Genomic DNA, 1,116,118 nt, shown 5'->3' on the forward strand with positions numbered 1-1,116,118 from the left:
ACCTACTTCTCACTTGTAATCTCGTAGGCGGATGCGTTGGTACTGTGGGTACTTAAAGTAGAATACGACTTATAAATAGAATAACAGCAAACTTGGCGGTTTATTTTGTTTGTCCCTTTGAAATTAAAGTCTTTAAAGTTCAACAAAGATGAATTGTACAAGATCGGTAATGGAAATAACAAGGCCGAAAAAAAACTCAAATATTTAGGCGAAACTCGTAAAAAAGAACCCCGACTACACACTTTACTTGTTTACGTTCTGCGAAGCATTTAGTAGGCGTGGCAAATTCAAGAGTAAAACGATTGACTGTGTGCATCTCAATGGTGGGTGATGTCCTGGCGGACATATCCGCCATATATGTCCCATAGGACATTATTATGCATTTATGACAAAGTGTGGCAATGTCATCATTTATGTAATTTTTTTGTGAAAACTTTACGTTTATAATGACACTCCCTTTCTTAGTTCTGTTCAATTCAGTCCAAAATTTAGGCCGGACTGAACGATATTTGACTGTTGGTAACAGCGATGTTGGTATTATGTCAAGTTGCATGAATAATATGAATATACCTATGTGTATGAAAATTCACTGAATCTGCGCAACTCTTGGCGTTTTCTGCGTTTATAGATCCATTACTCAATTTCGTCGTTATACGAGTATTTACTATATTTTAATGTATTTATTGGGTAAATAATACTAAGAATTAACAATTCAGAAAAGACATGAGTTACGCATTAACATATTTCCTATTCAAAACTCTGTTAACAAAATATACAAAAAAGGTTTTTAAATAAGAAATTCCTCAATTTATTTTGATATATTTCATCTTAGCCATTGAACTAGATAATAAAATGTTATGTAACAAAAAGCTGGATTTCATAATGGATTTGTCTTGTAAGTGGGTGTCCTATATACCGGTGTTTCATGAAAATCATCACGTTATGTCTGGCTTCCTGTACGACATATTCAGAAGAGTACTTTTTATTGCCATTTCAAGGGTTTCATATCTCCATTCTGGTTTGATATGATAATGTCTTTTTTTCTAATTTAGTACATATGTAGTTGGTATTTATGATCACATTTATAAATACCCATTGAAGAGTTAGTTAGACCGCCTCAAAATTACTTATAGATAGCGAGATGGATAAAGGAAGACTAACGCTAGACAGAGTCGTGCCCGGGCCGAGCCGTCCAATATGTCATTAGGGTTCCGTACCCAAAGGGTAAAAACGGGACCCTATTACTAAGACTCCGCTGTCCGTCCGTCCGTCCGTCCGTCTGTCACCAGGCTGTATCTCACGAACCGTGATAGCTAGACAGTTGAAATTTTCACAGATGATGTATTTCTGTTGCCGCTATAACAACAAATACTAAAAACAGAATAAAATAAAGATTTAAGTGGGGCTCCCATACAACAAATGAACGTGATTTTTGACCGAAGTTAAGCAGCGTCGGGCGGGGTCAGTATTTGGATGGGTGACCGTTTTTTGCTTGTTTTGCTCTATTTTTTGTTGACGGTGCGGAACCCTCCGTGCGCGAGTCCGACTCGCACTTGGCCGGTTTTTTTCTATGACTGCTGATCGGTGATCCATAGAAAACGAAACGCCGGAACCTCGGGCCCGGCCCCGGCCCGGTAGAGCGTGAGTCATCCTTTAGTAAATATTTCATTCGCCTCGGCATGGAAAGTGCGTGGAGACGTTCATCAAAATGATTAACACAATTAATGCGTTCCTCTCGCACCAATACCATTCAGTCAACCTCCATTTCGCTCGTACTTCTCCGTGCATGTATTAGCGCGGGCGAGACGCACGATAGCTAAATAACATGATTCAAATATCATTCTGATGTCAGTGTACGTTCGAATCTGCCTGATAGATTAATATTCCAAGAGCTACGGCGTAGCACTTCGTAGCGAAGCTCGGCTAAACTTATTTTTACAGTACATACGGTGCTATTTTACCGCAATGCGATAATAAAGCTCATTACGCAACTATGTCGAAAATTTAAAGGGCCATCGATGCATATCTCGTATCGACTTAAAACACTCCCTTCGGTCGTGTCATAATTTATGAAAACTCTCTTGGCTACCGTCCGATCATTAGTAGACTTTATCTCGATGCAATAAGGTTTCCGACTGGTCAATTAACTAATGTCAATGATGGCGTGAACTTACGAATGTGTTTGTTGCAGACATGTCCCGAAGCTGCATTGTGGTGGTGGCGGCGTGCGCGCTGGCTGCGCTTTGTAGGTTGCCCGGCTCCACCGCACAGGCACTCGCTCCTCAGTATGACTGTAAGTACATAATAGTAGTTTATGTTACAAGGGATCAAAATGATATATTTCCGTCAAGGGCGTACATTGAATCCTGTATGAAGCGATGGATTCTAAAGTAGAATCCTGAGCGTAATGAGGGATTCAAGTGTTAACGCCCAAGACGAAATAATGTTGATACCGTGTGACACATACTGCTTTTCACATCAATTATGAGGAAAATAAAAAAATCTTAGTGTTGATACAATGCGATGCTTAAACAGATTATTTTAGCTAAAAAAATAATGTGCAAAAAAATGTAAAAATAGTGTGCTAGAACAGAAAACAGAGTGTTACTTTGATCCCTCCTAGCATCCCAGGAAAAGTGCCACTTTGATCCCTCCTAGCAGGGAAGAAAAAGCTCTTTTCCGAATAGGTGGTGTGAAAAGATATTTTTTCCAATACAGAACGGCCCTGAATATTTTCTTTGTATGTATTTTATATGTATATCTAAGTATGTATATCGAAGTTTCTCATAAACGCATAAGTAGGTAATAGGTAGGACTGGTAGTTAGGCAGGGTACTTTCTAAAATACCCACCAAGTACAGTATCATGTTTATTAATGTTCTCATAATATTCGCCTTTATAAGAACACTTAAGTGTAAAGTTTCATCCTTTTGAAAAGTGAGTAATCTTTAATAATTCATGACGTAATTTATTCTGAAACATAAATTATCTACTGTGATGATAATATATCTTTTAGAAAGCAGAGTTTCGCAAAAGCCTGCTTAACCGACTTCCAAAAATACGATGTTTGTAATTTATATTGATGCAAAACGCGTGCTTCAAAAAGGAACATTTCAAATATATATATATTACTTAGGTATATTATTGGAATCACAACTTGGAATACTGAAAAAATTGTTTTAAAATGAATGTACGCATAATATCATTTTAAAATTACTTACCTGTGAAAGGAAATATGTCCTTGCCCTTGGGTGCTTGCAATTTTTGGGCTGTTTCAAATATTATAAGTATTGAATCGATTTTTGTGTTATTACTATAGGTAGGTACATATTGATAGAAGTAGGTTTTTATGCATATTTAATTTAGTACGATTACGTATACTGCAGGTGTTTCATGAACTCTAACTTAGAGTAAAGTGCCCAGGGAAATGTGCCCATCTAGGCAAAGTGTTAATCACAGCTATTTAGCGTGTAAAGTGTGTCAACGTCACTTAAGTCACTTTACGCAAAAACAAACAAGTAGGCACTTGTTGTCGCTATAAAATATAGCTAACTTAGTAAGTTTTAACATTAACTCCTGGGATTTTTGCTCACTAATATAACTTATCGTCACAACTTTACCTAACTCGAATTTATGGATGTGAGATTTGAATTTTGTACAAGAGTTTCAAGATAAATATACTGGCAAGGTGAAAAATATCTATACAAAAATATATTAAAATATTATGCGCATTTGTAAAAGTCGAGGCATCTATGTATTTTGTGCATGCCTGTTTATAAGTCTTTGAGCGGATCTACAATTCTACAAGACCTAAACTGGCTTAGACTTTAGTTTATAAAGAAGCATCCTTCTTTGTAAACTAAAGTCTTTGTAAAGCTGCCCTATAAGTCACAAAGCCACCAGGATTACGAAGATATAACCGAAAACACATGGCAAGCTAAGCTAATCTTCACATTGGCTAAGAATCACGTATCTCATTAAGTATAATCTGCATCTTACCGTCTGTGACGCTACAGGTACATAAGTGCCGGCGCTGTTACACATAGTAGTTGAGGTGTATAAGTATGCACTGAAATAGTTATTTTCGATACAAGTGCGAAAAAGAGGAAATTCGAAACGAGTGGCGATAAATTAAAACACGACCGAAAAATTATTTACAGTACATATGCCTACTTTTCCGCACTAGTGCGTAAAATAGCACTTTTCGTGCGACGTCAAAAGTTTAAAGGGCCATATGTACTGTAAAACGTTGTTCGATACACGTGCGAATAGGTAATTCGCAACTCGTGTCGATTTAAAACACCCCCTTCGGTCGTGTTTTAATTTATCGCCACTCGTTTCGAATTTCCTCTTTTTCGCACTTGTATCGAAAATAACTATATCCCTAGTTTGAATTTGGAAATTGTTGTACGAGTCTTAATACTCTAAATTGTAGTTCATTTCTTATAGTTCCTACGGCTGTAATGCGTTGTGGGGCAGTTGAGATTGCCAGTCATATTTGCCTTATGAAGATATAGTACATTGTGCATCGTGGGGGGTAAGTGAAAGTGTACGAGAGTCTATATATTCACGACAGCAGCAGGCTATAACTAACAGGAGTATAACTTAGGTACGAGTTATTAAAGTATTATGTCACTTTTAAATCATTAAGGAAGCCATAGTAATTTTAATAATCCATCACTGTCTGAAACTTCAGCAATTAATCCAAAACGAAACAAACGTATTTAGCTAAAACAATGGTTTAATTTGCATATTCTATTATGAATCAAAGACAGTTAATGCCCCAAGGGACGTTTTATTAATCGAGTCATTGTTCCTAACGAAACGAATAATAACAGAACATCTATAAAGCCAATCATCACCTCGGATAAAGTTTTAACAATGGTAGTAGATTAACAGAAAGTTTTGTAACTACATTATTATGAGTAATTGTACGGCAATACCTTATATCTTGGCGCCTAGGTAACGTTATGTTTCACCTTTTTTGCCAAAATATCTGCAATGCCAGGCAATGCATAAAACTTAGGTATATATATTTCCTTTCTATAGGAAAATAAAAGAGAGTTAAAGTCAGTATTGTTCAAGCTACGAAAATATAAGCAAAATTCTAGCAGGATAAATTTTAAATTTCCTTAGCCACGGCTACGGACAATACTCAGTCGAGTCGCGGGATTTAGCAAAGCAATGCTGGATACTTTCTTGCTGTAAAAATGTGCGATGTTGACACCATTACAATTATCTAACGTTAATTTAAATACATATTATTTATTTTATGATGATTTTGTGGCTTCTAGGTTTAATAACGTTTGGCGTTAGTACTATACACTTAACAAATCGAATCTAGCGGTAAGAGCGTGCGACTTGCAATCGCGGGTTCGAACCCCGGCTCGTACCAATGAGTTTTTTGGAACTTATGTACGAAATATCATTTGATATTTACCAGTCGCTTTTCGGTGAAGGAAAACATCGTGAGCAAACCGGACTAATCTCAATACGGGCCTAGTTTACCCTGTGGGTTGGAAAGTCAGATGGCAGTCGCTTTCGTAACAACTAGTGCCCACGCCAATTACTGGGATTAGTTGCCAAGCGGACCCCAGGCTCCCATAAGCCGTGGCAAAATGCCGGGACAACGCGAGGAAGATGATGACACTTAATAAATCGAAACAAATTAACACAAGCAATAGGTACCTACATGAAGTTAAATTGTAGTCTCTAAGCAAATTCAAGTTGAACACACGTGGGTAAGTTGACACAAGGGTAGCGAGTACACATTGCAGCAGAAATGTTTGTAATTAATGATGTTCACAAACGCAGCACTCGGAAACTTCTGCGTGTGACTGCTTTTGCGTGTTCTTGCGAATAGCTAGCATTGTTGTGATCGTCTCAGAGGCCAAGGGAGAAGTTTAAATACTTTGCTTCCGTGAGAACTGCTTTAGTCTTTATTTACGGCTATTAATTATTTTATTTTACGTAATTTAAGGTGACCTAAGTAGATGTTTAAATAAGTTTTATTGATGCGAGCACGCAATACGCAAAAACGCACTACACGCATTAGTTGAATATGATTTAGTGATGTCACCGTCAAGCAAAGAAATAGGTGGCCAAATTTAAATGCTGTAAATTATGGAAAACGATTGAACTATTTATTTTTCACCTCAGCAGCTCGAACAAGGGTACTTTGCTACTTAAAAACAGTGAGCAAAATGAGCAAGATGCGATTTTGCTCACTGTTTTAAGTAGCAAAGTACCCTTGTTCGAGCTGCTGAGGTGAAAACTTAATTGTTGGTATATCTTAAGAAAACATGAGTGAATAGAGGTTCTCACTGCTGAGGTGAAAAGTTTTGTGAACTACACGAGATCAAACTTATTTACATCTCGTGCGCTTTTGAGTCCCTTACTACGCTCAAGATTCTAAATTAGAATCTTTCGCTTGCACGGGACTCAAAATAAGCACTCGAAGAAATATCAAACTTTGATCTCTTGTTGTACAAATAACTATTGTAATACCGGGTCTAATAATTTATCTATCAATTGCATTTAACATTTATTTAATACAAACACTTAAAATAAAAAATTTGGCCTAGGTATCGAATACAATGTCTTGTTATATATTTGTTCTACGCACGAGGAAGACGTTTGTATTTTATTTAACATGCGATCTTAAATCCAAGCCTAATTAACGATGTAACATGAGGTCGCTTTTGTAAACAAAGTTCATCATTTCGGCGAAGGCCCCGCACGGCTCACTGACTGCCTTCATCTCACCCATACCTACTAACCTCTATAACAAAACTGAACCTTTAATGGCGAAGTATTTATAATATTAAGGGTTTCCTCGCGTTGTCCCGGCATTTTGCCACGGCTCATGGGAGCCGTCAAGGGTTTAAATCGTAATAATTGATCAAAAGTCCAAAGTTGGCCTTATGTCGAATACTGGACTACGTATGAAATCATTCTCAAAATTAATTTTATACTTATATTTATGGTAGTTCATATACTTAATGTATGATCGCTTGATCGCAAGGATCAAGTTTTAACAAGCGCACATAGTTGACTCAAGGAACTTTTGTTTTGTTCCCCAAAGCCCTTCACCAATAAAACTTGCTCGATCAGTTACTTTACTCCATTCATTACCTATTGTTTAACAAGAAAACTTACCATTTGATAATGTATTTTAATGCATTACCAATATTTGAGTCGCTTTGATTGATTAATTAATTAACAATCTTTATTTTTTTCGTTTTCGTAATAACATGGCTCTTCTTTTGTACTAGGTACAGAATGACATTACGAGAATAAAGAGAAATAACTTTTTCGATGCACTGAAATTAGAGAGTTCAATATTAGTTTGTTTATTTTGGTTTTATTATAAAGTTAGTGTTGACTCGACACTCCGCCACATAAGAACAATGTCGAAATATTTTTTATTTCACATATTTAACCACAAGGGAAAAGGAAATTGATAACCATAAAACGTTAATTTGTTCACGTAGGACCTCACACTATTTTACATAAGAAAAATACTATATTTTCATTCAAACGAAGTGGTCGCATACATCATACATCTCCCTGAAGGGTGACGAATATCGGCGCTCGGCGTCCGTCCGTCAGTTAACCCCTATCATATTTATGTTACACACAATGAATTATGTAGGCTCATGGCGATCTCCATAATCGATATAGGTACCCCCCTGTTTGAGTAGATCGAGTAAATGGTATAAGCAAGGTTTATGTTTACTAGGTTGTTACCAATAATTTTGGCGTGTGCGTCAAATTTTTGGATATGACAAATTCACATCAAACCTTCATGCCAACCTTCAAACCTTCAAGAAAAGAGCGTACGAGTACTCCCATCTTAAAGGCCGGCAACGCGCTTGCAACCCTTCTGGTGTTGCGGGTGTCCATGGTCGGCGGTAATCGCTTACCGTCAGGTGATCCGTCTGCTCGTTTGCCTCCTATATCATAAAAAAAAACATTATTGTGAGCCTAAGCTATTCATTACGTAAAATGAAAGGTAACAGTTTATTTTGCCTGAGGTTAGAGTAGTGCAACGTCTAGAATATATATGATATTAATTTAACTTGCTCAACCTGGATACAAATTTATAGAAATGGTTTATTTTTACTGTCTTATTTGTTCATTCCTTGCTAGATGAATTTTATTATTTATCTCGCGATAATAATGCAATATTTTGTCGCCAGCATCAGCAGCAGCAGAAAGTGCAAGCGGCTGGGAAGCACTAGGTGGCCTGTACGCACTGCTTGCACAACACGACGCGCTGGGCGGGCACGCGCTCGCGCGCAAGTCCGTGCGCTCGCCCTCACGCCGTCTGCGTTTCGGCCGGCGCTCGGACCCCGACATGCCGCCTCAAGCACCAGTAAGTAGAATTACAACTCTTCAATGCTAGCTGGGAGGCGCTAGGTGGGATTTACGCACTGCTGGCGCAACTCGACGCGCTGAGCGAGCACTCACTCGCACGCAAGTACCCCGGCATGACGCCGTAAAAGCATCTATGTGTAACGTTACATCTCTCTGCCGGTAATAGTAGTGGCGTTCGTGCTGAACGCACCACTATTTGCTGAGTGGACACGCGATCATCGGCACCGGTATGTCCGTTACTCTTCCTGACGTAGGTACCTACACAATAGGGTTGTGGAATGTGTGGTATTAGGGCATTCGCTTATAATCTTATGACTTCACATAATATACTAAATGATAAATAGAGTTTCACTAATAATTGGATTCACTTATCAATAAACATGTTACAAGGACATGCCACTGAGCATGTAAATAATTGATTCGCTTATTTTGTTAAGAAAACTCTTCCGTATGAACGCAGGAAAAACAATAATGTATTATACATATTAACTATTCAATTATCGTAATAGTTATTATCATACCTTCCAAGCCCTCTTAGTATATAATGTCCTTTCATCTTAGATGTATATACTCGTTAGCATGCAGGGTTTTACCATACATCATTGAAATTTACTTACTATGCGATAGGAGATTTTTATTTATTTTATTTATTTCGGTTTATTAGTTAGGTATCAACTTTCATATTTTTTACGAGGTTACAACTCTTGCAAATTATAAGTACGAGTATTAGCTACTGACTGTTTATTCGATTGTTAGGTACATACCTATATAACATTTGAAAAATATTTCAACTACCTAAAAATAATGAACTCAGTTTTTGGGCCGGCATCCTATAGGCAATGTCCCTCTACCTACTGGGCTTTGGGCTATAGGTACGCTAGACAGTAGACACATTGGTGAAAATTAAGTTAAATAATACCCATAATCTTCAAACACATAAAGAGTGGTGGTAAATATATAAATAATTTTTTTAACGATATTTCGGCGTGTCGTTATTGAGCGCTGCGACTAATGAATATTGCGAGTTTAGTAACGAATTGAACACATTATTATGCAATCAATTTTACATATTAAATAACCGCTTTACTCCTCTGTAACAAAAAGTTGACGTTCGCTTATAAATTCGAAATTTGATTTGAATAATTTAATTCATAAATAAACTCCATGCAATGGGAACTTCTGGTACCAGAACAAAAATACTCTCAGTTATGCGCATAGCAATTCCTTGTATTCAGGGAAGTAGTAAAAGCGTACGATTATGTGGCATTTTTTTATATTTATGATGATATGTTTCATGAAGCATTTGTAGTGCCTATGCCTATAGGTCTTCATATATTGCTTATACATACCTATAGAGTGCACTTATCAGATCAATGGGAATTGCCAGTACTTAGAATACAATTTTAAATTGGAACTGAAACAAAACTATTTTATTTTTAGAGAAATAGCGGTAAATAAGTGCCAACACGTCAATTTCACTGTTTATTGTGTATTTAATACCTATGAATTACTAACAATTAAACTTTAATCTCAAAGTATTTATGCTTCCTAACAAGTTTTTTCTGAGACTTTCCACAAACCTTACGACGACGATATGAATTTCTTAGAAATACCCAAAATAGTAGATACCTTAAGGGAATTTAGCTAAAATTAAACGAAGATACTGCTCTAATAGCCCAGTTTCCAAGTTACATCTTTACTACATGGATAAAGGGCACAACTTGTCTCATTCATAGAGAAGTTTCAAAGTCACTTACCTATATGTCTATTGTAACAAACTTGATATCTCAAAGCAAGAAGACTACTGAAAGTTTAGAGTTCCAGAAAACCGAGACACTGGCGGGATTTTTAATTAACACTTTACCTAAATTTCGGGGTATGTGCGCGCAACCAGAGGGGCTACCGCGAAGACCGAATTTCGCAAATTGCGGGGATCTTTCTCTTTTACTCCAATGAAGGCGTAATTAGAGTGACACAGAAAAATGCCCGCAGTTTGGGAAATTCGGTTTTCGCGGTAGCCCCTCAGCGTGCAGCGGTACTGTAACCGCAACCGACGGAAAGCATTAAAATATTCGCAACAGATAATGTTCGCACTCCTCAGCGGTTGAATTATGTTGGTCTTAATCTAAACCTTTTTAAAGAACTTATATTCAAACTAATTAACAGTGAGTTGCGCTTAAACATATTTTAGCAAAAAGTAAAATAGGTAATATTATGTTAAAAAAACGGGTGCGTGTTAAGGAATATAATTCCAATCTAACATCATTACTTAAAATGTTTATTCTTAATTTACCCTCAAAGCCTTATGCCGTTTCGCTAAAGCTCCCTGAAAGCGATTCAATTGTTTGCTCCATTTGCTACCAACTTATAAACAAGACCCTCGTACTGCTGAATGGATTTACCCAACATTATATCTGACGGATTTTTATAATAATGCGATTGTGGGCAGATTTATACGGGGTCTTCTGCATTGCAATACGTTTGAAGTCGGATCTGTATGCTTATTATAAATTCAACGCAAACAAATAGGTGTAATTGCGAGACTGTGTTGAAATGAAAGCAATCCATTAGGAGATAAGTAGGTACCTACCTAATTAGTAAATTAAGTACATATAATAAAATTAAAAACTAAATTAATCTAAATTTAAAAAAAAAACATCTAAATAAGGCCCCCGCGGCATTGTGCCAAAGATGCTGGCAGCATTCTCTCGCTGAATGGCAATACTTATGCGCTGCGAGAGAAAGCTGCCAGCTCTCCGGTCACCAGTTGTATCGACGAGCTTTTTGCATAGTTCTTTGAAAATAACATGTGCGCTTTGACCCCACGGCCCCAGTGTCTCGACACGAAGTGGTATTGGGGGCCGAGACATCGATAAGTTTTTTTGCGTTTTTTCTGTTGTTTGCTGTTGTAAATGACAAAGTAACCGATGGAAATGTGGAGTGGTAATGGAAACAAACAACATATTTAACATTCTATTGACTTGCTCGTCTCGGTTGGCGTCTCGCTAACTAATAATACCTAAGGGTGAATTACTTACATAGAGTAAACTGATGTTTGTGGAAGTGTATTTATTGAGTAATCGCTAATCATGTATAGTCTAATCTTCTTGCTTTAAAAAAAAGCAAGTTAAAGTTGTTGTTGTTGTTGTTAAAGTTACATCTATTTTTATGGTTTTACCCTTTTTATTTTCGTCCCTAAGTTAGTAAAACTACTGCCAGTTTACCCGCATATTATTCGTAGGTCCTATACCTACTACTCTAAATAACTTCACCCAGCTTTCTTATATCGATTTTTGTTACATTTGTTGTTGTACTGTTTTATATTAAATAGTACCAAAAATTTCTTTTTGTATACCTAACATTTAACTAAGTTCTTTAGTTTTACTGTAACTTATATGCGAGTTTACAGTAAACTTAATGGAATTGAACGTGATGATAATTCACCTAAAATCATATTACTTGTGGCCTTTCATTCTCGGTAAGCCATAATCGCAGGCTGCGTCTAGTAATATTATTTCATCAGGTACGGCATAAGCCTCGATGATTTGGGTTGCTTGATTGTTGAACTTTGTCAATTTAACGGTTGAAGCCAAATTTCATCCTGCCACAATATTTAGAACAGTGTCTATTCTTGCATAGTATAAGACAGATTTTTGTCATCACATAATTTTGATTTTTATGAGTAATCAAATATTTTTAAGCGATCCGATCCGATATTTATGCGGATACAGAGTAACGATGTTTTTGCCGGCCACAAAGCATCACATATTTTTACCGAGGTAGTGTCGTCATATACTTATGCCTCTAATGGAGCATCAGATATTTTTGCACGGCTGCCCACAGTCATATATTTTTGCTGGTGACTGTACAATTAAATTCGCAATCTGAAACTAAATGTAGCTGCGAGAGGAATACATTGGTCGTATTTTTTTTTACTTATTTTCTCGTAATGCAACATACATTATAAGATGTAATTTTTTTTTTAATATGTGTCCCGCCGAGTTTTTTGCCGGTCCCATATTGGGATACCGTCCTCCAATTGAGGGGGGATTTAAATCTTCTCGGGGCAGAGGTGTAGGGTTGGAGCCGGTCTACCTAGCTTTATTTGATGTTCATAAGCGCATTGTAATTATGCCTACTTGAATAAACATATTTTTTATCTTTATCTTATCTAATATGCCTATATTTCGACACAGCTGTGTTTACGTCAAACCGAAAGAGGTTAATTAAATTAATTAGCATCAGAGTATCACCCAATAATCAATTGAACTAATTATGATCAGTGACACAGTGAACTGTATAGCATTGAACGTGTCGGTTTCTTGGTTATTAGTGTCTATTTATTATTACTAGTGTCTTAGATTGTGTGGGTTGTAATTGTGATGTAATTGTGTGGGTTTGTTGTTGTTGAAAGTTCGTCCTGTGTATCATATTGTAAGATATTTAGCTATGATATGAGAGATTTTTCACGTAAGAAAATGTTCGCGATTAGTAGCAGCTGGGTAAGATCAAAGAGCTGTTGCTTCTTCTACTTACCCGCACACCGGTGAGTTTGTGCCAAATTGATAATATCAAAGTCTAGTAAATTATTCTTGGAAGTACGAATACAGTGTGTGGCCTATAACGCTGGCGAAAAATTAAAACGTAGATTTTACTCCTCAAACTAGACAATGTTTGTTCAGCGACTTTTAAAAATAACTAGTGGTTTGTATTTTAAAACACTTTAAAATTTAATCGAACACGCAATATATTACGAAATTGATTATGCCTGTACGGTGACAAGACTGACGGGCAATGTCAATTAGACGGAATTTAAAGTACATTGAAAATATTATTTAGTTTGTTTGAAAAAGGGACAATTTTAAGACTACATAATTTCAAAAAGTTGTTGAACAAAAGTTTTATTGTTTGAGGAGTAGAATCTACGTTTTAATTTTTCGCCCGCGTTATAGGCCACACACTGTATATCTGATTATATGTAACATACAAATGGCGGCAGACTAAATTATATTTACTGGGAAGATTTTGGGTAGGCCCTTCAAATTCGAACATTTCACAACTGCATTTCCCCGCCTCGGTACCAGGTCATCATAGTCAACATAACGTTTGTTGCAGCTGGACGAGATGGAGGAGCTGCTGTCCCTGCGCGAGATCCGCACGCCGGTGCGCCTGCGCTTCGGCCGGCGCTCCGAGGAGCACGCCGTGCCACATATCTTCCCACAAGAGGTATTCTCTAACCCAAGTATAAACTAAATAAGGTAAACGTACTGGTGCTCGACGCGGTCCCAGTACATGTGATCTTGAAACTTAAGTCATTGTCAATAGAGGTGACAGAAGAGTGCCATCTATTGGGCATTAGCATGTCGAGCATTAGTACGTTTACCTTACTTGTCACACGTTGTTAATAATAAATATTATTCTCGGTAGTATTTAGATATTTTTTCCAAAAAACCTGTAAGTATACACAGTAAAACAAAGAAGTTTACTGCTGTGGCCATTGATATAGTATAAAGAACTGGATACCCAATCAGCCGCCAAAAATGGCCCCACAAAAGTGATGTCAAAACAGATCATGCATTACTTTTTCGTTTAGTCTTGTTTGAAACGCTCAAATGTGAAGTTGTCAACAATTACGAAATGTGCCGTTAAAATATGTAAAAATAACAATGATAAAGCAAGGAAAAAGGATGGAATGTATTTCTTTCGGTTAGTTCTTTGGATAGCATTACATAATTTATGTAATCTGGTGGTAATTTTATGGTTTTGAATAAATTAATTTGTTAGTACCAAAGAAGGGATGTCAAGGAACAAAATTCTAATGAGTCGATGTGAGGTCAATATTTTTTTTTATTTTTATATGGAATTCATAAGAAATAATATTATGTTTAAATTGAAGATTTCCAAGAAAACCTATGCGACGTGCAAAGTGGACTGCTATTTAATTAAAGCAAGAGATAGGGGTGATGCAGTTTTAAACAAGGCAAAACGGCCCATTTCCGACATATACACCACCAATAAGGGCTTATATCGACTAACTGTAAATGCTAAACCTGTCGGAACACAGTGACAACCACAGGATTTTTTTTATAAAGTATAGGTAGACTTTATGAAAAAAATCCAATCAGTATCTAAATTTCCCCGTGCACCCGTGCTATGAGGAAATGTAGATCTTAAATACACAGTTATTTAATAAGTAGAATTTATTTCAAGGAAATTAGTATTTAAAGACGTATAGAGTCAGACCGAGAAAAGTCTGCAGCGATTTTGATGGCCCACGCAGTGCAAGTGCCATTTTAAACGTCAAACTTCTATAAATTTATGACGTGTAAATAACACTTGCACTGCGTGGGCTATCAAAATCGCTGCAGACTTTTCTTGGTTTAACTCTACTTACGAATTAAAAATTTAATTTGTTTGAATTTGAACCACGAATTACTTTTATTTGAGCTCCCGATTAAATTAAATTTGTTTTATTTATTACTTCAATTAGTTTTCCTAAACAGTAATACATATTAAAGTGTACCAAAGTGACTCCATTCGTTCATTATTCTCGTTTGACGTTGTTTGACGTAAATACGTTACGTTTAGTGCCATCGGACTAAATTTTTTAACAGTGTTGGTACTTATGTTTGCAAATTTGACACTTAATGCTTACGACATTAAGCTCTTTTCTGTACGAAACATTTATCTTGACTCAAAATTTACGTAAGCGTTTTTATCATCAATGCAAATGGTGCGAAACGTCATTGGGATCCACATTTCTTGACGTTTTTGTTCTGCTTTGTGTGTCTATTTCTTTTATATTAAGTCAGTGGCTGTGGCAGTCTCACTCGCCTGATAAAATACTTTAAATATTTGCCACTCGTGTTTCACAGAAACAAGAATATTGCAGATTAATGGAATCCTATAATAATTTGAAATAGTTTTATTCTTATTTTGATACGACCTTTAATATATCTACTTGTTTTATTTTCTGTTGTTGGAAATCCACGTGGATTGATGTCCCGTATCTATGATACAGGTCTCGTAAAATGTTGATGTGGCGTAAAACTCGCGACGAGCCCTCTAACAAGCCACTAGTGACACTTTTACGATGACTCGCTACTTTTATTGCAAATCATTCCATTTCCATTTCACTTTCTAAGTTTGATTAGATTAGGTACTAATGCTACGAAAATAATACCCAAACATTACTTACCTTTAGAAATGTCCTCTTTAAAAAAGTATGCGCACCAGCTGAGTATTTGTTACTTTTGTGGAATATTAGACTATAACAAGTAAGTTTTTTACGGATGCTATTTATGCACTTTGGACGAAACATGCATGTGAATTTTTCTCTGGTCACTGAATAAAGAAGTTTTTTTTGTTAACCCCTAATTGACTTAATGTTCTATTGTGACCATCATCATCATCATATCAGCCGAAAGACGTCCACTTCTGGACAGTGGACAGTTAAGTATAGGTCTTCCCCAGGGATCTTCACAATGCGATCTTGACCAGATCGTCAGACCCTCTTGGGTCTTTTCCTTTTGCGTTTTCCGGTTCGCGGTACTTTCATCAGCTCGGGCCTAAATGATAATTAATGATGGTTCATCAGACGTGGCACCGAAAATCCATGATAGAAAAAAAACAAAAATCTCGCGATGCTCATATTTATGTTCCAACCTCAGTGGATGTTATTTATACAGAGAAATTGTTCTCTACTCCCTATTCTTTGCTCGGTTGCATAACTACCTACGCAGAAAAAGGTAGAATCCACGGAGAATAGCGTTAGAAACATTTTCTATTGATTTATGTAACGCGAATACAATATGAGGACGTTGAGGAGGTGGACGATTTCGAATGAATTATATTCCCAGTTACATTTGAAATATTACAAGACAATAATCTGCCTTTGGATGTACTAAGTTCAAATACATCAAATAATTTGAAAGGACTAAATAGTTGAAGTCGTAATACTACTTTTGCCATTTTTTCTGATTTAATATATTTCAAGTTAAATAAATAAAAAAATAGTTTATATATTACTTTATGATTATTGAATTCGAGTACGAAAATTTAGAAAATTGGGTCTGTAAATACTTATGTACAGTTAGCAGCAGAATTTGCTAACCGGGCGAGGATAGAGAGAGAGCCACAAAGCGTTTCGTTGTCGAAGTGATAGCGATTGTCACTTTGGCTAGGCCGGCTGTCCCGCTTAGCAACTTCTGCTGCTGACTGTACCTATCATAAACATTCTTAAATTGCAGACTACATAAAATAAGTTTGATGGTTATGAAACTCATGAATCCTAACTTTAAGGTTCCTTACAAAAGTGTAACCCTACTTTAGCTAAAATGCTCTTAGATGCTATGTTACTTAATTTCACGTCGCATCTGTTCTTCCGGCTAAGACATGAAAAAGTGACAAAACAAGAGCAGTTACTAACAAAAAACATTAGCTGCATTAAGGTACATCCACAACGCAGTTAACTTTTATGGAACAACACTAACATTAGGTAACTTATCTAGTTACTTACTGTTGCATAGTGTTCCTCCGAAAACGCTAACTGAAAAGGTCTTAATTTTGTTAAACTGTGTGTTGATTTAAACTAACACGATTCTCACTCATACTTAATAACTAACACGGGACTTAATCGCGTAAGACTTACGTTTATTTATCGACTGGCGAGGAATTGTATCAACATCTTGTTGCTGCGCGGGTTTTGCGAACTACCCGCACTTGATCTTGATTATTCACTTGTACGCTAGGGTTGTCACTTTGCCTACACACAACACTCACGACATCCGATGGTATGAGATGATGAGGATGTTTTTAGGGTTCCGTAGCCAAATGGCAAAAAACGGAACCCTTATAGATTCGTCATGTCTGTCTGTCTGTCTGTCTGTCCGTCTGTCCGTCTGTCCGTCTGTCCGTCTGTCCGTCTGTCCGTCTGTCTGTCCGTCCGTATGTCACAGCCACTTTTCTCCGAAACTATAAGAACTATACTATTGAAACTTGGTAAGTAGATGTATTCTGTAAACCGCATTAAGATTTTCACACAAAAATAGAAAAAAAACAATAAAATTTTGGGGTACCCCATACTTCGAACTGAAACTCAAAAAATTTTTTTTCATCAAACCCATACGTGTGGGGTATCTATGGATAGGTCTTCAAAAATGATAGTGAGGTTTCTAATATCATTTTTTTCTAAACTGAATAGTTTGCGCGAGAGACACTTCCAAAGTGGTAAAATATGTGTGTGTCCCCCCCCCCTGTAACTTCTAAAATAAGAGAATGATAAAACTAAAAAAATATATGATGTACATTACCATGTAAACTTCCACCGAAAATTGGTTTGAACGAGATCTAGTAAGTAGTTTTTTTTTTATACGTCATAAATCGCCTAAATACGGAACCCTTCATGGGCGAGTCCGACTCGCACTTGGCCGCTTTTTTTCACCCTTACATTTGCTAATCACTGGATTCCACGAAGACGAAATCCCCAGTCCCTCACCACTTAAACGGTGTCCTTACCTGTTAGAAGTGTGATGCATGTTCATAATGGCACTAATTATAGTTTCCCTTTACAGGAGCAGGACCGCTCGGCGCGCGCCCCCTCCATGCGCCTACGATTTGGCCGTCGATCTGATAACAACATGTTCTTACTGCCCTTCGAAGTACGTACTACATATTTATTTTAGGGAACAAATCACGTTTTTTATTACTAGACTCGTGTTTTTACACTACTTATAAGTACATATAAATTGTAAACTGAAATAGATATCATAGATAATATTATTATATATATGCTAAAGAAAAAGTGACTACCAGTGAGCTACCGAAGCATACCCTACTGTGACGATGAATTGCATCTATGAAAGAGATTGTCGATGGCGCTTACGTCGCACTGCGTCGCGCAGGGTTGTATTTGTATCAGCCGGCCTAGACAATCGCTATCGCTTCGACAACGAAACGCTTTGTGTGATCTCTATCAGTTTTCCATATTACTGCGACAGTAACAGTTGCGTATCGTTCGCTACGGAGCGTTAGCGATTGGCATGTTGTCTACGGGGCCTGTGCATCGTTTATAATGGCAAAAACACCATCGACAATAAGGTGAATTTTCATAGATAGGTATCGCCACATTTTTATTCTACACATTATTAAAAAAAAGTTGATTAAACAGATGTTTTACATTTCAGTCAACTCTGCCCAAGGAAGTGAAGGCCAACGCGGAGGAGGACAACAGGCAACAAGATTAAGCGACATATCCGCTCTAGCTATAGACTTCCCCTCCACACACCCCTACTACTATCGATAAGGGAATATTTACCTACGACAAACATTCTACGTGTCAAATATTCAATATCAATTTTTAAATGTTATTCAAATACTTCGTAAGTTTATGTACATAATAATCAGGTAATTAAATGTATATGTTGTTAGTTATGGAGCAGAATTCTGTGTCCTAATTCCACTGCTTTAGTTACGGGTAAAGTGTCATTCAATAGAATTTGCTAACTATGTAAACAAAAGTTACTAGTAAATTGACATTCAGTGTCAATTTTAGTATGGCGGTTTGTTTACATAGTCAGCAAGTTCTATTGAATGACACTTTAGTGTTAAAAGTTCCACATATATGTGACGTCCCACGGATAAAGGTACCTTATGGCCGTTGGCGCTTACGCTATTATTAACGCCGCTCCGCCGCCGCGCGCTATTATTATTGCGGCGCTATGCGACGTAAGCGCCAAGTGCCATAAGGTACCTTTTGCCGTGGAACGTCACATATTATTATTTATTTCATCACTCTTAACTTTATTGATTAACATTAATGTCATAGTAGACACAATGTTACTCTAGTCAATGTTGTATTAAGACTGTATTTTTAATTTAAGTTTCTTACGTTGATCGCTCTCATAGTTTGTAATAACAAAATATATATTTTTTCTTGCGAAGAGTTGTACATTTCATGAGCTGGGTAAATGTAAAACTGCTTCGTTCGTAGGTACTACTAATGTTAAAATAATACTCGCCGTCACTTGTCAAAACAAAATGCTAATGTTATATTTTCATGTCGGGAAAATTAGGTATACTAAATGTAGTAAAACTATGTTAATTTTGTATAGATATTATAGTGCAATTGATGAGTTGAAATATAAAAAATTGCCAACCTATTTTATAGTTTTATTATTCTTTTATAAGCATCCCACTGCTGGGCAAAGACCCTCGATCTCCTCGACTTCCAATTTTTTTGTATAATCCGTTCAGTTATTAAGGACATCTTATGTTTTATATTTAATTTTATTGATATTTATTCCAAAAGATATTTAGCCAAGGCAGAACAGTTACTGTAAAAACAATTTTATTACTCATAACTCATAACTGATGTTTAGTTTTGAAACAAACATTACAGTACGAACATGTAAAAGTCGTCTTGCAAAATGACTTTCCTGTTTTTATTACCTGTAGGTAATAAGATGAGAAACCTTGTTATTTGTATTTGGGTCGACAATTTAACTAAGGAGAACATCAAGTGAGGCAGACGGCACCTTTATCCATTCTGAACTCTAGCAATTCTAGTTTATTTCTCGGTATATTGACATTATTAAAATCAATTTTACACAATAAATAAGTATGATGTATAAATATCAACCATAGCATGCATTATACGACGCTTTCTTTGTTCCGTGATTATAAGAGGTAAGAGAAAAACAAAATTAATTAGGTGTAGGTTATTAATTCGCTCCTGTTCAGTGAAAGATTAAACTCACGTTTAAAATTAATTATTTTATTGTTACAAAATGCTATTATAGATCTAATAAATTTAAAAGGACTTGATTTTTTAACAAATAACAAATTATCCAACTTACTAAACGGCTAAAATAACAAATTACGAATCTAAACAAATAATATATCAACATACCTACCGACACGACAGTTCATTCCGTTATACGTAGCGGGCTGGGGTTGAAAACATCTGCGAATGGATTCCATCCGTAGCAATCACACACTTCAACACATAAATGGTCTTTCTCAAGATTCTGCGCGGCATTCCTCAAGGCACCCATCAGCATAGTCAACGCCTCTGGGTCCATGTCCGCCTCAATGAATAGACTGTACAAGTTGCAGCATTTTTCTATGAGCAACGAAACGTTTTCTTCATCCGCCTCGTAGTCTGCTATAACACGTTGGTACTCGCATATATGAACGTTCTCCAAAGACGGACATTGACTGATTGAGTCAAACATCATCCCGTATTCTATGTCTTCTAATGTTAACTTCAGGTTCTTTAAGCATTTTGTCAGGTGTATTGAGTTAAACAGAGACAGTGTACAACTTGAATATGAGCTTGGACGGCCACGGTTCTCAATGTACACGTCAATAGTATACAGTCTTTTACATTGTAAGAAAATGTGAGCGAAGAAGTCGCCTTTTACACAGATATTGCTTAAACTTAAAAACGTTATGTTCTTCAGACTTTTGAGGTTTGATTTAAGTGTTACGAGCCGATTCCATCGAACAACTGAGCCTTTTCTACAGAAATCTGTCAAAGTAACATTTTCTGGCAAGTCATCTAGAATTTCATTAAACGTGTCACATGAATCTATGCAATACCAATGGCTGGGCGCTGCAGTAATGTTCACAGGCAACTTAGTGTGCATGCAAAAATAGGTGGGAAAATAATCTGTTAATTCGTTTAATACATTTTTGAAAAATTCCGCATTAAACACTGTTACATCTTTGTTCCAAGCTTTGAATATTATGTTCCCGTCTAACATAAAATCCAAAGGTAGATGCGAAAAGATATTAATAGTTAGGTCAGAGCAACATAATGAAAACATCCCACTGAAAATTGGAGATACATAGATGTAAATTGTTTCTAAATACATAATAAAAATATATTCTATCTTTCTATAGTCCAAATTTGATACGCCTTTTAGACTTCTTGAAGTTTTATGAGATACTCTACAATCACGAAAAATGTAACATAGACGTTCGAAATTGATGTCAATGCTCTCTTCAACATTAACTGATTCGTAATATTCATCGGTTTCTGAATAATCTCTGTAGTTATCAGCGAGAGTAATTTTAAAATATTTAGTCATAGGGATATCTTCCATGAATTTGAGAGGAGATTCGGAGTCATAGAACTCCAAAACAACAAAATGTACATATTCAAACTTTTGTCTTTTAAAAATGTCTGAGGCCTTTTTCCAAACTTCATCATAAGCATGTTTCCTAGGCCATTTAAAATAATTTATACTAATATTTTTTAAACTATTGCAACAAATGTGTTCCACATCAGAAAGAAATATCCTGGTAAAGGTCACGTCCAAGGTTTTTAAATTAGTACATCTTTGTAAGTAAGGAGTTAACTTATTTGCTGTAAGATCTTGAATCCCACTCAGATTTAGTTCCTGGATATTAATAGCAAAATCTTGAAGAACACTAGAACTTAATGTATTTACTGAGGCGATGGTACTCCTGGATATATTTACTTTTCTCATCAGACATGGTGCAAAAAACTCTTTGAACTCATTTACACTGTAAACATTTATTTTTGACTTGATATCCAAATACGTGAATATTAATGTCCCTATTTCCGTGGGTAGGTCCAGGAAACTCATCTGTTATTTTTAATAATACCTATTATAAAAAACTTGTAAAACGATTTGAACTGAAGTTGATTTGTTGGTAAAAAGATTGTGACAGTGACAGTATAAAACATGACGTTTAATTTGAGGTTGTAATATCCTAAGATCACCTTGTAGCACTGACAATCCAACCTCTAGACTGATCTTAGGCCAATTCTTTCGTGAAACCGATGCTGCCAAAAATACGGGGGTGCGGGGGGACGAGGTGAGCGAATCCCGTGCCGTGATTGGTCCGTTCAAAGACACGGACCAATCACGGCACGGGATTGACTCGAAGATGGAGTAACGCTACCGTATGTGTGGCAGAGGGGGTAGCGCAAAGAGTAGTATAATATATATATATGATAGCGCGACTATGCTATGTCTAGAGGTTGGATTGTCTGTGCCTTGTAGTGTAGAGACAACTTTTTATATTTTTATACACGTCATTTCATGTCATATTCTCATATCGTAACGTCAAATACTGTAATTTTACGTCAATGACTTTTATTGACTAACACTTTTATATTAAGTCAGTGGACTAACATTATTCAAAACATTCTTATATTTATACTTTATCAACAAAACAAAATAGACAAATGTACAGATAATTTATATCGGGCGGATTTACGTGGATTTGTGATCAAATACCGACCACGCTGTCATTCAGGTTTATTACAGGAATCCACTACATTCGTCCACTATATTATTATGTAGTATGAAATTGCTGAGAAGGAACAAAAACATAATGCTGAGCTCTTGTCGAGGTTTGTTGTAAAAGTTTTAAGTGTAGGCAAGTATTCATAAGCCTTGTGGAGTACGATCAGGTTAGGAGTTAGCACGTAGTTGTGGATATTCACTCAACTATACAAAACTAGTCTAACGATTTGAGTCGAGCTTGTGTACTTTGGTCATTTTTGATAATCTAAGGTAGTGTAGTTGTAACGAGCTTAAGGTACGTTTAAGAAAGATACCTACAAAGGATATTAAAAGAAGTGAATTATAACTGTTTATCAGGGGTGTTGTTTTGATAAATACATATAGCTATTCTACATTAAAGCATCACTTTTTAGGGTTCCGTACCTCAAAAGGAAAAAACGGACATGGATCACTCGTCTGTCCGTCTGTCACAGCTTATTAGCAAGTCAATTTTATGGAATTAGAATTCTAGGCTATAATATTCATAGTCACACCTACCAGAGAAATACCTACGTTTCTTTTAAGAGGTAATGTTTCAACCAGCAATGTATTTTTATGTATTTTCAATATTTTTCTATCGTGGGTGTCGGGGCGCCCTCGTGCGGTGTTATTGGCGCTAATGTCGAGTAAATTGCGATCATGCTCAATGCATTTAAATACGCCCTCGAGGCTTCGCACTCGGCTGCTATGACGCCTTAAAGTATGCTGTTATATTTAATAGATCGTCTATATAAAATCCTTTTTTATCACTGTTTTTTTTTGTATACTTACATAATCTAAAAGGGTTGGCGGACTTGGACTTGGATATTTTTTTCGATGCAAAAATATTTTTCCTCTGCTTTTTCCTAATCAGAACACGATACCGAATATGCCCTTAAACGTATCCCCACCATTTATGTTACACCTTGTATACTTACCTACAAAATATACTGCATGGTGTTCACCACAATATTTTTCTTAACGAAGCTTCATCAAAAATGCATAACTTTTACGTCGCGGTATTCTTTCAAAGTCAAACACCAGCACACGGTAGTAACCAACAATGTTGTATTTTAAAACGACAATGTTAGGCACACTGTTATTCAATGTGATTTTATAACGTGGCTTGTTCACATGTTCGTCTCGAAGCTAATTATGATGTAAACTATCATACCTACTATTATATTTATTTATATTTGTTAGGAACGAATTAATACCATCAGAATTGCAATGAATATCTTGTTATGGCGGCAATAATATAGTATCACCATTCACCACTTTATTAATTTTCAATTTATGATGTTCCAAATTCTAATAGAATATTGAAATGATAAATTGGTAATTTTAGGCATAATGCCATATACAAACGTCGCGAACTGTTAAAAAATATTATTTGATTGCGTTCCTGCCATTGTAAGTCTAGCCTGGGTAGCATCTGCCGTTGCGTCTTGCGACAAACGCGCCCGTCAATCTGTCAAACGCAGAACTCTACGATATAAAGTGGAATAATCAGAATAATCGATTTATTGTCTGTTTGTGACTTTTGTGAGTCGGTTCAGATCCAGCCTGGAGTCTTACTACCAGTTACGCTGAAGATTTGGATTTCACAATTTGGTAAACGTGTAGGTCAAGGCAGCGCTAACACCACCACATGTTTCAGTCATTGTTAGAAAACATGTGTCTGTGGATAAATGTATGTAACACCAATTTTTTCATGCATTTTAAATATCGTGGCATTTGATGCAATCAGATATTTATATTTTATAAAAATGTGCTATCATCTTTGTCAACATTTTTTTTTCGCAAAATGTCGTACCTATTCGTTACCCTGTTCGCACGTTCTTCCCTACTTTCAGTTTTCATTACATATCATTCCAATGTTCCACTTAAAATATAGGAATCTTATTGCCAACATTATTCCAGTCTAATACTAATTGTCAAATTTCCATTCGGGAATTGGCCTCCTGCAATACATGCATCACAACCGCCCACCACCGTGTAATGCATCGTAGCGACCGTGGAGCCACCTGTCATATACTATCAAGTTGATGCAACCGGCTAAAATTAACATTATTCATTATAATAATTATAATGCCATATGATATCAATATCTGGGAGACCGAGCTTTGCTCGGCGAACATATAACAACTCAAAAATGCGCTTTTTTCAGAGTTAGACCCAGCTAAATCGATTTTTCACCCCCGAAAACCACCATATACTTAGCAAATTTCATCGAAATCGTTAGAGCCGTTTCCGAAATCCCCGAAATATATAAATAAGAATTGCTCGTTTAAAGGTAAAACATAAAGCTTTGACGACCGGTAGTGACCCTACCTATAAAGCTGGTGGTCATTTATTTGTTCCTGAGTCATGGCCATCATCAACAATCATCATTTTACAATATTGTATATAATATATACCTACACTAACACTTCCTTTTGTCTTCGCCGCTACTCAAAAAAACGTCAAGGATGAAAACGTACAGTCGACATCAGATATATCGGAGCGGATCAAAAATAAAAAGAAGCTTTATTCAGATATTTCAGATATTTGTGAACACCTTGGCCGCTTCGATTTATCTGAAGGCGACTGTACTTAATTTATCAGAAATATACCTTCGAACTTGTGGAGTTGCGCAATGTGCCCAGAGTGTAATGAAAAATATTCTTGTAACTATAGCGTTTACATTTTATCCCTAACATTTAACGTGTTCAAAATATTTTGTGTTGTTCAAACCGAACAAAATATATAATCCATTTTTAAAGCAGTTTTAAATCCAATATACTTACTAAGTTAACTGCACGAAAACTAAAGGAAATCCCTTTAAAGCGATACTGTTTACGTTGCTTAGCTAATTTAATAATATGATGACACAACAAATAATGGCAGACATTAATTTTCCTCTTCAATAACCAAGGCCAAGAATGCATAGACACTCAACCTATACCGTCTTCAAAGCGCCCTTCACATGACAACAATAAGCTTCTTATGCCGCCAAAATACACTAGTCACGATTTAAGACGAAACAGGAGCTGAGATTTAAATATTTTTAGGTAAATATACCCGTCTCGCTAACGGAAGCGGCTCCTAAAACTAGTGCGATAAGGACAAGGCGAAAAATCCTGCGTAAAAATCTCAAAAAACGAGGTTTCGTACTCGACTGTTTCCTCCTCCAAAACTCCACTAGTACACCACCAATCGTAACCAAATTTAAAAAAATCTAAATTATTATGAAATTATCTGTGTCGGACCGTTTTACTTTTGTGGCTAATTGATATCAGTTTTGAATACCACGCCTCTCATTGCGGCATAGTCAATTAGGCCATTTTGGCCATTTTTGAAGGGCTCTAGCGCCTTAAAAAACAAAAATATCAAAAAAAGCAAAACGGTCCAACACAGATATTGACAATATTAAACTGTGTTGAAAAAACCATTGCTCTAGCATCAAAACCCACGGAGGAAACAGTCGAGTACGTTTGTATGGAGATATGACCACTCCTGTTGGCTCTTAAGAGTCATTGAACGAGATCCTTCAGAAGCCGCTATAGACGTCCAGGTTATTGCTGCTGCGGGCAAACTAAAAATAGTCGTGTTCGTGTAAACTTAATCAAATTTCTCGCGATAGTGGACGCCGGTGCTCATTCGTGGTCGGGGAGCCGCGATTTCCACATACCAGTGTATTTTTAAAAGTTTTGGATACCTGTATGTGTGACGTCCAGTTTAAAAGTGTATAGACTGTTTAGGTCTGTGGTTTAATTGACTTATAAATCCATTTTTACTCGAGGTAAGTGTAGAAATATTACCTTATACAAATAAAGTAACGCAACGTATGAATTATTTTATTAGATTTTTATGAAAAGCAAAAAAAGACTACATAAATATAGAGAGAAACTCACTTGTATAAACATTATGTGAATAAAACATGTGGATAAAGTTAGAAACATGATGACAGGGAACTTTGTGATTCGATTTATTTTGTCCACGTTTTGACATACTTATTTAATTCCAATTTTCTTTGTTTGACTTTTAAATGACGTATCAGAAAAAAACAATAATTTGGTAACTTATTATTACTTTCTATTTATTTTTCCTGTACACAATCGGAAATTCACGAAATATTGCAGGTGCGGTCGAGAGCGCGCGCCGTGGGCGGCGATCCCCGCTTCAGTAAGAGACAGGCGCCCAAGCCGCTCGCACGAACCTGACCGCCGCACAAGGTACCCGCTCTATTCGCCGCTTCATTAAAACTACAGCACTAATAAATGCTTCGTTTCGTTTTTCCATCGCTAATCACCTGGCGACCTCGACATTCATGACTAACTACATGTGTTCAGTTACAAAAATAATTTAGCCGTGACTTCACGAGACTGAAATAAGTCGTTACGTTTTCGCGCATAATAATGCTGCGCCAGCGTCTAGCGTTCGCATAAACATGCTTCAGCCGGCCATGTTTGAACGTGGCACGTTGTGAAGTCACCTTACCCCTGCTCCTAAGGCGACAGGGAAAACTTGTTTGGTATATTATAACGTAACGCTTACTGGGATCCAAATAATTGTAAACTATGTCATGTATAATGTATACCTGTCATCATTATAACTTTACATCTAGAGACAGCATGTCATGAATGCGGTGTATAAATAGCTGAAGAGTTATTCCTGTACGCCGTACAACTGTTCCGAATTACTCGCCGGAATTATTTTCAACCTTGATGACGGTATTGTTAACCTTGTTCCTCTAGAAAACGACTTCGTTGGCCTCCCAACTATGTATTAGAAAATCTGGTTTCCGTCCGTCCTGGTCCAAGGATAATCATTGTTTACTTTTCTCGACCTATTTTTAACAATGTTTTCTTCAAGGTGTAACCGACGAGCGTTGGTAAAATATATTCAATTATGAACGCGTTCTTAAAACAAAAGTAGCCACTTTGGCTGGCAAATATTTCGTACACACGCGAGCAAGGAGTCCAGAACAAAAATAGATAATCTCTCGTCGTCTACTTATTATATCGCATCTTCCGAAGAGCTGGCATTATAGCACACTGTTTTTCGTACACCTACGTGCAGACATTCTCTCAAATAAATGCGCCAAATGTTTACAGCGTGTCAGTGAAAACAATACACTAATGAGGACATAATATATCGAGAACAAACGATCGATGAACTCGCTCAAATGAGACCAGGGCGACACTCGGACGCAAGTCGTCATTTACGCTTAAAAAAACCAAACACCACCTACCAATATTATTTGTCGTCATAATATTGTCCTCATGCAATCACCGCGATACTTACTCATGAGATTAAACTATTTTAACGAATCATATCCCGACATAAGGAACCCTTTACCCTTTACAGAGGAAAAATGTCCGTCAAAATTACAATGTGCAAAACTATATACAAAATAAATTAAAATAAATTATAAAAGTATTGCGGCTGATACATACAAAATATGCTCATATAATTATAGTAATTACATAATATACATTACAACTATTAATCATATCAATAGATAGTTGACCGAGCGAGGGCGAATCGTTTCCGTTATAAGTTTAAGCAAAAATGCTTTCCCATGGCCTCCTGCAGGAGGCCGATTCTGTTTCAACGATTTGTTAAAGTCTTGATATTGTTATGATACTTTGGTTCACCAACAAGTTCGAGCGTGATTCCAAAAATATGTACATTGATTGAGTAAGATGCGTAAAACCTAAGACAATTTCGTGCTTTGAATTTGACAGGTAAACGAGATGGCGCTGTACAGCTCCACACATTTTCTGGTAACTCTGATCGTCAAAAGTTGACTTTTGACAATTCAGTGACCGTAAAACATACATATGGCGCAGTACGCCGCCATCTGTTTTGGATGTCAAACTAAGGGGCACGTTTTTTTCTTAGACTTTACCTCTCTATTACAATCAATTATCTTTGGTGATGCATAATGATACGGTTCCCAGTGCACAAACAAGATCAAAACCGTGATTGAGTTGATTTTTTTCGGAGCAATTATATAGAAATAATCTGCTTAGTACTAAACACATCAAAAAATTAACAGTGATTTCTTTACACACAAATTAACAGCACTCTAAAGATAAAGAAAAATCCCAGCAAAATCCTATTTTCCGTTGTTTCATATGTATTGGCAACAACACCGGTTTATTTTGCTAGGCGTGTTACACAAAATGACTGCTCGAAGCTTCCGCACATTTTGCAATAGTCGTCTACGTCGCATACGCAAATAAACAGTTCAAACTACCAGTTCTACACGCGGTTAGCAGCCCACTTTAATGTGATGGGTTAAAGTGGAGGATATGATATACATATGTACCTACATACAGGTGATAACGGATTGATGGTCAATATTTTGATACCTTGTCAATACTCATGCTCATGGTCATACTTTTACTCAATATTCAACCATTATAATGTAATTGAAAACGACTTATAATATGAATATGTGTGTGAATATTAGTAGGTGCCTACTTGAACTGACACTTATTGAGTCGTCATTTGGAAATATCCAGCTAAGAAAAATGGTATAATTTTATGACCTTCATCAGTAGTTCCACTTCACCAAATGGTGTTGTCCAAGAGCAAAGTTCCACCAAAACTACTTTTGGTGGTGATAGATCCTACATACTTAAAATATACTTTGAATTTAAAAAGTTTACTTAGTACTTACCTGGTTTAAAGTATACCAAGTACTAGTATAAATGTGATTTTAGTCAGGTGCAAAAACAACTATTCAATTAAATGTTTGAAATGTAAGCAAAAAAGCTTTTCTGTATTCTATTTTTTTACCTGAAAATTACGAAACCGAAATCGTGTTTGCAATTACTAAGTGGGATGCCGTGAGAAAATTCGCATGTTGGAGATTATTTTATTTGCGACATGCGCGCTACAACTTATTTCTTTTACGGTTTAAGTTTAGCAGAAAACTTAAGAATTCCAGCTACTGTTTATAAAACTACTCTTTTATAAACAATTTTATAAACAGTTTAAAAGCAATAATGGTAGATTTAGAATAGTGTACAAAAAAAGTATAAAATGTGTGTATTTAAAATATCTATCTTTATGTGTAAAATATCTCTGACCGTTTGTCTTCAATATTGCTCTGGGTAAAGACGCTAATATTGAAAACTTATTTGCTCCAAGCTGCCGTGTCTCTCGCACATAATTCGGGAAAAATATGATAGTCGTCGTTGCTACGGAATGGTGGGAGTAATAAAAACGCAATAAGACGGTAAGCCTGCCAACCCGCGGCGCGAATCTTACGAGACGAGACTAATAAAATTATCTCATGAGGAGGATAATTTTTTTATACTTATTTACCTAATTTTAAGTACTGATGTCTTACCTTGACGTTACAAAGGAAATAAATGTCCCGAGTTGAGACAGATTTCAGACGAATTCTTGGAATATTTACTTATAAGTAGATCATTTTGCCCCACGGATTACTATGTCTGTTGATAATATAACAATGGGACAGTACTTCCCTAACATTAGAATCTGATAAAAACGAAATTTGCATTGACATATCTATATATATAAATGCAAGTGTCCTGACTGACTGACTGATTCATCAACGCAGAGCCGAAACTACAAAAGCTAGAAAGTTGAAATTTGCACACTAGGTTGCATTTATAAAGTGTACAAGAGATAAGAAGCGAATTTGAAAAATTCAACCCCTAAGGGGGTTAAAAAGGGGATGAAAGGTTGTATGGGGAACACGTTTTATTTTAAGCTAGGAATTTGAAACTTCGTAAAAAGGTATATTATTAAAAAATAAGAAAAGTAATTTCCGCGTTTTTGAAAATTCATCCCCCAAGGTGGTGAAAAAGGGGTTGAAAGTTTGTATGCAGATCGAAAACAAATTTGAGTGCGGGACTTTAAACTTTGTGTATGGGCATATTATTAAAATACAAGAAAAGTAATTTCAGTGTTCTTAAAAATTCATCCCCTAACAGGGTTAAAAAGGGGTTGAAAGATTGAATCCATTACAAATGCTTTGAAACTTCTTAGAAAGGCATAATAGACGATTACAAAAAAAAGTAATTGCGACGTTTTAGGCAATTCAACCCCTAAGGGGGTTAAAAAGGGGATGAAGTTTGTCTTGGGGTTCAAATTTTATTGTAAGCTAGGAACTTGAAACTTCGTAAAAAGGTATTATAATAAAAGAGAAGAAAACTAATTTCAGCGTTTTTGAAAATTCATCCCCCAAGGTGGTGAAAAAGGGGTTGAAAGTTTGTATGCACATCAAATATTTTTTTGAGTGCGGGGCATGAATCTTTGTATAAGGGCATATTATAAGATGACAAGAAAAGTAATTTCAGCGTTTTTGAAAATTCATCCCCCAAGGTGGTGAAAATGGGGTTGAAAGTTTGTATGCACATCAATTATTTTTTTGAGTGCGGGACTTGAATCTTTGTACAAGGGCATATTATAAGAATACAAGAAAAGTAATTTCAGTGTTTTTGAAAATTCATCCCCCAAGGTGGTGAAAAAGGGGTTGAAAGTTAGTATGCACATCAAATATTTTTTTGAGTGCGGGACTTGAATCTTTGTATAAAGACATATTATTAGAATACAAGAAAAGTAATTTCAGTGTTTTTAAAAATTCATCCCCCAAGGTGGTGAAAAAGGGGTTGAAAGTTTGTATTCACATCAAATATTTTTTTGAGTGCGGGGCTTGAATCTTTGTATAAGGGCATATTATAAGAATAAAAGAAAAGTAATTTCAGCGTTTTTGAAAATTCATCCCCCAAGGTGGTGAAAAAGGGGTTGAAAGTTTGTATGCACATCAAATATTTTTTCGAGTGCGGGACTTGAATCTATGTATAAGGGCATATTATAAGAATACAAGAAAACTAATTTCAGCGTTTTTGAAAATTGATCCCCCAAGGTGGTGAAAAGGGGGTTGAAAGTTTGTATGCACATCATATATTTTTTTGAGTGCGGGACTTGAATCTTTGTATAAGGGCATATTATATGAATACAAGAAAAGTAATTTCAGCGTTTTTGAAAATTCATCCCCCAAGGTGGGAAATAGGGGTTGAAAATTTGTATGGAAATCAAACATTCTTTTGAGTGCGGGACTTGAATCTTTGCATAAAGGCATATTATTAGAATACACGAAAAGTGATTTCAGCGTTTTTGAAAATTCATCCCCCAAGGTGGTGAAAAAGGGGTTGAAAGTTTGTATCCACATCAAATATTTTTTTGAGTGCGGGATTTGATTCTTTGTATAAGGCCATATTATAATAATAAACAAGAAAAGTGATTTCAGCGTTTTTAAAAATTCATCACTTAAAAGGATTAAATAGGGGTTGAAAGTTTGTATTGAGATCAAACATTTTTTTGTGTGCGGGACTTGAATCTTTGTATAAAGGCATATTATTAGAATACAAGAAAAGTAATTTCGGCATTTTTGAAAATTCATCCCTCAAGTTGGTAAAAAAGGGGTTGAAAATTTGTATGGAGGTCAAACATTTATTTGAGTGCGGGACTTGAATCGTTGTATAAAGGCATATTATTAGAATACATGAAAAGTAATTTCAGCTTCTTTAAAAATTCATCCCCTAAAAGGTTTAAGAAGGGGTTGAAAGTTGATAGAGAGTTCAAATTGTATTTAAAGCTAGGACCTTTAAACTTCGTAAATAGGTAGTTAGGTAGTAGGTTTTACTAAATAGTGGACTTGAAAATATGCTGGGGGTTGAGAGGGATTATATCGAGAACAATTTTATTCAGTTAGGGGCTTGAAACTTCGTAACCAGGTTGTGTATAATAATTAACAAATGATTAACAGTCCCTACTGCTATATTTTGCTGCATAATGTTCTAAGCTAATGTAGAATAAATATATAACCACCAATATACAAATCCACGCGTACGAAGTCGCGGGCAACAGCTAGTTTGACATATATCTTACGGGTAATAACTTCGATCAACACGGAAGGGATGCGGCATTCACACTATTTCCCCTCTGCCTAGGTATAAGATCAACTGATCTAGCGTGGGTAATAAAACTAGTTGCGCTCGGATTTTTAACTAGACCGAGTCCAGACGCGCGAGTGAACACAGCAGCAGAAAAAATGCCTAATTGCTCGGTTTTTTGTTGTAAAAAGAGGTCGGGGACATCTAATTTACAAAAAGAAGGTTTTACATTTCACATGTAATATTTTTTTTACATGTCATACGTTTAATTACATTTAAACACAATTTTTATATTTTAGTCTCATGTAATTGCTGGATTTATCGATTTTCCTCGCCCAGTACAAATTGCGGATCGGTCGAGCGACAAATCCGATTTCTCATCTCTCAGAAAACGATAAAATTCTTTGACGAAAATGTGTTAGTGTGCGTGTTGTGACACTTGTGACTCGTCCGTACACAAAAACAGATCGAGGTGTGCAAGATTTGTCTGTGTAGGGTGTCATTTTCTATGTATTTGTGTCGTCATTACAGATTAGATTTTGTATGTAAGTGTGTGAGAAGTGCGACTGTGTGCACGTTCCCCCCCGCGAAAAATGGCAGAATGATTTGAATGTCAAGATATCGCTTGGGCCTATCCCTTCCGTGCCGGAAGCCCGTGTTGATCGAAGGGTAATAAGAATGGGGCCAGTACCTACAGCGGTGTCACGCACGCGAATTCGAGCCAATCGTGAAGTCCCGCAACTAGTTGCATGTCAATGGTTGGCTATAGGAAATCCTAAACTATACCTACATTTATAACTAGATTTATAACACCGTTTCTATAAGTATGGTACTAAATGTGAGCTTGCATAAAATTCAAAATACACTCATTATTTAATATATAAGTATAATAACATAATTATAAATAAATGTACTTCGCCATTCCAGCGCTGAACGAACGACCAAGATGGCTACCGGCCCGAAATTAGTGCACAAGCAGTTCAACTCGCCCATCGGGCTGTACTCGCAGAAGAACATTCAGGAGACGCTGAACAAACATCTCTCCAACCTCGACAATGGAGGCGTCGGGTGAGTAACTAATCATTTGTTTTTTTAAGTGAAAACTTCTTTAGCGGCGCTGTGCACTTTTTGTGATGGGGAAAAAATGTTAGACTCGTAACAGGTGTCACGTGACCGTAAGACGTAAGACGGACACGTGACCTGATCGAAAAACTGTTACTTCAATGTCATTGAGTTTTTCTTTATTGATTTAAATGCCATCTAGTGAGTTTCGCTCTAACTGGTATTAATATAACTCGAGTACTAACGGTGATGTGCTTAGGGGTTTCAAGTAATGCGACGAAATAACGCTAGATGGCGTTAACCTGAATTATACATAGTGCTGCAGACATTTTGCAATAGTGATTGAGTTTTCACTTCTGCCGGCACTCCCTGAGTGCAGCCCGTTGTTTTTATTATTTCGTAATAATGTCTCCTTGTCAAAGCGTTTTCTCGGATGCTTGAAATTACTCTACGTTGTCTTTGAAACGTCGAAGGTAATGTTCAACGATATGGTTAGGTTAGGTTTGACTTTTGTTATTTTTGGCCAACCGATAATTTCTTGAAATGATTGCCATATAATGGAATGATCAATTCTCAGTGACAATGACATATGCACAATTATATCCCTTTTAAGTTATTTCTGATATTAATCTCACTTCATCAGACTTAATTGAATCAAAATACGTTCATAAATATTAATATAAGTATGTCGGAGCGAGACACCAGAAAGACGTATTGCAGCATTACAGTTCATAGTTAGACGCCTGTAAAAGTCGATTAGCAATGTTTGACTATGTATTATTTGCTTGTAACGAAATAATGAAGCTGCGTAGTGAGTAACGCCACCATCTATTGGCGTATTATTGAACTAAAATGACAGGTAGAAGGCTTTGGAACGTCAAGATGTGTATCTTGAGTGAAGGTAGGCACGAGCAGGCATTTTTGTCGTTATGTTGGTAGACTGGTCAGGCAGGTTTACCAACTTGAATTGGAGGCGGGAGCCGTTGGCTCCGCCGCTGGAACTGGCTTCAGTCTTCTTGATCGGACCGCGCTAGAGATCGGACGTTAGCCAAGCTCGTGCCTAATTCGCTACGTTCCTGAAGGCTTACACCTGAAGGATTATTCTGAAAGCTTATAGATTCTCACGTTGTTTAACCGTTTAGCTAAGTGTTTTATTCCAAGTGTTATTTTGATTTCTTATGTGCCATTAGAAGCTTACTTTTGTAAAATAAAGAAACTATGTGTTGTTTTGAAAAGATGTGTCCCGCCGAGTTTGTTGCCGGGTTAAATCTTCTCGGGTCAGAGGTGTAGGGTTGGAGCCGGTGTAGTTTGACTTAAATAAAGATTTGAACGATTTCATGTGATCTTTTTATTTTTATTGAATACGATTCCATCGTAAGATCGTTTATTTAGTACTGAAATAATAGTAGGCACTAGTATGGTTAATGAGTCCGAATGTTTATTTCATGCGTTGGTAGCATACCTACTTATTTTGGCTGTGAAGTAATACATCTAGGTACTTCCCCCACGCGCCCACCGCCATCGGGACCATCCGTGTCGCCGACATCAGCAAGTGGGATAGATGCGGAGTTTCATGTATTGCTTACACAGCCACCTGGGAGCGTGGTGTATTTCTGGTGACCTACATTCCATAATCTGGACACTTTGTAATGGTAAGCTCACGTGTCTAACCTTGATTGAATGGTGAGTGTAATTCATTGTTATTTGGTGAGAATTATTGTGAAATTGTGAATTATGATTGAGGCAGTCGAGCATAGCGGTCGTTACGTGACGTCATCTCTGGTATCGCCACGTTTCTTTATAATTAATTTTTGTAATCCATTGAAATCGAAGCGATCTTGAGTTATTTTGATTTGAAATCCATACTGTTAATTAAAACCGAGTATTAGCTATCACGACGTGATACTATTTCATCGCTCACTTGTGAATCTACCCTCAATAATTGATTTTTCATGAAAATACAATTAATTTTTAAAATCCATTTAAATCTAAGTGATCTTAAGTTATTTTGGTATGAAATCCATATTGTTAATTAAAATCCAATATTGGCTGTCGCGACGTGATATTATTTCATCGCTCACTTGTGCATCTACCCTCAAAAAATATTTTTTTCATGAAAATACAATGCACCGTTAGAAATTGATCCTGCTGATTTGCCAATGCATAGGATTATGTAATCTTTACCCTGTAACGTTTAGCAATTAATAAAATTGCGACAAATTATTGCTCGTAATGCCGTGATAGATCACAAATCGTGCATACTATGGAAACATGAGCTACGCATATGAAAATTAATGTTACAGTGTCCTGCAGCCAGAGCCGAGCGAACTTGCAGACATCATACCATTACGCCTGTGACACAGAAGCAGCTGTGCAGTATCTTCTGTGCTGGAGATTTGGAAATAAAAGGACAGGTTTCGTTCTAATTGTTTATTAGTGAATTTTATTTTGAGTGTAATGGCGAAGCATAACAGTCGAACGTAACTAATAAACTGTCACTTTTCGTATTGGCCCATTTTACCGTGTTACTTATTTTTGGAACACGTGTTTGTTTGTTCATAGAATGAAAGAAAACGCACTCATTGAAGTTTAAATTTTATTCTGAGATTTTTGAAGTCCCGTATACATTGGAAACATGTTTTTTTGTGTCTGCTACCTTGCATTTCATAAACCTTTTTGAGTTTAGCCTGCATACATGATAAACCTGATACCGTGCAAATGATGATTTCAGTAACAGCCAGCTATGTTGAACCACATCGTGTTTCTCGCAATCTGCCGCAGCAACGGCAACGGCAAGCGGAAAGGATCAGCCTCCGTGCTTGGGTTGGACCTCACCACCACCACCTTTGACATGGTCGCGTGCATCATACTTTATTAAGCTGGTGAGCAGTTCCCATTTCGTTGGGATTATTTTGAGATGTTTTACTTCTGCATAGAAGTCTTGAGCGAGTTTCTGTTAAAGCTAAAGGAGAAAGCTATCTTTAGTGATTTTGATCAGTAATGTTCAGTTTCAGTTGATCAGTTGACGCTGATAGTACCAATGGTTCTGAGTAACATGATTTAAAGACCTGTTTTTATTTTCTTTTTTTTGGAATTCACTGTTAACATTGTTTTGCTTTCGACGGACTGAAAGCTTGTACTTTCGAAGGACTGAGAGTACGCCCGATGGACTGGGTACTACTGTTTTGCTTTCGATGGACTGAAGGCATGCCCGATGAACTGGGCAATACTGTTTTGCTTTTGATGGACTGAAAGTATGCCCGATGGACTGGGTATTGTTTAGTGACCGCATCAGAAGTGCCGGAGCATGTAAGAGGTGCACGTGGTCTGCTTTTTATGTGCAGAATGCTCTTTGCGAGGAGTAGCACTTACGCAGCTGAGATGGTTACTTCTGACGAGGGTCTGGTATCTGCCGAAAGACTGGCAATGCACCGAAGGACTGGTGTTGTTTTGTTAAAAATGAATTCCCGTTTATGTACTGTGTTCATACGAGTAAAATTGGAACTATCAATTCAGAATGTTATTTATTTTAAGATGTCTTACAAAAATTTAGATCACATATGACTAATTTTTTTTTTTATGCCAGATAATTTCCCCCTAAATTGATATTGACGAGTTTGACGACAATAGTAGTGATACTAGTGATACTGTCGAGCAATGAATTAGAGCTGTTGTGATTTGTGTTTTTGATGTTTGGGATTGTTCTGTTTTCACATAAATTTGAGAGTATCCGCCAGATGGAGGCGATGATTATTGGAGTGTATCCGTTAGATAGCGGCGATGATTACTGATGATTATTTTTATTTAGTCGTTGCTCGATGGACTATTTTTGACTAGAGAATTGAGGATTGTTAAAGTAATTTTGAACAATTATTTTTTCTGGTTTGATTGATAACAAAGTTTGATTTTAATAGTAATTTGAGTGAGACCCAAATTGTTGGTCAGGAATGACCGAGCGATGAGATACTGTGCTGAGTATTTTGTTACAGAATCAAATGCATACACCCACACACGAGGACGTGTGCAGTGCAGGACGGCCGTGTCGGAGCGAGACACCAGAAAGACGTATTGCAGCATTACAGTTCATAGTTAGACGCCTGTAAAAGTCGATTAGCAATGTTTGACTATGTATTATTTGCTTGTAACGAAATAATGAAGCTGCGTAGTGAGTAACGCCACCATCTATTGGCGTATTATTGAACTAAAATGACAGGTAGAAGGCTTTGGAACGTCAAGATGTGTATCTTGAGTGAAGGTAGGCACGAGCAGGCATTTTTGTCGTTATGTTGGTAGACTGGTCAGGCAGGTTTACCAACTTGAATTGGAGGCGGGAGCCGTTGGCTCCGCCGCTGGAACTGGCTTCAGTCTTCTTGATCGGACCGCGCTAGAGATCGGACGTTAGCCAAGCTCGTGCCTAATTCGCTACGTTCCTGAAGGCTTACACCTGAAGGATTATTCTGAAAGCTTATAGATTCTCACGTTGTTTAACCGTTTAGCTAAGTGTTTTATTCCAAGTGTTATTTTGATTTCTTATGTGCCATTAGAAGCTTACTTTTGTAAAATAAAGAAACTATGTGTTGTTTTGAAAAGATGTGTCCCGCCGAGTTTGTTGCCGGGTTAAATCTTCTCGGGTCAGAGGTGTAGGGTTGGAGCCGGTGTAGTTTGACTTAAATAAAGATTTGAACGATTTCATGTGATCTTTTTATTTTTATTGAATACGATTCCATCGTAAGATCGTTTATTTAGTACTGAAATAATAGTAGGCACTAGTATGGTTAATGAGTCCGAATGTTTATTTCATGCGTTGGTAGCATACCTACTTATTTTGGCTGTGAAGTAATACATCTAGGTACTTCCCCCACGCGCCCACCGCCATCGGGACCATCCGTGTCGCCGACAAGTATATTAATATAATATACGTTCATAAATATTAATATAAGTGCCGTGGATATTATAATATATTTATTAGTTATTTTAATGTATGTTTAGCATGTAGGCACTAACTCCTAAATGTAAGTACTTGTAATATTAACAATTTTATGGACCTATGCAGTCTAAAATAAATATATTTAATTAATACATATCGCTGTTTTGTGCTCACAAGCATATATGTAACTGCGCTCTAAAGTTAGCAAGGTGCACTTAGAAATAAATCAAATCATTACTGGTCTTGCACATGATGCTCCGACATGTATAACTGTACGTACAAATATACAGCAGAATACAACTAGAAATTTAACATCAATCTAAAATTATGTAACTTAAAATTTCAAATTAATCCTCGTTTTCAATGTCATGTTTGACGGTTTTGTTAAAGTTAAATTGACTCATCCATAAATGTGTCCTCATTTTACAAGATAAACAAAACAAGGTCGAGTCTCAGCTGTTTGTGTATAGGTACTTAGTGCTTTAATAAATATAGAATATGCGAGTGTATATTATATTTCTGAATAAATTACTAGAATCCATTAAATGAATGTAACTTTGAAAAGAACAACAAATACCTATTTACCTAAAAACATAAACCATGTTTATAATTTCCCTTTTAATTTAGTTCGAGTAATGAAACTCAGCATGAATTTAGACTTGGGCCAATAAACGCATTACCTGAGTCATCCAGATGGATTCGTTCAAGTTCCGCAGATGGAATGGGTCATATCTATTTATAATAATTATATCAAAGGGCCGGAATTAAGTGGTGAAATCACTAGTATACTCATCAATATATCTATTTATTCTACTGACACAACGCGGAATATTTATGATCTAGTGAGATAAATTGAAGTACAATGAGCATCAATTAAATCGTAGCAGACAAGTCTTATACAAAGAGATATCACCATAACCATTATAATGTGGCGAAATTTTTTGAAAGAGGTATATTTCTACTTGCAAAAGTTTTTGAGGTTGGTACCTATAATTATATTTTTGACGCGTTGTTCCATAGGAGGCCGATTCAAGTTAAGTAAAACGTGTAGGTACGTGTATTTTGCAGGAACATATTGTTATATATTCATAGATTTATTTATTTACCATGTAAAGAACCATTTACCAGAATGGAATGCACATTTATTCTGGTTATGCCGAAGCAATACTCTCATTCTTCAGAGGGAAAAACAAACCAGTGCTCCTGACGCCTGTATGATAGCCGCCAAACAAACCTAAAAGGAACGATCGTCATTCTAAATTTGTGTACATACGCTCTTAAAACACTGGCTTGAGCAGGCATTGCATTTATTTTAGCGTCGCTTTGATGGGATGCCTGTAACGGAATGCCGGTGAGTGCAGTCTATATTTCAGCCGCGTAAATGTCAGTGGCCCGGTAGAGTTCCAATATTGAACGGTCAACGGCATTCAAAATCGGCCCAACCCGGTTTATCTTCGGCTAAGTGTTTCAATGGAGTACAAGTGTTGTTTAGTGGATGTTCTTTGGTTTGATATAATTATGGAAAGACATAATTAAATAAATTTTATTTTGATTATTGCGAGTCACAAAACTAGTACTTAGATCAAGTTTAAAATGTGTTTTTCATAATTAAGAGTAGGTATAGTTATATAACCAATTAAGCGATAACATAACATATTATGATTAAAAATAAGAAAAAAATGGTTAAATAAAATAATTTTAACCCCTATCAATTAAACTAAAACTACTACTAAAATTAATTTTATATAAACTTTTTTTTAAACTAGATGTTCGAAATTACCAGGTACATCAGCAGTGTAAATATTACATTGAGGTTTAGTTTATTTAAAATATAAAATTTTTTACTCAAACAGTACCCATTACATGTATTTTATCCACTACCCGTGCACCAAACCACAGAATAAGTAATAGTACCAAACTAATGAGCTTGATTAATATTGCACTCAGAAAAAAGCAAACGTACCAGAATACTTTTGAACTTATATTCTTAATTCTGTAATCTCGATTTCTCAGTAAATGCGAAATGTATTTACACACTGGTTGCCGTCTTTCGCTCAGGATTGTTTACAATTCTTTTTCATCAAAGTAGGCGTTTGTTTTATTTCAAAAGTACCTCAGACTGTTTTAATTTATTCACAAAGAGACTAGTACATTTTAATAAATGTGAATTTGGTTTGTGGTTTTTCCTTGTTTCATTTATTCTGTTGTATGATCAGGTGTTAAGATAGACGCGGACAAGAGAAACAGTTGTAATGTTGTGAGAAATTTACATTTTATTGTATTTGGTAAAAACTTGGAAAACTTAACACAATATTTTTTTCTGGTTAAGTAGTCTGGTTTACGACAGACATGTAACCGAAAATACTAATAGGATATTTACTTGTTTAACACTTTTAACCTTTTATAATTATGTATATAAATTAGTATATTTTTAACTGGCGATAAGTACCGTATCTAAAAGTGATGGCTTGACCATAAATATTGCAAGCGATTATGTTGAAATTTCGCAAACAGGAGCCGCCAGGACACTAGGCTATTCGTATTTTATGCCGACGGCAGCAGCACACGGCGACTAGGTTAACTAAATCAGTTTGCGGATCCTAAAGACTAACGAATTCAGAGCCTCGATGAATACTGAGATATGTATGTAGGTACTATATTTATAAAATTAATACGTTTATCAAATACATAGGAAATAGTCTGTTAAAATACCTACGCATCACTACATAGTATAAAACAAAGTCGCTTCCCGCTGTCTGTCTGTCCCTATGTATGCTTAGATCTTTAAAACTATGAAACGGATTTTGATGCGGTTTTTTTAATAGATAGAATGATTCAAGAGGACGGTTTATGTATAATTTGTTAACCCGTGCGAAGCCGGGGCGGGTCGCTAGTTTTAAAATAAATTTAAAATCTAATCTCGCATCTTTTCACAATACCTAATAATTAAATAAAGGCAATTTGATCGCCATTTCATCAATTTCATACGTGTTACATGTCGAATTTACCTCCACCAGTTTTTATTATAACTATAATCTTACCAAGATGATGATGATTGATGAGATAAGAAGAGAAATAATTAGTATAATAAAACATGCTGTATGGTAGATTATTTTGTTTTGTCTTTTTGCATTGTTAGAACACGTCAATTCTTCGAATTGGACTGGTGCCCATTAGGGGAAACACTAATGATAGAACATTCCAGACATTTAAAGTTATGTTTAAAAATACGATGAGTAACACATTTTGTAGATATCACCAGTACTAGTCTCTCTGTCCCTTAGTATTCTAATGCTAAATGGCATCCCCTATTGCACTCCCTTATGAGGTGAAGTTCGGAATAAAAAATAATATACGTACGTCCTTTTCTAAGTAATGAGATATCTTTGTGCGAAATTCCTTAGAAATCTGTTCAGCTGTTGCGTGAAGAAGGAACAAACATTTAATTTCACAATAATAATTTATAATATTCGTTTGTAGATATTAGGAATACCTACACTTACACTTGCTACCTAATCTTATATTCGTTAGTAAATGCAATACAAGATGTAAACGCTTGAACTAATTTGCCTACTGTTTGTTTTGAAGTATTCGCGATTGCTCTAATGTGGATGGTTAAATTGGAAAAGTTACCCGGAAAATTGGGAAAGTATACATATACGAGTATCATAGCTTACTAAAACATTTCAAAGATACCTATGTGTTTGAAGTTTTCATGAAAATATAAGTATGATAAATATGTATTTTCTGTCACGGAACAATGGTGTTCCGGACATTTAGGAAGCGTGCGCGGAGCCAAAGCCAACACGTAGAGTCCCTTTTGACTCTTTAATGAAATGTAAGGGGTACACCGATCGGATGCTGCCCTTGCCTGTCATGGGACGCACGCAGGGGCGCAACCACGTTTGAGTGTTGATGGAATCTAAAATGAACTAGAGGCTATTGGGTTAAAACGATGGACTTATTTCTGGGCATTATATTATACTTCAGGAAATTATATTATACATTAATTTAAGCTAATCTAAACGAATTTATATTTATTTAATATATTTAATTCAGATAACAATATGGATCATACATTACAATAAATTAAATTAAACTAAAACTATTTCTTAAATAACTTAAATATAGCTGGTCAACCAAATCTTGACAGTAAAAAAAGGCGCGAAATTCAAATTTTCTATGGGACGAATCCCTTCGCGCCTACATTTTTCAAATTTGCCGCCTTTTTCTACTGACAAGATCTGGTTGACCAAGTATAACTAAATTTGCCTAACAGGACCTCTATTATGGTCCATGTGCATAGCGTTCCATTTGAGCACTATAATTTTATTATAATCTTCAACTATTTATTATATACAAATAACGATACAGATAAAAGTCATCATCAAATATAAAATCGGACGCCTGCCTAAACGGTATGCAATTTAATAAATATTATAAATAAGTATAATGTATGTTCTTTCAATCTTAAAAAAAACTGTTATAATTGATTTATCATTGGAAGTATATATAGTACTTCCTTTAGATATATGAAACGAGTCATGAGTGTATTTACCTATTTATATTTATCAAATTGTAGGTATGTTAACTAAGCACGTTCAAAATTGTGTTCCAACACTTCCAACGCATTTTGCTTGTCCTAAATCTAATTGTACTTAAACAAAAAAGAAAAGTTTTTATGGACGTGGACAAACGAGCTTTGGTTGGAGTTTTTAAAGCGTGGATGTTTTTCTTTATATTTTTGGATTAATGTTTTTGGTTCAGATACTAACTGGATCATAATTTATTTAGGGTGGATCAATTATTTCTTGTTGTTATTCTGTCCGGTCAGTAGCATAGTTTGTTAGAAGACATTGTACACTACCTTCTTCTGACACGCTTGGTAGACGACCCTCAATGGAAAGGGTTTCTAAGTATCACAAAAAAGCGTGTTTGATGAATTTAAATGCCTAAAAAACAGTTACATGGTTACCATGGCAACGAGTGACAAGAAAAAGTTGATTCACTCATTAACCATTTACACACATTTGATGTCTTAATATTCAATGAGGTACTTATGAATTCTGATTTTAATAATCAGAATTATTAACTTACCTACTCAAGAAATAGGTATCCAGTGTTTGGTATGATTTCCATATATGCCCAAAATATCATCCTAGTCGATTTACTTCCATAATAGCATTGTTACTACGTCTCTTGAGACCGCTTATAATAGTGAGCTTATCAAACGGTGGGAATTAAATCCCCGATGCCTTGGTATTTTAGTTACACATAAATAAAGCCTTTCTTAATATTATTTATTGCAATATAATAACCTACGGCCAAATATTTCAAAATAATATAGCCCTTGCTACACGGTCGCCGACAAGCCTTCTAACCGTCTGACCTTGGTCTGTCCTTGGTCAGTTTTGGTCAAATTTTGTTGGAAACAACTGTCTACACGGTCCGTCCAGACCAAGGCCACGCGGTCTGAGGGGCTTGTCGGCGACCGTGTAGCAAGGGCTTAAGGATGAATAAAAAATATTCATACAAATCATTACTATGAACGCAGCACATACCGTTTAAAATACAACTTTAATCATAATTAATTCATAATCCAACTAAAATCATAATTAATTCATAATCTGAAACTATAAAATATGTACCTATATACATACATAATCTGTGCAAATATACATAAAAAATACTCTGCTAATTGGAAACACCATAATTTGCATATCTTTAGAGAAGCAGTGCATTTCTACTAATTACCAGTGACTGCGGGATGGCTAATCAGCGATCAGTTTTCTGCCGTGAAAAACAAAAAAGAAAAAATCAAGATAAGCAAACTAGGAAGAGGTGCGCGAGCGCCGGCAGTTGCGATTCGCGGCGCAGCGCGTGCGGCCCGGCGCTTACATCGGTTACATATAAAATAAAAACAAAAACCTAAGCATCAAATATTTTCCAGCCAGCTTGTATAAAGTTTCTTAGTTTTTTATTTGTTCGTTAAAATAGAAAACCCTAGATTCAAAATTAGATACTTTGTTGGCGCATAAAATTCGGTCGTAAAATTTATCCTTTGCGCGTTCACCCTGAATCATCTTCTGGCAAAAAATCGAGACAGTCATAGGGATAAATCAGTCTACGTTCATTGTTGTCTCTATAAATATTTCGGAGTTGAGCGCATTGAATTAATTGCTTATTAGTCCGCTGTCAACATGGCCACAATCATTGAAACGAATGGGTAAGTTAACAAATTTTAATTATTTTGGCTAATTGATATGACTACAAACAAGTTTTTGCGATTTTTAAGGTTTTATAAAAGCACTTAATTTAATTATCATATACCTAATGATAATTTCATAAGCACTGGTTTGAACTTTCACGATTTTAACACATTATTATTAACTGAAATACACGATCCCGTTTTAGTAAATAATTAATGCACCTAATATCATTTTACCTAACTAGTAAGGACATTTTTGGATTAGAGGGTTTGTTTTTATTGTAGAGTTATCATTTTGTCATGCATAACATAAGCAAACGCCCGATTCCCCGACATTATTTATGAAATTGTAGGTATTGCTTTGGTATCGTCAAACAGAAAAAATGCTTCTCTACGTCAAATATGGATGATGAATGAAACATAACTACTAGTAGGTAGGTAGTTCATAAAAAATAAAAGGTTATTTATGATTTGAAGTAGGTAAAGGTAAAAAACGCGCTTTAACGTTCAAACCGCTTCTTTTCTTAATACTTAAAAATGGTTTTGTGAACTGTTTTTTTATTTATTCCGATTAGTGTTAAATAGTTTTTGTATCCTATTTAATTAATCTGAAATCGATTTTTCTAAACACCTATTCCATTTCGTTACCCTGTAGTTACAAATAGCTTCTGTCAATTATACGCTACATCATGACCCAAACTCAATAAGATCAGGTATCTCTCGTAATAAAATACATCGCGTTTCTTTTTCAATTAATGTCGTATGATATCGTGACGGCAAATATAAGGCAAGTTTGTGTAAACAGATATTACTTGTATTCTGGCATTGACACCCGATCATTGCCTTAAAGGTGTACGTAAGGTGAGCGTAAACTCGATTTCTTTATATGGCAGCTGATTGCATAAGTGAGATAAGGCACACACGGTTGTGTAGGTACTGTAAGGATAGCCGAATGTCACTTACGCTTAGGCACCATATGTTAGGTATACCTATAAATGTAATAGGACTTCCTTATTCTGAGTCTAGCCTGCAAAAATAATAAATAATTAAAAAGATAGCTCCTTCTGATATCCGTAGTTGACCGCCAATACTTTTAATGTTTAGAAGTTATTTTAGTTTTGCAATGAATTATTATTGCAAGAGGCGGAGCAATCTTCATACCTTTAAAATAAGTTGCTAACAATATTTTATAGTCTACGAGTACAAAGGCATTGGTTGATGGAGTTGAGATGTAAGCATAAATCTGAAAAGTAGGTACCTGTTTTTCCTAACATTGATACTAATACTAAAATTATCAGTACCTACACTTACTAATCATCGATCACTAAATATTCATAGTGTCATTACTGCTCTTGGAAACCGCGGATCCATTTATTGAATCGATATTGACGTTCTCGGTTTGTTTTGGTTACTTACGTTATTTACTTATTGACGAGATCTCAACGCTGACTTATTTTTGAAAAGCATATATGCTTGATAACAACTTATTTGATCAAAGTTATAAGATTGTTTAGCTACTGCGTAATCTCTTGACTGATTTAAATTCGGACATAAGGCCCTATAGGCTTTAAATCTCAGAAAAGGTAATATTAGAGTATTCATTCTATTATCATCAGCAAAGGCTGAGTTTATGGTAACAAGAATGATAAAATGTCACATAAGTAAAAAGATAAAAGTACCTGCTCGTTTAGTCATGAATTTATTTAGGTATAACAAGTAAAAATGGGTCAAGAGAAAATTCTGCACATATTATTTAAGCTTATCTACGGTATGTGATATTTTATTTTATAAATCGCACAATACTTTTAAACTACAAAGTAGTAGTCTTCCATTTTCTAAATTTTTTAATATTAATTATGTTATAATTACCTACTAATCAATTAGTACCTAAACAGTAAAATGGTTAAGTGAAATCGATTCACATTGAATGCGTTTTAGCACGCTAAGGTTGTCTTTTTATAATAAATAAGTTCGCAATATAAATATGTCCTCAATGAAATGGAAATGAAGGTTGATAATAAATGGCGGGACGGTAGTTCTCATTAGTTGATTATAGTTGTGTGTATGCTTCAACGCTTACATTTCAATTAGGTGAAGAAGCAAAAACTGTTTCCTGCAGACGTAACCGGCAAATTCACACGCGTGGTTTATCACTGCGGAACTTACTTCCCAATGATTGGAGTGTGGGAAACCGTAGAATGTCGGTGCTTTCTGTATTTAGTATACTTAATTCGGTATAATGTAAAGGGTTTAGGTACTGCATTTAAATTTACAATTAAAAATCTGCGCTCTTGTCGGTACCTAAAGGTTTAATTTAAAGACATTTTTGTTTGTTTATTTTTGAGCGTCCATAACATCCGGATATGACACGACGTCCATATTAGTTTTGTACTTCCATCGATGCGCTTCTTGGCTTCCCTTTTTTGTTTTTCTTTCTAATGCCGTACATCCTCTTGATAAAATTCACTGTAGCGTAAAAGGTATCCCAACCAAAAAACTTTAGCATTTTGTGCAAAATTATATATTTATTTTTACGTAACTACAGCAATTAATGTAATGATTAGACGCATTGCAACGCGGAATTGAAGATAGGAATGTTTAGTATAAATAAATAATTGGAAAAATCTTCTGGCTTCATTAAAATTTAATTAATTAGTGCACTCTCTTAATAAAATAACTGGAAACAACTGCAACATGAAAGCGTTGCGAAGTTTTAATAGACTGTTATCTTCTAAACAAACTTTTTCAAATTAAGAAATTTCAGAGTTCATAAATGTTTTGTTTTGAGCTCATTGAACAGAAAAGTGTTTAACAGCTAAAAGTTGTGTCGTTTTATTGGATTAACCAGTTAAAAAACTTGGATACTGTCTAAAACGAGTTAATTCACTATATTCTGTAAGTGCTTTGCGATTAAATACGTACCTACACTTTTAATGACATTGACGATACAGTCGATAGTCGTATTAATTTCAAGGCATAAACAGTGTCATTACTTGAAAACCACAAGAGGTGCTAACTCAATCTTCATGCAAAAACGAACGATGAAAAATCGACTTCTATTCAGAATAGGGAAACCCAATCACCTCAACTTTGTTTCACGTAAGGTTTTTGCGTTGCATTCCCACCGCGAAGTAGCTGCATTGACAACCTGTGTAAGTGTCTTCTAGTCATTATAGTGCTTTGTAAAAACATCTCACACTTTGTGAAAGTGATCGCAAGAATAGAAAACTATTTTATTGCAAAATTGTTGGAAAAAATATTATTTAAGCAATTAGCTTATAGGAAAAATCATATAGAATAAATAAAAAACAATTTTTGTTATTCGCGGTTTTGTTTAACTTTATTATTGTATTTTATTATCATGATTTATTTCGACGTAAACAATATATGGAGGAGACAGTAAGAGTTACATAATAAAAATATATAATTATATTGTTTAACTTTATGTACCAATGTATTGATGGCCTTGCAAGGTATTTCGTGGTTGGAAATTGTTGATTATGAAAAGTAACGAAAGTAAATGAATCTATTTTTTTATATCAGGTAATCCATTATTTACGTGCCTTAGTTAGTTAGTTGTTTCAGTTATTTAGGAAGTACCTATGAGGTTTTTCATTAAAATAAATTAATTGCAAACATGTCAGCATATTGTCGAAATTACCGTGCGCAATCGGGCAATCGCGTATGTAATATTAGCTCAATGACAGTTGCAAATTAAAAACACCGGTATGATTCATCTCTACTAAATTACATACGAGGCTCCTCGACGCGTAAGCATAGGTAGGAAGATAGATACAATTTTATTCTAGTATTACAGATTGATTCACTAGTGTTGGCGCCGATTGTCTATAGAAATATTGACTGTTTAGTATCTCGTGCCAGCTCTTATGAATCATCATCATCACTTTGCCAATCCATTCCACGGAATTTCAGGACAAAACGTTTTAGACGACGTCTTATTTGGCAGGTACATTAAAATAGTTTTTTTTTCGGCACACAAAACTAAAACTATTATAATATGTAAAGTAATAATTAATTAACTTAACTTGAATACCAAATTATCGTAATTAAAAACCGCGTTTCTTTGAGCAAACACTTGGTTATTTGTAACGTTGATTTTAAAAGCACTGGCCACAATTAAGTATGTTATCGACAGAGCCCGGAATTCTCGTAGCATTTTTGAGCTGTCATAGGGACTTCTCGTTTATCGACTTCCGATTATACATAAGTATATCGATAAATACAGAATACAATATGCAAAATATGATTACGAGTAGAAGTAAACAACATGCAGTCTTATCACGAATGAGCGATCTCTTCGAGATAACCTTTGGATACCTAGTTTTAGGAAATTATAAATAGAAATTAAAATAATAATATTTTATTGTTTCTTATAATTTATAAGAAATTGACAAATGGCCATTACTTCTACTCGTAGTCATATTTTACAAATTGTATTCTGTATTTATCGATATACTGTACCTTAACCCTCTACTATTTAAACTACTTTAATAAAAATGAACCAGAATTATTTAAAAAAAATTAAGAAACATAAATTAATTTGGCCATGTGATCGTCTAGTGTATTAAATACGTTGTGAACCTTAGTACCCATCGTCTTTTATGTGCAGACTGATTAGATTTGGATTTTGAAATACTAACCCTACATAAATAAATCGTCCTATTTCTGCAAATACCTATTAAGTGACTTTATGACGAAAGTGACTTTTTTAGACCTTTAAAATTAATTTTTCAAGCTCTACAAACTGGCTTTTGATACTACCTTTCGTTCGCAAAATAACTCATAGCATAAGGCAACATATTGATGATTTGGTAACATCATGTACTGGAAGAAAATGAAATGTGTATGATAATACAATGATTCATATGTTCTTCTCCAAGTAAAAACTGTTACCAGGTTTTAACGTGTTTTTGCACACTCATTTTATGGAATTATATCCGTTGTATATTCTAAAAGTAGCTTCTATGTACACATATTTGGTATTTGCATATAAGATTATCCATCAAATTATTAATTTATGCCAAGCTAAATATGCTAAACATCTTTATATTGTTTTGTCTGAAGATCTACCTATTCATTAAACTGCAATATCGTTCTGCCAAAAAACTGTAAGATAGACTTAGTAGGTTTTGCATGTAACTTTATTCCAAAGTTAACATGTAGTTGTACAGGCACAACCAACTAAGTGCGCTTACTAGCTTCGCACCGTAGCTAACTTTACCAAGGACCCAAAGTATAAGTGGTTTTACCTGTAAACCATATTGGTATTCCTTATTGAAGGCTCCATAATTTTACAGAATATGTCTGATTACAGTGTTTTCACTAAAGAAAGTAGGTAGTTTTTGTTCGCACGTAGTAATAATTTGTTGGTATTTTAAACTATTAAACAATAGTTATTAGAGATTTATAACAAAGCATTATTAAATTTATTATATCTACTAAACTAACTATTAAACTGAAATTTTATCAATGTATCATTTATTTATCAAATAATTATGCTACCTACAAATAAAAGTTAACAATCGTCTTCATCACTGCCAGATTCTGACTCTGCAACTTCCGGAACTCAGTCAATAACATCATTGCTTGTCACAGTTAAGCGAGCGAAACCAACCATGAATGATAGCCATGAATGATAAATCTTCAGGAACGATGCCTTTATCGCAAAGACTGAGTAAATCCTTTTTATTTGCTGCAGAGACCGCCAAGGGTTTATCGTTCATTTTTTCTAAACCCTGACTAAGAAATGCTTCAGGAGTTGGAGGTGGTTCCACAGAGATAGGATTCAACTTGTTGCCGTTGGTTCCTTGTCCTGTACCGAGAGCCAGATTGGGGAGTCGCCGTCTTGCGAGATGTCACAATGATGTTATTGACTGAGTTCCGGATGTTGCAGAGTCAGAATCTGGCAGTGATGAAGACGATTATTAACTTTTTTGTAGCATAATTATTTGATAAATAACCATGTAAACCATGATACATTGATAAAACGTCAGTTTATTAATTTCAAATACCAACAAAATGATTACTACGTGCTAACAACTAATTTCTTTAGTGAAAACACTATAATCAGTAATATTCAGTAAAATTTTGGCGCCTTCAATAAGAAAGTCCAATATTTTTTACAGGTAAAACCGCTTATACTTTGGTCGATTTTCAGTTAGATCGAAAAAACACGAAAACCTATAGGTATTTACTATTATTTTGTGGTTAGTAGATACATTTTATGTAAAGTAAAGCTGAATCAAATAGATATACAGGCATAAATGCTTTTCTGAGGGATATATACCAAAGTGTATTTCTACAGGCAAAACCTAGTAAGTGCGCGACTATTTCATTTTAATCCTGTTTTTATCGTCAATTAGACACAACCAGGATCTTTTGCATGATTATGTAGTAAACTAGATAAAATTATTCTTAGGAATTTATAAATACAGTGTACATTTGTTCATATTTTTACATAGAAAAGAACATCCAAACATTCAAATGCCATTATCTCAAAACACGATTTTTGCACTTAATAGGTATTTGCAGTAATAGGACGAAATACCCTATGTAATTATAAATATAGCTAGTGTAAAACACCTCCTTATAAAAGGCAATACTATCATAAGATTAATAAATAATAAATTATATTTTTTTAGAATTTATCTCCTACCGGGCCCTACCGTGACCAGATACCGTGAACAGTAGTAAGCCCTTGCTGTTTGTAATATAAATTGTATATTTTCCTTCCATATATCCCTTCGCTAACCTAGCTAGCTAAAGGAAAATAACTTTATGTAAACATTGCATATTTTAATAATTACGTACAAACATACTTTAGCTACTGTCACGCCCGGATGAAGACAGGTCCCTAGACTAAATAATACCCATTTTATTTTGTTTTATTTTTAATAGGTATTCCTAAACACTATGTAAAATATACTTAATAGCGTTTCGTTATCTAAATTCAGACGAGAAGAAACGCCAAGAAACTCATCTGAATATATTTATAATGTATGAATTACTGAAACAATCATATATCAAATATGACTTAATTACCCTTATTTACCCCAGTAATAGAAAAGCTCAATTGTCACTAGTGAACTGCTCCGCCTGCCACTAGCTCCCTATAACAAAATTATTTAGTATGTCCTCAAATAACTTTGTTCCCCTATCTTTCCCAATATAAAAATGTGTTACCTTTAAATCATATTTAATGTACGAGTCCCAGCAACCCATCCATATGCTACTGAAACTAGATTTTAATATATTTTGTACTTTAATACAATTAACACTCTACTGATTTTAATACCATATACAATTGAATTACATGTGAAAAGAAAATAAATAAGCCTAACACCCAAATAATGACTCTACCCTAACTCTACCCCAATTTCACCTATTCTAATGTGTAAATCTAGAGGCGAACCTCTATCTTTACAGGGAGGAGTGTGTGTGAGAGGAACCCTAATTTTAAGCTGTAAACGTTCGGCCGACAAAACCGAGGTATTGCAAACCCTAGTGTCTGTGTAATTGCCTCCCTCCGCTGTGTAGGTCGTAGCCAAGGGTACAGACGAATAAGGCGCCCTATCCAAATATATGATGTGAATATATAAATATATATAACAAGACCACGCTTCTTCAATTACTAACAGATTTCAGTGAGTAAGGATTACTCCTAATGATCCACATGCGAGATCCTCACATCCCTCTGTCAGACCTTGAAGAGAACGTAAGAAGTATGTTCGTCACCTGTGTTGATAAAAAGGTTGACGCCAGGCCCTTCTCCCGACCTGGTACTAACACTCTACTGGATTCCCGGAAAAGCCCGTTTAACATCCGCTAGGTTAGGCGTTTCCGGTTGATTGACCATGCAATCAGACACTAATCTGGCTCTAAAACACAAAAATCACCAAAACACACGTAAGTATTTACACTAAACTAACAATTGAACAGTCTGGCAAAAAGCAGCATAGTAACTACGTAATGTCAAACATTCAACTGTCAAAATAACACCTTTGTTTTAACGTCTACGGGTGAGCCAGAGGTCGTGACAATCCGACGGATAAAAATAGAATCCCCCCGTCCCAGCTTCAACTTGGGGTTTATATAACCTAACAGGCCATTAAGCAGACGTGTTTGACGCGTTAGACGCACTTGAAGTGGTTCCAGAATAAGATTTTTGTAATTTATTACCTTTGAACTCGGGCACCATTCTTGAGTATTTTTAGCAAAGATGCAATGCAACTCGGAATAGATACGCAACGTCTAAGGAAATACGTGCTTCGGTAATCTAGAAAAGTTATTCTCGAATAGACGGCTTCACACCTCCCTAATTTATACTCGGCTGGTAAGTGTTGAAGATACCGTTTAATATTTTACAATCCCAACACATATTAATGAAAGGACATAGATCAAAATCATATGGTGATTCAGAATAATAATAATAAAGACAAATATAAATAATTTAACCATATATAAACATTCTTTTGATATTTCTATACATTTTCGTTTTTAGTTTCAATGCTACATCAACAAATGACAACCAATTTACGGTGACTACAAACTCACCATGTCAACAACCCTCTATTGCAATCTATCCTCTTTGGTTTAGCCAATCACTTTTTCTAATTTATGGCCCTTTACGAAACATGATTTAGTTAAAGTTTTTGTTTGTTGTTTGGATTTCTCGTGTGAATATTTTGCTTTTAGTTAAAAATATTTTACTGAATGCATACATTATATTTACTTGTATGTATTTATTTTAATTAAAATTTGTACATAATAATTGAAGTTTTAGGTTTATGAAAATATTAAAGACCGATCAGCTGTGTCAATCATTTTATATGTTAACTAGTTCAGCTAGTGCGTCTAGTTACAATACATATGTATAATCGAAAGTCGATAAACGAGAAGTCCCGACAGCTCAATAATGCTACGAGAATTCCGGGCTCTGGTTATCGACTTATCGCTGTTGGTTTTATTCCAAAAGTGCCCATAATTGGCTCATTAATGGGTAAGCAGGATTAACCAGAGGATTTTAATCTTGTACCGCTTTGATATACACATATTGTTACGAGCAGGCCCAACAAAATGTATGCCGTCACGTGACGAATATGAAATACCTGTTCCAAACATAAAGCCAATTGAGATTGAAATAGTTAAACATGATATATGTTATTGAAATAGACTTTCGTTTGATGTTGGTGACAAACTATTAACTCAATTCCTTGTTAATTAATGCTTACTATTACTATATAAAGTGGAAATTGAATGGTATCGAATATATTTGCTCGAAGACCCCAAACTGTGTTTTGTGTAGGTATACTCGTAATGCTATAAGTATAAATAGAATATCGCCATTGTTCAATTTGATATATTTAAAACTATATAGTAGTTTGCATCGCTTGATAATTGCTGCAAAAAGAAACATAGTTGCAAACGAAAAAAAAAAACAATGAAACAAACAATCTTCTAATATAATTTTGGTCATTGGCAGGCGTGTCTCACTCCGCGATTTCGTCGCTTTGCTACAGGTAGCTAAAAGTACATCCGTTCGGCCCCAATTTTGGGGAAAGCCATAAGCCGCGCGTGGCGCTGTCGCCACTTAGCGGCCATATCTGTGCTGATCGTAACAGACGCGTTTTGTTAGAGAGTGAGTCTTCTGTACTTAGTACTATTATTTATTCTGTGTCATTGGTCAATCGCTAAATGGTCTGGATAAGTGACTTGGATTTGTATTTTATTATGTTACCCATCTATGGCTCTCCTTTCTCCTGTCTGTATTAAGGAACCTGAGAAAAATGCTTTTTACAAATGAATATCCGACCAATAAATCAATATTTAGTGAATTGTTGCGTCATAACAATATTGCATTTACTCCTAGATTTTCCTTGTCGATAACAAGACACGTAAAGTGTGTATTGTGTAACATGTGAAAGGAATCATGTTTCATTTGACATCGGGAATTAAGCCTCCAACTCCGACAATACAGAAATCTGGGCCATTGAGAAATATTGAAAACGATTTTCCGAGATATGAAACAAAGTTTCATTGGTTTTTTCATTTCGTAAGCCACAATATTTACAGCTCGGGTTAAGTACTTCTAATTTTTCATAGATTCATGAAATCTTTATGCAAACGTGCAAAAAAGCAATTTCCATAGAATTATATACCAAATTGGTTCCGGTTATAACGCTAACTTATACTTTAGAAAAATGTTAGATGATGTAAAGATCTTTAGGGAAGATCTGTAGAGCTGTGTTTTTTTTTGGTGATATGATGGAGTTATGGAAGGTTCATTTAACTTCATTTATTCCTTTCTAAATTACTTTTTAAGTATTTGAACTTTAAAAACCGGCCAAGTGCGAGTCGGACTCGCGCACGGAGGGTTCCGCACCATCAACAAAAAATAGAGCCAAACAAGCAAAAAAAACGGTCACCCATCCAAGTACTGACCCCGCCCGACGTTGCTTAACTTCGATCAAAAATCACGTTTGTTGTATGGGAGCCCCACTTAAATCTTTATTTTATTCTGTTTTTAGTATTTGTTGTTATAGCGGCAACAGAAATACATCATCTGTGAAAATTTCAACTGTCTAGCTATCACGGTTCGTGAGATACAGCCTGGTGACAGACGGACGGACGGGGACGGACGGACGGACGGACGGACGGACAGACGGACGGACGGACGGACGGACAGCGGAGTCTTAGTAATAGGGTCCCGTTTTTACCCTTTGGGTACGGAACCCTAAAAATCGTCAGGTGACAAGCAAAAGTCACTCACTAATTATGTACCTACTAAAAAGTATTTTTTAAACAAGAATCAACCTTCTTTTATTACTAATATGGTTCACTATGGCTATGAACTTGTGGTGATAATACGTTTTGCTTGTCACCTGACGAAATTCTTAAGTAAAAGTTCCTAATTTCCATTATTTTTGGGTTTATTGTGAGGTTTAAATTTGTACATTTGTTGTAGGATTGACTTCAGCAACCCCAGCACCGACAAGCCGGGCAACCTCGCGCACTCCGCCGTGCTGCGGATGCTGGAGGAAGAGGAGCGGGGCCGCAGGAACCCCGGTGAGCATTACCATTTGTTTATTAGCTGCTTGTAGTGGATAACCACCGAGTGTACTGTGGAACGACGCCTTACTTGTGAGATATGAGAATTTTCGGTTGTTTCATGATAACTTTTTCTGGTGTTCACAAAGACTCGTAAAATTTGAGAGGAATTGTCCTGAACAGATTCCCAAGATCCTTACAAATTTTCATAGATATAGTCGATAAATTGATTTTTTATGCGCAACAAGTATGGCGTAGGTAGGATGGATTGAAGTTTAGATCATAGCTTGTCTCTAATCAGCACGTCTTGCCACGACTTCATAATTATGTAAGTGAAGTCGCGCTTGATGTATAAGTTGCGCGACTTGTGTCAAGACATGCCGTTAGCAGGCTACGTACCTCACCTATAGCGCATTATTTAATCGCGCTCCTGGGGACCTGGCCAATGTAACATTCTTACTTTAACGAACGGCGATCGAAAAGAAAAAACATACCGTGAAGACAAATGCAGCGAAAAGTCAGGTGATCCTTTTCATAGGTTTATGTGTATAGGTAGTGGTAAAAAAGAATTACAAAGAAATGAAATGTTTACCTATTTTACTAATAGATTTTTACCCAGCTTATAACGCTTTACTAACCACTCCTGCTTTGCCAGAGATATTTGCAACCCGTGAACAAGCTATAAAGATAGTAAAAATACGCGCAACACGCCGCTTCGATTCCTGCTGGCCGCCCGAACGCATGGTATCTGCCCACTGTTGGGATGGACTGCTTAACGCTAACGGACATATACACACACACTTTATGAAGCCAGAGGAAGGCAAAGGTATATCGCTCATTGCACACTGAAAAACATCGTTATATCAGATCGTACGTCAGCATGGAAACATTTCCTAAACATTATTTAAAAAAAAATATACTTCTAAATACTAACGAAAGCTGACGTTCATCAGTATCATCAGTGATGACATTACCCATTTATTATTTAAATATGTAGGAATTCATGTTACTTAACATAATTGATTATTTTGCTCATCCGAACGTATGCTCAGCAAACATTTATTTGTTCCAAAAATTACATAGCATTACAGTTAGTACTAATGCACTGTGAAATTCATTAAAAGTATACAAAACAAAATAATGACAAAGAACCACTAAGTACTTCAAAATACAAAAAAAAATTAAAAGCCTTTGTTTTGTCATTTTGTATAAAATACTGTGTTTTTTCTTTCAAAAATAAATAATTATATCGAATCTAATCAGGTACCTAACGTAACGTAGCCTTCACAAAGTCGTAAAATATATATTCCAAATCCGGTCTTGAATCACTTGAATTATAATAACCCTATTGAAAACGATGAAGTGGTTATGTACTAAAATACTCAATGAATAGCGTGGTCAATTGAGATTTTAATCGTAGATAACCTTTAGTCAAATCGAGGGCCACGCGTCGCGATCATTACGGCTGATAGCACGCAAGATGAAAGCAATCATCGTGTCTGATGTTAATGAATCACTGAACTCTATTGATGAATGAATACTATTTTTGCTAGGGTTTAACGGCCTATTTATTCGGTGTCCGAGACCTTCTTTTGTCCAAACGTCAAGTTGTGATGTGGCCACGAACTGGTGACGATGGTGTAGTTTGGTGGGAAGAAGTTGGCAAACAACGTATTTTTACAAATAATGTGTTTGTACCTGGTGCTGTTTCTGGTAGTTCGCGAACGACAACGAGGCAATAACGACTACCGACATGCCTGAGGCAGTAATTATCGGTAAAGATAATTTTTTACTTCGTCTGCATCGCGCTGTGCATGTTTTGCTTAAATATGTGAAAATTAAAAACGTGTTGTAACTTTTGTAGACAACGAAGTGATTAAATTAATGTTAAATAGCTGCGATTTACTAACTTAGATACCATGTCAATCTATTTTAATGCCAAAAACATGTGCTAGTTGTCAAAATTTGTTAAAACCGTCAAGGTTCATTTACGTGTTATTTGTTTTTGTGCTGTCTTTATTTTGAGAGAAATCTTTGTATAAAGTGCGCGCTTGTGTTATGCGATAAACGCAGCGTTGAACGCATGCAATCAACGGAATGTAGGAAATAGTTATTTTCGATACAAGTGCGAAAAAGAGGAAATTCGAAACGAGTGACGAAGGGAGTGTTTTAAATCGACACGAGTTGCGAATTACTTATTTGCACGTGTATCGAACAACGTTTTACATATGGCACTTTAAAGTTTCGACATCGCACGAAAAGTGCTATTTTACGCACTAGTGCGGAAAAGTAGCCCCAAATGTACTGTAAAATGACTTTTTACATTAGATAATCTAATACTCAATATCTTTATTGCAAATAAGGTCCATGCAGTAGTGGACAGACAGTATCAGACCAATTTAAACAGAAAAAAGTAATTTTAAAACATGTCAAAGATTTATAAGCATAATAAATAAATACAAATAATGACACTACTTATATTGTTTTACGCGGTAAACGCAGCGGTAAGTGCATTGTTATTTTTCATACATTCCGTTAACGCATGCGTTCAACGCTGCATTATCGCATAAAACAAACGCGCGTTTAAGTATTGATTGAAGATTAGCAGAATCTATTAAACCGCAGTGATAATAATATACAACACTGGCAACATTCATTTATAAAATAGTTATTTTCGATACAAGTGCGAAAATGAGGAAATTCGAAACGAGTGGCAATAAATTAAAACACGACCGAAGGGATTGTTTTATATCGACACGAGTTGCGAATTACCTATTCGCACGTGTATCGAACAACGTTTTACAGTACATATGGCACTTTAAAGTTTCGACATACGCACGAAAAGTGCTATTTTACGCACTGCGGAAAAGTAGCCCCATATGTACTGTAAACATCTTTATAGACACGTTGTTATCATTCTAGAGCCAAGATTTAAGACCTAGCAACCAGGTGAACATTGAACGAATCGTAAAAACTGTTCTTTTAAAAATAATAAAGTGTTCTTCATTGACGTAACCACCTATTTCCGATGTGTTATTCTTGTGCCGCGTCACACTCCATGAATCAATGTCTTATTTTAAGAAGCCGTTGAAAAAAACGTTCTCTGACAAATTGATATTTACCTACCGGTAAACTAAAAGTACTAAAACATTGGTTATTGATGACAGTCTGTGTTGATAGTATAAAAGGCCGACTGAAGAAAACAGTTAAAACAAATTATAATATAACAAATCAATTTCGTTGTAGTGTTGTAGGTTGCTCATGCATTTATTTTGAAAAATGGTAAAAAGATGCAGACATGAGTTCCACTTAAAAAGTTAATGTATCGAACCTACAAAAAAATTAAAGCAACGTAAAGCCCTTATTATTAACCAGTTGAAATTACGAGCTGCTTGAAATAGCTAAAGCTTTTTGTCAAGTGTACAAGTAGCGGTTTTCATATAGAGTTTTTCGTCGCTTGTGACATTTTATTTTTGAATTGTTAATCGTATCGCTTGACGGCAAAATAATTAGCTAAAACAAGATAACAACAAATTATACCGGTCGGCGGCAACATGGCTATGTTATGTAGCCCGTTACAATTATGTGCATCACACGCCTGAACGGCTAAAGTAATTGCAATCATGATTACAATAAGATGCTCCATAATCGAACTGAATAAATTAACCTTTATTAATATTCCAGTTGATTCTGCACCGTATGTTTCATCCTTTTAAGGTTCAATTTTGGCAAAGTTTACAACCTTATCTTAAATGCATACCTGCATCTTAGCGATTAATTGGACTAATACAGTTAGACAGTAGGTCAGTATGTAGGAATCAATGTTGTCTTATAACGAATACACTGGATTTATTAGAGTCCAAGTTATCTTACGCGCGCACCGAAAACGAAACGTCAAAAATTCAAGGGAATTAAGATATTCTAATTAAACAGTTTTACTGTAGTTAATTAGACAGATATATGCTACTTTCATGAAGATCGGTGTCTTGTCGGGTTAATACACTTGCACGGATATATCGTATGACAACATATATTAGTCAGGTTTCAGGCAAACATCCAACTCGCTCGGCGAAAAACGAAAGCATTGTTCTGCGCACATACACACCTGTTGGCTTGGTCTTTAGACAAATAATTTTATTAATTATGTCTATAAAGGTTGAAACAATACCTATATTGTAATTGTATGTATAATATTATTGTTATATAAAAACATGTCGTTGCAGAGGAGGTGCAAACGGCCTATTAACGAATATTATTTTTTAAATTCAAAATTAAATAATAGAAACAATGTTAAAAGTTGGAAATAAATTATTATATAAGAATTGACAAAATTTAGCGATTCAGGTCAGTAATTCTGTACTTCGTACTTTCGTAGTAAATGCACCTTTAAAATTCACTATTATTGTTATAGTACGGTTTATTCCAACACTGTCGCGGTTATAATGAATAAGTTGGTACATGTACCGGACAAATCTATTTAAGTTTGTCATCATCTTCCTTGCTCTTTCTAACATCTAGACTCCAGTTCCAAACATACGACGAGCGCTCTTTAATATAAATAGGTACTAGAAATTGATCTACTGATTGAGACTTTTGTCACCGACATTGATAAATGTACAATAAACTTACTAAAAAAAATACTAAAAATCTAACAAGGTACAATAATCGACCTAGTCCCACTTCAGCGGTCCTAAACATGTAAATATCTGCGTGACTAACGTTTTGCAACATGCAAGTCATCGTGGGAGGTGTGTCCAATTTTCGGCGAGTCCGTCATCGCACGAGCCGTGGCTGCGGCCTAAAAATGCGCCCTCTCGAAATATACGAGTAATATGCGATAGATATTTTGTTCACACCTGGCTCCTGAGCCAAGTAGTCAGTCTCCTAGCTGGACGGCTGCCGTGTGCCTGTATAAAACAGTGAGTTGGTTTCCTGTTTTTAATAGTATCGTATAACCTAATAATACATTATGGTCAATACAGGGGCCTATTTCTCGAACGATATTAGACTAATATTATTAGTGTGTTGTCATGGAAACCCATACGATTTGACAGTTTGTGGACTAATAATATTCGTCTAATACCGTTCGAGAAATGGGCCCCAGGTAGTATGTGAAGTGAAGTGTATCAATAATTTATCTGATCTTTTTTTAAATCGTGATTAATACCAACTCTCAGATGTGGTATTAACATAATAAATATGTAAGTAAGACCTGAATTAATGAGTAGTAAGGTAATAATCTTAATTCTAGTGTTTGTTGTTTGCTTCAATCGAGTGACATTAATTATTGTGTATTGCCGACTGCGCTTTGTAGATTGCATTATTATTTCATTGTTGAATTCAAAACCGCACGAGTAGCAAGCGGCCGACGAGTAATCAGTTCTATTAGTGTAGAATTCAACTATAATTTGTTCGCATTTTATATAACTACCTACGCCTGTGAAATAAGTCTAAAAGGAATAGATAATAGGATCAAACATAAATAATTATGAAGAAAACAGTACCTGCTAAACATTAAGTTTGAGGTCGACAAGTCTACCTACTTCAATAATCGGATCACTATTCCACGAACGCAAATTTACAAAGCCTGGGCTGAAATTCAAAACAAAGTACGACTAAGTACTAAGTTACCTGCAAAGCTTGAGAAACCGTTGAACTTCACTAGGAACAACAATTAAGAGAAAGCTGCTAGGATAAGATAATCTGATATTGTACGAGATTTATCAAAATTAAAACTTAATTTCCTAAGACTAATTTACCTACTAGGTACCTACGTAGCACACGTGTAAACTTACTAGTTCATTAATCTTACTGCCGTATTCGAACTTCAAGATATTCACAAGATACAACACGTACTAGATCCATTCTAGATAAGTTATAGTTTAGATATCAACTAGTTCTCTTTTGCAGCGCAATTCGGGCAACCAATGTCACTTTTACGCTAGATAGAGTTAGATATCTATTAGATGTGAATTGGATCTCTAAGTCATATCCTGTAGAAATCGTTCAAGAATATCTCCAGAATCGCGCAAATGTCAAATTTGACAGGTTAGATCTTAAAAATATCGTTATCGTATCTTGGTGATGTCTAAAAGATATCTAATAGATGTCTATTTCAAAATCCGAATCGGGCCCTTACCCACACGCTTGTACAATGTACAATAAACAATAAAATTTATTGTTTATTGTACAAGCGTGTGGGTATTTTATTCTAACTGTAATTTAATTACAGTTAGAATAAAATTACACGGTTCGCGTGCCAACCTATCCCTAAGAATTCCATATTGAAACCAGAGCGCCTACCGCGAACACCGAAGTTCGCAAGTTGCGAGCATATTTCTCTTTTACTCCAATTAAGTTAACTAGATTAATAGAGTGACCGGGAAAGATGCCCGCAATTTGCAAACTTCGGCGTTCCCGGTTATAGCCGAGGCAATATTTTCTATACAAGTAACTTAGTACTTGAACTTTCAACCCAAGATGAAACAAGATTAAGTGGCTCCTGTGATGTTGCTTATGTCCATGGGCGACGTTGACCGCTTCCCATCAGGCGGCTCGTCTGCTCGTTTGATGTTTATCACATTAAAAAAAAACAAGTATAGAGTTTGTGCGGAAAGAGAAGAGTCGTGAAATGTATATATATAATATTTCGTACCGTAAACTTGCTTAATATTATTTTGTAAATATTTAAATTTTCTGACGTCTTCATTAATAACTACGTCTGTCTGTCTATGTCATGTGCCTGTCATGTCACATTTTCTATGTAGATTTGACCCGGGTCTAATAAAAGGGTAGGTACGAGTATTTACACGGGTTTCACTGAATGTTCATTAGTTATTTGAATTTTTTATTTAGGATATCGTAATACACCTAAATGTCTAATTGATACAAACGTACATTAAGAGTAACATTCCATTTCTGACCGCAGCTGCACTACTGGTACTGAACGCGTCGCTGTTACTGTCAATTTCCATAGTAAAATGAACAGTAGTGCAGCTGCGGTTGGAAATGGACTGTCACCTTTAGGTAGTGTGTACATATTTTGGCACTTTGTCCGTGTATTATTTAATACCTTGACCGTACACTATGTCAGCCGCGTATCGATAAAAACGAATCGATTGGCCAAAATCGGTTCAATTGTTTTGACGCTACGGCGGAAAACATAACACAAACATATCCACATACATTCAAATACATGATTGCTAAAATCATAACAAATCCTTCCTTATTTAGATTTTCTGGGGCAGTACGATATCGGCTTTGGTTGACTTGGAAACGTTAATCCGTTCAATGCTACACATTGACGTTTCGCCTGTAGGAAAAAAATTCTCTGCATACCGGGAAACTCATGTTTAAAGTTACGATACATACCTAATCGAAACAGTTTTGTTAATTCTCCGCGGTCTTATTGGTAATCATAAGAACTAGCTCCAAATAAATCGTTTATATTGTAGTCGCTATTTGATTGGCATTTCTACAAAGCTTAAACTTGTCTGAACCATCCAACTCACATTAATTTCCATCATTAAAACGTAGTTAATAATTATGGATAACATCTGGTTTAATTATTTAGGGATTTCAATTTGGATTAAACGATTTTCATTAAGAGATTCAAGCGTTACAACGTTACTGATTACCTACTTATATATATTTATATTAAGGTTGTAGTCAATTTGTGGGATTGTGATGGTCACATAAATAAAACGAGGTTTTTTTTTATGAGGAGGAGGGAATATAACTTATAGGTAATTCTGATGTATACAATCGATGGAAATGCTGTTGCGAACGCAACCTTTATATTTGTATAAAATCTCAATACCTATATTCCTAATGCAGTAGCTAAACGCGGCCGTCGCGCTCGGCTAGTATTCGGAAGCTTTTTCTTAAGCACCAATAGGGGCGCTCCACATACCCTGCATCGCGGCCCCGGCACCTAAATCTAAACCATTTTGTACTATTCAAATTATGCAAATCACTCTCATCAGCCTCCATACAATAACCACCACTTCTACATGTAACCGTTTTGGCAAGAACCCTTGTAAACCAGTATTTTGGAAAATTATATCAGTTCATTAACAATTGAAGCTTTTATTTGAGTCGTCGAGCTCCTGACCTGCACGGCAGCTACAATGCATCAGATACCCTGTTTTTCTTGTTTACCTACCTTCTTACTATTTGATTGGTTAAATAACGTAACAACGTCATTGATATCCTTCTAGTACCTACCCAATCAATGACATGTTATTAGCATGTATTACATAGGAGACGTAGCTTCTTAGAATTTCGTTATTTTTCCACGAGTTCTGGCCCCAGGCCAAGCGGTTCGTGGCCGAACTAATTTAACGCGAAATGTCTCATAATAAGTTCAAAGTGTTGAATACCGTAATGTACCCAGATACCATCGCACTGAGATTGTTTCCAAAGATATATTTCAAGAACTATTTTTATGAACAGAGATTAGAGTAGAGGAAATAAATTAGAAAATCGCGTGAATTTAAAACGCGATATTGTTGGAAAAGAAAATGGACGATTATTCTCCCGTTGACTGATTTAGTGTGAAAAACAGTAAATCTGTTAAAATAAGTTTGAAAAACGCTAGGCCGGAATCGTGACGTAGGTACGTATAAGTACCAGATTAGGTTTCTACGCATCATTATGTTCGCAACACACTATTTCAAGAACGCAAAATTAGAACATTCGAATCATTCATCTTGCCCTTTTGTAGCTTTGTGTGACTGTGCAACTAATTTGACACAATTATTTATATTTATTGATATTTTATAGCACTAGTGAAATCCCATCTTTTCAGTAATTCCATGAGAGATCACCATTCAAAGAATTATATTTTAAAGAACGTGTAAGGTGTCAAAACTAAATGTATTACTTTTGTTTCAGGTCAGAAGAAAGTAGTGTGGCCGCCAGTGCCTGAAACTAACGGCTACCACCAGCCACAACACCAGCAACAGGTGACTATCACCCCATTATATTCGAGTTCGAACCTAATATAATAATCCCGTATCGATTTGAACCCTTAAGGTGCGTTTAGGTGTGTCCAACGTGTCTCAAGCAAACCATTGGTGGATCGTTCACGCACTGCAAATGCATGCTAACAAATAGTGAGCCATTCGCATTAAGTGCATTCACGGCGCGTTCGCCAGGTTTGGACGCACTTTACATATCCCAGCGAATTTTGAATGTAAACGGGATTATTGTGTTTTTTCCGCCCTCGATAATTTTAACAAATACGCTTACGGACAACGGAATGCCACAATGTATATATTTTTGCATTATGAACGCGGTCAGGGTTAGGTATATTTTATAATTCTCTGCCTTCTAGCAAGCGCTGTATTCATCTCACGTTATAATGATATGATTATAACATACCTACTATAATATTACACACTAACAAATCATTTGCAAAATAAGCTTGAAAAATGTCCTCTTAAAGTGTTATTAAGAATGTGTGAGACAATTCATAAAATATTGCAGCGCTGTTAGAGAGTAGCGTGAATGCATAAAATTAAGTGCACTTAGGAATTGAGTGTGGTGGCGGAAACGATGACAGCATGCATAACAAAATTATTTATTTACGTATGATATTGTACATACATAAACATAATATACGTCACTTTATCAACTCCCATTATTTTTTATCCGGTTCCTAATTTCTACGGAACTGTAAAGTAAGTTATCATATTAATTATATCGAGCAACTAGTTCATAAAGTGACGCTACTCACGAGGGTACTAGTAACACAAGTTGACTTTTTAAATCCCAACAGCAAAGTCCCGCGTACCACGCACAGCACTCCCCCTCCACGCCGCAGTCGCACCCGCAGCAGTACCAAACCCCACCCAAGCCCCAATACCATAATAGCCCTCAGTACAACGAGCAGTACCAACAGCAGCCCCAGTATCAGCAGCAGCCCCAATACCAGCAGCAGCGCAGCCCCCAGCAGAATCAGCCACCGTATTGCGACGGCAGACGCCAAGAGCCTACAGGGTTGAGTAAGCTGATCCCCTTCGGGCCTGGTGTGAGCGCGTCTCCGGCCCCGGCGTACCGGCAAGGCCCAGCGTCCCCAGCCGCAGCTCCTTACAAACAGCCCAACTCCCGTTGGGCCCCTGTGCCAGCCCCCCTCTCTCCCCAGGTAACAGCAACTTCATTTTTGTCACCACTAATACCTGATAACCTGAAAACACTCGCAAGGTCAGCGGACGCAGCATGGTTTCATTTTTATCGGTCACTGAATGTGACAGGCATGGTGACAAGCGATAAAAATGCGACCGTGCTACCGTCGCAGGTAGGGTAAGAGATATAATATAGTTAATTTTGACCGGGCCAAGAGAAACAGGCCCCGTAGACAACATGCCAATCGCTAACGCTACGTAGCGAACGAAACTCAACTGTCACTGTCACACTAATATTATGGAAGAGTGATAGAGAGACACAAAGCGATTCGATAGCGAAGCGCAAGCGATCGTCACCTGGCTAAGTCGCCAGTGTGTAAATTGTAGAGATGCACCGGATATCCGGTTACTATCCGGTATCCGGCCGTTATTTTAGTATCCGGCCGGATACCGGATAGTAAAATTAATACATTTTGGGGTAAAAAATGGAATCTAAAAAACAGTCACGGTCATAATGCTAACGACACAGTAGATAGAAATGAATACGTAACCAATGTCACACAATACACTTATTTGTTTACACAAAAATACGCGCGCGCACTTGTAACTATAAATGAACTTACTACGTAGTACGTAATGACATGATAAAACTCGTTACGATCCTAGAAATGTGTCCGCGCGAACGTTCACTACGAAACAGGTCGAAACCTGCACGGCGCGCACCTGGAAAACTCAAAATATAGGTATAGTTCCGCCGGCCGAATATCCGGCGGCCGGATACCGGATATTCGGCCAGTGTCAAGGCCGGATATCCGGTATCCGGCCAAACAACTATCCGTTGCATCTCTAGTAAATTGTATATAAGTGTTTCTCTTACTCCACCTGAACTTATTAACCGGTAACCGAGTAGTTTCATATTCGTCTAGGTAACAAAAGTTCGTCAATAGCTTTAGTTCTCTTCACGTTTTCATGGATTCGAGTTTTGTTGTTGAGATTCTCGTCATGAACGTGCTTATTTGGAGTGGTTTTGTTTCTGTATGGATTGAGAGCTGCGCTGTGCATACTAATTAGATCAGCTTGTATATTATATTTGAATATTTTGGGCCCGGTGGGTATCACAATGTATTCTGCGTGCTAATTCATAGGGTTGCTTAATGGGTGGTCTTTATAACGCTTACACGCTTTTCAAATTTCGTGGCATGTTATTTTGGTGAACGCTTTGAATAAAATATCTAATCAGTTGCGTAAATACTTAGGTATTTAAGAAGATCTAAATACATACTCATGAATTCTCTCTATATTAAATTACCGATGTAAGTAAGTAGTTTAAGTTTAAACTAAATGCTCCATATTATCAATTCATATTATGTATATGTATTTAAAACCTGCATTGCAAAATGTTCAAAATATTTTTTGTTGTAGGCTTCGAGAATTTAAAAAAGTTAATTACCTGCGTTATTAATAATTAATTACGAGTGGCTACAAATTAGGTTTATTACAGCTAGTAGGTAAATTAATAAAATCTCATTAAAATAATGTTATTGTATTTTTTTATCAAAATCCGCTTAGAAATTGCAGCTTATGAAGCTAAGGCTATCAGACAATAGGTTTTATAATAGCATCTATACCTGTACGGATATGATGGTCGTTCTTGTCTATGTGACAGCGTGATAAAACGGTGTCCGTCACTTTCTTTCCCACGGTGTTAAACAGTGACAGTTATTTTATCACGTGGATAAAGATGGATAAAGCTATCCATAATAGGCTGGCTGTTTATAAAAATGTGTGATAAAGTGACATATATACATACATAGGTAAATTTATAAGTAGGTACCTACGGCTAGTTCATAACTGTCAAAAATCTATTCTTACGTTACTCTGACCATTTTAACAGGAGTCAAGAATCTTTCTCTTGCTTTAATCAAAACTCTAAACCTTACAATTACATTTGTCATCTAATTTCATTTCGAATGAACGAGGAAATCGACCATAAATAATCATTATACGATTTAAACTAATTCAACACCATTTCCCCAGGCGTACCCACAACAGCAGTCGCAGTACTCGACCCAGCAACAGTACTTTCAGCCACAGCCGCAGTATCAGCAGCAACAACAGTACTCGCAGCCCGAGTACGCGCCGCCGCAGTACTCCCCGCCGGAGTACCCCCCGCAGTACGAGTTCCAGTCCCCGCAGAGGCAGTTCGAGCCCCCACCGACGACCATCACGCTTCGTCAGCAGCCCCCTGTGCATCAGAAGCCACCACCAGTGTTCGCTAGCCAACCCGCCACAGCGTCTTTCCAAGGTTCGATGTTGGTTTAATTAAGTACTACTAAAACAAGACTCAAATAGCTTCGTCCGACCCCTCTCGTCCGTGGGTTTTATGATCATAAGTTTATAATTTTAATATGGAGCGTGACCTATATATTTTTATTGCAAATAGGTACATGACCATAAGCGCAAGACGAACTCGAAATTATTCAAACAATCAATGAATTTAATCAATGAACAGCTTGTAATGAAAAATTGCCAGCAGTGCCAAGATAAGTAGTCGTTACTAAATATTTTATAATAAAAGGCCTTTATTTAAGCAAAATGTCAAGTAAATCTTTACACGCGCTATTCCAAATCGCGTAAACTACATTACAAGCGTCATTCGGCTATCTAACATAGAGGCTGCGGTAGTTATATTGTCTTTAAAGTCGCGCTCGTGCACTTTATTTTTGCTTTAAACCGCGTTGACGGTTTAGGGAAGTGACGAACGTAAAAGATTCCATTACCTTTAGAGCTGACGCGGTTTATGAGTTGGAAAGATATAGAAGCGCTTTAAAATTAAGTTTAGATTGTGTATAGTGGACCGTGGGCATTGAAAAAGTAACTGAATGCAACCAGGATAAAAACCGGGGAAAAAGGGCAAGGGACACAGATAAAAGTAGAAAGTGCTCAAAGAACTTTTTAAGAATGGATCTATGAAGGAAATGTTACTAATAATTGCAATGAACGTAGACTGATTTAGATATTTTTTTAAATACCGTTATAGTACCTGTCGTGGGTGGGTGTCGGGTGAGACTTTTGGAGGTGCGTATTCTGAAAATGTAGACTGATTTTGAACCATCATGATTAAAATATTTTATTGATTCTTTCTTGAAAATTGAACAGTAACTGGACAAATACAACAGTTTGAACAGAATCTTTAATTTTTAGAACAAATACCACGAAAAAATCTTTAGTGTTTATGTGGGTTAACACATTATTGCCTATCAGCACTTATTACTTAAGGGTATACTTTGATACCCTTGGCCACTTATAACTTTACCATAGCTTTCTTGGTAAAATTTCCTTTCTAGTTTTTAGAACTGTTACTTGAATTTGACATCTCTTTGAGTTGAAAAAGTACAAAGGTTACAGGACCGTTTCCAATTAGAACCTCCGCATGCATTACGCTTGTTTGCCAACGTCTTGGCATTCAAACACACGAACGTTTTAGTACGAATTCCAGAAAGATAATGAATTCTTATTAGGTACTCTCAGAACATTTGGAAGTGATTTTAGCAAGTTATTATACATTCCAACAAGATATTATAGCGTACCTATCTACAAATTCAGTCGAAAACTAATTATTTCCATCGCGGGGAATTAAGTAAAGTGGCAGCCTTAATCTAAGGTGTTAAAGCTTCTAGGTATTATGGCTTTGTTTAACAAATCATTCCTTGATTATTAAACTAGGATTCCGTTGATATTTTGTTAAATAGTAAAGCAAAGTCGAGTTACTATTATTTTAGACTTTCTGTTGCTGCCAAACAGAGAGAACCAGTGGTTTATCAAACTTTATTGAGTGATTGGCTTTGTCCATGATATGCTCCCTGCGTTTTTCAGTTGGGGAGTATGTCATGGGCAAAGCAGGAACATGTAATTTTGACAGATCTGTATATATTTTTTCTCAGTCTTTTGTGGTCAACCACACGCTGTAAAGGCTTCGAAACGTCGAGATGTATTTTAAGTTACACGACATACAAGATACAAGTAATCCGTTAAAAATAGTTTTATTTCATGAGGAACTATCGCCGTAATCGCAGACAATATTACCTATATCTATTTATGACTTAGTTCTAATATTCCATAGCTACAACCATCTCTGGTTCCCATCTAGGTACCTACAACCTACAACATGTCATACATGAAACCATGCACAGATCCATTGAATGCATTCACACGAGGAAAGTTACCCTTGTAATGGTGAAGTTGTCAACAGCCCTTTGAAAAGTACGAATGAAGGGGAAACTACCTTATGCGTTACACATGTTGACAAGTTTGATACACTTTGATATCCGATATGCAGTATTGGTCGATTTCTGATAGGGGATTTTCATTATATAAGTTATAGGTACAGCCACTAGAAAACTAAAAACAATTTGCGCAAATAGAGTCAAAAGTAGAGTATATTATAAATATTACTTATATTCAATGTAAATAGATTTTTATAGTCCTTTAGATAATTATAAGGACTGCACATCCATATAGTAGGTACGTAGGTATATGTACAAACAATAACGACTCAGCAGTTTAATGCTACACGGCCATCGATGCATCGATGGTCATCGAGGTTTAAATAAATAAATAAATAAACTAAAATAAAATACATTTATTAAACAGTCCATATTTTTACATTTTTAAATGACGCGCAACCAATATGAGAGGACATTTTCAAAATTACATGTAAACTTCAAAACGAACTAGGTTTAGATTACCTGAATAAAAACGAGAAATGCCTGTTTGATGTTTACAATAGGTACCTGCTTGGTATTCTGCAATGTCTACTTTATGAGCCGTTGGAAGTCTGCGAGCTACTCATATTGTCAAAGAGCTTTATACAGTGTGTGGCCTGTAACACGGGCGAATAATTAAAACGTAGATTCTACTCCTCAAACAATAAAACTTTTGTTCAACAACTTTTTGAAATTATGTATTTAGTATTAAGATTGTCCCTTTTTCAAACAAACTAAATACCTAATATTTTCAATGTATTTTAAATTCCGTCTAATTGACATTGCCTGTCACTGTCAGCCTTGTCATCGTACAGGCATAATCAATTTCGTGATACATTGCGTGTTCGAAATTTTTTTAAAGTGTTTTAAAATCCAAACCACAAGTTATTTTTGAAAGTCGCTGAACAAACATTGTCTAGTTTGAGGAGTAGAATCTACGTTTTAATTATTTGCCCGTGTTACAGGCCACACACTGTATAAGTATGTATTTGTATACTGACTTGAAGACGTTTTACGGCTAATTTGTCACGACAAGTCTCAAGAGTGTGCTAGAAATACATACATAAATACATTATCCCTTGTCACTGCTTATAGCCCCAAATGTGTGCTATTTCATCGTGATAAGTAACCCTGAATATCATTTTGTGGCCACTCTGTAGAGAGTAACGAACAACCGCAGAATAATCCAATACTCTGTGTTGTACCTATCTCGTGAATGGTTCAAATCTGCGATGCTTAAATTAAATTATAATTGTTCGGCTGAGTGTACTGACGAAGTTTGTATCTAGGTATGAATTATTGAAATTGAAATTATTTATTTCAGGCACAAATCAGGACTTATTGCGTTATAACATCAGTTAATTTTCCGTTTTTGTTTGTACCTAGGTTCCTATTATAGCAATTAGTAAAATTAACAAATAAATCAAATTTGAATAAGTTCAGATTTATATTAGTATAAGACCAACAAATCCTGTACTTATGAGCGCGTTTTAATTATACAGTACCGCGTATTATTGAATTTCAAGCTGGGTAAAGTTTGATTTGAATTCAATTCCAGGTGCCATGGCACATTTTCATTTAATGTTTGAATGTCAATCAGTATGTCATACCTACCTATACAAAATTAGTTTGCCAAATGTGTGCCAATTATAAATTTTATACCTATACTTTATACGAATTATACCAACTAAGTGAGCTATCGAAGCTCCACCAGTTTTGATGAATTTTAGATTAGGTACCTAAATTACGAAGTTGTCAGTCAGGGTCCTACAATGTCACTTTGTATTTTACTGGTGTCGTGTACCTACCTATATCAAACGTCGGTAGTTAAAAGGTGTGCAGCGCTATCTACCGCTCTGGCTATTAAATTTAATGTACACAGTGTTCTTCGTTAGTAATTGTGCTAACTCTTTTTGAATGTCTAGGAGGTGTCAACATGCGAGGCGATCAGAAGTGGCCGCCCCAGTCGGTGCGCGAGGCAGTCGCTGCCGAGAATGAGGCGCGGGTCCAACTCGCCAAGGGTCCCGCCTGCAGACCTCGCAAGGTACACGCACTTAACACATACCAGCACTAATTGATCTAGAATTATAGGATAGCTAACGTTGCACTGGACCACTTGGTAACTTTGACCAGAAAATGGCGACATAATATGTCGCATTGAGATACCTAGAGTCCGTCTAAGCTAACTCTGCCCCCACTTGAATATATTAAAGTGAGGTAGGTAGTGTATGTATGTATGTAAACACTTTATTGTAGATAAGACAGGTTAAGATACAATTAAAAGAAAGTATACAATGTACAAAGGCGAACTTATCCCTATAAGGGATCTCTTCCAGTCAACCTTTGAGCAATTGAGAGTAAAGAGTAAAGAGTTGAGTTTTGCTTATAAACGTCATATTTTCATAGAAATTTGACATTAATGATGACATTGCCACACTTTTGCCATGCAGAGTTAATAGCTTAGTCCGATTGGGTACCATTTTATCGTTAAAAACGCTAATTTCCTACGTCTGTACTGTACTTATGCCAATTTGTGTAGGTATCACTACTTCCTAGATACCTATTCATCTTACACGTTCTTGCTGGTCACATGTCAGGGATTCCTAATTATATATATGTACCTATAAATATATTACAGTGTAACCAGATTAACAATCTTGTCCTTGTTCTAATTTTGTGACATTTAATGTTTTCGTCTACACGTAAGTATGTAGGTACCTAAATATTATGCGAATCCTGGGTCCCAATACGTATATGTCAAATTGCCTATTGGCGCGACACACATGTAATAACTTGCGCCATGTTTTGCTAGTTATTTAATCTGTGACAAATAATTATTACACGGCTAGCCCCGCTAATTGGATGTGGTTAATATTTCGTTGTATAATTTTGTATAGGTACTGATTATTTTCTATGGCGTGTCACGTGTCCACTACGTTGACTGTACGGATGATTTAAAACTTGTTTTACTTATATTAAATTAACACATATAATATTTTATACCACTACACTAGGTAAATTGATAACATTGGTGACATAATGACTGCAGAAATGTAGCAATATTGGACATTTCATTTCAGTTTGAACATACTGTGACGCGAACACAATTATTAAAGATCAAGTTATTTCGTAGGCACTACGAGTAACTTATAATTTTCTTAAGTTAAATAGTTGTAAGATTAACAACTTTTCAAATCTATTTGGTTTTGGGGAACAAGTAAATTTGCTATATTTATTCATTTACAATGTAAGAGGAACTAGTACGATTGAAATTAATAAGATATGAAATTATAGGGTTTTACCTTTAAGTTACAAGGCATTTTTAACCTATAACAATGCTTGTAGTAGCGATAGGTACCTACCTATAACGAAGTGAACTTTTTGCTTACGGTGTACCGGTTGCGGAGGATTAACGTGTTGCATGCTGTACCTATATATGATATTTCCTACAATACATAATACCTATGACCTTAACATACTAAATTCAAAACTCTAACCTACTGAAATAAAACAAACAATTTAACATGTACCTAGGGGCAACATAAATGAGTACATTTTGTGTACGCATTGCATTTAAAAAGTTCCAGTTTTAATAAATTGCTTTTAAAGTTACTAACAGCTGTACAGATTGAACGCAACGGTTGTTTTCGTTTTAGCTCCGGCAATATTCGCTTGCCGAGCTTATCGCCAAGAACGACGTGTAGGCGTGATACAAGCTTTATACCTGTCGTAAGTGTCGGCGCTTGCCGTGTGTCTATCTCTCGATAACAGACGGTGTCAGCCTTAGATGATGTGCTCTATAACTAGTAGACGCAGTACCAAGTGGCGACTGAAGTTATAATGCATTCCTGTCAATAGCGCTGGGTTTGAACAAGCGTGAAATGTATAGCAATGTGACAACAATCGCCAATTGGTGTTTAATAGGCCAAACAATCTGCCTTGCCTATAGGTAATTAGTTGTCGGATGCGTGGTAATCTTGTGACCAAGGTTTGGCATAATTATTTATTTTTCCTTAACTATATTTTTGATATAAAAATTTATTGTAACGACAATATTTACAACTTTACACAATCGATATTCAAATTATCCTGTAAATTTATTGAAATATTAAAATATAGAGCTATAAATATTATATTTTCTGCTGCAAAAAAACTGTTTTCGAAGTCTTATAACATGCAACATAAGGCACGTGACTTTTCTGATAGGCTAATATTGATACCTAATTAGTACCTACCTACACATACAGTGAACGCAGTCGTTGGACAGTGTGCAGTGTCCAACAAGGCAGTTTATTTCTCGCCTACCCCTTTCGTTGTTTCAGATTGACACCGTTATTTTCTATTAACAAATTTCGGCACTTATGACTTAGTTAGTTCGTAGTGCGCGGACACTTTAGTTGCAAGGGCAATACCATAGTTCCAAGATCGAACTACATTTTTCATCTCTGTCTCTTAGGGAAGAGCGAGCAAAGGGATTCGATCTTTAAACTTTTTTGGTTTAAGCCCAGTTTCTATCACTCGATATCACGTAACGGCCATAATCATACATACTGTGACAGTCATTCATTTCTATACTTTTAGCTTTGCGTCGTAGGACTTTTGGATCGATGCATGATTCTTGATTTAGCTAATAATTATGTCTAAGGTAGGTCTTAGGTAATAATTATTTAGTTTGCAATATTTAAATATTGTACATTATTTAGGCTGTAATTAAACTACATGTTAATGGATTCCACTGTGCGTCAAAATTGACATCTTATTTTATATTCCTTTTATAAAATAACTAATTAGGAGAAATGAAAGGACAAAGACCATGACTGAAGTAGTTATTTTTAAGTCCATTTATTCACATAAAAAGGTAATAAATTTAGCAGTAGGTAATTCGCAATCAAATATATCTGCCTCAAATAAGCCTGCTTAAAGGTATATCTGAACACGAGCTTTACAGTTTTACACAATAGAGTAATATTTAGATATTGGTATACGCCTTGTTTGCCCTGATATTCCTACTCCTAATAAAATTCCGCAACATATCTTAAAGCTAACAAGTTATTCTCGACTCTGTTACAGGTCAAAAAGGACTACACTAGGTTCTTTGCCCAGCACGCCCTTAACCAGAGCTACCCCGGTTACCGCGCGCCTCCGGGCACGCAACACTACGAGGACCATTCGGGCCGATCTTCTTATTAGAATCATAGTTACTAACATATCTCATAAGGCAGAAGACTACGATAATAGTAATGTAATCTGCATTTCACCCGTCAGAAGGAAAACCGCGCCTTATTGCACAGTATCATGATCATGACAACCACCCAAGTAATATCACTTCACCACTGAAGTGTACCACTTTGTCGGTTGCAAAGTGACATAGTGGTACCTCTTGCCTGACATTGTTACCTAAGCCAAAACGTGTCTTAAACTTCATAGGGGCTGAGAGGCTGGGTAACAAACTAACAAAGACCCATATACCTATATAACAAATCATTGATTCTCAGAGAAGATCACGACAAGAAGTAGCGTAAGTACTTGTATTGACTTTACGTATAAAGTCTTGGCGCATGTACACAATTGGATTACATTGTAATCTAAATTTAATTGTTATCATGTATCATTAATTAGCATATAAGTTTAAAATTAACCACATTGACCTACGTATTAATATTTCGACGGTGATTTCGATGTAATGTGCGGCTTATTTGAAAATGCGAAAGTAAAACATATCTTTTAAAATGCTTATTAATACCAAATGTACATAATTCTTGTTTTTTTTTATTTATTACAAAGTAGTACCTATTAAAATTATTGAATTTATACCGTGCTTCGCCAATTAACATTAGCAATCGGATTATTGTAAGAATCGTTTGGCTGGCTAAGCTAAAATGTATACCTAGTCATTGAATGAGATTACAAAATATTTTGTATATAATTTGTTGGAATTACCTTATTGATTTATTTATTTGGTATTTCATGATGTATATTTTTAAGAAATAAACTATCCGAAAATCTATTCTTATTTTCTTGTACTTTAATAAGGTAGCACCTAAAATAGCTTTAGGTACTGAGCAAATAACTGCACAGCGAATCGCACCGTTGGGAGAGTATTACGCACATCGTTAGCGATGAATCGCACGTACCTACGTATAAGATACTTATTCAATAACTTATCGTTGTTATTCCTATAAGACCATTACAATACAATTGCCTACTTATATAATGTTATTATGATTATCTAAAATACAACAACAGGTACATATGATTAGAGGTCGTAATCTTGATGCGGTTGGATAATTTCTTCGAGTCGATCGTATCTATTTTGCACGTAACATAGACAGATGCATTCTGATTGTATCTACAAAATATTATCTTGAATACGATCAAACAGTATGGTTAGATATGGAACTATGGGTTAGTTTTTTGTACAGATCAACCGAGCAGAGGTAGACATCGTGAATAAGGGTCAAAAGAACTTTAATTACTTAGGTACGGCTACGGTGAGTGCGGTCGGTTTCGAAAGTTGCTGGACACTTTAGCATCTTGCCATTGTGAGTCGCCATTACTAAGCTTGTTATTATTTACTTTCTTGAAAGCCGCAAAAGGGTATCCTTAGTGAGCGTACTTGCAAGGGAATTGTCGCACTAAAATATTAAATAAAACTTCGCCCTTATATGAAAATATTTTATTATAATTATATTACAATAGTGTACAAATCACGCCGCTTCAGCTAAGCTGAGGTGCTAATAAATGCTTTAAAACAATCGCGAAGATAGCCTAACAATCTGCATATGTACAACATTAACAGTGTACAAAAATACACTACTTTAATGTGAGCAACAATAACAATGGCGCTTCGATTCCATGAAATAATTCTACAAAACTCATATTATTTTTTGTAACCAAAATTAAAAAAAAAGTAAAAGGAGAGATGGATTCAGGTAGTTGAGTTTTAATTTTTTTTTTTAAGTTAAGGTGTTAAAACGGAGTTTTCAAAAAGGCTCACAATACGGCTGCCATAAATTTAATTAGCAATCTTGAGGAAGAAATTTCGAGAAAGGTCTCGAGGGACTGTACCTATCGATTCGAATCCCGAGTTGACTGTCGCTCGATATACAAAAATCATGAACATAGATCTAAAATACACTTTAAATTTGTAACAAACTAACAAATTATGCACAAAACCGAAAAATATGAAAATTGCTTCTAAAAATCGGCAATATCATGTTTTAGGGAACGTATCGATTACTTTTTATTTTATATAAACGTACAAAATTTTAAATTAAAAAAAAAAACATTATATTATCCGCACTCCCAGGCAAGCACTTCCATCTAGCTCACGCTTACGCTCAGTGAGAATGAGAGAAGAACACGAACTTACTCGGCCTTAACCTTTTGGACGCCAATGTCCGATATATCCGCACCGTAGGTTCAACGCCAAAGACCGATTAATCGGTCACAGACCACAGAGAAACATCGACCTACGTGCATATATATAAAGTTCAATTTCAGTTTTGTGACGTGGCGTCAGCGTGACAGCTTTTGTTTTAATGTTTTAATGTTTATTTGGGCACAAACGGTATAATAATACTTACAGATATTAATATTATTCAATACATGAACCAATGAAGTTTTGTGTTTGACACGGCGTCGAAAAGGTTAAGCTCCAAGTATAGTGGTGTCCAAGGAACTCGATTCCCACCGGCGTGTCTAATTTTTAAACAGTTGAGAATTTTTCCTTAAGCACATGAAGCAAAAAGGAAAGCCGTGTTCGAAACAATTCTAAATTGATTTCCCGAAGCGCCAACAAACAAAATGGCCACTAATGTGGTATACCCATAATATCACAGCAGCATCGAGTGCCCACTACCTGCGCATTTGTTAACACATTCACTGCCACCGACGCACATGTGCGTCGACCGTCATACAAGTTCCTAGGCCACGCCCCCTGGCAGTGAATACGTTAAGGCTACGTGTATTTGGCTGGATCAACTTTAACTTGCCACTCGTTGCCACGGTCTTCTGGATCAATTAAAAAAAACATGATTTTAAAGGATTTTAAGTCACACAACATTATTTTTTGTAGCCATGAGCTTCCATAGGGCTTGTACACAAATCACGCGAGGTTCGATAGGGGGAGGAGAGGTCATGAAAAAATCACGACAGATCACGTTGGGGGAGAGGGGGGAAGTAATAAGGAGACCAAAAACCTCACCAAACATTCAGACTGACAGAAAAATGACAAAAACTAGTTGATCCACCCATTAATTCAATAATCCAAGCTACACAACACAATTCTACATATCCGCAGTGTTTTATAAATTTTATTATGTGGGCATTTTCACTTAAAAGTGTACCATTTACTTTTTTCGATGATGGGTTATTTCTACTCAGAATCACGAGGACTATCAATTTTAATATTGCCAAAAAAATGTTAGTTTTGTAACGCATTTTCACATACATTTTGTATGGACCGTTACAAAACTGATCACTTTTTAGGGTTCCGTACCTCAAAAGGAAAAAACGGAACCCTTATAGGATCACTCGTGTGTCTGGCTGTCCGTCTGTACATCCTATTTTCTCCGAAACTGCTGAACTAAAGTTGAAATTTGGTACACATATGTAAGTCTGTGACGCAAAGACGTACACGTAACGTAATTAAATGAATTTTAAACATAGGGGGCACTTTTGGGGGGTGAATGAGATAGTTAAAAAACAAAGTTTTGCACTATATCGTTTTGCACTATTTGAAATTAAAATTTGAAAAAAATACACAAAAATAGGTCTTTACCTATAGATCACTGGAAAACCTATTAGAAATGTGCAGTCAAGCGTGAGCCGGATTTAATTACTTAGTTTTTGATCCGACCCTTACGGGTTTTTAAAGACATTTCACTCACGTTTCACATCAAAAAATACATTATTAAAAATTGTGTAATGTACGGAACCCTTGGAACGCGAGTCCGACTCGCACTTGGCCGGTATTTTTCTTTGTCTCATTCAATAGTCATCGTAATTCTGAGCTTAAATAACCAAAAGTTGATGGTTTTTCGGAAAAAAGTAAATTTTACAATTTTTTTTTAAAACCCCCATGTATCCAAGGTTGTCTGGAAGAGATCGCTTTTTAGCGATAAGACCGCCTGTTGTTTAACCTCTTCTTCCTGTATTATTTGTATTGTTTTCTGTAATGAGGTGTGCAATAAAGAGTATTTGTATTGTATTGTATTGTATGTACCTATACGATTGAAGGGTCCATAGTAAACGTGTTCTGCAGGTGACCAACGGAGACACATCTTTCGCGTTGCATTATTTTTAAATATGTATAAAAAAAGACAATTTGGGATGAGTAACCCAGGGCGGTATTCCAATTTCTTGGTCCAATGTGTATTTGCGTCTCACGTTTTGCTTAATGATAGAGTGAGACGCAATGACATTGGACCGAAAAAAGAGGTACAAATATTTATTTCGATTTCCATGGACTCTTCAAATTTTAATTAAAAAGGGCCGGCACTAATACCTATAATATCGTTCCATACTTAAATTGTACCACTTTGCCGGTTATCATTATAGCCTCGTAAGACCCAGGGCAATTTTGGCGCTTTGAATTTGGAACTTTCTTTTATTTCTATATGAGTTCAAAACTCAAATTTAATTTGTACTTGTACAAGTACACAGGGACTTACGAGGATAGGACAATTTCTGCAGAATTATCAGCATTTACTCTGATATGCAAGTTCAATTTAAAGCAATTCTCGAAAGCGATATCAGAAAGTATTACTCCTCATTTATCCTTAATCACACGACCGTTTTTGAGTTAGTTTTTTTTGTCTTTATTAACCTTTTGGACGCCAATGACCAATATATACGCACCGCAGGTCCAACGCCAAAGACGTATTAATCGGTCATAGACCACATAGCAACATAGACCTAGGTGCATATGCATAAAGTTCAATTTCAGTTTTGACACTTCGGTGACGTGGCGTCTGAGAGACAGCTTTTGTGTTTGACACGGCGTCGAAAAGGTTAACAACCGACATAGTGGAATATTTTGCATAGAAATGGCAAATTCTATGTATGTAGTGACTACTTTTTACGATAACTTTTTCATATTCTACTTATTACGGTAAGATATCAGAATTGTCATGTCTCGGCGACAAAGTTTGGCTAGGTATGCTAGCCCTTCGTATAACTCAGCAATAACATTCCATTCAATCAACAAATATTAACAATTATTAATGATTTATATCCAACAAAACATGCAAACATACGATTTCATGTTATTTTGTGTCGAAACTGAAGTTTCCTATTGAATTTGTATGGAAAGCTCCATAATACATATTACACCTAAATCTCAATATTAACCGAAATGATTGTTCTCACGATACGTACATTTAAACATTTATTGTGCCTGTGCAATTGGCATCGGAAGGAAACCGAACTAGGTATGTATAATTATAATTAATTATATAAAATGAAAAAAATCTTGGCCATAAAAATATATTGTAGCAAAAACATAAATGACTGTCTTTGCAAAAGGTACCACTTTGTCGGTAGGTAAAAAGGAGTATGTTGATACAATAAGATATATTATCGTCGTACATATATCATTTGCGTTTATATGTGTCCGCGGCACGTCTGTCTGTACACGCGTCATTGTGTATATGTAGCTTTACTGAGAGGACGCCAGAAGTCCGCCAGATTCATGTCGCGGGGCGAGGTAATGCGAGTCGGGGCGGGGCGGTGCGTGGCCGTTCTGTATGATAATACTATTACCTACTTATTCTGTGCCTAAGACATATCATGTTCACTGACACCCGACAATGTGGTACCTTTAGTCTAAAACCAAAATAATTACAAAAGGGATATAAAACTTATTGCAAACAGCATATGCAACTGCGTCCTTCCGACACCCGGATTTAACTGCAAAAAACGCTTTGAGTGAATTCGTTGACGCTGACGCTGGAAGCATAGACTATCATATATTTTACGGTAAGGTCAAAGTAGAGAAGATATAAAGGCCCAGCCATACAAATGAAACATTTGCCACTGAAATTTGAACCTAAATTGTAGGAAATAGAGATGATTTTGCACTGTTTGAAAATTTAACGAAACGAAGCAAAATCGACTCTTTTCCAATTGAATATGGTTTAAATTACATCAAACTGAAGATGTACTATAGGTAGGACCCTGGACCTTAGGAGGATCCCTATCCTCCTCTAGTATTTGTATACGCACGTCACTAAGGCACAGTCAGAAAGGAAGATCTTCACACCTGTTCTACCTTCTGTAAGTGGAGTTTGTACACAACTAACGCTAGAGTTAAAAGCGACGAAAGAGCTTGTAGAAGGTCTTTGACCTTACCACTTAGTCGACAGTACAGTCGCCATCAGATATATCGGAGCGGCCAAGGTGCTCAAAAAGATCTGAACACGCCTCTAAGGGCCAGTTGCACCAACCACATTTGACAGACTGATCAACATCACTCGGCAGAGAACTATGAAAATTCCCATGCAATCAAATTTAGCGAACGCTTTAACGGTGACAGGCGGTTTGATGCAACCGACCCTAAAGCTTTGGATTCCTCCGAAAACGGTGCCGTCATATTACGGCCGCTATATAGCGTTGACTGACGTCACTAGAACGTTGTCTATGTAAACAAGATGGCGCGGTTTCCTAGACGGTGTTACGTTACGTTGATTGTCAACGTAACGTAAGATGACGGCCGTCATGACGGTGTCGATAGTTTCGTGAACGTTTTATTAGATAGCGGTGACGCCATTTTGAATAAATGACACGAGATTTGAATAAATGATTCCGTATTATGATTATTTTCCTCTTCTGATGATATTTCATCCTCCAAGTAAATTATAGATGATCAAGCAAATCTTGTCAGTAGGAAAAGGCGCGAAATTCAAATTTTCTATGGGACGTTATCCCATCGCGCCTACATTTTTCAAATTTGCCGCTTTGACCTTGGTGGATGACGTTGTGTTATGACGCCGTGGTACATTCCACATGTCGCCACCGTAAAGACGGCCGTCTTTTGCGGCCGCTATATGACGGCCGTCATATGACGGTACCGTTTTCGGAGGAATCCAAAGCTTAAGTCAAGTCAAGGCGTTAGAGTGCGCGTTCAGATATTGTGAACACCTTTGCCGCTCTGATATATCTGATGGTGAGCGTAAACGAATTCGCTCCGAGCGTTATTTCGCCATCTTCGGATTGTGATTTCACTTGATTTGACGATTAAATGATTATGATTTTAACCAACATCATACGAGGGAGAAGCCTTGCGTCTGCTGTATGGCCTGGATGAGGTGGTATTTGAGCCGCTCTTTGGTCTTGTACCGCGGCAGGTCGAGCAGGTTGAAGCAAGTGTGCGCGACGGGGAAGTACCTGTCATCGGCTACGGGCTGGATTCTGATCTGTAAAACAATTTACGATTTCAGTAGAATGGCTAACTCGATGATACAATAACATACAATTTTACCTTCAATATAAAAACCGGCCAAATTCGTGTAAGACAATGGAGGGTTCCGTACCTTCTTACGATACAAGCAAAATGACGTAACTTCGCGGCACTTAAGTCTGTTTATAAGATAACACTTTTTTTACTTTAAAGCTTTTCTTATAATTAGGGATCCGTGCCAAAGCCACATCACGTCTGACCTGGGGCCCGTTTCACAAAAGCTTGTAACTTGTAATACAATCGGATGTCACTTTTTGAAAGCTTTTGTTAGAAAGGGACTTCAACTTGTATTAGCAGTTACAAGCTTTTGAGAAACGGGCCCCTGACATTATTTAAATATACAGTACCTATATTATAATGTCTAGGACACTTACTTTGATATCTCTCATGCCTTGTATGGGGACCCGGTCGCTGCCAGTCAAGAATAGTAGGAACTTCTTCTTATCTTCCAAGGACAACTCATGGAACACTTCCCAAAACCATCTACCAAAAAAAAACATAAATAATAATACAAACTATCTATAAATAAACTTAAAATAAACGCCCTATAAATAAAACACGGCCTCCAATGCCAATGAGCAGTGTGCCTAGAAGGCTGGCCGCATTGCCACGTTGAGCAAAATATCCCCCCCCCCCCCCTCGCCCTCAGGTCCCTTGTGGCGTCTATAAGGCGAGCCGCTAAGTCCTTGTATATTAAAAAACATAAATTGGTAAAATGTGATCTTGTACATGTAGACACATAGCGAGGTATTTATGTGTGTCATAGACGGAAGTTACACATACCGATATTTTTTAAAATTGTATAATTATATTTCATAGATTCTGTATGACGCCAACGGAATGGAAGGAATAAAAAATTAAGGGAACACTTTTTGTCACCTATTAGGAAAGATCTCATGATTCTCCTATTAGGAAAGGACGTAGAAATAATATAAAAACAAAAACTCTAAACTTTAAAAAGTGGTGTGTACAACCTACAACTTTAATTAAAATGACCTGCGTCACCTGCGTGGGTGTGTGGTGAACAGTAGATGTACCATATGATCTTGGGCATGCAGCTCAGTCTGAGTCCCCCTTAATATGCCAGAGGAGCATGTGTGTAGGGGCATTATCACCCTTTGAACGCCACGCCTATCGTGCCCTGCGCGTCATCGTGAACCTTGTCGGAATGCACTAAGGTTGATATTGGGCTGTAGCTTAACACATTCAGTGCCGAAAACCCGACTATCGGTTATTTTATGATTTCGTTCCCAGGCCGGACGACCCGATAGTCGGGATCGTGGTACTACAGCTTTATATGACGAAATTTTTGTGACCTGGCGCGGATGTCTCGTTTGGCTGGATGGCAATGAATGTGTTAAGAGCCAACAGGAGTGGTCATTTCTCCATACAAACGTACTCGACTGTTTCCTCCGTGGGTTTTGAAGCTAGAGCAATGATTTTTTTAACACAGATTAATATTGTCAATATCTGTGTCGGACCGTTTTGCTTTTTTTGATATTTTTGTTTTTTAAGGCGCTGGAGCCCTTCTAAAATGGCCAAAATGGCGTAATTGACTATGCCGCAATGAGAGGCGTGCTATTCAAAACTGACATCAATTAGTCAAAAAAGCAAAACGGTCCGACACAGATAATGTCATAATTATTTAGATTTCCAAATTTGGTTAAGTTTTGGAGGAGGAAACAGTCGAGTACGAAACCTCGATTTTTGATATTTTTACGCAGGATTTTTCGCCTTGTCCTTATCGCACTAGTTTTAGGAGCCGCTTCCGTTAGCGAGACGGGTATATTTACCTAAAATATTTAAATCTTAGCTCCTGTTGGCTCTTAAACGCGCGTTCTGTAACCTCACCTGGTCTGCTGGTCGGTGTGCGTGTACCCGTTCTTGTACTCGCAGTTGGCCTCGAACTGTTCCCAGTCATACTCCTCGTTGCCGATTACCACGGACATGAGCTCGTGGGACCTGAACAGCTTTATTATCCTGCCGCCGCATACCTGAAGGAAATGTTTCACTTCATTTAGCACCACTTGCACCATCCCACTAACCCCGGGTTAACCGGTTAAACCGTTAACCCAGTGTCAAATTGTACTGGTAACCATGGTAACTCCAGGTTCAAGTGGTTAACCCCTGGTTAGTGAATGGTGCAAGTGGCCCTTAGTGTGGTATGTGTGTGGGAGAGAAATCACAGAACAGATTGTGAGCTTATGATATTATATGATAATTTATCCATTGCTCGCGAATGCGGATGTATTTTGGCTGAAACATTGTTATTTCTGAACGCAATTTAAATGCAACGGCCGAACCGCGGTAAGTTATACCTAACTAGTTAATGGCACGTAAAATGTAAAGTGACAGACGCCTGGTGCACATTCACAAAGGAAAAACCTGAAAACTCTGTTTGAATGCCTTGAACTGATTCTCGACGGACTTATTGAGTTGAAAGTCGACGTAAAGCACATACTCTGTCTTAAGCTTTGGTTTCCCCCGAAAGCGGTGCCGTCATATAGCGGCCGTAATATAGCGGTGAATAACGTCACTAGAACGGTGTCTATGTAAACAAGATGGCGCGGTTTCCTAGAGGGCGGTGATTGACACCGTAACGTCAAAAAGCGGTGCCGCCATTTGCATGACGGCCGTCATGACGGTGTCGTTGTAGTAGTTTCGTGAACGTTTGTGGCACCTTCTGTAACACGAGATTTGAATATATGATCTTCAGTACCGTAGTACTGAAGATCATATATTCAAATCTCGTGGTAAAAACCGTGGTAGAATAATGGTAATTATTTTACTCTTCTGATGATATTTCATTCTCCAAGTAAATTATTAAAGCTAAATAAAGGTCATCCATTTTCTCTCCTGGATACGTTTCGTTTGACCTTGGTGGCTGACGGTGTATTATGACGCCGTGGTACTTTCCACATGTCGTCACCGTAAAGACGGCCGTCTTTTTGCGGCCGCTATATGACGGCACCGCTTTCGGAGGAATCCAAAGCTTTATCCTTAAGTGTTGCTAACATTTTTTTCCCATTTTCTTCTATGTATGGTACACATACCTTCTGAAAGCCCTGATTGAACGCCTTGAACTGATTCTCGACGGACTTGTTGAGTAGGAAATCGACGTAAAGCTCCACGTATTCGGCTTTGTTCTCGTGAGTGACCGATATGTTTTCGCCGTTCTCTTTCAGTGGGTGAACTTGGATTTGGTCGAACACTACCGTGTTCACGGCGAAGCATAGGCTGAATACCTGTAAAAATTAGTTGGTAAGAAACAATATAAAATATACGCAGTCAATGACGAATTTAAAAGAGGTAGGGTATAGCTCGCTGTATGCCCCTAATTTAAGTTTTCAGTGACTTCTAATATATGTACATATTAAGGGCCGCATTACAAGCGTCCATAGGCTGCGGTGTTTGCTAACCACTATGCGGGTCGTGCGCGTAATGGACATCGTAGTGGAATAAAAAAATCCATGACAGATGGGAGTAATACTAAAGTTCTGGTTTCATAGGAAAGCGGTGCCGTCATATAGCGGCAATAATATAGCGGTGAATGACGTCACTATAGAAGGGTGTCTATGTAAACAAAATGGCGCGGTTTCCTAGAGGGCGGTGATTGACACCGTCAAAAAGCGGTACCGCCATTTGCATGACGGCCGTCTTGACGGTGTCGATAGTTTCGTGAACGTTTTATTTGATAGCGGTGAAGCCATTTGTACTAAAATCTCAAATGCACCTTCTGTGCCACGAGATTTGAATAAATAATATTCCGCACTATGATTATTTTCCTCTTCTGATGACAGTTCATCCTCCAAGTAATTTATTAAAGCTAAATCAAGGTCGTCCATTTTCTCTCCTGGATACGTTTCGTTTGACCTTGGTGGCTGACGGTGTGTTATGACGCCGTGGAACTTTCCACATGTCGTCACCGTAAAGACGGCCGTCTATTTGCGTCCGCTATATGACGGTACCGCTTTCCGAGGAAACCAAAGCTTAAGCAATAATAATAAAAAAGAAAGTTATAACACTTACATCTTCCACATCCTCATCAGGATATTCAAGTAGACTTTTGAGACTGTTGGCGAGCGTGGGATAGAGGTCGGAGAGGTCGTCCAACATGATGGACTCGCCAAGGATCTTCTTGTACAGCACCAGCGGGAACGGCACGTAGATTATTATCGAGTTGTAGATGGCCAGACCGTAGATAGCACCTGGAAGGGAGTTTATTACAATTTAGTAGTATAGTTCGTTTTTTTAGCATTAGAAAGAACGTGCAAGAAGGTAAGCGATCTTGACAAGTCTTTTAATTGAAAAACGCTTTTTAAAAATCAAAAACTATTACTTATGAATGCAGAAGAATATAAATGATCGTATTAGATTCATAATTGTTACATATTTGCCGTAACTTATTTTTAAAATGTGTTTTTCAATTAAAAGACACATCAAGATTGTTTACCTTATTTCTAATGCTAAAAAAAAAACAAACTATAGTAGTAGTAAACTCTTTATTGTACAAAAAGACATTAAAAATAACAAAAAATTAGTAAGAAGTACAAAGGCAAACTTATCCCTTTGAGGGATCTCTTCCAGTTAACCTTTGAGTAGATGAGAGGAGAGAGTGAAAAGAGGGTGAATTTATTATTAGACGACCGGTCTGGCCTAGTGGGTCTGCCTGTCAAGCCGATGGTCCTAGGTTCGAATCCCAGTAAGGGCATTTATTTGTATGATGAGCACAGATATTTGTTCCTGAGTCATGGTTGTTTTCTGGGAAGTGTTTGTATATTATATATATCGTTGTCTGAGTACCCACAACACAAGCCTTCTTGAACTTACCGTGGGGCTTAGTCAATTTGTGTAAAAAAATGTCCTATAATATGTATTTATTTTATCTCACAAGAAGGGTCAAAAAATGACTAAAATCTGAAACGTAATTACTTTCCAATAATAAGGGTCATCGATTTGACCTCGGGAATGCGTGGATATAATCCTTAGAGTTCCTAAAGGGTTCCTAAGATTAAAAATTGTATGTCATCTGCAATAATATGTTACTCCGAAGGCCACAAAAATATTTGACACGCTCTTATGGTTCTACAAATAAGATCATGTCAGATATTTCTGCGGCCTTCACTGTATAACATTTTTTTTTGATGATATTGGAGGCAAACGAGCAGACGGATCACCTAAATGGTTAGCGATTACCGCCGCCCATGGACACCCGCAACACCAGAGGAGTTGTAAGTGCGTTGCCGGCCTTTAAGATGGGAGTACGCTCTTTCCTTGAAGGTCTGAAGGTCGTATCGGTCGGGAAATACCGCAGGCGACAGTTCATTCCACAGTTTAGCTACTGCATATAATTGCAGGTGACTGTACACCATGATGATGGTAATATTTACCGCAATCAGGTAAGCTTCCGTAGCGCCGAGTTCGAACTTTACTTGAGCCGGTGAATTTATTTAAGTAGCGTTTTTCTTTTATTTCAATTCGCTGCAAATATTTACCTACGTTTAGCCAGGCGTGGCTCACTCCGCGATTTCGTCGCTTTGCTACAGGTAGCTAAAAGTAGGTACATCCGTTCCACACCAATTTTGGTGGCTAGCCATAAGCCGCGCGTGGCGCTGTCGCCACCTAGCGGCCATATCTGTGCTGATCGTAACAGACGCGTTTTGTTAGAGAGTGAGTCCTCTGTACCTATTAATAATAATATAATAAGAATAATTCAGCCTTTATACGTCCCACTGCTGGGCACAGGCCTCCTCTCACGCGCGAGAGGGCTCGGGCTATAGTCCCCACGCTAGCCCAATGCGGATTGGGGACTTCACATACACCTTTGATTTCTTCGCAGATGTATGCAGGTTTCCTGTACCTAGTACTATTATTTATTCTGTGGTTTAGCGCGTCTTACCTATCAAATAGTACATAACATCATCTTCAAAAGGGTTGTTGGAGAACCATATCATGTTGGTTTCCTCGGACTGTTTAAACATGCCGTAGACAGGGTCGAATATTTCTTTCAGTAGTAACAGAAAGAACTCCTTTTTAACGCCGCCTGCGTCTTCTGCTTCCTCGCCTACGAATTCTACCTAAAACCATAGAGAAATATAGTAAGACAAGAGTGCTCACTCCATACATCAGTTTTGGTACCAAAAAAGACCATTTATTTCAGTGTCTACATCTAGCATCGAGTAGTGGAACTATCAGTACTGCTATGTACCAGTACTGATAGTTCCGCTACTTGACAATAGATGTAGCAGTACTGATAGTTCCGTTACTCGATGCTAGATGTAGACACTGAAATTAATAGTCTTTTTGGTACCAAAACTGATGTATGGAGTGAGCAATCTATGTATTTTTTTCTCTATGCTAAAACATAACGCAAAACATGTAGTAAATGTAGTCTTATTTATTTTATACACTTGCCCCTTATTCCTAAAACTTAGGAAACTTATGTCACATTGTGACTCTTTCTGACGAATATAAATGTCAAAATTACGGATATGGACGAACGATTACCAACTGCTAGTCAGATTTGACGCTGTTTACGGTTAAAAAAAAATAGCAATCTACTTATTTTTTCTTACATTCCGGCGGCTGCTATTTAACTTGATGTCTCGTCTTAGTATTATGACATAGTAGAGATGCTTTGAGGGCTCAGCACGAATATGTGGGGCCCGTTTCTCAAAAGCTTGTAACTTGTAATACAAGTAGAAGTCCCTTTCTAACAGAAGCTGTCAAAAAGTGACATCCGCTTGTATTACAAGTTACAATAAGCTTTTGAGAAACGGGCCCCTGGGGCCGATTGCATAACAACTTGTAACTAATAATATTAGCGGAAGTCTCTTTTCCATTCCTTTGGTTAGAAAGAGACTTCGGCTAATATTATTAGTTACAAGTTGTTATGCAATCGGCCCCTTGCTGTGAATATTTTTATAATCATATATTATGGTTTTTAACATCCGTTGGATTGAGAAATCGGTCTCTATGGAACTCATAACCTGGATTCATAAATATTCTAGTGATTATAACCAAATTGCACTCACTTTTAGCGGTTTCTTTAACTGCGAACTGTCATGATTACTGATTTGCAGCATCGTATCTCTCACTATATGATTCCTCGATACCGTTAGATTTAGAAACTGGTCTCTCTGAAATTCGTAGCCGGGATCCATGAATATCCTGGTGAATATTTGTGTGGCAGCCCGCGTCACGGCCATCTGCATTTGAAGTTGCTGATCTATTTTTAGGAGGAGGGATTTGCATTGGACGTCGAAGAGGAACGCGTAGTTGCACATGTGAGGTGATGATGACTGGAAAAGTAAATATAGTATTAGTACCGCTTGTCCAGGTGTGCACGAAATAAAAATCATCTTCCTCGCTTTGTCCCGGCATTTTGCCACAGCTCATGGGAACCTGGGGTCCGCTTGGCAACTAATCCCAGGAATTGGCGCGGGCACTAGTTTTTACGAAAGCGACTGTCATCTGACCTTCAAACCCAGAGGGTAAACTAGGCCTTATTGGGATTAGTCCGGTTTCCTCACGATGTTTTCCTTCACCGAAAGGCGACTGAAAAAAAATATACGCCTCCACTGTCACTCGGTAGTTCCCAGTGATTTAACATTGATTGAGTGATTCGAACACTGAGACAGCTATAAAAAAAAGTTACAAAAAAAAAGGTAAAGCGGCAAGTATACTTACTTCCTGATCCGCCAACCAGTTAATATAGTCCGTAGCGATATCGACATAGTTTGATAGATCTTCAATGTAGAAGCATTCGGCTGGTATCTTTGGTTTCTTCGGGTTGGAGAAGTTGATTTTGTTGAGGGAAGACAACGTGTTTAAAATTTGAACTAGGCTGTGGCTGAAGTAAATTTTCTGAAATAAAAAAATAACAGGTTAAAATAAAAGGTGTTTTTTCAAAGTTTATCTTAATTGAATTTAAACTGTTGTGAGACATACTAAAATTGAATAATTTTACGGTTTAGACTCACTTGCATTAAGACACTCGCGCGACATGTTTCGGAGAACCTAAAATGGGAGAGAAAGGAGACCTAGGCTCTCTGAAACATGTCACGCGAGTGACTTAAAAAAAGTGTAAGTAAAATTATTCAATTTTAGCTTAATTCTACAAGGTGTTTATGGATAAATAGGCTAACCCAAAAACGTACCTTATTCGCTCTAACATTAGGTTGCATCAGCTCATAAACGATGACACTCTTGAAGATGTCGACGAGCATCTCGAAGTAATCGTTACTTTCCTGTTCCCACCATAGATTGACGATGCGTTGCGGGTATATGGACAGCTTGTTGAACGCTTCCGCAAACGGGCCCTATCGATATACAATATATATGGCGCTATTAATTTACAATAGTGGTGTTTTTCATCGTTATTGATCAATGCGTGATTCTTACAAACAGATAAAATTTCATAAAGGCATTGTAAGTTATATGAATAAGGAGATAAGACAATTTTACCTAAAAACTGAGCGACGGCGATACTAAAGTAAAGTAACTCTTTGCTATCAATTCAAAATAATACTAGGAGATGATAATATAAGACATCAATAGGGAACAGAATTGACATTAAAGTATGTATATAGTTTAATATATAGAAAATAAGAAAATAATTGTTTAACTGACTGTTCGAGTAATAAAGTCCTGAGAATAAATATATAACTTAAGCCGAGAAATACATTTCATACTTGTTCATTAGCACCTGTAACTTCAAATACCTCGTCAGATTCCTAAATACATAGACTAAAAGCTAGCCCCAGAAAATGGTATATGATAATGACAGCAACGAAACTATTCCAGTTAGTTTGCTATCCTTAGATCTTTACTACCAGATCATCGCTAGATGTCAGAATTACAGGCTAGCAAACCTGTTCAGTTGTATTCTACAGTACCTGTAGCTCTGTATGCCGCCTAGGGTTCCTCATCTCGTGGTAGAGCGGTAGAATCATGAATAGTCTAAGAGCCTCCGCGTCAGGAGGGGACACTTTGATTTTCTTAATCACGTTCTCGGTCAAGTGACTGAATATCTGCAATATCGCTACAAAATTACAAACAACGTACCGCGTGTGATCTCGAAATATATTCTATACTTATAGAAATTATATTGAAGTTGTGAGAATAGTAATTATAGTGTAAGACTGTAAGTAAGACCCTCGCTTCCCACAAAGGCGATATAGCGTTAGCAAAAATAATTCAAACACGATTCAATTTTTCTAAACGTTTTTTTTTTCACAATTATACTTATGCGCTAAGTGAATCCATACATACAGGTTGATGTTCCAAAGTTGGATTTAACAAATTGACATAATTACTGTCAGAAAAGATGTGCCCCGCCGAGTTTGTTGCTGGTCCCATATTGGGATACCCTCCTCCAATTGAGGGGGGATTTAAATCTTCTCGGGGCAGCGGTGTAGGGTTGGAGCCGGTTAGCTTTATTTGACGTTCTGAAGCGCATTGTAATTATGCCTACTTGAATAAACTATCTTTTAATCTTTTATCTTTTTAAAAAGTTTTTACTTTACACAATACTAATATGATATGACGACATACGCAACAATTGATTATTTGTAAAGTTCATTTTATTCACGCCAGCTTTTTGAGTCTATCTGTATGTAGGTATAATTTGGCGTTATAATACTTAAAACTTGCTACACTATCGCATTGGGCAACTGTCATGATAGCTGTACTGTTATTATAAAAAAAAAAAAACAAACAGAAAAAAAAAAGAAACTTACTAGCTCTTTTATACAAGTGTTCTCAATCCTGCTTATAAGCGTGAAGGCTTCCTCCGCTTTCTTAAGATCTACTCCGTGGACCTTCTTATTGCAGCCAAAGTGGTCATTATCAGATAACAGGAAAGAGCCGTTGATACAGGCCGCTGAGCCGAATACAGTTTCTAAATACGCCATCAGATCCTAGAAGAAAACATACGATTACATGTGGGTACGGAATTTAAAAAATATATATCGTTAGAGTCCGACTAAGCTAACGCTGCACTGATCTTGACAGAACAAATTGAGGAAGAGTCTTAATAAAAGATAAGACTTCCTGTCATTACATACTAATTTTCGTGCCAGGTAATTATTTTTATAATCATGGATACTGCAACTATTCGAAGCTGCAAGGCTAGACCGAGAACTGTAGTAGGTGGCAATCACGATATATCTGGATTTTTTCTATACCACATCCGTGGCAAACAAACATAGGGCCCGCCTGATGGTAAGGCAGTTTCCGTTGCCTGTGGACGCCTGCGCGCTGCTGACCTTTTAAAAACCTGTACACTCCTTTTTTGAAGAACCCCATACTGTAGGTGTAGACCCTCAGGAAAACCTCGGGCGGGAGCTCGTACACAGCCGGGGGCGTCCACGGGAGGAAATTCTTCTTAAACCGCACAGTACGCGACCATTTAGGGCGCGAGGCTGTTTTTTTGTAATGTGTGTGTGTAGCAATCAATTCCCATTCATCTCTAATCAAACGTTTAGCTTTAATTTAGCTTCCAAGTCATCATCTTCCTCGCGTTGTCCCGGCATTTTGCCACGGCTCATGGGAGCCTGGGGTCCGCTTGGCAACTAATCCCAGTAATTGGCGTGGGCACTAGTTTTACGAAAGCGACTGCCATCTGACCTTCCAACCCAGAGAGTAAACTAGGTCCGTATTGGGATTAGTCCGGTTTCCTCACGATGTTTTCCTTCACCGAAAAGCGACTGGTAAATATCAAATGATATTTCGTACATAAGTTCCGAAAAACTCATTGGTACGAGCCGGGGTTCGAACCCGCGACCTCCGGATTGCAAGTCGCACGCTCTTACCGCTAGGCGACCAGCGCTTTAGCTTCCAAGTATTGGCCCACAAATATTAAGTATAACTAACACACGAAAACCTTTAAAAAAAATCAATAAACTTACTTGATTAACCACATCTTCGTCCTTAAACATCTCACAAGCGGCCAGCTTCGGCAGATTCAACGTCAGCACCTGCTTATTGTGGTCCGGGACCCTAAAGTCCGTGCCTAGCGACTTGTCGCCGTTCACAACTAGGAAGCTGTGGTCACCGCCGGCATACACTTTCATTGGACCTCTGAACAGGTCTGGTGAGAACTGAAATAGAGGATTAGGTTTTTATAAAAGGATCTAAGTCCGGTTAACCATTTCCGTTTTATAAGGCAGCAAATTAAAAATAATAATACACGAATGACCCTTTAGGAGGTTCGAGCGATTTTTTTTTAATTTGGTACCTGATTCTAAAATGGTTGCCCAGACTATAATTAAGGGCACGATGCTTGTATAAAGACATAAATAAGTAAATAATTTAATTAATACTTAATAGACGTGCTAAGTCAAATAAGGAACAGTCCGGAGCACAATGCGCCCAGGATACTAAGCTAAGCTTGAAAAAACGTCACGAAAAAGACCCAAACATGGCATGTAGTGAGTGACGTAATATAATTAATTATACATATAGCTGGTCAAGCAAATCATGTCAGTAAAAAAGGCGCGAAATTCAGATTTTCTATGGGACGATATCCCTTCGCGCCTACTATTTGCCGCCTTTTTCTACTGACAAGATCTGCTTGACCAAGTATACATATATTTATTTATCTAAGTTAAACACCGTATCCTTGTAGGTTATTGACAATTATGTAACACACAATTTAATCTATGTCATGGAGCTCTAGTGTCATCTAGTTAGTAAAACTGTTTAGGTGAAAGTTGCTTCTATTTACCAATATAAAACTTCAATAAGATCCGTTTGTCTCTTTATCCAAGCACATCTATTAAATCAGTTTTTTTGTAAAGACTACAAGTGCAGTTACAATGAAAATGAATGTTACAATTAATGATTGCATGAGCAGCTACTTGACTAAAGTCCCTGTTCACATATGCATGGGCAATGCGTTCGGAGCCACCAACCTGTGAATACAAATTGTGGTCAGGTTTTTTAAAACAAAATCATGGTCTTAATTATTTGATAAATTTAAGTATTGTATACTTTTTACACAGTGCACAACATTGTCTATCATATGTGAATCTACTACAGTAGCTAAAACTATTTTGTGATCGATATGATAATGAATTATATAATGACCAACATAAAGTACGAATATATGGCGCCACAAAATCATCTGAGCCAAAATTGAGGGGTAAAATATCGTCGCTTAGCTATACTTACTCAACCTCATATCTGCAACAATCATTTGATGGAAATGTCGCTTTTCTTCATTCGGAATACGGGTGTTTTTGTCATCAAATGAGTGTTGCAGATACGAGGTTGAGTAAGTATAGAGGCGAAATATAGAAGTTTTTTTTTTTTTTTGAAATAACAGTGAATGGGAAAAAAATATATATATCCCCACATGACCTCATGAGGGGTATGAAAGATACCTAGTTTATTTTGCTCGGGGCAAGAAAACAGAACTAGAAACAGAATGAGGATTCCCTACAAATGGATTTGCTTCAATGTTTCTTTTACCCCCGTCTGACCTTATTTGGAAATCATTCTTTGTAGATCTCCGTCAAAAATATGCCAGCGTTTTTTTGTTCGAATATTGGTTGTTTTGCAAAAAAAATGCACTATGTATAATTGAGGTTAACGCCATCTAGCGTTAGCGTTAATTACTTGAAACCCCTAAGCACATCACTGTTAGTACTCGAGTTATATTAATACCAGTTAGAGCGAAACTCACTAGATGGCATTTAAATCAATAAAGAATAACTCAATGACATTACATGTAACAGTTTTTCATGTAATGTCATTGAGTTTTTCTTTATCTAAATCTTACGGTCACGTGATCGTCTTACGCTGTCTCGAGTTTAAAAAATTTCCCCACCTCAAAAAGTGCACAGCGCCGCTAAAGAAGTTTTCACTTCAAAAAAGTTAGTACTATGATTTCTTTAATTTTGAATGATATGACGACGTGGGGTGCAAGACTTGTTTAACTTTAAATTGAGCAGACCGTTGCGCTACCGCTTGCAGTTGAAATCGGAATAACACATTAAAGTACACTCAGATAATTTTGTGATAGCTGTATTTTTGAGTTTGAAAAAAGGACTCAACAGTCTGAATGGAGGTCGCTGCGCGGTGAGATAATACTACGGCACTTTCCAACTTCTGTTTCTTCTTCGGCTAAAGAAATTTTATATAATAAATACATTTTGAAAAATCTAGCTTAGGATGGTATTCCACCTGTCCAGCTTCTTGGTCCAATGTGCATTGCATCTCACTAAGCAAAATGTGAGACGCAAACACGTTGGACAAAGAAATTGGACAGGTGGAATAGCACCCTTAAAGACATTTACACGCTACGCTACATATTCGTATAAACACATTTGGCCAACGAATTCGAACTATAAATGTAATTTTGCTGCAAAACTGTATTGCTAAAAAAACTATGTGTAATTTTATTTAATGTTAGAGCAGAGGATATATATTGTTAGAGAAGTAACTTGGTATCAATTTAACAAAGGATCATCAAATCCAAGGATATAAGACGTTACAGCGCGATTTAATAAATTTAAATCGACTTTCGGAGGCCAAACTCTTAAAGAAGCACGACTTATTTCTAACGAATTATGCTACGAATGAAATAGAAACTCATCAAATCATAATTTAAATTAATAATCGTGTTTTTAGTGTAGCAATTGATTATTCAACTACAGTTTTTGGGGTATAAGAGTAGGGTCTAGGGGCAAGCGGTAAAGTGGCGGACGCTCAGGGCTATAACCGCGAAAATCGAAGTTCGCACATTGCGGGCATCTGTCTCTGTCTCTCTAATTACACCTTCATTGGAGTAAAAGAGAAAGATCCCCGCAATTTGCGAATTTCGGTTTTCGCGGTACCCCTCAGGCCACTCGCTTACATTTTCATTTGTTTGATATGGACGCCGCACGCTCAGGTTGTACACTAAGGATTCCTATGTACTTGTCTACGTTTGTAATAAGTACAAATTTACCTTACTTCTGACTCGACTGTTATTCTGTGTCAAAAATATATAGTTAAATTAATCTCTTATCTTTTGTAACAAAGATGGTTAGTGAGAAATGTTTATGGTTGACTACAGTAGTTAAGGGCTTGAATGATTTATATTATGTTGAGTAGCTTTAAATTGAGTACCAAGCAAAGCAACCACCTAAGAGAAAACCACCGTGTACCTATCTCGCCAACCATCTGAGTTAAGTGGTAGAACTAGAACTAAAAATATTGAATGGAGTTAATGTGACCGGATATAGAAAGTAAAAAGTTCATTTTTTAAAACCAAACACTACCATTTTCAGAGACAGATCATTTTAGCGTTAATAAAGTTTACAAAGCGAGCAAAAGGTCAATGAACTAACAGTAACACTCAACTGACCATCGATAGACCTTATCTCGTCGTAGTAAAATCTACCACTGATCAATTCACAAATTCCTGGTCACTATACCAGGTAGCCTCGGGCGAGGATGCGCTCCCCGACGCGGCATAGTAAGTTCCGCTGCCCACATGCGATCTGAGTCACTACCCATGAGTTCCTAGTCCATCGGTAGACCTTATTTCCTCGTAGTAAGGTCGACAAATGATAAATTTTTAGCATTCTTTATTAAGTTACCGGTGAATCACCAGGCGTGAAGGGCACAGACGTGGGTAGTAGAGCGAGAAACATGTTAGGGCACCCGAGCTGACCGCGAGCACCGTAGCCACAGGCGAGGATGCGTTCCCCGACGCGGCATAGTAAGTTCCGCCGCCCACATGCGATCTGAGTCACTGCCCATGAGTTCCTAGTCCATCGGTAGACCTTATTTCATCGTAGTAAGGTCGACCAATGATAAATTTTTAGCATTCTTTATTAAGTTACCGGTGAATCACCAGGCGTGAAGGGCACGGGTGTGGGTAGTAGAGCGAGAGACATGTTAGGGCAGCCGAGCTGACCGCGAGCGCCGTAGCCACAGGCGAGGATGCGCTCCCCGACGCGGCATAGTAAGTGTCGCCGCCCACATGCGATCTGAGTCACTGTCCATGAGTTCCTAGTCCATCAGTAGACCTTATTTCATCGTAGTAAGGTCGACCAATGATCAATTTTTAGCATTCTTTATTAAGTTACCGGTGAATCACCAGGCGTGAAGGGCACGGGCGTGGGTAGTAGAGCGAGAGACATGTTAGGGCAGCCGAGCTGACCGCGAGCACCGTAGCCACAGGCGAGGATGCGTTCCCCGACGCGGCATAGTAAGTGTCGCCGCCCACATGCGATCTGAGTCACTGTCCATGAGTTCCTAGTCCATCAGTAGACCTTATTTCATCGTAGTAAGGTCGACCAATGATCAATTTTTAGCATTCTTTATTAAGTTACCGGTGAATCACCAGGCGTGAAGGGCACGGGCGTGGGTAGTAGAGCGAGAGACATGTTAGGGCAGCCAAGCTGACCGCGAGCACCGTAGCCACAGGCGAGGATGCGCTCCCTGACGCGGCATAGTAAGTGTCGCCGCCCACATGCGATCTGAGTCACTGTCCATGAGTTCCTAGTCCATCAGTAGACCTTATTTCATCGTAGTAAGGTCGACCAATGATCAATTTTTAGCATTCTTTATTAAGTTACCGGTGAATCACCAGGCGTGAAGGGCACGGGCGTGGGTAGTAGAGCGAGAGACATGTTAGGGCAGCCGAGCTGACCGCGAGCACCGTAGCCACAGGCGAGGATGCGTTCCCCGACGCGGCATAGTAAGTGTCGCCGCCCACATGCGATCTGAGTCACTGTCCATGAGTTCCTAGTCCATCAGTAGACCTTATTTCATCGTAGTAAGGTCGACCAATGATCAATTTTTAGCATTCTTTATTAAGTTACCGGTGAATCACCAGGCGTGAAGGGCACGGGTGTGGGTAGTAGAGCGAGAGACATGTTAGGGCAGCCGAGTTGACCGCGGGCACCGTAGCCACAGGCGAGGATGCGTTCCCCGACGCGGCATAGTAAGTGCCGCTGCCCACACGCGATCTGAGTCACTGTCCACGAGTTCCTAGTCCATCGGTAGACCTTATCTCATCGCAGTAAGGTCGACCAATGATCAATTTTTAGCATTCTTTATTAAGTTACCGGTGAATCACCAGGCGTGAAGGGCACGGGTGTGGGTAGTAGAGCGAGAGACATGTTAGGGCAGCCGAGCTGACCGCGAGCACCGTAGCCACAGGCGAGGATGCGTTCCCCGACGCGGCATAGTAAGTGCCGCTGCCCACACGCGATCTGAGTCACTGTCCACGAGTTCCTAGTCCATCGGTAGACCTTATTTCATCGCAGTAAGGTCGACCAATGATCAATTTTTAGCATTCTTCATTAAGTTACCGGTGAATCACCAGGCGTGAAGGGCACGGGCGTGGGTAGTAGAGCGAGAGACATGTAAGGGCAGCCGAGCTGACCGCGAGCACCGTAGCCACAGGCGAGGATGCGCTCCCCGACGCGGCATAGTAAGTGCCGCCGCCCACATGCGATCTGAGTCACTGTCCACGAGTTCCTAGTCCATCGGTAGACCTTATTTCATCGCAGTAAGGTCGACCAATGATCAATTTTTAGCATTCTTTATTAAGTTACCGGTGAATCACCAGGCGTGAAGGGCACGGGTGTGGGTAGTAGAGCGAGAGACATGTTAGGGCAGCCGAGCTGACCGCGAGCACCGTAGCCACAGGCGAGGATGCGCTCCCCGACGCGGCATAGTAAGTGTCGCCGCCCACATGCGATCTGAGTCACTGCCCATGAGTTCCTAGTCCATCGGTAGACCTTATTTCATCGTAGTAAGGTCGACCAATGATCAATTTTTAGCATTCTTTATTAAGTTACCGGTGAATCACCAGGCGTGAAGGGCACGGGTGTGGGTAGTAGAGCGAGAGACATGTTAGGGCACCCGAGCTGACCGCGAGCGCCGTAGCCACAGGCGAGGATGCGCTCCCCGACGCGGCATAGTAAGTGCCGCTGCCCACAAGCGATCTGAGTCACTGTCCACGAGTTCCTAGTCCATCGGTAGACCTTATCTCATCGCAGTAAGGTCGACAAATGATAAATTTTTAGCATTCTTTATTAAGTTACCGGTGAATCACCAGGCGTGAAGGGCACGGGCGTGGGTAGTAGAGCGAGAGACATGTTAGGGCAGCCGAGCTGACCGCGAGCACCGTAGCCACAGGCGAGGATGCGTTACCCGACGCGGCATAGTAAGTGCCGCTGCCCACATGCGATCTGAGTCACTACCCATGAGTTCCTAGTCCATCGGTAGACCTTATCTCATCGCAGTAAGGTCGACAAATGATAAATTTTTAGCATTCTTTATTAAGTTACCGGTGAATCACCAGGCGTGAAGGGCACGGGTGTGGGTAGTAGAGCGAGAGACATGTTAGGGCAGCCGAGCTGACCGCGAGCGCCGTAGCCACAGGCGAGGATGCGTTCCCCGACGCGGCATAGTAAGTGCCGCCGCCCACATGCGATCTGAGTCACCGTGCTGCCCATGAGTTCCATGACCTGGTGAAAATGTGTTGAGTCATGGATACACAAAAAATACTACTAAGTTATTACTGTTAACCTACTAGGGCCCTTCATTAAAAAAAACATGTCAGTTTAATAAAACAAGTGAGTCTAAACCGTAAAATTATTCAAACATGGCAGTTTAATAAGGAATGTAAATATGGCTGAATTTCTTTTACTTATTTTGAAAAAATCGTACGATAATGATTTCAAATTAAGTACATGGTTCAGAAATAACTAAGACGAACTCTATTACCGTTACGTAAATGGGGTGTCTTAAAAATGTTATTTAGAAAACAACCACTATCGATATTTAAATACGAAATTTTAAGATGAGGAAGGATTTATATGTATATCTACATGGTATATTAAATTGTCAAGCTGGATTAATTATTAAGAAAAATGTACAAATGACGAACTTAATGCCAAAAGGCATTCTCTGCCAGTCAACCATTGGGTCAAACCGAGACATAAATGATGTTTTAGCTTAGAAATCATAAAACGAAAATACAAAATAGTCTTCAAGTAATTCTGTAGTTCAAAAACCTTACCTTTCTAGGCACTAGTTCGTTTTTAGTAGCTCCATGCCCCGTTTGCCCGTATTCTCCAGTGCCACATGTAAACACGCCGCCTTCTAATGTTAGGAACACAGTGAAATCTTCCCCGCACGCTATGTGGCATACCTAAAATGTATAAGAATAAGTTTATTAAACAAAAAGTATCTAGACTGATATGCGGAATTGGGTACTTTCCTCTACTTAAAATAAATTATTTCACACCGTGCACGAAATAAAGCACCAGATAATTATTAGAAAAACATAGATAGCAGTTATTTTTAAACACAATTTCTATTTAATAAATCGGATGGAAGTATAAAAAGTAGGTGAGTTGACTGTGACGTCACTACACACGTTTTCATATAAATGCCATATTATAATAGCAAATCGTTTTGACAGTTCTAAAAAAGAAGCTGATTTGACTAGTAGGAAAGTAGCCAATTCAGAAGTTTTTTTTTTTAAATTTCCCTTTTTTTGCCTGTACCTAAAACTCTGCAAACCAATTTGGTCAGTAAATAATAACAAAAAAACTATACTCATCCTTTTCTTTTGGGTGCTAGTACTAGTGTAAGACAAAGATAGTATGATTATCTCTGTCTATGGTTGAAATGAGACAGTCCTTTGACAAACTATATCTCTCTTTCAACTTTCGTAATACATACTAAACAATATGACTTGCCAAGCTAATTTTAAAGTTTAATTTTAAATGTGAAAAGTCTCGGTTTTGTTACTATAGTTAATTTAATAGTTAGGTAAATGATCTGTGCGGTGCGTACTTTAGAATTCCGTAATAATTTCAAGTGTGTCGGGTAACATCTGTTGTCTCTGTCCTGTAGACCTAGTTGGCCGTGTGAGTTCTTCCCCCATCCGTACACTGCTCCCGATCTAAAATATTACATTTTAGGTTAGAAAAAATTAAGAAAAATAAATTTATTGATTGCAGGATAGTATTAGCTGGTCAAGCAGATCTTGTCAGTAGAAAAAGGCGGCTTATTTGAAAAATGTAAAAATAAAATAAAAATATAAATAAATAAATCATTTATTCAGATGAAATAAACCCTAATATAGGTACATATTTTTCTCTTCTGCCAAACTGCAGGACAGTTTGTTGGCAGAAGGGATATCGTCCCATAGAACATGTGTTATCGCGCCTTTTTTTACTGACAAGATTTGCTTGACCAGCTTTATAGATAGTCTCAAATTGTCTTTGAAAGCTGATATAGGTGACGCAGTGCTGCGGTAGATTTTATATAATAAAATAAATAACTAACTCTAGCCATAACTAAAAGTTATGAGTTTTATTCCCACAAAAAAGTTATTTCCACAACTTCAAGTCAATTTTTTGTCTGTTTAACAATAAATTACTGTTGACAAAACCGCAAACAGGACATGGCCCCGTGAAACAGCCGCAAAATAGATAATTTCGTTATAATACGCAACACATTACATATTATGCAGTCGATGTCAAAAATTAACAATGTTAAATTTTGATACAGGCTAATGCCGTTTTTCATAAACGCGCTACACATTTCAACTAGTTATTTATCGTTTTTCTTAATCCGTCATTTTGACTTATGTATTTGTAAGAAAGGGATAAAAGATAAATTAACTAATTGAGGTTTATAAAATTTGACGAATAAGGATACGAGAAACCCTGTGTGGTGAACACGAGTTGTCGTCTTATAATTGGGGTTATATACGACTTTTGAATACTCACTTAGTCAACGCGAAAGTGTGATTGGTACCACAAGCAATCAAGGCGATGGGTACGCCTTGCAACGACGCGATGTGTTGAGGCGTTAGCTCTTTATTCGTCATAGTTCCTAGGCCACATTGGCCGTATGTGTTAGCACCCCACGCGTATATGTCACCATCTAAAATTTTAAACTGAAGCTTAATTGTGAACATTTTAATGTTGTTAGATGGTGGATCAACTATTTTTTGTTGTTATTCTGTCCGGTCAGCCAAGAGACAATAGTAGCATAGTTTTTTAGAAGACATTGTACACCACCTTTTTCTAACACGCTTGGTCCACAACCCTCAATGGAAACGGTTTATAAGTATCACCAAAAAGCGTGTTTGGTGAATTTAAATGCATAAAAATCAGGGTTTAAAGAGTGACCCAGGAGAACGTAACCATGGCAACGAGTGACAAGAAAAAGTTGATTCACAGACATGAAAGGGCGATTTTATTATGTATAGGTACAATTATCATTATCCCGCTGGAGTGGAGCGCGTCTTACTAGACAAAAGGGAACTTGGAGCTATTTACCTCCCATGTTTGAGGCCTAAGTAGCCCCACAATTGCGTGTAGTCACAAGAGACAAGAGAGCAAAAATTTTCATAGGAAACAAAAGCAACTTTCATTTTGAAAATTTGTGGTAATTTCGCAATTCCGACGGCATCGGCACTTAATTCCCTAAACTTGCTTGTTAGTGAATTGTTTATGTTAAAATATTTTTAACTGTCAATTTTCATACTTACTATTTGTCAAAGCTAAAGAATGATACGATCCGCACGCAATCTGTATAACATTCTTCGTAGCCAAAGACTTCACTATCTTAGGTTTGTCCTGGGCATGTGAGCCTAGGTTACTGCCGAGCTGTCCTAATATGTCCGAGCCCCAGCTGAAGGGCTGTCCCCATTCGTCCAGGGCCATCGAGTGCTGCATGCCACATGATATTGCTGATATTGTGCAGCCCTTGAATGTTTCTACTAGAGCTGGAAATAAAAAGAACAATGTGTGATTGTAATATATGACAGACCACCAGGCGCATAATACTTTATAAGGGAAATATTTCATGAAGTCTTGGCAAAATTTCAGTTGCAAATTGAGTAGACTTAAAATATTTTTACTGTATTCATGTTTTGGTGGCTCAACGGCCTCAATGCAACACTGGAGTGGTAGCTGAAGTTCACGAGGATTCATCATACATTTCCATCCACAATTTTAGGTGTCAACTTCAGTTGCTTGCATTCACACCATGGTTTAAATTAATTCTCACTCTTTTTTATGATTATTTGCAGTTCTTGCTTTATAGGCACCAAGATGGTTGGTGAGAAGTAATTAATTGATTGATTTCAGTGGTCGAAGTAGGTAGCTGATGTGTATTATGCTTTTTTGTACCAAATTTTGTCCTAAAGTAAGCTGCCATCTACTAGAGAATCACCATTAAGTAACATTGAATGCATTAGGTTATTGTTTTACTTTTATAAATGCATTGTCTCCCTGAACATATGTATTTATTAAAATAATGTGAGATGTCTTACACAGAAGCTTGTACTATGGGTGCTATAGTTCGTTTTTTTTAGCATTAGAAAGAACTTGAAAGAAGGTAAGCGATTTTGACATGTCTTTTAATTGAAAAACACTTTTTAAAAATCAATAACTATTACTTATGAAAGCAGAAGACTATAAAAGATCGTATTAGATTCATAATTGTTACATATCTACCGTTATTTTTAAAATGTGTTTTTCAATTAAAAGACACATCAAGACATTTCTAATGCTAAAAACAATGAAGTATAGGCGACGATATATATACTTAAATAGATAAATACATACATAGATAACACCTGCGACTCAGGAACAAATATTCGTGTTCATCACGCAAATAAATGCCCTTACTGGGATTCGAACCCAGGACCATCGGCTTCACAGGCAATAAAGTCGTTATTTAAAACCCACCAGGAGAGGTTCCATCAAGAGTGCTAGTATGCCTGCCAAGTTGACCAACATCATTATTTCCACACGAATATAAATGGCCATTGCTGGTGAGGTAAAGGGCATGAAATTCACCCGCCGTCACAGTCTGCACGTGGTTACTTTCTGACCATTTTGAGAAAGTTGGTTTTAATACCTGAAAACATATGGTGTAATCAAAAAAAAACTTAGGTGAACATAATTGTAGAAGTGCAATTTTGGATGACTCACTTTCGCCTTGTTTTCAAATGCGGGATACTAAAATAAGAATTTGAGTGCCCCAATTTTTAGTGAAAAATTGGCACAAAAATAGGATTGTTTTCAAAAATCGGCCATCATTATCATTTGTGAGCAATATAAAAACACAGCAATATCAAAAAAAAGTATTGCTAATAGTAAGTAGGTCAGGTCACACTATTTCTAAATGTTTATGAATCACAATATATATATCTCATAATATCTGTTCGCCATGATTCAAGGAATAAATCCGCACTGGGCGGGAAGAAGTTGATAAGTCGAGATATTTTATTGAAGAAATTTGAACTTAAAATTAAATTGCATAAGGTTCAAATTTCTTCCATTTTTTTCCCGCGAGGTATCAACTTTTTCCCGCCCAGTACGGAAATATTCAGTAAAGACAATGATAGATCTATAATGATATCTGGATCTATTCCATAAGATCTTCTAAAAATTGCAATTGGAAAAACAACTGTAGTAGAGGTTAACAATACTTCTAAAAAAGTTCATTGTATTGTAATTCAATAGGTGACCAGTTAAAGGTTACATCAGGAGTTTGTAGTGCAGTAAATATTATTCATTATATCACTTACCAAATCTGTGTTTTCAGATGTTTCTATACACAATTCGTGGTGCGTGGAATTGCCCCAACAAAACATTTCGTGTAAATATACTCTTCAACTACTTCCAGAAACTAAAATATAACCTCTACCAAAACTCTATCGATAATAGTCAGTCAATTGAGAAATGAGGTAGATATGGTATCCTTTAGTTAATTTAATGCTCAGATATAATTTTGCTTACGGCGTTCTTTACGAAAATATAACATTATTTACTTTAAATCGAGAAAACTCGTCATTATCACCGCATAATGAAATTGACAATGACATGACTGACATGACATGACATGACCAGTGTTGCCAACTCGGAATTTGAAAAAATGCCACACGTATATCTAGTTTAGGCCAGAAATATGCTAAGTAATTTTGAAATGTGCTAAAAAAAATGCTAAACATTATATGTAAATAAAAAAAACCGGCCAAGTGCGAGTCGGACTCGCGCACGGAGGGTTCCGCACCATCAACAAAAAATAGAGCAAAACAAGCAAAAAAAAAAAGCGGCCAAGTGCGAGTCGGACTCGCCCATGAAGGGTTCCGTATTTAGGCGATTTATGACGTATAAAAAAAAACTACTTACTAGATCTCGTTCAAACCAATTTTCGGTGGAAGTTTACATGGTAATGTACATCATATATTTTTTTTAGTTTTATCATTCTCTTATTTTTGAAGTTACAGGGGGGGGGGACACACATTTTACCACTTTGGAAGTGTCTCTCGCGCAAACTATTCAGTTTAGAAAAAAATGATATTAGAAACCTCAATATCATTTTTGAAGACCTATCCATAGATACCCCACACGTATGGGTTTGATGAAAAAAAAATTTTTGAGTTTCAGTTCGAAGTATGGGGAACCCCAAAAATTTATAGTTTTTTTTTCTATTTTTGTGTGAAAATCTTAATGCTGTTCACAGAATACATCTACTTACCAAGTTTTAACAGTATAGTTCTTATAGTTTCGGAGAAAAGTGGCTGTGACATACGGACGGACAGACAGACGGACAGACGGACAGACAGACAGACATGACGAATCTATAAGGGTTCCGTTTTTTGCCATTTGGCTACGGAACCCTAAAAAACAAGCAAAAAAACGGTCACCCATCCAAGTACTGACCCCGCCCGACGTTGCTTAACTTCGGTCAAAAATCACGTTTGTTGTATGGGAGCCCCACTTAAATCTTTATTTTATTCTGTTTTTAGTATTTGTTGTTATAGCGGCAACAGAAATACATCATCTGTGAAAATTTCAACTGTCTAGCTATCACGGTTCGTGAGATACAGCCAGGTGACAGACGGACGGACGGACGGACAGCGGAGTCTTAGTAATAGGGTCCCGTTTTTACCCTTTGGGTACGGAACCCTAATGAGGGTCTTCCACATAAATCAAATAAAGCTGTTTCTGAAAAATTTATAGAGTCAGACCAAGCTAACTTTGCACTGACTTGGTTAACTAAAATGCCAAATTTCTTTGAAACGTGCATTATAGTGGTTCTCCACACTTTGTAGCTGTTGATGCAGAGAAGGCATAGCCCGATTCTCTCGATTTAATTGTGAGAAGAATAGCATATATTGGAAATTTTGGAAACAATTTAAAACAAGCCTTTGTGCTGTCAAATTTAATGTGATGTGGCTAATGTAACATAGGCACAGCAAAAAATAAAGTTACACTCTGGCTGGCACACCCAATTTTCTTCGGGAATTCAACCTTTCGCCTTCGCCTCAACATTTCTTTAAATATCACTACTCTCGTCTATTACCGCGGTAGCCTGTTACCTCGTATGTATAAAATTTCCTTTGACGGTTGTGCCATGGATTACACTGCCAAGTCGGCATCAAATTTGGCTTAGGGACAAAATTCACTAATTATGCTAAAAAATGTGCCAGATGCTAAATGGAATTTTTTGATGCCAAAGAGTGTGAAAATATGCCAGATCCCGCATCAATTATGCCTAGTTCGCAACACTGGACATGACATTACATTTTCGTTCAGCTGACGTTTACGGTTTATTTATAAACACCGGTTTTTGAATACCTTAATAGTAGTCAGTGAATGCCAGCTTTACAATAGTCTATTCACTACCCAACAATTCAGAAACTACTGACATCTTGCGTCGAAAGCGAAACAATAAACTGAAAACATGGTCAAGTCCGACCCCGTTAGATTCTCAAAAGGGCCCGTTCAAACGGAAATCAATCAAACATTAAAATCGGGCAAAAAATCTAGCAATCAAAACGAGAATAATGCTGCTGATTTTCAATTTCAATGCCTTTATATGGTTATATCATTTGAATATTTAAAGAGAGTTCATTAATTTGTAGTAAGTTATGCTAATGATCCGTTTTAGATTTTACGGAACCCTAATATGGTGTTAATATTAACGCCACCTAGCGAACACTCATGGTACCCTGGAGAAAATCATCTGCTACATACTATACATACTTTTTTATTGATAGGTATTGAAATAGATAGACGGGGAAGGGACGTTGTTCGGCCATATTTGTTATTGTGCTCGATAGGGATTTATTTAGATCATTTCATTTTAGAATAGACTAGTTAATGTTTGTGATGTATTTTATTTCCTTAATACTCTTTCTCAAAAGTTTCTATACAGTGACATAAACACGTACTACTTATGAATATAGTTATGCCCAGTGATTGTGGATACCCCCTGTGGTAATTCGCTGTAGTCATCCAGCGATATTTATTGAGAATTAGTGCTGATAAATCGCTTTAAAGTGGCGGGGGCGTCAAATAGCAATGGAAAAGGGGGACGACAAGCTGCCCCGGTCGACGTGGGGTCTCCCCTGCTCGATTGGGAAGAGGGTGACCATTTCAGTTTTGAGGACTCGGAACGATTCGAGGGTGATTCGTTGTGCAGTTGGAGCTCGGAGCCTGAGAGCCTGTGCAACAACTGGCGAGGATGGAGAAGGCCGAATCTACAGAACTCATTCGGCAACCGATCCGCGAAAAAGTCCGTTCAAGGTAAAGCTTCTCTCACACAGCTGATCCTTTGTCTCGATCGGCCGAAATTAGGCCAGTATTACCTAATTTCTGACAATACTCGCCTTTGTACCCTGAAATAAACTAGTTTTATGTCATGATTTGTCGATATATATGCATTTTGAGCTTATTTTCAACGAAAGTGAAGTAGTGTAGTATAGGCACGTACATATAGTTTGTATCTACATACAAAGAACAGGTGCTGTGAAGTCATTTACCTCTGACTGGACAGAGCAGTTAATAATAATAAGTACTTTGGTTTTCAATCCCTGCTCTTTGTTGCTCAACATTCTCAAACAACATTGTATGCATCAAATTTGACTTTTAGTTTCACTGCAATTTACTTTTCTCAGTTGATAGAAAGTTTCATAAGTACAATGTGTATCTGTACTTTCACAACTTTCACTGATTCATTTTTAATAGTCATAATTGAGATTTCCTGCATGTTTTGTCACTTAAAACTAGTCTTAAAAGGAGAAATATAATTATTAGACATTTAGTTATATACTGTTTACTTATTTCTTAGTATGCAACTATGCATGGCTGCTTACTAACTAAGTACCTAATCTTAGCTATTCATATGGTTGTCTACTCAATGTTTTTACCTCTTAATATTTTTTTTAACTTTCTTAAACTTAAAAAGTTTTTCTGTGTTTAGAGTATTACAGTATTAATAGATGGTGTTATTGTAGTACTTGACGTATTGTGTTATTTTGCTATTTTATACACTGAGTGTACATTTTAATATTGAATTGAAGTAATCTTTAAAATAGAGGCCGTACCATGGTGTATTTATAGATTTATCAGAATTTATCTAAACATGCTTTAGAAACAATCACTTATTATCTCTTGTTGTCTCTTTGTTCTTGTGAACCTAAAAAATAATAAGATATAATAAAATCTGGAATATAGGTGTTTTATGTGCTGCTTTATTAGTTTGTTAGTACTAAAATATAAAAAAAATAACTCGAAAATAATTTTATTCCAAAATATCAATGTATACCATATTATTAGATATCTTTAAAAATAGCTGTCAGGGTCCTAAAATTTTTTTGTAACGATAAATGCACCATGCTGTACAAACGAATTTGAATGTGTAACCTGCATCAAGTGTTTTGAGCAGCGATGTGGCCGATCCTGAACCACAAATTGATGTTACAGAGAAGACCGTATCGAGTCTAAGCGAGTTAGCAGCAAAGTGCGTCGCCTGCCACATACCCTTCGAACTAGTTGAACATGTGTACCCACCCGTTCCGGAACAGCTACAGCTACAGATTGCTTTCTGGAGCTTCCCGGACAGCGAAGATGACATCAGACTGTATTCATGTCTGGCAAACGGGTCTGCGGATGAGTTCCAACGGGGCGAGCACTTGTTTAGAGATAGAGCCGTTAAGGATGTACTACAGATTGGTAAGTGTTTTTTTTTGTTCAATACTTTAACACTGTGATCTTTTGCAGGAATATACTAGTGCCTCTAATATTGGGGGTCACTCAAACAGAGTGACCCCTTCTCACTGTCCCTATGCCTTGTATTATCATCAACGTCAGACCGTGACCAGTGATCTTTTAATTATAATCCTACCCCTTATGTACTCCACGAAGCTGTTTAATTTAGTAGTTAGGTACAATTTTACATAAAACCAGATATCTAATGTCTGCAGGGATTTGTAATCAAATCTTTGACCCTTTTTCCACAGTCACCTGCCCAATATCAGGAAGGGTTTCTTATAGCGCCATATGGCTGCATCATTTTTGACTGTGAGGGTCTTTCCGCGTAACTCGGACATGACAACGAAAAAATAAACTATTGAATTTAGAATGTGTTTGAATGTAGAATAATCAAATGAGGGTAGCAGAACAAATTTTATAACCTTAAGTCAATAATAAGTCAACGGTTGTCATAATTTCCGACATTGTAAGTGCTGCTTGCGGAATCAACTAGGAACGTAAAATAAGTGATTATAAATATTACGACTTTAATTGATTTTTACGCAAAGAAGAGGTAAGTAACCTTTATTTATCTGTTGTCTATTAAATTATTCACGCGTTACTTTGATTACAATTATCATAAGTTGAAAGAAAAATATGTAAGAGGTGAATGAAAATTGCATGTCGTTGAGTAACGTGAGTAACGTAAAAAACAATATTTTTCATTTACTGTACTGAAGTTTTGGACAAACGAACTTATATTGAACTATGTGTATGAATGGGCTTAGATGGTGTCATTCTCGCGGTTTATTTCTCCGCATAAGTGTTATTTTATAGAAATACATGACTTGAGATACTTGTAACGTGAGTCACAGTGAATCGCGTTGTTGCAACTGTAAAGCGAGTAACTAAATATTTGAATGTATTTTGTAGCTACAATGCCTCTATCAGCGGCAGAAAGGGCAAAAAGAAGAAGACAGAAGCTGAAAGACGACGGAAAGTACGAAGAGTATAAGAAAAAACATAGGCTTGCCGCCAAAAAAATCAGGCAAAAGAAGAAGTTGCTAGATAACATGACTCAAAAAAAGAAAAACCAATTTATAAAGGATGAAAGAGAAAAAACCAGAAAAAGAGTTGAAAAACATATAGATCAAAGAAAAACGCTGAATAAGCAAGAGCCTTAGATAGTTCAATTGCATCCTCATCTTCGATGTTAATTAATCGCCAAGCTTTGGGTAGAGCTAAATAACGTATCAGAAAAGTTCTAATTCTAATAATAATAAGTAAAAAATATGCTATTTGTTTGCTAGAAATGATAAAAAATATCAAAATATTCTAGGTAGTCGCAAGTAACGTGATTCACGAAATCGCTGTAACGTGAGTTCGTAAGGTTTTATATTTTATTTAAATAAGGGTGTATCTTTGATTTAATTTGGTTAACTATTAAAGAAGCTTGCATATTTATGTCATTGTTTTGTTATTTTGTTAAAACTAATTCATTCAATAATCAAAGGGAAATCAATAAACACAAAAGGCGTAAAACTCCGTGTCCATTTCTTGTAACGTGAGTCATGGAGTTATTTTCCACTTTTCTCCAATTTTTATAATTTGATGGAGAAAAAGTACTTCGATAAATGATTCGCAGTAATGTACTCTGTGATATTATTATCAAGTTTTCGACGTAGAAAGCTCTTGATCTCAAATATACGACAAGATTGTTAGGAATAGTGACTACAAAGTAACGTGAGTCACCGTGGATTTACCCGTGATATTAAGGAAATATACTTGTGTGATATGTATTACGTTTCAGCAAATACCTAGGGCATATGGGTGGCTGACATAATAAAATACCATACTCATCAAATTTAAGCTCTGGCATTAAATCACGATGGTTAGTCGTTGTAAAGTACAGTCTGCAATAAATATGTGCCTTACACGTTTACTTTTTCCGTCCAGGTTTCCACTTGTCAGCCACAGTGTCGTTCAACATGCCTCGAGCTCAGTTCAATGTGGCAGTAACATTCGACAGACAGCGAATATCGTCATGCAACTGTACATGCTCGTCCACAGCACACTGGTGCTCGCATATCGTCGCCGTGTGCCTCTACAGGATACATTTGGTAAGTATTCTGTTCCTTTTAGCACAGAATAAATAATAGTACTAGGTACAGAAGACTCACTCTCTAACAAAACGCGTCTGTTACGATCAGGACAGGTATGGCCGCTAAGTGGCGACAGCGCCACGCGCGGCTTATGGCTAGCCACCAAAATTGGTGTGGAACGGATGTACTTTTAGCTACCTGTAGCAAAGCGACGAAATCGCGGAGTGAGCCACGCCTGCTTTTAGTTAGTCAGTCGACCTAGAGGTCAGTTCAACTTGGGAGAGGCTTGGTTATATGGGATCTCCAAACTACTGTTTACGGGTCGGATCCGGCCGAGCCCTACCAATCCGACCTGCAGAAAGCGGAAGAACCAAAGGCCATACAATCCGGTCCGCGAAAAGGAAGCGGGATAGGCGAAGTCACAGAAAACTTGGTTTGTGGGCGAAGTAAATCATGTAGCATAGTGACGTAGGAAACGTCTAAAAAGTAAGTCTGTAATGCCCTAATACCTATGATAATTTGTATTACTTACATCTTAGACATGATTCCGCGATAAATAACCTACCACAAAGTTTCAAAAGTGAGAAATAGTTTACTTCAACTTTACGAGCGCATGGCAATGGCAACAATGTCGCTCTTACGTGACGTGATCACGATACGATTAGATATTTCAATGTAACTTCTAAGTGCTGTCGCGTAGCGGCTTTCCCGGCGCGGCCTTGGCATTAGGCGCTAACAATTTAAACTGCCAATGCCACGAATAGCAAAATATAAATATATGTAAAGAAGCATATTTTTTAGCCTAATCAACGTGCAATAAGTCGGGTAGATTCGAAATTAACGATCAGATATGTGATTATACCTATTTATTCCGCGAGGCACACCGTCAGAAATAAGAATACACTTTTTTTTATCAATAATATTTTATCCAGTTAAGGCTGCGTTTCCACCAGAGATGTGCGAGGATGCGTAGCGAGGGATGTGTTTTTATTTACCTATCCTCGCTCAGCGCAACTTTAATAGATTTCTCGCTACACATCCTCGCATATCTCTGGTGGAAAGGCAGCCTAATTGCTAAACATAGGTATAAGACATAACCATATTTTTTGAGCCCTAGGCGGTTACGAGTATCACACTGATGTGGTAAGTGAATAAGGCGCTAGTTACGAGTATGATAACCGCCTAATAACGTGCGATGTACATATGTTTGCGTTTTTCTCTATGCATTTTCAAGATATTATTTACTTAGATGATTTCTTCTAGTAGAAAATGCTTAGGTATACTCCTAATTTTAGGCACGGACACCAAATTTAGTTAAAACTGAGGCTAACCAGTGGGATTACGCAAACAATAACAATGGACTCCTTAACGCTACAAAATCGTCGAGTCAAACCACAGTAACCTCCAAAGCTTTATGAATCATAACTACATTTTTTTTACTATTGGTGTGGTGTTCAATGTCGTAATGTTAGCATGTCCCTTAAAATTTGGCATTGGTGACTCATTTTTAAAAGGATCACGTATTAGAGATGGCTGTCTAGACAAAACGTGTTAAACACACTAAAATACAAAGAAAACGAACAGTTTACTTTTAGTTTAAATTTAATTATGAGCATTGTCGCTGATCAGTGGACAAATACTTAAATTTATACGTCTTACGACTTGTGAGTGGCAGTAAATTTAAATACATTTAAGCAAAGACTTATGCTTCAATGTATTTAAATGTATAGTGTGAATTTCTACATTTGGCTGAAGGTATTTAACCGACTGGCTATTTGAAAAGCTATTGTACCATTGTAATGTTTAGCCACAAACACTACTTTGAAACTACAAAACTTTATAAAGTCTTTTTCTATCAGGATTATAATTATGTCTGTACGAAGAATAAGGCTCAGTTTCAAAGACATTCAAGTTGTTTCTTACTCATGACTAAATAAAATGTAATTTAGACGACGAGGCCTATGAATTATTTAAATAGCCTTTAATTTACCAACATCATACAATATTTAAATTGGGTGTATGAACTAATTCTTGTTATTGTATGCCGTCAGCCAGGAGACAAACCGTTAGTAGGATTTGTGTTACAACAAATGTAACATATTCGGTAGATAATCTATTATAGAAAGGGCTTGTAACTACCACATAAATAGAATAAGGAGAACGTAACCATGGTAACGACTAGTAACAAGGAAGCGGATTCACCCATCAAAAGAACACACTTAGATTAAAACTGGGTAATGCAGTTGCAGCACCACGCTGTGTCACATAACCGAACGCATTAAACAACGGAACTTGACTTTTTAGGCCAAATCTCTTCCTGCTAATCTGTTGGCATTGGCACTCATCCCAGATAGAATATAATGTAGAAATAGTTTCTTATAGGACTTATATAAACGATCTTCTTATGTAAATGTAAATCTGCTTGCTGTCAGGGTTTAGTCTCGATTCAACTTGTTTTAACGATAACTTGAAAAATGGCAACAAGTTGGTCACTTTTGAGTAAGGAAACGTTACCCTACCAGCATATTGTAAAAAGTGTAAATTATATTCGAAATGCTTTAACTCATAGAAAGCCGATAGAGCCCTGTCACGAACTTCACAAATTGTTCAATCTCACAGAATTCCGTGCAACTATGTCAACAAAATCTAAGTTTAACAGCGAATCGAGATGTCCCGCGCGATGCGTTAGCATGTGTCGCGTAACCCATTATTTTTGTCGTTTATTGGACTGTGCCTTAAGGCTACAGCCGCTACAGGCAACCTTCGCCGATAATTGCATACGATTTGCGTTACATTGAGACATTTCATCGATCGATTGAAGTCGTTGCACATACAGGGTGGCCAAATAAGAGGTATACACTTTATTTTTGAAATTTTATTCTATAAAACATAAAAAATATTAAGTATTCCTTGTTAAATATAATATGTAGGGTCAGCAATTACACATGGAAAATAATGTCAGACAAATGTCCACCTCTAGCAGCATGGCAGATGCGAACCCTTTTCATCGCGTTTTTCATACATTTCTGGCGTTATCTCAGCGACAGTGTTTCGAATATTTTGTTTTAATTGCTGAAGGTTCGTTAGATAATATTTAGATAATATGATAAGATAATATTTTAGATAATATTTATTCATTTAAAACTTATGCTAATTTGATTGATACAATGGTAATTATCCAATTTATGCTTAAATACTAGTACATTCATAGATTCAACTTAAAATAAGTAAAGGTCATGTTAAGAACTATAAATACCGGACAAATGTGTATTTTCTGTCGCTAATGGAAATTTGATAACAATACCTAAACTAAGTAAACATTTACTTGTGTCTTAGGTATGCACTTTTTGTAGGTCAATGTGTAAGTGGGGAAGTGCTTACCAACAAAAAGATTATTTACATAATAATAACAATAACTAATATACTATGACTATCTTCTACTCTTTAGAACACTAAGTGGTGGCATAGGTACTTAACAATTTTTTTTTTGTACATATAAATATTTCCTATTTTTCTTAACTTCTAAGTAACTATTTCTAGTAGCCTTTCTGTGTCCTCGTACGACTTGCCAGTGAGTAACGTTTGTACCGCTTTTATGCAGACTTTACTGGGCATTGGGTAAATATTCAATAGCAGATTGAATTTATTGTAAAGGAAAGAGCCGAGGAAACAGAAAAACTTACGTGTGTTTGCGGAGCGGAATGAATCTTTGGTGCAAACGATGTCAGCACGTCGCTTGTCAGATAAAATCTGGGGGTTATAGGGTATGAGTAAATGTTTTTTTAATACTGTGTTCAAGACGAATAACTGTCGAACGCTGAGAACTTTACACTCGGACAACAATTGGGTCGTGGGATAGCGAAAGGGACGGAAAGTGCTAACTTTAAGGACTGCCCTCTGAGCTCTTTCTACGTCGATGATCATTGTCTTGTTTGCCCCTCCCCAGGACGTGATACAATATACTAGCAGTGATTGACAAAGTGCAAGATAAACGGATTTAATAAGAGTTCGATTTGCCGCATGTCTGAGGTTTTTAAAAACATAAATTAATTTTCTAACTCTAGCTGTCAGAGACTCAATGTGTGCTTTAAAGTTAAGATGCTGATCGATAATTACGCCCAGGTACTTGATATTGTTAGTGCTACTGAGTTTTGGGCAGTTATTAGGGCTAAGGTTTACACACGATGTGTCGGGATCTGAACAGTTATGTGCTATTAAAGAGTGAAAGTTATCGGACGGTTGGGTAGATGTATTTAAGGAGAACGTGATATATTTTGTTTTATCGGTATTTAATGTTAGTGCGTTTGTTTTGAGCCAGCGGGTAACTAGGTTAAAACCTACTTGCGCGTTTTTGAATGCGTCACTCCATGTATCGCCGTTAAAGAGTAGGGCTGTATCGTCTGCGTAGGATATAACTCTACCGTTTGGGATATGGAGGGCACATAAGTCATTTATGTACGTCAGAAAAAGGGATGGGGCCAGGATACTTCCCTGAGGAACACCATAATCAATGGGGAGTTCGTCACTTACATGGTTTTCAATCGATACTCGTTGTTTTCGATCAGAAAGGTAATCTTTAAAAATTCTTAGAGGGTGACCTCTTATTCCTATGTACTCTAGCTTGTCAATAAGTGTTGGAATTGTCACAGTATCGAAAGCTTTAGCCAGGTCCAGGAATATGGCTATACACTTTTTTTGGGAGTCAAGCTGTCTAACAACATAGTCTGTAAGATCGTGAACTGCGTCGTTCGTTGATAGCCCTGATCTAAAGCCATATTGTGATGACGCAAGGAGTTTATACTTGTCTAAGAATTTGACAAATCGTTTTGATATTACACGTTCTAATATTTTTGATAAAGATGGCAAAATAGCGATTGGGCGATAGTTATTAATACACCTCTTATCACCACCTTTGTGGATTGGTTTAATGAGAGCTATTTTTAGAATTTTGGGAAAAACGCCTGTAGAAATGCACAAGTTGAAGAGATGGGTCAGAGGGGGGGTCAAGATTTTTTTATGTTGTTTTATAAAAGAACAAGGGATTTTGTCAATACCGGTAGCGCAGTCATTTCTGAGAGTCATTATAATGCTGTCAATTTCGGCTTCGTCTGTATCAGTTAATACAAAGGAGTTTGAATTTATCGCACGGTAAGGGGTCACATTCTGAGAGTTAGGCAATTGGGAATAACATTTTGTCTTTTCTGCGAGCGTTTTACCTATATTCGCAAAGAAACTGTTTGCTGTATTGACTGTCTGCCGAGCGTCTATAGCGTCAGCTATAAGCGCTTGAGACGTCGACCTCATATTACTCATACTTGTTACGTTTTTGATGACTTTCCATAATTTCTTTTTATTGTGTCCTGCTTTTAATATTTCTGTTTTGTCGTGTTGTCGTTTTAGCTTTTTCAACAGATTATTACAAAAATTTCGATAACGTTGGTATGTTGTTTTAAGTATTGTGTCATTTGGAGTTTTTGCCAGTTTTTTATGCATTCTGTCACGGTTTCTAATGCATCGTAACAATCCAGGGGTTATCCATGGTTTAATAGTTTTCATTTTGCGGGACATTCTTTTAGTCACTGTGTTATTTTCTATGATTCGGGTTAAAGATGAGACTAAGTATTCCATAGCGTCATTGGCATCTGTCGCTTGGTAAATAGGAGTCATGTCAAGATTTTCTAAGTCACGGGTAACTGTTTTATTGTCCGTTGGCCTATTAGCATAGACACGTCCCTTTAGATAGCCCCACAGAAAAAAAGTCAGGAGCTGTTAAATCAGGCGATCTTGGGGGCCAGTCAATGTCACCGTTTCTCGAAATTAATCGACCGGGAAACGTTATTTTTAATGTTTCTATTGTTTTTAATGATTAAAACACGTTGTTCCGTCGTAAAACGCTCCATAATAAATTTTCCGTATCTACACAAACTAATTTTCATGCAATAACTGTCATATTTACCGCCAAAATAAAATGGCGGCAAAAAAAAGTTGTATACCTCTTATTTGGCCACCCTGTACTTAGCCAGCAATAGGGATGATGACACATGTTGAATTTTATAACAAAATCTAGTAAAATAGATAGCAAACGAGCAATTTATCACAATAATGTGGATATTAAAATAAAATATTGAAAAATTACAAAAATACAGGACCTGAAAGTTTCAAAATTTAAGTTTTTTTTAACTTCCAAAAACGATAAAAGTAAGGGTACCATTCGATTCCTTACATTTCATGCAATAAAATATTGTATAGCAACTATATACATAAACGCAATATTTCACCGACAAAAACGCAATTTTCTTGTTTTGTCCATACTACAAGATGGGCGATGACGTCACGGCCCTTGTCCGTTTTGTATAGGGCGTTTCGCGAGTGAAGTGCGACTGTCGGACTTTGACTACAATTTCCGACTTTTGTGTTACTTTAATGCAATGGGTCCCATATAGACATTTGATCCTAAAAACAAACCCGATCGATTGATACCATAAAAAAAAATTAGTCATGTAGCCTATTATCTAAAATCGCATGCCATTTGTTGTAACGCGTGTAGAAGCCGTTAATGAATGCTCTGAGCAGTATACCACTGATCAAACAAAGTGATCACACTGCAACTATATTTTCTCTTCTAGCCAACACAAGTATGCTTGCGAGCGCCCGTATCAGAGTCCCTCCAAAGGCTCCGACGCGACCAGCTACAGAAGTTTGCACAATACCTTATATCGGAGCTACCTCGACAAGTGCTACCCACGGCTCAACGTATACTGGACGAGCTGCTATCCGCGCAGCCGAACCAGATTAACACGACCTGTGGAGCGCCGGATCCGACCGCGGGGGCGTCGGCGTATGAGTATACGTCGTGGTTCCTTGATGAGAAGACCTTGCACAACAATATCAATAAGATTTTAGTCAAGTTCTGTGTTCCTGCTCCTATAGTCTTTAGGTAAGTATTTTTTGACACACTCTTGCCGACTCCCTGCCTTCACTTGCGTGTAATGTTTGACTTATTCCTATTTTCCACCGTTCAGTGAGCTAAAATTATATATACGTGGGGAAGTTCGATGACAGTGAAATACTAGGTCAAATTTCTCTCTCAGCTATTTTTGTACTTAGTTTCAAATTTGTATTATTTTACTAATGTAGGTATAGCTACTCATTACATTAGGACAACTATAAATTTATTACGTGCATTTTAAAGTGATTCAATTAAGCATGATGATTTATGCTTAAATTAAAAACCAAGGCATTACGAAACTTCCTGTAACCTACATTGACACGCGTGTTTTATCGTAACTTACAAAACAAATGACGTTGTTTTTACATAGCAATACAATTCACGTAACGGGAATTGTAATATATTTCTCAGAAGTGCATAGGAATGCACTTTTGAGAAATATGGCCATTGACATTCACCGGAACTGATGAATAACCCGACTTCGAACTGACGGGAAACTGAATGACTGAATAAGAAAAAGATATGAATAAAGTATTTTTGAATAAATTTACAAGCTGACCTTTTGAGTCTTATCTACTTTATATACGACATCGGAGCCGTTGACCCTATACAGAAGAAAAGGCATTCCATATAGTTTAAAAGCGGTAGATATTAAAATAAAATAAATTACTTTTCTAGATCCCGTAATGTCTCAGTCGACATTTTAACTTTGGTCAGAATAAGAAACCGAACTGAAGTCATCTTCTGAAACGTAATCTAAATGCAGTATTTCGTTATTATTTACCATCCATATTGATTTCCAAGCTTTATTTTACGTAAGTCCTTTTAAAGTTTTTAGCTTGGCATAGTTTGATTGTCAACAAAATATCACTACATAGTATAAAACAAAGTCGCTTCCCGCCGTCTGTCCCTACGTATGCTTAGATCTTTAAAACTACGCGACGGATTTTGATGCGGTTTTTTTTAATAGATATACCTTAGTGATCCAAGAGGAAAGTTTATGTATAATTTGTTAACCGGTGCGAAGCCGGGGCGGGTCGCTAGTTGATTATATTCAAAAACACAAGTGTAATCCTCCTTTACCTCGACGAACAATCATCTCAATCTTTACTTACTTCAACCGTTAGCTATTTATTTTATTTTATTTAAACTTTATTGCACAAAATATATACAACAATGTACAAATGGCGGACTTAATGCCAAATGGCATTCTCTACCAGTCAACCATAGGGCCAAACAGAGATACCTTCAATTGGTGCAGAGAGAGAAAATATATTGAGTGAGTTAAAAAAAAGCAAACTATACTTATAAATTACATAAATAAATAAAATATATATAAACTACCACATATTTATAAAATACATACTATAAATATAATAATGATGGATATTATTCGAACTCTTGCTTTAGCAAATGCTATGCTAGCTATTCTAACATGTCCCCAATCTTCCAGTGACGTAAACTACCTAAGCACAAGCGCGCCACCGGCCGCGGCGGAATGGTCGTCCCTTCTCCGGCCCCTGCGAGGCCGAGAGCCCGAAGGCATGTGGAACCTCTTGTCCATAGTGCGAGAGATGTTCAAACGAAGTGACAGAAACGCTATACCGCTTCTAGAGATCATTACTGAGGAGGTTATGGCGTGTGAACAGGTACGTAAAATGCTATTTAAAACATGGACATGTAAAATACCTAGGTAAAGGTGGTATCGTCCCTACTCTGCCTTTGCGAGGCCGAAAACCAGAGGGCATTGGAATCTCTTGTCCATAGTACAAGAGATGTTCAAACGAAGTGACAGAAATGCTATACCGCTTCTAGAGATCATTACTGAGGAGGTTATGGCGTGTGAACAGGTACGTAAAATGCTATTTAAAACGTAAACATGTAAAATACCTAGGTAAAGGTGGAATCGTCTCTACTCTGCCTTTGCGAGGCCGAAAACCAGAGGGTATGTACCACAGTACGAGAGATGTTTAAATGGAGTGACAGTAACGCTATACCATTTCTAGAGATAATTACTGAGGAGGTCATGGCGTGTGAACAGGTACGTACAATTTCATTTAGAACTTAAATCCTTGTAAAATACCTAAGCAAAGCTCCAATCACGACGGAATCGTTCCTTCTTCGGCACTTGCGAGGCCGAGAGCCAGAAGGTATTTGGAATGAAACTTCTTGTCCATAGTGCGAGAGATGTCCAAGAGTGACATTAAGCTTCCAAATGCGGTGATGAAGAGTAGACCAGCGAACACATATCCCAGCGTTGTCCCCTTTAATTTGAACCAGCTTGGGTCACACCGTCACACTTAACTTCTAAGCTATATCATAGAGAAATATAGTAAGACAAGAGTGCTCACTCCATACATCAGTTATACTATTAATTTCAGTGTCTACATCTAGCATCGAGTAGCGGAACTATCAGTACTGCTACATCTATTGTCAAGTAGCAGTACTGATAGTTCCGCTACTCGATGCTAGATGCTAATAGTCTTTTTGGTACTAAAACTGATGTATGGAGTGAGCAAACTATGTATTTTTTTCTCTATGGCTATATTCACATTACTAATACATAATACTAGACTATTGGCAATATACAATCCCAGCAGGAAGACAAGTATAAGACGGTGATGATAATGTTTATTGGTTTGTTCAGATAATAGTGTGGTGGTACAGTACTAAAGCAGCGCTGGTGGCTTGGGGCGGCGGCGGCAAGCACGGCGGTAGCGGCAACTCCGCCGCGCAGCACGCCTGCTCGTCCTTATGCGATGAGGTAATAAGTAATAACAATGCTGTATGTACTTACCATTTTTAGGGTTCCGTAGCCAAATGGCAAAAAACGGAACCCTTATAGATTCGTCATGTCTGTCTGTCTGTCCGTCTGTCCGTGTATGTCACAGTCACTTTTCTCCGAAACTATAAGAACTATACTGTTGAAACTTGGTAAGTAGATGTATTCTGTGAACCGCATAAGATTTTCACACAAAAATAGAAAAAAAACAATAAATTTTTGGGGTTCCCTATACTTAGAACTGAAACTCAAATTTTTTTTTTTCATCAAACCTATACGTGTGGGGTATCTATGGATAGGTCTTCAAAAATGATATTGAGGTTTCTAATATATTTTTTTTTCTAAACTGAATAGTTTGCGCGAGAGACACTTCCAAAGTGGTAAAATGTGTGTCCCCCCCCCTGTAACTTCTAAAATAACAGAATGATAAAACTAAAAAAATATATGATGTACATTACCGTGTAAACTTCCACCGAAAATTGGTTTGAACGAGATCTAGTAAGTAGTTTTTTTTTAATACGTCATAAATCGCCTAAATACGGAACCCTTCATGGGCGAGTCCGACTCGCACTTGGCCGCTTTTTTTTAGACTTTAACTCGTTGGAATTAATGATGAATTTACTTTGCTAACGATGGAATTGACGGCAACGCCACTTAACCAATCCCAACCGTACTGCAGTGGCAAACACTGCTATATGTCAATGTCAGTGCATGAATGTCACTTGATTAGCACGATATACTTTAGCCAATTTAATGTATTCAGTCAGGAAAGAACAATAATAAATAATTTACATTTTCATAATGAAGTGATTAACTTTCTATTTCATGATCTCGGAACAAAATACATTGCTTTTGGCCTAAAGTCAGTTACAATGCAATACGCCTCAATTGGAATGTGTTGATCAGTGCTCTCAAACTCTGTTTCAATATTATTTTCTCAAACATGCAATGAAATGTCGTCGCTCCGGGCGTTATATCAGGCTTCGAAGTATCACGTTTAGGGCGGAGCAACTCCAGAGAACTGTAAAGGAATTTCATACGAAATTGAAGGCCTAGGCCGGGAAGTAATTTTTTTTTTAAATTCTAATGTAAACATGGGGTCTGTGTCCATGAACAGACTAAACAGCCGAATTATATATTTTTTTTTATATTTTTGGTGAATGAATGATTATCGGACCAAAATATCCGTGTTAACGCCTGTTATACACGAACGTACTGATATTAAGAATACGAATCTGTATGATTCAATGTGTTGATGAATAAATTTAAAATTTTGTCTATACGTAAGTCACCAGAGACCATAGACAATATTTTAAATCCTCTGCATTTATTTTATTTATTGAAATTGAGATTCTTAGTGTATAATGGCCCTAATAAGGTCTATTCGAACACTACACACGCGAAATACGGACGACTTCCGTAAAAAAAAAACAATTATGGCGGGATTGGAAGAAAAATTAAAAAACTTTTGTTGTGAAGTTGGATTTTTATTATAAAGATTATAAATTTGTTTTTTTGAGTGGTGTATTTTTTTATTTCATTGCATGTTTGAGAAAAGCACTATACATGCCTAGCCGTGAAAAGGTCTTGCCGGCTTCGTATCACTATCCGGCCTCCCTACGGTCGGCCGGCTATACCTACTCACCCGGCAAGCCCTTCTTTCCCGGCGTCTGCAGTAATGTACTATTCCTACAAAATATGTTTTTTTTAACAGGTTGTGGTACTTTGGCGTCTGGCCGCCCTGAATCCCGGTCTGGCTCCCCATGAACGCGACACTTTGCACGAGCAGTTCACTCAGTGGCACATGAAGGTGTTAGATAAGGTAAGATACCACAAATAAGATCAATGTATTAATTTTATTTACTTTTATTTATTAGGGGAACAACAAAAATTTTACATAAGATTCTATTAAAAACTAACTTACATACTAAAACATGCATTTTCCTCCCCAGCAGTTCTCAGAGATACACAGTTATATTCAGTTTATTTGTTCTAATTATTAATAGATATTTTCTATTGATTTGGCACGAACTATTAGTTTCCGCTACCTTAAGTTTGCAGGGCTCGGAAACCGTTTTATTTTTCAAACCGGTTTCGTTCATTCACACGGGAACCAAAAGGATTTCGTTTCCGTTTGCGGTTACCGGTTAAAGAACTGTTCTATTGTGATACTTATTTATGCCATATCCGTTCGCCTTCCGTTTTCGTGGAACGAAATTAACCGGTTAAATTGTAAATATCGAAGCGAGATAAAACTAATAAGTATTGCTATCTCTTTCACGTAAGACAACGAATTTAACCGAGAGTCTCCGAAAGCCGGCAGTAACCGGTATTATATCGTTCCCTGCGAACCATAAAATTCCGTTCCCTCTTCTTACCGGTTAGGAGAGAGAACGTAATTTTTTAGTTCGCGTTCCATCAATTAACCGGTTTTAGGTATTTCAATACCGGTTCCGAGCCCTGTAAGTTTGTCTAGAACAGATCAACTACAAAAACGCCTAACGTCGATGTCCAAATTTTTTGACCTAAGAATTGTTTATTGCAGCAAAGTGTCAATATCAACTTCAAGTTTCCAATTTAGGTCACAGATTGCCCGTCTAAAGCGCACAGTCCCTGCCCAATTAAGCCACATAATCTATACCTATTTCTCATGACAGGTCGCCAAAAACCGCAACAACCACATGGGCTCATCCCACACCCGCCACACGAGGACCCATTCCCATCCCCCCTACATCAACGGGATATCAGAAAACGAAGTGTTCCCAGGCTTCCAACCCGCTATGGAGGCCTGCTATCTGGAGTGGGACGACTACCAGATACCCGGAGTGACTTACACCAAGGACCTGAACCCGCTGTACCACAGTCCGTTCACTATATTCAGGCATGCTGATAAACAGGCTGATGTGCATCAGGTAAGTCAACTGCGCCCTACATCAACGGGATATCAGAAAACGAAGTGTTCCCAGGCTTCCAACCCGCTATGGAGGCCTGCTACCTGGAGTGGGACGACTACCAGATACCCGGAGTCACTTACACCAAGGACCTGAACCCGCTGTACCACAGTCCGTTCACTATATTCAGGCATGCTGATAAACAGGCTGATGTGCATCAGGTAAGTCAACTGCGCCCTACATCAACGGGATATCCGAGAACGAAGTGTTCCCAGGCTTCCAACCCGCTATGGAGGCCTGCTATCTGGAGTGGGACGACTACCAGATACCCGGAGTGACTTACACCAAGGACCTGAACCTGCTGTACCACAGTCCGTTCACTATATTCAGGCATGCTGATAAACAGGCTGATGTGCATCAGGTAAGTCAACTGTGTATCAGGTAAAATTATGTCCAGTTACCTGTATAGTATAAACTCGCATCTTTGCGATTACTATGCTTCCTAACTTATTTAGTACTGGGTGCATTCTGCCGAAATATAACTTTTTTAGGGTTCCGTACCCAAAGGGTAAAAACCTATTACTAAGACTCCGCTGTCCGTCCGTCCGTCCGTCCGTCCGTCCGTCCGTCCGTCCGTCCGTCCGTCCGTCCGTCCGTCCGTCCGTCCGTTCGTCCGTCCGTCACCAGGCTGTATCTCACGAACCGTGATAGCTAGACAGTTGAAATTTTCACGATGATGTATTTCTGTTGCCGCTATAACAACAAATACTAAAAACAGAATAAAATAAAGATTTAAGTGGGGCTCCCATACAACAAACGTGATTTTTGACCGAAGTTAAGCAACGTCGGGCGGGGTCAGTACTCGGATGGGTGACCGCTTTTTTGCTTGTTTTGCTCTATTTTTTGTTGATGATGCGGAACCCTCCGTGCGCGAGTCCGACTCGCACTTGGCCGGTTTTTAAATTCCTCTGATAATAAAGAAACCGATGTTTGGGTTGTTAATATGTATTTGATATCTTGGCTTTACGTTGAAAGGTATTCTACAAATTTATGTAGGTTATTAAGGAAGCTGCCATACGCGCCACGTCTCCGACCAAAGTTATCAATCTGGTGAAATACCCCACTTGATTGATAACTCCTAAATAGCACAAATAAATTTTGTCTGTATTGTAAATGCTTCGGTATAATTGCAGGTGAATTCATCAAAAGCAGTATTAAACAACGAAATGTCTTTGAGCTATCGCCTCACCAACCCAGACCCTCACCGCACTTTGGTGCATCGGACCAGAATTAACGTGGATTTGGCCATCCCAGGACCTTCAGGACAAGTAAGTAAAATCACGCAAAATGATTAAAATTACGGTGACCAAACATACCGAAGTAACTACCTAATAGTAAAACCTAAGACGAATCTTAACACCGTAATAAATGGTGACGCACACACTATCACATCGTACACAAACATGAAACTCTCAGCGAAATTTCCCATTTAGACATTTTGCCTCCATACTTAACTGTGAGTGTCCCATTCAATTAATCTCTAGGTCCATTTACATCTAAAATTGCGAGAACAGTATACGAGAAATTGCAAAGTTCTACTAAATTGTTGACACGGTTGTCCAAAAGTCATTGATTTTTAGGGTTCCGTAGCCAAATGGCAAAAAACGGAACCCTTATAGATTCGTCATGTCTGTCTGTCCGTCTGTCCGTCTGTCTGTCCGTTCGTATGTCACAGCCACTTTTCTCCGAAACTATAAGAACTATACTGTTGAAACTTGGTAAGTAGATGTATTCTGTAAACCGCATTAAGATTTTCACACAAAAATAGAAAAAAAACAATAAATTTTGGGGTTCCCCATACTTCGAACTGAAACTCAAAAATTTTTTTTTCATCAAACCCATACGTGTGGGGTATCTATGGATAGGTCTTCAAAAATGATATTGAGGTTTCTAATATCATTTTTTTCTAAACTGAATAGTTTGCGCGAGAGACACTTCCAAAGTGGTAAAATGTGTGTCCCCCCCCCCTGTAACTTCTAAAATAAGAGAATGATAAAACTAAAAAAAATATATGATGTACCATGTTACCATGTAAACTTCCACCGAAAATTGGTTTGAACGAGATCTAGTAAGTAGTTTTTTTTTATACGTCATAAATCGCCTAAATACGGAACCCTTCATGGGCGAGTCCGACTCGCACTTGGCCGCTTTTTTAATTGAATGCGTTTGTTAATTTTCAGCAACCTTGTGGATCTGGTGAAGGCAGCAGTGAGCAACCTGGACCCAGTGACGGAAACCATTCCAGTGTTTCATCAGAAGGTAATAATATTTATGCAAAGTTTTGTTTTTAGGGTTCCGTCCGTATCTCAAAAGGAAAAAACGGAACCCTTATAGGATCAATCGTGCGTCCGTCTGTCTGTCCGACCATTCCCCCCTTTATCTCCGAAACTACTGGGTCGAAAATTTTGAAAAAAATACACAAAATAGTTCTTTACCTATAGACAACAGGAAAACCTATTAGAAATGTGCAGTTAAGCGTGAGTCGGCCTTAATTTTTTAAAGACATTTCATTCACGTTCCACATAACAAAATACATACCTATTAAAAATTGTGAAATTTACGGAACCCTTGGAACGCGAGTCCGACTCGCACTTGAACGGTTTTTAATGACGTGTAATCGATTTTGTGCCATATTTATCTACGAAGCGATACTCGACTGTTTATACGCAGGAATTCAGTATAAAATATTTCCAGGGAGTTGTGTGAAATGTTAAGAACTAACTTACTTCTATTTACTTCTGTAATCCGAGACATGGGAGACACAGACAAGACATCCTCTAGACTGAGCATAGTAACGCTACCCCCTCTGCCACTCATACGGTAGTTTTACTCCATCTTCGAGTCAATCCCGTGCCGTGATTGGCCCGTGTCTTTGAACGGACCAATCACGGCTCGGGATTCGCTCACCTCGTCCCCCCGCACCCCCGTATTTTTGGCAGCATCGGTTTCATGAAATAATTGCTCTAAACTCAGTCTAGAGGATTCCTAGTCTATGCATGGGAGACGACTCAACCTCATAATATCTTCATGCTCAGGTTTCTGCGAGAACGAGGAAGAGATCCTAGTGGCCAGCGGCGTTGACACGGACTCGCAAGAGTCCAGCTCACCCGCCGTATCATCCGATGACGCGGCCCGACGCATATCCAACGATGATTCCGTCTCAGATGATGATTGCAATCTATACTTTTATGATACTGCGGCCGCTAGGCGCGCCGTAGCTGGCGAGGGCACCAGCGGCACTGCCGTGGTGAGTAAATATTCAAATACATTTATTCATTTTAAATTTTAAGTAACAGAGCTCAGAAATTTGTCGGTTATAAATTATAATATTTATTTTTATCTCTAATGTTAGGACGTAGGTAATAGGTACTGTAGAAAACACGCGTTTCACAGATCCCGAATTGATATCAGCAAAATTGAGCGCCAGTTTGAATTCTCAGATTCTAATTGGAGAAATATTTTTTCTCAAAAATGGATGGCAAAGTCGACGTTGCCGGTTAAAAAATAGGTCGCGGAGTGCGTAGTTTATGGTCAGTTAAAAAATTAAAAAGTTAAAAACATTGCAGTCTCGATTTCGTGATTCTCGATTGCAGTCTCAATTTCGACTTTTTAAAAGTTGAAATGGCCATATCAGATGAAGGCATAGGTCCATTAAACAGCCAAACAGATGATCAGCATTTATTATTATAATGTCGGTACCGCGACTATTTAGGTGTCTCAAATAGGTTGGCGTATTTTCAGCAGAAAAATACACTTCTTTTTTTTTAAAGGCGGCAAGCAAATCTTTTTAATGGTTTTACTTTTTTCTCTGAAAATTAGAACGTTGCTTTTGTAAAATATTTCTATTTCTTGCACCATTTTTGAGAAGAGCACTATATATGACTCGGCTGGAAGGCTACTTGCCGGCTTCGGATTCAATTAAACGGACTCCCAAGGTCGTCCGTTTAAAACGAATCCTCAGCCTGCAAGTAGCTACTTCCGAACCTCGACAATAATGTACTATAAATGGTCATATCAAATGAAGGCATAAGTCCATTAAACAGCCAAACAGATGATCAGCATTTATTATTATAATGTCGGTACCGCGACTATTTAGGTGTCTCAAATAGGTTGGCGTATTTTCAGCAGAAAAATACACTTCTTTTTTTTTAAAGGCGGCAAGCAAATCTTTTTAATGGTTTTACTTTTTTCTCTGAAAATTAGAACGTTGCTTTTGTAAAATATTTCTATTTCTTGCACCATTTTTGAGAAGAGCACTATATATGACTCGGCTGGAAGGCTACTTGCCGGCTTCGGATTCAATTAAACGGACTCCCAAGGTCGTCGGTTTAAAACGAATCCTCAGCCTGCAAGTAGCTACTTCCGAACCTCGACAATAATGTACTATAAATGGTCATATCAAATGAAGGCATAAGTCCATTAAACAGCCAAACAGATGATCAGCACTTATTATTATAATGTTGGTATCGCGACTATTTAGAGGTGTCTCAAATACGTTGGCGTATTTTCAGCAGAAAAATACACTTCTTTTTTTTTAAAGGTGGCAACCAAATCTTTTTAATGGTTTTACTTTCTTCTGTGAAAATTAGAACGTTGCTTTTGTAAAATATTTCTATTTCTTGCATCATTTTCGAGAAAAGCACTATATATGACTCGGCTGGAAGGCTACTTGCCGGCTTCGGATTCAATTAAACGGACCAAAGTCGTCCGTTTAAAACGAATCCTCAGCCTGCAAGTAGCTACTTCCGAACCTCGACAATAATGTACTATTTTATATCTAATGTTAGGACGTAGGTCTGTAATAGGTACCGCGGAAAAGATCTCACAGATCCCGAATCGATGTCAACGAAATAGAGCGCCAGTTTAAATTTTCAGATCTAATTCAAGATTTTTTTTTTGTTTTTTTCTACTCCCGTACTTTTATTTGTCATTTAAAGGGTCGTGCACACACCTTTAAACCCCTATTTTATAGTTGTCAAGGCAAGTCTTTAGTCTAGACATGTTCTTTGTTTTAATTTCATTCATTCATTCATTCTTTTCCCGCCCGTACCCTCCATTTTTGCTACTTGTTGAATTAAAAATATTTGTTAAATTTACAATTTTCTTTCAAAGTAAGTGCTTGGTCGTAGAAAAAGTATTGTATGCAACGTTGTTTAACTGAGTCAAAAAATACTCGTGGCATCTTTATTAACAATTTTCGGCTTCGCCTCAAATTGTTACCCACGCCACTCGCCTTTTTTGACCTCTCTTAAACAACGGTTGCATAAAAAAATAAATAAAAAATAACTTTATTTAGCATCATTTAGCTCATAACTGCTTACAAATAATAAGTGATACAAGATGATCTTATCATTGTACGTAAATAACTTGTGCACATAAGTTTTTAAGGTAAATGCAATGAAACATTGAGTAAGCGTCATCTGATCCCCGTACTAGTAAAAACTGTATCACGGTATTAAAAACTGTATCACGGTAAGTAAAAATGTATCACGGTTGATCACGGTAAGTAAAAACTGTATCACGGTAAGTAAAAACTGTATCACGGCATAAAATACTGTTATGTGGTTTTTGAGTGCAAGTCATAGACTAGGAATCCTCTAGACTGAGTTTAGAGCAATTATTTCATGAAACCGATGCTGCCAAAAATACGGGGGTGCGGGGGGACGAGGTGAGCGAATCCCGTGCCGTGATTGGTGCATTCAAAGACACGGACCAATCACGGCACGGGATTGACTCGAAGATGGAGTAAAACTACCGTATAAGTGGCAGAGGGGGTAGCGTTACTACGCTCAGTCTAGAGGATTCCTAGTCTATGAGTTAAATCGACACTTTTACTTGTATTTTCACGTCACATTAATATTTTGTTCATGGTTGTATAAAATGTAAAAAAACGTATTATTAAAGACACCCAATGCTCCAAAAAGTAGCAACACATTTAATAACTACGAGCGGTATATTCCTTACACTAGAAGTGCTACGCCATATAAAATACGCTTATAAAATGATATATTAATATTGCTTTTTAGGGTTCCGTAGCCAAATGGCAAAAAACGGAACCCTTATAGATTCGTCATGTCTGTCTGTCTGTCCGTCTGTCCGTCTGTCTGTCCGTCCGTATGTCACAGCCACTTTTCTCCGAAACTATAAGAACTATACTGTTGAAACTTGGTAAGTACATGTATTCTGTGAACCGCATTAAGATTTTCATACAAAAATAGAAAAAAAACAATAATTTTTTGGGGTGGGGAACCCCAAACTTCGTACTACTTCGAACTGAAACTCAAAAAAATTTTTTTCATCAAACCCATACGTGTGGGGTATCTATGGATAGGTCTTCAAAAATGATATTGAGGTTTCTAATATCATTTTTTTCTAAACTGAATAGTTTGCGCGAGAGACACTTCCAAAGTGGTAAAATGTGTGTCCCCCCCCCCTGTAACTTCTAAAATAAGAGAATGATAAAACTAAAAAAAATATACGAAGTACATTACCATGTAAACTTCCACCGAAAATTGGTTGGAACGAGATCTAGTAAGTAGTTTTTTTTTAATACGTCATAAATCGCCTAAATACGGAACCCTTCATGGGCGAGTCCGACTCGCACTTGGCCGCTTTTTTAAACTTGGAAGAACGTATGGAATAGTGCAAGTATAGGTGTTATGTATATTGCAGGCGTGCTCGGACGGGGTGGCGCCACTGGCGGGCTGGGAGTGCGGCTGGGAGGTGTCGTTCGCGCGCGCGGAGGGGCTGCAGGCGCACGGCCACGCGCGCCTCGCCTGCGCGCTCGGCGCGCGCCTCGCCCGAGACCTGCTCGCCCGCCCGCCCGCACTAGGTTACCCCCAATAATAATAATAATAATAAGAGAGAGACTCTCGCTAGGTGGTTGGATCAAGGGCCAGATGCAGAAGGCGGTGATCTTGGACACGGCGCGGATAGTCCGCCGGTTCCTCTCTCTGCGGCCCTGACCACCGGCAGCTTGGGCCTTGCCCCGCTGCTGGCGGCACCCTAGGTTAGGTTTTTTATAATGTGTTTATATGTATTTTTTATTGTTTTGTAAGTGTTTTTATATTTTACTTTTATATTCATATTATAAATCACCTAGCCTAGAGAGTTCAAGTAAATAAAGAGAATAATAATAAAATGTTATTTATTTAGGTATAAACCCATTACATTTTACAATAATACAATAAAATTAAAGCTAGGTATACTGAATCTAAAACTAAACAAGTAGGTAGCTACTAATTATTAGGTACGGCTGACATCTGCATACAACCTGCTACTGTATGAGTAGACAGTAGCAGGTTGTGTACACCACATTAACAATACTGTTCGTCGATTCACTCACTCTCCCGACAAACGACCAGTGCCTTTTACGCATTATAGCGTAAAAGTCATCTACTCAGAGGGCCTACCGCGAACCACGTTCGACGTGTTGCCTCTCTGTCGCACTTGTAAATTCGTACGTAAGTGTGACAGGGAGGTAACACGTCGAACGTGGTTCGCGGTAGGCCCTCTGTTCTCGGCGAACATACCAGACGCACTACACCGCCACGGTAGCCGTAACATTGCACGAAACGCGTTGTTGTACTGTACTCGGAGTCTGTTGAACGATCGTTTCGTGAAATGGTACCACAGCTGACTAGTGTAGAACGCCTGACAGTATGCCTTGAACAGAGTTATTTTGGCTTGGTCAGAACAGTGAGCAAACCGACGCGCCAGCATGTTGCTTCTCATCGCTATAGACCGCCGCTGTCTTTCGAGATCGTCATCGCCTTTTAGTCTGCCAATGATATTCTTCTTTAGGTGCCATATCCTCTACGGATGTCGGCTACCACAGTCCGGAACTCTCCTCTATTTGCAGTTTTTCTGCCTAGCGTGGCAGCGTCGATTCCCGTCCAACTCCTAAGGTTATCCATCCAGGTTGCTTTTCTTTTTCCTCTGCCCCTTTTCCCTTCGATTTTTCCCTCTATTATCCATTTAACAATATTATATTTGTCATGTCTGTATATATGTCCAAAGTACGCGGTTTTTCTTTTCATTATTGTAAGTACTAATTCTTGTTTCTTTTTCATTCTTTTTAGTACTTCTTGATTGGTGACTTTATCTCGCCAAGATATCTTAAGCATGCGTCTGTATAACCACATCTCAAAAGCATCAAGTTTATAAAGCATTTTTTTTAGAAAGAGTCCAACTTTCCGACCCATAGAGAAGTACTGACAATACATAGCATTTAACCATCCGCCATCTTAATTTTAGATTTATATCCTTGTTTAAGAAGAATGACTTCATTTTCATAAATGTGCTTCGGGCAATTTCTATTCTAATTTTGATTTCTTTGCTGGGGTCCCATGATGTGATATTATGTAACCATAGATAGGTTATACTCATACTTGAGGAGCACAAAAAATACTTCCATATTTATTTCTGTGCCTACGAAGAAATCTGTTATTTTTGATTAATTTTCTCATTCCATCCATCTTTGTCACACTCGTTGTTAAACATAAGGTCGACTCTTTCTCTTGCGGGAGCTCGTTAGCACGTGAACATTCCTCGCTTGTCCAGCCGCGACTAAAAGAAACTTGTCCAATTTGTCACAAGTTAAGCGCTTCAATTTTGGAACGCCTATAACCTATCTTGAGTTATAAATCATTGGTTACCCCAATCTCATCTAGCGAACAAACTCGTACTAAAGTAGCCTAACTCGTCCTAGACCTCCTGGCCGGTCACCTAACGAGGGACAGCTTTTAAAAAGATGCGAAACTTATACTATTAGCTTCAAGTTAAACTAAAATTACATGATGGTCGAGTCAATTTATCATTGCTATGGGATGACAACTTTTTTTTAGTGTTGTCACATTCAAATTAAATAAAAAAATGTGGCCAATTAATTATCTTATGATAAATGTTATTGAACAGCGACCTTTACCGACCGGCATTATTCTGCCTTCGTTGCCCGCCTGGAATGTTTACATAAAGGTTAAAAGTTTTAAGAGCAGAGTTCTTAAGGGTGGAGGCTAGGACGTCGCTTAAATTGGCATAAAACGTGGAAAATCATGAGTTCAAGCAACCTCGAAACTCGAAATAGTTTTATAATCCTGTGAAGAAAAGAGGCGCCATAAGCCTTCAGTAAAAAGTGCATATACTTGGAAAAATTCGACCTATGCCCGCTATGCTACGCTATGGTCCTGTGGCCAAATGGCTCAGGCACCTGCCGCGATAGCAGAGGACGCTGGTTCGATTCCAGCCTGGGACACTGGAGGCCTTGGTCGCTTTTTCTTAGTATATTTTCCTTCCCCACCTTCTACCCTGACGACGCTAGTTCCCGGCCACAGACAATCCAACCTCTAGACATAGCATAGTCGCGCTACCCCCTCTGCCACACATACGGTAGCGTTACTCCATCTTCGAGTCAATCCCGTGCCGTGATTGGTCCGTGTCTTTGAACGGACCATTCACGGCACGGGATTCGCTCACCTCGTCCCCCCGCACCCCCGTATTTTTGGCAGCATCGGTTTCATGAAAGAATTGGCCTAAGCTCAGTCTAGAGGTTGGATTGTCAGTGTTCCTGGCTAACAAATGATTAACATTTGTAGGTTCAAACACGGGCGGTGCCAACAGCCACGACATGAGGAAAGCGCGGCGCCGCCACATGCCGTCCCCGCGGCTTTGCGCGGCCAGCCACAGGCTGTCCTGCCTCGCGTCGGCCACGCTGGCAAAATGCGCGTTCTTGTGCACCGTAAGTCTACTATTTTATTTGGGTTACACTAATGTATACATTTTCATTTTTATTTTTATTTTCATTTTTATTTTTATTTTTTATATTCTTAATTAATTTGACTGATTTTTACTTTACTGTTTACTCATTTCTATTTTATAGAAAGTGGTAGTTTTATATTATATTACTGTTTTATTTTTTAGATTATTATTCTAATTATTATTATTGATATTGTGTTGTGACGATCTTTTTGTGAATGCATTTTATTTTGACATGTAAAATTTAATGTACATTTTCAATAAGAAATAAATTAATCTAATCTAATTTAATCTATAAAGTCGCCGTCATTAGAACTTGCAAACTATGTAAACAAACCGCCATATTGAAATTGTCTGTGAATAATTTATTTACTAGTAATGGGCAAGACTCTTACTACTTTACTAATGTCAAACCATATCGAATAATACAATATCAAAATTAAAAAACAAGTAGTTACTAGTTTTTAATTTGTTTAATCACGATCAGAAGACAAATTGGTACTTGAGAATGATGTATTGATGTATTTTACGACCGCGGCGGTAGGTACAGAGCGTGAGTTGGGTAGTGTGTAGCGGGTTTATATCACAAACTTTAGTCACAACACTACCCATCATAGATAATTGTAGAATTTAAAATAAACAAAAACGTCATTCCATCAGGTCCTAATAACCTAACTTATGAAACCATTTTAAACTTTTTATTAAATATCCAAGATACAGTTATATATTTGTGTATTTTACGGAACGGACCGTTTCAATAGTGTATATGTGTATAGTTTGAATTGTGTTTGATGGGGTAGTGTGAAAATTCAAGGAGAAACAGTGACAAAACAAAGTTACATTGTTTGTTTACATAGTTTGCAAGTTCTAATGACGGCGACTTTAAACATGAGTAAGGGAACATGCCGTCCCCCTCCCTCTAGTCACTAGAGAACACACATCAAATCCATGTATATTTTAATGGCAACTACTACAAAAATCAATACAGGAACTTGAATAAACTATCTTTTATCTTTATCTTTAACCTTAACACATTCACTGCCAGGAACCCACCTGGTGGGCGCTCGTGAACTTTACTCAGATGCCGGACAACCCGCTGGGCGGGTTGTTTTATACACAGCTTTAGACGACCGGTTTCTGGGGTAGTGCGCCGTTTTTGTCCGAACGTGTTAAAGTTGACTTATCGAAATTTCCTTGTAGCGATATATGAGGGAAGCGAATAAATTTTGCATCGCTTAATTTATCATATTTTAAATGATACTTGGTTTATACTAATATTAGTAATATTGTGTATTCACCACAGGTCCTAGCAGAATTCAGCGAGCACCACGAGCTAGCATTCCGCGTGGGTCTGTTTGCCCTAGAAATGGCGAGACCCCCGGCCAGCACTAAAGCCCTAGAAGTCAAACTCAACAACCAGGAGACTGAGCTAGTGGCGCTGCTGAAGAAACTGCCGACTGGGCCTGACCAGCTAGCCTTGGCTAGGGAGAAGGCTGAGCAACTCCGTGACGGCACGCTGAGGTAAAATCAAACAGTATACCGCTAACCGGGGTGAATAGGGATGGCTGGGGTGAATAGGGACAAAACTTAAAATGTGATTTACTTGACAATTTATTTAAAAAATATCTGGGAGACTCAAAAATGCGCGTTTTCCCAGAGATAAGACCTAGCTAGATCGATTTTTCGACCCCGAAAACCCCCCTATAGCAAATTTCATCGAAATCGTTAGGGCCGTTCCGAGATCTCCGAAATATACATATATATAAATAAACATATAAATAAATAAATAAGCAAGAATTGCTCGTTTAAAGGTATTAGATAGATAGACCCACACAAACTGTATCATTCGATTGAAAAATATAGTAGATTTTGTATGATACAAATTTGTGTGGGTAGTTATTAAGAAATGGTCAGGTAAATGACATTTTAAAGTTTTGTCCCTATTCACCCTGGGTGATGGCACGTCTATAGGTATACGTAAATAGGTTGACATAAAGTAAGCCTTGTCACGAAATTAACAGCTGAAGCAAAAGCGCTGTGGCACCATATCTTTTGAAATTACCGGACTGTTAAATATTAGCGCTTGACAACAACTAAACTTTTGAGGAACCAACACTACATTGTATTTATATTTATCTTATAACTCCATAATGAACGGTCGAATGACTTTTTTGTTTTTTGTTACAGAAATAGAGGACCCGCGCTGCTACCTATCGCGTTAGCAAGTTTCCTGTTCGAGGTCTTAGCTTTATCTGCGACTGACAAGGAAAACAAGCACCCAGTAAGTAGGAACTTCGCTTTGATGACTCATTTTACACACCACTGTTTGTGGCAGGGATCGGATACCGGTATTTTTTGTATGGGAACGGAAACGGTATTTTTTCGTTCTTTGCTAATTACTTCATTTCTAATTGAGCAATCTAATAATACGAAGTCGTAACCTACAAACACAACTGAATCCTACATTTCAAGTATAAAATAATTCGAAAAATATGGTTATTTCTAAGTTTTTGCAAAAAACCGGTTCCGATCCCTGGTTTGTGGTATAGCGTAAATGAACTGTAGGTCACAGGAGCCACTGTTTGCGAAATTTAAAGTCAAGTTTAGCAAATAGCTAGTCTTCTTTTGCGCCTATTTCCGATTGTATTCTTAAATAGGCTACTGAGCTAGTGACCAAACTTTGATTCCTATGGGGGTGACAGATATTGTGATTCAAACTTGGAGGATACAACTAAACGGAGTAGCCATTAACAGGCTTTCCCCTCTGTCGAAAATAGGCGGCCAACGGTCATACACAATGTATGGACTGACGTTTATCTGACATGGCTATTTTTACGTTACGCATACATTTGACGTTCCCCTCCCCCGGAAAAATCGGCAGACTGTTTTGTACAGAAAATTACAGACATGGCGTCTCCGTTTGATTATATCCTCCAAGGACTCAAATAAAGTATTATCAATGAGTAGTCATGAGTTTAACTGTCTTTCTCGTTCATAAGACTGATTTCGGTGTCACACTACATCTTAAAAATTACTTGACTCAAAAACTTAGCTGATTTCGGTGGCAGTTACCTTTTTTATACTATGTATGATTTTGTGTGGGCGAGGTGACTACTTATTTATTTTAAACTGTTAATTATAAAGTAGGGAACAAGAAAGAATTAGCTGATTTCGGTGGCACTTATTTTTTTTATACTCTATGATTTTGTGTGGACAAGGTGTTTACTTATTTATTTTAAACTGTAAATTATAAAGTCTATTATTTATACTTTCCGAATAAAACGTGGCAATCTTGTAATATTTTTTTTCCATTCCTAATAAAATTTGCTACAAATTTAACTCTGTACAGGCGAGACAACCTTCAGACGAAGCCCTCGGCTTCGAGGCAGCAGTGGCCGCTCTCGGCCTGAAGGCGAATGTGTCCGAAGCCGAACACCCTTTACTGTGCGAAGGCACGAGACGCCAGCGCGGGGAACTGGCGCTAACCCTGCTGGCTTTCTACAAGGACGACTCGGTCAAGCTGGCCAGGATCATGAATAAGGTATGCAGTCAGTGGGGAGACACTCCTGACTTCGGGCAAACTCGGCTCCGTTCGGCTCAGCATTGCTCCGAGCAATAGGGATGTTGACAATTTTTCGGAACTGGTTTCATTTTGTAGATAGACACGTAATAATTACAGAAAAAAATATTAAAAAAATATATTCATTAATTTTGAATAAAAAAACATGTATAATAAGTTTCGTGTTTAAATTTCGCGCCTAAACGCTCCAAACTGTCACGTGACCTTGATGACGTAACGGCGTTTTAAACAAACTGCTGTCAGCCTATTTTTTAATTTCTTTATATGGTAACTGACAATTTTTTTTAAAGCCATAACACACTACCGCATCGGACAGCGACCTTCTTTCTCGCTCTAACTTATAGCTGCGTCCTCAACGCACCACCTTACACACTATCGATTCGTGCGCCGCACCGCACCAAGATCGCGTTTCGGTACGATAATCTGTAGACACTTAGGCAGGTTTTATAACTTGTCTTTGGTGATTCCACTGTGATTACGTCACGCGCTCCGATTGGCGTTTGCAGTCACGTGATACTGGGCATTATTTTAAATACTTTTGATTATTTTTAATTAATTTATTACGCATATTTACACTTGCAAAATATGATTTTCCGCATTCTAATATTCCCTGCTATGGTAAAAACATAACATGTTATATATTCGCGATTCATGTCAACATCCCTATTATTAGGGTAGACACAACTTGACGTCGCTTTGCGTGCACGACCACAGATAAGACAATGACTTGAATTTTGTCAACCCTAAATAGCCGAAAGGGATAGTAACATAAGTTAGAAAGGGATATCATGATTCGAGCCTGAATCGCTGACAAACTTTGGTTTTGTAGGAACTGTCCTTTCTGTATGGTAGATTGCGGTAACTCGAGGAGTGTTAAGGCGAAGGGCCTGAAATCCCACGACAATGGTTGGTTGAGACGGCACATCGCTTGCGTGACGTAGGCGTCCACGGCTCCAGCATTTTAGCGCACGTACACGTCTCCGCACGCAGCTAGTGTGCTCTGGCCTTAAATGTGCCCCGTACATTATGCAGCTGTTAATCTAGTTGTTCAAAAGTTAACGTTGACAATTGGGTCGGCAACTGTCAAAGGTTTGCATAGCTGGCGCCATCATACTTTGCCCCTTTTTCTATGAGATTTGGCTTAAAGGGCTGGCATCAGGGGCATTAAAAAAATGAAAATTTGACACAATTCTAGGGATTGACAGGGCAAGCTATGATTGCGCCATCTGCTAAATACTTCGACCGGTCAACCCCATTTAGTTACCATGAAACATGGCGCCGTAAAGCACCATCTATTATATCGTACCATGGTCTAATAAAACATGGTCTTCTCTTCCCAGAGTGTCACTTGCCTACGTCACAATAACATTGCCACTTTATTTCAACATAACATGTTACATGGGTACATTATATCTATGGTTAATAAGTTAAAATATTTCTTTATAATTTTATAATTTTCATTTATATGTATTTTATCTTAAATTTTACAATAACACGTCATTTTTAATTATTCGTTAGCAATATCTTCCGATTCACGAAAGAAATTTCAGACGTTCGGGTAATTCTGTTTACACTACTGGCAACACAGGATAGCGCTGTCACATTTGACAATCCGCCATGTTGTCCCTGACCGTCATCCTTGTCGAACGCGTGTTAATTGTTATTTCCTTCTCGCTTAGTGTCAGCAGTCGCAGTGTTTTCCAAACTTTTCACGTCGTAAGCTTGGTAATTAATGTTTTGTTACGAAAATGGTTGGCTGTTCTATTCGGAACTGTAAGAGTAGGAGTGAAAAGGGCAGTATAGATTTGTTTTATTTTACTATGTTTCTACATTAATAACTTAAAATTAATGCCGTTAAAATAATTTTCACCGTTGGTTAAAATTCTCCCACATTTTAAAGTTTGAGAACCTGTAAACAGCATTATGACGTAGGCAAGTGACAGTTAGGTCATTCGCGAATCTCGGAAGAGAGTACCAGGCGGAGTATATTATTATACCATGTATCGTACGCTGTCCAACTCGAGGCCACGATTATTTCTAAGACCTCTCAGTTAGGAACTCTTCGCTTCTACTAAAACGTTATTATAACAATGTGTGTATCCGTTGGCAGCTGCTGGACCGCGACATCCACCAGCTGACGAAGGGCCCGATGGTGAGCGTGTACTACACCAACAACCCGCGCCTCGCGGCGCACCGCGAGCACGCGCCGCCCGCGCACGCGCACGTAACCGCGGCCATGCCGCCGCCGCCGGTAAGTTTCACCAATGATTTATAACTCAAGATTTTTTTTTTATATACCACATAGGTGGCAAACAAGCATACGGGCCGCCTGATGGTAAGCAGTCACCGTAGCCTATGGACGCCTGCAACTCCAGAGGTGTTACATGCGCGTTGCCGACCTTTTTTTAAAAACCTGTACACTCCTTTTTTGAAGAACCCCATACCGTAGACCCTCGGGAAAACCTCGGAAGGGAGCTCATTCCACAGCCGGAGCGTCCGCGGGAGGAAATTCCTCTTAAACCGCACAGTACGCGACCATTTAGGTTCTAGGGTGTGTGGATGAACACCCTGCCGATGGCGAGAGGTGCGGTGATAGAAAGCTGCCGTTGGCATCATGTCAAACAATTCTTCAGAGCACAGCCCATTGTACAAGCGGTAGAACACACATAAGGAGGCAAGGTCTCTCCTCAGACTTAAAGGTTCAATACCGCTTGTGAGTTTGGGATCATCGACGATTCGTACAGCGCGCCTTTGGATTGAGTCGAAGGGTCCAAGCTGGCATCCAGGTGCTCCTGCCCAAAGGTGACAGCAGTACTCCATATGGGGGTCTGATAATTATAGGCGTTCCAAGATAGATTATAGGCGTTCCAAAATTGAAGCGCTTACCTTGTGACACATTGGACAAGTTGCCTTTAGTCGCGGCTGGACAAGCGGGAAATGTGCACGTGCTAACGAGCTCCCGCACACCGAAAGAGAAAGAGACGACCTTATGTTTAACAACGAGTGTGACGAAGATGGATGGAATGAGAAAATTAATCAAAAATAACAGATTTCTTCGTAGGCACAGAAATAAATATGGAAGTATTTTTTGTGCTCCTCAAGTATGAGTATAACCTATCTAGGTTATATAATATCATTGAGTTTCACCACTACAGGGAACGTAGCCACCCGACCTAGTCCAAAAGTGGGTGTATATTGTCGGGCGTGCCCTTAAACGCTACAGTAGATACGTTGACTAAGACCCACTTGCACCATCCCAGTAACCCGGGGTTAAGCGGTCAAACCGTTAACCCAGTGTCAAATTGTACTGGTAACCATGGTAACTCCAGGTTTAACCGGTTAACCCCGAGTTTGTGGAACTGTGCAAGTGGGCCTAAGCGAATCTATGTTATGAACTTATGAATTAGCGTAAAAGCGCCCCGATTTATGCTAACCTCCCTCCCGTATTGTGTATTTAGTTGACTTTAAAAAAACATTGGAATACTAAATGTACCCTTTTACCGATGTAAAGTAAGCTTAGTTGATGAAAAGGCTTCTTAGACAAGATGATTCGTTTATAAAAACATATTTTTGTTTGATTTTAGATTTGTACTAACACGGCTAACACGACGTGACAAATTTTCGTGTTCTTCCTCGATCATTATTAACACAGATTCACCAAAATAACTATATTTTTTGGAATCGTGGTACTTATACGAAATGTTGTTGGACGCGAATATCGCTATGATTAATGCACAGACAATCCAACCTCTAGACATAGCATAGTCGCGCTACCCCCTCTGCCACACATACGGTAGCGTTAAGCTTTGGATTCCTCCGAAAACGGTGCCGTCATATTACGGCCGCTATATAGCGTTGACTGACGTCACTAGAACGTTGTCTATGTAAACAAGATGGCGCGGTTTCCTAGACGGCGTTACGTTACGTTGATTGTCAACGTAACGTAAGATGACGGCCGTCATGACGGTGTCGATAGTTTCGTGAACGTTTTATTAGATAGCGGTGACGCCATTTTGAATAAATGACACGAGATTTGAATAAATGATTCCGTACTACGATTATTTTCCTCTTCTGATGATATTTCATCCTCCAAATAAATTATAGATGATCAAGCAAATCTTGTCAGTAGGAAAAGGCGCGAAATTCAAATTTTCTATGGGACGCTATCCCATCGCGCCTACATTTTTCAAATTTGCCGCTTTGACCTTGGTGGATGACGGTGTGTTATGACGCCGTGGTACTTTCCACATGTCGCCACCGTAAAGACGGCCGTCTTTTGCGGCCGCTATATGACGGCCGTCATATGACGGCACCGTTTTCGGAGGAATCCAAAGCTTTACTCCATCTTCGAGTCAATCCCGTGCCGTGATTGGTCCGTGTCTTTGAACGGACCAATCACGGCACGGGATTCGCTCACCTCGTCCCCCCGCACCCCCGTATTTTTGGCAGCATCGGTTTCATGAAAGAATTGGCCTAAGCTCAGTCTAGAGGTTGGATTGTCAGTGGATTAATGTAACGAACTTGAGGACACATGCATGAAAAACTAACAATGTGAATATACTAACACATTTCTCCCGTATAGCTTAAAATTGTTTTACTACATATATTTTTCTATAACAGTTCAATCAATTGAGAAAGATGACGTACTCGTACGCGCCGCTACAGGTACATAATGCATAATGTTAAGCAATTGATCTGTTTTGATGTTATTGTCATGCGAGACATCGATGTAACTGTTGTTTAACGGGCGTTTTCTAAAATAAATATTGAAAACCCGATTCTCCCAGATCCTGGTGTTTTTGGGTTCATTCAACTCAGAATCACTAGCATATTCAATCCTGATGATAAAAAAAATTGTCCCAAAATTTTGTATGAAAATTGTACATTCCACTACGTCACGTTACATACAAGTGAACATTTTTCTCATACTAAAAACGACGTAATGGAATGGACATTTTGGGACATCTTTTTTTAATGGTAGGATGGAGAGTGCTGTCGATTCTGAGTAGAATGAGCCCAAGAATGTCCAAATTTGAAAGAATCGGGTTTTCGATATTTATTTTAGAAAAAGCCGTAACATGTTTGTTAACCTTAGTACTATCAGAGATAGACGAAGGAATACAGAGCGTAAGGTAGTGCAAAACATTGTACTTAAGCCATGGGCTTTCTAAATTGTCCATCCATTCAAGAGTTCCACTGATGTACAGCTGCCAGAGGATACAGCAATAACAAAAGTAAAATAAAAAAAAGAGTTTAATCTACCATCAGTTCAGCTACCAACATGTTCAAGTTAATAATGATTTTAATTTACACAGTGTGATAAAATGAGAAAATATACCTAAGAACAAGACACACTTATAGAAGCTTGCTTTATAAATCGTATACATACTTTGTTCTTGGTTTATTCTTAGACCATTGCTATGTTGTCAAGCGTTAGCTTATGACAATTTAGTTACAAAAAACGTCCTGCATCGCAATCTATACTTTAGCTATCAAATATGGACTGTATTTACGCTACTATGCTTTGTACTAATTTCCGCGTCTTAGTACTCCTTTGTATGTCTCAAGTAAGGCTAAGATAATGCAAAGTAGATCAGTTGTTATATTGTTTTGTTCGTCGGACATTGTGATTGGCAATAAATAAATAAAATATCAAAATTTGAATGCGGCTAATTTTATCGTTGGTCAATGTCGAATTATGTTATTATATTAAGCTACTTGCTTTGATACTACAAGATATACCATTTACTGCATAAAATATATGGCCACGAGAAAAAAAATCGAGATGCTTTATATCTTTTTAAGTTCACATGCTAATATTCTAATAAAACTAGTGTCATGCGCGTAGATGACAAGGAAAATGAACGGAGATGCAATTCATTTTGAAGCAGTCTATCTTTAGAATCAAAGCAAGTAGCCTGTTCAGTTTGAATTGGCCCAAGATGTAAACAAATATAATAATAACTGTTTTTTGATACCATCAAATAGGTATAGTCGATTCACCAAAGTCAACATGAGGTGATCGAATAAGTGCTAAATGAGCCTGCAGGGGCCCGTTTCTCAAAAGCTTGTAACTTGTAATGCAAGTGGAAGTCCCTTTCTAACAAAAGCTGACAAAAAGTGACATGCTTGTATTACAAGTTACAAGATTTTGAGAAACGGGCCCCGATCTCAAAAGATTTTTCTGTAGCATTACGTTAAACAGCTATTGATAAGTTATCTGATCTAAAGTATCAGAAATGTCTGCGAACGATGGCCGTGAGTTCAAGTCTCACCTAAGACAGTAATTTTTCCACTTTGAAATTTGATGTAACATTTCTTTTCAGAGACCCCGTTATCTTGTCGCACTGACATTGCTTTTCCGTAGAGCGTGAATGTTTTTTTTATCGACTATCTATATGTCGATAGTGTAGAACTGTAGAACTTAAAGTTATATGTCACTGATAATTTCAAACCTCCGGTTTACATTCGGTTTGCAAGGGATTGCGTCTGTCAATGTGACATGCAGTTGCAAGTAGGTAAATCATTTATCTAAGTTTATCGCTTCACGTAAGACCAATGAGGTTATCAACTTATTTTTAATCAAGAAGTTTTCATTGAGATTGAGCATAGACTTAAAACGCGAAAATTCTATTGCATTATATAAACATCGATATCGAGATGGTCGATAAAAAAATCATTCACGCTCTACGGAAAAGCAATGTGAGTGCGACAAGATAACGGGGTCTACTTTTCACATTCAATTCACGGGTACCTTACATCTTTGACCATTTCTCTCTCTTCTTCCTCGCGTTGTCCCGGCATTTTGCCACGGCTCATGGGAGCCTGGGGTCCGCTTGGCAACTAATCCCAGGAATTGGCGTGGACACTAGTTTTTACGAAAGCGACCATCAAGCCGACCATAAGCGATCTTTGACCATTTCTATTGACCTCAAATACAAGTATCCCCAATAAGTGTAAGGCCTGAGTGGACGCTCAAGTTGGGCGTGCAGCGGAGCGGGGCGTGCGGCGTGCATGTTAAACAAATGCAAGCGAATAGGAGCGGCCTTAGTGCACGCTGCTCAAATCACTTGTGAGCCCGACGCCACGCTGCACGCCCCGCCGAACGCTCCGCTTCGAGCGTCCACTCAGGCATAGAGAAAAAAATACATAGAGTGCTCACTCCATTCATCAGTTCAGACTATTTCAGTGTCTACATCTAGCATCGAGTAGCGAAACTATCAGTACTGCTACTTGACAATAGATGTAGCACCGACCGGAAAGTCTTATCTCAACAGCATAAGACTTTCCGGTCGGTGCTACATCAATTGTCAAGTAGCAGTACTGATAGTTCCGCTACTCGATGCTAGATGCTAAGTCTTTTTGGTACTAAAACTGATGTATGGAGTGAGCACTCTATGTATTTTTTTCTCTATGACTCAGGCCTTACAAGTCGTGTTGTACAGCAGGTGCAGTGTCAGCTAGTGGCCGACATGGAGCGCCTCGTGGTGTCGGAAGGCGGCGCGAGTCCGCCCGCGCACGCGCCGCCGCACCAGCCGCCGCCGCACCAGACGCTCGCACGACCGAAGGACTCGAGGTACCTGCATACATACAAACATATAATCACGCCTATTTCCCGGAGGGGTAGGCAGAGACCACGGATTTCCATTTGCTACGATCCTGACATACCTCTTTCGCTTCCGTTACTTTCATAACATTCCTCATACACGCTCGCCGGTTTAGGGTCCTCTTGACCTGGCCTTTCCTCAGGATTTCCCCGATCTGCGGGCTCAGCACGGTTCCATTTTTATCGGCTATCACTAAGCCCGTCACTTTCGCACTTACATACTTGTTAGAACGTGACAGGCATGGTGATAAATGATAAAAATGCGACCGTGCTACTAGGAGTGGTCAGAGAAAGTCCGCCGAGGTCTGCCCCTTCCAACTCCCTCTTCTACTTCTCCCTTATAAACTCTTTATCAATCTTCTTTCACTCATTCTTTCCACGTGTCCAAACCATCTCAACATACCTTTCTCAATTTTTGTCACTACATCTACCGTCAACCGGGGTGAATAGGGACAAAACTTGAAATATAATTTACCTGACAATTTCTTAATAACTACCCACACAAAGTGTTCATCACATTTTAAGTTTTGTTCCTATTCACCCCAGCCATCCCTATTCACCCCGGTTGACGGTATGTTCAATTCAACCATCAACAGTTAACTTTTTCAGTGGCAGCACTATTTATTCGCTACCAGTCGTATGTAAGGCGTGTGGGATGTACAGGTTTGACGTTATATAGGGCCAAGATTTACACTAAGCGGTGTAAATGGTTTGACATACATTTACCCAGAGGCCGTGAGTTCAAGTCTCACCCAAGGCAGTATTTTTTCCAGTTTTTAATTTATTTAATAGCATCGGTCGCAGACGTTTATGCTTGTTAAAAAATAAAATTGGTTGCATTCTGGTAGGAATTCGGTTGCGATAAAAGTTAAAGAAAACAAATGGAAGTGGTGCAACGAGTCAAGCATCTACTCGTAATCTATATTATTATAAAATCTGTATTTCTTTGTAGATACTACCAAGATAATTTAAAACTTATACAAGTGCATACTAAAATTGTATGTTTATTTCTCTTCCCTAACAGATACAAAGGCAAAAGGGTGTACCCGTCAGTGCCTAACCAGCCCTCGGAGGCGTCAGCACACTTCATGTTCGAGTTGGCCAAGTCCGTGCTCTTCAAGGCTGGAGGCTCCTCTTCTACCAGCCTCTTTACGCAGACCTCCTGTGCGAGAGAACACCACGGGCCACACCGGTAATATGGCACTTAGTTGATAATAAGCAGTGATCGGGGATTTCTATGCCACACCGCGGGATATCAAGTCGAAATGGTAATATGGATACGCCACTTGGCCCGCGATAGGAACAAAACTGTTCGAAAAGTAAACGCTATTTCGGTGTTGGTAATTCGTTTATAAAATAAAGGACTGTAAAAAAACAGTGTTGGTTATTATTTAAAGAAAAAATATTATTCAAAAAATTATTAAGTTTTCAATTTTTCAATTTCAAATTTTCAATTATTAATATTAATAATATATGCAATGCATAATTAATTTATTAACAGTAACATGCCAAAACACTCTCCTATATCGCACACGAATCCCGGAATCCCGCGGCATATCCATACTAGCATAATGATTGAGGTCATTCACCCCAAGTGGCATAGAAATCCCCGATCACTGATAATAAGAGTAGGTATGCCAAAAATATCTCTTCTTATGTTGCCATCTCAAGAGATAAACATTGCAATGTAGGATTCTAAGAGGATATAACCAAACGGAGTAGCCATTAACAGGCGTTTCCCTCTGTCGAAAATAGGCGGCCAATGGTCATACACAATGTATGGACTGGCGTTTATCTGATATGGCTAATTTTACGTTACGTATGCATTTGACGTGCCCCTCCCCCGCAAAAATTGGCAGACTGTTTTGTACAGAAAATTACAGACATGGCGTCTCCGTTTGATTATATCCTCCAAGGGGATTTCTATGCCACACCGCGGGATATCAAGTCGAAATGGTAATATGGATACGCCACTTGGCCCGCGATAGGAACAAAACTGTTCGAAAAGTAAACGCTATTTCGGTGTTGGTAATTCGTTTATAAAATAAAGGACTGTAAAAAAACAGTGTTGGTTATTATTTAAAGAAAAAATATTATTCAAAAAATTATTAAGTTTTCAATTTTTCAATTTCAAATTTTCAATTATTAATATTAATAATATATGCAATGCATAATTAATTTATTAACAGTAACATGCCAAAACACTCTCCTATATCGCACACGAATCCCGGAATCCCGCGGCATATCCATACTAGCATAATGATTGAGGTCATTCACCCCAAGTGGCATAGAAATCCCCGATCACTGATAATAAGAGTAGGTATGCCAAAAATATCTCTTCTTATGTTGCCATCTCAAGAGATAAACATTGCAATGTAGGATTCTAAGAGGATATAACCAAACGGAGTAGCCATTAACAGGCGTTTCCCTCTGTCGAAAATAGGCGGCCAATGGTCATACACAATGTATGGACTGGCGTTTATCTGATATGGCTAATTTTACGTTACGTATGCATTTTACGTGCCCCTTCCCCGCAAAATTTGGCAGACTGTTTTGTACAGAAAATTACAGATAAGGCGTCTCCATGTGGTTATATCCTTCAAGGTAGGATTGGATCAATTTCCCGGGCGTTTCGAACGCCTACGTTTTTTAGACACATTATTGTAATTGTAACCTTTATTGCAGACAAATAGTCCATATTATACACATATTATGAAGAATATACAGTATGTATCAGAACGAAAGGCCAAGAAAGAGACCCATTAATGTTTCAGTCATACTGAGCAACTTTTACTATGGGACCAACCCCGTAATCGCGAAAAAAAAAGTGACTCTCCCATAGGAAATTTCAACATCAGACCAGCCAGCCTATTATGGATAGCTTTATCCATCTTTATCCACGTGATAAAATAACTGTCACTGTTTAACACCGTGGGAAAGAAAGTGACGGACACCGTTTTATCACGCTGTCACGTAGACAAGAACGACCATCATATCCGTACAGCAAAATGTATGAAACATCCAATTTTTTTTCCGCGTTTTCGGGGTTGGTCCCATAGTAAAAGTTACTCAGTATCACTTTAGTAGTTTATGCAACAGTGATATAATAAGGGTTCTTAAAATTCAAGGGTCGAAGTTACAAAACGAGACGTAGTCGAGTTTTGTAAAAAAAGACCCGAGAATTTTAAGAACCAATTATGAGCTGTTGCATACATTACTTTTTCTATGACAGCTGCAGCAAAAAAAAAGAGTTATTATTAAAAAAAAAGAGTTATTATTTAAAAAAAATTGAGTTAGTATTTAAAAAAAAAAAGAGTTATTATTGTAAATGAAAACATACCTCTTTCAATCAAGATGATCGGAACTTGTATCTTTAAAAAAAATAAAGCAGTTGTATTATACTCATAAGATGACTGCTAGCAGTCATCTTATGAGCCTATAGACAAATCATTCAAATGACATTGCTTTAGATATCACTGTCAGTCATTTAATTGACACATTTAAGTGCTGGAGTAGAAAAAAACATTAATGGGTCTCTTTCTTTGCCTTTCGTTCTGACACATTCTGTATATTATGATTATATTATCAAGAAGTGTCTTTTCATTCTTTCTCTGTCTCTACTTCGTCAAAAATGCTTTGATATTGTTTTAGTTATAATGTAGCTCGAATTTTGGATTGCTTTTCCTCGCCAGAAGATAAACTCGCTCGTGGATTTTGAACAATGATGTTAGATAGATGAAGACTGTAGTTCGTGTTAATTGTAACATGTGTATATTTGCAGAGGTTTGCACATGGCGGCGTTCCAACTCGGTCTTTACGCGCTAGGGCTTCATAACTGCGTGAGCGCCAACTGGCTCAGCCGCACCTACTCCTCGCATGTCAGCTGGATCACAGGTAACTGTTAAACACTCAAGGAAAAACAGAACCTACTGTAGCTGAAATTGAGTTTGATATAGCGTTTTCAGCTTTCGGGGCAAAGAGTTCATCATCATATCAGCCCTTTATCGCCCACTGCTGAGCATAGGCCTCTCTTCTAGTACGCCATTAGTCCGGCCCTGAGCTAATTTCATCCAGAACCCGCAAACGACCCGACTGATACCAGGTAAAACCTAAAGAGTTGCATCGTAAGAACCCTGCTATATTGCCTGCTATACAGTGAAACCTGGATAATTGCAATCTCAAGGGACCGGCAATTTTATTGTCAATTAACCAGGTTTTTCATTTAAGCAGGTCGTGCCACAGAATAAATAATAGTACTAGGTACAGAAGACTCACTCTCTAACAAAAGGCGTCTGTTACGATCAGCACTGATATGGCCGCTAGGTGGCGACAACGCCACGCGCGGCTTATGGCTTTCCCCAAAATTGGGGTGGAACGGATGTACTTTTAGCTACCTGTAGCAAAGCGACGAAATCGCGGAGTAAGCCACGCCTGGTCGTGCCAATTAACGAGGTTCAAAAAATCGATGGGTCAATGTATATTGTTCTTTTATTTTGTATATTTCTACTGAGGTGTGCCAATAAAGAGTATTCTATCTAGATATCTATATAAATAAAATAATGAACTGAAAAATATGTAACCTTTTTCTCAGAATATTTATTGTTAGCTCGATTTAATAGAGAGGTCAGACACACCAGGCTTAGATGAAACTGGTATAAGATCTTTCGTTTATTTTTAGGTCAAGCAATGGACATCGGAGCGCCCGCGATTCTATTCTTGATTGACGCTTGGGAGGGACATTTGACGCCGCCCGAAGCTGCGGGTATTGCTGATAAGGTAACATTGAGTTATATAATTAACAATCAGTTAATTTTATAAAAAAAATCTTGTGAAACCTAGACTACTCTAAACTTTAGCTATACAGTCGGTCTACAACGACTGATGATCTCTGACAATTTATTTTATTCATCTCAACTTTTTAATAGAATGGTATTCCACTTGCCCAAGATCTTTGTCTAATGAGTATTTGCGTCTAACGTTTTGCTTTAAAAAATGTGAGACGCAATGTACCACCCTTAGCAATATGAAGCGTGTGTGAAGGTGGTTAGTTCCTGCTTAATAATTGTCAATGGCAAATTATCAATTCCGAATTGAGCCGCAAGATGGCACATTTTTCAACGCGCACGGTCTCAAATGTTCACGGTTTTTTTAAAGGTACCGGGATTTAGACTGGAATCAAAACGGCGAAAATTATTTACCAAAGCTTTATGTTTTTACTTAAAAAACGTCAATCCAGATGCTCAGAATTGTCTTCTTCTTCCAGTGCCATATACAGTGGCTATACGAACTTTAGACAAAGCTGCGTGGAATAATGAGCGTGTGTGCTCTGTTTGAACCATGTTCTGAGATTTTCAGAAAAGCATCCGTAACTAACTTAGTATTCCACATCTTATTTTTATTATGTTATCTTTTACATTTTGTTTCAGGCATCGTCAGGCCGAGACGTGCACACAGTCCGCGCCGCAGCGGAACTAGCTCTGTCCGTGTTGCCGCACGCACACGCGCTCAACTATAACGAGATACAACGCGCCGTGTTGCAATGTAAAGAACAGAGCGACGCCATGTTGGAACGGGCTTGTTTGACCGTCGAGGCGGCCGCTAAAGGTTTGTACAGTACATTACATTTCATCACTTCATATTTTCACATATAATATAGTCACAAATGAAATGGTCCCGACTCAGCATGGTGCTGGCCTTTCGAATGTTAGCGCACCGCGACTCAAACAGACTTTATTTGAGAAATTATTTTAACACATTCAGTGCCGAAAACGATGACCATGTATGTCTAGGATCCTGGTACTACAGTTTTATATGACGAAATTGTTGTGGCCTGGTGCGGATGTTTTGTTTGGCTGGGTGGCAATGAATGTGTTAAGGCAGTGATATCTTAGACCTTGTGATAGTAACTTATCGATATATAAGAGTTTAACGAACTAAAATTGGAGATTGCTAACAAGGCATCTACATTTTGAATGATATAGATGCTAATTTTGGGACTATACAACCTGTCTTAGCATAAAAATATACTAATAATTAACAAGGGTCGGAAAAACGCCCGTCATTTTGAAAACATTACCCTGTTCCGTACAACACAGACTTCTTTATACCAATGTCAACGATTAAATATGCCCCAATGACATCCGTAGACTGTAAACGAACATTCACGACTCGTAAATGGATCCTAAATTATGATTTGTTTTCAAAAGGACGGGCGTTTTTCCGAGCCTTGATAATGAAAAGTCATGTTTATTCAGTATTCAGTATCATAGAGAAAAAAATACATAGAGTGCTCACTCCATACATCAGTTTTAGTATCAAAAAGACTATTAGCATCTAGCATCGAGTAGCGGAACTATCAGTACTGCTACTTGACAATAGATGTCGCCACCGACCGGAAAGTCTTATGCTGTTGAGATAAGACTTTCCGGTCGGTGCTACATCTATTGTCAAGTAGCAGTACTGATAGTTCCGCTACTCGATGGTAGATGTAGACACTGAAATTAATAGTCTGAGCTGATGTATGGAGTGAGCACTCTATGTATTTTTTCTCTATGTCAGTATTCATTTAATCATTGCTTTGTGTGTACAAAAAGGTCTTACGAATATTATATTATGTTACAACACAACCCTGTAAGGGCACCGCAATAAAATTACAAACTAATCAACTAATCAACCCCCCCACAGGCGGCGGAGTGTACCCCGAAGTCCTATACACCGTGGCCCGCTACTGGCACGAGCTGTACCTGCGGCAAGCGAACGAGGACACGGAACCGCTACTGGAGGAGCCGCAGTACCGCGCCGTGCCGCCCGTGCACGTGCCCGTGCCCTACCCGCTGCCCTACCCCTTCACCTACCACCCCTACCCGCCCATCTACCAGCTGCAGGTAACTCTAACGGGGCCCCTACGTTTCCCATAAAGTTGTAAGTCATAATGTATTGTTTGTCATATTAACATTAGTTATAAAACTGAAACCGTTAACTTTTCAGGATTTTCCTATAGATAGGTTAGGTTAGGTTTGTTTTATTGTCACCCTGAAAAGTGACGCGTTTCTGAACCAAATAAATTATGACTAACGAAAATGCGAGACCCGAGTCTTAACTTATTGCTCGCTCTGTCCGTCCAAAACAACCGTAACGCATGGCCCGAAAATTCGGAGCCACTGGGCTCGGATTAAAGGACTTGGAATTTGGAACTTATAGAAGTGGCTTTATTGTCCAGGACTGAGCTCGTTCGACACGTTAAAACAACCCAATAATACACAAATGTTAGTTACATAGTGTTACATCTACTTTTACTTCGTAATTATTACCAACTTAATAACTTACATGTGCCATGCAATAAATGATCCAATGATTTATTACCGCAGTACGGCGGCGCGCCACCGCCACATGCCGTGAGCGGCCAGTACGCGCTGCCTCCATACTTCGTGCGCGGCCTCGTCCCGCACGCGCCGCTCGCGCCGCTGCCGACGCAGATGCCGACCCAGCTACCGGCGCACGCACCGCACGCGTCGCACCAGCCGCATGCGCAGTTACCACAACACGCGCAGTTACCGCAGCACCCCCCGCCGCTGCCGGTTAATGTCACCGTGAGTATTACGCGCCCCGCTCCCGATGCGACCGCTGGCCCAATTACTGGCGCACGCACCACATACGTCAAACTAGTCGCATGCGCAGTTACCGCAACACGCGCAGTTACCGCAGCACCCGCCGCCGCTGCCGGTTAATGTCAGCGTGAGTATTACGCGCCCCGCCCCCGAAGCCTCGCTCTCGATGCGACCGCTGGCCCAATTATTAGCGCACGCACCACATACGTCAAACTAGCCGCATGCGCAGTTACCGCAACACGCGCAGTTACCGCAGCACCCGCCGCCGCTGCCGGTTAATGTCACCGTGAGTATTACGCGCCCTGCCCCCGTAGCCTCGCTCCCGATGTGACCGCTGGCCCAATTATTAGCGCACGCACCACATACGTCAAACTAGCCGCATGCGCAGTTACCGCAACACACGCAGTTACCGCAACACGCGCAGTTACCGCAGCACCCCCCGCCGCTGCCGGTTAATGTCAGCGTGAGTATTACGCGCCCCGCCCCCATAGCCTCGCTCCCGATGCGACCGCTGGCCCAATTATTAGCGCACGCACCACATACGTCAAACTATCGTATCGATATCATAAGAGTATTTTCTTTTTGAGACATGTTTACATAGTAAATGGCAAAAAACCCAGAAAAATTGTATTGCTGGTTTAGGCGGTATTTAGATATTTAGTTTGTACTCGAGAATGAGTAGCCGAATTTCGTCAGCTTAGCTAAGAACTATCATGGCGCATTTTGTAAACAATCGCTTTTTTTGTTTGCACACAGAAAGTCTGGGTTCGATCCCGATCGATGCTCACGAACTCTATAGTTACCTCCGCAGCGAGGCGAGCCACTCCTTGAACTGCGTGTTGCCCTCGGGCGTGAGCTGGCAGGCGGTGCGCGCCGACAGCACGATGCTCACGAACTCTATAGTTACCTCCGCAGCGAGGCGAGCCACTCCTTGAACTGCGTGTTGCCCTCGGGCGTGAGCTGGCAGGCGGTGCGCGCCGACAGCACGATGCTCACGAACTCTATAGTTACCTCCGCAGCGAGGCGAGCCACTCCTTGAACTGCGTGTTGCCCTCGGGCGTGAGCTGGCAGGCGGTGCGCGCCGACAGCACGATGCTCACGAACTCTATAGTTACCTCCGCAGCGAGGCGAGCCACTCCTTGAACTGCGTGTTGCCCTCGGGCGTGAGCTGGCAGGCGGTGCGCGCCGACAGCACGATGCTCACGAACTCTATAGTTACCTCCGCAGCGAGGCGAGCCACTCCTTGAACTGCGTGTTGCCCTCGGGCGTGAGCTGGCAGGCGGTGCGCGCCGACAGCACGATGCTCACGAACTCTATAGTTACCTCCGCAGCGAGGCGAGCCACTCCTTGAACTGCGTGTTGCCCTCGGGCGTGAGCTGGCAGGCGGTGCGCGCCGACAGCACGATGCTCACGAACTCTATAGTTACCTCCGCAGCGAGGCGAGCCACTCCTTGAACTGCGTGTTGCCCTCGGGCGTGAGCTGGCAGGCGGTGCGCGCCGACAGCACGATGCTCACGAACTCTATAGTTACCTCCGCAGCGAGGCGAGCCACTCCTTGAACTGCGTGTTGCCCTCGGGCGTGAGCTGGCAGGCGGTGCGCGCCGACAGCACGATGCTCACGAACTCTATAGTTACCTCCGCAGCGAGGCGAGCCACTCCTTGAACTGCGTGTTGCCCTCGGGCGTGAGCTGGCAGGCGGTGCGCGCCGACAGCACGATGCTCACGAACTCTATAGTTACCTCCGCAGCGAGGCGAGCCACTCCTTGAACTGCGTGTTGCCCTCGGGCGTGAGCTGGCAGGCGGTGCGCGCCGACAGCACGATGCTCACGAACTCTATAGTTACCTCCGCAGCGAGGCGAGCCACTCCTTGAACTGCGTGTTGCCCTCGGGCGTGAGCTGGCAGGCGGTGCGCGCCGACAGCACGATGCTCACGAACTCTATAGTTACCTCCGCAGCGAGGCGAGCCACTCCTTGAACTGCGTGTTGCCCTCGGGCGTGAGCTGGCAGGCGGTGCGCGCCGACAGCACGATGCTCACGAACTCTATAGTTACCTCCGCAGCGAGGCGAGCCACTCCTTGAACTGCGTGTTGCCCTCGGGCGTGAGCTGGCAGGCGGTGCGCGCCGACAGCACGATGCTCACGAACTCTATAGTTACCTCCGCAGCGAGGCGAGCCACTCCTTGAACTGCGTGTTGCCCTCGGGCGTGAGCTGGAAGGCGGTGCGCGCCGACAGCACGATGCTCACGAACTCCTCGTACTCAACCGGCGTCAGGTGGTACAGCTTCTGGTGTATGCACTGGATGTACCTAAGAAAAAATGTCATATAAGTATAGATCGCTTTTTTAACGACAAAAAGCTATCGCTATTTTCATAATCATGAATAAAAAAAACTGTCATATGATAAGATAAGATAAAGATAAGGTTCACCGCCAAGGCATCAATCACTGTAGGTACACTACGCCAGACCGAGAGGTCCGTTGTCTGTTGCACATTAAGTTACTTTTAGGGTGGCATTTCTGCACAGTTGTTTAAAAAAAACTATATACATACGTGGGAAAAGGGATTGTCAGTCTCATATTCCTATACGATCTCGCTACGCCGGGCAGTTTACAACTACTCGGCCGACAATGCCTCATTTCGCACCCTCTGTCTTAACATTAACCATTTCACTGCCAAAGACGTCAACTGAAGCGTGCGACTACAGCTCAATATCCTGTATTATGACAAGGTTCACGACGATGCGTTGCGCACGATAGGCGTGGCGTGGCGTTCAAGGGTTAACAGAGTATTAGCAGTACCAGGCGTGGCTCACTCCGCGATTTAGTCGCGTCGCAACAAGTACCTAAAAGTACATCCATCCCATACCAATTTTGGTGGCTAGCCATAAGCCGCGCGTGGCGCTTGCGCCACCTAGCGGTCATATCTGTCCTAATCGTAATAGACGCGTTTTGTTAGAGAGTGAATCTTCTGTACCTAGTACTATTATTGACCGAAGCGTAGCGAAGGTCTACGTTTTGACTCGGGCATTTTGCTTTTGTATGTCCGGATGTTCCCCTCTACAGGTCACAATTCTCAACCGATTCTTGTGAAATTTTGTGACCAGATTCTATGAGTAAATATTTTTTTTTTGTCGATACCGTTTTTGGAAATTTTCAAAAATGGAGGAGTTGTGATACCTCGCGCTTAAACAAATAGTCGTATCGATATCATAAGAGTATTTTCTTTTTGAGACATATTTACATAGTAAATGGCAAAAAATGCAGAAAAATTGTATTGCTGCTTTCGGCGGTATTTAGATATTTAGTTTCTACTCGAGAATGAGTAGCCGAATTTCGTCAGCTTAGCTAAGAACTATCATGGCGCATTTTGCAAACAATTAATCGCTTTTTTTGTTTGCACACAGAAAGTCTGGGTTCGATCCCCAGTATGACATAACTTTTTGTATTTTTTTTTTCACTTAAACTTCGTATTTTTTTTTATTAAATTAAAATCTTTGTATTGTTGATGGATCAAACCGCTGTGTGGCGCTGTCATCATGCACGGTCCCAATAAGCTATGCTCGCGAGGTCTACAGCTCACAGAGCCACTAGTTTATAATTTAGTTCAATTCTAACGACTAATGATGCCTATAATTCTAATTTCATGTTACATTGCAGCACGGCGCCCCCATCCCCCCTCCGCTACCCTCAATACCCGGCGTAGCGGGCGTCGGCCCCGTAGCGGGGCACGGCGTAGCGGCGCCTCTACCCGCGCCCGTAGCGCCGCCGCTGCCTCAAGCGCAGCTACGCCGCTTGCTCGCCGCCTACCGCGTCGGCATGCTGGCGTTAGAGACGCAGGCGAGGCGGGTGCATGACGATCGTCCGCAGAACAAGTTCGGCAGGTTAGTACTCAGATAAGCGAAATGCCTAAGGCACACTTGCACCATTCTACTAACCCGGGGTTAACCGGTTAAGCCTTGCACGACGATCGTCCGCAGAACAAGTTCGGCAGGTTAGTACTCAGATAAGCGAAATGCCTAAGGTCCACTTGCACCATTCTACTAACCCGCGGTTAACCGGTTAAGCCTGGGGTTACCATGGTTACCAGTACAATTTGACACTAGGTTAACGGTTTAACCGCTTAACCCCAGGTTAGTGGAATGGTGCAAGTGGGCCTAAATGCATTACTCCACGTTAAAAAAAAGGTTAGTACTCCAGTCTTCATAGATAGGGCAGCCGCGAGCGTAGCGAGTGAATTATGATTGTCCTCGGAACAATAGCGGTCGGCGATTCATGCAGCGTAGTGCTAAGGTTTAAAGGATTTAAGCAGCGTGCACTACGGCCGCTCGCATTTGTTTTATGTAAATACCGTCCAGCACTATAGTCGCTCTATTCTATTCCGCCTGCTCGCCGCCTACCGCGTCGGCATGCTGGCGTTAGAGACGCAGGCGAGGCGGGTGCACGACGATCGCCCGCAGAACAAGTTCGGCAGGTTAGTACTCAGATAAGCGAAATGCCTAAGGCCCACTTGCACCATTCTACTAACCCGCGGTTAACCGGTTAAGCCTGGGGTTACCATGGTTACCAGTACAATTTGACACTTGGTTAACGGTTTAACCGCTTAACCCCAGGTTAGTGGGATGGTGCAAGTGGGCCTAAATGCATTACTCCACGTTAAAAAAAAGGTTAGTACTCCAGTCTTCATAGATAGGGCAGCCGCGAGCGTAGCGAGTGAATTATGATTGTCCTCGGAACAATAGCGGTCGGCGATTCATGCAGCGTAGTGCTAAGGTTTAAAGGATTTAAGCAGCGTGCACTACGGCCGCTCGCATTTGTTTTATGTAAATACCGTCCAGCACTATAGTCGCTCTATTCTTATTCACACATTTTTGAATTTCCGTGTGCTAATGTAATTTTTTTATTTTATTTTATTTTTATTTAGAAACATACAGTCTTATAAACATGTAGGTAAATAAGCTAAATAGCTAGAATTTTTTATGATGTAGACCTATAGTTTCCTATATGCAAAACATATTTTGTAATAAACTTAATACTATGAAATGCTATCTGAGTAGGTATAACAACTGTAAAAAGTAACAAATAATGAGATAGCTTAACCTAACTTTCACACGAATTTAATAAAGAATAGACCTCCTTTTTAAATAACCCTAACGAACTGCCAAATATATCTGCGTTCATACACTTTTCATTATACAACCTGCATGCGCGTTTAATGTAATAATATAAATTTCATTGTACCAGGAACCCACCGTACGGCGAGCACGTGAAATGGCTCCTGCGCATCTCGAAACGCCTCGGCGCGCAGTACCTGCACCAGTTCTGCGTGTGCGCAGTGAACTCGGTCGTGTCGCCGTTCGTGCTGTACGAGCTGTGCGTGGAGTCCGCGCACTGGCTGGCGCGCGGCGGGCCGCACCACCTGCTCATGCAGCACCTGCGCGGCACGCTCGCGCCGCTCGTGCAGAAGTGTCAGCAGATGTGAGTACTGCCAGGCCCCTATTTCACCATGGTGACAGGTGCGACAATTGTCGACATCGTGCTGTACGAGCTGTGCGTGGAGTCCGCGCACTGGCTGGCGCGCGGCGGGCCGCACCACCTGCTCATGCAGCACCTGCGCGGCACGCTCGCGCCGCTCGTGCAGAAGTGTCAGCAGATGTGAGTACTGCCAGGCCCCTATTTCACCATGGTGACAGGTGCGACAATTGTCGACATCGTGCTGTACGAGCTGTGCGTGGAGTCCGCGCACTGGCTGGCGCGCGGCGGGCCGCACCACCTGCTCATGCAGCACCTGCGCGGCACGCTCGCGCCGCTCGTGCAGAAGTGTCAGCAGATGTGAGTACTGCCAGGCCCCTATTTCACCATGGTGACAGGTGCGACAATTGTCGACATCGTGCTGTACGAGCTGTGCGTGGAGTCCGCGCACTGGCTGGCGCGCGGCGGGCCGCACCACCTGCTCATGCAGCACCTGCGCGGCACGCTCGCGCCGCTCGTGCAGAAGTGTCAGCAGATGTGAGTACTGCCAGGCCCCTATTTCACCATGGTGACAGGTGCGACAATTGTCGACATCGTGCTGTACGAGCTGTGCGTGGAGTCCGCGCACTGGCTGGCGCGCGGCGGGCCGCACCACCTGCTCATGCAGCACCTGCGCGGCACGCTCGCGCCGCTCGTGCAGAAGTGTCAGCAGATGTGAGTACTGCCAGGCCCCTATTTCACCATGGTGACAGGTGCGACAATTGTCGACATCGTGCTGTACGAGCTGTGCGTGGAGTCCGCGCACTGGCTGGCGCGCGGCGGGCCGCACCACCTGCTCATGCAGCACCTGCGCGGCACGCTCGCGCCGCTCGTGCAGAAGTGTCAGCAGATGTGAGTACTGCCAGGCCCCTATTTCACCATGGTGACAGGTGCGACAATTGTCGACATCGTGCTGTACGAGCTGTGCGTGGAGTCCGCGCACTGGCTGGCGCGCGGCGGGCCGCACCACCTGCTCATGCAGCACCTGCGCGGCACGCTCGCGCCGCTCGTGCAGAAGTGTCAGCAGATGTGAGTACTGCCAGGCCCCTATTTCACCATGGTGACAGGTGCGACAATTGTCGACATCGTGCTGTACGAGCTGTGCGTGGAGTCCGCGCACTGGCTGGCGCGCGGCGGGCCGCACCACCTGCTCATGCAGCACCTGCGCGGCACGCTCGCGCCGCTCGTGCAGAAGTGTCAGCAGATGTGAGTACTGCCAGGCCCCTATTTCACCATGGTGACAGGTGCGACAATTGTCGACATCGTGCTGTACGAGCTGTGCGTGGAGTCCGCGCACTGGCTGGCGCGCGGCGGGCCGCACCACCTGCTCATGCAGCACCTGCGCGGCACGCTCGCGCCGCTCGTGCAGAAGTGTCAGCAGATGTGAGTACTGCCAGGCCCCTATTTCACCATGGTGACAGGTGCGACAATTGTCGACATCGTGCTGTACGAGCTGTGCGTGGAGTCCGCGCACTGGCTGGCGCGCGGCGGGCCGCACCACCTGCTCATGCAGCACCTGCGCGGCACGCTCGCGCCGCTCGTGCAGAAGTGTCAGCAGATGTGAGTACTGCCAGGCCCCTATTTCACCATGGTGACAGGTGCGACAATTGTCGACATCGTGCTGTACGAGCTGTGCGTGGAGTCCGCGCACTGGCTGGCGCGCGGCGGGCCGCACCACCTGCTCATGCAGCACCTGCGCGGCACGCTCGCGCCGCTCGTGCAGAAGTGTCAGCAGATGTGAGTACTGCCAGGCCCCTATTTCACCATGGTGACAGGTGCGACAATTGTCGACATCGTGCTGTACGAGCTGTGCGTGGAGTCCGCGCACTGGCTGGCGCGCGGCGGGCCGCACCACCTGCTCATGCAGCACCTGCGCGGCACGCTCGCGCCGCTCGTGCAGAAGTGTCAGCAGATGTGAGTACTGCCAGGCCCCTATTTCACCATGGTGACAGGTGCGACAATTGTCGACATCGTGCTGTACGAGCTGTGCGTGGAGTCCGCGCACTGGCTGGCGCGCGGCGGGCCGCACCACCTGCTCATGCAGCACCTGCGCGGCACGCTCGCGCCGCTCGTGCAGAAGTGTCAGCAGATGTGAGTACTGCCAGGCCCCTATTTCACCATGGTGACAGGTGCGACAATTGTCGACATCGTGCTGTACGAGCTGTGCGTGGAGTCCGCGCACTGGCTGGCGCGCGGCGGGCCGCACCACCTGCTCATGCAGCACCTGCGCGGCACGCTCGCGCCGCTCGTGCAGAAGTGTCAGCAGATGTGAGTACTGCCAGGCCCCTATTTCACCATGGTGACAGGTGCGACAATTGTCGACATCGTGCTGTACGAGCTGTGCGTGGAGTCCGCGCACTGGCTGGCGCGCGGCGGGCCGCACCACCTGCTCATGCAGCACCTGCGCGGCACGCTCGCGCCGCTCGTGCAGAAGTGTCAGCAGATGTGAGTACTGCCAGGCCCCTATTTCACCATGGTGACAGGTGCGACAATTGTCGACATCGTGCTGTACGAGCTGTGCGTGGAGTCCGCGCACTGGCTGGCGCGCGGCGGGCCGCACCACCTGCTCATGCAGCACCTGCGCGGCACGCTCGCGCCGCTCGTGCAGAAGTGTCAGCAGATGTGAGTACTGCCAGGCCCCTATTTCACCATGGTGACAGGTGCGACAATTGTCGACATCGTGCTGTACGAGCTGTGCGTGGAGTCCGCGCACTGGCTGGCGCGCGGCGGGCCGCACCACCTGCTCATGCAGCACCTGCGCGGCACGCTCGCGCCGCTCGTGCAGAAGTGTCAGCAGATGTGAGTACTGCCAGGCCCCTATTTCACCATGGTGACAGGTGCGACAATTGTCGACATCGTGCTGTACGAGCTGTGCGTGGAGTCCGCGCACTGGCTGGCGCGCGGCGGGCCGCACCACCTGCTCATGCAGCACCTGCGCGGCACGCTCGCGCCGCTCGTGCAGAAGTGTCAGCAGATGTGAGTATAGTTTGTAGCTTTCTAATAGACCCCGAAGGCTAATCCTATTGTCTATTGTTAAGAAAAACCGCTCGTGCCACGTGCCACAACCACCTGCATAAAAAATCGGTACTTCGGTTACTGAGTGCCGGCGAGTCGGACGCTACAGAACCAGTCTAAAATGTGTCATCGACATGCGTAACAAAGGCGCGTTATCGGAGAGCGCACCTACACTGGTTTTTTGAGCGTTGGACTAGCCCGCGCTCAGGTGCCAAATAGAATAATGAAGACCCTTTTTTGCAGGTAAGTAGCACGTGCGGTTTTACTGAACAATAGACAATAGGATTAGTCTTCGGGGTCTATTAGAAAGCTACAAACTATACTGCCACAGAATAAACTAGTGGCTCTGTGAGCTGTAGACCTCGCGAGCATAGCTTATTGGGACCGTGCACGATGACAGCGCCACACAGCGGTTTGATCGATCAACAATACAAAGATTTTAATTTATTAAAAAAAATACGAAGTTTAAGTGAAAAAAAAAAATACAAAAAGTTATGTCTTACTGGGGATCGAACCCAGACTTTCTGTGTGCAAACAAAAAAAGCGATTAATTGTTTGCAAAATGCGCCATGATAGTTCTTAGCTAAGCTGACGAAATTCGGCTACTCATTCTCGAGTAGAAACTAAATATGTAAATACCGCCGAAAGCAGCAATACAATTTTTCTGCATTTTTTGCCATTTACTATGTAAATATGTCTCAAAAAGAAAATACTCTTATGATATCGATACGACTATTTGTTTAAGCGCGAGGTATCACAACTCCTCCATTTTTGAAAATTTCCAAAAACGGTATCGACAAAAAAAAATATTTACTCATAGAATCTGGTCACAAAATTTCACAAGAATCGGTTGAGAATTGTGACCTGTAGAGGGGAACATCCGGACATACAAAAGCAAAATGCCCGAGTCAAAACGTAGACCTTCGCTACGCTTCGGTCAATAATAGTACTAGGTACAGAAGATTCACTCTCTAACAAAACGCGTCTATTACGATTAGGACAGATATGACCGCTAGGTGGCGCAAGCGCCACGCGCGGCTTATGGCTAGCCACCAAAATTGGTATGGGATGGATGTACTTTTAGGTACTTGTTGCGACGCGACTAAATCGCGGAGTGAGCCACGCCTGGTACTGCTAATACTCTGTTAACCCTTGAACGCCACGCCACGCCTATCGTGCGCAACGCATCGTCGTGAACCTTGTCATAATACAGGATATTGAGCTGTAGTCGCACGCTTCAGTTGACGTCTTTGGCAGTGAAATGGTTAATGTTAAGACAGAGGGTGCGAAATGAGGCATTGTCGGCCGAGTAGTTGTAAACTGCCCGGCGTAGCGAGATCGTATAGGAATATGAGACTGACAATCCCTTTTCCCACGTATGTATATAGTTTTTTTTAAACAACTGTGCAGAAATGCCACCGTAAAAGTAACTTAATGTGCAATAGACAACGGACCTCTCGGTCTGGCGTAGTGTACCTACAGTGATTGATGCCTTGGCGGTGAACCTTATCTTTATCTTATCTTATCATATGACAGTTTTTTTTATTCATGATTATGAAAATAGCGATAGCTTTTTGTCGTTAAAAAAGCGATCTATACTTATATGACATTTTTTCTTAGGTACATCCAGTGCATACACCAGAAGCTGTACCACCTGACGCCGGTTGAGTACGAGGAGTTCGTGAGCATCGTGCTGTCGGCGCGCACCGCCTTCCAGCTCACGCCCGAGGGCAACACGCAGTTCAAGGAGTGGCTCGCCTCGCTGCGGAGGTAACTATAGAGTTCGTGAGCATCGTGCTGTCGGCGCGCACCGCCTGCCAGCTCACGCCCGAGGGCAACACGCAGTTCAAGGAGTGGCTCGCCTCGCTGCGGAGGTAACTATAGAGTTCGTGAGCATCGTGCTGTCGGCGCGCACCGCCTGCCAGCTCACGCCCGAGGGCAACACGCAGTTCAAGGAGTGGCCCGCCTCGCTGCGGAGGTAACTATAGAGTTCGTGAGCATCGTGCTGTCGGCGCGCACCGCCTGCCAGCTCACGCCCGAGGGCAACACGCAGTTCAAGGAGTGGCTCGCCTCGCTGCGGAGGTAACTATAGAGTTCGTGAGCATCGTGCTGTCGGCGCGCACCGCCTGCCAGCTCACGCCCGAGGGCAACACGCAGTTCAAGGAGTGGCTCGCCTCGCTGCGGAGGTAACTATAGAGTTCGTGAGCATCGTGCTGTCGGCGCGCACCGCCTGCCAGCTCACGCCCGAGGGCAACACGCAGTTCAAGGAGTGGCCCGCCTCGCTGCGGAGGTAACTATAGAGTTCGTGAGCATCGTGCTGTCGGCGCGCACCGCCTGCCAGCTCACGCCCGAGGGCAACACGCAGTTCAAGGAGTGGCTCGCCTCGCTGCGGAGGTAACTATAGAGTTCGTGAGCATCGTGCTGTCGGCGCGCACCGCCTGCCAGCTCACGCCCGAGGGCAACACATTTCTCTTAAAAACGAAAACTTTTACTTCAGAGTTTTTAATTAAAATCATACCTACTATTATTTGATATTTGACGGACACGAACTGACTTGTATCGTTGCACCGCAGGACCATATGCAAACGTGAACCCATTTCCAGATCCAAATCGTGCAAGAAGGACCTCTGGACCCAACTGAACGCCGCCCTCCAGACGAACGGCAAATGACGCCGGCAGCCGATAGTTTGTCTGGTGCGGTATACCGCGCGCAAACTGTCACAATACAGGCGATGGCCGCGATACCGGCTCCTCTATCAATTGCACACTCTCTAATATTACACCTTGTGTTATTTGTAATAGAGTCGTTTCTCGCTCACCGATCGTCGCTTATTTGTGAGTTTTCTATGACAGTTCGGCACATTTGTAATCGATAAGAGTTAGGTAACCGCTAGGGTTTTTTATTCGTTTTGTGTACGTTGTGCTACGTCCCCATGCAGATATGGAGCATATGTATCAACAAATTAGAACCATCATTTAACCAACTAGTAGGTACCTAATATTTCTGCTGGTTAAAAACTAACTATACCTAATTTAAACAACATTATATTGTTACGCGTGAAATTTCTGCGTATTATACTTGAAAGTCGACGTCTAACATATGCATATATTTCTCGTCTTATTTCAATATTAGAATAAGATGTAAAAGTGTAAATATATCTTTGACGTCAACCGGACACTTCATAATATTAATAGCTTGATGTAGATTCACTAGTCAAGCATAAACGGGGTACGTAGCATGACTTTAGGTTTTACTCTATTATTTCTGACATGGCCGCGTTGCGTGCTCTATTTATACGCATCTCCATTACAAATAATACACGCTTTTCGACTCGATTTGAGGCAACACCTCTATTAGTAGTAGCATAATAACTCATTAGAGGGTAATCGATCTCAGAACAGTTGTATCGATAATCAAAAATGTTGCTAACTCCTGCATCTTACTATAATATTCATGCCTAAATACTTAATGAGTCCTGTGAGTGGACTTGTGTGACGATTATACATCTCGAGTAGTAGTCAAAAATTAGATCTCAATTTGTAAATAATTTGTAGGCGTCGCGTAAAATCTTCAGTTTCATTTGTTATACTTCAAAGTTGATTCAAGCTCATTAGAAGGTTGTGCATTAATAGTCTGAGATTCAGTTGTTACCTGAGCTCTGTCGGAATCTGCGGCTAAGACAGTCGTTGATGTGTTTGTGAGTCGCCATTCGATCAACTAAGGAGTTTAGCAACATTAACTTTGTTATATTCAAACTTATTTATATATCTTGCAATGTAATAATGACATCTCAATTTATTATTTCCAATGTATTGTGACAACTCTTATTTATTTATACATTGCACTATTCTATATACACATGATTTGCTTATTTCGACTTTCTTGTATGTTTAACGTTAATTATAGTCTTGGTAAACTGAACTGTACGCGTAGCCAAGGTGACAATCGTTAATCATAAAATGAGAAAATATCTGAACGACAGAACGCTAACGAAAAATCACGTGAAAATTTCCATACGTTACTTACTTTTCATTTCGCGTTACCAATTCACGATTGTGGTCTTGGCTGGCCCCTGTTAACTAGTCAATGGTTTTGAGGAAATATCATTGGAGTACCAGTGAAGCTTCAACGCTTTAGCTCATTTAGTATCTTTTTTAAATAGTTTAAGATGCTAGTTTGATTTTAGTGCCTTCTGCCTATAAACGTCTCCTCGTTTCGAATGTACGCGAAAGGCATTAAATGAAAAACACTTTCACGACAAATGTTAATCAAATGCAGTTACTTTGACTTGATATTTTTATGTTTTTGCATAATCTGCGGTTTGATTAACATTTATTTTTTAGTTAAATACGCCGGCGTGGTGGGTAACTTTCTCCCAAGTAAATATCTAATATGATTATATATTTAAATTTCGCACAAAACATTATTCTGTTGTGGTGTTTTTGTGGTTTACATTACGTCCATAAGTTTCATAAAGTAAATCAATTTTTTAAATCGTGTTAACTGGCCCTATAGCCATTTATGGCTAGTTGGTCACCACGCCGTGTGACGGCTGCAGGCGTTTTTGTTTCGAAGATCTCCATCACGTGTGTAAGTACCGTAAAGAAAATGTCGTTTACTCGGTTTAGCGTATTTATTTGTAATTTTACTTAATATTGTGAGTGCAGGACTTTTTTATAGCAAAAAATTCAGTTTAATATACATTCATAAGCTTTTTGACACATTGTTTTGGACATTTTGTTTATCTGAATGTCTAACCGTATTGACGAAGTGTACAGAATTCAAAATTGATAACAATAGTCCATATTATATTTGGTAATTGGCTTAAGATGTTTCAAGTGACCTAATAGTGTCATTAGACTACAAGATATTAGACAGAATGTAGGAGGCGCCCGTGGATTCACTATTTTTGATATTCTCTTGTCGAAATTTGCAGTTTCATGGATGTAAAGTACTAGCGTCTTTGTGAGATAAGGTAGACGTGTGGTCGATTCTATAATAACTTTATTTACACATATTATTATATTATAATGCAGAGTAGCATCTTGAAGCCTTTGAAATATATAATGTATAGTCTGACGCGCCGGCAACATATTAGCAAACAAATTCAACCTGACTTGAGCTGTAGTATCATTCCGATGTTAGGTCATACAAAATTGAGATGCATATTAAAATTGATAATTCCATACTTTCTTCCAAGTTTAAAAAGCAATATTAATATATCATTTTATACATAACATTCTTATTTTTGTTTTGTTTTTGTCCGTTTTATGTAAACCTGTTTATGTGCAATAAAGTGGCATACATACATACATACATACATATAAGCGTATTTTATATGGCGTAGCGGGCGTAGCACTTCTAGTGTAAGGAATATATCGCTCGTAGGTATTAAATGTGTTGCTACTTTTTGGAGCATTGGGTGTCTTTAATAATACATTTTTTTTTACATTTTATACAACCATGAACAAAATATTAATGTGACGTGAAAATACAAGTAAAAGTGTCGATTTAACTTCATTGAAATTGGATACCAAGATGCCAAGTGGTAGTTAAATCATTTCAAAATCTTAATATCCGTTATAGCTTATAATAAGAGTAGGTACGTATGTTAATGTTGCATATTGTCTTTAATGTTGAATACGAGTCCTGTAATTGTACAATCAAGCAAAATAATATGAACGTAACTTTTAACAATCCTCGATACAACTGGACCGCACTTTACACGTGGTTCCGAGTTCCAGATCACTGAAATTAATTCGGATGCGTAGCTCGCTCGGAGTAATCGTGCCTAATTTATACGACATTAGAGCAACCCATTGTGCCTTGACATCAGTCGATCGTGGTTGGGATACTCATTCATTACGCGCCTCGCCCGAATGGCGGGAGCTCCGTACGATACATGGGAATTTTCATTTGGTTGTACGTTTAGGCCCAACTTAAGTGTACTTAGTTAAACAAAGCACCTAACTTTCAGATGTTCGTCAGTAAAATCTTTAACATCTGTTTTAAAAAAATCATGTATTGAAGTATAAATGGGTTAACCCTATTCGCTAACGTTTGATTGCTACCCGGTTATGGTACAATATTAAATGAATATCCCCACAAGCTACCTCCTTGTAATAAGTCGGTTTTGAAATTAGAGGTAAAAAAACGTCTTGATTCGTGTAGTTTTAAATGTGGAGAAGTGCAGTGTTTATGACTACGGATATCATCAATAGCCAAGCCATTTAGAGAAATACATAAAATATAGGCAAATGTTTTCATCAGTTTCCCTTAAAAATTCGTCAGCAATGAAATATAGGTACCTATATGCGATCTCACATTGGAATGATATATTTGTTGCCGGCCCCGCGTTGCGTAGTTTTAGTTCAATATCTTTATAAAATTAGATGTTTATGTGCATTCATTAAAAGTATGGATGTCTTCAACATTCAGTAGATAGTAAATTTTAGGATGCTAGTTAGTATAAAAATGACGGAAAATCGTTCGAAAATTGCTACGCCAGCAGAATCTTTTAATTGTATTGAAGGAAAAATCTGTAAAGGGTTTTATAGATATACAACTTCCAGTATTCAGTGTTTGGGTGTAGAATACTTAAACATTTAGCGCAACAGTTTGCAATCTCTGAGTCGTTAATAATGCACTTTGGGTTGCGTGCGTCGCGGGGATAACCTCTGCGCTTCCATTTCTACCGGCTCGACTTGAACTGCATGAGGTTTAGATATCTAGAGGACGTTCATAATAACACGGGCAAATTCATAATAACTACATTGACAGAATGATTGTTTGATTTCATTCACGTAGGAGTGAACTACAGTGAGATTCGTGAGGCATTCCCCGACCGACGCTCGCATCTATCGCACTTCTCTAACTTACGAATAAAGTGTTCATAGTCTTTCGTAATTAAATTTGTCATAATAACTCGCCGTCCATAATTTATTTGCGAATCTAAATGAGCGTAGGCTTTGTTTTGCATCATCTTCCTATTAAACTCATAAATATACTTATATTTATATTCAAATATTGCAGAATGGAAATATATTGTGCTCTTTGGGCATTATTAACATTATCTGGTGTAATTTCTCTGGAGATCACTTTTTCTTTCTCCATAATGGCATTAAAAGTGCTTTGACATTATGTCTCAAAGAACTATTTTTACACTTTGAAGCATATAAAAAAAAGATAAATATATCGTTAGTTTGGTAAATATAGTGCGTTAGTATGAGCATATTTTAATTAGTCGTTTAATGCATGTTCATAGTCTGTAACTTGTAATTCGCCCAGTATTGGCAAGTCGGCGAGGCCCGAGGTTTCGTATTGTGGTTTTATTTTGTTTGCTGGTTATCAATCAACGTTTACATATCAGTTGAACTTTGCTTAATTTAAACATTACTTATGCACCACGTGTTCCATCGTTTTCTACCTACTCGATATAGTTTCGTCGATGCCATGGCAACATTGGCTTAATTTCAATATCAAGTTTGTAAGGTTCATGTTTATCGTAGCGCGTAGTAAAGCGGATTGTTGGACTTACAGCGATAGAACAAAAGTTTCATCATAATAGTCGTTCGAAGGCGTGAAGCCGCCAGTGCCTGATCATAATAGAGCAAATACAGCAACTTACTTCTGCCTATAGCGAGAGATCACTCGCGCGCGCTAACTCGGTACAAGAGACAATATTACTCAATATTCTCTTAGAACTTATCGGGGTAGCGCATTCGAGTTGATATATTGTATGACTCCTTCGTAAATCCTTCGCAGCCGTTTATAATAACGGCCCTAGAATATGTCGAGCGTTCGCAGGTTGAGTGAATTAATTGATTTGGTCGTGTTTAGCGAATTATAAGTTGTCCTGTCCCGAAATACTCATGGCAATGCACGTTGAACACTACGTCACATCACAGTCGGTTAGTTATTATACAGTATAGCAAGTCTGTTAGTCCAAATCGACGATGCATAATTATTTTATACATCAGGATTTGTAGTTTAATTAATACACTTTGTAAGTGTGGTGTCTCCGCCTATTAAAATATGTAACCATTACAGTTCGAGTGGCTACTTATTAGAGTACGTAATAAATTTATATAATGATATTTTTTTTAGTTTCATGTCGCATACATATTCGTTGTCATTTCGATTACACGTTGGTACAGTGAATTGTTATCATAATTTGAATTGTTTGGTGTAAGATACATATTTATGCTCACAATTGCAAGACGCATGATTTGTTGGCAAATAGGTAGCGTGTGCCGCTACCGGCGCGCGGCGCTCCGCGCAACAACCGTCGACTCTTGCAGGACGTAAGACTGACAAGCACCTTGTGAAGTAGTCGAATGTGGAGTCCTTATTAAAATTTATGTCCAGGATGTCTGAAAACAACCCTCCATTCACCGGTGTTTAAAATTATTACTCCTCGTTTACTCCTCACATTGTTTTATGACATCCTGCATATAATAGAAGTGCCCATACATTTATATTTAAAAATTATATATCTATATAGCACTAGACATTTTGCTCCGTTGTCGCAAATGGTTGTAATTATAAAGGTATAGTTAATATTAATAGTTAAATGATAGACTGTTTTGCACGATTTCTGGTGTGACGTGATCACAAGTCACTGGTCCGGGTTGCGAGGCGGGCGGACCAACTCTTTGTGATGACAAGTGGCAAGTAGCAAGTAGCGAGTACTTGCTCACTCGCCCACTCGCAAACCGCACTTTTTTAACATTCGGTATTCTACCTACTACTGCAATATCTCCCCACTATTATAAAATGTATGTTTCAACTCAAAACTCGAAATATTTTGACCTCTACATAATTTTTATTACTTTTACGATTACACATATTATAATAAGTCTTTTATTGAAGTAACATTATTTAATTATTCAATATACTTATTCTATATTTAAGACAAATTTGTTTTATTTACAGCAATTCCATGCGTCCATAGGCTACCTTGTTTTGCGTATGTAGGCATTGGTATGGTAGAGACCAACAAAACCAGAGGGTTTGGGATGCCACTACGTACGACGTGAGTCTGAGACCAGGGGGGTGATTCTTGAATTTTCAACCGCTCTGTTTCGTGTATTTCGTTCAATAATATCCCCGCTACTAGGCATTTAAATTCTACTAATAGAATAGAAAACGAATGGTCAGTACCATTATTAAAGCTGGTCAACCAAAGCTTGTCAGTAAAAAAAGGCGCGAAATTCAAATTTTCTATGGGACGATATCCCTTCGCGCCTACATTTTTCAAATTTGCCGCCTTTTTCTACTGACAAAATCTGCTTGACCCTCTATAGATACCCAATATCCATGGTTCGTATTTCAAAAATTTGCATTTCGCCGTTTTCCACCGATTTTCGAGTGACGAAAACGAGCGATCGAAATTCGAAAATCGCACCATTAGCCCGATTCTACTTGTAATGGTTTGAATACGACTTTAATTTGAAGACCGCTCACGCTGATTGGTGCCTGCGAAATGAAGTGAAAATCGTGTGATCACCAAGACAATTGTTAAGGTCGTATCAAAACCTTGTAGAGACTAGAGATATTTAAGTCTGAACAACAAGCGCTGAGTGCTCATGCTTCCTGAGAGAACCACCTCAGCATTATTATGCATAAGTGACGTCACGGTCAAGTCACCTAGTTTATTTAATTCTATAGGGATCGAGCGCGTTTGAGGATCTGCCATCTTGTAGTCTGCATCGGAAATAAACATGTACATAATACTTATACATTGACACTTCACGCCAAAGCAAGTGCTGCCAACTACCGTTCTCGTACGTTTTCTTGTGCATAGTAGGTTCTGCCATCTTGTGGGCTGCATCGGAAGCATAAACTTGACATTTACGCCTCGCGCCAAAAATCTGACGGCTCCTGTGCTGCCACCTACAGTTTATTGCACGCTCCCTATACGATTTATTTAATGGAAATTGTGTCAAAAAATAACTGCTGTCATGAACTAATGATTAGTCCATGGCAAAGTCTACCTCCCTATTTAAAAATGCATATTAATCATCATGATTTACCATGGTATAATAATATACTCCGCTTGGTACTCTCTTCCGAGATTCGCGAATGACCTAACTGTCACTTGCCTACGTCATCATGCTGTTTACAGGTTCTCAAACTTTAAAATGTGGGAGAATTTTAACCAACGGTGAAAATTATTTTAACGGCATTAATTTTAAGTTATTCATGTAGAAACATAGTAAAATAAAACAAATCTATACTGCCCTTTTCACCCCTACTCTTACAGTTCCGAATAGAACAGCCAACCATTTTCGTAACAAAACATTAATTACCAAGCTTACGACGTGAAAAGTTTGGAAAACACTGCGACTGCTGACACTGAGCGAGAAGGAAATAACAATTAACACGCGTTCGACAAGGATGACGGTCAGGGACAAAATGGCGGATTGTCAAATGTGACAGCGCTATCCTGTGTTGCCAGTAGTGTAAACAGAATTACCCGAACGTCTGAAATTTCTTTCGTGAATCGGAAGATATTGCTAACGAATAATTAAAAATGACGTGTTATTGTAAAATTTAAGATAAAATACAAATGAATGAAAATTATAAAATTATAAAGAAATATTTTAACTTATTAACCATAGATATAATGTACCCATGTAACATGTTATGTTGAAATAAAGTGGCAATGTTATTGTGACGTAGGCAAGTGACACTCTGGGAAGAGAAGACCATGTTTTATTAGACCATGATGATTTACCATTTTAAAAAGTAGGTAAAAAGGGTAAAGAATAATAAATCATTGAACTAATCCTTGACACTAAGATAAATCGCGAGGTGTACTCCAGATAGATAACTTAAATTATACACGCAGCCCAGATAATCCGGAAATAAAAATAATATCGGATAAATAGAGTCCTAGAAAACAGAAATAGAACGATACCGAGGTCACGAAGTGGGGCGTAATAGAAATTCAAAGCGATAGCATACTTGTAAAATTAATGTACCAAGTAGGTACAGTCCCGCTCCGTGATTGTTACGCCATTTAGGGTTCTAGCTAAATTGGACATTCCATAGCGTAAGTATGGAACAACCAATTTAGCTAGGACCCAAAATGGCGTAACAATCACGTGTGGTGACTGTATGTATGTACAATCGCATGCACCTAATACTTTCCGACCATGCACAACATTGCATTCGTGAAATGAACGCGCGAATGACAGGCTAACTGATATGATTCTAATATCGGTTTGATGTCAGTGCATGTCTACACAAAGCCAACTGCCTTTTTAAGCCAAGCAACGGTTGGGCATGGTAGGCAATGTTGCGGAAGTTAATTGACGGTTAGTACATCGCCAAATTCACGTTCCATTCATTATACAATAATTTACTTTAATAAAATTGCCTGGGTAGGTACATTATTATGTGTATAATAATTATTATTAACAGGAAGATATTGGCTTACCTTAATTTTCTTCGTGTACCAATTTATATATGAGCCGGTATTTTTTTTAAATTCGTAACTTATTGTAATTAAGTAGATAGATTACAATTTCCAATAATTTGTGAAACATAAAACTCGCCTCCAAAGCGGTTTCAGACTTACCTGTTTCCGAGAGCAGCAAATAATTACAAAATTTATTAGCTTGTTTTGCCGACGGTATTTTAGGTAGGGCATAGATAACGCTAGGCACGGCGGCGAGGCGTGACTTGCACGTGCTGCACAAAGGGAGCGTCAGCAAAAATGCCAGCCGCAGCAGCCGAAATGAGTTATGATATCGTGCGGACGGTACCGGACTGGTCTAGTTTGACTCGGATAAGTCCGGGACCTAACACATTTCAGAATGAGATTAGATAGTTGTCCTTACGTGATTCAATAGAGTCTAATCACGCTAAATTTTCAAGCAATATCAAGTGCTATATCAAGTACTTAATTATGGCGCTCCTATGGGATAGGTATGCATAGGCTACAGTATGACTAATTTTTATTTATGGTATCAATCGATCGGGTTTGTTTTTAGGATCAAATGTCTATATGGGACCCATTGCATTAAATTAAAGTAACACAAAAGTCAGAAATTGTAGTCAAAGGCCGACAGTCGCACTTCACTCGCGAAACGCCCTAAACAAAACGATAAGGGAACGTGACGTCAAGGTCTCTGGGAGCCCATCTTATAGTATGGACAAAACAAGAAAATTGCGTTTTTGTCGGTGAAATATTGCGTTTATGTATATAGTTGTTATACAATATTTTTTTGGGTGAAATGTAAGGAATCGAATGGTACCCTAACTTTTATCGATTTTGGAAGTTAAAAAAAACTTAAATTTTGTAACTTTCAGGTCCTGTATTTTTGTAATTTTTCAATATTTTATTTTAATATCCACATTATTGTGATAAATTGCTCGTTTCCTATCTATTTTACTAGATTTTGTTATAAAATTCAACATGTTTCATCATCCCTATTGTCACTGCCAAGTTGGTGCAAATACAAACGCAGCGTAGTCGGAGTCAAATGTTTTAAGATTTGGAGACTTCACATTTTTTTTACATTTAAGGTGACAGTCCATTTCCAACCGCAGCTGCACTACTGTTCATTTTACTATGTACGGCGACGCGTTCAGTACCAGTAGTGCAGCTGCTGTCAGAAATGGAATGTTACCCTTAAGACCTTTTGAGGACCAAATTCACCATATCAAACCACATACAGTAGGTATCAGCATGGCTTCATCGCATCGCTTGTGTTGCGTGCGCTAGGTACCCTGTACCTACCTAAAGCCTTCTTTAAAGAGTGCGAAACGCAAGCCATGTACCTAAAGTCTATTTTTTTATTCGGTAGACTGAAATGACAGTTAATAGTATGAACATGAAATGTCATTTCATACTATTAACTGTCATTTCAGTCTACCGAATAAAAAAATAGACTTTATTTACAGCGAACTGCAAAATTGCATGTACATAATGAATGCAATTGTTCTGCTTTTTTGTATCACTTGTGTGAGTCAATCGGTCCTCGCTAGAAATCCGGGCGGCCGGTTGCTCTTTGTCGGATAGAAGCTACTACTATAATTATGTGATGTGTCTAGTAGGTGCATAAGTACTTATTGCTGATTTGTTTGGGCAGGGCAGCGAGTACCTACGGGTGTCCCTGTTTTAACCCTTAAATGCATAGTGTTGCCAAATGTCTACAAAGCATTAGACAGCTCACAGATTAAGGGTCAAACAAATTCTATTTGTTCCTGTATATTATTTTAATAGTAAAACTAATAAATTTTCCATAAATTATTACATAAATTTACGCAGTATTTTAATTTATAAAAATTACATTTGTTTATAGACGAAATGTCGGAAAACTTGGAAAAACCTGAAAGTTGATGATTTTTAGTAATGTGATTTTGGGCAGATTTTTCGGGGTTTGTAATTATTTTATATTTACAAACTTTATCATAGGAACATCATAAATAGTGTACCTTTCTGATGGCAGTTAAGATTTTTCCTATACCCCTTACTAATAGCTATATATGTATTTCCAAAAATATGATTTAGCCTATGCAACTTATAACACTGATTTCGCAGTGAAAATCGATGATATAATTTTTTTTACTATTTTTCCTAGAAACGGCAAACAATTATGTGATACATATATTAATTTCGGGCAAAAAGAAAAAATCATGCATTTAAGGGTTAAGTTTCCAGGTCTTCGCTGGGATTGGCGGTTTCATGGTGTAAGTCAGGTAAACGATTTTATTAAGTTTTATTGAAGGTTTTTATGGTGTCGATTATATATTTTGTGTGAGTACTTGATAATGGAACCGTGTGCGTTCTTCTTTTCCGATGACTAAACGTACGCAGTCAGACGAACATTCTGCGTTAAGTGTGCGCGCTCTTCGCTTTTACGTTGCGTAGTTTAGGGTGCCTGTCGTTCGCTATGAAGCGTAAACGATCAATTGGCATGTTGCAGTTTTTCAAAATCTATCTGTATACAGATAGATAATATAAAGATATCTATTTGTTTTTCAACATGATCTGATTACGTGAAACGTCGCAAAAAAAACTTGCGTCAGTTAAGACAATGCATGACTATTATCAACTATTATGATTATTATGAACGAACGTCGTTCTGATTATGACGCTGTACTTTTGGTGCTTGTGTACCGACTTACGGAAAGCATGCTGATGAGAAGCATAAAGGATGACTCACGTTTGTCCGGGCCGTGTCCGGGCCGGAGCTTCCGGAGCTTCGTTTCTATGGCCCGGTCTAACGTGAGTCATCCTTAATACTGCTTACAGTCTCGATTATTTAATAATCGTAGAAACAGTCATCATCAAGGGGAAGAGGTAAAACCTACACACAGAGTCACATCTTACTTATCATGTTTGCTAATTATTTTTGTAGCATCTATTTTAGGATGTAAATAAACCAATTACTTTCGGTACTTAGCTATCTTTTTTATATTTTCATCAGTTGATAACAACTCGCTGGGTAGGTATTATAGGCATATAAACAAAAGTTGTTAGATACTTAATAACTAAGTAGAAATGACCAATTCCACAGTAATCTCATGAAGCCTCAAATGTAAGTGGTCTAAGAACTCTTAAGTACCTATTAATGTTTTGGGGTGACTTGTCAATTAAGTCGCGAATTGTCGATCATTTGGGTCGAAATCGACAGATGGGTTAAAGTTGACAGAAATCGATTTTTGGCCGAAACCGACGGTTTGGTTTTGCTCTTGTTTCTGCCGAAACCGAACCTTAAAACATAATTATTAAGGCGAAACCGAAATCGAAACTTCGGTCGGGCACAGTTTCGGCGTGGCCGAAAGGTTCAGCGGTTTTTGGTCGGACACTAGTAGGTACTATAAAATGCCACCAGATCATGGTATGAAATTCACCCTCAAACATAAAGCATACCTACCCAGCAGTACGAGTATGTCGGTAGAATATTGGGAGACCTTGTCCGTATGTCCGTAAATTCGACACTAACTCTACCTTATCATTATCAACGATTAGGACGATTATGCACACTATTAGTTCTAATGGTTCGATGTTATCTGTTCCTCCATGGTAGGTGCCTGATTTGGTTTAATCTAGCAGACCTATTTGGATTGATTTCGATCGTTGTGTGGGTGTATCCATGTTGATATATTAGTAAACGTCAGTCAGGCTGCGAAGTATCGGACCTAAATAAACTGCCGCCCCAAGCGCCCTTGCAAACGCTCAACGAATACGAGCGAGGTGATGGCTCAGTATGAGTGGACTTGCTGATTAATTGATTATACACATGCATGGCTTCGACATTCCGGCTAACTGTTGGGAGGAACGCGCGAAGATGAGACCGGAGTGGCATCGTATCCTGCTGGAAGGCATGGCAAAGCACGACGACCTCTGGTTGGACCATCATAAGCAGAAACGAATTCGCAGAGCTGCTGCACCACCCGAGACAGCCCGAGATGCGGCATGAAATGACGATCGGCCATTGGTCTATATAGTCATCGCAGTCGATGAAGGCTATAGACGTCCTCAAAATACCTCTTTAGTAGCTGCAACTATCATCTGCAAAGATGCTGTGGCCAAAGATGATGAGTTGTTATCTCAACATATGTGGTAATTGCCCACTAACCGATATGTTATAAAGGTAGATAAACCGATATGGAGCCCATATAACCTAAGGTCTCGGTTTATTGGTGCGCTCGAGAATACGATTCACCCGCGCCTGCGCAAGCAATTGTAATACACCGGTCACAGTGCCCCATTTAATGAATAAAACTAAGGGAATCTACTAGATGCTTCACAGCTTTCTTGGGTACCTATCGATTTATTTATTTGTATTTTTATTTGTCTCGTGGTTCCACATAATGAAGTTTTTTTTCTTTCATCTTGAATTGTGAAAAGACCCTTCCATCATTTTATCACAAATTTCAAGTTCATTGAATATCCTGTATTGGTGGTGTGTGTTTTGGGGTAAACAGTCAGCATCAAAAGAATTTACTAGGTATTCATAGCTCAACACAAATATATATAAGTCTGTCAAATGCGAACTGTAGGAGTATAATTTCTATTTGGAAATAATTCCAGAGTGGCAGATACATTTGGAGCGTTGTTTTCAGCCTACTTAGTGTACCTTGACAAGGCAAACTTGTAAATAGGTACTTGCATAATACCTATTTCTTTTCATGTTTTTGATTGGATGTTCCTTAATGGAGCTGGTAGAAAACTATACAAGTCCTATACCTATACTAACAATTAACTCGTTCAATTAAATTAAACAAACTTAACTTAGCATTTGTAGGCACGGTTTAAAAAAAATAAGAAATATTCTAATTGCGTTAATAAAGCTCTGTGTTAAATTCGATTTCAATTATTAAATTTCTTAGAGCTATGTACTTTTCATGACTAAGTACTTAGTAACTATTTACATTTAACAGCCAGTGAAATGGCCATAGATACATAAAACCACAATGACCACAAATTCTCTCAATTTGATTTTAAAATTCGAGGTAGGTATTATGCATACCTAGACGTTCGTTCTCACTAAATACTTGGTCATTATAATGTAGGTATCTAATGAATGAACTTATAATGCACGTCGTGCTATTTTTAGCTTGTAACACGTATATTTGTGACGCTAAAAATAATATTTACAAGGCGATATGTCGCACGCAAATATATCAGCTATCAACTAATGATAAGCTGTTTGTCACAGAGGTTACTCTAAACATCTCTGATAACCTTCTATTGGTTTTCTTGGCAAGATACCCAAGATACAATATTGTCATATGCATGTTATGTATAAGTACCTAATATGCTACTCTATTTCATCATTAATGTTTATAACGGATGTTTTTTTTAGAGGTTTGGTTTTTAAATTGGCATATCTGTTTCTAGTGATTGTCAATTTGACAGTTGGTGGGCTATTTGTGGTCAGTTCGTTTTGCCATTTTACAATAGACTTACTCCAGAACAACGATTGCAAATTGTGCTTTATTTTGAAAATCAAAATCACCATCAATTTATTGCGGGAAACATTCGATGAGCGCATAATTTCCCGTAATGGACCTGTGAACTGGCCTCCACGATCGTGTGACCTCACACCTATGGATTACTTTCTTTGGGGATATGTGAAATCACAGGTCTACGCAGATAACGTTGGACCACTTGGAAGCCAACATTCGCCGCGTTATTGCCAATATAAGGCCCCAGTTGCACGAAAAAGTGGTCGAAAATTGGACTTCCCGATTACGCTTCATTCGAGCCAGCCGTGGCGCCCATATGCCCGAAATCATTTTTTAAAACTAATGGCATAAGAATATCTTTTAAATAAAACCAATACCATTATAATAAAATTTATTTTTACGCGTTTTATTTGAATTTGTATACCTTTAAAAAAACACCCTTTACATTTAATTGCGTTAAGTATTATTATTATTTATTTAAAACGGGACTTAATCGCGTATGATAAAACCTATGCACTAGTGTGCAAAACGTTCAAGTGGATAGACAAAGCCAAGTGCGGGGGTACCTAGATCGAAAATTTCGCTCAACTAGAAGAAGTCGATGTCAACTTTAGCCATGCTTTCCTCGAGACCACAGGGACAATGCCGTCCTTGAACCGTCAGAAGTAATTTTAAACTAGCCACTAATACTACCTAATAAGTAACATTACTAACACTGGGTACCTAGTCCTACGTAAATTAATGTTGAACCTTTTTAAATGATACCTAATGAATATATTGGTTATACCTACCTATTTAGCCAGGTAAATGGCCTATTTTGAATAATACATCACAGCAATAACAAATTATTTAGGTATGAGTCGTCCCTGGCTTTACTCATAACAAATTTTAAAAGTAAAACGATAAGAACACCTTGAACTTCATCTACGTGAGACGCAAAAACGAACCCTACTTACACGAGATAAGGTCAAAGATAAGCGAAAACAATGACTCGATCGGAACGGTCAATAACCCGTGCTCGAAACGACCTTGCGGATGCCTAATGAGGTTCCCGCTGAAAGAAAATGCGCTTCTTTTGTTTTTCGTCCTTCATTTTCCCTTAAATCGATGGGTATCGTTTTTGATAGCGTTTATTTGGAAATAACTGCGGTTCGAATTGCAATTTGTATTTTTATCTTTTCTTTATGCTTTTCTGAAGTTAGGATTACAGTAATTCTATCTATTTTGTTTTCATTTTTATTTTATATAACCAACGAAATTAGACGTGTTTTTGGAATATGTACGTAATTAATAACCAAATAGGCTTATCTTGCAGTAGGCAACAAGCTTAATCATTAGTGTAACCTTACATATTAATTACGCTAAAGTCACCTTCTTGTATTTACAATGTCAACAATGCACTCTTGTTGCAAAGGTTTAGGTAGGTAGGCATATACTCGTAACAAGGCTACGAAGACAATGTTATGTTATCTTCTAATTATAACAACTTATATGTAAACATATAATAAAACTTTAATCGTAACTCTACATATAAATCTACTTCCTTACTTTGGTAGCCTAAATAAGTTGGGGAGGTACATTTATACTTATATGCAAAACGTGGGCATATCGCATCCCTGTGAATAAAAATAACGTAAGTAAAGATGACGTCACGTTGTTATTCTTACCTAAACGTGTAAAACAAGATAAATAGGAATATTAGCACAAATCACCGACTATCAGTAACAGCGGGGCCATTAGCCGTAGTGTTTGTGTTTTCGCTGCTTCAATCGACGTAATACAAACATGCACAAAAGAATAGCACCCATATTCGAACTTTAAGATTTAAGATACGTCAAGTACAAGATATTGAAATGCTATGGATCGGATATGTCAGTGCCAAACAAGTGTCAAAAGTGTTGCTAATGCATCCCTCCAAACTCACGGTTCATGGATCCTCCCATCACTGGAATTATTCTCAAACACATACAAGAAAATAATATAAAACTTTAACGTCTTTACATTTGCTCTACACTCTAACTAAAACTCTTGTCATCTTATATCTATATATACACCTTATTTTTCTCCTTATGTTGGCATGCTTCCTAACTGTCTAAACTGTTACCTTTCCCGCTTTTTTTCTAATAAATTGTGCATACGTCATGTGTTGTCTGTGTTGTCCATAACAATAAATGTTTTTTGTTTTAGGTTCCCAGCACAATTCCTATACCAAATCAAAATTTTTCACCGAACATTCTTATCGTGCGTGGTACGTCTTAAAACGTCGTCATTGGCAAAATCCCTCCTGACCCACAAGAGGGGGGAAAGCCATATAATAAAAAAAAAACTCACGGTTAACATGATTAATAATAATTAATCCAAATTATAAATTTCGAAGCCCAAAAGTACCTACTTGGAAATTCATTTCATTAAAACTGTAAAAATGTATATTTTATTTTTCGCCAGTAACTATAGGTATCTACAATTGCTCAATATTGGCTGAAAATTCATTCCCAATTTGATTGAACTAAGAAAACACTTAAGTATTTACCTAACCTACATGAGTTAAGTCGCACTTCAATTAAACCAGCTTTTATTAATTTCCTAACAAACAATCAAACATGCAAAGTCAGCGCTGTTTTCTAACATGTGATAGCTCTAACAAATGCTTTGACGTAATATCGCAGGTATACCTAAATAAATAGAAGGAATATTCCGCAACTAAGTTTGCCAAACAAATATAACATTATATGTATTAGGTACTTATTACTTAACGCTATCATAGTTGCTATATAGATATAATAAACAAAGTTGATCTATTTATAAGAGTAGGGTCAGAAAATAATGATACATCTTGACAATTTTTTTATTCGACCTTTACATTCTACTTTAGGATTCTACATGAGCCTAGTCATAAATGTTACATACATTTATAAAACTTAGTACATAACTAATGTAGAATGTAGAAGAATCATGTAGTGTGTTTCTGTATGTGTGTATGTACCTATACTATTTTTTCCTACACAACCAGCAGAAAAACGTCATTGTATAAAATGTTCGTTCAGTAAAAACTAAAGCGTGAAAAATTTACAGAATGCGCAGCTCGTTTGCAAACATTTATCATCACAAATGTGTACCTTACTTCGCGCGGACTTTAAAATCCGAAAGTTTATTGTGTTAGCTTTTTAAAATGTATTCTGGTTGTTATTTCATGTAATAACATGAGCTGCACCTTAACTCTACGACATTACGATGATAAACCGAAGTAGTTACCCCATCGTCACATTGTTACAACGTTTTTAGTACGGACAGCAACTAAAGAAGTTAACAGTGCTAATATTTGATAGTATCACGTGAATTTCAACTACTTATCTACTTACTTTCGTCCTTTAAAAAAAATTGATAGGCACCTACCTATATTTTTTTTATTTTTACGATTGATATAATACTTAAGTAGGTAACTTAATATTTATACAATCCGTTTTCTAAAACGGCCCTAACTGTTTCGACGAAATTAGCAATAGCAACACAGCTAGGCTTGTAGCGGTACGTCGTAGCATGTAGCAGAGGGCCTACCGCGAACCACGTTCGACGTGTTACCTCCCTGTCACACTTACGTACGAATTTACAAGTGCGACAGAGAGGCAACACGTCGAACGTGGTTCGCGGTAGGCCCTCAGTCTTCCCGATACGTTACGAAAATATTTCGTAGAGGTGCAAGCAGGGATCGGATACCGGTATTTTTTGTATGGCAACGGAAACGGTATTTTTTCGTTCTTTGCTAATTACTTCATTTCTAATTGGGCAATCTAATAATACGAAGTCGTAACATAAAAACACAACTGAGTCCTACGTTTCGAGTATAAAATAATTCGAAAAATATGGTTATTTCTAAGTTTTTGCAAAAAACCGGTTCCGATCCCTGGGTGCAAGGGCGCGACTACAATGTAACATGGTTAGCGTTGAACAGGTTAAGACGATGCATATTCGGTTTGGTTTTATTAAGTTTTATTCTTAAAAATAAAATTAGATTTTTAGATCAACTAGATCGACCGATCGCGAAGCGTCTCTTCAAGTCGCATTTCTCAACCTGGGAAATTTTGTGAGCTCGTTTTTGAAATTTTTAGTAATGGCAGATTAATAAATTTATTAAGTTTTAACAGTGAGTGCAAAGACAGACTCGTTTAGTAATTTACGATAGGTATTACCTAATAGTTAAAAGGAGAAAATGCCTTACCGATACATATTAAAATTACATAATTATGTAATATAAATATGAATAAAGCTTCGAAGTGATAAACATGTAGGTATCGTTAATGATATAACGAAGTGATCCCTACCATTAAATTAGTATGTCTTTAGGGATTGGGGATAAAGCAGTAAACGATTAGCTTCACGATTAGTTAAACGATTATCGATCAAGTAATTAAGGTAAGTATCGATTAGCTAACGACAAGTGATTATCATATCACGATTGGCTATAGTCTAAAAATATCACGAGTTGCCGGTGTGGGTTGTATACTTGGCCGTGGATTTTCTTATTTAAGGATGATTCGACACACTGATGCCAGGTAATATTATAGTACTGAGTGCAGATGCAGAATATTATCGCTGTCTAACAAAACCAATGTTTGACAGCGAAAAAATGGTCTCTCTCTAACGCATGGTACAGATGACGCGTTCTCTTTCTCGTTCACTAGACTGTGCTTTTTTATGACTGCTTGGAATATCACTCATAATCATAATCATAATCACTGACTGTGCCGTGCAGGATAGATTTACCCTACTTACAGCAGGATTTTAATTTTGATTAAAAAAATATGCGTTAAGAAACGCTACTTAACCCGGATTTCAATTTTGATTGAAAACACATGCGTTAAGATCGTCCAAACTCTCTCTGCCACTTGCATGAATATTATATATTACGTACAAATTTGAAATTCGAGGTAAATATTCAATGCTGATTCGCTGCTTTCAATGTTATTCAGAGCTTATTCAACAGCTCATTCAGTGTTCTTGAAGAGCTACTAAAGTTACTTAATCAGTAACCTGATAGATCGAAGTAGGTAGTGTGGTTTAACCTGCTGCTATGTCTGCTTTGGCGTGTTATATGTGTAATTGATACATACCTTTATACATAGTAGTAATACGGCCCTTTTGTGAATAAAGAAAACACAATTATAATTATAAGTAAGACTGTCAGACCAATTCGAGTTTTAGTTATTCGATCTGTTTCCGATATCTGTCAGTGTTAAAAGTGACTTTTCTTCAACCAAAAACGTCACTTTTGACACTGTCAAAAGACTGACAGATCATATGGGAAACAGATCGAAAAACTACAACTCGAATTGGCCTGTTTGACAAAAAGTAGTTATCATGCAAGAGTTTATAGTACATAGTGCAAGTGTACATTAGGTAGGTTCCAAAAAAAGTATAAACCTTTGCACCTTGTGTTCTTTAATGTGTTCTTAAATTAAGAGTTGGAGTATGATAGGGATAGATATCGGATATCGATCCTTCGCTAGATAGAGCCTGCCCCTTAACGACCATGCGTCCGTCCGGTGGTAGCATCATTCCGACCGCGTGGTGCTTATCAGCAAATGATAACGAGACGCTTTTGTTTTCATTGGCCACGACATGGGTGTGCGCGCCGCGCCGCCTCGCGTATATAATCAGGCCCATCGCTTCCCGGCCAGCATTCCAGGCTCGGCCTCGCGCCAATCCACGTCAACCTTAGTATAATTAGTTCTTCAAACCTTTCAGTATTCCATTATTTATATATTCGTTTCGGTAAGATATTTTTTTTATTGATTACAGTTCGGGTCAATATTTTTTTGCTCAGGCGCGTGTCAATAAACTCTTGTCATTTATTTAGCTTTTGGTATTTTATTACCTATTTATAGAGAGACCTTTTACAATTTTTTTGTGATATTCGGATCAATATTTTTGGCTTCAACACGTGCCACGCCAACCTTAGTGTAAGCTATAGTCCTTTATCACTTCAACCTCCCGTACCTACCTACTTTTTATTTAGTGAACATCGTCAGTATATTGAAAAAGCTTAACATTATAAGTACCTACCTTTTAATACCACATCTATTTTTAATTATTTTGTGAGCTATTTTTGTTGAAGTAAGATGCACTTCCAATTTGGATGCACTCATGCTCGCCTGTCAGTAACAGGGTTTCAGGGTAACTGGACGTTTCAATATTTCCATTTTTCAATTTTTAAAAGCGACGAGTACCTAACGTACGGACTGTATAGGTACAGCGAGCGTGGCAAAATTTATAGCAGATTTTTAAAACGTTTCGTGTTTTTCAATAAAACTGGATAATATTTTCGTATGTGCCTAATTTTTGAGCACAAAATAAAAGATGCCTACTTATCTAAACAATAATAAGCCTACCTAATAATGATAAATCTCTTTCATAACACCGAAGGAGAGACATTTTCTAATTGCAAATATTAGGCATTTACATTACCAATTTTATATTCATTCATTAACATACATGTTCTGAGTGTTCTGAGGTTCTGACTGAGTAATTAGCACTTAATATTGTTTATGTCCACGATAAGCATTGACATGTAGTGGAAATTTAACCACTAAGTCACGACCTAGTCTTTAAATATAGCCATTATTAAGTCAGTTTTACATGAAACGGAAAGATAAGACGTCTTTGTTTTTTGCAGAATAAGTTTTAATCTAGTCATCCAATAAAATGGCTTATCTTCAGTCGATGCCCAAATCTGAGACCATCAAACTCCGTGAAAAACACATCGGGTAAGTTTATTATAAACTTTGCAATTATTTATTAGATAACGGCCGGTGAGGAATATGGTGTATCATTAACTGTGGATCTGTATAACTATAAGACTTATCTTTACCTTAACAATTTCGGCCAAGTTTTTAGAGTTTATATGTGTATAATGCCTTAAGTAAAAGGATAATAAACGTATAGCTGAATATTACTATTTTTTTACTGATCACTAGTCACTAAGATATGGACTAGTGTATCATTCAATAGCGTGACGAGCGTTCGCATTTGCGTTATGCCTATTTTTGTATGGGATTTTGAATAGCGCGCCAAGCGGGACGTTTCGGAAACTCAAAATCCCATACAAAATGACATCTAACGCAAACGCGTAGGTACGTCACGTCACGGTATCGAATAAAATCTATACTACCTATATAGGGGTACAGATGAAGTTAGGAAAATTAACAAGTCATTACTCATTAGTTAAGTAGGTACTTAGATTGTATCTCCAAAATGTACCCTTGTCAATTAAGCGCCTAAATTATTCATTAAAATTTAGTATTCCTAATGGTAGTCTTGAAAGCTGTAATATAGTAAATTATATAGAATAATAGTTATAGACCTAGGTAAATTCAACTATATGTTTGAAATTGCAAGAGACGAAGATCAGTAAATAGTTTAGCCTTTCATTAAATAACTCATCATGGTCTATATGTCACGATTTGTCACTAAAAAGTGTAAATCCATTCCCTAACAATTAATTTGTTTGCAGAGCCGCCTGTCAGCTGTTTTTCCGTTCTTCTCCCCTGAAGATAGTGCGAGGCATTGCTCAGTTCATGTACGATGAGCAAGGCGAGAGATATCTCGACTGCATCAATAATGTTGCACACGGTACGTCTTGCCATTGAATCTGTGGAACCTGCTACCAACTATCTATTTCATAAATTCTCATCAAATCATTATAATATGACCTACAGAGATAGCAAATTTTATATGGGCCTACTTACAGAGGTTTTTATTTATAAATATCTAGATCATATTCACATATAACATGACTACACACACAAATTTTCACAAACCTATTTCAATATCTGAGTATAATACCTATTTAATAGATTTCGAAATAATTTCAACGGGGAATAGAACGGCAATTGTTTGCAATTCGAGATATCAATTTATCTAGACAAATACACTTTAAAAATATTTTTTTACTGTAGTTATTTGAAATATTAAGTAGATAGTGTCGAGAACTCCCCGTATTTTGTACTTATTTCTTATTCCTCGTACAATATTATCGAGATGGACTGGGATCTGTGAAGGCGTTACTGAAGAAAAACACCTTTCATGTTCTTGTCAGTTGAAAATAGGAATTTTATTTTAGTTGCAATTCTTTTGTTTCGAATAATTCGTAATGCTACATTTGACAATAGATTCGTTGTCATATTTTTAAATGTGTTAGTAGTGCAAATGTTTCTGGTGAAATAATTGTTTGTACCTAGCTTTGTTTTTATGATAACAAAGAGTTCAGTGAACAAATGCTATAGACTTGAGCAGAACATCGAGCTTTAGGTATTTTGCCGAACCGGTGCTATATTGTTCGTGGCAAGAATTAGAAGCCATCTTCTCATTATCATCACGTAATTTGTTATTTGACTCAAACATCGGGCAATGTTTTCCATGTTTAACTTTGTCATTAACATTCATTGTCACACTTATCGTTCTGTTTTCGTCGATCTTAACCAACATAAAGTTTACAAAACCGGCCAAGTGCGAGTCGGACTCGCGCACGGAGGGTACCGCACCATAAAAAAAATAGAGCAAAACAAGCAAAAAAAAAACGGTCACCCATCCAAGTACTGACCCCGCCCGACGTTGCTTAACTTCGGTCAAAAATCACGTTTGTTGTATGGGAGCCCCACTTAAATCTTTATTTTATTCTGTTTTTAGTATTTGTTGTTATAGCGGCAACAGAAATACATCATCTGTGAAAATTTCAACTGTCTAGCTATCACGGTTCGTGAGATACAGCCTGGTGACAGACGGACGGACGGACGGACGGACAGCGGAGTCTTAGTAATAGGGTCCCGTTTTTACCCTTTGGGTACGGAACCCTAAAAAGCTACGATATTTAAGTACTGTATTTTTTTGTTTAGTTGGACATTGCCATCCTCACGTGGTGGAAGCCGGCAGGAACCAGATGTCGCTCATCTCCACGAACAACCGCTACCTCCATGACGAGCTCGTGATTCTGGCTGAACGCATCGTCCAGACCCTGCCCGAGCCCCTCTCGGTCTGCTTCTTCGTAAACTCGGGCTCCGAGGCCAACGATCTGGCCTTGCGGCTCGCAAAAGTGCACACTAACAAAAAAGACGTGATCACGCTTGACCAGTAAGTATCTTTGTGTGAATGCTTTTGAAATTGGGGGGTCTCGTGTCACATGTATAAAATGAAATGAATGATGAATGAAAGAAATGAATGATGTTTGCTGGCTTACTTTTGAATTTATTCAACTTTGCACTAGTTAGGTATTTACGAATGTCGCTATAGGAAAGAGTTTCGGCATTGTACCTATAAAAAGATGAGAAAATGTTACATAATATTTAAATTTGAAACATGGATAGTCCAAAATTGTCTCTAACGTCTCTTAAAGACATCCTAAAGTCTTTCGTTATTATCTTGCATCTTGCTCATTTACACATATTCTTTCAATTAAATAAGGTAAACGTTCCAGTGCTCGACATGCTATCACCAATTAATGACACCCTGCAGACACCAATATTAAAAAATGACTTAAGTTTAAAGATAACAGGTTTTGGGACAGTGACAAGCACTCTGACGTCTACTTTAGAAGTAGCTAACCTAGAGTAACAAATCATTTGCTAAGTTTAAATTTGTATAAATAATGAACCCTTTGCCTTTGAAAAACTAAATTAAATGATCTGATGTTTTTGCCCAAACATTGTATTCCCTACCCCTGAATTTTAAGGTAGATTTTGTTTACTTATCTATAGTTTGTAGATGTTTTAGTGTTAGAAGTTTAGAGCTTCAAACCGCTAGGTTTTAAAATGGTTTTAACATTCCTAAATACCCTTTAAACCTAATTCAAAGCCAACGAGCCGATTGAAAGTCGTGTGAATGTATCTGTGGTAACTTCGAGCACCTCGAAGTGTTGTTAGGGTGCTACTAGCGCCTGTTTGTTGCAGTGCTTATCATGGGCACCTCACGTCTATGATTGATGTATCGCCCTACAAACTGAACCTTCCCGGTGGGCCCGAGAAACCAGATTGGGTTCACGTGGTGAGTTAGCCTGCCCTTACTACCGCACTGAATAAATACATTATACAGTAAATACATTATACAGTAACTACGTTTGAAAATTCATTCAGTCATTTTTAGAACAATCTCGCTTGTTGGTGAGATCTCAATAATATCGAGGATGAAGGATGCTTATATCTACTTAGGAGATGCTTAGTGAAATTCAATTTGTTAGAAGAGAGTTTTGTCCTTTAGTTAACTCTTATAAGAAAACTGGAAGCAAAACCTTTTGGGTTTACTGCGGTTATTTATTCACAACATAAGGATTTATCTTAAATTATAAAGCGAAGTATAAGGATGGCTTTTTAACCGTAGTTGTTGCAAAAAATTATTCAGTGTGGTAACATTTTCTGCATATAGGCATTAGGTTAGGTACACGCTCAGTTTTATTTTATAGCAATTTTAGTCGTTCTTGAACCAGAAGCTACTAATAATAATGTTAGTAAAAAAACTGAGCATCTAACTTTTGCCATATGCTTTCCTTAATTCGCACCCCATTTTTCATACTTCTAAAAACGTTAAAATTGCTTAACAAGGGAGTTTCCGATTATTAACGATACAATAAACCATAACAAAGTTTCCATAGAACCAGGAAAAGTTAATTGATTTATTATCCTGCATACATTAGTTAACGGGCTTTAATGGACTTTGTTTAATAGCTTCAGTTCCCGAATGTCGAACCCCTAATGGGGATCTTTAAAATGTACCTAAATATATTAATGGTAAGATTAGCGTACGTTAATTGACAGCGTACACCTGTTACGTGATATTTTACCTTAAATTTATGTAATTTATTTATTTATTTAGGATAACAAGATCCATACATTAAAAAATAAATATAAATGAGCGGACATGACTATATGCTATAAATTATATCAAGCACCTCTGAAATCAGTAATAATCTTCATGTCAAAAATAAATAAAATAATGTTACTACAGTCCATATACAGATTTCAAACCAAAAGCGTCACTCCTGTGAACAATAGTTCATATAAATAATAATTCCATCACGCAGGAGAATAGAAACGGATTACCTCTTTTATTGTCTCGGTACCTTTTCATTATACATAATTATACTTTAGGAATGTCCACATGAGAGATTCTAACCTAGTTTGTGTTTATGACCCAGATATTTGCAAAAGAAAAAAAAATACCGGGAAGCATAATATAAAATAGCATAGGTACTAATGTTTATGAATGAATGAATGAATAACATTTATTTCAGGACAAGTCCCATAGTATGTTAGTAACAAGATGAATACTTAAAATTAGTGTTAGTGCACAACATAAATAAAAATTTAACACAAATAAAAACTTAAAAACCTATAACCTACCTACGTGGAGCGCGAGACATGGAGCTGCGTCCATCGACACATCAGCGCGGAGTCCCAGCGGTCCGCGAACGCGCTCAGGATCCCGTTGGTGCTGCCGCGAACTCGGGCTAACAGGGAGGCGCACCGCTTGCGCATTATGGCAGCAAAATCGTCGGTCCGCGCCTCCGCAAACATGCCCGACGCACTACAGTGCCGCGGCAACCCCAACAGAACCCTAAACGCGTTGTTATATTGGACTCGCAAGTCGCTATATGCCCGCTGCGTAAAGTTGACCCACAGACCGCAAGTATAAAACGATTGGCAATATGCCTTGAACAAAGTAATTTTCACAGGCTGTGAGCACCTTGCGAACCTGCGAGCCAACATATTACATCGGACAGCCAGCGACCTGCGCTCCCTCTCCACGTCACAATTATCTTTTAAATCCTCCGTGACCCAGTGACCCAAATATTTGACTTTTTGCACCCTATTGAGAGGTGTGCCACAAAGCGAGATACCAGGAGCGTCTGTGTAGGTCTTTGACCCTGCCTTAAATATAATCATCTCGCTCTTTTTGGCATTATATTTGAGTCCGTGGGCCACAGCGTACGACTCACAGATTGCGACCAGTTTTCTTAATGCGCCAATCGATGGACTCAGAAGCACCATATCGTCTGCGTAACTAATGTTATTCAAACAGATATCTCCAACGTGACATCCGATATTAGTGCTGCTGAGCTCACCGATTAGCCGGTTCATATAAAGATTGAAGAGCCGGGGCGAGCTCAGCCCCCCCTGCCTCACCCCACACTCCAACCCATATTCATCTGAGTATGACCCACCCCATCTTACTCTGTTCCTTTGATTGCCGTACCAGTAGCGAAGCATCAAGACTACCTCTGGCGGTAATGTGGTCTCATGCTGCAACTTGTTCCATAGCGCCTTATAGTCTACTAGATCGAATGCCTTTGACAAGTCCAAAAAACAGGCAAATACAGGTGTATTTTTATCAGTGTAGTACTGAACAGCTTGCTTGAGACACAGTATTGCACTCTCCGTGGACAACCCTGGCCTAAAACCAAATTGTGAGTCGTGCAAGTTTAGGTGCTGGGCGAGTTGTTTATCAAGCAAACTGTCCAGAACCTTGGCCAGAATAGTAGCTAACGAGATTGGCCTGTAATTGGACATGTCAGAGGCATCTCCAGTCTTATTCTTCACTATTGGCACGACTACCGTATACATTAGTTCATTCGGAAGATAAGAGTGGGCAATGCACAAATTAAAAAACAAAGCAAGTACTCTGGGTAGGTGGGGACCTGCATACTTTAGATGTTCAACGCTAAGGCCGTCGAACCCCGGAGATTTTCCTCTAACCATATTATTTATGACCGTGGCAACTTCCTTAGTTGAAAATTTAACAGCGAGTCTCGTGGTGTTGACGGCCTCAGAATCACCCACCGCCGACCGCTCAGAGAGCGGCGAATGTATTCTAAAACTTTCTTTAAAAGCATTAGCTATGTCCGCAGGATCATGCAGACCAGAAACGCTCGCAGGAAGGCTCGACTTAGGATTTAGGCTTTTTGTTCGCTTCCAGAATTCACCAAAACGTTTTTTAGAGTGACTTCTAGCTATCATATCCATTTTTATTTGTTGCTGATTATTCTGACAATATTTCAGTTTTAACTTAAACAATCGCCTTGATTCACGCATGCTATTGTACACATCGCCATGCAAAGGTTTTCCACAAGTTAACCACATCTGGTAACACAATCTCGCCTCCCTATGCGCGTCGCTGACATGCAGGTTCCAACCTGGCATTGAGCGTTTTTTAAGCCGATTTGTGCCTTTATGCGAAAACTCGGCGCCCTGTTTAAGAGTACTTACTATATTATGATGCAGTGTATCCAATAACAATACATGACCAGCATTCATACACAAATTATTTGAGCATTGATATAACTCTTCTGGCATAACCACAAGTCTTAACCTATTATTACAAAAGTCATTATATTTCTCAACCTGCTCACTGTCCCTCTCCCCCCATATTACTTTATCACAGCGGTAGTTGGGCAGATCTCTTACATTTCTAATTATATCTATGTCACATTCTATTAACATAGGATAGTGATCTGATGTGTACACGTCATATAAAACTGAAACCTTTACTACAAAACGGCGCGCCGAGTTGGTCACCACACAGTGGTCCAACCATCTCAAAGCATCGTTGGCACTGCTAAGAAAAGTGTGCGTACTTCGCGGCAAAAGTTCAAGGTCAATGCACGACCACGATTGATCGTTACAAAAAGTCATAAGTTCGTTACAAAATCTCTCACCTGGGTGCGCATTAAAGTCTCCCAGCATGAACACGGCCTCGACGTCATGCGTTTCAATTATTGCTACAATTTCACTTAGGCACTGTGTATATTCTACGAGATTATCAGCGGAATCAGTTGGCATATACACCGAGAACACCAGTATAGTGCGACTTGAAAACTCAATTTTTATTGCTACTAACCGATCACTATTACACGCTACCACCGACACATTCGGGAACGCCGCCTTTCTCCACAGCAACGCAACTCCGCCGTACGGTCGACCTCTGATAACGCCCACCGACGTATCGATAGCAGACTTACCGGTATAGGCAAACTCGCTGTCTATAGTGCCAAGATGAGGCACATCATGAGGCCAGAGCCATGTTTCTTGCAGAGCGACTACATCCGCAATACGACACAGTCGTTTGACACTTTCACTCGATGTTATAACATTCTTACAGTTAAAAGACGCGAATACCACCTTATGTGTCGTACATTACATCGATACCTGTTTGAAATTAACGAGTATTGATCGTAGCCCGATACGGATGCTTCATAGTAAACAGCCAGGGGCTTGGCGCGGAACTCGAAACCACACTGACGGTTTATTGTTTACTGTCGGAACAGTAGGAATCTATGCCTTTGCTAAAAAGTCTGTAATTGTCTCTTTGTTAAAGTTTTTCAAATGATATATTCTAACAGGAAATTTAGTTTCAAGCTTTAATTTAGGTTAAAAGTGTACGGTGTTCAATAGATAGTGCTTAGAGTTAGTAATTTAACTGCACGTACCTACGAAGTAAATTGCAGTAATAATTCGTTTCAAGGAACGATAACATCAAAATTATAGAAACATAAAACTTTAATGACTGAATTTATGAGTCATTATCTCTGTTATGTACGTAGATAGGAGCACATTTTCCTTGCAGTTATTTTTATCCATCCTTACTCGAAAAATCCAACTAAATGCCTTATAGTGTAGTACAATGCCAATAAAATAAAACCAACGATATCATTTTTGTAACACGAATTTCATTACTACAGGCACCGGTACCCGACACATACAGGGGCAAATACACGTGCCCTCAACACTCGTGTTCGGAAGAGGAGTTGGGTCACCTGTACGCCGAAGACGTGAGGAACCTGTGTGACACAGCCACCAAGCAACATGGCGGCGTGTGCGCATTCATAGCCGAGAGTTTGCAGAGCTGCGGGGGGCAAATTATCCCGCCTCATGGATACTTGCAGAAGGTTTACGAGTAAGTCTACCAATATGTTTTCTTCTTATTTATTACCAGGAGTGCCTAGCGCGACTTCATTCGTCTCTTTGCCTTTCTGTCGTGCCAATAGGCAAGAGTAATAGAGGTTACGAATTGGTGTTCGCGGTAGACCTTCAGCTGCTATAAGTGCCACTGCTGTCGTAACGATGGCGTATCATGGTCATCGATGTTACGTTATACATATGCAAGAGCGATACAGGAACAGATATAAGGTAAAGGGCCCCAAGTTCGTGTTAGTACGTTATTTCGTTAGTTTTGTTTCTGGCGCAAATAATAAGGAATTCAAGTATTGTTTATTTAAATTATACATATGAAAAAAATCTGTATTATTTAATCTCTTCAATAAAATAATAACCAATATTTTAGTGATTAAACTGAGAGTAATACGACGGTCGAAACTGTCAGACGGCCGCGAACAGCTGTGTTGTATGCGTGCACTTTTTTTAGGCGTAAGGTGCGCGCTCTTACTTGTTAAGCTTAATAGGAAGGAAAAGCTAAACCCATTCGAATAAAAGTTTTTGGGAGTGTTTCTGTGGGTTCCTTAGTAATTGATTTGATAAGAAAAAATATTGAATATATGCATAGAAATACCTTAAAATTGCAATAAATCGACTCACGAAATAGCGGTCATTTTATTTTTCGTGTGTCTCCTATTTCGTGCCACTAACGAATCAAGGATTTTCTAGATACATTTTGAGTGCTTGTTTTTAAATAGAACAACGAAGATAATTAAAAAAATAAATTAGAAAACAATTAATGTATTTCATGAAGTTTCGTATGAGCGAAATTCGGTATATGTTTTTTTCACTAGAATTCTCATAAAACGAGTTTGAATGTGACCCGAGTTTAAATTTTTAAGGTATATTCCACGTATATTCTCATATTAACTACTAGCACAATTTTATTTATAATTCAATTTATTTGATTTATTTTTGTGTATGTTTATCTAGCTCGTCAACCAAATCTTGTCAGTAAAAAAAGGCGCGAAATTCAAATTTTCTATGGGACGATATCCCTTTCGCGCCTACATTTTTCAAATTTGCCGCCTTTTTCTACTGTCAAGATCTGGTTGACCAAGTATATTTAACGTATAAGATAGTTAATTTTTTTTCTGTATATTACTCTTTTTTTTTATATAGTTCGGCTTTTAATCAAGTAATAAAGTACCCATATGGTTTACGAAGTCTTAATTCAACTATTAAAGACGACGAGTACAAAAAACTATAAACTAGCTCTCAATATTTAACATTTTTTTTTAAATATTATTATTAATTTGACCTTACAATTACTCGTAAGTAGGTAAGACCGTTAAATAATTAAAATGATTATCAGCAAATCTATAAATATAAATATTATCTAAGAAAACTTTATTCCGAAACAGGGGACACGAATTCACGAACTTAGGAGCTGAGCTAAATTTGTATCACGAAATGGGAGCCAAATAAGAGGTTCACGAAAAAATTCATATAAAAAAAAGTTTCAACTAAAACCCTATAGTTTATACATTAAATTATTAACAAAGAACTAATATAACTTACTCAAAAGCTTTCAAGGTATTGATATGCTTAGTAATATTTAAAAAAAATGCTTAGTAATATACAAACTCTCAAGAGCCTTAACCTGCCGAAACAGGGGCCCTTTACCTTATAACGAGGTTTCAATTTTCGATATTCGCGATACACCCCTTATGGCCTGATTGTAGGTGCAGGAGGAATCGGTTTGTATACCCCACACTAGTTCAGTGTACCTAGTACATATACGGGAAATCGAAGATGTGTGACCTCGAATCTTCTCAGTAAAGGTTTATTTGCGACGTTTTCCTTCACAGAACTACTAAATATCAAAGGTATACTTACTTACCTATATATATACTTAGTTGCGAGTATTTATACGTCTGAGGTAGCCTACTCGCATCCCTTTGACATACATCGTCGATGAAAATTGATATACACACCTACATATTAATATGTGTGTTCCTAGCTACTTCAAATTGTCTTATAATATTCCAGCCTCAGTTCCCTTTACTCTAAAATAAGTTTTTGGCAAAAATTTCATTTTTGGTACAAGTTTTTATCGCTGACTGTACTTTTCTTACGACAGACAACTAATACTCATCGAGACAATTCTAAAAACCCCTAACACAATTAGGTTGCGTTGTTTCAACACATAGTTCCATGGCCACCTCCTGTTTCCATCATCAGATCAGCTCGATGGTACCATAATATTGCATTGTCACCCGACTTACATGTGTACCTGTGCAAAATTTCAGCTCAATCGGAAACCGGGAAGTGGATCAAATTTAACTGGCAAGATTTGATTACAGACCGACAACGGGACGGGTGAAACCAAAATAAAAGCTTGTAAAAATACTCAAAGGACAGCAAAACCTTCATTTACTCTGGAATACAAATTTTATGTTAAACTCAAAAATAACAAAGTTATCAAAACAATAGGAAAACTCTAAATTAAAAACTGTACGCAATGTGCAATTATATCTATTAATAAAAAAAGATAAAAGATTTATTCAAGTAGGTAGGCATATTACAATGCGCTTATGAACGTCAGATAAAGCTACACTGGCTAATTTCGTAATGCATCAGTTATCTTGAGGTCAATAACTGATGTCTGGTGGCATAATACTGGATAAATTATTATTGAACTACTTACTCGTACATAAATAACAACTACTGGGTGAGCTGACTAAATGGCATGGGCCAATAGGTACCCACGGGAAACTAAAATAAAAAAAAGCTAAGTACCTACCTAATTAGGAAAAATTGGTTATTTGCTATGATTTGCGATTTTAAAGAAATTACCTATCCAATATTTTTTCCCTAAACATTTTTAAGAAACATATACAGGGTGCCCGGTAATTAGTGGATAACCTTCTAACCACCGACAGAGCACCTTAGGCTGGTCCAGAAAATGCACTAGTAAAAGTTTCGTAGTTTTCGAGATAATCGAACTTTTCTGTCTTTTTTAATGGCTAGCTCCAATTAAAAAAGACAGAAAAGTTCGATTATCTCGAAAACCACGAAACTTTTACTAGACCTATAAGTGCATTTTCTGGACCAGCCTAAGGTGCTCTGTCGGTGGTTAGAAGGTTATTCACTAATTACCGGGCACCCTGTATAGTACTCGTAGTACATCCCTTTACTTACTTTTTCTGTATTTGTATGTATTTTTATAAGTTAATTAGGTACCTACACCTACTCGTAAGTATAGTATTTTTATTAGCATAAGAAAGTGCCTGATAAAATTATTAAAATTCGATATCGAAAGTATTTAGTTCTCGAGATATTTAGCAATGTGACAGAGAGTCGCACCATAAGGGTTCCTTTTTAGGGTTCCGTAGCCAAATGGCAAAAAACGGAACCCTTATAGATTCGTCATGTCTGTCTGTCTGTCTGTCCGTCTGTCCGTCTGTCTGTCCGTCCGTATGTCACAGCCACTTTTCTCCGAAACTATAAGAACTATACTGTTGAAACTTGGTAAGTAGATGTATTCTGTGAACCGCATTAAGATTTTCACACAAAAATAGAAAAAAAACAATACATTTTTGGGGTTCCCCATACTTCGAACTGAAACTCAAAAATTTTTTTTTCATCAAACCCATACGTGTGGGGTATCTATGGATAGGTCTTCAAAAATGATATTGAGGTTTCTAATATCATTTTTTTCTAAACTGAATAGTTTGCGCGAGAGACACTTCCAAAGTGGTAAAATGTGTCCCCCCCCCTGTAACTTCTAAAATAAGAGAATGATAAAACTAAAAAAAATATATGGTGTACATTACCATGTAAACTTCCACCGAAAATTGGTTTGAACGAGATCTAGTAAGTAGTTTTTTTTTATACGTCATAAATCGCCTAAATACGGAACCCTTCATGGGCGAGTCCGACTCGCACTTGGCCGCTTTTTAACTTTTGGGTAGGGAACCTTAAAAACGAAGTATGAATAGGTAACCCAGTCGCATGGCCCACTCTGTATTAAGTGCATTCACGTGCTGGTCACATGCCGAACACGCTGATAAAGTACGTATGCAACATTATCAGACGTTATCTGTACTGCGATTGCGTAAATTGTTAATAAAGTAGTTACGTGCGGTTCAAAGTAAACAAAAGTACTACATTCTAATCATTATGCTTCGGTTTGTTAGTACAGGAATTACTATTTATTATCCGACAAATGAAATACTATTAATCAGGGATGTTGCGAATATGAGCATCCGCTTCCGCAACCGCGGAACTTCCGCATTATTTTCAACATCCGCATCCGCATAAAATCGATGCGGATTTAATGCGGATGCGGATGTGGAACAGGTCGGTACAGGAACGTCTTAGCATCGGCGTAAGTGCTAGACTGCTAGGTAATTTAGTCATTAACCAAAAAAACCTATTAGAAATGAGCAGTCAAGCGTGAGTGGGACTTAATGTACGGAACCCTTGGAACGCGAGTCCGACTTGCACTTGGCCGGTTTTTTGAAATAAAAATTACTAAAATGTAATATTTGACGTTTTTTATGGTACTATCTTGATATCCGCATCCGCATCCGCATCCGCGGATGTGAGCCTTTAAAAATCCGCATCCGTATCCGCATCCGCGGATGTCAAAAAATCGGCATCCACAACATCCCTACTATTAATGTATATAAAATACTACGTACCTTAAGCTTCAAATATAACATATCGACCTACGCAATGGCAAAAACGACGGAGAAAATATATAAGTAGGTAGATAATACGTAAGAAAACCAGAAGAAAACATTATCTAATCGATAACGCATTTGATTGATCATGACTTTTGTGAATATTGGTTATCATATTTTTGAATAAGGCCAGGCACCGATTCCAATTGATTCCAAATAGAATATATTTATGGCCTAACTTCAAAGAAATATTTTATCGTTGATCTTCCTAATACTGTTGTCTCCGCTTTTTGCCATCACTCATTAGTCATTAAAGGCACCCAAAAAGGCGTACGAATGAGTATTTGTTTTTTATAACTGTAACTTCGCGTTTAAAGCCAAACAAATATAAGCTAAATCTACCTCCTATGTCACAGCAAAATCACGTCTCAATGTTATTCAACTATTCCTTTTTATTTCCCAGGCACGTACGGCAAGCGGGCGGCGTGTGCATCGCCGACGAGGTGCAAGTCGGGTTCGGCCGCGTCGGCACCCACATGTGGGCCTTCGAGACCCAGGACGTGGTACCCGATATCGTGACCATGGGGAAACCGATGGGCAACGGGCACCCGGTGGCCGCGGTGGTGACAACCCCGGAGATTGCGAAGAGCTTCGCGGATACGGGCGTGGAGTATTTCAATACGGTGAGTTGTGATTGTCATTTGTTTATTTTGTGGTAGGCACCAGATATATCGGAGCGGCCTAGGTGTTCACTAATATCTCGCAGCTACCTACAGTAAACGATGAAAGATCTTTATCAGAATTACGATGTTCAAATAAATAAAGTACCTTTTAATTCCAGTACGGAGGCAACCCTGTATCGTGCGCCATAGCGAACGCCGTGCTCGACGTCATCGAAGACGAACATCTAATGGAGCGCGCCGATAGGGTTGGCAACCACTTGCTGGAGCGCTGCGCGGATCTCAAGCTGAAGCATAGACTAGTTGGTGACGTGCGAGGGAGAGGCCTGTTCGTGGGCGTTGAGCTGGTGACGGATAGAGACGCAAGAACACCGGCCACTGCGGAAGCAAAACATATTGTTAACAGGTAAATAATATACATATCGTCATTTCCTGATGACTGGAGTGAAGTAAGAACAATGAAGTCCACGATCGATAGCCATGGCCAGCTTTTAAGCAGTTACCTACCTATAAAGCATTTTTTTCCTTGATGACGCGCGCCCAACTAAATCTGATATTTTTTGATCTCCATCAACTTCAACGAATATCGATAGAACAAAAAAAGAAATTAAAAACTACCTTAGAACCCTTGGAAAATTTTAAGCCAGTTAAAAATACTAGTTTTTAATATATTACACATTAGAAAAAAGTGTGCAAAAAACTGCATTTGCAGTATTCTTCAAACAAGTTTTTTTTAATCATTCTAAAAAGATCCATTCTTCCATTTACAGAATGCGAGAAGAAAAAATCCTCATAAGCCGCGACGGGCCCGACGCTAACGTGCTAAAGTTCAAGCCACCCATGGTGTTCACCATCAAGGACGCCGACAGGCTGGTCGACACGCTGGACAGAGTGCTGGAAGAGCTGGACGCCGAGCTGCCGGTCACCAGTATTAAACTTGAGGTACTTACATTACAGCTGTACACTTCAGGGATGTTGCGGATGCCGATTTTTTGACATCCGCGGATGCGGATATTTAAAGGCTGACATCCGCGGATGCGGATGTCAAGATTAGGTACTTAGAAAACGTCAAATATTACATTTTTAGTATTTTTTTATTCTAAAAAAACGAAACGTTTATTTTTAATAAACAGTAACTTGGCCGACTTTTCTGGATCTAGCTAGACGATTTCGTTATAGGTAATGACGAAATTACCTAGCACTTACGCCGCCGCTAAGACGTTCCTGTACCGACTTGTTCGACATCCGCATCCGCATAAGCTCCGCAACGATTTTATGCGGATGCGGATGTTGAAAATAATGCGGAAGTTCCGCGGTTGCGGATGTTCGCAACATCCCTGGTACACTTCGCCAGCGGATGGGCTAGAGTTGTTGTTGGTATGGCCGATGTATGCAAATCTAAAATGATTTACCTGCATATCTCCAAACGAAAGTGTGGTATGCGCAGTCGACGTCAAAGATATGTTTACACTTTTGCACCCTTTTCCTTCGTGATAAGGTGAACAATCTGTCGACTGTACTTAGTGCCACATATTAAATTTATTATACAATTTTATTGTATAAACCCTTGCCCACCATTATAATTTTTATAATTCATTGACATTATTTTATATCAATGAATTATAAAAACACATGTCGCTTAACATACTAATATGGCGACTTGTTTTGGCAGTGGTTTTAGTTAAAAATTCAGCAAACGAAGTAAACAAACTAACAAAATAAACGATGAATAAGTTTGAAATAAACAAAAACGCACAAAAAATAAACAATGAATGATTTTGAAACGCCTGGCACATTTTTTTTTTGCAATATTTTTGATTGGTGTCTAAAATGTTGACGGCTGAATTACAAAATAAATATTTTATAACTTCAACATTTATTGGAACATATGAAACACGTATATAATTTGGTACCTAGGTATAGGTAGATGTAGTTAATAGTCCAAAGTCGCAAAAATAGCTTGACTTAGAAGTGATATAGGTACACACCCACCCTCTGACCTAAATCACCTGACCTCAGGAATTACTTGCCCTAAACAAACACGGCCATTCAACATACTATACAATACAGGAAACATACATAACTATGTATAACTCGACAATGAAGAGGGTAGTACCAGGTCTGGAATCACTATTACTATTACGAATATAATGCAAAGCTTTGTAAAACCAGCGTAGTGAAGCCGTAACAAATGTACATACATTTCTTACGGATTTTGAGATCAAGATATGCTGGTTATTAATTTGTGTATTCGTCTTAATACAAATAGATTTTAATACATAGTTATATTGTTAATTTTGTTTTATTTGTTACAGGTTTCGGTCACTCCTCTCACCAATATGGAGGCCAACAATGACTTGATAATAAGCAGTTTAAAACCTGCTGTTAAAAGTATATAACCTCCTTATTGCATTTAAGATGTTACCTAGCTTTAAACCCTACAAACTACAAATAATGATCTGTAAATATTTGTTGTAAGTTTAGATTTTACGGTTAAAGTTAATGATTTTTAATTTATTATTTTATGTTTAAAATGTATTCAAAAGATTGATAAACATGTTACCTAACCCTTTTACCACTAAATAAACGCGTGGTTGGTTTGATATTTACCTTCATGTAAGATTCCAATACGATTAGTGATTGCGCGTGGATTTGTAGTTGAAAGGGTTAAATAATCCACAATGTACATGCATTTTTATCTATCATATATCACAAGACAATTAAAAAGAAGGTAAATGAAAATAAAAGCGCCTAATTTTTACATTTACTTTTTAGTTTTATTTACTGTAAACAAAATGTGAGTTTTTATACTCTAATAATGAATAAAAGATCATAAACTTGACTAATAATAGAAACTTAAAAATCTCACTGAATGATGTATAAATGAACATGAACCAACAATATTTTAAGCTAAGTATATGTTAAATCAATCTTTAGATAAGTCTAAAAATAAATTTTCAGTTTCCAGTTTCATCAAATGTGGCTTTTAAAGAGTAAATTTGCAAATTAAAATAAAAAATCTTAAATTACTACAGAAGTACCTTCATTGAAATTCAAACCTTGCAGTTTAGGCACTTCTGTCTGTAGTGCCTACTGGTCATCAGTAGGATCATGGGATCATGATCCTTAAAAAAAATGGTACATTAAACAAAACAAAGTTACTACTCCTTAAAGTGGGTTAAAACATAATAATACTGATTAATCAACTTCTTCCAAGTTCTCAAATTCACAGTCAGAAGGCTCATCTCCAATTGGGAGAAAACTATTTGTTTTCTCGTAAAGGTCATTCTGATAGTTTGATAAAGTCACTAATATGGGTTTAGTGTCAATCAGAGCACTACGTAATTTTAGCTTTTGTGTTAACTTGAATATTTCTGAGTCCGGGCAATGAGAACATTTTCTGTAGCTGGCTGTGTGTTCCCCTTCACAATTGGCACATTTCGGAGGAACCTTAGGGTCCTTTTGGCATTTTGAAGATAAATGTTTCCCTGCACACTTGACACATCGAACCTGACCGTGGCAGTAGCGCTGAGAGTGGCCCCACTTCTGGCAACGATGGCACTGTCTCGGCTTTGCTATAGGACGTTCCATTTTTACTGAGTGGCCCAGTAATGTCTGAACTTGCATGAGCTTCTCACCTTCCTCATTTGGAACAATGACTAACACTAAAAGGGGATGCTCTTTATTTGTTTGTTTTGTGTGCATTTTGTGCAATCTTACTACAGGTATTTTAAGAGACTCAATATCTTGCTTTAGTGCAGTCAAACATGTATCTTTAGCCAAGCCTCTGATGACGACTTTGACTTTACGGTGATCTGGATTTCCGTATGTGTGATACGGCAGTTCATTGATCTTTAAATATTGTATCAAGCGCCTGTGGTCTTCAAATGAGGCACACTTGATTTTGGTGTAATTTCGTCCATTATGTGGCTGGTAAAATTTCAAACCAGCTAATAGCAACTTGTGAACATGTTGTTTAAAATCAACAGGTTGATGCAAAAATATAGGGGGTATTTTGAGAGATATTTTTTGTTGATCTTCACTTTCATTTTGATTCACATCTCGCATTTCTTCAGGCTGAGCAGGCTTTGTTCCTTTAACTCTTTCATTGGAAAGTTTAGATATTTGGCACTCTTTAAGAAAGTCAGTTAGCTTTTTCTTATTCTTCTTCTGTTTTCGTGGAGGCATTTTCACAGATCTGAAAATAACGTAATAAATACTTTAGGAACAAGTGGTTTGCTATTTTTAAACTATCTACAATAAACTTACGGCTAGATGCACTAGTTTTGATAGAACTGCATATAATATTTAATTTAATTGAGAAGATAAAGACCAGTTTCGTATGCAAAACAAAAAGAGGGTGGATTCTGAATTGCTTTAAAGTCTTTAAACAACGCGTTAATTACCGTTTTATAGTCTTTATTTGTTATAAAGTTTCGCGAATTGAACTAACCTTTATTCAATTAAATTTTTGTAGTTTCGTAATTAAATGTAGATTGCAACAACAAAACAACTATTCAAACTATGCAAATCGTCAACCTCGTCAACATGTCGTCAACAGTCGAAATTGAATTGACAATGACAACTGACTTTGACAGTGCTTTTTTTTTAATTCGTCCTTCTGGACAGGCTAAGACCATAGGCCATACTGCCTCGTCTTCGGTAAGTCGGTAGTCGGTAATTTCTTAAGTCGGTTTTATACTTGGTCAACCAGATCTTGACAGTAGAAAAAGGCGGCAAATTTGAAAAATGTAGGCGCGAAGGGATATCGTCCCATAGAAAATTTGAATTTCGCGCCTTTTTTTACTGACAAGATTTGGTTGACCAGCTATAGTTATAAAGTCTTCCTTTTTATAAATCCATAAAGCTTTGGATTCCTTCGAAAACGGTGCCGTAATATGACGGCCGCTATATAGCGTTGAACAAGGCCCCAACGTTGGTAACGTGTCTGTTCTCTTTGACTGCGCAGGAACTAGTATCACTTCTCTCTCCTCCCTCTTGTGAAAATGCCACTTGTCAGAAAAGGACAACTATACTGTTGACAAGACGAACTTCAAATCCAGTTGTTGCCGTTTTGGTGGTTACAAAGCTATGTATGTGTGCGTAAAAAGGTCTATGTGTGCATTTTTAGTGACGTGAAAAGTCGATTTTAATCATGTTATACATCGATAAACGCTACACAGCGGAACGGAAAAGCGATTAATTAAAGCTTCAATTTCTTCGTTAAAAATGAACAAAATTGAAATGCTAATGGATTATGAATATATTATAATATAATAAAATGATTCAATTATTGCGGAACACATATAAATAATAAATATTGTAATTAAAAATCTGAACTTTCCCTTCGTTCCCTGCTGTGGCGTGACGATAAAATCGTGATCTGATAACCACGATAACTCGTAAAAGCGTTTTTTGTTCATTTTAGGTATCGATAAACTTTTCAAGAGAAAAATTCAAATTGCAAGAAATGTCGATAGTTTATCGATATGACTTTATCGACAGCAAGGTGGTTACATATTGTTAATCGTACATAAAAACAAAGTGGCAACAGTGACAGCTCGCTTAGGGTCCATCTTTACAAATATTATATCTATGGCGTTGAATGACGTCACTAGAACGTTGTCTATGTAAACAAGATGGCGCGGTTTCTATCTAGATGGCGTTGATTGTCAACGTAACGTAAAAAAGCGGTGCCGTCATTTGGAAGACGGCCGTCATGACGGTGTCGATAGTTTCGTGAACGTTTTATTAGATAGCGGTGACGCCATTTTGAATAAATGACACGAGATTTGAATAAATGATTCCGTACAGTCTACTTTAACATATGTCTCCGACTTGGCCGGTAGTACGCATACTATACAACAGATGGCGCCTGTGTTTGCTTAACGAGAATTTTCAGTCGGATTTGTATGAACGCACTTATCCCTACTTAATATCGTTGCGCTGCATACTTTTCTTGGTCTAACTCTAGTTGCCGTTGCCGCTCGTAATGGAATCTGCACAATGCACGTATGTCATCGTTAAATCCCCGGAAGATCTCATCCATAAAACATACAATGACCATTGTATACTATTCCAGGCGAGTCCCAAGTGATTAAAATTGGTTCGTTTTTTTGACAACAATATATTTCGCAATGCTCTGATACACTTTTTGCAACAACAATAGAACGTGCCAGCAATAGAAATCTTACAGGCTGTCTTAACATTTTTTATTTACGCCCGAGACAGTGCAACGCGCAGCTGGTCGAGCACGTGCGCAAACTTGCCGCCAGCGGTGGCTCCAACATCAATCTTCTCTACCTTTGCCTATTTTGCGCAATCTTATCTTGTCAACTCCCCGTTTAACTTTACTATCTACCTTGATAACAATAAGCTTTAAATTTAAACGGTCTGGCAAGGCGTTTATGACGTGCCGTTTTTATGAATTCCGTGTCTACCTACTGTAGACAATGAAGGCATTCAGTGTCTGGACTGGACAATGCGAGGATCCCAGTATTGGGCGATTAGCTGGATTTATATAACGGTTCCTATCTTGAAGACGCATCCCCACGGCGGGTTGTAATGTAAGGATTCTGATTCCTACTGCTAACTTAACCAGTATAAGTATGGCCTCGAGATCCGTAATAATTTCAGAACGATTGGTAATGGCGCTTGTACTGGCTTACCTCAAAACTCGCCGCGCCTTAGTTCTGAATGCGATAGGAACTACGACTTTTATACAAAAGGAAGTAACGGACTGTCTTCACCACTGAATTGTGTTACTGTAGAACGAGGGCAAAATGAATCACGTAGGTATATAATATAATGTAGCTTGATAAAAAGGGTTGGGGAGATATGCAATGGACAAGGATTTTTTAGCGGTTATCTTCTAACGGTTTGTCTGTTTATTGGTAGGCAAGGAATTAAAGGCACCTTTGAACTGGGGTAAGGTCGTTACTTATCGTTAAATTGCGTAATAATTGTAATGGATTTGGTTTTTCAATAGGTATATTATTGAAATTTTTAAAGCTCACAAACTAACGACCATCGGCAGGTATTTCATACCTATATTTTAGTCAGGTTGCTTGTGTTTAGTATGTCAAAAGAAAGAGATGCATCGATCACTGTTCCTAACTTTACAAATAACCTATTTAGACCCACGTTGGATTGCTAGGTCGACATATGAATATGGTTAAACGCGTTTTAAGGCAAGACAATCTTAATAATTCTGTTCTTCATATCATAAGCTATCAATATTAAGCCCCCTCCACACTCGTGCGTGAATCGCGGCGCGAAGCCGCGAACGCTAGTGTGGAGTCGATTTCGCAGATTAGTGAAATCAACTCCAAACTCGCGTTCGCGGCTTCGCGCCGGCTTCGATTCACGCACGAGTGTGTAGGGGGCTTTACACTGCAAAAACAAAAATGTTGTCGAGACGACTTCGCCATTTTGGTTCAACCGGAAGCTACCTACATGCTAGAGTTAGACCAAGATAAGTTGGCAGCGATTTTGATAGCACAGACTGTGCAAGTGTTATTGTAAACGTCATAATTTCATAGAAGTTTCCGTTTAAAATAACACTTGCACAGTCTCGGCTATCAAAACCGCTGCCAACGTATTGTTAGCTTGTTCTAACTCTAGCAGCAGAGCTTTACCTACCGTATATCCCTCATTTTTAATACGTAACGCGGCTTACCTTCTCGGACAGCCGTCACCACTGTATGTCAATTGCTTGCTTTGACGTCGGCTTTGACACCGATATCGCATCGTATCGGACCTCGTGAAAGGGCTAACTGCCACTAATTGGGCACTCGGTACGGCCGAGAGGATAGAGGTCGACAATTTCAGCTTTGTCAGCACCTTGTAATTCAGAATTTGTCGTGACACAGCTCTGATAACCTCGATACGATACTGCCCTAGTAGCACGGTCGCATTTTTATCATTTATCACCATGCCTGTCACGTTCTAACAAGTAGGTAAGTGCGAAAGTGACGGGCATAGTGATAGTGGATAAAAATGGATCCGTGCTGAGCCCGCTGGTCTCACCATATACCTGATTGGCCTATTTTTGTACAATCAATACCAACATCTGACGTAGGCCGTAGGTATCCAGGTTTGTCTTACGGATCATAAATAATATGTACCTACTTGCGCCCGAAGTAAGATTTTAGATTAGGATTTGAAAAAAACGCGCACCATAAAAAAAAAACAGCTTTACTTACATATGATAAAAGAACTTGGCACTTGATAGGCGATTAAGGATTTTTACCACATAGAACAGCGCCATCTGGCATTCATAAACTAAAGCAACATTTAATGAACCTGGGGTCACTATTCCAAGAAAAATCTTAATAGCGCGATTTAGTATATTAACTACATAGAACAGCGCCATCTAGCATGCTGCATATGCCACCAAACTAAACCAAAATTTCATGGATCAACCGTCATCATCCCAAAAATCTTAATAGCAACTCTGTTATTTATTCTTATTCTTCTTCTCTTCTTCTTAGCTTTGTTAACTAGATGTTAAATTAAATTCTTCAATCTGCTTTTGACGTACTTATCAAAATAATTTAGAAAAGAAATTGGTATAGCTTGCTTTCACTCGCCCTCAAGCTTGGTCAAATGTGGCAAAGCTAGAGGGATTGAAATACAGTCAATAGATATTACTCCTTACCTTTAGTGCTTTCCCGTATGCATCCAAAGGGACCCAGGAGGCCTCAGAAAACCGCCTGTATATTTTGCTTTCTGCAAGTGTATTTATCAGCAAAATGAATTTTCCTAGACTTCCGTATTTAATTTAGTTTTTCTACTCCAGCACTTAAATGTGTCAATTAAATGACTGACAGTGATATCTAAAGCAATGTCATTTGAATGATTTGTCTATAGGCTCATAAGATGACTGCTAGCAGTCATCTTATGAGTATAATACAACTGCTTTATTTTTTTTAAAGATACAAGTTCCGATCATCTTGATTGAAAGAGGTATGTTTTCATTTACAATAATAACTCTTTTTTTTTTTAAATAATAACTCAATTTTTTTTAAATAATAACTCTTTTTTTTTAATAATAACTCTTTTTTTTTAATAATAACTCTTTTTTTTTTTTTTTTGTTGCTGCAGCTGTCATAGAAAAAGTAATGTATGCAACAGCTCATAATTGGTTCTTGAAATTCTCGGGTCTTTTTTTACAAAACTCGACTACGTCTCGTTTTGTAACTTCGACCCTTGAATTTTAAGAACCCTTATTATATCACTGTTGCATAAACTACTATAATGTTATCGATGTCGTTAGATTAGAAACTATTTACAAATAATGTAAATAAACATAATAACATACCTATACTAGGTATACTACCTAATAAGTGCAAACAAATATTGCTACATACCTATGGTAGGTATTAAGTATTATAATATATGTAATAGTATCTATAAAATTTTCATATGTGTATATAGGTACAGTCAGCAGCAATAGTTGCTAAGCAGGCAAGGTGTTAAAATTATCATGACGCGATTTTATTTTTATAAGAATAAGAGCGCGTCAAGGTAATTTTAAACACCTCGCCCGCTTAGCAACCTGCTGCTGACTGTACCTATAAGTTTCTGTTTTATTATTTTTATTAACGAGACAGTACATCAATGACAATTTCATATAACAGACTGCAATACGGATTTAAACTTGTATTTGGCTCTAATGGCATTCATTCATATAAGCTAGTTCTAATCGAGATAATGGAAATTGGCGTCAAATCACAATGGACACAGTTGTTGTCTAGTCAATGAAGCGGCTAAGTACTAAAATTGTGAATGCGTGCATTCGCAGTTAGGTAATTTCAGTAATTTGTATTTGCGTTCTACATGCAATAGTATTTGGATCTGGAGCTATATTATCATAACGCATCATTATACGTATTATATGTATACAACTTTATAGCTTTAATAGTTGATCTTACTGATGCTTGATTTACATGTGGACCTTTTAGCCACGCCTTGCCCTAAAAATGTGATAATTTCCGCTTGCATAGCCTCTTTAAATTAGGTATCTCTTGGTTTGCTTAATTACATTACGCTTTGTTTTAATCAATCGGGCTTACAAACGAGATTATTGACCTCTTTGAACCTTAATTATTTATTTTGAAACGGCCAATTATTTATAATCAAATGGTAATCGAGTTGTGTCTGAATAGGTTTATAGGAAACTGGTATTTAAGAGCGACGTCGGTGGGTATAAAACGAATGACCCGGTGTAATTCTGTTATGTATTATTTATGTACGATTGATCAAACGGCTGGAGTCGGGGTCCGTCTTCTAAACGCAAAGGATTTAGAACCTTCTAGACGTTGTTTTATATTTTGTGTTTAACGGCCCTAATTTAAAAAAGATAAATAAACAGATATTAAATACCTATGTAGTACGAAACCTCGGGCCAAAGTAGGTACTTAGTACTTATCAAATAGAAGATTCTGCAATAGTCTACTATGGCCTTGGAGGATATAATCAAACGGAGACGCCATGTCTGTAATTTTCTGTACAAAACAGTCTGCCGATTTTTGCGGGGGAGGGGAACGTCAAATGTATGCGTAACGTAAAAATAGCCATGTCAGATAAACGTCAGTCCATACATTGTGTATGACCGTTGGCCGCCTATTGTCGACAGAGGGGAAAGCCTGTTAATGGCTACTCCGTTTAGTTGTATGCTCCAAGACTATGGCCCATTAGCCCATTAACCAGCTGTCAAAATGCTGTCAGCTACGAGTTAGTAGCGCCAAGTCGTGTAGCTAGCTACACGACTTCGATTTTAGCACCCCGTTCCTTTGAGCTTTGGTTAAATGAGCGCAGGCGATCGGAATCAAACGCACCAGTATAACTGTTCAGTTCGAGTACTATAATTGGCGGAGAATTCGATCCCTATTTTGCGTAGGGGAAGCTGTTTTACCTCGGACAGTTTTTTCTTTTATGAATTTTAGAAAAAAAAACTAATGGCTGTAGAATTATTGTTTATCTTATAAGATACATTAATAAACTATCTATTACGATATAAAAATTTAAGATCAGTTTATTTATTTTGATGGGATACGTTGACGAAAAAAAAGGGAAAAGTGTCCAAGGAACAACACCCCTGATGTACCCTGGTCACTTCCCGTTGTACCACAGAATAACTAATAGTACTACCGTTGTACCTCGGACATGATAATTTTAATTAATTAGTTTTAATTATAGAAAAAATATTTATATATGAAATCACAGATATTTTTAGCATATTTACGCTATTGAATAGATTTTTCTAGTATATAATTACCTTCGAAAAATATACTTAGCAATGGTAAATTTGTATTTTTGCCTAAAACATTTTATGCATTGTTTCTAAAATTGATTACTTGGTAACTTATAACGCATATAACTAATAATTATAAATACGGCAAATATGACACCTTAAGTTAAAAAAAATATTTTCAGTAAGTAGCAAGTACGGGCCAAGGTACAACCTATTTTCGTTGTCCGAGGTACAACAAAGCAACTTTATGGACAAGTAAGCTTGGTAATTAGCACTTCCAATTGAGATTAGGCTGAAATGATCCTACCATCGAGTACCTAATTAACTTAAGTTTAACTTATTATATTAAGTTTTACTATCTATTAGCAAAACATGAAATAATCATCCTTGATGTAAAGTTCGAAATACTGACTTTTCATAACACATTTTATATTTTAATTTTTTTCTTGAGTTATCAGCCGCTCTCAAGTTTCGTTGATAGCTTGTTTTTTATACTTAATAATAACGTTTCAAATAAGTAATATAAATGAAATATTTCAATAACCGTGGCAATGTGGAAATATTGCCATCTGTCCGAGGTAAAACCATGTCCAAGGTACAACAGTTTCCCCTAATTTTCTGAGTCTTCACAACCTTTAGCCGCTCCTAAAAGGACCTAAAAGGTCCTAAAAGGGCCTAAAAGGTGGCGGCGCTTCGTTCCATTGCAGTCTGGATCCTTTTTTAAACAAATTAAAATTACAATTGTCAATGGCTCGTAGGCGGACATCAATACTTACAGTAGGTAGCTATTTCTAATACTTGAGGGATGCCGCAAAAACACCCTTGTGTAATGTCAATAAGCTTTCATATTAGTTATACAAAGGAGGTGCCGCGGGATGCCCACACCATTTACTTTTGGAAATCAACAGTTTTACTTCCCTTCCCCACCTCTTCACACACAGCCATTTGCAATCGAAGCACTCTTTGACGTTTAATCCGCCTACGATAGCTATTGGAATCGTACGTCTGATGCGGGCGGCACGCGTTCAACCACTTTCGTTAATTGTTTTCCTTACATAATGAGTCCCCTATCACTTACTTATTCATGCCCGTCTAATAAAACCCGACTATGTACGGTTTTAATCGAGCCACCCTTGCAAATTGAAACCGTTATCCAAACAATTACTCTGTAATGGGGATGTATTGAATTATTTTGTCTTGTAATTATCAATCCATTGATGCGCGTGTTTGCTATGGGAAAGCGGATATACGCTCATGACTTGATTGCCGTTTATTGTCACTTCGCTTTGATCTCTAGAGTGTAAATTGTATACCTATTATCTGAGTGATATTTGGAGCGAAATGAACTTGTGCTTTAGGTATAACGACACCCTGGTTTATTAGGTACTTATTATCTTATTTAGTGGCAATCTAAAAATTATCATTGATCCGAGCTGTATGCTACTGTATGCACAATGACTGTGTGCAGGAAAGTGGCGTCTACTTGGCTGTTATGGGACCCCTACTCTACTGTTGACAGTTGACAGACGCCTTTAGTCCCCCGCCACGCATTTCGCAAGTAGTTAATATGAAAACAAATACCTATCTGATATGTCTAAAGTGTCTGTACCTATGTCTCTGTATGTCTAAAGTGTCTGTATGTCTAAGCACACTTGTCATATTTTAGAGGGTACCTACTATTGATTTAACACAATTGTTTGGGTTTAGTCAGTCAGGACACGTGCATTTATATATATAGATAAATAACACTTGCAGTGCGTGCGCTATCAAAATCTTTGCAGACTTATTTTTGTCTAACTCTAACTATATTCATTCTAAATCTAATCTAATAGACCCATAAAAGGATTCTTATGTATCTTTACTTAAAACTTACCTACATAAAAACAAAACTTAGTTATTCGCGGCTCTAATGATACCTCTTTACTACGTCTAAACCCTATTAAGCTAGGATCACACAAAGACTAATGTGTCAACGCTGGCATCCAGGAAAAATTGAGCGTCGTGTGAACGCCGGGCGCCGGTGCGGGTATGCGGGTGGCGCGTGCCACCGACACCCGGAAACCGGGAGCCAAATGGACTTTACTGCACTCGAGCAGTAACCAACATACGCCTTTTCGTATGCGTGCAACGGGCAACCCGCTCGAAGCAAAATTGACTTAAGCGCACTGGGAAAGTAATCACTTAAGCCTTTCCATAAGCTTGCGACAGATACCGAACTGACAAAAATCACATTCCAATTGTATGCACGGAAATGTTTTTAAGCAATGGGAGATGTTCCGATAGTTTTTAGATTTCCGTGGTTTTGGTGAAATCGTTTGATATTGGAAGCTTAGTTCCTAAGTGATTTGAACGATATAAGTAAGTTATGGAGCTTCTTAGTCCATGGAGCGTCATAGTTAGGTATTAGGGTATTACCGTAAAATGGGGTGAGTAGGGGCAAAACTGACATTCAAACCTCGATAACATTTTATTTTTACATATGTAAACTGAATGGTGTATATAATAAGTGTTCCGGACGTTTGTATTTTAGTTTTTATTTTATTTTGGGTAGTTCTATTTCATAACTTTGACGATAAACAGGAAACCCCACCTCACCCCGTAGTCCCTCGTAATTGGGGTGAGATGGGATCTCATACAAAGGTGATTTTGGAAGATTGTTGGATCATTTTTTTTTATTATGAGTATTACTATAGCTCCATTTTAAATTGGAATACATTATTTTTGTAGCAGTAGCCTTAAAATACCATCTCACCCCCCTTTCATCCCTTCTCTCCCCATTCATAACCCAACTAGCTTTCCCCACGAACCCTACTCACCCCATTTTACGGTACTAAGTTTATACTGTGTGATTATATTCATTACTTACAAAGGACGTCGACTAGCTCCTCTATGTATGTACAAAAATTACACCCTTCTGTTTAAATGGGGGGTTCTAAAAACACAAACTCAAGATGACAATTAAATACTGCGAATAATTTTGACCCTTTTCAAAAGACAAAGTTAGGAGCGAAGTCGGAAGCGACACCAGAAGGAGAATATTAATTGGGCATTACAATTAAATAAGGAAGTTAATTGGCAAGGAGAATCCGCACATCCGACGCAGGCCGGCAACTGACATATTGCTCTAAATGTCGTGAACGATCCAACATTTATATTCCCGGCCCGATCCGATCCCAGATACCTAATGCTTTTACAATAACGACCTCAAGATGACGACGAATTCGATTACAATACGGAACGCTTTCTTATGCCTCTATTTATTATGGAAATTTCATTACTTACTATTCCGACGGAATTTGAAATTTTACATTTGAAAAAAATACACAATGGTAGAATTACTTATGAATCGGTAGCGTAGCTTTTTTTAGATAGGTTATTTTAGATTTGCCTTTTTAATGTTCACCTTAAATTCTTAGAAGGAACATAATATATAGCTCGTTTCCTCAAAATTGGTTTTAGAATAGGATAACAGGTTAGGAACGACCGTAGTAGAAAATTTTACGACAGCCATTATTCGGCGAGCTAAATTTTTCAGCGTTTTCGTTTAGGCATCTACATTTAGGTGTAAATACCGCGGCCTAGTATTAAGGAGTGAGGGTACGGGTTTAGATATAGGAATTTGGGTTGGACATCTGGACATGTTAATATCTTAGACGTTTCGTTTGTGTATTTATTGCGGCATAAGTGTTGCTTTTTCATATCTTAATATCCACGTAATCGTGTTTAAGTTATGATGAAATTGTAAAAAAAAATTAACATAATACCTATAGATCATTCAAAATTGCTAATACGTAAATGTTAATCTTAGGAAGTAACCCTTTTACAAACAACTCGCGTTTAACGTGTTCGGTAGTATAGTTAAATCGGTACCTATCTCTTTTTACTTAACATGTAAATTAGCTATTTAAGAAATTTGCTGGAATAAAGCCGATCACAAGATAATGGGTACAACTTTGCGATTCGGCTCTCAACTTATCCGTAGTAATACTGAGGGGCTACCGCGAAAACAGAATTTCGCAAATTGCGGGGATCTTTCTCTTTTACTCCAATGAATGCGTAATTAGAGTGACAGGGAAAAATGCCCGCAATTTGCGTAATTCGGTTTTCGCGGTAGCCCCTCTGAGCCGGCACTTGAGACCGAGTTCTGTCTCGAGAACCAATCATCGCCATTTGTAGTTATCTTAATATTTTAAGAAGGTATTTGGAACTTATCGTCTGTGTCTGAGTGCTTGAAAAGTGAGATAACTGGATTGAATTTGAGCTTATTCACTATTCTGATTGCTTTTCGAGAACATGACTAGAGGTTAGATTAGGTCCTAAGTACTTAAAGGTTGCCAGTATGCACCATTGTTTTTAGACTAATCTTACTTTTTAAACGCTTTAACAGGTTTATTTAAATGGACACCACAGGTAAAACCGTCCATATGATTATGTATGTACAACACTTTCCCATGTATACGAGTATTTTAAGCAAGTACTTTTGGGATTGGTTTAACCTAACATGCTGACAGGAGGCCGCATGAGCCGAATCATTTGCCCGCGTACCTACGCAGTTTTACTTTACCTGCTGAAAGATTTACTGCCCCTACCTGTCTTATTTTAAGTGAAAGCGTAAAAACAGCCAGTTTTCGACTATAATTTTAACTAAACTTATAGGTATCGACCGGGATATGAACCGTGATTACCTTTTGTATTGTTTTTGAGCTCCCGATATTTCGACGCAGTTACATACATGCATCTTGTCGAAATATCGGGAGCTCAAAAACAATACAAAAGGTAATCACGGTTCATATCCCGGTCGATATAAGTCTAGTGAAACTAACCGTGAATCATTCAAAACTGTTAATTTTAACTAAACCATAACTGTAACGATAGATATACACTAAAGTTGCTTATCTTTTTAAATACAGCCCATTTAAACAAACTTGATAAAGGCAATATAATTAGTAACCGGAAAAAACATATAATAAACTAGTCCCGGTCAATATTATTTTTAATCATCGGAAAATACATTAGCTGATTAGTTACAAATGTTTGTTTAGTCATAAGTGTCAAAGGCAGATACGATATCTAACATTTATTTAGGTACAATTTATTACAGTTTTTAAAGGAGTGATGCTGGCACCCTGCGGGGAGGGAAGTGATTTAAATATTTAGCAAAAAATAGGTCGTGTTGCTTTCGAGTGGCTTTTATTAAAGCGACAACAAACACTTGTGTGTGATATTTCATAAGATTACGAGAATAAATTATAATTATTTAGTGTGAGTTAGGTTAAAATAATGGTATTCAGTAGGTAGTGATTAAAAATATGATCTGTGTATACCCGAATATTTGTTAAATTAATCTGTCGGTCGTCGCGAAAATGACCCTTCTCTCCTACCCGCAGATTGTAATGATAAAAGAGTATAAATATAATGTACCATGGGGTGGAAGATTCATTCTCGCTCGGCGCTGGAACGAGCAACACTAAATTTAGCACGAAGGTTACTGCTTGTGAACTTAAGATTGTTTAAAAGTGTACGTAGAAGTAAGTAGTCGGAGTAAATTAAAAGTAACTGATTGTACCAAGGACTTTGATTCATTACATGTGTTTGTCTAAATGTGGCAATACGATAACTTTGTTTTTATTAAAACTTATTTTAACATTTTGAAGTGGAAATTTTAATTTACGAGCCTTGGTGTTTATTTGATACTTAATAATCGTTTGTCACATTTAGAATTTTGTATTTGTAAGAAAGGGATAAAACCAGGATAAAACATACATAACATAACTATTTAGGGCTTGTAAAGTTTTATAAATAAGAGGGGTGTCTGAGGATTAAGTATATATGTAATCTTATGTGTATAAACATAGTGTGAGAATATGTTGTCTTCTAATTTTATTAATTGTGCTATATTCGATATTAAATTTTCGTGAGACATACTTTAAACTGTTTATACGACAACGGTTTCACTCACTTGACTGCAACACGAGTTGCAGTCGCCGCGAGCACTCGAGCCTGAGGAAGGACCCCCGAAGGGCCCGAAACATGTCGCCAATAGCGACTAAAAATTCAAGTGAGTGAAACCGTTGTCGTATAAACAGTTTATGCTATACCTATTATTATTACAAAAGCATTGAAATAATCTGTAGATCTGTAGATTGATATCACACGTAGGTACCTACAATATACCTAACGTGTTTATTTTCTGCTCCCAAACATTTCAATCTATTTCGCCGAAGCGTCCTTGTGCTTCGATCTCTATATGATCCCGATATGTAGGTGTCATGTTACGGAAGTTCCAGGGCAACTGCCGATTCCTGCCCAAGAGCATATAATACGATTTACTATACTTACATATTATTTACATTTGATTATACGTACATACCTACTACTACTACTAACATAGCTACATAGCTAATGTTAGTTTATTTTAAGGTATTTGTAATACGGACCTTCCTTTATAAGTGACATCTATCGCGTTGCCTGTCAAAAGGAGATCTAGATAATACCTAGATAAATCTACTAACAATTAGTTAGTAACTAGGAGCGGTCTCGGAACTGAAACATGTAGTATGTATTAGTAAAAATGTATTAGAGTCGAACCTATAGCCAAATCTGCATGACATTTGCAATGACAAAGTGTGGCTATGTCATTATTAATGTCAAATTTCCATGAAAATATGACGTTTATAACGACACTGCCCCACTTTTTAAACGGAATCTATGTACTAAGATTTTTAAATTATATGGTCGCGCACCAATTAAATAGGTAAATAGTAGAGAATAAACTTATATCTTTAAACACTTATATCTTTAAATTTTAAACACACCGTAAAATCACTCAACTGTAGTTGACACTCAACAAGTTCAATACGTAATTTAAGTAGGTATACCGATGTGAGGATGTGCTTTTTGGTTTTGTCTGATTTTTTTCTTCAATTTATAAAAATGGCTTGCCAAAGAACTACGACATTCATTAATATCCTGTCATTCCTGTCTGTATCATATTCCTACACCGTGAACCACAGATTATATTACCGTTCGCTTTGTATAGTTCTTACGAACACTTGCCTGAACACTGAACACATCTGATACATTCACATCAATATGACAGGTATTGAACGTTTTCAAAGATAAGTAAAAGCATAATGAAGCAATTCGCAACGCCGGGCGCAAAGAAATAACACTAACTGCCGTATTCGAACTTCAAGATATTCACAAGAGACGACACGTACTAGATCTATTCTAGATACGTTATAGTTTAGATTTCAACTAGTTCTCTTTTGCAGCGCAATTCGGGCAACCAATGTCACTTTTACGTTAGAATTAGATAGGTATCTAATAGATGTGAATTGGATCTCTAAGCCATATCTTGTGGAAATCGTTCAAGAGTATCTCCAGAATCGCGCAAATGTCAAATTTGACAGGTTAGATCTTAAACATATCGTTATCGTATCTTGGTGATGTCTACACATCGGTAACTCGTGGCATTTAGGTAGCACTTAAAAGATTAGTTTAATTAATTCCTTTTTTTAGTGGTTTCTTTTTCTCGACTCGTATAGGAAGAACATTGTGACATCACTAGTCTGTTAGAAACTGTCAAGTGCTAAGTGCCACGAGTTACCGATGTGTGCTCATCACTAATCTTTTAAGTGCTACGTAAATGCCACGAGTTACCGATCTGTAGTGATGTCTAAAAGATAGATAAGATAAGATAAGATAATTTATTGACCATGTAATATACATTACATTTAGCACGTCATACATTACAGTTTATTCAAAAATTATATTAATAATATTTCAGACACTTCTTTTTTTTTTTTTATCTTATAGATGTCTATTTCAAAATCCGAATCGGGCCCCTAAAGCACCGATTCTACATCCCGCATCGTAACCGTAGAAGCCTTTTTGCTCTAGCGCCGAAATCGCGCAATTCCGATGTCTAGGCAGCTGGGGAGGCAATTGCAGCCGCACCTTGCACCTCGCCCGATTCCCACGATGCCAGAGGGGCTACCGCGAAAACCGAATTTCTCCAAATTGCGGGGATCTTTCTCTTTTACTCCCGCCCAAGAGCAAGCTAACTTTGTACAGACTTAAACAGAAGAAAGTGGGGCCGTGTCATTAAAAACGTCATATTTTCATAGAAATTTGACATTCATAATGACATGTTTCAGTTCTATGACCGCTCCTAGTTACTAAATAATTATTATTAGCTTTATCTATTATTTAGATCTCCTATTGACAGGCAACGCGATAGATGCCACTTACACTTACAAATGCCTTATAAACTAACATTAGCTATGTAGATATGTTAGTTGTAGTAGTATTGTACGTATAATCAAATGTAAATAATATCTAGGTATAGAAAATCGTATTATATGCTCTTGGGCGGGCATACTCCAATGAAGGCGTGATTAGAGTGACAGAGAAAAATGCCCGCAATTTGCGAAGTTCGGTTTTCGCGGTAGCCCCAGGGTGTCCGCGGGTAGGTATAAATGGTTGGGTTTTAGCAGGTGTGGCCACATGTTTTGCTTAAATCTGCGACAAAACTCTTTTTCTCATGTGGCGCAGAAGTACCGTTTTTGGCCACTATACCCATTTACTTCAGCTACAGCTGATGATCGTCGTTTGTCCGCCTCTATGGCATAACGACATATAGGGACAAACGCTGATCATCAACTGATTAAGTTAGCAACCGTTTATGAATAACGACATTATTATATAACATAAGCTTCAAAATTATTAAACAGTTACATAAAATAACCGTAACGATTAAATAAATGAATACAAACTCTATTCATTACCCTATAATGCTTTAAATCCTCAAGAAGAAAAATAAATAATAGTTAATATACCTATTCAAATTCGTTAAAATTCCAATGGGCCAAAAACGATACTCCTGCCCTAACTCTTATTGGGATTTTTTGGTTGGGTTAATTATAACTACCGCGACTTCTCCAATTTCAAGGAGGTTTTTTTTTGTCGATACGATGATAGTGTTCTTACTACACAATACAAATAATATACCTAATGCACGTATTTCTAAAGGAAGCACAAAATATGAGCACCCATATAACCGGGCTGGAGCTAGCCACCGTGAAATCCCGGAGCTATAATAAATAGCAGCTCTGCTTATGAAAACGTTTAGCTGCATTAGCTTTGTCTCTGGACGGTTTAATTGCAACGATATTAAATGTAAAATGAAAGCTGTCCGGATAAGAGTTATTTTGATTTTCTGCGTTGGATATAATCTGGATAAAGAAATATAAGAATATTATTTATTCTGAGCACCGTTAAGTAATTATAAAGTTTATTTTAACTTTCAACTCTTCCGATGCTTGTATAATGTTTTTCACATGCTTGGGTACGGTGACAGCCGTCATCTCCATACAATTTACAACCTTCAAACGCAAATTTGTATTGAGATGATGTCTGTCACCGTACCCAAGCTATATTATGTGAAAAATACTATAGTTAGATTTGTGTGATACTGATTTAAAGAATATTAATTTCATACGTTTATGCATTTTGCATATACATTGGTAAGTTGATGAAATAAAAAAAAATATATTAATCGTATTTTGATCGATGCAATATTGTATCCAGATCCAGAAGGTTGACAGAAAAATTATAACAACGAAAAATCTTGTATTACTTATATGCACTTTCTCTTGAATTACAAGAAGAATTTCATGCACTTTCGTCGTGGACAAATTTAGCCTAGTTCACGCACACTAATCGGCCTATAGTTCGTTTTTTTTAGCATTAGAAAGAACTTGAAAGTAGGTAAGCGATTTTGACATGTCTTTTAATTGAAAAACACTTTTGCAAAATCAATTACTATTACTTATGAAAGCAGAAGACTATAAAAGATCGTATTAGACTCATAATTGTTACATATTTACCGAAACTTATTTTTAAAATGTGTTTTACAATTAAAAGTCACATCAAGATTGTTTACTTTATTTCTAATGCTAAAAAAACGAACTATAGTAAGTATATACCTACCAAAGTAAGGTCAATAAGGCTTTTGTTGTGGATCTTAGACTATGAAATAATGTGTAGCTTTCCATGCACATGAAGCATATAAGGACCCTTCTCTAATGGAAAGCCACAAAAAAATATTAATAACTCAGGAAGAAATATTCGTGCTCATAACACTGGTAATACATAATTAATATCTATATCCTGTCAGACTGTCAGCGTAGTAACTGAAAAGAATTACTAATACCTCTTTTCTACCATATAAATACGTTAATCAGCACAGATTGATGGAATACGCGACACATCCACAGAACATCCATCATCTACAGCCCTGAGACATCGAGCCAGTAATGCCAGTATTATTGATCTGGAGATAAGTCAATTACCGATGATGAATTATTGGTTTTAGCGTCAGATTCACTTATATTATTAGAGAATAAGTTCGCGATTGTACTTAATCAGAATTGACCGTAGTTTGAGTCATAAGTACCTAAACTTTAATTAATTTTACAGTTTATCTCACTATTCATATGTGATACGCTTTTTGTCTAAAATTATCTACATTTATTTAAGAGCCTTAGACAACGCGACTGTCGGCTCGATAGGCCTCTACATGGTCTACAGCATAGCATTAAATCCAATTCCAATGTCCAAAATCATACAAAAAACGCGATAGGTACCCTATTAAAACTTAACCTTATCTATTATTAATGCGTTATAAACATGATAGTACGAGTGATAGTGGGATAGTACCTCTATAAACATGGTAGTAGTGATGGTCTACTTTAAATTGGCATATATGTTAACATTATCAACATACTAACCGCAATATAATAACTTTAAAATTTAAATAAATTTCAAAATTGAGCAAAGTAGGCACATTTTACAGTATCTACGCTGTCTCGTAAATTATTAATTTTGACACTTTCATCTGAAAACTACATTTTAACATTAAAAACTTGTACTTACCAAAATATCATGCGAACGTGTTCCACGTTAAAACGCAGGTAATAAAGATTTTACAGGTATTATTATTTCATTAAAATATAATAATATACGATAATACAAATCCCCCGTTTCTCCATTACAGAGGCCGGGATGAAACGAACACTCGCTCTCGATGGCTCAGCTCATCCCATATCAGACTCTCCTAACAATATAGAATATAGGTCAGGTGTGACGTGTCGTCTAACAGGCCAATTCTACACTGATGGATGTGGATGTCTGGGTTTACCTAAATGTCAAATTTGGCATTTTGGCATGACACAAATTTGACAAATCTGTCTCGCAAAATGTACCAATTTTGCCACGACGTCGGTGCTCCATGACATCACTAAATTACCTATATGGCAGCCACGCCCCCTCTGTCTGTCTCGCCTCAAGCATGCAGGCCCCTTATATTTTACGTGATATACATATAATATCTGTCTCTTTACGCTCAAATAAACAATTGAAAAATATGTGTAACCGAATAATGGGGCTCCTTTAGCCAGCTCCTTTTGGTAAATTATTAATATTAATTATTATTAATATTATTAATTATTTTGGTTTTAAATTATTTTAAACTTACTTAAAATCAGTTTACGATTATCAAATGTTACAAAAAAAGAATCGTCATTATAATTTATATTGCAAAATGATAACCCAAAATTTGTTTCGCAATGAGCAGATGCTCGGAATCAGGCTTTTGTTTACGACCTGACGTAAATACCTCAACGCTGCGGAAACTAATCCATTTGGAATAAGTGGATAGCCACGTACCGGACACTAAACTTGCGAGGACGGTGGAATACTTAAGGGATACTTTAATATAATTCTTATTGTTCATTAAGACTACGATTACTAGTCTACAATTAAATTACTCTTATAAGCGGAAATAAATCCTGATCATTGTGTTACCGGTAAGTCGTTAAGTAAATACAAAAGGGAATCTTATTTCGAAGTACTTATTTGTTGAAGGAAATGAAAATAAAATTAGTAGTAGAAAATAGACGTAGTCATTAGGTGGAGTGATTAACTGGGAAAACACTAACACCCGCAAAAACGGATCAATTTTATAACGGTATTGTCATTTACATTAGTAAACTAACTACAAAAACAAATGTGTTCCCGTTTTAAACGGTTATAGCTATTTGGGTGCTAGAATACCTAAATGTAACTTTTTATATTTCAATATGGCATGCTAATACATCATAGTAGGTACATAATCTGTGTCAATTTCACAAATCTGTTATAACTCCTCTTATTTTCTAGAATCGTCTTAAAATTACGTTGAATGATGACTACAACACTCTTAATCGTAAAACGGACGTGCGATTACTTGGTATCGGTAGGCGCCTTCCCTGGAGGGTCCCGCGCAAAACTGTTTATGTAAATTACAATGAAAATCCTGTCAGCTCCTCCGTATGCCGTAGGTATGGGATAAACCTGAGGGTCCCTTTCACGCTCGCCCTTTTTAGGGGGACAGGATTGAGGGTACGAGGGTATTTTTATAGCACGGATACAGTAATCTAGTTCAGGTGTGCTCTCGAAAAATCCGGGATCTGAGGTCGCATACGTTACCCGTTTTTATTGCATATTGAGACGTACTGTGATACTTGTGATATATTCCCCGGCCCGATGTTATATGAAGGTCGGACTGTAAAACTATTTGGGGGAAATACTGACGCAATCTTCACGTTTTGCGATTCTGGAATTTGGCATGGAAAAAAGTAGGTACATAAGCACCTATAGGATAAAATCGTATAGATATTTTGACATACTGTACAGCCTAAACACGTCGAAGGAGCATTTCATGTCATATAACGTATAGTTACAACCACCATTAGAATTTATATAAGACATTAGGATATTTACTCTGTTCCTTCATCTTTATTGGTTAAATATTAAGTAGGTATGTATTTACTCGTGGTATTGGCAAGCAAGTACACGTATATTTATGTGAAATTAAGTTCCTAATTTTAATTTGACTAGCGTGGGTAGCGTGGGTGGGACTATACCCAGTGAGGCCTGTACGGTGGGACATTCAGGCTGAAATACGATTGGTAATGTCATTTATGTCACCCAATCAATATACAATGTGTTTAAGTTCCTTAAAATATAACAATGGAAGTGTAAAGAAATCCTATTACCTACACCATTCCGTTAGCCCGTTCGACGTGAGGTGAAAATGCCGGTGACGTTTACTCTCGTCACAACACGACCCCGCCGTCCGACACTTTGATGCCGAAATAAAACACCCACGTTCCATTCTGTATTCTCAGATACTTTCCCGAATATAAAACAAAACCCGAACAGGCTGTTACGAGGAATATATTATCTAGGTTATACATAGTCGTTTGCATGTGACGGTATCGTGTAATAAAGTTGGGCCGCGTTCGTTCTTGGCGCTTAATATTAAAAGCTCACCTCTCTTACCTATACGCTACGTACGTCCTTTGCAATCTTTCCGTTGTTACCACGACCTGAATCCGCTTTTGTCCCTTATGAAAAGAAGCGGGGCCAGAAAGCGGGTGTGTACGTGAATAATTGAGAACCGGCGCTCGCGCTACGGCGTGCGCTGAGGAATCTTAACAAAACTCATTGGAAAGTCTCGCTCCGGGGCACACGTGCGACTACTTTACACTTTTACAACAATACTGTGTGCTTTAACAATTATATCGCTTACTTACGTTGCTAAAGTAGGTAATGTCGATAAGTTCCAATGCCTACATACATGATTGGAACTTAGGTACCTATATTACATATGCATAGAATGCTCGAGAAGGTTCACGTACTTGTTTTCAGAGGGGTAGCTTGTGGATAACCATGCAACGATCCTGACGTGCCTTTCTTTTTCCATTTCCTGCGGTGACAAGGTGTGACATCTACCTGAAAATGTATCTAATTAAAGGTAAAATATTAAAATACTCCATCTAAATGGATGGCATTATTCAGTGGGACAGATAGAAAGGAGACTTACCTAATTATTAAATCTTATTGCTTCTAAAGTTGTATTTAAATTTTAAAAATAAAATTGAAACCAACTAACAATATTTCTGCTTTATAGAATCTTAAAGTGTAATCTCCAATGAACAACGAATAAACCTCTAATTTTGTTCAATTCGGCAAACGTTGACAAAAACAGTTTTCAATTAAAATGGATGATTATTTTGTCATCTTCGTCTAGACTAGGTTTATTCTAAGATGAGCATCAAAGGTATTTGAATCATTTTAGTAAATGCATTCAAAAGACTGGAAATTAATAACTAAATAACAATAGCTTAATATAAAATTGTTTCGCTTTCTGCTTAACAAGTAACTTAGCCAAGAAATTTTATTATTTTTACTGTCATTTGCTCAGGGTTGTCCCAAAATTCGGTTAACTCTGGATTTGTTCAAACACAAAGCCAAATACTTCGAGATCTTAGGTACTCGTATGAGGAAGGGTGTAATCGTACAATTGTGCAACCGTGAGAAACCGCGGCTATCGGGTGCATGCAGTTGCACCTGGCCGTTCACCGCAGGACTATCGATTCGCGTCCTTATTAATAGATAATGAAGAAAATACTCTTTCCTATGGGAATATCTATTCTTTAAGTATAACAGCTTCTTGTAAATAGCTTTGAAAGTACGAGTAAAGCTTTTCTTAAAAGTCTGCGATATAAAACTGTCTTTATGTTGTGAGAGTTAGCTAAATTTTAAACAGAGCACGTGGGTGTATCGAAAGTAAAAAAATCTAAATAATGATATTGTAGCCGACATCAGCGTTGTGAAGTATTTCAAACAGGTAAAAGGGTTGATTCCTTCCGTCGTATCAAAATTTGGCGTTTCGGTCGGGCGGTGTTACCTAACATTTAATTTGTTCTTCATCAAGGGTGAAATATATGAAGTCGTGCGAGTAGTCGTTTTGTGAAATGAGTTTGATTTCATAGGATTGTTATTTTTGAGAATGGTAATAAAGCATTGTGGTTTTGGGAAAGCTTAATTGAATATAATGTTAATGAGTAATCATTGAATGAATAATTAGTTTCTCTAATGTAATTGGTTTCTCTATAGAGGATAATGACAAAGGATATCTAATAGTTTTTTGAAAATTGCTTAAACGACTTAGATAATGTCTACAATTAAGTACCTACCTTAAAACACCCTTATGATGATTGATGAGCATGATTAAACTAATTATAGTATTAACTTAGCTGAAAATAAAGTCTGCGTGTAGGTATATAGCTATAAAAATGCATTGCGGTTTGCTATTTAGCCTAGAAGTGTCATAAATGCATATACATAAAAGCTCTGTTAATGTTACTTTATAAAAATAAACCTTTTGATATTACATTTTATATAAAAATACCATTATTTTTCCTGTTTCCTTTAAGCCCAAGATCGTTTTAATTTCCTCAAACACTTCCCAAAACCGAAAAGAAACCAGGTACGGTTAATTTAATTTTGATGAAACATTTTTCAACCAAGCAACTGAACGAACGGGTCAACTTTGAAGTGTTGTTTTTTCCTTAATAAAATTATAGGCCTCATTATTTTAACCCGGGCACGTTCGCAGTAGCGGGAGGGTAGCCTGAAAAGATCTTTTGTTCGGCAGCAAAACACTTTGGGCAAGTCAATCGCCTAGCAAGCCCGTTAGGCTTTGTGCTTTGCAAATTAATGACTTAAGCTCACGAGCACACCTAGCGAGCTGTTTGGACCCTCCTTGATTTTTACACAGCTGTGAGTTCTGTGCACCTTTCATGCTTTAGAATTTCTTATTGATTTAGTGAGAGAGACTTTGGATACTCGTATTATGGGATAAGATTATTTGTAGACAATAAATACCTAGTTGTTATAGGTACCTATAGACTGTTTGTTTTTAATTTATATAGCGAAAAGGCAGCTATGGAATCACACCCTACGTATTTAGTTACAAAAAGAGTTTGCTTAAACATATATTGTAGACATGATAAATATAACATAACTAACATAAGACTCGCATTTTTAGTAAATTTTACTTATTTTCAGGCAATGTTTTAACTTCTTAAGGACAATGGGTTAAATAGAGTAACACTTTTACTTTCCACCTAACGTTTAATAAAATGGACAGTAAAATAATTGACGTGGGTCGACAAAGGACCAACACACAGGGTACGATTAAACAGTTGTCAAGACACGGTGTTTACATTCTTACAAATTACAAGTTACCTTTTCAGGTGGCAAAGGAATTGTAGCAAAATAATGGAGAAACGGATTTTTATAATAAAAGTTATTTTTATTAAAATATATTTTATCTACTGTATGCTCAAATGTCGGTGTCAGAAGGGATGGCCCTATTTATTTTATTAACTTTGGTCTATCGTCGTGTCGATGATAAGCAAGCTTTAACCTGGACTGGATACTATGAGTCAGTGCTATGAGTAGGTACCTTATATGTAGTAATTAAATTAAATAGTTATGTAATGATATTATTACTTAATGTCAGTGTATTGATTAGAATGCAATGAAAAATTTAGAAATTGGAATGTAACGAAGGAATGGCAATTGCATTACGTTACGTTTCACTTTACATAGTTTATTACATTACAAACATACACATTACATTGACAATTAACCAAACCTAGTTATGAAATATGTATCCCACCAAAAACATTTTCATGTAAAATGTTGCCAAGACGAAACCATAAGGCTCGCACTGACAAAAAGTTATCAGATCTCTTGTAGAGCCAAGCTTCTAACTCTACAAGCCCTAACTTCACAAACTCTACACCTTAGTCAAAATATGTGGCTCTCATTACCCGTCTTCTCCAATTACCCCACGCTCCCCTACCTACTAAATAGTATTAATCTTACCTAGAGTCCTTCTATACACGGTTGAAAACATTGGAAGTATGCAGAATTAGCTTGGTCCGACTAAAAAAAATTGTTTTATAGTACTCTGATTACTAATTATTTAAATAAGTAAATAGGGTCGGAAACTCGCATATATATGTACCTAAACCCCTGGAGTAGTCTTTATAAGTTGCGGTGACTGCTTATCATCAATCGGGCCGTATGCTTGTAATAATCACCGACGTGGTAAAAAAAATGGTAACATAACAACAAAAAAAAAGATATTTGATAAGTATTAATTTGGTAGGTAGGTAAATGAAAGAATGTTTGTTGGTGGGTTGATTTTAAATTACCACCACATGTTTAAAAATATGGATAATTACCGGGCTACCCAATAACGTCAAATTAATTTTAAAGCCAGCTTCCAGAAATATTATTATTGTACGTAACGTATATTATTTACATGACAATGACTTCACCGTGCGAAAGTTTGAGCGACTTACGGACCCTCTTATAAAATCACATGATTACCGTGTACAATAATTCAAATTCAGTTACGAGTATTGCGCAGTTCCCACCAGGCGAGATTTCTCCCCTAAGCAAGTACAGGTAAACATAGATAGATGGAAAGACGATCGAGGGGTCGAAATCAATGCGCATAAAGAAAAGGGAGGCATTGTGTGCGCATACGCAAGGAACGGCGAGTACACGTGCGCGCGCGCTCCCACGGTCACTCAGGAGCGGGGTGGGACCCGGGACCCATATATAAGGGTGCTGGTCTCACCTACAAATCACTTCACAATTGGCATAGATACAGTTAACGTCTCCGGGGTCCGCGAGGACCCCGGCAGAAGTGTTCAGTAACGCCGAACCGTATTTATGTATCGCAAAGTTTACAAGTGGAAGTATTATTTCAACAATTAGCCGAAACAGTAACAGCTGAGTGGAGTTTTAACGAGTTTCGAAGGTGTATAAGCAGTTCAGAGAATTCAAAATGGTGAGTTAACTATTTGATTGTATCTTTATGTTACAGTTGTCATCGGATATATCGGAGCGGTCCAGGTGCTCTCAAATATCTGAACACGCCTCTATTGCCACGGCGCTTGAGTGCTTGTTCAGGTATTTTTGAGCACCTAGGTCGCTCCGATATATCTGATGGCGCCTATATATTCCGCAGTTTAAGGCATCATTTCCCGTGCAGAAAATTATATATACTATGTTTTATATTATTACTTATTACAGATATTGAAAGCGTTGGAAAACTTTCCAATTAATTTGGGGAATTTCTTACGTGGTTCCCGATGTTGCCGATTGAAAACGGAATCCAACATACCTACAATTGAAACGCGAAACACATTTTCGATCACTGCCTTTATCGACCACCACTTTAAGGATCTTAAAATAGGTGAGTTAAAGTGTTTTTCTTAAACATTTATAGTTTTATAGAGATGTAGAGTCAAGGTATTAAATATAGACAAGAAGGTAAAGTGCTAAATATGGGAATAAGGTCGGGATACATATTTTTGGTCCTTTGTATGTGTCTATAATCTTGACCGTACTTAGAATAGATTAGGTACCAGGTTACTCTAACCTAAGAGACCTTCCACATTTGGTTGACAAATATTATTGTATAACTTCGAGTTCTTAGATTAGACAGTTAGTTTACGAGCAATCATGAAATGCAGTGTATTAAACTACGTTTTTTATTGTTACAGATATTAAAAGCAATGGAAAACCTTTCAATTAATTTGAGGAATTTCATTGTTGCCAATGTTGCCAGTCGACAATGGATTACAACGTACGAGTACGAAAAAGAAACACATTTTCCATCACCGCCTTTATCGACCAACACTTTGAGGACGCATTCAGGTGAACTAAAGTGATTTTATCCAAAAAATAATATATATTCGTAGTTTTATAGACATGTACTTAGGATAGATTAGCAGGTTACTCTAGTTTAGGTTTCTTAGGTTAGCTTCTTTAACAATAGATTTATAACTTTTCGAGTTCTTAGATTAAGCTGAGTTAGCTCATACCTACTTATTTCTGTAAAAGTTATTCATGATATAACTTGGTACGCGGAATAGTTTGAAAGAACGTCTCGGTTCAAAAGATAAATTTGACATGCCTTAATGTTCGGTGCACATTGTTGTGTTTGCAAGTTACTTTCCCTGTTATCGTTGTTGTTGTTAGTTCTTGACTTCATGTTACCATTGTTACTTTGTGTTGCATTTTAATGTTTTCATCATTGAGACTGTTAGCAAAAAAATTATCATTAATTAAGTGTGTTGAAGTCTATTCAAAAGTTCCACTTTGTCGCTTACCATAAGGACGAAATTTGCTTGTATATTTATACGAATAATCTGTCAAAGCATCCTTATGGCAAGCGACAAAGTGAGACTTTTGCTTGGAAACGACACAAATAATGATAAAATTCTTTGGCATTGTTTTTTATAAGTTTTAAAACTCATTAAGTTTGATACGAATCATTAGGAATCATCAGCGTTTTAAATTTTATAAAAAAAAAAATTGATAACGCGTTCTACGTGCTACGTTTCGATTTCTTAAGTTATTAATTCCGTAGGTACCGTTACTTGTTACTGTTCTCTGTTATTAGCTGTTGTTGTTATTTGTTCCGATTATTGTTTACCTGTGAAACTAAGTTTGATGTTGAAATTCAGTTAAATAATGCGTTGATGGTAAATCGGTTGATGAAACTTGTAACCCTCATCAAATGCACTGAGCAAATTACAAGTTAACCTTCTGTCATTACATCAGCTACTCCAAAGTTATTGTTAAATTAAGAACCTTAGGTAACTTGTTAATCGTTATTGTTCATGTTTTCTTGATTTGTTGATTTTTTGTTTATTTTTGCATGTTGTAGTAGCCAGCTGGTCTGACTACACATTGTTTTGTTTTACCTGTTCCACTGTTCTCGTTTTGTTCTTCACCGTTATTTGTTACAATGGCTGTTATTTATTGTGTAATGGGTTAAAGTTCTTGTTCAAAATAGTTGATTTTTTGTTTTGTTCCTTAACAAATTCACGTACCAAAATTGGCTTAACCAACTTACTGTTAATCAAGACCACAGTTCAGTTTTTCTGGAATCGTTTAAAAGTTGAATTTTTGTTTCATTGTTGCTTAATCATAAAAGTGTTGAGTTTTTGTTAATGCCCTAATTTGTTTGTTGATTTCACTGTTGGCCGAAAGTTGAGTTTTTGTTTTGTTTCAAACTAAACTTTCATACAATAGCCCTTAATCCTCTGTAACAGCCGTAGAGATCTTTCCGAAAAAAAAATCCACTCTTTTATTTATCTAATATCATTTAAACCATAGTTTTCTATAAGTTCAGTACCGTTCTGATTCACATAAAATACAATAATAATGTTCACATGCTAGCCTGATACTGTACTTTTTTATTATTTGTTTGAGACAATCACGATGTGCCTTAAATCAAGTGCCTGTTGTTGTTTCACCTTATTTGTACGATTGTCTTAATTTCTTCTGCCAATGTTTTTACTTATAGGAAAAACGTTGTCGGGACAAATTCTTGTTGCTATGAACTCTCTTGTGCTAATCTATTTAGCTTTTGCTAAAGTTAAGCAGGTTAGAAGATTGACCAACTATTTGGAATTTATTAAAGACATACGGCTTGCGATGTCCTATCATAAGGCCTCCTGTATATACCAAATGTGTATCAGAGACGCCAGATAAAAATATCGCAGACGTATGACTTTATCAAGTGTCAAATAAAGGTCCTAAGAGTACCTTGTTTCAATAGCCTAACGATGTTTTTATCCTCTACCACAGCTTTAAAATTTTCAATAGATGAACGAACGTTTGTGCGTTATATACCAGGAAAAGCTAACCGTTTTTCCGGTCGTTTCTCGATCCGTATCTACAATATGTAAATACGGTAACATCCACATATAACCCTTGATCCAGAATGGTAACATACAAAGGCATTGTTCGCGGGGATAAAATAATCGTTACGTATTCAAATTGTTACTATTGTTTACGTTAAGCCGTTGTTAATATCGTTAAAGTTAACTAGTTTTAAGCGTTGAATTGTTGTTAAGTTTGATTGTGATATTATTGTTAAAATTTCATGTGGCTGTGTATGTTAATTTTATGTTAAGTTTTCGTTTTAACTGTTCATTTGTTCGCCGCCGGCATTAAGGCTGAAACTAAAAGCTGAAAAACCAAAACATTGTTATTTAACTGTAATTTAAGTCTCTTATAAGTGTTTTGTATACTAATTAGGTTAAAACCGAAGCTTGGAATAAAATTAACAACTAGTTAAGTGAGTGTCAGATAATATAAGGATAATTTATTAGAGACGAATGGGAGAAATCGTGTTTGTGAATTGTGTGAAATAAAAATAAAACACTCGATATTTGTTTTATTAAACACTACACTGTTTCTGCTTTCCTATATTTGTACCTACACGTAAAATATATGTATAACTTTACACTTTATTCCGTTGTGATAGGGTTGAAAATATCTTTCACATCGACGGAATGAACCCCCTCTGTTCAGGCTGCGGTGAGCGCCGCCTATCAGTTAGCTCGTACCAATTTAATGCATTTCTATTCTAATCTCTCTCTTTGTAATAATTTATTCGTACCTTGCAGCTTTTTAGAGTCTGTGCGGAAAGAGAATAGTCGTGGATTGTATTGGACCCCATACATTCCACGACTCTTCTCTTTCCGCACAGACTCTACAAGCTTTTATTTACTTTCACCTGACCGTTGTCTGTCTGCAATCAAATCTTGCAAGTTAAATTTGATCCACTTCCCGGTTTCCGATTGAGCTGAAAATACACATGTAAGTCGGGTGACAATGCAATATTATGGTACCATCGAGCTGATCTGATAATGGAGACAGGAGGTGGTCATAGGAACTCTGTGATGAAACAACGCAACCTAATTGTGTTAGGGGTTTTCAGAAGAAGAAAAGTACAGTCAGCGATAAAAGCTTGTAGGTACCAAAAATGATTTTTTTGCCAAAAACTTTTTGTTCTGCTTGTGTTTGGTTAGAATTACTCGTAAGTATATTATTAAAGCGGGTTTAAGGTTTGAATTTGTAAACGCGGCTATGTAATTTAATGCTTTTGTAACAATTAGCCGGGGTAAGAGGCACCGTACGAGGGAAGTCCTTCTGCAGAAGTGATTTTAAAGTTAATGCTTTTTATACATTAGGATTATCTTTAAAATTATAATTTGTATAATATTTAATATTTTTATGTATCTCTACCTAACTGTTTTTTCCCTGCAAGTGTCGACCTTGCCCCATAGTTTCTCTTAGCTTACCTAAGCTTACATATAGGTTAGTTATGTTTATGTAAAAGATATTCAATGAGTTTATAGGTAAAATGGCTGGATGAATATTAGACAAATCTATTTTTTTACTGACTGACATATGAGTTGATGATTGAGACAGGATGGGGAAGTTGATCTAGCAATTATTTTACTGCAATATTTTTCACGTGCCATATAAGTATTGGGTGGCTTTAACGTTTGACATAGGCAGGACTTAAAATGATAAAAAATATACTTACTTGATTAACTGACTTACTTCTAATCTGTTCTATGTAGGTACAACTTTTAAAATCTATTTATTTGTTGTATTTAATATAGTTAAAAATACTTAGTAATGCAATATAACGCTCATTAGCCGCAATCATTTGACATTTCCGCGTAATTTAACACTTTCAGTGGCAAGCGCCCCATTTCCAATACAAAATAAACAAACCTAGCGTAATACTTTAATAACAGTAATAAACTTACCTACACAAGCAATTCTACTATAGTACCCACACGTAAACATTAGAAACCTAAAGATACCTAATATTACTTAGTGCGCCATTTGCAGTTAGTTGGAGGCTTTCCAAGTGTTCCAGTATATCTCTAAAGTAAATGTAAGCACGGTGATTATGCGCAGATACATGTGGCAAAACATTGTCCGGCGATACACAGCGCCAGTGTAATGAAGATAGTTTTAGGAATGGAAAACAAGAAGTTCAGATGCAATCTCGCCGCTTACTCTGCTCTTAATTGCGTAACTTTAACTGGAGCCTCTTCCTGTCGCAGATTCGTTTTAAGTTCATGCATACTTCACCCGTACACGCATAGACCACTTTAATAGTAGATGGAACATGAAACGTTTTATACGTTCTATTTTGTGACTCGTAGTGACCTGACCACACATTGTCGCTGCCATACGACAACTTGTGGTGACCACACATTTAGTACGGGAGCGCCACTACTCATTTTAGTTTCGAACAAGTTTACGGCCTGTAGAGTGTTGAATTTAAATTTAAATAGTCAACAAAATTGAGTAGGGGCTGTTGTATAATAAAATAAAATGCAATTGGGCATTTTTATTTAAAGTTGTACCCCCAACTTTTAACTGAGAATTGGGAATTTTCATATTATTTCTACTCAGAATCACGAGCTCTTTCCGTTTGTATGAGTACCAAGAAAGATCTGGTTGCGTTTTCAATAAAATGTGTAAAATTTTGGAGACACCCTTTTTTTCTCGTATTAGGATCGAAAGAGCTCGTGATTCTGAGTGGAAATACATCACTTTTTGAAAATCTAAAATTCAAGTTAGGGATAGAAATGCTCATTTGTGTGGTACGGTATGCGGGAAGTATTTTACGAGTAGGTGTAAAACGGAGTCTGACGGTAGTGGTTATCTACACATACAAGATACCAGCTGCCCCGTTCAGAAAGTCCTATAGGTTTAAGTCTATGTATTGCATAAGTTCTTTTTTAATCGCAAGATAGTGAGCCTGTTCTCGCTGGTCGTTTACTGGCGACGGTGTCTAGGGGCCAATTCTGAGTTTTGCGCCAACATTTAATACTATTCAGATTCAGTTATCTGAAATTGTTTTAGCCGTGCGCTACGGTTCAGGGGAAAAAGACTGCAACTACCTATAAGGTGCTTCAAGCAGTTTTGTTGGCCTGAAACTTTCTGCGATAACCTCGCCCTTACCTTACCTCCTGTTGTTATAAAATAAAATTGATAATCAAATCAAAGTTGTATAGTCACAGCTTTTATAGAGACACATGTAACTTTTTGCTTCAGATAGGCACGAAAACATTTTTTAGAAAAAAAAAATGTTTTACTCAGTTTACGTCAGTAACATTCGACAAGATCTCCGTAATATTCATCTAGAACTCTGTAGAAAATAGTGTTTTGCACATTTATATTTCACCATTCATAAATTATTCTAAAATCTTGTCTGCAGTTCAAGATGAATTCTTGTCTGTCACGTCACAAGTAAATATCTGCACTAAAAGCGCCTAAAAAAAGTGTTGACTTGACACTTTGACTCTACATATTGCATATGAGTTAATACTAGTCAATACCAAAAACATGTAAAGTCCAATTCTGATACCTTCGAAATCAGAAATCAGAAATCAGAAATCAGAAATATTTATTGTATAAACTGTGGCTCTATTGTATAAACTCTTGAGTGGCGCATCTGAGATGGATGGACATGGAGAATCTTTTGTGCTGGTACCAGAGAAATTGCAACTCATATTCTTACAAGTATGTATAAAATTTTGAATTTACTTTTTTAAGCTCGAATGGATAAACTGCTTGGATGTCACACATTTAAACGTTATCGATAAATAGATCAGTTGTATAAGATTTTTATATCACATTTCGTAGCACGTATTTTACGTACCTACCTACTAGTATTGGTATTATAAAGCAAATCCCACCGACCGTGTCTGTATATTTACTTGCGGTAAGTAAGCTCTGAAACTACTGAACCGATTTTATGTGGTTTTCAATAACGTATAACTTTATTCTTCGGGAACGTTAAATATAGGTACATACAGGGTTTATGTTATAGGTGTATGTTATGCTGGTGTTACAGAAATATGTGCAAGCGAATGAAGTGAGTCGTTCGTGACAGATAAAGAGGTACCTGCCTATATGTTCATAGTATGTATATCAATAGGAGGAGGGGTAGGATGTCTATACCGGAATAATAATTTGGACCATAATAAATAGAATCGTGAACAACGTTGTTTTTTTACAAATTTTATTAAACTGACCGCAAAAATGGTTTCAAAGTTATTTTCCATTAGGTTATGTTTTATACATGTATTGGGTACCTGACGGAGCTGCGCAGTCTGTATATCTTTCCGTCGAAGTGTCTGCCAGCTGCAAGCGGATATGCCCGAGGGGTTCCACCGCTAGCCAGGGTTGTTTTATGATCGATTTTGTTCTCTCGCACTTGCTAAACATTCATGATAGTGCTTATAAATTGTTCAGAATATGTTCTATGATTTTTCTTTGGGAATTCTTGGGAAGCTGCTGCGGAGCTGTTCGTCGTTGGCTTTTTTTTCAGCGAGATGGATGAGTTTTTGGAGTTGAACCATGTCGTCCCGAGCGACCGCGTCGCGGAGCGCCTCTAGCATCCGCACTCCCTGCCGACTCTTCATCAGCTGCTTCTCTGTCCTCTCTTGCATGTTCATCAGCCGACCCTCATTTCTCTGCACTCGCTTCACTTTTTTCGTTATCAAACTCACGTAATAATCAATCTGTTGCTGCATTTCATCCAAATGCGAGTGGAACTTATAATCGAATACAATAATCAACAAGTATACGGCATACAGTAACAATAAACCGGCTCCAAAATAAAACAGTGAGGGACAGGTGGGTGAGAGAAACGGGCAGTCTTCTTGCAGAGTTAGGCAACTCCAAAGATATGATTTGTGTGGAGACAAACCCGATCTCGCCATTGTGGTAACAATCTCGTTTGTGATACTACGCGGACATTTTGTGCTAACATTATTTTGATTGGGGTTGTCATTTTGACAACAACTATAACCATCGTCTATCAATCATCATTCAATCATCAACTCTATATTTGATTCAAGGTTTTATTCACATTATGTCATATAAGGTAAACGTACTAGTGCTCGACATGCTAATGCCCAATAGATGACACCCTGTTGTCACCTCTATTGACAATGACCTAAGTTTCAAGATGACATGTACTGGTACCGCGTCGAGCACTAGTAAGTTTACCTTAAGCAATTTCTTTTACGAACGTTTTAGGCCAGCCGCACACAGCCGGAATTCTGTCTGAATTCATAACTTGAATTCAGATTCTTAATTCAGAAAGCTTTGCCTAAACATTCCGATTGATCAGTTGTCTCACTATTTCCCACGAATGTCACTGACAAATAAAATTCATAATGTGATACTGGCGTGAGTGTGCTCGTCCATGGATGCATACATTATGGAAAGAGGTGCGCAAGGAATTCATAATCTTAATTTTCATTATGCTGAATTCAGAACGCTCGTCATTACCAGTCATACATAATTAATCTATGTAACATGTTTGGTTTCATAATAGAGTTAGACCAAGAAAAGTCTGCAGCGATTTTGATAGCCCACATGGTGGGCTATTAAAATAACTGCAGACTTATCTCGGTCTGACTCTAATTACTTTTTTTTGACTCCAATTAATTAATATTAAAAAGAGGTAGGTATCCTTCAGATTCAGATTCTGACTCTCAGATGTCGTTAGATTTTTTTATGTGGGACCTTATAATGTACTGTAGGTCCTCCCTGTACCTCCTGGCAAATTCGCACTTGAAAACTTGATGTAGGTAAACTTTTCGTCAAACGTTTAAATCAAAACCCAACAGGGCTCTTGAGTTTAAAAAAAAACGACAGCCCTATTAGTAGGTAGAGTTGGACCAAGAAAAGTCTGCAGCGGATTTGATAGCCCACGCAGTGCAAGTGTCATTTATGCGTCATAACTTCATAGAAGTTTGACGTTTAAAATAACACGTGCACTGCGTGGGCTATCAAATCCGCTGCAGACTTTTCATGGACTGACTCTACTTATCTTACCTAATACCAGTGCTAATACCTTTAAACGAGCAATTTTTGTCATACTTTATGTTACAACACGGTTATCTTTATCTATCACAGAACACTTGGCTCAAAGGACTTGGATCCAGGCCGATGTGGTAAAAAAAAACTTTTTGTCATATGTTTTTTGACATCGATACAAGTGAATATTAATTAATTTTTTTTCCAGTAACAGACTGTTCTGAATCTGAGTATTTTTTAGCTGTGAATTTACTAAAGTTTTAACAATTTGTGAACTAGACTTGTGTAAGACAGAAAAAATAAATTATCCTACTTTACAAGTATCACGGACGGCAATACAATGCGATAGCCCCTAAGTGAGTGTTTTCTAAAGAATACGATACCGCTATCATTGAGGCGAAGTGGCATCGCTGACTGACAATAGCGTATAAAAGTGCACAATGCTCGCGAACGCTCCACTTCACGCAATATCGGATTGCCTCGCCTGGCCCAAGACGATTCGCTTCACGACCTCTACAAAGAAATAGTGCAATGCAATGCAATGCCCAAAAGCGGTGGCTTCGGGGTCGTCTGACTCTGTAAACAGTCGCACTAGGGGTAAGGGATTTTAAACGTGAAATTGTAGTTTGAGTCGGTTTCATCGTTTGCCACGGCTCATGGGAGCCTGGGGTCCGCTTGGCAACTAATCCCAGTAATTGGCGTAGGCACTGGTTTTTACGAAAGCGACTACCATCTGATCTTCCAACCCAGAGGGTAGACTAGGCCCGTATTTGGATTAGTCCGGTTTCCTCACGATGTTTTCCTTCACCGAAAAGCGACTGGTAAGCGACGAGTATCAAATGATATTTCGTACATAAGTTCCGAAAAACTCATAGGTACGAGCCGGGGTTCGAACCCGCGACCTCCGGATTGCAAGTCGCACTCTCTTACCGCCAGGCCACCAGCGCTTTTCACGTTTCTGCTTAATACAACAATTAATTTAGTATGGCGCGTTGTTAGTGGTGAATTTACTATATGACTTGGAACTCCGGTAGCCGTTTAAGAAGTGTAACACTCGTCGCTGGTGGCGCCTCCCTAAGGCGCATATGGTGGAAATATTCGCTGTGCTCAGTTGGCAGAGCAAGGGCTAGTGATCTAGTGTCTTGAGTTGAGTCCAGTAACAGTGAATTTTTCCACTTTTCATTTAACGTAGGCATATGACAAAGTAGATACCTTAAGTACTATGCCTACGTTGGTTCCTATGCCTGGGTACGCCAATGCACCTTATTATTTATTCGCACTTTAAATATTCAGATTACTCTGGCACAATAACACTTAATGTATTATGTAATGTAAGTATGTATGAGCCGGAAAACGGTCCAACAGATAGGTCGAAATTTAACGTAGGACTGCAGAAAACTTTTCGTATATTCGAGAGTTAGGCGTTCGACTCTGCTGTCCCCATTTTTCGACGTTTTGCTGCCGTTTGAGTATATTTGTAAGTTCTGCTGATATTTCATCGATGTCAAAGTTTTGAATATAGAAATGAGGTTTCCTATCATCGATGTGATTTATAATTTAACTTTGAATATAGTTTCATTTGCCAATTTATCTCGCCAAGTACCTATTGCGGTCATGCATGTACACGTTAGATATCAGCATTAAATACATAATTTAAATGGAAACATCATATTTTAGCTTTTAACTGGCTTCCATGAGCGTTGAAAATACGTGAGTCAAATAAAAGTTTTATGATATCAACATGGGATCATACCTGATCAATTGATCATACTCAAAAAATAAAAAAATTCTTGACCGGAGTCAATTTAAATTGTTTTCAAAAGTAACTAGCTTAATAAGCTCATTTAAAAATTCAATTCACGGATGACATCGAAGTTTTTTTACATAATTTGCCATATAGGTACCTATATGTATCCGGATCAATATGCCACGTAAAATTATTAAAACAAATTGAATTTTGCTACATGTTGTGTAGGCAGGATACCGACGGGTTCAGGTGAAAGTTTAATTTGTTGCACAACTTTCCTTTGTGGATGGTGTACCAACGTCACCACAGCTCCCATCCTTAAATGTTATTGCAGTCGCTCACAGAGCAAATCAGAGCGCCTACCGCGATTCACGTTCGACCTGTTGCCTCTCTGTCGCACTTGTAAATTCGTACGTAAGTGTGACAGGGAGGTAACGCGTCGAACGTGGTTCGCGGTAGGCCCTCAGCAGTCAGCACAGGCGAGACGAACGCTCAAAATAACCACTACTCGTATATCCCAGCTCCGATAATCGAAGTCCGGATATAGCAGTAAGTTGCTAAAGGGTGAGCAAAATTTCATAAATTTCTTTAAAATTTCATAACGATTTTATTCCATTCCATAGGTAAGTAGTTTTTTTCATCTGCACGCAAGTTAAAATCGCTGAAGGTATTGGTCAGGAGGGGCATACATTGTATATTTTATTTAACCTTCAAGTAGCGGCATTTGCCCCCCCCCAACTGGCTTCGGCCTTGATAGGTTCGTTTTTGTAAATGCTTAATAACGCCTACACACAATATCTTGGAAATTATTTTTGGTATGGTATGTTATATTGCTCTTACAAATGTAACAGGCGCTAACGAAGCTGTCGTCTTCCCTGAGTTCAATCACATCACGGTAAAAGCACACAAGTTCCTGAGTTTTAGGGACTTTTTATGTAAAATATATACATATCGCTGTGCCAGTCAATAACTACTTACGCCATATCAGCGTGGGCCAGTGCTGCCAAAACTTATATGTTAATTGTCGAAAGAGCTCAACGCTCTGTCCTAAAAGTTATGCTCAAAAAGCCCTATAGATATGCGACAAAAAGCCTTTACGCCGAAGCCCAAGTCCTAACGGTCCGACAGCTCTACATACACAAGGTTTGCCTCTCAATGCACAGATACGCGTCTAACCTAGAAAATTACTCGGAATTGCTCTCTAAACGCATTTTTAAATTACCTATTCCAACAGTTAACACTGCATTTGGTAGGCGTTTCGGTGATGTTCTTAGCTCTAGGATTTACAATTCTGCTGTAAAGCTACAAAGTGGGTTGATACGTTGCACGGTATCGGAGGCTAAACGGTTTCTCTTTAAATGGTTATTGTCACTGGACTACTTACCAGGAGACTGAAAATTTACTTCTAAGGGTAGTTTAAGGTTAACTCTATAGTCTATCTAAACTTGTGTCCACTAGGAAAGTAGTTTTTGTAAAACTGTAATGTAATGTTATTTATTTTACTAACAGACAATGTAGTTCATAATTATAAATTATTATTTTTTCCTCTATTCCAACTGTCACTCATGACATACAAATGCATACTTGGTCTCCCGCGGTACAGGCCTAGCCTAGTGCGGGGACCCCTGGAAATTCGGTACTATTTAACCCATGCTATGCACCCACCCGTTGTCACAACAATTTATGTATTGTACTGCCTGTTCTATGTGCAATAAACTTATTTTTATCTTTATCTTTATCTTTATCTTTATCTTTATCTTTATCTTTATCTTTATCTTAAGTATTTTAGTAGGTATGACGCCGCCTATGACATATTATATTCGTTAACAGACTATAGTCAAACATCGGGCGCAGCATTACAATATTGAAATACATTTATTGTCAAACTACGCGTAGTAAGTACAGAGGGCCTACCGCGAAAACCGAAATTTGCAAATTACTGGGATCTTTTACTCTTTTACTCCAATGAAGGCATATTTAGAGCGACGGAGTAAGATGCCCACAATTTGCGAGCTTCGATTTTCGCGGTTATAGCCCAGATGAATCGTTCGCGGCACAGCATACGTCATTTTTAGTCTCTTGTATCAAACTTGTATAGTTATTCAAATTTGTTGTACAAAGTACCTAACATAATTATGTGAAACTACACTACAATAGCAGACCTGTTTACTAGTAGTGCTACCAACATACTTACTTAACCTACCTTAAATATACACCGTCCATTATCTATAATGACTGGATGAAAACCACATAGATTGCACGTTTAGTAATTCTCATACACGCGGACTGATTCCACGCGTGGATAACATATTTACTTATCTTTTTTTATCGGATAAAACATGTGTATAGCGATTTGATTGATATTTCGGCAAATTAAATTAAATTTACTTCGAGTGTTATATATACAGCAGTGTCCTTGTTCAGTAAACATGTTTTTAGTCACACTATTAATTATAAATTTGATCTTTGCTTTTATTGCATGGGTGTACTGTAAATTGACTAGCGGTGTATGTATCAGCAGCAGGCATTTGGTGGGGAAAACGGTCATTGTGACTGGAGCGAATGCTGGGATCGGGTATGAAACGGCGAAGGATCTGGCGGCTAGAGGCGCGAGGGTGATACTAGCGTGCAGGAACGAAATCCGCGGCCGCGCAGCTAAGGATCAGATAACCACTGCTACTGGAAACTCTGATGTCCACTACCAACACCTCGACCTCGCATCATTAAAATCAGTCAGATCGTTCGCAGACAATATCCTCAAAACCGAAAAACATCTTGACATCCTCGTAAACAACGCAGGCTGTTATGGATCAAATTTCGAGAAAACTGAAGATGGACTACTTCTAGAAATGCAGAGTAACCATTTCGGACCTTTCTTACTAACCAATTTGTTACTTCCACTACTTAAATCCTCAGCACCAAGTCGCATAGTGAATGTTTCGTCAGTCGCACATATTGGTGCTGTTATTGACTTCGATAATCTAAATGCAGAAAAGGAAACTAAAAAGACCTATAGTAAAATGAAAGTGTATTGTAATACAAAGATGTGTAACATATTGATGACGGTAGAATTGGAAAGGCAGTTAAAAGGAACGGGTGTGACCGTGAATGCTTTACATCCTGGAATTATCGCAACGGGGATTTCAGCGCACGACCGGCTAATGAAGTACGCCTTGTTTTTCTTGAAGCCATATTGTAAAACGCCGTGGGAAGGAGCGCAGACCACTATCCACCTAGCCGTGGCGCCGGAGCTCTCCGGTACGAGTGGCCGGTATTTTAGAGACTGCAGAGAAGTGAACCCGAGCAAACAAGCTCATGATACTGAACTGGGTCGAAAACTTTGGGAAGAATCGGAGAGACTGGTTAAATTAAAAACTGCATAGTGAACTATCATATTAATAGCAAGGCTCAAATAATTGCCCTTAAAGCCAGTTGCACCATACCATCCCACTAACCCGGGGTTAACCGGTAACCCAGTGTCAAATTGGGTAAGTGGGATGGTGCAATTGGTCCTTAGCAATTTACATTGTCAACAAAGTGTTTTATTTATTAAAAATGAATAAAGAAACATGGCATATTTCGCATACCTATGCGATAAGGAAACTAACCTTAAACTACATATCTAAAAAATATTTTCTTTTCCTTTAAGTATTATATACATTATATTATAGCACATAGTATTATACTACGAGTATAAATTAAGCACATCTAAATTGATGATTTTGTACTCTTTGAATTTTCTTAATTTGCTGTTAGACTTAGATAATTACCTGGGTACTTTCATTGGGTTGTTTACAATAGTAGTCTATTTATAGAGTAAGTGACCAAAAATACTGATTGTTTTTTTTTAATGCAAAAAAAAAATCATTTAAATCGAACCACACTCTAGGTAGAAGTGTCTACCAATCATTATTAATTCCCCTAGAAAAGTATTTAGGCCGGAGTAAAAGGCGCCTTCGTTATTTAAATAAGTAGTCATTGGTACAGCGGAAACTAACAGAATAATAAATCAAAGGAAAATAGAAAACCAGGTTCCAAGTATGGCGATGGTTTGGAATTGTACCTACTACTTTTACTTTGGTCTGGTTGGCATGTTGTTTTAGTTAGGCACTTGAAATCTCGGTTTCTGCAAAAATGCCTATACATTTCAAGTAGGTACTTATACAAGCAAGCCTTAGGCCGGATTTACACTAATAGCTTGGACATTAATAAAATCACCAAAGTGTCTAACAAATAAATGAGTGATGCAACGATTAGGAATATAAATATGCTTATTCTCCGCATATCAGTGGTTTTACGAATTTTCGTTGTTTCCGACAAAGTTATGTTTGCAGTTAATCCATATCGGTGTATGAATAAAACTGCAAGGTTAAGTTTAAAGTTTAATCATAGGTACTATTGGTGTTTGTATTCGTAAAATTCTAAAACTTATATTCGTATTCGTAAAATTTCGTAATTCGTATAAATATCACTAGTAGAAATTTTCCCTTTTATGTTTCAATAGGAATACCTACGCACCTACGATTTCGTTCAGCGAGTACTTTTATTGTAGGTAAACAGTTATATTTTATTATCTCATTCCGATACCCCGATGTACTGTCAAATCAAGGGTGAACAGGCACCTTCTGGGCAGGCTCGCTCCATCGTAGGCCACGTCTTCGCCTCAGCTAGTCTGTGGCCATGAGTAAGCCCATTTATAATAAAAAAAAATATTGTAACGGCGCGCGGCGGTGAATAATTACTAACTAAAACCGTACCTTTAACGAATATTAAACTAAATTTGTTCACCGTCACCCTATCGAGACGCGTCGTAGCCTATGACGCCCGAAGCCCGTCAACGTTCTCTAATTAATTTCCTCTCCGCTTTTCAGTGATAATAAAAACTCCTTCAAAAACGATGAATAACTTAGTGAAGTATAAAAGGCTAATTAAGGTGTGCTTGGCTAATTAGCTGTTAGATAATCGAGTTGTGAGGAAAACTGAGCGGAGCCGAGGGTTTACGGGCCCGTTAAAGTTCTATTATTGGTGAACTTTTGCTCGTAACTCGGGAAGCGGCAATTACTGGCCGAAAGTGGCCATTCTGAATGGCCTATATTTTGCATTTTGTGCAATTATAGATAGATTTAACCACAAAGGGGTATTGGCACTGAAAAACTACTAAAGTTATGGCAGGGACAGCATTTTATGTTTTAGGTCTCAAAAAATATTCTTTAGGTGATTCATCAGCAGAGCAATTCGAACTTACAAAGTAGTAGGCAAGTCAAATTTATTTCAATTTGTTCTTTGCCCGTATTCAATATTAGTCTAGCGAGATCAACTGCGTGTGATAACATATCGATAAAAAATAATTAAGTAACAGGTTTTAAATATTTTAATGTTTCAGCAGCCTTGCTGCCTCAGTGGCTGCTGCTTCCAGTAAACCGGCAGTCTTTTCTGTAAGTCGTACTCTTATAAGTTCAGTCATCTGCAATAATATGTTACACAACGAAGGCCGAAAATATGGCACGATCTTATTTGTAAAGCCATAGGTAACATAAGAGCGTGTCTCCTATTTTTGCGGCCTTCGAAGGGTAGATAAAGATAAGATAAGATAAAAGATAGTTTATTCAAGTAGGCATAATTACAATGCGCTTATGAACGTCAAATAAAGTTTGTTGGTCTAGCTACTGGAGAGAAATAAGTGGACTGTAAAACTTATGCAAAAATATATTAAAAACTACCAATTGACCGTTACAATAAATCAGAGCGCGGCGCGTACAGTCTATCGCGAGCGGGACGGGCGCGAGCCGTCGTGTTTCGTGTGTCGCGGTTGGTGAGATAATGGCGTACGCGGTGCGCGGGGCGCGGTGCGCGGGCGCGGCCGCGGATGGACGACCGGTTCTGCTCCGAGCGTCCAGGACTCATGAAGATGCGCTGGTGCTATCAGCACCAAAGTTACACCGGAGTAACATTTTGTTGCAGGTAACTGTTCCGTACGTTCTTTAAAAATACGCGCGTTTCACCTATTTCTGAAAATAAACATAAAATTATTGTTACTCGATTGAAATGAGTCAAATTGTTTTTAAATGAGGTACGTACCTATACAAAGCCAGCGTGACGTTTTTACAAATGTAACACCGCTGTAACCCTGCATAATATACGCGTACGCCAGCTCCGTTTGACCGGCAGGTCGCAGCCAATTAACATAGGTATATTTATTTGTTTATTTACGCAACGAAATTAAGGTAACGTTCAAAATCGCCTCCCTGGGCCCTCGTTATAATGAGATCGTTTGATGTGATCTGATGCGTCAAATTGCGGGCCTCTAATGGAAGCGGAGTACCTACTCTTCAATGCTTCAGACGTTAGTAAAACGTCAAACGGCATACGGGAGTTAATACAGTCTCAGTCTCAAAGGAAATTTAACACATATAAGACAATAATTGCCACTTTGGTATAACTATCGCCCTGATTTCTCAGGATTGGCGGCTGGGAGGTGTTGACTCGTTTGCATAAGATATGAATATGCAATTGCGGTATTTGCGGTCTAGACACTATCAGTAATAATGGCATTGCTTTTAAGTAATGACATATGACAACACAGTAAGGTGATTAAAATGAAATTACAGGACAAGGAAGTAGGTCTGACAATAAGTGCCTTTTCTGAACCAGTCTGAGGCGCTGTCGGTGGTTAGATTAGAAGGTTATCCATTAATTACTGGACACCCAAACACTTATACATATATATGTACATACTGAATATAAATCTAAACTGTTATTATGAAATAAAAGCTTGTTCAATATATATGTACCTACATTTAATAGGTGTAATGTGCTTATAAGGTAACTGATAAGTATGACACGTACCCTCCTAATATTCTAAGTTCTAATAGTGAGGGTGTTAAGTGAAATGACCTTTTTTTGCTTGATTAAAGCATGAAACTTGGCACAGTTGTTCCTTATATCAAAATAAGCCGATTAAGATCGGTAGCCCGAGGGACCCCCCGCTTAAGCCCGAGAGGGGGGGGGGTCAAGTAGCGCCCCGCCCGGCTTCATTCTAAAAATTCTAACAGGCCCCGTTTAGCTAATAGGTCATATTTGGTATCAATTTCGGATAAATAAATAACGTAGAATTCATTTCTGGTATAAAAAATTGCAATTTGTTGAAAAAAAATTTAAAAAAACACAAAATATCTAATTTTTTAAGTGTAATTTTTGTTTTTTATTTATTGTCAAAATTAAACTGCTTAGTTTTTCTACATACAAAAAATATGACAATAAAGCCTATTTAATGCAGATTTTAAAAACATAACTTTTACTAACCTTTATTAAAAGGAAATTGCATAAAAAAAACTTATATCGTCTCGCGCCGGTGAATATCTTTTTACCGACATCGGCATTGATATAAACAACATCCGAAGTGCACACTCTGGAGACCGATTAAATGTATTGTTTATTGTTGTAGATTCTATTATAAAGATAGAAAAGCGTACAATTTTTTTTAATGTGTCGTTCAGTGAAAAAGGGACCTTAAAAAAATTATCACAGCCAGCCTCGTGTTTGTATAGAAGCATACTCGTAGTTAGTTAATGCCAACCACTCCATGGACTCCATGGTCCCTGTTCTCAATTAATAAGAAGTAAACTGTAAGTATTCTTTAATATACTTGCTTATTACATTATACCACACTTAAATTTTGCGTCTTGTGTATTAATACAGTTCCTTCCCCCGACACATGAATGGGTACATTTCGTCATTCACGTATATATGTCAGTTTCAACCATATTCTGGCCACAGCAGGGTAGTCAGAACAGTTTGGAAACAGTCGTCTGCTCCTTGCTTTCATTCCCAAGGAGACGGACTAGGAGCAAGTTTAAAGAGGAACTAAAGTCTGACCCCAAACATATAATCCTATCCTGATAAGGCTGCTTCTATTTCAGTAGTCGATTCATGTAAAGAATTATTTCGGGCATTTTTTAATTATTTAGCAACGGCTTTATCTGTAAGTATCACTTTACTTTGCTTTACAAGGTTATTTCACCTATCATCATATAAAGGTATAATAAAGTTTTGGCGAATGCTATTTATTTACTGCTATTGCTCCATCCTGTAGGAGCTTGAATCCTTGTATCGGCCAGGCTAAAAAGGGTCCATGCTTAGATCTCACTTTTATACACCTTATATTAAATGGGGAACCCGGGTTCAAATTCTAGAAGGCATTTATTTGTCTGTTTATCGTGAATACTTGTTCCTGAATTACCTATGGATGTTTTGAGTGTATGTATCAAATATATATGATATATATCACGTAGTACCCACATCACAAGTCTTATTGAGCTTACAGTATTACAAGGTCGATCGAGAGAATGCTTGGAATACGAGTACGACTCCTGGTTTTTCAGGGCCCGATAGAAATAAATTAGAGTTTAATTTACCATGACGGTAAGCTTCACTTATAACCACTGATCTTTTAGTGAAACTCATTTCTTTACCACTAGGTAAATCATTTTGAGACACTGTGTTGACAAAACTTCGAAGAGTTAAAAGTCCTTATTTATGCCATCGCGAAATTGTGTAGAGAAACATGTCACAAGTAATGTTCCTCGTGAGATTCCGAATAGTCCAAGAACCATGAAAAGTCCGATTCATTTAATATGATGGCCCTAGTTGCAGATGCTGTAAAACAGTCATTGCAAGGTATTGATACGCACAGTATAGACACGAACGTAGTCATAGCAGCTAGACTAGATTCATGCGTACGAATATTTCCCCAACTACAGGAATTGTGGGCTCACGTTGACACAGTGGAAAACACAATTATATCACATGACACACCATTGCATCCAGGTCAGGGAATTATATTTTAAGCTAATAAAATTATCTATTCTATAAGCTAAGTAAACTATCTTTTATTTACCCTAAAAGAGCGGAAGTCTTAGCCCTGTTTCGAGCATTCAGTGGAAAGGGGAGAAAAAGTGAATTCGAAGCATGGAATCTGTTCAGAGTTCAACCAAACCACTACAAGGATTCAAGCCCTTACAAGATGGAGCAATAGCAGTGGCTAAAAGCATTCCCCTAAAATACTAAAATGTTATTATATGATCGGTAATAAGTGCAATATTGAAGAAGGCAAGTTACACCGGGATATTGAAATGAAGAGTTGTATACCTGTTCTATGAGATTAAGTCACTGCTAAGTTATTTTATTATTAAATTCCATAATGTATACCTACTTCTAACAAAAGGGAGCCATATAAATGCCCTATTACGCGCAGTGTACCGAGGGGTTGATGTTTAGGTTCAGTTCAGACGTTAGTTCGTCGTCAAACTTGCTCAGTCCGTCAGACTTCTTGGGAATGGAAGCAAGAAGCAGACGACGGGTTCGACACTGGTCTGACACCTGCTTTGGTCAGAATATGGTTGGAACTGACCAGAAGTAAATGCAAACCGGAATAAAAAACGCGATGCAACTACATGAATGATGAAATGTACGCATTTATGTGTCTGGGGAAGGAACTGTATTACGACACAAGACGCAAAATTAAAGTGTGGTAGGGTAATTCGCCAGTAACTGGCCACTTTTAGTAACTGGCCACCCAAAACCAAAAAATCATTTTAGGCTAGCCAGTGGCCAGTTATTGAAAGCTGGCCAGTTTTTGGAACCTTATACTAAAATGAATTCTGTTTATAGGTGAATAGAATTCATTTTAGTTTAGAGCGGCTAGTTATTAAAGCGGCCAGTTACTGGCAAATTATTCTATAATGTAATAAGTAAGTAGATTAAATAATACTTACAGTTTACTTCTTATTCATTGAGAACAGGGACCATGGAGTCCATGGAGTAGTTGGAATTAACTATGCTTCTATACAAAAGAGAGGCTCTATGATAAATTTTTCCAAGGTCCCTTTTTTCACTGAACGACACATTTTTTTTCTAATCAAATATTATGTACGCCTTTCTATCTTTAATATATGATCTACAATAATAAACAACACATTTAGTCGGTCTCCAGAGTGTGTACTTCGGATGTTGTCTATATCGATGCCTATGTCGGTAACAAGATATTCACCGGCGCGGGACGATATATGTTTTTTTAATGCAATTTCTTTTTCATAAAGGTTAGTAAAAGTTATGTTTTTAAAATCTGCATTAAATAGGCTTTATTGTCATATTTTTTGTATGTAGAAAAACCAAGCAGTTTAATTTTGACAATAAATAAAAAACAAAAATTACACTTGAAAAATTAGATTTTTTGTGTTTTTTTAATTTTTTTTTCAACAAATTGCAATTTTTTACACCAGAAATGAATTCTACGTTATTTATTTATCCGAAATTGATACCAAATATGACCTATTAGCTAAACGGGGCCTGTTAGAATTTTTAGAATGAAGCCGGGCGGGGCGCTACTTGACCCCCCCCCCTCTCGGGCTTAAGCGGGGGGTCCCTCGGGCTACCGATCTTAATCGGCTTATTTTGATATAAGGAACAACTGTGCCAAGTTTCATGCTTTAATCAAGCAAAAAAAGGTTCGACCTTTTTTTGTTACTTAAAACCTTAACTATAAGTGAAAAGGTACTTACTGTTTCGTAATATCTGCTATAATAGGCTACATGACTAATTTTCATTTATGGTATCAATCGATCGGGTTTGTTATTAGGATCAAATGTCTATATGGGACCCATTGCATTAAAGTAACACAAAAGTCAGACATTGTAGTCAAAGGCCGACAGTCGCACTTCACTCGCGAAACGCTTCATACAAAACGATAAGGGAACGTGACGTCAAGGTCTCTGGGAGCCCATCTTGTAGTATGGACAAAACAAGAAAATTGCGTTTTTGTCGGTGAAATATTGCGTTTATGTATTCGCCAGGTGCGAAGTCGGTGGAGGGGGAAGTGGCGCTGATCGTCACAAACACAGGTAATCTTATGGAATGCCCGCCATTAGTACTAGCGGCAGCCGCTTGACTAATTTTACTCCATAAGATTTAACGTAGAAAGTCTGCCAAAATGAGGGCAGCACCAGTCGTGCACCTAGCGAATATAGTTGCTATACAATATTTTTTTGGATGAAATGTAAGGAATCGAATGGTACCCTTACTTTTATTGTTTTTGGAAGTTAAAAAAAACTTAAATTTTGAAACTTTCAGGTCCTGTGTTTTGTAATTTTTCAATATTTTGTTTTAATATCCACATTATTGTGATAAATAGCTCGTTTGCTATCTATTTTACTAGATTTTGTTATAAAATTCAACATGTGTCATCATCCCTATTTGCTTATTTATACATTCGCGACTCACTAAATTCTTAATAGCAAATTGATTCAAGTAATCATGAAGTTCGGGTAAATACGGAGATGGAAAAAGTTTGATTATTTTCTTTCTGCCCGTGTAGGTAAAAATAACACAATTTACCTCGTGAGGTGATTGATCATACTTTTAGATATGTTTGACCTAAGTTAAAGATTATTGATTTACACAACATATTCCACATTATCATACAGAGCTGGTTCCTACACTAGGGCTTGCCTGTATCGTAGGTAACCAAATCAGAAGAAAAAAATACACATAATGCGCGAAAATATACAATAGCCTAAAAGGTTACATAAACAATAGAACGGAATAAAATTAAAAATGGAAACTAAAATAAAAATAGAATTAATTCGTAAACGTAGGTATAACTACGAATTCCTTACCATGTTTTCTATATTGCTAATTTAAGAGTTTGTTTATGATAAATACCAGTACATATATCGTTTTTTCGCACTATTATTATTAGTTTCAATAGATCAGGCGCCATAATAATTGAATGTCATTCGTTATGTAACCTTGTCACTGCCAACGGCGTCGGCGCGTACGCACGATTGAGCAGCGAGTTTAGTTTAGGACCGACCAAAATACAACACAGTGACATTATTTTAGTCAAGACAACACAAATCGTGGAAACAATTAGTTAGTTTCCGTATATCGGGATCATCAGCGGCCAGATCCAGAGTAATTTAAAGTCAGTGTTTTTACACAAGCAATGTAATTAAATTTCCGCAATGATTTGGACGATATTAGCCATAACAACTCTGACGGTTGTTAGTGTAAAAGTGTTCCAAAGACTTACATGCGGCGTGTGTCAATCCAGTGCGCGTTTGGACGGCAAAGTTACGATAGTGACTGGAGGTACAAGTGGCACTGGCTTGGAGACAGCGCGAGGGCTGGCCCAGCGCGGCGCCAGGGTCATCATCACAACCAAAAGCAGTCGCCGTGGAGCTGCTGCCGTCGAGGAAATCATACAAACCACCGGCAACACAAACGTCTCCAGCCGACTACTAGATTTAGCCTCCTTACAATCCGTAAGACAGTTCAGCAAGATCATAACGAAAACAGAGAAACGCCTCGACATACTTATCAACAACGCCAGCGCATTCGGCCTTGGCAATCACGTCACTAAAGACGGACTGCAAGTCGGTATGCAGGTCAACTACTTCGCACCTTTTCTCTTGACCTGCCTTCTGTTGCCACTCTTGAAATCTTCAGCGCCCAGTCGGATTATAAACGTGTCATCTATCAAACACAACTATGCTGTGATGGATTTTGACAATCTCAACATGGAGCGATATTGGAGCGACATACTGACTTACGCGAATAGTAAACTATATTTAATAATGATGACTGTAGAATTAAGTCGTAGATTAAAAGATACCGGTGTAACAGTGAATGCTTTGCATCCAGGGGTTTCTTCGAGTGCTATTTTTAAAAATATACCTAATGATGCCGTCAGAAAAGTGATGGAAAAAAGTGTAGGGTTTATGTATCAGAATCCCAAGGAAGCGTCTCAAACGACTTTGCATTTGGCGGTGACCCCTGAGGTAGAAACCGTGAGTGGTCAGTACTTCAGCAATTGTCGTAAAGCGAAACCATCCAAGGTGTCCCAAGACCCGTTGTTAAGTAAACAGTTATGGGAAGAAACCGAAAAATTAGTTGGCTTTTCATTGCCTGACTGTAGTAAATTATAATTTTGGATGTAAGAAAAACGTAAAATATATAATATCTTGTAGGAAATCCTATCCCTATGTAGCTACGTAATATTAAATTACTGATATTAAAAGGAAGAACTATTTGTATTTAATTTACATTAAGTATATTATCGTTTTCTCCATTTCCTTCCTGTATATGGAGAACGACAATTTTGGAGATTTTTTTTATCCTGTATTATATTTAAGTTAAAAATATCACAGTGTAGGTAATTTAATTTACTAAAAGTACAGTACCTACCTATAAGGAAGGAGATCCGTGTACATTGCTACAACCTGGCTCAATACCATCAGGAGGCGGTACGCTTGTTCGCCACCATGATGGAATAAAATAATTCTTGCGAATTCGCGAAGGCCGAGGTCCCAAGAGAGCGATCTGAGGGACCCCAATCACTGCGCCAGAATGAACAATCAGGCTGACCGCATTTACGGTGGAAATACCTATATAGCATGGGGTTAGAGTTGTATACTTACAATAATAATATGTAAATCCACAGCCGATGTTGCCACGGCGACTGCTATCAACTCCGTTGATGTCTCTGGTGTGCTCGCAAGTGGCTGACATAGCCGATCTTGTTACCAAAAGTTCGCAATTAAGTATGATTTTTAGGGTTCCATAGTTGTTTCATGTCCGTCTGTCTCACAGAAACTTGAAGTGATCTGTGGTCTACCTGTACAAGAGCCTGTCTAAGCTAACTCGACTTGAAGGAGTGTCATTGACATTGACAACCTAACAAAAGGAGTGTCATTATAAACGTAATAGTTTCATAGAAGTTTGAGATTACCACACTTTGTCATGGCGAATGCCTTTAGCGTTAGCTTGGTCCGATTCTACCTGCGTCCGTGTGTCACAGTAATACGTAATAGGTACATAAATTACTCTGAAACTATAAGGTTACTATTATATTAACGAGTTTGGTACTTATGCAGTATATATTATCATAATATTGTAAGCCATAACTTAGTTATACCTAATTAGTTCATTCATACTTATTGAATGTTCAAAACTATGATAAATAATGCGACCCTTTTTAATGTTCGTAAGTAAAAGTGCCTGATTTTATTAAATAGCAATTGTGTTGCAATGACATTATAATCGTATGGCACAGGCACTTATGATAATATTACTAGGATTATCTTCAACTATTATCGCAATCAGACCGGGGCGAGGAGCTTTACTTATGAATATTTAATATATTAATCAAGGACTTGGACAAAGCAGGCATTATTGATATTATATATACCACAACTGTACGTGATTAGATAATCTGTGCAGGTGTACAATATTTGATAACGTAAATAGGTAATGATCACACTTTACTAGAAAATTATTAAAGATCCGTTTTATCGCTAATAAATTTATTATTAGACCGGGCACTATAATGATGATAATGATACTGATGATTCTATTGATTGATTGCTAAAACATGGGTACATAATATGTAGGTACTTAAGTGGTTACTAAATGAATTCAATGACATAAATTAATTCTCACGTAACCAGAAATGATCTCATAGTATAATTTTATTATATTCGGTAAGTACTATATTAGGTATTGACTCTTAATAAATATTGTAAATTTTGCACCATAATATGCCATAAATGATCTGCACGACTTTATTTATAAAGCGTAAGCGAATTTTTGCTTATGAATTTCCATAGTAGGTATGTGTAATTTTCGCAAATACGTTCTTGCCAACGTAATTGCCAGTTCATACTGCTTTTTCTTATTTAATCATAATATGAAGTAGAATGATTATGACTAATATCCATTTATTTAAACATTTGACAGCATAAAGTGACTGATTTAATCCCTCTTCTGTGGACTTCTTTCTAAGACTAAAAATTGATAATCGATAAGTTGAAATGTATAAATTGGATGGTAATTAATCGATAGTTACTTTAATTGATTTTCTATTGCCGATTAATGTATTATATCGTGCAGTGACTATTAAAGTGGGAAACGATATAGTTAAGCCATTTCCTTTCATTTTGATTGTTAGAATGGTTTTCATAAGTGTACATGTATCTAAATAGGCAATAGCAATTTGCTAACTACGACCCCTGTACAGCTCTTTCCCAGTTAATGGTCGACCTTTATCCATTGTTCTTAGCAAATTGCCAGTAGAACGATACATGTATGTATGTACTTAAAGTATGTTAGGTATAGCAACACCGCTTGAGCATGTAATGTATATTGGTATATAAATAGTAGTCCTAAGCCAGTCAGGTATTACTTATTGAATAAATTAGAATCGATCTTTAAAAGCTTTTAACGCTGTAAAAGTTTTAGTGCTAATGGATTAAAATCTAAATGGGAATAAAGCGAAAAAAATACATAAGTCATACTCGCTTTAACTACTCAACCATATTACTGATAGTGACATATGACATATTTAATTCATGATTTAATCAGTGATTAATTTATTGTATTAAGTAAAGCCTGTCATTGTCAAGAGGGCGCTGTTATTCTCATGGATAGGGTGACAGTTCAGTATAATACGAAAAAAATAGTTCCAGTGAAATTTCGCAACATGGCGCGTGATCACATATTCCTGGTCAGGCTTTAGTTGTGTGAAGTCTAAGACAAACACGTGCTTCTAATTTCACATCGAATGCAGAAGGCGCTGTACGGCTCTGTACATACATGTAGGTACAAAAGTTGACGTTTGACAATTCAGTAAATTTTTGGGTTCCGTAAGAGAATGGTCAAAAGGCGACCGAAATTATGTCGTTCTGTGTTTATTTATTGCTGCAAATATTTTTTTACATTATCGGAATTTGAACATAAGACTACCAATACCACCAGTTTCGTAGGCAGTCACTGTCACCAAACTAATCGGGCAAAAAATGGTAAAATGGTGTTAGAAAACAATTGGCGGCTAAGTTGCTTTCAAGTGGGCGGCCAGTAGCTAGGGGCTGCAAATAGGCGGTTAGGCGGAAGTGCGGACGTTATTAATGAAACCCATAACTCAGGCGCAGCCAGCGCATTTTTCTCCACACAGGAACCGGAAGGACGGCAGACGCCACTAATTAACAAGATTAGCATATTCCCTTGAAAAAGCCTTTTTTGTCCCCCCGACAAAATGACTGTACGTATGGAAATGTCAGGATTTCTGCCAAAATGGCGCTTCCGTAAATATTGTTGTTTGCATCTGGTTAGTTGGACGATTTGCTTCGTTTTTTTTAATTATAAACGTGGGAGCAGTTGCGTACCTAGTACCTACGCAAGCCGTAGTATGTATACTTACTTACAAGTATTTTAAGATACAAGCCCAAGCTATATATATATACTGTAGCATAGACTAGGTAGGTACTAATGACTATGAAACTCATCTCCGGTGTTCAAACCCCGTTGATTAAATTGTGTGATATTTTTGTTCCTGGGTTGTTGATGTTTTCAGTACCTACCTATATTTAATTGTGACTTATAGTTAGTACATACCATCAACCAGGGATATATTATAAAGTACTGTGAGACTAGGGCGATTTCTTAAGATGATCATTGATCACATAACCTTATTTATAAATTAAAATGAAGCCACTAATATTAACTAACTAGCTTTTTTACTGAGGCAAAATTCATATGCCACAATTGTTTTAATTAGTGCATAATATATCTGTAAAATACTCTTATCTCACTAATTTAGTAAAATAACCACCCCAAGGTTAGAAGAGGTCGCTCCTTAATTATAAACCTTCAGCCTATTGATAACTATTTGTTTACATTGTGTTCTTTGTATTTTATTTTATCGAAGCATTTATGTTCTTCAAGTTTCTTATTATTATTATAAGCCTATACAGTGTCCCACTGCTGGGCAAAGGCAAGGGCAAGTTTCTTACTATATTATATTATTGCTGCGTGCCGACTACATGCCATGTATGCCAGTACCTATATAAAGTATTATTTACCTACTAAAACGATAGCTAAGAATCACCATAAAACCGAACCAGTAACGCACGAGTGTATCGGAATCGAACAAACAACTCTCTGCCACGGACATTGCTTTATAATTTTCATAAGTACAGAAAACTCATGCCAAAATTATCAGAGTAAGCCGATAAACATCTGTAACGTTCATGTGCAAGTAATTGCAGCACCATTCCATCGATGCGAATTGTCGGTTAAAGTTTTCCCAATACCGGAAAACATCGTGATACGAGCGCGGCGGACGTCCGCCATCCTACCATCGATGCCGCGATATCACGCCGCCCAATACATCCGGCACCATTCGAATAAATCACGCAAATCTATGTTTAATTGAGATTCCGTTTTTAATTTTGGTCCTCATCAAACGAAAGTATTAACGCAATCGCGATGTCATCAAACGATATATTTCCACCTAGCTCATAGATTGGTTTCTTTATCGCAGCACACGTTCGTTCAAGCATGAACAGATAAGAGCACTAGTTTATCGTATTCGTTGCGCACTGTCGTGACCTCTTTACTTCATTTTCTTAGTAAAGTAGTATGCTCCGCTTGCGTTAAAGCGAGACGACGCGTGTGCGTGCACCGTGTGCAGTTTAAAATGTACTTGTTAATAATAACCGCTATTGCGGTTCTAGTGTTCGCTATTAAAATATATCAGAAACTTACGTGTGCAATTTGCCGGTCGAGCGCTCACATGGTCGGCAAGGTAGTGATTGTGACGGGTGGGAACAGCGGTATAGGATTAGAGACGGCGAAAAACTTGGCAGAGAGAGGAGCGCGAGTGATCCTCGCGTGTCGGAGCGCTCGCCGTGCGGCGGCTGCCAAGGAAGAAATCATCAAATTCTCCGGGAATACCGACGTACACTACATACCGTTAGATTTGTCATCCTTCCGCTCTATAAAGGAATTCAGTGAGCACATACAGAAGACGGAGACACGTATCGACGTCCTGATCAACAATGCGGGCGCCGGGGGACTCGGCAACTACAAGACCGAAGACGGTCTCCACGTCGGCATGCAAGTCAATTACTTTGGGCCCTTTCTCCTGACCTGCCTGTTACTACCGAAGCTGAAAGCCTCAGCACCGAGTCGAATCATAAACCTATCCTCCATTATTCACAAGTACGGTTTAATGGATTTCGATAACCTTAATATGGAAAAATACTGGAGTGATTACCTAGTGTATGCGAATAGTAAATTGTATATTAATTTGATGACGCTGGAGTTGTGTGAGAGGCTGCGAGGCACCGAAGTGACCGTGAACGCCGTGCACCCGGGTATCGCGGCGACTAATATATTTCGGAATATACCGATTGCGATAATGCGTACTGTGGTCGAGAAGGGAATAGGGTTCATGTTCCAGAGTCCGGTGGAGGCGTCGCAAACCGTCATCCACCTGGCGGTGTCGCCTGAGGTGAGCGGGGTCAGCGGCCGATATTTCAATAACTGCCAACAGAAACAACCGTCTAAGATTTCACAGGATCTAGATATTGCGAAGAAACTTTGGACACATTCCGCAAGATTAGTCAAATATTCTGAGACAGACTGATTCAATTAGTGTTGCGAGTTAATGTTATTTATATAGGAACTATATATGTTGTTCAAAGAGTAGATCTATTAAGACTATTATCATGACAATAAATAGAAAATTAATAGGAATAAAGTGAAACTGAAACGCGAATATTGTTTTCGTATAATTTATTATTACTATCCAATAAATACAAGTAAGTATTATGTTATAGATAATATACGTATACCGTACGCCCTTTAAATTTCGTTGCTATATATAAGGATAATTACACTTAATATAATTATATTTTATTAGTTACTAGCGACCATTATATATTTATTATACACAGAGAGACGCGGAGGGGGACTTTGTTTTATAACGTGTAGTGATAAATAAATCTTAAAAGTAAATGCCAGTATGTTACTTCGAACCTACCATGTTATATTCACTTAACAAATTTCACTTCTGACGACCCAACCTACTTTGCAACCAAAACGTACCAGGGCCCTTCAGGGTTTAGCTCACTTGTGTCTTTACGACTTGCAATGAAAATAGCAAGTGCTCCAGATTTGTAGAGGCTGTCAGCAGGCATTTTGACTGTTGTCTTTGCCTTTCCTAACTCTCTCAAACGAATTAACGATCCTATGCATTATTGCTTAACGTTAAGGTTCATTTTTGATAATCACGCTTGAGAGAGATACGTGGTTGGGAAAGTGAGTAATGGTATTCGCAGGAATTTCGCAGCGAGTTTTATCGCAAAATCATGTTGGTCGGATGTACATACACGATTAACCCGATGCCTGCCTGTCGTGGTAGCAGATTGACGGACGCGTCATACATAGATAGAATACTCTTTATTGGCGCACCTCAGTAAAAGACACAGCTTAAAGAAAAGTAATTGATTATAATCTTTAATAGAAAAAAACCGACTTCTCTAACTACTAGCCTAACCCACTTAACGGTGCTTATACTTTATTTGGTAATATGTATACATTTTATGGTAATCATAGTGGTTGATTTAGTTTAGGTATCATAGTGGTTTTCCGGGTCAAGGTCCGGGTCTGGGTCCGAGTCCGAGTACGGGCCCGAGTCCGGAGTCCGGGGCCCAATCCAAGTCAAAATCGAAATTGAAAATCACAAAACGTGTACTATGCGTCGTTGAGGAGTTCTGTTCTGATCATCATCAGCAGTTCCACTTCACCAAATGCCACAGTTTTTAATGTAAATGCTTGATTTTCTGATGAAAATATATAAAATTCTATACGGATGCCTTTAAGATTTGAGAAGTTCCCTCGATTCCTCATGGATACCATGTTCAGGACTTGAGATTGACATAAATGTGCCTAAAAACCTAACTTGCTTAACAAACATAACGAAAAGGACAAATCGCCAAATGCGAGCTATGCGTCGTTGAAGAGTTCCGTTATGATCATCATCAGCAGTTCCACTTCATCAAATGCGACAGTTTTTAATGAAAAGGCTCGATTTTCTGATGAAAATACAAAAATCTCTATACGCATGCCTTTAAGATTGGAGGAGTTCCCTCGATTCCTCGTGGATCCCATCATCAGAACTCGAGCTTGACAAAATTGTGGCTTAAAAACTTAACTTGCTTAACAAACATAACGAAGAGGACAAATCGCCAAACGTGAACTATGCGTCGTTGAAGAGTTCTGTTCTGATCATCATCAGCAGTTCCACTTCATCACATGTCACTTTTTTTTATGTATATGCTTGATTTGTTGATGAAAATACAAAAATCTCTATACGCATGCCTTTAAGATTTGAGGAGTTCCCTCGATTCCTCATGGATACCATCATCAGCACTCGAGCTTGACAAAAATGTAGCTTAAAAACTTAACTTGCTTAACAAACATAACGAAGAGGACAAATCGTCAGACGTGTGCTATGCATCGTTGAAGAGTTCCGTTCTGATCATCATCAGCAGTTCCACTTCATCAAATGTCACTTTTTTGAATGTATATGCTTGATTTGTTGATAAAAATACAAAAATCACTATATGTGTGCCTTTAAGATTTGAGGAGTTCCCTCGATTCCTCATGGATCCCATCATCAGAACTGGGTTTTGACAAAAACGGGACCAATCTGTATGCATATACATACAATCAAAAAAATAATTTTCAAAATCGGTCCAGTAATGACGGAGATATGGAGTAACAAACATAAAAAAAAAAAAAAAACATACAACCGAATTGATAACCTCCTCCTTTTAGATTTGGAAGTCGGTTAAAAAATTGAGGAAGACAACAGGCGGTCTCATTTACGAATAACTTTAATTTCGAAATGCGAGCGGCAAGGCATCTCTAAACTTTACTTCTTACTTGTTTAAAACATACGTTGTAGTGTTATTCATTACTATAAACCTTGATGTAGTAACCTTTGCTTTAAAAAAAATACTGTTAGTCATCAAAAAAAAATACCTGCCTTAACAGACGCCTAAAAGTTCTCGTGGCTATTTCAAATTAGCTCAGTCTATTAAGGCACGTTGATTGTAGTGTGCTTTTGTAGAAAAATAACCTGACCCATTTCTGTCACGTTTGCGTGCCTTGGCCTCTATGTATCCGGTCACACAAAAGGTAACACGGTAAATTATTTAATAACCCGCTTTCTGAATATGACAGTCATAGTTAAAGTTTTAGTTCGTATTTTACAATAAACTTGGAATATTTATAGAGCGTATTTATTTAAAAATCAATCTGAGTAAATACTGGAGTGTAAGCTAAATAAATACTACGCAAATATACTAGAGAATTAATAAAAATGTTATATTTCAGTATTATTTTCGTTTATCGTTCGATTTATGGCCCGATTAACCTTTTGGACGCCAATGACCGATATATCTGCACCGTAGGTTCAACGCCAAAGACCGATTAATCGGTCACAGACCACAGAGCAACATCGACCTACGTGCATATACATAAAGTTCAACTTCAGTTTTGACACTTCAATGATATGGCGTCTGAGTGACAGCTTTTGTGTTTGACATGGCGTGGAAAACGTTAAAACTTTAAGATACGTCAAATATTAGATACCTACGTCTAGATAGGATACGATACGATATTGGATTAAATATGTCAGTGTCAAATGTGCTTTTCTTCAAACAAAAACGTCACTCTTGTCACTGATATATATAATCCATATCATATCTAGACGCAATACTTGAGGTATCTTAAAGTTTGAATCGGGCCGATTGTCACTTTTGTGCAAATGTTTAATAGTGTGTGTAAAGGCAGGGTCATAAAAGTTAGACCATTAATTAAAAAAAAATGTGTAGATACCTTAAATGCGTAATAGGGAATAGGGGACGTAAGTACTGTGCGAAGTGGTCTTTTTCATTACTGAGGGGCGATACGTCGCGGAATCAATTTGCTTTTGGGCTATATTTAACCGCGAAAATCGTAGTTCGCAAATTGCGGGCATTTTTCTCTGTCAGTCTAATTACGCCTTCATTGGAGTAAAAGAGAAAGATCCCCGCAATTTGAGAATTTTGGTTTTCCCTTTGATGATATATTGCCACTTGTGTCTCCTTTCTATTCCTGATGGCGAAACCAAGCGCATCGTGGATCCTATTTGTTAAAAAAACGTTTAAAAACCAATTAGCGTCCTTATCTTTAAACATCAAGTCTACACAAACAAAACAAACAAGAATAGTATATACGTGGCACACTTAGACGAGCTTTTTTTTATAAAATTTCGTCTACGATCCATCTACATATTATTACTTATTTTTGGTATAAATTTTAATTTGTCTGTTTTCGACCTGTCTCCGGCGTGATGGAGGTTGAACTGTCTGCAAACTTTTTTAAATTAATCTATAATTATGTAATAATAATAAAGTGGATAAAATTTTCGAATATAAAACCGCGGGAAGCTTTTTGTGACTATCGTCCTGCGGTCAAACGCCAAGAAGATTTTTTAGGATAGGTTTATACTTCGCTTGCAATTCCAAACCAATTATGCAAAAAATCTGTGCGTCGTCCTTCATTCTTATCTTAAGTTACCGATAAATCACTCTTAATGGGCGACTATATATAAATTATGGGAAAACTATTAAGAATATGTATGAGCTTGGTAGAATCGGTATCGGTAGACAGTAAAATTATGTGGCAGGTAATTTTGGTACTATGAAGTATGAAGTGTATTTTTACGCTGCTAAATAAATTACCTAATAAATTTTGAAAGTAAAATGTGAAAACATAATTTGTCCCTCATTTACATTAGGTACTTACATTTATGTTAAATCGGCAGGGTCTAGTACCTATATTTAATTAACGTGAATACTAAAGATCAGATCTGGGGCCGTAGCCAAGATGACAGGCGTTTATCGACAGACGCCAATCAGAAAACAGTAAAAATACATCGTGATGTGACGAAAAGTCGCGTCATCATATCCATACATTAAGTATAAGTTTCGATTAGCGATTTCTATTTCTACAAACTATAAATTGGTTGAAAAAAAAAATCGTTTATTCAGATGAAATAAACCCTAACATACATATTTTTTTCTTCTGCCAAATTGCAGGACAGTTTGTTGGCAGAGGGTATATCGCACATTAGGTCATTACCATACCCCGGCCGGCGAGAGCAAAAATGCGTCTGCCCCTAGTGCTTAATTAAATATCGACTATTCTATCGACATATGGATGTCGATAGAATAGTCGACTTTTAATTAAGCACAATTTTTTTTTTAAACTGAGCCATTAGTATTTGTTATTTATTTCAACTTGATACCTCCACGCGTTTCTAAGAATAACCCTAAAACAATTTTCTATCAACATAAAATTATTATTTACACACACACATTTCACATTATTATTTTTAAGCTTATATACTATTTCAATCAACTGATTACAATTATAATCAATTTATCCTACTCAACACTTGGTTTTAATTTTGTTTACAACAATAATTAATACTTCTGCATATCATAACGGTTGTCCAGTACATCGTGTTGTTTTTATCGACATCGACCAAAGTGTGTGTCCTCGCACTATTAAGCTGTCAACGCATTTTTGCTCTCGCCGGCCGGGGTATGGTCATTACGCAGGTATTGCATTCAGTATATAATTGACTGTTCTAGTGCTTGTAGTGTACTTAGATTTTGTACAATTCCTTCGCCTAGGCGTGATAACTTTTGGTAGGCGCTTGAAGCTTAAATTAAAGTTTATCATGGCACATGGCGTGCGGGTATAAATAACAACACGCCTTCGTCAAGCCACGTCAGATCCAGATTTGTGTTAAGTCTGGACAAATGTGTCGGCCTGAATGAGCTAGTTTAGACGCTACCTAGTTATTCCGTTAGGTAGTAAATGAAATACAAAAAGGCAACGTAATTTTAACGGGATTTTTTGAACTTAGCTTTAAAGCACAACGTATAATCGTATTGCCGTGCTACTTATACGGCCGGGGATGCTCAAACTAGGGTTGCCAACCGTACTATATTATATAGTATTGTACTATATTTTGGCTCTCTGTACTATATACTTTTGGAAAAATATATAGTACGCTATAATACTATATTTCCGATTAAACGTATGTTACACTTATGTTTAGTATTTTATCTTAAAGTACCATATTTTTTTGAAATGTACTATATCTTTGATGCCCTATTCTGGAAAATACTATATTCTACCAAAAAATAGTTGGCAACCCTAGCTCAAACCGTGTCAATATTTGATTAGACATCTTTATTTTTTAATACATTTTTTTTTGTGCTTGCTCTTCTTGAGCCGACTGGCGTTTTCAGAGACGATGGCAAGAGGCCCGATGGGAGTCCATAGTTCCTTGGAGCTTGGGACGGATGTTAGTGTGGGATGCTACCTGCGTAGACTCACTGGCACCGTCCCACCTCCAACGGACTAATGTAAAAGCGGGCGGGGCGGCGGAAAACGCCGAAATTTTAAAACGTAACAAATATAAGAGCCTCGGTAGAGAGTACCATTTTGTACCATTTGGAGTTGAAACTCTAGGTCCATGGGGTCCCAGCGCGCATAAGTTGTTCGCAGAAATCGCGAAGCGTCTGGTTGACGTAACTGGTGACCGAAGAGCTGGCGGCTACCTCGCACAAAGTATCAGAGCGTTTTCCAAAAAAAGTGTACATTTAATTCATGTCTTCAAAATATTGACTTCTTGGGCTCATTTTACTCAGAATCATTTGTACATTCACGCCTCATACATAAAAAAATGTGTCCAAAGATTTCCTTTCCAGATCGTCACATTCTTGTATGATTTTTTTTTTATTTGTATGAACGTGACGTGACGCACTGGAAAAATAATTTTTCAAAAATTTGGGACACATTTTTTCATGTATGAGGCGTGAATGTACAAATGATTCTGAGTAAAATGAGCCCAAGAAGTCAATATTTTGAAGACATGAATGAAATGTACACTTTTTTTGGAAAACGCTCATCAGCATTGCGATACAGCGAGGAAATGTCGCCAGCATCCTTGGTACAATGCCTCAAGGGCCTATTTTAGATTTAAGCTAGTTTTTAATTTCTTTTAGTAATACACTGTATATATCTTGTTTGTAAATAAATAATTGTTATAAAAATTATACATAAATATAATGACTTGACAATCGCACCGCACACAATGCTTTACTCGTACTGGGTTGTGTATTGCTCAAACATCATGTTTAGGGTTAGCGCTATGTTCAGTTACGATTATTTTTAATAGTTGACGATGATCCTTATGTCATAAATTCTTCATTATGTTAGATTTGGAATTCTCCTCAAAACCGACAGATAAATCGCTCCATAATAAAATCAAAACGCTCCGCCCGTTTTTGAAGGTACACATAAGTTTGAAAGCAGATTTTCCAGCGCACACAAAGGATTTGCCGCAAAGTTTGTTAGGAAGTAAAAAGGCGGAGGACCGGACGACCCGGACGTGGAGACATGGCCAGAGCCACAGCGCTGACAAATCCTTGCGGCTCATTGGACAATATGCTTCTAATACGGTAACGGCGTATCTGTGTATATTCTAACCCCTGGTTTAACGGAGAGGTGGGTACAATAGGTACATGCACTGATTTATATTAACAAAGAGAATAGAGTGTATAGAGAGTTACTGTCATGGTAAATTATGTAGCCCCAGTACATTTACTGACATCTTTTGACAAAAGATTAAAACTGTTAGAACTACGCCTTACAGTTACCTACTACAGCTGAGTAAAACTGAGAACATGATATAACAACTACCCAGAGCACTTCAATAAACATCAAATATTATGAGCCATTTAACTTCTTACTGTATGTAGAAAAGGTAAAATGCGGCAATGGCTTGTCACATTCATTGTTGTATTTTCTGCTACTATTTATTGACAACTTTATTGTTATATATATTAATTTCATTTGGCTGCCTTTACCCGTATACCTACGCTACCTATAACCCATTTTACAGATAAATATTATTTCATTAAACAATGGGTTAGTTAGTATAGTACTTGCATGAACAATTATTAAAGCAGCGCAGAACTTATTATCGAATTACACAAAAACTATTGTTGTCCCGAAGTTAATACGTATAACATTGCACTGGTTTCCGTAGAATCAGAGCGCCTACCGCAAACCACGTTCGACGTGTTGCCTCTCTGTCGCACTTGTGAATTCGTACGTAAGTGTGACAGGGAGGCAACACGTCGAACGTGGTTCGCGGTAGACCCTCAGCTTTTGCGCATGATGTTCAAAGGTAAATTGGATGGCGGCCGCAACCGGCCGTCAGCGGCTAGAAGGTCGTATGATCACGGTGATTTCAGGGCATTTAGGATATTTTGGATAGATGAGTAAGGCTCGGCCGTGATAGCGCATCGACGGGCTCACGAAGGGATTTTGCTGTCAGCGAGTCTATACATTGTAGCCACATACTTGGGTAAGAGTACAGGGCTCCGGGCAGATTTGGGATGGAGATGGAGTTTAAACGCCGTCCGTTGTTTCTGGTATCTTATTAAATTATTTTGCTCTCCTGCATTTAAAACCAAAATCAATCTATCATGATAATTTAATATGCGTAGATCTAGGCAAGTCTCCTGAAGTACCTGTAAGAGTTGAGACTGAGGTGGTTCTTGGTAAAAAGTGCACGAGGATACTTTTCTTTTGCATACAGAATATTTCTGTCGTACCTAATACTTAGAGCCCGAAACTTTGCCAAGTGACAGCGACGACGTACAGCAACGCTCGTTCGGCCGAATGTTACTATGCTTCATGTTTATCAACCTACCTTAATCAATGAGGTTTTCAATTTTTGGTTTGGTGGCATATCTACTTTTAATACATAATTGTGTTTCTAAGCCAAGGAAGGCATGAACAAATATAGATGTTGTTGATTATATCGTTATTGTATAGTGTCAATAAATAACAATTACTCGTATTGTTATCTAACGATTTTCCCTTGACGAGTTCTTAATAAATTCTTGCAAGCTGATTTTCATAACAATAGTATACAATACAATACAATTTTACAATAGAGCTGGTCTCATGATATGGCCAGGAGTTTGTAAATAATTATGGGCAGTAAAATAGCGTGTCCAACTGTAATTTTTAAGTTTACTTCTATCAGCTTTTGTCAAGTTCTGACTTCTGTCATCTCAAATTGAATCGCGTCATAATCATTGATATAGAATAAAGAACTGGATACCCAATCAGCCGCAAAAAATGGCCCCACAAAAGTAACGTTGAAACAGATCACGCGTTACTTTTTCGTTTAGTCTTGTTTGAAACGCTCAAATGTGAAGTTGTCAACAATTACGAAATGTGCCGTTAAAGTATGTAAAAATAACAATGATAAAACAAGGAAAAAGGATGGAATGTATTTCTTTCGGTTAGTTCTTTGGATAGCATTACATAATTTATGTAATCTGGTGGTAATTTTATGGTTTTGAATAAATTAATTTGTTAGTACCAAAGAAGGGATGTCAAGGAACAAAAATCTAATGAGTCGATGTGAGGTCAATATTTATTTTTATTTTTATATGGAATTCGTAAGGAATAATATTATGTTTAAATTCAAGATTTCCAAGAAAACCTATGCGACGTGCAAAGTGGACTGCTATTTAATTATAGCAAGAGATAGGGGTGATGCAGTTTTAAACAAAGCAAAACGGCACTTGTGTGATTGGCCCATTTCCCTGTTTCTGACAACCAATAAGGGCTTATATCGACTAACTGTAAATGCTAAACCTGTCTGAACACAGTGACAACCACAGGATTTTTTTGGGTTATTTCCACCAACTCGCTTTGGTGGTAACTAGTGGGAATTATTTTTCCCAGTAGTTACCAGTGGTAAAAGGTGGGAAAAAAATTCCTAGTAGTTGCCACTGATATCAACTTGGTGGTAACTAGTGGGAATAACCCGATTTTTTTTATAAAGTATGGACTTTATAAAAAAAATCCAATCAGTACCTAAATGTCCCCGTGCACCCATGCGATGAGTAAATGTAGATCTAAAATACACAGTTATTTTATTTAATAAGTTGAATTTATTTCAAGGAAATTAGTATTTAAAGACGTATACTTACTTATTAAAAATTTAATTTGTTTGAATTTGAAGCACGAATTAATTTTATTTGAACTTCCGATTAAATTAAATTTGTTTTATTTATTACTTCAATTGGTTTTTCTGTACATACCTATTAAAGTGTACCAAAGTGACTCCATTCGTTCATTATTCTCGTTTGACGTTGCTTGACGTAAATACGTTACGTTTAGTGTTGGTACTTATGTATGCAAATATGACACTTAATGCTTACGACATTAAGCTCTTTTCTGTACGAAACATTTATCTTGACTCAAAATTTACGTAAGCGTTTTTATCATCAATGCAAATGGTGCGAAACGTCATTGGGATCCACATTTGTTGACGTTTTTGTTCTGCTTTGTGTGTCTATTTCTTTTATATTAAGTCAGTGGTCATAATACTTAAAAGACGATAGCTCACTTTAACAAACAAAGTTTTCCCAAAAGGAATAATGCTATTATTTCGAAGTTAGCCTTATGATATTGTTACGCTCAATGTCTTCGCCGGTTGGACTAAACTGGGGAGGGCATTATGAAAGTTGCTGATGGGACAATGTGAGCACTTCGCAAACTGCATGTACACTGAAGGACGATGTTTGTTGTTTTGTTTATGGCTTGGTTTAGCCAAATAACCTCAACACAGGGTAGAATACAGAAAATAATTGCCAATTTAAAATGTTTTGTACGTTAATTGATTACAATTGCATCTTTCTTTGATTCATTCATTATGCACCCTATAATAAAATAAATCTTAGTGTTACCTCTATAAGGTTTCAGTAACAGGATATAGATAAATATATTTGTGGGCAATGATAGCCATCATAGTAGAGTATAGTCGTAGAAGTATGTATTTTAACCAAAGTATAATTATTATGCCAAAAGGTTTTTACTTTTTAGTCTCTTATGGTAGTGACTTCCTTTGAGGGTTGTGTCAAATATTTTGTCTTGAATTATGAATATTCTCTTTATGTATAAATATGCATAAGTATATTATATGCTGTAAAATTTGATTTCAATAAATATCAATATCAATGTCAGATATTTATAGAGCTGCCTGGCTTAAGTTGGGTTTACTTATCTATTTATTTATATTTGCCTGGATACATTAGAATACAGATTAAAAAAAAAGAGGAAGACTTATGAATAAATTAACTCTGCTATTTGTGGCAATGAAATAAATTAATACCTATTGATAGTTTTGACAGATCTGACAATTCGCATGTAACTGATGCAAAGAGTATAATAATATATACACAGTAAAAGAGAGCCAACTCGCAAGTAAATGTCAAAAAACGTCTACACAAACACCCCAAGCGGATTTTGATCAACTAAACTTTACGTATGTGTGCGTGCACAGTGCACACATGCATACTAATAAAACTATGGCGCCTTTTTCCTTGACCGTTTACAGTGAACTACAAATTTGAGGTTTCCATTCTTTCACCTTATTGCAAAACAATCACGTGAAATATGAATACACCTCATTGTAGTACACTGTACACGGTCAAGGAAAAAGGCGACAATATATTATGTAATACCTAATTACCTATTAATGCAGTCACGATTTACTACTATTTATTTAGTATTTTATAAATGTTCACACCAAATAGGTAATATTTTAGTCGCAAAAGTAAAAACACGACACGACAAGTGTAAAAATGGCATTTATTTTTGATTACTTACATGCATAACAAACCATAATAAAAATGAATATTTTCTAAGGGTACCACTTATAGTAAATTAGTTCGAAATATAACAAATCCACTATTAAAAGGACGTAAATATGACTAGCTAGCACGAGCCACGAAGAATTGACGCGTTTTGGAGTAATTTTGTTTTGATTCTCACAGCCGATAAGGCAATATCGTTTTTTTCTCCCAGGCGCACACATTTTCATCAATTTATAGTGATTAAATTAAATATTTAATTAAAATTTCAGAAAATTTAAATTTTCTGTTTGACTTTTATAGTTTGACGGTTACTATGTTTTTTTGTTTTAACGTTTCCTTTCACGTAGGGCATTTGGCGAAACTATTTAGTGAGTTGTTGTTAATAAAAACGATTATAGTTATTATGTTCATATAAATAAAATGATATTAAAACGAATATAAACGATATAAAAAATGAGAGGTACTTAAATTACAGAAAATTTTAAACGTTTTATACTTAAAACGGAATTTGTGTCAAAACTGCAGACATTTTTTTTTTCTTTTTAATAATTATGGGTTGGATGCGAATTTTTCCGCGGTGGCGCCATCTGTTTGATTTATTTGGAAGCATCAGGTGAGGAAATATTGCTGAGATTTAATTTCCTTATTAACTTTCCTCCCCTTGAACTGATGTAACTATAGTGCAATAAAGTGAAAATCTCGTTTTTTACATTTAAAGAATAGATTTGACCGAAATGATAAGATAACGTTTTGGACAGTAGTTTACCTTTAGGCCAATTAAATTAAGGGTTTCACCTCGGAATGAGAGATAATAAGCTGGAAACTCGTATACACCTTCGTTATAATGTACTAAAGGTTCTCTTAAAAGTCAACGCATATATCGTGTGCGCGTCGGAAGTTATTCAAGGTCAAAATTTGCCCCTCCTGTGGACATTAGTTAACAGCTTGTGATTATGCACACAAGCTGTTAACAAATGATTTTATGACATATTTTAACATAAAAAGGGTACCTCTTTATTCAGGTTTAAGCAGGAAATGAAGCTTTATAGCCTTTTACTTTAGGTATTTCAACAAGAAAGAGTTGTTTTCACAAGCTTTTATTTAACTCCCGATGTTCGTATGTAACTATGAAACGTACGGCTACCAAATTAGCCAAGCATTTCTCGGCTACTTTTTTGTTACAATCGTCTAGCTAGAAGAGTAGTCGATGACCGAGAGAAACAATAAAAACGAGATTACAAAAAATAAATGATCTATTATCATATCTTCACATCACTATCAGTCTATCACATTCATCATAGGATGGGCAAGCCACCGGTGACTTGCCCATTGCACTGGCCACAAGCCAAAGAGCATTGCAACCCTGATTTTCTGCAACCGCAGCGTGGACCACACCCCTTTTACGTGGGCCACACACAATTGAAAAATATGGTATTTAGTAGCTCATATGGAGGTGGTGCTAATTTTGTTGTAATTGGCTCCAGTAATTGGTTTTGAAGCACCCAACCTCATTTATGGGGTTCTAAATCATTGCCTAACCATGTTTGTACCTGGTGACATGTACGGTTTATATGCTATGGCGTTTATATGTACGGGCCGCTGCAATTGTCGGTGGAAGGTTAGACAGCAGGACAGGTTTAATAAGCTGTTTAGTAGACTTAACATTAAACTGAGTGTAACGAAGATGATCGATGTTATTCTCAGATTTAGGAGCATTATAAATCGCCAATAAGATGCGTATTCCGTTTTCGTATAATTGCTCTACTGGAGGATTATTTTCGAAACCAATGCACAATGTATGGAACTGGGAACGAAAGAAATTCGCCACACGTGAGTTTTTTAATCGAATTGATTCAAAATCTTTTTCTGTAGTTTAAATAACGAGTTGAAGTAGTTTTCAGCAAACAAAAAAAAAAAAATAGAGTGCACGCGTATAAAAATTCTATGTATGCCATAAAACGTAAATTAAATAAAAGCTCACACTTAAAAAATTGGGTTTCTAATTGCCGTGCACCTTGTCTCAAAAATCGATTTCAATAATAACCTTTAAGTACGCCGTACATATAGGTACTTACATGGAGACAAGCGGTTACTTATTGTCTACAGGACAGACAACTTTTGTTTTAAAATGTGTATATGATCAATAAAGGATGATTAAATAACTTTATAGAAGGTATTATTTCCCGATATTCACGATTGACCTTGCCTCATAGTACGTATGTCTGATCACTGCGCTTTCTGTGCCCTATATATTGAAAACGGCTGATCTCATGAAAAAATGTTTGAGAACTAACTTGTCGCAAATTTTATGCTCTACAACTTTTACCTACATGTTAACAGCATTGAACCTATAGAATTTAAAACCTTCGCGTTTTGAACACATATTAACTCACATTTATAGACGGGTCTAACGCGAAATTTATTCAATTACCTTTATTTACCGACGTTTCGACACAGGTTTCACTAGTCATGGTCACGGCTAACTGATGTCCCAGCAAAATGTCAAAACAGACAATTGAATAAATTTCGCGTTAGACCCGTCTATAAATGTGAGTAAATATAAATAAAATATAAATATGAACCTATAGAAATCTTGATATCCGTGAAAAACCGATTTTCATCACCTTTGACCTTGAATAACTTCCGACACGCACACGATATATGCGTTGACTTTTAAGAGAACCTTTAATACGTCATAACGAAGGTATATACGAGTTTCCAGCTTATTATCTCTCATTCCGAGGTTGACCCCCTTTTTAGGCTTAAAATGACTGGCCTACTTCCTTATATAAGTAATCGGCAAGTCATTGTTATCTCAGTGTAATACACGACTCCGTACGGTAGACACGGCACTCACCATGTGCGTTTTAATCCAGTTATTATTCTTACTGTTTTTCCTCATATTCGTCACATGGGTTTATGTCAAACTTACGAGCGGCATCTGCAAGAGCAGCCGACATTTGGTGGGAAAAGTGGTTATAGTGACCGGTGCAAATGCGGGTATTGGATTTGAAACGGCTAAGAACCTCGCGGAGAGAGGGGCGCGGGTGATCATGGCATGCAGGAACGAGGGACGCGCCACCGTTGCCAGAGACCAAATTGTTGCTGCAACCGGCAATTCTGATGTACACTACCGACACCTTGATCTTGCATCTTTAAAATCAGTCAGAGAATTCGCCGACAACATCAACAAAACAGAAGAACGTCTCGATGTTCTTATAAATAACGCTGCCATATACGGCTCAAAACTTGAGAAGACTGAAGATGGACTGTTACTAGGCATGCAATCCAACCATTTTGGACCCTTTTTGCTGACTAACTTGCTTCTGCCAAAACTAAAGTCATCAGCGCCTAGTCGTATAGTCAACGTTTCTTCTATAGCGCATGAAAAAGGGATCATCGATTTTAATAATCTTAATGGTGAGAAAGAAACAGATGAAACAATAAATGTAAGTAAGGTGTATTCTGCATCTAAATTGTGCAACATATTGATGACTGTTGAGCTGGATCGGCAACTGCGCGGAACTGGAGTAACCGTTAATTGTTTGCATCCGGGTGTCGTAGATACTGAAATCTTAACTTTCATACCAGTGTTTAACAAGTTATTGCCCCTGTTGAGGCTCTTTTTCAAAAATAGCTGGGAAGGTGCCCAGACGACGGTTCACCTCGCCGTGGCATCAGAGGTGGCGTCAATCAGTGGTTGCTACTTTAAAGACTGCCGTGAAGCGATGCCTTCAAAAAGTGCTCAAGATTTGAAAGTAGCCCGTGAGTTGTGGGAAGTGTCTGAAAAGTTAGTTAAATTGAAATAAATTGCCCTTTGGGTAAAGTGCACTATTGTTTTCAGAGACATGAGATCCACAACACCTGTAGGTATATATTGATTAATAACAGATTTTGGGAAATTAAATAAACTTTCACTTGATTAATTTGTTCGTTGCATTTCTAATCACCTTATCACGCAATAATAACACACACTTACCTAAGAAACAGATAAGACAGAATTTTCACAGATAAGAAATATGTTCAAACAAAAGTGTATTTTTATGCTGGCCGTGATTTGCGGTTTACGGTTTACTTAAAAACTAGAGGCAACCCAGGTGTTAAAAGTAGATGTTCAGATTCTAAAAGTACTTGGTATATTAAAGAAATCAAGTTTTAATACAACGTCAACTCGTCAATGATGTGTCCACAACATGGTGACCTCATTAAAGGCTGTGTCATTTCCGTAGTGGTAAAATGATTCATTTCTTTGACTGACAAAACTGCAAACTCATTTAATTCAGAAATCCTAGACTCTGACCATACTATTAAACAAACTTAGCAGTGAGAATGTATATGTATGCAGCTTATAGAGCAGTCAGCAGTCAAGTATGGAGCTTATAGAGGTATACCTATGTAGGTATACCTCTATAAGCTCCATACTTGACTTAGCACTTGTCATGAAAACTTAGCGTGGTCCCATTCCACATTATTCTGTATGATCTAGACAAGGATAATATTTCTTGTACGAATAGACACTAAAACATGTAACGGTAGATATACGAGCAATCAGAAGCTAAAAATCTGGTAAAAGTTGCCTAATTTATTTTTCAAACTTGTTTCCGCCTGCCTTATTTACTCGACTGCTCATGTTAAAACGAAAAATATTATTATTTTAGGTCGTTTTTTATATCGCATACTTTGTACAGCTACTTAAACAGCGAGCAATATGCGATCCTTTGATACACGCTTAGAAATAAACATGTTAGTAGTGTTGAGTCGCTCACTCGTGAGGCACCTCATTTGTACCACTCATTTTGTTAATTTGTCGCAGTACTTCGTACCGCAAAAATGTCTTACTTCACTCCTCTATTCATTTTACTTGATTCTAAAATTATCTTTCTCCTAAAAGTTCTATTCTTAACCTCCAGAATTGCACTCCAATTAAATGTTACTATTTATTTATTTATAAAGGAAGTGATGAATACATAAATATGTATACCTATACATTAAATATTTTTGTCGCCGTTGGAATTAATGGAATAGTCGACGCTGAAAATATGCTAGTACCTCACCTCATTTGAAGTAAGACATTGTAACACCTCATTTTAGTAAATGAGGTACTCATACAAACTCATTTTAAATTGATGTCCTACCCATCACTACATGTTAGTACGTTACATATGAGTCGCCGTAACGTTTAATTACACTTGAAAACGTCGTGAAAACGCGCTGAGGGTTTGAATATTTGATTTCACCCAATTTTTTCCTCTACTAGGTGGTTCGTGCGACCCGATACCGTGAGGCACGCGAGGAACGACACGGTAGTGGTGTGCAGATTTATGTTCCCGGCTATATTCCTCATAAAGTCATTTATTTTCGAACAAAAAATTATCAGTTTTTGGCAAAAAAATCTTTTTTGGTACAAGCTTTGATCGCTGACTGTACTTTTCTTTCCACAGGCAACTAATAAATACTCATCGAGACAATTATAACAAGCCCAAACACAATTGGTTTGCGTTATTTTATCACAGAGTTGCCATGGCCACCTCCTGTCTCCATCATCAGATTAGCTCGAGCTCGATGGTACCAATTACATTGTCACCCGACTTACATACGAATATAAAGTAGGTTAGAATGCGTAGATGTTGACTTTTAGTTCATAAACAAAATCGCGTTTACCACTACCAAGTTTTAAGGTACCTAGTTAGTTTATTTGCAAAGAGTGTTGGCATAAATTAGACTTAATCAAACATTCGCATCTCAAACAAGATTCTTGACTTAGCCTCAACTATAAAAACATCCAATGTAAATAATAATTTGACTTATTTACATAAAAAATGTAGGTACGTGCGCAGTGTAATTGACGTATGCCTCAGACACTTATTTTAATGTGAATGAACCTAGAATGAACTAATTTTACTAAGATTCCCTTGCATCAGGAATATTCCCGTGTACATCTCTAGTCACAGGCTATTGGAATTTTTGTTGCTATTCGGCCACGGAACGACTCTTTCAGCCGCCGCGCAAAATAATTGTGGGCCCCTTTTACACCCGGTCGTGCTTGATGCCTATGCGCGCCTTTTTTATTGTGTATCGCTCACACGGCTTCTAAATCCTGGTCATGTGTTCCCATTGCCTGAGCGGGCACATGCAAACGAATTTTATTCTTGAATGTAATGTAATGTGACCTCATGTCAAAAATCTCTCTTCTCATCTTAGCCGGTTGCAACCTTGGGCCTTGTGTCGCAGAGTATTTTCAACGCTCACGCAATGTTTTTATCGTTGTAGATTAAGGCTGTAATATAAAGATAACATTTGTTGTATACCTACCTACGCATTGGTTAGAACGGAATGAATTAGTCTAAGTTTACCATACAAAAGAAAGTTTGCTCATCTAGCCGCTGCCCCTAAATACCGAAATTTCGATAATGTAATTATTGAAGACAATGGTTTTTAGGGTTCCGTACCCAAAGGATAAAAACGGAACCCTATTACTAAGACTCCGCTCTCCGTCCGTCCGTCCGTCCGTCCGTCTGTCACCAGGCTGTATCTCACGAACCGTGATAGCTAGACAGTTGAAATTTTCACAGATGATGTATTTCTGTTGCCGCTATAACAACAAATACTAAACACAGAATAAAATAAAGATTTAAGTGGGGCTCCCATAGAACAAACGTGATTTTTGACCGAAGTTAAGCCACGTCGGGCGGGGTCAGTACTTGGATGGGTGACTTTTTTTGCTTGTTTTGCTCTATTTTTTGTTGTTGGTGCGGAACCCTCCGTGCGCGAGTCTGACTCGCACTTGGCCAGTTTTTAAGAAACCGCCTAACCAGGGGGACAGGTTAGCCTTATTAGGATTACAGTTTCCTCACTGTGTTTTCCTTCACCTCACAACGACTAGTAGGTGAATATTATGTTATTTCGTAGGTACAGACGTTCAAAGAATCTCATCTTTGACCTCCGATTTTGACATCGCATGCCTTAACGCCAGGTTCGTACGTCAAGATAATAATTATGATGTAAGTAATTAATACTTGCGCCCGTCTAGAACGTCTCGCCTTGCCGCGCGCAAATTGATTTTAATGTTTGTGCAGTTTGCCCGAAATTACCGGCCAATTCAAACGTAAACTGACATTAGAGTGATATCTAAATTATGTCATTTAGTTATCATGCATTTCTTTGGTACTAGTCTATAACTAAATTACATCATTTAGATTTTTACGATATAGAAGGCAAACGAGCAGACGGAAGACCCGATGGCTAGCGATTACCGCCGCCCATGGACACCCGCAACACCAGAGGGGTCATATCATTTTGATGTCATTGTGCGTTCGGCCTGCCGGGCTTGCACATGATTGGCGCGACAATATCTCGCGGCGAGATAGACTACCCGTCCCTCTTTTATTAACATTGTTAGAATAAGACGGGTAGTCTGCCTCGCCGCGAGATACTGTAGCGCCAATCATGTACTAGGCTTACTGTTTGCAGTAGCTTGCGTCCGGTAAGCGAGTGCAATGACATCGCTACATTGGTGTAATGGCTCCTCTACACGATGGGCCAACGCCGGCCACTCCAAGGGACGCATTTATGCGTTAGAGGGAGCAAGTGATATTGCTATCTCATTCTACCGCATGGCTGCGTAGTGCGTCCCTTGGAGTGGCCGGCGTTGGCCCATCGTATAGAGGAGCCATAACAGATATCCCCGCATTTATTTTTCTTTTCCCGCTCGTTTAGTTGGTATCCGGTGCTATAATATTTTTGGTCACAGGATTAAAATAAAACGAAAGGTAAAAGTAATAAATATTATAATGATGCGACATGTAAGCAGTGGAAAGTAGAGGGGCTAATATTGAATACGATTGTAATTAGATCGAGTAAATGAAAAACATAATACAGATATATGTCGATTTAGTTTTCGTCATTTTCATTCTTGCTTAAGTACATTTGTTTCTGTTTCACAAAGTAAAATACTCCTAGATTACCCAACAAGCAATTTCTTATTAAAACATACTTATGCTCGTATAGGTACATCATAGTAGACTATTTCAATTTAAACATTCAGCCATATTCGAACTTTAAGATACGTCAAATACTAGATATTGAAACGATATGGATTGGATATGTCAGTGTCAAACAAGTGTCAATAGTGACGTTTCTTCAAACAAACACGTCACTTTTGACACTTGTTTGACACTGACATTTCTTGGTGATGTCTAATAGATGTCTAATAGATATCTAGTTCAAAATCGGAATTGGGCCCATTAGCAACTAAATGTGCAAGGGTCGATCTTACACCACATTGAGAGTCAAAACTATTCCCGTTACAAACACATAGTAACCGCCATTCGAGGCGTGAATAGAAAATTCAATTTACATATTACAAGAGCGCCCTGACTGGTCACCTCATTATCCCATATAATGGTCCGCGCTGGGCTCTCCCACAAGACTTAATTACCCCTAATCTGGCATTCCGTGAATCTACAGGGGGGTTATTCAAGTCGGTTACCGAGTAAAACGCTAAGGTGAGACAATATAAGCACGCTCTCTGACAGTGTCCAAACCATAGAATTAGATGAACAAGAACAACTATCAATCTTCAAAAGTGTGACCAAAAATGAAATGCAAGTGTGTGCGTAAATTGTCTATGTGAGATCAAAAATAGTGATGTCAAGTTACAACATATTGATAATCTGTCGATGTTTGATTGCTTTATCGACTACTTTTTCAAATGTGTTATTTTAAATGTAAAAATTCTACGACATTAAGACGTATAAATAACACTTGCACTGCGTGTGCTATCAAAATCCTTGCAGATTTATCTTAATGTAACTCTTACTGTGTTTGAAAGTGAAGTTTAAATTTATTGCTAAACATGAGCACCTTCAAAAAGGTATAACATTCGTTATTATTTCCAGTCGGTTATAAAAGCTAATATCTTAATGATGTCTTGTGAAGAAATAATTACATAGCTATTGATATACCGGCAAGTTATCGATACTGTCATATGAACATTTTGTCAAACCCTAGCGTAAAGTAACAGATTATGTTTTTACACAAAATATTTTAAATTATAGACTAATATGATAAAATATTAGCACACAAAGGAAGAAAACCTTATAATGAACTGTATAAACCGGCTTCTTACACTTTTTACGCTGTTAATTTGACAAAATATCGTTATGAAAATTTCGCTCGGAATATCATAAATCCTCTGAAATGAGTATTTGCTTGGATTACTTGCCCTGTGACACTGCAACCCGGCACACTACAAGACACCATCTTCACTGAATTACTTTATTTAATACTTTTCGTCCTAATCCGTGTATATTTTTCAATTTGAAAATTACCGTGATACGCTCTTGGCCGTCAGCGGCCGTCGTCAAACTCAAAAGTGGTTACGTTTTCTCATTGGTAGTCCGGCTCTTTCGCACTCATGGGATATTCATATACGTGATGGCTTCCCTTTCGCACACTTAAGCTGTCTGTCAAGCGCGAGCGGATTCTAGGTCTGTGGTCCAAACTGACATAAAGACGCTATCGAGAACGTTATTTACACGCACTAATATGCGAGTACGAGCGAGATGCATAGAAAGTAAATTACGTTCTCGATGGCTTTTATGTCAGTGCCAAACTGGTGGTAGCCACAAAGGTCAATGTGGCTAATTCCGTCATAAGGCCTATTCCGTCCACTAGCGTATTTCTCAGTCCACGAACAAAATTGATAATTTCATCGACAAAGCAGCGATTGCTTTTAGTTTCAATAATCAAAAGCAGATGGAAATATACGCTCGTGGACGAAATAGTCCCTATGACGGAATTAGCCACATTGACAGGTGTCACAGATCTTAAGGTCTTTATATAATGGCTGGCTAGTAATTTGACTGACTAGCGCTCGTGCATGCGAAGAGAATACTCGGGCAAGAGGCTCGTTGGTAATTACGGCTCACAGTTCTGAAGCTAATGGACTCGTTTATTTATCTGTTAATTATTTTAATGTCAAAGACAATGTTCTATAACCTGTTACTAGTTTTTGATACTTAAATTACGTTTCAAAACGTCGAACTATTCCATACAGTGACCAAAAATATAATAAAAAAATATAACTGAAACGAACCTAACGATGCCGCAGAAATTTTAATCAGTTTGTAAGTCATTAGGGCTGCAGGGCGTTCTATAGAATTGGACTAAGAATTTTTATTTAAACATACTTTTTAAAACATTTCCATTTCCTCTTTGTAAGAGTTTCTTCGTAAGAAATGTCGAGTTTGAAACTGACAGAAAGAAACGTCACTTCGTCGAAAGAAACGTCACTTCGTCGTCGTCCATAACATATTCAGAGGGCCTACCGCGAACCACGTTCGACGTGTTACCTCCCTGTCACACTTACGTACGAATTTACAAGTGCGACAGAGAGGCAACACGTCGAACGTGGTTCGCGGTAGGCGCTCAGATCGGGTTATTCGTCGACCGCCATTTTGGTAACATCGCCTCGTGATTCATTTCTTTGTTTTTGCTTATTAATATTGTTTAAAGTGTAATATTGATAGCGTATTATGCAGTAAACTAATGAATTGAACTTTGAAATTGAATAATGATTGAATTGAACATATTCAGATCAAATTCGTAACCTAGATAAGGTAAACGTACTAGTGCTCGACATGCTAATGCCCAATAGATGACGCCCTACTGTCACCTCTATTGACAATGACTTAAGTTTCAAGATGACATGTACTGGGACCGCGTGGAGCACCAGTACGTTTACCTTATATATATGTGATATTATGTGTGAGCAGATCCATCATAAGTAGTCGTACCTACTATATTATCTACATAAGGTATGGGCGTGGTATAACAGGAGGAAAAAAATACTGTAGGCTGTACTCCTCAAACTGACCAACATTTGTTCAGCGATTTTGAAAAATAACTGTTATTGTTATTTTTAGCACACTGTACAGTTTAATTTTTTGCGCGTATTACAGGCCATACCCGGTATAAGTATAGTATATGCGAAAAGCTTATTATTATCTTATTATTTATAGCAAATCCAGATCAAATTCATAACCTGTTTTTACAATCAGAATACGCCTCGAGATGTCCTTTTTAGTCTTGGAGGATACAACTAAACGGAGTAGCCATTAACAGGCTTTCCCCTCTGTCGAAAATAGGCGGCCAACGATCATACACAATGTATGGACTGACGTTTATCTGACATGGCTATTTTTACGTTACGCATACATTTGACGTTCCCCTCCCCCGCAAAAATCGGCAGACTGTTTTGTACAGAAAATTACAGACATGGCGTCTCCGTTTGATTATATCCTCCAAGTTTTTAGTATATTCGCCAACGAAAAATAAACAAGGTGCAACATGAAATGACGAGTTTTAATTTTAAAGTAACGGTAAACTATTCCGTTGGAAACTTGGAAAGAAATTAAAGCGGAAAGCTTCATAAAGCTGGTGGAAGTCTCGTTTAAAAGTCTTATGTAAACGTTATGATATCGTCGACCTGCTTATGTGCACTCGTCGTACTTTGCTTGCCTCTTATGCTGGTCAATAACATGTATGCACAAGTCCATCTTATTCCAATGGCATAAGATTTAAATCTGTGTATATGTTTATGACTGTGACAGTACTTTGCCTGCCCCTTAATTGGAGGGGTTGGCGCGGTTCGCACGCGATGTAGGATCACACAAGTATAAACTCTATTAGAGTACGACACGGTTTAATATGAGCCAGGCGTTCTAAACAAATCTAAACGAGGTTAGTGATTTTTCGCTGAAATTGTTTATTAAAAGCAGTGCCTGATAAAAAATGCTGCGTAAGAAATAGTTTAACAACTTCGTTACGAAGAAATCTTGCGATATAGTATTTAAGGTAAACGTACTGGTGCCCGACGTACATGTCATCTTGAAACTTAAGTCATTGTCAATAGAGGTGACAGCAGGGTGTCATATTGGGCATTAGCATGTCGAGCACTAGTACGTTTAGCTTACTGTGGTAGATCTTACGGAGTACGAGTAAATTATAGACATCCAAAATTATAAGGTGAAAATTCTTAGCTTAGTATGCGTAATGTTTTTTATGATATAGGTGGCAAACGAGCAGATCAATCGCCTAATAGTAAGCAATTACCGTCGCCCATCGAGCACCAGAGGGGTTACAAGTGCCTTGCCGGTATTTAGGATGGGACTACGCTTTTTTATTTTATACAAATAAAATAAGGTGTATTTTAACTAATTTTGCAGTTCTCAAAACTTTTAAATTAGCACTCTGGTTTTTAGAACAAGAAAAACTGTCCATGAGCCGATCGCTAATTAAACATTTCTCCATGTATAATGTTCATCCTGCGTTATTTAAAACACCCGATACACGATATCCTCAGACAATATTTACAAACCATTAAAATCACAATCTCAGCTGTAATACGTTTTGAGCCTTGCGTACCGGAAAACGCTAAAAGAACATCGAGCACAACAAATTTTAAATGGTAAATACTGTAGACTCACTGCTGGGCGATATTCATAATAAAAATATATCTCTTTGATATAGGGAGTTCGATACTCGCTTGAGTACCTATGTATATAATTTTATTTTTCAGTAGAGTCTGTAGAGGTTGCTTTGAGGGCCGCAAAGTTTGCCGATAAGGAAAAGTTTACATTGCTTCATAATTTTACCTGTTAGCCTGGTACTTTCATGTGTTATTTTAGGAAGCCATACTGTCTGAAGATTAATTCGGTTTAAAGAGTATTTATTGTCTAAAGAAATTACAAAATTTCACTTAACAACAATTTATAACTATACATTAACAATACATATATTAGCAGTAAGCAAGCATGCAGACTTATTTGATAGGTTAGTTAACTTTTTAATTATTAATATTAGCAAGTACAAATGATAAATGGAAAGGGATTCTGTATCAATTCAGAAGTTAGTTTATTAAATCTTTAGTATTAACACATAATTAGCTTAATAAGGAGGTCCTAGTGATTCTGAGTATGTGGGGCGATTTTAAATTAGGTAATTTAGGAGAGCATTCACCGAAAAATTATGACTTAGTAATATTTTCAGGTAAGCCAGGTACAATTAGCATCAAATAGATAAGTAGTGACGGCCAAAGTTGATAATACTGTATCGACATATCCTTATTTCTATGGTAACAAACGTGTGTTACAATATTAGTAGTAGTAGTAATCACTTTATTGTACACAACACAGGTTTATAAAAATAAATTACAGTAATAGAAGTACACCTATAAGGGATCTCTTCCAGCTAACCTTCAAGTAGATGAGTGGAAAACTCTAGTCAGGTCAGATAGACAAACTTACGGGATCTACAATAATATTTAAAAAGTAAACTAACATATTTGTTTATGACTGTACTAACAAAATTACATTTTTAGAGATAAACGTATAGTTCAATGCAAATTTATTTATTTATTTATTTTACGTAATAGTATTAAAGCTCGTAGTATTATACTACATTGTCCCTGTCACACAATGTTCATGAGCATCAAAATGGTACCTATATAACAATAAAGAGTATGGTGCAAACATTCTTCGCAATCCTAATCTATTTCGCAATCATATATGTAAGCTTCAGTTATGGAGCATTTCTCAAATAATTTGTACATTTCGATCACATCCTAGATTTCTATAAAAATTGGTATGCTGGTAAAGTACATGAAGTTGAACAATTTCCACCATATTTCTCAAAATGTCCAAGAAAGTTTGTATGAAACATTCCTTTTTTGTTACCAAATGTGTAAGGAAATCTGGTAACAAAAAAGGATGTTTCATACAAACTTTCTTGGACATTAATTGTTCAGCTTCATGTACTTTACCAGCATACCAATATTTAATGAAATCTAAGATGTGATCGAAATGTACAAATTATTTGAGAAATGCTCTATGATGATCTGACCTGATGTTCCAAAGGTCACAATTTCGAGAATTGGCCGTTTAAGTGATTTTTTTTCATAATTTCTAAAATTGTATTTCTTTATAATATAAATGAAGCCTCCTCTAAGGACCACGCCACAGGGCGAGATGGTACTGTATAATTTTGTCAGAGTAATTTAGTTTGAGAGCTGACTAAACAATTCAGTTTATAAGGCGCAATGTCTTTCGGAGCTGAAGCACCTCTTTGTTTAAATAAACAAGGAAATACGGTAACCGAAATCAAATAGGTTTTGATGTAATCAAATTTGGCAAATGTTTATCTTTACAGGCCTTCGTTTAACGCCTTCGTTATACCGGGTGTAGCCTCAAATACGAGCAAAAAATGTACTCCTCAAACTGACCAACATTAGTTCAGCGACTTTTAAAAATAACGTGTTTGATTTTTAATACACTTTAAAGGTTTTTTATAAGACGCAATGTATTGCGAATTTTGTTATGTTTAAGGCGTGACAAGCAACATCAATCACAATGATAATGGCGTAATGGTAATATTTATTTTGTATGAAAAATACGAAGTCTTATGTCTTCATTATTTTTAAAAGTCGCTGCATAAATGTTGGTCAGTTTGAGGAGTATACCTAATAGTTTAATTTTTTGCTCGTATTGCAGGTCACACCCGGTATAACGAAATAAAATATTGTTTTCAAGCCGCTCATCAACTGAATTCTAAATGAGTATAATAAACAGGTATTTAAACAGTTTGTTCCGTCCGTCGAAATTGCGACGCCGCTTCGCTTTTTTAAGGGGTTGCCTTATTTAATGCTTCAGTAGGTATAAAAGCAGAGTTTGTGCGTCAGTCAATAAAAACTTTGTCTGTCGCTCGGGACCAATTAAAACAAGTTCACAAAATCAATTAGTTGCAATGTTGGCTTTTACACAAGTTGTTATTTAGTTTTGCAACTCATTGTATAGAGCAGCGAATAAAATGGCTGAGTTGATTTAAAGTATGATTGCGGAAGTTTAGCGCTCCCGGGGTTTTGTTAAATGGGTTTAAATAATGGTTTCATAATCTTGTCTTTAAATAAGTTGTTTGTTTGCAGAACAGGATTAACCTGTTCTTGTCTAAGTACCTACCTACAACTAAAGGTTTATTATGCACTGTTAGGCACAGTCAATTTGTCCGTAGATTTTTACACTGCCTCATAATAATTATTGTTTTAAAATGAAAAATAAATCTACAGTTTGCTTATGAGCTCGCACGCACTGCCGCAACTTCAGTTTCTTCTTAGTCGTACCGTCGTACTCTCTTTTCCGAGCTGGTTTATGCATTTTACCTTCCGTTCTGGTCCCGGCATTTAACTTTAATTTACTACTTAATGGCTCGTCGTTATTGCAGTTCTAAATATATCAATATTTGGAGCATTCCACACATTTTTCTACCGAAGTCCCGTAGAAATGCGAATTTTCTAAATAATGCGAAGTTCCTTTTTCTGTGACAAAGAATCGAAAAATTGCTTAGAAAAATTATCACCGCTACCTTAAGATTGTCTGGAAGAGATCGCTTTTTAGCAATAAAACCGCCAGTTGTTTAACTTGTTCTTTTCTGTATTCATTGTATTGTTTTCTGTAATTACTGTGCAACAAAAAGCATTTCTATTGTATTGTATTGCGTTGCTTAATGAACTGAAAAGCAAATTCTGGTACACAAAAACAAAAATGTATTTTTACGGGACAGCCCATGGAATAAGTACTTCATTTGGGGATCCGAGTTGTAGCCAAAAAAGTAAAGTAAAAGTAATAACCCTTTTGTTCACATACGCATTCAATTTGGCATGTTTCGATACATTTCAAATTTGATCGGATAAAATACCTTTTCAAGAACTTTATTAAGTTTAAAGAGATTTCTGGTTAGGTACATTGATTTTAGTTTTAACTGTTTTTTATGCTATCACAAAGCGAGATAATAAATAGCAATGTACCTACATTTTCAAATACCTATTGCTAAATTCAAAGGTAGCTATAGGTACGGCGCCTTGTTCAAATATAAACTTTATATCGTCTTCAGAATGTCCACAGACCGCCACAATGAAGCAATCTAGTGTTTTGTTTGTCCTCAAAATATTGCCTTCGAAAATTATGACGGAAGTCGAAACGAAGGTCTGTAAATCAAACAACAGGGGACCATATGCTCTCGTGAAATCTTCTAGTAAGATATTTGACGGACCTTTGGCAAATATTTGAATTTCCTTTGGCAATGTCCAAAGTTATATATAACTTTTGTTTATTATTGTTGATCTCGAAAGGGGAAAGGAGAAAATACATGTATCTGTAGAATATAAGGTAAATGTGAAGGATCTTTTCAAGTAGGTACCAACAGGAAAGAAATAGGTACGAAGTTCTGTTTAAACTTATACAATAGAATCCCCAAGTTACGGCAAAAGTATATAAAGAATTTCTTCGAATTATGTATCACTAACAACAAAAAGTAACGTTTAACAAAAAGTAAACATTAGTGTCAAAAGTGACGTTTGTCTTCAAACAAAAACGTCACTTTTGACACTGACATATCTAATCCATATCGTACGTAGACGTAATATTTGATCAATGGGGCCGTTGGTCGGTGTACCCTTATACTACCGTCAAATTTTTTGATGAATTTTGTTTAAAAGAAAATTATTTATAGAATAATGGAATCCCACATTTTTGTTACAATTAATTTTGTTTCTTCGATTATTCATTTAGAAACATACTATGTAACTTTATTAAAATTCAGAATATACAAGGTGTCCCAAGAAGTAGTGATATACTGAAGCTGGGAGGTAGAGGACCTAGAGGGCTATCTGAATCACTTCCATGTATGTTCCGCGATTTTTCGTATTTTCGGAGTTATGATTTTTTTTTAATTTTCACCTATCGCCGAGTACGATGAGATTTTTATTTATGGTGACGTGAATTATTGCGGTAGATGATTGATTTTTTTTGTGTGCTAAGCTGATAGATAGGCCAATTCAGTATGGTAACATTTACTATCGTTAGATCTTTGAATGGAATTTAAAAAAAAATTATGCCAAGAAAGATAAAATTACCCAGTATGTTTTATTTTTTTAAGCGCCCTTGAAGTTGTGAACATGAAAAACTTTCTGTGAAACAAAATTCTACAGAAAAATTGGCGACAAAACAAAGGTAAACCCCGTTGGTCACCTTTTATTCACATCACACTCTATGGATATTTCTGTTTGTCCGAAATAAAGAAAATATTATATTATTATTATTATTTATTTCGTAAGCATTCACAGCTATCGCGGTGTAGCCGACGGCATGTTATTCCCAGTTTGTATTGAAAATGCGTAGAAGCGTAACGACAACACTCCACGAGGCCCGGTTCATATGATACAATTTGTTACATATGAACTGGTTTTGATACGACCTTGACGATCATCTTGGTGATCGGCGTGCATCTGTCTCACAACTTAATTTTGGATGTCAGCGGAATCAGCGGCAGCGAGTTTCAAGGTTGTATCAAAATAAGATCAAAACCGTAACAAGTGAATCGGGCTCCTGGTATCATCACCAGCTGAGAGCGAATCTTAGCAAAGCGAGCTATAAGGCAGTAATAAAATATTTATATTTTGGTATTTAAATTATTTAAATTAAGTAGATTAGGTAATAAAAGGTTCATTAACCGATTTACTTAGGTACTTCAAGTAAATACCTAAGTAGCTACTTACTTTATCCCATTTTTCTACAAGTAAAAGCTCCCAATCTAAACATAATATAATTACTATCTATTAACGATACCTGCCTAAGGCATACAACTGTGCATATTTGTACGCCAATATCTCCCACCTTAATATATTCCATAGAAAATGATTTTATTTTCTGAACTGCGAAATTTCTTAGTTATACCGACTCTTGGATGTAATTTTTAATCAATCCTGAGCACCTTTTTAAGGAGTACGTTTACTTAGCCGTTGATTTATTTGCTCCGCCAACATGATCGACTTCTAATAATATTTGAGTTGGATATAAAAGAAAAATCGGGCACTTTGCAACAACTGAACTAACTTAATAAAAGAGTTTGTGAACAGGGAACAACACTGTAACGAATTGATTTTCCAAGAGTTGTTTCATTGCATTATTCCCTAAGGCCTTGTAGCAACTTTGTTCATATCACGGCGTAATGATTATTAACACTTGTGATGTTGGGGAGTTTTTTCCTTATAAATACTCGATACTCGTATGTTTATTGATAATGATCAATCGACGTATATATAAAAGTTTTGAGAGAACGTGAGTGTGTGTGAGTGTTTAATAGGACATTATTGGCGATTGTCGTTATCTCTAAAATTTGAAGAAAATACAAAAGTGCACAGTACAGGATTGGTAATTAACGCTAGTGTCAGTCTAAAGAAACCCAGTTTACCTACGTAATCGTATCAAATCATATGCATTCCCGGATTGGCCTGAGACGCGTTTCAAGTAAACCATTTACTCGTAGGTGCATTGAAGGAATTCGTGCCCTGCTTATTTGCATGTGAAAGAGCTTCAGAATGGAAGTGTACTTTCAGTAGCAAACTGAACAGACAGGGGCATAAAGCAATAAATTATCTACGTCTCCCTTAATAACCGCATTACAAAGGAAACACAAAATACGACGTAATCTTAATTTGGTAAGAGGCCTGTTAACAAAAATAAATTTAACTTAGTCTCGGATAAGCATTGTACCTATAGCTTCTGATATAATTCGGACGTATATGTGACACCATTGACCACTTAAATACACCAGTCGTTTTAGCGAACTTAGGTTAACAACGTACTAAATTAAGTTAGAAGCGGATCTGATTATCATTTGTGTATAATAAGATCAGCTTTTAACTTTATTAAGGCTTGCAGCCATTTATAAATATCGTATTCTGGAGTTACAAGCGGTGTCTACAGTGGCCCCTTACCATCAGGCGGGCCGCGTGCTTGTTTTCCACATGTATGTATATGTCACCGTAAAATTGTAAACACTCGTCAGATTATAATCTCGCTAGTTAAATTATAAACTGACGGTAGGGAGATTATAAACTAACCTAACCTAACCTAATACGTTAGATTGTAAACTAGCGGATTCACAATCTTACGGTGTCATAGGTACATAGGTACATCTAATACCTTTACGAGCAATTCTTGTTTATTTATATATTTATTTATTTATTTATATATATATATTTCGGGGATCTCGGAAACGGCTCTAACGATTTCGATGAAATTTACTATATGGGGGTTTTCGGTGGCGAGAAATCGATCTAGCTAGGTCTAATCTCTCGGAAAACGCGCATTTTCGAGTTTTTATGTTTTAGCTAACACTCTCGGTTGAGTCAGGAAGTCAATATACAGAGCTGCATAAAATTCACTCTACCAATATTTTACATACAGGGTGGAACGATAAGTCGGGCCCTGGAGGGAAACTACCTTAAATCCTTAAGCTGGCTCATTTTACTTAAAGGAGACATTCCTTTATTTTTAAAAAGAAACAAAACTGCATCCAGAGATTTTCTAAAACTCGCTTGCTTCGCCCGGGACTCAAACCGACTATAAATTCGACTTATAAACGGTGTTACGGACCCGGTAATGATAAACTTTTTACATGATTATATCCTACTAGCTGTGCCCGCGGCTCCGCCCGCGTGGAATTCGGTCTGTGTCAGTAAGCTAATTCATCCCAAATTTCTCTTTCTCTCCCCTGGAGGCGGAACTTGAAGTAAAGTGACAGATGGATACGATTAGCGGACTGAAGTCCAGATAAAATATTTTACGATTACGTAGGTACCATTAAACAACATTACACTCCAAAACCAATAGTTTTGTTCGCCCTTATTCCAACATTAGACGTGATTTAAACGACACAGAGTAGTAGGTGTATAACGGACAATACAGTATTACTTTTGTATTTTTACGTTCTTGACTGTACCTATCCAAATCATGTCCATGGCAAATATCATCCAATTCTGTCCTCCAGTCAAATCATTCTGAGCATGAAAAATTAAGAATTATACACATAGAAATCCATACTTCCTAACAAACTTTCGAATTTAGGTCTAATATTATATTAGTTAGAAGTAAGATTCTCGAAAGGAGAATATTATAGATATCAAAAACTTGAGGCCGAGTATTTATACTTTATTTACAGTTATGTTTATGTATGCACCACTAAATATCTACATATATGTATGTACCGGGGATTACTTTTAACAGTGTAAAAAAATGTTTAATTATAAGTTTTAAATTTAAATAAAAAAATTTGGCGTAAGTCGTAGTCGCTTGGTAGGGTGCCCAGAATGCCATCTTTATTAAAGTAGGGCTTAACCCTTAAAATCGTATTAAAAACGCGAGCGTAGCGAGCGCGAAATTTTTTTGATAAAAAAAAAATGAGCGATTCTATGTCAGGGACACTGTCGCAATGGTCGTGAAACGTTGGTGTGGATATCTAAATAATGCGAAAGCCGAAGGCCGAGCTTCGTGTAGGGTCGAAGGCCCGAAGCGTCCAGGATGTCAGTGCTTAATCACAGAACAATGGTATCAGTGTCTAAATGCGAAGGCCGAAGGCCGAGCTCCGCGTAGGGCCGAAGGCCCGAAGCGGCCAGGATGTCAGTGCTTAAGTCGTAATACGTAGTCGCTCGGTAGGGTGCCCAGAATGCCACCTTTATCAAAGTATTAGGCTTAAACTTTAAAATCGTATCAAAAACGCGAGCGTAGCGAACGCGAATTTTTTTTGATAGAAAAAAAAATTAGAGAGGCTATGTCAGGGATATAGCCGCAGTGGTTTACGTGAAATTTTGGTGTGGATATCTAATGCGAAAGCCGAAGGCCGAGCTCCATGTAGGGCCGAAGGCCCGAAGCGTCCAGGATGTCAGTGCTTAATCACAGAACAATCAGTGTCTAAATGCGAAAGCCGAAGGCCGAGCTTCATGTAGGGTCGTAGGCCCGAAGCGTCCAGGATGTCAGTGCTTATATAAACACAGAACAATAGTATAAGTGCCTAATTTCGAAGGCCGAAGGCCGAGCTTCATGTAGGGTCGTAGGCCCGAAGCGTCCAGGGTGTCAATGCTTAAGTCGTAGTCGCTCGGTAGGGTGCTCAGAATGCCACCTTTATCAAAGTAGGCTTAACCTTAAAAGTGAAGAACGCGAGCGTAGCGAGCGCGAATTTTTTTGATAGAAAAAATTGAGAGAGGCTATGTCAGGGACACAGCCGCAATGGTTGAATTTTGGCGTTGATATCTAATGCGAAAGTCAGTGCGTCTGGATGTCAGTGCTTAATCACAGAACAGAACAATAGTATGTGTCTAAGTGCGAAGGCCGAAGGCCGAGCTCCGCGTAGAGCGGAAGGCCCGAAGCGTCCAGGCTGTCAGTGCTTAAACACAGAACAATAGTATTAATGTAGGTTAATGTGTGTGCTGATGGGAGTCCTGAAGCACTCAATGAGTTTAGGAACTCCAGAGGGTCTGTTGTGACGTTGCCTGAAGGCATCCAAGACAGTGTTAATGGATTTAGGTATATACTGCCTGTTCACTTTCGATTTCCGCCAATATCCGCGCATGTGTAGATAAGTATAGACGTACGACTCTCTCCAGTATCACATATTAACTCACATTTATAGACGGGTCTAACGCGAAATTTATTTTATTACCTTTATTTACCGACGTTTCGACACAGGTTTCACTGGTCGTGGTCGCGACTAACTGATGTCCCGACAAAATGTCAACACAGAGATTTGTGCAACTACCCGACTAAAAGTGTATGAAAAAGTTTGGGGTAGACATCATATTTTCAAACCACCCACTTCACATAATGTTAATTATTGTCAATAGACCCGCGATAAACCCGTCTATAAATGTGATTTAATATGTATTTGCAAAGACGTTTGACATTGACTAAGAAAAATTTTGTTTTTTTTTTACAAAGTACATACACAAAAAAAAAGTTTGCACCACTTTCTTATGTTAGCGCCATAAGATTCAGGTGCAAACATAACTTAATTGAGTGTAGTGGCCACCCCCCCTTTTAGGGGTTGAATTTTTCTAGCCTAAAATAGGGCCAGGGATTTTCTTGACAGATTAGTAAAGTTTGCATCAAAATCCGTTCAGCCGTTTTCACGTGATGCGCGGTCAAATAAACAGATAAACAGACAAACAGATAAACAGACAAACAGACAAACAGACAAAAATTCTAAAAACTGTTGGAACGTGTTCTGTTATCGATTCTAAGTATCCCCAACCAACTTTTTTTCGAATATCTTCCATGTACAGACTTTCGACCCTCTTCAGCTTTATTATATGTATAGATAACTATTTATTTTTCATATGAAACTATTATTTAATGGCTAGCTTACGTTTAGAAGTCATCGCGTCCACCTTGTTGCCAAATTTCGCCTACCCCTAGGGTTGACAATTTTTTTTACCACATTTATTGGTGGATGACATTACTTGTTTCCAAATTTAAATATTTTCCTATGTTTGGTTATTTTAGTTTACGCTATATGCAAATGCTTATTTCTACTCTTACGATGTTGAGTAGGTACCAAACAGGTATTTTTATGTCTCACTTTGTGTAAATAAGATTGATTTTATGTCAATTACGACAATAACAACAATTTTGCAACAACTATACAATTTTGTTAAAAATCATTATTTTTTTAAACTTATAAACCATTACTCCCCTTTATTTGGCATGTTGGTTAATTTTTGGCAGCCCTAGCTTCATTATAGAAAATGTATGAACAAACTTCGCCTACTACCCCGTTTTTTCAAAATATGCCTAGTCTGGTGTAGTTAAGGTTCATAGTATATTAGCACATTCCAAGCAGATACGACTTAACATGTGTAAGTCACAGAAAAGTAAGTATTAGCGGCAAGGCATGCCATAGGCGAAGATTGGGAAAAATACCCAAACATCGCCTATTGCCTTTGGGGCCATTTATTACCAACTTAAACAATGAAATTCCAAGTTTTAGTGGTGATAGTTGGGAGTACTAAAAAACAGTTTTTCGTCTTAACGGATTAAAATGCTTTCAAATTTGAGAGATTTTTTGGGAATAGTGTCAAAATCCAGGCGAAGATACGCAACTCGACGGTATTATACATTACATTACAAGTTTTATTATTATACATGTAGCTTAGTTTTAAAAATATATATATATTACGTTTACAAATCGATAAGTATTTATGTTATTGAAACCAGTTTGTCTTTCTGCTAGTCGTAATTTGCGGTTTTCCAACGCACCACAGAGGGTTCATGATATGTGTGTAAATAAATTCACATTATCTTATCATATTCGTACCTACAAACTGGATTGTAAGTTCTGTGACGTGTGAATAATGTATTAATGCGACGTGGTTTAATTAGTTTTCAATCCGTCCTGCATGTTTCATCATTTTGCGTCGAATCGAAAACAAATAGCAGCGACCGCACACCGCAAAACCGTATCAGACGGATTGATACAGTTACATTGCGAAATTTGCACCTAACCGCTGGCGGCTTTTCGGTGAAGTTGTTTTATAAATATACTAGCGACCCGCCCGGGCTTCGCAAGGGTTACACAAAACCATAACCATTTTATAAACCTAAAGGATGACTCACGCTAGACCGGGCCGAGGCCAGGTCGGAGCTTGCGGCGCTTCGTTTTCTGTGGAAAGCACCATGTGATCACCGATTAGCCGTCATAGAAAATGACATGTCAGACGCCCGAGACCCGGGAACGGATATTCCAAGTGGAGTTATTGCACGAAAAACAAAATTTCTCACAGCCCCGCTGCAAGGAAAATAACTACCTAGACACGAAAACATGTAAGGCACTATCCTTTTTGAGCTGTTGAAGTGCAAAATATTAAACTTGGGTAAGCAATTGTAACATGTAACAACCTAATAAGTTGACAGTTGATTATTCGATATTGAGGGTGGATTGGAGAATTGACGGGCATCGGATTTGAAACGAGTTCAGTCGTATGACGGTTTAGAATCCTAACGGTGGATTGTAAAGACTACTTTATTGTCAATATAATTGTGAACTGTTGAACATCGTTTTATTGTTTCATTCCGTTAAATACATATCAACAAAAGTGCGGTATTGTTTCACAATCCTGCACCTTGCCTATATTGAGTACCTACTTATCACAGTCACGATAAAAGTAACTACGCAATAAACTACACGACACAGAAGCGATCTGTTCCACTTACCCACTATAAATGTTCTCCATACTCTGAGCCACCTTAAAATTTCCAACATAATTCTTACCTCTAAAAAGGTATTGCTCAATTCATTGAGAGAGATTGAACTCATTTTTATAAGAAAGTGGATATTGATTTTCCGATTGAATAAGCGGCTCGTTCGCTGTGTAAAAATTCGAGTTTTAATTCTCTATTGTCGGGTGAGGGCCGGTAATGGAATCAGGCTGCGGGTCACGTCGTAGGCTCCAGCGCTGACGGTGGAAGATAAACTTTACCTTCATTGTCAATTTCCCCGAGCCTGGAGGGCCCTTCGTACGCCCGGAAACAATGAAAGAAAAGTACTTTAAATGACTTTCTGTTGACTCTTTAAATGCGACGGGCTAACGCGCGCGTAATGCCTCCGTTACCAATGCCCCTGAAAGTAACGCGCCTTATTACTCTCGAGCGGGAGCAAATACACATAAAACGCACATTTTTGTGGAACTGAATTGAATATTAAAGAATTGGATTAGGGTAAAGCTAAGAAGGTTCAGACTTAGGTATATATGTACGTATGTTAAAATCTTTATAGGTCGAGACATAGAGAAATAAGTAAGCGTAGAGTCCTCACTCTCCATACATTATTATTTATTATTTATATACTAAAGCGGTAAGTCAATTTCGCTCAACACGTCACCTCTACCCATGGAATACAATGTTATTCATTTTTAAATAGACTCTCAAATGGTAATGTAATACACAACAATTTACTGTAGAGTATCATGAAACAGCTTAATCGAGTGTTTGTATTGTTTAATTAATACTAATTGCGTGGTGTATCATAATACATGATCATTATGAGTGTATATTAGAGTTTAATTTTTTTGTTTAATAAAATCTGTAAACACGAATTATTTTGATTATTCTAATAACACGTTTAAAAGCGGCGATTGGTGATATTTAGTTGAACCTACCTAAATACTTAAACCCAGAAATAATTATAATACATGAAAGTAATAAAGAACAAACTACTGTTTTTTTTTTAATAATAAAAACGCATAAGTACTTTTTACACTCGGCTGATTTCTGAATTTACATACATGGCGAATTTACATCGTTCTGGTATCAATTACTGCTTCAAATATTACACATGTAAAAAATACTTTACAGTACATATGGGGCTACTTTTCCGCACTAGTGCGTAAAATAGCACTTTTCGTGCGTATGTCGAAACTTTAAAGTGCCATATGTACTGTAAAACTTTGTTCGATACACGTGCGAATAGGTAATTCGCAACTCGTGTCGATTTAAAACACTCCCTTCGATCGTGTTTTAATTTATCGCCACTCGTTTCGAATTTCCTCTTTTTCGCACTTGTATCGAAAATAACTATTATATACCAATCCCGCCTTCCATTATGCGATTGTACCGCTCGCGGGTACTTCCTCGATGTATTTTATAGGCGGAAACAGGCACAATGCTCCAATTTCGTGATTCCATTTGTTGACCATAGCCAATCTGGCTAATTGGTCAATCCGACGAAAATCCGTCCATGTATGAGAGGTCCGTGTGTATTCTAGACACAATAACCAATAACACAGCGCTGTCCACGCCATGCAGTGTTTTAGCCGGAGCTAGCTAAGTAAAGGATAAGTTTTTCTTGCGTCGTCGTTTTGATTGGTGTCAGCGTTTCCTGAAAGACTTTCAACGGTGTGATCCCACCTTTCAGTGTTTCTATTGGGTAGGGAAAGGCAATACATTACTTATCCTGCTCCGAATCTGTTCAGCAATTGATGTGCACCTTGTTTCGATTTCCTAAGCTCGGCTACACCACTGTTTGTCGCATACATCACTTTCACCCAATCGCGTTTTACATATTAGATCCATACGTCAACGGCGTCGCGGCGACAAAAACCTGTAACACTGTCTGTGATGCTAAACCGGCAATCGATTTCCTCGAGACTCCCGGACGACTGTTTTTTGACGGCACTCTCGCAAACACGTGCCGCGCTTCATATTGCTTTTTTCATTCGTTTGATACGGCCCCGTTTTCACGTTAGTAGACGTCGATATTGGTTTTTTGTGTGCAAAATGACGAATATCGAGCGGTGATGTAAATTTAACACGCTTTTATTCTCACGTCTAAGTTGAGCTGTCAATGTGAATCCCTAGCGGCGTAATTTCAAAGCTTTCATCTACTTGAGCTCGGTATGCATTGAGGCATGATACCGGCGCACAAATAGCTGAGGCGAGCTTATTTTTACAATAACAGCTGCAAGCAATTTGCGCGACTGGCGCTACTCTAGGACTTTTTTATTAAATAATGTAAAAAATGTGTGTCGACAGATTACCCCTTTTAAGGCTGAAACATTCTTTACGATACTGCCAGCTTAAATTTTACGTAACTCCTGCTCCGATTAATTTGCGGGCTAAACTCGAAAGATACCGCTTTTAATGACATAAAGTTCTAAGTTTGGAAGACTCGCGGTTACAGAAAGTGGCTATCAATCATTAAAATACCGCACCCTGACAGCCACTGTTACTTTTCGTTGAGAAACTCTTGAAATCAATTTCCGTGCAGACTTTGGAGCTAAATTCGATATCGCGAGCGCTCGCTAGCGTAGAAACCAGACCCTCCAGCTATTCGGCCTTCGGACAACCTGAAAATTAGATTTTAGCTGCTGGTGACATATGCCTGTAGGTAATAGCCCCGTTTATGTTCGAATAGCTAGATGCAACGCAAGCGAAATAACGAACAGCGGTCAAATAGCATGTGACCTGAAAGCTAGCTATCAAGCTACGCCCACAGGCGATTCTGCAAGTTATGTACATTTAAGATGACAGTCCATTTCCAACCGCAGCTGCACTACTGTCAATTTTACTATGGAAATTGACAGTAACAGCGGCGCGTTCAGTACCAGTAGTGCAGCTGTGGTCAGAAATGGAATGTTACCCTTACGTAAATGCAGCTCATTAACTTGTTCTCAGGTTTCTAATAAACTACGTATTTACACAACCTCTCAAGAGTTAAATGTTTAGAACTTGTACGTTTCGAATAATTAAACTAAGTTACGCGAGAAACCAAACATTAGGTAACTTTAAATAAATTTGGTTAGAGGACCTAAGGGATTTAAATTAATATGTTAGCACAAGAAAATTATTGTTTGAGTTTAAGTTATTTGAAGGTGCGCAGCATTAGAGCTTGAAGCAAAATGAGAAAATATAAATAGGTTTCCTTAAAAAGTGTCTATTACTCGTGACGTTTATTACGTGTACTTGTCCTCGAGCATAATCAGATAACAAATTCACTTAGGCGACATAAAAATGATGTACGACGTAGCGGGGCGTGTTGAGGCCGGGCTTAGCGCCATGTTAACTGCCTCACATAAACAAGGGCTCTTGACGCCGCGCTACAAATGGACTCTTTCTGCGTCGATTGTCAGGTCTATTTGTCTAGGCGTTACTTGCGTCTTAAACGCATCGTTTTTTTTGTAAACGCCGAATAATGTCTAGAAGTCGAAATTTATTTCATTGTGAAAGTTTTTTTTCGTATAAAAGTGTCTTAAATTTCGTTACGACTAACCCATCTTAACTGACGCTTTGCACAATCGTGGCTATAAATTAAATACGTAGGTAATGTAATAGTGATAGCTGTCTTTTTATGTTTGACGCTGTCACTGTCATGCCTTGTCATGTTTGTCGCTACAGTCATGCGTTTAAAATGAAATGATCAAGAATTGTTAACATCATTGACAATAAATCAAATAATTTCAAAAAAAGTTGGGAGTCTTTGCGAAACGCTAAAAATATAGGTACCATGTCTTATTAGGTATGCCGCTGAAACGTTGATAGGTACACGTGTTATGTTATAACATGCCTATCCTAGTTCATCACTCAAATTGTAATTTAATAAAATTATTTTGTCAGTAAATTAAAGTGCTATGACAGTTAGACATTAAATTATACCTTAACTCCTTCCAAAAAAAGACAACTTAGGAATTATTTAAGCAGGTTTCTATATTTGAGATACAATAGATATATAAATTGAGATTTAGGCTTAGGGAGATTTGTAACAAGTTAAATTTTTAGTTGCTGATTGAGTGGAATACATACTTAGTGTATCGATGGTTTTATATTTTTTCCTTTCGTGCGTAATGGCCGTAATGGGAAAGCCAGTGCCTTCTGATCCGTGAAATTGAAGCAAAATGATTACAGGCCTGCGTTTTGAACGAGGGATATGTAATAAATGATTAAAAGTAGTGTGTCTGACTTTATTAATGAAAGAAAAACCGGACAAGTGCGAGTCGGACTCGCCCGCCAAGGGTTCCGTACAAATTTAAATTATTTATTAATTTATTTATAAAAAAAATATGGTTTTTTTGTGTAATATAATTTGATTCCCTTGAGAGTTTCGTAATATACGTTTTTTTGTGGCACAAACGGCCGTGTCGTTTTTTACGTTAACTTAGAAGTTGATTTTTTCACAGGTTCAAGGGACTGTAGACCTGAGTATACTTAGTTACATTTTATAAGATGATTTTTTCGGCGCGGACCTTTATCTGTTAAACAAAAAGTATTGTTTCCTTTAATGCAGTGAGTATCTGATGCTACTGCTAAACACGCCGCCATAAGTAAACGGGAACAACCCGTTTAAAAACTAATTTTACCATCCTATTTTTTATACTAACGGCCATATTCGAACTTTAAGATACGTCAAATACTAGAGATTGAAACGATATGGAATGGATATGTCTGTGTCAAACAAGTGTCAAAAGTGACGTTTCCTCAAACAAACGCGTCATTTTTGACACTTGTTTGACACTGACATATCCAATCCATATCGTTTCAATCTCTAGTATTTAACGTATCTTAAAGTTCGAATACAGCCGTAAGTCTCCGTAAGGCCTTAGCCTTACGGTTTGAAGATATACGATAGTCATCTTGGCTAGGCACTTATGCCTAGCCAAGATGACAATCGTATATCTTCATACGCTAAACGAAAAGAAAAAAGCGGCCAAGTGCGAGTCGGACTCGCCCATGAAGGGTTCCGTATTTAGGCGATTTATGACGTATAAAAAAAAACTACTTACTAGATCTCGTTCAAACCAATTTTCGGTGGAAGTTTACATGGTAATGTACATCATATATTTTTTTTAGTTTTATCATTCTCTTATTTTAGAAGTTACAGGGGGGGGGACACACATTTCACCACTTTGGAAGTGTCTCTCGCGCAAACTATTCAGTTTAGAAAAAAATGATATTAGAAACCTCAATATCATTTTTGAAGACCTATCCATAGATACCCCACACGTATGGGTTTGATGAAAAAAAAATTTTTGAGTTTCAGTTCGAAGTATGGGGAACCCCAAAAATGTATTGTTTTTTTTCTATTTTTGTGTGAAAATCTTAATGCGGTTTACAGAATACATCTACTTACCAAGTTTCAACAGTATAGTTCTTATAGTTTCGGAGAAAAGTGGCTGTGACATACGGACGGACAGACAGACGGACAGACGGACAGACGGACAGACGGACAGACGGACAGACAGACAGACATGACGAATCTATAAGGGTTCCGTTTTTTGCCATTTGGCTACGGAACCCTAAAAATGTATCAGGATGACAGCTGTTACGAAAAGTCACGTGACTGTTTCCATACATTACCTATTTAAGTTACGATTGACGTTTTCTATTAAAGATTGTTGTATTGGCTAGGCCCCCTGGTATTTTTAATCGGTCTCCATTCTTATAGATTTATAAATTCAATGGATAAGTGCTACGTTAAGTAATAATACGTTAGTTTGATTTGGTAGTTGCAGTTAGTTGTATTTTATTTGTTGATATATTATAATTTTTTTGCTTGTATGTAAATTCAATGTTGACGTGTAAAAGTGCCCTTGTGGCCTATTTGCTGAATAAATGTTGAAGTTTGATAATTAATAATAAATAAATAAATAAATATTAATGGACATTTTTACACAAATTGACTAAGCCCCACGGTAAGCTCAAGAAGGCTTGTGTTGTGGGTACTCAGACAACGATATATATAATATACAAATACTTAAATACATAGAAAACAACCATGACTCAGGAACAAATATCTGTGCTCATCACACAAATATTTTCCCTTACTGGGATTCGAACCCAGGACCGCGGCTTCACAGGCAGGGTCACTACCCACTAGGCCAGACCGGTCGTCAATTACTAATTAGGGCGAGCGAAGCGAGCCCTATCACTATTCGACAAACTATGCATTCTTGTGGTACACTTTACGGAAAAACTACTGCACTGTTAGGTTTGAGATTTAACATAGTAATTTAAATTGATGTCTAGATGTGTTATCAAACATAAAAATATCATTTTATAAGCGTAAAAAAATAAATTAAAGTAATAACACTTTGTATTACAACTAGCGCCATCTGTTGGCAAAATAATGAATTAACATTGGCGCTAATGTTAATTATTTATTTCTCTAACAGATGGCGTTAGTAGTAAATAAATAAATAAATATTAAACATTCTTATACAAATTGACTAAGCCCCACAGTAAGCTCAAGAAGGCTTGTGTTGTGGGTACTCAGACAACGATACCTATGTGGTGTTTTCAATTTCAATAATGTCGATGGCGCTTACGCCATTAACATCGATGAAATACAAAAGTGGGTTAAAATCGCTTCGCTTGGTTTGATTCCCAATTTAGCAATTAAGTTTCTGTGAATACCTACTAGAACAATCAATCTTGCTGTATATTCACTGCGGAGGTCAATTTACTCGTATGTTTTGTGACGCTGATGAACTGATCAGTCATGTTGTGTTAGCATACTTAAATCAGGTATTTTCAGTTCGAGAAACAGTTTTGGCGCCATTCATTTATTACGTAAGACGATTTTGGGGTGGAGGGGGATCGAACAATGTCTTATTTTTTCTTACAAGGGGGCGGGAGGGGGTTTTTATAGTTCTTACGTAAGATCACAAAAATGCGATTTTTTTAATTTCTATGAAGTTATAACGTTTAAAATAATAATAATACTTCCACACTCTATGCTATCAAACACGGTGCAGAGTTAGTGTAAATGAGCTCAAGTAACTTTGTATAGGTACAAATAAACATTCATAAAAATATATTTTTGAAAAATAAACACTAAAACAAACTAAACGTGAACTCATTTTTTCATTTAGATTAATATAGGGGGTCGGAGGGGGAGGGGGTCAGCCTATTCTTATTATTTCTTACATAGGAAAGGGAGGGGGTCAAAAACTGGCAAAAATTGTCTTACGTAATTAATGAATGGCGCCTTTAGTGTTACTATTGCTTGGAACTGCTAAAATTATAAATAAAGATAAGCATATTAATACAAAGTTAGTCGTTAAGTCATGTATCGGCCCTAAGTCACTGAACATAGTTATAGTTCAGTGACTTAGGGCCGATACACGACTGCAACTTGTATGGAAACTGCACGCCGACTGCACGCCAATTGCAACGTCGGCGTGCAGTTCAACAAAATGACCCAGAACCCTGGCAGTTCCTAGTGGAACAACTCAGGTTTGGTGCAACAAAGGCACATTATGTTTTAGTCATCCGACTCATCTTGATGAGCACTTAGAAGAGTAGTAGGTACCCAAGATAGAGCTGATGCTGAAACCTGACAGTACCTAGGGGAGCTCGGGTTTGGTGCAACATATATAGACACACGCTGTTTTGGATATCCGACTCGTCATGCGTGATCACTGGGTATACCAGTACCCAAGATAGCTGATGCTGAACCCTGACAGTACCTAGTGGAGCTCGGGTTTTATACAACATAGGCACACGTTGTTTTCGTCATGCAACTTGTTTTGATGAGTACTCTTAGGAAAGTAGTACCCAAGATAGAGCTGATGCTGAACCTTGGCTGTACCTAGTGGAGCTCGGATTTTATACAACATAGGCACACGCTGTTTTGGTCATGCAACTCGTTTTGATGAGTACTCTTAGGAAAATAGTACCCAAGATAGAGCTGATGCTGAACCTTAGCTGTACCTAGTGGAACTCAGGTTTGGTGCAACACAGGCACACGCTGTTTTAGTCAATCGATACGTGAGCACTTGGAAGAGCAGTACAGAAGATAGAGCTAATGCTGAACCTTGGCTGTACCTAGTGGAACTCAGGTTTGATGCAACATAGACACACGCTGTTTTGGACATCCGACTCGTCATGATGAGTACTTGGGTTAGCAGTACCCAAGATAGAGCTGATGCTGAACCCTGGCTGTACCTAGTGGAACTCAGGTTTGGTGCAACATAGCACACGCTGTTTTGGTCATCTGACACGTCATAATGAACACTTAGAAGAGCAGTACCCAAGATAGAGCTGATGCTGAACCCTGGCTGTACCTAGTGGAACTGTGTGTGTGTGTTTATGTGCGGAGCAGCGTGATTACCGCCAGTAGATGTCCAGACGGGATAGTTTTTCGGTCAATTGTGTGGTGTGGAGAGGGTGTGGACGCAAAAATAAATTCAAGGACATTGCCTGGCTGACCCAACATTATGTAGGAAAGCCAGTTGGCTTCTTTACAAAAAGTAAGTACTGGGCGACCGTGTAGGACGTAATAAGCGCTTATGAAATTGTATAATTACGTGTGGATGATTTTGTCGTTTGGACACATTTTTAATGGACAAAGTAAAAGCTGTAACAGACAGGCGTACCGGACAGCAACCGGGGTCCGGTTAGTATATTTCTTTCTTGTTCTCACTTATAGCTGCGTTCTTAACGGACTTATTACGTAGGTAACCACTCGATCGAACATGAAACAAGCTTTGGATTGGATCAAAGTCGCGGTCCGGTACGTTTAGGTAACTCCGCGAGCCCTTACAAAGCTCTGCTTTTTGCTAGTAATAATAACTAACGGGTATAATTACTATATAACGGTCGTACTCGTTACAGTCACCGAAGCCTTTGACCGGCGCGGCCCCGGTTTGAGCCCTTGCTCGTTTTTTGCTGTCGACCATCGCCAGTGGGGAATCGGATGTTTTATTTCCTGCTCGCCCTCTTATCTTCTGATTAAATTAGTTTCAGCCCAAGATAAAGCTATTTAGCGGCCTTTTGGTGAAAATAACTAACTAGGAGTTTGTTGTTGTAGCGATACATTTTGTCGGGACTGTGGTATTTTAAAATAACCTGAACATGGTGTATAGGACTGTATGTTTAGAAAATATTGTTAACCGATAATTCACGGCATTGGCAATCTTTAGATAAATTAATTAAAGCAGGAAGATTAAATGTAATTCCGATTTTTGGATGCTTTTTTTTTGCATAACTTATATAATATCAATGAAAAAGCATGAAGTATGTTAGACATTGAAATTATTTGTAACAATTCATAGATTGCGAATTAAAATAAGAAATAAAACTCCTGATTTTTTTTGATTTTCAGATTTTTTTTAATTCGAAATTTTCCGAATAGGTACTTGGAAATCTTCGAATCATTTTAATATAAGACGCTACAAGCTGCTAAGTCTGTGCGGAAAGAGAAGAGTAGTGGAATGTATGGGGCCCAGTACATGCCACGACTCTTCTCTTTCCGCACAGACTCTATAATCCAGACAGAAACAAAGTTTTATAAATAACGGTGAGAATTAAAATAAGCTGGTGCAGGTAATCCCCTCAAAATTAAAACTAAGTACATTCAAAAAGTCCAAACTCAATAGCAATAAAAATATTTAATAAAATTAGTAACGAAATAAATAACACCAAGTCCGAAAATCTAAAAGATCACCTCATTAAAAAAGCTTATTATACACTAAATGATTTTTTTCACGACCAATAATTGCAATTAAAAAAGTACCCCTACACAATAAATTACATTTAAGTATAATAATCTTGTACAAAAAACTCGATCTCCTCTTAAATAAACTGTTTGCTGTGCCCTACAGGGTGTCATGTTGTATACAATTCTATGCAATAGGTTAAGATACAATGTGATATGCAATAAAGATTATGAGTATGAGTATGAGTATCCCATTTCGGACGCTATTAAACGGACAACTTACCAAATAATATACGGCTCTCCTAAACATATCGCTGGGGGGAGAAATCATAATGAATTTTGTAATGTGACCGAAAATTTTCTGAGTATAATTAAATTTGGACCCGCTCCAGCCTCCACGGACAAATAATTTAAACGGTACGGAAGCTTAAGCTGAAATAAAGTATTAAAACGAGTTTTATGGAGCTCACTTATTTTGAATGATAGCTGAGTTTAACCACTTATACATTAATTTCCTTTATGAATTGCTTCAATCTTGAAGGCGCCGGGTCCTAAGCGTCTTAATATACCAAAGGGTCATGATTGTCTTCTATCACTGTCTTTTTATAATGTTACCTTTATTACGGTATTTATGATTATTTCAACCATTAATAAACTATATTCTAATAAAACATTCCATGCCTAGTAGAAATTGAACCTACTACCTACCTAATTAGTTGATAACTTAATCATTGTCATCAAAGTGACTTACAAAACAAATTACATAATCAGTTTTATTTTATGTGGTCTTATTGGTCTTACAACCTTATAGGGCCTACACCTTGGTATTTACTAGTGGCGGCGCGTTAACATATCTATAGGCAAGCCGGGGGGCTAATTTGGCTTACTTACATATTTCCTTTACAACTCTGCTCAAACGTCCAAAAACAGGCAAGCCGGTGGGAATCGGCTTTTATGGACGCACCGCCACTGGTATTTACATTAAACATCATAATGTAGATAACTATACTGGTATTGAATCAGGTTTTATTTATATTAGAAACAAAAAACTACATTGCAAAACTGCAGGAAAATAAGGAAAAATAGTTATCTTTTTTGGACTAAATTCCGAGTAAAATTTTGAAATAGACTTGGTGGTATTTCAACTGCTTTATTCAGGTTTATCCTAGTAGGTACAATAAAAGGCAATACTTCAGATCTCCCTAGGAGATAAGCTAAACGAGAGAAACGCTTACAATGTGCTAAAATTTTCACTGAGCTGTTATTTTTACCAAAATATCAGATTAGAATTTCAGTTAGCGATGGGCGAGTCGAGTTATCTGATTCGAATAATTCGATCAACTCGACCACTAAACTCTGAGGTAAAGGATAGAATCGGCAGTAGGTTGGTATCCGATCCGCTAACTCGGCGAATGAATCGCCAATTCGCCAACTCGCCGAGCCAACGCTATCACACTGCTACTCAAGCCATTCAAAAATAAACCTTAATTGCGTAGCCCGAAGGCTCTTTTTACAACAACTGCCGCTTGATTCGCCGTCTCAACTCGAGTTGGTACTATGACCATTCAAAAATAAACCTTAATTCCGTGACCCGAAGGTTCTTTTTACAACAACTGCCGCTTGATTCGCCATCCCAAGTATCCCAACTCGAGTTCACTGCTAGTATGGCCATTCAAAAATAAACCTTAATTCCGTGCCCTGAACGTTCTTTTTACAACAACTGCCGCGTAACTCGCCGTCTCAACTCGCTTCGCGCCTGTGCCCGTAACCTTGTCGCGAACCACGCGAATCGTCGAGTCGAGTCAACTCGAGTTTCAATTCGAATCAGCGGCCGAATAAATTCGAATGATTCGAATTGAAAAAAAGTGGACTTGTCACATCGCTAGAATTTCTTACAATTTATTGCGTGCTTAAAGAGCAATTGGATCCGATAAGATTTGGTATGCAAATGTCTTTATTACCATTTTATCATGCGGTAAAATATGAAAAATATGCAAACGGACTTTGTAAATATATCTGCGAGTTCTTTTACAAACAACTTGGCAAAGATCAAAAACCGTTCTTTCAGGGGGCATTTCATTATCATTGATAGAACTTCAATCGGTACCTACTTATGTGTACCTAATCGTTTACCCATTTATGTAGTGAGTAATACGTAAGGTAATAAGTAGGAATTCAAATAGTGATATGAACGTGACTTTCTTGTTATTTCATTTTTAGGGTTCCGTAGCCAAATGGCAAAAAACGGAACCCTTATAGATTCGTCATGTCTGTCTGTCTGTCTGTCCGTCTGTCCGTCTGTCTGTCCGTCCGTATGTCACAGCCACTTTTCTCCGAAACTATTAGAACTATACTGTTGAAACTTGGTAAGTAGATGTATTCTGTAAACCGCATTAAGATTTTCACAGAAAAATAGAAAAAAAACAATAAATTTTTGGGGTTCCCCATACTTCGAACTGAAACTCAAAAAATTTTTTTTCATCAAACCCATACGTGTGTGGTATCTATGGATAGGTCTTCAAAAATGATATTGAGGTTTCTAATATCATTTTTTTCTAAACTGAATAGTTTGCGTGAGAGACACTTCCAAAGTGGTAAAATGTGTCCCCCCCCCCCCTGTAACTTCTAAAATAAGAGAATGATAAAACTAAAAAAAATATATGATGTACATTACCATGTAAACTTCCACCGAAAATTGGTTTGAACGAGATCTAGTAAGTAATTTTTTTTTATACGTCATAAATCGCCTAAATACGGAACCCTTCATGGGCGGGTCCGACTCGCACTTGGCCGCTTTTTACTTAAGTTGAGTAATTGGGAAAAGTTCCCGCACGGTACACCTGCGATTAATGTTGTGAATAACGCTCATTTCGAGGCTTAAAGACTCGAGCCCTAAAGACTCTCGAGGCTTAACGACTCAAAGGCGGCAAAGACGATTTCTTACATCCATACGCGTAAAATAAATAAATACAATTCTCAAATATAGTCGAGTCTTCAAGGCTTACGAGTCTTAAGGGCTCGAGTCTTTAAGCCTAAAAATAAGCGTTATTCACAACACTGCCTGCGATACATGGAAAATAAAACACAGTCACCAATCAAGATCATCCAATTAACCCTTACCTTGTATATAGTACGCGCACTTGCCTCAAATGACCGGCGGGCATAATAATTAAACGGTAGCTTATGGGTGGAATTAAATTAAATACGGCAGTGTATCATCATCTTCCTCGCGTTGTCCCGGCATTTTGCCACGGCTCATGGGAGCCTGGGGTCCGCTTGGCAACTAATCCCAGTAATTGGCGTGGGCACTAGTTTTTACGAAAGCGACTGCCATCTGACCTTCCAACTCAGAGCGTAAACTAGGCCCGTATTGGGATTAGTCCGGTTTCCCCACGATGTTTTCCTTCACCGCAAAGCGACTGGTAAATATCAAATGATATTTCGTACATAAGTTCCGAAAAACTCATTGGTACGAGCCAGGGTTCGAATCCGCGACCTCCGGATTGCAAGTCGCACGCTCTTACCGCTAGGCCACCAGCGCTTCTTACGGCAATGTATACTATCCATTTAATTGTGTGTCCACTTGACGAATTCTGTGTCACTGATCCAATAAAATATTTAATAAATTCGAATCGATTAAACATTATCGACTAGGTACCTACATACCGGTGTAATTCTGTATTTAACGATAACGTCAATTTAAGGATACATCATAGACGCAAACTACTGTTTATATTTATGTAAACGCCGTTTCATATTTGTCTTACGCGATAAAAGCATACGACGCGCTTACGTGAGTTTCGGCACAATAATAAAATAAACCACGACGCGACATTGTTGGCTAACAAGCGAATTATCATAACGAAAGTGAAACAAGACATTCGAACAAAAGAGGCCGCACTCCCGGAAAGATCACGTTCCAGTGTTACATAAAAAGTGGCTTCTAACGCGAAACGTAACCGCTTAACTTTTAAACCGTATACGTGATTCAATTTAGAAGTTGTATCTCCCAAAACAGTCAGCCCGAAAAATGTCTCCAAAATTCATTCAACTTCCCTCCATATTTCAAGATGAATGCTTCCACAGAACAAGTTAGAATGGCGATGCGAGCAGGGTACGTATCGCCGCCGGTTTTGAGCAAACGCTCGCATGCTACTCGCCCGCGCTGACCGAATAACGAAGTAAACATGCCTTTTGCGCCACAATAACCTTCAGATTAAGAAGCCAGACATCAAATCTGTCTAAAGGAGGCGTATCCATTCGCCACGCACACAAGTTTTTACTACCGTTGCGCGAGTGTTAGTAAATGTGGAGAGGAACGAGCGGCAACACCGGTTCCGATACTAACTGCGCGCGATAGCCATTCTAACCTCTTTAATATGTTCTGTGAATGCTTCTGTTTGACTACTTTAAAATACACAGTAACTAATTTCTCATTTCAATCGAGTGAAATGCCTAACTAACGTTTAGAAATGTGTACCTAAACTCAATAAATTAGTTGTATTGTAAATTGTAATACCTACCTACTTACTAATTTTAATGATTATCAACAGCCATTCAATATGTCATAATTATCCTATTGCTAGGGTTTTTCAGGTGCAAATATCTTCGCATACATACATAATAATATATGATAATTTGGCAGGTTTACATTTTGTAGATATCCTGACAATACTTTTCTTGACTGAAAAGCTAGTGGAAAATGGCAGAGAACATTTCATATTCCCAGAGAAACTTATTGTTATTAAGCATAACAATACGACTACTTACATACATCCAGTTACAAATTCATCATATAAATTGAGCAGAATAATCGACGACAGTAATTTAGAAAAAAAAAAAAGAATAATTAATAAATTAAAAAAAATTGGAATTGTGTTAACTTGTTACGAGTTTGATTGACAACAGCAGCTCTAATTTAATTAGTTATATTGTAATACTAATGAGGTAAATTATGTAATTAGAATGATTCTCCATTAAAATTAATTACTTAAATATTCATCACGCCTCGAAACTTTACGGCCGAATAAATTTTGGCATTTTTTGCAATGTTTTTAAATAACCTGGTTGGGAAAACATTTTATATTAATTGTAACATTAGAGGCTTTTGAAGCGTAACGAGACGTAAATGTGTTACTGGATAATGAACATTGAAAATACTATTTAGTATGGATGTAAGTATTGATGCCTATTGCTCCTTTTATTCTAAACTACTAATACACAGTAAAATTCACTCTACGTAATTGTGAAACTATTTAAGCAGTAATTTTGCAGCCATTCATTAATCCCAAGGACCTATTTCGACACGCTGGAGTTACAGTAGCGACGTGGCTATCTTGTAGCTCGTATTTTGAACGTAGTATAATGAGAACGAAATACGTTTTCACTATGACTACGACTCGAATATTTATAGAGCTTTTTCGGTAGCTTGTGACATTCTTATCTCATCAGTACATTGATAATGATAAAGTATTTATGACTAAATAAATATTATTTAAAGGTAATAAATAATGAATTGAATAAATATGATACATGCATGACAGTTTTATGATAAAATATCACATCACATTATCGCCTTATATTAACACAACGTTCGCATTACCAAATTCATTCCACGGCGTTAATTAATTAATAAAGAGCCATCAGTGGCATTTTCATTAAACGGTCTATTGTGAGTTGAGGCTTTATAAACTAATTTAATAAGCCATTATAGCTATCTGGACCAAGGGTAGTCGTTGATTTATAGGAATATGAGAACATTAAAAACGCATTACGAAAACATGACTACGGGCGGAAAATTTTAACAGCATTATATTACAGAAAGGATTTCTCTAACAAGCGGATTGTTAAATAGCTTGGCGGTCTGAAATGGATTTTACTTTCGCAATTATAGATCCTTTGTTAACATTTCCATGTGCGTATGCGTTCAGTTTAGAGATTTAGGATGGTCGTTTTGCGAAAATGTATACATTCCGCTTTTGTTTAATTTTATATTTTTTACTGAGAATCATACATTACATCAATTACATACATAAACAGTGTCGAGATTAAAAAAAAAAAAACATTTTATTGACAGCTAACTAATATGATTCCAATATCATTCTAAAATCGGTTTGATGTCAGGTGCACGTTTCAATTGGCCTGTAGGCTGCATAGCACATGAGCACTGCAAACTGCGACAGTATTTCACTACCCATCCCTCTCTAATTAATTCAATTAGAAAATGAAGAGTAGTCTATCTCGCGCGCGAGATACTATTCTGTACTAAGCCTACGGGGTACACTATGTACATGTGTTAGTTGGATTAAGATTTGGTAAATCTTGACAATATGTTACATTGCCATAAATAATTATATTACCCTTTAAATATAACCGAAACAATATCTGTAGCGCTGTATGCGAGATAATAAGTTTTGTATCATAGTCACTAAAACCAAAAAGCTTTACAGATTAACAAAATATTTTCGAGGAAAATGAGAATATACCTCGTGAAAAATATAACGTCGCGTAGGCTGATGAGCAAGATTAATGAAGCAGAAAGACTTTGATCGATCATGGTTTTACCTAATAAATGTCTCAAGATCCCCCTAGCAACAACAAATCCTTGCCTAAGTCAAATGCGTCGGTAATGGACTCGCTATTCGGCGATACTGTACTTTGATACTGGTGTTTTCCCTTAATGTGCTTGATTTCTTGTGTTTTTCCTCATAAATGTGGAATTCAGCGGCTGGGGGTAAATGTAATTGCTAAGGCAATTAGAAGCATAGGCGAGGGTACCCATACTCATACTCATACTCACGTACTTGCGTTTATTTACACAAGTTTTAACAGCTCTCATTATTAGTCATTATAAATAGATACTAATAAGTAATTTGGTTTAATAATTGTAGTAACCGCAACCTATGTGCTTGCATACCGAATGGCTGTGGATTTATTAAACAGTCGTTACAATATGTATAACTTTTTGTGTAATGATTGAACCCATATTAAAGCGTGTTATTGAATAAATCTTTATCTACTCAAAAATAAGTTTATCCCAAGATACGTGACAACTATGCACAATTGAATATCACGCCCATATACTGTTCGCCTTGCCTCAGGCAAATACCTAATTGCCGCCGCCAGTCGCTCTTTAAGTGCTGCCGACAACACGCCATTTCCGTAATGCGTCTTAAGTACCTTTAATAACTAATATACTCGTATGAGAATGTGTGTACCATAAACAACACATTTCCAATACCAACAAATTAAAATAATGGTTTAACCTATGAATTCATCCAACTTCTCAACAACATGCTGCTGAATGAAATAGTTTAAGCAAACTTTGTCAAGCGCTTTGTGTAACAAGCCCCATTCAGTGTTTAATTAATTTGAGAAAATGCATGCATGGTATTTAAACTATTTACTTGGCATAAGATTTATCTTTATAGCCATATTTCCGTAATATACAGGTGTATTTGAAAATTACAAACGCGAAAACGACTTGAGCGTGAATAACGCCTGTTGTACTCGTATTGTACCGAATTGGCTACACTTTTTCAGGTACAACCATATTCTTATATACCAACCTAGACTACATAGGTACTGCCTGTGTTTGTTAGTAATTCTGTGGTGATATATAGTTTTTTTTTCGTAGTTACGTTATTTTACAATAGTACAATACTAAATAGTAGGGTCTCGAGTCTTTTGAGTCTAAATTTGAAGAACTGGACTCGGATTCATGAGACTCAACGCTAAAAAAACTTCCGAGTCTTTTAATGAGTATCTTTTAAGCGCAACTCACAGCAGTAAAGTAATAAGCGTTATTGTAATATGGTATACCTAATCAATGAATATTTCATTTAGACGCATTAGGAAAACATAATGCATTTTAAATCTCTTTGTAAAATATGTTATAAATAATTAAATTAATTTATTGTTATTATTAAAGCAGAGGACTCAAAGGCCTGGTCTTAACCAACAATACTAAATAGCCAGAACTTCTGAGTCAAGCGACAAGCCATAGCCCTGAGCACATTCAGTGACTTGTGTATTTGCGGACTACGGGTGTAACTTAGGGGGAGCTCCGCGTAAACCTAGAGCTTTGCAAGTGTTTGCCAGATCAAACAAACCGGATCTGCACTCGACAATTAGCGTCCTACGCCCTGAGACATGGCCGGGGGCGGGTTCTACATAGTTTTCTTGTAATATTTTCCGTCAGTACGTGGGTCATTTGCAATTTTGATTACAAAAGATGAGATTAAGTTTTCTTAATTTTCTCAGTTACGTTACGAATGTTAGCTATAAAAATTTGCATTTTTGTATGGTTAATTTTCGTTACGAAACTGAGAATGTTAAGAAAAAATTAGACAAAGGTACAAAAAAAATGCAAATGGCCCACGTACGCGTTTAGGTTTCTCATATTTTTTTCCATTAATGGTTTACACAACTGTTTCTTTATAATGTTGTAAGTAAACATTAGTAGAGTTGTTTCTGAATGATACATTATCTTTTCATGTTTGCTTAGGATGAATATATTATCCCGTTTATATTTGGGGATACTTTCTCTCAGACTCTGTATATGTTAGAATTGAATCATTTTACGGTTTAGACTCAATTGTTTTAAGTCACTCGTGCGACATATTTCGGAGAGCCTAGGTCTCCTTTCTCAAGCACTAACAGTGCGAGCAGCGTTCACGATGGCCGTGTATCGCGTATTGTGTTTTGATATTATTTGGTGATTTAACACATTACCTACACTGTCCTGATTTCGAATATAATAATATTTAATTCCTGGTTCTTAAAATTCCAAGAAAATTATTTGGAAAACTATTTAAATTTGCAGGAACCTATTGACATTATTACATACGCAATATACAAATATTTATTGACCAAATATAAAAGTCTACTGAAACTATAAAATAGCTGCTAACTCTAGGTACATTAAGTATAAGATCTTTGCTATGCTAAATGCATAGAACAAACAAAATGGAATTTAACCCATTACTAATAGAAGCTTTGGCGACTTGTTAATACAAACTACCTATCACCTAGAACTTAGTGCAAACTAACAGCTTAGGAAATGAGGCGTCTATTTACAAAACGTCCTTTTCGTAATTTAAGTCTCATTCTGAATTCGACCTTACGCCTTTGTACACATGGTTTACTTTTCAATCGCTATCAGAAGTGGTAAATGCTCTTGAAAAGTCATGCCTCTATAAGATATAATATCAAACAAACCGAACATATCTGCTGCACCCGACACTTATCTCAGCTTAATTGTTGGATCAATTGTGAGAATTCAATGTTATATGAGCACTCACTATTAATACCTTCAAATGGTTCGATTATTATGGGTATTTTGCCATCATTTTAGATTGTGGGATTCGGTTTTTGGGGTAAACTACGGATGGATAATATTGATGATATTTTACTTATAAAATACAGCAAATAGAATTAAACAAATTAAATCGCTTTAATAAATAAAATTCAGTCGTATGTTTGCAAATGGCTTGGAAATATGGAAATGCACTAATTTTCCTATTTATCGTCCAGATTTCATAAAATAGTTAATAATTACCTACTTTATTGGCGTCAGCGTTAGTGTTTTTGGCACGTCAATTAATATTCGTGATTTTGCAAAAAAATACGCAAATAATGGTCCTTTTTGTAAGTAGGTACTGTCCGCGACATTAAACTTTTAAAAACTCATCAGTATAATAATTCTTATTTAGATATCTATCTATCTATCTATCTATCTCTATCTAACCGGCTCTAACGATTTTGATGAAATTTGCTATATGGGGGTTTTCGGGGGCGATAAATCGATCTAGCTAGGTTCTATCTCTGGGAAAACGCGCATTTTTGAGTTCTTATATGTTTTCCGAGCAAAGCTCGGTCTCCCAGATATTAAATGTGTAAATGATACTGTTGATTTTCTTTAAGAATATTTTTACGTAACAATGAAGCATCTGGCGTCTTTACAGGTCATTTTCCTTTAATATGATGGCCGAACGATTTCAATATGCGGCATATTTCAAACAACTTCGCGCGGCCACGTTCCTTCGCTGTTATTATAGCAGCATAGCAAGTACAGGCAGTTATTCACCTCGGGTAAACCAGCATAAAAGTGTTTACCGCTTGGGTTTATATGTTACGGATAGAGGTCGCACTTCAAATGTTTTTCTGGAGGCCAAAACTCGCTATCGCCTAACATGAGATGGAAATATTAGTCCTCCTCAGCCGTGGCTGGAGGAAACCATCAATTAAATTACTGGAATAAATATTAAATTAAATTCCTTCCTGCCTCAGCCTGACCTTTCTGATTTTTGTACGAATGTGCATTATGAGATTGAGATGCTTCTCATTTCACGGATATTATTTCGAATATTCATCTAATTTTAGCCTTGAGCTATTTATTCACGAATATATTTTTACCCAATTTTCTTTATGTGTATTGCAAAGGCTGTAAATAAATGCATGGAGAGCCTAATGGTAATCAAAACCAGTTCAAAACTGTAACAAGTTGTTAAATATGAATCGGTCTGTAACCTATCACAGAATTGGGAATATTACGCGAAACTCTGCATAGGGGGCGCCACTACCACAATCCATCACAATCTAAGGGTCTACCGCAAAACAAGAAAATCGAATTTTCGTTATCTAACCTGTCTATCACTCTTGCGTATTCGAGCGATAAAGAGGCAAATAACTAAATTTCGTTTACTGCGTTTCCCGGTAGGCCCTTTGTAAACAAACATGCATCAATGCCATATTTTATTATCTGTGAAAGCTTGTCGAAAATCAGTTTAAGGCACAGTATTTATAAGTTACTATATAGTTTACGATAGGTGTTAATGCTGCACTCAGGCGGCAGAACATTTGAGTAATACCCCCTATTGTTGCTTTACAAAATATCGATACATGCTTTAGAAAGGCTTCTACTGAATGCGTAAATTACAATGCTCAAATTACAATGATGTAATACAATACCAAATATTGATTCGTCTCGTATATTGTATTCCTTGTTTCGTCAATATGTAATGCGTATATTTGAAACAGGGTGAAAGTTTTTGTGTATATAGCCCGTAGCCCGCTTTCAAAGTTTTAAGTGGCATCAAAAACTTTTCCTTATGTTGTCCGAATATATTGATTGAAGCTTAAATACTACTTACTATAAATACTTATAACTCTCTTTTAACGTATCGCTATAATGTTAAGGGTTATTATAATTAATTATGTAATTAATAAGCGCATGGATATCGTTGTTAAATGAGTACCTAATAGACATAATATTTTGGAAAACGTGGCATAATATATATGTTTAAAATATATTCTTATTCGTAGACGGGTTCAAAATGTAAGGTGGAATACGAGTGCTACGCCGTAGTCCGTAGCACATTTGTATTTTATATTAACAAATGTAACGAAGTAGGCGACAAATTATATCAGCAATTTGTAGCAACATACGGAATCATCTATTCTTAAGTATTGAAAACTTCCAAAGTTATTAAAATATATGGTAAATAAATATGTAAATAGGCCCTTAGGCAAGCATACACGCTCGTAGGGGTCTTATTAGGAAAAAATAAATCATTAATTGTCCCCAAAATGGAGTTCATTACAAAACCGGTTTCTTTGAAAAAGTCACTTAACCTGTCAGATCCCAGTGGCTCCAATATGAGCCGGAATTGTATGGATTTGAGAGGTCCTGGGAAACGAGGGGTTAATTTAAGCTCAGGAATGCACTCTTGAAATTAAAGGACTTAAAAAAAACATAGTGTATAATGTGACGCCTGGGTAGCCGATTCTCCTTTGTTAGCTGCCTAAAACTACTGAAACGTGTGATTGACAGCAGTACCAATATACCTACCTGCGAGCCAATCCCTACAGGCCGGAGACAGAACGTTGTTAATACGGTTACGATATTGACAATCTGGACGTGGGGAGATTGCTATCAGCTATACCTACTAGTTAATATAGAAAGCATTGGTTTAGCTACCACAATTTAATAGTTGTTTGTTTTACAAGAGAGTGAAGATGTTTTAAATTCCCTCGTGCTAATATTGATACCCGAGCAAGCTAATATTGGTTCCAAAGGTGGAAGTTTGAGCATTGCGATGGTTTAACAAACTTTGATATTGAGTCAAGCACAAAAGTTTTCACCACACTAAAGGCCACCCCACACTAGCGTTTCTTGAGCGCCGGCGTCTAGTCAGCGCTATGTAAAATGGCGTCGTTGCGCCAACGTTGTGTCGAGCAGCAGTCATAGCAGTGGCGTGGCCGTAATACGAAGAAAAAGTGTCATTATTTATTTATTCACAACTTCCTTTTTCATGTCACTAATTAAGAATTCATCAGCAATTATAATAATCAAGTATTCTAGTTGTATATATATGTACATACAACTAAAATACAAATACGTTATATTCATCCACGATTTTATGGCAGATTACAACTTTGCTAATGAATTCTTAATTAGTGACATGAAAAAGGAAGTTGCGAATAAATAAACAAAATAATTCCTAATTCAAAACGTCAGATACCTGCCGTGAACCGACGTGGGGTTGTTTAAAACATAATGTTCCCCGCGTTATTAGAGAAAACTCGTTGAAACGAAAACTTTTCCTAACCCAAATCCTTTCCCGTAACTTTTAGGCGCAGTTCCCTTGATAATCAAAATATTTCTCAAATCCTCTCTCGTTTGAGTTATCATATGTCTATCGTACGTATTTGCATAAAGGCCTGAAGGTGTTATTTATCTGTAAGTCGGTGTTCGTGAATAAACGGATGTTTGCTAATTCTAAGGATAATTAATTTGATAAATTTTTACTTTTTCGCTTTTTACATATAATTTTATAAAACGGGAACTACTTATTATATTTGCTAAATCCATATTAAAGGCCGGCAATGCACTTACAACCCTTCTTGTGTTGCGGGTGTCCATAGGTGACTGTAATCGCTTACCATTAGACAATTCGTCTCCTAGTTTGTCTCCTAAGTAAAAAAAAATCAAGAAACATTCTGAATGTGAACAACTTCCTCATTTTAAAGTTAATTTATAAACTAGATGGATGTCAATATAGTTTAAAATAATATGAGGTACTCCTAACCAAAAAACTGATTAAACCCAATGAAGAAATAAATTCATACGCCGCTGCCAGACCGCACTACAATACAATTTGTAGTTGGCGTAACCACGCGGCGAAACGAACTTCATTCGTTGTATCTAACTGCTAACTATGTTTATCAGTAACATAATCACAATGTAATTTATAATTGATTATTTCTAATAATGTAAGGCCTACTTGCACCATTTCACTGGGGTTAACCGGTTAAAGCTGGAGTTACCATGGTTACAATTTGACACTAGGTTAACAGTTTAACCGCTTAACCCCGGGTTAGTGGGATGGTGCAAGTGGGCCAAATTGAGTATATAGGTGGTATATATATGGTATATAGGTGGGGCTATAATTTTATTACCTACTTTTAATTTAATTTAATGTTTTCTTAAAAATTTTGTTATTAGCTTACATGTAATGTGGTTTCACTCACAAGTATTCATACCATAATTATTTAAATATTAATACCTAATCAAGAAGAAAAACAGTAATTATAACAATGCATTTTTTATTGCTTTCTTAAATGATACACAAAAAATAACAAATAAAAACAGGCAGGAATATTATCTAAAGCAGGTGTAAATATTATCATTGACACTCGTTTCACCAAGTTTATAATTATACAAAAGCCTATCCTAACTAGTGCTTGTTGAGCCATTTACACGTTTCATTTAATTGCCATCATTTTTTACTCTAAATCTATCATATCGTAACCTAATCAAATTATGTTGTGTTGTGTTATCAGTTATATAAAAGGGTAAAGTTTTATACTTTTACGGTATCTGATAAATAGTCGTAACACTCGTAACCACTCGTAACGATCAAAACATAACGCAGACCAAACTGCAAAGGAAGACGACGCACGGCGCGATCAAAGTTCAGCGGCACCGGCCACGCTCTCACGTTTAATTCAATTTGGATTGCCGCCAGATTTCGAATTTGCTGGCAGCATGTCCTTTAAATAATAGAATAGCCGAGTCACAGGTCTATTTCACAATTTACTGCTTTTAAAGCTGAAGCAACGCGATGTAAGTGTTTGAGTACGTTTGAACGAGACACCTCTTTAATTATGTCAGCGTGAAATGTCAGCTCTGGACAATCTCCGAGCTTGTTATGTTTCAGTACCTTGTGAAAAAGTTTATTGTGATTTTATTGTTGAAGCTATTACGATGTTAGAATACCTATTACATAAGAGTTATTATGTTTAACATTAGGTAAAAATATGAAGAATTATTGTGTTTTTTAACTGAATCGAGCAAAAATTATGTAGTGAAAATAGGTGAGAAATGTTGCATTTAATAAAACAGTTCAAATATTTTTTACTTCGAGTGATACCTACAGGTAATGGACGTTTGTCTGGAAATAATTCTGTTAAGTTTTCATTATAATTTAGTAGTAATAGTAGTAGTAGTAGTAGTATTAGTAGTAGTAGTAGTAATAGTAGTAGTAGTAGTAGTAGTAAACTCGTTATTGTACAAAAAGACATATCAAAAATAACATACAATTAGTAAGAAGTACAAAGGCGAACTTATCCCTTTTTTTATTCAATTTAATTGTACAATTGATTACCTGAAAGTAAGGGGCTTACTTCAGAATGGTTAATTTTAGTAGGTATGACTTGTCATGGCACGGAAACTTATGTGAAAGACCCTTAGTAGTTACTTAGGGTTTCGAACTGAGAGCAGTGTGTTAAGACCAGAGATGTGAAAAATACTTTATAAAAAGTATTTAAATACAAAATACAAATACTTCCTTGATATACTATTTCAAATGCAAAATACAAAATAGTTTTTGAATTTGTATTTAAAATACAAAATACGAAATAGGTATTTTCAAAATACTTTTTAAAAATACAAATACTTTGCGATAAAAGGTACTCTGAATAGTGAATACCTAGTCTGAATTAAAAAGTATTACTCAGAATATCCGAATTGAAAAGACTCTCTTCATTCTTTGAAAACAGTGTGTCAATCAGTCCTCTATATAAAGTGCAAATTTCTAGTTGTTTGCTCACATTAACCGGAAGGATGGATGGATGATGGTTTATAACGGACAATTTTTAAAAGTATTAATTTAGATTTGTAATGTTTTACAGCTAGTATAATGCCTCTAGTATAATGAAAACGTCTCGTTTGTGCAGAAAAGTTTCATCAGGGCAGAAAAGTTTGTTCTCCTCTCGTACCTTGAAACCCTCGCAACACTCAAGATTCCACTTTTTTAACCACTCGCTACGCTTGTGGTCATGTGCGACGTTACTAAACAGATTCAATAGTATGAGAGAGTTGCCAGGATTGTAACATCAGAAGAGATTGTAACTCCTACCTACATTACCTACTATAAAGTATTTTGTATTTTGAAAATAGAAAATAGGTCCCAAAAACTATTTCAAATAAAATACAAAATAGTTTTCTTCAAAAGGTATTTAAATACAAAATACAAAATAGGTATTTTGCATTTAGTATTTGCATTTTAAATACAAGTATTTCAAATAAGTCACATCTCTGGTTAAGACTAGGGTCGGAAACGGTATTCATCTTAATACAGCGGAAACTCTTCACAGGAGTGTGAGTCTGGATTGCTGCGATATCGACTTCCTTGTGCAACAGCTCGTTTAAATGGCTCATTCACGTCAATTCTAACCTTACGCTCAATAACATAAAGCACAAAATGCCGGCAATCAATTGTTGCTAATAGTATAGTTCCGCTGTAGATTTCGAGTTAGTAACAAAGATTGTAACGTTTCAATACAAATGGAGGTGCTAAATCTTGGAACGTAAATCAAGTGCAGTAGCAGCTTACACCAGCACTCGGAGAATAAATCCGTGCCTCGATACCGCGCTTCCCTTACCAAGTAAAATAATTCAACAGGAACCATTGTAATGTGCAACACGCTCATTAATTTTTGAGCGGTTGTTTAATTCAATTCGTGGAAATACAAAGAAATCTCAAGAATACGCCTACAGAATAAAAGAAAACTAGAATCTAATACCTATTCATAAAACAAGCGGGTCTCTGATGTTTCACAAAAGATGATTTATGGATGAAATTTAGTAGGTACTTACTTACTTTTTTTTTAATATGAAGTTACTATACATACCTACTCAAAATCTTAAGGTTACATAGGCCGTGGTCAATGTGAAATTTTCAACTGTCAATCAGTCCATAATAAATCAAAACAAATCAGCTCGGGTTATAGTATGGCTCTTCTGAGGTGAACTTTTCGCTTCGAACCTTAATCTTTCAAACAAAGGCCATTGTCTCTATTATCGCAAAGCCGCTAGCTCGAGCGTTAGCACGTGCCAGTACAACATTCATATTGAAAAACAACCGGTATCGTCATAGTATTAAGGTTCAAATTTAATGTCACTGATATTCTAGATATTACGTTTTGGTAGTGTAGGACGATAGACCGCCCCGAAGCGATACGGCACTCATATTATTTTGATACTTAGTGTGGTGTTAAAAATGAAACGTGGTTATTTATGATAAAGCGTTGTATATTAGTTATATAACAAAATCTAAGGTAACAATGTAAATTTAAGATTAATAAGTTTAACATAGGTATAATCAACATTTTTCCGTGTAGGTATATAAACAGTTATACGTACTTACTACTAGATAAAATCGTGTCATAAAAAATCAGATATAATAAATTTCTTGCAATCAAAATCCAGGGTCACGTAAGCAGGTCGTCAAGTTTTTAACAATATCGGGCAGAGTACTTATATAAATAACACGAAGCACACGGTTAGGATATTAGAAACCGACTAAAGCCTGATTTAGGGTCGCTAAATGATAAAATAATGTGCCCCACTACTCATGCACACGGATCTTGCACACCGCTCTTCTCATAAACCTATTGTATTTACCTATGCAAAACAATAGTGGTCAGGTCGCAAATCCTTATCAGTGTTTTTATTGTCACTATGCGTCGGTATCACATCAGAGGTGCTAATTTCACAGTAGGTATCGTTATTTTAAAGATAAGAAAAAATAACAATGCTTGCAGCTGCACCTTTGTAAATTATTACATTTACCACCGCAAGCTAATAATTTAAATAAAACAATATAATAAATATGTAACCACGTTTCATTTTTAACACCACACTAAGTATCAAAATAATATGAGTGCCGTATCGCTTCGGGGCGGTCTATGGTCCTACACTACCAAAACGTAATACCTACCTAGAATATCAGTGACATTAAATTTGAACCTTAATACTATGACGATACCGGTTGTTTTTCAATATGAATGTTGTGCTGGCACGTGCTAACGCTCGAGCTAGCGGCTTTGCGATAATAGAGACAATGGCCTTTGTTTCAAAGATTAAGGTTCGAAGCGAAAAGTTCACCTGAGAAGAGCCATACTATAACTGACGTTAATTTTGTGATTTTTCAACAATAAGCCGTTGAAAACCCGTACTGTGTTTTCTTGGAAAAGACGTTATTTTATTTTGGCCGTCAAAATAATGCTGCGTTTGAGTGACAGGAGAAATGATGGAAGGGAAGAATCTAATAAAAGTTAAGTGACCGCGAAACGACCAGATAAGCTAGACGCCTCGTAACAGCCGTACGAAAGAACCGTTACGTTATATTTTCTTAGTTTTATTAGGAAATTTTATATCGCCAGATGTTGGGATCTAGGTACTAAACTCTAGGTAACGTCGCACTAGAAGTCGCATTATGGAATACGTATAGTGACCCGTGGTTGTTCTACAAAGTGACTCCTTAGCCTATCGCAAGCTACCTTAATTATACCTACTGCCAATATATTCATTAACATGAAAAACAAAAATACTTCAAAGTTACGATTTAAAAGTAATTGATATCTTGGTAGATACACATTTATTACAATCTAATTCAATGATGTAACATCGTCATGTAACGTTTTTTAACCTTTTAACCGCCAGCAATTTTTGATCGAGCGTGCTCGTGTCGCCACCGACAGTAATTGTACCACGCAGAGTAAGGTTGGCATAGTTACGGGAGTTATAAATATGCTGTAAAAACCAAATCAGATCTTTGTCTTATTTATGAGACTGTGGCGAAATGAGCTGGATATGTAATGTCTTATATATCAGACTCTGGCGGTTAAAGGGTCTAAGTACGTTTTTAGGGTTTCGTAGCCAAATGGCAAAAAACGGAACCCTTATAGATTCGTCATGTCTGTCTGTCTGTCTGTCCGTCTGTCCGTCTGTCTGTCCGTCCGTATGTCACAGCCACTTTTCTCCGAAACTATAAGAACTATACTGTTGAAACTTGGTAAGTAGATGTATTCTGTGAACCGCATTAAGATTTTCACACAAAAATAGAAAAAAAACAATAAATTTTTGGGGTTCCCCATACTTCGAACTGAAACTCAAAAATTTTTTTTTCATCAAACCCTCACGTGTGGGGTATCTATGGATAGGTCTTCAAAAATGATATTGAGGTTTCTAATATCATTTTTTTCTAAACTGAATAGTTTGCGCGAGAGACACTTCCAAAGTGGTAAAATGTGTGTCCCCCCCCCTGTAACTTCTAAAATAAGAGAATGATAAAACTAAAAAAAATATATGATGTAGATTACCATGTAAACTTCCACCAAAAATTGGTTTGAGCGAGATCTAGTAAGTAGTTTTTTTTTATACGTCATAAATCGCCTAAATACGGAACCCTTCATGGGCGAGTCCGACTCGCACTTGGCCGCTTTTTTATTGATTCTACTGATTATGATTATTATTTTCTTTACCTATATCTTTATGCATTGTCTCAATAACCTACTTACCGGGTTAATTTCTGCACCTATGCTTGCATTTGGCATGCAACTGAGCGGTGTGTGTGTTCCTTTTTCATTTTTGAATAAGTCATAAAACCTCCTAAAAACTGAAATAATCAAGACTGCAGACTGCATATCATTGTATCATTGTATTATTATTATAATATTAGGTACCTACATATTTTTTTACCCAACACAAAGTAAGTCTTTGGTAGTATCAGACTATCAGTAGGAATAATAAGGGTTGAACACAAAAGACCGAAATGAATCGAAGGGTTGGATGACGGGGACATCGACGGAGATGGTCGGTCCCAGTCGTTTCGGGTACAATAACGCTATATCTACAGCGAAATCTTATGATTACAATCGTGAGCAGAGCGCGAGCTTGTCTGGTTCTAAGATGAACCAGTATACGACCGGTCTATCATTAGGTATAATTGTTATAAATCTAAGGATCACGTTACATTAGGTGCCCTTAAAACTGGACTTGATCGTGTTTAAGCCCGCGATGAGAATATATAAGGTCTTTACACAAGTTTGTACAAGACATTTTGGCTAGGATATCAGTATATGTATGTACCAACCTACCAACGGCTTGAGACGTCTTTAGAAACGTACAATCATTGACTTATATATTACTTCGTAAAGACGGGCCTTAGGCCTAAGAGCTGGTACAGACGGACTGCAAACCGACTGCAACTTTTATGGGAACTGCACGCCAACGTTGCAGTTGGCGTAAGGCTTCAGAATAGTGACATGCGGCTAGTCTGAGACCAATTTGTAGTCTGAATCTAAACAAACTTCTTTGTATTCATTACTGATTCCAGTACGGTCGTCATATTTGATACTGTCCGCTGGGATTTGACTCACCCGACGTGAATGACATATATTGTTCAGTCGGCAGAAATAGTATCTAAGCGGGCGAGGTCTTCAAAATGATCTTGACGCGGCTTTATTGTTAAGAGAATAAGAGCGCGTCAAGGTAATTTTGAACACCTCACCAGCTTAGCAACTTCTGCTGCTGACTGTAGGTAACCACTTTGCCTGACAAACTAGAGGCACATTTTTTTCTTAGATTTCACACATCTTGTACAATTTGCTTCTATTAAGATCAAAACTATGAGATGATTTGAAACTTTAACTGAAAATGGAGAATTTAAAGCATTGCCAGCACTCCATAAATTCATCAGGCAAACTCCACGAAACAAAGGTAAATGTGATACTGCACTAACACATTAAATTTTACCAAGTCTGAACAACACCCTGTTCTGAATGCATGCATATTCCGTTCACATTAAAGAATTTTGTCTCTCGTGGCATATAATTATAAGTTCTTATCAAAATATTTTATAATTCATTCTGTCTATGTTATGTTTTACATCAGACAAATTTTGAAAGGGCTAAATCTCAGCATTGCTATAATTATATTTATTATATATTTTACAAAATAACCAGAAATATTTGCAAAAACAATATTCTGGTCTTAGTGACTTTTTTCGGATATATTTTGTATTAATAATAAATTTGTACGTTTCTTGCAAAAATAACCACGTAAATAGGCATGTAAATAAATTATTTGAAAATGCTTTAACAAATAAAAAAAACGAAAGGGCAGTAATGATTTAGCACTAAATATCTTAGGTACCATTTTTTATTAGGTACGTATTGGGAAAAATCGTTTTCTCGATTATAAGTTTAGAGATACATGTACATCGTATATTAACTATTTATCACATTTTAAGCAAATTAGAATTTTCGACATAGAATATTTTAAGGCGAAACTGGAAAAATGCAGAGGTACCAAAATAAAATAAATACAAAGCGGCAACCTTAACCCAAGGCGTGAAACTGACTTTGAATTTCAAAAACGCTTTGATGTATCGCTTGAGTCTCGAATTGTTGGGTAAACAGGACTTGATGTGCTCGCCGGCTTTTATTCACATTTATGTCTTTGCTTTTGGGGCAGTAATGTGACGTTATTTAGGAATATTCTCAGGTAAAAATTACGTTCCCAAGATATTTCTGAGCAAAAGGAATTAAATATAAGAAGACTGTAGAACCTTTCGAATGATTAATGAAAAACTATGGTCGTCGAAAACTTAAATTTAATATTGACATGTGTAGTTTGTATATAAAGATACATTAATCAATGACAAAAATTACCGAAGGTAATTCATTTAGCAGTCAAATTCAATAATAAAAATATCTTTGGTGGTCATTAGCCCCCTACATTCCCGGAATGTTTTAATAAATAAATAGAAATGTATTCAAAATAATATAGATCTAAAACATGATTCTAAATTTGTTTCTATTTCGCTTAAATATAAAACTTCCCTTGTGTGCATATTCGATAATGCTGGAAACGCTTTATATAAACGAAGTGTGAATAACAATTTAATATTCACATCAATTTACCGTGCTGATATTAACCAGCCGAGTGCGGGTGCGACGCTCGTAAAATACAATAGTTTCGATATCGACTTTACTTTAGATATTCTTTCTTGGAGATAATAATTTTCACGGCCTATCGCTTTATGCAGAAATCTATGTAGTAGCCGTAATTGAATCGGCAGAATAAAACTACGAATAGCTCGATTTTAACTCGATTCTTGTAAAATAGAGTTTCGATATTATTCCCTAGAACAAGAAATATTCCCGAAAATAGAAATATTCCTATGTATGCATAGTAATCCGACGCGCTACGGCACAACACTATTTGGAGAAAGCGCACGGTCGCCCCAATTACGTGAACGGGCAGAAATGCAAATCATAGTTATTGCAACGTGCCGGGAGTGGGCGCGCCATGAGATTGCGCCTAGTAGAAGGGTGCATGCTTTTCACATAATTATTCTTTGATTTTAGCTGTATTAAATTTTCTGTGTATTTTTAACTGTATGGTGCACAATAAAGAAAAATTACTTCTTAGGGGTTAAAATAGTTGTTGTTGTTGTTGTTGTCTGTCCTAGGGCACCCCGGATGTGCATAGGGCCTCCACAAGATCCTTCCACGCCTTCCTGTCTTGAGCAACCGTCTTGGCCTAAAATAGGGATTAAAATAGTACCGGGCTTATAATATTTTTAGGCAAACAGTATTAGTTTGTGATTGATTATTTATTATTAGAAATCTTGGCCGGTGATATTGCATTTTGGCAATCATGCTACATAATTATCAGACGTCGAACGTTCTCAAAAACTAACCAACCAACCATCATTAATAAACGAGTCTATTGATTGATACACATCAGAACCTTTCTGATCCAATAGCAGTGGATTATATATGAGTATATTTTGGGATCACTTCGGTCTTGCAAATCATTTAAATGTGTTTTGCTATAGGTATCGCAAAAGTCTTAAAATTCTAATTTTATTTCAGAGAGCTAAAATTTACATAATGTTAACATTTGTAAAAAATGGAAGACTGAAATTTTAATATTATTTTGTTGACAATCGGGTGATTGAACACCCTTTTAGACAGCACCTAGAGAGTTATAATTTGAGGACAGCAATACAGTAGGTAGTCATATGTAAATAAATTTAATAGTGCTCCAAAAATATTATTAAAAGTGTCTTTGTGACCTTATAAGCACGTGAAAACTGTAAAAAAAGGCCTTGTAATATTTTAATGAAATAAAAAATTGCAGATTTTTTTAAATGTGCATTGCATGCTATAGCAGGTAGGTAGGCAAAGTTAAATAACGCTTTTACGTTTGCAACCGTGGAAAATGTAAAATATTTTGTGGGAGTTATCGTGAAATGGTTTACAGAATGATAAAATGACTGTTTTTTACGCCTCAATTGACTTGACGTGTTAATTTATTTTAATAAGCAGAAGATTTTTTTCAATTTCCAATCGAGTGAGCTTTGCGATTTCGTGTAAACGCTAGCCTGGCAGTCGCATCTAATGAGACACAGAAAGTCAGTAATTAAATGATTGTAATCTGATTGTATAAATTAAATTTTCGGTCTTTGGTATTTTGTCCTTAAGGACCAATGTTTATTATTTAATGCGTGCGTGGCAAGGTGCACAGCACAAGTTGACGAACCAACAATACCAGACCTGCTAGCATGAGTTGCGTTCTCGCGCGCGACTCAATACATCTAGCGCGACTTCAAGTATGGACTCCGCGCGAGAACGCAACTCATGCTAGACCCCCAGATATCTCTAACATTCAAATCAAGGCGTCAGGTTATCTCGAGCGGGTGTCGGCACAATACCGTCCTAATTCTCGCATTACAGAACAATAAGCGTCGCCAAGTGCTCAGTAGCGTAATGAATGGCAACAGTGAAATTTCATACGGCATAACAATGTTTCTTACTGAACATTTTGATAAAGATGAAAAATTATTTCCTCTAGCTTTGGGGGCTTCTTTGGACGATTAATCTTTCCGCAGACCTATTGTTGATCTCAGCGGGAGCAACTTTTGTGTCCGGACTCCTACTGGGATCAAAAGGTTAGGATGGTGCAGACGGCTGTGATTTCGGGAGTGGTTATAAAGGATCGCAAGAATCGACTAAGGAAAAAGTGGTATGAATTTGTACGATAAATATAATAGGCATGATGACACATGTTGAATTTTATAACAAAATCTAGTAAAATAGATAGCAAACGAGCAATTTATCACAATAATGTGGATATTAAAATAAAATATTGAAAAATTACAAAATTACAGTACCTGAAAGTTTCAAAATTTTAGTTTTTTTTAACTTCCAAAAACGATAAAAGTAAGGGTACCATTCGATTCCTTACATTTCATCCAAAAAAATATTGTATAGCAACTATATACATAAACGCAATATTTCACCGACAAAAACACAATTTTCTTGTTTTGTCCATACTACAAGATGGGCGATGACGTCACGGCCTCTGGCCGTTTTGTATAGGGCGTTTCGCGGGTGAAGTGCGACTGTCGGACTTTGACTACAATTTCTGACTTTTGTGTTACTTTAATGCAATGGGTCCCATATAGACATTTGATCCTAAAAACAAACCCGATCGATTGATACCATAAAAAAAAATTGTCATGTAGCCTATTATACGATTATTTAAAATCTTGAAGTACATCATGATGGTACATGTACCTAAATAGGGACTTCTCTGACACTCCATTCCTACTGAAATTTGAAAATCCAACGATCATTTATCTGCCAGTATTATAATTTGAGGGAGTTACATGAAACGGATTTATTAATATTACGGTACAAGTTGGTAAACGATACTGCAAAAGGACATTGTACTCTTACTAACCTTAAAATCTCCTTATACAGCGCTCAGAGCGCACGGAAAGAAGAACTCTTTGTACAACTACACATCGAATAATAATTAAAAGATATAGGTCACTCTATCTAGTCTATCATTATAAATATGTAGCAACATATATGAATGTTCTTTACATATGAACCAATTAGCTAGCTCGGGTAATTCATACCGTTTTTGAGCTTTAATTTCGAAGTGCAGGACGACTCGGACACTTCATCCACATCGCCAGTGAAATGAAAAAATCCAGCCACATTTATACATGCGAGTAGGATTAATTTTTCAATTTACTCGACATGATGCACAATATTAGTAACATGAAACGGGTTCATTAGCCGTCCCAGCTGCGCGCGATATTTCACTGCTACAATTTCCGCCGCGACATTTTTGCTGCATATGAAATTTAAAAAAAATCAACCGGTTATCGTAAATTGGTGCATTAAGTGTTTATTAAAAAAGGGTTTAGTTTGAATTTTTGAATTGTAAAAGATGCGCCAGAGAGTAGGCAGGTTGAGAGAGGTAGATAATACCTATATATACCTTATATTTCATTGTTGTGTTGTAACTATTTTGTATTACGAGTATAGTAGTAGCTTTTGGCGATTTGTTGGATCAGCCATATTTGCGTAGGGACTTGGGTCGTCTTATAAACTGAAATGTATTTATACGAAAGAAAAAAAAAACCGGCCAAGTGCGAGTCGGACTCGCGCACGGAGGGTTCCGCACCATCAACAAAAAATTGAGCAAAACAAGCAAAAAAACGGTCACCCATCCAAGTACTGACCCCGCCCGACGTTGCTTAACTTCGATCAAAAATCACGTTTGTTGTATGGGAGCCCCAATTAAATCATTATTTTATTCTGTTTTTAGTATTTGTTTGCAACAGAAATACATCATCTGTGAAAATTTCAACTGTCTAGCTATCACGGTTCGTGAGATACAGCCTGGTGACAGACGGACGGACGGACGGACGGACGGACAGCGGAGTCTTAGTAATAGGGTCCCGTTTTTACCCTTTGGGTACGGAACCCTAAAAATGACCAACGCCTCGAGTGCCCATGACTTGACCAAAACAAAGAAATATAAATACGTCCAATGTTACGTGTGATGAGTTCGGGATTGCCATTTGTAACATAATTCCTATTTTTATCGACACGTACCTTTGCTTTGCGGTTCATCACAGAGATATAAAACCCTTCTAAGCGTTATATATGTAGCTATATTATTATGATATTATGTCTTAGTCTTTTCATTAAGAGGCAACAGGAGTGGTCATTTCTCCATACAACCGTACTCGACTGTTTACTCCGTGGGTTTTGAAGCTAGAGCAATGATTTTTTCAACACGGATTAATATTGTCAATATCTGTGTCGGACCGTTTTGATTTATTTGATATTTTTGTTTTTTAAGGCGCTAGAGCCCTTCAAAAACGGCCTAATTGAGTATGCCGCAATGAAAGGTGTGGTATTCAAAACTGATATCAATTAGCCAAAAAAGCAAAACGGCCCGACACCGATAATTTTATAATCATTTAGATTTCCAAATTTTGCAGGAGGAAACAGTCGAGTACGAAACCTCGATTTTTGAGATTTTTACGCAGGATTTTTGCCTTGTCCTTATCGCACTATTAGTTTTAGGAGCCGCTTCCGATAGCGAGACGGGTATATTTACCTAAAATATTTAAATCTCAGCTCCTGTTTCGTCTTAAGCTCCTTTATCGTTCTTTTGTTTACTTAGGACTAAATTCTAAATGTTCATACCGAAAAATAATGGCCGCCACGTTTATATTTTAAAACAGTTTTGAACATTCAACTTTTTTTGCGCTTTTAGCGTTAGTACCACAATGAAAATTAAAAAACCGGCCAAGTGCGAGTCGGACTCGCGTTCTAAGGGTTTCGTCCATTAAGTCCGACTCCCGCTTGACTGCACATTTGCACGGACCTATGTGCATTTTTTGTCAGACATATCCTAACTAAATATGTTAATTTTATCACAATTATAATAACTCTACCGGCGGTGAGTGAAAATTTAGTCACAGAAATGAATTCCTTATTCTCGAATTACACGAAAAAGACGTCAAACTTGATATATAGCTGGTCAAGCAAATCTTGTCAGTAAAAAAAGGCGCGAAATTCAAAATTTCTATGGGACGATATCCCTTCGCGCCTACATTTTTCAAATTTGCCGCCTTTTTCTACTGACAAGATCTGCTTGACCAGCTATAGTCGCTAGATGTATGCAGATATAAAATTTAGAGTGAGGCGCGCCGGAGGCATTTTTAAACCCGTAGGGGTAGGGTCAAAGACTAAGTAATTAAGTTCGACTCACGCTTGACTGCACATTTCTAATAGGTTTTCCTGTCATCTATAGGTAAAGAACTATTTTGTGTATATTTTTCAAAATTTTAGACCCTGTAGTTTCGGAGATAAGGGGGGGAATGGTAATTTTTTGCCTATTTTCTTGAATAACTGCTAAACTATTTATCCTAAAATAACCGAATAAAAAAATTGAGTTACTCACAATGAGCTCTTTCATTTGATATGTAACAAGATATAGTTGGAAAAACTTTATTTCCCATTTACACCCCAAAAGTGGCTCCCATGTTTAAAATTCATTTGTTTGCGTTACATGGCCGTCTTTGAGTCACAAACTTGCATATGTGTACCAATTTTAACCTTAATTGGTCCAGTGGTTTCGGAGAAAACATTAAAAAAAAAACCCGTAGGGGTAGGGTCAAAGACTAAGTAATTAAATACGACTCACGCTTGACTGCACATTTCTAATAGGTTTTCCTGTCATCTTTAGGTAAAGAACTATTATTTGTATTTTTTTCAAAATTTTAGACCCAGTAGTTTCGGAGATAAGGGGGGGGGAATGGTAATTTTTTTGCCTATTTTCTTGAATAACCGCTAAACTATTTATCCTAAAATTATAAAAAAATATATATTTGAGACTCCTACAATGAGCTCTTTCATTTGATATGTAACACGATATAGTTAGAAAAACTTTATTTTTTAATTTTCTCATTTACCCCCCAAAAATGGCCTCCATATTTAAAATTCATTTATTTACGTTACACGTCCATCTTTGGGTCACAAACTTACATATGTGTACCAAATTTCAACTTAATTGGTCCAGTAGTTTCGGAGAAAATAGGCTGTGACAGACGGACGGACGGACAGACAGACAGACAGACAGACGAGTGATCCTATTAGGGTTCCGTTTTTTCCTTTTGAGGTATGGAACCCTAAAAAGGGTAAAAAATACAATGTATAGGTACGTACCTGCATAATTATGTTGTAAGTTCGTATCTATGAGCATAATACGTATTTAAATCAATACGAGTGCGTGTTCCGAACGACATAACATGCTTATTAAAGGGAATTAAAGCAAAAAATGAAACCGTTAACAGAATGCGAATAAAAAACCCCATAAATGATAAGATTAATGAGACGGGACGGGACCCATATTATAATCGTGGTCTGAACAAATTTTTGTGTTTCCATGAATGTACGTATACTGTATAAGGTAAGGCGAGGTAAGACAATCATAGTTTATTTTGCTTTGGGCAAGACAAACAGTATGAGGATTCCATACAAGTGTTTGTCTTGTCCCAGTGACAGTCTTACCCTACCTTACTTTAGCCTAGCATGATTCATTAAATTTGGCATTTGCCATGATGTGGATTTTCAGTGGTACCTACTAATTTATTTTACTGGACAGGAGAGGAAGTGAACAAAAATGCAGATTGCAAAGAACTAATCAAGAATTTTCAAAAAAAGGGTATTTACCTGCCAAGAAAACCTATATTAGCTCTAAACTCAAAGTATTAGTAGGTACATAATAAATAAGGAAGCTGGTACTTATATGTTAATTATACAATTGTCAAATCAACATTTTCACATAATCAACATTTGATGTCAAATTGTCAAATAAAGATACATAATAGCTAACGTAGCTATCAATACCAAAAAATGTCTACAATCATCTTCATTTCAGTTCATTCACCACTTATTATTAAAAGCATTTTCTACGTCAACCTGAAGAATCATTAGATGAGGTCAAAAGCTCGACAGCGAAAGGAAAACACTAATTAAGCTTCGTGGTAATTTGCAAAATTAAATATTGCTGCTTAAAACCTATCTTTTACTTTTTCTACTTAAAAAGTAGCCATTATTTTTTATTAATTCATCTGAAGTACGCATTCAAACTTTCTACATTATGAAACTAGAGGCTAAAACATCGATTAAAGTCTCAAGGTCAAAGGTGATCTAACTTTACAAATTATAACGACCTCTGACCAAGTGACCGTAATATCATCAGAGAGAAATAAGTAAGGATAGAGTGCTAATTCCATACATCAGTTTTCTTACCAAAACGCGGGTTATATCGTACGTAAAACAATTTATAACTAATATTACAAGCAGGAGGAGTTAAAAATAGAGTTCCGGTTAATCTGCTTATAATAGGGTTAGCTGAAAATTACATATTTAATTTCACAAACGGGTCTACCGCGATATCATTTCATTGTTTTTACCTTAAATTCCGACGTTTCAGCTGAGTTGCACCAGCTGTGGTCACGGAAAGACTGACAACCCAGCAAATGTCAACGAAGACATTAATAAAACACCACTGAACTACCCGAACTTAGTTTATAAAAATGTTCGGGGTAGACAAAGAAATTGCAGCTACCCGTTAAAGTTTAAATTAAATTAAATTAAATAAAAATTTATTTCAGGAAAATACCCATATGTGTTAGTATACATTATTATTATTATTCTTTTATTTAATTAGGGTCTTAGGTTAGGGTTTTACAATGTGAGTATAAAAGTAAAATATAAAAACACTTACAAAACATTACAAAAAATATATATATAAACACATTATAAAAAACCTAACCTAGGGTGCCGCCGGCAGCGGGGCAGGGCCCAAGCTGCCGGTGGTCAGGGCCGCAGAGTGAGGAACCGACGTACTATACGCGCCGTGTCCAAAATAACCGCCTTCTGCATCTGACCCTTGCTCCAACCACCCAGCGAGAGTCTCTCTAGGTGTTGGTCGAGACTCTTCGCTATTAGACCGTTCGCTGAAACAACTATCGGGACAATGATCGTCGAATCAACATCCCACATGGCGGTTATCTCGTGAGCCAAGTCTAGGTACTTACTGGACTTGTCCTCGGCTTTCACGAGATTCTCATCATGGGGGGTGGTGATGTCAACGAGCACGGCCCGGCGTTGCGCTCGATCTATTATCACAATGTCAGGCTTATTGGCTACAATAGTCCTGTCAGTGATGATAGATCGATCCCAATAGAGCGTGGCACGACCATTCTAGAGAACTGGCGCAGGTGAATACTTGTAGTACGGTACTTCGCGGTCCACAAGACCATATAGAAGAGCAAGCTGCTGGTGAATAATCCTGGCTACGAGATTATGTCTGTGCAAGTACTCGCCGTTAGCAAGATGAGAACAACCGGAAATTATATGCCTGAGTGACTCTCCGGGACGGCGGCATGCCCGACAAATGTCGACTGTACCGTCCTTCAGGATATATTTCCGATAGTTGTTCGTCATCATTACTTCGTCCGCAATTGCACAGGCAAAACCCTCGGTTTCTCCGAAGAGGTCCCCGAATCGTAACCAGTTCACCGACGCGAGCAGGTCCACATCGGGTCCCGTGAGGGCCTTGTAGAACCGCCCGTGTAGCACCTTACTCTCCCATGCCGCCTTGCGATCCGCAGTACTTAGTACCACAGGTTTGCGCCAGTTCTCGTTTGCCAAGGAGAGCGGCGTGAGGTTCCTGTCTACTGCCACCACATCACGATGCATCCCACAATCGTTGTTAAGGAAATAATTCCTGAGATTGTACACCTCGCGGTTGTGGAGATCCTTGGCGTTTAGGAAGCCTCGGCCTCCACATTTCCGTGGGATGTACAATCTCATAACTGACGAGCGTGGGTGTAGCATGCGATGTGCGGTTAGCAGTGATCGGACCCTCCGATCCAGGGCGTCCAGCTCGGTCTGAGTCCACCTTAGTATGCCAAAGGAGTATATGAGTAGGGGCATTACCCAGGCGTTGAAGGCGCGCACTTTGTTGCCTCCTGACAAAAGACTGTTAAGGACTTATTATTATTATTCTCTTTATTTACTTGAACTCTCTAGGCTAGGTGATTTATAATATGAATATAAAAGTAAAATATAAAAACACTTACAAGACAATAAAAAATACAAATAAACACATTATAAAAAACCTAACCTAGGGTGCCGCCAGCAGCGGGGCAAGGCCCAAGCTGCCGGTGGTCAGGGCCGCAGAGAGAGGAACCGGCGGACTATCCGCGCCGTGTCCAAGATCACCAAGATTATTATTATTATTATTATACATTATTCAATCAAATTCGGTTAGTACATAGGAATATAAATATAAATTAAATTAAAAATTAAATAACAGTTACAATAACAAAAAACGAATACAACATTAATATTACAAATAAATTAAATTAAATTACATTGTCCTCTGTCTTATCACTAACTATCATAATTTACAAAGCTGGAGTGCAGACCGATCCATCTACGCATCATCGGTGAGTCCCACCTCCCGGCAAATACCTTCAGGATGCTGCTCGGACTCCCCAGCAGCCTATCGAGCAAGGAGGCACAGCGTTTCCTTATAATCGCATGGAAGCCATCAACACTTGCCTCCGCAAACATGCCCGATGCACTACATCTCCTTCGAAAACCGAGCAAAATCCTGAAGGCATCATTATATTGCACTCGAAGAGCGCTGTACGTCCTCTGCGTAAAATTGACCCATAGGTTACATGTGTAGAAGCACTGGCAGTATGCCCTGAATAGAGTTATTTTGACTTCCTTAGTGCACCCTGCAAACCTACGTGCCAACATATTGCAGCGGACGGACAGCGCCCGTCTCTCCCTCTCGATGTCCATGTTGTCACAGAGATCATCAGTTACCCAGTGACCCAGATATTTGAAGTGCCTGACTCTGTTCAGGTTTGTGCCACATAGAGTAATCGGTGGCAGGACCTCATACGTTTTAGCACCCGCGTTGAAAAGTAAGAATTCGCTTTTCTTGGCGTTATATTTGAGTCCATGGGTTCCTGCGTATCTCTCACAGACACCGATTAGGGTTTGCAAAGCACCCCGAGATGGCGCCAGCAACACCATGTCGTCTGCATAGCTGAAGTTGTTCATAAAAACACCGTCAACCGAGCATCCGACACTGGCGTTGCTCAGCTCCTCAATCAGTCCGTTGATGTACAGGTTGAATAGCCGAGGAGACGAAATCCCCCCCTGTCTCACGCCGCACTCCAACCTGTACTCCTCCGAACACACACCGGCCCATCTCACGCTGTTCTTCTGAGTATGGTACCAGTATTTAATAAGGGAGGTTACCTCACAAGGAAGACCGGCAACTTGCTGCATTTTCCGCCAGAGAACTTTATAGGACACTAGGTCGAAGGCCTTAGATAGATCTAGAAAGCATGCAAATACCGGTGTTTTCCTGGAGGTATAGTACTGGACAGTCTGCTTGAGGCAGAGAACAGCACTTTCCGTGGACAGGCCCGGCCTAAAGCCAAATTGCGCATCGTGTAGACGAACATGCCTGTCCAGCTGCCTGTCAAGCAGAGTGTCCAGTACCTTGGTAATGACGGTTGCTAGTGAGATGGGCCTGTAGTTGTTCGTATCTGATGCATCTCCAGTCTTATTCTTAATTATTGGGACTACTATAGTATACATTAGCTCATCCGGTAAATAACTATGACTAAGACAGAGGCTGTAGAACATTGCCAATACTTTCGACAGGTGGTTGCCCGCATATTTCAGGTGCTCTATGCTAAGATTGTCATGTCCGGGAGATTTACCTCTGACCATATTCTTAATTATAGAGGACACCTCTTTGGCAGAGAAATTTACCGATATCTCCCGACAGCCCTCCCCATTCGCTGGCAAGCAAGGTCCGAGTGGCGACTCGACCTTGAAATGCTGTTTGAAAGCATTAGCTATGCTCGAGGGGTCGTGTAGACCACCGACGCTCACAGGTTGACCCGATTTTAAATTTAATTTATTAGTCTCTTTCCAAAATTTTCCAAAATCTTTTTTAGAGTGGTGTTCCGCAATAATATTTAACTTGATTTGTTTTTGATTTTCTTGGCAATATTTTAATTTAGATTTAAAAATCCGACGGGTCTCGCACATTTTGTTGTAAATGGGCCCAGCAGTGGGTTTCCCATATGCCAGCCAATTAAAAAAATAACCTCTGGCCATCCTATGCGCGTCGCTCACATATTTGTTCCAACCTGTCACATATTTGTGCTTCCTACGTCTCTGTTCGACATAACTATATTCAGCACCTACACTAAAAAAAAATTTAAATTAAATTATAACTAACTAAGTATTAACAATCGACAAGTACATGTTATTCAAAATCAACTTATGACCTTCATCACAGCACAACCTATGGGCACAGGTACTAAAATCTGACGGACAGTTTATTTTCCTTAATTAGTTTAATGTTTAGCTGAAAATTGTTGAGCATTTGATTTTCGTTCATCGCCACATATTGTCAAGTAGCAGTACTGATAAATCCACTACTTGACGCTAGATGTCGACTACGAAAAAAACCCGCGTTTTGGTAAGAAAACTGATGTATGGAGTTAGCTCTCTATCCTTACTTATTTCTCTATGACTCCATTAATGCCAAGCCTTTCTTTTGTGTTCAACAATTAATTTATTATTCGCAGCGTTATTGTAACATTGACGCGTTTGCTTCCAACCAAGTTTTTAAGTGCCCCTTGCTTCGCCATAAAAGTTTACGCCTTAAATAACACGAATCGCTATGATTTATGCTTCGCTAGATTTCTTCGCCGAAACATTTCAGGGAGATTTTTTAATTAAGAAAAACCGTTAGTGGCGTCGTTGAAAGCGTAAAAACTGTACGTGCTTTGTAAAGTATTTTTTGTACTTGTAATATACCTACTGGGTGATTTTGTGGTCATGATCCCGTCTGTCAGAAATATATTTAAAATATGGTCAGGGGCGGGGGCGCATCTTAAGCAAAATTTTTACTTCATCTGGCATGCATCAATCGGTGTGAGCGATCTTCAAAGACGTATCAAAGTAACTCAAATCCATCGAATTATTAAATCTGAATCGATTTCCTAGGCTCTGCACCTCTGGCATAGCCATGCGCCGTGACGCACGGTATATCACGCGCAAGATATTTACTACCCGTCTTATTACAATCAAAATACTGCTGTATAGACGTAGGGGTGAGTGTCAACTGCTGGAAGCAATAACAGCAACAATAACAGTAATCATTGACAAATGTTGTTATGACATAAAGAAAGACACATACACACATGTTATGACATAGAGAAAGTTATATGTAACTTTATGATACATACCGATATTTATTTAGATTACGTAAAAACACTAAAAATAATTAAAAACACATCGTTTTGTATAGATATTTCAATACGAAATCACCCATTTCGATTGCTCGTGACAGTAGTTAAACCACAGTTAAACCGAACACTACGCAAAGCCTGATATGACCCGTGAACGTTGATTCACGCACACATCAAAACGTTTATAGTGTTGATTGTGCCGTAATTGAGTAACCATAATTACCCTTTAACCGCTCGTGTAGACGGACGAACACACTGCATGTGCATTTATAACGATTGTAATGTTATCACACAATTGTTATTTGCGCAATTTGGATTCGGTGTGCTATTTTTTGCTATTATGTTAATTTTTGACGTAGGTGTACCAAACTGGAGGTAAACCAACTTTCGGTTAATCTGATGATAAATTAATGTCAATAGTCAATAGTCAAAATATACTTTATTCATGACTTTATGTAGACCTAGCAACAAGCACTTATGAATCGTAACATACTTATAAATTATATTAAGCTAATTATCAGAGCAATTTATTGATGTTATTATTCCATAAGAATATTGGATTATATACAAATCAAATTTAACACAACTTTAAGAATTTCACAAAAGGATCGTCAAACATGACAAAAAATTGTATAAAAAATACTAGTCTAGAATGTTTCTAGAATAAAATCTACATGTCAAATAAATAAATAAAAAACACAAAAGAAGTACATACATCGGAATATCAATTTCCTCATCATTAATCAAATATATATAATATAAAAAAAATGCTATATTAACGACTACACAATGCTTGGAAATAAAAGAAAAGTGGAAAACTCACTGTCTTGGGCGAGATGGCGAGAGACTACCCTCGTTTATGGAATTATTGTCAAATGATGTTTTGCAATTTGCACACAACACTCACTACGTCATTCGTTTAAGGTTCATCCTCATACTGACCACCGACGTAGTAACCAAAATAGTTTTTCGGCTAGGATGCACTGACCCACCACAAAATTTTCGATTTAATGACGTAAGTAACCCATTTTAATATATTAAATACTTACTTAAGTAGCTCCACGCTCCTTCAAAAATGTTGCATTCGCTATGTTATTCGTAACATAGCGAATAAATCAAGTACGAGCTACTAATTAATCAATTTAACGCTAAAGAGCATCCACATTTCCGTATTCATAATAAATACATGCATAAATGACATCACTTGTGTTTATTCCAAAACACGTTCATAATCAAAAGAAAGGCTACACACGAAATTCAGTAAGCACGAAAATTGTACCCACGAGTCTCGCCTACTGAAGCATCTCATAATGCAATCAGGAACAACCGTCATATACTCGTACCTCCCGATTCGTACATACAGGTGAAATAAAGATATACATTTATGCTTAATATATGTACGAGTATGTCGCTATACTTACTCAACCTCATATCCGCAACAATCATTTGATGGAAATGTCGCTTTTCTTTCATTCGGAATACGGGTGTTTTTGTCATCAAATGAGTGTTGCAGATACGAGGTTGAGTAAGTATAGCGGCGAATGTACCTACATGACACAAAATAGGTTTATAACAAATAACAAACACATAGTAACAAATAGAATACCCGAATAACCCGATAAACTATAAGCATATATACCGCTTCTTAAATCCGAAAATCATAAATAGAAGCATTTAGAAAACAGTAGAAACGTAATAAATTATTGTCCTTAAATATCTCATTCAATAAAAGTGACAAAAATCTACAAAAATACAACACAAACATGATAAATTGTTGCACATAAATAATACTAGTATGTATAATAAGAAAAGGTAAATAAAATTATTAATAATTCCAAATTCGAAACTAGAAAGGTCTTTACAAAAAACAGAAACGTGATAAATTGGCGTATATCAAGTTCAAGCTCATCATGAAACATTTTTCTGGCCAATCTCCGCTCACCAAGGGAAGCCCTTATCGTTTGAGTTGAGAAATTTCTCAGTAAAGAAAAGGAAATCAGCCCGGAGAGCCCATCTATCATGGTGGGCTTCTGCCAGCGGAAGTTATATGCCTGAGGTACAAAATAATGCGGACCCTCATCCAGCGTAAAGTATCGTTATGACGGCAATATCATTTTTATTGAATTTCTCAGCTTTGCATATTATGTAATGTTTAAATGGGAATTTTCTACGGGCTGTTGATCAAAAACATAGTTCACAGGTACCTATGAGGCTTTTAAATATTTTTTTTAAACGTATGTACTTTCTAAACAGGTTTTTCAAAGTTTATAGAGCATATGACATGTGTGGAGATTAATACGGCCATAGTCTATCGCAACCGCTTAACTTCAGGCGAACCGTTGGTTTGTTCGAAAAGTGTGAAACTAATTTAAATACCTATTTAGTGGCGGTGTTACCTTGATCTCATTTAGATAAGCTTCCTTATTACAAAAACATTGTGTGAGGAACACAAAAGAAAAACACATTAATCAACTACGAGTAGCACGTACAACACACCAACTTACAAAACAGCAAAGCTACAAAATAACGCTTACACATGTATTGTGTGAGACATACGGCCCAATTCGAACTTTAAGATTCGTCAGTTAATAGATCTAGAAAAGATATGGACTAGATATGTCAGTGTCAAATGTGACATTTCTTCAAACATAAACGTTCAAAACACTGACATATCGAATCCATATCTTTTCTAGATCTATTAACTGACGTATCTTAAAGTTCGAATTGGGCCGATATAGATAGATAACTTTTGCCATTTGCATTAAGTTTACATATACTGTCCTGTTTTCTAGCAAAATATAACCTTAACTAATATTTATCCAGTAGATATACCTACGTCTGCGAGCGATATTATATTTTATTAAACAAAAATATATATTTTTTTTCATTCATTTTCATAAATATAGACTCGAAATCGCGACCTTTCGGAACATCGATGATCAACGATCCGATGTTCCGATTGGAAATATAGATAAGTCAACAGTAGAAGTAGCTAAGCGGGGGAGGGATTCAAAATGATTGGCAGACGCTCTTATTTTGTAAACATTAAAGTTTCGCTTAGCTCATTTCGGATACCTCCCCCGCTTAGCTACTGCTGATTACTGTTGTACATGCATTATTATATTGTAAAATGGGACTTAAAACGTTCAAGTTGATAAACAAGACCAAAAAAAAACTCATGTTGATGTCAATTTTAGCCAGACTTCTCCGAGACCACGGGGCCAACGTCGGAGGTAAATCTTAGAATCTAATTATACGCGATTAAGTCCCGTTTTACAATTTTATAATTTGTAAAAATCGTGAAAGTTTAAATCACTGTATATGCAATTAAAATACCTAACCAACCCTAACCAGTAAAATACAGTGCTAAAATCACTGGAATGCATCACACTAGCAAGAAAAAGGAGGAATATATAGCTTGTGTAATGTGATCCTAATCAAATAAACCCGCGAGTGATGGCTCCTTCAGACTGCGCACTCTGTCTTTTACTGCCTTTACAAAAGCTTTCCGTCTCAATAGTGTCGTTATCGTGGTTTGGGTTCTCCTATTGTTTGAGAGAACTTTATTCCTCTGGATAGCGCAGTTAAACAGCATAAACCTACTTACGCTTTAAATTCATGTTTTGGTACAGTTAAAATCAATGGTTATGGGCAGTATGTACTATGCAATTTCATAGCATAATGTTTTAATTACACTCGTGTGTTATAAAATTTGATTATAAGGGCTTTATCTGCATTACCTAGGTTTAGTGTTTTTCATCGATTTAGGTATACAAAGGAGGTTCTCAATTCTTTTTATGTGTAATTTGTTATACAATATCTTGCAAGTTTGGGCTTAATCAGTCCTTATTTTTATGAAAATTATGTTTAATTTCAAGTTGTATGAAGATTGGATGACTGAATTTTTTTTAATGCCTATATCATTTTAAAATATGAACACCTGCACCTACTTAATCCTGTGTCACTTTTTAAATCATCAATCAAAGCTTTATAGAGGCTTTATAGAGGCTTCTGGTGACTAATGTGCGCTGGCCAATATTTCGCTCAGCGGATCAGTATTGCTATCCAACGGGGCAATGCGGTCAGTCTTCTAGGCACCCAACCGAGCGAGTACGACTTAGAGCATATTTTACTAGGTACTATTATTTCATTGTATCAATAAGTCTATCATAATAATAAGGTTCAGGGTCAATGCTGTCGTGAGGTGAAATAGGTACGCATACAGGATGCTTCCTGTAACAGGAGCAATAAATTAAACTGTACTGTTCTCAAACTGACCAACACAACATTTGTTCAGCAACTTTTGAAAATAACTCATGTTTTGATTTTTATTACCTACACTTTTAAGTTTATTCTAAGACGCAATGTATTGCACATTTTGTTATGTTTAAACCGTGACAAGCAACGTCAAACACACTGATGTCAGCGTACATTGAAGGCAATATTTATTTTGTATGAAAAAGAGAAAGTCTAAGGATTCATAATTTTTTAAAGTTGCTGAACAAATGTTGGCAGTTTGAGGAGTACAGCCTTTAGTTTAATTTATTGCTCCTGTTACAGGAAGCAGCCTGTATATGCTGGCCCTACAGTATTACAAACCGATCCTGATGAACTATTTATGTATGCATGTTAACTTTAGATTTAACTTAACCTATTGAGAATAGTATTACATAACAGTTTGTTCTGTACTCTGTAGGTATAGCGCGTAAAGTAGGTACTTACTTATAATAATACAATTATTGTTATGGCGTTTGTTGGCGAACAGTGCGCTCTCAATGGTGGAATAATGATCCTGATACCGCTTTATATAACCCAGCTACTTGCAAAGAGCCCTCTTTATATAACCCAGCTACTTGCAAAAGCCCTCTTTTTAAAAGTCGGATGACAATTTGTATTGAATTCGTCACCCAGAAGAGAAAATTCATTTCCCGAATCACTCGAGCCTTCGATTTTTCACCCTTTATAATGACGCCATAAAGTTGCATGATGAATGGTGATTAATTAAAATTGATTTATTACGGACTGAATCCGTGCTGTAGAGCGATTTCATCAGTCTTCAGAGTTGCTGAAAGTAATTCTCGTATATTAATTGGACTTCTTGAGTGTGTTTTAATGTTATACATGGTAATTTATCTGATTTAATTAACGCTAAAGATACATGGCGGGTTGAACATTGATTTATTTAATTTTAACTTTGTTGACGTTTTGTTTTAAACTTCTCAGTTACACGAGCAATTGTTTTGTTTTTGAATTTGGAACCTTCTATTATTTAATAAAAATTCAAACTGAAATTCTGAAAAAGAGCAATATAATGTAACTAGAGCCTAACCATAATAATTGTCTAGACTACAGGTACAAACAAACTTGTAGTTTTTTAGGTTATGGCAAATGAAATGGATGAAATGAATGGATGGACCAGAATGTCATGAAAGTGACGGCCTCCAAGCCTAGTCGGTAGGGTCAAAAGTGAGATTTGTTCAACTAGAAACGTCACTTTTGACACTGACAGGTCATATCCATAACAAATCCAGACCAAATTTGCCTCCAGGATCTCGGTGCGGCGGTAGTTGATAATAGTTAACGCGCATAATATAGAGCCTCTGGAGTTGCAGGCGTCCATAGGCTACGGTGACTGCTTACCATCCGGCGGGCTATATGCTAGTTCGCCACTGATGTGGCATAAAAAAATCTACTGTAAAATTTAAAAACATTGAAAACAGAACTTTTAGCATTTACGGAATCGGTGACAAATTGAAAAGTGAAAAAAAAAATAGTCGTGGCTTTATCCGTATTTCATTTAAATTCTAGAAACGTATTTTATGTCCAATTTCAGAAGAGTCTGTGCCCCATATATTCCATGGCTCTTCTGTTTCCGAACAGACTCTATCCGTGATCTCTACATTTGGTAATTTAAACTTCAGACCTATAGATGGATTAAAGTACACTTAACTATTTAATGTAGTAACTTACGCCCCTAATACTTAAGTAGAAGTTTAACGAGTTGACAAGCTCAATTACCCTTCGCTACAAATTAGGCAGTGTGATAGAATCAGTCGCACTTACAACGCTTGAATGCCCAGGAGGCCAATTCAAACTTACATTGTGTCATCAAAATGATATATTAATGATGTCAGTCGCCCGTGCGTCTCGCTCGCGCCAATACATGTACGAGCGAAGTGAACGCGCGACTGACATAATTTAGATATCTAATGTAAGTTTGATTTGGCCTTCGTCTCGCTCGGAGCCGAGCCGAAGAGAGACTTCACACTAGCGTCTTTTGAGCGTCGGCGTCTAGTCAGCATAGGGGTTTGCACGACGAATCTGAAATGTATGGGAAGACCCGCGGATCCGGATCCAGATCCGGATAATTTCATACATTTTGGATCCGGATTGCAAACCCTAAGTCAGCGCTATGGAAAGTGGCGTCGCTGCGCAGTTGCGCCAACGTTGCGTCGAGCCATAGAGTTGGCTAGACGCCGACGCTCGGAGACGTTAGTGTAGGGTGGCCCTAAACTTTTATCCTCGTCGAACACTTCTCATTTCAGAATCCATTACTCAAACGTGTAGGTTCGCTCTCAAATGAGATTTCATAATTAACGTAAGCCAGGTCGGCCCGTCAAGTGCATGTGAAAATTTAACGAGAGAGGGCTGGCTCGAGTTCTATCCCAAGCGTTATTCCGCTGCTAATACTTGTATATTATGTGTCTGACGTGAAAAACACTTTTAAACGCGATAACGAACGTTCTCAATTTGCGCTGAATTTTTGCGGGTTTGCCGATTTGTGCAGGTATCAAGGGGTTAAAGTATATTTTTAATTAAGCTCAAGGATGTAAATAGTAGTTTATGCAACAGTGATATAATAACAGGGCTGGAAACGAATCTGCGTCCACTGCATTCGTCGTAGTCTACTACCTGGGCTAATGGCGGTGTGGGTCGAGTCGGTCTTTCATATATAACATCTATTTCAGTTTATAGATGCATTTTGTAGTCCTAATTTTCTATTAAACCTTTTTTCCAGTCATTGTAACGCCTGTAATAAAATAAAGAAATGAGAGCAGGTTTTCCTGGCTAAAAATAAACGAGGTTCATAACTCGGCCGCAATTGGTACAATTTATCAGCAGCTGTGAGCGAGGTTGCTACCGCTAATTAACCAGCACCGTGCAAATTTCGGTAAAAAACATAAAGCCAACCCAAAATATTAACTTCTACACAGGCCAGTCGAGGTTTTTATAATTATATTTTAATTAAATCCAGAGCGGGGCTTAAATTATCTACCTATTTAATCAGTGTTCCTGCAGCCAAATCATGTGAAAAAAAATCGTGATAATTCATTGGAGCACAGAAAAAATATTTAACAAATATTGAATAAAATCAGATTGAGCAAGTTCAAGATGTTCGAGCAAAATGTTTTAAGCGAAAATATTCTGGTGACAAATTAGGGGATCCTTACAATTAGTGCCTTCGCCGCTTCTTTCAAAAAAGTCTCGTATTCAGCTAAAGTAATGAACGTCATAAATTTACATAAAGGACCTCTTCAAATAATTTAAAGACTCGTCTGTCACTTTTGAAAATTCTATTTGTTTCTATAACCTTTTGACTTGATGGTACTTTGAGAGTAATTGGTCAAATAAAAAAAGCCCCTGTTATGCTGTGTTTTAAAGCGATTTTAAGGAGAAAAGTATATTATTATGTATTTTTTCGTGTTTTATTTTTTGCGAGAAAGGCATGTAGCTTGAAGTCTGAATTGAGACATGTACGAGTAATCAAATATTAGTAATTTAATTAACAATATGATATGACGGACTGGATCCCACAGGATGGATCTCGAGGCAAAGGAAGACCCAAACGGAGATGGCGGGACAACCTTGATCCATTGTGGAGTGGCGGGTGTACATTGGACAGAGTCAAGTGGCGGGAAAGAGGGGAGGCCTTTGCCCAGCAGTGGGACACACCAATAGGCTAAAAAAATATGATATTATATAGTTTTAGCACTCTATGCGGTGTAGGCCATTAGTTGAATAATTTATTCATAATGAATAATAGATAAGTACGAAACATTCAACGCACCGCGGGGTAATATTCAACACTGTCACATTGTGTTTAGTAAGCTTTACGAGTATGTTTGTAAATTGCTTTTAACCAACAAACTAATTTGAAGTTTAATAATATCCATAATTATTTCCACTTTGGGATGTTTTCAACTCGGAATTGAATTAATTAATTAAATAATAAATATATAACTCGAAATGTATTTAGTATTATAATATGATAGATAGATAGATAAACCATTTATTAGCTTGCCACAATACACACATTGACAGAAAAAACAGAAACAATATATAACAATATCAAACTAAAACTAAAATCAGGAACAAGATGTATCAATAAATGTGCTGTGTGCGTTGCAGCAAAACAAAAGGGTTCTGGCTCAGTAATACGCTCCACTCTTTCGGGTGAAGCACTGATAATTCTGCTAGAACCCAGATCACGGACAGATTTCTTCTCTTCTTCTTATTTAAGAGCTGTGCTCGTAGCTGTCGGTGGAGCAATCTCCAATAGGGTGGAGCGAAATCCAAAATTCTTGAATATAGCTATGGAACCCCTCTAAAAGGATGTCTAATTTTTTATTATTTAAGGGAAAAAAAATAAAAAAAATATTGGTATATACTTTTAGCCCTCTACTATTCGATTATATATAGTAATATATGCATATTTTTAATAAATTTTTTTTTTTTTTTTTATGACAAGTTTTATTCATTAAATAACATCTTTTTGTTACAGATATACTCGATTCCTATACTTATTTTTGTTTGTAACGTATATTTTTATGACACCGTAAAACCACGTAAATAGAGGTTTTATGGAAAAGTCCCTTTAACCCGGATATTGTGCACAAATTGGAGTTTACAACTTATTACAGAACCGTGAAAACTATTTTGAACGTGATAAGATAATAAAAATACTACTAGTAAAGGTAAATATATGCCTAACATACGCGTGAACATGACCCAAAAAGGGCGTAAGCGACGCCGAAGGGCATAATTTGACGCTCATTTAAACATATAAGTAACCCATTTTTTGCAGTAAAATGATACTTTTCGTAATAAATAACACCGTTACTTTGGCACAAGAACGTCTAAAATAAATAACTCATATATTTTTTTTACACTGTAACATTTTCCATGTTTTGCATGAAATTGCTGTTTAATATGAAAGTTTGAAATTTTATTATTTCATAAATATTGAAAAAGGCACAAAAATTTTGGCAATAACTTATTGTACGCTTATTAAGTATTATATAATTTCAATAAAATGTACACATATTAGTGAAATAGTATATTTAAATAATTGATGAAAATTTACCTTTATTAATATCTTTAGCGGCTGGGTAGAGGGCTAAAAGTAGTGTTTATTTTGAAACTTGATATAATCACTATAATCTACATGAGAAACTGCAACTTTTTGTACCGGTTCCACATTGATAATCAAATTTTTATTTTTTCCATACAACGACGCTCCACCCTAATCTCCAACTCATCCGGTCCTCTGCCAACTCCTTTACCTTCTGGTATGACACGACCTGAACCTTTTCTTTTATTTGGTTGAAATATTTTTTCTCGGTCTTCCTCTCCTTCTCTTTCCTTTTATTAATATTAATCGTTATTAGTTTTATAGCACCTATTTTAATTTGATACTGAGTTTTTATACAAATATATATAAAAACAAAAGAATAAAACAAGCATCTAACGTATTATCCGAACAACCTATAATTTCTTTATGATATTTATTTTAAGATATAATTATTCTTATTTAAATTATGGTATCTATTTACTCCTCAACTTACTACATCAAGTTGACCGCGAGGAAATTGCGGACTCTATTCATTTGTCTATAAATTATTTGTGATTTCAGCTTCGGCGCTTAGTTAGGCGTCATGGGCTAAACGAAGTGCATTGCGCGCGGCCCCGTTTAGATAATATGGATTGAATCAACATGGCAGGTGCGGCCCCACGATACGTATACGGGGCTGAATATTAATTTGTGTATCTTGCCACCTGCCGTATGCTGAGCATTGTACACGCTTAGGCATTAATTATACCTGCTATATGCAAGGAGGAGACAATTGCAACATAGTGTGACAAGGTTCAGAAAATGGACTTTGAAACTAGGGTAAATAAATACTACATCGCCATGCCAGATACATAAAACAATTCAATATACCTATAACCATATTGCGCAAATAAAGAGCCTAAAAACTAATTAGTTTTCAGGAGAAACAGTATCTGGTTGTGTATGCCTAGATAAACTCATAATTAAACTTAACATCATTTACCTACACCTTGGCGAAGTGCATCGCACAAGGCCCCGTTTAGATAATATGGATTGAATCAACATGGTAGGTGTGCTCACGATACGTATACGGGGTTAATATTAATTTGTGTATCTTGCCACCTTCCGTATGGTGAGCATCAAATACGTTTAGGCATATATTTAGTCATTAAAATACCTCTAATTTCTAATACGGAGAACACAATTACACAGACTATACTTAAATAATATTCTTAACGATTAAATTTAATTATTTTACCTTTTTTCCGACGTTTCAGCCAGGTTGCACTAGTTGTGGTCACGGAAGACAAATTAATAAGGTAAGTGTACAAAACGCGAGAGTTTAAATTGTTATACAGACTATTACAGACACCCAAACAGTAAAATAATCATTGCATTATCATGAAGCAAAATAAATAATTTAATTTTTCATTAGCGGTTTTTAAATGTCTGACCTGGATCACTGACTGGGTGGGATTTGAATTATTTCTGATTCTAGAGACTAGGGGTTTTGAAGTCAATTTTTTTTGTTAGAAGACAACAACCAACAGCAATTTTATGCTGAACAGCAAAAACAGAATAGTACCCTCAGTGCTTTAGTAATTAGGCTAGGAAAAGAATCGTGTCAAAGCCATCAAGAAACTCTTTCAGACTGTGTATAAAAAGCTATTTTAAAACAGTTTTCAAAGCTGCCAACTTCGGTGTTGCTGCGACAACGTAGCAACGATTTTGGAAAAGTTTGCCTTTGCATAACAGATCAGTTTAAAAAGATTTTTTTGTAATAGTTTGACAGGAAAAGTAGTAGTACCTAGTAAAATCGCAGTGTTGTATTATGTAATGTGTAATATTTTTTTGTATTGTTTGAAGCTACCCGTTTACTTTTGACATAGTTTTTATAGGTATTATGCAATGCTGTCCAATTCATATTGTCTTGACGAAACATGAACGCACTGTAAAACAAATTTTTTTGGTCTTTTCAGTTGGACCAATATTCGAAATATAATTTATTTTGTAAATTTTAACCAAATTAAGAGTCACATTCTCGTTGACACTTAATTTTCCACTTTTTCTTGCAATACCTACCTACTAATGCCTACTTAACAAGTAGGTGCTTAAAATTCCGTCTACATTTTACAAGAGAATTCACACAGTTTATCTTTCAAGTAATTTAAACTGTAATTTGGTAAAATTGCAATATTTCCCAGTGTGCTGTGGCATTAACACTCCTTCGACGTTCATCTTTCGTATAAATCTTGCCGCGTTACAGAGCATCCTTTGTTAACTGTTCTTTCATAATGAATACTCAAGATAAATATATTATTGTCTTGTGTTCACTTAATTTAGGGCACTTTTGTGATAAGGTAACGTTACAATAGATACAAGACGTTTCCCGCTGGGAATTGTTTTAGTTAACCGCGTTCATTTGTTTGTGGGATGGTGTTAAATAAACATTGGAAGTTGAAACCTCGTGTAGGGCAGAGTATTTAATAATTAAGGCATTTGTTTGGGTCGGTTGGCTTTAGGCATTTATATTGGTTTGTTTTATTCTGAGAGTAGGTACTGAATCTTAAGGAACTCATGCATACTTAGGGAAATGTATGTAACAGGTTAGTGGTTTGCTAATCCGCCATAACAGTACGATAGTTACTATAATCGGATATGTTTTACTTTACATGCATTCGTACTAGAAATGAAACAACAAATGCCTCTAGGATTTTAGTGTATACTTAGTTGGATACAAATTATGCATATTGCAAACAGTGGAGAATTTAATGAGATTTCCTCAGTTACATAATTATTTATGCATATTTTCTTTGAAGGCTTTCCCGTTCTAATAGTTAATTCACTGTGTGTACTACACTTACAGAAAAAGTAATTTCTTCTCAAAAATTTATAATTTATTGAAAAAGCTTTTCTTAAAGTTGATTGAATCTTTTCATTATAATTTTAAAAATCTCCGTAACTAAAAGCAATTCCTTTTGCATCAGTAACGAAGTTAGTATCTTAATTTGTTGTCTGTAATAAAATCAATTTATCCTTTAGGCATCTGGGATTTATGATGCTATAATATTTAGGTATACATTTTATATTTTATCTTTTCACGCCTATTTATTTTCTTCAAATCTACCGGCTAATTACAGGCTACTTGATTAAGGTTCAATTAATTACTCTTTTAATTTACTCCTGGATACTTTATTAAATTGTACAACGGGACTTAATCGCGTATCTAAGTTTTAAGGTTTACCTCCGACGTACTACGTACCTATACGTACGTTAGATACTTACTGTATTTCCTTTGCATTACCTATTTTGCATTACGGATGGGACACGTGCTCCGTAGGCCGGATAGCCATCTGGCCAAGCAGGGTCTCCGCTGGCAGTCGGCTGGCAGTAGACGGTCGGGAGGCCTCGTACTACATGAAGGCGATCAGTTGAGAAGGAGGTTGGCTCAACTGGACTCGGCTGGAAAGAGCTGAAAGTAGCCGCTCAAGATCGCGACTAATGGAGGATTCTTCTGAGAGCCCTATGTCCCTAATGAGGGATAGCAGGAATGCATCATCATTACGTATTTTACGATAATCCGAAAAAATATAATACGAATTAATACTTGTAATTTAAACGAAAACTTAAAATTCAGTAGTTTGCAAATCATCGGTCTACAAAGTTTTCCGGTTCATGTTTTGTCCCGAAAGTTTAAAATCAAGTTCCGTAAATCCTTCCAACTATAGGTAATTACAAGCTGTTTACGGTGGTAAAAAATTAGGTTAGATATAAATAATTCACACAAAACCAAAATAAATAAAAATAATCTCAAAGACCGTCCTTTATAATTCTGTATACAATAAATGTTAACTTGAAAGTTTTACTTATACATATGGTTACGAAAGCGACGATCTAAGTCACAACCAGTTTCTATTAGTCAACACGTAACGTGTTGACTAATAGAAACTGATACGATTACTGATGTGCCGTCGAAATGTGTCAAAAATAGCGAAATTTTCACAATATGGGACATTTTGGTAACTTAGTGTACTTTTGTATGGGAATCAAATTAATTTGTTTCATAAATGAAAGTTTCCTGTCTTTTCTGTGAAATTTTTGAGAAGTTATTAGGAAAATTTCCACAAATTGCACATCTGTGAACAGTTTACAGCCGGGGTGAACTTCGATCATCTGAAGACTGTAGTTATAGAACTACGGTCTTCAGATGGTTGAAGTTTACCCCGGTTTAGTTAAACATGCTCCATATACTAAGAGCTATTCCCGGAAAATGGTTCATGATAATGAGAGCAACGAAACTTGACAGTTGGTTATACTACCCTTATTACTAGATCCAGGCGTCTGACAGTTGTTTATAGATGGAGGTCATGACAAGCTAGCAAATCATTTCAGTTGGTCAGCAAAACTTTTCTCTGACCTTCACTGATAAACAGCTGCTAGACGCCTGGGTCCAAGTAAAACCGACCCTCAATTCGTTGCTCTCATTAATGCTCCATTTCTCTGAGCTAGCTTTTCGTCGGCAGCCTTGCTCTCATGACGCGTGATGCTCAGTCGGCTAAGTATTGGCAGTGGAAACAATTAGTCCTTGGCGTCAGTTGGTAAATATTAACACTGGTAATTGTACGCTGAGCGTCAGCTCCCTCGATGTTCGTTACGGTCCTAACTTGCAACCGGAATACAAATGAATCCATTATCCGAAAGTGCGGAGATAGCGGATCGGGTGTGGTATCACGTACGTTCGTGTATGCGTGATCTTTTAATCTGTTTTTAAAATAAAACAAGCTTTCTAGTAGCGTGGAGGAAACTTGTGCGCTTAATCGTTCAAATACACTCAAATATACAAATCATTATTTGCATCAATTCTTCATAGATCTTAAGAGTTAAAAGATTTAATAATTGCAAGGATAATTCCTTGTTAAATTAGCTTAGAAACAGTATTAAGTATCACAAAAATAAAATGATTAATATCAATAACGTAGGTAAGTATCAATAACGAAAGGAATTTATATTGTATAGCATTGCTACGTTACTGCATTCTCAACTGAAATTAAATTTTAATCCGACTGTCCCTGAATGAAGACTATAAATGATACTAACAATTGAATGTGTAATATATTAAAGGTAGTGCACACACCTTTAAAACCCTACTTTATAGTTGTCAAGACAAGTCTTTAGTCTATTCCCCAAAAAAGAATTTGTGCATACACGCAGTATCTTTTTGGCGATTTTACGATACTTCGTATAATGACCACTTAAAAAATATTGAATGAAATACAGTGTTGCCAACCTTATTTTAAATGTCATCTCTGCCAAATAAGTGAACCATAGACATGTTTTTTTTTTTTAATTTCATCCATTCATTAATTCTTTTCCCGCCAGTACCCTCCATTTTTGCTACTTCTTGAATTAAAAATATTTGTTAAATTTACAATTTTATTTCAAAGTAAGTGCCAGGTCGTAGAAAAAGTATTGTATACAACGTTGTTCAACTGAGTCAAAAAATACTCGTGGCGTCTTTATTACTCACGCCACTTGCCGTTTTTGACCTCTCTTAACCCTTAAAGAGGCCTGACGAATTTTTTTACTTTTGATTACTGATTCGGGTAGATAATAGCGTTAAAAGAAAAGTAATTTCTTGTTTTTTTTTTATTACCATATTCAATAAAAAAACCCGGTGGTTTTTATATGCCCTCTGCCCGTTAAAAATGGTGCTGCGTGGCACATATATGGCCACTGCCTTGTTAGTCATACAGAGTAGTTTTAAGGGTAAGTCACATCTTCACATGTAATCGATAAAATAATAAAACCACAATCTAATTAAGAAAATAGAGTTCGCGCGGATATCGTGGCTCATAAGATTAATCGTTGAATAAATATTTAATTTAAACACCAAAGGAAAATATAATATTTTTGTGATATATTTTTCTTAGTTTGAATTACTTTTGTACTATGAGGGTTCATTTATAGTAATAAATCTTACCTATAAATGTCATGTAAAGGGCAGAGGCCACTTATAAACGACTCGAACATGCCCCAGACGGGCAGAGGGTTCATATGAACCACAAACTTTTAGATCGAATATTTTATCAGAAAACAATAACTAAGGTAAGTTATGACTTACTACACATACGTTATCTAATAATCTACCATAAAAATACAAAACAAAATACTTACAGTACTTTTTTTCGGCGTAGCGAACTTATACATCGGGAGAAACGTACAAAAACTGGCATTTGTTGTCGATTTGAACTTGACAACTAAATTGTCAAAGAAATTTGTTTTGACACCTGTCATTTTTTTACGTTCCGATATCACCCGTATCCGTATCGATATCGTAATAGACTTTACGGCAATGACATTTTGCGGTCGTTGTATTTACTCAGCTCGTCAAAAAAAATCATTTGCTATGTGGTACTTATAGATACACAACCTGTTTAAGGGTTAAACAACGGTTGCATAAAATACTATAACGACTTCTCTCTATTAACAATTATTATCACTATCATCAGAAACTGATGAATTAGTCTTAATGATAAAGCCATGTTGGCTGTCGTATTCAAATGAATGATAATTGGATTCTTGTAAACGAAGCCTGGAGCAGGCCGTGTATCTCGTAACCAGCGCGAGAGAGTCAATTTGTTTGACTAACCAGTTAAATATCAACCTCGAAACATGTAACAGTATCTTCGTAAGGCCCAATGTGCCGTTTTGATTTATTTAGAGACTGTTATAATTATAAACCAAAATTAAGAAACATTTCTTTTGTTTCATTGCTTTTCTCAAACAAACGAAATTCATCCCAATTTACTATACAACAAGATTCAATGTTATTAAATTGTACAATGGGACTTAATTGCGTAACTAGACTAACAGCCATATTCGAACAATAAGATACGTCAAATATTAGATACTGAAACGATATGGATCGGATATGTCAGTGCCAAACAAGTGTCAAAAGTGACGCTTCTTCAAACAAAAACGTCACTTTTGACACTTGTTTGACACTGACATATCAGATCTATATCGTTTCAATATCTAATATTTGACGTATCTTATTGTTCGAATACGGCTGTAAGTGCGGGTAGTTCGAAAAACGCGCGCGGTTAGAAGATGTTGATGTCAACTTTAGCCAGTCTTCTCCGAGACCACGGGGACAACGCCATCCTTGAAACGTCAGAGGTAAATCTTAAAATTTAGATACGCGATTAAGACCCGTTGTACAATTTAATAATGTGTAAAAGTCGTGAAAGTTTAAATCAGTGTTTAACAAGATTCAAGTCCAGAATAGGAATATTTTGTATGTTGGGCCTAAGGATGATAAAATAGCTTTAACACTGGTCGTTTTACTTTTCAACTCAACTCTCCTCGCGTCTAGAATATGCGCAAGCTCGAGTCCATCTTGCTTCACTAATTGTTCTAAATTCGTTTCAGTCAAGGTTGTCTGTGATTAAACGCCGTTATTTAACGTTTTCGATAACAAAGATCCACTCTTTATAATCGTCCCATGCCACGTTCGACGGGTAAGCAGTTATTTATTTTGAGAGCGGGATTTATTTGCGGAAAAGGGTCTGACCCGCATTACTCAAGGGAGATTTTGCTGAATGGGATTCCAAAGTATGCTGTTTGGATTCGGATAACTTATTGTATTTCGGTTAGTTTCAACCGTTTATCTCGTTTTGCAAATCATTCACATAGATGCTGTGTGATCACTGCCCTTGGGTTTCCGATAGCGCTTCTTTGTTAACATTTAAGGCAAAGTAGTTCTTATGCGTACTGTATTGTGCTGCTAATGGTATAGCAAAATTTAGGTTTAATCATGTTATATTAGTAACTTTTCAGTGGTTTATGTTCTGAATTTGAGTTATATAAAAATCTTTGCATGCTACGTTCTGTTTACTATGATGTAGTAAAACAATGAAAATTCAATAGCTTAATTTATTAAAACAACATTTACAATCTTAAAGTTGGTCTTAGCTTATTTTGCACTGAATTGAACAGAACAAAGTGAGGGCGTTTTATCAATCATCAATTTTCATCAATCAGTTTTATCATAAACGTTATATTTTCATAGAAATTTGTCCTAAATAATGACATGGACACACTTTGTCATTAAAAAACGCCATGAAGAGTTAACCTTTTCGAGTTGTTATTATAGAAACGTTTTAATAAAGGCTTTTTTTACTGGCGTGTCGCGTCAAATTTAGATGGCACGCAATATATTGTAACTATATGTGATGTTCCACGGTAAAAGGTACCTTATGGCAGTTGGCGCTTACGTCGCATAGTGCCGTAATAATAATAGCGCGCGGCGGCGGAGCGGCGTTAATAATAGCGTAAGCGCCAACGGCCATAAGGTACCTTTATCCGTGGGACGTCACATATGTCATTAAAATATATTTCATACTGGTACACGTGGATTACGTTCAAAAACATTTTTAATATAGTAATATTAAAAAGTTCAAGCGATGTAGCATTTTATCACGTTTAAATGCAGACACGAGAGGAATTTAATATTAGCTCATAGGTATGGTAAATTATAGGAATAAGTTAACACATAACATAGTAACTGAAATGTAATGTACTAATTTAGGGAATGTATTTAGGATACTTAAAAAAACACAAGTATAAATACACTATATAAACCATTTATATTTCTATTTCTGTATAACATACCACCATCCAACCACCACCATCGAACCTGCTCACAAAATAACACGAGAATAGGTTGAGAATTGCGAACTGTAGAGGGAAACATCCGGATCAGGACACACGAAAGCATTTCTGCGCAAGCTGAAACGGAGACGTTTGTTTACGCTCGGTCAATTAGTTGGGAAAAAATGAGATAGTTTACATATTATTAGCAATAGATTAATACATTTATAATATTTAACACATAATATTTAATTTATTTAACTTGATTATACACTATTCAGTTATTATTTGGTATTCGGCATGTTTTCCAATGTTCGTATTCGGCAACGAGAGAATGTAGTAAAAAAAATTATAGGGAATTGCCTAGCAAAGCGATTCATCTTTAGCTCCTAATGTAACTGAAGTATTTTAAAATGGTTTATTAGATCGATACAGATGAACCGAATAATTCGGTTCGGTAAGAGCTGAACTGAACATTCGGCCGAATATTCGTATTCGGCAAACTCTATATTCGGCCCCATCTGTACATAAAACCGAACTAATTATATTGACGCGACATTATTATTAAGAGAATAAGAGCGTGTCAAGGTAATTTTGAACACCTCACCCGCTTAACAACTTCTGCAGCTGACCTATGATTCTTCGACCTTGGCTTCGGATCTCATTTATTATTAATAAGGCCTTTACGGCTTTCGAAAATATACTAATTTAATAAAGTTAAAGGGGTAATTTAAAAGGGTTACAGACCTATATTCACAGAAATAACTGAATCGTACACCTACACTTTTGGAGCTTCCGAAAACATGTTAATTGTTTTTCGCTCCTAACTCTTTTATTAATTAAAATAAAGCCAAACATAATACGGTTAATATTATTTGTATTATTTCTGAAACAAATGAAGAGAAAAATGAAAACTTTCCTCTTCTAACTCTTAATACGTATTCGTATTTTTAACCACAAAAATACAAAATGAAACAAAACCCCATTAACCTTGATAATAATGGATGGCCAGGTAAATTAGCTTTGCGCAGATACATTAAAGTCAAAATTATAATTAGAAGACCTTTAAAACTAGAGCGGACCCAGAACGCCTCCAGAGACCGGAACTAGGTCAAGTATGATTTTCATAACACACTAGTGACGTGATGACGTCACGATGAATCAACGAGAGGTCTTAGAGAACATGGAAATGTCCACGGCGAATAAAATAAATGGAATAAAGAGAAATATTCAGCCAGTTTTAACTTGAGGTTTACGACTTAGAGCAAGTGCCGGTAAAGTGGACGAGGTAGCGTTTTGCTTTAGAGAACAAGCAATTTTTAAAGCTTTCACTTTGAGAAATCTTACATAAAATGTGATGTCGAAAACAGAAGCAGGTTTTTGATATTTAATATTGCTCTAGGGAAAACGTTTAGCTTTAAAAACAATGTCATAATTGACATACTTAGGCTCACTTGCACTATTCTAGTAACCCGGAGTTAACCGATTAAACCTGGTTACCATTACAATTTGACACTAGGTTAACGATTTAACCGCTTAACCCCGGGTTAGTGGGATGGTGCAAGTGGGCCTTAGGCACATAAATTATGTAAGTGTCAAAATCCTTGATAAAATGAGTGACCTATTGAATATTATAATCGCGGCAGTATTGCTGCGGCGAACGTACAAGGAAATTGACAGATAATTTATTTATTTTACTTTATTTGTTAGGAAAACTTACAGCTAGAGTAAAAAGTTAGGTAAAGTCTATTTTTTTATTCGGTTGACTAAAATGACATTTCGTAGTATGAGATGACTCATGATGTTCATACTATGAAATGTCATTTCAGTCTACGGAATAAAAAAATAGACTTTAATAACATAGAAACAGTGAGCCAATTACAAGTTTCCACAGGTAGAAGCTGCGTAGAGTACATGGCGTGCAAAATTACAAATCTAGTAATACTTACTTTACTTACAGTTATATTTTGCTTGTCTTGCTTGACACGTAGAAAGGGTTTAGTGAACGAGAAGAACAAAAGAAATAAAAAGAATAAAGGGGAGAAGTCTTGACTCATTAGTTTGCGTATAGAATTAAAGCTATCACAGAACAGATCGATGAGATCATGATGCTTACAAAGCTGATTGAAAGACCTAGCAGCCCTTAGAAGAAAGGAGTTTTTTGTGTATTTGCTATGAACGAAGGGAATATGAAACGTTTTTTTGTTGCGAGAGGATATGCGTGAGGGGACTGAGAAGTGAGAACGTCATGTTCGCTAATAGAATGCGGCGGTATCAAGCCAGCAGCAGTAATGTCGCAACAGTAGTGCAGCTGTAGTTGCCATCCGAATGTCACTTTAAAGTAGCAGTACCTATAATAGTCACGTTAAACCTCTAACATGTCAAATAGATAGGCTACTCTATTCATTTACATAACTTTTATGATTCCTTTTGGGGTAAAAGGAAAAAAGCGAAACCCTTATTATAAGACGACTCATGTGTCTTTCTGTCTGTATGGTATGGTACGGCCACGAGCTACCATCGAAAAAAGTTGAAGACCGCTGTTTGACTGATCGTCCGACTGTCGTTGTGGAGGCCTTTTTCTAGTGGGCGCCTTTCCGCTGATGCGATAACCTCCCTTTATTCCCAAAAGTGAATATTGACTGCTGAAAGATCAACATTTTGACAAAATGTGCGAGCATTACTTTAATAACACCCTTTTCTGTGACAGGCGTTTGAAAAGGGTCTTCTCTCTCTGAGCTTTATCCTCAAACCTCCATTTTGTTATGTCTGAATGATATTAAAAACATCCTGGTCGTGTGCGTCCGCTTCTAGTGCACAGTCACATGTATGACCGAGTTCACAAACATCTTTACAAGCCAACGTTCCAAAAATATATTTACACGCCTCTAATACACTGAGAATAAGGTCGTACAAATATATTTTTGGAACGTTGGCTTATAAAATTATGTTTTTAAACGCGACTGTACATAACGTTACGTCAATTTTCATATCAAATTGGCATTTTTACATATATACATATGACGTCTAACAACAGATTTGCACAAAATGCTAGCTGTTGGGATAATAAAGGTACCTATTACAATCATAAATATCCTAGCCCGAAGGAAGATTCACAATAGGATACAGGTGTATACTATCTAGATCTGTGAGAAGCTTGCAAATCCTACAAAATCCGGTATTCTCTTGTTAAGTTGGATGAGATATCGTATTTAGTTGCTGCGATTTGTTTAGATGTTGCTCGGGAGCTTTACAATATCTGTGATTCTGTGATAGATGGTGGAGCCATCTATGTTATATTGGGTAACATTCAATACTGAACGGTACATTATTCGAAGCAATGACAATAAATATATTTTTTTACACTAGGCATTGATCTAATGTAAGACAGGGTTGAAACGTGGTTTAATAAATCTCGTTACGATCAAAGTTCAGATCGCTGCAAAAAAAAACTTATTTAAATTCACTTCATAGTTCCCGTATAAAAATATTATTTTCGTAGTAGGTATTTAAAAGTATTGTTTCTATACAGACAGGAACACTATAGTATGAGTAGGGTCTAGTGTTATTTGAAAGTATGGTCCAGAAAAACTCGTAAAATGCGACAAGAAACACATCAGGGAGATTATATATTTCTGTGCTTCTAAAAATAGCTACCCATAGCACTGTTAAAATCATACACATACCTACTTATTATTTAAATAGACGTCGCGTGTAGGTATAGCAATCTTATATTATTAAGTCTCTTGACAAACAGAAATGTGACCTTGGACTACATCAAATGATTTGTTCGTTTTTAAGGGGACTTGAAAATGAATACGTATTACATCTTAATGCAATGAATACGTCTTAATGGCTAATTTATTGAAAATCGTACAGAAAGAGACAACATATTTCATAGGTGAATAACCCCCTCTCAAGGTTTTCTTTTCATGCAATTTTCAGTCTATTTATAATCTTCCCGGGTCTGGGGTTGAGATGCATTACGTTATCTCAGGAGACCTACAGTCGCGACCGCATTAGTATCAATACTGCAGTGCTACATTAGCTTATTTCTCCGGGGAATGACACTTAATACGATTGTGACGACTCCCTTAGAGATATATTGCTGACACCAAGTGGACAATGACGTGTTAGATGATTATGACTTACCTATGCGTGTGTCGTATCAGAAAGTGAAGGAGCTGACGCAAGACAGGGAATGCTGGAAAATACTCCACCGACAAGAGAATAACTCTTAAATGAATGATGATGCATGTATTATGTGTCGGATATATAAAAAAACAGAATTAATTCTTGACAGTGAGTGCAGAGCGATTTTAAACGCAACAACATTGTCCACTTTAAGTATATTTTAAATTTGCAGAAATCTGCTCACTTGTAAGTGCCAATGCCAACTCTCATCTTTATTTAGTTTTAATTATTTTCAGTAGGTACATGCAACCACGGGGTAAACTTGAAACTCTAAGTAGTCTTACACATATGTATTAAGTAAATAAGAGATAATTATTATATATATTAATTACATTTTATATAATAGGTCGAACTGAAAAATACATATATTGTTATTCCTATCCTGATCTCGATTTAGTTTATAATGTTCGTTAAGTTTACATACTGACGCGATCTCTTGGACAGGTCTCCACGGAAGACCAGCGTCAAGATACCTAGAGGTAACTTGACACCGAGCTGAGGGCAGACCTTTTCAGTGACGTTTATGCTTAGTATTAATAAAAGTGTAATAATAGATTTAAGCGATATTGTAAGCGTCCTGAATACATTTATTTTCTTTCTTTCTTTCTTTCTTCTTTCACTTCAATTGTATAACGAGATGGCGAGACCATTGTTTTTTTTATAATGGCAATTTTGTCGTTACATCACGATCTGTCACTAAACAAACAGATATTTGTTTATTTAGATATTAAGACAAATCTACTTAGTTTTTAGGTACTTACCAAAACTTGCATTTTAACTTCTACATTTTACTCTCAGATAATTATGTAATATGTTACGGCGTTTTATAACATTTAAGAAATAAAATTCTTGCATCTTTGCAGTCATTTAATTGTGACTAGAATAACAGTCTATTAAACATTTTATGTCAACAAATAAATTATACAAATAAAGTTCAACTGCCAACGAGAAAATTGCCTACTCTATAGTAACTAAAATAATTTTATAATCAACTACCTATCTATCTATTTGTAGTGTACCTATTAAATACTATGAAATAAGGTAATCTATTATAAGTAGAATGTAGCACTTGCTAAGCAACTACTGATAGAATATAATTAAATTTAGAATTGATTGATCCTCTTTATAGTTACAAATTGTATAATCTATAAATCTAAATAACTACTACCATACTATTCGAGAATAGATTTTTAAAAAGTGGTCTAGTATTTATTTCTTATTTTTTCCCATCCCTAATAAAATATTATCAGTAGAAGCTGTAGTTGAATCTTGAATAATATCTTCCTTGCTCTGAATTGAATGAAAGTCATTCATTTCAGACCAATTAGGGTCTGATTTCGCAATACGTTTCCTTTCTTTAATTTTCGTGTATAAAAGAATGGAGACCATTATAAAGAATACTATGCATCCCAGTGAACAGCCTACGATTAAACCCATTCGGCGATTAAGAATCAAGGTAATGTCAAAAACTTTGCGAGGCCTTGTTTTTATTGATACCGGTTTACTGAAAGTGTTGAAGGATAGGCATTCGCTTGAAGGTGACCGCATGAGGATAGCCTCGGCGACATCCTGCGTCAGTCTGGCGGTGAGGTTCGTTTCCACATTTGTAGTCCCATTTAACTCAGATTTAATTTCGAAATCAAGGAGAGGAGGCTCATCGTGTAGCGTAATAACGCACACTACATAGTTTAAATTTGGTGCAAGATCCGGTATGTGAAAGGACACTTCAGTTTTCTCTAGGTATTTCGATTTTACCTGGAAAAAAAAACCAATCGTAAATAAAAATATAAAACTCTGAGAAAGGATGTTATCCGATTGTCACAGAAAGTAGGCATGTCAAAAGTTAAGAATATTTTTTGTCAACTTAATATTTTTCAATACCAAAACATTTTGAAAGCAATGACTTTTGATTTAAACCCATTCTATTTCTGAAGTTTTGCTTTTTAAAAGTAAACATTTATTTCCAAAATTGCCAGTTTTAGGCCGAAAGGCGAATGTTTAGAGAAATTCTAAAAACTGGATTAACTTGAAATTAATTTAAATCCTTATTGCAAATTGAGTACGAATAACCCCTTTCAAGGAATAGGTCGAATTATCAATAAAAAATAGGTTGAATTGAAGTTGAATGTAACAGGAACACGACACTATCATATTAGAATATTTCAATATAGGTATATACATTAGCAAAATGACAGCCGAGAAATACTTACATCAGATTGAATATCCTCGCTGTAATAAATTATTTGTAGTGCTTTTATTGCCGTACGATTTCTGATAAACCACGAGACAGATACGGAGTTATCTTTATGTTTGTCGACAGACAGCTGCGATATTATTGGGACGTCACATTTCTCCTTTGGATATTCGTTATGAATACACGTTACTGCTTTAGATTTTATTATTTTTGGGTGATCTTGTATCCAAACCCATGTATTGTCCCTTTCGCAGTTGCATATTAAATGGTTATCTGAAATAAAAAGGTAAGTAAGTCGTATGTAAATAATATAACCTACGTAATAAAATGAAAAGGAAATTAAGTTAGAAAGTACCTTGTATATCAATATTTTGCACGTGATTTTCTACCGATACTAAAAGTTCCAAAGAAAGCATTTGAAGTTTGTTATGAGAGAAATCTATCTGTACAATTTTATTCAAATTCCTAAAAGCTGTCGCCGAAACATATTTTATATTATTGTAGCCTAAGAATAATACAGTAAGTTCTTTCAAGTGAACTAAATCTTCATTGAGTATATTTTGAAGTTTATTGTGAGATAGATCTAAAAGTTTCAGATTCCCTAAGTCTTCAGAGAATGATTCTATTGACTCGATGTTATTATTAGACAAGCATATCGATCGCAATTTTACTAAACCACGAAAATGACTACTTTTTATTTGAGAAATTTTATTAAAACTCATATCCAAAGTTTCTAAGTAAGATAATTTTGAAAACGGACTCACTGTCAAACGTCTAATTTTATTGTAATTCAAGTAAAGATGTTGTAAGCTGCTAAATCTATCAAATTTAATATAATCTATATTTGAAATGTTAGTCGCGCTTATGTGCAATTCATATACATTAGCTATTAAGGCATTGTTATCAGATTTATTGGAAGCGGTCCAAGAAACGGCGGGGTTGTTACTGAGATCAATGTTTATCAGTGCTATGCCGGACTTCTTAAAGGATGACAGAAAATCGAACTTTACTATGTTGTTACCGGAAATGTTAACATTCTGCAAATTTGGAAACAGCTCGAACATAATAATAGGCAAGTGCTCTAGTTTATTACTACTGAAATCTAAAGTTATCAAGTCAGTGAATGTAACCCTCTTTTTCGCTGTAACAGATTTAATTTCGTTCTTTCTCAGAATCAAATATTTAAGATTAGTTAACTTTTCGAATCCGCTTAACTCGACCTTTGGCAAAAGATTATCCGAAATGTCTAAATTTTCAAGATTTGATAAATTATGTATTGTATTGTACGGAACCGAATCTAAGAAATTGTTGCTAATATTTAAGTCTGAAACTGTGTTATGCATTTCAAAGAGTGTTGACGGTATTGTACTGATAATGTTTTGAGCTAAATTTAACCTTGAAAGTTTTTTATTATATTTAAAAGTACCCTCGAAAATATGCTCAATATTACAATGCTCCAATAACAGGACTTCTAAAAGTGGCAGGAGGGAAAATGACTCTAGTGGTAAAAAGTCTAGAACATTGAAAGAGAGCGACAGATGTTTTAAACCTGGAACATCAATGGAGAGCAAGTCTCCTGATTTTAATGAATTATTTTTAAGAGATAGAGTCTTGAGGTTATTCAAACCCTGGAAAGTTTCGTTTTCTATTAACTGTATTTCACAGCTGTCTAAGTAAAGCGAGCTTAAAGGTAGACCCTGCTGAAACATATTTTTGTGCAACATTCTTATGGGATTGAACGACAAGTTGAGACTTCTCAACTTTTTCAATGCATGAAAAGCCATGTCGAAGACCGATGAAATTTTATTATTCGAAAGATCTAAATCTTCTAACTCAGTCAAACCAAAAAACGTAAAGTTTGTTATGTTCCTTAATAGATTATGTTTTAAATCTAGTTTTCGCGTTGAATTCAAATATTGGAATGAGTAGTCTTCTATAAAGGAAAATTCATTGTTCCCTAAGTCAATATGTGTAAGATAAGTCAAATTTTGTAAGGTATTTCTTCTCAAAAACTTTATATGGTTGTGTTTTAAATGTAACTTGTTTAGCTTCTTTTGAGAATGAAACATAAAATTATTGATTCCAGGAAGAGAGTTATAATCTAAGTATAATTTTAGTAGATTTGAATTAATTTTAGGCAGAATATCATTTAAGTCTATTAAGTAGTTGTTATTGAGGCTAAGGTATTTTAATCTACTCATATGAATAAATGTTCCCGGTTCGATAAAATTTATTTCATTATGATCCAAATGAATTTCTTCAACCAATAAGGATTCTACAAATTGATATTTTGTAATCGTTGTAAGCTTATTATTGTTCAGTCTGACTTCATTCAGACTTGCTAAGGACCCTAATGTGCTGTTATCTATATTGAGAAATTTGTTATTGTCTAATCTTAATTTCACTATTTTCTTATTATTCCTAAAAATATCATGTGGCACTTTATTTAAATAGTTAAACTCTAATTGTAGCTTAGCAAGATTAAGTAAATTACTAAAACTCTCACTATGAATATTGCTGATGCAATTGTCATCTAAATGTATTATACTTATATTAGTTGAATTCAGAAATGAATCTATTGGCACATCTAGAATATTGTTATGACTCAAGATAACTTCACTAAGAGATAACAAGTTGCAAAATAGACCGTGGATGTGGTGTAAATGGTTAAAGCTCAGTTCTATAAACCGAAGATTTTTATTATTTTCAAAAAGATCGGGGGACAAAAACTTTAATCTGTTATGGCTCAAATCAATCGACTCTAAATTAACTAAGGACTGAAAGGCTCGGTAATGTATACTATGAATAAAATTGAAATGAAAAGACAATATTTTGAGGGACGGACTAAATTTGAGGCAGTCTTCCGAAATAAATTCAAAATTATTAGAATTCAAGTCTAGAAACTCCAGCGAGATTAAATCCGAATCCTCAACAACAGGGAAAAAAGACATTTCATTCCAAGCTAGCCTTAAAGAGCGCAGATGTCTCAACTTCGCCACCGCCGCTATTGGGAATGTTGTGAGGTTGTTTTCGCTCAAATCAATTTCCGAGAGAGAAAGTTCTAAACTAGAAAAAGCTGATTCCGATATATCACGTATCATATTCCCTTTCATATTCAATTTCATTAGCGGAAGACCGTAAAAACTATAGCTGGGTATATCTTCGATATGATTAAAAGTTAGGTCCACGGATATGAGTTTTAGGAGGCCCGAGAAAACTTTTTGTGGCATAAACTTTAGCTTGCTCGACACGATGCTTAACGTTTCAAGGCACTTCCTCAGCGGCATGAATGTGTCGTCACCGATTTCTCTAATGCTAGTTCTCGACATGTGTATGTGCTTAATGCACACTCCTTGAGGTATAAAGTGAGCCCCCAAACTCTCTTCGTTGTCATCGAGGTCATAAATCGACAGGGAATGGATGTGCGACATAAGTTTCAATGCATTTTTAACATCTTTTAGAACGGCGTCTTGGCAGTCGAGAAATACACCTGCAAAATAAAATAATGTTGTTATTTCGTAGTTCACAAAAATACAGCTCAATAGTTCAGCAGGTGCAAAATAAAATATTCTGAACAGGATTAAATATTTACAGCGCCTGAAACGAACTTTTATACAACAATGCATATACCATGTTCGTAATTATTTAAAGAAAAAACTTTACACATGAAATAAGTTTAGTAGAGGCAACGACTTCAATATATTATTCATTTATAATAAATATAAATACCGTAGTATTATGAATAATGTCAAAGCTACGTAATTATTATGTAAAAATCAATACATAAAGTAATTAGTGTTCCACGAAAAGTTCAGTATTTTATTTAAGTATACACACTTAAAAGTATATATTATTTACAGTACATCTGGTGCTCCATTACCACACCCAGTTCTATAATAAGCATATTACGTAACAACGTCGAAAATTTAAAGGGCCATATCAACTGTAAAACTGTATGATACACGCGCGAAAAGGTAATTCGGTCGAGTTTTAAAATTCGTTGCGTATTTCCTATTTCGCACTTTTATCGTAAGTAACAATAACAATTTTCTCTTCCAAGTATAATAACAATGTAACAGTAGTTATTTCCTTTTTTTCTTTTTTTCTTTTTTTTTTTTTAATACAACTGTAAAAAATAATTACGAAACAACCGATGTATAAAGAATTACGGTGTCTATAAAAAAGTCTCACCGTCCTCAAAGGTATAGCACGAACATTTGTTTCCCCTCATTAAGTCCGGGCACGCCATGGTATTCTGCCCTCGCGAAACGGAGGGTAGAACCAACAGTAATGAAATAATTTGCAAAATATCACGATCATTTTTCTTCGTCTTGAAGCATAAAATCTTTTTCATAGTTTCATTATTGAATGTTTTTTACATTCCATTGAACATTTTGTTTACCTGAAAAATAATATGTGGTTTAGTCAAGTTGTCTAAACTAAAGTTAATTTGTTTTAATGTATTTAAGTACAGGGGTATAGCTACGTTGACAATAGTACATCGACAAACGCTAAACGAATAAAAAGGTTTATCGGGATTACATGTGCTATTAAAAGTCACGTGACTATTGCCTTAGGTACATTTTTTTAAGTTTCGGTTGGCGTTTTCTGTCAACGATTGTCATCTTGGCTAGCAACGTACCCAAATACTGTTAAAACAACTACCTCGAGTATAAATTTAACAGTATGGATAAGTGCTATAAAAATACAAAAGCTTTAAAAATGTAGTAAGTACCTACGTATAATCACATATTAACTCACGTTTATATACGGGTCTATCGCGAAATTTATTCACATACCTTTATTATACTTATAATCATGTGACTAAATCATGTAGTTTTATTAACAGCTAACACTAGTGCCATATTCAGATTTTAAATAAGATACTAATCTTATTTCAGCCTTAATGCATCTCACTATGACTCGACTATTAGAGCGAAAGGTACCCTAAAATAATATTTTAAAATCTGAATGTGCCTCCTGAACTCTGCCTCCCGTTTTAATGATTTTAATGACAGATGATATTTACATCACCACGCCTTAACAAAGCGTAAACGACAATCGAAAACTTATTTAATTATTTATTCTATTATCTCGCTATAAATTAAGTTCTTTATCTTTCAATGTCGCTAACGGTTGTTAAATTTATATTTGTTGCGGCAAAAATGGTGACCTAGTCACGTGGTCGAGTAAGGCGGCGAATAGTCTAGTTTCACTATTCGCAATATGACCAGCTGCAGCGAAATTTCTCTCTCTGGTGGCTCTGTGCTTCTCTCTCGCACTTAAATGCTTAAGGGCGGATGAGATGCACTGTGACAAATATCAGATCAAGAACGAATTTAAAAATTTGGATCGCATTTGCTGGTTCCTATGCAGATGTTTTGCATTAAGCGATCAGAGCCATGATACAATTCATGCAACACGAAATATCATAAAATTAAGTCGCTATACATTACTAAAAAATATTGGACATTATTCTGTCTTCTCAGAATTTTACTTTGCTCATACATTTCAATATTCAATGGTTTTGCAGTAATCGAATAAATATAAATTCACTGTCAATACACATCGCTGTCGAATTTCACTTTAATAAATCTATCACTTGACACTTCACACTTTATTATTTTATCCACTACATAAGCTAAAGATCAATAACCGACGTCAACTTATTAACCAGAAAATTATTAAAAGGACTCACCTGTCAAGGCCTTTGCGCCGACACGCATCTGACTGCAGCTAATTGCGAACAGATGTTATATCTATCGCGTTAAGGTCCATTTTTGCGACCCGGCCGCCGGGCGATCAAAGTGCGCCTGTCCGTCGTACACGCGTTTTTATAAGGTTAATTAAATTATTTGAGGGGTTAGTTGTAACTAGGGATTAAGTTATTGTGTTTAGCGCAACAGTGTACGCTTGAGGTCATTAGAAGGCTCGGGTGAAGACTGCCGCTGCCGCGGCGGCGCGCGCTCGCTAGGTCACCGCTCGTTGCGGCAGCACCCCCGACCCACTATTATTATACTTTTATGACGAATCGGATTTCGTAACACCCGGCTTTGCCAGCGATACCGACCCGAGAGTTTATCTTGTGCTAACGAATTATTAATGTTGGCTTTACATTTGTAATGGTGTTTTGTTTTTCTTTCAGGTTGTACGTGCGAGAAAGGTGAGTTAAGTAGGTAATGCATTAAAATTTTGTTCTTGGAGTATAATTTACTTTGTATGAATGATTTCTTAAAGTCAGAGTAGTAAAGTAAAAAAATAACTATTACAGTACATATGGGGCTACTTTTCCGCACTAGTGCGTAAAATAGCACTTTTCGTGCGTATGTCGAAACTTTAAAGTGCCTTATGTACTGTAAAACGTTGTTCGATACACGTGCGAATAGGTAATTCGCAACTCGTGTCGATTTAAAACACTCCCTTCGGTCGTGTTTTAATTTATCGCCACTCGTTTCGAATTTCCTCTTTTTCGCACTTGTATCGAAATAGTTATTTTCGTTACAAGTGCGAAAAAGAGGAAATTCGAAACGAGTGGCGATAAATTAAAACACGACCGAAGGGAGTGTTTTAAATCGACACGAGTTGCGAATTACCTATTCGCACATGTATCGAACAACGTTTTACAGTACATATGGCACTTTAAAGTTTCGACATACGCACGAAAAGTGCTATTTTACGCACTAGTGCGGAAAAGTAGCCCCATATGTACTGTAAATAACTATTTCGAAACTTATTTATATATAACTTAAGGTATTATAAGTTATTTAGTATTAATTTATGTAGTAGTAAACTCTTTATTGTACAAAAAGACATATACGCTAATGGGGTGTATTTTATTATCATTTCCAATTTATTTCTTTTTATTATTCATTTCATTTTTTTATTTCATTTTATTATTATTTTTCATTATTTAATTTATGTAGTAGTAGTAATAGTAAACTCTTTATTGTACAAAAAGACATACGCTAATGGGTGTATTTTATTATCATTTCCATAATTATATATTTATAATGTAATCGGGTAGTACAATTCAATACACTATTAATCACATAGTTAAAGGGCAATGGAATATTCTATAATTCAGGTCGATGTTTGTAGGTAGGTACTATAATAGGTACTAATAACATATAATCATTGCGTCAATTCATTAAATATGCATATTTCTCTGTATTCATGATATTACAATTTTATAATTTTGGAAAATATTCAATTATTATATATTAATTTCCTTATAATTTATTATGTACATAAAAAATCTCAAGAATTATAACTACAAATAATTAATTACTTGTTAACCCTTAATCAAATAACGGGAAATTATTTCCCACTTCGTTCTAATTTACGAAATATTTTTTATCTTTTTAATGGCAGCACTCAGCGATACCAATCATACAGATTTAAAATCTTAGTAACATTTTGAATTTAAATAAAATGGCAACACTTTTGTAATGGCCGCCATTTGTGAACATATGTCAAAGTCAATGTCAGTTGTCGTGATTTTTTTTGCAATAACAAAAATGTTTTTGGTGTTTTGAGCTTAATAGTGCGTAAAAAAATCTGGTAAGTGCATAACTGAATACTATCATAATCTAGACTTATTTTCCCTGTGTTTTGCTTGAAAATAATTGTGATAACGATATGAATTAGCCAAGATTTTAAGGTTTTAGTAAGTGGGAAATTATTTCCCATTGTTTGTTCCTGAACTTACGATTTACAAAAAAATTGGTAGGTTTTATCAAGTGGGAAATTATTTCCCAGTGTTTGTTCTACACCTAAATTTTAATTTGTTTCCATATATAAAAATATATGCCCGTTTGTCTGTTGCACAAAAAAAACTGAGTCTTCTTTTTTCTTTTATTTATTTCTTTTATTTTTGAAGATAACGTTAAAAAATCATACTTGAATTCCAAGCAAAGCCAGGGGGAGCTAATAACTTGTAAAAAGTTCGTAACCGTATCGGACAATGGGAAACTATTTCCCACTTATCCAAAATTTTGCTATTCCATAACGGATAACGGGAAATTATTTACCACCGCAAAACCCTTTCCCCCCACTTAATTTTTTTAAATATATTTCTTCGTAATCTACGCACCCAAATGAACTATAAACCATTCTTAGTTTTCAAAAATCTATAAAAAGTGTTCCGTTTGATTAAGGGTTAACGTGCTTGTAAATTTTCGTGAAAATACATAATACCAATATGTGTGCTTGTAAAATTAAGCCATATTTGGATAAATACGCGATAGTTAATTTAGCTACGAAAAAATCAGGCCAATTTAACGTACACTCATACAGCATGATAATTGAATCATGTATTGAGTTATCGTGCGTCTTGCCCGCGCCAATACAATATACCTACAAGTACGAGCGAAATAAACGATATAATATTTAAAACCTTCGCGTTTTGAACACATATTAACTCACATTTATAGACGGGTCTAACGCGAAATTTATTCAATTACTTTTATTTACCGACGTTTCGACACAGGTTTCACTGGTCATGGTCGCGGCTAACTGATGTCCCAGTAAAAGTTGCACAAATTATCTCTGTTTTGACATTTTGCTGGGACATCAGTTAGCCGCGACCATGACCAGTGAAACCTGTGTCGAAACGTCGGTAAATAAAGGTAATTGAATAAATTTCGCGTTAGACCCGTCTATAGATGTGAGTTAATATGAAATAAACGATAACTAAATAACAAGATTCAAATAAAATTCCGATGTCAGTGCCCGTTCGAATTGGCCTGTATAGCTGATACGGTTTTCACAGTAAATAATGCTAGTTTACTAACGTTCGATTTTCGCATTCACGAATAGCACAGCTTTTTATTATGCAAACTAAAAAATAGACAAACATTTATTTTAACCGCTCTTTTTACTCTGAATAGAATTGGTGGCTTAGTGTACAGCTAAATTTATAAAATATGAATACAATATATAATATAATATATCATCATGTCGTTGGAGTAAGGTAAAAATGTGTAGGTATTTATGAATATGACCGTGACTGTATAAACACGCGCCCTATTGACACACACTGTATGTCATGTCATGTTAAGAGGGATACATGACTACCAAAAACCCTTAATGACATAATAAATGTAATATATTATATTATGCTTATTAAGCATTTTCTCGCATTGATTGATGTTGAAAGGTGAACTTATACACCTCCAGCATAGCGTAGACCCGTAAGCGTAGACAGACAGACACCTCTGCTACGCTTTAACGCGTAGCAAGTAAATATTGCTACGTAGAGGAACGTGTGTATATAAATATTATGAGTGATGCGTAGTGAAATAATATTAACATAATAAAAATAAGTACTTAAGTAAGTTAAATAACAATGCATTATACAATGTTTTAAGAAACAGCCCTTTATTTTAAATAAGTCGGTAAATAGGTATAGACACCACGAAAGTTGTCAAAATAAATAGAATATAGCTGGGAAATACTCAAAAATGCGCGTTTTCTCAGAGATAAGACCTAGCTAGATCGATTTTTCGCCCCTCAAACCCCATACATAGGTTTCTATAGAGAAAATAATTATTAGAGCCGTTTCCGAGATCCCCGAAATATATAAACTAGTGGTAAGTACATATCTTTCTTTTTAAAGCAAAATGAAACTGAACCATTTAATGTTATTTAATTCAATTCACTCCTTATTTGGAACACTCTCAACAGCCTAATGAGGACGCCACACAAAGTTTACATTTAGCACAACTTTAATTTTAAATACCTGAAAAACACAGCAATACACACCAAACTTTTGAGGTCAGCAGGGTATTAAATACTGTTAACATTTTCATGAGTTAGAATCTCCAAGTGCCTGAAAGTTGCAAACTAGGTGATAGTCTAGCTCTAACTACATTAGAACTAGACCTAAATAGATTAACCCGTAGCTTAATACGGTGTAAGTTTTAGTTTAATGAATATTTAATTACGCTGGCAAACACGACTAAATTTTACAACTAATTATGAATCTTGAGTACCTATGCTTGCATGAGTTGGTTACATGAAAATGTGACCTAAATAAAATGTTTGACATGCGATGGGGCTAGCCTCCTGACAAAAGAAATGCCAAAGATGGAGGAGACCAGTAATTACTGCAGAAAATTACAATATTTATTTGTGACTGAGTTCATAACATAACATTGTATTCCTTTAGTGTTTGCAAGAGCGAAAGAGAGAGCATTATGACCTTAGTCACCGTTCGATTCATCGCCTATAATGAATTTAAAATATATCCCGATGTTTCGAACCCTTTACAGCGTTCGCGGCCAACGGGGGTAACTTGAAAAACATTCACCTCTTTCAAAATTATACTATTCACATACATAAATAATGAAGAAAGATTTGGTGTCAAATGCTCTCATTTTCAACAAATAGGTACGAGCAAAACGCACTCGCGAATGATAACAAAAATAAATGACGTTATATTTGTATCATAATATAATACAAGTTGGAATTTGCCTCCGAGACTATCACTAGTTCTATATTCTTTTATTATAAAACAAGAGATCCAAGCATAATTCATTCAGACTGTTTCACGGCTTTTGAATCACAGTAAAAAACCAGAGCTCTGCAGAGCGCTATTATTCCATTTCACCCACTGTTCACTGTCAAAGGAAGCGACAGTCCAAAAGAAAGCTTAATTCTTGTATTTTACATGGAGTCGTAGTTCTACAAACCCATTTTAGCTTTTTATAATTTTGAACCGACTTCAGAAGGAGGAAGGACGTTCTCTATTCGATTTTTTAGGGTTCCGTACCCAAATGGTAAAAACGGGACCCTATTAGTAAGACTCCGCTGTCCGTCCGTCCGTCCGTCTGTCACCAGGCTGTATCTCACGAACCGTGATAGCTAGACAGTTGAAATTTTCACAGATGATGTATTTCTGTTGCCACTATAACAACAAATACTAAAAACAGAATAAAATAAATATTTAAGTGGGGCTCCCATACACAAACGTGATTTTTGACCGAAGTTAAGCAACGTCGGGCGGGGTCAGTACTTGGATGGGTGACCGTTTTTTGCTTGTTTTGCTCTATTTTTTGTTGATGGTGCGGAACCCTCCGTGCGCGAGTCCGACTCGCACTTGGCCAGTTTTCTTTTAATTATTTTCAATGTTTTGACTCGGAAGACTTGGAACTCGGGCATTTCTCAATCGATTTGGAAATATATATTTTTTGGTTTGAAAGTAGGTATATACAAACAGTATGGTCCCATTTTTTTATTTAAATCCAGTTCATCGTTTGGTCGTCAATCGTTTTCGTTCGTCGTCGATCCATGACAAATCGAGGGAACTTCTCAAATCTTATTATAATAATTATTATTATAGTGATTTTTGTATTTTCATCATCATATCAAGTATAAATTACATTCTAAAACGAGACTTTTAATGGAGTGGAATAGCTGATGAAAACCAGAACGAAACACCTCAACGATACGTAAAGATGTAGTGCATAATTATTTTACAACGTATTTTCACGGAAACGTACGAACGTGTCTTGCTATTTCAGTCAGTCTTGATACAAAAAGTACTGAGGTTGACTGAAGTAGGATAACAAACATGAGCGTTCCCGAGAAAATGGGATGGGAAACAACTATGCACTACTAAGTACCTAAACATATAATATTTGTATTGTATTTTTGAATAAACTGCTTACAAAAACTAACTAATATTTCATTTCCCATGTACCTTATGAATGTTATGTCTGTTAAATGGGATATGATTCGCTTAGTTCCAAAACGCCCGGGGCGCGCCATAAATTTCGCATATTGCCCGGACTATTTGGGGCAGTCTCGATAAACATGGACGGTTTGATTACTAGAAGCTATTGGACCGGCATCGGCAACGGGAAACTAATTTAAAAAATGGTAAATAAGGTTGTTTCATAGCATGCATGCTATTCTATTCGTTTTAAAGGAGGAAGTTTAATCTGAATACTGGCATTGGTAAACTAATATACATATTTTAATATCGACACAATGAAGTATCTACTTATCGAGATATTGAATCATGTGTCGAGATCGAGAGAGTAAATAAGAGTGCTCACTCTTCGATTTAAAAATGTGTGAAGGACCCGGAGGCCAATTCTAACTTATAATAATAATTTGAAAGTTCTCATAGCGAAGAGTCTCGACCAACATCTAGAGAGACTCTCGCAGGGTGGTTGGATCAAGGGTCAGATGCAGAAGGCGGTAATTTTGGACACGGCGCGTATAGTACGTCGGTTCCTCACTCTGTGGCCCTGACCCTTTGCTAGGTTTTTTATAATGTGTGTATGTTTATAAGGTTTTGTATATTTTTGTAATGTTTTGTAAGTGTTTTGGTGTACTATTTTTATACTCATATTGTAAAACCCTAACCTAAGACCCAATTTAAATAAAGAAAATAATTTGAAATGATATTTAAACATCAAAATGTTAGTTTGAATTGGCCTCTCTTGCAGGCTGCAAATTAGTTTACGTTATAAAAAGTATGATAAATAACTTAGTTATATACCTACTCTATGTTTTGCAATAGAGTATTTTCAATCGCCACAAGTGTTTACCAGTGAAACATCGATGGCCATAATCAACCAACCGTGGTCCACGCTACTTCAAAAGCCACTTCTGCCTTTGCCGACGTTTCAGATCCATGCTAGATCCCTTGTGGGAGCAATATTCATAGCAAAACTAGTTGCCATACTCGTTCGTGTTAGTAAAAGCAATTATCTATAGATATTTCCTTTAATATATTTTGTTTTTAGGGTGGTTTATTTCTAATATGAGTATAACATTAATATGTAAAGCACATACGTAATTATAAGAAATTGAAAAATAAATATAGTTGACCCTAAACGTAAGTTTATTACATAAGTATTACAAACTAACAAATACATTACAATCTAAACAATTTTCTGTACATATTATGTTTATGCGTATTTCATTTATATACTATTCCAAAATAATGTATGCAAAAGAGGTAGAACATTTTGTATCTATGAAATTGTAATATATCATTGATAAAATGCTCGAGTCACACTACTCGTAAATACCTAATACCTATAGGTAATTCACTTATGTAGGTATAGGTACATATATAGTTGGTAACACGATTTCGTGACTACGATGGGCAGTACTGACCGAAACTAATAAAATTGGAACACCAGTCTGTTATAGAATTTAATTAATAATGGCCTTTGTCATGCCATCGAGCATGAACATTTATAAAATGCGCAAACCAATACAGGATAAAATACGTAGGTATAGTTTAACAAGTAAAATATTGTATTTTAATGTCTGAAAAAAAATCTCTGAAAATAAAACTTACGCTTATCGTTAGCCTTTAGAAATAACAGAATAATAATTGGATCAAAATAATCATATGTACCTACATCTTAAAACAAAAAGGTTTGAACATGCCTGTAAAGCTTCAACGCGAAAATTTGCCTTTGATATAAAATTATTTCATGATTTTATCTCATATTTACTAGAAAAGTTTTTGAGTAGATCGACCACGCCACGCTAAGTTTTGAAGCTAAGTGCTACGTCAAGTAGCACATATGGCGCCCCTTTGGGATATAGTATAATACATTGTCACTGCCAAGTTGGTGCAAACAGCATATTCGAGTCTAATAATTATAATAAACTACTTTTTTGACAACATTACTGAAAAAAATACTGGAGTGGTTCGTTCAAACTTTGACCAAAAACTGAGCTCGATGTATGTTTCACTTATACCTACAAATTGTCGATGATGCAATGGTGATACCTATTCTATGTGATATTCGAAACGTCATCGTCAGGATGTATTTCAAATTCATTATACGCGATATAATCCGTTTAAACAGTTTTATATATTTCATCAGTAACTATCACGGTACCTAACCGAAGACAATTTTATGTAGGTTGTTGTTGTTGTCATAAGGCACCCCAGAGGTGCCAAAGGGCCTTCACAACCTCGCTCCACGCCTTCCTATCTTTAGCGCCCGACGGCCTCGCTCCAACTTAACCAATTTTATGTAAGTACATCCAACAAATTAACAATTGATTCCTTACAAAACTCTGTTTCACGTTTAACTCGTCACTTTAAACAACTTGTTAAAATCAGATTAGACTTGACGATACTCGTTAAAGAAAGTACCTGTAATTAGCAAGAGCTCTCAAAAGTGGGTACATATTCCGGGCGACGATGAACTTAATAGGAATAATGTGAGTATAAATGGGAAAAGTTAAGTCGTTTAGGAGTTCCTTCGCGTCTGCGGGCCGGTACTCAACAGGCCACCAGACGGACCGAATTCCCGACTACTTTACAATCACCCCTTTTTGTAAAATTACACCTTCGACGTGACTTGACTGTGGGTGTCGCAAGCAATCAGCGCGGGTGCTTGTTCTAGTTTCTAATGGAAACGCGGCCGTAGGCATTTTTGGTACACAATTTACAATTCTTATATTTGAGCCAGGGATGTTGCGATCCGCATCCGCAACCGCGGAACTTCCGCATTATTTTCAACATCCGCATCTGCATCCGCATCCGCATAAAATGGATGCGGAGCTTATGCGGATGCGGATGTCGAACAAGTCAGTACAGGAACGTCTAAGCGGCGACGTAAGTGCTAGGTAATTTCGTCATTACCTATAACGAAATCATCTAGATCGGCGAAGTTACTGTTTATTACAGTGTTTTTCAAAGTGTGGGTCGCGACCCCCAGGGGGGTCGCGGCACTTGTCCAAGGGGGTCGCGAAGTTCAGCTTTGAGAGAAACTTATTGAAAGCAATTTCATTCTTTAAATTTAAAAATAATCCAATCCTTTAAAGTTTAAATTTTAAAGGTCGTTAATATACATATTAATAAAACAAATCATTATTATACAGGGTGCCCGGTAATTTAATTAGTGGATAACCTTCTAACCACCGACAGAGCACCTTAGGCTGGTCCAGAAAATGCACTTATAGGTCTAGTAAAAGTTCCGTGGTTTTCGAGATAATCGAACTTTTCTGTCTTTTTTAATTGGAGCTAGCCATTAAAAAAGACAGAAAAGTTCGATTATCTCGAATATACATATTAATAAAACAAATCATTATTATATGTATAGGTAAACTGTATTTTAAAAGTAAAGGTTTAAAACTGTATTCAGTGTGAAGAATGAGCTTGTTTCATTCTGACTAATTTGTCAATCCGCGGTTCCTGCCACGATACGCAGACGATTAAATCATTTTCATTTATGTATTCCTTTTTTTGGTTTTGATATCGACCATTGATGAAAACGTCAGCTGACATAAATATGAAGTAGCAAATGGGATCAAAACTTTAAGGCCCCATTCGCACGAGAGCTTAAAAAGCGTCGCGATAAAATCCGACGTTGGCGGTTTTTTACCGTTTCTAATATTTGTGTTCATATGAACGCTTAAAAATCACTTGTGAGTCGTACTGCCACGTACGCATCTCAGCACAGCCATGACGATTGACACCAAAAATTGACACTTGACAGCCGCTGACAGCAGCGCCGGTGCTTTTTAACGCTCGTGAGAACAGATATACGGAGTTCCGTATGCTCAATTCAATTAACGGCCAACGCCCAACGCCGAAAATTGAACAGTGCTCGATTAAAAAGCGCCGCGCTTAAAAACCGCCTTCGTGTGAATACGTATGTATTCACCATGGTTATCCATTTGTGTCATTCAGACGCTTTTTTAACGCGTGTCGCAAAAGCTCTCGTGCGAATGGGGCCTAAGGGCTTCTTTTGCTAGATGGGGATATCCAGCCAAAACGCATATGTAACTGACTGAATGATAGAAAGGTGCGTTCCAAAATGCATATGTAACTGAGTGAATGATAGAAAGGTGCGTTCCAAATTTGTTATAGGTAGAAACACGTAGAATAAAAACGTAGAAACGGGGTATGGTATGGGGGTCGCAAAAAAATTTTAGTGGTCATAAAGAGCCGTGACACCATAAAGTTTGAAAAACACTGGTTTATTAAATATAACGCACCTATATTTATGCTCAAATACTAAACGATTGGTTTTTTTTAATAGTAAAAATACTAAAAATGTAATATTTGACGTTTTTTAAGTACCTAATCTTGACATCCGCATCCGCATCCGCATCCGCGGATGTGAGCCTTTAAATATCCGCATCGGCATCCGCATCCGCGGATGTCAAAAAATCTGCATCCGCAACATCCCTGATTTGAGCTTACAGTTTCATAAGAAATCTAAATTAAAAGTACGATTTATATAAGACTTGGCGCAAATGCTACTTTACAAATATTGTTACATATTTACTCGAGGGTATACAGATGGAATGAATCACGACAGCATACAAGATGGTAAGTTAGTTAAATTTAGGAACGAGTTTTTTGCATTGTGCGCGACTATGGTTTCGTGTAGTTGCGACTAAGTGATGCATTAGTTATTTGGCAATATGAGCAAACTAGAGTTCACATTTTTAGGGTTCCGTAGCCAAATGGCAAAAAACGGAACCCTTATAGATTCGTCATGTCTGTCTGTCTGTCCGTCTGTCTGTCCGTCTGTCTGTCCGTCTGTCTGTCCGTCCGTATGTCACAGCCACTTTTCTCCGAAACTATAAGAACTATACTGTTGAAACTTGGTAAGTAGATGTATTCTGTGGTTCACATTAAGCATTAAGCATAACGCATTAAGATTTTCACACAAAAATAGAAAAAAAAAACAATTAATTTTTGGGGTTCCCCATACTTCGAACTGAAACTCAAAATTTTTTTTTTCATCAAACCCATACGTGTGGGGTATCTATGGATAGGTCTTCAAAAATGATATTGAGGTTCCTAATATCATTTTTTTCTAAACTGAATAGTTTGCGCGAGAGACACTTCCAAAGTGGTAAAATGTGTGCCCCCCCCCCCCCCTAACTTCTAAAATAAGAGAATGATAAAACTAAAAAAAATATATGATTTACATTACCATGTAAACTTCCACCGAAAATTGGTTTGAACGAGATCTAGCAAGTAGTTTTTTTTTAATACGTCATAAATCGCCTAAATACGGAACCCTTCATGGGCGAGTCCGACTCGCACTTGGCCGCTTTTTGCGATTTCGTTCGTTAATTTATTTTTAGTTCCCCCACCGCCAAAATATTATATAGCGATAGCCAAAATAATACGACCAGTTTTTGTAAAATATTTAGCATAGCTCGATACTAATCAAAGCTCATTTCCCAGTCTGATATTATGTTATATAATAAATAAAAATAAATAAAATCACTTTATTTCAGACAATAAGTCCATAATTATAAAATTAAAATTACTATAATATAAAAATATTAAACTTAAACTAAGAGTTGCTTCAGTCGCCATATGACTAGTCTTATATTTATTTTGTACTAATTTTACAATATACGGTACCTACTGTCACATAATTATAATATGTTTTATCGATTGTGATAATGTTCAAAGCCCTATTTTTTTTACCAAATCCTATGCAGTTGGTACTCGTATGTGAACTATTTCAACTGACGCCAGTAATCAAATATTGCGGCTTAGTGGCTGATTTTCCCAGTCAAAATGTTTCAGTTTGTTACCGAATTCGATTTCAGAACTCGTAAGCAAAGTATTAAAATCGGATTTAACGAACCGACTCGCGATCGAGTGATTCGGTCGGCGCTCACCGCACTCGCTCTATAGTTTGCGTTTGCATAAAGAAAATTATTGCGACCCAGCGTGCCTGAATCATCGCGCACATTGCTGAATACGTTATGTTAATTTTAAATTATAATTGCAATAAAAAACACTTTTATATGAAATGCTAGCTGTTGGCAGAATGTATTCAAAATGGAAATAAAATTGAGATTCGCGATGTCACATTTTGCTGTAAAATCTCTTTTATTTTCCTTTTAAGTTCAAAATGTGTCAGTAACTAGTAAGACATTCTGAAAATAACCTGAATCTAAACGTACGTAGATGATTTTTGCAAATGATTCGTCTATTCAATTATAATCTGCTCTTGTACTTCTAGTTCCTTCAATTTTTTTTGTTTATTGTCTCAATTGGCCCAATGATTACCAGTCCGCCGGACGATGTCGGCCTGTCAGTGGTTCGGAGCTGTCAACTTTTTGTTCTAACTGACAGGCCGATATCGTCCGGCGGACTGTTAATCAGTGGGCCCCTTTATTTTTTAGTATGAGTAGTAATAACAGTAATTTATCCATTTTAACTAAGACGTAAACGTCATCGGTGTCTGGCGCAAGCCCAAGCATCATTAAGGGGAGCGGCGGGTCGTGAGGTAACAAGCTTGTCCAGATTCCCGGGGCGGCGCGTGGTGCTGGCATGTTATGTGGCCGGTGCATTTGCGCTTCTAATGGCCTACATGCGAGTTAAATACTATGCACTAGGTATATAGTGCTCACATCTATTCTGTAACTACGTTTGGCGAAAACGGTTACCTATATTTTGGAATATTAGCTTATATATAATAAAAACAGCATCAATCTTAGGAAAATCTGTTTAAATATTGATAGACATATAATTTGAATTGACGAAAACCTTTTTGTTTTCAATTTTTATAATGTCTGTGGGTGACTGACAGACAAATCAACCAGGCATCAAGTCCCCAGTTAGTACTTATTTTTCAATGCAATAAATTTAATGATATGTAAATAAGTAGGAACTTATGTTATTTTTTTTAACCAGGTACTCGTGTCAACTTACTTTTTAATTAGGTAATGTTTAATAATGACCGTTATTATTGTGACTACTATTTATCCATTAGTAGTTGATTAGTCGTCCGTTTCGTATCTGACGACGAGTACTCATATAATTTTATTTCTTTTAGTATAACTTAAAATTATTTTTCTATCGTAAAAGCCGTGAAGTGATAAATACCATTACAATCATAATTTCAGCCCCCCATACCCATAATTAGTTTTATTTAGCACTATAAAAAAAAAACAGAAGAATCAGACGTAAATAGAAACTTCGGGCCCGATTCTGATTTTGAAATATACATCTATTAGATATCTTTTAGACATCACCAAGATACGATAACGATATTTTAAGATCTAACCTGTCAAATTTGACATTTCCGCGATTCTGGAGATACTCTTGAACGATTTCCACAAGATATGACTTAGAGATCCGATTCACATCTAATAGATATCTAACTCTATCTAATGTAAAAGTGACATTGGTTGCCCGAATTGAGCTGCAAAAGAGAACTAGTTGAAATCTAAATTATAACTTATCTAGAATGGATCTAGTACGTGTCGTCTCTTGTGAATATCTTGAAGTTCGAATATGGCAGTTATTCATTACCACAGTTTAAGAATTTCTAAGTCGGGTAGGTATTAGATACTTACATGTACCTGAGTAAAACATCAAAGTCGCATACTACTTTATCCGAGTCGTAAGGGTCTGTTAGCAGTTGCGGTAAACCGCGTGGTTAGACGCGGCTTGTATAGGGTAAACGCCATCTAGTTTATATTGTGTAAATTGCTAATTTCCACAAAGCGGTAATTTGTCGCCATGTCACCAGGCGTCATTAGAACAGAGGGCCACCGCGAACCACGTTCGACGTGTTGCCTCCCTGTCACACTTACGTACGAATTTACAAGTGCGACAGAGAGGCAACACGTAGAACGTGATTCGCGGTAGGCCTCAGGTTGAATCGCGTTGAGCTCCGGTTTCGAGCTTTTAGTAGCCTCGAACAGATTGTTGATACAATCGACTTGTCTGGTTTATTTCAGAGTATAGACAGGTTGATATGTACGCGTTGTCACGGCCCCCGCATTAAAGGGATTCTACGCGGCATAAATTTGCCAGTCGTAGCTGTGAATAAGTGGGGTTTTATTTGTTACGTCACGTCCCGAAAGGCCTTTCGTATCCCACCCCTTGAACTGTTGTGAAAGTTTCATGTTTACATGCTTAAAGTAATAATAAACAGCGGTGGATCACTTACCTTCTGTATTCTTTGGATGGAGTAATAGAGCCTGAGACGGTAGTTATGTAAATGGCTTGTAATGTGTAAATATTTTGTGCATTTTATAAGGGTTTACTGTAAAAACGTGTTTGAATGTTTCAAGGTTAAAGTATTAATATCTGGGTGACCTAGCGTTGCTCGGAAAACATATACCTACTTAAAAACTCGAAAATGCGCGTTTTCCAGAGATAAGACCTAGCTAGACGCCCTCGAAAACCCCCATATACTCGTAGCAAATTTCATCGTAATCGTTAAAGCCGTTTCCGAGATCCCCCAAATATACATGTAAATAAATATATAAATAAATATTTAAATAAATATACAAGAATTGCTCGTTTAAAGGTATAAGATATTATATATGTTGTTTCCATTTTAGTTTTTATTGAGTATTTGACAGAAATGTTTTGAATTGAGTATTTAATTTTAATTGTTTTACATGATTTTCTGGGCAATTTGGATCGCCATATACAATTATTTATATGTAGGGTGTAACGATACATCATACACACTTACGCACCCTGTGGACAGGTACCTGTTTGCGTATTTAGCTTACGAGCATGCCTAAATAAAATGTCACTCCAAAAACTAGCTTTATTCAAGAATCCTGCACATCTTCACCTATATTTTAAATACAGCTGTCTACTTTTTTCAGTGTGAGGTGATTTTACCTGGCATATAAAGGGCTTGCACGTTCTATGTATTGCCGCTGCAATTTCCTTTTGTGGCTTCCATTCGTTAAATTTTCACCGGCCGCGGTCGAAAGGATTCAAGCACACAACTGTACATCGCCGTTGGCAGCATAATTTAGAATAGAATAGAATAGAAAAACGTTTATTGCAAAAACCATCTACATACAGCACCACACATATACATTTAAGAAAGAAGATCTTATACACTAAACAGTTAAAACTATTAGTAGCTTAAACTAACATGCAATAATAATCGTAGTTTTGATGCTGCTATAGAGGCTACAAATGGACACCACTCAGCATATGCTCTAACATAATATATATGCTATAGCGCTGGTCTTCCGTGGAGCCCAGGGCAAGAAGATAGCTCAGAACAGTAAAGGCAGTGTCAAAATGTGATTCAGTACCTAATTAATATTTAACACAAATTACAAACTTATACATGAAGACAAAGAAAAAGAAAAAAAAGTGAAATTTGATATGGAAGTGAGTGGGTTGGGAATATGTAAATATATATAGTCAGGCAAAGCATGTATTTAGTATAATATTAAATATAGTTGAGCATATATACATAAAAAAGGGAACTCGAATAAATAAAGAAATATAATATAAAATAGGTGAGTTGGTAGTTGTAAATAGGTTTACAGAAAAGGCAACGATCGACGGCTTTAACCAACAAAAAAAAAATTATTTAGCTAAGCTGCATGGAACGCTAAGAACACGGCAGTTGCAAGCTGAAAAGATATTGTTTAAATTTAAGTTTAAAAGTATGTAATGTTTTTAAGTTACGTATTGGAGGGGGTATGTTGTTCCAGCATTTCGTGGCAGAATAGCGAAAACTGCCACGAAACGCTGCGCAACCGCCGCGTCTCGGACAGAGAAGTCGAATGGCATCTCTCATTGGGCGGGAGGAGAACGACAACTTGTTAAAAAGGTATTGGGGCTGTTGGAATTTTACTACACCGAAAAGTAGGGTCGCAAAATGCAACGAACGACGTGCTTCCATTTTCAACATCTTACCACTGTTAAGATAAGGGGTGACATGAGTACGTGGAGGGATGGGGAAACAGAAACGGGCACAAGCATTCTGGATGCGTTGAAGGAGTGCCTTCGAACGAGCCAGTAAGCAACCATTAATCACAGTGTCGACATAGTTGAGTTTGGATAATATTAAAGTGTCGCATAATTTTATTCTAAGGTCGACACTGAGATATTGACGAACCTGATATAGTACTTTCAATCTATAGTAGCAGTTTTTAGCGACATCGAGTACATTTTGTTCAAAACGCAAGCCCTCGTCTAAGAGTAGGCCGAGGTTACGGGCTGCAGAGACTCGTTCGAGGCGTTCCCTCCCGAGCATAACATTAATATCAAACCTGGTGACTTTGTCAACTTGGCCTTTAGTGCCAAGCACTAGAAACTTTGACTTGTTGGGGTTAAGGACTAAGTCACACTGTCCAGACCAAACGTCGATACGATCAAGATCCTGATTCAACAGCTCCACAGCAGTTTGTGTCTCCCGAGGATGGAACGTTTTATAAATTTGTAGGTCATCTGCATACATGTGATAGTGACAGTTCTTTATACAACTAGCAATGTCTGCCACGTACAACATAAACAAAACGGGACCCAAAATCGACCCCTGAGGGACTCCGCAATTTACAGATACATTTAAAGAGTAATCTGTTAGTCCAGAATAATTACGAAGCCCAACTTTCTGCGAACGGCCAGAGAGATAGCTATCAAACCATTTTATGGTTCCGACGTCGAAACCATAGTAAGCAAGTTTAGACAGCAATAGTGAAATATTTATAGTGTCGAAGGCACGGGAAAAGTCTAGGAGGACTAGGATAGATGCCTCTCCTTTATCCTGCGCTGTTAGTATGTCATCGATCACGTCCAGGAGTGCCGTGGCTGTGCTGCGCCCTTTCCGAAATCCAGACTGCTTATTTGGTAATATGTTATTTGCTTCTAAAAAATCTGTTAATTGCCGACATACCACTTTTTCTAGAATTTTCGACACGAAACACAGAATGCTAATAGGCCTGAGGTCCTTTAAGTCAGTAGGTTGAGGTGTTTTGGGTATAGGCCTAACTATCGCCGATTTCCAGTCATCTGGAAAAACACCAGTGCAGATGGATTGGTTGATGATACTTGTGATGATAAATAGGGTTCTAGGCAAGGTAAGTTCAACCATATCCAACGTGATGTTGTCAGTGCCTACTGCATTGCTTGAAAAGGATTTAATGATCCTCAAAACAGTGCTTTCATCTACTGGTTTTAACATGAACTTCGCAGAACCAAATCTATGGAACTCATAATACATTAAACTGGTTAGGGTGACACCTCTTCTAGTAGGTAAATTAAGAAAGTGGCTGTTAATCTGATCTGGATTATTAAAGTTAGGAGGCAATTCATTACGCTTTTTAAAATCGGCTATGTTACTTTTGATATTTTGCCACAGAACTTTGGGATTATTTTGATTGCTTGTAATATATGTCTGATAAAAGGCTGATTTTTCGGTAAAAATAGCTGCGTTAACTATGTTTTTTAAATCCTTATAATATTTTTTATGAGAGTCAAGCCCAGTTCGGCGAAATCTTGCGTGCGCTACATCACGGAGCCGCATCATCTCCCTGACCGTGGGTGTGATCCAAGGATGAAGTTTCTTTTTTATTAGAATTTTTTTTAACGGCGCGTGGAGTTCAAAAAGCTGTAAAATGGACATATTGAAATGGAAAAGAGTATCGCCGACGTTGTCACACACCAAGCATTCCCAGTTTATAGATTCAAGGTCAGCGTTAAACCTTTGCATATCAATATCCTTAAGCGGTCTGTACACTAACCACCTTGGAACCGGCTTATTTTTCCTAATGTTAAGCTCACAGGTGATAAACGCATGGTGACTGAGGTCGGGAATATAGTTAACCGCTACATGTCCTATTTTTGTATTTGAACATATTAGATCTATCTGCGTTTCTGAGTGATCAGTAAAATGGGTAGGTCCATTAACAAATTGTGATAGTTGTAGTGTGCGTAAGAAATCTGATAACTTGATTGTGTTCGGATCATGAGCGCGTAAGGTATTAATGTTGAAATCGCCTAGCAATACGACATGATCATATGCTGATAGTGAACATATTGACTCAGTTAGTGCATCAAGAAAAACATCAACACTCTGCCATGGGGGCCGGTACGCGGTCCCTATAGCAATCTTATTGCCATTAAGATTAAGGCCAAGCCACATTTGCTCAACGCTGGGAGCCGACGACGGCGTCGTAAGTACGCGCGGGCGTATATGTTCACTTATATAAAATCCTACACCACCGCCGCGTGTGCGCTGGCCGGCCGGTCGCGGCGAGTGACGCAGACGGAACCCGGGCGGAGCCGGGGCACGCAGTTCCTCACCAATACGTAGCCATGTCTCATTTATAGCTAAGATGTCTACAGGGTGACGGTTAAGGGCTACTAAAAACTCATTATGGCGTGTTCCTAGCGAGCCGGCATTCAATAAACCCAATTTAAAGTTTTTATTTTTAATTACATATTTAATAACATGCGAGAACACTAGCTGGCAAAACAAACTATTTATAAGCAGCTGTTTGAGGATCGTCATATGGCGGCGTTCAATAGATGTTAATCTGGGGAAGTATAAACCATTAGGCGATATAAAATGTTGCCGGGCTGAAATTTGCCTCTGAAAGTTATTATTTTGGTAATTATTCAAAAGTATAAAATAATAAATAGCATGCAGTGTATACAAATATATATTTATTTCGTTATATATAAGCAGGTAAGTAGGTATTGACAGGAGTATTATCGGTTTTTTATACGTAGACATGTTTACAAGCCTAGTGCGTAGTAATTCATAGTCACAAGGTCGAAAATTAAAACTAAAAACACGACGACGTTGACGAGCGATAACAATATAAACACACATCACAGCAGATCGTTTAGGTAACATTTGATAATATTCTTGTTGACATGCGTTTATCATCGTTACAATGAGTGGTAACTTAAAAACGGTTTTTTTTTTAAAGAACTCATTGAGAATCCTCACAAATAAATTATAATTTACACACATGAGCATTACAACTATACAAAAGAAAACGAAGTGCATTAATAAAGCATTAAGTAATACATATGGTGCAAACTTATTCGTTCCCAAAAACCCTACCTATGTCGGCTTCAGACCTGATTTTTATTGCCGAATGTCCAGCATCGCGTCGAACAAAGATGTTACCACGAGTCGTCCAGGGGGCTCGCCATTGCAGGCGCCGGGCTTCCATTCGAGTTTTATAAAACAGTTGCCGGTTTGCAGCTGTGAGACGCTCGTTAATGTAGACTCGACTCGGTTTACCGGTGAAGCCGAGGCCCGTCGTATCGATGACACGTCGGACGCGAGCTGCTCGGAGCAGCTGGTCCCGCTGATCACGCCGCACGAACCGCACGACCAGAGGCCGCGACGTCATAATAACGCTCGAAGTACTGTCGCTTTCAGGGGGGGGGCCTGCCGCTCCTGGTCCCTCCGGGGTCGCCTCGCACAGGCTGCTGGACTCGTCTGCGGAGTTCGCTCCACTGTGTATTTTCTGAGCTGGGACCGCACGACGAACACCGACCCGGGTTACACTCATCACGTCATGCTCCGATACAGCCACTCCGACTTTTTGACCTATAAGTGTTATCAGGTGTAGTTTATTCTCATTTGTTGTCTCAGGGACCCCTGTGATCTCAAGGTCATTGATGAGTAACTCCTGATCGCGCTCATTTATTTGACACTTCAGTTTTTCCACTTCGATCACTAACTCATTGTTTTGATTTGTGTCGATATTGTCACTGAAGCGCGTTTCCAAGGACGTGATGCGTTCATCGAACGAGGTCAAACGCGAAGAGATTGATTCCATTGTAGCTGTGAGTTTGTCTAGCCGAATAAAAAACTTATTAGAAAAATCATTTAGCGCTGACATAACATAGGTCTCCATTGTCAGCTTAAAGCCTTCTTGAATTTGCTGTGTTATATTTAAAGGGGTGTCTATAATAGTTTTCACTGTGTGAACTTCCGGGGTAGGTAATACGACCTGCGAAGAGCTCGGCCTGCTAGGTTTTTTACGATGCGTAACATTGGTCACGCAAGCGTCGCTCGAATGAGATGCATGGTACATCGCTCGCGCTGGGGAATTATCATAGTCCGTTTTAGGCACTGTTAGTCTTCGGCACTCGGGGCACGTCCAGCTATCCTTGGTGCATTGCTGCAACGCCTGGAAGCGCTCCACCGACATGTTGAGGCAGTGTAGGTCATATTTACGTTGGCATGAGCTACAACTTAAATATAAATTGTCCGTTATAGCCAGTTCACAGCCTGCACACACGTAGTTATCGGCGCCGTCGATGTCCATATTGCTAGAATTGTGCATGATAATTAAGCGCTGGAGGCGCTGCACTGACAGTACACAATAACACTATCGTCTAGCGAGAAAATAAAGGCAGCGGCTGCAGCGCTAACCGGTTTGTAAACACAAATCGTCTACCGTTAAGTTCACTAGTAGTATGTATGTGATTATTATGGTAAATACATAGTTTTACAGATGTAAAATAACACCACTTCACGTAGCAAATATACGTTATTTAGTTATGATCACTACTACACACAATCTTCACTTTTTACGACAGGTTTTTGATTAAATCGCGGAGCAACTTAAAATGACGTCCGCACAGTAGCTGTTCCGATCTACCCCACTCATTTCGCTCATTTCATTTTGACCGTTCGAGACCAACGAATAAAGTTAATGAATTGCAGTTAACATTGTTTTGATTGGTTCATCATTACCCGTTTTCGTGGATAAGTTGCAAGATCGGTTTGTATGCCTATTTATGTAGATTATTCTAAACAAATATTGACCTGTTGTTCCAATCATTGACCATAAAACAATTCAGCGTTCGAGTTGCATGACTACAATGCTTACAAAATTGACAAACAAACAGAGCGGCAAGGCTATCCATTTGTCACAAAAAAACGGTACCTAAGGCTTAAAAATAGTGTCTTACTTATTTGAAATCCTTTAAGTTTAGAATATTTCCTTCGTTTATTCGCTAGCGATTTGTTTTATTCTTTTGCCTACTCAACTATCATGTAGTGACATCACAACGACTATCACAACGACTTAGAAATTCGCGAATACTGTGTAGGTATATATTATTTAAACATATATTTTATCTTTCTCCATTTGGTATCTCGAGAAATATTAAGTATGGAAAAGTAAGAGAAAATATTTATCTGTCATACTGCAAGCAAAAAATGCAACCAGAATGAAATCCAATGCGCAATGAAAACGAAATTTTAATCACAAATATCGTTGTGCGCATTTTATTGTAACATACACAGTGTGACAGGTCGGCGGACCGAGCGAGGCGGTTGTTCCCTTTGCCTAGCGCGCACTTGCCGCGTTTTGTCGTAATTGAAGCAGATAGATAACCTGCCGCTAAAAAGCCGCTCCCATGCAATTGCCAGCGTGTAAAACTGCCAGCGGTATATTGGTACGATGAACCCGCAAACTTATCCCTTAAAGCCGAACAAAAACCATGATATCTAATAATGCGATATGATGCGCTAGACATGCGCAAAACCGTTCACTGAGTTGAAAAGAGTGATTCATCTTCCGGTCGCGGTGATATATATCACTCATTTCGCTCATTTCGCTCAATGGATCTGTAGACTATATTGTTCCCGAATGAGTAGAGAGAGAAGTCAATCAATCAGATACATACAGCCATAAGTGCGACCAAGATGGCGAATCACGCGATACGATCCCGCCACGTTTTTCCGAAACCCTCCGAATTCTTCCGAACCGCTCCGAAACCTATGCGCAATCTCACTCGCTCACTCGCTCCTCGCGGTTGGCCGACTCATTCGATTCATGAGTGGGAAAGAGCGCGTAAGGAGCACTGAGCGACTGAGTTACTGAGCGAGTTAAATCATCAGTGAGTTGAAGAGTGAGCGAGTTTATAGCTCATTTAAATCACTCACTCGCGAACGACACAGTCATGTCGTGTCTAATATGCGCAGAAACGTCATTATTCCTTAGCTTCACCTGACAAATTTTATTTACATAATGAAATACTAGCATCGAATTTGTTTCCAGTTACGTCTAGTCCATTTATATTATATATTAAGAAACAATTTGTTATGGTTTTTTGTTTTGATATGACCCATAGTGCGAGCGATCGCATCAACAAGTTACAATAATTTCTCGTGCACTATTTAGCGTGCGGAATCGTCAATGTCTTATCAAAACAAGATCAAAATCGTACCATATTATGAAATCAGAATCAGTCTCCACTATCATACTGGTTGTAAACAAATGCTATGTAAGCAATTAAAATTACAGTGCAAGTTTTGCCGGGTAAGCTGGAATACCACGCCGGGATTTCATAGTGCGACCCATTTATTTCATTTTATTTTTATTTAACCTCTTGCCTGACCGCAGATTACTTGAGTAGCGAAATCTTAGATGTATTTTGTGGAGTAAGTTAAGGCGTTAGAAAGACGAATGAATGAGCCGCAATAACTCACTGAGAGTGCGAGAATGTTTTCGAGGTATAGATTTTTATTAGGTTTCCTGGTATTGAAACATTTATTGAATTTAATAAACTTATTGATGTGGTACACCGTTTGATCGACCCTTGACTACATGGTTAATGTTTTGTTTATTTAGTGAGCCTCATATCAGCATGTCTCAAATGCTAATAAAATCACACTAGTCAAATCATCTAACAAGATGGCTGGAGGACTGGACGAGTCGAGGCGTATTCTGATTGTTAACAGGTTATGAATTCTGATCTGTCACTGGAAAACATGACATTTGTTTAAGCAGAAGGGCATTTCTGTTTAAAGTTGTACCCCCAACTTACATTTTAGATTATGGAATTTTTATATTATTTGGCCACTCAGAATCACGAGCTCTTTCGATTCTATATTTAATACAAGACAATTCTATATAATTCTAATACAAGAAAAAAAGTGTGCCCAAAATTTCATACAAATTTTTTTGGTCCGTTTTGCTACGGTCATAGAAGGTTGTATGAAAACCGTACCCAAATGGACCAAAAACTTTGGGGACACGGTTTTTCTCAGTAAAAGTAAGAAATAATATAAAAATTCCCAATTCTAATACAAAAAATTTTGGTAGAACTTTAAATAGAAATGTTCAGAAACGTCAATTTTGACATTGACAGATCGTACTTATTAACAACTTAAAAATGTCGGCGTCAAGTTGTCGAAGGTGATATTATGGCCACTAAAATAATGCAGTCGAATAACGCCGCCGGACATGATTAGGTACATATCAGATTTTCATTGTGTTAGTGCCACTTGCACCATCCACTAACACCCGGGGTTAACAATTTGACACTGAGTTAATGGTTTAGCTGCTTAACCCCGGGTTAGCGGGATGGTGCAAGTGGCCTTAAGAGATTTATTTTATTAAACCCCAAGCACTGACCAAAGGAACTTTAAACGCAAAATCTAGATTTTACTTCCTATACGCTGAAAGCGTTAGAATGATAAATGAGCATTTCTCAAAAAAAATGTACATTTCGATCACATCTTATATTTCTATAAAAATTGGTATGCTGGTAAAGTACATGAAGCTGAACAATTTCCACCATATTTCCCAAAATGTCCAATAAGAAAGTTTGTATGAATCATTCCTTTTTTGTTACCAGATTTCCTTACACATTTGGTAACAAAAAAGGAATGTTTCATACAAACTTTTTTGGACATTTTTGGAAATATGGTGGAAATTGTTCAGCTTCATGTACAAATTTTTTGAGAAATGCTCAAATGTGGACCTGAATTGAGTTGCAATACACAAATTCTGTACCACCTACCTCATGAAATAAAAAGTTCCTTAAGTAAATTTGTGTGTATGTAGGTACATACGTTTATTTTTGGCACGTTCTGAAATACTTGCTGATTGACGTTATGATATTTTATTTTATTTTAAATAACAATCAATAAATTAATATATCTAATGTTAGCATGATACATACAAAACCACTTAGCTTTTCTACCTATAGAACTATTAAAATTTACTCTCGGGCTAGTTTTCTGAAGCCTTTCATTGTACAGTCAGCAACAATAGTTACTAAGAGGGCGAGGTGTTCAAAATTACCTTGACGCGCTCTTATTCTCTTAACAATAAAATCGCGTCAAGATCATTTTGAACACCTCGCCCGCTTAGCAACTATTGCTGCTGACTGTACAACGCTATCACAAGTCACAGAGACAGGTTAGCCACTGAACAAATTTTCACGCAACGCTACACCTAAATAGCAAAGTACAACATAATCCTTCTTCGAAAAGTATTCAGGTACTGAAGTTTGGCCTTTCACAAAAAAGGTCTCTTTATATCACTCTATTTTAAAAGGCAAACATTTTAGGTGAATCGTGAAAGAAATACACGATTATTATTCGTATTAACGAAGTAGCTATTAATATTATGTGGATGGATGTGCTTTTTTAGAAATAGGTACATTTGAGTGAGATACTTGTACGTGGAACCATCCAGCTTTTACTTAGATACCGTAAAATGGGGTGAGTAGGGTTCGCGGGGAGAGCTGGGTTATGAACGGGGAGGGAAGGGTTGAAAGGGGGGCGAGATGGATTTTTAAGGCTACTCCTACAAAAACAATCTATTCCAATTTAAAATGGAGCTGTAGTAATAAATAAAAAAAAAGCGGCCAAGTGCGAGTCGGACTCGCCCATGAAGGGTTCCGTATTTAGGCGATTTATGACGTATAAAAAAAAAACTACTTACTAGATCTCGTTCAAACCAATTTTCGGTGGAAGTTTACATGGTAATGTACATCATATATTTTTTTAGTTTTATCATTCTCTTATTTTAGAAGTTACAGGGGGGGGGGGGGACACATTTTACCACTTTGGAAGTGTCTCTCGCGCAAACTATTCAGTTTAGAAAAAAATGATATTAGAAACCTCAATATCATTTTTGAAGACCTATCTATAGATACCCCACACGTATGGGTTTGATGAAAAAAAAAATTTTGAGTTTCAGTTCGAAGTATGGGGAACCCCAAAAATGTATTGTTTTTTTTTCTATTTTTGTGTGAAAATCTTAATGCGGTTCACAGAATACATCTACTTACCAAGTTTCAACAGTATAATTCTTATAGTTTCGGAGAAAAGTGGCTGTGACATACGGACGGACAGACAGACGGACAGACAGACAGACAGACAGACAGGCATGACGAATCTATAAGGGTTCCGTTTTTTGCCATTTGGCTACGGAACCCTAAAAACGATCCAACAATCTTCCAAAATCACCTTTGTATGAAAACCCAACTCACCCCAAATACGAGGGACTACGGGGTGAGGTGGGTTTTCCTGTTTATCGTCAAAGTTATGAAATGGAACTACCCAGAATAAAATAAAAACTAAAATACAAACGTCCGGAACACTTATTATATACACCATTCAGTTTGCATATGTAAAAATAAAATGTTATCGAGGTTTGAATGTTAGTTTTGCGCCTACTCACCCCATTTTACGGTAAATAGTCCTAAGCTTTAAAAACCTATCAAGAGCGAAATAGGAATAAATAGAACAAACAAGATTGTCACTAATTGATTAGCATGTTTTTAACAAGCTTTTATTAGGTCGACCTGTATGTAACTATGTAATGGAATCTAAGGTAACTAATTTAACCATCTTCCAAGGATCGTAGCGTCATGAAAATTGGCAGCTGTATGTAGTTCTGATGACAATACAATAATAATTATGGTACTGTCGAACTGATCTGGTGATGGAGACAGGAGGTGGCCATAGTAACTCTGTGATGAAACAACGCAACCTAATTGTGTTAGGGTTTTTTATTAGAATTGTCTCGATGAGTATAATAATCCGGGCCAAGGCGAGTTGGTGGTATAACTAGTGGATTTTTTTTTCCAGTTGTTACCAGTGGTAAAAGGTGGGAAAAAAATTCCCAGTAGTTACCACTGGTAAGAACTTGGTGGTAAATAGTGGGAATAACCCGCTCAAACAGTGTTGTCATTTCATTAATACTAATAAAATTAAACCACTATTCACTGCTTAGTACAATAATATATTTTAACCAAAACAACACAGCCGTAATTTTACACAGATGACGCCATATTGACCGCGGAAGACAATCCATTCGTGGTGTTACAACTATTTAAACAAAGATCACATTTATTACCACTTTTAAACAGTTGTAAATTCTTTTCTTATTATTTAATTAGTTATCATATATGTTTATCTTACATTAAGTTATTTATTAGGTTAATTAGTATCACAAAAACACAGGATATATTACACCGGATGCCGCAATGCAATACTGTGGTAAAAAGCTAATCAATGACCGTATTTTTTTATTTAATATTAACAACTGGTATCAAAATAGAAATAGTTTGATGGCTAAAAGTGTTTTGCCAATAATAATGATATAAATTATCTTATATTTCTAACAATCGGCCATCCTGAATTTTTGCCTGACCCTAGGCAATAGAGATATACGCTATTTATTTTCTAAGAATTTGAGATTACGATATTTATTGATAAAATTATAAATAATTTTAAATAATTAATTATAAGTAATTAAGAATATAATAATAAATAATAAAACATGACAATGATATGCTACTTATCACGGACTTCGTAGGTAAGAAAAATAATCGAAATCTTTGTCTTACAAAATACAATTAATTTACGTGTCCTACAATTACGAGGATGAGACAATACTGTGTATTCTATAAATTGTAAATACAGATGTCAATCACAATGAAAGGAAAAAAAATTAACGATGATCAACTCTGGCCAACGTGGGACTCGAACCCACATCCTTGGATTGCCGGTCCAATGCGTTACCAATTCCGCTGCCCAATTGCACTGTGTATTGTATACAATACAATATAAATACTCTTTATTACACACTTCAATAAAACAATACAGAAAGAAAACTGCAAAAGAAGTAGAGGTAAACAACAGGCGGTTTTATCTCCAAAAAGCGATCTCTTCCAGACTACCTTTCGCAGAAATCGATAAACGTACATAATGTTAGTAGGATGAAAGAAATCTATTACTAAATACACATAAAACAAACAATCTATCATACAACATGAAGATGATAAAGTATGGTATAAGTAGATAACAATTACGAACAGAAATTAACCACGTTACCGCACATGAAACCGTAAGTATAATATGTTAGTTATAATATTCAACTGTATTGACAGCTATTAAAGTTTAAATTTGAACAATTAAACATGCGTTAAAGCTTTATCTGTTAAGCGACAAACTTATTTTTACATTCTTTGATGTCATAAAAAAACAAAAAAAAAAAAACAAAGCAAGTTAGAAATCTTACTAGTTACTTGTTACTTTTCGGCCATCCTTAACAGATTGGATGTCCTCATTCAATTATATATCATTATTTATTGCTAACACAAACACATATTGACAATTATAATAAAAAAAAATACGTTTTGGTCTATGTATTATGACATTCAGTATTATTTTAACAAAATACTACTGGGATAACATAGTCTCTATTTTTTTAAATGGTAAAAAAAAAATCCTTCACTTTTACACACTTATTCTTAAACACAAATTAGTCACTAACTTGATGTGGGTAAACGTAACATAAGTAGAATCTAGTGACTTTTCATCTTGTCTCCAGTCATACACACTAGATTGTCCTTACAGTCTTTGGCAGTTATTTATTTATTAATTTAAAATTTAAATCAGACAAGCAACAAGGCTATATTACAAATACCTTACAGACTAACATACATAACATTTTATAAACTTAAAAGTTAACACTATTTCGGTGACAAAACAGCGTGGCTCCGTTGAATCGTCTGGTCTTGTGTCGGATCCGGCAGTTTTCCGCGGGACCTCCGAAACACGACACCTTTTGACCATAAATCGGCGCACTCGATTGTCCCCTGCAGCGGTTGCGGTACGCTCGCCACAAAAGAGTTGAAATTAGTGTAGTGGCCTAGTGGCGCGATCGAAGCTGGAACATCCTCGGCGCGTAGTACGTAGACCTCAGAAACAGAAATTAACAGTGTCAGACTCACACAGAATGTAACAGTGGCTCGAAGGTTGTTTTGTCACATAGTATACATACAGGATGTAATTTTAAAGGTTGTCATTTATCAATTACAGGTCACACAGACCTGACGTCACAGTATTCGTTAAGTCGTGGCAAAGTACACACACAGGGTGTAAAACATGCGTATAGTTATCATTACGTATATCACGATACACACACAGGGTGTAAGAGCGTTTGGTAAGTGGTAGCAAAGTACACACACAGGGTATACTAACATTTGTACTGTTATCATTATATACCACAATAACCACACAGGCCGTAAGGGTGTTTGGTAAGTTGTAGCAAATTAAGTGTACAGACACAGGCTGTATGGTGAGCTTGTTACGGCTTACCCGCACAGGGAGCATCCGTCTTATGCAAGTGGTGCTGCTTGTTACCGCGTTTTCACACAGGGAGCTATCAGGCTCAAGCAAGCTTACTTGGTGATCCCTGTTACCGCGTTCTCACACAGGGAGCTATCGGCCTCGGATAGGGTTCCGAGAAACAATAGTCACTTTTGATATATTTTTGATAAATTGGATACTATATTCTATATTGAATAAAATATATTTTAAAGGAAAGAAAATTGCGCAAGCTTTTAACAAGTACTTTACAAATCAAACTTGGTAAATCCAAAATGGGAGAATTCCCAGAACGATTAAAAATATGTATCGTAAAACCGCTTTTAGAGAAAAGGTGACAAGGAAGATTTAGCCAGCTATAGATCTGTGACATTGCTTTCCATTTTTTTTTCAAAAATTATACAAAAGAAATTAATAACTCTTTTTATGGACATTTTGAAACAAATAACTTATTCACACATCAATATGGCAAGTATTGACCCTTTGCGCGTAATTGTAACAAATGTTGAGAAACATATTATAGTGTAAGTGAACTTTGTTAAATGATTTTGACAATTAATGGTAACTGTGCACAGCATGCAGTCACAGTCCATAAATGAAAAATTGTTCACCTTACGGTGCAACATAGTGATACAATGATGATGTATATGGGGCCCGTATTTATGTATATATACCTGTTGGACAAATAAATGTTTTTGACTTACTGTTACCGCGGTCTCGCACAGGGAGCTATCGGCCTCAAGCAAGCTTATTTGGTGATCCCTGTTACCGCGTTCTCACACAGGAAGCTATCGGCCTCAGGCGATCTATCACACTTGTTACGGCGTACCCGCACAGGGAGCATCCGTCTCATGCAAGCGTAAGTGGTGCTGCTTGTTACCGCGTTCTCACACAGGGAGCTATCGGCCTCAAGCGAGCTTATTGGGTGACCCCTGTTACCGCGTTCTCACACAGGGAGCTATCGGCCTCAGAGGTCCTAACGCTTGTTACCGCGTACCCGCACAGGGGGTATCGGCCTCAAGCAAGCGTTTCAAATAGATCTTGTTACCGCGTACGCACGCTGGACGTAGCAGCCTCAGCCAAACTAAGCGCAGTGAAGTGGTGGTGAGTTATCTTCCAGCTGCTGCGCACACAGATTGGATGCAGCGGCCTCCAACCATGTCATCTTAGCACTCGGATGTATGCACTCAGTTCAACTAAGCGCAGTGAAGTGGTGGTGAGTTATCTTCCAGGTACCGCGTACACACACTGGATGCAGCGGTTCTCTCAGCACTCAGACGTATGCACTCAATTCCGACATGTAAATCATTAAACATACTACACTTTACTTATGAAACATACACAAAGATATATTAATATATATCGGTTAGACTTTGGTAGGAATTGCGTTAGCAATAACTTAAATTAAAATGAAACACGTGTGCAGCAAACTCATGACTATTAATTTCATGTATACAAACTATTTTTACGAAACCATAATCAATACATTTAATTACATTTGTAAATTATAGTTGTATAATAATTGTAATAAAGAGAATACTTTTATTCACTGCCTCTCCGAGTAACAACATTAATTTTCAGAACCAGGCTCAAAATTAGAGGCTAGTCCTATCCACAGTTTTATCTATCTGCTGAGTTAACATTATTATTATGTATTTTCGGATCGAGAACTCTAGAACCATTCCTCAGTCTAAAAAACATTATAAGTATAAAATTTATATTATAAATCCAATTTGGATCTAGGCACTAGTAGTAATGGAACAATTGCCAAATAGTCGTACTGTAAAATTTGCCTGTTGTAGCTGCCGTGCAGGTCAGGATCTCGACGACTCAAATAAAAAGCTTTGATTTAAAGTAAACTGTAATCTTGTAATGTAATCTTCCAAAGTACTGGTTTAAATAAATCTTTGTTGTTTGTTTGCATATCCCCACACAAATTCAGATATATTCGCTGTCAAAATTGTTGTAATTAGATTAAAATTGGCCTACAAATGACCACGCCTTTTATATTTCCAGTTGTAACAATTTCTTTGACCATAATAATGCTAGTATAGTGCGCCTCTATTGGCATTATAAATTTGTGCTCAAATAGACATTACCATAGATATAATATAGGTACTTAAAGATAAAGTCTAAGCGAGCTGTCACTGTTACCACTTTTGTTTAGTGTACGATTAACAATGTGAACCTTGCTGTAGCCATGTCGATAAAGTCATATCGATAAACTATCGACATTTCTTGCAATTTTAATTTTACTTGAAAGGTTTAACGACAACTAAAATAAACAAAAAACACTTCTATTCTTTATGGAGGTTATCAGATCACGATTTTATCATCGCGCCACATCAGGGAACAAAGGGAAAGTTCAAATTTTTAATTACAATACACAAATACCTACTAAAATATGTGTTCCGCAATAATTGAATTATATTATGATATTATAATATATTCATTATCCATTAGCATTTCAATTATGTTTATTTTTAACGAAGATATTGAAGCTTCAATTAATCGCTATTTCGTTCCGCTGTGTAGCGTTTATCGATATATAACATGATTAAATTCGACTTTTCACATCCCTAAAAGAGCACACATACGTTTTTACGCACACATACACAACTTGACACCACCTAAAACGGTAACACCTCTTGATTTGAAGTCCATCTTGTCAACAGTATGGTTGTCCTTTTTTGACAAACGGCATTTTTTAAAAGAGCGAGGAGAGAGAAATGATACTAGTTGCTGCGCCGTCAAAGAGAACAGACAACGTTGGGGCCTTGGACATAACATTTTGTAATTTAGGTATATCATGGTAACTAAATGAGCTCTTGACTGTTTGTGGTAATTGTCGAAAATTAAATTAGAAGATACAAATTATAGGTATAGAACAGCTCAGAGATAAAAGTACTATTCTAATTTATTAAAGTACAACTTTTATTTTAAAACATGTCATATGTATAGGTATTCGCTAATCATTTAAGCTTGATTATTACTGAAAATATATTTAATGCTTGTATTCAACATGGCGCTACTGCAATATACTTTCAACTGGAACTTTGTCTACTGACAAAAAGTAACTATAGCTGATAAAAGCTATAGGTAAAAATATAAATCTGAATAATTATTTCAACAACCAAATCAATTTAAAGATGGTTATCAGTTATCACTTATCAGTAATACCCATAGATTTAAAAGTACAGATAATGAAAATCGTAAAACTGTATGCGACTGCTGACTCTATTTTTCTATGCACAATCATAATGCTAGGCCATAGGCTAGTCTAGTAAGTTTTTAAGTAGTCGACAGGATTTCAACATAATCAACACAGTGAAGACAAACTACCTTTTTGCTACTATATTTACAACTTATAGACTTCTAGTGATGGGTAGGACATAAATTTAAAATGAGTTTGTATAGGTACCACATTATCTAAAATGTTTCTATGAAAGGTACTAGCATATTTTCAGCATCAACTCCAATGGTAACCAGAATTATTATATATCTGTATATATTTCTGTATTCCAAACTTCGCTTCTACATATATAGGTATATGTATATACTACGCATAAGGTCCACTCCACAGCAAGGGAACACTGTGTAACCATAAGCTTTTACAACTTTAAACATGACTGCCGACGGAAACAATGCACGTACTTCCCCGCTGTCCGTAATGTATAAGTTCACCCATTTACTACGCGTGGTAAAACTTCAAACAATACTTACTAAATTAGCAGTCCCCGGTAAAATAGGTGACGCAATCTGTCTCAATCGCTTAACTATGATACTGTCCGCGGTTATCATTATGCAAGCAAAATTAAATGTATCAAAATTTGTAATTCGAACAACAATTTTGATCGAAAACGGATTACTGGATAAGAATAAATATCTACTTTGCGGATTTTAATCCGCCTCCTCGATGATTTTTTCTTGTACATTACAGATTAATGCAAAATAAGTAAATAAACTTAAAACATACCGAGTACAATGTCATGCGAAATTGTGAAAACTGCGATATCAAAATTATTTGACATTGTAATTTGAACTCTCCGGTCCCAGCAATAACGTTGCAATTTAAGCATCTAGCTATAACTCGGCTATACTCGGAAATAGTTCATAAAATTGAAACTATCAATACATAGCAGTTTGATAATTAAATTATGCAAATCACTATGAACTTAACTTCAATTTGATCCACCATTTTTCATGAACACTTTGTTTACAAAAAAAACGATTAGACCAAATTAGACTTTATTTTGATATCCATAAGAACCTCGACCAACGTCTTCCGAAATAAACAAGTTCTCTTGTTTATTTGTATGTTTCTACATACAAATCTTAACAAGTATGTTTTAGATAATGAAATAAAATAGTATCTTTAATCAGCATATTCATTCAAAACAAATGTCAACCACTGGAAGAAGGGAAAAAGGTTGGTCGTTTTCGGTTGCACTCGCCGGCATCCAGCCGGTTCATAGAAATGTAAACATAAACAATGCAATTGGCACTTACCGGTCAAAACACGGTTAATTTGCAAATACTACACCTTTATATTGGACGTAGATGTTCCGTGACACTTCTGAGATAATAAAATTAAACCACTATTCACTGCTTAGTACAATAATATATTTTAACCAAAACAACACAGCCGTAATTTTACACAGATGACGCCATATTGACCGCGGAAGACAATCCATTCGTGGTGTTACAACTATTTAAACAAAGATCACATTTATTACCACTTTTAAACAGTTGTAAATTCTTTTCTTATTATTTAATTAGTTATCATATATGTTTATCTTACATTAAGTTATTTATTAGGTTAATTAGTATCACAAAAACACAGGATATATTACACCGGATGCCGCAATGCAATACTGTGGTAAAAAGCTAATCAATGACCGTATTTTTTTATTTAATATTAACAACTGGTATCAAAATAGAAATAGTTTGATGGCTAAAAGTGTTTTGCCAATAATAATGATATAAATTATCTTATATTTCTAACAATACCTAATATACCTATATCTGATAACTAGCTAATATATAGACGAAATGTGAAGAGCAAGCATCAAAAATAATTTCGTAATACACGTAGAACTCGTAGAAAAATTGGTCCATAAAATGGACCATCGAACCTACTTTCACGAGAAACGCTTCAACACATGTTACCGTATGTAATGCTTAACTTGAACACTATCTTTTCAGGCACACGGCTGCATAAACTTTCCGAAGGTAAGCCATAATGTTATACTACACTTTATAACAGAATTTTCAATTTTAAAACTCCATATAGATATTTTAAAATTCCCGTCTGAAATCCAGTCTGCTTTAGGTCCATATGTCTCATGAATAATTCAGTTGAAGCCGCGGCTTGTCCGGACCGGTGACACATATGTATACCAACCCATCGGGAACAACAGATACATACGGCATACAGCTGCTACCTCCTACACTTTCCCGGCCGATTATGCGTGTAATAATGTCGGCATTAAATCATTAGCAGAGAATTATGCAGATGCCGTGACAGTCTGTGTTCGGATCGTGCAAAAGACTTGGACGCCACTAATTACAGATAGGTACAAATAGTAAAACCTTGCGTAGTTTGGGACTTATAAATAAATATTATAGGACAATTTCACACAGATCGACCTAGTCCGACAGTAAGTTCAATAAGGCTTGTGTTGTGGTACTAGACGACGATATACAAAACAAATAGGTATTAATAAAGTACTTGTATGCAGGGATCGGAACCGGTTTTTTGCAAAAACTTAGAAATAACCCTATTTTTCGAATTATTTTATACTCGAAATGTAGGACTCAGTTGTGTTTTTAGGTTACGACTTCGTATTATTAGATTGCTCAATTAGAAATGAAGTAATTAGCAAAGAACGAAAAAATACCGTTTCCGTTCCCATACAAAAAATACCGGTATCCGATCCCTGCTTGTATGCCTACATAGAAAACATCCATAACTCAACAAATATTTGTGATAACCACACAAATAAATGCCCTTACCAGGATTCGAACCCGGGACCTCCTGCTATAGGCAGGGTCACTATCAATACCGACCATGCCAAGAGGCCTTAAGAGTACTACGTATTGTGTAAGTTTGTCACAAAATATGTTTTTCCGTAAAAAAACAATAAAAATAAATCCAACACCTCCAATTTCACAGTATAAATGGTGTGTCCATTTATCTAATTAAATCCTTCTATCACCTTTAACGCCAGTAAATTCACCATGATTGTGTAGTTTATGACATAACAATTAGGCTGCTACTACATCATCCGATTCCAATCTACAAACGATTAGCTTCAAATTAATATAACGGAGGTAGTATCGTGGAAATTTCGATAACCCCTGATTAATGTTGCTTGTGCACGCAACAATTTGCCGAGGTGTAAGACTAACAGAAAAGTGATTTATCCCGTTAACTAGCGTCGTCTAGGTGGGCCTAATGGACCAGTGTGCCAAGATACATGGCTGGATAAACTGCGTGCCATGTACGGGTTTACAAAGCAGATATATGGGGCATTTCGAATGCTTAATATAGACTGCATTAGGATCATGCAATGCGGGACGCCCGCAAAGCAGCGTACACTGAATGACTACGAAGGTGCCTAAGTATAGTATAGTGCTAGAAAACATTGTAGAAATAAAATAAAATGGAGCTAATGGCAAAACATTGTACCAATTGACTTGTGACAACAATCATATTTTTGTGAGTTTTATGTAAACATGATTTTTGTTTTAAAATAGTTCAAGTAAAACTCACATAATAAATAATCTAAGATCAAAGTAATTTAGTATTGGTCAGAGTATAGTTTAGATATAATACGAGTACATAGAGCAGGTTGCACGAATTCGCTTTATCGCTCCCGGGGGCAGAACTAAAGATTGAGTGACAAAGGTTTGGGTTTCTTAACCATATCCCTAGTGACAATGCATCTTTTTGAATATATAGACAACATAGGTATACTTAAGTCACTATAGCCATGGTAATATTATGTTGAGTTTTGCTCAAAGGATAAGCATTGCCATCCGACGTGGCAATGCTTGCGGCAAGGCATGCATGCCTTCTAGGCACACTACCCATCGGCAGTGACTTGGAGGACGTTTTTTATAAAGCCTTTACTTTAAGTTCATTTGTAGTTTATATTATTATATTTATAAATTTAATTATAGTTTACTGTGATGTGCTACATAGTATCGATTAAAACTTGTTTAATTAATTTTTTAAGATTTTTTTATCGAACAAATGTAAGTAAAAAAAATTGTGCGTTTCAATAAATAAAGTATTATAGGTAGGTAGTCAATCCATTACATCTTTATTAAAGTAAAAAATATATGTCCTGTAATATGCATTAAATTCTTTATAATACCTCAATTTCCTTATCACATAACCCTACTACATAAGTAATAGCTTAAAACAGTATGTAAAGAGAGGGAGCCTATTTCAGCCAACAAGCTATTATACAGTTTTAGCGGAGGTTGTACCTATGCAAAAATATGCTGTCTCCAAGAATAATATTTTATTTTTAACCGACTTCAATTTCATAGAAGGAGGAGGTTCTGTATTCGGGTTAGGCTATTTTTTTTTATGTACGTTCACCGATTACTCCGACATCCGTGGTCCGATTTGAGTAATTCTTTTTTTGTTTGAAAGGAGCTACCTCCAAGTTGGTCCCATATTAATTTGGTTCTGTTCTGATGATGGGATCCATGAGGAATTGAGGGAACTCCTCAATTTTTAAAGGCACATGCATGGTGATTTGGGTGTTTTCTTAAGCAACTCGAGCATTTTCTCCCGAAAACCACCAATTTGATGAAGTAGACCTGATGATGATGATTGTTTTGATGATATTATCATCATCATTGATGATGATTTTTAAAAATGTAGTATGTTCAGCGATTAATCCGGCACCTGTGATCCGATTTGAGTAATTCTTTTTTTGTTTGGAAGAAGTTACCTCCAAGGTGTTCCCGTATTATTTTTGGTTCTGGTCTGATGATGGAATCCATGAGGAATTGAGGGAATTCCTCAATTTTTAAAGGCACGTGTAAAGTGATTTCGCTGTTTCCTAAAGTAACTCGAGCATTTGCTTCGCAAAACCACCAATTTGATGTAGTGCTACTGTAGCCTTACCATGAGTTCGACACTACCCCTGATCAGTAGCCATATCACAAGTTTGGCATTGACATATTCGCTATTAACGTCTTCGTAACTTACTTTTTATGCATCTCGCTCGCACTAATATGCTAGTACGAGCGAGATGCAAAGAAATTAAGTTACACACACGCTAGCGAATATATTAATGTCAAACTCGTGGTATGCTGGTAAGGCTACTGGTCGGGGGTTAGGGTTAGGGATTAAGGGGTCGGGAACTGGCGGTTGAAGGGCTGTTGCTTCAGCGTCGAGGGATTCCTGGATCAGGGGTTGATGCGCTGTGAGGTTGAGTGATCGGGGGGGTTGAGGGATTGGGTCAGTGGCGGGGCGGAGGATGGATTTAGTGTAGTGATAGTGACAGGAATTATAATTTCCCAGACGGACTCGAGAAAATTCCTGATTACATATTTATTAAAGTAATAGGTACACGAATTTAATGTTAAACGTGATCTCGTTTTTCATTCATGCGTCGCGCTCTTAACAATGCGTTAAAACTAAAAATTGAAAAATAAAAACGTTTTACAAAAAAAAGAAAACCGACTTCAAAAAGGATGAAATAAAATATTATCCTTTTTAGCCAAGTAGTAACAATACCAGTCAAAATAATCAGCTTTATGGCTATAAATCTCATTAGAACTGTACTAATAATAACTATTGTAACGTGCAAGTAATTCTGTCTGCCTCTTTGTCGCCTTTTCATGGCTAAACAACTGAACTGCTTTAGGTGAAATTTGGCAAAAAGGTAAATTCCTTGAATTGTTTTATATTTTGAAATGTAGTTCTCTGGATAAGGGACGGGAAATAACTCAGTCCCAATCCCACACATTTGTAAGAAATGTTCTTTAAAAAATACGACGGAAAAAAAATGCATTGGATTTACACTATGTGCCGACAAACATGGTACGGACTGCGCCAAGCAGGTTTGATCGTGTGTTCTTAGGTACAGTCGACGTCAAAGATATGTTTACATTTTTGCACCTTACTCCTTTGTAATAAGGCGAAAAGTGTAAACATATTTTTAACGTCAACTGTACCTACAGAAAGTACGTTCATTGTCGTCGTGTAAGACAATCCAACGTACATCCTTATTGAATCGCACCAAAATCATCGTATGCAACAAAATTTGGCTTGGCACCGACTTCAAACATATCAGTTGGTAACGCATAGACTTCAAAAAGGATAATATTTTATTTCATCCTTTTTGAAGTCGGTTTTCTTTTTTTTGTAAAAAGTTTTTATATTTTATTATTTACTAAGAGTCATCATCCCTGACACATACGAATTTCACGCGTTTTACTATTAATAACGGTCAAACTTTGCTACTTCGTACGCTGTTCATACGCATGCATCACGTAAAAATACGCCGCTGATGGACGGTTGTATTTTTTTCATCAATCATTTTGCAACACATGCAAGCGACTTTTTGATAAACTCTATTTGACTATTCATAAATTTTGGGACAGCAAACGCGATATTCAAACGGAAGTATCAAATACAGCAGTATTTTTTAAACCTGTTAGTTTTATTTTTAACTATCACTACAGGAAATATGGGTAATATTTAGTTAAAAGGAAGGCAAATATTTTACATTCGCTATTTTATAGGTAAGTTAGAGTTACCTACAGCTGAAATAACTAAATAAACTTTATTAATTTAGATCACAAAGTGCTTTCATTGTGCCATGAAAAAATATCCAAAGTTTTCCGCTACGAAAAACGCCGAGAAGGTAAGTTTTAACAAGGCGTCAGCACTAACTCTTTTTTACAGAATACAGAATACAGATTTTTATTGGTAAAAATAAAAGTACATTTTACAAGTCAAAATTAAGTAAATACAAATTATACAAGTAATAAAAAAATTTCACTTTCATAGGAGTTGCTCGTTATTGAGAGCTGACGTAAACGTGTCACAAAAACTTTTATTATCAGGGTCTCTGTTTTGGCGCATATAACGTCGTAGCCTTAGGAGGTTATACGTTGTTTAAGCAAGACAACGCTATAGATACGAATAGCATGTCTTTGTCGCACACGGTCATTGCATCAAGAAACCACATATGATTATAACGTAAAGCAAGTAAGTTCTTCATGGAATTGGGCAATAGCCGAAAATTAATTTTAAAGCATCGATTCAGTATTAATTTTCATCTGGGTAAAAACAAAATCATATAGGTACATTTGCTTAAGAACAATAATATCAATTTTTTACATTAAATGTTACAAAAAACAGAAACAAAAGCTGTTTTGTTATATAGATAGTGCTCAATCTCCGGCAAAATGTTATGATTTATAAGCTATACATAAATAAATAAACTTTTTTTATGCATGTTTTGATAATTCGTTAGTTGTTTACTGCCACTTCACGTAGTTGTTACGTCAGGTTTTAAATCGTATACAGCCCAAACAAAACTATTTAGTTCACTATATGTTCAAATAATTGTTCTATACAAAACTAAAACCGCACACGCTTAAACGAAAAGTTCCAACGCGAGCTCGTCAGCTATTCTAATGTGAACCGTGAAGGGCAAACTGTGTACAAAGCGACCCTTTTAAACGAAAGTAAAGCATGCGAAAATGTAATTAAGAACACTGGGTTAATTTCCCTTTTACGTGCCTATACGAATTAGCGGCATTATTGCGCAGGTATTAGCCGAATATTCACGGGATTCTGCCCCTAATGGACCTTCTGTCCCGTATGAATATTACGTTTGAACGTCAATTTAGATAGGTACAAGTTTAAATTACTTTTCAAAACTCATATTGGAACTTGGACCAATATACTGTACCTATAAATAACTTGTTGTTAATTTGTTTAAAAGTTGGGTATAATTCGATTTAAAACTTACTGAATGACAAATTGGGCTCAATTCTAAAATTGCTTTTTTGTGATTACTTTTACAGCTCGTTTATATCGAAGATAGCATTGAATTTGTAATTTTTTTTCTTGAAAAATTGGTGGCTTCCATAAAAAGCATTTCTTTCACGCATTTTTGTACGCTTGTATTGTTCCGAATAAACTTCGTGTTGTAACTCGTACGAGTATCCATCCGACCGCAAATGTAAGAACACCTGTCACCGATTCAAGTAAACACTATATTAAAGGTAAACTCCCAAAACATGAAATAATACCAGTATCAGTGCAGGTACTCTTATTTGACGTTATTTTATTATTTTTACGTGTCCTAGATACAATAAACGTTCACAGGAATTATTTCAAGTGAAAAAAGTTAGCATTATTAATATGACAGACATGTTACATGACACGATGAGTTTTCGAAACACGATACGCGCTCCGTAAAAACCTTGTCTAACTGGGTCATGGTGCGTGTATATTTAAAGGATGAAGTGTGTTTATACTCAAATAATAAAAGTTTGCTCAGCCATGACGATGCTATTATTTTTCCCTCGTATAAATGTGTATGTGCACCTGTTTCCTTACTAATTGATACATTGCGTTGTATCGTGGTAATTAGGTTATGTATGTACCTATACGTACGACTCCGACCCGCTAACAATATCTTACTACACATGGATAATTACACAGTATTTTGGTGACATCTTATTTAAATAAGAATATAAAATCAAAATAAAATAAAATAAATTAAAAGAAGCTGTGCAAGATATTTTAGGACAAATTGTCAATTGAGATCCATATAAAAGGTTATGAATTTTTCATTTCTACATTGAAATTGGCTACATTGCTTCGAGGTTATATTTGTGTCGATGATCTTGAACAATTTCTTTTTTTCAGTTAAAACTGGAAACGTTCACGTTCATTGGTTCTTCGATCAATTACCAACTTGCTGTAAAATATTGACAAAAATCCAGTGCATTTGATATTTTAGCGGTAGCTTACGCTTAATAATAAGAAAAACAAGTGTTGATGCTTTTTAAATACTTTTAAATCCGAAACTTTCGTGTATATTTACAAAACGTGTGATTTGGTTTTGATGAGTTAGGAAATATATTAAACTCACATTATAAATTTTAAGGCAAACTCTTAATTCTGCCCCGAAATTCAGAAACGGGAGTCTAAGCATCTATAATATAGCCATTGATATAAATGTCCGTCGTAATCGCTAATCTGAGTTAACTAAGCTTTTTATTACGTCTTTTATACCAAATTTGGCATTAAAACGGTCGCTTGACACGCGACCTGGATGTTTTTAAACGATTTTCCTTCTAATTAACGTTTTTGGGTTATTGGAACCTCGTTATTGAGTATTCCTTATTCTACTCTGCTTTTAACAAACCTTGATAAGGTTTCATGAACTCCATTGTAATGATATGAAATGTGAAGTTCTTTACTAGCAGTAATAAATGGTTTTTATTTTTAATAGAATTGTAAGTATCGAATATTTTAAATCAAAACTTATCGTTAATCAAAAATAAGTTAGTGTGTGGGCGTTTTTTTTTGTTGTCCCCTACACTTTTTTTTTCAAATTTGGGATTTTTTATGTTATTTCTACTTAGAATCACGAGCTCTTTCTATCCTAATGGGAGAAAAAAAGTGTCCCAAAATTTCCATACTTACATTTTTCGATCTTTCCATTCCGCGACCGCCATACAAAGTCTATGAAAAATGGTGACGTAATGGAAATAAAAACCTTAGGACACTTTTTTTCTCCTATTAGGATAGAAAGAGCTCGGGATTCTGAGTAGAAATAACATAAAAATTCCCAAATTCGAAAAAAAAAAGTGTAGCGGACAACAAAAAAAACGCCCGTGTTTTTGTAAGATGTATTTTACCAATATATTATTTAGTTATTATTTATGATAGTTTTGTAACAAACTATACCCCTGGTCTACTCCATTCGTATAGCAATCATTCAAAAAAACCTCTACGTGTCTACTTTGATTATTTCGACAACGTTAAACAACATTTTATATATGTATTATAAATTTATTTCAAGGGTCGAACGGCGGACCCATTTTTTATTGATATTATTTTAAGATCTGAATGAAATAGCAGACTATACATGCGGGATACTGATCGTCAATGTTTCAATGACAGCCAACAACGTTCTTAATATGATAATGCTCTGAAAGTGGTTCTGTTTCATACAACAAGGATAGTTAAATGAATACTAGCTAACTACGAGCGTAACTAGACCGCGCAATCTGGAACTGCAACTAAAGTTGGGCGTGGACAAAGCGTTTCCGATTTTGAAACAAGACAATCGCTGCATGTTACATGAAACGATTGGGAACATTGGGTTAATTTTGCTCGTATGATAGCCGTATGGTTTTATTGTTTATAATTCATAGTATTATTTTCAAATAGTTTTACCCACACGAATTACATTAAAGTTAAATAGCTACTTAGGTACCTACTCTTTGTTTTATCTGGATATTAGATACCTATATTTGGTCAACATTAATAAAAAATGTCAATATGAGCTGTGGAAAACACAAAAATTTTACATTTCCAACGCAATGAATATTTATTTCCTACCAAGAGATTTACTCATTGAATAGAAAGTTTTTTCATTAAAATGTTTCCTTTGTTCGAGCAAGAACTAGATACCTAGTCTTTGGAAAGTATAAAATCAATCAAATCAATCAAAAGCTTTTCAATAAAAATTGAAATCCGATTCTTCTACAAAGGCGATGAGAATTGAGGTAAGCGGCAGCATTATAACCATGTCTTGGCATTTCTTTTATATCATACTTGTACCTACTCGTTTGATTCAAATAAAAGTTCAAGTAGTTTTGGGCTAATCCATATAAATTGGAGACATATGCAGTCCTTACGTCGAACGTAGCAGCTAACGAAATGCTACAGTCACAAGAAGTGGAAAATTTTAAGATTAATTATTTCAACCAGTGTAATATTGTTGTAGTATTATGGTTGTAGTGTGTTGTGATAGTGTCTCTAAAATTATGCTGTATTAGGTAGATATTGTTTAGCATGGCTTAAGTAATGACATATTAAATTATTTTTATCCATAAATGATCGTATCGTGTTGTATTGTAAGGCACTCATGAAACTAAATCATGCATTTTAAATTCAATAAACCTACTACATTTTTTTTGTTGCAACTTCACTAATTGACTAAATAAGTCTTTATTAATAAGACAATAATTGAAAGCTTTGAAAAGAGAAAATGTTTTATTTTTAATATTTGCATCAATCGATAAAAAAACTACTTGGTCAGATAATAATGGTAGGTTTGAAAGTGGAAATGGCTCCATTGTTTGCTAACCACCGATTAATGGACGGCAAAGTAAAAAGAGGACTGTCTGTTCATTATATTCCATGTTGCCGCACCTTGGAACGGAAGCGATTTTGCATGCGCTCGGCACGATACACTCCTTACTTACAAAAATATTCCCGGCAAAGTGGGTTTTTACTTTCTTCATTCACGTTGCGCACACCTGCCGTCTTGAGTTGCAATGAAAATTTGTCGTCTCTTTGCCAAATTTTAAGTTATTCTTTGCAATGCTGTGCTGTTCTTACTCCTTCCTTAGATTTTAATGATGTGGATATTCTTGTACAGTTTCATAAAGTTGGCGAAACATAAATTAAACTGCAGAAGTTCTGTTGAAGAAGCCTTTGTGGATTAGCTTTCCTTTATAAATTTGGCAAAAAAGTCTTTATTATATGACGTTTGAATGTTAACTGCAGCTGCACTGTTACGGCGTCGTTGTTGTCGCTGCTGTATCTGTCAATTTCATTGATAAAATGAATGATGGAGAACGTTATAATCGCGGCAGTTGTACGGCCGCGAACATTACTGATTTTATCAACATAATTGACAGATACAACGGCGCCAAACACGACGCGTAGAGTCGTGCGGAAAGAGAAGAGTCGTAGAATGTATTGGGCCCCATACATTCCACGACTCTTCTCTTTCCGCACAGACTCTAACAGTAATGTAGTTGCAGTTGACATCCGAACGTCACATTTAATATAGGTAATTATTAATAACAGTGAAAGTTGTGTACATGTCTTGAACGTATGCCAAAAGGATACAGAACATTTCTAAACCTATTTGTATTAAACTTTTTGGTTGAAGCAGAAGAAGTTATTCACATTTTTTCGGATTTTTGGAACCGTAAGAAAACCCCAAATCCGACCTTTCCTTGCGAAATCGGCGTGTATAAAATGTTACGGCTAGCGTTTTCATCTAAACCTAACTTTGATGTTCACTGGATCATAAAGCACTTGAGTATTTCCGTTATCCCCAATTATAGATTATGTATACATAAAGACCATTCAATACTTCAGTAACATTTATTATTATTTTTTATTTTTTATTAACCGTTATTATATAATTAAATCGATTTAAGATGGATACCTACCTCATGCAAATGATAAGTTACGAAGTATTTTTGAATTCCTATCAGTAACTGGCCAGAAAAAGCACAACAGCGGGAATTGTGGAGATCAAGGGGAGAGGCCTTTGCCTAGCAGTGGGACACTATAACGGTCTAAGAAAAAAAAACTGTATGCATTAATAAAACGAGGCTACAGAATAGACTCTTATTGACATACTTTTCTATTGAGATTTAAACAGATTAGTGCCGTATATTGACGGAAATAGACACTTCACAGTTTTCTACATTAATTTCCTAAAGTGTCATTCAATAGAAATTGCTAACTATGTAAACAAACCGCCATACTAAAATTGACACTGAATGTCAATTTACTAGTAACTTTTGTTTACATAGTTAGCAAGTTCTATTGAATGACACTTTATGTAAACCGATGACTGCAGAATTAAACAGTCAGTGGTGACTATGCTTATGAACCTACTAAATAGTTTCGTGTCTCAATAGCAGGATTCGAAAGGACCTAAGAATAAGTAGATATTTGTGCGTAACTGCGTATATTACAGATATTTGTCCCTCGGGGATGTCTCTAATTTCTCGATCGAAATTTATGATCTGTCTACGAGATTTATAAATATTCTATGGATATCCTTGCTTGGTAGGACAAGCTTTGCTTATATCTGTATATAAAAATATTCCCAAGTATTAATTTATTTAAGTATTATTAGTTTAACTTGTATGCACCTGCTATGCTAAACCAAATATTCTCTAACACCAAAAATCAAGAAACGTCTAAAAAATATTTGGCGTTATTACATCTAGTACACGGCAAAGGCGAAGGCTGCTGCGTTATTCATGAAGCTACACCTTCGCTTCCAACTCTAAGTATATTCTCATTGCTTACTAAGCGCATGCGAGACAAAATACCAGTTTAACTGTGACTTCGAGATCTGTAACAATTAAGCGTAACCTGAGAGCATCCTTATGCTGGTTTTCCTGAGCGTTCGACTCGCCCGCGGGATTGTAATAACACCACCGGACTCAGCGGCGAATTTGTCCATTTTCCTTTCAAATTTCTCGAATACTCCACTCAAGTTTCCAAGAAGTTTAATAAGAAAGTCGTTTTGAATATGAGTAATTTTCTCATCAGCAACAAGTTTACGGATTAAGAGGGTTTTATGTAGCCAATGGTATTTTGTAATTGAATGTAGGAGTTTTACCAGTTAAGTATTTGTTTTAATTACAGTATTTACATTCTTCTGGACACTGTTATGATTTACCTAATATTTACCAAAATATTTAATTAATACTTATCGTTAATACTACAAACGTAGCATTCCGGAATTTGCTGTCATATCACAAGATTATCAGCATTCTTAAATTTTTACGCGGTTATCACACTGACGCCACCAAAAGGTTCACTGTATAAGACCCTGTTTAAAAGACGGGCACGTGCGCGTGCGCTAAAATGTTGGAGCCGCACACGCACACGTCACGCAAGCGGTGTGCCGTCTCTCATAAGGATCTGTTATACTACAACGCTGCACGCGCACGTGCACGTCACGCACACGCAGCCGGTGTGCACAGGCCTTACAGCATTTTATCATTGTTTCTGCAACCAGCTGCGATGTGTTTACTCGCTTTAGGCATAGGTATTTCTATATGCACCAGATCTGGTGCTGACCGCGCGGCGCGGAGTGACATACGACTACTCTGATGCAGATCTGCAGCAAGATAACCCTATACATTAATTACTAAAGCAAAACATAGTTTAATCAAGCATGGTCTGGATATTTAAAATTAAACGTTTATTCATACTTGCATACAATGAATGTGTGAAAATTGGGAATGTTGAAATTACCGTTTCGAAATTATTCAACTTAATTGAATGTCATCAATTGAAATCAAACCGAAATAAATGATGTTAATATTATTTACGGGACAGATTCCCAACATTCGTTCCCGAACAAACTCCCATTCAATTAAAATGAATAATTAACTGCTTTTAATCTCATCAATATCATCAAAGTTGCATATGGTTTGAAAAATCACTTGGCACTGGAGCAGAAAGAACCATGGTGTCTTTTTCTTGCAGTACCCCAAAAAAAGGATCAGAATTTTTATTTTATTTTACTGATATTGAAAATTGTTTTGCCTGACAACATCTAGATTTTCTAAAATATAATGTAATTCTAACGAGGTACCCAATCAAAAGCTATCATAACTAAGTTGATCTGGGTACGAAGCCTAGAACCTCGCCAAATTTCACTAATCGACAGAGCGCTTTGTCTCGCTCTGTCACATTAAAAACGAGAGAAAGGGTCAACAGGAGCATAGCTTTGACTATGGAAATTGGAAATTGAACCCGGAGTCTCGAACACGTACAGCAACGGTATCAAAGTCCGCACCAAGCTCTGTTCCCATTGATTACATAGCGCGGGTAAACGTTCGCCTCAGTGTAAGGCCTGAGTGGACGCTCGAGTTGGGCGTGCAGCGGGGCGAGGCGTGCGGCGTGCGAATGTTAAACAAATGCAAGCGTATAGGAGCGGCCTTAGTGCACGCTGCTCAAATTACTTGTGAGCCCGACGCCATGCTGCACGCCTCGCCGAACGCTCCGCTTCGAGCGTCCACTCAGGCCTTACACTCAGACTATGGCCATGGTAACTAGTAGTAGTGTCCTTTCGATACCCTTTTGAGGGGGTGCGAGGGGGCTCTTCCGCATTCCTGCTGCGGAGCCTGGTTCGGGTCGTGCCCCATCCTTGTGGGGCGGTCTTCCGTCGTCAGACCCATGGTAACTGCTACAAGTTATTCGCTTTTATCACAGCACCACCCACCAAAGGAGCGAAGCTTATTCCCACTTCTTAAATACATGGTAGGTACACCGAGAATAATAAAGATAGATAGATTAAGCGTTTGACTGCTGCAAATACGCGGGCATCTCGCTCGTTTCTTTCCAGAACGGATAGAATGTGGAATGAGTTACATCCTGAGGTAATATTTCCTTTGCGCTATGACATGGGTTTCTTCAAGAACCGGGTATTCAGGGCTCTCAAGGGTCGACAATGCATAAGTGCCTCCTCCGATGTTATTTATGCCCATGGGCAACGGTAACCGCTTCCCATCAGGCGGCTCATCTGCTTGTCTGCTGATTATCACATAAAAATTGTTTGTTTTGAGTAACACAAACTGAAACTTTTCAAGAAGAGTCACCTAAAATTTACACTATGTTGCGTTCCATATCCGATTCCGAACTTGCTAGCTATGTAAACAAACCGCCATATTAAAACTGTCAAAAAATATGATTTTACTAGTGACTTTTGTTTACATAGTCAGCAAGTTCTATAGAATGACACTTTAGGTACATTTTAACAGTTTGTTGTTTGAGATGTTATCAACAAAAAAAAACCTCATAAACGAGAACAACTCCATTTTATACACAGTAGGTACCTCTGAGTAGTCCCTCGGAAAATTCCTGGCATACATCTCATTCCATAGTCAAATTTTCTCTATAACGTTATAAAAGATAATCTTAGAACAAAGCGAACAGGAGTGTGACACTTACGATTACAACGCATCAGCTTTGGTATGAGGATAAAGTGTTCCTAAGCCATTAAGTAGATGCAAAGACAAGCAATGTGTTGTTTTGGACTTAGGTCACGTATAATCTGGTCCTATCGAGACGAGTGATCGCTTGCACTCGGTAAGCCATAATAATTGCAGACCAGATCTGCATCTCATAGAGAATGCACTAATTGGAATCTGTGTTTAATCGCCGTTTGTGGAAACGCACCACTTTTTAGGGTTCCGTAGCCAAATGACAAAAAACGGAACCCTTATAGATTCGTCATGTCTGTCTGTCTGTCTGTCTGTCCGTCTGTCCGTCTGTCCGTCTGTCCGTCTGTCCGTCTGTCCGTCTGTCTGTCCGTCCGTATGTCACAGCCACTTTTCTCCGAAACTATAAGAACTATACGGTTGAAACTTGGTAAGTAGATGTATTCTGTGAACCGCATTAAGATTCTCACACAAAAATAGAAAAAAAAAACAATAAATTTTTGGGGTTCCCCATACTTCGAACTGAAACTCAAAAAAATTTTTTTCATCAAACCCATACGTGTGGGGTATCTATGGATAGGTCTTCAAAAATGATATTGAGGTTTCTAATATCATTTTTTTCTAAACTGAATAGTTTGCGCGAGAGACACTTCCAAAGTGGTAAAATGTGTGTCCCCCCCCCCCCCCTGTAACTTCTAAAATAAGAGAATGATAAAACTAAAAAAAATATATGATGTACATTACCATGTAAACTTCCACCGAAAATTGGTTTGAACGAGATCTAGTAAGTAGTTTTTTTTTAATACGTCATAAATCGCCTAAATACGGAACCCTTCATGGGCGAGTCCGACTCGCACTTGGCCGCTTTTATTACCTGACTTTGCATTTTATTTAAAAAAAAGTACAAATAATATCAGTTATGTTTTTATTAAATTCGAAACTGTTAATTAAAATATAAAACAAATAGATAGAATACCTAAAGAATTAAATTTAACGATGGCTGTATAATTAATATCGAAAAAATTACTTATACTTGGTCAAGCAGATCTTGTCAATAGAAAAAGCAGCAAATTTGAAAAATGTAGGCGCGAAGGGATATCGTCCTATAGAAAATTTGAATTTCGCGCATTTTTCTACTGACAATATTTGCTTGACCATCTATATTAATTAACGAATTAAACAAATCGTAGATAATAGGTATAGATTATTAAAATTGTATTACAATTTATAATTTTATTAGTCCTTCATATGTTAAAAATTTACGTTATAATCTAATTCTTAATTATTTCAGTTACATAGTTCTAATTATTTATAAAATATGACACAAAATACACCGATGCTTATACCAGTCTACCTATGGTTCATCACAATAGCCACCTGAAAATTGTTCAAAAACATTGTGGTAGCTATTCTATTTTTAGAAAATAATTAGATTACAATTATTAAATAAGCCGGAGACGGCCAAAAAATTAGACATGGAGCAAAGTTAATTATTTCGTAGGTAGCCTTGTAAAATGCCGTTGGCTCTTCATACCGGCTATTATACCTATAGGTGTAGAGGTTGAGACCTCAGGGACTGCCAAGTCTTTGTTCGGGCTAATTTTCTTTATAAATATTTTACCTCGACTCTTCTTTTTATTTTTTCGAAGTTGTTTTACTCTAGGCTATTGATTGCTATTGTTAAATAACTATTAATTAGTAAGTCTGTATTAAGTATATTAGTTTTGCTTGTAATGCTATTTAAAAGTTCTATTTAAAAAGTTCTAATTTAATGGCTATTTGGAAAGACTTGTAGAAATAATGTCTCATTTTAGTGGTGAGGGATAAAATTATTTTAGTTTTTTTTTTCCAAGTATATTTTAATAAAATGCCTGTGAATCACTATTCTGAATAAGTACCTAGTTTGAAAATTTAACCACTTAATAAAGTTTTTATATTAAAATGGGTTTTCATCACGTTTAAAATGAATTTGAAATTTACTTTGAGATCCAATGTAATAATGTTTGTACATATTCATCGGATTAAATTGTAGTTTTCAATGGTTTCTCGCATTTTTCTACCTAGTTATTTTATTACCTATTCATGTATTTTTTATTGCTTATTATAATTTGTCTGAATTTATACAATTCTCATAACAGTAACGACGCATACACTTGGAAATCTCGGACCTTCCCTGCCTGGTCCACGCTAAAGCGGATTTTCTCGGCTTTGTTGAAGAAATAGATTTCTTTTGTAATCGAAAACATCGTAACATTAATATGACGAAAAAATAAAAAGACATGTGAAAAATCATCAATCATATTTTAGACTAGCAAATCCTATTGTTGAAGGATTTGAAGTTCCATTCGTCTACAGGAAACTGTCTTATTGTATGTACTTATAGGTTATACTTATAGGTCTTTACACCCAACACACCGCTTTACACCACAATCATATTGGACCAAACGACGTCAAGATTCAGTATCGTCTGCAAAGCGGAATGTCAACGGCGGCATCAATCAGTAACGACGCCCGGGATTACCGAGACCGGCCCGTCATCCTCCGCTCCACGAATCTACATAAATAACCTCATCTGTATTCAGCATGCAGCGGAGACCATGCAACAACATGTGCCGTTCCACTTGCAGACCTCTATTATTAATTGTAGACAACTGACGCGGGGGAGCCGTGCAAACTCGCCCGGCCAAACCACGGCCCCGTTGTTTCTAGTTTAATAGAGGTTCTAAAGCGCTTTCCTTCCACTTTGTTTATTGATTCATACCCCGGCTTACCTACGCTTTGCGCCGGCAATGTATTGGAACGTACATTTTAAATTCAAACTGTATTTAATTAACATTTTCCAAGCGCAGTAACTTCGCTGCGCTGTTACTACTTGTTCCAACGTTTCGCCGCCACTATAATCGCAGAAGGGCACTTCATAATAATATGGATTAACAACACAGTTTACCCTGAAAGCTGCTATTAAACAAGTTGCTCGTAGATTTAAATTTTGAGCTCGTAAATTAACCCTTCATCCTTTTGAAATAGCAAAGGGGCTGGGACCTAATGGTCTATTTGCGAAACGTAATGGGCCGGCCAGGGCGAGCTTATTAGACAATTTGTACATATTCTGACTTCACTCTATTCATTAAAAGGCTTTACGCTAGATCCATATCACAACTCTGTGATACTTTACCCAAACCCAAGAATAAATTAGAAACATAAGTAGTTTCGCTGAAACGGGAAAGTTTTACTAAGGAACACTGTTCGTACAGTAAACAAAACTAAAAATAATAAAGAAATTGTAATATGAGCAATTCTACACTCAGTAAAAGTACAACCCTAGACCATTCGACATCATATTAAAAAAATCAGTAAAAATATTGTCCGGTTACTTACTAAGTGAATTCTGATTCTGGAAGAAAGAGTCAATGACAGTCAATCCTCGACCTCATTATCGCCACCATTGGACAATGACAGTCAATCTAAAGTCGAGTGAGTTAGAATGACCATAAATTGGTGAAAAGTGGAACGAAAATTGCATGCTCCGTTTTAAAGTTTCAAAAGTGCTCGGAAATATTCGCAGATGCAACTTTTGCGCACGTCTGTAGAACTTGTTATTCCAATATTCTTTGACAAACTGCGACAAACATTAACTTTACCTATTCCGTGTCGTTATAAGAACTCATAATAGCTCAAATAATAGTATTTTATGCAACCGTTGTTTAAGAGAGGTCAAAAAAGGCGAGTGGCGTGAGTAACAATTTGAGGCGAAGCCGAAAATTGTTAATAAAGACGCCACGAGTATTTTTTGACTCAGTTAAACAACGTTGCATACAATACTTTTTCTACGACCAAGCACTTACTTTGAAATAAAATATTTTTCATTTAAGAAGTAGCAAAGAATGGAGGGTACGGGCGGGAAAAGAATGAATGAAATAAGAAAAACATGTCTATGGTTCACTCATCTGTCAGAGACGACAATTAAAATTAGGTTGGCAACAATTTATTTCATACATTTTTTTTAAGTGGTGATTACACAAAGTATCGTAAAAGTGCCAGAAAGATACTGCGTGTATGCACAAATGCTTTTTATAATGGGGAATAGACTAAAGACTTGTCTTGACAACTGTAAGATAGGGGTCAAGTCTTTAGTCTATTCCCCATTATAAAAAGCATTTGTACATACACGCAGTATCTTTTGGGCACTTTTTAGGGTTCCGTACCCAAAGGGTAAAAACGGGACCCTATTACTAAGACTCCGCTGTCCGTCCGTCCGTCGGTCCGTCCGTCCGTCTGTCACCAGGCTGTATCTCACGAACCGTGATAGCTAGACAGTTGAAATTGTCACAGATGATGTATTTCTGTTGCCGCTATAACAACAAATACTAAAAACAGAATAAAATAAAGATTTAAGTGGGGCTCCCATACAACAAACGTGATTATTGACCGAAGTTAAGCAACGTCGGGCGGGGTCAGTACTTGGATGGGTGACCGTTTTTTTGCTTGTTTTGCTCTATTTTTTGTCGATGGTGCGGAACCCTCCGTGCGCGAGTCCGACTCGCACTTGGCCGGTTTTTTCGATACTTCGTGTAATGACCACTTAAAAAAAATCGAATGAAATACATTGTTGCCAACCTTATTTTAAATATCATCTCTGACAAATAAGTGAACCATAGACATGTTTTTTTAATTTCATTCATTCTTCTTCCGCCCGTACCCTTCATTCTTTGCTACTTCTTGAATGAAAAATATTTGTTAAATTTACATTTTAATTTCAAAGTAAGTGCATGGTCGTAGTAAAAGTATGCAACGTTGTTTAACTGAGTCAAATACTTGTGGCGTCTTGATTAACAATTTTCGGCTTCGCCTCAAATTTTTGACCTCTCTTAAGCAACGCGCGGTTGCATAAAATACTATTAATTTAACCTTATCTCAATTAGGGTCATGTAAATCGGTGATGATATACGTGACTAAACGGATAGCCAATTTTGAAGGCCTAATTAAGGTTGGGTAAGACTCTCCAACTAAAAAGGTTTGTTCCAATATTTATACAAAATCTCGAAATCATTTACGATATTATTCAAAAACATGATGAATGGGATACTTTTGAGACATTATTTCCTGAGGGTGAACACGTATAATATGTTTATATTATTATATTATAATATCAATGTAGTAATAATAGCAATCACTTTATTGTACACACCACATCTAGCAAACCTTCGAGTAGATGAGTGCAAAAATCTAGATAGACAGTCAAAACTACGGAATTTAAAATAATATTTGATAATGTAAACTAAACTCTTTTCCACAAATAAAAAAAGGCTTAAATAGCATTATTGAATATAATACATATACTTATATGCTAGATAAATATAAATAATCTCTCTAAAATTTCAAAAAAAGAACATCAATTAGGTAATTAGGGTTTTAGGTAGGTATGTCATGACATAGGTACCTAATACAAACGTATATGGTTCGGCACGAAACTGATATCATACCGAAAACTTCTATAGGTATGTAATATGTAGCCGGCTAGGGCTACATTTATATTTCATACATATCTATATACCAATAATATATATGTATTTAACAGTCTAATTCACTTTAAAATCGTCCCACGAAGGCAAAGAACGAATTGATCGGATTTCTTTCTCATCCAACCCGTCGAATTAAATTAGGATCGTCACTTTATCGCCGAAAGGTCGCTTATGTTGCCGAGACGCTTGCAACAAGTGAGTATGTCACGTAGAAAAAAGTAAACCTGTTACCAATTTGCAGCCGAAAGGTAAATGAAAAGGAAAAGGAAAAGATGTATATGTCGCAGGCATTTTGTAAGAATCCGCCGGCGTTTACAAACGGCGTCGTCATTTTACAAACGTTTCGTCGTTTGCAAATTGCCGAAGGCAAATTGTTAGTGCGCTCAATAGCGTCAACGTTAAACGTGATAGTTGTCTGAGGGTGACCATGATTTGCTGCTTTATAGATTTATATTAACTTTTTATACGAAGAGGAAGAATTTGGCCCTACCCACTAAACGCACTCCGGCCTTTCACCCTCTTTGCCGTTCGTGAGGGCGCACCTGGCAAGATTATATTTGGCCCTGAGATAGTGTCGCTACAAGCAGCATACATGACATAGGGCTATAATATAATGTGTCAGGTGACTTGGGATGAGTGGATGACACAGAAGCGAGTAAGATCGTCGAACCGTAATCCCGCGATCTTACCCGCGTCCCCCCTTATCAACCTCTCGTCCCCTTACAGGTATTTATTTGTGAAAAAAATAATCTAGTAGGTTGTGCGGGTGCGGGTTCGCGATGAATGTTAAAAGTCGAGAGAAAGTAGAGAAAATGTTTATTAATGTTAAAATGTTAATAGTTATATGATTGTTATAGTTATATGTCAACCGTTAAAAATGCTAAATCTAGACTCCCTGAAATCACATTGTTTTGTAACTTTGCAGGTACTTTGTAGTAATTGGCATCAATAACTCTCTAGGAGAGAAAGTTTGTGTTACAAGAGCAGCAGACGGGTTCCCGGCAATGATGCTTTCCGTATCAATAGACACAAAGGTATAGTAAAAAATTATTGGAAGTTTTGTTATTTGAAAATTCTTTGTACCACTAGCTGACAATAATACCACATTTTACCGCCTGTGTTAAACGGTAGAGGTAATATTTTACCCATTTTTTTTTCACTCATTCGTTATTTACAGATTGAAGGTAGTTTACCATCGAGCTACGGTGACATTGTTAATGCAACTGAGCGGGGACTGCAGACTAAGCAGCCTGTAATTTTTGCTCAGTATCCTTCTGTTTGTGAAGAATCTCTGACACAGCAAATAGAAATATTATATTATATTAACTTATATTCTGGTGCTCAATAATGAAAAAACGTTCATAAAGTTTAATCATAAATGCGGCCAGCCTTCTAGTCCTAGCCCTACCGAGCGACTACGACTTAGGCCAATTTTTTTAATTATAAGATTTTATTTTAAGTGTTATTTATTATGTTTTGAAAATTAAATGCCTCAATTATAAATGTGCCACATTTAGTTTTCCTTATAAAATAAACAAGTACGCAAAGTCTCACTATTATCACAATTCCTGACTCGACTGCCAGAAGTGATGCTGCTTAAGCCACCCGAAAAAATAAACAATGAAATCCGCTCTGTTTTGATTAAACACTGTTACTTGTAATAGTTTTAAGACTCTAAAATATATATCTTGTTTCAGTCTGTGGTTCTATCAAAAATAAACGACGCATAAAATACTTATTATAATAATTATAAACTATTAGAAATTAAAAAAAGCATTCTAAAACAGGCGACCGAATTTTGTATTTTTGATTTTTACTTCGTTGTAGCTAATAATTTCTACATTAAATAAGTCTATTTATACCTATAGCATTAATTATTCACCAGTATAGTTACCATTTTAGCGAGTTTATCCTGATTAAAGTTTACACAGAGCCGCTGGCTGTAAAACACCTAATCATGAGAATTCCCTAACGGCAGAGTCCTTCTTCGTAATTTTCCTATCTACGAGCATAAACTTGACCATTCCTAAGAGGAAAAATTAAGAGTTTCACTGTCGGAAATTGTTTCAAAATGAATTTCCCAAGTAACAAGGGTCGTTCAAAAACTGGAATTGCCTAAGAGAAGAAATACGAGCGAAGTTCGATCATAGAAGCGCTTATAGCCATTTATGCGGCAAATGGCTAAGGCGTATGGACGGCCGGCCATAATTTGAACCGACTGGAGTGTTCAGGCTTATTCGGGAACGGAGAATCCAATAACAGTATGATACTGAGGGCGGCATAGTCTGCACCGACTTTGACGTGACAAAGTACAGATGTAGTGCATAACTGTTTTCCATCGTAGTTTCACGGAAACGTTCAAACTTGTCTTGCTGTTTCAGTCAATAGGGATAATGACACATGTTAAATTTTATAACAAAATCTAGTAAAATAGATAGCAAACGAGCAATTTATCACAATAATGTGGATATTAAAATAAAATATTGAAAAATTACAAAATTACAGGACCTGAAAGTTTCAAAATTTAAGTTTTTTTTAACTTCCAAAAACGATAAAAATAAGGGTACCATTCGATTCCTTACATTTCATCCAAAAAAATATTGTACAGCAACTACAGTGAAACCTGGTTAAGTGGGACCTGGATAAGTGAGAAACCTCTATAGCTGGGACTCATGGTGCGGTCCCGACACTTTAGCACTGAATTACCTCTGTTAGTGAGATAAAACGAACCTCTATAACTGGCATTAGCTGTTGTGATTTTATAGTCACATTTACCTCTATAAGTGAGACAGAGAGTGTATTTTACCTCTTTTACTGAGACTATATTTATAAGATTACATTTTCCTAATTGTTTTTTTAGAATTGTATAGGAATTGACCTCTGTATCTGAGATAACGTCAATCTATGACCTCTCTAACTTGGACTTTATTGATCAATTTCCGTATTCTTACTAACTCTTAGTCTATGCACAAATTCCGCATTTGCTTAATTGTGTCTAAACGACTTCAAGTTTCATTTGGTTACTTTATGTAGTTAAAACTATCGAAACGAAAGCTGAAATTTTGATAAGTAACACGAATAAACAGATTTTCATTTAATACATTTCTAAGACGCAATGAAGTCCGTATCAAATTTAATTGAAAATATCTTTCCTTTGGACAATCATTCAAAATAAATTCAAAGAAATATTTAAACAGACTTAAAAATACTTAGGGACAAGGATTATTTTACCTTATTTATTTTTAAAGATAATTACAAAATACCTTATTAACCACCTCTATAACTGAAATATATCCTCTATTCTCACCTCTATTAATGGGACCCTCTGTAAATGAGACAGACATTTATTTGTACCTGGCTAACTGAGAGCCTGGGTAAGTAAAAAACCTCTTTAAGTGAGACAAATCTTCTCGACCCTTGAAGTCTCACTTATCCAGGTTTCACTGTATATACATAAACGCAATATTTCACCGACAAAAACGCAATTTTCTTGTTTTGTCCATACTACAAGATGGGCGATGACGTCACGGCCTCTGGCCGTTTTGTATAGGGCGTTTCGCGAGTGAAGTGCGACTGTCGGACTTTGACTACAATTTCTGACTTTTGTGTTACTTTAATGCAATGGGTCCCATATAGACATTTGATCCTAAAAACAAACCCGATCGATTGATACCATAAAAAAATTAGTCATGTAGCCTATTGATGATGATTTCAGTCGATCTCGGTACAATAAGTACTGAGGTTGACTGATGTAGCATGACAAATAGGTACGAACGATTCCGAAAAAATACGATTTAAGACAATTATGCACTACATCAAACACTTTGAAAGACATTTATTATCGCGTTTCCACAAGTGTGATAATCGACGTCACATTTGACGTTTATGCTGACAGTTCTACACTTTTGGCATTTAAAGTCTGTGCAAACTCAGCTTCGTCCGTTCCGTTTGTTTTCATCTTTACAAATTGTTAAGTGTTATGACTTATGATACGACGTTAACCGTCTCGCACTGTATTTCGCACGTATCAAGAAGTGTGAATGAGATGTCTAATGCTAATGACACAACTTGCAGTGGATTTTGCATACCAATCAGCGCAAGCGATCATATTATATCAATCAACTCAAATGAAACAGAAACAGGTCACTTTTTATGATACATTCTATCAAAAGATGACTTCCTATGGCACAGGAACACATTTGTTTATTATAATATAGGACACACTTGAAATATTTAGCAGGATTAATGAATTATTCAGTGACTGACCAGACACTCGTAGTTCGGATCATTAATATGTATGTATGGGACCGCGTCTGCACTGCTAGTGTTGAACGTCTTGTCTTAATTTATAATTATTTTTTACAATAAAATTAGGTACCTACATACTTGAGCTGAAAACGTTGTCCTTGTGTTTAAAGCAGGCTGGGTTAGTCATATAAAATTCCTTTGCCAGCATCACTCATGGTTTGTGAACGCGCTAAAAATTAAACGATGAATTTTAAGTTTATTAATTATGTATTTTTACACGTAATTTTACTTCAGTGAAGGTAAATCAAAAAAGTTTATCGGTATTGGTCGATAAACTATTGTCATCTTGTTAACACTGTACCTATTAATACATTACTTTCTTGTATGACTTCAATATTATATTATATTAGATACTTGTCGTCGTTTAGGCGAAACCCACGTAGCGGTTTGGCATACTAAACAAATTTTAACGCCACGCTACCGCCGTACCGCGTGGTGCCACACCGCTACAGGGTTCTTCACCTTAAGTACCTACTTATTAAAATAAAATAAAAATATATTAATATGTAGTGTAAAATTGCAAGCTAGGTAAACAGGCGAAAACTTTGGCACCGGTCACCGACGATACATCACCAGACATTGACAAACACTGCGCTGCAATCGCGGATGTCGCTGTCGGCGCTTCCGTGTCGCGATGAGTAATATCCCCGCTCACGGCTAGCGAACGTACAGCTTGCATTCAGTGGTGAAAATTTAACAATCAAATCTAAATTCAAAATAAGTAGTTCGCCCCAAACACAAATCTCTCCACACATAAATGTGGATTCCTACCTCCTCAGCCACCAGGCCGGTCGACTCAGATTTAGATATTTTAAATTTAAAATGTTTAATAGTTTAACTACACTCCTGCCAAATTTTATAAACATTGGTTTAAGTACTCAAGATATATAATAACCATGCTACTTACAAACATGAATAGTGTTTTGTATTAATAAAAGTAAAAAAATATACTTACAGAAAGAAAATCAAAACACGGAGCTAGCTAAATCTGCCAAGAGGCATCTCTATTAAGTTTACCATGTAATCGCAAAATTTCACGAATTGATCAGTTGTTCAAATCATGGAAAGTCAAACCTAACCTAACCATATCATGAACTGATCAATTTTAAAATGGCATTTCATGAAATTATCAAATTCTATGAGCTAGTCACGACATAAATATAGGTAGGTACATGTTAGGTATTTGTTCTACATATAGTCTCTAGAGAGCAAGCGCTGTAATTATTGTTAATTACCTATAATTAGTGATCGGTAACAGGTTTAATTTCATGGCAGCGTTGTTGAGTTAAAGGAATCTGTAAAGTAAAATTCGGCTGATATTATTAATTATGGTTATTAACATATGAACCTTAATTAACCTTCTCCTTCAAAATTGTTACTTTCATGTACCTACTTTAAGTCGACCACGCTGCCATGAAATTAAACCATTGTTACCCATCACAACCCACAATTAAATACTTGTTATTGAATGAATCAATATCGCTACTAGGTGTGTTTAAATAAAATCAGCAAAACAATAGCATGTTGTAGCTGCTATAAAGAGCGCACCATACTAAACTTCACAGTGAATTTGGACGGCTTATACGGTCCGGGATTCAAAGAGGCAAAACCAGAGCATTAACTACGAATGTTAACCCCATTCACCGATCCCGATTTCAGAGTTTTGATTGGATTTCTCGTATTATTATTGAGTTCATTCCTCTTCAACACAGGCAACTAGTTACCGACTGTCTGCGCTCATTTGGCAATCGACGTGTCTAATTTCAGAATCGTGTTTGTATGTACATATTTTGGTCTACATTGGCTGTAAGTTTGGTCTATTTAAATTTTAAGGGACTAATCTGCTTTTTAAAAACCTTTATTTATAGTTAGGACTTTTTAAAGCGAGGCGTAGACTAACAAGAATTTTAATTGGTATATGACATGTATTTCAGTTTATAATTAAAAAAAATGTTATAAAATAATTTGATTTTGTTACCTATTAACTGTATTCCTTAAATATAGTTAAACTAAATCTCGAAACAAAACTCGATACAACACGTAATTTATACGTTATAACAAGAACTAAGCAAACGTTAAACAGAGCGCGTCAAATTAAAGTCAAGTTTATTTTAACTTAAACTTTCGTTTGTTATAGTAATACACACTAACCGCGCGCGAGTCAGGATGACATGTATGGAACACAAAGGAGAATTCTGTAGACCCTCATTAAATTTATTCAGTCCCTGCTCATGACAAAAGTAAAGTATTCATGCGTGTTTCTTAAAAGCGAAAATATGAACGACAATGGCTTTGTTTTGGGGTAAAAAGCACTTCTTGTTTATAGGGCCAGCCTTCAAAGTTAACAAAATATTTTTGTACCTATTATAATATTGCCGTTTACAGGAATATAATTATAGTTTTATAGTGTGCAGGTTGGTCTAGTTAATCTTTGAAGTTAGAATATCATCAAATAAATGTTATCTATGAGAGACACGGGGCAACAAACGAACCAACCTCGGTTACCTGAAAAAACCCATGGGGTTAGGAGTGGGTTCGCCAGTTACATTGTTTAAAAACCTTCGGTAATTCTACGTTGGAAGACTTTGATTGGTCATGTTTATCACTTTATTTACTTACTACACAATACAATTATAAAGTAAGATTGGGCAAACCTAGGAGTGCCTAACTCCGGAGTTTATATGATTTCTCATCTTATGCATTGATTATTATAAGATATAAATTATACGCGACAGTTTTTTTACAACATCGGTGGCAAACAAGCATACGGCCCGCCTGATGGTATTTAAAACGAATGTAATAATAAAATGTTGATAAACGGAATCTTGGTAATAATAATAATACAGATCATAGATCAGTTAATGTAAGTACTTAGTTTTTAATTACAAACATTAAGTTAAGTTTTCATTAAAACAGTTATTCTCTAAAACTGATATTTTGAGCTCTTACAAAAGTCTAATATTTTTTAATTAAAATATTTAAGAGGAAAAATAAAATAAACGACAGCTATTCATCGAACATTCGGTGATTAAATACTCCGTAAGTTTTCGGCGTTCCTTAATTAATTCAAACGGCGATGGTATAAATCTTTCAGTAAAAGTATTTTGCGTTAAATGCTTTCGAAATGGAAAACATTTTAGTGGCGTTTATAAAAAATATACAAGAGAACCTTTGTATAAAGCTTAAAATTGTTTTGTATGCCTATAACGCAATTAGGTAAGTTATTAGTTTCCTAAAATTTTATTGGTAGGTACATAAAGTGAAATTTTAAGCGCTGCGAGGGAACAAACAAACTTTATTGCTACGGTGCGCAACACAAAAATTTTAACTACACTAAAAGTCTACCAGCCAACGTGACGAAACAGCTCAAAATAAGCATAAAATTACTTTGCCACTCTTGTGGATAAAATGCAAAGTAACTTTCTCATCAGCTTTTGAAGAAAAAGAGGGTCTTTATACCAGTGGTGTGGTAAAACAAGCAACAACGGTTGCACTCCGGTAGTGCCGATAGAAGTGAAAACTCACCTCACTATGTTACCGACGCCCGGTAACACGAATAACACGATACATACGTTTAGCGGAGGTATTCTATTTATTTATTATATATTATTATCATTCTCAAATAAGATCACACTTTTTCATTGACATGTTTATTTACATACTGCCATGACAACGTCAAATTATTTGAACATAGGTAACGTGTCTTGAAAAGGAGTCGCAACATAAATGTCAAATAACATTGAGTTTTCTTTATTGATTTAAATGCCATTTAAATTATGAGTGGCCACCTTACGGGGCTTACGGTCACGTGATCGCCTTACGCCCCTTACGGTCACGTGATCGCCTTACGCTGTCTCGAGTTTATCATTTTTTCCCCACCTCAAAAAGTGCCCAGCGCCGCTAAAGAAGTTTTCACTTCAAAAATTATTTTTGATCAAAACACTCACATCCGCGTATACTTCGTTATCGACAATCAACTTCGAGTAGAGGGTAAGGAGGGTTCGCGTTGTAGCCAGTTAATAGGATCGTGTCGTCGCGCAATGCCGATCCAGATTAACTTTAATTAAGTGGGTGTCCCTGCCTTCCGCTCCGAAGACATTTTAACTTATTATGACACGAAGATGTGGGGCAATTGAAGCTAGCTGTATCGTTGTTACTTTATTATTGGTACCTATACTGCAAAAAAATAAATATAATTCCGGCTATACAAACTCGTCGAGAGCCTTTCGCCAGAAGTCTCGGCACCGCCGCGCCGCTCCGATCCCATCGGAGAAGCGCGAGACGAGACGAGGAAGAGCGAGACGAGATACAGTACAGTATACACTCGTTTTCGGCCTATCTCGGGGTCTCTCGACGAGTGTGTACTAACAGCCCGCATAATGATCAAGAAGGTATGTAAAAGAATCATTCGATATAAAAGAATTAAATCTTGTCGTTTATTTAAAAACACGTCTATACGTGCATTGTATGTTGCTTCTATAATTAATTAGGGATTCGTTTGTTAACATTTACTTGAGCGGTGTTTACTTGTTTCGACTTCCGTTGTTATAAATAATTGTTTTTATTTTAAAATTTAATTTGCTTAAAATTTATTGAGAAATGTTCTAAAAGTGACCAAACTGAATAACGCAAAATATAGCATTTGTTCGGAATGATTTTGTGGCATTCATCTTATATCTAGATAGATCTTAAATCTTATATGTGATTAGATTACATCTAGTGTGAATATAATGTCTAAGTTTTTTTATTTTGCTAAGACTGACGTACCTACACATTTGCATAACACTTCCAGTGTTTTCTTTACAAAGATCAAAAGTTATAGTAGCACAATATATTTTAGTTTGTTATTATTGTAACTTCAATTTCATTTCAACTTTGAAATCCATTTAGTGTAGTACTATTTACCTATATGTATAAGTTATTTGGTTTATTCTATTCTAATTAAGGAAACTGTAGGTCTATAAGTCTGATAACCCTTCATTGTAATAATTTATTACTATAAGAGACTGTTTGTTTCTATAGTTTGTTTCTTTTTAGCATTAGAAAAAAGGTAAACAATCTTCAATCTTGATGTGTCTTTTAATTGAAAAACACGTTTTAAAAATAAGTCACGGCTAAGTAACAATTATTAATCTAATACGATCATTTATATTCTTCAGCTATCATAAACAATAGTTACTGATTTTCAAAAAGCGTTTTTCAACTAAGACATGTCAAGATCGCTTACCTTCTTTCTAATGCTAAAAAAAACGAACTATAAATAAAGAACTAAAAATAATAAAATATATCTTCATTGTCCAATTATGCACGCATTAGGTACTAAAGTGGAGTATTCATGAGAATAGCTACCACAATAATTTTATAATACTTATCTGTCATAATGTAAATTTACCACTTGCCTGTTATAGAAGTATTAGGCAGTTGTCCCACCGCAAGCGATGAGCTATGAGCGAGTAGAACGATAAACTAGAAACGAGTGGGCGAGCGGCGAGAAGCGAGTGTTAGCTTCAATAGTTTTGTCGCTCGGCTATAGGCGAGTGTTCGAGTGCGACGGGCTATTGGTCTCGCAGCTTGAGTTCAACTACCAAGCGAGCATCGCCGAGCGAGTACCGCTGAGCTAGTTTTATCTCATCGTTCTTATCTCGGCGACAAACTAGTAGAGCGAGTGTTCTCGCCGGCAGTGTGAAAAGCCAGCGATGAACTATAAATATAATTATGTATCTCTATTACTAACACAGGATCCCTATCTTTTGTTCGTTTCATGGGCGAGAAAATCGCCGATAGCTAATCGCTTACTCGCTCTTGGTGGGACAACTGCCTTAACATAATGAAACATTCCGAAGTAAGTAAACTCGCAAAACATAATGAACATCGTTATGTAAGCAGTAATATTGAAGGTCATGCGTTCTCGCCCACCACAAATTGTAGGTACTCTCGGCCACATTAGATGTAAATGACTAACACGTCCGTGTTATCTCGGCCTGCAAATTCACTTTGGCTAAGGCTATAAAAATGATACATGGTAGCACTTGGAGCCCGTAACGCCTCGGGGCTTAAGGCTTTAGGGGCTTCGGACGGAATGCGCGTCCCATAAACATAATCACCCTCATCAGCTGTTGGTTAATATCGATAGGAGATGACGCATACATTTTTATGGTGTTCCGTTTACGAGTTCTGATAGAATTTGCCCGCTCATAAATTTTTATTGCTCGGTTCTCTAGGGGTAGAAAGTTGTAATGGTTCTGATTGGATTGTCTAGAGGGGAGTAATTAATGTTTGTATGGCTGGATAACTGTTATAATTGTGTTGTCTGCTCGTGTGACCCATTAAATTATTTAGCAGGCTATCTAAACTTCAGGGACAGTTGAATGAGTATGAAATTCAAATCATGATATATACCAATGTAACTAAGTAGGTTTGGTACTTTTGTAAGGTATTCATCGTCGTAATTACGCGATTAGCAGTAAAACGTGGCACATTTTGGGCAAAGGATTTTTTCTCGCGGGGATTTATGTAAATACCGGACATGCACTGCTCTTTTAGCATCATTTACAGTACGAAAATATTATCAGCAGCGAGAAACCGTGCATCGATTTCTTTGACTGTTCACTCATAAAAAAGATTACGATCGTACTGATAGATAAAGTTAAATAAAAAGAAAAAAAACGAAGTGCTGGAGACTCTCGCACTCTTTATCTTATTTTCATAGATAAAAAAATCACAGTTACCCCACACGGAAATTGAGCTTCCCGTACAATATATTATCCCTATAAATTTACCTGACGTGTCCAATATTTCAGACGTTTTCACCGACCTGACCTCTTTTAATAAATCCTAGTAAGTACCTACGTGGATTGAATGCTCGGGGCCGTCTGAGATTATGCTGGACAAACAAGTAATTCCATTATTACAGCCCCTTCATCTACACGCACTATAACAGGCTTCCATCCCAAGAAACTCTCGCTACCCGAATAACAGGTGAATAATGCCCTTTATCTTACAAATAAGTTCGCGCCCCAGAATATACTCATACCGCCCAACGCTCAACTCCAAAATATAGCGGTACATAAAAAAAAATCGTTGTTATTCCCACAAAACATGAAAGTAGTTCGAGCAGAAAGCGGCAGTAAAGTTTGATCTGGATAGTCCCACAATTCAATAAAAAATAACACGTTTTTATTCAGTTGCTAAAGTTATGAATACCGGCTATCGAGCGAGCCGACAACCCTTTGTGTTGTGCAAAAAGACACATATATCGCTTAGCGACACAATTCGCCGCACTATGTTACAATTAGATTGGATTCGCATCACGCGTGCGCTATTGGCTGCTCCGCCATTAAACACAACTGTTCTGTTTTCAGACCCAGGTGAAACGAATGCTGGCAATAAAATCTACTAATGTGTCATTTTTTAATGCGCTCCGCGCATAAATATCTTTGTTTCATAAAGGCACCTTAAAATCCCCACAAGAACTCTTCACCGTGTTGGGGCGGGACAATCTCGACCCCCGAATAAGTCGAGATTAACTCTTGCTAACAAAAACTCTTTTGTGCTGTGTGGAGAAACAAACGAAAGTCTGAAGTGACGCGAGCTGGACATAGGTCAATCCGAGCTCCCGCTGAGTGCGGATGATTAATCGTCGCGGGTGGTCTCGGAGCAGAAAATAACTATTTCTCATCTTTTGAAAAGGCTGTCCGAGCAAAACTGCCACAGGCAGTCGTGTTACAGCTAAGTACCTTACATATCCATTCGCCTTGAATGCTGATTCTATTATACGGGTTATCGCCCCTGGTCCCGTACGCAGCGACAGTGAACACTGAACACTGAACACGCCTTCTTGTACGGCCGTTTGGGGAGAAGCAGTGCTGCAGGCGCAGAGCTAATACAAGGCGGCGGGAATTATATAGAACTCTTAACATTGACGCAGTAAAACCATTGGGATATCTTTATAATATAGTTATATGAAAAGCAGGTCATAGTGCTACATCAATTTTTATTTATCAATTTAGTTCATTTCTAGTTTTCTTTTTCAGATTTTAACGGGTGCGATCCCATCCGGGAATCCATCTGAAACCAACTAGATATTAGGATTTTGTAAAAATCTTTTGAAACAGCTTTTCTTAGCTTTTTAAGGAGATTCTAAAGGGCAAGTAGTGTATGAATATTATTTTATCACACCAAGTCAAAAAACAGAAATAGATAGGACCATCTTAGCGTATTGCTGGGCAAAAGCTCCCCGCTTTTCCGCCACACGTTCCAGTTTGATGTTTGTTGTGTTCTCTCATCAGCAAGCAACATTATGTATACATTATAACTCACTCTACGAGTTTTAACACATTTCAGAACCTATTTAAGATAAACATAAATGTGACATAATAATATTTGATCTACCATCGTAAAATCCGACACAAAAATCCAAGTTTAAATCAATGTTGGTATCTTTATTTCTAATTTTATTTCCATTTCGCTGCTCGCATCAATACTTTTATCTCTCTGAACATACAATGCCTGAGTTACCTTCTCCTCCCGGATATAAGTATACAATGTCGTTTACTGATATTCTTCCAATATCTGATGTGACTTATGTTCTATATACATAAATATTGTGTATGTATTTTGTTGTCTCCACGGTCCCAGAAATAAAAGTACTTAGTAATAAATGGTTACTGCATGCCCTAGGCCCTATGAAGTAAATATGGAGATAAAAAAAGCAGCCAAGTGCGAGTCGGACTCGCCATTGAAGGGTTCCGTATTTAGGGGATTTATGACGTATTAAAAAAAACTACTTACTAGATCTCGTTCAAACCAATTTTCGGTGGAAGTTTGCATGGTAATGTACATCATATATTTTTTTATATTTTATCATTCTCTTATTTTAGAAGTTACAGGGGGGGGACACATTTTACCACTTTGGAAGTATCTCTCGCGCAAACTATTCAGTTTAGAAAAAAAAAATGATATTAGAAACCTCAATATCATTTTTGAAGACCTATCCATAGATACCCCACACGTATGGGTTTGATGAAAATTATTTTTTGTGTTTCAGTTCTAAGTATGGGGAACCCCCAAAATTTATTGTTTTTTTCTATTTTTGTGCTAAGATCTTAATGCAGTTCATAGAATACATCTACTTACCAAGTTTCAATAGTATAGTTCTTATAGTTTCGGAAAAAAGTGGCTGTGACATACGGACGGACAGACGCGGACAGACAGACAGACATGACGAATCTATAAGGGTTCCGTTTTTTGCCATTTGGCTACGGAACCCTAAAAATCTAGCGCTTTCTATAATATGTTTGACAATATGTACGCTCGATATATGTGTGATCATCAGCAAGCTTGCAAAATAATCAGACTTAAATCAATCCTTCATATGATCACTCTTACCATCGATGTCCTATTTTATATTAAACTAAGAATGACAACATTTACCTACGTGTATTAATCTCGCAAAATGGAGGCATTTAAAAAACGGTCGGCCAATTACATGTGTTGTGGGTTTGGAGTTGTAAGAAAGGTACAGGGCCCAGGTACCTATATCAAACGATTGTTTAACACTTAGGAAATGTATGTAAAACTAATACAAAAACATATTTTGCGCGTAGGTATTAATATGAACTTTTATAATGGGTTGTTAAAAGTTCCACCATATAACTGGTGCGAGAGAAAAATTAAAATGAAGTATACGACAAACAAGTTGATAGAACGGAACTAATGTGGTTATAGTTTTTCTGAGACTTAGTTCTTAGAGGTTATACCGAGAGCTAAGTGATAAACAAAAATTTGTAGTGTTCCCAAAATACAACAAGAATTCCTAAAAATGTGTCATAGAAAAAAATCTTTTGCGGACTATTATTAATAAATCTTAAATATATTTCTTGTAAATAACGTGTTACTTTATTTAAAAATTTCGCCTCTTACAACTTACGTAGAGTGCAGAATTCATAAAATAATCAACCGTACATTTTTAACTACAAATTTAAATGCTAGTCTAATAACTAGGTACTTCATTCATCATATTTATTGAATTTATCAAATTACATAATTATGGCCCTTGGAAATACCGATACCTAGTAGGTACTATTACAGATACTAGGACTTGCAAACCTGTGTCGACCTAGCACTCGATACCAGCTATACCTATTGATATTGCATTTTAAAATCTTCACACTATTGCTGTAAAGTGTAAGACATTGCGTGTTTTCACAGTATATACATATTACAATGATAGTCATCGCCGATCCACAATAGCAAGCAATTTGTACTAATTGCAATTAGTTCAGAGTGGTATCCGACGGAAACTGATGAAGTGACAATGAATCCTATGAAATCTTGTCAAAATAGCTTCCGTTCCCCATTTGGAGAATTAAAGGGGCCTTAAATTATTCCAACATTCGCATCGGTCTAATTTAAACTGCCAACGTCGTGTCATGCCAACATTGAGCTAATTTTACTGTCACTTGTCAGTCGCGCGGCTATCGTGACCGTTACTCATGCACTGTTAGTGCTTGAGATAAGAGACCTACCTGAAGGAAATATTTATTTTTTTTATTTTTAAACTTTATTGCACGTTATAACTTTTTTTCTCTTTTTATGTAAAACATTCCATTCAACGTTGTTTATATAGGTCCTAGTAAAAGGCAAGATAAATGGATTATATTTATGACATCCTGCGTGTGTGTTCAGCCTTAATCTTGATTTAAATGTGAAAAGATAACCTTACGACCCTCCAAATATCCAATACGAGGGCAATCGAACCATATTGTTATTAGATAACGATATTTATTGGAGAGCAAGAGAAAATTATACGAATGAAATATACCTTTATTTTATAGTTCTCTACTCTATGCTAAAAGAAATATCCTTTATGGTTTTGTAAACAAAGTATTGGAATTAAGAAAGATTATTTTATTTTCTTATTAAAATTTAATTTTGCTGTAAAATATGAATGGATACATTTTTCTTTATTTAATTACAAGCAAGCAACCAATAATTACACTCTTTTTCACCACACGAAGCTCGTAAAGTATTAGTTATTTATTATGAATGAATTATTATCCTCGCGTTGGTGTGGTTAAAAGAAATGTGTTTTTACTCAGTAGCAGCAATTTTCGAATCTTTTGTTTGTTTGGATATCAATATTAACACAGGGGGTTAAGTATAAGTACTTTGCCCCCTTGTAAAATTCACCATCTGGTACGATTGGACGGTGTTACAGTGCTTGTCATATGGTAGATTTGAGCCGCGTTAACATATGTAACAGCATCCCGGTCCCGATATATCTGAATGGGGCACGTTTATGGGCAGTAACGTGTGACGTACCGTGAAAGCGGGTTGTGGTACTTGTGCTCACGTTTTATATTCCCATAGCAGATGAGCAGAGCAGAATGTTCTCAAGAACCAGCGTAGTAGCAAATCGGCAGTGTGGTCAGTAAACGCTACAGTAAAAAAAATCTATACACACTATATCACAACCTCATTAAAGTGTTACTACGTGATAGTAGTGATGGTTTACTATGAATCGGCATATACCTAAGTATACCGACATACCTACCATGATCAATGATATAATAAAGCTCCACGTTATGGAGCGAAATATGTTGAGAAATGAGTGAACGTAAGTGACCCGTTTCAATAAAGAGTCTGTCCGGAAAGAGAAGAGTCGTGAAATGTATGGGACCCAATACATTCTACGAATCTTTTCTTTCCGCACAGACTCTACATCACTACATAGTATAAAACAAAGTCGCTTCCCGCTGTCTGTCTGTCTGTCTGTATGCTTAAATCTTTAAAACTACGCAACGGATTTTGATGCGGTTTTTTTTTAATAAATAGAGTGAATGAAGAGAAAGGTTTATGTATAATTTGTTAACCCATGCGAAGCCGGGGCGGGTCGCTAGAATTAAATATATTTGGGTCAATTTCACCAAACGAGCATTTTTGTCTAATTCCCATGGAATTTTGAAATACCAACATTACACAAAAAAAATTATGCTGATAATTTGATAAAAAATATAATAAATATTAATTTTCTTATGGGGTAAAAATATTCATAAAACTATAAAAGTTATTTCAATTTAAAAGTTTGGTCAGGGCACGGGAATTAGTGTGTCCATGGGAATTAGATTTTACTAGCACGTAAATTAGAACATAGCACAGGAATTGTTTTCTTAACTTATTTTGGTAGTTAAAACTATTATTTATGTATATTTTAATCTACAATAATATACTTCGACCATACTGAAGTGGCATCGAATATTTACCTTCTTTAATTTTAGTTTCGGACGACAAATCTACGAAAGTATGATACACTAAAAACTACGTATTTGACTAATCGTTTGCTTGATTTTAATGGCAACTAATCTCTCTTTCTTAGTAAAATATACATATTTCAAAACAATACTTTGAGTAGTTGCGTAAACTTGTCCGCCTTACATACAAAACTATTCATTAAAAAGTGTCATTATGTATCTGCATGTAGATAGGTACAAGGTGTATGATCTGGTATATGGCCGTATAGGAAATGATACTAAGAAATAAATAGGGGCACAGAGAGAAGAAGTTATTGTGTAAGTTAATCTGAAGAAATCGAATATGCTGCCTTCATAAATTCATAACACAAAAAATTGTTTGACCACATATGAGGTAAGGTGGGGTAAAACTATCACCGGGGTAAGACTATCACAGACAGACAGACATGACGAATCCATAAGGGTTCCGTTTTTTGCCATTTGGCTACGGAACCCTAATAAGGTATCTAATAGTATTACGGTTTTAATACCCCCTGGCACTGATTAAAATAACCGACTTGGTCTTGATCTCAAAACTTTTTTATAGTAGAAGAACTGCGTTGCGAGACTTGCATCTTTTTACATGTAATGTTTTTGATAGGATCCCATCTCTTTTTGTAGGCTGTCCTTCTTTTCAGGTAATCATACCCATACCATACTGATACTATGTATACACATATATCATAACTATACACATCTTTATACATACTCACATCGTACATCGTAGTGTACCTTTACTTTCCCTACTAGTTGTAAGAACTAAAAGGTAAATTTGTTATCGCATATATTTCTAGGATTACAAACTTATTTATGCAGTTATTAGATCTTTAGAACATGACTAATATTGCAGTATTACGTTTCAAATTTGGAACATGTGGGTATGCTAGAAGTACCTTAGAATAATGATGATCGTGAGTGATTGTGTCAGTGACAAAACTAAGGGATTATAAAGTGCATTAATTCTTAGACTACATGTTCAAATTAAATGTTATTTTGATAGAATGTTATTGAGATTTGATGGTACGGCCGTGCCACTTTGTTTTGCTCGACTTGGCGGCGGCACTGCCGTGCCCCCAGATCCTTTGTCCTTCCCCGGGCCTCAAACTATCTCCATGCCAAATATCATCAACATAATATTGGTTCAGCGGTTTAAGCATGACGAGATAACAGACAGACAGACAGAGATACTTTCGCATTTATAATATAGTAAGAATAGGATATATTTAATTTTTCTTGTATTAGAAAAGCTAATTTATAACAACTAATCTATTAAACGAGCAATTCTTGTATATATTTCGGGGATCTCGGAAACGGCTCTAACGATTTCGATGAAATTTGATCATATATGAGAGTTTTCTGGGGTGAAAAATCGATCTAGCTAGGTGTTATCTCTGGAAACACGCGCATTTTTGAGTTTTTAGGTAGGTATATGTTTTCCAAGCAAAGCTCAGTCTCCCAGATATTTAAACTTTATACGGCATACGCTGTCAGCTGTCAAATTTACAAAAAAAAAAACATTGCAAATTTGACTCATTTTGTTTCATGTAACCTTAGGTACAGGTATTATAATATGTAATCATTCCAGAAATAGTTTTATGTTTATATAATATTTTAATGTTATAATATGATCAATGAGTAAGGTAAGGTGGGGCAAGACTAACAGTACAAGGATTCCATACAAGTGATAGTCTTACCCCGGTGTCGTCTTACCCCACCTTACCTTACGTATTAAAATTGCCCGGGTTATTCGGGTCCACCCTGTATGTACTATAATACTTATACTAAAAAACCGTTCACAGATTTTTGTGCATTCTTTAAGATTTCCTTAAATGAAAAATAAAAAGATATACTTCATATTATTATTACATATAATATGTCGGCGAAGGATGGTCCTAATGGCGGTGGGCGCGTGGGGGTAGTACCTAGATGTATTACTTCACAGCCAAAATAGTAGGTATATGCTACCAACGCATGAAATAAACATTCGGACTCATTAACCATACTAGTGCCTACTATATTTCAGTACTAAATGATGAAAAGAACTAATTGCTATTAGAATGTTGACTGGTTAAATTGAAAATAAAAGATCACATGAAATCGTTCAAATCTTTATTTCAGTCAAACTAAACCGGTTCCAACCCTACACCTCTGACCCGAGAAGATTTAACCCGGCAACAAACTCGGCGGGACACATCTTTTCAAAACAACACATAGTTTCTTTATTTTACAAAAGTAAGCTTGTAATGGCACATAAGAAACCAAAACAACACCTGGAATAAAACACTTAGCTAAACGGTCAAACAACGTGAGAATCCACAAGCTTTCAGAATAATCCTTCAGGTGCAAGCCCTCAGGAACGCAGCGAATCAGGCACGAGCCCGGCCAACGTCCGATCTCCAGCGCGGTCCGATCAAGAAGAAGGAAGCCAGTTCCAGCGGCGGAGCCAACCGCTCCCGCCTCCAATTCAAGTTGGTAAACCTGCCTGACCAGTCTACCAACATGACGACAAAAATGCCTGCTCGTGCCTACGTTCACTCAAGATACTCCTCTTGACGTTCCAAAGCCTTCTGTCATTTTAGTTCATCAATACACCAATAGATGGCGGCGTTACTCACTACGCAGCTTCATTATTTCGTTACAAGCAAATAATACATAGCCAAACATTGCTAATCGACTTTTACAGGCGTCTAACTATGAACTGTAATGCTGCAATACGTCTTTCTGGTGTCTCGCTCCGACAAATATATATTCAATGCCAATATATATATGTAATAATAATATGATGTAAACATTGCCAATTAACTTACAGTGCCCCCAATAAAAGATTTGTTGACAATATATGTAATACTTTCTAATTCCCGTGCCACTTAATCAGCTGTTTTAGGTAAATATGCTATGGGAATTAGGGCACGGAAATTAGAATTCGTAATAAAAAAATTCGCCAAAAATTTAATTCGTGTTTGACCAAACTGTTATGTTATCTCTTACATAAAGATACATAAAGGGCTCCTAAATATGACAATTGTTATTGAAAAGCTATGTGGAAAATAAAATTTATAAGGGGCATCGAAATTAGAAAAAAATTGTCGCCCACCCGGCTTCCGAAATACTTACGCGATTTGCTCGAACACGCCGCGGCTTGACTTACATCCGCTTGCTTTGAGAGACAGCCGAATACTGCCAGTACAGGTGAGGCGGGATACGAGGCGGTTCAAATACAAACGTCGGCTGTCAGAGCCCTTTGAGTTTTGCCAACGAAATTGTACTCGCGCGCTCGGACAAAATTTAAACATCGATCACGAGTTATTTACCACAATGAAGCTAATAGTGTATGTGCTCAGTGATAGTAAATATCATCTAGTTTAAGTATTTGACACTAAATTAGTGATACTAATGTAGAATTTTTCGTAGGATTTTTCATTATGCTCAAAAGTCGATTCCGGACAGGGCACGGGAGTAGTAATTTGAGCCTTTAGGTATTTTTAAGTGTACTCTAAAAACCAACTAATCAGTGAATTCATATGGAACTCGGTGTGAAAGGGTGACTTCTTTATGTAAAAAAAAAATGGTAAGTATTATCTGATGCTAACCCGCGATTTTCATCACGGACAGAAAAAAAATCGTGTTCAGAAATTGACCCATTTAACTGATTGTCACGGTAGTTATGTTATTAAAATGATGAGACAGATTTGATGGGTAAAAATGTGTGTAAATAGTTTTCGACTCGCTTGGTAGATGCTAGGAATAACACCCGTGTGCGGTTGTCCGCCGACTTCCGACACACGCTGTATACCAAATCTTAGCCGGTACAGTATTGCAGTGGTTTTAACAGACGTTTAGGCGAGAAATAGCCCTTGATATTATTTGAAAATCGAAGACTGTATATTTCGCATTTTGTCCGTCTGTCCTTAATACTATTTCGAAACTTATTTGATCTTGACGTAATTTAAAATCATGAAAACGAATTGCCTACCTACCTATCATGTACTGTCATTTTTATATTTATAGTTATACGAAAATGATTTTACGTCACCGGTTACGTTTACGGCTCGTCCTGACCAAGGCAAGACGTAAAATTTTAGACAAACCACGGTCGGTAATTCATAAAGCCCCGGATCGCAAGTTTATGACCCTCGCCTTCGGTTCGGGCCACAAACACCTGCAATCTGGAGCATTCACGAATCCACCCACGCGCATCCCTGAATTCCCTAGGTATGTAATGTACAATTTTTTTCTTGATACACATACTATGATAAATATGATAACGTACCTACTATGATAATAGTGTGTGTGTGTATGTATCTAAAATAGTGTTGAGTCGCTCACTCGTGAGGCACCTCATTTGTACCACTCTTTTTGTTAATTTGTCGCAGTACTTCGTACCGAAAAAATGTCTTACTTCACTCCTCTATTCATTTTACTTGATTCTAAAATTATCTTTCTCCTAAAAGTTCTATTCTTAACCTCCAGAATTGCACTCCAATTAAATGTTACTATTTATTTATTTATAAAGGAAGTGATGAGTACATAAATATGTATATACATTAAATATTTTTGTCGCCGTTGGAATTAATGGAATAGTCGACGCTGAAAATATGCTAGTACCTCACCTCATTTGAAGTAAGACATTGTAACACCTCATTTTAGAAAATGAGGTACTCATACAAACTCATTTTAAATTGATGTCCTACCCATCACTAATCTAAAATGTAAACAGAATGGTGGCTGCTTTCGGGCGAAAGAAGCGCCTGGCGTCCGTTAGCTCATGTGGTGGACGACATCCGTAAGATTGCTGCGGGTCACTTCTGGGTGAGATTAGCCCAGGACCGGGACAAGTGGCGTACTAGCTGATGATAATGAGTAAGTATGTGTATATATCATATAGAAACCAAATTAATAAAATCGCGAGTCTGTTACAGCATTGTTTGCAATGTATATTACAAACGCTTGGTATTGCATATGAATGTAGCATACAAGGCATCTCAATCCACAGTAATTGAATCAATCAATCAATCAATCAATCAATCAAAGCAGTATTACCAATAACTACGATGTGAAGAGAGAATAGGTATCTAAAAGTATTTCCCGTGGGTTTTAGCTCACACTGCAACGCTAAGAACTTGCCTTGTAGGATAGATGGATGGTGTTGTTAAAAGTCGTTTATATACCTCAATATGTAGATTCATCATTATGCAAAGTAATCAAAGTGCTGTCATAACGTTGAAACATAAGTTTTATCTTTATCAAAAATTAGCATAAGTTGTAGGGTAACCATGATTCTGGATAGTTTTTGTCAATACCAAAAAAGTTAAAAAACAGAAAAAGGTGTAATTTTTTTACTTAAATACGATGATACCATTAACATTTATTGAGCTTGTAGGGTTATTCTTAAGAAATCCTCAATAACCACCCTTTATCGCTCACAGGAATATGAAATCCTACGGAATAACCAAGGATACTGGTAAGATTCAACTTCGACTAAGGCACAGATGTGCAACTAATTCCGCATAGACGGAAGCGTGCAAGCAAGATTAATAAAAGCTCTCACACAGACTAAACATATATTCCATACACTATATACGTTTGCTATTAGCTTTGTTATACGAACTTAGCTAAGATAGAATTAGGATTATAGTTTGAGAGTAAATAATATGTAGGTAGCTGTGTATATTTAAAACGCTGTTTATTTTAAAGCAGTGGGGTAGGTACTTTATGTTTTCAGTTTATTATGATACTAATCATTTCTTTTATTCATTTTTCGTCTTAAGTTAGGTGTTTTATAATATGGATATAAAAGTAAAATATAAAAGCACTTACAAAACAATAAAAAATACATATAAACACATTATAAAAAACCTAACCTAGGGTGCCGCCGGCAGCGGGGCAAGACCCAAGCAGCCGGTGGTCAGGGCCGCAGAGAGAGGAACCCATGGACTATCCGCGCCGTGTCCAAGATCACCGCCTTCTGCATCTGGCCCTTGATCCAACCACCTAGCGAGAGTCTCTCAAGATTTTGGTCGAGACTCTTTGCCATTAGACCGTTCACTGAAACGACTATCGGGACAATGATCGTCGAATCATTATTATTAATACTTACATTATTAAAAAATATCTCATCGAAAAAAACTACCGTATTCTTTTGTAAACATTTTAATATTTTCCAAGACCTATTGTAGAAATTACCTTTGTAAATATTTTCTTTAGTTCATAACAGTAAACCTAATAAACAGCCTATAAAGAACTACCTAATTCGCCTAATACAATTCACCGCTAATTGAAATAGTGTTCATCACATGCACATGCACTGCACATTGGCCAAAACAAACAAAAGTTGTAGTACCTGAACTGAGGGCCTACCGCGAACCACGTTCGACGTGTTGCCTCTCTGCCGCACTTGTAAATTCGTACATAAGTGTGACAGGGAGGCAACACATCGAACGTGGTTCGCGGTAGGCCCTCTGAACTATTCCTTTGTAAGCTTTGTATTCGCACTGGAACAGTGTACCGTTTGAATTTAATGTTCACTGAATACAAAATGTAGATATCAATTCAGCTATTAAGTTCAGGAACCTGTACTAGTTAGTTTTTGAGAAACTACACTTTTAGGTTATGGTTTAGTGAATTTTGTGTTCTCCAACGATGATAGGTAATTAATAATCTTCTATTTAAAAAAAATGTAAATGTGTAATAATTTGTTTAGTAATCATTTCGTTTAGTTTCGTAGTCATAGTTTCTGGCCTATATAAATTTATTTTATGATTTTTAAACTCATAAAAAATGAAATTTTTCATTAAAATAAAATGTATGTATCTGTCCCAAATTATACCTACAAATATTTTGTAATATTATTGTATTTAGCAGCAGAATAGCAATAAACTAAAAACCTAAAACTTTTGCTTGGCATAGTTTACTTTAATCCTCTTTTTTTTATTGAAACAGCCAATCAGCCAGGTTTATATAATCATAATTAATAATATAATCATAATTTCGTTATAAAAACTTTTATATCGTGATATTATCATGCTCCTTATATTGCACGCTACTCGTACATTCCTTAGGAATCATTTCAACCGTTTGCATAGAAAAAACCGGTATAACAATACCCGTATATCACTTATATAAGTTGACACGAATATAGAGACCACGTTACACTAGTTAGTCCATGCACTCGACTGGCTCACACCCACGATACCATTGAAAACACTCGTCCTGGCTAATCTTCTCAATGCACGCAAAGTGACATATTTGCAATGGTATGTCACGCAATAACGGCGAGAGCTGCAGCACAGATTTCAAAATATTATTAGATACGCCACTTTTAAAAAATGTTGTCTGCCCTTAATGATATTACATTAATTTTTAATTGTATTAATGTTGTTGTATTATAATTTTTTAATGTTATTGGTGGTAGTGGTCTGACTGTTGTATTATAATGATATTAGTGGAATCTGTGTGGCTCTTGAATCTGTAATCTAATTTACTATGTGTGTTTTTTCCCCTGTTTTTTTTTTCTCCAAAGGCTTAGATAAAATAAAAACGAGTGACGGTCAAAAGGTTTACAATAAGCCATGTAAAAACACAAAAAAATCTAAACGCGTAAGTACCTAGTAAAAAAGCTACCTACCTACTTATTAAAATATTTAACAGTCGGTGTCACTAAAGACTGAAATAATCATTATTACATACCACCTCAAATAGAGGTTAAAATGGGTAGAGTTAACGGTCAAACTTCTATGAAATTATGACGTATAAATAACACTTGCACTGCGTATGCTATCAAAATCGTTGCAGACTTTTCTTGGTCTCTATCAGGTTTTATAAATACATGCTATCATTACTATTTCAATTAGACCACTAACAATTTAGAGTTTCGGTCTCTTTATTTATAACATGATGTTTTGTTTGCCTCAAAACCACTCCCTTGTATTTTGTAATCTGTGGCTGCACTTTCACAGCATGCCGAACATGAGAACGTATGATTTATCCGCTTTCCTGTATCTGCATCGTATTAGGAGGAAAAGAGACAGAAAATGGAATCAACATCGCTGGATTACATTGATGTATGAGGGACATTTCGTTTAGCAAATACAAAGCGCACTGAATCTGTTTTGCGAATGGAATTCGTCATCGACGGCGACGGCGTTGATCACAATTGTAGTTGGCCGTGTATTATCATTCAATGTACGAGCGTATACTGGATAGTTGAGTTTTCAAACTTCAACATTTATTTGGCAAATAGGCCACAAGGGCACTTTTACACGTCAACATTGAATTTACATACAAGAAAAATAATGAGAATCTCCTGAAAGCCGAGAAGGACAAGTCCAGTAAGTACCTAGACTTGGCTCACGAGATAACCGCCATGTGGGATGTTGATTCGACGATCATTGTCCCGATAGTTGTTTCAGCGAACAATCTAATAGCGAAGAGTCTCGACCAACATCTTATACTCTCGCTAGGTGGTTGGATCAAGGGTCAGATACAGAAGGCGGTGATCTTGGACACGGCGCGGATAGTCCGCCGGTTCCTCTCTCTGCAGCCCTGACCACCGGTAGTTTGGGCCTTGCCCCGCTGCTGGCGGCACCCTAGGTTAGGTTTTTTATAATGTGTTTATTTGTATTTTTTATTGTTTTGTAAGTGTTTTATATTTTACTTTTATATTCATATTATAAATAATCTAACCTAAGAAGAGAAATAAATAAAGAGAATACATTAACAATTATTAAATACAACTGCAACTACCAAATCAAACTAACGTAATACAATTACATAGAGATGTATAAGGTCTCTAAATGTCGAATTACATAAAAAAAAACTATAATAATAATATTAAAATAGAAACAAAACAGATACATGGAAAAATAATCTAAACTTATTTAGAGGTGTAAATGTCTCTAAAGGCTTGACCAAACACAGAGCGCGACGCAGCGCCGCGTGATGCCGACGCGATGACTGTTCAAACAGGGCGCGCGCGGACCGCGCTCTCAACACGCCCTCATCGCGCGCGCGAACTGCCTAACGTCCGAACGTCCGATCCGACTGATGTGACCCAGCGCGACGCGGCGGCCCGCCGCGTCCCGCCGCGTCCGCGCGGCGCAGCGCTGCGCGGACGCAAGGGGCCGCGCGGCGCGGGGCGCGACAGAAGCGGGGCGTGATACCGGCGGGACGCAGTCTGTTTGACGTCGGTAACCTGTTAGCATGTGCCGCGGTCGCGCGGCGCGGACGCGGCGCTGCGTCGCGCTCTGTGTTTGGCCAAACCTAGCGTGTCAGAACTAAAACAACATAGTTTATCAACAGACAGGAGTTCTCGGGCGATATAGTGTTTTCGTAACAACTGGGTCGGGGTCCTGGGTTCTTGGTAAGGGCATTTATTTCTGTGTTTATCACAAATATTTATTCTTGAGTTAAGTCCATGTAGGTATGTAAGCATTTATATACATTAAATTGCCGTCTAGTACCCACAACACAAAAAACCTTACTGATCGAGCTTACTGTGGGAATAGGTCACTATATGTAAAATTATCCTATATTATAAAAAACCGGCCAAGTGCGAGTCGGACTCGCGCAAGGAGAGTTCCGCACCATCAACAAAAAATAGAGCAAAACAAGCAAAAAAACGGTCACCCATCCAAGTACTGACCCCCCCGACGTTGCTTAACTTCGGTCAAAAATCACGTTTGTTGTATGGGAGCCCCACTTAAATCTTTATTTTATTCTGTTTTTAGTATTTGTTGTTATAGCGGCAATAGAAATACATCAACTGTCTATCACGGTTCGTGAGATACAGCCTGGTGACAGACGGACGGACGGACGGACGGACAGCGGAGTCTTAGTAATAGGGTCCCGTTTTTACTCTTTGGGTATGGAACCCTAAAACGAAACTTAAAGCGCATTTACATATGTCTGTTTGCATAAATTCCAGTCGACTGACTGATGAGTGATGACTGAATTTATGATGAGCTTAACAACAACTCGTCCGGTTATAAAAACGTTTATAATAAAGGGTCAATATTTAACCTTTGAACCTTTTTCTAAGGGACGTGGTCCGTGACGTCACAAATTTCCTTAGCTATATTTTATTCTACGAATAATTAAACCAATTTTTTTTTCATGTAACCGAGTTTTAGTCTGATTAGCCTGGGGACTAGGTTCCCGCTTTGAAAGTTATGCAAGAGAAATATTTAGGATGCAGTACCTACCTACTTATACGTTTTTCGAATTAAAATTTTCATTGTAGTCTTTCTGACCCTTCGAATGTTCCGTGCTGGATCATCAAGTGTAACGACACGCTAGGGCATGCCCGTTAGGCTGCTTTGCCACTGAGGCGGAGATAAGCGGCGATAGGAGGAGACGCGTGGAAATGGAAATCAACCAATTTTGCATTGGTTGTCTTCTCCGCGTTATAATCTTCTTCCTCGCGTTGTCCCGGCATTTTGCCACGGCCCATGGGAGCCTGGGTCCGCTTGGCAACTAATCCCAGGAATTGGCGTGGGCACTAGTTTTTACGAAAGCGACTGCCATCTGACCTTTCAATCCAGAGGGTAAACTAGGCCCTTATTGGGATTAGTCCGGTTTCCCCACGATGTTTTCCTTCACCGAAAAGCGACTGGTAAATATTATATGATATTTCGTACATAAGTTCCGAAAAACTCATTGGTACGAGCCGGGGTTTGCGCGAGTGGAGCGCAAGTTTCCTCTCATTTTATACACGAGGATTTGTTTTCTTATTTAGCTTACATGTAAATAACTAGCGGATTCTAAACTTGTGTCGGTTCTGTATTTAAGTTTCTATTTAAAGTTCTGAAATTAAATCTAACCGAGAATATTTTCCTATACGAGTACAGGTGCTCGTTGTCACTGGCAGCGGGAAAGTTTCCAAAGTAAGCTACCAAATACAGACGAGTGCTCGATTCAGAAGACAAACAGGCCAATTCGAAAATACACTGATATCAGTAAGATATCTAAGTGACGTCATTCAGTTTTCGTTAATTTTGCTCGGCACATTGTATTGGCGCGGGCGAGACGCACAGTAACTAAACGTGATTCAAAGATGATTATGATGTCAGTGTGCGTTTTAATTGGTGAAAAAAAAAATTGGATTAGATCTGTCAGTGTCAAAGGTGACGTTTTTAGGGTTCCGTAGCCAAATGGCAAAAAACGGAACCCTTATAGATTCGTCATGTCTGTCTGTCTGTCTGTCTGTCTGTCTGTCTGTCCGTCTGTCTGTCCGTCCGTATGTCACAGCCACTTTTCTCCGAAACTATAAGAACTATACTGTTGAAACTTGGTAAGTAGATGTATTCTGTGAACCGCATTAAGATTTTCACACAAAAATAGAAAAAAAAAACAATAAATTTTTGGGGTTCCCCATACTTCTAACTGAAACTTAAAAATTTTTTTTTCATCAAACCCATACGTGTGGCTTATCTATGGATAGGTCTTCAAAAATGATATTGAGGTTCCTAATATCATTTTTTTCTAAACTGAATAGTTTGCGCGAGAGACACTTCCAAAGTGGTAAAATGTGTGTCCCCCCCCCTAACTTCTAAAATAAGAGAATGATAAAACTAAAAAAAATATATGATGTACATTACCATGTAAACTTCCACCGAAAATTGGTTTGAACGAGATCTAGCAAGTAGTTTTTTTTAATACGTCATAAATCGCCTAAATACGGAACCCTTCATGGGCGAGTCCGACTCGCACTTGGCCGCTTTTTAGGGTTCCGTAGCCAAATGGCAAAAAACGGAACCCTTATAGATTCGTCATGTCTGTCTGTCTGTCTGTCTGTCTGTCTGTCTGTCTGTCTGTCTGTCTGTCTGTCTGTCTGTCCGTCTGTCTGTCCGTCCGTATGTCACAGCCACTTTTCTCCGAAACTATAAGAACTATACTGTTGAAACTTGGTAAGTAGATGTATTCTGTGAACCGCATTAAGATTTTCACACAAAAATAGAAAATAAACAATAAATTTTTGGGGTTCCCCATACTTCGAACTGAAACTCAAAAATTTTTTTTTCATCAAACCCATACGTGTGGGGTATCTATGGATAGGTCTTCAAAAATGATATTGAGGTTTCTAATATAATTTTTTTATAAACTGAATAGTTTGCGCGAGAGACACTTCCAAAGTGGTAAAATGTGTGTCCCCCCCCCCCTGTAACTTCTAAAATAAGAGAATGATAAAACTAAAAAAAATATATAATGTACATTACCATGTAAACTTCCACCGAAAATTGGTTTGAACGAGATCTAGTAAGTAGTTTTTTTTTATACGTCATAAATCGCCTAAATACGGAACCCTTCATGGGCGAGTCCGACTCGCACTTGGCCGCTTTTTGTTGAACAAATAACAAATTTTAACACTGTCCACTTGACTAATGTTGATGTTTTCCCATAAAATGTACATCTTGATACGTGTTCGGCATTTAGATAGTGGTCTGCCCCAACGGCTATCCATATAATATATGCCCACTGCCACCAGTGCTACCCAAGCCTGTCAACTATTAGCTACTTATGTTGATATAAGCCTTGGTTATTCTCAACGTAAATATTTCTGCTGACTAAGATCTTGATTTAATTATGAGCCTATCACCTATCAATATATGAATGAAGCTTGGTTTAAGTATCTACGAGTACACAGTTTTCTGTGTTCCTTTTTGGTTTGCTATCAAAGGAGTTTTAACGTGTCTAAATCGCCATGATGGTAAATTGATAAAATGCTTGCTTTAGTTTAGAAACCGTTTTGCTTGTTTTATCATCTACGTTGATAACAGAGCAGAATACATAAAATATATTCGTGCACGTTTGATTATTTGTTTCCACTAAGTAAAAACAAAACTAAGTTTAGTTAATTAAGGACGCTCAGCTAACTTTCAAAGGCTGTGAGAGTTAACTTGTAATTGAATAAAAATGGCGTTTCTTTCACAGCTTTGAGTTAATTTGGAGAATCAATAAATAGTTTTTACAAATTGAATTGGTAAAGAATATGAATTATATAAAGTGATTTATCAATATAAATACAGCTGAAGAAACCCGTATACACTGATGATAAAAAAATATTGTCATATATGTATTTTACTTTTTGTCATAAATGTGTAGATTAAAATAACTGTATCGCCATTTACGAATCTAATAAAAATACATAGATTGATGGTTACATTTTAAATTTCGGTATTGTTGCAGATAAAATAGAGAAATCGTGTAATATTTTATGGCATTCATTACGAATTTTGGCAAATCCACAAATCACATCAAAAGACCGTAAAGATTGTGCAATTTGCCTGATTTAACAAACACATTATATAAGCTTAGAATTACTAACTGCCGAAAATGATTAATTTAACCCCTTTAATAAACAAATTTGTAATATTAAATTGTAATTATTCAAACGAACCTTCAATAAGTGGCAAAATTGTAATCTCTTAACATAATTTATTACAGCGCTTCATTAATTTCCATTCAAAAACATAAATTATTTCGGAGCAAGCCCAGATGGGTTTTTCTAGTCGCATGCAGAGTTAAGGTGACAGTCCATTTCCAACCGCAGCTGCACTACTGTTCATTTTACTATGGAAATTGATAGTAACAGCGGCGCGTTCAGTAGGTACCAGTACTGCAGCTGCGGTCAGAAATGGAACGTTACCCTTAAGGTGACGTGCGGATGCAGCGCTCTGCGTTACCGTTGCAACATTAGATACAATAGTTACTGCTGAGGCCTTGACGCGGGCACTGTCGCTGTCTATAATACCTAACAATTCATATGTGCGAGAGAGATACACTGAGATAAAATGATATCAATTAGTTGAACGGGAAACGGTTGATCTAATAATAATATATTATATGTATAAATAAATGTTAAAGATTTTAGTGAGTACTGTAAGCCAATGTAAGTAGGTACAATAAAGAAATAAATAGCAGTAAATCAATCAATCGCCCTCGCAACACGGTCTGTAGTCAGCAAATTCCTGATTTTGTCTTTGAACGTTGTTGCAAATCTTGAGGTCTTATTAACCGACGAAAAAATCGGAGGAGGTTCTCATTACAATGGTAAGTTCGAGAACGTATCGCCCTCTCTCGCGGAACCATTATGAATTCAACAGGCAGAGTTGCAAGGTTTTTAAGGAGAGCCACATAATTTCGAGACGGCGAAGAAAGTTATGACAGGCCATTTTATCGGCAACAGCTTTGTATTTTATGACACTGCCCGAAAGTAATCTCTGGACGGCGGATTTTCTTGCATAATTTACAGACAGTTACGGCTTAGACTGTTTAGGTTTTTGGTAAAGGAAAACATCATGAGGAAACAGGCTAAATCCTCGTCTCGGCTAAACTTATTTTGGTTTTTTAAAGTTTTTCACGTGTCGTGCACCGTGCACTACTATTTACTTAAACTTTTTAGAACATGATGTAAAAAGACAAACATATAAGTATGCTTATCTTTCCCGCTGGATTTTATTATAAGGTCTGGTGGCTTAGCACTTTCTTTTAAAAACGAACCGGTTTCTTAAAATAGACTGCCTTCTCCAATTCTTTGCGATATATACATATAGATTGGCGTAATAGAGAAAAGCTTAAATTCGGAGGAATGAAGTTTTGTATTTTATGACACTGCTAGATCGTAATTTAGACAACGGATTGGCTTAGTAGTGCACGGTGCATAATGTACAATTCTGTTAAATACGACTTAGACCGTCCAGCCTTTTGGTGAAGGAAAATATCGTGAAGAAACCAACTTCCATTGAACCTGACTACCTACACATGGTCGCACAATATATCAACTGTCTTTATAGATAGACATCTCTTGTGCACTTACAAATATTAAATTTGGTAATTTCGATAATAGTAATATCCGTAAAAGGTTGTGCCTCCGCCTATTTTTTAAATTATTCAGTTAGTGGGCCCCAGACCTTTAGATTGTAACAATTGGAAATGCGCTAAGATGTGGATGTAGGATATTGTTACTCCTAGATAATCCAGTAAATTTGTCAAATTTTGTAACGTGCTAAGCAATTGTGCCAAGCGGCATCGCCTCAGACAAAAGTGCATACTCACTGCACTCACTTAGCCTACAAATTCAATTAAAAAAATTTTTTTTTGAAAAGCTTTATCTCGGAAACTATTAAATCTACAGAGATAATTCTAGTGTCATATTGCATCAAATTTAGTCTTCTTTAAAAACGTTCTGAAAAGGTACTATCAAAAACTAGTCTTAGGGTTATAATCGCCCAAATCTAAAAGAAACTCGCAATTTTCGCAGTTTTTTAGATTTTTGACAAAGTTGCGTTCGGCGCTCGAGGTCACAAACTTGGATTATTAATTGGGCCAACATCATAAATAAGTCTGCAAAAAATCAGAACTACCGGATTTGACGCAAACGCTAAATGTATAAATTTACTGTATTAAGAGGTCAAGAACACAATAACAAACAAAGTCCAACGCAACCCCATTTTAATTTACTATTCTTAAGTCTGTGCTACTACTGTAATTTGTATGTAATTTCATGCATTCAACATTCATTCCGTTTGCCTTTCTCTATATTGCGAAATCTCTAAGAACGGCGAATTTGCTTGCATAATTTAGAGTTCAGTTACGGCTTGGACATTGTGACTTGTGACCTTTTCGATGAAGGAAAACCTCGCGGAAAAACCGGTCTAATAAGGTTGTCTTGATACCACCCAAAAGACGTGTATGCATAAAGGAAGGAATGGAAAGATTTGCGATGTCCTGGTAGGCTTCCGTAGCTCAATTGGTTAAGAGCAACACACGGATTGTGGAGGATGCGGGTTCAAGTCCTGCCGGAACGGTAACTTTTTCCATTTTTTCCTTTAATATAAAATTTGTCTTGATAACTTTCAGTTGTTACTCGTACCTTACGGAGTAGGTAGCTGTCATATCAAATGTTTGTACCTAGACATTTTTTGCAAGTTTACCACATTCATTTATTTAGAAATATAACATTTTAAGTACAAGTACTAGAGTGTGTGCGGAAAGAGAACAATGTATGGGGCCCAATACATTACACGACTCTTCTCTTTCCAAACAGACTCTAAATAAAAATACGGTAAAAATATATTTTTTATTATTTTAAAATAAGTCCTTGCCAAAAGAGACTTGAAGGAACTGTCATATATGGATTATCATTCGACGCGAGAGGTAATAATTTTACAATGACGTTTATGTAGGTATTAACTATTAACTAACGTTATCCCGAGAAACTGCAGAAACTACCCTTTATAAAAGTCAGATAACTATTTTTACTGGTGTATACCGGCCGTGTGGTGCCGGCGTAGAATGTCACCACCCCTTATCCTCCAGTGGGTGTCGTAAGAGGCGACTAATGGATCCTACGTGATATGCCATAATTCATACGTCCACCTAGGCGTTGGCAAGTCACTGCATTCCCTGTCTCTGCCAGTCGTATCGGTTACACGGTCCACTGGCGCCAGAAGGCTGGGAACGAGAGAGTGGGCTTGTAGGGGCGCAACTATTAGCCCACTATAATCTAATCACGCGCAGATGACCCTGGCAAAGTTCTCAATGGACATCGAGACAAAAGTCCTCCGGCGATGGAATGTCAGCGGTGGGGTTCCGGACTCCGATGTATCCGGGCCTTAGTTGGCATTCTGGTAATTAGCTAGGGTCGCCGTTGCCGATTACGGCATGGATAACTATATATATATATATATATATACCGGGAAAAGTGGTGTGCTCTCGTTTCGGAGGCCAAGATCCTCTTTGGGTCGCTGAGCCGTAATAGTTAGAGTGAGTGTATACCTAATTTAAATGGATTAAATAACTGACGGAAAAAGCACTAAGATGCGAGAAGCTTTGTATTTTATGATAACTCTCCAAAAGTAATCTCTGAACGCTGGATCCGCTTGAATATTTTACAGTCTAGTTCCGTCTTAGACAGTGTCCGTTTGTTTTATGGTTCCTGCGGAAACTTCACACGCTAGAAATGTGCTAATATTTACTAGTAGACTTGCAAACTTTAACGTCGAAAGTAAAAAAAAAATTGAACAGAATTTGCAATTTCAGACTATAGAAAACAACCATGTGACAGTGGTGGTGTTCATAATTTTTATATTTACTTTTTGTGTTTGTAGGTACTCGTACCTACCATGTGTCGAGGCTAGGATTTTGTTTAATCCTATATGTAACAAAATGATATGCTATTGTGTGAACTTAGCATATCATTTTGTGAAATCCCATAGCCCAACTATTGCTAAAAAGAATCAGGAACTCTAGAACTATTGGTGCATACCTACTAATAGAACTCCAATAAAAACGTCATCTGCTAGACTTTGATGTGCCAACTTCAAAGACATTACCTATGTCTGGGGCAAATTTTAGAAGCGAAAGTAGGATCACTTTTTATCATTCAATTTGGTCTCAGATTCGATATAAAAGTAGGTACTTTATGAGTAACAGATGACTGTTGAAGGAACAGTACGGTCAGCAATAAAAACTTGACATGTTAGACAAATAAAATCGTGAATATTTATGTGTAGGTACAAGCGTGAACAAACGGCTATAAAAATTACACATACAGAGACGGCACGGCACAGACTACTCACACTCATGTTTAGATATATTTCCACTTTACCAAAGCTTTGCTCACAGGCGAGACGATATTACGACATGTAGTTACAGCTGTAGTAAACGAAACACTAAAGTCAATAACCATAAAGCGGCTTTAGATTTACATTACTCATAATTGACACTTTTACAGTGCGTGTTCCATAAAATCTAATATTTAACGCTTCAAAATAATGTTATCGTTATGAGATAACTATAAAAACCGTTAACAAAATTCAGTGCAGTGCAGCTACAATAATAACATTCTAAATATACACCATTCATTAAAGGTAGATGTGGCTATCTTTTACGCACCGTCTCGAACCATAAACGCTTTCCTGTTCGTGTTCAACCAAACATCGCTATTTTGGGAACGTACGGTGCTCAGCAAGAATATTCTCCTCATGCCAATACTCGCTTAGTGTGGAAGCTCTGTTTGCGAACATAGACAGGCAGAGATAGTTAGACGATGAATCTAGAATGCTTTGAATGAATAGTTTTGTGCTTTAAATACATGGTTGAAAAATTTAAAAACACCTGAACTATTGACTAAAAGTTAGGTAGGTACTCGTTTTTTCAAACTCGATTATTGATGTTGTAAAAGTAAATAATTATGGACAATTTTCATATTAAAAGCCTCAGAGAACTTTTAGTTTTATGTTATATCAATTATATTACTGGCAAATAATTATACTATTAGTTGTCAATAAACAAAAACGTTAAGTATATTTTGTAGGTACTTACACGTACCTACTAAGGTATGTTCTGAACAAATACTTCTTAGCTAAATGAGTCAATCAATTAAGTTTCTTATATCACTTTGAGTTTATTGATACGAAAAAATAACTCTCATTTTTCGAAGCACGGTAAATTGTACAGTTTTGCATAATTTGTTACAAAGTGTAACTCAATAGTAGTTTATGCAACAGTGATATAATAAGGGTTCTTAAAATTCAAGGGTCGAAGTTACAAAACGAGACGTAGTCGAGTTTTGTAAAAAAAGACCCGAGAATTTTAAGAACCAATTATGAGCTGTTGCATACATTACTTTTTCTATGACAGCTGCAGCAAAAAAAAAAAAAAAAAAAAAAAAAAAAAAAAAAAAAAAAAAAAAAAAAAAAAAAAAAAAAAAAAAAAGAGTTATTATTAAAAAAAAGAGATTATTAAAAAAAAAGAGTTATTATTAAAAAAAAAGAGTTATTATTAAAAAAAAAAGAGTTATTATTTAAAAAAAATTGAGTTATTATTTAAAAAAAATTGAGTTATTATTAAAAAAAAAAAAGAGTTATTATTGTAAATGAAAACATACCTCTTTCAATCAAGATGATCGGAACTTGTATCTTTAAAAAAAATAAAGCAGTTGTATTATACTCATAAGATGATTGCTAGCAGTCATCTTATGAGCCTATAGACAAAGCATTCAAATGACATTGCTTTAGATATCACTGTCAGTCATTTAATTGACACATTTAAGTGCTGGAGTAGAAAAAATATTTTATACAATTCTAAAATAGCATTAAGTAAAATTAAATACCTCTTGTTAAATAGCATTTTAACTTCCCTCCTCGTATAAGGCTGTCAGTTGTCAGTGGCAGGATATTTTTCCCCTACGTAAGCATCTGCATCCGTACGTACCTAATTAACTTTGCTTATAACCGAGCCTGAGTTTTTTAAACGACTTAATTCAAACTCAAGTTATTTAGTTCAAAATATGGGTTCACTCAGACTGAGATAATAAAATAGCTACCTACCTACACCGGCAGCTTCCAAATGGGCTTAAAACGGGGTTCGTTATTTACGTTTCTAAAGCATGCTAGGTATTTTACTTTAACTTACACAGTAACTAAACAAGGCAGTTAAGATGAAAGTATTTGCAATTCCTCCGTACAAACGTCCTATTTTCCTTTCAGGATAAACACTTTATAGAAAATATTTTACACCATTTAATATTTTATTTATTCTTGAATATTTCAATGCATACATATAGAAATAAGGAGCGTCCAAAAATGTACCATTTGTAACTATTTTGACTATCTTAACTATATAGTTAATGAACATTTAAAAAAGAACGAACAGGTACATAGCAAGTCTAGTATATTTTATTGTCCTACAAATTTGTTGCAGAATATTTTTTAATTTTTTCAATTTTGTGTTTTGGTTTACGAACAAGCACGGTATTAGCGCAGTGTTAATGTACTTGGACAAGCCACAGGTAAAACGAGGACCAGTAGCTGTTACAAATAACACAGCAATCGAACACAGCAGTCGTTAGTAAAGCAGCATAATGTACTGCTTGTCAGCGGCTGCAAAAACTTAGTGCATGCCGCGTGGAAAATAAACAACTGGAAGTTGGAACAAAAACACCTGTGACAACGCGACTACGTGGCGTGACTGTAGTTCCCATATTTCCATGTTTGCTTTTTAGTTCGTTGACTCGCGCATACTTTTCAGTGGCAGGAAAAAGTGGACAGCCTGGACGGGCGTGCCGTCCGCTCTTCAGTTTCTAACTAACTAAACTAGGTATATGCGTCAAATCAGCGTTGTAAATACACCACAAGCGAACACAGCAGCCGTTAACAAAGCCGCAGCTCTCCCCGGTTAGGCGTGTACCCAATTTGAGGTTTTAATTAGCATATCTGAACTCTGCGAGTTAGAACAACTGTGTTGACGTGCCGTGTTATGGCGGAAATAATAATAGGGTCAGAGGGCCTACCGCGAACCACGTTCGATGTGTTGTCTTTCTGTCACATTTACGTACGAATTTACAAGTGCGACAGAGAGGCAACACGTTGAACGTGGTTCGCGGTAGCCCCTGGCTTTAGTGAACGTGATTAGAGTGTCGAAGAATCGAATATTGTTAGTCAAATTGAGAGCTCTTCATGAAATAAGCCGCAGTTGTATTTGGCTTACTCTTTTATTCAAGAGTCGTAAAACTACTCTGAGATAGTCTGATAAGAAATTGTAAGAGTTCATGTCTTCATTTCCGTTAAGTTTTGGAAGATTTCTAAGTTACATGTTTGACTTAGTGATTTCTTTTAATAATATGTACATAGTAAGAAAACAAATTAATATTATTTAGGCTAATAGCTTTCTCCCTCGGGCTCATCCGCATAAAACTCAAACTTAAACAACATTATATAAAAAATCTAAAAGTCTGCAAAACTTTTACTTTTATATATAAGTAGGCAATAAATACATGTTATGTTGGACTTGAAAGTATATCTCATGTTTTAGTTTGTTTCACTATTTATATAAGTATGATTAACAAAATATATGAAGCGAGAATCCCGAAACTTGTGCAGCGCTAAAGTTGGGGGATTTTCAATATGCTAGCTAGGAATTAGCTATCCATTATGTTATAAAGTAATAATATGTGAAGTTATCCATTTTATGTGAAAAGTTGAACGCCCCGGAAGCTCTGGTGTCTACTAGTAAGTGGGGAACTTGAGAACGAGTGCCAGAGACGTGACATCTTCCCATGCCTAGAGAAGCTAAGTACCTCTAACTTTCTTTTGCATAGATTACGGTTTAAAATTAATTGACGATTATAATTGGCATACCTATAATTTACAAAGTATAATGCCAAGTAAAGTGTAAATTAATCTTTGAAAACAGTTCTTCTAATTATTGCAGTATATTGGAGACCCTTTATAACAAAATAATAGTTCGACTACCCAATGTGTCCGTTCCATTTGTAATGTTAGTACAAAAATAGATAATTTGGGTAAAAAATTGGCCCACAGGACCGTCACTTTACTGTAAATACAGTATTTACAGTAAAACTGTTCATTAATATAGAGAAACTGATCTAAATTTATATATTCAATACCTATTTAATATTTCTCAGCTTCTCTTTATCTCAGAACTTGGGACTGTAATGAGAATTTTAAATAATCAAGGCGATCCAGAGCCAGATATTACTCAGTGGTGTCACTTCACGCTTTATAAATATTTATACCACCTTTTTAAATTTGAATAGCTCCGTTATCGAAAATATTTACTGAAAGAGAAAGATTTATTATGAGTTTAAAAACAGTACGGAAATACAGCCAAAATGTTTAGTATCATTCTCTTCATAATGAGATATTTTTAATATTAAATCTTTCATTTTATTTATGATAGGAAATTTTTCAACATCATCCTAATAATTTTGATAAAACAAAATAAATATTTAAATTAATTTTTAAGGGTAACTTATTTAGGTTACCTACTCAAAATTGAGTTTACTATGAATTACCATTTTGACTTCTGTAATTGTGTATTTCCTGTGGTGTAGGTACATCGTAAAATTAATGTAGGTGGATGGATTGATGGATGGATGGATGGATGGGTGGATGGAATGGATGGAAGTGAATGATCCGCCGACCGATGTCTACTACTTTGGTCCGTCGCCGGACTCGCCGGATCTTCTTGGTTCGGATTAGAAAATATGTAACCACATATGTACCTATTGTTTTATAGGCACAATCAACAGGAAAGTAACGTAGTCCATAACTTTATTGACATAAGATTTAATGTCCAAGACGTTGACCTAACACCTCGTGCGGTCTTAATACGAATGTTATGTTAATTAGAACATGCAGGCGAATTGTCGAGAGCACGCACTTATTACGACAAATGGGTGCATAAAGCGACCGCAACGACACGACAAAGTTGCCGAATTATTCCACACGACAGATTTAGGTGACCGCGCGACAACCGCGAGCGGTCGGCGACGGGACCGTGTCGCCAGCAACTGTGAAATACCATTACAACATAAGTGAGATAAACATCAAATGAGTGAAGTACGACGACACATGTAAAAGATAGTTAATATCATAAAATATTCCTTCATATTACTATTTAGGGTGCACGGAGCTTAGAGGTTTAAGACTTGTTCTGATTAAGGACTGCTCCCGCAACATTTAACAACTTTAACATTTAATAACTTTTTTAAGCCCGTTTGCATAACTTTAATCTGACTACTATGTAGCTAAAGCGATGCACGATAGCATGAAATTGTAAAACTCTTTCTGCGTGTAACAAATTGAATGCCTTTGCCACTGGGTGCACTGAATTCTTGATAAAAATAAATATTTTGTATCACAATAATGTGATATGTAACGGTACGTGTGTTATTAGTAAGCTTGAAAGTGACTTGAAACGGACGTCCTATTGTTAGAATAGAGAGTTATAATTAAAACAGTATACCGCAAATAATAAACTAAAGCCCAAGCGAACAGTTTACAATGCCCATTTCACAGATTTAAATGACGCAAACAAAGAGAAATAAAAAAACATGTCACCAAATAGTCCAGAGCAATGAAGGGTGGATTAACACCGGCTAAAGTGTAAAGGGGTGTATGCGCTGGCCACGCCACTGGCCGATAGGCAAGCGTAATAAATAAAATGCAATGGCCCAAACGACTCATCCCAACTCGGCAAAATATCCAGCTATAAATGGGAACGTTTGGACTTTATGAAACACATTTTTAGTTAAAAAAGGACCTATTTTCTTTTATAGTCTCCTTGTTAAATTGTTTTTCACGTGAAAATATGTCCAAATTCGAATTTTTGAATATACACACCTTTTTTAAGAGGATAAAAAAGACGTAGTGCCCACTTTCCTTCCTGAATATTGATTATACACAATTTATTGTACTATATTGACGTTAAATTTTTTGATTATACTAAAAGTTAGGAGGAAAAAACAAATTTTATAAAAAAAACTCCTGAATAAGAATTAAAAATCTTAAGAAAATTACACGAAGGGGCATTGCTACGTGACGAAAATCTGTGCCCGATTGCAAGCATACTTATTTCTAATCAAAAATGTCAAGTTTATGAAATAGAGGACGAAACACGGAAAAACCAAGCAGAAACTACAAAATTCAAACAAAGGGGGCCGGGCCACTGAATCGTAGCTAACTGTCAACGACACTGTTTTTCTTTTCCACAAAAACTTCATAATAGAATATTGTTTTGATAAAGTGTAGCTTATTTTTACCTACAAGTAGCCTATTAAACCAGCAAATAGCCTATTAGAATAGTGGCGATGATTAAATATAACATTTTGTCTGCGAGTAAAATGTAACCACCAGTATGCAACTAGTGGTAGTAGTAAACTCTTTATTGTACAAAAGACATATTAAAAAATAAACATACAAGTAGTGAGAAGTACAAAGACATATTAAAAAATTAACATACAAGTAGTGAGAAGTACAAAGGCGTACTTATCCCTATGAAGGATATCTTCCAGTTAACCTTTGAGTAGATGAGAGGAGAAAGTGAAAAGAGGGTGACGAATGCAGCAAAATGTACAGCAAGGTACCAAAAAGATAAAGGATATAAATACATACAAAATTTATAGGAAAAACATACATATATTACACAAAAAGGAATGGGGAAAATACACTAAAAATTGGAAAGAATTAGAAAAATATAAAGGAACTAACAATAGAAATATTGACAAATTAAACACCCAAATCAGATAACCATAGCTTCTTTAACGCAAACTCAACTTATTGTAAAACGGAATACATTTTCAAAACAAGTGGTAACAAAACAATGCTCGAAGCCGGTTTCGGCATGACTCCCGATATGCTGTCAGGCGCATACTCGCCGGCTTGATTGGACCGTGAATGCCAGCGCTGCGGTATGAACAGCAAAATGTATCAAATAATCTCGTACTTGATTTGCTTTTGATCTAATTGTTAAGTATACAATTACGTCAAAGAATATGAATTTTAATTATATGTTATGTATGTATTGTAAAGAGATACGACCTAGCTCAGGATGTGCAAGATGATTAAAAGCACTTTGTTGATCTTCTTTATATTCTGTCATAAATTTTAGCTAAATTACAATAATATTCGGCTAGCCCTGTTGGCTGTCTCTTTCGGAATGCCCATCAGCACACCCGTTCCATCTGACAGCGAGATCAGATTCTACATTCAAATAAAGCGACTTGCCAGTCACCAATCAACAAGGCTGTAAAGGTTGCAAACCTTTACAGTATCTAGGCCTTACAGCAGTTATTAGCATTCTACATATGATGCAAACCTGACGATATTCATTAAAAAAATTATACGCACAGAAAAACTAAATAAAGCATTAATACATATATTAATTTGGCACTGTCTTAAAATACTAATATTTATTTTACAGTCCAGCTAGCAGGCAGGATGGCTGTATCCACATGACAAAATATCCGTCACTTTTTAACAGAGCGCGACTGAAATGACGGAACCGTTTTATCGCGCTGTCACGTAGACAAAAACGACCATCATATCCGTACTCTACTTTATGACAAGTAATATTCAAGTCCTTTTAAAATTCAAAACAAATGAAACAAAATGCCTCCCACCAACTAATCCATAACTCGACAACTAAGTTAAAGAACATGGGAAATGTGTAAATGTAATTCAGGCTAGGGAGAACTTTCTGTTGAATTCGTTTAAAGCTGTGGGTGTGGGCACGGTGGAAAACTTCAATCTTGCTGCGAAAAATCCCTTTTCCAGAACCCGTATTATGAAGATGGTAGATGAAAGGAGTAAATGGCGCGAAATAATCTGAGCTCTTAGTTGTACGGAGCTGAAAACGAATTTATTGCTCCTCGATACTCTCTTTGGCACCTTAATAACGCACTAAAATAGATATATACGACACATTTTATGTACAATTTTCGGCGGTTTTCGATAAAAGACGAAGTGAAATATCATTGCTGCCGAGTTATTTGCAGCTGCCTTGAATGTATTTAAGATTTCACACAAAATATAGTATATACGTACATTATGTACATTAAAAAGATACCATACAATTTAGAGGGGGCTAACGCAAAATTACAAAGTATTAATTTTATCCAATTTTTACATATTCTAATCAAAGGCAAATGCCATAAAAAATCACTCATAAACTGTACTGACGAGGCAGACTAAACAAAACCTTAAAAAGCTTAAAAGGTTAAAATTGGCTCATTAAAAAAAACAACACGAAAGCTCGCTAAATTCAGTAAACTCGACTATTTTTTGCTATTCCTATTGTTGTTAGTACACATAGAACAAGGAGAAATACCTACTACCGTCGATTTGACGAACGATAACTATATAACTGATATTTAGTACCTACTACACAAATTCGATACATACGATTTAGTGGTCCACAGCCTGCTCCTGCACCAATATTAGCTTCACTAAATAGCATACACACAATCCGACTGCTTGCAAAAAGCAAACAAAGAACTATCAATGCCCGACAGTTAGTAAGCACCATTCATTGCCACTGGCACGCTGTTCACATTCTGCCCGGGCCATGATACTTTTTTTCAGAACGAGGCCGTGAAACATCCCCGCAATCATAAAAGTGTGTCAACTGGATTTCAGTCCACCGAAAACTTTAGAAAAAGCCACCAAAAACCTGTGTTGTTAAAACATGCACGTAAAACTCTGCGAACTTTTCGCGAATTCGTTAACCGGTAAAATCGAGTGAAAACTTTTCGCAGCAAAACAAAAGGAGAAAGCGTGTCAATCACTACAAGTTCTGAATAAATATTGTGGAACATTGAATGGATCGAAATCTGTTAGGCTTATTTGTACACGAAATGGGATTCAAAGTTAACTGTTTAATATTCCAGTTACCACAATTAGTTAAGTTTGTGCCGCGACCTCTGTAGAAAGTTAGGCATGTCGACTGAATGGTTTATGTCCATAATGGTTGGTGACGTTTGTTGGCAAGGAATAAGTCTGTATTATTTGTTTGTGCAAAATAAATTAGTCTTGTTACTAACTAGGTACGTAATTTGATAGTTCTCTTAACATGTATCACAAGTATAAATGCGAGAGTACCATCCTATGATTTTGTTTCAACTTAGCTACTGGACAAACTACTAAATTGGACACGTAGAACTCACTTTATTTTTTGCAATTTGCTCCCATTAGGAGGGAGAAGGAGTGACACCGACTAATCCCATGCGGGTAGAGCCGCTAGCACAGCCAGCATGACAATAAAAAATATTTTTAGCGACACTTTTCAGCGCAAATTGAATATTAGTTAAAATATAATATAAGCAGTATACTTTAGGTAGACACAGAACTATTTAAACTTGCAGGAAACTACTACACTTCATACTGACTTTAGGCGGTTTATTTATCTACTTAGTCCAATAAATGTTCCATATAAGTATACTTTTTTGTGGTCACTCAATAAGTGAGTCACCACATCAATTTTGCACAGCTGACCCTCCATTACACGGTACTGCGCACTAATCCATTAAGTGGACTAAGTATTTACTTTGTCAGGGTGGCCAGCCATAAAACCTTTGAAGCTTTCGATATATTAATTTTAGGCCAAATCTGCTTAACGTACGTACGTTAGCTCAGACTTAGTTTTATAAAAATCAGTGTGATATTAAATCGTGAGGTTTTTGAAACTCTTGTAGGTAAGTTAGTGGACTAATAGATCTGAACATAAGCCATATTGCATGCCTGTATTAGATTAAAAATAAACCCGAAATCGAAAATGACGCAGTTCCATAAAAACTTTCCGATTCCATGTAACAATTATAAGGTGATTTTTTTTTACTGAAATCGTTATTTATAATAGAGTTAGGTACACTTTGCATGACTGGATTTGGTAAGACAAAGCTCTCAACCTTAATAAAATTATTTTATTGTTACCTGTAGTTATTGATCTACTTGTAACTTATTGTCCCCTCCCCATATTTATATTATGATTGTTGTAATCTAGGTACCTCTCATAATCCAAATAATTACAATAGATCACAATTAAAATTGTTTTAAAAAGCTGTTAACGTTATCATTAAAATCGTTTCAATGAAATGGAGTTACAACCCAGGCATTAAGGGAAATGAATAATTTAGTTTCTCGCCCTCAATAAACATTTTCAGCGGGAAGTATTTAAAATAATTACTTAATCAAAATTCGAGGCGCTTTAAAATTCAAGAGTTAAAAATGCAGAGGCATCTAATCTTCCCATTTGGAAAATACAAGTAATGTTTTATGCAATAGTGAGGCGGGGAATGTTTCATTATTCTAATGCTGCGGTGGGCGCTATGTCTACAGCATAGATATACGTATTCGTAGGGCAGGTGTTGCAAAGTAAATGTAAATATTTTATTGTGGAGGCACAAACAACGCCTGCGAGATCAATAAAATTTGTTTATCTTGTAAAATGCTCTCTGCTGTCTGCTTTATAGATTGTGTACGTACATGAATTATTCAAACATACAGATGGGTGAGTACCAGTCCATTTGTTTTAATGTTTTGCTTGATGAACTGTATAACTTTCGAACCTTTTTTTGCAATGCGATGAAAAGGCCGTGTTCGCTTCACTAAAGCAATGCTGGCTGTTTGTGAAAGCTTACATTTCGGGTAATGATTTCTGCGTATAGTATATTCCGTATGCAAAATTTGCGTTTTCAAATCTTTGTTCAATACATTACTTTGTCGCGCCTTTAAGAAACTACAAGCTAAATAAAATACACAGGGATTTAATTCTGCATAAACAGTGTTACGATGAAACGTGTTAATATTATGCGCGTCTCCGCCTGAAATCTCAGACTTACTTCAAGTCCGCGAGAGGTCGAGCTCGGGCAGGTTAACTACCCCTGTGAATTAACATCGTGGGCTTGAATAAATTTATATTTATTACAAACATAAATTCGTGCTTAGAGCATTGTAGCATGTTAAGTAGCGGGGTCATTTGAGTCATTTTGCGGGACAAAGGGGCGCAGGTAAAAGGGCTGGGCATTAACATGTTGTTTGCTAGACGGTGACCGCGGTTGTTTGTCACACCGCCTTAGGCCGCAGGTGACTGGCGCAGGCAGGCTTCTCCCACATGCACTCATGTATTCTCATTTCACAAAAGCCTACTTTTGGTTTCTTGCCGTTTTGAGGTAACATTGTTATATTAGGGAATACTTTAACTCTGTTGTATTATTGACTTCTAGTGATATAAGATCTGTGAACATTCTTATTTTTACCATGAACACCAACTGTTTTTTCGAACGAAACAAGAAGGCGTTGTGCACCTAATCTATTATTTTTATCCAAGACAAATATATTAGTGAACAAATATAATTGTTGTCAGGCACTGAAAAATTAAAAAAGCAGAATGTTTTTAAATTGTTTATTATTTAAAAAGCATATCCATGTTATCCTATTTCTCAAAGGATTAGGCAAGAAACGGAGTTTCCAGTCACATTATTTCCGTATTCCTTCAGCGTGCGACACCACCAAAGCGCAGAGTGGTCGGCCAAGTTTGTGTAGAAAACTTTTGCTGACACTAAATTTACAAGCAGCTCAGTTAACTGATTACTAGTTGCAAATCCATGCCTTGTTGTTTCAAGTTTACATCGGTATATCGCATATCATTAAAATGTGAACCTTATTACATACGGAAGACAGGTTTTTATTGAATAGCAAAATTAGTACGACAAGGAGCTTTCAAAGGTAATTAATGTTTATATGGATACGCATTAGCTATTGATGACTTCCTTGTGTTACCCAATGTATCTTTAGTTAAGGCTAATGAATACAGCAAAATGACCATTAAATGTACCTAGTGAATAGTTAACAGTTGATGTTTCTATTTCAACTAACTACTGTAAGGCCCCGAATCAGGCTGAGCATTTAAGGTCGGTCTCATTAACACATTTTAATCTTTTAACCGATCTGTAATAATATCATACACACACGTGTCTCATTTAAAGTTTTAAGGACCGAATGATGAGGATTCTAAAATTTCAAATAACTCCAATTAAACTATTTAATTAGGCTCGGCTTAAAAAAACTTTTCAGGTTTTGTAAAGCAGCATAATTATTATGAATGCAAATTAACTTTTCAGTGATAATGACATGTTTAAGAGAATGCACTTTTCTTCCAAATGACTATACGTTAGGTTAGGCGAACTCTAAGGTCATTTAAAACATTTAAATGGCTGAATTGACACTTAAAAAAATTGATTGTAAGTTAATATATAATAGTGTATAAAAACATATTAAATGATTACCTAAACTAATTTGAATGGAGCATGACGACGATTTTGTATAAACGGCACCAAATGTATGTAACGGTGTCTAGTTGCCCTAGTTCCGATATACTTAATAACATAAGTACCAAATGGGATTAATTAAATATAGTCAAAATAATGTCAAGATGTTCCCGATTTTCAGACTTGTTTTAAATCAGTACCTAATCAAAGACAGCTTTTTATAAATATTGTAATTTGTAATGATGTAAGGTCAGTGTATTGCGTAAGCGTGGCTGCGGGGTAAATGTGGCTGGCCTCCACATTGGGGATATTTAGGTACATATTACAAATAGAACTTCGTTGAAAATGAGTATAAGTAGGTAAGTATCGAATATTTGCACAAATATTAGATTCCTGACCATTTCATTCTTAACAAGTATTTAAAAAGGTAAGCATTATATTCCATATTCAAAACAGCCCTTTTTAGGGTTCCGTACCCAAAGGGTAAAAACGGGACCCTATTACTAAGACTCCGCTGTCCGTCCGTCCGTCCGTCCGTCCGTCCGTCCGTCTGTCACCAGGCTGTATCTCACGAACCGTGATAGCTAGATAGTTGAAATTTTCACAGATGATGTATTTCTGTTGCCGCTATAACAACAAATACTAAAAATAGAATAAAATAAAGATTTAAGTGGGGCTCCCATACAACAAACGTGATTTTTGACCGAAGTTAAGCAACGTCGGGCGGGGTCAGTACTTGGATGGGTGACCGTTTTTTTGCTTGTTTTGCTCTATTTTTTGTTGATGGTGCGGAACCCTCCGTGCGCGAGTTTGACTCGCACTTGGCCGGTTTTTGCGTAAAGAGTTTGGCGGATAAACTGACAAAAGTAAGATAATATCTGTAAAGATATTTACTGAGAACTTTTTTATTTAATTAAACTTACATTTCTGAGAAGTAATTACCTACTGTTTCATGGAGTATATTCATCATAAAATTAAACAAAACACAATTCGCCTTAAACAACGAAGCTGGTGAACGAACCATGTTGGCAGCGTTCGTCAACAGAACAATAACAGCTAGTTAGAACAAGGGCGATAAAGTTGATGAAATGCTCGGACACGATCCTATTTAGGATTGATTGCATCCTACTGTATAATATTTGCTGTCCTAGAAGAAGATCAAATGGAATATGTGATTTTTGACGATGCAATTGAGAATGTTGTGACAAATGTGAATATGGCAAATTTAATAATACGAGCAGTATTAAAATGTATGTATATATAAACTCTTTATTGTACAAAACACATAACAAATTTATGGCACAGGATAGGCAGTACAAAGGCGAACTTATCCCTTTAAGGGATTTCTTCCAGTTAACCTTTGAGTAGATGAGAATTGATGATGAACGGTAGACAAATATAGCACTGAGTACAATAGACTAGAGGAAAGTCAATAAGATTATAAAAGAGGGCGAAAATAAATAATAGATAAAAATTAGAAGTAACACTATAACAAATATATAGAATACCTACGTTATATATAATAAATATAAAATATCTATAGTCACGAACAAGTTAATTCCGGTCCGATAGCCACAGCTCAACGGACTGCGATTGCCTTAAGGAGGGAGGCAACTCATTCCAAAGTTGAACATGCCAAATGAACACGCCAGTAGCAAAAAATGTTACCTTAAGGTTAAAATGAGCGAGAAAAATTAATTACCTTATTTTTTTACACCCAAATGTGTCGCATACTAGAGCCCAATAATTATTGTCCAATACAAAAGATGTGTACATTTTGTTATTATGTATTTATAAATTGTAGGCCTTTGTCTCACCAGTGTTATTACGTTTCTAAAATAGAAAAAAAAAAACAATAAAGAACACTAAAAAAGTGTATAAGCCAAATAAATTTCAATAAACACAATGATACGAGCCTGAAATCAATATCTCCAATTTCAAAGTCACACATCGGCTCTAAATAATTTGGGACCGAAATACAAAACGCACTGTTGACTTTACAAAACTTGTTATTGTATTAGTAATTACAATAACACCAATTCGGGTCCCGAACTAATTCCAGTGCCTTGCTCCGGTTTACCGTCTGTTGATCGTTATAGCATCCGTAATTGAGTTTGGAACTCGCGACGCTAATGTTTGCCCAACGTAGGTACCTACGCGTACGCCGAAAGTTGCTGACACGGCCGTTTATTCCCAATCGCTCGCGAGCGACGGTGAGTAGGATGAGGCCGGAAGAGTTGCCCAAATGGGAGACGGGAACCATGAAATAAAAAAATCTATATAGGAGAGGTAGGTGAGGGTGGGGAGGGTCGATCCCTAGGGGACACTTGGTAAACTTCATTTTCAATCAAACCAAACGAGATACATTTTTTTGCACTGTTAACACTCATTCATTCGTTCCTAACTTCACGTTCTGTCATGGCACTGTATCGGAAAAGTCAGTGGTTCAAAAATGGCGGACGGTGAAAGATTTTCTGCGTACTATATTAAATTTTCGGTAAGCTTTAACTGGATTTATTTTATAATATGAGATGGAAATGATGTTAGTGAGTGTGCTTATTTTATTTGTTGTTTATTGAAGTGATGATTAACTTGGATTACATTGATATACGCGAACACACGTTTCGAGTACGGCACGTTTTATAATCTTACTATGTATGGGGAGACTTTGTCTTTTTCTTCAGGGGAGATATGTTTCCGGGATCATGTCACCCCCAAAGCGATCAAGTACACATTGTAATAAATTTACTTACAAAATGATTCATAGAGCTATCATAAATATTTTCTTTTCTTTAGTAAATCATGCCGCAAAATTACGACCAGTGAAACACTGATTCAAACTTTCAAGGTTTTTGACTCATTGTTTATTGAAACGGGATTTAATGGCGTATAATTCAGTTTTTAATTTATTATTATACAACCGACTTCGAACTCCGAAAACGGAATTATCCCCGTGGCCTTTGAAAAGACTAACTAAAGTTGACATCAACATTTTGCGAACTACCCGCACTTGGTCTTGATTATCAAGTTAAACGTTTTACACACAGGGGATGTTACTCGGTCGACAAACAACACTTATAACGATATTTGGTTATCAACCGGCGATATTTGTTTTTATGGATGAAATGCTATTTTAAGGGCTTTCCGACCTTATGTACTATAGAACCGACGGTCCATAGAAAGGATTTTAGGATTATGCAGCTCAAACACCGTCCTCGAAACGTGAGCAGTAAATTTCTAAACTTATTTAATATAGTAAACAATAACGACCAGAGATGGGTAAAAAAATTTAAATTGCTGTAGGTATCTGACGCTAAAAATACCTTCATAATAACTTTAAAAAATTTAGCTTGTTACAAGAAATTTTATGTTAATAACTTAGATTTTTGTTTTTTTTTTTTTTTACTTTTTTTGGTTCAAAAGTTGATTGCCTATTTTATGTTGTTTTATGAATAATACCATTACATTGTTTTTTTTTAAGTATAAGATTATGGATTAATATGTGTTTGATATAAGTATGAGTAGATAAAGTGAATAAATTAATGTAGATACTACCCTCGAAATATGACATTGCCGCTTAAAATCTTTTTACCAAGTGTCCCCAAATCTGGAAGACTTGATCCCTTCGGCTTAGACATCTGATTACCGGAAATACAACTTCAAAGCATGGAAGATGCAATATATATATGTTTGCTGTGTATTTTACAAATTATAGATGCATTGCTAATAGCGATGCGAGTTATATAATCAATGAGAATCTGGTATGGGGAGACATGGTAAAAATCTGTTTACCATGTGTCCCAAGAACCAGGGTCACTTGATCCCCCTAGGATCAAGGCTCCCGACCAGGGGCAAACAAGTCTCCCTTACATAGGGGACACATGGTAAAAGTCAACAGTATGGGTTTTCATTAAATAACGGTCTAATTTATTGCACAAATCTGTTCTAATTCAAACTAGAACTGAAGAGATAAATTCTGAATCGCATGGTCTATAAAGTTTTTCAATACTACAAATAGTTAAGAAAATGTATGCTAAAAACAAAAGGGGTGATCAACCCTCCCCAGTTTCCCCTATCTATTTCTGTATGAAAATGAAAAATGATTTATTTACTAACAAGCATTATTTAACCCTTTGTAAGGATACAGGGTGATTCATGAGACGTGAGCAGGACTAATCCTGCACACTCAGTAACTGATAATTGATCGATCACCGTCGTATTTAGGTGAAACAACCACACTTTTTCCTATTTTTTAACTTTTTGGTGAGGGCAAATTTAATTCTCTACAATCATGGTTACCCTACAAGACCTAATTAATACACATAAAACCTCTTTTACCGTAATGACAGCATTTTGATTACGAAGAAAATAAACTGTCAAACTTGAGTGAGATACGAGTTTTCAAAAGTAACCAGACCGTGATGACAGTAATGACATTCAATTTGATACAGAATATCGGTAGTTTAGTATTCTAATTTTAGGGTGACCATGCATGTCGTAAATAAATCAATAACTTTTTTTTTTCAACTAGACTTGCAAATTAACGTTAACCTCACTAATACTGATACGAAACAGTTGCTTATATTTTACTAAATGCGCAGTGTTAGTCCTGCTCACGTCTCCTGAATCACCCTGTATAAATACCTGTGTTAAGGAACACCGCTCTTCCTTTGTGATTATAATAGGTAGGTATCTATTTATTTTATTAGTACTTTGTTATGATCTAAACGATACTGAATATGGAGTGATACAAGACTCCGAACTAGGCAAGTCTCGCCTCGGACGAACAAGTGTAAATTGATCTGAAAGTAACGTTTCGCAAGTTGGCTCCAAATGTATTATTTGTACCGACGTATGAAAAAACAATAGAATAATTATAAATGAGAGTCATAGTCTCTATTTTTACAACACAGGAATTCGGCAACATATTGTCAACAGGCAATAGGTAAATATAAATATATATACTTACTAGAATTGAAGAAATCACTATTTAAACACATTTTTTATTGATATAATTTTCTGTCTTATTATTTATTGTCAGTTGTGTAAAGGAGCATACAGCTGGTTTCATTGCCTTAAACTCCCCTTAGCTCGGTAAATGACTGGAATGAACTCATCCTACGCTACACACTCTTGTCCTCAATTCGGGCCGCGACGAATGATGTCTAAAGTATTGATGACATCGAGAAAAAAGTACTTATATTACGGTTTTTGAAATGTAATTACATGGAAATGTAAAAACAATTTAGGAGGGCATAATATATGACGGATGCACGAGCGATGGCGGGTGGGCGTAGTACCTCGATGTATTACTTTACAGCTAAAATAGTATGTTTCAGAACAATCCTTCAGGTATAAGCCTTCAGGAACGTGGCGAATTAGGCACGAGGTTGGCTAACGTCCGATCTCTAGCTCGGTCCGATCAATTCTGCCGGCGGAGCCAAACCGCTCCCGCCTCGAAGCCCAGTTGGCAAACCTGCCCGACCAGTCTACCAACCAAAACAACAAAAATGCCACACCTCGTACCTGCCTTCACCCAAGTTAAACTACTTGACGTTCCAAAGCCTTCTACCTGTCATCTAAGTTCAACAATACGCCAAAAGATGGCGTTACTCTCTACACAACTATTATTCAGTTACAACCAAGTATCACGTAGCCAAACATTGAATTGTAACGCTGCAATACGACCTTCTGGAGTCACACCGTGACATATATTATTTTTAAATAACGAACCCCCGTTACTATATCCACGTGATATAAGTACCAAAGTAATTTTTCTACACATCGCGATTGAAACATAGAGACATCGTCTTTGTCATCATCACACCAATGTCACGTGAACATTATGATGGACAATAGAAACAAAAGTAAAACACAAAGTTTTCACTCGCTTTTTTGCATGTTTTTAGTGATTTACCTATTTTTGCTATGTATATCACGACTGAGGTTTCAACCCGTTCGTTTGGTTATCCACACACGCATATAAATGGTTAATAGAAGTAATACATTAATTGGGAACTTAAGGGATGAAAGTAATTGATTTGACTTCAAACCGTTGAGAACCCGTCTAAATTACACGGTGTCGTAGAGTAGAGCTATTTAAAACTATCGGATGAGGTAAAAGGATCAGCTCTGCTAAGTACAAACATTCGGAAAAAAATAAGTACTCGTTTTTCTTTATTATTGTGATTTAAGTACATAGTTGTGATACAATTGAACAATTTTTCATATATTTTAAGGAAAAGAGCAATTATACGTAATTTAACTATAGGTAAAGTATTACTTTCAAACCTCGAGATGATATATTTTTCAGTAAGTAACTGAAACAGGTTTATTTTTATTTGCACATGGAAATGACAGATATTTTGATTATTCTTGATGTAGTTTAATGACTATAGATTTAAATAAAATAAAATAACTAATTTAACATGTAGACTTCTTATCCTATTTTATTTTACATTTCCGCACCTGCATATTCATTTCATTTTCTTAAATTTCACTTTTGGCGCCACTTGGCGCGGCCGTTGCATTATGCATTTCGCTAACGAACGCGTGCTGCGCGAGCCACGTACGTATATATACGTTAAATTTGAATTGAACATTTTAAAATGCGAAATCTACTAGGATTTGACTTTGTAATGTTTTATAGGGAAGCTATTTACCTATAGACAGCCACATTCGAACTTTAAGTTAGGTCAATTAATAGATCTAGAAACGATGTGGATTAGATGTGTCAGTGTCAAAACTAACGTTTATTTTATTTTGAAGAAATGTCACATTTGACACTGACATATCTAATCCATATCGTTTCTAGATCTATTAATTGACGTATCTTAAAGTTCGAATCGGGCCGTGAGTAGTTACTTGTACGGATATGATGGTCGTTCTTGTCTACGTGACAGCGTGATAAAACGGTGTCCGTCACTTTCTATCCCGCGCCGCGGAGTTAAAAAGTGACAGTTTTTATCACGTGAATAAAACCATCCATAATACGCCCGCTGGATTGTACAGCGAGCTGCAAAATGATCAATCCATTCATAAAGTTTCATAAAGTAGTCATACAATGTTGCGGCTGGGTGTGGATACCGATTTAATCTCAGGCCTCTTCTTTTAGTCAGAAAGTATTGCGAAATTCGAAAACGTTTTAAATAATCACCTACGTGTTTTTGCCAAAAGTACTTTGATTTTTGGTTCGTACCCATAGTTAATCAAGTGTGTGTTATTTTTAAGTGTTTGTGTGGATAATTTCACTGCCATGGCAAAAACGCAACAAAGAAAGACAAAGCGTAATATTCCAGGGACGTATGTGTTTTAACTAACAAAAGCCAGATTAGATCAAAATTAAATGAGATCGTATGTAATTACGGACTTTGTTTTGGTTGCAATGTAGGTAAATTAGAAATTAAAAGAACCGGTTACTAATAATTTAATGGAAACGGTTGACTGATATTCATCATTGGGGTTAGCTGTAATTGTGATTGAATTTGGTTATGACCATTTCCATCACATCATATTCAGTACATTAGGATAAATAACAGCGTTAAAATATTGTCCCCAAACATTAAGTATGGGATTATTTTATAATATCAACATTTAAACGGTTATGGATAACCTACTTATTGGTTAGTGAATAGGACCAGTCCATGTCATTTTAATATGACCTACATCAATTTAAATTGTAAAAGTCTACGGTAAAACTTCGTTAGATAAACATGCCTAAGTTTTGCCGTAGTAGTTGCTCCATATTAAACAGAATTGTTCAGAGAAACCAAATAAAACCTCTTTTTGAATTTCCTATATTTAACTTTTCTTACGTGTATGTCGCCGTTATTTGTATTCACAGTTAATGTGTTTAGTCCAAATGATTAAATGGTAAAGCTTTTACGGAGTAATGTAATAAAATTCATTTGGTGAACAGCGCAGGCCGTAAGTAGTTTTGGAACCAACTAAAAGCTTTCCGTATTAGACCCTTGAATGCTCGAAACGTGGACCATTCAGCTGTGTGAAATTGAATTATACTTTTTCACTTACAGGCACTGTGTTTGAATGATAAAAAGCGCCAAAGCTGGGTCATTATTTGAGCCAGGCTTTAGATTTTGAGAGCACGTAGAGTTAATTAGTAGAGGTTCAGAACCCCTTCAGAACCCCCAGGTTCTATATATTAGGACACAAAAATCGGAAATACTATAAGATCTACAGCTTACGTCTTTAAACATGTGTCTAGAAAAGTGGGGCACTTAGATATATTTTTGGTTTTATTGAGCATAAGTAATATTGGCCTAATAATCGTTAATCGGGACAAAATATTAACTTAATTTTAAAAATATCTTGTAATTGTGAAAATATCTTAAGATTTCCTTACGAGTACCAATGTAAACTTATTGGTGGTCGGAGAAAAGCGCAAAACTCCATATCTCGAAAACTAAAGTATTATTATTATGTTGAAAGTAAATTTAAAATATTCTAGCACATTATACAGGTACCTACACATGTCTACAAAGTTCTTCCTACACAATTTTACCGAAACAACGAACACGAACGACACAAAAACAAACGAACGATGAATCTCCACTATCTCCAGCCTAGTGTAAAAGATTGCCTATAAAAATAATATTTTATATATCACAAAATAAATTTCTGAATATTCCTGTATTCTAACGAAACCAATTTTATTGATGTATTTTTTACTAAGTGTTCACTTTATTTAATCTACTGACAAATATGAAACGTAAAAAGGCTATACGTACTCTCCCATAAAATGGAATACCTTTTTAATATCATTGTATAAAATTACATAGGTAAAAAATTGATTTTTAAACGGGTTCATTCTCTTAACACGTGAGTGATTCGATAGCTAACCGCGCTGCATAAAATAAACATTTCCTTTTATTTAACAGATTAAGGTTTGAGCAGAAAAAATCACCTGAGTACAGTACAGTAAGTTGTTGAATAACATTGTCACATTCTGCTGGATAAAGCTCTTCTAAACAAAATCCTGAATTAAGAAAGTCTATGTTTAGGTTCGGTCCACCCATCTATTTTGAAGTTTTTAAACGATAAAAATATTATGAAATTAAGGACGCACTAGTTTTTCCCACAACATGTCAATTATCAGAAAATAAAAGTACCTATAAATAACAGAAAATTTGGTGAGGTATCCAAGCAAGTTAACTAAACGTGATGAACAAAAAAAAATATTTTTGATACGACCACATATTTATTCTAAGGGTACCTATAGGATAAAATAACTTACATGTGTTTACTAATAATTAACGACTTTTATTTTTCCTTGCAAAACAATTCAGCACGTAAGCTATAATTACTTTATTTTTATTGTGAATAAAAATACACGGTGTTGTATATAACTTCTCAGAACCAACAAAAGCGTAAACGTTATAGAAACAAGTCAAAAACACTCTATACGTTCGTCTCAGTCGGAAGAATCCTCAATTCGTTTTGACTCGAGATAAGCCCCGCCTTGCCGTTGTATTGTAAGTTGTAAGTAACTTCAGTTTCAAAACACAGCTATTAGATATATTTCTATCGGTTACCAAGCACTCGCCTCAGGCGGATCAGAGTCCATATTCGACATACAAAACGTGGCTACGTGGAACTTTTAGAAAATTGTGTGCTTGTATTGCATTTTAACTTGAACCATAATAGGTAGGTACTTATAAGAACGAGCGTGAGTTATGTATTATCACTATCTAATTGAGATAAATTAAGTTAAAACTTCGCTTTTGTTAACTTTTTGGGTCCTATTTTACCAACTTGACAATTGGCACCTGACACTGACAAAATTTCCTATACATTTCTGGGTTAGTAAGTCGTTATGATACAGAGCGTTAATGTTTACTCGTTGGACCAGCAGTGTAAGCTGAATTATCAGTCAGGCGACAGATGTTACGTATAGCATCCCCAAACAGGAAACCTTTTTCGCAAAAGCAAATGTTCGTGAATCGATCACAATCACAGCTCAGAACTCTGTCCCGATCTATGGGCGGCGTTCCCTAAAATTATTTACCTTTCATTCCTCTCACTAAATGAGTAGGTTTATTGGATTACGTCCAGAAAGCTTGGGCCTTAATTGGGGCTTTCCGACAAATAACTTTTCTGTTTTCTCAAACTCCGACAGCTATTAAATATTGCTCCTAATTAAATTACCGGAACTAAATGAACGAGATTTGGATGTATTGCGTGTTTTGTGACATGCCATTTTGAAGTGAATGACGTTAAAAATCACTGAAATTAAATAAAACATTAAAATATATAACTATCAAGCCCTCGGTAATCTTTTGTCCTTATCCGTGATTTTGAGATTTGTGATTGTTAGAAATTAACAAAATTTAACAAAGGGTTAAATTAATAAATTTCACGAATAAAGGGGAACTGTTTACAAATATCGGTACACTGTTTATAATTTTGAAACACCCTCAATTGTACTGATTTGATAGCGACGTTATGTGCATATTAATCACTTATAGTTTTAAATATACAAGCTATAGTATCAATAACGTATTTTAATTTATATTAAGGCTGATATTGTACTTTCAAGAGGAATGAAAACGGGTTATATTTCATAAAATAACCATAAAGAGTGAATCTACTTAAGTGAGCAAATGCAAAATGTATAGGTACTTGCTCTCCGATCTAAAAACGATTAAATAATACGTGTACATATACTATGTCACAGAATAAATAATAGTACTAAGTACAGAAGACTCACTCTCTAACAAAACGCGTCTGTTACGATCAGCACAGATATGGCCGCTAGGTGGCGACAACGCCACGCGCGGCTTATGGCTTTCCCCAAAATTGGGGCCGAACGGATGTACTTTTAGCTACCTGTAGCAAAGCGACGAAATCGCGGAGTGAGACACGCCTGACTATGTCTTGTAATTTTTCCGTATACTATTACATGAAGTATTTAGGTAGGTAGATACCTGCATAGTCTAAACCTAAAGTAACGGACGAATATTTATTTATTACTAACTGAATGATTGAATTTATGCCATTATCTAAGAAATGGTCTACATCCTGTAGCAATAAACAAAGACTGACATGGAGCGATGCTGCCCTATTATTCTTATTGCTCATCGAGTACTAGAGGGAGGCTCAGTCTAACCAATTTAACCATGAAACCTGGATCCGTAACGCGACAGAGAGCGCATTATATTGGTTTCCACGTGCGTTAGAATCTGGTAAGCGATTAGACTAACATTGATACAAGAGAGATTGACAGCTGACTACATACGCTCGGTTGGGCGAATAGACGATGTCTGAGAAGGCCTAGCGAAAGTAATTACGCAGACAGATCTCAAGTGTACAAGTGACTTGAGAATGATAATTTAATGAAGTAAACTGATATTCAGACTTATTAAAACAGATAGTCGTAAATTATTTTTTTCGTAAATTGCCGTGAAAATAAAGTTAGATTAACTTTATAAAGTTAATCGAACTAACTCATATAAAGTATTAAATTGATATATCGACAGCCCTTAACTGGTTCGCGACTTATCTGGGCGACCGCCAACAAGCGGTTAGACTAGACAAGTCTCTATCTGATTGGTGTGATCTTGCGACTGGCGTGCCTCAAGGCGGAATTTTGTCTCCGCTCCTTTTTTCCACTTTCAAAAATTTTATCACTCCTGGCCTTCGTTGTTCCCACCACCTGTATGCCGACGATCTGCAGCTTTACGACCAGTGTGAAGTGACTAATATTTCGAGTTCGATTGATAGGCTCAACCTGGACCTATTGCACATCCAACAGTGGTCTGAGCAGTATGGCCTTTTTGTGAACCCGTCTAAGTGCCAAGCCATCGTTATTGGTAGTTCTCGACAGGTCGCCGGACTGGATTTTGACACTATTGCACCAGTAAACTTTAACGGTTCACCAATACTATTTAGTCACAGTGTTAAGGACCTAGGCATTATGCTCGACAGTTCGTTGGAATGGAGAGCGCAGGTTTCTGAGGTCAGCCGAAAAGTTTAGGGTTCTCTTCATTCACTAAACAAGCTAAAGCACTTTTTGCCCATTAAGACTAAAATTCTCCTTATAAACACTCTAATTCTACCTATAATTGATTATGGTCATGTGTGTTATCCGGACCTATCTGAAGAACTTCTCAATAAGTTGGATCGCCTTCTCAATAACTGCATTCGTTTCATTTTTTGCCTGCGTAAGTACGATCATGTCTCTGCGTACCGCTCCCAGCTTGGCTGGCTTCCCATCCGTCAACGACGCAGTGTTCGCATGCTTTGCTCTCTATACTCTGTCCTAAACGATCCACTCTCACCTGTATACCTCAAGTCCCTCTTTCAATACTACGGCGTTTCTCGCGACCGTCAGCTTCGCTCGTCTGGCAATATGTCTTTATCCATCCCTCCACATCGTACTGGCTTCATGTCAGATTCGTTCTGCGTGCAGGTAGCGCGCCTTTGGAACCGACTCCCCCTTAGTATTAAAAATGCCCCAAACAAGTTCGCTTTTAAGAAATCGGTACGTGCTTTCTTTGCTGGTAGAATGAAGGATTCCTAGTTTTAGTTATATAATTTATATATTTTATTGTATATATTTAAATTGTTAGGTATATGTATTTATATTATATGTATCGTGTATATTATGTGTGTTAAATTTTTTAAATTAGCTTTGCGGTTTATATTAAATTTTGTTAGTAGTAGTAGCAGTTGCACCGCCCACAATCTCTCTGCTTTGCCTTAAGGTTGACTGGTAGAGAATGCTTTTGGCATTAAGTTCGCCTTTTGTACGATGAGTTTTTCTTTTGTGCAATAAAGTTTAAATAAATAAATAATATATTAGGTACGTGGTTATCTAATTCTTAGTTAATACCATAGAGAAAAAAATGCATAGAGTGCTCACTCCATACATCAGTTCAGACTATTAATTTCAGTGTCTACATCTAGCATCGAGTAGCGGAACTATCAGTACTGCTACTTGACAATAGATGTAGCACCGACGGTAAAGTCTTATCTCAACAGCATAAGACTTTCCGGTCGGTGGCGACATCTATTGTCAAGTAGCAGTACTGATAGTTCCGCTACTCGATGCTAGATGCTAATAGTCTTTTTGGTACTAAAACTGATGTATGGAGTGAGCACTCTATGTATTTTTTTCTCTATGTTAATACTTACTCGTAATCTAAATATCAATGTAATACAAAATGTGGCTTTCTGAGCGTAGGTTGGTCGTATGTTTAAAGTCTAAGTTGGGTTTTTCGGGTTTTACACCTACGGAATATTATTTATTTTTATTTTTATTTTATTTAATAAAATGCTAATGCTAACTATTTGTACTTTGATCATTCCTTATAAATTGATTTTTTAATAAAAATACTGATACGTAAGTATATTATTGATTGATATTCTTAAATGTCCATATAAAAATTACCTTTTCCATGGCTTCACATCAAATCCTAACATTGGCTCTTTTTTAGGCTTCCGTACCCAAAGGGTAAAAACGGGACCCCATTACTAAGACTCCGCTGTCCGTCCGTCCGTCCGTCCGTCCGTCCGTCAGTCACCAGGCTGTATCTCACGAACCGTGATAGCTAGACAGTTGAAATTTTCACAGATGATGTATTTCTGTTGCCGCTATAACAACAAATACTAAAAACAGAATAAAATAAAGATTTAAGTGGGGCTCCCATACAACAAACGTGATTTTTGACCAAAGTTAAGCAACGTCGGGCGGGGTCAGTACTTGGATGGGTGACCGTTTTTATGCTTGTTTTGCTCTATTTTTTTTTGATGGTGCTTAACCCTCCGTACGCGAGTCCGACTCGCACTTGGCCGGTTTTTATTCATATAACAAACAGCTATATAGCTTCTAAAATAAATGAAACGCCACGCCAGAGAAAAGGCACTTAATAATTATTTAGTGCTCTTTAGTCTTTCGAGCAAGTAGATAGATAAGTTACAGGACCAATATTAGGCTCGAATTATAATTAGGAAAGGTATCAAAAGGAGTCTAATTAACAACGGTGACGGTTTGGTTATTAATTTTAATTAACTAATATCCGTAGTAATAAGTTGATCACCCTCTAATTGAATCAGAATTTTAATCAGGGATGTTTGTTTGAAATTACATCGTCGGGAATTAAATTGGGAATCGATTTTAACGACCATTAACCCCGACGGGTGTTCTGAATTTCGTTCGAATGAAAGTTTCGTAACTGTATGAGATTGCAAAAACTTACTTACTAATCACTAAACTTACTTTCTAATCTAATTCATTCTAATATATTTAATTTTATTTCGACACTTAAATAATAAAAATATTAGGATATTAGTTTCTCTTTTATTAATGAGCTGTAGTTTATCATTTTAATAAGTATCAATATCAATGCTACCTGATTTAGCCTAGAAGGCATAATGACTTCAGATAGATATACAAAACATGTATGACTGTAAATACAAGTCAAGTATTTTTAACGGAAGCACGGTGTACCATAGGTGTATTATCGATTACCTGTTTATCCAGTTGTTAATAAAAACAAAGTTCCTAAGTCAATTTCTAACTTCATTATTGCCAAGTTACTTAAATTTTCCAAGAGTCTAATGTCAATATCGGTTTGCGAGTCAAGAAAGGAGTTAATAAACAGTTACACGGAAAATAAACTCAGTAGTGTTGGTATAGACGACTAAATAATACTTACAGATATTTAATTACGTAGGTGCTACTCATGCGGAAAATAATGTAATAATTAACAAATACTACTGACATTTAATTTGTTTCCTGAAACGAAATAGTTCGAGCTCAATACAAGTGAACGTATTTTTAAATGAAACCGTGTCTTTATCAGAATATTACGGGCGTTTTCAATTTAAAATGACGACAAACGCAACATAAATAGTATGGTCTTTATAATTGGCTTGTCTCCGATGCGGGCAATTTCTTGGTACTCACTACTCGTACAAAATGGAGTAATGGAGTGCGCCCGGATGTTTGCGGAGCCGAGTACCTAGTTTTTATCGACGTCGATGGCTGTTCCCCTGTTGCGACGTCGCGTTAGCGGCGACGGTTTTATAATTTGTCCATTCGATTGCTACGTAGCGACATGCTCAAAGTTACTTGTTGGAAAAGCCGATAGTTAATTCCATTTATATACTTACCTAGTTGTTTCAACTTCGATTGTATATAGATTAAGGGAAAAATGTTTGACCTACTTTAAAGGCCTATGTATATTAGTAAGTGGGCTACATTATTCGTAGAAGATGGTCGCTGGGGAATGATGGTCCTTGAATGGCTACCACGCACCATAAAAGCAGCGTGCAAAAGTTCTCATCATGGTAGACCGGTGATCTAGTTGAGATTGTACGGAGCCCTTAATAAGAGCAGCATATGTATTATTTGTGGTAGTCAGTGTTTAATAGACCTTTGCTTAGTAGTGGACGTAAAATATGCTGGCTGTTATGACGATGAAGATGACTATTATTTGTAATTTTTTTTTCGCGTGAGTACCCTATTATAGTTTATAAGAGGACATAAACTGAATAATTAACGCATTAAACGTAAGTACAGACACCATCAGATATATCTCAGCTGCTAAGGTGCTCAAAGATATGCACTTTAACGTTTTCATAATAGAGGCTTTATTCAGATATTTGGCCGCTACGATTATATCTGATGGCTGTACTTAAATAAGTACCTACCTATTCAATTAACCATGTAACGTATTTACAGGTAAAGTAGGTATTAAAATCTGAAGTTCCATGAGTTATACAAAGAAGCATCCAGTAAAAAAAAGGCATTCCAGATGTAAAGACAGTTGAAAGATTAATTGAATTGAATGAATCATTTTTGACGAGAACTGTATCACTGTACCCCGGTTAACGGTCGGACACGGCACGGATGTACGAGTATAAGATTTATTTGACTTCGGCGTACATTCAGAACAAACGACTGTAAAACAGATTGTATAACCATGCAACGCATCACTAAAAATGGACAATAGAATAAAATTCTTAAAGTGAAATCTCCGTGAGAGCGTACGGCTGTAGTGAGGAATAAAACTTAGGAGATATTTTGCATGAGTTCTCAGGCGTATTTCCTGCTTTGCCTTATTTCCCTAGGGATAAGTCAACTTATAGAGGACATAAGTTGTGTCGATATCGGGTCAGGTATACGTACACAATACAGGAATTTCATGTTTGGATATGCTTCCAAGGTCCGACCGTGCAATATTGCCTCTGTTCCAGTGATTGCGTCTAAATATTTTACGATTCTGTTGTATAAAGATTGCATTCCAGTAAAACTTGTTGATAGATTACTATTGTATTGTATGACCGAGCTGTAAATAGAGGAATGTTATACATTTAACGTGTTTATCTGAGTGTTTGTGGGTGTTTTATTAATAAAACAAAAAAAAAACACACACGGTTTCCAAATTTAATCGGTTTCGATTTGTACCTACTTACCTACATCTTTATCTTTAATATTCGCGGCGATCTCAAAAACATATAATAGACCTAGGTTGCAAATAGGTACTATAGAAATTATCGACGGACGGACGGGTAACAATGTGGCAGAGTGGCTAAAAGCTTATTCTGTCAGCCACAAATGCTGAGGGCATCAGTTCCAAATCGCACGACTCGGGAGGTCTTGGTGACTATTCCTTTAGTACAGTAACCTGCAATAATATGTTACACAATGAAGGCCGCAAAAATATTTGACACGATCTTATCTGTAGAGCCATAAGAGCGTGTCACATATTTTTGCGGCCTAAGAGTAATAATATATTATATTATTGCAGGTGACTGTACAAGATATTTTCCCACTAGGTACGCTTAACTGTAGTTGCGGTGTAGGTAAGTGTTGCTGGCCCCAATGTGAAGGCTGTCACTGCCACCAACTTGCAGCCACACTTACCCGTATTGACTTTTTATATCTTAACATAAATACTGTGAACATATTGATAGTACTCTTGTACCGCTCAGCTTATAAACCGCAAACGAATGACAAACGAAATTACTTACACCAGTAAATGACTTTTACTGTGTCGTAGGAACAAACTTGTTTGATTAACCAACATCGAAATGGCCACTCAAGCCAATGACAACAGCCCTCGTAATCCACTTAAATGGAGCATGCAAATATGTGCCGATGCACCTTGATGGGTTCGCTCCAATGAGTGTGTTTAGGCGATCGTAATACTGACACGCCAAGCCCATTATATCACTGTGGTACTAGGGCCACTTAGCACACAAAGCAATTAGTCGTCCTTCAATAATCACTTTGCTAGACCGGAGCATGTAAGACTCGAGGTCACCAATGATTGGTATGAGAACTAATTTGGTATGAGAGCGCGACCGCTCCTTGAAGTTCCGTCCACGCTTACTACCAGTAATTAATAAGTACTACTATGTAAAAATTGAGTTCTAGGAGTAAAAAGAGCTAATCATATCCCACATAGAGTTGAAGGGGTAAATTTTTTACCAATTTTGAAGAGGTGCCTTTTTAACACGCTTTTATTAGATCGACCTGTATGTAACTAACTTGTAATGGAATCTTGCAAGTTAAATTTGATCCACTTCCCGGTTTCCGATTGAGCTGAAATTTTGCATACATATGTAAGTCGGGTGACAATGCAATATTATGGTACCATCGAGCTGATCTGATGATGGAGACAGGAGGTGGCCATAGGAACTCTGTGATGAAACAACGCAACCTAATTGTGTTAGGGGTTTTTAGAATTGTCTCGATGAGTATTAGTTGTCTGTCGTAAGAAAAGTACAGTCAGCGTTAAAAGCGTCTACCAAAAATGAAATTTTTGCCAAAAACTTATTTCGTGTTCTAACAGTCATTGACTCGACGAATAAACAGACATAGCCACCATGCAGGTGACATACAGACAGATGGATGGACTACAGAACCGTAAAAAATTGTTGAGGTATTAAGTGATGTAAAATGCATTTTACAAGTAAAACAACTCGTATGTATGGTGACTCCGCGTCCGCGGTGTCTGTAAACACGCTTAATAAAATTTGAGTCTGTTTGTAATTCGCTCTTCAATAACTTTAGCTAACTACTCCCTACGTCGGTTTTAGGCATTGTTCTAGGTGCTAAGCAACGTGACGTCATGCGTGTATTTCAGGTACGTAGATATAACAAACTCACTTTGATTATTACGTGTACCATTTCAACAAATTCCAAGGTGGCATGTTTCACCTTTCAACCAAAGGACGAAGTTATTGTGTAAATTTACTACAACTCAGATGAATTTGAGATTCAGACGACTTTATTATTACGGAGTTTAAAAAAATATCTTATTTTTTATTTGACTATTAATAAAAATATTTTTACTTACTTAACCTTTAAATCTTGACGAAAATATGCACTTCATTAATATATTACAAAAGGAAGGAGCAATATTTAAGAACGTATTTTTAATTCGATTACCGCGTTATGGTATATAAAACACACAGTTTTCATTACTCATTACATGCCTTTTATTACGCGTAACGTACAGTGGCGAACCTGTCGGGCTACTGCGAAAACCAAATTTCGCAAATTGCGGGGATCAGTCTCTTTTACTCCAATGAAGGCGTAATTAGAGTGACACAGAAAAATGCCCGCAATTTGCGAACTTCGATTTTCGCGGTTATAGCCTAGAGTTCTCGGCCGAGCGCTGCTGGCGAGTGGCGTAGAGTAAACACACTATCGAGTTAACCAAGTAGGTACTCGCTGAGATGACCGAGACAGCCACTCAGTCCCCAATCATTTTAACCGACTTTCAAAAAAGAGGAGGTTTTAAATTCATCGGGTTTTTTTTTACCAGTTTTTTGAAAAATGTTTCCTAATTTCTTCCAGACGTCGGATCGATTAATATAATGCTTTTTCTTTATAATTAATTTTAATTATTGGTTCCATCACTTCAGAATTTGATGATCGGATCCTGGAGATCTATGTTTTTGCTTCGGGTCTAATCGACAGAAATTGGGAGAACTGTTAATTTATTTTTATGGTATTTTTAATTTGTAGCTCACGAGGATTTGAATAAACGTGCAAACGTTTTTAGCAGTAGCAATAAAAACGTGTACCTATAAATTTAATATAAATATTTAGATATAAATTTAAGTAACTTTTGTTCGCTCCATACTTTATTTCTTATATTTTTTCATTAATACGTGTAAAACAAAAAAGATAGTATACTACTGTTAGTTTATCTATTCTCTATTCGATTTTCGAAATACTGTAGTAATGATTAATTAGGTAAAACCGAAGTTTTAGCCGACCACGAAATTGATCACAATATTTGTGTATTCTCTCTTAAACAAGCTAATTTTATGTTAGTTAATTACCAAATTATAAAATCTAATATGTGTACATTTTGGTTTAGTAAAAGCATTAAAATGTGTAATACTCGTAATCCATATTATGTCCTGATATTCACTTAAAAAAAGCACTCATCACACAGCAAATCAGAAATGAGGAATCCGATTCTGATTTTAATTTATTATTCTGAAACTCTTGTGGATTTGACCTGTTAGCTGTCAACATTGAGATTTCAGGACCAGAAAGGGTTGACAACTGACAAATATATATCAGTTTCAGAATAAGAAATCAAACTCAGAATCGAGCTCTACGCAGAAAGAAACTTGTAATTCGCAACATCCCAAGCCGGCCCGAAAGGGCTTTTGCAAATAACCCGTTTTGCATTATGAAAATACAAGAGATGAAACAAAAACATGTACCCAAAGTGTATCAAAAGGCCACCGGTCCGTCCGTAAGCCTTTACGAACCCATTTTAAATTAACGAAATGGCAAATTTCAATGGCTATCATTTATTTCCATGATTTCATGCGTAGTTATGACCGTCCATACAAAACGATTTAGGAATGAACTCGGAACAATAAGTTTCGGATTAATTTCATTGCGGGGGTTGGGGTCATGTGGGGTTCATTGTATGGTGTTGGTTACGTAATTTGCAACAGTAAAATAGATTACGTATTTTTGGGAATATTCAATTGTAACAGAGAATGTCATATTGATTGCACTGTGTAACATAATTTTATTATAGCTTCAATGTGGTTACACAATTTTATTCGTTTGTTGACATTTGATTATAAAACCGTGATCGCTTCATTGTTTACCTACGCATATTCAACACCAGAAAAATAAAAACGTTCACGTTTACAGGTCGATTTGCTACATGATATGTAAGTGCTATTCAATTATTTTTCAGAATTTTACTATTTTATATTGTCATGTAAGTATTAGTCATTTGATTTGAAATTAAGGTCAGGCTACATCAGATACAAAATTAAATATAGTTTAACGACTTTTATATGGACGACACGAGTCAGGAGTAAAGTTTAGTTCAATATAATTCTAGTTTTGTTATGTTTTTTTTATACATTGAAATGTGTTTCTACTAGAAACTGCTATACACAGTAACTTGTCACTATCATAAAAAGATTTACGCCTCACATTCAATAAATAGAGCAACAGCAATAGATAAACTTTCTCAACTGAACTACAAAAAAATAAAATGCATAGTTGATGACGTCACCGCCATAAACTGAGCAACATCGGGCGCGCAACGATCAAACGAGCTAATTCCGCTGAAATCCCATGCAGAATCTTCGCCCGCGTCTTACTAGCGGGAACTTCAAACTAATCAGGAACACAGCACTGTTCGCGTTACGCGTGTACGATGTATGTAATTTATTAGCGTTTATTCACATATAGCGATGTGTAGGGATGTTCTACGCAGACTCCGTCGAGATGGCTGCTCCAGTGTGTTTCGGGAGCCTGGATGCGGCGGTCGCTCCCGGTCCCGTCGTCTCCCAACTTGCCGAGGTCTCCGTTCAGTGTTTGAACGCTCCCGCTTTCACGGATTGGATACTTGACAGCTTTGAGTGCCGGTTTGACTGTGGAAATGATAACATAAGTGCTAAATGAGTGTGCAATTGGTAAGTTTCACGATGTAAGTTTGTTTTAAAATTAGAATTACTTACGTATTATAATAGTTATCACTAAAAAACGACAGCTGCGTTAATATTGCCACAAAAACTTATAACTATGTGTTTTAAATTTCAAAGAAAAATATTACGATATATTTTGATTTCTCCTACTTATATCTTTACTGGAACTGCTTCTTAAATAAATTAAAAACTATTACAAGTTCGTTTTGTTTTTGTAAGTATAGAGGGATAGGTATCTTCTATTACCTAATTAGTAGATAGATGATAATTATTTAATATTACTGATATTTAAAAATATGAAAAGTAGTAGTAGACATTGATTGGAGAAAAATTATTAATAATTAACCAATAATAAGAAACTTTTACCTATAGATTAACAAATAGGCAAAGGGTGAGTGAATAAGTGAGTACCTATACGATTATTTAAGTAGTTAGGCAGGCAATCAATTTTTGCAGACCGTCAACTACAATTTTAATTAATTTGTTTCACAGTCGTACATATTAGTTGAATTTTTAATTTGTTAAAACTTATTTTAAATTCTCTAACAGCATTTCTATTTGTTTAATTGGGTACAATACGGAAGTGATTTCGTCATACTGTATAGCCTGGCAAGAAATTAAAAAGTGGAAACACTGTAATGTCGTCCCGTTTTTCTTAGATTGATTTGAAAGGGACGACACGCTGTGCCTACATTTAGTTAATAATAGTTTGTCTCTTTAAAAATAATCACATGTCGCCTACACTAACTAAAAACTTAGTAAATTATACATCCTTGAAGTTATTTTGAGCATAAAATATAATCAATCGGACCTTGCCGCAGGGGCCTTTTTAGATTTAGGTTAGTTTAGTTTTATTTTAGAATAGTTTTTATTTTGTATTTAGTTTAATTGTAATTTTATTTATTGTTTTTTTTTGTCATGTTTTTGTACCATATATATGAATAAATATTATAATATAAGATCAATCATTAAAATAATTGAACTAAAATTACTATAGGTATCCCTACCTGCAAGTGTATCGGAACTTTATACCTAAATGAATTTCATTCATGATATTTCCATGCCATTTCGCAGCTCGCTGTAAATGAAAATGGGATTCTTGCTACGAGATCCAAAAGCGGTTCGAATTTTCAGGAAATGCCAATATTAAATGGGAATCAAATTCTGAGTGGGGCCCTTGCGGGCAGGGCTTAACTTGTCAGCCAGCTTTGACTTGACGTGTGCGCGTTTATCACCTTTCCTCAGTTTGGTTTGAAATTGCTTCCATTATAAATTTTTCACATTTGAATTATATTTAGGAAAACAGTTTGATGTAGGTACAGAATTCAATTTGAATTTCATAGTTTAATTTTGACTAAAATTGCTGGTATTTAATCAATACCTTGTTTCATTGACAATCAGAAATCGGTAACGTAAAGCCACCATATAGTCCAGTACGACACATAGTCCACAAGTTTAAGACGTAATTACTTAATTACGTTATGTTCGTATTTCATATGGTAAAAAAAAAACAATTCTAAATAACATGTTACCTACTTTCATAATTTGATTTTGGTAGATGAAACTCCTAAATTGAATTGATGTATTTTTTTTTCGTGTCAACTAAATAATCTTTTTGAAACATTGACAGAAAACAAACAAAACACAAAGTATTAGTTAGAATATAATCCGAGTACCTTCAAATAGCTTGATAATTACAATTAGTTTGGCTATAGATACTGCTCTCTAAATAATCCTTGAAACTTTAAGGCAAATTGAACGGTGTTTTAGAATTTGGAAGCTGAGAAAGTTAGGAAATTAAACTGAAGTACCTCAAATTATTTATTTTCTAAATGCTTTACAGTGAATAATCGGCCGAAAACCTATTAAGTATTTCGCTGAGGTATGGTTCATTGGCCTGAAGGCCTCCCCTTTTCTTTGGCACATTTTCCTGACGAATGTAACTGCCAGTCTCGTAATAAATAGTTGCCAGTCATCACGAGTTCTTCTCAGTCTGATTGCTTCGGTGACCATCAGGATGAAGCTCATTTTCGGCTACCGGGTTCCTTTTTTGATTTTCTGGGAGCTAATTCTTTAAAATGAATTATATTATCAAACTTACCTTTTGTTGATTACATAACATGAGTTGCAGATATGCTTACTATCTTACGTTTTTAGATAAATAAAAAGTGTTTAATTCAGCTGAAACATATAATTCCTGACTCAATACTTTTTGCAAGACTACAATATGGCCACTGTATTTTGAATATTAGAAACTTATACCTACTCAACACTGATTTACCTACTCGACAGAATAGAATAGAATAGTTTCTTCGAAATCTACTGAGTGAGTGAGATGAGTAAGGTTCGCATAAGACTCGATCATATTGAAATAATTTTAAATGGGTTACTCACGTATTGCTCACGTAACGCTCGGCATGTTTCGGTACCATAACATAGGTATACTTTTATTTTCATAAAGGGAGATAGCTGATAATTTAAAGGTATATGAATGTTACAGGCGGTAGCCTTAAATACAATATTATATAGTTCATTTAATCATTATAGACAGTCCTGTCTAATTACGCTCGTCTAATAACTGTTCAACCTTAATTTCGCTAAGCCTTTTAATTGAAAAGCAGATTTAGAGCCCGTAGCGCGGTGTAAAGTTGCGCGGATAAATGGCCTTCATTCGTCACTGGCTGCGATACTCTGTCTGTACGCGCGACGAGAGCGTCGGGTATCGGAACTTATACTGGGTACACAATATACAAAGGGTTTTTGAAAGACGTTGCAAAAGACAAACACTCGATACTAGCGGTAGCGGTGTTGGGGGCTAATTTTTGAATTTCAAGCGATCGATTTCGTGTGACTCCCCCCTTCAATACTATCTCCAATACTAGGCATTTAAATTCTACTAATATAATTGAAAACTATTGATAGCACTAAATTCCCACATTCTATCGCTCGTATTTCAAAAATATCATTTCGCCGTTTTCAACAGAAAGTGACGAGTGACGAAAAATCGCCCCCTGATCTGGCGTTGATGTTTTAATTAACTAGGTTTCCATTTCATATTCGTGATGTGCTCAATTCTCGGAGAACTGCTAACGAGATTTTTAATATTTAATATTATTTATTAGCTTTAATAGGAAACAGCATTGTTCATTTTTACTTCATATTGTATGTATCTACGGATATTAATTATTTTAGGTGTTACTGTCAATCCAGGAAGTTGCTTGACTTTCCAATAAAATTAAGACTAACAAAGAACAACATTAGTTATTTCTGCGACTATGTTAATCTTTGAAAAGCAAAATGAAGTATAAAACGTGCGCTCGATTTCCCAAGACGCTGGTAAGACCGGATGCTAGTACCTACACCGCTCAGTTGTACATTTAACTCTATTGCCTTGATAATAAGGGTGACAGCTGTTAACTATGCAACAGAACGTGATCCCGGGCACAACACGTGCCAAATGACAGCCCGAGGGTCACACGTCATGCCCGTATCCGCAAAATATGTAGTGAAACATGAGTTTTGATTCGTTCCCGCCATGCCATAAAATGAATAATTTATAGCAAGATTTTGTTTAGACTACAATGAATATGGTACTGTTTATTTAAATATGTAAGAGAATAATTTTTGCAGTTTGTGATTACGCGCAGTTGTTGATCTTTAAATGGTTTTTAAGATATTAATATCGTTAACTATCAAAGGTTCGTCGCATTCAGAGAGCAAAAGAGGAAAATTTTACTCCTCTGCGCTTAAATTGAATATATAAGCTTCAACCGAAGTTTCGGTTTTGGCAAGTTTCGGTTTAAAAATCATGTTTAGACTGAAGGTACGGTTTTGGCCAAAAAACTGTCGATACAGACGGCCAAAGCGAAACAAACAAGGTTGCAATTATCGGTAGTGTCCGGTTCCAAGCGAGATATCATTTCGCTAGGTCAAAACAACATATGTAATATAATAATTATATATGTATAATTAAAGAGCGTTCAGGTAGAATCTGTATCCAGAATTTAATTTATTAAATAAATACTATTCATAAAATATTACATGTTTTGTTTTGTTTTTATGCAAAGAAAGTCTATATATTTTTAACGAGTACTCGAATTTCTATTAAAATTAATAGGGATTACATTTACTTCGTCGTAAAGTTTCACAGAAGATTGTCTTACAAGATAAAAGCGCCTTTGTTTAAATTAGAATAAGTAATTTTAAATGTGTCCCCTAATGATTTCTCCTCTCCTCCTTTAGGATTTTTAAAAATACTATATCAAAGTCAAAGTCAAAATATACTTTATTCATGTAGGCCTAGCAACAAGCACTTATGAATCGTAACATACTTATATATTATCTTAAGCTAATTATCAGAGCAATTTATTGATGTTATTATTCCATAATAATATTGGATTACATATTATATAAATCAAATTTAACACAAATTTAAGAATTTCACAAAAGGATCGTCAAACATGATAATTATGAATATCGAATTATGTCATGGTATTTTCATTATTTTATTAGCTTGTAATAGTCAATAAAAACCGTTTGTTGTAGATTATGATAGTATCTAAGTAACCCATTTAAAAAGATACTGATTTTTCAATATCAAAAGTGACGCTTTTGGTTGAACAAACGTCACTTTTGGCACTGAACATATATGGACAGATCAGTCACGTTGGAAACAAATCGAATAAATTAAACTCGAATTGGCCTTACAGTGTGATAATTCGAGCTAACATAATTACTTTGGAGGGATAATTGTGATAAATGTATAGTTAAATACCTAAAGGTTACATTACTATTAAATTTCTTTCAAGTTCAAAATACTTACCCAGAAACATGGGGTTTGACCACATAGCCCGGTTTTATTCAAAACTCCGTTTAAATAGTTTGAAGCCGCCCATAACCGCAGTTAGAGCTTTTAAGAATCAATTTAATCATCATGCAACCTATTAAATATAAACAGAAATCAAGTGATTAAAAAGTTTTCGATCAATTCTGTCCCAGGATGTACATAACTACCAAGGAAAAATACAATGAATGCTGATGACAGGCGTCTTATCGAATCTCGATTGGGATGCCATTATCAAAATACCCTTTTCACTTTTCATTCTCCTAAAATTCGAGCGTTAAGGTTACAAAACATCTATTTAGTCGGTATTATTTGATGTCTTACAGATCCTTTAATCACACAGAAATCAATTTGACAAAAATATTGTACAGAGGAGTATTTTGTATTTATTTTGGGCCTGGTTTGTAGAATGGCAATGAAAACAATTGTCATTACATTCGTATATCGGAGAGGGCAGCACTTTCTTTGGCGTGACGTGTCAATGTACCTACAGTAAGTTTATATTTCCGATTCAGGCCACAAGATGGCAGACCCGCCAACGCACATGGCCCCTATACCGGTTTATCCCGTATCTTTTCCAACAGTGACAATTGTAAGCAACCTACCGTGCAATTTGTCTGTGTAGTGACGTTATCCTCTGCGTGATTTATTGTGGACATGCAAAAAAGTTGTGACTGTTTTTCTGACACCGTTTTTATTACAGGAAAGTTTGTCCCCATGCGTACTTCATTATAATGTTTGTTGTTTGATTATTGTTTTAATATTTTCCAACGTTTAAAGTAGTACATTTTTATTAAGTAATCAACTTATTAATAATTAAAGTAGGTATTACACATAGAAATGGTCATTAAACATACGTAATTATACCTACTTATACATACGAGTATATACAAAACCTGTACAGTGTGTACTTATTAAAAATCGCTCTCCCTTTATTGTCAGAAGAAATAAAACTCAACTGTACTACGCAGATTAGTCAGAGTTAATTAAAAATAAAAAGATCACGCAATTACAGCGTAAATCCTATTCCCATAAGCTTCGGCCGCCCAGTTACGTCGTTACAACGTATACATTCAGAACATTTAGATCTTCCGAAAGCTTTCAAAGAAAGCTAAACAAATCATGCTCATTGATATTAGGAAGATAATTAATTGGCTAGAGCGGCGGCGGTAGATTAGTGACCTGGGGCCCGGGGGAGATTTGTCAATGTGATCATCTTTTCATGCGGACTAGGGGCGATCAAGGGAATTTATTAATTGTACTGTCCACTGAAAGGTCGTAATGGTGATAAAGATCAGTGTTGGATACGAGTATTTTTTGTATGTGGCTGTGATTTGCCAGACTCATATCACGACTCTGTTTTATCTTGTAAGGATTGGCTACATTTTAAAGAGAAGGTTCAACATTTTTGTGCACATTTAATATACCTACTGGCGTAAAATTCACACGTTAACATTAAGAATTACTTTTTAACTTACTCCTTTTAAGCTATTATTTTTAAATGAATCCGAATAGCCCCGTTTTTAAACTATCGTCCATATATTTTTTTTTGTTTTTTTTTTAATAGCCCGTTTTAGTGTTCCACTGCTGGGCAAAGGCCCCTTGATCTCCACAACTCCCGTTGTTGTGCTTTTTCCAGCCATAATACTCGCATCGATAAGTTATGTAACCAAACCAATGTATGATCAGCGGCATTCATTATTTATATTTTCCAATCAAATCATTAAGTAAGTAATCCTACTATAATATTGTAACAGTGAAAGTTTGCATCGTAATTTGTATGTTTGAATTTTTGTTACTTGATTTCGCAACTGCGTGAAGCGCCTTTAGAAATTGGAACGAGGCATAGTTTTTATTTTTCATAAGATATCATCCCTAATGAAGGTAGGTAATAGGGTTTTACAGTTTTTTGTGAGAATACCTGATGTTTGTCATCATGTATTGTGTTAAGTGTTAAGTGGGACTATAATAATATATTATTATTAATACCGCTTAGCGCTAATGGGTCAACTTTTCCATCCAAAATATCAAGGATTTTAATTACATGGTACTTTGAGGTAAATAGTAACTTCTACAGACTAAGTACATATTTATGACAAAAAAAACCGGCCAAGTGCGTGTCGGACTCGCGCACGTAGGGTTCCGCACCATCAACAAAAAATAGAGCAAACCAAGCAAAAAACAAGCAAAAAACGGTCACCCATCCAAGTACTGACCCCGCCCGACGTTGCTTAACTTCGGTCAAAAATCACGTTTGTTGTATGGGAGCCCCACTTGTTTTTAGTATTTGTTGTTATAGCGGCAACAGAAATACATCATCTGTGAAAATTTCGGTTTCACGGTTCGTGAGATACAGCCTGGTGACAGACGGACGGACGAACGGACGAACGGACGGACGGACGGACGGACGGACAGCGGAATCTTAGTAATAGGGTCCCGTTTTTACCCTTTGGGTACGGAACCCTAAAAAAAGGTAACTAATTTTAAAATGACAGATGATTTAAAAATATAAAAAGTATGTACATGAAATACGCACAATTTCATATCAGCACACATGCTTGTTTTTTTTTTGTATATACGATTGGTTTTAATTAATGTATGCGTATTAATTACAACGAATTATTATTTTTCTGTAATTTGGTTCTGCCCGCAAACCCCACACTCGCTGATAAACGGTGTTACCTCGTACTTTTGTTATATGCCTTATTACCTTCTACCACATACCTTTTTTACCTACCTCGATTTATCAAAACTAATATTTCCTAGCAGGTACAAAAGTTCCTAGATTTGTAGATTGTTAACCAAGTTAAACACTCTACTTTTCATTTCGAATACGAAGAAAGCCAAATGCATGTGTCGTTTTAAAAACATGAGAAAGTAGGCATTTTGATAGTAAATCTTGAGGGTACTTTCAATTAACAATTTAAGCAAAAGTATCGTTACCTATTTATGGAATGGGGAGTTAAATATCAGAATGGAAATTGTATAACAAATCCATTTAAACCCAAATTTCAATTGATTGTCAAAAAAAAATATATAGGCGTACTTGGAACGTAAAATGCTCTAGTACAGAAACGTATCATTTTCTGCACACCTTTTAGAACAACAATGACCCTCTTTCAGAGCATGAGAAATTAAAATAACATTCTTGTTTTATTAGGATAGGTGCATTATAATATAAGATAATTTGTGTTTGGTTATTACTTATTACCAATACCAAATGATTTCAACATTACAAAAAAAATAAAACCGACTTCAAAAAGGATGAAATAAAATATTATCCTTTTTGAAGTCTATGCGTTACCAACTGATATATTTGAAGTCGGTTCCAAGCCAAGTAGTAACAATACCAGTCAAAAATAATCAGCTTTATGGCTATAAATCCAATTTTTGACTCGTATTGTTACTACTTGGCTTGGCACCGACTTCAAACATATCAGTTGGTAACGCATAGACTTCAAAAAGCATAATATTTTATTTCATCCTTTTTGAAGTCGGTTTTATTTTTTTTGTATAAAGTTTTTATTTTTAAATTTTTAGTTTCAATCGCTGAGTGAAAAATCAATCACCCCTATTTTCCTAGCCTTAAGGTTGGATTTTTTTTTTCAAATGAATATGGGACCAACTTTCCAATAAAAAAATAATTATCAAAATCGAACTACTATGTAAAAAGTTATGTGTGGTCATACATAAAAAACATATATATATATATATATATATATTTACACGACTGCCCAAACAAAAAGAGTGTATTGTTTTTCAGCGTTCATGTTTGTATGTATATATTTATGTATTTATGTGAGTTTCTTTATTCCACGATAACTTCGGAATGCCTTAACCGATTTAGATGTATAATATATCATTAGAATCCTTACGTCATCCCGGGTGACATAGGCTATGTGACGTCATTACAAAATCAATATGGCGGACTTAATACGCCATATTACGCAACCTTAAGAAAAAAATATCTTGCAAACCTATCGAGTAGGGTATCAAAATGTAGAGCTTTGAAAGACGAGTAATAATATATATGCAACATGTTGGTTTAAGTCTAATTTTGAGAAAGTAAGAATTTTCAAAATATGTTAAGAAAAGCAAATCCCATTAAACCATTTATTATTATTGAATCGGATAATAAAAGGAAGGTTTTGACCGCAGATCATAAAAAATACATAATATAGTACATATTACATTATACTACTTTGAGTTTTTAACACGTTTTAAAAGCAGCCAAATACCTACGTTCCAAATTGCGCTAATGGAATCGAAATGTGTACATATAACTTATATTTATTAATCGATAAGATTGTAGCTTTGAGTATATAGCCTAAGGAGATGTGATAACGTAAACTCTTCGAACAAATTTTTTCGCCACTTTAAGCGGGGGGCGAGGTAAACACCTACAGTACACCACCAAAAGATAAGTAACTCAACAGACACAGATTTTGCTGTTGCGACAAACGCACACTACAAAAAATTTCAACACATCAAAAATTACACGCACACAGACAGAGTTTTCACATAACTATGCAGCATACATACGAACATGATAGTGATGGGTCACATCTAAAGAATGAGTCAAATCAGTTTGATGAATGAACTGAATTGTCTTATACTATTTATTATAAAATTGTAAAAATGAAAATTCTGTACATTGAAGATATTAGGTAGCCAATAAAATGATTGTTTGTATGTATGGCTGTCTGTATTTGTGTACACGCACAGCTAAACTATGGAATGAACTGTCGCCCGCGGGTTTTCCGGGCTGATACATAGGGTTATCGTCCCATAGAAAATGTGAATTTCGCGCCTTTTTTTACTGACATTATTTGCTTAATCAGCTATATTAAACAAACTGCAGTGATTGAATGAATGAATGATTCATTCAATCATTCAAATGTTGAGTCGCTTTTTTGACTTTGTCACATCCCTTAAGACCGATTCGTCCCCGTACCACTGTATTCATGTTTACATTTTTCTGTCGTTTATGTATCGCAACGGTTTTTTCTTTAAATGGAGATTGTACTTCAATATATATTTAATAGTTAGTATAAATACTTATTTATGATAGGAAACGCGATCTTGTTGCGAATTTGAGCTATCAGATCGCCTTTTACAAGATAATACTGCACAAGTCACCATTTTTTAAGAGAAACGTCTCGCGACACGGAACGATGCAAAATGGCGGTGAAGCGACTTCAAGTAGTTTTATATAACGTGTTTGAACAGTTGACCAATGTACTTTGCCGGAGGGGGTCGCCCGTGTATCACATCTCCTTAGGCTATATACTCAAAGGATTGTAGAGTCCGTCTAAGCTAACTCTGCACCGACTTTGACAGAAAAAAGTGTGAAAGTGTCATTAATAACCTATTTTTTTTTGTAAAAATCTACATTTCTTCAAAGGCCAAAGGCCGACATGCATACCCTACACGAGGCCCGGGGCGTAAGACAGACCCGGAGCGCGCTTTATACAACATCCCCAAGTATTCTAATTGCAAAGGCCGAAGCTCCTCGCAGGGCCGAAGGACTGGAGCGTAAGGCAGGTGCGTGCTTTTTGTATCTTCCCCAAGTTTCTTAATTGCGAAGGCCGAAGGCCGAGCTCCGCGTAGGGCCTAAGGCCCTTATCCAGGCTCAGTGCGCGCTTCCAACTTCCCCAAGCATCTCAATCCCGAAGGCCGAGCTCCGCGTAGGGCCGTAAGGCCCGGAGCGTAAGCCAGGTGCGTGCTTTTTGTAAGTTCCCCAAGTTTCTTAATTGCGAAGGCCGAAGGCCGAGCTCCGCGTAGGGCCGAAGGCCCGGAGCCAGGCTCGGTACGCGCTTCTAACTTCCCCAATCATCTTAACACCGAAGGCCGAGCTCCGTGTAGGGCCGTAACGTAAGGCCCGGAGCGTAAGCCAGGTGCGTGCTTTTTGTAAGATCCCCAAGTTTCTTATTGCGAAGGCCGAAGGCCGAGCTCCGCGTAGGGCCGTAAGGCCCAGAGCGTAAGCCAGGTACGTTCTTTTTGTATCTTCCCCAAGTTTCTTAACTGCGAAGGCCGAAGGCCGAGCTCCGAGTAGGGCCGAAGGCCCGGAGACAGGCTCCGTGCGCGCTTATAACTTCCCCAAGCATCTTAATTCCGAAGGTGGAGCTCCGCGTAGGGCCGTAAGGCCCGGAGCGTAAGTCAGGTGCGAGCTTTTTGTATCTTCTCCAAGTTTCTTAATTGCGAAGGCTGAAGGCCGAGCTCCGCGTAGGGCCGAAGGCCCTTAGCCAGGCTCGGTGCGCGCTTCCAACTTCCCCAAGCATCTTAATTTCGAAGAAAGAGCTCCGCATAGGGCCGTAAGGCCCGGAGCGTGAGCCAGGTGCGTGCTCTTTGGAACTACTCCAAGTTTCTTAATTGCAAAGGCCGAAGGCCGAGCTCCGAGTCGGGCTGAAGGCCCGGAGCCAGGCTCGGTGCGTGCTTCCAACTTTCCCAAGCATCTTAATTACAAAGGCCGAATTCCGCGTAGAGCCGAAGGCCCGGAGCGTAAAGCAGGTGCGTGCTTTTTGGAACTTCCCCAAGTTTCTTAATAGGGAAGGCCAAAGCTCCAATTAGGGGCCGACGGCTCGAAGCGACCGAGAGAGGATCGTTTCCACGCAAGCTCGCGTCCATGCTTACTAGTTCTTCAAACACAGAAAAATATTACAAGTATCTAAATGATAAAGGCCGAAGACGGAGCTCCACAAAGGGTCGAAGGAACTTTTACAGCTCGCTATAAGCCCACATATTTTATGCTGGTACTATTAACCTAAATCGCAGTAATATCTATCAGATGCCACATTTTTCGCTCAAATCCGTTGATTAACTGATGAGGAGGTAATCACGTAAATATACCTCCACGAGTGTTACTTTAGATCCGAATAAATCAGCGTCATCTGTATCAGCATTTAGGTACATGTAATTCTGAGTAATGGCTACCGTGTACATATATTATTATCTAAAATATCTGGGTGACCGAGCTTCGCTCGGAAAACATATAAAAACTCGAAAATGCGCGTTTTCCCAGAGATAAGACCTAGCTAGATCGATTTCTCGCCCCCGAAAACCCCCATATAGTAAATTTCATCGAAATCGTTAGAGCCGTTTCCGAGATCCCCGAAATATATATATATATATATATATACAGGGTGCTTCCTGTAACAGGAGCAATAAATTAAACTGTAGGCTGTACTCCTCAAACTGACCAACATTTGTTCAGCAACTTTTGAAAATAACTCATGTTTTGATTTTTATGCTGAACAAATGTTGGTCAGTTTGAGGAGTATAACCTTTAGTTTAATTTATTGCTCCTGTTACAGGAAGCACCCTGTATATAAATAAATAAATATATAAATAAAAAATTTTAATTCATCAAGGTCCCCGACTGCAATAGAAATAAAATATACAGGTACAGTCATGATCCTAAATGAGCCTAAACTTTTGCATTTGCTGTTTATGACCCTGACTGAACACTTATATTCTAATTTACATTCATTAAGTTGAGTAACTAACATAACTAAATTTATTTTTAGCTTTTCAGTTCGCTTTTAAACTGCAGTCGTGTTTTTTAATTCTTAATTAATTGTCGGTTAAAAAAGGAATCACTTAACTGGTCAAAAAGCAGTTGGTTGTTCAGAGATGAATAAGTTGGTTTTTATAATACGTCATGTCACATGGCTGTGGTGTAAAAACATAGTTTAAACATAGTAAATTAATAAGGATATCAATAAGTATTCCATTTTCTTTGCGGCCTTGAGTAGCGCCCTTCTAATTGCGTAGGTACCTACGTGTTTGACTTGACTTGAAACTCATCTCCTCTTTATTTGTCATAATGTTCTTGTACCTATATTAATTGTTATGAGATACATGTGACTTCTACAGAGACTGTTTTCGGCTTTAGGTAAGCAAAGTCCCAAGTTACATTAACGAGACTTAAAACGGAATAAAATATGGAGCTACACAGCATATTTTTCAATGAAATTAAGAGGAACTCGTGAATAATAGAGCGATGAACGACGTGCTGCAGACTTAATTTTATGCAAACGAAATATTTTTTTGCTACTTGACTACCCACGCCCTTTTAGGTTAAGGCGTGAAAAATAATATCATAATATCGCTGAGTTTATTAATTATGATCTTAACCAAACCCGTGTTAGTCGAAATTTCTTTATTTTAAGTCAATTTTTATTTTAGTAAACGCTATTAGGCCAATCAAATTAGATTAATATAAGCGTTTTGAGGAATTAATTCCCAGCAAGATGGAAATCATTTGAATACCTGCATTTAGTCCTAAATGCGTGTAATCCGAGTTTGCTCAACTCCAGGAGGTGTGCATAAATTTTGGGAACCTTGGAAGATACATTTTTCTTGGATTGCCAAACCCCTCGATCTAGAAGGTACCCACCATCAATTACAATGTCACCACCAGCAAGGGTTTGTGGATCCGACACTGGTGATAAAGAGTTTTCGGATTTTAACAAGATGACCAAAAAAATAAATTCAAAGTGGCCCGTTTTTACAAACTTTGACTACGAATTCATATTAAGGTACCTTTCGGATCCTCAGATATCAATTTTGATCATGATTAGAGCAAATTTACCGTAGAGCAGACGTACCGTTTTCGAGCTACAAGCAAATACTGAAAAAGAGCAAAAATGTGTTCACACCTCCTGGGATTGAGCAAATTCGGATTACACGTAATATGTAAATGTTTTGAGGCATTGTTTATCAAGACAAGACGTCATATCAGATTTATTTAGACCCGTAATAATATAATCTATATATATAAATGCAAGTGTCCTGACTGACTGACTGACTGACTGACTGACTGACTGATTCATCAACGCAGAGCCGAAACTACAAAAGCTAGAAAGTTGAAATTTGCACACTAGGTTGCATTTGTAAAGTGTACAAGAGATAAGAAGCGATTTTGAAAAATTCAACCCCTAAGGGGGTTAAAAAGGGGATGAAAGGTTGTATGGGGTTCAAGTTTTAATTTAAGCTAGAAATTTGAAACTTTGTGAAAATGTATTATATTAAAAAACAAGAAAACTAATTTCAGAGTTTTCGAAAATTCATCCCCCAAGGTGGTGAAAAAGGGGTTGAAAGTTTGTATGGAGATCAAATATTTTTGTGAGTGTGTGACTTTAAACTTTGTATATGGGTATATTATTATAAGACAGGAAAAGTAATTTCAGCGTTTTTGAAAATTCATCCCCTAACAGGGTTAAAAAGGGGTTGAAAGTTTGAATCCATTACAAATGCTTTGAAACTTCTTTGAAAGGCATAATAGCCGATTACAAAAAAAAAGTAATTGCGACGTTTTAGGAAATTCAACCCCTAAGGGGGTAAAAAAGGGGATGAAACTTTGTCTTGGGGTGCAAATTTTATTTTAAGTTAGGACCCTGAAACTTTGCAAAAAGGTATTAAATTAAAATACAAGAAAACTAATTTCAGCGTTTTCAAAAATTCATCCTCCAAGGTGGTGAAAAAGGGGTTGAAAGTTTGTATGGAGATCAAATATTTTTGTGAGTGTGTGACTTTAAACTTTGTATATGGGTATATTATTATAAGACAGGAAAAGTAATTTCAGCGTTTTTGAAAATTCATCCCCTAACAGGGTTAAAAAGGGGTTGAAAGTTTGAATCCATTACAAATGCTTTGAAACTTCTTTGAAAGGCATAATAGCCGATTACAAAAAAAAAGTAATTGCGACGTTTTAGGAAATTCAACCCCTAAGGGGGTAAAAAAGGGGATGAAACTTTGTCTTGGGGTGCAAATTTTATTTTAAGTTAGGACCCTGAAACTTTGCAAAAAGGTATTAAATTAAAATACAAGAAAACTAATTTCAGCGTTTTCAAAAATTCATCCTCCAAGGTGGTGAAAAAGGGGTTGAAAGTTTGTATGGAGATCAAATATTTTTGTGAGTGTGTGACTTTAAACTTTGTATATGGGTATATTATTATAAGTCAGGAAAAGTAATTTCAGCGTTTTTAAAAATTCATCCCCTAACAGGGTTAAAAAGGGGTTGAAAGTTTGAATCCATTACAAATGCTTCGAAACTTTTTAGAAAGGCATAATAGCCGATTGCAAAAAAAAGGAATTGCGACGTTTTAGGAAATTCAACCCCTAAGGGGGTAAAAAAGGGGATGAAACTTTGTCTTGGGGTGCAAATTTTATTTTAAGCTAAGACCTTGAAACTTCGCAAAAAGGTATTAAATTAAAAAACAACAAAACAAATTTCAGTGTTTTTAAAAATTCATCCCCCGAGTTGGTGAAAAAGGGGTTGAAAGTTTGTACGGAGATCAAATATTTTTTAGATTGCGGGACTTGAATCTTTGTATAAAGCCATATTATTAATTCTCAAGAAAAGTAATTAAAGCGTTTTCAAAAATTCATCCCTTAAAAGGGTTAAAAAGGGGTTGAAAGATTGTATAGGGTTTATATTTTATTTTAACCTACGAATTTGTAACTTCGTAAAAAGTTATTTCATTAAAAGAGAAGAAAACTATTGTTAGCGTTTTTCAAAATTCAACATTTAAGGTGGTGAAAAAGGGGTTGAAAATTTGTATGGAGGTCAATATTTTTTGTAAGTACGGGACTTGAATCTTTGTATAATGACATATTATTAGAATACGAGAAAAGTAATTTCAGCGTTTTTAAAAATTCATACCCTATAAGGGTCCAAAAGGGGGTTGAAAGTTTGTATAGGGTTCAAATTTTATTTAAAGCTAGGAACTTGAAACTTCGTAAAAAGGTATTTTATTAAAAAACAAACAAACCTATTCAGCGTTTTTAAAAATTCATCCCCCGAGGAGGTGAAAAAGGGGTTGAAAGTTTGTATGGAGATCAAATATTGTTGAGAGTGCGAGACTTAAATCTTTGTATAAAGCCATAGTATTAGAACACAAGAAAACTTATTTCAGCGTTTTTAAAAATTCATCCCATAACAGGGTTAAAAAGGGGTTGAAAAATTGTATAGGTTATAATTTTATTTAAAGCTAGGAACTTGAAGCTTCGTAAAAAGGTATTCTATTAAGAGAAAAGAGAACTAATTTCAGAGTTTTTGATAATTTATCCCCCAAGGTGGTGAAGGGGGTCGAAAATTTTTATGGAACCCAAATATTTATCGGAGTGCGGGACTTGAATCGTTGTATAAAGGCATATTATTACAATACAAGAAAAGTAATTTCAGCATTTTTAAAAATTCATCCCCTAAAAGTTTAAACAGGGGTTGAGAGTTGGTAGAGGGTTCAAATTTTATTTAAAGCTAGGAACTTCAAACTTCGTAAATAGGTAGTTAGGTAGTAGGTTTTATTAAATAGTGGACTTGAAAATCTTCTGGGGGTTGAGAGAGATTATATCGAGATTATCGAGAACAATTTTATTCAGTTAGGGGCTTGAAACTTCGTAGCCAGGTTTTGAAAGACAAATCTTATGCGTTGTAAAATAATTAACAAATGATTAACCGTCCCTACTGCTATCTTTTGCTGCATAATGTTCTAAGCTAATGTAGAATTTATAACCACCAATATACAAATCCACGCGTACGAAGTCGCGGGCAACAGCTAGTATATTATAACTATATTCTTTCTTTATCACAGTATTAACCTGGTTTTCCCACATGACGTCCTTTTCTGCGTCACATTAAATAAATGGAGCAGTTAGAGGGGATCACGGGCGTTAATAGCATAATAGCCGATATCACATGACGCGGCGTGCCAGCTTACCGTCTGAAAATATAGAATTATAATGACTGCGAGCTACACGATTTATGTCAGGGCCATGTCGAGCATGTAAATTTTTTTAAAGCCTTTTTTTATCATGCGTGCAGGGTTTTTTTTTGGATAAAGTGCTAATATCTGCCGCTTACACGTGTATCTGAATTCAACAATGATTAATAACAACAGGCGTTACAAGTGGTAGAGGGTTCGATAAATTATGAGACAGTACCTAAATCTATGCATTTAAGTATACATAGTCGTAGTATCAAGGAACGCTTTTTATTTTACTTGACGGTATTATATATTGAGGTACAGTGGGCCGAGAAAGTGGTCTACCAGATTTGACAAAAGTTTCTGCGAGATCTAACGATCGCTAAGGTTGACTTTTCTAACGGAGTTTAAAGTAAATCGACCTTGTTATCTCATGTCGTTCAGACGAACCTCAACCGTAGGGTGGTAGACCACTTTCTTGGCCCACTGTACCTAGCACATATAACAATGGAAAATAGCTTTAATGTCTACTACTAGATGCCTATTGTCAGCTATATTATTAGGTTCATATGTATTGATGTAAATTTACTCTCAAGTAGCCATTATGGTAGACACAACACGCCTGATAATGATACTGAATAGCCCCCTAACTAAAGTATCAAACACGACAACGCAAAGTCACACAGCGAAAGCTACACTTATTAAGCTTTCAGGATGTCCTATACATATTCGCGTATGGTTAAACCAGGGCTAGGAACCGGTATTGATATATACCTGTTAAAATCGTTCAAAACCTGTTCTATTATTTCGTACCTACATTCAAAAACCGGTAAATTGATGGAACACGAACTAAAAATATCGTTCTCTCTTATTACTGGTAAGTTGAAAGAACGTTTTTGTTGGTATGCGAGGAACAATATAATACCGGTTAAACTCACGACGTTTGAAAGAGATACCAATAGGTACTTATTCGTTCTATTTTCCTTTGACATTTTCAATTCAACCAGTTAATTTCTTTCCACAAGAACGAACGAACTTGGCATAATCTGATATATAAATTCAATTCAATATTTCGATAGAACAATTCTATAACCGGTAGGTAACCAACCGCAAACGGAAACCAACTTTTCGTTCACGTGTATGAACAAAACCGGTTTGAAAAATGAAATGGTTTCCGAGCCCTGGTATAAACTGCTGTTATAATTTATTCCATTCATCCTAACACTCACCTTTACCTAGTTATGTGTATGACTCCTTCCCTATTTCAATGGTCTTAAATTAGGCATCGCAGAAAGAAAGTATTCCATTCTCGTTAATGTGCTACGACTTTTACTCTAGAACAATAATTTACCTCTGGAGAACCAGTACAAGCCTGGTCTTTGACTATACTTATTACTTACGGATCTTGAAGAGACATTTACGCTGGTTTTAATGACACTGAAGCGTATATTAAGATCAACAGATCTGTAATGCAAAGAGAGCATAAAGGTAAAGGTAGAAATTTGTATGAAAAGGCGAACGTACTAATTAAGATTGAGTTGTAAACTAAGCGTTTTGAATGAAAGGCACAGACCTTACAAATTGAAGAAATCTGCTCGGCCAAACGACGCGTACCTATTGAGGATACAAAGATATGATATAAACAAATTGAAGCCAATTATGCTATGTTATCTGTTGGAAGAAAAATATGTCATTTGCAAACAAATGTATAACATTCATAAATGCATTTTAAAGAGTTTAAAATAAGCTAACTAGCGAAGCTAGTAAGAAAGCAAACGATTTCGAATCATTCATCTTAAGTTGGCAAAGTTTTCCAATCTCGGAATAGATGTCTCGGTGCTCTGAGTAAACCTATTTGTTACTTTAATGTCAAAGAAAAGTGGTTAATACCGTTCTTATTGCTGCATAATAATCCAAAGAAATCAGGAACATCAATTTTTATAACTTTATGGCAGCTGTCACACTGCCCGCCAACGATAAGCGAGAAACGAGAAGCGATGAGCGAGTCCTTTTTTTGCACTTTGTTTTCTCTTAGAAAATTCTAACTGGCAATGTAAACAGTCCGCATCCACGATTACCACACTCAAGAGCAGTGAAAACGCGATACGTTTTATGGATAATTCTAGTGAAAATGACTTCATTTTGATGATTACAAGTTTCATCGCGTATGATTTTATATTCAAGCTGCCTCTTGCCTCCTAGCCTAGTCAGTGCCTACCTAGTGACTTTACTTACGAAGCTGGAAGTCCCGCGGGTTCAAATCCTAGGGCATTTATTTGTGTGTTCTCATGGGAGCCCGGGATCCAATTGGCAGCTAATCCCGAGAACTGGCGTAGGCACTAGCTTTTACGAAAGATCTGACCTTCCAACCCAAAGGGTAAGCTAGACCTTATTAGGATAAGTCCGGTTTCCTCACGATGTTTTCCTTCACCGAGAAGCGGCTAGTAAATATGAAATGATTTTTCGTACATAAGTTCCGAAAAACTCATTGGTACGATCCGGGATTCGAAGATTAAAAGTCGCACGCTCTTACTCTCTCTATAATCCTGTGGTTAAAATACGAACTTTTTGATTTCTCTGAATTTAATTGCATATTTTTGGTGAATTACGAATTCACAGTTCAAGGCGAAATACAAGTTCATAAAGGTTACATTCAGATAGCGACTGCAGTAGCTGATAAAAAAGTAACAGATTGATCGTTCTAATTGCGCAACAGAAATGACAGCAACGCAATTTAAGTAAATTAACGTTGACATCTCCCGCGTCCATGCTGCAGCAGAAACAATGCAACAGCAAAACGCTGCTGCAATCACCATCCGAATACAATCTTAAAATGCATAATCTTTAAGTGGATTCGTAGCAGTCAACCGTCCGTAACTTTCAAGTTGTGTCGAACTATAACTTTTTCTTGTTTGTCGCCATCTTAAACTCTGAAAATGTTCTACAAACTTTGCGTAAATCTATCTCAATAAGCCATGCTACACTGTCCAATGCCATACATCGTTTATGGCGATAAAAATGAATGAAAATTGCATTTTCGGAAATATACGGCCAATAAAATTTAATTAGACGACATTAACAATGACGTATTGCCGGCTATGCTCCGGGCATTAGCGTAATTATATTGTGATTTCGAAATAATCGCGTGATAAATGGCTTTTACCAACTTCAACTTCTGGTAGCTGTAATAATAATTCATCGCCATTGGTGATTTCAAAACGACTTTAAAAAGTAGGGTGCCCATACAAAAAATACCGGTATCCGATCCCTGGTGCGTCGTTTACGACTTTAGAGCCTGGCCTAATCAGGTTTCTTGAAGCCTGGAAGCCCTGCTACGAGGATCAGATGTCAAACTGCGGTATAAGTAATAGTTATACATACATACGACACTGTCCTAGAGACCCTCTGCACTTTACATAAATAACCACGCTTTCTTGGCTTCTAAATTTGTAATGAAAAGTAATTTAGTTGTAAATGAGATTTAAAGTTATAATCATTCGTATAACAAGAGAGCGTGTAAACCTAAGTTCGAGACGGCTACAGTATCGAAGATACATTTTCCTTTTGAAAAGTTCCGGGTTTCGCGTTGAGAAAAGTTAAGCTTTTATGTTTTTTTTTGTATGTTATTTTAAGTACTCGCAAGGGATCGTGTCCTTATTAAAATAAACACTCAGAGTAAATTGATAAGTTTTCTATTTTATCTTGCCGTGTACTAGTAAAGTTGCTTGTTTCAATCGTAAAATATCGCAGAGCTACTGAAAATACATACATACCATCGAAAGAATACAGACCATGAGTTCAATTTGAACGTACATTTTGATACATGAATGCTCTGAAACGTTTAGTTTATATTCATGCATATATAGAGGTTGGAACATTTCTAGAGACTGAGCTGAAAGTAAAAATCTAAAACAAAATCATTAAAATGAAATATTTTATATCTCAATGACAACCCTATCACTTCAAAGTTATTTAAATTTTAAATTGACACATGTCATTAACATGACTTCATATTCCATGCTCGGATCTACTTGCTATGGTTGAAACATGCATATTTTTGCACTAATGTTTAACAAACTGTATCTCACAAACGGTTAGAAACGATTCCCCGTTTGCATTAAAGTCCTTCGTTCTGTTCCACCCGAAATAAACTGCGTCAAATTATACTGTGTAAGAAAACTTTAACACATTTTAAAGTGAAGGCTGACTGCAAACGAAAAAAAAATGAGAATGCCCGGCATAATCTAAAGTGTGGCCGTCCACCGTTTTGAAACAAATGCTAACCAAACAAATAAATAATGAAAAATTTATTTACCATTATTCAACCTAAGCACAAACTCCCAAAAGCTGCTCTATATGTAAATTGTTTCATTGATATACAGCCCGCTACTAATCTTTATTGCGTGAATTTAAAATTGTTTACGCGCCCGTTGCCGCCAGCCACTCGTTAATTTAAGCAATATTTTATTAAATTATCGCCATTGCTGCAGGATATGTTTTTTTTTATTGATTTTGCAATATTAATATTTTACCATGTTCCAGTAAAGGATATTTAGTTGATGTTCATTAATTTAATAATTAACTAAATTATTAGCCTGGTTCGAGTCGAATAAAGCTTTATTATAATTATATGTTTCGAGTTAGATTTAAAGTTTTCTTGTTAATTTTGTTTTACTTTGCATCAACTTCATTTAAACCTATGGAAATTAGTAAAATACACAGTCTTACAAAAGTACAACAAGTACAACTAAGTAGTAAAGTAGGACTGCACTAACAAGCCTAAAAAACTTTCAAAATTGTTATCATAACAAATAACAATACCTCGACCAGTGACACTAGTTATAAAGATACATAATATGTAATGCCGATTTTAACGTAGTTAAAATGTATGATTTTATTTGTTAAAAAGTTATCAGAACTTTTTAACCTTGAAAACTTTTCCAGTCTTTGTGGCAATATTTGACTTAGAATTAAATAAACAATAATTTAAATATCATTTAAATTACAGTAATAGTAACCAACTAACCAAGAGATTCGAAAACACTAATGCATAACTTTTATTTTGTCCATTTAGCTGAAAAACACTTGACGAAGCACACGGAAGTTCCAATGCACAATGTTAGTGACATGACGTCGATTCAGGATGGCTATTTATACGCAGTTCTCCGGTGCAAAATGTGGACTGTACGCATTTCTAATGATCATCCATATTCCGATACTGCAAGGCGAAGAGCAACCCATGTGCCCTACTCTAGCAGAGAACCCGATATGTCCGTGCTATAGCTTCAAAGAAGGTGAGTATACTTATTGTTAACAAAACTCATGACACTATGAAATTTAATAACAATTTGAAAGTTATCGTCAGAATGTTTTCATTTTCTTTGGTAAATAATATACTTTATAGAAATCTACTTGCAAAAAAGAAACGATAGTTTTCTAACTAATTATCTCAAAAAAACGCAATTAATTCACTCTACCAGTATTTTCGACAAAAAGTGAATAAAGTAATTCATTATTCAGATGATTTAATTTGATTTTCCGTAGCGTGAACAAATATAAAATATTGTTTTATTTCAGGTCTATTTTTGGAGTGTCCCAGTGCTACTCCCAGTGCTGTAAAAAACGTATTATTGAAGATCAGAGGAACTATCCAATCTCTGTCCATTTACGACCTGGAGCGCTCCACCACAGAGCTAAAAGCCGATTTATTCCCACAAAAAACAAAAATAATCAATTTACAAATTTCACAGTCCGGCATAAATAAAATAAGTTCTAATGCTTTCATGCCACTCAGCAACTCATTGGAATCCCTGAGCATAGTTTCCAGTAAATTAAACCGAATACCACAGGAGTCTTTCTTTGACTTGCACAGTATCGAAGCACTAGATTTACAACTTAACGAGATCGAAGACATACAAGCAAACGCATTCAAAGGGCTGAGACTTAAGAAACTTAGTTTGAAAGGAAATAAAATTGTAAATGTTTCCGAGATTGCATTTCATAACTTAGAAGAGTATTTGACTGAGCTGGATATTACTGAAAATTTTCTGAACTATTTTCCTTTGCAAACTTTTGGGAAGTTAAACAAACTGAACAATTTAAGACTAGCTTGGAATAAAATCAGTTCAATCCCAATTGACTATAATTTTACAATATCAAGTTTGTTAAATTTAGATTTAAGTTCAAATGTATTCACTAAATTAGGAAACAACTGGTTTCGATCTATGCCTAATATTAGAACATTAACATTTTTTAGCAATCAGATTCAAGTTATAGATGAAAAAGCATTTTACTCATTAGAACAATTAGAAACGCTCGATTTAAGTCGAAACAAAATTACAAAAATAGAAAAAAATACTTTTCAAAGGAATAGAAATATACGCACAATTGATTTGAGTCATAACCATCTCCATTATATTAGAGGTGTTTTTGCAAACCTTCATCATTTGTCAGAAATATTTTTGTCGGAAAATAATATTCTTGAGATACCGAGCGATGCATTTAGCAACGCTTTAGGTTTGACAGTTCTTAATTTAGAACATAATGCTGTACAGAGACTAGACGACGATTGCTTCGCATCTCTTCAAAATTTAACGCAATTACATATGGGAACAAATTACTTAAGGAAACTTCCTCGAAACATTTTTAAATTCAATAGCAAGTTAGTCACTTTAAGTTTAGATAATAATAAAATTAACAATTTAGACGAATTATTATTCGATAGCTTAGTTACACTAAGAGAAATCCGGCTACAAAATAATAAATTAGAACATATTAAACGAAACGTATTCAGTCCGCTACCAGGACTTTTAGAATTACATTTACAAAACAATCTGATACAAAATATAGACTCGCAGGCTTTTATCACTTTGAAAAATCTTCAGCACATAAATTTGCAAGGCAATCGACTGACCACTATTGGAGACGTATTTCCAAATAGAAATTCGTCTTTAGTCTCGATACAACTAAGCGCTAACTTCTTGTCGCTGTTGAAAAACAGCTCTCTCAGAGGCCAAGTAAATGTGCAAATAATGTGGCTTAGCCAAAATAACATTAAAATATTAACTGCTAATTTATTTATTGATTTGTTAAATATTCAAAGGTTGTATTTGAAAAATAACAGCATTGTACATATAGAAAATAAGACATTTTTTCAGCTAAAAAAACTGAAATATTTAGATTTAAGTAACAATAATCTAATTAAGTTAAATAATGAAACATTTTTCAGGATTGTAACGTTGGAAGAACTGTATTTGCAATGCAATAATATTAATCAGGTGGAAAAAGATACCTTTAAGTTTTTAACAAAATTAAGAGTTCTCGACTTATCCCAAAACGAAATAATTGTCTTGGATTTCGACATTTCCTCGCTCCCAATTAAACAACTCAGACTTAGTAAAAACTCAATATCAATAATTGAAGCGGACTCACTCAAAACTTTACCAAACTTGAGTGAGTTGGAAATGAACAGTAATCTATTAACTTGGGAGGATATCATTCAAGTTCAGATACCTGGCCTTAAGTCCCTGATTTTATCCCTAAATAACTTTTCGCTATTAGAAAACAAAACTTTTTCTCATTTACCCTCGTTGCAAGCGCTGTCATTGGAACTATCAAACATATCCCAATTGCCTCCGGCCACTTTCATTAAGAACCAAAATCTTTTACGAATAAACTTGGCTTTTAACAGTCTAAAAGATTTGCATAAAGATGTCTTTGCGTACACGACTATTTTACAAGAATTAAATCTTAAAGGCAACAGTTTTACTGATTTTCCTCACGTGGCTCTATTTAACGTCACGTCTCTTGAGCACTTGGACCTTTGTCAGAATCAGCTTAGTAGTGTTGATTTCTATAAGTTTATCGGTTTACAAAATTTAAGAACACTTAGTATATGCGAAAATAAGATATCAGTTTTGAATGGTTTCAGTTCACCTGCATTGAAAAATCTGTTGACTGTAGACTTAAGCAAAAATATGCTTTCAGTTCTTCCAGCGAATTTTTTTCAACATTCATTAGGATTAAAACAAATAGATGTATCGCATAATCTTTTTAAGCACATACCTAGTAACGGTTTATCAGACGCCGTTCTTCCAGCGCTCACGACTCTGAACATGTCTTCTAATCCTTTAGTGCAGTTGTTGCAAACATATCCATCACGGCAATATCCAGCTTTAGAAGAATTAATCGTAAGGAAAACCAACTTGACAATTATCACGAGCAAAGATTTTGAAAATTTTCCAGCTCTCAAAAGGTTAATCTTAGTAGAAAATTCAATAGACCGACTATCTCCTGGTGCTTTTGCTAAACTGCATAACTTGAATATACTAGATCTGAGCCAGAATAAGTTAGACAACATCCCCAGAGAGAGACTGCAAGGATTATATTCGGTACGATTATTAAATTTATCTCGAAACGCCATTCGGGACCTCGAAGAGTTTACAGCGGACCTACATAGTTTGCAAAGATTAGATCTGTCGTCGAACCACATTAATCGAATAAATAAGGACATATTTCGGGGCTTGCAGAGCCTTACAGAGCTGAATTTAAGTGGAAATTGGTTAGCAGCAATATCGCCAGATGCCTTCCGATATTTGAATAAAATAACGCACATCGATTTGAGCCGTAACTACTTCGAAGTAATAAGAATGAATATGCTTTTGTTCCTTGAAACGCAGGTCAAAAGCATTTCGTTTAACGGTAAGCATACATTTTATTCTATTTTTAACTTCGTGCAGTTGTAGACTTTAGCGAAATTGAAAAAAAAAATATACTTACTGATAAAAAATACTCGTTAGTTGGTTATATATTTGAGAATATATACATACATGTATATGCATGTGATATCGAAATAATTAAAACAATGCATTTTGAAAGTTCAGTTGTTTAAAATTAAACAATATGTAGTTAAGTTAATAGTATCAGCTGAGTTTAATATGCACTTTTTTATTTCAGACAATCCACTAACTTGTAATTGTGAATCTCAAGATTTGTGGAGGTGGATGCAGGACCATCATAAGATAATATTAGCCGGCAGCGCTAACCTGCTTTGCGAACACCCCGAGGAACTACATGGGCACAGTTTTATAGATTTACCGTCTCAGAAACTTTGTGACTTACCCATTGTGATACGAGTCGCTATACAAGACATCACAACATACACTGTCAGCGTTACGTGGCAAAGCCGATACCAAAATGGCTTAAACGGCTACAGAGTGGCTTATTTTGGAGATCAAAATCCTAATGTTGTAAGTACTTCATTTTTTCTGGAGATTCCACCGGCAATCGTCGTTAAATGCGTTCATAAATAAATTAAGCGTAGTAACTTGCGGGATAACGAGTTGTATAAAATACGTACGGCAACCTTTACAACAAACATTTGAATACAAAGGCTGTGCATCACTTCAATGGTCCATAAAAAATATTTATGGTGCTTCTGTGAATCCATTTAAATCTTCGTTTCAGCTTCGGCTCATGTGCACAGATTTTTCATCTGCCTAATATGAAAACTTGAAAATTGTACAGCTTTGTTTACGTTACCCGTTATTTGTTGCAGATTCGCGGAAAAATAGTGAATGCAACACAAAGGTCTATACGGCTGAACCACTTGACCCCAGGCGCGCGCTACACTATCTGCGTCATTGCGTTTGGAAACTTCGAGACGTCGACTCTATCTGATGCTTCCATGCCCGACGCAAGAATTGCTCTTCTGCCAGAAAATTCAAGTACCAATTTGTACAATGATGAACAGATATTCAATAACCTCAAGCCGTTTATGAACGATTCTCTTATAAGTAAATGTACTACTGTAAATACAATAGAAATTTTCGGCGCAGCTGTTGACAGCCCATTCTCTAATACTTACATGGGAATTGCTGACATACTAACAAGAAGACTTAGCTTAGTGGTTGGTTGTTGCATGGGATTCATTGTATTTGTGGTCTTAGTATCGGCTTTAGGTTACATAAAAACAAAAAAACGTCCAGTTATCGCTAAAGTAGAAGTGCAGCAAGCACCGCAGTATATATCATACGATGACTTTTCTGCGCCAAGCGTAGAAGTACAAACTACAGACATGGATGTAAATACAATAATTACAGATAAAAACAAAAACACAATGCAAACATGAGTGAAATAAAAGTTTCTTTCACAGGTGTGACGTGAGTATCCCTTTATGAGTTGAAGGGATTTTTTTCATTTTGGTTTCCTTATGAATAGGACTGAGTATCACTCACGATAGGTGAAACCTTTTATGACCCTCATCGTCTTTGAAACTTTTCTGGGAAGTTTGACAGACGCGAATGAATTATTACGATTCGGGGCTATCAATAACGAAATGTGTGATAATCGAAAAACTTTTATATTAAAGAACACGCAGACGGCAACCTGGTCTGTGAAACAGAACCTATTTCATTTTCTTTAGCATTATAAGGACATGAAGCACCGACTTTCTGACGAATACAAAGTCAGACCTTGTTATTTATGTAATCTGACCCATAAAAACGACGTGGCGTGTGTGTGCCTGAGCAATAAGCTACCTAGGTACATTATGCAGCTCTTAACATGTGCAGATTTCATAGAGCCAGACGGTACTCTTAAAATATAAAAACGTAAAAGCTGTTACATTACATAAATAAATGCCGCCTGTGTATTCTGCCTAATCATTGGAGTAATTTTTCACAGCGGCAGTCGCTTGATCCTTGGAAATGAAAGTAGGTATTTGGCATCAAAAGAGCAAGAAATTCTGAAGCTGTTTACTTAGGCCTTCTCGTGTTTATTTAAATTGTGACGAAATTGTGTAAATTGTATTTACTTATATATGCCAATATTTTTTTGACACATTAATCTTAATGCGGTTCCTAGCTTTATTTTACAACGTTTAACGTTGTATGTTGATTTTGATACCAATGAATATATTATTGTGATTATTTGTAACTGATTGTAATTATTTAGGATATTGTAACAAAATTAGTACCATTATTGTGTATAATCATCTATAGTTTATAACCATTTCGGTAGGTGTTACTGTATTATAAGATAATACATTGTAAATGACTAATGTTAATACGTGCCACACGGGAAACGAATATTCACCTAGCGAGATGCAAATTAGTAATGAATAGCTAATAACTGAATAATTAATTAGTATATTATCTGTATATAAAACGAAGATATCAGGTGCATTGTATATAAAGCATTGTACCAAATAATCACAACTTTATACTCTGTTTTTGATTCATCACAATCTGTTTAAAACTTGTACAAAGACTGTAGTATTGATAAAATAAAACTCCTAAAATTTATCGTTTTATTTAATATTTCGAAACCTTGTTATTTATAGGTACAGATCAGGTCATGAATTCATGATTCTACTTCCCTATATCTAAGATAGTTATTGCCGGGTTGAAAATAAAATAACCTTTTTATAAGAAGGTTCAAAGAAAAACTATCACGATAAAGACTTAATTCGTTCAACTACAATATACAACGTTTATGAAACCCTACATATTAACCCGATATGTGTTGATCGCTTTAGTAAAATATGAACGTAATTCCAGCTCACTCTTAAACAGTTCGAGTGGAATTTAAAAACTATAAATTGATCTAATTTTGACTGATTATGAATCATTGATCTGTTGGTGCAGATGCAGATGTTGGTGATCTGTGGTAACGTAAAAATTATGTCAACTTCTGTAGTTTAAATGTTGGTATCTTGTACGTATAGTTCCTTCTCGATTTATCTTTCAACAAGAAGACTGCAAATATTTACATGTATTAAAAAAAAACCTGATTTTGTGTTAATCCTCGTTTCAAGTGAAAATCAATCAATCAATGTCATGGATAAGTTTAACTAGACAAGGATATAGAAACCCGATATCCTTGATACAAGACGTGTCTGAATTAAATGGATGAAATGAATAATTCAGTCTAGACGATACTCTGCATTCATTGTAACATCTTACATATCCTTTGCTAAATCCTCTAACTGCCCAGACGTCAAAACTTGCCAAGACAAATGCAATTTTGATTTGTCAAAATAAAGATTTAAGAGCCAACAGGAGTGGTCATTTTTCCATACAAACGTACTCGACTGTTTCCTCCGTGGTTTTTGAAGCTAGAGCTATGATTTTTTAACACAGATTAATATTGTCAATATTTGTGTCGGACCGTTTTGCTTTTTTTGATATTTTTGTTTTTTAAGGCGCTAGAGCCCTTCAAAAATGGTCAAAATGGCCTAATTGACTATGCCGCAATGAGAGGCGTGGTATTCAAAACTGATATCAATTAGCCAAAAAGCAAAACAGATACACAGATAATTTCATAATCATTTATATTTCCAAATTTGGTTACGATTGGTTAAGTTTTGGAGGAGGAAACAGTCGAGTATGAAACCACGATTTTTGAGATTTTTACGCAGGATTTTTCGCCTTGTCCTTATCGCACTAGTTTTAGGAGCCGCTTCCGTTAGCAAGACGGGTATATTTACCTAAAATATTTAAATCTCAGCTCCTGTTTCGTCTTAAATTAGAATGGAATGGGAGACCGTTTTATAGTTATCTGGACGGCTAGAGGATATAATTATGTGGTAGGTCCCCGAGAATTGAAAATCGATTGATTGAACAACATTCTTCCAATCTGCAATCAAAACAATGTTGAATAAAAAAATATGATGTCATCGTGTTAGGTGGAATGAAAAAAAAAACTTTAAGTAGGTATGTAAGTACTTATACCCCCTGATCCTTAGCAGCTTAGGTGCAGTCTCGGAGTTTGAAGGTTTGTCAATTTTGAACCATTATATAGAATCGAAAAGTCGCTAAGCGGGATGTGTACAAAATGATCTTGGAGCGACTTTATTGTTAAGACAATAAGAGCGTGTCAAGGTACTTAAGTTTGAACACCTCGCCCGCTTAGTAACTTCTGCTGTTGACTGTAGGTACTTATATACACCATCAGAAATAGACATGAAAGGAAAACCGAGTTGGAATCGAATCGCGACTTTATTGTTAAGACAATAAGAGCGTGTCAAGGTAAGTTTGAACACCTCGCCCGCTTCGCAACTTCTGCTGTTGACTGTAGGTACTTATATACACCATCAGAAATATACGTGAAAGGAAAACCCAGTTGGAATCGAATCGCGCAGAAGTTTGTCCACAAAGGAGTGCGGCCACGTTAAAAATGCGATTGTTCCAGGCGAGTCGGATATAGGAGAAGCGCTGGCTTTGCGCTTTAAATGGCTGTTTGCGATTCAAATACCTACGAGTAGCTAGAAGCTCATTCTGTGTCTGTGCAAGCTCATGGAACTAATAACATAAGTTGGAGTTTGGAAACTTTGATTCTTACCATAGGTATTAACAATTTTAGATAGAACGTCTATATCTATCTAATCTAATCTATCGAATACCTTTAAACGAGCAATTCTTGTATGTTTATTTATATAGGGTGCTTCCTGCAACAGGAGCAATAAATTAAACTGTAGGCTGTACTCCTCAAACTGACCAACATTTGTTCAGCAACTTTTGAAAATAACTCATGTATTGATTTTTATTACACTTTAAAGTTTATTCTAAGACGCAATATATATATATTCATATTTTGTTATGTTTAAAGCGTGACAAGCCACGTCAAATACACTGATGTCAGCGTACATTGAAGGCAATATTTATTTTGTATGAAAAAGAGGAAGTCTAAAGGATTCATAATTTTTAAAAGTTGCTGAACAAATTTTGGTCAGCCTTTAGTTTAATTTATTGCTCCTGTTACAGGAAGCACCCTGTATATTTCGGGGATCTTGGAAACGCTCCTAACGATTTGAATGAAATTTGCTATATGGGAGTTTTGGGGGGGCGAAAAATTGGACTTATCTCTGGGAAAACGCGCATTCGAGTTTTTGTATGTTTACCGAGCAAAGCTCGGTCACCCAGAAATTCGTCTATTATAAGTTATCTTAAACATAAGATCGAAAGCAAATTGAATATAATAAACACAACCCAATAAAATTGTTGTAAGAACCGTTAATTAGTTAATTAATTATGCATACAAAACTGGACGAGTATTTCATAACATTGAACCAGCCGAGCTTTTCGTAAATTGCCACGAACCAGATAATTCTCGAGCAATTTATTTAGTAACTGTAATAATTCATTAATGCTTCATTATAATGCAAATGTCGGTCCGACCATCCTTCATTACCTGCCGCAAAAAAAATAACAAAACCGGCCAAGTGCGAGTCGGACTGGCGCACGGAGGGTTCCGCGCCATCAACAAAAAATAGAGCAAAACAAGCAAAAAAACGGTCACCCATCCAAGTACTGACCCCGCCCGACGTTGCTTAACTTCGGTCAAAAATCACGTTTGTTGTATGGGATATTCTGTTTTTAGTATTTGTTTTTATATCGGCAACAGAAATACATCATCTGTGAAAATTTCAACTGTCTAGCTATCACGGTTCGTGAGATACAGCCTGGTGACAGACGGACGGACGGACGGACAGCGGAGTCTTAGTAATAGGGTCCCGTTTTTACCCTTTGGGTACGGAACCCTAAAAATGAGAGCGTTATATTTTTAGAGCGTCTACCTATTGCTTAATAGGCCAGGGTTCAGGCAGACCAAAAAGGAGATGGCGCGACGACTTGGACGCATTTTATCCGGATTGGCAGGAAAATACAAACGACAGGGTTGAGTGGAGGAAAGGAAAGGAGGCCTTTGCCCAGCAGTGGGATGCTAAACCAGGCTATCAATAGTAAATTGTGCAACATGGGGCGTAAGTTAAATATTGCAAACGAGAGTAAGTTAAATCGCGACGGCTTGCTGGTGCGATTTATAGACTCGAGTTTGCAATATTATTACGCCCCGAGTTACACACAATGTTTTTCATCACACTTTTGCGATACAAAAGTGAAAGTATAAAGACAAAAAACTGTTAATTATGGTACTAGAAACTTCATTACTCCCTAGGGAGAACGCTTTTTCTATTGCTCCCGCTACGCCTGCAATTCCACATTTACTGAGCGAGTGTGATGAAAAAAAAATAGTTTTATTCAATTATTATCGTAATGTACTATTTCTTAACTATCTAAGCTGTGTGGCTACCACCCGTTTAGCACTGACATTAACGCTATCGAGAACGTAACTTGCTTTCTATGCCTCCCGCTCGTACTATTAGTGCCAGCTCAGCGAGATGTATAGAAAGTAAATTACGTAGACGTTAGCGTTACATGTCAGTTTTGACACTGTCAGCGACTCATGACGCTACTGGAAAATATAAGCTGTTAAATGTTTTTCAACATAAATTAAACCTTTCCTCCCCAAAAATATGCAAATCGGTTTAATACTGCACGCAACGCGTCATGTCTCTTGTCAGTTTATGTGTTATTGCAGGTCTGTGGTTAAATCGATCACCTCGTCAATCACTGTCATCGTGATTCGATTCTTGAAAATGTCGGATTATTCCCACTAGTTACCACCAAGTTGTTACCAGTGGTAACTACTGGGAATTTTTTTCCCACCTTTTACCACTGGTAACTACTGGGAAAAATTATTCCCAGTAGTTACCACCAACTCGGTTTGGTGGTACCAAAATTTTGTTAGAGTTAAATACTAATAAAAACAGTATAAAAATAGTATTGTAGTTACCACTGGTAAAAGGTGTGTTAGGGTCCTACTGGGACGTAGAAATAAATCGCGGACTGTATTAAAATAGGCTGATTTATTCCGCCTTAATTACAGCAAGAAATCCCGGCCAAAGTTTGTAAATTTACAAAATAAAAAAATAAACAAAATAAGTAAAATAAACAAAAACATTAAAATAAGCAAAATTAAGAAAATTGACAAAAATAACAAAATAAACTATTATAAAATAGTTAATTTATTATTAACAATTTTTCTTAGTATTTGACTGACGGCACATCACTAAATACGAATGTAGCAAACCAATAAGCAACCGATAATAAAGGTTACCATAACTGAATAAAAACCGGTTAAAAACCCCTAACAAAAACCCTAATGCGATGGGGTTTTGAGATTAACTCGGTTAACGGTTAAGGTTACCGTTTCAATAAGCTTACCGTTACAATCAGGTAACAGTATGATAGGGTTACCGAATGATAAGGTAACCGAATTGATTGGGTTACCGAATGGATAGGATTAAGCGTAAAGAGGGGTTTTCCGGTCCTTGGGCCAAACAATTATAAAATTAAATTCGGTATTCGTCCGTTGCCGGTGAAGTAGGTAAAGCCAAGTGTGTGCCGCGCGTCGCTCGCGGCTTGCCGCGATGACGTCGCGTGCTGCCCGCCGCCCGCGCGTCTCCTCCCGTGCGTATATCCAGTACTTAACAGGTGGGAAAAAAATTCCCAGTAGTTACCACTGTTAACAACTTGGTGGTAACTAGTGGTAATAACCTAAAATTTCGAGGAAAATTCAAGGGTAACCAACAATGCCGTGTTTCTGCAAAGAATGAAGTAGTTAGATACAATCATTTTTGCAAGTAACGCTATTTTTGTAAGCATATAAATTAGGCGCTAGAGAGCTATTTTCAGTTGGAAGGTTATTTGAATTTCGTACTGCTTGTTAAAATACCTTTTGCGGTTTTACAATGTTTGTTTAATGGTTGAATAGTCAAGTTAAAAGGCAGACCACCTTTACTGAGGTCGCTGAAATAGAAAGGTTTGGTCATCGAAATTGAGTTATTAAATACTTCTATTAATTAAACTCACAAAGCGCTTGAATTTACTCTTTGAAATTAAATGAAGGTTTAAAGAAATATGGTTTTTAGGTATTTATTATTACTTTGTTTTCCCATGAACACAATTCCAAATACGAAGAAAACGTTTTAAACATTAATTGAATTCTTAAAAGAAAGAAAAAGTTGTGTCAATTCATAGAAACCTAAAAACAGACAAATATATTACTACCTAATTTATATGGCTTGTTTTATTTTAGAAAAACGATTTATAAAATTCAAGAACTGAGGTGTTATAATTTATTCAGTACCTAACAAGCTCGGGAAAAAGAAGTAAAATTGTATGGAACGCGTGACTCGTAATTGCCCATAATTAAAAACAAAAGTACTTTTAACTACTATATATGAACTATTTAATGTTTTTTCGTAGTGAAGGCAGCAACAAGCAAGCTTTCGTTCGTTACCTACACGGTGAAGCGTAAGGTACTATTTCGCGATTTCTGGGTTGGCCCCATGCTAAAAGTTTTTCAGTATGACCTTAATATTTTTTATCCACCCCTCAGCGTATGATCAAACATAACAATTTCACCCTGTATAAGACAGTTGACAGACTGTAAAAGAAACAAGTAGGTAATTACATCTCTTTACTAAAGAAAGTGTAACATTTCAGACTGTTGAATATTAATTCAACTACTTTTTGAAATGTTAATAAATTAAATATATAATTAGTTAAAAAAAAAAGGAAAAAAAACAAATACTACTTTTTAGGCAGGTGCATTTATTTTCTATATACATATATCAATCAATCACTTTATTTGCAATAGAACATACTTAAGTATATGTAAATAGAATAATCATAATAAAAATATCTTTCAGTCAGTAGGTAGTATGTGTTTTAAAATTGGTTTGTCCGAAAAAAGTTGCAACAGCTAGTGGTACGATACGCTGTAATATATATCGCAGGAAACGCCCAACTTGTCACAGTATTTTCTGGAAAGCCACTAAAGTATAAAAGCAATATATGTGTGTAGAAAAAGATATCTCCGCCCAAAAAATATACCGGGTCTGGCCTGTAACATGAGCAAAAAATTAAACTGTAGGTTGTACTCCTCAAACTGACCGACATTTGTTCAGCCCACAGTTTATTTTTTTTCTCGTGTGGCCATACCCGGTATAATAAAATGGTAATTAAAGAGTCGTGAAGAATTGTTTTATTAGGTACCGAAAATCTGACGCGGACGATTAAAAATCACCATTTTTTTCCCACCTTTTACCACTGGTAACTACTGGGAAAAATTATTCCCAGTAGTTACCACCAACTCGGTTTGGTGGTACCAAAATTTTGTTAGAGTTAAATACTAATAAAAACAGTATAAAAATAGTATTGTAGTTACCACTGGTAAAAGGTGTGTTAGGGTCCTACTGGGACGTAGAAATAAATCGCGGACTGTATTAAAATAGGCTGATTTATTCCGCCTTAATTACAGCAAGAAATCCCGGCCAAAGTTTGTAAATTTACAAAATAAAAAAATAAACAAAATAAGTAAAATAAACAAAAACATTAAAATAAGCAAAATTAAGAAAATTGACAAAAATAACAAAATAAACTATTATAAAATAGTTAATTTATTATTAACAATTTTTCTTAGTATTTGACTGACGGCACATCACTAAATACGAATGTAGCAAACCAATAAGCAACCGATAATAAAGGTTACCATAACTGAATAAAAACCGGTTAAAAACCCCTAACAAAAACCCTAATGCGATGGGGTTTTGAGATTAACTCGGTTAACGGTTAAGGTTACCGTTTCAATAAGCTTACCGTTACAATCAGGTAACAGTATGATAGGGTTACCGAATGATAAGGTAACCGAATTGATTGGGTTACCGAATGGATAGGATTAAGCGTAAAGAGGGGTTTTCCGGTCCTTGGGCCAAACAATTATAAAATTAAATTCGGTATTCGTCCGTTGCCGGTGAAGTAGGTAAAGCCAAGTGTGTGCCGCGCGTCGCTCGCGGCTTGCCGCGATGACGTCGCGTGCTGCCCGCCGCCCGCGCGTCTCCTCCCGTGCGTATATCCAGTACTTAACAGGTGGGAAAAAAATTCCCAGTAGTTACCACTGTTAACAACTTGGTGGTAACTAGTGGTAATAACCTAAAATTTCGAGGAAAATTCAAGGGTAACCAACAATGCCGTGTTTCTGCAAAGAATGAAGTAGTTAGATACAATCATTTTTGCAAGTAACGCTATTTTTGTAAGCATATAAATTAGGCGCTAGAGAGCTATTTTCAGTTGGAAGGTTATTTGAATTTCGTACTGCTTGTTAAAATACCTTTTGCGGTTTTACAATGTTTGTTTAATGGTTGAATAGTCAAGTTAAAAGGCAGACCACCTTTACTGAGGTCGCTGAAATAGAAAGGTTTGGTCATCGAAATTGAGTTATTAAATACTTCTATTAATTAAACTCACAAAGCGCTTGAATTTACTCTTTGAAATTAAATGAAGGTTTAAAGAAATATGGTTTTTAGGTATTTATTATTACTTTGTTTTCCCATGAACACAATTCCAAATACGAAGAAAACGTTTTAAACATTAATTGAATTCTTAAAAGAAAGAAAAAGTTGTGTCAATTCATAGAAACCTAAAAACAGACAAATATATTACTACCTAATTTATATGGCTTGTTTTATTTTAGAAAAACGATTTATAAAATTCAAGAACTGAGGTGTTATAATTTATTCAGTACCTAACAAGCTCGGGAAAAAGAAGTAAAATTGTATGGAACGCGTGACTCGTAATTGCCCATAATTAAAAACAAAAGTACTTTTAACTACTATATATGAACTATTTAATGTTTTTTCGTAGTGAAGGCAGCAACAAGCAAGCTTTCGTTCGTTACCTACACGGTGAAGCGTAAGGTACTATTTCGCGATTTCTGGGTTGGCCCCATGCTAAAAGTTTTTCAGTATGACCTTAATATTTTTTATCCACCCCTCAGCGTATGATCAAACATAACAATTTCACCCTGTATAAGACAGTTGACAGACTGTAAAAGAAACAAGTAGGTAATTACATCTCTTTACTAAAGAAAGTGTAACATTTCAGACTGTTGAATATTAATTCAACTACTTTTTGAAATGTTAATAAATTAAATATATAATTAGTTAAAAAAAAAAGGAAAAAAAACAAATACTACTTTTTAGGCAGGTGCATTTATTTTCTATATACATATATCAATCAATCACTTTATTTGCAATAGAACATACTTAAGTATATGTAAATAGAATAATCATAATAAAAATATCTTTCAGTCAGTAGGTAGTATGTGTTTTAAAATTGGTTTGTCCGAAAAAAGTTGCAACAGCTAGTGGTACGATACGCTGTAATATATATCGCAGGAAACGCCCAACTTGTCACAGTATTTTCTGGAAAGCCACTAAAGTATAAAAGCAATATATGTGTGTAGAAAAAGATATCTCCGCCCAAAAAATATACCGGGTCTGGCCTGTAACATGAGCAAAAAATTAAACTGTAGGTTGTACTCCTCAAACTGACCGACATTTGTTCAGCCCACAGTTTATTTTTTTTCTCGTGTGGCCATACCCGGTATAATAAAATGGTAATTAAAGAGTCGTGAAGAATTGTTTTATTAGGTACCGAAAATCTGACGCGGACGATTAAAAATCACCATGACGACAAACATTTGTGTCTTGTTCAATGATTATGTTATATTTATATTAATACCCTCCTCCAATTGAGGGGGGATTTAAATCTTCTCGGGGCAGAGGTGTAGGGTTGGAGCCGGTGTAACTTTATTTGACGTTCATAAGCGCATTGTAATTATGCTTACTTAAATAAACTATCTTTTATCTTTATCTTATCTTTTAATACCTACAGTATATAGAGCATACGTTAAATTTGCCACGCGAAGAAAATCTATCTCCTCGCGATGACGATGATGCGTTCCCCGACAGAGATAATTATCGTATTAATGAGGCAACCGCAGCTGTTGCGGCAATAAGACCCGTACATCACTCCGAATCGGGCAAATGACGGCACATTAGTAATGAATGTATGGCACGCTTATGCAACTTAATAGGTTTCTGATGACGTCTCATTGAAAGAGCGTTGGAGTGTAGAGTTGGCGCGAGGACAGAGTGAAGAGTGGGATACTTGGGATATTAGGTTTTAATTAAGATAAATAATAGAAGTTTGTTCAATAAAGCTCCGGCCCGGCCCCGGCCCGGTCTAGCGTGAGTCATCCTTAAAAAAGTTAAAATTAATTCGAAATTTAGTTTAATAATTTAATTTAAGTATAAAGTTACAATGAAATAAACACTACTAGGTATATGAAATCACAATCCTTGACAATATACAAATGAAATGCTCGACAAAAAGTCATGTGAGTATATAAATAGTGCATGAAAGCTAAAAAAAAAACACATTTTTAAATTTGCCTACCTATTGTAGGTACTGTTACCTACTGTCTGTTAAAATCGTGTTAAATATTATTGGACTCGATCACATAGCATCCCTAGTTGCGAATAAAATGGGGAAACATCGTTTTAATGATGTTTAATTTTCATTTAAAAGTTATGAATTTTAGAATTTGCGGAAAAAATATATGCTTTTAATTTTTTTAGGATCAAATAAAGGTATTAAAACGATTTCCAGATTGCTGGGAATTAATTCTTCGAAAAACAAATTTAATTGGCCTATGCTAGCTTCTGCGTTGATTTAGTATATCCATTATACCACTTCCATAATACATTTTGTATATAAAATAAGTTTTTTTTAAGTAAGGGAACATTTCCGGGACTCAAAATATCCCCGTACGAAGTTTCATCTAAATTGGTTCAGCAGCTGAAGCATGAAGAGGTAACAGACAGACAGACAGACAGACATAGTTACTTTCGCATATAATATAATATATTACTAAATATTATTTAGTAATAAAATTAACCCAAATCTTTTTTTAAAGTATGAATTAAAGCTGTTCCTTTTCAAGGTCCAGACTAAGTGCTCCTGATTTCGTCTTATTCGCGTTGTTGTCTTATAAAATCTAGTAATCGTGATTGATATCCCTAGGGCTACTTAGCGCTGCTACTTAGTCCATTGTTACACCACGGCCGGAATTACTTACTTACCTACTACATTCAGTAACGAAATTTCGAGTCTAGATTCTGTCGCGTGGCCTCACAGGTCCCTTAAAAATATAACAGATAAATGTATTGAGGTAATTTGTAGCTTCTGGCTTAATTTTACTCTTGTAAAATTCGAAATCTAAAGAAGCGTTAGCCCATTCCTGGAAATTTTATATCCAATATTATTATGTTAATGGAATCAAAACCATGCAACAACATAATTATTACAAATCAATTTGAAAAAAAAAGCAGAGCCTTAAAAAGACTATGTAAGTACTTAATTAAAATTGTTTTCCTGCCAAGTACTACGTCAGGTGTATGAGATTCACTTGTATGAGATATGTTACTGCCAAGTCAATGCAAAGTTAGCGTGGTCGGAGTCTAGGTAAGTACCTAAGTCTGCTCAAGAGTAGTGTAACATGTCCTACCCGAATACAGATATCAAATTCCATTTTTGAATCAAGCTAGTCATTCCGTACGTCTACGCCCGGCCTTATGAAGAAGGACGAACGCACATTATGTAGGCACTTCTAAGCACTTGACCTATAATACGCGTCGGCGTTGGAGTGTTCATATTGTATTACAAATGCTCGCCAAAGTAAACCAGTCCATTAGTCGCTCGTGCCCGTCAGATCTCTTGCATGCAAATATCAATAGCCTAATTGACTGGTGTTGATTTGTTTCGCAAGCCTGAAATCGTATTTATGGAACACACAGACAAGACATCCTCTAGACTGGGCATAGTAACGCTACCCCCTCTGCCACAAATATACGGTAGTTTTTCTCCATCTTCGAGTCAAGTGTCAGAATCCCGTGCCGTGATTGGTCCGTGTCTTTGAACGAACCAATCACGACACGGGGATTCGCTCACCTCGTCCCCCGCACCCCAGTATTTTTGGCAGCATCGGTTTCATGAAATAATTGCTCTAAACTCCGTCGAGAGGATTCCTAGTCTATGATGGAACATGACGGACCCATGCAATTATTTGTGGTTATTCTCCGAACCTAATAATTCCAATGTATGTAGCTAGTTTTAAAATACTATATATTGTCAAAGTGTTTTCTGTAATATAAATTATTTCATTTTATTACTAAAGTGTAACTAAATAGGTACGAAAGAAAATCAGAAATTAAACCACCGTCGCCCAATGCTAAAAAACTTGTTGAAGAGTAGCACCAACTTAAATGAGCTTTGCTCAAGTTGGTTCAAAGTTAGCATACTTACGTACCTGCTACTTTTATAGCCAAATATTATGCGGAAAGTAGTTATAATGAAAATTTAGACTTAAGCTTTGAGGCGCTGTAAAAACCACATTGATACGAAAAAACTTGCATTAGGTACTTGTTTAAATTGTTTGGCTTCTTTCTCAAAATCATGGTATAGAGCGGTAATGTAAGCGTCATAATATCTAGACTCCTGAGGTAAGGTTTAATATTTACCCGTGTCAACCTCTTTGCCACCCTATCTACGGCCGGCCATTACATGTAAATATGTATATTTAATAGTGTTATTAGGTTAAGTAGTTGATTAGTTTGTAATTTTATTGCAGTGCCCTTACAGGGTTGTGTTGTAACATAATATAATATTCATAAGACCTTTTTGTACACACAAAGCAATGATTAAATGAATACTAAATAATGCTCGACATGCAAATGCCCATACCATGCTAATACTTGAGTTTAAAAATGTCATTTAGTACATCCAAAACGAACTATTATTTCATTGAATCATTTTCAGTTAACCTTTGAGCAATTAAAATAAAAGCAAAAGGCAAAAGCAAATATTGTCATGTGCTAAATAGCAATTCAGATAGTTTATACTGACTCACTAAATCTGAGCAACCCTATTATTTCAGTAAGTAGAATTGTAGATCTCTTAAATATGTCATCTGTATGCGACCCATGGCAAAGTCATATGTCAATTGAATTGCTAACTTATCGTTTTTACATTTGCTCTGTTACGCTCGGGAAGAAACCGGGTATAGCAATGGGATAGCCCTTTTAATTTGATTGAATATAAAAGCCTCATTGTGGGACATCTATAAAATTATGTTGTATCCTTGTGATGTAAAATGGTGGATTGTATTACAATTCACAAGAGGGGCTGGCAGCCTCTTCGGCCAAATGCATTTAAATATTTAATAGACGCGCGTTAAATTCAAAACAATTTTCTGCGAAGAATTCCGCAATGAAACCTGCTTAGCGAAGGATTATAGTGCCTTGTCCGAGATGGAAGAAATTTTACACCATGTAACACTTTTCACTCATCATACCTATACGTAAATTTTTAAATAAATAATTATGTTTGTGATGTTAAATTGTGAATATTTATGCACACATCTTATTGCGTACATGCAAAATCCACAACACGAGCCTTATTGAACTTACTTACCTAGTCCATCTGTGTATAAATGTCCTATATTTCCCTATAAAATGTAATTGTTGTTTTTTTTAAGTGGATGCAATAGTCTACATAAATACAATTCTGATTTTTGTTTTGTAACTTACATAAAAATAATCAATTAATTTAAAATTTTAGCACGATTCTTTAAAATATTACTGCAAAAATAATCTTCCCCTGAATTCAAAGACGAATAACATCGGTTAAAACAATAACATCACGTCTCAGACCTATTCCTGTATTATTTGAGTACGTATTTTCCTCGCTTCACCAAATCGTGACATTGCATAACGATTATTGATTATGCCGCGCGCACCGAATGTTGTGTTGACTGTACCGTTCCATTTATCGAATTCGGATGTGCCGATGAATTGGTGTTGAGATTTTTTGTAGCGCTATTAGGTGTATGTTGATATGTTTATTGTGCCCAACCGTGCATAACAGCCGTGACATCCGTTTCATAAAACTCATTCACCTGTTTATCGTATTTTTGTGCTATAAATTCCAGATTAAAACTGGTTTTCTAATAGCTGCTATTGGTGGCTGGTATAATTTTTGCGTACAGTCACCTGCAATAATATGTTGCACAAAAATATTTGACACGATCTTATATTTTGTAGAGCCATAAGAGCGTGTCACATATTTTGCGGGTATATATTATTGCAGGTGACTGTACAGTAAAGTCATAACCTTTTCTTTCGAATTTGGCATAGTCGGGTAACAAAATTACCATTTTGCAGTAGTGATTAAAGAGCGCGTTAAAATCACAAACTCGAATAAATTATGACCTGATTCAAAAAGGAAGTCCAGGCCAAGTATTTGCTCTAGAAACTTTTTAAAACGCTGACCTAGATGTCAACTAAAATGTTCTCCGCGATAAATTAAAATGAACGACTAAAGAGGTTCTAAGAGACAGTCTGCTTTTCATAAAAGTAGTTAAATATTAATTGAATGCTATTTAGCGAGCCTTGATACACTGCTAACGAAGATATTATTAAGAGTTCTTGGTACCTACCACAGCAGTCAACTGAGGCGAACTGAGCGTTTAGTTGCATTTTCATTTTATGGCTCCTCTACACGATGGCCCAACGCTGGGCCAGCGAGCGAGATGGCCATGCGATGGTTGGAACGCAACTACACGATGGCGACATTCAGTTGTGATCTATCCGGTTTCCGAGATGGACGTGGAAGCATTAGCCGTTGCAGCAATTTGTCTATACGCCACGTACCAATATTTTCTACAAGTAATTTAAAAAAAAAATGGCGTAAAAGCTGCAGGAGTTTTTTGATGATACATACTTCCCGAAAAAAAATGAATGTTAGATTTTTTTAAAGAATTAAATTAATTAAATATCTTTTTTAATTTCATGTTACCATACAATTTGCTTAAATTATTTTAGATCATATTATAATTTTATTACTAGCTGTGCAAATTGTGAGGTGTAGGTACATACTATGTATAGTTAGATATGTATCTAATATTCATTTATTTAATTATTAGTATGTATTGTTATATTTATTTATTTAAATTGTAAATTTACTGTCTGCGTAAATTTCCTATTCCTTCATTACTTCCATAATGAGGCCACGTACTCGTCATTTTTAATTAAAAAAAACCGTAAATTGATACTGAGCGCAAACGTCCACACTCGACCGCGTTTGAGCGCGCACTAAAAAAACCGTAAATTGATACTGAGCGCAAACGTCCACACTCGACCGCGTTCGAGCGCGCACTGAATTGGGCCACGTGTAGATGCGTACCGCCATCGTTGGCTCACTACCTTTGATGTGTGCCGAAAAACCGACACCGCGGCCATCCCATCGCCATTCGCCGCGCCATAAGCCAACCGACACCACTACCCTCTCTACACGTTGGCCCAATATATTGGACCAATATGTTGGGCCATCGTGTATCCTCTACACGATGGCCCAACATATTGGTTACATTTAACAACCATTACATTTTTATTTAGATACCGGGCAGCATTTTTGACATATTTGCAGCAGCATAGCAGTCGGCAGCAATGTCAAGCCGCATTACTGCAACAGTAATGCGGGTGTATTTTGAATCCGAACGGAACCTATAGATATAATAATAATATATAAATGATTAACTTTCACACCTATAAAAAATATTTAAATGAATTGAACGAAATTTCTGGAAGCAATATTCAATTTTGGGTTTAACTTGAAAACGAACAAGGTACCCAATTTAGTTTATCCTGTGGCAATGCTGATAAAACTCATAGTTTTAATAAATTATAATTTTAACGATATCAAAAGAACTGAGATTTCTAGGGTAATTTATGGTTAACTTAAAACCAGTTAGGTACTACATATTTTTATAAATATCACATTAACTGGATTTCAATAATGTACCTATGCACTATTGTCTACGATAGTTTTCTATGAAATATTTCTTCACTGAACATCATTTTAATAATAAAATTATTTACCTAAATACTCAGTGTTTTTTATTACCTGTCGATTAAATTTTAGCAAATTTGTTTCGTTCTAGGAATTAAATTATCAGACAGAGCAACCAACATTTTTGAGATTTTTGAGCGCTTTAAGTCTTCCGGATTAGGTAGTACGGGTAAATTAATAAAGCGATGAGCCCAAAAATTATGAGTAAAAATGACGTTCTACGAAATCGCTCACAAATTTTAATATTTTCCCCGTCAACGTGAAAGCTGCCTTGGAAATAATAACAGATCATTTTAATCTGGCTAGCAAACGTTCGGCCGGCAGCCCGTGGCGCTAAGACGTGATCAATTACCCACGTATCCCTCTGCCACCCGCCACGGCCAATTTCGGCTTAGAAGAATCTTAATTTAAATATATTAAACACTTTTTTCTGAGACAAGTAGGTACATCAAATTAAGTCGAAGTTATTTTTGAGCAAGCGATTTCATTCTCAATAAAGTATTAAAGCTAAAAATACGACATAGTTAACGGTTATTATGTAATAAATTATATAAACGCTAAACAAAAACTACTTTAATAAAGCCATCATTCCAGATGGATGACAATTGAGAAATATGCTAAAATTATTATATAAGAAAATATAATGAAAAACTAGAAAGAACTTACCTGAAGAATGACTTAGAAAACGTGCTTATTAAAAGTTTTGCACTCGGGGACAAGTCAGACGAATATAACTATTCTTCCCTAATAAGGCTTCCAAAGAATTTTGTTTTGTAAGAAGGGATATTTGTACTACCTAGTACCTATATGTATACCTACATACTTTTGAAATTGAAGTAGCTGTTAGTCGAGGATTAATGTTTTTGGGCATGTTTTTGTTTGTCTACATTTTTATGTAAAATAAACTATTCAAGTATAAATACATATGTAAGCATGTTCTATTTATGCATTCTGCTTCTTAATTTGATTGTGAAATTGATCGTGTTTTCTTTACTAATATCAAGTCAAGATGAGTCCTAGACCTCGCGGGTGTGGATTCTTTTTCTAATGTAATAAGAGCAAATACATATGTAGCAAATACATACATGAACAAAACACGCTTCCTTAAGTTATACAATGTCGCTGTCGGGTGTACATTTTCTAATATACTCGTACACCGGTAATTATCAAAATCACTTCATAGTAAAACACCGCTTCCCACTGTCTGTCTGTCTGTCTGTCTGTCTGTATGTATGCTTAGATTTTTAAAACTACGGAACGGCTTTTAATGCGGTTTTTTTTTAAATAGATAGAGTGATTTAAGAGGAAGGTTTATGTATAAGTTGTTAACCCGTGCGAAGCCGGGGCGGGTCGCTAGTAATCCAATAAAATGTTATTTGGTGAGTTATTCCTGAAAAATGACAACCTAATAAGTTGAAAACACCTATAGTTATAAATCTAATAGGTACCTATAGGTATATAAAAACAATCGTTCAGTTAAAATGCTTGTACAAGCATTTTAATTAAGCTTATCATAAGCTGCTATTGTTAATTATAATTATCTAAACGAAGTGGATACTTATTTATTACTAGCTTTTGCCCGCGACTTCGTACGCGTGGATTTGTATATTGGTGGTTATATATTCTACATTAGCTTAGAACATTATGCAGCAAAAGAGCAGTAGGGACTGTTAATCATTTGTTAATTATTATACACAACCTGGCTACGAAGTTTCAAGCCCCTAACTGAATAAAATTGCTCTCGATATAATCCCTCTCAACACCCAGCATATTTTCAAGTCCACTATTTAGTAAAATCTACTACCTAACTAGCTATTTACAAAGTTTGAAGTTCCTAGCTTTAAATAAAATTTGAACTCTCTACCAACTTTCAACCCCTTCTTAAACCTTTTAGGGGATGAAGTTTTAAAAAAGCTGAAATTACTTTTCATTTATTCTAATACAACGATTCAAGTCCCGCACTCAAATGTTTGACTTCCATACAAATTTCACCACCTTGGAGGATGAATTTTCAAAAACGCTGAAATACTTTTCTTGTATTCTAATAATATGCCTTTATACACAGATTCAAGTCCCGCACTCAAAAAAATGTTTGGTCTCCATACAAACTTTAAACCCCTATTTAACCCTTTTAAGGTATGATTTTTAAAAACGCTGAAATTACTTTTCTTGTATGCTTATAACATGCCCTTACAAAGATTCAAGCCCCGCACTCCAAAAAATTTTTGATGTGCATACAAACTTTCAACCCCTTTTTCACCACCTTGGGGGATGAATTTTCAAAAACGCTGAAATTAGTTTTCTTCTCTTTTATTATAATACCTTTTTACGAAGTTTCAAGTTTCTAGCTTACAATAAAATTTGAACCCTAAGACAAACTTTCATCCCCTTTTTAACCCCCTTAGGGGTTGAATTTTTAATAATGTTTAATTAATGTTATTTTGTTATTTTATGTTACGCGTTTATAAGAAGTTTCAAAGAATTTGTAATGGATTCTATCTTTCAACCCCTTTTTAACCCTGTTAGGGGATGAAATTTTAAAAACGCTGAAATTACTTTTCTTGTATTTTAATAATATGCCTATATACAAATTTTCAAGTCCCGCACTCAAAATTGTTTTCGATCTCCATACAAACTTTCAACTCCTTTTTCACCACCTTAGGGGATGAATGTGCAAAAAAGCTGAAACCCGTTTTCTTGTATTTTTATAATATATCTTTTTAAGATGTTTAAAATTTCTAGCTTAAAATAAAACTTGAACCCCATACAAACTTGCATCCCCTTTTTTACCCCCTTAGGGGTTGAATTTAAGGGATTGCATTCTCAAAAGTCTGGATCACGTGTGGCTGTAAATCAGCGTGTATGTTACAACCGTTCAATTTCAAAATCTATGCTATCTTCGTAATTAGCATTCCCCACCAGGGGCCATAGTTCACGTCGGCTACGTTATATTTTAATTTTGATCCCAGTTTTGTAATTATCGTCCCACAAAACCATGGAAACGATACCCATATTGATATTTTGAGATTTTAACCCCATTGCACCCCCACCAGGGGGATCATTGTTCACTTCGGCTACGTTATATTTTAATTTTGATGCCATTTTTGTAATTAGCGTCTCAAAATACTAAGAAAACCCATATTGATATTTTGAGATATCAACCCTATTGGGGACTTTTCCCCCTCTTAGGGGTTGAATTTTCAAAAAACCTGAAACACGTGTTTACTCATTTATCTTTAGGAATACTCCTGTGAAATTTAGAATAAAATAGTCTAACTAATCTTGTTTCCCCATACAAAATTTGGACCCCCATTTCACCCCTTTAGGGGATGAATTTTGAAAAATCCTTTCTTAGTGGACCTTTAGACCTTATAAGGAACCTACTTGCCAAATTTGCACTTTCTAGTCCCAGCGGTTTGGGCTGTGCGTTGATTTAAGTCAGTCAGTCAGTCAGGTCTTTCACGTTTATTGTATACTAGCTGTGCCCGCGGCTCCGCCCGCGTGGAATTCGGTCTGTGTCAGTAAGCTAATTCATCCCTAATTTCTCTTTCTCTCCCCTGGAGGCGGAACTTGAAGTAAAGTGACAGATGGATACGATTTGCGGACCGAAGTCCAGATAAAATATTTTACAATTAGGTAGGTCCCACTAAACAAAACTACACTCCAAAACCAATAGTCTTTTTCGCCCTTATTCCAATATTAGACGTGATTTAAACGACACAGAGTAGTAGGATTAGAGGAAAGGAGAATATTATAGATATCAAAAACTTGAGGCCGAGTATTTACACTTTATTTACAGTTATGTTTATGTATACACAACTAAATATCTACATATATGATGTACCGGGGATTACTTTTAACAGTGTAAAAAAATGTTTAATTATAAGTTTTTAATTTAAGTGTTATTTATTAAATAACACTTAAATTAAAAAAAAATTGGCGTAAGTCGTAGTCGCTTGGTAGGGTGCCCAGAATGCCATCTTTATTAAAGTAGAGCTTAACCCTTAAAATCGTATTAAAAACGCGAGCGTAGCGAGCGCGAAATTTTTTTGATAGAAAAAAATTGAGAGATGCTATGTCAGGGACACAGCCACAATGGTTTACGTGAAACGTTGGTGTGGATATCTAAATAATGCGAAAGCCGAAGCTCCATGTAGGGCCGAAGGCCCGAAGCGTCCAGGCTGTCAGTGCTTAAGCACAGAACAATAGTATAAGTGTCTAAATACGAAGGCCGAAGGCCGAGCTTCGTGTAGGGTCGAAGGCCCGAAGCGTCCAGGATGTCAGTGCTTAATCACAGAACAATGGCATCAGTGTCTAAATGCGAAGGCCGAAGGCCGAGCTCCGCGTAGGGCCGAAGGCCCGAAGCGTCCAGGATGTCAGTGCTTAAGTCGTAGTAGTAGTCGCTCGGTAGGGTGCCCAGAATGCCACCTTTATCAAATTAGGCTTAACCCTTAAAATAGTATTAAAAACGCGAGCGTAACGAGCGCGAATTTTTTTTGATAGAAAAAAGATTAGAGAGTCTATGTCAGGGATATATCCACACTGGTTTACGTGAAATTTTGGTGTGGATATCTAATGCGAAAGCCGAAGGCCGAGCTCCATGTAGGGCCGAAGGCCCGAAGCGTCCAGGATATCAGTGCTTAATCACAGAACAATGGTATCAGTGTCTAAATGCGAAGGCCGAAGGCCGAGCTTCATGTAGGGTCGAAGGCCCGAAGCGTCCAGGATGTCAATGCTTAAGTCGTAGTAGTAGTCGCTCGGTAGGGTGCCCAGAATGCCACCTTTATCAAAGTAGGCTTAACCTTAAAATTTAAAAACGCGACGTAGCGAGCGCGAATTTTTTTTGATAAAAAAAAATTAGAGATTCTATGTCAGGGATATATCCGCACTGGTTTACGTGAAATTTTGGTGTGGATATCTAATGCGAAAGCCGAAGGCCGAGCTCCATGTAGGGCCGAAGGCCCGAAGCGTCCAGGATGTCAATGCTTAATCACAGAACAATGGTATCAGTGTCTAAATGCGAAAGCCGAAGGCCGAGCTCCGCTTAGGGCCGAAAGCCCGAAGCGTCCAGGAAGTCAGTGCTTAAACACAGAACGATAGTATAAGTGTCTAAATTCGAAGGCCGAAGGCCGAGCTTCATGTAGGGTCGAAGGCCCGAAGAATGCCACCTTTATCAAAGTAGGCTTAACCTTAAAAGTTAAAAACGCGAGCGTAGCGAGCGCGAATTTTTTTGATAGAAAAAAATTGAGAGAGGCTATGTCAGGGACACAGCCGCAATGGTTGAATTTTGGTGTGGATATCTAATGCGAAAGCCGAAGGCCGAGCTCCGCGTAGGGCCGAAGGCCCGAAGCGTCCTGGATGTCAGTGCTTAATCACAGAACAATAGTATAAGTGTCTAAGTGCGAAGGCCGAAGGCCGAGCTCCGCGTAGGGCGGAAAGCGTCCAGGCTGTCAGTGCATAAACACACAACAATAGTATTAACGTAGGTTAATGTGTGTGCTGGGAGTTCTGAAGCACTCAATGAGTTTAGGAACTCCAGAGAGTCTGTTGTGACGTTGCCTTCATCCAAGACAGTGTTAATTACATGATCAAACGAACTTACCTTAAGTGAAGTTCGATCATGATTATACGAAGCTCCTTGTCCGAGACGGATTTACAAGTAGTAACGCTGTCGTACAGCGCCTTAGTCACTATTTCAAAGCTAAAAAAAAAAACAAAACACCTTCGTTTTGACAGATCTGTGGTAAGTCATTTAGTTTAAAGCTATTCATGAACAACTAATTATATGTGGGAATAAAGTCGATAGGCTTATGGGAGGGTACGGGACTGCCGTCTCGGACAAGGAGCTTCGTATAATCATGATCGAACTTCACTTAAGGTAAGTTCGTTTGATCATGTAATTATACTCCGTCCTTGTCCGAGACGGATTTACAAGTAGATGTTTAAAGTTTAGTTGTGAATGAATAAACGGTATTAAATCGAGTAACATAAACATTTATTCTCCTTGATGTACAATTAGTACAACAACAATAAATAACTTTTATGAAAACATTAACTTCTTCATATTTTTAACCAGTCTGTTTCATTATCTTGGTATTATAACCTAGTAAATAATATGGGACAATAGTATTTCTAATACTATAATAAATTAAGAACTAGGACACCTACAAAAAGGAGGTGTTTAAAACTGCATGACTAAAAGACGCTAACGTGATTGGTCTTTTAAAGTGTCTTGCAAGAGTCTCTGAACTTCTAATCTAGACTATCCTGCAGTTTTTTGGATTTCATCAACGGATATGTCTGATCTAAAAGCGGCTGAAGTCGAAGCATGTCTTGTAGAATGAGCTATAAATATATTCACGTCAATATCATGTTCATGTAAAATATTTTAAAACCAACGACTTGAGCTTTGTTTAGACACCGTATGGTGTGGTTTTTTAAAAGTCCGTTGACTATAAATATTCCTTAAACCTTTTGTTGCATCAACGTATAAGCTCTAACGGAGCAACTTCTATATTATTTCATATGCTTTAAATTGTAACCATAGTTGTGCCACCTCTTGTAGTGGTTTAAGTAATAAATTACTAAATAAATTTATATTACAGCTCTGATCTTCTAGGTTGAAGTATTTATAAATGTAATTAGCTATCGTATCTTTAGTTAAGGAAACTGTAGGCTTAACTTTATATTATCATATATCTCTGTTTAACTGTAAAAGTATACAACTGTTTGTTTCATAATAAACAGTAAAAATATAAAATAAATAAATATTATTTAACAAGATTAATAACAGGGTTTGTACCCTATGTCCTGTAGTTAAAGCTAAGGAGTAACTAATTATTTAGTTAGTTTTTCTAAAGAAAAATCTGATGTAGGTAAACTAGTAAGCTAATTTAACACTATTTCAGGGTCCCAAGTTCCATTGTAATTAGGTTTAGGAGGTTTTGCTCGAAATACACCTCTCCTAAATCTTCTTATCCTATTTTGGTCCTATAATTAAGTATAAGGTCGACTTGGTTGAATTTTAAGGTTTCATAAGATGCTCCTGTATCAAAACATTCACTCACGAATTTAAGGATGTATTGGAATGAATGCATTATTAGTAACTAAATTATATTTAGTACAGTACGATCACCAGAGTTTTTGTCATGAATCATATTGTCTAATTGTATTAGATGGCAAGGAGTTTTACATTATTAGGAGCGCTGGGGTTACGCATCTCGCGTACGCGACCGCAAGTGAAAAAAGGTGGATAGGTGTAGAATAAGTATTTTTTCCAATTAAGGGTAAAAACCTTTACTGTGAATGAAATTAAACTTTTCACAATTAAGAAATGATTCTAGAGGCAAAGAGACCAATCTCTGGTTTACCAAATTTGCTTATGATATTGGAATATGTTATATCAGAAAGTTCTCATTCTATATTAAGTCTTCTAGGTTCTCTTTCTGATTCAGAATTATCTTTGGTACGTGGGGTCGGTCGGTACCACCAAACTGTTTGTCATCGTTAAACAGTTCGCTAAATTTTATTGTATGGAATATTTTATAGTAACTGCCGCGGCGCGCCGGGTGACGTTGATCAGTCTGCCAAGTGCGGCTGATGCAACTGGCACTTATTGATGTAAGATGTATAGACCAAGATTTCTCTCTTCACAGTATTGCCAGATTTCTCTGGTTATACTGTTAAGATGTGGAAATTGAATCCCTTCAAATTAGTTAATCTAATTTACAACTGTAGTATTGTAAATTCTTAACAGTATTTTACAGTTAGTTTTATTCTTGCAAAACATTTAAGGCCGTTAACCTAATAAGGCTGTTTTTAACTCTAAAACAAAAATTAAAATATGTATACATATGGTCTTTATTATTATCATTTCTGCACCGCCAATTGAGTTCTAGGATTATAGTCCCAGGATTTACCGCAACTGCATCATAATCTTCATTGTTTTCTAGCAGCTCTAGATATTTTTCCCTTTCCAATAACTGGTTGTAAACCCGGGCGGATGTTATGGCTGGAGCAATGAAGTTAAGTGACCCAAACTGTTGGGAGAATACTTTATATTGCAATGGTTTCTTTTTTAGAATTCATATATTTTTTCTAACATTGAAAGTTGTTTCTGGTTAGGCACTGCAATTGACATTGTTGGATTTAAATTGAAAAACTAAGTTCTAGCACATACACACACACTTTGAGTGTTGATAAGGCTCTTTTTAAGGTTGATCACAAATCCCAAATCTAGTAGTAATATACGAGTCAGTGATACATTATTTTTCCATATCTCTGATTTACCAAAAACTAGAATGTTATCCAAGTAACAGGTTAGTATTACACTGAGGTAAGTGCTTAAGGGTCTCAATAATTTGGTCAACACATGGGGCGCTACAGATACCATAAGGCGTAGCATTTAATTGGTACAATTGTCCATTAAATTGAAATCTCAAATATTTCTTAAATTTTTCTGAGATAAGTTCAGAAACATATACTTCTCATAGATCTATGTTTGACATGTAGCATCCCTTCTGTAGTTATATTCTGATTTAAGTGGTTCAAGTTTATAATAAATCTGTATGTATCATTACTTTTTGAAACTAAAATTATACTGAAATAGCAAGAGCATACTGGAATATCACCAAGAACTTTAAGTTTATCATTTCTTTATTTATTAACAAAATATCTTTTTAGACCAAACTTTTTGGGCTGACTGGAATTGCGGTGGTGTGTGGCTAAACGGGATTTCATAACCCCAGACCTAATATTAAATGCCAATTATTAAAACATTGTTTCAGCCTACTCGCATGTACTTGTTGGTATAAGGGCGATAGGTGTGACGAGACCGGTGACCCCTCCTTGGATCCCACTGGTGTTGACGGTACTTTCGTGTTGGAGGTGGATGATGCCCGCTGGTGGCTTGCTGTGACGGGCCGCGTCCGTTTTCCTGACCTTTGCTAGTAGGCTGTTGTTTTGAAGGTGTGAGATCGGCAGCCTCTAATAATAGCCTTAATAATTAAGAACGCTTGTAAGGGTTTCGCCTAAAGCAGACATTACTTTTGTATTCAAAATCTACCAATGTACCATTCTTTTGACTGTAATTTGTGAAAGAGATACCACATTTTCTGGGATAATCTTCAGTCTTCTGCACTTGGGTATTTTTTTGAAAATGGCTTAGTGTGCCTCCTTTTTCAGTCCAATATTCATTAATTTTTTCTAATGGTTCAGTTCTGGTCTACATTCTTCTCCCTGAACAAGAAGCAGTTCCTCTGGTAACTTGTTGTCCTCTATTAACATGGTGTCATCCTCTAAAAAATCATAATACACCATTCAACTTGTGAATAAGGTTTATCCGCTGAGTGATAATGTATAATTAATATATTTGAGGTATGAATCTATCCATATAATGATAGCACTTCATATAATAAATATACTTCTGTTGGTTTATCCTCTAAGTGATAGTGCTATATAAATAATACTAATATTTAACATTATTGCAACGTCTACACACAAAGTGGCAGCGCTAACTTGCAGTGTAAGCTGTCTGGCCTTTAATGTCTTATTATGCCTAAAAATTACACTTCTGTTGGTCTATCCGCTAAGTGATAGCGCTATATAATTATATTAATATTAAATTAAAAACAATTTTGCAAGGTCTACCCGCTATGTGGTAGTGCAAACTTGCAGCGTTAGCTGGTTATATGGCATTTCATGTCTTAATATATGTAATAAATATATTTCTGTTCATCTATCCGCTAAGTGATAGCGTTAAAACAATTTTGCAAGGTCTACCCGCTATGTGGTAGCGCAAACTTGCAGCGTTAGCTGGTTATATGACATTTCATGTCTTAATATATGTAATAAATATACTTCTGTTCATCTATCCGCTAAGTGATAGCGTTAAAACAATTTTGCAAGGTCTACCCGCTATGTGGTAGCGCAAACTTGCAGCGTTAGCTGGTTATATGGCATTTCAGGCATTTAAGAGCTTGTGTGAGTCACACCATAACCCAAACGTTCAAAGTATGATGAATGAGATTTACACTTGCGTACCTGCAAGTATTTATTTTTCAGCAACATGTGTTTATCAACAGCGTCTTTCATAGAGAGCTCCTTCAATTTCTTCTTATAACACTTAAATTTGCGTTTTAAATAATCTTCTTCACCTTCTTCGGTCCCTCGTTTCGGCATTTTGAGTAATAATAACACAAACACAGCGAAAGTTTTCACGAGAGCAGATTAAACCGGAATGTCGCAAAGTGGATAGATTGGCGCGCTAGCCGCGAAGTAAAAGAAAAAGAACGACACCAACATAACGGAAATACTGAAGAACAGTATAAAACATAAGTAATTTTACTAGAAGTTTCTGGCCGGTGATTTTTACTTATCTGTGCCTAAACAAAAGCAATACTAGGAAATTAGGTTAGGTTAGACAACAACAACTTGTTCTTCCATATAAATGAACTTGTGTACAACCAAAAATACGTAAAATACTTTACTGCAAGGTACACTCCTTGATTGTAACACTTTTAACACAATTATAAGCTTTTCTTACATACCTTTATTGTCTCCAAGTCCTCTTAACCAAGAAAACAAACCTTGAATAACCAATCTTGAATATCACTTTAACACATACAAAAATATGAGAAACAATACCAAATTATCATAAGATGGATCATATTTATCGAAAACACAAAACATAGCACACAAATAATTGATAAATCGCAAAGTTTTTACGAAAAACATAGTGACAGGCGCAGCACTCAAAACGTAATGACTTACCACAGATCTGTCAAAACGAAGGTGTTTTGTTTTTTTTTTTAGCTTTGAAATAGTGACTAAGGCGCTGTACGACAGCGTTACTACTTGTAAATCCGTCTCGGACAAGGACGGAGTATAATGGATTTAGGTATATACTGCCTGTTCACTTTCGATTTCCGCCAATATCCGCGCATGTGTAGATAAGTATAGACTAGGGTTTGCACGACGGATCCGAAATATATGGGAAGATCCGCGGATCCGGATCCAGATCCGGATAATTTCATACATTTCGGATCCGGATTGCAAACCCTAGTATAGACGTACGACTCTCTCCAGTGCCCGCTGATGCACCACAGTACTTACCGTCGAGCGCGTCTGTCGTGCGAATCCGCTGAGCGGTCAACCGTTCTTCGCACTGCGTGAAGGTCTCCGATTCTTCCTCAGATTCCTGAGACCGTGCTACCTTGTAACCTCAATACGCTGCGAGAATTTCGCGAAAAATTCGTTTTTTTTTTCGGAAAGGTATGGCAACGCGTTTAAAATGCAAGTGCCAAATTGTTTGACATTTACAAAGACATATAATATTTAAAAACTTTCGCGTTTTGAACACATATTAACTCACATTTATAGACGGGCCTATCTCGAAATTTATTTTATTACCTTTATTTACCGACGGTTCGACACAGTTTTCACTGGTCGTAGTCGCGGCTAACTGATGTCCCAACAAAATGTCAAAACAGAGATTTGTGCAACTACCCGACGAAAAGTGTATGAAAAAGTTTGGGGTAGACATCTTATTTTCAAACCACCCACTTCACATAAAGTTAATTATTGCCAATAGACCCGCGATAGACCCGTCTATAAATGTGATTTAATATGTATTTGCAAAGACGTTTGACATTGACTAAGACATTTTTTGTTTAGTTTGCACCACTTTCTTGAGTTAGCGCCATAAGATTCAGGTGAAAACATAACTTAATTGAGTGTAGTGGCCACCCCCCCTTTTAGGGGTTGAATTTTTCTAGCCTAAAATAGGGCCAGGGATTTTCTTGACAGCTTAGTAAAGTTTGCATCAAAGTCCGTTCAGCCGTTTTCACGTGATGCGCGGTCAAATAAACAGATAAACAGATAAACAGACAAACAGATAAACAGACAAACAGACAAAAAATCTAAAAACTGTTGGAACGTGTTCTGTTATCGATTCTAAGTATCCCCAACCAACTTTTTTTCGAATATCTTCCATGTACAGACTTTCGATCCTCTTCAGCTTTATTATATGTATAGATAGATTGAGCTAACGCCGACCGAACAATAATGTATTGTCGATGGAGAACAAATTATCGTCCAGACCGCGCTCTAATGCTCAGCAATAAAATGTTAATCAGCCTAAATTGATTCAGGTGCCTACCTATATCCACCGAAAGTGACCTCTATATTCTAATCCGAGTAGTAAAACCACTAGACTAGCGGCCGTCGAAAAGCAGGCAAACTAAATTTTTGTTAATTTTCAATAGGCAGGTACACAACTTGCGTGGGAAACACAAAGGTTGTTTTTAAAACCGTTATATTTTCTTCTAAACCAATTTAATTTAAATGCAAAACATGATCGACGGTTGCGTTCCAGTTTCGTCCTTCCATTGTTGTAAAAGATTACTTTACATACTATAATAAACCGCGGTATTCGGAAAACAAGATCCGTTCTAGAGAAGAGAACGATACGATATGTACTAGATACCAACTAGTTTAGATTTCAATTAGATATATTTTTCAGCTCAATTCGAGCAAAAAATGTCACTTTTACGTTGAATTATCGTTTTAAGATTGTTTCAAAATCGTTTAGAGATCTAAAAATACATAACGAGACGTTTTAGACATTGTGAAACTCGTTCAAGAGTATCTCCAGAAACGCGGAAATGTCAAATTTGACAGGCTAGATCTTAAAAATATCGTTGTCGTATCTTGGTGATGTCTAAAAGATATCTAATAGATATCTAGTTCAAAATCCGAATCGGGCCCAAAGTAAAGAAAATAACTCTCATTTGTACTCGTAGCTGACGGAAAAGTTTTAATAGCAGTTTTGGATTTCTTTTTATTTTTTCCTGAACATGATTTTTTAGCTCCATAACTAAGGATAGGTATAAAACCTCTTTTATGCTCGATTTTTAGGGTTCCGTAGCCAAATGGCAAAACACGGAACCCTTATAGATTCGTCATGTCTGTCTGTCCGTCTGTCTGTCCGTCCGTATGTCACAGCCACTTTTCTCCGAAACTATAAGAACTATACTGTTGAAACTTGGTAAGTAGATGTATTCTTTGAACCGCATTACGATTTTCACACAAAAATAGAAAAAAAACAATAAATTTTTGGGGTTCCCCATACTTCGAACTGAAACTCAAAAAATTTTTTTTCATCAAACCCACACGTGTGGGGTATCTATGGATAGGTCTTCAAAAATGATATTGAGGTTTCTAATATCATTTTTTTCTAAACTGAATAGTTTGCGCGAGAGACACTTCCAAAGTGGTAAAATGTGTGTCCCCCCCCCCCTGTAACTTCTAAAATAAGAGAATGATAAAACTAAAAAAAATATATGATGTACATTACCATGTAAACTTCCACCGAAAATTGGTTTGAACGAGATCTAGTAAGTAGTTTTCTTTTAATACGTCATAAATCGCCTAAATACGGAACCCTTCATGGGCGAGTCCGACTCGCACTTGGCCGCTTTTTATTTTTAGTTAACATTACCTATAGGTTACCTATATATTTTTTTAGACTTTATTTACAACTGGGAAGGCTTGAATCGTCAGTAAGTAGTAAGGGTTTTGATAGTTTTAAGATATTCTTCCTCAGTTCCTCTTTGCCACCTCACCAATTGACACCCATTGACAAATAAATTTTGTATTTTTAGTATACTATATTTTGAACAAAGGTTTAAATTAAAATTGTATTAAAACTTATGCGTAGAAAATTGCATGAAAACTTTTCACAATCACTATAGAAACGAATAATTAAAAAAAAAAGTCACTTTTGATTTGATTTTCTATTAAACTCTTTTAGTGACATTGCATCATATCATTTCATTTCTTAAATTTGTAGTAGTAGTAGTAGTAAACTCTTTATTGTACAAAAAGACGTATTAAAAATAACATACAAGTAGTGAGAAGTACAAAGGCGAACTTATCCCTATGAGGGATCTCTTCCAGTTAACCTTTGAGTAGATGAGAGGAGAAAGTGAAAAGAGGGTGACGAATGCAGCAAAATGTACAACAAGGTACCAAAAAGATAAAGGATATAAATACATACAAAATTTATAGGAAAACATACATATATTACACAAAAAGGAATGGGGAAAATACACTAAAAATTGGAAAGAATTAGAAAAATATAAAGCAACTATACAATAGAAATATTGACAAATTAAACAGCCAAATCAGATAACCATAGCTTCTTTAACGTCTCCTTGAACGACGCAACCGATTGTGCCTGCCTGAGCGAAACAGGCAGCTCATTCCACAGCTTCACTGGACGCACTGCGAAGGACTTGTTGTATCCTCGAGATTTGTGAGGAGGGATGGCAAGTGATTAATTCGCGCTCGAGCGCAGACGGTGGCCACTGCCTTCAGCCAGATATTGAAATTTTTGAGAGAGGTATAAAGGAGAAGAAGGTGTAAAAAGAACATTGAAGAGAAGAGAAAAAGTGTGAAGATCTCTACGGCGGCGGATTGGAAGCCAATTGAGTTTTTGACGGTAGTAAGACACATGATCGTATAGGTGAACCAGGATCTATTGAGGGTGCGCCATGTTGCGGAATTTCACTGGAACTAATTTTTTCATACTACACTGAATTGTCACCCTATACATGAGAATAACAGCGCCCTCTTGACAATTATCATATATTACTGGTCGTAGGCTATACTTCCGTAGGCCGAAAATGAATCTTATACAGACATTCTGTACAATTTGACATATTTTATCAGTATTATAATAGCGTACTACTCACCTCAATTTTTTCATTGCATTTTCGAAGCTTTTATACGCGGTTATTATTTGTCTAAGTTACGAAACGTTCCAATTAGTGCTAATCTATTATTTTCTATTTTGCCACTGACATTATCGCTAATAGAACGTTACTTCATCTTCAGCGGCGGCAGCGGAAAGTTACAAACGTTTACTAATCGCTGCCAATGACTCGGCGATTCCGAACACTGAGCAATCAATTACACCGTATATCCTTCGTCACTTCGGCTACCCCTCACTGCATTCACTTTAGTATAAAAATGCTATAATCAAAAGACTCTCAACATATAAAACGGTATGATAAATAAGGGCTAAAATAGGCACAATCACATGAGTAAACAAATTTGAAATGTGCCGGGAAAAATGGTAATGAATGACAATTCAGCCTATATAAGTCCCACTGCTGGGCACGAGCCTCCTGAGGCCTTGGGCAGGCGTGTCTCACTCCGCGATTTCGTCGCTTTGCTACAGGTAGCTAAAAGTACATCCGTTCGGCCCCAATTTTGGGGAAAGCCATAAACCGCGCGTGGCGCTGTCGCAACCTAGCGGCCATATCTGTGCTTATCGTAACAGACGCGTTTTGTTAGAGAGTGAGTCTTCTGTACTATTATTTATTCTGTGCCTGTGCTTAGCGGGCGTGTGATACTCATCGAGACAATTCTAAAAACCCCTAACACAATTAGGTTGCGTTGTTTCATCACAGAGTTCCAATGGCCACCTACTGTCTCCATCACCAGATCAGCTCGATGGTACCATAATATTACATTGTCACCCGACGTACATATGTATGCAAATTTTCAGCTTCGTCGGAAACCGGGAAGTGGGTAAAATTTAACTTGCAAGATTTGACCCGTACAAACATAGGCAAGTAAAAAAAAATAAAGCTTGTAAAAGTAGCTTTTATTAATTTCCTTTTAAAAGAGGATATCGTTTTCCTGTTCACCTGTCATTCGCAAAATGTAAGACTGTGAGTGAAATTCGAAATTCCATTCAATTGTTTACCGTATTCTCGAGAAAAAAATTGACCCTTCAAACTGATTTTGCAATTATTTCACTTACGGGACGGAGTTTACATCAGTTTCCATTTCTCGTATCGGTTTATTTACATTTTACGTTACATTCAAAAATGTGGATATCCACCAGAAATCAAACTAGACTGAGCTACTATCTTGGCCATGTGCGCTGCGAGTGCGGATAACAATTTGTTATTCTAGGAAAGGTGGATAGTTAATTGTCTAAATCTAAAACGTAAATTATAAATCGATAATACGTCAGCAAAAAAGAAGATCCATATCGGCTTAGGGATTCACTCCATGCTGTCAAAAGCAAATTTGACGATTAAAACTCAATCACATCAGTAAACAGGCGGTAATCTGGCTGGTATCGCTCCTTTATTGAATTATTTTTGCACCAAAGGTAAATGGCGAAGACGGTAAAAAAAATGGTTTAAAAATTTAAATTGGTACCTACTTTGTACAAAAAAAAAACGGCTAGGTTAGTAGGTATATACCTACACATAGGAAGGTAAAATACCAGCCAATTTCTCCGAAAAGGCAATACGACTAGTTACATTTTAGTAACTAGTTTTCATAATTATCATATTTGACACTATATAATCACAGTTCGATTTCCCAATCATATTGCTTTAGAACTTTAACTACAAATCTGTTGCATAATTTTAGGTTAATCGATCCCTCGTATTATTATAAGAGATATAAGTTATAACACGAGGTTAAAGGAAGAAATCTAAAAGCGATAGAAACAAGGTAGCCTGAACACATCTCATCAGTGACGAATTTCATAATTCCCAACATTACAGGTAGGTATTCACCGAAAACCTCAACCGTTGCTAAACTCCCTACACTCCCGCCGCCATTTTAGCGCAGCCATCCACAATTTTATAGCTGTTTAGACGCCATCTTTACATTTGCCGTCAAAAACATTTTCCTGCGAGTGAACATAAAAACTTCTTCGTGTCAAAACGATTCACCGAATGGGTAAAGGAATTCTCACGTTTGCGAAATGTGGCAAGATTTGTACAAGTGGAAGCCCTTTGGGAGATCCAGTGTAACGTAGTCGAGGGTGGGCTGGAATCCAATATCTGAGAGCTTCAGCACAGATTAAATAATACCTACAGTAGATACGTTACTCTGAAAAAAAAAAGTTCCTTAAATTATTATGAACGCGCGATCCATTCCTTATATATTATATACTTAGTTAAGTTAGGTAATCAAAGTGACGTTGGCTGTTCCATTACATCAGTCATTTTATAAAGTTATTAAACATATATATTTTTTTATTTAATTCTAATAAAAACTGGCCAAGTCAAATCTAACCTACTTTAAGATCTCACATTTTTTTTAAATAACAGCATTTGTTATAGGTATCCAATAAAGCAAAGAAATAGAGTTTAATACTTGTTCATAATGTTATTTTTTTCCTATAAATACATATTTGGATTTTGCATAGAACTTGGCACTCTTTAGATCTCCATTCTTTTTGCGGCGAAGCCCACAGCCAAGCATAATTTTTGTATTGAACTTGGCTCTCCTTTTTTACATTTATGTTTTTGGTGGGATATCATTACATTTTGTAAAGAAAACTAGGCAGGTATTGAGATTTAATCGTTGGCTGGTTGTTTAGCGCATATTACAAGTTTTTTGTATGGGGACACCACTTATTTTTTGACTTAACTTTATTTTTTTATTTCTGTTATATAGAAAATATAATAATACATATACTGGGATAGTTTAAATATATGCTTGTAACGGTTCCAAAGCTACAATAAAATAAATAAAATTGTATCCCCCCTATTTTTTAACTTTTTTTTATTTTTAGATTTTTTCCTACGCTTACAAACAATTACCGAGCTGGATTCCAAATTTCATCCTTCTAGGTCATCTGGAAGTAGGTTAGGTTTAGGTACTATATGTCAGTCATAAAGTCAGTGCTAAAAGTTACGACTTTTTGACCTTCATATCTTTATAACCGTTTGAGCTAGCTTCATTAAATTTGGGCTTCTAGATGTCCTTATGGATATAATTAATCACACGTAGTTTTATGTGTTTACGTTAACGAGGTTTTGAGTTATAGAAGGGTCAAAAGTGGCACCAAGTGGTTCGTGAATTATTACACTCGGCGCTGGCTAGCCAGTTCCTTTGCTTGAACTTGGCTTGACACGCTGCCGCGTGTCTAGATGTATTCTGTACAGATATGAACAGAGGATGACACACGCTAGACTGAGCCGGGGCCAGGCCAGAGCTTCCAGCGCTTCGTTTTCTATGGAAAACACCACGTGATCACTCAGCCGTCATAGAAAATTACGTGTCTGAAGCCTCGCCCGAGCACGGTCCGGTCTAGTATGAGTCATCCTTAACTTATCATCGGTACCCGCTATATCTCCTGCTTAGAAATAATAAATACTAGTCAATCATGAACACATCATATGAATATTATATCATTTTAATTCAGTGTGTTAAATTGACTCCTATTTGTTTAGGAATTTGGTATGCATAGTTTTATTGAATAAAATCAATGCACACTTCATTCGTTATTAGTAATATACGACAAAAAATTACCTAATAAAATATAGTACTTACAGCCGTATTCGAACAATAAGTATATATCGAATAGTAATATATCAATCAGACGTATCTTATTTTTCGAATACGGCTGTTAATAATAATTAATGAGCGTATCTGCTGTAGTAAACTTAATCCGCAACTGCATGCCTATTACACTATAGCAAAGGGTTACGACTGAGAACTAGTCTGCCTTCTGCGATAACTTTTAATAAATGCTTTTGAGCTTGTAACTTCTCAAAGCGGCAAATGGAATAAACGGAATCCCGAGCGATATTTACGTCTCGACTTACGTTTAGTCTTGGCCTAGCGTTTATTAGCAATGATGTAGCGGCGGTTTTATACACAATTTTCCACTGGGTTAACACTACCAGTTGTATTAAAATCTGAAAACTTGGGTATGCAATCTACGGAGATGAAATAATATTTATTTATAAAAACTGTTAGAGCTTACTGTATGTAATGTAAGGTTTTGAGAGGGACGGTCACCAGTGTCACCACGCCGTTGACGACAAACGTCAGACTACACTTTATACAGCCCGCTGTCACGATTTGAGATTTTTAATGAAAAAAAAAAAGAATAGTTATTTGTTTTACAAGGGGAAAAGTGTTTGTTTAACCGCTCGTGCTAGTCTTGATACCCGAGCAAATGAAAGATTCCAAAATTGAATTCTAAAAATGGAATCTTGAGCGTTGCGAGGGTTTCAAAGCACGAGGGTTAAACAAAATTTGCCCCCGAGTGAAACACAACATTTTTCACCACACCAACACGAAGAAAATATTAACTGTAAGATATCAAACGAAAACAAACCAAATGAAATCAAAATTATTGTTATTAAATTCGAAATAATCATTTAAAAGTCAATTCAACCGGCAAACATAAGAAAACCACTAAAAAAAATCATTTGATTACTTTGCCTCACATGTGAATAAAGTGCAACTTTGTTATCTATTTTTGAAAAATCGTTTTTAATGCCTTCTACGTCAGAAAATCAGTAGTACATCAAATATTTTCTCCATCTCGCTCCATCGTAGGCCACGTCTTCGCCCCGGCTAGTCTGTGGCCATGAGTAAGCCCATTTTTAATAAAAAAAAATATATATATATATATTTTCTCCATACCGCTGAGTCCGGAGTTGAAAAAACATTCATTTCATTCAAGAAAACGAAAGCACCTATCGTTCCCAAATCGAACTCGACGCGTCTTAATACCCTTTATTATGTTTTTAAATGGAAAGCTTAGGTATATGAAAGAGGAGTCGTTCTGGAACAATATTCAACTAGCAGTGGCACTTTAATTTTTAAAACGTACGTACTTTTTGTTAAGAAAATACTAGTTTTCAGTATTGATACATAGTATGCAGGGGTGCTAAACTAATAATTTTGTTGACTATAGGTACATACTCAACAGTTACACTTTTCTAATGGTATCACATACCCTGAATATGATATGGGAACACAGGAAGTACTAGGTATATAGGTACTTACGGCGTTATTCATAAACATCAGCTCAGTTAATCTGCTGATGTTTGTCGTTTGTCCCTCTCTATGATATAACTACAGATAGGGACAAACGACGACCATCAACGGCATCAACTGATCAAGTTAGCAGCCGTTTATAAATAACGCCATCATAAGTTAAATACCTATGTAAAGATTCTTAGCGTCAAATAGCTAGTAGCTTCAATCCTCAATCCAAGCCTCAATCTCACAATATACTTTTAACAATTTATAATAATTAGTTACGTAACTAAAAGGTATGGTGTGTAAGAACCACGTGATAATGTGTGGCAATGTCTTCTTAAGATAAGACAAGATAAGATAAGATGTTTATTTGTATAGTCATGTACATAGGATGTTGTTACAGTTATTCAGGAAGCTTCCATAACACCCTGTTAGGGCACACAAATTGTCTTATATCTAGCTTAATTCTAAATTATATTACAGGTCATGCATGCTATTGTGTATAATATTTGAATTTATGTATAATTAATAGTTGGTCAGAGCAAATTTCGTATAAAATTAAATAAAATTCGTATAGGTTATGAGTTGCAAATAATTTAGGTTTTAGATTAAATGTCAATTGTTTATTACATTAATTACTATAAGGTTTCATCGTTCAAAAACTCGCCCACTGAGTAGTAACATTTATGTATGAGCAAAGTTTTTAATTTTTTGTGAAACAGTTTCTTTTCTTCTAAGAATTCGAATGTTACATATTTACCAAGCGGAAGCCACGAGTGCATTTTATTCAAAATACTAATCCCACAATAAATTATAGTTAAACCAAACCATCCCATTCTCAACCGCTAGCCGTGAATTTATTGCATTGACTTCCGACTGCCATTGTTGTCTGATAATGAAATTCTGCTTTCATTGACTCTGGCAGTCAGTGAACCGAAACAAACTGCCAGAAACAATAGATTTAGGGTAGTTGCCACCCGCATAATCTTTATCCCAGATCAACGCTAACGTTCTATGACGTATTCAGAAACTATTGGTACCAATTTGACAGCAATATCAGCGCGTACGTCTATAGTTCGTTTTTTTTAGCATTAGAAAGAACTTGAAAGAAGGTAAGCGATTTTGACATGTCTTTTAATTGAAAAACACTTTTAAAAAATCAATAACTATTACTTATGAAAGCAGAAGACTATAAAAGATCGTATTAGATTCATAATTGTTACATATTTACTGTAACTTGTTTTTAAAATGTGTTTTTCAATTAAAAGACACATCAAGATTGTTTACCTTATTTCTAATGCTAAAAAAACGAAGTATAGCGCGCAGTTACATGTTAGCGAAAGAGACAACCTAATATTGAAATGAAATTGATATCGTATTTAAAGTTTGATATACCTTTACATCCGCAATAGGAGCCACTGAAAACACGTTTAATTATTAATGTAACTTATTTCCGGACAACAAGGTAAACAAATAGGCAAATCAGAAATGTTCCTTAACTTGACTGCAACACTTCTAGTGTATACCCTAATAAACGACTTAGTAAGAATTCAAAGAAAGATATGGGCAAGTTTGAATGGCATCTCAATCTCAATCGATAATTCAGTTACCTTTTCTTAGAAAACGACACATATAGGTAGGTATTATATTTTTCTATTTACCTCTCAGTCCAAAAAAAATTACTACTACCTGACACACTACCTACGCACTACCTGACACTGTTTCAATAGTCTGTAGACTTTAAGGCCAATGATGATGATGATTAATTATAATTATATACCTAGTCCTAATGACGCTTTCCTACGATGACTCATTACTTATAAGCCGAGCTGTAAGTGTATAAGAATTAAGACTTTACCTCAAGCCATATCTAGTAACTGTATTAAGACGTCTCTCGGAACTGTAGCTGAAAATCTTGGCTGAAGTGGGACTTGTATGGACTATTTACTACATGCCGGTCGTAGGGGCAGCCCCGCTTTGATTAAACCCTTTCAGCCCGCTCGACTCGTTTCACTTTTATCTACTTCTTCAGTCGTAAAAAGACCCCCCGAAAATATTTGGTCTGTGGACGTAAATGACTGGCATTTTCAAGAACGTTTGGATTAAATTTGCTTGTAGCATTTGACTCGCCGAATAAGGGCTGAAGTTATGACGTACCATTTCTTGAGATATCTCTTCAATTTGTATACGACTGGATTTTTTCATACATTTGTTACTACGTTACTTGTCACTGAGAGACTAGATTGAAGGGTATTATTATCATACTCGGTTATACTAGAGTCTATGCGGAAAGAGAAGAGTCGTAGAATGTATTAGATCCCTTAAGTTTCGCCTTCTCTTTCCACGCAGATTCTACCGGCAACTTCGTTGTTTTATTTATTGTAATATCAGGATTCAATAAACATTATTATCTCAGATACATATTACTGAATTGATCAGAGCAGATCAGGGCACTCTAATTTAAAGAGAATGTACTAATTAATGAGACCTGATGGTATGTCGCTGATTCCGTGGAGGATGGGACGAGTGTTGGTGTGGGACGCGACCTGCGTCGACACACTGTCACCGTCTCACCTTCACGGTACTACAAAGAAAGCGGGTGCTGCTGCTGAAGCTGCAGCGACCCTCAAGAGGCGGAAATACGGTGGTCTCGACGCCAATTACAACTTTGTTCCTTTCGGTGTCGAGACCCTCGGTCCGTGGGGTCCGGGAGCACAAAATTTATTTTCATATTTGGCCAAACGGCTTGTAGTGTGTATACTACACCATACCCACACACATACATGCGCATAGGTACTATAGTATTTAAGGCCTTGTAAGTGTTATTTAATGCATTATACGTTTATACTCGAACCTAGGTGTTTGTCTCAACGCCCATCCCTACATGGCGACCCTGCCAGTGCGGCCTCGTGCTGCGCTGGCGGTGCGCTGCGCCAGCCAGAAATAATGGCCGTTGTCCTTGGTGAAAAATATTGGACCATTTGAATGAAAAGGGGAAGTTAATAAAAAAAAATTAATACAATAAAAGGACTAATACAAGAAAAAGTGAAAGTGTAAGGTTGAAAGACTAATAGAACTTTGGTTTGGTGTTTTACGACAAATAAACATTATGTGTAATGTGGACGTAACTAAATAGTATAAGTGTTAAAATACATATATTAATATTTAAAATTGGACAAGTGGCGAAAAATCAGAAGTGGAAATGGACTAAAATAAAACAAATTATATTTTCTTAAATAAAAGCCTGTGAAGCTGGAAGTTGCAGCAGGGAGCTTGTTCGCGTCCCGGGACCCAGACGTGACCTTGCATGGAGATGGAGTCGAGGAGAATGGCGTGTGATATGAGTTGTCCCGGTCCCGCCACAACGGAAATGGAATTGAGAGATTTGGGGAAAGCCAGGAGCAGTATGACTATTTTAGGTTATAAGCAGTTGACTCGGTTGATGTTGATGACATTCTTTTTTTTTTCGGGGAAACGTCGTGTTATATTCAACAGTTATTTTAAATTTCTTTTTCGTTGGTTGTAATATTAGCAATTGCTATCTTTGATTTTTAAACAGTGTTTTTATATAGTTTCTCAATAATAATTTCCTTAGTTTTCGGTGATGTGTGTTATTTTTTTTTATTAAATATGTATGCTTGATGACGAAATAACAATATGGTTAAAGGAATGGCACATATTCATAACGTTTCCTAGCACCAAGTAAATTGAATGTATAGGTAATTTAATCTCATTTTAATATTTCGTGTTTTTATTTCATCTGTTTAACTTAACAATAGAACTTTTCTACACTTAGATACAATATTTGTCATAGCCTACAAATGAGGCGCGCCATCCGCGGCGCGTGTTCACATATAAGGAATTGGTATGTAGCTTCTGTTATTACATCTCAAATTTCATAGTCGTCGTGCACTGTTTTGAACTAAATATTTTTTTTTTGTTGTTGTAATATTAAAGTTAAAGAGTACTTAGCACTTAGCACACTTATATTTTAAAATTTAAGAATGCGACGCAATATGTGCCTACTATTAACCATATACATATTATACTAAACTAACATTGTATACAATTTAGGATAATTTTAGTTGGGTTTTAAGACATTTATTATTATGAATCATAATGTGTATCGGACTTGACATTTTAATACGGATGTGACATATTAATACAGAGTTACGAAGTGGCTTCGTTATAATAATGAGTAAAATATATGGGGATGGTACTGTATCGAGATAATATAGGAATTTATGAAAAGATGTAGTTTTGTTGGTAAAATAATGTTTTGGTTTGTTTCAATGATGGATTATATGGGTAGATGTTTCGTTAAATGTTTTGTTATTGTATGTGTACTTAGAATGGTGTAGTGTACAGGTAAAATAAATACGTAAATGGTTTGGTTTTAGAGTTATAAATGGTATGATGGAATTTGTTAGATTTTTGGATGGCGATTAAGCATTTGTTGTTGGGAAAACTGATATATATGTAAGCTTTTCAAAGGACGATTAGCCTGATCAACTAAGAGTTGTTGAAATTCTTATATATGTTAAAGTTTTCAAAGAATGAGTATTTTGTCTGCGATTTTGAATGGTTTTTTTTTTGTTGTAAAGATTGGGAAATTATGAATGATAATAATTGAAAAAAAAAATGCCAATCGCATCTTCGGTGGCCCGAGAGGCGGCCTTGAGCGATTAGGTTAGCATGGGTACACCAAGACACAAGGCAGGTAGGGAATCCTTGGAGGTCTGACCATGATTCGATCGAGCATCAATCGTGGAGACTCCTTGGACACATGGAAGGATATAATGTAAGGATGTATTAAAAGAACTGCCTGAATGAATAAATACAAAGTATGTTTGCGCGCTTAAAAAAAAATACCTTGTGTCTTGAGCAATAAATAAATAAATTTTATTACAAGGTCGGCCGACCACGAAATATGCGTTGTGTACCCATGTCACAAGTATGTAATGCCCGCTTAAGAGGCACTATTGAAATGAGTCTTCTATAATTATAATGATTAACTGACGTCAGAAAAATAAAATGAATATGCATAGTAGGTAAGTAACAATTTTTATCACGGATAAAGACATTTTTTTTTACAAAGAAAAAAAAACTAGGTACCTACCTAAAAAGAAACGATTTTTTTATTGATTAATGTTAACATATATTATTTGTAGTTTTCTTTACATGTGTATCTTAAAACATATTTTTTTTTTACTTTCACTTTGATAATTATATAGCTACTTGCATTGTTTCATATATAAATAAAATTATTTTAATGTTACATTTTAAGTGTATTTTTATTAGGTTAGCTACTTATGTAAAATACTAACTAAATAAAATGTTTCGTATGCAAAAATATTTTATTATAATTTTTTTTTAACTTGTGTTTAAGGTTAATGTAAATTGTATTTTTTGTGTAAACAAGCATTAAACTTAGCACATTGTTGCTACATTTAAGTCCAACTTCTTCTGCTATACTCGTAATAGCGTAATAAATGTGTTTTCATATATGTAATCTCTTATTTTGTAATGCAGTTTATATTTTTTTAGCTTATCTGAGTGGCCCACTGTATACTAAAAAAAAATAGATTAACTTTTAGATTTTAATTATTTTTTTTTTCTTCAAGGGGGGAGGTGTAGTGTGTATACTACACCATACCCACACACATACATGCGCATAGGTACTATAGTATTTAAGGCCTTGTAAGTGTTATTTAATGCATTATACGTTTATACTCGAACCTAGTTGTTTGTCTCAACGCCCATCCCTACAGGCTGGTTGAGGTCACTGGGGACAAAAGAGCTGGCAGCTTCCTCGCTCAACGAATAAGCGTTGCAATTCAGCGAGGAAATGCTGCCAGTATCTTTGGTACTATGCCCCAGGGGCCCTCTTTAGATATAGATTTTTAGTTTTCCTTTTTTAAGTAGTAGTTTTAGTTTTGTAGGTAGTTTACATTTAATTTAGGTAATTTTATTGTTATTTTATACTTATGTTGTTTGTTTGTTCAAGAGAATGTTAGATAACTAATAACATGTAGGTAATAGTAGTACATTTTATATTAAACATATCGCATTTCTAAGGCGAGACGTAAGCGCTAATTGGTACGTTTGTACAGTATAACGCTTTGTCTGGGGATAAATTAATCACAATCATGCATTTCGTTAGAATTCGCTATTAATAATGTGTATTTCTACGATGTTACTTTAATGAGTTTAATGAATAGTTATGTTCGCCTGCCTCTTATTAAAGTTAACTTCAGTTATTCTAATAACAGATTTATTATGATTACCTACTTGGGACTTACCCTCAACAAAAAGATTTTTTTATATAAATTATGCAAAGTGGCTATTGAGCAATTAATTCACTAGTCTAAATTAATCTTTTGTTATTTTTTCCCAACACGCAGTAGATTTTTTTAATATTTAGAGCATTCCTAAATTTTGATAATAAATTCCTTTCCGGGATGAAAATCTCTGATCATTAATTTAAAATAAACATCACAATGAAGGGATCTTTTTAGGAAGTAGGAATTTAATTTAGCCATTTTTCCCGTGTCCGATTTATCCCGTCGCGTACGTAACTTTTTAGCTCCGGGGAGTAAACCAACCGTTGTGAATGGGCAAGACTTTTTTTTAGGATTCCCTTTTCTTGCCACAAAGAAAGTCGGATACATTTTAACGAACGGCCTTTTAAAAGAAAAAGTTCTTTGAAGCTTATTAAAGAATCCCGTTTTTGTGGACTACCACCCTAGGGCAAAGGAAACATTGCATAATGTACAGGTGTTTCTTGTTCAAATCTTCAAGAAACGAGATGGCAGTAGGTGATGTAACCGGGAAATAAATAAGCAGGATTATTGTTTAAAACATGACAATAATTTGCTTTGAAATTACATTTAGCTGGGTAGCATGGCGTGCGACTTTTACCAATTTCTCTTTTTAGGGTTCCGTAGCCAAATGGCAAAAAACGGAACCCTTATAGATTCGTCATGTCTGTCTGTCTGTCTGTCCGTCTGTCCGTCTGTCTGTCCGTCCGTATGTCACAGCCACTTTTCTCCGAAACTATAAGAACTATACTGTTGAAACTTGGTAAGTAGATGTATTCTGTAAACCGCATTAAGATTTTCACACAAAAATAGAAAAAAAGCAATAAATTTTTGGGGTTCCCCATACTTCGAACTGAAACTCAAAAAATTGTTTTTCATCAAACCCATACGTGTGGGGTATCTATGGATAGGTCTTCAAAAATGATATTGAGGTTTCTAATATCATTTTTTTCTAAACTGAATAGTTTGCGCGAGAGACACTTCCAAAGTGGTAAAATGTGTGTCCCCCCCCCTGTAACTTCTAAAATAAGAGAATGATAAAACTAAAAAAAATATATGATGTACATTACCATGTAAACTTCCACCGAAAATTGGTTTGAACGAGATCTAGTAAGTAGTTTTTTTTACACGTCATAAATCGCCTAAATACGGAACCCTTCATGGGCGAGTCCGACTCGCACTTGGCCGCTTTTTTGTAACTGAAGTGGCGCTGGATATAGAAGATTTTTACAATAAATGACATTCTTCTTCTACTTCAATTTCCTGCAATATCACTCCCGTGGGATATATATTAGTGACTGTATTGTACAAAATACTATTCAGTATTTTCCAGGAGTAGCGATTTTTACTTCCATCAAGATAAGCCTAGTTACTTTACTTAAAAGATCAGGAGGCAGCGGCATTAGGTTTCTCAGCAAACCCAAGCAAAGAAAAATCACTAGGTTGAAAGGAAATATTTACCTCTAAAGCTAGACTTGAAAAAAATATAGGCCAATGATTATGAAATGGAGGGACGAGTTTATTGGTAAGATTTTATAATTTATCGGGAAAGGAAGAATGTAGGCGAAGTGAAAATCCGATTTAACTCGGTCCTACCTGGCCGCAATCGCCGTCTAGATTCGATTCCCTGCACCCTGAATGGAAATTGGATTTGCAGTTCTGCAGAGCTATGCATTATTGTAGCTACCTAGAACTTGATAGTTTTCAAATTGCCTGCTTAAATGGAAAGTAAAGGTTGCGGTTATTTAATTTGATTGTAAGTGTATTTTTTTTTAAACCATTTTTTATTTAACCTACCTAATTTAACTTAATTGAAAGAATTATGTACACTTAGAAACCAATACCGACTTATACATTTTTATTTTCAAATTTAGTTAAAGGTACCTTTAAGTTAGTTTGGCCTAATTCCAAATATTGGCAATGCAGTTATAGTTTCTATGAAAGCGACTGCCGTTTGACCTTTCAATATAGGAGTAGAACTAGGCCTTATTGATATTAGTCCGATTTTGGTAAATTTCAAATGAAGTGGATTACGTTCCGAGAAACTCATCGAGAGTTTACTGCTTTAGCTGCTTTTACTAGACTACAAACTACCAAGTACCAGAAAATATTTAAAATAATTTATAAAAATGTCTTAAGCATATTACAATCAGCACCAAATACATCGTGAGGGCAGTAATTGCGAAACATTTCGGACCACATCCTTATTTCTACGCTAAAGGTGTGTTACTTTGGCTGTTAATAATAAATCTGCTTGATGCTTACTGTACCAATCAAAGCATAACATTGTAATGTGTAATTAGGACAGCCTTGTCGTGGCTTCCAACCTCCGTGGCGACCTGACATAGACCAACTGACTAACTGGCTGACTGACAGACACATTTGGAACTACGCACATTTAAATTCAAAATTCGACATGACAACGACACGACAAAATAAAATCATTTCACGACGGACAGCCATACCGACCAGACAGACTGTTCAAGCCTAGAATGCGAATCAATACAATCACAACGTGATGCTGTATTTTGTTTTCATTTGAGCTCATGACGCGTCAATCAGGCGACACATGCAGGCGACAACAGCACAGAATAAGCAATAGTATTATCATACAGAACGGCCACGCCACGCACCGACCCGCTCCGACTCGCATTACCTCGCCCCGCGTCATGAATCTGGCGGACGGACTTCTGGCGTACTCTCAGTAAAGCGACTTACCCACACATACACAATGACGCCTGTACAGACGTGCCGTGCACACATATAAACGCAAATGATTTTTGATGTATGGCGTGTCCGCCCTGTGACAACAGTTAAATTGCTCGGACATCGGCGACCATTGTTTATCTGTGCCATAATTGAAAAACACAACTGCAATGTTCCGCCGCGCTAAGCTCCGTTGTGTCTGCATTTGAAAACCAGTTTAAATGCAGTAATTTGTTGTAACTCTAAGGTTGTGTGGAAAACAGCTTTACAGTTGCAATTTATTCGTATCGCTCGTACTCGATTAACTTTTACTTTTAATTTTTATTATGTTACGAATCGTTCAAAAATGGACTCATTTTTGATCCTGCCTTCGTTAGGTTAAGTTATTAATATTAGCAATTAAAAACGCCTTCATAAATTCTCTAAATAATTTTAATTTTATGTAATGAGATTGAGATTGAGATTGAGATATTTATTTATAAAATCATAAATAATTTTACACGTCACAAAGCTATATACATAATTATCAATTTATCACTAGATTAAATAATATCATTTATGGACATCGGCAGTTCTCAACATAAATTCACTTATAGTGTAACAAGCCAAACCAATTAACATTTTCTTAAGTCTACTTACAAATATTGCCTCACTAGCTGAGTTAATTACCTCTTTCGGAAGTGTGTTATAAATTTTTACACCCATGACACCGAGTGATTTCCGCACCTTGGCCAGTCGGCAGCGCGGGACTAGCAGAAGGTGCTCGCCGCGCGTGTTGCGGCCGTGGTTCTGCCCACGAGTTGTATATAGCCCCAGATTAGACCTTACATATTTGCAGGCTGTTAGTATGTAAACACATGGTAGCGTAAGTATTTTGTATTCTATAAATAATGACTTAGCTGGATAATCATAGGGTTTCTTTGAGATTATCCTTAGGGCACGTTTTTGTAATCTAAATAGTCTATCACATTCAGCTGCAGTAGCCCATAGTTCTACACCTTGAGTTAAAATTGAGTGGAAGTACCCATAGTATGCTACTCTGAGGTTTTGAGGCGTTAGGGATGGCGCGAGTCTGCCAAGGGCGAAGCACGCTGACGCTAGCCTGTCAGAGACCACATCTATATGGGGGGTCCAGGTTAGTCCCGAGTCTATAGTAAAACCCAGATATTTTGCTTGCTCAACCTGGGGGAGTTTTACATTGTTTACGACTATATCTAGTGGACATATACCAGTTTTACGAAGTTGAAAATGCATAATATTTGTTTTTTTCAATATTAAGTAGCATGCCGTTTGACGAGAACCACTTGGCAATGTTATTAATTACTTTATTCGTTTTTATTTTTAGGTTGTCAAAATTATCTGCGTTAACTATTATGCACGTGTCATCTGCGAACATAATATATTCAGGCTCAGGGCACGCCGTCATAATATCGTTAACTAGTATCAAAAAAAGGTTATTGCCCATCATCGATCCTTGCGGTACCACAAGCCCCTACGGGTTCGAGGTTTGACTTCACGCCAAGAACAACGGTGCTTTGCTGTCGATTGCTGAGAAAAGAGGCAATCGTGTTGAGAAAGTTGCCCTCGAAGCCGTAGCGTGCCAATTTCGAGAGGAGCAATGAGTGGTCGATCATCTCAAAGGCGCGCGAAAGGTCGCAGAATATCGCTGCGACCTGCCGCCCGGCCTCGAGATGCACCATCACTCGCGCGACCACATCGCGCGCCGCATCCGTCGTCGAACGACCTGTCTGGTAGGCATACTGCTGGCTATTCAAAAGATTATTTGATATAATATGTTGCATCATCCGCGTACTTAATAGGCGCTCAAAGACCTTGGATATTGTAGGTATAAGGGATATCGGCCTATAGAATTTAGGTATATGCATTTCACCCTTTCCCTTATAGATAGGCTGAACTTTAACTAACTTTAACGTGTCGGGGTACACCCCCGCGTTAACACATTTATTAAATATAAAAAGCAGTAAGGATATGACATTCAGCGGGAGAAGATCAATGACATAGGTCGTCATATCATGGATGTCCTTAGATTGTTTACGTTTAACGACCTTACATGTTTTCACCATTTCCTCAAGAGTGAACGGTTTAAATAAGAAAGCAGATGGTACCTGTGGCAGATATCTGGCGAGATATGCGAGTGCATCATCTATGCACGGGCGCGAGTCATTGTTCGTGTGAGTGTAGTAGTGGTTAAGCTGGGCGGCGGCGGCCGCGGCGCGCGCAGCCTCGCAGTCGCCCGGCGCACGGCTCACGAGCACGTTCAGGGGTCCGCTCCTGCTGCTACTGCGCCGGCATGTCTCTGACGAGATGACGCTCCACATAGCCCGACAGACATTACCACCTGCGCTACACACTATTTTGCTATTTATAAATTCTACACGGTCATTACGTAATGTAGCCCAATACGCTGTTTCCAATTTTAATAGGCTCGAATGTAACTCGATGTCATTGGGTTGTTTAGATAACTTAACTTTGGTTGCACACAATTTATGGCGTAGTTTACGTAAGAGGTTATTCACCCATGTGTTTACAATCTTTTTAATAGGTTGTTTTCGCTTAGGAAAGTGAATATCATAATAGTGTTTAAGAATATTAATTACTGATGTAGTTATTTTATTGGGGCATTGATTTTTTAATAAAACGCAATCCCAGTCATATAACTCGAGGCTCTGAATGAAATTGTATTTGTTTTGACTTGAAAATGTTTGTTTAGTTATGTACTTAATCGGAGAAACAGAATGATTAATATTTATAATGATATTTACACTTAAGTGATCAGACAGATACATTTCTTTACAATATACATCACAAATCATGCTCTTGTGTATGTTTGTATATGCATGGTCGATACAAGTTTCTGATGATGCAGTTATTCATAATTAATATATTATTTCATAATTAATATTATTCAAATTGTCTATTTTTTAATTAAAATATGCAATGAAATGTATAAATTAAATCATAATTCAAATCTCTATGTTCAAACTTAACTATGGCAATTTGGTATTCAAAGCTTTGACAGTTATAGAGCTTTCAAAAAACTTACTTTGTCATTCTCTCGATTCCCAACGACAATCCACTTTGCCACTTTTTGTATTTTGTAATTTAGAAAGTAAACCAGCGTTAAACTACAGTCCACTTATTATTTCACCACCTTTACAACACCTGAGACCAGCGAAGATTTTACAATTATGATTATTAATTTATTGTTTTATATTTTTTACTTAATTCTTAATTGTTTTAATGTATTATTGTTTACAATCTGACGATCTTTTTGTGAATTCATGTTATTTGGAAACATTGTGACATTGTTAAATACCATGTAATTTCCAATAAGAAATAAATAAAAATATCTATCTATCTATCTCGTCCACCGACCTCTAGCTTTTTTTTTTTGATGCGTAAAAACTAGTGTAGGTATGTTTTTTTAACATAATTTCTGTAGGAGGAACACATTTTAATACGATACATAATCTCTAAAATAGATTTTTCAAATTGAGTCTTGAAAAATAATATTTCGAAAAATCTATTGTTCTATGGAGAAAATTCGGTAACTCAACCAAAGGCGTTTTTACTGATATCAACCATAGAGAAATAAGTAAGACAAGAGTGCTCACTCCATACATCAGTTCAGACTATTAATTTCAGTGTCTACATCTAGCATAGTAGCGGAACTATCAGTACTGCTACTTGACAATAGATGTAGAACCGACCGGATAGTCTTATCTCAACAGCATAAGACTTTCCGGTCGGTGCTACATCTATTGTCAAGTAGCAGTACTGATAGTTCCGCTACTCGATGCTAGATGCTAATAGTCTTTTTGGTACTAAAACTGATGTATGGAGTGAGCACTCTTTGTATTTTTTTCTCTATGTATCAAAAAACGTTTTTGATGAAGGAAACGTGCATTTTAGCGCGGATTTTATATTGCCTCTTCCTGAGCCCTTAAACGAGAATTGTTACTACCTGAAATATAAAACTATATATTATACAGATTTTCTTGACTCCAAAATGGAATCGCTGTACTAATAAGTACCTACTAGAGAGAGATAATAAATGCATATAAAAGCGTTTTTATATTTAAACCATTTATAACTCTCTTTACTTAACAAAGCCTATCTAACAAGCCATTAAAAGTTTATATTTGTTGAAAATATCATGTTAATTATACCGCTTGCTTTCCCAATCAAATTCAATTAGCTGAGCCGGAAGCATTGTTTAAAAGTTTTGAGCGATTTCAATAATCAGTCAGGAAACGGCCAGACGGAAAACACTTTGTCTTGCTTTGTCAGACAAAATACCTTGTTTTAGTTCGTTTTGGGAAAATTATCTGCCGGTGATTTATGAACTATGTCATCCTTTTGACGAAAAAAAATCTAAATAGCTTCATAGTTTTCAATATTTGTTTGATTATTATCTGATCAACAAACTAGTTTACAGTGGAGTGTCTTACATGCGAATAATGAATTGTGAAGAATGATTAAACTCAAGATTTTACAAAAATGAAAACAAATCACCCATGATCGACTACAAGATCTTACCGTAATATCTAATACAAATAGCCTATCTATTCATAATCATAATACGATGAGGTATATTATACCTAGGTACCGTGCATGTTATATGCAGTAGGGGCACCTACTACCTAGTGCGTTTATAACGGGTTGTGCATAAATCGCAATCCGGCTAGTTTGTTTGTTCAGCTAATGCATCGCAGACAGGGCTGTCCAATCGCTATAGACTGAATAATATCTAGCATTCATTTACATTGGGATTCGCAATCAGACGTCGTAAATTGTACTTATACTTTTATCTAAACTATCTTAATTAAAAGTCGTAATATTGTTAATTGAGTCCTAGTTTATAAGTCCTAAAATAAGTCTTTATGTATATTGCTGTGCCCCTACGTGGTTTAAGCTGGAACATGTAAATACTTTAAAGTCTTTTAACCCTTTAATTCGCAATGCCAAGAATACTTTACACCAGGTTCAAAAAAATATTGTAACGTAATTTTCACTTAAACTCAATTCTTTTTTAAATATAATGATAGTTTGAAACCTAACTTATCTTCGACGAGTGAGGGCATTGCTCAGGGGCACGTATTTTGACAATTAGGGGCAAGATGGTGCCGCGACAGCAATCGACCGTAGGACGTAAGGTAATTATAAAATATTTAAAAATATTTATACCTATAATATTTATTGAAATACTATTACAATGTATTCTTGAAGGTGTGTGATTTGTGTTTTCATGTATTTCTAATAAAATGGAAGCCTAACTAACACAGGACTGGGCTACCATTATGTGTGTTAAGAATGCTTAGCTTCGCGACATTCTTAGAAATATACTTAGTGTAACGCATGTTAAGCATTCTTAGCATTGCGCGACTCTGAATAAAGTACATTCTTGTTGGGCTGTTAAGTATTTTTAACATTGCGAAGATAAAGTATAATATGAGAAAAGATGCAACATACACGACTTGATGAATTCAAAGGTGGTAGACCACGAAGATGACCGTTTCGCAGCGAGCTCTTCCCAAACGTGCAGGATCGATAGCACACGCGTTTAGGTGACGCTTATGCACGTCCTTATATCGGAGGTATTGGCCGTCATGCTTACCCTCTGCTAATTCTGAGTAGAATATAGCTTTAGGCAAGCGGCGATTGTCCATTCGGAGAACATGCCCACACCACCTGAGCAGACGCTGCATCAATAGTGCCTCCATGCCGTACATCCCGGAACGACGCAGAACCGCGGAACGCGGAGTTTGGAATACGATCCTGCCATTTAATCCTAAGTATACATCTTAGGTGCTAGGTGTCTAGTCTTTTGATATCTGACTTGCACAGGCACCATATCTCTGCACCATACAGATGGACTGGGGATTATTAGGGCCTTATGGACGTTTATCCAAAGGGGCCCACAGATTACCAGTTCATCGGACGATATCAGCCTGTCCGTTGTTCGGGACTATCACCTTTTGCGTTTAACTGACAGGCTGATATCGTCCGGCGAACTGGTAATCTGTGCCCCTTTAGTCTCAAGATTGATATAATGGGACCTCCACACACGATCAGTGAGTCGCCCGAAACTGGCAGTAGCGTTGGAAATGCGAGATGGTATTTCTGAAGCCAGAGTATTGTCATGTCGTATAGTGCTCCCAAGATATTTAAAATGACAGACTTCATCTATTGGTTTCCCATCTAAATTCAGCGGTGTTGAATCAAATTCAATTCCCCGGGGTGGTTGTTTAAGGATTTGCGTATTGGAAGCACTTATATTGTTGGCATACTATCAAACATAAGGCATACGTCGTCAGCGCAGGTAGAGTATCTCTAATATGGAGACTCGTCACACTTTAGACTTCGCCTTGAACCTTGATATGTCAAAGACACCTTTCTCAGTCCTCACATTTAGTGGTTTTTTGATTTCCACAACACTTTAAAGCTTCTCTCATCACCACTGAGAACTATATGGCAAAGAGTGTGGGTGCCGTGACACATTCCTGCTTCACTCCGCTTGTAACCTGGTTCACCTCAGAGAGTTCATTTTCATGTTGAACCTATGCTTTCATACAATCGTGAAATTGACGAATGAGGTTTACGAACTTCTTTGGATATCCAGATTTTCGTAGAACAAGCTATAAGGCTTCGCGTGGGACTTCACATGTTGAAAGAGCGCGGATCAACGTCGACTACCTTCAGACCGTAAAACATTATACAACGCTCATATTGGGAGGTGTTAATTTAGCTGATATGTTGGTGGCCAGAAAAGCAACAGTAGTTCCAAGACCTCCATCTGTAGTTCAGTATAATAACAGGACACTTGCCAGTGTACACCTCATACGAACGATGTAGGTAGGTATTTCAAAAAAAGGAAACATGAACATGGAGTGCTCATCAATGCAAATTGAGATGAATGCCTTGCCTAGGCAATAATAAAATGTTTCTACTCTTTTGACGTTGCTCAATAATAACTTTTTATATAAAAACTAAAAATTTGATATTAATTTATTTTCTCTAAGCCATGCGCAATGTCAAGAATACTGGACATTGGTTGCCAATGGTCAAATGTTGAATGTTGGGCAATGTCAAGTATTCTTAGCATATGTTTTCTAGAATATGATATACAAAATATTTTTTTTATTATTTTTCTGTAGTTTATATTACCCCTTGGAACTCATTTAAGGGCTCGAAACCAGAAAAAAAATTAAAATTTTTTTTGAGCATTAAAGGGTTAAAGCCAATAAAAGCAATAAATAAATTATAAATTATGACAATATGATAAGTACATTTAATTTCTGATGAACGTAGTTTGATTTCAACAGTTCACGATACAAACAATCCGGAAATCAACGTACACTCCATAGAATCAAAGGCCCCGTCTGTAACTAATTACGGAGGAATGCTTTGGCCCCAGCTTTGTTGCATGATTATACGGCGCCTGTGAGCCACATCAGAGATCAGTCAAAAATAAAGACTGGTAGTCTCCGCACAATATAGTGATTACTAGGTAAGACGTTTACCGTTAAACTGAGGTGGTTGATAAGTTGGCGTTACTGCTGTGCTGCGGCAAATGTCAAAATCAATGTCGATACCTACCTGAAAATAGTGACATATTGTAACAGTACCGCTGGTGCAGTTTGAATCTGAATGGTACTTTTACTGCTATAATATTGCGGTGAAGCATTACTGCCGACTTCATGGCTACTTACAGCAAATGTCAAAAGTTCAGTTAAAATTTATGTTGATGGCAGCGCAGGAACGCTGTGTAGTCTGAATCAATGATAATCAAATTGTTTATTATCCGACTGTATGGATTTCTTTGGTTTGTATAGAACGTGAGATGGACAGTCCTTATCATTTTAGCTGTTGGTGCCTTATGCTGCTGTCTGCAGCTAAAACGGCTGCATTTCCAAGAAGGGCGCTTACTTGTAAATTGGTTATGAGGAATGGCAAGGGTGCTATTGTGTATTGTTGTCGTTGCTAGAGAAACTTGGGACAAACGTTGCAACCAACTGCAACTGCACCTATTATGCCACATCTCTTTGTTGCTGTAAACTTCATATCTAAACCTGGTCAGGGACTGTGTTTGTAAGAGAGTCAATGTAACTACCGTGGAACCGTCCAACTTTTCGTACAAAGAAAAACGTCTGCCGTCATCGAAATCGGAATTTTTAAGCATTTGTAAATAGTTGATTAGGTACTACCAGAAATAAATATTATAAAGCAGTCGTTTTTAATCGTTACCACGTATAAATAATTTCTGTCTATGATTTCAATAGCAAAATATCCTCCACGATTTATGAAACACCATTGAGGACCATTGAAACTATGTCTAGCCATAGAGAAATATAGTAAGACAAGAGTGCTCACTCCATACATCAGTGTTGATACCAAAAAGAATTAATTTCAGTGTCTACATCTAGCATCGAGTAGCGGAACTATCAGTACTGCTACTTGACAATAGATGTAGCACCGAACGGAAAGTCTTATGTTATGATGACTACCCGTCTTTTTCTAACTGTGTTAATAAAAGAGGGACGGGTATCTATCTCGCCGCGAGATACTGTCGCGCCTATCATGTGCTAGCCCGGCTGGGCGATCAAACCCGTTAAATCCAAATATTTTATCATTCTGTCACATAATATGTTCTAATTTCAAAAACCCTTTTACACGACTTATCGGGTTTGACAACTCACCCCTTTATTCTTATACACTTCAGAGCTTCTATTTCCAAATAGATTTGTCACCTCAAAAAAATCAGTTAACAAAAGGCTCAAACGAGCGAGACAGCGTGTCACACTCCCACAAAACGTCGATGAAAACCGCGGGCGAATAAAGTTTTCCTTTTTCGGAAATATGGAAACTGGTGCCAATATTTGCTTCGGTATTGTGTCATTGTTTGAGATTTTTGAAGTGAAAACTTCTTTAGCGGCGCTGGGCACTTTTTGAGGTGGAGAAAAAATGAACTCGAGACAGCGTAAGGCGATCACGTGACCGTAAGGGGCGTAAGGCGATCACGTGACCGTAAGCCCCGCAAGGTGGCCACTCATAATTTAAATGGCATTTAAATCAATAAAGAAAAACTCAATGTTATTTGACATTTATGTTGCGGACTCCTTTTCAAGACTCTTTACCTATGTTCAAATATATATATATTGACGTTGTCATGGCAGTATGTAAATAAACATACTATTTAAATGTAGGTAACATATCCGTCATTAAATAAACAGTTATTGAGGTCATTCACCCCGAGTGGCAACCAAAACGCCGTTCACTGCTACTTAATACTCGTAGACTTGACAGCGTAATTGTTTTCCTTCGTATTTTCTCTGAAACGTTCGTATTTGTCATGCTACTTCAATCAACATCAGTACTTTATGTACCGAGACTGACTGAAATAGCAAGACACGGTCGTACGTCTCCGTAAAAATACGCAAAATAATGCACTACATCTGTAACGCCATTATAATCTACAAATTCGATGCATCTTCATACCTAGTTACTTTATACCAGCGGTGGGCAAAGTACGGCCCGCGGGCCAACTCCGGCCCGCGAAACCATTTTATCCGGCCCGCCGCGGATACATTGAAATAATTTGTATATGGCCCGCGATGATTATATTTTGAGGATTCACCCATTATGAAGTAAAATATTTGAATAGGTACATATAGATAGATAGATAGATGAATAATTCATTTGAAATAAATATATACTTATATATATTTATATTTATATTTTTGGTTTTTATTTTTTTGCTGTAAAAAAAGCTTGAGAAGTTTCTTATAAAACCGTAAACTTTTTAAATTTCCAGTTTTGCTGCAATTCTGGCCCTCCTCCGAAATTTTTCAAGCTTTCTGGCCCCCCATGAAGAAAGTTTGCCCACCACTGCTTTATACAGTGGTAAGTATAAAGCGTAAATTTAAGTAGCCAACTCCAAAATCTTATGAGAAATTTCCACGCAAATTTCTGCAACTAAACTTTGTAGAAATGTGTGTTCATAATTGGCACATTTCGTAGTTATAATTTGAGCAGACTCTCATCTGAAACATATTACTTAACCTCAGTAAAGTTTGCAAATAACTTGAAGCTCTCCTTCAGCAGACACTATTATACAGCTCATATTGAAGACGGAGGGTTAAAACGTCGATAGTTTAATTATTTACATTCATGCATAGAGATAGACATATTCACGTAAGATTAGTGGATTATGGAATGTGGAAGTATGTTAACCTAACGCCCAAAATTTTTTGACCAATGCTCAGGTAGCATATATATGCCAAAAGTCCGAAAGGCTTTTTGCTATGTTTACACTGCCAGAATTCACGTATTAATAAAATCTCGTCGCCTCTATTATCAAAAGGTTGGATTGCATTGATACCTGCAAATAAAGTTGAGAGTTATAATTATTTTCAGAAAAAGACCAGTGCATCCGACTGTAGGTAAGTGCACTTTTACCATTCAGCGCTTTCATCCGCGATTTCAAAATCCCTATTGACTTTAACTGAGGAGAAAGAAGCAAAGGCAATTCTCATAAAAAATCAGCACCGCCTTAAGACTTCTACCTTTAAATCATTTAATTTCTCCCTTCTCTGCGCCAAGTTAACTGAAAATTTATTCACAGATCTTTATAATATGATCGCGTGTGACAGGTTATTATTAATTATGGCGCCATCGTTGCCGTAAATGCATTCAGAACGACAAATGTATAAAGCTTTTAAGCAAATGAAACTCATATATTATGGAATAACGCACTCGTAACTCGGTGATATAAGCCGCTAGGAAAATTGCCTGGCACAATGTAGCAGTGATACGTATCGCTCTCATAACAGTCATAACTTGTTTTATGCGTTTTTGTAATAGTTGGTGAAATTATTTGATGACGCGGCACTAACGTTCCTATAGCAGGCGCTGAGTGGCCAGTCTTGTATCACATAGTTATACCTATGTAGATCCGGTAGGTACTTAAAAAATAGGTGAGTAATATTATACTAGACGATCGTTCCGGATATTCAGCAAAATTGGTTTATTACGAGGTATTTTTCTTTGTAGTGTAGGGTTAGATGAAAGCGCTTCGTTAAACTAGTGGTAGCATAACTTAATATAACCTACTGATTTAACAAAATGGCATTAATATTAATTAGAAAAAAACACGCTATTATGTAAGAAACGTGCTAATTAGTAATATTATGTAAACCTGTGTTGTGTACAATAAAGTGATTACTACTACTACTTATTAGTAGGTACTTACAATCAAAGTATAAATGTCCCTAGTCACCCAGATTGTTAGATATTACAAAAGCGTCACATAATCATGTTCAGTACTGGACACCCCATTCCATAAAAAGTGCAATGACATAATTTGCAACGAGTTATCTAGACTCTTGTTAATTTCGTTTCTTTCAGACAGAACGCCAGTGTATTTAGGCTCCAAATCCGTTTCACGCGTAACGGAATGTGTTCATAAGTATTAAGTTAGAATCAAGAAATAATTTGGCAGCTCGAACACGTGTCGAATAGTATACAAAGAGACGACACTCAAACTTCCCGGTAACCAATATATTTGGCTACATGATATTACAAATAAAGGGAAAGTTTTGTATTGTACCTATTGTGACAAGTTAGTTAGTTAGTCTTTCAAGTGTATACACGTGTCACGTGTGTTTGCTTAAGTTTTTCTATCACACGCTTTCCGGGATTTGTTATTCATTCATAATTGAGGTTTTAGTTAGATAGCACAATACAATTTCATCTCCCCCAACAGGGTTACCCCTAGTTACTAAGTATTCTGTGTGTATTGTGTATGTCGTGTTCCTGATGGTGAGTAGGGATGCAATTCCATCAACCAGTTAAGTTGCAACCTAGCAACTCAGTGAATATTTGTATATCTATACTGGGTTTGCAACGCGCTTGTAACCTGTAGGTTTACATCCTATGCTGATTGCCTTTTAGAAGCTTGTGCCATGTGATTGGTAGCTATTATTAAAGGTCTTGTCCAGAAAACTTATGTCTTCATAAATATTTAAAAACAACTGCCATCTTCCAAAATATCCATTCTGGAAACCTAGTTTTTTTTTTCGGCCCACCAGCACAGCAGGCGTCTCCATAAAATTCTGTCTGCATTAATCTCACGACTTGGATTGAAGTAATGCGTAACCGAACCAAATAGGCCATTACATTTGTCGTACTACGACAACAAACATCGTAGCCGCATCAATCAAGCTGTCTTTATGTCGACAGGGGATCGATCCAAAGAATAACTGTGCGATTTTTTTTTATTATTACGATTGCGAACTGGCTTGGGGATTACCATTAATGTCATCTTTCATTACCCGAACAATGTCTAGTTGTGTCACGAACACTGGATATCAGAATGAAGGAACGTTTATTTTGTAAAATTAATAATACTTTAATATTCATTAAAAAAAAACATTATACGATATCGACGTTGCTCATTATCGAGCTTAAACCATGATTAACATATCAACCATAAATTAATGCGCATAATGTCAATATTGTATCCAAAAGTAAAACAGAATAGTTAATTGATATTGCATTATTATACATGCAAGTACCTACGGGCTTTTTCATCGGGTTACTTTAATCATTTCCATATTGCCTTTCAGCTCACATGACTTTTCGCAATAAAAATATTGAGTCAATTTTGCAGAGTGGACATGCTGAAAAACAAGGCTTTTCCAAATTGTATTGATGGGAACAAATAACTCCTGCCCCAATATCGTGTTTTCAAAACGGAACGATTCGAAAATGTTTGAGCCCGTTGCTTGTACTAAAAACCCGTAATGCATTATGGACATTTCATTTTAACACATTCGCTGCGGCAATTAGTGTAACACGTAATACCTAAAGGCCAATTCGAACGTGCACCTGACGTCAAACCGATATTTGAATCATACCAGTTAGCTGTGATTCGCTCGTTCATTGTTCGGACTTGTCCGTTCATGTATTAGTGCAAGCGAGACGTCCTAATGACTGATAAGATTCCTACATCCGTACCTGAGAGGCATAACACTGTAAGTGCCATTTTAGTAATTTTACAGGAGAAGCGATTTTGTGTCAAAATTTGTGTTACAAGGATTTTCGAACAACATAAAATTACACACATAAGAGGTTTGTGTCACAGTTTTTTAAATTAATCAACAGTAAATATATTTGACATTATTATGTGTTACTTTCGAGTTATCATTTTGTACTTAGAAGATATATTTTTCAATAAAACTAAAAAAACTACCCCACATACAGTATTCTGCTTCTAAGTGTATTTCAAATTCGAGGAGTTACAGTAATATTAAAGATCCTTAACGTGATTGAAAATACATTGATAACAAGTCCATTTAAATGCAAATGACCATTGTAATCAACTTAAATTGATTATAATATGGAAATTTTAATTTTAGTCAGGACCAGGAATATGCCTAGCATTATAGTGTATATGCACTCAGAACCGTAAACTCTCTGGACATACCTTAAAATGAACCTATAGTAGCATTTTACTGTATTTCACTTACATCAAAATGTTTCCAAGAGGGTTATACACTTACAGTAAAATGCATTTGAAAAACTTCGAATTGGTAGTATTATCGATAAATATAGTTTTATGGATCGATGGAGCATCAGAAATTATGTACGAGTACGATACTGTAAAAAACCGAAAATCACAAAAAATGGACTTACAGTGTTATGCCTCTCAGGTACGGATATAATTTAATATGGGTTTGATGTCAGGTTCACCTACTTTGTGTCAGGTATTTCGGCAAAGTGTCACTTCATCATAATTATGCTTCATCACGTTCATCATCGTTTTCCCACATGTGACATAAAATAACTAGGGAATGCAACCGGTAAATACCGGTAGGAGAAATACCGGTAATGTCGGTAATTTCTAAAGATTTTTTTATCGATTAGCGTTATCCAAAAGTAATGTCGCCTTTTGTATAGTGTGTTTTCTTATGTGCGATAAATATATAAATAGAACGATAAAAAGATAATTTAAATAAAGCTTATTGTAAATCTACCATAAGAACATAACGTACCAAAAAGGTATAATATGGTTTAGCAAACTGTACTACTTAAAAAAAACTTAATTCAGGTCATGTCATATCAATGATGTAAAATACACTTAACACCTAAGTGGCAAGTCACAGGACAACAAGTGACGAAAACGACGGCCTAAGCCATTATTTATATTCCAGTTACTGCCTACGTGATACGATTTTATCCCGGGACAACATGAGAACATTTTGTTACATACATTTTTTGCCCGTACCTAACACAAATTGTTATTTTCCTCGTTCCTTCAACACGGGTTGTTAATAATACAATTTACAGTACGTAGTGCTCAATTGTTAATATTACAATTGTCAATAGATAGTTCTCAATTTAACTCCATCAATAAATACCAAATTCAATTCTGAATTCACACTAATTCAATCAGCATTCTCATAATTTCTGCAAACATGGCAATTATTTAATTTGATTTACGCAAACTAGCAAACTCTGGTTAACAGTTGTAATTTTATGTTATTACTTTGAAACTCGGCAGAGATGTTGGTTTGTTCGATAAGAAAGTTTAGTTCGTTAAGTAGGCACATTAGGGGGGAACAGGAAAACATTAGGGGGTGTCGACGACAGTGGCCCGCCGCCAGACGCTAAAATATGCTATCCAATTGGACGCACTGACTTCATTCTCACTCCTTTTAGTGATGGGTTGTTTTCTAGGTGGGAATGTTCCCGACTCAACAGATTATTGGGAAACTTAGATTTTTATTGCGTTAATGTTACGGTTTTAAAAATATTCTTAGGCCTATTCGAACGTAAGTACACTGACATCAGAATTACATCGAAATTTTCATTCAGTTATTGCCAATTTCACTTGTACTTCTCCGTACATGTAGGTACCTATATGTCCTTATTGTCGTTGGCGCGAGTGAGACGCACGATAACTACATGACATCATTCAAATATCATCCTGATGTCAGTATGCGTTCGAATTGGCCTGTCCGTCTAAGCTAACTTTGGACAGACTTGAACAGAACAACGTGAGGAGGTGTCATTATAAACGCCATATTTTCATAGAAATTTTACACAAATAATGGCATTGCAACACTTTGTCATTGCAAATACCATGAAAAGTTAGCTTGTTCGGTCTGCAATAATGCTATCGTAAGTAATGTAATGTTCGTCTAATAACAGCCCAGGAACAAAGGAACATTCCCACTGTACCCTCACTAGACGCACTGACTTCATCCTCCCCTAACTGCATGAACAAAATCTCGAGGCAATGGTGTAATTTGCACAGAATAATATTGAATCTTGAACAGCTATTTGCACTTGTTTCATTTAACGTTCTAGGAACTTTTTTATCCTCTTCTTTTGCATTTTGATTTTTGTCCATTACATCCGCAAATTTGTTTAGCAAATGAACAACGAGAACAATTCGCTCTGCCAAAAAGGCCAAACTGAGAAAATAAAAACTAAAATTATGCTTTTTAAAGTTTCGCACCCATCCCCAGAGCATCTACGCCTAAATAAGTAATAATTTATGACAAAAGTACTTTTGATGTGTTTCTGTTCGTTGTGTCATTATGTGGTGTATTTCAGGGATTGGGAGTGCCGTTCAAAAATTGTTTATCTTCAGATATCTTTGTAACCTTATTCAGGTAGCTATTTAATAGATCGATCATCACAACAATACAAATTCATCTCATTCACAATGAATTGATATATTATGTTACGATTTTACCTTTAGATATCACGCTCGAACTTATCTATTGGTGCGCACTGCGAGTCGTGTCAAGATCATATGATAACAATATCAAAAGTTTAAGAAATTTGAGAAAAAACCCATAACCATACACAAAAAAATACTTACACGAATAATATATAATGCCAATGAGTAATAATGCTTGCTTTATCATTACCGTCCAACAAAGTGCAAACGAGCTAACACCCAATCCCCCGACAGCACCGCAACACTATTTTATTAAACACTAACACACAAATTGCCGGCATGTTTATCAGCGCGAACTCAAATCGCGTACATTCGTAACTCGCTTTATATCTAATTGCGTTATATTTATCGTGTTGTAGACATATTCGTTACACGTAGACTACCATATTAGATTCCACATTAAATATGAAGCGATCTTGCGAATTTTGTATCTTCATTTTGCCACGTTACTTGTAAATACATAGGTACCGCGTACCTACGTAAACACGTAGGTAGGTATTACGGTGCATTACTCAGTTGAACCCTTCGCCTTCGCTGGTATTTTTTATTGGTACCTGTATATTTTATTTATAAGTCACAAATTAAATTTGTCCAATACCCGTCAAAGTGGAGCTACATTCATGCACAGAGTGAATATTAACAAAAAAACAACGGGTTGCACTCCGGGAGTGCCGGCAGAAGTGAAAACTCAAGGACATTGTAACAGTTTTTCGATCAGGTCACGTGTCCGTCTTACGGTCACGTGACCTGTCGCGAGTTTAACATTTTTTCCCCACCTCAAAAAGTGCACAGCGCCGCTAAAGAAGTTTTCATTTAAAAAATTTACGATTTGTTAATAGGACGGAAACGAAGTGAGCAGTGGTAGTGTTATTATACTAATTTAATAAAAAATATTCTTATGTTATTGTGATCAACCAACTCGCAGTAGAAAAATGATCTGTGTAGTTACTACACAGGAGCAGTTTTACTTTGCTGTTTGTATTGAATTAAGGTACGCGCCCAGCCTAACTACTGAATTTGGGGCGCGAATTAGCCGCGTCCGACGACAGACGGTGAATAACAATCCCAATTAGAGAGCAGTTACTGAGGATAGTGAGCGAGTTCGCGTTGTGCTGATTGTGTTTCGTTCATAGACTAGGAATCGTCTAGACGGAGTTTAGAGCAATTATTTCATGAAACCGATGCTGCTAAAAATACTGGGGTGCGGGGGACGAGGTGAGCGAGTCCCTTGCCGTGATTGGTCCGTTCAAACACACGGACGTCACACAAAGACATTTTGACTCGATAATGGAGTTAAACTACCGTATATTTGTGGCAGAGGGGGTAGTGTTACTATGCTCAGTCTAGAGGATGTCTTGTCTGTGGCTTCGTTACAAAAATTCGATTAGTTCCTGTTTATTGAGGTGGGACCACAGGCCTCCTTAACAAGACAAACATGCATGCTCGGCCAAATTACCATCTCAGTTCAAGCAGAGACTAGTAAATATTCGAAACAACCTTCATACTACACCGCGTTGCTTGCGTGCCTTTTTACCGCTTTTCCATTTTAGCTTTATACCTTTAAAATTTGTCGCCTACTGTGTTTATGGCTTCTAAATTTAAAATTCGACATTCCTGCTCGCTCTTATATCTGCACAAAAAGTATAATTAACTACCAACCAGCGTGAGAACACTGATTGATGCTCACGATCAAGTTCGTATCGAAACCAGATAAAATCCATATCAAACTGTTCATACAGAATCGACTTCCGGGTTTCCGAGTAGTTAAGTAGGTACACGTTTCCTGAAATAATGAGCTCCTTATTTCGATATATTGTTCATGTAACAGAAAGGTAACTACATACTTCGTTCGGAAGGAGAAACATAACGAAGACTCGTTAAGTTTGAAGTGCGCAACTATAGGTAGAGTGATTCATTGTAGTTAAATATACCTATTCAAGTATAAATGGATGCTGATAAGCAATAATGTGTCAACCCACAAAAACTTAAAAATGAGATTTTAATGCCATATTGTAGCTGGTCCGCTCGACTTCATTTTGCAAAAAGGACCTTAGTGATTTGAAATCTATAAATATTCCAAAAGAAGGAAAAAAGGTTAACACAAATCCGTTAACATGTGTTGTCTCTTTTGCATTAATGCGTTTAGTGCCTTAACTTATTGCAGTAATGGCCATAACGCGTACTAAAATGTCAATAATGTCTTAAGAGAGGTTAACTCATTGTTGCGGAAATCACATTCCATTAGTTTTGTTTTACCAGAAGCGCTATGAAGGTAAATGTTGCTAAAAATGGTGTTTATAATAAGTAATTTTACGAATTTAGTGCACAAATATATTAATTGTTGCGGTTTTAAAGAGATAATTACTAATGCTGATCGAAATAAGGTATTTATAAAGCGTAATCACATTAGTTTTTAAGGGTTTTATTTTTGAGGAAAGTTTACCTAATTAAACTAAATAAAACGGCAAAGTGCTGTAGTTTTTCCAAGCAATTCAATTTAAATGCCAAATTCAACAATTTGAATGTATGTGCATTCGTAAAATAATGGTATTTTTATAATTATAATAATTTTAAATAACGGACCGATACGATTTTGCGGCGCTCGCCATTGAAACGCTGGGCCCATGGTCGACCGACACCAAACAGTTAATAAAGGAAGTGTCGGTCAGACTAATAGGTGTCTCGGGCGACCACAGGGCGGGCTCCTTCTTGGCTCAAAGTTTAAGTCTGGCGGTTCAAAGGGGCAACGCCGCCAGCATTCTAGGTTCCATTCCAGAAGCGGGCAGCTTTGGAGAGATATTTTATATTTAGTTTTAGTTGTTATTTTTAGGTTTTATGTAAATATTGTTTCATTAGTACCTGTTATAAATTATAATATGCTAATTCAATTTCATATAATGTCAGAATAAATAATAACTTGTTACACTTGAATCATTCTTGCAAATCGAAAAAAATATGCATTATGAGGCTTGATTAATTAATGCAAAACAAAATTTATAGAATTTTGGTATTTAACCACAACAAGTTATGTGCTATAACATGTTGATTATAAGTTCAAAGGCAGTTTTACACAATTAGCAAAACTGTGTTAAGTATAATGACACGTTCTTGAAAAAGTTTGACGTCATGATGCAATTCGCAATAAACAAAAAGGGGACTATTGCGACAAATTTAAATTTATTACGAGAATTATAAGTATAAATCACTAGTATTAATCGTATTTAAACTGACAAATACAACACTTTAATCAAAATCTTTAATTTTTAGAACAAACACTCAAAAACCGCGAAAAAATCTTTAGACGCTATTTCTCAAAATGGTGCTTATGTGGGTAAACACATTATTGCTTATCAGCATCCAAATGAGTGAAAAGATTAAGTGAAGCTCCTTTTGCATGTAGGTACTTAACAAGTAGCATAGTGTTATATATTTGGAATTTATAAAAATAAGTACGGATTGAGAGATTTGATTAGCCTGTCTACTTAAACATAAATATATACAGCGTGTTATTCGTTGTTTATATTAAAATGAAGGCCAAGGAAATTACACAAACAGTAGTAAGAATGAATTAAGAAAAATCTCAGATATCACAGATGGAAATTTTGTTATCTGCCTCTCTATCACTCTTGCATATTTGAGCGATAGACAGGCAGATAACGATATTAAATTTTTCTGTTTTCACAGTAGATCCTCAGTATGTAAAAGACTCATCATCATCTTCCTCGCGTTATCCCGGCATTTTTGCCACGGCTCATGGGAGCCTAGGGTTCGCTTGGCAACTAACCCCAGTAATTGGCGCGGGCACTAGTTTTTACGAAAGCGACTGCCATCTGACCTTCCAACCCAGAGGGTAAACTAGGCCCGTATTGGGATTAGTCCGGTTTCCTCACGATGTTTTCCTTCACCGAAAAGCGACTGGTAAATATCAAATGATATTTCGTAAATAAGTTCCGAAAAACTCATTGGTACGAGGTTCGAACCCGCGGCCTCCGGATTGCAAGTCGCATGCAAACTAAAAAAAGTAGCACAAATAAGTAGAGTTTTATAATAGGTTTCTCTAATGACTTTGCTGTAAGGTTATACAATGTTTCAAAGTTAATAATTCAAGCGACAAGAAAAAGCACATTGAACAACGTAACGAAGAGAATGTGTATTTTTAGCGCTACAAAGAATACTCGCACATCGTGAAAATATTATTAAATGTCACAACAAACATATAAAACAAAGAGCTTTTCATTTTCAAAAAGTGCTTTAAAGCAGATTTAGTTCCGTGTTACTTAATTTTATTGTGACTGCAGCTCTGGGCCAGTTTTAAGATTGTATTTGTTCGCTGCATATAATTTAGCGTGAATATTTGTGAAAACCTCTTAAGTAGCGCGCTGTATTAAACTTTAGTATTACCAACTTCATTTCCTGCTGAATTTTTGTGTCTCCTTCCGAAGACAAGTATTTTTAAGACTGTCCGTTGTACTCGTAGAATAAAATGATAAGATGAAATGTCGAATCTGAATAATCTTATTCCTTGATTTCTCCGATTATTTCACGTCACCTTTTTCATGGTAAAATAGTCTCCCATGTGATGGCACGGTCGTCAAAACATGTCGGAAAGCTACCCGTAATGTAAGGTTTTATCAACTTAACGTGAGCTGCAGAAGGGTTGGACTTAATACGTGTACGCGGGTAATATTATCAATTACTTAACTGTTCATACCAACTTATTGCTTGTTAATAACTTCAGAATCAAGTATTTTATTCGTGATAAACTTAAAACTAAAATTACATACAAGAGTATAAAAAAACTTGGTAACATATTGATCGAAACCTTCATGATTTTTAATCGTATCGTATTCTTTATGTGTTTTTAGTATTCCTGTAGGTACTCGGTAAGTATATATATACTCGTAATTGTTGTTGCCCACCGCTTATTTTTTTTTTACTTCTGTCTGCTAAAGTGCCTTGATACTGTTTTACACAAAGTAAGTTTGATTAAAATTAAAAGAACATGACTAGGTGGGAGGTAGGTCCTCAAAGTGACTGAAAACACCCAGCTGCCTTACCTACTTACTAAAAATGGCCGAATAATAGGAATCGCTGTTCCGCTCTTCCGTTAAATGTTCGAGACAAGCACTTAAGGCCACGTCGCGCCGAGGGGCTACTTCTGCTGCCCGATTCACGGACACGCTGCACTTCCAAACATGTGCTCCGAATTTCGTTTTACTTCGAACAAGGTGACTAAATCCATATTTACATTTTAATAACAAAACTTCCTTAAGACACAGACATATTAAACACCCATTTTAAAACGGGTCACTCACGCGTTACCTCGAAGATTGCTCGACATGCTTCACTCCATAACGACGGGCTTTAACGGGAGCGGGAGCGAGGTGTCTGCGTTGGTCCGCCAACGCGCGCTCCTGTTGAAGCCACTCATTATGGAGTGAAACATGTTTGTGATATATGTATATTGGTATATACTATGTGGGTACACCTAGATTATGTTACTTAGGTATAGGGTAGTTGTAGTTTGTCAGTCTTGAATTAAACCTCCTATGAATCGCATATAGTGTTTGTACTGCTGATACCTAGACTTCCTAATTCCTATGTTCCTGGATTTCATAGTGGCGACGAGACAATCTGGACCCACCTCCGTTACGGGTGTGATTATAACTACGCATAGTTGTGCGCGAGTGAACTGATAACGCGAGTTATTTTTTTGTAATGACTGAGACGACGGCATCGGGTCGAACAATGGCGGTCGGTAAAATACCGGAATTTAAAATGGGAACGGATAATTGGAGGCTGTATGTAGATCGCTTAGAACAATACTTTTTAGTGAATAAAATTGATCAAACAATGTATGTGCCAACGTTAATTACGGTGATGGGAGCTGAGTGTTACGAACTTTTAGTGAATTTATGCACGCCCATCAAACCATCTACCAAAACGTTTGCAGAAGTGACGTCTATACTCGAAAAACATTTACAGCCTAAGCCAAGTATTTTAGCTGAACGTTTTAAATTCAGGCATAGGAAGCAGAGTGCGAACGAGTCTATTTCGGAGTATGTGGCCGTGTTAAAGCAAATGTCAAAAGACTGTGAATTTACAACTTGGTTAGAGGACAGTTTGCGTGACCAGCTGGTTTGTGGACTACAGAGTGAGACTATACGCCAACGGTTATTTACGGAGGAGTCTTTGGACTTTGCAAAAGCGTATAAATTGGCGGTTAGTATGGAGGCGGCGGAAAAAGACTCGGCTCTCGTGGAGGGTCGCGCGGGACCGTCGAGTGGAGCAGGCACAGTGGAGTGCAAAGCGATGACACCGCGCTGGGCGGGAGGCCAGGCGGGACAGCGAGCGGGCCGGGCGGCAACTCGCGCGGGCCGTGAAGGCCGCGCTGGCAGCAGCGGCGGCGGCGGCCGAGGCAGGGGCCCGGCGCGCGGCGCCCAGCAGTGCAGCGCGTGCGGCGGGGCACACGACAAGGCGGGATGCCAATTTGCTCGTTATGTATGCAGGGTATGCAATAGACAGGGGCATTTAAAGCGTATGTGTCCCAATATGACGGAGCATCACGATGTTCATGCCATTGCCGACACCGTCTTGTATGAGGAAAATGCGTGCAGTGAAGACAGTGACGAGGTAATTATTGTGGCTTTAAATCAATTATCCGCTTTAGCATATAAACCGATTATGTTAAAATTAAACGTACAAGGTACAGATATGGATATGGAGTGTGACACGGGCAGTGCCGTTTCATGTATAAGTGAAAAAATGTATTTGGCTGTATTTAGCAAGTTAGATTTAATTAAATGTAATTTATATTTGCGTTACTATACGGGCGAGTGGGTTAAGCCGGTAGGGCTGATAAGACCGTTAGTGCGTTTTAGGGGTATAGAAAAGCACTTGGATTTGTTTGTAATACGAAACGGCAAAAGTAAGTTGCTCGGTCGACAATGGTTATATGAATTAAATATAATTAGAGACTTAATTCCCGTGACGGAATACTGTGAGGTAAATAATGTAATTAACAATCAGTTTAATTATAGTGCTTTCAGTTCCAGATTCTCTGAAGTGTTTGCGGACGGCCTGGGGCGGTTCACCGGCGGCAAGGTCAGCATCCACCTGCGTGCGGATGCCCGGCCTGTGTTCCTGCGCGCGCGCCCCCTGGCGTACGCGCTGCGCGAGCCGGTGGAGCGCGCGCTGGAGCAGCTGGTGCGCGACGGCGTGCTCACCCCCGTCGACCGCTCCGACTGGGCCACGCCTATCGTGCCGGTCGTTAAAAAAGACGGTAACATACGTATCTGCGCTGATTTTAAAATGACTTTGAACCGGGTTTTAGAGGTTGACCGTTATCCGCTACCTAGGGTGGAGGATTTATTGGCACGTTTACATGGGGGGGAGCGTTTCAGCAAGATTGATCTTTCGCAGGCCTACGCACAGTTTGAGCTCGATGAATCTAGAAAATATACGGTAATAAATACTCACAAGGGGTTATTTATGTACAACCGCTTAGTGTACGGCCTGTCATCTAGCCCCGGCGTATTCCAAAGACATCTAGAACAATTATTTGCTGACCTGCCGCACGTGGGCGTATTTCTGGATGACGTCATTATTACGGGTAGTAATACGGAAGCCCACGTCGACAACTTATATAAAGTATTTGAGCGATTGCAGGCACATGGTTTGCGGGTCAGAAAAGATAAGTGCGCGTTCTTTGAAGAATCGATCAATTATTTGGGGCATGTCATTAGCAAGGAGGGTGTCCACACGTGTCCGGATAAGATTAGGGCCATCGTGAATACCCCGGCACCCAGCAACGTGTCGGAGGTTCGAGCGTTCGTGGGTATGATAATGTATTACGCGAAGTTTATAAAAAACGTTAGTACGTTGCTTACACCATTGTATAATTTGTTAAAGGCCGGAACCAAATTTGTTTGGAGCGCGAGTTGTCAGGAGGCGTTCGTCAAGGTCAAACAAGTGTTGACTTCGAGTGAAGTTTTGGTGCACTATTCGGGTTCTCTGCCGTTAGTTCTGACATCAGACGCATCCGGGGTGGGGATAGGTTGTGTTATATCACACCTCACGCCAGAGGGCGAGCGACCGGTGGCTTACGCGTCGCGTACTCTTACCTCGGCCGAGCGTGCGTACGCGCAGATTGATAGGGAAGCGCTAGCCTTAGTGTACGGTATACGGAAATTTCACCAATATTTATACGGTCGTAAATTTATATTGAGGACAGATCACAAGCCGCTCACATACATCTTTGGTGATAAAGTAGGCATTCCGGTGATGGCGGCGTCCCGTTTGCAGCGCTGGGCGATTTTGTTGTCAGGATATAATTACGATATTGAATACGTACCTTCAAGTAAAAACTGTGCTGATGCGTTATCGAGGCTGCCGCAAGGAGGTCAAGATCAGAAACAAAATCATGAGGTGACTTACCTTAATTTTGTGGAAGATTTTTTACCTGTAACTAACGAGCAAGTTAAGTCGGCTACGTCACGTGACGTAACTTTAAGTAGGGTGTTGGCTTATGTGCAGTCGGGCTGGCCGACATCGTGTCAAGAGGAAGAGATCAAACCTTTCCTATTAAGGCGCAACGAGATGTATGTAGACCGAGGCTGCTTAATGTGGGGTTACCGGGTGGTGGTACCAGCAATTTTGAGGGAAGCAGTTCTCAAGCAGCTTCACATTAGTCATATGGGCATAGTAAAGACTAAGGCCTTAGCCCGTAGTTACGTGTGGTGGCCCAATATTGACGCCGATGTGGAAGCACAGTGTAGGCAGTGTGAGACATGTGCCGCGGAGGCGCCGGCGCCGGCGCATGCACCTCCAAGCCCTTGGCCATACTCAACCCACGTCTGGAGTAGGCTACACATAGACTTTTTGGGTCCATTTCAGGGAAAAAACGTTCTTAGTACTAATAGATTCGAGTTCAAAGTGGCTGGAAATATTCGAAATGTCTAGGACGAACGCAGGGGCAGTAATTAAAGAATTAAGAGCAACTTTCGCGCGTTTTGGGTTGCCAAGAGAATTAGTATCGGACCAAGGTCCGCCGTTCACAAGTAATGAATTCAAACATTTCCTTGCAGCTAATGGCATAAAACAGTCTTTCTCTCCAATATACCATCCAGCATCGAACGGGGCCGCGGAAAATGCTGTCAAATTATGTAAACGTGCGCTTAGCAAGGCTATTAGAGAGCGTACCGATGTCGACGCGGCACTGCAGACTTATCTCATGGCATACAGGAATAGCATACATAGCACAACAGGGGAGAGTCCGGCCTTGCTTTTACAGCGGAGGTCGTTACGTTCACGGTTAGATTTGCTTCGCAGCGAGAGTGCGTTGGAGAAACGGGTTAGTGCGGCTCAGCAGCGGCAGGTCGAAAACGCAGGCGGTACGCAACGTCACTTCCGTCCTGGGGACGCGGTTTGGGCTCGCGATTATACCGGTAACGATAAATGGGTTAGAGGTACTGTGCTGGGGGCCGAAGGTTCGCGGAGATACACCTTAGATAGCGGAAGCGGTAGATCGGTTCTTAGGCATGTTGATCAAATCAGACGGAGATCTAGATTATCGACTGTACCTTGCCCCGAAGAGCTCAACGAGACTACCGAGCGGTCGCCAGGGGCTGGGGACGACGTCGCACGCTCCAGCCAGCAGACGGAAGTGGGCGAGGCAAACTCGCAGCTTTCCCAAAAGGAAGAAGTAACAAGTAATGAAACTAGTGAGACAAATGTGGCTTGTGTGCCTCCCCCACGCCCGTCTCCTCCGCCACAGCGGCGATCCCCGCTGAACCTCAGGCCTTTACCGAACCGAATCCGTAAGCTAGAGATAGATTAATATCTATGGGTTAAATTTATGTGAGAGGAGCATAGATAATAGTTTGTAAAATAAGGTGTTTACAATTAGATATAGATTTGCTTACGATAAAAAGCTGTCTCAAAATAAATTCATTCTTTATTATTTCTTATACATTATTTTAAGGTTTAGAGATTAAGAAGGGAGGTGTGATATATGTATATTGGTATATACTATGTGGGTACACCTAGATTATGTTACTTAGGTATAGGGTAGTTGTAGTTTGTCAGTCTTGAATTAAACCTCCTATGAATCGCATATAGTGTTTGTACTGCTGATACCTAGACTTCCTAATTCCTATGTTCCTGGATTTCATAATGTTGAGCAATCTTTGACTTAAAATACGTTTAACCCGTTTTAATATATCTACATATTTACATTTTATTTACTTTACATACTTTAAAGCTAGGTTTTTATTCAAGATTTGATTCTTGCTTGATCTTCTTAAGAGATTACGGCATAAGGTTCTTACAGTTTGTACAAAAAAGTGTGTACAGGTTTGTGTGTGGTCCCAAATACGTATTTAGCTACCTATCGTGGGAACTATTTTCCAAACCTCTCTTGTAACGTATTCAAATAGGCTAGTGATGATGATACAATTACAAAATGACTAACATACATCTACAAAGCAAGATTAAGAATACAAGTGGATTTAATATAAATAGTTGATAACTTATGACTGAAGTTATGCGATTTGATCAAACATTCCGACGTGCCGTACAGTCAACATCAAAACTTGTGTATGAAACAACGCGCCATAAGTATATGCTATCTTGCAATACCCACTTTTCTAAATTGAGCATTTATATTTAAAGTTGTACCAAAAATGTTTGTGTTAGAATTGGGAATTTTTATATCATTCCTACTTAGAATCACGAGCTACTGAGAATCCCCAGAGTGTCCCCAACATTTTTGGTCCGTTTGGTTACGGTTTTCATACAACCTTCTATGACCGTAACAAAACGGACAAAACATTTGTAGATATTATGAAATTTTGGAGTAAAAATAGTTTTTTTTTTATAATCTAAAATGCAAGTTACAAATTTAAATAGAAATGCCCATATATCTATAGTTCTCGTTCAAAAATACCTATCGTCACAGTCTAATTTTATTTTTCTTTATAAAGAGACATATCATAAGTAGCAATAGTATATATCCCATAGAGAATTTAACGCTTAATACGGCTCAGATTGATCTACAGTTCTAATTTCGGCTAAGGGTTTCTCTGTACAAGTTGCACTGTACCGTTTAGGCTAGTCTAATAAGATTCCTCAGAAGCAGCCAGCCGGCCTGCGGCTGGATACGGCACAAGGAGCACTTACTCGTTAGACGGAGCACGTAAAACTCGCGATTACTACACAGATAATTTCCGTAAGTTACTACATAATTACGATCAAAGAAATTGCAAAATGAAGGGCGACGCGCGCAGGTGACGTTCGGATTCGGATGCCAATTGAAGTTGCATTACTGTTGCGTCGTCGTTGTTGCCGCCGCTATATCTGTCAATTTTCATGTTAAAATGAGTGACGTTTGCCGCTGCATTATAGGCGCTATTATGACGTTGATTTAGGTACGTACTACTTACAATTACAATTAACAATATAAGTATAGTTTATGGGTTTTGCAGTTGGTAATAAAAAGTATGATGCTACTGGGTTATGTGAACGTGTTTGTGATTTGAAATCTACCTCATATAGATGAAAATTCAGCAAAATATTAAGTGATAGAGTCTGTGCGGAAAGAAAAGAGTCGTGGAATGTATGGGGCCCAAAACATTCCACGACTCCTCTCTTTCCGAACGGCTTCTTACATTTATGGCCTTTCCAAAAGTCGCAGGAAATCGCATGTGATTTGATATAGGTATTATACGCCTACAGCGGCATTAGGTCGATCGATTGAATTCATTGCTCCTACTTAGCCAGCAATTTTCTAAAATCGCATGCCATTTGTTACCACGTCTATAGAAGCTTTAATGCTGAGTCTTTGGGAAGTTGTCTATGTTAGGGCATCAGACCGGTGTCAGCGGTCGTCTCAAAACGGGAAGTAATTAAACTTGCTACTCGACTATTATCTGTGGACCTCCTGGAGTCAAAACTTCGTCGTGTCTGGGAATGCGAAAGTTTCGCGTTGAAATTAATCCTTACCTACTTTATTCTCGATCTCTGTAAAAACAGTTGAGAGCCTTTTTGAGATGAAATTCCTTCCTTATTTAAATACTTTATCTTTGAGTTTGGAATATGAATAAGTTTGTTACTGTTATATATGGAGAGAGCATTTCCTTTATAAGTCTACAATTTAACAGAGGAAGTTGATAAAGAGTTATTATGAGTAACTATTATACTTGTTTAAGGCTCTGCATGAAATTGATTTTCGGATGTAAAAATGTAATGATTTTACCTTTTAAAAACATTATAGAATAAAATTAAATATAAGTAACTTATAATTTACCAACTGAATGTCCAGTTTAGATAAAATAGATAAAATAATATAATAGATAAAATAATAAAAAAAAAAAAAAAAAAAATAGATAAAATAATTTAAAAAAACTATATATATCTTCAATATCTACTTAACAAAATTAAATATACAGTCATCTGCAGACATAGTTGACCCCCTAAACAAATTTCTATGCAGGGGAGTCAGTTATCTCAGCAGCGGACTGTACCTACAAACTGTTTTATAGCTGTTGATGTTATGTAGGCACTTCAAAGGTAATTTTCCCGTTCGTCCGTTGCCATTTCGCCAACACGGCACAACACAGTGAATAATACAGGCCCGTGCTATTATGACCCGGAAAAGTCTCCCAATTAAAAGGCAAATTTTATGACTGCCTACTGTCCTGTATGCCATTCAAAGGAAAGGGATCGGAACGCAGCTTAAATCATTTTAATTTTTAACGGTATTTTCTCCTTGTATATTAAGATGCAAGGTTTTTAAGAGCAGGGAGTCGTTAATATTTAAGTAGATTGAAGTTGTAAGATGGGGAATTTGTTCAGAACCAAAACACAAGTTATTAAAACCCTTTAGGTTTTTTATTTTGTCTACGATAGAAATAGGAAACAATAGAATAAAAAACAAAAGGGAATGATGAAGTTGTCAAGATGTAAAAAATGGGAGCAGTTTGGAGAATATAAAATAAATTTAATATCAGTTGTAAGTGAGTTGTTTTAATGCGGAGACCAGGACCCTTTAATTCAATGTTGCCTTCGCACAGAATTTACGAATTTAAATGTATTTTGTTAGTTACGTTTAAATTCTCCCCATATTCTCTTGACGCACATGTTTTCAATATAGATGTTAGCTTAAGTTTCTTTTTCACACAAGACTACATGAATGATAAAACAACGTGGGATTAATTGTTATTCGAAATGATTATTTATTTATTAGGTATATTTGATTAATGATGAGGAAATTGATATTCCGAATATTCCGATGTTTGTACTTCTTTTGTGTTTTTTATTTGCTTATTTGACATTTAGATTTTATTCTAGAAACATTCTAGACTAGTATTTTTTATACAATTTATTTTTCATGTTTGACGATCCTTTTGTGAAATTCTTAAATTTGTGTTAAATTTGATTTGTATAATAATCCAATATTATTATGGAATAATAAGTGCTTGTTGCTAGGGCTACATGAATAAAGTATATTTTGACTGTTGACTATTGACTATTTTATTTTGTCTCATCGGTGGCATATTTTTCTGAGATAAATATGAGTATGTCCCAATAAGTTGGTATACAGGGTGATTCAGGAGACGTGAGCAGGATCAAGCCTACGCATACAGTAAGTTATAAACAACTGCTTCGTACCAGTATTTGTGAGATTAACTTTAATTTATTTTATACTGTATAAAAAAAGTTTTAATTTATTTACGACATTTATGGTCACCCTCTTGGTTTTATCCATGACAAGTGCCAAATTGAATGTCATCGGAGTCTGGTTACTTTTGAAAAATCGTATCTCACTCAAGTGTGACATTTTATTTCCTTCATACTCAAAGTACTGTCATAACGGTTAAAAAGGTTTTATCTTTGTTAATTAAAAGTTGTAGGGTATCCATGATTGTAAATAATTAAATTTGTCCTTACCAAAAAGTATAACAACAGAAAAAAAGCGTGATTGTTTTACTTAAATATTGTGGTGAACGATCCTATTACATTTACTGATTGTGTAGGCTTAATCCTGCTCACATCTCATGAATCACCCTGTATAATCCAGGAATATATTTTGACATAATAAGCGTGAGTCGCAAAATGGAGGATGGTGAGATCATAACCGTGATATCACCTCAAGAAACTTTTTTCATGTCCACCGTAACATTTTTTGAGTTCGAAACGGAAAGCTTGACAACTCGCCAGAAGCCAAACACCTCTATTTATTACCTATACTCACTGAATGCAAGCTGTATCCTTCACATAACACGTACCTCAAGTTATTATGAACACGCAAGCAAACTTACCGATGTAACAAGTTCGAGCAGACTAAAGGTACCGTTCGGATTCAGAGTAAGTACACCAGCATTACTGCACCAGTATTGCAGCGAGACATCACTGCCGACTCCATTGCTGCCACAAAAGGCAAAAATCCGGGCAGCAACATCGATTTTGTCATAGCAACGTCGCACTACTCGCACTGCATTGCTCCCAGCATTTAAGTGGTAAATGAACTGGTAAATTAAAGCTAAGAAATACTTTATCATTGCCCTAGACGTATATTATCAAGAGCAATAAAAGAATTAATAAAGTAACTGTTTTCATTATTAATTGTTTTATACGGTTTTTAGCTACCTACATAATTTCCAGTCTTTTACACTGTTTTTACTTTGTAAAAAATATAGGTAATATTCAACCGTGACTGTTTACTTTTGTAGCTACTTTTTCAGAAAATTCTGTGTTTACATAAAACCTCTCAGCAAGACTCACCATTATCGATACGATGCTCGGTCGTTCCTTCCGTCATTAATATAATAGCATAAAACTACGTTATACATATAAAGCATCTACTCGCTACTCTTTGAACTCGCGACGTTGTAGTCCTTTGAGCACGGCACCGTAACAAAGGACGAACATAAATTAAGTATTGTCAACGTCAGTTAATGGGCAACTTTGGTGTCGCGGCGTATAGGCCATGAATCTAGAATTTTAACTGGATCAGGCATGAGGGCTGGGGGAAATGAGAATGAAAATAGGAGTAGCAGCGAAATCGCTATTATTGTTAGTCCTTGTCACAGTGTCACATTTTTAGGGTTCCGTACCCAAAGGGTAAAAAACGGGACCCTATTTCTAAGACTTCGCTGTCCGTCCGTCCGTCCGTTTTGTTGATGGTGCGGAACCCTCCGTGCGCGAGTCCGACTCGCACTTGGCCGGTTTTTTTATTCCCCACCATAAATTAGTATGGATTATGGTGGGCAACAAATAAATTCGACCAATCATAGTGTCGCATTGCCTATGTTTTGTCCCTCACGGCCGCACGCGTATACCACATCTATTAGGATCCTACCATCCATGGTATAGGCAAAGTGAAACGCCGGAATCGCACGGGCACGGTTTGTGAGGTTACTTGGAAATTTGTTGGTAAACACAACTTTTACTCAAAAATCTCAAGCAGGATTTTATGGTCTCATAGTACCACCACATAATAAACATTGTATATGGTTGGTCAAACCATTTTGTCAGTCAGTAAGAACCAGGAAAACTATACTCGTCCTTTTCTTTTGGGTGCCAGTACTAGTGTAAGACAAATATAGTATGATTCTCTCTGTCTATGTTTTACATGAGAGTCCTTTGACAAACTATATTAATACTGATTTAAACTTTCACGATTTTTACACCGATTTTCACGATTTTTTTTTCACGATTTTCTTCTCCGAGACCACGGGGACAACGCCGTCCGTCGAAACGTCGGAGGTAAATCTTAAAAACTTAGATACGCGATTAAGTTCTGTTGTACAATCTAATAAACTATATTAATAATTTAATTAATTATTGTAATGTATGCAGAATTTGCCCAATGAAACAAAACTAAGTATGTTTTTTTCTTATTCCAATAAAGCGTAGAATAAATCGTCTATGACTGGCCACTTTCCAATAACTGGACACCTTCTTGATATGTATACAATCAAAATTTGCCCAAAATATGAGTTCATTCAGACAAAAATAAAAGATGAGCACAGCAGCACAAATAAATAAATAAAAATACTGAAAAGTATGGTCACCATTCACAACGAAAGCAATGCATAGTTTTTCCTTACTTAACCCAAGTCGCATAATATTTAGATTTATCGTGATTCCTTACCAATGACTGCCCTATCTAAAATCAATCAAACGCTTTTTGCTGCGACGAGTACCATAAAGCTGCGTTATGTCAAGGCGGGTGCTGATGTTCGCTATGAATGGCGCTCAGACTGAGGCATAGATTAAATAGAGAAATTAGACAAATTATGATCATATACAATAACAATGTTAGTAGATATATAAGATATGTGTTGTGTTTAATGGGAGAAAAATGACGATAAATCTTAAAATTACCAACTATAAAAAAAACTACAAATTCATATGGGATTTATACCATCTTAGTACAAACACAACTACAACTACAAGAAACATAATTATAACTTTGACATAAATGTTGGCATAAAATAGGCATATAAAAATTTCAAACTAATAATGTTTAGGCATCTCTTAAAAAAATAAATAAGGATTAATATTTTAAATCTTATAAATAAGAGGGTTAGCCAGTAAGATAGGTATCTACGAAATCATTTTTTCGAGATTAACCTACAGTATTATATATTCCGAGGTCCATACAAGTATTAATATAACGGTGATTTGGGTTTTACAAACTAAATTGTTTGAACAGTGGCGTATCTCCGTATGTCATATTTAATCCTGGGGCGAGGTAAGCGTCGGCGCCGGTTGCCGGAAGCAGCGCCCACGGCAAACTGCAAACATTCTTCATGCAATGATAAACACTGGAGGCCGATTCTAATTTAAAAAAATGTTTTGACACGACTGAGTCGGTTCATTAGGCATCTCAGGCAACCAAGCCAAGCCTGAAGCCACAAAACGAACGCCCCAAAAGTGCACGCTCGACGCTGACGCCTATTAAGGTCCATTTCCAACCGCAGCTGCACTACTGTTCATTTTACTGTGGAAATTGACTCTAACAGCGACGCGTTCAGTACCAGTAGTGCAGCTGCGGTCAGAAATGGAACGTTACCCTAACGCGCTGCATTAGATAAAACAAATGGCAGTCGACGTCAGCGTCAAGCGTACCCGCTCGGTGCGTGGGACGTGGGTTCCATAGCCCTCGTATTAGTCAAAATCGTGTCATCAGCGTGCTTACACTTATGATCCTCGCGAAATGCAGAGTCGTCTCATCTCGCTCGCACTTACTGAGGCACGTGAAATATTAATAAACACAACTCAACAAATTGATAAATCAGAATCGGCCTCGCTTGCGCCGCGCCGCGTCTTTGTGCCGCTAAATGACGAGTTAAGTAAACAAGCGGTGAGCTTATTATTGGCTGAAAATAGAAAAGGGTGTCCAAAAATATAATTTTGTGAAGTCTTATACAGTTAGTTTTTATGAGTACATGTGTATACCTAGTTCAAACATTATTTCTTTGGTTGACCTTGTAACGGTTCAAAATTCTATGGTAATATTGACCACGTTATGATACTCCTATCGACATCTAGTGGCTGAATAGCTGTCGTCACGGATTAATTTTAACGCCATCTGTTGGCATCCAGAGATACTCGATCAAGTGAAAGTCAACTATATTTCTATATTGTTTATGGTTATTATTTTAACTTTAGATATCTTCTTTAGAGTTTAAATATTTAGGTTTAATAGTTCGAAAATATTAACGCAATATAATTAGTCTTTAATTTGTTGTTTTCAAATATTGTTTGGGACATCGCTTGCTACATGGCAAAATTTCTCGACTCCGCGTCATAGACGCAAGCTTTAAAAAAAAGAATGAAAGGAAATCGATTGTCGAACGCGATCCTCTCATCACTTGAGATCCGGCGGCATGTGAGCGAACAGCGTCGTGGTCATTGAGTCAATTCGTCTTGGGAGGCATCCCTTAAAACATGCACCCACACTTCTTGTAGCAAGGTAAGTAGCAACTCGAAAGTTTAGTGTTACAAGAATGTAATTCGGTCTCTGCAACGTTACTGATTTTCCATTCCTTTTGTTACAGCACACACATGGCGTCGTGTACCGTCATTCCTTAGGAAAGCCAAATTAAAAACTCATTCTTACATATGTCGGGATTTTAGTATCGACAGTTTCAATGAAAATCCGGGTAAGAATTCGCATATTTATTGTAGAAAGTGTAGTTTTCCTTTTTTTTCCGTCTTTGTACATATGTGGCAAATGACCACGTGGCAGATTGTAAGTTTTCCTCTAAATTCTTGGAGTAAGATGGGAGTTTTAATTATTGCTGGGTTTATTTCTGTAGGATATGGCAGGAAATGCACATGCATAGTCAAGGTGTGACATGTTTCTTATGATAATTCTTTTCTTTAGCCTTGATGCCGGTCTACCCATCCCTCTACCTATCTACCCATCCACCCATCGGTCCACTCCGTTACTTGGGCACGCTTACTCTTTCTCCGGGCACGTGTCAATGCTGGATGCCGCTGTAGCCTTGGGCTCGTGGTCCATGCTGCTCACCGCGACGTTGGTGTGACTGGGGAGTCAGCCAACTGGACGCGCGCCGACGGTTTCGTCGCGTGTCACCGCGACTTTTGGCTGCATCCTCGGCACGCCACTGGAACAGCGTGGCTACGGCTCCACTGCCTTCTGCTACAGACACGTGACTCAGGTGTGGTCCAATCTAATCTCTCAGTTAATTTTAAAACTTTAACAAACACGACAGTGGCCTCTCTATAGACTTTGAATGCTCGGTGCATACTTCAGTGTTTAGAAATTGATAGACTTTAATGTAGACTGCATAACCAGTCTACTGTAATAGTATTAAGCTTAGATACATAATAATAGCGTAAGGTCATCCTCTGTACTACCTACTTGTACTAACTGATAGTTTTTTTTAGAATACATAACTGTCTCAAGCTCAAAGAAATAGTTTACTTTATCTCATTCTAGCTTAACCTTTTTTTTTGTACGCTGTACAGCGTGCTGGCGCCCATACATAGTTATAGATACGTTTAGTAAGTATATTTCTTAAGGAATTTCACAGACGGGTTGTGTGACAGCATAGCGTCGAACCTACGAACCCTGAGAAACACCACCGATAGTCTGCAGCTCAACAAAAGTGACAAAACCTGTTACAATTTTGGCGCCCAACGTGGGGCTACGCTTTCGCTTTTTATATTGCTGTCGCAGTCTGTGGATTCTGAAAGAAATCCTTTTTTTTTGCTATTTTTTTGAGCTCACTAATGCACTGTGCACATCTTCAATTTTAGTTTAAGACGCCATGGTTTGTTCTGCTTGCTTGCCTACAACTTATTTAATACTTTGACCTTTGACTATGTATGTCAACATAATATATTAAAAGCTGATAAAGCTATTTTCTAATACTACAACTTTATAAATTGTGATACTTTTTGCTAAAAACAAGAAACTGTATTTTTTCTTTAAATTTTGATTATGAAACTCTAAACATTGACTACTCTGTACCAATCTGTACCTAAATTTTATCTCAATGATTTAATAATAACTCTGTATGTAAGACAGACTTATATAAATAACTACTTACTGTTTGCTCAAAGATGCACTATTTTTTTATGTAAAAAGAGACCACTGTTAAGTAAAACTTAAAAACATTATTTTTTTCAAAATGCACCAAGCGACAACACTAAAATTAACCTGCTTCTTTTTTTCCTCAAGTTTGTTGGTCGCTGGTAAATTTCAGGTCTGCAGAAGTCGTTGGTGGGTTATACCTCTCATCGTTGTCTCGCAGCCGTCTCTGGTCTTCTCTGCACAGGTCATCTCCACTCGAAGGTCAAAGTTAGTTCGCTCTGTCTCACTATAACTATTCTTATATTTATTTATTTATTGCTTTATAGGCCTTGCAATTTAGGGCTAAAGCGTTCTATTTTTATTACCAATACTTACTGAAAGTGAAGCTACTTTCTATGTTCTAACATAAGAACTCTGTACCAAGCCATTTGCTAGTACCTACTGTAGTCATTTATGCAAATACCTACTTAATTATATTTTTTTATTAAGGAAACTTAGTTCTTAAAGTAATTTCCATTACCGCCTTACTTTTCTTGATACTCTTAACTTACTTACTAATAGTTAGGTTAATGAAACTTAGTTTTTTTTCTTACTAGAAGTAATGTTTACAAAAAAAAAAAAACGTTACTCATCTCTTCTGTGTTCTAAAGAAGAACATACTGTACTTAGTCACACTGACGGTACCTACTTTTAGTGTTGAGTCGCTCACTCGTGAGGCACCTCATTTGTACCACTCATTTTGTTAATTTGTCGCAGTACTTCGCACCGCAAAAATGTCTTACTTCACTCCTCTATTCATTTTACTTGATTCTAAAATTATCTTTCTCCTAAAAGTTCTATTCTTAACCTCCAGAATTGCACTCCAATTAAATGTTACTATTTATTTATTTATAAAGGAAGTGATGAATACATAAATATGTATATACATTAAATATTTTTGTCGCCGTTGGAATGAATGGAATAGTCGACGCTGAAAATATGCTAGTACCTCACCTCATTTGAAGTAAGACATTGTAACACCTCATTTTAGTAAATGAGGTACTCATACAAACTCATTTTAAATTGATGTCCTACCCATCACTACCTACTTTTAGCTTTAGACATTATTTTATCTTACTTTAATAGGTATGTTATAATTTTACCATATTTTTCTAAGCCGTTGGTATACTGTAAACAAGACAACTTAAATATTAATTATAGGTGTAGTTATTCTCTTAAGAAACTTATCTCTTTTATTTTAAGCGATATTCAACAAAGGAATATTGCATAGGTATTTCTCTCTGTTCTAAAATGAACGCTGTACTATTGCCTCTCTGCAAAGTACAAATACCTACTTACTCTTGTAAATACCTACTATATTTACTTAGAATACTGTTAGGTTAGGTCTCACTAAACTTTATAACTTTGCTATCTAAATGTTCCATGAACATGGTTGTAAACAAAACAACAATGCAGGTTATTTAGTTACTTTAATATCACTATATGTTTGAATAGTTTGGCATGGAGCCCACTGTTTACAAAACAAAACATATCTAGGACTTGACTTTTTTATTCCCCATAACTCAATAAAGTGTTTTTGTTATGTTGGATTTCACTTTGAACTCTTCTATGGCTGGTTTCAGTTAGGAAGTATACTGCTGGCTTGTAACTATTGCTTTTTGACATCGATGTTTCGTTGTTGAAGAGATTCGGATATGACTTCGTCTTTTGATGCTTGAGGCGTCAGCTGATTTCCTGGATTCTTGAGTCTTGAATTGAAGGTCAGTTGTTCATTTAATAAAGTGATGTGATAAAGTGCTTTGTGAAGTGAAAATGGTGGTTATAAGTGCAGTGATGTGTTTATCCATGTTCCCTTGAACATTGGAGGAAATTTCGGTCCCATCTGGAGCGAAATTTTTCATTACGCACTTATATATAACCTTCATTTTCGTTTCTTTTGGCGCTTATGACCTTTTGGAATGGGAAGCCTATACGTCAAGCTATATGCGTTCCGTTTCACGTAAAAACCTAATTGCATCTGTGATCAAGGTTATTCTTGTGTTTTATATTATGAAAATAATTTCATGGTGTGTTCTTACACATTTTGACACTAGAAAAGGGGAGACTGAGGCAATTTGGTGCTCAGCTCTTTTACAACTCTAATTTTTTTGTGATGACTTTAAACTTTAATTGGAAATTGAAGATTTCTGAGTAGGTACGTTCTGCTTGTTGTGCACTGTTTTCTCTCTCTATGAACAGTGTACGGGGATATTGTTTCCACTTCTGTTGGGACAAATTCTGAAGGACAAATACTTACGTAACTTTATTTCATGATAAAATACTTGACTCTGAATACTTCTCTTTGTATCTCTGATAGGGGACGGAAGTCTTCAGTGTGTTTCTACACATTTGGTACAAAAGGGGAGATAGGGGAAAAATGTATCACCGGTTCCGACACTTAGAATATTTTGTAGTTTATTTTAATTAGGAACGGGTTTGACTGCTAAGTCGCGGTCTACTTTATTTCATGCATTGGATTCTCGCTTGCGGTCCGTGCATGGGGAGTTCGTGTTATTCTGATGCACATCTCCATGAAGTCGACAAGGGTCGAAATTTTGTTTTCTTCCTGTCTGTACGCCCCACTGTGGTGTTCCTGCAGTCAACTCTTAGCTTTTAGTGGTTGTGGTGTAGGCAAAGCTCGGACGTGCACCCCGCTTAGAATTTTCTTCGCTCGCTGCACCGCCGAGATTTACTCTCCCAATCTTCTCATTAGTCAATAGTTTCTTGCATGTTAGGTATAAACATATTTTAACTTGATAGTTAGCGTTGCATATGCCTCATGGCATGGTGAATATAGTTAGTAGGGCATTAAAAAAAAATGTAAGTTAAACATTTTTTTTTTATCTAAGTTAGGTGGTAATGTAACGGTTCAAAATTCTATGGTAATATTGACCACGTTATGATACTCCTATCGACATCTAGTGGCGGAATAGCTGTCGTCACGGATTAATTTTAACGCCATCTGTTGGCATCCAGAGATACTCGATCAAGTGAAAGTCAACTATATTTCTATATTGTTTATGGTTATTATTTTAACTTTAGATATCTTCTTTAGAGTTTAAATATTTAGGTTTAATAGTTCGAAAATATTAACGCAATATAATTAGTCTTTAATTTGTTGTTTTCAAATATTGTTTGGGACATCGCTTGCTACATGGCAAAATTTCTCGACTCCGCGTCATAGACGCAAGCTTTAAAAAAAAAGAATGAAAGGAAATCGATTGTCGAACGCGATCCTCTCATCACTTGAGATCCGGCGGCATGTGAGCGAACAGCGTCGTGGTCATTGAGTCAATTCGTCTTGGGAGGCATCCCTTAAAACATGCACCCACACTTCTTGTAGCAAGGTAAGTAGCAACTCGAAAGTTTAGTGTTACAAGAATGTAATTCGGTCTCTGCAACGTTACTGATTTTCCATTCCTTTTGTTACAGCACACACATGGCGTCGTGTACCGTCATTCCTTAGGAAAGCCAAATTAAAAACTCATTCTTACATATGTCGGGATTTTAGTATCGACAGTTTCAATGAAAATCCGGGTAAGAATTCGCATATTTATTGTAGAAAGTGTAGTTTTCCTTTTTTTTCCGTCTTTGTACATATGTGGCAAATGACCACGTGGCAGATTGTAAGTTTTCCTCTAAATTCTTGGAGTAAGATGGGAGTTTTAATTATTGCTGGGTTTATTTCTGTAGGATATGGCAGGAAATGCACATGCATAGTCAAGGTGTGACATGTTTCTTATGATAATTCTTTTCTTTAGCCTTGATGCCGGTCTACCCATCCCTCTACCTATCTACCCATCCACCCATCGGTCCACTCCGTTACTTGGGCACGCTTACTCTTTCTCCGGGCACGTGTCAATGCTGGATGCCGCTGTAGCCTTGGGCTCGTGGTCCATGCTGCTCACCGCGACGTTGGTGTGACTGGGGAGTCAGCCAACTGGACGCGCGCCGACGGTTTCGTCGCGTGTCACCGCGACTTTTGGCTGCATCCTCGGCACGCCACTGGAACAGCGTGGCTACGGCTCCACTGCCTTCTGCTACAGACACGTGACTCAGGTGTGGTCCAATCTAATCTCTCAGTTAATTTTAAAACTTTAACAAACACGACAGTGGCCTCTCTATAGACTTTGAATGCTCGGTGCATACTTCAGTGTTTAGAAATTGATAGACTTTAATGTAGACTGCATAACCAGTCTACTGTAATAGTATTAAGCTTAGATACATAATAATAGCGTAAGGTCATCCTCTGTACTACCTACTTGTACTAACTGATAGTTTTTTTTAGAATACATAACTGTCTCAAGCTCAAAGAAATAGTTTACTTTATCTCATTCTAGCTTAACCTTTTTTTTTGTACGCTGTACAGCGTGCTGGCGCCCATACATAGTTATAGATACGTTTAGTAAGTATATTTCTTAAGGAATTTCACAGACGGGTTGTGTGACAGCATAGCGTCGAACCTACGAACCCTGAGAAACACCACCGATAGTCTGCAGCTCAACAAAAGTGACAAAACCTGTTACAACCTGCCACGTACAATTTTTATGTTTTGGTTAGTGAAAGCATGTGAAAGTTCAAAGGAAGTAGATACAGAGGGCCTATTTAGCAGTAGTAACCACTTTAGATGGTAAGGTACTAGTGTTCGACGTGCAATGCTTAATAGATGACAATCTGCTGTCACCTCTATTGACAATGACTTATGTTTCAAGATGATATGTAATGGGACCGCGTCGAGCACCAGTACGTTTACTTTATAAACATTTTAAATAACAAAGCATTCTGGAGAAATGTAAGAATAGGAACAATCCGAACAATGAATGCTAAAATGATCTCAAAAGCTCTCTCACCCACATATTGAACTAAGTGCAAAAAAATATATTTAGGTTTTTAGACTATAACAGAATTCACCAATGAGTTGATTGGTTTTCATTGTGTGTGTTAACGAATCTCATTCATTTATTTTCCATGCATACAAGCTACGTACACAACATTTTACGTGAACAAAGTAAGAGCTAGTTATTTCATAATAGGAATGCGACGAAAGCAACGCTCACGCCTATCCGACACGGCGCCGCCGGATACCGTCCGCGGCAAACTACAAATCGGTGTATAACAGATCACTCTTAGTGTATGGCCTGAGTGGACGCTCGAGTTGGGCGTGCAGCGGGGCGGGGCGTGCGGCGTGCATGTTAAACAAATGCAAGCATACAGGAGCGGCCTTAGTGCACGCTGCTTAAATTACATGCGAGCCCGACGCCACGCTGCACGCCCCGCCGAACGCTCCGCGACATTCGACTCGTCGCGCTCGCATCGAGCAAATGCTCACGTCAGTCGCCACCTTTACACTTAGCAACTACACGAACCATATTAGCTGAATGCGTGACAATAAAATAATCCACCTATCCTACTTGTGGAAATAAAAAAAAATAGTTAGACATTATAAATATGTTTTAGAAGTTACGTTCGGATTGTTACTGCAGCAGCGTTAGTGCTGGATCAAGAATAATCTAGTATGCAATATATAAATTAGACGTAGGGTATAGCTGCCTACTGACGTAAATTATATCTCTTTGAATTTATTAACTTTTTAAATAAGCGTTGATAAGTCTTCTAACGCGCTTCATTGTGTAATCTGTTGACGGCAGTCAATGGCAAATATGCTTCGTGTAACATTGCTCAGTCTCGATGTACGTTTGTATAATCCACTGATTCTAACGTTCAGTGAACGTTCAGTGACACTCACTGAACGTTCGTTAGAAATATGAAAAAGAATAGGAAAGAACGCATTTTAGAACGTTATCGATTAACTACACCGCAACTGTGCAACTGTGTGTGGACCGGTTTAATAGGTAGAAAATGTATTGACTAATAACTCAAAGCTAATATGAGTATCGCACTAAATAATAGGTACGTTTATTAAGTCACGTTCAGTGATTTTATTACTATCAAGCCAGAACCATTATCAACCTTAGAAACTAACCAAGCTTAGAGTGCCATAAAAGGAATAGGTAGATATACCTACGTAAAAAAACCAAACAATTAGTAACAAAAATCGGTGAGTGCATTTATATAAGTACCTATTAGTAATAACTTACCTATTACCTCTTATTACCTCTTAGAAACAACAAAATATGTAATTTACCTACTTATTTTTTTATAAGAAATGTTCATTCATCTGAACGTTTATGTCACGATTAGGGTCATCTATATCTCCTAGAGTGCCCAATAAATACTTCCTGCCTGTATACCATATACCTAAAGCAATCTCAACTCAAATCCACAATGAGACCAACCAATTACATGTCTCCCGCTTAATGTAGCACTGTGTATTCCAAGCCGGACTTGCGGCAGCACGGTTTAGGTACACAATGGACAATTACACTATTTTCTAGTCTTATCTAAAATTGAAACCCGTATTATTGCCAAATACGTCCCATGGGTTAAAGATGCCTTAAATGTAATAGCAGGCGCCAAAAACCGCTGTAAGCGGGCGATTTCGTTCCGTCTGTTACAAGGATGACTGCAAAGGGAGCGATTGAACCTTCAAAATGAATGCAATACCATGTTATTATTATACACTCATTTCGATATATGTAATAAGATTGTACACAATTCATGTTTAGGTATTTACCTAGTATAAAACCATAAATAGAAGTGTATCAAGTTTTATTTTATTTCAGAATCAGAATCAGAAATTATTTATTTGCATTGATACAGTATGTGGATGTTACAATATATAGTGTTACAGAACTGATCATGTACCTAACTTGCATGCAAGGTGCAAAATTATCATTATAATCATAAGTTTAAATAAATATAAAATGTCAAATTGAAATGATTGAAAAAATTTACATAATAGGCATATCACAATACAATTAATAACTAAATATCGCATATTTGAATATTGCTGGTATTCGAGATTCGCATGCTTATTTGCATTTTTTTACAAGAAAGATATTTTTCCTTCAGAAGCACACAATCTTCAGAATCAAACAAAATTTTCAAATGTTGAACAGTCACACATTCGCAGGGTACGCATCAGTAAATCGAATAAAATTATCTCATTGCGAAAATGTATCACATTCAAAATCATACAAATTGGATCCGCACACAAGGGTTAACGATGTCCGGTTTAATTCATCCGCAATTTGTTAAAATTTGAATAAATAGAGTGGTCATATTTCAACTATATCGCCCGCACGTGCCGACCCAAGTTTACCTTTATCATGTTCTGTTTTGTTTTGCTCATAGATTAGATTTTCTAACTTCGAGTTTCGGTTACTGTACCTTCGGAACTTTGAACATAAACATGGCTTGCTAAGATACCGCACAGAAACTGAGAACAAAATCCATAGAGTTGATCCGATAACTTTGCTTCGTAGTATTTTACTGACCTAATTTGGGTGCAAATTAGACCTTTATTTACTGGGTTCTACTGTGAATAAGTACTTATGAATAAGTTTTATGTTAAATTAAGAACCCTTAATAAAAGGATAGATATAAAAACAAAAGCCAAGTACGAGTGTAGAGATTACATGAGAAATTAAAATGATTTATAAATTATAACTAAATAAATGACTGCACTTATAAATGTTACAGTGTCTGGCTCTACGTAATACTAGTGTATCTTGCTGTGGGTTTATTTTATTCTTGTATGTAGGCAGTCCTTAGCCAACTTCCTGATGTAATAAAATTATGTTGAATTGTTGCTTTTAAGTACATACATAGGTATAATAACTGACGTAATTAGGTGGATCAACTTTCTTTTGTTATTATTCTGTCCCGTCAGCCACAGACATAGTAGCATAGTTCGATAGAAGAAAAATTTTCTAAAGCTATGTTCTAATATATTATGCTAAGTAAAGTAGATAACCCATTATAGAAAGGGCTTACTTAGGGACGTCTTAAGACCAGGGTTTTAAAAGTTACCCAGGAGACTATAACCATGTCAACAAGTAACAAGAATAAGTTGTACCACCTAATTATTGAAGTCATGTCACAAAATTTGCGATGTCACATATTATAAGAAGTATAGTCTAGACGTGGTACTTTTGAGCCCCATAAAAATAAGTGCTGCTATTCATTTATCTTCAAACGCCTCCTTTTAGGCAGTTCCGTATAAGATTTGAGGAGGAAACTTCAGTGTGTTACTTTTACATTAACGGGGAGGAAAATTAACAACAGGGCGCGGCGCACAACCTGCATGAGAATGGCGGCTTTACCGGTTCTCTTGGGAATATATTCGATTTATCTTATCTTTATTTTATCTGACATACAATCGTCTTGTAGCTAATAGAATAATTGGCATGTAGAATACCCACTTAATTTAAGAACAAAGCAAGTGTAACAAAAATGTTCAATATGGGGACGCTGACTTACAATGCTTTTTGACAGCCAGTAACTTATTGGGTCACTTTTTAACTAAGTAACATATTAAAACATGGCGGGCGCGGAAAACGCAATCGATTTCAACTCCGTTTTCCTGTAGGTAATTACGAGTGAAAAAGGTAGTTACAATTGATAATATTTGTAAGACAAGTTTATTTTGAAAAATAAGGAACTAAGCATTTTTCGCCTCAACGTTTGAATCTGTGCGATTACTGAATCCCACAGTGTACACTTCTTACTTGTCCAATGGAACAGGCAATTTCCTAAAAAACAAAGTTCAATTCGGATATAAAAAGATTAGGTACTTCTACATATAGTTCCTTCCTCATAATGCATTTCCAATTCTAAAATTCATCAATAATGCCGCCATGTGTCACATAAGTAGCATTATGGTTGCTATGATACGAGCTGTCACTAAACAAATTGAAAGCTTCATATGCAGCCTCTCACGGTCTCGTGCTAGACATTGAATTAATGAATAGATCAAATGTTGCATCAATCTGCGTTCGATCGCAAACAAACCACTTAGGTACCTACTTGCGTATACAGACTTTGTACAGTCCGCATCAATAGTTACTATCTGCTACTGTAGCAGATGAAACAATGTCCCAAATTACCTTCCTACCACCGTGGAATATTTAAAAAAATAGGGATTTATATCTACTGTTCGCGTTCAAAAGTATCTGTTACAGTCTAATTGATCTCCTTACATCTATACATATAATAAAGCTGAAGAGGGTCGAAAGTCTGTACATGGAAGATATTCGAAAAAAAGTTGGTTGGGGATACTTAGAATCGATAACAGAACACGTTCTAACAGTTTTTAGAATTTTTGTCTGTTTGTCTGTTTGTCTGTTTATCTGTTTATCTGTTTGTCTGTTTATTTGACCGCGCATCACGTGAAAACGGCTGAACGGATTTTGATGCAAACTTTACTAATCTGTCAAGAAACTGCCTGGCCCTATTTTAGGCTAGAAAAATTCAACCCCTAAAAGGGGGGGTGGCCACTACACTCAATTAAGTTATGTTTGCACCTGAATCTTATGGCGCTAACTTAAGAAAGTGGTGCACACTTTTTTTTTGTGAATGTACTTTGTAAAAAAAACAACATTTTTCTTAGTCAATGTCAAACGTCTTTGCAAATACATATTAAATCACATTTATAGACGGGTCTATCGCGGGTTTATTGACAATAATTAACATTATGTGAAGTGGGTGGTTTGAAAATATGATGTCTACCCCAAACTTTTTCATACACTTTTCGTCGGGTAGTTGCACAAATCTCTGTTTTGAAATTTTGTTGGGACATCAGTTAGCCGCGACCATGACCAGTGAAACCTGTGTCGAAACGTCGGTAAATAAAGGTAATAAAATAAATTTCGAGATAGGCCCGTCTATAAATGTGAGTTAATATGTGTTCGAAACGCGAAAGTTTTTAAATAGGTATTAAGTAATTGTAAATGTCAAACAATTTGGGACTTGCATTTTAAACGCGTTACCATACCTATCCGAAAAAAACGAATTTTTCGCGAAATTCTCGCAACGTATTGAGGTTACAAGGTAGCACGGTCTCAGGAATCTGAGGAAGAATCGGAGACGTTCACGCAGTGCGAAGAACGGTTGACCGCTCAGCGGATTCGCACGACAGACGCGCTCGACGGTAAGTACTGCGGTGCATCAGCGGGTACTGGAGAGTCCAGCACACACATTAACCTACATTAATACTATTGTTCTGTGTTTAAGCACTGACAGCCTGGACGCTTCGGGCCTTCCTCCCTACGCGGAGCTCGGCCTTCGGCCTTCGCACTTAGACAGTTATACTATTGTTCTGTGATTAAGCACTGACATCCAGGACGCTTCGGGCCTTCGGCCCTACGCGGAGCTCGGCCTTCGGCTTTCGCATTAGATATCCACACCAAAATTCAACCATTGCGGCGGTGTCCCTGACATAGCCTCTCTCAATTTTTTCCATCAAAAAAATTCGCGCTCGCTACGCTCGCGTTTTTAACTTTTAAGGTTAAGCCTACTTTGATAAAGGTGGCATTCTGGGCATCCTACCGAGCGACTACTACTACGACGGACACTTCGGGCCTTCGGCTCTAAGCGGAGCTCGGCCTTCGGCTTTCGCATTTAGACACTGATACCATTGTTCTGTGATTAAGCACTGACATCCTGGACGCTTCGGGCCTTCGGCCCTACATGGAGCTCGGCCTTCGGCTTTCGCATTAGATATCCACACCAAAATTTCACGTAAACCACTGCGACTATGTCCCTGACATAGCCTCTCTAATTTTTTTTCTATCAAAAAAAATTCGCGCTCGCTTCGCTCGCGTTTTTAATACAATTTTAAAGGTTAAGCCTAATCTGATAAAGATGGCATTCTGGGCACCCTACCGAGCGACTACTACTACGACTTAAGCACTGACATCCTGGACGCTTCGGGCCTTTGGCCCTACGCGGAGCTCGGCCTTCGGCTTTCGCATTAGATATCCACACCAAAATTTCACGTAAACCACTGCGGCTATGTCCCTGACATAGCCTCTCTAATTTTTTTTCTATCAAAAAAAATTCGCGCTCGCTACGCTCGCGTTTTTAATACGATTTTAAAGGTTAAGCCTAATTTGATAAAGGTGGCATTCTGGGCACCCTATCGAGCGACTACTACTACGACTTAAACACTTACATCCTGGACGCTTCGGGCCTTTGGCCCTACGTGGAGCTCGGCCTTCGGCCTTCGCATTTAGACACTGATACTATTGTTCTGTGCTTAAGTACTGACAGCCTGGACGCTTCGGGCCTTCGGCCCTACATGGAGCTCGGCCTTCGGCTTTCGCATTAGATATCCACACCAACGTTTCACGTAAACCATTGCGGCTGTGTCCCTGACAACATTACTCCCATCTCTCAATTTTTTTTCTATAAAAAAAAATTCGCGCTCGCTGCGCTCGCGTTTTTAATACGATTTTAAGGGTTAAGCCCTACTTTAATAAAGATGGCATTCTGGGCACCCTACCAAGCGACTACGACTTAGGCCAATTTATAATTACATTTTTTTACACTGTTAAAAGTAATCCCCGGTACATACATATATGTAGATATTTAGTTGTGCATACATAAACATAACTGTAAATAAAGTGTAAATACTCGGCCTCAAGTTTTTGATATTTATAATATTCTCCTTTCCTGTAATCTTACTTCTAACTAATATAATATTAGACCTAAATTCGAAAGTTTGTTAGGAAGTATGGATTTCTATGTGTATAAATCTTAATTTTTCATGCTCAGAATGATTTGACTGGAGGACAGAATTGGATGATATTTGCTATGGACATGTTTTGGATAGGTACACTCAAGAACGTAAAAATACAAAAGTAGTACTGTATTGTCCGTTATACACCTTTTTTTTTTTTTTTTAAGAGGGGAAATGCTTTAAGCATACCACCCGGCGCGGGGACGGGCCGGGATGGTTATGTGGGACTCCCTGTTGTGAGCTAATGAGACCCCAGGTTTACCCACTAAAACCCCTCTGTTGCCGCCTCGCTGCTATAAGGCGAGGTCCCAGGAACGCCGAAGTACTCTTCCGCAACCTCACCAGCGGCCGTCCGGACTCGGACCCGACTCTTGGGGAAATCACCCCTTCACCTCATTGGGCGCGTTGGCTACACATCGCGCCCGCCCACGCAGGGGTCCGTTATACACCTACTATAACTCTGTGTCGTTTAAATCACGCCTAATATTGGAATAAGGGCGAAAAAAACTATTGGTTTTGGAGTGTAGTTTTGTTTAGTGGTAAGTACCTACCTAATTGTAAAATATTTTATCTGGACTTCAGTCCGCTAATCGTATCCATCTGTCAACTTTACTTCAAGTTCCGCCTCCAGGGGAGAGAAAGAGAAATTAGGGATGAATTAGCTTACTGACACAGACCGAATTCCACGCGGGCGGAGCCGCGGGCACAGCTATCTATACATATAATAAAGCTGAAGAGGGTCGAAAGTCTGTACATGGAAGATATTCGAAAAAAAGTTGGTTGGGGATACTTAGAATCGATAACAGAACACGTTCTAACAGTTTTTAGAATTTTTGTCTGTTTGTCTGTTTGTCTGTTTATCTGTTTATCTGTTTGTCTGTTTATTTGACCGCGCATCACGTGAAAACGGCTGAACGGATTTTGATGCAAACTTTACTAATCTGTCAAGAAACTGCCTGGCCCTATTTTAGGCTAGAAAAATTCAACCCCTAAAAGGGGGGGTGGCCACTACACTCAATTAAGTTATGTTTGCACCTGAATCTTATGGCGCTAACTTAAGAAAGTGGTGCACACTTTTTTTTTGTGAATGTACTTTGTAAAAAAAACAACATTTTTCTTAGTCAATGTCAAACGTCTTTGCAAATACATATTAAATCACATTTATAGACGGGTCTATCGCGGGTTTATTGACAATAATTAACATTATGTGAAGTGGGTGGTTTGAAAATATGATGTCTACCCCAAACTTTTTCATACACTTTTCGTCGGGTAGTTGCACAAATCTCTGTTTTGAAATTTTGTTGGGACATCAGTTAGCCGCGACCATGACCAGTGAAACCTGTGTCGAAACGTCGGTAAATAAAGGTAATAAAATAAATTTCGAGATAGGCCCGTCTATAAATGTGAGTTAATATGTGTTCGAAACGCGAAAGTTTTTAAATAGGTATTAAGTAATTGTAAATGTCAAACAATTTGGGACTTGCATTTTAAACGCGTTACCATACCTATCCGAAAAAAACGAATTTTTCGCGAAATTCTCGCAACGTATTGAGGTTACAAGGTAGCACGGTCTCAGGAATCTGAGGAAGAATCGGAGACGTTCACGCAGTGCGAAGAACGGTTGACCGCTCAGCGGATTCGCACGACAGACGTGCTCGACGGTAAGTACTGCGGTGCATCAGCGGGTACTGGAGAGTCCAGCACACACATTAACCTACATTAATACTATTGTTCTGTGTTTAAGCACTGACAGCCTGGACGCTTCGGGCCTTCCTCCCTACGCGGAGCTCGGCCTTCGGCCTTCGCACTTAGACAGTTATACTATTGTTCTGTGATTAAGCACTGACATCCAGGACGCTTCGGGCCTTCGGCCCTACGCGGAGCTCGGCCTTCGGCTTTCGCATTAGATATCCACACCAAAATTCAACCATTGCGGCGGTGTCCCTGACATAGCCTCTCTCAATTTTTTCCATCAAAAAAATTCGCGCTCGCTACGCTCGCGTTTTTAACTTTTAAGGTTAAGCCTACTTTGATAAAGGTGGCATTCTGGGCATCCTACCGAGCGACTACTACTACGACGGACACTTCGGGCCTTCGGCTCTAAGCGGAGCTCGGCCTTCGGCTTTCGCATTTAGACACTGATACCATTGTTCTGTGATTAAGCACTGACATCCTGGACGCTTCGGGCCTTCGGCCCTACATGGAGCTCGGCCTTCGGCTTTCGCATTAGATATCCACACCAAAATTTCACGTAAACCACTGCGACTATGTCCCTGACATAGCCTCTCTAATTTTTTTTCTATCAAAAAAAATTCGCGCTCGCTTCGCTCGCGTTTTTAATACAATTTTAAAGGTTAAGCCTAATCTGATAAAGATGGCATTCTGGGCACCCTACCGAGCGACTACTACTACGACTTAAGCACTGACATCCTGGACGCTTCGGGCCTTTGGCCCTACGCGGAGCTCGGCCTTCGGCTTTCGCATTAGATATCCACACCAAAATTTCACGTAAACCACTGCGGCTATGTCCCTGACATAGCCTCTCTAATTTTTTTTCTATCAAAAAAAATTCGCGCTCGCTACGCTCGCGTTTTTAATACGATTTTAAAGGTTAAGCCTAATTTGATAAAGGTGGCATTCTGGGCACCCTATCGAGCGACTACTACTACGACTTAAACACTTACATCCTGGACGCTTCGGGCCTTTGGCCCTACGTGGAGCTCGGCCTTCGGCCTTCGCATTTAGACACTGATACTATTGTTCTGTGCTTAAGTACTGACAGCCTGGACGCTTCGGGCCTTCGGCCCTACATGGAGCTCGGCCTTCGGCTTTCGCATTAGATATCCACACCAACGTTTCACGTAAACCATTGCGGCTGTGTCCCTGACAACATTACTCCCATCTCTCAATTTTTTTTCTATAAAAAAAAATTCGCGCTCGCTGCGCTCGCGTTTTTAATACGATTTTAAGGGTTAAGCCCTACTTTAATAAAGATGGCATTCTGGGCACCCTACCAAGCGACTACGACTTAGGCCAATTTATAATTACATTTTTTTACACTGTTAAAAGTAATCCCCGGTACATACATATATGTAGATATTTAGTTGTGCATACATAAACATAACTGTAAATAAAGTGTAAATACTCGGCCTCAAGTTTTTGATATTTATAATATTCTCCTTTCCTGTAATCTTACTTCTAACTAATATAATATTAGACCTAAATTCGAAAGTTTGTTAGGAAGTATGGATTTCTATGTGTATAAATCTTAATTTTTCATGCTCAGAATGATTTGACTGGAGGACAGAATTGGATGATATTTGCTATGGACATGTTTTGGATAGGTACACTCAAGAACGTAAAAATACAAAAGTAGTACTGTATTGTCCGTTATACACCTTTTTTTTTTTTTTTTAAGAGGGGAAATGCTTTAAGCATACCACCCGGCGCGGGGACGGGCCGGGATGGTTATGTGGGACTCCCTGTTGTGAGCTAATGAGACCCCAGGTTTACCCACTAAAACCCCTCTGTTGCCGCCTCGCTGCTATAAGGCGAGGTCCCAGGAACGCCGAAGTACTCTTCCGCAACCTCACCAGCGGCCGTCCGGACTCGGACCCGACTCTTGGGGAAATCACCCCTTCACCTCATTGGGCGCGTTGGCTACACATCGCGCCCGCCCACGCAGGGGTCCGTTATACACCTACTATAACTCTGTGTCGTTTAAATCACGTCTAATATTGGAATAAGGGCGAAAAAAACTATTGGTTTTGGAGTGTAGTTTTGTTTAGTGGTAAGTACCTACCTAATTGTAAAATATTTTATCTGGACTTCAGTCCGCTAATCGTATCCATCTGTCAACTTTACTTCAAGTTCCGCCTCCAGGGGAGAGAAAGAGAAATTAGGGATGAATTAGCTTACTGACACAGACCGAATTCCACGCGGGCGGAGCCGCGGGCACAGCTAGTAGGTAATAAAGACATACCTATCCCTTTTTACTAGCGAATGGTAGATGCTTTTCATGCGTAGTCGACGAATCGACGACGAGTCGACGAATTCGTATCCTCCGACTACGTTTACTAAATTAGTACAGCTTGGTCGAGTGTGATCCATTAAATTAATATATAAATTTAGGTAAGTAACTGTTTAATTTTTTTTTATATAAGATGAATAATTGAATAAAACACTTGCCCCATAATATGGTGTAAGTTACTGAAGTACAACATTATTGTATAAGCTGCCTAAATAAATCTTATTCTTATACTATTCTATTCTAAGTACCTATCAGTTATACGAAACAATGAAACTGTAAAAAAAAACACATCTGGTATCTCACAAGGTATTCTGACATTTATTTTGCGTCCATAGGCTACGATCGCTGCTTACCATCAGGCCGGCCGTATGCTTGTTTGCTACCGACGTGGTATAAAAACAATAAACCCTCTTAATAGGTACTAATGTCTGTATAATTTCATGCATTTAGTGACAATTTCTTACATGATCTCATTTATCAATGCATCTCAAGCGAGGGAGCATATATTATTACTTATCCAAGTGGAATAAGCTTTTACACGCTTAAGATTAACCCCAACGAAAACTTTATCAAAAGGCGAAGTTTATCTACAAACGACATGTTTCCAATTTAGTAAACGCTGCCGTACAATCAGCTCCCAACAACTTGATTAATAAAAGTTTATTGCTCTAACCAAGCCTGAATCAGAGTATAAAAACGCCAATTAAATCCAGTCCCAACTCCAACTAATGGAAACTCGTTTATGGATCAAAGCAGATTTTATAGCCTGTTAAGACTAAGAAACTATCAGAAGAAAAATTAAGTTGCAAGGGCTGTTATCTGAGGAGGATGCGCCGAGTAGTGTTGCTCTCATGATTATTACTTAAGCAAGGGTGAATTATAGTATTTTATGCAATCGTTGTTTAAGACGGGTCCAAAAAAGGCGAGTGGCGTGAGTAACAATTTGAGGCGAAGCCGAAAATTGTTAATAAAGACGCCACGAGTATTTTTTGACTCAGTTAAACAACGTTGCATACAATACTTTTTCTACGACCCAGCACTTTGAAATTTTTTTGTAAATTTAACAAATATTTTTCATTCAACAAAAATAATACTTTAAACAAGTGGAATCATATAGGACATATATGTAGGTAAACAAACCAAAAGTATACAGCTAAGATACGCGACCGCCGCGCCCCGCGCCCCACGACCGGTTGGTCAGCGACACCTTCTTGTAACTCATGAGGCCCTGGTACTTGCTCTTAGTTAAATTACAATTGTGGACAGTTTTTTCTCGATTTTGGCCACAGTAGCCTATGGAGACTAACAAGCAACACTAAGCCGTGTTCGTAGTCTATGGATATTACGGATGTCACATGCGCGTTTCTGACGTCTGAAGCAATTTTATTGTTTCTGCTAGTTAGTACTCATCTGTCAGAGATGACAATTAAAATTAGGTTGGCAACAATGTATTTCATACAATATTTTTTAAGTGGTGATTACACGAAGTATCGTAAAAGTACCAAAAAGATACTGCGTGTATGCACAAATACTTTTTTGTGGAATAGACTAAAGACTTGTCTTGACAACTATAACATAGGGGTTTAAAGGTGTGTATACGACCTTTTAAATGACAAATGAAAGTACGGGAGTAGAAAAAATAGTTAATAATATAGAAACAAGTATTTAATATGTTTATTAAAAATGCTCTTTGGACTCTTATTAAGTACCTATCTACTTAATATTTCAGCCCGAACTCGTTTTATCTTTAGTTATTACATTTAAATCATATAATTTTGGGTTTCACGATTTTTCTCACTTTATACAATAATCCTTGGTCCGCATCTTAAAGTTTTTTTATGCCTCTTAGGATTTAATTTCAATAACCCGTTTCAAGTGGAATTGTTTATGATCCCACTGGTACCTTCAACGATGCGTTGTGTATCAGTATTAAAGTAACATATCTGTTTTAAATATTTATTTAAAATCTGTCATGTTTCCCTCGTGCTAGGAATCTCCTCAGACACCGTGCCATCCCTTGAAAATGTTCCCGGAAACGGCATATAACTAAGTTACCGGCACTGCAGCTAATTAGCCAGCGCCGAAACTAGGCGATAATTTAGATTGGAACGATGTCGATGTCGCCCTCGACGAAGATATTGTTTATCTCGGAGCTTTTCTACGAAAAGGTGAAAATTGCTTTCCGTAGAATAGCCTTATTGGATCAGATGGTTGAAACTTGAAACTACTATATTATTATTGACTATCTTGTACAACTTTTTCAAGTGGATTGGGAGCATCTATTTTCACCATCACCATCTATATCACTTACGAACTTCTTTAATACTTCAAAAAATGATTTAGGCCGATTTTTAGACAACTTCGCTTAAAAAATTAAAAGTGTTATACCAAAACTCACGGATTCTTAATATTTTTGACGAATCAGAAGGACAAACGTTAGTGTGTACGCCACATTCAGTGATTTTCCTTGTATTCCAGGTTATCACATAATTCAATTATTATTTGATGGGCCTAACCCTTCTGGGTTAACAATGCCAATCTTCTGGTTGGTACTGTATTTGATGTGACAATCGTTGTAGTCCATAACTTCAAAGTATGTGCCAGAGACGCAACACTACAAGTTGTATACATCCATACACACGTATAACGACACCTCAAAGTCATCCCATTAGTCCTATACGAGTTAGAATAGATTAAATCAAAATATTTAATAATACCTATAGAATTTTACCCATCTTATTTTGTGAACTATTGCTTTAATCATAAATATCATAATATTAGTTGTATACATATATCTCTCCATTGCAGATAGCCTCCCCACTACTTCGGCCCTAGGGTACTAAATTCTATACTCAATCAAAAGGGATTAGTGTCTTTGAAAAAGATACATATTAACAATAAAAGATATTGGATCTACCGTTAAGTATCACAGAAAAGATCAAACAACACAAGACAAAAGGTAAAGCTGTCCGGAAATATAGAGCAAAGGAGATAAATTGCAGTAAGCGGCACCAATCGCTTTCAGCCCACTAGAGATGTCATAACTTTATCTTGTTTGCATTATTTCACAGTTGGCTGATCGCTCGAATCTGCGTGCAAATGTGACATGAATATTTTCATCGTTGCGAATTTACAAACAAAAATGTTGCCACGGAAATGGGGGGGGTGGCATTGCCCCTTGATGTATTACGCGCATCACTCTTTTGTACGGACACTGCGCTCAACACAATCGAATGACGTCTGTCAAAGTGGTCATCTGTGAAACTGGAATACTTTTTCGCAATTTGTAGGGTTCCGTAGCCAAACTGGCAAAAAGAACCCGGAAGTAATTTATAACGAGAAACGCACAAAACGACGAATTTCTGGCAATGAGGTTGGCAACTGTCAAAGGTGTGCATAGATGGTGCCATCATAGCTTGCCCCTTTTTCCCAAAGAAATTTGCTTTGGCAATACATTAAGTGGTCCTTATACATAGTAACTCTGCTCATCAAAAAAAAACATTTGATGATTAATTATGTGGTCCCTATGAGATCATCACCTGGTTAAGGGTAACCTTATAAGGTATTTCTTCAAAACTTATATCTTCTTCTTAAATGCGCGTAAGTGCCAGAAAGATACAGCCAGAAAAAGCTGGTATAGCTTTTTTATCGTATGAAAGTAGGTACGGAAGGAACCCTCCATTATGCGGGTGTCGTACTTGGCCGGTTTTTTTTGTACGACATATTTACCAGTCTGGCTGTCATCGAGCGGACTATCTTACGAGTATTCCTTGTTTTCTCTGACAGTTTTCACGTACCTATTCGTTTTAAGAAAGAGCAATACAGTAATATTTAATTTCATTACCTCAAATAAAACGCATCCTAACTGCTTTTTTTTTCGTATCGTTTCGTATTGTATCTTAAGCAAATGTAACCCAGATTCCTATCGAGTATCACGAGGTTCAAGTATATTTTAGCTAGGTATATTAGTTAAAAACTGAAACGAAATGAACATGACCAAAAACAGGATTGAAAAGAAACCAATGTCTTGAAAGAAACCAATCGCATCGAAGTCCGTTCGGATTTTACAAAAATATCCGAAATAGTCTTCCGCTTAAATTTATTATACCCTGCTTCTTGATTTATAGACTTTCTTCCTCACTGTAGCACAGAACCACCCACGGGACACTTGATGTTATCTCCGACACTACTTCTGTATGTTATATTTAAGTAAATTAAATTTCAACTTTTGTAAAATCTTATGAAATAAACATTTTGCTACTTCATTGATCTTGAGTTTCATAAATGTTTTTAAAAATGTAGAAAAAAAATGTAAATTAAAAAAATATTTAAAACTGACTTAAATTAATATACAAAACTTATAATAAAAAATATATAAAAAATAATATATAAAAAATATTTTATATACCTAAGGTTTATCTTTACACTTTACTAAATTATTATCGAAGCTTACCTGAAGAACCTGAACAAGACATTAAACTTATTTTACGATTTAATTCACTTATTTTAGTCACTAGCACGACGCGTTTGGGACATGTCGCGTTACTGACTAGCTATTATCTCCGTTGACATTTTACTGGGAAGTTATGCGGTCTTTCCGTAACTACAGCTAAGCTGAAACGCAACAAAGCTGTAACGTCTGAATTTAAGGTAAAAACAATGACATTATATCGCGGTAGACCCGTTAGTATGATTAAATATATAAAATCATAGATTTATGTAAAGTAATATAGGTACACTTTGACAGAACAAGTAAAATACTACGTCAGGCAAATCCTTCTGAAAATTTAGAATGAGGATTCACGCCCGGCTTACTGCGCGATATTGGCCAATGAAGCGTAACATAGCCCGTCAAAGGCGGGTTTAATTGCAGCCGGCTTACCCACGGCGATTTAGATTAAAAAGAAATTAGGCTTATTTTGACGGATCAAAAATTAACATACTGATTAGCTATTTGGTTACCCTTTTATTGGTAAAAAACGAATAATTTGAACACATTTAACCTTTTCGACGCCGTGTCAAACACAAAAGCTGTCACGTTGACGCCACGTCAACGAAGTGTCAAAACTGAAATTGAACTTTATGCATATGCACGTAGGTCTATGTTGCTCTGTGGTCTGTGACCGATTAATCGGTCTTTGGCGTTGAACCTACGTTGCGGATATATCGGTCATTGGCGTCCAAAAGGTTAATAATTACACATTGACACGAAAATGGGGATATCATTAAAAAAAAATTCGGACTTAGCCAGTAGTGGATGAAGGATGAGTACCTGTGGGCACAAAGTAGGTTACATTACAACCAATATCAAATAAATAAATTATTTAAAAAAATTGAACGCTGCAGAATATTAAATCGTTTTCGGGGGCACGTTTTTCCATATGCAAGCGGATTTAACATAATATTCCACTCCAATGATTACTTGTCATGTTATGAATATTATGAGAGATTTGCGAGGAAATTATTAATGTGGGAAAACAAAACATACCTACGTGCTGCAAAAAACTGTATTTTTCAGCGTATATGACGGTTTGTTTTTGTCGTGTTAAAGCTGTAATAGACGGATGTACCGGACCGTGACCTTGGTCCAGTCAGCGTATCTCTTTTTCGCTCTCTCTTATAGCTGCGGCCTTAAGGCTTAGCACGCACTGCGGTTTTTTTCTTGCGGTTGCGGTCAAAATGTAGCAAGTTGCGTGCGTGCGCTTATATAGAATGCCGTACGTTACATTTTTTGCGGTAGCGGAACCGCGTTTTAAAAACCGCAGTGCGTGCTAAGCCTTACGGACGTACGGCGAACAGGCCACGTACCGGACCAAGGTCACGGTCCGGTATGTCCGCCTGTTACAGCTTTTACGATAACTTTTGGGCATAATGCTGCTTATAATCACACATCACAATATAATCAGCAGCCGTAATAAGAATGTCACCTTTAGAATATCACTAACTTCTGTCATCAATATTATTATCAGTTAAAAGACGACCACTTATTATCGCACTTAGGCAAATGATCTGTGTCAATGTGTTATCTTGTGTATCAAGTTAATTAAATCGACCTCTGGAATGTGTAGTTCAGTTATCGGGATCAAGCTAAACTCCAATGCAAGACGACAAAGGCGCCGTTTTAGGGACTAAAATAACTGAACGGTCACCATTGACATTTCATTCGGAAAGTTTCGTAATTAGTCTGAAATGCCTTAAAGCTAGCTCAAAGGCTATGCTGATTGCTGACTGCGACGAATGAGAACAAACTAAACACTAACAGTATCTGGAGGGGGATAATTTCACTCGGTTGTCAGTAAATTTTGTCAGTGAAGCGATTTCAATTTATACTGCCGAAAACTTTATTTTCTCACTACTTACTTACTTTTTTGGTTCTTTTTACTCTTTAACCCTATCGATATGACAATAGTTAATCATTATTTCTTGATAATGAATAAGTTTTTCTTGATGTTGAAATGATGTCAAAGAAACTTTTGGCATATTTAAATCCCCAATATTGACCAAATCCTAGAAAACTCATGTTATCAATAATTAATTAACCAGCGCAGATATTAATTTTCCTCTATGTAACGCTCAAGCTCACATATAAAGACATGTATAATTAAATTTACTGTACATATACGTATGGTGCTAATTTACCGCCCTAGGGTGGGATTAAGGACAATACGTGTCAATGTCAAACATTTTAAGGGACATATTATGTCACGTAAAACGTTGAACAATACACTTGCGAAAAGGTAATTCGCACTTGTATTGTAATGTGCATACACCTTGTACGGAGATAAACAAAACAGGATGAAAATATTTACTAAAGCTCGAAGAAGCCATCAGAATGTTGTCAGAGTTCCGCCGCCACGCGTTCGACCTGACGAATAAATTCGGTAGACAATACAGGCTAATGAATAAAGTTGTGTTGTTAACGAACCTAACTTCGGAATTTCCATTTAGAAGTGTTCATGCTTAACGAAAGTATGCATATTTCGGTTACAATGGCAGGATGAAGAGCTTAAAGAATTTAATAATGTATCGATACTTTTAGAAGCATTAACGTCCTTCGACACCGAAATATTTAAAATAATAATGATCTAATAAAGTTTCTGTAAAATATTATTGCGATTGCAAATACGGAGTAACTTTATTTATGAAAAGGTCAATCAACGAAAGTTTCGTACATAACAATACTGTGACCGCATGGTACACTAATTTCCTAATAGACTCGACTGGCATTTCGAGATATTTAAGTAGCAAATAGTGATCTAAAAATGCTTTTAAAATCATACCTACGCAACGACACGTCCATCACGTGGCATACCTACATGATTAAATTTTAGTCTTTTGTTGTGAAATTATTATTGTGTAAACATTATTTCCTGTGAGATTTGTGCTGCATAAAACTTGCAGATTTTTGTAATTTCTACACCAGGTTCTTCGCTACACACAACATTAATTGCTTACCTACTCAAAATAAGTCGCTCACTCGCTGTCGAAATTTACTGCACACGATTTATATTTCCGTCGTCATCATCATCATAATGTCATTCTTTTATCGCCCACTAATGAGCACAGGCCTCTCTTCTCTTGTTCCAGTCCATATAAATTATATATTTCCAATCCCGTAAAACACACGAAATTCGAATGCACTCTCATTCCGACCAGGATGAAAATTACTAGATAAAAAAAAGGAATTAATTAAAGAGTGAATGAGGAAGTTTGAAGGAGCAAAAGTCAATATTGGTGCGGTAGTTTGTGCCCAGTTACCGGGGCGTGTCTGCCTGGAGCCTTGGGAAAACATACGGACCCAGAAATTGACAGATTTTTTATAGTCTTATATACTTTGCAACTTCATTTTTATAACTTTAGGCCTATGATTCGTCCTTCACATAATAGTCACGATATCCTCTTGTTTAATAGTAAATGATTTGTCACACTTAAATATCAATATCTTAATATGGAGCGATTCTAAAAAAGTTCATAAATCCTTGATTGAAGAAGGTAATCGTTTTATTAGCAATAAGTATTTTGACCAACAACACAACTGTAGATTATTAATAAGTACATATAAAAAAAACTAATCAACTTATTTAAGAAATATTATGATCTAAATTAGAAGTTATAGTAAACTCAATTAAGAAACATCTTAAGGAAGCTGGAAGCATCCGAGCTAGAACATACAAAGTATATTGCGTTTCATAACTATCATCATCACCTTGGACATCCTTGTACATCTTTACAGATGATTTAAGCAGTATCTGTGATCTAGCGGCAGCGCCAGCGCCGCTCGTGGCCTTATAACCTAGTTCTTGAACGGCATAATCGTACATATTTCTGACAAGTACCTAAAATGAGGGTCTCCAGAAAGGCGACCTTCATCGTCCACGTGTCTTATAATTATATTGCGCTTTTAAAAGTCAAACCTGACCCTGCTGTATTACCCCAGCTTATTTCTCATTTCCCCTTCACGAAAGTATTTTATCTTGTTCGTATTTTTACCATATCCCTCGGGCTCGTCCGAACGATGTTCGTCGGTAGAAGCGGACGTCCGTTAGCGGTGTCAGTGGGCAAAATTCCAGAGGACCTGTAGTCCACGACGTGCAATTCATTCTAGTTTAAAATGGGTTACTCCATTTCTCGCTGACTACGCGTCTCCTGACAACTCCCCTAGCCCGGTTTGTTTTTGTTGCTCCGATATCGAACGCGTCTTACACTTTTGTTCAGTTACGTTGGTCCATGATTTATTTTGGATGGTGATCAAATTATTGGATAGGCAAGGTACGTAAAGGAGTAGCACTAAATAAAATTCTTAAGTGTGTACTAGTACATACCTAGTACAGGAAAGTATAGGTGTTAATGGATTTTCAAAGTCGCAAAATATCACGGTGCATTATCTGTCAGCTCCCAGCGGCTCATATTTGAGCCAGAACGCTTATGGGTGACGTCATATCGTGGAATTCGACAGGTTAAAGGTGACATTTGCATGCCAACTGCAGCTGCATTACTGTAGCGGCATTACTTTTACGGCGTGAACGCGGCCGCTGTAACTATAACTGTCAATTTCCTTGATATATAAAATGAGTGCCGTTCGTCATCAGTAACTCATTTTTCATCGCGGAAATTGACAAATAAAGTTGCGGCCTCACCGCCGCCGCAGTAATGTCGCATCTGAATGCTTAACGCATTGTATTTGAAAAAAGTGAATACTTAGCAGCCACAAAATATATTGTTTCAACGTTTGAATAATTATCCAAGAGCTGTAGGTAGTAATACCTAAATCTCAACAACATTTATGCTTTCATAAATTGACCTAATTACCTACCTATCTTTAACTTAACATTATTGTCTAATTATGAGTTTTACTAACCTGGGTGTCTTAAACAGTAGTAGTTCACTCCTTTGAATGCTTCTGTGTATATATTCTTGTGTACATTCTTCTTCCAAACTTCATACGTGAGAAACCATTTGTCACATAGTAAATAAGAAAAGAGGTTTGGTTGATATTAAAAAACTTTCAGACTATTCGTTTGAGAACTAGTAGAGAGCAGACCAATTTAAAAGTGATTCGCAGGTATTCTTGGATAAGTGGCATTATTAAAAGTGTCTACAGAGCGACGGCGCATCGGCAACGTGCCGTTTTAGCTGGGTACATTCGTTAAAACTTTTTGAGATATGTTTTTATGGTACGAAATATAATAGGGATACGAGTAGGTCGACTTTACAAAGGCAACCCATAGGCGGGTCAACGAAACGAGCACTTCTAAACATGTCTTTTATTCGACATAAGAAACACTTTGAGAATAACAAGATCATTCTTAAAATTCGGCAGTAGGTACATTCAAGCTAAAGGAAAGGTACGAATTTAGAAAGCAAAAAAAATATTAGACTGCATTTGTGTTTTATAAATGGGACTCTTTATTTTGCAGGGATACTTACTATATTTCCTGGAAATATGCAACTGATTTTCCAACCAGTTTTTTTTTTTACTTTGCCAAAGGTAATATTAGGGTAGGTACCTACTACAATTTACGATCAAACCTAATGAAGTTAGAAAATTTCCTCCCATTTTTGTACTTCCATTAAAAAACTGTACGAGTAATAAGTATCCATAAAAAATACCACTTTCTTTTAAAATAAATGCCTCGAAGTAATATAACGGTACCTGCCTTTTAAGCATACTTACCTGGCAATTTTATATAATAGGGCTCAGAAGTCTGACTGGGCCTTTGTCCGCACCTCCCAATAGCATGGTGATTCTGCCGCGATCTCTGTTCTCGAATGATATGCTCTGGAGACATTCAAATCGTGTAAAGTTCTTTTTTTCCTGGAACAATTCAGTAAATACATGTCTTTTTGAGTGACAATACCTGTCAGTGACAATCTACATGAAAGCCGCTAGGGATCTCAAATTATTGTCACTCTGATAACGTGACAACACATCTAAAATAAATAATTACGGTAAGAATAACTATCTTACATTAATTTAATTGCCAATTTCCTTGTAGATATATAAATGTTACCAAGTGACCCCAAACTCTTGTAAGTTATCAAACTTGTGGAAATATTAGTATATTTAGTAGTTAATTTTACCATTCGTCAAGGGATATTAAATGGAAGGGATTATTCATTCTGTTGGACGAGTTTAATTAAGTTTGCGAAACCCATCGAACTGCTATCGGCAACCGACTCGAATTTTAATCTGCTTTGAGAGTTGTGTGTCACAAATAAAACGAAATGTTGAAAAGAAGCATGGCGTAAAATTATTTGTTTATAATTAAGGAGGCATATAAGGAGACGATTCGCCTTATGGTAACCAATTACCGTCACTCATGGATGAATAAGTATCTGAAACATCGCTCTTTTCTTGAAGGTTTGAATGTCATATCGGTCCGGGAATACCGCGGCGCGGCCGACAATTCATTCCACAGTTTAGCTGCAATTAGGCATTAAGTTTAATTTTACTTTCTCGTAAATTTAATGCAATAATTTGCACATTGCACACAGATAAAACAGGTACGTTTCCACTATTTTATGTCATGATAATGAAGTACAAAAGCGGTACAATTAACGCACTCCCATAATTACGTTTAACGAATTGTGAAGCATAAAATGACTCGGCGGCAGTAATTTGGGATTTATTTTCGTTTTGCTGCAATTGTGAATTTGGTTAACCAATGTAAATTTACCTGTATTATAATAGTATTAAGTGCTTGTGAACGAGCTGCTTAAATAGGAGGAAAATGCAGAGATTATCACAGGCGGAAATTTATATTGATGATAGTCAAAATTTAACTTTCGTGAGACATATTTTAAAATATTTAAATAACAACTGTGACACTCCCGTGAATTCTTTTTCTCTATAAACACAATTCACGTAATTCAGTTTATAGTTAACTTTAATGTATTTTTAATGTAAATTTGTTAATTTTCTTATTATATAATAAATGTTTATTTATTCACGTAAGTGTTATATTTGTTGATAGTGTTCATAATATTGCATGGAATATTAAACTAAGTACCTACCTACTTTTAACTTGCATTACTGTTGCAACATTACTGCTGCGACCTTGATGCGGGCGCTGTCACTGTCATATTCCTAAATAAAATGTGTGACGGATTGAATGTTCTAATCGCGGCAGTAATTCGGCTATGAACATCACTCATTTTATCATGGAGAGGCCATAACTGTTAAACAAGCAACCACGGTTGCACTCCGGGAGTGCCGATAGAAGTGAAAACTCACCTCACTATGTTACCGACGCCCGGTAACACGATACATACGTTTAGCGGAGGTATTCTATTTATTTATTATATATTATTATCATTCTCAAATAAGATCACACTTTTTCATTGACATGTTTATTTACATACTGCCATGACAACGTCAAATTATTTGAACATAGGTAAAGAATCTTGAAAACGAGTCCGCAACATAAATGTCAAATAACATTGTTTTTCTTTATTGATTTAAATGCCATTTAAATTATGAGTGGCCACCTTACGGGGCTTACGGTCACGTGATCGCCTTAAGCCCCTTACGGTCACGTGATCGCCTTACGCTGTCTCGAGTTTATAATTTTTTCCCCACCTCAAAAAGTGCCCAGCACCGCTAAAAACGTTTTCACTACAAAAAAATATCATGGAGATAGTGACAGCCCGCGTCAACGACGCAGGAGTAATGCAGCAAAAGTAATGCAGCCCAGTCAACGTCACCAATAACCTGCGTACAGAGCTGATTATACAATTATTTGATTAATTTAATATAATACGTAGGATACATTTGAGATTCCTAACTCAAAATTTATCATTCACAAATCCGAACGTAAGTTGCAGAAGATTTCTGGTAAATTAAAATCATAAGGCATATTTAATGAACATCGCTAATGATGTATGAATTAATCTTTCTAAACCCAAAAACTGAAACTATAAATCTATCCGTTAACTCTGCTCAGTCGAAAATAAAAATATAGCTATAAAGAATTCAATGGCATTCACTACAGAATGAATCACCTTTTTCAATTCAACATCAATTAAATAAATCGCAATGTAGTTTAAACAAACGTTGTACCTATCGTATGAACTCGAATTATATTTGAAATTTGCGAAGCTTCGCTCAAGTTTATAGTATTGATGTCGCATCAGGAATCAGGATACAATAACTTTTGTTTTACGAACGCGAGTTATTGTTTGTACAAACACAATGGGAACGACAAAAACAGCTAAGCTCGCTTCCCGCCTTCAGTCGGCGATATTGAAAGGATTAAATGAATAATTCAGGAAGGAAAGTCGCGAGCGCCGCTCTTGGGCTTGCCTCATTCGTGCCTTTCTGTCCGAGTGACCTACCCACTTAGCATGCACATTTATATTTAATTTTTCAATTTTCACAATGAGTTGAAATCACAATGAATTTTAAAGCGATTGCGAGCTTGAATTGCAATGTCATAGTCTAAAATGGTTCATTCTGAACTGGGATACTTTCGAGGCGGGATTGATAAAATAAACAATATTGTAGTTGAGATCAGATAAAGTACGAGTGTAGATTGTGACTAAAATTGTCACATGTGCCTAAAAAGTGTTTGTATAAATACATAATTATGTATAACATTATCGTTATATACCTATCACACATCGTAAACCGTTAAAGTGGGGTCTTGAAATTAGCAACAATTCACCGTTATGCTTTCATTTGCTAAAATGGATTGTATGGATTTAAGTTACTATGGAGGGCAAGCTAAATATAAGTACGGCTTCTATGCGGACGAACTATTTTGTTATAGACACATGTCATCATCTTCCTCGCGTTATCCCGGCATTTTGCCACGGCTCATGGGAGCCTGGGGTCCGCTTGGCAACTAATCCCAGGAAGGAATTGTTATAGACACATGTGCCTAGGATTATTTTTATTTGGTGAAAACGATGTACTTAAGACTTATAATAACCAACACAATTAGGTACATTAGGTTACTCGTTAGTATTAGATTTAAACGATTTTTTTTAATCTTGGATGATTTAATAAAAGCTTCATGCACCAGTTCTACTTTCACTCTTGACTACTATTTCAAATATGGAGGAAACAATATGGCAAGTTATTTTATCTTATAGTACGTAGAATTTTTCCACTTTCAGCACATGAACACATTACGTCTCGCCGAGCTTGGACTGGACGGCGATTTGATTCAATAAACATTGTCTCGGAACTCACTGTAAAATGGCAGGGAAGTTCAGGTATCAATATTACCTTCGCAGTCTTTATAATATGTTTACGAGTACGTAGATAATGTCACTAAGAGAAGAACATATATCGGGTAACATTTTTGTACGACGCTTGGATTTGAATATCGCAGCAGCTTGCAGGGTGTAGTAAAAAATTGCCATTAAAACTGTTTTCATGGTTTTTTTTTAAATCATAAAATGATTTTTTTTTATTCAATAGTCTAAGACCGATTTTGTTGTTACAAATCGACGTAGCATATGGAAATATTACGTTCAGTGTACCTTCTCGTAAAGAGGTAGGTGTAAAATAGGAATGCGCAAAATATCTGTGACAAAGTGAACAACCAAAATATAAGAAAGTTATTTCCCTAACAATTAGCGTGAAAGTTATATGAAGTGATAGAAATCCTGTAATAATCCGTGGAACATTGGCTGGCGATAGTGTCAGGAGTGTCCGCTCTAAGCCAACTTGCGACACTGTAATCCGCACCCAGGACGAGTTTATCTAAGGCGACCCTTTACGGGATTAACCTAAACTTGTCCGACAAATGTTCCTATTTATATATGCTAATCGGGTTATCGGCAGTTTAATAATTGGGGTTATGATTAGTATAATTTTTACAGTAAAGAACTTTTATCCACCCAAATCTAGCCTGTCATGCGTCATTCTCGCACTTTTATACCTGGGACCCGTTTCTCAAAAGCTTGTAACTTGTAATACAAGCGGATGTCACTTTTTGACAGCTTTTGTTAGAAAGGGACTTCCACTTGTATTACAAGTTACAAGCTTTTGAGAAACGGGCCCCTCTACTACTTGTTAGAACGTAACGGCTACGATAAAAGAGAATAAATGCAGGACCTGCAGGCTGATTCTGTTTTGACAATTTGTTACAGTTTTTATTTTGTTTTGATATGATATTGACGATAAGTGACGCGAAATGCGAGGGAAATGTACTAGGAAATTGTCATTAGACATCTGCCCTGTGCTTATTGGTTCGCGTGAATTGCACTAGGTAGCAGTCTTGCCAAGATCGGATCATAACAAAATCAAAACCATACAAAAGTTTACCTACATTAGAATCATCCTCCTTCATCTAATAGTGACATTTAATTTCATAGCGACTAGTGAAATATCACTAAACGATTTTTCGTTGCTGATTATAAAATCATTCAATCGTTAGGTACGATTCAGTAGGACACTATAGAAGCGATCCTGATAAGAAACTTCTTTTTATTAGGTACTCTCATGCAACTCTCTTGCATCAATAAAAGTTGGCGAGAGATTTACTGCGGATGAAATGTCAATTCATCAATCAATATCAATCGACCTCCAAATCTCAAAGTTTGAATGCCGCTTTAGGCCGTCCCTGGGGATATGAGCTTGTTGGCACATGTATCCATCCATCGTACGATCAAACGTTCCCTGTCCTATTCCCGCGTGGAATCTATCTAATTAACAAACGTTACGACTGTCAGCTTTTCCATTGTGTAAATGGACCTCGAAATTCGTAATTACGACATTGGAGACTACACTTACGTATATTAGTTTACCAAGAATATGTTATTATATAATGTGAGGCGTTCCGTGCCTAAAGGGTTATTTATGCTATTCAATGGAACGGCGGATAGGTTTATTTTCATATACTTACTTGTGAATACGTTTATTGGGTTAAGTAAACTGAAAGTAGGTAATTCAATTCTGAAATAAAATAATAAAGTTTCTTATGTACATCTACGCAAAGGAAAGTTATATTCATATTTGTACGTTTATGACACATAATGATAAATATGTAAAAGAGGTTATAGCATGGTAACACAGTGTAATACATTTTTTAACTCTTTAGGAAAGTATAGGTCTATTTTCTGCTGTTTTATCGACTGTTTAATGTTAATAATGAATGTCTCTTTGTTTCCCAAAAAAAAAACTATTATCTGTAACTGACACACTGTTAACTGACAGTTGTAAACCTTCTTAGGCATAAGGTCTACTGATGGACAGTTAAGAGTGTTGCTGTTTGTACCTATGTATTTGTATAGGTTGTATATATGTATATAAGTGTTTCATGATTTCTAGCAACCATTGTTTGAAGCGTTTACTTTCACAGCTAAAACTAAATTAAGCAAATAGAAAGATAAACCTTATCTCAAACTAACAAACACAATAATACCGCCTAAAATATATTCGCAAAAACTCGTAAAATCATTTTCATGCTTCGAGAAACACGCCAACAAGACAGAACGCATCAATTTCTTCCAAACTAGCCTAATGCGGAAGGGCGGAAGGGTTGTTAGTTGCATGACAAACAATTTTCAGGTAACTTGACTGTGTCAGCCAAACTGTGAGGGTAAACTTATGAAAGTCTGAGGGAATTATTTATCAAGTTTTCGTTAAAAACTCAAACCTATCAAAATCGGATTGGCAACTGTCAGCGGTTGGCATAGATGGCGTCATCATAGCTTGCCCCTTTTTTGTGAGATTTGGTTTAAAGGGCTGGCATCCAGGGCATAACATTCTATTAAAAAACAAAATTTACACAAATCTAGGGATTGACATGGCAAGCTACGCTGGCGCCATCTGCTAAATACTTCGACCGGCCAACCCCATTTGCCTGTGAAATTAATTAACCTTTTGGACGCCAATGACCGATATATACGCACCGCAGGTCCAGCGCCAAAGACGTATTAATCGGTCACAGACCACAGAGCAACATAGACCTAGGTGCATATGCATAAGAAATACTCAGTTTACAGCTGACATTCTGATGGAGACGTTCGGATGGCAACGGATACAGTATTACTGTGGCGACATTACTGCTGCGGCCTAGACGCGTGCGCTGTCACTGCCAATTTCATTGATAAATTTACAAAAGTTAGGCATTTAAACTTAACTTTTAAGCCCAAACCAGCCCTTTATATTCAAACCGTTTAAGTTTAAAGGAGTACACACATTTACTGCCATCAAACCCTTACGAGACAAATTAACACAACAGAGAAACAGGCTTAAGTCATATCGCCTAGTTAACAAACTGGCAACGTTTATAATTGTCTTGTAAGTTGACATGGTTTACTTTATCATCCTCGTATTTCCAATAAATATTATATAGAAAACAGATCTTTATGATAAAGATGTAGAGTTGCTTTTTAAATCAACCAGTATGTTAAAATAATAGGTTAAGAAAGTTCTGAATTCGGTGCGTAACGGACGAGCACAGGCTACGTCTGAGTTAATTACGATTGTTGTAACGACTCTGAGACAGTTTGGCGGAGTTACGTCTTTGTTAATACGTATGATATATTGTAGGATTTGTAGGTTAGTAAATATGAATTGGTCAACTTATATTAAGGTGCGTTGGGGTAACTTCAAACGTAGGGTAATTTTAATTCCATTTTAATTCTTAAAATGGAAAATACCAAAAAAAACAGAGGCACTTCATACTTTAGACACTGTCGCTACTGCAATGCTTAAAGGCATCTTGCATACTATTGCTACAGTAAAAAATGCTTCTAGTTTATTAGATTATGACACTTTCGACGTCATCCCAGTGGACGTTACAACTTATTCAAAATAAGCCAATTTGTATTTTCTAACCTATAAGAAAAATTATACAACTTACACAAAGAGCCATAATTATTAATTCAATTGTCAGATGCATTTGTACTTTTGTAGCGCTACGTTGTATCCGATAGCATTGTTTTACGCACCGAAAATGTTTCAGACTCGTTTAAATATAAGTACCTACTTGTTTTTTTATCGCTAAATGAGTAAAGCGACCAAAAATTTTAAACTTTTTACCTTCATTATCAGGAGATAAACTAATTTAAAACCAATCAAAATTTCATGCATTCCGATTGTAATTAATACCTCTCTAATATTTTATTTGATTTGGATATATTTTTGATGTCCTGTCAGCTGCTCTAAATTTTTGCTGCATTTTAAATTTGGTATGAAATTATACGACTAGAAACTAAATGACTTCAATATTTTAAAATTTTGAAAGCATTTAAAAAGTACCGTATTATATGAAATTACTATCAATTACTTCTTACCACGAACGAATAACTCACCGTTATCTTATAATCCCGAAGACCGTTTTCCGAGATCGGATTAGCAGCATTCAGCCTAATATATCAGAAATGACTTACGGGCGGTATAATTTGTAAGCGTATGCGACGTTCCGCTAAACCCAAGGTAAACATCAATGCATTTCCACTTTCGAGGGATAGACCCTCGTCTCTTTGAGGGACAATCAAGTTTTCAATTGGCATTTAACACCGTAGTTTACCTGTCGTCTGAAACTTTGGACCCTTCACACGTGAACAACTTTGTATCAAGAATCTTATTTTTTAGCCTTTTTAGGGTTCCGTAGCCAAATGGCAAAAAACGGAACCCTTATGGATTCGTCATGTCTGTCTGTCTGTCTGTCCGTCCGTATGTCACAGCCACTTTTTTCCGAAACTATAAGAACTATACTGTTGAAACTTGGTAAGTAGATGTATTCCCATCACCCATCCAAGTACTGACCCCGCCCGACGTTGCTTAACTTCGGTCAAAAATCACGTTTGTTGTATGGGAGCCCCACTTAAATCTTTATTTTATTCTGTTTTTAGTATTTGTTGTTATAGCGGCAACAGAAATAATACATCATCTGTAAAAATTTCAACTGTCTAGCTATCACGGTTCGTGAGATACAGCCTGGTGACAGACGGACGGACGACGGACGGACAGCGGAGTCTTAGTAATAGGGTCCCGTTTTTACTCTTTGGGTACGGAACCCTAAAAAACAATAAATTTTGGGGGTTTCCCATACTTGGAACAGAAACTCAAAATTTTTTTTTTTCATCAAACCCATACGTGTGGGGTATCTAGGGATAGGTCTTCAAAAATGATATTGAGGTTTCTAATGCTTTCTCTGCTTAATATCATATTAGACGTGATTTAAACGACACAGAGTTAGTAGGCGTATAACGGACAATACAGTACTACTTTTGTATTTTTACGTACTTGACTGTACCTATCCAAATCATGTCCATGGCAAATATCATCCAATTCTGTCCTCCAGTCAAATCAGTCTAAGCATGAAAAGTTAAGAAATATACACATAGAAATCCATACTTCCTAACAAACTTTCGAATTTAGGTCGAATATTACTGCATTTGTCACCCTCTTTTCACTTTCTCCTCTCATCTACTCAAAGGTTAACTGGAAGAGATCCCTCAAAGGGATAAATTCGCCTTTGTACTTCTTACTAATTGTATGTTTTTTTTAATATGTCTTTTTGTACAATAAAGAGTTTACTACTACTACTACTACTAATATAATTTAATAAATAACACTTAAATTAAAAACTTATAATTAAAAAATTTGGCCTAAGTCGTAGTCGCTTGTGGTATGGTGCCCAGAATGCCATATTTATCAAAGTTGATTCAACCCTTAAAATCGTATTAAAAACGCGAGCGTAGCGAGCGCGAAATTTTTTTGATAGAAAAATGAGTCAGATCAGCCGCAATGGTTTATGTGAAATTTTGGTGTGGATATCTAATGCGAAAGCCGAAGGCCGAGCTCCATATAGGGCCGAAGGCCCGAAGCGTCCAGGCTGTCCGTGCTTAAACACAGAACAATAGTATAAGTGTTTAAATGCGAAGGCCAAAGGCCGAGCTCCGCGTAGGGCCGAAGGCCCGAAGCGTCCAGGATGTCAGTTCTTAAGTCGTAGTAGTAGTCGCTCGGTAGGGTGCCCAGAATGCCACCTTTATCAAAGTAGGCTTAACTTTAAAAGTGAAAAACGCGAGCGTAGCGACCGCGAATTTTTTTGATAGAAAATAATTGAGAGAGGCTATGTCAGGTCGAGCTCCATGTAGGGCCGAAGGGCCGAAGCATCCAGGCTGTCAGTGCTTAAACACAGAACAATAGTATAAGTGTCTAAATGCGAAGGCCGAAGGCCGAGCTTCGCGTAAGGTCGAAGGCCCGAAGCGTCCAGGATGTCAATGGTTAATCACAGAACAATGGTATATGTGTCTAAATGCGAAGGCCGAAGGCCCGAAGCGTCCAGGATGTCAGTTCTTAAGTCGTAGTAGTAGTCGCTCGGTAGGGTGCCCAGAATGCCACCTTTATCAAAGTAGGCTTAACTTTAAAAGTGAAAAACGCGAGCGTAGCGACCGCGAATTTTTTTGATAGAAAATAATTGAGAGAGGCTATGTCAGGCCGAGCTCCATGTAGGGCCGAAGGGCCGAAGCATCCAGGCTGTCAGTGCTTAAACACAGAACAATAGTATAAGTGTCTAAATGCGAAGGCCGAAGGCCGAGCTTCGCGTAAGGTCGAAGGCCCGAAGCGTCCAGGATGTCAGTGCTTAATCACAGAACAATGGTATGAGTGTCTAAATGCGAAGGCCGAAGGCCGAGCTCCGCGTAGGACCGAAGGCCCGTAGCGTCCAGGATGTCAGTAGTAGTCGCTCGGTAGAATGCCCAGAATGCCACCTTTATCAAATTAGGCTTAACCTTTAAAATCGTATTAAAAACGCGAGCGTAGCGAGCGCGAATTTTTTTTGATAGAAAAAAATGTAGAGAGGCTATGTCAAGGCTATGTGAGGGATACAGTCGCAATGGTTCACGTGAAATTTTGGTGTGGATATCTAATGCGAAAGCCGAAGGCTGTCAGTGCTTAAACACAGAACAATAGTATAAATTGCAAGTCCCAAATTGTTTGACATTTACAAAAACATATAATATTTAAAAACTTTCGTGTTTTGAACACATATTAACTCACATTTATAGACGGGCCTATCTCGAAACTTATTTTATTACCTTTATTTACCGACGTTTCGACACAGGTTTCACTGGTCGTGGTCGCGGCTAACCGATGTCCCAACAAAATGTCAAAACAGAGATTTGTGCAACTACCCGACGAAAAGTGTATGAAAAAGTTTGGGGTAGACATCATAATTTTAAACCACCCACTTCACATAATGTTAATTATTGTCAATAGACCCGCGATAGACCCGTCTATAAATGTGATTTAATATATGTATTTGCAGAGACGTTTGACATTGATTAAGAAAAATGTTGTTTTTTTTACAAAGTACCTACACAAAAAAAAAGTTTGCATCACTTTCTTAAGTTAGCACCATAAGATTCAGGTGCAAATATAACTTAATTGAGTGTAGTGGCCACCCCCCCTTTTAGGGGTTGAATTTTTCTAGCCTAAAATATGGCCAGGGATTTTCTTGACAGATTAGTAAAGTTTTCATCAAAATCCGTTCAGCCGTTTTCACGTGATGCGCGGTCAAATAAACAGATAAACAGACAAACAGATAAACAGACAAACAGACAAACAGACAAAAATTCTAAAAACTGTTGGAACGTGTTCTGTTATCGATTCTAAGTATCCCCAACCAACTTTTTTTCGAATATCTTCCATGTACAGACTTTCAATATATGTATAGATAAAGCTATTTAAGAATATTTTATTTATTAAGAATACGTTGCCTACATCCAAAGTTGCCTGGGACACGCGAAAAACGGCAAATTTCGCCGTTTTTGGACCTTCAAATGCGATTTTGTCAGAAACAAATAATATTTAAGGTACAGTTGTACATTATTTTTAAAGTTTATAATACACTGAATGAAAATATATACATATCTAGTCTTTAAGTCCTATGGACTTCGAGTTTTAGCCGTGTGACAGCAAAAAATGCCTATTTGAAAATTGACCCACTTATTACTTACCTTAAAAGAAAGTCATAATCCAATTTCATACTTTTGCTAAGTTTCCGGTAGATTCAGTAACTAGAAGTGAGCGATAATATCCCGTCCTAAAACTCCTTACTACGGAGCTTAAATTAAATCTAGTAAAAATTCAGCGTCTTTCCCTTTCCGAATGGTTTATTTGGCCAAGTAAAAAATGACACTAATTGAGGTTTTCGCGTTCAACAAAAAGCGACATTAATAACGTTTTTTTTACCTAATTTTTCTTAACATTAAAAAATTTGGAGGTCGTAATTTCGGGCGCCGGGCGCCTACAGTCAACAACTCGTTAAATTCGGAAACGGCCGATGTCTGCCGTTATTACAAGAGCATAAGTGCATAAGAAGTTCTAATGAGAATATGGCCTTTTGCTCGTATTTAGCCAGGGCAGCGCGGCCCGGATCGGGAATTAAGCGGAATTCAGCCCTCTCAATGTAAATTAAACCATCTGACCGAATGTTGCAACGGAAGGCGGATGATTTATTTCTTAGCCCGTAATGGCTTTTTAATTCATCCAGTTTGCACTTGAAATAAAAGAATTAATAGCCCTGCTTAGTGGAACATGTAGGTAAATGGTGCGCGGATAAATGTATAATTCATTTGAATAAGGCATACATTAAATTTACGGGTCTTCGTTGCCATTATACCCTTATTCGAATAATTTTAAACACGGTTGAAATATAAATTATGTTTATACTTTCACAGCTGCTGATAACATTGTACCTAATTAATATTAGTTGTGTTTTTGAAACCACAATTTTATCATAATATTAATTAGACAAATAAATGATTTTGATTTTAATTAGGTAGGTGCACAAACCTATGGGTGCCGAATGTCGATTCTATTTATTTTTTATTCCAGATGTACTTGTACGTGAGTTGTACGTTTTCAATTATGCATATATTTTACTTATTGAGTGTCTAATGTTAAAATGATTCCGATTTGATTAGAAACATATGTAGGTATGTTAAAGAAAATAAACCTAGAGTAACAATATCCAGCTGAAGAAATTGACCTGCCTTTAAAAAGCGCCCAAACATTATTATTAAATATGTAAGCAGCGTCTCCATGACAAAATATTTAAATTGTATCTGCAAAACTTTGAAGGCCTCAAAACGCTCCATATTTTCACAAAAATAAGATTACATTTCTTCAACATCGACCGTACCCCGTATTTCTGGTAATAATTCCTATTTCCAGCCACTCTTCTCAATTGATGCAATAAAGGGAGACGAAACATTTAGTTTTTCCGCTACCCTGACTACGTGAGAAGGACGGAAAATATCGATGTTTAATTCCTACTATCATGTGAGCTTGAATCGCTTAGAAGTTTCGTTCATGTCGTTCCGTTTTTATTCAAAGAAAGAGAAATTATTTTTAGTTTGATAAGAAATAAAGGCCGTGGCATTTATGCCACTGGGGACTAGCCGGTAAACCTAAAATTGACATCGAAATAGCTATTTTCTCCGCTTCATTTCTGGGTAAATGTAATTTTAATAAATAATATATGATTTTCTTTAGTTTCTTTTGGAGTAGGTATGGTTTGACCCAAGTTTGTAAGAAAATAGTGCTTGGCAGTAAAGTATTTACGTCATAATAACAATATACTCTCGACTATTGCGAAGTACGACTTTACAAATGTCTAATAATGCTCTATAGAAGTGTTAGTTTGATTTAAAGGTGAGTAATATGATTTTTAACACGGTCAAATAACAACCAGTTTTATACACCTCACATAAGTACCTAATTATAAACACTGCTTGAAAAAATAGTAATTATAAAAATATTTTTGATTTCAAAAATAAACGATCATAAAGGCCTCGGTGATTATCAATTGACCTCAAAATTTGGTCATCATCGATGATCATGATGAAAAACAAAAAATAAATATTTACACTATAAACTACACGATACTTATCATCTTTGTTGCACGAGGATTTGTAAAACATATAAAAATACGTTGGTTGACTAAGAATTTTTCTTACTTACATGTCATTTACAAAAATGCCATTGAAAATTAAAACTTCAACCATTTAAATAAAACAAAAAGTATTATCTTTCAAATATACTCCTTTAGCTTTGATACGCAAACGCAAACGTTTGTTAAAATTATCAAAAATAGACCAATATTGACAAAATTGTCAACGTATTTGAGCCAGCCTGTATTACGTTTTGCTTAAACAAATCCAGTAGCAAAAAATCAGTCCGGTTCGATAAATTCTAAAAGTAGGAAATAAACTGATTCAAATTTCAAACCATCTGCTCAGAGACGAGGGTGCCGATTGAACGACAAAGGACGTCAGATTGTTTACGTTCAGAAAATTATGTTGCCATTTGATACCGCCCGCTGTTTACCCAAGAGTTAACTTAGAATATTTCCATTACTTCGTTTAATTACTTCGATTTTATGAATTAAATTTCTTAGTAGTACTTGTTTAACAACTTTCACAATTCCTTTCAATCTTGGATCAGGCGGCCTAGCCAAGGTGACGATCGCTTGCGCTTCGCTATCGAATCGCTTTGTGTCTCTCTATCACTCTTCCACATTAGTGTGACAGTGACAGATGCGTTTCGTTCGCTACGTAGCGTTAGCGATTGGCATGTTGTCTACGGGGCCTGATCCACGTCCAAGAAACTTTACAGTGAAGTTGACTAATTTTAATTCTAAATATGTCAACCTGGAGCCGTGTTCTGTAATATCAGGTTGTAAATTTGATCTGGATTTATTATGGATATTGTCTGTCAGTGTCAAAAGTGACGTCTCTGGCTGAAGGAAAGGTCACTTTTAACACTGACAGCTCATATGAGCTGTCAGTGTTAAAAGTGACTTATGCATATGCATAAGTCCATAATAATTCCAGATCAAATTCCTAATCTGTTATTATATTCAGTAGGTACCTGAACCTTGAGCTATGACCTTTCAAATTACACTTAAACACTACTTGAAAACAATGATCAATTTTATTAGGGCTAAAATAGATCATAACGGTTACACTCACCTGTATTTTTAGTCGCTATTGGTGACATGTTTCGGGCCCATCGGGGGTCCTTCTTCAGGCTCGAGTACCCGTTTCTCCTCTCTCCTCGTTGTACAAAAACAAAACAAAATCATGCTCGTTCATTATTTTATGTAGCAGTTCATTATGTATAACAGCCTGTCAACATTTGTCACTTGTTATTTTATCAGTCTCCAATAAATAAAATGGTTAATGAAATATAAAGAAGGGCTGTCTGTAATCATTCACTTTTGATGGTTCATAAAATTGCCGAAATTCCGGCAACGCATTTGTGTAACACGTATGACACATTAGATCCCGGGAAAGGTAAATGTCCCCTAACATATAAAGTTTTGGGGACACCGCATGGCTACGGGGGAATGCGTGCACGTGGGGAATCCACAAAATACGGACACGATATTTAGCAGATGTGGAGTAGGTATATTTCAATGGTTTAATTTAAAAAGGGTTTTTTGAAACGACAGATTTCAACTTTCTAGGCGGTTTTTAGGGTTCCGTACCCAAAGGGTAAAAAACGGGACCCTATTACTAAGACTTCGCTGTCCGTCCGTCCGTCTGTCACCTGTATCTCATGAACCGCGATAGCTAGACAGTTTAAATTTTCACAAATGATGTATCTCTGTTGCCGCTATAACAAAAATACTAAAAATAAAATAAAATAAATATTTAAGGGGGGCTCCCATACAACAAACACGATTTTTTTGCTCTATTTTTGTTGACAGTGCGGAACCCTCCGTGCGCGAGTCCGACTCGCACTTGGCCGGTTTTTATTGTAATTTTAATATAAAATAGATTAGTCTTGCACTCGAGAGAAGAGTATGGAAAAATACGCTTTTTGAGTTTTGTTATATCAACTGATATAGATGTCTGAGAAGACTTTAGAATTAAAGCGAATCCCATAACGTCTAATGAAAGTCTTTTGTACGATACATCTTATCGTATGTATCGTACAAAAGACTATATCGTACAATGTTATCATCGTAAGAGACAAAATACTTTTCTTGCTCAACAAAAGCAACCGATTGTATAATTTGGAGACTGGGTATCTGGGTAACTAACAAAATTTACTATTAAGTGCACTCAAAATAAATGAAGACTCAACAATTCAAAGTTCAGTATATCAACTACTATAAGTTCACCAAAATATCCTCACGAAAGTCAGGCATTCAAATTCCAGTAGGATTGTAATTAAACAGAACCCTTTTACAACTGCTAAAATATAACACGGCCGGACCCAGGCGTTACCTGGGGACCTTTATTCGCAGGAAAGAATCCAGAGGTCCGTTTAAGTTTGTTTCTAAAATAATTCTATGTAGCGACAGATTACTTAAGGGTAACATTCCATTTCTGACCGCAGCTGCACTACTGGTACAGAACGCGTCGCTGTTACTGTCAATTTCCATAGTAAAATGAACAGTAGTGCAGCTGCGGTTGGAAATGGACTGTCACCTTAATTTTACGAAGGTTACTGCATAATCTATTACCATCGTATTTTCACGGAAAAAGATACAAAATTTGAAAGAAGTTTGTAAGGGAAAATGGTAAGATTTCTCTTCAGAATCAAAGTGTGGTTTTCGTAATTTTACCTAAGTTTAAAAAGTACTGTTATGAAAAATCATACTTCCTTGTCATTTTCTGTTGCAACACTTATTTATATTTAATAATTTTGTCAAATTGTTAACTTACTGGACCCATTCAAGGAGTCGTGGGCTTTATTTCTGGGTAGCGATTCGCTAACGCTTTTCAATTTCCATATTTATATTTTGATACAACTTGAATACACTGAAATTATTACTTCTAGCTCTTAAATTTTAAACCAAGTCTCTAATAGGGAACAGGAGAGCAAACGTGGGTCTAGCGGTTACCTACGCCTACGGTTGAACAACGTGAACCTGCTATTTATTATTAAATTAAATTATAGTTGGGCGCCGTAGAAGAAAAACTGATATCTGGAAGGATCTGACCTTATCCGACGAGTTCAGAGTACTAGATCACCACCGCCACGCCTCCGGAAGCTTGGGTACAGGGCCGAAGAAGCACTTGCCGACAGCCACATGGCGCCAGGCACACAAGGGGAGTAGCACGCTCTCAAGCGTGCTTAAGCTGGAAACAAATCATCAGACGCGGCTGACGGACGCGGCTCACAGCCGCGACTTATAGGTATCTAGATAATGAATATACACTGAACTGTGCAAACTATCGGAGGTAAGCCGTGGACGTAACCTTGAGCCTTCGGACATCCGACAGAAATCTGGCGCGCTGGATGTTCCTAACTGTGCACACTTTTATGTCGCCCGCGTCAGCCGCGTCTGATAATTTGTTTCCAGCTTTATAGTATAACTGTAGACCTCGTGATGGTGGAAAAACGGCCCGCAGAGATGGGGTGCATCGTATGTCGACACTCACGAGGTCTATAAATTTGGGTTTCACTGGCCCTTAAAATATGCCTTCATGGCGGCCGGTATCAAACCGGGGTCAAACGGGAGATTGGTCCTGAAGAACATGGTACCAGCTTAACCTTTCAGTGATAAAATCAAAAAGAACATCCAGCGACGTGGCGAGCCATCAGTGCTCTATGAGACGACCGGCTTGCTAGAGTCCGAACTGGGCTCGTGCGAACACAAGACTTGACAAAAAAAAACGATTCCTTTCTTATTTAGTTTGCTTAAAAAATGAATGGATACAACGCGCAGACGAATAAAAGAATATTTGAAAACAATTTTATGTGAAATAAGACCTGCGAATAAAAAAACAGAAATGTGGGAAGGCGCACGGAATTATTTTTAAGGCTAGCAATTCGGGCCATGTAGGTCGATAGTGCGTTGCGCGAGTACGTCTGTTCCACGCTAGATGGCAGTACGAGTACCAAACGAACATGGGCCGCATATGAAAAATGAAGAAATAAAATTTTGTTGTTACAATTTATAGTAGGTAAATATCCAAATATGTATATAAAGATTAATATCCAAATTGTCTTTTTTCTATCAAAAATGTATATTCGTTTAGTCCTACTACGGCAGCTTGGCAGTGTCTTATGGACGGCAGAGTGGTAATCATTTTAGAAACGTTAAGAGTGGCACATCTGCAACGTCATTGTATAAGTAATCTACGCATGGTGGGTGCGTTGTGATACTGTCGACTGCGAAAGTTTTATTCTATCGCGGGCATAATCTTGGGATTACCCTAAGGATGTTAGGGTGCAGAAATTATAGCAGAACTTTCTTTTAAAGCTTATTAAAAGCCTGTTTTTTACTTTCCTACTGAGGTAAGCTTAACCCAATTTTGTTTTAATAGTAGATTATAAATGGTTTAGGATATAATAAATACGATAATTATTTTATCATTATTACACAGTTAACATAAACTGGTATACAACGCATTTTCTATATGTTAACCTTTAGCCGTAAAGTTAGCTTCGACGGACATTAGTCTAAAATAACAATACAATTACTGTGAATTGTCTTTCTTCATCTTTTCAATGAGACTATTTTTGTAAATTTTTGACAATTACTTTTTCTTGGATTGTCTTTATAACCAACCTAAATAACCGTTTTAAACTTATTTGTACATATGCAAATATACCTACCTATCTAATAATTACATTCGAGATGTCTTATATTTCATTAAATGGAGTATTTTTGCCGTGGCGCCGCTAATAAACATACCGTGTCAAAATAGAGTGTGACACTTTTATTTACAAATTTGGGATGTTTCTTGCACGTCATGTTTCGGTATATTATGCGGAGGGGAGAAAATTATTTTCTAGAGCCCTCTCAAAAATCCAAAGATTTCGTCGCGTTCGTGACGCTGAAGGTATTTCGAGGCTCAGTGTTTTAAAATAAATTCATCAATATTCTTTTTTTCTATAAGTAAGATAACATTCTTGAAATACATATAACGGCTAAAATTATCATTTATTTTTAACAAAATCAAATGCATTTATGGAGTTGTACATAATTTAACAGTGCAGCTGCAGTTAACACTCGAACGTCACCTTAAGAATTGTATGATGTGGTTGGCAATCTTAACAGAAATACAATAATTATGAAACGAATTCCTTATACGAAGTACAGTCTGTTCGAAAAGAGAAGAGTCATGGAATGTATTGAGCCCCATACATTCCACGACTCTTCTCTTTCCGCACAGAGACTAGTTAAAAATCGATGAAAAGCCAATGATACTTCACTAATCAAAGTTTACGGTACCTATCACAGAAGAATACCCATTTTCCAATATTCCCAGAAATTTCAAGGAAATTCACCATCTTCATTCTTCATCTGAAGACTAGGTACTTGTAGTTGAGAAGTTGAACCTAGAAATTGAAATTTAACGTGGATATTCATTACCTATGAAATTCAGACAGGAAGCCATAATTCAGCTTCTTGTTTTTGTGCGTCTGCATAACACTTTCCTGCCCTTTTCGATAACATTTTTTTATTTATAAGTTTGTGTATGTACAGTTACACACACATTTATTTAGCATTTCAACCATCAATACAAGAAAATGTTGATCCTAATTTCATTCAGTAGAACATTTTTTTTTAACATAGGTATACAAGGTGTCCCAAGAAGTAGTGATATACTGAAGCTGGGAGGTAGAGGACCTAGAGGGCTATCTGAATCACCCCCATGTATGTTCCGCGACTTTTCGTATTTTCGGAGTTATGATTTTTTTTAATGTTTCACCTATCGCCGAGTACGATGAGATTTTTATTTATGGTGACGTGAATTATTGCGGTAGATGCTTGATTTTTTTTGTGTGCTAAGCTGATAGATAGGCCAATTCAGTATGGTAACATTTACTATCGTTAGATATTTAGGTGAAAAATTAAAAAAAATCATAACTCCGAAAATACGAAAAATCGCGGAACATACATGGGGGTGATTCAGATAGCCCTCTAGGTCCTCTACCTCCCAGCTTCAGTATATCACTACTTCTTGGGACACTTTGTATAATATTATTAAGACATAAAATATGTTCATGATATAGACACTTCCCCTAGAATGTGTGCCCAAACTCCAATAGCTTGCCATAAAGCGATTACTTATTCATAGAGTCACTTCTGTCACTGGTTTACGCGAGTATTTACCATTTCGCATCCGCAGTTAAAATGTGTATCCAATTGTACTTATTAATTTGTATTTATCTAGTTTTTTGCCACTTTATGCAGGTGTATTATGAAATAAATATCGATATTACATGCCAAATATACCTGCGCTGCATATTTACTCCTGAAACAAAACAAAAAAAATTCTTCGATGAAAAAAAAAAATCACAGTCTTTTAAGTTCACGGCGTCCTATAAGTAAGTAGTCGGTTCCTCTCCTAGAATAAATTTAAACTTTGTTAATTTTTTTACTTCGTTTTTCAGTACATATTTACCTATGTAATGTTGTCATTTTGATTTCATTTTTACTCTGAATACTAATAATTTATGCAAGGGTAACTAGCCTATTACTTACCTGTTCCATTGTGAAGCTTTAGGTACGGAACCCCGAAATGTGGGCACTCCGGCGCGTCTGTCATAATGTCCCTTTTTGTAGACCTAATTTATGACGTGGAGCACGTAACGCGAAAATGGCGGACGTGAACGAATATGCAGGTTTAATTTAACGTCCTTTTGTAAGGATGACTAAGGTAAGTCTTTAATTATTAACAAACCACCGGCTGCCTGCTTCTCTTCTCTCACAGAATTTACTCGATGTAAAGCGTCGAAAAAAGACAAGGTATTTAACATTTAACAAAGAGTTTAGGTTTTGTTCACTTTGGTTTAAGAGTCCAAAAGAAAATGAGGTACCTATTGTGGTAAATCTTCGTTCGTTACCTACTAGGAGAACTTCTAGTTTCATCTTTTGTTCGCATTACAGAAATAGTTATGGTAATAACCATATTACCATAATTTCTATTGTAGGTTATCAAACTTAGGTGCCTACTAAGCATTATTTACCTAGAAAGGCGTAAGTAACTACTCGTAGGTAGGTAACCTTTCGAACACCTCTCATTGGATCTTTGAACTCGACTTTGAAGATAAATGAAGATAAATGTGATGTGCCAAGCATAATAAGCCTCTTACGCAATAAGATGTAAGTACGGTAGAATCCCATTTTTTTGGTTTTATGAATAAGTGAAAGAAGTAGATTAGGTTCTCCACAAAATGTTTTTACCATATTTATGGGTATTAGGTATTTGTTTAAGTTTTGATAATGGTAAAAAAATCTTATTACAAATGTGTATGTTGGTGGGTACTTAAATTCAATATATTAGGTACTTAGTATTTTTGCTTGGTCTTTACGTATCTTACCTTTAGGTAGTGTCCGTTTTTCAGTTGTAGGAGCACCCATTAACCGTTTCGATGCGGATGGTACGACAGGCGTGTCGTCAATGTTTTTAACGTGTAGCGTATGACACCATACGCGTGCCACCCGCAACGAATACTGTAATCGCCGCCACAGCCAAAAGTTTTCAAAAATGGAACACGCAACGAAATCCTTAACCAATGAGTTAATATGCATGAAACTTATGAAACTAAGGGCCCATTTAGACGATGCGAGAACTCGCATGCGAGTTTCATTACATTGCGGGTTTTAATCGGTCGGTTGAATTGGACGTAACCAACAGTCCGCAATGTAACTAAAATCACTGCGAGTTCACGCGCCGTCTAAATCAACCCTAATATGTGAACTAGAACCCCTAAAAGTGCATGTGCTGTAGCTACAACACTCAAACGAATAAGATTTAATGGTCTAGTATTAAACTTACCTAATAACTGAGCGCCGCTAAGCGCAGACTTAGCCAACTTGTACGCGTAAGACTCAGTTCTGATGCATTAAGTTTCAATAAGTTAACTTCCGAAGTGATGACATTTGGTTTAACTAATTTCCGTGCGATTATTAACGATTGATCTGTGCAATCATACTTAACTGACTATAGACTAAGTAATGATAATTCAAGTTTAAGTTTATCTGGGTATTTAATATAGAATATTAGGAAAAATATTTAACTGAAATAAGAAATTCATAATATTATCTTGATCATGATAAAAGAGAGATTACCAAAATCACCTGTCGTTAAAGTAACTCTTTTTGTGGAGTTTCAAAAGGTTTTCTGTAAATTTCTTATTTCGTTAAGTACCCGGCTTAACGAAATAAGAAATTAATTTTAGCGCGGATTAAATTAAGGAAAAGTGTTTGGCCAATTTATGGTATTTTCAATTCCGAGGTACTATTATTATGCTGTGTTAATATAATTTTCGAGTGTAGCAAATGTTCTATAGTGGTTCTATTATTTTCTCGTAATGCATGTTAATTATAAGATGTAATTATTTTTGAAAAGATGTGTCCCGCCGAGTTTGTTGCCGGTCCCATATTGGGATACCCTCCTCCAATTGAGGGGGGATTTAAATCTTCTCGGGGCAGAGGTGTAGGGTTGGAGCCGGTCTACCTAGCTTTATTTGACGTTCATAAGCGCATTGTAATTATGCCTACTTGAATAAACTATCTTTTATCTTATCTATAATTTTACTGTAGTTTTGTATAGGCACAGTAAAGACCCTACTTTTAACAAACAACTATACTTTTCTACGTCGCATTTCAAGCAGATTCCTCAGTTGAAAGTATTGTTACCTTTGATTGCAGTGGAAATATTTACTACTTTTCCCATGAAAGGTTTCACACGGCGTATTTTCCCGGGCGACAGCCACAAATCCGTGCTTATTCATTGTGCGGGGCTACATTTTTCCCGCAGGTGGCGAGTGTTTGGTGCGGTTTAATCGACTAAACTCCATTGTGGGCCGCGGGCTGCAATGGATTACCTGGCTGGTATTCCCTTTGCCGTTCGAGCGCAAGCGAATCGAGTTCGCGAGCGGACCAGCGTAGCAAGACTTCGAGCCCTTTAACAACTATGCGTAATGAAAAGTGGCGCTTAAACTGGTTATCCACAGTCTTCTTCTCTCCCAAACAAGGTAAGCGATTTTAATAACTCCCTTGCTCTTGTTCCGGCATCCACACACTTTGCTACGTTTGCGGATTTTGCAGTTCCAACTCGGGACCTAGTTTGATCCGATTGCAAATAGTATTGAAGGTTTGTGCTGAGATTTGTGCTTAATGTAGAATATAAGCTTTGTATTTTCAAAGTACTGACACTTTTTATTTATTTATTTAATCTTTATTGCACAAATGAAAATACAAACGTACAAAAGGCGGACTTAATGTTAAAATGCATTCTCTACCAGTCAACCTTCGGGCAAAGCAGATAACTTGTAGACGGTGCAATATATGTTGTGTATGTAATATGTTGTAATTACAAAACAAAGTAGGTACCTACTTTTACACAACTAAACAAATACAATGAATATAAATAATAAATAGATATAATACATACATAATACATATTAATACATACATAATACATATATATTTTATGCCTGAATTGAACTTATTTTTCTTTAAATATTTACCTACATTGACCATATAATGACCTATACAAGTATGTTTCTATTCTTATTTCGAGAACAATCAGAATATTTTTTTAAAGTAGGTGGTGAAGACTACTAGAGTTAGACCAAGAAAAGTCTGCAACGGTTTGATAGCGTACGCAGTGCAACTGTTATTTATAATATTTATACGTCACAATTTCATAGAAGTTTGAAGAATTTCATAGAAGATATTTGTGACGCTTTGGCTTGTTAGCTGTAAGTTACAGATGTATATTGAAATAAACAAATAAACAAATAAACAAATAAACAAAGTTTGACGTTTAAAATGCTTGCACTGCGTGTGCTATGAAATTCGTGCACACAATATCTTGGTCTGACTCTAATTGTAAAAAGTTTAGATTCAATACAAAACTATTTTTTTTTTTAATATGAACACATTTCACGTGTAAATATTATGTAGGTGATTTGAGTAATAAGATAATAACTTACTTATTTCTGTTTTTATTATTCAGAAAAAAAAAATCTTGTCAGGATTAAAACACGTAAGCATAAGCAATCGCCAGCTCTGCTTTAGTCTGAGGTCTATTCTCGACCCAAAATTCGAATTTGGAATCATATTGATACGTGCTCCACCATTTTCGCTAGCGTAAACCCAAATGCATGCGAACACGAATTCACCGATGGATATCTTAAAAGCAAAATGCAATTTCTATTGTTTTAGATTTGATATATTTCATTGTTCTACCCACCAGTTTCCTATGATCTTAATAATAAAAAAACGCTAAATTTCCATACCTACTTACAGTTTACGTACTGTCTATTTCGTTGTCGTTTCTAAAAAAACTTAGCAATTGAAAAAAACCTGAGATATTTTTTTCTCTTAGTAATGGATTGGGCTTATAATTCTGCGTATCGATGACAAATAAGGTTAAATAAAAAGCGAGATATGTGGTTTCTAGAAAGATCCGGACAATCAAATTGCATTAGAATTAAGATGCACAGAATGGAGGCTGATTTCGTTATTGCCGGCGCCATTTCATTGCAACACGGCCCTAATAGAGTTAAGCTATAACGAGCTTCTAGTGAAATAGAATTCGAAAGTAGATCACTAGTTGGTTGATTTAATTTTCAGTGTAAGTGGGAAAAACTAGTTTCTTTTTCGTAACGGGCTTTGTGGTCAACATAATTTTTGATTGTGTTTTTGAAGTGTAATCGACGACTTGACTAAAGATGCAACCGACGCGGAGTGTGGGAAACAAATGGGACACCTGTTCGATTCCCTGATAATCATAATAGTTATTTATTTATTTTTCAAAATATATCGAAGCAAAATGTAAAATATCTTAACATGAATGAATGTTTATACTCGCATTCATCACATTTGAACGACACTATTAATCTGAGCAGGCTCTTTACTCGATTAATTATACCGATTTCACAGCCGTTCAAATTAAGGAAAAGTTTTTTAATCAAAACTTCTCACCCTTTTATCGTAAATTATATATGTATAAATAACTTTTTTGTCACGTAATTACAATTGAAGGGATGTTTACAAAAACAACATAACTGCTTAGAGCGGTTGACACTTTTTCAAAACATTATTAATCGTTTCAGGTGTCAACCAGTGTAGTCAGTTATGTTGTTTTTGTAAACATCCCTTCAATTACCTACCCATTAAATACTTGATCAATAAGCATATTGCATCTGCTAACTCACCCCAAGACTCAGCCTGATTCGATCTTTAAAATAAGTCAAAAAATTGCTCATCGGATATGTCAGACGTCACTTTTGACACTGACATATCCGATCCATGTCGTATCTTTAGTCAAATCGGTCTAACTAAAGGAAGGCTAGGGGCCCGTTTCTCAAAAGCTTGTAACTTGTAATACAAGCGTATGTCACTTTTTGACAGCTTCTGTTAGAAAGGGCCTTCCAATTGTATTACCAAGCTACAAGGTTTAGAGAAACGGGCCCCTGATCTACGACGCTAATTAAACGTTAATAATGCAACGTTAATAACTTCAAACATTGTACAATGCTAGCTTTAAAATTTAATAATGATTTTGTAAGTTTATCATTAAAACAAAACGTTTTACCCCAGTGTGGCTATGGCTACCACCAGTTAGGTACTGACAAAAACGCTACCTATCGAGAAAGTAACTTACTTTCTATGCATCTCGCTCGTACTGGCATATTAGTGCAAGCGAGTAAATTACGTAGACGTTTGCGTATATGTCAATGTTGACACTGTCTTATAAATTATAAATTATAGTGTGTCAAAGGACTATCTCATTTCAAACATAGACAGACAGAATCATACTATCTTTGTCTCACACTAGTACTAGCACCCAAAAGAAAATGATGAGTATAGTTTTTTTTGTTCCTATTTACTGACAAATTGGTTTGACCAACTATAATACAAACGTCTCCGATTACGTCATCCTAAACGAGTTCGTCACAGTTAGGTATTTATAGAGTAAAGATAATTACAAAACTCAATTATAGTTTAATTTAGGTACATCAGAAGTGTTAGCTTTAAGGGCAAAATAAATTAAACGGTTCCGTGCTCCTGACGAAATTCTCAGTAAATAGCATGGACTACCTCCTACAGACTCCTCATTAAGAAGTGTTAAGACTCTTGGTTACCAAACGTTAGTCATATTTTACTTGGACTATTGTGCGAGCCACACTATACAAACTAATGTGAAGGATTTTTTAATGGTATTATGAGTATGACAAAATAAAACCTTAATATATAAAATTACATGTTTTTAGGGATAATTAAATAGAATGTACCTACTTATAATTTAGCTGGAAGATAAATTAGAGTTATTGCGGGTGCATAACAATTACATATTTATTACCTTTGCACTAGCATCGTTAAAAGTAATAAAATATTTTGACACGCAGCAAGTCGTCGTCAAAGATTGTTTAAAGCAGGATCGTCCGTTATACATATGCTCTATCTAATAAGGCATCAGTAGAAGGTAAATATTTCTCAGAGTTCACTCGTCAAATGGAATTTAATATTTCCAGCAGCATTGTGTTTCGAACAGTGACAATTAATTCAAACATGCTTTAAACGGGAATTGAATAACTGATAAGTTAAGCTCGAATAATTATTTTGATAACTTTCCCGACACAGGTTTATTATTCTGTGCACGAATTCGCATTTCCCACATGTATCATAAAAGCAATGAATATCGGCCGATCTCCAAAATGTGCACCCGTGTTAAAATGTGCAAAAAATTGGATGGGGTTGAACCGAAACTCACCTGAAATAGAATTGTACGTCGATGGTTATCAGCTGATGTAACCAACAAACAGGGTTCTTATATAAAATGCTTTATTGCTTGAAACTAATAAATTTTCGCTGGAAAAACCAATTTCGTTAATTTCTGTATACATATACTTATATGAAACATAACGTAGGTAGATGTCACTTGTTTTTTTTTTAATAAATATATTTATTTATTTATTTTATGTATTGTATTTATATATATAGTCAGCCAGACACACTTTAGCATTTATAATATTAAGTATGGATGTTACATTTTCCAGACCATGCCAGTCATACTATCATTTGATGTCAACTGCTTAATTGCCGCTTCGTTGTGTATTATCGTAATTAATACAATTAATATAGTTATCTTAGTAACTCTACTGTATTTAGCTGGTAGCTGCGCGCAACTACGCTCCCTACAGGTGTTCACGGAAGACCAGCGTCAGGTACTACTCCAGTAGGACCCGGCATCATGCTGAGTGTTCACCTTTTTCAGTGTAGTGACAGTGTACAAGTTAGTTATAAGTTTTATCTTTCTTCCTGTGTATGTATTGTATAACTGTGTACCTATGCTGAAATAAATAATATTCTATTCTATTCTATAAATACTATATCAATCAAAAGAATTCCTCAGAACACACTATAGTGACTTATGGTAGACTTTCCTACACTTTTAGCTTTTTTATTTAGCTTGATTGATATTAAATTTAATTAATATTAAATTTAATATTCTATTCTATTCTATAAATACTATATCAATCAAAAGAATTCCTCAGAACACACTATAGTGACTTATGGTAGACTTTCCTACACTTTTAGCTTTTTTATTTAGCTTGATTGATATTAAATTTAAAAGCTCTAATTAAATTGTGAGAAAACCAACCCAATACAATAAATGCCTACTTCAAACCAATTATTTTCCCATTCTTTTGTGTGATCCTTTGATGTTGCAATGACGCCTTTGATTTCGTCTTCAAATCACATAACTGCATTAATTTATTCGCCTTGTTCTTAATTTAACACATTTATCGCCAGAACAAAATTGAGCAGTCTGTTTATTCTTTGTCAATGAAACATTTTCCTTATCGTCCGATTTCTTATTAGATTGGCAAGGAGTAAGTTCCGCCTTCACCGGCAGACCGGCTTTTTCTTATTGTTGTTATTCTGTTAGCGAAGGGATGGCCACTGACGCGAGACGCGAAACTTGACTTGTTATGTCCTCTATATTCTTCGTTATTGTATTAATACTGCTGTCTTAATATTATTTCTATGGAATCAAATGTAATAAAACGAAATCCTGATTACACGCTTAAATTGTCTTGTATTTATTGTCCATGTACAATCGGCGCTTTATTACCCCTGCGAGACACTACGACGGATATTATGGTAGATTAATTTGAGCGCAAGCACGTTCAGGAAATTATTTACTATAGATACTTCTTATGTATATTATATGTACGTTTTCCGCCTTGTGGCTCCGCCGTCTCCGGAACGCTTAGTGTGGAACAATAGCTAAAATAGTTTATAGACAATGGGATTTCGTAAAACGTTTATCATGAAATAGGGCTTCAGACTTTAATACTACACATGTGAGGCAAAACAAACGAAGAACCTATTTAGACGACAACGGGAAACCGTTGTGTGTGTGTGTGTGTGTGTGTGTGTGTGTGAGTGAAAACTCATTTGAATTTTTAGTCGCAATTGGCGACATGTTTCGGGCCCTTCGGGGGTTCTTCTTCAGGCTCGAGTGCTCAAGCGAGTGAATTCACGTGAGTGAAACCATTGTCGTCTAAACAGTTTAAAATATATCTCACGAGTTTTATAAACCTATTATTTACTACATGAATACTTTATACATACGTGTAGCTACAAATATGAGGGAATTTGTTTTCTGTGTAGAACCACTTTTAACATTGAACGTTTCATGTCATATTACAGTCAGCGTGGAATTACAACAGAATTTACGCTGAGAGCGTTTCAAAATTGGCGGCGTCTATCTTAGAATTGAACGTCTATCAAAGAAGGTAGGTTATAAAAGAAAATAGAATATTAAATCACGAAACTCTTGGACTGGCATCGCACAAACGTTGTTTCGCTCGACCGGATTTTTACAATCATGGCCTCGTTTTAGTCTTAGCATATTGGAGAAACATTTAAAGGATATTGCTTGTGGCAATTTTGATATGCTAATGTAGGTACCTACCTGGTACTGTAACCTCCAGGGACCCGCCGCCTATCTCTATTGCGAAATTTTAAGCTTTCTCTTTGTCTTTTACGGTTATCTACATAGATATTACATAGTCCAATTTTTTTATTCATAAACGCGGTTTTGCTCGCTTTTTTAAGTCTTCAATTAACTGAATACTAATTGGATATAAGTATTCAATAAGCCAATATTGAACTGAGGTTTCAGCCCGAATGCACTGAAATGGATATTGATAGAGCAATATCTACCTGATAGCTAATTTCTATCATTTTATATCTAACTAGCTGTGCCCGCGGCTCCGCCCGCGTGGAATTCGGTCTGTGTCAGTAAGCTAATTCATCCCTAATTTCTCTTTCTCTCCCCTGGAGGCGGAACTTGAAGTAAAGTGACAGATGGATACGATTAGCGGACCGAAGTCCAGATAAAATATTTTACAATTAGGTAGGTCCCACTAAACAAAACTACACTCCAAAACCAATAGTCTTTTTCGCCCTTATTCCAATATTAGACGTGATTTAAACGACACAGAGTAGTAGGTGTATAACGGACAATACAGTACTACTTTTGTATTTTTACGTTCTTTACTGTACCTATCCAAATCATGTCCGTGGCAAATATCATCCAATTCTCTCCTCCAGTCAAATCATTCTGAGCATGAAAAATTAAGAATTATACACATAGAAATCCATACTTCCTAACAAACTTTTTAATTTAGGTCTAATATTATATTTGTTAGAAGTAAGATTAGAGGAAAGGAGAATATTATAGATATCAAAAACTTGAGGCCGAGTATTTACACTTTATTTACAGTTATGTTTATGTATACACAACTAAATATCTACATATATGATGTACCGGGGATTACTTTTAACAGTGTAAAAAAATGTTTAGTTATAAGTTTTTAATTTAAGTGTTATTTATTAAATAACACTTAAATAAAAAAAAAAATTGGCGTAAGTCGTAGTCGCTTGGTAGGGTGCCCAGAATGCCATCTTTATTAAAGTAGAGCTTAACCCTTAAAATCGTATTAAAAACGCGAGCGTAGCGAGCGCGAAATTTTTTTGATAGAAAAAAAAATTGAGAGATGCTATGTCAGGGACACAGCCACAATGGTTTACGTGAAACGTTGGTGTGGATATCTAAATAATGCGAAAGCCGAAGGCCGAGCTCCATGTAGGGCCGAAGGCCCGAAGCGTCCAGGCTGTCAGTGCTTAAGCACAGAACAATAGTATAAGTGTCTAAATACGAAGGCCGAAGGCCGAGCTTCGTGTAGGGTCGAAGGCCCGAAGCGTCCAGGATGTCAGTGCTTAATCACAGAACAATGGCATCAGTGTCTAAATGCGAAGGCCGAAGGCCGAGCTCCGCGTAGGGCCGAAGGCCCGAAGCGTCCAGGATGTCAGTGCTTAAGTCGTAGTAGTAGTCGCTCGGTAGGGTGCCCAGAATGCCACCTTTATCAAATTAGGCTTAACCCTTAAAATAGTATTAAAAACGCGAGCGTAGCGAGCGCGAATTTCTTTTGATAGAAAAAAAATTAGAGAGTCTATGTCAGGGATATATCCACACTGGTTTACGTGAAATTTTGGTGTGGATATCTAATGCGAAAGCCGAAGGCCGAGCTCCATGTAGGGCCGAAGGCCCGAAGCGTCCAGGATATCAGTGCTTAATCACAGAACAATGGTATCAGTGTCTAAATGCGAAGGCCGAAGGCCGAGCTTCATGTAGGGTCGAAGGCCCGAAGCGTCCAGGATGTCAATGCTTAAGTCGTAGTAGTAGTCGCTCGGTAGTGCCCAGAATGCCACCTTTATCAAAGTAGGCTTAACCTTAAAATTTAAAAACGCGACGTAGCGAGCGCGAATTTTTTTTGATAGAAAAAAAATTAGAGAGTCTATGTCAGGGATATATCCGCACTGGTTTACGTGAAATTTTGGTGTGGATATCTAATGCGAAAGCCGAAGGCCGAGCTCCATGTAGGGCCGAAGGCCCGAAGCGTCCAGGATGTCAATGCTTAATCACAGAACAATGGTATCAGTGTCTAAATGCGAAAGCCGAAGGCCGAGCTCCGCTTAGGGCCGAAAGCCCGAAGCATCCAGGAAGTCAGTGCTTAAACACAGAACGATAGTATAAGTGTCTAAATTCGAAGGCCGAAGGCCGAGCTTCATGTAGGGTCGAAGGCCCGAAGAATGCCACCTTTATCAAAGTAGGCTTAACCTTAAAAGTTAAAAACGCGAGCGTAGCGAGCGCGAATTTTTTTGATAGAAAAAAATTGAGAGAGACTATGTCAGGGACACAGCCGCAATGGTTGAATTTTGGTGTGGATATCTAATGCGAAAGCCGAAGGCCGAGCTCCGCGTAGGGCCGAAGGCCCGAAGCGTCCTGGATGTCAGTGCTTAATCACAGAACAATAGTATAAGTGTCTAAGTGCGAAGGCCGAAGGCCGAGCTCCGCGTAGGGCGGAAGGCCCGAAGCGTCCAGGCTGTCAGTGCCAGGGTGTCACACAACAATAGTATTAACGTAGGTTAATGTGTGTGCTGGGAGTTCTGAAGCACTCAATGAGTTTAGGAACTCCAGAGAGTCTGTTGTGACGTTGCCTTCATCCAAGACAGTGTTAATGGATTTAGGTATATACTGCCTGTTCACTTTCGATTTCCGCCAATATCCGCGCATGTGTAGATAAGTATAGACTAGGGTTTGCACGACGGATCCGAAATGTATGGGAAGATCTGCGGATCCGGATCCAGATCCGGATAATTTCATACATTTCGGATCCGGATTGCAAACCCTAGTATAGACGTACGACTCTCTCCAGTGCCCGCTGATGCACCACAGTACTTACCGTCGAGCGCGTCTGTCGTGCGAATCCGCTGAGCGGTCAACCGTTCTTCGTACTGCGTGAAGGTCTCCGATTCTTCCTCAGATTCCTGAGACCGTGCTACCTTGTAACCTCAATACGTTGCGAGAATTTCGCGAAAAATTCGTTTTTTTCGGAAAGGTATGGTAACGCGTTTAAAATGCAAGTGCCAAATTGTTTGACATTTACAAAGACATATAATATTTAAAAACTTTCGCGTTTTGAACACATATTAACTCACATTTATAGACGGGCCTATCTCGAAATTTATTTTATTACCTTTATTTACCGACGGTTCGACACAGTTTTCACTGGTCGTAGTCGCGGCTAACTGATGTCCCAACAAAATGTCAAAACAGAGATTTGTGCAACTACCCGACGAAAAGTGTATGAAAAAGTTTGGGGTAGACATCTTATTTTCAAACCACCCACTTCACATAAAGTTAATTATTGCCAATAGATCCGCGATAGACCCGTCTATAAATGTGATTTAATATGTATTTGCAAAGACGTTTGACATTGACTAAGAAATTTTTTGTTTAGTTTGCACCACTTTCTTGAGTTAGCGCCATAAGATTCAGGTGCAAACATAACTTAATTGAGTGTAGTGGCCACCCCCCCTTTTAGTGGTTGAATTTTTCTAGCCTAAAATAGGGCCAGGGATTTTCTTGACAGCTTAGTAAAGTTTGCATCTAAGTCCGTTCAGCCGTTTTCACGTGATGCGCGGTCAAATAAACAGATAAACAGATAAACAGACAAACAGATAAACAGACAAACAGACAAAAAATCTAAAAACTGTTGGAACGTGTTCTGTTATCGATTCTATTAAGTATCCCCAACCAACTTTTTTTCGAATATCTTCCATGTACAGACTTTCGACCCTCTTCAGCTTTATTATATGTATAGATACTTGAATATATTCCTTGTTGTTTTGATTTAGCCATTAATGCTATAATCCAATTATTGCTTAGTAGTTTTGGATCCAAACCTTACACAGGTTAATGCACACTCCGATTAATAATATTTAGTGTAATTTAGTTAACATAACATCACAGCTCACAAATAATTTCCTCTTGATACCAGGAGTTTATTTTACTAGGTACCTATAACTTTTGTTACATACCTATATTTTCACACAGCTCATTTTAATAATTTACGAAAGTATTATCACTGTAATAGACATCAATATACTTACCTATATTTTCACATCATTTGCTTTGCCGAGACTTGAAGTGACATTTTTGCCTCATAGAGGAAAATGGTTTGGACTCCTTCCAAATACATATACAGTTTGGATAAGCTCTGAAAACATAAAATGTTATTATTGAAAGTTGTTAAAATAACTTCGATTGACAAAACTTAAATTGAACTACACAGTTTATTTGATTTCTATTTTACTAAATTTTCGTTTTGATAATTTCTGTTTTAAAGTTTTTAATAATCGAAATGTACGGATAGAATTTGGAATTTATGCTTGTCTTATGAATGTCTTTTGACTGTATAAAGGTTTCTACTTGAAATAATGTTGTTATAGGTGCACACCAGTCAGAAACGACCTCGGCTTAGAACGGACATTGACGTATCGTGTCTAAGGATACTCCGATCCAATTTAGGAGTCGAATCCGATGAGTGTCCCCCGGGATCTGAAGCTTTTATTCATGGAACAAAATTTTAAAAGGAAAAAGGGAAGACTAATTTTATTAAATGTACATATATGTGTTCGTTGGTATATACATCGCTTATTGGCAGGGAAATTCTTTGCTTGGTGACACATAAATAGGTACTTATGTACATTGCCGAAACGTTTTTAAAATTACCCTCGATCTTTTTGCGTAACCTTTATTATTTCAGGTTGTCAGCAATATGTCTAAATGAGAATAAAATACGTTGAAGAGAACTCTTCAAACATTCGTGAAAAAATGATTAGGTAATGTAAACAGCCAAGCCCCGTCTTAACATTATATAGTAGAAGATGTATTATTGAAGATTGTTAAAGTGTGTTACTTGTAAATAAATGTGAATAGAACTTCACCTAACGAATACAGGATCAAAAATGAGTCAATTTTGAACGATTCGTAAGTTTGTTATAATGATAAATCGCACAAAAGAAACAAAGCAACTTATGTATCTACCGACGAAAACTAAAGTTTTCGGTAAAAAATAGTTCGTAGTTCGTTTCTTATTTTTATAAAATATAACCCGGGAAATCAACGCTAATCCGTGCAATGATGTAGAAGTGACTGATCAGGTAACAAACCTACGACAATAACCTACGTGACATAATAAAACATACCATACACCTACATTATATAAAGGTAGGTACGTATAAATAAGCGTGAACTCTTCCACCTCAAAAAGATATTGAGAGTCAAGACAAACAATTTATTCATCCCAACCAGCACGGTTAGGAATGCTAAATAGAAACGTATTGAGGATAATTTACTTAAATAAGTAAATATTTTTTATCGCCGGTAAAAATGTCCAAATATGAATAAATACCTACATGCTTACTAAGTAGTACGAGTAAGTAGGCGAATCATTTATACGCCATTCGTATTTGAATAGTTTTTCTTTATATTTGTTCCTAAGTAACGTATTTGTTCCGATGCTTGACATGGTAATGCTCTTTCAGTAGCTTTGCTAATGACACTCGTCACGAAACGGACTCACTATTTCTAATGACGTAAGTTCAAAGACAACGTGAACTGGTACAGTGATGAAATACTCCGACAACAACGTAAGGTTGGATAAGGGTAACATTCCATTTCTGACCGCAGCTGCACAACTAGTACTGAACGCGTCGCTGTTACTGTCAATTTCCATAGTAAAATGAACAGTAGTGCAGCTGCGGTTGGAAATGGACTGTCACCTTAAACTAACATGAACAATTGAACAACAATTTCTCAGAGTCACGTGAAAAAGCTAATCCCATATAATTAGCTCTTGCAATGTTGGATTGCGCGACAAAAACCCTGCCAGCGATGAGACATCGCGATTAAGTGGCTGCAGTACGTAGACATCGTAGCGATTAAGTGGCTGCAGTACGTGCGGAAACACGGTCAAAGTTCGCGGGCTCATCGTCAGCGACCTAAGTTCCAAATGCTGTGTAACTTTAATTAGAATTCCCACATGGAGCTTGCGTCCCGATCTGACAAATTAGTCTATCTACCATCTTCCTGAATAGTGATGTACGGCGGCTTTACCCGTGGGAAAATCTCGGCAATATTTCCCAAACATTTACCATTCACAACAATAACAATCAATCCCAGAAGTTATACTTTTTAAGAATACTCCTGGAACATTTGTATTTTACTTTCACTTCGGCTGCTCATGAAAATTAAGGCGCTAATTCTTTTTTATTCAGTTAACTTTGTGTAATTGTGTGGAAAAAAATTGTGCTAGTGATTCCTGTTATATATCCGAGCTTGGGACATTACAACATACTTACACAATTACCTAATTACAATTCAATAGTCCTGTAATTAAATCTTATTACACTTCGCTCGATTGAATATTAATTCGAAATATCATAAATTCATAATCATGTTTCTCGTTGAAGTTCCAAACTAGCGACTTTGAAATAACTACATACGCTTGATAGTAAGCTGAAAAATATCTCACGTCGTTCTGGGCATAGCCACAGTAATGGATGCCATATTCTAAGAAATAAACATTTGTATTTGAAAAAAGAACCCCATCATGTTTTATAACTCGGGAAAAACACTACAGGAATATTCTCAGGAACATGGTACATCACTATTCCGAACTAACCTCGTCTCTGTTTAATGAGAAAATAATGTTTTCTCCAGTAACGTAAAAATAATGTCGCTCGTAAAGGAAAAGAATACTCTTAAATATTTTAAACTGTAGAAAATGGACCGTAACGACCGGCCGGCTTCAAGAAAATATTAAAATATAATTTGTTTAGTCAGCTGTTTAGTTAGCAATAACGTTTGACATACTTTCTATGGCATGCGTTCAATAAGTACACGAACATAATAAAAATACGTAATAAGTGAAATCTATAATAAAATTAATTAATTTATTTATTTATTTAGAAATTTAATTCAGGCAACAAGGCCCATATTACAAATACCTTACAGACTAACATACATATGTATTTTATAAACTTAAAACTAAACACTAGTTATTTAGTCGACAAAACGGCGTGGCTCCGTTGCATCGTCTGCTCCTGTGTCGGATTCGGAAATTAATGTAGATAACAATATCACATACTACAGATTAAAATACAATCTAAATAATTACTCTAAATTTAATAGTTAATTACGATACAAGTGCGACAAATAGGAAATTCGTAACGAGTGGCGATAAACCTATTCGCACGTGTATCGTACAACGTTTTACAATACAGAATTGTGGCCTATCTAAAGACCATCACCGATCGAGGTATAAAAAGTCCTTTATGAAACACTCCCATGAAATCAATCGATTGGAGCATAAATAAACCGTCAAACAGTAGCGTCTCACCATAAATGCATACCTATACCGTCTCGTTTTCCTCGGGGGTCAAAATTGTTTATTTTACCGACTTATCATCATCATCATCATTTTAGCCTTCGGTCGTCCACTGCTCAGCAATCTCAGCATATGCCTCTCTTCGTGTACGCCACTTGTCCCGGTCCTGACCTAGTCTCATCCAAAAGTGCCCCGTGATACTTCGAACGTCATCCACCCAACGAGCCAACGGACGCCAGGCGCTTCTTTCATCCGTAAGCGGCCACCAATCCGTCAACATTTTGGTCCACCGGCCATCACTCTGCCTAACCGACCTACTCCTAATTTACCGACTAGTAGCACAATACTTCCTTATTTATGTACCGAATCGGTAAAGTATTTCACAAACTACCATTACCATTTCTCTGATTTCAAGATTGCTTTTGAAATAATTTAACTTGTCTCCAGGAAACTTGGCTATTGTTCATCTCTCGCCAGAATCCGGGAGCGACATTGATAGATCATTACTTAGTATTGATAAATTGTTTGAAACACGAGGGACAGGTAGCGCCATTAAAGTTACTGGTGGAGTTATAACTTTGATTGTGTTCGGTAGATTGCACTAAATAATTGCAGCTATGAAAATAACACCACAGGATAACAGCTTTGTTAACGTATGGATTAGATGTGTAAAATGTGATCAGTGCGTCACGTTCGGATATAAATATACATATGTGAGTATGATGTGAGCCCCTTACGCTGATATTACGAACCCCGGTGCATAAATAATGCAGTACGATATGTGTTGTAACACGTGATAACTTTGTCTCATTTGTACAACAAAAAAAATAAAAAAATCGACACTTTAATATGTATACTAACGTGGTTTAATTTTTCATAAAAAATTAAAACAGTAACAAAATTTAAATCCTTACAAAAAAAATACGAAGTTAAAAGCAACGTTTTCAAAAGGGCATTTTTTCAAAGAACAACATTTTCATAGCGTATCATTTGTACTATTAAACTAAGCTACTTACCTACATTAAAAATTACTATTATGGATCCCATTAGTGAGTCGTTTGATCTACATGTGCAAATCGAAATTGTGATTGTTCCGATAAAAACTAAAAACGTGTTTCATAAATAATTGAAAGGCTCAGATATGTACTTGTTAGACATTATATAACAGAACATTAACGATAATTAACGTTGTCAAAACTAGTTTACGTGCAACATTACTGTTAATAAACAGGGCACTTGGGTATCTTTAGTAGAAACCCTCTTCTAAGTTAATGTGTGAACTAAACCTAAACTGCGGCGTTTTGATTTCCGAACACAACTAAATTTAGTATCTAAATAATGCCTAACGCGGAAGCCGGTTCGATTTAAATAATTTGATATGATTTTATCGTATTTTGATACGATTTCGCGAAATTCCAAATCATTACAGTCGTCATTCATCTCTCTAGCACTTATTATGATATCAATAACAGAATGTTAAGTAGGAACCGGCCTCCTGCCAAACACGTTAGAACCATGTTATTTAAAGCTACGGCGGGATATGGACTAACCGTCCACTTTTTGGCACTAAGCCACGGCAATATATCAGGTCTATTTTGTCATATGGAGTAAAGAGATTGCCGTAAAAGTGCAATTTAATGTTAGTTACAGTTAATATTCTTTAGATACACTATTAGATATTAAGGAAAAGAGATATTGCAAATGTAACGAATGGAATCAAAATACATACTCCTATAGGAGAAAGTGGATAATCATTTTCTTTAACTTTTAGGACTTTGGAAAATGTTCCATATCTTTGTTATTTCCTTATAGTCCGTTACACGTAATGTTGTTAATGCATGTATGCGAAAAATGAAATAAAACAAGAGATCTTTCCTTCTTTGAGATCTTTTTATCATCAGTATAATTTGCAGAATTTATAAAATAATTGGAAGCACGGGCAACAACGCTAGTTTATCCTGTTTTGAAAATTTTATTAATTTTATCAACGAAAAATATACTATATGGCTTACTTTAGCGCAAATCCCATTTAATGTTTCGTGCGATTTCATATTAATCCTTCGTTGGCAGTGGAAACAATGTATCAAGAAAAGCGGCCAAGTGCGAGTCGGACTCGCCCATGAAGGGTTCCGTATTTAGAAGATTTATGACGTATTAAAAAAAACTACTTACTGGATCTCGTTTTGCATGGTAATATATATTTTTTTAGTTTTATCATTCTCTTATTTTAGAAGTTACAGGGGGGGGGACACATTTTACCACTTTGGAAGTGTCTCTCGCGCAAACTATTCAGTTTAGAAAAAAATGATATTAGAAACCTCAATATCATTTTTGAAGACCCCACACGTATGGGTTTGATGAAAAAAAAAATTTGAGTTTCAGTTTTAAGTATGGGGTACCGCCAAAATGTATTGTTTTTTTTCTATTTTTGTGTGAAAATCTTAATACGGTTCACAGAATACATTCTGCCCTGCTAAGCCGAAAAGCGCTATCTCAAAACAAAATTCATTGCTAACTTATACTTTAGTTTCTATAACTGAGAATTCCATTTTCAAAATCATTTGTTTTTACATATACTTACCAAGTTTCAACAGTATAGTTCTTATAGTTTTGGAAAAAAGTGGCTGTGACATACGCACGGACAGACGGACAGACAGACAGACAGACAGATATGACGAATCCATAAGAGTTCCGTTTTTTGCCATTTGGCTACGGAACCCTAAAAAACGAAAGCGTAACATAAGTTTCAGGAGCTAGGATTATCCCTGTATTGCAGTGGGGCTTCGAAATAAAACGCTCCTATTGAACCTCGGTCGAATCGGTTACTTTACGAAACTCTCATTTCAAAAATTGTTTTAAGCAAAATAGGCCCTTATGGATTAAAACATATGAATCATTTCTCTATCTGACTTGGGTAAGAAACGATGCAGTGGAAGTAGCAATCGTTTCGTAAGCTCGCGTTCCACAAAGGTGGATAACTCGTCTTACAAAATGTTCTGCAAACGGAAGCCGTATCTGCGCACCCAACGGATTCTTATAAACAACTAAAGAATGGGAAACATGAAATGAAGAAAATCTTAGATAATAATTCTTTTATTTCCATCGTGTGCAAGGTTGTGAGGAATCTGTGCGATAAGTTAACGAGTGAACAATAGTTTCAAGTCTTAGTACTTTAATCGACTTGGGTTTTGAAATTCTAGCGCTAAGTCTAGGTAATTCTATTAAAGAAAGTTGTGATCCGTTACAAAAGTTCTACAATGTAAACCAAAAATCAATATAGTTCATACATTTTGAAAGTATTGTATCGTACTTAAATAATCCTACTACTATACTTAAGTTACTTTCTTGTGCTTGATTACAGTGAAAAGTTATACATTTTGATAAAATAAACCCTATAGTTACCTAACATACAAAACCATGAAATCTCAAATATTATTTTATTTATGTATGTAAAAGATTTTTTTCGCGGAATCAATATAAGTCTATTGTAGTTATATTAGAGAAAAGGCCGTATTTCGCAAGCAGGGTATTCCGGAACACCGCGATCTAGCGTTCTTCCTGGCGCCGTGTCTATAAAGCCGGAAATTCATGGAACTCGTCTAATGTAACAACAACAATAGGGACAATATCCGGATTTTCGTAATTCCAATATTCAAGGAATCGTCCCCCACTCTCAGTGGATGGAGCTCAGTAGTGTTGCCCAGATATTTCTTTTTTTAAATTCGATTGTAAATTTGTCTAAAAAGAAATAATGAATTAATTACTTCATATGGCATAATAAAATAATCATAATTAAATACTTTATATAGTTTATGCCACCAATGACTGAGTCGTTAATATGTAGTTATATTGCCAGCTACAATCACAGTTTTCTTTCCTATAAATAAATAATAGTTATTTGTTTTACAAGGCCCATGTTTTACCCTTCGTTTCTCGTTTGTTGTATGGGAGCCTCACTTAAATATTTATTTTATTCTGTTTTTAGTATTTGTTGTTATAGCGGCAACAGAAATACATCATCTGTGAAAATTTCAACTATGAAAATATAACGGTTCATGAGTTACACCCTGGTGACAGACAGACGGACGGAAAGACGCACAGTGGAGTCTTAGTAATAGGGTCCCCTTTGGGAACCCTACGGAACCCTAACAAACCTTTTCGAAGTTCATAGTGAAATTTCTATTAAAATACTGGCATTGCATAGTAATCGTTTTCCAAACTGAGCAAAACAGAATTGCAATTCAAGGAAACAATATTTTCAGAGACAGATGTTTTTTATAAACAAAACTGAAAAAACAGGGTTCTTGAATTAGCCTCGTCTCCAGACAGGGAAGACACGTAAAGAAATATTCTTGCAAAGCTACATTTGCTGCGAGTACAAGGCAGAGTGCTACTAGTTCAACATTGCAACATTGTTAATACTGAAAAGAATCAGAGGGGCTACCGCGAAAACAGAAATTCGCAAATTGCGGGGATCTTTCTCTTTTACTCCAATGAAGGCGTAATTAGAGTGAAAGGGAAAAAATCCTGCAGTTTGCGAACTTCGATTTTCGCGGTTATAGCCCAGGCGTTACTTTCAGGAATTCCATATTAATTATAACAAAAGTATTAATTTGCTCTGCGATATAATAACCCGTTTAACTTATTTGTGTATTTAAACAACATGCAATTAATGTTCCGACCCTCCCACCGCGAAAATAAATATAACAAACCACCAGCAAAAGGTCTAATACGAGGAAAGTAAAACGCATGTGTTTTTTGAAAACATGACTAATTGCAGATAATAGGTATTTTTCACTCCTTTTTTTCACCGTGCGTGCTAAATCGATAGCTCGATACTAGCGGACCACTATAGTTATTTTCGATACAAGTGCGAAAAAGAGGAAATTCGAAACGAGTGGCGATAAATTAAAACACGACCGAAGGGAGTGTTTTAAATCGACACGAGTTGCGAATTACCTATTCGCACGTGTATCGAACAACGTTTTACAGTACATATGGCACTTTAAAGTTTCGACATACGCACGAAAAGTGCTATTTTACGCATATGTACTGTAAAATGTTTTATTTGTTAGCATGAAAGAAAAATTGGCAAACTATTATGGTCCTATCATGAACATTTGAAACATTTACCCATTATTTCTTATTTTATCCCTTTTTACAAATAAATAAGTTCAAATGACAGATTTAAACAAACTATTAATAGCTAATTGAGGCTTGTAGTGTGTTAAGGTATAATAATACCATTATTATTTTATTTTACTATTAGCAAAGGATATACATTAATATCACTAGAGAGTATAAAACAAAGTCGCTTCCCGCTGTCTGTCTGTCTGTCTGTATGTATGCTTAGATCTTTAAAACTAGGCAACGGATTGTGATGCGGTTTTTTTTTAATAGATAGAGTGATCAATTCAAGAGGAAGCTTGTTTACGTTTAAGTTAAGGCCGTGCATCGAAAAATAACAGGATCTTAGAAAGGTGGCAGTGGCTAGCCCCGGAAACAAACAGTAGTGATTTTCGGATATATGTTTCTTGACTATATGATAAGAGATTTCGTAGTAGTCGAAACACGAATGCTTAAAATTTTCTCGATAGAAAATAAATCCAAACTTACGTGTTCATTTTTCGGTTTTAGCTTCGTGCAACTAGAAAACACATCCATATCCAGCACAATCCACCTTACAGCAAAGGTTTTCATCTCGTCTTAACTTTCAAAGAACTAAATATTAACTTATTATCCTTTACCGATGGATTTATTATCGATTTTTGATTTTATGAATTCAACAGCAAACGCCCATTTTACGCAGTTCGGTTTCTCTTTCTGTCATGCGTCAAAGTCATAAATGCATCCTTTATGCCAGTAATGTTAGATGGCCGTCGTGCCTCAAAGAGGTAAGACCTATGTCACTTCGCGCAGCGCTCCGAATTACGTAAAATTTTAATATCCAATAAACGTTGAGTCGTAACTCCATTGAGTAGTAACGGAATCGGAGGTAAACCTATGATGGTGCCTTCTTACAGGCCTATACGTTACGCATGTGTGCGTGTTTGCTTAGCTACGTCATGCTACGTCGAAATCTATACTCTTTGTCAGTTACAACGGGTTAGGAAATTTCGACAGATATTGAAATGTATCGGTAGCTGTTTGGTATTTAGCCATCAGAATCTAACCGTAACTTTTTGCTTTATTTTTGTTTAAAAATAAAATATCTATAAGAATATATTATTTGCTTTTTTTCTATTGTAATGATAAAAATAAATCTAGTATGTTTCATGCTCAAATAATTTAAAATAATTGAATAAATATTGAAAACTAATTGATATTATTCGTTTTAATTATTATATTATTAAGTTTGTTTGAATAAAATATTTTATTTCAATAATACGAAAAGTTATTATATTTAAGTACCACTAAAAAAGGTCCCTACTTACAAAAACTCACTTGCACGGGCCGGGGTTCGAACCCGTGACCTCCGGTTTGAAAGTCGCACGCCACTACAATTTCACATAAGTAATTTACAATGACATGATACCGTGGAAAAAGTGAATATTACAATGTACTTGTGTTACTATCATTTTATAGTTTATTTTGGCTTGACAAGGAGGAATGAGAAAAACGTGCAGAGCGAGAGGATTAAATCTCTCTGTCCCTTTCTTAAAGTAGCCAATCCTAATTATGACATCTGTTTTGATATTAATTCTTTGAACATAATTTGTCGATGTTCTTTTTTAGGGTTCCGTAGCCAAATGGCAAAAAACGGAACCCTTATAGATTCGTCATGTCTGTCTGTCTGTCTGTCTGTCCGTCTGTCCGTCTGTCTGTCCGTCCGTAGGTCACAGCCACTTTTCTCCGAAACTATAAGAACTATACTGTTGAAACTTGGTAAGTAGATGTATTAAATAGAAAAAAAACAATAAATTTTTGGGGTTCCCCATACTTCAAACTGAAACTCAAAAAATTTTTTTTCATCAAACCCATACGTGTGGGGTGTCTATGGATAGGTCTTCAAAAATGATATTGAGGTTTCTAATATCATTTTTTTCTAAACTGAATAGTTTGCGCGAGAGACACTTTCAAAGTGGTAAAATGTGTGTCCCCCCCCTGTAACTTCTAAAATAAGAGAATGATAAAACTAAAAAAAATATATGATGTACATTACCATGTGAACTTCCACCGAAAATTGGTTTGAACGAGATCTAGTAAGTAGTTTTTTTTTTAATACGTCATAAATCGCCTAAATACGGAACCCTTCATGGGCGAGTCCGACTCGCACTTGGCCGCTTTTATATCATCGAGAAAGATTTTTATTTAAAAAATGTGTTGAATTTATATGTTTTATTTATGTTTTTTTGGCATAAATTTCATTACTTTGACAAACGTTTTGATGTGATGTGTGAAACGAACCATGTGATCAACGATTTATCTAATAAAACTTCATTTAGTCGAAAAAAATAGTTGTCTACTACCGGGTGGAAAAAAATTATGGGCCCTGGAGGGAAAGTGCCTTAAAACCTTAAGTTTGCTCATTTTACTTAAATGAAACATTATTGTTTTTTAAAGAAACAACTGCATTCAAAGATTTTTGAAGTGAAAACTTCTTTAGCGGCGCTAGGCACTTTTTGAGGTGGGGAAAAAATGATAAACTCGAGACAGCGTAAGGCGATCATGTGACCGTAAGGTTTAGATGGCATTTAAATCAATAAAGAAAAACTCAATGACATTACATGAAAAAGGTTATAATCTTGTACGGGCTGAAATACGAGGATCTCACAGTATTATAACTTTATACCACTCAAATATAATTCAATAAAGCTACATCTTGATGAAATCGCTAATAAAAGTGAACTCTAGTACTGGTGAATAAAACTCAAAATATCATGACCAAATATATTTAGATGCGAGGTCTGCAAGGTAACTTTACAATTTCTATTCGAATTTTAAACAATTAACGCTATAAATTTGAATTTCGAATTTTAAACAAGCTCACTGACCAGCAATTTCGGAACCAAAAGTTTTCAATAGAAAGGAGGATGGGTCAATTATACATAGTGCTGCAGACATTTTGGACTAGTCATTGAGTTTTAACTTCTGTCGGCACTCCCGGAATGCAACACGTTGTTTTTTTTAAATTCGCTTAGTCGCGCCCGGGAATCGAACCTACTTTTTCCACACTGTATAAAATAACAAAATGCTTTTCTTCTGGTAACTTAAATGTTCTATCTATCTTGGTGATATGTCAATGCAATCAAATAATCTGAAAAAATAATAATAACCCAATTTATGAATTCCGTTCCTTCAGAAAAATGCGAAATGTACGTACAATTTTTAGGGATATCGTACTTTTCCCAGAGACAAATTTAGTTGGCTAAGAGACATTTTCACTGATCCAAATCTGTACTAAAAATCTAACATACAATGATAAGGACTTAATCGTTTTAAGCTCAAGAGTGAGTTTTCCTAAAGCATTTTCTAAAAATTATGTCTTTATTAACGTTAGGAGTGCACTGCAGCATGTCAAATGTATGCCAAAATGTCAAGGGAGAGAACAATAAATTAAGTTTCAATTCCACTTCCACTCATCAGCAAAGTTATATAAGTATATCAGCAGTTTAAAGTTATTTTAGATAACAAAATTAGCGCATCAAAAAAATCAAAGTGCATAGAAAAAAAGTCTCCTGAGTCATAATAAAATTGATGTCTCTTGGGTCACCAGAAAAGTCACCAGGGAGAACGATGACCCAAATCACATTTAAAAGAAAAGGTAAATTTTGTGTACTACCTACGAACATTTTTCAAAAAACTATGTTTTTATAACATATTAGACCCAGGATAGATCTAATACCTCTTTTCGTACCCCGGATAAAAGTAACTGAAACGTTACGTTATTAGGTTCACGATGCCGCGTTGTGCCCTTGCCTTCGTTGCGATATGTTTGGTAAGTCAGGAGACTTAAAAAATGAGCCATGATTTTGGGACATATTAACAAATATTTTTTTGAATAGGTATATATTAATTTTAGCGGACTTTAATAATTTACCAGTTAAATTAGATGTAAATACCTTTTTAGTTAATCGTTAATATGATATATTAGTAGCAGTAAAACACTTTATTGTACAAAAAGACGCATAAAACATGAAAAAACACATCCTTCGTATATGGTAGAATATATTTTTCACACTTATAGGTAAAAACCAAAACCGATACGCGATTGGGATACGCTCTTTTCGTATGGGCATAGAGAAATAAAGACAAGAGTGCTCACTCCATACATCAGTTCAGACTATTAATTTCAGTGTCTACATCTAGCATCGAGTAGCGGAACTATCAGTACTGCTACTTGACAATAGATGTAGCACCGACCGGAAAGTCTTATCTCAACAGCATAAGACTTTCCTGTCGGTGCTACATCTATTGTCAAGTAGCAGTACTGATAGTTCCGCTACTCGATGCTAGATGCTAATAGTCTTTTTGGTACTAAAACTGATGTATGGAGTGAGCACTCTATGTATTTTTTCTCTATGGTATGGGATACAAAAAAAAATTCTCCTGGGTCACCAAGAAAAATCGACATATTAAAATAATTCAGTTCGTTTTTAAGTTCTAGTCAGATTGACTTTTTGGTTATTTGAGATAAATTACAATAACGCTTAGATTTGAAAAACATGATTTTCTATTTTGTTGCGATCGACCCGGGTAATAAAAATACGGCGAATTTGAACTTTTGTTTGTTGTCGTTGTAAAATGTATTAAAAAATAATGTAGGCACCCCTGACAATTGAAATTCAAAATTATCCAGAAAAAGCGGCCAAGTGCGAGTCGGACTCGCCCATGAAGGGTTCCGTATTTAGGGGATTTATGACGTATTAAAAAACAACTACTTACTAGATCTTGTTCAAACCAATTTTCGGTGGAAGTTTGCATGGTAATGTACATCATATATTTTTTTTAGTTTTATCATTCTCTTATTTTAGAAGTTACAGGGGGGGGGGGACACACATTTTACCACTTTGGAAGTGTCTCTCGCGCAAACTATTCAGTTTAGAAAAAAATGATGTTAGAAACCTCAATATCATTTTTGAAGACCTATCCATAGATACCCCACACGTAGGGGTTTGATGAAAAAACATTTTTTGAGTTTCAGTTCTAAGTATGGGGAACCCCCAAAAAAAATTTTTTTTTTTCTATTTTTGTATGAAAATCTTAATGCGGTTCACAGAATACATCTACTTACCAAGTTTCAACAGTATAGTTCTTATAGTTTCGGAAAAAAGTGGCTGTGACATACGGACGGACAGACGGACAGACAGACAGACATGACGAATCTATAAGGGTTCCGTTTTTTGCCATTTGGCTACGGAACCCTAAAAATGAGTGTTTCAAAAAGGCACCCTGTATTCCTTACATACCTAAATAATCTCTTATTCAATAAAACATATAATTACTAAACACTGTGATTTATTTCAAATAAATGCAAATCGATCGGATAAAAGATATTAATACCTACCTATACAACAATGAATACGAGTACAGTCAGCTGCAATAATATGTTACACACCGAAGGCCGTTTTGCGGTAGATAGATGTTAGATCTTATTTGTAGAGCCATAAGAGCGTGTCACATATTTTTGCGGCCGTCGAAGAGTAACATATTATTGCAGTACCTATGAAAAATTCGAGGGTTAAAAAGCATTTCAACCAAAGCATTTATAATAATAACGACTATGGACGCCTGCAACCCCAGGGGTATTGTAACCCCATAACAATAAGGTTGAAATTTGCATTTAGTGACCGCAAAGTCAGGTGAGCGTAATCAAGTAAATCTCTTTTCATCATATTTTATCAAAAATAATCTCTTTTCTGTTCTTGTGCTATTTTCTTATTATCAATACTCTTAACTTATATGCTATATACGCTGCTGCTTCTATGCTGTTAACATCTTCCAAAACAACAATAAATATTCAGGTTTATTAATTAATTATTTTATTGTTTGCTATTATGAACAAGTAACAACGCCATCTGTTTCAATTTTTTCCGAATTTAAGTTTATGGCCGACCGCAGCGACCGCGTATAATGGTAGTTAACTTCGGTAACGTTAGATGGTGCTAAAAGGTCACACAAACTTCACGTGCGGCGCGAAGCGTTTCCATGTGTGCGTGTTAGCGGGGAGGGAAGAACTAGCGGGCGTGGTTTACGAAGCGCCAGACGCGGCTGCAGTAGGCCCTTAACGCGCAACATGCCGATGCCGGCATGCTAGAAAGAATGCAAGTTACCATCAGCTGATATTGTTAGTTCGTCTCATAAATGTATACGATTCTAATCTTAATCTTACTTCACCGTAATACAGTTTTAACTAGTACGGGGAGTAAAGGACTCATTCTTCTCATAATATATTGTATAACCTTGCAACTAAATTAGTCTTTACTAATTTAGTTAGATTAGGTACCTAAATCAGACTGATGTATGCATACCTCCCTACTTTAATGTAACTTTTACTTGTTGTTATTTTAGTTGTGTTATTGAAATAAAGAAATTTTATTATTTATTTTTATTTATTATGTATAATTTGTTAACCCGTGCAAAGCCGAGGCGGATCGCTAGTATAAACGAAATGCTGATTCGTGTCGAGTATATTAATTTTATTACATTGGTTTTGATAATTTTCATTACATAAACACTCAAATTAAATAGGTAAATTTAATTGGAAAATAGTTAAATGATTCTCAGTGTTAGTTAACCAAAAGAAAGTAAGAATACGTCCAAACAGTTTGCAGGCGTTATCCGTACGAAACTAAAAAAGCCGCTCAAAGGACACGCCGCGCCATACACTTCGTTAAACTCCCATTTCAGCCGATATGGACGCAATCGAAGTTTGTAATTAAATCCCGACAAGTCAATAGTTGGTGCACACTTTCAGTCAATTCATTGACATCAATATAGACGTCATCCGACAGCCAAGCCTCCATTTATGCAATAATTTAACGTAACTCTATATCTGCTTGTAACATACAAATAAAATGGAACAAAATCTGAGATGTGTACTATTTTTTTTTCAGTTACTTATAAAAATTTGACCAATCAGTCTACAAAATGAATGAACCTTTAATAGTAACGAATTATAACTTTGTACGACTATATACTTATTATAATTTTCTATTAAAAATGTATGCGATTTTATCTTTATTACTGAATGACAGCTGAACGAATTTAGGTGAAGGTGAATTTTGCACACAGATAATTTTCAACCTAAATAAAAAACGTAGATCACTAATACTGGAGTTTAAATTCTCATAATTTTTAAGAAAAAAAAACCGACTTCTATGCGGCCCGGTGAAAGATTATTGTAGATGGTGCGCTATGTAGAAAAGGAAGCATTTCGTGTCTGTAAGGCTCGCAGTTCTAACCTAACCTAACCCACTTTTGTTCGGTTCTGTGAGGATAGCAGTTCAAACCTAACCTAACCCACTTAACGGCGCATGCGGTGCGGTGTACGGGGATTTGAGCGGGAGGGGTTTGGCCTCATCATACTTTATACCTACATTTTATGGTAGGTAATCATAGTGGTTTATTTAGTTTAGGTATCATAGTGGTTTTCCTGGTCAAGGTCCGGGTCTGTGTCCGAGTCCGGGTCCGAGTCCGGGTCTAGTCCAGGTCCGAGTCCGAATCCGAGTCCAGGTCCGGGTCCGGGTCCGAACCGGATCCGGGTACGAGTCCGGATCTGGATCCGAGTCCGGGTCCAAGTCCAAGTCAAAGTCGAAATTCGAAATCACCAAACATGTACTATGCGTCGTTGAAGAGTTCTGTTCTGATCATCATCAGCAGTTCCAGTTCATCAAATGCGACAGTTTTTAATGTTAATGCTTTATTTTATGATGAAAATACAGAAAATTCTATACGTGTGCCTTTAAGATTTGAGGAGTTCCCTCGATTTCTCATGGATCCCATGTTCAGAACTTGAGCTTGACATAAATATGGCTTAAAAACCTAACTTGCTTAACAAACATAACGAAAAGGAAAAATCGCCAAACGCGAGCTATGCGTCGTTAAAGAGTTTCGTTCTGGTCATCATCAGCAGTACACTTCCTCAAATGTTACTTTTTAAATGTATATGCTTGATTTGTTGATTAAAACACAACAATCACTATATGTATGCCTTTAAGATTTGAGGAGTTCCCTCGATTCCTTATGGATCTCATCATCAGAACTCGAGCTTGACAGAAATGTGGCTTAAAAACTAAACTTGCTTAACAAACATAACGAAGAGGACAAATCGCCAAACGTGAACTATGGGTCGTTGAAGAGTTCTGTTCTGATTATCATCAGCAGTTCCACTTCATCAAATGAGACAGTTTTTAATAAAAATGCTTGATTTTCTGATGAAAATACAAAAATCTCTATACGCACACCTTTAAGATTTGAGGAGTTCCCTCGATTCCTCATGGATCCCATCATCAGAACTCGAGCTTGACAAAAATGTGGCTTAAAAACTTAACTTGCTTAACAAACATAACGAAGAGGACAAATCGCCAAACATGAACTATGCGTCGTTGAAGAGTTCTGTTCTGATCATCATCAGCAGTTCCACTTCATCAAATGTCACGTTTCTGAATGTATATGCTTGATTTGTTGATAAAAACACAAAAATCACTATATGTATGTGCAGGCGATTATGGTGCAAGTAAAAGATCTTGATGTATGATAAAAATAGGGATTTAATATCCGATACTGATACAAGCGTATTATGAGATAAAAATAGTATGTAAGACGCGTGCGGCGTTGTGGGTGCCGCTGGAGCTAATGGAGTGTGGTGGGGTCCGTATCTGTTCCCCGCGCGCCCGCGCCCCGCGCGGTGACTTGTTGTCGTAGACATGCTGGGGGGCCGTTGGAGGAAGCTGAGGGGTCGGTAGGACTGGCTGGCGCTGAAGCTTCTTCCAACATCTCGTCATTGTCATCAGGGAGGGGGCACACCTTGTTCAGTGCCCGTCGTTCGATCCCTCTGATGGTTCTAAAATCGCCTACCCTGGCGATTCCGTCCTTGCCGTAGTATAGTCGATGGACACGTGCAAGTTTCCATCTCATGGGAGGTAGGTTATCCTCTTTGAACACTACCATAGCGCCTTCCTTGAGATCTCTATAGGGATGTCTCCATTTTGTTCGTTTTTGTAGCTCGGAGAGGTACTCGTTTTTCCACCTCTTCGCGAAACTGTCACGTAGCAACTCGAGCAGCTGATAGCGCGTCTTTATGCCCTTTCCGGATGCAGCAGGAGGGGACGCCAGCGAAGTCAGAGGGCGCCCGATGAGGAAGTGCCCTGGGGAGAGGGGAGAAAGGTCGCTGGGATAACATGTAAGAGGAGTAAGGGGTCGGGAGTTAAGGACCGCTTCAACTTCCGTGCAAAGGGTACTCAACTCCGAAAACGTTAAGCAAGAGTTACCTATTGTTCTTTTTAAATGGTATTTTAAGCATTTAACATTGGCCTCCCACAATCCGCCGAATGTGGGGGAATAAGGGGGATTAAATATGAACTGAATGCGCTCTTCGGCTGTGTAATTATATATGGACCTCATGCCTGCCTGTAATGCTCGTCCCAGTTCATTGTTTGCACCAACAAAATTAGTACCGTTATCGCAATAAATTTTACTAGGTCTTCCTCTACGCGAAATGAATCTGCGAAGGCAGGCAATGAATGCTTTAGCACTAAGGTCACTAACGGTTTCTAAATGGACTGCCTTAGTCCAAAAACAAATAAATATACAAATATAGCATTTGCTAATTCGATTTCCGCGTCCTATTTTGCTCGAAATTGGAAATGGACCACAAAAATCTGTTCCCGTTATAGCAAAGGGGAAGTTAGGAGTGATTCGACTAGCTGGCAGGTGGCCCATCAGCGGCTCCATGGCTTTGGCTCTAAGACGAGTGCATATTACGCAGCGATGGTATATGCTTCGTGCCAACGTTCTACCTCCCAGGGGCCAAAACTGGTCTTTGAAGCTTGCCAGGAGTAGCTGAGGGCCAGCATGCAGTAAGCGTAGATGCTCGGCTCGCATCAACAATTTTGTTAAGTAATGTTTAGCGTGTAGTAACACTGGATGCTTTTTGTCATAACTATATTCGCTATTATTAAGCCGACCACCTACTCTCAGCACGCCGACGTCATCAAGGAACGGAGACAGCTGTAACATATGGGACGAGGTAAGTTTTTTATTATTTTTTATTAGTTTAAGTTCATCTTTAAATGACTCTGACTGGGCTAGTTTTATAAGGTAAGTTAAGGCTGAACTAAGTTCGTTTTCTTTAAGGGGTCCAACTGACCGATTATTTTTTCCTTTAATTTTACAATTGTTTATAAATCTGTGTACATATGCAATTATTCTTTTTAAGCGTAATGAACTTGAATATCTTTGTATGTCAATTAAGTTTTTAGTTTCATTGTTTTGATTTATATTGGAGTGTAAGACTTTCATTTCAGGTAAAGCGGTCTCGGTGGCGGGGTTTTGCGGCCATTCAGATTTGTCATGTTTCAGGAAACCTGGACCTTCCCACCACAAGGATGACTCAACAAGGAGGCTTGGAGCTACGCCTCTCGAGGCCAGGTCAGCTGGATTTTTATCAGTGGGTACATGTCGCCACGAGTCTCTCGAGGTAAGCTCACGAATCTCATTCACTCTGTTACACACGAATGTTTTAAGTATTTTAGGGCTTGTTTTTATCCAGCCAAGTGCTATAGTGGAGTCTGACCAGAAAACCTTTTCCTGTATGGAGCAACGAAGGGCTCCGCTGACCTTGGAAACGAGTCGAGCGCCCAATAGGGCTGCTGACAATTCAAGTTTAGGTATAGTCTGAACTTTAAGGGGACAGACTCGGGTTTTTGCGCAAAGCAATCTGACAGTTATGAAGCCTGAACTATCCGTGGTGCGTACGTATACGCAAGCCGCGTAAGCGTCTTTAGACGCGTCTACAAAACAATGGATCGCACAAGCGACAGGAGATGAACATTGTACATGTCTAGGTACAGAAACTGAAAGTAAAGCATTCAAGTCGTTATGTAGTTTAAGCCACGTTTTCTTAATGTCCGCGGGTACCTCCTCATCCCAAGTCAACTTGATAGACCACAGTTTTTGAAGTAAGATTTTAAGTGTAATAGTGCAAGCACTTAGGAGCCCAAGAGGGTCAAATATCTTACAAGTGTTAGATAAGATTGTTCTCTTTGTAACGATTTCATCTTTAGGAATTGGTTCAATCGCAAATGCAAGATTGTCAGTGTTTGGTGTCCACTGTACACCTAGAACACTGGACTGTTTACTTAGGTTTAGATTGTCAGATACTACCGAATCCTTAAATATTTCAGGACAGTTGCTACGGAATTTATGCACTGGAAAGCATGCCGAATTAAGTGTGCCTACTACTCCGTTGAGTACGTGAGACAAAGTTTCTTTACTGTCTGCACCTGTTAAGATATCATCCATATAGCAATCACTTTTTATGACTTCAGATACTAAAGGATCCGGGCATTCTAATGCGAGCTGTAAAAGGCACCGTGTGCTTAAGAATGGTGCTGAGGCCGTGCCGTAGGAGACAGTATTCAATTGAAGCACTTCTAAAGGCTTTGTGTCATCTTCGCGCCATAATATTAACTGTAAGTTTCGTTGCGAATCATGAATTAGGATTTGGCGATAACATTTTTCTATGTCTCCCGTAAAAACATATTTATGTTGACGGAACCTGATTAAAATATTAAAGAGGTCGTCTTGTACGACAGGGCCTACACATTGTATGTCGTTAAGGCTTTTTAAGGAGGCACTTTTCATGCTTCCGTCAAAGACTACTCTCAATTTGGTACTTTCACTATTTTCTCTTATAACGCAGAAATGTGCTAGATAATAACCGAATGTCGGCTTATCGATTCGTGTGAGATGACCTAAAGACTCGTATTCATGTATAAAATCACTATATTGTTTTTTCAAATTAGGATCTTTATTTAATTTTTTCTCTAAGGTATAAAATCGCTTGGCAGCACCTCGGTAAGAATCGCCTAATGACTTTTCAGGGGTTTCTTTCAGTGGCATCTGAACTGTGAACCTGCCATCTGGTAAACGGTAAGTATGAGCTTTAAAGTGCTCTTCACAAAACTCCTCGTCAGCTGACAAGGGAGCTTTGGCTTCTGGAAGTTCTTCAAGGTTCCAGAACTTGGTCAACTTTTCACTAATTTCCTTTGTGAAAAAACTATGAAGCTTTTGCGACGTTTTAGAATTAGGAACATGAGTTGGAATTAAACGACCTGCTACGATCCAGCCGAATTCTGTACTTACAAGAAGGGGTAAATCTTGGCCTAGACGTATTTTTTCAAAACCTAACAGTTCGTAAAATACTTCGGCACCTATCAATATATCGACATCAGAAACTTTATGGAATTCAGGATCAGCGAGCTGAATATGTTTAGGTATGTTTAGTTGAGTAAGGTCTACAGGTAAGTTGGGCAACTGATCTGTAATCTCATTAAGGACTAAGCAGTTTAGCGTCACTTGGAACTGATTTGACATGGAGCTGACAACTACATCGCATCGATCGGATGCTGAGAGTTTAATGTTTTTAATGCCCGATATATCTAAAGAATCGGGTTCAGGATTCCCTAATCCAAGTTTATTTTTTATGTTTTCAGTAATGAAGCAAGGTTGGCTGCCGGCATCAAGGACAGCGCGAGCTACATATGATACATTTGTGTTGGGATTGGATACCTTAACTAACGCGGTACCAAGCATAATCTGCTTATCTGATCGGACTGATAAAGCCCTATGCGGTTGGTTGACTACTTCAAGGTCATTTGATGTTCCAACCGTGGGTGTCGTCGCAGACAAGGGTTTAGTTACGTTATTATCTTTATGCAGTAATGTGTTATGCTTCTTATGACATAATCTACATTCTCCTAATTTACAATTACGTGTTTCATGTCCGCGTCGTAAACAGTTGGTGCAAAGATTTAACTTTAAGGCTTCGCTCCACTTGCTTTCGAGCGGTAAAGATTTGAATGATTCGCAGTCTATGATTCTGTGACCCTGACTACACATTGGACACGATGAACCTACCGGTTTAGGAGTACTGGACGTGAGGAAACTTTTTGCAAATTTACTATGTGTGAATGAGCCTTTATGTTCATTTTGTGTGAATGGGCCTTTATATTCATTTTTTGTGAATGAGCCCTTATGTTCACTTTTTGGATGACTATCTTTAGGAATATGAGAGACGCTTTTTTCATGTCTGTTAGCTAATGTAGTTTCTAAAATGTCCGCTCGATTGCGAAGAAACTCGATAAATTCGTCCAAGAGTGGCAAGTCGGAGAGATTGTTTCTATACTCCTCCCACTTACCACTAGTGGTCGAGTCCAGTTTACTGGACACCATAAATATAATCAGCGTGTCCCATTGGTCAACCGGCTGTCCAAGCGTAGTCAGTGCCCTCAGGTTTTTGGTCACAAGGTCAATTAAGTATCTTAAAGATTTATGTGATTCTCTGGTTAAAGGATCTATTTTAAAGAGAGCCTTCAGGTGATTATTAATAAGAATTTTCTTGTTATTATACCTCTGGCATAACAAATCCCATGCGACCTTGTAATTTTGTGAAGAAAATTCAATTGACTTGATTACAAGTGCCGCGCTCCCTTCTAAGGACGATCGTAAATAGTGGAATTTGTTAATGTCAGGGATAGTTTCATTATTGTTTATTAATGACTCGAATGTATCGCGGAATTCCAACCACAAAAAGTAATTACCGTCAAACACTGGTAATTTGATAACAGGTAATTTTACGTTAACGTTATCCTGACGTGAGCAACTACTGTACGAACTTTGTTTATCCTCATTATTTATGGGTCGCAATTTTAATAATGTTTGAGCACTGGCAATATCACTGTAAAACCGTTTTTCAGTTTTCTCTCTTTCGCGAATTTGTTCATCCGGGTTAGGATAAGATAATTCTATTTGACTTTGACATCTCTCAAAATCACAGAATAAAGCTTCCATTTTTGCAATTCGCAAATTCAATTCATTAAATTGCGCTTCAGAAATTTGGTCAGGTTTTATCCTTTTCAACTCTTCAATAAACTGTTCAAAATGTGTCAGTCTACCTCTAATTGAACCGCGTTGTTTAATTAAATCTTTAAGCTTTAATTCATTTTCAAGCGCACCTATGTCTACGCCGCCGTTAGGAGAGGTGGGTGTAGTCATTATGTTATATTAATATTTATATGCGAGACACTAAAGTTGAAATGGATAAATAATGACCCAACACAAAAACGGTAATAAACAAGATCTAGTAAAGGGCAATCAATAAACAAGATAAGAAAACTGTGCATCAAACCAGGCAGGAGTTCCAGGTGCGCGGAGACACCGCGCGAAAGTAGGTCAAGTCTCGCTCGAACAGCTGACGCGAAGTAGGTCGGCACTGCAGCGAGTAGGCAGGCACCGCCGACGCGAGCGCAGTCAGTCCGAAGGATTTATCCTGGAAATGTCGGCCCGAAACGAAATGAGCTATGATGCAAGTATATAAGGTATCTAATGGTTTGGACCTTTGAGGAATAAACACTATGTTTAATAATGTGAGATAGTAATTATTTACTGGTAAAAACGTAATTTTACTTATTTAAAGTTACTTAAATTAATTGCTTTTATGAAATATCTTAGCGAAATAATGTTTAAGGAATGCTTTGTATAAAGAAAGCGTGAACAAGGGCGTGTTCGGTGCACAAGCACTTATTATTTTACGTAAACAACTTAAAGATTAATTATAATATTAAGCAGTGCAATTCAAGATGCAATGCAATTAGCACTTTATGACTTATAGATTAAGGTTGATTAGCTCCAGCAGGCCAATGGATTAAGTGCTTTTAGGCTTAAAATGTTTTTAATTTTTATAATGATTTTAATGCTGAATTATGTATAGGCAAGTATAGGCGCGTAGCAGCATAGACGAAGAATGCACTCAAGATAAGAAAGATGATTAGCGGAATCTTAGAAATTTACTAAAAGTCGTAATTATTTTTTGGAATAAAGTACGCTAAGCACAAAAATCAAAACTAGGATAGGTAAAAGGGTAAAGGATAAGGATTGAGCACTCCCCTGGAAGTAGATCGCCGTCGAGACCCGCGTGGCATGCAGTCCAAAGGTTGCGCGCTGCAGTTTCTTTGTTCGCGCTTCTCGAACGTTCTGCCTTCCCTGTTGCTATGTCGCGTACGCGCAGATGTCTTGAGGTGACTAGTCCTGTCACGGTCGCCAAAAACTTGCAGGCGATTATGGTGCAAGTAAAAGATCTTGATGTATGATAAAAATAGGGATTTAATATCCGATACTGATACAAGCGTATTATGAGATAAAAATAGTATGTAAGACGCGTGCGGCGTTGTGGGTGCCGCTGGAGCTAATGGAGTGTGGTGGGGTCCGTATCTGTTCCCCGCGCGCCCGCGCCCCGCGCGGTGACTTGTTGTCGTAGACAGTATGCCTTTAAGATTTGAGGAGTTCCCTCGATTCCTCATGGATCCCATCATCAGAACTGGGTTTTGACAAAAACGGGACCAATCTGTATGCATATACTTACAATCAAAAAAAAAATTTTCAAAATCGGTCCATCAATGACGGAGATATGGAGTAACAAACATAAAAAAAAATAAAAAAAGAATAAAAAAAATAAAAAAAATAAAAATAAAAAAAAACATACAACCGAATTGATAACCTCCTCCTTTTAGATTTGGAAGTCGGTTAAAAAGGGGGAGCAATGTGTGTTGAAAATTAGAAAGGGAGTACGAAAGAATGATTATGATTATGATTATGAAAGGGAGAGAGAGCTTTACTTTTTCTCTCCCGAATACACGGCCAGAGGCTAGGAAGCCGATTCTGATTTAAAAAAAATTGCTTAGGTTCTCATCTTGTTTCGATACGACATCCACGGTTGCTTACGCAAAGTTAAATCATAACCAGCCTCTAGTACTATTTGAACACTAGAACTTATATATTCGGGGCCTGAGGAAGGGGGGGTGTGCGTTGTGATTTTGTGAACTGCCGCTAGTGCAAAGGGGCTACCGCGAAAACCAAAATTCGCAAATTGCAGGAATCTTTCTCTTTTACTCCAATGCAAGCGTAATTAGAGTGACTGAGAAAAATGCCCGCAATTTGCGAACTTCGATTTTCGCGGTTATAGCCCAGTTTGCTACCTAGGACTTCGTGTGCGAACTGTATTGTCAATACTTAAATGTAACCTTCCTTAAATGATTATTAACAGTAGGTAATGAGAACAAGTAGCTCGGAGCTGTCTAGCGTACATGCTTGGTGTACCTAAATAGGTATACACTGCTAATTGAATTGCAGTGTAACCGGGGTACGAACACCGTACAATCTTGTAGAACATGTCATTAAAATGTGTACACTAGGATAGGTATAGTGCTCACGCCACAACCAATTGCCATTGCCGTTTTAATGCGAGCTAACAGCAAAAGATACATCACAAAAGACACATAAAAATAAGAATATAATAATTAAATCGCACAACGTATCAGCATTGCGATACAGCGAGGAAATGTCGCGAGCATCCTTGGTACAATGCCTCAAGGGCCTATTTTAGATTTAAACTAGTTATTAATTTCTTTTAGTAATACCACTGTATATATCTTGTTTGTAAATAAATGATTTTGATTTATAAATAAAATATCTCTTCGAGATAATTAAAGAAGTAAAAAACTAGTAAATTGGTTATTAGGTAGGCTAGGTAGGCCTACTTAGCTAAGATAAACTTATGACATATACGTATGCATTAGGTTTGTAAATTAACTAAAAAGTTTACAGTTTTTACACTACTGCCCAAAAAAGGAGTATATTGTTGAAAATGATTATCGGTCGAATGAAAATCGAAAAAAAACCGTATCATCGCATAATTCTACGGAAGTCCAATAGTATTATAGTATGTATAACCCCAAGTTCCATATTCTTGCCAGTGGGCAATGAGAGTGCTCATTTGTGCAATATTTAAATGCAAGCCAAGCCGCATTCAGCAAAACTCGTCTATGAATTATCTTTCAGAAGCTCCGAGGATCTAACATTCGTTTATTATTAAAACAATAAATATGCGCTGCTACAAAGTATAAATATGTGCTGTTAAGCTGTGTGCATACTATAACAGCACACTGCATATTGCACACAGTTTCATGTCAGGGAATACTGGAACTTGCGGGCACAGCAGACTAAAAGTAGTCAGTACTTAAATATGTTTGCAACTTTGTAACTTTGTAAAAATACCCATACAACTATACAAAAACATATTAGCAAATATTCATTTTCATTAAAAAAAACCGGCAAAGTGCGAGTCGGACTCGCACACGGAGGGTTCTGCACCATCAACAAAAAATAGAGCAAAAGAAGCAAAAAACGGTCACCCATCCAAGTTCTGACCCCGCCCGACGTTGCTTAACTTCGGTCAAAAATCACGTTTGTTGTATGGGAGCCCCACTTAAATCTTTATTTTATTCTTTTTTTAGTATTTGTTGTTATAGCGGCAACAGAAATACATCGTCTGTGAAAATTTCAAAGCTATCACGGTTCGTGAGATACAGCCTGGTGACAGACGGACGGACGGACGGACGGTGGTCTTAGTAATAGGGTCCCGTTTTTACCCTTTGGGTACGGAACCCTAAAAAGGGGTCCTGAGAACCGAAGCTAAATTTAAACTTGACCTTTAACCCATCGGCTTGACCTTTCACGGCTGACGTCATAACTCCTACACCACCCAAACCCGAGAGTCATTGTCCGAAGTTCTCGAATATTATCATGCAATCTCAAGAAGACCTTTTCTTCAATTACCTATATACCTAGACAATATTCCGACAGGATCAGGATCATTGTTAAAATGCGTATTCTAAATTTGCTCATTAGCTAATAATAGTTTTACCACACTTTTATAAGGATTTTGTTTTATAAGATGTAGTGATTGAACGATTCTTACTATTTAGGTATGTAGGTACCTAGTTATAGAACTAATCGCAGTCATCGCTGTAGACTTCTGTAAGGCGAAAGTATTTCGCTAGTTGGGCAGATTCAAATTCGAACACGATATAAAGGATGACTCACGCTAGACCGGGCCCGGGCCGGGCCAGAGCTTCAGGCGGCGGCGTTTCGTTTTCTATGGAAAGCACCACGTGATCACCGATCAGCCGTCATAGAAAATGACATGTCTGACGCCACGACCCGGGCTCGGCCGTGTGAGTCATCCTTAATGCGATTCTTAAATATAAAATAAACTACTGCCTGCTGAGCAAGATTTCAGTGCTGTGGGCGCATACCCATGCGCCCTTTGGCGTGCGTTTTATGTCAGTAGCAGGCGCGGCCGGCCGTCACTTAGCATACGAGATAAACCGGGATAACTTTATATCGCAATCTCCAGCGTGTCTGATTTTTAAACTCGAGCTCCACGAGAATTATGTAAAGTGATTCAAGAATCACAGGCGCTTGTTGACATACGGCGCTCGCAAGCTACGTGGATTCTTTTTATGCCATGTTATTTTATGTTGTTTCGGTGGATATGCTTTTTCTTTTTATAATATCGAACGGCATGCATAATGTTGTGCGGCAAAATGTTAAAATATTTGTTCATGCTTGCCAAAATTTCAGGCAGAAATTTTAATTAATCTTTTCAATATGTCGAGACTATACGTACGTACCATTAAATTTAATGAGCAATATTTAAAATTATATTTGTAAATCGTTCTCGATCAAATAAAACGATGAATAAAGACGAAAAATTGGTCTTGAAAGTTTCGGTCTTGGTTAAAAACCGTTTTCACTGAAACACTTATTGTATTGTAGCACGGGCGATTTTTCCGTAACTCGACGACTAGCGCCTGTTCTACGTAACGCTGAAACGCTTAATTATCACGAGATTTTTCTGAAAATTATCAACCATAAATCAACAGAAAGCAATACAGACTGCTTCTTAACTTAAAAAAAAGCGGCCAAGTGCGAGTCGGACTCGCCCATGAAGGGTTCCGTATTTAGGCGATTTATGACGTATAAAAAAAACTACTTACTAGATCTCGTTCAAACCAATTTTCGGTGGAAGATTACATGGTAATGTACATCATATATTTTTTTTAGTTTTATCATTCTCTTATTTTAGAAGTTACAGGGGGGGGGGGGACACATTTTACCATTTTGGAAGTGTCTCTCGCGCAAACTATTCAGTTTAGAAAAAAATGATATTAGAAACCTCAATATCATTTTTGAAGACCTATTCATAGATACCCCACACGTATGGGTTTGATGAAAAAAAAAATTTTGAGTTTCAGTTCGAAGTATGGGGAACCCCAAAAATTAATTGTTTTTTTTCTATTTTTGTGTGAAAATCTTAATGCGGTTCACAGAATACATCTACTTACCAAGTTTCAACAGTATAGTTCTTATAGTTTCGGAGAAAAGTGGCTGTGACATACGGACGGACAGACAGACGGACAGACAGACAGACATGACGAATCTATAAGGGTTCCTTTTTTTGCCATTTGGCTATGGAACCCTAAAAAGGTGACGAAAAATTAAAACGGGTCACGCAAGAATACTTAGGTACCGTTTTTCTAGGTTAACATCAGCTACTTATATAAAGTGCCACTCTCACCACTCCAAACGCACAAAACGGAAATTGTATTCCCTTTATGTATTCTACTAATATGAAAAGTCTACGTGATAATGTCTATACTATGTCTATACTACTCATAAAACAAATATTTTTTTTATATTAGGACTCAATTTTCTAGCACTTCTCCAGCTCGAGCTGAAAGTACGTAAGTATTAGTTTGCAGCAGAGCGCCGTTAGGGAAGTCTTTCTAATGAGAGCACCTGAAGAAGCTCGTTGGAACAATTTATGGCCAGCACTTAACGGAACACTCGCGGTTACGTGTAAGTCAGCAGTCGGCTGCTATAAAAACACGACTTCCTCGCAAGATGCATCTCTGCAACAGTATTTTTTGATAAAATTTAAAGTTCATGTTAAAACTTGCAAGTTTGCCCTTTAGCTTGTTGAAAGCGTTCCAAATAAAAACAACCGTAAGTGACATAAACTCGTTTAATTGTTACCGTGCTGTTGGGGAATAAATTCCAAGTTCCAACTAATAGTTACCTACCATAGCTATACGCGGTAGGGTCATTATGATTTTAAAATTGTGGCTTTACAATGTAGGACCCCGCAGGATTATTGTTATCACCTGTGAAATATGTCAAATTGAGAGATAGGTAATACCAATACGTATATGAAAGACAAGATAAAAGATACTAGGTCCTTTGATGTAGACGGTTGGTAAGAAATATTAACTTCTTTTGTTCACCACAAGGTCAGCTACGGACTGGTTGAAGCTTTGGCTATATGAAGCCGATTTGAAAATGTAGTAGGTATATATAGTAGTTTTAGTACCAAAACTCAGCTACTTCCTAATAGAAAATCACCGCGCAACTTAATACCAGCCGCCTGAGATAAGTATTAGACCCATAAATAACAGTCGTACCTCGTCACGTATCGTATTATTCTTTTCACCGACCATTCAGTCTCTCTAAGGAAAAACCTCCGTGAACCAATTTCCTCTTTAAAATAGTGTTAAGTTATCAGGGTAGACTAATAGATGTGCTTTGGTGGTATAGGACTTGTCATTTATTAGATTTTTTTTACCTTCATTGCAACTGTTGTCGGTCGTGTTAGGTTTCAATAACCATTGCAGCTCAACAATACAGGTCATTTAAAGCGCCATACAAACGGACTACGATCATTTAATAGGTAAGTATATTGTATACATTTTTAAGAAGGCCATGAATTACACTTTGTATAATGCGTCTAGGTTTTACATAACACGATTAAAAATAGTTACTATAAATGTTTTTATTTCTTAAAGTTCTGTGGTACCTGCCAGTTGCAGTTCAGTTTATGATTTCAATAAGTAATCGCCGAACCTGTAACAACTGAAAATGTCTTTAAAAATGTTAGCGAAAAACTGTCCAGAATTTAAGTATTTTAATAAAATATTAAAAGTAAAAATGATGGTAGAGACAGGGTGCTTCGAACATTTTCTTTTCTTCTAAGCCTTGGTTTTAATTATACTTACAATGAAGATCCTACAAAGCTAATAATATTAGAAAGAATTTTATATTCCAAAGTAAACCTCGCCTTTTATGATTGCCCGTAGAAAAAAACTCTTAAGTTGCCTACTGAAAAACCTTGACTTCTAAAAAGTATTTTAATATTATACATACTTCAAATTGTTTTACTCGTAGCAAGATGCTAAATAAATACAGACAAGGTATAAAATTCATCCAAAGCGCTCAGTAAGATTTGAGTTACCATGTAATACCTACTTTCCTTTAGTATATCTACGACTTACTCATAGGTGTATATTACGATCCTGTTACGCTACTGACATGTGAACTCAAAAGATTATTTTATCTAACCTACAAATGTTTATTGTCTAGAAGTATATACCGGTAACTCAAATCTTACTGAGCGCTTTGGATGAATTTTATACCTTGTCTGTATTTATTTAGCATCTTGCTACGAGTAAAACAATTTGAAGTATGTATAATATTAAAATACTTTTTAGAAGTCAAGGTTTTTCAGTAGGCAACTTAAGAGTTTTTTTCTACGGGCAATCATAAAAGGCGAGGTTTACTTTGGAATATAAAATTCTGTCTAATATTATTAGCTTTGTAGGATCTTCATTGTAAGTATAGTCAGTCAATCAGGTCTTTCACGTTTATATATATAGATATATAAACGTGAAAGACCTGATTGACTGACTTAAATCAACGCACAGCCCAAACCGCTGGGACTAGAAAGTCCAAATTTGGCAAGTAGGTTCCTTATAAGGTAAATCATTTCTTAGTGGACCCTTCTTAGTGGACCCCTAAGTGTGGGTCCACTAAGAAATGATTTTTCAAAATTCATCCCCTAAAGGGGTGAAATTTAAAAAATACTCTCCTGCGCGTGCGAAGCAGCGGGCGAAAGCTACTATTTATATACTCTTAACGCATTCACTGCTGAGCGCAGCCGATTACATGGTTTATCGGCTTTTGTAGCAAAAACACCTACAAACAGAAAACCCGCCTAGCGGGTCTCATGCGATCATGGTTCCAAAAAGGCCATTTGACTCAAACTGGTTTATAGACAATAAAGTCAAAGTGTAGATTAAGTTCTCTTTATAATGAAAGCTAGTTAATGTTTCCTCCTCATGACTTCCCAAGAAGTTTCCAAGTCACAAAAGGTTCTGAGAACCTTCAAAGATTCTATAGTAAGAACTTTCAAATAGAAGAGCTCAACCCACTTCCACACTATAGCAGGAAGTAACTTTTCTCAAAGAGAAGTGCCGTTTATTTTGTGTAATTGTATTAACTTATTCTGATTGTAGTTTTAACACCCGTGTTCTTATTTAACTTGTTTAGCTTTCAGGATTTTTACACAGAAAATGAGTACATGCTACATAGTAATCAGTAGTGAAATTTCTTGTGGCTGAAAATGTAAGTTACTTATGGAGCAAAGGCATTCTGGACATTTGGGAGGCGATTGCAGAGCTAAAGCCAACACGTAGCGAATTATTGTAAAATATTTCTCGCTACACCAGCTTAAAAGTTCTCGCTAATCTTCAAAAGCAGAGATAGTAAACCAACTAGGAAACAAATCAAATTATTTTATGAAATAAAGTGACCAAGTCCATCGGTGGCCACTAGACCAGCCGGCCACCCCTCCCGTCCCGGGTAGTCTAGTGGTCGGAACGTTAGCCGCGTAAGCTGAAGTCGCGGGTTCGCTTCCCTACTGAAAGAGAGACAGTGTTACTTTCACGTTTGTATATTAATTTAGTAAGGCTTTCATAATAACCTACATTTTCACCCTTTGACCTACATTACCTGTCTGATCCGATTAACAGCGAAACTTATCCAGAATTGTCCCCAGTTTATCAGCAACACAAATAAACGGCAGAAGATGCGGATTCAGCCCGTTTGACAGATGAACGATATTTGTCAGCCGTGCGGGCTGGCAGCTGTTAGCGGCAAACTTCAATGCTTACACGACTTCAAATAAATGTTAGTCCTTGGTTTGCGAAAGTTACGAGATAAATTTGCGTTCGTACAATACGTTCGAGCATAAACATGTAGTATGTCAAAATATCGTACTTATGCACTTGGCACATGAATTTAAATCACATATTGTGTCTTTATCTTCCACTTTACAACTCTATAATCAAAAAGTTTTTGATAAATAGAATAGTTTTTGATAGATTTTGATTATGATTGGTTTTGATCTATATAAGTGGGTAAGTATATACCTACGGACTTTACCTGCAACCAATCAACCACATTGCATAGTCTTGTAGTTTAGTTTTGGCAATGTGAACGTGATTCTATGCATGAGAATTCAAAATGAAACTCGAACATTAAAATTAAAGTTTCCTCAGAAAGTGCTTAGAGCTCGTGCGGGGACAAAACCTACGTATACTCTGAATTATTTTAATATCGATAACATCTTTGTAAATTGGGTTGCATGTTGCTAGGCAGAGTGATGGCCGGTGGACCAAAATGTTGACGGATTGGTGGCCGCTTACGGATGAAAGAAGCGCCTGGCGTCCGTTGGCTCGTTGGGTTGATAACATTCGAAGTATCGCGGGTTACTTTTGGATGAGACTAGCACAGGACCGGGACAAGTGGCGTACACGAAGAGAGGCCTATGCTCAGCAGTGGGCGACCGAAGGCTAATGATGGAATGATGATAATGAAATTCGGTGTACCTAAGTATTCAAATACGTTTTCTAAAAGTTACCCAACTAAAAGTTCAGTCGTTCATATTTAAAGACCCTGTATACCTGACATTTTATCAGTGCCGAAAATGGGGTGTTTGTGCATCAACATGAAAACAAATAGGACCTGTAAATAAAACAGGGCACTAAAACAGTGTGTTTGCAGTCTGTAGTATAGTTTGTAGTCCACATTGGGAAAATAGAACTTAAAAGGGGACTTGCGGTTAGATTTAAACAATGTATTTAGCCTAGGGATATACGATTCCGGTTGAGATGATTCGTAATTTTCCTTGAGAGTTTAATCGTCGCTATTTTTAAATGTTTTTCTACTCCCGTACTTTTATTTGTCATTTAAAGGGTCGTGCACACACCTTTAAAACCCTACCTTATAGTTGTCAAGACAAGTCTTTAGTCCATGCCCCAAAAAATAACTTGTGCATACACGCAGTATCTTTTTGGCGATTTTACGATACTTCGTGTAATGACCACTTAAAAAATATTGAATGAAATACAGTGTTGCCAACCTTATTTTAAATGTCATCTCTGACAAATAAGTAAACCATAGACATGTTTTTTTTTTTAATTTCATTCATTCATTCTTTTCCCGCCCGTACCCTCCATTTTTGCTACTTCTTGAACTAAAAATATTTGTTAAATTTACAATTTTATGTCAAAATAAGTGCTTGGTCGTAGAAAAAGTACTTATTGTATGCAACGTTGTTTAACTGAGTCAAAAAATACTCGTGGCGTCTTTATTAACAATTTTCGGCTTCGCCTGGAATTGTTACTCACGCCACTCGCCTTTTTTGACCTCTCTTAAACAACGGTTGCATAAAATACTATAATTTTATACCCATTGTTACGATATTTTCAAGGTAAAGATAGTTTTAAACAACAAGTAACGAATCCAATGTTTATTGTACAAAATATTCAACGATTCAAAGCAAATACATAAATATTCAAAATGTCACCAACCTTACGCGAAGACGTCTCGTTCCGAAGTGTCAACTGTCAACCGTGACCGACCGGTTGTGACGTAGCTATTCGTTCACTATGAATTAAGCTAGCAAAGTGTTGCCAGTGCAATATTAACAGTCACGTTACAGTCGGCCATCCTTCAGGAACGAGTCTCTTCGTTCTAGACGTTATTCTAATTTTTACAAATACGCTTTAATTGCAATACTATTTTAGAAATTCGTAATTCATCATGAGATCACAAATATCACACTGTAACATGTCGTAATTCAATATTATATAAGTTCACACAATCCTAAATCAAAAGATCACTCCAATTATAGCCATGAAGTAAGAAAGTTATTCCTCCCAACTACCTCACTGTCATGACTGCGATGTTTGGAACCACTCCTGGGCGGTGAGTTCGTACACCAATCATGCCCGATTCCAAACATCCTCCCTAAGTGTGGAAGTTACTTCCTTCACAACCACACAATCACTTATGGATATGATTGAGCCACTCCTGGGCGACGAGTTCATACGCCAATCCTGCCCGACTCAATCATTCCTCTCTATTCATCATTATATCATCATAATCAAGTCATAAATTTATGCAGTTTTAGCCATTCCTGGGCGGCGAATTCATACGCCAATCATGCCCGGCTCAAACATCGCTTACTATCCTACGTTTTCACAAAATACATACTACAATTTATGTTTAAACATTCACTTCATCAGTACATCCATGGAATTTGAGCCAATCCTGGGCGACAAGTTCATATGCCAATCATGCCCGACTCAAATTACACTAATTCAAAAATCTACTTTCAAGTTTCAACATTCTATTAATAGTTTAGATCACATTTTATCAATCAGTGCATCCTATCATATCAATCACAGTTCTCTAATGGTTAAATCCGTATACATATTTTACGATAGTAAAAATGGCTAGAGTTCATTAATCATGCTAGATTTCCATTTTTAAAGTTAAATGTAAATATAAAGTTACTATTTATCTAATGTATTGTTCATTATCAAGAATCATTCTTCATTGCTCCCATTATCCTCACTATCTTCACTTGAAGAGCAAGCAGTGGTACTAAAGCTAAGCCAAGGGAATATTTTATCAATTGCGACAACTGTCTCATACCTAGCTCCCTTTTTGGTTAAAGGAGTATCCTCCACAAGAAAGCGATCATTTGGTAAAACTTTTTTAATTCTATAAGGGCCTTTACATTTGGCCTCAAGCTTCTTGGATTGACCTGGTCCCGTCACTACTGCCCTCGCAATCCTAACTAAATCGCCCTCTTTGTATACTGTACTTTGTTTTTTGTTTCTGTCATATCGCTCCTTTGTTTTTTCTTGATTTTCTTTTATGTTATCCGAAGCCTGAGACCGAATGTCCTGTATTGTTCTATTATCTATATTTTTATCCTCAATATCATCCGCGATTTCGTTTAATATGCCTTGTGACGGGTTTGTGAGTGTTCTACCAAACAAGAGTTCGGTTGGTGTTTTCTTTGTGACGTCATGAACTGTCGTGTTTAACCCTAACTGTACATCAGGGAGTAAATCTTCCCATGTGTTCTTATTTTTGCCATGCACCATGGAACCAAGAGCAGACAAGATCGTCCTGTTATAACGTTCGACCTGTCCATTGGCCCTCGGTGTAGCAACGGCATTGAGGATGTGTTTCGTGCCAATCGACTGTACAAAGGTTTTGAATTTCTTACTTGTGAAGCTTGTGCCCCTGTCTGTTATTAAACGTGTAGGTGACCCAAAATAACTGAAAAGCGTTTTAAATGCCCTAATGCTTTCCTTAGTTTTAGTGCTTCGAACAGGAAAAAGGCTTACGTATTTTGTGAAAGCATCCACCATCACTAATATGTAAGTAAAACCGCGTCTACTTTTTGGGAATGGGCCGAGATGGTCGGCGTGAAGTGTGTGGAACGGAACGTCAACCTTTGGGATGGGGTGTAGTAGTCCCTCTCGGGAGCCCGCTGGCAACTTGTGGTGGGCGCACTCAAGGCAAGCGGATACGTATTTTTTTATAAATTTACGCATTTTTGCGAACCAAAATGAGGAGCGTATCCGCTCTAGCGTCTTCTCAAAACCAAAATGGCCCACGCTGTCATGGTTAGCTTTCAAAAGTTGCCAACGAACTCCTTTTGGGACCACCCACCTCGTTCCCCCATCCTTAAGTACGCGAAAGACCCGTCCATTTTTAAGTGTGTAGTCCTTGTAAATACTAACGATCTTAGGTGTCTCAGGGTCATCCAGAATATCCTTGATACGTTTGATTTCGTCATCAGAGGACTGCACAGTGGTTATCCAATCTTCAGTACCAACGGATAAAACATCCAGTGTATGTGTTGGCTCAGGACCCACTGACACAGGTCCCCTGCTGAGGGCATCAACGTGTGACATTCTTTCACCCGGACGATATTCGATGGTGCAGTCGAATTCTAAGAATTGTATCCACCAGCGTGATATGCGTGGGACAAGGTCCCTTTTAGTAAAAGTCGACCGTAAGGCGTTGCAATCACTAACTATGGTGAACTTTATACCGATAAGGTATGTACGAAATTTACTCAGAGAACTCACAACAGCAAGCGTTTCGAGTTCAAATGAATGGAGTTTCATTTCATCAGGCTGAGTTTGACGGCTATAGTAAGCGACTGGCCGCCAGGCATCGGATTGTTTCCTTTGCATCAGTATGCCTGCAATGCCGAATTTGCTGGCATCTGTATGCAATTGCGTCTCTGCGGTATGGTCGTACAATGCGAGAACAGGCCTACCTATTAGTTTGTCCTTTATGGTTTGAAAGGCTTGGTTCTCCGGGTCACTCCACTGCCAGGGAGTATCTTTCCTCAAGAGGCTCGTCAAAGGCCTCGCTAATACGGCGAATCCCTTAACGAACCTCCTGAAGAAACTCGCCAACCCGAGGAACCTCCTTATTTCGTGTTGATTGGTTGGTGTTGGGAATTTGGCTACTGCTTCAGTTTTTGAGAGCCCCGGCCTTATACCATCCTGATCTATCTCAAATCCAAGGAAATCAATTCTCTCTTGGAAGAAGTGACACTTTTCCATTTTTAAAGTGAACCCTGCTTCTCTCAACAAGCCTAAGACCTCTTTGAGACGTCCAAGCCCTTCCTCGAAGGACTTGGACGGTATCAAAATATCGTCCATATAAATTACGACATAGCTCACTTTAGATTTACTGAGGACTTTGTGAATTGCTCTCTGAAAAACGGCAGGAGCGTTTGCCAACCCGAATGGTACCCGGTTGTACTCATATAAACCGTCGGGTGTGACAAACGCCGTTTTCTCGCGGGAATTCTCGGCTATAGGTATTTGATGATAGCCTGAGGCTAGATCTAGGGAAGTAAATAACGACTGGCCAGAAAGCTGATCCAATAGATCCTCAATATGTGGCAAGGGATAATGATCCCTTTTGGTGCGGCTGTTGAGAGCGCGGTAGTCTACGCAAAGGCGTTTTTCACCCGACTTCTTTTTGACTAATACGATCGGGCTCGCGTAAGGAGACTCGGACTCCCGCACTATTCCATGATTCAACATATCACTAACCATGTCCTGAACTAGCTTACGCTCGGAATGAGCTAGACGATACGGCCTATACACTACTGGAGTAGTGTCCTTAAGGTGAATCTCCATCTCAGTCACATTAGTAAACCCTAAGTCGTGCATTCCGGTTGAGAAACAATCTTTAAAATCACTAAGTAACTCATTGCATTGGCGTTTCTGGCTGTCGGTTAACTGTTCCCCACACTTGGGTCTCACGGATTCCTGTTGGAGCAAGTCATTTGAAATATGTAAAACGCTCTTACTACTACCTACAAATTTGGCACGAGTAATAAGGGTGTTTTCTTTAAAGTGTAACGGCGTTAAACTAATATTCTGAATAAAAAGATTGCAGTTGACTCCTTTAACTTGGTATTCACCTGGCATAAGATAGTATTCTTGCCCAACGGGACCCCTAACCGACCCATTCACATAAAAATTGCCATGACAAGAAATGTTAGACTTTACTGGGACTGATATCAATTCACCTACATCGATGGAAACATCACAAGCCGTATTTAACTCAACTTTTATATCATCTATATGTTTTGTTCGTTCAAACTTCAATTCTCTCGGAGTCTTAATAATCGTCAACGTAGGTCTCTCCGTGTAACTATGGCCAAGTAGGACGTTACATTTCATTAAATGGTCATCCACTATAAATACCTCTACATCCCTTTCTAAAATACCCTGAACCTGTATATCAGCTAAAGTAAAACCCAATGGTAAGTATGGGACGTTACCTAGGCCTGTCAGGTAAGGACCTGTCGCTTCCTTCCAAGTAATACCCAATTGCAAGGCAGCATTTTTCTGAATGAGAGTAGCCTCACTTCCTAGGTCTACTTGGCACGGAATGGTGATACCGTTTACATTTATTAGAATCTTATATTTGTCGCTAGTATTCTCAGACACTGAAACTCTAAGAACACTTTTCTCCTTAGGTGGATTTTCTTTGGTTTTTGTGCAATGTAGAGAATCATGACCAATAAAGTTACAAGTAGTACACTTTAATAGGGGTTTGGGACATTTAAAACTAGGATGTCCCACACCCTGACAATTAAAGCACTTAATAGTTTCCTTCTGGCCATTACTTTTAGTTGCGCTACCGTTAACATTACCAGGCTTTGATGAATAACTATTTGTGTTACCTGGACGCCTATCGCGGTTCGTATTATTTGCATTATCTAATTGATTTCTATTATTAGATTTTATAGTTTTAAAGAATTCAAGCACATCTTCAGGTTTATCAAATTTAGCTGCTTGGGCGCCTACGCGCACACCTCTGTCATCAATAGCGTAAAGTAAACAGTCCACAGCTTGCTTTCCAAATATCTTACATCTATTTAAAAGATTAATTTTTGCAAAGTAATACATCTCAAATGATTCCCCAGGGCGTACCCGTCTATTAAGCATATCGGTTAATAATTCAGCATAATTTTCAGTGGCTGGAAATGATTCTCTTAATAATTCTTTCCACTCAGTCCATGTATGCTTAATTGAGGGTAGACCCTGATACCAGGTTTTCGCAAGTCCAGTAAGTTTTGGCAGGGCGTAGTGAATCGTTTGTTTGTCGTTCCAGTTGTAAATTTCTGAGCATTCCTCGACTTTATCGAGCCAGACATTTATTGTCTGCTCTTTTGACATAGGGTCAAACTCAGGTATGACATTATTTAAACTCGAGCCTGAAAACGATTCGCTATGCCCAGTCTTTGATTTTAATAGTTTTACAAACTCATCAAAAAAACTTGATGTTGATTTATGCTTCTCATTTGTATTTCCATCAAAGTCACGGCTGCGTTCCTTAGCAGGTGTTGTTAGGCAACGATCACGAATATGACGGCGTTTTCGTGGCGTATTTTTGCTACGGGCTTGGCCACGTGAGGCACGCACTGATGGTAAAGAACGCACTTCACGCTCGTCGTTTATTCGTGAACGTTTGCAACGTACCTCACTTTCAAGAATCTTGAGCTGTTCTCTTTTTCGTATGAGCTCCCGCTCTCGCTCTCGCAGTGATTCAGTGCTGCCGACGCTCGAACTTCGGCGACGACTGCGACTGCGGCTAGGCCTCGTCCGCGAAGCGCGAACATCACGACGACTGCGACTGCGACTTGGCCGTGTCAATGAGTTGCGGGGTCTGCGTAGGCTGCGGCTGCGGCTGCGGGTATGTCGCGTACGCGTACTCCGATCATCACAGCGACTGCGCCCACGGCTGCGTCGGGAGCCTCCAGGCCGCTTTCTTTCAGTATCTTCGTCACTCATTTTCTGAAACTCAGATATATTTATGTCAGCCCTTGAAAGTTGGAAATCCTTAAAACAATGAAATTAGCAGCACATAAAAGTCAGTGGAATCGATTTTTCAGTCTTATGTTAGATAGACTTAGGTCGGAATAAGATAATTAATTATGTATTTCAATTATTATTAATGAGGGTATATCACAAAAAGCACGTTATTGTAAAATGTTATTTTTATTTTAAATCCACATTCATCCAATCCATGTCTGTTTATTTTCACGATTAATTGTAATTAGTGTATATAAGTATATTTATTCTATCCATTGTTAACTATATTTTTGTATTTTATCGATATTTGAAGTAATAAAAAAATAAAAATTATCGACCGTTTTTCTTTAATCCATGTTCATCTGCTTTAAAATGTATTATTTTTATTACTAAAAACACTAAATTCATATTATATTATTATTTCTTTGATATTTCACTTATATTTTAGCAATTACTCAACGTTTCCAAAAAAAAATTCAATGATGTCGGTAGGTTTCAAATTTGAAATCCATTTGCATCAGTTCACTGACGGATTATTTTTAAAATAAACGGTACTTAATATGTCTAATTATTTAAATTCTTTCTGTTTTCGCACATATTTTTGGTATAGCTACTATTTTTTTCTTAATTTGAATTCAATAACGTTCGAGCTAGTGGCGTGGTACGTACGAAAAGTTTGTTTATTTTTTCGCAGCGATCCCTACTTCTGATATGTTACGATATTTTCAAGGTAAAGATAGTTTTAAACAACAAGTAACGAATCCAATGTTTATTGTACAAAATATTCAACGATTCAAAGCAAATACATAAATATTCAAAATGTCACCAACCTTACGCGAAGACGTCTCGTTCCGAAGTGTCAACTGTCAACCGTGACCGACCGGTTGTGACGTAGCTATTCGTTCACTATGAATTAAGCTAGCAAAGTGTTGCCAGTGCAATATTAACAGTCACGTTACACCATATATACTGTTGTTATCTCTCGGGTTCACAGAGCTTTAAAGCGAGTCAAAACTGCGCTGTACGAATCATCGCATACTACTCACAGGCGATATGGACCGTGGACCGTTTAAGTCTCAGGAGAGATTTTGCTTCTGTATGTGTTCTACCGCTTGTATAATGGGTTGTGCTCAGCTGAATCGTTTGATATGATGAGCATTGAGCACGGCCACTTTCCATCGCCGCACCGTCACTGTCGGTCATCGTTATTCGTTACACCCTGGAACCTATTTTTCTTCTGTTCGATTTTCTCCCGCGAACGCTATAGCTATTTAATGAATGAATTCCCTGTCGAGGTTTTCTCGAGGGTCTACAGCATGGGATTCTTTTAAATACACTGTACACCTGTACAGTAAGTGTAGAAGTTCGGCAACGTCACATTTATGTAACCCGGGAGTTGCAGGTGAGCAAGTTTGCCATCGAGGTTGTTATAAATAAAACCGTTTAAAAAAAGGACGTTAATCTTTTTTTAAACTGTGTTTGTCGAATCTTTTATAAAAAACAAATTATTTATCCTAAAACCTAAATTCTAGATTGAATTTCTTACTGTACACAGTTTTAGCACAATAGGCAAGTATAAGGCTAAACCTGCGCTATTCGTTCGTATACATATTCCGCCCGGTACGAACAAATACATACGTACCTACCTATTTATATACCTGCTCGTATTAGACGCGTGTCGGATGCAGGTTTGCGACGCACCTCAGGGATTTCCAGCACGGCGTTCTATTTTAATCTTCATTCCATAAAATGGAATAGAAACATTTTCCTGTTCCGTAAATTGTGTTTGACCGAATTAGAATCATTGCCAAAAAAACTTGTGTTACTCAAGTACAAATTATTTAAATTAACAATATTCCTTTACACTAACGAAGAACACGAACTAAATTGATAAATTCATCGATAAAGCAGCGATTGCTTTTAGTTTCAGCAATCAATGGCAAACGGTTTTTTTTCCTACGATTGAAAATCAAAGAAATATACACTCGTGGATGGAACAGCCCCTATGACGGAATTAGCCACATTGACCTTAGAAGAATATTACAGAGAAAAAACACATAGTAAAATACAAGCGATAGAATACACGAGTTCTGTTCAAAATTAAATGATATTTTTTCACTAGAGTAGCTATATAGGATAGCATGTTTTATTCGCGCTCGACTCTAAAAATCAATTACTAACATCCATTCACAGCCGCTGCGTTTAGGTAATTTGTAGTGTTCTCGCCCGAACTGGCAATTGATATGGTTTCGCATTCACAAATTGTTCTGCTTATTAATTGCTTGTTTTATTAATAGACATACAATATTGTAGTACAAATATGTTTATAAACGGTCAAAGGTCTCAATATGTGCCTATTAAAACACTTAAACTTGGGGCAGACGGGCGATGTATAATACCGGAGGGTCATGTCTTTGATCCTACTAAGGAGGTTTTCCTATGTAGTTAAAAAGGAATATTATATCATATTATTTTTTGCCAACTTGCAGGCAAGGAAAAATGTATTTTTCTTGGAAGGGGCCGATCTAATTTTAAATGAATTTTATATACCTTCTGGGATGTAGGATAATGACAATTTTAATTTCCACTTGGCGTTGTTTTTAGCCAAGGACCTTGAACCGATGGATGGCTGAGTACATACAGTATAGAGATCGGTGGTTGTAGAGATTCCATGATTTAAACCTACTACAGGTCTTTAATGAAACGAATTGAAGACGATGACCTCAGCAATATAAAAAAAACCGGCCAAGTGCGAGTCGGACTCGCGCACGGAGGGTTCCGCACCATCAACAAAAAATAGAGCAAAACAAGCAAAAAAACGGTCACCCATCCAAGTACTGACCCCGCCCGACGTTGCCTAACTTCGGTCAAAAATCACGTTTTTGTATGGGAGCCCCACTTAAATCTTTATTTTATTCTGTTTTTAGTATTTTTTGTTATAGCGGCAACAGAAATACATCATCTGTGAAAATTTCAACTGTCTAGCTATCACGGTTCGTGAGATACAGCCTGGTGACAGACGGACGGACGGATGGACGGACGGACGGACGGACGGACGGAAGGACAGCGCAGTCTTAGTAATAGGGTCCCGTTTTTACCCTTTGGGTACGGAACCCTAAAAACTACATCGCGTAGTGGGGCTTTCATCTTTTAATGTACGATTCCCACCGACTGGCTGGAATCGGGCCGCGCCGGAGCGCATTTTCAATGTGCCTAGATACATTATGTATAGCCCTTGCTACATGGTCGCCGACAAGCCTTCTAACCGTCTGACCTTGGTCTGACCTTGGTCAGTTTTGGTCAAATTTTGTTGGAAACAACTGTCTACACGGTCCGGGACGGACCAAGGCCACGCGGTCTGAAGGCTCGTCGGCGACGGTGTAGCAAGGGCTTATGGCAGAAGCGATGGAGTCTGTCCGGAGCCGCTCGCGTCCTCTAGGACCCGACCGGCTTGCGGCGGTACAAGTATGAAATGCGCCCGTTCGGTGGGTACCGTAAAATGAGGTGAGTAGGGCAAAACTGACATTCAAACCTCGATAACATTTTATTTTTACATATGCAATCTGAATGGTGTATATAATAAGTGTTCCGGACGTTTGTATTTTAGTTTTTATTTTATTTTGGGTAGTTCCATTTCATAACTTTGACGATAAACAGGAAATCCCACCTCACCCCGTAGTCCCTCGTAATTGGGGTGAGATGGAATTTCATACAAAGGTGATTTTGGAAGATTGTTGGATCGATTTTTAGGGTTCCGTAGCCAAATGGCAAAAAACGGAACCCTTATAGATTCGTCATGTCTGTCTGTCTGTCTGTCTGTCTGTCTGTCTGTCTGTCTGTCTGTCTGTCTGTCTGTCTGTCTGTCCGTCTGTCTGTCCGTCCGTATGTCACAGCCACTTTTCTCCGAAACTATAAGAACTATACTGTTGAAACTTGGTAAGTAGATGTATTCTGTGAACCGCATTAAGATTTTCACACAAAAATAGAAAAAAAACAATAAATTTTTGGGGTTCCCCATACTTCGAACTGAAACTCAAAATTTTTTTTTTCATCAAACCCATACGTGTGGGGTATCTATGGATAGGTCTTCAAAAATGATATTGAGGATTGTAATATCATTTTTTTCTAAACTGAATAGTTTGCGCGAGAGACACTTCTAAAGTGGTAAAATGTGTGTCCCCCCCCCTGTAACTTCTAAAATAAGAGAATGATAAAACTAAAAAAAATATATGATGTACATTACCATGCAAACTTCCACCGAAAATTGGTTTGAACGAGATCTAGTAAGTAGTTTTTTTTTTATACGTCATAAATCGCATAAATACGGAACCCTTCATGGGCGAGTCCGACTCGCACTTGGCCGCTTTTTAGGGTTCCGTAGCCAAATGGCAAAAAACGGAACCCTTATAGATTCGTCATGTCTGTCTGTCTGTCCGTCTGTCTGTCCGTCTGTCTGTCCGTCCGTATGTCACAGCCACTTTTCTCCGAACCTATAAGAACTATACTGTTGAAACTTGGTAAGTAGATGTATTCTGTGAACCGCATTAAGATTTTCACACAAAAATAGAAAAAAAAAACAATTAATTTTTGGGGTTCCCCATACTTCGAACTGAAACTCAAAATTTTTTTTTTCATCAAACCCATACGTGTGGGGTATCTATGGATAGGTCTTCAAAAATGATATTGAGGTTCCTAATATCATTTTTTTCTAAACTGATTAGTTTGCGCGAGAGACACTTCCAAAGTGGTAAAATGTGTGTCCCCCCCCCCCCCCCCCTAACTTCTAAAATAAGAGAATGATAAAACTAAAAAAAATATATGATGTACATTACCATGTAAACTTCCACCGAAAATTGGTTTGAACGAGATCTAGCAAGTAGTTTTTTTTTAATACGTCATAAATCGCCTAAATACGGAACCCTTCATGGGCGAGTCCGACTCGCACTTGGCCGCTTTTTTATTATTATGAGCATTACTATAGCTCCATTTTAAATTGGAATACATTATTTTTGTAGCAGTAGCCTTAAAATCCCATCTCACCCCCCTTTCATCCCTTCTCTCCCTATTCATAACCCAACTCTCCCCGCGAACCCTAGTCACCCCATTTTACGGTATCGTACTTAAAAAGGCAAAATATTATTTTCAATTCATTCAACATAAATATCTCGTAAAGTTGATTAGAACTAGCCAAAAAGTTTTATCTAAATGCCGCATTTAGCTCTAAGATAAAATTAGCTAGAGCCGAGTGCAAATTGCGAGTAGTAAATTGGTAATTTTCTCTAATAGAGCGGCTTCGGGCCGTCGTTAACCGTTGCGCGTGAGTTGCCGAAACTGAGAGGTATTAATTAACCCCTGGGGCCGTCTCCATCGAAGACCACTTTAATAGGAACAAGCCTCTGTTAGCAACTTTGTCTGCGTAGAATAATGATTTCCGTGACCTCTCTTATGTTATTCCTAAGATTCGAATCTATCTCTATACCAAATTTCATCTAAATCGGCTTAACGGTTTAAACATGAAAAAGTAACAGACGGAGTTATTTTACGAGCTAGTGTGGTGAAATTATATTGTACTACATTGTGAGCCAAGAATCGATCCGATATCATAAGTTCAATATGCTTATAGTTTTACCTATAAATGATTTAGCTAGGCTCGAGCAAACTTACTTATTAAATTTCCGCACTAGCAGAGCCTAGTGCTACTCGTATATATTTAATCTGTTACAAAGCTATCTAGTTCTGGCAAGTAAGGCAATTAGATTTAGTGAGTGGTATAAGTGCTCTTTAAATATATTTTGGCTACTATAAGAGTTGTCAGATTGAATGTTTTAATCGCAACAAGGTAAAGCTGCAATGACATCAAGGCCATGTTCATAATAATTGACAGTCGCAGCCAGATGCCCGAAGGAGTGCATTCAACTATTTTATTTTCGTATAGTTTTTAGTAGTTCACATTTTTTTTTGCAGTCTTTCCATTATTATTGACGTAGATATTGCGTGCGTTTGCAAAAATTTCGTCACTCATTAACATCAGCTACTGGCGAATTTTATCTAGTTTCAACTTTGCCAGAGTTATTTTTTTAGTTTCTGGCTGCAGTGACTCCGTTCTAGATAGCGCGGAGTTTATAGTTAAAGTTTGGCTGCGAGGCTTTTTTCGCCGGCTGCATGGTTAAAGTTATGGTTTCGTGGATGGTTCTAGTTCTTATCTTGTTCAAAGCGACATGTTTCTCTTTGGGTTCCTTTGTACCAAAATGCCGTCGTCATCGTATCGTCAGTGGAATGCCATCCGCAGTAATATCTTGAACAACGAAGCGCGCTAATAATATGTTATTTATGGAGCCACAGGAGCAGGTCATTTATTTGTACGTACGTACCTAAGTATATACTTTCTTTGTTTTGTGAGAATACATTAACGCTGCTGCAGTGCCTTAAGTTTTTTATTTAGTAATTTTAACGGGTCTAAGTAACTGGGTAGTCACATCTTTCTGGGTAGCCAGAACACGAGACTTATGTGACTCTGAACACATAGACTAGGAATTAGCAGTCCATGTTCAGGAGATGCTAAGGAAAAGTGGGTAAATGCAGAAAATAACTAAAAATATTATTTAGAAAAAAGTCCTCGCAGAGAGATAATCTTAGAGAGCAGTACAGATTTAATCTTGTATGTCCAAAATCAAACAACTCAATGTTTAACAGAAGTACATTCAATACTGCAATACGAGTTTTTAACGCCCTGCCAGTTGAAATAAAAATGTTGGAGGGGAATCGCTTTAAATTAAAATTAAAAAACTGGTTAATTGAAAATGTATCTTACAACCTAAATGAGTTTTTTCTGGAATCACCAGTTTGTTAAGTATAAGTTAGTCAGTAAGCTAGTATAGTTAGTAGTTTTAAGATCATATTGTATGCTCGAAATGGGCAACTGTTGATTCGATATCTCATGTTTATGACATCTTATGTACACAGTTTACAATTAATAAATACTTTACTTTACTTTACTTTACTTTACTTTACTTTACTTTACTTTACTTTACTTTACTTTACTAAATATGTGTACAATCGCGAGAGTTTAAAGTAGGTATTATAAAAGTTTTTTTATGCACAATATTTATCGTCCATTTTTATTCTCTCTAAATACAAATGCCTAACGATCAAAAGCCGACACCATTAACAGTTAAGCTTTTGTTAAAGACACAAATATTATTATGTTACATTTTCCGTTATATTTTCCATGCAATATGTTAGGTTAGAGCTTTATCTCGGCAAGTAAATGTTTTGTGAAGCGCCGTAAAGGTGCATTGTTTTAAAACTTCATTTTGCCCGTGTATGACATGTAGTATTGTGTGTTTTAACTTACCGTGGGGAAACATTTTGTACATCAGGTACTTTTACTTTACTTTACCCATTGAATTTGCGAATGGTCACAGTGGGTTTTGTTAAATACTATCATCATTACTCATACTTCAGATTGACCTTTAATGTACCTATATTTTATTATTGTGAGCCTATTATGTCCCACTGCTGGGCAAAGGCCTCCCCCCTCTTCCTCCATTCATCCCGGTTCTGAGCTATATCCAGTGGCTACCTATATATTTCGTGTTAAATCAAATTTCTCTCTCTATCTCTCTCTCTCTCTCTAAATAAATGCATATAATAGTTTCAGAACAAGACATTAAAATCAGAATCGGGCTTCTGGTTGATTGAATCGAATAACGAATTTTTCATTTTTTGTATTTACTTTCGCAGTTGTAGAAAACAGCACTACTTTACTTGCACTTATAAAATAGGAAAACTGAAATATACCAAGAATTTCTGTTCTAGCTGTGCAACATAAAGACAGTATTCACTTTTCTATTATGTTTTTACATGAACCGTGATAGACGGTAGCTTACTCTCGGCGTACAACGCTTTGTGGCGTGCCTAATAAATGCATTGTTTTAAAACTCATTCTGCGCGTTTATGATATGTAATGGAGGAAGATTTTAACGCAAGTCTGGGCAGATCCTCTTTTCCAACAAGAAACTTAGATTAAAACTGCAAAGAACAGCGCTACTTTACTTAAAAGTGGCCATGCGGTCTATGTCATCGTCATTCTAAGTGTAAAAAGAGCTATACAAGTATACATTAATAATATTCATATCCTTTGATATGAATAACCGTTGTCAAACAATACAGTAATCAAGAAAATTCGCACCACTCTACAGAAACATCAATATGATTACCTACAATACACATTAAAGTGTACAAATCTATATCTTAATATAGTTATTAACTACTTACATAATTACTTGTACATGTACACGCCATCCCCGAAGATAGAGTACTTCAATTTACATTACAACTATTACAAGTTATACTCAAGCTACTTTAACAGTTTGAAATTCGCTCAACGACAGGTAAAGTGGGGTGCGGCAATAATAATTTATCATTACAGAGCGTGATAAGGGGGCTGTTGCCACTAGAGCAGGACAAAGGGATGCTAGGGTGCTCCAATCGTAATAGGAGCGAGTCGGATGACTATATGAACCAGTGTTGGGTGTGTAGATGATTGCAAATGATGTCCACCTGCCAACTATTGAACACATTAGTTTGATTATAATAATAATTTGTGCTTACAAATTAAACGTTCGTGTCCAGTAAATGTGTTTGTTACAATCGCTATAAAATTCAACAGAATTCAATATGTAGATACAGATACAAGGGCTGGCTCATTCCTTGGTCAAAAAATAGGCATAGCCATCCAGCGGGGTAATGTAGCCAGCCTCATGGGCACCCTTCCGCAGGGCACAGACTTGGGGAACCTTTCATACGATAGGTGGGTATTTTTTAAGTAATTTTATTTTAATATTAGTATATTAGTTTGTTAAGTTGTTAGAAAATGGCAGCTACTTTTGACGCGTAAAGAAGCGTATCTCTTTTGGTGTTGACTGTACCTAAAATTCGAATTATGGCAAGAATACTGCTTGCGGTTCCAGTTGACCGTAGCTACATAAAGTTTGTATGGCTTTCACTCCCTCACTTTGTTCCGTTTAAGTCGGTGACATTTATCTAAGACACATTACTTATAATGTAATTTTTATCACTTCGCATTATCACTAGTTGAGCCTGAGCGTCCGACTCGCCTACATTTCGTTAGTAATTAGAACGCGGCATCACGACAACGCCGCGCAAAAACCCTCAGGATTACACCGTTTGTATAAATATTTACCTAACACTTGCGCGACGGTTCGCCATTGCCTGATAAGGAAAGGCTTATCCGGGAATGTCGTTTAAAATTAAACGCCGAAAATTAAAGTAGCTTTGATCACAGTGAAGCCGAAACATGAACGCTCGTTTAATGATTTGTACTTAATTTAATACCATATTTTTCTATTAATTTGGAAAAGTTTATGAGTAAACTCTTATACTTGGTTCATGGAAGAGTTGATATTTAATATAGCGTTATTAAGGTAGAAAGGAAAAGGAAAAAGCAAGAAACCTTTTGGAACAGAATTCCTTTGTCGACACATAATGGTTAAATTAGTCTTTAACAAATTCACTTTTCATTTTTTACATGCTTTATTGCTAATTATGTATTTAAAAAAACTACGTAATGAAATCAATAATAAAATAGTGAACTGAGTGCATGTTTATTATAAATCTGATGCTGTCATCAAAAGCTGATGCTGTAAAGGAATATTATAATAATATTCACAAATTATGCATATTTTACCTATATACAAAATATAAACTGAAGTAGGTATCATATAAATAAGTACTAAAGAAAAAGTGACGAAGCCCTCCAGTGGTGAAGGCTGGATTAGAACAGCGGTTATAGCGGTCGCGGCTAACACCATGCACCCCTCCACCTCGCCACGGCGGAACCTGTCCCAATTTGTCGACTATACACTCTAAAAAAAATTTGGTTGGCCCTATCAATATCTTGATAGTCGTAATCAAGCATCTTGATTCCATACGAGCCTAACAAGAACTTAGACACATCAAATAAGGTAATTCTGATTGCTATTACTATATCTATGTAACTGAACCAATTAAGATCTTGTTCGATATTTACACGAAAAATAATTATGCTAACTAATTGATCCTAGCAAGATCAACTAAGGGCTTGATAATTATTATCATGATAAGTTACTGTACCAACTAATACAAACAAGTCAGTTTAACTAAGATGTAGGTCAATATTAACATGAAGAATTACTGTATTAACTATTTGACCCAAATAAGTTCAACTAAGAACATGATTACATCGACTAATGCACCTTATTAGCCTGAACTAAGATATTGTTAAATTTGAATCTCAATTGTTTAATCATTTCAACTAAGATGTAAATCAATGTTAACATGAAGAATTACTGTATCAACTATTTGACCCTAATAAGTTCAACTAAGAACATGATTGCATCGACTTATGCATCTTATTAGCCAGAACTAAGAAATTGTTAAATTTGAATCTCAATTGTTTAATCAGTTCAACTATGAAGCTTGTCTAGTACAATATACCATTCTTCATCAATTTTACTAGTACAATAAAACACAATAACAAACAACAAGCTTCATAGTTGAACTGATTAAACAATTGAGATTCAAATTTAACAAAGTAAAGTTTTATGAAAAGGGGGTAAATGAATAAAACAAAAAATATATATAATAAGATGTTATTTATTCATCTAAACATTTAGAAAACTAAACGTTTTACATTTAAAAATCGAACTTTCTTTTACATACCTTACATATATATTATAATTAACATTTAAAACGGGCTACAAATATAATGACCGTTTGGCGTACAACCGTCGATTTCCCCCTTATGGGTACCCGTTGGCGGCAGGCTCGGGGACGTCTGTCGCCTACACGAGGGTCCCTGGGATGGCCAATGCGCAAAAAATGGCGCACTCTTAGAGAAGTAAAGGGAAACAGTTCCTCCGAAGTCGAGTCCGCAGTTCGGACAGCCGCTGGCGGGGTTTCGGAAGCATGGTCCCGATCGTTTCCCGTGCCTCGCCTTAAAGCCTTGAGGCGGCCAACAGGGGTTTTACTGGGTAGACCTGGGGTCTCATTAGTCCACAACAGGGATTCCCACATAACCATCCCGGCCCGTCCCCGCGCCTTTTATTCCCGTCGCTGCGATTAATAGCACTTGCTCCATGTTGCACATACACTATTATACATTAGGTACACAAAGCAAAGGTAACACGTTCACTGTTCCAGGCTTGCCGTGAAATAAAGGCACAAGTAAAGTTTATTTCGTTGACGCGTACTTGAATGACTAAGTAGTTGAATGTTGAACGTCGAGGCTGAGACTGACTCCCCACTCGCACGGTCACAGGCGCCGCAGGGGCGCGGGCGGGGAGGACCGCGGGTGCACCGGCGCCCCCCTACTTATCTCTTGATTGAACGGATTAACTGATTATTTAATTTAATTATGAAGAAAATCGATTTAACAAATAATTCTTAATAGAATGGAATATTAGTTTCGTAATTAATACAATAACTTGATCATAATGGGATTGAATGTTTTATCTTCGTTGTTCTAAATATTATATGTTTAGTTGATTAAAATACCAAGTCTTATGTAAATCAACAAAGAGAAAATAATCACATAAACTATTAAAATGTTCATAACTATTAACATATTTATATGTTTTAATTAATTTGTTAAGGATTGAATCAACCTACGTTACATAATTATGCCAACAAGTTAATGATAGATGCAAAGTATACAATTGTTAGGATTAATAACATACCTACTTTATTAGTTCAATCACAGATACACTTATTGTTTTAAGTAATCAGGTTTCTTTGATTTATATAAGATCGTTATTGTTATAATTAACTTAACGTCAACTAAGAGAAAACTGCTCTTAGTTGGTCTTCATTTTTTAGAGTGTATGCCATCTGAGAAAGACTAGGCGTCTTTGACCAACTCTAAGTGTAAGTGTAAGGCCTGAGTAGACGCTCGAAGCGGAGCGTTCGGCGGGGCGTGCAGCGTGGCGTCGGGCTCACAAGTGATTTGAGCAGCGTGCACTAAGGCCGCTTCTATACGCTTGCATTTATTTAACATGCACGCCGCACGCCCCGCCCAGCTAACTCGAGCGTCCACTCAGGCCTTACACTAAGGGCGAGCAGTACGTGCTTGGTAGACCCCTTTATATTTCATGCACGCTTGGAAAATAGAAATATTTACCTACTTCAAATACCTTTTGAATTGCAACCGTCCGACAATCACAGGGGTCTCAAAGGCGGCCATTGGTCCAGCGCGTCCGATTTCGTCGGCGCCACTGGCTTCACCTCCGCTCTTGTGCAAAGTGCGCAGGATAACGACATTCTCGCGTTGCCTCCTGTTTCGGCGGGTATACACAGGAAGCGGTCACCCCTTGGGATTCAGATGAGTGTTAAATTTCCACTTTAAGATGAAAGATGATTTAAATTTTGTAGGGAACAAATTGCTAAAATACAATGAGAAATACAATATATTATTAATGATAGTAACTAAATGGCATTATGGGTCAGATTACTAACACAAGATAAGTCTGATAAGTTCATCTAATGTCGATATTAGGATACGATACTTTTTCCTGTGTATTGTACAAAATATTGTGGAAAATATAATGTTGGCCCAGACTAATCAAAAAGGTAGGTAGCATAAATACTCGTAAAGGAAGTTTTAATTTTTTTGCGTAAATTTGCTTTCTGAAATAAAAAGTAGGTACTACTTCATTTCTGTATAATTGAAGTCATCTAAATAAGCATTGAACTCATGACAAAATTAGCTTTTGAAGTAGGTGCAGCTAAAAAAAATATTGTTAATTCGACTTCCGTTCTTCACCACAGTCAGGTGGATTTCTAAGTACTCAATTCAACGCCCCGGAATTCATAGGTACCAGCTTTAGGTGTACCTTGCTCCTGTGCACACTGCAGTGGATAACACTTTACCTACGCTGCCTGTGCTTAGTCAGATAGGTACGAGCACATCCACGTTGAGAACCAGTCTTCCGATGTTTAAATAATTACCTGTTTATATTTTATTTAAACATCCTATAAATAAGTCCCTGTATTCTGCTGCAAAGTACCTAATACCTATCTACATACCTACTATACATATTTTAAGGCGCAAAATGGTAGTTTGTGTGCGACCTTTCCCAACTTTATAATTAAACCATTGCCATTATAGTAGTTTATGTTACTGCTACATAATGAAAGGCATTAAAAGACGAGTGTGGGTTTAAGAAACGAACGAAGTGAGTTTCTTAATAAGATCACACGATTTTAACGTATAACGAATTAGCATTTCATACTAGTATCTGAAGCTATGGGCTGGCATGCCTGAAGTGTCTACCTACTTATACCTATCTACAAACCGGCATGTCTTGCATCGTTGGGGGGTTGCAAATAGAAACCAGACTTTGCAGGCGTTATTGAACTAGGTAGTTTAGCACAGTGGTCCATTTACCTTTTGTAGGCAACGTAAGCCGTCGGTAAGAGGTGGTCGTATGCAAATATAATTGCGGGGATGCAGCGGACGCGCGCATTAGCAGCGCTTTGTGCGCGATGACTCGGTCCATTTCACACTGGGCCAAATTAGCCGCTTCCGACTTGTCTGGACTCATTCGGAAACTTAAACCTCAATACCAATATGATAGCAATCCGTGAGAACCAAAGTCCTCGACAACTCGGGAAGTTCAAGGCTTTTAATGACACCGTAAATACTTATCAAGATCGCAGGAACCGCTGAATAAGAGCGTCGCATGACCGGTCGTTAAGGAAACATTGTCGTGTGTGCCTTTTTAGGGTTCCGTACCCAAAGGGTAAAAACGGGACCCTATTACTAAGACTCCGCTGTCCGTCCGTCCGTCCGTCCGTCCGTCCGTCCGTCCGTCCGTCCGTCTGTCACCAGGCTGTATCTCACGAACCGTGATTGCTAGACAGTTGAAATTTTCACAGATGATGTATTTCTGTTGCCGCTATAAAAACAAATACTAAAAACAGAATAAAATAAAGATTTAAGTCGGTTCCCATACAACAAACGTGATTTTTGACCGAAGTTAAGCAACGTCGGGCGGGGTCAGTACTTGGATGGGTGACCGTTTTTTGCTTGTTTTTTTTTTATTGTTTTGCTCTATTTTTTGTTGATGGTGCGGAACCCTCCGTGCGCGAGTCCGACTCGCACTTGGCCGGTTTTATTTACACAATAGTAGGTACTTACTTACATCTATGTCGGCGAACTGTATTTCATTAACCATCTCATACCCTATATATCATATTAGATAAGAGATTTTTCGTACTACAGTCTTTCATATACATATACATATTTGTGCTTCAGCCCCAATCTTATCAGGGAGCGATAGTGATACACACTCGCGTTCAATTTGTTCTTGGCATCTTTTTAGTTCGCACAATTTCGAATGAGGGCTGTGGTCCGCCGCCTGGACTGCTTTTGCCACGGTTATTTGGTTTGCGGTGATAGCTCATTCGGTGTTACCGCTTCGAATTGCGATTTAGATTCGATCATGCGTTCTAAAATGTTTTCTGTTAACCCTTTACACACTTATTATAATTATATAATTATTATATTATAATTATTATGACACGCTTAGATATTATATGACAAAAACCGGCCAAGTGCGAGTCGGACTCGCGCACGGAGGGTTCCGCACCATCAACAAAAAATAGAGCAAAAAATCGTGTTTGTTGTATGGGAGCCCCCCTTAAATATTTATTTTATTATATTTTTAGTATTTGTTTTTATAGCGGCAACAGAAATACATCATTTGTGAAAATTTCAACTGTCTAGCTATCACGGTTCATGAGATACAGCCTGGTGACAGACGGACGGACGGACAGCGAAGTCTTAGTAATAGGGTCCCGTTTTTTACCGTTTGGGTACGGAACCCTAAAAATGAGCAAGCATCGTATAAAACATTATCATTTTGTATTTTTTACTTGAGCAGTGAATAGTCTATTTTTTTAATCTAGACAAAAGGTACAAATAACAAATCATGTCTTATTGTGAAATTAGAATTCCTAGTAAGTGAACGAGCACTACTAGAAGAGAGAATATTACTTTTAGACTAAGTGATTCATTCTTACCTAAATAAAGTTATCAGTATTTTAGAGTCACATTTCAAAAATTATAAATAAAATCTAATTTTAATCAAAAAACTGTATCTATTAGTTTTATCTACATCAAATGTAGTGCCCGCTAAACCTATTCTCACGAAAATCATTATGCTTTTGAGTCAAACGGGATCATTTCCCACATCGACGCAGCCCTGCATACAAACACAAGCTCATTCCAATTAACCCCATGCACTCAGTTTGCATTTTGCAATTGTGAATGTCGGTCCACTTAAGCTTTCATTCCAAACTCAAATATTGTACCTTGTAATATGTTTTTAAATCAAATTAGCAGCACAAAGACTTTGTACTTAGTAAGTAATAGTGAACTGTCTGGCCTAATGGATCTGCATGGCGACCCTGCCTAGATAGAATGCCGATTCCGGGTTCAAATCCTGATAAGGGCATTTATTCGTGTGATCAGCACGGATATTTGTTCCTGAGTCAATGTATATTCGATTAAAAAAGCGATGAGATGATGGAATTATAAACTGAAATAGATGTCACATGCTGTATAAAGTGACCAAGCCCTCCAGTGGCTGAGCCGAACCGGCGTCTTAATAAGCTAACGCGGCTAACGCTAGTTAATAATTATTACCTTCTAGGCCACGCTGTCACGGCGGTATCCGTTAAAATTATTCATAAGCATAACTTTGAAAGGCTCTTCAACATAAATCAATATACCTACCTATGTACATAATTAATAAAACAATTTGATTTTTTCTCCAGTTGTATCTTGTAGTTACGATGACGAAACGTACAAAATTCAAAATTGAAAAACTTGGAAATTCCAGTCGCCATAGTTTGGATTGGATGTGCCAAAATGTCGAATCAAGTAAACATTTTAAAGCTCGAATGAGTCTCCTGTCACTGGTCGTAGCCACGAGAACGTTATTTTAACCGGAATTTCGGAGCACTGGCTTACTGGTGCCCGAGTTTTCTGAAGTTGAAATCGATTTCGTTTGAGGTGGACACGCTGTTTGCTTTCTCTCCAAGTCGGTGGATTTCGCAGAGTAGATTTAAATGATATGACAAAAATATCATAGGTATATTATACATTTCATAGAACAGGACTATAACAAGGTTTTTTTTTTCAATAGGTTTACTTAATAATTGTAAATGGTGCACGAAAGAAATACCTTAGAAGTTAGAACCAGTTACTCGAATTAAAAGTCTTGGATATGATAGAAACTCATTTCTATAATAATATATGAAAACGCAGTAGATAAACTTAGAGACTGGTATCACAGTGGTAATTTGAGCAGAATTAATTTCTTTATATAAGAAAGATAAATATTAAGAAAACGCAGGACAACAGAGTGGAAGCTTAGGTATAAGAAAATATTCATTTATATAATTTGTAAACCCGTTTACTTATAACTCGAAAAGTATAATAGGCTACCTAGACATTATCTAGAACATAACGAAACTATTTAACGCGATTATTAATACTACGTATACGCTCTTGATTATTCGAAGAACTGCTTACTTATTTGAAAGCATTAGCAAAAGTCAATTATCCTAAACAGAAAGAAATTCGACTCGCGTTGACTCGGGTTTCATTTTAATTGCATGATGTTTATTCAGGCAACATAGCAGCGACGTGAAAGCGACGACATGATAGCCATTTACAACCCTTATTTTAAACAAGGGTTGTTTATACAGTACTTACATGAATATGTACCAACGTACAGAATCGTTTGTTCCACTTTGGTGAGTTACGAGATTATACAGAGCACATTACTAGTACTACTACTACACCCAATGGTAGAAAAACACTGAGGCTTAATAAATATTTTATCATATTTTAAGTAACATTGTCCTACTACTGGCATAAATATTGACGTGAAGGTAAAATAATATTGGAACCAATAATTAAGTAGACTTAAGAATAACTTACGACAGAACGTTCCGAGCCCGGGCCAAGGCCTCCGACGCTTCAGTTTTCTAAAGAAAGCATCTCGTGATCACCCGTCTAACTAGAAAAAGGAAAATTTCTTTGATGATTAAATTCCTACGATGAGATTGATGAGACTTTTGTAGCTTACATAACATTTTTAGAAATAAAAACCTCCGCCTTTAAAAATGATATAAATCAACACAACACAATAGTACTGATCCATTTGTCTGGGGACTACGAAGCTACCAACAAATTGATATTAAAACAACGATCATAATAATATCGTCCCTTTGCTCTCATCATTTCTACCAACCTACCTAATTGTAATTATAATGTAAAGCAAACAAAGACCATCACTACAAAACAAATCCCGAAACACAAAACGTAGGAAGTGGGATAAAACAAATTAATTAACTGTGTCCTATGCTGCGGAAAAAAGATGTGTCTGCTTTGAGAGAGACGTGACGCGGAGCCTCGGCAGTCAGGACACGTAACATTCTAGAACCGGCTGTATTGTTTTACACCAACCCCGGAGTAGTATTTACGAGACAGCGAAAAAATACCCGTGTAATAAATGCGGTTTACGAGAATATATTCGTTCATTACATGCAGGAATGAAGGTAGAATGTCACGAACAAAACCTGTAGGAAAAGTTATTTTCAGGTGATTATATCGGTTCGATTGTTAAGCATCGGGGTTGATCATATGTGCGAGGATTTATTTAATTTTGTATATGAATCTTTACAATACTATCTTGAGTCTAAATTAAAAACTACTACTACTAAAAAAAAACCAATATTACAAATACTCAGCTATCGCAATTTACACCATATAATTTTATTGATAAATGGGGATTTTTTGCTACGTGTGTTTATTAGCAAATGTATGAAATCGCTCTAAACACTAACCAATGTGTAATCTTTACCTAAATTCTAACTCGTACTTATACATGGACAAGCTGTATGTCTGTAGTTGCGTGTGGATGCGTTAATAGCTCACTGAACAAACGTACCCGCCATCTCGGTTGCTTTGCTGAGGCTACCCCGATACATTCTCTGCACGAGTTTAGCTTTAGCTACTTGCACGTTCTGTCAACTCTAGCGTAAGAGTTTTAATTAAATTTTAATTCAATTATAAAGTTATACAATCTTTCATTTGTAGGAAATTTATAGGATACACCCATTTCTCCTTTAGGAGCAACAAGGAAAGGAGGAGAAACAAATAGTACCTACCTAACTGCTAAATGTCAAATGAGTTTTCGTACATACATTCCAAAAAACCTAACACCTACATAGTTACGCAGAGTTCGAAACCACATCCTCCGGTTTCAAAGCCGCACGAGTTGCCACATCTCTTATGTGAGTATTTAAATATATAACCGGAACATAAAACTCATTATAGGTATAAGAAGAATGCTATCTAGAGCGGAAAAATAAGAACTTAAATGGGATGTCTTGAAACTGGCTGCTTTCTTGGACACCTAGCTCCGGGCACTGACAAGATTATAAACGATAGTCGTGCACGACAAGGCTCTTATTGGTACGGGTTGGTATAATATACGGGGATTGTCTAATAAGTATTTATATATTTAGATAGGTATATATATATTCATTACTTAATACACTCTTAAACAATCAAAGATCGAATACCATTTTTTGTCAAAATAACTCTTGTTATCAATAATTGCTTGAGATTATTTTATTTTGACGCTGCGCAAATCAGTATTGATAACAAATCCGTCGCGCAGCGGACTGCGCGGATGATACTAATAAATATGCTAATTCATGCGCCCCTGAAGGCTTTTCCCGGATTTTCATCTTTTCCATACCGACGCAGGCAAAATAAAAGCGTACTATATCAGAAAACGTACCTGTGAACAGTGTTGCCCGGTCCGGCTTGAATAAATTAACTCCAATGGAAATATAATTAAAATGGAAATATTTGTAGTGTACGTTAGCTGTTGGAAATAAATTATATTTGCATACCTACATTAGCGATCTGTTTGATTGATACAAAGCTAAGGAAAGTGTTTTCTACACTGGAACAATTTAATTCTAATCTTAACTGGAAATCAAATGTTTGTTAGAAATTTAAAGATAGATTATATATAGGAAGCCTGAGTGCTAGCGAATCGTTGCTGAATAGATGTTTGATTTTGCAATCACGACACTTCAGCGCGTCCGACTAGATATGTACCGCTTTGCCAGGAAATCAGTTTCTGTGTATCAATAAGCAAGATGTGGCTTACCCGTCGTAAAAGCGATCTTTATTTCATATAGCATAGAAGCAATTTGCAGTAAAATATTTATCATATAGCTACATACGCTATATTATAGACGCTGGTTTATAATGGTAAAAATTGCAGTATCGTAAAATCGTTACGACGAAGGCATCTTAAAGTATTTTTGATTCGTATTCGGATACTTAAGTGGTATTTCTAAAGGTTAATGCTAAAATGCCACGTTTACGATGTATGAAAAAGGGATTTGAGGGCTCTCAGGGGATGAAAGTATCTATTACATTATATAGGCACGTGCATATGCCAGTCATGTGTTACGGTGATGACGTCGTAATGACCGTTTTTATAGGTGCGTGCGCCGCATCGTATTTGCATGATGGCGCCGTGAGATCTTTCCCTGAGGTTCAGAAACGCATGATATGATACTAATTTGATATCAATAACGCCCGGTGTAACATATAACAGCGCATGAGAATGAGAGCGACCGATGCAAAGATAATTACTGATATTTGCATTATATTTTACTATTGCGATCGCCCCTTGTGCTCTGTTCCATGTTCGATGTTTGAATAAAAACTTTTATTAATATAATTTATGTAATGTAACTTATATAGTAACAAAATTTTATTTTCTTGTGAAACCTGCGTTCCCCAGGTACTTGTTGGATATTATGATTACGGACACTTTATCATTAGCTTCCCCTAAAATCAGCAACATTCCTTGTTTCATATTACAAACGCTTTAGATAAACAGCGACGGTAGCATGGTCGCGCTTTATCGCCTGTTGTGACATGCGTCACTTTCGCATTTGCATAGGTACTAGAAACTATGAGTTTAAAGTGAAGGTCACCTAAATATATTGTAAACTAGCGACCCGCCCCGGCTTCGCACGGGTTAACAAAGTATACATAAACCTTCCTCTTGAATCACTCTATCTATTAAAAAAACCGCATCAAACTCCGTTGCGTAGTTTTAAAGATCTAAGCATACATACAGACAGACAGACAGCGGGAAGTGACTTTGTTTTAAATCTACAATATTGCGTGTAAATCGTACAAAAAAGTTAGTACCTAAGTTAACATAAAGCTGGGTTTAGACGAAGCCAGCGCTGGCTTGTTATTGGCCTTGTATAAACAATTTTTCAAGACAAGCCATCGCTGGCTGCACTGGCGGGTATAGAGCGCTTGTCTATTCCCACGAGCTGGCTTGTCTGAGGACTGGCGCCAGCGTTACTGACTTCGTCTAAACCTAGCTTAACATCAAAATTTAAGGACTACTTTGACAGTTGCAAATATCCACGTGGAAAATAACACTACGCTTATGGCAGACATTATTTATTTTTAATAGAACGGATTTATTTCTCAATTTTTTTGCCAAGATTCTCTCAAACATAGGCTCCCTCCCATGAACTTCGAAGATATAAATAAAAATGTACACGTATACAAAGCATATTATGTCGTAATAAATGAGAATCGAATGAGCTGCGATAGCACAGACGTGATCAGATTCTCGATGGCAAATACGGGCCTAATCGACGTTTCCTCGTGCGATGTTACGTAATGCTGCAAAATGACGCTTATAATTACATGTCAGCGAGAATATAAATCAAACCACATCGCATAATTATGTTACGCATGTATTATGCTAAGTGAAACTAAAGTTTTCCGGTTGAAATGTATGCTAAGATTTTTTTATCCCTCATTGAGAGTTTGTAATAAATATGTACCTGATATATTTTAGAAATATTGTATTTCAATTTGATTCTTTAGTGTATTTAATTATTTTGACGTATCAACGTATATCAATGCCTAAGCGCGAGCGTGCTATGCGTGAGTGTGTATGTTTTAAAACATTATGTACGTGATTAATGTTGTCAATCAAATACTTTCTGGATGATCTAATATACTTCTAAATAATAGTAAATTATACTCCCATCGACCTACTTCGCCTGAGAACTAAACAAATGTTACGGCACTCTCTTTTAGGATAAAATATGACAGTGCTATTAAGTGCTGTTTCAGCATCCAGTACAGCCATCCAAGTGTCTTATCGCAAAGCTCTTTGTCAAGGTTCGCAGCAGTACGTGCGTGGCCAGATTATCTGAAAATAAGCGCGCCACGAAAAAGCCATCCTGCTGCGCCACTGTGTTTCTAGGCACACTTCCAGCTGGCAGTCATTCGGTAACCATTTTTATGTACATCGAATTACCTAAGTTCGTTTTCGTTCGTTATCCAACCCCTGTTTACAAATAGAAGCCACGTCAAACGGCGCGCGGTAAAAGCTTGAGTGCATTTGTTATGTTTGAGTTATTTTGTAGTCGGCTGCTCACTTTGTATGTACTTACGGGCACCGAGAATTCTTCGCCGAGTTGTTTGGAACTTGAAGAGTACACAATTCATTGCCATCACTTCGTTCCACTTTGGATTTCCTTCATGGAAATTCGTTGCTTGACTGCTTTCGGATGGGCTGGTTATTTTGTATTCATACCGCACTCGATCCGACAGGAAAGATTTCATCTGCGACGTAATAGAGGATACATTAGTACAAACTTGTATTACATAATATTTCTTCTAATACACGTATATTTCTATAACATACGTATTGCGCAAATGTGAAATATCACCTAGAAATTACGTACCTATATCTACATCTTTCATCTTGGTTTTATGATGGACGCGAACCTGAACTGGAAGTGCCATGTTGACAAATTATGTGATAAGCTGAGTAGTGCCGTCTATGTATTAAGAAAATTGAAACCTCTTATATCGCAAATTGCATTAAAATCGGTTTACTTTGCCATATTTCATTCGCGAATGTCTTACGGTTCTATAATGTGGGGTAGCTCGACGGATGCGAATCGAGTCTTAATACTACAAAAGCGTGCTCTGCGCGCCATGGCTGGCGTTAAAACAAGACATTCGTGTAGGGGTATTTTCGTAGACTACCGAATATTGACGCACTACTCACTACATATGTTTGAGGTTTTGATGTTTGTCAGAAATAACTTATCGTCATTTTCTAAAGTAAACGTCTCTGGCAAGGTGATTCGCTCAACAGGGCGCCTTAGAACTGTCCCGCGTCGCATGGCACTTGCAGGGAAAAACCCGCGTGTCATCGGCCCTACTTATTACGAGCGACTACCCCAAGACTTGAAAGACGAGCCCTCTGACAAAATATTTAAGAGCCGTTTGAGAAACTTTTTATTGGATAAACCACTGTATTCTGTAAAAGAATTTTTTGAAATCACTAATTAGATTTACTTAGATTGTTGACATCTGAATTGTAAGGTTTATTATAATTTATTATTTATTACTTTAATGACGATCCTCTCATTGTGACCTTAATTATTTTTTAAATATTTGTTTTTAATTTATTCTGATACTACTGACATACGATTTGTAATTTAATACCTAAATTTTGAATGAAATTTTGATTGTGACTGTTATTCTTCATACTTATTCAATTATTTCGTAATGTAAAAAAACTGACAATCACAATATAAATCCCTGACAATCTACCATGTGTAATTTTAAGTGAAATTGTATATTGTGAGATAAATAAATCATATCATCATATCATATCATATCATATCAAATCATATCATATCATATCATCCTTCCTACGTACCTATACCTATTTTTAGTGTGTAAGTTTGTTTGTTTGGATGTTTGTTCCGTAATTACGCAAAACGGTAGAACAAATTTGGCTTCAGACTTGAAATAAGACGTAGGACACTTTTATCCTGAAATGTATTCCCTAAGGGGTCTATTGTGCGTTGAAATTTAGTGCGGGACAAAGGGTTGTAGGTTGGAGGGTCAGTTTATCGACTTATATGCCGACAAAGTCGTGGGCAAAGGCTAGATTATAATAAGTATACCTAACTACCTGACGTATTTCACTTAATAATTTAAAACAAATGGAATGGTGAATACCAACGAAATGATATCACAGCATAGAAACAGTAATGATGTTATTTCACTAAGCAAGAAGAGAGGGGCGAGATAACCAAATTATGCAAAAATATTCATCACAGCGTTAGCAGTTTTTTTTTCAGCAGTATCTTCTAAAATATATTTGCTTTAAACCGCGATTAAATCTGTACAGCTGAACAATCTGTGAAACCTCAGATTTAATGGCGTCAATAATGTTAGCAAACGGTTTTAAAATATCGAATGCCAATGCAATCTGCCGCTCCGCCGCGGAAGCGCGTAGGGTAAACGTCGTATAAATAACATTTTACGACATATTAAATCCCGTTGAACGTTAAATATGCCATTTTCATGTTTAAATTACTTCCAAGGAGAAAAAGTTGAAATTTTTGGAATGTAGCTGCCAAAATATTGTTGGTTGACTACAGTTATTTATTGGCACGTGCTTTGTTTGCTGATCTAGCAAGACGTAGCATAGCAAACAAAATATTTAAATATTCGTTGCAATGTCACGTAATAGGCGTGTGAATGAATCCAATTTTTGATGATTAATGCCTGTGCTACTTTTTACTGACCTATGTGAATTAGATAGGTAAATGTGTGTGAATCTATAAACATATCTTATTTTATTAAGTAAAACAAACGTTGTTTTGACCTTGAATTCTAAGATCCATCACACCACAGCAGAGAATGCTGACTGCTTATTCCACAAGTACAAGACAAGAGAAGCGTCAGCACCTTCGCCGCCTCCCATGTCAGCCGTACCTCACGCGTGGCCGGAGCGGCAGCGGAAACACAAGCGGATGTGAAGCGTCGTAAATATGATCCCCTCTCTCCCTACATAATCGTCCCTTTCGCAGTTGAAACGGCGTGTTGCTGGGGAGCCGACGCGAAACGCTTCACACGCGACTTAGGACGTCGACTCAGACAGAAAGGGGAAGGCCCCCGCTCCGAGTCGTTCCTCGTGCAAAGGCTGTCCCTGGTGATCCAGCGTGGCAATGCTGCGAGCATCATGGGCACCTTTGCGCCGGGAACGACTTGAAGCGTTGTCTTTTTTTTAAATTTATAATTTTAATTTGTAATTTTAGATATAAATATTAATATATACAAATATCAGACAAGAGAAAGTAAATGGTCTTTACATCATTATACAGTAACCTTCTCGTTTGATTTAGGTATGCCAAGACAATATGTGACAGCTTAAACTCGAAACGAAACGAACTGGAAATCGACCGGCTTGATAAACTCTATTAATTTAGTATTTCCGTAAGAAATTAGATTTTCTAGTAGATAGACATAGAGATAGTAGTAGATAGAGTACTAGTAGCTTTCCATGTAATATTCTACCTACTTAGGTACATAATGCGTCACTCATAGATTAATTATGAAAATATGTATGAAAATTCCGACAGTTTAGTACAAATTCCTTTGACCGTACACAGAAAAATTAAACATCCTACCTATTATTAAAAAAGTTATTGATTCATTTCCAATAAGATTGGTGATTTTCCTATAAGCAAATTAAAGAGAATGTAGACGTTACTTTGTAAAGAATTTACGAGCTTAAGAAGTAAAAAGTTTTTGTGTGCACGTCACAATCATTCCTTTCAAGGGGTTACTGTTCATTGGGTGGAAATAACAAAGACGATAAAACTGTTCGCTCGGAAAAAGGATATTGAATGAGGTCAAACGCATATATATATTCGCGTTCGTGCAGGCAAATGTCGAGGCGTGTCAGGCGGGTCGTTTGCGCACAGTTTTTACAGTCCCATAGAATGTGTCATAGCCCTATCGATATCGTTACCGAAGCGATATTACGGCGAGATTATTTTTTCTTATTTGTTGTCGGTTGGTTTATTATCACAATCAAGATAATGGTTTTGTTTTGTCTGAAGGAATCATATTAAACGGAGATAATTTTATGGGCAATATATAGTTGCTTAGAGAGAGAGTAGACTAGAGCTTAATGACCTAAACCAGATTAGTCACGATATTCGAGCGGTTCAAAGATGTTATTTGTTTTTTCTCTTTTAATTGACTTGGGTTGCCTAGAAAAAACAACTAGAGGTCACAACACTTCTGTAAGACACAAACAAATTATAAACATTAAAGCGGGTGACTCACATAGGTCCATAATGTTAAGTCAAACGACATGTATCAATAATGAGGAGCTTCAACGTAACCGACGATGACTACCTACGTGCTGTAACTCTCCGAGACCGAATCAAATCATTTAATCATTAAAGAAGCAATCTGAAATTCAACCGAATTTCTATTCCTATTTTCGTGGACGTAATATCTGTCGGCCATCACATCGCCCTAATGTGACTCCACGATAAAATAAATAAATACGTTTTATGTGCTGGCTTTTACTGCTTTCTTATGAAGCTCATAATCCAAGCCAACAATAAAGTACCCCAACTTAAAGAACTTTCCTTCACTGCAAAGATGGCAGATTAGATATTTCAGAGATGTGTGTGAACTGCCGTTTGCTGCCAATCTTTATTTCTTGGCACCGCCTTGAGTTACGCGGTCTCGGTATAAAGAGCGCAATGGACAGAAGACTGGTTTGTTTGTAAAAGAAAAAGTTTTACCGTAAAATGCTTCGCGGTATGAGGTATGAGGTTCGCGGGGAGAGTTGGGTTATGAATGGGGAGAGAAGGGATGAAAGGGGGGTGAGATACAAAAATAATGTATTCCAATTTAAAATGGAGATATAGCATTATTACTCATAATAAAAAAAATCGATCCAGCAATCTTCCAAAATTACCTTTGTCTGAAATCCCATCTCACCCCAATTACGAGGGACTACGGGGTGAGGTGGGATTTCCTGTTTATCGTCAAAGTTATGAAATGGGAACTACCCAAAATAAAATAAAAACTGAAATACAAACGTCCTAACACTTATTATATAGGTACACCATTCAGTTTGCATATGTAAAAATAAAATGTTATCGAGGGCTGAATGTCAGTTTTGCCCCTACTCACCCCATTTTACGGTATGTGAAAACAAGAAAAGTTAATAGACTGATTAGTTTTTGAGTTATATTTCACCGTCTCTCCCTCTTTTAATTAGTTGTTACGACAAAGCAGCTCCTGCATTAGCTAAATCCATACCAGTAATCCTCCAAATTAAAAGGGAATTTACAGCGTAATTAGCAAAATGGATCCATCTTAACTTTTGTACTCAATTATGTCAAATTCGTTAGAAAGAAACCAAAACAATAATAATCCGAGTTCGGATATTTCTCACATTTTTCACTTAAATACTTTCTTTCGGTTCGTGTAATTGAAACGGGACGAACGAATTGCAAAGAGAGACTCTCCAATTTCCTTCATTAACTTCTGCAATAAGGAAATAATTGTACCTCTTGTCTTTTTGGTTGTTTTATCTGCGTTGTTTGTGTTAATTGATCCATTTTAGGTGAGTTTGTCAGCATTAAAAATATAGGAACAGGCGAAAGTGACTTTATTTGTTGTCTTGTCAGCGTCGTGCCGGAAATTCTCTTTGGATCGTCACGAAAATTTACATACGTATAGTTTACGGGCAAGAGAGTAACAATGCCTTATTTGATCCTTTTATTAATACTAAGGCTCCCAAAATGTAAGTACGTACGGCATTACAAAGCAAATGCACGATAGGTACACTATAAACGCGTATTTTCGAATGTATTTCTGACGTTAATACCTATTGTAACTATAAGGTCATACGAGTTTGCCATTAAAATCGCTATTAATTAGAAGCCTCTGCTGACTCTAGCGTACCTGCCAAAATTATGAAAGCGCAACGCATTAATGATAGACTAAACAGAAATATTAAAATAAATTTCGCAAATCAAAACAGGCCATGCACCGGCCGTGGGTTATTACACATTACACGAACCATTTCGGACCAATTTTGACAGCCATAGTTGGTCCAACCAGAGCTCGTCATGCTTTGCCATGCCTTTCCGCAGGTTTAGACGCCACTCCGGTCTCACTAACTTACCAGACTACTTACCAGATTAATATTCAACGGAAATGCATTCAAATTGCACAAAGACGAGCATCGGGTAGGATTATAACATTATAAGCTGTTTCCAGGGATTATCTATTATTAGCAAGACCTATTACGTTGCAGATAAACTTCGGTAGGTACTTATGTGCAAGCCTAGGTTGGGTTACTTAGTTTTAGTGAGTTAATAAGTTCCTACTTGTTCGCATGTTTGTAGATAATGATTTTATTTAAAAATTAAAATAACACAATAAATAATATAAATATATAAAAACAAGAAGGAAACCACACAACTGGAGTTTCATAGGCTTCATGGATTTCTTTGTTTAATCAAAGATATGTAAAATGTGTTATTAAGATTCCTTAGTTTGCTTTTGAGTTTAAAAAGAAAAAATGAAGCCCTTCATAGTATAAGTAACTAGACCAATCCAGATTTGAGAGTTGATTTCCATGTTTCAGTCATGAAGTCACCACCAAAGGCGTGGGCGCCCTAAGGGCTTAACTACAACGTTTGTGATTGTTTGCCTTTCCTTCATCGAGAAACACCTAAGTTTTTTTTATATAGAATATTTAATTTTGATAGCTCCTAGTCTAGTCGATAGTGACTAGTGAAGTGACCCTGCCTACGAAGCAAGAGTCCCCGTTTCTTCAAAACAATAGTATTACAAAGTATGTATTATGTGTGCAAGCGTCATTGCGACTACAATAGCCTGATACCTTTACAAAGCTTCAAGTCTAAAGAAGATTTATTCCTACACGACTATCAATTTACGTATTCAGCGCCACAATAGTCTAGATATAGCTTAGCAAGGCCGTAACAGGGCCTTTGTGAGGCATCTTTTCCTCTTTTAACTAGAGTGCCTCCATTTAAGGCAGGCAATTCTTAACGGCAGCAGATTCAAGTTGTAAAGACTGGTAAAATGATTAGGCCTATTTAATCGAATTTGATACGTGGCCTGCCCATTTCCATTTTAATGCTAAGGCAGGCCACGTATCACGTATCCGAGACCTGAGATGGACAAAAATTCTGACAACATGGAAAGGTCCACTAGGGAAAAGGAAACAGGCGCGACCATATGCTAAAGTCTATTTTTTTATTCGGTAGACTGAAATGACAGTTAATAGTATGAACATGAAATGTCATTTCATACTATTAACTGTCATTTCAGTTTACCGAAAAAAAATAGACTTTAGATGGGAAGACGAGATCAGAAAAACAGCAGGCCAAAACTGGATACAAACAGCACAAACCAGGGAAGATTGGATAACTTTGAAGGAGGCCTTTACCCACAGAGGGGTTCTTGCATAATAAAAAACAAATCATTTCAACCTTCATTTGTAAAAATGGATGCAAGAAATAAAAGGCTTTTTTATTTTTATTTTTATTTTATAATCGAATGTAAATTGTTGTGAATCATAGATACATGCGAAACGTTAGTATTCCAATATAACGGGGAAATGCTGCCAGCATCCTCGGCACCATGCCAAAGGGGCCCAATGTTTTGGATGTATTTTTAATTTAGTATTATTTATAGATAGGTAAGTCTAGTTATAATAACTAAAGTACGTATCGATGAGATTAGGTTGCTAAGCTGAAGTTTTAAACTTACAGGCCAATTCGACTAACTGATATGATTCCAATATCATTCTAATATCGGTTTGATGTCAGTGCACGTTTGAATTAGCCTGTTACTAAGGATCTTAGAACTAAGTGGAGCTAGGGAACTCCATTAACCTTTTCGACGCCGTGTCAAACATAAAAGCTGTCACGCTGACGCCACGTGACCGAAGTGTCAAAACTGAAATTGAACTTTATGCATATGCACGTAGGTCTATGTTGCTCTGTGATATGTGACCGATTAATCGGTCTTTGGCGTTGAACCTACGGTGCGGATATATCGGTCATTGGCGTCCAAAAGGTTAAAACGACAATCCGACGCGAATACTTCATGTGAAGTCAGTATTTGCGATTTATTTGACTTTACCTGGACCTGATGTTCTATAAAATTATATTGAGGCTTTCATTATGAAGGGTTATTTGAAAGGAAACCTGACTATCCATCAAGTTTGCGGAAAAAGCGGGATTATGTTACAAATGTTACAATCAGGTGCATTTAGATTTTTTAAATGTGATCCCAACACCAAACTCAGTGCATCCTGCTCGTACTAATTAATGAACACAAAAAAAAACACAAGTAAACATTTTGTGCCCTTAGATATGTAATAGGTAGGTACATCATTGTGTAACAGTAATTTTACAGACTTAATTCGCAAGTGTTTTAAAAGATACATGAAATAAATATTTTAATTTAGAAATTTTCTTTCCCAAATAGCTATCTTACAAAAAGCTTGAAAAATCAATCAATGACAAATTTTCATTAATGGTATCAATCAATCAGGTTTGTTTTTAGGATCAAATGTCTATATGGGACCCATTGCATTAAAGCAATACAAAAGTCAGAAATGATAGTCAAAGTCCGACAGTCGTACTTCACTCGCGAAACGCCCCGAACAAATCGCTATGTGAACGTGACGTCAAGGTCACTGAGATCGCATCTTGAAGTATGAACAAAACAAGAAAATTGCGTTTTTGTCGGTGAAATATTGCGTAGATAGTTGCTATACAATCTTTTTTTGGATAAAATGTGAGGAATCGAATGGTATCCTTACTTATTTCGTTTGTGAAAGTTAAAAAAATCCTTAAATTTTGAAACTTTCAGGTGCTGTATTTTTGTATTATTTCCATATATTTTTTTAATATCCACATTATTGTGATAAATTGCTCATTTGCTGCCTATTTTACTAGATTTTTCTAATTCTAAAATCTAAAATTCAACATGTGTCATCATCCCTATTATTATTTGAGAAAATAACAAAGTAGGTAGTGCCTACGTTGTGCGTAGTGAATCATAATCTTTAGCGAATATTCACTAATATATTCATAGGGTTTATAAATCTGAATACGCCACTGCCCGAAGCGATATTTTATTGACATTTGCCTATTAAGCCCTCGTTAGCAAATTGGCTATTGATTAAATATGTTTACCGGGTTTTATGTGGCTCCATATTTACTTAAATCGATGTACATTTATTCATTTCAATTAAAAGTGTAAGTAAATTAAAAAGTTAGTCTCAAATCCAACAGTTTTAATCTTTACCTGCTATGTATATTTATGTTTATTTCTATCCATGTTTTTAATCCTAAAACTCCGGAATTCTGCTATTAGTGGAGTCAATATAAAGTTAAAGTTACATTAATTGCACAGTCAAATGTTTCTACACGGGTGAATTATATATCATATTGAATACCCGGCTGCGAATTAACAACTTGATATCTGTTCCCGTTTTTGAGAAATAACATTTTTTTTATTTTATATTTTATACTACCTAAACAGTAATTTCACACTAGAGATTTTTTGAAGAATGGGCTATGAAGCTTACACGACTACACGGTCAGAATTTCTCCCGGCAATAATATTAATTATAGATTTAATGAAAAAAACAATAACTTTGTAAGTTTTTCATGACCGAGAATATCCCACACTGAGAGAAAAGTTTACTATTGTGGTTAATAGTGTTTGTTTCGATCATGTTTAATTTATCTGCCTGAGGAACTGCTATATTCGCAGAATAGCAGCATGATATTGGAAACAAACAGCAAATAATGTTCTACACAATTAATGGACACTTCTAGTTTTTTGACAGTAAGTGTACAAGTTATTGAAGAATAACATACTTATTTTTCTCGCAATTATTAAATCAATTTCCAGCATAAAAAGTCAATGAAGTATGCTGTATTTCCAGGCTTCCACAGAGGCCAAGTCAAACTTTGTTTAAGATGTCAAAAAGATATCATTTTGTTATCATTCGCCCAACCGTCTCGCTCGCACCAATACATATTTCATCTAGTACGAGTGAAATGCACGCGCGAATGATATAAAATGACATCTTTTATAACAAAGTTCGAATTAGCATCAAGGTATATTAGGAAAATATACCTTATGACTTATGACATTGCGTTAAGGTTTAATAATTCAATGCATAAAGTGTCTGTGTTTATGTGAAAAATGATAGGTGTCTATTTTTATATCTATTCACAAAACGTTTAGAATACAGGATGCACAGTCAGATATAAATAGACCCTTGAAGTCTTACAACTATCTATGATACTGGATCTCAAGCTTATTTGGTTAGTAAGTACCGTCCACCAAGTTATACTTCGAATAGCCACCCGGACAAATTCCAAAGCTAATTTCGAATTTTAAAATTTGACAATTCACGAGAAGAGTAACGTAACGTCAAAGGATATGTTTGTCCCTTTTCAACGATCCTGTCATCCGATGCTTGAGTAGAGTGAAACTAAAAGAAGCAAATGTCAGCAATTCGTAACGCTTAGTTTTTGTTAGCGTTAGCGCATCGCGACATGAGAACTAGTATGAGCCTGGCCCTCGATTACGTATAATTGCAAGGAAACTTGGGATCAAGTTATCTTAGTCAATTTAGAGCAGTTGGAATTCAACCCATTGTGAAATTTTTGAACGTTTTCAAATAATTTGTTGGATTAAGTAGTAAAAGTGTTACAGTGTGTTTATATTTGTGATCTACTTACAAGGCCCTTTCATTTGGTACCCCACATGGTATGTTTAAAAGAAAAATGGTAAAAACTTTGCGTCATAGCAACTACCCTCACCACTTTCGCGCTTGTCATCTCATATATTTGTGTTCAGGATATTATACTGAATGCACTGATACCAAATATACTCATATCCGAGACGACATGAGCGTAATTTTTTCTAGAAGACTTTTCGAGAAAAGGCCAGGCTACAATATCTTTACAGGTTGATTGATACTGAGTGTATTAACACCATGTTCACCCATATCCAAGACGATATGAACGAAAAGTAACCTAAAGCCACCCTACCAACATTTTCGTAACAATGAGAGATTATTTCTTGGAAATAATGTTGTAATATAAACTCCTTGTAGAGCACCTACCTGCGAAGAGATCGTGCTGTCAAAGTTGTTAATGATTTAATATAATATTGTTAATTAACTAAAGTTTTATTAATGCATCATTTCATTTTATACACCGCGGGATTTAATAACCCGAAAGATTTAAATCACGTATTTTTGACGACAGTACGAGTAAATAATGTTATATCAACATGGGTCCAATTATATATTTTAATTAAACTACTATTTCAGTACAAATTAAATCATATTAATTTACCGCTTCTTTGTGAACAAACCTTTATTCAGAGAGTGAGCGAGTTTAATTAATCTCAAATAGAGAAACAGAGAGCGAGCATGACATTTCATGAATCACTCCGATATCATACGATGCACGGCGAATGCAGTGACATGTGTTCCATGACAAGAAGTGTCAAGTTATGTCTAGGATCATGTTTACGTTGAAATTATTTCAATTGATTGGCACCTCAAAATACCACAAATTGTATCAAAACTTTATTAATTACTACAACAGTAGGTACAGTGCAGTTATTATTGTTGAAACTTTGCGATAAAATCTTTTCCTTTGAGTGAGGTAACCAAAGCCATTAACCATGATTATATCCGAAAGAAATCATGCCTCTTATTGTTTTAACTCATACTACAGCTGGAAAGGGATGATTACTTGAATGACCTTTTGTTAAAATATCGATCATGCTTATCAGTACGTATTTTAAATTCTCGATGTGTTGATTTATACTGAGTAAAGTAAAATAAACAACTATGTTAAACAATTACGCTTTTTTATTAATTTAATGAATTAGGTTTTCGAAGTGTGTACCACCGTTTTCAGCACAAAGATTTAATTTTAAACGGATTTCATTATTTAGGTTTACAAAAGTGTTCTTTATTTCTTCGGAAGCCGTTCGAATTTTTATTAATAATTCTTCTCCAGAGTTCACTGGTGTTGAGTATTCCTTCCTTATCTTTCAGAGTTCCCCATAGAAAAAAACCAATGGCGTTAAGTCGGGTGACCGGGCGGGCCAGGTTAGGACGTTGCTTCCACGGCCAATCCACCTCTCAGGGTATTGTTCGTCTAGCCAATTTACGAACTTCTAGGCTGAAGTGGGTCCGTCGTGCCGGAAGCACATAGTTCTTCGGGTTTCCAAATCCGTACACAAAGTGAATATCCGCTAAATGAATTTTATTTATTACAGTCAATCAAATTTAAAGATGTTATCTTGCGCATATCTTGTGTGACATATGAAATATGTCATTTTATTGACATCAATTTCGTCATTTTCGTCAAACTATCAGCCAGTTATCGTAAAGGTAAATAGTTTGTACTCTCGTGATTGAGAACAGAACAAAATTTCGGTAGTGAAACCTTTTTGTAGGATATCAAACTTAATTAAAAGTGAAACTGGCTAATAACCATGTAGTTAGTGCGTCTGCGTGTAAAATTAGTTGGTGGCTACGTCACGCATAAGGGTGTGTTAGAATTGAGATTTTTTTACTTGTGATTTGTTTTAAATAATTAATATCTCTTAAATTAAGGGTTTTTGGACTATGTGTTATATAACTTTATATACTCTAATTAGGCTCTAAAATCGTTGGTTTAAATCTTTCGGGTTATTAAATCCCGCGGTGTATATAACCCTATTACCCTTTGAATGACCTTTTTCACGTTTTCTACAGCAATGCAGTCGACTGCAGCAATTTTGAAGCGCGACATTGCTACCGACTGCATTACTGTGGTAAATGTCAAAATCGAAGTTCCTGTCTGGATTTTGGCGTCCATTAAAAATAAATAATCAAAGGAGGTCATCGATCAAATGGGCCGGAGGACAAGCCATCGTTAACTGGTAGAGAATGCCTTATGGCATTAAGTCCGCCTCTTGTACTATAAGGTTTTTCTTTTGTGCAATAAAGATTAACCACTTTATTCATAAACTTTACGGGCCTGATTTAGTTCAATTATGTTTATCCCTTACTTACAAATACATAAGTTAAAGTGACAGATAAGGACAAACGATTATTACTATTATTAGCTAATTGAGGTTTGTAGCGCGTTTATGAATAACGGGGGTTAAAGAAATAAAATAAATACAGATGATGACAGTAATTATATACGCATTTTATTACGGAAAAAGATTTAATATTGGGTGTAAATGAAACGGGAATTGGAAATATAAAATAAAATGATATTATATTATTCATTTCCGTAAGTCAAACCATCATCTTTATTAGCATTGACATAACGCTCAACTTCGCACAAACCGTATGGTTTTTCACTAAGGAGTGATATATTCTCTTTACGCTAAACTTTATGGTGGGTAGACAAGTCTGTATACTTGTTTGGAACTAACTGCCACAGTCTGTCATAGCCATGTCATAGCCTCATAGCTGACATATGTGACGTAGGAGATACCGCAATGCATGCATGCATTGCGCGTTTTATAGGAGCTTGGCCTGAGGTGTGTTAAGTAAGCGCGCAACGCATACCGATGAAACTGGGTAAGATAGTCATGGGAGAATTAACGGTCGACCGGATCGCGAACTCTCGGCTGTTGAAGCGGAACAATCGTCTGCCGCGAACATTGAAGTGAGACGGAGATATGGAAGTCGATAAAACGTTATCTACAGTGAATCAGTACCCGCCATTTAGGGTAATTTAAATAGCTTGGATGATTTAATAATGGTTTTATTCCATACAATATTACATATACGTGGGAGATTTTTTGTTGTTACACTAACATGAGAAAGAGATTTGAGAAAGTGAAAAACAAACCCACTGTCCATTTTCTCGAAGCAACGAAAACATTTTCAAAACAAAAATGGTTAATAGTAATTAAATGGATTAATTTACGTGAGAGATTTTTTTGTAGGATATAGTAAATATACAGAGCTTAATTAACATGTAATTGTTATGTACACATAGTTGTTATTTTTATATAAAAAAATATTTTTAATAAAGAAAATTATTGGGAGCTGGTTTTGGTGTCAAGCTGGGAGAAAATATAAATACATAATGAGTATATGTTTGAGAACTGCATATTAAAAAATCTCGAGTGTCGGATTCATGTTTTGATATATTTTTTCTATTTTAATAATAGTTTGGATTTATTAAAACCATGTGACATATTTTGTGGAGATTTTTTTTTAAATATAGTATTTGCAACATAGGTTATCACATCTCAAAAAATCTCTAGTGTGAGAATTCATGTAGAGCTCTCATACATTATGAACTGTGCTGACCCGCCTATATTTCCAAATAACTAGCCTTATTTTTTATTAGTCACAGATACTTATACCTACTCTTTATTCGTTAAGACTGTATCGTTACTGAAAGAAGCCAAAAAAGATATTATTCTGGTTGTATGTGCGCTGTAAATAATATGTACCTTATGTCAGTGTAAAACGTAGGTAACTACACAGTTAATATGGAAACCCGTTTTGTGTGTTCATCACAAAACTTTTGTAATATTTCCTGAAAAGCGATACGGCGATTCTGAATGATTTTAATGGCGACAAAAAGGATTATCTGGACGTATTCATTGGTTGGTTCTGTAAATACTCTTTACTCGGAAACTACAACATAATACCTACAGAAACCTTACAGAAACAGACCAAACAAAAATATGAAGTTCTCTCTGGATATGTTTCATTAAGTAAGCGTTTTCCGACTTCCGCTGCGAGCTCGTGGTTTTATCTTTTCCCTCCGGAGCGAGATAAAAAGTAGACTAAGTGGTGCTTTAACTTTGCAGGTTTTGGGAAAATTAAACAATATTCTGTGCTGAGCGCGGCGCCAAATGGCAATGGGTTTGCTTAATCCCCAAGAACGATACGTATATTTTGTTTATACCTTTTTTATGCTGCCAATTCACTTCGTGGTTTGCTATCGGTATCTTTGTTCACACATGAGTGTTACATATTTTTTGTTATAAGTGACGAAAGTGACGCAATCAAACCGAACAAACTCTACCCACGTAATGAATGAATTGCCGCTAGACTATTGCGAAAGTCAGTTAGGTAGTGATTTTAGTGTTTACAACAATTCTATTCAAAATTAGAGATACATACATCGACCAACGGGTTGTTGTTTTTACATTTATTCATCAATCATTCATACATTGTACAGTCGCCATCAGATATATAAACAGTGTATAAAATTTTTGACGGGACCATTAAAATTAAAATCTTTCTAACTGCTGAAATTCGATGTAATGTGGAACTAAATTAAATTATATCATCAATTGATGGCGCTGGAAGGTAATACCCCCGGGATATAATAACCTTGATCAGTACTTACCGAATATCAAACCAATAACAACGATCCTTAATGAGAAAACTGTCCCGTAGGACCTGTTAGTACTAAATACGAAATCTACAACATTACATATTTACGTTAAGTACATAGACTTACATTGAAGAAACTAGGTATAAGTAGCCTACATACCTGTCTGTAATAGGGTACTACTTAATGAGCAAATACATTTTCTCCTTAATTTTTTGTTCTACATTAAATCTCCGGTCGATTTAGAGAGCAGTGTGCGTGAAATGTAGGAACGTGAAATGTGGTGTGGTGCCCCACAGGAACCTTCAATCAAAGTGGGCTCCTCACGCAGTGTGGCAGCCACACTCATATTATTATGAGTATTATGACGTTAAATATTACAGTAATTTAATAAAAGCTCATTAACGCTCATAAATAAATATGTACTCTTACTCGAAGCATTAACTAATGAGATTAAAATACAAAATTTTAATGATCACCCCCACTTAAATGAGTTTATTATTGTCAAAATGATCTCATACTTAAATACCGATGACTTTCCACCGTAAGCTCAAAATCATATCAGTATTCCATTAAACACGAACAAATGAGTGCCCAGTCAAGTTACCAATAAATATTGTAGACGAATTTAGTGTTTTCCTCGAAATCAAAACCCAAATACTACGAGCGCAACGTGAATTTCGCGTTACATGAAAAATACGTGAACTTCTCGCTTAATAGTGTGTCAAAAACAAGCAAAATAGTGATCAGGTGCGAAGTATTAACCTATAGATAATAAATATTGAAACAAACTCAGTGTTTTCCCAGCACAGTCCCATTTATTCGCTATGAGTACGAACGCAACCACTTTATTGTCATCTATATACCCATGCGTTAAATGCCAAGTATGTTACCAAGGCTACAAGCAACTTTTGGAGCACCTATACTGGCGGCATGGTACTGAGAGCGTTTGGTGCAGCTGCGGCCTCAAGCGTTGGGTGTACGCCGATCACCAATGCAACGTCCTGCCTATTGATGATGATGATGATGAATCAGTGTCGTCAGAAGACTCGCAGTATTACTCGGAGCGCGAGACCGAGTTCTGTTACTGCGGGAGGAATATCGCGTCGCCTATGATTGGGTGCGACGGGCCACAATGCGCGTTGCAATGGTACCATTTCTCGTGTGTGGGGATCACAATCCCGCCATTCGGAGATTGGCTTTGCCCGGATTGCTGCAAGCAGAGCGTGATACAGGTAATATTATATGCAGGTGGCAATTTAAATAAACTTCAATGGCGTTATTCATAAACAGCTGCTAACTTAATCAGTTGATGATCGGCGTTTGTCCCTATCTATCGTTATGCCATAGAGAGGGACAAACGACAATCATCAGCCGATTAACTTAGCAGACGTTTGTGAATTAGGGGGTAAGTCTTTAAAGAGTTACTATAACTATGAAGGCTAGTAAAGTTCTACGAAATGAAATATTGTTCAAATTGAACTGAAATTATAGTTCGTACTTTTCTGTACATTGTTACTGCCATGTCAGTACAAACTTAGATTGAACGGACTCTTAATAGTACTTAATAAGAATATTGTATTTGAAGAATTAATACAACCGGAAAAAAATTTAGTGTCTATTTAAAAAAGTTGCATTTATTGTAATACAATAAAAAATTTTTTTCAGAAATCAAACAAGGATAAAATACTGCAGACTTGAAAAGCAGTCAGTATTTGGAAATCATCATCTTCCTTGCGTTGTCCCGGTTTTATGCCTGGGAGTCTGGGGTCCGCTTTTAGCTACTATATAATGTTGGAACAAATACTACTGCGGTTATGTACGAGTATGTGTTGCTTAACCGATATCATGTTTACAGTCAAATAGCTTCAGTTTTAATATAAATGGAACTAATTCGTTTTATTAATATATAAAAAATATTTAATGAATAAATAAAGAAATATTTAAAAGTTTAAGTTTCAATGCTCCTTCCCACCTCGATCTACGAGTTAGACGCGACCAAAGATTGATGTTTTTAAAGGGAGCTGGGACTTGTAAAATTGTATTATTATAAAAACGTCGGTTCTGGCGCTTCGCCGGCCGCTGCCGCGGCACGCTCGCTTCGCTCGCTCGGCTCGCGCGCTGTATGGTCGCAGTTCTACCTAACACTCCTCCTCGCTTCGCTCGTCGTCGTACCTACTCCGACCTGCCTTAAAAGCCTGGCCTGCCTTAAGCTCTATCTCCGCCATTTTCAGTTTTAGTAAAAAGTTTTCCAAGTAAAAGTTGCTTATTTCGATGTGTTCTATACATTAAAATCATTTAAAATATATGTCATAATGACACCACACCACAAGTCCCAGCTCCCTTTAAAAATATCAATCTTTGGAGGCGTCTAACTCGGCCATTTTTTATTTTAGAGAAAAGTTTTTCCAATAAAAGATGCTTATTTTGACGTGATATACACATTACAATCATTTAAAAATAGTGTCATAATGACACCACTTTGTCAAAACACAGTCCCAGCCCCCCCTTTGCTACAGTCCAACCAATGTTTTGGTGCTTGTAGTTTCTAAGTACTTATTCTGAATTAAATACTCTGATTGAAACATAATTAGATTGTTTTTTATTATTATTTATTTCTCTATTTTCACTTTATTGCACGACACACAGGACGTTTTGCCAAATGGAATTCTCTACCAGTCAGGCGTAAGGCAAACAAAGATTGGTGTTGGTATGTAGGATATAAAAGCGACCGTATGTCGAACAGCTAATCTGGTTGCTGGCAGTATACATCTTTCGTGCAGGTATATTATACTGTTAAATCGTACCTATGCTAAAAAAGTGACGAACTCAGAAAGTGACGAACTCAGAAAGTGACGTCCTCAGAAAGTGGCGTTCTCAGAAAGTGACGTACTCAGAAAGTGACGTCCTCAGAAAGTGTCGTACTCAGAAAGTGACGATCTCAGAAAGTGACAAAGTCAGAAAGTGACGAACTCAGAATGTGACGATCTCAGAAAGTGACAAACTCAGAATGTGACGTCCTAAGAAAGTGACATACTCCGCCTGAACCATTTTAATTCAGTAAACGTAATGATGATATATTGTATCAAAGTAAACAAGTTCAGATACAAATTAATTATTGTCCATTAGGCAAAATTAACCAGCAAACTATATTATACGAATGTAGGTAGTTATGCCATTAACATGATTACGTTGGCCCGTTCATATTATATTTGGCTTTGATTGAATACCTACCTGTTATACCTACTCGTACGGGTACCTATTAGGCACGGGTTCCTATTACAAAATATAATTAAACTATTACGATAGGGTACACACTACTTACGAGAGGGTTAAGTCAATTCATCAATGACATTAAGCAAATTATTGATACCTACAGAGAGATCGCAAACGTCCACATTATGGAGCTGAACTTACTGCATTAAGTATAGTACTAAACAGAAGCAACATTGCATTAACCTATTAGAACAACTCTGTCCCGCGTCGCAGTTGATACCTACATTACATTAAATGAACTTGTAGCTTGACGAAGTTCCTATAAGCTAGCAACGTATTCTCATTACCGAGTGACGAAGAGTTAAACTGAGTAGATCAATATATCTGTTGGTTCTCAAGATCCTTTACAATTAAGGCCGGTCAAGGTATGTGCACGGCACTTATGTCTGTTTGACGTAAATATGGCGTACAGGTTACAAAACCTCCCACCATGCCCGCACCTTTCCTACTCCCACCGCGCTGCACCGTGCTCCTTTCCTTGTTAGGCAAAGCGGCGGTGTTCTGTGATCGCCATGTAGACTTAAGAAGGTAAGAAAACATGGCTAACTTGGTTGTAACTTCAATCGTTTTGCTAAAATCAATAAAAAAGTGCAAAATGGGACACAAAGATGGAATTGAAAAATCTACTTGACAAGTTGTTCCAGCTCTATTTATTTTCTTACCTACATAAGCTACATGCATGATAAGTTTAAGAAAAAATACTTTCTTCCGGATGGGACTGTACTTTGAGATTAGAAGGTTAATCAAAATAGATGAAGATGACATTGACAATCCCTAGTGATTCGACAGTCGAACTAAGTTACATTTTGGAATTTTGGAGTTTCTCTAGCTTCAATAGTTGAGCTAAGTGGAATAGAAAATTCCTTATAGTCCGAGTAGCCGTACAGCGAGGAATTAATATTTCTTGTCATCCGACACGTCGGACGAGGCTGCAGGACCTCGCGGCTGGAGAGGTGATCCACTGGTTCGATAGAGCGTTCGTTTAGCAAGCAACTGGAATAGTATCGCTAAAACTTCTCAGGCGAGAACCTCTTCCCACCTCGCATAGCGTTCATCTCCACTAACATCCATTATCACAGATTAGATTAAACCATGACAGCAGATATTCAGTATTGCAAAACCAGAAGCAGTATTCGGATTAAAATTCTGTTATGGTTTGATATGATACGATCGCTCGCGCTTGTTGGTGCTAAAACTACACGTGTTGGTGTGCAATGCCAAAATGCACTGTGATTCGTGCCAAAGTCAATCGTACTAGTGGTCGACATGCTAAATAATGTCCAATAGATGACACCCTGCTGTCACCGCTATTGACAATGACTTAAGTTTCAAGATGACATGTACTGGTACCGCGTCGAGCACCAGTACGTTTACCTTATGATAACAAAAACAAATCATGTTCAGATTTCAGTAGTAGTAGTAGTAGTAGTAAACTCTTTATTGTACAAAAAGACATATTAAAAATAACATACAATTAGTAAGAAGTACAAAGGCGAACTTATCCCTTTGAGGGATCTCTTCCAGTTAACCTTTGAGTAAATGAGAGGAGAAATTTTAAACTTAGAATCGACCTGATCTAAAGTCTTATAGATGACTCTCTATACATTTTGAGAGGCCTATGTCGTTACTCGTTTAAGTAAGTTCTTACGGTACATGTTGCTAAGCACCTGACAATTTTTTTTTAATGAAGAATATGGTGGATTTCTTTTCCATATACAGGTAAGTCTAGGTTGCTCTGTTGGTAGAGCTACAGCGTGCAGCATCTCCAAGTCGCAAGTTTGACTCTCAATGAAGTCTTGTTGTAGAGTGGTTTATCTGTTATAAATCTTATCTGTGGCACACCGTACAGAGAGACTTTACACCTAATTGCAACGCTAATGTGCTTTCCTTCACAATTTGTATACTTAGTTTTCAAACAAAAGGTACCTTTCGTGGATGATTATAATGCACTAACGACGTAATTATATACTAGCCTCTAGCCGCGACTTCATCGGTCATAATGCCCCACACCCTCTTCCTCTCTTAGTATACACGTCCTCGTACTTAATTGCAACCCAACCCCCATATATTCATTTCATTTTAGATCAGATCAAGGTGAAAAATCCGTTGATATTTGAAATATTGCATTAATATGCACGCACTCAAGTTGCTACCGGCTCTCCTCCTACCCTGCCAAGCCATAGGCAATATTTTAAATTACAACAGATTTTTTCATTTTTTACATTGATCAATTTCACCTCGGTCTACTCTAACCTTAAACTTTTTCAAACGAATATTAATAAGTAAGAGTTTTAGTAAAATTAAATACCTAATAAAATACCTATGATAGTAATAAAACGAGCAGAGTAATATGCATCTAAATAACTATTTAATTAGGAGGGCATTATCGCATCGCGGCGCGGGTAATCTTTTAGGACGTGGTAATCCGCTTGTAGCCGGGATTATAGCGATGTATTACCAACTAGTGGATCCACTGGTTATTTACTGGTAGCCACTAATGTTGTTCATGTACTTATTATGCTACTGTCTTGAAACTTATTTGCGGAATATCATTTTATATTTTATAGCTTAAAGGATGGCTCACGCTAAAACGGTCCGAGTCCGGGCCAAGGTACCCGAGACTTTGTTTTCTATCATCGGACCCAAGCCAAACTTACGCTAGTGAGTTTCTGAAAATGCATTAATTGCATATAAATGATAATCCATAATAATTGTATTATTATTAAGTAGTTATGTTATTATTAAATTGTGGCACGGCTATTCTTAAAGGACGCGTAAGCGTATGTCACTATAATTTTTTCACAAAAATATTAAATCTAATCTAATTATTTCAATGTTTTTTTACATTAAATTTATGTATTGGCTGATACTGAGGAGCTTTAAACTTTTGAAATAAAACGATTTAAACGGATAAATTCGCGGACCTGAAGGGCTAATATTTGTCACCATGCCTGTCACGTTCTAACAAGTATGTAACTGCGAAAGTGACGGGGATAGTGACAAGCGATAAAAATGGAACCATGTAATGAATTTAAGTTATATCCCGACGTGGCCAATGAGAGACTCAAACTTCAAACATCGTGATGAATTTTAAATTGATTATTTGATGTGAAAACCTAATGCAACCTGCTAAAAAATATAAAAGCCTAACACATGCTAAGATATTACCATTCTCACAGATGGTTTCCTAAGGAAATTGCAAAAAGTTAGAAAGTGCTGCGGTGGGAGTAACGGCCGTCGTGTCGTACCGTGTACCTGATGTTGGACGTAGGTACCGCAGAGACTGCCTGTTCTCCTATGCTTCCCGAGCGAAGGTGAACGCTTACTTTGAAGTCGGCTCAGGCCGCGTAGCGATCGAAACGCAACTGTCACTGTCGCACCAATATGGAAGAGTGATAGACACAAAGCGTTTCATTGTCGAAGCGATAGCGATTGTCATGCGATAGCGAGCTTGGCTAAGCCGGCTGATACTTACCGACATCATCGCGCCTTTAATCGCAATGTGCATAGCTTAGCACAGTTGCCTCGGGAGGCAAGAGTCCAAAACTTTTCCAGCTCCCGAGATCTTCGATCGTCTCTGTCACCCTGCTAGATTGCCACGTGTGTAGCCCGGTTGCAGAATATTTTTCAATAACTGACTAGCGTTTGTCACACTGACATAGTACGGCTTGGAAAATCTGACATTCAAACTGTGGGGTGTCCGATAGCAAGCTCTATATGCGGCAGGAGTGTACTGGCTTAACCACTAGGTATAATCTCTACATACGGTTCCAGATCAGGCGTTTACTGGTACGCCGGCGACAAACGCTCGCCTGCGTTTTATAAGCAAACCGAATATTTACGGGACTAGAAGAGCTGTGGGAATTCTGTTCCGAATACAAAAAGACATATTCTAATAGGAAAAGCAGATCAGATACGATCTCTTCTCGCTAGAATCAAAATTACGGCTATATTTCTAAAATTTCCACCTAGTTTTAGTGTAGAATTTAAGTCATAGTTCCTAATACATTTGAGATTCGTTTTTAGATCTCAATTTACTGAGATTATGTCTAATCACCCACACTTCCACATAGACTGGTAAAATAAACCTATCCTTTTGGGTGTCGTAGTCGATGGCCATAGTTTTGGTATACGAATCCCATGTATACTTGCCTATTATTGTAAGTATTTTTTAAAGTTGTGTGTATTGCATGTGAGGAGGCCTATGACCAACAATAGGACGTAGACAGATTGAATTATATATATTGCATACAATTAGCAGATGAAGCATACAACTACTTAGTTGTATGCTTCATCTGCTATATAAATATAAATATGCACTTGCATATTTTGATGGAGCTATTCAATTACTTATAATGACTGATGGTCTTCGAATCCCTATCATCATTTACACCACCTATTTACTTAAGTAAAGCGCTATATTCACTGGTTGTTATATGTGTAGTAAGAAACGATAATCCTAATTCTAGCACCCATCTCAACTGTCTGGTGTAATTTGAGTAATTATCTTCGATACGAGACGGGGCGCTATCAGCCTAGCTTGAGTAGTATCGTAATTCAAGTACTGAACTTCGAAACTTATTATGCGCAAGTGCTGGGTATGTTTAACTTTTACTTAAACATTCTATATTTTGTAGAATTTGCAAATAAATTGGATATTATTTAAATTTCTTGTTACTTATATTATTTTCACAATTGACAGAATTTGTTAAAACTTTATACCTTCGTCAAAATTCAGCGAACCGTTTTCGGGCGTTTTTTTTTTTGTTGTCCCCTACACTTATTTTTCAAATTTGTGATTTTTTATGTTATTTCTACTCAGAATCACGAGCTCTTTCTATCCTAATAGGAGAAAAAAGTGTCCCAAAACCCATACATTTTTCGATCTTTCCATTACGCGACCGCCATACAAAGTCTATGAAAAATGGTGACGGAATGGAAATAAAAACCTTAGGACACTTTTTTTCTCCTATTAGGATAGAAAGAGCTCGTGATTCTGAGTAGAAATAACATAAAAAATCCCAAATTTGAAAAAAAAAGTGTAGGGGACAACAAAAAAAACGCCCTTTCACTACAGGGCACGACCCAAGCAAAAAAATAGACATACCTAAATGTACCATTCGGATTTGAGTACACCAGCAATACTGCTGCAATAAAGCGGGCGTAGTCTGATTCCGACCGGTGCCGTTACAAACATAAAATAAACAAAAGCAAAAACTCACTCTGTAAGTCAAGTAATTAGTAATACCTAGAAATTGTTAAAAACAACGTCGATGAAGGCAGGCTTATATTGTACTAAAAAAACGTAAACTATAATTCTAATCATACCTGTTAAAATTACAATCACGTAAACAGTAAAAAGATTCATTCGTTTTCATTGTTCCTTGATTGTATGCCTAGTTATGTATTCTTAAACTACTTACTACGTTGTTCTTGCCTAACTTTTTATACTATTAATTAATATTGTGTTTAATTAACATACATCGGGGTTTTCGGTGCGAGAATGTTTTACACTAGCCAAATAACAGGTAAAATCTGTAAAAAACGATACTAATTTAACATTTCTAAGCACATTTTGGACCTTACTACCTACGTTTAATTCATAGTTTGGTAATTATTTTACAATAAACAAAGTTATAAATACACGAAATCATTCCCGCACCGAAAACCCCGATGTATGTTAATTAACCTCAAGGGGCCTATTGCATAACATTTTACAACTCATAATACAAGCGGAAGTCTCTTTCTAATAAAAGGGAATGAAAAGAGGCGTCCGCTTGTATTATGAGTTGTAAAATGTTATACAATAGGCCCCAGGTCTGTTTGTTTGTATCACCTCTCAGTTTTTGTACATTGTGTGCAACATATGTAACATGTTTAGTATAACTGTGTTCTAAAAAAAGCGGCCAAGTGCGAGTCGGACTCGCCCATGAAGGGTTCCGTATTTAGGCGATTTATGACGTATAAAAAAAAACTACTTACTAGATCTCGTTCAAACTAATTTTCGGTGGAAGTTTACATGGTAATGTACATCATATATTTTTTTTAGTTTTATCATTCTCTTATTTTAGAAGTTACAGGGGGGGGGGGACACATTTTACCACTTTGGAAGTGTCTCTCGCGCAAACTATTCAGTTTAGAAAAAAATGATATTAGAAACCTCAATATCATTTTTGAAGACCTATCCATAGATACCTCACACGTATGGGTTTGATGAAAAAAAATTTTTTGAGTTTCACTTCGAAGTATGGGGAACCCCAAAAATTTATTGTTTTTTTTCTATTTTTGTGTGAAAATCTTAATGCGGTTCACAGAATACATCTACTTACCAAGTTTCAACAGTATATTTCTTATAGTTTCGGAGAAAAGTGGCTGTGACATACGGACGGACAGACAGACGGACAGACAGACAGACATGACGAATCTATAAGGGTTCCGTTTTTTTGCCATTTGGCTACGGAACCCTAAAAAAGATGAACTTTGTAACATTAATTAAAACTCATGTTGTTGCCTCTTTTCCCTTGTTTCAAACATAACGCTGCACAGGTATTGTGCAGCATTCCCCCGAGACACGCCAGTCTGGTTTCTATTACGGGTAATCCTGCCGCATTTGTCCACCTCCACCTGCCGCAATCCAAGTTTCAATTCTATTTCAGAGAGATCTGAATATAAATTGAATTTGCCACGTCAGACGTCTGCGGGCTTGTGCCATACTAATTGATTTAGTGCTTGACCTCATGGGAAAAAGGCCACTTCTTAGCTGAGTGTATTGTGCTGTCCTCGCGACCTCGCTTCCTTAGGACGTTTTTATTTCTGCTGCAAAAACTAGTTTTTAGTAGAGCCGGAAGGCAATAAATCTACCTACTAGCTATTTAAATAGGTCTTCGCAGAGATTCAAAAAAAGAAAAAATCTGGCCCAAAAAGTCATAAAACAAGGTTTTGACGTTACTATAAAATAAAGTCTGGTAGACCAATTTTGTCAGTAACAGTAGAATAAAAAACTATACTCATCCCTCTTTTTGAGGTTATAATACTAGCTTAAGAAATAAAAAACAACGGGTTGCAGTCCGGGAGTGCTGGCAGAACTGAAAACTCAATCACTATTGCAAAATGTCTGCAGCATTAACGCCATCTAGCGTTATTTCGTCGCATTACTTGAAACCCCTAAGCACATCACTGTTAGTACTCGAGTTATATTAATACCAGTTAGATGGAAACTCACTAGATGGCATTTAAATCAATAAAGAAAAACTCAATGACATTGTAAGTTTTTCGATCAGGTCACAGTCTTACGGTCTTACGGTCACGTGATCTGTCGCGAGTTTAACATTTTTTCCCCACCTCAAAAAGTGCACAAGCGCCGCTAAAGAAGTTTTCACTTCAAAAATACAGTATGATTTTCTTTGCCTATGCTCCACTTAGAAGCGACTCTTGCTAAGCTCTATGATACAAAAAACATTTACTTAGCCTTTAGGCTTAGCTTAACTATTGTAAAATTAAATGTAAGTACCTAGAAAACACCAAAAATATGTTTAATTTAATAACTCGGTATTTTTAGAATTATACCTAAATATTATGGTAGGTACCTCATATCTAGGTAGATATTATCTATCATGATATTATTATCTAGGTAGACTAGGTAGGTAGTCTACCTAAGTATGTACGTTAACCCAATAACAAAGTTTGTTTTGCAAATATTTCAGATACTATTGCAACTGATCTACATTTTTCTTCCTTAGCTTTAATTAGCTAATACCACAATTAAATGAGGTAAGTAGTTAATTTTCATTCCCGAGAATTTCTACATGACTGCTAATTAAAAGCCACTTAGCCTCTTAAGGAGGTTAAAGAGCGCATAACATATTAAAATGTTTGTGCTAAATGTAGGAGCACTTAAGCCTTATCATAGTTATCATAGGTATAACTAACTTGTTAACCTTATTGCAACAGGGGTCATATATCTCGAAAACGGCAACCTAGTCAACCTACATATTATAATTCTATTGACAAATTTTCTTTTGTCAGAATACCCCTAAAACTTAGAGAAAAACATCATGTAAAAGGTTAATTTAAATTAAAAAAACGGATGGTTTTTGAAAAAAGGAATATAAATTTGACAATTTAAAAACCAGATAAAAATTCTTCTGAGACTGAAAATACTATTTGACTGAACTCAACTCACTCATGAGATTGCGACGTGGATGTGGGGCATGTTAATTTTCTTGAACATGCGCCATGCAAGGCTATACTTAAATAAATAAATATATAAATTAATATGTAATAAAGTAGCCCTAGATCAAACGTATTTTCTTAGACTGCTCAGATTACTACTTTTTTTCCGTTGGAGAATGTTTTATCAGATTATAACAGCTCTGACATTCCTGTTTGTAATGTTTGTATGACGTGCCCGATTTCATTCAATATTCATAGATTTACTATGGCGTACTTAATCTTAGAAAAGCGGACAGGTTACACCAAAAAAACAGTTATAAATAAATATAATTAAAATATGGACGTTTGGTTAAATAAGACATAAGACTGCATTATTTTTACTGTCTTGTCCTGACCTTTCTTTGGTATGTTGACTGCCCATACGTCCACTGAGAATGGTCAATAAAGCAGAAACATTATTAAGGTCGTGCAAAGGCAAAGTTTAAAAGGTCCGCGGAAAGTCTAAGTTCGTTGTAAATAGACGGAGCAATACAGATGCCAAACGTTAATTGTCACTGCGACGAAGGGTCAGAAGTGGTATTAAGATCGCTTAGCGATCGCAAGCAAGTCGTACGAGGACCGAATCGATTTTATTCGTGTTTTATTCTTTTGTGACTAGGTAAATGATAAAATAAAATTAGGCTTTAACTTATTTCAAGGTACCTACTTACCCTGAATCTTAAGGTATTCGCCAGCATATTTGGTTTGGTGTAGAGTTCGCGCTTTAAATATGCAAGCCTTGCACGAGTTTACAATCATGCGTGCGCACTCGTGACGTATTCGCTAGAACCGGACGCACATTTGCTGTTTAACAATGCTGTTTCGGTAAACTCGGTAAGTCGTCGGGTCGCCTTCGGGAGACTAATATGTATTAGTAAAACGTTCACTTGCTTCAGTTACACTGCTTGTATAGTTAATAACCTCGAGCATTCAACTCGCCAAGTAAAGGGAATATACACTGCCAGACTTATGTCTCACTTAACTAGTTTCACTTAGTCTAGTTTGTGTGCCAATTAAATTCTTACAAATGCCTAAAAGTATTTACGGGTTGCTCTTTGCAACTTACTTCAGCCTGCATTTAGTTTGTCCTGATCTATAAGTAATTGAAATTCAATCTGATTTTATTTGTTGATACGAGATATCGTTATCAAAGTATAAACAAAACAAACACCTTCAATCTAATGACTTCATTCTTCACACAGCAATATTAATTTAGATTTTCGAACCTATTTTTAGATCAAAGATTGATCTTAACTCGACAGAATCCAGTTGCAGAAAATATTTAATCGGAAAAATGACTTCAATTTCAACATGGACTGGGTGTAATGTGATTGAATTTGTGGTACCTACTATCAATCCAATATAGATGGCTGGCCCATTAACCAATACTTTTATTGCTTGGTAGGAGATTGAGTAAGGAAATTGGCCGGATTATCCTGTACTATTCTTGTTTATTTCGTTAGTCACCTATATTCTTACGTAGAGTCGAATGAATCACGCAAGCTCGGTCTGCTACACTTTTACCGACTTGCCTAATTCCAATATACCGCTTGACCTAACTTTTTCTGACAAAATTGATACAACTTCTAAGAAAATAAACTAAGAAAACGAGGATAGCGTTTCGTACTCAATTACAAAGTCATTTCACCCGTCACTACAACAGAAATGTTGTTCAGGGAAAAGTAAATTATTTTATTATTCTGAAAAAGTAGTGTTTTTTCTCAGTGCGATTGAAATTTGATTGTTCCAGTAATTAAATTCCTATGAAAGGAAATAATTTCGCCGTTTGACAGGTTTTTAGGCAGGCTTAGTAGACTCAATCGGCCCACCCTTTTTAATTTGTGTCGGCCTAACTGAGTTGTAGTTTTTATTGCGTTATTTTGTCGGATGAACTACCGATAAATTAGAGAAGAAAAAGACAATAGCCTTGTAGGGGAAAGTCGACAGAGTATGAGGGTTGGAGCGCACCCATAAGTGGCTACTAAACTTTATTGCTGTGTTTATGGCTTGACAGAACTACCTTTGTAGACGTTTTACGAGTCGTTTCAGTTGGCTCCCGTGTAATATACATGTGTAAATATGAATTTAAAAACAACTTTTCTGGAGTAAGATGAAAGATGCTGAAATTCAACAAGTTGGTTTATGATACAAAATGGCAAAGCTTTAAACCATGCGTGGCTTTAAACATTTTCAATAACGCAATATCGGCAGAAATGGATTGTCAGAGTATCTTGGTATTGGAGTTTTCAATTCACTTTTTCTTCTCTTGTAAACTGCCGAGTTTCTTGCGTCGCCAGTAGGGGAGGCCGGTACCCTCTAGGGATTGTGGTGTAGGTTGAAACCAGTGTTTGTTTTTGACATTTATATATATATGGGTATTGTATGCACATTCAATATCAGCACCATTGCAATTCAGGGTTTTTCATAATAAATAATGAACAGACTAGATTTTTCACTCGCTTTGACGTATGGTGTGGCGTACCTACTGAATTCTGATACAAAACTCTATTTCAAATTGGTTTAGCTACTTGTACAGCTATTTTCTTGCCTCCTCTTGTTGTGGAAGGATTTAAAGCAAAATACTGAATACCGTTGCATTGCTAAACAAAGGCGAATTCCTACGTAACACAACATGAAACATAATACGCTTATATCCATACAATTTCAAGTACATAGTTGTTGTTTATTCGCTGTCTGTAGCCCGAGGCACGATAAACGAATATACGCAGGCACTGATGTTTCGGCGTAAATAGCCTCAACAAGACCGCCTTCCCTATAACTACGAGTATGGCCATTTATACAAAAGCTGGCGCGGATCGCCGCAATATTCGATAAAGAAAATATAACCGGTTAAAGTATTCGAGATAAAGATAGAGGGCTAGATTTTCCGCTGACTCCGTTCAGGCGGGCCGCGAAGCCTCCGTTTTGTATATTATCTCGCGCTACAAATCACACCGGATGTCCCGCCGAGGGGAAATGAAAATTGAGATACCGGGGAGGCATTGTTCCGTGAAAATATATCTTCTTGATATTCTCAGGGCACGGGACAGTCGACGACGCACGGATATTGCGATAATGTTACGTCATCTCGCGAGATAAAAGCGCTTTTGATATCGCCGGATAAATTTTCACTTTCGGGTAACGACGCCACCGCCGCGCCGCGTGACGGGCCGTTGGTACGTAGCGTACGTACTTCACATTGTTTTCATACGATTAATCCTTGTAATTGCACTTAGGGTTTGCACGACGGATCCGAAATGTATGGGAAGATCCGCGGATCCGGATCCAGATCCGGATAATTTCATACATTCCGGATCCGGATTGCAAACCCTAATTGCACTGCGTTATAAAGTGTATCTGTTCATTATATTTTTGTTTCAGCAACCTAAATGGTAATATAGATATAAATTTCTTAATACTCATAAGTTTTTTTTTATAAAGTAGTAATATAACTGTAATAATTATCCAAATCATGAATATAATACAGAAATATGTAATATAAATACTAGCTTTAAAAATAATGAAGGCTTTGTATTATACCATACGCTCAATTCCGAAGAAACTATTTTATTGTTGGTTTAATAATATATATAGCAGGTACCTAAAAGGTAAATTTACCTAATAACATGACACGGTACTAATGTTGATTTTGCTGTTCTAGAAGAACTACTTACGTAGGTATTTTATGAAATATGTTGTAATTTTTTTTAATGCGTCTCGTCGAATTTCTTTTTCTGGTATCTTTTCGGGGTATGGTATAGGGTTAAAACCGATGGTGGTTTTTGACATTAATAAATGCATTGTAATATGCCTAAATTTAAAAATAAACACTATTACTTTCATTATTAGGTATTAATTAATACAACTGTACATTTTAATTTTCTCTTAGTAATACAATACTATAACGATTAAACATCAAATTTACTACAACATATCAAGATAATTAATTTTACATTGTTACATAAGAACTCTGCCGACCTTGTTGATACAAACTCCAGGAATTCCTTGTATGCAAATATTCACGTATTTACCATAATTACATAATCAGATTCAAACCAGTTACTATTCTATCCCAGATAATAGCTACATAGAATATTAATTAAAGCCTCAAAGTGCCACCTTGTGATCTCACGTTACCCCAGAGTACAGACCAATTCGCGAACGGTACGAACTACGAACTGACTTGATTAGTAATTTGTTTGCAGATGTAGGTTGCCTAGAACAGCGGTGACAAGTTCGTACCTAAAGCACGGGTACCATTTAGTGTGAATTGCGTCGTCTGATTTAGTAGTTTGTGTGACTCTATTACATAATTTAAGGACATTACAATTAGAGATGACACGAATATTCGGCAACTATTCGGTATTCGGCCTATTCGGCCACTTTGCCGAATATTCGGTATTCGGCCGAATATTGCCTACTAAAAAAGAAATATTTCACAATAAAAATACATAGGTATTCATTCACAATTAAAACTATATAGGTATATTCAGAATGTGTTCTCGGAAAATTGTTAAATAAGAAGACCCTTTTTTGAGCATTTGTTGATTAAAAAACTTTTTATTTTTATCATGAGTCTGTTTTGTTTGAATCTATTCATTAATGCTGTTCAACACAAATATATCTTAGCTAACGTCATCTAACGTTGAGCTTTGTTAGCGATCAGTTTTCGTAATAATTGTGACTCAAAATGTTCGGATGTCATGCCGAATATTCGGTATTCGGCCGAAAGAGGGGCCGAATATTCGGTATTCGGCCAAAACCACTATTCGGGGCATCTCTAATTAAAATACGAGTGTGGGTTTATAAAACGAACTAAGTGAGAGTAAACGAGTGTTTTATTTAATGTCTAATTAACTAATTGGAACATGAGTGATTGAAAGTAGAAAAAAAATGTTTTTCTTATTTTATTAGTAGAGGGCCTAACACTCCTAACGTTCTATTGCCTTCTCCGGCGGCGGCTCTAACATCATCATCATCATCATCATCATCATTTTATAAACAAATATATGTAATGAAAATAAAAACGTTATCATCACATCACCCGACATAGTCTCTCACAAGGATCTTCAGTACGACCGGTCGTGCGCTACCCTCATCCATAAGAGGGTTTCTACTTGTAAAATACCCTATTAATATCAGAAACTTGTAGTTAAATTTATATTAATACCTCACGGTCCCGTCGTATGCCGTCCTTATCAAAATTTACTCATACCCTTTACCTGTCCGCAAACTAGGTACAATTTAAAACCGCTAATGAAGTTCAAACACTAATTTAGCACGTTTCGCGTATTAAACTCTATGACGTCGTCTCCTGCAAGACTTGCGGCTTAACTTGACTTGTTCCTACCATGCCCGATTATTAATATAGTTGCTTGAAGATTTCAGGAGAATCAGAAGACTAAGAGAACCAGTATAATGGCGCGTCAGATTATTAGTAGAATAAAGGGGCCTCAAAGCCACAGATTAGACTGGTTTTTGAACATTGGAAACACCTGAGTTTCGTAGGCAAAAGGAATTCGCGGCCCAGCAACTTGGCCGACTCATCGAGAAGCGGAACACGCGCCGAAGTATGTTTACCACCAAACCCCACATCACGCCAATAATTTCAGTATTCCACATTCAAAGGGAAATCTTGTGCTTTTGAACAATTTGGTAAATTGCTCGCAAATTTGTTACTTGATCCTGCTTACTGTATACTTCAGCGGGAACTTTCGGAAAGGAATAGGTTCACGTATCACGAACAAAACTGTCATAAGTCAATTTAACTAAGTATTCCTACGTATACCTTTTTTTAAACAGATTTATGCGAAAAGAACATCGAACAAGGTAAGTAAGATCCGATTTTAGGTTAATTTAAATCAATTAAAGTTTTATTTGAAATAAAATAGTATGAAACAAAGTCGTTTCCCGCTGTATGTCTGTCCCTATGTATGCTTAGATCTTTAAAACTACGCAACGGATTTTGATGCGGTTTTTAAATAGATAGAGTAATTCAAGAGGAAGGTTTATGTATAATTTGTTAACTCGTGCAAACCGGGGCGGGTCGCTAGTTTGAAATAAAATAATGAAAGACTCTGTTTACTTGTATCTATCCCACGCATAGCGAAACTTACGAGCACAATTGGCGCCCTGTATTTTTCGATACAAGTAGTCACGTTTAAAGGCAGACCGGGAAATGTCTGGGTAAGCCGGGGCTTTTAACTGGCTTTTCCTTGGCGATCTAAAAATAAGTGAATCTCTCAAAATAGGCCAGTCAGCAAGATTCGGGGATTATGAACGCTGTTTTGACACGTGTTTTCTTACGAGACTAGCATATTATTATACTCGCCAATATTCCGTCTCTACTGTACAGTTTCTTACCTAAGATAGAGGTGTCTGTCACCCACTAGGTACTCGAATCGTGCGGGCAGGCGCTCGTTTCATAAAGTTTATAATTTGTAAAACGGGAAAACTCTTTTTTCTAACAAAAGAGTAAAAAATTACTTCTTCTAACATTATACCAGTTATATGTATTTCGTTAAGACGATTCCCCAAGTGTTCTGGATCGACAATCAGTGAAACGAAACATTACCATTCTTGGTATCCAAGTATAAAGAACTCTCTTTATAGGTAAGTATCTATTTACATCTATACACAACTTATTTATAGGCTATTATTATTGCTTACATGCTATTTATACAATTACGTGGGTCGCATATTTATGTTGCAGATACTAACGTATAGTTACTGTTAATATGTTAATTTAGGCATATAGTCAGTTTGTATCTGGTTTGTTTGAATCAATCTGATTATTAGCGTTGCCCTATTGCACATTTGGTTACGCGTTAGCGTGTGTGAATCAATGAACCAATGCATTTCCCATCCAATTAGAGCGCGTATTTAATTAGGGATTGTAATAATTGGACAGCCAGTAGATACTGTGACCTTATTACAGAAATAATATTTTCACCTCAGCAGCTCGAACAATGATACTTTGCTACTGCGATTTTGCTCACTGAGTGAGCAAAATTGCATTTTGCTCATTTTGTCTCACTCAGTGAGCAAAATGCGATTCGAGCTGCTGAGGTGAAAATTTAATTGTTGGTATATCTTAAGAAAACATGAGTGAATAGAGGTAAGTGATGAAGAAGGAATACATTTTTCGGGTTCTCTAATATGTTCTCACTGCTGAGGTGAAAAGTTTTGTGAACTACACGAGATCAAAGTTATTTACATCTCGTGCGCTTTTGAGTCCCTTACTACGCTCAAGATTCTAAATTAGATTCACTCGCTACGCTCGTGAATCTACTATAGAATCTTTCGCTTGCACGGGACTCAAAATAAGCACTCGAAGAAATATCAAACTTTGATCTCTTGTTGTACAAATAACTATTGCAATAAATAAACAATGTAATAAAAAAATTAACTCACGGGTGAAATTCCCAGTCGCTTACAAACCTGCCCATGGAGAGCCTGGTTAGTAGAGCTCAGCTGGATGACTCACGCTAGAACGGTCCGGGGCGGGGCGCCTGACACTTATTTTTCTATGACAGCTGACGGTGATCACGTGATGTTTTCTATAGAAAACTGAAGTGTCGAGCGCCCGGCCCGGGCCCGGACCGTTGTAGCGTGAGTCATCCTTTATGTTTATATAAATATCAACAAAATAAACATTAGGTATTTATATAATATTGCCTACAAAAGTGGTGATAGTATAGTAAAATGGTTCAATCGATCCGCGAAGTATCTACCTATGCGGCGTCGTTTGATTCACCGCGAACACCGATTAGTTAAATATTCTATTTCTGTCTCCATCCGTCGGGGCAGCATTAAATTTTCAGTCGCATCCAGCCCAGTCAGTCTGAGGCAAAGCGAATAGTCTGTGAAAAGGGAACTTAAGGTTCTAGTTCTACTACTCTAAACCGGCACTTCAAGGTAACTTATAAGTAATATATACAGGGTGAAAGTTTCTGACTACAATAGCATTTACTGACGCATAAATTAATTCTCGCTCGTGCAAGATTGCAAGCAGGACCGGTAGTACATATCTAATATGTATTAGTTTCCGATATTATTCGGGGATACGAGAGTGTCATAGCTTAAATTCATAGGCGAACGTGTTAGACCAGCAACAACACATAAGCACCGTTTACCAGCAGACACAAAGGGAATCCGGCAACGTCTTATGAGTTGCGCAGAAATCATTCATGGGCAATAACACCCATTTCTGGTGGCCGCCACCTCAGTTATTGCGCTGGGATAGGATTATTGGCAAATTGTTCCGTTCGCATTCCGGCCCCAGTCGCACGTGAAATATTAAGCGGCTGTACGCGCTGGGGCGTTGTTCATAGTGCTCAGAGAGTCGACCGTTCAAGCAAAGTGGGTTGTACACTGCTTCATTAGGTACCGCTTGCTCGGTCTTAATCATGTTTAGCAAGAAAGAGTACCTATTCAATGCTGGGAGTTCGTTTGCCCAGCGCGTTAGCGTTCGGATTGCGCGAGTTTGTATAAATCAAAATTTAAATAGTAGTCGCAGAGTTGTGCGGGACGGAACGCAATCTTACTGTCCGTCCACCAAGAAGCTGGTCGACAAAAGCCAGAACTTGAGAGCTCTCGGCCCGAACTCTTCCTTGGTGAAGGTGTGTAGATGATCGGTTGGCATTTAACCACTGATTAAAAACCTTATGGTGAGACTCAAGCCTCACCTGCACACGAACTCCAAGAATATGTAATGAAATCCCATTTTGTCCCCCCTATGCCCGCGGGACGCGGTGCACACCCTGTTTCTCAGTATCCTCTTCCTTCCTCTGCTCGAAAATGGCTCGAGCTCGAGCTTAAACTTACGCAACTTTAAAATAGCCGAGCTAATTGGGTTCCTTCCTTTATTTTTCATCAGGGAAACAGGATAGAAGAAGAGGAGGAATATAAGTGATCTCGGTCAGTCTTAGACTGGCCCAGTTGAGCTATGGACTCGCCACCGCTAGAAAAGTTCAAGTAATACGCTGCAAGCGCACATGCCTACGACGACCTATTGAAACGTGCGTGCCAAATAAATGAGAGGGTTCGACATGATTGGACTAGTTAAAAACTCTCCAGTACAAAAATGATCTGATAAATACGAGTACATAAATAAATTATAACTCGAATGGGAACACATGTACAGATTGCATGTGCAGTGTGCAGATTAATGTTCCCAACACACACTGTATTACGGAGCCTCATAAGAAGAATCAAAACTACCCCGAAGGGCCCGAAGGAGAAGAAATAGAGAGGCAAGCTATGCTCGAAGTTTCCCTTAGTGATGAAAATAGAAATGAGCAGATCCGCAGGTGAACCAAAATTGGCGACATTGTTAAAAAGTTACCGGACTTCATTGGTAGTTTGTGGGGCACATTGTTCATAGATAAGATGGGCGTTGGTTCTTGGTCCTTGATACTACACCCCTCGACAAGGCGCACAATAGACTGCTGTGGAGATGGGATCTTGCTCAAGAATGCCGCTTTCCACCTATTTCAAAGCAATAAGTATTAAACGTACCTATATATAAAATCATACTTTATTACTCTTTACAAAACTATTCGGCACTCAGCAATAGTTTAAAAGCCGCCTATCGTGATATTCTGATATTCCATCCAATTTTTATAAGCGACGTGAGATCTTTCTCACGTGAGAAAGACCCCATCGAACTCGTTATCTCAAGTTAAGGTGACGTTTATTTAAATAAAGACAGGTGAGTGCTGCCTTAAGAAGATTGTAATGGTCGATTCATGCCTCGTGAACCGATGTAAGGACCCATAAACCGAAAGATAAGCGCGGATGGCGCTGCTCACACAATCTTACACAGCACCTACTTCTGGTAAATACTAATCTTATATAACGCGCTGTAGTTATCTCGTAAATTTAACAACAATTAAGTTTTCTGGCATGAAAAGCGTGATTTCTATCTAAAAATGCAATTTACCCGCATTGTTTCCATTAAAATATACGTGTGAATTTATTACGTTAGATAGCGGCTTTCTTAATACACACTTTCAGGTTGGTTAACGCCACAAAGGCATGGTAAATCAAAATGAAAACAGAGACAATGAAAGAACGTTCTATTGTGGGCCCCATCTTTGTTTGCTAGTACAAGAGTGGCCTAGTAGGGTACAGGTATTGCGGTCCCTGTCATCTGAGTATTGTGTACATAGTGCCTTTACACGAAGACAGATATTAATTTAATATACATACCTACACATCCGAATATGTCTGCTTATACTATGTGAGTAAAACAGCGCTTTTAAGAAAAGCATTATATATGTTTAGGTTTAGTCATTTAAATCGCGGCAAATTATTACCGATTTTTTTCTGGAAGTCGATAAATACTTGTTAAAACGCGTTTCAATGAGAGTATCCTAGTTAATTGTAGATGATATTAGGTATCGTTCAGTTATATCATGTATCGACGTAGTGTACCTACTGTCTTTATTTGTGTGTGTAATTTATTTAAATTGCGATACTACCCTCATACTCGAAAACGCGCCGCCAAAATGGCTATTAAGAAATACTTGGATGAATATCACCTAACGTTGGCGCCTTTGATCCATAATGGATCACATGGATCATCCAACTAATGGATCATCCATTAGTTTGAAAAATAAGTTAACTCCAAAGGATTTATTCCTGAAAGATTCGCTTGTACAAATACCTATCTGCTACAGTATTTACTTATATTACTTTTTCATTCTAGTAGATATTAGTTGCCACCTGGTTTTGCAGGACTAAAAGCAGCCACTGTAGGGAAACACTACATATATACTTATTTAGTTAGTCTTTTTTATGTTTTCTTAAGAAAGTATGTACAACATGTACAATGTACATGTGTAAATGTATCCTTGACCAGAACGCCTTATGTTAAATGAAAGTGCTAAGTCCCTGCTTTCCACGTTGGTACTAAATTTAGACTTACTACACGCTTTCATATTTTATTACAAAGCCGCAAAAAATAGAGTTAATTAAACTGACTCCAGCATTTTTAATCAGCGTAAAATATCATCCATTTTGGCAGTATCGTTGCGCTCTGAATGGGTCAGCATTTTATTTTCCGGTTGTTAAAGTGCCCATTTTATTTGTACGCAAATCCGAAGGCCCGCGTCGGCTGGTGGTCGGTTACTTCCTGAATTTACGACCGTCCATAGTCGGGAGTTAGTATCGCTGTCGTCACGCTTCGTATAACGTCGATTTATACTTCCACCGATACACGGTAGCGAATCTAGATTTCGCGATAGTTTATTTTATTGATATATTTTATATATTTTGTTTTTATTGACCCTCTGCCGTGACTTGGTTTGGCATGGAATACAATTGATACGGAAAATATTCGCCCTGTTTTAATAGCAGCCCGTGACATGAACCGTATGGCTATTTTAGCAAAAATGGTTGTGATGAATATGAACTGTCAATACATATTTTGCTATTACAAATGTATTGTGAAAATTAAAAAAATTAAATCGAGATAACATCTTAATCACAGTAATAAATCAATCTACTTTTATAGCAATTCAGCCGCCAATGCTAAAATTTTGCGATGTCCCGACCCGTCAAAGAAGTATGTGGAATAGATCTTCAGCCGCTGAATGGAAATACATGGAATCGCTTTTACATTTAACCTTCAGGAGGGCGGACCAAAGAGTTATCTGTGTCTAAAATATGAACTAACTTTTCTACATCTCGTTCTTATTCTATACAAACACCGTGTTTTTGAATAGCGAAAATACCTCATTATTCCCGCAACAAAGTTCCCTTGAATTTGTTGTACAAAATTTATTTGTTTTTATGTTGTCGAAACGGCCGTACAAAATTGTGGAAAGGGAGCCGAAACTCCCCGGTTGAGTAAAGTATATCGAGTGCAATGTATCTAAACAGGCTGAACCGCCTCTGGAGGGTCTTACCACTGTAGCGATAAACGGATTTGGGCGAAACGGTATTATTCCGCCGTAATAGAGTGATACTTCTTTGGGACCATTCGGGAAACTGATGACACTATTTGGCTTTGCTATAAAAAGTTATGATATCATATTTGTGGCATCAAAATATTACGAACAAAATACTGTCTCTAAATAGCTCTATTTTCGATAGATAGGGATAGGTACCTACGTACTTATGAGTATGTTTTTATACTAGTACATTTAGTTTGTGTAGGAGGTTAATTACATACCCAGCTAAGTGTAGGTAGCAATAGCTTTATTACGAAGTATATACTTTTGTTTCGCGTGGGCTGTTCGCATGTGGCGTTAAAACTCAGTAACAGTGTGGGGGTTCCCGTTTACGATGATTGTATTCGGGATGGGGTGCGAGTACTGTATCGACAATGTAGCCGCCTAGTCGTTTTAAAACAAAGCAGGACCCGCAATAGGGAGCTGGCATATTGCCTCAGTTCCAAGTTTTACTGCCGCTATCTCAGGGTTTATGCCTTATAAAACCTCCTGCCGCGGCCGCTTGGATCGCTACCGGCTAAAAGTACGAGTAGCTATGGATGCCGAATAGATATAATCGCAATTGGTTGGCAATATCGTCCTTTGAGCTTCGCCTTGTGTGTGATTTGTGTTTGAATTGTTTACCGTTCACGTTTATTTCTGATGTGTCATTCGATTTTATGTTATGGACATATTCTTTGTGATTGTGACATGTTATTATTTAATCATACGAGTCTTTCCGTATATTAGAAACGATTCATGTTGATGTGGATACATTGTTCTTGGTGGATTGATAAAATAGGTACCTAATACGCAACCACGTCTGTATGAAAAACCGAATCTACCTTACTAAATATTTAGTACCTACAATAGTTCACATGCACTAATGTAGACCTTATAAAGTATAATAATACGCAGGCGAGGTGTCCAAAACTATTCACACAAGCTCTCTTGCAGTGAAATTGTTTTACAAGTATACTCTCTTAACAATAAAGTTGTATGTTCAGATAATTTTAACATCATACCTACTACTTACTTAGCTTAATACAATCGCCAATCAAGCAGGTTATACATAATTGTTTCCCTCGAAATCGCAACCACGATGCTAATTTATTGCTTAATTTATGCAATATTAATTATCAGCTGCAGTAAGGTAAGGTTTATAATGATGAAAGCAAATCATTGGGCTCGTGTTTAATCCTAGTCCGAAATTACGTCCTGCTCTAAATTAGGCTTTACGTATGGTTAATTGGTTATGTTGCTACGCCCGAGTCCACCAGCTATCAAAGGCACTATTAACGACTATTCAGTCTATTTACATACATATCTAGAGATAGTATATACCTACTGTATACGACAGATGATACGAGTAACCGCGGGGAGCACAAATTTCCGCAGGAGATGGCTTCTGGCGAGTCCACATTTTATATCTACTTCGCTCCGCCTGTCTAGGTTTGCCATATGAAAAATTTGAATATCCTGACAAAAGTCCGGACTTCGCGCTGAAAATCCTGACATATCCTTGACGGTAATTTCTCAAAATAGGTACTACTTTATGGTGTCACTTTTATACTATCATGGACGATATCGTCCAGAAATTCCAAGGTGACGGTAGAGGTGGGTAAATTTTCAGATTCTGTCAATTTACCCCATTTCACACACAAGCGCACTTCACGCACACTACCTCACTTTACTGGGACAGGTCACTGACCCATCAAGTTTTTTTTAAGATAGCGTTTTGAGTTTAGTGGCCTCCTTTTAGGAAAAGCGTTCCATTGAAAGAAGAAAGAGAAACAATACATTTAATCTTGCTTTCCTTGTCTGTTCATGTCACACGTGACGTATTTAAATTCTAATAATTCATTTGGTTGTTGACAATTTTCTACATTATGGCTTTGTCGAGATACGCGTTTTCTAAAGTTAAACCGAATAAAACCAGATGTCATTAAGTCAGATGTAAAATTTTATTTACTACTCTATACGACTTTTCATAAGGCTCAAAGTCAATTAAATGAGAATTTAAATGAATAAAGTTCCGGCAGGGTGCAAAATTTAATTAAGGCGGACAAAATAAAATTTGAAAATATATGGAAACAGTGTTGGCTAATGTACCCCTAATATCTTTACCGATTTACTTTTATGTGGTATATTCGCCTTTTGTTTCACTATTAAATTAATACAATTAAAATAAAAAATATTATACCGGTATTCCACCGGTATTATTTCAGTGCTGAAGCGATTATCTTCGATCGTAGCCTTGATAATGTAGGTGTTGATAGTTACTTACGGCGGTAGGAGCGGCAATGAACCCCGTGCAGAGTAGAACGTGAGGTGCGTTGGGATAAGTGCATATATCTACTTATAATTCTTTGGCTGGTTGGTAACCCTCTATATTTTATTTTTTGTTTTACTGTTATTAGGTTAAGGGAGTTTTAGGGAGTGAAAAAAAAAATGATTTTCGTTTTATGCGCTCGCGTGCTTGCCGATGGATTATAATTAGACAAAAGAACTTGTTTTCCACGCATCGAATGTAGATCCCTATGACACTTCCTCCAAGTCTTCTCCAATAATGTTTATACCGTATTTTAATTACCTACCTTAAATGTTACATTTCTAAATATTTTTTTTGTGCTATACATACTTCAAAAAAATCGCTGGAGGCCTAGCGGTAAGAGCGTGCGAATTGCAATTCCGGCTCGTACCAATGAGTTTTTCGGAACTTATGTACGAAATATCATTTGATATTTACCAGTCGCTTTTCGGTGAAGGAAAACATCGTGAGAAAACCGGACTAATCCCAATAAGAGCCTAGTTTACCCCCTATGGGTTGGAAGGTCAGATGGCAGTCGCTTTCATAAAAATTAGTGCCCACGCCAATTTATGGGATTAATTGCCAAGCGGACCCCAGGCTCCCATGAGCCGTGTCAAAATGCCGGGACAACGCGAGGAAGATGATGATGATGTGACACATACTTCCAAAAAAATCTACAAATATTTTACGTGACAACTGCTTATAAGTAAATATTATGTAGGTACACTTATAAAGTATAAAGTAGAAAATATCTTATAGGTACATAATATAAAAACCGATCATGTACGAGTAGGATTCACTATGGGTTCCACAGTTACACATTTTTATTGCATATTTTTTGTTTAAGACCAACTCACCTATTATAGGACATAGGTCTTCCATTAATCTTTTGGCGTTGAACTATTTTTTGTATATGTATTTATGTAATACAATTCTGAGTTAGGTTATGGTACATTTTTGCTCACCTACTTATAATTATGTATTATATCTGATATGTCACATGATACCAAAAATCGCCGCAAAGTTAAAAGTTCATTTATTTACGTTACTCATCTTCGGATCACCGACTTACTACTTCCTTACTTGACATATGTGTACTAAATTTCAATTGAACTAGTCCAGTAGTTACGGTGAAAATTGGCTTTAACAAAATGGCAGACACACGAGTGATCTTATAAGGGAGATTATTTTCCTTGAGTGAATGGTATGCATTTACCCCAATGCACCTCACGTTCCACGCGGCGCGGCGTAATCTGGCCCCTATTTCACCACGGTGACAGGTACGACAAAAACATCATTGTTATTGACGCCATAGGCATCCATGGACTACAGTTACCGCTAACACTGATTTAAACTTTCACGATTTTTACACATTATTAAATTGTACAACGGAACCGCAAAACGTTCAAGCGGATAAACAAGACCAAGTGCGGGTAGTTCGAAAAACTCGCGCGGTTAGAAGATGCTGATGTCAACTTAAGCCAGTCTTCTCCGAGACCACGGGGACAACGCCGTCCTCGAAACGTCGGAGGTAAATCTTAAAACTTAGATACGCGATTAAGTCCCGTTGTACAATTTAATAATACAGTTACCGCTTACCATCGGGCGGGCCGTATTCGTGTTTGCCACCGTCATTGTACCTATTATTAAAAAAAACTTTATTATATCGGATAAAACAGACATTTCTCTCGCGAAAAAATCTTGTGACAATTGTCACAAGATTTTTCAAAGAATTTTTGTAAGTCTTGACAGGAAATGAGTTCTGTGTCGCAATTTCGATACAGTTGCCGTGTTTCTTGTGACAATTGTCATTAGCTTCGCAAAATAAGAATTTTTTAGTGGCAATATAATGGAGTTTATTTATTTATTAAAATGTTGGTGGCAAACAAGCACATCGCCCGTCCGATGGTAAGCGGTTACCGTAGCCTATGGAGGCCTGTGACGTCAGCAACAGTGATGTCGACAACTGTCGCACCTGTCACCGTGGTCGTGGTGAAATAGGGGCCAGTAAGTACCTAATAATCGCAGTGGTCTTAAGTGTCACAGACCCTACTGGCGCTTAAGTCCTTTATGACTATTTCTGCCTATTTTAAATTGTTCAAAAAAAAAGAAACCGAATAATTATATCGGACTACCAAATTTTCACGAGAATCAGTTGAGAAATGTGATATGCAAAGGAGAAGAATTCGGACATACGAAAGCATTTTTGCCCAAGTTGAAACGGAGACCTTCGCCAACGCTCGGTCAATGATGGTTTAGGTACAGCTAGCTGCAGAGAAAAGGTACCACCCCTGCATACAATTATCTATCTGGTCGTACCTTTTCTCTGCAGCTGACTGTACACCTATAAAAATGGTTGTCCCTGCTGTAATTTTATACCGGTACCGTACTTTGTATTTCAACCGGTATAGTTTTACCTTCAAAACGAACCGGTATTGATAAATAATAACGGTACCATATCGCTTATACCGTAAAGAAAGCATGATGCAGTCTCTGCTTTGCACAATTATTGTGTGGACAAAATTCTTATAATCACCGAAACATACATACCTACGCACATAATGTCATTGAAATAAAACATTGTTATTTTATAGTAAATTTATATAATACTCGATATATACACACCAGACCGCAGCGGTATTAGCCTGTAAGCTTCATCTCTTGTCTCCAAATCCGCAAAAACTAGTTAGTACTAAATGCTGGTCTTGCTGTTATTTTATTCTTGAAGATTATGGCTTGTTTCTTGATTATTGAGAACAGCACGTAATCGCACACATATAGACGGAACGAACGGCAACAAAGTAGGTGTAGACACTAAGACTTTCAGGTATTAAACGAATTACGCTTCGTATTAATAGGTAAGTAATATTTAAATGAATATATAATATTCTCTAACGTAAATACAAGATTACAATTGACATCAAATGTCATTGACGTACAGAAGTCATATACTTTTTTTAATGACGCAAAATTGATACCAGCATAATGAAAATCAATCCCAATCAGTAAAACGAGTCTTTAAACTTTTTTCATTTTAAGCGGGTTTTGAAGGAACAAGTTATTTAAATTCAATTGTAATCGTATTGTTTTAGGATAGTTTACTGCTGTTTTCGATCGTTACGACCTGTAAATAACAACAAATCAAATTTTAAATAAATTTATTTACCCTATTTTTAGAAATACAATTTATCTACTGGTATACATTTTCGTATGCGTATATGATGAAATGTCTAAATAATGTCAAAAACGAGCTACAACGACGTACACGTCTGCTTCGATCCAAGGCCAGCGGCCATCTGACTCGAAGAAGAATTTTGAGTGATGTCGTCAATGTATGGAAATTGTACGAAAGTTTACATTTGGGATTGAATTTCTGTGTTGTATTTGTGAGTAAAAATATAAGTAGGTAATAATTTGCTAGTTTAGTTATCTAGCTTTCAAAATCACACAACAACTCAATTACTGTTAAAGGCAAAACTGTAATGCGTGTTGCTCAAACGGAACTCCATATTTTGATTTTTGGATACTTTTAGTGTCGATTTGTAGAGAATTACAGCAAATAAAAAATATTATGCCGTGAAGAGCCGGTACACGGCTTCTTCGTGAACAAATTTACGTATAATTTAATGCAGTTATTAAACATTTCTTGAACAAATTGATTGCACAAAGTGAGCTCTAAATCGAAAACGTCATATACCGTCCCCTTAAGTAGCATTACCACGATAAAGTATAAACTTACTTACTAACTTACTACTGTGACGCTAACGACCCAAAGTGAGTCCTTACCTCCGACAACAGATCACGCCATGCCTCTCGGTCTTGCCATAGCTCTCGCCAGTCGCCATGGCCGAGCAGGCCTTTAAAGGTATAGCCCAACTCCAAACTTTTAGCTAGTTTCTAGTGGTTAGTTTAGCTTTCTAAAAAACCCTGACACTCGTCGAGTCCTACTGCAATCCTGACAACGGACCAAAATCCTGAAATGTCAGGGGAAATCCTGACGTATGGCAATCTTACGTCTTTCGGATCTCGTTTTCCATGTACGTCGGTAGCAATTTTGTTTGTACGCAAATCGGACGAACGTAACGCGGGAGTCGCGGGACGAGATGGCCGGGTCTGACATACACTATAACAAACTGGTCACTATGTTGCCACGACTTATGGGATTCATTTCCTTCTATACCGTTGCGTATATTGACTCGCTTGTCAATGACATCGTTGCGCGATATTGAAAATTGGTAAATTCTCGAATTCGTTTTGACGTATTGGTTGCTATTGCATTTGAAAAGTATTTTAAAAGTGTTCGCGTGCACCCGCGTTCGATGACACAAAACTAAATGGTTGTAACTTGTAAGCACATAATTATAGAGTCAAAAACTTTTTAGTATGCGTTAAGGTTTCCATACAAAGTTTCATCTACCTAAATCAGATGAGCGGTTTAAGCGTGAAGAGGTAACGGACAGATAGACAGACAGAATTATTTGGCATTTAAAATATTAGTAGGGATAGTTACGTATACATACCTACTGGTAAGTAGTAATAAGTAATTGAAGAATCCGGCATTGTAAACGCAGGCGCTCCGTGGGACTTGGAATTTCCCTAGAATTGTATTCCTGAAAAGCCGAGCTAGCTCGAAGTTAATGAAAAATATTTTAAGATTCCAGTTTAAAGTAGGTAGATAGGTAATTGAGCAGCGAGCCAGCATACGGTCTGCTCGATTGGTTTTACGGCATATGATTTAGCTGTCCGATAGTCGTTCGGGGTTCATGTTACTACCACTCCACTCACGACCGACGAAAGTTCACCTGAGTCTAACCAGTAGCAAATAGATCTCTGATTACGCATACTTGTAACGAATCGCAGGGAATAGTTGTAATGGTTGGTTAGAGGGAATAAGGCCGGCTTATCTATTCTCCGAGTCGCCACAGACCTCCCCGAACTTCTACGTAAAACTCTGACGTGCGATTAAAGATTTCATCCCCTGATATCGGGCGATCGTAATATTTTAACGATAGCCCGACCCCGGCGACTTCTTTGTTTTACTGCCCTTATTTTATTATTTATCGAAACATTTGATATAAAAGTGCCATTACCTACTATTTTATGTGATAATTTATTGCCAGCGTTAAATTACCGACAATGTTACGCAGTTTAAGAAGTTGAAATATTAGCTTAAATGACGCGCGTGCTCGTGATATAAAATGTATGAAAGTCATAAAACATTTATGAGCCCCTCGATACGAGCATTTTTGTTTTAACGAAATGAAAAAAATCTTGTGCGAATTTTCCGCATGCAAGCATCGGCCCGTACGTGCCCAGCTAGAATAAAAATTGTGCACTAGCTGGAAACAATCGTCGGTAATATTCCAGCGTCAATCTGTTCCTTAAAATATTACAGGAATATAAAGAAAAAAATAGCTGCTTCAGACACTAAGCTTTGCTCGGTAAACGAATTTTGTTTAAAAAATTGTCTGTGCTAACTAGTTCGTAATATCTCGGTAGGTTTATTAACATCCTTCCTGAATCGGGTATATTTATTAAAAGCAAAACTCGGCTTGACTATGTTTAGGTATTTTAAACTTAGTTGCATATAGCATATTTTTAAGCAGTTTTAGAAGCTCCGTATAAAAATATAAATATATTATTTACATAAATATAATATATAATGTTAGGTACTTGCAGAATTTCCAAGAAGATGATGAAATTTAAGTTTCCGAAATTTTACTTTGTTTTGATTTCGTAGTTATGGAATCAGTAGTATTAGTTATCAAAAAAGTAACAAAAGTAGAAATACCTACCTACCTATAAATACAGTTACAAGAAAACAAACATATGTAAGCAAATTCATTAAACTTCACCCTGACCTACATGAAACAGACGGAAATGTTAATTACAGCAAAACAAACAATGCATAACTACGTGACAATTTCTACTTACAAAGTTAGGCGAATGCTAAAACAGGGGTCATATTCCAATGGCATTAGCGAGAACGAGCGAATCGGAGACTCATTCAAACTAGTATGCGATGTACTTACTCGAAACAACATTGGAGTTTACGTACAGTGAGCAATAGGGACGGCAAAACTTTCTCTTGGAAAGAGAGGTATGCATTACGGTTTCATTCGTGCTATAGCTTCGTGAGCTATAATTGATATAAATAGGTACTTGTTTGTGTAGAATTATAAGCAACTAGCGACCCTCCCCTTTGCACGGGTTAACAAATTATACACAAACCTTCCGCAAGAATCACTCTATCGATAAGAGAAAACCGCATGAAAATACGTTCTGTAGTTTTTGAGTTTATCGCGAACATTCAAACACACAAACAGACAGATGCGGCGGGGGACTTTGTTTTATAAGGTGTAGTGATTATGGATCTTGGGTCACAATTGACTGGTTTTCCCTAAAACTGTGACTCTTGCAAACGGTGATACTGTCAACAGACGACAGAGAACACGTAATGATTAAATTGCTGATTTGTAACTTTTGTCAACAATTAAACGAAACGTCAGAAGAGAGACGGGTTGCAACGTTACCAGTGGGCTCGGGGAGTGATCGGTGCAAAAATGTTTGAAAATGGAAATCCGGAGATGGCAACTCTACGTGGTTATTAATTGTGTCATCGTAACGCGTGAGTACAGCAGTATTACCCCTTAGAGGACGTAACCAAACGGAGTAGCCATTAACAGGCGTTCCCCTCTGTCGAAAATAGGCAGCCAATGGTCATACACAATGTATGGACTGCGTTTATCTGACATGGCTATTTTTACGTTACGTATACATTTGACGTGCCCCTCCCCCGCAAAAATCGGCAGACTGTTTTGTACAGAAAATTACAGACAAGTCTCCGTTTGGTTATATCCTCTAAGATGTATACAGCACAACTGAGGCTTTTGACTTTTGACCATCACACATAAAAGGTTAAAGTTGAACCAGACTTTGCAGTGAAAGTAGTGCCACTAGGAATGTTAAAATCCCAATTAAATTCACGTTCATAGTGGCATTTTTCACATTTTATCACTTCAATATCTGTGTACAGTTAACATAGACGAACCCTAGTGTGTTTGTTGTGACATAACCGTGGTACAGTCAGCATCAATAGTAGCATATCAAACAATGCGCCAAATTAAAAGTATCTACCACCCTCGAAATTACTTTTCCAAACAGATATATATTTCGACAGTCTGCGTTCAAAAGTATCTGACACACAGAAACAGTTTAATCTTATATCTACCTTTAAACTTGCAATTCTTGTATGTATGTGCCTATATATACATTTATATATTTTGGGAATCTCGGAAACGGCTCTAACAATCTGATGAGATTTGCTATATGGGGGTTTTCGGGGGCGAAGAATCTAAGTATCTAGGTCTTATATCTGGGAAAACGCGCATTTTTCCGAGCAAAGCTCGGTCTCCCAGATTATACTCGTATAGAGTAACCTATAGGTAATCTATTTGTGTTAGGCTATCAGAGAATGATAGATACCTACTTTTGCAGCATAGTTTGATACGCTACTTTGACGCAGACCGTACCGCGGAATTGACACAAAAAGACAAACTCATCTTCTGTAGTTTTCGTAAAACGAAGTGAAAATTTCCAAGCTCCATTTTACCTTCTGCAGGTCTCCTTTGAACCTATTTCGCCTTAACATAAATAGGAAGTCCGGAAACTTTGAAACGGTAAATATCCCGCAAAGGGGTAAGTTAGCCTTTTGTACGCGTATTTTTGTGCTTTTGTTTCTGTTGTGGGTATTCCAGTCCTTACTCTAGTTAGACGTTTTTTTGAAACTGGCAGGAACCTAGATACAAGGTAACGTATATATACAAATATGAAAGTCCCTCCACTAGTCGACACAAAAAAAACAACGCCCCTCCACTAATTGACACAAAGTGAACGCCCCTCCATTCATCGGCACTACACGGCCCACTATGACATAAAGACGAAGTTTACGAGCATGGGAAGTGAAAAGTTATAGAAGTGAATCACTGACGGTAGGGATGTACTTATAGTCTGTCAAGCCATTTCCGTCAGTAGAAAAAAGCGACTTTAAAAAATGTACATAGGCGCGAAGGGCTATCATCCCATACAAAATTAGAATTTCGCGCCTTTTTTTACTGACAAAGTTGTTTGACAGACTATAGCTACTATACGTAAGACACGGTAGATAATTAGAGATATCTGCATCTCACTTCTACGCATTGCTACGTCCCTGTCGTCAGTTACTAAATGAAGTGTGTGAAACGCTGTAATCTGGAAAGTTACAGTATACCTTTGTACCCACAAAATAATATAACTCTCTCTCGTACAGTGCTGTCAGTTAAAAAGCAGACTCAACCAATAACGAAAAAAAATTGCCATGTGATATAAACCGCAATTTCGATCTAGCTCAACATTATCTCCTAAACCTTTTAAAATATAGAGTTAACTTTTTGTCCGCAGACTTAGTAGCTAAGCCCGTCTCGCTGAATGAGCTTATCGCCGCTGAGAGCAAACAAAAGCTGGAGCAACATACTAAACCCACAGGCAACTCAGGTAAGTCCAAGATATTGTATGTAGGTACCTACCTATATAAGTTTTAGGGATATAAGTTTAAGAGTTATAGGAATTAATGCTTGTTTAACCTTTTGGACGCCAATGACCAATATATCCGCACCGTAGGTTCAATTCAACGCCAAAGACCGATTAATCGGTCACAGACAACAGAGCAACATAGACCTACGTGCATATGCATAAAGTTCAATTTCAGTTAATTGACACTTCGGTGACGTGGCGTTAGCGTGACAGCTTTTGGGTTTGACACGGCGTCGAAAAGGTTAAATAATATTGTCTATGGTCAAAAAATCTGAAGCCCTGCCGCGAACCAGAATTATATTTCGTTTTATTTGTTCGTCTATTTGCCTCTCTATCGCTTATCATCATCTTCGCGATGTTCCGGCTTTTTGCAACGACTGGTGAGAGCTTGAGGTACACTTGGCCTAATCCCAAGAATAGACGTAGGTACTAGTTTTTACAAAAGCGACTGCCATTTGACCTTCTAGCCCAGAAGATAAACTAGGCCTTATTGGGATTAGTCCGGTTGCCTAACAATGTGTTCCTTCTCCGAAAAGTGACTGTTAAATTTTAAATGACATATCGTAGGCAGGTAATGCAGGTATATAAGTTCCGAAAAACTCATTGGTATAGGTTACCGCAACCTCTGGATCCAAAGTCGCAAGCTCTTGCCTCTTACTGTTACGCGCTGGCCATAACATTGCGCGACTGGCTTCGGTCAAGGCGCGTTAGGCTACCAGCGCTCCGAGAAGTAGATAACCTAACGAATTTTTCCCTGATATTGACATGTATCTTTTATTTTCGCAGCAACCAAGCGCGGCGTACAGACCGTGTCCCTCAATGAACTTATTGCTGCAGAAAGTAAACAAGAGCGACGGGAAAATACATCTAAACTTACCAAATCAGGTATGGTACAAACATTACTGCATTCTGTCTAATAGATAGGTACCGTCAACCGGGGTGAATGGCATGGAATGGCAATGGAAACCCGTCAATAGGGATTAGGGATATCAGGCGGTCTAGCATGAGTTGCGTTCTCGCGCGCGACTTCAAGTATGGACTCGCGCGCGAGAACGCAACTCATGCTAGACCTACGGGGATGAATAGGGACAATACTTAAAATGTGATTTACCTGACAATTTCTTATTTATTTTTTTCAGCAACCAAGCGCATAAAGACCGTGTCACTGAATGAACTCATTGCTGCAGAAAGTAAACAGGAAAAGAAGTCTCAGAATACTAAATCAGGTAATGTCTAACAATCAAACCATTACTGTTTTCAGGGATACTGAAATGGCTTGTATTTACTGCACCCCTGTTTGAGTTAACCTTTTGGACGCCGCCGTGTCAAACACAAAAGCTGTCACTCAGACGCCACGTCACCGAAGTGTCAACACTGAAATTGAACTTTATGCACATGCACCTAGGTCTATATATGTTGCTCTGTGGTCTATGACCGATTAATCCGTCTTTGGCGTTGGACCTGTGGTGCGTATATATCGGTCATAGGCGTCCAAAAGGTTAAAGTCGGACCAAGCTAACTCTGCATGGATTTTGCAATGACAAAGTTTGACAATGTCATCATTAATGTAAAGTTTGACCTTTATAAAGACACTCCCTCGCTTTGACCTATTGAAATCGGTGCAAAGTTAGCTTAACAGACATACGCTAAATCTCCTATTGTTAATTTTTCAAGGTTTCAACTACTAACCTAACCAGTGGTAAAAGGTGGGAAAAAAATTCCCAGTAGTTACCACTGGTAACAACTTGGTGGTAACTAGTGGGAATAATCCATTTTTCACTGGAGCATAGGCAGAGAGAATCTTACCTACTGTATTTTTCTTACACTAGTATTGGCACCCCAAAAAGGGAAGAATAGGTAGATACTTATAGTTAAATTGTTTTATTCTATTGCTACTGACAAAATATTTGACAAATTATATTCAGGCCGGTCATATTCCACGACAAGAGTAACGCATTTTGTTACTAGTTTCTTTTCCTCTTGAGCATGAATCTAACTCATGACTCGCTGTTATTAAAATAAGTCCAAGTGATATCTGCAGTCCGTAGCAGCGCTTTTAGAAATTGCACAAATACTTACTTACTCCTATTTTACGAGTTTTACCAACAGCGACCACTCCCCAGAGGGCTGCAATAGTACCGTTGCACGAATGTCGTTAAATTCCGGTTAATATTCAGATACAATAGTTAAATGTACTGTCAGCATTAAAGTAGATCGATATGGTGTTGTTAATGGTCATTACACGGTGTTCGTTTTTATAGCCTGGAACCTGAAAATGTTAAGGACTCACTAGTAGCTCTACTGCCGTATTCGAACCTCAAGAAATTCACAAGAGACGACACGTACTAGATCTAATACGTTATAGTTTAGATTTCAACTAGTTCTCTTTTGCAGCGCAATTCGGGTAACCAATGTCACTTTTACGTTAGATAGAATTAGATATCTAATAGATGTGAATTGGATCTCTAAGCCATATCTTGTGGAAATCGTTCAAGAGTATCTCCAGAATCGCGCAAATGTCAAATTTGACAGGTTAGATCTTAAACATATCGATATCGTATCTTGGTGATGTCTAAAATATATCTTATAGATGTCTATTTCAAAATCCGAATCGGGCCGCTAGTATAGTACCTACGCATGTCGCATCGCGTGTCGAACAAATAGGGTGTATTCGGGTACTTTCGTATGTCGGAGAATTCCGAAAACTAGATAAAAATCACCCAAAATTCCATCATACTAAGAGTCCCTTTATGGAATTATCCGACGGTTTTCGGCATTTGGAATTATCCGTATACACCTTACCTAGTTATATGTATTATAACTTGTTTTCTTTTTATTCATTAGGTGTAGCGCTCTCGACAAAGCCCTCCACAAAAGAAAGTTCGCCATCAGAATCACGACAAAATTTGGAAAAAACACGTTTGCCTAAAATATTTGGTAAGTACAAAGGATGCTTTTGTTGTATTTCGATACCTAACTTCTAGAAATTATTTCTTCAGGAAAAATATATTTCTAAGTTTTACATTAATTATAAGTTATTTAAGGGCTCATAGACTCTGTTCAGTCGCCGAACCTATACTTTTTTTGCTATCTTGCTCCTAAGTGAAGGGAACTTTAACAACTTAATGTAAACTTAAGACATTTTATTTACCTGTAAGTAGGTAAGGTACTTATTGAATTTATAAATATTCTAAATAATATCGCAATGATTGCGGAACAAATGGTAATTTTATACAACCCAATCACAAAGAGTAGGTACCTCCTCGATTTGAAACTCGAACTATTGAACGCAATATGCCCAAGTTATCGGGCAGCAACATTCTGTAAATAAACAAACTGAAACCAGGGGGCCAAGTGCTTCGCGCAGACACCAAACTGAGAGCCAAATTAATATTGTGCATAAATTAATTTCTCTTCCGGCGTGCTGTTGTTTAGCAACGCTGTAGGTACATACCTATTTATTTTACCGCTTACCGTGCTAAAATATGGATTGCAGAGGTTTAGTAAAATGATTACACGTAATATTTCCGCTTCATTGTTATTTATAGGTATTATAGGGGAGCCCGGAGCATTAAACCGTCGGGAGTATTGAATACTTATTGAATCATTTTTCGAAGTTAAATTTGCGCTAAATGATGATACAGTCCCTTGAGTAGGTATCTTGACGTTGCGTAAATGTAGCACTGTTGTATTAGCGCTTAGGTACTTCAATCGAATTCTGAAATGTGTATAATAATTCAATTTTGGACAAACATCCTAAACCCTGAATGTTCAGCATTCAAAATAATTAAGTATCTACCTAATATCTTTAGTTACAAGTTTAAGTAAAATGCTTCGAGATTTTTTAATGCATTGTCAGATATTTTATTAGACATCAAACCCAAGTCTACATTCAGAAACAACCAATTCAATCCCTATCTAATTCAATTGCGGTTAAATTTTCAGATCGTACCTTGGTCTGTGCGGAAAGAGAAGAGTCGGGAATGTATGGAGCCCAATACATTCCACGACTCTTCTCTTTCCGAACGGACTCTACCATTGGTTTAGCATTAGGGCCGATACAGATAGACTGGAAGCCGACTGCACCTTGTGTGGGAACTGCACGCCAACTACAAGTTGCAGTCCCGAGTCCGTCTGTACCGGCTCTTATGAAGATATGACATCAATACTATTCCAATAGGTATAATTTCAATAAGTACCTACGTAGTAGTCAGCAGCAGAAGTTGCTAAGCGGGCGAGGTGTTCAAAATTACCTTGACACGCTCTTATTCTCTCTCTCTCTCTCTCTCTCTCTCTTTAGCCCTTTTCTACCCTTCGGGTGTAGGCCTCCTTCATTCTTCTCCATTCGTCACGGTTCTGTGCAACCTGGAGCCATCTCATCCCCGCAGCCCTTTTGATGTCGTCTTCCCAACGCATATTGGGTCTACTTGGAGGACGTTCTTCTCCCCATGGTCGCCACTCGAGTATTCTTTTACTCCACGAGTCGGTCTTTCGTGCCATATGACCAGCCCATTCCCACTTCAAACTGGCTACGCGTTTTACAACATCCGTGACCTTGCTCTGCTGTCTCAGCCACTCATTCGTTTTACGGTCTCTCAATGTGATCCCCACCAGTTTTCTCTCTAGCGCCCGCTGGACAACGCTTAGTTTACGTAATATGCCTTTGGTGAAAACCCAGGTTTCAGCTCCATAAGTGAGAACAGGCAGGATACATTGATCAAATATGCGTGCTTTTTGTTCGGCCTTAAGTTTCATTTTGAAGGCAAACTCGAGATTGGAATAGGCTGCCCAGGCTAGCCGTACGCGTCTGTTGATTTCATTGGTTTGGTTATTCTTTCCAGTCACTATCTCTTGTCCCAAATACACGTATTTATCGACCGTTTCGATGGCAGTATGGTTAACTGTGATATTAAAAAGAATAGAATAGAAAATATTCGCCTTGACATCTGTATTTGTCATAACTTTTGTCTTGTCTAGATTCATTTCCAGGCCACACCGTATAGAGGCATCGCTGAGTTCTTGAATCATACTTTGAAGTTCAGCGGGGTTACTTGCCAACAAAACAATATCATCAGCGAACCGCAAATTATTTAAGCGACTACCCCATATGTTCAATCCACGATTTTCCCAGTTCAGGCTTTTTAAGATGTCCTCTAGCACCAGAGTAAACAATTTTGGTGAAAGCGTATCACCTTGTCGTACGCCCTTCTCAATCCGAACTGGCTCCGTCAGCGGGGGTAGGTTCACTTTTAAGGTGGCTCTCCTGTACATATTTTCGATTAGGGCAGTATATCGGTGATCTATACGTGCATTTTGCAGTGATTCTATGACCGACCATGTTTCAACACTGTCAAATGCTTTTTTGTAATCAATAAATGCTAACCACAAGGGCATTTGATATTCAGTCGTCTTTTCTATAATTATTCTCATAGACAATATATGATCCAACGTGCTGTTATCACTCTTGAATCCAGCTTGCTCCATTGGCTGATATGAGTCAAGTTTCTTGGTGAGGCGTAGAGTAATGATCTTCGTAAAGAGTTTATACAGGTGTGATAGCAAGCTGATGGGGCGATAGTTGTTCAAATCTGCTTTATTGCCTTTTTTATGAAGTAAGATGACTGTGGCACAATTCCAGACCTCGGGTATAGTTTGCTCCTCCAAGCATTTGTTGAAAGCCGTTTTAAGTAGCTCAATCACTCTATCTCCTCCATCCTTTACCATCTCAATAACGATGTTGTCACTGCCGGGCGACTTGCCATTTTTCATTTTTCTGAGGGCATGTTCAATTTCGCATGTTGTTATTTCCGGAACATCTTCAGAGCCAACGTTCATAATTTTGCGTTTCGCCACTCCTCTTGGTTTGGGGTTTTGGGATGTGTATAAGTTTGAGTAATATTTGTGTGTTATTTCTAGTAGTTGCTTTAACTCTATTCCAAGCTGGTTATTTTCATCTAAGAGTTTAGTGATTTGCTGTTTTCCTGGTTTTAAAGCTTTGCGAAATACCTTAGGGCCCTGATATTTGTCTATTATATGCTTAACGGTTTTTTCCCGATATGCATCAATGTCTGCCTCGACTTGCTTTCTAGTTCTGGTGCAAAGGTTTTTAAAGTAGTCTGTTCCCCCTTTGCCTTCGCGTAGTAGAGTTCTCCTTTCTTCTAGAAGGTCTCTGGTCTCAGTACTAAACTTCTGGCGATTTACTTTTGCTGATCCAGGTGTTAGATCTCGCGCTATCCCGTATAGAGCATTTTGTATGGTGTGAATAATTGTTTCATGGTCACAATGCTCGTCTAAATGACTTCATCGTCATTTAGACGAGCTCTTATTCTATTAACAATAAAGTCGCGTCAAGATCATTTTGAACACCTCGCCCGCTTAGCAACTTCTGCAGCTGGGCATTTTCACTTAACTGTGCCCCTTTAAAGGCCGGTTAGCAATCGTTACAAAACTGACGGTCAATGTCAAATCCCATACATTTTGTCAGGAATGTAACAGTTAGTCGTTACTGAATCACGACTTAAGTCGCGCTTTAAAGTGCAAGTTAAAATGAAAATTTTCTTTCAGGACTTATTTTAATTTATTAGGAACGACTGCTAACGTTTATTTTTAATCTGGCGGTCTAGTTAAGCGCTTTAGCGTGGGTGTCCTTGGACAAGGAAGCATGTTTAGTTATTGATTAAATACAACCTACAGGGACTTGCAACTTCTGAAATTAGGAGCTGAATTTCTATTAATATTAATGGTCTCTGGTTAGGTTAGTGGCGTAGCGATCAAAATAAAAATTAGTGTGTGCGTTTTTAGACGAAATTGTTTAAGATGTATTAATTGAGAGTTATTATTTTATTTTCAGCTAAAAAACCGCGAAGAAAAATATTCTCCCTGAAAGATTTGTTCGCTACAGAAAAATCTTCAGCCAAGGACAGAATAGAAAGCCTTTTATCGAAGACACCGGGTACGTTTGAGTAAAAGTAGAATAGAAAGATAATTTAAAACAAAAATTTTACAAGCTTTTATTTAACTTGCCCTGTTAGTACCTACGTTAGTTAAGGGCAAATTATAATAAGTATAATACCTACACCTTAAATATTTTCTTTCAGGCGGGGGGCTTCGGTTGCATCGTAGCAAATTTCTGCCAACCTTATCTCATAAACCCTTCGAGTCAGCAGGCAAGTACCATCGACAAAATTCAATAATTATCTCCATCACTCTTGCATTAGGTATCCGACCGGTGGAAACGCAGAATAGACGATCTTCGAATTTCAATGTTCGTGGTAGCTACCAGGGATCGGAACCGGTTTTTTGCAAAAACTTAGAAATAACCATATTTTTCGAATTATTTTATACTCGAAATGTAGGACTCAGTTGTGTTTTTAGGTTACAACTTCGTATTATTAGATTGCCCAATTAGAAATGAAGTAATTAGCAAAGAACGAAAAAATACCGTTTCCGTTCCCATACAAAAAATACCGGTATCCGATCCCTGGTAGCTACAGTTACCAGGTAGGTGACTCCTCGTAAACCTTAATACCTACTGAGAAAAGACTGATAAGGCCTCCTGGGCACTTCGTTCGTTCATCGCCCAGGGGGCCTAGAGTCAAGATTGGCAATCGTTTCGTTTCTCTGCGTACGCCATTTGCCCCCAGGTGCCATCGCTATCGTGCTGAAGTGGCCAATGTGTTTTCAATCAAACATTTCACTGCTCTTTCATATATTAACAAAAGTTTCTCTTTACAGAAAATATATTCTCACTGGCCAGGACAATATCACCTCTGAAATTCAGAAAGAGGTTCGAAATAAGGTCTCCTCTGAAACCAAAAAAGATTAAATACTCCTTCACGCCCCGTCTCAAGCGTAGAAACCAATCAACGAAGCGGGAAGCTGATGAAAATGCAGTATTCAATCACCGGTACATACCTCTCATTAAACGGATTGGTTTACTTGTGGATGGTATTCTTTCCCCTGACTCTAGCGAGTCTATCGAGCCCGTCCGCCGTAGAAAACCAAGACGCAATCCAAAATTACCAGGAAAACACGCCGACCTTGCATCCTCAGAATCTAAGCCGCAGAAAAAGACAGTTACTGCTCCCACTACTGTCCCCCCGGAGACCCCTGACACCCAGGATCCCACGACTGAGACTCCCGACACCACAACCTATACTACTCCCTTTAGTGACGTCTACACTCTCCGACCAGATACGGACCTACCATTACCATCTACAAGAAATACCAGCAGCAATCGGAGAGACGATAATGGAGTCAGTGAGAGAAGCAGCACCCCATTTCACGGAGACACTGAGAGACATATCGCCAGGAATAATGGAAGTGATGAATATAATCCCAGCGGACGAAAACAAACCTATTCACCATCTAATGAGGAAGATTCCTGTAGCCCTACACGAGTCGATAAATGCCGCGATGGATACAGTACCGGAACCCGATATCGAAACAACATCAACAAAACAGAAGAGGAAACAGAAAACTCAACCCACAGCTTCGTCAGAGGAAATGACACTGACACAAAAGCTACGCTCCAAATTAGAGGGGAAACGCTACAAATACCAAGAGACGTACGAAGATTACCAAGACTACCCGATAAAGTCTTTATTGTTGACGCAGAACCCGTACCGGCCCAAAAATCTGGTGAAGAAAGCTTCGTCGATGTCGCACACGATCACGCCAGTGCTGAACGAGGGCCTGACGGGAATGGCACAGCTCCCGCAGAAGATCAAAGACTTCGTCAAGTCATTCAAGGATTGATACCGATCAACGATATCCTTGACCCTAATTTTCTGAATCAACGTACCCAAGACAATCATGTTGTGGCCATTTTTGATGGATATAGCGTGGCTAGGGATATTAATGGTAGGAATAAGCTTACAGAGAAATCGATCCGAATTAGTCCTAATTAGTATTATTAGTGATTGTTGATTTTTAATGGTTCCTAGGATAATAGCAACATGTCTGTAATATTACAGATTTCTAAGGTAGGTACAGTCAGCTACAGATTAAACGTACCACCCCTGCATAGAAGTTTGTATGCAGGGGTGGTGGTGGTACCTTTTGTCTGCAGCTGACTGTACGTTACCCTCCTGTTTCTATCTCTAACGCAAGCGCATAATTAATTGCGGTCCCGCTCGCACAGTGCATTGATCGCCGGCAACATGGGCGGGACAGCAATAGAGCGCGTGCGATAGAGATAGGTACAGTCGGGTTAATGTACCAAATTCTTTGTGCTTAGTGTCCCTAACTCTAAGCATAAAAAACATCTAGAAAGCTCTGACCTCTAGTTTTATTTGTCTTGCAAGTTAAAAGCTTGTTGGGACGTAGGTACAATTAGTGTGGCGATTACCACTAATACATTATAAACATTGTATAGTAAAATAAAAAATACATTTTTAGTTTTGTTTTATATAATAAGAAATAATAATATGAATAATATATAATGTATGTCTATGTTATTATCGGCGGCCCTTCTTCCCCTTGCTCTTGCTGGTGATTTGCTGCGCCTGAGGCTGCTGGTCGGCAGGCCTGCAATTAAAAACAAGTTATAGTTTGTAGCTTTCTAATAGACCCCGAAGGCTAATCCTATTGTCTATTGTTAAGAAAAACCGCTCGTGCCACGTGCCACAACCACCTGCATAAAAAATCGGTACTTCGGTTACTGAGTGCCGGCGAGTCGAACGCTACAGAACCAGTCTAAAATGTGTCATCGAGATGCGTAACAAAGGCGCGTTATCGGAGAGCGCACCTACACTGGTTTTTTGAGCGTTGGACTAGCCCGCGCTCAGGTGCCAAATAGAATAATTAGGACCCTTTTTTGCAGGTAAGTACGAGGGGCGTTCAAAATATTCTCGGTATTGATATCTTACGACCTCTTCTAAAATTTCTTTCGTTACTGGCCGCTAAGGTTTATTCATTGACATTAAAAAAAAGTATAATTCGAACCGAGATAGTCTTTTGTTTTTCTGCAATTGCTGAACAAACATGAACATCCTGTGCGAATTGACAATGTTAACTAAATTAGAACATCGATGCGTGATAAAATTCTTGACAAACAGGGTAAAAATCAAAAAACCATAAAAGAGGAAATGGATTGTGTTTACCGTGAGTCTGCTCCTTCTTTATCTACCATTCAAAAGTGGTCAAGCGAGTTTAAACGCGGAAGGGAGAGTGTTGAAGATGACCCTAGACCTGGCCGGCCTGTAGTAGCTACTTCACAAGAAAATATTGATAAAGTGGAAAAACTTATATTGGAAGATGGTCGAGTGAAGGTAAAATCTATAGCACAAGTAACCAATCTCTCTATTGGTACCGTACATGATATTATACATGACCATCTTAATATGTCAAAAGTAAGTGCAAGATGGGTTCCGCGAATGCTGACTCGGCTTCAAAAAGACATGCGTGTAGCTTGTTGTTCCGATTTTATTGACCTGTGCGGTGAAAATCCTGATGAGGTGCTGCAAAGAATAGTTACTGGAGATGAAACCTGGGTTCATCATTATGACCCAGAGAGTAAACAAGAGTCCATGCAGTGGCACATTAAGGGTTCAGCTCATCCCAAGAAGTTGAAGGTCATCCCTTCAGCTGGCAAGGTCATGGCCACGATATTTTGGGATTGTGAAGGAGTATTACTAATCGATTATAAAGAAAAAGGTGTAAATATCACAGGACAGTACTACGCTAACATTCTACGTCAATTAAAGGATGTAATTAAAGAAAAGAGGCGAGGAAAGTTAACCAAAGGTATTCTGCTTCTGCATGACAACGCCCCCGTCCATACTGCTCATATTGCCAAGGCAGCTATTGTTGAACGTGGGTTTAAAACTGTTACTCACCCACCGTATAGTCCGGACTTAGCCCCCAGCGACTTCTTTTTGCTCCCCAATCTTAAAAAGGATCTGCGTGGAAATAAATTTTCTGACGATGAAGCATTGAAGGCGGCAGTGGAGGAGCATTTTTACACGAAAGATAAAAAATATTTTTACGAGGGATTAAAAAAAATAATTGATCGATCTTTTAAGTGTATGAACATAGGGGGGGAGTATATTGAAAAATAAAAATATCAAACTTTTCGTACTTGTTTGTTTTCATTCTCATACCGAGAATATTTTGAATACCCCTCGTAGCACGTGCGGTTTTACTGAACAATAGACAATAGGATTAGCCTTCGGGGTCTATTAGAAAGCTACAAACTATACAATATAGGTACACTTGTTACAATACAATACTAATCACAGAACAAGTTAGAATGGCGATGCGAGCAGGGTACGTGTCGCCGCCGGTTTTGAGCAAACTCTCGCATGCTACTCGCCCGCGCTGACCTAAAAACGAAGTAAACATGCCTTTTGCGCCACAATAACCTTCAGATTAAGAAGCCAGACATCAAATCTGTCTAAAGGAGGCGTATCCATTCACCATGCACACAACTTTTTACTAGCGTTGCGCGAGTGTTAGTAAATGTGGAGAGGAACGAGCGGCGACACCGGTTCCGATACTAACTGCGCGCGATAGCCATTCTAACCTCTTTAATATGTTCTGTGATACTAATATACTTTATTGTCACCAATATCACAAGAAGCATGACATAAAAATTAAAGCATAGCTAAATTTATTTCAACTATGGTCATACAACAGAAAAGGCGGTCTTATCGATAAAAAGTGATATCTTCCAGACAACCTTCAAGTAGTGGACACAAGGCAAAGAAAAACAAGTAATTTGAGCAGGTGATGCAGTATTCAAATAAAAACCAAAAATTCTAATATCAACTTTTACTGTTGATAATAAGTTTAATTTCTAACCACATCTCTCATTTCATACTCTACATATTTTTCACAAACTATAGAACTGACTGTACTGTAGTGTACTTAATTTTTTTTGCATTAGAAAAAGACTATGCGATCTTGATGTGTCTTTTAATTGAAAAACGCTTTTTAAAAATCAGTAACTATTATTTATGAAAGCAACAGAATGTAAATAATCATATATGATTCATAATTGTTACATATTTGCGGTGACTTATTTTTCAAAGGTGTTTTTCAACAATAAGACATGTCAAGATTGTTTACCTTTTTTTTCATGCTAAAAAAACTAACTATAATAAGAAGAAAATAAATACCTGTTTTGGCGGGTCTTCAGTTTAGGTATTGATTCACCAATATACTTCATGACGGATTCCCTGGTCTGGAACTCTGTTTTGAGTGGGGTTCCATCGTCATTCTTTATCTGAACCCTTATCCTGCCTCTGAACAGCATTTCCTGAAAATTGCAAATGTATTGTTTTTAAATACATACGGGTCAAACTGAGAACCTCCTTTTTCTTAAGGTGCTTAAAAAGGATTTATGTCCTGTTATTGTCACACTTTTCAATGCACCAAGCTACGAACAGTTTAAAAATTTCAGGAAAATTTCACATGAAACAAAGCAAACTTTTGAAAATGGAAAACTTTGATTCCTATTCAAAAGTATGAGAAGTTTCCTAATTTTTTACACATGGAAATTTCGCATGGAAACTTTACGACGGCACATCAGTATGTCTCGTACTTGTCAAGCTGTGTTCTTAGTGTTAGATTTTTCAAGTTAAAATGGAAAACAACAAATACACCCATGGAAATACTTCGAAGGCTGTCTTTGTCATCATTGTATCAATTATAACTTAACAAGTTTATAATGAAATTACTGCAAAACTTAAAAACTCTTAACATGACTTCCTGTCCTGAGCCGTTCTGTGGCATTCACAAAACCCTAACACGGCTCACCCTAAACATCTACTGTCACTAGAAAACCATTCAGCTCTGGAGAGAAACAACAGGTTTTACACAACTGCCCAAAAAAAGGAGTGTATTGTTTTCAGGGTTAATGTGTGTGTAAGAGTTTAGTTTTATTAGACATCAAACAAAGTTGATATTTATATACCAATTGTCACTAACCTTGCTTTGCTCCCGTGGGTACAACTTGTTTTCCACACCTACAGGCAATCCCGTCGCTACGAGTACATCCCTAATCTCTTGGTGAGTAGGATTCTCGACACAGGAGGACTTCGGTAGCCTACGACCTTGAGCCAAAGTCTTCTTACTGTTCAGATATGCAGGATAAATACAAATCCACCTGTAAAATACCACGTCCTGGTCAAATACACCCAAGAAATCGTCATTGGGTCAAAACATAAAATAACTTCAACAACCTTACCTTTCGACTTCACTGTGTTTTTTTTCTGGGTTCCATGAAGTTATCATTGCAGCCATGGTTGCTTTGATTAATAATTTCGTTTATAGCCAAATCACACGAAATAATAAACATACACGTATGCTCAGTAGAATGGTGTTATTTCTCAATAAAATGACTTGTCAACGTCAAAAAGATAACCTGTAGAAATAGTAAAGATATGAGTTCGTTCAAGACCTTGTGGAAACCGTCAAATATTTATATAATGCCCTTTCAAAAGTTCCCTGTACCGCGTGTATATGGCGCGTATGTGTACGATACTTTAGCTGTCACTGTCAAATATTTGACATTTGACATAATTGACACTCGACAGTGTTATGCCACACGTGTGAATGTGAAAGGCGTCCTTTACAACTTATTTTGAGTACACTGGCTGAATTTTATTACAAATAATCAAAATAATAATAATTCGATCCCACGTGGGATCCACTTTGACGTTGGCGAAATCATCGACAGTATCGATGGAGCCATATTACCCAAAGATTGATTGATTGAACTTATTTTGAAATAAAGTTAATTATTTTTATAATATTAACGGCAAATTATAAAAGATGAGTAGTATAGCAGTAAGTGATAACTACGTTGCTGTCACCAAAGGATTGCGCATTGACCGATACGATTATGCGAAGCACGACTGCATCAGTATTCCAATAAGTAAACCTCTGGAAAACGATTCCATTTCTGATATTGTTATTTCCTCTGACTGTAAGTACTTGGCAGTAGTATCTACAGTTTCAAAGCAGTTAACAGTGTTTGAGTTGCCCCAATGGAACAACTACAAAAGTTTTACACTTCCAAGAAGTGCTAGCAAAATAAGATTCACCTCAAACAACGAGCATTTATTAGTAGCTGATAAAACGGGGGACGTTCTCATATACGACATCAATAACCCTAACGATAGCGGCACAAAACTATTGGGACACTTGAGCTTACTGCTGGATGTTTTACAAACAAATGATGGGAAATATATCATAAGCTCTGACCGAGATGAGAAAATCAAGGTTTCTTGTTACCCTAATACTTATAACATTCAAACATACTGTTTGGGCCACAAGGAATTTGTGAAACAAATTGAAATTCTACCGCATGATGAAAATTACTTGACAAGCACTTCTGGCGATGGAACTATAAAATGTTGGGACTATTTAAATGGAAAGCTGGTGTACACCATAGACACCAATGATGACATAAAGGACGCTCAGCTCCTGGAGAACTTTGTGAAACTTATGAACGATGATGAAATTCAAGTAGAGAAATTGCCTATCGTTCACTACACAATCTCTCGCTTGGACGATAATGCCAGTTTATTAGTAGTGGCTGTACATACCTGTAATAATTTACTAGTATACAAGTTAGAATCAAATAAAAATCAAGTAAGCCATACATTTTTAGACAGAATTACAGTAGAGAGGTTCCCAGCTGCAATCAAATTATACAACTCATCATTGTATGTCTATGATGATGTGCAATGCACAGTTCAAGTTTTAAAAATAGATTATAAGGAGAATAAGACAGATATTCAATCAGATAAAGTAATAAAGATGTTTGAAAAAGATGATACAAGTATTGACATCAGAGATAACAATGAATCTATCAAGTTATTCTACAAAAGGAAATTTGACAATGTTCAAGAATACCAAGAAAGGAAAAAACAAAGATTGGAAAAGTCCATCTCATGAATAAGTAAAAAACTGTCAATTATCAGTTCAACCAGATAAGTTTATTATTTTCAGTAGATACAGTCAAACAGAAATGTGAAGTGCACATTTTATACAAAAATAATTGAAACATAAGTAATGTTGGAACAGTCATTAATAAAGCTAACAAGTTAATATCTAAGCGGTTTCATTTTATTTTTTATACTAGGAAAACAATGAAATGACAATATCACAATTTAACTAAACACAACAAGGACATAAGTAATTAGGTCTGATATAATACTTATTGCTTTTTTTAATATAGGAGTGATATATTCCATCAGCAAATGTAAATGTGACTGCCTAATGTCAATTTAGGAGTTGGCAGCAAAAGCATATTGGCACTGCTCACACTGCTACTCAAACTTGAAAGGCAGTAGTAACTCTGTATACATAATGGTACGTTTACACGCTTGCCGAGGCTTGGCAAGCGTCTACAAGCTTCAAGCCTTTACAAACGCTTGGATGCCATTTACATGCTTGCGAGTGCGTTACTGTGTTCCAGACAAGCCAGCATGGCAGACGTGGACGTTGAAGTTGTGTCGGCAATTGCTCTAGGTAAACACTAAACACGCGCCAAAGTGTAAATACGTCGCAAGCGCTTGCCGCAAGCTCCCTTTGATCTGTCTCCAAAAACCGACACTAGCCCGGATCGCGACAAGCTCTTGCAAGCTCACGCAAGCCAAGCCAAACAACCCCGTTCACACGCTTGTGTTTATGGAAGCTTGTTGAGACTTGCCAAGCGTGTAAACGTACCATAACATAAATAGATACCACATTTTTCTTTTGATTGACAGAACAAGGTACGAGTTTTTTTTTTCAAAGTAGGGCCAATATATCAAAGGAATACAAAAAATGTGTAAAGTAGTGCAAAATATTGTAGTCTCAAATTTAATCCTAAATATTTTGCGGTAATGTTACTTACTGCATAATGCAGAGGGCCATACAGTGCCGTCTACTTCTGCCGTCAAACTTGTTACTACAATATTACCACTAAACCCATGCCCCTTAACCTGAGGGAGTATAATTGTAATGATGGTCATAAATATGTAACATTCTCAGATCATGAGGATCAATACATTTTGCTGACAACTCCTAACTGCGCTGCCAGACACTCTACAATTGGTATGGGAAGTGGACAGAGACGTAGTATGGCCACGTTACTTGTCATCGGCCACCGTACTGCCATGCAATACTTCCTTCACTACTTCCCATACCACTCTTCGAGGCTGTGCTATAAGTTTATGAGCAAAGTCTCTATTGCTCTGGCCAATAAATATTAAAAAAATGACTTATTATTCCACACTTAACACAATGTTGTATGTGTATTTGAATACATGTTCCAATGTCATTTTATCATCTAAAAACAAGGTCTTGTCATGCTAAGCGCAGCTTTGTATCTTGACATTCTATAGCCTGATGAAAGTTCATGAAAATTTAAAACTTAAACATAGTTTGTATATATTTAATTAATTATATCATATTTTTACAATTGCCATAATATCTAAATGCAATAAATACAATCTAAACCATTTGCATTTACCTAGATTTAAGCACGTTAGCAAAGGTACGGAGCTGGGAGCTTAAAACATCTCTACTTGAACTTGAACTTAATAGTTGGTCTACATCTTCCTTCAGTGCCATGAGGTCCGGCAAATTGTTACAGTCTGGGACATTAAGCAGTGTCGTGAATATTTTGTCCCATAAACTATTCATGTATCTGGAAAAAAAAATAGTTCATGCATACATTTTTCGGAAGTTTCATTTGAGTGAGTGAGTTTCATTGAATGTTTCTAATAAACCTGCTATGTGTTGTACCCCAGACACTTCCAATTTGCGAAACAAACTGAGAAAGTGCATCTACTACCTACTATAATAATTATGTGTTACTTCCCTCAATGAAAAAATGCTCTGTGCAACTTACATGCTAACCACACTGACACTTCTATGTCACAACTATGTGCACACATTGAAAAGTCACTGTAGTTTAAATTGTGTTACTATTGGTAATTAGGTAGGTAAGTACCAACTTTTCACTATTTCATCTTTTTCACTGATTTTTGTTGACGTGATCTTGGTCCTGGCAGAATACCAGTGCTTCTCCATTCCAATGGGTGAAGCGTAATACTGAGCCAGAACCCTTTTGTTTTGCTGCGATGCACACAGCATTTACTTGTATGAAAAGTGTTTTTATGTATGTTTTCTTTCTTTTTCTATTTTGTAAAAATCTGTGTGACTATTATTTGTCTTTGTAATTTTCCATTTTTCTCTGGATTGTTTTTTGTATACTGTCATTGTTGTAACTTTGAATATCTTGTGTGTATTGTGGCAAACAAATAAATGGACTATCTATCTGTGATAAATTTACAAAGTAAAGCGACTTCATAGTAATAACAGAATTCAGATTTGGATGCGCAACCCTCCGACTCCGCGTGTGCGAGAGGAACATCGCTATATACAAGCATAGCGCTGTCTCCCTCACTCACCAGAACGGCGTGCGAATTCGCATAAGTGTAATTAATACTGGTAACAGCGCAAGCTATATTTTGAGGGTAGAATAGAGAGTAAAGCTTAGCTACGCCACGCTTATCGTGTGCGGCGCGTCATTGTAAACCTTGTCAAAATGTATGAAGATTAATATTGGGCTAATATGAGCAGTAGCGGTGCGCGTCACTAGACTTCTTTGACGGTCGAAGGGTTAATGAGATAATATTCAATTTTGATCTAAACACAGATCAATACTTACCGAGCCAATTTCTTCTCTATATTCCACTGGCCTAGGCGATTAGCTACCTTCATATAACTGCCCATCAGAATGACATGTATAGTACCGGCGAGGCAGTAAAGGTCTGTCTGGTAAGTCCAAGGTTTGCCTTCTCTCATCTCGGTGCATGTGAAGCCTTCTGTTGCTATGAGCTGTAAAAGGGTACTATGTATGAGCATATTGTTACATAAATATACAGATTTCTAACTTGGGCATATAGTATAAAATTTTTCTAGATTTGACTGCCAAAAAATGACCTTGAAAGTTTAAATACAGGCTGGTCAATGAAAGTCCACACTAGCGTCTTTTGAGCGCCGGCGTCTAGTTAGCGCTATGAAAAATGGTGTCGTTGCGCAGTTGCGCCAACGTTGCGTCAAGCAGCAGCCATAGAGTTGACTATACACCGTGGGCTGGTAAAACCCGACAGATTTGATAGGTGTAGACTGTAGGATTTGACCGCATTTAGAGACTAAAATGTCATACAAAGTTTTCTGAAATCGGTCTTGTTTTAGAGATAATGACAATTCTAGTGAAAATTTGATTCTGTAATAACTTAGTGAAAAACGCCTTTTTGGCTGCGACGCTGCCACTATGTGACTTGGTTTAGACATACATAGTATATTGCTAAAGCTAACCAAATATCGCGTCCGATTCTTGAAGTGAAAACTTCTTTAGCGGCGCTGTACACTTTTTGTGATGGGGAAAAAATGTTAAACTCGCGAAAGGTCACGTGACCGTAAGATTCGTAAGACGTACGGTCACGTGACCTGATCGAAAAACTTACAATGTCATTCGTCGTCATTGAGTTTTCACTTCTGCCGGCACTCCCTGAGTGCAACCCGTTGTTTTATTGTAATATTTCTAGTAAATGGAACAGTTATAGCTGGTCAACCAAATCTTGTCAGTAAAAAAAGGCGCGAAATTCAAATTTTCTATGGGACGATATCCCTTCGCGCCTACATTTTTCAAATTTGCCGCCTTTTTCTACTGTCAAGATCTGGTTGACCAAGTATACCTCTCTAAACGTAGTTCCTTCAGGGAACAAGGACATGTCGATGGAGCATCCCAGGTCAATCAGCTGCAGGGACGGGGTCCTCCATTCTTGCGAAGGTCTGAAATAGTTAATTAATCCTTATAATCTTGTATACTAGTAGTTCGCCCCGAACTGAGAACTCGCGGTTCGCCAAAATGTTAGATCATTATTTTAAATTTGTAAATTTTAAAACTATATAATAAATGTGTAAGCCGAGCACTTTCATTTGATACCAAACTCGACCATACTTTCTTGCAAAAAAGATGACCAGAATAGCAAGACCCCTGACAAATAGCTTTTTAGCCTTCTAAGCTCTTCTAGCTAATAACCCCTTGATCAAGCCTGCTCATAATTTAATGACTGAAATATAATGCCCTCAACTACACGTTTACCCAATTTCATTTAAATTAGAACAAATTTATTTAAGTTATTGTGTATCAAACTATCCTCTGATAGTTCAGCTTAAAAACATCGAAATGCCGGGACGTGCCCCTAGCCAGCCGTATGCTCCAAGTTGAATGTAAGAACTTCACTTCGCTTCGATCGCTCGTTCGACAAGTTGAATGTAAGAACTTCGCTTCGCTCGCTCGTTCGATTATTGCAAAAGCATATTGTTTAATGTCTCAATGACTCTGCATTTTTTCTCGAGAACGATTTTTCTGCTCTATTCAGCACAACCGAGGTTTAAAATCACTTAAATTGAAATGCAAGTAAGTGCCACTTGCACCATTCCACTAACCTGGGGTTAACCGATTAAACCTGGAGTTACCATGTTTCCAGTACAATTTGACACTTGGTTAACGCTTTAACTGCTAAACCCCGGGTTAGTGGGATGGTGCAAGTGGCCCTTAATTAATCAAAGATCTTTTGTATGGGAAACATTCTCGCTCGAGAATATTTATTATAGTAAACGGAGAACACTCTCGTGAACGGCACATCTCCAAAGTAAACATACACTTTCGAATTGCCTATACCTAAACACATTATAATACTCGTATTTTGCAATCTTTATTCCTACAGGCTACTGGCCATTTACTACTGGCTGGTTATTTTTGCTTCCTGGCTACCCTAATTAGACACTATAATTTAGTATTTTAAGTTTTACTTACATTTTCATCAACAAGAAATTATCAGGTTTTATATCAGCATGTATAATTTGTGCTTTATGCAGGTAATGAACTATTGACAACATTTCCGCAGTCAGCAGGAATACTATAAATTCGTTAATACACTTTGAGGTAGCCATTCGGATTTTGTTGGCGACATCCAACAGGGAGCCGTATTTAGAGTATTCGGATACAAAAAAACTGGCGTTTTCTCCGATGAAAGCTGTTGTGATATCCATGTAGCCTGGAAGCTGAAATGTAACAGGAAATTAACACTCATTATCAGTGATCGGGGATTTCTATGCCACACCGCGGGATATCAAGTCGAAATGGTAATATGGATACGCCACTTGGCCCGCGATAGGAACAAAACTGTTCGAAAAGTAAACGCTATTTCGGTGTTGGTAATTCGTTTATAAAATAAGGACTGTAAAAAACATGGGTCTCGACTCGGTCGTTGAAAGGCAATGCAAAACTGATAAGGTAATGCGAGCTTAGTGGTTTTATTGATATATTCAATTGATCTGTAATCAAATTTTCAATTATTAATATTAATAATATATGCAATGCATGATTAATTGATTAACAGTAACATGCCAAAACACTCTCCTATATCGCACACGAATCCCGGATTCCCGCGGCATATCCATACTAGCATAATGATTGAGGTCATTCACCCCAAGTGGCATAGAAATCCCCGATCACTGCTCATTATGCAATAACTATAAATAACTATTTTTAATTCTTAGCCTATTGGCTACTGGCACTTGGCCGTATTTGCGCAAAAAATCTTTATCTTGGCGCTTCCGTGGTTACCAATTGCTCTAAGCTAAGTGAAAGTCGGGAAACCACTTCATTTGCAAAAATTGTAATACAACTCTGCATATTTCTTTCAAAGAAAACTGATACAATATGGATTTATAATTAGGCAAATAAGATCAAGTGTGTTTTAAGTTAACAGATTAATCATATTACCATGAACGGATCCTTTATCCTCGCTTTGATCTCCTGGCAGATATAAAACTCCCAAGGCCTGGCAGGTTTCTGATATTTCACGGCCACAGACCGGTTGCTATGTACGTCTAAGCACAAAAACACGGCGCCATAATTGCCTTTACCGAGTTGCTTTTCTACGGCGAATCTATTGTTTCCAACGCCTACTGTAGTTGCCACTTGTAACTTGGGTACTGATCGAACCTCATTGTATCCTTCAGCGTGTGTTTTGTTAGGGAACTTTACGTAGTCTAACAATGAAGTTAGCATCTTTTTGTTAAATGGATCTATCACACTAGGGAACTCAATGTCTGCAGGTCTGGGTATGTCAGTGGTTTCTACTAATGAGATCGAATGCGTGGATTTAAACGCCGCACACTCCACGGAGTTTTCACTGTCCACGTCCATTCCGTATCCATCGGATTGGAAGTCTGACTGTCTGGAGTAAACTGAGGAGATTCTGCTTTCCTTGCTTAAAGAGTCTCTGCTGTCTTCAGATTGGAATTCGGCTCGCTGTTCGAAGTCAAGCTGCCGTTTTGATATATCCTTCTGTTTTTCAATAGCATGCGAAACCTTCGCCGATTGAATTGGTGTCCCCGTCTGTGCTGTTAAACCATCTTTGCTGTCAGAATCCGAAAGCCCAGAGGAAGGAGGAATCTGAGCCTGCTCAGGACTCGAAACGTAAAGGTTCTTATGCATTTTCTGAGATATGCTTGGACTGTTTGTGAATTTAGGCGTGTTGGCATTATCTTTCGGTTCATTCCTATTGGATATGAAGTTGAGGAACTGGTTCGAGAATCCGATGTCGGGGGAATTCTGGCCGAGTTTGACATTGGGTTGGTCGTGTCGGACGTTTCTTAAAGCTGACGTAGGACTCTTATGGGGAACTGGGGGTTTGGGAGGACTGACTTTATTGACAGCATTTTGTTCGTGGGGGCTTTGCTTCACTTGCGTCTCAGGAATACTCTCATGACTCATATTGCTATTGTGAGCAGCGCGTTGAGGTTGAGGGCTTTGATAGATTTGGAACGGCTGATTCGGCGCTCCATAGCCTTGTCCATTTTCCATTTGTTTCGGTGATTGCCGGTACGAATTCTGCATCTGATAGTTTTGATTCTGTTGATACATGTTAGCGTTGCCGTATTGATTGTGCATAACTTGATAATTTTGTTGGTTATAGCTTTGATTGGGCGAAGGAGGGACTTGGCTCACTTGACTAGTTCTCTGGTAATAGGGGTTGTTTTGGTACTGGGCTTGATGGGGCGGGCTTTGGAAGGGTGGTTGCTGTTGATTGGCATAGACGTGTCTCTCCTGCCCGTAATAGTCTTGTCGGCCGGCGTATACTTGTTGAGGGCTCATCATGGGTTGTGTAGAGTTTTGGTATTGATAAGTTGGGCTTTGGAAGCCTTGAGGGACGGAAGGGCTCATCTGATGAGGGCTCTGAATGCCCGCGTGTTGCGGACTGTTGTAAACGTTTGGGTTGGGGCTTACGTAGCCTTGCTGAGGTTGGATTTGGTTGCTTGGGTATGCTTGTTGGTAGCCGTATTGTTGATATGGGTTGACCTGTGGGGCGGCTGGTCTTTGTGGAGTGTAGCCGTTAAAGTTTTGTGAGGCTGGCTTCTGGTATTGGTGGTCGTGGGACAGATATGGTGTTGCTGGTGAGGGTTGAGGTTTTGCCTCCTCTCGCTTCTGCGGGTAAGCTCTACTTGCAAAATGCCCGTTGGCTAATCGTGGTTGCGTGGATATGGAATTCCTTTTGGAAGCCGTTTGTGGGCCTTGGTCGTTATGGTACATGGAATCGAATGGCGTCGTGGTGTAATTGGTGTAGTTATTTCTTGTAGATTGACTGGACGTACTGGAGCCTGATTTACTAAAAGGGTGAAAATGATATTCCATATTAGCATGTAAATTCATACACAGTGCCTATACAATGAAGAAAAGTAATTATAAAATAAATATGTAAAAGTGTTATAAACAAATAACTCCAAGCAAGCAATCTTGGAAATGCAAGATTTTTTTTTTAAACATATAGGTAATTTTTTACGTATGGTAACTACCTACCTAAGTACTGTAGTTATTTTAGTTTGAGTTTATTTGAGCGCATCGCCAACAAACTGTTTTACAGTTTGGCGAAACTTTAGTTATAAGTACACTGTACTTTGTATTTTGTTAAATAAAAAAAAAACATGTATTTAATACAGCTCAAAAATAAATTGTGACGTTATCTACGAAAAGGGACCTTATTGTCGATGGCGCTTACGCCATTATTATGCTCCGATGTAAGTACAATGCCGCGCGACGCTGTGCGGCGTAAGCGCCATCGACAATAAGGTCCCTTTTCATAGATAATGCCCCAATTAATATTATTTCTCAACAAATAAATAATACATGTATCCGACCATGATCTAACAAAACTCATTCTTGTATCTGTTATTGGTATCATATCAACAATAAATGTCTACGTATAGGTATTTATACTATGTATATATTTCAAGAAGTTCAAACGATTACTTTGATGGATATACTTGAACATACAGTCATCTCATAAATTTCAGTGAAATTCTATCACATATGACACATTTTTATTGGCAAGTGGCCCAAAGTGTCGTGGACTCAATTTCTAGAAATAGAAGACCAGTGAAGGCTATCTCGCTTTGATTGACAGCCCTACTAATTGGATTTAATCACGTATAATTCTTACGTGCACAATTAAAAAAAAAACTCAGGACTTTTTAGGGATCTATTTCTAAACGTCCATAACTTTGATACAAATAATGTAACAAATAAGTAACAAATTTAGTCCTATTTCTTGAAATAATTATTCAATGAGAAATATACAACATTTTAAAATTCTTAAATAAATATTTTTGAACTCGTAGCTTGTACTACGCGTCAAAAACCTCAAGTCTTAATATTTGAATCCGTGTAAATAAAACAAATACTTATATAATATTAACAGCGAGAAAAAACTCGCCCAAGACAAAAACTTGCTCATCTCATCAACTTCGGTCGCCTTAAACAATGGAACGTAATATTAAAATTTACCTTGAATAATTTTACGGTTTAGACTCACTTGATTTTTAGTTACTCGCGCGACATGTTTCGGAGAACCTAGGTCTCGTTTCTCAAGCACTAACAGTGCGAGCAGCGTTCACGAAGGCGCGTAAAATTATTCAATGTTAGTATGTCTTACAACAGTTTAATTTCGATTAAAATTTACCTGTTAGATTCCCTCGTAGCTTCCATTATAACTGAAAGAGCGACCTGCGTATCCACGGTCGCATGTTCTGCCATCTGCCGCGAATCGTCCCTTTTACCAATACCACTCTGTAACTCTATGGTACTTTCATCCATATGGAACTTGGGAACAGTTGATAATTTGTTGGTGTGGTCTATGTTGTTCGGTTTTTTGAACTGGGACATGATTGGCGTACTAGCGTCTTTTACGTCAAAATTGAACGCTTGAGTGAATTGGGTTTCTTCGAAATACATGTTTTTACCCGCCTGAAAAAATATAAATAGGTTTTTATCTTCCTTTCACAAAATTAAACTATATCTTTAAATATACTTCCGTGCCATATCGATAAGGTATTCGTTTGGCAAGCCATCGCGACGGGTCATGACTAAATCAATGTCAATCAGCAGTGAGGTATGTAACTTCCCGTCGAATAAAATTTAGTGAACGGTTTGGTGGTGCAACCGACCCTACGACCTAAATCATGAACTTACATGAATTATTTTTGTATCAAGCAGAAACGTCTGCGAACGATGCTATTAAGCTTCGAAATAAATTAAAAGTGGAAAAATTCATTGTCTTGGGTGGGACTTGAACCCACGACCACTAGATCACTAATACAGTGCTCTGCCATCTGAGCTACCAAGACCGTACCCAATTCAGCGAATATTTCCACCATATATGAGCCCTAGGGAGGCTCTTAGCGACATCTACCGTAAGAGTCCTACACTTCTTAAACGGCTACCAGAGTTCCTAATCAACAATGAACTTACATTCCGTACATTGGGGCTGTGAGCCTCAGGTGTCTTGTTTCTTCATAGCAAGAGCCGTTGTCATATACCTGTCTTCGTTGTCCGTGTAGTAAAACATAACGCTGTCCGTACGGTGTGAACCAGAGAAGGAATAAAACATATAACTTACACTACGTGCATCGGGGCTGTTGCACTTGTTCGCGTTGTCCTTGTCCTGAGGTACGGTGTGAGCTATGGTGTCTTGCTTTTTCTTAGCGAGGGCCATCGTCATATACCTGTCTTCGTGGATGTTGTCCGTGTAGTAAAACGTAACGCTGTACGTATGGTGTGAACCAGAGAAGGAATAGAACATATAACTTACACTCCGTGCATCGGGACTGTTGAACTTGTTTGCGTTCTCCTTGTCCTGAGGTACGGTGTGAGGTCCGGTGTCTTGTTTCTTCTTAGCGAGGGCCATCGTCATAGACCGATTCGTGGACGTTGTCCGTGTAGTAAAACGTAACGCTGTACGTATGGTGTGAACCAGAGAAGGAATAAAACATAACTTACACTCCGTGCATCGGGACTGTTGAACTTGTTTGCGTTCTCCTTGTCCTGAGGTACGGTGTGAGCTATGGTGTCTTGCTTTTTCTTAGCGAGGGCCATCGTCATATACCTGTCTTCGTGGATGTTGTCCGTGTAGTAAAACGTAACGCTGTACGTATGGTGTGAACCAGAGAAGGAATAGAACATATAACTTACACTCCGTGCATCGGGACTGTTGAACTTGTTTGCGTTCTCCTTGTCCTGAGGTACGGTGTGAGGTCCGGTGTCTTGTTTCTTCTTAGCGAGGGCCATCGACATATACCTGTCTTCGTGGATGTTGTCCGTGTAGTAAAACGTAACGCTGTACGTATGGTGTGAACCAGAGAAGGAATAGAACATATAACTTACACTCCGTGCATCGGGACTGTTGAACTTGTTTGCGTTCTCCTTGTCCTGAGGTACGGTGTGAGGTCCGGTGTCTTGTTTCTTCTTAGCGAGGGCCATCGACATATACCTGTCTTCGTGGATGTTGTCCGTGTAGTAAAACGTAACGCTGTACGTATGGTGTGAACCAGAGAAGGAATAGAACATATAACTTACACTCCGTGCATCGGGACTGTTGAACTTGTTTGCGTTCTCCTTGTCCTGAGGTACGGTGTGAGGTCCGGTGTCTTGTTTCTTCTTAGCGAGGGCCATCAACATATACCTGTCTTCGTGGATGTTGTCCGTGTAGTAAAACGTAACGCTGTACGTATGGTGTGAACCAGAGAAGGAATAAAACATATAACTTACACTCCGTGCATCGGGGCTGTTGAACTTGTTTGCGTTCTCCTTGTCCTGAGGTACGGTGTGAGCTATGGTGTCTTGCTTTTTCTTAGCGAGGGCCATCGTCATAGACCTGTCTTCGTGGATGTCGAACTTCATGTTGGACACGTCGAATTGTTGCACGACTGGTTGCACCATGGATGGTTCTAAAATGTATGAAAATTATATTAGTTATGAAAATATTTGTTTAATATTTTTTTCACCTCAGCAGCTCGAACAAGGGTATTTTGCTACTTAAAAACAGTGAGCAAAATCGCATTTTGCTCACTGAGTGAAACAAAATGAGCAAAATGCGATTTTGCTCACTGTTTATAAGTAGCAAACTACCCTTGTTCGAGCTGCTGAGGTGAAAACTTAATTGTTGGTATATCTTAAGAAAACATGAGTGAATAGGTAAGTGATGAAGAAGGAATACTTTTTTCGGGTTCTCTAATATGTTCTCACTGCTGAGGTGAAAAGTTTTGTGAACTACACGAGATCAAAGTTATTTACATCTCGTGCGCTTTTGAGTCCCTTACTACGCTCAAGATTCTAAATTAGTATAGAATCTTTCGCTTGCACGGGACTCAAAATAAGCACTCGAAGAAATATCAAACTTTGATCTCTTGTTGTACAAATAACTATTCTTATCCCTTACCTTTCGTCACAAATTACAGTCAACTCTAAGGGGTCGTCCATTACGGCTCATCAATGTATTTTTAAACTAAAGGAAACTGTCATTTTTTTTGTTTCAGAATTTCTTACCATTGTCATTGAAAATGTTCCGTAGCTCCCACCTAGCCTCCTTCGTATTCATGGTGACATTAGTGACCGAGTCACCAATCAAATTCCCCATCAAACTCCTATTAAACTCCTCCATCAAATTATTCTTCCCATAATTCCCACAAGCATTCTCATTCCCATAGTTATTATTAGCCGTTGGCTTGTCTTGTTTCTCTGGTCTCTGGTTTTCGTCATTCTTGTTTGACAGTTGGCTTAGTTCCTTAGAATCTAGATTAACCAAGACTTTAGGTTCTCCGGGTGAGTGCATGTTCGTTACCTTGGTAACATTTTGTATGGTTGGCATGGTTAGAGGCATGAGCTGACCTAAGTGGTCCTGCTCAGCGTCTAAAGCGCAGTTGGCTAAGGTCTCAAGCGCACTGCACTGCGCTAAAGTTTCATTTATTTTGCTAGCGTTTCGTTGCTCCTCTACCACGGTTTCGTCGTAGACCGCTTTAGATTTCCTTTCTAAGTTGTATTTTCTTGATCTAATTTCTTCTAAACTGTATTCAGTGTCATCTACGTATACCTAAATGGAAGAAAAATAAATAGAACTTGAAAAAATACTGCGACAACTAAGTTATTTAAGTAATTAAAATTTAGAAATAGAGACGGATTAACGTGAATACGGGTAATTCCATAAATCACCCATTATTTCAAGATTTTAGAGTCCATTATTAAGAATAACCAGACTTTCGGATATATAGAATTGATACAAGTTGTGGTTAGAACGAAAATATAGTATAGGACATTAATTAGGTAGTGTCTAAGGCACGATTTATTCTAGCGTTTTACTAAAGTAAATAAAACATACCTGAGACTTATTATAACACGGAATTTTTGTGGGGTCGACGGGGTCAGGTACATTCAAAGGTACGGTAAACGTCAGGTCGTCTACACAATAAGGCAAATGGTTGGCTGGAAGTTTCAGGACATCTTCTTCATCTACGTAGGCTGTTGGAAAATGATGAAGTTTCATGATTAATCAAGTATTTTATCAACCAAATTTTTTAAGTAACACTACGAAAAAATTTGTGTTTTCTGTGTAGAGTCGTAGACATATCTTTTCTGACATCGTTAGGCCCACTTGTACCATCCCAATAACCCGGGGTTAAGCGGTTAAACCGTTAACCCAGTGTCAAATTGTACCGGTAACCATGGTAACTCCAGGTTTAACCGGTTAACCCCAGGTCAGTGGAATGGTGCAAGTCGGCCTTAGGAAACCGGACTAACCCCAATAAGGCCTAGAAGAAGAAAATAAATAATAACCAAATTAACGTGTACTTACGAGTAAAAGGCAAAGGCTGATGTGGTACAACATTGGTGTGTACCATTTTGGTTTTGGCATTGGTCCAAATCCCAACTTCTTTTTCGTTTTCTATGTTGCCGCACGATTGTACTATGGAAGCTGGGCCTGGATTGTCAGCCATTGGGATGGCAGAATGTGAGGTTGATGGGGCATCCTTAGTGAAGATAAAATAATAAAAATAAGATAAAGTACTTATACTTTAGGCTTAGTCTGGCCAAAAATACTAGAAATACTTTAAGTAATACAATAGTTATTGCGAAAAATTACGAACAAAGTGGTTCGCGGTTGGGCCTCGGCACATATCTCCCCCCTAAATAAACGGCCCGGGATTAAGCAGTGAAACCGCCATATAGGTCCGTTCTCAGTCCAAAACATACAAGTAATCGTTATAAAATTAGGTGGTTATAAAATCGCTATATGGGCTGATTTTCAGCAACTGATAAGTGATATCAATTTGAAAATGAATAGTCTTTTGCGAGAGTGTTAAGTTCAAATAAAGGTCATTTGAAGGCGGTATTAAGCACAAACTTCATAAACGTTGACCACGACATTTAAATAGGATAGGCATTCTAAAAGCTCAAAGCTCTGCAGTTGCAGCACCTGACGCTGTGTAGGCAGTTTTTAGACCGGCGGCAATGGCAACAAAATAAAACCACTAACAATCCTATCCTGTGAAGATATAACTTTATCGCCACTAATATCTCAGTCATCGCCAATATTTTAGGACATGCTGAATTACCTGGATGTCACATGAATGTCTACAGAATACTGAATAAAACTTTTCTCATACATGCTAGCAGCTAGCATAACATTGGAAATACCATCCTAGAGTCAAAGCTCTGCTGTTACCCACCACTATGGGTACTCACATTATGTTATCCCCTCTCTGAATGGACACATTTAAGGTCACATGAAGAACACTCTCTAGTTATTCCCTAATATGTCTGAGGTACATAAATGTGCAAGATAGCACAACCTTTTTGTATAAATTTACCTTTTTTATTATGTTTATGGTTTTGATACTTTTTTGTCTATTTTTATTTGTCAGAATACATTTTTGTTTTCTCCTTACCAGTGCCTATTATATACAGTCGTCTATAAAAATAGTATCGAGTCGCTCACTCGTGAGGCACCTCATTTGTACCACTCATTTTGTTAATTTGTCGCAGTACTTCGTACCGCATAAATGTCTTACTTCACTCCTCTATTCATTATACTCATTTACTCGCGCGCATCACAAACACCTCTTGCTACACAAATCATTCACACACTTCCAATTTCTAAACTCTTATCCGTTCAAATTCACTCGCGAGTCTCGCGACCCTCAAAACTCATACACTCCTCACAACTCGCAAGAAAGTCACTGGATCGCGCGAGGCGCTAGGTGCTCGCCTGCTCGCCGGCACTCAAAACTCAAATGTCTCAAATGAAGAAACGAGTAATGGTCCACACTGTCAACTGCCGAACTACAAACCTTATTGCAACGACAAAAGGTCCACCGAGAAATGCGTTGAGTTTGTACCACTCACCGCCTCTCTGTGACATGAACCCACCATGAACCCCTCAAAAATCCTCTTAACCTCCAGAATTGCACTCCAATTAAATATTACTATTTATTGATTTATAAAGGAAGTGATGAATACATAAATATGTATATACATTTTTAAAAAATGTCGCTGTTGGAATTAATGGAATAGTCGACGCTGTACCTCTAGTACCTCACCTCATTTGAAGTAAGACATTGTAACACCTCATTTTAGAAAATGAGGTACTCATACAAACTCATTTTAAATTGATGTCCTACGCATCACTATATAAAAATAACAATTAAGAGATAAAGAAATAAAACAAGCACTAACCTCATAAACGCTGACCATAACATTAGAATTAGGTGTCCTAGAGTCAAAGCCATGCTGTTGCCGCACCACTCCAGGAACTACACTCCTTATGCTGTCCCCCACTCTCTGAATGGGCACATTGGCTATATTCCGTCGCTTGAACGACTTGAGGGAAGTGAGCGCCATTCTGGTCTCGGCTAGGGCTGATGCTGCCTTCCTTTTCGTTGGTGAATCGTCATGGAGCATTCTCTGTGCGAAGACTAGTTGGAAGTTCCTAAAATGAAATGTTAAAATCAACCTGTGTGTGTGTGTGTGTGTGTGTGTCTTTAAAAATCAACCTAATGGGTAAGCACAACAAGAATTAGGGTCACACAGAATAAGTAAACTTGCAAGAAAATTGTAAACCAGCTGATTCGCGCGACAATTTAATTGCGAGACGGCACTTATTGTGGAATATTGACATTTAGAGATAGCCTAAATCAGGAAACAGCAGATGACAGTAAATAATGTCCCAAAACCCCTTTACAAAAGGTAGGAAATACTAAAACTAAGTCTTTGTATTAGAAACGTAGAATATAAGCAAAATAAATTTAACTTTAGTATTTATGAATTGAACAGCTGTATTTTAAATGCATGTAATGGATATGAACTCATCACATTACATGAATTATTAACCAAAAAATGTAGGTCAATAATCATTACTGACTTGCCAAATTGATTGTTGCTTAGTCAGCAATAAAAACTATTGTTCATGTAATATCAAGTCAATAAACTCTTAAATGATGCAATGTCAAGAAATTCCTAAACAACTTGGCAAATACAGTTTATGGCTATAATTATTTAAATTGTAAACTATAGATTTTATATAATACACAAGAAAAAGTGACCAAAGCCTCCGGCACTATAGATTATAAACATCGACCTCTATTGTAAATAATAAATAAATTTGATTTTTTCCTGGTTGTAATATAAACATGGGATTTACAAAGACTCATGTTAACAAAAGGATGAGCTAAAATTAGTTGTGTATATAAAAAGCTACTGACATGTGAGCCTGTTCAAGCTCATCCAGGGGCTGTGCTTTAGCCTGGAGCCCTAACATGTACACCTGGTTGGCTTTCTTGAAGTCCCCAGACTCCTCGCAGTAGCAGGCCCAGGCTCGGTAGAATTCTGAGCATTCTACTCCTATGCCTGTGTTGTACAACCTTTGGTATATCTCCAGGGGGTTGGAGAGACAGTCAACCTAAAAGGCAAATTGGTTTTTAATGTGGTAAACCTAATTATATTTGAGTTATCTTTCATTCATTCATTCATTTATCATTCATTTGTTCATATATTTTTGTTAATAACATGCCGAAAGATCAGGATCTCCTGTCACTGGTAATGCCTATACCTTTATTAATTAACCTGTATTGTTAAACAGAAATAAACATTTTTCATTTTTCATTCATTTTCATTAATCTGTCATCAAGTAAATTTACCAAAATAATTCAATCATCTTGCTGTCTAGTCATACAGGTTCACAAGTTATGACAACATCAAACAGCTATTGAAAAAAATAAATAATATATACTGTGAAACTTCTGTTATCAATAATTTTAGATTTTCAGGCCACACAGTTGTTCATTAGTGTTTAAAAAAAAAGTAATTCAATCATCTTGCTGTCTAGTCATACAGGTTCACAAGTTATGACAACATCAAACAGCTATTGAAAAAAATAATATATACTGTGAAACTTCTGTTATCAATAATTTTAGATTTTCAGGCCACACAGTTGTTCATTAGTGTTAAAAAAAAAGTTAAAGTACAAAACAGAATTCTAGAAAGCATAAAACAATATCAAAGATTAACATTAATTAAGAACATCGACACTGAATTTGACTATTATTGGATTTCATGACCTTAAAATGAGGTTTAAAAAAGGTCATCATCAAAAGAAGGATAAACAATGAATATATAATATATTATGATCTAGAGAACTACCCAGTAACTGTAAACAAAGGTCCTGAATTAATGTTATTGATATAAAGGTACTTACATATTTGATCCACAGCTTAACAAGCCTCCTATCTTGATAATACCTTTCATCCTTCTCAAACAATAACAAGCAATCTTTGATCAACTTGTCAATATGGCCTTCATGGCCATGCTTTGGGTAGCACTGTTCTACCCATTGTATGTAATTGAACCATGGATCCAAAGGGTCAGGCCCCTGATAGTTATTGATAGCAGCCTCATGCTCCCTAGATACAAAACAATTGTTTGTTAAACATTCAATCTGAAGACATATTCCTGAATCAATCTATGTTGTATCAAGTCTAAAATAAAAGCAGTACAGTTCCTGAGACCAGTGCAACAGCGGAATGCCTTATATACTCATTTAAACTACCGAACGAACGGCTCATATGTTTGAAAACCATATTAAAGGCTTACTCTTTTTGCAACTGCAACTGCCTCTGGGCATCAACATCTGATTGAGCCTGCAACGCCGTACCCAGCTGAGCCAAGTTTCTGCCGCCTCTCAGCGGTTGGATGTTCTCCTTGCTAACGTCGATGTCCATTTTAGAGCCAAAATACAGCTGAAGTATCACAGCATCGGGAATAAACACACCACACTTCGCGACAAATACGTGATATCGGAACACCGAATTTTAAGGCTTGAAGCGTACGATTGATATTTACAATACCGCCCTCGTGAAGTATGTCCACTTAAACTTAATATTAAAATATATTTTGCGGCGAAATTAACTACAATTACTAAATTTTAGCTTTCAAAATCAGAAAAATCTTGGTGACTGCTACCAACTGAAGAAGCACTAAATTGCCAAAATCGCATAGAAGTTTCATGTCTATGGTAGCGTTTAAATTTCATAAAAAATATGGCCGTTAAAAACCAAAGTGTTTAAAATAATTCAGATTTTTTGATATTATGATGAAAAACGAAGATGATAAAATAATCCTAAGAGTATTTAGCAAGTAAATATTTAGAAACTTTCAATTTTTATATTAATATGAGTATTTCAACTGATTTCAACCCAAAGAGTAGTATAATATATTTCAACCGCTTATTTAAACTGGGCAAAGAATATAATACTCACTAGGATACTGGGTCAACCAAATCTTGTCAACAGGAACAAAAAAAAACTATACTCATCCTTTTCTTTTGGGTGCTAGTACTAGTGTAAGACAAAGATAGTATGATTCTCTCTGTCTATGTTTGAAATCAAACAGACCTTTGACACACTATAGTTTGAAGATAATTTTAAGCAGTATAATATTTTTACAGTTTTCTACTGCATTTCCATGCATGACTTTTATTTTACCATTCCATTCCATTTATTATTTTCTTTAATATAAAATTATTGCCTTTATATTATTGTTTGGGGTACCATTTGAGATACACATGAAGACGCTGATATGTTATATCTATGAGATGTCTATTCTGACTGTCAATTTGATAATGACATTGACATACTACCTCTGTCAAATTTATTTATTTGGATTTCGTATTCGTGCTTTGCATAGTTTTAGCAGTAATTCAAAGTATTCCAGACTTCCAGATAACAAACAGCACGCACTTCTAGCGCGCGTTAGCAGTTCCAGCATTACGTATTGTAGCACACGTGTTCACCATGTCGCTCCGCGCGCAAATGGAAAAGAAGAAGGCCCAAGAAGAAATGCGGCGCCTCATGGCAGAACGCAAGAAGAAAGACGTTAAGGCTACGAAGATAGATAATCCGTTAGCCAAATATAATAACTTGGGCCAGCTTATGTGCTTACTATGCTCTTCTGTGGTCCGGTCAGAAGCAGTATGGGCAGTGCATCTTAATAGTAAACAGCACAGAGAAAACGTAGAGAAAGCTAAAGAGCTAAAGAAAATCACCAACGATTTCACAGATGCTAAAAAAGTTAAAAGGTTGGGTGTTCCACCATCAGATGCTCCACCGGAGAAAAAATTAAAGAGCATCCTGAAAAATGCTGGTGATGTTATACCTGTACAGTTACCGAAGAGTAATGTGCCTAACGTAATTTCTTTTCACAATGAGGAGATAAAAAGGGCACCTTTAAATCTGGATTTAGTGCAGGCAACACTAAATGGAGGTAATACCAAATATTTGAATGCATAAGTCACTAACTAGTATTTTCTAATGTATTAGTTGCAAACAAATGTTTTTGGTTCTATGCTACATGCTGACCATTAAAATGTTTCGGGCCAATTGAATTGTATTGTTAGGTACTTTATGCATAGTAACAGTATAGATAGCCTTTATTTCATGCATTTTTTTACACTTTAATTGGATTACAATTTAATATATTTATTTGCATGTTGCGTGTGCGGAAAAGGCCTTGCCCAGTTTTTCTCATTCTTTCCTATTCTGTGCTGTTCTCCACCAGTTCTTGTTATATGTATGTATGCCATGAACATGCCTACGTTTTATGATTGCAAAAATCTTAAGTCATGATGGTGGATATTGGTCTTCTGGTGGTCAAATGGTTAATTATAAGTAAAGTTAAAGCTAATCTGCGCAGTGTATTATTATGATATTGTTTTTATGTTAAAAGGCGATGAGAAGCCTAGATCCAGTATGAAAGTCAAGGATTCCAGTGGCAAAGATAAAACTCCACCTGTACCAGAGGCCCCTATACCAGAAGGATTTTTTGATGACCCTATCTTGGATGCAAAGGTAATTTAAATTTTATCCGTAAACTTACATGAAACAATGACAGATTGGCATATCCAATAGCAGGGTCCACACTTGCACAGGCAATTTCCTTGCGCACAAAACGGCCAGTATAGACGTGCCTCATCTGCATAATACGGGGTCATCCATTAATTACATCACACGTTTAGGGGGAGGGAGGGGGTCAAGAAAATGTGACATATTGTGACATGGGGGAGGGGGGAGACACAAACTTTGTGACATCACTTTAACTTCATCAGTAACCGAAAATTTATTTAAATTATTTTATTCGCTGTACATTTAAATAACAAGTTTTTAAAACGTAAATCGTTTTTATTCGTTTAATTTTCTTTCCTAAGCAGTTTTGGGTTATAAAATTACTAATATTTATATCGTCAAAAATATTTTGATAAAATATTAATAATACATAGGTACTTAATTCGATTTGGCGATTTCGTAGAAAAAATGTGACGTCACACTAGGGGGGAGGGGTTTGCGAAATGCGACCAAGTGTGACAAGGAGGGGGGGAGGGGTCAAAAACCTAGAAATTCGTGTGACGTAATTAATGGATGACCCCTAGGTACTATACTAAGGTTACGCATTATCGCAGTCACATATGTGAACAAAGCGAATTCAAATTTGTGCGCAAGGAAATTGCCTCGGGCGTGCGATCGCTCTGTGTGGACCCGGCTAATGAAACAAAAAATACTACACATAATGCATTAATTATGTAAGCGCTGGTGGCCTAGCGGTAAGAGCATGCGACTTGCAATCCGGAGGTCGCGGGTTCGAACCCCGGCTCGTACCAATGAGTTTTTCGGAACTTATGTACGAAATATCATTTGATATTTACCAGTCGCTTTTCGGTGAAGGAAAACATTGTGAGGAAACCGGACTAATCCCAATATGGGCCTAGTTTACCCTCTGGGTTGGAAGGTCTGATGGCAGTCGCTTTCGTAAAAACTAGTGCCCACGCCAATTACTGGGATTAGTTGCCAAGCGGACCCCCAGGCTCCCATGAGCCGTGGCAAAATGCCGGGACAACGCGAGGAAGATAATGAATGCATTAATTATGTTTTTATTAATTATTTTATATTTCAATTATATAAAATTACTAAAATCAAAAACCTTTGGTTTATAGAATATAGATGCTTTCAAAAACTAACAGCAAAAATTCTTTCTTGTATTCTTAAAACTAAAAGACCCAGGCCAGTCTATGTTACACCCATATTAAATATAAAAAAGCGGCCAAGTGCGAGTCGGACTCGCCCATGAAGGGTTCCGTATTTAGGCGATTTATGACGTATAAAAAAAAAACTACTTACTAGATCTCGTTCAAACCAATTTTCGGTGGAAGTTTACATGGTAATGTACATCATATATTTTTTTTAGTTTTATCATTCTCTTATTTTAGAAGTTACAGGGGGGGGGACACACATTTTACCACTTTGGAAGTGTCTCTCGCGCAAACTATTCAGTTTAGAAAAAAATGATATTAGAAACCTCAATATCATTTTTGAAGACCTATCCATAGATACCCCACACGTATGGGTTTGTAAAAAAAAATTTTTGAGTTTCAGTTCGAAGTATGGGGAACCCCAAAAATTTATTGTTTTTTTTCTATTTTTGTGTGAAAATCTTAATGCGGTTCACAGAATACATCTACTTACCAAGTTTCAACAGTATAGTTCTTATAGTTTCGGAGAAAAGTGGCTGTGACATACGGACGGACAGACGGACAGACGGACAGACAGACAGACATGACGAATCTATAAGGGTTCCGTTTTTTGCCATTTGGCTACGGAACCCTAAAAACAGCACTCTAAACTGAATGATGACCTTGCTTTGATGACAGTATTATGATGGTATGTACTTGCATTCCTAAAATATTATTGTCCATATAACTCTTCAAAAGATTCATGGATGTACTCAGTCATATCACCAGCCAGCATACTTCTGCCTTTGACTTTGAAAGCCTTCTCATTACATAACCTTACAAGAATTGATGCTGAATAGCAGGCCAAGGATGCTGCTGTCCGAGGATCAGCAGCCAAACCAATCTCAATCTTATCCTTATTACTCAAAGTCCAGTTTAAAAATGTAGCAATAGATCCTGATAAAATATCCCCTTGTCCACCACATCTTCGGTTCGATCCATAGACATTTGACTTCCACTCTGCTTCCGGAAGTGAAGAATATACTTGATCCTCTTCTCCTTTCCTGAAAACTGTTACGTTTTCTCCAAGGGTTCGTAACTCTGAAGCCCCACCGAGGCTGCTACATAGCCTTTCAAATTCTATTTTATTAGGAGTCAATATAACAGGTGATGAGAAATCTTTAATAACTTCCGGTTTGCTAGTTACTAGAAACAGTCCATCTGCATCAATAACTAAGGGTATTTTCTTCTCTTTTATAATGTTTATCAAATCTGACACAACATTGAAGGTTTCCGTCTCTCGTCCTAGCCCTGGACCGATGACTAAGGCATGAAGTCTTTCCAGCCATGGAGAAATTTGTGCAGTAGCATTACAGTGATCCAGTAATGGATGTACTATTAGTTCTGGGCTGTATGACTTAATGACGCTTGCTGCTGAAGATGCACAAAATATGTGCACCAAATCAGCTCCAACCTGTAAATCGAAAAGTTACTTCCATTATATTCCATCTTCAGAATGATTTGGTGAGCCAAAAAATTATACCAAAGTCCAGAGTACTTATGCATATTTGCCATTAGTTCCATAAAAATATAACATGGTGTGTTAAAATAGTCATAATCATATATTAATTCAAAGAAACAATACAGGTATTGTGTTTAGCCAAAGTTTACAAAATTCAAACAATAGTAAATTATAATAGACCAAACTCACTTTCAAAGCACTTATCCCAGCAAAATATGGCGCTCCCGTGTATTCTAAGGATCCTCCAACTATTCCTATCCTACCGGCTTGACCCTTGTGTTTACCACCATCTAACTTTGGTATGCAAGCCTTTACCGATTTCAACAGTGTGTCGTTCATTGTGCCTTTGAATCGACAAGTATTCACTTTTAAACACCAATTGTATAGCCTTTTTGATAAAATATTACTCGATATCAACATACCAAAACGATGTTTATTAAATATTGATTAATAATAAAATGACGATAAGGTTTTGATAAAATAGATTTGACGTTTTCGCAAATGACACTGGAAGGATCGTTCGGATACTACCATACTACCAGTCACCAAAATTAACACTTCCTATCTGTTATATTCTACTAGCTTTTGCCCGCGACTTCGTCTGCGTGGAGTTAGTAATTTGGGTAGCTTATTTTTACCCAATCTGCTTTTTAACGATTCCCCATACAAACTTTTACCCCCCTTTTCACCCCCTTAAAGTTAAATTTTTGATTTGATTTTTGGGAGATTTTTGGGATAAAAACTATCCTATGTCCTTCCCCGGGATTCAAATTATCTCCATACCGAATTTCAACTAAATCGGTTCAGCGCTTATTGATTGCCCATACAAATTTCCACACCCCTTTTCACCCCCTTAAGGGGTGAGTTCTCAGATAAAAAGTATCCTATGTCCTTCCCCGGGACTCAAACTATCTTCATACCAAATTTCAACTAAATCGGTTCAGCGGTTTAAGCGTGAAGAGGTAACAGACAGACAGACAGACACACTTTCGCATTTATTATACTAGCTTTTGCCCGCGACTTCGTCTGCGTGGAATTGGTAATTTGGGTAGTTTCTTTTTAAACGCCTCGATAAGTATAAAGGCAATTTCAATTTGAGCGTAATGCTAACATCGATTGTCAGGCGATGCATTAATTATCGCACTTTCGGGGTGGAAGTGAGATAATTTCCACCCTCTTAAGGGATGATTTTCAGGATAACAACTACCCTATGTCCTTCCCCAGGGGCCCCAGGGCTCAAACTATCTCTATAACAAATTTCAACCAAACCATGCACCAGCGCCGGCGCGCGGGCGGTGCTACACCGCGCGGGCGGGACAGTTCCTATCGACAAAGTTTGTTATGCAGTTGCTGTTCATTCCCCATTCATAATTCCATAAGGGATGCATTCTGGAATAAAAACTATCCTACGAGGGTTGTTTGAGAAGTAACTTGGTTTCATATCAAATAGTAGTTTATGCAACAGTGATATAATAAGGGTTCTTAAAATTCAAGGGTCGAAGTTACAAAACGAGACGTAGTCGAGTTTTGTAAAAAAAGACCCGAGAATTTTAAGAACCAATTATGAGCTGTTGCATACATTACTTTTTCTATGACAGCTGCAGCAAAAAAAAAAAAAAAAAAAAAGTTATTATTAAAAAAAAAGAGTTATTATTAAAAAAAAGAGTTATTATTTAAAAAAAATTGAGTTATTATTAAAAAAAAAAAAGAGTTATTATTGTAAATGAAAACATACCTCTTTCAATCAAGATGATCGGAACTTGTATCTTTAAAAAAAATAAAGCAGTTGTATTATACTCATAAGATGACTGCTAGCAGTCATCTTATGAGCCTATAGACAAAGCATTCAAATGACATTGCTTTAGATATCACTGTCAGTCATTTAATTGACACATTTAAGTGCTGGAGTAGAAAAAAATAATAATATTGCAAATGTATTTATTTTATTTCTCTACGTAATCCCCCCGAAGTTCTACGCACTTGTCCCAACGAGTCTGCAACATCTCTATGCCTTCACGCAAGTGCGTCTCTTCAAGGGCCTCGAAATACGCATTGACCTCCCGTATAACCTCCTCATCGGACTTAAAATTTCGCCGTAAGAGAAATGTTTTCAGTTTCGGGAAGAGGTGATAGTCCGACGAAGCCAAATCTGGTGAATAAGCAGGGTGTGGAAGAAGTTCCAATCGTAACTTCGACAATTTTTGTGCAGCGACACGGCTTGAATGCACCGGAGCGTTGTCATGGTGAAAAATCACATTATTTTTTGCCAAACCTGGACGTTTTTCAGCTATTGCCGCCTGTAACTGATCCAAAAGTGATGCGTAGTATGCTCCAGTTATAGATTTTCCCTTGGCCAGGTAGTCAATGAAAAGTATCCCTTTGCGTCCCAAAACACAGACGCCATCACCTTTCCAGCAGACGGAATATATGGCTTTCTTTGAGTTGGCTCACCATGACCAACCCATTGTTTCGACTGATGTTTCGTCTCCGGGATGTAGTGATGGATCCAGGTTTCATCCATAGTGACAAAACGGCGAATAAAATCTGTTGGATTTTTTTAAACACCTGCAAATCTTCATCAGATGTTCACATGCGAATACGCATTTGTTGTGGAGTCAGTAATCGCGGCACTTACCTTACACAAAGCTTTTTATTGTGCAAATCGTCGTGTAAAATAAAATGCACCCGCTCAGAAGATATGTTTGTGGCTTCAGCTAATTCGCGTATTTTCAATCTTCGGTCGGCTAAAACTAAATCATGGATTTTATCGATGATTTCGGGTAAAAGTGCTGTTTTCGGGGCTCCAGGGCGAGGTGCATCTTTAATGCGTGTCCTGCCTCGCTTAAACTCATTTACCCAAAGTCAAACCGTTCCCTAGGAAGGACACGAACTACCCAACGTAGGTAAAATCCTTTAATGGATTTGTTTCACAGTTTTGCCTTCCAAAAAAAAGAATTGAAGAACTGCACGAATTCCAATTTTCTCAATTTTCCCGCGTAACTCAGACCAGTTTTGTTTGAACTACTGTCAAATGACAAATTCCTGCCAAAAATGACATGACGCCACATATTAAATATGTTTAATTACTAAACTAAATCAATACATACAGAGTTGACGCCAACGCCATCTATTCATAGGCGAAACAAGTTACTTCTCAAATTACCCTCGTATGTCCTTTCTCGGGACTCAAACAATCTCTATACCAAATTTCAACTAAATCGGTTCAGCGATTTAAGCGTGAAGAGGTAACAGACAGACAGACAGACTTCCTTTTATAATATTAGTATGGATTAGTATGGATTGTATTATAGCTGGTCAAGCAGATCTTGTCAGTAGAAAGAGGCGGCAAATCTGAAAAATGTAGGCACGAAGGGATATCGTCCCATAGAAAATTTGAATTACGCGCCTTTTCTACTGACAAGATTTACTTGACCATCTATATATGAAAAGTAAATATCTTGTTAAACGATGTTACATTATTTAAAAATAGAGAATTAATAAAAATACAAATTAAACTGAACAAAAATAAAAACATCGTAAATTGTTCAATTAGGTTGAATATCAGAACGTTATCTTTGGAAAGGTAAAGCCGGCTTCCCACGGCCCGTTTTTTCACAGATCTGACCGCGCCTCTACAGGCCGAAGATCGTGGGAACGGTCGCATCCGACGAGGCCTGTCGTCACCCGTCCGATCTGTCGGGAGTCGGTAACTTCAAAGGCGCGTCGCGGCGCGGCGCGACGGTGCCTGTAGGGGCGCGTCTGCGTCGGTTCATTTCACCTGGGACAGCGTACAGGCCTCGTCGGATGCAACCGTTCCCACGATCTGTTGGCCTGTAGAGGCGCGGTCAGATCTGTGAAAAAACGGGCCGTGGGAAGCCGGCTTAATCAACCGCACAGGCATCCACAGGCGTGGCGCGATCCGGCCTGGCCTGTAATAAACACGGGCCGTGGGAAGCCGGCTTTATGCTGTAGGGTAGACTAAAGGCCCCAGTACACAATGGGCCATCGCCGGCCACTCCAAGGGACGCATTTATGCGTTAGAGGGAGCAAGTGATATTGCTATTTCATTCTACCGCATGGCTGCGTCCCTTGGAGTGGCCGGCGATGGCCCATAGTGTACTGGGGCCTTAACGTAAGAAATCGTTTTTCATATTTCAGGTGCGAAATATAGAGTACAAGGACCCGGTAGAAGAGGAATGGGAAAAGTTTCAAAAAGAAATAAAGGAACAAGCTACTGCCTCAGCTGAAATAATAGCTGGGGAACAAGAGGAAGCCACGGCGGAAAGACAGATTGATGAAATAGAAGAGCAGATGAGAAATTGGAACAGGTACGCACTTGTGTTGTATAGCTGGTCAAGCAAATCATGTCAGTAAAAAAAGTCGCGAAATTCTAATTTTCTATGGGACGATATCCCTTCGCGCCTACATTTTTCAAATTTGCCGCCTTTTTCTACTGACAAGATCTGCTTGACCATCTATAGTTACAAAACTTTTATACTTTTCGTGGCAACTTTTTGGTTAGGTTTTGAGTGAAATCAAATTCTTTCTGAGATTTTTTAAGGTTGCGATTGGCATTACGCCATCATGGTGAGAAGCGTTTGATTATATATTTGCTATTTTTTCAGGGTCTTAGAACTAGAATTAAAGAAAGAAGAAACAAAGAAAAATAAATTTGATACTGAACAACAAAGTGAAAATGAAGAAGATTCAAATGATGAAGGTGATATTGACGAATTTTTGGATTGGCGAGCTAAGAAAGCATACAGTTAATGATAATAAATTTATATTTTGAAATCCACCATGTTTCATTTGAATTTTTGGAAATTAAATTACGATTTGGTAATCATTTTACCAGTCCAAACCATCAACACTAGTCAAAATACCTAAAGGCCCCAGTACACAAAGGGCCAGCGTGGGCCGTTCTGGGGGACGCATTTATGCGTTACAGGGAGCAAGTGATATTCCTATCTCATTCTACCGCATGGCTGCGTCCCTTTCCCTTGGACTGGCCGGCGATGGCCCATTGTGTACAGGGGCCTTAAATCGCTTATTACATCTACACTGTCACCGAGACCGCCGGGTACTTTTTAGGGTGGCCGACATATCTCTTTCTCGCTCTCACTTATGGGTTCGGCGCACCAAGGTCGCGTGCGGTGCGGTAGTCTGTTACGACTTAAAAACAACTGGACATTTACTTGGTCAACCAGATCTTGAAAGTAGAAAAAGGCGGCAAATTTGAAAAATGTAGGCGCGAAGGGATATCGTCCCATAAAAATTTGAATTTCGCGCCTTTTTTTACTGACAAGATTTGGTTGACCAGCTATAAATACTACTCTTTGAACTGGACGTTTTGTTACACCTATGTAGATATAGCGTTTAGCGTGACTTGACATATTTGCACCGACTACTGTTGTAATACAAATACAAACACGATTTGTATCGAATAATTTTATAAAACATTAATTTGTAATTTATTGACTATTTTACTGGATATTATAAGAATAAAAGGCGTTTAGCAATGATATGATATTTTATTACCATTCTATTCCCGGTTACCTGATTAACGGCATGTAAAAATGATTTAACATTTTATAACATCGATTTTATATTATATTCGATACTCGCACATCACTAGGCCGCGGTGAATTGAAGTGTGTTGACAATTTTGTTTACTTACTTCTTTTGGTGTTTAAATTTTTTATATATTCTAATCTATTACTTAAAAGCTACCAACCAAAATGGTTATATCAGATGCAGATCAATACCGTCAGTTTCTAAATAGCCTCCACCGTGATGAATCTCGACCGGCTGCTCTAAATGACATCAAAAACTTACTTTCGTTGAAGCCTGCAAATGAAATTTCAGCCGTGATCAGAGATGTTGGAATCAAAGAGATAGTTCAGTGTCTTAGTGTACCAGACAAGTAAGTTACTATTTACAATATTATTGTTTGTTAGGTTATGTTAAATCTTTGTTGTACTGATTCAACCTATACCTACCTGTAGCTTTCTTATATTTTATTGTACTAGCGACCGGCCCCGGCTTCGCACGGGTTAACAAATCACTACATAGTATAAAACAAAGTCGCTTCCCTGTCTGTCTGTATGCCTAAATCTTTAAAACTACGCAAAGGATTTTGATGCAGTTTTTTAGATAGAGTGATTCAAGAGGAAGGTTTATGTATAATTTGATAACCCGTGCGAAGCCGGGGCGGGTCGCTAGTTATACATAAACCTTCCTCTTGAATCACTATCTATTAAAAAACCGCATCAAAATCCGTTGCGTAGTTTTACAGATCTAAGCATACATACAGACAGACAGACAGCGGGAAGCGATTTTGTTTTATACTATGTAGTGATATACTTGCATGGGGGTAGTTCTTACCAAGTAACAAATTTCCCTTTTTTAGGGTTCCGTAGCCAAATGGCAAAAAACGGAACCCTTATAGATTCGTCATGTCTGTCTGTCTGTCTGTCTGTCCATCTGTCCGTCTGTCTGTCCGTCCGTATGTCACAGCCACTTTTCTCCGAAACTATAAGAACTATACTGTTGAAACTTGGTAAGTAGATGTATTCTGTGAACATTAAGATTTTCACACATAAATAGAAAAAAAAACAATAAATTTTTGGGGTTCCCCATACTTCGAACTGAAACTCAAAAAATTTTTTTTCATCAAACCCATATGTGTGGGGTATCTATGGATAGGTCTTCAAAAATGATATTGAGGTTTCTAATATCATTTTTTTCTAAACTGAATAGTTTGCGCGAGAGACACTTCCAAAGTGGTAAAATGTGTCCCCCCCCCCCCCCTGTAACTTCTAAAATAAGAGAATGATAAAACTAAAAAAAATATATGATGTAAATTACCATGTAAACTTCCATCGAAAATTGGTTTGAACGAGATCTAGTAAGTAGTTTTTTTTTATACGTCATAAATCGCCTAAATACGGAACCCTTCATGGGCGAGTCCGACTCGCACTTGGCCGCTTTTTAGTTTTTGATATTTTTAATAAACATACCAAAACAAACATTAGTTTCTTTAAAACAACACTCAAGAGTGAATGCTATTTTATTGTATGTCTAATGAAATGAATAAATAAAAAAAATCTCATGTTTTTATAACAAGATAATATTAAATTCGTATTTTTTACACTTACCTGTAAAAAGTACGTAACATAAAAAAAATTGGTATGTTTTATTAGACATGATTATTTTCAGGACTCAATTCCATTTAACATGTGATGTGCTAAAGCTGTGCTGTGAGAAGTTTGAGCTCGGCGGCATCATCAGAAATTACACTGGCCATTTTATGTTCATGTTGAGACATGAAAAGACCTGTGTTCGGCAGATTGCGGTTGATGAGGTAGTTACAGTTTAAATAGTCCCATTCTCACTAGTTCAGTTTTTCCTGCTTTGCACAGATAAACTCTGGAATAAACTGTCGGCAGTATTTCCAGACTGAGACAACCTTTAAGAAAAGAGTGTACTCCCATTTTAAAGGCCCACAACGCACTTGTAACCCCTCTGCAGGTGTCCATCGGTAATAAGGTGATTGTTTGCTCCCTTATATTATTCATAAACAAAAGTTCAGTTTATTCATTTGAGCAGGGGTTGCAAAACTATGGACTGAGGAAAAGAAACAGAGGGCCTAATGGCATGCAATACTGTATAATGATCTTGCCGTGGCCCCTAGACCAAAAAGATTGTGAACTCCTGCTCATGAGTACTAACCTCTTGTCTGTATGTGATAAAAATCCTGCCCATTCGGAGAATATGGAGAATGATTCTTTTCTGTTGCTCATATACAGCACAACAGAGGTATGAATCAATGTTTTTTTTATCACCAAGTACACATAATAATACTAGTGGCTCTGTGAGCTGCATACCTCGGGATAAGCTACATCTACATAAACTTAAAAAAATTTAAGAATATTCTTACATATACTTTGATGAATCATTATCACAGCGAACTCAATGGACTTATGTGCCATAGACTATATATGCCAATTTCACTCCGAGGCTTATACTTATGCCAATTTGAGGACCAAGCTTTCTTGAGCTTACTGTGGGGCTTAGTCAATTTGTGTAATAATGTCCTATAATATTTATTTATTTATTATTCATTTAAAGGTATGGTTCTCGAAAAACTAATGAATAAATTGTATTTTTCCAGGTGACAAAAGTGGTAACATCTGACCCATCACTACTGCCAGTCCCGCAGTACATTGACGTGTTTGTGGCAGTAGCACAGCAGATTCTAGACAAAGATGTGTCCATTACCAACAAAGCCATCCTTGTGACGTCCAACCTGGCCTACGAAGCTTACCCGAAAGTCTTGGAAGAAATGAAAATCGCACTTGAGTATGACAGCAGCTGTAAATGTAATGCTTTTGAGGTAATTTCACACACATACATGCCTATTTTAGAATATGGATTCTGGTAAATAAAACTACTTGCAGTGAAATCACCCGACTAGGTATATATAGGTACTACAACACGACTAGGTATGTCCACAATTTCAATCCCAGTAGTTTTTTTTCATCCATTCCATATAAAAATATCCTCTAGTAACTTTTCGATTTGAAACCAACTTTCGCTCCATAGACAAAAAAACACGAACACTTAATAGACCTATCTAAAAGGCACCATTAATAATTTCAAACAATTTTAGCATAAAGCCTCAAAATATGAAATCTACTTCTGAAATGCGCATTTTTAGTTTACATCGAACTTTAATATTGATTACTTTTATTTGTAAAAATATACTAACAAATAACATATTCATACCTTAATCAATGATATTCGCAATCCCGGGCGCGTTCCACTGTCCTTAGCGAGCTGCAGATTGAACTCACGGAGCCTTAAAGAATTTAATAATTTCAGGTGGTTGTCAACGTCGCCTCAAAGTCACCAGAGTTGCTCAAACTCTGCGCTGACCACCAATACTTCGACGTAATGGTATCCGAGCTGGAAACAAATGATGTCCTATACCAGTTGAATATATTAGAGTTGATGTCCCGTCTGGCGGTCGCTCCGCATGGGATCAACCATTTTGTGAAAACGGGCGTGTTGAAGAGAGTCAGCGAGCTGGTGGCTGCGCTTCCTAATAATCCTCTGAGCGCGTTACTTACACCAGGTAAACGTTGTTTAAGAGCCAACAGGAGCTAAGATTTAAATATTTTAGGTAAATATACCCGTCTCGCTAACGGTATCGGCTCCTAAAACTAGTGCGATGAGGACAAGGCGAAAAATCCTGCGTAAGAATATCAAAAATCGAGGTTTCGTACTCGACTGTTTCCTCCTCCAAAACATAACCAATCGTAACCAAATTTGGAAATCTAAATGATTATGACATTATCTGTGTCGGACCGTTTTGCTTTTTTGACTAATTGATGTCAGTTTTGAATAGCACGCCTCTCATTGCGGCATAGTCAATTAGGCCATTTTGGCCATTTTTGAAGGGCTCTAGCGCCTTAAAAAACAAAAATATAAAAAGAAAACAAAACGGTCCGACACAGATATTGACAATATTAATCTGTGTTGAAAAAATCATTGCTCTAGCTTCAAAACCCACGGAGGAAACAGTCGAGTACGTTTGTATGGAGAAATGACCACTCCTGTTGGCTCTTAACACATTCAGTGCCGAAAACCGGACTATCGGGTATTTTATGATTCCGTTTCCAGGCCGGACGACCCGATAGTCAGGATCGTGGTACTACACCTTTGTATGAAGAAATTTTTGTGGCCTGGCGCGGATGTCTTGTTTGGCTGGGTTGCAATGAAAGTGTTAAAAACTCTCTTTTCTCTGCAATTAACTGACGTTTAAAGCTTAGGTATTGTATTGTCCAAATATTTATAAATAAACATGTCCCGGTTTTATAAATAAATTACAGTGTCAACTACACATTCTGTTGTATTCTGCTTCGGTTTTGTTTTTATGTTCTGTGTTGTTTTGTGTTTGTTTTAAGTGTCAATGTGTATACTGAAAATCAGCGTCGTAACACAACTCATGTGCTACGACACATGCTGAGTGTTATCCTTTTCTGGAACCCCTCGCAACATTGTTACTTACCTACTAATTTACCTAGATTTAAGCCTATTTTAGTGTTGTTGTGTATGTGTGTTTCGAATAAATTATCATTCATTCATTCATTCATTCATTCAGGTATAGCTTCTTGCCAAGGTGTACTGACTGGTTTCCGACCCCATGCAGAGACCAAGGTCTTGATCTTGTCTTTGGACTGTCGGAGGTTTGGTCGGTCACCGTCTGGTCTGGCTACCCCTTAACCCTCTACCAGGCTAAGGGATATATATTTCCCACATCCGGCACTTTAAACATGTGTTCTATTTTCGATGAGTAAGACTGACATTCGATTGTCATTTTTAGGGTTCCGTACCCAAAGGGTAAAAAACGGGACCCTATTACTAAGACTTCGCTGTCCGTCCGTCCGTCCGTCTGTCACCAGGCTGTATCTCATGAACCGCGATAGCTAGACAGTTGAAATTTTCACAAATGATGTATCTCTCATGGTATAATAATATACTCCGCCTGGTACTCTCTTCCGAGATTCGCGAATGACCTAACTGGCACTTGCCTACGTCATCATGCTGTTTACAGGTTCTTAAACTTTAAAATGTGGGAGAATTTTAACCAACAGTGAAAATTATTTTAACGGCATTAATTTTAAGTTATTCATGTAGAAACATATTAAAATAAAACAAATCTATACTGCACTTTTCACTCCTACTCTTACAGTTCCGAATAGAGCAGCCAACCATTTTCGTAACAAAACATTAATTACGAAGCTTGAAAAGTTTGGAAAACACTGCGACTGCTGACACTGAGCGAGAAGGAAATAACAATTAACACGCGTTCGACAAGGACGGTCGGACAGGGACAAAATGGCGGATTGTCAAATGTGACAGCGCTATCCTGTGTTGCCAGTAGTGTAAACAGAATTACCCGAACGTCTGAAATTTCTTTCGTGAATCGGAAGATATTGCTAACGAATAATTAAAAATGACGTGTTATAGTAAAATTTAAGATAAAATACATATAAATGAAAATTATTAAATTATAAAGAAATAAATTAACTTATTAACCATAGATATAATGTACCCATGTAACATGTTATGTTGAAATAAAGTGGCAATGTTATTGTGACGTAGGCAAGTGACACTCTGGGAAGAGAAGACCATGTTTTATTAGACCATGGTATCTCTGTTGCCACTATAACAACAAATACTAAAAATAAAATAAAATAAATATTTAAGGGGGGCTCCCATACAACAAACACGATTTTTTTGCTCTATTTTTTGTTGATGGTGCGGAACCCTCCGTGCGCGAGTGCGACTCGCACTTGGACGGTTTTTGAAATCTCAGCCTGGTAAAGGGTTAAATTTATCCCAAAACGTAGGTATCGCATTTACTGAGCAGTTTTCTCCCAAATTATGATTTTATCTACATCTTTTCTTTTTCAGGCTACATGAAATTCTTCGGCACGGTCGCCCATAAATACCCGCAGGAAATATTCACGAAATACCCTGTCCTGATGAATATGATGTTCGACACGTTCGCAAGCCAGGACCAAGCCACACTGCCCATAGCGTTGGATACGTTGGGTTTCATTGGATCCACTATTGAGGGGAAACTGAGTTTGGCTGCTTTGGGTACGTAGTAATAGTAACACATATACAATAATAGTACGTAGTAATAGACATTCAATCAATCAATCAATCAATCAAACTTTTATTGATAAAATAGAAGTATTTTACATGTCAATACATTATTTCCATTACAACAAATTCAAATTAAGCATCAAGCAAATTATAATCTATTTTTAATTATTAATGTCTATCTAATTAAAAAAAAAAATATATATATATATATTTTAATTATCAAGAAGATTAACAGTAATTAGGTATAACTTATTTCTATTACATGTAAAAACAATTTTTAACACATTCACTGCCAGCAACCACTAGGCGGGTGATTATTATCTGTTCGTTGAAGTTTTTCGCTACAAAGCGGAAAAGACGTGTTCTCGGCTCGAAGCTCGCGCTGGCAGTGAATGTGTTAAGGCTGCGGTTCCAATAGGACGCCGTGTCAGCGCCATCTTGTGAAGTTCTTATATTTTTACGCACCATTATTTTTCTCTAGCCGATTTAAAGACCCATTATAGTTCGTTTTTTAGCATTAGAAATAAGGTAAACAATCTTGATGTGTCTTTTAATTGAAAAACACATTTTAAAAATAAGTTACGGCAAATATGTAGCAATTATGAATCTAATATGATCATTTATATTCTTCTGCTTTCATAAATAATAGTTTTTGATTATTAAAAAGCGTTTTTCAATTAAAAGACATGTCAAGATCGCTTACCTTCTTGCAAGTTCTTTCTAATGCTAAAAAAACGAACTATAGTCATCATTTTCCTCGCGTTGTCCCGGCATTTTGCCACGGCTCATGGGAGCCTGGGGTCCGCTTGGCAACTAATCCCAGTAATTGGCGTGGACACTAGTTTTACGAAAGCGACTGCCATCTGACCTTCCAACCCAGAGGGGTAAACTAGGCCCGTATTGGGATGAGTCCGGTTTCCTCACGATGTTTTCCTTCACCGAAAAGCGACTGGTAAATATCAAATGATATTTCGTACATAAGTTCCGAAAAACTCATTGGTACGAGCCGGGGTTCGAACCCGCGACCTCCGGATTGCAAGTCGCACGCTCTTACCGCTAGGCCACCAGCGCTTCTCGACACAAAAAACGAACTATAGTAACGAATTAATATTATTTTTATTCTAATGCAGGTAGCCTGTACACCCAAGGCATTAACGCCGTCGCGCAGCTAATACGAAACGCCGCAACAGAAATCAAAGTCCGCGCCCTACATTGCTTCGCGAGCCTCATCGGCATCGACTTCGGTTCACCATTACCACGCCCCATTGACCATAGGGTCACTCTCATGACCAGAGAATGGTTCAGGACCTTAAGCCAGTCACCTATGGTTACATTGTTGGAGTTGTGTAAAAATCCGTTCCCGGATATAAGGTCGGCTGCCTTTACGGTGTTGGATGCGGTGTGTCAACATCAGTGGGGTGAGGAGTTGGTTGCACGGACTGCAGGTATTTTATTGGTTATACCTTCACTTATATCTAAACCTAAACCAGTAAATTTTCCCGCGACTTCGCGAGCCTCATCGGCGTCGATTTCGGTTCACCATTGCCACGGCCCATTGACCATAGTCACTCTAATGAGTAGAAAATCATTCACGACTTTAATTGATGATTCAGGTCAACGACTCGGCCTTGTAAAAAATAAAACGGACAGTGGATCAAATTGGATATAGGTACCTAAACTTTTCATCGAATCTGTTGCACTTTGGGCGTGATTTATTAGGCGGATCCGCACAGAACGAACCGCCTCGCGAGGAAATTGTTGCCTCGGGCGAGGCACGTCTCCACCGACCGAGCTGCTTCGCGCGGCAATTTACTATGCCTATGTCTAAGATATTATAACTTAAATTTTTTTTACAGGTTTTATTGAATATCTACTCGACCGTTCAGTGACCTATCCAAAGGAGTTGAAAGAAGTAAAATATGACATCATTAAAAGGCTTTCTAATTCACTTGCGTTTGATGATAGTATTATTTTAAGACTGCAGGTGTATGTGCAACAAGGTCCATTTTATCCTGAAACCGAAATGCAAGTCGCTACTGAGGAAGGAGATTAAATTTGGAGGATTTTAATTAATAATATATTTTTGTAAAGAAAAATGTTTTATTCTTCATTAAACACATTATAAAATTATGCAGTATTTCTTACAATAATTTATTAAGTCCTAATCAATAATAAAATTGAACTGACACATTACAATTCACAATACAAATTTAGGCGTAGTTTTTGCACACGCGACGCGTTGCGATTTCGACTTGTGTGGCGACTCGCGATGCGTAGAAGATAAAACATAACATCACACACACACATCTTGCGACATAACGCTGAGGCAAAGAAATATGATCTTGAATTACTTCACTCACTGTTATGCGTCTCTTGTATCACCTTGGAAACAGCAAATAGTAAATATAGTTAACCCACACAGAACGAGCCGCCTCGCGAGGAAATTGCCGCGCGAAGCAGCTCGGTCTGTGTCGACGTGCCTCGGCCGTAATGCCTCGTTCTGTGGATCCGCCTATCCAAGGTCATATTTCAAATTTCAGTTCTACGGGCTATGTTTATTTCACGATTCTTGGACACACGAATGCTCCCACATCGCAATATGTCACCCTTTGGAGCGCCCTGCGCTGCCTAAAACCAACGCAATGCCCTGCGTGTGTAAAAACGGCCTTACGCTAACCCGGTTACATCTCACTTTCTTCTCTTATTCTTCGAAGCAGTTTCAGTTTTAGTGGCGGCCTTCCTCTTCGTGGCCTTTGGCTTATTCCCGCCGCCATATTTAGCTGCCAAACTATCAATTAACGAGTCCATCTGTTGCGCCCGTGCCTGCTGCTTTTGTTTTATCATGAGTTCCAGACTGTTGGGACCTAAAAAATAAATATGTTTATTGATTATTACTCTGGATGCATGCGCTGTGAGGCTGAGGACTCTTGAGCAACAAGATAAATGTATGGGCAGCCACACGAAAATGATATATAACTTGCCCTAGTTGCTAAGAACCAGGGATGTTGCGGATGCCGATTTTTTGACATCCGCGGATGCGGATGCGGATTTTTAAAGGCTCACAGATGCGGATGTCAAGATAGGTACATAAAAAACGTCAAATACTACATTTTAGTAATTTTTATTTCAAAAAACCGGCCAAGTGCGAGTCGGACTCGCGTTCCAAGGGTTCCGTACATTAAGTCCCACTCACGCTTGACTGCTAATTTCTAATAGGTTTTTTTGGCTAATGACTAAATTACCTAGCAGTCTAGCACTTACGCCGATGCTAAGACGTTCCTGTACCGGCCTGTTCCACATCCGCATCCGCATTAAATCCGCATCGATTTTATGCGGATGCGGATGTTGAAAATAATGCGGAAGTTCCGCGGTTGCGGATGCGGATGCGGATATTCGCAACATCCCTGCTAAGAACAGGAAAAAATATAGCATAGATCGGACCTGGGGAGCCGACCCTTTTTAGCGTGGTACGCTCTCGTAGCTACCGAGCCAAATCAGCTTTTTAACACTTTAAACTCTTGCGTTTTGTACACATATTTAATTACACAAACAATGAAACTATATCGCGGTAGACCCGTTTGTGTAATCAAATCAGCTTTGTTTCACCTAAGGAACAATTGTGCCAAGCGGCATCGCGTGACACAAAAGTGCATACTCAATGCGCTTACTAACCCTACTATATTTCCAACTAGCGACCCGCCTTAGCTTCGCACGGGTTAACAAATTATACATAAACCTTCCTCTTGAATCACTCTTATCTATTTAATAAAAAAAACCGCATCAAAATCCGTTGCGTAGTTTTAAAGATCTAAGCATACATATAGACAGGGAAGCGACTTTATTTTATACTATGTACTGATACTGTGGTGTGAAATATTTTCTGTATGTCAAGTCTCACCTGAACCAACTCCCAATTCTTTTTGCAATTCCTCAGCCTCCACTGCTTCTCGGTTCTCTTTCGCAATCCTCCTTTGGCGTTTTTTCTCTGGCTCGTGAGTGAATTTTTTATATGCTGGAATTTCTCCTTTGTCAATTAAATCCTGGAACAAAAATAGTGTTATTGAACAAGATATTGAAATTGCTACAATTCCCTGTAAGAACTCAGAAGACATAAGGCATAAGATATACCTTTATAACACTTACAAGTGTTCTTGGCACAATTGGCATAACTACTGAAGACACTAATAAAATTATAAGGCACAGGGATATTATTTCCCATCAGATTTTGCACTTTATTTCATAGTGATAGGGTTCGATTTTTCATAATTCCTGAAACACTTGTCTTATAAAGGGTTCTGTGTTCAATAAATTAAATGGTTAAGATGAAATTTAAATATTATATTGTACTCCTCTTGTTAATTTAGTTGCCACAGACTAAGGCACTTATAACAACTAGGGCTTATGTATACCGCGTTTTTTTAACGCGCCGTCGACCGCATTTGTATCAATACACCGTAAAAAGACGCGCAAGGCACGAGCGCGTTATCGATGCAAACGCGCATTTGTATCGCGACAAAAACGCCATCAAACTACTTTGTGGAATGAAAAACGTGGTGTGCAAGGGCCCTTAGGTAGTATTGTGTACCTACATGAATTTGTTGCAAAGATTACTTTGAAGATAATTGATGGTCTTTCCCTATACTCTTAAACTGAGCTCTTGAGGAAGTAATGTAATCTAAAAGTTATTTTGAGAAAAACAGTTCATGTGCATGGTTCTGTTCTTGCTTGTTAGTGTGGGAAAACCTGAGGATACCTGTCTAATATAACCTCCTAAGGCCCAAGGTCCTACCCATAGTACTTATTAACTTTGTTATTCAGACCCAGCTCCTCCAACAATTGTGTAGTCATAGCGTACCACGGTCCTACCAGTAGGACTTAATAGAAAACCCATCATTTTGTTTACAAATTTCGCGCTAATCGAAATTGGCGTGTGCGAAATTCTAAAGGACAGTTTTGTTTTGTCTGTGAGCCCTTTAACAAGTTCTTAAAAAAATAAGTGCTGTACAAGGTGCTGTATAAGTACAATAACATTTAAAAAAGTCTTCTAAGTACTTGGGTCTGAATGAGTATAAAACAATAATACTACTGGTAGGACTAGGGGCTGTACTGACTACATACTCAATTTTTCGTTGGGCCTTAGGAGGATAAAAAGGTATACTTTTCCCTCCAGGATGAAAGGTTAGTAGCAGTTGTATGCATTGTTAATACTCACTCTCAAAATACCCTTAAGTCTGTCTTCATGCTCACTCCTGGCAAACTGCACTTGATCAACAATATAGTCCATGTCACCTTTACCCGCTAAATAAGCTACTTTGAGATCCTTGCGTTCCTCTTCAGATCCTGAAAACAAGTTGATGGTGATATTGAGTAATAGCTATGAATACTGAAAAGAATTCTGGAAACACCTGTCCTAATTCTCAGTCTATAATACAACATTATAAGGCCTTACTTATGGCTTGAAAAAGGAAACACCATACAATGTAAAGAAAGGCCATACAATGTGGCCCCTGAAAAGGAACGGGAGAGCCAAAGGCTTGGGTCAAAAGTTACTATCAACTGACACAGACAGTAATTAAAAAGTTAACAAAATAAGATAAGTGAAACCAGCTAAGAATTTATTGCAAGTTTCATGGTGTCTTGTCAATACATTGTGTGCTCCTTGGTATAACTACTGAAAGCTATTAGTTAAATTAAAGTAAGGATTCTTAGCAGGAACAACTCACCAATGTATTCCTTTTCATAGGCAATAATGTCGTCCTCTGTTATTTTTTTGAACAACAGTCTCCAATATACTGTCCAGTCGCGGTCAACTACTACATCATCATCGTCGTCTACGCATTTCGTCTCGTTGTAGGTGGCTCTCTTGTTTGAGTCGCTAAGGATTGCATGAACACCTCCAAGTACCTTGAATTTCTCAGTGGCTTCTAACTTATCATTTTCACCAACACGATCCGGGTGCACCTTGAGAGATAACTTGTGATACGCTTTTTTCACTGCAAATAAACAACAGGTTCAGTAAAACAATATTCCGGTATTATGATTAGGGTTACCTATTTGGTAACACTATTGACTTGCCTTCTTTATCCGTAGCTTTTTCAGTGATTTCAAGAACTTCGTATAGATTTTTGGTTAGGAAATATTTTTCACACAACTCCAAAAGACCCATTTTGTGATTGTTAGATTAAATAAATCAAATGCAGACTAGGGCTCTCAAAAAACAAAGAAATTTACGCGCCAACAGAACGGAAAACTATCGATTCGATTGTGACATTGACATTTGTGACTTTAGCATTGACATCAAAATGACAGCTTTTTTTAAAACTGATGTACGATTGCGTGTGTTTTCAACGGTTTCGATATTGTCTCAAACAGCTTTTGTTTATGGTTGATGATGATTATTTATCTGTACGTTGGTCAGCCTGATCTTAGTTGTAATGTTGGATAACATGATATTCATGAATCTACATAGAAGGTAGGATCCTATAGAAGTGGTATACGCGTGCCTCTGTGAGGGACAAAACATAGGCAATGCGGCACTATGATTGGTCAAATTTATTTGTTGCCCACCATAATCCATACTAATATACGGTGGGGAATAAAAAAAATGTGAGACTGTGACAAGGACAGACAATAATTGCGCTTTGGCTGCTACTCCTACTGAAAGATACATAAGACTATCCCGTTCGGTCATTTCCCCCACCCCTCATGCCAGATACAGTTAAAATACATGAATCTAGTATTTTATATAACTGATAGGGCATGAGTGGTGGGGACTGGGAATAACTGACAGAACGGGATAGTCTTACCACTATAAGTGTTATCCAGACGAGACAATTTTTCGCCAATCTGATGAAATTCTCCGATCGAATCAGCAGGTGTGGACACATAAATGCCAATTTTCATAGTAATTATCTATGGAATGCAAATTGGCCAATTATTTTCCTGATCAAATCGACTGATTTGATCAGTCCCGTCTGAATACCACTTATATAGTTAGTCAAGCAGATATTGTCAGTAAAAAAAGGCGCGAAATTCAAATTTTCTATGGGACGATATCCCTTCGCGCCTACATTTTTCAAATTTGCCGCCTTTTTCTACTGACAAGATCTGCTTGACCAATCTATATCTGCTTCTCTATCGTTCAAATATGCAAAAGTGATAGAGAGGCAGATTTTCGTAATCTGAATGTGCTAGTGGCTACTCCTACGCAGAGTTTTGCGTAATATTCTCTACTAGCGACCCGTCCGCGTCCGGGCTTCGCACGGGTTATCAAATTATACACCTAAATCTTCTTCAAGAATCACTCTATTGATAGGTGAAAACCGCATGAAAATTCGTTTAGTAGTTTGAGTTTATCGCGAATATACATACAAACAGATAGACGCAGCTGAATTCTCCTTGGCTGGACGCAGCAGGGGTCTTTGTTTTATTTTTTCTAGTGATATATTATATTACGGAGAACTTTAAATTAACTGGCTGTTGATTGTCGTTATTTTTTAACTTTTAACACTACAAAGTCTTAACACCGACATCGACATTACTGCTGCTGACATTCAATTGTCACTTTGTGAAAATTTTTACTTGATTTTGTTAATTTAAATATGGACTCGTCTAATTTAGCTTCAGGAGACAACAACATATCTCAACATATTCCCTCAAAAATAAACGAAGCCAATAAGCAAGATGCGAAAGAAGTCGAAGCTCAAGTAATTCAAACTGATCAAGGGTCAGCATCTCAAGTTGACGATGAGACAAAAATTAAAGAACGTATTGCCCAATGCCGAAGCATAATAGAGTCACTGAAATTTGAGCTCAGCGAAGAGAAGTCAAAATTAGAAATGGAGAATAAAATTACCCATAGTCCAGTAGTTGAAGATACCAAATCTGCATATTCATACACACATGACGGTGTCTCGACTTCCCAAAGTCTACAAGAAAGCTTCAAAGACAGCTCAAACCCGTATGTCACGTGTGTCGACGCTAAATTAAACTATGATGAGAATCTCATTGAGTACGAAAAGCAGTTACAGAAGTATCAGACTACTCTTAACATGGCCCAGATGGAAAAGAAGAATGCCATTAGAAAGCAGATGTTGGCTAAAGCTTTCAAATTAAAACTTCTTGAGGTAGAGAATCAGTGCAACATTGAATTGTTGAGAGTAAAGCAAAGCCTGCAGTGTTTGGAACCTCTGAAGATGATTGTCAACCAATGGAAGAATACCGTGGAAGACAATACTTATGATGCTAATAACTTTATATTGATGCCGAGATACCCAGAGTTGAAAGCAACATCCGGAAGTGACGTAAATTCCACGAAAGGGGATAACGAAAACGTTTTTGATAAATCCGAGTGCCCTTTAAATATGATTACATAAATACCTACGTTACTTCCTGAATTCAAATTATTATTTTAATATTACTGCTTAGATAACGAATACTGTTTTTCTTTTGTTTGTTAGATACTTAACAAATGGTTTACCACTAACATCGAATAATCGAAAATCTTATCAGCCTTTCTATTTATGTAGAGACAGATACCTATTTCTGATGAGATTTCTGTTTCTCTAACAAATATTACGCTGTTAATAATTATTTCACCTAAAAAAATAAAATTAAAAGCAAGTATTCAATCTCATGCGTTACTCTCCACATGTCTAATGTTCTGTAGACAGCTAGACATGTCTATGACTCGGGGCCTAGAACGTTGGCTTGCCACGTGGTCAAGTTCACATGAAATCGTTTGATTTGGAATAAGTACTCATATTTGGTGGAGCGCAATACCGGTCGTTGTTGAGATCCTTGCTTCTTGGAAGGCCTAATGTCTGACGTAGTAAGTTGACGTTAAGAGTTCCAACTTCGATTTCGGTGGCTTGGCTACTGGATACTGGACTTTCGTTTCTTTGTTCAAGCGCAATGGTGTTAGGACCGATAAACCGAGTTACCGTCTTTGATTGCTCGCAAATTCCACTAGTGATTGCTAATTCCGAAAAACGGCATGTGCATTTCTGGCCCTTTAAAATTAATTAATGATTTGTGATCTTGACAGCTTGGATGCGAAAAATGTACCTTCCACGTACCAACTCTAATGACCCTACCACGAAGAACACAACTTTCCTTGATGACCAGAAAGGCGAGACTTAAAAGCTGTAAGTACCTAGATTAATATTGTTTCAGTCTCCTTTATTAAAACTCCGACTCTAGCGCTTCGACGACGACACCAAAATAGAAAAACTCTACAAGCGATATTTATTAAAATTGCCTTATATATTGGAAACGGGTAGGTACCTAACAACTGTTAATAATAAGAACTTTTTATGAATATTAGGTACCTAATACCCACCAACTTATAAGTACCCTACAAAAATGTAAGTCCTTTAAGTTACTCGTAGATACCTACGTAATACGCAAAGCTAAGGCTCGAACATCTGCGAACAGCTTAGATATAATGTAGGTATGTAGTGAAACTACAACATTAGACTAATAAACCAAGATATATTAAATAAATAGGTAAATAGCAAAACTTAAAGAAAATAATTTATTAAATCAAATAAAGAGGAAAATAAATCAACTATTTAGCCGGCAAATTATTTTATTAAATATTTGATTAGCGTTATTTTGAGTGTCGGTACTCAAAATAACGCTAGTCACATCTTTAATATAAGCGAAAGAATAAAAAGAGCTACGAAATCGAGATCTAATACAATATAGTAACGGCACCAGTCATGGGACATTTAAGAGGAAATTTGGAGTATTTGTAATATTTCCGTGATACATGTAAAAGTTCTAGCGCTTAGCATGTTAAAAGATGAATATCCTATCCTTCTTTCATGTTTCAGGCGTGTTATATTAAAGATACTGCAATACCCCGGTAATGGACGTGGATCCAGTAACGGGCCCCTTATAATGGACATACCCTATCAGTATAAGATATTGGAATAGGGAATAAGTTTTTTGGCAAAAAACTAGTTATTAGTCACTTCTGGTATACCTATGTTTTTATGTAAGAATGTATTTTTCTTTCCACAGCCAACTAATACTCATCGAGACAATTCTAACAAACTCAAACACAATTAGGTTGCGTTTATTACAGAGTTCCCATGGCCACCTCCTGTCTCCATCATGAGATCAGGTCTATGTTATCATAATAATCGAATCGTCGAATTTCAAGTGCGATGACCGGCAAGCCACGAGCGCCGAGTCGGTCAGTTTGCGAGTTGCTGACACTGTAAAATGTGTCGCCTCAGCTGTGTCGCCGCGCGCGAGCCTCCCGCGCGCGCGCCCTCCCCCCGCCTCCTCCAAATCATCATCTCGTCATCGTGTTTACGCGGATGTCGTCGCCGGTCCGAAAGTCGCATCGAACCGGCTTAGTGTACCTGTAAAGGGTACTGAAGAGCGAGCGGCTCCCAAGGAGAAGCTCCCTGTTGCCAGTGTGGATGAGGAGGATTTCACACTGGTGTCAAGAAAGAAGAAGGCGCGCACGGCGCCTCGTAAGACTCAGTGTGGTACCGCCGAACCGGCTAATTCTGGCTTGCGGGTTGCTACACCGAGTAAGGCGCTGTACGTATCGCGCTTGCATTACACCGCCACGGCTGCTGAAGTGGTGGAGTATGTGCACCAGAAGACCGTTTACACGCTGAGGGTATTCCCGCTTCGATCGCGCCACTACGTGCACTTCAACTCTTTTGTGGTGCGCGTGCTGCGACCGCTGCAGGGGACCATCGAGTGCGCCGACTTCTGGCCGAAGGGTGTCGTGTTTCGGAGGTTCCGGGGCAAACTGCCGAATCCGACACAGGAGCAGCCGATGCAACGGAGCCACGCCGTTTTATCGACTAAATAGCTAGTGTTTAGTTTTAAGTTTATAAAATACATATGTATGTTAGTCTGTAAGGTATTTGTAATATGGGCCTTGTTGCCTGAATTAAATTTCCAAATAAAAATCCAAATAAATAATATTGCATTGTCATCCGATTTGCATGCGTATCCAAAATTTCTACTCAATCGGAAATTCGAAAGTGGCTCATATTCAACTTCCAAGATAACTAATAACTCGCATACAAACTAATAGGGCAAGTTAAATAAAATTTTGTAAAAACGATTTTAATTTATCCGAAATCCGAGGAGACATCCTGACATAGTTCGTAACTACATTATACTTCTGTATTGTTTAAACATGCCATGGCGGCTAGCATCATTATGTAAATTGTCCCATCATAGGAGGTATGCAGTTTTACAGCTCCTATAATGGGATTGGCCAAAATACTGCTGTTTTTTATACATCTCTAGAGTCACAACATAGTGTGTTGTATACCTTATCTCATGGTAAATGCAATTAACAAAACATATTCTAGTTTACACCAAGTAATAATTAATTACAATTCAATATATAAACTCACCTCTCTTAGCGAAGTTGTTAAGAATTCTTACTGGTTATTTTTTTCAGTGACACGACAACTTTTGGGTTGACGCCAATTTCTTAAAAAGTAACCGAAATTAATAAAAAGTCAAACTTAAACAGCTCTATGACTCTTATTTATGGTAAACTATTGCCAGTGTTTATAAACTACTTTTAGATACTTATTTTAGAGGATTTGTGGTTTTATGGCCCATTACCGGTTCCACGTCCATTATAGGGGTGTTTATTATACAGTACAAAAAGTTATCTCAGTTATAATAATGTAGGTATTTAACCTCTACAAATATAATATTGTACGCAATAACAAACTTCTACACATTTAATTCTAAAATAACCATAATCCAAGCTAACTACTTATCGTACCTCAATACTCATTAATAAAATCCAAACATTTTCACCATACAAATTAGCCGATAAAGAGTGAGAAACTCGGACTCAATAAATCAGAAAGCGAGGAGGACCGCCGCAGAGGACCACACACGTCGAGGCACGCGCTCCGAATGCTCCCGAGCTTTTTATTGCGCCGCTCCGGCCCGCTCGTGTTCGCTCGGCGCTTTCCGCCCGCTGATTGGAGGCTTCGACGATGACGTCATGAGCGAGTCTGATGCGCCTGCGACCGTGTTTGGAGGGTTATTCCCAGTGGTTTGACAGTATAGTTTCCGTATCTTGATAATTTGATATTATTTTTAGAAATAATTGTATTGTTTCTTGATCATATTGGCTACAGTTCTGGTAAGGGGAAATTGTATAGGTATTAGATATCTTTATACATAATTAGATTTCAATTAGATTAAAATTCTTTTCTTAAGATTTTTACTAGCAGACTGTTAAAAAGTATTTGATATTCAGGTAATAGTTTAATACCATAACGAATAACTTATAGTCAATTTTCAAACACAATAAAAAAAAGTTCACTTTATTTTTTATTGCACTTCTATCAATCTAAATTAATGTAGGTACCTACTGAAGTTAAATAAGTATCTATTACTGTCTCCAAATATAAATTCTACGTGGTATCAAATAATAGCCACCACTGAGAATAACCCCATTAAATCAGGGGACTACTAAGCGATATTCACTTGGACTACCTACTGAGATCTCGAATTTTCCGTCTCCGTCCTCTAAACCATAAATTGTATAAGAATCGAAAGAGTCAGCGCGAACGTATTTGTTAACATCGAGCTCCGAATCATTCCAATTGACACGAGCACAGGCGAGTCTAATTCTCTGTCAAATCTATCGAGACCCGAAGATCCTAATCAACTACGAATAATCAAAGATCGTGGTTACTGAGGATCTACCGTGAACCACGTAGGTACGAAGTTTTGCATGTCTATTTCACTTACGTAAGTACGAATTTACAAGTGCAACAGAGAAGCAAATCTTCGTTCTTGCGCTCGTTGGCTATTGGAATAACCCAGGCTGTTCAGATGGACTTTAATAAGATTCCAATTTATCAATTAGGGGGCAACGCATGAGAACTGGTTTGACTTCTTTATGCAGCTTCCAAACTAAAGGCTGAAACCCATTTGAAACAAATCTGAGTAGGATTCGCATCTTATTTGAAATTAGGAAATTGAAATTACAGCTAGATTAAGTAATAAGTCCACCTTTAAATACTTTGGAAAACAAGACAAATGTAGGTACTTTTTCTATTCTAAGTACTTATCAAAGAAAAGTTATTAATCCAATTCTGATTAAACAATTTTTTTCGGTTTTGATCTTGTTTTGATACGATGTGAAGATTGCTGACTCTGATTGGTGCATGCGTAACGCAATGTACATAAGTCGTGCCTGAGATGCACATCAATTACCGAGACGTTAAAAAAGGCCGTGTCAAAACCATAACAAATTGATAAATCTGAATCGGCGTCCAAGTCGAAAAGTTCGCCTGATACCTACCTAACTATTAGACATATAAGGATCGAATTTAAATTGTTGTGAGACATACTAACATTGAATAATTTTACGATTTAGACTCACTTGTTTTTAATCACTCAACAATGGGAGTCTGGAGTAGCGATCTGGACTCCACATTCGCGTTCGCGGCTTTGCGCCGCGATTCATGCACGAGTGTGGAGAGGGCTTAAGGAGGTAAAGCCATCAAATACACTCTTATAATTTAATTTGAAATATGTACATTCATTTATCATATACATATTTATATAGCTAATTAAATGCAGAATACCGTAGTTACATTAGGTATGTTAGAAGTAAAGCAAAATACTTTTACCTCCCTATTGTTAGCTGCTCGCTCAACCCGATTCAAAATCAAACAGGCTTTCGTGCGAAACAATATCCAATGTACATAAGACCTTTCGCAATCAGACAGTGGAAGGGTTTCGCTCTGTTTTCTGTAAGATGATGGCATCGCTGGGCAAATCCACGTTATCGGAGATGCGTCACGTAGCATAGGATATTGTTAACACATTGTTTAATAGTTGCGTACCTACATACTACACCTGACCGCAACCTGACTCATTGCTCATTTATAAGAAAAAAGCGGAAAGTTGTTAAGTAGATAAAAATAAATTTAATTTCTATTTACAATGAGGTATTATGAGAGTTTTGGTAATCGCATTGTCACGAAACAAAAGATCGGCCATTCGACACTTGGAGTACAAAGGACACAAAGGAAGAGCAATAAAGGAATAAAACGTTAATAGTTCGCGGTAAAAGTGCAATTAGCACATGGCTTGTAGAGTGATATGGTGGGGAAGTTTTTACAAATGACTACTTAGCGCCTTGCTGTACGACTGCTTACTTAATGCAGATCGGCACCACAGCAATCTCACTTACCGTTTTAGGTCCATATTATATATCTAAATAAATGGGACGGCAGAGAGGGTAAAAACAACGCTCCAAAAGCATAGTCTGCCACTCTGGATAGTCTGGATATAAGTACGGACTTATCCAATAAATATATCTCTACAAATATTAATATATCTCTACAGTTTGCGTTCAAAAGTATCTGTCATGTCAATTGTTTTACATATAGAGAAATATCTCTTTTTGTTATGGTATTAGAGAATGGCTTTTGACGCGTTGTTTGATCAGCAACTTTTGATGCTGACTGTACCTAAAGTTCATAGATCTTGAAACGCGTCATTCTTAAACAAATTTAAAGTAGGTATTTAGACTATTTAGGTATACCTAATGTCAATACGAACACCTTACCAGGTATCTAATATTGACATTAGGTCTGGGTTTTCCTCCTGCTGTTTGTATTTAAAACTCATAATGCCATAGCCAAATATACAAATTGTCCTGCTAATGTAACTAGTAACTACATCACTTACCTACTTGCATCATTGAGGTAAGTTGGGGTAACTTTGAAAGCGGGGTAATTTTGAAAATTTAAAGTATCTGCTAAATTAGAAGCACTTTTTACTGTAGGAACAATGGATTTGATGACAATGTTACCTACGTAAAAATTAAATAGCCGAATAGCTAGGTAAAACAACTCTAAATCTTAACCCATTTCGCGCCACGAAACCTATCGCTCCCGCTTCCTTAGGGACCCTAAAACCAAAGTTGAGTTATTCGGGACCGTGATGGCGTGTCCGGGCTCGCTTTATGGAAGGGTAAACAGTTTAAAACACTACAGGGCCGGTGTTGGCCCAGCACTCTGTCCATTAGGCCGCGGCCGACACCTCGGGCTTCCAACGATGTTTGCTCGATGGTGCCGTGACACTCGCCCAGTTGGAAGTTTACTTTGGCTACCCAAATCGGATTGGAAATTTAATACGTTTTAGGTGCCGTAAGTTTCTGCAGGAATAGTTAAGTTAAAAGAAGATTTAAAACCCCGATTAAAAAAGAAAAGAAAAAAGTTTTGGATGTTTATGCACCTATTAGTTAAATCTAATTGGATTACATATTAACACTTTCGGACCAGCATCTTCAATTAAGTTGTTGTCGTTCAGTGTAGAACGCATTTACAATGTATATAGGTACCTAATAAAAAAAAATTGAACTCTTATTTACTAGCTTAGTATCTAAGTCAAAGTGATAAAACCATGTTCTCATTTGCATAAAAATAAATATCTTGCTGTAGCTAACTGATGGGCAACTTAATTTGCTACCACTACGACTAGCACAACTTGCGTTCTCACGCGCGACTCCATATTTGAAGTCGCGCCAGATGTATGGAGTCGCGCGCGAGAACGCAACTCATGCTAGACCGCCAGGTGACATGGCGACGATTAGGCTGGGTAGGAAGGTGAGATAAGTTAGGTACCATAATATGTCCTGTAGCTACTACATATCCCATACATATTTTGCATTCCTTCAATCATTCATATTATTGTCTTCTACACTAGAGAGACACGATCTTTACCTGCGTTTCAGTTTAGTCACAAAATAAACAAAAATATTCAAACGTCGAGGCCCTGCGTCATTTTTAACGCAGTCAATGATTATGGAACTGTAAAGTTCCCATTCCCTGACGCCAGTAAAGTTATGAATGAACATGTAGATAGGGTAATAAATAATTATTGGGTTAGCTTGTGGGAACTAGTACGTTTCTGAGTGGTTTCGACAGGCGCCATCCTCTGCAATAAAAGTTGCGTAGCCACTTCCTCAACTCTGTACTTTGCTTAACAAAGAGGCAATAAAAATAGATTTGTCTTGTCAATGGGTGCTAGGATTTCTTAAGAAGGGAAGATAAACTTTTACTGTAGGTAATTATCTTCTTGAGGCTTGCTTTTATTAAATAAGTATGTTTTACCGTTGAATGGCTACGTATTAATCCCTACTGTTCATTATTTTTAGTAATATAAGTACATATTATAAATGCCAAAGTAACTCTGTCTGTTTGTCTGTTACCTCTTCACCCTTAACCCGCTGAACCGATTTAGATGAAATTTGGTATAGAAAAAGTTCTAGGCACAGGGATAGTCATCCCATGCAGACGAAGTTGCGGGCAGACACACTAGTCTAATATATGTAAAAAGAAGTTTTTTGGAACGATATGTGTGATTGGCTAATGCCTTGACAAATTTTAAAGCAAGAGATTACTGACCGATTTTTTGGCAATACAGTTGAACGGTTAAGTATGTGCAAGCAAAAAAATCTAACTTTAAGACATCTATCGCCTATTCCAGAAAGCGTGCCAAAATCAAACAATGCTATTTCCAACAAAGAAACACTTTTGTCTACTTTAATTCAGCTCACAAACAGAAATGTTTCATTGAAAATCAATAATGTCCCTTTGTTGAATCCAGCATTCAATATGCTAAAACACTGCGCACTTCAAAAGTGAATACCAGTCATAACACGTGGACTCCAAGTTCAATACCGAGGCAAGGCGAGCGCATCTAGTCACGGACTCACGGAAGAGGTCAAGATACCCATTTCATTAATTTACTCTCTCGGACAAAACAACGCGAAGGTTCTTTCAATTTTGACCTAGAAAGGGATTGTTTTAGAGGATTTATGACTCATTTACATAACAGAAGTGCTTCTTGAGGATAATTTGTACGCATTGCGAAGACTAACCGCGTACAATAAATGCGGGAACGTATAATCAGCTCATAAGTCATAGTGCGCAATGATTGTTTGTTTTCTTCCGGCGTTCCTGGTGGGGGTTGGGTACAACGAGACCACGGAGGCTATTAACATAACATCACATCACACTTGAGATGATGAAATGTGATGCAATAAGTGAGTAGTGACAACGCGTCACTTCGATTAATTTATGGAGCGTCTTTGGCACGAAATAAATGAATATCTAAGGATTCTAGGGGCATATTCTGATATTAAAAAAATACGATACCAATACATACTCATCTAAACAAGTTCCACTCGCACTTCATTTATTGATGCAGTAGGAATGCACTAAGATTGATAGTAAATACGCATTTGTAATGAATACTAAGGGTATTCAAAAGACGATACGGCTAGACTAGGAACAAGTGAACAAACTTTTGTGTCTAATTAGTAGGTAATACCTACATTATTTCTCGTTTTATACCTATTAACAACATACTATTAAATTACCTAGGTACTTTTAGTAAATGGGTAGCCTAAATATGAGTTGGAAAGGTTTATTAGGTCTTGTTTTGAGTTTTACTTGTTGCTATGAAAATACATAATATCTTTCCTCCTTCGGCAGTCGGGCAAACAAAAATAGTAAACTCTAATATTTTTCCATTCGCCGGTACCAAGGACCGGAAAACCCCTCTTTACGCTTAATCCTATCCATTCGGTAACCCAATCAATTCGGTTACCGTATCATTCGGTAACCCTATCATACTGTTACCTGATTGTAACGGTAAGCTTATTGAAACGGTAACCTTAACCTTTAACCGAGTTAATCTCAAAACCCCATCGCGTTAGGGTTTTTGTTAGGGGTTTTTAACCGGTTTTTATTCAGTTATGGTAACCTTTATTATCGGTTGCTTATTGGTTTGCTACATTCGTATTTAGTGATGTGCCGTCAGTCAAATACCTACTAAAAGAAATAGTTAATTTATTAATAGAACTAATAGTTTATTTTGTTATTTTTTTTAATTTTGCTTATTTTAATGTTTTTGTTTATTTTAATGTTTTTGTTTATTTTACTTATTTTGTTTATTATGGTAATTTTTTTATTTTGTTTATTTTACTTATTTCATTTATTTTATTTGTTATTAATTTTGTTAATTTTATTTATATAATTTATTTTGATTATTTTGATTTTTTTATATACATTTTATATATTTTATTTAAATTATTTATTTTATATATTTTATATATTTTATTTATTTTATTTATTTTATATATTTTATTTATTTTATTTATTTTATTTATTTTATTTATTTTATTTATTTTATTTATTTTATTTATTTTATTTATTTTATTTATTTTATTTATTTTATTTATTTTATTTATTTTATTTATTTTATTTATTTTATTTATTTTATTTATTTTATTTATTTTATTTATTTTATTTATTTTATTTATTTAATTTATTTAATTTATTTTATTTATTTTATTTATTTTATTTATTTTATTTATTTTATTTATTTTATTTATTTTATTTATTTTATTTATTTTATTTATTTTATTTATTTTATTTATTTTATTTATTTTATTTATTTTATTTATTTTATTTATTTTATTTATTTTATTTATTTTATTTATTTTATTTATTTTATTTATTTTATTTATTTTATTTATTTTATTTATTTTATTTATTTTATTTATTTTATTTATTTTGTTTATTTTATTTGACTTATTTATTTTATTAGGATAAAGTTCATTTATTTAACTTAAAAGGTAATAATAAAAAAGCATTACAACTAACTATGAATTAAAAATTTAAAACCTAAACTAAAATTAAAATAAACCTACTTAAAAATTAAACTAATACTTATAATATTATATAAAAACTAAAATGCAATACTAATAAAATAGATGAAAATAATGTAATTTATTTTATTTATTTCATTTATTTTATTTGTTTTATCTATTTTATTTGTTTTATTTATTTTAGAAACTTACAAAATTAAAAGTAGTAGTAACTACAAAAATTAAATTAATTCAGAATAACATTCTAATTGAATAAAACGTTATTTAGTATAATCCTACATCTGGAATAAATATTCCGTTTTGTCTTTTTCATTTAAAATAAAAGTGTCATGATTTATTCACTTTCATTTTAAACTAAAATAACGAGTGCAAGAATTATTCTTATTCAAATCGATTGGATTAAGAATGAAATTTCTGTTTTTATTCTTATTCTTATTCAAGTTATTTTTTGCCCAAGTCTGCTCTAGATTACTCTCGTGTTGTTGAAGGTGACTATTGAACAAAATCTGCAAAATATCTTTCATGTATGAAGTCAATTATTTGCACTTCCTAGTACCTAATAACATGAAGATAATAAATATACCTACACAGGCGAAGCAACATGCGTATTTAAATCGAAACGCTGCGCTCTGCTGGCACGCGCTACAACGCAAGTGCACCGAATGTTTAAAGGTCGTGGTATTTTCTATTGTATTAGGATATTTAGGATTAAGCAGAATGCGGTAAGAGTCATAGTGACAACAATAAAGCCTTATTATTGTACTACACTACAGTATTGTTATCAGTGCTCTGCCGTGTCATGACTAATTGATGTAATTGTAGATACATGAGTTAGTGGTAACAAGGTTAAATGGCATTTATTTGGTCATATTATACGTCATATTATATGTAGTACAATGTATATAGATAGTAAAATGAATTTCACCCCTCTTTTCAATGGTCGGATTGATTTGAATTTTTTTTAGCGTAAAAGATTTTATTGTGATAGATAGATACATTTTTTGAAACGGCGATGATAATTTTATAATGAAGCTACATAGAAAGTAAACTGCGAAATTATAATTATGATGGTTCAATGTATATTTCTTTGCGTATTAAGTATGTATTTTGTTTATTATTCCTATCAGCCTTGAGGTCTGACGTATGCTATCTCTTTCACACCTACGGAAAGTGAATGAGATAGTAAATTACTGCAGGTAAGAAAAGAGTTCTACGCTTATCACTATAATTAAATAGATTTGCAGAAAGTTGCAGGCGTGTTTCCACTTGAGACCGTCATTTATTACTCATTGGCAATAACAATAGGATTAAGTCGTGGCGTGGTGAATTCTTTGTCAGCATTTGCTAAACACGGCAAGCGTTGTGTCAAACGATATTAATACCTGTTAATTTCCGTCTAAATAATAAATGCAAATTTTAAATATCAGAAGAGCTTTTAAAAACACCATAAGTCTTGGTAGTAACTCGGATACTGAAACCACATACTATAGTTCGTTTTTTTTTAGCATTAGAAATAAGGTAAACAATCTTGATGTGTCTTTTAATTGAAAAGCACATTTTAAAAATAAGTTACGGTAAATATGTAACAATTATGAATCTAATACGATCTTTTATAGTCTTCTGCTTTCATAAGTAATAGTTATGGTTTTTAAAAAGTGTTTTTCAATTAAAAGACGTGTCAAAATCGCTTACCTTCTTTCAAGTTATTTCTAATGCTAAAAAAAAACGAACTATAAACATAATTCGAAAACAGAAAAAAATCATGAGTATTTTCCCCATTTGTTCCTGCCCAACGTGATCGCCGCGATACATGAGGCGGGGACGTATGGGAATGATTTAAATGAAGCGCCTATTCCCATCTGTGCCCGGCGGGGAGAAATAGGAATACACCATATCGAGCCATTCCTTATCCTACCTTTAAAAACATCTTTTTTAGGGTTCCGTACCCAAAGGGTATAAACGGGACCCTATTACTAAGACTCCTCTGTCCGTCTGTCTGTCACCAGGCTGTATCTCATGAACCGTGATAGCTAGGCAGTTGAAATTTTCACAAATAATGAATTTTCTGTTGCTGCTATTACAACAAATACTAAAAACAGCATATAATAAATATCTAAGTGGGGCTCCCATACAACAAACGTGATTTATTTGCTGGTTTTTGCGTAATGGTGCGGAACCCTTCCTGCGCGAGTCAGACTCGCACTTGGCCGGTTTTTTATTTTTTACATTAATTTAGGCACAGTGAGCCATTGAAGAGTTTCGCTATCCACCATCCGTTCAGAGCAGCTGAATTGTACCTGATGATTTAGTTATCACATTAAAAGAAATACGGGAATCGTCCAATACCAAGACTATGCGGCAGTAAATTAAATTTGTAAGATTTTATTGCATAAAATCAGGTATAAATTAGTCAAGAAACATAGTAGTTTCTTGTCTAATTTACTTCTATCTATACGTAACGCCTATACGGCACCCAGACTACATGTTTAATCCAGGAATATTATTTAGAATATAAAATCATGATTATATTTATTTGATTAAGAATGAGATTATTCTTATTCAATTTTTTCACATACGAATTATTTCCGATCAAAATTATTTGAATAATTTTGACGGGAATAAAATCAACATGATTTTATTCTTAAGAATTCTTATTAAATAATGATTTTATTCTTGAATGCCCAACACTGCTTACTAAGTATGTATGTATCTATTTAATTTAATCAAAACTATTTCACCTACCAATGTTATAGATACCCAATGAATATGTATAATGAATTCTGGTATTAATGAAAGATTTGTAGTATTAAAATAAGTTTATAACTGCTATAGATATATATTTTCTGATCGCTGCATTAAGCGGTACAAGGTAAATTACGACTTTTAGCTCATACAACTCACCGCATCTGAAAACATTTTAAACTAAAGTCTATTTTTTATTCGGTAGACTAAAATGACATTTCATAGTATGAACATCATGTGTCATTTCATTTCATACTATGAAATGTTATTTTAGTCTACCGAATAAAAAAAATAGACTTTAATTGCTTATTATAAAATAAGATCATAATAACTAGTATATATGTCATTTGTTAACTATGGTAAAATATCTACCACAATCCGCTAGCGCATGTATCTTTATCACAAAGTGACTTTTTTTAATCACTTAAGATAAATTATACCTAACTAGGTACCAGTAAAATTACTAGTTAGATGAAATTTTTTCTTTAAATCAGTCTTTAATCTGTAGGTACCAAGTGTGAACCCGAAAATAAAAATAATAATCTAAGTAGCATAAAATATAACTAAATAATACCAGATATTACTAGGATATGATGTTGTTTACTTGCAAGTTGCAACCCCTTTTCTAAAAATGTCTAAACTAGAATTGCTCCGAAATTAACAAAAACAATAGGAACACACAGGTATAAAGATAAACAAAGGAATGGCCGCGCTGCGGCTCTCGCTCGCTTCAAAATAATACTGTAATCGCTCACTTATGTTTTCAATTTTAGCTTAAGGACTCAAAGTACAATATTGTTTGAATTGTCAATAAGCGAAGTTACCGGCAAAAAAACTTGTTTGTGCTGGAGGCTTCATAGACCGCCCATGCCAACCACGGTTATTCAATAATAAGTTGTATTTAAGTCTGCGTAAAGATTACAATCGTTTGAACTGGTTCAAAACCTTATTATGAGGTAACAGAATAGACTGGGTTTTTATTTCGGTTACCGGTAACAGGGGTTAACTCGATCTGATACGGTTACCGAATCAAAGTGTTACCTTATCAGACGGTTACCGTTATGGTAGGGGTTTTTATAACCACTTCTAAAATAACCCTATGAAAAACCCCGGTTAAGGTAACCGGTTCCGGTCCCTGGCCGGTACGAAAACCTTTGTGCAACGTATTTCGGCTGAAAAAAAAACAAATAAAACGATGCATGAAAATGAATCTAATTGTAATGTGTAGGTGACGTAGGTTATACTCCTTGCTTTTAATTCGACTTGTCATACATAACCAACACGCACGGTCCACGGGCACAATTTCTTTTGTAAACTCTTATCTCATATAGGTAGATAAAACAGTGGGAACCTCCGAACCTGCCCAGGCCTTCACACAACCTTATCGGGACTACTTGGAACTCAAATGATGCGAACCGGCCCATCGAGCCTGAACAAAAGGGTGCGAATGCAACGGTACGTCGCCCCAGACTTTGCGTTTCACACGACCAAATCGACAGATAAGGTTTTGAGGTAGATTTTTGGCCCGTGCGTCGAGAGATAAGAATTAGGGATTAAATTAGCTAGTTGCAACAAGTTAAAGAAAATGCGATAGAACCTAACTCTGCCGGAGTGTCTGTGCCTCTCTGTTAGCTTTGCTGGGTTAAAGTACAAAAATATATATTATATTCTGTCAAACCCAACCCCATCGATTTTAGGAAGAAATACTTAGGTATAGGTACTTACGAGTATATATGTAGGAAGTAAAATTATGCAGACTATATCGCACAATATGTATATTTTTAAATTGAAATTTCCATCTATTTATCAAATAATTGTGTGGTCTAATATGATTGTTAAATTCATTCAAATAATTCAAGAAAGGATCCACGTAAACTTAATTTGCATACAACTTACAAGTAAAAAATGTAAGTGCGACAACAAAATAGCACCATTTCATTCTAGTTAATATTCTAATCGAATACTGTAAACGAGTTGAATTATTATAAGTAAGTTTCTTAATTCAGGACAAGAAAAAGCCTACCACCTACTCGTACTGTAGAATCTGTGGATGAAGTGAGCTAGCACAATCACGTTCGCAAACATAACATACGTCTTAAAATGATATTACCATTCATGTTGCTAATTGAGCTTCATAAAGGGTAATGTATAACAACATGACAGCAATAACGTCCCCTTTAATCTTTGTTGTCAATAGGCGACATCGATGTCTAATTACAAGCCGCTGGGTGTCGGGTTTCGTTCACGGCCCGTGACGCATCGCTACAGATACAAGTTTGCTAGAAACGTATTAATTACTGTAAGAGATACAACCTTAGCAATGTTTTTTGTGTGCATGTAAATTGCTGATAAAGTTGCTTGGTAGGAATAGTCCCATTGCTCAAATAAAATCAGTTCTGCTCCCCAATAATCCAAAATCTTAGCCGATGTTAAACATTTTATTACTGTTATTTGCTTAGGTAAGTACCTACTTAGTATGGTATTTTACCTATTTAATTTATGGCGCGTTACATAAGAACACTTACTTTATACATGTATAAGTACAAGTACCTACCTCTATATAGGTACATATTATGTATTTACCTAACTGCTTAGTATAATGTTAGTCATTTTAAAATGTGTACAGTAAAAATGTGTAGGCATTGAGTGTAAGTTATATTGAGCGGAATCGAGACTATGCAGTTAGATTCATTTGTACATTCTGATTTGTTGTTCGAGTACTTGAAAGCAATGAAAACGGGGGCACCTTATACATATAGCCAGAAAACAAAACGTACCCCTTATAGTTCTGTATCTACATATATATAACATATTCTACTGCTACTACTACAACAAACTATAGTCTGTTTGTAAGTTTAGCTTGACCCAATAATCAATGATACGATATGTCCTTTCACCCTCATTTTGTTATTTGATTGACCTAGTCAGAGTTAGACTTGGTCTCTAATACCTAACATATAAGGGGAGATAAGTTCCTGCATAACGTATCTCCCTTGTTAGCTTAATCCACGTGTTAGTGCCTATTTACAGTTAGACATCACGCCAATACCACATGGCAATGGCACGACGTCCATAGTTCAGGACGGCCACACTCGCATGACAATGACTCGTTTAGTTTGCTCATCACATGGATCCGATTCCGACAACCCGGCGTCATCGCCTAATCTAATTGAGAAGCAGATTTTTGGTGTTTATCTTCCTTTACCTATGTCACTATTGGAAACGGTTTTTGACTGTTTTTATGTTTAGTGTTTACTAATTTACTTCGAGATTGAAAATTTACAAATTGAAACTGGTAACACAATATAGACCTTAGTACAGGGTTTTGTAACTTTAAATCAGTGTAAAAAATTCTCAGAAAGAAAATATAAAATTTTTGGAGCGCAATCCATATCTTCCAGATTTTTTTACAATGGTTACAGGTACGATTGTACGATTAGACTATTTATTAATTAATTAACTAAGTACTTATAGTGCTAAAGAAGTCGAAGTAAGTAAGTACACTAATATCATAAATAAAATGAATTATTTTTTGACTGAAGTCGTCGGTCAAAATTAGTTACTAGGTTTTACAAAGCGATACCTATATAAATATAATTATCAATATGATAAGTCTACGACACAATCATGCTACGATTGCTCTACGACGATCTGTATACCTACATAAATGTATTTGCTACGAGGTATATTACTATTGAATACAGAATACATAATAGTTGTCAAACTTAATAATGAATGTTTATATGGAAAACGTTTGTTACTATTATTTTCTTAAATATTTTTTTATGGTTGGGATTTCGGTTTACCTAGGTTATATACACGTTATTCATCTCTGCGGAAAAGTCTAGTAAATTAGTTTACTCACAGGCCCAAGTCAGCTGGCTACCAAACCACACGTAGGTAATTAATATAGGTACCTAGATAATTAATTTTCTGGCTTAAAATAGGTAGGTAGGTACCTACCTACTACTCTGCAAATAGTTGCAGATCAACAAATTTACCACTAGTCTACTAAAGGAACATGATACGTTAGGTAGGTCGGTATACCTATTAATAAAATAAAATCAACATTTGGCAAGATACTTAGTTACCTACCTAATAATATTTTTAATAAATCATTAATCATTCTGAACTTCAGTCATGTGAATCTATGCATTTTACCGCCGTCAAGAGCCTTTGTGATATTTGTTAAGAAGAAAGTGGACGACTGCGTGAAATCGTCTTTCCAATAGTTTCCATATATACCTTTTAATTTATTATTATAAGAGTTAGGAGCATTTAAAATTTTGTATAATATCTTTTTTAATGCGCTTAATTCTTATAAGTAGGTAATATCTAGGTATGTATTAATAACAAAAAAAACGAAGAAAGTCAAACAAAGGGGCAGTTACATATTAAAGGTAAGTAGATCAAATTATGTAAAAATATTTTCCATATTGCCAATATCCTCAGAGAGGAAAATGGGGATTATGTTTGTATGGAGAAGCGGTCGTCCCTTTTCCTCTTAACAAAAACTTTTATTGCTAATGAGGTGGTTCGGAATATGGAGGCGAGGCGGTAGCGGGCGCGGGCGCTCTCGGCGGTTGGCGAATCGCTCGGTTCGGTGGTGCGAGCGGCGCAAGGGATGCAGGGCCGGACCGGGCGCCGCCGCCGCGGTGGTGGCCAGCGGCGGCCGGGCGCTCCTCAGTGTCGCTCAGTTCGCGGCGCGCGGTGGTCGTGCGGCGAGCGCGCGTGATGTCTACGAGATGAGGCTGGCTCTGGTGTTACTGTGGCTGGGCGCGGCGGCCGCCTGCGGCCCGGGCCGAGGCTTCACCAACCGCCCGGGGCCGCGGCACCGTCTCTACCCCCTCGTCTTCCGTCAGCACGTGCCCAACATCAGCGAGGAGAACGGCCGCGCCAGCGGCCCCCCCGAGGGTCGCATCATCAGAGACGATGAAAAGTTCAAAGACTTAGTGCCTAATTATAATCCGGACATCGATTTCAAGGATGACGAGGGTACGGGCGCAGATCGCCTCATGACCCAGGTGAGTCGATTCCCATTGGCGGATCTTCCTTCTAGTGAGCGGATCTTATTGCTAGTTATGTATCCGGATGCTTAGGTGCGCGTACGTGGTTTCGATTAGAGCGTTGTTGAACATTCCGGAGTGAAAAACTTGTTTTGGTAGTGGGAAGTTGTCACTGAAATAATGAGTGAGTGTCTGTTTTGAAAACATGTGAATGCGCGGGCGCTGCAGCCGCCGGCCGGCGGAGACAATCCCGCTGTAAACATGAACAATGGATACAAATTGCGGGCGTTACGGTAGCTTCGAAGCGAGTGTTACGATTGTAACTCTGCAATTACGCAGGCTTTGTCAACAAATATTGTGACTCTGTGACTAATCGATGAATGATGATTTCTTTTCAATATTGATGCCGGGTTGGGTGTAATATACGACAGTCGTAAAAGTTGGTGTCGAGGGCTTTCAAACTCGTGCCTTGTCATTCACTATGTTTTGTGAAAACATGCGGACAACGGGGAACTAGCTTATTGTTGACGGTTACTTTATTGTACTTCATTTGATATAGTCTGTTGCATTATTTATATTATTATAGCTTAAAACAAGTGCAGTAGGCTGCGAAAAAAACGTTTTGTCATAACCGTAATAAGTAGCAGAAAACTAAAAAAAAGCCTTTTGAAAACAAAAACTGACCATGTTGTTACATTTTTGTTCTAAATCATTATGAAGGTAGGTAAGAGAATTATGTAATTTCATTACAGCAGAAATTGTTATGCTTTGTCAGAATTATTAATTGGGGTAGTAGGTAATTATTTAAAACATGTAGGTACCTATATTGGATTCGTTTAGTTAGAAAACCTTAATTTTTCTTACATAGATATTTCTTTTAATACGTATGTTTAATTGATATCACGGAAATTGCGGACCTTATTTAAAAAACGAAGCATTCAGTTTTAACAGAAAAGTTAAACTTTTCAATTAGAATATAAATATACTTGCCTATACATTATGTACTATGGTGTCTATGGTAACTACATACATATCAGGGATTATTTAATGTGTGCAAGTGGATTAAATATATACTTACCTATATTTAACTTAAGAGGAAACGGAGACAGTAGGTAGATATATGCGTTACAGTGCGTTTGTGACTTTTTTGTACGCAAACTGTTCTCAAATTATTTCAAAAACCGTCCGACTGATTAAGTTGCGGTTTCCTTAAAAGGATTTGTTATATTATACACCAGCAGTTCGCAGATACACTTTAACTCATCAGATAGCGCGGTTATAATTTTGTTGGGGATTTTTTTATGATTCTGCACAATTTGATGTGCGTTTTTGACCTCAAAATCTAGAATTTTCATGTGGGTAAACGTAACCTACATTATTAAAATTGTTACTACACGATAACTATAATTGGTAGTAATTTTTAATCTACTTGTTATCTATTCTGTATTTTGTCCTTGTACACCCCTATTATAAAGTGACGCCTAGATTAATAAAACCTAAATAAATAAATAATAAATATTAATTGACATTTTTACACAAGTTGGTGATGATGATGGTAAGCTCAAGAAGGCTTGTGTTGTGGGTACTCAGACAATGATAGATATAATATATATATATACCAATACTTAAATACATAGAAAACAACCATGACTCAGGAACAAATATCTGTGCTCATCACACAAATAAATGCCCTTACTGGGATTCGAACTCAGGACCGCGGCTTCACAGGCAGGGTCACTACTCACTAGGCCAGACCGGTCGTCAAAGTAGGTACGGTCAAGGAATTTAATTTCATCAGACACCATTTCCTACCTTGTCACAATGACAATAGTATGAGGTCCCTAGCGGCTTTCATACTGATTGTAACTGTGACAAAGTACGAAATGATACTGAAATTACATGCTTTGACTGTACTTACCTGTAGATATTGAGGGTTAAACGTAAAGTGGTCTGTATCGAAGCAATCGGTAGACTTCTTGAACTGGGAAACTAGTTAACATGACAAATTGTACAGTCGCTATCAGATATATCAGAGCGGTCAAGGCGCTCACAAATATCTGAACACGCCTCTATTGTCAAGGCGTTAGAGTGCGTGTTCAGATAATTGTGAACACCTTGGCCGCTCCGATATATCTGATGGCGACTGTACATCGACAAACACAAAATATTTTTTTGTATATAATTCTACTCTGATTATGAATAAAAATATTCAAATAACTTAAATGAAGAAAATAAAATAGGGATGACAGAAGCTACGAAAAGTCACGTGACTATTTCCATACATAATTTATGTTTCGATTGGCTTTTTCTATTAACGATTGTCATCTTGGCTAGGTGCTATTAGCCATTCTGCCCTTCTAAGCGAATAGCGCTATCTCAAAACAAATGATTTTGGAAATTGAATTCTCAGTTATATGTATAAACTAAAGTATAACACAGCACACACACAGCAGCACAGCTTAGCTGGGCAGCATTGTGGAATTAACATATCCTAATGGACTTATTTTCACCTATTGATTATAAAATATAATATTTGCCCAGTTATTAGCATACCCAATAGAGTTTACGTGAGTAATCGGCAAATATGTTTAAATCTGACGTGCGTGTCGTCAAAGCGTCCGCCTGATTTCGCCGTTCGCAATGTTTTCAGAGTCTACAAACGGCCATTGTGATGAATTTTAATAAGGATTTATTAGCATTGCATGAAGTCTTCGGCTATTAATATACTGTTTGGATTTCGCTAATTTATGCGTGCAAATGTTTCTCAGCAAGTACGGACAGACATTTTATTTAAAGGCATTATGAGTAAGAATTATATTAATATTCTTGTCATTCCCTAATTTTCATTTTAAGATTTCAATATTGTTTAATTTTGTTCCAATTGTTAATAGCTTTGTCATTATCTACTTATGACTGATAGTGTTTGTTCCGCATTTATGCTAGGTAACGCGCATGAGACAGTTATGATACTGCAAGCGTCAATACATAGGCTACGGTGTCCGCCTGCCGTCAGATAAACCTTATGCTTGTATGCCACTGTTGTGGTTTGACAAAAATTTACTTAGAAATTAAGGCAAATTTCTTTATTTATATATATATATATATATATATATGTATATATATATATATGTATATATATATATATATATATATTTCGGGGATCTTGGAGGAGGTATATGGTGGTTTTCGGGGGCGAAAAATCTATCTCGGAAAACGCTCAGTTTTGAGTTTTCATATGTTTTCCGAGCAAAGCCGGTCTCCCAGATATTTTGAATAGAGCAAAGTGAGGGAGTATCATTATAAAGGTCATATTTTCATAGAAATTTCATTTTTTTAATGACATGGCCACAATTTATCATTGCAAGTGCCATGCAGCGTTAGCTTGGTTCAACTCTAACGTTGCCGTAGGAAGACTGGCAGAAAATATGTTTCAGCGTCTGAAACGCCGCTGTAATGGGTCGGCAAACACGGTCGCGTTGACAAACAAACAAACGCGCATACAAACAGTCGCCGATGGCCTTTACTGCCCGAAGTGGGTCAGTTCGGAATCTGATGACCACGTTAAGTGCGCAGGATGTTAGTTCAGAATAGAACTAGGTTATGCTGCCAATAGGCGGTGATTTAGTGCAAATTTTTTATTTATAAATAAAATTAAAAATTAAGCTTAAAAACTAAGCCTAAACTAGTTTTTAAGCTTAGTTTTTAATTTTAGTTATAATTTTTATTTTAAGGGTTTTTTATTATTTGTTACTTATTTAATCTTTATTTAATAACATTATTTTGGATATGTTGTTATTTTTGTGGGGGTACTTAACAGTAACGTGTTATCGTTTATACCCATTTCGGTAATTTGTTGGTATTACGATATTTTTTACACTTTTGGCGACTTTAATGTCTTAGGCACATTTTTGGTACCTAATTATATGTAAGTACATATATCTTATATCACTAGAATCGGCTTTCAAATCTACTGTCACTTCTAGAAAAATGTGTCTATACCTACATCAAATAACCTGTATACAAGAGATTTGGAACACAGGCCCAAATAATCATTCATTTTTAATCGTTGATCGACCTACCCTATTGATACCTAGAAACTAATTACTCATGAGAATTTCGGTTCAAAAGTATTTGCTAACTTTAAGTAGGTGATTGTTTTAATACCTACCTATCAGAATCAAAACCAGAATACCTACTATCTACCTGGATTGTAATTTACATTATCATAACATTATTAGGTAAATCAAATATGCATCATTGTACCTAAATTATGTATGTATGTATGTATGTATGTATAAATAAACTCTTTATTGTACAAAACACAAAACACAAATTTATGGCACAGGATAGGCAGTACAAAGGCGAACTTATCCCTTTAAGGGAATTATTTTATTAAGGTAGCCGTTACATCGAGTTTAAAGAAGCATATGAAAACTAAAAGTCTATTAATTAAAACGCGACCGGTTCGCTAATCATAGAACACATTAATTATCTAATATTCAAACTATTAAAATACAAATCTCATAACTGCATTAGTATGTACTACATCATATAGGCCGCTATCGAGAATGTAATCAAATAACTGTGCTTACTTTATATATATCCTAATTAAATCAATTAAATTATTAGTATTCAATCCAGGGGCCCATTTCTCGAACGGTATTAGACTAATATTATTAGCCCACGAACTGTCAAATTGTATGGGTTACCATGGCAACACACTAATAATATTAGACTAATACCGTTCGAGAAATGGGCCCCGGGCTCATTTCAGAAGCAAGAAGTAAACACAAGCAAAAGTGCCTCCGCAGAAATCTGGTATTGGATTGATGTTTATCAGAGCTATTTCAGTTTGCAATGTCAATTACTTCAGTCGGCGACTTACTAGGTCATAATCTACAATATCTACATCCATTAGAAATAGTGTTTACGTTTTCCTCTTCGATCAATTTGCTTCGTGAACTGTTGAGACCGTAAAATTCAATCAAAGTCAACCTAAATCTTGAAATAACGATCCGCCTTCTAGGAAACTATTGTTCGACGGTAACATGCAAATAATTGCTTCAATGCAGTATGCAGATTATACGGCAAATATTTTAAAAGGACTAAGGTATATGTGGAATCCAGTTATGTGCAGATAATAATCGGTGTATCGGTGAGTACAGACAGTTGGTAGTGTGTGCGTGCGGGACGCGAGCGGCGGCGGCGAGCGGCCGAGCCGCCGCGGCGCGAATCCGCCGTGGGTTATGTTATGTGCCTGCACAACGCACATAGCCGCGCCGCTCCCGGCCAGCCGACCAGGCTTGCATTCGTAAAAATCTCCAAACCGGTTCGATGCGCCTCCATTACTTTCTTTCTGCTTCCACTGTGCCTCCCATTTAACTCGGGCTCACTTTTTATCAGGAATCGGTATCTCCGTCTAATAGTATTATTTATTTCTCATAAATAAGAGGGAATAGGTATGAGTAAAGTTAATGCGCACGGGAAGCGGTACGTTACATGCCAGATGCTACGAAGATAAATGCATTATGCTCTTTCCGTTGAATGTTGGATTGCGTAACTCGTGGGTTGGTGACAGCTGGATTTATATAGCCTCCACGCGTAAGGGAAACATTACTATTTACTAACGATTAGGTCCTGATGCTGGCTAGTCTGGTGGGTTTCTATGGCATCTTTTTATCCTAAACGACCCGGTCTGGAAAATATATTTTACTGTACAGAATAAGCACTTTCCGTGCCTACCTATGCCGAAAATTTAAAGGGCCATATGTACTTACTGGATAACGTTGTACGATACACGTGCGAATAGATAATTCGCAACTCGTATCGATTTAAAACACTCCCTTCGGCCGTTGCGTATTTCCGCACTTGTATCGTTTTTACGTGTAACTATTTTTTTGAATCGACATGTATAAATAAGTAGGCGGTTTGACGGCGATTCGGATTCATTAGTTACGGCCTGAATTTGAATATGACTATACTACAGGCAGAGCATATATGACTATTTTTTAAAATAGCTTAGGCATTGTATTTTAATGATAATTGCATGTGCTATCCGAGCTACGAATGTGTAGGTATGCAACAATACAAATACAAGCAACCCCCATCTGCGTAGAAGCTTATTCAGGCGTAACCTTACCTTTGCTGACAGTCCATGTTTTTACAATTTCAAAGAACACTCATATTTACCTTTTTCAATTGTGAAATAAGCTAGCATCGTAGCTCAGCGCCCGCGCCGCGACCGCAGCACCGCAGCGGGCAAGTAGGCGCAACCGCACCTCGGCACTCTCCGATTCCAATCGGAATTACTTACCTTTTTATGTATGTTTTTATTTAATATTTTATATCCTTCGGACGCGAATAAGCCCGGGGAGCGGCGGTGGGGGGCGCGGGACATAAATATCTCAGTGATTTATGACGGAGGTGGTCGCGGGATAGGTCAACATTATTCAAATTCGTATTTGAGTCTCGGGTTACAATGAGCTTTTACTGCCGCGCGCAGATAGCACGACCAGTCGTTACCGGGCGACCGGGGCACGCCGCCTGAGCTCCATTCAAAAAATAGTTCATATTCTCAATATGTTTTCTATAAAAAAAAATTACAAACAAGATTTACAAGATATATACACAGTGGTATTACTAAAAGAAATTAAAAACTAGCTTAAATCTAAAATAGGCCCTTGAGGCATTGTACCAAGGATGCTGGCGACATTTCCTCGCTGTATCGCAATGCTTATACGTTGTGCGAGTTACTCGTAGCCGCCAGCTGAGCTGTTCTTCGGTCACCAGTTACGTCAACCAGACGCTTCGCGATTACTGCGAACAACTTTATGCGCGCTGGGACCCCATGGACCTAGAGTTTCAACTCCATTCTATAAATATATCTACGCTTGAAATACATCTTTAATCCATATTGAATAATGTTTTAAATCCGAATGTCATTAAATCAACAAGTATAAACAAACTGTTATAAAGGCACTTAATTATCGATTGTTAATACAGATTTCATTAAGTCAATATACCGATACGCTAAAGTGGTTTAATTTGTTAGCAGCAAAGATACCGCCGACCAAATTAGATACTTTTCGGCTTATTAGCGCTGGATAAAAAACAGAACGAGCCCCGATCGTTGTGAATAATTGACTATAATGAAATTAATCCTAAAATTCTACGGTGGGTTTACAACGTTGTAAAATGCAATAAAGACCTCTAAACAGCCGCGCTATAGCACTGTGCTTATAAAGGCAACTAAGTAAATAAACTGTTGTCAATAGTCTCTTCATTAGTGATAAAACGATCATTATTTTCTGCAAATTATTGACAAGACAAGGTCAATTTTACAGAACTATGTACCTAGTTCTTTCAACAGGTATCAGAGTTATTCAATAATACATACTTTAAAAAAATACAGGATAATTGATTATATTTATATTCATATGTGTCCGCGGCCGGCAAAACGTCCGACTTTGTCGCTTGCCATAAAGATGCTTTGACAGGTTATTCGTATAAAAATACAAGCAAATCTCGTCCTTACGGTAAGTGACAAAGTGGGACCTTTGACTAGACTTATATTATATTAGGATTAGATCGTAATAATGTCATTTGAGTTTAGACTTTTAGTTTAAGTAATGTGTGTAATCCGTGATTATCCGCTAGTAAACACGCGTTATACTTACTTGTTGATACCTCAACTAAAATAACATCTGTAGCCGGCGTATAAGTAAAATAAACACTTCAAAGGAGATAAAATTTTACTCGCACGGTTTTATAACACTGGCGGTCAGCGCCGGGGTCGGTCTGGAAAACTCCTGAAAAATATAAATGATCTGTTTATTGTAGAAAATTCCGAGTAACAGACTTTATAAAATACTAGCTGTGCCCGCGGCTCCGCCCGCGTGGAATTCGGTCTGTGTCAGTAAGCTAATTGATCTCTAATTTCTCTTTCTCTCCCCTGGAGGCGGAACTTGAAGTAAAGTTGACAGATGGATACGATTAGCGGACTGAAGTCCAGATAAAATATTTTACAATTAGGTAGGTACCACTAAACAAAACTACACTCCAAAACCAATAGTTTTTTTCGCCCTTATTCCAATATTAGACGTGATTTAAATGACACAGAGTAGTAGGTGTATAACGGACAATACAGTACTACTTTTGTATTTTTACGTCCTTGACTGTACCTATCCAAATCATGTCCATGGCAAATATCATCCAATTCTGTCCTCCAGTCAAATCATTCTGAGCATGATAAATTAAGAATTATACACATAGAAATCCATACTTCCTAACAAACTTTCGAATTTAGGTCTAATATTATATTAGTTAGAAATAAGATTAGAGGAAAGGAGAATATTATAGATATCAAATATCTACAATATGAATGTACCGGGGATTACTTTTAACAGTGTAAAAAAATGTTGAATTATAACTTTTTAATTTAAGTGTTATTTACTAAATAACACTTAAATTAAAAAAAATTAGCCTAAGTCGTAGTCGCTTGGTAGGGTGCCCAGAATGCCATCTTTATTAAAGTACGGCGTAACCCTTAAAATCGTATTAAAAACGCGAGCGTAGCGAGCGCGAAATTTTTTTGATAGAAAAAAAATTGAGAGATGCTATGTCAGGGACACAGCCGCAATGGTTTACGTGAAACGTTGGTGTGGATATCTAAATAATGCAAAAGCCGAAGGCCGAGCTCCATGTAGGGCCGAAGGCCCGAAGCGTCCAGGCTGTCAGTGCTTAAGCACAGAACAATAGTATAAGTGTCTAAATACGAAGGCCGAAGGCCGAGCTTCGTGTAGGGTCGAAGGCCCGAAGCGTCCAGGATGTCAGTGCTTAATCACAGAACAATGGTATCAGTGTCTAAATGCGAAGGCCGAAGGCCGAGCTCCGCGTAGGGCCGAAGGCTCGAAGCGTCCAGGATGTCAATGCTTAAGTCGTAGTAGTAGTCGCTCAGTAGGGTGCCCATCAGAATGCCACCTTTATCAAATGAGGCTTAACCTTTAAAATCGTATTAAAAACGCGAGCGAAGCGAGCGCGAATTTTTTTTTGATAGAATAGGATTTGAAAGAAGAGAGGCTATGTCAGGGATATAGCCGCAGTGGTTTACGTGAAATTTTGGTGTGGATATCTGGAAGGCCGAGTTCCATGTAGGGCCGAAGGCCCGAAGCGTCCAGGATGTCAGTGCTTAATCACAGAACAATGGCATCAGTGTCTAAATGCGAAAGCCGTAGGCCCGAAGCGTCCAGGATGTCAGTGCTTAAACACAGAACAATAGTATAAGTGTCTAAATTCGAAGGCCGAAGGCCGAGCTTCATGTAGAGTCGAAGGCCCGAAGCGTCCAGAATGTCAATGCTTAAGTCGTAGTAGTAGTCACTCGGTAGGGTGCCCAGAATGCCACCTTTATCAAAGTAGGCTTAACCTTAAAAGTTAAAAACGCGAGCGTAGCGAGCGCGAATTTTTTTGATAGAAAAAATTGAGAGAGGCTATTATGTCAGGGACACAGCCGCAATGGTTGAATTTTGGTGTGGATATCTAATGCGAAAGCCGAAGGCCGAGCTCCGCGTAGGGCCGAAGGCCCGAAGCGTCCTGGATGTCAGTGCTTAATTACAGAACAATAGTATAAGTGTCTAAGTGCGAAGGCCGAAGGCCGAGCTCCGCGTAGGGCGGAAGGCCCGAAGCGTCCAGGTTGTCAGTGCTTAAACACAGAACAATAGTATTAATGTAGGTTAATGTGTGTGCTGGGAGTCCTGAAGCACTCAATGAGTTTAGGAACTCCAGAGGGTCTGTTGTGGCGTCGTTGCCTTCATCCAAGACAGTGTTAATGGATTTAGGTATATACTGCCTGTTCACTTTTGATTTCTGCCAATATCCGCGCATGTGTAGGTAAGTATAGACGTACGACTCTCTCCAGTACCCGCTGATACACCACAGTACTTACCGTCGAGCACGTCTGTCGTGCGAATCCGCTGAGCGGTCAACCGTTCTTCGCACTGCGTGAACGTCTCCGATTCTTCCTCAGATTCCTGAGACCGTGCTACCTTGTAACCTCAATACGTTGCGAGAATTTCGCGAGAAAATTGTTTTTTTTCGGAAAGGTATGGTGACGCGTTTAAAATGCAAGTCCCAAATTGTTTGACACTTACAAAGACATAATACCTATTTAAAATTTAAAAACTTTCGCGTTTTGAACACATATTAACTCACATTTATATATAGACGGGCCTATCTCGAAATGTATTTTATTACCGTTATTTACCGACGTTTCGACACAGGTTTCACTGGTCGTGGTCGCGGCTAACTGATGTCCCAACAAAATGTCAAAACAGAGATTTGTGCAACTACCCGACGAAAAGTGTATGAAAAAGTTTGGGGTAGACATCATATTTTCAAACCACCCACTTCACATAATGTTAATTATTGTCAATGGACCTGCGATAGACCCGTCTATAAATGTGATTTAATATGTATTTGAAAAGACGTTTGACATTAACTAAGAAAATTTTTGTTTTTTTTACAAAGTACATACACAAAAAAAAAGTTTGCACCACTTTCTTAAGTTAGCGCCATAAGATTCAGGTGCAAACATAACTTAATTGAGTGTAGTGGCCACCCCCCCCTTTTAGGGGTTGAATTTTTCTAGCCTAAAATAGGGCCAGGGATTTTCTTGACAGATTAGTAAAGTTTGCATCAAAATCCGTTCAGCCGTTTTCACGTGATGCGCGGTCAAATAAACAGATAAACAGACAAACAGATAAACAGATAAACAGATAAACAGACAAACAGACAAAAATTCTAAAAACTGTTGGAACGTGTTCTGTTATCGATTCTAAGTATCCCCAACCAACTTTTTTTCGAATATCTTCCATGTACAGACTTTCGACCCTCTTCAGCTTTATTATATGTATAGATAACCGCGGTATTCGGAAAACAAGATCCGTTCTAGACTAGAGAACGATACGATATGTACTAGATACGTTGTAGTTTACATTTCAACTAGTTCTCTTTTGCAGCTCAATTCGGGCAAAAATGTCACTTTTACGTTAAAATATCGTAATAATATCTTGTGGAAATCGTTCAAGAGTATCTTCAGAATTGCGGAAATGTCAAATTTGACAGGCTAGATCTTAAAATTATCGTTATCGTATCTTGGTGATGTCTAATAGATGTCTAGTTCAAAATCCGAATCGGGCCCTTAAGTACTTATAGGTACCTACCGTTCTACGGAAAACACCTGACGTAAGCGATATATTTCAAGTATTAAACACCTGATATTTCTATAAATAGAATATAATTGCACAAGTTAATATATACATACTAATACTTTAATCCCATTTTGTTGTTTTGTTAGGTACCTTTAGGTTCATAGGCCATGTTCAGTGGTGAATGTAAAGATACGAGGTTATAAAGTCTCAATTAGACCATTATAATGCTTCAGCTGATAGATAATTATGGGGGGGGGGGCACATAATAGTACTTATGGGATTTTAAAATATCAAAAATTCACCGATTGGCTTTATGAATTGTTGTAAATAGATAGAGTGAGCAAATATGCGACTATGTGTAAGATATGCATAAACCGGTTTTTATAGCGTCCTCTGCTCGGATGATGGATAAACTAGGACAATGGGTAACTAGGTTTAAGCTAGTTGTACTGTGTGTATGTTATTGACTCTTGCAATTTTTCTGGTAACGGAACCAGATCATTAAATAAATAATTCTAAACACTTTCCCTAAACTGCACGCACCTACATTTGCACGGAACAATGGGTCATCAAATAAATTTGAGTTGAGTACAAGGTTTTCAAAATACCCTCAATATTTATTTATATGCTATTGTTCAACTAAGAGCTATAGGATAATTATTGTCCGTCGATACCTAAGTGAGGTTCTTGTGTCTTGTGCAAATGGGGCTAAAGAACCCTACCCACTATCTCGATAGTTGTGGTACAAATTTCATTTCATTAAATCGTATATTAATAATTGAATTAATAGGAACTAGAATATATTTAGAATAAAAGTCGAGACGCCAAGACGAGACAAAGGGCAAAAGGCAGTGCATATCTTTTCTCGGCACGTTTCGTCGTATTTTCTAACCCTCGTAGTTTCGGCTAGGATAATGCTAAAGAGCTGAAATTTTTATCATTTATACTATTTAACGGAGTTAAGTTTTAAATTTTCATAATTTCTTAATAGTCGCGTATGCAAGTGAGATCAAGTTTCACAAAACTGTGAATTTGGATGTGGCGTTAGGCCTTCATTTCCACTAATGCCAAATAGGCCAGGCCAGAAAACGTATTGTGACAATACGGTCTCTGCCCGTCCTTATTATACGTAATACCCTAGTTTGTCAGATCGTCGGTTTGTCTAATAGTGTCTTCCAAAACTTTTCGGTCTCGTAGATTACCCGTTGTGCGAGTAATGTACCCAGCCCCACTGTTGCTTAGTGTGGCAATGCTAAGGGCAATGGCCATTTTTTTGGTGTTGCTGCTCCAGCTGATCACATTTCTCATTCTACAGGGTTTAACAAACATTTTGGGGATCTTTCCGTATCGTGTTCTGATTAGAAAATACCCCCAATTTTTTTGTTATACCTTATAAATTGCAGAAAATGTCCGAACTATTTTTCATCAATTGCGCATATCAAGTATGTGTTTCTGGTAACAAGTAGGTACTTAACTACTTAGACAAAAACTTTATTCCTAGCGCATTGACAATTCTACCTACGCCGCACGCACGCACGGTACGCGGCACGGTAGGTGTGCAATACCTTTTACGATTGTTGAAAGGAAACACTTGTTCAAATACGCGGCAAACAGTTCAGTGATAGGTCTTTGAACCCAGCCCGTGTTTGCGGTATGGTTTATATAGTTTGCTGCCGAAGGTGGCGATAAATTAACGATTTGCATCTCAACGGTAACGTAAACATGTGCGATTTCTGCGGTGTCCTCATTGTGGGCTTAGTTAGTTAGTTTTAAAATTTTCGTGTTAATATTGCTAAGTTTCACAATGGTACCTACTCACAAATTGACCAAAAGTACTTAACGGAAAACTCTGAATGAAATACACAAGTGAATAGGTCAATATATATAGATCTGAAAAACTTTTCAAAAAATGCTTCTAGCAGTTAAATAGGTGTACCTATATATTAATATGGTGAAGTGTATTGTAAAATACCCAAACATTTTTATTTTATTCAATTACCTACTGCCTTACGAGCTCTTTGGATTAGTTTACAGATTATGAAGTTTTAATCATTGTCATTACCTACGTTTCATTTTCGGCATTTTTGCAGAGACGCTTTAGTGTAGGAGGTCCTACCGGTATATTAATGAAACCACTTTAGATATACACACAGAGTTAATTCTGGAATTCCACCTCCTTTCACGGATAAGTTAATGTAAATAGGCAGTTTTACAATACGTAATGGCAGCCTAACAAAATGTAGATAACGTTCAAACTACACCGCCGCAAAAAGCGTTGTTTGCGAGAGACTCGGATCCTTCGCTCGTCTGTTTTAATTACACATGCAAATATTTGATTTTCTTCAGCTGTTGCGCTTATCTCAACCTTATCTGTCAAACTCAGTCAATGCTGGAGAGGCACGGGCCACGGAAGAACTAATTTACTCGTTTACAAATCTCAGTTTCAGTTCGTGTTTCTGATCACACAAAAATGGCTCCTATGACTTTGGTTTTATGCTTGAATTTTAAAGTAGTTGAAGTTGTTTTGCGATGTCGCTTTAACTTGAGTACTTTTGAATGTATTGTAATTGTAGCATTACAATTACAATACATTCATTGCATAATGAATAAGATTAAAATGAAATTAAGTCTTTATTAGAGAGCAATTATGTACTTATTTGTTTTTTTTATTATAAGTAGTCTTAGGCAGCAAGATTGACGAATAAAGGTGACAGTCCATTACCAACGACAGCTGCACTACTGTTCTTTTTACTATGGAAATTGACAGTACCACTGACGCGTTCAGTACCAGTAGTGCAGCTGCGGTCAGAAATGGAATGTTACCCTAACAAAACACGACAGCTTAATCGACAAGCTAAGTACTTAGGTAGAAAAAGAGCGTGTATTATTTATTTGAAATATAAAATCATTAGGTAAATAAACATTCGTGACGTTATTTTTTCTGCAAACATGAACATAACAAAAATATTTGCCTACACTAATGTTCTTTTGAGGAAAGTTGACAAGATTAAATAATGATTTAATAGGAATGGCCTGCAGGTCGGATCAATAATAAATATCTTCAAGGTGTACCTGGAAATTCAATTTGCGATCTATTCAGGGAATCGTATTTCCTGATACTAAATAACGCGGTGTTTATGCGTTTCAAAGTGTTCTCAATTTCGGTTATTGATGGCTATTTATAATTTATAGCTATGGAACGCGCATTCTCTTCCTTACTTTCGCAACATGATCTATCGCTTTTGCTTTTGAAGTACGTGTAAATACTGGTGCGTAACGTTTACTACTAATAGGATATGTAAAGTAGTTGAATGGATTATGATAAGGCGATTATTGTATTTCGAATAGCGTACGGAGTTTGTTTGAAATGGATAAACACGATAACAAGAAATATAACCAAAGTTTAAGTCTGTCGTCATTTCTTTTCTTTTTATAGCGATCATATTCGTAAATAATTTTCAGTGATAAAAAGATTGTGATAGTTCTCGGTAAGGTTTTGTTTAATGTATGAAAACCAAAGAAAGATAATTTTGCTGGCTCTGTCTGCCAACCCTAGTGATAGTTGTGATCGATATTAATATATTTATTTGTCCTTAGTACCGGTTGTGAATGTAGGATTTCTTGACATAGGTAAATGGGACTAAAATGGGTAGGGGAGGCGAGCCGAGTGATAAAGTTTTATCACAAACTATCTAAAACAGCCCTAGTAGCACGGTCGCATTTTTATCGTTTATCACCATGCCTGTCACGTTCTAACAAGTATGTAAGTGCGAAAGTGACGGGCATAGTGATAGTCGATAAAAATGGAACCGTGCTGAGCCCGCAGTACGTAAATGTACCTACCTAAAGCATAGGACTAGTAACTCTTTGATTATTTAAATACGGCATTCTACAAATCGTTAAGGCTGTACGTGTACCCATCGTGTAAGCAACAGCATCAACCGTGTAGAAAAATGTTGTAAGAGCAAATTTTCTACCCAGTCAAAATCCAATTATTCGTTCATTGTTCCCCGCTAGGGTTGTCACACATCATTAAACGGTACCAATGAGACCCGTAAAAGTATGTCCACGTCCACGGCGATCGGTCGCATAATCGTGTGCAGCAGGACCAATTACGGGCGACGTCGGTGCGAGGTGCACTTTTATTGGGTGCAAGATTTAAGTGCCAATCGACACGGCGAGTACGGTTCTGCCCGATTTTTACGGCCACTTAGCCCTTATATGAAACTATTTTGTCCGAACTTCGTTAGGTTGCACTATAAATTTCATTGGCAATGTATTTTGTCAGTTACTGCGGTTTTACCATTTTATAAACTGCGGTTTGGTTGACATGGACCTTTTCTTTTTCTAGTAAAGGGTCTATTTAATAAACGCTCCAGATTTCATGACACAATACCATAATTGAATGAATATATTATTAAGGGTAAGTATCTGCTCGTCTACCTCTTCGTTCCAAACTGCGAATTTCCGAAGTTATTGTGTCGTTTTTAGGGTTCCGTACCAAAAGGGTAAAAACGGGACCCTATTACTAAGACTCCGCTGTCCGTCCGTCCGTCCGTCCGTCCGTCCGTCCGTCCGTCTGTCACCAGGCTGTATCTCACGGACCGTGATAGCTAGTTGAAATTTTTACAGATGATGTATTTCTGTTGCCGCTATAACAACAAATACTTAAAACAGAATAAAATAAAGATTTAAGTGGGGCTCCCATACAACAAACGTGATTTTTGACCGAAGTTAAGCAACGTCGGGCGGGGTCAGTACTTGGATGTGTGACCGTTTTTTTGCTTGTTTTGCTCTATTTTTTGTTGATGGTGCGGAACCCTCTGTGCGCGAGTCCGACTCGCACTTGGCCGGGTTTTTTTTCTATTCTATCTCTTCAGCATTTCTGGCACATTGAAAGTCTTATAAAAATCCGATTGTACCACTTAATGGTATTCGGGTATTCCATAGGAAGATATTCTGAGGCCGCGCAGGCCGCTCGCGCCGGCGCAGGCGCCGCGGGACGCCGCGCCCCTCCCCGCACCCCTCACCTTTATTTATATTTATTTGCCTTCCCTTCATTCAGCGACCGCCCTTTCGGACCTTTTTGTCGCCCCGTAATAGGCCCGATACAAATATTGTGAAAGAGCCTGCGGTTTGAGTGAATTTATAGCGCTACAATTGATGTTTTGACTCCGTTGACGGCCACATTCCGGGATGGCAGTTTTTGTAAGAATATTGCATGCCTTGGCTCTGCATTGCATGTTGTATGAATAAATCAATTTTACTTTAACTGTTAAAATCAAGATAGACGTGCTTATAATATCTGCATTGTGTATTTTGGTAGTACTATTTATTTTTATTTGTCCATACCTAGTTTTCACGAAAAAACAAAGAGAACTTTAAGTACCTAAATTAAAAACTTGTAAATTAATAAATTGGCCTAAATCGTAGTCTCTCGGTAGGGTGCCCATGCCCAGAAAGCTGGCCGCATTGCCCCGCTGGATGGAAATGCTGATCCGCTGGCCAAAATATTGGCCAACCGTCTGGTCACCAGAAGCCTCTATAAGGCGCTTTGACAGCTCCTCATAGAGACTACTTGTGGTAGTTAACTATAAATTCAGCAGCTTCTGATGTTACTGAGATATCTCATCAAATTCGTTCGTTCGAGAAATAAAAACGTAATCCATGGTAATCATTATGACGTAAAGAAATGCCACAATTATTCTTTATTACAACCCTTGTATAGGTAATATTCCTAATAATCCATTGTGATAGGCTCATATTTGACACAATGAGTAAGTAAGTAGGTAGTATCATTTCATAGCCTGTTATTCATACGAGGTTACACAATGCAAAGGTAAATCGCTACGATTTATCAGGGCTAACCATCACATCTACACCCCATCGGGGCCCGGTGACGTTCGCGCGCGTCAGTTATCATGATAAATGGCGTATTTATATATCCGACGGGCCTAAATAGCTATGGTAATATTGGTCCTACAACAGCACAAAAGGTAACAAAACACAAAAGTTGAAAAAGGTAAACCGCGCTATTTACAAAGTGGCTAGCGAGGACCACACAGCCACAATCGAGCCGCGCGTGCGACTCCCGCGTGCACAATAAAAAAATCATTCCCAACATCTCTTAGATCTTTTTTTGTTATAGATCTTGCATTTTGGCGACCTATCGTTTAGTATTTACGACGATGGTGTGATTTGTGACGTTCGGAAATGTTTGTGGGTAGATGGATTTCCGTTTTTGCTGCGTTTTTGGCTTTTGTCGCGGAAGTGTGCTTATCTGCTTTAAATGTTTGGAAAGCTTACCTTTATTAATCCCGTCATCTATTTCGCGTTGAGATCTTGGCCAGATAAAATTCTTACAATAGAGTAAGGACAGATGTTTCACATTCACACGCGTGAGGGTTGTGAAACTGTGATAGATTGTAATGTGTGCGTGTCGTGTCAGTCATCTTATCACGTGAGCTTCTAGAAACAAGGTAGGAAATGGCGGGCGCGGATTCCCGTAAAAACGCAAATCGTTGTGAGTCGGCGCGCGGGGCCGGCGTTGTTTACGCGACGGGCGCTGACGGACGAAGAACAACCGCGCAGTCTTTGACACCGCTCGCAGCCCCGAGCTATATTCGACCTCGAACATGCTATTGTTTTTTACTGTTTTGATTTCACCTATTGCGGTTTCACTTTCGTTAATATCTCCAGCGATTATATAAATCTTTATGTGTACATACATTTTAATGGGCAAAAAATAAGACCGTAAACATGTGTGTATCTACATAATTATCAAAACGATGAGCAATACGAGTTTAAGTATTAACTGAAAGTCCTTTTTTATTGTTATTAGATTGGGCTCGTTGATATCTTTTGTAGGCGCGGCGGCTTACGACATATCATCTGATTCAACGGTTGCTCACACAATCAATGGAATAGGAACTTTGCCGTACCTCTTTACACGTGTAAAAGTTTAGTATGTATGTAATTAGTTACGCTCACAGTGCACATATGGGCTAGTTTAGGGTACGTCTAATTGAATGTAGGCGCGGCGTCGGGCGGCGGGCTAACCTAATTTACATTAATGCAAACGAGAAGCATTGTTCAGGTGTGAAACGACAGTGTCAACACGTGGCCTCTACTCAAATAGTTTATTAGCTCCGCCCAGCGGCGTTCTGCCCGACAGACCTTTGTAACGTGACAGCCCTCTAAAGACACGCATACTTAACTTTCAAATATTACTGTTTAAAAGGCCGCCCGCTCGTAACATCACTAGGTGCTGGATTTATGTATATCTTATCTTAAACGCGTTATAAGTTAGCGTTTTTCTATAAATCTTAGCACTAATAATTGTCTTTTGAGTGACGTGGACGGCTGTCCGGATACCGGTCCGACGCTCGCAGCGGTCGAAAACGTGCTGTTTTGTCATGTCGAGTCATTAATCAGTTTCATCACAGACTTTATTAGCAATTTTGTATTTATTACCTGCACTTTATTCTTAAAGTTTCAATCGACTGTTCCTCGAACTTTGTTTTCCGTCACAACGGACCGAATGCTCAAGAATTCAAATGCGACCATTCCGCAAAGTGCTTCGACGATTTTATGATCGCTTAACATCTGCTTTATATGACTATTTTAAGGGTCGATTCAACGCCTATAAACGCGTCATTTTGTGTATATGTATGGCGATAGACTGGAGGTCGATGACTGAGGCTGCCCGGGCGGTTGCGGTCGCTGAAACACAAGAAGATCGCAGGAGTTTCTCGCCGCCTCGTGGCGCAACCGCGGCGCGCCCGCCACCGAACAGCCGAAGGTGCCACGGCTAATAATACTCCATCTCTCCTTCAAATTGATGAGAAACACACGATCCCAAATACGATAAAGTCATCAGCGGCTATCATTACCATTCCTCATCGCCATACGTTTACCATTTATAAAAGAACGTGTGTAATTCGATCGGGTGACAATATCGGGCCGCTTGCATACGTCACATGTAAGACAATGGCGGATCATAAATAACTGCCATCTTGGAAATTAATCTCCGTTGTGAATATTGCTCGTTCGTTAGCGAATAAAAATTGCAGATTGAGACCTTGGTGCATAAAGTGCATTCTTGTGTAAGTTTGCTTGCAGTCAATTCGCGAGGATGTGCGAATGAATGCTGCCTGTGCGGTGATTAACCGTCGATGCGTCGTGGCCATGGATTTGGCTTTTCACTGGTATTTTAAGGCATTGATTGAATGTAAATAGTAACTTGCACTAATCACAAATCTATAAGAAGTGTTCACTTCGAGTTATTTAGGGCCTAGTCAGAAAAGTAAATACCCATACCCAGACATCTGATTGCCAAAATTATCTTCTTTTTGAAATTCTTTATTAAACTTAATTAAACCTCATCGTTTGACTAAAAAGCAGCAAAGACTCTCAACAGAATTCTCTTTAAAAGCGAGGGATCAGGATGAATATGACATTTGGTCTCATCCGACAGCGATTCCTCGCGTCTTCGCTTCTTCACTTCTTGAGGTTCAAAGAAGGGTCAAACACAAAAATGTACAAAAAGTACCTTGTCAATGAGTCAGTCAATGCATTATGGTGACACTTGGTTTTACGAGATGGAAAATAAATATAAAATAACCATCATAACATTCAAATATACTCTTTATACGATTTTTATCGTTGTAAAGACAAAGATGTGCGTTTTGGCGTTTGTTGAACGAGATGTGGGCGCCGGCGTGATTCAATTGTTTACTTTGATATGACCATCAATTTTGAACCATATGTTTCGTTTCTCTTACATTTTTTAAAAGTGTATATTATTATTGTATGTTATCTTTAGCCAACTAACAACTGTTTAAGAATCAAAAGAATGGCGTAGAAGATGTTTTTAAAGATCAATTTAGTCTTAATTTTCTGTTTTCGTTAACACTGTTATCTTTCATGACCTCCTACGATATGAGATTAGTCAGACAGATATTTGTGGCTGGCTGTCTGTGCTAACTAGACCAACATTCGCGTAGGCCAGAAGTGCCTAGTCATAAACGGCTAGTAAACATTTAAACTGTTTAAATCGCTATTTCATTGCTTCGGCGCTATTTGTGAAAATGCACCTTTACGGAATTGATACTTCATAAATTTTACTTAGAATATTATATAGATAGTTTCCTAGCACATATATGTTGCAAAATTGTATGTGCACCTACTGTCGCAGTCGTAACGTCACAAAGTAAATTGAAAATTGGTTTTGCACAGCCTGAGCATTTGAATCGCAAACGTTTCATCTTTTCTTTGAATTGCTTCTAATAGTTTAATGTTTATTGTCCACGGCACGACACGCAACACTCACAGTATCCGCCCACTGGTCCGAAGATATATCCGCTGGCTTAAACTTTGACGGGTAGCTGCAATTTCTTTGTCTACCCCGAATATTTTTATTAACTAATTTCGGGTACTTTAGTGGTGTTTTATTAATATCTCCGTTGACATTTGTTGGGAGGCCAGTCTTTCCGTGACCACAGCTGGTGCAACTCAGCTGAAACGTCGGAATTAAAGGTAAAAACAATGAAATTATATCGCGGTAGACCCGTTTGTGTAAATAATATGTGATAAAAATTTTACGCATTATGATTCTATTTTCACATTCATTCGTTTCGTTTAGTCCGACATTACATACAAAATTGCAGTGATTCCTTTTATCTGTGCACCGTTACAATGTCTAAATTCTCTTAGCAAATGCTAAATGTATCCAGAACTTGCGCGGCGTGTAAATTTATCCGAGTAATGACTGGCGGACCTTCGGAGGCGGCCAGGTTCAAGGAAAACCTAGACTGCTCATTGCCTTACGTTATCTAAACACAGGATACCGGTTCTCGGATGATAATGAATTGTTCCTTTTTCTCAGTCTTTGATGTTCGTGGCATGTTCCATGTTCAGATCGAATGAAGTGGCTAAATTCATATTTCATTTGTTTTTAGAACTTTTTTAGAACTATGATTTCATTAAGAAAGAAAGTGCTTTCTTTATCACATGACACGAAACTATATAAATACTGTGTCTAGTTAAATTACGAATTCAATATGTAATAACTGTTTAATTTTCAATAACTCTTGACTACCTACTTGGTACAATTTGGTCAGTGTTCAAAGCTGTAAATCTATTATCTGAATTTTAATGGATAATAAACGTGGCATACAAATACATGTCATATTTATAAATGACGAACACGTCTATTCGTGTTGTGGACGCTTGCATTTAGTCCAACATTAAATGCCATTTATTTATTCACTGGGATTCAATCAAACTGCATAACCAAATAAAAATACCTACCTACATACTCGTAAGCATGTTTACATTGAATTTTCATTGTTGTTAGCATGGCCTCATGAGCATATAATTGGTTTTCTTTATGGGAGTGTTGGCAATATGGAATGGCATCCGACCGCGACGACTCAGCCGCGGTTAGAAACACTACACACACACACACATCACGTTGCATCTCACATTTACTTGAAGTTTAGTAAGAGACGAATAATACATTTCTACCCAATGACGACAGAAAACAACGTCGTATTTGTAAATACAGTCAGAACAAACTATCCATCACCAGCGGTTGTTTCTCGTAATGTTCTCTTCTCTAGTTATAGAACCCATTTACATACCCAAAACCACTAGTTGCTAACACATGTTTATGAAACTGCCCAACGTTATTTATGAAATGCTTCTGTTCACGACTTTCCAGGTCAGGAATGTTAATCGGTACTTCTCTCTTTAAACGACTCGCGTTTCTACCTGAAAATTTAATTGCACATATTGAAAAGGTCACCATAAATAATACAAGGCTCCTGTTACAAATTGTTAATGCCTGTTGTAATTAAAATATCCGATTGTCGTCTCGGCGGGACGATATAAAGAAATGTCAAATCGGTCACCGTTTTGAACCGAATCGCCTTGAGATTGTCGCCGGCGACAGAGCTCAGTAACGTGACACTGGCCTTAGTTTTTAGGGTTCCGTACCCAAAGGGTAAAAACGGGACCCTATTACTAAGACTCCGCTGTCTGTCCGTCCGTCCGTCCGTCCGTCCGTCCGTCCGTCTGTCACCAGGCTGTATCTCACGAACCGTGATAGCTAGACAGTTGAAATTTTCACAGATGATGTATTTCTGTTGCTGCTATAACAACAAATACTAAAAACAGAATAAAATAAAGATTTAAGTGGGGCTCCCATACAACAAACGTGATTTTTGACCGAAGTTAAGCAACGTCGGGCGGGGTCAGTACTTGGATGGGTGACCGTTTTTTTGCTTGTTTTTTGTTGATGGTGCGGAACCCTCCGTGCGCGAGTCCGACTCGCACTTGGCCAGTTTTTTCTCGTTATTACTTCGATGTTTAGTAGAAGCCGTCGTTATTTGGTCTAGAAACGATTGTCCGGAGGAGAACAATGAGGGCGACAGCCGCGATTAATAAACTAATGTGTGTAATTGTTTCTGCGCGGCGCTCGGTGCGTTCGCGTCATTATTTTGACTATGAGCGATCGACTTCGTGCCTCCGATAAGGCACACGCTCGCGGTCGTGATTTTGTTTCATTGTACACTTATTGTTATTAAATGTCGCGGGAAAGTCGAGCTTCCGTATTTAGAGCTTGGTTGGCCGATATAATCGTTCCTCATATACCAATTTGTCTTTTTAAGACAAGCACGCAGAGTAGGTACTTAGTTACAGATATGCTGTATTTTTTTTTCGTATAATATAACTTATAAGTAGGTAATTTTGCAGTCTCTCTAAACTTGAAACCTTCAATTGAATAAGCATTTTTCAGAAACCACATACCTACCCATTAGTTGGTCAATATAAGGTCAGCTTGCGCAAATAATTAATTAACCTACCGCAAATCAAGTAGCCTACATTCTTGAATACTAAGGGTAAGAGTTTAAAAAAATGTGTCTGGGTATACTCCAGTGACTAATGTCATTTATTTAGTAGGTACCTATGTACCTATATAATTTATTTATTTTATCTTTGACTATCAATAAATAATTGAATGGGAATTAGATATGCAGTTACCTACTTTTAAATAATTACAAAGATAGTTTACAATATTACAATGTGGACACGTACCTACTTACGCTGTGAATACGTTGAGCGAGGTACCTAATGTATCAAACTACATATTAGTCATGAAATGCATTAAAGCATTATTTACCTACAATTTGTTTTCATTCTCAATCACGGATTACATTTATTAATCTCAACCCCTTTATCATATCTCAACAATGTTTCTCTAATGGAATGTATCGGCATTGTCTAAACAGATGGGAAAAGATTCCACTCAAACGGGTCGACTTTTTGCTCCCAGCGCGGAATTTCGCAGCAGTTACGGTTCAAACTCGCTTGCAGGGTATCGAATTAAATTTGAGAGTTATCTGGGTGAGTTTGTAAGCAGTGTTTGATGGCAATAAATTATCGTGTCGGAACACAAAAGATGGCATTGTGCCGCACGGCGACGTCCGATAACGATCTAGCGACCGGCCGCGACACTCCCCAGCTAATCCTTTAAATTACACTTGACATGGCATGAGACAATAACCACTTGTAATTTTACAGTCCATTGTTACTATTCCGATCTGTGGTAAGCCACATAGTCGAATTAGTTATGCAATTGTAAATAACAATTGGGTCACTGGAAATCTATTGAGAAGAAACAAATATGGTTATAACATCAATCTGCCTACTGTCGTAATACCTTTTGCCAAATAGATTCAATTTAGGCTTATAGTGGGCACCATGGTCTGAACGTTTGCCTTTATTTATTGTAACTGAACTCTTTCTTGAGGTTTAAGAAGTGACAGACACAGTGTCAGATCAGACAGAACTGATAGATTTCCACTCGAAATTCCGTCCGGTTTTAATAACTCAAAATTCAATTTTTTTTATGACACAACCCTAAGCTCAATAAGGCTTGTGTTGTGGCGGGTGTTTAGGTATTTAAGTATTTATAAATATTTATGCACCCATGACTAGGGAACAAATATCCGTGCTCATCACACAAATAAATGCCCTTACCAGAATTTGAACCCGGTATCGGCTTCATAGCCACTCACATGCTTTTAGCAACTATTTACTGTAGTTGCCACCATTATTTTATTATAATAATAGAGGTCACTGAAAAATATCAGTCATGTGACTGGATAGGCAGTGTCACTACAGATAATGACACTAATTTAAGCCAGACAGGTCGTCTAAAGATTTATTCTAGTGGCCACAAATGTTTAGCCCTCCAATTGTTCTCGCTAGCAATGTTTTGATAAACGATCTGAGCCCAGCGCCGCGGCCGTGGCGACAGCGAGCGCAGGCGACACGCTCTCGTGTTCGGCACTCGTCGTTTTATGTCCAATTAATTTAAATAATAGCCCCCCAACCTACCTGCGAAACCACGACCCTTCCAGTTTTATCGTCACGGGGGCTATTTTTATATCATTCGAACTCATGTTCTTGGACTCAATAGTCAAAGAACACTACTAAATTATTTTCGGAGTATATGAAATACACATACTTACCTACTTTATTTAGGTATCGCATAGCGCTTTTAATGACGATCGACTATGTTACATAATTTTATTACGACTTCGCTAGTTGTTGTGAATTTTATTACTATCTTATGTCAATATAAATAAATATGACTATAATATGTTTAAAGGTCGATAGTTAGTGTGAAACAGGGCATGGTCACCCAGACTATGTGCGAAAATGTTGCGATTTTACATACGCCGTAAATTATGTCATCCACTTATTTAACGGCCGAGATGACACTGTAGTTTGAGTTGCAGTATTCTAGGTACAGTTGATGCCAAGTTATGTGCACATTTTTTCGCCTTATTTAATACAAATAAGTAAGGTAAAAAAGTGTAAAAAAAAACTTTAACGTCGACTATGTATGGCTAGGTTCAGCTAGCTAAATTAAAACGAATAAACAGGTTAAGTGTTACCGTTTATACCAAAAAAGAATCCTATAAACGCAAAAAAAACGTACCTATGAATTTCTTATACTTAGACGAGTTTTCTAGACTGATTTTGATGTTCTCCCTACTAATGAGCGAGTTATGACCCTTACATCACTTGTTTTCATTTTCTTGTAGGTAATTATACTTTACAAGAATATAAGCAACTCAAACTATGTGTTAGCAATTCCTAATACAACCGATGCGACCTTCAAGATAAGAGTGTACTCCCCATCCCATCTTAAATGCCGGCAACGCACTTGCAACCCCCCTGGTGTTGCAGAACCTGCAGGTGTCCGGCGACGGTAAAAAAAAACCAGATACTATAGTCACTATTCACACACCTTGGGAAAATTTTATTAAAGCCATCCAATGTTCCAAGTAGGTATGCCTGATTACAAGTTAACCTTATCGTTAATGTGTGAGTATGAAAAGAAAAAGGTAAAAAACCACTACATTTAGGTATGATGAAACACGGCAGGTAATTCACCGTTACCTATATCGTACTTCATCACTCGCAATTTGTCATTTAGATGACGGATGCTCGACGTGCACGTGAATAAATAAATTAGCGTCTCTCAAAAGTGAAATTGATATTAGTAGCTCAGAGGTCGCTCATTGTGTGTCTCGGGACATTTGTCTACTATTATCATTTCGGGACCGGTTTTTTCATGTACCTGTCTACATGGCGCCTAACTATTCATATTCAAATTCGACTCTGTGTCGTAATTCCTAACATTTATATACAATTGTGTAAGCCGATTGAACGGTGATTTGGAGTCGATCTGAATGTTAAGTGAGATTAATCGGTGTTTGCCGAGTCGATTGAGATTGAAGTGCGATTATAGCGAAGTGTTCTAGTTAGCGTGATCTAACGAGGGATCGGGAGGAGCAGTTGGATGCGAGCGGCTGTTGTGACGTGTGGCCAATGGTGGAGGCTGCGCCGGCGCAGGCCGGGGTCCCGCTGCGCGGCTGCGCGGGTCAGCCGGCTTATTCATTAGCGCAGTGTTCCTCCCACCGCCGCCGCTCATTTTGTTTTATTTATGGCCGCCGAGCCGAGGTGAGACCCCAATTTCGCATACGCCTGTGGCTCGATAATTATACCCTAGCCACGGCTGAAAAAGGACGCCATTTTATATTCAATTTAACCTTCTCGCAGCCGTCCTTGGGCTCGAAATGGTATGTATGCAAAATTAGGGCTATTACAAGTTACAAAAATGTATCCGACATGCTGTGCATACAGATTTTTTGCTGTTGCACTTGTTTTATATGGAGTTAGGTGAGTGCAGCCTTGTATAGGTCGGTAATATTCCTGTATAATGTATCGGGTAATCGCCTGTCGCGAATCATGCATATTAATATGTACGTTCTATTTATCGCTGATGTTATCTGCCAGCTAGCTGTGCCGCATGTGTAGGTATAAAAGTACATAGTTGGAAAATGTTTGAAATTATGCAGGCTGCGGCCGTTAACCGTAGATTTTCTTTATTACCGACAACAAGCTGTAGTATGTGATGCAGTTTTTTAGTAGGATGAGTAATCGATTAAATAATGTTTGGCAATTTATGAAGGTCGTTAAGTTATTTAATAACGGTAAATTATTAGTATTATCACCATTAAATATCACTTAGTTTTCAGGAAAATGTTTCCTAAAAGTTCTGGAACATATATATTTATTCCAGTTACTAATTTATAAAAAGCTTTACTTGTTATGTTATTTATAGGGTCGAATTAAATTTATTGGAGAGCGATATCCTTCCTAAAATGAAACAAGAATGCCCAAGAGACCCGGTGGCAAAAAGCTCTCTCGTGTCCGCGATGCCGAGATAACCCTAAACTGAGCATTTGTTATCCTTATCTCGCGCGGAGCGTGGCTAATGTGGCTGCGCGCAGATACACCCGATCGATTTATGTCGTCCTGCCAGTTGGCACCCACGACAAATTGATAATTAATTTTCGACCGATTCCTTTGATCGACCCGATGTTTGCAAGCTCCGTGACTACCGTTAAACGGGCCTATAAGGCAAATTAAATCCTTGATCGATTTGGATATTAAAATAAATTTGCACTGACGGTCCGTAGAAGGCAGGCAACTGAGGCAACAACAATGGTCTGTGAGTGATGTGTAGTTGGGAGCCGCGCTAATCCCAGACGAACTATGACTGTTCGTCACTGCAAAGTTTATACTCCTTTTTGGCTTCGAGTGAGAGAAGCTATGCATTGTTCCCCGATAAGCGGTATAAATAATCGTCTCCTCCAACTGATGGACGCCGCGGGCCGGAGCTTCTTCGAGAATTATTATCTATTTCCTTGGGACATACGCGGCCAACTCATTCGTCTTCTACAATGAGCTTTTGTGTTTAATGTACATACTGAGCTATCCTAACATTTTTATTTCGCAAATTGAATGAAGGAATGGTTAAACCGAAGGTATTTATACGTTTTGCGTCATTTTACGCGTATTCCTGGATTTTATCGTTCCTCGTACCAGCTATGACATATTGTTTTCCGCATTGTCAATTAAATGATAGCAATAAAGATAAATGTTGTGGAAAGTGATGCGTAATCAAAGAGTTATGTGCGGCGCGGGCCGAGCGGTTTTCCCACGCCCGCGCGTCCACAGACAAAGACTCCACCTAATGGACGCCCATTGATAAAAACAGTTACTACCTCTGAGATTTAAGTATCAAAACTAATTTTATACAGGTTTCTGGAGATAGTTTAGGCACCCTTTAAATTGTAATGGCTCTGCGGGACTTCCCCCTGTGTATGTAGTACCTAAATATTAGCATGTATTTTCTATTACCTACCTACTTAATTTATGAGACGTTACACATAAGTTATTTATTACAACGTGATGTAAATGAATCATAGGTGAAGTAACGATAATTGACAATATTTCTAATAATGAATGATTCAGTTTTAGTCTTGGTCATTATTATAAACCACATACCTATAAGTAGGTATGTTTAGGTTAATGACATTAGTGCAACATATGTTTTTTTTCTAAAACAATGTCAAATAGCTATTCGAGACGAACGTAACCAAGTGGAAGCGACCGCAGCGTATCCTGTATCCAATACTTACTCACGATAAGATATCGGGATGTTCGAAGCGCGTTAACGTTACTAATAAAAAACAATATTTTGTTCTCATTCGCCAACTTAACTGAACGGTCGAAATCCAATCAATAGCAATTATCACGAAGAGTTACGGTCCTAAATTCACCAAAAATATTTAAAATATTGGCTTCGGTTAACTTAGTGATGCTCGCAAAAAATCCTGGCCTCTGTCATCGGTTGATTTTGTCAAGTTGCTGAAGATATCGATTTTGATTTGAGCACCGAAAGCGATCTGGAAATTTGGAACCTTTTATGTAACCCGATAGGGGCCGCGCTCGCGCCGGCGCGTCGTCGCTACGCATACCCGGACCTTACCGAAGTGAAATTCCATATATCCCAGTTCGACATTATCTTAACCTTTAAAATGAGCGATAAACTCTACAAAAAGTATAAATATGTAAACAAAAACAAAACAGGCGCGACTTATCGCCTCTTCTCGACACGGTAGTCGTTTCACACTGATTATTTGAAAATAAAAGACATGTGTCATAAAAATATGCGTGTCAAGCGACACATCGCCCCACAAAGCGCCTCGAACAGTGTTTAATCCTTTGAAACAATGCTAATGGATGTGCGCAAAGCGAGCCGCCCTAAGTCCTGTCAGCGCCGCGCAGCGCTCGCCCCGCCGCCTCAACTTAACGCTTGGCTCGCCACCAATAAAGTTGACATTAAATTAGAGTTTTTATTCCTTTTCTTCCTGAAAGCACGGCATTGTAAATAAATATTTTATTAAACGTGTTCACTGGACGCATTTTAGTGTGAGCGATGAACACGGGTTCACGTCAAAACATCTTTATCAGGTTATTTGTCTTATAAAATATTATCAAGAGGCTCTCCGGGACCGTCAGCAAAAGAGGACCTTTAGTGTGATACGTGTGCGACTGTTTATTTTACACCCACGTGATGTGATGTGATCACTTCGCTTTGAGCCGGGGATAAACAATAATAGCGTCGATTACGCGTCTTATTTTTTGTGTGGAGATGAGTTTTCGATGAGAGCGGCTGGTTAGGTGTGAAGCGAGCGCAGACCGTACCCGAGATTAAACCGCAGCGCGCGCGCTGGCGCGGACGCAACGCGATGCGACAGCTGGAATTGTGAACTTCTGATACGATGATAAATCAATAACTCATTTGCTTTTTGTCCATCAAGCGGAATAGTTAAAGACGTAGCTTTTTCAGTTAACATTCCTAATTGTATCGTAGCGTTTTTGCCGTTTCTACTTACCTAGTTAATATTTGACTAACGGTAAAGTATAATCAAAACGTTCTTCTTCTTGTTAGTTCGTTTCTTTTGCAGTTGTAGCCTACTGATTAACGAATAAGAAACCATTATTAATGGCATTCTAATATACATGACAATGCACTAAAACTTCATCCATCCCGTAAAACGCTAAATATTGTCGCGACCAGGCGACACATTTGGTTAATAACATAATATCCGCCAAATGTCAAACTTAGTATCGCTATTAGACATACCGTATCCCAGAATTCACGATTGAGCCTTCTAAAAACAGTAGAATTTGCAATTCAATCCGACATACTCGTAGGCAGTGGAAAATGCTCGCATGGAAGCGGGGCGGCACACGCGGTCCTCAAGTAAAAGCGCGACCGGTCGGCGGGAGGAAGGGGCGTCGCAATTACGGAGGCACTTGTCGCGTTTTCATCACCTGCGCAAAAGTAACGTAATTATGGATGCAAATCGATCGCAAGTTATCAGCCGACGAGTTGACGCAGTAAATTAGCGATACACCGCTTAATGTTTATGGCGGCTGGGTACTTAACGAAACGGGGAGTACCTATTACGTGCGCTGCCTGGAAAATTATATGCACTAAGTAGATGTGCTGTGAAAATCTATGCAGTAAACTTAGAGTATACATATGCGGCAAGTTTTTTATATAAGGAATCTAATATAGGTATAAAGGTAAAAACCTGAAATGATACGAAGAATTATTCTTATTTTCTTCTTTCTATATTATGTACATTAATGTTTAAAATTGATATTTATTATTTTACTAGGTTAGTTTATAATTGTACGCCCGAAATGGGCAAGCTGATGGACTTTTGTGATATTTATAAGACCTATGTACCAGCTTTGACAATAAAGAAATCTTATCTTATCTTAACTTATCTTATCTTATAATTTTTAGTCATTATGAATGTCATGCGTAAAAAATCATTTTAATTAGTTACTTACTTGACACTTTGTTTAAGGTATGCATTTTATACATATTCTTATCATATAGAAAAAAAATCACAATTTAATATAGTAATAAAAGTCATAACAATTATAATAGATAATACATAGGTAGGGTAGAAAAGGGGTTTCAATTTTCTTATCATATAGAAACATAAGAAACCATTAATTGGCGCACGTATTTAATAATTACAATTGTAAATTATATTGTAGCTATGTTTATTTTGCACAGTTCAGTTCCTAGCTTTTTTATATTTAAAATATCGATCGCGATGTACCTTAATTAATAAGTTTCATAGTAAAATATTATCACTGTCACTGCCAAGCACCTAATCACTAATCACCGATTTTAAAATTTCCTCAGAGCACATTATTTATTTATTTATTGAATCAGGTTATATATAACATTACAGCTTGCGCCAATGCGTTACATAGATTCATAACTTAAAACTAATTATTTTATATTTAAAACTAACTTATGATACAACATATTCCTAGTAAAGTTTCTAGAAGCCGATCAGGGCGATCAGAGGGCCTACCGCGAACCACGTTCGACGTGATGCCTCCCTGTCACACTTACGTACGAATTTACAAGTGCGACAGAGGGGAAACGCGTCGAACGTAGTTCGCGGTAGGCCTTCAGTATAGATCCAAATGGTAAGAAACAAAAGATAAATACGAAGATCTATCGGAAGCGAGGATTCCATAGCTCGGATGACTTGCAAGTGCTCGCATGCTCTCATTGACTCCGCCATTGACCCTGTCGGCCATCACAATAATATAAATAATGGGCTTACATCCTCTGGGCATTGAGCGAAAACCACAACATTACAATATCGAAGCCTTATAGGTAACAGTTCGGTCTCAAGGGACGCTGTTTGTGAATGAAGGGCGTTTCTGACTTCGCACCTGGTCTTACTGAGTACCGATATTGTTGTTTACATTTATGGACAACATTGATAGTTTTTTATACAAGTATCACAATACGTTTTTACGGAATAAATCAACCAAAACAGATTGCTCCCAAAATCATAATCCTAGATTTTTTTTGCCCTTGAGGGAAATGTGATGCTACCAACTAAGCTGTTCTCGCTTTAGTTAAACATTTTTACCTACGGTATAAAATTGAATAAAATTATTGAAAATGTTGTTCTCAAGAGTCTTCACTACTGACTGTCCAAAATATTATTTTATAATATTGGCTATAAAAATAGCTTAATTCACATGAATTACCGTAAAACTACCCAACTGTAGTCCAAAATCTCCCAACTAAGGTAAATATGTAACTCGAATATCTTGGCATTCTTGGCTTAGGATTAGGTGCGACTATTATTTGAATTTCTCAGTTATGGTGCAACAGTTTCACAGGTGACGGAAACACCCAGAAAATACTAAAAATAACATTGCTATTCGGACTTAATTAATTGTTGAACTTGTGAACCATAGTTGAAGTACCTATAGGTAGTTAGGTTTACGGTATTTTTTTTCCCGCTCTCACTGAAGGCTAACTCAACTATGTTTGACCGTGACAACTTCCGAAGCATGCCGAACTGTTGATCTAACACGAGGCACGGCTTCTTTCTCTCATATGTACTCAAGTAAACTCCATTATAGAAGGACACATGCTCCAGAATGAATGAAGTGTATCGTTTCATTAACACACCCCGACCAAACACATCGGTGTCTTGTTTCAAAAGGTTTTTTAAACAGAGTGAAAGGCGTCCGCGTCTCCTTAAAAGCCTTGTTGGTTATTTTTGTTAGTGCGACTTGAAATGCAGTTTGGTGTTCATTCAAAAAATTACATATGTTTAGTGTTTGCAAAGATCTTTAAAAACACTCTTCATTATATAATTTGGTACTTGCTAGTTTGATAATAGCCTTCTGGAACTACAATAAGTGACAATAAAAATAAGGAATGTAGATTATAGATTTGTAGTATAAAGTTATAAACGATGTCTATAGTGTTTGCTCTATAGAATACCTATCGAATAAAGCGTCAATATTTTAGTTAAAAAATCATATTACGAATATTTTTTAGGTAACAGAATCTGTTTTAAGTACCTATGTTGTTTATCTAGGCCAAATGTTTCCCAAGATATATATCCCAACACCTCTTAATAACTAAACGCTTAGCAGTAATAAACCTTCTAATCCAAAGAACGTACCACCACTATCTATGAAAGTAAGTAGTAAGCAAATGAATACAGCGGAGCGCGTCGACAGCGGTGTCGACAACAAAGATTATATTTTTCGTAGACAAACAACGAAGGGTTCTGTACACACGGACAGCGGTGCATATTCATGATGTCCGACAAGTAGTGCGACACTAGCCCTGTGTACCTCCAATATTTGATTAGTATTTAGTCGCCGAATGTATAATTGAGTGGCTGTTCCGTACTAATTAGCTACGCGCGTTTTGTACTAAGAAGGCTCGTATACATGTTTGTTTATTTGACGGATTTTCACTACACATTTTTAGATAGGTATTCTTTAGGAGGGAATGTTTAAGATTTGTTGTATTAATTCACATTTTTATTTGTATGTAGGTACCGTAAAAACAATTTTATCAAAGGTATAGTAACCAAAATCTTGCTTTTGCATCGTAAAAAAGTTATGATTTTAAGTCCTACACCGGGACGCAAATTACAAAATACCAATGAATTAAATTTGGTAGCACGATAAAAAGTAAATTCAAAATGGCGAGCGGAAAGAGTGAGTCATATTTTGCGGTTTCCCAAACTATTTAGTGAACAGGCGCTCCTCGTTCTGATTTGTGAACTCCTAATTTACTAAATTGCCTTTGAGTCACTTAAAACCGCCCAAAAAAAGGTGTAAGTACATAGTTATAGGCACCTAAACGTTGTCAGTTGAGTCACTTGTAGATACATACTTATATTTATGTTGCTTTAACGCCACAGATATTTCAGATAAAAATTTTGGTGTGTTCACATGTCTAGAGAAAAATTAATTAATAATAATTTAATAATAATTAATGAGTTATCTTTGTGGCTTAAATGTATGATAAATAGTGTATTTATAAAGTATGTATATTAAAATTATGTCAGCATAATAGTTTTGTTACACAGCCTACTTCAGATTTAAGACATACAATATTTATATAGTTTTACAAGATTTCGGTTAGTTAGTTTAAATAATTTATCAGTATATAAAGAGGTGTAGCATATATTTAAAAGCTAACATGGCCGGGACCGACGGTTCGCGTTAACAAAATGAGCGGCGATACAAAAAACTGCCCTTAAACTATTTGTAGTGGTTTCCACAAAAGACAAAAAATTGAACATCAAAAACCAGCCAGCATTGGTCGGTGCTTTTCTCCTGGCCTTGTACAAAAAACGATGTGTTAAGGAATGTAAAGAGCCATTTAATTATCCTAATATATTGTTATGGTCGCTGAGGGACGCCATAATAAATTATCGAAGATATAACGCTAGGACTAGGTGGTGAATGACGCACGTTTGAAACTTCTGTTAGGACATGTCGTTATATTGTGTCGTCGCGGTGTAGTAGGTAGGTATACGGGTAACACAAGCCCGGGAGAGAGCAGCTCGAGGCGCGCTCTCACGATGCTCCTGCCCCGGTGTACGGTGCTGGCTCGGTGCGATGATCCTTCGAGTTTTTATTCCCTTTTTACCTCAACTCCGAGCCTTGATTATGCGTCCGCAAGTGCTCGACCTGTGCAGGTAGCGATAGCGATTCACATCAAAACTTGACCTTAGGTATTCGATACGCGTTTTATTTTTTGTTCAACACATACGAGCTTTTGATGTGTTGTAATTTGATAATTTGCGAAAACGGATTAGTGTAAATCGTGTTTGTGAAAACTGGTTTGGTGGTGGACTGGTTGTGGCTGCAGTTACATACCTGAGTGATGATAATCGTGGTGCAGGATGCATGCGAGGTGTCGGAGGCAGGCGCCCCGCCGCGCGGCCCATTGTGATCGACAGCTTGTTTACCAAAAATATGCATAATGAATTTATAATGGACCGACGGGCGTGTCGCCGCGGCTCTTGCGCCGATCGAAGCTCACTTATCGATATACCTACCTACTGAAATTGAAAAAAGAACCTAATTCCACCCACGCTGCTGACAAATATCATTATGTTCGGAAGGTAAATCTTTAATGCTTCTTGCGTCATGAATTCATGATCCCAACCAAATCCTGAATAGGTTATTACATGTAATCGATTTTTAGATCGTGAACGTGACATTTGAGTCGTAAAAGTTGCGTTATTTAGATCTATTAGTAACAAAAAATATGAATAAATACACAATAATAATAATGTTAACGTTGCTGTGGAATGTGGATGCAATATAGGTGCGAGATGGTTAATTGCGCCACCGATGTTTTCCCACGTTAAAGTGCGCGCAGTGTTTGGCTAAACGGTTAGCATTCGATTGTTTTAGTGGAGGTCCGCGGGCAAACACCGCGCTCCCGAGCCACCCACCCGCCGCCGCAGCATTGACAACCTAGGGTTAAAACGGAATATTACTACAAAATGTATAAAATTGCAAACAATGTTTTCTTAGAGTTTTTAATTTTTAATTTATTAAAACCATAAACATAATTAATAACAAACTTACAATTAAGAGTAACCTAAAATTAAAAAAATAATGTGGGTGACCTAGCCCAATATGTATATATGTATGTATTAGGCTAGATCACCCAGGTCCGATCCCTGTGGAAGGGTTCCCATAAGGTTGGCTGCGTTCCCCCTTTGGATGGCTATGCCGATGTTGAAATGTTTCTTAGAGTTGATGTTTGATGTTGAATCAGTCTTTTTGATTTGAAGAATTTGTAGACACAAAAAAAAACACGAATTCTGTTACAGAGCGTTAATAGTGAAATCAATTTAAGCGGAGCACAATAACTGTACCGAGACGTATGTAAGTTCTCGCAACTCTATTAGCTGAGCGAAAATGTCCAAATATTCGTAGAAGTAATTATCTACGGTGCTCGGAGTTCCAAAGCTGGTGTGTTGTGAGGCCGAGGGCCGGGCGGGGGCCAGGCGGGGCGCCGTACGCCTGATTCGTTACGTCAATCTCAGTTTTTTCCACCCCGAAATCCGCATGGAGTGAGTTGACACCGCCGCACAAAGCCTCCTCGCGGCGCGCCATTGTGCGCTCCTCTTTATAAATATTGTGACATTTCCTTTATTCAGCGCGCGGAGTTATTTCACAAACAAATTGTGTCGATTCCTTTGTGAGGCGTGTTTTAATTTGATTTATTCTTTGACGACAAAATGTGAGACATCCTGTGCGCGGCTGCGTTTGTTGATTTGTTAGCGCGTCTATTGGGGTTTTCTTTAGTAGGTGCAAACAAAACGCACCGCATGTCTTTAGTTAGAGTAGTGTCCGACCGAAACATGTTTTTTTGCCGAAACCGAAACCGAAGGTTCGGCATTGGCTCTAGTTTCGGCCGAAACCGAAACCTTTGCAGATTCATTAAAAATGTTTAATAAATTTCATTAACCCGCTTTTATACACATATTAAGACTGCGTCGACCATCCAGTAGTGCCATCATTAGGGGAATTGTGTTTTCTAATAAACCAATTAATTTCTGTATACCTAGATAAATATTGTTGTCCTACTTGTTCTCCAACTGTTGGTCTTTGTCACATTGTTTAGTTTCATAGTACGAAGTACTATTTATTATGTTTCGGCCCGGCCGAACCTTGGCCGAAACCGAAACTACGGCCGAAACATGATTTTATGGCCGAAACCGAAACCGAATCTTCGGTCGGACACTACTTTAGAGTTTAGAGCATCGGATTGTCTCTGAGGTTCATTGAAAGCGCCCGACATAAGAATATTTTAGGCCGCTGCCGCGAATTGTTCAGCAAATACTATCACGATGTGTGTGCTCGCCATTAGCGAGGGCACGCTGAGTTATTACAATTTGCAATCGTTGAATTTTATGTTAAACAACATCGCTTTAACCGGAATACCTACATGTTAACTAAATATTTAAATACTATAACGTACCTACACGATGGTATTTCCTAATGTAAAATGACATGTAGGTAGGCTTCAAAGTTTTCCTTTTACGATAAAAAAATACTTAAATTAGGTAACATTAAAATAGGTAAATTATTTTAATATTTGTAATAAAATCATATCAAGTTTTCCCCTGTCTTTGGATTGATGATTAAAAACATGGTTTGATTTTTATTTTTGATTCCGCTGTGACCAAATTCGAATATTTAACACTAACCACAACTCTGAAAATGTTTCAGAGATGCAAAGAGAAGCTAAACACGCTCGCGATCAGCGTGATGAACCAATGGCCGGGCGTCCGTCTGCGTGTCATCGAGGGCTGGGACGAGGAGGGTTCCCACTGGGAGCACTCGCTCCACTACGAGGGGCGGGCGGTGGACGTGACGACGAGCGACCGCGACCGCAGCAAGTACGGCATGCTGGCGCGGCTGGCGTACGAGGCCGGCTTCGACTGGGTGTTCTACGAGAGCCGGTCGTACATACACTGCTCGGTTCGGACAGGTGCGTGCCATGTAGATACTAAGATTACTAAGCTAGACTACAGAATAGAGGGAGCTCACACTGGGAGCACTCGCTCCACTACGAGGGGCGGGCGGTGGACGTGACGACGAGCGACCGCGACCGCAGCAAGTACGGCATGCTGGCGCGGCTGGCGTATGAGGCCGGCTTCGACTGGGTGTTCTACGAGAGCCGGTCGTACATACACTGCTCGGTTCGGACAGGTGCGTGCCATGTAGATACTAAGCCAGACTGTAGAGTAGAGAGGGTTCCCACTGGGAGCACTCGCTCCACTACGAGGGGCGGGCGGTGGACGTGACGACGAGCGACCGCGACCGCAGCAAGTACGGCATGCTGGCGCGGCTGGCGTACGAGGCCGGCTTCGACTGGGTGTTCTACGAGAGCCGGTCGTACATACACTGCTCGGTTCGGACAGGTGCGTGTCATGTAGATACTAAGATTACTAAGCTAGACTACAGAATAGAGGGAGCTCACACTGGGAGCACTCGCTCCACTACGAGGGGCGGGCGGTGGACGTGACGACGAGCGACCGCGACCGCAGCAAGTACGGCATGCTGGCGCGGCTGGCGTACGAGGCCGGCTTCGACTGGGTGTTCTACGAGAGCCGGTCGTACATACACTGCTCGGTTCGGACAGGTGCGTGCCATGTAGATACTAAGATTACTAAGCTAGACTACAGAATAGAGGGAGCTCACACTGGGAGCACTCGCTCCACTACGAGGGGCGGGCGGTGGACGTGACGACGAGCGACCGCGACCGCAGCAAGTACGGCATGCTGGCGCGGCTGGCGTATGAGGCCGGCTTCGACTGGGTGTTCTACGAGAGCCGGTCGTACATACACTGCTCGGTTCGGACAGGTGCGTGCCATGTAGATACTAAGATTACTAAGCTAGACTACAGAATAGAGGGAGCTCACACTGGGAGCACTCGCTCCACTACGAGGGGCGGGCGGTGGACGTGACGACGAGCGACCGCGACCGCAGCAAGTACGGCATGCTGGCGCGGCTGGCGTACGAGGCCGGCTTCGACTGGGTGTTCTACGAGAGCCGGTCGTACATACACTGCTCGGTTCGGACAGGTGCGTGCCATGTAGATACTAAGATTACTAAGCTAGACTACAGAATAGAGGGAGCTCACACTGGGAGCACTCGCTCCACTACGAGGGGCGGGCGGTGGACGTGACGACGAGCGACCGCGACCGCAGCAAGTACGGCATGCTGGCGCGGCTGGCGTACGAGGCCGGCTTCGACTGGGTGTTCTACGAGAGCCGGTCGTACATACACTGCTCGGTTCGGACAGGTGCGTGCCTTGTAGATACTAAGGTAGACTGTAGAATCAAGAGAGTATACACTTGGAGCATTTACTGCAGTGAGGGACGAGCGGTAGATGTGACGACAAACGACAGCGACCTTAGAATTATGAAATGCATGATTCTAACCTATTTATTTCCTTACTTAATTTAAACTGTTCAGGGTGCATAGCCAAGGTGACAATTGCTTGCGCAACCACAACGAAACGCTTTGGATCTCTCTTTCATATTAGTGGGACAGTGACAGTTGCGTTTCGTTCGCTACAGAGCGTATTTTATAAACAAAAGTTAAATATGTACATTCATAATTCAAACATGATATAGCTAATTAAATTGATATTAATTGGAACCAAACAAATAGTTTCGGATATGATACAAAATTTAAAGAAACCGCATAGGGCTGACTACCACAAGATAACCTCACAAACAAAACAAACAATACCTACTCCGCAAACCTTCCACAGAATATTTTTACTATAAAATGCAAAACTAGGTTTAAAATACCCAAACGAAGTCACGGGCAAACATTTATGCGCCAAATTAATGCTAAAACCGACCAACAAAACATTGGCATAAATGAATAAAGATTTACAAATTGAACATCGCGAAACAATGCTTCTTTAGCGAGGCGCACTATGAGCCTTATTCGAATTTTAGTTATCTGTGTCCGATTTGATACTGATCTGTCAGAAAACGTTGGTTAAGAGTGTAAACCTGCTAAATTAATTTCAAGAATGAATCTTTAATATCTATCAAAGTACTAAGTGTGATTATGTATTACAAAATTCTCTATTTTCAATCATAGATTTAGCAAGTATACACTCTTAACTAACGAAAAGTTATTTTTTTCGGATATTTAGAAAATAAAAAAAAATGTTAAATTAATAATTATCGACACAACAATCCATGATATTATCAACTATGGTCTTATGGCCTAAAAAGAAATATCCAAGTAAATACGCGAATTCCAGACATTAACAATCAATCGTAAGATTTAAATAATCGATTTAGAATATCAATAATTGGCAGATGTTATTGAATCCGATCATTCACCCGAACAGGCGTGAGTCTAACCAATCAAATCTATTCTATAAACTGGTTTATAATTCTTCCAATAATATTCATGAACCCATTTAAATTATGAGGTGACTTGTAAAATTAGACACAATAAAACTATGCATAATTAATTCATATACACACAAAAATACACATGTAAAAAAATATTCAGAAAATTATATTCAATACAATTGTATCACTCCGTCACGCTTAAACATATTTGGATGCGCTTAAGAGTAAGCGAGAGCGTATAAGCAATACATTTTCGATACCGTTTTAGTACTAAGGCCCAAGTAGCCATTGAATCACGTAATTATAGAAGTGGGGGATTCGTTGCGATGCGGCCCGTGTGAAAGAGACGGGGGTAGGGTTGTGGCGTGCGTGCGAGCGGGACGGAGGCTTAACAAGAGGCTCGTTTGATCGACGCCGCGAGCGGGAGGTGCATTCTTCTTGTAAAGTTCAACTATATATTTGAGCGTCGATACAGTTATGTAAAGCGTGGTTTTTGACTAACTGTCAACTTATTTTTAAGGCTTACTGGGTATTTACAGTGTATAACTAATCCCCAAATTGTTGATTGAAAAGATTAAGAATATTAAACTTAAATCATGTTTTTGATAAACTGACTTGAAAAAAGCCATTTCTACACTAAATGAATGATAAAATAGTTATTTTCGATACAAGTGCGAAAAAGAGGAAATTCGAAACGAGTGGCGATAAATTAAAACACGACCGAAGGGAGTGTTTTAATTTAAATCGACACGAGTTGCGAATTACCTATTAGCACGTGTATCGAACAACGTTTTATAGTACATATGGCACTTTAAAGTTTCGACATACGCACGAAAACTGCTATTTTATGCACTAGTGCGGAAAAGTAGCCCCATGTGTACTGTAAACAAGTTTTTGTAGTAAAAATAATCGACTGTCCAATGAAACGTATATTATTTATTAAAATTTCCACGGAAACAATATTAATTCATCGTCCATAGCGCCATTGAAGGCAAATTCTGTGAAATGACGTAGGAAGCGCGGCGTCGTATAAAAGACTTCAACGCGCTCGTGCACTTCGAGCGAGGCCTTTACCGACTTTAGTGACCACAAAATCACTTATTTCCTTTATGATAATAATAAAAACTATAAAACTTTAATGTAAATGTAAGCTAATTGTACGGTTTCAATTTAATTGTGATCTTTAAAGGATTGATGGAGGTATTTTGTTCATATTTTGCATGAAATTCATAGATACTCCTATAGTTCGTTTTTTTAGCATTAGAAATAAGGTAAACAATCTTGATGTGTCTTTTAATTGAAAAACACATTTTCAAAATCAGTTACGGTAAATATGTAAGTAACAATGATGAATCTAATACGATCTTTTATAGTCTTATGCTTTTATAAGTAATAGTTTTTGATTTTCAAAAAGTGTTTTTCAATTAAAAGACATGTCAAAATCGCTTACCTTCTTTCAAGTTCTTTCTAATGCTAAGAAAAACGAATTATAGATTCTATACCATATTCGTACTTACCAGTAGATACCTACTAATATGCTATAAGAAATCTTCACATTTACATAAACTGTATTATCTTATGTTCCTTTATCTTGAAGTTAAATACTTTTACAGCTCACCAGTGTGTAACATGCTTCAAAAAAAACTTATTAAGCGGCATCAATTTGTCTCTAGAAAAACTCGTCGGCGATAAAAAATTGTCCCTCCTTTTATGTCTAATGGAATAAAAAGTGTTCTGGCGCACATGGCGTTATGTGTCTAGTTTAGTTTCTTGCTAACCGCTCCTTAAAAAGAGATCATGAGTGCTATAGGGATGATGACACATGTTGAATTTTATAACAAAATCTATTAAACTAGATAGCAAACAAGCAATTTATCACAATAATGTGTATATTATACCTAAAAAAAACCGACTTCAAAAAGGATGAAATAAAATATTAGGTATCCTTTTTGAAGTCTATGCGTTACCAACTGATATGTTTGAAGTCGGTGCCAAGCCAAGTAGTAACAATACCAGTCAATTAAAAGTAATCAGCTTTATGGCTATAAATCCCATTTTTGACTGGTATTGTTATTACTTGGCTTGGCACCGACTTCAAACATATCAGTTGGTAACGCATAGACTTCAAAAAGGATACCTAATATTTTATTTCATCCTTTTTGAAGTCGTTTTTTTTTGTAAAAAGTTTTTATTTTTCCATATTTAGTTTCCTATTTTCCTACCCTTATGATTGAATTTTTTTTTCAAAAAAAAAAAAAAATATATATATATATATACGCGTCGACTTGAGAACCTCCTCCGTTTTTTTCGTCGGTTAATAAAATACGGAAATGTTACAAAAATACAGGACCTGAAAGTTTCAAAATTTAAGTTATTTTTTAACTTCCAAAAACGATAAAAGTAAGGCTACCATTCGATTCCTTACATTCTATCAAAAAAAAATTGTATGAACGCAATATTTCACGGACAAAAACGCAATTTTATTATTTTGTCCATACTACAAGATGGGATTTCAGTGACCTTGACGTCACGTTCACTTATCCTTTTATGAGGGGCGTTTCGCGAGTGAAGTACGACTACGATTTTGACTACAATTTCATACTTTTGTGTTACTTTAATGCAATGGGTCCCATTGATTACATCACATTTGATCCTAAAAACAAACCCGATCGATTGATACCATAAATGAAAATTGGTCATGTAGCCTATTCGACGCGTCTTAACGATAGCTTGATATATCGCTAATTTAATGACATATAAATGACTAAATTCACCATATATCAATTTTATATTCGGCCTACTAGCCTAGTAGCCTACCTGGAGGTCCCGTGTTTGAACCCCGGTAAGAGCATTTATTTTTAAATTTCTTACGAACATTTTGTTCCATAATTATGGTGGTCATATATGTAAGTACCTATGTATGTAGATAAATACATAGGTACTTACATATATGACTACCAATATATGAATATATAGATATATAAGTATATTTATCGCCGCCTTGTATCCATAGGACAAGCTTTGTTTAGTCCAAACAAAATATTTGTGGACAATTTAATAAAAATAAAATATTTATTTATTATCGTTTAAAATGACTAAATATATAAACAGCAACACTTTTAACTATCCATCGGTGGATCTTATATATTTAATAAGTTTTACAAACTTTCAGTTAATGGTATTCGGAGCGATATTTTGTTTTATTTTTATTAAAGCAATGTTACAAGTTATTATTAAATTAAATTGAATATAGCTTTATGGTATTACGCCCCAGGCGTGGAAGGACGTAACAGGATTTTCTACAGAGCAAAACCATTTGACGTAAACATGGAAGTCATTCTACATCTCGTTAGACTTGATACTACTACTATAAGTAGTTTTAGACATCGTAAAGTCGTCAAACTAGGTCTGAATCTATATAATTCGTCTATATGATTCAACAAATGAAGCCTCAAACGTTCTTATAAGCTTCAAATTTATTCAAAATAACGCCATTTAGCCAAAATAGAGTTTACCTTTTTGGGTCTGTTAAATAACCATAAATCAGGTCTACAGTATTGTTGCGTCTTTTGAATACGTTTTGTCGTGTTTTCGTCACGAATTGAATAGATTCTGACCACGGTAACTTTGCACAAACTTGGCAGCAAGAATGCATATACAGTGAAACCTGTATAAGTGAGATCTCAAGGGACGAGCAGATTTGTCTCACTTAAAGAGGTATTCCACTTACCCAGGCTCTCAGTTAGCCAGGTATAAATAAATTTCTGTCTCATTTACAGAGGGTCCCACTAATAGAGGTGAGAATAGAGGATATATTTCAGTTATAGAGGTGGTTAATAATGTATTTTGTAATTATCTTTAAAAATAAATAAGATAAAATAATCCTTGTCCCTAAATATTTTTTAAATCTGTTTAAATATATCTTTGAATTTATTTTGAATGATTCTCCATAGGTTATATTTTTTCAATTTTTGATACGGACTTCATTGCGTCTTAGAAATCTATTAAATGAAAATTTGTTTATTCGTGTTACTATCAAGATATCAGCTTTCGTTTCGATAGTTTTAACTAAGTAAGTACATAAAGTACCTAAATGAAACTTGAAGTCGTTTAGACCCAATTAAGCAAATGCGGAATTTGTGGATAGACTAAGATTTAGTAAGAATACGGAAATTGATCAATAAAGTCCAAGTTAGAGAGGTCATAGATTGACGTTATCTCAGATACAGAGGTCAATTCCTACTAAATTCTATAAAAACAAAATGTGATCTTATAAATATAGTCTCAGTAAAAGAGGTAAAATACACTCTCTGTCTCAATTATAGAGGTAAATGTGACTTTAATATCACAACAACTAATCCCAGTTATAGAGGTCCGTTTTTTCTCACTAACAGAGGTAATTCAGTGCTAAAGTGTCGGGACCGCACCATGAGTCCCAGCTATAGAGGTTTCTCACTTATCCAGGTCCCACTTAACCAGGTTTCACTGTATATCCATATAAGCTCCCATATTTGTGATATTTAAATAATAAAAAAATCTTAGTACATGTTTGCGTATCGGCCGTACTTTAATTTTACTGTAAAACATCACACTGTTCATTTTAATTTAAATATTTTGAATAAGAAATTTAAATATTAAGATAAGACTCAACTTTAGCTTAAAGTTAGTAGTAGATACGGTCAAATGACGATATAGCTTTGCACATATCAAATAGATGTCCAAGCAAATGGATTTTATTATTAAATAATATGCTTAACTAAATAATAGAACTACCTAATGATGTGATGTTGGTAAGTTTTCAGATTGAAAAATGTCGAAAACTTTTCATATTTTTATATGGGGATCGAAATTTTCCGTTTCCAAAATGAAATTAGCTTCAATTCCTATGAAAATACTTTTGATTTCCTATGATTTTTTGCTGAAAATCCGATAAATTTTCCAGCTTTTTTTAAACTTTCTGTATATCTAACGTAATTTCGAATGTAACTTACCGTGGTTATAGTTATAGGTATGTAGTAGGACAGCAAGAGGGATGTCTTCTATAAGTGTTCCTGAGAACACGATGGCCAGTTAAGGTTAACCGCCAAACGGCCACAGACGCGCACGGTTACTCAATAATCAATCATACATGCATTCAAATAAGGTTCACTTTGGCGTATTATCTACAATAATAGTAGCGTTTAAAGGGTTAACGTTTGACACTGCTGGTAAATGGGGCGCACAGACAAGACATCCTCTAGACTGAGCATAGTAACGCTACCCCCTCTGCCACAAATATACGGTAGTTTTACTCCATCTTCGAGTCAAGTGTCAGAATCCCGTGCCGTGATTGGTCCGTGTCATTGAACGGACCAATCACGGCACGGGATTCGCTCACCTCGTCCCCCGCACCCCAGTATTTTTGGCAGCATCGGTTTCATGAAATAATTGCTCTAAACTCCGTCTAGAGGATTCCTAGTCTATGATGGGGCGTGACCGTTGGGTCACGACGACTCAAGGACGACCGACGAATGTCATTAGGTGCACTGAGGATTTGGTCAGGGGCGCTATTCAAGGTGTTTTAATGATAGTTCGTGACATGACGGTCCAAAGATAAAATTTGTAGAAGCAGGTGTGTCTCACTCCGCGATTTCGTCGCTTTGCTACAGGTAGCTAAAAGTACATCCGTTCGGCCCCAATTTTGGGGAAAGCCATAAGCCGCGCGTGGCGCTGTCGCCACCTAGCGGCCATATCTGTGCTGATCGTAACAGACGCGTTTTGTTAGAGAGTGAGTCTTCTGTACTTAGTACTATTATTTATTCTGTGATGATAGTTTGTGACATGACGGTCAAAAGATTAAATTTGTAGAAGTAAGACAAAGTGTCGAATGATATTATGGTCTTGATTTGATTATAGATTTTCTGTTAATTACTATCATTGTAAATTTAAAAAAAAACTTACACTGATATGTAACGTGTGACGTGACTAATACAATTAGAATGGATATGTAAAAAAAATAAGCGCTGGTGGCCTAGCGGTAAGACTGGTAAGAGCGTGCGACTTGCAATCCGGAGGTCGCGGGTTCGAACCCCGGCTCGTACCAATGAGTTTTTCGGAACTTATAATAATATATATTTTTTTTTATTCAAGCAACATGGCTCATAAGGCTGTGAAACAGAAAAAAATTAAAATTACAATTAATATTAAAATACAAATTAAAATACAAAATTGCTTAGTTTAAGGTATTACCTACTAAAATATAATTGATTTGAGGGAAACATGTCAAAAAATAAAATATTAAAAATAATATCAATTAAAATATAATTAAACAATGATTTAAATAATAATATGTCAAAAGAATATTAACATGCCTCCCGACAAATCAACCAATACTTATGTACGAAATATCATTTGATATTTACCAGTCGCTTTTCGGTGAAGGAAAACATCGTGAGGAAACCGGACCCGGACTAATCCCAATACGGGCCTAGTCTACCTACCTAGCCTACCTACCTAGTCTGGGTTGGAATGTCAGATGGCAGTCGCTTTCGTAAAAACTAGTGCCCATGCCAATTACTGGGATTAGTTGCCAAGCGGACCCCAGGCTCCCATGAGCCGTGGCAAAATGCCGGGACAACGCGAGGAAGATGATGGTGTAAAAAATAAGCCTATTTTTTCGGTATAATAAAAAAGATTATAAGATATATATTGACAATTTGGCACCGTTCAACTGAATATTAATTATGAACAGACATACAATAAGGGTAACATTCCATTTCTGACATTAAAATTGACAGTAGTGCAGCTGCGGTTGAAAATGGACTGTCACCTTAAAAGTGTACCTTTACACTATTTTTTATGTCGCAAGTTCTCATTGATCTAATGACATTTACTTGTCATTTTTGTACCGATTATGAGACAAGTTTTAAAGTGCATGTTGCACCAGTGACGCGGACAATATAAAATATAAACAACACGTGAATTATTTGAATTAAATTAATATTACATATGACATTAGTCGCCATTCAGTGTCGTTTAGGGTCCATAATGATATAAATTAAGGCTATACAGACCTTAAATAAACACCAAAAATGCATTTTAAAGACTGTATTGATGCGGTTTTGAAGACCCCTTTAGTGTACGTAAAAATGTAGGTAACTTTGTATCTTTAAATTAAACTAATTTTTAATGTTAATTTATATCATTTATATTTAAAATTTTGGCCATTTTATATGGTAGGTACAGTCAGCATCTAGAATAACGACCAAAGAGTATGAAAAGTATCGGCCATTTAATACTTCTACATACAGAGATAGACACCTATACGTATTTCTGCAGTTCGCATAAGATGCGTAGTACCTATAATCTCCAAAAAAAAACCCTTATTTTTTTGGTTTTACCCGTTACTTTTGTTAAGACGGTATGTAACGGAGATATTATACAGGGTGTTTGAACTTTTGAAAATAAGTCATGTTTTGATTTTTATTACACTTTAAAGTTTATTCTAAGACGCAATGTATTACAAATTTTGTTATGTTTAAAGCGTGACAAGCAACGTCAAACACACTGATGTCAGCGTACATTGAAGGCAATATTTATTTTGTATGAAAAAGAGGAAGTCTAAAGGATTCATAATTTTTAAAAGTTGCTGATCAAATGTTGGTCAGTTTGAGGAGTACAGCCTTTAGTTTAATTTATTGCTCCTGTTACAGGAAGCAACCTGTATTTCCTAAAATTATTCGTTAGTGAGATTTTCATTCACTTAATTTGCCACTAGGTAATCATTTTTATTACAACTTTTTCCAAAGATAACAAAGCCACTCAAGAAATGAAGAGTCATAATGATTTTTAGTTTTATTAATTTTGAATCCAGAACACGTTAGGATATTTAAATCGTGGAATGCCAGTAACCGTATTCCAACCGGTTATGAGGTTACGGCGAATGCCGTTTATGTGGTGCCCTTCAGTCGAAACTCAGAAGGGCTTGAGCCATCGATGCTCACCAGCCATTTACTTTGATTTTATGTAGCCTCTGTCCATTAATTAATACAATTAGTAAGTGAATAGACGCTTTTTAAATGAAAGGGTTAAAAAAAATATTCGTAAAAGTGATAGAATACTTTATTAGAGATGTACAAGAGAAGTAGATATGTAAGGTTACTTACAAATAAAACGTATTAAACTTGTACAAAAGCGAACATATCGCTTTCATGGACCCTACTCCAGCAACCGATCCTTAATCTGTTAATTCCAATATATTTAGGTACTGGAACGCTATAAAAATATTTCAGGACATAGACAATTTAGTTGTGTGGATGCAATAAAAAACGCTGATAAGTAATTTAAGATACACCTATCAAACGGTGCCACATACGTTCGTTAAATACCTATGTATAATTATCCAACTAAAAACTTAAAGAAGATTCATAGACCCAGTTGCCAGCTTATTTGTTAAATACTTTGTTGGGGTTTTAGAAGCCTGGTGGTGGTAGAAAACTTTACGAAATGTTATGTAGGTATATTTAGTAGTAAGTAGTAGTAGTAAAACACTTAATTGTACAAAAAGACACATAAAACATGAAAAAACACACATCATTTGTACAAATGCGAACTTATCCCTTTCAGGGATCTCTTCCAGTTAACCTTGTAATTTATATCTAAATACTGACTTTACAAAACACCTATCACCGCGAATACAAATGCGTGTTCATAAGATACATTACGTAGTAGGAAGCAGGCGGTCGAGCGTGCGTGCGAAAGGCCCTGCGCCTGCGACACCCGAGCCGCCACATCCCGGAGGTTGCGGTCTTCGCGACGTTCCCACAGGATTTTAGGGGCCACACGTTGACGGCTGATGTGAAGGATTTTTAGAGTTCCGTACCCAAAGGGTAAAAACGGGACCCTATTTCTAAGACTCCGCTGTCCGTCCGTCCGTCCGTCCGTCTGTCACCAGGCTGTATCTCACGAACCGTGATAGCTAGACAGTTGAAATTTTCACAGATGATGTATTTCTGTTACCGCTATAACAACTAATACTAAAAACAGAATAAAATAAAGATTTAAGTGGGGCTCCCATACAACAAACGTGATTTTTGACCGAAGTTAAGCAACGTCGGGTGGGGTCAGTACCTACTTGGATGGGTGACCGTTTTTTTGCTTGTTTTTTTGCTTGTTTTGCTCTATTTTTGTTGATGGTGCGGAACCCTCCATGCGCGAGTCCGACTCGCACTTGGCCGGTTTTTTAAGGTTAATTCGCTTTTTATCGAGGTTATCTGTTATTGGAAATGACGTGGGTTAAACGCAGTACCAGTGCTATTGCTAACGCTCCGTAGCGAACGAAACGCAACTGTCACAGAGAGACACAAAGCGATTCGATGGCGAAGCGATCAGCGATCGCGAAGCGATCGTCACCTTGGCTAGGCCGCCTGGACTGCAATTCGCTACCACTATTACTTATTCGATTTGCGAATACCTACGTCATACTGACACAGTGTACCATTAATTAAATGGGGCTTTCCAGAAAATTTCAGGTGACGCTATTTTTTAAACACTTCTGATTAAGTTAAGAAGCCGATATTTGGCGTGATAACGTTTAATATCTTAGCTTTAATCAGTTCAAAAACAATTCTACAGATAATGCGTTAAGTTACTGAACTATTAACCTCTGAAGAGAAAAGATCCGCCTAATAGAAAAAAAATCACTTCACTTATAGGCGGGTCAGCACAGTTCATAATGTATGAGAGCTCTACATGAATTCTCACACTAGAGATTTTTTGAGATGTGATAACCTATGTTGCAAATACTATATTTAAAAAAAAATCTCCACAAAATATGTCACATGGTTTTAATAAATCCAAACTATTATTAACATAGAAAAAATATATCAAAACATGAATCCGACACTCGAGATTTTTTAATATGCAGTTCTCAAACATATACTCATTATGTATTTATATTTTCTCCCAGCTTGACACCAAAACCAGCTCCCAATAATTTTCTTTATTAAAAATATTTTTTTATATAAAAATAACAACTATGTGTACATAACAATTACATGTTAATTAAGCTCTGTATATTTACTATATCCTACAAAAAAATCTCTCACGTAAATTAATCCATTTAATTACTATTAACCATTTTTGTTTTGAAAATGTTTTCGTTGCTTCGAGAAAATGGACAGTGGGTTTGTTTTTCACTTTCTCAAATCTCTTTCTCATGTTAGTGTAACAACAAAAAATCTCCCACGTATATGTAATATTGTATGGAATAAAACCATTATTAAATCATCCAAGCTATTTAAATTACCCTAAATGGCGGGTACTGATTCACTGTAGAGAACGTTTTATCGACTTCCATATCTCCGTCTCACTTCAATGTTCGCGGCAGACGATTGTTCCGCTTCAACAGCCGAGAGTTCGCGATCCGGTCGACCGTTAATTCTCCCATGACTATCTTACCCAGTTTCATCGGTATGCGTTGCGCGCTTACTTAACACACCTCAGGCCAAGCTCCTATAAAACGCGCAATGCATGCATGCATTGCGGTATCTCCTATACGTCACATATGTCAGCTATGAGGCTATGACATGGCTATGACAGACTGTGGCAGTTAGTTCCAAAGAAGTATACAGACTTGTCAACCCACCATAAAGTTTAGCGTAAAGAGAATATATCACTCCTTAGTGAAAAACCATACGGTTTGTGCGAAGTTGAGCGTTATGTCAATGCTAATAAAGATGATGGTTTGACTTACGGAAATGAATAATAGAATATCATTTTATTTTATATTTCCAATTCCCGTTTCATTTACACCCAATATTAAATCTTTTTCCGTAATAAAATGCGTATATAATTACTGTCATCATCTGTATTTATTTTATTTCTTTAACCCCCGTTATTCATAAACGCGCTACAAACCTCAATTAGCTAATAATAGTAATAATCGTTTGTCCTTATCTGTCACTTTAACTTATGTATTTGTAAGTAAGGGATAAACATAATTGAACTAAATCAGGCCCGTAAAGTTTATGAATAAAGTGGTTAATCTTTATTGCACAAAAGAAAAACCTTATAGTACAAGAGGCGGACTTAATGCCATAAGGCATTCTCTACCAGTTAACGATGGCTTGTCCTCCGGCCCATTTGATCGATGACCTCCTTTGATTATTTATTTTTAATGGACGCCAAAATCCAGACAGGAACTTCGATTTTGACATTTACCACAGTAATGCAGTCGGTAGCAATGTCGCGCTTCAAAATTGCTGCAGTCGACTGCATTGCTGTAGAAAACGTGAAAAAGGTCATTCAAAGGGTAATAGGGTTATATACACCGCGGGATTTAATAACCCGAAAGATTTAAACCAACGATTTTAGAGCTTAATTAGAGTATATAAAGTTATATAACACATAGTCCAAAAACCCTTAATTTAAGAGATATTAATTATTTAAAACAAATCACAAGTAAAAAAATCTCAATTCTAACACACCCTTATGCGTGACGTAGCCACCAACAAATTTTACACGCAGACGCACTAACTACATGGTTATTAGCCAGTTTCACTTAATTAAGTTTGATATCCTACAAAAGGTTTCACTACCGAAATTTTGTTCTGTTCTCAATCACGAGAGTACAAACTATTTACCTTTACGATAACTGGCCAGTTTGACGAAAATGACGAAATTGATGTCAATAAAATGACATATTTCATATGTCACACAAGATATGCGCAAGATAACATCTTTAAATTTGATTGACTGTAATAAATAAAATTCATTTAGCGGATATTCACTTTGTGTACGGATTTGGAAACCCGAAGAACTATGTGCTTCCGGCACGACGGACCCACTTCAGCCTAGAAGTTCGTAAATTGGCTAGACGAACAATACCCTGAGAGGTGGATTGGCCGTGGAAGCAACGTCCTAACCTGGCCCGCCCGGTCACCCGACTTAACGCCATTGGTTTTTTTCTATGGGGAACTCTGAAAGATAAGGAAGGAATACTCAACACCAGTGAACTCTGGAGAAGAATTATGAATAAAAATTCGAACGGCTTCCGAAGAAATAAAGAACACTTTTGTAAACCTAAATAATGAAATCCGTTTAAAATTAAATCTTTGTGCTGAAAACGGTGGTACACACTTCGAAAACCTAATTCATTAAATTAATAAAAAAGCGTAATTGTTTAACATAGTTGTTTATTTTACTTTACTCAGTATAAATTAACACATCGAGAATTTAAAATACGTACTGATAAGCATGATCGATATTTTAACAAAAGGTCATTCAAGTAATCATCCCTTTCCAGCTGTAGTATGAGTTAAAACAATAAGAGGCATGATTTCTTTCGGATATAATCATGGTTAATGGCTTTGGTTACCTCACTCAAAGGAAAAGATTTTATCGCAAAGTTTCAACAATAATAACTGCACTATGCCTACTGTTGTAGTAATTAATAAAGTTTTGATACAATTTGTGGTATTTTGAGGTGCCAATCAATTGAAATAATTTCAACGTAAACATGATCCTAGACATAACTTGACACTTCTTGTCATGGAACACATGTGCATTCGCCGTGCATCGTATGATATCGGAGTGATTCATGAAATGTCATGCTCGCTCTCTGTTTCTCTACTTGAGATTAATTAAACTCGCTCACTCTCTGAATAAAGGTTTGTTCACAAAGAAGCGGTAAATTAATATGATTTAATTTGTACTGAAATAGTAGTTTAATTAAAATATATAATTGGACCCATGTTGATATAACATTATTTACTCGTACTGTCGTCAAAAATACGTGATTTAAATCTTTCGGGTTATTAAATCCCGCGGTGTATAAAATGAAATGATGCATTAATAAAACTTTAGTTAATTAACAATATTATATTAAATCATTAACAACTTTGACAGCACGATCTCTTCGCAGGTAGGTGCTCTACAAGGAGTTTATATTACAACATTATTTCCAAGAAATAATCTCTCATTGTTACGAAAATGTTGGTAGGGTGGCTTTAGGTTACTTTTCGTTCATATCGTCTTGGATATGGGTGAACATGGTGTTAATACACTCAGTATCAATCAACCTGTAAAGATATTGTAGCCTGGCCTTTTCTCGAAAAGTCTTCTAGAAAAAATACGCTCATGTCGTCTCGGATATGAGTATATTTGGTATCAGTGCATTCAGTATAATTACCTGAACACAAATATATGAGATGACAAGCGCGAAAGTGGTGAGGGTAGTTGCTATGACGCAAAGTTTTTACCATTTTTCTTTTAAACATACCATGTGGGGTACCAAATGAAAGGGCCTTGTAAGTAGATCACAAATATATAACACACTGTAACACTTTTACTACTTAATCCAACAAATTATTTGAAAACGTTCAAAAATTTCACAATGAGTTGAATTCCAACTGCTCTAAATTGACTAAGATAACTTGATCCCAAGTTTCCTTGCAATTATACGTAATCGAGGGCCAGGCTCATACTAGTTCTCATGTCGCGATGCGCTAACGCTAACAAAAACGAATTGCTGACATTTGCTTCTTTTAGTTTCACTCTACTCAAGCATCGGATGACAGGATCGTTGAAAAGGGACAAACATATCCTTTGACGTTACGTTACTCTTCTCGTGAATTGTCAAATTTTAAAATTCGAAATTAGCTTTGGAATTTGTCCGGGTGGCTATTCGAAGTATAACTTGGTGGACGGTACTTACTAACCAAATAAGCTTGAGATCCAGTATCATAGATAGTTGTAAGACTTCAAGGGTCTATTTATATCTGACTGTGCATCCTGTATTCTAAACGTTTTGTGAATAGATATAAAAATTGACACCTATCATTTTTCACATAAACACAGACACTTTATGCATTGAATTATTAAACCTTAACGCAATGCCATAAGTCATAAGGTATATTTTCCTAATATACCTTGATGCTAATTCGAACTTTGTTATAAAAGATGTCATTTTATATCATTCGCGCGTGCATTTCACTCGTACTAGATGAAATATGTATTGGTGCGAGCGAGACGGTTGGGCGAATGATAACAAAATGATATCTTTTTGACATCTTAAACAAAGTTTGACTTGGCCTCTGTGGAAGCCTGGAAATACAGCATACTTCATTGACTTTTTATGCTGGAAATTGATTTAATAATTGCGAGAAAAATAAGTATGTTATTCTTCAATAACTTGTACACTTACTGTCAAAAAACTAGAAGTGTCCATTAATTGTGTAGAACATTATTTGCTGTTTGTTTCCAATATCATGCTGCTATTCTGCGAATATAGCAGTTCCTCAGGCAGATAAATTAAACATGATCGAAACAAACACTATTAACCACAATAGTAAACTTTTCTCTCAGTGTGGGATATTCTCGGTCATGAAAAACTTACAAAGTTATTGTTTTTTTCATTAAATCTATAATTAATATTATTGCCGGGAGAAATTCTGACCGTGTAGTCGTGTAAGCTTCATAGCCCATTCTTCAAAAAATCTCTAGTGTGAAATTACTGTTTAGGTAGTATAAAATATAAAATAAAAAAAATGTTATTTCTCAAAAACGGGAACAGATATCAAGTTGTTAATTCGCAGCCGGGTATTCAATATGATATATAATTCACCCGTGTAGAAACATTTGACTGTGCAATTAATGTAACTTTAACTTTATATTGACTCCACTATTAGGTCTCTTCAAATAATGTGCCTACATGTAACTTCTACATAGTAGGTACTATACTTACTACTACTATGTAACTGCCACTGTATAATTTTGTCTTTAAATTAGGCCATTATCGTCAATAGCTAAAGATAAGTGTTGACTCATAAGTGCTAAAAAATGAACAAAGAATGACTTAAGTACGACCTCGGCAATGAACTTAAAGTTTGAAACAATCTATCCGCTATGCTAATTTAGACGCGACATCGAACTTGGTAACTAGGGATGTAACGATACATGATTTTGCCGATACGATACCGATACCGATATTTAAAGTAAATAATCGGCGATACCGATACCGATATCGATAGCCTCTGGTAGGTAATAAATCAAATAAATAAAGAATTATGTCCTTTATATGCATAAAACATACTTATGTTTAATAGACACTCGATTTTAAGAAGTGTGAAAAACTGAAGAATAAAAATAGAGAAAAATATATTCCTATAAGCAAAATAGCACGATTATAGCAGCTTCACCGTTACGTTGAGTAAGTAATATATCGTAGTAAAACTTACGTAAGTTTTGACACATCAAGTTAAAATTGAGGTGAAGAATATTCTTGCCCAATAAAATACCTTACTGTGGGTTTTTTACATTTTGTTATAATATCGGAAGTATTTAAATCGGCGATGCCGATATATTGGCCTGCCGATTATATCGGCCGATATATCGTATCGGTATCGGTATCGTTACATCCCTATTGACAACATTGTGTAGGTGTTTAAGAAAAGCAAAAGTTGTTGCTTGAAATAGCTTACAATCAAACTAAAGTTTTGCATAATTGAATAAACCGGATGCCGTCTCTAACGAGTAATCTCAATTTATTTGTATTTTATACGACACTCATCATATATCAGCAACTACCAGTCAATACTCTATTAGATATAAAGTTATAATAATTTATAATCAGCTCTCGGTGCAATAGCTCACAACTTATGGTAATAAGAGCTGACACGATTTGCATATTTTATTGAAAAGTAGTCACTTATCTTACTTATATTTCGCCATTCACAATTTGTTGCAACGACATCAACTTATGAATCATCTGGTTAAATCAGATGGAATGAGTTGATTGAATATTTATAGAATTTTGATACTGTTGATAGGTATAATACTTACGATTAGTATCTACCTATAATTTTACGCTATGAAACACATATCACAATCTTTGCAACCTTCATGCTTTTGCTCTTATTGGACTGATTATTAGGTAAGTAAAATTTTAATAGGTACCTACTACATGAAACAATGTCAAGTACTGCAGAAGAATTATAAGAAAATATCCAATATAATTGATCTAAAGTTATAGTTTCCCTTAATTTTCATTTTCCTATTGACTGCTATTAGGTATATTGCACACAACTGTACCTAATACAATTTAAAATTTTTACGTTAGTTAAAAACGTACGTAAACAATTGTGCATAGTCGTATGCAAATTAAATATTTTTGGTAATTTAGGTAATTTATGATGTGCGCTCTGCTCTTCATTACCGAGGTTCAAAACTTTTACTTGTTTTTACATGTAAACATATTATTCCTTTGCTATGCCGCTCGAAAATTTTATTCGCTCAGAATGATAATGGAAATAGTAGATATGTATGTAGTAGTAGTAGTAGTAGTAGTAGTCTATTTTATCGTACAAAAAGACATATTAAAAATAACATACAATTAGTAAGAAGTACAAAGGCGAACTTATCCCTTTAGATATGTAATGGTAGAATTTCGCCCTATAACGCATGATCTAATAATTTATATACTCGTATTTCGTCGGTATACTTCCAAAACATGATAACTGACAAAAGAGTTACTAATGTGTTGCAGACAGTTTTTTGACATAAATTTGTATTGCATAATGTTACTTGGCAGAAATGTCGTTTGGCAGAATTACCTTTCGCATAGTATCATTTAGCATACAATCACTTCGCAGAGTTTTATAATCCAGAACCATGTTTTGGCATACTGTTGATGATCATAATAGTATTTTAATCGAATATTGATTTCGCCGATAAATGTATTGCATACTATTTTGGTGGCATAAAGCTATAAAATTTAATTAAAGGTGATGTTTATGGCAGTTGATTTTACTTTTCTGGTAGCTGTTCGTTTTTTGCAGGAGGTCGCAGCTCTAACCTAGCCTATTTTTCTGACAGCCATTCGTTTTTGTAGGAGGTCGCAGCTCTAACCTAACCTAACCTATTTTTCTGACAGCCATTCGTTTTTGTAGGAGGTCGCAGCTCTAACCTAACCTAACCTATTTTTCTGACAGCCATTCGTTTTTGTAGGAGGTCGCAATTCTAACATAAACTAACCTTCTTTTCTGGCACACGTCCAATTTTGTTGGGGTCGCAATTCTTACTTAAATAACTTAACCCGCTTTTCTGCTAGCAGAAAAAATCATTATGCCATAATAAGAGTATGCTGCAGGATGGTTATGGTACATAAAATTATGCTAAATGAAAGTCGGCAACAGTAATCTTCTGCTTAATGATATGCTGCAAAATGTATTGTATGCGTAGTAATTAGTAATGCCAAGTAATAGTTATGCAAAATTGTTATTCGACTAAAAGTGTTTCTGCGATACATGTTATGCGAAATGTATTTCTGACAAACAATATTATGCCAGATGAGGGGAACCCCTGACAAAATGGCCAAAAATGAGTTATATATACAGTTTTGTTCAAATTTTGTTGTTTTAAATATATATGTGGCATTTTTTAATTTATTGTTATTATTTAGAAAGTTATAGAGTGTAAAAACGTAATAACAGACAAGAAATGCAAATATAATGTGCACGTAAAAAATAAAAAGGGTACTTAAAACTACATATTTCATAAAACTGGTCGCGTAAAATATATAAAGTAACCTTTACATTTTTTACCTGAATGTAAATAATTAAGAACCTAGTTACAGCATCTGGTAAAACACTATAACATTATTTATCACTATTTACTTGTACACATTTCTTTCAAAACATTGTGTAGTTTACAACTAGATAATATTAAGTTCACTTAAAACTGATTAAAATATGCTCGTTAATTGCAAAAAAAAAAACAGTAATATACATTTTTTACAGTTATTTAATTAATAAGGAGTGTATTGTCACCCATATTTCTTCACTAAAGGAGGGAAAAGTCAAAAATTGCAAGAATAATTCACTTATAACTCTTTACCTTTAAATAGTAACACGTTGCATGTCACTTATTACTTTTTATTGTTACGTTAGTTTTTATAATTTGCTTATAATCCCGGGTAAAAGGATATTTATTATCTTTCTCATTATTTTCAATTATATAAATATACATTTTTATATATTTTTTACGTAATAGATTAATGTTAGCCCTTTTTGTATACAGGCAAAACATGATAACTAACACATCCCATTTTTTTATCGGCCAGTATTTTACATTTTTCAAATTGAAAATATCAATTTTACCAATTTAAGGCAATTTTAACATCTCAAAAATTTCATGTCTAGAATTAGGTAAATTATTAAAAACGCGTTTCTAAATTCACACATTTAAGGGTCAAAGTTTCAACTCGCGTTTTCTCGAAACTATGTTTCAGTTAGTTATCATGTTTTAGAAGTATACCGACGATTTATTGGATAGCGGCTCTAGGACTCTAGTTGACATAATCGAGTCCGGAGTTTCCCTGTTATATCAATTTCTGACGTACACTTGACAATAAAAATAGACGGCCAATTACAAACTTTCACGCGCATGGAAAACAAAAACGTAGATGAATAGGGATGATGACACATGTTGAATTTTATAACAAAATCTAGTAAAATACATAACAAACGAGCAATTTATCACAATAATGTGGATATTAAAATAAAATATTGAAAAATTACAAAAATACAGGACCTGAAAGTTTCAAAATTTAAGTTTTTTTTAACTTCCAAAAACGATAAAAGTAAGGGTACCATTCGGTTCCTTACATTTCATCCAAAAAAATATTGTATTGCAACTATATACATAAACGCAATATTTCACCGACAAAAACGCAATTTTCTTGTTTTGTCCATACTACAAGATGGGCGATGACGTCACGGCGGCCCCTGGCCGTTTTGTATAGGGCGTTTCGCGAGTGAAGTGCGACTGTCGGCCTTTGACTACAATTTCTGACTTTTATGTTACTTTAATGCAATGGGTCCCATATAGACATTTGATCCTAAAAACAAACCCGATCGATTGATACCATAAATGAAAATTAGTCATGTAGCCTATTAAGAAGTGTGTCACGTATGTTCACCGGGTAAGGTCCGCCCGCTCACCCGGTGGTCCTCGCGGGGCGGGGTCTCCGCGGCCACTCGCGGCGCCCGCGCCGCCGCCCCGCGCGGCGGAGGGGAGCTCCACTTATCGGCACATCTTCGGCTAAAGTATGTTATCTGTTCACGCACTTTATGGATAGCGGCGTTCACATACAGATGGAAATGTGAGGTTTTGAATGGGAAATTTTGAAGTAAATAGGTGCTCTAAGGCGTTGTGATTGTTTAGTAGATTTCTAAATGAAACTATATATCTATAATGAAGCAGTTTATTCGAACGCATATGCATTAATTAAGTAGATAATGATATGTTTTGGTAGGTACCTAATATGTAGAGAGGGATAGGAACCTATCGCGATTCCGGTAAAGAGGAACGTCGCAGAAAGTAATACAAATTAAATAATATATATTTAAAATTTTTCAGAGTTCTTGTAGGTAGGTAGGTACTTACCTACATCGGTACGTATATTTAATCCGCTTCACTTACCTACTCTTAAAGAATAATATCCGATTTAAAATGTCAAATATACATTGATTACGTAAACTATAATTTGATCACTTAACACGCTCCTTTTATTAGTTAATCCACTAGTTGATTAACAAAAAGGCATATCACGCGCATGCCTGTTTTGAACGAACAGTTGATTTCAAAACTAGTAACAAATAGGCAAGTAAGGCTGGTTTGTTTTGGTGTTATCTTGTAATGCGCAACCTTCTCAGACCGTTGAACCAAGTCCTTATCGCAACATCTTTAGCCGTCAAACGTCACGTCATTCCGTACTTTGACTGTTGGCCGGTTCACGGAAACTGATTCCTAATTCTATTATTAGGCAGAAGCCTAAGATCTCCTAACTAAATAGTTAGGTGTAGACCGTTTTTGCACCTAAATTATAATCATTTCATTATATAAATGGTAACAATGGTCAATTAAATATCCAGCGGAAACGCTGACATATTTTTTGCTACCCCACATCTATTACCAAGTTCTTTAGCGATCATGGAGTCTGTTAATATATTATCTGTAAGATGAATTGCATACCGATGCGAAAAAAAAACGCAAAGGTGGCCGACGCCTATTCAATGATTCGTGTGATGCGTTGAACAACAAACAAATATCGACAATAAGCGCTTGACTTTGAACGAAATCTAATTTGTGCGGTTATTGTATAACGCGTCCGGAGGGGCGAGGCTTTGTGAGCAGAGATCGCCTGGATTTATCGGTCGGTTACACAACAAATCAAAATTTAACGAGCTCACGCAAACGACGCCAGCGGCTTTTCCGTGCAGTGACGTATTGCTTTCTTCTTGTTCATTTGCGCATGTAATTGCACACCCTCTGTAGTGTTGCCGATAATGAATAAGGACCAAGCGTGCTTCCATTTCTTTTGCTCTTGCACCCTTTTGACAGTATTGACGTGGTTTTGCAACCTTACTGCTAGTAACCTGTGCAAGGCGAAGCGAGCGGCAGCTTACGGACAACCGCTTTCCCCTAATCTTCGGAATACCATTTAGCTTCACGTAAACACTTTTTGCAAAACCTTGGAATCCGAGATTAAGAACAGGTACAGTTTAAGCTGGATAAGGATTTAGGTAAATAATATTAGATTATAAACAAATATGTTAACGGAGTTAACCTGAGCTAGGTAAACTTTTTTGATTAGTTTTTTTAAAGTACAATGGTAAAAAGATTTAGTAAAACGGATTGAAATCCGCTAAAATTCGTGTTAGCGATTAGGGGTTTGGAATTCCGTGGGAAGCTCGCGGTAACAAGAGAGGCAGCTTACCTGCGAGCTCCCGATAGCCTGCTCGGTCACATTCGCTTTGTTTCGCATCTTATCGGATTTTAATTACCGGCCCATTATTCCTTAAAGGGATATGACTGCTCCGAGCTAATTTACTATCGTCCTCTGCACGATTTTATGTTCGCGAGTTTATTTTATTACATTTACTCGCGCCGTGTACGGGACACGCGAACGCGATGCATGTTCGTTTCATATTGATGCTTTATGGTTGGCGTGAAATTGAATAAGCCACGTCGAATATCAATGTAATGTATTGAGGATCAAAAAGGATATGTGAAAATTATTGTGATTAAAAATAAACCGATTTATAGAAGCTGTAGGTACCTAAAGCACAGCAGTGGGTTGCTTAAAAATTTAAAGAAGTTTATTTCGTACTTTAAAAAATAAGCAACTTAAGTAGGTACATATAAATACGAATTAAGTTAGACTAAAAGTAGTTATGTAGGTACTCTGTTTTCTCGGTCGAATGAATACCTTTGATGTGCTAATTTTAAAGTAGCAAGTACCTAAGATATTTTCGAAGGAGATAATTATAATTGTTACTCAAATAAACACTGTTTGGTTTTCGTCTTTCAGACAAAGCGATGAGAAAGTACTTATTAAATAATCTTACCACAATTTCTTGATTTCATTTAACTAAACTAGTCACTTTGTGGTTCCAAAGTCTCTGTTCGTCAGTTTGGAATGCGTCTTAAAATACAAAGTCCTTAATAGCATTAGGATAAAACTCCGTTAACAAAATAAGTTTTCTATAAAAACGTTAGGCCAAAACTTGATTATTAGGGAATAAAATACTTTCCTTAATTAAGTATTTTTTTGTTAAATGGTAAATAATAACTCGCTACATAAAGTATAAATTGAAATAGATGTCATATACTAGTTTACGAAAGAAAAGCCGCGAATACAGAAGATGCTAGTTCGATCCCAGCCCTGGTCATTGAACCAATGATATGGATAATATTATGTGTCTGAAAAAAAGTCAATTTCAATTTCAATTGAAGCTTTTTCGTACTGCTTTTTCAATTTTACTTTCACATGTATGTTATGGTATACCTACCTATCCATTTCAGTTGATTTTTTACTGTTAATAAGATTTTTATATAACTTGCCCTGTTAGGTTGTAATGGAATAGTTGAGCTCTTGCGACTTTTTGAACACGTTCTAACAGTGAACATATATCGTTTACAGAATCGTCGAGCGGCATGGGTGCAGGCTGTTTCCCGGGCGGCGCGGTGGTGCACACGCCAGAGGGCGCGCGAGATATCGGCACCCTGCGGATAGGGGACCAAGTGCTCGCTGCTGATGACAGCGGCAAGATGGTGTACTCGGAGGTGAGGCTTGCTCAATATCTATCTATATATGACGACTAATTTTTGAAGTGAAAACCTCTTTAGCGGCGCTGTGCACTTTTGGAGGTGGGGAAAAAATGTTAAACTCGAGCTCATGACCAAATTTAGATGCGAGGTCTGCAAGGTAACTTTACAATTTCTATTCGAATTTTAAACAATTAACGCTACAAAGGACCATGGGCAACTTTGTATGGAGCCTGGACCCAACGCCAACAGAAATGAGAGTAAGGTAATAGATAGGTATTTCTATGTACTTCATTTTTTTCTATGGGCACCAATCGGAATTCCATTGCAGAACTGAGATATTGGTATTTTAGCCAAAATGACGTCACCCTTATTACCTAGGCAATAAAGTCCATGTAAGTAAATTAATTGCTGCAGGGTAGATGTTCGCGCATCGCCGGGCGAGCACACCGAATGATTTGCCGCGCTCGCCCGGCGGTGGACTCTATTGCCTAGGTAATAAGGGTGACGACATTTTGACTAAAATACCAAATTCTCAGTTTTGCAATGGAATTCCGCTTGGTGCCCATAGAACGAAATAAAGTACAGAAAAATACCTATCTAATGACCTAACTCTCAACTCTGTTGGTTTTGGGGCAATTTTGACGCATAGTCCTTTAAGCTCACTGGCCAGCAATTTCGGAACTAAAGTTTATCAATAGAAAAGAGGATGGGTCAATTATACATAGTGCTGCAGACATTTTGGACTAGTCATTGAGTTTTCACTTCTGTCGGCACTCCCGGAGTGCAACCCGTTGTTTTTTTTACTAAGATTCTTAAACAACAAGTTCAACTTCATGTAATTATTTATAGATTCCCTTCAATTATGGGGGTGTGGGAATTCATAACTTTTACGTTTGCAACACATAACAAAGGTTACACTCGCACTGTAATACAAAAAACACAAAAAGTTACGTGATGTACCTACTCGTATTTAAATATTACTTAGGTACGAACTCTAACCTTACATAGGTATATGTGCCTGTAGACATAAACAAAACAAAACTTAACTTATGTACGAGAAAAATAAGGATCTTTTTAAATAGATAGCTTAATTTAATTTACTCAATCGCCAAGGGAATTAATTAGCTATACCTCAAGCATCAGACATTTTGTCCCATCGGTCGCTAAAGCCTCCGAGAATCATTTAAGCTAAGAAACGTGATACTGAAACGGGATGCGAAGGGATAATTGGTCACACTCCGATAGCTACGGTATTATTGCGGGGCTCTTTAGATTTTGTGTTTAGAGGATTAAATACTAAAGTCTATATTCAATGTTTTCAGGTTGTAACATTCATCGACCGCGATCCAAACGCGACTCGAAGATTCATAGAAGTGACAGCAGAGAACGGCGTAGCGATCACGGCTACTCCGTCCCATCTGCTCCTGCTGGCGGCCGCGGACGGCTGGCGGGAGGCTTTCGCGGGCGACGTCCGGCCCGGCGACGTGCTGCTGACGCGCGGCATCGGCAGCGTCATGCGGCCGTCGCGCGTCACGCACACCCGACCCGTGCACAAACGCGGCGTGTACGCGCCGCTGACGAAAACGGGCACGGTCATAGTCGACGACGCGCTAGCGTCCTGCTACGCCGTAGTCAAGAGCCACTCGCTCGCGCACGCCGCCATGGCGCCGCTCCGCTGGACCGCCGGCTGGAGCGCCGACAGCCCTCGGGGCGTCCACTGGTACGCCAGCGCCCTCTACTACGTCGGAGACGTCGTGTTACCATCGTCGTACTCCTACCATTGATATTGTTAAGTGAAAGTGGAACTTGCCGCGTCGCACGCGGGTCGTGCACCGCTCGGACGACTGTAAATAGAACCCAGTGTAAATACCCCGCCATTGTAAATATATTCGACTATAGAAATGTTCGACAACGATTTATATATGTATCCGATAGGAATTAATTTATTAAGTAGTCTTAGGACGTAAGTTGAGATCGCATAGGTATTATTTAGTTCAAAGTTTTGAATATTTGTAAATTGTGTCGGTATTGTTATTCTGCACAATGCGGAAATAATTAAATGTATGCGCTTATGTCTTTTTAAGTATTTACCAGATAACTGTAAGTGAAAGAGTTAGAGATGTAAGGTGCGGACTAAAGTTATTTTTCGTTAGCGATTCCGGTAATAGTTTGGCTTGTTCAGTCGGCCGTCCGATCATCACTGTTATGAATGATGCTGTAGGTACTCCGAGTGTCTCTTGTTTTTGGCTTGCTAACATAGATCGATGTGTCGCACAATCACTAAAATTAATAGGTAGTTGCATACTTCGTAATTTATGCCGTTGTGACATACTGATTCATCAGTATCCGTCACAATTTTTCGTGGATTCCAGCAAATTTGTAATCCAGCGACACAATTTTTTTTAATTTGAAAAATTAGAAACATTAAAAGTCCGTTTACTTTAACAACCCATAATAATACGCGCTGAGCACCATTTACGAATATGATAGCTATACGTTAAGTTTCTGTTTCCTTAACTTTCGAAAACTCGAGGGAAGTTGGACGTTGTTTAGTTTGTGTACAACCCATATGCACGAGCATCATTAGAAAATGATAAAATTGTGATCTTGGTACCTAAAACAGTGCCTTAAGATTTATTTATTGTTATTTATAAGCTTCTTATTTATAAATTGACGATAACTGATAGATTTAACTAAAACCTATCCACCTTAACTTATTTTCGCATGACATATTTTCCACTTTCTTCCTTAATTTATTTTTCTCTCGATTCTTCATTAATTTATGCCTTTCTTTTGTTTATACTTTTCGTTTCAAATGAAATGTTTGATTGTGCCTTATTTTATACATCTAACGTTTATTGTGGTCCGAGTTAAAGTTCATGCTTGTCAAATGTATTAAATATTTTAGGGGTATATTCTTAGCTCTAGCTTCCTTTATATAAGTAAGCCGTTGTACTGGTGTTACAAACGCGTTGTTAACAAGTGCCGTTTGACAATGGCTGCAGATCGTATCTAAGATCGTGAACTGATGTTTTAGGTTCCTATAGTTTGATTTAGTAAAATGTTGTTCGTTGGCTGGCAACACTGTTTAGAAATAATGTAAACTTGCTTCCAAATTCTACTGCAGTTAAAAACATTTTTTACAATAAGCATAATGACCACTGTACAGTCAAACGAATGGAAACATAGGCCAGCGTGGAATCATTTCATGTATAACCTGATTTTTATGCGTAAGTGACGTTATACACAATATGAAGGCCTAGGCTTCCATTTTTCTAAGTGTACGTGTTCCTAGACATGGCCTAAAAGGATTTATACAATAGATTTATCCATAATAATAAGAATATACTTACGTAGCAGGTAAATCTGAAAGCTTTAACTAATATTTTGACAATAATATAATGCCATAAGGTTGCCATACAAGTAGTTTAGTTTTAAAAACAGAAACTGAACTGTTCAACTTAAATGCCTTTGAAAAGCACAACAAGTTAAATATAATTTAATATTGTGAATATAACAATTAAATTACCTCGGGTAAAATCGATCTCAAAATGAACATTCCTCCCTTGAGTTAACGCTCACATTTGAATGTGATGGTTCGAGAGGAGTTCATTTTAAGTTGGTTTTACTAGGATAAAGCTGTGGCATAAACGTAGTTAGGTAACTTAATTAAAATATTCAGATTATCAAGGAAGTCTATTAATATCTGACAAGGAATAATTTGATGTTTGACATGTTCATATCTTTACCTATTATGTCATTATTTGGTAGACAAGTTTAGGTAAATTTACTCAATGTGTATAGGAATAAAATACAAAAATGTATTGTGCTTTTTATATTATTTATTTATTGCTGTTATTTTGTAACAATATAAAAAATCTCCAATCAACTTAAGTCGTTCTATTATTTCCCTAGATATTTTTACATCATAAATATATGAAATGACGAGTCTATATTTCAGTATGAAACATAGACGCTTTATGTACTACTAACAATCAAAATAAACTGTTGGCTTTGTGAAAACGACTCGGTGTTTTCTTTTAAAATAATTTCTCAAAATATGAAACTATTAATCATTTCATATATGTAGGTATATATAAAATGCCACTACTAAAGTATTTTTTTAAATTATAATTTTTTTAGATTAAAAGATAATTGATTAGATACAGTGTACCTAGTTTACATTTTGGTCGGCTGTTCTCAGAACATGTTTGCAGATGTATTCAATGAATTTACCCTAGCGGTAAATTCGTTGGCGCTCGCGGGCACTGGTGTCATGTTCCGGTCGTCATTAGCGACCGATTAGGTACTATTGGCACCGTGCGAAGTCGGTGGAGGGGGAAGTGGCGCTGATCGTCACAAACACAGGTAATCTTATGGAATGTCCGACATTAGTACTAGCGGCAGCCGCTTGAACTAATTTTACTCCATAAGATTTAACGTAGATAGTCTGAGAAAATGAGGGCAGCACCAGTCGTGCACATTGGTCCTTAGGACAATTCCTTCAAGATCAAGTCTCTCCGTCATAGAAAATGACATGTCGGACGCCTTGGCACGGCCCGGTCTAGCGTGAGTCATCTTTTATCATGTGGTTAATAACTGTCTAGGAATTCAAAAAAGTCTGTAGGCTGTGTCTGTTTATGTTTCATTGTGGTTAATATTAAATAAGTATTTAATCCGCTGTTTGTTTTGAAATCGCTATCTGCGTTAAGCTTTTTGCGTTAATAAATATTTTAAATCGATTTGCATTACCACCATACCACCCAATACCATAGAATAAATAATAGTACTAAGTACAGAAGACTCACTCTCTAACAAAACGCGTCTGTTACGATCAGCACAGATATGGCCGCTAGGTGGCGATAGCGCCACGCGCGGCTTATGGCTTTCCCCAAAATTGGGGCCGAACGGATGTACTTTTAGCTACCTGTAGCAAAGCGACGAAATCGCGGAGTGAGACACGCCTGTCAATACGATGGCGGCGCCTTTCGCAATTATAATAGCAAAAACTTTTTCTTTGGTATTAATTTAACAGATTTGGAGCGATGAATAGTAATAGATAATACAATTACTTAACACACAAATCAAATAATATTTATTAAACATTTTACGGCCTCGGCCACTGAAGGACGTGGTAACTTTTCCATTAGTATACGAGTATAACATCTATTTCAGTTTATAATAGTTGTAATTATTATAAACTGAAATAGAACTCATTTAATAGAAATAAAAGATTTATTAATAAATATTATTAGAAGTAGGTAATACAATTAGAACACAAATCAAATAATTTTTGAAGTGAAAACTTCTTTAGCGGCGCTGGGCACTTTTTGAGGTGGGGAAAAAATGATAAATTCGAGACAGCGTAAGGCGATCACGTGACCGTAAGGGGCGTTAGGTGGCCACTCATAATTTAAATGGCATTTAAATCAATAAAGAAAAACTCAATTTTATTTGACATTTATGTTGCGAACTCCTTTTCAAGACTCTTTACCTATGTTCAAATAATTTGACTTTGTCATGGCAGTATGTAAATAAACATGTCAATGAAAAAGTGTGATCTTATTTGAGAATGATAATAATGTAATATAATAAATGAATGGAATACCTCCGCTAAAAGTATGTATCGTGTTACCGGGCGTCGGTAACATAGTGAGGTAAGTTTTCACTTCTATCGGCACTCCCGGAGTGCAACCGTTGTTGCTTGTTATTAAACATTTTACGGCCTCGGCCACTGAAGGACGTGGTCACTTTTAGTATATAATATTTAATATAATATATTAGTATATACCTAACATCTATTTAATATAATATATTAGTATATACGTAACATCTATTTCAGTTTATAATAGTTGTAATTATTAGAAGTAGGTAATCGGTTTAATTATTTTGAACTCCTAATTAACACTTTGTGATTTAATTTCCCTTAAGAAACTCCTTATGATGTAGGTAAAAGGGCGGTCTGGTTGGACTGGCCTACTAATTATAAGCCGCAAAGGAAACCAATACCAACAATCCTTTAAGACATTATTCAAACTTTTTTAGAAGAGTAAATTTACTCTTTTGATGGTTATTCAGGGATGTTGCGGATGCAGATTTTTTGTCATCCACGGATGCGGATGCGGATATTTAAAGGCTCACATTCGCGGATGCGGATGTCAAGATTAGGTACGTACTTAGAAAACGTCAAATATTAAATTTTTAGTATTTTTTTATTAAAAAAAAACGAAACGATTAGTATTTGAGCAAAAATATAGGTGCGTTATATTTAATAAACAGTAACTTGGCCGACTTTTCTGGATCTAGACGATTTCGTTATAGGTAATGACGAAATTACCTAGCACTTACGCCGCCGCTAAGACGTTCCTGTACCGACTTGTTCGACATCCGCATCCGCATAAGCTCCGCATCGATTTTATGCGAATGCGGATGCAGATGCGGATGTTGAAAATAATGCGGAAGTTCCGCGGTTGCGGATGCGGATGAGGATGCTCGCAACATCCCTGGTTATTATACTTATACAATCTCGGTTGAGGGCTCTGTTGGATTCAAGTTACGGATTGTTTCCGAATTGCGTGTCAAAATAGAAGCCGCGTAGCCGCGGGGATCGAAATGTTTTTGTACTTACTAATCCTTTTTGATCTTTAACTTTAACACATATCAGTGAAAGAATAAGGATGTCAAATGGCGCTCTAAAATTATTAACTAGTAGTTCGCCCCGAACTGAGAACTCGCGGTTAACCAAAAATTATATAGCGATTGACTTTGTTGCACCTACTTAGGTACTCGTATAGTGCGACATAAAATAATAGAAAATAAATGAGGGCGCCACTTTCTACGTACCTGTCACATTTTTGACGTAAAATGCTTACACATGACAACAATTTAGTATGGACATTTTTAAGTTCCATTTTATTTAATTTCTACTATTTTATGTCGCTCTATAGGCGGCAATGGATCAAAGATCGCGTGGATTTATTGCAAGGTCTGTGGAGCCCTTAACTGATTGATTTAAGCAAAGAGTAGTATGTATAATATAGTTGGCCAAGCAGATCTTGTCAGTAGAAAAAATGTAGGCGCGAAGGGATATGGTCTCATAGAAAATTTGAGTTTCGCGCCTTTTTCTACTGACAAGATTTGCTTTTTTGCATCAATTTTGAAGCGCCATTTACAAGTTTAGCGTTAAGTTATTACTAAAAAATAGCGCCATCTATATTTAGATGGCGCTATTTTTTCGAATAAAGGGCTTCGTATACGGCTGTCCCTCCCCTGGATTTAAGTCACCACCATAGAGATTAAAATAAACTGTATCTGTGCTAAGCCGAAATATTTCTTGTCAAATGTCACATACATATATTATGTTTATTCTATTTTATTTTTATCTTGCTAATTATTTCAAAATGGTAAATTTAAAAACGATATTATGAAAGTGTAAGTCGAGCACTTTCATTTGATACTAAACTCGACCATGTTTCTTGCAAAAAATTGACCAGAATAGCAAGACCCCTCACAAACAGCTTTTTGGCCTTCTAAGCTCTTCTAGCTCAATAACCTCTTGATCGGGCCTGCTCATAATTTAATGACTAAAATATAATGCCCTCGACTACACGTTTACCCAATTTCATTTAAATTAGAACAAATTTACTTAAGTTATTGAGTATCAAACTATCTTCTGACAGTTCAGCTTAAAAACATCGAAATGCCGAGACGTGCCGCTAGCCAGCCGCGTGTTCAAAGTCGAATGTAAGAACTTCGCTTCGCTTCGCTCGCTCGTTCGATTATGTGTCGAAAGCTGGCAGTACATTTACTGTGACCACAAAATTTACTTTGACAATCTGCTTCTATACTAAATTCTCTTTGGTATTAGAATATCTAGGTACCGTAAAACCACCCAACTGTAGTTTAACATCTCTCACCTTCGGCCCAAAACGAACTGTATGACTGTAATTTGTGTTCGCCAATTCTAAGACGTAAAATTTTCATAAATGACGAACAAACTTAGAAAAAAACCCGAAAACAACATCGTATGGTTAATAGGCATTTTACTTATTAAACTTGTGGACCATATAGTTGTAGTATTGGAGTATAGTTGCAAAGTTTTACTTTATTTAAATCCAGTCCAATTTAATCATTATGAAAATAAAAGTTTGTTTTGACTGTGCAGTTGTAATGTTACAAATTGCATAGCTAATACAGTATAACCTACATAGTATAAGTATAGTATGAGGGCAGAGGAAGCGCCTCACTAAAAGAGCACGTAAAGTTCAGTTGCAGAGTACCGTAAAACGGGGTGAGTAGGTTTCGCGGGGAGAGGTGGGTTATGAAATAGGGAGAGAAGGTTTGAGAGGGGGGTGAGAAGGGATTTTAATGCTACTGCTACAAAAATAATGTATTCCAATTTAAAATGGAGCTATAGTAATACGTATAATAAAAAAGATCGATCCAACAATCTTCCAAAATCACCTTTGTATGAAAACCCCTCTCACCCCAAATACGAGGCACTACGGGGTGAGGTGGGTTTTCCTCTTTATCGTCAAAGTTATCAAATGGAACTACTCAAAATAAAATAAAAACTAAAATACAAACGTCCGGAACAGTTATTATATACACCATTCAGTTTTCATATTTAAAAATAAAATGTTATATAGGTTTGAATTTCAGTTTTGACCCTACTTACCCCATTTTACGGTATCACGAAGTGGCAGTATAGGTATACGCAGTACAAACCGGCCGAATACTAAATGAAAAAATTAGTTTCACCTTTAGTTTCAGGTTTAAACCAACGGTCGAGTCCCTCAACTCTATACTTGAATCCCGGGGAAGGACAGACATATCACGGAAATCATTATTAGGTATACACAGACAAAGTACTATAGTAGACAGAAACTAGTATTTCAATCAATAGCTATTCAATATTAATAAATTACCTACCTAGTTTTAATTTGATACGCACATTGAATTTCTTATCTAAAAGCTCTCCTTATCTTAGATTTGGAAAACATTGCTCTGTATTTAATATATCGGCTTCCAAACATTCCTAGAGCCATGTTTTCATTCCATTACCGTTTATTTACAGAAATTTCCATTATACTTCCAGCCTCAAGCGGAAATGGAAACGCTCTCGTTGATATTGAATTAACATAGATTGTAGTAGCGGCCCGTTCAGTGTTATTTCAGCTTTGGCCGAGAACGCCCGTTTCGCTCCTCGCTTATGTTTGGGATATATCTGTACCATCTGCTAAGCCTTTATAATAGGTACAACAGAACACGATTGAATTAAATTAAATGGAATTATACCCATAACTTTTTCAAGTTATATAAATAATTTTAACGAACTTTGGAAAGTTACCTGTGATTAAAATATTCATTTATTAAATATCTTGGTGTTTCATATCGAAGATTAGTCGGTGGAGCAAATATGGTGAGTCCTTTGATAACTTTTAATTGGATATCGTTTCCGATTGCTGATGGATTCTAGTGGCTCCTCTACACGATGGGCCAGCGCCGGCCACTCCAAGGGACGCAGCCATGCGGTAGAATGAGATAGCAGTATCACTTGCTCCCTCTACCGCATAAATGCGTCCCTTGGAGTGGCCGGCGCTGGCCCATCATGTAGAGGAGCCACACCATGGCTCCCCTCCATCCCTATGGCTCCTCAGGAGCCATAGGGATGGTTGTTTCCTCCGGGAGTTCAGTGTGGTTGTGTGCCTTGGGGGTTTATTCTCTAGTTTTTTGAGGGAATTTAATTTGTTTTGTGTTGTAGTTCACCTACAATGACCCCTTGGTCAGGTATATCACCGTCGTCTGACGGATAATAGAATAATACGCACAATCTGGTTCAACTTTTTTGCAGCTAAAAATATATCTAATTTCGAATGGAAAATTTTGTTTGCATTGCGTTACGCTCAACCAGAGACTAGTAAATATTCAAGAAGCCGTACAACACCGCGTTTCTCGCGTGCCTTTCGTAAAATCCGACTTTCCTGATCGCCATCATACGTACAAAAGCTACTTTTCGTGACTATAACGGCGATCAGTCAAGTCCAATTTTACGTTTCAAAATTTAAAAAAAAGCAGCAGGATGGCAGTTTGAATACGACGTTTTATTACCAGCATTGACGATTCTCGCGGCACGGGGTTAATTCAGTTAATTGTAAGTCTTCTTTATGTACTAGACCCTGGCTGAGCACATCACGCGTACCAATGAAGTAAAACCCATTATGCAAAATGATAAACATGACTTGATTGTGTGTGTTAGAGATGGGTGAATATGGAGTTTGCCGAATACGAATAATTTGGCAGAATGTTCGGTTCGTCTGTATCGTGTATCATAAAAAAACTATTTGAAAACGCTTCAATTACATTAGCAGCTAAAAGTAAATCGCTATCTAGGAAATTCCCTAGCTGCCTAGAAACAAACAGGTCAAAGGCAAGGGACTCGCAATCAAAACATCCTAAGGGGAATCCTTATCTCATAATGTATTTGACAACGGGAAAATGTAACCTGAGGGAAAAGAGTACTTATTAAGTTATGGTGAGACTTCTACAGTGTTTGGGGTGGAAACGCTGGGGCCGTGGGGACCTAGCGCGCGTAACCTCTATAAGGAGCTGTCAAAGCGCCTTATAGCTTCTGGTGACCAGAGGGCTGGCCAATATTTTGCCCAGCGGATCAGCATTGCCATCCAGCGGGGCAATGCGGCCAGCCTTCTGGGTACTAGGGTGGGTCACTTATGTATGGAGAAAAAAAAAGTATTAGTTATCCTTCGGGCACAGTTACAAAAAGTTGCGTAATAATGCCAATAAACAGTGTTTCAAATTATTCTGTAATCGAAATTCATTTTCTGCCTCCGGATCCATTTCAAAGTTTTCATATAAATATTGTTATATTTTGTATGGTCTGCGGAGTATACAGTGTGTAAATCCAATACGGGCGAATATTTAAACGGTGGTTAGCATAGGACCTAAAAAGTATATTGAGATAGATTTTACTTAGAAATGCATTGAAAATTTTAACCATACAAAATAATTCGGCCCGCAATGTAATACACCACACAAGTTACGGGATACGAGCTTTTTAAAGTAACTGTCAACGCTTGTTGGCAGTTACTATAAAAAGCTCGTATCTAGTAATGTCATGTCATCTTCTGTTTCTTAATGTTTGCAGTACATTGCTGCTCGGTACATGTGGAAAAAATTAATCACGGGGTCATAATTAAGTGTAACTTAAAAAAACATTTTAATTAATGATAAGACGGGTAAATTCTATATCTGGTTTAATTTATTGCCCGTATTAGACTTACACACTGTATTTATGTATCGTCTCTTTATTCAAACTTTAGCTAAAAAGTTATACCATTATTACTAATAATAGTATAACCTTTACCATGCTATTTCGAGCTAATAATTTATTAGCTCGAAATAGCATGGTGAAGGTTCAGAGCCATAAATAAATAAAAAAGTACTCAAAAAGAAACTTTTTTTTTTCACAATGTCCATACATTTAACAAGAATTTTAACTAAAATCCGGAGGCAGTAAAATTAAAGCTAAAAATAAAAAATACGTGCAATAATTGATTACCAAATGGCACCTTTTTTTAACTGTGCCCCCTAATAAATAAAAAAAAAGTAAAAATGACCCACCCTACTGGGTACCCTACCGAGCGACCACGACCTAGGCCAAATTTTTTATTTATAAGGTTTTATTTTAAGTGTTTTGGTAATTACCTATTTAGAAATAATAAAAATAAGTATTTTCCGAATATTCGGCAATTTAACTCAACAATTCGGCCGAATACGAACATCGGAAAACTTGGTGAATATTCGGCTCATCTCTTGTGCGTGTGAATAACGTATTTAAACTCAATTTTCGTTTCTGAATGCGGTCCTTTGGGTTCACAACTTCAGTAATGACAGCATCGGGTCTCAAGGCGTATCAAGTGATGCAATAAAACATATAGGAGTTGACGTACACTAGAGTAGAAATAGGGGAATTGGTGTGGAACTAATTCCTACAAAGGGTAGTGTTGTTGTTTCTGTAATCTAAGAAAATGTTAGCATGCAAATGTTTTTTCTTTGGCTTTATTGTTGTAAAATGAGGATCATATAGTGGCAACCTTTTTTTATACCACGTCGGTGGCAGACAAGCCTACGGCTCGCCTGATGGTAAGCGGTCACCGTAGCATATGGAGGCCTGACACTCTAGGGATATTATATGCGTATTGCAGACCCTTTAAAAACCTGTACATTCCTTTTTTGAAGAACCCCATACTGTAGCCTCACGAGAAAACCTCGACAAGCGCATTTCACAGCCGGTTGATCTAGCGCAGGCTCTCCAAACACCGGCCCGCGGGCCAAATCCGGCCCGCGAAGCGTTCCAATCCGGCCCGCCGAACGCGATGCATGAATTCCCAGGAATTCGTCATTCCAGAAAAAGAAAAGGGAACCTTCACGGTCCAGTACGCTCTTCCTGTAACGATTAAATAAATCTGCTTTCATTTTTGTTTATGTGAGGGGTTTCATTTGTGGAATAAACAAAGTTTTCCAAATAATAAATGGTAATTCACAAATAATTAATATCCATGTGATCATTCGCTATTTTGCCGCTTAAAAACGCAAAACAATGATTTGCCCTGAAAAAGTTCGACATTTTAAATAATAAAATAAATTACTCTCAGTGTACTAAACATTTCTAAATATTTTTACATACGCGTTCGTATACAAGTTTAGCATAATTTCTCAATCCTATGTTTCTCCGAGTTGTAATTCGGTCAGACAGGCCGTTTTATAAACATAATAGGTACCTATGTTTCCGTTACGACTAAGGGCCCGATTCGGATTTTGAAATAGATATCTATAAGATATCTTTTAGACATCACCAAGATACGATAACGATATTTTTAGGATCTAACCTGTCAAATTTGACATTTCCGCGATTCCGGAGATATAGGTAAACCAGAACTTTGGGAGTATTGTCAAGAGGGCGCTCGTTTTGAATTTTATATAGCAACAATTTGTATAGTGGGGACAATGGAAATTGGCAGATGATTTTTGTTTTATTCCGACAACTTTAATAAGTGCGAAGTTTGATGTTTGGATATTTCTTCGGTTTTTACGCTTAAATGGCTGACTCGATTTAGATAAAATGAATAGCGTAAAGTCAATTTTCTTTTTTTTGTTTTCTTTTTTTTAGGTTTGGTCGTTTAATTCCGCCCTAACGCCCTTCGCTAGCAATCCGTGATACCGATGCATGCGATACACCTAATACACAAATCAAATGATTACAAGACATCAACCAAATCGTGACGACCTGACTATAGTGACATTTGTCCATAAGTTTGAAAATTACCCGTCAATTCAGATGCTAATTTCGTTATGTTTTCTAATGGAAGAAATTTCTCTCCCGCACGTTTTTTTTTCCAATAAATAACTATATACACTATTTACAACTTTTTTCTCTGTAAAATCTAAAACTTTCGGCATGATTATTGCAGTCTAATAATAATTCACACGAAACTAGACAAACCAATGTTTACATTGTCAATATTGACAACTATCATAGAGAAAATTGTTGCCATTGCTAGAAATTAGTACCAACAAATTTCCGTAACATGGCGCACCCTCAATAGATCCTGGTTCACCTATACTCTTGAACGATTTCCACAAGATATTACTTAGAGATCTAATTCACATCTAATAGATATCTAACACGATCAATCGTAAAAGTGACATTGGTTGCCCGAATTGCGCTGCAAAAGAGAACTAGTTGAAATCTAAACTATAACGTATCTAGAATGGATCTAGTACGTGTCGTCTCTTGTGAATATCTTGAACTTCGAATACGGCAGTAAGGTAAACACAGTAAAACGATCATTCGCCTTTTTGCGTGAAATAGGTTCAGTCGACCATGAAAATACTCACAAGATCAACGGCCAAGAACTGGATTCAAGTAAAAATATGTCAAGAAAACTATAGGTAGCGTGCATAAACGGTAGGGGGCAGCACAGGAGTCCCCTGTTTATTGGCGCAAAGTGTAAATGTCAAGTTTAAGCTTCCAATGTAGCCCACAAGATGGCAGAATCTACAATGCTGTTTCTCAGTATACTATATTAGGTACCTCTCAGTCTGTTGTCATGGAACCCCTTAACGATGAGAACTAATAGTCTAAATACCGTTTGATATTAATCTAGGTATAGTGTAATTACAAAGGAATATGAGGATCGTTCGAGTAATGGACCTAGGTCTTTGTCGTAATTAACTAATTAGTTTAGTTACCTTATACTAAACTATAGTAAGTATACATATAATATCTCTTCATTATTAAGCAAATAAAAGTAACAAAGTTAAAATTTCTAATAGGTAACCAGAAAGCCAGTAGTAGTTTGTTTTTACGCCGTCTGTGCCAAAGATAGACGAAGTTTTCCGACGCGCATTGCTTTAATCTTTGCACTGTATAATTTATAACTGGTTTGTTAGTGAACTTGCGATGAAAGATTACGTAAGAAGACCGATTCTGTTTTAAAAGTTATATGATTTTCATCTTATTTCGATACGAAATTCACCGCTAGCACCAATTAGGGTTAGCGGCTTACGAAATGCAATCAGAAGTTGTCTCATAGGGTATTTCGCTCGCACTTATTGGTGTGCGTGAGATGCCTGATATAGTATGAATTATCTCAGATGATTTTTTCGGGCTCGAGCACTAATCTGTTAAACAAAAGCCTTTGTTTCCTTTAAGAGCGGTCTTCAGCACGTGCCAAAGTAACCATGTCGTTTTAAAAGCAACTATCGTGATAGTATTAAGGTTCAAATGTATGTGACAGCTCATTCTGAGAACAATCAGGGTAAACGTGTTATCTCCAAATGGGTTGTTTCATGAATTTGAACCTTATAAATAGAATAGTAAATTTGCTTTTTAAACGGATTTGTTCCCGTTACTTATGTAGGGTCTATTAGCAGTAAACAGGTGTAAGCACTGCATAAAGGAAACAATACCTTTTGTTTAATAGACTAGGGCCCGAGCCGAAGCGAAAAAATCATCTGAGATAATTCATACTATAACAAAACTTAAGGTCGTATCTAAATTAGATGGAAACCATATCAAATTGTTAAATTAGAATCGGCCTCCAGGGCCACATCAACCACGTGAATTCGCTAATTCAAAGGAAATTCTAAAGTAATATAAATAGAAAGGTTAGGACTCTAGGTTAGGACGTAGAAAAATGTTTATTCTTTCATAATATGCTCTTCCTCAACCGCCACTCACTTTAATTTTTATTGTTTAACATCATTGTAGTTATTAAGTTTTTTGTATTTAGTTAAGTCGTTAACCACGACCCACGTCGTTTTGTTGTGTTTTGTTATAATATTGATGTGTCTTTTAATTTTTCTTTTTTATAATGTGTGCTTTTTTATAACTTCAGATCATGGCCCCGACGGAAGACCAGCGCTAACCTAGCCAGGCTAGCACCATGCTGAGTCGGGACCATTTCGTGACTTTTATGTTGTTATGTTACGAACGAATAAACGCTCTCTATTCTCTATTCTATACTATTAAAGAGGTAATATAAATTATTACAAATATTTCATAAGCCACGTGTTAGAATTATCGTTTATCACAGGTTTACGTGCTTTTCTCGCCATATATGCGAATGCCACAACGATGACACACAAGAACGGTTGATTACGAAATTAAATTAGGGACGGACATTAAATGTCATTGAACATTTAATAAAGGAATTAGGGCTTTGTGACATGGGTATGACAGATTTAAGAGCGGAAATAGCACTTCAAATCCCAATTTTTAAGTACAAGTCATTTGCACTTGGAGTGACATCAAAATGAAATCAGTTGAGTTGAGTTCAGTAAAGTTTGAATGTCACCCCAAGAGGAGGAAATGTACTGCTTATTAGTCTTATTACAATTACATAGATTTAAGAGGTTAGTAAGTTTGCTGCTCCTAATAATCATATTATTCAGATTTAACAGAGATATCGATATATTAATTTATACTCCGATATGAAATCTAAACTAGAAGAAGAAGAGGAAGACCACGATCAAGCTGTACACAACAACTAAAAGCAAAGGCAAATGTCGTGCCTTACAGGGCCCTAAAGAACCTGGCCGAGGACCGCGAACACTGGCGCATACTCCACCGACAAGAGCCACCTTCTTAAATTATTATGATGATGAAAATCACTTGATATTATTTATCAAAAGTATAAAGCTGATTCAGTTGCGTATTTTAACGGGTAAATATCAACACCTTGTCGTCTTCGAAATAAATAAAAATAAAAAACCGGCCAAGTGCGAGTCGGACTCGCGCACGGAGGGTTCCGCACCATCAACAAAAAATAGAGCAAAACAAGCAAAAAAACAGTCACCCATCCAAGTACTGACCCCGCCCGACGTTGCTTAACTTTGGTCAAAAATCACGTTTGTTGTATGGGAGCCCCACTTAAATCTTTATTTTATTCTGTTTTTAGTATTTGTTGTTATAGCGGCAACAGAAATACATCATCTGTGAAAATTTCAACTGTCTAGCTATCACGGTTCGTGAGATACAGCCTGGTGACAGACGGACGGACGGACGGACGGACGGACGAACAGCGGAGTCTTAGTAATAGGGTCCCGTTTTTACCCTTTGGGTACGAAACCCTAACAAACACCACTAACATGTAAAACCCTCAACGCGTGTCTCTACAAAGATAACAATAAGCACAATAGTTTCCGCAGCACAAATTCCAACAGATTCTACACATTACGCGTGGTTAGTGATGGGAAATTGCAGAGAATATTTCCGATCGAGAGAATATTCTCGGAAAGATTACGGTAATATTACCAAAAATGGCAATTTACTTAATAACTTTGTTTTTATATATGGGAATCGAATTTTTCGTAATAACGAAAGATGTACATATTCCAAAGTACTTTATCCTCGCGCCAAGAGCCATTACTTTAAACATGATTAAAACGTAAATTTCCATAAGTTACCGTAAATTACCGTAAGTTCTCTTAAATGGCATAGAAATTTCCTAGGGAATTTATGTTAAGTGTCTGAAACCTTTACAGTTACTGATGAAAATAAAAGATTTACGCATTATTATTACCCACATTACATGTTATTACACTGCACCACATTATGCATTATGCATTTTCGGCCAGGCGGCGTGTATTCCCGATTGAGTTTATTCAATGCTATTACCCAAAGAGGATGTTCGAGCATTGAGAGCGGCGAACCAGACACATATATCGCACGTGCAATAGCAGTGTCTATTTCTTCTTTTTCTGCGTGTTCATTTTCAATATGTAAGGCCACTGACTCAGGCTCTGCTTAAATTCGGTTTGCTGCTTTAAACAATGTTTTTACGTTTCTGGGGCTTTTTTGCATGTTAATATGTGACTTTTCATCCTTGTAGCATTCACTGAACGGTATTTTAAATCACAAAATTTGCACTCGTGGACATCTTTTCCTAGTTCTTCTTTTTTCGGAAATATTGATGAATAACTGACTTTGGTTTCATGGTGAACCATTCGGTAACAAACTGACTCAAATCACAATATCGCGATTACTAATTTACTATTTGCTAAGATGTTTTTGCCACGGTGGTTAAAAAAGAACTGAAGTAACATTAAGTTTAACCCTTTTGTTTTATCCTTATCTATCCCTAGCGTGGGATTTTTGACTAGGTACCTGCGCATACCTGACGCCCGAGCGCTTGACCCGTGCCATGCATGACTCAAAATATTTAGGTACATAATACTATTATTACTTTTATGAAACTAGACTAGAACAAACACCTTTTTAATTCTCTTATAATTCTATATTATGTAGTAAATACCCAGTTTTATTTTAATTTGCATGGTGAATTGGTCGGTAATTTACGAGAATTTATGGTAATTTATTCGGAATCTTTTATTTAGTTCAGTAATGATATTTTCTTGTTGTGTTATAACTTTAGAAGTCATTTATATAATAATATGTACTTTGACCATCAAAAAACATAAATTTCCATATCTTTCCCATTACGAGAATATTACGGAAATATTCTCGGTAAATTACGTTACCGAAAGTTTCCCATAACGGAAACTTTCCGGTCGCCCATCACTACGCGTGGTCCCCCCCCCCCTCCCCCCGCCAAGACGAGGGGACAAATGCAATTACACCGGCACTTTGTCTCCGAACGCCGGAAAGTGCCTATTAAGTTCGGACGAATGAGCCGAAACAAAAATGCGACTTTCAGCCGACTTAGTACGTCAAGAAAATCGCTTTAATTACATCGTGGCTGTTTCCACTTCTGTGTATATTCATTAATGTTGAGAGTCCTTCAAATTTTGATACAGGTAGGAAGTCATTGATGACCCATTTTCTTCCTGGATGTGATTTTCTTTCGATTTGTTTGGGAACATGCTCAAGTTAGTTTTTTTATATCTATTTATGTATGTATGTATAATATATGCTACCGTGAAAACGCGTTTGCCCTAGTTAAAACCATGTTCGAACTAGTTTCCGTAACGCCCTGGTGAAAACTGATTTTGAATGAGATTAGTTTTCGCAAAATGCCTTGGTGAAAGACCTAAAACTTATGTTTCTTTGTAAGATGAGGAGCGATTGAATTCCACGGTTATATTAAAAAAAATTGTAAACAATGCCAATTATGTCTAAAATATTACCTACATATTTTATAGACGTAGACGTGAACGTGTGCGTGCGCTAAAATGTTGGAGCTGGACACGCACTCGTCACGCAGGCGGTGTGCCGTTTCTAATGACGATCGGTATATTACAATGCGCCCGTCCACGCGAACGTCTAACGCATATGCATCCGGTGTGCACAGAGCTTTAGATGACCGCACTACCTATTGCATATGGTAGCGGTAAGAGGAAATTGCGAGACGGTTGCAGATTGCCGGTGCATTGTGAATGCGTTTACAAATGACATAAGATAGTGCTATAGGACGCTCGTTGATCTAGAATACTAGAAATATATGTTGCAATTTCCTTTTCTGACCAAAAAAAAACAATTAAATCAAAAATCTACTCAATCAAATATCAATTCAAAAATCTATTTCCTGTTTTTTTTATTTACCTACTTTTACATTTGTTTGCTGATGTATACAGGTTTCCTCGTGTTATTTTCGTTCCCCGAAAAGCTTGTGGCAAATATCAAACGATATTCCGTCTCCGTACCTATTCAAAAACTCATATTTATTGTATATCATCTTTCATGTGTGTATTTATGTTGTTTCGGTTAGGTACAAGCCCATATAAAGCCCGCGACCTCCAGATTGAAAATCAGACGCCAGATCCACTCGGTTACGATTACGACCGCTGATATCATCATTGGCCTTAGCGTCTATTGCAGACGATTTATGGTGTAAAACCGGAGAAATATATACACCGCCTGGGACGAAATTAAGGAAACGCAGGGATGCCCAGCATTACCCTCTCGGCTTCACTGTCTTATCCCACAGGAAAGGCGAGCCAATACGTGTGGAGACAGGTCAGCTGCAGGAATCTGCCGCTTATTTCAGGTTGGACCCTACTCGCGCCTTACGGAAACTCCATCCCGGGTTTTATTTTGGAGTATCCTTCTCCTAGATGGATTGCAAACCAATGCTAAGAGGACGACCATCTCCCCTGTAACGAAATACTTTCCTGCTTCGCTTGTGGACCGCTGATATAGTAATTTAATTATATATTTAAAAAAAACAAGTTGGTTTGTACATTATAAAAAAATATTTTCTTACATTTTGTGGTTCACTCGGGGGCAAATTTTGTTTAACCCTCGTGCTTTGAAACCCTTGCAACGCTCAAGATTCCATTTTTAGAACCGCTCGCTACGCTCGTGGTTCAATTTTGGACTCTTTCGCTTGCTCGGGTATCAATATTAGCATTATTAGCACGAGCGGTTAAACAACAACTTTGCCCCCTTGTAAAACAAATAACTATTACGTTAACACTTAACATCAGATTACCTATCTCCTGGGATTTAGTAACCCGGGGATTCATCAACCTTGAATTTAACGAGCTCCGATAATGTAATATCAAAGATTCATTACTTATAAATCGTAAATTTAAGTGATTTTTTTCCGTATTGGAGAATTTTAAACATTGGAACCATTAGAGGGATAACTTTTTCAATAAATATTAACCCTTAAATTGGCAAGAGTCAAAATTTGTAAAAACAAGTAATATAGTAGCATACCTTTATTTAATACCGTCTGGGGGTCTACAGAAAAATGTTTAAAATAATCCAGTATTATTAGTTTTTCAGAAAATCTATGTACATCACTATGCACGTTGCCAATTTTATAACAAGGAAAGTAACATTCTTTTATGTACACGCTGGTTACCGCTGCCAAGAAGCCAGTAAAATATTACATAAAAATTAACGTAAATTATTATGAAAAAACATCATTTAGTGTGGAACTGTCAAAAGCGATTTAGTTTTTTTGTTTCTCCAACGATGAAACAATGGAGCATATTGCATTTGATGCAATAAAATTTCGTCTTTCCCTCCTTGCAGTATCTGCAGCATAAATTTTTTGATCCACTCTTAGGAAAATGTCCCAAGTTGTTAAACCAAAGACTGTCTGTAGGACTCTATTTCACAACCTTTTGTATTTTTTTTGTTATGGCACAGTTTGTCAACTTTCATTTCATCGGTTACCAATCTTCGTCGCTTTACAATGTCCTTCGAATAGCTCAAACCGGAAGTTCTAAAAGTAGGTAACCTAAAGCTGGATCTAATTCTGTTTTTTTTCCAGGCTGGTACATTTCACGTGTTTATATGAAGCTCTTGTTACCCTAGTAGTTAATGGATCGCCACGCCATCTACCAACACTTGAACACTCATCGGAGTGTTCAAGTGTTGGTAGATGGCGTGGCTACGGATTGTACAGAGTTTAATGTGGGCAAGGCATCATAAATAACTATAGATGGAGAATGTAGAACTTCCTCTAATATGGTCGAAAGACAATCAACGTGCTTTCAGAATTAAATCGTGCTTGATATATTATTTATCGGAGGTCCCTTTGTTTCACATAAAGTTTTAAGTCATAATGTATTGCTTGTCATATTTTCATTACTTAGTCATAAAACTTAAATCGTTAATTTTTCAGGACTTTCGTAAGGTTATCCTATAGATAGGTTATGTTAGGTTTGTTCTATACCAATCCTGAAAAGTAACGCGTGTCTGAATCTGAACCAAACAAATTATGACTAACGAAAATGCGGACAAACAATACATTATGACTAAATTTTTTGGGAAACAATAGAGACCCGCTATCACCAGAATAGAATTGTGTGAATGCGTGTAGGCTCCTCATCGGAATCAGTCAGATTCATCATCAGAACATACATTTTTTACGGGAATTAAAGCCAAAATCTTATGCGATCTACACAGTGTTAAGTACTACAGACAAAGAAAGGAAAGCATACTGTTTAAAAATATTTTAAATAAACAAGGACACGCAAAATCGTTAGTTTCAAAACAAAAGTTAAGTACAGATAAGTTGGTAATGTACACCGTGGTTACCTATGTTTATTTACCGTGTAGTTGGCAACGTACACGATGGTTACCGTGGTTGAATGTAAGTACATCTTTACAAACTTGTCAACGGTAACTGTGGTGTACATTCCTATTTAACAGTGATTATCTTTATTAGTATGCCTTATGCACACAAAATGACCAATTATGCATATACTTTACTATTTTCTTATAAAACACGAAACATAATAATCATAACTTGCATACAGAAAAGTTGGTAAAATGTAATAATACTTATAGGAGGTACTGGCGAGCGTCGCCGCTTTGATGAGATTTTTTGATAGTGACGTTAATTTCAAATTTTTGCGATATCACATATATCACCACTACTATCATATACTACTATATATATATCAGTACTATTCATAACATCATTATTAAGTAGTTTCTGATAATAAAAGCTTAGAAAATTTGATATATTTATGACAGGATTTTTTATTAACTAACGTACACGGTGATGCACAATGCCAATTTAAGGGTTAAATGACTATCATCTGAAGAACTAGGTACCCATTTATTATTTTGTTCCTTTAAGGAGCTTCATCTGATAAGTATACCTACGTTTAGACTTTAGAGTAAATAAAAATTATATTCCTATCTATCTCCCTTTTGTATGTTACCTTTTCACGCTTAAACCGCTGAACCGATTTAGGTGATTTTGTTATGGATATACTCGTAGTTGGAGTTCCGGGGAAGGACATAGGATAGTTTTAGGAAATGTAGGTACGCAAAACAAATCGTGGGTCAAATCTAGATTGCGGAAATTTTGAGAATGTTGCTAGTACAAACGCAGGAATTAAAAGCGACGGAAAAGCTTATAGACAATTATCCCCACGGTGACCTTTAAATTATTTTTACTTTTTTTGTAGCTACCAAAACCAAACCTTCAAGACTGTAGAAACACGAATCCATAAGAAGTCTCAAAACAAACACAGGGTGTTTGGAGCTCGGCGTGGATGTTTGTTCAAAAAGCAATATATCAGCCTTCAGCGAAGCACCCGGAAGTGTCTGATGTGTGCTTAGTGCCATCGTAACTTAATTCTTGTCCGTAACCCATAAGACGACGGGATAAAGTTTACCAATAGTTATTTAAGTATGTTGCTGTTTTGTGTAGGTATATCTTATACGTCTTCATGTTTTTATTAGGATATGGTTCTTGGTTAATGAAAATCCTTTTATCACCACACGTACCTAGACATTAGGAAACAATAGTTCTGTTTTCGATTCAATTAAATACGTTTATTTCAGATAAACAGTATAATCATAAAATTTATAAAATTAAAACACGCCTATTCGATTAATTAAAAATTCAAGTTTTACAGATTATGTAACGCTGTAATGGAAAACTTCCAATCAAAGGAATTTTAAGGATAACAACAAATATTTTCTGAATGTTTCTTCCTTGTTTTATTTTTTAAATGGGCTCTTAGGCCGTTTGGAAAACGATATTTTCCTACTCGTCCTGTAGCTACCAGGATGGGTTTTATAAATTTTCCTTTTCTTACCGGCCCTCGCGGAATTTCGTCGTTTCATAATTGCAATAATCCTTGTAGCTCATTTTTCAAAGGAAGTTATTTTCTTTTGTATCCTGTAAAGTTTACAGTGTAAACTTCGCATACATTTATGCATACATATATGATAGGTACAGGCAAAGTTATTGACAGGAGATATCTAGCGAGTATTACACGTGTTATCGAAAATCAATGATGAATTCGCGTACCAGTAAGTACCAAAGTATGTACATATTTATAAAACGTTTAACTACCAAGCAAAGCAAAACAATACAAGATAGTTTCCAATATAAATATTTTGTTTAACTCGCGACGATGACGCGCGACGTAGTATATATTTTTCACCTCAGCAGCTCGAACAAGGGTATTTTGCTACTTAAAAACAGTGAGCAAAATCGCATTTTGCTTACTGAGTGAGACAAAATGAGCAAAATGCGATTTTGCTCACTCATATCTTAAGAAAACATGAGTGAATAGGTAAGTGATGAAGAAGGAATACATTTTCCGGGTTCTCTAATATGTTCTCACTGCTGAGGTAAAAAGTTTTGTGAACTACACGAGATCAAAGTTATTTACATCTCGTGCGCTTTTGAGTCCCTTACTACGCTCAAGATTCTAAATTAGATCTAGTATAGAATCTTTCGCTTGCACGGGACTCAAAATATGCACTCGACGAAATATCAAACTTTGATCTCTTGTTGTACAAATAACTATTGATGTCGCGCGGGATTGATGTGGTTTCAGGACGAAGATTTAACTTGTTTCCAACAATTCTCGGAAAATGTCTGTGGTTGCGTCTACCTACATAAATTGTATTTGGAATTTTATTTGGATTTTGTGGCAACTAGGACACCGACGGAATTGGGTCGACCCAAAAAGGTGGGAAAACCTGAGAGAGTATACCATGGACTATAATTCGTTAGGTTAGGTTAGGTTAGGTTTGTCCCATCAGCCCATCACTCGCCATTAAGTTATAATTATATAAGTAGGTTAGCTAACAGTAGGTAGGCAGATTCGGCATAAGTAGGTAGCTCCGTTCACAATCATTATTTTGTATACTTAATAATAATAAAACACTTCGATTTATAGCTAAACTTAGATAAAGTTTAGCTATAATTAATAAAAACAAAAAGCTCTCATAACATCTCCAAAGTCCGAAATCATTATACAATAACAATTGATAGCGCAGAGATGTAACGTTATCTGAGAAAATCCGCTCATAAGTAATGCCCTCGTTTATTTTACAGCCTCGTAAAACAAGAAAACTGCTATAGCCGTTAGTCGAACAAGAAATAAAAAACCTTGGGTTATATTATTAGACATTGATGGCAAATAAGGCTTGTGTTCTATTTGACTGAATCTAATTCGAATTTCATTCCTATTCTAGGTTATGTTGGCAACTGGTTTCAGTCCGAACTAATTGCAATTTCAGCATAATGAACTAATACAATTAAAATACGTCAAATTAACACTATTTCCCAACTGCTAACTCAACTTCGGATATGTTACTAAAACTATAATTAAAATGCTCAGTACGGCTACCATCAGTTTGGCACTGACATAAACGCCATCGAGAACGTAATTTACTTTCTATACATCTCGCTTACACTAATATGCGAGTACGAGCGAGATGTATAGAAAGTAAATTACGTTCTCGATGGCGTTTATGTCAGTGCCAAACAGATGGTAGCCGTACTGTTGACGTCAGTTCAGAAAACCTACCCATTTATAGGTTGGAGATCCAGATTGCTAATTTAACCAACGTGGAAAGTGAGACTTTGACAAAAAAAGACAGACTTGGTATTAAGTCCATTTGTACATTTTTCTTTGTTTGTGCAATAAAGTTTAAAATAAATAAATAAATAGAACAATAACTCATATAACCCAATCGCGCTAAGATTAGGTAGGTACACGTCGAGTGCTACGTCAAATACAGCGCTCGCATAGGTAAGTACGGCTACCATCAGTTTGTCACTGACATAAACGCCGTCGAGAACGTAATTTACTTTCTATACATCTCGCTCGTACTCGCATATTAGTGCAAACGAGATGTATAGAAAGTAAATTACGTTCTCGATAGAGTAAATGTCAGTTTTGACACTGTCAGTGACTCATGGTACGGGCTCAGTACACTGTCACATGATAGGTACAGTCACGCTCCGTGATTGTTGAGCAATTTAGGGTTATAGCTAAATTGGTCATTTCATAGAGTAAATATAGGGCAACTAATTTAGTTAGGACCCTAAATGGATCAACAACCGCGGTGCGTGAATTGCGTGATGGTACATACACTGCCAAGTCAGCATAAACGATCTGTAATATGTATCGATCATCGCCTAGTCCCGAGGATATCATAATCACGACAGTCCAGGGTTCGATTCTATGACCTCAACGCCCATCGGAAATTTTCATTGTTTTAACTAGATTACACAATTCAGAAAGTCATGGCCACGTCTATTATTATACATTGGAATGGATACGAAGATTAATCGGCTTCAGGCAAAAGATTGCGCATACACTTCGAAATGCTTATATTTAGACACGTGAAAAAATGATGTTAAATACAGCAGACTCTACCTACATTCTCCATTAGGTATATACCATTCAATACACTATTAAATATGTCGCTTTGCAGTCAGATCATTGCTATAATACATTGTACCTATGTAATAAGATACTGGAATTAATCATCGGCAATTGTAGTGTGGTATATATACATACCTAATGTGACACAGAATGTAGCAAAATTGACAGCAAACACAGCAGCAGTCTATCTAACGTTTTTTTGTTTCTGTTTCCCCATTTTAATTTTAGTTTCCCCTCGGAGTTGGATGGTCAGATGGCAGTGACTTTAGTAAAAAAGTAGTAGGTATATCTACGCAAATTCTTTGGTTTAATTTCCAAGCGGACTCCAGACTAAAGGCCAGGACAAACGCGAGTAAGATGATGATGATGTTTTTTGTTTCCGTGTACAACCTTATTAATTAATGCGAAAAATGTACGAAACAAACATCATTAGAGTTTGATTGTCAACCACATAATATATCAGGTAGATAGGTACAGTCAGCAGCAGAAGTTGCTAAGCGAGCGAGGTGTTCAAAACACAACAATAAAGTTGTGTTGTGTCTCTTAACAATAAAGTCGCGTCAAGATTATTTTGAATACCTCACCCGCTTAGCAACTATTGCTGCTAACTGTACCTATTGTCGGTAAAAATATTTACAATGTGCGCTTTAAGAAATTTTACACGTACTCATACTCATGTTCATTAATAGACAGTTTTTGTATACCTACCTAATGTTTGAAAGCTCATCCGTTTCACGAAGCTTTTTCAGCCAGACTACTGTCATGCCCATGCAATCCCAATCACTATCAGCTGATAAGATTAACAATTTGAAGTTATACAGATACCCCTGGGCGGTATTGCGGTTGATCGTAAACTAATTATCCGTTGGCCTCAGGGAAGCATTTCACCGAGGTATTAATTACATTATTAAACCCAGGGTATATATTTACAGGGAAATTAATTTTACATTTATGGTTTCCATAAATTTAGTTGAAACTCTAACTCTCTTATTCAGAAACGAGTTACAAGCCTCAAATAGCTAATGATTATTAAACATTAGAATGTATGTATTTTGGTTCCCATACATTACACTAGGTACCTACTCTTCCCGCACAGACTCTTCTCTTTCCGCACAGACTCTAGGTTTAAAATGGACCAAAGGTATCGTTATTTTATGTATCTCTAAATGTATTTAATCTAAAGGCGATGTACGTATAATTAAGTAAATAAAGTGACTAAAATATTTGCCATGTGAAATCCACGTGGGACGAAAGGTGACTAAAGTAATTGATTTTTAATGATATTATTCTATTAATTTTACTTTTTACTTGTTAACATTTTTCTTTATTATGTTCAATTTATTAATTCATGTTTATTTAATTTCGGAGACATTTACTTTAATTTATTTGACTTTTTATTTTTATTTGATGATGTATTATTAAAATTAGTTTTAAATTGGTGGCTATGATGTTGTTTTTGTAATATATTTTGTATGCATGTGCCTAGATTTAAGATTTCAAACACAATGTAATATTGTTATTGAATAAATTATGATGATGATGAGTTAAACCAGCCTGCTTTTATTATCTTCAATTACCTACCTAAGCACTAATTGAGTCATCGAAATCCATGCCATAATGCACTAAATTTACTACTCAATATACCTAATATAAGTAGTTCAAGAGCTAGGAAGATGATTTTAAGACAGGTTTACCTATAGGAAATCGGCTATAGGGAATTACCAGCATAACCACAAATAAAGTAGAAAAGCAGTTGATTGTTCCAGAATAATTCAAATCTACTTTTCTTTTCAGGTAACGAGGGACTGAAAACCAGCATCATGGGCAGAAATAAAGACAACGACGATTCAAATGGAGAGCTCAGTATCCTCCTAGTAGTGACTGTGATACTTGGCATGATCCTCATGTTGTCGCTTGTCATGTGCTATGCTTGCGTGCTTCGGCGACTCTGCTGCGGGACGAGCCGGGAACGAAAACAGATGGCAGCACGGAATGAGAGCTACCCTATGGGGGAAATCACTTTGTTATCGCAGTCGACGAAAAGTGAACGAGTATAATGTTACTATTATAAAACAAGTGATTTTGGTATGGTAGTGGTAGAAAATGGAAGTAAGTAGCTGGCAGTAAAAAGAACTAAATTACCTGCATCAAAGAACATCGTTAGTTTTATTTTTCTTATGTTTAATATAAACTTGCAATTTTGTCTGTGGTAAAGTTGGTATTATGACGCAAATGCACGGGGTGAGAACCAAATAATATGTACAATGAGAACCATGGATGATGCATGTAAAATTTCATTGGTAAGAACTAACTTAAATGGTGTGTCACTGTGTGTGATTTAAATGAGATGTGATTTTTAGTTGCGAGCAGAGTTATTCATCGAAAATATATGTAAATTCTAAGAAGCGATTGTGCTCCCTAATTTGACAGTTGAAATAGATGGCACTGTACTGCACCATAATGTTTTGTGGTCACTGGTTTGTCGAACGTCAAATTTCAACCAAAATTAGGTACGCCGTAATAGCGCCATCTACATCAGCTGTCAAAGCATGATTTGTTTACGTTTGACACATTTTATACTATTTATGAATGTTTGGTTACGAGTACGTAAGTTGTTAGTAATAATGTTACATTAAAAAAAATGATGTTTAACAAAATATTACCTACCTACTGTTTAAATTTTCATACCGCCACTTGCTAGATATAAATGTCACGCGTGGGTGGAACATAGACTAGGAATCCTCTAGACGGAGTTTAGAGCAATTATTTCATGAAACCGATGCTGCCAAAATACTGGGGTGCGGGGGACGAGGTGAGCGAGTCCCGTGTCGTGATTGGTCCGTTCAAAGACACGGACGTCACACAAAGACATTTTGACTCGAAAATGGAGTAAAACTACCGTATATTTGTGGCAGAGGGGGTAGCGCTACTATGCTCAGTCTGTAGGATGTCTTGTCTGTGGGGTGGATCCTTGGATAAAGGAAATAGTAAACTTATACCTTTTCAAGAAAAATAGGACACATACAGTGAGACAGTTAATTAACCATTCCTAGTCCTTATTTCATTGCAATAAGGTTTATCTACGGATAGTGAATTAAATGCCACCACGCTAATAAAAATCTTTTGTACCTATACTTATAAAAGGATGATTTTGAAAATAAAATAAACGTAACAGACGATAACAGTTTTCATTAGCAACTTTATCTATCTCACTATTCTAGTAGGTATAGAGTTAAACCAAGCTAAGTTGGCAGCGATTTTGACAGCCCAGAGTCTGGGCCCCAGACTGTGCAAGTGTTATTCTAAACGTGATTGAATAAATATCAAATCAACTGTTATCGATAAACGATAACAAGCAATTTGGAAATCACAAGACTTTCCACCAGAGATGTGCGTGGATGCGTAGCGAAGGATGTGTTTGTCATAAACCAATAGAAACTCTTAATTTATGTAGCTATCTGGGTCAAAATTATTTTCGTTATCTTTTTTCTCACCAATCTGTTATGCTTGTATTTGTTTTTAATCAAATAAATAACAAAAGACGAGTGCTATTCCATGTATTTTTTAGCTGTAGATTACATTTTACGTAAAAACTAACTTTCATCTCATCTCAGAAAGCTCCACTCCGTCACATTTTGACCCAAGAGAATTTTGACTCGCCTACCTACACTTGCTCAGCGATGTGCGAAAGATGAAAACTTACTTATTTTACGATCAAAAGAAAAGCCGATTTTCATCATTTTATTCATTGAATCCCAGAGCAGACCCAAGAAAGTTTTCTATTGAACAAAATTCTATGAATTTAGTTATCGCTACCAATATTTAATATTTGGTATTTTTCTAATTTAATAACAAATAAAGAGCCAAAAAGTGTGCAATAAAGAGGATTTGTAAGTATTGTATTGTATAACGAATAAACCATGAAAATGAAGAACCTATCAGGCTATAGTTCGGCCGTCGTAGGTAATAAAGATGTTGACGATGTCTGACGTTCACAATGAAAGAAATAAGTTTTCACCACACCCACTGGTAAAGGCTCTCTTGATTGTTCAAAAACTGATAGCAAAGTTGCATTGTATTCACATGTGAGGCAAAGTAATCAAATGCAAATTATGAGCTGTTTTCTTATGTTTGCAGGTAGAATGGACTTTTAAATTATGATTTTCAATAATAAATATATAATGCCATTAATTTGGATTTGATTTGATATCTTACAGTTGGTGTGGTGAAAAAATTTGTGTTTCACTCGGGGGCAAATTATGTTTAACCCTCGTACTTTGAAACCCTCGCAGCGCTCAAGATTCCGTTTTTCGTACCAATTTTGGAATATTTCACTTGCTCGGGTATCAATATTAGCACGAGCAGTTTTTAAGCAATACATTTGTCCCCTTATAAAACAAAACAACTAATATTTATCCAGACAATTCTAAAAACCCCAAACACATTTAGGTTTCGTTGCTTTATGACAGACTTCCTATGGCCACCGGCACCTTCTGTCTCCGTCATAAGATCAGCTCGATAGTACCATAATATTACATTGTCACCCAAATTACATATGTATGCAAATTTTCAGCTTCATTTTGGAAGTCGGGAAGTGGCTCAAATTTATCTTGCAAGTTTGACCCGTACAAACATAGAAATGAAAAATCTAAAGTAGGTACCTATAATAGGTATAGGTATAATAAAACTTGGTGTTTTTGATAAGTCTACTATTAACTTCATGGTATATTAAAAAAATCAGCTCTCTAGCGTTATCCAAGCCGAAACTACGAGGGTTCGAAAATACGACGAAACCTGCCGAGAAAAGAACTGCCTTTTGCCTTTTGTCTCGTGTTGGCGGGGGCACGGGCACATACATAGATACATTTGAGATGCATACTTTGCAAGTTAATAAAAAAAGCGGCCAAGTGCGAGTCGGACTCGCCCATGAAGGGTTCCGTATTTAGGCGATTTATGACGTATAAAAAAAAACTACGTACTAGATCTCGTTCAAACCAATTTTCGGTGGAAGTTTACATGGTAATGTACATCATATATTTTTTTTAGTATATCTCTTATTTTAGAAGTTACAGGGGGGGGACACACATTTTACCACTTTGGAAGTGTCTCTAGCGCAAACTATTCAGTTTAGAAAAAAATGATATTAGAAACCTCAATATCATTTTTGAAGACCTATCCATAGATACCCCACACGTATGGGTTTGAAGAAAAAAAAATTTTTGAGTTTCAGTTCGAAGTATGGGGAACCCCAAAAATTTGAGGTGAGGCAAAGTAATCAAATGCAAATTATGAGCTGTTTTCTTATGTTTGCAGGTAGAATGGACTTTTAAATTATGATTTTCAATAATAAATATATAATGCCATTAATTTGGATTTGATTTGATATCTTACAGTTGGTGTGGTGAAAAAATTTGTGTTTCACTCGGGGGCAAATTATGTTTAACCCTCGTACTTTGAAACCCTCGCAGCGCTCAAGATTCCGTTTTTCGTACCAATTTTGGAATATTTCACTTGCTCGGGTATCAATATTAGCACGAGCAGTTTTTAAGCAATACATTTGTCCCCTTATAAAACAAAACAACTAATATTTATCCAGACAATTCTAAAAACCCCAAACACATTTAGGTTTCGTTGCTTTATGACAGACTTCCTATGGCCACCGGCACCTTCTGTCTCCGTCATAAGATCAGCTCGATAGTACCATAATATTACATTGTCACCCAAATTACATATGTATGCAAATTTTCAGCTTCATTTTGGAAGTCGGGAAGTGGCTCAAATTTATCTTGCAAGTTTGACCCGTACAAACATAGAAATGAAAAATCTAAAGTAGGTACCTATAATAGGTATAGGTATAATAAAACTTGGTGTTTTTGATAAGTCTACTATTAACTTCATGGTATATTAAAAAAATCAGCTCTCTAGCGTTATCCAAGCCGAAACTACGAGGGTTCGAAAATACGACGAAACCTGCCGAGAAAAGAACTGCCTTTTGCCTTTTGTCTCGTGTTGGCGGGGGCACGGGCACATACATAGATACATTTGAGATGCATACTTTGCAAGTTAATAAAAAAAGCGGCCAAGTGCGAGTCGGACTCGCCCATGAAGGGTTCCGTATTTAGGCGATTTATGACGTATAAAAAAAAACTACGTACTAGATCTCGTTCAAACCAATTTTCGGTGGAAGTTTACATGGTAATGTACATCATATATTTTTTTTAGTTTTATCATTCTCTTATTTTAGAAGTTACAGGGGGGGGACACACATTTTACCACTTTGGAAGTGTCTCTAGCGCAAACTATTCAGTTTAGAAAAAAATGATATTAGAAACCTCAATATCATTTTTGAAGACCTATCCATAGATACCCCACACGTATGGGTTTGAAGAAAAAAAAATTTTTGAGTTTCAGTTCGAAGTATGGGGAACCCCAAAAATTTATTGTTTTTTTTCTATTTTTGTGTGAAAATCTTAATGCGGTTTACAGAATACATCTACTTACCAAGTTTCAACAGTATAGTTCTTATAGTTTCGGAGAAAAGTGGCTGTGACATACGGACGGACAGACAGACGGACAGACGGACAGACGGACAGACAGACAGACAGACATGACGAATCTATAAGGGTTCCGTTTTTTGCCATTTGGCTACGGAACCCTAAAAAGCGGCAGACTTTGCAACAATGGGGTAGGCATGCAAATAAACATCTCAGACGATTACTTTTTTATGAGATCAGATGAAAAGAGCTCTAAAATTCAAGTTGAATTCAAAGGCATGTTTTTCAGAGTTATTGAGTAGAAGTAGTAAGTAGGTGTATAAAGTAAAATATCCACCTAACTACGTAGAAACCTATTTTGACTGCCGAAACAGACAGAGTCCGTAGCTAACTATGCACCGATTTCAAGAGAACGAAGTGAAGTGTCATTATAAACGACATATTTTCATATAAGATTATAAAGCGTCAACTTCTAACAATACCATTTACATCAAAATCGTAGCACAGATTTGTGTAACACAATGAATCTTTAGAGGCAAACGAGCAGACGAATCGCCTGATGGTAAGTAATTATTCGCTCATGGACATCTTCAACACCAGGAGAGATTGCAATTGCGTTGTCGGCCTTTAAGATGGGAGTGCGCTCTTTTCTTATATAGCTGAGCCAGGCGTGTCTCACTCCGCGATTTCCTCGCTTTGCTACAGGTAGCTTAAAGTACATCCGTTCGGCCCCATTTTGGGGAAAGCCATAAGCCGCGCACGTGGCGCTGTCGCCACCTAGCGGCCATATCTGTGCTGATCGTATTTAACAGACGCGTTTTGTTAGAGAGTGAGTCTTCTGTACTTAGTACTATTATTTATTCTGTGGCTGAGCGTAAGCTTAACCGCATTTTATGTTCAGTACCTAGTTTTTAGTGTAATTCGTTTATCCAGTCAAGAGTTTATGAAGCATTAACATGAATATACGGGTTTATGTGGCTAACACGCCCACATGGGAATACAAATAACAATTACATAAAAATCAGCGTAGTGTAAATAGAACAACTACATCGAAAGTCCGATTCAGATTTAACAACTTGTTACGGTTTGATCGTATTTTGATACGACACCCTGAGAACCACCCCCATTAGCGTCTCCCGAGCGTCGGCGTCTAGTCAACTCTATGGCTCTGCTCGTCATAACGTTGGCGCAACTGCGCAGCGATGCCATTTTCTATAGCGCTGATCTAGTCTAGTCTAGTAGCGCCGACGCTCAAAAGACGCTAGTGTAGGGTGGTCCTGACTGGTGTATGCGAGCTGAAATGAAAGTCGTGCGTATGTACGTCAATTACCAAGACAATCGTCACGGTCGTGTCAAAACCAGTTTGAAAAAAATATCTTTTTTTTAATCTGAATCTGGTTCTGGGGATATCATAATTTAATTCGAGCTGTGGTCAACATACAAGTGTTTTTATTATTTTGAAGTATTAGTTAAGCGTGGATATTTTAGTGACGAAATGTACAGTAGAGGTATTAAATATCAACACGACCATGTGCCAAAAATATGTATACACGACCTTACTGCGCATACATTAAGGTTGTGTGTGTACATAATAGCTAGGTACCTAGTAGTAGGTACTCTGTCCGGGTCGATATTTGATACTGTACCTACGTACCGTAAAAGTATACAACTTATCCCTTTAACATAACTTTGCCCACCGCGTCACAATTCAGTAAAAGCAAAATAGGTAACTTAAAAGTTGTTACACAGAGATACACTTTCTTCAGAAAGTGAAGAAAATTCATTATATACGTACAAAAATGCTCAGTTAATATATTTTTTCTACTCCCGTACTTTTATTTGTCATTTAAAGGGTCGTGCACACACCTTTAAAACCCTAGCTTATAGTTGTCAAGACAAGTCTTTAGTCTATTCCCCAAAAAAGAATTTGTGCATACACGCAGTATCTTTTTGGCGTTTTTACGATACTTCGTGTAATTACCATATGAAATACAGTGTTGCCAACCTTATTTTAAATGTCATCTCTGACAAATAAGTGAACCATAGGCATGTTTTTTTTTTTCATTCATTCATTCATTCTTTTCCTGCCTCCATTTCTGCTACTTCTTGAATTAAAAATATCTGTTAAATCTACAATTTTATTTCAAAGTAAGTGCTTTGTCGTAGAAAAAGTATTGTATGCAATGTTGTTTAACTGAGTCAAAAAATACTCGTGGCGTCTCTATTAACAATTTTCGGCTTCGCCTCAAATTGTTACTCACGCCACTCGCCTTTTTTGACCTCTCTTAAACAACGGTTGCATAAAATACTGTTCAAGCTTGGATGTCTTGAGTATTAAATAAAAATCGCAGATACTTAAAAAGCTTCTAATTCTGGTTCCACAGAGGTACTTAAGATTACATTGTATGAAAATATATTTTGCGTGTGTGACGCGCACATGAGCGTGTATCTCAGAGCCTAATGGTTCGCTAGGCGTCTATAGAGACGGCGGGGGGCGCGGCTGATGGGCCAACTGGTTTAGTGGCGTACGGTCCCCGCTTCCCCTTCGTTGGTAGGAGCCGCAACATCCTGGGGGCCCTTGGAGGCGTCAGCCTTCAAGGCTTCATGAGTGTCGTCCAGCAGTGGGCAGAGGTACTTCACACCTCGTTTATAAGTGCCCGTTACTGTGGCAACTTCGGCCACTCGCGAAATCCCGTCGGCGCCAGGAAACAATTTGGCGATTCGTCCAAGCCGCCAGTGTAGGGGAGGAGTATTCTCTTCCTTGATGAGGACCAGGTCACCCAGTTGAAGATCTCGTCCTGGAACACGCCACTTCGTCCGTTGTTGGAGCTCGCAGACGTATTCCAATTGCCAGCGCCACCAGAAGTGCTGTCTTAATGCCTCGAGCCTCTGAAACCTATCTAAACGGTTTGGGTTTATATCCGCGAGGTGGGGCGACGGCAACGAAGTGAGCGCGCGGCCGATGATGAAGTGACCTGGGGTTAAGGGTTGGAAATCGTTTGGTGAGGACGACAAAGGACATAAAGGACGACTGTTAAGGATAGATTCTACCTGACTAAAGAGAGTTGCCAATTCTTCATAGGTTAAATGAGCGTTACCTAATATACGATTGAGGTGAAATTTTGCCGATTTGACTCCTGCTTCCCACAAACCACCAAAGTGAGGAGCATATGCCGGTTGGAATTTAAATTGTATTCCCTCATTTGCTGCAAAATTGCAAACCGTGTCTGAGTTTGAAGTAAGGTAATCGCTAATTTCCTTGGCCGCTCCTACAAAATTACGTCCATTATCGCAGAATATTTCGCGAGGTCGCCCTCTACGAGAGATAAAACGTCGCAGTGAAAGTATGAACGAATCCGTCGACAGCGTGCTTACTGCCTCTAAATGCAAACATTTGTACCGGAAACAAACAAATATAGCTAAATAGCACTTTGTTATTTTGCAACCTCTGCCATGCCTGTCCGTAATCATAAAGGGCCCAGCGAAGTCTACGCCGACACTAATGAAAGGGAAATCAGGCGTTACGCGCTGAGAAGGCAGAGCGCCCATCAAAGGAGCAGAAGTGTTGCCAGCTGCACGGCGACAGGTCACGCATTGCTGCGATACGGTACGCGCAAGCGTGCGCCCCGATACGGGCCATACCGTCTCGCGAACGGCGGCTAGAAGCAGCTGAGGAGGAGCGTGCAGGAGACGGATGTGTTCCTGTTGAAACAGCAATCTAGTCAATCTATGTTTAGAGTGTAACAGCATTGGGTGGCGTTTGTCAAATGGATAAAACGACGAGGACAGACGTCCACCAACTCTGAGAAGCTTGTCGTCTTCATCGTAAAATGGGTTCAATGATACAATAGGGCTTTTAGGGCCTAGAGGTTGCTTGTCACGCAACAAATTCAATTCAAGGGGGAAACTAGCCTGTTGTGACAAAGCGACCAGTTTTTTAAACGAAACCTCGAGCTCCTCAGGTTGTAGCACACCCGTAGTTTTATTGGATGAAGGGCGGCAGTTATGCGCAAACCTAAGCATATAAGCTACCGCACGTTGTAAACGTGTAAGTTTCGAATATCGATCGAAATCAATAACATTGTTTTTTTGCGAATCGTCAGTAATCGCGACGTTAACCTTTAGCTCGGGTAAATCGAGTTCCGAGTTTGAGGAAAACTGAGGCCAGTTATTTTGTGGCTCGTATAAGAAAGATGGCCCGGTCCACCACATGTGCAAATCAGGTAAGCGACGCGCTTCGACCCCTCTAGATGGGTAGTCAGCCGGATTTAACGCGGTTGGAACGTGACGAAACTCACTGCCATCGGTGAGTTCTAAAATATGAGGCACGCGATTGGCAACAAACGTTTTTAATTTGGTTTGATTAGTTTTAAGCCATGCGATTACAATTGACGAGTCAGTCCAATAAAATTTCTGCGCAATCTGGCAGCGCAACGTCTTAGAAACAGCTGACGCGAGCTGCGCGCCTAGAAGGCAAGCGCATAATTCCAATCGCGGAATAGTCGTAGCCTGGACCGGCGCGACCTTGGCCTTGGCGCACAGCAACCTGACTACAACATCGCCCTTCTCATTAGTGGACTTTAAATAAATACAGGCCGCGTATGCAACTGAGCTTGCATCACAAAAGACGTGCATCTCGATATGCGTCGGCGAGTCGCAAAGTACATTACGAGGTATTTGGAGCGAAGTTAAAGACGCTAACCCGTTAACAAAGTCCTGCCAAGACTCGTTTATGTAACTCGGCACGGGAACATCCCAGTCGATTTTTTCAATCCATAATTTTTGAATTAAAACCTTAGGTATAATCGTCAGCAAACACAAGAGGCCTAGGGGATCAAATATTTTACACGAGTCCGATAAAATTGAACGTTTCGTAGGGTGGCCGTCCTTGGCAGAGTATTGAGTAGGAAAATGAATGACATCTGCCTCAGAGTCCCAGCCCACTCCTAGCGTGTGCGACGACGAGCTAATGATCAAGCTGCCTTTATTTTCACCTACACTATCGTTTTGTGAGTCATGCAAAATTGACGGTAAATTTGTGCGATATTTGCGCAAGGGAAAACAACCAGCTGCCAGCGCACGCTCAACCGACTCTTTAATATAACGCAATTTCTCCTCTGTGTCTGATCCCGTTAATAAATCGTCAACTAAAAAATCATTTTGAATGATGGTCTTAATTTTTTCATCTGCACATTCCTCGCCCAACTGCCACAAACAGCGTGTACTCAAAAAACTAGCACTTGAAAATCCGTAAGTGACCGTGTTAAGCCTTAAAGTTTTTAAAGGCTCGTTCTCATTGGAGCGCCAGAGGATTAATTGTAAATCGCGGTCGCATTCCTGAACCAGGACCTGCCGATACATCTTAGCGACATCCCCAGTTAAAACATATTTGTAAGTACGAAACCTCAGAAGAATGTTAAACAACGAATCTTGGATCGTCGGCCCAACCATCTGTAGGTCGTTTATAGAATAGCCAGACGTGGTGGGGGCACTGCCATTGAATACGACCCTTAATTTTGTAGATTCGCTGGAGGGCTTTTGCACAGAATGATGTGACACAAAAAAAGAAGGATCCGGAATGTCAGAATCGGACACAGAGAGATGGCCTAATTCGGCATATTCATTTATAAATTGCTGGTAAGCTGTTTTCAAATCAGGGTTGCGTTTGAATCGTTTCTCTAATGCAAAGAACCGTTTTTTAGCAAATCGATACGAATCCCCTAAACAATCGGGTTCCGTAACTAATGGCAAACGCACGTAAAACCTACCGTTATCGTCACGATAAGTGTGAGTGACAAAGTGTTGCTCACATTCCGCCTCTAAATCGGTAAACGGTTGACTAGGTTGGGGCACCTGCTCCAGCTGCCAGAATTTGGTAAGCGAGTCGTCGAGATTATCACTTGTGTACAAGTGATTGCATTGTAAAGAGGAATTGAACGACTTATCGTTTAACATTGAAAATGCATTGTACTTACTTACCACTAACCAACCTAGTTTCGATTTGCGCAAAACAAGCGAATCGTGCCCTATGTCAATTTGCTGACCTTCAACCAGACTCCAAAAAACGTCACCGCCAAGTAAAATATCTACAGGTCCGGGCTGATTAAAATTAGGATCAGCGAGTGTTTTATTACGTGGCAACTTGACGCTCGACACATCGATATACTCTAGTGGCAAAGAGCTATTAATTACAGGCAGCGCTAAACATGCGATATCGAATTTGGATTTTTTATCATGTTTAGACCGAATTTGCACAAAGCAGCGCTCCGGATTACTAGATATAGGAACGTCGGACAATCCGAAAAGCTTGGAATTACTGGGCAGCGGTGCGAGTTGCAATTTCTGTTTAAAACTGCTTGTAACAATAGAAGGCATGCTTCCGCAATCTAAAAACGCGCGCGCTGTTACATAATCATTAATAGCCGGGCTATATATGTCTATGTACGCGGTAGGCAAGAGTATTTGATTTGAGCGCGACACGGTCACATTCGACGACAGCCCGAGCTCGGGCTCCGAACGCGGCGGAGGCGCATCTACGGGCGCAGCGGCAACCTGAGGAGTCTCCCTATGCAACAAAGTATTATGGCGCTTCTTACAAGTGTGACACGGAGCTACTCTGCAGCGATGAGAAGTGTGCCCCTTCCGCAAACAGTTGAGACAAAGGCGTAACCTTGACGCTCCGGAGATCCGGTCTTCAACTGGCAGGGACAGGAATGACGAGCAATCGTAAATCCGGTGCTCGCCGCTGCAGAACACACAGGCAGGAGGAGAGGCCGAGGCCGAAGCAGCAGGAGTGGCTGAAACCGCAAAACATTTGGTGCTAGACTTCTCGCGTTTATTATGAGGCGAGGCAATAGGTTCGCGTTTATTATTATTATTAGTGATAGGCTTATCAGATTTATTACGCTGAACCGATTCCAAAACATCCGCACGTCCCTTTAAAAAGCGATTAAAATCGGCCAATGACGGCATATCATCATTTGAAAATGAATTACTTTTAAATTCCTCCCATTTTAAACTCGTATTACTATCAAGTTTATTCGCGACCATATGTATAAGAAGCGTGTCCCACTTATCAGTGGGCTGGCCCAACGTATTTAAAGCCCGTAGGTTTTTGGACACATGATCCACTAAATAGCGCAAGGACTTTGCCGATTCGCGACCAATCTGTTGTAAGTTAAACAATGAGTTTAAATGGTTGCTAATCAGCTGTTTTTTGTTGTCATATCTCTCGCAGAGTAGACGCCATGCCTCAGCATAATTATTGTCCGACACTTCTAAATTACTTATCACCTGAGCCGCTTCACCGTCCAAATAAGAATTTAGATAGTGAAATTTGTGAATCGGCTTGATGTGGTCGGAACTGTGAATGAGTGAATCAAATGTGTCTCTAAATTCGAGCCACTTAAAATACGAACCATCGAAACTAGCGATTTTAATCACAGGCAAACGAAAGTTTAAACCGTTGCAAACATTGTCATGACCACAGTTACTTTGAACTTCAGACTTTACGCTGGCGAAATCAGATCTTTCGGCTATCTTATCAATAATTTTCTGCGCCGTTGCAATAAGAGAAATAAAATCATTTTCCATCTCTTCTCTTATGTCAATTTCGGACTGCATATCAGATGTAGTCGCAATTTCTATTTGAGTTTGGATCTGGTCGAATTGTGTGAACATATTACGAAAACGATCCAACTTCAACGAAAGTTCGTCTACATCTTTCGAGGAAATATTTTCCTGAGCATTCAATTCGACAATGTAATTTTTAAATTTAGTAATACGCCCCTTAATGGACGTCCTAGTAGGGATCAACGTAGCCATTATATGAAAAAAGATCCGATTTCAATTAAAAACAGCGAATGAGGAAATGAGAAATCAAAAAATAAAATATTGGAATAAATACGTAAATTTTTCCGGCCTATGTTCACAGTCACAGTGGTTGGCTCGGTCGGCAACAGTGCTATGCGGAATGCAGGAGTCAGCGGAAAACGCACCGCAGCTGCAGCTGAGTAGTGGCTGTTGCCGGGAGCGATGCGACCGGTTCTTATCTGTAACACGGTGAACACTTGTGTTACTATGGAATGCAATGGAATTTTTTGCGTTGAGATTTAACTGTGCGTAATTAGTAAAATCGCTAGACAGTATTCTATATAGCACAAAGTGGGAGTATGCTTTATGAAATAACGGAATGTTTAAATTAAGTTGAAGAAATTAACTAATAAGAATGTCACTCAAATAAGCGTTCTGTTCTTTAATAGTTTTAAGTTCTTAAATTGTCGTGAAAGACTATAGGTTTTAAGTTTGGCTATAAAGCAGCGATCAGATTATTTCACTGACACTAGCTATTAAATGAGGATACGTGCTAAAAAATGTTTACGTCACTAGTGCAATAAAATGGCATACAATTAAACTTAAGCACGGCAAAGGGTGAAGATGGCAAAGCTAAATAGTCAAGTAGATGGAGGATAGTACGAGCAGAAAAATAGGAAATATGAAGGAATGGTGCACTTCCCTTGCTAAACCTTGGCTGCGGCGGCGTAGTTCTGACCGGCGGCGGGCTTGAAGTAAGGGTGTCTGCAGCTTCCAAAATGGCGTCGTAAATCTCCGAATATATATTTGTACAGTTCAACTGGCGTCGTAGATAGGAACAATAGGCGTCGTAAGTCCAGAATACTGCGTTGACGCCGGGATGTCCAATTTCTGCCACGTTGTAGCTGTCGTGACCTTTGCTCTCTTCACACGTAGAAATTCCGTTCGACTCGGGCAGAAGCAATCGTTGCGTATTAATCACGTCGGGGTCACCATGTTCAAGCTTGGATGTCTTGAGTATTAAATAAAAATCGCAGATACTTAAAAAGCTTCTAATTCTGGTTCCACAGAGGTACTTAAGATTACATTGTATGAAAATATATTTTGCGTGTGTGACGCGCACATGAGCGTGTATCTCAGAGCCTAATGGTTCGCTAGGCGTCTATAGAGACGGCGGGGGGCGCGGCTGATGGGCCAACTGGTTTAGTGGCGTACGGTCCCCGCTTCCCCTTCGTTGGTAGGAGCCGCAACAAATACTATTAAATTTACCCTAGTTTATTTTATCCACCGTTTAAAAAAATGGAGGTTTAATTGACTCATTTACTGCAGTGCTATGCTTGTAGCTCTACGACGTCGTACGATGTTGCCACTACGTAGCGAAATGGCTGCATAGATGCGTAGCGTCAGTGTCCTGGAAGCCTATTCTGATGGTAATGAATAACTGGTTAATTTGAACTTTGAAGAAATGCCACTTTTTTATATTCTTTTAGACAATTTTTAAATAATAGATTAAATTTTTTAATGTAACACTCAGTTTCATTTAAAGAATCATATCTACATTTCGGAATAGTAAAATCTCGTCAAAATTTGATAATCTATATACAGGGTGCCATTTGAGTCGTGATCAGTAATATGTTTTTCTAACTCTAAAATAAAAATAAATCTTGTCTGATTTTAGTAAGAGTAGGGGCATGACACCCTGTAGCAGATGGAAATTGGGTTGGTAAAAAATTAAAGGCATATGTATCATCAACATAATGTGTATTTTCATATAACATCGATATAATAACGCAAACTATAAGGCACTAATATTGTTGTCAGTAAATATGGTAGGTACAGATATTGTAAAATTTCTGTTTTTTATATACCCTCCTAGGTGTAACCAATTCGATAAATAAGTTGTCAATTTATTTTTATTTTTAAAATGCGTGCCTTTTTTCCTGTAAGTATGTTTTCTTCCTAAAACAACTTAATATTAAAAGTATGACTTATGTCAGAACACATTGTTCGAACGTAGTGAACCTGTAAGTATGTTTTTTTCCTAAAACAACTTAATATTAAAAGTATGACTTATGTCAGAACACATTGTTCGAACGTAGTTCTAGTTACAGTCAAAAGTACTACCATAGTCTGATAGCTTAGTAACAAAAAATATATGACTATGATATAGAATAACTAACGACCCGCCCCGGCTTCGCACGGGTTAACAAATTATATACAAACCTTCCTCAAGAATCTCTCTATCGATAGGTGAAAACTGCATGAAAATCCGTTCAGTCGTTTTTGAGTTTATCGCGAACATACAAACACACAAACATACAGACGAGGCGGGGGACTTTGTTTTATAAAGTGTAGTGATTAAACGATTGCTTTGATACTTTTGAACGCGAATTGTCGAATTATATATCAATTTGGAAAAGTATTCGTTGATAGGAGATACTTTTTGCGCGTTGGTTCATTCGCTATTGATATAGACTGTAACAAAGTTTCACATGACAAAATCCCTAACAAAAAAAAAGAAAGTAAGAAAATATATCACAATAATGAAAATTATACTTACGTCTAAAAAATAACAATATATGTAATAGGTAAAACCAAATGGATGATATCTAGGTAGGTACGATTGATTCTGTATTAGTAGATATAAAAATATTTGTCAATATTTTTCTATAATTCACAACACAAATAAGATGATAATATGTATGTATATACTTTATTGCAAATTGAAATAAAAACACGAGAAACATAGTTACAGAGTAAATTAAATACAACAAAGGCGAACTTATCCCTGTATGGGATCTCTTCCAGTTAACTTTTGATAATATACGATTGAATGTCAATGAAAGCTAATTTTACAAAAAAAATCATTTGATTGAGTATACCTCTTACGTCGAATGATGGTCCATAAGAAAATTCATATTTATATGGAGTAGAATCTTTGTAGACATTTTTTTGGAAGTTCAACTCATTAATTTATTTAGAAATGTAGCAAGTAATAAAAGTTATAAATCCTAAAAATGCGGTAAAAACATATTTTATCAATTATATTTTAAAATAAGCCTTGGATATCACGGGCCTATAATCCCGGTTTTTTGATAGGCTTGCGTGGGGACACAGATCCAACACGTAGAGGCCCCTTGGAGAGCTTTTATGTCATGTAGAACGCCTGCTGGAACCCGTTCACAGGTGCAACAATAGACACCCATGAACCGGTCTCAACAGGCATTGGGACTATTGTAGAAAAAGACAACAGTATATCGGTCTATGGATTGAAGTTTGGGTGGACTATGAGACTGGGTTATTACAGACGTACGGACACCTGCCATAACAATGTTTACACAAGTTATCGAGGCAGGTGGTGACTTGCCGCGCACTAGATGGGCCCCTGAAACTGCCGTCGCGAAGACGACCAGGGGCTACATCGGTGTGAGCGGCTCAGGGGTGTCGAGAGGTGTGCGCCGCTTTCTACCCAGTGGCTGTTAACAGCCACTGTGCCAACTCGCGTCTTATGCATCTTTCACTTCCACCCCTGGAGCATATAGCTCTAACGACTCCTCTCTGGACGGCCAATAGGCTACATGACTAATTTTTTTATGGTATCAATCGATCGGGTTTGTTTTTAGGATCAAATGTCTATATGGAACCCATTGCATTAAACACAAAAGTTAGAAATTGTAGTCAAAGTCCGACAGTCAGCCCTATACAAAACGGCCAGAGGCCGTGACGTCATCGCCCACGTTGTAGTATGGACAAAACAAGAAAATTGCGTTTTTGTCGGTGAAATATTGCGTTTATGTATATAGTTGCTATACAATATTTTTTTGGTGAAATGTAAGGAATCGAATGATACCCTTACTTTTATCGTTTTTGGAAGTTAAAAAAAACTTAAATTTTGAAACTTTCAGGTCCTGTATTTTTGTAATTTTTCAATATTTTATTTTAATATCCACATTATTGTGATAAATTGCTCGTTTGCTATCTATTTTACTAGATTTTGTTATAAAATTCAACATGTGTCAACATCCCTATTAAGGCAAGCCAGAGCTGAGAGTCCTGCGGGTCCCCTTGGGGTCCACTCCGACCGACGAAGACACGCCGGAGACGGAGACCCTGACCGACTCTCGGGAGCACTCGGGTCCGTGGGGTCGTTACTCCCCAACAGCTCGCCACAAGCTGCCCTGCGGGCTTATTATTATTATTATTATTTGCCAGTGTCAGTGAGAGGTATATAGATAATATCAATAAAATTAATTAATTACATTTAGCAAGAAATATCGATGTACGCACCACCAAGATGGCGGCAGGACTCCAAGTTATAAATCCTATAATTAGCCTAACTACAAGAAACTTGAAGGAACAGTCATGGGGGCCATCAGTCGACGCGAGTGGTATAATTTGTAGTATTGAAAAAAATACATAGAGTGCTCACTCCATACATCAGTTTTAGTACCAAAAAGACTATTAGCATCTAGCATCGAGTAGCGGAACTATCAGTACTGCTACTTGACAATAGATGTAGCACCGACCGGAAAGTCTTATGCTGTTGAGATAAGACTTTCCGGTCGGTGCTACATCTATTGTCAAGTAGCAGTACTGATAGTTCCGCTACTCGATGCTAGATGTAGACACTGAAATTAATAGTCTGAACTAATGTATGGAGTGAGCACTCTATGTATTTTTTTCTCTATGGTATTGTCGAGCTGCTAAGAAATTTGAATGTATCCAACTACCCAAGGCACGTAAATAAATTCTACTGTGTGCTGAGCTTGGCGCTGAAACTTTTGTAGGAACAAAAAATTATAAGTACAGTAAGCTGCAGAGGTAACTGACCCCCTGCAAACAAGTTTATACGCAAGGGGTCAGTTATCTTTGCAGCTCACTGTACATAAGCGTAAGTTGTTAGGTTGAAAGAGTGTTCAAAATTAACTGAACCTTATTGTGAAGACAATTAAGGAATAATGGTAGCAGGTCGTTTTGAACAAGTTTATGGTGCATTTCAATAAACTAACCTGTGTCAATTTGTGCAAAATATAGAATTATATTATATAACTAAGATTTTCTAAGATAAACATTTTAATGCAATTTCATACCTACTTATTTTGAAGAACATTTATTTCGGTTAAGTGCACTTTTGATAGCTACTCATTCACATTATATAAATAAAAAACCTAAGGCAGAACGTTCTTTCTACTTTATGAAAAACATCTTGACTCGCCATTGCCTTATATACATGAAATGAAAATTAAAATAATCTTTTTGTGTTGCCGTTAGTATCTTAATCCGTCAATCGTCCACCCTCCCGCACGAGCCTTTCGTGATTTTGTCATCTGCGAAAGCTGGCCAGAATCCGCTCAAAACCACAGAACATATTAAAGAGGTTAGAATGGCTATCGCGCGCAGTTAGTATCGGAACCGGTGTCGCCGCTCGTTCCTCTCCACATTTACTAACACGCGCGCAACGGTAGTAAAAACTTGTGTGCCTGGTGAATGGATACGCCTCCTTTAGACAGATTTGATGTCTGGCTTCTTAATCTGAAGGTTATTGTGGCGCAAAAGGCATGTTTACTTCGTTTTTCGGTCAGCGCGGGCGAGTAGGTAGCATGCGAACGTTTGCTCAAAACCGACGGCGACACGTACCCTGCTCGCATCGCCATTCTAACTTGTTCTGTGCTCAAAACCTATCAAAATGGCGTGGCGATCAAAATGAAGGAAATTAACCGGCTAAATTGAAAATATCGAAGCGAGATAGAACGAGTAAGTATTGCTATCTCTTTCACGTATGACGAGTTTAACCGAGTTTCTCCGAACCGGTATTATATCATTCCCTGCGAACCATAAAATTCCGTTCCCTGTTCTTACCGGTTAGGAGAGAGAACGTAATTTTTTAGTTCGCGTTCCATCAATTAACCGGTTTAGTAAGAACGAAATAATATAACGGTTTTGGATCGATATTAACCGGTAATTCAATACCGGTTTCGAGCCCTGGTTGGAGGCTAAGTAATTTTGGGTCATCGCGCCAGCTAAGAATGTAAGTACAAAAAAAACTGTAGAGTTGCACCTGAGCTGATGTATTTAGTTTAAAATATGGCGTGAAATATTGCACTTATATGTGGTGACTGGTGACCATGCTCTTTGTAATGTAATGCTCGTAATGCTGGTCATGCTCTTTGTAATCACTTCATAATGCGATGTAGTCTGTGAGAGGACGCTTGACGAATGAACACGTTAACTATCTATGGTGTGTAGCTCTGCTCCCGCAGCACACCGTGCACCATGGTCCGCAGAGACTGCGGCTTGCAGTACTCCTCCAGCCAGTTAAACACGCCCGCTGAGAACTCAGCGAAGTTGTTCGTCGGCACGGACTCGAACGAGTCGTACAGCTTGTCCATTATACCCTGAAACTATTTAAAGCACTGTTAACTTGAAACTGACTGACTGTTAACTTGGACTGAGCTGGTACGAGGCCAAGGCTCAAGACAAGAAGGCGTGGAATGATCTTGTAAAGGCCCTATGCACCTCCGGGGTGCCCTAGGACAAACAACAACTTGAAACTGGTTAGAGAAAACCAGGGGTCTCCATATTAGGGCTCTTATGGCCCGCGGAAAGGAAGCGAGAGAGCCAAAGCCGGCTTAAAATAAAAAAAAGTGGGAAGCCGAAGGAAAGTTCCAAGACCAGGCCCTCGGGTAAAAAAGTTGAGAGACCCCTGGTGTAAACTTAAATATGATTTATTCGTAGGACGATGTTGAATTAAAAATTGGTATTGTTTCAACTGACTCCATGAGACAGGCCTAACCTAGTCCAGTGTGGCGGTCATAGGTTAAGAAAATCCTGTACACTTTTTGGTAAATAAACTCTATTTTTATTTATTTTAAGTGTGACCAATGCACTCATTTATCTACTCAGGGTCAAGTGCCGTATTAAAAGCAAAGGCCCATACTAATTATTTGATTTATTGTTGAGTTAGATTTCATTTCATCATTAACAATTCCAAAAAGATATGTGTCAGTACTTACAACTTGAAACTTATCCTGATCAGTGAGCCGTTGCTCATTATGCCCCGGCACAGAGTGCTGCGCCTTCACAATCTGCTCATAGTTGGCTTGCATGATGCGTAGCGCTACCACGTCCTTCCGGAGCGCATTCCGCTCGTCCTCCTGTCGACGTCTCTGCTGCAGCAGGTATTGTATGTAGTCTATTGATTTTTGGAGAACCTGCAACATAATGTGGCCATGAAAAAGAAGCTATATTTATTTTATGTTATGAAATAAATATTCAGTCTGCTAGCCCTTTGTAACCCCCCCTTTCCCACCTACCCTCCACTTTCCCCCATCCAAATGGACGGTCCATATTGTAAAGTTTATCCATAGCTGATTAGGCTGGTTAGTATAGGTATTATCATCACAAGATAATATAAAACAAATTCGCTTCCCGCTGTCTGTCTGTCTGTATGTATGCTTAGTTCTTTAAAACTACACAATGGATTTTGATGCGGTTTTTTTCAATAGATAGAGTGATTCAAGAGGAAGGCTTATGTATAATTTGTTAACCCATGCAAAGCCGGGGCAGGTGGCTAGTACATACTGAATTAACTTACTGCAGCTTTACTGGGTTTGTAGCCAGAAGCATCTGTCTGCTGGCAGGTGGGCACCAGCTCCTGCAGGGAGTCGTACCCCTTCTTTATGGCATCCCTTCTCTTCTGCTCGGCCTGGAACCATCAAAAATTTGTTTAACAGTTGCTTAAAAACTATTTGAAAAAGTTTAAAGACTTGATGGTAACCTGAGTGTGGGCCTCTCTTCTTCTCTCCTTAAAACTGAGCGCGGAAGCTTTGTTGTCCCCGCTGTCATCGTCATCGTCTGAAAAAACATTGATTAAGAAACACGCACAAGGCACACAAGGTTAAACATTGTTTTGATGTTTTCTTTACCTGAATTATGGTTGGATGACGACGGCGTCTGGTGCATGTTCTGGATAGAACCACTACTACCACACCTCGAATACATGGTAGACGACTATTTCTCTTAAAAACAGTAATTAATTACTATTGTTTACAGTTACATATAGCCATTATCACTTATCATGTAGCTTTCTAATTTAACCTTCGTGTCATGAATAGCACTTCATTACACTTGACAAAGTTTTGATCTCTATATGAATTATTCAGTATTATTTAATTAAACGCAGTTCAAGTTAACCACGAATAGTGCAAATTATTACGCAATTAATAAATAATAAAATGTGATGCTGATGTGATAATAGAATCCAAATGTCAAGTTTTGACAGGTGTCAAACACAATGTCTATGGATAATGCCACAGATAGTGTAAAAAAAAATAACGTCCTATGATGGTTTAATCATGGTTTAATCAATTTATCATTTTCTTTCTAAACTGTTACGACAAAATCTTATTAAATTGATGAAACGAATGAATGTAATGAAATTTAAAAGCTTTATCAAGCACAATATTTATTTAACGGAAGTTTTTCATCAGTCGTACAATGTAATAGACAATAAGATGCGCATCTATGGAAGCTTGAACGTTTTCTATTCTCCAGTCGGGCAACCAAACCAATCCAATTCAACAAAAAAATAATTCTTGTGAAAGCGTAGCGGACTCGGGAACTATTGCGTCTTAGAAATTTGATTTCTTTGTAAAATCAAGATTAAATATTATAAAACATGTGCATGAACTCTTGAGTGAGTGTTTAGTAATCAGTTCTATATAAATTAAACCAGCCATAAATCCATAGAAATCATACATTCATTGGCGAGAAGTGATTGCCGATCTAGCCACGGCCACCATTTTAGAATTTACTGTAGAGCCCAAAAATAATTATTTCTCTTGTAATAGAAATTATATGCGATGCTTCAGTAATAATGTTAATCGTTTCATTTGTTCATTACGTATCTATTTTCAAAATCTGGAAATACGGATACTTGTCGAAATAGTGTATATTTTGTCTGATAAATGGAGTGTCTAACGGAGATAGTGCAGCTTTCAGATTTTAATTGATAACCAAACTGGGTAAGATGGTGTCCACGAGGCAGATGAGTAGCGTCGGCGGCGGCGGCGCTGGCTGCGGCGAGGGAGCTGGCCCTACGCACGCAGAGCCCGCGGCCGTGTCTCGCGTGACTCGGCACTCCAGCGCCCAGCTCCCGGGGGGGTCGTCGCCGCACTCCTCAGCGCCGCCGGCGCGCAGCTCGGCGCTGGTCCCAGCGCCCAAGCCCTACTCTACGAGTCTGCTAGACATGCCCATTGAAATACAAGAGAAGATATTTCGTATGATGGGCTTTAAATATGTGTCCCAAGTCAGAATGGTTAGTTTCAGTATCACTACATAGTATAAAACAAAGTCGCTTCCCTGTCTGTCCGTCTGTCTGTATGCTTAGATCTTTAAAACTACGCAACGGATTTTGATGCGGTTTTTTTTAATAGAGTGATTCAAGAGGAAGGTTATGTATAATTTGTTAACCATTGGTAGTCCTGAACACACCTTTACACCACCATAATAACAGGTTGATTATGTACAAAGTATTACAGTTTTGTACATACAAGCATACCTATTAGCATTATTAAGCATAAATATTTTAGTGTCTCCTGAAAAGGGTACATTATATTTTTTAGGTGGCTTATATATTATGAAGGGGCTTTGGTGATTCTATAGAACCTTTTAATTTTATATTATTACTTTATATTAATTTATTTACAACGAAACTTGAACAGAAGCTTTTAGCTGATTTGAATATGCATGAAAATGTGAAATGCAAAAGAAGCAAAATTACTACTGTAACCTCTTAACTAACCAGTCATAAAAAAACCTTATTTGTATGTGTATGTTTATTAATATAATCATATTTTTATTTTAGTCATTCTTATGACTAATGATGATTGAGCTGTGATAAAGGTAGTTAATTGCTACAATACATAGAAACACATACTGTTACCCTTATAAGCACAATAATCAAGAGATACATATATAAATTAGGTACCCATGACACCTGCACTAAGCTATACCTGTCTTGCAGGATGGCATTTTCCATAAATTAACATTTTATATTGTTTATTGCTAAAGAATTTAATACTACAGCTACTTATTTATTTTATTGATATATAGGATATATTTGTATTAAACTACGTCCATTGTTACAGGTGAACCGACACTTTAACACATTGTGTAGTAGTATATTAAACTCTACGTTCCAACGGCTGCAGAACCAGATGTTGCATAGATTTCAGTCCATTAAGGCACAGATGCCTCGCCGAGAGTCTGCACGCAGGAGTCATCCTCTGGCCTGTGAATCGGATATAATTGAGACTTTGCACATGCGACTGAGTCTGCTACAGATGACTTTTGGTAAACATATAGAGAGGAAACACTGCTGTTTCTTCCCTGGAGAGGTGAGTTTCCTAAATCTATGATTTATCATTTTGTCTTATCTCCACAGCTAAGTACATGAGAATGTTAGCCACCATGTTGAAATTCAAAATACATATAGGTATGTCAGGAGTTGAAACTTCAAACGACAACAGCAACGGGTAGCGCCGCCCCATTTCCTGCACTCTTGGTCTCGTGCGTCCAGTCCGAGGCCTTAGGTCTCTAAGACCTCTCAAATATAACAGAAAAGTCTTTCCCTAATAATTTGCATTGCTTCTCTAATTAATCACAAATGCAAGTGATGTAGCCATATAACGCGAACCACGAATCTATCTAGCAGTAAAACCATAAGGCCTGGTGCCTAGCACATTACGTAGGCAAGCCAAGAAAAAGTTAAGCATAAATCTGAGCTGTCCCTTATCCCCATTGGTATGAATGTGAAAGCGTACGTCTGTCCATAGACGCTTTTAGGCCTTGGTCTCCACCGAATAAGTGAAGATTCCGACATTTATATAGATAACGTGAATGTTCTAATGTACGAAGTGTACGGTGGCAATCAGAGGGCTTACTGCAAAAAAAAAATATATCTGTCTTTCCATCGCTCGAATATGCAAGAGCGATAGAGAAGCAGATAACGAAATCACGATTCTCGTTTTTCGCGGTAGACCTCAGAGACGAAAGCTATATTCAGACAGTAATCAGCCTTGCGGTTTGTTATCGCGTTAAATGGCTGCTATGGCTGTTACTTTCTTATAAGAAGAATATTTGGGAAAATACGTGTGTGTTTTTGGCATTGCATAACGCCTGCCGCCTGCTACGCGTCATAACCGAGGCCTGAGGGGCTTGGACGCGGAAACGGCTCACGCATCACTTACGCTGTTCCAATGCCATTACGGTAATGCGATTAGTCGTAACTGAAGTAGTAAGGCAAGAGATATGGGTAATTTTGTTATGGGTAAACACAAGTTAGTCCTCATTGTTGAATGAAAAAGGCAAAGGGGTTTTACAGTTTACACAAGTCTCGCTTACAAACGGTACTATAAAAATAATTGTTTCTGAAAATGCTACGAAATCGACTAAGTACAATTTGTCTGTTATTCAGAGCAGGGATGTTGCGGATGCAGATTTTTTGACATCCGCGGATGCGGATGCGGATGCGGATATTTAAAGGCTCACATTCGCGGATGCGGATGCGGATGTTAAGATTAGGTACTTAGAAAACGTCAAATATAACATTTTTAGTATTTTTTTATTTAAAAAAAACGAAACGTTTAGTATTTGAGCAAGAATATAGGTGCGTTATATTTAATAAACAGTAACTTGGCCGACTTTTCTGGATCTAGACAATTTCGTTATAGGTAATGACGAAATTACCTAGCACTTACGCCGCCGCTAAGACGTTCCTGTACCGACTTGTTCGACATCCGCATCCGCATAAGCTCCGCATCGATTTTATTGCAGATGCGGATGTTGAAAAGAATGCGGAAGTTCTGCGGTTGCGGATGCGGATGCGGATGTCCGCAACATCCCTGTTTCAGAGCTATCTTGGCTTAAATTCTGAAAATGCTACGAAATCGATTACAATTTGTCTGTTATTCATAGCTATCTTGGCTTAAACATTAAGGGGCTACCCAAGGTTTTCATCGATTTTTGACAAGTTTTGAATCGTATCTCCTACTTTTACACTACATATAGAAGACAAACGGCTATCGGTTCTTCAATCTTTTATCTCCATTTTTGGGTTCGTCTTTGACGTCTCGAAAAACGTGTCAAGGAAAAAAGACTAAAAATTCGCTCAGGATACAGCTTATACAGACAAGAGGAAGAGGTTAGCGGATACCTTAATTCGCCTAAGTGATTTAGAATCAAGATTAAATCACCCATCAATCATGTTACAATCCACAGCAGAAGTAGCAAACCAGGGGAGGTGTACAAATTGGTCTTCACACAACTTAGTGGTCATGCAAATAACAGCGTACCTACGCGCGGTTTTCAAAATGAAACCTGGCACGCTTAGCTACTTATCAGAAGTACGTTGTATGTAACTATGTAATACGATAACATAAGGAAGGGTATTGTAAACATTTAAATTGTGGTCAACATAAACTTGATTTTCCGTGTTGGTAAACTTATTTTTTGCTTCTTTTATGAAATACCTAGTCAAATTAATCAAAGTTTTGTAATTATGTATGTATAACACAATTAGTGTGATGATAGAAAAGAGTTCATCACAGAAATCATCATTCTACGCAGTCGAAGGTGTTACTAATACAATAACTAACTTATAGCTATTTTTGTATTTCTTCATTACTGTTTAGCCGAAAAAAAAATGGTAACTAGGCATTAAAAAGTAGAATAATGGACCTTGGTGTTGCTTACATATGAATTTATGTATCACAGTACGTCTAGCCACTGTTTATTTGGGTTATGGAATGCTGAAACACAAATGAATGCTAAAGGAGACATCAGCATTCTAACGCACTAGAAAAATAAACACAATTTCGTAGATTTACTTCTAAAATAACTTCGATTGAACATAATCACTATAATGAGCAACATACTAAATTGAAATAATTATACCCAATTGTTTATTTTTCATTGCGTTTTCGTTTTAGAAGGACGTAAATAAACCAGTTTTCATGATTATTATTTATTTGGAGATCCAACAGCTATGACATTAACATAGAAATTTTAGTAGATAACTCACAGGTAGTTACTTATTCCAATATTATTTCTTTGTAAATTACAATATTATTTACTTAACTGTAACAGTTAACTGTGATTTAATGTTAAGTAATGCAGAGGAAAAATAAACAATACCTAGAACATATATCATTGATCTAAAGCAGCGGTCGGCAACCTTTTAGCAGCCAAGGGCCACATAGTAGTTAACGAAGTTGACGCGGGCCGCACTTTGTTAATATTTATGACTAGACTAGACATTGTCGTTTGTCAATAGCCAGGGAGGCTCGCGGGCCGCAAGTGACAGGTTCATGGGCCGCATGCGGCCTGCGGGCCGCGAGTTGCCGACCGCTGATCTAAAGTTATGATGTTCTCTTAGTTTTCATTTTTTCATTGACTGCTATTATTGCACACTACATGTGTCTAATTTTATAAGAGATCGTGCGTATGCTATAACTATAACGGTATTTTTATCGATATGATTTACCAAGTTCTCAATAGCATTGAATGTTTTTACAAGCCTTATTAGGGCGTAGTCCAAAAAGTTGAACAGCTACGAACTTTTTCGGCGTAGTCGATTTGCATGGATAATGTTGGATAACAACTGGGTAGGAACTTTATTGGACTCCACCCCACCCATAAATACACTTATGTCTTATAACTTAGTAGCCTTAGTAGGTAATAAATGAACTACTTAGGTGATAAAATCTTCCAACATGCTAGTTTCTGATCCGGCTTCGGGAATTTTTGTGTGATGTTTCATTTGAAAACGCGATTTTTTTAAATACTGTCAATCCCTGACCCTTTCCTAAACATATTGATGGTTTCGAGAAAAAACTTATTTTGATAGATGATTCATAAGACAAAAATACTTACTTCGTCAAATGGATAGGATAGGTTACCATTTGTAACGCAATCAAAGATTTTAAATGAGCAAAAAGAGGAAGTCACGACTTGGTTTTTCCTTACTCACACCAAACCAGCCTCACACCACACAACATCACACTAGCAAATCATTAAAATATTCATTAGGAATACATATGACCCGTTAGGAAACTAGCGTATTCGATTTGACGTAAGAGGTAACTTCGATAACAGGATATTTTTGAAAATCGCTAATATCTATTTACTTAACTAGAAGCACTTCATTCGTTGGCAACACACCCTACTGCAACGCTTACCATTGCTTTGTGTTGCTACAGTAGAAAGCGCTTCTAGTTTAGTAGATATATAAGCGGTTTAAAAAAAAAGTAGGTACCACGGTTTCGTAGTTATCCCAAAGCACTTCGTTTTGGTGTATTCCCATTTGTCCCCGCCCCACGTGATCGGCGCCATACATGAGGCGGGGACAGGCGGGAATGATGAAGCGCCTATTCCGATCTGGAGAAATGGGAATACCCCCTCGTTTAATGGTCGAATTTATTTTGAAATATCTGGATTAAACGGCAATAATATGTAGTAGGTTTAGCACGAGTTTAGTTAATCATAATCATTTATTTATTTGCCATACGTACACAAGTATACATGCAAATATACAGTAAAATAGTATTTACATTACAATTATATTTACATTAAGATTTATATTCAATTGTTTATTTTGTTTACAGATATTGGATGAAGTATACAGTATTCTATCATACTTGAAAACAACACAAAAACTAGCGAGGCCTTACAAAGTGACAGATGAACTGTTCGATTTGACCACCATGGCCATGGAGTACTTTAAGGAACACATTGAACCTAACTTGCCAGAAATAACGTATTTTGGTACTGATTTCTTCGACATCACAACCGCATTTTCACGTAAGTATTTCCTGTTTGTAATTTGTAATGTTTCATGACAACTTCTGGTTATTTTCCTTACTTTCAACTTATATGACTTATATCTGCCTTTATGCTATTCTCAGTTACAAATTAATCCTTTAATTTAATGTGAGCTTCGCTCATTAATGTGCAATAATTATTAGCAAGCTTCTACTAGTATATTTTTTTAAATATACCCGTTAATTTTCATAATTGCTGTTTACATATCTCCGAATTAATAAAACTACATACATACATACCTATTTACGAAGATAATAATGTTATGCCACATAGTCACAGAGCAATGATATACCTACTTTATAAAAATGCTAGTAGTGGGCAATATAGCGCTAACAAATACCTAACTCCTTTTTAGAAAACTTGTATGCTTGTAAAAACAAATGTTTGCCACATACATTACATTATTTTATGGTTAGGGCCCGCCCTAAGGTGGAAAAATCTGGTTAAAATCGTGGGAACAGTTAAATGGACCTTTATGGAAGTCTTTGTACAGTAATGAAGGAACACAGGTCTGTTTTGGACAATTTAAGATACACTTGGCTTGTATTAGAAACAGTAGGCAAAATAAAGCATAAAATTACTCTACTTATTCATTAATTTTCAAATACACTAGTGACATTAACTAGCACAAAATACGAGAAAGTCATAGAAAATTGTCCATAATTTCATTGCTTCCACAACAAATGCGCATACAAAAGTTATACGTATTTACATCCTACGCAAATTTTAATGAACCTATACGAGATTGAACAACAGGGCCGTAATTATACTAATTATGGTACATTTCCATAGATAAAGACGTCACATCAATGTGTTTCCCAGCAAAGTACAAGACAGAAATGCTTTATCTGATAAAATCAACAGACCTACAACTTATCCAAGCAAAACGAATGCTTGACAAAATGAAATTTTGAAATCAAATGAAATTTTCGGAATTAAGTCATGGAAAAATAAAGTATAATGTGCTGTATTGCATAACTTTAGAGAAGTTACAGAAATGCAAATCGGCACATATTTTTCTTAAAATCCTACAAATACCTTTTTAAAACGTAAGGTGTACCTATATACGGTGCCTGATGGTTGTCATAGCTAAATATATTAAAGACAGCTCACGTATCCCGTATTTCGCATAACTATCATCTTAAATAATGTATGAATAGGTATTTCTCTCATTTTGTGAGTCGCTCGTTGTTTTTCATGATTTCTTTTTGCATCAATTGCGGGAATCGGGCTGAATAAACTGAACCCACCGTTTTTATTGAGATTATAAATATTCTAACAACCGTGTATCATACATATAGTTTGTCAAAGGACTGTCTCATTTCATACATAGACCGAGATAATCATACTATCTTTGTCTTACACTAGTATTAGCACCCAAAATAAAATGATGAGTATAGTTTTCCTGGTTCTTACTGACTGACAAATTGGTTTGACCAACTATAAATGCGAGTCAGTCAAGTTCTTACGAGTATTATTTAGCATAAACAGCTCATCCACTGACCTCGTAAAAAGTCGCATTGATGTGATATCCTAGAAAGGATATCGCTCGCTTTTGCCATATTCTGCACGAATGGCGTCTGCCGCACGTGTAGGTATTTAAAGCATTACGCGGCAATACTCTGGCCAGAGATCCGTGTCAAAAAGAATGTGCTTATTTAAAAAAAAAAATGTTTTATTTTGGCAATAAAATTACTATGAAATGGCATCCCAAAACTGACGTCTTGTATTTGATAAACAGTATTGTTACCATATAAATAATTTAAAATTAACTTTGTCATACAATACAAAGTGTGAAAAATGCTAAGGGAATGACCAAAACTCGTGATTCTGAGTAGAAATAAAAATTACCCAATCTGAAAAAATGTGCTGTACAACTTTAAATAAAATGGCTTATGCGGTAAATCGTCAATTACTCCACACCTTATACTAAAAATGAATTCTGTACAATATGTGTGTGTGTGTGGTGTAAAGGTGAACAGAATTCATTTTTAGTATAAGATGGCCAGTAATTGACGATTTACCCTACATCAGATACTAAAATTCATTCAAAGCCAATAGGGATGATGACACATGTTGAATTTTATAACAAAATCTAGTAAAATAGATAGCAAACGAGCAATTTATCACAATAATGTGGATATTAAAATAAAATATTGAAAAATTACAAAAATACAGGACCTGAAAGTTTCAAAATTTAAGTTTTTTTTAACTTCCAAAAACGATAAAAGTAAGGGTACCATTAGATTCCTTACATTTCATCCAAAAAAATATTGTATAGCAACTATATACATAAACGCAATATTTCACCGACAAAAACGCAATTTTCTTGTTTTGTCCATACTACAAGATGTGCTCCCGGAGACCTTGACGTCACGTTCCGTTATCGTTTTGTTTAGGGCGTTTCGCGAGTGAAGTGCGACTGTCGGCCTTTGACTACAATTGCTGACTTTTGTGTTACTTTAATGCAATGGGTCCCATATAGACATTTGATCCTAAAAAAAAGCGGCCAAGTGCGAGTCGGACTCGCCCATGAAGGGTTCCGTATTTAGGCGATTTATGACGTATTTAAAAAAAACTACTTACTAGATCTCGTTCAAACCAATTTTCGGTGGAAGTTTACATGGTAATGTACATCATATATTTTTTTTTGTTTTATCATTCTCTTATTTTAGAAGTTACAGGGGGGGGGGGGACACACATTTTACCACTTTGGAAGTGTCTCTGGCGCAAACTATTCAGTTTAGAAAAAAATGATATTAGAAACCTCAATATCATTTTTGAAGACCTATCCATAGATACCCCACACGTATGGGTTTGATGAAAAAAAATTTTTTGAGTTTCAGTTCGTAGTATGGGGAACCCCAAAAATTTATCGTTTATTTTCTATTTTTGTGTGAAAATCTTAATGCGGTTCACAGAATACATCTACTTACCAAGTTTCAACAGTATAGTACTTATAGTTTCGGAGAAAAGTGGCTGTGACATACGGACGGACAGACAGACGGACAGACGGACAGACAGACAGACAGACATGACGAATCTATAAGGGTTCCGTTTTTTGCCATTTGGCTACGGAACCCTAACAAACCCGATCGATTGATACCATAAATGAAAATTAGTCATGTAGCCTATTTATTGCCTCATCCCCAACTAAATATAATTTGAGTATCTGGGATACAAAACCACAATTGAAACGTGTCGTTGTTACTTCCAGCTGGCGAGAGCAGTAAATCATACATGTGCCTTGACTCGCCGCCGACCAGCGGCTTCGAATCCGGCAGCGCGGCTGCCAGCGCCGTCTCCGACCGTCGCGTTTCCATTTCCAACCTGTTCATGGAGGAGTCGCTGCCGCCGTCGCCGCCGCCGCCGCAGAGCAACATGGTGCTGCGGAAACGGATACACCGCATCAAGCAGGGGATGAAGAAGTGAGTGCCGCAATTTTGAATATCTCTCTCTCTCTAATACATTCAACCTTGTACTCAGCGGTCAGAATTGATTTCGTATCGAAAAAAGTATCGTATAAAAAAGCGAAGTTGTCACAAAATTTCTTCGTTAATGATCCAATTACATGCAAATCGGACCGTAGTGCCATCCGACGCATCAATTACATTTTCAGGTAGCCGAAAGGGTACTGGCCGCCATTTTCATTTTATTGATTTATCCTTCGATTGATTTTAAAATCGATATCTGATATCGCATCACTGGATGACGAAGAAGTGTGTGTTTGTTACAACATGTCTGCTTCATTTCAGGTACAACGACCAACTATCCGCCTTACGTAGCGATCTGCGCAGCTGCAAACGCAAGACCGCACTACAACAAAAGCAGATCGCCGAACAACAGAAGCAGATCGCCGAACAACAGAAGCAGACGCTGGATTTCGCCAACCGTCTGGACGACTACGACAAGAAGAACGAGGAGACCAGTCGCAAGTTCCAGACGCTGTTGCAGGTCAAACTTTATTCATTATTTAGTTAAGACAGGCGTAGTATCGAGAGACCGCGTTCTGACAAGCAGACCGCCGAACAACAGAAGCAGATCGCCGAGCAGCAGAAGCAGACGCTGGATTACGCCAACCGTCTGGACGACTACGACAAGAACGAGGAGACCAGTCGCAAGTTCCAGACGCTGTTGCAGGTCATACTTTATTCATTATTTAGTTAAGACAGGCGTAGTATCGAGAGACCGCGTTCTGACAAGCAGACCGCCGAACAACAGAAGCAGATCGCCGAACAACAGAAGCAGGTCGCCGAACAACAGAAGCAGATCGCCGAACAACAGAAGCAGATCGCCGAACAACAGAAGCAGATCGCCGAGCAGCAGAAGCAGACGCTGGATTTCGCCAACCGTCTGGACGACTACGACAAGAAGAACGAGGAGACCAGTCGCAAGTTCCAGACGCTGTTGCAGGTCAAACTTTATTCATTATTTAGTTAAGACAGGCGTAGTATCGAGAGACCGCGTTCTGACAAGCAGATCGCCGAACAACAGAAGCAGATCGCCGAACAACAGAAGCAGATCGCCGAGCAGCAGAAGCAGACGCTGGATTACGCCAACCGTCTGGACGACTACGACAAGAAGAACGAGGAGACCAGTCGCAAGTTCCAGACGCTGTTGCAGGTCAAACTTTATTCATTATTTAGTTAAGACAGGCGTAGTATCGAGAGACCGCGTTCTGACAAGCAGACCGCCGAACAACAGAAGCAGATCGCCGAACAACAGAAGCAGATCGCCGAGCAGCAGAAGCAGACGCTGGATTACGCCAACCGTCTGGACGACTACGACAAGAACGAGGAGACCAGTCGCAAGTTCCAGACGCTGTTGCAGGTCATACTTTATTCATTATTTAGTTAAGACAGGCGTAGTATCGAGAGACCGCGTTCTGACAAGCAGACCGCCGAACAACAGAAGCAGATCGCCGAACAACAGAAGCAGATCGCCGAACAACAGAAGCAGATCGCCGAACAACAGAAGCAGATCGCCGAGCAGCAGAAGCAGACGCTGGATTACGCCAACCGTCTGGACGACTACGACAAGAACGAGGAGACCAGTCGCAAGTTCCAGACGCTGTTGCAGGTCATACTTTATTCATTATTTAGTTAAGACAGGCGTAGTATCGAGAGACCGCGTTCTGACAAGCAGACCGCCGAACAACAGAAGCAGATCGCCGAGCAGCAGAAGCAGACGCTGGATTACGCCAACCGTCTGGACGACTACGACAAGAACGAGGAGACCAGTCGCAAGTTCCAGACGCTGTTGCAGGTCATACTTTATTCATTATTTAGTTAAGACAGGCGTAGTATCGAGAGACCGCGTTCTGACAAGCAGACCGCCGAACAACAGAAGCAGATCGCCGAACAACAGAAGCAGATCGCCGAACAACAGAAGCAGATCGCCGAACAACAGAAGCAGATCGCCGAGCAGCAGAAGCAGACGCTGGATTACGCCAACCGTCTGGACGACTACGACAAGAACGAGGAGACCAGTCGCAAGTTCCAGACGCTGTTGCAGGTCATACTTTATTCATTATTTAGTTAAGACAGGCGTAGTATCGAGAGACCGCGTTCTGACAAGCAGACCGCCGAACAACAGAAGCAGATCGCCGAGCAGCAGAAGCAGACGCTGGATTACGCCAACCGTCTGGACGACTACGACAAGAACGAGGAGACCAGTCGCAAGTTCCAGACGCTGTTGCAGGTCAAACTTTATTCATTATTTAGTTACGACAGGCGTAGTACCGTTAGACCGCGTTCTGACAAGCAGACCGCCGAACAACAGAAGCAGATCGCCGAGCAGCAGAAGCAGACGCTGGATTTCGCCAACCGTCTGGACGACTACGACAAGAAGAACGAGGAGACCAGTCGCAAGTTCCAGACGCTGTTGCAGGTCATACTTTATTCATTATTTAGTTAAGACAGGCGTAGTATCGAGAGACCGCGTTCTGACAACAAGACCGCTGAACAACAGAAGCAGATCGCCGAACAACAGAAGCAGATCGCCGAACAACAGAAGCAGATCACCGAACAACAGAAGCAGATCGCCGAACAACAGAAGCAGATCGCCGAGCAGCAGAAGCAGACGCTGGATTTCGCCAACCGTCTGGACGACTACGACAAGAACGAGGAGACCAGTCGCAAGTTCCAGACGCTGTTGCAGGTCAAACTTTATTCATTATTTAGTTAAGACAGGCGTAGTATCGAGAGACCGCGTTCTGACAAGCAGACCGCCGAACAACAGAAGCAGATCGCCGAACAACAGAAGCAGGTCGCCGAACAACAGAAGCAGATCGCCGAACAACAGAAGCAGATCGCCGAACAACAGAAGCAGATCGCCGAACAACAGAAGCAGATCGCCGAGCAGCAGAAGCAGACGCTGGATTTCGCCAACCGTCTGGACGACTACGACAAGAAGAACGAGGAGACCAGTCGCAAGTTCCAGACGCTGTTGCAGGTCATACTTTATTCATTATTTAGTTAAGACAGGCGTAGTATCGAGAGACCGCGTTCTGACAACAAGACCGCTGAACAACAGAAGCAGATCGCCGAACAACAGAAGCAGATCGCCGAACAACAGAAGCAGATCACCGAACAACAGAAGCAGATCGCCGAACAACAGAAGCAGATCGCCGAGCAGCAGAAGCAGACGCTGGATTTCGCCAACCGTCTGGACGACTACGACAAGAAGAACGAGGAGACCAGTCGCAAGTTCCAGACGCTGTTGCAGGTCAAACTTTATTCATTATTTAGTTAAGACAGGCGTAGTATCGAGAGACCGCGTTCTGACAACAAGACCGCTGAACAACAGAAGCAGATCGCCGAACAACAGAAGCAGATCGCCGAACAACAGAAGCAGATCACCGAACAACAGAAGCAGATCGCCGAACAACAGAAGCAGATCGCCGAGCAGCAGAAGCAGACGCTGGATTACGCCAACCGTCTGGACGACTACGACAAGAACGAGGAGACCAGTCGCAAGTTCCAGACGCTGTTGCAGGTCAAACTTTATTCATTACTTAGTTAAGACAGGCGTCGTACCGAGAGACCGCGTTCTGACAAACAGACCGCCGAACAACAGAAGCAGATCGCCGAACAACAGAAGCAGATCGCCGAGCAGCAGAAGCAGACGCTGGATTACGCCAACCGTCTGGACGACTACGACAAGAAGAACGAGGAGACCAGTCGCAAGTTCCAGACGCTGTTGCAGGTCAAACTTTATTCATTATTTAGTTAAGACAGGCGTAGTATCGAGAGACCGCGTTCTGACAAGCAGACCGCCGAACAACAGAAGCAGATCGCCGAACAACAGAAGCAGATCGCCGAACAACAGAAGCAGATCACCGAACAACAGAAGCAGATCGCCGAACAACAGAAGCAGATCGCCGAACAACAGAAGCAGACGCTGGATTTCGCCAACCGTCTGGACGACTACGACAAGAAGAACGAGGAGACCAGTCGCAAGTTCCAGACGCTGTTGCAGGTCATACTTTATTCATTATTTAGTTAAGACAGGCGTAGTATCGAGAGACCGCGTTCTGACAAGCAGACCGCCGAACAACAGAAGCAGATCGCCGAACAACAGAAGCAGGTCGCCGAACAACAGAAGCAGATCGCCGAACAACAGAAGCAGATCGCCGAACAACAGAAGCAGACGCTGGATTACGCCAACCGTCTGGACGACTACGACAAGAACGAGGAGACCAGTCGCAAGTTCCAGACGCTGTTGCAGGTCAAACTTTATTCATTATTTAGTTACGACAAAACACACCTAAGCCGAGACAAGACAATCGTACATCGATAAACGCCAAACGATTAGAAAATAAAAAAACCGGCCAAGTGCGAGTCGGACTCGCGCACGGAGGGTTCCGCACCATCAACAAAAAATAGAGCAAAACAAGCAAAAAAACGGTCACCCATCCAAGTACTGACCTCGCCCGACGTTGCTTAACTTCGGTCAAAAATCACGTTTGTTGTATGGGAGCCCCACTTAAATCTTTATTTTATTCTGTTTTTAGTATTTGTTGTTATAGCGGCAACAGAAATACATCATCTGTGAAAGTTTCAACTGTCTAGCTATCACGGTTCGTGAGATACAGCCTGGTGACAGACGGACGGACGGACGGACGGACAGCGGAGTATTAGTAATAGGGTCCCGTTTTTACCCTTTGGGTACGAAACCCTAAAAACGCAACGGGACTGATGCTACAAAAGCACGCATTCAGTTCGGTCCGTGGAGACTTGCCTCGCCCGAGGCGTCTACACAGCTGCCTCGCGTGGCAATTTCCTCGCGAGGCGGCTCGTTCTGTGTCGACTTGCCTATTGTTTAGTTTAGTCAGATGTCAGAGGTGATTAGCAAGTTATGTACTAGTTTTTAGGGTTCCGTAGCCAAATGGCAAAAAACGGAACCCTTATAGATTCGTCATGTCTGTCTGTCCGTCTGTCTGTCCGTCTGTCTGTCCGTCTGTCTGTCCGTCTGTCTGTCCGTCCGTATGTCACAGCCACTTTTCTCCGAAACTATAAGAACTATACTGTTGAAACTTGGTAAGTAGATGTATTCTGTGAACCGCATTAAGATTTTCACACAAAAATAGAAAAAAAACAATTAATTTTTGGGGTTCCCCATACTTCGAACTGAAACTCAAATTTTTTTTTTTCATCAAACCCATACGTGTGGGGTATCTATGGATAGGTCTTCAAAAATGATATTGAGGTTCCTAATATCATTTTTTTCTAAACTGAATAGTTTGCGCGAGAGACACTTCCAAAGTGGTAAAATGTGTGTCCCCCCCCCCCCTAACTTCTAAAATAAGAGAATGATAAAACTAAAAAAAAATATATGATGTACATTACCATGTAAACTTCCACCGAAAATTGGTTTGAACGAGATCTAGCAAGTATTTTTTTTTAATACGTCATAAATCGCCTAAATACGGAACCCTTCATGGGCGAGTCCGACTCGCACTTGGCCGCTTTTCTCCGTTCCGTTAAAGTATTCTCTCGTAGAAAAAGTACTTGCCGATGTGATTAGCCCAAGTTTCAACGATTACTATGCGCATTTATTTCATTATTTTAGATAATGCGTGGCATTTTGCACATTGCCCGGATAAGACGGTGTCTATTTATGTGGACGATCGTATCGAGCCATACCTTAGACTTGTGTTTGTAAACCGCCTCTGTAGTGCGTTATGCAACGTCGTGCCGTGTCGACTATGATAGATGGCTTGTCGCTATTAGATTAATTTATTATGCAGAATGAGGCATCGTCAGGGGGGTGTCACTCCGCAGTTTAGGTACATTTGGCCGGCGCGCCCATCGGACAGGCGTATGGCAGTGGGCTGCCGCTCGGCGCGCACGATAGTCGTGTCACGTGGCGCTCGCGCAAAATTGAAAATACACAATGGCTTCGAAACTTACTTCCGTGAGAATCAGACATACTTACTATCTCCGGATAAAAAAATGTATGTTTACATAATCAACGTTTGTAATTCCTATATATTTACCTTAAAAATAATAAATCAGTGGGTATAAAGTCAATTTTTTTATTCGGTGACTGAAATGAAAGTTCATAGTATGAAATGACATTTTATGTTCATACTATGAACTGTCATTTCAGTCTACCGAATAAAAAAATAGACTAGGTATAAAAACTTGTCAAGTGATAACCCCGTGCCGTCACTCACAGCTCGGTCATAAAACTGCGGCGCGCAAAGGAGATTCACGGTTCGTGCGCGGTTATAAGTTTCAATTTTGCTTGCAGGCGGCGATATAGGTGTAATTTTATACCTAAATCTGACTTTTGTGAAGGAGTGAATTTTCTGTACGGTAGTACTATTAGTTATTCTGTGTAAGTACATGAAAGTTCTAAAATAGACGCGCGGGATTAACCCTTAAATGCATGATTTTTTCTTTTTGCCCGAAATTAATATATATATCACATAATTGTTTGTCGTTTCTAGGAAAAATAGTAAAAAAAATATATCATCGATTTTCACTGGGAAATCAGTGTTAAAAGCAGGGATGTTGCGGATGCAGATTTTTTGACATCCGCGGATGCGGATGCGGATGCGGATATTTAAAGGCTCACATCCGCGGATGCGGATGCGGATGCGGATGTCAAGATTAGGTACTTAGAAAACGTCAAATATTACATTTTTAGTATTTTTTTATTTAAAAAAAACGAAACGTTTAGTATTTGAGCAAGAATATAGGTGCGTTATATTTAATAAACAGTAACTTGGCCGACTTTTCTGGATCTAGACGATTTCGTTATAGGTAATGACGAAATTACCTAGCACTTACGCCGCCGCTAAGACGTTCCTGTACCGACTTGTTCGACATCCGCATCCGCATAAGCTCCGCATCGATTTTATGCGGATGCGGATGCAGATGCGGATGTTGAAAATAATGCGGAAGTTCCGCGGTTGCGGATGCGGATGCGGATGTTCGCAACATCCCTGGTTAAAAGTTGCATAGTCTAAATCATATTTTTGGAAATATATAGCTATTAGTAAGGGGTATAGGAAAAATCTTAACTGCCAACAGAAAGGTACACTATTTGTGATGTTCCTATGATAAAATTTGTAAATATAAAATAATTACAAACCCCGAAAAATCTGCCCAAAATCACATACTAAAAATCATCAACTTCCAGGTTTTTTCAAGTTTTCCGACATTTTGTCTATAAACAAATGTAACTTTTATAAATTAAAATACTGCGTAAATTTATGTAATAATTCGGAAAATTTATTAGTTTTACTATTGAAATAATATACAAGAACAAATAGAATTTGTTTAATAATGCATAACATTTGATGTTTATGTTGTGTGTATAAATGCATCACTATGCATTTAAGGGTTAAATACCATCGTATCGCAATTCCAGGAGCTGAACAAGTGCAAGACGGAGCTGCAGTACTGGCGCTCGCGCTCGCCCGCCGTGCCGCCGCTGTGCGCCGAGTGCGGCGCCGCGCTGCATCTCATGCAGCCCGCCAACATGGTAAATATAATAATAAATAATAAAATAATAAAATTCATTTATTTCGAGTAACGAGGACTCATAATCACAATAATATACAATTAAATTAAAATTACATTAAACAAAATAAATAACATTAAACATACACTATGACGACCGGTCTGGCCTAGTGGGTAGTGACCCTGCCTGTGAAGTCGCGGTCCTGGGTTCGAATCCCGGTAAGGGCATTTATTTGTCTGACGAGCACAGATATTTGTTCCTGAGTCATGGTTGTTTTCTATGTATTTAAGTATTTGTATATTATATATATATCGTTGTCTGAGTACCCACAACACAAGCTTTCTTGAGCTTACCGTGGGACTTAGTCAATTTGTGTAATAATGTCCTATAATATTTATTTATTTATTTAAAAAAAAAAAAAAAACTATTCTAAATACTAAGCACAAGACAACAAAAATTATTTTAAAACATGCCGGTCGCAACAATGCCGCATGTAGGGGCAGTCGACTCTGTCGGCAATCATGGCCAGGACGGCGTTGGGGCTAGCTCGCACTCTACGGACCAAGGTAATACTAGACGCGAGTTTGAAATGCGCCCTAAAGTTGCCGTCATTAGAACTTGCGAACTATGTAAACAAACAATGTAAATTTGTTTTGTGACTGTTTCTCCTTGAATTTTCACACTACCCCATCAGACACAATTCAAACTATACACATATACACTATTGAAACGGTCCGTTCCGTAAAATACATAAATATATAACTATCTTGGATATTTAATTTAAAGTTTAAAATGGTTTCATAAGTTAGGTTATTAGGACCTGACGTTTTTGTTTCTTTTAAATTCTACAATTGTCTATGATGGCTAGTGTTGTGACTAAAGTTTGTGATATAAACCCGTTACACACTACCCAACTCACGCTCTGTACCTATCGCCGCGGTTGTAAAATACATCAATACATCATTCTTAAGTACCAATTTGTTTTCTGATCGTGATTAAACAAATTAAAAATAAGTAACTACTTGTTTTTTAATTTTGGTATTTTATTACTCGATATGGTTTGACATTAGTAAAGTAGTAAGTAAGAGTCTTGCCCATCACTAGTAAATTCATCATTCAGAGACAATTTCAATATGGCGGTTTGTTTACATAGTTCGCAAGTTCTAATGACGGCAACTTTACTGTTAAACGATTCAATCACGGTTCGAAATTAACTCGGGGATCTCCGAGGGGGGATATTATTCGGGGGGGGGGGACTCCGGCGATGAATCGTCTCGTTGTCTTCTGTCGGGACAAAGTAGTCTGCCCTGCTAATAGTAAGTGCAGTACTTGCATGAAAATCATCGTTTAACCTGTCGAATCCCACGATATGACGTCACCATAAGCGTTCTGGCTCATATATGAGCCGTGGGAGCTGACAGATTAAATAAAGAACTTATTCAAAGAGAACAAGATATAATTGTATATCATGAGTTTTCAACTACGATTACTGCATATGTTGTTAGCACGGCAGTAGTGACCGCACGTCTATATTATCGCAGTGGGCGGCCGGCAGCAGTACGGAGCCGGAGCTGGAGCTGGCGGGCGGCAGCGGCACCGCGGCCCCGCCCTCGCCCGCCCCCGCCGCGCCCGAGCCCGCCCCGCCCGCCCCCGGCCGGGACAGGGCGCGCCCCGCGCTCGCCGAGCCCGCCCCCGGCCGGGACAGCAAGGCGCGCCCCGCCCCCGCGGCGCCCGAGCCTGCCCCCGGCCGGGACATCAAGGCGCGCCCCGCGCCCGAGCCCGCCCCCGGCCGGGACAGGGCGCGCCCCGCGCTCGCCCCGCGCGCCGAGTCCTCCGGCGACGAGCACTCGCCCGCGGGCTCTCGGCGCCGCGCCTCCGCCGACGCGCACACGCCCGAGCGCAAGAAGCGCCGCCTCACGCGCCCGCGCAAGCTGTGAGCACCGCCCACACCCCGCAAAGGTTAAGCACCACACCCTGCGACCCCGGGCTTAAGCTTTGGATTCCTCCGAAAACGGTGCCGTCATATTACGGCCGCTATATAGCGTTGACTGACGTCACTAGAACGTTGTCTATGTAAACAAGATGGCGCGGTTTCCTACACGGCGTTACGTTACGTTGATTGTCAACGTAACGTAAGATGACGGCCGTCATAACGGTGTCGATAGTTTCGTGAACGTTTTATTAGATAGCGGTGACGCCATTTTGAATAAATGACACGAGATTTGAATAAATGATTCCGTACTACGATTATTTTCCTCTTCTGATGATATTTCATCCTACAAGTAAATTATAGATGATCAAGCAAATCTTGTCAGTAGGAAAAGGCGCGAAATTCAAATTTTCTATGGGACGTTATCCCATCGCGCCTACATTTTTCAAATTTGCCGCTTTGACCTTGGTGGATGACGGTGTGTTATGACGCCGTGGTACTTTCCACATGTCACCGTAAAGACGGCCGTCTTTTGCGGCCGCCATATGACGGCACCGTTTTCGGAGGAATCCAAAGCTTTAGCCCTCAATCGAAGTATTCTTAATGAGGTCGACTCGTTGCCGCGGCGGGCGGGGAAGCTGACCGATTCTAGGTCTTATGTCGCGTTCCGACTTCCGAGTGGTCAGTTTGTTGTGAAGTTAACCTAGCCGCTCCTGAGAGTAGTCGAGTTTCGAAAGCTCGGTCTCCCCTTTCGGGTTGTTAGGTTCGTTTTTCGCCCCGTCGCCTAGTGGATATCCTTTCCGGCTCGATTTACATAGAACCCGAGTTCTAAACATAAATTGAGCCTCGCAGAATATCCATAATCGTCTGTTCGACGAAATCCTAATCCCATTCTCACAGAAATCATAGTTCTCCGCGTTGCGCAAACGTTGATCAATATTACCATCCTGTATGTCATCCTAACTCGAGGACGTAACGTTAATAGTGACCTTGTATATATAAATATGAACGTTTGTGCTCCCCGAGTCGAGTAATATTAAGTTAAAATTCAATACCGGGCCGAATTCTTGTTCAACAAGCGAGAGATTTCTTATTTTTCTTTACTATCTATAACTGTCGCACTAGCTCGACAAAATCTGACCTTTGGTAAATTTCTATAACCCTGTACTAGTAGTAATTGGACACTAAAAAAATCTAATACGTTATGAAGCTCGAAGTTTATACATTATTTTGTCTAAACATAACCTTAGTTCCTGGAGCTATGTGATTGGTCCAATAGACGTTTACTGGCCGTTATTTTACTTCATTACATGTGAATAATGAATTATCAACTACGTCCAAAGTAACCTATACTCTCGTAACTACATTTTGGCAAGGGTTGTAGAAAACTCCAAAGCTGATTGTATGATAAAACACTAGCATATGAAATTGAAGATAAATTTTTTAATCATTGTTAATGTGGGCTTGTATTTTGTTATACAATAAGCGGCTGGTAAGAAGTTTGTTGATTCGCTAAACATGATACTTTGAATGTATCTTACATATTCGTATGTAAATCTTGCGTATAATATTAAAGTTTTTTATGTTACAATTAGCATTATTGCTTTTTATGCATTATGTCAGCACTATGGCCTAAAGTAAAAAAAAGAACAATGTTTTATGCTGATGGAAATGTTAAGTTTGAAAATTATAATTTAACAGACTGGCCTATTTACTTCTAAACAAGAATCAGTAAAAACTTACTTGCGTAACTAAGGTATCAGAAATGTATCTCAGAGCAGGCCCTCTACAAATTTGTACAGTCGTCAGATATATCGGAGCGGCCGAGGTCCTAATAAATATCTGAACACGCCCCTATTGTCAAGGCGTTAAAGTGTGTTCAGATATTTTTGAACACCTCGGCCGCTCTGATATATCTGACGGCGACTGTAACAGTTTTTTGTTTCTTTCTCCACTTTATCGGACATCTCCAAAACTACTATCATCAAACGACTTACCTTTTATTTTTATGTTATAGTTAAGATTTTATTCTCAGGTCATACACGGAATAATAATTTTCTCTTTAATTCCCAAATGTTACTGTACCAGGAGTTAGGTTCCTGGTTTCGACCTATTTTGGTCTAAACCACCCCAATGTGTTTTTTGCTTATATCTTAAGTACATATGTATTTGATTCATCAATCCTTATAGCATTTGGGAACAGAAGAAACTATTTAGAACCAAAATCTGCGTATGACTCGCACCTTAAAACTTCTGTAGATATGTAGAATTTGATATAAATATAAAGCATACCTGTTATGTTCAGAAACTTCAAACATATTTGCAATAATTAAAAAAAAAAACTAATTTATTTATAACTTATGTCCTTACTTTTAAAACTTACATATTTTAATGTTCTGCATCGATTCATTGTTCTGATAAGATCAGAGGACTTAGCTAAGATGCCAATCGTTCGCTACAGCGCAAACGATTGGCATCTTGGCTAGGTACCCAGTAGTATGAACACTAAATGGAGTAGTTCAGGAACAAGAATGACTAAATGCACAATTAGTGAATTGATAATAAAGAAAATATTAAGTGCGCTGCTATATTTTACCTTCAGGGCATTGAAGAATGAGGCATTCCTCTATATATGTGCATTATTACTATAAGTTGTTCACTGCAGCAAATTAAACAGGGTGAAATTTTAATAACTAGCCATACTCTGTGGAGTGACTATAGGTCATACTGAACCACTTTTATTACGGGACCAATACCGAAATCGCGATAAAAGATTTTGACGTTGGTACCATACTAAAAGTTGTTCAGTATGACCTATTAAATCACTACGCAGAGTATGGATAGTGATTAAAATTTCATCCTGTATGCAGACAACATTTCAGGGCAGTATTCAAATACCAAATGGCTAGATAGATTTCTTTATGGTGAAGAGTAGGTAAGTGTTGTAATTATTTTTATAATGCTTGTATACTGCAGACAGAAGGCATGTAAACAACAAAATCAAATGTCTCCCACGTGTATCATATTTTCGTGCATATTTTTAATTGCGATGTTGCGCTTTGTTCTTATTTTATCATAAAATGACGCTAAAGTAAACAACCACGGTGGACCACCATTAAACTGTCTTCAATATCATAAGGAATAGTAACATTAGGGTGAGCGAGCAAGCAATGAAATATGAGAAAAATAAGAAATAGGCGGGTCCACACAGAACGAGCCGCCTCGCGAGGAAATTGCCTCGCGAAGCAGCGCGGTGTGTGGAGACGTGCCTCGCCGAGGCAAAGCGGCCGAGGCGGCTCGTTCTGTGTGGACCCGCCTAAAACGTAGACATGTAAATTTGTTTATTGCCTAACCGACGCCTTGACTATATTCGGTTTGTTTAGTTCTCGTAACATTCAGTTGCGCTAGGTTTTACAGCCCTGACTTTAATTTAGTTAGAATTAGGCAGTAAATAGGTGAAGGTCGGAATTATGTGTTTATCTGTAAATAGTCTTAAAGAATCACATGTGTACAAATAAAATATATTTATGATAATATAGTGATGCAACCATGGAAATAAATATTTTGTGACATGATGTATAGTTAAGCGACCGTAATCTAGTTGCAGCGAGCTATTTTCAGTATGTTACGTAAAGAGATGCTCACAGGGCTTCACACAGTTCTTGCATCATGTCACTCGTAAGAGCGGACACCGTGCACAGACTATCTCGAACTTTGACCTTTATGTTGGGGAGGCACATGGGAAGGTAATTTAATATAATATTCCAACTTTATAAATTTAGATAGGGTTGCCATTAAATCTAGAATAGCAATTCTGTTGGGTTAGAATTGCTATCTTACATTGGTAATCCTTAGCATTAGCTAATTTAAGGTACCAAGTCTCGCTCAAGATCTAGTTTGTCTCCCCTCATTCTAATATCTCAATTGTGGACGAATAATTGGCGTCTATTGGCGTCGCACGTTCTCATTTTTAGGTAAGTGCGACGGCAATATACATGCAAGTGAGACATGTAGTAGGTCAATGTCCGAAATAGTTCGTGGTCGGCGACCGCACTTTACTCGCACATATCAACTGTCCACCCCACTCACAGATCGCTCATTTAACAAACGCACAAATACATATAGCATAGTACACTATACATACATTAGCACAGATAACTGATGTAATAGACATGCAAAGTCGCAGAACACACATTGTATTTCCACCACCCGCCAACGTGCCTGGGCCGCATTGCCTCGGGAGGCATGTCTCCACCGACCGAGCTGCTTCGCGCGGCAAATTCCTCGCGTGGCAGCTCGTTCTGTGTGGACCCGCCTAATCAACATCACTAGCAATATACGTGGTACGGCGCCGTGTTTACCGCACCCAATAAAGTTGTATTCATAGCTTGTCTCTTTATAATGGCTTTGCAAGTCTATTAATTTAGCTGTCTGTGGTATTAGGTGGTTAGTTTCATCAAAAGTTCAATTCTAATATAAAGATCTGAGAAGTACTCGCATTTTGACCAATTATCAAAATTTTTATTATAATACTGTAATAGCGGTACTGGACAATAGAAAAATGCAATTTTTAGAAATATAGCTCATATATGGGCTACTCATAGTTCATCTCAACTCTTAATAACACTGGCAAAAGGTACAATTGAATTATAGTTTTACTGCAAAGAAATCTTTAAAGTGTGGTAGTTAGTGGTACTATACCCGATGGAGGTATGCAGCATAAATAATTAAATTAAAAAACTAGGTTTTGTTTGTATGTTAGTCCCGTAGCCTGTATTTATATAAATCTAAGACCTCAGACAAGTTATCAAGTGCAAGGATCTCGGTGTAATATGGACGATAAGAGTTACCAGTTTTGGCAGGACTTGTGAACATATGATTATGATATGATTGCCTCGACGTAGGGCAGGTACACTTGTAAAACAAAGTATTAATTGCTAATGAATGTTCAACCAATCTTTGCCGTGTTAATTGTTTGTGTAAATATTTCCGATTGTACATACTATGTATGCTGTGTGTAGAACCTTAGCTTAGAATGTTTCACGTTTTTAGTGTTGTAAGGCAAATTATCAAATACGAGTGAGTACATTTCTACCGACGCGGTCGGGTTAGTGTCAATAGACTTTGTGTTAGACATTGTTAGAGATAAAGCTTTGGTTTCTACCTCTGTTCAGAATGTCTGAAATATTTAAAATGTTGGTATATCTTGCAATCTGCAAGCTAAAATCATTTTTATGTTGGTGCGTTATTTTTGTAAGCATGCAAATTAAAACTACGTGGCTATGAACTTAAACATAAAATGTGAATTCTTATATAACTCTGCTACGCATGGAGAATTCTAGTTTATTTTGGTTCATCTTAAAATGTGTATGTTGCAAATGAGTTAAACTAATATTATAGTTTAGTTAATTATTATATTTTACGTGTGTACATAATTGTATCGTAGACTAAGTAGTCGATTTGAAATCATTTCATGGCTCAACGAGCTTGGACCTCTAACGCAAGATATGCGTTTTCAGGTCTTAAAATATGCCCACAACACACTTGGTTGTCGTCACTTTCATTTGCGATATTAAGGTAAAAGATACAGGACGAATATTTGTGCAAATAAATCAACTGTGTTACGGCATTAGGAAACGCGTAGGAATTCATTGTCTGAAGCACACTGCTTAATCCGATTTTCATGGCAATATTGTCACTGGTCTATATTTCTGCACTGCTTATCGCAAACGCAGTACTTTGTATGAGGGTGTTATTGCAAGTACTGCACCCGCGATAAGCAGGGCAGATTTGTGGATTACAATACTTAACCTTTTCGACGCCAATGACCGATATATCCGCACCGTAGGTTCAACGCCAAAAACCGATTAATCGGTCACAGACCACAAAGCAACATCGACCTACGTGCATATACATAAAGTTCAACTTCAGTTTTGACACTTCAATGATGTGGCGTCTGAGTGACAGCTTTTGTGTTTGACACGGCGTGGAAAAGGTTAATGCTGTACTGTTCTATATGAACAGTGATTTTGCTTACATCACATAAAAGTACCTATATCTGGGAACGTGTTCTGAATAATTGTATTCAGGGCTTGAAGGCTAGCACAGCAGATTTATGCCTTAGCGCGAAACTAAATATTTAATTCTTGACTATTTGATAAGTGTGTCTAATGTCAAATGACGTACATAAACCATCTCTGTGTGTGGTTAGAATAATGCATAAAACAGCGTGTGGTGTGGCCTGTTGTGCTAACAACAAGTCCTTTTATACTTAGTCGCAGAACAACAGTCCGACCTGTATATATTAAACTTGGTTAATCTAGTGGAAACAGTGGAAGCATTTGTGTCGGAACTGTATTGTGACACCCAAGGAGTATATATTCAAACTAGATGTTTCGTCCGGGCCATTCCGTTGAAACCAGCTCAACAATGGGAATATATCAATACAAACTGACATCTGCTTTAAAGAGATTCGCTCTGCATAAAGAAATTTTGACGTGACGTCATACTTCGCGTCCCATGTGTGTCGTAGACGGAACGTCCCGTTTGAATGTACGGTCCTTGGTGGCGGAAATGTATTTCAAAAATTCGTTATTACCCGTTGTAACATCGCTCGGGCATGTATCGTGTCAAGTAGATTATGTTCAACTAGCATTAGTTCTCTTTACACATGAGACACCTTGCTGTAGTGTCCTTTATTCGCTTACGAATGAATGTATTCGAACTAAAACAATATTTGTTGGCAGTTGTTATATTTCAAGATGAAATGGTACACTCCGATTGGCATTAGTACCTAGCGTGAAACAATGAAAATTATAATATTATTGTGCCTGAATGTCGCGTACTTAAAACATACGCTAAACTTTCCTATATGGATTTAAAATCCGATAAAATTAATTTCTTTATACTTCCCACTACAATTTTATTTATATATACTTTCTTTTTCCATAGTGCAATATCCAATCGCAAAATTCGTAGTTTTTTCTTCAAAACTTAGATATGATAGGGCTGTAAAATAAGGTTTAAATTAGTTTAATGTTAGAAGATCCTTAAAGTGCACTAAAAGCATAATAGGGAGTTTATTACGTTGTGCTCTGACGAGTGTGTGTACAACCAGCAAGACTGTCAATTGCTGTAGATATCCTCTTTATAATAGTTATATGATATAGTATTTTTATTAGACAAAAATACAATAAATGTGTGAAGTCCAATATTACTTGGTTTTATTTTGTTTCTCAGTCTGCTATAGAAACTCATAAGTCATAACTGAAGCACTCGCTACGCTCAAAGTTTTACAAGCGTAGCTGGAGTACCTAATGTTTCGAATGATAATACACGTCATAAACCAATAGTACCTACATGACTAATTCCCCGCCTAATATTTACATACAGTTAGGTAGGTATAGTGCATTGGGATAAATGCGAAGGCGGGGTAATTTCGAAACTGGCAAATATCTACTAAAGTCTATTTTTTTATTCGGTAGACTGAAATGACAGTTAATAGTATGAAATGACATTTCATGTTCATACTATTAACTGTCATTTCAGTCTACCGAATTAAAAAATAGACTTTAGAAACACTTTCTACTGTAGCAACAGTACACAAGATGCCATGTAAGCGTTGCAGCGGCGTAAGTGTTGCTAAAGTATGAAGTGTTTCTAGTTTAGTAGATATTTGCCAGTTTCGAAATTACCCCGCCTTCGCATTTAGCCCAATGCACCCTACCTATATTTTTAGGGTTCCGTAGCCAAATGGCAAAAAATGGAACCCTTATAGATTCGTCATGTCCGTCTGTCTGTCTGTCCGTCCGTATGTCACAGCCACTTTTCTCCGAAACTATAAGAACTATACTGTTGAAACTTGGTAAGTAGATGTATTCTGTGAACCGCATTAAGATTTTCACACAAAAATAGAAAAAAATATTTTTTGGGGGTTCCCCATACTTAGAACTGAAACTCAAAATTATTTTTTTCATCAAACCCATACGTATCTATGGATAGGTCTTTAAGAATGATATTGAGGTTTCTAATATCATTTTTAGGGTTCCGTACCCAAAGGGTAAAAACGGGACCCTATTACTAAGACTCCGCTGTCCGTCCGTCCGTCCGTCTGTCACCAGGCTGTATCTCACGAACCGTGATAGACACTTGAAATTTTCACAAATGATGTATTTCTGTTGCCGCTATAACAAATACTAAAAACAGAATAAAATAAAGATTTAAGTGGGGCTCCCATACAACAAACGTGATTTTTGACCGAAGTTAAGCAACGTCGGGCGGGGTCAGTACTTGGATGGGTGACCGTTTTTTTGCTTGTTTTTTTTTTTGTTTGTTTTGCTCTATTTTTTGTTGATGGTGCGGAACCCTCCGTGCGCGAGTCCGACTCGCACTTGGCCGGTTTTTTTTTTCTAAACTGAATAGTTTGCGCGAGAAACACTTCCAAAGTGGTAAAATGTGTGTGTGTCCCCCTGTAACTTCTAAATAAGAGAATGATAAAACTAAAAAAAAATATATGATGTACATTACCATGTAAACTTCCACCGAAAACTGGTTTAAACGAGATCTAGTAAGTAGTTTTTTTTAATACGTCTGTAATTGCCTAAATACGGAACCCTTCATGGGCGAGTCCGACTCGCACTTGGCCGCTTTTTTTTAAAATAAGATTTACTATTCAGAGCAAGGGTTTCCGGAACTGCACAGTGGCGCCCTGGTGCGCCGTGGACAGTGATTACAGTGAAGAGGCCATAGCAATCCTGACCATGTTATTATCATGCCGCGATCAGAAAGGGATTAGAAATAACAGATTTCCATACACTTACGTCAAAATCAATATGGATTGACAGCTATCTCAATCCCTTTCTAATCGCGATTCAGTAATACCTATCTTGTTCGAATAGCCAACCTAGGTTAGGGAGCCGAGATTACATTATAAGCTTGCAAGTGCGCCGTGGAATGAAAAAGATTGGGAACCCCTTATTCAGAGAACGTCACCCAAAAGCGGGGTAAAAATAGTCAAGAAATTTTAACATTACCGTTTTATGCCCAGGTTTTGGTTTAGGTCCGAGAAAAAAAAGAATTGTGATCGGTATAGGAACGAAAAATTAGCTAGAGGGAGGAATATTACGTTTTTGGAAACAAAAACACAGGAAGCACATACAACTAGGTAGTAAGTGTGAATGGAAGCACGTGCTCGTTGTCTCTTTCTATTTAAGGCTGCAAGGCTTATCAAGCGGTCTATAAAAGTATTGCAACGATTTGTTTTATAAACTCTTTATGTCCGTTACGACTAAAATAATATATAATTTAATACTTTCGAGGTCAGCACTTACACCGCTGCGGGAAATCATTTTAAACGGTCTAACTCTAAGATCATTTACCTATACTTAGAAAAATACCAAACTATATCATAAACATCAGAATTAAAACGTCGATAATTAGGCATACCTACCTAGTATAACTCGCCGACTTCACAGTACACGTATATGATCGTCGTTCTTGTCTACGAGATAGCATGATAAAACGGTGTCCGTCACTTTAAATCTCATAGTGTTAAAAAGTGACGGTTATTTTATCACGCGGATAAAGCCATCTACATTATGTATTATGCCGCCAGGTCCAGTTAGGTTGGAGTTTTCTAGATAACGCCTGCAGTTTTTATACGAGCATAATTAACTTTATCGTTTTAACACTTGCCAGTAATGCCGGTATAGAGACAGTAGTCACCCTACCCTCCCACTAAAACTCTTACAATGAATTACTAATTACCTACTGCCTGATTAATAGCTGCAACTTCTCTGCATATCCAAAATCCAACCGCTCAAACGCAAACAGAATTCTAAATATGTAGAATGCATTAAAAATTCACAGTTAATAGTAAGTTGCGGTTTGTGAAAAGCGTGTATAAAAGCAGCTGTTACCCTTTTCATGGTGTTACAGGCCTATTTCCATTGCTTGCTGGAAGGTTGCCTCAACGTCAACCAGTGTAAAAGACTACGTAAGTTAGTAGGTAGCTCGATTACCTTAATTAATAACTATATACTAGATATATGTTAATTAAGGTAATCCAGTACCCGTACCACCAGTCACTGACAGTGTCAAAACTTACACGCGAACTGTGATTAACTTTCTATACATCTTGCTCGCACTAATATGCGAGTACGAGCGAGAAACATAGAAAGTACTTAACACATTCAGTGCCAGCGCGAGCTACGCGCTACGAGCGTAGCCGATAACACGGGAAAAACCGTATGTAGCGAAAAGCGCCTACGAACAGTGAACTCTCCAAGCGAGTCGCTGGCAGTTAATGTGTTAAGTTACGTTCTTGAAAGCGTTTAGGTGAATATGTCAGTGCCAAACTGGTGGTAGCCACACAGGTATAGTTATGACTACTATTATAACTGGTACTTACGCCTTAGTTAGGTGATCGCTGCCTTCCTCTGTTTGCCACAGCACATAGATACCTACAGGATAGTTAGGTAATAAATAGTCTGTGCGGAAAGAGAAGAGTCATAGAATGTATTAGATCCCTTATATTCCACGACTTCTCCTTCCGCACAGATTATAGTCGCACGAACCTAGCCGACGCCATTTACTCGAAGTTATGTTCTCATTTTAAAATGAGTCTCACTCATCGCTGCTCTGGGACTCCGGCCCAACGCGCTACCAACTGAGCAACCGAAGTTTACCGATTGCTACAAATTTACAAAATACAAGGAACATCAACTTGTCTTTATAGAACACGTAGCTTCTATGTAGTTTCAGGATGTAGTATTACTTATTTTAAGAAAAGGCCATGATTTACTTAACACGTTCACTATCCCAACTGTTAACTGTCAACCTTACGGCCTTTTAATAGAGGCTTGCGGTGACCCATATGCAGTGGCGTAGCGTGAACTAATCTAGCCGTGGGCGAAATCGCATCTGCAAGGCCCTTTTCTTTCACTGTGCCCGAAGGGGCTTCGCGCGAGTCCCCTCTTGGGGCGCAAGGCCGTGGGCGACGGCCCACTTCGCCCACGCCTAGCTACGCCACTACCCATATGTGGGGCACGGGACAGTGAACGTGTTAAGTAAATCATGGCCTTTTCTTAAAATTAAGTATGTAATACTACATACTACATCCGACTTTGGATAGGTACTCATATTTTATTAAATACAGAAAACTATCTGATTTATATAGTACGGCCATATCGTGACCTGAAAGTGTTAATACGATGGAATTAAACCAGTAACTACAACTTTGCTCTACCGATGATTATTAATTAATTAAGGAAATCGAGGTATTATTTATGACTACTATAACTATTATAACCGGTACGCCATCGCTGCCTTGCTCTATTTGCCATAGGAATGGCTCAGAGCAGACGAATAAGTGCGAGCTTAAGCTATATAATAATAACGATTTTTTTTTAATACTTTACATCGACACTGAGAAGACGTTTTGAAGAGACAACCTTGAGAAGAAAAGTTTTTTTAATTATAAAAGAGCAGGGACATATGAGAGCACTATTATTTAGGAGCCACGGGGATTTTTTTTTATTAGGCATCTAAAAATGTCCAATTCTTGTGAAGTCGCCTTGAAATACACAACAACCATTCGTAATCGCAAGCGCACTTAAACTGGTTACTCGAGCGTTCGGCTCTTGCGCTTGAACATGCGATTGTAACAACAGCCCACTAGGGGAAGGTATTATGCGAGGGAAACCAGCGCGCAGACAGTTGACGCTCGCCCGACAAGACACCGCTCGGTCGCTAAACGGTACGCATCAAACAAATGCCGCGCTTTCAACAAAACAATCGAAGTATGACTTAAAAGTTTAAAACAAGTGAAGTTTAAATTAAGTAATTAGATAATTTTTTTTTGTAACAATAAAATTTCCTGTGACAGTTATGCAAATTATAATTTCAACGTTTTTCGTGCTCGCGCTTTTGCAAGGTACGTATTTTTCAGGATCGATCGAATTTATTAAAAACTGTAAGTTTCAATTAATTAGGAGAAAAGTTGTGTGACTATCATATTATTAACACTTTCAGGTCAGGATATGGCCGTACATCCCTACTAAAAATTACTATTTATTATTATTATTTATTTTCATAAGACACGGTACATAGGTGTTACATTCAAATAGGACTGCCAAACTGCGAAACAGTTTGATGGCAGTTAGTTTAGCTCTTGATATACATTTTTGTGTCAGTTAAACATTTATAAACATGCTGTACTATTTTAACTTAATAACTAAGCATGCAAAAGTTAATTCTAATTATTCTATTAGGCCTTCAGGGTTAGCAAAGACGGGTCCACTTTTATAGGGTTTCATAATAAGTTGACCCCTCTCTACTGCTCTTTGTGCTTGTATTAAGTAATTATCTATTAAGTATTTTTAACACATGTTTTAAAGGTACCTATTACGTGGGCTTATCTCATCAGCAGATTTTTAACCCAGATAAATAAAGCAGATAGTTTTCTAGGGTAGGGGTAGGGGTAGTCTTGATGCTGTCTGTACGTGTTATCTATAGGTGAAAACAAGTTCATGTTCCTTTGTAAATAGTTAACACAAATAATGTGATTGTTTTAAACGTTGCAACTGAGTGTACTCCTAAAATATTGTGACGACTACGCTGTCTATCCATGCTGATCTCACGTCAATATCGTGCGTGCTAAAGCTCATTGAATTGTTCGAGCAATTAAACTAACGAATAGTTATTATCTAATTCGCAACGTTCAGGCGATGCAGATATTCGCTCTACTTATCATGTGAGGTCAGGCATTGGGTGTTTCAAAAGAATATATAGCTATTGCAATCACTTAACTGCATCAAGCGTCTCAAGTCAAGACCGGTAACAGCTTTATATACAGGTACAGTCACTTGCAATGACATCTTATCTTGCACATCGAAACGCACAATGGTAATATTATATGTGACATGATCATTCACAATCACATAATGATTGCGCGCCTTTATAGACGGTGGGCACGGTGGCACAGAATAAATAATAGTACTAAGTACAGAAGACTCACTCTCTAACAAAACGCGTCTGTTACGATCAGCACAGATATGGCCGCTAGGTGGCGACAGCGCCACGCGCGGCTTATGGCTTTCCCCAAAATTGGGGCTGAACAGATGTACTTTTAGCTACCTGTAGCAAAGCGACGAAATCGCGGAGTGAGACACGCCTGACGGTGGCTAAAAAATAACTGCATTTCCGTTGCCAGGGAGGTTTTGGGAGTATACTGAGCAACTTTTACTATGGGACCAACCCCGAAATCGTGAAAGTTACTCAGTATAATCCCAATACCTCCCTGGCAACGGGACGCAATTATTTTTTATGTAAAACTGCTAATCGCTCTATTTTTATAACAGTTTTAAGCAACGAAAACTAATAGGTACCTACCATCATACATATATATTATGTATACAGAGTGCTTCCTGTAACAGGAGCAATAATTTAAACAAAAAGTACAGATAACTCACCAATGGTAATATTGAGTGCTAGCACATGCCGAAAGTATCTAATTTGAAGTCATTGCCACTTCATTCGAGGACTCTTACTCAGAATGTGATGCGTTGACTCAGAATAACGGATATATCTCTGTAATAGATCTATCGGGCTATTCTTTAGTAAGACTGACTCATTCCCATACCTCAACATTCCTTTTGGATAAATAGTATGGAATAATAGCTTTTTAATTCTAAGTCATTTTGTTTCATCTGTAAATCACATCGTCCTCAAAAATAATTTAAATTGGTTGGTTCCTGTTAGATTTTTAGCATACAACCTATGTCATATCACTAATTTTAAATTGTGAACTATGCTAAGATAACTTATAACAATCATTATAATATAAACTAGGTCAAAAATAAAGGTTGCACTTAATAGTTCAGTCACTGATGTGATTACCTACTCAACGGCACGACTTTAAACATCTATGGCCATTCTGAAGCAGATAAAAATCTAAAAGTTATAATACCTACCAGTTCAAAATGTAATTGTAATCCGGAAGGCAGCTTACAATTTTATTTATAAACCGTACTAAAGCTTCACGAGTTATGTAAAAGAGATAATTATGAATGCGCCTTTTACGGGCAAAACAATGGTTATAGATAATATTGGTAACAGGTGAAGCAGTGAAAGCTTTAACTTAACACCAGATAATGGCGACTACCTTTCCTACAATGCACTATATAAGTAATGTTGCCTTAGGTAACTAAATCTAGCTGAATTAAACCTTGTTACTTTCTGAGCATTTGTAATATGAATTCGACAAAATTAAGTTGTAGGAAAAATGTATCTCAAGATACTTCTTAGGTGCTATGCACAACTACATTTAATAAAAATATTTATCAATCAAAAACACTGTATAGTAAAGAAAGATAAAATTAATTAATTGTAGGTAATTAAATAGACATAGGTACCTTTAATCCCCCTAACTTTTCTTAACTTTTCTATAATAATTATTTTATTGAGGATTAACAATGCTTTTGTAAGTATAGTGACGAGAGAAGCATATAGTCTCTTCCATGACGTCTCTGCAACAATGCTACCGTGAGTGGCCACTAACGATTATTATTATACAATTAGGTATACCTGTGGCGCTCGGTCGGACACAAGTTTATACTAGGGAATACGTGGCTTAGTTTGAGAATTAGGTCTAATTTGGCTTGACTTCTAATCCCTGCACTTTGCGCCGCTTTATCTAGGTACAGTAAGTAAGTACTGACAACAGCAACACGTCTCACCGCTGCAGTCAGTTGACGCGGCGTTGGGTTACCCATTCAGTGAAACTTAATATTCCCAGCGTTATTCCCTTGAGCGTAGGCGAAAACTAGTATAAGTTTGACTTCGAGATAACGTAAGGCTATTTGTAATCAGAGATTATATAACATTGGTTCGTTTGAGGTGAACTTTCGCGTGCTCTCGGTTAGCTAAGGGAACAACAAGCGTAGGCCGCGAAAGCCGCATTGTGTGCACGTAGATACTAGATAATGACTGTAGGTACTCTCTATGGACTAGTTTATGGGACATTCGACACCTTTTTGCTCTTTCCTATTTGATAGGTAACTTGTGCTTTAGGTGGTGCAGCTGAAAGTAGGGCTCCTTTTGAGCACTTCGATCACGTGTCTATTAATTCTCTGGAAGGTATGGTATGTTTTCTTCAAAACTCTTTCTCCACTCTTTTCCATTCATGGTAGTATCACATTATTCCAGTATTGACGAAAAAAAACTTCATATTTATGAGGTGCTGGGTAACTTGTAACTTCGAAAACGGGATAAATCAGAAGCACTTCATACTTTGGCATTACTCCGATATTGCTGTTTTCGATGTTACCCTAATCTAATACACTTACAAACATACATATATATATATTATATTAAACGTCACTGTTTAAAAGGTTAATAATACATAGCCGTACTCTCTAACAAGATTCGTAACAAAGACAGTTGTTGCAAGAAAGTGGAATGCGACAGTGTCAGACATGTCGACTGGGGCGTTATCGCCTGCCGATATCCCATTTATTAATACTTACACAATGAGGAAATGTTCTCGACACCCAGTAAATTTAACTTATCTTTTATAATTATGACTTATTTATTGCGTACAATGTTGCAGTTCTTGGTTATTGAACTCTATGTAGAACCTTATTGTCGGTTATACAATGTTTTATAAACTACAAACTATGTACTAGGTAGGTGGATTCCATCTAATTTGCACCAACTTAAGGATGACTCCTACTAGAACATTGTGAGTCTGGGTTGAGGCGTCCAACCCTTTAGTTTTCTATAGAAAGCATCACTTGGTCACCAAACATTCGTCTAAACGAAGTGTCGGATAGTTTGACGTGCCAAAGTGTGGATTGCCAATATATACTGAAGTACAGTGTAGGACTGTCGTTATGAAAACGATGAAAATAATCATATTTTGAACAAACTCCTACACTCTGTACCTATAACTACGAAAGTCTGTTCAGAGTATTCTGGTAGTAAATTCAATATTATTTGATTGTTTAATTAAATAAATAAGTTAATAAAATAAAATATAATTTACTATCCGGTAACTAAGGGCCCACTTTACAAACTAACATACTTAAACTATGTACTTACAATAATACAATCTTACAAAAAAATGTTTTTCGGACACACGGCGTCTACATAGGAAACGTACAATTATTTATCAATATGATTTATTGATTTATTTTTTACGTATCTAGTATACATTGTTAATTATTTGTACGAAACAACTACGAACAAGTTTTAACGAACATTTAATTTATGGATCAGGCTACACCTACCTACTAACAGCAACACTATACCTATAATAAATGATCATTATTGGACCTTATATCATTGAAATAAGGCATATATTATGTCAATTAACGACTCACTTGCTGTTGGTACATATGAATTAAGTATGTAAAATATTCACTTAAATAATTTGATTAAGTACATCCTTGACTAGGGCATTGACGTCATTTTCGTGTCCTGTTGCGGTTAAGTTTTTTGCTGCTATTAATTTAATGCCTTAGATGGCTTAAAAGATTAAGTACATAAAATTATCAACCATATGATATTTTTTTCAATTGGCATTACGAGTAAGCAAAGCACGCGGAGAGGCGTATTCAGAGACTCAGAATATAATAGGTTCATATTAGTACACAGTAGTAGTGGCGCGTAAACATCTGGCAAACAATGCTCCACCGTGCACCGTTGAAATCCAATTGATAATTTCTAAATTTTCATTTTCATTGGAAGCTATTGAGCTGGCCGGCAAATAAAACGGTAAAAACCTCAAGGAGTCAAACCACGAGTGTAATACTGACGGTTTGGTTCGTACGTGTTTTCTATCTATAAGTTTTACATACAAAACTTCTACACGCTCTATATTCTTTGGCGCTCGTAATAAAATTCAAATTCAATTGGACGTTAGGTGCTGTGAAAATGGGTCACTTGGTAAGGAAATGTCCATGCAGAGTGACCCTTTTTCGTGCTCGCAAAAAAATGTTCGGATACGGGTGCCTCTATTAGTTGCTCGATCGATGAGATCGATCAATAAACCACTTCTTGGCCAGGAGTCCGATTCAGAGTTAACTACTTTGTTACGGTTTTGATACGACCTTGACGATCGTCTTGGTGATTGGCGTACATCTCGGACTTACGAGTCTTACGACTTTCACTAATGTCTTCATTTCACGATCTTTAAGGCGTACCCTCGTATCAAAAAAATGAAACAAGTTATTAAATCTGAATCGGACCCAATTGTTATGTTTATCATGTTTATGCGCGTCAGCATGGACAGCATGTACCTACCTACATATGTAGTTTGATTTACAAGTAGGTACCTACCTGTTTTATGTGTTAACACATAAGTGTAGGTAGTATTTAGTGGTCAGATTGATGAACATTTTCATATCAATGTATTAGAACAAATTAAATTATTTTCAGATAATATTTTATTTTGTTTTTATTTCAAGTAGACACACAACTATATAAATTATAAACTTTAAATAAATGCCTAATAATGGAGGCCTTGGTCACTTTTTCTTAGTATATGACATTTATTTAAAGTTCATTTTCATATCTTTTATTTACTTATTCTACTCTTATTAAAAGAGATTCTACTAAGCGATATCTAGCGAATCGGGTTATTCCCACTAGTTACGACCAAGTTGTTACCAGTGGTAACTACTGGGAATTTTCTTCCCACCTTTTACCACTGGTAACTACTGGGAAAAATAATTCCCAGTAGTTACCACCAACTCGGTTTGAAAATCTTGTTAGAGTTAAATACTAATAAAAATAGTATTATAGTATCAATATAGAGTGATTTTAAATTACCTAATAAAATCACTTGAAAAATAATCTTAACGGATTATTAAATTTATCTCACTTAAGTATATCATAGTTATTGTATTCGTACCGGTTAAACTGTTTCAATATTTTTGGTCACTTTCAAGGCAGTTTACTAAAACACTAATCGACTTATAATTATTTATTAAATCACTCTATATTTATTCTATACTATTTATGCTGTTTTTATTAGTATTTAACTCTAACAAAATTTTGGTGGTAACTACTGGAAATTATTTTTCCCAGTAGTTACCAGTGGTAACAACTAGGGCTCGCGGTCGTGTCCGTGTTTCGTGTACACGTGTTCGGTACCCGTTTCCGAACTACACGTACACGGTTTTCTGACCCGTGTAGAACGTGTAGTGTAGTCGGGTACCCGTGTAATTAAGATCCGTGTATCCGTGTACCCGTGTACACGGTGAACGGAACATAAATACACGCGGGCCTAACCCGTCTTGCCGTGTAGCGGAGATTGAAGTAATGTATAGAGCTTTAAATAAAACAAAGATTCAGGATCAGGAGCTCCGATTGGAATCGAATCCGATCAGTTTTATCGGATTTTCAATGTTATTGATATGTATTATACTAATTTAATTAATTTTGTATTGCCTTTGTCATCATTTAAGATATGGGGATATTCATAAATTACGTCATTTCAAATTAAAGGGGGGGGGGTCTGGACATCGGATGATGTAGAAGGAAACGGGGTCATTCGAAGCATGATTTTTGGATGATTTTAGGGGACGGGGGACGGGGGGTCAAAAAACGTCAAAAATCGATGACGTCATTTATGAACAGCCCCTATACAAAATAACTCGTTACTCAAGTAATAATTAGGTAGCTACACAAAAAACATCTACTTACGGTTTAGTTCTTTATCGTCGTAGACGTAGAATAACATGCATAAATAAAATAAAGACCATACCGTACTACTTTATAAATCTTAGGCACAGATATTATTCATTTCTTGCTGTCTTTGTTATTAGCAAAATGCTCTTTAGTGCCGCGTTGCAACAATGAGATAATTCTACCTGAATGATTAGTTGTTGTATTTTTTGCAGACGTGTTAAACTTGTTACAAAGAGATAACACCAAAAGCACCAATTCATATTGTAAAAACAACACGGTATATTGAATGAAACATCTGCACTTTGTTTATTGCATACCATATGGCCATTTTAAATACTTAATCCCTTTTTGTGATGAACTGTATGTATGAATTCTTGTACATTTTCTTCACGCTATTCAACATTTAGATAAAACAACACAGTTTATTTATCAGCACGATTTTAAATACACTGGAGCGGCGGCGAATTGATCAATCACGCTAATCGATGTAAGAGGGCTTTTAGGTTACCTAGTACCTACTTATGTTTGTAAAAAGGTCAGAGATGCGTGCTTATTGCCTTGTCTATCTTACGGTGCACAAACATAGTTCTTCACAAGGGACATAATAAAAACAAAAATACGTTCATATCAGCGAGCTATTGAACGAAGTAACCTGGGCATTAAGCTCAGTGACAGATGTAATAGCGAAAACATTCGCGAGAAAACTAAATTAATAGACGCAGGACAACACGCTCTACAGCTGAAATGGACATGGGCGAGACATGTAGCTCGCATCACAGACAGAAGAGGGACAAAACGGGTAAATGAATGGGCGGGCCCTATCGGGAAAAAAAGAGGCAAAGGGAGACCCAAAGACCGCTGGATTGACGAAATCCAAAGACTTGCTGGTAGAGACTGGAAGCTTAAAGCACAAGACAGAATAAAAAGGAAACAAATGGAGGAGGCCTTTACCCAAAGCGGGGCCATGTAAAAGAAAAAACGACTAAATGTAAATTTGCATGGAAATCAATGGCTATATTATTAGTATTATTATACTTATGTCTCGGGTCATGATAGTACATATTATTATACTGGTTTGTTCAAGCATAAGAATTGCCCACCCTCGCGCTACAAAGGAAAATATGACATATCCGTTCGTGGTAGTTTCAGTAAGCATAACTAGCTACTTTTGTATTAGATTATCATTTAAGTTTACTTTCATTATCAAAAAACTACAATGAAGAAAACGAGCTATCAATGAAATCAACGGATACTAAGATACCTATTGTTAATTTTAATATTATTTAGAGTAAAGCTAAAAATACGAATTATTGAAACAAAGTGTGCTTACCTACCTATTAGACATTACCAATCAATCCGGTAAAACTGCAAAGTAATCGAATTTTCCAATTCAATCGTATGTCTTCAAGCACGAATCTACCCAACACGAGAGTGAAGGGTCGAACCCGCGGGTAAATAAAATCCGTGTATACGGGTACCCGTGTACACGGGTACACGAACTACACGGGTACACGGGTAAACGTTTCCGAATCCGGGCGGGTTCGTGTAGTTCGGGTTCTTAATACCGCCGGGCTTAAGAACACGGGTACCCGTGTCAGCGTGTAACACGTGTATCGGGAGCTCTAGTAACAACTTGGTGGTAACTAAATAGTGGGAATAACCCAGCGAATCGCATCTATATTTTTCTGGTAAATCTTAAATTCCAATTGTACCTATAAGATAATTAGGTTCTGCCCGCGACTTTGTCTGCGTGGAATGATGAAGATGGATAAAACTATCCTTTTGTAGGTAGGTAGTTATCGCGCAGCATATATTTAATTAAGTTAATTTATGCCAGAAGTATAATTGACTGTGGTCATGATTTATTTGATTATGTCATTATGAATTACAGTACTTATATTTACAAGCACTTCAACCAGGGATGTACCGTGTTGTTTTAAATTATCAACTGTTTACCAATCTATTAGTATAATGAGCTGTCAATCAGTTTCGAACTGTATGCATAAACGTAATAGTTTACGAAAGTCCGGTGGGCAAACAGTTTGAAAACTACTTAGCGTCGAAGTTTTTACATGAACAAGTTATTTAATAGGCGCTTTCTTTAATAATGGCACCTATATGTTGAAAAGTTCAACACTAATATGTTATTTTCTGTTTGTTTGCTTTTTATCACTTTAGTTAGGATAATAAAAATGGCTTATTTACCTAAAACGTAATTGTTTTGATATTTATAGCGGCAACATCATTATTCTGTATTTTTTTAAGATTCCCACGACACAGGCTGAGCCTAGTGTGGGGATCACTGTACTGCTTTTATTGAAATTTTTGTATTTGTTAAAATAAATATATTTAGAATTTTGAATGTAACCAAAAATAGCAAAATAAGTGCCGGCAAAATTCTTTGGTTTTTCTAGCGATCCCAGAGCGGGATTTTCCTTTTTTAACACGCTTTTATTAGGTCGACCTGTATGTAACTAACTTGTAATGGAATCTTGCAAGTTAAATTTGATCCACTTCCCGGTTTCCGATTGAGCTGAAATTTTGCATACACGTGTAAGTCGGGTGACAATGCAATATTATGGTACCATCGAGCTGATCTGATGATGGAGACAGGAGGTGGCCATTATTAGGTCGACCTGTATGTAACTAACTTGTAATGGAATCTTGCAAGTTAAATTTAATCCACTTCCCGGTTTCCGATTGAGCTGAAATTTTGCATACACATGTAAGTCGGGTGACAATGCAATATTATGGTACCATCGAGCTGATCTGATGATGGAGACAGGAGGTGGCCATAGGAACTCTGTGATGAAACAACGCAACCTAATTGTGTTAGGGGTTTTTAGAATTGTCTCGATGAGTATTAGTTGTCTGTCGTAAGAAAAGTACAGTCAGCGTTAAAAGCGTGTACCAAAAATGAAATTTTTGCCAAAAACTCTTTTGCCTAAACCATCTAAGAATTTGAGGCAATCGTCGGTTTTGTACTATATCGTGGACATTATACTTTCCCGTCCACGGTAGGTTATGGATTACGCGGTCTACGGTTACCTAAGTAGGTATAAAAACTATATACCAAAAATGACGATCCGTGCGTACATTCTATACTGATAGAGTATGTACGGAAAGAGGAGAGTCATGGAATGTATTGGGTTGGGTCCCATACATTCCACGACTCTATGATCCAAATCAATTCGAGAAAACTTTGAAATGTGGCGTAGCTACCACGTCGTTGCTTTTTTATTAAACTGTTAAAATTTGAAAATGGAACTACAAATCTTTTCATGATACAAGTAAAGAGAGCAATTGTATCGATAATGTGAGACAATTTGCGACCTCCACCTGAATAACCTAGGAAATGATTACAGTTATTTCCTCGACGAATGCAATCAAATTGTTATGACGACACATAATGAGCTGACCAAGAAAAATCCAGAAGAAAAATGATGAACCTACTTTTTACCTACCTAACTGAAATTTATATGTAGGTACCTTTATAAGTATAATACCGGTTCATGTTGGTATCATTTATTCCATAGTCCATAACTACTTTTTGAAGTGAAAACTTTAGCGGCGCTGGGCACTTTTTGAGGTGGGGAAAAAATGATAAACTCGAGACAGCGTAAGGTGATCACGTGACCGTAAGGGGCGTAAGGCGATCACGTGACCGTAAGCCCCGTAAGGTGGCCACTCATAATTTAAATGGCATTTAAATCAATAAAGAAAAACTCAATGTTATTTGACATTTATGTTGCGGACTCCTTTTCTAGACTCTTTTCCTATGTTCAAATAATTTGACGTTGTCATGGCAGTATGTAAATGAACATGTCAATGAAAAAGTGTGATCTTATTTGAGAATGATAATAATATATAATAAATAAATAGAATAAAATAAAAAACTCGTTTATTCCGATGAAATAAACCCATACATTTTTTTTCTTCTGCCAAACTGCAGGACAGTTTGTTGGCAGAGGGAACTCCCTTAAAACATAGATGGGTAAACTTAGCTAATTGACTAATTAATTGTTAACAGTACATCTTATTGCTTATCGTGGTATAACTTTAATTTAATTTTGTCTAATAGAAACATTTTCATGCATTTTAAACCTCCGCTAAACGTATGTATTGTGTTACCGGGCGTCGGTAACATAGTGAGGTGAGTTTTCACTTCTATCGGCACTCCCGGAGTGCAACTGTTGTTGCTTGTTTTTTTACCATCGATATAATTCTATTTTGCATAGGTACATTTTATGACAACATCTATTAGGGCGAGGTATGAACAGACCGATTTGTGTTATCGATTCTATTTTTTATCAAACAAACTTTACGCAAACTTATTTAATAACATCAATCAGTAATTATGTTACTAGTTCTTTCTAATTAGCGGTGTTATTATATTATCGCAGAAAGTAGGTAGCCTCAATAGAAAATCAAATTAAAATCCCACAAATGTACTTCAGAATTATTCGCCTTAACGCACAATAGATACCTACTGTTTAACTAGAGGGAACGTTATTTATTCAAAGGAAAATTACTAACAGCATTTTAAATGACAGTTCTTACTTGTGTATTTATGCAGAGCTCCACAAACTTGGATTAAATATGTATAGGAAGAATACGGGTTAAGTTGGAAAAAAGGGTCAGCTTTACACCTGACGGTAAGAAGAGACAGAAAGCAGAAAACTCTTTGACTTAACATTACGTACAATACTACCTACTACTCCACAGCTAACTTCATGTTGGCAAATCAGCCACGGGTGCTTTTCGGTAAAAATAAACGTGAATTAATGGCATCCCAATTAGGCCTAGTTAGTACCTACCGCTCAAGTTAGTAGGTAAGCATAATACGACTACATATAACACAATTGAATGTTTGGACTGTTAATTAAGCACAACCAAAGCTACGCCCCATAACTCGTGAGACCTCTTGTTTTACATTGACAATTAATAGAAATGCTCTTACAAGGTTATTCTTACGAACATCGAGACGCCCACCAACATAGATGTCCTTCGACGGCCAACCTTTGATTGTCACTTCTTTCAAACAATATGAAATCGCGAGATTCGCCACAGTCCGGCGGCCAAGGCGACATTAGAGGAAGGTTAGCACGACCAAGTCAATCTTAAGCAATTGGTTAATTCTTACAAAATTATTGTTCGCCAAAATTTCGCACAAACATAACAATATGTTCATTGTTTACAGTTAAATGCGGTTTCCTAACGCTATCTTAAGTTAACAATTATATAAGTCTGGCAATGGACTAGGTCATTTTATGTAATGCGAGTCTTTGTTAATTCTATCTAGTTCAGCACCTAATTAAAACTTTGTTTTTGTAAGGAGTTCAGGTACAAAGAAAACTTGTCTGTAAATGCTATCTCGTCTAAGGGCCCGATTCGGATTTTGAAATAAACATCTATTACATATCTTTTAGACATCACCAAGATACGATAACGATATGTTTAAGATCTAACCTGTCAAATTTGACATTTCCGCGATTCTGGAGATACTCTTGAACGATTTCCACAAGACATGACTTAGAAATCCAATTCTCATCTAATAGATATCTAACTCTATCTAACGTAAAAGTGACATTGGTTGCCCGAATTGCGCTGCAAAAGAGAACTAGTTGATATCTAAACTATAACGTATCTAGAATGGATCTAGTACGTGTCGTCTCTTGTGAATATCTCGAAGTTCGAATACGGCAGTACGTCTACGTTTTTGTCTTTATCAAAAAGGACTCAAAGTATTTTAGTTATTATTGTATTTCTAATTCGTGTTTGCCTGTGTCTGTGTATTTAAATTAAAGAGAATCAAAGTACCTAATTTGATTCTTATTAGTCTTTATAATTAATTTAAAACTTGGCGCTGCACGCGTTGATGCACTGACCATAAAAGAATTTATGGCAGTTGGACTAGAACCAAATGCACCAGTTACCTTCCTGTCTTTATCACCGAATTTTAAATAAACAAACGTAATTACCGTGGTTACTGTGAATATCCGGAGGTCGGCTCTGAATAGAACGGAAACGAACTTTTCAAAAAAATACCTATAACTTTTGAATTAGGACCATTATTCGACTTTCTTTTTGATAGTGTGTGACATCGCAAATGTTTGAACATGGTGGTGAAAATCACGAAATTTGACATATAGCGAACTAGTACGAGTACACTCAAGCTTTCTAAGATTTGATGCATTATGATCAGCAAAACTAGACCATTTTTTGTTGGTGCGATGGCCATAAAAACTTTTGTCAAGTCGCAAGATTTTGCAATAGGTATCGCCAGCTGTAATAAAGGTTTGACCTTTACAAAGTAATGCAATTAATTAGTAATAGCCTTAACTGGAGCAATTATATTTTTCCTTCTTTTTTTTGCTACTTCTTGACAAATTATGACCGACGTCGTTTATTTTGTTGCATGTCATTACAATCTCTCGCCAATAAAGTGAAAGCCGAGCAATAAATATGCAAATGTAAGTTAATTGCTACTTGAGATGTTATTAATTGGCGAACATAAAATAGACATAATGTAGGTAGCAATGTCGATAATAAATCAAGAAACTACTTTAATATAAGATTAGGATTTACGTAATCGCAAAGAATGAACTGGATTATTACCTATATCTAATATACAACGGGACTCTTGAGTAGCCTACAGCTTTTAACTACAGTTATAGTAGTAGTAGGTTAGTTAGTATTGGTGTAAAAAACATACACTTGTAAAAAATGTGTGCATTTTAAAGGTATTTGCAACACAAAATTCAAATGTTTTTTTAAGAGCTAGCCAACAGGAGTGGTCATTTCTCCATACAAACGTACTCGACTGTTTCCTCCGTGGGTTTTGAAGCTAGAGCAATGATTTTTTCAACACAGATTAATATTGTCAATATCTGTGTCGGACCGTTTTGCTTTTTTTGATATTTTTGTTTTTTAATGCGCTAGAGCCCTTCAAAAATGGCCAAAATGGCCTAATTGACTATGCCGCAATGAGAGGCGTGCTATTCAAAACTGATATCAATTAGCCAAAAAAGCAAAACGGTCCGACACAGATAATTTCATAATCATTTAGATTTCCAAATTTGGTTACGATTGGTTAAGTTTTGAAGGAGGAAACAGTCGAGTACGAAACCTCGATTTTTGAGATTTTTACGCAGGGTTTTTCGCCTTGTCCTTATCGCACTAGTTTTAGGAGCCGCTTCCGTTAGCGATACGGGTATATTTACTAAAAATATTTAAATCTTAGCTCCTGTTTCGTCTTAACTAAAATTAATTCTCGGGTTGGGTTAAGTATACCACGTTTTTGTCTAACTAAATATGTTCAAGAATACACTGTTAAAATGTATAGATATTGCAATATCATAGTGTATCCACTACACCCAGGCAAGTGCACAAGAAAACTTTGCCAAATGGGATTTGCACTAATGTGGCCTTTTAATGCTCCGGACGCACTTATACTCTAAAAATACTTACAACTGAACTCGTAATGTAGGTTGCATTATATTAAATTTTACGGAATGTGCATCTTGCAGATTTATTGCCCAATAAATAACAGTGTTATTTTGTAACTGCATCTTAATTTAAAGTAGCTAAAATGTATTATAATACCCGTTTTGCGCGAGTTGGGTGGACATTTGGACATTTGAATAGGCGGTGCGACCCAGTTTCGGGTACAGACGAAATACAAGCACTAATTCTGAAACAAGCATTAATTTAAATTATAACCATTTAATTAAAGGTTTTGATAGAGTCACTTGATTTTATTAATCTTCTATATCTCTCTTCTTCCTCGCGTTGTCCCGGCATTTTGCCACGGCTCATGGGAGCCTGGGGTCCGCTTGGCAACTAATCCCAGTAATTGGCGTGGGCACTAGTTTTACGAAAGCGACTGCCATCTGACCTTCCAACCCAGAGGGTAAACTAGGCCCGTATTAATCTTCTATATACCTAGACTATATAGAGTCTGTAGGTAGGTACCTATTTATTTGTAACATATAATACATACCTTTTGTGCATTAATTAACTACATAAATACATCGATACAAAAAGCGCCTAAATGTTTGTTTTACTACTGTTTTCGGAAAAACTTCGTGGAGTTACACGTGACGTGAACATGCGTACCTAAACATAAGAAAAAGGAAGACACCTATGCTTTAAATATAGGTAATATGTACGTCGATACATCCATACGTAGGTACAGGTACAGATTGGTTCAACAATACGTTCACAAAGAATTGTTAGGATTTTTTTTATTACTTACACGTCTTTTTAAAACTTCAATAATTTAACTAAAACAAAACACAATAAATCTTTAAAATTACGCAAACGATCCATAATGCTGCAGTAAAAAATTGCTAACCTATTTTTGACCCACCATGTATATGTAGGTACCTATATGTATTGTGTAGGTAGGTAGTTGTTGAAGAGTAAGAATATTGGCAGTTGAGTTTAAGACAGGTGGCAATAATGGTCCATTGCTTTCAATTTATAGCTATAGTAGCTGTACACAAGATGACAACATTGATTTATCACTCGTATGTTATGATTATGGCAGATGCCATAAAGTATACTTATAAGCATGTGTACCGTTATATACGACGTAGGACGTAGATACTTAACTAGGTATACATAGCATGTACTTGTACAACACATACAATATAAGATTAGATTCTAAAGTAGGTTAAAAAGCTGAATAGCTGAAAATTAAATACAATCTTTTCTTTCCTAAAAACAGAAAAAGGCTTAGGATATAAACTATTAACCGAATGTACGCCAGTCGTATAAAACTATTAGAGATAGGCACATATTTGCTCACACAAACTTGCTAAGTGTCATGTGTGATCGTGAGCGATTGACAAAATACCTAATCCAGTTAAATTTTTTTTTATCGATTAGGATCTGCATGATATGCAAGCCTTTTGACAGATAATTTTTCGAAGAACGTTCCTTTTCATATACATATGTATATAGGTACTTGACGACAAGTAGTCAAAACGCATATTTTATCTGCTTTCTTTCGTCACGGATAATTCGTTTTTTTAGCATTAGAAAAAAGGTAAACAATCTTGACGTGTCTTTTTATTGAAAAACACCTTTGAAAAATAAGTCACGGCAAATTATGTAACAATTATGAATCATATACGATTATTTACACTATTTTGCTTTCATTAAGTAATAGTTAATACTGATTACAGAAATGCGTTTTTCAATTAAAAGACCCGTCAAGATCGCGTAGTTTTTAGGGTTCCGTAGCCAAATGGCAAAAAACGGAACCCTTATAGATTCGTCATGTCTGTCTGTCTGTCTGTCTGTCCGTCTGTCTGTCCGTCTGTCTGTCCGTCCGTATGTCACAGCCACTTTTCTCCGAAACTATAAGAACTATACTGTTGAAACTTGGTAAGTAGATGTATTCTGTGAACCGCATTTTTTTTTTCACCAAACCCATACGTGTGGGGTATCTATGGATAGGTCTTCAAAAATGATATTGAGGTTCCTAATATCATTTTTTTCTAAACTGAATAGTTTGCGCGAGAGACACTTCCAAAGTGGTAAAATGTGTGTCCCCCCCCCCCCCTAACTTCTAAAATAAGAGAATGATAAAACTAAAAAAAAATATATGATGTACATTACCATGTAAACTTCCACCGAAAATTGGTTTGAACGAGATCTAGCAAGTAGTTTTTTTTTAATACGTCATAAATCGCCTAAATACGGAACCCTTCATGGGCGAGTCCGACTCGCACTTGGCCGCTTTTTTTTTCTAATGGTAAAAAAACGAACTATAGGATGGACTACAAAGACCGTTGCGTTGTCTTGTTTGGTATGCAAAGCATTCCTTTCAATCACTAAACTTATTCTAATTTGAGCAGGTGCCTTGTTTAACTTGATCCCAAAGTTAAAAAAATACTAAGTTCGTCCAAGTTAGACTCTTGCCAGCGAGTCGTGTCACAATAAAATGCGGTAATTTCAGTACAAGAAGCAATAAAATTACTATGAAATTAAACGACATCTTATTCGATAGGAATAAAAGTTGCCATATTTATAAAAAAAATAAAAAATATTGCTTGTGAATGTCACATTGTCATAAAAAAATACGTTTATGGTGACACTTTCACACATTGTCACTAAAATGTCCGTGGATTACCTTGATCCGACACTACCTACCTAATCAAGAAGTGTAGAACTGGGTGTCTCTGTCTAGCCCAGGTGCCATTCGTTTGCTCTACGACAACGAAACGTCTGTCTCTCTATCGCACTAATATGTAAGAATAAAGCGTTTTGTTATCGTAGCGCAAACAATTGGCATCTTGGCTAGGCCCCCTGATGAGTTAAGGATTTAATGAAGGATCAAAACAGAACGCATTCTGGGTAACAACATTATGTATTGTATTTTTATCGAATTCCATTATATCTGCTCGCTGAGGCGATGCGCACGGCCATCGTTGTGAATAGACCTGCGCCGCGGTCACCGGCCTACTTCGACACTGTTGTAAATAGTGCGCCGTGAGAATAATGCCCACTGTCAGTGCCAGGGCCGCGTTTTATAAAAGGTTGCATTACACACAATAGCCTGGTGCAACCAAGAGGAATGGAAAAAATACAATCCATGAAAGTCAGCGACAATTCTTAGGTACTTTGTATATATGGAAGGTTTATTGTTTCTTAGCGCGTAATAGTACAAGGTGTAATTTTTTTTCTATGGGGCAGGTCATCCAAGTCAGCCAACCCAACAAAGGCCAAAAATTCTTCGCGACAAAATGATTTCTTCTCCTTTCAGGAGAAAGGATTTGATTAGGAAATCAGAATACGATACAGAATATGCCCTTAAACGGATCACCACTATTTTTGTTACACATTGTACAAAACTTGTTAGAAATTTATAAAGATTTTGAAGTGAAAACTTCTTTAGCGGCGCTGTGCACTTTTTGAGGTGGAGAAAAAATATTAAACTCGAGACAGCGTAAGGCGTAAGGCGTCCCCCTCTCTTTCTACCGCGCGGCGAAAATGTATGCCCGAGCCTGCTGTTTCGTTTTTATTCACCAAAGAACTTTAGTCATAACACTCATAACGTATCATAATCAGGTCAATTATTTAAAATTCTGATTCTGATTCTGATTCTGATATTTAAAACTGGACTTTTATAAAGCAATAAAGCTCAATGTTCTAATCTTATACGGGCGAAAATACGAGGATCTCACAGTTACTTACATTCTAACTTTATATCACTCCAATATAATTCAATAAAGCTACATCTTGATGAAATCGCTAATAAGAGTGAACTCTAGTACTGGTGATTAATACTCAATATATCATGACCAAATATATTTAGATACGAGGTCTGCAAGGCAACTTTACAATTTCTATTCGAATTTTAAACAATTAACGCTACAAATTTAAGCTCACTGACGAGCAATTTCGGAACTAAAGTTTTTCAATAGAAAGGAGGATGGGTCAATTATACATAATGCTGCAGACATTTTGGACTAGTCATTGAGTTTTCACTTCTGTCGGCACTCCCGGAGTGCAACCCGTTGTTTTTTTAGTTTAGATCTATGTTCGTGATTTTTTACTGTCGAGCGAAAGTCAAAAACTCAGGATTCGTATCGATAGAGTCCCTCGAGAAAGGCTTCAAGATTAATATTTAATGCTAATAAAAATTTTGTCAGCCGAATTGTGATCTAAAAACACCGCTCTCTGGACCTGAACTGCACCTTAACCACTGACCTTAACACATAGACATCATACCAGGCGTGGCTCACTCCGCGATTTCGTCGCGTTGCTACAGGTAGCTAAAAGTACATCCGTTCCACACCAATTTTGGTGACTAGCCATAAGCCACGCGTGGCGCTGTCGCCACCTAGAGGCCATATCTGTGCTGATCGTAACAGACGCGTTTTGTTAGAGAGTGAGTCTTCTGTACCTCATCATACTCGAAGTTTTTTGGGTTTTTAGAAGTAGTCCAGGGCTAAAAACTCGCTAAACGGTCTTGCCATCAACCCACACGTGGCGAATATTGTATGAGTAACTTTTGGTTATTTACTTAACACCTACCTACGTAGTTTTTGTTACGGAGTTAGTGACCTCCGGTTTTTATCAGGTGAAGGTGCCGTAGAGACATCGGTAAACCACAGTTTATGGTTTCGCCAGGATTATCTAGTTATCTATTCTACATGTACACATATGTAAAACAGTTCGCAATTTTTTTAATTTTTTTTAAAGTAGGTACATTGTTTCAATTACATACGTCGTACTTTGTTGTTTATTTACATTTTATGAAGTATTTTCAATTATTTTGTGTTGTTCGTTGCGGTATAAGTAGGACCTTAAGATTTGAAACACATTCTTCAAATGTTGTAAAGACCAGTAGGTATGATTTGATTTTTTGAAATTCAAACCTGGAGTTACCAGTACAATTTGACACTGGGTTAACGGTTTAATCGCTTAAACCTGGAGTTAGTGGGATGGTGCAAGTGGGCCTTAGGCATTATCAGGATCTGCCTTACTTTGTTTATCGATTGCATTGAAGTCTTGCAACTATCGCTAATGGACTAATTGGTTTGAAGATAATTAATGATTCTGCATAGGTACAAACGGATCGCGGCTGGATAATTCTCATAAATTATTGTTTTGTTATAAGCCGAGTCCTTAAAGCAAAAATTAAGAAAGCAAAGGTACTACTGTTAAACTTAAAATTAATGCCATTATGCCAAAAAAGCAATTTTATACCAAAAATACCTTACATCATTTTGGAAAGAGCTGATACTCTTCAAACAGCTGGATTTTTCTTAAACATACAAACACAGCTAACAACCACCGCGAAGAAACTCGCTTTCACCTAAAACAAACCGCATCGAAATAGGTCCATCCGTTTGAGAGCTACTGATGTCAACTTTAGCCAGTCTTCTCCGAAACCACGGGGACAACGCCGTCCTCGAAACGTCGGAGGTAAATCTTAAAACTTGGATACGCGATTAAGTCCCGTTGTACAATTTAATAATTTTATTTGTATAATCATACATTGTCATCATACATAAACAAATTGTAATTGCCCATGAGCATTACTTAGTATGTAGGTCCTTAGAAAATACATATCTGCGTCATGCATCAAATACGTCACACCCTCAATCTCTTAACACTTTTAAATCTAAATTTCGAGCATACTTGTTGAACGTACAAAATACATAATTGTCTCCTTCCTGTCGCCTGCTTGCTTACCTACCCAGTAACTCCAGTATGCAAGCCAACAACGGTCCGCAACGTTAAGCATGATAAAATGCTGAACTACTGTTTAATTTAAGTTTATTCTTGGTTGTAGTTTCCCTCTTTTATTGTATGTATTTTGTAATCTGTGTCTGAATTGTGTGTTGCCACTCGTTTAGTCTTAGTTTAGATGTAGATTAGTTTTAAGTCAGGTACCCACTGAAAATCAGCGTCATGGCTTGCCGTGGCATTATGCTGAGTGGGGATCCTGTTTAGCATCTAAGTTGTTTGTGTTACTTGTATTGTGTGTTACTTGTACCTGATGCTAAATAAATGTATTTCTTCTTCTTCTTCTTCAATATAATTTGTCTACGAATATACGAATAGGTACTATAAATAATATAAACAACGTCAACATTTGGTACCTACATGTACATATCCTTAAATGTTTCCATTTAGGATTATCCAACGACGTTTGTTTAATGTTGGTCATTCCAACTTATTGATAGGCTTATAAAAAATACATGTACGTGGCATTATATATTAAGTACCTACGTCTATATTATATAATGCCATGTTGAATATAATTAATGTCTAAATAACAAACACAAAATTTCACGAGAATCGGTTTAGAAATGCGACCGACCCGACCGACCTATAGAGGAGAACTTCCCGACATACTCGTACGAAAGCATTTTTCCTCAAGCTGAAACGGAGACCTTTGCTAAAGCTGATTTATAAATTTAATTTAAAGGTATGTCTTACTATATTTTTGCCAATCTGTCGAAGCTGCATCCAGAGTTCTATTTTACATATAAACTCTTAGTAGACACTTATTATATTCGTAATTACTTTTACGTGCTATTGCCTACAGGAAACGTAAGATGGCATCATAAACAAATTGCCCATATGAGCGCAGGATGTTGTTTCATTCATCAGATGTTCTCACATAGATCACCTAGTAAATAACCATTAAAGCTGCATATCCGTTCTAGCCACTGGCGAACGAGTTGAGTTCTTGGTAAGACCACCTTAGCCCGACCTCGAGATTTTAGAATAGTCTCTAGTAGAAAACTGTGAGAATGAGAAAAAAAATTTTATTCAAACTATATCGTGTTACATATCAAATGAAAGAGCTTATTGTGAGAAGCTCAAATATATATATATTTTATGATATAGGAGGCAAACAAGCAGACGGATCACCTGATGGTAAGCGATTACCGCCGCCCATGAACACCTGCAACACCAGAAGGGTTGCAAGTGCGTTGCCGGCATTTAAGATGGGAGTACGCTCTTTTCTTGAAGGTTTTTATAATTTTATGATTAACAATTTAGAAGTAATTAAAGAAAATAGACAAAAAATTGGATCGCGAGCATAGGTAAAATCTGCGGGCGCAGCATGGTTCCATTTTTATCGCTTGTCACTATGCCCGTCACTTTCGCACTTATATACTTGTTAGAACGTGACTGGCATGGTGACAAGCGATAAATATATATGCGACCGTAACGTGCTACGACCGCTGGTTGTACTAAACGAATGTTGCACAAACGCTCTGCAAACATTTGGAAGGACTCAACTCAATTTTCTAAGACTAAGGTAATGATTTCACGGAAAACTAGGCTAACGACATTGATCATGATGTTTTTAATATACTGAGTTAGGTCACGCACAGTGGTATTAGAGTTTAATTATACCTTGAATTATTTATTTTCTGCAAGAAATTACTTTTAATAGATGGTATGACTTAAGTATTTATTACCTACCCCTACATACTCCCCCGCATTCCAATATTAAAGCAAAGTATTACTCTTTTGTCTACGATTATTCGAAGAACCACATGAATTTAGGTCAAAAGAACAAGTCAATTCAGTAAATAAGTTAATTTCGAAAGACAGAAAGGGGAAGGCCCCCGCTCCGAGTCATTCCTCGTGCAAAAGCTGTCCGTGGTGATCCAGCGTGGCAATGCTGCGAGCATCATGCGGCAACTTTGCACCAGGAACGACATGACGCGTATTGTCTTTTTAACAGGGATGTAACCGACTAGTCGGGAAAGCCGACTATCCGGCTACATTTGTAGTCGGCGATTAGTCGGCGACTAGTCGACAAAAAAGGCCGATTAATCAAAGCATGAGATAAATAAAATAAAATGCTAATATTAATCAAATGTTACATGCCCATTTTACTCAAATTCGTATTTAGGGTACAAAATGAGCTTGTTTTCATATTAAATTCATGTATATAGGTAATTATGTGGGTGTATCGTCGCAGTATCATCTTTCAGTTGATAGTGAAAGCGCGACGATGCAAGGAGCAAAAAAAATGATTTTCTAATGCATCCGAACTTGTATAAAGCTACTACAGTTGCCATACGAATATAATCTTTATCGGGAAGTAACGATTATGAACTTGGCCGACTAGCCGACTAGTCAGCTGACTAATCGGCCATCCGAGCGCCGATTAGTCGGCTAGTCGGCCAAAACCATAGTCGGTACATCACTACTTTTTAAATTTATAATTTTTATTATTATTTTTGATCTAAATTAATTAGTTTGCTCAATTAAATACATTCAGGTTTTGTAAATATTTCGAAATAAATTAAATTTCGATTTGATTGATTAAAGATTGCACTATCAAATGTCAATTGAATATATAAATACATTAAGTATTCGACCCCGTAGTTTAACCCCGCTCTAAGTTATTGACTTATTAATGAATTACCTATCGATAACTAAACTAACTTTTATCATATTCTGCCCCACACATAACAGCCTTTGAAAAACTCGTTTGAATTTGGACTTTGTTTCTAAAGAGTACGGTTAACAATTGAATGAGTTTTCGAATGGCCGTTCCAACCTTCATTCATGGGGCATTATTGCAAACCATATTATCTATAATCGAACAAATTAGTTCTTAAATGTCAGCGGGAACGTGGCACGTGTTTAATGAGTTATTTAATAACGATGGTAATTACCCCGCTGCCTACGACTTGCAAACCATGTACCATGTTCTAATGCTAGTACCAAGGTCTCTCTGATAAGGCTATAAATTACACTTTTCTTGTCCTTGGTACATAGGTGTTATATGTATTGATACTATAAATTGTATATGCAAGATTGTAACTTTAAATTTTAATGCAAGGGGATTTAAAACGGTCGTCAGCTAAGAGAGATATCGATAAAGCTTGCTTAGCCAAAAAATAATATAACTTGTGTAGCACAGTTTCACTAATAAACAGATAGAAGGAAAACTAATTGTCAGGTAACAATAAAGGCAAACAGTTATTTATTTTACAATGGAGCAAAGTTATTGTTTAACCGCTCGTGCTAATATTGATACCCGAGCTAGGGAAAGATTAAACAGATTTTGCCACCGAGTGAAATACACAACTATTCACGCGAGGAAAATACTAACTGTAAAACATCAACCAAAATGAAACCAAATAAAATGTTATCCTGCATTTTTATCAATGTATATTTTAATCCCATGACCTCCGGATTGAAAGTCTGGCATTATTTTTTAATTTTGTCAGTGATTTTTATATTCGAGTAATTTCTATAGAAGGCTCAAACATTTTACAAGAAATTTTAGAATGAGAAGAGTTTAAAGATTCTTATTCTAATACCTTTAAACGAGCAATTCTTGTATATTTATTTATTTATACATATATTCATATGTATATACATTTCGGGGATCTCGGGAACGGCTCTAACGATTTCGATGAAATTTGCTATATGGGGGTTTTTGGGGGTGAAAAATCGATCTAGCTAGGTTATAACTCTGGGAAAACGCGAATTTATGAGTTTTTATATGTTTTCCGAGCAAAGCTCGGTCTCCCAGATATTATTTGTAAAATAAAGTTGCACAATTTTCAGGAAAAGGTTAGATTTGTTTATGAGCTAGTTTATCTATAATTAACAGTAATGATGTTTTGTTGTGGTTGAATGTCATATCATCGTGTCGTCATTAAGTAGATAAGCTTTTGGGACATACCCTGACGTTTATATACTCCGAGTTTATATATGTACCTAGTAAAGTTACTATTTAGGTATCCGTGGCAATACTTAGGTCAGGACCTGTTGAATAATCAAGTAGATATGTAAATACAATCGCGTCAGTAATTTTTTTTTTTAATTAATATTTATCCCTTTTTTGGCAATGTACCTATCTTAAATACGAGATATGTAGACTTTATCTTACCACTTTTTTGGACATTTTTTTATTAGCGAGGCTTGAACTCCCGATTTTATTATTTGTCAAGAAAAGGGTCAAAGGACCAAAAGCATTTATTTATGACAACTTTTTTAATTATGAGCAACCATCATTATATCACAAGACTTTATGTTAACAGGTAGTCAATTCACTGAACAATGTTTCGGATTCGGTGGCAATTGTTTCACGAATATACAATGGAGGCCTAAAGTCTCTGAGTGGCTCGAGGTGTGGAGACCACAGAGTAAAAAGACAAGCAGAGATAAAATCGCTCAGACGAAACTGGAATTTCATCACACGACGATATCCTGGTGTTTACGAGTCATATTCACGTACATGGGTAGGCCAATTCGAACGTACACTGACATCAGACTGATATTTGAATCGTGTTATTTAGTTATCGTGCTTCTCGCCCGCGCCAAGTGCGCACAAGTACGAACGAAATGCACGATCGATAGCTGAATGACATCAGTTAGATAGATATCATTCTGTTCGAATTGGCATATAAGTGTGCGTGCGTAAGTCACAGTTTTGTCTTAAGCGATTATAGGTACTTCTGTCTATCTTCAAACTCTGAGGTAGAGACAATTGCCAAAGATTTGTCTAAAGCGATTTCTACCCCTGTCTATTTTTAAACTATGTGGTTGAGCCAATCTCCAAAGTATTTTCTTATGCGATCCCTCCTTTGTCTACTTTTCTCTATGGCGAAGATAATCGCCAAAGTTTTGTCTTAAGCGATCCTACCTCTGTCTATCTTTAATCTCTGTGGTGGAGACAATCGCCGTGGCTCCCAGCTTTGGTCATCCTTGTAAAATTTGTCACAGTACGGTCGCGAAAACAACTGACTAAATATATTCTATTGTTTACTTAACGCCGTTAATTTTAATCTATTATGTTAGTGTCAAAAATAGTATCGAATTTAATTGAAGCTAATTTAGCTCTTAGCAGAATTAAGTTTTTCAGTTTATTGTCTAAGAATAGGTATTTATTCATTACGAGTACTACGAATAGGTAATAAGGTAGGTACGTATTTTACATGTACTCATGTAAAATACGTACGTAAGTATTTTTTAAAGTATTTATTCGTAATTTTTATCACGTATCTACCTACTAAACAACAAAACAAAAACCTCTTTGAATTAAAACATCACTAGAATTTTTGACAATACTACTATTGTCAAAAATTCTAGTGATGTTTTAATTCAAGTAGTAGTAGTAAACACTTTATTGCACAAAACAAGTACATAACACAGAGATAATCCAGTAAATGTGTACAAAGGCGAACTTATCCCGTTAAGGGATCTCTTCCAGCTAACCTTTTGTTAAAAATATATTCTAGTTGTCTATTCTCCACCAGCGACAAGTCAAAGATGACATTTACTGTCACTGATCTGTATCCGGTCTCTTTCAAACATGGCTTCCGCCCACTAGCTGCCTAATTTGTGTCGTCCCTATTTTATTTTATTTTACCTATACAATTTTATTTATACAAGTTTATAATCAATTTTTCATTGTCGATTATTAAAATAAAACAACGTGATATTCAGAAGACATCAGTTTTATTTAATCACAAGATCTTCAACACGTGCCAACCACTGCGCCAGAGTCTGTTTAACAGGTTATTATACCCAGATTATTGAAGATTCTTTGTGAAGTGAGATCAAGACTGAAAATCTGACATAAACATTTCAACGATGTCTTCAGAAAACATGTCGAGATTGGCATCAAATTTGGGCGGACACATAACCTCAATAGAGAGATTGACTGGCATCGATACCTACATTCCGTGGAAGTTTGCGGTGAAAATGGTTTTAACATTGGAAGGTCTGTGGAAGTGCGTAGAAGGCACGGACACCGATGCGGATCGCGACGCCAAGGCGCTGGCGCGCATAAGTTTGTCGCTCCAACCGGCCCTCTACCAACACGTGCGTAACTGCACCACATCGAAGGAAGCATGGGACAAACTTGCGGAGTGCTACGAAAATAAAGGATTATACCGAAGGGTTCTCCTACTGCGTAAGCTGCATCGGGTCGAGTACGGCCAATTCGCATCAATGTCGGACTACATCAACAACGTCATGGTCTTAGTACAACAATTAGAAGACATAGACAAAAAGGTGGATGATGAAGAGGTCGCCGAGATCCTGTTGTCTGGTCTGCCTCAAGAATATGACGTATTGGTATCCAGCCTCGAGACTGCGTGTCTAACTAGTACCTTAAGTTCGGATGTGGTCCGCATGAGACTTTTACAAGAGGAGCACCGTAGGAACACCGAGACAGCGTCGTCTGCTTACACCGCGACAAGCAAGAAGAAGAAAAATGTGACCTGCACCTACTGTAAAAGGCAGGGGCACGTGGTGAAACGCTGCTTCAAAAAGAAAAGGGAACAGAATAGCAGCGAGACAGATGGACATACAATGTTTGCCGCTGCATTCTCCGCCGTCACAACTACAGCATCAGACTTCATAATTGACAGCGGAGCCTCTCAGCACATGGTGAATGATGGAAGCCTTGCTATGGATATTAAAGAAAACGTCTGCAATATCTCCATAGCCAACGGCCAACACATCCGCAGTGAGTCTATCGGTAAGGTTCCTCTCTCTGAATCAGTTACCTTGCAAAATGTTTTAATCATTCCCAGTCTCTCTAACAATTTAATGTCTGTGAGTCAAATGACTCAAAAAGGTTATGTGGTTGTTTTTTCCAAAGATGTATGCAATATTTATAGAAACTGTAAAACTACAGGCAACCCAGTTTTCTCAGCTACAAAAGTTAATGGGCTTTATAAATATCAAATCGAACAAGGCAGGTCCTTACCCCAGGCAAACTCCAAGCTCCTGCATCCTAGGCAGGAGACAGTGAGTGCCTTCAAGGCTGATTCTTTGCCATTGAGCTTGTGGCATTTTAGGCTCGGACATCTCAATACAGCAAGTATATGCATGCTAGGTGATGGGGATCAGTGTTCTGGTGTTGTTTTACAGGAAAAAGATAATTGCCTGCGCAGTTGCGTCTCTTGCCTGGCGGGCAAGATGCATGAGGCATCTTATCCCGTGGCAAGCTCAAGACGCGCTGCTACTCCACTAGAATTGATCCATTCCGATGTTGCTGAGCCAATGCAAGTCAGCACATGGGGCGGAGCCCGCTTCTTGTTAACATTCACCGACGACTGTACGAGGAAGACTTTTGGCTACCTCATGAAGTCGAAAAATGAGGTGAGTTCACACTTTATTAACTTTAAGAATATGGTTGAGAAGCAAACAGGGTTGCAAATAAAAGTTCTTCGCACTGATAATGGAACTGAATATTGCAACAATGAACTTACAAGTTTCCTAAAGAAGGAAGGTATAGTACACCAAACTTCTGTGCCTTATAGCCCAAGCCAAAATGGTGTATCTGAACGCGTAAATAGGACTCTTTTTGAAAAAGCACGAGCTATGTTGCAGGAATCCGGTCTATCCAATCGCTACTGGGGAGAAAGTGTAATGACGGCAATATACCTGAAAAACAGAAGCCCTACCAGTGCATTGGCGAACAAGGTTCCTGAATGTGAATGGACTGGATCTCCTATAGATCTTAGTCATCTTCGCGTATTTGGCTGCGTTGCATATTCTCTTGTTCCTAAACAGAAACGGCGTAAGCTTGATGCTAAGGCCAAGCCCTACGTTTTTGTAGGCTATGGAGAAACTTGTAAGGGGTATAGACTAAGTGATCCATCTGATCCTAGAGTAGTCATTTATTCAAGGAATGTTTCCTTTATTGAAAATGAGTTCTATGGAAAGAACAAACAAAATAGTGAGTTAGGGCAAGCCAATAAAGAGCATTTTATTTTTTATGATAATACAGTTTTAAATTCAAATGATCATAATATTCATAATGATGAAATTTCAAATAAATTGATCAACTGTGATATTAGCGATAAGTCTGATAATGTCTCTGAAAATGTTTCTAATGCTAGCTCTTCTGATGTTTCAGATCAGGAGATAACACCACCAGCGTGGTCACCACTGACTGATCAGTACTGTACTGGCGAAGACAGTGCTTCCGACAATGGTGAGGGACACACTTCTCTGCCTGAGCCGGAAGTTGGGTGTCAAGGAGGAGGGTCGACTGCATCATCAGATGATGACGCGTCATGCCCTCAACGCCCTGTACGTAGTACCAGAGGCAAATTACCACAGAAAATGGATGACTACGACTTATCAGGTATGCTAGCAGAGGCTAATTCGCCGGACGATCCTGTTTCCTACGAAGAGGCTATGTCCTCACCTGACAAAGAAGAATGGTAGCAGATGTGCTAACAAAACCCTTGAGTACTGTAAAGCATAAAAGTTGTATATCTGAATTGAGTATTAAAAATGTATAACAAGTGATCTTACAGGGCTATCTATCCATCTTATTTCTTGTTATTGTATGTAAATGATAGGAGACATGCATGGTGAATTCATAATATAGAAATGTTTAAATTGTGATATTAATATGTATGTGTACTCTTGTCGAAGGTAGAGAATAAGGAGGAGTGTTAAAAATATATTCTAGTTGTCTATTCTCCACCAGCGACAAGTCAAAGATGACATTTACTGTCACTGATCTGTATCCGGTCTCTTTCAAACAAGGCTTCCGCCCACTAGCTGCCTAATTTGTGTCGTCCCTATTTTATTTTATTTTACCTATACAATTTTATTTATACAAGTTTTTAAATCAATTTTTCATTGTCGATTATTAAAATAAAACAACGTGATATTCAGAAGACATCAGTTTTATTTAATCACAAGATCTTCAACACGTGCCAACCACTGCGCCAGAGTCTGTTTAACACCTTTAAGTAACTGAGAGATACATTATTAAATGGTAGTCAAACTAAGATAAATTGTACATGACGGTGAGACTTAAAAGAAGTAGCTAACCCTAGAAACATAACTAAATACGATGCGATGCATTAGGTGCAATACAATAGATACAATACAATAGATATACTTTTTCAATATGCCATTTTATATATCATTACATATACTTACCGCACAATAGAGCAGACTAGCAGAGGTACCTACAATAAAGTTGAATGCTCAATTGCTCACATTTGGCGTAATAAAAAGTAAAAACGTGTGAAGTATTTTATTCATACTTAGCAAGTACCAACGAATTAAGTACTACTAGGTTAATTGTTATTCCAATGACAAGTAATTTTCTAAAGTAGTTTTGTAAAGTAACCACTAAGAATATATTAAGACTTACACCCCAACAAATATTAATAATTTCAAAAGATATTCTTATACAGTATATTTGATATTTGACGACTGGTCTGGCCTAGAGGGTATAGTGACCCTGCCTGTAAAGCCGCGGTCCTGGGTTCGAATCCCAGTAAGGGCACACACAAATGTGATGAGCACAGATATTTGTTCCCGAGTCTTGGGTGTTTTCTATGTATTTATGTATATGTATATTATATATTATATCGTTGTCTGAGTACCCACAACACCAGCCTTCTTGAGCTTACTGTGAGACTTAGTCAATCTGTGTAAGAATGTCATATAATATATATTTATTTATATTTAGGCACCTACAAATTAAGTATTCTCGTCGATTACTCAAAAACTCAAAAATGTTATCAGATCAAATATAAATCCGCTCTATTTTATATATATTCTTGAACATATACGCAATACAGAAGAAACGACATTAGACTTGCTTAGCGTCTAAGAGTACCCTCATCAAAATTATCACGTGATTTTGTGGCAGGGGGGGAGGGGGTTGCGTTAAAATCACCAAATATCACCAAGGGGAGGGGGTCAAAAATACGCCAAATATGATCACATGATTTCTGGACGACCGCTAATATATATATGAGTCACCATTAGTTTTAATAGTGTTGACTGTTAACCTAGTGTCCTGATGCACGATATAGATGGACGCTAAAATAAATACCTTGACAGGTAAAATTATTGGACGGCTATTTATGGAACAGAAAATAAATATTTTTAATTTATTTGATATTTCTTTATTAATATTACACACACGTTTACCATTGTACAATAAATATCAACAATTATTTCCTAATTCCATTTTCCAACTAAATTATCGCAGAACGTTTAGTTGGCATACCGATGTTCACTAAATTCTTATTTCTCATACATACTTAGTTTCATTTGGACGAAATATCAATTCGCACTGCAAGGGGATAAGCCAAGATGACAATCGTACACCGACACACTCCAAACGAATAGAAAAAAAATATATTGAGAAGACATGCTACGAATATTTAAGTTTCGATTAGCGTGTTATATCAACGATTGTCCTTGGTTAGGCCCCATGCCCCTGAGCGTGGCGCTCTATAAGCGATGAGAACAACCATGTAGGTATTTACACAAATTATTTGCATTATCATCATCATCATCTTAGCCTTTATCCCATATCCTAGGGTTCGGGGTCGGCTCTCCGTATCATTTTGCGCCATTCTTCTCTATTTTGCGTCATGTCAGGGCTTGCGCCTATCGTCCTCAAATCTTTTGGCTCCTCTAGACGATGGGCCAGGGCCGGCCACTCCAAGGGACGCAGCCATGCGGTAGAATGAGATAGCAATATCACTTGCTCCCTCTAACGCATAAATGTGTCCCTTGGAGTGGCCGGCGCTGGCCCATCGTGTAGAGGAGCCATATACTGGGTCGTAGGGGGGCAGCCTCTGCCCCTTCTACTTTCGGGACCGTCATTTAGGGCTCTCTTAGTCATGTGGTGTCGTCTCTTCGCATTACGTGGCCGAACCAGTGCAGTCGGCTCTCGCACATTTTTTCGGCAATACGTGTATTATATTAAGCGGAAATTAGACTGCCTGGTTCGTAGGTTCCCAGTGTTACCCGTGGCCTCACGGGCCCAACCCAGCCTGGGAATATAATTGCTGATTATTTCATTATTGAAGATGTACCTACTCCTTCAGAATTCGAAAAATGTAGGTATACAGTTTTTAACTTTTTATTCAAGAGAGAAGTTCAAAATATGCGACTATGACTTGTATAGTTAGATTTTTCTTTTGAAAGTATCCAAGTTAACGATAACAATGAAAAGGAAAGATAAGATAAAATGTATTTCATTGAAAAATATCCAAAAATGAAAACAATCATAATACGCTTAAAAAGGACAAATTCTTGTTTACATAAAAACTGTAAGTAAATGTACAAACTGATTTGTAATTTGTACGATATACGAAGCACATAAAATTATGATTGCAATTACTGTAATTTAAAATATAAAAATGCTAGAAAATAAATTGCGTATTCACGAATGATCCCTACTAATATTATAAATGCGAAAGTAGCTGTCTGTCTATCCGTTACTTTTTCACACACAAAACGCTGATTTCACAATCATCATCGTCATTCCACAAACGAAGTCGAGGGCAGAAGTTAGTACTTTTATATATGACATTGCAAGGCATGGCATCACATCACTACTTCACTACACCTTGTAAAACAAAGTCCCCTGCCGCGTCTGTCTGTTTGTGTATGTATGTTAACTCAAAAACTACTGAACCGATTTTCATGCGGTTTTCATCTATCAATAGAGAAAGGTTTAGGTGTACAATTTGTTAAGCTTTTGTGTAAACCGTGCGAAGCCGGGCGGGTCGCTAGTTACATAGATAATGTTAAACTAAACGGTTCCACAATAAATGAAATTGCAGATGAAACTAGACTTGATTGTATCCCACTAAGCCGTGCTCCAATTGTCCGCTCTTCTGCAGTTCAACATTGCATAATAGGCACGCCGAGGCATTGGCAATGACGAAAGGTCAACTATTATTAAGTGCATAAATTTATTTTTATCAATGAAATTGACACGCGCCAGTACCCCGGCTGTTTTGTACTACGATTAGTTTTAATTACTTTTTTTAACAACTGTCTTTGTCTTCGGGTATAACGGATAGGGGCGTTAGCCTTGTGAATACACATACTTTGTACATACTACCTAATTATAGTGTCCTATTAATGTTATAATAGTAAATGTGTGTTTTTTATGTTTATGTTTGTTACGAATTCACGTATTAAATGGTATACGGATTTTGATGAAACTTGGCATACAATAATGAAACAAAAAAAATTTTTTTTTCTTTATCTATATGTAATTTAGGCATACACTGCACTTATAAATGTCAAAATCTACCACAACCTGGAGAAGATATCAGTGCTAAAACTGGGCAAAAAATATACTTAGGTACACTATATTAACAAATTATAAAAATAAAAATTATACATTTTATCCCGGAAATAAAAAAGTTGTATGAGAATGCCCTTGGCGAGTAGGTATTTACTCGCTTATCGGTACCTACTCGCGGATAAATTTAACTAGGTAACTGGTCAACTCACTCCAAGGGCACAATCTTTGCCGACTATGTCTCTTTGATACGGATTACGGATGAACGCGTTGTGATAGGCCTTACATTCGGTGGCATCCCGTTGGTTACAAAAACTCGTAAAAATATGTAAAAAAAAAACTGTCCGGCCGCCTTGAGTGCAAAGGCATTGCTCTCTCCAAGGCAAACGCCTCCATCCAAAAAGATGTTAAATCTCTAAAAGGATGGCCGGCGTCGTTCCGGCAATGAAAACAATATTTCTCGAGCAATGTGTAGGCTTACTTCCCTTACATTGTCCCTGAACTTGAAATTTATTGTGCGTGCTTACGCACTTTACGTATATGAATCTACAGAATCTGTTTCCTGTTATAGTGTTTTATTACGTTTGGCAAAGGTAATTCGTCATAATTTGTTAGAAATTAACTCGGGTTATGTCATATGTCAGTAATACATGAGTTCGATCAAAGATCCTCCATGGGTCAATTACAAAAATGATACTTTGAATATTTTCCTCGACCTAACAGGTTGTAGTTAGACTAGTTAATAGTAAATGAACTAGTTTTCTCAATTTAACGTAGGGTACAAAAATGGTCCTTTTTCCATATAACGTGACATGTAGGTAATAAAAGTTTGGACAGCAGTAGCACATTAAGCGGTAACATACATATTTACATACAACAAAATAACTTATCTAAGTAACCCGTACATGCTACCAAAAACCTTACTCCTCGCAATCAAATGCTTTGATAGAAATTAAATTGTAAGTGACTAAATACCTAAACAGTTAACCAAGTCATTTTGCGTACCATTAGCTACCATACAGCTGACCGTTTCAATAGTATCTTCTAGTAACTGACGGTGCAGTCCGATTTCACAATCGGACGGCACGGTCAGTTCACAACCGCGTCACTACTTTTTGCGGGAAAAGTGAAAACGCCGCAATTCATTTTCTTGTGGTCACTTTAATGAAACGAACAATTGCAAAATAGGTACAACTTTACTGGTCACAGTTAAAATGAACAAATGATAATTATATTCAATAATTCGTGACATTTATAAGTTAGTTTACCGGAGCAATATTCGATTTTCTTTACTAACCAGCTCGTTATATGACAACCTTAGGTAGACGCGATCACTAATAACGAACTGTCAAAAAATAATGTAGAATTTTACTGCTCTTCGGTTAAATGGCGTAAAAGCATCTAAAGTGTGAGCATATTTCACTTGGTTTGAAATAAGGCATTTAATTTCTAAGGCACTTTGGCACTTTCCAAAGAAGAATAAATATGAAAGCGGTAAAAGATCGCATATTATTGTCACTGAGACACAGTGCAAAGTGGTTCAGACTTCAAATTTCTTGACTACCAAAAATATGACTGAACATAATGCAAGTGCATACAAATTTTTATGGAGATGAATTGTTCAATTTTCTTGACGCAAAGAGTGCCTAATTGCTAACGGTTGACAGGATTTTTTTTTCTTCAAGCACTTTGTGAACTAATTCGATGAGACGCTTTATTGTTTTCTGCGTGCAAAGGTTTTGTAATTCTAATTTTTGAAAAGTCTGAAGTCAAAAACAAGCTTTGTTTACATGGGAGAATGGCGCCTCTGGGTTGGATAATAAGTAAGTATAGGTACCCACAGATTAATATGTCGAACATAAACATAAGTATTGGTGTCAAAGTTGGGTGCACTAATCTTGGGATAAACTCAATTCTTTGTTTGTTGAATTAAAACCAAATGGAAGCTTTATTACTTTGTTTTTGTCAAAATTAAGGAAAAAGAACTGTTGAAAAACACAAAGATATGACTTCGTTTTCTCTACTAAGTTATAAGAAAATTGCCCACCTTATTTTGTTCACAATTTATAATCATTATTGATTGTGATTTATGTGTACCTAAGTGTGTAGTAATTATTTTATATTGACATAAGATCACTAAAATACATGATATAAGTATGTAAACAGAATAAAAATATAAAATCTGTGCCTCAGTATGATTTGAAGCCAAACCTAACCTCGAACGGAGATTAGCAACCTACGAGAAATTAAGACCGCGGATTACGAAAATAGATTAACATTCTAAGTACTCATACCAGCATTGTCCGAACCTCGTGTCGTACGTAACTAAGTACAATAGCGTCGTTGGATAGTAATAACAATTTTCCGGCACGCAATCAGGGCTAGTATTCCTAAATTTTGACGAATTCATGCCTCACGAAAACCAGAGTACGTATGTTCAAATTGAATGAGCGAGCGAAGCGCCTCCGTTTCGGCTTGTGACAATAAAATTAATCTTTAAAAATGACGAGATCGGATGGCGTATCGCCAACCTCGAAAAATCTAAATTATTTATCTGCCTCTTTATCACTCGAATATGTAAGAGCGAATGAGTGGCAGATAACGATTTTTTATTTTCCGTCTGGTTCGATACTTAAACGGTTTTTATTTCGATTTAGTTTTCAATGACGGAGCCATACGGGTTTACGAGTACTGTAGCTAACAGAGCCAAATGTAGTAACTTATACTGGTTGATATGAGGCCATTGTTCGATTTAAAATAGCTTAGTAATAGCAGAGTACAGCACAAAAGCGTGTATAGTGAACACGGTACCTACACGACATGCATTTCAGCCGATTCCGATGATAAAAACGTTTGCGTGAGAAAGTTTAATAAATTGCAATGATGGTAACTATCGACTGGTATTTTATTGATTTGGTTTTGATAGGAAGCTTTACGGATATGAAATTTTAATGTCCAGCTCAATATTGTTTTTCATATCACCCACTGAATTGTCTATAAAGAACCGATATTGACTACAAAAATTGTAAACTAATCTAATATGTATAATAAATACGCAAATAAAATGTATAGAGTCCGTCTGAGCTTAGTTTGCGCCGAATTGAACAGAACAAATAAGAGTGTCATTATAAACGTCATATTTTCACAGAAATTTGACAATACCACACTTTGTCTTTGCTAATTCCGTGCAGAGTTATCTTGGTTAAACTCTAGTTTCCTTCTTGGTGCTAGTACAATTATTTTCTTTTTCTTTTTCAGCACCAGACCTCACAAGAGGAGAAGACTTCGGATACGATGGCAACATCGGTAAGTTGATTAGGTTTACGGATCTATTAATAAAATTGCAACAACTACCGCTAAAATCGAAATTTAGTTATCTGCCTCTGTGAGAGTGTAGAGAGACAGATAATGAAAACTCGATTTTCGCGGTAGCAGGCGCAGGCCCTCAGTTTTAGGGCTAGTTGCAGCAAACCGTCTTGTCATCGTTAAAAAATTCGCTTTAACGTATGGGATATCCCAAAAAATTCTGCGGACTTATGCTCCATTCACACGGCGCGAGAACTTGCATGTAATATTCGATATTACAGCTGGTACAACAAATTCAGTCTATCGACCAAATACCGCAATGTAACGAAATCGCATGCAAGTTCTTGATCCGTCTAAATGGGGCGTTACGTACGTTAGTCAGTCTGACAATTGTGCGTATTATGCATTACACTTATGGCAGTGAAAAAACTTTTCAAATTAAAACTCGGACATTCGGAGGAAAATAGTTCAGAACTATCCATATCATGGGCCTTGACTTCACAATGGCGTGACAAAGGTTACTAGATCAATTATTAGTACTTAAAAATAATCCTTTATTAAAATACAGGCCTACAATTTAGATCACTGTAATTAAGGCATAATTTATATGGAAGAGTTGTTTATGTAATATTGATGGGTTAAATAATACGACTGGTTAGATGAACCAATTGTAATTATTGTAAAACTTCACGCTATAATTATATAATATGATATTGAATGTTATAGTTTCAACGACTAAAGTATGTTAAGGCTTTGCGGTTTAAATGTTTAAACTACTTAGTACTAGAGTACTTTATGATACTTGAAATTATGATAATCTGCTCTGAAAGTGAGGATTTAGACCATTGAGGTATATACAATACAAGAGACGACATCTCGAACAAAATGTTTCCGCACCTCAGAGAAGTATGCATGCACTTCTTTGCTTTTAGTACGTCACCGACCACTGACGAGATGCCACACATGTACAGAAAGTTTAAAAAAAATAATTAAGAAATGCCTTCGTGCGTGTTAAAAAGTTGCAACAATAGCACAAGAAAATATAATAAAAAGGATGGAATAACATTTCACCGGTAAGCAATGGAATAACTGTTGATTTACTATTATTTAGTTTTCAAAGTAAATGTTTGGTCGTAGAAAAAGTATTGTATGCAATTTTCGGCTTCGCATGCATGCATGCACTTCTCTGAGGTGCGGAAACATTTTGTTCGAGATGTCGTCTCTTGTTATATACCTCAATGATTTAGACAGCCGACTCACTTTTGTTGGTCCGGGAGCGTAGCCAATGCGACAATCGTTAATTGTTCACGCCAATCAAAAAGTAAAAACTGTATCGGAATGACAGATGCAAACGAATAGTCACGTTGTCATTTCTATACATTACCATAGAGAAATAAGTAAGCTAATTTATTTCTCTATGATACGAGTATTACTTACTTTTCGCCTTTGCCTTCATAATTGTGAATGCCATCTACAATCCTATTCCTATCACCGATAAAACCCTTCCACAACTTTCGCATCATATACCTAATACCCTATAGTTCTTTCACGTTAGCTATAGGTTGATGCGTACGCTAAACGGTGTACAAAAATATGTTTATTTTATTACCCAGGTCCAACGCACTGGGGCGAGCGCTACCGAGAGTGCACGGGCAAGCACCAGAGCCCGATCAACATCAACGTGCTGCGCGTGAAGCAAGTCACGCTGCCCGACATCGAATTCGTTGGCTTCGACGACTCGATCGACGACGTGCACGTCACCAACAACGGCCACACTGGTAAGGCACAAACACTAAGGTACAGAGGGCGGACAGCAGGCCCGGTCAACATCAACTGCGCGTGAAGCAGGTCACGCTGCCCGACATCGAGTTCGTCGGCTTCGACGACTCGATCGACGACGTACACGTCATCAACAACGGGCACACTGGTAAGGCACAAACACTAAGGTACATACTACAGAGGGCAGACAGCAGGCCCGGTCAACATCAACTGCGCGTGAATCAGGTCACGCTGCCCGACATCGAGTTCGTCGGCTTCGACGACTCGATCGACGACGTGCACGTCACTAACAACGGGCACACTGGTAAAGCACGTCAATTTTAATATGAAATCGTCGTTTATGGGTTTTTTGAACCTTAAACGACGTGTTAGGGAATGCTGGCGTATTTTCTGTGCGTATTGATTTGGATAAATACTTTTTTCTAAGACTTTACATAGATACTATTCAAAAAGAAAGGTTAAGTTTAACACAATGCCTATTGATAAGTACGAAAATTTGACTATGTTATTTTTCTACCCTTAAAATTACTTTTACGACAAACTTGATATCACATTGGTTATCTAGAATGGACACACTGGAGGTCGACAAAATCCACATCTACATATTTATATTTTTATATAAATGTACTAAATTGCTATCATTATCGGAACTAGATCTGTTGATAGTAATTTTCCCAAGATATAAGTTTTCCCTTGCATTCAATAATTAGTTACGATATCCTATTATTTTTAAAGTAGGTTTTAATTTATTTCGCCAGACTTAAAAACTGGAGCTAACTTCCGTTGCGCTTGTGAAACGTAGGTAAATTGCAGTGTAGTCAAGAATTTTGCGCCAAAGTCTTAATTAGCGAGGTAATTTACCAACCAGTGAAATTACAGCGGCTGTGCAACATGCCTTTCTACATTTTTACGAATTTTATAAAGATTTTGGGCAACTTCGAAACCATTAATTTCGGTTGAATGATCATTGACCCTCGCTTGGCCGTACGGCCATATAAGTACCTACTTAAAGCGACACCGTTTACCATCAAGCCACGTTATCAATGTTGCAATTCATTGGAAATAAGGGTCTGGCATATATAACTTTCTACCGCATCGAGAACCGTAACTTCACTAAACTCGTGCCTAACTTTGCTAAAGTAAAGCAATATTTTTTACCGAGAAATATATATCCATTAAATTCTATTTAACCTCAAATCATCTAAAATTCAAAATCGTAAGCGTAAGAGGTAACAGGCAGAAAGAGTTACTTTCGCAGTTTTACAATAAGTACCTATTTTAGTTTCTGTGGTAAAGAAGGAAGCACGGTAACGATCTAGTAAATGATATTAAGTATTTGCGGTATCGATATTAAGTTACACGACGCACGCACTTACAAGTGCAGGTGAAGTGGGTGATATGTATCAATTGCATGTAACTGATAGTAAACTACAATTCATTCAACGATCATATCAGTGAAACGAGGAGAATACTAAGAAAGCCGGCCAATGAAGATATATTGTAACATGCATTATTTTTATTTGCTAGACTTATTTCTACAAGCTTACAGGCTGATCAAAAATAAGTTTTTTTTTTCTGCAGCATTTTGATTAAGCTGAAGGAAAATATTTTGAAGATTATAGAATACGTTTTGTTTTATTTAAATGATTGTAGTTTACATTTTTACTGACGTTTTGTAAAATACCTACCTACTTATTCCTAAAATTCTGAATCCACTTGACAAGTTGCTTCCCGTTTCTTACATGCTACTTACATCTACATGCATGCCAAGTTTCGTGATTTCTTCCGGATAGGACTATACTTTGACATTTGTTAGGGAAATGAGTCGGACTATCAACTGATAAACAAAAGTCAAATAAATAAATAAAAGTCTGTCTTGCCTACGAATATTTTTGACGCGCCGCATGTAGCGGCACGCCACTAGGTACCTACTGTTATAACATAGGTATAGTTGGTCAAACCAAATTGTCAGTAAATAGAGTCTGGCTAATGAAAGTTGAGCCTGAGATTTATTTAAAACTTTTTATATGGCAACTTTTTTTCCTATGAAATAAGCTGTCAGTTTCAAGCTGTCATTTAATTTCATAGTAATTTTATTGCCAGGTGCGGGTTTTATTGAAATTCCCGCGTTATCTCAGGCTCAACTTTTATTAGCCAGACTTTAAGAACAAAAAAAAACTATACTTGGTCAAGCAGATATTGTCAGTAGAAAAACGCGGCAAATTTGAAAAATGTAGGTGTGAAGGGATATGGTCTCATAGAAAATTTTAATTTCGCGCCTTTTTTTACTGACAAGATTTGCTTGACCAGCTTTATAAGAACTCATCCTTTTCTTTTTGGTGCTAGTACTATAGTTCGTTTTTTTTAGCATTAGAAAGAACTCGAAAGAAGGTCTTGGCAATTTTGACATGTCTTTTAATTGAAAAACGCTTTTTAAAAATCAGTAACTACCTATTACTTATGAAAGCAGAAGAATATAAATGATCGTATTAGATTCATAATTGTTACATATTTGCCGTAACTTATTTTTTAAATGTGTTTTTCAATTAAAAGACACATCAAGATTGTTTACCTTATTTCTAATGCTAAAAAAACGAACTATAGTATGATTCTAGAGAGAATCATACTATAGTTCGTTTTTTTTAGCATAGACAGAGGTCTATGCTTGAAATGAGACGGTCCTTTGACAAACTATAGTTCAAAATCATTCATATTATAACTTTTTGTTTGCAGTTCTGATAGAGGTGGACAACGAACCACATCCGCGAGTACGCGGCGGGCCGCTAGAGGGCGACTACATCTTTAGCCAGATGCATTTCCATTGGGGTGATAATGACACCTTCGGCTCTGAGGACAAGATCAACCATAGAAGGTAACTGTCTCTGTTTCTGTCACCGTAGCCTATGGACGCCTGCAACTCCAGAGGTGTTACATGCGCGTTGCCGTCCTTTAAAACCCTGTACACTCCTTTTTAGGGTTCCGTAGCCAAATGGCAAAAAACGGAACCCTTATAGATTCGTCATGTCTGTCTGTCCGTCTGTCTGTCCGTCTGTCTGTCCGTCCGTATGTCACAGCCACTTTTCTCCGAAACTATAAGAACTATACTGTTGAAACTTGGTAAGTAGATGTATTCTGTGAACCGCATTAAGATTTTCACACAAAAATAGAAAAAAAACAATTAATTTTTGGGGTTCCCCATACTTCGAACTGAAACTCAAAATTTTTTTTTTCATCAAACCCATACGTGTGGGGTATCTATGGATAGGTCTTCAAAAATGATATTGAGGTTCCTAATATCATTTTTTTCTAAACTGAATAGTTTGCGCGAGACACACTTCCAAAGTGGTAAAATGTGTGTCCCCTCCCCCTAACTTCTAAAAGAAGAGAATGATAAAACTAAAAAAAATATATGATGTACATTACCATGTAAACTTCCACCGAAAATTGGTTTGAACGAGATCTAGCAAGTAGTTTTTTTTTAATACGTCATAAATCGCCTAAATACGGAACCCTTCATGGGCGAGTCCGACTCGCACTTGGCCGCTTTTTTTTTAATAACCCCATACTGTAGACTCTCAGGAAAACCTCGGAAGGGAGCTCATTCCACAGCCGGAGCGTCCGCGGGAGGAAATTCCTCTTAAACACAGTACGCGACCATTTAGGTTCTAGGGTGTGTGGATGAACACCCTGCCGATATCCTGCTGCTATTATTATGATTTGGATGCAAATAAATAAAAACACATTATGTAATATAAATACATATAGCGAATCGGATAGAGTCGTGAGTGTTATGTCGTGTTCCACGTGCTTTGTTCATGAATAGCCATACTTAGCGGCGTTATTATAATAATTACTGTGGGTTCATGCTAATCGCTATTCCTTCGGTTAATCTGCATATTGTTCTGGTGTGATTAAAAACAATACATAAAACATACGGGTGATTTATGTCGTCAAGTCACTATAAGTATGCACCTAGCTGTATTGGTCGTTAGGTCTTATAATAAGTATAATAACACCGTTCCGTTCCAGTTTATACCTATAATTATACATTTCCGCAATAGAACGACTTCCGCTTTTATACAAATTTACCAGGTTCAGTTTCTCTAATACAGGCCTAGCAAGCGAGTCACCAGCTGATGGGCTAGGGGGTGGGCAGTTGATATGGCCGATGGCCAAAGTGAGAGGGAGGGGCCTTACGGTTAATCAACTATGTATTGACTTACAGTTTTTAATTTTCTTCAGTACCTCATTGGATTGTGTTGTGTACATTAGGAGTAAGAACTAATAACATGAACAGTTAGCTAGACCACAGTTGCTTGTAAGTGTAATCATTCACAGATTTAATGCTCAGTAAAAGGGGTTCAGCACTCAAACCACTGCTTTCAGCAACATTTATTTTATTACATTGATATACAGGATTAGTTTAAGATTACAATAATATCAAATCGAACATAACCTCGGGCAACGCGCGCCGCCATATCTGACAGTTCTCTCTCTCTACCATAGATACAATACAATAACCCAAAAGTATAAAGCCAGGTGCGTACTACATGATTATCAGTGTAAAGCCACATACAGAACATTAACTAGGTATTGTGATGCTTATAGCTCGGCCGTCCTTTTATTTAAAGTGAGTCCTCTCACTAAAAACAATTGTACATTAATAACAACAGTAATATATCATGACAATTTTATCGATATCAAACAAACATTCATAAGAACAGTTTTTGTAAACTTCTGACTATAGACCTTTATTAGCCAATCACAGCCAATGACTATTTGCATATATGTAAGTATGTATTAACCTTATTGAGAAATCAATCTTCTGACTTCACATGCTTTAACCTGAGATCATGTAAACAATAACTTAATACAACCAGCTAACCTTATTGAGAAATCAATCTTCACACTTCACATGCTTTAACCTGAGATCATGTAAACAATAACAATACAACCAGCTAACCTTATTGAGAAATCAATCTTCTGACTTCACATGCTTTAACCTGAGATCATGTAAACAAAACTTAATACAACCAGCCAACCTTATTGAGAAATCAATCTTCTCACTTCACATGCTTTAACCTGAGATCATGTAAACAATAATTTAATACAACCAGCTAACCTGGTAGCATTAACAACCTTCTTTCGATAATCTTTCAATATACTTATATAAACTAATTTACATTCATGGTCTGCTCTAGACAGTCTGCCAAAGTATAAACCAACATCAACAATCACAGTCTGCCCTCAAGGCCTGCTCTACACAGTATGGCAAAGTATAACACGTCATAAACAATGACAGTCTCCCCTTAAGGTCTGCTCTAAATAGTTTAGCAAAACATAATTCATCATAAACAATCACAGTATTCACAGTTTGCAAAACATAATTCATCATAAACAATCACAGTCTGCCATTAAGGCCTGCTCTTAATAGTTTGCAAAGCACAATTCATCATAAACAATCACAGTCTGCCATTAAAGCCTGCTCTAAACAGTTTACAAAGCATAATTCATCATAAACAATCACAGTCTGCCATTAAGGCCTGCTCTAAATAGTTTACAAAGCATAATTCATCATAAACAAACTCAGTCTGCCGTTAAGGCCTGCTCTAAATAGTTAGCAAAGCATAATATGTACATCATAAACATCACAGTCTGCCATTAAGGCCTGTTCTAAATAGTTTGGCAAAACATAATACGTCACAAACATTCACAGTCTGCCCTTAAGGCCTGCTCTAGATAGTTTGGCAAAACATAATACGTCACAAACATTCGCAGTCTGCCCTCAAGTCCTGCTCTAAATAGTTTGGCAAAACATAATACATCATAGACAGTCACAGTCTGCCCATAAGGCCTGCTCTAAAAGTTTGGCAAAGCATAATACATCATAAACAATCACAGTCTGCCCATAAGGCCTGCTCTAATAGTTTGGCAAAGCATAATACATCATAAACAACCACAGTCTGCCCTTAAGGCCTGCTCTAGACATAATCCCAAAGTATAAATTGTTATGGCCTGCTCTAGACTTGACTAGTCTAGACAGTCTGCCACTACGGCCTGCTCTAGAAGACAGGCTGCTATCAAAGCCTGTTCTAGACAGTCTGCCAAATTCAACCTAGACAATCTAATAATTTGATTTGGTATGGCCTGCTCTAGACTGGACCAGTCTAGACAGTCTGCCATCACGGCCTGCTCTAGAAGACAGGCTGCTATCAAAGCCTGTTCTAGACAGTCTGCCAAGATTCAACCTAGTCAATCTAATAATTTGATTTGGTATGGCCTGCTCTAGACTGGACCAGTCTAGACAGTCTGCCATCACGGCCTGCTCTAGAAGACAGGCTGCTATCAAAGCCTGTTCTAGACAGTCAGCCAAAGTTTAAATCATCAACATCATAAACAATCGCGGCCTACCCCAGACAGTCTGCCTTCAAGGCCTGCGCTGGTCAGTTTGCCAAAGTATAAACTAATATATATATTTTAATTTGGATCAGACAACAAAGCCCATATTACAATAACCTAACTTTGCCAAAACATAAACTAACATAATAAACAATACAATAACCTAACTTTGCCAAAACATAAACTAACATAATAAACAGTCATGGCCTGCTCTAGACAGTCTGCCATTACGGCCTGCACTAGACAGTCTGCCAAAACTCAACAGTTATATTCTAGATTCATAATATTAATATGATAACTAGCAATCATGTCAGCGAAGAGTCTCGAACAACACCTAGAGATACTCTCGCTGGGTCGCTGGATCAAGGTTCAGATGCAGAAGGTGGTAATCTTGGACACGGCGCGTATGTACGTCGGTTCCTCACTCTGTGGCTCTGACCATCGGCAGCTTGGGCCCTGCCCACTGCTGGCAGCACAATCTTAACAGTTTAACCTCCTTTGCTTCAGTCAGCTCTTGCTGCGAAGCCCTCGCTTATCATCAATGAAGGGCCGTTCAGCCAGGTTACCAGCGTTGAAACATAAAAAAATAAAAATGTTATAATTATTGGCAGTAGCAACGATCGTTTTAGTCTCAGTCCTCGTCAATAATTAATTCATTGATCATGCACATCGACTCAGTCAATCACTATCATCATCAATTAATCTTACTATATACATCATCCATATATCGTCATCAAAGTGGTCGGTCAAGCATTATCGCCGACATTGTCATCTAAATCGTCCAGCTCCGTTTTTATCATCGATATGGTCAGTTATTGACCCTGTCATGGGGCAAACATCGTCGCCGACATCGACACTGTAGTAGACATGTTCAGTCATATACATCATCATCGTTATCGGACCTCTATTACCTTAGATTTTCCTTAGATACCTACTCATCGTTACTAAGATCGTAATCAGACGTCAATGTCGTCATGGATATCAATCATTATCTTCATCAAAAATCATCAACATTAATTAATTAAAATAACAAATATTCCATCAATTCATCAACTCAGAAATAACATCTAAAATATGTTTTATTTTTTTATTTTTATTTATTTATATAAACAGATTATTCAATGACCTGATGGTCCTGATGTTTCGTCCTAAACTTCGTCCAATATTTCACAATAGTAAAGTAATAGGGATTCAGCCACAGAAATCGGCAAAAACGCAGCAATAAACCTTGGGGTGACATGCACCCGGAAAGAAAACACTCCAAATAAGTACTACTGTATACTACACGGAGTATACCGTAGCAAATACTATCGACATTACCCCACCTATTATATTATTGGAACCATTGGAAGTAATTAAAAGTAATTCCAATACCTTAATTCACCCTATAAGCAAATGAAATCGTAAAGTCACAAATAAATTGTATTTCATAGCAACAATTCATAGTTTCATTTTTGGTTTATTACTGGATTGCAATCATAATCATAATCATTTATTAGTCGCCATCCATTACACACACACACATTACGCATGTATAACTGCATTACTTATTTCAATTTTGAATACCTAGTAAAATTTTAAAAAATATAACTGAATACTATGCAATATTATTAGACAAATATTGAGTCAACAGCACGGAAAAGTAATCTGTTCTTGTTTAGCCAATCCCGTTTAACAAATGCTTTTACCAGACAGGACTTGCACTAAATTTATAAATTTAGAGAGACAAATTTGTACATTGGTGTATATTTTGTGCAATAATGTTTAAATATAAATACCGCTTGTCATCAATTCAAAGGTATGAAGTAGGTATTCAAGAATTCCAAATAGAGTGAAATTATTCACTTTCTTTTTTAAATACCTACTAGGAGATCTTAACCATTGTAAATGAACCTGTACTCGTTAACAGAAAATAAACTTTCTTTTTCGTTTTCATTTGCAATCTCAGTAAAAGTATCCACAATGCGACCAGACATCATGTTGCTAATAATAATGCTTTGAAATTGTTGCTTATATTTTCAAACTTATTTCTTTTGTAAATTGATGTAGAATAATTGTGACACCATTAATGGTGCAAGTCTCTTTTACATTCTGAAATGTTAATATCATTAATTTAAACTTCCTTGATTTGTATGTGAGGTGTGAGGATTAAGCCTGGACTATCCCTATAGTCCAATATGCAAAATTTCCATACATCCAATCAATCGAAAATAATAATAATAAAAGAATGTATGACAAATCTGTAACCGATAACATTTAAAATTTCGAAAAATTCTGCTCATCTGTTTTTCATCTTTAAATTATATAAACCTTGCTCATATACAAAATTCAGGCTTAAGAATGAATTACATAAACTAATGAATTGGGTTATTGAGATACATGACATTTGAAACAATAGCATGAAATAGATGTGAAACTACCAGCATCATTTCAAATTTAGAATTCATACTGTGTGTAATTCCATTCAATCATTATTGTTTCTATATGCTTCTCTCTAAGTATCCAGATTGATAATTTTCAGTATAACAATGATATGCAACTACATGCATGTACCTACCTATGTAGAATATACCATTCAATATCTTCAATTATCATTTTTTTAATCCCTTTTTCATACACAAATGTTCATAAATAATTATTTTTTGTTGTCAAATCAAAAACTATTTTCTGTCTTTTGTCCAAAATAATTTATATGCACATTTACCTATCATATTATTTTATTCTGAATTAGAGACCGGAGTATAGAGATAGAGATATATCTAAATAAGTGTGGTGCCTGCTAAAGGCCTCTTCTAACTCTTTCCATTGACAACTGTCATGGGCCAATCTCCTACAATTCTAGCCCGCTATCATTTTCTTCCTCTCATTTTCGCTATCCCATCATTTTATCATGGCGATAACCTCTGTGATACTGATCCATAACATTGTTTTGTTATCTCTTACCATATATAGGCATTATATACTCATGCATCATTAGAAACAATATACCTTTTAGTGTCATTAGACTATCCAAAAAAGAATAGTAATAATACCTAGTAAATATTCAACTAACATCATTATACAACTCAGTGTTAATAACTAACTTCACTGAGCACCTGCATTGTACCTGAATACTGCATAATGCCATCCTTACCCTTTTGACTTCCTTCGTAACCATGTTGGCTCTTAATAATAGCTCTGTGTCTCACCAATCTCACCGTGACGAAGCTGATGGTTGTTTTGCTTGCGTTCTCGTCGAGATCTATTCTCATTGTATTCCAACATGTCATCTCACAGTCCAAAAACAAACAATGACAAAAACACGGGTTGATAACTAGATCAATATATAGCGAACATCCAGTGCATTGCAAATTTAAAACACTTTTTATGGTAAGCAAACAAAACCAATTGTCAATCATTTTGTTTAGCGTACAAAATATGAAATCTATCTTGTATCATATATATACTTTCTATTGCTTTCATTATGAAATGAACTCTTAAAAGACCAAGCAACTTACATTTCTACGCACCTCTCGTCATCAGTGAGAGCGACGATCGTGAGCTCTCAGGTGGCTGACGTAACCTATCTTTGCAGTGAATGTACGTCCACATTCACCGCAGGTCAGCAGCCCTCCGACAAAATTGTATTTGATGACCGCAGGTGGTCGCGCCTTTAACTCATCACAGACATCACGCTTCGCGTAGTTCCACTCGCCTCTGCTCTTCAAAGGCTTGCACTTTTGTATTCATTGTATGCCTTCACTTCGGCCGATCTTGTGCGGAAGTCTCCCAGTGCGATGGTTCAATATAGCACCTCCATACAGGTGAAAACAATCATCCAATTTCTATGTGGGCATTTGAATTCACAATCCCGCTTTCTGAGATGTAATCATTCACAGATTTAATGCTCAGTAAAAGGGGTTCAGCACTCAAACCACTGCTTTCAGCAACATTTATTTTATTACATTGATATACAGGATTAGTTTAAGATTACAATAATATCAAATCGAACATAACCTCGGGCAACGCGCGCCGCCATATCTGACAGTTCTCTCTCTCTACCATAGATACAATACAATAACCCAAAAGTATAAAGCCAGGTGCGTACTACATGATTATCAGTGTAAAGCCACATACAGAACATTAACTAGGTATTGTGATGCTTATATAAGGGATGACAAATAATAGAAAGAGTGTTAATTTTCAGTTTCCCGATGGAGCTACACATGGTGTTCTACAAACACGAATACCACACCGCCAAGGAGGCTGTCAAACACAGCGACGGCCTCGCTGTGCTAGCTTTCTTCTACGAGGTAATAACATACATACATACATACGTATAATCACGCCTATTTCCCAGAGGGGTAGGCAGAGGCCACGGATTTCCATTTGCTACGATCCTGACATACCTCTTTCGCTTCAGTTACTTTCATAACATTTCATACACGCTCGCCGGTTTAGGGTGCTCTTGACCTGGCCTTTCTTCAGGATTTCCCCGATCTGATCGAAGAAAGTCCGCCGAGGTCTGCCCCTTCCAATAACATGAACAGGTAAAAACTAATGTTGTATGCAGAAACGTCTGCAAATCATACCACGATGTATAGAAATACTTAAAGGAAAAGTGAAAAAACTCACTGCCTCGGGCGAGACTCGAACTCGCGAATCCGGGATACCAGCCCGTCGATCTACCAACAGAGCTACCGACTCCTTCGATCAACCTCTTCATGTCACAATATTATTATGGTCACTTTGGGATTACCCTCAAAATGATGATAAAAATTGCAGACCGGTGTTTTTTTGTTTTCGAGCGCGTGAATTCCAAGAAACCTTTTATCCAGATGTGCAAACTACCCAGTACCCTAACTAGGTCTTGCTAGTGTGCGAATAAAACTGTAAATTTATTCTGCCAGCTGTACGAAATCACTTCGATCACAATTTAATAGAAGTGAAATATAGATTCCTCACCCTCAACATGCGTAATGTATAGTATTCTCACATTCTAAACACAACAAAACTATACACTCAATAAAGATCAAGAAAATTTTGCTCAATACACTTAGATCACTCTATTTTCCTAGAATACGAGCAGATACTCGTACTAATTGAAAGTGCTTACACCTAAGGACGAACACATTCCTGTTTTGAATGCAAGCTAAATGCAAACGCGTACTTATACATTCGAACATAACGAACCTGTAATACCATGGATTGCGATTAAATGATTATGATTATTATGAATGTTTCTATTAACATTTAAAGTCGCCATCAGATATATCAAAGCGGCCGAGGTACCTACTCAAAAATATCTGAACACGCACTCTAACGTATTGACAATAGAGGCGGGTTCAGATATTTGTGAGCACGTTGGCCGCTCCGATATTATCTTATGGCGACTGTACAAGAACAGGAGTTTTGCTCTAAATGGATGATTAGTAGCAGGAAATGGTGTGTTGTATTGTATGTCTTAAGAACAGTGCTAGTTCAAATAATGATACTATTACCTACTATATTATTTCTTTCCTATTCCGGTAAATAATTATAGAGCTAGTAAATTTGTGCCTAGGAGTGACATAGGTAACTTTTGATTTACATACTATTTTACCCAGATTTCTTTCACAATAAAAACCTACCTAACGAATATTTCCAGCTCGACCGCCACCAGCACCCCGCCTACGACGACATCACGTCAGCGCTCGCGAACGTCACGGAACCCCACGCGACCGTAGTCATGAGCAACCCCTTCTCGTTCCTCAACATTCTGCCGTACGACCTGCGGCGGTACTTCACGTACAGGGGCTCGCTGACTACGCCACCGTGTTCGGAGGTCGTCACTTGGCTGGACTTCGAGCAGCCTGTGAGACTAGCTCATGAACAGGTAAGGACCCCACCATAGTAATGCTTAACATACCTACTGCTACGACCTGCAACCCCTTCTCGTTCCTCAACATTCTGCCGTACGACCTGCGGCGGTATTTCACGTACAGGGGCTCGCTGACTACGCCGCCGTGCTCGGAGGTCGTCATGTGGCTGGACTTCGAGCAGCCAGTGAGATTAGCTCATGAACAGGTAAGGAACCCACCTTAGTAATGTTTAACATACTGCTACGACCTGTTTCAGGCACGGGGGCTCGTTGACTAGTGACTACGCCGCCTTGCTCGGGAGTCGTCACTTGGCTTGGCTTGCCCCAGACGCCTAAACCCCCATTTCACTTATAAGTTCTACGTGGCTAACGTCAAATTACTTACGCTCGGTCTCATTACTAAATAAATGCATCTCGCAAAACAGCCTCGTTTTTTCGTTAATTGATTTATTGTCAGTAAACATTTATTGATATCGTTTTCAGATAGAGCTATTCCGCGAGCTAAAATCAGCCCACGGCAAGATCCGCCACAACTTCCGACCCATCCAGCCAATCGGCGACCGCGTCGTTTTCTACAACATCGACAACAACTACTTCAGCTACAACGAGCTGGATGACCCTAGAGAGGAAACTACTACCGCTAGGCCGAGGAGGAGGAAGGGGAATGGGGTGGGGAGGGCGGGGTTGTATTTGAGTTTGATGTTACTGTCGAGTATAGCCGTAATGATTCTCCTGTAATGGGTCCTGTGTCCTATTAGCCATAACATCTTTTCTTTTTATACGTTTTATCCTTGACAAAGCACTAACGCAGAAGATAGAGAAAAATGTTTGTGCCACAAGACTAGATGGCGTTACATACGTTTGATGGAAACCACCACCCCACTAAAACCAAAGAGAGGGTAAAATTTAAAACTTCCGACCCATCTTTATTGGCGATCGCATCGTATTAGCCATAAAATCTTTTGTCTTATATGCTTTACCATACCTAGACAGGCTAAAGATGCGTAAATTAGAGCAAAATGTTGTTCCCAAGAAGACACCAATAATAGGTGGCACTATTATACGTTTTACAATTTTCGGTAAGTCAACTGTGAAAAATTAACGCTTGACAATCTAATTATACAATATGCGAAACTGTATGGAGCAGTCTACTTCTGTTGACAAATTTGTAGATACAATATTTTGCACCACTTTACGCGTCACAAGCCCACTTGCATTGCACCATCCCACTAACTTGGGCTTAAGCGGTTAAACCGTCAACCCAGTGTCAAATTGTACTGGTAACCATGGTAACTCCAGGTTTAACCGGTTAACCCCGGGTTAGTGGAATGGTGCAATAGGGCCTTAGTATTGTTTGCCCGTGGTTTTACCACTTTACTTAATATTTGTTAATACCTAAGACTACAAATATGTTTTATTAATTTAAGGTGAAGCAATTTGTATTTAGTAAATTGAAAGACCATCAATCAGATGCCATGTGTACATTTGCCACCATGCCATTTTTTACCGTTTTTCAGCCATTAGCTAACCTCATACAACCAATGTAATAAGAATGTGTTGTGAACTGTATAGTATGAATATTAATATTAATAAGGTCAACCTTACTTTTGATTGTTATTTTTGAAATAATAAAGAGTTAAATAGCTAAATAGAATTTGAGCTGTTTGATAAATGAATTCTTCTAACTTCTATAATATAAATAGAACAAATCACTTGATTATGAGATTTTCATGAAATGTTTAAAAAAATTGTGAAGATGTGTATTATTCTGAATGGAAAATCAAATTGTACTTTTGAATTGAAGAGTTGAATAGCTTAATAGTAATCACATTAAAAAGCCATTAAAATATTAATATCCTATATATATATAATCCTTGATTATAGGAAATCATTTTTGTCAATAAATAACTTCTATACCATAAATATATCTACGTAGCAAATAACTTGCTTACCAGATTTTTAAGGAACAAGGTTGTAAATCAAATTTTACTTGATTATCAAATATATAATTTACTGTTTTTGAAATGTTATTTAACAACCAGCTATAAACAAGTAAATTATATAATTAATAACACCATGACATTCTTTTTTATGCAAATATCAGCCTTTATTTCTAGTTAAAGATAATTATTGAAGTAATTAAACATACATACAATATTTTTTTATGGGTTGTAAAATAAAATAAAAGATTTTAAAGATAGGATAATGACCTATTTTTTAACTTAAGGTGTTGTAATAAATATTTAGTGGAATTATATTTAAGTAGACCAAACTATACATAGGTGTTGCAATATAAATGACTGAAAATGTATGAATCAGATGTGGTTAGAGATTATTAAATGATTAAGTGTGATTTCATTTACTGTGATATGTACACAATTATATTTTTGTGATAAAAATATGACAGTTGACTTTTATTTCTTTAAATGTATTGACTATGACTGCATCATGTGCAACATGATTGGTGGGTAGTTCAACATGATAATAATGCATGTCTAAGCACAAATGACCCTTCATTGAATGTGGCCAATAGATAGCCAAAGGTATGTAGCATTGGCAACAAAATATATATTTTTTCCTGTCTGATTGAACCAAGGTGGTTTTTAATACAGTTGTAGTCATAGAAAGTTTAACTTATGTAATTTTTACAAACCCTTTTTATGCATACGAAAAAATTAAGAAATGAAAGAAGGAATGGAATGCGCTTCCGGTTTCTGTATTCCCTGAGAAATATGACCTCAGTCTCTTTAACACAAGAGTGAATAGGCTATTACTGAACCGGTGAGCTCCATCTTAGGCTATGTTTTTACTTTTCATCAGGTGTGACTAAAGCCAATTGCCGATCAGTTAATTATAAAAAAAAACGAGCATGGAGAGTACTGAAACTAAACTAGGTATCTTAATAAATATTGTATATTACTTACATACTACACACAGCAATTGTATCATATCAATCATCAGTACTAGGCTTATCTGTCATAGTGATCATGGCTCCCAGGTTGTCCTCCTTGCCCTGCTTGAGCCGCTCCCATATGAGCTCCGCTATGGCCTTCTGTGTTCTCCTTTCTAACTTTTCTAGTTTTTTTGATACATCTCGCTTCAGGTCCCAATCAGGTTTTCTAGGCGCTAGACTTGATATGTCTAGGTCTTGAAGGACTACCTGGAAATTAAAACATCATGGGTATTAAATGACTTAACCTGTCGAATCCCACGATATGACGTCACCCATAAGCGTTCTGGCTCAAATATAAGCCGCTGGGAGCTGACAGATTAATGGTATTAAGATTTACATAGGGAGTGCTCCCGGTACTGGTTTCCTATACAAATATAGTACCAGTACTGGGAATTCCCGGTTCTCGCCATACAAATTCAGTACCGGAAGCATTCCCTAGATTTACATTACGCTGAAACAGACAACAAATGAGACACTTGACCTTTTTAGGGTGTTTAATTGTTGGAATTGGTTGGTGGTTGAAACCTACCTGTTTAATTGTATCTACTACAAACAGTGACCAAGTGCCAGTTGCACCACCCGCACTTGACAGACTGATCAACGTCTACTATGACACTTTCCATACAATAAAATTTAGCGAACTCTTTAACAATGATAAATAGCTGGTGCAACCTACCTTAAGCCCGCATAACCAATTTTTTTGATACTTAATTTTTGAAAAAATTATTAATTAGAAGTAAGTAAGTAGTATATTTATAAAATATACGACGATAAATGAGCAGTTATAATAATAATCGGTGATCACTGGTAATAGACAAAGAATTACCTTCTCTTTGCCAGCTTCTAGCAAATCCTTCACTTGATCCTCTACAGCTGGCGGTAAAGCATCCTCCAGCTTTGCCTCTTGAAGAGTCTCATCTTGCGGCTTGTAGCTCCGAAATTTTGGCCTGAATTTAGGAATAAGTAACACATTTTTTAGTCCAATCATGCTAAGACAGCTAACTAAGTGAAAAATCTATTTTATATAAAGATCTTAAAACTGAGCAATATTATAAGTATGTTTCGGTGTTAATAATTTTATTGTTCACACAACAATTGTTGTTGATGTTAACAATTGTTGTTGCTATAAGACTGCCTTAAACCTACTGTAGTCAAACACAATAAAGAGAGCATAGGGCCCCCTGTCTATTACGACAGAATAGACATTACAATTACATACTAACTACACATAACCTAACTGCATGACGAAAACTTACTTTGGTAACGAAACTTTCTCAGCGGAAGCATCTGAAGTTTCATTTTCTGATGTATGGTTCTTCCGTTTTAAATTCTTTAATCTTTCTTTCCTTTTAAGTGCCTGCTCTTCCAAGCTGCCGACGCTTTCGCCTAGTTCCATGATAACCATACTTAAATGGTACTCTCAAATAGATAGTATTGAAATTTTAAATAAAGTTCTGCAGATAGTAACGTCAATTGTTGCAGTCACTTTAATAAAATTAATTTATGAAGAAATTAAATTTTTCAAATCTCGTAAAACACTACTCATAACATATTTTTTTTTTTTTTTTTTGTTAGAATGGCTTTTGCTTTATTTATAACATAGCACAAATAAATACTTTGTTTCTGACATCTGACGTACACAATGACATTATCAATGTCATAGTTTTTTTCATGTCCACCAAAATTATCAGCAAAACTATTTAAGATATAAGTTATGCCGTTGTCACGACGCCGCAATGAACCACATTTTGTACTACAGTTGGTCAAAACAAATTGTCAGTAAATAAGAACAAAACAAACTATACTTGGTCAACCAGATCTTGTCAGTAGAAAAAGGCGGCAAATTTTAAAAAGGTAGGCGCGAAGGGATTTCGTCCCATAGAAAATTTTAATTTCGCGCCTTTTTTTACTGACAAGATTTGCTTGACCAGCTATACTTATACTCATCCTTTTCTTTTGGGTGCTAGTACTAGTGTAAGACAAAGATAGTATGATTCTCTCTCTCTGTCTATGTTTGAAATGAGACAATCCTTTAACAAACTATATCTGCATACAACGCTGTATTTTTTTGCATAGAGATAGTATACACACACCAATAGTTTTATTTTAGATCCATTATATAAATAAATTTTAAAAGTTATACAATAAATAAATCATTGTAGATATAGCTGGTCAACCAAATCTTGTCAGTAAAAAAAGACGCGAAATTCAAATTTTCTATGGGACGATATCCCTTCGCGCCTACATTTTTCAAATTTGCGGCCTTTTTTACTGTCAAGATCTGGTTGACCAAGTATAATAGCCGTACTGAGGGGCTACCGCGAACCACGTTCGACGTGTTACCTCCCTGTCATACTTACGTACAAATTTACAAGTGCGACAGAGAGGCAATACGCCGAACGTGGTTCGCGGTAGGCGCTCTGCCCTCCTAAGGTAAAAGGCCGTATTTTCAAAGAACACTATATGAAAATACGGCCTTTTACCTTAGGAGGGCAGCGTAGCGCCATCTAGTGGCAAACATAAAAAGTTGCGAATATCGTTTATTCGTCATTCAAATAGATGGCAGTGTTGTGTGATTGCCAATCAGTTTGCCAATGGATAGTATAGCCAAAGAGAACTTGTCTCTGGTATAGCTTATATATAGCTAGTCAAGCAAATCTTGTCAGTAAAAAAAGGCGCGAAATTCAAATTTTCTATGGGACGATACTTGGTCAAGCAGATCCTGTCAGTACAAAAAAGGCGGCAAATTTGAAAAAATGTAGGCGCGAAGGGATATCGTCCCATAGAAAATTTGAATTTCGCGCCTTTTTTTACTGACAAGATTTGCTTGACCAGCTTTAGGTGATTATCACACTGGATGCGATTCGCGCATGTCGCGTCATTCGCTCGTCGCTCAAATGTGCGAGCGGGATGTCACTCTATTATATTCAGCAGGTATAGATGGTTAGATGGTCAAGCAAATCGTGTCAGTAAAAAAAGGCGCGAAATTCAAATTGTCTATGGGACGATGCCTCTTCGCGCTTATATTTTTCAAATTTGCCGCCTTTTTCTACTGACAAGATCTGCTTGAACAAGTATAGATTTGTTTTTTTTTTTTTATTTTACTTACATAAATAAAATATATAAATTTTTGATACCTTGATTAAATAAAATCTTGTTTCATTTTAACCACATTTTGATTCCGGTGGTTAATCAAGTTCTAGTAGGTATATTTCTACAAGTGGGTAAACTATTGCGATATTTGCATTTCTATAAAATGTGTGTTCCGTATCGACGTACAATTTTTCATCTAATAGTAGGTACCTATAGACAAATACCGGTTGGTATTGCATGAGCTTTGTTTGTAGTAGGTAGGTCCCCCCAACACATACTACCCCCGAGATACGCTAGGTACCTCCCTATTTCTAGGCATAGGTAATGGAAAAATACAATACAAGACCACAAATGTACAAGACTGACATTGCTAACTTTCGACATAGGTATACATATAATCCTCCTGTGGGACCGCGTCTGGCTGTTACACTGTTAGTATGTTCGCGATAAACTCAAAAAGTACTTACTGAACGGATTTGAAATAAAAATACTTAATGTAAAAGTACTAGGAGTACAGTTTGTTTACATCTTTCCCAATTTTTATTAAAGCATGGTATATCTCCCTAGCGTAGGTAAGGTACCTAGTCTTCCAGGTAGGTTTAGAAACGTGTTGTAACCGGGTAAAAAAAAACCATTTTTTTCTTATACATTTATTTACATTCTTATAACTATAGATACAAACAATTCACAACATAAATGATAATTTCTTTATTTATATGACCACTAGGATACAACAAGCAATTTATTTTCAGACATCACATAATGTTATATTATATCAAAACATTAGGCATTTGCTAAATTATGAGAAACAAACCGCACAGTAAATGACAAGTACCAAAAGGCATAACATCCGAACATCTTAAAATTACGTAAGTACATTCGTAGGTAGGTCTTCTTAAATATTTTTATTGATAGTCCTTTCTAGCTAACCCTGCTGGTGTACCATGGCCATGCCATCGCCCACAAAGTTAACTGTACATGGGTAGACCTTATGCCATTTGTAATAAGGCCCACTGATGTACCTACAGTTAGGAGTGTTGCTGTTTGTAATGTGTTTGTACCTACACATAATTCTCATTTAGATAGGTCAATTTGGAAAAAAACAATAGCCAACAAGTTGCTATCTAAATATTTAATTAAATACCTACCCAGGGAAGGGAGGTACCTACAGACAGCTCTTGGCGCTATTAAGTACAAGTACCTACCTCTACCTATTATTTTATTTTGTCATTAAGTGCAATACTGTAAGTAGTATACTAGAGATTAGTGGTCATATACTTTTTATTTATTTCTAATTAACAGTTTAAAAATAATGATTAACAGTTGTTTTCAGAATTAGCTAGAATAATGTACCGATATATTTATGTACCTACCTACCTATTTGCATTTTTTTGTAAAAATATAAATGAGAAGTAGAATTTTACGATTACTATACATACTCTAATTACGGTAGGTACACTTTTCTCTAGCTAATTCTGAATAACACTAGGTACCTACTGTAGGTAAGTACTACTTATGGCAGTTCGCAAATACTATAAAATACAATAAATAGTTGTCTCTACAAACTAGCTTTACGACATAATTGAGTACGAATCAAAGCTGCAACATTTTTATGTATGTTAAAAAAACTATCACGTGGGCTATTTAGAAATTTGAAAATTATAAAGTTCTAGGCAGATTATTCTCTATAAGTATTGCAGTAGATAATTCAAATACTGCGCCTTACAATGTAGAATATTTTGATATGCGGCCTTAAAATGGATCTCATTCTTTTTCTTTTAGTTTGGACGGTATTGTTCAGATCTTCTTTGGTCTGTCTCTCTGTAAGGAATAGGCAGGGACAGCCCGGAATCTAGCAGTGGCGAGTAAAATACGTAAATATCATCAAGGGATTGAATATCGTCTTATTTAAAGCTATCAAAACTATGTTAAATATCATATCCCTTAGTAAAAAAATTAAACCCAAGGTGCTTTGGATTAATACCGAACGGGATATGATGCAGAATATTCGGCTTCACCTAAATGACAATTCGTAATTTAGAATATGGAGGGATCGTGTTGTACCTTTGTTGTCATCGAACCAACATTACAGAACGTAACTCGAGTAACAATTCTCAGAGCAATCAGCACCTTACGCAGTCATTGACCAGATTAACTATTTCTTGCGCAGTTCCAGGCTTAAGCGCATAAGAGGAATAGTAACGGTGTCTAAAACATATGAAGATAAATTCAAGTTACGCTCTCACTTGCCTTCTACTGTCAAAAGATAGCCTGTTTGAAACATTATTGTTGATTGGGACGCCGTGATTGAGTGATAACACTTTAGACACGATATTTAAATCTTCAGGACTTCTGGCATTCAGACCAGTTTGAAACAGCAGTTGTTTCAGTTCAATGTCATTCGGGTTAAATTGATTTTGCCTGGTAAGTGGCACAAAGCGGTTATTAGGAGCAAAGTTGAACGAGTTGAATCTATTAAATTGCTGCTGCTGTTGAAAGTTATTAAAACCAAAATTGCCTACACCGCTTTCTTGTCGAAATACTCGATTTCCTTTTTGTCTAAATTGGTCATCAGGTCTGATTTGATTGAAATTGTGGCCTTGCTGGAAATTAGGCTGTAAAAAGTTGGTTATTCCAATTGGGACATGATTTTCCTGCAGTGGAAACTGTTCAGGTTGATTGTTACGTAAATGTAAGAGGAAATCGACAGCTTCTCTGTTCGGCAACTGCTGCTGGACATTGACGTTGTTCACCTGTTCTAACGGCACGCTGGCTTGGATCGACACTTGAGAACTCTGTGGTCGGAGACCCTGGTTTTGATTGAAGAACTGGTTGGGTGGATTAGGTTGAGGCAATCCTTGGAAGTTAATCCCAGGGTTGACAGCTTGAATGCGTTGCTGTTCAAGTACAATTTGCTGCTGACTTTGTGCCTGTTGCAATTGCTGCTTTTGCTTGAAAAGGAACTGCTGCTTTCTCAGCGCTTCCTCCTGTTGTCTTTGTTGGATTTGTAACTGACGCAACTGTTCTTCGAGGATTCGCTGTTTTTCTTCAAGTTGCTTTTGTAATGCCAATTGTTGGTTTATGAAAAAGTTTGGATTTATTTGGTTGGAGGTCGGCTGCGGAACAATTTGCGGCGCCGGGATACCCGTTGTGAGTGTGGTGCTCGATAGGGGCGTTACGTTGTTACCGATATTTTGTTGTTGGAAAATAGGTACAACTTTTTTAGGTAATCCTTGAGCATCTTGATGAACTGTAAAGGCCGCAACTAAGGGTGCTTGGAAAACTTGGACGTCCCGTTTGTCGACATCTTCAATGTTCTCTCCATCCTGGTTGTGCGTGGGTTTGGGCGTGGTGGTAGTCGTTGTCGTTGTTGTCGTCGTCGTTGTCGTTGTTGGGGTCGTGGGTTTAGAGTTTAATGTGCTGGCACTAGTAATTGTATTATCTGATGTCGACGTTTCTTGTACACTTCTAACGTGTTGCAAGCTTAAGCCTGATTCTCTTGTTTGGAATATTTCATTTTGTGGCGATTGGGTCGGTAGTGTAGCGGTCACTTGATTTTCGACGTTTCCTGCGGTCGTGCTTAAAATTGAAAAGTTGTTGTCTATAAATGTAGGTGATACATTTGTGCTATTTGCAAACGCCGATTGTCCGTTGACTATGAAGGAATGTATTTGTATATTTTCTGGATTTTGAGTAGGTGAATTTTCCGTAGCGTCTCCAGTTTGTAATAATTCCGATTCAGAAGTAGAAGTACCGTCGGTAGAGTCATCCGTGGTGATGTCATCGACGTCGGTGGTGACATTATTGTTCTCTTCTAATTCGGTGAGAGCTTTAAGCAAAGCTTTTCTGATGTAGGGGTCGAGGCGCACCGATGGTTTTATTCCTATGATGTTGTCATTGATAGCGTCTGTTGTGGGGTCCTGCGCTGACGCTATTGCAAATAGCGCGACGAGCAAGAAAGCCGGCACCTGGAAACATAAAAAACATGTATTAGATACAGATACTTCTGGGGCCTGATTTCGGTATATAAGACAGGCAATACACGCATGTCATATTTTATGGGACAGTGTGCCATCGGAAAGAGTTATGTCGGTAAGTCGGCAATCCATTTGCGTTGGCGTGTCGCGATTATGCTAGCTCTACCTACTTCCACGTTTCCACGATCCTAATGTTTTTAGATGTGTTCGGTTACATTGTTCTTGTAATGTGAAACAATAGGCATTTTCTTGCAGGGCGTTACACAACTGATGAGACTGCCTGCGCGTTAATGCGAATGTATGACAATTTCGATTATCTCACTAGTTACCCGTGTCAGATGTCGTGTTTTAGACAGATATTGTAATAATTTCGTAAATGGGTCAAGTCAAGTCATCAGTGAACATGGACAATAATTAATTAAATAATCTTCAAGGTTTTATAGGACAGTTCCGAACATCATTAATAATGTGAGATTTCTCTAGCTCTGGGAAGCGACGGTGCAGGTCATTTATCAACTTCGGGTGGTTGTTTGTGAGGTAAGTATTGTTGGCGCGCGTACGACGCACACGAGCAGTAGTCGTTATATTCTTATCGCTTATCAAACTCAGTCGACTGTTCGACTCGCAGACCGAGGGTCTTCCAGGATGACTCACGTTAGACGGGGCCGTGTCCTTGCCGGAGCTTCGTTTTCTATGGAAAGCACCACGTGATCACCAATCATCCGTCATAGAAAATGACGTGTCGGACCCTCGGCCCGGGCTCGGCCCGGTCTAGCGTGAGTCATCCTAAAGGCAGATAACGAAATCTCGATTTTAGATTTTTGCGGTAGGCTCTCAGTTTATTTGTGACCCTTTAGTCATAACACTCACAGTGGGTGTATGCAAATTGCAAACGCGTTCGTAACGCATTCTACACCTCATTACCCTACTTTGGCTTCCGGTAAGGAAGAATGTATTAATCTCTCCGTATACTTAATATTTATCGAGCGTAAAGTTTTATATTTTCTCACAGACGAATATCTGGGTAAAAGTGTGTGCAGCTAGGTTTAGACGTCAATATTTGCCTAATACAAGTGCTTCGCTGTTAATCGAACGTAACCCACAAATGAAATAGTGAAATAGTAATCTAAACAAAGACTGATGAACCAACTAACAAAAACCATGAGATTTTGCTCTAACATATTTACAATAAGAAAATGCAAATAAAATTATATTTCTATATACGGTTTTTTTTGTCCAAAAACTTTACAATCTTTTCTACTGGCTATTTTTATCGTAATTGCCAATCCTATTTATCAAAAAAAATCTTCATTTAAATATTTAATAAACAAGTGAACGATGAGCCGCAACAAAGAAAGTTAAACAATTAATTGGTCATTCATTGATCGCACTTTTATTAAAATCCAAATGAGTCAGCACATTTTAGTGTTGTCGAAGCGTCTACTGTTAATGGGATAGTGATCAGTGTGATGAAATGTCAGACGCGATTGCCAATACTTTCCCGGCAGCGAAAGGGTCAGGAAAGTTATTTGCGGTGCTTTATGAGCGGTCTATTGTCTGAGTGCTTGAGCTGCTATTCCGGTAGCTAACCGAAATTAGTGTCTCAGGTGGGCCAGTTACGTGTGGCTTCGAGCGAGAGCCATATATAACTGTATAGGTATATGCGCAGAGATACGACCAGACCAGACTAACTGTATCCATTCGATGCGTTCCTCATGAACAGTGTAGATTCACAATTCTACTTGATTCTTCTTTTACAATAGTAGCTAGATATCGGCTTCATAATAAGGCAAGTAATATAGGTATCTATAATAGGTTTCACTACACCACTTATGGACATATAATGTTGCAGTTTTCGACTAGATTGCATCAATGGCGGGGGGTCAAAAAGTAACAATTACATCACGTCGATAACACCTGCTGACGTCAAGCGAACGTAAAAGCTCCCAAAATCATAATTATGGACCTGAGACCTCGCTAATTCGAGTCTACAACGAGGACATAATTATATGGATGTTGACAGTCTTTAACATTTCCCTATCTCCGAGATGATCGATCAATAACCAAAGTTTATATTATACTGGAAGCTTAAGCCGGCACAGATGCAGCTAAGCGGTAGGAATGAGCCACCGTGTCAGTCTACTGACACGGTGGCGCGGGCTTTTACAAAGCGTTATCGCAGACCATCATGTATCGGAGTTATGAGAAACTCTTTAAGGTTAATTAATCTTTCAACTACTTACCTAAATGAAATGGTCTTGAGAGCGAGATGTAGTAGTGATAACGATACAAAAATATTTTAAATACTTTTGACGGGTTTCTAAGTTATTTTTGGTCCTCTTCTCTCTCTCTTGACCTCAATTAAAGTTAGTGATCCATTATAAAATATTTGAATTAATTAGTTATTGCTTACCTATATTTATCTACGTAAGCATTGAAATAAAACATTGAGGAGTTCTACTAAACTATAAACCTATACCTAAATAAATAGTAAAGCTGAACTGCACAGATATAGCAAATATCTATTTTCTATATATGACGTTATTTTATTTTATTTAAACTTGGGAAACAAACAGGCAAAATAGTACAAGATAATTAATTTAGACAATACATAGCCAAAACAGTTTCCACTTATTAACTAATAACATTTATGTTTGCTCAGAAAGGACTTAACTTTTAGGTCATTACAACGCATATTATTTTTAAAATTAATGCATTACATATTATATTATGTACATAACAGAAACAGAGTATATCCTAAAACTTAAAAATGTATGTCTACTATTTTATTTTTTATTTTTTTATTATCTATGAAAAGGGACCTAATTGTCGATGGCGCTTACGCCATTATTAACGATGCTCGGATATAAATTGCAATGCCGCGCGACGTTGTGCGGCGTAAGCGCCATCGACAATAAGGTCCCTTTTTATAGATAATGCCCCATATTTAATTAACCTTGATACAAAATAATCACTTTCAAAAATTAAATTACACCGATGCCTGCTTTTTCTTTAAGATTATTATTAAAATGAAGTATCGCAATAGTTATCCATACTCATAATTATAGAAGAAGTGTCCATTGCAAAAGCGATGGTCGCAGGCGACGCTTTCACCGCGCGATACGCTGGTAAATGTCAATACCGATATAATGTGTGGACGCACCCACGGCGTGCCGTATTATTTAACCATACAAGTGACACAATGGCTCCGCCCAGCGAATTGGGGCAGACTTTTCTAAATGGTTGGCTTTATTGATAGTGACATACAACGGATACAACTACTAACGTTTGCATACCGGTTGTGACTGCAGCAGCGTTAAAGCATTGGGAAACAGGCGATGAAACTGCCAATTTCTGTTCGTGCCGTACTGCTGTCGCGATTCAAATATTCAACTTTATCCCTAACTTGAACAAGGATATTGATAGTGACCCCGCCCGTATCCCGCTAATGCAATACCTACTTTCAAAACCGGAATGAAACATTAAGAGTTATGAGGGATTATAGGGTGTTCTACTCGCCAGTAACTTGCCCCTCACTTTCGGAATAAGGCCCATGAATATATACCTATGTATGCATCGCAGCCTGCAAAATATTTTGATCCGGCGTGCAGATTGCAAGTCTACATACTTAATTATAAACTACCGTAGTAATAGAATGACCCGGTGACATCGTTACATGCGACCTTCGACGCAATTAAAATGTTTACATAATCGCGAGGGCGGAGGGCATGCCGGGGGCGTGTGCTATATGAGATGACGGCGTAATACAACTTATGCCCTTAGGCATAGACTGATTATATGTGGATGCAGTTGACATACATGTTGAAGCTGAGAATAAAATTGGACGATAAAATACACATTTACATGTAATATTACAAGTAATAAAAACTGGAGGCTCTGTGAGCTGTAGCATTCGCAAACCCCTATGGCTTCGTCATAAAAAAAACTGAAAAGACAACGAAATCCATATAATTTTAGGTATCAAACCTGCTCTCAAAATTTCACGACATCGGTTGAGAAATGCGACCTGGGGCCCGTTTTTCAAAATCTTGTAACTTGTAATACAAGTGGAAGTCCCTTTCTATCAAAAGCTATCAAAAAGTGACATCCGCTTGTATTACCTACAAGTTATAAGCTTTTGAGAAACGGGCCCCAGTAGGAGGAGTGGAGGGTGGTGGAGGTACCATTTGACCGTAGTTCTGTAGAAAGCGACCAACTTTTTATTTTTGTCAAAGTGACTTACACCCTAACTCAGTGGCTTTGGTCGCTTTCTGCATTTATAAAAAAAATTAGTTGGTCGTTTTCTGCATAACTACGGTCATTTTTGCCCAAGCTGAAATGTAGACGCTTCGCGGTCGATTAGTCAATAATGTTGCAATTTATTTCAACGAACATCACTGTGCATTACGCGCTCTGGCAAATTTAGAATCTTTCTAACCAATAATCAATACGTTTTTAGTCTGATTCCAACACTTCATTATCACATTCGAGAAATGACCCCCGGAGCGAGCATCCTTTACGCAAGCTCAACAAGTTCAGATGAAAATGTAAATATTACGACAGTCCACGCCCGCTTTCCAGCAAACGCTATGGTTACCTCATTATGACATAAGGAAATACGTTTTGTATATAACGAGTACGAAGATGGCTAACTGAGATCCTAGATAGCCAAAAGGATACTCTCAAGTAACAAACATGTTAAAGGTGTTTTGGAATGTGACAAAATACCTTAATACGTTTTCGCAACGGTTTAAATACTAGCACTCTGGACGCCAAATATAAGAATGATTTGTTTGCTTTAGAACTCTAAACTCAACTCTAACTTCAACTGAATTACGTAATTACCTGCAGTGCATTGTTGCCGGCGCGGCACGAATTGTAGATGACATTAACCTTTATGGAATTTGGTTTATTTATTAAAGTACCGTTATAATCGCACCTACGGGCTAGTAAAGTGCTCCGAGGCTCTATCGTTGTATTTTTCCATCAACTTGTGGTCGTAATAATTTATTACTAATACCGTGGAATGGGGTTACTTTGAATCCTGCGTTTACTTTGATAAAAACTTTACTTCGTGTTCAAACTCGAATATTACGCTTTCTGAACGCACCCTGTGGATTGTTTTTTTACGGTTGGCAAGATTGAATGACACTGTCAGTTAGTGATTTGTGTCCGTGGGATCAAGCATGTCGATCGATGGGAAAAAAATTAAAATATGTAAGTATCAGTTTTGTGTACTTTTAATAGCCTGTATAATAACTTCTAATCTACAATGTGCTATATAGCAAATACATAAATTTGATGTAATTCATTGAATCAGGCATGTATCGGCCTATAACATCGATTCTTGTTGCAAATCATAATCATGGCGGCCGTTTTAGTATCTCGGTTTTTGTGGCATGGGGTGTCATTGATCGCCTATAAAGGTTTACTTTGACGACATATAGTTTTTTTAGATTATTTAGATATTGAAGGTTTTTTAACTGATTTTTGTATTATTGTTTTAGAATAATGCCTGAGCATATAGGAACTACTCTGAAAAAGTTTTAAACCGGGCTGTGACAGAAGTGGTCGAAGGCAGGCCGTCGATACGCCAAGCATCCGTACATCATCGTATTGTTATTACATATTGTTAATACATTTTGATAGGTTTTTATTGTTCAATTATGCTTCTTACCTTAAATAAGTAAAATATGACTCTGTTTTGCAATAAAGTTGTTTTTTTCTAAGCTAACCTTTTTTCTCTTTGTCAAAGTAACCCCAAAGGCAATAAAATCCTTATAAATCCTAAACCTGCGAACGGATTTTTTTGTAATGTTTTGAAGTTTTAGTTTTAGAAAAAAATGGGGGTATCAAAGTAACCCCAAATAAAGTTTAAAGTTGATCACCACTTTAGATTTTTTTTTCAAAGGGCACATTAGTATTTAAAAAAATATTATTGGTGAAGTCGATAGAGGAGCAAAAACCGATATTGTCATTTTTTTAATTTATTTTTAGTTTCCATATTCGGGGAGATAAATAAATATTAATTTTGAAATTGATCAAAGTAACCCCATTCCACGGTACTAACATTGATAATCGTTGGAAAAAAAAGAAACTTGACTTTAATAAGTAGTTGTTTCCGACATTTAAGTACCTAAACTAAAATAGTAGGCTCGTAAATGACTGGGATCCTGACTTGAAGTTTTAATACTTAGTACCTAAGTACCTATCTTAACCATACATTTCAATAGTACCTACCTGACACAAAAAAAAGTAATTTTAATAACTTAATAAATGACACTTCTTAATATTTGCATTTGTATTAGTTACATAACGAAATTGTGGACGCACAACGGACAAATCGCGCGGCCTATGACCGTTTTTTACACAACGTAAATCGTCAATAGGACCTACTACAATAAGAAGAGGGTCAATAAATTTCTGTATGACTTTGATTTATTAATTTGCAAGCAGTTAAGTAACAATGACATGGATAAAATTACCACTGTGCAAAGAATAAAATCCAAATACTTAGTAATATGCAATTAGTGTTTAATGCACACGATGTGGTATTTTCTCCACGTATCTACTCGTCTATAAAGTCAAAGTGCAAACATCAACGTAATAGAAATGGCTCCGCAGCTATTTCTTATTATAAGTATTAGTATGCCTACTAAGCAAGGAATACCAGTTTGAAATCGTGAGCCTGACCCACGACCGCTCTCATGCGCGGATGCAACATCACATCTTTAACTTTGTTTGCGGTCTTTTGTTTTTAACATGGCTGGTTGAGACAATATCAATTAGTAGGTACAGTCAGCAGGTAAGCGGGCCAGGTGCTCAAAATGATCTTAACGCGACTTTATTGTTGAGAAAATAAGAGCGTGTCAAGGTAATTTTGAACACCTCGCCCGCTTAGCAAATTCTGCTGCCGATTGTATCACTTTAGGAATTTATTTTCCTTATCTGTTTCTGTACTAGTCTGTTTGCCCTGTTGTGAAAATTTGCATAATAAGAAATGTCAGTAAGTCTGATGGCAATTCAATATTAATATCTGGGAGACCGAGCTTTGCTCGGAAAACATATAAAAACTCAAAAATGCGCGTTTTCCCAGAGATATAACCTAGCTAGATCGACTTTTCGCCCCCGAAAACCCTCATATAGCAAATTTCATCGAAATCGTTAGAGCCGATTTCGAGATCCTCAAAATATATATATATATATATATATATATATATATATATATAAATTTACAAGATTTGCTCGTTTAAAGGTATAAGATTCATAGTGTCCTATTACCTCGCTGGTCAGAAACTGAAATACAACTACATCTATCGAACTTTTATATATACCTTATTAATTTACCTACTAAACTATATTGTATTTGGGTATTTGAAAACAATACAAATTGCAGCCTCTATTAATTCTCTACCAGTTATAACCACATTGAGCTACATAAAGATGTTCATTTGGTGCAGGACTAATGATATACCTAAAATATAACGATAATTAGGTTTAGTTACCGTATGTTACCTACTCTTTTGTAAGCCCCAAGATACAGGCTCAGCCTAGTTTGGTGCTTACCGGACACCTTTGTGATTGCCTACCTATTTTATTATAAATAAATTATTCTTATTCTTATTCTTATTCTTATTCTTAATTCAATCATAATGATGCAATACGAATATTTTCTGGCAATAAATCATTTGTTGCAATGAAAATAAAATCAAAAATTATAGCTGAATAAGAGCTTGTCACTTGTATTCTAACGATCCAAAGGGAAGTACACAAAAGTCGGTTATAAAATAACGTGTTTGATGGCTACTTGTTAAAAGTTGTTCATAATCACCTGTCGCTACTTCAATAACGGTTTCAACAAATAGGTATTCAAATGTAAGTAATCGAAGTTTTTCAACACACAACCAAATTGCATAAGTCGTCATCAAAGAAAGCAAATTGCTTTCAATGGTTAACAAACACTTCATAAGATCAAAGGGATTTGCGTGCGGTGCACACGATTCGATTTATCTGAACAATCGGGCTATATTGACACTTTGACAGAAATATCCGATCGCGGTTTGTATGAATAGTTGATTTGTTGAGTCTTTGAATGTCGGCTGGAGACGGTTTGTAAACTGACACTAATCAGTAATCATAGTCACTTATACTGTGAGCATGTAATGTAATGAGTTAATGACTTCACATGCGGTAATTAGTATGTAATGTAATCAGTGTGTTAACTAGTTTAATGAAGCTTTAAGTTGCTGATTATAGTTTTGACTTGTTATCGGTAGTAATTAAATATTACGCAGAGCACAGCAGCATAATATTTAATTATTATTTATTGAGAATTATTAGCGATTTTTTGCGGTTAAAATACTCAATCAGCTTTCTACACTCTTATTCAACTTAAGTACAATAAATTGCAATGAAAAAGGGTATTTTATTATAAAATTTCAACGGCTTTTGATATATACAACGATGCAATTTGACCGATTATTTAAGGTGAGTTCGGGTAAGTTTCGGACGTTTTTAGGTGGGTTGAGATGATGTTGGATTTTTTTTTCTCAGCTTGTGGATAGGGTATGGACATGATTCAATTACAGAATTGATAATAATGAAATGCTCTATAGAGCATACATTGTGTGTTATGTATATTGTATACAATAGAATTTTATTATCTTTCTAGACGTCATAATGAGCGTGTAATGAGTGTTTAAATATAGGAAACAAAATTAATTGACAGTATTCTTTTTTTACCTGGTGGTGTAAGAACGGACGAGCCTATAAGTTCGGTCCTATTGCCGGTATCATAGAGTTTACTATTGCAAAATAACCGGTATTACCCACTGATTAATGTATAGAAGAATTGGCCTAGTAGTAATTCGGGCTATCATATCCGACCCGATTTTTATTTTTTTGCATTTTTTCTGTCCGCTCTTACACCATGCGCTCAATTTTCATGAAATTATGGTTGCCAAACTGTAGATGTGGAGTCAATGAACCCGTTTAGGGTCAATGAACCACGTGGGTTCATTGACACCATAAGCGCGTTTGGTTAAAAAAAGGTGATGAAAGAGGATTTAAGGATAAAATAATATGAAAGTGGAGGAATGAATACGATCATTTTGAATCAGTTTGCGTTTTTATAATTTATAATGATGGAAACATATTTGTTTAAGAATAAGAGATCAATTAAGTACCTATGTGGCGTTACTTAGTTAAGTGTAGCGATCAATACAAGATGATTTCGGAGCTTTATTGTGATTTAATATCTTCTATTAATCATATTTACCTAATACCTAATTTAATCAGATATAATGGTGACACGAATAAAGTTTGAGCATCCCTGAGAAAATAAGATCGGATGATTAGCATCCGATCTTTCACTACTTCGGGTAAAACCGGATCTCGGCCTACAGGCATCGTATCAAAATTCCAAATATACAGATTTGTCACAAATTTAATAAAAATAACATGCAATCTGTAAAAGAAACAAATAACGCTTCAACTTGCCAGTTATTCAAGAAAAACTGGCGAAGGGTAATTCCGGACACAAAAAAAAATGTCATTTTTTGGACGTTTGCATTGCACTTAACCGTACCTATATATCTCGCGACATGTTAGTCGGAGCGACAAGTGCGTCCTGAAGGGGGGTGCGGGACAAAACAGCGCATTGCATCACCTTGTCAGCATTAAAAAAAAAGCCCCGCAACAGGCGGAAATTTGAATCATACGATCTTACCCGGTGTCCGATCTTAGTTGAACTCACCTTATTGGTTAACGGTAAATCTCCAGTCAGTAATAAAAAGACAACATTCCGAACTTCGTGGTGTATTTATTTATCGTAAGGTAAACGTACTAGTGCTCGACATGCTAATGCCATTGGTGACAGCAGGGTGTCATCTCAATAGATGACAATGACTTAAGTTTCAAGATTACATGTACTGTGCGTCGAGCACCAGTACGTTTACCTTACTGACTGTAGCTTCCGGTATTTTTGACATCTTCATTACTCATAAAGTATTATATATCCATGTATTTCTCAGCTCTGTTGCTATTGTAATGAATTAACCATTATAACCATATGTTGCATACATAATATGGATCTTGAATACGCTTCCGTTAAATTATATTTGCACTTAATTTTGTATTTAACAAAGAATGCGACGGTTAGGTGCATCGGCGGAATCGTCAAAGGTTACATACATAGACCACATCGATGAGATGATGGAACATTCCGCGAGGCGTCATGTATTGTGCAACGTAACACGGTCAAAGCTCGAGTGCCTCCAATTATCAGAGCAACGACCGCCCCGAGTAGTGAGTATTATATTCTTTGGCCCCGAGCCTCTGACACGCTCTACTCCTATACCATTATCTATCACTGAAATGAGTATAATTCTTTATTACGGTACCTAACAAGGCACGTTCCTGTCTTTGCGCAAGCACGCATGCACATATTGTAACGAAATACTTATTAATTTCATAGTAGCTAGCATTAATTTAGTTTTATGACATGTTGCCACATTGACCGTGATCCTATTACCTGGATTAATATTATCTTTCTATATCTAATCTAGACGGTCAGCTGTTGCATGTCATACTTATTTATATTTAAAATTGTATGCTAATGGCTGGTTGTCATGATTTGTGGAATTCATTAATATTAAACAACATATCCATGTGTAAGAGTATATAGTGTGCTTATTACGAAACGAATTCCTGCAACCAAATTTCTGTACAGAGGGGTCAGTTACCTCTGCAGCTGACTACATAATTAAACGAGCTGATTGCCATCTTGGCTAGGGCCTCAGATGTTAATCACGATTCTAGCGAGACAGATAATATTCATTCTGAACTAAAGTACTAATAGACAGAAACTATATCATCATTCGGATCACCGCGATATAATTTCATTGTTTTTACCATTGTTTCACCTGAGTTGCACCAGCTGTGGTCACGAACAAAACGCGAGAGTTTAAAGTGTTATATATCATCATTCGGTTTCGCACCTACGCAATTTAATTAAATTTAAGAGTAGATATCGCCTAAAATCCCTACTAACGGAGTGAAGCACCACTGATGTCTTCATGTGCGTGGCAAAGGCGATGTAATATATGTAATAGAATACGTAATCCCAAGTGGTTGTTTCGTTTTATGCGTAAACCACCGCAAAGTTGGAAAACGCAAGAGGAAGCATTTTCTACACATGCTTAGGAGACTTTATGAGTCATAAAGTGGGCAGAGCTCGGTAAACATTTGGTTGAAAATGTTGCTTTCTATGCACTCCAAGCCCGCGGAACCACATAGACATGCAAGGATTGCAAGCCGCTCAATTTAAATTACTATTATTTAAACTGGTATTTCATAATTTGATGTGTACCTAAGGTATTTTTAACCACGTGCCTACATTATATTGTAATTAACTAATATATTTTTTTTTATCTTTTATCATGGTGTTCTCTTCTTATGTACGTATTTTTACGTAATTCTGTTTAAAAGTTTGAATGTTCGTTTTTTTTAGCATTAGAAAGAAGGTAAGCGATCTTGACACGTATTTTAATTGAAAAACGCTTTTTAAAAATCAGTAACTATTACTTATGAAAGTGGAAGAATATAAATGATCGTATTAGATTCATAATTGTTACATATTTGCCATTATTTATTTTTAGAACGTGTTTTTCAATAAAAAGACACGTCAAGATTGTTTACCTTATTTCTAATGCTAAAAAAACGTACTATATATAGGTATAGCTTCGATTTTTACACGACTGCCCCAAAAAAGGAGTGTACTATTTTGTATTTATAGAGATTATTTATTAGACTTGAACTAAGATTTTTTCTTTATTGATTGTTACGACTTCAATACTATAACTACGATTCAATATTTTAAATCTCAAGTAGTCGTACTTAATTAATACATCAAACTTTAATGTTTGTATCATCACAATTGATGATGACGGACATTTCTATGTGCTGAGTTTTGTTATTTCTACGTAACTTTCTGCAACATTCAGCACATCTCCTATAGCATTGCTCGCGGTAGTCACGGTTCTAGTGGTTTGTCTTCACAACTATTGTAAATATCAACTTAAATGTTCAGGAATAATGCAGACACCTACAGGCTGTTCCTAATGTGGTTGTTTTAACTCCACGTTTGAATATCCAAGCTGTCAAACTACCATTCTACCAAATTATCGACGTATTTAACATCCAAGTAGGAAATGAATTAAAACCGACGAACGATAACTTCGTGACGTAATTTCCTTTATAAGCATTATTTTGACGAAGCCTCACACATAATGCAATTCAAGTTAAGCACCGTGCGTAATAATTTCCCTTAAGCGCCTATACGCAGGCCGTTTGCGGTTCCCCACAGAATTTCCCGTACGGTGCAAAAGTCTTGCACCGTACCGTAATAGATTAAATGTAGGCCAGACGAAAGTTTCGTAAGACAGTCTAGATTTAATAATATACGCAAATTCCACAAATTCGATGTGTAACTTTGACACGGAGAAATGAGAATGCGCAATAATGTCGAAACGCATATATTTACCATTTATTACCGTGTATACATTAGGATGACCTCAGCGGCGCAAAGTGCAGGTGACTGTTACACAATTTTGGAAATATATATTGTATATAAATATATGTATATTGTTAATGAATGAGATAAATGAAATGAAATTCTTATTGGATTGCAGCAATTCTTGATCTTTAGGATGTAAACAGTTTGCATGCAATACAAATGAAATTCATTCACTAATTGCTGGTTACAGTTAAGATACATAAAATAGTTGACGTGAAATATTTGACGAATCCCTAAATATATATGTTGATATGTAAATCTATTTCGCATGTTAGTATGTAAGGAAATAATTGAAATGTTTGTACGCCATCAGGCAGGGTATAGTGCTACAAATATTTATTTACCGCCACTGTAATCAGTTTGACCTATACTTACAAATAAAAACACTTTGAACTTTAAATCTTAAACATTATCAAAAGCTTAAGGTACTTACCCTATCCAAAAGATTCTATAGGTACCTCTCGTGTTAATAAACTAGATTGGGATAAAGAATAATTTTTACTGCATCCCAACAACCCAATATAATCATCTCCTATCCTATGGGGAATGGTGGCCGTTTTCGGATGACAGAAACGCCTGGCGTCCGTTGGCTCGTTGGGTGGACGGCATCCGGAAGATTGTGGGTCACTTCTGGATGAGATTAGCTCAGGACCGGGACAAGTGGCGTACTAGAAGAGAGGCCTATGCTCAGCAGTGGGCGATAAAGGGCTGATATGATGATGATGAGGATGAAAAGGGGAAAAATATAGGAGTTCGGGGAGGGAGAAAGACAGTCTAAATTTCTAAAAACTTACATAGATGAAGTCGCGGGAAGAGGCTAGTCATTTAAAAGCTCTATTAGAACCGCGCCATTGCGTGACAGCAATGACCATTTCCGCCATTTTTGTTAGGTCCGACGACTCCGACGTGCAATCATTGCTCGATACAATTCTTACGGCTACTGTTCTGCTTCTGACTGTGATAGACGACGACTGATCTCAACGATCTAGATTTTATTGCTATGGCATGCAATAATAATATGCTCGCGTGTGGATAACTACCTACCTATATATGTAATCAATAAAACTATTTCGTTTTTATGTCCAAGCGTTATTTAAATGGTTTTACGGTTACACATACTTTGAAATCGAACCACTTATCTAATTAGCTTCAACTTGGACTTGATAAGGTTACGAGGGCAAATAAAATTCATCTTAACACGTTTACTACGCCGTGTTACTACCTACCACAAGCGATTCACAACTACAATTATCACTACATAGTATAAAACTAAGTCGCTTCCCGCTGTCTCTCTGTCCCTATGTGTGCTTAGATCTTTAAAACTATGCAACGGATTTTGATGCGGTTTTTTTAATAGATATAGAGTGATTCAAGAGGAAGGTTTATGTATAATTTGTTAACCCGTGCGAAGCCGGGGCAGGTCGCTAGTAGTTCGATGTATTCGAACACGTCAGGCACGGCGATAAAAGGGTTAGGACTCAGCGACAAAAAGTGAGTGTAGCCTGCGGCTCGTTGTCGACCGGTGGTCGGAAATCTTCCATATTGGGGCCTTTCAAACCACCCAAGCTTTTCATATGTTACACCCCATTAAATTTAAAGTGTTTTAGTGCTTAAAACAATTATAATAATAGCATGTAACACTTACTAATTTGGAGGATACCTACGTTTTCGTAGTTTCTCCTTTATTTATACGGCAATCTTCGTGGAACAAATGCCCAGACGTCTGTTTAGCCGGAGCACAAGCCGTGTCAACTGTACTGCTGCAGGGGCGCAATTCCGCGCTGTTTTTGACACCTTGGGATACTTATATCATACATATTCTTACGTTTCAACGAAATTAAGGCGCTAGTTTCGGGAGAAAAGGCTAAAAACTGGTTTGTCATACCTCCACTTTTTTTTTAATGTGGTCTTGACAAAGCTTGGTACAGTCAGCGTCATATAGTAGGTAGCATCCAAAGTATTCAAATTGTTCGGTACACCATATAATATGTATGGTGTAACGAACTATTTGAATGCTTTGGGTGTTACCTACTATATGACGCTGACTGTACTCGGACTAATGTTATCGCTACCTGTCAAAAACGTGGCCATATGATCAACTATCATTAAAGCAAGTCGAATTCTTCCGTAGAGACACGTAAATTTAACAGTCATATATTCTCATGTAATTGTACCAATTATCAAAGTTAGATACATCACTTTACGTGTTAACTTTATGAAATCCAAGTGAAAGTTTCACCAAAACTTCTATCTATCGGTTAAATTTGTTTAATTACAAAAAATTGTTTTTGAATTTTCACCGTATCCATTAGATGTCGTCATTCAAAAGTCAAAGGTCGTATGGTGACAAATGAAAGCTGTTATTATAAACTCAGTTTTGTTAAAAATTGTTGACATTTTTGCTTACAGTGGCTTAAAAAATGAAATAGAAATATTGGTAGAAAGATTAGGTTAACTTCGTAGAGAAAACATAATCGACAGCAACGTATTTTGAAACAGTATTATTTTTAAGACCTTTAATAGCAAAATAATTTATTTAAGTTGCGATAGTTGTCTGGCTCTACCCGCCCTAAAGTTATTTTAATATAATAATACCTGATATTACATTATAATCTAAATTAAGCACGAAAAAGTTTGGTCAAATAAACTTCCAAGATTTCATTAAATACAGTCATATATACAAACAAATATACAACAGGCAAGTAAAACTAAATACAAGCTTGTAATAGTTGCAATAAACTACGGAATCAGATCGCCCTGTAGCTCCTTTCGGTTCACAGTTCGTGAGGGCAGTTGCCGCTCTCCCTTTGAGTTTATTTGCCCACGATGCACTGTTCCGATATGCTTACGGGTAAAATGCATTCACTAACCACGTGTACGTGCAACTGATGCACTGGTGATATAAAGCATAATAGCGATATTCCATATTTTATTGAATTCCACCAAGCATAAAAGATAACTTCTAGTTTTATTTGTCAGATTTTCATCGTTCCCAGTCCAAGGATTTAAATTTATCAAGCTTTTAAAGTCTAATTGGTAAAAAAATTGTAATTGGTTTTATTTCGGAGGTATCAGGTAGCTTCAAGTTTGTACTTTAAGTATCTTTATGTTGGTAAACAATATTTGATTTGAACGTTCGGATTGTTTAAGGTTGTGTCATTGTGTCGCAAAAATTTTGCAAACGCCAATGTTGCGTCGTTATTTAAAATACACTATTCAGACTAATTCGATCCACAAACTCGTTCATTAGTTTTGATGTCTGGTCATTCGATCTGTCGAGGCCAATCTTTGCATATTAATGTGAATATTGTTAATTCCTCGGTGCAGCGTTCTCGTGTGAACTATGAATTATTGATGGCTACTTTCCTTCGGTTGAATAACACAGACTCGGTCATCTTTCTCGTATGTGCATTTGAACCATCAAAATTATATTGAGATTGTATTGATATGGCACTCACAGGCTCTAGAACGAAGCCACATGTGTGGGAGTAAGCCGAACTGAAACTGAAATGGGTATCATATTGGCTTTTTGAATCTGAATACGGCTTTTTGAATCTGAATCTTTCCTTCTAGATTATGCAACTAATTTTTAATCAAACCGTGGAATTTAAATTGACCTACGACATTTAGTTTATTTATTTGCCGCAAGGAGTTCTTAGTATGGTGATCGTGAATTAGAAATAGTTATAAATGGTCATGACATAATTAGTCACAATTTTCTTGCATTATTCGTTTCGGTACGTCTGCCTAACCACAGCTCGGCCGTCAAAGACATAATAATACATCCATATTTAGGTTCCAGAGGATCTAGAATACTAGACTTAAACCAAGAGAATAATGTTTCACTTGACAAAGGCGATTCGCTAACAAAATAAAGGCATATATGTATATATATATATATATGTTTTAGGTTATTAGAACTCATTCAGTATTTTGGCCAAAATCAGACATCTCATCACCTATCATTAAAGTGAAAATGAATGAATGCTCCTCTCAACCTCATATGTACTAATCCGAGTGAGAAACATTATCTAAATTACCGATAGCTCAATACAATACACCGTGCGAGCGTTAAAAGCTGTCACGATCTGTATCGTAGGATTGTTAGGCGCTGTGCGCACTGACTTCCATTTTCATTTCCGTGCTTCGAATGCAGTATTTTTGCCATCTGTTGTATAATTAGAAAACCAGTAAATCAACATTTTTATAGATACTCGTACGTAAGTGCAAAGGACAAACAGTAGGTATCCGTATATTTTGTTATTTTTTTTGACGTTTTGTGCTCATGAGTAGGACTAAGCTAACTCTGCACAGCTGCAATGCCAGTGTGGAAGCGACACCATAAACGTCATATTCGCACTTCCACACTTAATCACTGCAGCGTCGGTGCTTAGTCGGACTCAAATAATATTTCGTCCTATTAAAAATTCTGCCTACACGAAAACTTAGTGACCGGGACCAGGCCTTAACTTATAATGTCAGATGATTTGTATCATTATCGCGCATGCGCTCGGGGCCATAATAAATGCGTTAAACTCCAATATAGAAAAGTACTCATGTCCTATGTCTGTCAGTGCACTCACGTCTTCGGAGAAAGTCTACGTCATCACAACGTGCAGATTTGCTCAAATTGACTTTTCTTTCCATTGTCGGGACTCGTGCAGCCGAGGAAGCGCATTAACTCTACGATTTATGTGGACATCGTAATTTAGTTGATTTGTATTCGTAGGTGCCATGCTTTTCTCCTTACCTGCTTGTGTGTAATTATTATTTAGGTGTTATTGTTAATTCTTCTTATTAGATATTTTCAGCTGTCAATGTAATTAGTACTTGTCAAATGTCAAATTTTGCAGTTAAACTCATACCTACACGGGTGGCGCGCTTTATTACTCTAGTACACATAGGTAGTTGAAAATGAAAACTCACCGAAAAATGTCGCGCGAGTGTCTAAACTAAGTTAAACCATTATCTTAGCGCATGGGGCCCGTGAACCTGTCACTTGCGGCCCGCGAGCCTCCCTGGCTATTTTGTATGTAATATAGGCAAAACGAGAATGTCTGATAAAGTCATAAATATTAACAAAGTGCGGCCCACGTCAACTTCGTATAAACTACTATGTGGCCCTTGGTCATGTCAAAGTCATTAGAAACATTGTTGTAAAAAGTCCCTAGTTATTCTTCGATCGTTCTCATCTGCTCATAATTAGTTTCTTCCTTGATTGCGAATCGATTAGCACATGTAAACCAGTCTTGCGATGATATAATCTTTGAAACAAAAGACAAATCGTGTGGTGTGATAAATCGACAAGCCATGCAAGCTATTGTGTTGTTGTTTTAGTTAAAAGCCTGTCTGTTTGTGTTTGTAAAGAGCTTAAGTTTATAACCTAGGGCTTGTGTTGCGTGATAAATATGTCTTTTATAATGCGGTAAGGGCATTTATTTGTGTGATGAGCACAGATATTTGTTCCTGAGTCATGGGTGTTTTCTATGTATATAAGTATGTATTTATCCATATAAGTATGTATATCGTCGCCTAGCACCCATAGTACAAGCTTTGCTTAGTTTGGGGCTAGGTTGATCTGTGTAAGATGTCCCCTGTTATTTATTTTATTGTAGAACAGGATCACACTGCGGACGAAAGAAAAAAATCGGCCAAGTGCGAGTCGGACTGGCGTTCCAAGGGTTCTGTACATTAAGTCCGACTCACGCTTGACTACACATTTTTAATAGGTTTTCCTGTCATCTATGGATAAAGAACTATATTGTGTATTTTTTTCAAAATTGTAGACCCACTAGTTTCAGAGAAAAAGGGTTGGGGGGGGGGGGGGTCAATAAGACGGACAGACAGACGTAGGAGTGATCTTATAAGGGTTAGGTTTTTCCTTTTGAGGTACGGAACCCTAAAAATGTAACAATGTCTGTTCATGTTAAATTAGAAACCACCGCGTTGAATAGCGTTGCATTAACAAGATTAACACGATTTAAAACATTGGCGGTGTCTATGAAAAAGACGCATAGATTGACCAACTATCGCAGATCACTGAGAAATCTTTATAAGCATTCATATACTTTTTTTTTATAAGTATGGTTAATTTTTAAACACCGTAGTTCCTTGAAAATAGTTTAACATAGAACACAGAAGTCATAACTAGAAAGGCTCTAGTGAACTTCGTTGACCTCTATAATAAGGGGTCTCCTAGTGCGGATCTCGGTAGGTCTACTCTTCAATTTCCGTCTCCACTTAAAATAATATGATGATTGCTTGAAAGCTATAGTAAGAGTAAACGTAGTAGATACATACCATATGACGAAGCATACTCACGGCCTTATTCGAATAATGCGTTGTCACAGCGTTACGATACCGATTTGTCAGTGTCAAAAGTGACGTTTTTGGTTGAAGAAATGTCATGACATCTTATAAATATCGTTAAGAGCCTTAAACGTTTTCTTAGTAATAGAAGGTACTAAACAAAAATAAAGACATATTTTTAAATACCTACGTTAATTTTAGTTTATTTAGATCAGCCATACTCTAAGTGTGTTCCGCGGAACCCTAGGGTTCCGCGACACCCCTGCAGGGGTTCCGCAAGAATTTAGAACACTATGCTTTAGTCGCCTCGAAAAATTTTACTATGCCGCCACCGTACTGTAGGGTTCCATCAAGTATTTCGCTTTCCAAAAGGGTTCCGTAAAAAAAAAAGATTGAGAACCGCTGATTTAGATAGTTTATGTTAATATCTGGGAGACCGAGCTTTGCTCGGAAAACATGTAAAAACTCAAAAATTAGCGTTTTCCCGGAGATAAGACTAGATCGATTTTTTGCCCCCGAAAATCCCCATATAGCAAATTTCATCGAAATCGTTAGAGCCGTTTCCGAGATCCCCGAAATATATAAATAAATAAATAAATAAATAAACAAGAATTGCTCGTTTAAAGGTATAAGATAAGATAAGATTATTTTTCAGTTATTCAAGCAGTAAATGATTAGTGTGCTGAAAATATAAAAATCTATTGTATTTTCTAGTTAGGATTCTAGTCTAGTTAGTTTATGATTGGCTTGCGCTTAAATGTACAGTCAGCTGCAGAGAAAAGGTACCACCCCTGCGTACAAACTTCTATGTAGCCTTTTCTCTGCAGCTGACTGTACGTATGCTGTCTAATTACTTTATTTATTTACATATTATTTGCTAAATCAATTTTTAAACATGCAGATTACGTCTGCGAGCGATATTCCAATGCAATTCTCAATTTACGTTATTTAAAAACAAGTGCAAAGAATAAACCATAATTCACTTAAACATCAAACATCAACATTTATTCAGCAAATATGCCACAAGGGCACTTTTACACGTCTACATGGAATTCACATACAAGCTAAAAAAAACCCATCAGCATTTATAAAATACACCGCAAATATCAAATCAAATTAAAAAAGGCAGAATGTTTAGTGGTTACAATAACTTTACCGGCGGCGATCATTATATTTAATGCATTTTTGTCGTGCGTGAGATTCACTTGCGTTTAATTCTCATAATTTAAGCTGCGCTGCAATTGTATTATAATTAATGTCAGCTTATAAGCAACAGATATCCCATGACTTGCGACAGGTGATCTAGTTGAGCAGGCATTGTTGCTTGTCCTAGATAAGCTCAATGTTCTTTCTGCATGTAGAGACGTGTAAATAATAGGGACTGTTAATCTCATTATTTGTTATTGTAAATGACGCCATCACGTGCCAATTAGTGACATCTCGTAATCTCGTTCCTCCGAAATCGGTGCCATCATATAGCGGCCGTCTCCATACAAATACTACGACATCCATATTTAGCCGTATTATTTAGTATGGAGACGGCCGCTATATGACGGCACCGCTATCCTAGGAAACCAGAACTTTACCTAGGTATATTGCAAAATCTCCTAAGTCTGTGCGGAAAGAGAAGAGTCGTGAAATGAATGGGATCCAATACATTCTACGACTCTTCTATTTCCGCACAGACTCTATACTTACGTGAAGTCCCAAAACTAAATATTACTTAATAAATGACCCAGTGATTTAAATAAGAGAAAAACTCAGATAAAACCGAATTGTAATTTTACGCATCGTATTGAACTTGCGACCACTGTGGCTGCACAATTGTATAAACTAATTAACAATTTCCTTCTTCTTGTTTCATCAGCCTAACGACCTAATTAGTTCAGATTTAAAGATACTATATTATGTCGAATACAATACTGACACCTTATGAACTTTATTTGTGCGTAATCATATTTAATGAGTCAATCATTAAGGCTTATGGAAGTTTAGTTATGGATGAGCACACGTAACGAGAATTGGCTGAAGATAATGTTTTATTAATACCCCGGAACTTACTTCCGCGTGTGATACGCTATGACTTTTTAATATTGAGAGAAGTCGCATCTTGTGATATCGTAAAAAAATATCTTATAAAGTAATATGTACCTAATATATATTTGTATAGGTAGGTAGTTTAATTTGACAACCAGTTTTTTAACTGTCCTTAAGTAGGTATTTAATAAAATAAAAAACACAAAGGAATAGTTTTAACGAAATTTTCTGGTCAGATATACATATTATTGCTGATAGATTACTGAATAAGATTAGTTAATCATTTAATAATAGTGTATATAATTCGATTCAAAATAAATAGGTCGTATAAATGATTAATGATCTTCAAGTATGAGTTGATCATATTTGTTGTCATGCAATATGATACAATAACGATGTAATATCACAATGTAAGCAATGTTTAATTATGGTTTATTGTAACATTGTGCACCAACGTTAATTCAATTCAACATATTAATTTGATGTAATCAACCTGTACAGCAATTGTACATTTTGATAGCTTGTCTAAAGAAGTATTGTCCAACTCGTAATAATAGCTGCACGATCGTTGGACGATATGATGTGTTAATGGCTTATTGTCTTTAAGTACAGGCACTAATTCTTATGTCACATGGTTCACACTTAATCAATCTGACAAAGGCTCATTATAATGATATCAATGCAGGTACTTGAAATGCAAGAATAGACATCTACCACGCCCAGAAATTAGAAATGTACCTTGTACCGGGTTGGCGGTTGAATATACATAGTGATTAAAATTTCTTCAATAGGTACGTATTTTGTAAAAGGCGAAATAGTTACACTAGAGGTCAATTCCCTCATTTTAGAAAAACATCTCTACATTCTTGGATTGGAACATGTCTCAGAACTTATAACCGGCGGGGATGCAAAATTGTATACCTAGTCAAAATTCCAAAGTACTATTGTTGCGTCAGTGTTTAAAAGTTACTATTTATCACCACAAAAATTGTATTACAATATTCGCGGCTTTTTGTTCTGCTCCCTGTTCTACACCAAGAAGTTTTCGTAAAACAAACATAGGTAATAGGTACCTATTATTGGGTGGGTAGAGAATAGATACTCATAATCACAATATTTATCTCTACAACGATGTGTGGGCGTCTCTAAATGATGTTACAAGCCATTATAAATTTCTTTTTCTCACGCATTTTTTGGAGACGCACATTTAAAAAGGATAGGATTTTAATCGATACCTAACGAATTGCGAAAATGATCCTTACGGGCAATTCTAGCTGTCACGTTGGCGTTGGTTGGAGATATATGGCGGATACCATCACGGGCGGAGTACCTAATGTTCTACATTACTCATGCTTGTCCGGGTATTGTCAATGTGGCACATGCATTAAAGATGAATGTGAATAGCATGTTAGCTATTTGGTCTTGTATTTATTTGTTATTTAACTAGTTTGTGCTAGTTTAAACTAACAAAAAAACAAAAGGAGGTTGAGTTGACGTTTCAGAGTCAACGCGTATTTATTTTGGGCATCTAGTTTCATGCAACATATATACATATTATCGTTGCCATTTAATGCAATTATAATTTACTTATAAATTATTACTAAATCTCCGTTGTAAGTCTATCAAGATCAAGACCTTATTCCCACACTTTCATGATTCTATCCAAAGGGTGTTAAGTATATCTGAATTTAAATCATATTACTGTGACCCGCATTATAGAACAACAATGTGTACTCATACTTAACGCACTCAGCGTTCTTGTACAAATTGATTGAAAAATATAATCGTTTGAAGTGACTGTCATTACGGTATTCTGCCCATTGTCTGGCAAGATGGATGGACTTACATAATCATCGCATAACCTTATTTGCCCTCTATAAATCTCGTGCCGAAAGCTTCAGGCAAATGAAGAGATAAGTCGCTTGGAGGCGGAGAATGCGTAAAGCACACCACGCTCCACGGTGTATCGGGCAATTTGTAATATTGAATCATTGAAGAAGTATGACAAGAATATTAATTATGTGATTTCAAAGTTCGATATTCTACCTACGTGTTTATGAGCAACCCATGATGAGCAACGAAGGCGATTATAGTATTAGTTGCGCTAGACCGATATTACCTACATACCTGAAAATAATTTAAGTGACACTGGCGACACTCACGTGACCTGACACGCGGATTTACTCTACTTTAATAAGCTCTGAAGCCTGATCTACCATGTGCGTACTTATACGGCGTTACTTTACATGTATAGAATTCTGATAAGTCTGATAAGTATTGTTGAATGCGTGTGATGAACACCGTGTGTCAGCCTATAAATCACTATTAAAATATTATAAATGCCAAGTAATTCTGTCTGCCTGTTACTCACCTCTTCGAGCTTAAACCGCTGAACCAATTCAGACGAAATTTGGTATGGAGATAGTTTGAAGTCCGAGGAAGTATATAGGGTCTTTATCAATCATCATAAACATCATCATACCACGCAGAGGATGTCGCAGGCAGAAGCTGTGATGATATCATTGAAAGATAGTACCTACCTACCTATTAGATAATCAAGTTCACAAAAGGTTATAATTAACCAAAAAGCGTATAATTTTTATTTAATTATGAACATCTGTCTAGATTAGCGATAACCACAGGGAACAAAAGAAATGTCAAATAATCTGCGTCTGCGATCGTGGGAATCTTCTATCCGAAAATGCTAGGCTTTCACTGTCCCACGGCGCGACAACACTCATTAAATGATACTAGCCGCATCTTTGGCAAATAAAATATTGTATAGTTGGACTTTTTAAGGTGTCCGAATGTTACTTAAGAGCTCATCGAACTTTTTAGAGATCTTAAAGATTCTGAGTAGGTATATGCATCAGTATACCTATGTGTACGAGAATTGTGTAGTATGTATTTATATTTTTGGTTCTACTTATTTATAAAATGATTGGGATTACAACTTTGGAAACAAATCAAATTATTTCATTAAATTATATTTTGTTTTGTATTTTTTAAGTAATCATATTACTTTATAATTTTACATTTTTGATAATTAGATAGATAGATAGATGATTTATTTCATGAAAGACAATTACATAATAAGTTTGCATTGATGTCAAAAATATAAGAATTTCTATCATGATCGTCAAAATAAAAATAAAAAATAAAAATGAAAATAATAACAATACTAATGAAATAAAATTATAGCTCCAATAAGGATTGTCAAACAATTAAAATAAGAGTAAGTAGGTAAATACTTACAAATCCAAAATATAAATTTACAATGTCAGAACTTACGAGAATACAAGAACAGAAAAAATAAAAACAATGAATAAAAGTCAATTAATTTCCAATTGGAACAGTCGTTAATAAGAGTAGGTATAAAATAATATCTCCCAATAAGAATCGTCAACACACAACATCAACAATTAAACGTGATATTACTTTAAGTATATTAATTATGGTTTTTTTTATTAGTTGATTCGGAATGTTTAATATTTAGGTTTATGGTAGTGAGAGTGACTATAATAGGTATAATGTAAGATAGATATCGTACGACATTATTCACAAAACCAAGGTTGAAATTCGTGCAACTATTTATCTACCTACCTCTATTTTGATTCACGATTAGGAAGGATATTGTTCAGATTTGATACATTACTCAATTCCAATCCGGTTGCAATTTTAGGATTATTTGAGTGGTTTAATGCAGTCTCATTGCATTGTTTACGACTACATGCATTCGTTTATTGCAGTCTCCACATTTGTCTTTATGTACTAAATAATATTTCGGAACCATGAATTGATTCATTCATGCTAGGCAGTGAAAGATAATTCTGACAATTCATTCACGGGTACAGTGATTATGACACTACACAAAAACGTGTGCACATAAGTTCTCCGATATGTGTTGTGTGTCCATCCATCCATCATTGCACGAGGTGCAAAGTGCTGTCAGTAGCGGCATTAAGACTTCTTAAATCTGTATTTTATTTGATATTGATATGACATTAGTGGTATTATGTCAATATGAAATAAATAACAGATTTATAAAAATCACGATCCGACAGGAGATGAACAAGACTATTACATTTTTCATTCATAAGAAAGTATATGTATAAAGGTATGTAAACAAATATTGTACTCTTCAGGGTACATAAAACAATGAAATTATGAAAGTTATTATTTAGGTACTTTAATATGAATATAACATTAGGTACTAACAGAAACAAATCAGATGTGTAATTCAAATAAATGGACGTTAAGAATTTTAACTATATTTATGTATGTACTTATACTATTGTTCGTGTGAGAACACATTAAGCACATTAGTTAGCGTCAAGGCTCATTTGCTCTAGGTTACCTAACAATACTCGATTTAGGTATCCGTTCTGATCTAAAATCTAGATGGTCAATAAAAAAAAACACATTAGCTGATTCAAATTATTTTGTGCAAAAAATTGTTTGTAACTTTTGTAAGGCCGTGAATTATAGTTTAGCACTATTTTACTTTGGTTAGGTCATACCGAATCCTGCCTATTATGTTTTGACTATTGTTTAGCATAGGTAAAAGCATACAGGTGTATCGATTGAGCAATTCTCGTAAAATCGGCAACGCATCGAGATAAAAGACCAAAAATGTGTCATCGTGATCGACGTGCGATGCGCTTTTACTTTCATCCTACTTACACGAATCGAGGAATTTATTATTATGTCATGGCGTCATCCTTCACTCGGCGCTTATGGTGTTTGAGTGTTTGTATTTTTTACGTTAATTGGTGACTTTTAAGTCGACGATGACTTTGTGAATGATGATGACGATTTTCTGATTCCGGTAACGTGTTATATCAACAGCTATTAAAGTATTTCAATATTTATAAGGTGGTGGTGGAGGAAATTGCATGCTAGGTTCATAAACGATCAGTACCTAACTAATATATTCTCACTTTTTTTAATTACCTACAGTTTATCTTTACAAAAACTACAATAGTGACTTAATGTTCTCTAGGTATTATCCAATAGGCGCCACAAAGACACTTCAATGAAAATATATCTTTTCATTCCGTCGAGAAAGGAAACAAGAAGTAGTTTTTCAACAACTCAGATGCCTAAGTTCAGATCATAGGTCACAGAGTAGTCATTAGATAGAGAGTTACATTATATAATGCGATGCGATATGTCCCTGCTATACGCATACATGTTTTGCATTAGTTTCGTAACTTGGCGACACTGTTTGCTTTTTACATATTTTTTACGAGTTTGTAATCGGAACGCATATTTGTATAGAGTTATGACACAATTAAACAATTGCAAGAAGTGGAAATACAACGACGTGATACTGAAATCAGAAACGTTCGGTTATAGAGGATCGTAGCTATCAATTTAGAAATATATATGTGCCATCGCTTGTCTAACGACACCACTAACTCATTTTAAAACTTTCAAACAAATAGCAATATACCTAGTAACCAATAGGTATAAAAATAATTTAATGTAACAACCGCTTATTCAAGAAATCTAAAATAACTTCGATTCGAAAACAAGACAGACTGATGACTTTTGAGGTGTTGATGCATCAAGCTTTGATTACTTTTATCTACTAAAGCCGACAAAAGTTGAGCTATTGGTCATACCACCAGTAGCTCAACTTTAGTCGGCGACGTGACGCATGTGCCATTGCAGCTACCTTAACTACAAAAATCTACAGAATATACCGTTGGATTTAAACTACTTAAAACTACATTATCAATGACATCATGCTTAATATCGGCGTATACCTTTATCAGAAGAGGGTATCAAAAAATTTGGTCACGTATAAAATAACGGTTTTTAGGGTTCCGTAGCCAAATGGCAAAAAACGGAACCCTTATAGATTCGTCATGTCTGTCTGTCTGTCTGTCTGTCCGTCTGTCCGTCTGTCTGTCCGTCCGTATGTCACAGCCACTTTTCTCCGAAACTATAAGAACTATACTGTTGAAACTTGGTAAGTAGATGTATTCTGTGAACCGCATTAAGATTTTCACACAAAAATAGAAAAAAAACAATACATTTTTGGGGTTCCCCATACTTCGAACTGAAACTCAAAATTTTTTTTTTCATCAAACCCATACGTGTGGGGTATCTATGGATAGGTCTTCAAAAATGATATTGAGGTTTCTAATATCATTTTTTTCTAAACTGAATAGTTTGCGCGAGAGACACTTCCAAAGTGGTAAAATGTGTGTCCCCCCCCCCTGTAACTTCTAAAATAAGAGAATGATAAAACTAAAAAAAATATATGATGTACATTACCATGTAAACTTGCACCGAAAATTGGTTTGAGCGAGATCTAGTAAGTAGTTTTTTTTTAATACGTTATAAATCGCCTAAATACGGAACCCTTCATGGGCGAGTCCGACTCGCACTTGGCCGCTTTTTGGATCTACTGTCGCTTTATCGCCGAAAATATGCACAGTGTTAGATCGATGCGCAGTAATTTTTTTTAAATATCGCCAAATTTTCTACTTCAACAATCAATAGATAAGTGACGGCGTGCGGTCTAGTGAATCTTATCGATTTATGTTCCGTTAAGGCATGCTGGTAAAAGCTGGTAATATTTATAACGTAAAGCCTGTGAACCCGTGACCCGTGGCGTGCTTCGCGGAACTTATGGAGTTATGAAGCTTTTATCGGCTGCAGATTCAACATAAATCTAGTTTGGAAATATTTTAGTTTAGTACCTCTAGTATACTTAGTTGTATTCTGTTCTTAAAATTACTGTTCTGAACTTTTCTACCATAATTTAGTCAGTAAACAGGGGCCCGATTTTTGAATTTCGATCACTCGATTTCGTCACTCGATAATCGGTGGAAAACGGCGAAATGCTAAGTTTTGAAAAACGAGTGATAGAAATTTGGAATCGAGTGGTACTGACCACTCGTTTTCAATTTTATTAGTAGAATTTATATGCCTAATAATGGAGATATTACTTAACGAAATACACGAAATCGAGCGGTCGAAATTCAAAAATCGGCCCCCACGTCTCCTTAGTCGCTATATATTTAGGTTTGTAGAAAATGCTGCGTTTATACATTTTCGTTTAAAATATTACTTAATTTTGTATAAGAATACCCATTAGAAATCCAACCTGCTGCACTGTCAGCATACATAGTAGAGAAAATGTACTTTTGGCTTTGCCACAGTCGGTTGAAAAAGGGAAGTAAATATTTATAAGCCGGTTGTTTAAAGCCTTTTGTAGTCATAACATCAGTATTCTGGGAGAATCCTTAGCCATCTTCCGACTCGTGTAAACGGGCAGATCGGAGCGTGAGCACATGATTGCATCACCGGGGGAAAGTGCATTGATTATTTTATTGTGTCTGAAGACAACACATTAACACGGATTCCACCCTTGATCTATTATGTAATGCAAGGAGGTATGTTTTTGAAAATTTAAGGTCGTGATTTTTATCGCATAATTATTCAATAATGTTGATAGTTGGTAGCTACTTAGTTGATAGTTTTTTTTTATTTAAATTTTGCATGTATATACACAAAGATAAACTATTTACAATGCCTCAAATTCAGCGATGTTACAGATCGTAGTCTTAGTACGGTTGTATGCACAAGAGCGAAAAATAAAGGAGGATTCTGCTGATTTTTTTTTCTCATAGACTGATTTAATTAGATTAAATTGATCAAAGATGTTCCAAAAACAATTTTTGTAATGTCTACAGAAAAGGTGCCAGTTTTTCTGGACGTTTTTGACCCAAATATTTAGCAAGCCATCTGAATTAAGTCTTAGTTTTTTTAAAACATGCTGATCAAAAATGTTTGCTCGACATTAGTTATTTTGGTAATCAAATACATTAGTTATTTTGGTAATCAAATACAGTCTTCGCTGATCAAACTTAGAATATACAACAATACAAATATAATTTTTTGCGCACCTTATCCTCGATAAAAGAAAACAGCAACACAAGCAGAGATAAAAAACACACACACACACACACACACACACACACACAATATATTACTGGCTGATTAAATTATGGGTAAGTAATTAAAATAAACCACAAGATTATTATTCATTTAAATCGCTATTACACCTACTCGTGCGATGTCATAAAGATACCTAATGTATATAGATCTTCCTTCATGTTAACACGAAGAAACTTGCATACAGATATCTCTTAACTAGATGCAGCATACAAGATAACAAGACCCATAGTAATGTTGCTACAGAAGCGTAATCGTTTATTTTAGTTACGTTCATGATTACTAAACGAATATAAATAGGTATTCAAAATTATTAAACAGCGATTACTAAAATTAAGGTAGGTAGAAAATGGTGGAAAGATGGTATTGAATGTAACTGGTTAAAAAAATTGCCATTCCTATAGTACCCATTTATCTGCATAAATAGATTCTACAGGAATGTTCTGCGGGTTCAAGATATTTACCTTTATAGCTCTTAATTGGGTACGAGTAAGTATGTCTGTCCTCAGGAGGCACGTAAACCTAATTTCTATGCATAACCCAAGAGCGCTTGCGTATTGATATTGACTGCGAGTTTTCGGTAATAATGCGGAGTCTATGGGAGGTATTCCATTTCTGCTTAGTACATGCAGCTGCCAAGTAACTGGTTAAAAAGTTAATTACAATAGGCAATTCGCTAGAAAGGTAAGAATGATAATCTCCAGCAATTAGTATGAATTGGTAAGGAAAGAAAATGCGTGGGAAAATTCGTTACTCGAATAGTGTTCAACGGATTATGTTTCCAGATAATTCGATTTTGATAAGTGGGATATTAAGTGGCTTACGTAATAAGAGGACGGAGGGGAGACTATACAAACTGTATAATAAAAATGTACTAAATCCGTCCGTCGAACCAACTAACCGTTGATAATCGTTTGTCTCTATCCCTCATTTTAACATTTCTGTTTGTTAGAAGGAGTCAAAATTTAACACAGATTGAGATTTTTTGCACTGATTTTTTTTTAATATCATAGGTATGTAATGTATAATGTAAACGATGTCAAAAGAACATGGAATGATTAATCTGACCTTTTTGTAACTAATTATTACAATTAAATTTAAAACCCGATCATGACAGAATGTTAAAACTCCCTGTTAAGGTGATTATAGACATTCGTTTGTAAAACTTGATAAGATTAAATGAATAGCATGAAATGAAAAACGTAACTTACACAATGAGGTTATAAATCTTGACACGGTTAAACAGTTTTAACACGATTTTAATGATGTATCCTGAATCACGATCAATTGTTATGGTTCTAATCATAATTGCTATCGCGTAACATCATTATACGGTAATAACATGCAAACTTCATATGTCTAGGAAGGAAGGTCCATCATGTGAAGTGCAGATTAATAGTTAACTAATTGAACTAATAGATATTTACCATCACTTTAGTTTAATGAAGAGGAGCTTTCGTCCTCGATAAACTTATTAAAGATGTTCCAATTGATTTGATGAGGTGACAGTATTGAAGTGCATGAAGTATAAAAGCGTCAAAAAATGCTTGAGGGACTAACATAACTTTGCCGTTGGCTAATTGTTATCTCCATACATTATCGACGCGCAGTATTCATGAATATTGCAGATTTTGGATTTTCCCTTTGACTTACATAATTAGATATGACATAGCTTTTTGCCAAATGTAGGTCACCGGGGAGTTTAATTTTTATGCAAGTGTAAAAATGCGTGCGATAAACATCTTTTTGAAGATTTGTTATTGACTTATTTCAACGTACATACATCCTACTTAGTTCACGAGTTTCTTAGAGAAAAAGGTCTTGACAAATAGAAAGTTGAAAGATGAAGGATTTGGAACTAAAAATCATGTAATTCTTTTTAGTTCCAATTTGAAACTATTGCATCACAAAAAAAACTCGATAACATGCGTGCATTTTTGATTATGTGTAAAGAGGTCGGCAAATCCGCGCCGCAATCCGCATGCGGCTCTTTCTGGTGTACAGGTGCGAGGAGCGCTGACTGTTTTCCAAAAGCTTACAGTTCTAAATCAAAATTCTGAGGCCCTTATAATTCTATAACTGATGGGTTTTCTCGCAGCTTTTTAGGGTTCCGTATTTTCCTCAAAGTATCCCTCAGCAATAATTGTACGTTCATTTAAAAGCTTCCTGAATTTCATGACGGCATCAATTTTCATATCACATTCAATTGTTTAACCTTAACCTATTGTAAGTTCAAAATAACACACACTGATACTCACTAATCTCATGGTGTCGGGTCACTTCACTGGTGGAACAACAGCACTACAATATGCGCACGAGTCGGAAATGTCGGAACGCTCACTGGTGCTCGCGGTCGCGCGTCGACTTGCACTGCGCGGGAGATCGCGCGCGCGCCCGCCCAAAACAACGTTGTGTAAACGTTGAATCATATGTCAACTGGCATGATCCGGAGATCAATAAGCTGTGATTTACTATGGTACGTTACTTAGTAGGTACTAATTTATAGTGTTATGAAAGTTCAACACTTTATTAAACGAAAGATTCAGGGTAAGAGACCAGCCGGAAAAAACCGCATTGCCAAAAATGTTTACGCATGCGTGCGGCTGCGTCTAAATAACAGCCCGAAGATAAGAATAAGTGTTATTAGAATTATATATATTTTTACTTTTGTAGTATATGTCACACGTTTAATTTCTATTATTTTGAAACGCACATTCAGTTTGGTTTTTAGTCTTGGCTTTACAAAGTTTCAAACTTAAGGAAAAATATTTCTTCTACACATTAACAGATAAATGATATTTACACAAATATTTTTTTCTCTTAGCAACCACATGAACGTAGCGTACCGGAAACCCTAAATACCAAGTCAAATTCTTCAAATACGTAGGCTACATAATATTGACCGATTTCGTGACGGCGGCGTCAGCGCAGCGTTACAAAGAGTTATCTTTATGCAATGTTAGCCAAAGATTTCACCCGTTACTGTTAGTTTAACTACGTGCCAAATGTTATGGGGCATGAGTTAGCACCCATAACGATAACCGACTGTTAATTTACAGTTTACTATTATTCTGTTAATTTATAAGAGGCGAGCAAAACGTGTTAGATTGGTGGCTTGTCACATGGCCGTAGTCTCTTTTGTGAAACACCTTTTTATCTTTGCTTTTCCGGCTGAAGGGTAGCTGATATGGAGTATAATATATATTTTAGTTTATTGTTTAAATTATCCCAAAGATATCGTTGTTCCCGACGCAAACTATAGGTACAACGTTAGTATTTGCTAGAGATAACAGGATATCATACATACATACATATAATCACGCCTATTTCCCGGAGGGGTAGGCAGAGACCACGGATTTGAAGAAGAGGAAGAGAAAGAGATTATCAACATGTACTAAACAGTAGTTACATATGTCTCTTTGACAATATTTCAAGTACCTTACCTAGGTAGGATTCTTAATGGTGGTACTGACTTCATAAAGTTAGGTATAGAAAGTTGATTTGGCCATATGACAGACTGCAAAATCATACACAATAAAATTCGGACCCCTACTGGTCCCCATTGGTTAGTTGAATTTCAACCGTGATGCGTGGAAGTAGCGCTGAAATTTGAATGTTACCTAATATTTTATTTGCGGATATTATAATCATATTACGTGAGCGGTAATGTTTTCAACTCATTTGTAACGAATTGTGACTATTCCCATGGAACCTTGTACTGAATTAATGGACCGAAGCTTCCCAAATTAGTATGACTAAAGCTGAATTGCCAAAACGAAATGTATTAGCTATAACAATTTGTTCTCATCACATGTTTCCGTAATTTTTGTTTCCATTTAGCATAGTTAGTTAAGAGTAGGAAAAAACCCCGATTTACGAGTATATCATTCGACTAACAAAACAGCGCAACTAGCATAAGCAAATGATTAATCTTTTTCTATTTAATTAAATATAAAAGTGTAAACCCACGCACTTTCGCGTGGGTACTGCCACTGTCGATAAGCATTGTGCACTCGTACAATAAGTCTCATTAAAAATATATTACGGAAATAACCTAGTAGCTATTTGCTTCAGTGATTTAAGTATATTTAAACAATTTAACAATGGACGAGCGAAATCATTTTCCGGAAAAGCATTTCTAAAGAAAAATATGTCATATGTTTTAGACAATTACTAGATATATGTACTTATTCTTTAAGTTATACATTTAAGAAAGCGCTTGTGCTATCTGCCGCCAATTATAGACAGCAATAGCAATAAGACAGTCAGCTTTATCACTATATAGTATAAAACAAAGTCGCTTCCCGCTGTCTCTCTGTCCCTATGTATGCTTAGATCTTTAAAACTACGCAACGGATTTTAATGCGTTTTTTAAATAGATAGAGTGATTCAAGAGGAAGGTTTATGTATAATTTGTTAATCCGTGCGTGAATTATAAAATAAATAGGCAAGATTGGTTCGTCGTTCGACTCTGGACTAAAGGTAACCTCGAAAACAAATATCCACACCCACTTATCAGTCTCATCACGTAAATAAATTTCTTTCGCAGGCAGGTCGCCACATCGACCAAGCTGAGGTGAAACCGGTTAAGATAATTATTTTATAGATTTGGCCCTTCAGACGAAAAGTTTATACATTAGTGGCTCGGTAGAATATGTTTACGTACTGGCATTAAATTTTACGTAAAATAAGAAAACACAATGGAAAAAGTTGAATGGAATCGTAAGCTAATAGTATTCGGGCGGGGTCAAAGCGCCGCGACCGAGGAGGCTGCGCGTGCGACTCGCGTAGAGCGCCTACCGCGAACCACGTTCGACGTGTTGCCTCTCTGTCGCACTTGTAAATTCGTACGTAAGTGTGACAGGGAGGTAACACGTCGAACGTGGTTCGCGGTAGGCCCTTAGGACTTTCTTTTCCAACGTTGCCTAGGTGCGAGCTAAACGAGCATCTGCACTAGTGATGTAACCCTCGATGACAATAAATATAAAACATGCATTTATTTACGTAAAACTATTGCGCAATGCAGCATATCTAATAAATAATAATTTACAAAACACGGACTTGTAATATGGCAAATGTATAGAAACGTCCAAAGTACTTCAGCGTAATCTGATACTTGCGGGTATGTTTTTTTAAATACTACATAATTATAGTCCTCCATGTCGTATCCCACAACGGCGACCCTTACAATTTTCTCTGATGAGCACGTATATGACTCGCAAAACCGAACTACTTACTACGTCAACGTTTTAATACTACGTTAGTGACAAACAAGCATACGGCCCGCCTACTGGTAAGCAGTCTCCGTAGCCTATGGACGCCTGCAACTCCAGAGGTGTTACATGCGCGTTGCCGACCCAATACTCCGTACCCTCGTCCACGTTGAGCTCTGGCAACCTTACTCACCGGCAAGAACACAGTGAGTAGAGTCTAGCTAGAAACGGACCGCGATGGTCATTTTATTTTAAGAACCGGACCCCTGAAGAAACTAATTGGTGACCATTAATCTAGAATGACATCCGCTGACATTCACAATGCTCATACCTCTTTAAAAACTTATAAAACTTGCTGGAATGTTCCTATTCTATTATCGTTATGGCATAAGTCGTATAAATTTAGGTAAGTACATAATTTTGATTAATTTAAATTACATTTATAGTCTTTGCAATCATATTGTTTCAAAAATAACCTTATCCAAATATATTTATTTGGCTTTCATTGCTTGAAGCAAAGCAATAATATAATTAAATTGAATGCAACATTACTTAAGTTTTAGTGTCCCATCTCTTTCTTACTCATATCATTAGTGTTCTTGGTATCACTAATATAATAACTACCTACTTATCGCAATGATCTTGAACACAGTGTAACAATCTCAATCAGTTAGTTAACTTCAAATTAGTTCAAATATACATATTTATTCGCCATAACTATAGCGTACTTTTCTCAATTCACTTTGTGTCGACAAGCCATTTTACAATTTACAGGGTCGCGTATTTTTTTGTACTGTAAGTACCTACTCAATTTAGTTAAAGCGAATAATGTTTTTTTAACTAACACAGTAAATGAAGTGCTGTTTACATAAGGTATTTACATAGTAAGTACTTACTGAATAATATATAAAAGAAACTGAACCGCCGGAACTTGACACCCCTCCAAAGCTCCTCCTTGGCGAAGGACGCCAGACTTTCAGTTGGAATGGAACGCTCACCACAAAATAATTAAAATTCTCATTGTGTCGAGATTCCGAGTTCTAGCTAGTTGAATGTAAGTAGGGTAAAAAATTAAATTATTTTATGAATTATATTCATTTGTTTTAAACTGCTGCTATATTTGATCTACATTTACATTTTCTCGGCCACTGGAGGGCGTGGTCATTTTTTCTCTAGTAAATACGAGTATATACGACATTTCTTTCAGTTTACTGTGTGATATGTTAACCGTGACTTAGTGTACAGTTACGGAGTATACTCGAAGGTTAACTAGGGTCAGGCGGACCATTACTCAGATGTTATCATTACTTTTTTTTACAATCAGTAGCTGATTCCTATCGATTGCCTTTTTGGCATGAATAATTATTGTCTAAGAATAGGAAAATACAAAAAAAATATCACTCATTAAGTGTAACAGATATAAAAAGTCAAAATTCGGGATTTCGGGATTTGTACTAAATAAAATAATTTATATTAATATTTTTTGCATTTTATGAAAAGTCAATATCATTCGACATCAGTAAAATACCATAAAGATTAGTAAGTAATATCTGGTAATAAAAAATATCAATGCTGCAGGTAAAACTATTCTCGAACTCTCGCTATCCTTTAACTTTTTAATATTTTATTATTCTAAAAGAAAGTTAATCAAATTTCTGTCTGCAAAAAAATATTTCCTAAAACGTGACATCACGCAGCGACAGCGTTAAAATACTCGTAATATACAATGAAAATTTATTAATTTCGAGGCTTTATACAAGAAATTTTGCAACATTAGAGAAGATGAGCCGTTGCAAATTTGAATGCCAGACGCAATGTATGCGAGTATACGTATACCAACGCCTTTTTAGTGACACAACAAAAGGAAGGTAACGAATCGAAAAATTACCTATATTAACTGTACTTGAGATTAAACTACTTTTCTTTGAAGTCCAAGATAGCACGAAAGAATCAAACAGATATAACTGTCGTATACCTACCCAATTACCCATAGTCCACAATTTTGGCAAAATTACGTGAAGTCCGGTATTAAGCATTTAAATCACAACTAGAAATGAGACTCTACTTACGGGAAAAGACGTTACTTTTGTTTCTCTTTGAGTATTTAGACCTGACAACGGATGTCGTTAGTCCTATGACCTAAGAAATTATTTAAGAACCGCACCTTCGCAGAAATGACAGTTTTTACGGCTTTGTCGCCATTTCGTCATAATACGCGGCTTTCTCCGTCGCGTAATTTACATACGCACATCTTTGTTTGCTCTTCGAATTTCTCCATCCGCGAGGTGCCCACGCGCAGTCGCGCAAGGCTAGGCACGGAAGTTTAATTAAAGAACTGATAGACCAGTCTACGAAGGAGATGACCACAATACAAAAAAAAGAAAAATAATTTAGAAATTGTTCTCTTTCCTTTTACTCACCTTTCAATTTATTTTCGTATTAAAAATATTTTGATATTTATTTTGGTAAAGTAAGTAAGTTCAACGGTTTAAGCGTGATGAGGTAACAGACAGATAGACAGAGTTATTTTTGCATTTATAATATTAGTTAGGGATTTGTAACTTGATCTAAATAAATACAGGAACTTAAATATTACGTAGGTAAAGTGTCATTCTATGGAACTTGCTAACTATGTAATAAACAAAAGTCACTAGTAAATTCATCAGTCGAAACAATTTTAATATGGCGGTTTATTTATATAATTAACAGGTTCCATAGCATGACACTTTAAATAATTGTAATAAATGATGCCGAAATCTTACCAAATATGTTTTCCTTTGATTGGGGTATAGTAATATGGGTTTACTGATACTTCAGTAGATCCAAGTACACTCGACAGCTGTTTGCATTGTCTTAAGTACCTCGACGTGTATGTATGCACATGATTGGTTAATCGAGCTTCTGACTAGGTACTAATTATTATGTAAACTGAAAAGTAAACAAGACAGGTTGTAATTAATCTCTCTTATGCCACCATACTGTTTACTATTATCTGTCCATTCGAAGAATGAGACATTCATTGATATAATTATGGATTCTGTATAATAAACTCGGATCCGTAGACTATGGACGACCTATATACATTATAATTAAAAATAGGACATGTTAAAATTCAAAGATACAGTGTGTAAATTCAATACGGGCGAATATTTAAACGGTGGTTAGCATAAGTGGGACCTAACAAGTATATATTGAGATAGATTTTGTTTATAAATACAAGGAAAATTTTAACTACCGTGTCATAATTACGTGAAACTTAAAAAACTGCTTAATTAATGATTAGACGTGTAAATTCTATATCTGGTTTAATTTATTGCCCGTGCAAACAACTAAAAAAAAATTTACCGATGAAAAAAATCATGCAGGCAAGACATACTGTCCGTAATGTTACTACACATGACATGTACGTAGGCTACATATATGTGCTGAGCTGGCCACCAACCTTCACTAGCACCTGCACTAGATTATTTCATGTATTTATTTATTAAATAAAGGCCAAGAAAACTAACAAGACTTTAACGTTTAGGTAAGATGCTTGGCAAGTGACGGCTTATAAATTTCAATTATTTAAATTACAAGCAGGTACAAGCGGCTTTCCTCACGATTGTGCGCCTGCGACAAACTTACAACATCCTATCTGAGAAACATTTTAAGTGTGGACTCATTATTTCTCAGACATTTATTTAAAAAAATGCCTAAATTAGTTAATTTAATAACATGTGAATAACTGTGTTAGATTTTTATGCAATTATAAGCTTTTTTTCTCACAGTTCTTTGTTTTCAAATATGACTGCTCATTAGGCTAATGCCATTTGTGATACTATTTATATGATACTAGCGACCCGCCCCGGCTTCGCACGGATAGTTCAACGAATTTACACAAAACCTTCCTCAAGAATCACTCTATCAATAGGTGAAAACCGCATGAAGTTCCGTACAATAGTTTTTGAGTTTATCGCTAACATACAGATAGACAGACGCGGCAGGGGACTTTGTTTTATAATATGTATTGATATTGATGTATTGAGTAAGTTTACTAAGTATACTGGGTCTATTCTCATGAATGGCAATAATTTGCCGAGGTTACTAGAAGCCAGATTAGTATTGCATAGGTACTATCGTAAAAAACGCGATGCACTGATTAACAGATTATCTAAAATTAAAAGCCGGTAAATACATATAAGTGAGAATTGTAATTATACTAGTTAATTATGCGTAATCATCGTACTTTCATGCGCAACTTATTTCCATGTGTAGCTAAACTATTTAAATATAGAGGAGTAGGTACTCTCCTCCCCCATAATGATACAATTTATAAAACTAACTAAAAGAGGTAGGTTTTACATTTTTCTTGAATGCTAGTGACTTGACGATTATCACTGTACTTATGTTAAAAAAAATGTACAAGATTAAGATAAGATAAGATGAAATAAAAAGATAGTTTATTCAAGTAGCCATTAAGTAGTAAGTAGTATTAAGTTGCCATTTTTATTTCCTATTTTGTTTTGTATACCTATTATTTTTCTATATGATTTATATTGTTGTAGATTAAGTATTTTGTATAATTAAGATTTTATCGAACATGTATTTTTATAACTACTATATTTTTAAACAGTAGGTACTTAGTGGGCGGAGATTAATAAATTTTATGTGAGGTGAGGTGAGAGGTATTTACTGATATTAGTATGGTTGAATTACATATTTACTTAATCTTAGACCAACGATTTAACACACTATCGTTCAAATATCGTTCTTATTGTGTACCACAAAAAGATCAGATTAGAATATACCAATTTTTTTTTGTAAATTATGTTATATTAAATTGATATAATGCGTCCCGTGCACTCTTGCGCAAGCAGATGCTTCTGTGCGTGCTCGGAATGCGCGGTGCGGCAATTATAACACAGCAGCGCAGGGTTTACCACAAACCTGAGTTAAAAGTGTAATTTATGGTTATTTTAAGGGCCTACTTTTTTGGTAGTCTGCTCTTTGCTCAGAAAATATTATGAACGCATATAAAGGATCACTCACGTTAGACCGGGCCGTGTCCGGGCCGGAGCTTCCGGAGCTTCGTTTTCTATGGAAAGCATCACATGATCACCTGTCATAGAAAAGTAAGCGGCTCGGACACGGCCCGGTCACGGCCCGGTCTAACGTGAGTCATCCTTAATTAGGCTCCATTTTAATAAAATTTTGTAAATACTTTAGTTAGGATTAATGAATATTTTGAATAAATAAATATTAACAAAACTATCTTACTTATGTATGACAATCAATAAGTGCGGCTACCATGAGTTGACACATGACAACTCATGGTAGTCGTTCAGAAATCAGAATGTAGGCTGCAGCAATTTCAGGCTGCCCTGCATTTCATATTCTTACCACCACAAATACAAATATATGTTCACGGGTGCTAAGCTAACTGTACATGGGCTGGGTACCTACATTCATTGACTCATTGAACGTACTATAACCAGAGATGCGATTTATTTGAAATACTTCTATTTAAAATGCAAATACAAAATGCAAAATACCTATTTTGTATTTTGCATTTAAATGCCTTTTAGTAAAAAGCATTTTGTATTTTATTTGAAATACTTTTCGAGATGTATTTTGCATTTTGCATTCATTTCAAAATGCAAAATACTTTGTGATTAAGTTTAGCCAACATTACCAGTCAAACAAAATGAAATGAACGAATGACGCTTGTATTGCCGAATTTGACCGATAGAGGCGCCTACTGCTAGCCATGCCAGTCAGAGTGCGCGCCTTATTCGCTCCGTGCAAAGCACCCGTAGGGGAAGCCGAAACGATCGCAGCGCTTGATGTGGCCAATAATGACAAGATTGGTATCAGTGTTTCTGTCAATTCCCGTACTTCTCAGTTATTTTAGCTTTATAATCATACTTACGATAAAAATTGGTCACGATAGCTATTGTGTGGTAAACTGCAATAATACTGGACGAAACCGTAATAGTAAATTTTATATATCTTCAACGCCGAGCTAGATATTAGCTTTTTATACCATACTAGCTGTGCCCGCGGCTCCGCACGCGTGGAATTCGGTCTGTGTCAGTAAGCTAATTGATCTCTAATTTCTCTTTCTCTCCCCTGGAGGCGGAACTTGAAGTAAAGTTGACAGATGGATACGATTAGCGGACTGAAGTCCAGATAAAATATTTTACAATTAGGTAGGTACCACTAAACAAAACTACACTCCAAAACCAATAGTTTTTTTCGCCCTTATTCCAATATTAGACGTGATTTAAATGACACAGAGTAGTAGGTGTATAACGGACAATACAGTACTACTTTTGTATTTTTACGTTCTTGACTGTACCTATCCAAATCATGTCCATGGCAAATATCATCCAATTCTGTCCTCCAGTCAAATCATTCTGAGCATGATAAATTAAGAATTATACACAGAAATCCATACTTCCTAACAAACTTTCGAATTTAGGTCTAATATTATATTAGTTAGAAGTAAGATTAGAGGAAAGGAGAATATTATAGATATCAAATATCTACATATATGAATGTACCGGGGATTACTTTTAACAGTGTAAAAAAATGTTGAATTATAACTTTTTAATTTAAGTGTTATTTATTAAATAACACTTAAATTAAAAAAAATTGGCCTAAGTCGTAGTCGCTTGGTAGGGTGCCCAGAATGCCATCTTTATTAAATTAAATCGTATTAAAAACGCGAGCGTAGCGAGCGCGAAATTTTTTTGATAGAAAAAAAATTGAGAGATGCTATGTCAGGGACACAGCCGCAATGGTTTACGTGAAACGTTGGTGTGGATATCTAAATAATGCAAAAGCCGAAGGCCGAGCTCCATGTAGGGCCGAAGGCCCGAAGCGTCCAGGCTGTCAGTGCTTAAGCACAGAACAATAGTATAAGTGTCTAAATACGAAGGCCGAAGGCCGAGCTTCGTGTAGGGTCGAAGGCCCGAAGCGTCCAGGATGTCAGTGCTTAATCACAGAACAATGGTATCAGTGTCTAAATGCGAAGGCCGAAGGCCGAGCTCCGCGTAGGGCCGAAGGCTCGAAGCGTCCAGGATGTCAATGCTTAAGTCGTAGTAGTAGTCGATCAGTAGGGTGCCCATCAGAATGCCACCTTTATCAAATGAGGCTTAACCTTTAAAATCGTATTAAAAACGCGAGCGAAGCGAGCGCGAATTTTTTTTTGATAGAATAGGATTTGAAAGAAGAGAGGCTATGTCAGGGATATAGCCGCAGTGGTTTACGTGAAATTTTGGTGTGGATATCTGGAAGGCCGAGTTCCATGTAGGGCCGAAGGCCCGAAGCGTCCAGAATGTCAGTGCTTAATCACAGAACAATGGCATCAGTGTCTAAATGCGAAAGCCGTAGGCCCGAAGCGTCCAGGATGTCAGTGCTTAAACACAGAACAATAGTATAAGTGTCTAAATTCGAAGGCCGAAGGCCGAGCTTCATGTAGAGTCGAAGGCCCGAAGCGTCCAGAATGTCAATGCTTAAGTCGTAGTAGTAGTCACTCGGTAGGGTGCCCAGAATGCCACCTTTATCAAAGTAGGCTTAACCTTAAAAGTTAAAAACGCGAGCGTAGCGAGCGCGAATTTTTTTGTTAGAAAAAATTGAGAGAGGCTATTATGTCAGGGACACAGCCGCAATGGTTGAATTTTGGTGTGGATATCTAATGCGAAAGCCGAAGGCCGAGCTCCGCGTAGGGCCGAAGGCCCGAAGCGTCCTGGATGTCAGTGCTTAATTACAGAACAATAGTATAAGTGTCTAAGTGCGAAGGCCGAAGGCCGAGCTCCGCGTAGGGCGGAAGGCCCGAAGCGTCCAGGTTGTCAGTGCTTAAACACAGAACAATAGTATTAATGTAGGTTAATGTGTGTGCTGGGAGTCCTGAAGCACTCAATGAGTTTAGGAACTCCAGAGGGTCTGTTGTGGCGTTGCCTTCATCCAAGACAGTGTTAATGGATTTAGGTATATACTGCCTGTTCACTTTTGATTTCTGCCAATATCCGCGCATGTGTAGGTAAGTATAGACGTACGACTCTCTCCAGTACCCGCTGATACACCACAGTACTTACCGTCGAGCACGTCTGTCGTGCGAATCCGCTGAGCGGTCAACCGTTCTTCGCACTGCGTGAACGTCTCCGATTCTTCCTCAGATTCCTGAGACCGTGCTACCTTGTAACCTCAATACGTTGCGAGAATTTCGCGAGAAAATTGTTTTTTTTCGGAAAGGTATGGTGACGCGTTTAAAATGCAAGTCCCAAATTGTTTGACACTTACAAAGACATAATACCTATTTAAAATTTAAAAACTTTCGCGTTTTGAACACATATTAACTCACATTTATATATAGACGGGCCTATCTCGAAATGTATTTTATTACCGTTATTTACCGACGTTTCGACACAGGTTTCACTGGTCGTGGTCGCGGCTAACTGATGTCCCAACAAAATGTCAAAACAGAGATTTGTGCAACTACCCGACGAAAAGTGTATGAAAAAGTTTGGGGTAGACATCATATTTTCAAACCACCCACTTCACATAATGTTAATTATTGTCAATGGACCTGCGATAGACCCGTCTATAAATGTGATTTAATATGTATTTGAAAAGACGTTTGACATTAACTAAGAAAATTTTTGTTTTTTTTACAAAGTACATACACAAAAAAAAAGTTTGCACCACTTTCTTAAGTTAGCGCCATAAGATTCAGGTGCAAACATAACTTAATTGAGTGTAGTGGCCACCCCCCCCTTTTAGGGGTTGAATTTTTCTAGCCTAAAATAGGGCCAGGGATTTTCTTGACAGATTAGTAAAGTTTGCATCAAAATCCGTTCAGCCGTTTTCACGTGATGCGCGGTCAAATAAACAGATAAACAGACAAACAGATAAACAGATAAACAGACAAACAGACAAAAATTCTAAAAACTGTTGGAACGTGTTCTGTTATCGATTCTAAGTATCCCCAACCAACTTTTTTTCGAATATCTTCCATGTACAGACTTTCGACCCTCTTCAGCTTTATTATATGTATAGATAGATAGTACTATTCCAGGCTTAACAACGTAATGGCTAAACATTTTATCTAGTCTATGTCAACACAGAGTTTTTCTTGTATGTTAATAAAATAGCTAATACAGTGTACCAACATTAAGTGATTGTAATATTAGTTATTTAAAGCCCGTCAAAAGCACACTTTTGGCACGTAGGGTTATCTGTCGTCTGTCACAAGTGTCACAACAGACATTGTGTCTTAAGCGGGAGAACATAAATTTTAACATAAAATGTGTTGATTAAAACCTGTGAAAAAGGTCAAAGTTTTTATAATTGCAAGCATCGTACGTATCCCCAGGAAAAGGATCACTAAGTGAGTCATCAAAACATAGTGAAACATACGTTTATTCATTGAATTTGTAACGAAACAACAACGAAGGATATTGACCGAATAATATAAAATACACAGATAATTCTTACTGTTTTCACTAAAGCAAAAACCAAGTGTATTTAACATTAAATACGAAAAGATTCCGCACATTGTTAAGTACATTATAGTAAATATTTTTAAGGAATAATCTTTATTTTGTTCCGCTCGCTATTTGACAGCGCCGACCACGTTGCGAACGCTAGGCGGCGCTGCCATCGTGCACGGTCTCAATAGTCGTTTAGACTTGCGGCTCGCGGCTCGGCTCGTGGCTCGCCTCGACGCACTCGCGTTCGGCTTGTCATTCGGTTATAAACCTTATGCCGTGCCGTTAGTGTTTAAATTATATTAGCTCGACGAGCTTGCGAGCCACGAGACGAGCCGCGAGCCCACCGCTTACACTCGCGTTTCGTGGCGCGGCTCGCGGCTCGTCTCGTGGATCGCGCGAGAGTCTAAACCGGCTATTATGTCTGACTAGTGTCAATGTCAAACGAAAACGACAAACATGATCTATGGCTATGAAACGCAACGCCGCTGACGCCGACGATTCGATTTCACTGGTGAAGTGGTTACTGATTTGATTTGATTACCTACTTTTATGATATTGAAGTGTTGTTGTTATCCCTACAATACTGGAACGGCTATGTACTGTACTACAACAAGATAATTTAGATAATGTAAACATTTACATGATTTACATTATTGATACGCGTACCTACTGATAAATATGACCAAAATGTCATGCATAAGGTGCCATGTTATTAGACGTTTTTGTTCGGCTCGGCATTGTGTCTCTATTTCTCATGATAAATAAGTACCTAAAATAAATAAAAATATCTGAGATTTGGTCAAAAGGTATTTTATTTTGAAAAAGTATTTTGAAAATACCTATTTTGTATTTAGCATTTGAAATACAAAACGCAAAACTATTTGGTATTTTGCATTTGAAATAGTAAATCTGAAAAGTATTTTGCATTTTGTATTTAAATGCTTTTTTAAAACCATTTTGTACATCTCTGACTATAACTCATTCACTAATACTTGCATTTAATTCTCACCGGCCCCCGAGACTGGCTGGCATTTCCGGTCCGTTTGATGCGTCTGACACATATATATATATATATATACCTATTTATGCTAAACGAAACGATACCTGTGGCTCTGTCAAATTAAACTTTTATTTCCATGCGTATTAATGAACCGAATAATTAATCAAATACGCCGACGGCAAAGATGATGCCCTAACATCTTATTTAATCCGAAAGAAAACAGTTTTAAAGCCCAATAAATGTTAATAGTGTGCCGATTGATCATAACTTTATAATTCCATTCAAACTTTATTGCACAATAAAAGTGAATGACATTAGGTCATTCATTGACATTAGTTAGTCCTAAACAAGTTAGGCTAAACAACATTTGGTATTTTTATGCAGTTGTAAATTGTAAAGCTACCATGATTAGAAGGAATATTAACTAGTTACTTACTCAGTTTCGGCTCTGCGATGATAAGTCAGTTATTTAGGACATAAGCATTTATATATACCTACATATCGATAAATGAAAGAACTTGGCAACGTTTACATCATCATTTATTTTTCCAAATTTTCTGGTGACAATTAGTTTTTTAAGTAAAACGTAACTAGACTATGTCTTTGCTGTTAAAAAAATCTTTAATTTCGCTAAAACAATAAAGTAAATTACATAGATTACCAAAAAACTGAAAAAAAAAATATAAGCTACACTGCAGAATGACAACCCATTTATAAGGTATAGGCCTCCTCCAAGGTTTTCTGGAGCTCCCTGTCTTGATCGAATCTGAGCCAGCTACTACACACAGTCACACAGGCGCGTTTTCCGGGCGGGGCGTGAGCGGCGTGTGAACGTTTTATATGTAAAAGCGGCGCGCCCCGCTCACGCGCCGCCCGGAAAACGCGCCTGTGTGACGAAGCCTCTAGATCCGGTCCACACACCACAGTGTGGACCGGATCTAAAGCGTCTATCTACCGATCTAAAACTCCACACCGTAGCCTCTTTGCCGCTGACGTAAATAAATTAGACTAATAAGATTCTTATTATCATCGTAGATTTTTTAAAAGGCACCATCCATATTTTATGTGAGCTGAATATTTACTGCTTATAAAAACCAATGAATAAAATTACCAAAGAACGGAACGAATAACGTACGGATTACAGAAAAATCCATTTAAAAATGACTTTTATCCATTTCTTATCACTTCTTAGCTGAAATAATCTCTACCGATACCTAATGATTCATTCAAAGTATTTAAATTTACATACCTTCTCGGATCTCGATAAACTAATCGTCAATTTCTATTTGAATTGATATACTGTTCATACTTAGCTTGCGTAAGGCTTAAAAGTTCATGTGTGGCATTCTCAGGGAAAGGTACCAAAGCAGCAAACTTTAATACTATTTTTAGCCTGCGCGTAACTTCGTCCAGCAACAAATACATTATTATACAAACTCCCATCCCATTTTCCCTATTTAAGGTATGAACTCTGTTACAAAAAGTGTTGAAATATTTGTGCTAATCATAATATATTAAGCCGTGTTTTGCATAATTGCGTAACATTATTATAATTGCATAGGTAAACAAAATATTACCAACTGTAGATACATCTAGTCGAGTCATCAAGTTACGAAATTATAAATTATTAAAAGCACCAAAATATAACTTTAATTACATTAATTAAGACAATTGCTCGTGATTTTGACAATGTCTTAATTATAAACGTGGCTAACCCTAAATGCTATTTACACAACTCTTGGTTTTTGTAACCTTTATTTAATTCTAATATACCTACACATAAGACCCGTTTTCAGCTCATGGTTGTATATTTTGAATTATATAATATTTTATAATAATTTAACTATTAGCAGTTCAGGGGAAAGATTATGTATAAGCACAAGAACACGGTACATTAAATAATTACCGAAATTTTTATAATTTACATGTTCTTGACTAATTTTAACATTTCATTATTAATGACTACCTACGTACTTAATCTCTTGTACAAACATTAGTTAGTATGTATTAATTTGATACAATTTATTATTAAATTACACGATTCAGTTAAGACATATCTATACATTTATGGCATGATTTTTCTCTATTGATAAGAGTTCAAAAAAATTGAAGATTAACATTTAGAAACGGAAGATACTTTTTAGGATGTAGACTACACATATAGGTACTTGTACATTTTCCAAGGAATTAATCTTCATATAAGTATCTTACTTAGCTTAACCAAAACAATTTTTGGAAGAAAATCATTTTCAAAAGTCAACACTAAAATAACTTACTAACTAATTGGTGTGATAAACTAGAGACAAGCAACGCAATATTCTTAAAATACGTGAATGTTAATTTATATTTCAATTACGTAACTCAAGATGTGCCAGACTGTCCGTCTGAATATTCGCTATCACCGTTACTTGACTGAGATTCCCATACTCTGTTGGTGTTAAATAATATTGGCGTTATTCATAAACGTTTGTCAAATCTAACAAGTCGTTGATAATGAATTGCCCCTGTACAAGTTTAGAATGGTAAAAAAACTGCTCGTTTTAGGTTTTATTTTCTCACTGAGGAAGCTGTAGGTACACAGCGAAATGCGTCATCAGTCGACTGTTTTCACGTAAAGGTATTGGTATTGGTGGGCCCAACATAGAGTAGGCGTGCTAGGTTGTTGCGGGCGTAACGCCCGCGCTGCTGCGGCGCGCCGTGGCCGGGACGGCCCCACAACGAGGCCCAGGTCTCTTGATGCTGCCGCACGCTCTCAGCAGAGTTCTGACGGGCTTCCTGGCAACACATAATGTATGTAGATTGTAGATTCAGTCAACTGTATAGCTATATCATTTCTGGACAAAGTCGTACATTGTCACAGTGACAATTACACATTGAATTCATGTTATTTGACACTGTGTCGAGGTACAAAGTCACACCAGTCTGGCCAGCAAAATTAAATGAATAACTTTTACTATGGGGCCAACCCGACATGCAAAAAAAAATTGCTGTCACATTTTTTCACGATTTCGGTGTTAGCTCCATAGTAAAAGTTGTTTAGTATGACCTGCATATTCACTCCTCAGAGTATGGTCAGACATAACTAAATCACCCTGTATTTTTACAGGTAATATTTAATTTCTTAATGTAGAGTAAGAGACAATTGAAATTTAATAAAACCCCTACCTCTTTTCGCTGGTACTTGACCTTAATTTGATGTTTCAATTCTCTCAGATAATCCTCGTTCAGAAGTTCACGCCATCTACAAATATGGAGAAACCAATTATATAAGTGAAGAAGCGTATTATACTTGAAAATATGATTAAAAGTGATTAACGCATGCGATAACAACGCCTACTAAATTAAAAACTATTATCGAACGAAACAATGTCAAAGATCAAAGTGACGGTGGCAAACGCTTTATTAAGAGTACTAATGAAATTCGTAAATCTTTTCTCGCGTCATATATCACGACGTGGATAGAAAGCCGTGACGCAATCCATGGCTCACGATCGATGGCTACACACAGCCACTGCACATTATGGATGGTACACGAAATATCTGTCATGTCGATCACCTTAATCTGTCATTACTACAAATAGATAAGCCGCCTATTATTACATACATCTATTGTTATCGTACAACAATCGACATCATTATTCACTTGTTTTATTAACTTGATTACACAGGCGTCGCACGAATTAAACCGTTACCGGTTAATTGATATTGTATGCTAATTAACCTTTTACCGATCCACGTTGTTTTTATAACGGATTGCGCCGAAAGCGAGATAAAAATCGGCCGCTGGGAAGAAATATGAACCATTTGCCCGCCCGCCGCGGCGCGAGATTTTTCTACCGCATTGCACAACGCATTACAAAAATTCCATGATACAACATATTGGGTACCCTCCGCCTGCAGGATTTTGCAACATTGTCATAAAAATAACGAATTTCCAATTATAATGTATTCATTAATACGGAGCGCTAATTAATAAAACTTACACATAACTGTGTCTAAGCAATCATTTGGCACCGGTTACATGCTCGTTCTTAATATAAATACTAACGAGAATTGTCATAATAATTCGGCATTCATTTGTTGGCTCCTGTGGATGTCAACATACCTTGATATGATATTTGTAAGCATACGTCCTAAGGCTAAGATCGCCTTAGGCTAAATAGGCTCTTAAAGAAAATCCACTCACATTATCAGAAATTCTCTCAAGATGTCACGGTTAGTTATGAGCCTACTTATGCTAAGGGTCAGATAAGATGACCTCTTGGAATTAAAAAATCTATTATTCTAACGAACCTTGGACACACCGATTATTCGGAATAATGCCCAACTGCTTTTATTACGTAAGAAGACATCTGAATAGTATTATAAGTTATTGTGAAACGACAATAGGATGCACGGAATAAGAGGCATGTAAAGATTTATTTAAGAGTATTGACAAAAGGTAATCGTTTTTTGACCTTTAGATTTATCAAAATATTAAGGCAGCATTTACTTCAGAAATGAATTAAGCTTAGCGTACCTTTGACGTATGTACCACCAATTTTTACGACCTTTAACATATTTTTAAGTTAACCTTCCTGTTTGACGATAGATATTAAAAATATCTTTTTTTAAAAAAGGGAACCGCCTTCAAAAAACCAACCCACTGAAAAGCACAAAATAATTTTTATATGGCATCCCTATACGTCTCCAGTCCCTGTCCCGTCGTAAAGCAAATTTCTGCCAAAAAGTAATTAATACCTAATAATAAGAAAATTAATAATCATCCGGGTAATTACTTAGTTTTTGCAGTCGGTGCCAAACCAAAATTTTTGAGAACCGATATTTTAGACAACAAAGAACTGCACTTACTTGCATTATAAAGACATAGGTACTTAGTTTACTCATTAATTTATTTAGTTCTTGTAGGTACTAGGTACTTACTCGTATTTTTTTGCTGATTGGTAGTAAAGAATGTTTTTGTTGGTTTGGCACCGCCTTCAAAAACTAAGTAATTACCCGGATGATTATTAATTTTCTTATTATTAGGTATTAATTACTTTTTGGCAGAAATTTGCTTTACGACGGGACAGGGACTGGAGACGTATAGGGATGCCATATAAAAATTATTTTGTGCTTTTCAGTGGGTTGGTTTTTTGAAGGCGGTTCCCTTTTTTAAAAAAAGATATTATATTAAGTTATTTTATTTTGGTTTTATTTTTGTTTATTTTTAATTTTTTAATTATTTTTTATTTATTTTATTTTTTACTTTTTAGTGATAGGTAGGTACTTCATTTATTTTAGGTTTTGGGCTAAAATATACTAGTTTGTTAGGTTCTCTATTTAGTTTTAGTGTAATTTAGTATTAAGTTAATTTGGTTTGGTTTTCTAGATGTGACGGATGACCTAAATAGCGTGGGCCTATGTTGCACCAAACCTGAGTTCCATTAGGTGAGCCAGGGTTCAGCATCAGCTCTATTTTGGGTACTGCTCTCCCAAGTGCTCATCAAGATGTGACGGATGACCGAAGTAACGTGGGCCTATGTTGCACCAAACCTGAGTTCCACTAGGTACAGCCAGGGTTCAGCATCAGCTCTAACTTGGGTACTGCTCTCCCAAGTGCTCATCAAGATGTGACGGATGACCAAAGTAGCGTGGGCCTATGTTGCACCAAACCTGAGTTCCACTAGGTACAGCCAGGGTTCAGCATCAGCTCTATCTTGGGTACTGCTCTCCCAAGTGCTGATTAAGATGTGACGGATGACCAAAATAGCGTGGGAATATGTTGCACCAAACCTGAGTTCCACTAGGTACAGCCAGGGTTCAGCATCAGGTCTATCTTGGGCACTGCTCTCCCAAGTGCTCATCAAGATGTGACGGATGACCAAAATAGCGTGGGAATATGTTGCACCAAACCTGAGTTCCACTAGGTACAGCCAGGGTTCAGCATCAGCTCTATTTTGGGCACTGCTCTCCCAAGTGCTCATCAAGGTGTGACGGATGACCAAAATAGCGTGGGCCTATGTTGCACCAAACCTGAGTTCCACTAGGTGCAGCCAGGGTTCAGCATCAGCTCTATCTTGGGTACTGCTCTCCCAAGTGCTCATCAAGATGTGACGGATGACCAATGACCAAAATAGCGTGGGCCTATGTTGCACCAAACCTGAGTTCCACTAGGTACAGCCAGGGTTCAGCATCAGCTCTATCTTGGGCACTGCTCTCCCAAGTGCTCATCAAGATGTGACGGCTGACCAAAATAGCGTGGGCCTATGTTGCACCAAACCTGAGTTCCACTAGGCACATCCTGAGTTCCACTAGGTACATCCAGGGTACAGCATCAGCTCTATCTTGGGTACTGCTCTCCCAAGTGCTCATCAAGGCGTGTCGGATGACCAAAACAGCGTCTACCTATGTTGCACCAAACCTGAGTTCCACTAGGTACATCCAGGGTTCAGCATCAGCTCAGATCTATGTATACTAAAACCTTCTCCAGAATGTAACAAACACTTTTCTGAAAACCGCATCAAAATCGGTTCAGCCAAACGCGAGATAATCGCGAACAAATATACATACATACATACATACGGGTCAAACTGAGAACCTCCTTTTTTTTTTTTGAAGGCGGTTAAAAAAATGGATGAGCTTTTTAACACTCACTGGCACATGTCCTCTGGGGGTCTAGTGACGTCACTGGAGTGCAACGTGCGAGCGCCTACCCGCCTCCGCCGCGCCAAGATAGGCACCAACTCTATACCACCTGTCGTACGCAGGATCGTCTCTTCTGGTGTCAACTTCTTTTCTCCTACGTCTGTTGCATTTTCTATTTCAATTTTATCAACATGTTCTTCCTCAGGTAGAGTTCGATTAATTTTCTCCCCATTTGGTAGCCTCTTTACAAATTTATTTTTCTTTAGTTTGCTTTTACTAGGAGCTGTGGAAACACCATCGTCTTTTTTTACAACTTGATGGTTTGTAACTTGCCCGTTGGTGGTCTGTGTACTTTCCTCTTTCTGTGCTTCTTTATTTTTACTTTTCGGACTATTAATGTGTTTAATATCAGGAAGTTTTAATTCGCTTTGAGGCTTGTTCTCCTTATCTGGCGTGTTTCTCTCCTTATCTTTAGTATCATCATCTCTCTTTACGTTAGGCAAAGTCAGTGAAGATCTCTTATAGCGTTTGTGTTCATCACTTTGTAGCTTATTTAAAAGATCGTTGTCGGTCCAGCCCTATAACATTTTATAAAATAATATTTTCATTTTCTTTAACAAAAACTGTATAAGAGAAAGGAATATAATTGCAGAACTTGCCATAGACTTGGAGAAGTTTAACCCTATGTCTCTAGGGTTTCTCCATATAGTCCCGCCAGGTCCCGGTCTACCCCAAGGACCATCCATAGTTTGCTGAAAACATTAAATCAATTGAGTCCATATTGGTAAACATTATGGTAAAAAATATTCAACCTTTTACCATTTTTCGCTCGTATTCTAGGTTTTTCTTCTTTTCGTCTTTAATAGCCCGTTTGCGCGTATCGACCATATCGTCTGAAAATAAAAGAAAATAAATTGGATTTTGAATAAACTTGAAGCAACAAGTTTACCGATTCTATATTCATCTAGACCGGTTAGATAGATAGATATGTAGTTAGATATGTAGAAAAACCAAGAATAGGCTCAGTGCCTACACAGAGTTACGTAATTATTATTCTCCCACAGAATACCCTATACTTTATTCTTTTAATCTTATTTTATCTCAAAATAATAAGCATGAATTTTTAAATGTCAATGCTATTAGGTAAAACATTCTATGTCATATTTTTATAGCCGTCAATTAAGCTCATATCGGGCCTTAAGGCTTGAGCTTAGGTCATCCATGAACAACATTTTAAAACAACCATAGACACACTTGAATGCAATTAAATGATGCCCATCAGCGTTTTAGACTTTCAGTACTTCATCATTTGTGGCGAGTTCTTGCAAAGCGAAGCTATAAATCATCATCAACATTTGACGATATGTCTACAAAACGTACCTACTATCGCAGAATGAATACCTCATTCCTTATATGGTAAATGCTAAGATTCATTGAGTACCTATTAGACGTTATTGCACATACCTACACAACAATACTTTCAAGAACATTGTGCTAATCTATTAACATCTCTTATGAATTATTCGATACTTTAACTCATAATCTTTGCGAAAGACTAATATATATTTTTTCACACAATCATTGATATTTTTTATGTGACATAAGAACCATAATTTTTGGAGTATTTTATTCATCTACACTCCCGAGAGTTAAGTAATATACATTGAACCGGTCATAAAAGTATTTTCTCTAGAATCGTAAAAAGTAATCGTGTCACAGTACATTAAATATACCTTTTTAGGGTTCCGTACCCAAAGGGTAAAAACGGGACCCTATTACTAAGACTCCGCTGTCCGTCCGTCCGTCCGTCCGTCCGTCCGTCCGTCCGTCTGTCACCAGGCTGTATCTCACGAACCGTGATAGCTAGAAAGTTGAAATTTTCACAGATGATGTATTTCTGTTGCCGCTATAACAACAAATACTAAAAACAGAATAAAATAAAGATTTAAGTGGGGCTCCCATACAACAAACGTGATTTTTGACCGAAGTTAAGCAACGTCGGGCGGGGTCAGTACTTGGATGGGTGACCGTTTTTTTGCTTGTTTTGCTCTATTTTTTGTTGATGGTGCGGAACCCTCCGTGCGCGAGTCCGACTCGCACTTGGCCGGTTTTTTTTTAATATTATGCAAATGACACAACTATAGGGAACAAATAAAATAAATTTTGATTTTCATTTTGGGTCATGAAACTAAATTTAAACGTTACAAAACTGATATTAATTTTACTCACAGCGCAAGACTGCTATCAATTTACCTACCTACAATACCCAACCCTACCCAATGTACCTACAATCAGGAAGTAATGAGAATATCTAATGTAAATCCGTTCCTGCAGTTCTTCAGTTACGGCAAGGAGTAGGGGGTTCCATTACACACCGAGCAAGGCGCTGTACGTATCGCGCTTGCATTACTCCGCCACGGCTGCTGAAGTGGTGGAGTATGTACACCAGAAGACCGGTCACACGCTGAGGGTGTTCCAGCTTCGATCGCGCCACTACGTGCACTTCAATTCTTTTGTGGTGCGCGTGCCGCGGCCGCTGCAAGGGACCATCGAGTGCGCCGACTTCTGGCCGAAGGGTGTCGTGTTTCGGAGGTTCCGGGGCAAACTGCCGAATCCGACACAGGAGCAGCCGATGCAACGGAGCCACGCCGTTTTATCGACTAAATAACTAGTGTTTAGTTTTAAGTTTATAAAATACATAGGTGTATGTTAGTCTGTAAGGTATTTGTAATATGGGCCTTGTTGCCTGAATTAAATTTCTAAATAAATAAATTATCTAGTGCTCACCAAGTATCTGCCTGTAGGTGTGCTGCTGGTCGGGCGTCTGTCGGTAGCGGATATCGTTGTCGACGGCGCGGCGCAGGTTCTCGGCGTGGCAGAGCTGCGGGTCCTCGCGCAGCCGCAGCGGCGTGCGCCGGCGCCGGCGCCGGCCCGACCAGCGGCGGCATGCTTCGAATAATGCGACACCCTGCGAAGTTGACGGACATAAAGGGAAGGCCAGTGGGAAGACGTTAAATGTTTTTTTAACCGTCATTTTTTTATTATTAAATATGGGCTTACTCATGGCCACAGACGGCGAGGCGAAGACGTGGCCTACGATGGAGCGAGTCTGCCCAGAAGGTGCCTGTTCACCCTTGATTTGAAGGTTGCCGGGTTAGGTTAGATTAGAAAATTCCAACAGTTTTTAGATTGCGTTCGGAACAAAATAAAATTAGGTAAATGATCAATTAAACATCTTAAAAAAATATGGGTTGCGATAGGTGCCTATAAATAAATAAACAAACCTAACCGCAAATTATGAATGACTATATTATTTACGATAATCACAAGTACATACTTAACTAAAAATACCTAAGTACCACTCACACTTTATTTTTGAATAACATTTTTAGCAAAGAAACATAAATCATTTGCAGGAATTTGTTCGCGCAAACAAACCAAATACCAATCAATCTGAATATGTAGGTAATTCATCCTTATAATTAAATGTTACGAAGCCATCGCCATATAGGTCGAAAAATAGATGAGCCTGGCCTTTGGGGAAATCAATTTACTGGTTTTTTCTCATCAGTTGCGCCATGCACTTAATTTGCGCTGCGCAATATGATTGACCCCTACCTTATATAGATTTATAGCCAACGGACACTCCTTACATAATAATTACTGCTAATATTTAACGTTTATAAGATATCATATTCAACCATGTATTAAGACAGTAAATGACACCTATGATTCAATTTTATGACTCTCATTTGGGATGAAGTGTTCTAAAAGCAATCACTTTTTAAATTACGGCCATTTTTAGGGTTCCGTAGCCAAATGGCAAAAAACGGAACCCTTATAGATTCGTCATGTCTGTCTGTCTGTCCGTCTGTCCGTCTGTCCGTCTGTCCGTCCGTATGTCACAGCCACTTTTCTCCGAAACTATAAGAACTATACTGTTGAAACTTGGTAAGTAGATGTATTCTGTGAACCGCATTAAGATTTTCACACAAAAATAGAAAAAAGACAATAAATTTTTGGGGTTCCCCATACTTCGAACTGAAACACAAAATTTTTTTTTTCATCAAACCCATACGTTTGGGGTATCTATGGATAGGTCTTCAAAAATGATATTGAGGTTTCTAATATCATTTTTTTCTAAACTGAATAGTTTGCGCGAGAGACACTTCCAAAGTGGTAAAATGTGTGTCCCCCCCCCTGTAACTTCTAAAATAAGAGAATGATAAAACTAAAAAAAATATATGATGTACATTACCATGCAAACTTCCACCGAAAATTGGTTTGAACGAGATCTAGTAAGTAGTTTTTTTTTTATACGTCATAAATCGCCTAAATACGGAACCCTTCATGGGCGAGTCCGACTCGCACTTGGCCGCTTTTTTATTTCTGTATCTGTTCAATTCAGTAATTTATTAGCCGTTTTTAAATGTAGGTAGTAAAGTAAAGAGTGGTGTAAGAACATTTAAATAAACTTAACATAGAGGTATTTGAAAGCTGGTTGTTCCTATTTAAGCAGTAGAGTGACATTTTTGAGATTCCATTCCCACCGCCGTGCCGAATTTACTTAATTATCTTGCACTTTACATTACGAAGACAAAGAGTGATTAAACATAACTTTTAATGACCTAATATCAATTTCACAATAGCTAACAAAAGACAGCTAACGTTACAGTGAACAGTGTAGCCGCCGTGCTCCGGCTCGAAGGACCATATGTAGCCGCCGTGCAGGTTAGGCCGCGTAGCCAACGTGTCAATCGCTTACGCTCCGTAGCGATCGAAACGCAACTGTCACTGTCGCACTAATATGGAAGAGTGATAGAGATACACCAAGCGTTTCGTTGTCGAAGCGATAGCGATTGTAACCTTGGCTAGGCCGGCTGGATCTCGACGACTCAAATAAAAGCTTCGATTTAAAGTAAACTGATGTAATCTTCCAAAGATACTGGTTACAAAGGGTTCTTGCCAAAACGGTTAAATGTAGAAGTGGTGTAGTTACTTAGTGTATGAAGGCTGATGAGAGAGTCATTTGCAATATTTGAGCAGTACAAAAGGTGGTTTAAATTTAGGTGCCTCTAATTGGCCGCGATGCCCGCGATACAAAGTATGTGGAGCGCCCCTATTGGTGCTTAAGAAAAAGCTTCCGAATAGGTACTAGCCGAGCCCGACGGCCGCGTTGTAAATAAGTTGAGTGCTATGTCAGGCAGTACTACCTAAAACCGCCCGTATGTTACTCAAGCACTTCTAGAGGCATGACAGTTAAAAATGTTATTGGAACAATATTTTGCTTACGAAGTCTTTAAAGATTCCATCTATAGATTTTTTTTCATTAAGGGTTGTTTTGTTACAGTTTAGGCATCAGCGTCAGGCTTACGTCGGCATTGGAAAATAACAAAAATATAAATGACCCAAATCGGCCGCGGCCCCCACCCGACGCGTCAATCAAGAAATGTGACGACCCTTCGTGGAAAGTTGTTAAAGGTCACGGAGGCCTGTAGCCAGTACCTATATAGATTTCGTACGAAATCCAATTTCAATATTAAACTGCTTCTTCGGAGCGTAAAAGTACCTTGACTATAGAAAGCTATGTTCACCTGATATCTACGTGCGATTCTTTATAAAAGTTCACATCACGAATGACCTACTTAAGGGTTGAAGTGATATTATAGTACCTATGAAATGTTTATTATTTTGTAATCTATAGGTAATAAGTACGTTTCACTTTTTAAATTATTATAATGTGCTCATTATCACATTTGAGCATTATTGTCAATGTTACCTATTCGTTTGAACATTACTGCGGGCAAACATGATCGCAATCGCAGACATCGCAGGTTAATATCGTTTGTTGTTGTGGAGAAATCAAATTTTATTGGTTATCTAATGTGATCTCATTGTAAATGTCCGGCATTATTTAAAGTCATTTTTTTTATTCGGTAGACTAAAATGTAATTTCATAGTATGAAATGTCATTTTAGTCTACCGAATAAAAAATAGACTTTAGTGTATTTGTATGTCCGCCATTATTTAATGTTGGCATCAACATCAACATGTGTACATTTATTCAACATAAAATAGGCCATAAGAGCACTTTTACACGTCAACATGGAATTTACATGTCGTAGTCAGATCGTATAATCCGCCGTATTACATTACGGCTAGCCGTTTTACAAAACAGGGGCGTTTTGAAATGCGGCGGTTCGACGATTAGCCGGATTGTCATTACGATACGTTCTTCAATAAGGCGGCCTACGTTTAGCCGCATCGTATCTACTATTTAGATTGTAGAGTGACCAGTTCTTTCGGTCGCCTACGTAACCGGAGTTTGACAATGTTTGCAATTTACTTTATTTTTACCATGGTGCCACCGCACTACATGTGTTTTCCAAAACATTTCCTTCACAACTATTTCTGGGCGGTTTGCCCTTCGGGCATCTGAAGCTACCTAACGAACCTAACCTACTTACCTACCTACGCTTTTTTCCCCAAAGTGTAATGTTTTCACGGACGCCTCACTAAATCAATAGCTAGGTAGGTTAGGTTCGTTAGGTAGCTTCAGATGCGCGAAGCGGGGCTCCGTCTAGTTAAGTTGCGAAGGAAATGTTTTTTGAAAAGAAACAGTCCGACGAACTCCAGACTTGATGGACACCCCAGCGTTTTCATAGTTTGTTGTTGTTATGTCAGGCAGCGCCACGAGTGTTACAAAAGGGGAACTAAAAACAGTCAAAGCGGCGGCTAATGACTCGCTGTATTACATTACGGCTAGCCGTGTTGAAGAACGTATGGCGCCGAATACATTCCGGCGGATTTTCATTCAGCCGCATTCAATCTGGCTAATCGTCGAACCGCCGCATTTCAAAACGCCCCTGTTTTGTAAAACGGCTAGCCGTAATGTACGGCGGGTGTATGTTACGGCGGATTATACTGATCGGCGATCCGACTGCGACATACATACAAGCAAAAAAACACATCATCACTATAAAACAAAGTCGCTTCCCGCGGTCTGTCTGTCCCTATGTATGCTTAGATCTTTAAAACTACGCAACGGATTGTTGTCTTCGAACACGTTTAACTGCAGGCCTAGCCAAGAACATCTCCTAACCTCACTGACATGGTTGATGTAGGTAGGTACTTACTTTCAGTTCATCCTCGGGATAGATGCCGCTGGCGCGCAGATCCGTGCGGCGTAGGCTCCGCGGGTTGGGCGCGCCGCCACCGGCTCGGCCCCAGGGCTCGTATGACGCCAGCTCGGCCCGGGCCTGCCGGAGTAAAACATGTACCTACATAATTATAATTAATTAAATTCGTTATCTTCGCCGTTAGTGAAACTAGGGGTTACTATGACTGCGTATAATCTTTCGTGTATCTTTGAATAGTAAGTTGTTCTCTAAGTCATCATTCAATCTGCTTGAGAATTTTCAGCAACTAAGTTAATAAGTGACTAAAGGATGACTCACGTTAGACCGGGCCGTATCCGGGCCGGCGTTCCCGGAGCTTCGTATTCTATGGAAAGCATCACGTGATCACCGGGTATCTGTCATAGAAAAGTACACTTCTTCTCCTTCTAAATGTAAAAATCTTATTTATTTAGCAAGAACTAAGTAACTTTTCAAAGTAGGCAGTCGGTCGAATCTCAAAGCAAAGATGAAAGGGAGGCTGAAATTTATTTTCTATGGATAACCGTAGCTACCTATGTCTCACATCACAGAAGTAACCAGAACAACAGATGCCTACCAAAATTCGTAAAGGACATTTCATCACGTAGATATTGTGCCATCTGCGCACTAGAAACCTACTTCCCGCCTGCCGTTGCTGCTTAAACTTCTCTCTTTCCGCTCCTATGCCAACCGCTCATTTTCCACATGAGTCAGCTGCGCCAAGCACTGACCTTACCCCACGGTCCCCACGTTCCAGCGTACAACAGCAAATACTCAGAACTCTGTCACTGTTGCTCTAAACTTCTGCCTCTTAACGCGCTCATTCTGCTCCTATGGTAACCGCTCACCCTCCCAACGAGTCAGCTGCGTCAGGCGCCGCTCCTGCGCGAATATCAAACCTATTGTAGCGTACTTAAAGCTTAAATATTCTTGGAACTCACCTGTCGCTGCTGATCCAACTTCTCTCTGCTCGCGCGTTCTTTCCGCTCCTGCGCCAAACGCTCGCCCTCCACGCGAGTCAGCTGCGCCAAGCACTGACCTTGCCCCACGGTACCCACGTTCCGCGAACACCAGCAAATACTCAGAACTCTCCTGTCACTGTTGCTCTAAACTTCTGCCTCTTAACGCGCTCATTCTGCTCCTATGGTAACCGCTCACCCTCCCAATGAGTCAGCTGCGTCAGGCGCCGCTCCTGCGCGAATATCGACCCTATTGTAGCGTACTTAAAGCTTAAACATTATTGCAACTCACCTGTCGCTGCTGATCCAACTTCTCTCTCCTCGCGCGCTCTTTCCGCTCCTGCGCCAAACGTTCGCCCTCCGCGCGAGTCAGCTGAGCGAGGCGACGCTCCCGCGCTCGCCGCCGCGCTGACCCTGATGTGGGCGCGCTCAGCCTCCTGTGGACTCCAAATGTGTTAATACTTCAATATATTAATTTCCACGATAATAAACTCGGTACTGTGCAACACTCTTGTGATTTGTTTGCGGACGGATGGACGGTTATAGAGAACGAGTGTTTAAAACTATGCGAGTTAGACCTAATAGTAGCCTAATAGTACCTACATGATGTATTATGATGATTTAGTGTATTGTGTGACTTTTTAATTGACCTTGTACTTATATAAGGAATGCAATGACAGCCTATATGCTGTAAGGATAGGTACATTTTGTGTTCTTTTTTTTAATTGAAATACATATGTAAATTCTATCAGTAGGTTAATTAAGATTTATTCAGTGCACAGAAGACTAAAATGATGGTTTATTTTTTCTCAAATTTATTTTAGGTAAGTAACCTAATGAATCTATAAAGGTAGAGAAAATGACTCTTAGCTCTTAGCTCTCAAAAAAATAGGTAGCTAAATCGGATTGTTTCTGAAAAATATGCAGAAAGCACTTCATTTCTAAGCATAATTTTATCCTGTAGGATAAGTATAAACAGCTGATATCCTCTATTTCATAGAATATGCCTCAGTAACGTAATCATGAAACCTAACACCATAAGTACCAGGAAGTTAAATCCACATTAACATAAGCCTACAACACATCGGCACTGCACCTACCTACGCAACCGCTGCGAGTGCAAAGCAAACATCAGTGAGTTTCACTAAACATGACTACAATGCAATAATCTTAGTATATACGGTGATAGGTAATTACATCGAGGTCGGGTGAAGCCGGGCATTCGCGAGCAACTGCGGTTGAAACGAACTGAAACGACACCGGATTGGAAGGCTTGCACGCTTCAGGGAATGTTTTCATTGTTGATTTAGTGCCGTCACGAGCTTTTATGTGAATTGACGAATGTAGGACAGGTTAACTATATATTTACTTATTTACATTACTTTCAAACGTGGAAAGTAAACCTGGAAAGTTATTGTCTCGTTGCTTTCTTAAAACCCCCTTCATGATTTAACAAGAGCTATTTCTATTGCTTAATTTTCAGAAACGATTTTATATTAATTATCATAAGTAAATTACATATTTGAATTTTACTACTGTGCTACTGTTGAAAAAATCCTTATTATTTTACTCATTTCTCAAACTGATAATTAACGGTAATTGGTAGGTACATATTAATAATAAACTATGAATATTTAGTACTTAAATATAAAAACGTCAATATGGTCGCTTCTAGCGTTACCTAACATGATAAAAGATAGCAATCTAACCTTGTAATACTTTGACACTTACCAAATACTTATCGTTTTAAATTAAAATCGTAACCTGGCGGGTCAAAGGATACTTCTCCATACAAGTGTCATTTAAAAATTTAACTTTTCGGTTATATGTACATTAAACGGAAACATGCGCACTGCTGCCTTTAATTGACTTTAACAATGTTTCAAAATTATTCGTTCTAAATAAGTACCTACCTTCGTATTTCTTCACGGAATTAGCCAAATAGTAGCTGGAGTAAGGTCGTTGTTGAGTGAAAAACAAACGACAACTGATTAAAAAAAACCATTTAAATAGAGGACTACTTACCTACTTCCGAAGCGCTAATTGTTCACAAAGCTATATATACAAGCAATTTCTTTCCCAGTCATCCTGCCAGTCAGTGGCAACAATGCGGCTCGTATAGAAACTTGGCGCTTTCAGCGGCCAAATTGAAAGACGCAAAACATAAATAAGTAGGTCATTCCATTGCTAAACGACATGGGCTTATGAGCGACTCGCTAAAGGGGTGTTCACACTTATGTAACTACCATATTAATTTGACTTGACCGTTATTCGAAGCTTATTTAATTGAGATAGGCAGCACGTTTCCCGCCGGGTATTGCTATCTCTTTCTATACCCCTTCCATGTTTCTCCCTCCACCTGGCAGTGGGGATGACATTGGTTCATTCCCAGATTTTAATTTGTTCTTCATTGGCGTCTAGTTTCCCGCCGCGGTTGGTCGCGCTCTCAAAAATATTATCCAGAACAAAGGATTGGAATTTATTTCGTAGTCTGGATATCAAGCGCGACGGTTAAGTCCACTAAGTTGTCATTATTACGGTATAGTATCTACTAATACCGAATTACATTTATTGTGTGCAACAATACACGTAAGTTCTAAACATTTTGAGATCAATTAATGCAAATTATATCCATTTTGAATTGGATAGTTACTTGGAATACCTTTTATGTATTCTACCCTCCAGTGATATAAGTAATAACTGTAAAGAATTAAATACTGGATCTTTAATTATTTGCCGTGAAAAATGTACCTACCCTCCATTTTATAATAAAATTCTTAAACGGTTTTACCGTTCGATCTTTGTTTATTGAATAGCATTTTAATACGGTTATTTTATTTAGAGTCATGGACGATACTAAGGGAGAGTGTAGCAAAGCCGGTTCTCAGGCAAAACCTACACGAAATCGTGACCGGTCGTCCAGTTCCAGTTCATCGAGTAGTAGCAGTTCTACTAGCTCCTGCAAGTCAGGCCCGAGGCGAAGACGGCACCGCAAGTCAAAGAAAAGGGGGGGCACAAAAAAGGAGCTACTTAAATTGACAAAACTCGTTAACAGCTTGCAGGCACAAATAGCAAGATCAAACGAATGTGTTCGTCCATACGATAATATTTCAGATATTTCAGATTGCAGTCGAGATCTTTATGTGGAAAATGAACCAGACCAGGCACCGCCTGTGCCCGTGGAACCAGAGCCGTTTGCTTTTGGACTCGGTACCAAATTAAAAGAACCGGCTATGCCAGGCACGTCAGAAGGTGAGTTAAAGCTATTGTGTGATATACAACGGTTGAATCATAACGAATGGTTTAATTTACGCTATGCAGAGATCCAAAAAGTGTATAATCACACGCCAGGCTATACTGACTTAGAAACTAACGACGAGGTTAGAGAGTATGATCAGAATCCTCACTTAGTGCAGGCAGATAGGGCTTTCGGTGCATTAACCTACTGTATGCTAAAACAGCAGGAGGCTTTACACGCAGCCGTGCAGGATGTGCTGACTTGGGCCCAGGGGAGCACGGAAATTGTACACGAGGCTCTTCGTGAAAAACTTAACAGTGTTTTTCTCAGTGGTGATTACTACAAGGTTTCTGAAGATTTTTTACAGGTTATATGTGGCCACAGAGCGGAAGTGATTCAAATGCGACGTAACGGAATCACAAAAAATGTCAAAGATAAGTTGGTTAAATCCGCTTTACGTAAGATTCCTCCATCAGGAACGTCACTGTTTAACGCTGAGGCATTTACGGCTGCAATCGAAAAATATGGCGGTGTACGAAAATGTTTCTGGCCATTACCTAAGACTCCTGCTTCGCAAGCAGGCCCTTCAAAGATGACAAGCGCGCCCTCGCAGGGTGCAGCGCCGCCAGCGCCTCGTAAAGTACTCTCGCAGGGTACTCGCTATAATCAGGCACATGCTGCTGGTAATAACTACGAGAATTATGGCTATTCTGATAATAATATTCCACCCTCGCGGGGTGGCTACCATCATCCGTACCCTTCGCAAGGGTATCAAAATACATACAATCCTGCTCGCTCTAATACAAGGCCAATTCCTGGGTCCTCCTTTCGAGACCGTCAGCCAAGGGACTATCAGCAAAGAGGTCGAGGAGGACGTAAGCGCCCTCATTCCCCCGCGGGGCAGAGACAGAACAAGCGAAGGAGATATTGACTCGATACAGTTCAGGGCCGGCCGTTTAGCAAATTATTACAACATGTGGAGAGGAATGAATGCTCCAGACTTCTTGTTGCGGATAATAAAAGGGTATCGCATACCGTTCATACAAAAACCGCCTCTCCTTTATCCGAGTCTTCATCAGAGCAACTACGAGTGCCCACACTCGACCGAAATGACAGCTGTTATCAATCAAATGAAGACTCAAGGTATACTGGAAGTGGCAGAGCCCTCAGCCAGTTTTCTTTCCACAATTTTTCTCGTACCAAAGAGCGACGGCACTGCTCGTCCTATTTTCAACCTAAAGGCCCTGAACAGATTTGTATTGACAGAACGCTTCAGTTTATTAAACGTTCATCGCATACCGGACTTTCTTCAACCAAGAGATTGGTTGTGCAAAATAGACCTGTCGCAGGCTTATTTTCATCTACCAGTTGCCCAAGCGCACAGAAGATTCTTGCGTCTTATCTACAGGCAAGAATTACTAGAAATGACCTGTTTGCCATTTGGTTTAAGCACAGCGCCCAAGGTTTTTGCGTCAATCACCAACTGGATTGCACAAACGCTGAGAAAGGAGGATATACGAGTAGTTGTATACCTCGACGACTTCCTGATTGCCCACCAGGTCAAAGAAACTCTTGTCAACCACGTAAACATAGCCCTAACAAGACTAGAATCACTGGGATGGATAGTCAACTACGAGAAATCAGTCCTGAAACCTCAGAGAGGTCTGGTGTATTTGGGCGTTTATTGGGACCCGTGGTCCAATCAGAAGTATCTGCCGAAAGACAAAGTACCCAAGTTAATCTCGCAGATACGTCAAATGTTAAACACCAACAAGACAAACCGGAAGGAGTTGGAGAAATTGGTGGGACTCCTAAACTTTGCGAGTTTCGTGGTTCACTTGGGAAGGCTAAACTATCGAGCCTTATTAAATCTCCTAAATCGGATACCAGAAGTTTCGAAAAGGATATATGCGATACCTCAAAATGCGAGGGACGATCTAGTATGGTGGATGAACAATTGTCTTTGCGCGTCTCCAATTCATGTACCACCTGCGTCTCATTTTCTGACAACCGACGCATCAGATCTTGCGTGGGGAGCGCAACTAGATTATCAGTCTCTCTGGGGTCTCTGGACGAGTGCGGAAAAAGAGTTGCACTGCAATCAAAAGGAGATGCTTGCCATTCTAAACGTTTTGGAAGATCGTTGTCAGTTCCTGTCTCACTCGACGGTCCTAGTTCAGAGCGACAACAAGACTGTTATAGCTTACCTCCGCAATCAGGGAGGAACAAGGTCAACACCTCTCTTACAGCTAACGTACGGAGTCTTCCAATTGCTGGAGCAGTATCAGATCCAACTAAGCCTGTTTTACTTACCGGGGAGGTACAACAGTCACGCGGATCATCTATCGAGATTGCGTGCACCTCCGGAATGGCATCTTCTTCCAGAATGCACGGAGCGAGTATTTTCCAAGTGGGGAGTACCAGTAATAGATCTGTTTGCTTCGGCGAGAGCTCATGTCGTAATCAACTATGTATCGATAGACCAAAACGATCACGAAGCCCTGTTTCACGACGCCTTTTCAAGGATTTGGAATTTCGAACTGGCATGGATTTTTCCACCCCCGTACTTGATACCGAAGGTGCTGGCTCACCTAAACCAAGCTTCAGGAACATTTCTGATGATAGTTCCTCGATGGCACCGTGTTTTCTGGCGTGCGGATCTCAAGGCTCGTGCCATAGCCGCACCCTTTACTCTACGTCACCTAGACAAGGTTTTACTGGACGTGACCACAAATCTTCCGCCCTCGAATGTTCACGAGATGACGCTAGAAGTCTGGAAGTGTGGGGGTGGTCGGAAAGTCTAACGGGCTGGAATTCTGAACAAATTTCCCTTCTTCAATCCTCTTGGCGTGCCTCTACACGCAAGACGTATAATACAGCCTGGAAGAAGTGGGTAGTTTGGTCGACGCAGCATAAAGTAAATACTACACAACCTTCGGGTGCAGATGTTGCCAAATACTTAACTGACCTTTATTTGATTGACAAATTATCTTACAAGACAATTCTTTTATACAAATCTGTAGTATCGACTCTTTGTAATGCGGAGTCTGCGGAAAGATTAAGTACTCATGTCCTTGTTAAGCATGTGTTAAAATCCATAGCATTAAGAAATCCAATAGATAAAAAACCTCCGATTTGGAATGTGGAAGTCCTGATTGATTATCTTAGAAAATCTAAAATTAACCATGACAATATTTTTGAGGTTTGCAGAAGAACTGCATTGCTCCTCCTTCTCTGCTCGGGCAGAAGAATACACGATCTTACGTTGCTAAATATTGATTGTAATCACTGCGTATTCTCGGATGGTTCAATAATTTTTTGGCCTATGTTCGGGTCTAAAACTGATTGCGCGGATTACAGACAATCAGGGTGGAGATTACTTGCTAATAAGTCGTGTCAAAATCTTGACCCTGTTTTTTGGATTAAACAAACAGTCTCGCTATTAAAAGGTAGAAGAGAATCGGCGAATGGTAATAGCCTCTTTATTTCTTTGAGAGGTGATGTTAAAGTTGCATCGCGTGCTCTGATTGCAGGTTGGATTAAATCCGTGTTTAGGGAGGCAGGCATAACGGCAACACCTGGAAGCATTCGTGCTGCTGTAGCCTCTAAGAATTGGGTGGATAATTGTTCTGTAGAAGATATTCTGTCACGAGGTAATTGGCGCTCTGAAAACACGTTTAAAAATTATTACAGACGTGAGGTTATGCCTGCGCCCTCCTTGAATAAGCCAATGAATATATCAAATTTGTTTGCAGCAGTTGATTAGATCTAATTAAAAAATAACTAATAAATATTAGTTAGTCCTAAAGATATTCTGATCGTTATACATATTTAGGACTACTTGGTATTAACAAAAACTTTGATTGAGAAATTTGGTGTCAACTATTGTTGATTACTCTAATAACCCTTACGGTTTTAAAATTGTAATAATCTTACTTTGATTACGAAGTACTAATCCATTGAAGTTCAGGTAGCAATACTTGCTAGTCGTGTTCAAGAGATCTTAATTGCCATTGCTTTATGTTTGTATTACAATATCTCTGATGATTTTTAAAAATCCATTTATTGAAACTATACCATGTATCATCGTATGAACCCTTCATTAAAAATTGAAGTTTGATAATTCTCTTGTTTATTTTCAAACAATCTAGCAAAAATGATTTCATGCCACAAGTGGTATACATTTTATAGAACCCTTGTCACATTGGCATCTTAATTCCTCCACCAGGCGATAACAAACATGTCTCAATTAAATAAGCTTCGAATAACGGTCAAGTCAAATTAATAGACGCGTTTTACCTACCATTAAAACGCATATTAATTTACTTACCTTATTCGAAGCTTATGAGTAAACTCTGCCTGGTTTAATTTCGATCCAATGAAGAACAAATTAAAATCTGGGAATGAACCAATGTCATCCCCACTGCCAGGTGGAGGGAGAAACATGGAAGGGGTATAGAAAGAGATAGCAATACCCGGCGGGAAACGTGCTGCCTATCTCAATTAAATAAGCTTCGAATAAGGTAAGTAAATTAATATGCGTTTTAATGGTAGGTAAAACGCGTCTAATTAGTTTAGTTTAGTTATAGTGTATAAGTAGTTCATAAATGCCATATTTATTTTGATCTCATTATATATGACGTGAATGTTGTCCTAAAATGTGTTATTAGTAAGTATTTTCTAAAAATTAATATGATAATTGTTCTATTAATTTGACTTGACCGTTATTCGAAGCTTATTTAATTGAGATAGGCAGCACGTTTCCCGCCGGGTATTGCTATCTCTTTCTATACCCCTTCCATGTTTCTCCCTCCACCTGGCAGTGGGGATGACATTGGTTCATTCCCAGATTTTAATTTGTTCTTCATTGGCGTCTAGTTTCCCGCCGCGGTTGGTCGCGCTCTCAAAAATATTATCCAGAACAAAGGATTGGAATTTATTTCGTAGTCTGGATATCAAGCGCGACGGTTAAGTCCACTAAGTTGTCATTATTACGGTATAGTATCTACTAATACCGAATTACATTTATTGTGTGCAACAATACACGTAAGTTCTAAACATTTTGAGATCAATTAATGCAAATTATATCCATTTTGAATTGGATAGTTACTTGGAATACCTTTTATGTATTCTACCCTCCAGTGATATAAGTAATAACTGTAAAGAATTAAATACTGGATCTTTAATTATTTGCCGTGAAAAATGTACCTACCCTCCATTTTATAATAAAATTCTTAAACGGTTTTACCGTTCGATCTTTGTTTATTGAATAGCATTTTAATACGGTTATTTTATTTAGAGTCATGGACGATACTAAGGGAGAGTGTAGCAAAGCCGGTTCTCAGGCAAAACCTACACGAAATCGTGACCGGTCGTCCAGTTCCAGTTCATCGAGTAGTAGCAGTTCTACTAGCTCCTGCAAGTCAGGCCCGAGGCGAAGACGGCACCGCAAGTCAAAGAAAAGGGGGGGCACAAAAAAGGAGCTACTTAAATTGACAAAACTCGTTAACAGCTTGCAGGCACAAATAGCAAGATCAAACGAATGTGTTCGTCCATACGATAATATTTCAGATATTTCAGATTGCAGTCGAGATCTTTATGTGGAAAATGAACCAGACCAGGCACCGCCTGTGCCCGTGGAACCAGAGCCGTTTGCTTTTGGACTCGGTACCAAATTAAAAGAACCGGCTATGCCAGGCACGTCAGAAGGTGAGTTAAAGCTATTGTGTGATATACAACGGTTGAATCATAACGAATGGTTTAATTTACGCTATGCAGAGATCCAAAAAGTGTATAATCACACGCCAGGCTATACTGACTTAGAAACTAACGACGAGGTTAGAGAGTATGATCAGAATCCTCACTTAGTGCAGGCAGATAGGGCTTTCGGTGCATTAACCTACTGTATGCTAAAACAGCAGGAGGCTTTACACGCAGCCGTGCAGGATGTGCTGACTTGGGCCCAGGGGAGCACGGAAATTGTACACGAGGCTCTTCGTGAAAAACTTAACAGTGTTTTTCTCAGTGGTGATTACTACAAGGTTTCTGAAGATTTTTTACAGGTTATATGTGGCCACAGAGCGGAAGTGATTCAAATGCGACGTAACGGAATCACAAAAAATGTCAAAGATAAGTTGGTTAAATCCGCTTTACGTAAGATTCCTCCATCAGGAACGTCACTGTTTAACGCTGAGGCATTTACGGCTGCAATCGAAAAATATGGCGGTGTACGAAAATGTTTCTGGCCATTACCTAAGACTCCTGCTTCGCAAGCAGGCCCTTCAAAGATGACAAGCGCGCCCTCGCAGGGTGCAGCGCCGCCAGCGCCTCGTAAAGTACTCTCGCAGGGTACTCGCTATAATCAGGCACATGCTGCTGGTAATAACTACGAGAATTATGGCTATTCTGATAATAATATTCCACCCTCGCGGGGTGGCTACCATCATCCGTACCCTTCGCAAGGGTATCAAAATACATACAATCCTGCTCGCTCTAATACAAGGCCAATTCCTGGGTCCTCCTTTCGAGACCGTCAGCCAAGGGACTATCAGCAAAGAGGTCGAGGAGGACGTAAGCGCCCTCATTCCCCCGCGGGGCAGAGACAGAACAAGCGAAGGAGATATTGACTCGATACAGTTCAGGGCCGGCCGTTTAGCAAATTATTACAACATGTGGAGAGGAATGAATGCTCCAGACTTCTTGTTGCGGATAATAAAAGGGTATCGCATACCGTTCATACAAAAACCGCCTCTCCTTTATCCGAGTCTTCATCAGAGCAACTACGAGTGCCCACACTCGACCGAAATGACAGCTGTTATCAATCAAATGAAGACTCAAGGTATACTGGAAGTGGCAGAGCCCTCAGCCAGTTTTCTTTCCACAATTTTTCTCGTACCAAAGAGCGACGGCACTGCTCGTCCTATTTTCAACCTAAAGGCCCTGAACAGATTTGTATTGACAGAACGCTTCAGTTTATTAAACGTTCATCGCATACCGGACTTTCTTCAACCAAGAGATTGGTTGTGCAAAATAGACCTGTCGCAGGCTTATTTTCATCTACCAGTTGCCCAAGCGCACAGAAGATTCTTGCGTCTTATCTACAGGCAAGAATTACTAGAAATGACCTGTTTGCCATTTGGTTTAAGCACAGCGCCCAAGGTTTTTGCGTCAATCACCAACTGGATTGCACAAACGCTGAGAAAGGAGGATATACGAGTAGTTGTATACCTCGACGACTTCCTGATTGCCCACCAGGTCAAAGAAACTCTTGTCAACCACGTAAACATAGCCCTAACAAGACTAGAATCACTGGGATGGATAGTCAACTACGAGAAATCAGTCCTGAAACCTCAGAGAGGTCTGGTGTATTTGGGCGTTTATTGGGACCCGTGGTCCAATCAGAAGTATCTGCCGAAAGACAAAGTACCCAAGTTAATCTCGCAGATACGTCAAATGTTAAACACCAACAAGACAAACCGGAAGGAGTTGGAGAAATTGGTGGGACTCCTAAACTTTGCGAGTTTCGTGGTTCACTTGGGAAGGCTAAACTATCGAGCCTTATTAAATCTCCTAAATCGGATACCAGAAGTTTCGAAAAGGATATATGCGATACCTCAAAATGCGAGGGACGATCTAGTATGGTGGATGAACAATTGTCTTTGCGCGTCTCCAATTCATGTACCACCTGCGTCTCATTTTCTGACAACCGACGCATCAGATCTTGCGTGGGGAGCGCAACTAGATTATCAGTCTCTCTGGGGTCTCTGGACGAGTGCGGAAAAAGAGTTGCACTGCAATCAAAAGGAGATGCTTGCCATTCTAAACGTTTTGGAAGATCGTTGTCAGTTCCTGTCTCACTCGACGGTCCTAGTTCAGAGCGACAACAAGACTGTTATAGCTTACCTCCGCAATCAGGGAGGAACAAGGTCAACACCTCTCTTACAGCTAACGTACGGAGTCTTCCAATTGCTGGAGCAGTATCAGATCCAACTAAGCCTGTTTTACTTACCGGGGAGGTACAACAGTCACGCGGATCATCTATCGAGATTGCGTGCACCTCCGGAATGGCATCTTCTTCCAGAATGCACGGAGCGAGTATTTTCCAAGTGGGGAGTACCAGTAATAGATCTGTTTGCTTCGGCGAGAGCTCATGTCGTAATCAACTATGTATCGATAGACCAAAACGATCACGAAGCCCTGTTTCACGACGCCTTTTCAAGGATTTGGAATTTCGAACTGGCATGGATTTTTCCACCCCCGTACTTGATACCGAAGGTGCTGGCTCACCTAAACCAAGCTTCAGGAACATTTCTGATGATAGTTCCTCGATGGCACCGTGTTTTCTGGCGTGCGGATCTCAAGGCTCGTGCCATAGCCGCACCCTTTACTCTACGTCACCTAGACAAGGTTTTACTGGACGTGACCACAAATCTTCCGCCCTCGAATGTTCACGAGATGACGCTAGAAGTCTGGAAGTGTGGGGGTGGTCGGAAAGTCTAACGGGCTGGAATTCTGAACAAATTTCCCTTCTTCAATCCTCTTGGCGTGCCTCTACACGCAAGACGTATAATACAGCCTGGAAGAAGTGGGTAGTTTGGTCGACGCAGCATAAAGTAAATACTACACAACCTTCGGGTGCAGATGTTGCCAAATACTTAACTGACCTTTATTTGATTGACAAATTATCTTACAAGACAATTCTTTTATACAAATCTGTAGTATCGACTCTTTGTAATGCGGAGTCTGCGGAAAGATTAAGTACTCATGTCCTTGTTAAGCATGTGTTAAAATCCATAGCATTAAGAAATCCAATAGATAAAAAACCTCCGATTTGGAATGTGGAAGTCCTGATTGATTATCTTAGAAAATCTAAAATTAACCATGACAATATTTTTGAGGTTTGCAGAAGAACTGCATTGCTCCTCCTTCTCTGCTCGGGCAGAAGAATACACGATCTTACGTTGCTAAATATTGATTGTAATCACTGCGTATTCTCGGATGGTTCAATAATTTTTTGGCCTATGTTCGGGTCTAAAACTGATTGCGCGGATTACAGACAATCAGGGTGGAGATTACTTGCTAATAAGTCGTGTCAAAATCTTGACCCTGTTTTTTGGATTAAACAAACAGTCTCGCTATTAAAAGGTAGAAGAGAATCGGCGAATGGTAATAGCCTCTTTATTTCTTTGAGAGGTGATGTTAAAGTTGCATCGCGTGCTCTGATTGCAGGTTGGATTAAATCCGTGTTTAGGGAGGCAGGCATAACGGCAACACCTGGAAGCATTCGTGCTGCTGTAGCCTCTAAGAATTGGGTGGATAATTGTTCTGTAGAAGATATTCTGTCACGAGGTAATTGGCGCTCTGAAAACACGTTTAAAAATTATTACAGACGTGAGGTTATGCCTGCGCCCTCCTTGAATAAGCCAATGAATATATCAAATTTGTTTGCAGCAGTTGATTAGATCTAATTAAAAAATAACTAATAAATATTAGTTAGTCCTAAAGATATTCTGATCGTTATACATATTTAGGACTACTTGGTATTAACAAAAACTTTGATTGAGAAATTTGGTGTCAACTATTGTTGATTACTCTAATAACCCTTACGGTTTTAAAATTGTAATAATCTTACTTTGATTACGAAGTACTAATCCATTGAAGTTCAGGTAGCAATACTTGCTAGTCGTGTTCAAGAGATCTTAATTGCCATTGCTTTATGTTTGTATTACAATATCTCTGATGATTTTTAAAAATCCATTTATTGAAACTATACCATGTATCATCGTATGAACCCTTCATTAAAAATTGAAGTTTGATAATTCTCTTGTTTATTTTCAAACAATCTAGCAAAAATGATTTCATGCCACAAGTGGTATACATTTTATAGAACCCTTGTCACATTGGCATCTTAATTCCTCCACCAGGCGATAACAAACATGTCTCAATTAAATAAGCTTCGAATAACGGTCAAGTCAAATTAATAGACGCGTTTTACCTACCATTAAAACGCATATTAATTTACTTACCTTATTCGAAGCTTATGAGTAAACTCTGCCTGGTTTAATTTCGATCCAATGAAGAACAAATTAAAATCTGGGAATGAACCAATGTCATCCCCACTGCCAGGTGGAGGGAGAAACATGGAAGGGGTATAGAAAGAGATAGCAATACCCGGCGGGAAACGTGCTGCCTATCTCAATTAAATAAGCTTCGAATAAGGTAAGTAAATTAATATGCGTTTTAATGGTAGGTAAAACGCGTCTATTATTTCCAAAATGTTACCTATTTTATTTTACTTCAAACACAATCTTGTATTGTTGATGAATAAATATGATATGATATGATACCTAGACGTACATTAAGCTAAATAATTCGGTATGGATATGGATGCATTATGCAGTTTTCATTAGAAGTTTTGTATCTTCTTTATATTGCAAGATGGAAGGATAAGGGAAAATAGTACCTAGAGATAACTTATGGGTAAAAGGGAGCATTTTGTAAACTAGGCCTTAATATTGTTTTACTTGTCGGTTAATAGTCTTAATACTCTTAATAGATACCTACGTGTACCTACCTATGTAGATATATCTACTTAATAAAATATTCCGTAACCTATTAGAGAAAGTCTGTATACACCTTGCGTGCTTGGACTTAACAAGACCGAGGAAAAATTACCCTTAAAAAGCAGCAAGGTCAAATAGTTTATTGTAAATCGATAAGTAATCAAACCATCATTGTATTGCTAATATATCTCGTACAGTAGCGAATTTACATACGGCGATGGCGCGCTATGAATCGGATTTTATTTTGGCTTGTTCATATATTTATATTTATTTATTTAATACAGTGCAAGCTTACAGTACTACACCAATTCGCTTACACACTAGAAACATATACCTATACATTACAAAAAAAAACAAAAGTAAAACATGCAAACAGATACAATGTCAAGAAAGATAAAACTTACAAATTGAGTCAATTACAATATTTTTAAGATTAAAAAATGTCGAGAAAAATAAAATTTACAATTCAGTCAATAATTTACAATATATGCGGGATCACAAGCAAGATAATATTACCTATATTAATATCAGTTAAAGCAATCAGTACAAACTAGTAGGATAATTATGTATTGAATTTTCACTCTATAATATATTTACACGACTACATCCACTCACCTTAAAAGTTCTTATCGCTACCTATTTTACTACACTTATAGGTCTAACGACTGTACTCTAGAGAAGTAGAGACATGCTAAAGAAACCTAATAAAAAATATAATTAAACTCAATAACCATTGTTATCTCTGACAATAACAGGATACAAGCGCGGGTTTGATTGATTTTATCAGCGTAAAAATTTAAGCTTTAAGCAAAAAAGTGAGCGCAGTGTTTGCCGCTAAGTTGTACATAGGCGTTTCTAGTGGAATATGAGTCGGTACACATTTAACTACTGTCATTTTTAGTGTTTTCTGAAAACTACTGTAAAGTAGTTTAAACTTTGCTTCTTCAAGGTGATTTCGATTTTGCTGTATTGTAATAAGGTTTCAAACGAGTTTTTTATTTGAGTAGGTACACTATAGACAGATGTATTATTGTCACTGAAGCATGTTGAGGGTGATTATTTCCAACGCCTAAAGAAAAATAATTCGTCATTCAATGAAAGTAGGTGCCCAGCAGGTGTATAATAGATGACTTTACCCCACTTTACTCTTTGCTTTACTCACGTGATAAAATAAGTGTAACTTTTTAACGTACCTATTGACACTATCACGCTGTCATGTAGTCAAATACATACATACTGATATATCCGTAGGTATATATGTAGATAACACCTGTCTACCTAAGTACCTACTTATTCAGGTTTATGACAATTGTTTTTCGACAAACGCTAATCGAAAAAATAAAAAAAACCGGCCAAGTGCGAGTCGGACTCGCGCACGGAGGGTTCCGCACTATCAACAAAAAATAGAGCAAAACAAGCAAAAAAACGGCCACCCATCCAAGTACTGACCCCGCCCGACGTTGCTTAACTTCGGTCAAAAATCACATTTGTTGTATGGGAGCCCCACTTAAATCTTTATTTTATTCTGTTTTTAGTATTTGTTGTTATACCGGCAACAGAAATACATCATCTGTGAAAAATTCAACTGTCTAGCTATCACGGTTCGTGAGATACAGCCTGGTGACAGACGGACGGACGGAGTCTTAGTAATAGGGTCCCGTTTTTACCCTTTGGGTACGGAACCCTAAAAAAGTATCGGGATCACAGATGTGACAAAATGTCACGTGATCATTTCCATACCTATACATTGCCAAGTTTCGACTGGCGTTGCCCCCAGGTCAAACATAATTACGGTGATAACTGAGGTATTCTTGAACATTTTTAGGCATATAGGTATAATGGCAAATTTCGCTTAATGCAGACAGAAATTTGCTTTGCATCTAGATACCAAGCACCCGTATACCAGTCCGGCCGAGACGATGTTTGCTAAGCAAAAGGAACGACAGCCCGGGACTTCGTGTAATTTTTCAGTAGGCTCAGGCCGAGCCAGCGGTGCCGGGCGCGAGCATCGATCGAGGCCACTCGCACCGGTATCATTGCAATCGTATTCCTGCATATTTGGCGGCAATAAAACGTACGAATTCATGTATCTTCCTTATTTGGCAAGGCCGTTCGCTATCGAAATGAAATCTAATGCAGAGTCCCCACGACACAGGCCTACCTGTCGGTACATACATACATACATATAATCACGCCTATTTCCCGGAGGGGTAGGCAGAGACCACGGATTTCCACTTGCTACGATCCTGACATACCTCTTTCGCTTCCTTCACTTTCATATCATTAGGTAGGCACTCATACACGCTCGCCGGTTTAGGGTGCTCTTGACCTGGCCTTTCTTCAGGACTTCCCCGATCTGATCAGAGAAAGTCCGCCGAGGTCTAACTCTTCCAACCTGTCGATACCCTTTAGAAAATAAGTACATAGGTATACGTAAGTATACAGCGTGTACCTATTTTTGATACGACCACCATATTCTCAGGGTAAGGAAAATATCTGAACACGCATTCTATAACGCCGTGCCAATAGAGGCGTGTTCAGATATTTGTGAGCACCTTTGCCTCCTCGATATATCTGATGGCGAATGTACCTACTACCTCCAGCTTTACAACCTACATATCCGTTGTTGAGTGACTAAGGAATTAAGTTTTATGAATTCTGTGCGTGTTTAATAGTTTCTGCTACTAGCAATAGGTACCAACCAAGATCTAACTGAATCACAGTTAACAGTAGCAATTATCTACAAGGCAATAAGTGGATCTCAAAGATTTTTATTGTTATTCTAGATTGATAAAATTGTTCGCTGCACTAGTTTATTTAGTAAGTTGTGAATCCTTCCTCATAGAGTCAGTTAACAGTTTATGTAGGTATATATTGAAGCCTCACGGGAATTTTTCAAGTATATGTACCACCCTAATAGTACATACATTACGATACAAGTGCGAAAAGTAGGAGATTCGCAACGAGTGGCGAAGAATAACACGACCGAAGGGAATGTTTTAAATCGACACGAGTTGCAAATTACCTTTTCGCAAGTGTATTGTACATCGTTTTACAGTACATATGGCCCTTTTTCGACATATGCCCGCATTGTGCCAGTTACCGCACTAGGGCGGTAAAGTAGCATCTGTACTGTAAAAGGTTTTTACCTTTTTGATTGGTGACAGTGACAGTGCACGTGACACTAATGCGTTGTCAATGACAACGTAAACGTTGATCAGTTGCCCTTAGTTACCATATCAACTCACCATAACAACACAGTACAGGACTCTGTCACAACACAAGCCCTTCAATATTTGATTTCAATTGTTCTCAATAAATAAAACAATATTCTGTAACTAATGTTTATAATAAAAATTATTCATGATTTTCATTTTACAGAGTATTCATATTTACAAACGGTTTTAACTACATACACATCTACAATATTATAAATAAAGTTCATTGACTCCCATGTTTAACGTATAATGTACAAAAAACATACAACTTCATATTCGTTTATTGTATTCGCTGACATAATGACTAAAATTATTTCACTAATAATTTTAGATTAACAAATTAACATTGCAACATATAATTTTTATATCGCTAATGATTACAATATGTAATATTTTATATTAAGCAGAAATATCTGCTTACGCAATAATATAATTTTAATAAAATGGAACATCAAACATTATTTAGTCCAGTCAAGTACGCTTTCAATAAGATTAGGCGCGTATTTCAATTCCATTTAGACAAATAGTATTTAATTATTTCACTTTTATTAAAAATATTACAATGTTCGTAACCTAATTGTTCATCCCAGTAACATATTTCTGCTTCCGTCTATCCCATACTCCTATACTTATGGGCGCAAAGGACAGCATGTGTCGCCGCGCCCGTTTCTTATTTAAGTCATCATGTCGGCCTTACACTACTGTTACTTCTTTAAGTGACTAATATTTCGTTAACTAACAAGAACCTACTGAAGATTTATAAAATACTGCGCTCTTGTGCCCGCGGGTTCCTTATAACCTCAAAATAACAAACCCACTAGCACTGAGTGATATTCAGTTGCATTATTTACAAAATATTTAATCTAAGTAGCGAATAGCATTTAAACGAGACAAATTTGCCTATATGTTACCGTGCGGCTGGATGAAGCTTACAATTTAACACTAAATCGAACATACAGTGTACACGTATTCTAGTATGCACACTAAGAAATTGAGGTAATTGGTTTTGAAGATAAAACGGGTAACTTATCCAATGACTCTCAGTATTTACACAGTATAATATATAATAGCGAAAGGGTTGGACGGCATTCTTAACAGAAGTTCGACCGAGTCCTGGTGAAATGTTTGTGATGATTGCACATATGGGCGTTTTTTTTTGTTGTCCCCTACACTTTTTTTTTCAAATTTGGGATTTTTTATATTATTTCTACTCAGAATCACGAGCTCTTTCTATCCTAATAGGAGAAAAAAAGCGTCCTACGGTTTTTATTTCCATTCCGTCACCATTTTTCATAGACTTTGTATGGCGGTCGCGAAATGGAAAAATCGAAAAATGTATGGAAATTTTGGGACACTTTTTTTCGCCTATTAGGATAGAAAGAGCTCGTGATTCTGAGTAGAAATAACATAAAAAATCCAAAATTTGAAAAAAAAAGTGTAGGGGACAACAAAAAAAAAACGCCCAAATAAGAACTAGGGGAATGAAACAGTCAAGCGTTCTACAACAAACATAACGTACTGTACAATATCGCGCCAATAAAAACGGTGTGTTTTACGTGAAACATATCGTATGCAATAAACATTGAGCATTCACTATCGTACATTATGTACAATCGTATTTGGTAACAAGTCACACACACTCACTCCTACCAGTCATATTGTCGCAGATAGTTTACGGTGTTAAATATTTTCATAGAAAACTATCTTAAAATAAATCAGGTCACACAAGTGAGAGATACATAGGTACTCTTACATACAGAAGGGTATATATACATACAAAAGTAATATAAAAAAAGATAAGTTTCGACGTCGATCGCCGATCGACCAGTATGACAATACATTCTAAATACTATAATGTATAGGTAATGTATACTGAATATAATTCGCTATATTGAATAATTTATCAGGGCACATCGTGTTAAGTCGACGTAAAAATATCTTCGATAATATCTAGCCGTATGTCGGCTTTCACAACTTGCACTAGTCCACTTCACTCCGCGGGTGGCCCGCTCGGGGCTCGAGTCGCATCGGCCCCTTTTCAAAGTACTCTTAGGAAACGGCCAAAGACTACTCGGAAAGGGTTATTCCCACTAGTTACCACCAAGTTGTTACCAGTGGTAACTACTGGGAATTTTTTTCCCACCTTTTACCACTGGTAACTACTGGGAAAAATAATTCCCAGTAGTTACCACCAACTCGGTTTGGTGGTAACTAGTGGGAATTTTTATTCCCAGTAGTTACCACCAAAATTTTGTTAGGGTTAAATACTAATGAAAACAGTACAAAAAAATTAAAAATAAATATAGAGTGATTTAATAAATCATTATTAAGTCGATTAGTGTTTTAGTAAACTGCTTTAAAAGTGACGAAAAAATATTGAAACAGTTTAACCGGTACTAGTACAAAAACTATAATATATGCAAGGATAAATTTAATAATCCATTTAGATTATTTTTAAGTGATTTTATTCGGTAATTCAAAATCACTCTATATTTATACTATACTATTTTATACTGTTTTTATTAGTATTTAACTCTAACAAAATTTTTAGTGGTAACTACTGGGAATAAAAATTCCCACTAGTTACCACCAAACCGAGTTGGTGGTAACTACTGGGAATAATTTTTCCCAGTAGTTACCAGTGGTAAAAGGTGGGAAAAAAATTCCCAGTAGTTACCACTGGTAACAACTTGGTGGTAACTAGTGGGAATAACCCCTCGGAAACC

At 37.3% G+C, this 1,116,118-nt stretch overlaps 32 protein-coding genes, 2 long non-coding RNA genes and 1 other non-coding gene across 42 annotated transcripts; 21 read left to right on the forward strand and 14 right to left on the reverse strand.

The window, feature by feature from the left end:
- The first annotated feature begins 2,175 nt into the window (after window positions 1-2,175).
- Window positions 2,176-18,849, forward strand: LOC134649633 (short neuropeptide F). Its single transcript, XM_063504471.1, has 5 exons — window positions 2,176-2,293; window positions 8,201-8,376; window positions 13,494-13,604; window positions 17,951-18,037; window positions 18,563-18,849. The coding sequence occupies exons 1-5, from the start codon at window positions 2,194-2,196 to the stop codon at window positions 18,620-18,622; spliced, it is 534 nt and encodes a 177-aa protein (XP_063360541.1). The 5' UTR covers window positions 2,176-2,193; the 3' UTR covers window positions 18,623-18,849.
- Window positions 18,850-20,135: 1,286 nt separating this feature from the next.
- On the reverse strand, window positions 20,136-22,046 carry LOC134649880 (uncharacterized). The gene has a single exon (XM_063504713.1). The coding sequence runs from the start codon at window positions 21,989-21,991 to the stop codon at window positions 20,303-20,305; it is 1,689 nt and encodes a 562-aa protein (XP_063360783.1). The 5' UTR covers window positions 21,992-22,046; the 3' UTR covers window positions 20,136-20,302.
- A 4,753-nt stretch (window positions 22,047-26,799) lies between these two features.
- On the forward strand, window positions 26,800-75,535 carry LOC134649578 (uncharacterized). Of its 5 annotated transcripts, XM_063504386.1 has the most exons (10): window positions 26,800-26,892; window positions 33,526-33,666; window positions 55,780-55,880; window positions 56,518-56,688; window positions 64,758-64,828; window positions 65,644-66,009; window positions 68,027-68,294; window positions 72,180-72,298; window positions 73,911-73,983; window positions 75,325-75,463. In XM_063504386.1, the coding sequence occupies exons 2-9, from the start codon at window positions 33,545-33,547 to the stop codon at window positions 73,956-73,958; spliced, it is 1,266 nt and encodes a 421-aa protein (XP_063360456.1). In that variant the 5' UTR covers window positions 26,800-26,892; window positions 33,526-33,544; the 3' UTR covers window positions 73,959-73,983; window positions 75,325-75,463. The 5 variants fall into 5 exon arrangements, with proteins under 5 accessions (XP_063360456.1, XP_063360455.1, XP_063360458.1 ...); XM_063504385.1 differs by lacking the exon at window positions 73,911-73,983 and having other exon boundaries at window positions 75,325-75,534; XM_063504388.1 differs by lacking the exons at window positions 56,518-56,688; window positions 73,911-73,983 and having other exon boundaries at window positions 75,325-75,531.
- A 6,973-nt stretch (window positions 75,536-82,508) lies between these two features.
- Window positions 82,509-105,564, reverse strand: LOC134649656 (probable E3 ubiquitin-protein ligase HERC4). The gene is given in 20 exon segments (XM_063504495.1): window positions 82,509-82,670; window positions 83,089-83,197; window positions 84,566-84,708; window positions 85,768-85,959; window positions 86,744-86,922; window positions 88,614-88,791; window positions 89,749-90,015; window positions 90,404-90,580; window positions 90,874-91,035; window positions 91,612-91,746; window positions 92,455-92,634; window positions 93,625-93,849; window positions 95,813-95,842; window positions 100,009-100,188; window positions 100,743-100,874; window positions 101,525-101,633; window positions 102,466-102,622; window positions 103,233-103,469; window positions 104,437-104,608; window positions 105,282-105,564. Coding segments are annotated over 20 exon segments (3,183 nt in total). The 5' UTR covers window positions 105,348-105,564; the 3' UTR covers window positions 82,509-82,517.
- A 2,386-nt stretch (window positions 105,565-107,950) lies between these two features.
- LOC134649778 (zinc finger SWIM domain-containing protein 8 homolog) lies at window positions 107,951-164,525 on the forward strand. Its single transcript, XM_063504606.1, has 32 exons — window positions 107,951-107,957; window positions 108,016-108,288; window positions 109,468-109,716; window positions 111,691-111,854; window positions 118,463-118,773; window positions 120,239-120,434; window positions 121,433-121,549; window positions 123,282-123,389; window positions 124,225-124,479; window positions 124,554-124,629; window positions 124,680-124,879; window positions 125,652-125,786; window positions 126,699-126,777; window positions 127,554-127,765; window positions 131,191-131,350; window positions 134,112-134,254; window positions 135,575-135,792; window positions 136,459-136,552; window positions 137,621-137,812; window positions 139,962-140,102; window positions 142,472-142,516; window positions 145,297-145,427; window positions 146,482-146,649; window positions 149,239-149,351; window positions 150,136-150,233; window positions 150,884-151,061; window positions 152,142-152,341; window positions 152,825-153,046; window positions 156,720-156,943; window positions 158,304-158,537; window positions 163,206-163,355; window positions 164,189-164,525. Exons 1-32 carry the CDS (start codon window positions 107,951-107,953, stop codon window positions 164,253-164,255), a joined length of 5,160 nt encoding a protein of 1,719 aa, XP_063360676.1. The 3' UTR covers window positions 164,256-164,525.
- A 19,649-nt stretch (window positions 164,526-184,174) lies between these two features.
- Window positions 184,175-577,636, forward strand: LOC134649573 (alanine--glyoxylate aminotransferase 2-like). The gene is made up of 11 exons (XM_063504372.1): window positions 184,175-184,284; window positions 185,186-185,276; window positions 186,023-186,141; window positions 187,404-187,638; window positions 188,454-188,547; window positions 193,235-193,449; window positions 198,582-198,801; window positions 198,960-199,204; window positions 199,569-199,740; window positions 201,114-201,218; window positions 577,626-577,636. The coding sequence occupies exons 2-10, from the start codon at window positions 185,215-185,217 to the stop codon at window positions 201,195-201,197; spliced, it is 1,446 nt and encodes a 481-aa protein (XP_063360442.1). The 5' UTR covers window positions 184,175-184,284; window positions 185,186-185,214; the 3' UTR covers window positions 201,198-201,218; window positions 577,626-577,636.
- On the reverse strand, window positions 234,865-235,665 carry LOC134649881 (uncharacterized). The gene has a single exon (XM_063504714.1). The coding sequence runs from the start codon at window positions 235,582-235,584 to the stop codon at window positions 235,123-235,125; it is 462 nt and encodes a 153-aa protein (XP_063360784.1). The 5' UTR covers window positions 235,585-235,665; the 3' UTR covers window positions 234,865-235,122.
- Window positions 240,843-241,827, forward strand: LOC134649882 (retinol dehydrogenase 11-like). The gene has a single exon (XM_063504715.1). The coding sequence runs from the start codon at window positions 240,866-240,868 to the stop codon at window positions 241,817-241,819; it is 954 nt and encodes a 317-aa protein (XP_063360785.1). The 5' UTR covers window positions 240,843-240,865; the 3' UTR covers window positions 241,820-241,827.
- Window positions 250,228-251,421, forward strand: LOC134649883 (retinol dehydrogenase 13-like). The gene has a single exon (XM_063504716.1). The coding sequence runs from the start codon at window positions 250,457-250,459 to the stop codon at window positions 251,417-251,419; it is 963 nt and encodes a 320-aa protein (XP_063360786.1). The 5' UTR covers window positions 250,228-250,456; the 3' UTR covers window positions 251,420-251,421.
- Window positions 255,804-257,007, forward strand: LOC134649884 (retinol dehydrogenase 13-like). Its single transcript, XM_063504717.1, has one exon. The coding sequence runs from the start codon at window positions 255,967-255,969 to the stop codon at window positions 256,915-256,917; it is 951 nt and encodes a 316-aa protein (XP_063360787.1). The 5' UTR covers window positions 255,804-255,966; the 3' UTR covers window positions 256,918-257,007.
- LOC134649499 (retinol dehydrogenase 11-like) lies at window positions 270,896-271,906 on the forward strand. Its single transcript, XM_063504255.1, has one exon. The coding sequence runs from the start codon at window positions 270,943-270,945 to the stop codon at window positions 271,891-271,893; it is 951 nt and encodes a 316-aa protein (XP_063360325.1). The 5' UTR covers window positions 270,896-270,942; the 3' UTR covers window positions 271,894-271,906.
- Window positions 358,474-365,888, reverse strand: LOC134649500 (protein artichoke-like). Its single transcript, XM_063504256.1, has 5 exons — window positions 365,503-365,888; window positions 363,996-364,206; window positions 360,160-363,294; window positions 359,821-360,077; window positions 358,474-359,365 (listed from the first exon to the last, which is right to left on the reverse strand). The coding sequence occupies exons 2-5, from the start codon at window positions 364,156-364,158 to the stop codon at window positions 358,820-358,822; spliced, it is 4,101 nt and encodes a 1,366-aa protein (XP_063360326.1). The 5' UTR covers window positions 364,159-364,206; window positions 365,503-365,888; the 3' UTR covers window positions 358,474-358,819.
- Trnaa-ggc (transfer RNA alanine (anticodon GGC)) lies at window positions 392,282-392,348 on the reverse strand. Its single transcript has one exon. It is a non-coding gene; the product is annotated as a tRNA-Ala (tRNA).
- Window positions 403,044-798,580, reverse strand: LOC134649606 (ATP-dependent (S)-NAD(P)H-hydrate dehydratase). Of its 2 annotated transcripts, XM_063504434.1 has the most exons (3): window positions 798,294-798,580; window positions 797,300-798,056; window positions 403,044-403,126 (listed from the first exon to the last, which is right to left on the reverse strand). In XM_063504434.1, exons 1-2 carry the CDS (start codon window positions 798,522-798,524, stop codon window positions 797,316-797,318), a joined length of 972 nt encoding a protein of 323 aa, XP_063360504.1. In that variant the 5' UTR covers window positions 798,525-798,580; the 3' UTR covers window positions 403,044-403,126; window positions 797,300-797,315. The 2 variants fall into 2 exon arrangements, with proteins under 2 accessions (XP_063360504.1, XP_063360503.1); XM_063504433.1 differs by lacking the exon at window positions 403,044-403,126 and having other exon boundaries at window positions 797,243-798,056.
- On the forward strand, window positions 485,147-513,401 carry LOC134649501 (protein artichoke). 2 transcript variants are annotated; one of them, XM_063504258.1, is made up of 5 exons: window positions 485,147-485,278; window positions 507,173-507,392; window positions 507,676-510,798; window positions 511,054-511,346; window positions 511,655-513,401. In XM_063504258.1, exons 2-5 carry the CDS (start codon window positions 507,242-507,244, stop codon window positions 512,225-512,227), a joined length of 4,140 nt encoding a protein of 1,379 aa, XP_063360328.1. In that variant the 5' UTR covers window positions 485,147-485,278; window positions 507,173-507,241; the 3' UTR covers window positions 512,228-513,401. The 2 variants fall into 2 exon arrangements, with proteins under 2 accessions (XP_063360328.1, XP_063360327.1); XM_063504257.1 differs by lacking the exon at window positions 485,147-485,278 and adding an exon at window positions 485,309-485,535.
- Window positions 579,794-582,655, forward strand: LOC134649502 (uncharacterized protein K02A2.6-like). The gene is made up of 2 exons (XM_063504259.1): window positions 579,794-579,998; window positions 580,415-582,655. The coding sequence occupies exons 1-2, from the start codon at window positions 579,934-579,936 to the stop codon at window positions 582,324-582,326; spliced, it is 1,977 nt and encodes a 658-aa protein (XP_063360329.1). The 5' UTR covers window positions 579,794-579,933; the 3' UTR covers window positions 582,327-582,655.
- On the forward strand, window positions 727,079-728,085 carry LOC134649885 (uncharacterized). Its single transcript, XM_063504718.1, has 2 exons — window positions 727,079-727,612; window positions 728,046-728,085. The coding sequence occupies exons 1-2, from the start codon at window positions 727,205-727,207 to the stop codon at window positions 728,076-728,078; spliced, it is 441 nt and encodes a 146-aa protein (XP_063360788.1). The 5' UTR covers window positions 727,079-727,204; the 3' UTR covers window positions 728,079-728,085.
- On the forward strand, window positions 758,593-769,591 carry LOC134649707 (uncharacterized). Its single transcript, XM_063504535.1, has 8 exons — window positions 758,593-758,739; window positions 760,551-760,643; window positions 761,469-761,567; window positions 761,822-761,908; window positions 763,527-763,619; window positions 767,533-767,634; window positions 767,780-767,848; window positions 768,417-769,591. Exons 1-8 carry the CDS (start codon window positions 758,685-758,687, stop codon window positions 769,589-769,591), a joined length of 1,773 nt encoding a protein of 590 aa, XP_063360605.1. The 5' UTR covers window positions 758,593-758,684.
- Window positions 765,241-765,583, reverse strand: LOC134649503 (uncharacterized). The gene is made up of 2 exons (XR_010096966.1): window positions 765,335-765,583; window positions 765,241-765,302 (listed from the first exon to the last, which is right to left on the reverse strand). It is a non-coding gene; the product is annotated as an uncharacterized LOC134649503 (long non-coding RNA).
- On the reverse strand, window positions 770,075-774,030 carry LOC134649506 (signal recognition particle 19 kDa protein). The gene is made up of 4 exons (XM_063504261.1): window positions 773,872-774,030; window positions 773,613-773,790; window positions 772,802-772,941; window positions 770,075-770,210 (listed from the first exon to the last, which is right to left on the reverse strand). The coding sequence occupies exons 1-4, from the start codon at window positions 773,925-773,927 to the stop codon at window positions 770,141-770,143; spliced, it is 444 nt and encodes a 147-aa protein (XP_063360331.1). The 5' UTR covers window positions 773,928-774,030; the 3' UTR covers window positions 770,075-770,140.
- Window positions 774,423-775,748, forward strand: LOC134649504 (tRNA (guanine-N(7)-)-methyltransferase non-catalytic subunit wuho). Its single transcript, XM_063504260.1, has one exon. It carries the CDS (start codon window positions 774,459-774,461, stop codon window positions 775,584-775,586), a length of 1,128 nt encoding a protein of 375 aa, XP_063360330.1. The 5' UTR covers window positions 774,423-774,458; the 3' UTR covers window positions 775,587-775,748.
- Window positions 776,862-793,560, reverse strand: LOC134649528 (uncharacterized). The gene is made up of 14 exons (XM_063504292.1): window positions 793,177-793,560; window positions 792,782-792,986; window positions 791,790-791,986; window positions 790,765-791,017; window positions 788,885-789,059; window positions 788,411-788,550; window positions 787,582-788,125; window positions 786,805-786,983; window positions 784,721-785,004; window positions 781,483-783,370; window positions 780,511-780,758; window positions 779,384-779,480; window positions 778,351-778,520; window positions 776,862-777,324 (listed from the first exon to the last, which is right to left on the reverse strand). The coding sequence occupies exons 1-14, from the start codon at window positions 793,302-793,304 to the stop codon at window positions 777,144-777,146; spliced, it is 4,689 nt and encodes a 1,562-aa protein (XP_063360362.1). The 5' UTR covers window positions 793,305-793,560; the 3' UTR covers window positions 776,862-777,143.
- LOC134649615 (zinc finger protein 830) lies at window positions 794,326-802,898 on the forward strand. The gene is made up of 4 exons (XM_063504444.1): window positions 794,326-794,844; window positions 795,307-795,428; window positions 802,263-802,432; window positions 802,730-802,898. Exons 1-4 carry the CDS (start codon window positions 794,376-794,378, stop codon window positions 802,872-802,874), a joined length of 906 nt encoding a protein of 301 aa, XP_063360514.1. The 5' UTR covers window positions 794,326-794,375; the 3' UTR covers window positions 802,875-802,898.
- A 901-nt stretch (window positions 802,899-803,799) lies between these two features.
- LOC134649569 (26S proteasome non-ATPase regulatory subunit 5) lies at window positions 803,800-811,913 on the forward strand. Its single transcript, XM_063504367.1, has 7 exons — window positions 803,800-804,027; window positions 805,323-805,467; window positions 806,278-806,499; window positions 806,988-807,240; window positions 809,586-809,774; window positions 810,914-811,228; window positions 811,640-811,913. Exons 1-7 carry the CDS (start codon window positions 803,843-803,845, stop codon window positions 811,834-811,836), a joined length of 1,506 nt encoding a protein of 501 aa, XP_063360437.1. The 5' UTR covers window positions 803,800-803,842; the 3' UTR covers window positions 811,837-811,913.
- A 459-nt stretch (window positions 811,914-812,372) lies between these two features.
- Window positions 812,373-816,048, reverse strand: LOC134649886 (dnaJ homolog subfamily C member 9). Its single transcript, XM_063504720.1, has 5 exons — window positions 815,859-816,048; window positions 815,507-815,776; window positions 814,996-815,123; window positions 813,682-813,823; window positions 812,373-812,647 (listed from the first exon to the last, which is right to left on the reverse strand). Exons 1-5 carry the CDS (start codon window positions 815,947-815,949, stop codon window positions 812,472-812,474), a joined length of 807 nt encoding a protein of 268 aa, XP_063360790.1. The 5' UTR covers window positions 815,950-816,048; the 3' UTR covers window positions 812,373-812,471.
- A 1,277-nt stretch (window positions 816,049-817,325) lies between these two features.
- Window positions 817,326-818,158, forward strand: LOC134649887 (uncharacterized). Its single transcript, XM_063504721.1, has one exon. It carries the CDS (start codon window positions 817,385-817,387, stop codon window positions 818,156-818,158), a length of 774 nt encoding a protein of 257 aa, XP_063360791.1. The 5' UTR covers window positions 817,326-817,384.
- A 17,596-nt stretch (window positions 818,159-835,754) lies between these two features.
- Window positions 835,755-873,355, forward strand: LOC134649780 (sonic hedgehog protein-like). The gene is made up of 2 exons (XM_063504607.1): window positions 835,755-836,252; window positions 872,990-873,355. The coding sequence occupies exons 1-2, from the start codon at window positions 835,755-835,757 to the stop codon at window positions 873,353-873,355; spliced, it is 864 nt and encodes a 287-aa protein (XP_063360677.1).
- A 32-nt stretch (window positions 873,356-873,387) lies between these two features.
- On the forward strand, window positions 873,388-899,921 carry LOC134649781 (indian hedgehog protein-like). Its single transcript, XM_063504609.1, has 8 exons — window positions 873,388-873,462; window positions 873,507-873,674; window positions 873,728-873,895; window positions 873,949-874,116; window positions 874,170-874,337; window positions 874,391-874,568; window positions 897,608-897,750; window positions 899,058-899,921. Exons 1-8 carry the CDS (start codon window positions 873,388-873,390, stop codon window positions 899,517-899,519), a joined length of 1,530 nt encoding a protein of 509 aa, XP_063360679.1. The 3' UTR covers window positions 899,520-899,921.
- Window positions 899,922-943,907: 43,986 nt separating this feature from the next.
- Window positions 943,908-945,938, reverse strand: LOC134649627 (max-like protein X). Its single transcript, XM_063504460.1, has 5 exons — window positions 945,611-945,938; window positions 945,463-945,539; window positions 945,280-945,390; window positions 944,699-944,896; window positions 943,908-944,086 (listed from the first exon to the last, which is right to left on the reverse strand). The coding sequence occupies exons 1-5, from the start codon at window positions 945,684-945,686 to the stop codon at window positions 943,919-943,921; spliced, it is 630 nt and encodes a 209-aa protein (XP_063360530.1). The 5' UTR covers window positions 945,687-945,938; the 3' UTR covers window positions 943,908-943,918.
- A 279-nt stretch (window positions 945,939-946,217) lies between these two features.
- On the forward strand, window positions 946,218-965,476 carry LOC134649782 (F-box only protein 28). Its single transcript, XM_063504610.1, has 8 exons — window positions 946,218-946,380; window positions 946,679-947,001; window positions 947,834-948,082; window positions 952,349-952,544; window positions 955,783-955,993; window positions 956,321-956,519; window positions 963,447-963,560; window positions 965,081-965,476. The coding sequence occupies exons 2-8, from the start codon at window positions 946,714-946,716 to the stop codon at window positions 965,474-965,476; spliced, it is 1,653 nt and encodes a 550-aa protein (XP_063360680.1). The 5' UTR covers window positions 946,218-946,380; window positions 946,679-946,713.
- An 11,706-nt stretch (window positions 965,477-977,182) lies between these two features.
- On the forward strand, window positions 977,183-1,027,786 carry LOC134649605 (putative carbonic anhydrase 3). 2 transcript variants are annotated; one of them, XM_063504432.1, is made up of 8 exons: window positions 977,183-977,401; window positions 1,012,964-1,013,011; window positions 1,014,625-1,014,710; window positions 1,014,860-1,014,938; window positions 1,017,524-1,017,662; window positions 1,025,376-1,025,481; window positions 1,026,816-1,027,043; window positions 1,027,512-1,027,786. In XM_063504432.1, the coding sequence occupies exons 1-8, from the start codon at window positions 977,356-977,358 to the stop codon at window positions 1,027,764-1,027,766; spliced, it is 987 nt and encodes a 328-aa protein (XP_063360502.1). In that variant the 5' UTR covers window positions 977,183-977,355; the 3' UTR covers window positions 1,027,767-1,027,786. The 2 variants fall into 2 exon arrangements, with proteins under 2 accessions (XP_063360502.1, XP_063360501.1); XM_063504431.1 differs by lacking the exon at window positions 1,014,860-1,014,938 and having other exon boundaries at window positions 977,184-977,401; window positions 1,014,625-1,014,789.
- Window positions 1,004,683-1,005,769, forward strand: LOC134649888 (uncharacterized). The gene is made up of 2 exons (XR_010096997.1): window positions 1,004,683-1,004,778; window positions 1,005,539-1,005,769. It is a non-coding gene; the product is annotated as an uncharacterized LOC134649888 (long non-coding RNA).
- Window positions 1,027,787-1,029,925: 2,139 nt separating the features above from the next.
- On the reverse strand, window positions 1,029,926-1,031,461 carry LOC134649889 (coiled-coil domain-containing protein 12). Its single transcript, XM_063504722.1, has 3 exons — window positions 1,031,238-1,031,461; window positions 1,030,808-1,030,928; window positions 1,029,926-1,030,188 (listed from the first exon to the last, which is right to left on the reverse strand). The coding sequence occupies exons 1-3, from the start codon at window positions 1,031,384-1,031,386 to the stop codon at window positions 1,029,979-1,029,981; spliced, it is 480 nt and encodes a 159-aa protein (XP_063360792.1). The 5' UTR covers window positions 1,031,387-1,031,461; the 3' UTR covers window positions 1,029,926-1,029,978.
- A 3,744-nt stretch (window positions 1,031,462-1,035,205) lies between these two features.
- Window positions 1,035,206-1,068,327, reverse strand: LOC134649554 (transcription factor SPT20 homolog). Its single transcript, XM_063504326.1, has 2 exons — window positions 1,068,201-1,068,327; window positions 1,035,206-1,037,042 (listed from the first exon to the last, which is right to left on the reverse strand). The coding sequence occupies exons 1-2, from the start codon at window positions 1,068,207-1,068,209 to the stop codon at window positions 1,035,309-1,035,311; spliced, it is 1,743 nt and encodes a 580-aa protein (XP_063360396.1). The 5' UTR covers window positions 1,068,210-1,068,327; the 3' UTR covers window positions 1,035,206-1,035,308.
- A 15,911-nt stretch (window positions 1,068,328-1,084,238) lies between these two features.
- Window positions 1,084,239-1,097,721, reverse strand: LOC134649783 (histone-lysine N-methyltransferase, H3 lysine-79 specific). The gene is made up of 9 exons (XM_063504611.1): window positions 1,097,475-1,097,721; window positions 1,096,667-1,096,811; window positions 1,095,395-1,095,517; window positions 1,091,046-1,091,226; window positions 1,089,078-1,089,151; window positions 1,088,918-1,089,010; window positions 1,088,268-1,088,836; window positions 1,084,797-1,084,872; window positions 1,084,239-1,084,406 (listed from the first exon to the last, which is right to left on the reverse strand). The coding sequence occupies exons 1-9, from the start codon at window positions 1,097,504-1,097,506 to the stop codon at window positions 1,084,239-1,084,241; spliced, it is 1,461 nt and encodes a 486-aa protein (XP_063360681.1). The 5' UTR covers window positions 1,097,507-1,097,721.
- Window positions 1,097,722-1,116,118: the final 18,397 nt, after the last annotated feature.

This window comes from Cydia amplana, chromosome 7, assembly GCF_948474715.1.
Source record: "Cydia amplana chromosome 7, ilCydAmpl1.1, whole genome shotgun sequence".
NCBI classification, from domain to species: Eukaryota; Metazoa; Arthropoda; class Insecta; order Lepidoptera; family Tortricidae; genus Cydia; species Cydia amplana.

What these genes read in the sequence shown, in the direction of transcription:
- LOC134649707 (XM_063504535.1), top strand. Translation starts at nt 758,685, where the DNA reads ATGGAAATCCGGAGATGGCAACTCTACGTGGTTATTAATTGTGTCATC. An exon ending in CCTTTTATCGAAGACACCGG is followed by an intron (nt 767,635 to 767,779) that starts GTACGTTTGAGT and finishes ATTTTCTTTCAG; the next exon opens with GCGGGGGGCTTCGGTTGCAT. An exon ending in TAAACCCTTCGAGTCAGCAG is followed by an intron (nt 767,849 to 768,416) that starts GCAAGTACCATC and finishes TTCTCTTTACAG; the next exon opens with AAAATATATTCTCACTGGCC.
- LOC134649605 (XM_063504432.1), top strand. Translation starts at nt 977,356, where the DNA reads ATGCAAATTATAATTTCAACGTTTTTCGTGCTCGCGCTTTTGCAAG. An exon ending in CGGATACGATGGCAACATCG is followed by an intron (nt 1,013,012 to 1,014,624) that starts GTAAGTTGATTA and finishes TTTATTACCCAG; the next exon opens with GTCCAACGCACTGGGGCGAG. An exon ending in CATCAACAACGGGCACACTG is followed by an intron (nt 1,014,939 to 1,017,523) that starts GTAAGGCACAAA and finishes TTTTGTTTGCAG; the next exon opens with TTCTGATAGAGGTGGACAAC.
- LOC134649502 (XM_063504259.1), top strand. Translation starts at nt 579,934, where the DNA reads ATGTTCATGCCATTGCCGACACCGTCTTGTATGAGGAAAATGCGTGCA. An exon ending in GCAGTGAAGACAGTGACGAG is followed by an intron (nt 579,999 to 580,414) that starts GTAATTATTGTG and finishes TAGTGCTTTCAG; the next exon opens with TTCCAGATTCTCTGAAGTGT.
- LOC134649499 (XM_063504255.1), top strand. Translation starts at nt 270,943, where the DNA reads ATGTGCGTTTTAATCCAGTTATTATTCTTACTGTTTTTCCTCATATTC.
- LOC134649528 (XM_063504292.1), bottom strand. Translation starts at nt 793,304, where the DNA reads ATGGACATCGACGTTAGCAAGGAGAACATCCAACCGCTGAGAGGCGGC. An exon ending in TCAGCCTTTGCCTTTTACTC is followed by an intron (nt 788,551 to 788,884) that starts GTAAGTACACGT and finishes ATTTTCCAACAG; the next exon opens with CCTACGTAGATGAAGAAGAT. An exon ending in ATAGAGAAGAAATTGGCTCG is followed by an intron (nt 777,325 to 778,350) that starts GTAAGTATTGAT and finishes TTTTTTTTCCAG; the next exon opens with ATACATGAATAGTTTATGGG.
- LOC134649627 (XM_063504460.1), bottom strand. Translation starts at nt 945,686, where the DNA reads ATGTATTCGAGGTGTGGTAGTAGTGGTTCTATCCAGAACATGCACCAG. An exon ending in GTCATCCAACCATAATTCAG is followed by an intron (nt 945,540 to 945,610) that starts GTAAAGAAAACA and finishes ATGTTTTTTCAG; the next exon opens with ACGATGACGATGACAGCGGG. An exon ending in ACAAACCCAGTAAAGCTGCA is followed by an intron (nt 944,897 to 945,279) that starts GTAAGTTAATTC and finishes ATTATGTTGCAG; the next exon opens with GTTCTCCAAAAATCAATAGA.
- LOC134649501 (XM_063504258.1), top strand. Translation starts at nt 507,242, where the DNA reads ATGGCTATTTATACGCAGTTCTCCGGTGCAAAATGTGGACTGTACGCA. An exon ending in CAAAAGCATTTCGTTTAACG is followed by an intron (nt 510,799 to 511,053) that starts GTAAGCATACAT and finishes TTTTTATTTCAG; the next exon opens with ACAATCCACTAACTTGTAAT. An exon ending in GAGATCAAAATCCTAATGTT is followed by an intron (nt 511,347 to 511,654) that starts GTAAGTACTTCA and finishes TATTTGTTGCAG; the next exon opens with ATTCGCGGAAAAATAGTGAA.
- LOC134649883 (XM_063504716.1), top strand. Translation starts at nt 250,457, where the DNA reads ATGATTTGGACGATATTAGCCATAACAACTCTGACGGTTGTTAGTGTA.
- LOC134649633 (XM_063504471.1), top strand. Translation starts at nt 2,194, where the DNA reads ATGTCCCGAAGCTGCATTGTGGTGGTGGCGGCGTGCGCGCTGGCTGCG. An exon ending in ACTCGCTCCTCAGTATGACT is followed by an intron (nt 2,294 to 8,200) that starts GTAAGTACATAA and finishes TTTTGTCGCCAG; the next exon opens with CATCAGCAGCAGCAGAAAGT. An exon ending in ACATGCCGCCTCAAGCACCA is followed by an intron (nt 8,377 to 13,493) that starts GTAAGTAGAATT and finishes CGTTTGTTGCAG; the next exon opens with CTGGACGAGATGGAGGAGCT.
- LOC134649506 (XM_063504261.1), bottom strand. Translation starts at nt 773,927, where the DNA reads ATGGCTGCAATGATAACTTCATGGAACCCAGAAAAAAAACACAGTGAA. An exon ending in ACCCACGGGAGCAAAGCAAG is followed by an intron (nt 772,942 to 773,612) that starts GTTAGTGACAAT and finishes TGCAATTTTCAG; the next exon opens with GAAATGCTGTTCAGAGGCAG. An exon ending in CTGAAGACCCGCCAAAACAG is followed by an intron (nt 770,211 to 772,801) that starts GTATTTATTTTC and finishes TTTTAATTGCAG; the next exon opens with GCCTGCCGACCAGCAGCCTC.
- LOC134649783 (XM_063504611.1), bottom strand. Translation starts at nt 1,097,506, where the DNA reads ATGTTTGCTTTGCACTCGCAGCGGTTGCGTAG. An exon ending in TAAACTTCTCCAAGTCTATG is followed by an intron (nt 1,088,837 to 1,088,917) that starts GCAAGTTCTGCA and finishes AAAATGTTATAG; the next exon opens with GGCTGGACCGACAACGATCT. An exon ending in CCCCCAGAGGACATGTGCCA is followed by an intron (nt 1,084,873 to 1,088,267) that starts GTGAGTGTTAAA and finishes CCATATTTGTAG; the next exon opens with ATGGCGTGAACTTCTGAACG.
- LOC134649882 (XM_063504715.1), top strand. Translation starts at nt 240,866, where the DNA reads ATGTTTTTAGTCACACTATTAATTATAAATTTGATCTTTGCTTTTATT.
- LOC134649781 (XM_063504609.1), top strand. Translation starts at nt 873,388, where the DNA reads ATGCTGGCGCGGCTGGCGTATGAGGCCGGCTTCGACTGGGTGTTCTAC. An exon ending in GGTCGTACATACACTGCTCG is followed by an intron (nt 873,675 to 873,727) that starts GTTCGGACAGGT and finishes GCTAGACTACAG; the next exon opens with AATAGAGGGAGCTCACACTG. An exon ending in GGTCGTACATACACTGCTCG is followed by an intron (nt 874,117 to 874,169) that starts GTTCGGACAGGT and finishes GCTAGACTACAG; the next exon opens with AATAGAGGGAGCTCACACTG.
- LOC134649500 (XM_063504256.1), bottom strand. Translation starts at nt 364,158, where the DNA reads ATGAAAAAGATTTTATGCTTCAAGACGAAGAAAAATGATCGTGATATT. An exon ending in GTGCTATACCTTTGAGGACG is followed by an intron (nt 363,295 to 363,995) that starts GTGAGACTTTTT and finishes TTTATTTTGCAG; the next exon opens with GTGTATTTCTCGACTGCCAA. An exon ending in GCAAAATATTGATATACAAG is followed by an intron (nt 360,078 to 360,159) that starts GTACTTTCTAAC and finishes TTTTTATTTCAG; the next exon opens with ATAACCATTTAATATGCAAC.
- LOC134649881 (XM_063504714.1), bottom strand. Translation starts at nt 235,584, where the DNA reads ATGGCGAGATCGGGTTTGTCTCCACACAAATCATATCTTTGGAGTTGC.
- LOC134649504 (XM_063504260.1), top strand. Translation starts at nt 774,459, where the DNA reads ATGAGTAGTATAGCAGTAAGTGATAACTACGTTGCTGTCACCAAAGGA.
- LOC134649578 (XM_063504385.1), top strand. Translation starts at nt 33,545, where the DNA reads ATGGCTACCGGCCCGAAATTAGTGCACAAGCAGTTCAACTCGCCCATC. An exon ending in CTCGACAATGGAGGCGTCGG is followed by an intron (nt 33,667 to 55,779) that starts GTGAGTAACTAA and finishes CATTTGTTGTAG; the next exon opens with GATTGACTTCAGCAACCCCA. An exon ending in GCGGGGCCGCAGGAACCCCG is followed by an intron (nt 55,881 to 56,517) that starts GTGAGCATTACC and finishes CTGCTTTGCCAG; the next exon opens with AGATATTTGCAACCCGTGAA.
- LOC134649615 (XM_063504444.1), top strand. Translation starts at nt 794,376, where the DNA reads ATGTCGCTCCGCGCGCAAATGGAAAAGAAGAAGGCCCAAGAAGAAATG. An exon ending in GCAGGCAACACTAAATGGAG is followed by an intron (nt 794,845 to 795,306) that starts GTAATACCAAAT and finishes TTATGTTAAAAG; the next exon opens with GCGATGAGAAGCCTAGATCC. An exon ending in CAGATGAGAAATTGGAACAG is followed by an intron (nt 802,433 to 802,729) that starts GTACGCACTTGT and finishes CTATTTTTTCAG; the next exon opens with GGTCTTAGAACTAGAATTAA.
- LOC134649778 (XM_063504606.1), top strand. An exon ending in CGCGAAAAAGTCCGTTCAAG is followed by an intron (nt 108,289 to 109,467) that starts GTAAAGCTTCTC and finishes TTGATGTTACAG; the next exon opens with AGAAGACCGTATCGAGTCTA. An exon ending in CGCCCGCCCGCCCGCACTAG is followed by an intron (nt 131,351 to 134,111) that starts GTTACCCCCAAT and finishes TAACATTTGTAG; the next exon opens with GTTCAAACACGGGCGGTGCC.
- LOC134649569 (XM_063504367.1), top strand. Translation starts at nt 803,843, where the DNA reads ATGGTTATATCAGATGCAGATCAATACCGTCAGTTTCTAAATAGCCTC. An exon ending in GTAAATGTAATGCTTTTGAG is followed by an intron (nt 806,500 to 806,987) that starts GTAATTTCACAC and finishes TAATAATTTCAG; the next exon opens with GTGGTTGTCAACGTCGCCTC. An exon ending in GAGCGCGTTACTTACACCAG is followed by an intron (nt 807,241 to 809,585) that starts GTAAACGTTGTT and finishes TTTCTTTTTCAG; the next exon opens with GCTACATGAAATTCTTCGGC.
- LOC134649887 (XM_063504721.1), top strand. Translation starts at nt 817,385, where the DNA reads ATGGACTCGTCTAATTTAGCTTCAGGAGACAACAACATATCTCAACAT.
- LOC134649573 (XM_063504372.1), top strand. Translation starts at nt 185,215, where the DNA reads ATGGCTTATCTTCAGTCGATGCCCAAATCTGAGACCATCAAACTCCGT. An exon ending in GACGTGATCACGCTTGACCA is followed by an intron (nt 187,639 to 188,453) that starts GTAAGTATCTTT and finishes TGTTTGTTGCAG; the next exon opens with TGCTTATCATGGGCACCTCA. An exon ending in TACTTGCAGAAGGTTTACGA is followed by an intron (nt 193,450 to 198,581) that starts GTAAGTCTACCA and finishes TTTATTTCCCAG; the next exon opens with GCACGTACGGCAAGCGGGCG.
- LOC134649884 (XM_063504717.1), top strand. Translation starts at nt 255,967, where the DNA reads ATGTACTTGTTAATAATAACCGCTATTGCGGTTCTAGTGTTCGCTATT.
- LOC134649889 (XM_063504722.1), bottom strand. Translation starts at nt 1,031,386, where the DNA reads ATGGTTATCATGGAACTAGGCGAAAGCGTCGGCAGCTTGGAAGAGCAG. An exon ending in GAGAAAGTTTCGTTACCAAA is followed by an intron (nt 1,030,929 to 1,031,237) that starts GTAAGTTTTCGT and finishes TCCTAAATTCAG; the next exon opens with GCCAAAATTTCGGAGCTACA. An exon ending in TAGAAGCTGGCAAAGAGAAG is followed by an intron (nt 1,030,189 to 1,030,807) that starts GTAATTCTTTGT and finishes TTTAATTTCCAG; the next exon opens with GTAGTCCTTCAAGACCTAGA.
- LOC134649780 (XM_063504607.1), top strand. Translation starts at nt 835,755, where the DNA reads ATGAGGTGGTTCGGAATATGGAGGCGAGGCGGTAGCGGGCGCGGGCGC. An exon ending in CAGATCGCCTCATGACCCAG is followed by an intron (nt 836,253 to 872,989) that starts GTGAGTCGATTC and finishes AAAATGTTTCAG; the next exon opens with AGATGCAAAGAGAAGCTAAA.
- LOC134649885 (XM_063504718.1), top strand. Translation starts at nt 727,205, where the DNA reads ATGAGTACGAACGCAACCACTTTATTGTCATCTATATACCCATGCGTT. An exon ending in GCAAGCAGAGCGTGATACAG is followed by an intron (nt 727,613 to 728,045) that starts GTAATATTATAT and finishes AATTTTTTTCAG; the next exon opens with AAATCAAACAAGGATAAAAT.
- LOC134649886 (XM_063504720.1), bottom strand. Translation starts at nt 815,949, where the DNA reads ATGGGTCTTTTGGAGTTGTGTGAAAAATATTTCCTAACCAAAAATCTA. An exon ending in AAAAGCTACGGATAAAGAAG is followed by an intron (nt 815,777 to 815,858) that starts GCAAGTCAATAG and finishes GTTTATTTGCAG; the next exon opens with TGAAAAAAGCGTATCACAAG. An exon ending in CTATGAAAAGGAATACATTG is followed by an intron (nt 815,124 to 815,506) that starts GTGAGTTGTTCC and finishes ACTTGTTTTCAG; the next exon opens with GATCTGAAGAGGAACGCAAG.
- LOC134649782 (XM_063504610.1), top strand. Translation starts at nt 946,714, where the DNA reads ATGGTGTCCACGAGGCAGATGAGTAGCGTCGGCGGCGGCGGCGCTGGC. An exon ending in GCTGTTTCTTCCCTGGAGAG is followed by an intron (nt 948,083 to 952,348) that starts GTGAGTTTCCTA and finishes TTTTGTTTACAG; the next exon opens with ATATTGGATGAAGTATACAG. An exon ending in AGTTCCAGACGCTGTTGCAG is followed by an intron (nt 956,520 to 963,446) that starts GTCAAACTTTAT and finishes TCGCAATTCCAG; the next exon opens with GAGCTGAACAAGTGCAAGAC.
- LOC134649880 (XM_063504713.1), bottom strand. Translation starts at nt 21,991, where the DNA reads ATGAGTTTCCTGGACCTACCCACGGAAATAGGGACATTAATATTCACG.
- LOC134649606 (XM_063504434.1), bottom strand. Translation starts at nt 798,524, where the DNA reads ATGTTGATATCGAGTAATATTTTATCAAAAAGGCTATACAATTGGTGT. An exon ending in CTGGGATAAGTGCTTTGAAA is followed by an intron (nt 798,057 to 798,293) that starts GTGAGTTTGGTC and finishes TTCGATTTACAG; the next exon opens with GTTGGAGCTGATTTGGTGCA.